This window comes from Myodes glareolus, chromosome 8 (assembly GCF_982192425.1).
Source record: "Myodes glareolus chromosome 8, mMyoGla1.1, whole genome shotgun sequence".
NCBI lineage: Eukaryota > Metazoa > Chordata > Mammalia > Rodentia > Cricetidae > Myodes > Myodes glareolus.
The window spans coordinates 25,928,295-27,081,727 of record NC_142033.1 but is presented as its reverse complement, the minus strand read 5'-3'; the positions used below and the strand labels follow the sequence as shown (position 1 = coordinate 27,081,727).

The following is a 1,153,433-nucleotide window of genomic DNA, read 5'->3' as shown; positions in this document are numbered from 1 at the left end:
GAAACCGTCAGAGGCCTATGGACCCATCTGGCTGTGGTATTGAGAAGAGACTGTGGGTGACGGAGTCAGAGCAACAGCGGAGACAGGAAGAACTGCTAGGAAGCTATTAAAGTAATTCAGGAAAGAAACAAACATAGCTTAGATCAGAGCAGCGCTAAACAATTAGTGGTGAATGATTGGACACTAGACATTTCACTGAAGGTCGACCTCCTTTCAATTTTAGGAAAACCCTAACAAATAATGCCTGAGGGTTTCTCTTGTTGTATGAAAATAGCATGACCAAAAAGCAAGTTAGGGAGGAAAGTGTCCATTTGACTTACAAATTAAAATCTCTGTTTACTGTGAAAGGAAATTAGACCAAAAATCCAAACAGAGCAGAAACCAGGATGCAGGAGCTGATGGCACAGTCATGGAAGGGTGCTGTTTCTTGTCTTGTTCAGCCTGTCTTCCTATAGAACCCAGGACCACCATGCATGTGATGGAACCACCCACAATGGACTGGGCCCTCTCCATCAATCACCAATGGAGAAAATGCCTTACAGCCGGATCTTATGGAAGCATTGACTCAAACCAGGCTCCTTCCTTTCAGATAACTCTAGTTTGTGTGTCAAGTTGACTAGCCAGCAAAAATAAGGGCTAGCAGTTAAACAAAGTCATTTTCTACTGTTGATAACCTAATTGTGTATATTGAAGAACTCCAGATTCTTAGCAGTCAAATTATTAGATGCCAATGATAGCATTTGACAACACTGATAGCTGGAATTAATTTTGCTAAAATAGCTGGTATTGTAGAGATCAAATATATTTTGAGTGAATACTTATTTAAAAATATACCCATATATTAGCAAGTAATTGCCTAGGAAAATATCCAAGAGCCAGTACCCAAGAATAATGCCTAGAAAGAGATTCAATAAAAGATATGTGTGATGTATACCACGTTGTAAAGCCACCATAAAGTTTATCAAAGACGTAAATGGATGAGGAGACATTTGGAGTTCATAGACAATGGCATACATTTAGCAAAGATTATGGGAATTTAATTTAAAAAGTAAATTTGAATCTGACCAAAGATTCAGCAAAGATTTGAACTGCTGACATTTCAGATTGCCATGTAGGGATAAAAGAGTAAGAATAATTATGGCAAATTTAGAAAAAAAAATTAAGAGCATTTTGTTTTTAGATACCAGAATCTGTTAGAAAACCATAGGTTAAATTAATAAATATTTTTAGCCATTTGTAGTACTCCTTTAAATCTCTCTTTTCAATTTCACAAATAACAGATACATTTGACTACTTAAAATTATTTTAAAATATCAAAGACCAAATAAACTAACACAGAAAAAGAATACATTTCTAAAATGTATAGCAATGATTTACTACTCTGAACAAATACGCAATACTAATTTATCCTAAGAAAAAGACAGGTAACTTTAGCTCTGTGTGCTTGACAAATGGTTAGAAACCCATGGTAAGGAAGTATTTGGATCAATGGAAGCATTTGTAACACTCCTCATAAAATAAATGCAGCAATTTCCATAAAAAAATCAAGAATTCTTAGACCCTACTACTTATTATTCAGGTTCAGAAGATATTATAATAAACACATTGACATTATAAGAGAAATGTACAAGAAATTCATAAAAGTTTCTAACTACAAAGTTAGCATAAACGTCCATGAGCCAAAAAAAATTTAAATTATACTACAGTTATATATGGTATATTATAGTGAATAAAATTAAATGGTAGCAACATTCAGTAGTATGAGCCCATCAGCAAACATAATTTTAATGTAATGCTTTTATTCTCTGAGATTTGCATACATATAAACAAGGTATTTTGATCATATTCATCCACAGTTCTTCCATTAGCTCCCTTCAGAACCATCCTGTACCCTTCCACCTCCCTCTTAATCTCACAATCTACTGTTCTTAATAACCTCTTCATTCAGTTTGCTGACCATATACTTATTGGTTTGAGACATTTATGGATGAACACTCCACAGACATATTCTCTGCACTTTGACCAGTTACTTAGACGTTATTACAACTAGGTGGTTATCAACTGTCCATTGCACAAAGAATTGTTTTTTATGAGGACCAGGAGCTGCATAAAACTTTGGGTATCAGTGACACCTAGTTAAAGAGCCTTTGGATAGGGCTTCTACTTAGCAAGATAATAGTAACAACTCTTCTTTTAAAAATATGGGGGTATGAAAATGTGAGCCTATTTCCACATTGACCAAAGGTCAGAGAGTTGTAACTTTCCTCTAGTTCCTTCTAGGTTGTTGTGTTTCTTCTACCTCAAACAAAGGACCCACCTAGTTGTTAAGCTGAGAGTTCTGCTCTCAAAGTTATTGTCAACAGGTGTGACTAACAACCAGACCTTGTACTCCAGGAATAGAGAAGTAGATCTATTCCTACCCCAAATAAAAGTCTAAGGATCCAACCAAGGGTCCAGTTCTTTTATGGAGATACCTTGGTGGATTCCTCTCAGGGAGTGGTTTTCCTATAGGATGTTTTGGTCTAGGGTGTGAGCCTGACTTGTTTTGGTCTAGCAACAGAATGTTTAACTATGGATGTAGTCCTAGCCCTTCAATCGGTCTGTTCATCTCCTTGTATCATATTAATGTAGTATTTTTTATCTTACTCCTACCTTTCAGGGTCAGGGGTATTTTAATCAGTTGGAAATTTAAATGTAGGTGAATTTCAGTACTCACTGGAATTTCGTCCCCATACTAGTCTATGTTTCTTTGTTTTATTATTTCCATTTGCATCTTCATATTCTTTACTATATTTCTAAATCCCCACTCCTCTACCCTGGAAAGAGGTATTTTTTTGTCAAGGCTGGTCCCCAACAAAAAAGACTAGATTCTTCTCAAATAGGCATGACTATGCTAACAGTGAATAGTTAGCTAGTTTTTCCCATACTATGAATGATTTCCCTGTTATTGATTAAGTTTTATGTCCAATTAGAGAGATATTGGCTACTACTAGAGTATGCATGCCATGCTGGCCATTGATATGGTTATAGCCTTCATGGATTGTAACATGAAAGGGCCGGGCCTGTTTGTTTGTGGGTTTCTGTCCCGCCCGGTTCCCCCAGCTTGTTTAGCCCCAATGAAAAATCACACAAGAGATCTCTATAATTTATAATGCTGACTGACCCATTAGGTCAGGCTACTTACTAGCTAACTCTTACATCTTGATTAACCCATTTATCTGATCTATTTTAGCCATGTGGCTCAGTACCTTTTTCAGTGTGGTAGCTCACATCCTGCTGCTTCGGTGCCCTGGGCAGGAGTGGGAAGAATCAACTTCCTCCTCCCCAGAATTCTCCTGCTCTCCTTGCATCATTTCCACTTCCTGTCTAGTTTTCCCACCTACACCTCCTGCCTGGCCAATCAGAGTTTATTTAAAACATGATTGGCAGAATATAGACAATTCTCCTGTACCAATGGATAGATAGGATTGTTAGTTGCTTCATACTTTTGAAACTTACATGGTGTCTTCTAGAATCATGAAAGTTAGTCCTTAGGGATGGTGCATTCTTCTGATCAGTTCCATCTCCAGGGGCCTCTGGGCTCTGTGCCCGAAGTGGTTGGCATATTCAGCAGTAGAGGATTACCTTCCACCTTTGGTAAAAGATCAGTTCTGAAAGCATACTTACAAGTAACATTTTATGAGCTGAGCAGGTGGTATTTAGTAATAGATATTATCTAAATATATACATATTCAAGCAATAACAATGACAAAAGAGGCCATGAATTTTAGGAACAATGTAGAGGGGCATAAAGAAATGATGGGAGGAAAAAAGACAATGGAAAAATGTAACTATAATCTCTAAAAAAGGATATGTTAAAACCAGAATAAAAGAAATTCCAACTCTAATATTATGGGAGTTAAATTGAGTCGAATAGGCATTGAGTCTGGTTAATTTTGGTGTGTGAAGTTTTTATTTATTTACAATATTTTAGTAATAAAAATTTGTAAAATTAAAAACAATTTTAAGAAAGAAAAAATCAATTCTAAAAAAACTAAGCCTACATACAATTATGGTTATTTCTTACAAAGTTAAAATTATAAAATTAAACAATATATTGTTTCCACATAAATATGTATGGAATAAAAATTATAACTGACAGAAATAGAATACAAAATACAGAAATTAAAATATTGGTTACTTGTCAGAAGAAACAGACGGGAAGACAAGGAAAGGGGTGTGTATCTTTGGTATCATTTTTGTTATATAATAAGCTTTGTGGTTTATATACATGCAATAATGTTCTTCAGATGAATAAAAGAACAAAACAGAGAGTGTGTGTGTGCATATGCGTTTGTGTACATGTGTGTGTGTGTGTGTGTGTGAGAGAGAGAGAGAGAGAGAGAGAGAGAGAGAGAGAGAGACAGAGAGAGAGAGAGACTGTGAACTCAAAAGCTTTAGGATGCAGATCCAGGAAAAATATAATGTTCACAGGCAATCAACTGGTAGAATCCATCATATTTTTTATTGATTTTCAGAGTTTTTCTTTCTTTTTCATTTTTCTTGGTTTATATTGGATTGGATTTCATAACATGCATTTGATAATATCACCTTTCCTTAGATCCCCTGTTTTCCTCTCCAATTTGTCTCCCCCTGCTAATTTTTTTTTCAGAACTTTGGTTGACTGGATGAGTTTCACATACATTGTGGCATAGTGAAGGGCAATCTGCTTTCTCTAATTACTTTCATAAGAATATCTAGGCATTCAGGGTACTAAAGCCTCATCAATTTGATAAATAATATTAACCATCATAATAAAGATTACAACTTTGTTTGAACATAATGAATATTCTTTGAAAATAACGTATACTGCCTTGGGGTTTGAGATGAGGACGCAGCTATGGTAGAGAAGGCTGCAAAGATTGAAAGTGTCACTGTTGAAGGAGAACTTTTTAAAAGCTATCTCTCCTTGAGATAGAATCTGAATAATAATCATGGAATATTAAATTTAATTCACGATTTGAAAAGTCCAATATTTCTAATCATTGTTTAATGAAGTTTCTCTGAACAAGTTATTTAAGGTGTCAGTGTCTATTTCTTATATGTGAGAATTTCTTCATTTGCTCTAGTGTATTGTGATAAAGACCATGACCAAAGAAGTTTAGGGAGGAAAGTGTTTCTTTCAGCTCACAGTTATAGTCCATCATGGAGGCAAGTTAAGGCAAGAACCAAAGGCAGGAACCTGGCAAGAACTTATGCAGAGGCAATTGAGGAATGCTGCTTGCAAGCTTGGTCTTGTTGGCTTGTTTTCTTATGCACCCCAGGGCCACTTGCCCTGGGTGGCACCACTCACAGTGTGCTGGTCCTATCTATATCAATAATTAATCAAGAAAACTCACCCTACAATCCAATCAAATGGACACATTTCCTCAATTATGATTTCCTCTTCACAGTTAACTACAGCTTGTGTCCTGTTGTCAGAAAGCTAGCCAGCATAAAAATAACTATAGTATTTATCTAGCCCCTAAGACTACTTTACAATACATTGATATATGTGTGTATTCATATATGTGTACATATAGGCATATATTGTCTGTATATGCTTAGGACTGTATTCCTATGCATATATATGTATATATATGCACACATTTATACATATATATTTAAAACCTTAAAACAGTTTCTGGATTATTAAAATTTAATGTCACCTTTAGCATTAGTAAGATGTATTTCAATTTGTATCCATTTCACATTATTACTTTCATTACTGCTACTAAATTGAAGTATGTAGGATTGGGGAGATGGCACCATCAGCACAGTGACTGCCTTTCAAGCCTGCAAGCTGAAATCTAGATACTTAGCACCCACACAAAAGTCAAGTGCACTGGGGTTAGTTTGTAAGGCTGTAAGAGCTGGGTGAAAAGACAGGTGGATCCCTAGAGTTCATTAGCCAGTATAATGTAGCCTTGGGTTATATGAGAGAACCTTTCTCAAAGAATAAGGTGGAGAGCCTTTGAGGAAGACATTTGATGTTGAGCCCTGGCTTCCATACTCACGCGCATATCCTGCATATGCACTCACGTGTACATGCACACTTGAACACATAGGCCATACACACATAAACACAAATACTGAAACATGTAGACCCTACAGTCCCTCATCAGTGACACACAAGTAACACTAAAATTACTGAGCAAGTTGTATTTACAGATGTATGCATTTATGTGTAAAAATAATAATGAAGAGGTCATCAATTTGAGAGGGCGTAAAGGCAGGTGACATGGGAGAGGTTGGAACAAGGTTCATTGGGGGGATTAAATGAAGAAAAGGAAAGCAGGTAAATAATATAGCTACATTGAATTAAAATTAAAAATAAAGAGATATAATTTCACTGAGCTTTAGACAGAATCCTCCTGCTTAGAAAGTGTCACCACACCTACCGCCCAACACAACTAAAGAGCAAGATGAAATTCAGACTAAAATGCTTCATCCAATTCTGCAGCATTATGCCTCTTTTCTTTTGTTGATTTTTGAGTCCTCAGTCAAATGAAAAAGAAAACAGTGGGTAGAGAGTGGATAACCACTTCTGTGTTCTATTAGATGCATGTACTTCCAACCATAAAGTATTTAAAAATAGAATGTTCTGTAGTCCTCTGTTAGTAAAGAGAAAAGCAACAAGCTGTACTATAGCTTACCTATCTTTCTACTACCTAAAAACAGTTTGCATTAGGAGTGGACATCTTCAGGGATTTTATAAGAGATGAGTTTTTCTTTTAAAAAAAAACTGCCCAATAAAGAACCTACTTTTGTGATTTCCCTCTATTAAAGACGTTATTGATTCTTCAGAGTAAGTAAAATAACCTTAAATATGCTTTACCAAATCATGTTTTTCCAGCTGAACCAGTGCTTCAGAATGACTAAACTTACCCACAATGAGGAAGACAATTTCTTGCCCCATGGAGTGATATAAGACGTGACTGTAGAGAATAACACAGTCTGAAGTCCTAATGCAGTAATGAAGGCTGCCTGCCACCTGTGTGTTCTTCCTTGGATTTCAGAGATTGTCTTAAAACTCTCAACATCTCTTCAGTGGCCCACTTGATATTTTCCCCCTACAATGTCACTGGGAATAATTAAGCTGTTAAGAGAAGATTCAAAATGAAGCAACAAAACACAAAACAATTAAAGCAAATATTTTATGCTCATTTGATTTCCCCTCATTAGTATTTAAAGGTCAGAAAAAACATTTATAATTTGGAAATAAAGAATAATACATAAATGCTCATTTCCTCTTGCCTTAAAGCTGATCTGGATTGTAATTCTAAATTTAATTAGGAAGAAATAACAATATTCAGGATTAGTGCATACTGAATATTTCCTTTGTAGTTTGAAAAATCTCAGATTTGACAGGGCAGGTCCATACTAACTCAACAATGATAGTCTATAATCTTTATTTTACCAATGATTTTCCTTCATCATTATTTGTAGTCATCGCACAGAACAATTTACATTATGTATGTTGACCTTTAAGACTATATTCAGATAATAGTCTTAAAGTCCTGCCACCTTTGATGACCCAGTCAATCTTGGTTAGATCAAGAGATCAACAAGATCCAGAGACCAAAATCCCATTGATGATGAAATGTACCCCTCATGGGATTAATGTGTTATCTCCTATACATGTTAAAGTCTGCATCTTATTTCACTTGGAGGAAATTTTTTGAGGATCTATTAAAACCAGTATTTATGACAATTAAATGTCAATAGTTTAAAAGGTTTTCCCTCTTAGTGAGTATATTTCTCTCTAAATTTAAACATTTTCATGTACACGACTAAAATTTTAAGCAAATATTCATATATTGCTTGCACTTACTATTTCCTATATACAGTATACTTACAGTATTCCTGCCACTAGATATAAATATAAACAACTGGCAAAAAATGACAGAATGCCACCATGAGAAAAGCATTCCAGAGATAAGCAGGATAAATTGTATTAGTTCAAATTCCTTGACATTTGCATGAATTTAAAAGAGATACAAGAGGAAGTTTGCCCATGTTTATCAAGCCAATTTCCAAGTTCTCTTGGAGATTCTGTAATTGTATATTATTAAGAAAATTAAGCCCGCCTCCCATCCCAGCTTTCATCCAGGTACACCTTCCTTTTTCCTCCCTTCCCCTTGGGGCCATAAAATTTCCCCAGCTCAGCTCCCTTGCTGGCTGGGCCTGGGCGGTAAGTACAACCCGGCAGGAGGCAGTTACTGTGTTTCAATAGCCTGCCTGAGGAAAGGTACGCCTTCTGTCAGTGAAGTCCCTGCCCAACAAGTGAAACTGACCCAATATCAGAAGATCCAATAGAGAACATTTGAAGGAAGAGATGGGCAGACGCCAAGGCAAGAACTCCTCCAACAATCTGAAAAACAACATGACCCCAATGACCCTACAGTGGAAGGACTTGAACACCTTAATGCAGAAGAAGTGGAGAAAGGTGCCGTTATGAAAGCAATAGAGTCCCTTAAACAGGATATGAATAACTCTCTTAAAGAATTGGATGAGAAGTATAACAAAACGTTTGAAGAAATGAGTAAAGAAATGGATGAGAAGTATAACAAAAAGTTTGAAGAAATGAGCAAATTTGTAAACTATACCATGGGAAACCAAGAAAAAAACAATCAAACAGGTAATGGAAACAGTTCAAGAATTGAAAACTGAAATGGAGGCAATGAAGAAAACACAAACCGAGGGCCGACTGGATATGGAAAATCTAGGTAAACGAACAGAGACTACAGAATCAAGCAAAACCAATAGAATACAAGAGATAGAAGAACGAATCTCAGATTCTGAAGACACCATAGAGAAAATAAACGCTCTGATCAAAGAAAACGGCAAATCCAACAAATTCTCATCACAAAACATTCAGGAATTGTGGGACACAATAAAAAAACCAAATCTAAGAATAATAGGGATTAAAGAAGGAGAAGAATTGCAGATCAAAGGCCCAGAAAATATTCAACAAAATTATAGAAGAAAATTTTCCCAACCTAAAGAACGATATATCTATGAAGGTTCAAGAAGCATACAGAACACCGAATAGACTTGATCAAAAGAAAACATCCCCTTGCCATACAATAATCAAAACACAAAATGTTCAGATTAAAGAAAGAATATTAAGAGTTGCAAAGAAAAAAGGTCAAGTAACTTATAAAGGTAAACCTGTCAAACTTACACCAGATTTCTCTATGAAAACCATGAAAGCCAAAAGGTCCTGGATAGATGTACTGCAGAAACAAAGAGACCATGGATGCAAACCCAGACTACTATACCCAGCCAAGCTATCATTCACTATCAATGGAGAAAAAAAATATTCCAGGATAAAAATGAGTTTAAAAAATTAGTAGCCACAAATCCAGCCTTACAAAAAGTAATAGAAGGAAAATCGGAACCCATGGAAGCCAACACTGCCTACAATAACTCAGACATCTAGGGACCCTTCACAAACACAACTCAAAGAAGGGAAACACACAAACTCTACTACACACATATAAAAATAAAATAAAAATAATAACCAGAGTCAACAACCACTGGTCATTAATATCACTTAATATCAATGGACTCAATTCACCTATAAAGAGGCACAGATTTAGAGATTGGATATGAAAACAGGATCCAACATTCTGCTGTTTACAAGAAACACACCTCAACCACAAAGACAGACACCAACTCAGAGTAAAGGGTTGGGAAAAGGTTTTCCAAGCAAACGGACCGAAGAAACAAGCGGGTGTGGCCATTCTAATTTCCAACAAAATTGACTTCAAACTAAAATCAATCAGAAGAGATGGAGACGGACATTTTATACTCATAACAGGAACAATTCATCAGGAGGAAGTCTCAATCCTGAATATCTATGCCCCTAATATAAAAGCACCCACTTATGTAAAAGAAAAACTTTTAGAACTCAAGGCAGTCATCAAACCACACACACTAATAGTAGGAGACTTCAACACAACTCTCTCACCAATGGACAGGTCAATCAGACAGAAACCCAACAGAGAAATAAGAGAATTACTAGAGGTAATGAATCAAATGGACTTAACAGATATCATATAGAACATTCCACCCAAATAGGAAAGAATATACCTTCTTCTCTACAGTTCATGGAACCTTCTCGAAAATTGACCACATACTCGGTAACAAAGCAAACTTCAACAAATACAAAAAATGTTAGTAACCATCTGTGTCTTGTCTGTCCACCGTGGACTAAAGTTGAGAATTCAACAACAATGCTATCCCCAGGAAGCCAACAAACTCATGGAATTTGAACAGTCAACTACTAAATCACCCCTGGCTCAAGGAAGAAAGAAAGAAAGAAAGAAACTAAAGATTTCCTTGAATTTAATGGAAATAAAGACACAACATATTCAAACCTATGGGACACTATGAAAGGAGTGCTAAGAGGAAAGTTCATAGCACTAAGTGCCCAATTAAAGAAAACGGAGAAAGCACACATTAGAGACTTAACAGCACACTTGAAAGCTCTAGAAAAAAAAGAAGCTGATTCACCCAGGAGGAGTAGAAGACTGGAAATAATCAAAATGAGGACTGAAATCAACAAAATAGAAACACAGAAAACAATCCAAAGAATCAATGAAACAAAAAGCTGATTCTTGGAGAAAATCAATAAGATTGACAAACCACTCTCCAAATTAATCAAACGGCAAAGAGAGAACATGCAAATTAATAAGATCAGAAATGAAAATGGGGACATAACCACAGACACAGAGGAAATTCAGAGAATCATTAGATCTTACTATAAAAGCCTGTATGCCACAAAATTGGAAAATGTAAAAGAAATGGAACTTTTTTTTAGATAAGTACCATATACCAAAGTTGAACCAAGACCAGGTGAACAATCTAAATAGACCTGTCAATCGTGAAGAATTAGAAGGTGTTATCAAAAATCTCCCTACGAAAAAAAGCCCAGGACCAGATGGTTTCAATGAAGAATTCTACCAGAACTTCCAGGAAGAGCTAATACGTACATTCCTTAATGTATTTCACAATATAGAAACAGAAGAGTCATTGCCAAACTCCTTTTATGAAGCTACAGTTACTCTGACAACAAAACCACACAAAGACACAACCAAGAAAGAGAATTACAGGCCAATCTCACTCATGAACATCGACGTGAAAATTCTCATGAAAATACTGGCTAACCGAATCCAAGAACATATTAGAAAAATTATCCATTATGATCAAGTGGGCTTCATCCCAGAGATGCAGGGCTGGTTCAACATACGCAAATCTATCAATGTAATCCATCATATAAATAAACTGAAAGAAAAACCATATGATCATTTCATTGGATGCTGAAAAAGCATTTGACAAAATTCAACACCCCTTTATGATAAAGGTGTTGGAGAGATTGGGGATACGAGGATCATACCTAAATATAATAAAAGCAATATATAGCAAGTCGACAGCTAAGATCAAATGGAATGGAGAGAAACTCAAAGCCATTCCACTAAAATCAGGAAAACGACAAGGCTGTCCACTCTCTCCATACCTCTTCAATATAGTGCTTGAAGTTCTAGCAATAGCAATAAGACAACATAAGGGGATCAAGGGGATTCAAATTGGAAAGGATGAAGTTAAACTTTCATTATTTGCAGACGATATGATAGTGTACATAAGCGACCCCAAAAACTCTACCAGAGAACTCCTACAGCTGATAAACACCTTTAGTAAAGTGGCAGGATTTAAGATTAACTCCAAAAAATTGGTTGCCCTCCTATACACAAAGGATAAAGAAGCAGAGAGGGAAATCAGAGTAACATCACCTTTCACGATAGCCACAAATAGCATAAAAAATCTTGGGGTAACTCTAACTAAGGAAGTGAAAGACCTATTTGACAAGAACTTTAAGTCTTTAAAGAAAGAAATTGAGGAGGATACCAGAAAATGGAAAGACCTCCCTTCTTAGATTGGGAGAATGAACATAGTAAAAATGGCAATTCTACCAAAAGCAATCTATAGAATCAATGCAATCCCCATCAAAATCCCATCAAACATTTTCACAGACCTTGAGAGAACAATAATCAAGTTTATATGGAAAAACAAAAAAAACCCAGGATAGCCAAAACAATCTTATACAATAAAGGAACTTCTGGAGGCGTTACCATCCCTGACTTCAAAGTCTATTACAGAGCGACAGTATTGAAAACAGCTTGGTATTGGCATAAGAACAGAGAAGTCGACCTATGGAATCGAATAGAAGACCCGGATATTAACCCACAAACCTATGAACACCTAATTTTCGACAAGGGAGCTAAAGGTACACAATGGAAGAAGGATAGCATCTTTAACAAATGGTGCTGGCATAACTGAATGTCAACCTGTAGAAGAATGAAAGTAGATCCATATCTATCACCATGCACAAACTGAAGTCCAAGTGGATTAAAGACATCAACATTAATCTGACCACTTTGAATCTGATAGAAGAGAAAGTGGGAAGTAGTCTACAAGATATAGGCACAGGAGACCACTTCCTAAGTAGAACCCCAGTAGCACAGACAATAAGAGAATCAATGAATAAATGGGAGCTCCTGAAACTGAGAAGTTTCTGTAAAGCAAAGGACACTGTCAGTAAGACAAAAAGACTACTTTCTGACTGGGAAAAGATCTTCACCAACCCCTCATCAGACAAAGGTCTGATCTCCAAAATATACAAACAACTCAAGAAACTAGACACTAAAACTCTAATTAACCCAATTAAAAAATGGGGTACTGAACTGAACAGAGAATTCACAACAGATGAACTTCGAATGGCCAAAAAGCATTTAGGGTTATGCTCAACCTCCTTAGTGATCAGGGAAATGCAAATCAAAACCACTTTGAGATGCCATCGTACACCAGTCAGAATAGCCAAACTCAAAAACACCATTGATAGCCTATGCTGGAGAGGATGTGGAGTGAGGGGAACACTCATCCATCGTTGGTAGGAATGCAAACTTGTGCAGCCACTGTGGAAATCAGTGTTGCGGTTTCTCAGGAAACTGGGAGTCAAACTCCCTCACGACCCAGCTATTCCACTCTTGGGAATATACCCAAGAGATGCCCTATCATATACTACAAAAGCATTTGTTCAACTATGTTCATAGCAGCACTATTTGTAATAGCCAGAACATGGAAACAACCTAGGTGCCCCTCTATAGAAGAATGGTTAAAGAAGGTGTGGAACATATACACTTTAGAGTTTTACTCAGCTGTAAAAAACAATAACATCTTGAATTTTGCATGCAAATGGATGGAAATAGAAAATGCTTTACTGAGTGAGGTAACCCAGACCCAAAAAGAGGAATATGGTATGTACTCACTCATAAGTGGATTCTAGCCATACTTAAAGGTCTTTGAGCCTATAATTCGTGATCCTAGAGAAGCTAAATAAGAAGGTGAACCTGCAGAAAATCATATAGTTATCCTTCTGGATATTGGAAGTATCCAAGATTGCCAGGCAAAGTTGGGTGTATGGGGGGGTGGGGGTGGAAGTTAGGGGAGATGGTTAGATAGAAGGGAGAGCGGGAGGTTTGGGGATGGCTTGGGGGATTGGGATGCGGGGAGGGAGGAAGGATGGATATGGGAGCAGGGAAATATATATCTCAACTAAGGGAGCCATTTTAGGGTTTGCAAGAGACTTGATTCTAGAGGGGTTCCCAGGCCCAAGAAGAGGTCCCCAGATTTTTCCCTGGGCAGCAGAGAAGAGGGTGCCTGAACTGGCCTTGGCCCATAACCATACTGATGAATATTTTGTATATCACCATAGAACCTTCATCTGGCGATGGATGGAGATAGAGACAGAGACACATATTGGAACACTGGACTTAACTCCCTAGGTCCAAATGAGAAGCAGAGGGAGGGAGAACGTGAGCAAGAAAGGCTGGACCAGAGGAAACCTTCATCTGAAGATAGATGGAGATAGAGACAGAGACCCACATTGGAGCACTGGACTGAGCCCCCAAGGTCCAAATGAGGAGCAGAAGGAGGGAGAACATGAAAAAGAAAATCAGGACCGTGAGGGGTGCGTTCACCCTCTGATACAAGGGGACTGATCTAATGAGAGCTCACCAAGGCCAGCTGGACTGGGCCTGAACGAGCATGTGATCAAACCGGTTTCTCTGAATGTGGCTGAAATGGGGGCTGACTGAGAAGCCATTGACAACGACACTGGATCTTGATTCCTTTGCATGGACTGGCTTTTTGGGATCCTGGCCTGTTTGGATGCTCACCTTCCTGGACCTGGAGGGAGGGGGGAGGAACTTGGATTTCCCACAGGGCAGGAAACCCTGACATCTCTTAGGACTGGAGAGGGAGAAGCAGAGGGAGTGGAGTGGGGGAGGAGAGGGAGTGGGGTGAATCGGAGGTTATGGGGAGGAGGGAAGGAAGTGGAAATTTTTATAAATAAATAAATAAATAGATTTTTAAAAAAAGACAATTAAAGGCAAGTGTTAATATTAAAATAATATATACCTTAAAAAAAGAAAATTAAAAGAAATTTATTCTCAAAGGTCAAGTGAAAAATTTAGTCAATGGGCAGGATAGATTGCTCAGCAATGAAGAGTACTGGCTAATCTCCAAAGAACCCACCCGGTTTGATACCTAGCACCAACATGACTGCTCACAACCCTCTGTGACTCCAGACCCAGAGGATCCCATGACCTTTTCTGGCCTTACTACGCACAACCATGCACATGGTGTACAGATATAGATGCAGGCAAAACACGTAAAATCCACTAGTTAATTAAGGTAAACATTTAGAGTAAAGAGATTCTATATTTTTATACAAATATATAAAATGCTTATAATATATAGCCATATAATGCTTCTTTATAGAGCTAGCAAGGTAAGCTCTAGTAATTTCTACCCATTAAGCAATTATTTAATTAGTAGCATTTGAATAATTGTGTGTATTTGAAATAAACATACCATTTCCTTAAAATATTATCTAACTTAATTTTCAAGTTATTATTAGCGAATTAATTATAGTCTTCAATATAATGGTGCCTCATGAGAAAAACTTCCATCTAAACTTGAAATAATGCTTTATATTTCTATTCGGAAGTTAATAGAATTTTTTTTTTTCTTTCAGGTCAGCTATGAGTCCTGTTCTTCAGTGCTGGTTATATGGTGACAATGTCATCTTTTCCTCTCATGTGAACATATCTCTTAGAAAGGAAATTTGTTCTAATACACCATGACACATACAAATGTCAAACAGCCATCTTCATAACCGACGGCTGTTTATAATCGTAATTAGTCTGTGTCATAGTGACTTTTATGTGCCAGCTTGATTAGGCCATGGGAAAAAGACATTATGCCTTGGGTATTCTCTCAGTAAAGTTTTTGCACAATGTACATATTTAAGTAAATTCTAATATAGTGCCCTTCAAAATATAGGTGAGCCTCACAGAATTATTTGAAGAATTAAAAAAAAAATGAAGAATGGGATCTTATAGAAAAGGAATTCTGCCAACAGACTGCTATTGGATTTGGATTGTTATTTTCCCTGGGTCTCTATCTTTTATGTTTTTGGCTTGTCAACTTCCACACACACACCAAAAATCAATATATGCCACCCTCTCCTTTATACTCCTTCTCTTCCTCCTTCTAACTATGTCTCTCTGATCTCCATGTACAATCTTTTCACTATCATTCTTACATGCAAATATATCTCTCATCTGTCTCTTCATACACAGACACACATGATATAGGAGGGCCTTCTGTCTATGTGTTACTTTCATTGGTCAAATAAAGAAACTGCCTTGGTCTTTTGATAGGCCAGCCTTAGGTGGGTGGAGTAGACAGAAGAGAGGAAGAAGGCAGTGAGGCAGATGCCATGGCTCTCCTCTCCGAGATGGATGTAGGCTAGACTCATACTGGTAAGCCACAGTCACAGGGTGATGTACAGATTTTTAGAAATGGGTTAATTAAGATATGAGAGTTAGCCAAGAAAAGGCTAGATATAATGGGTCAGGCGGTGTTTAAATTAATATAGTTTCCATTTAATTATTTGGGGTAAAGTTAGCTGGGAGCCTGGCAGAAGGAAGCAGCCTGTCACTCCCATTACTACACACACACACATGCATATACATGTACACATACACACAATCCGACTACACGTATGCTTCTTTTCCTCTCTTAGGATTGGATTGGGTGGAGGGAATGGTATGGGGGGAGCAAGAGGGATGTGGGAGGAGGGGTGGAAGTGGGAATTTTGGTTGGTATTATTTATAAAATAATAAAAAAGAGGAAAAAGAGAAAAAGAGATATTTCAGTCTTTTAAAAGAAGAAAGCTTTAAAAACTATTTTTTCTATTCTCAGTTATAAATGTTTCAGTTTAAGCAGTTGATTTAAATTTTTTAATCTTTTATATTGTAAACCTAATGGTTAAACAAACATTATATAAACTGACTCAGATTATCAGTCTATATTGAAAATTTTATGTAAGTAAAATTAAATATTCACCTTTTACTCTCCTTCTATATGGTCAGTGAATACCCATTCTTATGACTTAGAACAAATCGTATAGATAGAGGATGAAAAGACTATAGTAGAATCTTTCTGATTTTTTTTCTTTTTTTTTTTTTGACTTTTCAAGACAAGTTTTTCCTGTGTAGCTCTGGCTGTCCTGGAACTGGCTCAGTAGACCTGACTGGCCTCAATCTCACAGTTATGTCTGCCTCTGAGTCACAAGTGCTGGGATTAAAGGTCTGTGCCACCACCACCAGACTTAGAATCAAACTTCTTAATAATTACTAATTATCTGAAATAACTAAAATATAAAACATAGTTAAATTCACTAAAATTTTATTTAACTATATAATCATACATAATTAAATAATTTAAAATAAAATGTACATATTTCAATAAACAGAAAAAATATTAATTCATTATATAAAAAGGGGCATTCTAAAGTATATATACTAGCCATACTTTCTAAGAAACAGAAGAAAAGTATATGAGACAGAGTATTAATCATAATAATTTTATTAGATATAACATGTGTGATATTGTTTTTATTACTCTTCAATTTCTTCTTCCTATTCTCTTTTTTTTTCTGTCTCCATGACAGCCAAAGTTGTACTTGGGTTCTCATTCTTTCATACACAGCTCCTTAGTCCTGAGATTACAGGCATGTACCACCAAATACTGAACTACTGTGTTATAGTTCCCTTCTGTTTCTAAAATAGATCTACCTTGTTTTAATCAGTAAAGAGGAAAACTTTTAAGAGAGGTGAAAACAGCTAATATTTCTCAATGGACTCTTAAATAATTTTCCTTCTTTCCATAGCACTCAGTAGCTATTTTATTTATCAACTATGCTACAGTCTTTCCTTATATTCTGTGAGTCTTGTGAGGACAAAAAAAAATTGTGTGCAATTTACTAGGGCACACTATGATCATCTAGAAAAAGTCTGTAACATTTAATAAATGTTTTTATTGTTCATCATGATAAGCAATGCTCAACACATGCTGTCAGTGAAAGCAATATTAACTATGAATTGGTAACTAAACCATGGCTATTATCAACAGCATTATTTGCCTTCATAGCTAATATCATCTGTATTTTGGGAGGTTGACAGTTTGTGAAAAAATACTAGAAAAAAAATGATATTGCCAAAAGAGCCCCTAAATAAGCTCCTCTCTCCATGCCACACCTCTCTGATTTCACATCCTCACTCCCAGGACTGGGTCTGTGCATTTGATGATTTATAGAGCCTATGATTATGTTAAGTTGCAGGACAAAATGGGTCTGTGGATTAAATTAAGACTGCTAATCAACTGACTTTGAGTTAATCAAAGGGGAGATTATTTCAGTGAATCAGCTAAATCTAATCACATGACTCTGAGAGCACAGAATTTTATTTAACCCGCAGGAGAAAAGGAAATTAGTTTTTCAAAACATACAGAACACTTGACTTGCCATTGTTGATTTCAAGATGGCAAAGGACCATGTGAGAAAAAATACAGGGGGTTCCAGAAAGAGTAAGTATGGCATGGAGGACAGACGTAAACAATGCAGAGCCCCTCAACTTATAGGGAACGGAATTCTAGTAGTGATCTGAATAAGTAGACTTTGCAAAAGCCGAAATATTGCTCACACTTGCTTTCATCCTTGTCAGACTAAGCAAAGAACATAGTTCAGCTGGCCTTCTTAGAACCCAGAGAACTGGATATAACAAATACGAAACTGAAGCATTTAAATTTGTGAGAATTTGCTGGAAGGAGTAGAGATCTAGCAATTTAAGAAACTTCTTATTTGCATGTATGTGCCTGTGTATGTGCATGTGTGTATGCAGGCTCTTGTGTGTAAAGGTGTTTACATTCATGGGTAGACCAGAGCAAGACCTCAGGTGTCATTCTTCAGGTGTATCCACTTTTTAAAGATAATCACTCACTGGAACCAGCACCTCACCAATTATTCTATCTTGTTGAACAGAAAGATCCAGAATTCTGCCTCTTTAATCTCCCTGGAGCTCGAATTATAAGTGTGTGCTATCACGCCTGCATTTTTCTTTTAACTTCGGTTCCAGAGATTTACCTAAGGTCTTTCTGCTTGCAAGACAGTCCCACAAATGACTAAGCCATCCACCCAACATCAGTATTCTTATTTTAACCCATATGTTCTAGTATTCATGTGCATTAATTAAATTTCTATTATTATGACAAAATGCCAAAGCTAAGGCAACTTATGAAGAAAGGACTTATTTAAAGGTTGTGATTCCAAGTGGATGTGACTTCCTTGCCATCACATTTGAAAGTATGGTAGGCAACAAGTACTGTGGCTGAACTAGACAAGTACTCATATCACCAACAGCAAATAGCAAACAATGAGAAAACTGCACGTGGTCTAATGGCTTTTGAGATCCCCAAAGTCTCTCCCCAGTGTCACACTTCATCCAGGAAGCCCACACTTCCTAAGATTCTCAAATGTGCACCCAATTGGGGACCAAATATTCAAGACTAGGACTAGGGATACATTCGATTTAAACCAATTATGTAACCGCATTCAACTTAAATTGAGTGATTTTTGCTGTGGTTTTAAGACCTAAACAAAAAGAACACCATAGAAGCATGGAGAATACACAGTTTTTTGGGGGTTTTGTTTGTTTATTTTACATTTTCCAGAAAAAATAGTTCCTTTGTTCTCTAAACTGGCCTGATCTTTCTTTCAGAGTATCCCACACAAAAGAAAACTTATTCTTCCAAACAGCAATCTTTGAGCATTTTCTTACTGCTGTGAGGAGACACCACGACCACAGGAACACTTATAAAGAAAACATTTAATTGTTGCAGCTGACTTACAGTTTCAGATCTTCAGTCCATTGTCAGCATGCCATGGAGCAGAGCAGAGGGCAGCAAACATGTTGGTGGAACTCAGAGAGCTAGGAAACAGAAAGTCGACTGACATCCACACTAAGGGAAGCTTGAGCAAAAGAGACCTCAAAGACAGCCCTCACAGTAATATACTTCCTCCCACAAGGCCACACCTCCGAAGAGTGCCCCTTCCTTTGGGGACTATTTTCTTTCATACCTGACCTCATGAAATTGAGGACCTAAGATGCTTTGTTATTGGCATTGAATTTGTTATTTGCAGTATCTTGATGCACAGCATGAAGGAAGTTTCAAGTCATGGCAAAGAGTATGAAAATCAGAAAGAAGGACTCCTGTCCCTCTCATCTTTCCAATGAGTATCACATGCCTGCACTTGGGCAATGCAGACTGACAAGACTAGCCCAAGAAAATAAAAAGCTTTGTTTTTGAAATTACATGCTTCTTGTGACTAGATAACAAGAATAATTATTTTTTGCAATCTCTTAGAAAACTGAGGCAAGTAAATCACCAAAACTCCAAGGCCAGCCTTCACTACATAGAAATTTCAAGACCTGTCTGGGCTACATAGCTAAACTTTGTTTCAAAAACACTAAAAAATAATTTTGATGTGGGTTATCTAGCTTTCCTGCTTAAAGAAGTTAGCCAGATGTCTAGAAATACACATTATATGTCAAAATAAATCATTTCTAAATAAGATTTTTGGAGAAATGCACTCAGGATCAAAAGTCCCAGTTCTCTTTGAGATGTGTATTGAAGGAAAATCACCTTCTTAGAATGAATTCAAGTTAGCAGGACTGTCATGGGGCATGGTCTGATAACATTCATGTCCCCAGAGGAAACTGTTATAACATTTTGTCCATAGCTTTATTTACACTCTAAAGAATTTTCTTGTTTGTTAGGATTCTTCTTCCCCTAACCAAATCCCATATTACAGTCACTGTCTGAACTATTAAGGTCTAATGGTGAGTTCTAACTCACAAAGTCTTACCCTCACAAGGACCGTACTGTACATGGGTGTCTACACATCTTTCTATGAATTCCTGACATGGAAAGACCACCCCTATCTGCTAAGTAAGCATTCTTTCAACTGAGCTACATCCCCAGCCCTACCTACCTCTATACACTGCCGTTGACACAGATTCCCTGAAAAACCCAGTGAGACTCAAGAAAGAAAAACAGTGGTGCATCTTACAGCAAGAAACCCAGAGAAGCTAAACAATGCCTCTTCTTCCTACTAAATGTGTCAACTTCCAAATGGAGGATTTTGTGTTCTCAGAGAAATCTTTCAGAGTTCCAAATATGGCTCAGGGATACTTTATTCAGCTCTGAAAATTCCTTCAAATTGCACAACATGCTTCCTCTTGGGCAAGATGAAGTCTGAGGGTGGGAGACTGTATTCTTCACATGCCCACTCACCTTCCTTCTCTTAATTTATTTTGAAAAGTTCCTTGTGAAGGCTCTGAGTTTTCTATCAGTTGCTTTTCATTCTGTACATTAAATTACATGGAACAATTCTTCTTATGATCAATAACAACAGACAAAGACTCCTGGTGAAAGTACAACATAGGAATTCCACATTTTTAGGGATGATTTTTCTGTGTGAATCCTTCATGTTTGGTTATTCATGTGAAAAAGGGAGGTAGAAAATATCCACCTCAAAGTCTTCCTTTCATACAGATATTCTTATGAAAACAATCTTTTTGATCATCAGAATTTAGTCATTCTTGTTTAATCTTCACATACATCTATAAAATGTCTGATTTGACAGACACACCGAGGCTCTAAAATCAAAAGAAGCTTCAATTACACCAATGAAGCATACAATATGTAGAAAGTGACAGAGAAAGCCAAAATAATGTAATCAAACACCATTCATGTACCTGAGTCACTACAGAGGAAAGAAGTCTCAACATAAACAGATTTTCCAATTTTTTTCATATATTGATTAAAGCAATATATGAATTTTCAAAAGCAAATTTGTCGGAGTCTCATGATGTCTTTTAAAAAATTACTTTGTAGAATGTTGTAATGAAACATTACGTCTATTCACGGATTTGAAAACTTTCAGTTTCCATAACCATGAGTTGTGTTTGGCTCAGATGAGTTCTCTTACGACCATGTCAGGGGGAGCATCTTTCTCTCATTGGAAACAAAAGTAAGCCTTTCTCATGTGTCAGCATTTACAACATTCTAGATCAGCCTTGTAGAGAAATAGCTTCCTGTAGAGTTCTTTCCTCCTCATACACTCTTTTTTTTATTTTAATTAAAAATTTCCACCTCATTCCCTCCGCCCATTTCCCTCCCCCTCCCTCTCCCTCTCCCGTCCAGAGAGCGGTCAGGGTTCCCTGCCCTGTGGGAAGTCCAAGGTCCTCCCTCCTCCATCTAGGAATAGAAAGGTGAGCATCCAAAGAGACTAGGCTCCCGCAAAGCCAGTACATGCAGTAGAATCAGAACCCAGTGACATTGTCCTTGGCTTCTCAGTCAGCCCTCATTGTCAGCCACATTCAGAGAGTCCGGTTTGATCACAAGTTCGTTCAGTCCCATTCCAGCTGGCTTTGGTGAGCTCTCATTAGATCAGCCACACCGTCTCAGTGGGTGGGCGCACCCCTCATGGTTCTGACTTCCTTGCTCATGTTCTCCCTCCTTCTACTCATCTTTTGGACCTTGGGGTCTCAGTCCAGTGCTACAGTGTGGGTCTCTGTCTCTATCTCCATCCATCGCCAGATGAAGGTTCTATGGTGATATGCAAGATATTCATCAGTGTGGCTATAGGATAAGGCCAGTTCAGGCGCCCTTTACTCCGCTGCCCAAGGAACAAACTTGGACACCTGGGAACCCCTCTAGAGTCAAGTCTCTTGCCAACCCTAAAATGGCTCCCTTAATTAAGGTATATACTTCCCTGCTCCCATATCCACTCTTCCTCCATCCCAACCGTCCCATTCCCCCAAGAACCGCCCCATTCTCCCCATCCTCCCTTTCTCACTTCTCTCTCCCAATCTTCCCTTACCCCCACCCCACCCCTACCCCCAGTCTCCCAATTTTTTAGTGAGATTTCAATTCTTCTAAGTTGAAATCCTTTTTTTATTATTGAAAAGAGATTCTTCTCCCATATAGTAAATCCTGACCACAGTATCCCTTCCTGCCACTCCAGCTTCCCATTACTCCCTCTTCCCCAGCTGCAGCCACCCTCCATATTTAAACTCATTCCTTACATGCAGTTTTCACCTAGTCTTCTTCTCGTATAAGAAACAACCGTTCTCTGTGATTCCAACGTTTGTGATATCAGAACAAATTAGAAACACAATATTGTCCTAGTTCATTTTAATCCTTCCTGGTGATTTTTTATGTAGGACATTAAACACTTCAGAGAACATGAATCAAACACCACAGTATATTCAACTTGCCACTTACATGTTTAAATCTGTATTTCTGCATATGCAGTATCTGGTATTACCTTGAAATACTCAGAGTCTTAAAGAGTTCTCTCATAAACCTTCTAGTCTGGGGCCTCTCATTTACTGGAAACCCCACTTTCTGTGCGGAAATGTTGGTAGCAACTTGATTTCTGTCATTCTTGTAGATATCTTCTATGGGAACATAGAACATGTTTATGGGAACATCTTTATTAATGAAATGTTCCCAATAATCACATCACATTTTAGTGTGCTGCTTTATACTGCTTCTGAATATGGTTAAACTGATTGAGGGGAAAAAGTAAACAAGAAAAGGTAAAGAGAATAATTACACAAGAAATAGTCCAGTGACTGCTGACTGTGTATGAAAACAAAATGAAAGGTACAGATTAGCCAATCTGATACATTTTCCTATTAGTCTCATTTGTTAATATTACAGCCAACTGTTTACCCCGCTGGTTTGCACTTACAAAGATAACTCTGATCTCATGAATGTCAGCACTTGCTCTCCGGTGTTCTCAGCTTTCACGCAGATACCTTTCTTGTCCAGATCTTCAAAGCAAAGAAAAGAAGAAAGAGAAAGAAAAAAAAAGCATCCCATGGGAGATGACAACATCCTTCACAGGGAGCCCCTCTTGAGATGTGCTGATTGTAAGAACATACCCAGAAGGGGCTCAGTACATCACAATCCACTCTGAATGTGCTTGAAACCTTCTGTTCATGGTGAGCCAAAGGTCAGTGTGATGTCAATTGAGAGACAAAAAGGAATACATTTTCTGCATTTTGGCAAAGAAGTTAATTAATTGTCAGCTCCAATTTCTCAAATGCTAAACAGCAAATCCATTCTCTCTTTAGGATTTATTCCTATTACCAGCAGCATAACAGCAGAGCCAATTATTTACCTACATAGAGTTAAATTATTCTAATTTCATTATTTCAGATGTTATTAAAATAAAAACTTCCAGGCTTGAAGAATGAGAATAGGTAGTACTATAAATAACCTCATAACAGGAGATATTTCTTGAAGAGTTTACCAACTTAGTAGTTACCTTATAAAACAATCAAATGAAACCATATTCTTTTGCTGTTTGTTGTTATTCCCAATTTATTTAGTGTTAGACTATTCCTGAAGGTCTTCCAGTATATAGCAGAGAAACAGTTCTTTTTACACAAATATATTCAAAAAAGACAAGTGAAACTATCTAAATTCAAATTTGTTGGAGGAGGCCATTAGTTTGTTCCTGGCTGCCCAGAACTGAAATAATCATATAGAAGCCATATTAATTAAATCACTGCTTGGCCCATTAGCTCTAGCTTCTTTTTGGATAACTCTTGTATATTAATTTAACTCATCTCCATTAATCTGTGTATTGCCACATGGCTGTGGCTTACCGGGTAAAGTTCCCAATGTCTGTGTCTGGCAGCAGCTCCATGGTTTCCTTCTGACTCCGCCCTTCCTAATCTCAGCATTCAGTCCAGTCCTCCCCACCTAGCTCTGCTCTGCCCCACCTTGCTCTGCTATAGACTCAAAGCAGTTCTTTATTCATTAAAAATAATCACAGCATACAAAGGAAAGAATCCACATCACAACTTACATTGCTTTTCAAAATGTTTAAATTATTAAAATCAGTTTAATGTGCAGATTCCACATGTGTTTATTTTCTCTTCTATTCCACATGTAACCTCCTTATTCCAACTTACTTCATCTCCAGTCTTTCTGCAGTTACTTTCTACAGAGTCTGTATTCTTCCTCTTCTCCATCTAATAATCCACTGCACTGAACATGCCATTTTCCTACTGGAACCTTTAGGATTGCTGTTCTGTCAAAGGGTAAGTAAAAGCAGCATTTAAACAACAACAAACAAGGCAAAACATATCATTTGAATACTCTTTCAGGCTTTTTTAACTATCCTTTCCTGTTTACCAACTCCTTCACAACATCCCCCCTATGCAAGCCTACCTCCATATGCTCCCAATACCTTTCACATACTCCATAAAATCCTGTAAAAGGCATTGATATCTTCTTCTATGCCACCAAATATACATTATATACTGAAAATATCAGCTTCCTCCTTCACATTGAAGTTGTTTCTCTCAGCTCAAATGTTATCACATTTCTGCTTGATAGCTCAGGAATTTATTCTACTAATACTGTGTCCACCCAAAAGGCAATATTTGCTAAAAAGTCCATGACTCTGATAGATTCCAGTTTCGTCAAATCAACGAGTACTTAAGTCCTTTAAAGGAGTCACAAAAATTATTGAAGTTTATGAATGGAAAACACAAAGAATATAGCAAACTCATATTATATATTCTTCCTTGAGAGTCTATTCTAAAATTCCAGCATTATTGGGGGCATCATGGATGAGAAATATTTTTACTATCTATTAAGACCTTCAATAACATTGCTTAGTGTATTACTATAATTCCTCATAAGAAATCTGTGGTAAATAAGCACAGGGGTTTGGGTAACACTTTATTGACTGGATTGCAAATGAGCTTGCGCTGTCACCAATCTTCCGAAGGTACTTCAGATGAATTCAGATGGGAATCTGCTAGTGGTTGTTGTTTGTTTGTTTGTTTTTATCATGAAAAAACAAAGAGCAGCTTCCTTAGTGTGCACCAAGGATTGGGATCCTCTACTCCAAACCTTACAGCGCTGGTCTTAAAAGTGAGAGTGTGACAGTGGCTCATTGCTACACATGTGCAAAGCAGCTAGGAACGTACATCCTCCAACCTTCCCACCACATCCACGTTTCCTCCTAACTTGCAGTTTTGATGTCTCAGCTTCCTATCGTCTCTCTACCCATCCACTTCCTTAGCTTCTTCAACCACAATGTAGCCGTCCATGGGAAAACCTATGCTTCGCAGACCCCGGAGTTGTGAGCGCTTCACGTTACCAACTCATCCCTCTCGGTGTGTGAGAAAGATCACAAGCAGGCGACAGAACACTAAATGAAGATGTATGTGAGCCTGAACTAAAGCTGGGCATGAAGATATTCCAGACTGTTCTAACGAATGACGAGATTGCTACTCAAATAGTCCAGTCACAGTAAAGTCCCTGTCACAAGCAGGGGAAGTTCCACTTTCAGAACAGACTGGGACTGGCTCCACAAAGGTCTGTAACAGATGTGAATGTAGGTATCTGAAACAGTTACATCTGGAATCACCCAAGTGTCATCTAAGTTGTTATGACACAAGGAAAGCCTAATACGGCCATTCATAGCACATCTTAAACTGCGGTGTAGGAAGCAGCTTCTCCCTGGGCAAACTCCCGTTGGAAGATCAGCCATGCTGTTTTGATGGTTCCTGTAACCGGAACAGAATCCTCTGGGAGAGTTGGTGGCTGTTTTAAAGCATACTACAATCATAATGACTGGATCAGACTCTCTCTCAGCAGCCATATGATGTTTAAAAGACCAGGGCTGTCAAGATGTCAGGAATTACTGGAGAAGCAGCTATTTTCATGACAACTTCCAGTGTATAGGCTAGGGTGGAAACACCTGCTGCTAATGCCATTCAAAAACCTTAAGTATCTGCAACAATGTGTTCACAGACATTGCCCCACCCCATCTTCACTAGAAGAAAACAGTAGCCGTCCTTCATCGCTTTCTCACTGTTTTCCATAACTAGGCAACTGAAAGAGATGGGTGGAGGGGAATGCTCTGTCAGCTGTCAATCACTCAGCTGAGTTGCAGGTCCCTAACAGTATAAGCCATTAAAAATGAAAAAAAAAAAGATTGAAAAGTGCTTGCAATAAAGATTTGATTCACCATGAACATTCTTCCTTTTAAAAAGCATATCTGGCAATACTTAACCCCAAGCCAAATACTTTTACAGGGAGTTGAGACTGCCTGTTTCAAATTGATCAAACATAGTAATCTAAGAGAGCATTTTAAACTAATTCATTATAGCATTTTAGCTATATTAAAGCACTAAGAATTTGCATATTTATTAAAAAGCAAGCAGCTTCTTATATCAACTATGAGAACATTTTATGATTCTTTGTCCCACTTTTCACAAAATATAAATTTTATCTCCTTGGAAATGAACTCAAACACTGAAAGAAAACATCTGCCTTTTTACTCTTAGAACAGTACCACATTTTGCCTTTAATTAAAACAACTAGTAGAATCTATTAATGTAAAAAAAAGGCAAAGAATAATAACTGTGGCTGCTCTCCTCCTTGATAATGAGAGCTTTTGCAACATGAATAATAAAAACCCAGAGACAGATATTGGAGTTCAAACTGAAAGATCAGAGAAGCAAAGGAGCCAAGCCCACTACAGAGCTCTTACATCTATGAACTCTTCAAACTGAAAAAGAGAGCCATTTCCTGTCTCATCCTGCCTTGTATTCCTCTAATATTGCGAATATAGGTGTGTACTACCACTTCCAGGACTCTATGGCTATCTAGTACAACTGCTGAAATTAAAGGCATATGCCACCACTGCCTGGCCTGTGTGGCTGACTAGTGTGGCTAGCTTTGTACTCTAATCTTCAGGCAAGCTTTATTTATTAAAACAATAATAATACACCACTATAAGCTTTTGTAAGGTGATGCTGGTCTATATACAAAGAACTCAAGAAACTAGGCACTAAAACTCTAATTAACCCAATTAAAAAATGGGGTACTGAACTTAACAGAGAATTCACAACAGATGAACTTCGAATGGCCAGAAGACACTTAAGGTCATGCTCAACCTCCCTAGCGATCAGGGAAATGCAAATCAAAACCACTTTGAGATACCATCTTACACCTGTCAGAATAGCTAAAGTCAAAAACACCAACGATAGCCTATGCTGGAGAGGATGTGGGGTGAGGGGAACACTCATCCATTGTTGGTGGGAATGCAAACTCGTGCAGCCACTGTGGAAATCAGTGTGGCGGTTTCTCAGGAAACTGGGAGTCAACCTCCCTCAGGACCCAGCAATACCACTCTTGGGAATATACCCTAAAGATTCCCTAACATACTACAAAAGCATTTGTTCAACTATGTTCATAGCTGCACTATTTGTAATAGCCAGATCATGGAAACAACCTAGGTGCCCTTCAATAGAAGAATGGTTAAAAAAGGTGTGGAACATATATACATTAGAGTTTTACTCGGCGGTAAAAAACAATGACATCTTGAATTTTGCATGCAAATGGATGGAAATAGAAAACGCTTTACTGAGTGAGGTAAGCCAGACCCAAAAAGAGGAACACGGTATGTATTCACTCTTAAGTGGATTCTAACCATAATTAAAGGTCTTTGAGCCTATTATTCGTGATCCTAGAGAAGCTAAATAAGAAGATGAACCTGATGAAGATTATTTATCTATCCGCCAGGAGGTAGGAAATATACATGAGTCCCAGGTAACCTCGGGTGCATGGGGGGGGTGGGAGGGTCGATGGAGGGGGAGTGGACTAGAGAGAAGGGAGTAGGGGAGGAAAGGGGAAAGCTTGGTGGCCGGGGAGGGGTGGGGAGGGAGGTAGGATGAATATGGGATCAGGGAACAATATATATCAACTAAGGGAGCCATTTTAGGGTTTACAGGAGACTTGCTTATATATGGGATCCCAGGTCCAAGGAGAAATCCCCCAGATTGCTCTCTGGACAGAGGAGAGGGTGCCTGAATCGGCCGTGGCCCATGACCATACTGATGTATATTTTGCTTATCACCATAGATCCTTCCTCTGGCGAAGGACGGCTATGCAGTCGGAGGCCCACATTGGAGCACCGGATTGAGCCCCCCGAGGTCCGGAGGGGGAGCGGAAGGAGGAGGAACATGAAAAACGAAATCAATACTGCGAGGGATGCTGTCACCCACTGATACAAGGGAACGGATCTGATGAGAGTTTACCAGGGCCAGTCGGACTGGGACTGAACGAGGACGTGATCTAGCCAGATTCTCGGAATTTGGCCGGATTCTCTGACTGTGGCTGCCCCGGGGTCTTTCTGAAAACCCATTGACTATGACACTGGGACCTGTTTCCTCTGCATATGCTGGATTTTGGGGATCCAGTCTGTTTGGACGCTCGCCTTCCTGGACCTGGAGGGAGGGGGAGGGAGCTGGAGCTTCCCACAGGGCAGGAAACCCTGACTGCCCTGGGGGACGGAGGGGAAGGAGGGGGGGAGTGGGGGGAGTGGGAGGGTGTTGGGAGAGGGGGCGGAAATGGAAACTTTTATAATCTAATAAAATTTACTAAAAAAAAAAAAAAAAGAAAGTTAGAGCTAATGGACCAAGTTAAAATGAAAAAAAAAAAAAAAAATAAACGGGATGACCTATTAGCTCAGGCTTTCTTATTAACTAACTCTTACATCTTACATTAACACAAAATTCTTGTCTGTGTTAGCCATGTGGCTTGGAACCTTTTATCAGTGAGTCATTCTCTTTTTGCTTCCTCTGTGTTTGGGTGATGACTGCAGACCGAGCCTTTCCTCTTACCAGAATTACCCTATTCTGGTGACCCCACCTGCCTGGTCACCCCACCTATACTTCCTGCTTGGTTACTGGCCAATCAGCATTTTATTAAACCAATGCAAGTGACAAATATTTACAAGTACAAGACCATTGTCCTACAGCATTAAAGTAGGATGGGATTGATTGGGAAGAAAGAAGCATCAGTCACAGGGAGAAAGAAAAGAAGGGCCCAGGAGAAGTGAATGTGAACCCAGTACTGGTGTAGGAGATCCTTCTGTTTGTGTGTTGCTTTCACTGGTTAATGAATAAAGAAACTGCCTTGGCCTAGTTGATAGGGCAGAACTTAGGTAGGCAGGGAAGACAGAACCATGGAGCCGCCAGAGATAGACATGCTGAATGTTTCCCAGTAAGCCACTGCCACGTGGTGATATACAGATTAATAAAAATGGGTGAAACCAAGATGTGAAAGTTAGCCAATAAGAGGGTAGAACTAATGGGCCAAACAGTGATTTAATCAATATAATTTCTGTGTGGTTATTTTGGGACTAAGCTAGTCAGGCAGCTGGGACAACAAGCAGCCCATCCTCGCAACACAGTACAGTGTACAATTGTGTGAGGTTTTCAAAAACTACACTAAAATTGAAGGCTGTAATGGCTTTACAAGTCTATGAATATATTGCACTAAAAAACACTTGATTATAAAAATGAGTACAGTGTGTGTTAGATAAATTACTTGCCAATAAAGAATTTCTTCTTTAATTGGTTCTTCACTTATATTAATTTTTTAAATTCCTTTAAATTTGTAACTTACTTAAAATTTACAAGATTCATAAAGTACTCAAGATTTATATAATTAATAATCTATAAACTTTGCCACATTCTGGTACAAATGAAGCAGACATAATTATTTATAACTTTAAGAGTTAAACATCTGGGAAGCATTTAAAATTCTCCTTAAGAAGGGTGGCTAGAAATCGTGGTTACTGGTTCTGAAGAGGTAAACCTCTGAAATGCTTATATTGTAAAAAAATAAATTCATTAATTAAATTCCAAGAAACACAATCAATATTAAACAATTAAGCCTGGACTTTTTCAAAGGCATTATACAGTCTAGCAGTTTCAACCAGTAACGAAAGTCAGTGACACTGAAAAGTAGCAAACAAAATTAGTTCCATTTGCTGTTTGATTTCATTAGCATACCCCAATTGATTTTGTAAATCAAACTTCCTTGTGTCATCCCTTAAGTGGTACACACTTAAGTGATTATGCACACCCAAAGTCTTCTTCAAGCTCATAGACTCTGAGGTTCCTTCACCTTGAAAGGCCTTTCCTTATTTTTGTAATTTAAAGAAAAAAAATTAGATTGAGAATTTTAAATAAGTGTGTACATTACTTATTTACTTAAATGAAGGAAGTCTAAAATCCTACAGATTCTAAGAGCTTATCAGAAGGATATCAGCATACTATCTTCACAACTGGCACAAACATAAGCAAAGAGAATTTGAAAAGAAAATCAAATTTCTCTTCAAGTTAGCTTTAAATTAAAAGTATACGTTATATCAAAGACAACTTGAGATGATGCTACCATTGTGCCTAACCTAACTCTTATTCTCATCATCAAGTTACGCTCACAAAATATGTAAGAGAACATGAAGCTTTCTGTTTGACTAGAGTGAAAAATCCCAGAAGATATATATAAGTCACACATGTATTACATGGTCATAATACATTATATAGAGAGGTATATATTAAGCCTACTAATATAGAAAATGCAGACAAAAGGAATAAGACAGAAGTAAATAAGCAAACATAAAGAAGATAAAGCTGTATTAAGTCAGAGCTGGAATAATCATTATTGGATAAAGCAATTGTTCATTATACGTACACCTCAGAAAATGGATTTGGAGCATTCTTGTATTTAAGCAGAAAACTCATCTTTCACTCAAAAATAGATAAAATCAAATTTTATTACAATTTGCTAGAACAAAGACAACTCTAATGATTTTGTACTTTAAGCAGTTCAAAATGCACATTTTAATCTCACAAAATGGTGAAACTGATAAATGTTTCATACCAGTAAACACTGTATGAGGCATCTTTTTATCAGCATCACAAAAACTATACAGTACTACCATGTAAAATGGAAATATAATGTCAATTTCTGATTTATGAATATTGCCTCATAATCTGTTTTATAGAATATTTGAAATATTCAAAAAAGTCTTTCAAATATTATTTAATAGTATAGTTCAACTGCCAATAAAGTTTATGGCTTGACAAAATTAAAGATTAAGAAGCAAGAATAAATTAACCAGATAAATCAACTCATCCAATTTGACATTAAAATTTAAAGTTAAAATTTATGAAAAATATTAATACCAACAAAAGTCTAGAAAAGACCAAACAGCAATATCCGCAATATGAAACATTAACTTGATATATGCTATGGGATGGAAATATGAAGAGCAGGTTAGGGGATAATAAGGGGAGAGCCTTAAAGGAGACAACTGGAAAGGGGAATCTACAAGGATGACACCATCTATGACTCTTAGCAGTAGGGCACATGTCACCTGAACTGGTCATCTCCAAGCAAGGCTTTCAGGGGAGGGATTGGAACAATAATTCACTCACACAACCTTCAACCTAAAGTCTGTCTTACTTATGAGATGTGCTGGGGTATTGGTGGCACAGAGATTGTGGCAGTGGCCTAGTAATGACTGGTCAAGCCTGAAACCTATGCCACAAGAGTGAGCTCATCCTTGACACCTGCTGGAGCACCAGGACCCAGAGACTGGATGTTCCATGGACATAGAATAGAATCAAACAAAACTAGCGGAAATAAAAATGTCAATTCCTAACAATATTCTGCTCTATTCATAGATTGGTACCTAGCCCAATTGTCACAAGAGAGGCTTCAATCAGCAATTGATCAAAACAGTTGCAGAGATCCATAACCAAATATTAGGAGAAGCTCAAAGAATCCTACTGAAAACAGGGAGGAAGGATTGTAGGAGCCAAATGGGTCAGGGACATCACAAGAAACCCCCGACTAACCTGGACTCATAAAAACTCTTAGAGACTGAACCCAGAAGGGAGTCTGCTTGGGACTGACATAGACACTCTGCATATATGTTTAGTCTGGTCTCCTTGTGATACTCTTAACAGTGGAAGCAGGGGCTGTCTCCAACTTTTTTGCTTGCTAGTTTTTTGGTACCCTATTCCTCATACCGGATTGCCTTGCCCAGCCTGAATAAAAAGGGAGATGCTTAGTCTTACTGCAACTTGATATACCATGTTTTATTGATATCCATGGGAGGCATGCTCTTTTCTGAATAGAAAAAGAGGAAGAATGGATGGAGGGTGAGGTGGGGGAAGAAACTGGGAGAAGAGGAGAGAGCAGAAACTGTAATTGGGATGTAAAATAAATAAATAATTTTTAAGTAGATATTACATTTTATACTAATATATAAACTTAAAACGGTGTTGTAATTGTATATTCCTATAATGAATGATTAGACAAATGTGAAATCTGACCTCTCTTACTGAGAATGTTTATTATTTCTTTTCCAGTCTGTACGATCAAGAAGTTTCTGTGCAATTGTTCTATCGAATTTTGTTTATAAATCTTGTAATCTCTAATCAGTTCTAATGATCATAATAACAACAGGATTAGTCACAATAGCAAATCTTCAAATCCAAATGTCTGATGCTTTGTAATCAAAATGTTTCTCTGTTATGGCACTACTCTAACATGAAAGACAGGATCACATTAAGCTCAATCTATAGAAGTAGAAAAGGATAATAACGATCATCACTCATGTTCAAGAAAGATTTATCAAAATGGCAAAATAAAACTCTTACTTTAATGAGAGTATAAAGGTAATCAAAATTTGAACACTTTGACTGGATTTGCCTGTCTAATGAAGTCATGCTTCTGTTGTATTCATAGTAATGTTCAATAGAAATCAATGTTGCAGAAATATTTTTAATAAACAAATGAATGAACTCCAACTTGACAAATATAAAAAAGGAAAGGATTGAGAATTATATTCAAGCATTTTGAATGTCTAGTTCCCCTCATAGCTGAAAGAGCTTGGAGCGAGAGTAGTAAGAAAACACACTTATGTTATCCTTAACTTAGACTGTCCCTGTAGACTTGCAAGAGCCAGACAAAGTACTTTAAGACAAATACTGGAAAACAATGGGAAATTATCCTCTTTATGTTTCTGAAATTAAAGCTTTCTTTAAAAACTAAACCTATTATGTCACCTGAGTGTCCAATTACATATCTATTCTTTTGGATGAAATCTGCACAATGTCTCTCTGATTTTTGATCAAAATGTTTAACAATTGCATATTGTCAGCGTCTTAAAATGGAATATCCTTAAGCCTCAGAAGCGAGTGAAGTTAAATCTCGAATGCTCCTTCTCAGTCCAACCTAATCCAAGTAAAACAGAAATGATACCAACAATAAACGGAGCTTTCATGTGCATTTTACATTTTCTGAAGCAGAGAGAGTTTTTAGTGATACACCTAGGAGACAGACTTGTTTTAAGAGCTTTAAAACACATCTAATTTAATCTTATAATTACTCAAAGTAGGTACTATTATTTTTGTTCCTGATTTATAGGTGAATAAAGGGGGGAGGCTTAGAGAGGTAATTGACCAAGATCATAAAACTAATGAATAACTGATTATGGATTTGACATTAGCAGTATATCTCTAGAACCCATGAACCTAGAAACTGCACAGTTCTGTTTCTCAAAGGAAATCCTTCAGGTAGTTAGGAAAATTAAAACATCAAGCTACATGTGAGGATAAACACAAATCATAAGAACACAAGATGACTTATAAAAATCATATAGCAATTTATTTCTTCCTTTTAAGACATTGCACCTATCTGATTTTATGAGTACTTTGTAGTGTTTATAAAATCTAATTTTTAACATAAAATTGAATGTTACTTTGTATATTCTAAAATCTTTAAGCTTTAAAAAGTTTTAAATGTTTATTAAGTATGACACAATTCTATCTCTTCCATGAGAAATTTGAGAAGAGAAAAATGTGATTAACACAGTGGACTTCTACTCTGGGTTTTGATTCCCCATGTAATAACTCAATGAACTCACCAGAAAAATAGAGACATATATGAACTTTTAACACAAGACAGAATATACAGTCTAAATCTACCATTAATTGATTTTGGGTCTTTTACAATTTCAATCAATTAGAGCCTACTTTAGTAAAAGTTCAGCATAGTATTTCTATAACCTTGCAAGTTAAAAAAATTAGAAGCCAGAAAATTTATTCAGTGATCATGAAAATATAGGAGAAGTTTTTGAGATAGAAATCCAAATGACCCGGAACACACCAATGAGACACAATCTGCACAGTGCCTTCAGAGTTTGATTTTTCCAGTGTCAGAGGTGTCCCAGGATCAAGAGGAAATAACACTAGAGAGCCCAGAGATTGTAAACAGAGCTAGAGTTGATAGCCTCAGTTGAGTGATTGTTGATGTTAGAGAGAATAATCCAATGGAAAAGAGGAGACAAAAATGGAAAAAGCCTGAGGCTAAAATATCCAGTGGCAACTAAACTCCATGTGTGGGGACGTAAGTGAGACTCAGTGGAAAGGAAGAACATAACAAAGAATTGAATGGAATACTAGAGGAGATGCCCTTAAAGAAAATAAGAGAACAATGTCAGACAAAATCTGAGCATAGAGCAGGGAGATGGTCATAGAACCCCATCCATTAACTGAAGAGCTATTGGTATTTGATACCTATAGGAGAAGATTCAGCATCCTTTAATATTGTGACTTCCAGTACACTGTCCAGACGTGAGCGCGGGCCTCAGTCTTCAGAGAAGCTAGGCAACACACACTGCACTCCTTTGGGAAAGGAGAAGTGAAAAAGAGAGTAATCTTGAAGACATCTGGGAAGGGGTGGGAGGAGAGGAGCTGGGGGCTTAATATGCTCAAAGTACATTGCATGAAATTCTCAAAGAATTAATAAAATATCTCAGAATAAAGAAACAGAATAGCACATGCCTTTGTAATATGATTGATAGCTTGGTGATAATAAAAATGGAACACAATCTTTGGTTTGGGTGATTTGACTTATTAATCACAGAATCATTTTATTTGAATCTAAAAATCTAAAACATAGCTCATAAGCAGTAAAAAATTTTAAGAAAACTGAGACATAACAAAATATACATAAAGATTATTTTTGAAAAGTACTTTGAAAGTAAAGAGCAAGATAGTGGATATGCTGTTGTCTACTCCGAAGTTTGCAGCACCCTCGTTTTAGAAATCATAAACACCGGTGTAACTCTTCAAAGAAGAGGCTCTATTTAAACCAAAAAGTAAAAAAAGCAAACAAAGGTGTGAACATTTTTGAGGTGGAAATAACTTTAACTTCCTGATTAGTCTCAATAATTTAACTATGGGAGGGACATTTTAATACTGAAATGCTTACAGAAATATTTTACATTTATATAGCACTTCAGGTTTTGTAAACAGATGTTCTAGTCTTCAAAATTGTTCTACATAATAATTTTATAGCTAAGAGAATGCTGTACTTTCTTTTCAAATAAGGAAATGTTTCTGAACGATAGTGAGCTATATTTTAGAGTCAATGGCATTGCCTGGGAATACTCAGGCATTTGAATTTACAGACTTAATGCGCGCTCCAATACTATCAACAGAGGTCTATTCTTTCAGATTTTATGGCCAGCACTTGAACTTGAAAAGCCTAACCACCTGATACATATCAATAGAGCGAGATACCGTACTGCCTCTAAGAAGTCTAGAACTACAAACTGCTTTATTTGCAGTCATTGACAACTCAAGTCACACTCCTTAGTTATAATTCTCTCTCTCAAGACTCTTAGTGAAGCTGATATGGCAATCTTTGCTTTAGAACAAAGCTAAATAGAAGTTATTTGTGTGTGGGATAAATTCACAAAATGTGTCAAAAACAGAAACAGCTCTACAATTATAAAATCTCAATCATTATCACTGTTTTTACTGGGTTAAGCATTCTTTGCAAAAGTTAACATTAATGGGTTTATAACATTACAGTTGATAAATCAGTACACATTTTACCTGTATGTACATATACATGAAGTACTCGCCTGTACTTTGGAACTCCAAAGGAACTACACCATCATGTCTAGTGAGATCACCAAGGTGTGGAGGGCAATAACTCCCTTTTGCTCCTAATAACATAAAAGCAAAAACTAAGGCTGTTCTTCACATTTTTCAACATAAGGAAACAATTTTTCCTGAGTTTCCATTGCAGTGCTTAAACTATTGGATGAGTTATTAATATATTTCAAAATAAAATGCAGAGACAAGTTTGTGCAAACAACAAATCTGGAGAAAGAAGCAATCATTGTTGCTTAGATACCACGTGTCCTTTCAAAATATAATGTGAACTCAGGCTTTCTGGATCTTTATTACTGACTGTGGGGAAAATAGTAACCCTGATAAAAATCCAGAACCAATAATACCCTAGCAAAATATTTCCAAGTTATCTAGTGTTGAGTAATTAACTCCATGGGGGAAAATGACTACATGCACACTGCACCAAAGTTGGAGGAAACATAGACTAAACTGTATACTATCATCGTGACAAGGTTCACATCATCTTATTGGGCAGTGGTGCACATTTGTGCCTCAGCAGCTTTACAGATCCCTCTTTTTATTTGGAAATATTGACACAGAGAATTTATTAATCATTAAAAATGGGGCAATTCTATATCTACTAGCCTTAAACATGTGCAAAGTGGCCACTTGGGAAAAATATTTATCCATGGTATGGTTTTATTTTTTAAAATAATCACTCCTGAGCAAAGTCTCTCTACATACAGACAATATCTTTGAGGCACATGAAGAATGTAAGATTCTTGTCTAGAAATAAAGGTTATTCAAACAGAAAATGCTTTGCTTTTGATACTAATCACAATTTAAAAATACACTGGTGGTCTTATTAAGTATTGAATAGCAGGCTTTTATTATTTATGATACTCAGATGTCTCTATTTACTTCTTGTTCCTGAAGATTTGAATGTTTTCATACCTCCTCATTCCTAATTTCTGCCAATCAGATTCTACCGCAGTGCTACTGGTCCACAAAGATGTTAAGCTGTTATTTAACTTTCCATTTAATACTCATGTGGCTAATTTGGAATGATGAGAATGTCCTTGTTATTGTATAAATGAATAATTCATTGCAGACTGTAGAAGGCAAATTTTTACATGAATCCAGGCCAGTTAAATTAACCAGGAAAGGCTGATGTCCACAAAGCTACCTGTTAAAATCTAAACACAAAGACAAGTTAAAGCTAATTTTAAAAATATAATTAGCTAAAAATGGAGATTAGACATACACACAAACACATACACACACACATATGCATGCACACCCGCCACACACCATTTCTTGAATTCCAGATTGATTATTATATGTGTATATTTCAGGTCTAAGGTTTTAAAGTATTATTATATCACTATAACTTTATGGCCAGTATATTAATAATTGCCTCATTCCATCCAAACTTCATAACTGAATTTGGCTTTCTAATCTCTACTTCAGATTTACTAGCTCCCTCCAAGTTGTAATTCATGGCCTTATTTTTACTAAAAGGGGAATTCAGTAGTTTGAAATGAACTCTCAACACTTATCTGACACTTTGAACAGTATTATTTGGAGCCTGGAAAATAATGGTGGCATAGTTGATGATTATAGCCATGATGAAGCAAACGAGGAAAACACAATATAAATCATTACTCCTGAGATAGCTAAGGAGAACATGCTATGCAGAGACTATACTACTGAAACATTGACTCATTACAATCCACTTATTCCAACACCATAAGCAAAAGCTAGCCTAGCACTTGAACTAAGATCTGCTTGTTAAAGCTGTCATAGTTTTACACTGCTGGGTTATTTTTGATTGGCTGTACTTCCAGATCAAGTATTCTAGATTAAATAATTACATTTATCTTCATGCCCTCTAACATCTCACGAAAATTACAAAAAAAGAATATTTTAAAAGTCAAGAGTCAGAAAGACAAAGGAGAAAGAGGACAATACACATGAGAAGTACATGTTTGGACGGTGATTGTCCGAGAGAGGAACTAATATGACAAACAGGAAACTGCAATTCCACTTGCAAATCTCAGAAAAGATTAAAGTCGAAGTGTGGATAAGGATTTAAAGGAAGATAATTAGTTGAAAATCATGAAAAGGTTTAAGGCTTTAAACATTTTCAAAAAAATTTTTTCCAGTAACTTTCCTATTTAAGTAATTATCTTGTCTCACCCTAGGGGAGAAATGTCTCTGGTTTTAGAAATTTCATACCAAAGGTAAAAAGCATATAGTCTTGAGGACATGGCCCAACCATTATGCAGACTGTCATATATTAACTGATTGATTTCTTCTGTTTTTTTCTCAAACTTTTATGGTGTACAATTGACAGATAAAATTGAATACATTAAAAATACAACACGATGATCTTATAAATGGTTGCACTGTGAAATTATACAAATTAAGTCATTTACTCTTTTGATAATACTGTGAAGAGTTTAGCTCTCCTGTATTCCAGTTTTCATCGTGTGTCTTTCTTTCTTTTTTTTTTTTGAGTTTCAGCCTATTTATTTTTATACTTGAATTTAAGGAGTTTCTTTTATGGAGAACATTTGGTTGAACCATATTCTTTATTCAAATTTAATCTGACTACGTAACAGTGTACAAATTCCCTTCTATCTATTATTATGACTCTACCCTTGCCGTTTTACATTTGGTTTTGTTTGTTTTGCCTCATACATCACTAACATTTGCTTTAATATCTTTAGTAAATTTAGTTAATTTTTAAGTATATTTTGATTATGTTAGGACTAAAAATACATATGTTCTAACACATCAAAATCTTTTGGAGAATTTACTACCCTGATTTCAGTTAAATGTAAAGCCGCACAAAGATATAGCTAAAAAAAAAAACCCTACATATTTTCAAAAAAAGAAGAAAGAAAACAGAACAAGAATATATTTGGGGTTCATTATATTATTCCTCTAATTTATTTATCTGCTTCTTTTTATTCCCCCCTTTCTTTGGATACTCATTAACATATGGAGCTATTTCCTTATTTCAATAAGTCTTTGCTTCCACCCATCGACTTTTTGTATTTTTTATCAAAATATTACACTTCTCCATGTTATAATCTCAGCAAATAAAATTATATGTATGCATTGTTTCCTGAAATTCTTTTTATATCTGTGTATTAAAGAAAAGAGGAAAAAAATTTAACTTATATAATTCATGGCTTACCTATTTTATAAGACTTTTTTGTAAATTTGTGAATTGAAGTGCTATCTGGTATCACTTGTTTTCAAGTTGTAAAATTTCCTTTCAAACCAAAAAAAAAAAAAAAAAAAAAAAACAGACGTTGAGCATTTAAGGCCAGTCTGGGCTACAGAGCAAATTCAAGGACAGGCTCCAAAGCTACATTAAGAAACCCTGTCTTGAAAAACAAAAACAAACAAACTTTTCTTTCTTTTTTTTTTTTTAAGTTTTTCAGAAAAGATTACTGATGTCAAGTTCTCTCAGTTTTTGCTTACCCAGGAAAGCCCTTATTTCACCTTCTTGTTGACGAAGAATTTTGCTGAATACAAGTTTCACGATTGCCTTGTCGACTTCTGTTCTTTTTGCTTTTCGCACCCCGAATGTATTGTGTTGCTGCTTGGCATCCACAGCTTCACAGAGAATGACTAGTAATACGATGGTCACTTTCCTCTTACGGCTTTCACCACTGACTAGCTCTCACTATTGTAGGTACTGTTTAGATGTGACCATCTTTTAATAGTTCTAATTGGAGCTATCACAGCCTCTTGGGTAGAGTATAGTTATTCAAAAACATGGGTGGGGTAGGTAAATTTAAGATAGAAGATAAACAATGATCAATCTCTGGATATGAAGTTTGTCAGAAATATGAACACATGGCAGTAATGCTGCCTTGCACTCTTGGACTCAGGGAGCATGTGTCCAGGGAGCTTCTTATTTGCTTGATGCCATTTATCCCATAAGTAGGGGAAGGTGTGGCATGTTGTGGCTTATACTAGGGTTGTTCTCCTGTAAGAAAAGGACATCCGCATTTAAAAGCAGCCATTTATTAACCCACAGTTCAACAAGCCAGAAAAACAAATACAACTCTTCAGTTTCTCTGCTCAGTTTCTTCAACACTGAAGTTAAGACATCTTTGACCAGTGCCCTTACCTGGTGTGGGATTGGAAATGAAGCTCTTTCAAGATCTTCCAAGTCGGTAGAGTGAAAACCTATTTCTAATGCTTGTAGTATACAAACCTTGTGAATGCACAATTCTTACATTTTTATTGAACATTTTCAAAAATAAAAGATGGGAGAAGGAATAAAAATAAATAAATAATGAGAGTTTGTTCAATTGTACTTCCAATGTTTATCTTTCTAATCACATTTCCCCTTTGTATACTCATAACCTTATGGTGACATTTCCTATGACTGTAGGATTTCTTATTGTTCGTATTTGCTTGTTAGCACTTTCGTTTTCTTGAGACCAGCCAAGTCTCTTCTAGGCTCTCCACAATAAACAACAGTCCTCATGTGGGATTCCCCTCTGTAGGTTTTATTATCATTGGTTAATATACAAGCTGCATTGGCCTATGGCAGGACAGAATATATGTTTGTGAGAAAACTAAACTGAATGCCAGGAGAAAGAAGGCAGAGTCAGGCAGATGCCATGTAACTGCCAAAGGGGAAAGCCACCAGAACTTTAGGAGTAAGCCACGGCCTTGTGGCAATACAGAAATTAATAGAAACTGGTTAGTTTAAGATGTAAAAGCTAGATGGGAATATGCCTAAGCCATTGGACAGTTTTGCAATTAATATAGTTTTTATGTGATTATTCAAGTCTGGGTGACTGGGAAACAGAAAAAGCAGCCCCCGTTTATAGAGTACTTCTTTGGGACCGGTAGAAGAATCTCTCTGCTGTTCTCTGAGAAGGGGCTCTAGGTAATCTTACTTGTGAATATTTGACCATCTTTGTGAAAGTAATCATGACTATTTCATCACATTTATTGGAATGGAAAGAGAATTATACAGAGCATCAAGTCCAGAGACAGGGGTACTAAAATTGTTTGTATTACCAGATGTTCTCTCTGAGGGAACTTTATAATAAATCCAGAGAACACTGCAAAATAATAAGTTAAAAGAGGAAGTGGAGAGATAGATCAGTGTAGAAAATACCTGATATGCGAGTGTAGGGATCTGAGTTTGGATCACTCATACCCACAGAGAAATCAGGCATGTTATTGTCTCTGTAACCCCATATTGAGAGAGACTGAAGGCAATCACAACTCCAGAGCTCCATTGGTCAACCAGCCCAGTTGAACTGATGAGGTCAGATTCAATAGAGACCCTGTCTCAAAATATAAAGGTATACATATATGTGTATATGTCCATACAAAACTGTACAATTTTTAAATCTAAAACAACCAGGTCAAATAGGGACAAAACACAGAGTAAAAGCAAGTATTCAAAACACTTACAATGTCTATGAGACATAAAGAAAAAATAGAATAGGCAATGATAAATAATAAACAATCAAAGAAGAATAAAGTAACCTTTGAAACTGATGTTATCATGTGATTTTAAATCAATATAAAGTGTTAAAAACAAAGTTTATGAAATACTTTGACAAAATAAAATGCATATTAACTGAAAAGCAGGATAAGAAAATACATATTAACTAATAAACAAAATAAAATTTTCACAGTAAAACACTCCAATAATTTAAATTTTATAATGCTTAGAAAAGAGAAAAATTCATTAACAATTTTAAGGATAAAATAATACAATAATATTTCCCTTAATGGAAAATGTGTTTCTAATTTTTAAATAAATCTATTCAAATACTATAAAATAAATACTTTGTGAAAATAAATCAGATATTTATGTAAATTCTGAAATTACAGAGACTGCAAAAATTTCAGTAATAAAAACAATATCCCATGAAATATCTGATTTTATATTGACACAACATTTTAGTAACAACACTGGATATAAAGGATTGCTGATCAGAAAGACACAGATGTTGCCTTCTGGACATTACAAGCCTGCTGTACATTGGAAGTCATGGAAGCTGTGATTACCTGCAGAAGACTGGGCGCATCAGCACACATAGTGGAAGAAAGATGAGCTGATGGGTCCCTAACTTTCTCCAAAGATTTAGACACAGATAATAATTAATGGGAAATGGAGAGACAATTTCTTCAGTGACACCTTCACTGGTAAAGTACCAGGCTCCAGTAAAGGAACTCACCCACGCTCTTGTATACAACACTAGTGAAACTCACTGGATCATTAAAAAAATCAAAATACATTATGTATATGTATGAAAACACCATAATGACACTCATTACCATCTATAATTAATATATGGCAATAAAAAATTTAATAAAATAAAAATAATGAATAAGAAACTCCCATATCTGAGAGAGAAGTATAGTGGAAAAATCTCTTATACGTCCAAAATTTAAGCTAATAGAGTTGTGATTTGAAACATTTTAAGAAGGACTTGCCTTAAGAGACATAAAACTCCTATACACAAATTTTTAGGTGTGTGCTTCACTAAAATGTAGTTGTAAACAAAAAAGGGGAATAGTATGCAAGAATATTCAACACTACAAAATCGAAATGTAGCTAAATATGAAGTCTTAGAATACTATAGATATTGTCACATTGAGAACACACTACAATGTCAGTGTCAAAGGAGTCTGAAGGAAATCATATTAAAGAACAGGAAATATGACTAACCATGTGACCTGGTTTAACATACTTTTACAAAGTCAGGTGAGTGAATAATGGATGCTAATTTAAGTCAAATGTGTGATATATGAGATGGAGGTGTAAGAAGCAAGAGCTGAGCCTGGGTACAGAACAACTTTGAATTGCCACAATAGTGAAAAACCAGAGGAAGGCAGAGTGTTAGTACAAGAAAAAAGTCAAATACTGTCTTAGCCAATTTGGCCTTGCCCAGGAAACTATTACAGAGTGTGTACTCTCCAGTCACAAAATTGATTTCTTGTGGTTCTAGAGACCTGGAAGTCCCGGATAAAGTTTAAACAGGTCACTGAGGTTGTTATCTGGCGAGCAGTCGCTGCGGGTGATGTCTTCTAGCTGTATTCTTACAGAATGGAAGGCAGAGCTCTCTGCTGGGCTTTTCATATAAAACCTTCTATCACATTGGTACCAGTACTGTCCTCAAGAGCAAGTCACCTCCCAAAGGGCATACATCCTGACACTATCACCTTGAAGGCTGGAATTCCAATGTACAAATGTGAAGGGTAGACAACTATTCAAACATGTCAAACAACCCAGAGTGTGTTTCTCAAAAGGCCATTTGCCATGTCCACCTTTTGTGCCATTCATCACAAAATCTAACACAAAATTCACTGATGATGTGATAGCTTCCTTCCTCTATGCTCTTCCTGGATTTTATATTACTATGGCATTCTGCTTAAACCCCTGCAAGGCCTTCCTTGTTCAGAAGCCATCTGGAAGTCTATGTAGTGGTACTAGACTACGATGGTACCCCGAGTTTTCACTTTGTGTCTTGCCTACTGTTCCTAGCCATCACCCACAGAGCAGAAAGAAAGCTAAAGCAATTGTGTGTTTATTTCACCCCAGTTCAGAAAAAAAGAAATTTCATACTGACTAAATCTGGTCGCACACTCTATATGAAGGAAGGTTTTCACTTCATTTGGCACCACCCACTAAGTTGTCGAAATCTCTATTTTCTTTTCCAGTTGAGAGCTCAATTAAAATCATAAGGACCGTCTGCTTCTGAACTCTTCATAAGCAATGGGATAACAGCATCAGGCAGGAACAAGAGCTCTGAGACAAAGTCTCTTTGAACTGAGGCACTGCTATATGGGCTAGAAGATTTTAGTGTTCCTTGTCAGGACAGTTAGAAGACAGATAAATGGGACTGACTGTGGGGGCTCAAGCTTTTAATATTAGCACTTCGGAGGCAGAAGCAGATGAATCTCTATGAGTTCGAAGCCAGTCTGGTTTTCACAGAGAGTTCCAAGGCAGCCAGTGTTACAACAGGGGAACAGGGCATTGAGTCAAGTCATAAGTAGCCTTGGAGGAATTTATTCCCACGCTATTTACCACTCAAATAAGGAGTTCATGGAAGAGTCTTCCATAGAATTTCGAAGGAATGGCAACTCAGGACCTCATCCTAATTTTACTGAATTTAAATATTCATTTTAAAAATATACCAGATAAAAAAATTATACTAAAATTTGAAGAAACTGATCTCTGAAATAGAATTTCCATGTAGCCTCTCCCACTTTTCAGGCTTTCTTCCCTCCAAGATTTCTTTCTTATGTTTCACGGCATCTCTCTATTCTCAGTCAGAGCCTTATCTGGAAAAAAAAAAAGGCCTGTTCTGCTAGCGACATCGCAATCTTTGTTTTGAATTTTAGTAGTGTTATTTTTGAATTGTAGTCTTTGTGCTCCTAGAATCTGTGAGTCATGTTCCTCACAAGTATCTGGCAAAAGAAAGGCCCTGAGGGTACAGGTGAAGGGATTCTGTGAGAGCAAACAGGCTAAAAGAGACACAGAGAATGTTATTTTAAAATTCTGAAGTGGGAGCTGGAGGGATGTCTCTGCAGCCAAGAGCTCTAACTGCTCTTTCAGAAGACACATGTTCAAATCTTCGCAGCTACACTGTAGCTCACAAGCATTTGTACCTCTACTCCCAGAGCATCCAACACCCTTTTCTAGTGCCTTGGGCACCAGACATGCACAATGTTCATAGACATATAGGTAGGCAAAATGACTATACAAAAAAAATGATAAAAATTAAAAAAAAAGAAGAAGAAAACTAGACTTTCAAAAGTTTGGAGTTAACTCAGGCACTTTACCAAATTTATACAAAAATAGTTGAGCCAGCTCACATCATAAAAAATCCTGTGTGGCAGCCCAATGCTCCTGAGAGAACATTCTCTTCAAACACTTGCAAGTCAGTGCTGGACATCCACTAAATCATGACAGTTCGCTCTGATTTTTCTCAGATCACTCACACCCTCTCTCGCTCTCCCCTCATGTGCTTCCGATTACCGGTTCCACATGGCTTCAGATAAAGAGCCCCAGGACCAAAGCCTGGCCAGTGAGGCTCAGTATAATCACAACACATTAATTCCAGAAAAGAATGCAATTTTTCACTTTTTCAAAATTTTTTTAATGTAGCAGGGCGGAGATGAAAGATTCTGAGCTTCCAGGAAGATCTCGAGTATAAATGTGTCTTTTGTTTCCTCTGTCTCTTCATAGTCCTAAACACAAAACATATTTGTGGTTTGGTGACCTGACCCTCAAAACATACCAACACAGACTAAGTACTCAGAACAAATAAACAGTCTTTTCTGTTGTAGAAACTGAAGGAAGGTAAGTCTTTCTACTTCAAGGGTTGCTGGAAAAGCCGAGCAGGAAGGGGTAAGGGTATAGAAGACAGGTCTTTGGTGTGTTGAGTGAGCAAGAGCGCCATTGTCTCTGCTCCAGCCACCCAAGAGTCATAGGATTCCTACTTTCTTGCATCAGTGGGCACTTGGATATTTTTAATTAGCAACTAGCAGGAGCCCTTATGTAAAGGTCCTTCTTTCTCTTTTCCACTTGATTCCTTAGCTTAGGAGCTTGTATTTTCCCATCATTCATCACATTTCACTTGAATCTGGTTTAGTTGCATACTATACTGACCCATACCTCACCACACACCCATATCCTTCCTCCAGAACACCACAGAAGCTTGTCCTCTGTAGTCCACTGGGTTAACTCTGGCTGCACCTGAAGGACCTGGGCTGGAAATCATAGTCAGCTGGAGTCACTGACTATGTGAGACTTTTGCTGCTCCCTGCCCCCTGAGCTTGCATCACTCTCTCTGTAGACACCGATAAAAGAGAAGTGTCTACTACTACTGGGAATGAAAAGAAATCATTATAAACTGTCATCACAAATTGTGAACAAATTAAAACAAATTATGTTGAAAATTTTCAGTAGCAATAGCTACAAACCCGAATAGACTCTCATTTCACTGAACACAAAGATAGATTTCTATTTAAGTAATTAAATATAAGACTGGACACAACCCAGATAGGAAATGTTCAGCTTCAATAAGCTTACATAAATGAAAACTGAAGCAAGAATACATATTTATTTCTAATCACACTAGCAAATATCTCTCAGAATATAGTATTTGATGGTACAGTAGGGCTTGGGGCAGATATAATTATAATCTTGTAAAGTAATAACATAGAATATTTCCAGAAAATAATTTTCTAAAATAAATAAAGATTTAAAGTACTTGGCCTTTAGCAGAATAAACTTGTTAAGGAAATCTAGTCAGAGACATAATACCAAATATACATATAGAAATATCCACTGCTCTTTGGTTTAATGTACATATTTAAAACAAAAAATAAGCCAAATTACATTAAGCCAAATATACAATATTTTTTTAAGGAAAATTTAATACCTTATTTCAATTACATGAAGTCAAATATAGATTATTTTGTAAAGGAGAATATAATATGCTTATTAGCTTAAAAATTAATTTCTTAGACGTTAATAATATTTTTCCATTATATATACACATACATATATGTATGTTGCAATTAAAGTAAGATCTTGCCTAAGAATTGTAATGCTTGAATATTTGGATTAGTTTTACTCCATTAACAGATTGAGCAGCCTTTTACTATATCATTACATATAATGTATATACAGCGTTATTATATAGCTTTTAGTTATTCCACTTAGTTTGAGTATATCCATAATGTGTTACCATTACAACTTCTATTTTAGTTAATAGCAGGTGAAAAAATAAGATAAACCTCTGTGGTAATAGTGAAGATTAACTAAATGTAAATAGATGCTCCATGAATGTTATGCCTCTCTATATTACCTCTAGAAATGCTTCTAATAATAATGTATATGATCTTATAGTTTTCTGTTGACTTCCATGTGTTTACAGAACACCATAATGATCCAGATGCCCAGTTTCAGTCACAGGGAAATTGGGACCTGGATATATGGGGTTTTGTCTGAGCTCACGCAGGCATTCAGTAAGTTACTGCTTTGAGATGAGAGTCCTGCTTGCCTGACTCTCAGTTTATGGCTACAGACGGTACCTGATGCATCAGTGCTTGAAATTAGGCAGCCTGTATAAACCTGAATGCCCGAAGGACATCTTCCCACTCCCACGGTTTAACAATTGCCTACTTGTTTCAGAGCTCTTATCTGCGAAGCATCCTGACTTGGATGAGCCCCAACTCATTGTCTTGGTTTCATTTTGTTTTTAATTGGGATTTAAATGCTGGCAGTTATAAGACCTGTTGGCATTTGAAATGCAAGAGTTGACTTTTCTCTACCAGACTGATTAGGTACTTTTATAAAGGAAGACACTGCTGATTATGGTGCCAAATTGGCTTATATGCTTTTTAAAACCAGGGGAGAATTGATCCTCATCAGCTAAGAGTTTGTTCAAAAGACTGGTTCTTTCCGGTAAGGTATTGCCATCACTGGATAACTTTAAAGATTCTTTATGGCCACAAGATTGTTACAGCAGCAGCCGCCTTATGTCTTCCCACTCACCTTAGGAAAACAGGAACATGAAACCAGAATAGATTCAGCTTATTTCACAGGATGGTTCCAAGTTGTGTGGGAGAGCTGTGTGTGTTCTTTCGTGCATATCATTGTGGAAGTATATTATAGTGATCCTGCCAGCCATGTGGAGTTAGGTTTGTGTTTGTGGGAAGATAGGCAGTAGGAGGCTGACATGATGTGTCTGCAACACTTGTCGGGTATGAGTTAAGGATGAGTCGAGTGTGTGCCTAACCAGTAACAACATTTTACTTGTGCTTAAATGGAACAAAATTTGTTCTCAGTATACCTAGAATTAAATTTGAGGCTATTCATTGAAAAATCCAAGAACTCCGTTCTAATATCACCTTCAGTTAAGTAGAAATCAAAGGTCCCTATAGTACCACAGGAGGCACCAATTCCCCAAACCTAGAAACACTGCATTTTCATCACTACCAAGAAATGAAAGTAAACTGCTTATTTTAGAGTCAATACATTGTTTCAACATGCTGTGCACAAAAGGAGCTTAGGAAAATAAAAATAAAATATACTAGATGAAATCATATTCAATACGAAATCATGTTTGTCTTGAAGGTTTAAAATTTGCTCTGAAAAACAGAAAATATGAAATTAAGATGAGATAATTGATAATATATTTTTAATTACACATTAACACTGCTTCTCCAATAATTTGTTAGTCAACTTATTGCACATTAACTGTGGCGAATTACTTGTCTATAAATATATGTATTATTCTAGCCTTGAATTATGTGACTTTTTTCCAGGAAGATGTAAACAAACAGCTAGTCACCCCAGATAGGGCACCAATAATAAAGACCAAAGAAACAAGTCAATGCAAATCTAGTTTAGTAAACAAGGGAGTTTTATCAAAACTAGTTATTGGAACATGGAGGTTACAAAGACATCTGACTCATCCAAAGTCCTCCCCAACATAGTGATGTTTCACAAAACATGCCTCTGTAGATCTCTTGGAACAATTTTCAGACTGCTAGGGAAACCAGAGAGTCCACTTTCCTCAGAGGTTAATATTGCTTACATAAAAGTGGGAGGGGCCTTATGGATCTTTGCTTCTTGTAAGTTCCTTGAACGAGGTGATTTTCAAGAGCATTTTCCTTTCTTCCAGAAGGAGAGTTCCAGTTTAGATGGTCTGTCTGTACAACTTACTGAAACTCACTAGAACTTAGATACAGATGCAATTTTAGCTTAGTTTATTTTTGTAGTACTATCAATGTACATCACTATGCATACATCCCAAATACTAAATTCTAGTTTAACCATCTGTTTCCACAACTAAACTGCATATACTTTTTTCTTAAAGAGAAATGCATATTTTTATTTGCATGTCATCTCTAACAGAAGGTATTCATTAAAATCTGATAAGCTAAATTTATGATAACTGAAGTACATAAGAGGGCAGAAAGGGACAGGTCCTGGGTCTTCATGGATAAATGGCAACTTACATTATAAAACCTACATGTCATTATTTCTCTTCTTTTATTAGTTACTTTTCTAGTTTTCTCTAAGAAAATCCCTAAAAAGGAGCAAATTAAGAGAGAAAAACAAGATTTGCTTTGCCTCACAGTCTAAAGATATATTCCATCATGATGTACAAATTTTGGAACAGTAACCTGAGTGATCTAGTCACATTCCACTCACAGCCTGTAGAGAGAAAATGGATACTGGTGATCTTCTGTATGCCTCCGTTTTTTTTTTTATTAAGTCTAATAAACCTGCTCATGAGATGGTATCGGCCATATTTAGGGTGATATTCATCTCTGTAAATCCTCTCTAGAAATGGCTCAAAGACATGTCTACTAAATAATTTCAAATCCTGTTACCAGTGAAGACTAAGCATCACACTTCAGAAACAAACCTATAACAGTATTTCATATCTTAGATCTCAATACAACTTACTCCTAATTAAAGAAAGATAGTATCTTAAGGCTTATATTTCCACGTTGAGTTTCCTAGATGGCAGTCTGTAGAATTGAATCAGCACTGGAGAATAATATAAAATGAAGTCAGATATATTACCCAGTCAGCAGCTACATCAAAGATATTTCATAGTACATAAGTAAAAACAAGATACTCTCTAAACATTGATGCCCTAAATAATAAGGCTGTACATCATGGAGGCATTTATGCAGTCCTTGAATACAGTGTATCAAGCACTCATCAAAATTATTGGAATTCCTTTTTAACTTCCCCAAAGGGAGAGATTTTGGGAACTCAGAGTGATTTGCCCCATTACAGACACAAGAGACGACTTGAACAGATTTGTTTCTTTGATTTTTCATAAAAACTTCTGTAAGTTGGTAATAAAAAATTCTCATAACAGTTGAATATCATATTTGTGAGTGTTAACTGCTCTTGTTGAAGTTATTTGCATGATTTTAATGATAACTTGGGAAGAGAATATCGCTTAGATTCAACAACTACTGTTGGTCCATTTTACCTCACTTTAAAGGAACCATGAGAGTATAAAGTCATGGGAAAATCTAGACCCATATGTGATATCTTGCTAAAGTATTTCAATCATCATCCCTTATTTGCAAAGATAATACAAAGTTACCCCTCAGTTAAAGAAACCTTAAGAAAAATCGGAGGAAAACATGCATAAGAATTTCTAGTTTATATACTGATATCGCCTAAAATTTTATTGTGAGTAGTTAGAATGTAGCCATCTTGGAATTGTGGACAAAAAATCCTAACTTTGTTTGTTTGCTTTCTTGCTTCCTTGCTTGCTTCAGATAGAGTCTGACTCCATAATCCTTTCACAAGCTCCCAAAACTGACTAATCTGAGGCCTTAACCAATCATACCAAATTTTTTGTTATACCAGTATCAAAACAGCTGCATTTTGATGTTTCTGAGTTATATCTAGACAGTTGAATTCTAGTATCTTTTGGCAACTTAGTAAGAATCTGTTCTTTTCTATTCTGTCTTCAACTGACAGGGACCAAACATATAAAAATACATTGCCAGACACTGGGATATTGCCCACCAGTGAGATACCACCAATGGTGATTTAGGCAGGAAGGAGAGAAGAGGGGTCTAGGGAGAGACTTTTATTAGACTGCAACTGTGAAGCATCCTCTTCAGGGCTTTCACTGAAAAGATTAAGGAGTTTGTTGCACGTTATAAACCTTCTAAACAATACAAAAGCAAGGATATAATTTCCTTTTAAGAATCTATTGATTAATAAAGATTTACTGAGATTGTCTACAAGCAAGGCACTGGCAAATCTCTGTTTGATATAAAATCAAATAAACACATCTCTGCCTCACTGAAACTTATTATAATTTGTATAACTGTCTGAATGCAACAAAAGATATTTTAACACCCAAACCTACAGAGATTGATTTTTTTTCACATTTCCAGATGGGGAGAAGAGGCAGCACTGGTTCTGCTTTCACTGCAAACTGAACGTAACAGCGTGGTCCTGTAAGGTTGCCAAGGCGATGCCAACTGTCTATGACAGCATATGGGGGTAGACAGTCCCTCCCAGACATAGTCACAGTCATATTAGTAAGCCTCCTATATGAGACTAAACTAAAAATAGAGGCTTTCATCAAGATTATATCTTCTCATATTAAAATAGCCTAATTCACCAAGCTGTGGAGAACAGATGCTCACCCACTTTGGGCAGTTTGATATGTGATCTAAGTGTATTGATGGATACTTTTTTTTTTTTTTGCCTTTTGAACTTCCAGATTTCCTCACTGAAAAGTATCACAGGTAGCAAAAAGAAAGATGGTGATAATATATTAAATTCTTTTCATCTGGTTATTAACAGACACACACAGGGCTGAAGAAGTCTATAATGAGGAAGTAGTGTATAGATGGAGACTGAGATTTCATTTCCCAGCCGTCCAAACCCGAATAATCATGCAGAAACTATATCAATTACACTGTTTGGCCAAAGGCTCAGGTGTATTCCTAACAAGTTCTTAGATCATAAATTAACCCATTTCTATTCATCTGTATATTGCCACGAAGCTGTGGCTTACCGGTAATGTTCTCGCATCTTCCTATTTCATAAACTACATGGTATCTGCCTAACTCCAATTTCTTTCTCCCTGAATTTATTTTAGTTTTCCACCTAGCTATATTCTGCCCTGCCATAGGCCAAAGCAGTTTCTTTATCAACCACTGGTAATAAAACATACTTGTACCATACAGTCTGGAGTCCCATATCAGTAGTGAACCTGTCAGTTAGTCAAGGATATTCCTGAATGTACAGTTCAAGACACATTTAAACCAAGAGAGTTTAGAATTCTAAAATACTGTATATGTGTGTTTGCATGTATATTTGTATGTTTACAACCTGCATATCAGGAATGCTGGTCACCACTGTCACAAGACTTCTCTTGTTTATGTCCAAATAAAATCTTGAATCTAGAGACTTTAGTAAGTTGAGAGTCTGCTAGGAGAACCTCATCCCTTCACCAATGTAAAATGAGTTGAATTTGTGAGAACCACCACTTGAACAAAGCAGGGCTGAGGTAACACTGCAATTCTTTACTTGAACCCCACTGTTGAGTTATTTTCCTTTCTCTTTTTTGCCGATTTTATTTAAACTCATGCCAGTCTAATGTTATATATAAACCTGAAATCATTTTCCCTAGAATATTAACTGTTATCTAGAACAGAACAAATCTAAGGTGTTCCCAGTTAGCTTTTTATCTATTTTATCTTCCAGGAACAGATTCTTTTTTTTTAATTTGTATTGCTTTATAAATAATACCATTCAAAATTTCCACTTCCTCCCCTCCTTCCATTTTCCTCCCGCTCCTCCACTCACCCTCTACCCTCCCCCTCAAGTCCTAAGAGAGTCAGCCCCCATTGTCAGCCACATTCAGAGAGTCCAGTTTCATCACATGCTTGTTCAGTCCCAGTCCAGCTGGCTTTTGTGAGCTCCCATTAGATCAGGCACACTGTCTCAGTGAGTGGACCAACCGCTCGCGGTCCTGACTTCCTTGCTCATCTTCTCCCTTCATCTGCTCTTCAAATGGACCTTGGACGCTCAGTCCAGTGCTCCAATGTGGGTTTCTTTTTCTATCTGTATCCGAAGCCGAATGAGGATTCTGGTATTGAACTAAACAGAGAATTCTCAACAGAAGTTCAAATGGCTAAAAGATACTTAAGGTCATGTTCAACCTCCTTAGCGATCAGGAAAATGCAAATCAAAACAACTTTGAGATACCATCTACACCTGTCAGAATAGCTAAACTCAAAAACACTAATGATAGCTTATGCTGGAGAGGATGTGAGGTAACAGGAACACTCACTCATCCATTGCTGTTGGGAAGGCAAACTTGTGCAACCACCTTGGAAATCAGTGTGGCAGTTTCTCAGAAAATTGGGAGTCAACCTACCTCAGGATCCAGCAATACCATTCATGGGAATATACCCAAGAGATGCCTAATCATACTACAAAATCATTTGTTCAACTATGTTCATAGCAGCATTACTTGTAATAGCCAGAACCTGGAAACAATCTAGATGCCCGTCAATGGAAGAATGGATAAAGAAAGTGTGGCACATATACACTTTAGAGTACTACTCAGCAGTAAGAAACAATGACATCTTGAATTTTGGATGCAAATGGATGGAAATAGAAAACACTATTCTGAGTGAGATAACCCAGACTCAAAAATATGAATATGGTAAGTACTCGTTCATTAGTGTATTCTAGCCATAAACAAAGGACATTGAGCCTATAGCTCGCAATCCTAGAGAAGCTAACTAATAGGGTGAACCCAAAGAAAAGCATATATAGCTCCTCCTGGAAATTGGAAGCAGACAAGAATGCCAGGCAAAAGTTGGGAGCATGGGGGTGGGGGTGGAGTGGGGAGAAGGGGAGAAGGGGAGAGAGAAGGGAGAAGGGGAGGATTGGGGAAAGCTTGTGGGAGTGGGGTGGTTGAGATGGAAGAAGGGTGGATATGGGAGCAGGGAAGAAGTTATCTTAATTAAGGGAGCCATTTTAGGGTTGGCAAGAGGCTTGGCTCTAGAGGGGTTTCCACGTGTCCACGGGGATGCCCCGAGCTAGGTCCTTGGGCAGTAGAAGAGAGGGTGCCTGAACTGGCCTTGTCTCATAGTCACACTGATTACTAGCTTGAATATCACCAGGAACAGAATCTTAACTACCACACGGAAGTGATTTCTCAGATACTCACTTTTTACCTAATAACAGAAGTCATAATGGCATCTCATAATTAGCATCAGCTTGGTTTATCTCAGCTGTATTTTTACTGAAGTTCTATGTGCTGCATTTGAAAAGGCCAGCATCAAAACTTACAGAATATGTGAGAATTGCTTGGAAAAAATTTGTGCATTAAACAGGATTATTTTGAAACTACTAATTCTACAATGACCTTAACACTAAAACGTCACCATATGGAAAATATAGACAACAATGGTTTAGTTATGCAGGGGGTCTATGATAAAATTTTAGAAACAGATCACGTTTTTCTGGTAAATGGATAATAATATACATATATATAATAATTAGATATGCCTATGCTATAAATATATAATCATATATTTATATAATACAATTACATATAATATTCAGAGAGAATAAAATATGAAAATTACATCAAATTTTTATTATAAACAGTTCTAATAAATGTGAAATTTCTAAATATTCAGAAACTCTCTGTGTCTTGATTTAAAATACTGGGTATTTTGCTTTGTTTTGTTTGAGACAAGGTTTCACTATATGACTTAGGCTAGTCTGGAACTTGCTATGTAGATTTGCTGGTTTGGATTTTAGAAATTCACCATCTTCTGCCTCTTGAGTACTGGTCTATTAAGGCATGTGTCACCACACCCAGTTTATTTTTTGTGTTATAGAATGAGGACATTTTTAACAATTGTAGGAAACTTTTTTAAAACTGTGGTTGAACAATAGAAATCAAACTCTTCATTAACCTTCAGTTTAAATTCTGTCCATTGTGTTAATTTTATTGTTGCGCTCATATGGTTTTGTTGTTTTTAATTTTGTTTTAGTTATTTTTTAAAAGAAGGTATTGCTAGCTACACCAGGTGAACTTCAAGGCATATTATTAAAATTTCTTCTCTGTGATAGGTATTAACAACATTTACCCTTCTTCTAGGTCCCAATGACAAACCAAAATTCATTTTTTTTACCAAAATTCACTTAGAGGAACCAAAGACTTTATTGGGTTTGCTTACACAGCAGTGCGTGAGCCATTTCAGGAAGAGGGTAGATGGCCTTTAAGCAGCAGCACTAAATGGTCTTCATCCAATAGGGATAATGGCTTTCAAATGGCTTCCCCAAGTCTCTTTCCATATATATATATATATATATATATATACACACACATATATGTGTGTATGTATATATATATGGAAATATATACATATATACATATATATATATATATATATATATATATATATATATATATATATATCTTCCACCCCAATTTCTGAGACCTCATGCATTACTCAGGTAGAATTGCCTATGGCTGATTGAGCATTGTGGATGGATACCCAGGTGACGGTACCACAATCCTTCCTCCCCATCTTTCCAAGACAGAACATCAACAGTCAACACAGGAACACAGGAGAATGTGTTTAGCTTGCAGGATAGAGTGATAGAGGACTGGTAGTATATTGGAGACAATATGACATGCTGAGATGAAAGAAAGGGAAAAATGAGTAGGAAGGAAGGAAGAAAGGAAAGAGGGAGGGAGGGAAGGAGGGAGGGAGGGAGGGAGGGAGGGAGGGAGGGAGGGAGGGAGGGAAGGAGGGAAGGAGAGAGGGACAAAGGGAGGGAAGGGGAAGGAAAGGAGGAAGGAAGGAAGGAATCAAGGAAGGAAGGAAGGAAGGAAGGAAGGAAAGAAGGGAAAAAAAGGAAGAAAGGGTCCTTCAAGATGAAATCCTCTGGTCTAGAGAAGTAACATTCAAAAAAACATTAAATTAACTTAAAATTTCCAAAAGTGAAGTTCTTCAGACCCTCTTCATAGGTTTATTGGCAAAGACCTTTTATTGTATAAAGAGTCAATTCATAAATATGGAAAGAGAGTATGGGTTCTGTTTGACCATTGTCATGTGCAGATTCAAGTGCAATCTTAAAGAACACAGGAAAAAAGCAAGAAACCATTTTGTACTTAAGTGAGAATTTAAAAAAAAGCACTAACATTATTTATATATATAATATATGTGTGTGTACGTGTATTAACAAAGAATTTAAAGGAATTATAATTCATGTAATAAGCATAAGGAAATAACACATGAATAAAATAATATCAATAAATAGAAAATACAAAATGGAATCCCACAGAAACTGAGATATGAAAAGTATAATTACAGAAAAAGTTACCAAAAGTGTTATTTATTCAAACAAACAACAGCATATCAACAAATTCTAATAGTGATCTTTAGAATGATCCAATTGTAAGAGTAAGATGAAAAATAATCAAATAGAGAAAAATGCCGCCTGGAGGAGTAAACTACATGAGAGCTTTATATGATTAAACTATATGAGGAGAAGAATAAAGACATTGACTCCCTGCTTGAAAAATAGTGACAAAATCCTGAAAGGTGACGTGTACAAGTGTTACGCTAGTTTGCCATTGTTAAATTTTCCTGAAGACAACTAGTGACACAGCTATTGCTTTTATTCATTACTGCTTCATACGCTGATGTTCAATTAACTTTGCTTTTTCATATTTCACATTCCTTAATGGCATACAATAGTGAAATAAGAATAGTAATTAATGCCATGTGACTACGAAACATTAACTGAGGTTAAATATAAGGCACAGGATCCGGAAAGAATATTTGAGTTCTAGTACTGAGTTCTTCCCTATGAACTACGAATTTCAGACAAATCATTTAACCTTTCATAAACCAATTAACCTGATGTGTGAGATTTGGGATGAACAACATGCATCCCTTGTAGGACCGGTATCTTTTCCTGTGTATTGTAAGCACAATAGAACCTCCGTGCTCCTGCCTCATCGCACACATCTATACATCAATGTGTTCAGAAGTGTAAAGTTCCATTTTACAAACTCACTGGCATGTATTTTTTCTCAAGTTCCTGAAGATGAGTAAAGGGTGATATATGGTATGATACAGAGCAATAAGTTCTAGAATTTTCTTGGTTTTTTCAATCAATTTCTTTCCTTCTGGCTTGATAATCCCTTCCCAAAAATATTTCTTCTTATAACTTCCTTTTGTACTTCAACATGATCTAGAAAGATTACAGGTTATCCCTTCGCCCTGTTGTGTCAGATACGTGTGTTTTTATTTTTCTCCCTTCCTTTCTTTTCTTTTCTTTTTTTTTTGGTTTGGATAAACAGCCTTTATATATGTTGAGGAATTCATGTTATCAATTATTCAAATCATCCCCAAGGAAGTAAGAAGATAAATACATAATTACTTTCCTTTCATCTGCGTAAAATTTTAAAATGATGGCAAAAATAATCCGTGCTGCATTTCTGATACAACCACACAGAGCAATAAATACAATCCCAAGAAATATCTCTGAGGAAGTCTCATAGCTTTGGGATTACTGACAGCATCAGTGTCAGACCAACGATATGCAATTAAAATATAAACACATAATGCATTGGTCTTTGCCAAAAATATAGATTATTGAAAGAAAATGCTACAAAATCCACAGCTTGGCTAGAATACAGAAAAAATAAATTAATTGGAGCTATGCTTTCTTCCATTTTAAAGACCTTATAAAATTGTAGGATTACTCTAAAGGATGTGTGGCACTAGCAAATTAAGCAGCCAGCTGGGAATGGACCCTGCCATTCCCCACCCCACTGCCCTCCTTGAATCACATTAGCCTAACATTTTTAATACAGTTGCTTCCTAAGAACAGAAGAGTCCTTAGGCTTCCTTCCACATGGTAGAAGTTTGACTTAGTTAGCTCTTGCCCTGAGAGCACACTTCTCTTTATTCCAGTGCAGAGCAGGGCCTCTCCTTGATGGAGTAACTCATCTCCTTAACAATTACTGCTTGTCTCCTACCACATGTCTTGACTGTAATACTAAGTCTCCTGGTGCTTTTTGTCTCTCCAAATTCTGTATTTTACATTTCTATCATTTTCAATTGTTCTTTTTATTTGTAGACTTTTGTAAATATTATCAATAAGAAATGCACCATGCAATCAACATTAGGCAGTATTTAAATCCTTCTGCCAAAGAAATTAAACTATTGCTTTCAAATTTAACCTCAAGTATAATTTAGACAGATTCTTTGCCAGTTTAAAATGGGAATGGATCTAGCCCAGCTCCTAATATTGTTTCTCTCTGAACCCTCTTGACCTGGACATTACTCTTAACACTACCATCCTCCATGTCCCTACTAGGATGGCCCATTAAGTTCTGCTTATAGACTTTCTAGTCCAATGACCCAAAGTCTGCCACATTCAAAAATGAAAACTTCAGGTTCTTTATACCAACAATCCACTCTCTGGTACCAATGTTTGAATTAGTTACTTTTTCTGATGCTATGACCTTGAACACTTATAAGATAAATAATTTCTTTTTATTTATAGTTCCAGAAGCATGAGTCTCTGGTATTGTGGAATAGGGATGGAAACAAACAATTGGCCTGGTTTCTGGATCAGGCATCTAAGAGATAACACCCTTAACTGCACCGGGAAACAAAAAGATCAAACCGAAAGTGACTCCAGACTGGTCACTCTCCAATGGCCTCAGTGATGTACGTGCTCCATGAAGGCTGCATCTTCTAAGTCTACCCATTTACCTCCTCAAGCTTGGGTTCAAGGTTCAAATATCAGAGTCTATAGGAGACATATTTTTCATCAAAACCATCACACTCACAGAACATAATAGCTAAAGCTTGTCTTCAAGCCGCTCACCACTGGTTAGCTAGTCTATTAAACATTATAAAGGGAGGTATGACGTTTTCTAATGGAGTATTCACTGTTTTCCTGTAAATATGATTTCATATTTCCAAAGCAACAAACAAATCTTCCTCTACATTGCACTCACTACCCCTCCACCCAAATATGTCTCTCTCTTCTGTGAGTCTTATTCTTTGGTAAAATGTCATTTATACTTCACAACACCCTTTTTATCTGTTGGATTTCTTCATTTAAGTATCTACTAAACACCAAAAGAATTGTGTGAAGGCAAATGCAAATAAATTAATCCCACACTATCTCAGGATTAAGTATAATGAGGGGTTCTTTATTAAGGGGGCCTCACAGATCACAGTCATCTACATGAATTGGGAATAAGAACTGAATACAGGATCCAGGAGAGACAGAGAGAGAGAGAGAGAGAAAGTGGGAGAGTGTGCACCTTTTTGGTACTCAAGGCCACACCCAACCTGGTCCAGCCTCTCAAAGGCCTTTGGCTGAAGGAGATTTCCCATTACCTCCCCTTTTTGTCTAAATAAGAAAGTTCCAAACTCAATATAAAACCATGTACAATAAGAACAGATATCAAGTATAAAAATTAGAATTACAAGGAGCATAAACAATATTAAGCAAGAAACACATGCTAAATGTTTTAATAATTATTCTATCCTAAGGAGTCTAAATCTTGTATGAGAAATGGTTTAACTATGTCATAAGAGGAAAGCAACTACAACTATCTAGTCTTCAACCCTATCAAAAACTTGAGAAGGGAGATAATATTACTTGAGTAGGCAGGAAGTATAACCAAGCAGCCTCCAAAACATGCAGTAAATCACTCAAAGTATCACATGCAACATTGGAGCAATCAAATTTGGGTAAGGCCTAGATAACTGACAGATTATTTTCAGAGGCAGGAGAATTTTCAAAACCATCTTGTCCTGTCTTGGCAAAGATTGGCAGTCTATTTTCTTGTAAACTACTTGTCCAGTATGGACACCATGCATTTTGTCAGTAGTCAAAGCATGAGTAGTTCATTGCCCAAAGACCAGTTTTGACAAGAAGAAAACAAGCTCCAAGTGGAGTGTATTCAGTTCTCAACATTCTCTCAGGAGCTGCCAGGAGCAATCGTGTCTCACATCAACAGAAATGTAAAACATTAAATGTCATATTCTACAATTCTTTGGAGTGGTTCAGGATTATCTACCTACGAGGAATACAATCTCTTTGTATCTAAGGAACATAATTAGTCTAACTATAAATATGACAAACATAGCTGACTATTGGCCTATAATATTAATACCTGTATAACTTAAGGACTAGGACTTCATATTAGAATATTAAACAATCTATATAAATAAGTGTGCAGCAAATAATTACAATGAACTCAAAATGTAAACAATGTGTAAGTATCTTGATCAGAAGTATAAATGTATAGTACAATATGATAGCTATATCCTAAAATTGTATCAATATCAAAATGTCTTAAACATAGGAAGAAACATGCATGCATACAATATGACAGAATAACTGCATAGCTGTACAAATATTGTAAACTGAAATATGAGCACATTCAATATGACAAGTATAATTTTAATTTGTATCAATATGAAAGAGTCTATACCAATGTCTATAAATGATAGCTCACAAGTATTTACTCTATTACTCACTATTATTATCAGTGTAAGGTCACACTAGCAAAGGTTGATATTGGCTGTTCCATAAATAGATGCTGAACACTAATCAAAGGGTCTCCCAGCAACATGCAATGCTGTCTGATACTGCAAGGTAGACTTAATTAAACTGATTTTCCATGAGATATCTTCTTGAAAAGAACCAAGAAATTAGTGGAGAAAGCTAATACTAAGCAAATGCACAGAAGATGGAGGTTGTTGTCAGGACTTAGAGACAGAAGTCAAATCTGAAAGAAGGAATCAGAAAATCATCAGGGGTCCAAAGAAGTTGTTGGATACATGTAAGTTAAGTGCAAGAAAGAGAACAAATAATAAGTGAGACAGAATGACTGGACAATAGCTGGGAAAATAAATTAATTCATGATTTGACACTAGCCAGAAGATATATAAGAAGACATGTGCCCTATCCTAAATACTCTTTAATTTTGTGAGCGTATATGAGTATGTTAGGTTAAGCTGGAAATAATCATATTTCTTGTGTGAATTGTTTGACCTAAAAGTCATGTTTTAGGAATAAATTAAAGTTGTTGAAGAGAAAAAGGTACACTCAAATTGCCCCCAAACCTCTACTCACCACTAATCCATAAAGAAGAGTTATTTTCTTTAGTGCACTTACTAATCATAATTCTCTTTGGGGTTTCCATCAGTTTTTATTGCCTGTTCATCTCCAAGTGAATGTAAACAAAGATTTTAGGCACATCCCTAGTACTCCATGCATAGTAGGATCTCAATGAAAAGCTTGACAAGTGGATAATAGAAAGACCCAACCAAAGAGAAAACAAAAAAAAAAGCACTGAGGCAGCAGAGGGAAGTTTGGTGTGAGGTGGGAAGAGAAGCTCAACTTCAGAAATCTCATCACTTTTCTTGAGTCCTTTGATCTAGAGCAATGGTTGTCAACTTTAGTAATGCTACAACTCTTTAGTGCCTATTCTTCATTTTGTGGTGACTGCCAATGGCAAAATTGTTTTAATTGCTAGTTCGCAACTGTAATTTTGCTACTGTTATGAATTATAATATAAATACCTCTGTTTTCTGATGGTCTTCGGCTACCCCTGTAAAAGGATTGTTCAACACCCAAAGTGTTCACAACCCACAGTTGAGACCACTGATTTAGATACTGCTCATTTTCTTCAAGACCTTGGTTATTCTGAAGTTCTCCAATTGCTGCTTTGTCACCAACCTAAAAGCTCATATTTGTCTACTTGTCTGAAAACATAAAGTGTAGTAAATTTCTGCATGGATGGTGTAACTGCATATATCTTTCAAGAATAACAGTAGTTACAGGAAGAACATGAGCATTTAAAGATAAAAATCTGTCTGTAGAGCAGTTAAGAGATCTTGCTGATTTTGTGGAAGACCCAGGTTCAATTTTCAAAACCCACATACTGGCTCAGAACTATCTGTAACTCCAGTTTCACAAAATGGATGCCCACTTCTAGTCTTCCAGGCACTGGGTATGTAATATACATGCATACATGCAGGCAAAATACCAATAGACCTAAAACACACAAATGAAAATAAAGATAAATTGATTGTGCTTCTTTTCCTTCACTAATTAAAATATAATAAAGAGGGATAGGAGTGTGTCTCTCTGGATAAAGTATTTGCTGTACCAGCATAAGGATCTGAGTTCAGATCCATGCAGCTCTCATAAAATAATGGACACAGTGGTGTGTCTTTATTGACAGAGATGGGTGGTAGACACAGAAAGATACCAGGGGCTTGCTGGTCACTTAGTATATCTAATTGGTAAGTTTTCGGTTCAGTAAAAAACCCCATCCCAAATTAATGGCATTCCTAGGATACACAGGCTCACTCTATTTATACACAAGCAATATTATACAGACTTAGCAGTATATATAAATATATACTGCTAAGTATGTATATATATATACACATACATACATCCAAATATATATGTGACAATAATTAATGAACAAAGAGACCATGAATTTGAGAGAGAAAGTTTGAAGGAAGGAACAGGAAGGGGAAATGATATAACTACAATATAATCTCAGAAAACAAAAATATTAAATAAAAAATAAGGTGACAAGACATAGAAGTGTCCTAGTGTTCAATTTTTGCCTGCATATTCATAATTGTTTTCACACAAGCTCACTTGTGTGCAATTATATCACCTGCAGACCCACAAACAGAGAGACATAAATACAGAGAGAGAGAGAGGAGAGGAAGGAAAAGTAGAAAAAGTTCAAATGGTCATACATTAGTTTAACTATGCTATTATGAGTCACAATTTTTATACAACTACATTTCTCATTGATATTAATAAATAATATAAAATGACATAAAATATTTTTGTGCTAAAAATTTTTGAAACTATGTAGAGCATATAGGAAAATTTTAGAGTTATCATTATCTTATCTTCCATAGGAGATCATAGAAAATATAATAGCCCATTTTGTAGCAGCAGGCCGCTGTTTGGTCCCTGGATGCTTAGCCTCGAAATATTCACACAGAACCTGTATTTTTTAAATCACTACTTGGCCCATTAGCTCAAGCTTCTTATTGAATAGCTCTTACATATTAGTCTAACCCTTTTCTTTTTTTTTCTTTTTTATTATTATTACTACTTTTTATTAATTTATAAAAGTTTCCACTTCTGCCCCTCCTCCCAATACCCTCCCACTCCCCCCACTCCCTCTCCTCCTCACTCTCCATCTCTAAGAGTAGTCAGGGTTTCCTGCCCTGTGGGAAGTTCAAGTTCCTCCACCCTCCCTTCAGGTCTAGGAAGGTGAGCATCCAAACAGACTAGGATCCCAAAGATCCAGTATATGCAGAGGAAACAAGTCCCAGTGCCATTTATCAATGGCTTCTCAGACAGTCCCCATGTCAGACACATTCAGAGAATCCGGTTTGATCACGTGCTCGTTCAGTCCCAGTCCAGCTGACCTTGGTGAACTTTCATTAGATCAGTCCCCTTGTATCAGAGGGTGAACGCACTCCTCACGGTCCTGCCTTTCTTGTTCATGTTCTCCCTCCTTCTGCTCCTCATTTGGACCTTGGGCGCTCAGTCCAGTGCTCCAATGTGGGTCTCTGTCTCTATCTCCATCCATCGTCGGATGAAAGTTCCCTCTGCTCCTGCCTTCCTTGCTCACGTTATCCCTCCTTCTGCTTCTCATTTGGACCTACGGAGTTAAGTCCAGTGTTCCAATGTGGGTCTCTATCTCCATCCATTGCCAGATGAAGGTTCTATGGTGATATGCAAAATATTCATCAGTATGGTTATGGGCCAAGGCCAGTTCAGGCACCCTCTCCTCTGCTGTCCAGGGAACAATCTGGGGATCTCTCCTTGGACCTGGGAACCCCTCTAGAATCAAGTCTCTTGCAAACCCTAAAATGGCTCCCTTAGTTGAGATATATACTTCCCTGCTTCCATATCCATCCTTCCTCCCTCCCCCCATCCCAATCCCCCAAGCTTTCCCCAATCCTCCCCTACTACCTTCTCTCTAACCCTCTCCCCTTCCATCCACTCCTGCCCCTCCCCCTGCACCCAAGCTTGCCTGGCACTCTTGTCTACTTCCAATCTCCAGGAGGATAACTATATGATTTTCTTCAGGTTCACCGTCTTATTTAGCTTCTTTAGGATCACGAATAATAGGCTCAAAGACTTTAATTATGGCTAGAATCCACTTATGAGTGAGTACATACTTCTGTGTATCGCCACGTGGCTGTGGCTTACCACCTTAAGTCCTGTCTGTCTCCCGCAGAGCTACTTGGCTTCTCTCTGACTCCACCCTTCTTTCTCCCAGCATATTTTTCTGTGTAGCTTTCCCTGTCTAGCTCTGTTCTGCTATAGCTCTGCTACAGGCCCAAATTAGTTCCTTTATTAACCAATGATATTCACAGCATCCAGAGGGAAATCCCACATCATATTTAATATTATTTAAAACTGAATTTTTATTTATAAAAATATAAAAAGTATTTTTCTATCTTTAAATAGTCTATACACTTAGTTTTTATTTGTATTAATTATGTACTCTGTGGTAATATTATTCATTTAGATTATGTTGACATTTTCATTAACACAAATAACTTTGAGGTCTACTCTAATTATTTTATTATATCTGTATGCTTTTCTTAGTGTAAGTATGTACATATATATTTATAAAATTATCTGTTTCACAACCACATATTATAAAATACAAAATTATGGCATTTAAATTGAATTGACCTATAATCATTTTAAAAGAATAAGAATATAAAAATATTATATAGTAGCCAGATATATTTAATTTTATATAAAATATTATACAACACTAAGACATAATGACTGTGTTAGATAGTATGGAAAAATATTCTACTTTAAAACACACATGGAAAAGTTGGCTGGAATTTGATGAGGAATTTTTAATTGTGTGAGCTAAAAAAAACAGAAAGTGCAGCAAGGAAAGAAATGTGAAATGAAGTTGCCAATCAGATGACAAATTGGCAGAGTTCTCTCTCACAATCATAGATGCTGTTAGGGTTTGTTCATCAACATATATTAAAACACTTTTCGAACTTATGCTGAATCTTTCCACTGACTTGAGATCACTGTGTACATTTCTTAACTTGATGTCAAACCAGTCAGAAAAAGAAAGGAGAGAAAAGGTAGGAAAATTTGTCCTCTTGTACATTTTTCAAAGAAGTCTTAAGTTTTAAACATCCAGAAAGAACTGCCTCATATACTGAGACTACTAGGCTATGCCCTCCTTAATCAGGGATGACACAAAATCAAGACTTCTCAGGGGAAAACCTCCATAAAGGATAAGGGTTCTGACAATGTCAGTGTCTACAAACATCTCCTGGTGCCACCAGGTAAAAAATAACCACCATCAGCAGTCTCCAGTGCTTATTCAGCTTGTCACGGACCTAAATAATTCTCACTCAGATTTCTGCTTCAAAATTCACAGAGATGAAAATGGTGAATTTCAGGCTATAAGAAAAAAAATTAATACAAAGTGAGAATCAAAACCAGAGATGTGATGACTATTATCATCTACATGATTTTAATGCCAAAATTAGACATATGGGTGTGAGTATGCATGTGCAAACACACACACATACTTCATATAAAGTGTTATCCTCATTGTGAAGGATTAAGAGACAGAGTAAATTGTGATCTGACTGTGAGATTTAGCAGGAGGCCATTGCAAAGTGGTTAGGATTAGATAGTCATCAGAGGGGACATCCCATTCAATCTTGGCTTTCCAACACAAAGAAGAGAAATACAATGTCTTCCTTACCTACGTATCTAGCCACCTTTGATTCATTTGTTTAACATGCCATTTCTCAGTAAATACTTTATTGCATCAGTTGCAGAAGCAACGGTCCCAAGCTGACAGAATACAGTTGAGAGAATTAGCCAACTAATTTTACTGCAATAGGAGGCTGCTTTGCCTTTTGGCTCTGCCTAGTCCAACATGGCAGGGCAGAGGTCTGTTTAGTGCGAACCAGGCTCACAGCACCATTTTCAGGCACACAGTGGATCTATGTTGCATTAAACAAGCCGTAGTACTCTTCTCACAAACCCTATTTAAATGTTCTGTAGTCAGACCTCCCAAAAAAGCCGAAACCATTTGTGCTGTTGAACCATGATTCCACCGGTTTTGAAACCACACAGCTTTTTGTTTGTTTTTTGTTTGTTTGTTTGTTTGTTTGTTTGTTGCTACCACTGAATCAGGAAGACCTCTCTTAAAGGAGCTGCAGCATACCACCAGCAAGCAGAGCCCATTGGAGAAAAAAAAATGGAGCTAAACTTTGTTTTAATAGTGTCTAGAATTCCTTTCCAAGCTGTCTCAGGTTTTTTAGTTATCACATTTAGTTATCACATGTTAGAGCACCAATTTGTTGGGGGAGTCTGCTTGGCTGTTCCCAACTGTTCAGCACCAAACTAATCACACAGAAAATATATTATTTGCCATACTATTTGGCCAGTAGCTTAATTGCATTGCTAGCTAGCCCTTACATTTATAATTAACCCATTTCCATTATTTTATATTTTACCATGAGACTCATAGCCTACCTGTAAGGTTCCAGGTGGCAGTTCATGGCTTTCCCCTCTGGCAGCTACATGGTTTCTTGTGATTCCTCCTGGGTCACAGGGTTGAATTAGTGTACATAGGTTTGGGAGAGAGAAGAAAAACAGTAAAAAGACAGTAAATGTAATATAAAAGTGATAGTCATAGATTAAAGGAGTAAAGATAATAAAATAAATATTAAACTTGTAGAGGAAGTAATAGAGTAAGAAAAATAAGCCACGTAAAGATGGAAAATTCACAGAGTCGGAATTATGTATATTATTGTGTTTTCTTTGAATATTTTGACTGTGAAGGACCTAAGTACAGAGAGACATTTCACTGTATGGGCTGCTAAAGTAAATCAACATATATGTTGTAAAGGTATCTTGATTTCAAAATTTGGGTCTAATAGTATGTTATTTTGGAAAAGAGGCTCTTCTTTTGTTTCCACAGAAGATGAGAACCTGTAGAATCCTTCCAGACTAATGCTGTTTGATGGACCAAGATTCCCCAAAATGTTGTCATGAACACCCCCAAAAATTACTTTGCTCAACAAAAAGTTGGAAGCAATTTGGAGAGAACTACGCCCCAATATTTTTTATTAATGTTTATTTACATTTAAAGGGGAAGATGTGGGACTTCCCCTCTGTCTGCTGTGGTTACCGTTGATTAATAAAGAAACTGCTTTGGGTCTATAGCAGGACAAACTGGAGGTAGGCAGGGAAAACTAAAGTGAATGGCTGGGAAAAGGAGGCAGAGTTGTGAGAAACCATGTAGCCAACAGAGGTGAAAGATGCAAGATGCCACCTGGAACCTTACAGGTAGGCCATAAGCATCATGGTAAAATATAAAATAATGGAAATGGGTTAATTATAAATGTAAGAGACAGCTAGAAATACACTTAAGCTACTGGCCAAACAGTACTACAAACAATTCAGCTTCTGTGTGATTATTTCAGGATTCTGGGTAGCTGGGAAACGATCAAGTGGGTTCCTATGACACTATAGTGAACTAACCGCAATCTGGAAAATTTTTCTACGTCATAAAGTTTTCACTGTGGATGTTTTGAAAAGTAACAACATCAGTGAAGAAATATTGTGTTTATAAGTATGAGAATTCATTCTTGGAATCCTCAAATTACCTCAGATAAAGGTTATGTTCTGACAGGCTATGAAATAAGATCGTAGTGCCAGGAATGGGTTACTTCTCTTGAGTTGATGGCTAGTGAGGTCCTACATACTCACAAATATTACAGACTATTGCCATTACTCTTGATTACAGTTCATAACTTGATGGTAAGACCTTGTTGGTGAAAACATTGCATACTTCATCAGGCAAAACAGAGAAATCAACCTGGTACTGATGTAGAAATGCCATCTCTGCTGGCTAGTTTTCATAGTGCTGGCAGGTGATACTCACATTTCCAAAAGAGAAAAGTAATTTTCAGTCTCACCCAACTGTGAACCCTGGGAGCTGCCATAATGACTGAACTGACAGGATATGCCCACTGGTGCAATGGTGACATGAACATCAGTTTCTCATTGGGTTTAACTCCTGCTCCACAAAATGGAAACCATATTTAATACTGTACGGTCAAATCATAGCTCCTAGGGAAGACCTACTCCTATGATTCTGAGAAAGGAACATAGTATTGACTGAGTACTAATAACTTACCTCCATGCCCATAAATTAGTCAGTTCTCATCAGTAAAGCTGCTTTATGCAATGGCTGGAGATTAACCGAGAGATCAAGAATTGGTAAATGCTCAGAAAATAAGAGATTGTAGAGTTCTCTGCCCCAAATGGGAGGCACATGCAAATCACAAAACAACCTGCAAAGCTCAGGGACCATACAAAAGAGGTGCAGGAAGATTACAAGAATCACACAAAAATGTTGGATGACTACAACAGAACAGTGTTTTCCAGACACAATGGGGCAGATACACACATGAACTCAGAGTGGTTGTAACATTATGTGTAAGGTGTGTGCGATCTCAAGCCAAACTAAAAATCCCAGCATGGAGATGACAAAAGAATATAAAGGCCCACCACTAGTTCGAGAACTATTGACAAATTACAACTACTGGAAAAATGGGGGCTTGTTTTCCTTAAGGGAAGTACACCCAAGAATATTTAAGCAACACAAATTGTACTTGATCTTAAAATGAAGAACAGAAGTTGGGTGGATAGACAGGTAAAAGAACATGTAGGAGGGGTTGAGATGGGGGCAAATATGATCATAAAGACTGTATGAAATTCTCAAAGAATTAATAGAAATCTTATATTTTTAAAAGATTATGCAGTGACTATCAATTCCATGAGTATGGTGACAGCTGCTGGAATCCTACAGTAAGTGTAGAAAGTATCTGTTTCTAATTTTATTGTCTTAACGTGTTCCTTAGATCTCCAAGCACAACCCTAATTCTTTTATGATTGTTATTATGATTTCCAACCCAGTGGATGTTCTTATATGTGTCACATAGAAACCAAGTGGATTACCCAGGTGTGTTGGATGCAACTTAGATTCTGTTAGATTTCATTATTTCACAGGTTAAAGAAAATTGGGATTTCCTCCAGAATCTGTTGGATTGGAGATGACACGGCCACCCAAATGTAGATGTGTAAAGGAAAAAGAAAAATGTGATGGATGTCACTCTCCAGGAACTGATGGCAGAAACTAGAACAGGTGATGGCTGTGAAACCAGGAGAAAGTATGGAAAATGGTACCTACATTGCCAGTGAAGACATCAAACTAACAGGATATACCAGCTAGGTTATTAAATGTGGGTAATTTCATTGAATGCTAAAGATCTATCTAAATTTAATCCACTGCCAACCATACTAAGGATTACACTGACAATGAAAACTTCCAGAGTCTTCCACATATTCACAATGCTCAGAGATTTACATGCTCCATCAACCAGAATCTGAAGAATAGCGGAATATCTTTGTTCAGTGAAGTGCACATACCTTTGGTCCATCTAAGAGACTACTAAGTTCTTAGCAGAAGCAATTTTACAACTACAGTATGATTAACCCCGAGTCATTAGGCCTCATCCATGTACACAGAGCACAGTTTGATTTTTATCTTCATTAATATGTAAATCAGGAATCATAGACTCAAAGCGAGGCTTGGTTTTTAATGCCTGAAATGTGAACTCTAGAGAGAATAGAATTGACAATCATAGTATGAAGGACAAAAGAAAGGGAGTGAGATCAGACAAACATCTATACAGAATCTGTTTGTATCTCATGACCTTGTGAACAAGAGAGTTAGCACAAAATTTGTCCTTTTACTGTATATCTCCAAAGGTATGATGAGCTAAAATAAGCATCGTTTCAAAGTCGCCCCATCTGTGGTACTATATTAAAGGCCACGGTAAACAGATTAAGAGCATCATCCGTAACATTGTTCAAACTGTTCATTATTAGGTAGTACATATGGATCATCTGTTTACTGTTCCTGATTTCTCAGTATGCAAAAGGACTGTGAAAATTTGTCTATGCTGATATATAAATTTAGTAATAGTGATGCCCTTATTCTTTCTGCTTAGGGACATCACACTGATAGCTGAAAACTGGCCACAAGTGTACATTTCCACGGCCACTCCCGAAAACTACATTTGAGGACCCTCTTTTCTTTCCCCTTAATGTCAACTGTTAACTTACCAACACATCTCTTGTAATTCTTCTGTATTTTAATTCCACATTAAATGTATGAGTTCTCCTGAAGGATTAAAATACAAAACAGTAATCAGTGGACAGCTTATAGCTAGTAGAACCTGAGAAACTATGTAATACAACTCTTTCACTGAGTGCCAACAAGCATCTTGATTTTTACTTAGGTATGTTGTTGGCCAAAATGATAGCTTTCAGATACCCTAATTATATAATTGCCTAATTTTCCTAACGTATTTTATGGGATAAAAAATGTATAGATCTTAATTCAGATGCTGCTAACCATGAAACCAATACATAGGACATCCTGAGTGCATCAGAATCTCCCCACCCTTCATTTCTAAACAATTACTAAGCAAAATTTCCTTTTCCTATCCTGGAGATGCCAATAACCTGATTTCAACACTACACACTCTATTTATTTGTTCGAACAATATCTAGGAAGACTCATTCCAGAGGTGTACTCCTAATTTGACTTTTTTTGCTAAGAATAAAACTTTGAATTAGATACTTCCATTCTTTAGTAAACTTTAAAAATATTTCTGAATGTAATTTTAAGATTTTTGTAAAATTTACCAGAGTTAGAATAGTAATTCCTGGAGTTGCATTATTTTTAATTAGATTTAGTTGTGCACAGTGTTTTATCAAATTGTTGTGATTTTTGGATCTTTTGTTCCTCTCCCTCATAATCATTATACTTGCAATCACAAACATACATAAATATTTTCACACAATAATTTTATAAAATATGTAAATATTTTTCCAAACATTTTAAGAATTAAGTGAATGAATATTATTTGCCTCTAGATAATTAGCATGGAAAGTAAGTGTTACAAATCTTCATTATTTTTTTCAATTAAATTCAGTATCAGTGAGGGTTTTTAGTAAATTAGTTAGCATTAGTAGACTTAATAATAAATTTTACATTGTTTTCTCATCATATGGAGAACATCTTAGTACTAGGCTTCTTTCTGCTTTGTAGCAAAGAGGCACACTTTTACATGAGTTATATTGTCTTTTCTTTATTGAAGGACATTTGAGTTGTTTCAACCTAACTTTACTACGAACAAAGATGCTAAAAACATTTTTACTACATTCTTTTGAGCACATTGGGTATTGTTTTCCTCAATAAATAGATACTTTGAGTTGTTTATTTACTTGAGAGGAGACATTTGAACTTCAAAGAATTGTATAGTTCTCTAAAATTATTGTCTGATTTTTCAGACCCCAAAATTCGATGAGCTTCCCAGTCACTGTACACAAATTTTTTTTACTGCTCTTTTTAATGTGTGAATGTGGAGTTGAGCCCATTACTCAGAGCAACTGGTTCTTTCCTATTCCCTTCACAAAACAGTTCATTTGTGTCCCCTCTTCTTCAGCTTCTCTGCTGCCCTGTCTTCATACTTGAGTGCAGTTGTTTTCCTTCTTCCTTGTCATGGGAAGCAAAGGAAAGCTGGTTATTTATAATGTTCCTACCTAAACATTTGTTTATATTTAATTTTACTTGAGCTTGGGCGAGTTTCTATAATCTCTGTGTGGTCTTTCCTTGTAATTGTTAAATATTTTTTACCACTTCAAAATTATTTAACTTCCCTTTCATGGTGGTGGCTTACACATTTAATCCCAACACTCTGAAGGCAAAAATAGACAGATCCCTGTGAGTTCTAGGCCAGCCTGGTCTACATAGTGAGTTCTAGGACAGACAGGGCTGTTAAACAGAGAAACCCTGTCTCAGAAAACAACAACAGAAACAACAACAATTTAGCACCATTGTTTTTCATCTTCTTACAGTGTTCCTTTTAGTACCATCAAGCTCTATTCATTTACTCAGAAAATGAAAATATTTGTAGCATTTCTAACATTATAAATTCACAAAAACAAGAATGGATTTTGATAACTACACAGTTGTATAAGACTTCATTAATATAACATAGGGAATAAACTCTGTGGTTTCATTTTTCAATTGTCAGTAATCTAGCAGATCCATACTTGATTCTGTGATTCTTCTTACCTTGAACTATTTTTTTTTAAAATCAATTCTTGGACTTTCTCAAACTAGAAAATAACTTGTCAGTTAATTATAAAACCTCATGTGTGAGTTCGTAAGAAGGTGCTTGGGATTTGATGGGAAATAGGAGGTGCACATGGAGTTGCTGGAGTTGGCAGGCTCTAAATTAAACTCTTCTCAGGGCATTCTAGTCAGAGCTTCCTAGATTTCATCAGGAACCCAGTGAGTCATCCTGAGGATGCACTGAAAGGTTTTGCAGACACCTAAGCCTCTCCACTCAGCAGAAGGCTAAAAATCCAACCACATTCACCAGAAGTGGAATTGACAGCTGTCTAGAGAAGTTGCCCTGAATTTCAGTGGGCATTAACCTCCTCACATGTTCCTGCCCAGACAAGTTTGCAAATTTTTCTAGCACTCAGTGTTACAGATACTTTCTTTCCACTACGACCAACCCTCAGCCCTACTGTAGGGAACACAGTGTATTCTTTCTTTGACTATACTCTTTTAACAAACTATAAACTACTACTTAATCCTATTCTACAATTTAACAAATGCAATTGGTTCTTTTTACTCTTTGGGGGTCACCACCCAGCTCTCAAATAAACACATGGAGGGTTAGTATTGCTTATGAATCCCTGGCCTTAGCTTGGCGTATTTCTATTCAACTTTTCTTAACTTAAATTGTTCCCTTTGCCTCTTTGCTTTTATTTTTCTCTTTCTATATACTTTTCTTTCCTTCTGGCTGGGTAGCTAATGCCTGGCATCCTCCTCTCTTTCTCCTTTTCTCCCTTCTCCCTCCTCTCTTTTTTCCTTACATTTATCATCTCTGACTGGCAGCCCTGCCTATCCCTCTTCTGCATAGTCATTGGCTGTTTAGTATTTTATTAGACCAATCAAGTGTTTTAGACAGGAAGAAATAACACAGCTTCACAGAGTTAAACAAATCCTACATAAAAGAATGCAACCCATCTTTGTTTCATTATACAAATAGTCCATTTGCATAAACAAATGTAGTACATCTTAAACTAATATTCCACAAAAACAATTATTTTCAAATTGTTGGAGCCAATTTTGTTTTTCATGGACTTCATTTACACAGCATATTTAAGTAGATTTCTGACTTCGAAAACATGAATTAAGTCATGCATGGATCTAATCTACATGGGAAATAGAAAAAAACAAGATCTCCTGAGTAAATTGGGAACATGGGGACCTTGAGAGAGTACTGAATGAGATGGGAGAGGCAGTGAGGGGAGCAGAGAAAAATGTAGAGCTCAATAAAATCAAGAAAAAGAAACATCAATTAAATATTTGAAAAGGTTTAGTAATATAAATTATATTGCTAAAGTATCATGTGCTGTTTGACCTCACAGAGAGAATGGCTGTGGAGGTGGAGTTACCCATTTTCCACTCCACTCTACCCAAGGATGACTCTATCTAGTTGTCAAGTGTACTCTAAGACCGATGGTCTGAAGATAGACTGAACCCTACAACAAGGTGTGTCAGGGAAAAGCGAGTAAAAAAAAAAAAAAGAAGTACAATAGTAAAAAATAGTTCATCAATAGTTAAAAGGTAAAATGTTTCCAGCAGAGGTTACTAATATTTATCTCATTATTTAAAAGTGCACTCAGCGAGAAGGTCCCCCTAAAGGTCAGATGTAGGATGCTCATCAATGGAGAGAAAGCTCAATCGTGAACTCCAGCTGACTGCCTCGGGAGGACTTGTCAAGTTGATTTCTGCCTGATGTGTGGAGTGCCTGAATTTGATACCATTTGTTCTTGACCTGTCACTTGCTGTTTCTTCTTTCACTTTGGCTCTTTGGATACTCCTCAAAACCAAAACTACGAGTAATGCAGACCATCCTCTGTATCATACAAAACCAAAAATGATATATTGTTGACAACTGAACTTAAGCTTGTACTAAGTTTGATCACTGAAATAAAAAGAAGGAAAATAGCGAGAATTATGGGTTTAATGGCAAAGAAAGGAAGGCAGAGACAAACGTGTTTATCATGAAGCTTGCACACGTACTTGGACACCACTGTCAAACAAATCCAATGAGGGCCTCAATGTACTGTACTCCATGGACACCAAAATACTATGTCGTTTATACAAGCTATTATTGTAGCATCGCAGTCTCAGAAAGGGGAATTCATCCTTAAAAATAATAAAAATATTGTGAGATCATTTCATTACAAGTACTGTGAATTTTGCTTACAGACTATAAGTTGACATTTTACTTGCTTACAGTTACAACCTTAAATTTTTTATTATATTTATTTATGTGTATATGTGATTATACATACATGCTTGTTTGCCACAGCAAACACATGATGCTCAGAGGAAATCTTGCTAGTGGCAGGACGCTTCCTCCTACATGTATGTTGTGAAATTAAACAAAAATGGCTGGGCTAGGCAGCAAGCACACTTCGCTCTTAAGCCATCTGCCTTCCCTGATACTCCTTTTCAAGATGTGAACATGAGTTTGAATCCATTATTCTCAACATCTGTTTTGCTCTTATTCTCTTTATAAAACCGTTTATTTGCACTCCCCCCTCCCCACGCCCCCCAGCATCACGACTGCTCAGACTTTACCTTTGATTGGAGTTGTGTTTGGTTTTCATTGTTACAGGAGGAGACAGTAAGCCTGGGAAAGCAGCAATACTTGATTTTGTTGCCCTCTAAGGTACTTCAAGCTACTGATGCCTGTACCACTGCTGAGAAGTGCTAAAACTCAGGAGAGCCTCTGATATTTGCTCTTCTTGAAGTCTATTGACTGTCAGCAGCTCCAGAAGCCACCTGCTGTGCCTGGGGAATGTGATCTAGCTCCAGTGCTTTGTAGTGAGAAAGTGTTCATCTGCCTAGTGATAAATTATTTCCCTCTAAAATATTACTGAAAGATTGTTGCTAATGGCTGTGGCCCTTCCTGGGGAAGAAACTCCTTTTAGCAGCTCATTGATATAGATGAGTAAGTTTACCATTAGAGGATTCTATAGGGCTGGCAAGTTTTTTATCACAGTGCTCTCAGCCTTTTGGGACTGGTTCAACTCACCAATTATTTATCAAATACCTAGTGCATGTTTAGCATCATTTCTAAAGGAGTGCTACACATTTTTTTTTTGTAATGTGAAGGCTATGAACTTAAATTTCTCACATGGGAAAACATCATCCCAAATTATTCATATAAAACTGAGACTGATAGTCCAAATCTCCTAGGAAAAAAATATGCAATTATCAGTTCAAAGAATTTTTCAGAATTATGGGAGGCTGTCCCAAACTCAAGAAGTCTGTGTGAAATGAGAAGGGAGCAGTACAATGAAATGCGTGACACATGAACAGGCTTTCATAAAGCTCTTGTATTCATCATTGCATCAACTTATATAAACATTAAGAATGACAGCAACTTCCTGGCGTTGTCAAGCCAAGTTTTGAAATGCAGGTAATCAAGTGAATGCATAACAAATAAGTCATGAAAGACAAGAGACAAAAATGATATAAAATTGTGAATTATTCTCAGATTAAAGCACTCCTTTGCCCCCTCCTCCAAAGAGCATGGAGATATTTTCAGTAATAGCTCATCATCTGTAACACTTATGGGCTTAAAAGCTATAGCTACCTGCAACGTTCAAGATGATGACAAAGTGGGAGCCTTGGTTCCCGCATCTTTAATGAAATAACATCACTACCCGGTAACAGAACCTAAAGCAAAACTCGCTGCATATGTCAGTCTGTGTAAAAATATACCAGATAGATATGAGCTGAATTTTGCAATTACATCTAATGAACAAGTGTGATACATGTTCAAGTCATCTGTGCTCTGAATACTGTGTTTTAATAATTTGGGTTGATTTTCATAAGGCATAGTAGGAATCTTTCCTACCTAAAGCAATAAAGCCAAACTCTGTCTTTCCCTAATTATAGATGATGGTAAGTTACCTGCCTGATACTGGAAAATTATCAAATTAATGTGAACTTGGAATAAAGCATAGCTTGTTGCTTTAGTATGGACTCTGGTTCTCTAGAGAATGCTTAGTGATTCCTTCTGTGTGCCGGCAATGAGAAGCTACTGTGCTCCAGGTTCAAAGTCTCAAACAAAACAAAACAGAAACAAACAAAAAAAATTAAAAAAAAACCCTAATTTGGCAATAATTCTTTGCTGAAAAGAATCTAAGGTTTTTTGATATTTTTTGAGAAAATGATAATCGCAGTCTAATGTTGCAGCACGAAGACTCTCACAAAAGGTCTCATCTATACATTTGAAAAAAGGGTCACCAACCTCAAGGAGGAGACCTTCATTTCTATTACTGCTCTCTCACTTGCTGCAGTGGTTGAGTCACTTTTATGCTTTGATTCACTTTTACCTTCTATAAACAAGAGTATGTCATTTTCACCGATGTACCTATGTCACAGGGTTATTTAGCATATGTAATTAACCAAGGTAACAATATTGAATAAAACCTTTTTAACTTACTTATTTTTTAATTACAAATTGATTCTTCTCTCACATGATACATCCAAGGTGTGGGACAAATTTCTATATTCTGTTAATTATATTTTAAATAAATGCTGATTGGCCAGTAGCTAGGCAGGAAGTATAGGCAGGACAACCAGACAGGAAGTAGAAGCAGGTCAAGGAGAACAGGAGAATTCTGGGAAGGATGAAGCCTATTTCTCTGTAGGTCTGACATAATCACAGAAGAAACAAGATGTGACTGCCCTGCTGAATAAAGTACTGAGCCACATGGCTAACACAGATAAGAATAATGGGCTAATAATGGGATATATAAGTTTTAAGAGTTAATAAGAAGCCTGAGCTAATGGGTCAATCAATTTATAATTAATGTAGACCTCTGTGTGATTTCTTTGGGACTTAATAATTGCAAGAACTGGGCAGGACAGAAACCCCATCATCACATCCAGACCACAATTTCCCAATCATTCATTTCCCCCAGCGCCCCCACACCTTACTGCTCCTCAATATCCACCCACCTCCATTTCCTCTTCAGAAAAGAGCAGACCTCCTAAAAACGACAGCCAAATAGGAGAAAGCAAGATACAATAAGACAAGGCAATAACCCTCATATTGAGGCTAAACAAAGCAACACAATAGGAGGAAGAGTCTGAAGAGCAGGAAAAAGAGGACGGCAGAGAAATTAAATAATATATAATATACCAAATTCACCTAGCAAAATACCTTGGAAAAATACATGCTTCTTTCTCTTCATAAACTTCAGATTTTACAGTTATTCTATTTACAAAAGATGCTTAATCCAAAAATTATACTGAGGATAACCTAGCTTACCTCTATAAATTTTCATCTTGCTCATGTAAAAACATGTTTTTAATAATTATTTGTTTTTTAATCATTATTATCTGATATGTACTCAAAGCAATTAACATTCCAATGAAACCTTGCGTGTGCGTGTGGTGTGTATATGTGTTTGAGTGTGTGCATGTGTGATGAGTATGTATGTGTAGGGGGTGTGTGTGTGCATGTATGTGACATGTGTGTGTACAAATGTGTGCTCTAGCATGCACATTCAAAGGCTAGAGGATGACATCAGAGGCACAGCATTCTGACTCTATGCCTTATTCTTTCCATGGAGTCGCCGCCTGAAACTAGGGCTAGGTTGGTGACCAGCAACAACAGTGAGCCTTTTGTCACCCACAGAACTAGGGCTACAGGTGCACATGGGTCCAAATCTGGGGATCTGAACTCATGTCCTCTTTATTGTACAGCAGGAATGCTTACCTTCGAGACATCTCTTCAGTCCATTGAGAAAATTCATAGTAATTAATGAGAGATTAGTTTGTAAGACTACATTGTGATTATTTTTTTAGATTTTTAATTTCTCTTTTTGCTTTTCTTTTTTCATGTTTCTTAGGAAAATTGACACAAAGTGAGATTGATCCTATTTCATGATTACCACCAGCATTGTTTGTTGATAAAAGGAAATAAAAAATTGTTTTTGAAAGCATGTTTAATTTTTAAATTTTTTAAATTTTAAAATCATATATATGATATATAAATGTACATATATATATATATGGGGAGAGTTGAAACATGGTTTCTTTGTGTAACAGTCCTGGCTATCCTGGAACTTACTTTGTGGACCAGGTTATCCACAAACTCACAGAAATCTTCCTGCCTCTGCCTGCGAAGTGCTAGGATTAAAGGCATGCACTACGCCACCTAGCCCAGATCATATTTTTAAAAGTAATTATTTATACTGATTCTTTTAGGATTTCATACAAAGGATTTTGCTCATATTTACTTCCAACTCCTCCCCTTAAGTAGCCCAAATCAACCCCCACCTCCCCATCTGCCTAGTGTCCCTTACTAAAAACTTAACAGTCCATCAACTCCCCCCAATTTCTACTACTCATTCAGCTCTGGGTCTGAGGCCACAGACAGGATTATGATCTACCTAACTGGAAAACTCATTCTCCCTTCTCCAGAGGCCATCAGCTTTCCAGAGCTCCTTAATGTCGGTTGGGACTTCATGAGCACATTTTCACTCCTAGTTGAATGTTGAGTGGTCTGATTTTGTACAATTCTTGTGCAGGAAATAACAGCTGTTTGAATTTAAATGTAGATGATGCTAAGGTAATGTAAGAGGTAGAGAGACAGTGAACTATCCCACAATGCCCAAGACAAGCTTTTAGTTCTTCCCCATACTCAACAACCACAGATTATCTCTTGTTCCGGAATGTCAGTACTACCACTATTCCAAGTCTGTGTTTTGGAGAGGGAACTGTTCTGTGTTTTGGAGAGGGAACTGTTTGGATTATATTTACCAACTGTTCAAGAACAGAGGAGGAGCACCATCAAAAATTCAACCTTAGCTGTTCTGTTGTTCTAGCTGACTATGGGTTCAGGTTATGGGTTATCACAGCATAGTTGCTTTCCTTGACTGACATCTATTTTGCAATTCAAGTGATATTAGAACATAATTCACTTCCCTAAGTAATGTTAAAATAATTTGCTTCTGATATTTCTGGATTTAATATGTATTGACTACATGACTACTGTGCTTAAAATTGAGGTTGGATTTGTTTAAAATGGAAAACAAATCGATCAGTTCAAATCTGAAGATAATTCAGCTTGCATTTGGAAGAAAATGATTGTTCATAAGAAGCAAGTGGTTTTAATGCCTAATGCCTTTTCTCGAAAAAAAAAAAGCCCAATGCTACAGCCAAATATTTGAAAAAAAAATACTATCAAAAACTTGCATTTGGGAATAATATTGTAGCTTGTACTAGAGAGAGGGCTCCATGGATTTGCCCTGAAAGCCTGGTGACCTGAGTACCAAGTCTATTTAAAGATAGGAAAAAAGAATCAATTAGAAATAGGTGTCCTCTTACATCCACATGTGTACTGTGGCACACATGCACATACACACACACACACACAGAGAGAGAGAGAGATTGAGAGAGAGAGAGAGAGAGGAAGAGAGAGAGAGAGATTATTAATAAATTGTTTTCTGACTTAATAAATTCTTTTTGTATTTATTTTTTAAAAACAATCTTTTATCATTTTATGCACCGATTCCAGTTCCATCTCTCTCCCCTACATCCACTGCCCCATCCCCCCAAACACTCCTTTGAAAGGGTAAGACTTCCCATGGAGAGTAAACATATCACTTTGTGACAGGACCAATACTCGATAGCAAAGCAAACCTCAACAGATACAAAAAAAATGGAATAGACCCCTGTATATTATCAGATGACTATGTCCTTAATAAATTAATATAAAAAATGTTAATACAACAGAGTAAAATTGTTCTTAAAGATATAGTTTCTTGTCGTAACCAAGAGCTCTCTAATTGGAATTAAGACCCACTCAGTAAGAAGGAAACCATGGTTGGAACCTTAGCTCAGTGTTAGCAAAGTCATGGTTGTTGGGGGAGAATCTACAATACTAAAGGATATACTAAAACCTTGCAATCCCTAACAACCTAAAACATTTCTCCTTACACCCATGGGTAAGCATATTCTTAAACCCTCTTCAAAGAAACTTCCCATTGTAACAGAGACCACTATAGAAAACTACAACAAATCAAAATACCTAGTTGCTGGATATAGATTCTATGGTGACATTTAAGATAATCACTAGTCTGACTAAAGGGCAAGGTCAGTTCAGGCACCCTCTCCTCTATTGCTTAGAGTCTTATCTGGGGTCATTCTTGTGTATTCCTGGAAATTTCTCTAGTGCCACGTTTCTTGCTAGCCCCATAAAGTTTCCCTATATCAATATATCTCTTTCCTTGTTCTCCGTCTCTGCCCTTCCCCCATCTCGACTATCCCATTCCCTCAAGATCTCCTCCATTCTCCCCTTCTCCCATCTTCCTCCCCTTCAACCCTCCCTTCTCTCTCCTTATTCCAGCTCCCAATTTTGTCAGGAGTTCTTGCCTATTTCCTATTTCCATGGGGATCTACATATGTTTCTCTTAGGGTTCACCTTGCTACTTAGCTTCTCTAGGGTCATGGACTATAGTCTTATTATTCTTTGCTTTACAGCTACTATCCACTTATGAGTGAGTACATACCATGTTAATCTTGCTGGGTCTGGTTTACCTCACTCAGAATGCTTTTTTAGTTCCATCTATTTGCATGCAAATTTCAAGATGTCATTGTTTTGTTTTTTTAACCACTGAGTAGTACTCCATGGTATAAATGTACCACATGCTCTTTATACAGTCTTACCAAAATTAAATTAAGACCAGGTAAACAATTCAAACAGACCTATAACCTAGAAAAAAAAAGAAGCAGTGATCAAAAGTCTCAAAAAAAAAAAAAAAAAGCCCAAGGCCAGATGGTTTCAGAGCAGAATTCTATCAGAACTTCAAAGGAAAGATAATACCTATACTCCTCAAAGTGTTCCACAAAGAGAAACGGAAGGAACGTTGCCAAACTCTTTTTATGAAGCTACAGTTTCCCTGATACCGACAACTCAAAGACTCAATCAAGAAAGAGAATCACAGACCAATCTTCCACATGAACATTAATGCAAAAATACTTAATAAAATTCTGACAACAATAATCCAAGAACACATCAAAAAAATCATCCACCATGATCAAGTCAGCTTCATCTCAGAGATGCAGGGATGGTTCAACATATGAACCATCAATGTAATCAACCATACAAATAAACTGAAAGAAAAAACATACAATCTTTTCATTAGATGCTGAAAAAGCATTCAACAAAATCCAACACCCATTCATGATAAAGGTCTTGGAGAAATCATGGACACAAGGAACATATCTAAATATTATAAAAGCAACATACAGTAAATCAACAACCAACGTCAAATTAAACTGAGATAAATTCAAAGCAATTCCACTAAAATTAGAAACAAGACAAGACTATGCACTCTCTCCAGATTTATTTAATATAGTTCTCGAAGTTCTGGCTAGAAAATAAGACAACAAAAGGAGATCAAGAAGATACACATTGGAAATAAAGAAATCAAACTTTTGCTATTTGCAGATGATATGATAGTATACATAAATGAACCTAAAAACTCTACCAGGAAACTCCTGCAGCTGATAATGACCTTCAGTAATGGGGCAGGATACAAGATCAACTCAAAAAAAATCAGTAGCCCTTCTATATACAAAGGCTAAAGAAGCTGAGAAGGAAATCAGAGAAACATCACCCTTCACAATAATCACAAATAATATAAAATATCTTGGGGTAACACTAACCAAGGAAGTAAAAGACCTGCTTGACAGATATTTAAGTCTTTGAAGAAAAAAACTGAAGAAGACACCAGAAAATGTAAAGATCTCCCATGCTCTTGGATAGGTAGTATCAACAATAAAAATGGCAATCCTACTGAACGCAATCTATAGATTCAATGCAATCTCCATCAAAATCCCAAAATAATTCTTCACAGACTTTGAAAGAACAATACTCAGCTTCATATGGAAAACAAAATACCCAGGATGAGCTCAGTTCTAAATGGAAATGAGGTATGGATATGCCATACCTCTTGTCTTGTTCTTACAAACAAAGGGTCTAAGGCTGCAATTCTCAAATTGTTTGCTGGAATCAGCATGGCTGTCCATTACCTGGGACCTTGTAAGATAAGGAAACTTTTCAGCCCCAGTCCAAACCTACTGAATCAGAAACACTATGGGTGGGGCCATGCTGGCTGTGTCTAATAAGCCCCCCTGACAATACTGACACATGCTAGAGTCTGCAAACCACTGATCTATGGCAAGAGTTCTCACTCTGCCTGCTCATTAGGATTGCCAGGGGAAATACAAAAAAATGAAGTTGCCATGGCTCCATCCTCAGAGATTTTTATTTAATTGTTAGATAGCAGGGCCATATATTTTTAAAGGTTCCCCAAGTATTTCAAATGTACAAACAGAATGGCGAACTGAAACTGAAGAAATCCAAAGCAGAAAAGGAAATAAAACATAGCTCCATGTCATTGCAAAAATCATTCAGCCTGTGGTTCACAGGGCGGTATTGAAGAAGCTTAGTGTGGCTCTTGGATAATTATGAGTTGAGTCCCTGTATCAGCTTAAATCTTATGTGAGAAAGGACAGAGGAAGAAGATTTCAAATAGAGTGGGTTTTGGTGGGATCACAAAAGTAATGTGAAATCTAAAGTAAAGTTTGACGTTACTATATACAGGCTGGAGCCTGCTATATCTACCTCCTGACAAGGCTCTTCTGGAATGCGCCCAGGGTCTGATTCCCTCGGACTTCCCTCTTAACCTGACTGCTCAGGCAGAGAAGCACTTATAAGAGAAAGTGTGGAGACAGGAGTGAAACTGACTCACAGACCCAGTGTCCTCAGCTGAAAACTGAGTCTGTCTCATGTTAGCCATGAAATGGGGAAAAATCCATTGTACCCCAATTTCCTCCTCTAAAAAAGGCAATGCATGCATTACCTACTTCATGGGGGTGCTTAGAAAAACATATCAATCAGTGGGTTGCTAAAGACACTCAAACCAGTAGTTAACACTATTGTTCAGTTTAGAAATTTTATTAGAGCACAGTGTCCTTGCAATCATTCTGCAAAGAACCAAGAAGATGTGAAACACATAGTGTTAAGGAAAAGAAATAATCCAGTTCTTCCAAATCAATTCTCACACATCTTCTCTCATGTGTGGAAGCAAGGGAAGAGAAAAGAAGAGACAGAAATGCAAAAATGACTGATGAGAAAGGAGAAGAGGAAAGATGGGGAGCAGATGAGAGAGAGGGGATGTGAATATCATTAAAGAATATTATACACATCTATGAAAGATGAAAATGAATTCTTTTATTTTAAACAATGTATATATGCTATGCTGAAAAAACAAAGAGAAAACACACAGTAACATTATGTGGTGAGTTAAAAAAGACATAAGAGCGATATATAGTATTAGGTAAAGAGATACATAAAGAATAGGCATACAGAAATATAAGTAACTAATACCAAGTGATACTCAAGAAAAAAATTAAAAACACACAAAAAATGGAGTTACATTTACATTGAGGACAGAAAGACAGAGCCAGGGAAACAGCAGCACAATGACCTTACAGCATTATGAACTAGAGAGTACAATGAACAGCAATTCAGGGCGTCTGGAATAGACTTGCAAGATGGAGTCGATTAGAAAATGAGGTTTCAGAGAAGCCCATAGTCCTGACTTATAGAGGCTTCCTTTCCCATTAAGGTCAGGAGTTCAAATGTTATACAATAATGAGAAGACAGCATTATTGAGCAAAGAAATTTGTTTTATGTTACGTACAGCTTCAAAGCAAATCACTGTAGCTCTAGTGTACACTGTGGTTTAGGGGATGAGAGAGTAGTCATGAATCTTTTATATGTGGAGTTGTAAGTCCAAGCATGTGATGATACTCCACTGAATCAGAGTAATAGCAGTAGGAATGGCTCTAAGTGGTCAGATAAACAAGAAACTTGGATTTATGAGTATGACTGTTTGGCATGAAAATGTGGAGTATTTACTATGAAACAAGAAGACCCAATGATCTGGCCATGTTGAATTAGAATTGTCCATATAGAGATTCTGAAGAAAGGCTAGAAGAATGTAAGACTTGTATGGGGGAACATGGAGGCTAAAGATATCAACCAGGCTCTGAAAAACTATACCTAGAGAATCCAGGGGTTGATGCGGGTATTTAATAACTATACAGAAAAAAAAACTATAGTTTTCTAGAATGTAACATATTATTTAACTGAAATATTCGCCACAATGTTCTGTCTATTGGAAGCCTGTGACTTCTTCCTCTTTAAAGCAACTCCAAGAGACCAAAGACATATGCACAGAAATGGGATTTTTCAGCATGACATAAGCCACACACAGGAATCTTTCAATATTGCTTTGAATCGTGATCATGAAGGGATGAATTTGGATTCAGCAGCTCTTAGTATATAGAAGTTTTCCATTTTCCATTATTTTTTAAAGGATAGACTTTTTGTGGTTGTCTTTTCTAATAATATTTATTTGAAAATTAATGTTATGCTTTTTTGTGTTTTATTTACTCAGTAAGTAACCAAACCATGAAATGGTATATTCTCACATGACTGATAGAAGTTAACAGAACTTAAAGATTCTAAATTCAGTAATGAAATAAGATTCCAAGTTTCTTTCTGGTGGAAGATGTCGGATGTGTTTGTAATTATGCAGCAACTATGTGCAGTGTTGTAAGCTTTGCTGTTTGCAAAAAATTCTTGTGTTTATATAAGTGAAATTTTATTATTGTTTCTTCATGAACAAGTTCATTTTCTTTTTGAAAACTACTTTAATTCAGAATACTCAATAATTCCCAGGTATAAAATGTTGTCAAATGTTGTCTCAGGTTTAAACAGTCTTTTTATCAATTCACCACACCCCTAGGAATGATCCAAAATTGATGGATGATCAAACATGGTCCAGGTTCTTATTTGTTTAGAGAAAATGAAGAGGAGCTTGCCTCATGAAGGCTCTGAAGGATATAAACTGGTACATGACCTATTTCACTCAACGCAGGAAAAATCAGTCTAGGTAATAGCATGTGAAGCCTACGAAGATTATTCCAATGAAAGGAAGCTGAAGACAGTCCAGGGGTTGACCATCTCTGACTCTGCAGTCCAATTTTCCCAGATATATTATTAGTCCTAAATTACTTGGTGTCAGCTTTCCCAATTTCTTTACCCAATAAATATATAAACCTGTACAAGTTCAAGTTGAATTTCTGAAACTTGAAACTAAGCAGTTTAATACACCATTGGTAACTGAGAATTTTAACTAATAGAAATTTAATAATATTATTTCCATATATTAGTTTACACAATTAACCTTAATTTCCATATCACTAATTCTGGATATCTCTTCACTTATAATTCATAAATGAAAACAAAAGCGAAAGGGTTCCACAATGACTGTCCTCATAACAGAAATATCCTTTGGGGAGAATGGGCTGTGGCATATATGCTCATGGATGGGAAGGATGGAGAGGCCAGATATGCCACACAGATGGGGCATTTCCTTGATTGGGAGAGAAACACTGATCTTCCGTGAACCAGTCTTTTCCAGTGAGCTTTCTCGCACTGATGTCTTGCTGAGGAAAACCTATGTGCCGAGAAAAGTGCTTTGTTGATCCTAGGAGTTAGAACAGAGTTAAACAAACTTTAAACAAAGAGACAAGCTCCTTCCCTATAAAATTCCTCAAAGCTTCTAATTGCATTGTAATTCTCTACTGTGGCGGAAGGTCAACACAGCACCACCGATTTAAAGAAAACCGTATCATCTATTAACATCTTCCACGGAACACAGTTTGGAAAGTATTGGACTACTCTCACGATGTAGATACGGAAAATTGTCCTTAGGAATCTTACTCTTATCTTATTTGTTCTGATTTAAAAGCTTAGAAAGTAAGAAGAATGGAGCCAGAAGGAAAATACCATCTTTCCCCTGTGCAAAAGCAGTTCCTGATAAGGACGCCAAGCCAATTCAGCCTGGCTGCCCAGCATCTCAGTTGTTAAATCAAATCACACGGAAGCAAAGCCTTAAGCCAAATAAACAAATCTCCAGTGATGGAGACATGGTGACTTTGACAAGCATATCTGGGAGTATTTGTGAAAAAAAGAAAATTTTATAGGTTCAAAACTGACTGATATGCTCATGTTCAGCATTCTCTGGGTCCTCACTGATAGACATCAACCTTGTGATAAATAGGTGTCTATTCCAGTTATTTTCAGTGTTAAGGATCTCATGACAGCTGTTTAGTTAGGAAAAGATAGCAATATTTGAGGGAATGAGGTATTTAATTTTTAAAGCAATCTTAAAATATATAAAGAGATCACTTTAAGTTTAAAGATAAAGTAAAAGAGACCAAATATCCTCTGCTCTCAACTGTTGAGTTTAGTTCTTGTTCGAAACTGTGAAGATAATCTAACTTCCTTGAAAATCCCTATGATCAGTCTTTCTTGACAATTCAGTGCACTAATATTTTGATATTTTGGTAGTAATTGATACTAAAGCTGTTTCTTTATCCTTCTTCTGCTCTGCCTAGTTTATGAAAGTGATAAGTGATATCCAGTAAAGGGAAAATAGCAAGATACACATTCAGAATTCATAATTGCCAGAATTACATTTGCTCTATAAATCCAAAGGATGTAATTTCTGTTCCAGTGCTGTAAATAAACTTAGAGATCACCCCTATTTGACTGGAATATGCATGTGTGTATGTGTTTGTGTGTTTGTGAGCATATACATATTCATTTAATATAATATTTTATCAGTTATTTGATAATTTCTTAGAGTATATTTTGATCATATTTTCCCCAATCTCCCAATTCCCCCAAAGATCTACTTCTCCAACTCTCCAAACTTGTCTCTTTATTTTTTTTAAAACCGAGAATCTACTTTGCTGTTTCCCATATACTAATGGGTGCGAGTCCAACCACTGCAGATTGGTAGACCTAAAAGGCTACACACGTAAAAAACGCTAACTCCCCCTCCTACAGCAGACTGCAGTTTGAGATGGTAATATAACAACTAAGGAATTCTTTAGTCTTTCTCTGTCTTACAGATTCCTGAGGGAATCTTCTCTTGTGGAATTGCAGATAGCACAACTGTTGTCTTCCATGTGTTCCTGAACAATTCCATGTAGTCATCACATGATAAGCTAAGCTTTGTGTTGTTTACCTGCGGCCATGGCTGTGATCAGTGTCCTCTGCTATGAGGCAGAAAAGGTGCTTCACCAGTAGCTTAGCTTGTCCTCCATAATGTGAGAGCCTTTCTCGTGTGCCATTTTGGAAAGATTGATTTTCTGAGAATTCGACTAACAAAATGTCAGGGTAGAATACAGGGAATCATAAGCAAGACGGTCTCTGCTGGAGACTAGCTTCCACGGATCTCACCATGCGAATCCTCAGGTGGAAATTTCTCCATGAAGGTAGTTTCATCTGAAGGAAGTGACTGTTCTCTTAAAATCCACATCCCAGTGCTATTGGCCATGGTCTGATTGTAACAAGTAGGGTGGGACATTGCTTTTTTCCCCACCAACAGCAGTTCTTAAGAGAACATCATTGCTTAATTCTTATTAGGGATGATTTTTATTGAGAGATACAGTAAGCTGGGTTTGTGTAATTGTCAAGCAATCTCCATAAAAGCACAATGGCAGGCATCTTTGCCTTGCTACTCTACACTTGCCATTTTTCGTTTGCTGCATTTAGGAAGACCTGCCGGAGAATTCTGGCTAGTCAGTAAGCAACGGGTTAACGGGACAACTGCTGTCCGGTGCTTCTGCTGTCTGCGGATTCTGCAGCTGATGGTGAAGCCATGATTAAAATATCTTGTCCCTCTTTGACGAAAATTTTGAGGTTCATTTTTTATAATATTTTTAGAATTTCTACTTTTCAACATCTGTCTCAACTTTGGAGATGACCTTGAGAGATCTCCAAGTGGGCTATGACCCCTGGATATCATGCAATTTTAAAATCATGGTTCCTGTAACTTCGCAAGATGATTGGGATTAATTAGTCCTAAAATAGGCTAACATTGAACAAATTTTCTCTAGTTTATTCACTGAAGGTATTTAAAGAGGCCAAGTAACACACATGCAAGTTTAAATATGGTCAAAGCATGACTCTGCCCTCCAAAGGAAGTGATCTATTCAACAGCTCAGAGTTCCAAGATCTACAAAGAAAAGTTAAAGTTTCAAAATGAGAATCTTACATTCTTTAATCATTCACTAGCATAGAAGCTAAGCCATTCTTTCTTTGTAGACACAGTCTAGCTACTAGATAAATGGATCCATAGATTCTTGCCATTAATTTTATGTAAATTTCATCACCTAGAGTACAACATCCAACCCACTTAGTGATTCATCTAACTTGATTAGGCAGCAGTTTAGTGGTGATATACTTTGCAGAATCCTTGGTCAAAGTGGTTAAAGGACACAAATAGAACCACTTTTCTGTAATCTAAGTCTCTTGACTCAAGAGAGTGTTCTAGGAGTCTGGAACCTGCATTTAACACTGAAGAATAAGAAAATTGCAAGAAGGAGCAGCAAGTCCACACTTAAATTACTTGTCAGTCTTTGTCAACAGCAGTGCATGACGAGTCACTGACTTGTCTCTTGCAATGCTAGCTGCTCAGAGTTAATTTTGTTTGTGAGAAGATCATATTCTTGATAAGAAGAAATCTGTGATGTCACCATCATCACAGCATTCTTTCCTTTTGCCATCACGAGCAATCACTGGAGTGATGAAAGACAAAGCTAGCTGGCATGCACTAACTGACACACTGGGCACACTTGGTGTTTCGTTCCTCTTCTGCAATAGGTGCTCTCAAGAAGTTATTACCGCGTAATGTAGTGTTACTTCCACTCCATGTCGACTTTAAGCCCACTGTATATCCAAGTCTGTAATTTTCTAATCTTGTTCCTGGCAAGCCACTGGCTATAAACCACACAATTTGTTTATGTCTTTAAACACTACCCACTTAGCCCACTGTTTCACAGCAACTGGAAGGAACACTACCTTTCAGCACGCAATACATTAACTTCAACCAATGTCAATAATTGGAAACATGGAAATTTCTTTATTTCTAGGAAATTCTTTATATTCTAGGAAATAAGGAAATTTCCTTATTTCTAAGAAATAAGGAATAGAAATGGAAGCAATTCAGATGTGGCCTTTGTTCCCAAGAAACAAATAAAAAAAAAGTGTGATCATAATGGCTGAAGTAAAAATTAACCATAATCATCAGCCATAACTCTTCTACTAGGAAGGACAAGAAGGATTGCTTGAATAAAGACAAGAGAGGGAACACATATGAAAGAGAATCAAACACTTTATCTATACCTGCATAAGAACACTATCACTTCAATGAAACCTCCAAGAGGCAGCAGCAGTAAGTACTCCTACCACTGCCTCCAACATCAGACAGAGATAATCTCCTTTCTACTCATTTACCAACTTTTACTCAGCACGAACCATTCTGCTAAGTATTTCTTCCACAATGTATACATACTACTATCTTGCCTCTTATAGTCAATGCAGATTCCTTGATGGGTCAACAGTTCCCTAGGCTACTCACTGACCCTTCCACGACCTCTCTACCTCCTGCTCTATATTTTATACTATCAACTCATCCAAGCAGAGCTGTCTTCTCTCAACAAATAACATAGCATGCATGAGTCACTTAAGTGACTTACAATTAGCCCTTCTAGCATGCACTGCTACTCCTCCCAGACAATGTTGTTTATTTATGAAAAACCCAGAGACGCCAAAACTCTGTTATGTTCTTTGAGTACAGAAGAGAAAATATATCCCACCACTTTCCACACTATATTCTCTAAGGAGTATTAGACAACATGGTCACTGAGTCAAACTTTTCGAAGTATTTGTACAAAGCTCTCATGATTTGTAATGCAGACATAAGTCTGGGGAAAGTAGTCTGGAAACTAAAGCAATACTAGCTTTCCTGACACACTATTCTCATCTCCTTCCATTTGATCAAGGCTGGACTCCCTCTTCCCCTTTCCTAGAAGGTTTCTTTGAGACTTGCATAATTTAAGTTTCTGAAGGTCCTGCCTATTCACGTTGTCTGGCTGATATTTCCAGATGTGTCTGAATCCCAAGGGTAAACATTGTTTAGGCTGAAGCCAAAATGAAATTGACAATAATTTGGCACATCTTGTAATTACTTCAGTGTTTTCTGAATTCTTGTTTTACCTGCTTTTTCAGAGATCCCGCAGAAATGGGGCTTGCGTTCTAATCCTTTATAAACTTGAGGTAATGTTATCCCAGTAGGATTTTCTGAAAACTGCATTCAGAGATTCTCCTCAAGGCACCCCAACACATCTCCCATTGTTTGATTTCCTTTTTATTCACGTTTCTGATTTTATTTTGTTCATAAGAGCTGTATTTGCATCACTTTATAGTTGGTTTTATAATAGATGCAGATTACAAACAGAAGCAATGATTCAAAAGCTCATGAAAGCAAAACTCAAAGGGTGTAAAATGCATGCTACATATACTGTGTAAACATTTTTATTTTGTAATTGTTTCTATGAAGAACTGAAATATTTGAATCATGGTCGAGGTTGATAAGAATCAGCAGGCTGAAAATTGATTTTTCTTCTGCCTTTCAACTGTTAGAATTGCTATTCCCTTATCTTTTATATGTACAAAATCTTTAATAAAGATTAAGGCAATAAAGTAAATCAGGTAATAAATACGAATGGCCTCTGGAAAACAAATTTAATTTATTTTTGGTTGACTCAGAATAAGACTTACTGTAACTTGTTTTCAAATACACATCTCATCTACTTTAATAAATAACAAAAATATAAGATATTCTCCTTTCCACCTTATGCTATTTAACCTTATATCATGTTATACATTATACCTCTGATAAAAGAAAAAAGGCACATTTATGAAATGGAAAAATGATTATATACTTACCTATTTGGATTCATATCTCATCTTTTAACACTTCATTTATAAAGATCAAAATGTTTCTTTATAGAATAATGTAATGCATATTAGTGTTTCCAAAAGGAACTGCTGAGATTTTAGCATTTGTCTGAAGTCGGGAACTCTGAGTTCTATTTAGAACTAAGATTGATATTATCAGCTTAGACCAAGCATTTCTCCTTTTCTGGACAGAGCTGCTAAATCTGCACTGTTAAATAATAATTGCTTTGTTTAATTGCAAGAAGTACAGAATGTCTTTAGAGTAAGTTTGATAAGAAGTGTGCTTCAAGAAGCCCCATGGCTTCAAATGTGCACTGTATAGTTAGCCTGTATAGCACAATGACTCAATGCCAGGGAAGAATTAATTCACAGGGAACAAGAGTTTATTTTGCCTTACAACTCAGATGAGTTAAGTCCTATATGACAAGGAGGCACAACATTGCGTCCCCACTAAAAGACCCTGTATATATAAAAAAAACAAGGTAGATGTCTCCTGAGTAACATTACCTAAGGTAGACCTCTGAATTCAACCCCCACACACATATACACACATGCATGTACAATCATATACACTTGTGTAGAAACACATACACACACAGGTAAGTATTGTTAGGTGGAAAACTACCAATATACGTTTTCTATATAAAAATTTGTGAATTGGCCTCAGATTTAAAAAAAACGCAAATTTATAATTTGTGTTTCTTAGTCTAGTATCAAGCTAATTTTGAAAATACAAGAGAATTTTTTAAAGTTACTTGAAAATTTTTCAAATGGATGACAGAAAAAAAATCAGAATTTCAATGATTAAGAAGTCTGAACTTCCATTGATAACAGCACATAGGTTAGATGCACCTTCTACCAACTGTGTCTAGAGCATAATCCAAGATCTTCTAAATTGTAGACATGAGTTAAAGTTATAATATCTTGCTATTTCCTGTAAAGCTTGCCCAAGTGTAATGGCGTGCCCATTCTAACCAAGTGTTGAACATGTTCTACGGAGAGAACTTTGCAGTCTGATGTCCAATATCAAAACTTATTTTCTTCCTTTTCTGACATTTCAGAGACAATAAGCATACTTGCAGTAGATTTTGTAATCTCTGTGATAACATGTTCCTAGTTAAAATTCACAAGCATAGTGGATGAAAAATATGGAACTTAAATAAGTAGTCCAATCTCTAGAAACATTGACTATGAATGGTATCAAATCTTGTATATTTTACAGTTGGTTATTTCCTCATCAGAATCAATATTTCTGATTTTGTGTTTGAGTCCTGACCATTTTCACATGATTCAGATATTTACCTTTGTAGGCATCTTCTGAATCACATGCCTGCTTGGGGTCAACATAGAGTTAGTTGTAGTTTTTCTTACTGGTGGACAGCATGCTGGAGGCAGAAATAATATTGTATCCCAAAGATTGTTTTTTAAAACTTCCTACTAGACACTGCCAATTGGCACCAAGATGTTAATGAATCACCTGCTTTCTAGTTAGAATATAGTGGATACTCTAATCACCTGAGCTTAATATGGTAGACAAGTAGCCCGTCTTGGGAAATGATTTGTGGAAAAACACATAAAAGACTGGTGGTAACCCAAATTTTAATATATGACCAGGTATGTGTAGAAGTTAATAAAAATAATTCATTTCAATTTGTAAAATTGGGAGATCAATCTACAAACTCTTAGGAAATTCAAGTCCATGCAAGAAAGACAACTGGGCACGTACCTTTGACAAATCTTGAGGCAGATATAATCTTGATCTGCCAAGAGAATGCAGTTTACTGATGTTAATAAAATGAGTGTTTTAGCCTGGAAAAGTCATTGGAAGAGACTGAATGTTCAGCCCAAAATTGGAAATACTTATCAGTCTTCCACCCTGCCGAGGCTGCAGAAATATTGCAGAAGAGGAGAAAGGTAGAATGTCAGTGACAGGTAGTGGATAGACGTCCTGTGATAGTCTGCTTTTTGGGCACTGATGTGATTATTGTACTCGTGAGCCTACATCACTTGACTTCTGCACAAGACTTCTCTCTGACCAAGCCAATTAGCTCAGATGAGGCAAGTAATCTTCAGGTCCCATTCCTTATTGAGAAGCTATAGTCACTTGATAGATTTTCGGAAGGGAAAATTACTTTCTTAACTTCTAATTTTATTGAATGTTTACTAAGATGTATTTCAAAGACACAAAAATCAAGAAAAACTGTGTAGTAACATAGGAAAACTGGTATGGAGAGAGAGAGAGAGAGAGAGAGAGAGAGAGAGAGAGAATCTCTTCAATTCATAGTTTACATTGGTATAATAAAGATTCCACAAGAGCTAAAATAATAAACCATGTAAGCTTGTCCAATTGTTTTTCAACTCATTTGCCAGAAGCAGCCTTTATTCCATGTAAAGTAACTTAATATTCTCAGGATAAAAACAGAGACCTCAAGTAAAACACAGTTGTCTGTCTGAATTAAAATTCCTTTCTCAATGCTATAGAAGCCAGAAACTCAGCAGAAAGAATGATAAAATGATCAACATTTAGTACTTATAGAAGCCATATGGTTACTAATAAGTCTGAAAGGCATATGTGTTAAAGGAGTTTACCGAAATTTAACAGGCCTATTTATACTTGTAGGAATATCAAGCTATCGAAGTATTACTTATTGATGTATTAAGGTGATATGCTGTTTCTCTTGACATGAAATTTCCTATTTACAACAGATACCATCAATTGATTTTTGATTTTAAAAAAAGTTAAAAAAAATACACTAGAGACAAGACAGCATTTTCAATAAATGGTGTTGATCAAAGTGAATAACTGGATGTAGAAGAATGAAAATAGGTCCATACCTATAACTCTGCTTAAAACTCAACTACAAATGGATCAATGACCTCATCTGAGAGCAGACATCCCAAATCTCATAGAAGAAAAAGTCTAGAGTAGGCTTGAAGTCATGGGAGAGAAGTGAGTTTCCGAAGCAGAACACAGATAAACACAACGGGCTCTAAGAACAACAAGTAATAAGTAAATGCAAACTCATGACTCTAATGTTTCTTTAAATCACAGTACACCATTCTTTAAACAAAGCAACAGCTCAAACAATGGGGAAACTATTTACCAATGACACATCTGATAAAGAGTTCTCACTAATATATATAGTGAATTGAAAATGAAGATCAATTAAATAATCCAATTTAAAGATAGAGTATATAAGTAAATAGAGAATTCTCAAAAGATAAAACATAAGTAACTAAGAATCAAATATTAACATGTTTAACATCCTTAGCCTTGAAGGTAAAGCAAATTAAAAATACTTAGAGTTTTCATCTTACCGCACTCAGAATGGTCAAGATAAATAAAGCAAATCATAATACATGCTGATGAGAATGCAAAAGGGAAACAATTCACTGTTTGTAGGAACACAGACTAGTGTAAAAACTATATAAATCAGTGTGGAGGTTTCTCAGGAAATGAAAACTCAACCTACTTCAAGATCAAGCTATATCACTCTTGGGTATATATGCAAACGACTCTATATCTTGCTATAGACATACTTGTTTGTTGTCTGTAAGTTAGACATGAGAAGTAGCCCAGACCCAAAAAGACAAAGAGTGCATGTTTTCTCCTTTTTGTTCATGTTAGTTTTTAAGCTTTATAAATATTTTAATACAAATAACCTCAGAATTTAGGTAGCTAGTAAGGGAACTTTGAGGACAGGAAAATCTTCTAAGGATGGGGAAATAGAAATAATGTTACAAAGAAATAAAGAAAAAACTAGGAAGATTAAATGATGAAATGGATAGTAGGAAGGGTTAAAGGAAAGATGGACTATGGCAAGAAAAAGCTAATATTAACACTTTTGAAATAAAACAATCAAATAAATAGGTGAGACAATGTACCAAATAGACACATCTTGTGTAACCAAGTAAAATATCTAGGGTCAGGAAAGGATTACATTTTGTTGAGTCATTAGTCAAATGATATCATAGAACTTCCTAAACATTGTAAGCTAGTTCCAAGGCTATTGGTTAATTTTCATATCATGATAAGGCCCTGTTGCTGAAAAAAAAACAACTTTCTCATTCTGTCTAACATGGAGAAACCAAGTCAATGCCTAACAAGATGATTCACCTTACTGACTAGGGTTATTGGTTTTGGAAGATACTTTGCATTTTTACAGAGAGATTGAATAGAGGAAAAATATCACCCAGCTGCAAGCCCTGAGACCTACAACAGGAACCTGTCTCAAAGATATATTGGTACAGTGGTTGCACAAATATCATGCTACAACATTTTAAAATTGTATTTAGTGTTCATTCCATGAGAAACATCTGATACCTAATACTGCTGGAGTGGCCACAAGCCTGAGACTATATAAATTATAGGGAAAAACCAAGAACTTTCATTCCATTAAAGGAATACAGCAATAAAATGACTCCTAATGACATGAATTTTCACCTGATGTCAGCTAGGGAATGAAAAATCATTTGCTTCAATGGAAGGTTACTGGCTATACCAATCAAACTCAAAGGCAGGTACCTTTCCTAGAAGTAATTGGCCAACACAAAACAAACTACAAGATTTTTGTTAGACTGTGATGTTTGGTTGGGGAATTTCTTTCATTTTTTCTTTTTAAGGTGGTATTTTTTTATATTTTTGACTTGTATGTTTGCTGTCATCTTTTTTGAGAGAAAGAGAGAAAGAACATGAAGTTGGGTAGTGTATGGAAGTGGAGATAATTTGCGAGTATTTGGAGGAGGTAAAAGAATATGATCAAATATATTGTCTGAAAAAAGAAATTTTCTATTTACATGTATAGAAATAATGTTTAATATCAATAAATATTATTCCTAAAATACATGTCTTTGATCTCATGTTAATAATTTTCAACAAGATATTTAATAATGAAAGGTTAAAATTTTTATAATATCTAAAAACAGTAGGAATTCATATATACATGCATGTGTGCACACTCATACACACTTCTATTTTCTTATTTGTAAGATGCCTGAAGGTTTCTGCTAAAGTAGAAGACATTCAACAACACAAACAATGTTTCTATTGTTCTAGACTATGACTTCATGTACTTTAAAAAAAAATCCATGCAAGAAATAGGGTTTAAATTAAACTAATTAAAATAATAAATCAACCTGACTATCCATTAAACTATTAAGTGTCATTTTTAATTCAGTAAATAATTTGAATTTGAATCAAGTTGGTAACCCTGAAAGAAAAATTTTGTCTGTTTATGAGTGCATGGAGTGCATGCTTTTGTGTGTGTGTGTGTGTGTGTGTGTGTGTGTGTTTAATAATAGCTCTACGAATTTAAACACACGATTTCTTGTTATAATCTCTTCTTGGCACTGGTCTCAATGGGGTTGGTTTTAAAATTTTGTGCTGCTGGACAAAGACTTCTTGTTCCAAAACCCAAAAAATTCACTTTCATAACATGGTAATTATGAATATCCTATCCGGTATTAAAGACAGAAATATTAATAAAGTCTTTGTTAACCAGATTCCAGATTTTCAACATTTAAATGCTATAAAAATGGTATAATGATAATACCAAAAATTTAGACATGATGTTTTAAATTCCCACCTGATTTGTGACAATTTAAAAGTTTCATTTTGTAATTTGAAATTTTGTGTCATTATTGTTGCAATATAATCTGACTTATACAGGAATTTAGCCTTTCTTCTTAATACATCTCTTAAATTCTTGTCTTTGCTATGAAATATATGAATTGTGGTTTAGTTGATCCATTATTTCCAGCCAGCATAACCACTGATATCAAACACTGTTAGATTGATGTAACCTACATCAATCAAGAAAATGACCAAAGTGGACAGTTTTTCCAGAGCCCATGGTCATTATGATAAGCTAGTGGAAGATGTGGTTGAATACAGAGACCTAAATGATCTAAGCACTGTTTCCAGCATTCTATAAGATGAAATTAACTATACTGTAACTGGAAGCAGAATAGTGTACTCTGGAAGGAGCAGTTATTTTAAATATCTCAAACATATCTTCAAGTCTATGATATTGAAATGAATTTTGTAAATAATCCTTTTTATACATGAGACAGTTGTTCTTTGAAAGTTGCCTATGTCTCTTTTCTGACCCTAGAGACAAAGAGATGTAATCATTATACTTATCTTTTCACTTCTAGACATTTAGTTCTATCTATGCAGGGCCATACTTAAATGATATCTAGCTTGGCATCTTATTTTCTGGTTTTCCTTGCCTTCATAAAAGGTGTGGATTACACTGACTGTTCATCTTCAAGCAAGCCTACGAGAATTCCTTCACTCTCGATGCAGAAAATGTCTTCTATAATGCTGTGGCACAATAGTCTATACCACATCACTTATATTTTAATAAATTGCTGATTGGCCAGTAGCCAGGCAAGAAGTCTAGGCAGGCCAATGAGAACAGAAGAATTCTGGGAAGAGGAAAGCTCAGTCTGCAGTCATTACCAGAAGAAACAAGATGAGAATTCCTAGCTGACAAAGGTACCAAGTCACATCTCTAAAACAGACTAGAATAATGAGTTAATGTAAGATGTAAGAATTAGTTAATAAGAAGCCTGAACTATTAGGCCAGCCAGTTTATAATCAATGTAGGCCTCTTGTATGTTTCTTTGGGACTGAATGACTGCAGGACTGGGTAGGCAGAAACCTCTTCAATCCATCAACCCATAGAGTGTGAAAGGTGATCCTCTGCAAGGACCCTGGGTCACTAATCAAGAACAGTCATAGCAGGAAATCTGGAAAGCCAATCCCCCTAATCACATCATAGGAGAGTGGTGCTTCCCACTTCATGGTGGTGGAATTAGGTGCAAACCATTGCCACTTGCCCAAAATACCACTGTATCACTGATCCTGAGCATGAGGATCACCTGGTGGTTTTCTCACCTTGGTAGTGGCCCCTAGCAATGACTGGCCTGTCTGTCCTTGAATATCATGGTCAATCAATATTAAACCACTGTACTCCAGACTCTGTGAGGTTCCCCTTCACTAAATGCTTCAAAAATGCTCTACTGTAGGATGTCTTGCTATTCACCCTATTTGCCTGATTCACTCTGAGTAGAACATAAGCCTTTGTTTGGGTCTAGCAAACTGAAAGTGTACAACTTTGATACCATTTTACATAGTTCAAATTGAATCAAATTCAGACAATTTTTTGATGAAAACAGAGATCCTGCCAAGAAAACAAATATTGGCAACAGAAGGAAAAGAGCTTAAGATTTTACTGGCAAAGTTTTAAAAACCTGAAATTCCTCTGGAGAAATGTTTTCTAGTTAGGGTCTTCTACCAGAGAGTATAATATCACCTCTTTATAAAACAAGAGGCAAAATCAGGTAATTTTCACAAGCCTGTATTTGTAGCCAGTAGACCTGGACCAAAGAACAAATCTTTGTAACTCAGAGCACATCACTCAATTGTGTTGTTGAAAAGAACTCTGTAAGAGAACAAACTTGTGCAGGCAAAAGAGAAATGTCAGTCACATTCTGTGGATCAAAAGTTCTAACCAACTTGATAAGCATAATCCCTTATGATTTCAGAAGAGAATCCAGATATTTACATTTAGAAAAGACTACTAATATATAAGTGCAAAGAAACAATACATCTTATCAAAACTAACTTAATGCTTACAATCAGTAAATTGGCTCAGGGATAAAGGTGCTTGCTGCCAAGCCTGAAGACCTCAGCATAATCCCCAGAACCTTGTATGATGGAAGGACCTGACTCCTGCGAGCTATTCTCTGACCTCCACTTATGTAGTATGCCTTGAACACACATGTATACACATACACACACTAATTATATAAATTTTATAACCACTTATTCTCTATATACCCAGTGTTCAGTTAGAAAGTGATTTAAAACTCCAAAATAAACCATCCAGGTATTCTCACCAGCAATGCTCAAGTATTTCCTTTTCCCCCCACAACCTCTGCAGCATAAGTTGTCATCAGTGCTTCTGATCTTGGCCATTCTTACAGGTGTAAGATGGAATCTCAGAATTGTTTTGATTTGCATTTCTCTTATGACTAAGGATGTTGAACAATTCCTTAAGTGTCTTTCAACCATTTTAGATTCCTCTGTTAAGAGTCCTCTGTTTAGGTCTGTACTCCATTTTTATTGGTTTATGTGTTCTTTTGATGATCAATTTCTTGAGTTCTTTGTCTATTTTGAATAGCAGACTTCTGTCTCATGTGGAGTTAGTGAAGATATTTTCCCATTCTGTAGACTGTCATATTGTCTTGTCGACCATATCCTTGCTTTACAGAAGCTTTTCAGTTTCAGGAGGTCCCATTTATTAATTGTTTTTCTCTGTGTCAGTGCTGCTGGGGTTATATTTACGAAGTGGTTTCCTGTACCAATGCATTCAAGTGTATTTCCCAATTTCTCTTCTATTAGGTTCAGTGTGACTGGCTTTGTGCTGAGGTCTTTGATCCATTTGGATGTGAGTTTTCTGCATGGTGAGGTGATAGATAGGTGTCTATATTCATTCTTCTATATGTTGATAATCCAGTTATACCAGCACCATTTGCAAACTGGTACAGCCCCTTTGGATGTCAGTGTGGTGATTTCTCAGAAAATTAAGAAACAACCTTCCTCAAGACCCAGTAATACCACTTTTGAGTATATATCCAAAGGATGCTCAATCGTGACACAAGGACATGTGTTCAACATGTGCATTGTTTGTCATAGTCAGAACCTGGAAAGAACCTAAATGCCCCTCGACCAAAGAATAGATAAGGAAAAGGTGATACATTTACACAATGGAGTACTACACAACAGAAAAAAGTAACAACGTCTTGAATTTTGCAGGAAAATAGATGGAACTAGAAAACATTATTTTGAGTGAGGTAACCCAGACACAGAAAGACAATTTTCATATGTACTCACTCATAGGTGTTTTTTAAACATAAAACAAAGAAATCCAGCCTACAAACCACAATCCCAGAGAACTCAGACAACAATGAGGACACCAAGAGAGACTTATATAGATATAATACACATGGGAAGTAGAAAAAGATATCTCCTGAGTAAATTGGGAGCATGGAGGCCTTGGGGGAGGGTTGAAGGAGGAAGGGGAGAGGCACGGAGAAAAGTGTAGTGAGGGGCTGCGGGCAGGCCTGCTTTTCGTCCCGCCCAGCTCCTGCATGGCTAGCTTAGCCCAGGAAATAACAACACACAAATTGTATTCATTTAAGTACTGCCTGGCCCATTATCTGTAGAGAGTTAGTTACTGGCTAACTCTCACATCTTGACTAACCCATTTCTAATAATCTGTGTAGCACCACGAGGTGGTGGCTTACCGGGAAAGATTCAGCATGTCTGACCTGGTGACTGGCTCCATGGCGTCTGCCTCATAACCCTCTTCCCAGCATTTTGTTCTGTTTACTCCGCCTACCTAATTTTCTGTCCTATCAAGGGGCCAAGGCAGTCTCTTTATTGACCAATGAAAATAACACAATAGACAGAAAACCTTCCTCCATCAGAAAAGCAGAGAAAATGTAGAGCTCAATAAAAATCAATTTAAAAATGAAAAAGGAAATAAGGACTGCGAGGGATGCTATCACCCACTGATACAAGGGGACTGATCTAAGGAGAGTTCACCAAGGCCAGTTGGACTGGGACTGAACGAGGACGCAATCCAACCAGATTCTCTGAATGTGGCTGGCCCAGAGTCTTTCTGAAAAGCCATTGACAATGGCACTGGGACTTGTTTCCTCTGCATATAATGGATTTTGCGGATCCAGTCCGTCTGGACACTCACCTTCCTGGACCTGGAGGGAGGCGGGAGGAACTTGAACTTCCCACTGGGCAGGAAACACTGACTGCTCTTAGGGTTGGAGAGGGAGGAGGAGAGGGAGTGGGAAGAGTGGGAGGGTGGTGGGAGGAGGGGCGGAAATGGAAACTTTTATAATTTAATAAAATTACTAAAAAAAAATAAAATAAAAATAAAAATAAAAAAAATCCATGCATAGAATAAATCAGAGGTAGATTAAGAATAAATTTATATAACAAAATTATCTAAGCAAAAATAGAAAAAATGTTAAAATTACAATTAGTCACTACCTCTTTGGTTAGTATTTAACAAACATTGAGAGAATATTTCGATCCAGAGAAAAACATTCTTTAAAATTATTTTCCTTTGGGATTGAAGAGATAGCTCAGCAGTTAAGATCACTGGATGCTCTTCCAGAGGATCCCGGTTCAATTCCCAGCACCCACATGGGAGCATGCAACTGTCTGTAACTCTAGTTTCAGGGGATCTAACACCATCACACAGACATGAATGCATATCTATGAAACACCAATGCATGTAAAATTCAAACATAAGAACTTTTCAAAAATACTTTCACTTAAATTTAATAATACATGAAAATCTCAGGCCATTTTCCTTCTCTGAAAAAAAAAGTACTTCCCATGGTTCTTTTTATCCTTTGAAAGCTTTTATTCCTAGTGAAAGAAGCTTGACATCCAGATATAACACAGTTCTGCATATGAAGGGTGTTACTGAGGGCTACCCAAGGTGAGGACATGAAGCAGTGACCACACTCACAACCCTAACTCAGTCTGAGATTATCGCTTTTCTCCTGTTCTTTGTTGGGATGTTTATTTCTATTTACAAACACTTTTCATCTTCTTAGTTTTCCAAACCCAATACATTGCACTCTAATAGAATTATTTCTTTTTAAGTTTCTAATTTAGCACTAAGGAATCTTGTAAAGGGATTTTTTTGCTGTTGTTGTTACTTGGATGACTAGTATTTTCCCAGGCACGGTCCCAGTGCAGTTTCTTGCGGTATAGATTAGACATCTCGCTTTATTGACACTGTGGATTCCTCTCTCTCATTCTCTCTCCAGTCTCTCTCGCTCTCTAGAAACGAGACATATGGTGGGCTAAAGAATGAAAGTGTTACTAACTACTCTGTTGTAAGAAAGGAAGGCATGATGCACACACAGGCATGTGTGTACATGTGTATGTGTATGTATTGTGTGTGTGTGTGAGTGTGTGTGTGTGTATGTCCAAATCTCTTCTCTAGGCCCAGTCATGGCAAGATTACAGATGTTTCACAGGCTGAGAATCATTGGGAAACAGGGGTTTATGGAAACAATAATGCAGAGGAAAACAAATACACACCCTGAGGAGGAGGAGGACAGTCCTGTCTTGACAAGATGGTGGCAACACAAATTGGCTCTGTGTCTCTTCAAAGAATAATCCTGTTAGCCTTCCAAAGTCCTACTCTGTTTCTGTGAGGTATTTACACATTATTTTGCACAATATTCGCATTGGTGCCACATATTCTAATTAAATATTACAAGTCAGTGTTCTTTTTATCAAATTATAAATCATTCCACAAATTTATAAAACACTTTAAAGCATAGCTTCACTATATGTATAGATATATACATATAGTGACTAAGCAGCATCTCCACAGAGGCTGATTTTGGACGACTCTTAGTCTCAATCATGAATGATAGCTTTATATATTTTTATCGCTAATAGAAAAGCTATTTTATCCTTGGTAGACAAAAAGCCAAGAAATGAATCACATAGTCTTCTATTTTGGGAGATATGACAATCATGTAAAATTCCTGATTCTATACAAATAAATATCAAAATTCTCAGAAACCTACTTATCTCTCTAGAAGCATAAATTACTAGGTGATAGAAACAAAAATATATGTTTTCTTAAAAATCCAGAGTGTATTCAGAATACAGTAACTATTTAAACAGAAATTGCCTCCCTTTTACATACACAGTTCATCAGATCATTTTAAAAACAAACATATCTGCATTTGCAAATGACTGCATTAAACATAAAAAAGACGCAGAGTGCAGCTGTCACAAGTTTAGTCTTATAAGTGGAAAAAGAGCTCAGCTCATGCAGTAGATAGAAGTGTACACTAATACAAAATATGGAGGGAAGAATATTGTTTACACTGATTTGAAATGAGAAGAAACAGACACACCTACTTTGGTGGAACTGTGGAAAACAAACTGAACTGAACCTAAAAATGATGACGAACTTGAAGTATCTACAGATAATGAGTGGTGAAGGCATTCTAGAGAGAGAACTAAACAGCAAGCGCTGAAACACAGTAAGCCATCAGCATGTTTATCCTTTTAGGGTAGACATGGGTAATTGCCCATACAATAATGAATATTAGGGAATTTCTGCATTATGAAGTTAAAAGTCTAGTAACGACCTTGGAAATTGACTTGTCAGAAACTAAAGTGAAGGATGTGGAGTTGGGAGAAGGGGGAGGCAATGGGCCAATGAAGAGTTTACATTTGCATATCAGTTTCACTCTTTTTAAAAGTATTTTCTATCTCCATGCCTTTAATCTTTTCATTTTAATGAGATAGAAGAAGATGAGCAGAGGGTCCCCTACCTTTTCTTCACCTGCCACCTGCTTACTTTGCCGTTATCATCCATCTTAAAAGCTGTGTCTCAGCTTCCCTGGGCCTTTATTCCTACATCTATTGTTTTTCTCTGTAGCCCCGCTTTGGCCCTGCTGCCTATCCCAAGCATTCAAAGCCTGGCTGAATATATCACTGCCCACTTTCAAACTCTGATCTTTCAATTCTTATATGGATGTGTGTTTCATTCGGGATGGCAGTTCAATTTATTATAAGCACAGCTTATACTGACAGTCTCATATATTCAGGTCTTTTCATTTTAAAAATATATGAAAGAATAGAAATTGGAGGTTCGGATAAAAGGCTGCCCAATTACAAGGTGGGAGAGGACCAGATGTATAAGTGTGTAGGCAAAGGATCAGGAATTGAGTAGATAAGATGACAATGACTCAACAGTGTGGGACGACAGTTAAGAGAGGGAACATGATAGTGGGTTACATGAGTAGGATCATAAAACGTAAGAGCCATAAGGCACTCAGCATTAATCAGTCTCTACAGATCTGGGCTCAGTACCAATAGCAGTGTGATGACAGGGTCTGCCTAAGGCCTAATTGCAAAGTAAGTAAATTAGGCCTTAGTGGCTGCAGAGCAACTGCTTTTTTCCTCCCCCTCTATCCATATATCCAGGAGTGATCACTCTGGCCAGCCACACAGATCCACTAACCAGCACCCTTGGAGGTCCCACCATCACCCTCTCATTCGTCATACTCAGAATATGATGTCTATATCCCAGAGCGCTGAGAAACTGCCTCACATGAACCCAGAATGAGAAAACACAAATCCAGTGGACTAACTTCACAATGACGCAATGTCAGAGTGCACGGCATGCTGGATGGAGACGTAGTAGGATGCGGATGCAGATTAAAGAAGCTTTGGATTTTCTTGTTCTACAAGAAATGTTTAAATTGAAATCACATTATGCATGCAGCTGCCTACCATAATACACAAATCAGGCATAAAATATATTAGAATGGCCTTGGAAAGTTAATATGTAGAAAACTACACAATTCAATTTATCCCAAAGCAATGGCTCTACTTCCTTTTTCCTGCTGAATTTCAACGTGTTTCTTGCCAGTTCTGGGAGTTAATCATTTAAATTAAGATTGTTCTTTATAGATACTAGCATAATAGACCTTAAAAAGGTATCCTATGAATATAATCATACAGTCTCCAATGATTTCATAAAATATTTTTATTTTGCTTTATTTTTGAAATTATAATTACAGCTTTCTTCCTTGCCTTTCCTCCTCCCAACCCCTCCCATACACCTCTTTACACTCTCCTTCTAATTCATAGCCTCCTTTCCTTTGCTAAAGTATTTTAGTGCATCTCGCTTACATCTTTTTATGAGACTGACAGACAGGGTTGTATACATTGATTCTCAGAACCAACCCTTCTAACATTTCCATGCACAATCTCAGAAAAGAGAAACATCCTGAGAATTTCTTTCAAAGAGATAATCGAGTAAAATGATCGCTTTCTTTCAAACTGAGGACTTGATTCTTCTGGCCGTGCAGGAGAGTCTATTGACAGCATATTACGACAAACTATGATTTCCTTGCGTTTTCTTCCTCTTCAAGTATCAACAACCGCCCACTACAAGCATTCATTCATTCAACAAATTCATTGTTTATGTTTTAAATATGAAGTGAGCAGAAAACTGATGGAGTATCTGTTTCCGTCGAATTTAAAGTCAGCCGAAAGACAACAAAGAGAGACCAACAACAGGTCAGAAATGCCCCTGAGTGATGACAATACAGACAGATAGTCAGCTAGGGCCCCTTGCAAAGGTTTGCAGTGGAGAATAAGGTCAGAGGATTTGAGGAATGGTGGGAAAATTTGTTATCATATGCATACGGTGTCGTAGGTCTGCTGATAGAAGGGAAAGAGGGAGAAACAGGGAGGAGCAAATGATATATGCCTTCAAGTCCTGGTGAGAAGCTCAAATTTATTTCTGACTCCAGCAGAAGCTACTGAAAAATGCTAAGCACAATACTGAAATTGCCCTGTTTTCTTTCTTCTTTTTTTAAAAGATGATTGTTGTGACTGCATGGAATATAGATTGATTTCCTGGTTCAGACCCTTTGTGAATATCATCATTTAAGCCTAACTTGCTGCTATGTGAGGCACCAGCCTAGTGAGACCTTTTCCAGAATACATAGCACAAACCAAGACATTTGAGGGAGAACAGAGCACTATCAGAAAGTCCAGGAAGGGTACCAGAAGAAAATAGAAAAAGAAAATTTTGGAAAGAAATTTGGGCAGTTCTAGTAGCAAATTGGCAAAACATAAGAAGAGAGAGAAGATTCCAGTTCAATTCTATGACATCTTTAAGCAGAAGAATTTATATATTTGTGGAAAAGGTGAATTTTTAACATAATAAATAATAAATACATAGTGAAGTCACTTGTTAAATTAATCCAACTGGAAATGAGCATTTCCTTTGATTTTAATATAATAACACTGAATTCAAAAAGATTGATTTGTGTAATATGATCACAGTAAGATTCCCAGATGACACAAAGATGCTGTTCTTGTTCTCAGCGACTACTAAAAATAGAAGACATATAATTAACCAGAGAATTAATCTTTAGATAATGCTTTCAAGGGAAGTAGAGCATTTATTGAATACTTACATGAGCAGAGCACAGCACAGCACAGCTAAGAATAAAGGTGGCTATATAAAGATGAACAAGAATGTGCCATGGGCAGCAAGTAATCTAAAAGCAAAATGAAGACCAAGTTTATCCTGGAATTATTGAACAGAATTATAAAATATGCATTTGCCCATTCTCCCTTCTATACTTTGGAACTCTCCTGACATGGCTTTTGAAACCCATCTCTTTGCTTGCCCACTGGCATCTGATAGTCACATTCTTTTCCTCTTTCATATTACAGCTCAGCAAACCACGCAGAGGGAACTATAACAATCAGCACATTGTGTTTTCTTAGAGTCATTCTTTGTCTGGCTCATGCTGTTTTAGGTAGAGAAGCTGCACTGCTAAATTAAAAGGCTATGTACTCGCAGCAAGTGGGTTCTCATGACCTAAATGGTTGAAAAGGGAGTCATTTGCTATGCTATCTTAACTTTGAGTGCACAAAGCGCCATCATTGCTGCACAGGGCATGGCTTCATGCCTTTCTCTGAATGCTTGTACTGAGATTCCCTATAGCACATAATTAGTCACTTTTTATTAAAATAATAAAAAGGGGGAGAGGTGAGATGGCTCAATGAATAATAGCACTGGTTGCCAAGACTAATGTCCTGATTTGGTATACAGAACCAACATGATAGAAGGAAACTGACTCTTTCAAGTTGTCCTTTAACATTCAAATTATGATATGGCTGGCATTCAACTACTAATATACTTACAAATGTGCATGTACACACAGGTGCACATGAACACACACATATGCACAAATAAAAATAGTGTAATTAAAATATAAGATATACCCGGATGTGGTGACATATATCCTCAATCTTAGCACTTGGGAGGCTGAAGCACAAAGATCTCTGTGAGTGCTGAGTCAACCTGTTCTACACAGTGAGTTACAGGGCTACACCCAGGGCTACCTACTGAGATCTTGTCCAAAATAAACAAAAATCAGAAGCAAAGATGTTAGTATCTGACATGCTGCTGACGTCTGCTTCCATCAGCCCATAAGCACTCTGAACTTATCTAAACTATGACAATGTTTCAGTCACAACTGGGTGTTTTAAGGGTTGGATAGGAGAACTGAGATATGGCTACGTTATTCAGTGACTGAAACTAATTCCTCTATTACTCATGATTACTGATGTTAAATGGCAATCAACTGTTCTAGTTTTGAAGGGAAATTTTGCACTATGTCAACCCCAGTGTTTGTAGGTTGCTGAGAGTTGCCACAAAGACTAATAAAAATGTTTGAGGTGTGGAATTTTTACATACAAGAACAGTTGAAGGAAAAATATAGTCTCTTTGAAAAGAAATTGATTCCTTGAGATTCGGGGGGGGCAGCTGACTTCATTGAGAGTTCAGATGTGTACTTACAAGGCTGTATCTGGCTCTCATCAGGACAAAAATAGCAAATTCCCACACTATGATGATAGACACCTGTTATTTGGACAATTTCTTCCAACAGAAAAAAAAAAGTAAATGGCAAAATCTTCATTGCCAGCACTTCCCTGCTCACAGCTGCTTCCTTCCCATCCTAATCACAGGGAGCAGCCGCCCACTACAGATTTGACCAGGGAATGCAGATGGAAATAAAATTCTCTACTCAAGCCTCTGGGTATAGCTATCTGGTGATGGTGCTGAAGGAAAATGGAAGTGTTTTTAAATACCAGACTGAAATATAAATAGAAGGAAAAAGAAAGAAAGAAAGAAAGAAAGAAAATTGCTTGGCAAATTGACAAGTATCACACTTATACATCGCTGCTTTTTATTTATTTTATTTTTTGAGATTTTGTATCCCTAGCTGTCTTGAAACTTATTGTGTTGATGAGGCTATCCTTGAACTCATAGAGACTAGCCTGCCTCTACCTCTTGAGTGTTGGATTAAAAGAATGTGCTACCAGGCTTGCTTAGACACTAAACATTGCATGACTCTAAAGAATATCAGTATTGTGCCCATCTTTTAGATATGACAGTATTACAATGACTTAATATTTAGGGATTGTTGATCACAAAAAGGAGATATTTTACTTTCTTTTTAGGATCATTATATACTATGGAAATTGGTGGAATTACCCTGGGTCTGTTTTGTTTTTGTTTTTGTTTTAAATCTCTCACTAAAAATACATCCCAACTGAAGTTTCCCTCCTCTTTAGTACTCCTAGATGCGCCCTCCCCACATTTCCTCTCTCCCTAAAACCACTACTTCTCTGTTTCTTCAAAAAAGAGCAGGCTTCCCAGGGATAAGATTAGGCACAAACCTTCATATAAAGGCTGTGCAAGGCAACCCAGCAAAAAGAGAAGAATCTCAAGGACAGGTGAAAGAGTCAGAGACACCCTCACTTCCACTGTTAGAAGTCCCACACAAACACCAATGTAACAACCATTACATGTTTGCAGAAGACCTAGTACAGTAAGAACCATCCAGGCTCTGAGAGTGCCACTTGAAGAGTCTTTGTGAGCCCCTATGAGCTCTGCTTAGCTGATTCTATGGACAGTGCTTTTCTGGTGCTCTCATCCTCTATGGTTCCTACAATTCCTCCTCTCCCTCTTCTGTGGGTACGCCAAGCTCCGAGGAAAGGGATCTGAAGTAGAGCTTCAAGTTGGGTTCACTCTATGGCTAATGTCTGTCCTTAGGTCTCTGCACTTACTACCATCAGCTGCTGAGGAAGCCTCTCTGATGATGACTATGTTAGGTACTGATTTATGAATATACCAGAATATCATTAGAAATCACTTTGTTGATTTTTTTCTATCTATATATACTCTCTGGGCTATCCAGCCTCAGGTTGCTGGTCATCCAGGCAGTGTCCAGCATGGTCTGACTTTTGAGGCATTGACCTCAAATTAAACCAATCATTGGTTAGCCATTACTGCAAGTTCTGTACCTCTTTTCCTCCAAATATCTTTCAGGCAGGACAGATTGTAGGTCAAAGTTATTGGCTATGTTGGTGTCCCAGTCCTATCACTAGAAGTTGCTGGGTTACAGAATACGAAATTATTTGTGTAAGGAAAGATGGAAGAAAAAAATGAAAAGTAGCCTTGAATGCAGTCTTCCCAGAAGACTACTGCCTGAATATAATACCAATAATACAGACACTGAGATCAACAATTGATAAATGGAGGGAATAGAAACAGTCACCAAAGTCTCCCTACCAAAAGAAAGCCCACATTCAGATGGTTTCAGTGATTCTACCAGAATTTCAAAGATCTAATACCAATACTCCTCAAAATATTCCACATAGTATAAACAGAAAGAACATTACTAAACTCTTTTTTTTACAAGACTATGGTTACCTTGATATCTAAAACACACAAATATGTAACTAAGAAAGACAATTACAGACCGAAGTCCTTCATGAATATTGACAGAAATACTCAATTAAACACTGGAAAACCAAATCCTAAAACACGTCAAAAAAAAGAAAATCAGGTCTCCTGGGTCCTGGGAAGACCAGCTAGCCCTGTTGCCCTGCTGAGGAGTTCTTTCCAGAGAGGTGAGTGGGTGCTCACCTGGGTGTTCCAAGGGACCCCTCCCCTCCCCCCCACTGCTGCAGGCCCTTTGCCTCCCGGGTCCTGGGAAGACCAGCTAGCCCTGTTGCACTGCTGAGGCGCTCTTCCCAGAGAGCTGAGTGGGTGCTAGCCTGGGCAGCCTGCCTGCCTGTCCGGGAAGGGAGCACAGCACTTACCCCCTCAGCTTCTGCGGCAGGGTCTTCGGTGTTCCAAGGGACCCCTCCCCTCCCCCCACTGCTGCGGGCCCTTTGTCTCCTGGGTCCTGGGAAGACCAGCTAGCCCTGTTGCACTGCTGAGTAGTTCTTCCCAGAGAGGGCTGAGGAGCTCTATCCAGAGAGTGCTGTGAAGTCCTACCCAGAGAGTGCTGAAGAGTTCTATCCAGAAAGTGCTGAGGAGTTTCATCCAGAGTGGGGGAGATGGGCAGGCGCCAATGCAAGAATTCCTCCAACAACCTGAAAGGCAACATGACATCGCCAGAATCCAGGGTGCTCGAAACTAGAAGAATTGAACACCCTACTCCAGAAGAAATAGAAGAAATCGACTCTAAGCGCTTCTTTATGAAAATAATAGGAACTTAAACAGGAGATGAAAATCTGCCGTAAAGAAATGGAAGATAAGTATAACAAAAAAATTGAGGAAATGAGTAAAGAAATGGAAGAGAAATATACCAAAAAGTTTGAAGAAATGAGTAAATCCGTAAATGAAATTCTGGGAAACCAAGAAAAAACAATCAAACAGGTAATAGAAACAGTTCAAGATTTGAAAACTGAAATGGAGTCAATGAAGAAATCACAAACCGAGGGCCGGCTGGCTATGGAAAATCTGGGTAAACGAACAGAGACTTCAGAAACAAGCTTAACCAATAGAATACAAGAGATAGAAGAAAGAATCTCAGACTCTGAGGACACCATAGAGAAACTAAACACTCTGACCAAAGAAAACAGCAAATCCAACAAATTCTCATCACAAAACATTCAGGAACTGTGGGACACAATAAAAAAACCAAATCTAAGAATAATAGGAGTAGAAGAAGGAGAAGAATTGCATTTCAAAGGTCCAGAAAATATACTCAACAAAATTATAGAAGAAAACTGTCCCATCCTAAAGAACGATATTCCTATGAAGGTTCAAGAAGCATACAGAACATCGAATAGACTGGATCAGAAAAAAACATCCCCTCGTCATATAATAATCAAAACACAAAGCATTCAGACTAAAGAAAGGATATTGAGAGCTGCAAAGGAAAAAGGTCAAGTAACTTATAAAGGTAAACCTATCAGACTTACACCAGACTTCTCTATGGAAACCATGAAAGCCAGAAGGTCCTGGATAGAGGTACTGCAGAAACTAAGAGACAATGGATGCAAGCCCAGACTACTTTACCCAGCCAAGCTATTGTTCACTATCAACGGAGAAAACAAAATATTCCAGGATAAAAACAAATTTAAACAATACGTAGCTACTAATCCAGCCTTACAGAGAATACCAGAAGGAAAATCCCAAACCAAGGAATCCAACATTCCCAACACTGCCTACATTAACTCAGACATCTAGCGACCCTTCACAAGCACAACTCAAAGAAGGAAAACACATACACTCTACTACCCAAAAAAATGACCGGAGTCATCGATCACTGGTCATTAATATCACTTAATATCAATGGTCTCAACTCACCTATAAAGAGGCACAGACTTAGAGATTGGATATGAAAACAGGATCCAACATTCTGCTGTCTACAAGAAACACACCTCAACCACAAAGACAGACACCTACTCAGAGTAAAGGGTTGGGAAAAGGTTTTCCAAGCAAATGGACCTAAGAAACAAGCAGGCGTGGCCATTCTAATATCTAACAAAGTCGACTTCAAACTAAAATCAATCAAAAGAGATGGAGATGGACATTTCATACTCATAACAGGAACAATTCATCAGGAAGAAGTCTCAATCTTGAATATCTATGCCCCTAATATAAAGGCACCCACATATGTAAAAGAAACTCTTCTAGAACTCAAGGCAGTCATCAAACCACACACACTAATAGTAGGAGACTTCAACACTCCTCTCTCACCAATGGACAGGTCAATCAGACAGAAACCTAACAGAGAAATAAGAGATTTATTGGAGGTACTGAATCAAATGGTCTTAACAGACATCTATAGAACACTCCACCCAAATAGGAAAGAGTATACCTTCTTCTCTGCAGCTCATGGAACCTTCTCGAAAATTGACCACATACTTGGTAACAAAGCAAACTTCCACAGATACAAAAAAATATTAGTAACCACCTGTGTCTTGTCAGATCACCATGGATTAAAATTAGAATTCAACAACAATGGTACCCCCAGGAAGCCAACAAACTCATGGAAGTTGAACAGTCAACTACTAAATCACCCCTGGGTCAAGGAAGAAATAAAGAAAGAAATTAAAGTCTTCCTTGAATATAATGAAAACAAAGACACAATGTATTCAAACCTATGGGTCACAATGAAAGCAGTGCTAAGAGGAAAGTTCATAGCACTAAGTGCCCACCTAAAGAAAACAGAGAAAGCACACATTGGAGACTTAAGAACACACTTGAAAGCTCTAGAAAAAAAAGAAGCTGATTTACCCAGGAGGAGTAGAAGACTGGAAATAATCAAACTGAGGGCTGAAATCAACAAAATAGAAACACAGAAAACAATTCAAAGAATCAATGAAGCAAAAAGCTGGTTCTTGGAGAAAATTAACAAGATTGACAAACCCCTATCCAAACTAATCAAACGGCAGAGAGAGAACTTGCAAATTAATAGGATCAGAAATGAAAAGGGGGACATAACCACAGACACAGAGGAAATTCAGAGAATAATTAGATCTTACTACGAAATTTTATATGCCACAAAGTTGGAAAATGTAAAAGAAATGGACATTTTTTTAGATAAGTACCATATACCAAAGTTGAACCAAGACCAGGTGAACAATCTAAATAGACCTGTTAGTCGTGAAGAACTAGAAGCTGTTATCAAAAATCTCCCTACCAAAAAAAGCCCAGGACCAGATGGTTTCAATGCAGAATTCTACCAGAACTTCCAGGAAGAGCTAATACCTATACTCCTAAATGTATTCCACAATATAGAAAAAGAAAAGTCACTGCCAAACTCCTTTTATGAAGCTACAGTCACCCTAATACCAAAACCACACAAAGACACAACCAAGAAAGAGAATTACAGGCCAATCTCACTCATGAACATCGACGCGAAAATTCTCAATAAAATACTGGCAAACCGAATCCAAGAGCACATTAGAAAAATTATCCATTATGATCAAGTCGGCTTCATCCCAGAGATGCAGGGATGGTTCAACATACGCAAATCTATCAATGTAATCCATCATATAAATAAACTGAAAGAAAAAAACCATATGATCATTTCATTGGATGCTGAAAAAGCATTTGACAAAATTCAACACCCATTTATGATAAAGGTGTTGGAGAGACTGGGGATACAAGGATCATACCTAAATATAATAAAAGCAATATACAGCAAGCCGACAGCTAACATCAAATTGAATGGAAACTCAAAGCCTTTCCACTAAAATCAGGAACACAACAAGGCTGTCCACTCTCTCCATACCTCTTCAATATAGTGCTTGAAGTTCTAGCAATAGCAATAAGACAACATAAGGAGATCAAGGGGATTCGAATTGGAAAGGATGAAGTTAAACTTTCGTTATTTGCTGACGATATGATAGTGTACATAAGCGACCCCAAAAACTCTACCAAAGAACTCCTACAGCTGATAAACACCTTTAGTAACGTGGCAGGATACAAGATCAACTCCAAAAAATCAGTGGCACTCCTATACACAAAGGATAAAGAAACGGAGAGGGAAATCAGAGAAACATCACCTTTCACGATAGCCACAAACACCATAAAATATCTTGGGGTTACTCTAACCAAGGATGTGAAAGACCTATTTGACAAGAACTTTAAGTCTTTGAAGAAAGAAATTGAGGAGGATACCAGAAAATGGAAAGACCTCCCCTGCTCTTGGATTGGGAGAATCAACATAGTAAAAATGGCAATTCTACCAAAAGCAATCTACAGATTCAATGCAATCCCCATCAAAATCCCATCAAACTTCTTCACAGACCTTGAGAGAACAATAATCAAGTTTATATGGAAAAACAAAAAACCCAGGATAGCCAAAACAATCTTATACAATAAAAGAACTTCTGGAGGCATTACTATCCCTGACTTCAAACTCTATTACAGAGCTACAGTATTGAAAACAGCTTGGTATTGGCATAAGGACAGAGAAGTCGACCTATGGAATCGAATAGAAGACCCAGATACTAACCCTCAAACCTATGAACACCTAATTTTTGACAAGGGAGCTAAAGGTATACAATGGAAGAAGGAAAGCATCTTTAACAAATGGTGCTGGCATAACTGGATGTCAACCTGTAGAAGGATGAAAGTAGATCCATACCTATCACCATGCACAAAACTCAGGTCCAAATGGATTAAAGACATCAACATTAATCCGTCCACTTTGAACCTGATAGAAGAGAAACTGGGAAGATGTCTACAAGATATAGGCACAGGAGGCCTCTTCCTAAGTAGGACCCCAGTAGCACAGACAATAAGAGAAACAATGAATAAATGGGACCTGCTGAAACTGAGAAGCTTCTGTAAAGCAAAGGACACTGTCAGTAAGACAAAAAGGCTACCATCGGACTGGGAGAAGATCTTCACCAACCCCTCATCAGACAAAGGTCTGATCTCCAGAATATACAAAGAACTCAAGAAACTAGACACTAAAACTCTAATTAACCCAATTAAAAAATGGGGTACTGAACTGAACAGAGAATTCACAACAGATGAACTTCGAATGGCCAGAAGACACTTAAGGTCATGCTCAACCTCCTTAGCGATCAGGGAAATGCAAATCAAAACCACTTTGAGATACCATCTTACACCTGTCAGAATAGCTAAAGTTAAAAACACCAATGATAGCCTATGCTGGAGAGGATGTGGAATGAGGGGAACATTCATCCATTGTTGGTGGGAATGCAAACTTATGCAGCCACTGTGGAAATCAGTGTGGCGGTTTCTCAGGAAACTGGGAGTCAACCTCCCTCAGGACCCAGCAATTCCTCTCTTGGGAATATACCCAAGAGATGCCCTATCATACCACAAAAGCGTTTGTTCAACTATGTTCATAGCAGCACTATTTGTAATAGCCAGAACCTGGAAACAGCCTAGGTGCCCCTCAATAGAAGAATGGTTAAAAAAGGTGTGGAACATATACACATTAGAGTTTTACTCAGCGGTAAAAAATAATGACATCTTGAATTTTGCATGCAAATGGATGGACATAGAAAACGCTTTACTGAGTCAGGTAAGCCAGACCCAAAAAGAGGAACACGGTATGAATTCACTCATAAGTGGATTCTAACCATAATTAAAGGTCTTTGAGCCTATTATTCGTGATCCTAGAGAAGCTAAATAAGAAGACGAACCTGATGAAGATTATTTAGCTATCCGCCAGGAGGTAGGAAATAGACAAAAGTCCCAGGTAACCTTGGGTGCATGGGAGGGGGTGGGAGGGTTGTTGGAAGGGGAGAGGGTTAGAGAGAAGGGAGTAGGGGAGGAATGGAGAAAGCTCGGTTGACCGGGATGGGGGGAAGGGAGGAAGGATGAATATGGGATCAGGGAAGAATATATTTCAACTAAGGGAGTCATTTTAGGGTTTACAGGAAACTTGATTATATATGGGATCCCAGGTCCAAGGAGAGATCCCCAGATTGTTCTCTGGACAGAGGAGAGGGTGCCTGAACCGGCCTTGGCCCATAACCACACTGATGAATATTTTGCTTATCACCATAGATCCTTCATCTGGCGTTGGATGGCGATACAGACGGAGACCCACATTGGAGCACCGGACTGAGCCCCCCAAGATCCACATGAGGAGCAGAAGGAGGAAGAAAATGACGAAGGACTGCGAGGGATGCTATAACCCACTGATCCAAGGGGTTGGATCTAATGAGAGTTTACCAAGGCTAGTTGGACTGCGACTGAACGAGCACGTGATCCAACGAGATTCTCTGAATGTGACTGGCCTGGAGTCTTTCTGAGAAGCCATTGACAATGACACTGGGACTAGTTTCCTCTGCATATACTGGATTTTGGGGATCCAGTCTGTTTGGATACTCACCTTCCTGGACCTGGAGGGAGGGGGGAGGAACTTGAACTTCCCACAGGGCAGGAAACCCTGACTGCCCTTAGGACAAAGAGGGAGGAGGAGAGGGAAGGGGGGAGTGGGAGGGCGTTGGGAGGAGGGGCGTAATTGGAAACTTTTTATAATTTAATAAAATTACTTTCAAAAAAAAAAAAACAAAAAAAAACAAAAAAAAAAATCATCCACCATGATCAAGCAGTCTTCATCCCAGAGAAGCAGTGATAGTTCAACAAATGAAAATCTGTCAATGCAATCCACCATATAAACAAACTGAAAAAAAAATGATCATTTTATTAGACGCAAAAATAAAACCTTTCAACAAAATCCAACAATCCTTCAAGGTCTTGGAAAGATCAGGAATATAGGAACATACCAAAACATAATAAAGGTACTATACAACAAGTCAACAGCCAATATCAAAATAAATGGAGACTAACTAAAAGAGATTCCACTAAAATCAGGAACTTTCCACTCTCCTCATATCTATTTAATACAGTACTCGAACTTCTTGTTGGAACAGAGAAAAAGAAAAAAAACAACAGGAGATCAAGGGGATACAAATTGGAAAAGAAGTCAAACATACACTATTTGAAGATGATATGAAAGTTTACATAAGTGACCCCAAAAAGTCTACCAGGGAACTTCTACAGCTGATAAACATATTTAGAGTGATGTTGCAGGTTACAAGACTAACTAAAAAAAAAAAAAAATCAGTAGCCCTCCTATATACTAATGTTAAATGAGCTTAGAAAGAAATCAGAGAAACATCGCCCTTTTAAATAGCCACAAGTAACATAAAATATCTTTGGGTGAGTCTAACCAAACAAGTGGAAAGTGGAAGACCTGTCTGGCAAGCACTGTTAGTCTTTGAAGAAAGAAATTGAAGAAAATGTGAGAAAATGGAAAGTTCTCCAGTGCTCTTAGGTATATAGGATCAGCATAGTAAAAATTGCAATGTTAGCAAAAGCAATCTACAGATTCAATGCAGTCTCCACCAAAATCTCAACACAATTCTTCACACTTTGAAAGGACAATAGTCAACATCATATGGAAAAAAAAAACCAGGATAGCCAAAACAATTCTTTACAATAAAGGAAATTCCAGAAGCATGAACATTAACTTCAAGCTCTATTATAGAGTTATCTAGTAATAAAAATAGCTTGGTATTGGGCACAAAAACAGACATGTGGGTCAATGGAATTTAAGACTCTGACATTAATCCATACACCTGAGAACACCTGATTTTTGACAAAGAAGCCAAAATTGTACAGTGGAAAAGAGAAAGCATCTTTAACAAATGGTGCTTTCATAACTGGATGTCAACATGTAGAAGAATGCAAATATATCCATATCTACCACCATGCACAAAACTCAAGTTTTGTGAGTTAAATACCTTAACATAAATATAATACACTGAACCTGTTAGAAGAGAGGGTGGGAAGTAACCTTCAATGCATGGGCGTAGGAAACCACTTTCTAAATATAACCCCAGTAGCACAGACACTGAGAGCAACAATAAATAAATGGGACCTCTTGAAACTGAGACGCTTCTGTAAAGCAAAGGACACAGTCCATAAGACAAAAAGGCAGCCTACTAAAAGGCTTTCACCATCTCCACATCAGACAGAGGACCAATCTCCTAAATATATAAAGAGCTCAAGAAACTAAACATCAAAATATCAAATGATCCAAATAAAAATGGGATACAGAATTCTCAATAGAATAAACTCAAATGACTGACAGACATTTAAAGAATGGCACAACATCCTTTGCCTTTAGGAAAATGCAAATCAAAACAACTCTGAGATACTATCTTATACCTATCAGAATGACTAAGCAAAAAAAAAAACAAAAAAAAAACACTGATGACAGCTTATGCTGGAGAAAATGTGGAGAAAGTGGAGCACTCCTCCATTGCTGGTGGGAGTACAATCTTGTACAGTCATTTTGGAAATCAGTATGGTGATTTTTAAGAAAACTGGAAATAAATCTACTCAAGCCCCAATAATATCATTCTTGTGTATATACCCAAAAGATGCACAATCATACCACAAGGACATTTTCTCAATTATGTATTTTAAATTCTTATTCTTGTCTCCACAAATAAGAGTAGCTATGGCTTTAAATACATTGCCTCACCCTTGGCTTTCAAGTGCACACATTTTGTCCTAGTGCCTTCTCTAATTTATCAATTCATTCTGGAGTGATCACTTTAATACATCTACTTGAGTTGAGGGAGAGACAGAGAATTAGAGCAAAAAAAAAAGACATAAAGACATATCATTATAGAGGGAGTCATTATAGGGTTAAGGAGAAGTCTGTTGATTGGGAAACTCCCAGGAATTCACAAGGAAGACCCAGCTAAGATTGCAAGCAATAGTGGAGAGGGTGCATGAACTGGCCTTCCACTGTAATCAGATTGATGACCACACTAATTATCATCATAGAAACTTCATCTAGTAACTGATGGAAGCAAATGCAGAGATCTACAGCCAAGCACTGAATTGAGATTCAGGAAACCAGTTGAAGAGAGGGAAGAGCGATTATATGAACAAGGAGGTGGGTCAAGATTATGGCAGGGAAACCCACAGAGACAGCTGACCTGAACTTGTGGGAGCTCATGGACTCTGGGCCTATAGTTAGGGAGCCATGTGGGACTGACCTAAGCCCTTTGCATCTGTGTGAAAATTGTGTAGCTTGGTCTTCTGTGTATCATGAACTGACACTGATACATTACCTGGCTCTTTGGAACCTATTCCCAGACTTAACTTGGTAAGTATTGCTTTATTGATATACAAAGGAGGCCTTACCCCTTCTGAATAAAGACAGAGGAGGAGTGGATGGGGGGGTTAGAAGGTACATGGGGGGGATGTGGAGGGAATTGTTTTTGGTATGTAAAATTAATTAATTAATTTTGAAAAATGGAAGATTTTCAAATGAAAATCAAATGAAAGATCAACCTGACCTTTCCATACTATGGACAAGTCAAATCCATTCTGTTTTGGTAACATTCTGAACTGTGCATGAGAACTAGTTTCTAGACACAATTACTCCTTTCTGCATCAGAACTGATCTGATTTTGACAATGCATGAGCAATCTGCCAACTGCAGTTGCTTGAGTCTCCTGGATCAAAGCCTTGTGGTTCTGGATAGCATTACTTTGAATCCCATCAGCATTTCTTCCAGTCCTTCTTGAAATTCTTCCAAGAGAGCTCAGGACATACTATGTGCAAAGTACTCTGCTGAATTTCACTGTATATCTATGAAGACTAAAACAAATGCTTGTCAAAACTCAAATATGAGCTGTTCTCTAGAACTAAATAATGATATTATCCTGTCTTGTGATAGTCACCAATGTATGCTATAGAGATAAATACATTCATTGGTAAGGATCTTAGCTTATTGATACAAATTTAAAGTCAGTTTTATTACATGTATATTGCTGCTTTTGATTAAGGTATTATGTTTGTGCAGGTCATTTAATAATATAATGTATAATTAAGAAATACAGGTTAATGGATAGTCATCTGTAATACTCAAGCTTGGAGTCACATTAGTTAGGTTTCCTAGATGTACAGAGATATATTTCAAATGCTTAGTTATTCTTCAAACCTCTCAAAGGTTAACAGAATATGGCATTTAATATGTTTTAAAAACTTAGAACTTTTCATGGCAATGAGACACATCTGCTTCTGGCAGCACCAATCTACTTCAAGAGGATTATGGGTATTGAAGAGGCTCCTTATGGAGTGTCTTAACCATTTGGGCAAGAAACTGTTCTTAGCTGGACTGCTTGATGGTATGCTTTATGAACTGGAGATGCAGGACCAACAGAAAAATGACTGCTGAACTTTCCTAAAGATGAAACAGTCCTTCAGAATTCCTGCTTCATGAAAGATTCCGCCAAGCATTCTGCAGAATACAGAAGAAAATGATTGACAAACTGCCAATAGATTTCAAATTCCCTTTTTCATGGAAAATTCTACTGGATACTATGGGCCAACGAGCTGAATATGGATATATGGATGCCCCAACATTAAATAAGAACTTTGAGTGATTGTCCATACAGTGAGATGTCTGTGTCAATTCTAGAGTTTTGGAAGTTGCTTACAATGTACTTCCTGTTAACTTAGGTAATATTATATCCTTCTGGAGTCTTTCATGGCAGTGAAAACAGTCAAAGTTAGAGTTTTCCTTAGTTATTATAAAAGAAAATGTAGATGCAAATATTGTAACTGTAATTCTTGCTTTATATCTGTTTTGTTATATGTAATTTTACTAAGTTAAAGTTAAAACTTTCCTTTTTATTTAGACAGAAAAGGGGAGATGTTGTGGGACTCCCCTCTGTATGCAATGAATATGTTTTATTAACATTGGTTATTATAAAAGCTGTTTCAGCTAGTGACTTAGAAGAGTAACGCCAGGCAGGAAATCTAAACATATATATATATATATATATATATATATATATATATATATATATATATATATATATAAAGAGAGAGGGGGGGGTGAAGTCAAAGAGAAGCCATGTAACTGTCAAAGGAGAAAGCTTCCAGCTGCAAGCTAGAAACTTACTGGTAGGACACAGCCTCATGGTGATACACAGATTAATAGAAATGGGTTATTTTAAGGTGCAAGAGTTAGCCAAAAATATTTATAAGCTATTGGTCAAACAGTGTTGTAATTAATATAGTTTCTGTGTTATTGTTTGGGTCTGGGAGGTCAGGAAATGAATGAGCAGTCTCTGTCTACAAATGTATGTAAAATTTATTGTCTAGAAACAGAAATTGGGAGAACATAATTGCTTTGGCATGTATACTTAGTGTGAGATAAATTACAAACCAGAAAATTCTATACACACAAAAAGGAGTATAGTGTGTCCTTCTTGTATTATTGGACACATTAGCCTTCAGGCACTTTTTCTTTCATAATGGTAGGACTATTAGACAATGCTTGTATCTCCACATGCTCTTTACATCATTCATACCTAAATTCTTCCAGCCTTGAATGGGATTTGTTTGCTCCAGTTTCTAAGTACATTTGACACAAGTAACTTCTCAAGGTTGTAGCTGCTAAGAGAATGGTTGCTATCTTACCTAGACAGGATTTCAACATTGCTGAAGGGTATAAGAATCTAGATATTGTTTCCAACAGGGTCCCCTATGCTAAAGCATTCCCCAGACATCTTTTTTGATATATCCCCAACCCCTATCACTTTCAAAAGATTTGCAAAAATTGTATATTTTCACACAGTAATATCATACAGGGGAACAAAAATAAGCTTATTTGATTTTAATTGGAACTGCATAAATGTGAAATAAAGGAAACAATAATAAATGAATCTGGAAAGTAGTTATTATAAATAGTTAGCTATTTTAATGATAATTACTCTTGAACCTGATGAAGGTAATAATTTAATAAGATTTATCTAAAAATTCTCAGCCTTAACTCCTTTCTAAACTGCTTCCCATGCAACCATATTTTAACATACAAAGAAAAAAATCGGAGCTGACATGAACTTCATTACGCATACAGTTCTTTATATGCTTTCCTTATAGGTTTGTCTAAGACAAACCCAAACTGCTTATCAGAGACTAGAACACAATGTCCCAGCCCTAGCCTACCGCAGCAGCTTCATTTTTTCATCTCCCTTCCCACTCAGCAGCCACTCCCAACCTCGAACTACACAAAGCTGACTGACTGGCAGCTGCTCTGAAATGCCAGGACACTTTGTGGCACCTTGCCTCTGCATGTACGGCCTTTGCCAGAAAAACTCTTCCCTTCTTAGTATGCCTGCAAACACCTACTTAACTTACAGATTTGGCTTCAAGTATTGCCTTTTCCAGAGAATGTTTCCAAATCCCTCCTCCTAGTGACGCCTCCAATGGAGTTATGCTCGAACTTTAAAAATGTTCATACATTTAAAAATGTTTTGCTAAGCACACTTAGCAAAAGGCACACATTCTCATTCTTATACCTGGTGTTGTACCCTTATTCCCTGCTAGAGAATTCCTACCATTGCAATGGACAAAGAATAAAACAAGGTTATCTAACAATCTCCAGTGCTAGCACCTTGCCATTTAATGTTTGTAAAAGGATGGAAAATATAGACAGGATTAAAAGAAGGGAGAAAAATTAGAAAATCTCAACACTATTAAAACTTTGTCATATTTCACAATATCTAGGCCCCAGATTCATCACTGGTCTCATTCAAGACACCCTCATCTCATCTATACTCTTGCAACAGTTACTCTGGTCTCCTTAATTCAAGTGTGTGTGTGTGTGTGTGTGTGTGTGTGTGTGTGTGTGTGTGTGTGTATACAACAATTTTGTATTTATCCTTGATATGCTAGCCTGATACTCTAATCTCACTATTCAAGGTGTTTCTCCTAGCTCAATACTATGCAGCCACAGTATTTATACATATTTCCCACTGACATCAAGAATTCCCACTCCAGGTTATTTGCACGTAATGAGCTAGGGAAAACCTTCTCAAATTTTTCATGTGATTGTTTTCTTCATATTCTTCAGGAACAAGTTCAGATACCGTTTTTGAAAAGACATATTACCTGATTTATATAGTCCAATTTATCCAAGATATACAATCCTCCAAATGGAATTTATCACTCTTTGAGGACTTTTGGTTGCTTATTTATTTATTGCCTATGCACCCCGCTGGGAGAATGAGTAAGCCTTTCCTTTTAATGTTTCAAACCAGGACTTTGAACAAGCCGAGGTGCATGAGGCATGCAACAGGCACTTAGTATATATTTGTAGATAGGAGAAGAGCAAAACACTAGGACATTGATCCTAGTTTGTTTACATTTCCCTGGTTCTTTAACCTAGAAAACATTCACCAGCTATTTCTCCTCAGAGTTATTATTCCACAAAGGTATCAGTATCCCTATTTGACCCATGCTAAAAGCCACATTTTTCGAACTGCTTTCTGGGAAGTCATCACTTAAAGTACATCCCTTAGGATGCCTAACCGTTTATGGTTTTCCTTTTGGGAGTCTGCTGAAATATCAAAGGACTGAAGAAAGAAATCACAATAGATCACACTCCTTCTGGCTCCTACCTATTTTGAACTTCATCTCCTAGTCCTTTCAAGCACACAACTCCAAAAGGTAGATCTTATCTTCTTCTTCTTCCTAGACCAAGAGGTTAATTTGCCTCCAAATGTCCCTGGCATCTCATCAAATTACCCTTAAACTAATTGAATTAGATTTTACCACCTGATAGGGTCCTGAATAAGACAATCAAACTAAAATGAATGAAAGTCGTGAACATTGTTTTTTTTTCTATTCAGAGCACTCCAAGGGAAGATGCCAGAAACCTGATCTACCTACAGGTCAAGCAACATCAGTTTCCACATCCTGTGGAACTTTGGGGCTCCAGAGCTGTGCCAATCTCCAGCCGTGGTTAACACTGGTTATGTGAATGTGCTAATTTGACATTTTAAACTTTTTTTTTAAATTTTGATTTAATTTTAATTAACATATAGCTAAATTTAGCATATAGCTAAGTTTAACGTGTATTTATTCCATCTGAAAAGTGTCAAGGAATGGTTTCTGGGGTGGGTTTTAAATCCTATCAGATATTGATTAGTTATACATCAAACTTTGTGCCACCACTGTACTTACATAACTTGTAGGTGGGTCATCATGAGGAAATCAATGACTTTGAAGCTGGGTTGGTGTTTACCTTTCTTTTATTGCATCTATATGTATTTCTGGTGCTTGGGATTTTTTTGGCTCTTTTAATTATGTTTGTATAATTCTATTCTGATTTGTTTGGTTTTGTTTCATCTTATTTTATTATTTACTTTATCTGTTTGTATTCTAATTTGAGACAGAAAAGGTGCAGATCCAGATAGTAGAGGAAAGAGGACATCAGAGTTGTTGGTGTGGGGAAAACGGATAATCATAATACAGTGTATGAAAAAATAATTTCATTTTTAAAAATATTTATTTTAAAAAAGTCTCTAGTTACTGACAAATTTAAATATTTGACCTATGAGTATATTTTTCCCCTTTTTAAACAGAACCTTACTATGGTGCTAGGCAAGTCTTGAGCTCAAGATGTCCCTGTCGCGGCCTCCACAGTGCCAAGATTGCAGGCAGGCACTACCAAATCTGACTTAAATCATCCCTTTGAATAACACATTTTTTTGAAATCTCCAAAATCTAGTCCCCATATTTTGAAGAACTGTAACTATTCAGAATACGATTTTGTATATGAAAAATTATTTGATAAATCAATTTAAATGAACGTCTCATCTTATACCACTGCATACATCTCTTACACATCTACTCAGATAAATAATACTACAACAGTGCTCTAGACTTTCCCCCAAAGATACAATGTGTCCTCCCAGTTGACTCTTCTCATTTACACTTGGGCATGACATCATGTCTTCTGTTCAGAAAGAAGAGTCTTCTTCCCATCTTAGCTACTCCTTTGCACCTCTCATTGATGACAAATTCCCCCGAGTGATGCTAAACCATCCCTGCTCTCACTTCTCTCCTCTTAAAGACCAGCCTACTGGCCCTGCTTCAAAATATGTCAAGACCCTGACCATGTTCCCTTGTCTGTCCTGTTACATTGGTCCATGCCAACATCATCTTTTACACAGACTATTATTACAGCTTCCTAACTGCTCCCTTCGTTTGCTCTTTCCCACCTTTATCGAGTCTAACAAAGCAGCAAGAACAAGTGTGACAACAAGGCAATTTTACCCCGTCTGTTCTCTTCTCAAGAGAATTCAGTGATTACCCATTTCATCCGGAGCACATACCAATGACTAATAAGGCCCTTCAAGACCATATCATGATGACATTTATCATGCCACTTTCTCTATCCACCAACTTGCTCTTACGCTAGGCCCTCGCACTAGCTAGTCTCTCAGCCTAAATCAGCTCCTCCATGTCTGTACATGCTTCTTTACAACTTTAAACCTGCTCAAACTTTAGCTACCCTACAAGTATGGACCTGGATCTCACCACTTAGGCTAAATGGTGACACTCCGAATCTTAGCCAACCCGTTCTATTGTTTTCTCTGGCTTCCTGACATTTGTATACAGGCTTTTATATTTATTTTTGTTCTTTAGTTCTCTTGTGTGCAGTTTCCACAGAAGAGAATATATTTCAAAAAGGGATTTGAATCAAGATTTGGTATTGTAAATGATACCAGAGTTCAATTCCTTTATTGAACTTAACAGTATGCTAGTGTGTGCTGGGGGAATATGAGTTATGAGTGTATGCCTCTATGTGTGCTTTTGAAGTGTTAGGATTTAAACCCCGGGACTTATCCAAGCAAAAAAAGAACTCTATAGTGGATCTAGATCCTCAGGCTTTAATTTTCTAATTCTTAAAAGCCCTGTTTTCCTATGCAAACAAGAGCTTATGGTCTAGTTTACGAAAAATATATTCATTTCAGATACATGTTACTTACTGGGGTTGTGAGCCTGTTATCAAATCATAAGTGTATTTGAAATTCCCAGAAGCCAGACACCACATTATGAAGATGGTGACAGTAAGAAGTGATATGCTAAGGAACTCACAGCTCAGCAAGTGGCAACTGACAGCTTACGATAGCTCTAAAGAAACCTGAGCCTGCCCTTGCAGAATGGACTTTACAACGGCTTGTGATTACACTGAATACAGGAAACAAAGCTACAGAGCTTCCCACTCAGAAGAACTTAGAGTTCATCCAGTCCAACTCCCCTACCAGCTCTTCAGTAGGAGAGCTGGAACTTATCAAGAGCTGGGATGGCGGGGGGAGGGAGGAAGGATGAATATGGGAGCAGGGAAGTATATATCTCAGCTAAGGGAGCCATTTTAGGGTTTGCCAGAGACTTGATTCTGGAGGGGTTCCCAGGTCCAAGGAGAGATCCCCAGATTGTTCCCTGGGCAGCAGAGGAGAGGTGGCCTGAACTGGCCTTGGCCCATAACCATACTGATGAATATTTTGCATATCATCATAGAACCTTCAACTGGTGATGGATGGACATAGAGACAGAGACCCACATTGGAACACTGGACTTAACTCCCTAGGTCCAAATGAAAAGCAGAAGGAGGGAGAACGTGAGCAAGGAAGTCAGGATCATAGGGAACCTTCATCCAACGATGGATGAAGATAGAGACAGAGACCCACATTGGAGCACTGGACTGAGCCCCCATGGTCCAAATGAGGAGCAGAAGGAGGGAGAACATGAACAAGGAAGTCAGGATCGCGAGGGGTGCGTTCACCCCCAGATACAAGGGGACTGAACTAATGAGAGCTCACCAAGGCCAACTGGACTGGGACTGAACGAGCATGTGATCAAACCGGATTCTCTGAATGTGGCTGACATGGGGACTGTCTGAGAAGCCATTGATAATGGCACTGGGACTTGTTTCGTCTGCATGTACTGGCTTTTTGGGATCCTAGTCTATTTGGATGCTCACATTCCTAGACCTGGAGGGAGGGGGGAGGAACTTGAACTTTTCACAGGGCAGGAAACCCTGACTGCTCTTGGGACTGGAGAGGGGGGAGGAGAGGGAGTAGGGAGAGTGGGAGGGTATTGGGAGGAGGGGCGGAAGTGGAAATTTTTATAAATTAATAAAAAAAGAGCTAGTATCAATATCCTACACTGCTTACTCTAATGTGCAAATAAATGCCAGCTATTGCTCAGTGTCAAGATGCTCTGCATTGGTTTGGAACACAGTTGTAAAGAAAACATAGCACACCCACTTCTGAAAAACACCATGATATGCCACTAGAAAAAGCAAGACCCCTTTGGTATGTTATATTCCATAAGTAGTACTTTTGCACCTAGTGAACAACTGTAAAACAACCCTCTGGGAAAGAATATGTGCACCATTATTATTTACACTAAGGATTCCTCTGTGTCAGATCCATAAGCACAGATGGATATACCCCTCATCATCTTGCTCTTTTCTTTACATTGGAATTGCTTCATTGGAATAACACAAATCCTAGAAATGAAGAAAGTACACCATCTTTGATGGCTGGGAAAAAAAGAGGAAAGAAAATAAATGACTTTATTACCAAGGTGTAATCTTCATCATCAATATTAGAATAAAAAAATACTATTTCCATACTCAAAATGTTTGAGAAAAATCACTGACAAAATGACAAATTTCTGCTGATTTTGACAAATAATTCTGAATAGGTAATTCACCCAGTCCCTTCTCTTCCTGCTTTTATGTATGTGGTAAAGCTCTTCCAATGATTTCCCATCCAACGTCTAAGACCTGTGAGCCTATTACACTACATGACTTGAGAAGTTTTGGCAGAGGAGACTGGCTTGAAAGACCTGGAGAAAGGAGATCATGAATCCCTAAAAGTAGAAGGTTTTTTTTTTTCAGATAAAATCAGAGAAACGATGCTACTATGAAAAGGTGAAATGATCTCTGTTGACTGTAGCTAGCTTTGGAAATGTTGGATGGTGGCCACAGGTCAGTGAATCTCACCAGCGTCTAGAAGGTGATGAAAGAAAGGGAACTGATTTCCTGGAAGCTTTCACATAGGAACACAGCCCTGCCAGTTTCTGGTATAAGAAAACCAGATGATGGGGAGGAGGAGGAGGAGGAGGAGGAGAAAGAGGAGGAGGATAAACAAGATGATGATGAATGTGCATGTGTGTGCACACGTGCATGCGTGTGTTTCTAAGACCCTAAATATGTGGCCAATTGTTCTCTTGGATAGCATACAAAGAAAATGCATATTCATTGAGAAGAATTCTGCACCTACGATCTGAGATTCCCCTCCTTATAGCATCAGTGTACCAAATAAAAAAAAATCAGTCCAAGTTTTCTTTCTACTTTCTCAAAATTTGGACGAATAGGGAGCACATAGCTGGTTCCCTGGGAAGGTGCTATCTCTGTGTGCATTTTTTTTACATTACTCACATTCACACACACACACACACACACACACACACACCACACACTACACATGCCACAGTGCACAATGCATATAGAGTTCAGACAATAATAATTGTTTAGCAAAAGTACACTTCCTAAATACTTTTATTATCAGATTTTATGAAAGAGACTTCCTGAAAGTGGAACTAAGAATGGAAAATATGCATTAAGTCTTTCCTTTAAAATACATCTAAACCATACTTGGGTTAATAAAGCCCTGCTTCCAAAATTCATAGAACAAGAGGGGTTTTAATTATTCACAATTTAAGTTAAAAATTTCAGGCTTTAAGATACACATTTACTCTATAAAATTTTGAAACTCATAAAAATACTAAAATAAAACAGAACTCTAAAATGTAAAAAAATATGCAGGTTGAATATAAGCAATAGTCACAAGATTTTTTTGCACACACAAAATGAAAAGAGTTGTAATTGCAATGATATTTATATGGTACATTTGCAGAGTAGATAGGTTGTTAAAATGGAAATGTTCCAATATACTTAATGTACTAGGGAAATAAGGCTGTATTTGGGGGAGTAAAGAAGATAGAGAAGATGAAGTACAAGGGAGCACAAAGTATCAGTTGGCTTTTCCATTTTGTGGTGTGTGTGTGTGTGTGTGTGTGTGTGTGTGTGTGTGTGTGTATGTAAAACTTTTCCTACCGTGTCTACCATGTGGTTTTCATGGATGGAAACTGCTGATCCATCTCACCTACTCAACTTAGAAACTTTTTGACTTTAAAACAGTATAAGAATGAGGCACATTCACTAGAGACCACACATTCTAAGTTTCTTCCTGAAGAGTCTTTTTCCCCATATGCTCCTATATTCTTCCTTGCCACAGGCCCAGAAATGCAGTTAAGTGACTATAGATTGGAACCTCTCAAGCTGTAAAAGAAGTAAATCTTTTTTTCTCTAAGTTCTTTTTGGCAGAGTGACAAAAACTATAAAAATTTCCCAATGTCAAAGAAATAAACACATACATACATGAGATTCCTAACATGTTATTATAAATTATGATTTAGTTAGATCAGTTTGCACAACTGTATTTAATCACACTCAAGGTAGAGCAAGCTACCTTGTTTAGGTATGGTGTTTTATAGAATAAAAACAGTGAGTGCATTTTTGACTTAATGATATTTTTAAATTATAATCATCTTATTCAAACATAATCCCAAAGTAAATCAAGGAGCATGTGTTAAGATAAAGGTGATTAGTGACATATTTGATATTGTGTCGAGTAGTCATCAAAGCAGATTATTTTATTTCTGTTTTAATAATAGTTTAATAATAGAATGATTATTTCATTTTAAATGGAGCCACCAGAAGGATACCAAACATAAGAAGTGAATGGACTGATATCTATTCGTAGCTAAGTCCAGCCCATAATTTAATTCTATTGAAAATTTTGGTTTAATTAGAAGTATACATCTATACTCAGTTTCAACTTTGCACAGAGTTAATTTTTAAAAAAATATGTATTCAGCAAAATTAAGTCCTCTGAAATTCAAGTGCTGGCTAAATTGTTACATCTATATTTGCATCATCAAAACTTATATAAATAAAAAAGCCATAGTTTCATACTTTTTCCAATAAATCTTTTCTGTGTAAAAGTTGAAGGAAAAAAAGAGAGAAATTAGTAATTCAAACTTCTTCTTGTATATTTAAATTCCTGACTTGAATGTAAAGCTGTCTATTCCCAAGGAGATATACATTATTTCACATTAAAATGCCTCTTGCTCTTTTCTAGGAATGATTTAACTTCAAAATTCCATGTCAACAACAACAACAAAAAATCTGTGATGCTGTTGTACCAGATAATTAATTCCTCATTTTCTCTCCTCTTTAACTAAACTTTATAAAATGCCCTGGAACCATACTTGAACAGGATGATGACAATTTAATTAGATCAAGACATCAGCAAAGGAGAATAATGATAGAATAAGAGACAGTTATAGATTACAGTTTGATCTCTTGCTACTACTATTTCTCAATGAGTTCAGAAGTGATATAAAATGACTACCTGAAAAGTCAATAGATGCTCACAGGCTGACATTCTTACTCTTACACCAATAATGGAATTGAAAAGAAAACAGGCACCACTAAGACATAGTACGGTACCATACAAAGGGAACTAACCTTAAAATCAGAAGGCCCCTTTTCAAATCTCATTTTACCATTTACTGTCAATGGGGCCATAAGGAAGTCATTGGAACTCTCTGAGGCTCATTTGTTCCCTGTTTGTGAAACAAAGCAAATGTACTTTATGGCAGGAACATATAGAACAGTTAAATAACATTTCTTGGGTTTTCTGCTGGAATAATCTGTGGAACGTTTGTAAGGAAAGATGGAGAGGAGGGAAGGAAGGTCCAGCATGGAGAAGTTCGTCACAAAGTTCCCAATGATAAAGGTAAGATCATTCATGAAACAGGAAAGCCAATACATGAGAAAGAACCCATTCTTTTCATTGAATCTTGGTAAGCAGAATGCAAATGTGCAGAGCAACCCACATGAGAATTTAATTGACTTCACAAACCTGAGGAACTACTCATGATATTTTAAACCTAGTTGGGTAAACTTGCATAACTTTATGTGAAACACTTAGGTATACTCTGGGATCCTTAGCAAAGAGTAGGTAGACATAAATAGGAACACAGTTACTTCATTTGTATCCAAGAAGGGCCTTACAACAAGGCTCATAGGATACAGTGAAAAAGAGTGGTGCAAAATGGTATCCACAGCTTGCTCTTTGTGTGTTCTGGGAAACAGGTAGCAGAGACTGAGCGGAAGCACAAAGCATCCTGTTTTCAAGAACTCTTTCATAGTAGAGCATTGTGAGCTCAGGGACTTGGAAAATTCAGGGCTACATCGGTCTCTAAAATTACAAACCAGTACAGAAAGAGACCCATCATGCTCCCAGTGTATTAGATTTGGATATGTTTGCCAAAGAAATAATTTCCCCTTATTTGTATAGATAAATAAATGTCATTTACAAATTATTGCAGGTTGTTAAGTCTTGGAGATCTCTTCAAGATGACAATACTATCAGGATGCCTCATACTCAGTGACATGTGGTCTCCTGTAAAAATCTTGTGCCTTTACTCAGAAACAGTGTGTCTGGGAAATAACTAAAATTTTTATATAAAAATGTTATCAAATGTTGAATGAGTTTGTCCTGAAAGCAGGCATAAAGATTTTTGAGTGCCACCATTCAGCAAGAGGAATACAGGAGAATTACCAAAATAAGTGTGAATTATTGTCATTCCTTAAGACAAGGCCGTTAAAACATGGCTCATACTGCCTAACAGTGTCCCACAAAAGGCCATGAGAAAAATGAACAAAACTTCTAAGACTTGACCTCAGGCCTATGATAGAATCCAGTATCCATCTGGCTGGAAATTTGGAAAAGACTAAAAATGAAATGACCGTAATAGAACACATAGCTTCTTGTGCTATACAAGCAGCTAGAGTTAACGAATTCCTTATAACCCTCTTTACATAGGCAGTTCAAGATGAAGCTTAAATCCTGGATGACATGAGGACAAGGAAAGCACAGAGTAAAGCTGGGGCACTGCTGAGCTTGTTTGGAGGGTCTGGATGGAATAGACATGTTCCTCCAAGTCATGCGTTGTACGTTTGTCAGATACCCAGCGAGTGATAGCAGAACTGTATAACTCTCTTCGACAAGGATGGGATCCAAGGTCCAAATGTGCTCATGGTGTTCAGAACGGTAAGATCAGGAGCTAAGCAAAGCCCATCTTCACAAAAATGCAGGAGAGACCAGAGCTGAGCAGTTATGAAAAGTACAAGCATCATCAGCGGACAGCATCTAACGAAACCATTCCTTGCTCTGGCCAACAAGTCTTCCTTAGCACATTCAACTGCATAGGATGTCCAAATAGAAAGAGAGGGTGAAAAATAGAAAGGGCATGTTCCCCGACCTTTCCATGTATTTTTCCCTAGAGGCTTGCATCATTTTGTTTTGTTTCCTCCTAAAGAATTAAATGTCACCATTTAGATTGTGTCCTAACATTTGACAAAATCAATCCACATTTTTACTATTAATATTTGGGGTCCTACTATTTGGCTTACTCATTAACATTCTAGGTTTTATCCAGAAATATTTATTGTCAACAGTTTGGACTTTAGATCAGAAATCTGCAGCATTCATAGCAACAAGGTGATGTAGGTGGGTATTGCTTTCATTGGTTAATTAATAAAGAAAACTACTTGGCCTGATAGGTCAGAACATAGGTAGGCGGGGAAGACAGAACAGAATTGTGGGAGAAAGAAAGCAGAGGCCGAGAGCCGCCCTCCATGAAGCTGCCAAGTCAGACATGCTTAATCTCTCCCAGTAGGCCACAACCTCGTGGTGATATACAGATTATTAGAAATTGGTTGAATCAATATGTAAGAGTTAGCCAATAAGAGGCTACAGCTAATGGGCCAGGCAGTGTTTAAAAGAATACAGTTTCCGTGTAATTATTTCGGTAAAGCTAGCCGGGCGGGAATCGGGAAGCGGCCCGCCGTTCCTTTTACAACAAGGTCCTCTTTTTAAAATGAAGATGAGATGAATTTGATACTGCTTTCATTTTATGCTTTGTGGAATTGTTTTTATTTTTTGTGATTTTTTTTTAATCTTTCTATTTTTCTTTGGAACTGGATCTTCTATCACAACCAGGTCTGAAAGTCACTATATAACTAAGGATGACCTTAAATTTCTCACTCCCCTGCCTCCACTTCCCAAGTGTTGGGATTACAGGCATATGCCCAACATATGCCATTCTGAGGACTGAACCCAGAGTTTGTACCTGCTAAGAGGCCTAACAGCTTAGCTATATCACAGCCCTAACTTCAGTTTAACTGAAAAAGATTAAATTATAAAATGTTAATGAATTTGAAACTATCTAAAGATTTTAAAGCATTTCATCAGTAAAATTTTAGGGGAGCTAAATTTTTTGTGCAATTGTTACTCTACAGGACATTCTTATTTTCCTAAATATTCTTCCAAAATCATTCCCTTCCTTTGTTTCATATCAAATAACAAATTAAAGGTAGCTTCAGCACTTGACTTACATAGTCTGATTTCTGAATAGTTGGTTAAATTTTAAATAGGAATCTCACTTTTTTCTGTTTCTCAGTGACATTCCCAGATGTTATAAACCATCCTAGATTTTATCCCTCAGAAAAGACTACTCCTTTTCACACACAAATATTTAAATAAACATTCTTCAAGTAAAAGATAGTGAAGAAAAAATTTCACAGGCAAAAATAGCAGAAAGCATCAAATTTCATGTCTTTTTATATTACAAAAGAATGACAGATAGGGAAAGCATTACAAATATCTATCACTGGAAAGCTAGGGTTTGTCTTCCTCCAACACAGTGGTCTGCGATTGCAACGCTACTAGACTAATATCTTTCTTTAAGGCATTTTTTTTATAATTAAGAATGAAATCAATTGAACTTTCACAATTTTCTGAATTTTTGCCTCTATAAGAACTGTCTAAGATGATTGTGATCTCACAGGTTATTTTGATTCACAATAAACAAATTCTAATTCAGGAACTCAGAGCTGTACCCGAAGAAAAGAACTTTAAAAAATTATTGGTGATTCCCATGATATTCCAGGATCACATTTGATGGAACTTCTAGCTATTGGTGAGTCTTTTTTTTTGACATTTCTGCACATTTCAGTGTTATCCAGTTATATACTTTACCATAATTTTTCAAGAAATATATTCATTTTATGATTCTTTCCTAATATATTATTTGTGTAACAGTCTTTAAACATTTATGTTTCCCTTGAGGAAAACAGAAGATCATATTTTAATTGGCCTGTGAACTTGGATACAAACCTACTAGAACTCATAGGAAAAGGTGTTTCTCTGTTTTATTTTCCTTTTTATTAGTCTAGAGTCACTGATTCTTAATTCAGCACTGCATTTTATGGTTGAACCAATTTGATCCCATACTCATGGTATTCATAAAGACAGAAGGAGCAAGCAAAACAAATGACAATTAAATTCACTTCCCCCACCTGATAAAATTTAAAGTAACAATGTTCAAACTCATGGTAAACCTCCAATAATAAAAAAAAAGAAGAAGAAATTCATTTTATTGACAAGTAGACAAATAAAAACACTTTGCTCCCTTGTAGTCACCATTAGCACTTTTAAAGCAATTAAAAAATAGTCCATTAAAGACTCTGGGTGATTTGTAATGTGAGTTGGACATTGTGTCATTGGGGTCAGTCAAGATAGATTTTCATTCAATTACCTACACATCCTTCCTCCCCAAGGATACTTGAAGGAGTCATCTGTACCAAGATCCTCGGTGATTTTTAACTTGAAGTTCATTAGCTCAATGGCAGATTGATGCATTGCACTTAAAACATACTCAAATGTCATCTTTTTTAAAACATCTACTAGCATAGCCTCACACTATGGAGTTAAATTCAATCATTCAGTTTAGCTTTTGGTTCTTTGGAGAAATTACATTCCTTTATCAAATTCAAGCTGCAAGGCTGCCAGAGAAAAAGTGTTAATCATGTCATTTGCTGCCATTAATGAAAGCTTTGTTTTTATCCAGTTCTCTGCTCAACTTCCCTCTACATTTATTTTTGTCTAGACAGAACATCCCCCCCCACTGTATAATTCCTAAGAGTAACATATGCATTAGAAGCATATTAAGCCATCAATAAACAAATATTTATTGATCGGTTACCAGATGCCTGAGAGGCCTATGTTCCTTACTTTAAGGGCTTACCTTATTTCCAAAACGTGATTTACACACTTCAAGTGACATTAAAAAGTCACAGAATAAAATACTTCTATGCTTCAAAGCATTACAGTAGCTATCCCAATTCATGATTTGACTTTCTATGGCTTCAATAATCTTCAGTCAAAAACTATCTCAAGATACTGATGGAAAATTCCAAGAACAAACGGTTAACAAGTTTTAGCTTGCCATTCTGACTAAAGTGAGAAACGTGCATGTCTTTTTAGACAGCTTTGTCTTTAAAAGTGCATGTATCTATTCACTTGATTACAGTTGAAAGATCATATTTCATGTAACTTTGTTTACAGTGAATTGCCATAATTATGGAACTTTATTATTGGATATTACTTTTAGTTTTGTGACTAATTATAAATAACTGTACCATGGTTATGCATATATAATAAAAGGAGTCTGGCGGTAGTAATACACACCTTTAATCCCAACACTTAGGAGACAGAGCAGTCAGGTCTCCGAATTCAAGGCTACTGTAGTCTATAAATTGAGTTTCAGGACAGCCACCAGGGCTACAAAGAGAAACCTTGACTTGAAAAAAAATAAAAAAGGAAGAGATGGAGGAGGAGGAGGAGAAGGAGGAGGAGAAATGATGTGTTCCAGACATCCACGAGTGTCTGTAGTTGTTTGCTTTACTCTGATTTTTTGGGGGTCCACCACCCAGCTCCTAAATAAATACATGGAGACTTATTCTTCTTTATGAATGCCCAGTCTCTTACGCTGTGGCTGGCTGCGTGTCTGGCTGACTGGCCCCTGATGTCCTCCTCTAATTTTCCTTTTTTCACTTCTGGCTCTTCCTCTGAGCCTAGATTTCTCCATTTATTCTCTCTGCCCATTTCTCTCTCCTATTTCTCAGCCTATTTCTCTCTCCTAAGTAACTATTGACTGTTCAACTCTCTATGAGGCCAATCAGGGGTTTTTAGACAGGCAACGTAATGCAGCTTTACACAGTTAAACAAATGCAACATAAAAAAGAATGCAACACATCTTTGCATCATTGAACAAATATTCCAGAGCATAAATGAATGTAACACATCTTAAACTAATAGTCCACAAAAGTGATGTTGGAAAATATCCCTTAAAGGGGAAGATAAGGCTACTTTATCTGAGCAACATTTGAGTATTAAATAATTAAATTAGACCATTACAAAAATATGGAAAATGGTAGAACATATGCTCCGAAGCAAGACATGAGTCCATTGTATAACATAGTGAGTGGTCAGACTGCCTGGACTGAGAGCTGAGTGTCAGGGCACAGTAGGAGAGGCATAGGAAACATAATACCGGAATAACATTGATGAGATCACACTGCTGAAAAACAAACAAAATATCAAAATTTGTCTCTGGCTTCTGAAATTTCCTTTCCTTAGAAAAAGATAACATTCTAAAGCAATACCACACCTTTGCCTCTTAGGTTGTTTATATACAGACATTTTCTGCATGAAAATGAACTCGATTCATTTTTCATCATTTCTTCCTTTGTAGGCTATGGAGAAGAATGTAACTTCTTCTGTGACTGTGATATTCTTCTCCTCTATACCGGGCAGCAAGGGATGCAAATGGATTTCACTCAGCATAATTAATCACTGCCTGGGTCTGATGATAACATCCACACCCATGGAAGGACTCAGATTCTGTGTTATGTTATACTGTGGACACTTCGCAGTAAGAAGTTCAAATCAAGAACATTAACAAGCTTCCATCTTGACTTACTTAAATTTACCTTGTCAGTGGCATAATACCTTTTTTTAAGTGTAAATATGAATTTGATCATCAAATTCTTCTTACTGAAGAAACAGAAGAATCTTTCTCCCCAGTGAGTCCGCACACTCTGTCCTCTTTCTGACAAAGGAATTGCTTTATTGTTCTCTGTGTCTGCTCGTCTATTGTCTTCCTTGGCACCAGGGAGGAGGGCAGGTTACAGAGACCTTTGACAATGATGCATAGCCTGGTTTATCTAACATTTGGATTTTGTGGCCTCCTGGTCACCCCTTTGTCACCTCCTGTCACGCTTTCTCTATGCTTCCCTCATCTTGTCTACCTGTGCTTGGGTAATAGCGCTCCTGCCACTTTAAACTATTTACTGCCTTGGCTGCTTCAGCTGCTGCTGGATTCTGAACTCAGACTGCCAATAACCTCCCCGCAGCACATGCTCTCTGCGGCTTTAATTGTGGATGCCAGTTGCTGAACTCTGCAAACACTCAAGATTCCTTGTGTTACCCCTTAGAGTTCTGCCTGGCATCTGCCCTGACTGCTGGTTTAAGAGCATGGGGAGGCCCAGCAATTCTCTATACAAACTCCCTGCCTAGTGGGAGGTGCTATTATTTTAGTTTATTTGGAGAAATTGGTAATTCTCCCAGGAAATCAAAGAAAAACAGTTTTTTTACGCTTCCTCATTTTCTCGCATTGACTACAGTCAAAAGTGATTTCACCTAGCAGCTGTGAGGATGTCAAGGAGACTTCTGTTTTAGTTTAAACGTAGGTCTGTCTTTCTGCTAAATGTGAATCTAAAATTCAGTCTCCCAAACTCAAAAAGTAGCTAATTGCTGAATTTGCTTAATGGCACCCATGTGCTGAATAATGTAGTAAGTATTTTACATGATTTGTTTCAATTAATTTTAAAATAACAAGCCTATGGCATCTATATTAATATCTCCTCATTTAATTAATGAACTAAAATTTAAAATATGTTCCAGTATAGGAAAACCTGGGGTGAAAGCAATAAAGAAACTAGCAGTTGATTATTTATTTCTGCTCTACAGCGTTGCAGGCCACCAATGAAGAAAATAGTCAGTTTAAAGTGAGATCAAAACCCCTATCGAAGACCATTAATATTTAGTGGATGTAAAGCATCATGAGAGTTGAGAACAGGAAGGGAAGAACACACCTTACATTATCCAGAAGTAGCAATTAGAGCAAGCACAACCATTGTTGCAAATAGAGCCCTAGCTGGAGCTCAAATGTAGCACACATCCATTACTTGCCTAACAGTTCATGGAAAAAAAGTAGGTGTCCTTTGCAGCTATTAGTCAGGAACCCAAATTAACAAGGACTGGTCATTTATAACATGCGGTTCCTGGTACGCCTCTGCTCATCATTGTGCTGCAAGGACTACTGTGTAAGAACTCAAAGGAACACGGAATGGGAATTTTGTAGTAAGCCTCAGAAGTAGCCCCAGTTACCTTTACTCTTACACCACTGACAACATAAAGACTAAGAACTGTACTCTAATCTGACAGAAGATGTGAAATAACATGGCGGCCAGCATGTTGTTTAAGGTTTCTGTCCCGCCAGGTCCTGCAGCCGTTAAGTCCCAAAGAATCACACAGAGGTCTACATTAGTTATAAACTGATTGGCCTACTAGCTCAGACGTCTTATTAACTCTTATAACTTATATTAGTCCATTATTTTTGTCTATGTTAGCCACGTGGCTCGGTACTTTATTCTGCGAGGCAGTCACATCTTATTTCTTCAGTGGCTTGGTCACGACTGTGGACTGTGTTCTCTTCCAAGAATTCTTCTGTTCTCATTGCCCCACCTCTACTTCCTGCCTGGTCACCCTGCCTATACTTCCTCCCTGGCTACTGACCAATCAGCATTTATTTTAAAATATAATTGACAGGATACAGACCATTGTCTCACAGCAGCAGCTTATGATCAGAAAGTCAATGACAGTAAAAGAAAGGGGATATTAGGTACTGAGGAACAGATCAGCATTCCTACTATTTCAGTCTAACTCTCTCGTTCACAAATATCTTCATGCAGACAACACTCTCTCTCCACCCCCCAGGAAAACAAACCAAAGGCTTATCTAGTTGTTGTTTGTAATCTAAAGCCCAGGATCACTACCAAGACACATTTCTCCACCAGAGTTGATTTTTCTCCTTTATGATACTGAGACTGTCACTAGGTTTACCTACCTAGCCCCTAGGAATCTATTCATTTACTATTTTTCTTGTTTTGAAAATAGTTCTTTTCATACATATATTCCAATTATATTTCCCCCTCCCCCAACCACTCCCACTTCCTTTCCACCTCCCCTCCCTTCCAGATCCACACCCTTTCTGATTCTCCTTAGAAAACAAACAGGTATCTAAGTAAAAACAATAATAACATAAATAAATAAAACAAGATAAAACAAAAACCATTACGAATAGGACAAAATGAAAGAAAAACTACCAAAGTAAAAACACAAGAAATATTTGTAGACTCAGAGACATACAAGTTTTACCACACAGGAACCCTACAAAAACACAAAACCATCTGTAGGTGGTGGTGCAGGCTTTAATCCCAGCACTAGGGAGGCAGAGGCAGGCAGATCTCTGTGAGTTCGAGGTCAGCCTGATCTACAAGAACTAGTTCCAGGATAGGCTCCAAAGCTACAGAGAAACCCTGTCTCTAAAAGAAAGAAGAAGTCATAAAAATATATAAATAAATAAATAAAACCCTGAGACAACATTAGAAGGCAAAGAACCTCCTTGAGTTTTTCTGGTGTTTGTTTGTTTCTTTCTTTTATTTTTTGTTGACAATCTACTGTGGAGCATGCAACCTATCCTTAAGAGTCCTTTGTTTCCCAAGTCAGATTTCCTTGGAGAAAACTAATTTTTCATTTGAAAATGGTTATCAATTAGAGCTAGCTTCTCGGTTAGGAACAGAGACGTGTGTCCACCCCTCTCAGATTACTAGGACCTGCTCAGTGCAGACCAGTGCAAGTTATGTACATGTTGCCACAGACTCCATTTGTGTGTGTGTTAATTTTGTGTTCTGCTATTTTACTGAAGGTGTTTACCAGATGTAGGAGTTTCTGATGGAATTTTTAGAGTCCTACATACTATCATATCATATTGATACTTTGACTTCATCCCTTACTATTTGTATCCTTTTGATCTCCTTCAATGGTCTTATGGTTCTAGCAAAGACTTCAAGCATTATATTGAATAGAAATGGAGATAGTACACAACCTTATCTTGTACAATTGCTTTGCGTTTCTCCCATAGAAGTAGACGTTGGCTATGGACTTGCTGTAAACTGCCTTTATTGTGCTTATGTATATGCCTTATATCCTAATGTATCCAGGACTCTGATCATGAAGGGTGTTGATTTGTGAAAGGCCTTTTCTGCATCTTGTGAGATGATCATGAGGGTTTTTCTTTTGTCTTATTTATATAGTTGACTACATTTACTGATTTTACTATAATGATGCAGAACCCTGCATCTTGGGATGAAACCAACTTGATGATGGTGGATGAATTTTTGAGGTGTTCCTGGATTCAGTTTGCAAGTATTTTTTGAGTAGTTTTGCATCTATATTTACATGTGAAATTAGTCTGTAATTCTATTTTTTGTTAAGCCTTTATTTAGTCTTGGTATCAAGACTTGGTAACTGTGGTCTCCTAAAATGAATTTAACAATGGTTCTTCTATTTCTGTTTTATGTAATAATTGTAGGAGCGTTAGCATTAATTCTTCTTTAAAGTATGGTAGAATTCTGCCTTAAAACCATCTGGCCCTGGAATTTATTTATACTTAAACTGCAAGACTTTAATGACTGCTTCTATTTCACTAGGGGCTATGCATCCATTTAAGTTGGTCTTTTGATCTTGATTTAACTTTGGTAAGTGGTATGAATTGAGGGAATTATCCCTTTTAGATTTTCCAATTTGATGGAATAAAAGTTTTAAAAATATATTCTCACAATTCTCTGAATTTCGTTGTGTCTGTTGTTATGCTCCTCTTCTCATTTCTGATTTTATTAATTTCAATATTTTCCCCTCTTTCTTTTAGTTAATCTGGGTAAGAGTTTATTAGTCTGTTGACTTTCTCAAAGAACCAACTCTTTGTTTGTTTCTTTCTTTCTTTGTTTCATCAATTCTTTATATTGTTCCCTCTGTTTCTATTTGTTTTTATTTCAGCACTGAGTTTGGCTATTTCTTGTCATCTAATCATATTGGGTGTAATTTATTCTTTTTATTCTAGACCTTTCAGGTCTGCTGTTAAGTAACTAATATGGGATCTCTACAATTTCTTTATGTAGGTACTTCACATAGTGCCTCTTATAACCACCATCATAAATGTAGGTATGTTGTATATTCATTTTCATAAAATTTTTAAAAGTTTTTATCTATTTTTTAATTTCTGTATGACCCATTTGTTCATTCATAAGAGAGCTGTGAAATTTTGATGAATAAGCATGTAAGATTTGTTTTCCTTTTCTGTTGTTGCTGTCCAGTTTTAGTCCACGGTGGTCAGGTAGAATGAAGGATGCTGTTTCAATTTTCTTGTATATGTTGAGACTGGCTAGGTTAATGAGTATGTGTTCAATTGTGGAGAATGTTTCAGAAACTACTGAGAAGAAGTTATATTCTATTGTATTTGGGTGAAATTTTTTTGTAAATATCTCTTAGGTCTATAATGTTTACGAAATCAATTATCTCTAATAATATCTATATTATTTCTATATAGGCTTTGTCTGAATGACTATCTATTTGTCAGAGTTGAGTACTGAAAACATCTACTCTCTCTGTGTGGGGGTCACTATGTGATTTAAGTTGTAGTCATATTTCTTTTATGAGCTTCATGACCTTGTGCTTGGTACATATATGTTAACTGTCACAATATCTTCTTGATGTATTTTTCTTTTAATGAGTTTCTTCATTAGTGTTATTATTGTTGTGATGAAACACTAAAAGCAACATGTGAACTAAATGAACATGCCCATTTAGTTTATACTTTCATATCATCGTTCATCATTGTAAAGACAGGATCTCAAACAAGGCAGGAACCTGCAGGCGACAACTGAGCCAGAGCATATGGAGGAGTGTTGTGTATTGGCCTACTCCTTACAGCTTGGAAAGTTTGATTTTTTTGTAGAATACAGGACTACCAGCCCAGGGGTGTCATTTCCAACAATCAAGTTTTGTCAAGTTGACAGAAAACTAGCTAGTACAATGTGTATGTATTGTCGTTTTCTCACTCTTGTAATTGCTTTTGGATTGAAGTCTGTTTTGTCCGATATTTATTTTGCTCTACCTGTGTGGTGGTTTGGAAGAAAATAGCCCCCAGATGGAGTGGCACTATTAGGAGGTGTGGCCTTGTTGGAGGAAGTGTGTCACTGTGGGTATAGGCTTTGAGGTCTCTTTTGCTCAAACTTCACTCAGAACACTTTCTGCTGCCCACAAGATATAGGACTCTCAGCTATTTCTCCAGTGCTATGTCTCCAGCTTACTGCCCTATCCCACTATGATGATAATGGACTGATCCTCTGAAGGATAAGTCAGCCACCCCAACCCAACTAAATGTTTTCCTGTAGAAGGGTTGCCATGATCCTGGTGTCTCTTTACAGTAATAGAAATCCTAACTAAGGTAGCCAGCTTGCCTCTTAGGTCTATTTTCTTGGACTGTCTTTTTCCAGCCTCTTACCCTGAGGTAATGTTAGACTTTGATATTGCAGTGAGTTTCTAATTTGCAGCAGAAGGAGAGATTGTATTGTTCAATCCATTCTGTTACTCTGTCTTTTTATTGAGTTGAGAATATTGATGTTGAGAGTTATCAATGAGTATAGTCTGTTTATTATCATCATTTGTTGTGGTGGTGTGTTCCCCCAATTTTGATTTATTGGTCTGACATTATTTCTTTTTTTCTGTTTTTTGGGTGTTATTAGCCTCTTCAGGATGAAGTGTTCTTTCTAGTGCCATTGTAGGGCTGGGTTTGTAGATAGGTAATATTTCCATTTTGGTTTTACCATGAAAAGTCCTTCCTTCTCCAACTATTGTGATTGGAAAGTATTGCTAGGTATGGTGATCTAGGCTGGCATCTGTGGTCTCTTTGAGTTTGTAGATCAACTGTGCAGACCCTTCGGGGAGATAGCATTTAGGACCGGGGATGTGCTAGAAGGGTACGAAGCATTGAGGGAGCCACAGGAGGAAATAAGCAGGGTGCACCACCAGGATCTGCTTTGGCCTCTGGGAATGGAGGCAGAGAGGTCAAAGCCTTCAGAATATGTGGTATGCTACCAAGTCCACATTAAGAGATAAGAGTAGGGGGAGAGAAAGACGAGTGAAGCCTCTCATTACCTGCTCTCCTGAAAGGTGTAGCAGGTGAGTTTCTAGGGAAAGACTGTGGTTTTTATTTGCTGAAACCAAGTACTGGGTGGTGACAGAGGTTTAGGGTGAAGATCTGTTTGAGAGCAGAGTGGAAAAGGAGGTAGCACCAGGTTAAGGAAATTAGATAGGGTGGCACAAACATGCCCAGTCCTGAAGTATACCGAGTTCAAAGTCAGCCCACGCAGTATAGTGAGACCATACCCAAACAAAGCGAGTAAACAAATAAACAAATCAAAACCAACTACATCACAAAAAGATGTGGAACTGTAATAACAAGATATCCCAGGAAGGAGAAAACTATGGCCACAAAAGAAAAAATATATCAGTAATTGCCAGGGAAGAGGGATGAAGAGAAGGATAGATTAGAATGCAAAGATGCTTAGGGCAGTGATACACGTCAGTATTATCCTGTCTGCCATAATGACAATGTGTCATTTCACACTTCTGTTTTATAAAGAGAAAGAAAAATAAAGCATGGAGTTGGAGAGGTAGGAAAGTGGGGATGATCTGGGAGGAGATAGGGGAGGGGGAACGAGAAATAAAATGTATTTTATGAAATTTTTTTCAATAAAAAATATAGAAAGTGCAGCATATAAAAATAAACTTAAATGGACACTATGTAATGTAGTCAATAACAACATATTAATACTGACTTGTCAGTTGTAACAAATATACCACACTAATGAAAAATATTAATAAGAAGAAAAGCTAATGAGAAATAGGCAGAATGATTGAGTGTACAGACTTTCTGTATTTTCAGGTCAATGTTCCTAAAATTATGCCGTTCAAAACCTAAGGTCTATTACTTTTAAATGGGAGAAAGTGGCAGCGAAAAACATACATCAACATCCATTGAAATAGAACAAAAATACTAGGCTAGCAAGGATGGATAGCCCGGCTTACAGAGGACACGATCTCTAAATGAAGTGTGACTTTGTTCCCTGAGAGTGTCTTCCGTGTCTATGAGCCACAGAGCCCTGAGTTTGTCTTCTGAGAGAATGTTCTCTGGAATCCTCCATGCTACCTTTGCAATGATCAGCACTCTCTTCATCTGGGCTGGAAGCTTCCACAAGCCACTTCTTGTGGAGGTTGGATGGTGACAGGAATGTGGTACAGGCCAAAGAGGTAAAAAAGGACTAAGTGTCACTCAGTTTCTCCTTAACAGCTTGATTCCCTCAGCAACTAAGAGCGTATGCATAAAACAGTATCTTAGAGAAGACTTTCTAGCCTCCTTGTTTCATCTTAACTTCTCTGAAGAATGTGTGAATGTATGGGTTTGTGACGAAAGGAATGAGTATTTGAAGGACAACTGCCTTGAGACCAGGAAAAACAACTGAGTAGGGAGATCTCTCAGTCCATCTGATTTTGATCCGAAACATCTCTGGGAGGCCAAAGTGCTAAGGAGCTTTACTGCTTACTAATGGGCTTTGGGGAAGTAGTTAGAATATGATGACGCAGAATGGCCCCTTTTCCAACACCAGTATGAAATTATCTGACAGAGCCACTCAGTCTCAATGCTTCCTTGCCACCTTGGTGGAGCAGTGTTCTCTGAGCCTTTCCTCCATACTGTTTCTGCCCTGGCACAGAGCTAAAAGCAATGAAGCCATCTGGCCTTGGGCTAAAAACTCGAGATCTACGAGCCAAAATATACCTTTCCCCATTAAATTAAACTGCTTTTGTCAAGTAGATTTTTTTTCCTTTTTCCTATTTAAAACTTTTTTTGAAGGCCACATGCAGGGCCAGAGAACAATGGCAGAAGTTATTTATTTCTTCTGTCCTACCACATAGATTCCCAAGAATAAACTAAAGCCTCTGGGTAAATTTTCCTGCTGAACCACTAAACTGACCATTCACAGCAATGAAAACTAATACACAAGTGTTACTTGTGCTTTTGCATTTAAAAACTTTTTAAATCTTTATTTGTTCAGGTTCTAGAGGTAGTTAACCTTTCCAATCCTATGGGGACCTTCATCTGCAAAATCTCTATCCTTCAATCTCTGTGCACAGACCTGCCAATTTCTGCAATACCTTACTTGAAGCAAGGAATAGCAGCCAGCACATATAAACACTCAACTCTTTCCAATCACTGTTACTAAATGGTAGGAACATGTGGTCTGCATGCCAAGTTATGGTTGCTTATAATAAATGTCAATGTGTTACTATGATATAATACATTTATCCAGCTTCCCAGTTTATGGTCCCAAATGTTAAATGCTGTGAAAGTTACTAAAGGTAATTTGGTTAAAACAAACACCAAAAAGTCTAATGGTTCAGTGCATGCCTTTCTTACATGAAATCATAGAGTAGGGGCTGCAGAACAAGGCTGATTTTTCTCCATGCAGCATTCCAACATTAGCCTAGGCTCTTCCGTCATTTTCAACTCAAGAGACTGAAGTATTATTATGCTGGTTATGCAAAAGAGAACTAGGAAAATCACTCAGAAGACTGTGTGAAGTCAGTTATGCTCATATTTCCTCAGGGATAACAACGACAAGGCAGTACTCTACACAGAATACTGGCAAATAAAGATAAGACTACAATGTGTCAAGTATTTCCATTTTAAGGACAAAGGGGCAAGTGAATGTTATGGATAATAACATTGCCAAAAGCACATCGTTTCTTATCCCCAGTCTATTTCCTTAAACAGTGACTGATTTCACGCCCCCTGGGTGAATATTTGTTCGTACAGGGGAATGCCAACCTACCCGTAATATCAGAACAGTCATTTGACGAGAAACTCTAAAGAATAACTCACCTTTTACTTAACAGACTTACTCATTTTCTGTCTCAGGATTATCTTCTGCTCAAAGCATTGGAGTGAGACACTTGTTCCTTCCAGAAGCAAGCATTCATGCTAGATCATAACGGAGTGTATTACTATAACCATTTGAGTTCATCATGTGGGGGCTAAGAAGTCTCTTTCAAGTCACACTTCTACAAGGATCATACTTGGAGTTCTTCTGTGTACTCTAACTATAACACCACTACCAGAAGAGTAAAAACCAGAGGACTGGTACTGGGCAGTTTCAGTTAGATGGAGAACTGGATTGCTCATTTTAGAAAGCAGAAACATCCTAAGAAACATTCTTATTACTAACATTCAGTATATGAAGTATTGTCTCAGTGCCTGTCTTGTTTAAGCCTCACAGACATTATCCATTTTACTGAAGAGAAAATTGATGCTAGAAATAATTTGCTAACTTACATAGTCAATTCCCATACTGGCAAACCACAAACTGAGCTTCCCAGTTCAAAATGCTTCATTCACTTTAACCATTACATTTTCTTCTCCAAGAACAATGCATAATTCATAGGTGATTCTTTCATTATAGTTGTGCAGCTAATGCTCCATTCCGTTTTTCCCAGAGTAAATGAATGTTCAGCTCCAATGGAATAGTCAAGTATTGAAGTCTTTACCTGTTATGAGACAGAAGTTGCCCATAGGATTTATATGGTAATTGTTATGACTTCCTGCCTATCAAAATTGCAGATCACACCACTAGATAGCCTTGCAGGTGTACAGTCACTCAGAAACAACCTTAACCTTATCCCATTAAACACTCGAGTCATCTGAAGCTACTTCTCAAATTCCACCCTTACCAAGCAAGCTCTGGATCATGATTGACTTTGCTCAAATGTGCTCCTCAAAAGGCAGGAAGTTGCTATGTCTTCTTTGGCCACATTTTCTTATAACAAACTCACAAGAGGCTTATATTACAATGTGATTTCTCATGCAAATTTCCAAGAGTAGAGGAGACTGGGGTAAGTGCGTAGGTCTAGGTGCTTTTTCTATATAAGTAATTTTCATTGACATTGTCCTCTGAGATCTATAGAGATTATTCAACACAGAAACTCAAAAGCTACATTGGTACATTTCTTGGGTTAAAGGTACTAATGCAGCAGTAAAATATCAAAAGATAGGGAGAAACAAGAGCAATAACTGAAAGATAAATTATACAAAATCTAGTTAGAAATTTGATACAAGAACTGATGTGTGAAAATTGTGACATTGTAAGAGGATTTGGTGAAGTCAACAAAACCTAATTTTTTATATATTTTTAATGGAAAAAAATGTCTTGAGAGAAAAATCCATCAAAAACATTTGTAATTCCTTTTATGTCAAAAGGGGTATCCCTATCACACCATCCCATTCAAGGTGTGGAGACCTAAATGGAACAGGCAACATAAAGACTTTAAAAGCCAGAGGTGGTGGATGGCTCCAAGGAATTGGTGTCTTCCAGACATAACATTAATGACTGATGTACATATGTATTCAAAGAGACAATGGCAGCATTAGCAGGATCTGCACAGTTTTAAGACAGACAAAAATCCTAATACTAAAATGGAGATGGCTGCAAATTCCCACCCTTAAACAAGAAGCTACTTGTTTTATATCTGTTGGGAAAGAACAAATGAGTTTTCTCAATGGAATGTTAGACTCAGATTCAGGGCAGGCACTACTCCAGGAGTGGTTAGTCAACACTGAATAGACTCCACGTTTTTTTGTTTGTTTCTTTTTGCCTTTGATTTTGTGTGTATTTTTTTTAAGGTTGGGGTTTGTTTTCATATTCTCTCTCTTGTTGGACTTTTTGTTTGTTTTAATTTTTATTTTTGTTTTCTTTATTTTGTTTTTGTTTCAAGAGAGATAGCATGTAATTGGGTGAGCACGGATGATCTGGGGGGAGTTGAGAGACTTAGACAACATGATCAAAGTATACTATGTGAAAAGTTTTCTTAATATTTTTTTAAATCAGGCACTAAGAAGGACAAAGAAATTAAAATAAATCAGTGTAGATGGGAAAAGCTGAAGAAGCAAAATAAACATAGTAGTTCATGTTTGAGGAAAAGTAAAAATGGGTATGCTTCCAAATACTTCTGATATTGACAAAAAAATGAAGTGGAAAAAATGTCTTTTGTCTAGGGATGAAAATGTGTCTTTCTGTAATGAAGCATTAAAGTAATTTATCTTGACAGTCTGTTACACCCCTCCTTGTGCCCAGTGTTGTATGAAGAGCAAAAGAAAACGAGGAATGATTCCAATCTTTACAACGCTCAAAATAGCATTCAAAAATAAAGATGAATGCACCTAAAAAGCTGTATAAAAAGATTATTATTAAAAGACTAAGGTAAAGATTGCAAGCTTGGTAAGAAAGAGAGCCAAAAAGGCATTCCAGAAGTAAGAGAAACTCTCCTGAAGGAAAAACACTGGATATGAATACATCATGAAAACTATCTGGCCTGAACATCACAGTAAAAGTGATGTCATGTAGTTTCCACAAGAAAGGCTCTAGAAACATTATAGTCAACCCACTTCACATCAATAATTGTATAGTCTGTATCTCTTCAAAATCACTTTGAATTGAAAAGCACTTTAGGAGTCTTATTTCAGTCATAAGATGGCTTGTCATGCTCAGAGTTACCCTCAGGGATAAGAAGTTTTGGGATGGGTATCACATTTGCTCTCTCTCTCTCTCTTTCTCTTTCTCTCACACACACTAATACACAGAAGCACACACAGCTATATGAAAATTTAGACTTTTAAAGAACAGGATGAAAAAATCTACAACAGGAGATGGGACACTGCTTTTCCTTTGGGACACTGTGATTGTCTCCAGAATAAGCTGTAGAATCAATGAACATTTTTCCCTGGATTCTAACATCACGCAATCAAAAGCTCTTTGGTTAAACTTTAGATTCATTTCTATGTAGAGAGAGCATAAAGATCTGAGAGCAGCACCACTGAAATCCCACATGCTATGAATCTATTCTGTTATGAGTCTATTCTTACACCCAGCAAATCATTGCTAAATTCTAGGTCAGATATGGTTCTAAATACTCTAAGTATGTGAATAGAGCAACAGTGGAATTGAAAGAAGGAGGTAGTGAGCAGGTGTAATGGGAAAAGGTAAAGGGAAATCATTCATGTTTTCACGATTCTTTGAATGAAATCTGTTAGAGCAATTTCTCCTTGAAAACAGACCTCTAGCCTCTAGAGTCTGACAACACCCATAGTTTCTAGTTGCGTGGAAGATACATGCAGATTCGGGAGAAAAGTTCATAGAAGTTAGTGTTCATCACCTGCATTCTTCCCTTCCTTGTCCCTTTATGTTTAGTCTGTCTTGTTCTCTTTAATTCACACCATGCTGTATCCACAAGTGCATTTGTTTACATATACACATAGCTCACTGGCTGGCTTCCATATATGAGAGAGACCATGTGGCTCTTTGCTTTAGGAGAATGTGTGAGCTTTTATATATAATTCTAAATGTTTTTCTAGTTCTACTTCTGTCGTGGATTTTTTTTCTCCCTTATTTTTCCTTTTGTTTTGGTGGTGGATAAGTGAATAAAATATATTTGATACTAAAAGTGCAAAATCAATGGGAAGTTTTACAGCTTCCTTTGTGAGTATCAATCCTAACAGAATAAATCCATTAGTTTATATACTCTTTAGGTCTGGGTACTTTGACGTGCAATGTTTTTATTTATTTCCAAGATTTTTTTATAAAAAAGTATTTTAAGTAAGTAATGTCTTTAATAATATAATACTGAGTTCTCATTTTTAAATAATCCCATTTATGTATTTATATTATTTTTCTAAGGCATGAGACTTTCCAAGTTCGTAATTTATTGAATCTGTTGATTCAAGTTCTAATACCTGTCAAAAAAATTTGACCAAATTCTGAAGTCAACCCAATTGTTTTAGCTAGTAAGTGTTTAGTGCCTGCTGAAGGACTTAATGCATTTCCTACAACTTGCTCTGTTATGTTCATCCATCTCCAGCATGTAGGTTTGATGCTATATTCCTACATGTCTGTTTATCATCCGGCACCATGCACAGCATGCATACCCTCAGTAGTCTCTGCTCAGGATTTGGGAGAGGTAGAGGAGAAGGTGTACCCGGCTCTACACTCTGACAGACTGCATCCGGCCCCACTACCAAAGCACTACCCAGAAAGACAAGACTTGAGTGGAAAGGAGGCAAAGGCAGCTCTAACCAAAAGGGAATCCTCAGAAGCCCTCCATCAGTTGTGTTCAGAAACATGTTACTATGTCTAGGCATTTGGCACGCCAAGGCAGAGATACAATGAAGACCAGACAGAAGGCAGAGGCTCTAAGACTTTACAGCAGTCCACTGATCATCTTGTCTACTCTCAGCCTCTTCTGTGCCTTCTCTGAAGGCAAAAGTTAAATGCATCATTCTTCATTTCAAGAATAATTTCATTTACATACTAGATACTCAGTCCTATTTCACCAATAACATTTATTTAGATTTTTATAAAAATAGTGTATTTTTTTTCCTTGGAGGGTGTTGGATATTCATTACAGATAGCAAACACATAGACACAGACAGAAACATCATTTAATATACAGTGTGAAGTTAGAACTAAAGACTTAAATCTTAGAAGCTGTATGTTTTCTACTAGGAAATCTTCCCAACTCCAATTTCAAATGCTGTTTTTATTAGAACCGGCTCTAAATGAAAATGAGGAGTAGAATTGAGACTTGAGTGGAAAAAAAAAAAGAAAAAAAAACTTACTTGAACATTGATCACAAAGTAGAAAATATATTACCTCAGCTTTTTACTTGCTACAAATGAAGCATAGAAAATTATTGCATGGTTCACATTACTGGATAAACCAGCCCATCTATGGAGAGAAATAAAAGGGGATTTAGAAGAACCTGAAAAATGCTGGCCTGAGCTCACGGAATGAAGTCAGACAGTATAAGCTTAATTCACCAATTCCTCTCTATTCAACAATTGTGACTGGACCTTGAGATGCCTCTTATTGGGGTGAAAATAGCAGTTTTCTCATTTTCAATAGCTTGCTCGAAATGTTAAATTGCAGAGATTACTAAAAGGGAACAAATTCCTATGGGGGAAAAGGCAGAAGGGTTTTATGATTCTTCATCCTACAGCTTCACCTACATTGCAAGTCCTTACTTTTCCTTTCTGGGGAAGGAGAACAAAAGTGGTTAGATGCAGGCTGGTTAAAGGATCTTTGATAATGCCTGTGCAGAGGTCAGCCATATCTATCACAGCAAAAGGAGTAGGAGCAGGCCATAGAGTAGGCAAATACAAGGAGCTACAATGCAAAAACAAGAAGAGCACACTAATAGAAAACTATTTAAAATGAAATTTGTTTCCTAGCTCTAAAAACACCTAATGACTATTTGACAAGTAATAATTATCTAAATATGGTTGAAAATCTGAAATACATGTTGGGCATTAAAAATGCAATAGCAAAGGAAATATATGGTTTATTTGTCATTTCTCTAAAGATTGTCAAGTCTTGGTGAAGAAAAAGAGACAGTTACTTTGAAAAACAAAATCACTTTCATTGTCTGAGCGGCTGGATGTAGTCAACTTAATATAAAAATATAGAATTGAAAACCACATAAAAATAGCCTTTGGGTTTTTAATAGTGTCCTATTAACACAAGTTTGATTCAAAAATTTATTAAAGCACAGTAAATTTTAATTTGTTTTATTTATTTGCCTGCATGTTTATATGTGCACCACTTGTTTACCTGGTGCACACAGAAACCAGAAAAATTGACATCCTTGGATTACAGATGATTATGAACTGTCAGGTGCATGCTGAGAATCAAATCCAGGTTCTTTAGGAGTGGGGCAAGTGCTCTTAACTTCAGAATAAATTTTAAAACCACTTCAACTTTTCTTGGGAAAGGCCTTTCAGAGTCTTTTCCGTAGAAAATAAGAGAATGACATAATTTGTTGGGGGATCTCAACCAAACAGTTTAATCCCATGGAACAAATGTCATTTCAATGACAGAGACATTGCCAAGAGCATGTTGTGGAAGGCAAACTATGTGAAATCATTATGAGGTTCTCTTTCTTTCTCATTAAGTTCACCCCCAAATGTTGCCCGTTTTATTTCCCAGTGAATCTATTTACTTTTCTCCACATCTACAGATATCATCTGATCCACATTGTTACTTCCTACTTGAAGAACAATTGTCTTCTTTGCATCCCTCAACCACATATACTTGTATTATAAAGGTTTTCCACACAACTTCACCGACAAATTCTGCAAAACAACCATCTGTATCTGGCTTTGCAAGGTAGACCCACCCACTATGGCTGTGCACACTGAGAAGTGCATTCTTTCTTGACATTCATCTCCAACTGCACTAAAGGTAACTCACAGCTTTATGAAGGTGCAGTGCAGACTCTAAATACATTTAAACAGTGCTCAAACATAGGTTTACTTTACGACTGAAAGTCTCACACTTCGGAATACAGAAAGGACTCACATCAAGATGAAGGATAATTCTGGAATTAATTAGGTCCAAAGCATTTAAATAAGAAAGAATTAACCAACATTCCAAAAATATGTCCTTTTTATTTAAACAATTTATTTTATTTTATTTTATTATGTATACAATATTCTGTCTGTGTGTATGTCTGCAGGCCAGAAGAGGGCACCAGACCTCATTACAGATGGCTGTGAGCCACCATGTGGTTGCTGGGAATTGAACTCAGGACCTTTGGAAGAGCAGGCGATGCTCTTAACCACTGAGCCATCTCTCCAGCCCTATTTAAACAATTTTTAAAGACTTTAAAATAGTATTCAAACAAAAAGGAGACCATTTTGAGACTCTTTTCCTTCTTATATATTAAAGTTTTATACATAGTGAATAATTCGATATAATAACATACAATTAATTTCATGCTGACGAAAAGAAATCAGAAAAAACTACTGTTTTGTGTGGCACATTTAAAACATCTTTAAGCTGCCATTTTATTCCATTAAGGAGAAGTCAAATTAAAATTAAAAAACCAATAAAATTATATCAATCATATTTTTAAACAAAAAACTAGAGTCATCCAGTCAACTAATGTTATGGCCTGAAAGTGCTATTAGGCTTTTCTGACTGCAAAACATTAAATAAAACAGAAACTGAATGTTCCTGGAGAAAAATTAAATGTCTTTTGGAGTTTGAATTTACACATTAAAGCACACAATCATATGCAATATTAGAAAATCAAAGTTATCAAACGATGAAAAGGCTTCTATTTAGAAATGATACTGCAGAATGTAATAGTTGTAAAAATAGCACTTTGAAGGCTGTTCGGTCATTTTTGTGCACCCTCTAAAGAGTTGCATTATTGTGAATCTCTCACAGAGAAATACAGGTATTTTAATCCCAGGGTGTCTTTCCTGAAGCAGGGAAAGAACAAAGTGGGAAGAAAAGTTATCCTCTTCTCTCGGTCCTCCTCTCATACAGGAACACGCCATTAGACCTGCTCTGTGGTCCCTTTTAACAATAGAACTATCTGGAAAGAAGGCCTCTGTGCAGTTTTAATCTGAAAGCATGATGTATGGTAGATTCTTTCAGCAATATTGAGTTAGAAGGAGGAGGTATTGACTGGTGGATAGAATAATTGGTGTCCTCACAAACCTTGAAGCAATATATTTGTCTGCGTTTGTTGGTATTCATTGTTCAATGAAAATAAAATTAAGCACACATTTCTAAATACTATAAATAAATTTCATTCAAGAAATAAAGGGAAAGATCTAGTAAGAAGTAGGACTATTTAGCAATATTAACTCCATACAAAATGTCTTTATTAAATGAAGGCAGAATTTCTCCAGTGTTGGTTATTTCAAATATCTATAGGTAAGTCAAGTAGAAAAGTTGTTTATTTGAAAGAGGTAAGATATAGTTTGCCATAAAAGAAGATTCTTCCAGAATACAACTTATTCTAGTAATATAATAAAACTGTTTATCAACAATGTCTGTTCATTTTTAATGTATGTGTTTGAGCACCACATAATGATTACTTCATATAAAATGTGGTCATGCCACTAAGGTGACGATATGTCTCTAAATTTTTTAATATGACTGATATAATAATTTTATTGGGAATAGAGCATAGAAATAGTTCTCCTTAATTGAAGAAAACTGGCTTTTTAAAGATAGATAGATGATAGATAGATAGATAGATAGATAGATAGATAGATAGATGTGACATATATTGTAATTTCTATACAAGATATACATATGTGACATATACAAGACAAATATATCATTTGTTGATTAGAAATTAAACACAAATTTTAAATTGGAATTTTTCTTCTCTGATAGCCTGTAAGAGAGCCCCTTAGTATTCCTGTTTCCTAGTTTTGCATAGCTTTGTGTAGCACCTTCCTTTCTGTACACCTACTGAGGACACTGAAGGGACCTCCAAGATTATGTGATAAGAAGTACCTTTCTACTTCCTTTGTCTCTTCGGTTTTGTCAGCTCTATACATGAGTCACAAAGAGACTCCTGTCAACATCCCACGGGGACATCAGCTGTGTTGAATGAGCATATTAGAAGTGCATTACTGAGCCTCCTACTTATAATATTTGGACTCAGGAAGCTGTGGAAGGAGGATCGTGAGCCTCAAGCCTGGGGCACCGCTGAACTGGAAACAATTTCTAACCTTTCAGAGGCTAGAGGGTTGATGTATTGATGCAACCTTCTGAGAGATTCCTTGCCAGACTGCCCAGATTTTTGATCATGAAAACTCTGTGACATAATAAATGTCTATGGCTTTAATGATCTAATTAAACTAATTGTCAACATAGTGATAGATAACTAATATATTTAACCAGAAACACTCATACTTACTTTCTTCTAATTATCATGATAGTCAGGTGGTAGTTGCACATGCCTTTTATCCCAATACTTGTGAGGCAGAAGCAGACAGATGTCTGTGAACTTGAGGCCAGCCTGGTCTACAAAGTGAGTTCGAGGACAACCAGAGCTGTTAACAGAGAATATTGTCTCAAAAACACAAACTACCCAAGAAACAAAAAAGGATCATGCTACCACCCTCACATTAAACATGAATGTAGGCACAATATACATCCACATTCTCATGCACTTGTGATAAAATGTACAAATGGAAACTACATTTTCAAAATTATTTTTCTACCCCAAATGCACTAATATTGACTATATCTAAATAATTTTCTTCTTATTGGTACTGTGACTAGATACAAGGCTTGGCCTACCAAGAATCATGTGCTGGAAGCTTGGTCACCAATGTAACAATATTTAAAAAGTAGTAGAACTTTTAAAAGGCTGTGTTGGTTGGGTGTGACTAGGTCATTAACAGCAAGCTTCACAACCAACATGGTTATTTGGGGACATCAAATTCATTCTTCTGAGACGACTCTCATAAAAAGTGTAACACCAGTCCTCGCTTCCTTTGGCCCCTGTTCTTTGGGCTTCTTCTTGCCGGTGCAACAATATCCACATAATCCATAATGATGCTTTCACTTAAATCAAACTGATGCTGTTATCAGGCCCTTAAACCTTCAGAACATTTAGCTTAAAAATCTTTTCTTTCTATAATGCTCAGCCTTAAGGATTTTATTATGAGAAATAAACTAACACAGTTGTTTTCACTAAAATCTAAAAACTCACATGATTTCAACGTTTCTTAAATTTATTGCAGAAAATCAGGAATCAATTTTACTTTAAAAATAATTGTTTAATATAATAGAATATGTTAAACATCATAATATAAACTACTATTTTGGACAAAAGTTGGAACTCTTTTACACAGCATATCCTTAAAAAATAAGCTACTTTCTCAAGCATTTGGTGTTCCCATGACTAACAGTTTATGCTATCAACAGAAACTTTCTTGTTTTAACACATACAAAGGTAGCTTTGGGGACTACAGGGAAAAAAATTGTGTGTCCAACACAAATCACAAAGTAAGTTTGCCATCAATGAACAATGACAATGCTTTAGGGTTGAGACATCTGCCATAACACATAAACAAACCTGTAAAGATTGACTGTTAATTCTTCAGCTGACTTGTTTGTTCACTACAAAGATCCTAAGAGTGATGTCTTGAAGACATTCCTCATACTTAACACCATGGGGAGACACTTTTGCACTGCCAATTTAGGGTGTGTGTGTGGTTTGCTCTCTTGGTGTTTTGTTGTTGTTGTTTTAGGTAGGGGCACTACAGCCTGGAACGCCATGCAAGAGTTACTTGTTTTCCACAGTCAAGCCGTCTTGCTGTGAGCAAAGGGAAGCTCCCATCTCAAGCTTCTGCAGAAACGCACTGATTGGCACTCTGCTGACTCGTTGAGCTTAAGCACAGCCAGCAGAAGGCTGATTGTAATTATTCTCTTTCCTGCTCTTTCTGTATATATCAGGTGCAGCAGGGCTCTCGGGGATGCACTGTTTAATATCAAGACCCAACAGAGTTGGAGAGTTCTCCTTCCTCCTTCTCTGCTAGGTTAGGAAGCACACTTAACACGGCTACGTTGTTTTCAAGCCAACTCAAACATAGCAGGACTCAGGAGCAGAGCCCAGCCAAGTGTTCCTAGTGGGTGGTCAATGCACATTTGTCTATTTTAATTGAATGATCACAGAGAGCTCTAAATCCAACTGGAACTTTATTATTTTTCCACTAAAAGTGCCAGGTTTTTCCACTAAGACATGGTGGGCAGATTCATACTCTTAGAAAATAGCTACCAGAATCTTTCTGTGATGAAAACGACAATTACTTTTGTGATCAATGGAGTGACAATAGGCGTTCCCTATTCCTAGAGAGTTTTCTACTCCCAGAGAATTAATGGGCTATCTAGTATCCTTTTAATAATTTTTTCTTTTCAATTATCCAAAATTACATTTTGTTTCTTCTAAAAAGACTCATGTTTGGTCCAGAGACCTTTTATAGAATTGATTCCAGAAATTGACATTTTAAAGTCATTTAACAAAGAAACAAAATTTATTAAGCTTGTATAAAGATATTAAGCATGTCCTAAAATTAAGTTGTACCTTTTCATATATTGTTTATAAATTATACAACACCAGAAAATATGAAGAATAAAGTTTATAAATGAATAAATAGTTATTTTAGATTTGCCACATGTAGATTCAGGGAAAGACAGCTAAGAGATGTTCACAGTAAAAACCATAACACACAACAATTTTGGGAGCACTGGTATAGGGGAGTTTGTTAAAACTACATTCCTAGCTGTTCTTCCTAAATTACCACTACAAGTGTGTGTGTGTGTGTGTGTGTGTGTGTGTGTGTGTGTGTGTGTGTGTGTAAGCATAGAAAAAATCAACATGGATGGGCATAGCAGCACTAAAAGAAGTCCAGTGGAAACAACCCACAGTCCATTTACTTAATGAATCATGAAATGTAGCTACTATATATACTAGTACACACATAGCCATGAAAGAGATGACATATTGAGATTCAAACCATAATTTACATGAACATTAAAACAACACCCTAAGTAGAAAACACCAGAAGCAAATTCTAAATAGTATCTTATTCTATTTCTATTAATTGTCCATGATAAATAAATTTATAGGAAATAGGGAAACGTTTAACAAGAAGTAAAGAGAGTAGGGAAGTAGAATCACATAATATTAATGGATATGGAATTACATTTAAGGATAATGAAAAAGTTAATGTGTTGATGGAAGCAAAATATATGATATGTGTTCTTATTTATATTATATAATTTTAAAATAATTATATATTAATTGTATCTTAAAAAAGAATAGGAAAGGAACTTCCAGTTGAAGTTCAGATATGTTGAGTATAAAAAGAAAACCAATTTTGTACTAAAAAGAAAGAAGAAATTACAAACTTTTCATGGGCTTATGATGTGACCAGAGTCACACAGTAAACAACTAATCCAAAATGTCAGGAGATACAAGACATGTTCATTTGCTAACAGGAGCAGATAGCACCAAATACCAAATTAACTCATTAGAAAATTGCCTTCAAAATGTTTTCAACAGATTACTTAAGAACTTAATACAGAATGCTTAAGTGTATTATTCATTTTTCTTCAGAGACTGAACTGATAGAATATATACATATACTATACATACATACTTGTGCATATATACACATATGCAAATATATAACATATATGCACAAACACATATATTATATAGCTATACATATATATTCATGATTTACTAGAATTGCTTGCAACCAATAGGAATTGGGTAGTACAACAATGACCACCTATTAACTATTAACTAGAGAGGCTAAGAACCTACAGCCTCAGCAGTCTGGTACTGAACTCCTTAACAAGTCACTTAAACTGGACTCCATTGAAGACTGAAAAAAACTGGAATCTGATGTCAGGGGAGAATAATACCAGCATCAATAGGTAAGGACTGAAGATGAGCAAACACAGATTATTATTTGTTAGACCCTTGTACAGTGCTGCCTGTTGAAAGGCTCCCAATCTGAGGATGGGTCTGTCCCCTTTCCATGAATAGTCTTTCTTAATCTACTCACATAGATGCCCAGAAGTGTATTCCCTGGTTGATTCTAAGCCTGTCTAGTTGACAACCAAAAAAAAAAAGGCATGACACCATGTATAAATGCATTTGTGTGTGAGGCCCTCAACATATAAATTCACCTCTTTATGGTGTATATTGTTACTTATCTGCATATGTTTTCAAAAATGATTATTTTCTATTGGATAATCAATTGGTGTGTTCTTCCCTGAAGATTTTTTTTTCTGCAGCCCAATTCCTAGAGTCTTCCAGCTGGATTCTAGGGCTACATGTGCTTCATTTGCAGTTGTGCACACAGCATATGCCTGGAGAAAGTGTGCCATAATAGACAGGAAGTAGAAGCAACTCTTTCTTGGAAACATGGGTCAAAAGAAAATTGCCCATCTCTCTCCAACTTAAGCTCAATATTGCCATGACTGTCACTCCTAGGAGTGACTGTCCTGCACACAGCTGGAAAGCTCCTTATGTCTTTGCTGAATTACTCTGGATTCAGGCTAGGAGGTCACAGGAAAAAATGATTAATTTACCATTCTAACTCTCTAGTTACAATACAAATCTCAGCCTTCATTCTTTTCTGTTTCCTTCCTGCCCTTTTCTTTTCTCTTCCTCTCTACATCTTTGTTTCATTTATTTTTAAGAATCGTTAATTTGCTGTCTCACATGTTTGCCCAAATTCATTCACTGTGATAGACACACAAGGTGGTGAGCTTGTTATCCCTCTACCCTGAACTTGAAACATCAGGAATAAAATAAACACAGCACCAATAACAGAAACATAAGGAAAAAATCTCCAAAATGTTTACAAGTAAAATAAAACATTCTCAACAAATAAAGTACCTCAAGGAACATTAAAGCGTGTTTTGAACCAAAAGAAATAAAAGATACTCTATGTCAAAATCTTCACAAAATAACTAAAACAATGTTATAGACATCATTATAGCCTACCCCAAAAAGCCATCCAGAAAAATAAAATCAAATTGTTATTGAATAGGATAGAGAAAAGAAAGCCAGACCAAAACAGTTCCTCAGAAAAATGGGACTCAATCTACCTTTAGATCCAGCTATAACACTCTAAGGCATACATCCAAAGGATACTTACTCAAACATATTTATTGATGCTTTATTCATAATATCTAGAAATTGAAAACAGGTTATATGTCCTACAACAGAAAAAAAAATAAAAGAAATGTGGTATACTTACACAATGGAGTACTATTACTCAGCTGATTAAAAAAAGAGGGTTCATGAAACTTGCTAGCATTAGATAGAACTAGGAAAAATCATAACCCAGACCTATAAAGATAATTATGGCATAGACTCATATATATGTGGATATTAGACATTAAATATGGATGATCAGGGGTCAAGGGGGACTGGAACAAGAGGTTCAGGTTTACAGAGGGAAGAAGATGGGGTTGAGAGACAGATGGCAGAGAAAAACAGCTAGAATTGAGAGGTATTTGAGGTGTGGTATGGAAATCTAGTGCAATGGAAACTTCCTAAAATGTATAAATTGATACTAAAGAAGTCCCCAAATGATGAAGAAGATGGAGTACCAGTTTGCCATCTCTTGTTACCAAACAAAGATTCTAGTACGCAGACTGTTTTTTATTCAATTGAATTGTTGGCCAAAGGGGTTCCATGGAAATCTCCAAACAACTAAGGCTGTTGCCAAGACAATAGGTTGCTTTCCATAAACTGACACCAAGGATCCATTGCTGAAGAAGGCTCTCACACAACTCAGTGAAAATGGAGAGATCAAGCTGCTAACTACACAGAGCCTTCACCCCTGGTGTGGGAGAATTGTCTGTATTCTGTTAATCATATTTTAATAAAACTCTGATTGACCAGGCAGGCAGTATAGGCGGGAAAGCCAGACAGGAAGTAGAGGTGGAACAAAGAGACTGGGAATATTCTGGAAAGCAGGAAGCTCCCTCCACAGTTCTGCCCAGATCACCGGAGAGGAAAGATGTAAGCTGCCCAGCTGAGAAAGGTACTGAGCCGTGTGGCTAACGTAGATAAGGCTAATGGGGCAACGTAAGTTATAAGAGCTAATAAGTAGCCTGACCTAATGGGCCAATCAGTTTATAACCTAATGGAGTCCTGTGTGTGATTTTCTTTGGGAATTGCCAGCTGTGGGATACTGAGTGGGACAAAAACCCCTACAAGCCAGCCCTCATGTTACACACTCCCAGGTTCTAGTTTCTTTGGTTAGGAAAAGGATTCTGTGAGCTACCAAAAAAAGTAAATAAGTAAAAAATAAACACCAACAGAGCCACACAACCTTTGATTTACATCTGTCATGCCTGAAAAACATGCTAGGGCAATGCTGGCATAAATTTTATGGGAGTACCCAACATCTGATTTGACTTAAGTCCTATTCAATGAATTTGAATTCACAGTTGATATTGCTTCAGTGACCAAGAAGCAGAGATTAGATAGCCCTGAAACATAGGGTAAAACCAAGCACTACTACTCTAAAAAGGAAGCCTAACCATCTCTGAGGAGTGGGGGGTGGGTAGATGGAGAGAGCAGGAGAAGGTCAGCCAGTGGGAACTGGGATTGGTATTTAAATTTTCAATGAAATAGTTTAAAACAGTAACTATAAAATGATTCCCTAATAATATACTGGTATACTTATGTGATGTGGAATGTCCTTCTGCATATATGTTGCTTTTATTGGCAAATGAATCAGCTTAGCAAAGTAGAGCAAGACTGGAAATGTGTGCAGACATACAGAAAAAAAGAAGGCAGAGTCAGGTCAGATGCCAGCCAGATGCAGAAGAAACAAGACATGGAGAAAATGAGGTAACACCACACCCACCTGGCAATACATAGACTAATAGAAATGAGTTAACTTAAGATGTAAGAGTGAGCTAGAAATTTGTCTGAGCCATCAGACAAACAGTGTTGTAATTAATATAAATTCTTTGTGATTATTTGGGTCTGAACAGTAGGGAAACTAAAGGATAGTTTCTGTCTACAAATGGCACCCAAACATTTGGCAAAGATTTTCACATAAAGCCTGAGAAACCAAAAAAAAAAAAACCAAAAAACAAAACAAAACAAAACAAAACAAAAAACCAGAGTCAAGCATGGCTCTTTGATAACAACATTTTATCAGGTGAATTCTGTTCGATAGAGACAAGCAGAGGTGCTGCTCCTTTAAGAGAAGTTTCCTGATTGAGCATTAGTGGCAAAATCTTCACAGCTCTTCTAAAACACTTAAATGGTATTCATAAGCAGCCAGCAGCAGGCTTCTTAATGGTGGCAAGCATAGCTCTCACCAGTACCTCACCATGAAACTAGACTCTCAGAAAGCTAAGGAGTAGTACAGAGCCAGCTGTCAAAGCTACAGTTTTAATCTTAGCCATGATGCTCAGCAGATTGAGAATTTATGTGCTCAGAAAAGGGTATATACAGTAAGACAGATTCAGATAAATTAAAAGAAAAAACTCAAAACAGTTTACAGTGTGTTTAAAAATATACATAGACTTGGGAGAGAAGAGGAAAAGGATGGAGAAAGTCTTTTCAAAGAAGAAATAAAGTAGTTGGGCATAGTGGCACACACCTTTTATCCCAGTACATGTGGGGCAAAGGCAGGCAAATCTCTGTAAGTTCAAGGCCAGCCTGACCTATAGAATAATATCCAGTACAGCCAAAGTTGCACAGAAAAACCTTACCTCAAAATTCAAAAACTAAAAAATAAAAATAAAAGAAATAGAGTTTTTAAAAGCCATATGAAGATCAAAATAAACAAAGAGTCTGTATTATTTATATTATTGTGTTTTCTTTAAATTTTTTGTCTGTGAATGCACCAACTACAGAGAGACATTTCATTGCATGGGCTGCTAAGCCAAACCAATATATATTTTAAAGGTATCTTGACTTCAAAATTTAAGTCTAAGGACACATTACTTTGGAAAAGAGGTTTCGCTTTTGTCCACAGAGGATAGAAAGCTCTGGATTCCTTACTGACTAATACGATTTGATCAAACAAGATCCCCTGAAGTGATGGTCCAGGTGTCCAATATCCACAACAATATCAGGACTGCTGGCTAAGATGGACCAACCACACAGGATACCCCATGAAAGACCTGATTAAACATGCCCCCAATCAACAGGATATAGTCTAAAGAACTATGCAAAAATTACCAAATATTGTTTATAAATGTTTGTTTTTATCTAAAAGAGGTTGATAATAAATAATGATCAGAGTCAAGATCTTTCTAAAGAAAAAAAGGGAACTATAATATAGAAATAAATACTTTACTTTGGCATGGAGTTTGGTTTATTGACAAAGAAAAACTAAGGTCAATTTTGTTAAATGTATATTTTTACTCTTCTTTAAGGTACTTTGTTTATATAACTAATTTAAAAATGAAATGTATAATTAAAAATTACAGATTAATGGTCATTTAAAATAATCAAACTTGTAGCATGTTAGTTAGGTTTTCTAGATATACAGAGAAATATATGTCAGTTGGATAGATAATCTTCAGTACTTCAAACACGTACAGAACATGACATTTAAAAGGTTTTAAGAACTTAGACTTTTCATGATAGTTAAACCTGTCTGCTTCTGACAACACCAATTACTACAGAGAAGTTGATGGGCATTGAAAAAACTCATTTTGGAATTTGCCTGCAATGTAACAAGGCTAGCCGTTTGGGAAAAAAACTGTTCTTGCCTGAACTGTTTGACAGCAGGCTATATAAACTGCTATGCCAGACCCACAGAAAAAAATGACTGCTAAACTTGCCAAAAGAAGATGAGACAGTCTTTCAGGGTTCCTGTTTCATGAGAGAGTCTGCTAGACATTCTGCAGGACACAGAAGAGAGTGATTGACAAACTGCCAATATATGCAAAAATAAGCCATGTAAAAAATGGAATATACCTCTTTCTCCCCTCCCCCTGGGGCCACAAGATCTCCCCAGAGCTGCTCCCTGGCACTCTGAGCCTGGGCTGTGGGCTCAGCCGGGCAGGGGCAGTTCCTGTGCTTTGAGAGCCTGCCTGACAGGCAGGCCCTGAATCACCTCAGCCACATTCCTGGCCAGCAAGAGACAGTGATCTTCTAGCAGACATCCATTGGAGGAGGGGTGAGTTTGCTCCTGGCCCTAGGGCTTTCCCCACTTTCCCCACCACCCTCGACTTTCTGGTTGCCCTGCAGTGGTGGCTATACCCTGCGGAGCTCTCCCAAATCCCATCCCAGCCTTCATCTAGGTGCACCTCCCTCTCTTTCTCCCCTCCCCCTGGGGACACAAGATCTCCCCAGAGCAGCTACCTTGCTCGCTGGGCCGGGGCTGTGAGTATAACCCAGCAGGAGGGAGTGCCTGTATTTCAATAGACTGCCTGAGGAAAGGTAGACCTTCTGTCAGTGAAGTCCCTGCCCAACAACAGAACCTGACCTGGTACCAGAAGATCCAATATAGAGCAGTTGAAGGAAAAGATGGGCAGACGCCAAGGCAAGAACTCCTCCAACAATCTAAAAAACAACATGAAATCACCAGATCCCAACGACCCTACGATAGAAGGACTTGAACCTCTTAATTCACAAGAATTTGAAAAAAATGCCATGATGAAAGCAATAAAATCCCTTAAACAGGATATGAATAATTCCCTTAAAGAACTGGATGAGAAGTACAACAAAAGGATTGAAGAAATGAGTAAAGAAATGGATGAGAAGTATAACAAAAAGTTTGAAGAAATGAGTAAATCCGTGAATGATACACTGGGAAACCAAGAAAAAACAGTCAAACAGGTAATGGAAACAGTTCAAGAATTGAAAAGTGAAATGGAGGCAATGAAGAAAACACAAAACGAGGGCTGACTGGATATGGAAAATCTAGGTAAACGAACAGAGACTACAGAATCAAGAATAACCAATAAGATTCAAGAGATGGAAGAACGAATCTCAGAGTCTGAAGATACCATAGAGAAAATAAATGCTCAGATCAAAGAAAACAGCAATCCAACAAATTCTCATCATAAAACATTCAAGAAATCTGGGATACAATAAAAAAATCAAATCTAAGAATAATAGGGATTGAAGAAGGAGAAGAACTGCAGATCAAAGGCCCAGAAAAATATTCAACAAAATTATAGAAGAAAATTTTCCCAACCTAAAGAATGATATTCCTATGAAGGTTCAAGAAGCATACAGAACACCGAATAGACTTGATCATAAAAAAACATCCCCTCGCCAAATAATAATCAAAACACAAAACATACAGATTAAAGAAAGAATATTAAGAGCTGCAAAGGAAAAAGGGCAAGTAACTTATAAAGGTAAACCTATCAGACTTACACCAGACTTCTCTATGGAAACCATGAAAGCCAGAAGGTCCTGGATAGAGGTACTGCAGAAACTAAGAGACCATGGATGCAAACACAGACTACTATACCCAGCCAAGCTATCATTCACTATCAATGGAGAAAACAAAATATTCCAGGATAAGAACAAATTTAAACAATTCGTAGCCACAAACCCAGCATTACAGAAAGTCATAGAAGGAAAATCACAACCCAAGGAATCCAACATTGCCAACACTGCCTACAATAACTCAGACATCTAGTGACACTTCACAAGCTTAACTCAAAGAAGGGACACATACAAACTCTATTAAACAAACAAACAAAAAATAATAATAACCGGAGTCAACAACCACTGGTCATTAATATCACTTAATATTAATGGACTCAATTCACCTATGAAAAGGCACAGACTAAGAGACTGGATACGAAAACAGGATCCAACATTCTGCTGTTTACAAGAAACACACCTCAACCACAAAGACAGACATCTACTCAGAGTAAAGGGTTGGGAAAAGGTTTTTCAAGGAAACGGACCTAAGAAACAAGCAGGTGTAGCCATTCTAATTTCCAACAAAATTGACTTCAAACTAAAATCAATCAGAAGAGATGGAGACGGACATTTTATACTCATAACAGGAACAATTCACCAGGAGGAAGTCTCAATCCTGAATATCTATGCCCCTAATATAAAACCTCCTACTTATGTAAAAGAAACACTTCTAGAACTAAAGGCAGTAATCAATCCACAGACACTAATAGTAGGAGACTTCAACACTCCTCTCTCACCAATGGACAGGTCAATCAGACAGAAACTTAGCAGAGAAATAAGAGAATTATTGGAGGAATTGAATCAAATGGACTTACCAGATATCTATAGAACATTCCACCCAAATAGGAAAGAATATACCTTCTTCTCTGCAGCTCATGGAACCTTCTCAAAAATTGACCTCATACTGGGTAACAAAGCAAACTTCCACAGATACAAAAAAATATTAGTAACCACCTGTGTCCTGTCAGACCACCATGGATTAAAGTTAGAATTCAACAACAGTGCTACCCCCAGGAAGCCAACAAATTCATGGAAGTTGAACAGTCAACTACTGAATCACCCCTGGGTCAAGGAAGAAATAAAGAAAGAAATTAAAGTCTTCCTTGAATTTAATGAAAATAAAGATACAACATACTCAAACCTATGGGACACTATGAAAGCAGTGCTAAGAGGAAAGTTCATAGCACTAAGTGCCCAATTAAAGAAAACGGAGAAAGCACACATTGGAGACTTAACAGCACACTTGAAAGCTCTAGAAAAAAAAGAAGCTGATTTACCCAGGAGGTCTAGAAGACTGGAAATAATCAAACTAAGGGCTGAAATCAACAAAATAGAAACACAGAAAGCAATCCAAAGAATCAATGAATCAAAAAGCTGGTTCTTGGAGAAAATCAACAAGATTGACAAACCCTTATCCAATTAATCAAACGGCAGAGAGAGATCATGCAAATTAATAGGATCAGAAATGAAAATGGGGACATAACCACAGACACAGAGGAAATTCAGAGAATTATTAGATCTTACTACGAAAATTTATATGCCACAAAGTTGGAAAATGTAAAAGAAATGCACATTTTTTTAGATAAGTACCATATACCAAAGTTGAACCAAGACCAGGTGAACAATCTAAATAGACCTGTCAGTGGTGAAGAATTAGAAGCTGTTATCAAAAATGTCCCTACCAAAAAAAGTCCTGGACCATATGGTTTCAATGCAGAATTCTACCAGAACTTCCAGGAAGAGCTAATACCTATACTCCTTAATGTATTTCACAATATAGAAACAGAAGAATCATTGCCAAACTCTTTTTATGAAGCTACGGTTACTTCAGAAGTTACTCTGATACCAAAACCACACAAAGACACAACCAAGAAAGAGAATTACAGACCAATCTCACTCATGAACATTGATGCAAAAATACTCAATAAAATACTGGCAAACCGAATCCAAGAATACATTAGAAAAAGCATCCATTATGATCGAGTGGGCTTCATCCCAGAGATGCAGCGTTGGTTCAACAAAAGCAAATCTATCAATGTAATCCATCATATAAATAAACTGAAAGAAAAAAACCATATGATCATTTCATTGGATGCTGAAAAAGCATTTGACAAAATTCAACACCCCTTTATGATAAGGGTGTTGGAGAGATTGGGTTTACAAGGATCATACCTGAATATAATAAAAGCAATATATAACAAGCCGAAAGCTAACATCAAATTGAACAGAGAGAAACTCAAAGCCATTCCACTAAAATCAGGAACATGACAATGCTGTCCACTCTCTCCATACCTCTTCAATATAGTGCTTGAAGTTCTAGCAATAGCAATAAGACATCATAAGGGGATCAAGGGGATTCGAATTGGAAAGGATGAAGTTAAACTTTCGTTATTTGCAGACGATATGATAGTGTACATAAGCAACCCCAAAAACTCTACCAAAGAACTCCTATAGTTGATAAACACCTTTAGTAATGTGGCAGGATACAAGATCAATTCCAAAATATCGGTTGCCCTCCTATACACAAATGATAAAGAAGCAGAGAGGGAAATCAGAGAAACATCACCTTTCATGATAGCCACAAATAGCATAAAATATCTTGGGGTAACTCTAACCAAGGAAGTGAAAGACCTATTTGACAAGAACTTTAAGTCCTTGAAGAAAGAAATTGAGGAGGATACCACAAATTGGAAAGACCTCCCCTGCTCTTGGATTGGGAGAATCAACATAGTAAAAATGGCAATTTTACCAAAAGCAATCTATAGATTCAATGCAATTCCCATCAAAATCCCACCAAACTTCTTCACAGACCTTGAGAGAACAATAATCAAGTTTATATGGAAAAACAAAAATCCCAGGATAGCCAAAACAATCTTATACAATAAAGGAACTTCTGGAGGCATTACCATCCCTGACTTCAAACTCCATTACAGAGCAACAGTGTTGAAAACAGCTTGGTATTGGCATAACAACAGAGAAGTCGACCTATGGAATCGAATAGAAGACCCAGGTATTAACCCACAAACTTATGTACACCTGATTTTTGACAAGGGAGCTAAAGGTATACAATGGAAAAAGGATAGCATCTTTAACAAATGGTCCTGGCATAACTGGATGTCAACCTGTAGAAAAATGAAAATAGATCTATATCTATTACCATGCACAAAACTCAGGTCCAAATGGATTAAAGACCTCAACATTAATCTGTCCACTTTGAACCTGATAGAAGAGAAAGTGGGAAGTAGTCTACAAGATATAGGCACAGGAGACCACTTCCTAAGCAGAACCCCAGGAGTGCAGACAATAAGAGAAACCATGAATAAATGGGACCTACTGAAACTGAGAAGGTTGTGTAAAGCAAAGGACACTGTCAGTAAGACAAAAAGGCTACCTTCCGACTGGGAGAAGATCTTCACAAACCCCTCATCAGACAAAGGTCTGATCTCCAAAATATACAATGAACTCAAGAAACTAGACACTAAAACTCTAATTAACCCAATTAAAAAATGGGGTACTGATGTGAACAGAGAATTCACAACAGATGAACTTCGAATGGCCAAAAGGCACTTAAGGTCATGCTCAACCTCCTTAGCAATCAGGGAAATGCAAATCAAAACAACTTTGAGATATCATCTTACACCTGTCAGAATAGCCAAACTCAAAAACACCAATGATAGCCTATGCCAGAGAGGATGTGGAATGAGGGGAACACTCATCCATTGTTGTTGGGAATGCAAACTTGTGCAGCCACTGTGGAAATCAGTGTGGCGGTTTCTCAGGAAACTGGGAGTCAACCTCCCTCAGGACCCAGCAATTCCACTCTTGGGAATATACCCTAGAGATTCCCTAACATACTACAAAAGCATTTGTTCAACCATGTTCATAGCAGCACTATTTGTATTAGCCAGAACCTGGAAGCAGCCTAGGTGCCCCTCAATAGAAGAATGGTTAATAAAGGTGTGGAACATATACACATTAGAGTTTTACTCAGCGGTAAAAAAAAACAATGACATCTTGAATTTTGCATGCAAATGGATGGAAATAGAAAACGCTTTACTGAGTGAGGTAAGCCAGACCCAAAAAGAGGAACACGGTATGTATTCACTCATAAGTGGATTCTAACCATAATTAAAGGTCTTTGAGCCTATTATTCGTGATCCTAGAGAAGCTAAATAAGAAGATGAACCTGATGAAGATTATTTAGCTATCCGCCAGGAGGTAGGAAATAGACAAGAGTGCCAGGTAACCTCGGGTGCATGGGGCGGGGGGAGGTGTTGTTGGAAGGGGAGAGGGTTAGAGAGAAGTGAGTAGGGGAGGAATGGGGAAAGCTCGGTGGACCGGGATGGGGGGGAGGGAGGAAGGATGAATATGGGATCAGGGAAGAATATATTTCAACTAAGGGAGTCATTTTAGGGTTTACAGGAGACTTGATTATATATGGGATTCCCAGGTCCAAGGAGAGATCCCCAAATTGTTCTCTGGACAGAGGAGAGGGTGCCTGAACCGGCCTTGGTCCATAACCACACTGATGAATATTTTGCTTATCACCATAGATCCTTCATCTGGCGATGGATGGCGATACAGGTGGAGACCCTCATTGGAACACTGAACTGAGCCCCCCAAGGTCCAAATGAGGAACAGAAGGACGAAGAAAATGAAAAAGGAAATAAGGACTACGAGGGATGCTATCACCCACTGATACAAGGGGACGGATCTAATGAGAGTTTACCAAGGCCAGTTGGACTGGGACTGAAGGAGCATGTGATCCAACCAGATTCTCTGAATGTGGCCCGATTCTCTGAATGTGGCTGGCCCGGAGTCTTTCTGAAAAGCCATTGACAATGACACTGGCACTTGTTTCCTCTGCATATACTGGATTTTGGGGATCCAGTCTGTTTGGATACTCACCTTCCTAGACCTGGAGGGAGGGGGGAGGAACTTGAACTTCCCACAGGGCAGGAAACCCTGACTGCCCTTAGGGACGAAGAGGGAGGAGGAGGGGGAGTGGGGGGAGTGGGAGGGTGTTGGGAGGAGGGGCGGAAATGGAAACTTTTATAATTTAATAAAATTACTTTCTAAAAGAAAAAATGGAATATACACAGTCTGAATTGTGTATATTATTATGCTTGCTTTGAATTTTTTGACTGAGGCAAGACATTTGATTCTGGGGCAGGTAAGTTTTCTTTACTCCTTTAATCTATGACTGTCTGTCTTACATTACTGTCCCTTTAAGGACTTTATTTTATTTTTTAAAAAAACTTCCTCCTTCTTCTTATAACTGTCTATACTTTTTCTTCTCTCTCCCAAGTCTACATACATTTTTTAAACACATTGTCACTCATTCAGGTTTATTTTCGTCTGAGTCTTTATTTTGTATCTGTATTCATTTTCTTACCAGGAGTGCCGGTTTTTTTTAATTGCTAAACACGCATGGCTAGAACCAACTCTATGACCATGCCTATTTGCTCTGTCCAGTACAACATGGAAGAATGCTCACCACCCGAGCTCCAGAGACTCAGAGGGTCTGTGTTGCAATTAAGCAATTTGTAACACGCTGCTCATAGATAACATTTAAGTGCTCTATAGCAGTACCTCCCAAAAGATTCAGTCACTCTTGCTACTGCATGAACCAGTATGCCTTCTCTTAAAAGAAGCCATGAAGGTTTTGCTGCTTACGCTGAGTCAGGAAGCCTTCTCTTAAAGGAATCCTGCCTCTGCTTGCCTCCAGCAAACAGAGCTCAACTGAGAAAATGCTGATACAAAGAAGCCATGCTTCACTCTGTTCTTTTGTGTCTAGAATTCCTTCCCAGGCTTTCTCAGGTTTTACATGGATGCAGTTGGCCCACATTGGTATCACTTGTAGGCAGAGACTTCTGGTTCGTTCCTGGCATCCCAGACCCAAATGATCACAGAGAAACTATATTAACTGCAATTCTATTTGGCCAATAGCTTAGTCATATTCCTTGCTATCTCTTACATCTTGAATTAATACATTTACATTAATTTATGTATTTCCACAAGGCTGTGGCCTACCAGAAATGTTCTGTCTCACATCTGTTTCCTTCGGGAGCTACATGGTGTCTCTCTGATTCTGCCTACTCTCTCTCTCTCTCTCTCTCTCTCTCTCTCTCTCTCTCTCTCTCTCTCTTTCTCTCTCTCTCTGTTCTGATTCCCCACCTGACTTTATTCTGCTAAGCCATTATTAATCAACCAATTAATTAATCAGCTTTATTAATCAACCAATAAAAGCAACACATATAAAGACCAACATCGCACAACAAATATGTTATCTGAATTATTATGTGAGGGCTGTTACAGGTATAAGTAATACTTAATTCATTCACTCTGGAGTGTTTACCACATGAAATATAAAAAGAGGTTGTTGCTTGCATTACGAATTAGCTTACTGAATACTGGTCCATTCATTTCATCATCCCTGCTATTAGTGAAGGAATGTCTGCAAGACAATCCATTTGGAAGGAGGGAAATGTAAGAGATAATTATATCATCTTCATTACCACTATTTCCTAATATTGTTTGAATTAGCCCCTATGTCAGTTGTTAAAAAATTATTTTCCCATATTTTATTTCTTTTTTAAAGACTCACTCTAGAGAGAAAAATCTGATGTCTAAGTTGGTACTTTAGAAGTGGTCTTCTAAATCACAGAAGTATTTATTCACTAAGTTTCCTTTCACTTATCAATAAAAGCATGGGAAACGTTTTCCTGTAGATTTGACAATTTAATCAAAGCCAGCAATAGATACATATCATGATGATTGTTTTAGTATAAACTCATTTACTATTCTTCTAAATAAACGTAGGATAGTAACAATTTTACAAAAAAAAATATAACCCAGAAACTTGAAAAGATACTAAGTTCACAAATACCTTCATGGCATAAAAAGTGCCCTGAATCTCATAATATTTCTTCACGGATTCTATATATAAAGAAGGGGTATTGTAATATAAACACAAGGAAAACATATAATAAAATTTGAGCAAGCAATATACTAAAAGGAAAACTGTCATTTAGAGATAATGAACGTGCTGTCCACTCTATGCATGAATTCAGCCTTCATTAATACCAATGGAAGTCACATACAGGCATCAAGAAAAAACACCTGATGTAACAGATTTTCAGAAAGGGAAATGGCATTTGATATATTCCTAACTGAGTACAAAGGTATTCCTGAAATCTGGGAGTAGAATTAAAATTAAGAATTTAAAATACTAAAGAACAAAAAGAACACACCAATATTTTATCAGCTTTTTTCCCCCTTCAGAAATCTTTTATAGCCACTTCCATGTGTCTGGGTCCTGCAAGGGAAAGAATTTTAGAAGACTTGTTTAAAAGTTATGAATTATAACTCATAAATTAAGCAATATAATCTATGACAACTGCCAAAACAGAAAACTGGGACTCGGAAAGTTTACCTGTTTCCACACTGTCACTTGGATTTTCTGCATAGAAACTGCAGAATTATTTTTTTTATATTGACTATCACTAAATAGTTTTGATCTCAAGGAATCTTTATTATTGCTGCATTCAATGATTCTTGATCACAGATTTATTGTTGGTATTCCTGGTATCTTATTTCTAGTAGCTGCTTGAAGATTTGTGACACTTGAAATTCTGTGTAAGTCAAGTGGTAACAGTTTCAATGAGAATTTAATTAAGCAAATTGTAAATATAATTGATTTTAAATATTCAAATGTTATATTAAAATACAAGTTGAAAACCAGGGCAATTTTGTTAGCTTTTCACTTCAGACTCTTTGGTGACATCTCTAAGAACAATAAATGAAACTCATGTGTTCAACACCAGTTATGATGTTCAGAAATGTTGGAATAGCCTCAGTCCTGCTGTTCTATATTCAACCCCATGACAGAGAAAAACTCTCTGAATTCGTCAAAGATAAGTATTGAGTTTGCTTTAAAAAATTCATTATTGTGTTTCAGAAAGGATTATTATCTTTCATCCACTGATATTTTAGGAGTTTTCTATACTCACTTATCTGCATTTTCCTGCTCAATTTAAATCTCAAAAGATCCTCATTCTCTAACTCCCCTCTCTCTTTTCTCTTTTGTTTTTTTTTTCTATTCAGCTTTTCTCTACAAATATAGAGCAAACATTCTCATTACTTCTTCCAATCTAAGAGTAAAGAACCAGCAAATACTATTGAAGTTATCAGGAGTCACTTACAACATAAACTAAATAGACTTACTTTTGATTAAAATCACATTATAGTTTTCATAATAATTAAACATATAAGCATACTCCCAAAGTATTTAGAAAAAAATTAAAATCAAACATTTAAGATCTCACTGGTAAGAGCAAACATAGTGTTGTAAATTTTTTTATATCCTTGGCATTTTAAATATTAAGCATTACTACAACACAATGTGCATAACTCAACAAGATTGAAGTCTAGATATAGTTAGTGATTTTCATGAAGTGCCACATCTTGTAAGTAGTATATTTCACACATACTGAATTTCACTGTCATAGACATTTTCACAGTTAAACCATGCAAAATCATTAATAAAAGGTGTCACTAAGGCAACCTTCTCTACTATTGTGTTGGTCACTAGAATCATCAAATTTGGAAATGTTTGCTCACCTATAATTGTCCCATATATGTTACAAACCATATAATACATGCACTGTTGGTGTAGGAGGCCCTTCTGTATTTGTGTTGCTTTCATTGGTTACTAAAGGTTACTGCCTTCGCCTAGTTGATAGGGTGGAACTCAGGTAGGTGGGGAAGACAGAACAGAATTCTGGAGGAAGAAAGCAAAAACAGGCAGACACCATAGTTTTCCAGCCCCAGACGGACACTGGAGAGACACATGCCAGTAAGTCACAGTCGAGTGGCGATACACATTAATGGAGATGGATTAAACTAATATGTGAGGTTTAGCCAATAAGAGGCTAGAGATAATGGGTCAGACAGTGTTTAAATGAATACAATTTCTGTGTGGTTATTTCAGGGGTTAAGCTAGGCAGGTGGCCAGGACAACAAGCAGCCCACCAGTCCAGGTGTAAGCCAGTCTGGGACTGGATGCAGCCTGCTCCTCGCTACAACAAACTGTAAAATATCTTCTCATTTTCAGAAGTCTATCATGGTTAAATTGTTCAATGTTTCTAAAGACAATTTTAGAGTGGTAATTGATTATTCTGTATTATAACTGCATGGATATTATACTTAAACCCCAAATATATCTTAAAGAGCATAATTTTCTGTTCTTATTCAAAAGAAAACAGATTGAACACCAATTTTCAAAGGACCTATGAATTCTTTGTTTGAAACGATGAACCACAAAGAATTCTAGAAACATTTACCTATAACACCATTACCATTAAAAGAAACAACTTTTGCATTATAAAAACAGTATGTGGAGCCAATGGCATGACTCAAGGGGTAAAAGTGATGGCCACTCAAGCCTGGTAATCAAAGTTGGCTCCCTAGAAGCCACGCAGATGCGGAGGAGAATATATACTGCACAAGCAATTTTCTGAGTTCCACAAGGCTACTATGGCGTATGTAGGCACACACAGAATATACACACATGCACATACACAGAATACACAAATATTAAACAATTATTTAATTATTTATTATTCCTTATTAATTATCTTTTCAGTATCCTCAGTCAGTTTTATACTATCAAAAAATCTCCTCTTAAATCTGTTAATACTGTGTACTGTTTTCATTGTTTCTATTTCATTCATTGCTGCCCTGACTTTTATTATTTCTTGATGTAGACTGGGTTTGGATGTGATTTGTTTTTGCTTTTCTAAATTTTTGTGCTACATCACTAAGTCCTTTATTTGTGTTCTTTCTGATTTCTTACTGTAGGCATTTTGAGTTATAGATTTCCCTTGTATATGTGTCCTAGAAATTTTGATGTGTTGGCTTCATTTTCACTTAGTTCCAGGAAGATATTTTTTCTTTCTTGAATTTTTGCTTTTATCCATACTACATTCAGCAATGAGTTGTTTTTTTGTTTTTTTCTCTGTTGGCAGAGAATTATGTCCCACCCAGTCCCACAGCCATTCAGTCCCAAAGAAACACACAGAGGTCTACATTAATTATAAACTGGTTGGTCTATTAGCTCAGGCTTTTTATTAACTCTTACATCTTAAATTAACCCATAATTCTTGTCTGTGTTATCCATGTGGCTTGGTACCTTTTATCCTTGAAGCATTCTCTTCTTGCTTTCCCTGCTTCTGTATGATGACTGCAGACTAAGCCTGTTCTCTACCCAGCATTCTCCTATTCTGGTCGCCCCACCTATACTTCCTGACTGGCTACTGGCCAATCAGCATTTTATTAAACTATTATAAGTTGCAAATCTTTACAGGATACAAGATGACTATCCCACAGTAAATCTCTGTGTATTCTGTATTTATAACAGACTTTTGTGTTGTCAATTTTAAATTTTATTGAATTACGATTAGATAGGTTATGCAGTGTTATTCCAGCTTTTGGTATTTGTAAAAATTGGTTTTGTGTCCCAGGATGTGATTTATTTTACAGAAACTTCCATGTGCTTCTGGGAAGGATGTGAATGCTTGGGTGTCTGAGTGGAATATTCTGTGTTTATCTGTTAAATTCATTTGATGCATGACATCACTTAATTCTGATGTTTTTCTGGTTTTGTTCAGATGACCTGTTATTATTGAATGTGAGGTATTGAAATTACCTACTCTTAACAGGCTGATGTTAATCCGTGTCTTTATATCCAGTAGTAATTATCTTTAATGAATTAGGTTTCACAGGACTACTATACATACGTTTACAATGGTAATCACTTCTTCTTAGCTGTTCCCTTGGCTAGAATGAAGAGGCCCTGTTCATATCTTTTGATTAGTTTTAATTTGAAGTCTTTTTTTTTCAGATAATCAGGATAGCAATGCCTGCTCATTTCCTGTTCCTATTAGGTTGGAGTACTTGTATCCCATTTTTTTTATTCGAAAGCAGTGTCTATCTTTAATACTAAGATGTGCTTCTCTGAGACAACAGATAGATGAATTTTGTTTCTTGATGCATTCAGCTACTGTCTGTTTGATTGGATGAATAAAAAAACTTCTTTTTTATTTTTTTAAAAAATATGCTTTTCAAGGCCAGAGAGGTTGCTTAGTAGCACACAACGTTCTTGCAGAAAACGTTCCTTGAATTTCCAGGGCCCTTGTCAGGTAGCTCATAATCACCTATAATTCCAACTTCAGACAATCTGATTCCTTTTATCTCAGGGGATACTAGCACATATGTGCACATATGCACACACATACAAGTAATTAAATTGAAAATGTGCATTTTAAGTCTATACTTTCTCTAGCCTTTAAACCATTGTCTTTGCCATTTTCCTCAATTTTATTAGCTAATTTTTTTCAGAATATGACTGAACAAGATAAAAATATCTAAGGACAACTGGTCCTAAATACTATAAATAATTTCTAATTGTATTTACAGTCTTCATAAAAGTGTAAAAATAACTGTTTTGTAACCTGGGCATGATGAGGCACGTTTATAATCTTAACAACTATCACAAGATGAAGGTCAATTTGGACTACATATTGAATTCATGGCTAACCTATACTGCATATGAAGAGCCAAAACAAAAACTGAAACAAACACACAATAAATAATTTTGTACTTCACTCTCCAAAAAACAACGTGGAGCTCAATTGAAAGGATACCACACCTGTGATAAATTGAGAATGAAATAAACTTTTTAATATTTCATTGTTATAACCAGTAACAGAAGTCAAGTCAGTACAATGAAGTTAGCAAGAACTTCTTTATAACCTCACATATATATGCACAGTTTACTAAAATTTGCATTTTAGACTGAGAACAATACCTGTTAATTGGTGGGCATTGAGTTAATTAGGAACACAAAGCACTAATTGCAGAGAACAGAAGACTCACTAGCATAGATGCTTCACAAAATTGCAACTGACTGAGATGACATCTATCACCGTACATGAGTTCAGTCAGCACAGAAATCTGTGGTTTACTACAAAGCTAATTCTGTGTAATAAACAAGTGCCTCTCGAAGCTTAGACTAACAGTGAATGACTTTTCTCTTTATTCTTTCTTCTTGTTTCTTTTTTAAATTTTTTCTTACATTTGTTTTATTAATGTGTGTGTTCGTGAGTGTGTATGTGTGTCTGTGTGTGTGTGTGTGTGTGTGCATGTACGTTTGAGCATGAAGATCAGAGACCCTTCTCTCAACCCACTATGTAAGTCCCATGAATTAACCTCCAGTAATCAAGTTTGGTGACAATTGCCTTTACTCACTGAGACATCTCTTTGATCCCTCTACCTTCTTCCTCATTTTCAAAATTTAAAACATATTCATTATTTAAAAAGTAAGGTATGAAGCAATTTCCTAACTTTCTCCCAATATGATTTTGTGTTTTCATCTTGTATCAATTCTTTTTAAAAAAATTTTTTTCTAGCCCTTTTACTTTCAAGGAAGTTCTGAAGCTCATTCACCTGAGAATATGAAGAAGTGAAAATAAGATTATAATTGCAACATAATTTGTGGTAAAAATGAAAAGCGTTAATTTGCATTTAATTTAAGCAACAGTGCTATATCATATAATAAGCGCTTCTAGATATATAACTTCAGAGAAGGGGTCAAGAAAGCCAACCAGCTCTTTGAAAATGGGTGACCCTCTTCTGCACCTTTATGAAATGCCTAAATAGTCACTCAAGAAATAGGAAAAAAAATAAAATCCAACAAACATTTTACACAAAAGACATATAATGTAACTTGTTAAAATCAAAACAGAAGCATCAAATACATGAGAAATATACTTGCACAGCACACATTTATGTGATTATCCCAAATGTTTTACCAATGTAAGGGATTTGATGTGAATAACAAAAATTATAAATATATTTATAACATGTATTATGATCATGTTATAGCATTAACAACATTAAAAACATTACAGATTCTTAATGATAGACCTATCTATAGATACTTCTTACTTCCACTGTCAATGTTTTCCTAAATGCTCAGTCTCCTAAAAGGGCTAGAGGTCATGCTGGCAGTGAGGCCCAGAAAGACAGCATTTCAAAAGGCTCATTTTTTTTTTCTGCTATCACTGAATAAGGAAGACTTCTCTTAAAGGAGATGCAGCATGCCACCAGAAAATGTTGGCTACCAAGAAGCCATGCTTAACTCTGTTCTTTTGTGTCGAAAATAACTTTTTTTATTTATTCATTTATTTATAAAAAATTTCCACTTCTTCCCCTCCTCCCAATACCCTCCCACTCCGTCCACTCCTTCCCCTCCTCCCTCTCCAGTCCCAAGAGCAGTCAGGGCCTCCTGCTCCATGGTAAGTCCAAGTTCCTCCCCCCTCCCTCCAGGTCCAGGAAGGTGAGCATCCAAACAGACCAGGATCCCAGAAAGCCTGCACATGCAGACGAAACAAGACCCAGCACCACTGTTTATGGCCTCCCAGTCAGCCCCCATGTCAGCCACATTCAGAGAATCCGGCCCTATCACATGCTCCTTCAGTCCCAGTCCAGCTGGTGAGCTCCCACCAGACCAGTCCCCTTGTTTAAGTGGGTGAACGCACCCCTCGCGGTCCTGACTTCCTTTTTCTTGTTCTCCTTCCTTCTTCTCCTCATTTGGACCTTGGGGGCTCAGTCCAGTGCTCCAATGTGGGTCTCTGTCTCTATCTCCATCCATCATCGGATGAAGGTTCCCTCAGATCCTGACTTCCTTGCTCACGCTCTCCCTCCATCTGCTTCTCATTTGGGCCTAGGGAGTTAAGTTCATAGCTGCACTATTTGTAATAGCCAGAACTGAAACAATCAAACAGAAACTGTATTAATTAAATCACTGCTTGGCCCACTAGCTCTAGCTTCTTATTGACTAACTCTTACATCTTAATTTAACCCATTTCCATTAATCTGTACATTACTCTGTGGCCTACCAGCAAAATTTCAGCCGTGCATGTCTCAGGCGGCAGCTCCATGGCTTCTCTCCGACTCCCTCCTTTCTCCCAGCATTCAGTTTAGTTTTCCATGCCTATCTAAGTTCTGCCCTGCTATAGGTCCAAAGCAGTTTCTTTATTTATTAATGGTAATCTCAACATACAGAAGGGAATCCCACATCAATATTATAATCATGTTGTAATATTTACAGCATTAAAAACATTATAAACAGATTCTTAATGAAAGACCTAACTATCCCTACTTCTTACTTCCACTGTCCAATGTTTTCTTCTTGTGCAGTTATATTTATGTTACTCCAGTACAAAGAACACTAGTTGTACCTTGAAAAAACAAACTGTTTACTCTTCCTCTTGTCCCTATTTAGCAACAGACTAAACCTTGCTATGACTTTTCAAACAGTATCCTCAAGCACAACAGTCTTTGAGTGTTTCATGGAGCCCCAGCTTTGTCTTACAGAATTCACTTTAGGATTACTTTAAACCCACCATTTACTATGCCTCTGTTCCAAACTTAATAGCTAAGACTTAAATTTGATGGATTAAAGCAATGTGTTTTTTTTATTAAAAAAACAGTGAGAAAAATAAACTAAAAAAGAAAAAAATTACTCTAGTAATTGGAACACAATAAAGTTCAAAACACAAAAGAGAGAGGAGTTATATTGAAATAAGTATAATTTAAAAGTCAAATTTAGATTCAAGCAGAAAGCATATGAAATCATGTTTCTTTCAGCCATGAGGAACAGACAATATTATTTGCCACAAAGCTCTTAAGTTTCAGTAATGAAATAATGTAATGTTTAAAATATGGAGGAAACCACTGTAAAAGCTAAGTAGTGTTACTATGGCAACAAAAAGCCCTTCAACTATCTTAGGTACTAAGAAAAGTGAAAATGAAGTCTTGCTCCATGGGAAATATTACAGAAGAATATGTAGCAGATTTGTAACACTTTGATTTAATAAATAACCCAGTAATATTTGAAAAGCATACTTCTTAATTTATATTCAATGTGTTAGAAGATGAATCAAAACCAAATATTGAAAACCATAACTATACTATGTCAAAATTATAAGGACTGCACATGATATCTCAGGATAAAGATGACACATTTTTATCTGATTTTATTTTAGTTAACTCAACATGACTTTTTTTTCTTGAATGTGTCAGAACTGTTGATAGATACTGTGGCTAAACTAATGTAAAATAAATACAACCACTGTTGTATTCAGGGAAAAAGTAAAGAGGAAATAAGATGCTAATCATACATAGAACTATACACAAGCAAGATCTTTGCATACATTACAGCTACTCTCAGAGCCAAGGTATGAAGGGTCACTTAGGAAACAATTTCTGACATGAAAAACACAGAATTCTAGAAATTTTAAAGAGAAAAAATAATAAAAATAATTGAGACTCAAGCATATAAAATCCTATAGAAATATTAAGACTTTGGCTTGTAGTCTATGGCAATAAAGTACTATTGCAATCTTAATAAGGTAAATGAAATTTCATTTCAAAGAAAATATAATTTGTGATGCCCTTGTTTAATTATGTTTGGGGAGTAAACATGAAAAGATCTTGACAGAGGCAATCAGTACTCACTGGCAAGTTCCAAGCCTAGTTCCTCCTGCATACCTACATTTCTGCTCTTGAAAACTATCTTGTTCTCCTATCAGTCTTAAGGAATAGTTCAAGCACTGAACACTGCTTTCTTACCATCTATTTAAGAAGCAAAAACATCCAGAAACTCAACCTTGAAGACTTCCAGCTTTGAATCAAATGCGGTTGACTCCCAAAATCCATAAGGCCAAAATTAACCAAGTACTCAAAACATGTGCTCAAACAATGAGAAATTAAGTAAGGGGCTTGAAAAGACACAGTGGTGAGTGGGGAAGCATTCAAACCTTTAGCTGACATGGAAAGAGTCATTCAGAAGTAGATTTGTCTCATGAGTCTGATTGGACTTAATAACAAAAATCCTGAGTCAGATATTAGGTGGTGAAAACTGAAAGATCAGAGAAGTAAACCAGCGAGTCACTAAAGTTCATACCTCAACGATATCTTCAGGCTGAAAAGGGGTAGGTCCTGTCCCTGTCTCTCTCCACAAAGCTCTATCACTTCCTGTTTCCTTCTCCTTAGTGCTGGAATTAAAGGCATGTGTCTCCCAAGTACTGGAATCAAAGGTATCAAAGGTATCGATCCCATGTACTCTGATTAAAGGCATGTGCTACCGCTGCCTGGCCCCTATGGTTAACTAGTGGCTAGTTACACCCTCTGATCTTAAGACAAGTTTTATTTGTTAGAGCACAAACAAAATATCACCACAGACGTATCCTCGATCACAGAAAGTTCCAACTTGCCCACCTTTGAACGTTTTTGTTACTAAAAACTATATAGCATTGTATAGCAAAGTCACATACAATTCTTACGATTGCCTGTTGGTTCCTTTGATATGAGGAGACAGGCAGTTCTCTCATCGTGAATAAAACATTTACAGGAGGCATTCAAGGATGACTACTTCAAGCAATAATTTGAAGGCATATTACAACTTCATAAAATATGCACCCTCCAATAAAAATGGAAAGCAAAATTAATAACCATCTCAGCTGATACATTTCAAAGCCTCTATCTAGCCTCTATCTATTTATATGCATTTATTGTTCTACTCTACCTTCTGTCATCAGATAATTTAATTTGGAAGATTTCATGATCAGAATATTAAGGCCTATGACTGGTTATCTGTGCCCATCCACATCAGAATTATACACAGCACTACGTCATGTCAATAAGTATTAAACCTTAACTAATCACTTCCTTATAAAATAACTGCAATTAGTTCATAGACATAACAAAATGGCCAGGCACTTAAAACATGAGTCACATTCTATTTTAAAATTGATTATTTAGTTTCATCCTAGTTAGATAACCAGGTTCCTCATTTGTATTGTTAAATGATGAATTAATTCCTAAGACCCTAAATAATTACCCCCTCACCACTCGAAAAAAACATCTTGTCCATGCTCTGATTCCTGGGAAATTCATCATTCTATTGAGAAGAGTGCATACCCTCTTCCTGATCAGTTTTATCAAGACAAGAGTTTCGGAGTTCCTTAGGAAGTGTCATGATTTGCTGGGCTGGAGGCGCTTTTTGGCGGATAAGTAATTGTCACACATGCGTGAGAAACTAAAGTCAGATCCACAGGATCACATAAGAAAGTTCAAATAATGGGAGGAATCAGTAACCTCAGCGCCACATGGAAGACAAGCTGATCCCCAGGACCTCTTGGCCTCTGACTAACCAGTCCATTCAAATCAATGGGCTCTGGGTTCAGAATGAGACCATGTCTCAAATAAGGTGGACGGTGAGTCACTCATGCCCCAGTGCACAGCTTCGTACCCGTGCCCATACAAGGAGCTTGGGTTAAAGTCAGTGGGCTACAAAGCCAAAGCCAAACCAAACCAAAAATCATGAAAGCAGGATGGGGCGTTGACAGAAGAAAGCAGAATGGGGGTGAGAGGAGAATAAAAGACGCTAGAGGAAGGAATGTGAGTAAATTGCCATCAACTTCCATCATTTAAGGTTAGTCTACGTTGGTCAAAACTTTCCTTCCAACTGAACTGTTGAGCCAGTAAATCCCCAGAAAAACTTCTTGCCAATGCCTAGGAAACTGAGGTGATTGCACCAAAAGTAGAGAAAAGGTCAGGGGTCCTGTCAGTGACAGTGATGAGAGGAGGCTGCTGAAGAATGCCAGCGAGTCCCTGAGACCTGAACACTTTGTGCCTGAAGCTCTGGATTGCAGCACTCACCAATGGCTGGAACGTTCCAGAGAACCACCAAGGGCCAGATCTAGAAGAGGCTGCACAAATTGGCAGAGAAACTACAAGTGTAGAAGGTGAGATGCTATGAAGAGTCAAAGACAGAAGACAAATGTTCTAGTAGTAGGAACACCGAACACCAGAAGGACTCAAGAAAAATGAAGAAATGAACCTGACTACAGCTGATTACTTTTTTACTCTTTGGGGACCTGCTACCCAGCTCCCAAACAAATACACAGAGGCCTATTGTTACTTATGAATGCCCGGCCTTAGCTTGACTTGTTTTTTGCCAGCTTTTCTAACTTAACAAATTATCGTGTTTCTCTTTAGCTATATTTTGCCTCTGGGCTTTTTTACCTTTCTTTACTCTATATATCATCTTAACTTCTTATCCCATGGCCGACTGAGTAGCTAGGTGACTGACCTCTGGTATTCTCTCCTTCTTCTCTCGCTCCTCCCTCTTCTCTAGATTTCTCCTCCTATTTATTCATTTTTTTTTATGGAAGCCCTGCCTACCCATCTCCTGCCCAGTTATTGGCTGTTCAGCTCTTTATTAGACCAATCATAGGTTTTAGGCAGGCAAAGTTACACAGCTTTATAGAGTTAAACAAATGCAACATGAAAGAATGTAACATATCTTTGCAACATTAAACAAATGTTCCACAGCATAAATAAATGTGACTGATATTCCACAACCTCTGACTCATGGATCAAGAGCTGTACTTCTAGTTACTGGGTATTGGCTTCTAAGTCCTTTATAACAGTTCTTGAGCTTAAACACCAAGAGCTGTAAATCTCTGATTTTGAAAGCTTAGAGCAATAAGCTTGCAGTTCCCAGGGCTTAAGCTAAAAAGTACTATGTGTAGTAGCTGGTTTAGAGCTCAGAGACATCAATGCTTATGGAGCTGTCCCTATGTCTATTTGTGATTTCTATGTGACTAGAAGAAACCCCCAGAGAAACATTTGTCACATAAACATAACATGTGTTTACTTGTTTTCCAAAATGGTTTGTGATTGAATAAACCCATTTTTTCTAGTTACAACTTGTGATGCCTAGAAGATACTTTAGTAAAAATGGGCATTTAACAAACCCACATTGAGTAACATCTAGTTGAGAACTCAGTTATAAAAATATATATGCAAATTTAAAATAGTTCATTTTAAACCACGAGAAGACTAGGAAAATCTCAACGGAAGCTTAAATTGGAATCTCCTCTAATCTAAAGTGAAAAACCTTCTTTGTGATTTAACAGTACAGGGCATTCCCTATCCTCTTCTTTTTGTCCCTCATGAATTTGGACAAGAACATCATTTGTCCATTAGCCCACAACCTAAAGAGTCATGGGACTAACAAAGCCTGTCATCTCAGGGTATTATAGTGTCCCATTTGTGTGAGCGTATGTGTATCCATGTGTGTGTGGGCTCACATGTATGATTGTCCACAAAGAAGCAAAAAAAAAAAGCAAATCACTTTGAGAGAGACAAATGTACATTGACTAGCTACCCTTATCTTACCGCAATCTATTTACAGTCTGAAATTTGTAACTTAACCTGGATTTTCACCAGGCCCTTTCTTTAAAGAGTTGACTTGATTAGTTTCACTATATTCAGTAGATGTCTGTGTGCTGGACCAGCTGTTTGCTTTTATTGTGATTTTGTACTAAGCTGAATATCTGAGGGTGAAAACTGATAAATGTTAAATGATGGAGGAAATCATTACCATTTGGTATAAATAGAAAAGTTCTAAGGCTAATAAGGGATAAAAACAGACACCATTAGTGAGACGATTTGTTTCTGAAAATCTTCTCATTTTGGCGTGGTCTAAAATACAGTATAAATATTTAATTGTTTATCAGAACTACTCAAGGAAGCGATGAGGTTTTAGGTACTTTCTGAAGGCAGGCATTAAAAAGCTGCTGAATTATCCAATTCAGTAAGAACCTAAAGACTGCAGACTTTGCGAGTCCTAGTTAATGAGAATTCATTGATATTTGTTTAAATATTTTTCCTATGAAATATTCTATGACTTGCAAATTTTAGTTACTTCCAATTGTGTGTATGTGTATTAATGGTCTCCGTGTGTGTGTGTCTATGTGTGTATGTGTCTGTAGTCAGAGTAACTCTTTGCTGTAAATAAGCTGACCTAGAAAAACTCTTGATTCTCCTGCATCTGCCTCCAGAGTGCTGGGATTATAGGTTCATATTTATGTTTTTTTCATACTATGAAATACATGATTCAGATTTGAAAATATAAAAATCTAAACCATAAACTATTTTTTAGCACTAAGATGGACTGGAACTTGCAAACTTGAAGACAAACTAAGCAAGCATAGTGATTTTAAGGCTACCCTGCTTTCTATACCATTAAAAAACATGTGACTTGATGGCAAACCACACTGGGATTTTCCTACAACACTTCTTTTAATATTGGAAAGTATCTAAAAATTCACTTTTCATTTTATTGAGGATGTTCAGAAAGTAAATGTATTGAAAGGACTCCAACTTTACCTCTATCTCTTGCTCAAATCTTCCCAAATCTGTATTATAAGAAGATTTCACTAGACCCCATGGTCATCAATAAAATGAACAGGTGTTTAATGGCAAAAGAATTTACAATTAATTCTGATGCCTAGAAACCATTTATTCACCATTCTAATCACTAGGAACAGAACTCGAGGCTTAGTATTAAGAATCAAATCAGTATTTCAAATTTACTTGGGTTAAGTTGACCTTTTGTGAGGGTAGTTCTAGGAATTGCCACATATCTATTGAGTCATAATTACCAGAAGAATCTGAGATTCCAAATTAATCCCATCACTTCTAAAATATACATGGAGTTACCCTTCATCTTCACAGCATGTCCTACCCTGGCAAGCACTGAGTCTCACTGCACCTTTGTCTCTTCCAGAATGTCACAAAAGTGAAATTATACACGGTAACCTTTCCTCCTTGAATGTTATACGTAAGTACAAACAAGGGTCATCAAAGAGAGAGAATCTTAATATAATCCTGTAGAGCTCATTACAGTAACTTTGTGGGAATATAGCTTTGACATCTGCCCAGAGGGACTTGAAACAGAAGACAAAACTATTTCTATCATATATGAAGTCAAAATGAAAGAATGGAAATGGGGTCTTCTGTCTCCAGTCAAGGGCAGGAACATGTACAGCAAAGCGGTCCCTAAATACACCTCTCAGAACTACTTTTCTTGTTCACTCTCAGACACATTCTGTAACTTTTGAATTTATTTTAAGCCAGCTATCTATCATTTCTCACTTTGGAACACGGGGCTATACAGCAGCCATCCAGTAAGATCAATTAATTTGTGAAATAGTTCTGACTGCCTCAGGCAAAGCTCCTTTCTATGGACCTAAACATCATAGAACCCCATATGTAAATTGTAAAACCATTTCTCTCTAAGAATACTGAGACAACAAAAAGCATTACGTACCCAGGATATTAAATTAGTGATTCTTAACATGGAATTTCCATAACAATGAGGGGTAAGCTTTCCCCTTGATTCCTCATTTGTAAATTTACTTTCTGTCCTCCAGTTTTTGCATAAAACAAAATCTGACAGGAAAAAGATGTGTCTGTCAAATGGATTTTGATTAATCCTTGTAAATGAATTGAAGATCATTGTGATAATAACTCACAATAAAGAACAACCCCATAAATACTAGTTTATGATGGTGAATGCATAACTTTATATCAATTAAGAAATTGTCTTGCTACAAAGGCCTTTCAAGTAATAAATGGATGAAGTGGACCACCCAAAATTATTGCAACTTCCTGGGGCTGTCATTGTCTAGAAAGTGATAAAGTAGGTCTTACATTCTTATTTGAATCTGTGGTATTTTATTGGCTGTTGGATGGTTTGAATTATCCTTTTTTAGCTCTCATTGCAAGAAAGGTTTAAAAGATTATGGAACTGTTTGATAAAGAGAGGAATCTTCATTCATCATAGATTAGACTTTTAAAATATTGAGTGGCTAAAAGAGAATAAATATTTATTTCAATGTCTGTTCCTTATCATCTATCAGTTTGTCTCTGGAACAATACAGAACTTTGACACCCAATGCTTCATCACTGTGGCATCACAACCAAGAATATACTAATTTTCCCTGAAAAGTCTCAAATACAAACCATGATCATTGCTCTTGTAGCTAATAAAATAGCAAATATATATTCTGAAATACTGTGTTTCAGCCACTACCGATTAAAGAGCTCTCCAATAGAAATACCCATAGCTAAAACTTGGTCTGCAATCTGCAAGGATTTGGAAAAACGGCTTCTTCCCAAGTGAGTCTTCCAAAAGTTTTATTTTGTCCTCCTACATCAGATTCATGCAGATGCAATTTGGGTCATTTTTTAAACTACTTAAGAAGTCACTGGCTAAGATAAACAACAGAAAGCACCTGCTAACCCTTATTGATATGTCAGACTTTCCAATGGTGACATTTTTCAATGAGCAGAGTCACTCTGAAGCAAAACCGCCCACTTAGATTCATCACTTCAAATCCCCAAGTACCACTTGGAGCCTCGTTTTGCATTAAACAGTATGTACTCACAGAGCTGATGGCTTTTTATGCCTTTGGATTTAGGATACAGAAGGATCCAGGGAGCAGTTGAATATTAAGGACTTATCAGATTGGGGGGGGGAGTTCTATTGGTGTCAGGTAGAGAAATCACCCTCAACAAGATGAGAATGAAAACTTTGTTCAGATTGCCTTCCCTGGACCAAGACTTCTAAAGAGTCTGATATCATTTGGTTGGTTCTCAACAAATTTAAACACAGTACAATTTGAATGGAAGAAAGTTTTCTAGTGTAATACAATCCCTGGTGCACAAGGAAGCATAATTACGTGAAACTGACTAAGGGTCATTTGATGGCTTCTAAAGATAGGCCATCTGTAATAGCTTAAGGACCCAAGGGTTTAATCTGGTCTCAGTCATGCAGAAGGGCCTAAGGTTCTTGTGCAATCTTAGTCACACAGATAGTGTAGAGGTCATTTGGACCACTGGCTGCAATTGGCTACTTCTCAGCTTGGTTGTGTATAGCTTGGAACAGTCTCTGGCTATAAGGGTCATTTAAGTTATTAGGTATCTCCTGGTCCTGATTGTGGAAGCTTGGACAGTGCCTGCATGTAAGGGTTTAGGTTACTACTCACCTCTTGTCCTGGTTGTAAAATCTTGATATGACCTTGCCCAACAGATAACAGAGGACACCATGCTACTAATCACATTCAATTCTCAGCTTTCTGAATGGAAGAACAGGTTTCTGTTTCTGTCTTTTTTTTTTTTCATATTTCTCATTGAAAAGGCAGTCTTGATTTCTGGTTTCTCTGGAGATCTGTGCACCCAAGGGTCATCATGCAATGCTTCCAACAATCAGGCAGTCCAGGTAAGGTCAGGGGAAGGACTCTGGGAAGGAACTTTTGGGACAAGAAGGTAGCATTGGAGTGAAATGAGAATATAAAAATGCCTTGATTTTATGTGGTAAAGAGAAAGACAGACCGACTCTATGCAAAGCCATGAACAAGGCGTGTCTCCTGGGCCAGCTTCTCTGCTTTGCATCCTCTTTGGCTCCATGGAAACAGTGGTTCCTTTTCATTTACCTAAGGGAACTAATGTCTCTTTATCCACCCACCAGGAAAATTCCTTCCTGAAAAGGGAAAGAGTTTTATTCACTCTAAGAAGTTAAGTATGTGTCTCTGACTTCTACCTTATTTGTGTACCCCTTGCAAAGAGCCAATTACATGGTAAGGCCCTAGGTGAAATGCAAACAGCATATTCTGATCCTTCTACCTACCCTCTGGCTTTCCTATCCAAGGGAAAGGAGAATGGTACACCTGCTATGGTAAATAGCCAGGGAAATCCTCAGCAGTTTAAACACCATCTTAATCTGACTCAGAATTTCACTGCTGTGCATATACAGTCACCATGAAAACACTACATCCACACAAAACCCTGTACATAAATGTCTATTGCAGTATTATGGTTAATAGTCAAAGGTAGAAGGAACCCGGGTATCTCTCAACTGAAGAGTAGATAATAAAGATAGAACTAGCTTATTAGGAATATTACTTGGGCATAAGCAACAATGGAGCAATAGTAGACACCATCACACAGGTTCATCTGGAATCCCAGTAAGTGGCAAAAGCCAGTTCAGAAGACTAGATTTTGGTCATCATTTAGTGAAGATGTCTTGTCCAGAACAGGGAACTCTATAATGCCAAAGCAGATCTGTCACTGCCTGCTTTAGAGTAAGTGAGTTATTACTGCAAATGGCAATACGATTTCTTTTAGGGATATTGAGAATGTTTCAGATCGATAATGATGGCATTTAAATAACACAGCTGTGATGTGCTGACTCTAGAATGTTGGGTAAATTGTATGGTGTGTGACTTGTAGTTCAAGGGAGTTCATCTCTATAAAGACAAAAATACAGCATTGCACAAGGCATCACCTAGTATCAAGCAAAGTGCTACTTCTGCTTTGATTCCTGGAGGTTTCACTGCTAGCAAGAGCAGAACCATCAAGTGCCCATTTTAAAAGAGGTGGGTCCTTCCTCTTTGGATTACAGAAGAAAGAGGCATGAGCTAGCAAATGAAATGATTATTCATTGCTTAATATAATAATAGTAAGGAGAAAATAAAATATTTTTTGCTTCTTAAAAATAAGAGTGTTTAACTAAATATAAATAAATTCAAATCACCCACTTCTTTGGGTGATTTGAAATCATAAGTAAATTAAATAAGAAAAAGCCCATCAATCAATCCAAAACAGGAGGGTCCAGAATTTTAGACATTAGGCTACTTCTTCTCTGGTCATTTCAATACACTCCCTATTGTGTTTGTGGGCTAGGAAGCTGATCTTACTTTGACTTTGTACCTAATCACTGCAGGTTATTAGAAGCAAATGACAAATGACAGTTTAGCACTGACTCAATTTTGGCGTTTCTCCCCAAGCCCACCTCTTACCTCCCAAACTCAGTATATATTCATGGCCAAAATTCTAGATTCTGTGTCACTTCCTACCATCACTCACGCTTCATCCTCCTGTCTCTCAGTTTTGTTCATGAACTCTAACAATTTTGATGCCGATCATTCAGTATTTTTTATTCTTTATCTGGGAGTAAGCTGAGAGCTAATTTAAAACAAGCTCAGGATACTCAAACATTCCCACTTCCAAAGTAATAATTTCTCATCAGGACAGATGTTGAGCCAAGTCCTACAACCCTATGTTTGAGCAATTTTTTTTCTTAAAAGAAAATGTAATTCACGGATTTTTTTAAATGTGATATATATATATATATACATATATATATATATATATATATAACAAACAATCTAAAACAAAGTAACAGGACTTTTTCAATCAAACCTATGCCTACTGTTTGTTCCTCCCACAATTCTTTGCTTCTCAGTCAACTCAATATCAATCTTGAGTTGTGAAGATTCTTACTGCTGCCAATCTGTGGGCGCATCTGTCTTTGTCTCTGTGTTATTTGGAACTTTCTTCCCCGTAAATCCTTGGCTGTTTTCAAGTTCTACTTATATTTCAAGTTTCAGACCAAATAATACCTTTTCAGGGACACAACCACCATTTTCCAATCAATTTTTTTTCTTTTGTAGTGATTTATACAGTTAATTTATACTTGCATAAGCCATTTCGGTAATAAAGTCAGTTGTCGATGTATGCATCCATGCCAGTAGACAATGCATGTAGTGCCCTGATGTCATTATTTCACATTCTGTGGTGGAGCCATGAGGAGCTGGGGTTATAGTCAGTTCCACCATTTCTTTATGGATACCCATTCCAAATCTTCACTCTATAATTTAGGTAAAAAACATGACTGCTACAAGCAAAAATATGTTATACAAAAACTAGTCTCTGGCATGTGGGAAAGGACAGTGTTATAATCCCATTACTAAGGAGGAAAAGGGAGGACAATCAAAAAGTCCAGGCAAGCCTGGACTATGGAACTAAGCCCTGTCTCAAAACAAAAGAGTAACAGAAGCACCACATAGTCCTGTCCCATCAGATTGCAAAGGGTAAATTCAAAGCAACGTAACAATTTAGAGTGACGTCTAACACTGGTAAGTGATAATATAGGTATTATACTAAAATATCATTTTAGTATTATAAGATATTATAGATAATAATGAGTAAAAAATTGAATTGATTCATTCTTTAGCACAAAAGATATTCATTGCATTTGTCTTTAAAGATCCCCATTGACCCACAGTTAATCAGGCCACTAGCTAGACGCTAAGCTGTTGAAGATCTAGGTTTTCAAGTAAGAAATATTAGCATCAGATTGTATGTCAATACAATTCAGCTCAGATACATTGTATAAAATGTACTGTTTTTAAATTTCATGTTTCATAAAACCACAGAAAATTTCGAGTACTTTTAATGAGTAAGTAGAACATAAATTATGTCCAAAGAATCACAGAGGTGACTTTTTTAATGGCATGTTTACATTCAACATAGTTAGTTGTATGACGATAGTCATCATAATTTTTTTTCTTAAAGAAATATGAGTACAGGACCACAATCAAATTTGTCAGCTAACTTCCAACTGCTGAGTTTCTGTTTCCTATGGCCATAAAAGATGAGAAACAGCCTATGTGAAGACTGCAGTTAAGTGAATAAATTTTGCGTGAAAAATAACATAGGAAGTATAAACATAAAATGAATGACACATTTCAGTCCTCAACCAAAGCTCAAACAAAGCTCAACCAAAGTCCAAATCCTGGACTACAGGATTACAGAAAGAAAATATTTCTATTTACCAAGAGAAAAAGCTTACCATTGTCTAAAATGATCTAACTGGATGCTACACTTTTGTGTCAATATTTGGAGTCCATTCCTTGATCCAAGAGTTAGCACGTATTATTCCCTGCACTTGTCAACATATGTAAAGCAATGGAAATCAGTACAAGAAGATAGCTTAAATGTGCAAACATTTTAGTTCAAATACAAATGAATTCTTCGGTAGTTATGTAACTTTGCCACACTACTCCAGTCTTTTTATGTCTCCTCCTCCTCCTCGACAATTTGATGACAGGAGTACACAAGGATTGTGAACAGGAAGTAAGTTATTGAAGAGCAATACGTACATTTTAGGTGTTCAGTGATTATTCATTGTTGGCTTAGTTCCAGTTTAAGCACTAAACAGTGTGAAAAGTCATCTGTCAAGTATCTTGTCAAAGAAAAGTTGTAATAACTTCCTTAGGTACATGCCAAGGTCACTGATCAGGCTGTTAAAATTAGTTGCTTCTGCATCACTGTGAGCACAATGTCTGAAATAAACAACTTGGAGGATAAAATTTTCATTTATGATCATAGATTGAGAGGTCTCGGTCCATTCTGGTAACAGAGTTCATAATGGTGGCAGCACATGGCAGAAACAAAGCATGTGAGCTGGAAAAAGTCGGGTGATTATCAATTTTAGGTACCTAGTGGTCCACTTCTAGCAGGTAGGCATATCATCTTATATACATTTTATAGGCTTTTCATTAAGCAGCATCAGAGAAGGAGGAGCATTCAAAACAGAAGTCTATGGTAGATATTTTAATTCAAAAGGTAGCATTTAATAATATCCATATTGTCTATTTTAAGTCATTTCTGTAGAAGTGTTAATAGTAAAAGAATTAGGCCAAAAGGCCTTAAAGACAATGACTGCTGTGTGTAATTGAGCCTCCTGTTAGCCTCGGGATTTGCAGACAGATCTCTTGGAGTGTGAGACTAGCTGGTCTAACTAGTGAATTCTAAGCCAACCAGGGCTACATAGTGATGAGATCATATCTCAAAATGTGTATGTGTATGTATGTTAAAGTATTTATACAACTAAGTAGGAAATGGAGAGGGTAAAATAAAATGAAATGAAAATTATCTATCTACTCCTAAACTGGAAATTCTACTCACTTTGATAAAGGCTGTCTGACACACACAGACTAAGCATAGCAATGTTTATAAAGCATACATATGCAACTGACTATGAGTATACAATAGTCCCATTATTTTACAACATTCTAAATTGGGCTGGAAAGATGGCATGGAGGTTATCAATTCTTAATACCCGCAGGGCAATTAACAACTGTTTCTAACTCCAGTGATAGAAGATCTAATGCCTTCTTCTGGCTTCCATGAACATCAGGTACAAACATTATGCACAGACATTCACACTGGCAAAATTCTCACAAACGTATTTTTTAAATAAAATCAAAACACAACATTATAAGTATGATTGATACTTATAATCAGTCACTATTATTGGTTGTATTCAATATTATAAGTAAATATTGTTATATTCAACATGTAATTGAATATAATATATTATATTCAATTTTATATAATATTATTATATTCAATTTTAAGATTGTGGCTATGTATTAATCTCACTGTGATCCCCTGCTTTAGATACAATTACAAGATTCACATAAAATTCAAGTTTGAGTTTATAGGAGCTCTTAAAAGAAAAATGATAATAGGTACCCAATTGGTTGTTGTTATTCATACCAGATAGGTAAGGAGTTAGACAAAAGTTACCTGACAAAACCTGCAGCAGCATTGAGTTAGCTGTTTGCCCTGTGGTCGTAGTGCCCTTCCTTAGTGATCAAACATCTTTGAAGCTACAATTAAATGGCTCTTGTAATAGCAGAGACGAAGTCATAAGGATATTTCCTACACATGCACACTGATGAAGTGTCTATATCCTCAGAAGATTTACATTATCTTATCACTTAGAGTGGTTTTAACACTCCCCTCACTCTTTTGTGAGATTTTCTAGATGCTGATGATGGGAAGAAACACTTCAGGAAGTGGATCTGAGGCACTGTGGTTAGGGAAGAACAATTGGTTATTTTACCCATGTATATGCCATCTGCTTTATAAGTATTTGCTAAAACAGTACAACACAGAATCCATTTTACTGTTTCTTGCCTTGAAGATAGCTCATTCCAATCGTCTTTTGGAATGTTTTCTTAGTTTTGTATTCTAAATAAACTTCCACTTAAATTTTCTATGTCTCCTGTTTGAATTTTTTTCTTCATGAGCATAAAACTCTAGAAACATACATAGTATCACAAATGTGTGTGGGGGAGTGAGTTATTGCGTGTGCTTCTACCTTCAGATAAGCCTTAACAATGCACTCTTTTATTTCCAATTTGCTAACTGAATAATAGAAGTTCAGAAAAGCAAAATGCATGATTTGAGGCACACAGTCTAACTAGAACAGCTTAGAACTGTAATTCAAACTCAAGGCCTTCGCTGACAAATCATGCTTTCCTTCTGATAACATTGGTTCTTCACCTTCCTAGTGCTGCAATTCTTTAATACATTATCTCATGTTGTAAATCCCCAACCATAAACCTATTTCTGTTGCTAGTTCATAGTTTTAAATTTGCTTCAGTTACAAATTGCAATGTAAATATCTGTTTTCCAATGGTCTTGGGCAAACCCGTGAAAAGGTCATTCATCTCTCAAAGGGGTCACGACCCACAGGCTGAGAACCACTGTTGTAAGATAATTAACCACCTCTCAAGCCCATGAAATCATATAATGCAAATGTGCCTGAGGTAAGAACACAAGCATAGACTAGCACAGCCAATAAACCTTGCCAAACATTTTAGAAAGATTAGGCTTCCTTTCCATTAAGAAAGTGAACATAAAATTCAGGTATATAAATGTTAAGGATTTTCTTCAGTATCTAAAAGAAAGAAGTTGAGTAATTAATGGATATAAGAAAGAAAAATTTTAAATGTAAGAATAAAAAATTGATAAAATCATCTATAGATCTAGAGGAAGAAAATTATTTATGTTTTATATTATGCTATGTTATGCAATTGACTTATATAAGGAATTTGAGGATAGTTTTTACCTGTAATGTTAAGTTTTCCTATTGGATTTACAATCTAACATTGCGTTTTACATCCACAAGAAGCAAATTTAACGTATTCACCCAATATGACACTATACTTCTCACATTTTCTATATTCCTGAAGATAGGTTAAATGTCACAATCAGTAAATGTCAAAATTTTGATAGCTTACCACAGTAAACACTTATTTCTCATTCAATAATGTCTGAAATGGTTTTTTTTCCTAGTTTGTCGTTGGCTCTTTCTTGAGAAGTGATTCTTGCACACAGTGAGTGCAAGCTATAATCTTCATCTATGATTCATGAAACAGCGGCAACAAAGGGAAAATGTAAGAAACAGAATCATTCCATGAGGCTTTATAGGTATGACCTTAAGTCTATGTATATTATAGCTTTAACCCCTCATATACTGAGTATTATATACAGTACAGTGTCTGTACAATATGATGCTCCACAACTTGAGATGGAAGTCCAGAATAAATCCATCATAATTTGATAATCTTTTAGCGAGACTTGCCTTTCATATCCATAACCTACCAAGCCACAAAGCAGGCAATGCAGTACAGTGTAGCGTGTTGATCGTTCACCCTTCTGATTGTGTGGCTGACTGGCAGCTGTGGTACCCTGCTGCTGCCCAGCCTGGGAGGGGTATAAACCATGGGATCACATACTGTTCAAACTTTGGTTTCTACTCTAGACATTTCACCTCTTCACGTTTGGAAAGGAGGAAATATTAAGTCAAACCGTACACACATTCTTTTCGGTAGAACTCAGTCATGTGATGTCCCCCTACCCAGATGAAATGATGAGAGAGGTAATCCTGCGCAGTGAATAATGTCTATTAACAAGAGAACCAGTGTGACAGTTTCTCTGCCTGAGGATGAGATGAGTAAATAGACAACTAATACTTCAGTCTAGATTTCTGTATATTCATATCTCTCGGGGACCCTGCACAAACACTTTGTCCCTGAGAAACTTTCTAGATTTCCTTATACGATGCAGTTTCTATCATGTGTGAGATGTTCAGCAGTGGTATAGGTTTAATTTCTTCTAGTTTTTACATTGTTATCAGGAAGTTTATTATAAAGATAATATAAAGAAAGGGTATTCTTTACCATAAAGGGTAAGCTGAAGGATTGCTATAGAAAGCACCAGCATAATAGCAACTGCCAAACAAACTTGCTTATTAAATTCATGACCTTGAAAATATGTTTTCCCTGTTTGTTATTTAATTTCCTTTCCCTATACCAATACTTACCTCAAACAATTAAAAGTTTTAACAGCCATAATACATACAAGCCTGTTTAAAAATAACGTGATTGAAATGGATGAAAACTCCATAAGGCCTATCCACAACCTTGCATTTGCCATTGGTTATAGATTTACTTAGCTCATTCCCTAAACTATAAACCTGGGGCCTTGATTATACTTTATTCATTGGGAGGTCCCATATATTCCTTTATCATACCTTAGGAGTATTAGTTAATCAAGTAATTTCTAGATAAGCACTTTTCCACCTCTTTATGCATATTTATATGCATTGTCTTCTATAGTGACAAAATAATTTAGGAGAGCAAATTCATAGTAATACTTCACACCCAGTTGCAAAATGCTAAAACATATTCATAATTTTCCCTATTACTTCACACAGTTTAGTGCATAAACGTCTATCCAAATATATAGGGTGGTATTTATGGTTGAGTTTTACCCTGCATGCCCTTTATATTAATGTAAACTCTTGAACAGTGACCAAAAATCATTACAGTTTGATGTCCGTTCAGTGGCCAGATGAAATGACTTGGTCTCTTTCCAATTCCTGGTGGACAAGTGTCTAAATCAAAAAAGAAAAAAAAATACCTCCACAATTAACATTACTTTAGTTAATAGTTTCTACCACTGGGGTCAAGGATAAAAATGAATAATAAAATTTGAACTAACCTTGCAATGAAAGCTGTAACTCCTCCCAAAATGATGGTGGGGTTAAGCTGAAAGAGACGTCCTCTGGCGAGTAAATTCACAGACTAAAGGGAAGGAACATCATTTTTGCTGGCTGGGAAGGTATATAATTGTATGAAACTTCAGCTTTAACAATGAACATTTCTTTTCCAAATAACCTTAAATTTTTCATCATAAAATGCGAATTTCTAAAAAAGACTATCTGCAAAATTTTCAATCTGCATTAATTTTCACAAATAATGCTGAGAATTTAAAAATAAATTTGTATTTCCTTCCAAAGTGGCAATGTAGAAGACACTTTGACTAATTTATAAAGTCAGAGGAAGTACAAGCTCCCCACCTTCACCCACACCCACCATCACCATCACTAAGCATTGATCGTTGACCCTGATTCATGCTAGGAATGAACTCTACAATCAGTGCTATAACCTCAGTTCTTTTTGAAATTTTCCAAAAACAAACAAACAAACAAACAAACCTAAAGAGAGTCACAATCATGGAGAAATCGGTCTGCAGTTTAGAGTGTATACTGCCATTGCAGAGAACCAAGTCTAGCTTCAGCACCAGGGAATTTTATGCCATCTTTAGGCCTCCACAGGCACTGTACTCATGTGCACCTACCATCCACAGGCAGTCAAGTGTAAACGTGATTAAAAATAAACTATCTCTGTACTTTGCAAGCAGATATAGGGGGATCTCTGTGAGTTTAAGGCCAGTTTTGGTCCACAGAGCTAGTTCCAAGACAGACTCCAAAGCTATAGAGAAATTTTGTCTTGAAAAAACAAGAGAAATAGATAAGTAAATAAATAAACATGCTATCTTAATAATGAACCAAAACGATGGACCATGAACATTCACATCCACAGTCCATGCTGTAACTAGAAACCATGTGGAAAACCATGATTCGTGTTGCCACTGACTATCAAGGGTAAGGAAGATTCTTTAGCAGTGAAAATGACTACAGACTCACAGCTAGAAAAAGACATAGAAAGCTTATATGATAATTTCGTACCTCAGCTCCCATCCTATCCCACCACTTGCCTCCAAAAAAAAAAAAAAAGAAACTGTCTGGATAGGAAGCTGGTAGGAGAGAATTATCTGTATTCTTTCAATCGTGTATTTCATGTATTTTAATAAAATGCTGATTGGCCAGGCAGGAAGTATAGGCAGGTCAACCAGACAGGAAGTAGTGGTGGGGCAATGAGAACAGGAGAAGGTTAGGTAGGAAGGAGGAAGCCCATTCCTCCATTCCTGCCCAGACCACCGAATAAGCAACATGTGATCTGACAGCTGAAAAAGGTACAAGCCATATGGCTAACATAGATCAGAAAAATGGGTTAATATAAGCTATAAGAATTAACAAGAAGCCTGAGCTAAGGGCCAGTCAGTTTATAATCTTATGGAGTCCTGTGTGTGATTTTCTTTGGAACTTGCCAGCTGTGGGGTACCGGCCGGGATAGAAACCCCAACAAGCCGGCCCTTCATGCTACAAGAAGCCATTGAAGAGAACCCTTAGATAATGTAATAAGGATGCTGAAGTGTCTCTCTTACACAGTGGATGGTGTAACATGACGGGGGCCGGCTTGTTGGGGCTTCTGTCCCGCCCGGTACCCCAACAGCCGGCAAATCCCAAAGAGAAATTACACACAGGACTCCATAAGGTTATAAACTGAATGGCGCATTAGGTCAGGCTTCTTGTTAATTCTTATAACTTATGTTACCCCATTATCCTTATCTATGTTAGCCACATGGGCTCAGTACCTTTCTCAGTGTGACAGCTTACATGTTGCCTCTTCGGTGGTCTGCCCAGGAATGGTGAGGGAGCTCTGCTTCCAGAATACTCCCAGTCTCTTTGCTCCACCCCTACTTCCTGTCTGGCTTTTCCGCCTATACTGCCTGCCTGGCCAATCAGCGTTTTATTAAAATGATTGACAGAATACAGACAATTCTCCCGTATCATTTCCCTCTTTTTTTTTTTAAACAAAGGAAAATACCCATAGTCCATTTGTTGGGAATGTGGGCGTAGTATTTCAGGCTACTTCCTGCTGGTTGGGGGCGCTGATAATCTTATGGGGACCTAAAGAAAACTTAGAGTTATAATCAAGTCATGACTGGAGTATCCTGTGAGTCTTGATCATCTCAGGCAGCAGTCTTGAACTTGTTCTGGATGAAGAACTCAGACATCAGGGCCATCTATTCCTGTCGGAGATTTTTCAGGTGGCCTCCCTTGGTCAAAGGTGATTTTTCTTAACTCAGAATAAATCCACAGCCTCTCATTTTCTGTGGAAACAAAAGCAAAATCTCTTCTCCAAAGTAACATACCTTTTGACTTCAGTTTTGAAGCCAAGGTATTTTCAAAATACCTATGTTGGATTAGTTCAGCAGCATTTATAAACAAAAGTCTTTTAGCAGCTGTTGCTCCTTCCTCAGCATTCAAACAATTCAAAGAGAGCATAATAACACACAGTATCAAGATTCTCTGTGTATTTTCCATCTTTATGCGGCTTTATTTCAACCTCTATTTCTTTTACTTTTACTTTTAACTTTTGGCTTTTTGAGACAGGTTCTCTGTATATATCTTTGTCCTGGAATAACTCTGTAGACCAGGCCGTCCTTGAACTCACAGAGATCCACCTGTCTCTGCCTCCCCAATGCTGGGATTAAAGGTGTGTGCTACCACACCTTGAACTCACAGAGTTCTGTCTCTGCCTTCCAGGCATTGGGATTAAAGGCATGTTCTACCACACCTTGAGGTCACAGAGGTCAATCTACCTCTGCCCCTTGAAGTCACAGAGGTCAATATGCCTCTGCCTCCCAGGCATTGGGATTAAAGGTGTGTACCATCACACCCAACTACTCTCTTTCCTTTTAACTTTAAGAACTTTAACTTTAAACCTGCATATATTTTTAACACACTGTAAACCATTTAGAGGTTTTCTTCAACTTTGAATTTTTCTTTTACTATATATCTCTCTTTTTCTGACCATATGAGCCTAAAACCGTGGTTTTGACGGCTGGATCTAGGCCATTTCTTAGCTTTCCAGCCTCATGGCAGAGGTACTGCTGAAGCCATTTTTATTGCCACAACTCTGTGGCATTTCAAGGTCCCTGCTAGCAAGCAAGCTGCAGCATTCTGCTCACAGACCACACTCAATTGGACTGCCTGCCTGAAACGGTCAGAGATTGCCCTGGCAGGGCAGCCCAGAAAGATGGCATTTTAAAACGGCACAGCTTTTTTCCTGCTATAGCTGAAAACCGAAAAGCATGCCTTCAGCTTTTCATCAACACCGTTTAAGTGTTTCCTCTTAATGAGCTGCAAAGTTTTGCAGCTAAAGCTGAGTCAGGAAGCCTCTCTTAGATGAGAGCATTTGCTTGCCTCTAGCAAGCAGAGCAGACCCAAAAAATTGCTGCTACCAACAAAACATGCTTTACTCTATTCTTTCCCAAACTTTTTCAAGCTTTCTGTGGATTCAGTTATCCACGTCTGGGCGCCATATGTAACATGACGGGGGCCGGCTTGTTGGGGCTTCTGTCCCGCCCGGTACCCCAACAGCCGGCAAATCCCAAAGAGAAATTACACACAGGACTCCATAAGGTTATAAACTGAATGGCGCATTAGGTCAGGCTTCTTGTTAATTCTTATAACTTATGTTACCCCATTATCCTTATCTATGTTAGCCACATGGGCTCAGTACCTTTCTCAGTGTGACAGCTTACATGTTGCCTCTTCGGTGGTCTGCCCAGGAATGGTGAGGGAGCTCTGCTTCCAGAATACTCCCAGTCTCTTTGCTCCACCCCTACTTCCTGTCTGGCTTTTCCGCCTATACTGCCTGCCTGGCCAATCAGCGTTTTATTAAAATGATTGACAGAATACAGACAATTCTCCCGTATCAGGATGGGTTCTGGTGAAAGTGTAGGGAGCGTGCGGGCACACACACTGAATTATGTTAAAGCAGTTGGCCACTGGGAGTATGACTGTGCTACAGTGAGTATATGAACAACGCAAACTGAACTGGTTCTTTTGTTTTCTTTTGTTTTGGGACTGTTCACAGGGGTGGGAGGTGGGCCTGGAAGGACTGCGAAAGAATGTGATTAGGAGGGATGCTCTCTGTGAAATTTCCAAATAATCAATAAAATACATTGTTTTTCAAAAAGAAAGAGACAAATATTACTGTTAACCCACATTATCCTTGAGAGCACTCTTTAGCCCCAACCAACCTTAACTTTGTTAATCTCTGGTTACAGCCTTCCAAGTTTGGAATCTAGGATGGTATCATCAAACCTGACTTCACAGGAGTAGAGGAAACACAATTTCTTTATCAACAGAGCTCCACTGAAGGACTTATGTATACAGGGCCTAAGAAATTTTCTAGTAGCAAAGAAAGTAAAACCTAAACTCCAAATCACTCATAAGCATGCTATTAACTTCTTCTTATGGGTTAAGCTGTCTAAGTCAAAGTATTCAAACACATAGGAAGAATTCTGATTAGATGATTTAGGGACTGTTTTTATTTGTTAAATAAAATTCTAATGTGACCTATAAGAGCCAAGGCTTATTAAACTTTGTAGCAATGGCCTCTCCTGCAAGGGAAACAGATGTCTGAAGACACTGCTTGGTTGACAGAACACTTGACTAGTGTGCAGGAGGCCTTGCATTTGATCCACAGAATAACATAAAACCAGACACGGTGGCACATGCCTGTAATCTCAGCATTCCAGATAGGATAGCAGAATATCATCAAGGTGACCCCTGGTCAAACCAAAATACTACACGAGACATTGTGACAAAAATGAAAAAGTCGGGGAGATGAGAAAAAGGAGAAGGAAGGTAAGGGAAGAGGAGCAAGAGAAGGGAGGGAGGGAGAAGAGCATGCAAAAAAGAAAAAAGACAGAAACCAAAATTTTCTAGAGGAGGGGACTTGAATCTGTTAACCTAAATAGCAGGATTTTACATATTCTGTAAAGGTTAAAAATTTACCTTTTATAAACTCCGGAAATTTAAATTAAAATTTTAAATTCAGTCAAGTAACAACTCTCCTTGTGATATTTTCAAGCATGCGTCATTGTATCTATTTCCACCTCATTCATTGTCCTCGCACCCCCCATCCCACCCCACCCCATTCTTGTCTTAGCAATTCAGATCGCTCACCTTTCTAAGCAAGACTTCTGGCTGAAAATTCACATTCCATGGCTAAGAAAGGTTCTATGATAGTATGGTGAGGAATAAATTGAAGTGAAGTTGAGACTGTGGAATGAATGTACTTTGTTTTTCATAAACTGTTCATGGAACAGACAGAATGCTTTCTGTCTTTAGTTCAGTCTCTTGTTACTTCTGGGTAGATTAGCAACCATCCTCATGAGAATGGTTTCATTTTATTTTCCACCTAATTTCAAACTCCTACATCAGCATTCATATTTTTTCAACTGTGAGCAATCCACAAATAGCTATACAACTTAGGGTTATTAATTAGAATAAAGTTGGCCATTTGACTATGGAGTTCAGCCTCTTTGCTTGTGATTCGTTAATGTGTTGACTGCCTGCAGCCATTTAAATAATTCCCTTGCCACTTGTCTATGTATTTAAGCAAATAGACTATTACAAGAACAAAGACCTACTTGGTTTTTCTAATTTGACAGAGGATAAAAGAAGGCTTCTGCAGCTTTGTTTTATTTCTAAACTCATTTAGCACCAAGTGCATACCCACACTGACTCTTTTTGGAATAGATTCATTATGAAAATGGTCTAATAATGAGTAGTTGGACCTAGAGTGTAGCTCCATCCCCAAATGAGCCCAGGCTCTCTTCTCATCATTTCTTTGTTTTATAATTATGTTCCTTTTCAGCCCATTCTATGCTCCCTTCCTGCACATAATCTCCTTTGTACTTAATTTTCTTTGATTACAAACACCTAATTATATGAAGTAATTTATATAATAAATTTGCAATACACATGTGTCAACTGATTTCTAATTTTCTTTAGTCACCCTCTGATGACAAATTTGTTTGATGAGACGTTTTACACACATATATGGGAAGAAGTGTATTATACATATTAGGGAAACTGTAAGTAAGCCATTGAATACAAAACACGTAGAGTTTAATTATTCTGTAACCCTTCATGTAGAGCTATGCACAAGCCAAAGTGTTACATTTAGGTAACTTTTAGCAATCCAACTCTGGGAAATAAAAGCGAGAGACAGAGACAGGGAAGCTTGAAGGAGGAAACACGTGCAGCCGCTGTCTTGTAAAACAAACTCCAAGTCAGCAGTCTCTTTGTTTCCTTGAGCTGGTACACTTTCTGTAGGTTCTCATAGCCACTGTGTATGTGCTCACCATTGTGGGTTGTTTCAGCTTCAGGAAGTGGGCCTGTGGATTTTTTAAAACTTTGGTACTTTATAATTGCCTGCTGTGCTGGTAGCCACCCTACTGAATAAACAAATGGTTCCCCATTAAAACATTTAAATTTTCTATTCTTGATCACAGATAATAAGTACTTTTATCTAATATCACAGACCATCCTTACAATTTTATAAATGAAATTTCATTAGAACACAGTCATGACAATTTATATAGTACCTATGACTATTTAACTAGGGTACAAGTGCTATATGTTTTAAATGCTACGATACTTACTAAATGCCTCTTTAAATGGCCTTTTTGTCTATGTTGAATTACAATGAGTGAATTTTCAGCTTTAGTGAAAATCCTACTGAAGAATGATTATTTTTAACAATCATTGCTTATAATTACCAAACTGAGAAGGCTTCCGTCTCTTTTCCCTATCTAAGAGTATTACTCCTTTCCTAAGCCTTGTGTTAAGCTCTTCCTGTGTGGGTACATTACTTGGATACTTAAATTAATCCATTAGTTTCAGCAAATCTGAACAGCCACAGATTTTAAATTCACATGTAAAATGTAAGATTCTAGGATCTCTACGTCTTAGAAAATATTCAAAACTGCTGAGTGGTGGTGGGACATGCATTTAATCCTAGCAATCATGAAGAAGAGTCTAGGGGATCTCTGAGTTAAAGGCCAGCCTGGTCTATAGGGCAAGTTCTAGGTCAGCCAGGGCCACATAGAAAAATACTATCTTGAACCTCCTACCCTCTAAAAAAAAAAAATATTTAACAAACTCATCTCAATCATACAGGATTTTATCTCATTACCAAAGTCACTATTTTTTCTACCACAATATATTAGATTTGTCTTTGTGTGGCTGTTGGTTTATTTAATGTTTCTATTTTGGCCTGTAATTTTACAATGCCCAAAGTAAGCTATTCATACAGCAATCAGTGAAGAAAGACAGCGTTCCCAGAAAACCTGACGACAAGTATCCTGTTCACAACACTGACTGTGTTTTTTTGATTTTTGATTTATTTTTTAGGTCTTGTTGAACTCCAGTTTCCTCTATTATTTCTCATTTCTATCATTTTACTATTAAATATAATGAGCCTGGCTCATATAGAAATAACACAGGGTAAAAGCTTCTTGATTCTCAGACTTTCCCTACTTTTCGTCAGTCCCAAGACAGCTTTTGAAGTGTTATTTTACTCAGTACTTATATAACTATATTTACTTTTGGAGCACAGCTGTTCTTTTTCATATTTGACTCTTTCACTTATTAACTTCTAACTCTAATACTAACCAGAATGGCTAATCAAAAGTTAATAAAATTCAAAAATATAGGAAAACCCTTACAAAATTAGATGCCAAATATAATACATACTCTGATTAAAATCCATCAAATTTTTCCACATTTTGTTGACTTTATCTTGATCAAAATGCAGTCACAGACTAAGAATTTTTAAGTGCATCATGTTTGTTTCCTTTTTCTAAGAACCTAAATATCTGTATAATAAATTGTGATACCAAGGGAAGAAAAAGGATGGTTTACTTTCTTTATTAAAGTAAATGTTAGGAGTTACATTTGTAAAGACTCTTACAAGGAATTACAGTTTAAACTGTGGTTTAAATTAAACTATTATGAAAGCAAAATAGGTATGGTAAAGAAAGTATCTATTTTCTCTCTCTCTCTTTCTCTCTCCTGATTCTCAGAGGGGAATTTTGATTGTCTCTGCCAGTAGGAGTGCATTGGCCATTCGTCCTTTTAGGAATCAGTGAGGCCAAGGGAAATGATTTATTTTCATGGGTCAGGGCAAGGTCACATGCCCTCATCTGAGGTATTTAAGAGAAGAGTAGATATAAACATCAATTATCATGGATTATTTTATTAAGAAAAATACAAACATCAAGAGAATGGAAACAAGAGTCACTGTTTCGGCTAATGACTTCTATATGAGCTATTAAAAGCTGCTTGGCCCTAATGTGAAAGTTTCCTCTGTAATGAAGATGTTCAGTGACATGAAAAATAACTAAAAATAAGCCCTATTGCTCTTCTTTAAGAGGGCTTGCCCCATTCAGTAGGAAGAATAAGGAATAAGCCAGTAAATGCAAAATGAGTGTTTAAGCACAGACACTTATCTATGGCAAGGGTGATGGCCACAATCAAAAACTTCAAGGTCAAACTGACCATTTGTCTACTCCTAAAAGAGGTGTAATCAATTGGGGGTTGATGGAACCATCTGTCCGGTTCCACTGGAACAGGCTCAGAGCCAGAAAAGCCAAGAGAGGTTAGTCCTGGGGAAGGGGCCAGCTTCCTCCTCAGTACTGAGTTCTCTGGAACGTGAACTCAAAACATTTCTTCAGTCTTTGAGAAAGAAAGAAGCGTGGTTCACTGGCTTGAGATTTCTGAATCCCCGGATTTTGTTACTTTTCAGTTTCCTAAAACTCTAATCCCACCAAACTTTTATTCTCTGTATGGAAAGTTGAATTCCTCATTCAGCAATTAAATGACTAAAACGTTTACAATGCTTCTTTGAACAAATCACAAATTGTCTCTTTTAAAATCATTTCCTGTCTTCCTAACATGTACAGATTCCCTTTCTTCCACCAATCTCTCTCCTGACAAAATCTGTTCTGTTACCAAAGTGTTTGATTTTAACACTCTTGAGCTGATAAATATGAATCTGTGTTTAGATACTAAGCACAGAGAATATGGTTTGTTGATAATTGTATCTCCAGTAATAACTTCAATCGCAGATAGCATTAGAGTAAAATAATACAATTTATTTCAAATTTTTAACTTGAAAATGCCTGTAAGGGATAGTTGGTATGAAATAATCTTTACTTCTGAGTGAATAAAAAGCCATCATGTGAATTCTGAGAAAAACTTCTTGACATTTTAAAGAGCTCTAGACATTATCTTCTGTGATGAATTCAAATTCAAAATGTTAAGATTCCTTTCCTTTGTCTGTAAGAAACCATTTTTCTCTGCCTTCAAGACAAAAGGGGACAGCGTATTCTGCATACAAAAATCCCAATATGGGAATATGGAAAAGAATCAAATATTTAGATGTTCACATATGTAATTATCTCACATTTGAAAAGTGTTGACATATTGTATTGGAGACGGACTTTGATCCTGTATAGAAATGAAAAGGAGAGACAAGGGGTTGGAATCATGCCTGGAGCTGTTTTACTTCTAAAATCAGAACTAGAGGACTGGTGACATGGCTCCGCAGGGAAGGCCACTTCCTGCCAAGTCTGACAACCGGTGTTCGATCCCCTGACTCCTGTAAGCTGTTCTCTGAACTCCACACTCATGGCAGGGCATGTGTGTGACCACCCCCCACACACACACACGCAGTAGATAGATAGATAGATAGATAGATAGATAGATAGATAGATAGATAGATAGATAGATAGACAGATAGATAGATATATTTAAAATGTAACACAAAAGTGTATCAGAACAGAAAAAATTAGTAGGGTTATAAACTTAGCCAACCTCATTAGTCAAATGTGCATATGATCACTTGAGCGCAGATCATGGCAGGAAGTAGGGTAACAATTACGGTGAGGTTTTCCATCTGCCTTTCTTCCTTATTTATATATAGCATATGATCGGATATACTGGTCTCTCTGCATCCTTCTTCCCTCTGAAATACTGAGAAATTACCAGATAGCAAAGTCACCGTGAGGACTTAAGGATGCTGCGCAGGGAAAGCGGCACTCACCAGGACTGTTTGCTGTGTCCCAGACACTCTGGGAACTCCCTCTGATTTCCCCATGCCAACCTGCCTCACTTATGAAAACACAGAATAAAATTAAAGTAATCTTACACTGCAGCTTACTGAGAGATTAGGACTGACATTCTAGGGGGAAAAGGTGTTTGATGATTCCTTCTATAACCAACAAGAATTGTTACTGATTAAGGATATACTTGTCATCGTGGAAAAAAAGGCCAATGACTCCAGAGGATGAGAGTGTTCCAGGGTAGGACATAGAAGTAGAAAATGTATGAATATTGAATGTCAGTTCTCCATAAGGTATTCACTGGGAGATAATTGAAGACTGCACTGGACCTACAATGGTCAATGTAAATAAATTCTTAAAAACTAACCTGGATTTAAAATGGCAAATACAAAGAAACTGTTGTAGTCTCATGCCATTGCCTGTGTTTAAATACTAATTTTGAGAACTAGCATAATGAAAAATACAGAGCTTTTGTGATTTAAACATTATTAATTTAAAATGTTTACTTTAGAATGGTGTGAAATTGTTATGTATTTACTAGAAACTTCACTATGAGCTTTAAACTTTAACCTATTCCAGAACTGTGGATAATAGAGTGCAGTACTCTCCTATCTCATAATATTGGCAGAAACAATGAATTTCCATCAGTCAGGACATCAGGAAGATAAACAGTCAATAGTCGAAACAGTGCTCTGTGTGACTGAACTGTGATGTTAAGGAGGAGAGTTGCTTTAAATATAGTTTCAGTTTATGGTGTGCCGATATTTTGTAGCTCTATCAGAATGTGAACTTATCATAATTCCAAGAGCAAGTCACTAATTTTACACTATTCAGTTCTGTAAATGTTGGTGATTGTACTCATCATGTATAAATTGCCTCATAGTCAATCACACTCCCTTAAGATGTGAAACCAAATGCTGGTTTCAGACATCAGAATTAAGTGTCTGGAGAAACAGTGAAAGCTAAGTATGGTAAGGCTATGGCTGGCAAGTCAGAGAATTTCACAGAAATCTTCCACAGTCACAAGAGATACAACATTCTATTTCATTTAATACTCAATAAAATTGATAGGCTTTCACAGTGCAGACTCTTTTGCAAGCCGTTCTTGCATTCTTAACTTTGCCCAAGATTCTAAATTCTAAGGAGAAGATGTATCTAAATGATTAAAATGTTAACTACCAAATCATCTTCTTTCTAGATTTACAGAGCCCAGGACATCTGGTGATCTTCAGATAAAATCAGAATGAACAATGGCTCTCCTTGCTCTCTCTTTCTATGTATCAAATATATAAAGCATGCAAAGGTAGTTAGGTTTGACGTGTAGAAAATCAATGTTTTTCTTTCTAAAAACTGCAACAGTAAGCCTTGCTTGTTGAATTTGTGCTTTTTTAGACAGAAAAAAAAATGAAACAGACATTAGGCAATGAAGACAACACAGAGTCACGTTGCCTTTAGTGCTGGCTAGTTTTATGTCAATTTGACACAAGTAGAAGTCATTTATGAAGACAAACCTTCAAATGAGAAAATGCCCCCAAAATATTGACCCGAGGACAAGTCTGTGGTATGTTTTCTTGATTAATGTACGTTGTGTGAGCCCAGCTCACTGTGTGTCTTGCAACCCCAAGCTTATGGTCTATAAGAAAGAAAGTTAAGCAAGCTATGAAGGGTTTTCCAGTAAGCTTTACTTCTCCGTGGCTTCTGCATCAATTCCTGTGTGGAGGTTCCCAGTACACTTGAGGCTTCCCTCTGACTTTTCTCAGATAGATTGTTCTGGGAAGCTCTAAGCTGAAATAGACCCTTCTTGTCCCATGTTGTTTTCAGTCTGGTGTTTTATGTTATAGCAATAGAAACCCAAACTAAGATACCTCCCTAGCATACTCCTTTGCTTACCTTTGAAGGTCCCTTGTTTCCCTTGTTTCCTAGGATGGAACTTTGAAGATGATGGAACTGTCATTTTTCAGACCTGGACCTTAAATAAAACAGACTCCTTTTCCATCAACTAATGGAGCCAAACTATCAACTTTTGAAAAGTGAACAATATAGATCTGAATCTAGCAACAATGATGTATTCCTGAATTTGTGTTTGATAGAAATCATAGCAGTTCCCTGAAGTTCTCCATATGTGCTTTTCAAGAGTTTAGACATTTACAGCTAATTTCAGTTGAGAAATATTAAGGGAGAAATCCATTCTGCCGCTGAAAGAAATAAAATGAAATCTGATGCCTGCTGTGGGAAGTACTTCTGTATCCGTGTTGCTTTTATTGGTTAATAAATAAAGAAGCTGGCTTGGCCTGTGATAGGGCAGAGTAGAGCTGGGGAGAGGAGAACTAAACTGAATGCTGGGAGAAAGAAGGATGAGTCAGTGAGAAGCCTTGGAGCCACCACCAGAGACAGACACACCAGAACCTTGCCAGTAAGCCACAGTCACATGGTGATAAACAAATTAATAGAAATGGGTTAACCAATGATATAAATGATGGCCAGCAATACACTTAAGTGATTGGCCAAGCAGTAACTTAAATAATTCAGTTTCTGAGTGGTTCATTTGAGTCTGGGTAGCTGGGAACAAACAAGTGACCTCTGACAACAGATACCACCTTAAACTACACTACCTAGGTGGTGAACCATTCATATGACTACTATATCCATACTGCATATACTATGTACCTTTAGTTCTTTCATGTTGGTTATAAGGCCAAATTTTGTGACCTGGCATTGCTTGCACATAGGGTTCAGTACATTCTCTGATTTCAGGCATCTATTGGGTGTTTTCCTCTAGAGATAAGTGGTAAATGCTATAATCAAATTATTTATTTACATTTATTTACAGAAGCAAATATACCTCTGGTATGAGAGGGAAAAATTCATTTCTATAAATGGTTACTAAGACCAAAGACATTTTAAAAAATAGAACAAGTGAAATCTATATTATTAACATTGTTACTTAAAACTTGAATTCTTGATGTTTTAATAAAGTCAGTGACTAATAAAGTATAAATGCTCAAATCTCTTTGTACATATTAAAGGTTCATCTATTACAAATAATATTATTGTGCTTCTTCAGCTTCTATCTACTAAACACCCCAACTATTGTGTGAAGACTAAAGAATCAATGACTATTTAGAAAAATGAATAGTATGAGAAAATGGAGGAAAAAACTTGCCCCCAAAAGTCTAGTAATTGCTTATAATTTCCACAGAAGGAAAATAAGAAACAAAAGGGGAAAAGCTAGATAAGCAAGACGGCCATAGAGTGTGTCATTTGGTGCATTACAGATAACCTCAAGGGGCACCAGAATATATCAGCATTACATTAAGGAATGAAAACTAAGCATTGTCTCTTGGGGGTAATTTGACCAAGATTGAGTCCAGATTTGAACTGCACACTTGTGTCTTCCATCTTCTGTAGTTTATTTTTACTGGTTTATCTGTAGACTACCTGTTGTGTGTGTCTATCTGATACCTGTCTGTTGTACGTCTCTGAATCCATGTTTAATCCCTGTGTCTCAGCTTAAGAAAATCTTTGCACCGTACGTATTAAGCAGCGTAGAAAACCTTACATGATAGATTCTCTGCAAAGCTCTTTATCATAGATTTCAAAATGGAAGAAGTTTTTGTATTGATCCCACTTGAGACCAAATAGCATTCAATACTGCAAATAATATTCTACCTATGGTCACCTTGCTTGCAACATTTATGGATAATATTTGTTTCATGATTATTTCTAACCAATTTGCTGTTTTCATTAAATGATTGCCACAACACACACATACATGTATATATATATATATATATATATTGATCTGGAAAAGTATGAAAGATATGCATTAGCTTAGGGTGTAAAAGCAATTGCCTGGGAAATTCAAGGTTGGTTACATTGTTCTCTAAAAGGTGGGTTAAACTTCAATGGGCCCAGTACACAATAGGACAGCGGGCTAAATTCATACATATCCTTGCTTCATCTTGGTGGGGTATTATTAACTTTGTTGTGAGGTCTATAAGAACGTCAGTCTGTTGGCGTGTCAAGACATATTGGTGCGGGAGAATTATCTGTATTCTGTCAATCATATTTTAATAAAACGCTGATTGGCCAGGCAGGCAGTATAGGTGGGAAAGCCAGACAGGAAGTAGGGGTGGAGCAAAGAGACTGGGAGTATTCTGGAAGTAGAAACTCTCTCACCATTCCTGCGCAGACCACCAAGAGGCAACATGTAAGCTGACAGATGAAAAAGGTACTGAGCCCGTGTGGCTAACATAGATCAGAATAATGGGTTAAGATAAGTCATAAGAACTAATAAGTAGCCTGACCAAATGGGCCAATCAGTTTATAACCTTATGGAGTCTTGTGCGTGATTTTTCCTTGGGACTTGCTGGCTTGTTGGGGTACTGGGTGGGACAGAAACCCCAACAAGCCAGCCCTCATACTACATATGGCGCCCAGACGTGGATAACTGAATCCACAGAAAGCTTGAGAAAGCTTGGGATCAAATAGTGTAAAGCATGGTTTCTTGGTAGCAGCAATTTCTCGGTTCTGCTCTGCTTGCTAAAGGCAAGCAAATGCTCTCATCTAAGAGAGGCTTCCTGACTCAGCTTCAGCTGCAAAACCTTGCAGCTCATTAAGAGGTCCTGCCACAAAACACTTAAACGGTGTTGATGAAAAGCTTAATGCATGCTTTTCGGTTTTAAGCTGTAGCAGGAAAAAAGCTGTGCTGTTTTAAAATGTCGGCTTTATGGGCTGTCCTGCCAGGGCAAACTCTGACTCTTTCAGGCAGGCAGTCCAACTGAGTGTGGTCTGTGAGCAGGATGATGCTGCTTGCTTGCTAGCAAGGACCTTGAAACGTCATAGAGTTGTGGCAGTGAACCACAGCTCTGGCTGGTACCTCAGCCTTGAGGCTGAAAAGCTAAGGAATGAGCTGGATCTAGCCGTCAAAGCCACAGCTCTCCATATTGCTTAGTAAATTAAAGACTCATATGGTCAGAAAAAGAAAAATATACAGTAAAGAGAGATTCAAAGAGGAAGAAAACCTCTAAATATTTTACAGTGTGTTAAAATATATGCAGGCTAAAAGTTAAAGTTCTTAATGTAAAAAAAGGAAGAAAGAGAGTAGTTGGGTGTGGTGGTACACACCTTTAATCCCAATGCCTGGGAGGCAGAGGCATATTGACCTCTGTGACTTCAAGGGACAGAGGTAGAGATTGACCTCTGTGACTTCAAGGTGTGGTAGTGCACACCTTTAATCCCAATGCCTGGGAGGCAGAGACAGACAGATCTCTGTGAGTTCAAGGTGTGGTAGCATACACCTTTAATCCCAGCACTGGGGAGGCAGAGACAGGAGGATCTCTGTGAGTTCAAGGACAGCCTGGTCTACAGAGTTATTCCAGGACAAAGATATACAAAGAGCCTGTCTCAAAAAGTAAAAGTAAAAATAAAAGAAATAGAAGTAAAATAAAGCCGCATAAAGATGGAAATTACACAGAGAATCTTGATACTGTGTGTTATTATGCTCTCTTTTAATTGTTTGAATGCTGAGGAAGGAGCAACAGTCACCAAAAGACATTTGTTTATAAATGCTGCTGAACTAACCCAAGATAGACATTTTGAAAATACCTTGGCTTCAAAACTGAAGTCAAAAGGTATGCTACTTTGGAGAAGAGATTCTGCTTTTGTTTCCACAGAAAATGAGAGGCTATGGATTTATTCAGAGTTAAGAAAAATCATCTTTGACCAAGGGAGGCCACCTGAGAAATCGACAGGAACAGATGGCCCAGATGACAGAGTTCTACATCCAGAACTGATTCAAGACTGCAGCCTGAGATGATCAAGACTCCCAGGATACTTCAGTCAGGACTTGATTATAACTCTAAATTTTCTTTAGGTCCCCATAAGATCATCAGCGCCCCCAACCATCAGGAAGTAGCCTGAAATACTACGCCCACATTCCCAACAAATGGATTATGGGTATTTTCCTTTGTTTAAAAAAAAAAAAAGAGGGAAATGGTGCGGGAGAATTATCTGTATTCTGTCAATCATATTTTAATAAAACGCTGATTGGCCAGGCAGGCAGTATAGGTGGGAAAGCCAGACAGGAAGTAGGGGTGGAGCAAAGAGACTGGGAGTATTCTGGAAGTAGAAACTCTCTCACCATTCCTGCGCAGACCACCAAGAGGCAACATGTAAGCTGACAGATGAAAAAGGTACTGAGCCCGTGTGGCTAACATAGATCAGAATAATGGGTTAAGATAAGTCATAAGAACTAATAAGTAGCCTGACCAAATGGGCCAATCAGTTTATAACCTTATGGAGTCTTGTGCGTGATTTTTCCTTGGGACTTGCTGGCTTGTTGGGGTACTGGGTGGGACAGAAACCCCAACAAGCCAGCCCTCATACTACAACATATTTTTATTAAAATTGGATCACTATAATAAAGGGAGAAGATATTTCTGATATTTGAGTAGTGAAGATAATTAGTGCATCTGTAATTTCATTAGAGAAGTTTTCAATCACCCAAACACTGAAATTTCATAAATACATGGATCCAGAAATCAAGAGATACATTTTCAGAGTTCCATCACTGCCTTTAAAATTAATCAAAATAGGAACTAGTGAGATGGTTCAGGTACTTTCTGAGAAGTCTGATGACTTGAGTTCTATCTCCTATATCTTAATAGTGGAAGTAGAAAACCAATCTTGGCAAGTACTTCTTGGGCCTCCACAAGCATACGGTGAGAAAGGTGTGTATGCGCATTCATGCACACACACACACACAGAGAGAAATTTATTTTAAAACTCAGAAAGGGCACAAACTTAGAATGATAAGACAAAAAGAGAATGCAAAAGCCAACAAAACATATGGAAGTTTGAAACAAAAACCATTGTGGGGATGATTACACAGTCAGGTGAGGAGCCCAAGAGGAGAAAAACAATCACTTAGAATCAAAACCCAGCCTGGTCTGCTTGGATGCTCACCTTTATAGACCTGGATGGAGGGGGGAGGACCTTGGGCTTCCCACGGGGCAGGGAACCCTGACTGCTCTTAGGACTAGAGATGGAGGGGGAGAGGGGGAGGCAAAAGGGAGGTGGGGAAGAGGTGGAAATTTTTAATAAATAAATCAATTAATTAAAAAAATCACGTATAACATATGCATTCTATCACACAACCAAACAAATGCAGCCCTTCTCAGTCTCCTAAATAAGGAAAATTAAAGAATGTACTTAACACACGTTAAAATGGAAAATATTCTTTCCCTACAGGCACATTATCAGAAATACATGCCCAGTGAATTAATGAACAAAAGTTCTGACTCAAGTCAAAGGTCTGAGCCCACTATGTCTGATCACTTATGACTTCTTCTGACCTCTTCATAGTCAAAACCAGATGCGTGGCAAGATTGCTACCAAGGACTTCGTGGTTTTGCATATTTGATTTGTTTTTGACAAAGAAGAATATCTTTTTGTGATGAACAATGCTTGGGATTGTTGAAAACTAAAACAAACCTTTTTTTTCTTTCAGGCTTCTTTCCCAGACAGGTGTAGAGTAAGAAAAACAGAAGGTAAACTCCCCTCTTACAGCGTCTACTCAATGAGAAGCTGACATGAATCCCTCATGCATCAGCTTGGCAGTGTTTCCTGGGCTTCTCCAGATAAATTACACAGCATTTGCCAACCTTCCTCTTCTCGCTTGCCCCCAGGAAAAGCACACAAATAAAAGGGTCAGCGTCTGATAGATTGTCAATAAAATGATCACCTGCAAGTCCTATTAAGCATTGAATTTACCTCAGAAGAGATCTATGACAACTAGGCAGAATAAATATTTAAAATGGTAATAATTTTAACTCATAATGTTTTGGAGGATTTTCATTCCACTAAAAAGAAAATCCCCCTCTCCCCTTATTCAGTTTCTTCTCAATGCCTAACATGCAAACAAACAAACATATGAGCAAAGGGAATGGGAAAGGACCTTCTATAAGAAACTGAGACTGTTTTTATTTTTTAAAATTATAATTGGTGTTTTATTGCTCTAGCTAGAACGTGGAGTACTATATTAAATAGTTAAGGAGAGGGTGGGCAGCCTTATCCTGTTGCTGATTTCAGCGGAATCACTTTGAGTTTCTCTCCACTTAGTTTAATGTTGGCTGTTAGCTTGCTGTGTATTGCCCTTATTATGTTTAGGTATGTTTCTTGTATTTCTGATCTCTCTAAGACCTTTTTATCATAGGGGGAGTTCACTGACTCTGTAATATTGGGGTATCTGCATAAAACTAAACTAGGACCTCTGAATATGGGTGATAATTATATGACTTGGGCAGTTTGTGGGGCCACTAACAATGGGACCAAGATTTATCCCTACTGCATGAACTGGCTCTTTGGAGCCCAGTGCCTATGGAGGGATACCATGCTCAGCCTAAATACAGGAAGGGTGGCTTTGGTCCTGCCTCAAGTGATGTGACAGACTTTGTTGACTCCCAATGGGAAGCCTCACCCTCTCTGAGGGTGTGGTGGGGAGAAGATTGGGGATAGCAGGAGGATAGGAGGGAGAGGGAACTGGAATTGAAGATAAAATAAGATCGCTTTTAAAGTAAATAAATAGAAATTATAACTGGATAATAAAGACAAGGAGGAATACTCCGAGATTAGATGACATTAAAGACATTTACTAGTATATTTATTTGATGTGCAGCTATTTTCTCCATATTGAAATATTTTCTCTTGAAGAGATGAAGGATGCATGTTAAAATTCAAGTAAAGACTTGGAAAAATAATCAAAATTTACAAGTAAGCTTCCAAAGCTAGTAAGAGTCATGAGGGCGGATCTGCCCCATGGTTATGTCAATAATAGACTACTGCTGGGACCGTCAGTGCTGGAGTGAGCTTGTTTAAGCCACCATGTTACTGTAAACAACTCCTTATCTGTTCTGTGAGTAGCAACAATAAAGTCACTTGTTCACTGAGCTAGACTGTCTTTGGTCTATCTGTCATGGATGCCCTGCCTGGTGTGAATATATGTTTATCCACAACATCCCCCCACCAAAAAAAATCACAATATACTCAAGTCAAATACAAGTTAAGACATTAGTTTCAAAGAGAATCTCAAAAGCAGTGTACATGAACAACATTGGAGAGAAGAGAAAATAGAACAATGGCAAATACAGAATTAATAAATTGTAAGTATCCTGCAATTAAGTATTTGAATACATTCAAAATTGGGTATAAATATGGTGGAGCATAGAATTCTGATTCATAAATCCTACAATATACTTTTATCACTAATAGTACATACTCAATATGTTGTGCTACACTCTTTACTTTTAATCGTTCTTTACTAGCAAGGGGAAATCAGATTCACAACCAAAGTGCCTGTATACATATCTGACTTCATCCTAAAAACTTTGGCCTGCTTTTCACTCTCCTATTAAACAGTGGTTGTTGTCTATATCACCACTGACAAACTATTTCCCCACATCTTTTCTTCTAATTACTAAGCGCATGAACATACAGATTTCTCATTTGGGGACAATATAATGAATGTCCACATGTCTTGAATGATTATAGACTCTCAGTTGTCTCTGTCCTAGAAAACATATTAACAGGAGATCTGCCTCTTACACTCCAAAAGGATAAATGAAATAAATTCATAGTAAAACCCTTACATTCGTAGTTCTAAAGACTTACAGAAACATCTGTCAATGTCACTCAAATAAAAGTTCAAACATTATATTTTCCAAATTATACTAAAAAAATATAAAGACAAAATCTTTAAAAGGCAAAGGACTGACGTATTTTGGGTTGAACACAAAATAGTACTCTGTTGTGGTAATTGCTTTAACTATGTAAAGATGTGTTATATTTGTTTACACATTGGAATAATACTTTAACTGTGGAAAGGTGTGTTACATTTGTTTATGCTGCATTTGTTTAACAATGTAAGGTTGTGTGTTTAATTATATAAAGAAGTTCTGCGTTTGTTTCACCTTTCCTAACTAAAGCACCTGACTGGTCTACTAAAAATCTGATAAGAATAAGTATGCAATCGAGCACTCTGAACACTCAAAACTAAGAATGCAGTATGGAATACGCTAATGCTGTAATTATGGTAAACAAGTCACTTTTAACTCTAATATCAAAGTCAAAATCTGAAAGACAACCTCAAATACAATAATGTGTTAATGAATACAGAACATGAAAATGTAAACAGTGATGTCAGTAATATCAAATGCAGACAGTGGAGAGATAAAGGTACAGAGTATTGTGTAGGATTGAAATTATCTGTGGCTTTGGTGCTAAATATTCAGAGTTTCCTTAATCGCATTACAAAATAATACAAATAATAATCAACAAAATTGACCATGATGCCTGAAAAGCTTCTCATTCTCCCATAATGTCCTTTTCTGAAATCTGAATTTATTACCACCATCCAGAATTGAATTTACTCATCCTAAAATCTCAATTTAGTATTCTCTCTTTTCTAACTTCCTAAATACGAGTTTAATGAAATCTAAGTAACATTATAATTATCAATATAATTATCTGCCACATAAAATAATCAAATTATGAAAGAGGTTCAATACTCTCATTCAAGGGCATTCCCACTTTGTCTATATAGAAAGCAGAATTTCAGTATTGTTTATTTTGCATGTACCAAAATGCGAAGACTCTCAAAAGCATCAGATTCTACACGTCAGAGAGCAAGCCATCAAAGTTTATAGCTTGTCTTCTGCACTTATTCAGAATTCAGAAGCACCACTCAATTTCAAAATATTATACTGGATTAACAAAAGAATGACAATAAAATTAAGTCATGCAAACTAGTCAAGGCTTTTGAGGATACTTCAATTTAGCAATGAGAAAACTGAGACCACTTATAAATATCATCAGATAGCAATGAACTCATTCTGGCTGGTGGGATTATTTCAGTGAAATGCCTAAAACAATTTTGGAAAATTAACTTTTCTGAGTACTTGAAATGTAAGAGTATTAACACAACTACTGATGGATGAACAATGACAACTATAAATTTGAACCAAAGTGTTCTCATGGAATGCCCACTTAATTACACACTCCCTTACATATTCAACCATGGTTTTGACCAGGTGCTTTGTTAGATGTGTTAGGGTTTTCTAACCCTTCATGATGCATGGCTTTGCTTAAAAAGTTTTGCACATGAAAACATCACTTAAAAGCAAAACAAAACAAAAACAGAATTCAATGACATTTTCCGTTTACATTTTCAGGACACTATACTACAATTTTCTAAGAGATAAAGCATATAAAATTCTTTTTATTTTTACTTTTTGAGTCTTTCAATATTGAAGCATCCCAAGAGTTTGGAATAACAAGATTCCCTGGGAGCATGGAGACCATTCGGGCTAGGGAAACAGGTAGGAAATCATCAGGTGTTTGCTCTCCACCTCTCCAGTCTCATCCCCTGCTCTTCAGACCTCCTGCTGCAGCCTCCCCTTCCTCTCTTCCCTGTCTCCAACTATTGATAACTTCTCCTACTGCTTTCTTCCTCACCCATCCCTATGTCTCATTCCTCAATTTCTGCAGGTTTTTCCTTGAACCCACAAGCCAAGTCTGCCAGTGATGCAAGTAGGCCAGGGAAGCAGGTGTCTGTAGATCGCCACTTTCTCTGCTCTCCTGAAAATACCATCTTCCAGTCTCATCCCCAGCTCTGTTGCACATCACCTTATGTGGCCTCTCATCTATCGCTGGCCTTAATCCCAAGAAATTAAGCAGAACTTAGTGGTATACTCTGTTTTCCTTTCTTCTGCGGACACCCTCAGTCACTCCCATTTCCAGCCAACTTTATAACAAATGTCAGTTCCCAGAACAGGAAAAACTTTCTTTCAAAAAATACCAAACCCAAGTAGCCACACCTGGTGGCAGGATCACATAAACATTACCTGCCAGGTAACCTGGTGCAGGAGAATTGTCTGTATTCTGCCAATCATGTTTTAAATAAATGCTGATTGGCCAGGCAGTTATAGGTGGGAAAACCAGACAGAAAGTAGAGGTAGGGCAATGAGAACAGGAATATTCTGAGAAGAAGGAAGCTCTTTCCTCAGTCCTGCCCAGACCACGGAAGAAGCAATATGTGACCTGACATGCTGAGAAAGGTACCGAGCCATGTGGCTAACATAAATAATAATAATGGGTTAATATAAGCTACAAGAGCTAATAAGAAGTCTGAGCTAATGGGCCAATCAGCTTATAATCTTAAGGAAACCTCTGTGTGATTTTCCTTGTGACTTAATGAATGCGGGAACCGGGCAGGACAGAAATCCTTGCATAGCAGGCCCTCATGTTACAGCCACCCACACCCATTATACTCTATGAAGAACTGGAGAAGACAACATATGCCAAGGAATGAAACATTCACCCAACAAAGACAAAACCAGATATTAACACGTAGAATTACAATCATACCCATGCCAGATGGTTAGATTCCAGTGTAAAAACCAAAATCAGTAACAGCAGAGAAAACATGTCTTCTCTCCAGTCCTCCTCTATATTAGGTCCTAAGAAACACAATATCGATTTGAAGACAGATACATGGCACTAGAAAAAAAAAATCATCCAGAAAATCAAACATGGTATGTATTTGCTCATAAGTGGATAATAGCTGTAAGATAAAGGATAATCATGCTACACTTCACAGACCCATTGAGATTAGGTAACAAGGAGGGTTCATTGGGGAACACCCAGATCTCCCTGGGAAGGAGAAGTAGAAGAAATCTCGTGAGCAGACTGAGAACAGGTGGGGACAGGAACATGAACAATCAGGTTTGGGGATGGTTGGGGAGAATACTGACAGAGACATCTGTTAAGGGGTAGAAGGGGGCATTTCAGGGTCAGGCAGAACTTGTCACAAGGGAATCACTCAGAAATGTACAATGATGACACCCACTATGACTTCTAGCCATAGCAGATACGTATCCTAAACTGGTTATCTGTGTGACCAGACTGGTGCCTAGCACATTGGTCATCAGAGAGACATCATCCATCAACTGATGGAAACAGATGTAGACCCATAGTCAAACAATAGGCAGAGGAAGTTCTGAGAATCCTGAAGAAGAGGGTAAGAAAGAACTATAGGACCCAGAGGGGTCAAGGGCACCACAAAAAAACCCACAGAATCAACTAACGTGGGCTCATAGGTACTCACAGAGACTGAACCAACAACCAGGGAGCCTGCGTGGGACTGACCCAGGCCCTCTTCATATATATTATAGTTGTGTAACATGATCCTCTTGGGGGACTCCTAACAGTGGGAACAGGGGCTGTCTTTGACTTTTTTTTACTGGTTTTTGGGACATTATTCCACGTACTGAATAACTTTGGCCAGCTTTACTACATGGGGTAGTGTTGTGGGAGTAACTTTCGCTGCCTCAACCAATAGTCGCTGAAATACGAGCCCACAGTGCAGCGGGGAGCGACTTCCGCTCTGTCAGCCAATAGCTGCTAAAATACCAGCCCACTGGGGCGTGGTATATTTCTCTTTTAAAAAGAGAAGCAGATCCGGATCAGGCTCTCTTGATTCCAGCTCTTGGTTCCGGTGCTTGCTCCCGGCTCCTGCTCCAGCGACTAGGCTCCCTTCCTGACAGTTTATGGTGTATGTAAGTTTTACCCCCCAAAATAAATAACCCCTTAAAACATAACTGGTGTGGGATTGATTCGCCGATAGGGTAGTACCTAATCTTACTGCCATTTGATTGCTATGTCCTGTTGATAATCATGGGAGACCAGCCAGTTCCTCCAGAAATGGAGGAGGGGTGGAATGCGGAATGGGAAAAGAGAGGGGGTGAGGGAAGACACTGGTAAGAGAGGAGGAGACACTGTGACCAGGATGTAAAACAAATAAAGAAATAAATAAATTTACTTATTTTTAAAAATTTCCACAAAGTACAGGATTAAAAAAAATAATTATTTTCTTAGTGTACTATAACCAAATAATTTTTTCATTTCCTAAAATAAATTAATTCTTCTTTCACAGTGTTCAGTAAATTCAATTTCCCAGTATATATTCACCTTTTTAAAACATAATTGTTTGATTAAAAAATATAATTAAAAATATTTGTATATAAATAAAAACTTTAATTTGTTGAAATAGAAAAGGATATATTATCTAAGCCTCAAAATAATTTATATGTACATATTTCTAACTAAAATATTCATTTAAACATTTTACCTCATATAAAAGTAATCAATTACATCACATATAACTATGTCTAACAAAGCCAGTATTTAATACAATGAATTATGGATAACAATTTACCAAGTCAGTCAAACAATGTATTTATAAAACTATTTATCCTTTTATTAAAATTTTAAACTTTATTATAAAAATGTTGCAGATCTAAAAAAGACACATATCAAGATTATCTCATTTTTTTTTCTTTAAGCAATTTTTAAAAGTGACCAAACATGTCTACTTTCAGGTGAATGTTCAAGCAGACTGCAGTAGACCAACCTCCATCCTGAACAGAGGCACTCTGCATGAATAGGAAGAGCTTAGAGAAAGAGTTAAGCAAGGCAGATTGAGAGAGCAATAATTACAAAAATGAATGAATAAACAAACAAACAGACCAATATCTTAAAAAGACTGGTTTTGTTCTCCAACCATTTCTACTCACAGTGTCCACCAAGAGTAGCAAGGCAGATCCTAAGATGATTCTCAGAAGTGAAGTTAGGGTGCATAGGTTTCGAGTATGAATGTTTCTGTGATTAGTTTCTGTTATATGGCACAGTTAACTGTCAGAAAGGGGGATTACTTCTGATGGTCTCATCTTGTGAACCTTAAGCGGGGCTAGACTATTTCTGTATTCCCAGTGAAGATCTCATATGGGAAAGAAAAATGGGAGAAATTTTTTTCATATTTTTTCTTTGACAATGGATGGGATCACAAGACAAGGAAAAGCATCTAGGAGCTGATAGTGAGCTTTGAACAGCATAGAGCAAAAATATTGGGACCTTTGTCTTACAACCCTGAAACACTATATTCTTTCAACAATCCAAGTAAATTAGAAGTCAATTTTTCCATAAAATGACTTGTAAATGAGCATACACAATCCAAGTAAAATAGAAGTCAATTTTTTTTTCTTAAAATGACCTGTAAATGAGCACACACAATAACACTGATTTATCTATGTAAACTGAACACTCTTGTCTTGTGACACCATGAGCTATATGAAGCCACACCATGGCCAGGCACGGACCTACAAAATTGCAGTTTTCAGTGAGTGAGCAAGGTTGATCCAAGTCCCAAAACAACTCAAAGGGTTCACAATGGAAAATGGCTGGATGAATAAGAATGTATTATCTGTATTATCAGAGCTACATTAACCTCTACTGGGTGAAATATAGAGATTCATCATTCATCATGCATGAAGAGTCATGGCAAAAGTCAGGACCCTGACTGCAAACAGCACAACAATAGGCAATAAGAACACATCTGCAAGTGAACACTTTGACCAAAGCCTAAAATACCTGTGGTTAATATGTTCTATAAAATAAATTGAAATGATGAAACGAAAAGACAAATCAAAACACTTTGGCATAGCTCAGTGGAGAACTGAACTATGGAAATAGAGATTGCAATTCTGAACTTAGAACTACAACCTAACTTCAAAAATCTTGTCTTCTCCTATTTCTACAAAAGTTCATGTAAGTCTTCAGAAAGAAAATGACCAAATCATCATACTCAGCTGAAAGTACGTATTTTTCAGTTGTAAACTATAGCATGATTTTTCCAAAATGCAGGTAAGAACAAACACAAAAGCCTTTCCGGCAAGGAGCTCAGCAGGGCTATTATTTAGATGATTCACATCTAGCTACGCTTTTCAGAAGAGTTTGTATTTTTATTCTTCAAGTATGGAAAATAAAGCATAAGTTGAGCAAAAGAATAACTTGTTATGCGTGAGCTACCAGAATTCTGAATATACAAGAAATCACAAGTTATTGATGCTCTTAAAACCCCTAAGTCAAAAATGTAATCTTTTGGGGACTTTGGTGTGAGGACCGCACACAAAACCTCAAATGTCATGTTGAAAGACACTTTCTAAGTTTCTTTATGACAATTAGAATTAAAAAATACACTAAGCTTTGGTGTTACACTTTTTCAGTTTCTTATTTTCCATATGGTGGTCAAATAGATTAATAACATTTTATAATCAGACTTTTGTGACAATATTCTATGAAGTTGAAAGGCAGCAATTTGGGTCCAGATTTCTAAAAAAATCTGACTTTTTGGGAGTCATATTTTCCAAATAACAAATAACAAAAAGTAGTTTAAGGAGTGGCTATTATGTTGATTTTAAATAGTACACACTTAGCTAGTTAATATGTGAAAATCTTAATATTTTATTTAAGAATAAAATTTAAAGAACTATTAATATACTAATGAAGTTTACTCTCTCTGCAATCAGTCTATTTGTGACTATGCTGGAGCCGTTTGCATGGGGCCAGACTGAATGAATTTTTGGTAAGTAAATAGCTGATTACTACAGTATTCTTAGGATAGTATTTCAATGATAGGCATTAGATAGTGACATTATTGTAGGTAAAAGGTTACTAATGCTAAAATAAATAGAAAAATGCTAACCAGAAGTCCACACTTAGTTAAGAGACATTTATTTGTTTTGGTGGTTAGGTAAACATAATTTTACTTTTCTATAAAAGTGGAATGTTTTATGAGGTCACAGTTAACTATATAACAAAATGTTCAAATTTGTATACACAATAAATATGTCAAGTTTAAATCAAATATTAAAATCATTTGAGAGTCAATAATAGAAACTTTAAGTAATACATGAATTTCTCAGGAATTTTTATGAGGCAGTATACAAACAAATTTGTTCTCATATCTGAGTTAATGTCTTTCCCTTTGTACAAGCCACTATCCACTCATCTTAATCCTATTATTAAATATTATAGACAAGTCTACTGAAGTGGGGTAGCATGAATTCTTTCTTCCAAGATTCCTTTTTAAATAACCATGCAGAATAAAACAAGCTGATTAAATGTTTATGATTAATTTCCTAATTTGTACCTTGGAGACTTTTAACTTTTCAACACTTGTATTCATCTTAAGACTAGTCACTATAGATTTCACATTGCTACATGAACAGTTTTCCATTTCTGGATCAGATCATGAATGGATCACTGCATGTCTGTAGAAAATGACTAACAAATGTATATAATAGTAAGACTTTTTGTTTCCCAGGTGCTAACTAATTCAAAGAAGAATGGCCAATGAACAATAAATAAATGATGCAATATTTGGGAAACATAACATCCGTATTTATCATGATTAAATGTGGTTTAAAGTTCTCTCAGATGCCTGAGGCTTGGTTTGTAAAATATTAAAGGTGAAAAAGAAGTGATATTTGCATCAGTTCATGGCCATTTTCTATATTTATCTGCAAAGTACTTTCCTCCAAATGGATATATATTAAGCCCTTAACCATTTTTAGACACTCAACAAAGGGGAGGTATTATTGGATGGACTATATCTCCCAGGCATGTGTTCAATATGGCTTAGAACAGTTAACAGAAAACATTACCCAAAGGTAAATCTGAGTTAGGTATGTAAATGGCTATTACTAAGATTCAGTTGACATTATATATCACATGATACTATACGCCTTGGAAGAATACCTCACATATTTATTTCTTAAATTGCTCGCATGGGTGTTACGATGGATTTTCCAGAAGTCGCTCTCCTAGTGAGCTGGGCAAGCTTTTGTTCCAAATACATTAGCTTGGGTTCCTCTGCCTTAGGTGTTTCAGTAGAAAGCAGGTAAGGAGCCACTCTTCTTACAAATGCCTTTGTTTCCCCTGCTATAAGTAGTTTTGATCATGGAAATTAGAAAATATGATGGCTGGATGTTACGTACATTATAGCTCCACCCCAATTGCCAGTCTTCCCACCCTCTTTTACAGCGATTCATCACTTTTCTCTTCCTTTTTGTGAACATTTTGAACATTTGTGGGTATGCTTTTATTTCTTGCTTAATGTTATCTCCTATTGAGAATTCATATTTTCCTTACAAGTTTTGCATACACAAAAAAGTAAGCCATGGAAACTAGTGGAAATATCAAAAGGCCATCAGAATTCCTACTGAACTCGGCATTGCTGAATCAGACCCACCCTCAGAGATTCCGTCTTTTGGGCAACTTCCTAATTAATTTTACTAAACAGCACAGCCTTCCTCATAATCCCCATAGTCCCATATAACTCACTTGATTTCATTTCACTGTTTTGTATGAATGCACACTCCTTTCCTTTTCTTTCTGTCCGTCTTCCTTCCTTGCTTTCCTTTCCTTCCTTCCTTTCCTTCTTTCCTTTCCTTTCCCTCCCTCCCTCCCTCCCTCCCTCCTTCTCCTCCTTCTCCTTCTCCTCCTCCTCCTCCTCCTCCTCCTCCTCCTCCTCCTCCTCCTCCTCCTTCTTCTCTCTCTCTCTCTCTCTCTCTCTCTCTCTCTCTCTCTCTCTCTCTCACTCACACACACACACATACACACAGTTTGAAGGTTTAGAGTTAGATATAAGTAAACACAAACTTTGGATGTTAAACAATATCAAACTGAAATTCCCACTTCACAGATATTGGCTAGGTTGCCTCAACCACACTCCAGTTGCTACCTCCTCTTTTTTAACTATTTTTTTATTGATTTTATTGAGCTATACATTTTATCTGTCCCCCTACCTGCCTCTACCATACCCTTCAGCCCTCTACCATGGTCCCCATGGTCCCCATGCTCCCAATTTACTCAGAAGATCTTGTCTTTTTCTACTTCCCATGTAGATTAGATCCATGTATGTCTCTATTAGGGTCCTCATTGTTGTCTAGGTTCTCTGGGATTGTGATTTGTGGGCTGGTTTTCTTTGCTTTACGTTTCAAAACCACTTATGAGTGAGTGCATATGATAACTGTCTTTCTGGGTCTGTGTTACATCACTCAATATGATGTTTTCTAGCTCCATCCATTTGCCTGCAAATTTTAAAATGTCGTTATTTTTTTTCTGCTGTGCAGTACTCCATTGTGTAAATGTACCACATTTTCCTTATCCATTCTTCAGTCGAGGGACATTTAGGCTGTTTCCAGGCTCTGGCTATTACAAACAATGCTGCTGTGAACATAGTTGAGCACATGTCCTTGTGGTATGATTAAACATTCTTTAGATATATACCCAGAAGTGGTGTTGCTGGGTCTTGATGAAGGTTGTTTCCTAACTTTCTGACAAATAACCCAATTTAAAAAAAAAATGGAGTACAGTCCTAAACAGAGAACTCTCAGCAGAAAAATCTAAAATGGCTAAAAGACACTTAAGGAAGTGATCAACATCCTTAGTCATCAGAGAACTGCAAATCTAAACAACTCTGAGATTCCATCTTACACCTGTAAGAATGGCCAAGATCAAAATATCGATGACAACTTATTCTGGAGAGGCTGTGGGTAAAAGGAACACTCATGCATTGCTGGTGAGAGTGAAAGTTGGTACAACCCTTTTGGATATCTGTGTGGCAATTTCTCAGAAAATTAGGAAGTCACCTCCCCTTAAGTGACTAATGCTATCTGTGATACCGTTTATAACACGGAGATAATAGCCTTTCCTGATGAAGAAGTATTTGGGTATATAATCTATTTACACTGTTTCATGATTTTTTTCATATAACTTTGGGATATGACAAGAATATAAAAATATTTATCTTTATAATAAATACAGAAATTGAGCAGGCATAGTATTGCACGCCTTTAATCTTAGCACATGGAAGGCAGAGGCAAATAGATCTCTGTGAATTCAGGACCCGACCTGGTCTACATAGTGAGTTCCAGGACAGCCAGAACTACATAGTGTGAGTGTAATTATGTTCTCCATTTTCTATGTGCACATGCTTATGCAGGATGTATCTGTGTCTCTGGTGTAGTGTGTGTGTGTGTGTGTGTGTGTGTGTGTGTGTGTGTGTGATGTACATGTCTGTAGGTGTGCATGTGGCTGCCAGAGTAGGACTTCAGGAGCCTTCCTCTACTGTTCTTCTCCCTGTTTTTTTGTTTGTTTGTTTGTTTTTTAGAAACAGTCTTTCTTACTTAACCTAAAGATTGCTAAATTAACTTGATTGCTGGTCAGAAAACTTCTCTTGTCTCTCTGCTTCCCAATTCTGGGATTAGAAGCAAAAACTTCTGGACAAGACTTTTGTGTAGGTGCTGAGGATTTGAACTCAGGTCTTCCTGTTCTAACATCAACCATTTTACCCAGTGAACCATCTGCCCAGCTGCATATATTCATAATCTGTATTGATTGAACTAAATGCTCACAAGCATCAGCATCTAAGGGGCAGTAAGAATCCTTCCCTAGAGCCAACAAAGGAGCATTGTCCCTTCTGAATTGTTGATTCCAGAGTTTTGTCATTGACTACTGTGACACAGGAAATGTCTACTCTTTTAAGCTACCAGCAATATGAAAATTTGCTATTGTGGCCTCAGTAACTGATTACAATGGTTAAAAAAAAACACATGTCTTTCACAAGTTAGTTTTTCAAAGGGGCATAGTGGAATCAATGCAAACTTTGGCATTTAAGTCCAGAGTGTGCTCTTTTTTTTCTGGATATGGAGCATTAGGTAAATTAAGTAATTATCTGATAGTCAACTATTTTATGAAAATGATATGCTGATAATTACTTTAAGGTTTTGAATTTTTATTGCATCAATTAAAATAAAGGATCAAGTTATCTTATGAATAGTGCTATTTAATCATCATTATCAACTATAATACTTTTAGTGGCAGCTTTTTGTACCAGACCCTATTGCTGAGAGAACTTACACTGCTTCAATAGACTAGCGAGGGTGTAAGTTGTTCTTTTACTTAAGATTTTAATGATATAAGATGTAGTTTACAGTTTTAAGAAAACTTTGAAAAGTCAAAATTTTGTTTGCAAGTAAACAAGTTATAAGAAATATGAGTTATCCCATAGCTGTAACTGACCTGATTCTAAGCATTGTATTTGACTAACATTAGTGATCAGGTAATGTGATTATGTACAAAAGTGTAGTATTTCATAATATTGGAGTATCATTTTGTTGATATTATACTATACATCAAATAGTATTCAGTGGGGATGTATTCTTTATTCCATGCACAGGTGTATAATTTGAGAAATCACAGAGATGCTCATTTTTGTTAAGCAGTAAATCAAAATATTATATATGTGTCCTATGCATGTTTAGACATGTAGATCTACAAAACAGTTTGCCAAACATTGTTGGCAACTCCACAGGATAAACCATTCCAGTATTTAGAAAGGTTCAATTTTAGGATGAGTAAAGAAAGTGGTTAAACGTATAATGTTAAAATAAGAAGAGCAGGAAGCAAACAATTAACAGCACAAGTCCAAAATGCAAGCCTCAGTTTACATGCTTACTTAGCTCTTCAATTTCTTTGTATACTTAGATAGCCTTCTTAACTTCTTGAACCTCTTCAGTATAATAGCATATTCTTATTAAATTATTAATATGATTAGTAATACAGGTAAACCACTCAAGATATGATGCCTTTACTACAGTTGAATTTACTCTGAAACTGTATCCTTAAATGTTAAGATTATTCCTTTGCCAACCTCACTTGGAAGGCTCCTTTATAATTCCTACAGTCCATACTCTGTGATTTGCTTCTGTAATTATGCAAATTATTTAACAAAGATGTCTCTTTCTATTTTGAGTTCCGACTTGCCATATTTTTACTTTTTCTTTTCGGTTTAATTCCACCTTTTATAATTTTTTTTCCTTATTTATTTATTTAAAGAATTTCCACTTCCTCCCCTCCTCCCAATACCCTCCCACTCCCCCCACTCCCTCTCCTCCTCCCTCACCATTCCCAAGAGCAGTCAGGGTTTCCTGCCCTGTGGGAAATCCAAGTTCCTCCACTCCCTCCAGGTCCGAGAAGGTGAGCATCCAAACAGACCAGGATCCCAAAAAGCCAGTACAGGCAGACAAAACAAGACCCAGTGCCATTGTCAAAATTAAAATAGAATCACGTAATTTCCCTCTTTCCTTTCTTAGGTTCAAAAACACTCATGTACCCTGCTCTGCTTCATCACAAATTATGGTCTCTTTTTAAAAAGTATTATTATGCCCATTGATTTGCAGTTTGCAGGTTCTTCTAAAGTCTAAGATAGAATTGGCTATGATTTCTTTCTTCCCTTATTCTAAATAAATGTTAACTTACATATTTAATTTTATAAACAGTATTTGTATTTATTTTATTAACGAGCCAACAAAGATTTTATAAGCTTCAATATCTATAAAACTGGGTGCTACTTTGCCTGGTTTAATTTAAGTATTAAATGACAGCCCACAAAGCATTTAAAATGTATATATATGGATATATATTAATGTATACACATAAATAGATGGAAACGATAAAGAGCCCAATGTCTGAAGATAAACTTGGGAATCTGAGAACTTTACAGCTCACATAAAGACCAGACTCTGTACCAGAACCATCCATCATTGTAGATGTAGGCTGAATTCCTACTCAGTTGTCACTAGAATGTAAATTGAACTTACCATAATCTCGCATCGCAGTTGCTATAGGACAAATGAATGACAATGATAAGAAGTACGGAAGGGTGGTAGCACTCCAGCTTAACTTAGGTTGAGACTTTAATTTTGATGAAACCTTTGCTGCTTCCGACTTGTGACTCTCATTACGTCCCTGAGAAAAATCAACCGTCATAGCCAGTGCAAGTGCAAGTCCTGTGAGCCAAAAATAATTAGACTGAAAAATACTTCCCCATATTAGCAAGTCAAAGTAGCATTTTAATAACGAAATATGGAAGAAAAAGAATGTTCCAGAAGAAAAATGAAATATAAATAGGTTTGTCTTGGAAATTCAGCATTGACATTCATAAAAATTGCCTGTGAAGATATTCTTCAATATAACACAAAAATTTCATCCCAAAATGAAAATTTACTTTTCTTGTCTTTGTGTGTTTACAGATATGTATGACTTTCAAAGAATCAAATATTTTTCTATAGGAAAATATTAAGGGCATAGTGATGAGAATCAGTAAGGTATGTTATGAGAGATATAGTACTTTCTCAAAGAAAGCTCATATGCATGAAAATGGGATAAGGGCTCATTGTCTCTCACGATTTAAGAGAAGAAAATGATCTAATAATGAGCTAAAAAATCTATTAGATTCTGCACAAAAAAATGCTTTCAATAACTCCCAGGGTGTTAATCATGACTTATGCAGTCCCCAAGACAAACAAATAAATCTATAAAATACATTTACAAAAACAAAAAATCATAAAAATTTAGGTTTATATTTGGAATTATAAAGAATTCACTAACACTTGCTTGTGAGTGTTGAAAGGTAGGTTAACTATTAGTGGAATAAAAGAAAATCAAATACTGAAGGATACTGTAAGATCTCTAGGTAGAATTAAAAGCAATGTTTTTGGAAGCTACAGTGAAAACAGCACAAGCCCACTTTAATTTTATTGTAAATTTTCTATATGTTTTGCATCTTTATTTTTTGAGTCTCAAACAGCATAATCACTAATCAATCATAGTGTGTGTGTGTGTGTGTGTGTGACACACACACACACACACACATACACACACAGAGAGAGAGAGAGAGAGAGAGAGAGAGAGAGAGAGAGAGAGAGAGAGAGAGAGTTTTTGGTTCTTAGTATGATACAGGAACAACAAAGGTAAAGACATTTATTATCTTTTGATCCTAAGTCAAATCAATCAAAAGAAATCAAATATGATGATGGGCATGTCTAGATTCATGGTTTTATGCAGATTTTGCCAATTTTCATAATGTGTCAATCTACAGAGAAGTCATTGAGAAAAGGTTCATTCAAAAGGAGAAATGTAAGTGGTCAAATGTAGACTTTTTTTCTTACTTTATTGCTTTATAAATTTTTTTGTTCTCAAAATAGCTTTATTTTATAAACTAAGACAATAAAACTTAGAGATGAGAGTCACTTGCCTAAAAAAAAAAGAACTTCTCTTATTCAAACCATCAAATAATTATCAGTTTGACTACAAATTGCAGATAAAGTTAAAATTTTTTTTCAAAGTTTATTAAATTATAAAAGTTTCCATTTCCGCCCCTCCTCCCAACACCCTCCCACTTCCACTTCCCCCACTCCCTCTCCTCCTCCCTCTCCATCCCTAAGAGTAGTGAGGGTTTCCTGCCCTGTGGGAAGTTCAAGTTCCTCCCCCCTCCGTCCAGGCCCAGGAAGGTGAGTATCCAAACAGACTGGATCACAAAATCACAAAAATCCAGTATATGCAGAGGAAACAAGTTCCAGTGTCATTGTCAATGGCTTTTCAGAAAGACTCCGGGCCAGCCACATCCAGAGAATCCGGTCACATTCAGAGAATCTAGTTAGATCACGTGCTCATTCAGTTCCAGTCCAGCTGGCCTTGGTGAACTCCCATTAGATCAGTCCCCTTGTATCAGTGGGTGATGGCACCCATCGCAGTCCTGATTTCTTTTTTCATTTTCTTCATCCTTCTGCTCGTCATTTGGACCGTGGAGGGCTCAGTCCAGTGCTCCAATATGGGTCTCCGTCTGTATCGCCATCCAATGTTGGATGCAGGTTTCCTCTGCTCTTGCCTTCTTTGTCTTTGAGCCTATTATTCGTGATCCTAGAGAAGCTAAATAAGAAGGTGAACCTGATGAAAATCATGTAGCTATCCTCCTGGAGATTGGAAATAGACAAGAGTGCCAGGTAACCTCGGGTTCATGGGGGGGAACTGTTGGAAGGGGAGAGGGTTAGAGAGAAGGGAGTAGGGGAGGAATGGGGAAAGATCGGGGGACTGGGATGGGGGGGAGAGAGAATGGATAGATATGGGATCAGGGAAGTATATACCTCAACTAAGGGAGTCATTTTAGGGTTTACAAGAGACTTGAGTATAAAGGGGATCCCAAGGAGAGATCCCCAGATTGTTCTCTGGACAGAGGAGAGGGTGTCTGATCCAGCCTTGGCCCACAACCACACTGATGAACATTTTGCATATCACCATAGAACCCTCATCTGGCAATGGAGGGAGATGGAGGCGGAGACCCACGTCAGAACACTGGACCTAGCTCCCTAGGTCCAAACGAGAGGCAGAAGGAAGGAGAACGTGCTTTATAAATATTACCATTCAAAATTTCCACCTCCTCCCCTCCTCCCATTTCCATCCCACTCCCCTCACTCAACCTCCCCCCACCCCCTCCAGTCCTAAGAGAAGGCAGGGTACTCTGCCTGTGCGAAGTCCAAGGTCCTCCCCTCTCCATCCAGGCCTAGCAAGTTGTGCATCCAAACAGACTAGGATCCCAAAAAGTCAGTACATGCAGTAGAATCAATTCCAAGTGCCATTATCATTGGCTTCTCAGTCAGTCCCCATTGTCAGACACATTGAGAGAGTCCTGTTTGATCACATGCTCATTCAGTCCTAGTCCAGCTGGCCTTGGTGAGCTCCTATTAGATCAGTCACTCCTTCTCAGTGGGAGGAAGAACCCCTCGCAGTCCTGACTTCCTTGCTCATCTTCTCCCTCCTTCTGCTCTTCTTCTGGACCTTGGGAGCTCAGTCCTGTTCTCCAATGTGGTTCTCTGTCTCTATCTCCATCCATCGCTGGATGAGGGTTCTATGGTGGTATTGAAGATATTCATCAGTGTGGCTATGGGACAAGGCCAGTTCAGGCACCCTCTCCTCTGTTGCCCAAGGACCTAGCTGGGGGCCATCTCCTTGGACATCTGGAAACCCCTCTAGAGCCAAATCCCTTGCCAACCCTAAAATGGCTCCCTTAATTAAGATATCTTCTTCCCTGCTCCCATATCCACCCTTCCTCCATCTCAACCATCCCATTCCCCCAAGCTCTTCCCTATCCTCCCCTTCTCCCTTCTCTCCCCTTCCCTCCATCCCACCCCCACCCCCATGCTCCCAACTTTAAAAAAAGGCAACCTACTGAATGAGAGAAGATCTTCACCAACCCTGCATCAGACAAAGACCTGATCTCCAATATATATAAAGAACACAAGAAACTAGACATTAAAATTCTGAATAACCCAATTAAAAATGGGGTACTAAACTAAACAGAGAATTCTCAACAGAAGAAATTCAAATGGCCAAAAGATACTTAAGGTCATGCTCAACCTCCTTAGCAATCAGGAAAATGCAAATCAAAGCAACTTTGAGATATCATCTTACACCTGTCAGAATGGCTAAAATCAAAAACACCAATGGTAGCCTATGCTGGAGAGAATGTGGATTAATGGGAACACTCATCCATTGTTGGTGGGAATGCAAACTTATGCAACCACTTTAAAAATTAGTGTGGCAGTTTCTCAGGAAACTGGGAGTCAACCTACCTCAGGATCCAGCAATTCTACTCTTGAGAATATACCCTAGAGATTCCCTAACATACTACAAAAGCATTTGTTCAACTATGTTCATAGCAGTACTATTTGTAATAGCCAAAACCTGGAAACAACCTAGATGACCCTCAATGGAAGAATGGATAAAGAAGGTGTGGCACATATACACATTAGAGTTCTACTCAGTGGTAAAAAACAAAGGCATCTTGAATTTTGCATGCAAATGGATGGAGATATGTAACATGAGGGGCCGGCTTGTTGGGGTTTCTGTCCCGCCCAGTACCCCACAGCCAGCAAGTCCCAGAGAAAATCAATCACACAGAGATCTCTATAAGATTATAAACTGATTGGTCCATTAGGTCAGGCTACTTATTAGCTCTTATAACTTATGTTACCCCATTATCCTTATCTACATTAGCCACATGGCTCAGTACCTTTCTCAGCTGGTCAAGTTACATGCTGCCTCTTCGGTGATCTGCGTAGGAGCGGCAAAGGGAGCGGCAGAGGGAGCTTCCTACTTTCCAGAATACTCCCAGTCTCTGTTCCACCTCTACTTCCTGTCTGCTTTCCCGCCTATACTGCCTGCCTGGCCAATTAGCGTTTTATTAAAAAACATGACTGACAGAATACAGACAATTCTCCCGCACCAGAAATAGAAAACGCTTTACTGAGTGAGGTAACCCAGACAAAAATAAAGATGAATATGGTATGTACCCACTCATTAGTGGATTCTAGCCATAAACAAAGAACATTTAGCCTATAGTTCATGATCCTTGAGAAGCTAAATAATGTGAACCCAAAGAAAAACATATATAGATCCTCCTGGAAATTGGAAGCAGACAAGATCAAATGTAGTCTTATAAGGTACCCAAAATTAATCCAAGATTAACTGATCTGTAGCACAACCTTCAACTCCCAACTGGGTCATTTTCAGCTATGGAGGAAACTCTGAGTAGGAGGAAACTCTGAGTTCAGTTTCAACCATTAAAAAATAATAATGACATTAAAAACAAAAATGGAAACCACCTAAATAGGAAGAGCTTTATAATGTCATCACTAAGGAACAGATGCATGGAAATATCCAGACTTTGGGGATTGCGAGCACTCAAGACCTCCTCCCTAACTGCATTGAGGTGACCTTGCTGATGTGATCACAGAAAGTGACTAGGCTCATTGTCCATTTAGTTACATGACAACACTCTACAGAGGCTCTCGAGATATGGAGGTGTTGGTTGAACGAGGTAAAGTATAGCAGGTGGAAGCTCAATGCTGAATTTGGGGTTCAAGAAAAGTATGTCCATGTGGCTTTGAATGTAACAACAGACAGCTTGTCAGTTATTATTATGGAAATCAGTTTCAGCCTGAAGAATAAGTGGAAAAAAATATGGGTTATCAGATTTAATTTCCATATTATTTTAAATTTCACATTTAAAAGTCCTTGGGTGTTGGAGATTCAGTTCCATGGCAGGACAGGGCAGAGTGATTGACTAGCTAATGCAAGGTCCTGGTTGGGTGCATAGCTCCAAAACAAAACAACAACAAAAAAAAGTTCTTAGGAAAAAAATGTACTTGAAATGGAGAGAAGTCTGAATTTAGTCTTAAAATAACTTACCAAATTATATGAATGATAAGAATGGGAATTTAGAGAATATTTATATTCTGATTTTATATATATTGACATATTTATTTAATGCATATTTTTTCTGATATAGTTTGCATAGTTTTACTTTTTGTAACTTGCTTTTATTTATTGTTTTAACCAATCTTTTTCTGTTTTACATACAAATCCCAGTTCCCACTCCCTCCACTCTTCCTGTTCCCCCCATATTTCCCCAACTCTACCCGCTTTACACTCCTCAGAGGAGGAAAGGCCTCACATGTGGAGTCGGTAAAGTCTAGCATATCACTTTGAGATAGGACCAAGCCTATCCTCCACCCTCTGTATCTATGTTGAGCAAGATATCCCTCCATAGATAATGAGCTGCAAAAAGACAGTCCACACACTAGGGATAAATTCTGGCTCCACTGCTAGTGGCCCCATATGCTGTCCAAGCCACTCAACTGTCACTCACATTCAGAAGGGCTAGTTTTGTCCTATTCAGGCTCCCCCACTGTCAGTCCAGAGTCAGTGAGCTCTCACTAGCTCAGGTCAAGTGTCTCTGTGAGTATCCCCTTCATGATCTTGACCCCTTTGGTCATATTATCGTTCCTCTCTCTCTTGGACTGGACTCCAGAAGCTCAACCCAGTTGTTAGCTGTGGATATCTACATTTGCTTCCATCAGTTAATGGATGCAAATTCTATGATGACAATTAAGGTATGCATCAATCTGATTACAGGGGATGGGCAGTTAAGGCAACCTCTCCACTATTGCTTAGATTCTTAGCTGTGCTCAGCCTATGGATTCCTGGAAATTCCCCTATATATCTAATTGTTAACGCTCCCTTTGGTAAATTAGTAAAGTGACTATTAAGGATAGCATAAGAATAAACTGTAATATTTTACCGAGTCACTCATCATTTAATGAGTTCAATAAAATCTTTGACACCTATTTGTTTTTTATTTTCATCGCAATTGCAGTTTTACCTTCTTAAAATTATCATTTAAAAATTTTGGAGATGGTATACTAAGATATCCATGGAATTCAAATGACGATGGGCAGATAAAATATATTATTAAAAAATTGTACCTAATTTATGGGTCCCTTAGACCTAGAACATCATTTTCAGAGCTCCTGGAACTTTACTACTGCCAGTCTAGCTCTTCTTGTCGCTTAATTTTGTGTTTTGTTTTAGCTTTTGGTTTGCACACAGCAGATAAGTCATTGCCCATTGTGGCCAGCAGTGAATGAGAATTTAGTTTTATGGTTTGACCACTTAGTCATTTCTGAAACTAGATTAATAGTTCATGAGAGTTATTGTTAGGTGAGTGAGAGCTGGCAGCTAATGTCCTTCGATTGCCTTCTTCATTTTGAGATTAAAAAATCAAGGTCACAAGGCCCACAAGGAAAGAGTGTTTCATACATTTCTGAACTTGTGAGGCACAGACATCCTGTGGTTCCTCAGTTGCACTTGTAACTTTAAACTGCAGGCTGTAAACTCTATGCGTGTTTGTGTGTCTGTGTCTGCCACTAGAAAGAACTTTTCCAAGTCTGTCCGTTTGAAGTATTTTTCTAATTCCAATGAATTAGAAACAATGAGATTAAACAATTAGATTAAATTTCACTTAAGGGAATTATGCTCTAATTGATGTATAAGAATGAAAGAAAGTAGAAATTATATATTCTTGAAATTACCAGAAAGTAATTTTACCTCTAATAGTGTATTTATGTTGGAATATTAGAAATCTTTCTTCTGAAAACTCAGATATATTTTTAGAACAGAAATTTATATTCTTAAAGAATGCCTATTTAGTAAATTTATAGTATATTTCTGGAAAATACCAGTTTAATGAATTTGTTTTAATAGCGATTATTTCCTGTCACAAAGTATTTTACTATTTCTCTAAGCACAATATAAGCATATGTTTTCTCTCTGTGTTTACATTTTCTAATTAAAGTTCACATTTTAATGATCAAATAAGAGACATTTACTCCAACATGTCACTTGAAATTGTGGAAATACAAATTTGTATTTAAATCAATTGAATCAGTATTTTAACAGCTTCAAGTTCATTACCTCTTATATTCTGTAAGATAGCAACTTGAAGTTGATTTCCAGACTCTGTTCAGAGTGATATTAAGTTTTATTGGTTAGAAATCACTGAAATCTGGCAACTTCCAAATGAGATTATATCTTTAAATAACCAAATCATGACTTAATGCTCCTAACTTAAACTGTGAGCTTCTCTTGTTTTCTATAGCTAGAAAAATCATGACTTGATGACATAGATTTAAGATCAATTAATAATAACTTTGCTCCCTTGATGCAGAGGGGAGGAGCTTGGTTCTGCCTCAGGTTAGTATGTCATGCTTTGTTGACTCTCAAAGAGTCCTGCTCCTTACCTCACTCAGTAAAGCGTTTTCTATTTCCATCCATTTGCATGCAAAATTCAAGATGTCATTGTTTTTTACCGCTGAGTAAAACTCTAATGTGTATATGTTCCACACCTTTTTTAACCATTCTTCTATTGAGGGGCATCTAGGCTGTTTCCAGGTTCTGACTATTACAAATAGTGCTGCTATGAACATAGTGGAACAAATGCTTTTGTAGTATGTTAGGGAATCTCTAGGGTATATTCCCAAGAGTGGAATTGCTGGGTCCTGAGGGAGGTTGAGGATGGCGATACAGACGGAGACCGACATTGGAGCACCGGACTGAGCCCCCCAAGGTCCAAATGAGGAGCAGAAGGAGGAAGAACATGAAAAAAAAAAAAAAAACTCAGGACCGCGAGGGGTGCGATCACCCACTGATATAAGGGGACGGATCTAATGAGAGTTCACCAAGGCCAGTTGGACTGGGACTGAACGAGGACGTGATCCAACCAGATTCTCTGAATGTGGCCCGATTCTCTGAATGTGGCTGGCCTGGAGTCTTTCTGAAAAGCCATTGACAATGACACTGGGACTTGTTTCCTCTGCATATACTGGATTTTTGGGATCCAGTCTGTTTGGATACTCACCTTCCTGGACCTGGAGGGAGGGGGGAGGAACTTGAACTTCCCACAGGGCAGGAAACCCTGACTGCCCTAAGGGATGAAGAGGGAGGAGGAGAGGGAGTGGGGGGAGTGGGAGGGTGTTGGGAGGAGGGGCTGAAATGGAAACTTTTATAATTTAATAAAATTACTTAAAAAAAAAGAGTCCTGCTCCTTTCTGAATAAAAGTAAAGGAGAAGTGGTTGCAGCGGGGGGGAGGCATAGAACAGAGGTAGAGGGAAGAAATGGAGGCGACAAGGGAGGGGAAACTTTGGTTGGTATGCAAAATTTTAAAATTAATATGAAAGAAAGAAAAAAATGTGGCTATCAAAAACTTGTGAGATTATTTTCAGTTTATTTGTTAATCTGATAAAATAAAAGTCCCAAACAAGACAGCTCTTTTCTGCTACACACCTAACCAGCTTAACTCATGAAATAGTAGTTACTCATGTAAACGTTATGATTAATATGAGTGATGCAGAGCACAGAATAGTGAGAAATCGGTGACTTTAAAAATCTCAAAGAAGGTGAATTCATAGTAATTACTATAGGCCCCAAAGAACTTCTCTTTGTATGCAATGTATTTGTGTATATATTAATCAAATCTCAAGAGTTTTCAAAAGATTGGGGGTTTTCTTTACTTGACGGTAGAAATGATGAATGCATTTAATGTTAGTGCTGTATCTTAATAAAGTCATGGATGTGTAGCGTGTCCAGTGGCATCGCTCAGCAATGTTAACTGCTTCAGATACTGAATTTGCAGGAAGGAGGCAAGAAAGCCTGGGTTGCAGAGGAAGTTCATGGCAACACTGGCCAAACTGTGCGATGTGCTTCAAAATAAACAGTAAAAGGATGTCAGTTGAGTGTAGGTACTTGCCTGGTGTGCTTGAAATTCTAGTTTCAATACCCACTTCTTTAAAAATAAAACCCAAAACTGGTTAGTGTTTTAAGAGATGTCCTAAGGTATGAGTGTGCATTCTAGGATGTAAAAGACTTAATGACAAAAAAATAGAATATTGTTTGCAATGGATTATTTTAAGTTTGAAAAGATCCTAAGTTGTTTCTATAGCAGTATGCTCAAACCTAATTAGCTTTCTTCCTGGTTAACCAGCTAATGTTTATACCCACAATATGAAAGTTGATTTTACACCTTTATAATCTGCCTAGAAAAAAACAAAAATTCTAACTTATAAAAGAGTTGACTACTTACTATCTTGTTTTATTTTTTAAAAAGTCAGTGAGTTGTCATCACGATAATAAATTAATTTAAACATGATTCCCCCAATACCAAAAATCCTCTTTTAATTAGGCATGCAAATCACATATTTCTTTTTCTTATTTGCCCCCCCCAAAAAAATCAGATCCCCGAAATAAAAACATGTAACAAAGCATTTCAGGACTTTTATGAGGTTTAGGAGAATTTCTGAAAAGTTACACATTTGTTCTTTCAGGTCTTAATGGAACTTGAGTAGTTAGGTTTGTTTGCTGAGTTACAACAGAACTGTGAAAAGATGCAGTTAGCCTCTCCAGAACTATACTAGAATTGTATATTTTTATTAATGTAACTATTTCAGGCTTCTTTGAGAGTGCACTAATAATCTTGCTTTCAATAATATACTTTACCCTTAAGGGAAAATATGGATCAAATTGTTATGAAATAGTTTTTGTGAGTTTGCCACAGCCCTGTAAAAGCTTTATTTCATATTAGTCAACACTTTATAGTGTGATCAGTCATGGTGTCATTTTACTTCAAAATAATCTCACATTTTACCCTTCATTCTTTAATTCAGATCATGCGCTTCAGAGGACAGTGATAGCTTAATGGTGATGAATGTCTGATATACTGGCCAAGTTTATAAAAACAAAGGTGTGGAGGGCCTAATCCAGACAGCAATTGATATACTCATGATGTGTATGTTATGTTCTGGGATCTTTATTTGTTTGTATCTTAAGACTTCTTTCATCCTGTAATTCCCTTTTTATTTTTTTTTAAAGTAATTTTATTAAATTATAAAAGTTTCCATTTCCGCCCCTCCTCCCAACACCCTCCCACTCCCCCCACTCCCTCTCATCCTCCCTCTTCGTCCCTAAGGGCAGTCAGGGTTTCCTGCCCTGTGGGAAGTTCATGTTCCTCCCCCCTCCCTCCAGGTCCAGGAAGGTGAGTATCCAAACAGACTGGATCCCCAAAATCCAGTATATGCAGAGGAAACAAGTCCCAGTGCCATTGTCAATGGCTTTTCAGAAAGTCTCCAGGCCAGCCACATTCAGAGAATCGGGCCACATTCAGAGAATCTGATTGGATCACGTCCTCGTTCAGTCCCAGTCCAACTGGCCTTGGTAAACTCTCCTTAGATCAGTCCCCTTGTATCAGTGGGTGATAGCATCCCTCGCAGTCCTTATTTCCTTTTTCATTTTCTTCGTCCTTCTGCTCCTCATTTGGACCTTGGGGGCCTCAGTCCGGTGCTCCAATGAGGGTCTCCATCTGTATCGCCATCCATCGCCAGATGAAGGATCTATGGTGATAAGCAAAATATTCATCAGTATGGTTATGGGCCAAGGCCGGTTCAGGCACCCTCTCCTCTGTCCAGAGAACAATCTGGTGATCTCTCCTTGGACCTGGGATCCCATATATAATCAAGTCTCCTGTAAACCCTAAAATGACTCCCTTAGTTGAATTATATTCTTCCCTGATCCCATATTCATCCTTCCTCCCTCCCCCCCCATCCCGGTCCACCGAGCTTTCCCCATTCCTCCCCTACTCCCTTCTCTCTAACCCTCTCCCCTCCCAACAACCCTCCCATCCCCCCCCATGCACCCGAGGTTACCTGGGACTCTTGTCTATTTCCTACCACCTGGCGGATAGCTAAATAATCTTCATCAGGTACATCTTCTTATTTAGCTTCTCTAGGATCATGAATAATAGGCTCAAAGACCTTTAATTATGGTTAGAATCCACTTATGAGTGAATACATACCATATTCCTCTTTTTGGGTCTGGCTTACCTCACTCAGTAAAGCGTTTTCTATTTCCATCCATTTGCATGCAAAATTCAAGATGTCATTGTTTTTTACCGCTGAGTAAAACTCTAAGGTGTATATGTTCCACACCTTTTTTTAACCATTCTTCTATTGAGGGGCACCTAGGCTGCTTCCAGGTTCTGACTATTACAAATAGTGCTGCTATGAACATAATTGAACAAATGCTTTTGTAGTATGTTAGGGAATCTCTAGGGTATATTCCCAAGAGTGGAATTGCTGGGTCCTGAGGGAGGTTGACTCCCAGTTTCCTGAGAAACCGCCACACTGATTTCCACAGTGGCTGCACAAGTTTGCATTCCCACCAACAATGGATGAGTGTTCCCCTCACCCCACATTCTCTCCAGTATAGGCTATCATTGGTGTTTTTGAGTTTGGCTATTCTGACAGGTGTAAGATGGTATCTCAAAGTGGTTTTGATTTGCATTTCCCTGATCGCTAAGGAGGTTGAGCATGACCTTAAGTGTCTTTTGGCCATTCGAAGTTCATCTGTTGTGAATTCTCTGTTCAGTTCAGTACCCCATTTTTTAATTGGGTTAATTAGAGTTTTAATGTCTAGTTTCTTGAGTTCTTTGTATATTCTGGAGATCAGACCTTTGGCTGATAAGGGGTTGGTGAAGATCTTCTCCCAGTCAGAAGGTAGCCTTTTTGTCTTACTGACAGTGTCCTTTGCTTTGCAGAAGCTTCTCAGTTTCAGTAGGTCCCATTTATTCAGTGTTTCTCTTATTGTCTGTGCTCTTGGGGTTCTGCTTAGGAAGTGGTCTCCTGTGCCTATATCTTGTAGACTACTTCCCACTTTCTCTTCTATCAGGTTCATAGTGGTCGGATTAATGTTGAGGTCTTTAATCCATTTGGACCTGAGTTTTGTGCATGGTGATAGTAATTCCCTTTTTAAAGTAGGATATAACGTTACCAGACTCCTTTTAAAACAAACTCCTTTTGCACATGCACACAAAATAATATGAATAACAGTAATATTAATTTCTCCCCATAATGTATGTGGAAAAAGACTATACTGAAATTAAAGTGTGATTTCTTGAAAGATTAAAAATTGATCACTCTTCTCATCTGAATATATACATAAACAAGTGAGCTGTTGTGGGGTTTCCACGGTTTATTTGTGAGGTAACTTGTGAATCTATAGAGTCAGTGGAACACTAATTAGTTGCATAGGGCCAAATGAGAGGATGAAAGAAAATGTATTAAGCTATATTTCACCCAGAAAAATTGACTTAACTCTTCTTTGGTTGTTGAAATGAAGTTTTAAAATGGTAGCTCTTACTGCTCACCCAATTCAAGAACGTTTACTACTTTCTTCATGCTTTATGTCAATATAACTATGAGCAGAAGCTCAATAGGACCCTTTACACTAAGGTGTGATACGCTAAAAGGATCATGAAGCCATTGCTTTATCTTGGGTATCATGTTTGAAAAAATACCGTATTTTAATCTGATGTGGCTAGTTTCTCTTCTGAATCAAAGGGTTGCTTTTCATGAACCCAATGCCAAGAAATATGCCTGGATCCAGGTCCAACCTTACAGGTAGCAAGGAAGACTACCACCTGCTAACTCAGGAACTTTAGATATTCCATAGTCCTTTCATAAAATAGAACAATCATCCAGAATTAATAAGGTAGTGAGTGAGTTATGGCTTAGTTTCCTAGCATTGGAGGGAGAAGGGGAGAGACAGGGAGACAAATAGAGAGCTCAATAAAAATGAATAAACAAAAGAAAAGAAAAGATTTCTAAGGCAAACTTAAGATATATTATGAAAATTTCTAAATGGGAGTCAATTTTTATAGAATTTGTAACTGTTCCATTCCAAGTGACTTTTGATTTGAAAAATGGGAGAGAGAGCTTAGGCAGAATATACTTGCTTCTCTTAATCTAATCAAACCTGGTAAGACCCTACATTATCATGTAACCCAAATTTGAGATTAATTATAAAATAAATAAGTCCCAGAACAAACATTGAGGAACTTTGAAATGCACCAAATCATCAGTGGGAAATACATACCACACAGAGCACACCCCTGGGGTTATTTTATTTTCTGGGTGTGTGCTTTTCATTTTATTAGCTATTTTATTACTCTACAAATGGCAGAAAACCAATAATAATGTGAATGATTCTTGACCATAGATGTGCAAAGTAATTGCATTTGACATTCGGTAGAATAAATTTATTATTGTGGTGTGGCTATTGACCAGTTTATCCAGTTTTGCATCAATTAAAGTAAATACTTTTAACCTTTAAGATAGGCCTCCTTAGGTCTTTCTGCCTTCTTGGATATAGCAGCTTATAGGTTTCTTCACTATTTAACATATTGCTAAATTCTTTGGCAAACTTTCATTTAACATGTTTATTAGGTAAATAGAAAATTACCATTGAATAAATAGAAAAAAGTTAAAAAAAAAGAATACCTCCACAGCTTCATGTAAAATATCTTGATTCAATGAAAAATATAATAGCACACTCTTAAACCTCAGTTTTTATACCATGGAAGCTATGAAATGAATTAAAGAAGTTATTAAAGCAAAAGCTACCACCAATACTTTATTTTTATTTTTTTGTTTGTGATAGGGGAGTTCAGCCAATCACTTTCTGTTTGTGGGGCGTGTCGCCCTTAGGCTAAAGCTTGCCTATAAACCTGCAAGCGCGCTCCGCTAGCTCTCTTTTCAAGCGCGCTCCCGCTAGCTCTCTCGCCTGTCTCCTGCTTCTGGACGGATCGTTTTGATTCTGGTGTATGCTGGTATAAGTCTTAATTCTGTTTATTAAAGCTGTATATTTTGTATTAAGATAGTCTGGGGACTTTTCATTACCAATTGCCCTGCGGCTTCATGTTTGATTGCTTATTGAGACAGTGTAATAACCCTGGGTATCCTGGAACTTGCTTTGTAGATCATGCTAGCTTCAAACTCCCAGAGATTCTCATGCCTCTGCCTCCCAAGTTCTGGTATTAAAGTTGTGTGTTACCACCACCCGGCGCATCTGTACATTGCATACGACTTTGTTTCCTATGGCATGGGGTGGGTCTGTCCATCACAAGTAATTTTTATAAGGATTGCTCAGTAGTGTAGTTTGACTGATTTAAACTGGTCCAAAGGTTCAGCACCTTATCTCTGGAGTATTACAAAGTTCTGTCACCTGAAAAAGAATGTTTCTGAAAAGAGAAACACCAAACTATATATGAGCTAATGTGCTCTTCCAGAGGATTTCTAAAACTTGACAAATTTTTATCATCTCATAAATGAACTGTCTCCTTGCTGTTGGTTATCAGTGTCAGGGTAGGAGAGTACTGAGTTGACAGTGAGGATCCACGGCCACGGGGAATCATGGGCTGGCACAGCCTTGTTTCTAGGGTTTGAAAATACATAAAACCACGTATTGAAGAGTTTAACTGCATTTCATCTCAGTCAGCTAACCTTATATCCTCAAGAGAGAAGCCAAAAATAATACAGTAGCAGAGACGTGTGTTGCTTACTTTTCAATTTGTTTATAATGCCCACATGCACACAATACAAGTACTAGAGCACTTACCCACAGCTTTGACCTCTTGTTTGATTTCCTTGCTAACTCCTCGATATGCCTCCACTGATGTTAAAATGTTGATCCTTCTTCTAAGTGTAAAATCCCATCTTCCTTGGTTTCTCTGATGGCATGGAAGATTACTCGCTGAAACTTTTCTATACATTGGCCTTTTCTACCTTCCGGCAACTTTGTAGCATAAATTAAATCAGCACTACAACCTCATTCCTTACTCCAACGATCCTGCCTTTTTCCTCACTGTTTTCTGAAAGCTTTTTCACTATGGTTTTCATTTCCTTATCTTCTCCCACGGAAAAGCTGACCCTCTGCTGTCTCTTTCTCTTGTGATCCTGTGGACAGGTTCATACTTTTACTAAAAATTTTAGTGAGAACCTGTCTTTTGGCGCTCACTTAATTTGCTCTCCTGTAACAGTTACGTTCTCTTTGAAATGTTTGTTTTCTTTAGGCCGGGGGGGGGGGGAGAAAAAAAAAAAACAAAAACAACTTATCACTGTTCATCCTTGGTCTCTGACTTCAGAAACACTCAGTAAGGGCCTGTCTTGCCTATATTTCAAAGTTGCTCTTCCTTAAATCCCACAGTGTACCCTTTCCAAGTTTTCTTTCCATTTTTTTATGAGTTTGCATTTCTCCTAGTAAAACTTATTATCCTCCCAAATATCACCCGTATTTAGGCTTCCTCCCAAATATCACCCGTATTTAGGCTTCAAACACATCTTTATCCTGCTCTCTGGTTCTAAGTATCTAGCAGTTCGCGGCACCTGCCTGAACTTCCTTGCATACTAATCTCAGCCATGGACTTCTTATCTATAAAGTAGGGATGAAGATTATGCATCTTCACTGTTTGCTGTAAAGCATTGGTGAGGTGAGATAGTTTAAACCTTTTAGTGCAGCTGGTAGCAGAATGCAAGTGCTTAACTCTAATGAGCTCTAATCTACAGTGTATTAAACAGTGGACAAAACCACCAAAGTGTGGCAGTTAATAGGAAGAAAGTCTTGCCTGCATACAAAATTATTAACACTAGATAATGGCTTGATTCGTATAGAAGATTCCATTTTTAAAATTGACACAAACTGCAAATAGATAAACCTGAGATTTTCAGTAGTTTATGCCCATGAAATTTTGTTTTTCACTTATTAATGCAATAGTTGTTGGTACACAGATTTAACCCCATTGGCCTGTTCAAAAACTCAGACTGCTATAAACTTAATGTGCATATAGTTTGCCTACCTAATTCTTGAAGCTGATATTTTGTGCAAATGTTTTCCAGTGTATTTCTCAAGACTCAATTTTCCTGTTTCTCATACAAATCTTCTTGCTCTTTATTTATTTGCTACTAAACTGAGTCATATGTCTCTAAGGGTTTTGTTTGGTTTTGGTTTGGCTTGCTCCGCTTCTTTTAATAGCAATTGTATGTTACAGTAATAGTAACACAGCTGCTTAATTGGTAAATAGCAGAATTTCAGCGGTTTTGCTTAGTGACCACTTAAAGTGTACAGCATTTGCTTAATATTGTCCTTCTCATGATTGTTTTATTTCAAAATTCTTGATAATTTTATGCAAGAGTGCTGAATTTGCATCATTTCTAACTACCCATCTTCTTTAACTCCATTCTTATCCATCAACTCTCTCAAATTCAAGACCTCTTCTTAATTATCATTTTTGTTTGTACATATGTATACATAAATTCTGTCTAGTAATCATATTTAGCATTTCTAATAAGTGTATCTATTTAGGCTGACCAATTAACATTGTATAACTAATCAAGGGTCTCCTCTGAAACCACTTCCTCTAGATTGAAACATTCTATCCTGCAGGGAAGCTCCTTAAACAAGATATAAACAACTCAAGACAGCATCCCCTAGTCCCTGAAACTGACCAGATTCCCTAGGCCCTGGCAGAGTAAGCAATAAAAGCTACAAAGACAAGACTCTCAGACAAGACAAGCAGCAAAGAAGACTCTAAGACCAATCCCACTACCAGGAAAACGTTTGGACCAACAGAGTCTCTTGGTAAAGACATTCTTCAGCCTATTGACCAACCTGCAGAACGTGCAGTGTACTCCAGGTTTCCAGGTTTTGTGAAGTGCCACCCATGCTGAGGTGGGCTTTGGTGATGCAGCTATCTCTGGATCATTTCTACTTCTGTAAGTAACCCTGATAAAACTCACTGGTTCAATAAAAGTGATTTTTAAAAATGTTCATTGGTTCACCAAGTTGTACTTGTTGGTATCCATACTTTGGTCTGTCATAGACATTCTCAATGAGGTAAATGTGTGTGTGGGGGGCTGGAGAAATGGCTCAGCGGCTAAGAGCACTTCCTGTTTTTCCAAAGTCCTGAGTTCAACTCCCAGCAACCACATGGTGATTCACAACCATGTGTAATGAGATATGGCGCCCTCTTGAGGAAGAGACCTGGTCAGTCATATTCATTCACTTAGACCATGAAACCCAGTATGGACTAGTTCAACAGAACCGCCAAATACAGGCTGCCCATGAAGACTTCAGCATTGCCAGGACATAAATTTTATTCATTTCATTCATTCTTCATTTAGGGGTGTGTCATCAGTTTCTCAATAAAATGCAAGTTGGTATTCTTTTGTTAGCTACACTAATGTAATTAGTGACCACCTGTATGATTTCAGTGAAGTTAGTTATTGTTTCTGTATCAAATTTTATATTTGCAAATAGTTGTAAAGTAAATGCTGTGCAAAATCCCACGAATTTTAGAACCTTCATTTTATATTGGGCTATCCATGACCATCACAGAACTCAAAAGGATATGAACAAGTGTCAAAACAAAACATTTGAAATGATGATAAGTTACCTACAATGTCCTGCAGGACATCTGTGGCAGTTAAGTCTTAAGGTGACATCAATGACCCACCTGTTGGTAGTCAGAATCTTTGTGATCCCACTGGATATAGAGCCAGATACAGTGACTTTTCCCTAACAAATAGTGTGAAAAATTGAGATGACAGTGGTGTTATGGTGAGTTTATCTTACAAGATGGTGATTTGCTTCTCCCCACTCTTCCCTTCTGACCTCTTTCCCTTCTCCTCTTCTCTTTCCTCTCCTGTCTGCTCATCCCTTTCCTCTTTTCTCATCCTTCTCACTTGTCCCCCTCTTCCCCTGTCCTCTTTTCTATTTTCCCCTCAACTTTCTCTCCTGTCCCCTCTTTTGTCCCTCTTCCCCTATCCCCTATTTTCCCCTCTTCTTTATCTTCTTCCTCTCCCCGACCCCTCTAATTTAGACATGAATGAAAAATAACTGTTACCCTCAGCCAACAGTCAGGAAGGATTTGTGAAGTACCAACAGCCACCTGGATTGGGAGCAAGCTTTGCGTTGACATCAACCCTAAATCAATCCTTACATGATCAGTTGAGACAGAAAATCCAGGTAAACTGAAGCCAGATAAATAACACACTCCCTGATTGACAGACAACAAAGATGCTATTCTTTCAAAAGCTGGTTGTTGTGAAATATTATTTGAAGATTCACTACATCCGTTTATGCTGTGGAATATTTGTTTAATGGTGAAAAAAGTGTGTTGAATTTTTTGATACTTCATTTGTTTAACTCTGTGAAGCTGTGTTACTTTGCCTGTCTAACAGTTGATTGGCCTAAAAAGAGCTGGATGACCAATCACTAGGCAGGAGAGGGATAGGAGGGGCTACCAGAAAGAGAGAATAGATAGAATAAGAGAAGGGGGAGAAGAGAGAAAAGAGGAAGGAAAGGAGGACAATAGGGACCAGACACCTAGACCCACACCCAGGGGTAAGAAGAAAAAAACATATACAGACCAAAGAAAGGTAAAATCTTAGAGACAAAAGTAAATGGGATAATTTATGTTAGAAAAATTGACTAGAATTAAGGCAAACGAAGCCAGGGCATTCATAAGTAAGAATAAATCTCTGTGTATTTTTCTGGAAGCTGAGTAGCAAACCCCCAAAAGAGTAAAGATTAAGGGAAAAAGTTACAGCTGGTAGTTTTTATTCAAGATCTCACTTCTAGATGGAAAGCAGAAAATAAATTAAAAACTTTAAATAAAAACAATTTTTTGTATCTACTTTTGGATGGGCTCTCAATTCTTTCTTACAAGTTCTAGACTGCTAAATCAGGAATTTTTCTTTGATAGTCTGTCCTTTTAACTTTTAGAGTAGTTAAATTGTGCCTGGCTGTCCCTTATTCCTTGTCATGATAATACATTTAATGCTTCCTAATGGATTCCCTTTTCCATTAGCTTTTAAAAATACTTCTTACTGATAGTCTCATTATGTAAGTAAAACTCCCATTGATCAGAGAAAGTTTAGAAAATTCTGATGGATAACAAAGAAACGCAAAGCTTCCTGGGACTGTGTAGTCTAAGTATCCATTAACATGTTGAAGTAGGTCTTAGTATATTTCCCTGGGACAAGACATCCTTACAAAGGTAATTTAAGGTGAAAAGAGTCTGTTATTGCTCTTTGTGGTGGAGAAACCAAAGTAGAAAGAGATTGAAACATCCAGTCTCCACCATTCCACATTAAGGAAACAGAGAGCAGGGGATGGCAGGTTATGACCAGCACTCTTCCAAGTTTCCTATGCAGTCTAGGACCCAAACCCAGGGAATAGCCACAGCTCCATTTAGTGTGGGACCTTTTTCCTCAGTGTATCTATTGAACATAATCCCTCAGGGCCATGCCCAGAGGCTTGTCTCATGCATTTTCCAGATCCTGCCGAGTTGACAATTAACCTAGCCATTACAGAAAAATATCCCTTAAGTAGCTATTTTGTAATTATTGAGACACTTTGCTTTTGAGAATCTTAGCAACAAGAGCACATAGGTGCAGTACTTTCTATGAGCCAAGTGATTTTCTAAGAAATTTGCATGTATTAATCTGATTATTACCAAGACATTCTGTTATTTGCAAATGTATTATAGATATAACTAAAATGAGGCTGTTATGTCTGCTTATATATGTTGTTTTTCTCACATGTACCTTACTTAGATTGCAGTTTCTAAAAATGTCATTAACCGTATCTCCCTTTTTCATGTTTTAACAAAAGACATCTAATGATTCACTTTCTCCCACACTTTCATTTGAGGAAATGGTGAGAGAATATTAGAAAATCTTTAATGACTGCTTTAAAGTACACATGCATTCATTTCTTTCATCTTTACATAAGGTTAGTGCAGAGGTCAGCATTTATCACAGGTTCCCCTAGGGTTCAGCTGCTGGAAACAGCACAGATCTGCAAAGGTACCACACAGTGTGATGAGGATGAAAGAGACAATTCCAGGTGTCTGCTGACTCTTCCTCGAACACCTTAAGTTACCTTTCCTCACTCTTCAGGAGATATGCAAAATACATGAGCATACTGTCCTTATTAGGATCAGAAAATAGCAGGGGGCAAAAGGTGACTTAAAACCTGCAACACAGAATATTCAGAGATTTGGTATTCATCTCAATTGCTAGACTCAAGAATCAGTGAAATGTCAAGCTGCATTGAATTTTAAAATAAGTCCTATACATGCATTGAATGAAAGCTGCAAAATAATAATTTGTTGAGCTCCATACCTTGTGATAAACCATCAGATACATTTGATATAACCAGTAATTTGTAATAATAATGTCATCACTACCATCTGTTTAGAATACTAAATACAAGAAAAAATTTATGGTATATTATAAACAAATACATGGAACATATTAAATATGATATTATAGAGTCATGCAGTATCTTGCAAGTCTAAAAGCGTGAGTTTGGATCCTCAGTACCTACATAAAAGCCAAGTGTTGTGCAATGCTTTCAACACCAACCTTGTATGGATAGAAACAGGTAGATGCTTAGCACTCATTTTCTGGTCAGTCTAGTGAATTAATTAGCTTCAGGTATAATGACAGACCCTGTCTCAAAATATAATATAGACAGCAAGAGAGGAAGACACAAAATGCTTACTTATCTCCTGTGCACACGTACGTACACACACACATACCACCACCAACTCCACCACCACCATCACTACTACCACCATCACCAACTCCACCACCACCACCACTACTACCACCATCACCAACTCCACCACCACCACCACCACCACCTCCACCACCATCATCACCACCACCACCATCACCACCACCTGTTAACAGAGGCTTCTGTTCCTCCCAGATCCACAGCTGTTCAGTCCCAAAGAAACACACACAGAGACCTACATTAATCATAAACGGGTTGGCTTATTAGCTCAGGATTCTTATTAACTATCTCTTACATCTTACATTAACCTATAGTTCTTGTCTGTGTTATCCACATGGCTTGGTACATTTATGAGTGAGGCATTCTCAGCTTGTTTCCTCTGTGTCTTTGTGATGACTGCAGAATGAGCCTTTCCTCTTCCCAGAATTCTCCTGTTCTAGTTGCCTGCCTATACTTCCTGCCTGGCTACTGGCCAATCAGTGTTTTATTAAGCCAATACAAATGACAAATCTTTACAGGGTACAAGACCATTGTCCCACAGCAACCACCACTACCACTACCATTACCACCATCACCACCACCATTATCAACGTCATATATTATGCCCACAGGCTGAGAATACATACATATAACCACACACAATTGTTTTCTTGTTTTGTTAATTTTTTATACTTATTTTACATAACAACCACAGTTTCCTCTCTCTCCTCTCCTTCACTTCCCTTCTACCCTGCCCCATAGACTCCTCCTTCTTTCAGAAAGGGCCCAGCCTCCCATAAAAGTCAATAAAGCATGACATATCAAGTTGAGGCAGGACCAAGCGTCAAGACTGGTGAGGCATCCCTCTATGGAAAATAAACTCCAGAAAAGCCAGTTCATGTGCCAGTGACAGGTTGTGATCCCATTGCTAGGGATCCCAAAAACAGACCAAACTACACAACTGACACCCACATACAGAGAGCCTAGGTTGGTCCTATGCACACTCCTTAGCTGTTGGTCAAGATTCCATGAGCTCCCATTAGCTTGGGTCAGCCCTCTCTATGTGTCCCCATCATAATCTTGACCCCTTTGCTCATACAGTCCCTCCTCATTCTCTTCAACTGTATTCCTGGATCTAAGAGTAGTATTGACTGTGGATGTCTGTATCTGCTTCCATCAGTTACTAGATGAAGGGTCTCTGATGACAATTAGGGTAGTCACCAATTTGATTATAAGTGAAGGCCAGTTCAGTCAACCTCTGAACTATGGTTAGGAGTCTTAGCTGGGGTCATCCTTGTAGATTCCTGGGAGTTTCCCTGGCACAAGGCTTCTCCATAATTTTTAAATGGCCCCTTCTTTCAAGATATCTTTTTCATTTTTACTCTCCCACTTTTTCCCACCCCCAATTCTACCAACCCAATCCCTCATATTCCAATCCCCCAACCCTTCCAGCTGCTCTGAGGGTCCTCCTTGTTACCTAGCTTTTCTGGGACAGTGGATTATCACCTGGTTATCTTTGCTTTACATCTAATATCCACTTATGAGTGAATACATGCATTTCCCTTCATTACTCATATTCTTCACACTCACCTACTTCATCATTTATCCTCCTCTTAATTCCTAAGTTTAGACTCTCCTTTCTTTTTCTTAATAAGCATGAAAAATAATATACTTCAGCATGGCATGATTTTACAAATGCATCATGTACTTTGCTCATATTCAAATTTACATTGTTTTTGGTCTCCACTACCTTTATAGCTTGCTACCTTCTTTCCTCTATCCCCTTACTACTGTCATATCATAAAATACTTTATCAAAATATCACATATATTTATGTAAGCAAGCATATATTTGTGTAAATGTTTCTTAGTTTTCTTAGCCTGAAAATGTCCAGTCCCATCCATTTTTCTTCCAAATGGCAAACTTATTTATTTATAGATGACTAGAATCCCATTGTGTATGAGTATATCATATTTACTTTATGCTTTCACATGTTTACGAGCAGCAAGACTGATTCCATAAATTGACAATTGTACATCACTTGTAAACACAGATTTGCAAGTGTCCTTGTTGTATGATGATTTAGATTCCTTTTAATAAATGCCAAGAAATTGTGCAGCAGGTTAATATGGCAGTTCTACTTTTAATTATTTGAAAATCCTTCAAACTGCTTTGGATGGTGACTGAGTTGATTAACATTTTGTAAATGTATAAGAATTCCTTTCCCTATAGCCTCACCAGTATTTGTGATTTTTCACTTGTTCTGTGATAACTATCCTCACTAGGGTAAAATAAAATTGCAATATAATTTTGCAATCTCCTGAAGGCTAAGTTAGTTAAACAATACTTAGTAAGTTTATTGGTCATTCCTACTGAGTCTTTTGAAAATTGTTTAATAGGTTTGATCACTTATAGACTAGATTAAAAAAATTCTGTGATCTTTATATGTCCAGTATAATAATCTACAGTCTCTCATTCATATAATAAATGAATAGATAGATAAGTAGGTAAGTAGATATAAATATATATATCTTTCTTCACTTTGTTGACTGTTTTCTTATGGTATGAAAGTTCTTCAGCTTCATGCATTCCCATTTTTCAATTCATATGGTTACTTTCTGAGCTGTTGGAGTCCATTTCAGAAATGAATGGCCCAGGTATGTGTGTATGTATGTGTGTGTGTGTATACTGATTGCTCCTATATTGTCCTTCAACATTTTCAGATATTGAATGAAGGACTTTGATCTATTTTGAATTGACATTTTCACAGAATATAAAATGACAGTCTATTTTCATTCTTCAACAAGTAGATAAAAGTTTTTGAAGAACTACTCACTGGAGAAGTTGTCCTTTCTCTTTTTAATGCTTTCGGGACCTCTGTCAAATACCGAATGATAGCAACAGTGTGTATTTATTTCTTGGTTCTCTGTTCTAATTCATTGGTTTAGGTGCCTGCTTTGTGAGAACACCGTGCTACCTTTGTCTCTATGGCTCTGTAGCATAATTTCAAATCAGGTATAATGATACTGCCAACATTGTTCTATGATACCAACTCCAGATTTCTTTGGATATTTGCAATCTTTGTGCTACTAGGTAAATTTTAGATTTTATTGTTTCTAGATAGTTGTAATTTGATGGAGGTTGGATTGAATCTGTAGAATGCATTTGGTAATATTTCCATTCTCACAATAGTAATCCACCAGTTCATTGAAAGTTAGACATTTCTGTCTTCCATTGTCATCATTTCCTTAAAGTTTTAAAGTTTTCATTTTTAGAAATCATTCAATTCCATGTTTTTTAAACATTTCTGTTATTTTTCATCACTATTATTATTATTAAAAAATTTCCTGCATTTTTATATTAATTTTTTGTAGCCTGCTTCTTTTATATATTTGGTTGTGAGCCTAGCCTTTACTAGTTGAGCCATCTCTCCAGCCCTAGCCTGCTACTCTTATAAACATGCTTTCAGATCTAAAAGGTTTCTAGTAGACTCTTTAAAGCTAAAGAATCATAGCAAAATGGATTTGACTTCTTCTTTTCTTATTTAAATATCTTTTGTTGTTTTACTTTAGGGCTCTGGCTCCAAATTAATGCTCTAGACTGAGTAGGAGTCAAAGAGTGTCTCATCTCTGATAGTAGGAGAAATGTTTGTAGCTCCTTATTCAGTACAATGTTGGCTATAAATTATCATATATACCTTTGATTATTTGAGGTAGAAACTTTCAATTCTATGTTTCTTCAGTATTTTTCCTGTTAAAGAATCTTGCACACTATCAAAGACCTTTTCTACAGTTATCAAGATGACCCTGTGATTTTTTTTGTTCCTGAATCTATTTATGCACTCTGTCCCATCTATTGATTTGCATATGTTGAGTCATCCTTGGATCCCTTGATGCAGTTTGTTTATAGTATATAAACTTGTGTAATGTGCTAATGAATTCAGTTTGAAAGTATTTTACTGAGAATTTTGCAGCTAAGTTCATTAAGGTGATTGTCATATGATTTTTATTGTTGTTTTTATTAAGTCCTTCTGGGCTTTGGTGTCTTCAAAGTAACAGTAGCTTATAGGATGAGTTTGGTTTTAGATCTATACAGGTGTTCTGATCCATCACTGATACAGTATCCAACTCCAGATAAAATAAAAGAACAACATAAAGTACCTGAAACAACCCACATCATCTCACAACAATAGCTATACCTGGCTGAATCTTTAGGAGCTATATAGTTCAACTATAAAGATAACTAGTATGGCAGAGAGTTGATCAAGAAAATATCAACAATGAATGGAATAAGTACTTAGCAGGTACATGATATCATACCTTTTGCTGGAATTTTCTACTTCCTAATATTATTGTATGCATATACATATGTGTGTGCACACAAGAGTGTTATGTATATGTTTGCATATATATATACACCAAAAAATACATGGACACAGATGCTCCTGCCTATAACTTAATGTATTAATTGAGCTAATATTATTCTTTCATATACCTTTTCATTTTTGTGTCCAAAAAATACATGGACACAGATGCTCCTGCCTATAACTTAATGTATTAATTGAGCTAATATTATTCTTTCATATACCTGAAAAGGAAATGTTCCAGACTTGGAATAAGTGAGACTATAAAGTACTGAGCTATGAAATAAAATGTTTTATTTTGAATGATCCGATATAGTAAGATATGTTAGAAAGTCCAGTAGAGCAAAGGAGACATCTGAAAACCTCCCGATTGGATGAAGGTGAAGACTGCAGTCAAGAAATTAAGATAGAACTCAGAAACAAACTGAGGAATGCAGAGCAAAGCTAGACTTCTGACAAAACTACATGCAATATTTAATCTCCGACTTTCAGTCTCTTTCTCACTTTTCTTTTTATTTCTAGTATTCAATAGGAAAGTGAAATATTACTCAAATGAAGGTTTGAAAGACAACCTGTAACAATGACAATGGACAAGAGATGATAGGAACAATAATCATCCTTGACAATGAAGGCCAAGGAAACTACTTCTTTGTGCACAAAAGCGCATACTTATCTTTCAGACATTTGGAGCAAAAAGGAAAATAATAGAATTTATCACTCTCAATAGCTAATAAAGCAGAAAACCAAGTCAGTAAGAAAGAGAGATTTCAGCAGGAAGAGAAAGCTGAAAGTTAACATTGCATGTCTCTACTTCAGGGTTGCTTTTCAACCACATATAGTACTGCAATGAGGCATTTAAGAAAGAAGAAAAACTAAAGGAAATTTGTATAAATATGAATCAATCGAAAACAAATGGGCAATTCAAGTGAAGACAAGATTTAAAAACTAAGGGATACAGGCAGAAATAGGTGATCACGGGAGGTAAGGGAGCATAAAGAGGAGGAAAGTGCTGAAATCATTTTCACAACTGACCTGGATGTGTCAAATGACAGTGATGAAAAGTTGTATGGAATTGTCAGATCAATGTGTACATTTCCTTAATAATGTACTTAACTATTTGCATAAGTTTCTGGTAAGAATAATTATGATGTAGAGGGTTTTTTGTATTTATGGAAAAATACATCACTTCTATCCCTCCCTCCTTCCCCAAATTCCCCTTTTTTTCTCTTGTCTCTCTCAAATTTATAACCTCTTCTTCTTTAATTATTATGATACACACACACACACACACACACACACACACACACACACACACACACATGCAAGTGCATACAAAAATTTATACACAATTTACTGAGTGCACTTAGTGTTGTTCCTGTGAGTATGTGCTTAGGGCTGAGCACTTGGGATTTATAACCTATTAGGGAACTTGCTGCAAGAGAAAACTGATACTCCTTCTCCTAAGAAACATTGACTGTTCTTCATGTAGAAGTGGTTCTTTGTGAATTTTCCACCAACCACATTGGCATAGTGACTGGTATGGTCATTATGCAGATCTTGTTCAAGCAACTATCATAAAGATGTTATGGGTGTAGCCTTCCTTTTATGTCCAGAAGACACTATCACCCAGCAGGTCATGGCCCTCAGTCTCTTATAATGTTTTTGTCTTCTCATCTGAAATGTTTCCTGAGCCACAAATCTGTTAGGCATAGTCTCATCATTTTGACCAATTCAGAATTATGTAGCAATCCCTCTACTACAAAAAAAAAATTGCTGATTTTAAATATGCTTTTGAAAGCATATTTAAAATGCTTCCTCCATTCCTAAATGTCATTTTGCTATTCAGACTTGATCTTTTGATTCAGTGAAGATATGGTGAAAATAATATAAGTTTAGGAAATGTATAGTTCTAGATATTAATTTAGCTTTACAATGTGTTGGGTAGTTGGCCTAAAGCAAGTTTGCCCCTTGGCACTCAGAATTCTCATTATTTATCATGTAGAATATGATATGAGCTATGAGACAAGTGGCAATTTGGTACTGTGAACATGATAGGATTATATCACCTTTTGGCAAGGTAGACATCTCTACTCTTTATTCAGTGGTAAAGTTACCCAATGGCACACAGCTTACAGCTCCACAGTTAGGTGACCCTTGTTAAAATAGTGTATATAAGTTTGAGCATTAATTGGCTATTAGGATGGATTATAAATATAATGTGTCCATATAGTTAGGCAATCATTTTTTTTCAAAGATGCACCTATCTGAAGTTCTGGTAGAATTGAGGCACTGTACTTTAAATTAGTAAATGAAACATATCCATGTCTAGCAATAACAACAAATTTCAAAGTAACGAATTTTGTAAAGTGTTGCAATGATGAAAAACTTAAGAAACATAACCCTGTATCAAAACAAGGGAGTTGTCTCAGTTCAACATTTTATTCAGTGCATCTTTGAAATACAAGCAACGTGACTCTGAGAAATAAAAAAGAATAGTAAGTTTAAGGCAGAAAAATGAGATGTTTCATAGCAGTTCCACAAAGCATGTTCCAGGTAGAATATGACACATTGCCCTGTAAGGTTCATGGTGGCACTTTCAAGTAGTGATTGGATCATGGCAGTAGATTAATTTTACTGATGATGTCATAGCCAAGTGGTTATTGTTGGAGGATGTAGGTCACTGTGAGAAGGGTGGGAATGAGTGGCTATAAAAGGTTTATCTTGTCCACAGGCTTTTTTCTTGTTCTCTCTGCTTCCCAACTGCCATGAAGTTGACAGTGTATGTTACTATGCCTCCTCAACCAGGCTGTGAATCTCCACTGTCCCAGAGAAAGACTCAATCCACAAAGATGGAGACCTCTGAAACTGTGAGTCAAAATAGGCCTTTCCACATTTTATGTTGTTTGTCCCAGACAGTTTATCACTTCAGCAAAATATTTCAAGGAGCCATTTGTTCATTCCCGCCTGCTCAGCCCTGAAATAACCACACAGAAACTGTATTGATTAAATAACTGCTTGGCCCATTAGTTCCAGCTTTTTTTTCAGCAAATTCTTACATCTCAATTTAACCTATTTCTATTAATCTGTATATCACCACGAGTTTGTGGCCTACCAGCAAAGTTTCAGTGCATCTATCTCCAGTGGCAGATCCATGGAATCCCCTTAACTCCACCTTCTTCCTCCCAGTATTCAGTTCCATCATTCCCACCTACCTAAGTTCTGCCCTATCAACAGAACAAGGCAGTTTCTTTATTCATTAAACAATACAAACAACACATAGACAGAAGGACCTCCTACACCTACACCAGCAAAAGGATGACCAACACTAAGGATAAACTTTCAAAGAATGAAAGTTCTTGATTGGTTGCTCCTTGAAATAGTTAGAGTATTGATAATATAAACTGCAAGGCAGTGACTTTTATCTTCCATGAAATATTACTTCCTTGTAAAGTATATAAATGATCATTTCTTATTCTAAGAAATTTATAAACATCTAGATTCTTCAGGACAAATAAACAAGAGGTACCCTCTGACAAGTTTAACCTTGGCTTTCCCAAATCAAATTGAAAGTTTTATCTCTGTTTGTTTCCAATAATTAACAATTAAATTTAGTCATTCTATGATCCTTGCACTTCTATCCAATACTCACCAACTTTTAAATACTTATTATGTTGTATTAAAATAAATCTCTGTAAAATAAAAACCTTAATAGTTTAGTTCTCTCGATTATTTTATAGTCTTCCTAATTTATTGTGTTAAACTCTTGGTATTTCAATATCTTTGTTCAGGTCAAACTACCAGTAAAATGCTTACTTCTAATTGTTTAAGGAATTTATTTTTTTAAGTTCAAAAATCTATAACTTGATATTTGAAATAGCATCCTGGCAGAGCATAAAACTGGGCTAATGGAGAAACTATTCCTCTGACTCAATTGCCATGGGCTTTCCACACTTCCTGATAGTCATGACGTGCTGGGTTCTAGATGATTCTGAAGCTGTGCAATTTATTTCAGAAGTATCTGTGAGGCTGATGGACCAAACATGGGAGTGAAAGTAGCAGTTCATTCTAGGTTCGGTTGTGTAACCCTGTTTAACTGAAGCCATGAAAATATGACTCTAATGGAACATAAAATGATGCATTCACCAAGTCTTAACAGACTATCACTGTATACCAGGCCCTTAGAATTTTACATTCTAAGGAAACATCAATGAATGAACAATATACACAAATATTTTCGTCCTCAAAGAACTTATATTCTTGGAGAAGTGACACTATTATAATTCAGAAACAATTTATTTATTAGGTAGGGCAGGTGCAGTATCTAAGACCGATAACACCCTTAAGTGTCTCCACAGAAGAAAGAAAAAGAGGAAATTATGTAATTATATTTAGATTTCAAAAAGTAAAAATTATTTTTTAAATAATTACTTAAACATTAGAAAAAAATGTGAAAATGACTATATATCTACCCTCACTTATATTGCCTTTTTACCTGTGTATTATATAATTATTTTATTATATAATATATAATATAAAAAATTGAATTGCATAATGGCTCCAGAGAAGTCATATTATTTACTTCTGCAAAGCACAATGAGCAAATGAATTACACAATATTAGAAAGGGTGTTTTGTGGAGAATGAAAAGGTTGTGACAATCTTTTTCGATTACTTACTTTAAATAGCATATAAGAAAGCATTGTTGAAAAAACACTTGCTTCTTTCCAGGGTACAAGAAGGGTGAGTAAAAAGCAGATTTGGGGAAGGAACATACTAGACCCTAGCAAATCTAGGAGTAAGCAAATCCCCGAGATAGCAATATACCTGTGCAGTGACTAATACTGATTATCAACTTAGCAGAATCTAGAATCACAGAGGAAACAAGCTTGTGGACATGTGTGTGAGGGCGTTTTGAGAGTAGATGGAAGTGGACAGACTCACCGTGAAGATAGCACAATTCCATGGATGCGAGTCCAGAACTGATAAAAATGGCAAAGCGTGATGAGCACCATCATTCACTTGTCTCTCTGCTTTCTGACTACAGACACAATAGGACCAGCTGCTGCCAGCTCTTGTCACCATGACATCTCTGACAGGAAGAATGGCATCCTCTGAGCAGAAACCAACCTTCCTTCCTTGAAGTTGCTTTTATTGAGTGTTGTGTGATAGCAACAACATACGTGACTGATAGCCTGGCACATGGAAGGTGCAGTTCATAGGCCATTGTGACTGCCTCGGTGAACTGGTGAAGCCGACACATCACTATTTTAGATTGGTCATCCAAGAAATTTGTGCTTCTATCCCAACTTCTGAAACCTGAAAATTTAATTTTTTTTTCTTGATATGGGGTTATTACAAATACTTTCGAGTTAGAATGGGCCCTAATACAATGTGATTGATCTTTAGGAGAAAGTGGCCTGTAATACAGACACATACAGGAACAAACCAAATGGGGTGGGGGGGGGGATAGAGTGAGGAAGCTACAAGCCAAGGACACCAAAAGATTGGCAGACCCACTAGAAACTGAAGTAGGCGAGAGATGATTTTTCTCTAGAGCATTGCAAAGAATATGACCCCACTAACACGTTGGTGTTTGGATTTCTTGCCTACAGACTTTGAAAAACAAATTTCTAGTGTTTCAAATCATCCAGCTTGTGATACTAAGTTACAGCAACACAGGGGAACCAACACTCTGACTTCATATTAACAGGGTCCTGTTCTCTGAATGTTTTGAATAAAATGTGACAAGGGCAGAGAATAGCTAAGTGTCCTTGTTCAAGTGCTGTGGGAAGCAGGTTCTCAGAATTACTAGCGGGTGGTTTGTCAAGGAATAATCTAGGAGTAATGTGTGTGGGTGTTCTATTGTAGGGAGAACAAGGTACTTAGTATTGGACAAAGGGAAAGGAGAAACAGCCAAACAGTTATAAAAGAACTCTCAAGTAAGGTCTGAAAGAAAGTGACACTGGACCCTGGGGGCCCCAGACGAACAATATTGAAATAAAGAAGCAGGCCCATTTACAGCTCCCTGGTGAAGAGTGGGAAGGACATAACTTTTAAGAAGAAGAAAATAATAAGTAGGCAATTCATCTGTGAGCAGACTACATTCATCAAGATGCAGAAATAAATGCAGTGGTCCTGAGGAAAGGGAATATTACCTTAATTAGAGAGCATTGTTGACAGATGATATTGCACTTTCGGAGGGGACAAGCAACATAAACAAAAAAATAGAGGACATGAGAGTCTACTATATGAGCAGGGTGCTTTTATGTACACGTGTCCTGGCAAGAATCTTCAATTTGTATGTCACTTTGACTTAACCATACAATTATTTGGTGACCACAATACTCTGTGACATAATTAAAGACAGCAATATTTTACTACATTCATTTTCCTAATGAACGGAATAACTCAGAACTGGAGAGATGACTCTGTGGTTAAGAGACATTGCTGGGCTTCTGAACACAGGTAGGCTTCTGAGCTACAGACATCCTGCAGCTCCCATCCCAGGGCTTCTAACAAACTCTGTCTTCCTGGGGCACCAGATGTACATTTGGTGTATGTATGCACATGTAGAAAATTTATACACTTCAAATGGAATGAAAATGAATCTTCTCAAAAAAGAAGTATCAGTGGACAGTGAGACATTCATTGCTAGAAGGGGACACACACACACACTGTTTAAAATCTGCAAACTTAAACTCCAGGTTTTATGTTCTGTGGATTAACTATTGCTTAAATTATATGGAAGCAGCTAGGCTGGGCACTTCTTCATGGTCTCTTGCCTTTCCTTATCTACGAATCAATGAGTTGTGTGCTGTGAGAGGTGGATCCTTGTTTGTTAAATCCACACCAGTTTCTCCTAGACTCATAGGTAGGTTGTATTTTTCAACCTATCCAATGTGTAGGGTAACAACATGACTATGCTTCTGTAAAGATATTTGAGCACAAATGATTAAGACCATGGTAAGTTTATAAATAAAATGGTAAAAAAAATTAATTCCCTCCTATCTTCCCCCACCATGGCCCCGGAAAAAGCCTTTGAAAGCTATAGATTGTAGGCAGAGACTGCTCATTTGTTTCCGGACCACCCAGACCCGAATAATAAAGCAGAAACTATATGAATTTTAACACTGTTCAGCCATTAGCCTATGCATATTTATAGATAACTCTTACATTTTAAATTAACTCATTTCTATTAATCTGTGAATCACCATGAGGTTGTGGCCTACCAGAAAGGTTCTGGCCAGCAGCTGGCATCTTTCTCTGTTGGCAGTTACATGGTGTCTCTTTGACTCTGACTACTTTCTGACTGTATCTCTGTTCAGATTTCCCTCTTGGCTTTACTTGACTAAGCCACTGGCTGAAACAACTTCTTTAATAACCAATGGTAATAAAACATATTTATAGCATACAGAGGGGAATCCCACACCAATATATGAAAATGGAAAAATGTACATCATCCTGTCTCTGAAAGTCTGACCTAAACACCAAATATCATTTATCACTGTCTTTCTTCAGTTTAGTTCTCTAGGATTATTTTATGGTCTTCCTAATTTATTTTGTTAAACATCAGAAACATTCTATGCTTCTTCTTAGCAAGACCATTAAAGATTTGGAATTTTATTTTATGATATTCCAAGAATAACTCATGTTTCATGTATATCTAACATTGAATATCTTTTACTTTTATTGAATACTGATCTTTTTCTCACATATTATGTCCTGATCAGTTCCTTTACTCCTCCAGTTCATATATACTTTTATTGAAAGTAGTTCATCCCCACCTCCACTCCCATCCTGATCTACTCCCTATCTGTGTCTCGTTAGAAAACAAAGAAGTACCTTATGGAAGAAGTACTATAAAATAAAATATAAGATAAAACTAAAACTAACATATTAAAATTGGACAAAACAAACAAACAAACAGAAGGAAAAGAGCCTAAGAGAAGGTACAAAAAACAGAGACCTATTATTTGCACACTCAGAAATCCCATAAAAACACTAACCTGGAAGTCCTTGAGGACTGAGTGTGCAAGGTCTCTCTCTGCTTAATGTCTGGTTGTGGATCTCTGTACTATCTTAACACAAAAATGTATGACTTTGTTGGCATGTATATATTTTGATCATTCATTGGTACAAATGCCATTCCATTCATTATTAAGTTATTAGGCTATTGAATGAAATTATATAAATAAGTAATGGCTTCAGGTTTAAGTAATTCCCACTTAAAACATGTTGTGGAAGGACAGAAGATTTCTCATCATCACCAGTAACCTATAAAGGAGAGGTATTTCAGAAAAGGATTCACAATAGTCTGGCTCAAGTCAAGTGATCACTTCTAAATGGTGGTGGAAATGGTTTGCAGTATTTGATGAAGGCTGGATCTTTATCCTCTCTCAGATACTGATATCAAACTTGGGTGTTTGGGCAGTGTTTGGGCAACAAGCACCTTTACCTGCTGTGCCATCCATCCATCCTCTAAATCTAGGCTTCTCCTCCTCTTCTTTCTCGCTCTTTCTTTCCTCTCCCTCTCCCCATGTGTGTGTGTATATAATGTAACATGTCTATATAGTGCAACATATCTGTTATGCAACACAGCATATATTATATAACATTATATATGTTATGTAATGACTATTAATGATAAAGGCAGTCATGAATTTTAAGAAGGAAAGGGTATATGAGAGGGTTTGGAGAAGGAAAGGGGGAATAATGTAATTATAGTATAAAAAATAAAAATAATAAAAGAAAAGAAATAGGAAGGAGAGCAATAACAAAATTTGTTGGCTTATGTGGCATATGTATGTACAAAACAATGACTGTCTTAGCCTCAATTCTGGTTTTCTTTGAAAAACCTGAGCTGTTTCTTAATCAAAGTATTTTATCTTTTTTTCTTCTAACCAAATAAACCAATGGAGAAAGACATTGCTTTACCAGCAAAACAGGAAGAGTAGGACCATAAGCATGCCTGAAAGGTGTAGGTTCCTGCATGTTTAGCCTTGGAAGTTAAACCTTCTCTTTCACTTTTACTAAAGTTGGAATGGTATCTGTGCAGCCAATTTCTTGGAAGGATAAATTCCTAAAATATATGAAAAAAGTTCCAGAACATTGAAGGTCATGTTCCTTTATTTAAACAATCTTAGAGTCTGAAATTAAGCCACAGAGAAAAGCAATAGCCATTTTATATTTTCAACATATTGTCCTTTTTCTTGATAATAAAATTTGTCTCCCAACTCTGTTTCTGTTTTTCAGTGCTAGTAAAATGTTCTAATTTTAGTTATTTATTATAAATCCAGAACAATATCAACCAAAATTCAAATGTATTTTAAAAGTATATTTGTTTCTTAAATATGTGCCAATGTGTGTTATAATTCAAAGTGATTTCAGGCGGGTTCAATGTATTTTAGTAACATCAACCTTCCTTAGTCAAGGTAACTAATTTGGATTTAATAGTCTCTATTTAACCACATAAATCCTGTTAGCTAATGCTGTTTATAGAATGATAGATATATTAATTATAGTTCAATAGATGTTCTAATAACTTGATATTACATTACTAATGTTCATATGTACATTATGCACATTTGGCTTGAGTCATTTTACTGACTAAGCATTCGGGGAAGGTCCACCATGGGCTTGATCACTATAATTTTATGTAGAGAATAGCTAATATTTTCTTTCTAGTCCTAATTGTGTTATTTAGAAGAAGTGACATATATAATTAAAGATGAAGAAATGCAAAGTTGTCTAGCTGGTACTGCTCCTGAGATTCTGTGACTGACACGCTCAGGAGAGTAGTGCAGTGTGCATTTTCCCAACTCACATTTAAAGCATTTTCAGCACACGATATGAAAGAAACCTAATTTCCTAGATATCGCCGAGACACGGATTACATGCCAGCAGCCTTACTGCACAGCTACACAGAATTTTTCCCCAGTGGATATCTGATTTGGGAGTTTAAATATAGATGCAAAAAAAAATCAGACATTTCTGAAGAAGTCTAGCAGTATTTATTTTATTCAGCCATACCCTTCAAAGAATATTGCACTAAGTCATGTTTTGATACTCTCCTTGCAACAATGTGGTCATGAGGAATGGTTTAGTCTAGGATGCTACAATAAAGAATCATAGCCCGAATGGCTATCGTACATAACAATCATCATTCTCAACAGAGGAGCCATGATTATTTATGGGAGATTATTTTATATTAAAAATAGATTATTCTCTTTTTTATTCTTTTTTGTTTGTTTTTTTTAAGTAAATTTTATTAAATTATAAAAGTTTCCATTTCCGCCCCTCTTCCCAACACCCTCCCACTCCCCCCACTCCCTCTCCTCCTCCCTCTTCGTCCCTTAGGGCAGTCAGGGTTTCCTGCCCTGTGGGAAGTTCAAGTTCCTCCCCCCTCCCTCCAGGTCCAGGAAGGTGAGTGTCCAAACAGACTTGATCCCCAAAATCCAGTATATGCAGAGGAAACAGGTCCCAGTATCATAGTCAATGGCTTTTCAGAAAGACTTCAGGCCAGCCACATTCAGAGAATCCGGCCAAATTCCGAGAATCTCGTTAGATCACTTCCTCATTCAGTCCCAGTCCAACTGGCCTTGGTAAACTCTCATTAGATCCGTTCTATTGTATCAGTAGGTGATAGCATCCCTCGCAGTACTGATTTCGTTTTTCATGTTCTTCCTCCTTCTGTTCCTCATTTGGACCTCGGGGGGCTCAGTCCGGTGCTCCAATGTGGGTCTCCGACTGTATCGCCGTCCGTCGCCAGATGAAGGATCTATGGTGATAAGCAAAATATACATCAGTATGGTTATGGGCCACGGCCGATTCAGGCACCCTCTCCTCTGTCCAGAGAACAATCTGGGGGATCTCTCCTTGGACCTGGGATCCCATATATAATCAAGTCTCCTGTAACCCTAAAATGACTCCCTTAGTTGAAATATATTCTTCCCTGATCCCATATTCATCCTTCCTCCCTCCCCCCCCCATTCCAGGCCACCGAGCTTTCCCCATTCCTCCCCTACTCCCTTCTCTCTAACCCTCTCCCCTTCCATCAACCCTCCCACCCCCCCATGCACCCGAGGTTACCTGGGACTCTTGTCTATTTCCTACCTTCTGGTGGATAGGTAAATAATCTTCATCAGGTTCATCTTCTTATTTAGCTTCTCTAGGATCACGAATAATAGGCTCAAAGACCTTTAATTATGGTTAGAATCCACTAATGAGTGAATACATACCGTGTTCCTCTTTTTGGGTCTGGCTTACCTCACTCAGTAAAGCGTTTTCTATTTCCATCCATTTGCATGCAAAATTCAAGATGTCATTGTTTTTTACCGCTGAGTAAAACTCTAATGTGTATATGTTCCACACCTTATTTAACCATTCTTCTATTGAGGGGCACCTAGGCTGTTTCCAGGTTCTGGCTATTACAAATAGTGCTGCTATGAACATAGTAGAACAAATGCTTTTGTAGTATGTTAGGGAATCTTTAGGGTATATTCCCAAGAGTGGAATTGCTGGGTCCTGAGGGAGGTTGACTCCCAGTTTCCTGAGAAACCGCCACACTGATTTCCACAGTGGCTGCAAGAGTTTGCATTCCCACCAACAATGGATGAGTGTTCCCCTCACCCCACATCCTCTCCAGCATAGGCTATCATTGGTGTTTTTGAGTTTGGCTATTCTGACAGGTGTAAGATGATATCTCAAAGTGGTTTTGATTTGCATTTCCCTGATCGCTAAGGAGGTTGAGCATGACCTTAAGTGTCTTTTGGCCATTCGAAGTTCATCTGTTGTGAATTCTCTGTTCAGTTCAGTACCCCATTTTTTAATTGGGTTAATTAGAGTTTTAGTGCCTAGTTTCTTGAGTTCTTTGTATATTTTGGAGATCAGACCTTTGTCTGATGAGGGGTTGGTGAAGATCTTCTCCCAGTCAGAAGGCAGCCTTTTTGTCCTACTGAGAGTGTCCTTTGCTTTACAGAAGCTTCTCAGCTTCAGTAGATCCCATTTATTCATTGTTTCTCTTATTGTCTGTGCTGCTGGGGTCCTACTTAGGAAGAGGCCTCCTGTGCCTATATCTTGTAGACTACTTCCCACTTTCTCTTCTATCAGGTTCAAAGTGGACGGATTAATGTTGATGTCTTTAATCCATTTGGACTTGATTTTTGTGCATGGTGATAGATATGGATCTACTTTCATTTTTTTACAGGTTGACATCCAGTTATGCCAGCACCATTTGTTAAAGATGCTTTCCTTCTTCCATTGTATACCTTTAGCTCCCTTGTCAAAAATTAGGTGTTCATAAGTTTGTGGGTTAATATCTGGGTCTTCTATTCGATTCCATAGGTCGACTTCTCTGTTCTTATGCCAATACCAAGCTGTTTTCAATACTGTAGCTCTATAATAGAGTTTGAAGTCAGGGATGGTAATGCCTCCAGAAGTTCTTTTATTGTATAAGATTGTTTTAGCAATCCTGGGTTTTTTGTTTTGCCATATAAACTTGATTATTGTTCTCTCAAGGTCTGTGAAGAAGTTTGATGGGATTTTGATGGAGATTGCAACGAATCTATAGATTGCTTTTGATAGAATTGCCATTTTTACTATGTTGATTCTCCCAATCCAAGAGCAGGGGAGGTCTTTCCATTTTCTGGTATCCTCCTCAATTTCTTTCTTCAAAGCCTTAAAGTTCTTGTCAAATAGGTCTTTCACTTCCTTGGTTAGAGTAACCCCAAGATATTTTATGCTATTTGTGGCTATTGTGAAAGGTGATGTTTCTCTGATTTCCCTCTCTGCTTCTTTATCCTTTGTGTATAGGAGGGCCACTGATTTTTTGGAGTTGATCTTGTATCCTGCCACGTTACTAAAGGTGTTTATCAGCTGTAGGAGTTCTTTGGTAGAGTTTTTGGGGTCACTTATGTAAACTATCATATCGTCCGCAAATAACGAAAGTTTGACTTCATCCTTTCCAATACGAATCCCCTTGATATATGTTACATCCAGACCACTCTTTCCCCTCCCTCCTCTCCTCCCATTTCCCTCCATCTTCCCTTTCCTCCAGATCCACTCCCTCTCATTTTTTTTTTCAGAATGAAGCAGGCCTCCAAGACGCAACAACCAAACATGAGAAATCAAGATAAAATAATACAAGGCAAAAAGCCTTCTATCGAGACTGGACAAGGCAACCCAATAGAAGGAAAGGAGTCCCATGAACAGGCAAAAGAGTCAGAGACAACCTGCTCCTACTGCTAGGAGTTCCACAAAAACACCAAGCTAATTCCCAAAACACATATGCAGAGGACCTGGTGCAGACCCACGCAGACCCCATGCTTGCCACTTAAGTGTCTGTGAATCCATATGAACCCTACTTTGTTGGGTCAGTGACTCATGTTCTCCTAGCATCTTCCATCCTCTCTAGCTCCTATAGTCTTTCCTCTCCATTTTCTTCATAGTTCCTTGATCTCCAAAGGGAGGGACCCAGTGGAGACCTCCATTTTAGACTTTTCAACATAAAGATCTTTGCACCTGCCCCAATCTGCTGCCAGAGGAAGCCTCTCTGTTGATGACTGGACAAGGTACTGATCTATGAGTATAGCAGAATGTCATTAGGAATCATACCATTGATTTTCAGCGGAGGCAGGCAGGAGGCAGTTGTGTTAGATATATGCTAGGTCTCTGGGTTATCTAGTCTTTGGTTTCTGGCCATCCAGGTAGTACAGGGCATGGGCTCCTTCTCATGGTGTGGGTCTCAAGTTAAAGCAGACATTGGTTGGGGATGCCAACAAGTTCTGCAGCACCATTGCCTCAGCACATTTTGTAGGTATGATAGATTGGGGGTCGAAGCTTTTGTGACTGGGTTAGTGTGTAGGTTTCTCTTTCAGTAGGTTGCATAGTACCTTTATCCACCAAAGAGATGAGAACATAGGGGTGCAGGCTCCATGCAGGCACAAGCTCTGTCTTTCTGCATTCAATGAGCTATGCAAATGTTGTCCTTGGTAAGACCCTCTCACCGAATCCTATCTTGAGTCTGGGTCATTGGGGATCACCATGAAACCTCTTCAGCAAACAACCCTATCTAATGAAATATCCTCCATTGCTTGGAGTCCTCATTAGGGTCACCCTCTTAAATTCCAGGAAGATTCCATACCACCCTACAAATGCTACCCAATTCCAGCTGTCTCTTCCTGCAATCTCTCCATCTCTTCTCCCCTCCACACATGATCCAGCCCCACCTGCCCCACTTTCCCCCACTCCACCTGAAAAGATCTATTCTAGTTCCCCTTCCCAAAAAGATCCATGTGTCCTCCTCCCCCGCAGAGCCCGAGACATTCCTTTATAGAGAGGGTAGCTAGACCCTCCCTAGAGATTCTAGCTACTCCCCACATGTAGTTGCTAGTCAACATATGTGAATCCCCTCCATAAATGGCTCCATAAGGCGCTAAAGTTTATGGGATGTAGAAGATTAAATGAAGGAGGAGCTCTATCTATACGGCTACAGGGCATTCTTCATCCACACCTCCATGAGATTTGGGGGTCATGCTTCAGCTTTTGTGGTTATCCAAACTCTAGAGTTCTGTGGAATTTTACTTGGTCTGTTGTTGGCACTCTTTACACAGGGGAAGACACTTATTCATGTAGCCCAGGAAAATGCTCATAAGCCAGTTCTTCTAAATGTCTTTACAGACATTTGTTTCTATACCTTTCTAGGCATTGGATGTCTGAAATCACAGGATCAGCATGCTGCTTCTAAAAAGAATCCTTTTCTTTCATTTTTTTAAAAAAATATTCATTTTATCATTTTAAATTATGCACAAGATGGAGATAGATAGATAGATAGATAGATAGATAGATAGATAGATAGATAGAAGATAAATAGAGTATGTATGTGTGTGTATGTGTGTGTGCACGCACTTGTGTGTCCACATGCATATTAGTGGAGGCACGCACAGAGACCAGAAGCACTGGATCCCCTGAAACAAGTGTTACAAGCAGTTGTTGACTGCCCATATTGGGTCCTAGGAACTGAAATTCAGTCCTTTACAAGAACAGTAAACACTCTTAGCTGCTTAACCCTTTCTTCCACCTAAGTATCCTTTCCTTCCTTGCTAATCCCACGTTATTGTGTATCCTCTTGAAGAAAAGGTTTCTGGATAACTTTGGGAGTCCAGTTTTTAATAGCAACAATGTCATTCTTGAGGGATTCACCTTCATTACCTAATTATTTCTTAAAGTCTCTATATTGTCCAATCAGGTTTTGGATATATCATATGAATTTTGACTGGACAACTTTAGTCCTCCCCCCCCCCAAAAAATAGAAGGGAGCAGAGAAAAAATATATAGCTCAATAAAATCAATAAAAAATAAAAAATACCTTCATCATATTGGTGTTGTATTGAGCTACTCTGGCTGGCATAATCTGAAGAATTGTGTGGTAAGTATCTGATTAGTTAAACAAGATTTAGTTGCCCAGGACTGGGACAATCATCTATTGCCAAAGAACAGGATAAAAGGGTTTGCCCAAAATTATTCCATACAATTATTCCCCAAATCGGGTGTAGAAACCATTCCTAGAGAAGCAGAACTAATTAGTGTTGTTGTCTAATACTGGTGTCTGTTACAGTTGGAAAGGAGGGTGAAGCAAAATAAGAGGGCAGAAGAAAAAGTATTTGACAAGGAAGCAAATATTCTAATTTGTCTTTTTAGGTCATGGTAGTTATTACCTGTAGGTGGAGTTTTCCTCTGCCAGAAGCCACTCCAAAATAACCACACAGGAACTTAATATTAATTATAAATGCTCACCCAATAGCTCAGGCTTGTTAGTAGCTAACCCTTACATTTAAATTAACTCATATTTCTTATCTATGCTTTACCATGTGGCTCGGTACCTTTTCTCAGATTGGTATGCCCATCTTGCTTCTTCCAGCATCTGACTCCCCTTTCCTTTTCCCAGCATTCTCAGTTTGGTCCTACTGCCTAATTTTATCCCATTCAGCTACTGGCCTGTCAACTTCTTTACTGAACCAATCACATGGACATATATCCACACAGTGTAAAGGAATATTCCACAATTATCAGCTGCTTCGCGCTGATCAAGCATATTTATTAATAGAGTACAAGTTAGCTAGCCTTTATAAATCTGGGACATGTGAAGAATGTCACTTTGGGGGAATATTTGGTATTTCTAGAATCTTGAATCTAGACTTTGTGGTATGATGTTTATAATTGTGAGGGTTTATGTTGTCCACTTCTTGGTAACTACCACCATCCAGGAAGCAAGATTTGAGCGTGTATGTTCAAAGAGTCTAGACGGGGTTCATTGTGGTGGAGAAAGCTCACAGGAAGAGTGGGTAGCACTGAGCCAGTAGCTTCACACCAGCACCAGCCCTCCCTGAGCAGTTGCTTGATGTTCTTGCTGCTGTGCCTTTCCAGAAATGATGGATTCCAACCTCGAACTAAGAACCAAAGCCCTCCTCTGCTTTCTGAAGTTGCTTTTGTCGGGTATTTTATTGCAGCAATGAGAAAGTAACTAATACAATAAGGCAACTGTGTTTCTGTGAGCCCTGAATACTCCAGAACCATCTTCTCTCGCAAACTTTTATGATAAGTGGCTGTGTGTATGCTGTATTGAACTTATCTGGAGTTATGAAAGGCAATTTAATTGTGATATCTAAAACATAGTAGTCGGGAAAGTTACACAGGAAAAAAAAAGCTTTCTAGTGTTTCCAGAGCCTACTAGAGTTGGTATGAATGTATGCAAACATTTGAAATTTATAAATTAAAATAATCAGGGCATCAATCCATTGGAAAGGCATTAATCCATTGAAAACACCTTATGTGGTAAATTTGCATCTTAATAAAAAGAAGCTGTCTGAAAATATGTAGATTTGAAAAGCCACCTGTAGTGTCACATACCTGTAGTCCTAGCATTTGGGGCACTGAGACTTAAGGAATGTCATGTGTTAAGGCCAGCCTTTCATATATTGTGACACTTTGGATAAATACAAGCATGTAGACCTAGGCAAGCTTCCAGGTCTTTAAAACTGCGGAATGCACTGGTCATCTTCTAAATTATGAAAACAGTGGATTATTTGAAAAAAATGGAAGGAATGAGAATACCAAATAGGTAGAGCAATCTAATTTGAGTAAGATTTTGTGATTTCATATCACCTAAACAGGTCCTTCTTGCCCAACGCTTGTCCTCCCAGTCACTACCAATATAGATGCTTCACTACCCACAGCCCTTCACCAGAGAAGTCCTGTGTCCTGATATCATTTACATTTGAATTATGCCAAAAATATAAAATTTGGTTCAGATGCCTGAGTCTTAGTGATTCACGGTGTAGACCCGCTAACTGATGCTCTAGCTGATAAATGAGGCCAAAGAGAAGAACAGTGACTATTGAACAGAGATGAGGAAGTCTCAAAGCAACAAAAGATGGGGTGACCATTGCAAAGTTAATTGATTTAAAGGATAAATATTAAATATTGGAGCTATAGCCCAGCAGTGGTAGTGCATGTCTTTAATCCCAGCACTGGAGATGGCAAAGACAGGTGGATCTCTATGAGTAACAAGGCTAGCCTGGTCTATAGAGTGAGTTCCAGGACAACCAAGGCTACACAGAGAAACCCTGTATTGAAAAACCAAACAAGAACAACATATTCAAAAAAATAGCTGAGAGATTAGATACCACAACCAGTGAATATAAAAAAGAAAAACTGAAGAGCAAGTGGCTAAATCTTCAGATGGTGTCGCTGAACTGAAGGATGAAGGAATAAGTGATGTCGAATGTTGAAGTGAATGAGAAGAGTGACCGATGAACACAACATTCCAAGAGCAGCTGTTGAAGAAGTCATGGCTCTTGGGGGTTCACCCTGGTTTGCTGCGACCCAGCTTTGAATTCTTAATGCATGTCCCCAGCTAGGTCCTTGGGCAGCAGAGGAGAGGGTGCCCGAACTTGCCTTATCCCATAGCCACACTGATGAATACCTTGCATATCACCATAGAACTTTCATCCAGAGATGGATGGAGATAGAGACAGGGACCCACATCAGAGCACTGGACTGAGCTCCCAAGGTCCAGATGAAGAGCATATGGAGGGAGAACATGAGCAAGGAAGTCAGGACCGCGAGGGGTGAGTCCACCAACGGAGACGGTTGGACTGATCTAATGGGAGTTCACCAGGGACATCTGAACTGGGACTAAACCAGCAAGTGATCAAACCGGACTCTGAATGTGTTTGACAATGAGGACTGACTGAGAAGCCAATGATAATGGCACTGAGTTTTGATTCAACTGCATGGACTGGCTTTTTGGGAGCCTAGTCTGTTTGGATGTACACCTTCCTAGACCTGGATGGAGGGTAGAGGACCTTAGACTTCCCACAGAGAAGGGCACCCTGACTTCTCTTAAGACTGGAGAGGGGGAAGTGGGAGGAATGGAAGGGAAATGTGAGGAGGGGAGAAGGTGGAAATTTTTAATAAATAAATATTTTTTTAAAAAAGGATCCAAAAGGTTATGCTGGAATCTTCCCTGCCCCCACTGTCACCCTTTTGTCTCCTGTGTCCTTGGAATACCAGCTGTCCCTATTTTAGTACTGAAGAGTTATATCCAGAGGTGAGTGTGTGCTAGCCGGGGCAGACTGTCCTGGAAGAGAGCACAGCCCCCCGCCCCAGTTTCTGCGGCAGGATCTTCAGTGTTCCACTGGAATCTTTCCTGCCCCCACCGTCGCCCTATTGTCTCCTGTGTCCTGGGAATACCAGCTGTCCCTATTTCAGTGCTGAGGAGTTCTATACAGAGTGCTGAGGAGTTCTGTCCAGAGAGTACTGAGGAGTCCCATCCAGAGAGGAAGAGATGGGCAGACGCCAATGCAAGAATTTCTCCAACAACCTGAAAGGCACCATGACATCACCAGAATCCAGGGATCATGAAACTAGAAAAATTGAACACCCTACTCCAGAAGAAATAGAAGAAATTGACCTTAAGCGGAACTTTATGAAAATAATAGAAAAACTTAAACAGGAGGTGAAAATCTGCCGTAAAGAAATGGAAGAGAAGTATAGCAAAAAGATTGAAGAAATGAGTAAAGAAATGGAAGAGACATATACCAAAAAGTTTGAAGAAATGAGTAAATCCGTAAATGAAACCCTGGGAAACCAAGAAAAAACAATCAAACAGGTAATGGAAAAAGTTCAAGATTTGAAAACTGAAATGGAGGCAATGAAGAAAACACAAACCGAGTGCCAGCTGTCTATGGAAAATCTAGGTAAACGAACAGAGACTTCAGAAACAAGCATAACCAACAGAATACAAGAGATAGAAGAACGAATCTCAGACTCTGAAGACACCATAGAGAAAATAAACGCTCTGACCAATAAAAACAGTAAATGCAACAAATTCTCATCACAAAACATTCAGGAAATGTGGGACACAATAAAGAAAACCCAAACCTAAGAATAATAGGGATAGAAGAAGGAGAGGAATTGCAGATCAAAGGTCCAGAAAATAGATTCAACAAAATTATAGAAGAAAACTTCCCCAACCTAAAGAACAATATCCCTATAAAGGCTCAAGAAGCATACAGAACACTGAATAGACTGGATCAAAAAAAAAAATCCCCTCGCCATATAATAATCAAAACACAAAACATTCAGATTAAAGAAAGAATATTAAGAGCTGCAAAGGAAAAAGGTCAAGTAACTTACAAAGGTAAACTTATCAGACTTACACTGAACTTCTCTATGGAAACCATGAAAGCCAGAAGGTCCTGGATAGAGGTACTGCAGAAACAAAGAGACCATGGATGCAAGCCCAGACTACTATACCCAGCAAAGCTATCATTCACTATCAACGGAGAAAATAAAATATTCCAGGATAAAAACAAATTTAAACAATACGTAGCCGCAAACCCAGCCTTACAGAAAGTATTAGAAGGAAAATCACAACCCAAGGAATCCAACATTGCCAACACTGCCTACAATAACTCAGACATCTAGCGACCCTTCACAAGCAAAACTCAAAGAAGGGAAAAAAACACACTCTACTACGCCCACCAAAAAAAAAAAAAAAAAAAAAAAAAAAGAAAAAAGAAAGAAAGAAAATAACCGGAGTCAACAACCACTGGTCATTATTATCACTTAATATCAATGGACTCAGTTCACCTATAAAAAGGCACAGGCTTAGAGATTGGATACGAAAACAGGATCCAACATTTTGCTGTTTACAAGAAACACACCTCAACCACAAAGACAGACACCTACTCAGAGTGAAGGGTTGGGAAAAGGATTTCAAAGCAAACGGACCTAAGAAACAAGCGGGTGTGGCCATTCTAATATCTAACAAAATTGACTTCAAACTAAAATCAATCAGAAGAGATGGAGATGGACATTTTATACTCATAACAGGAACAATTCATCAGGAGGAAGTCTCAATCCTGAATATCTATGCTCCTAATATAAAGGCACCTACTTATGTAAAAGAAACACTTCTAGAACTCAAGGCAGTCATCAAACCACACACACTAATAGTAGGAGACTTCAACATACCTCTCTCATCAATGGACAGGTCAATCAGACAGAAACCTAAAAGAGAAATAAGAGAATTATTGGAGGTATTGAATCAAATGGACTTAACAGACATCTATAGAACATTCCACCCAAAAAGGAAAGAATATACCTTCTTCTCTGCAGCTCATGGAACCTTCTCGAAAATTGACCACATACTCGGTAACAAAGCAAACTTCCACAGATACAAAAAAGTATTAGTAACCACCTGTGTCTTGTCAGATCACCATGGATTAAAGTTAAAATTCAACCACAATGCTACCCCCAGGAAGCCAACAAACTCATGGAAGCTGAACAGTCAACTACTGAATCACCCCTGGGTCAAGGAAGAAATAAAGAAAGAAATTAAAGTCTTCCTTGAATTTAATGAAAATAAAGACACAACATACTCAAACTTATGGGACACTATGAAAGCAGTGCTAAGAGGAAAGTTCATAGCACTAAGTGCACATTTAAAGAAAACGGAGAAAGCACACATTGAAGACTTAACAGTACACCTGAAAGCTCTAGAAAAAAAAGAAGCAGATTCACCCAGGAGGAGCAGAAGACTGGAAATAATCAGACTGAGGGCTCAAATCAACAAAATAGAAACACAGAAAACAATCCAAAGAATCAATGAAACAAAAAGCTGGTTCTTGGAGAAAATCAACAAAATCGACAAACCCCTATCCAAACTAATCAAACGGCAGAGAGAGAACATGCAAATTAATAAGATCAGAAATGAAAAGGGGGACATAACCACAGACACAGAGAAAATTCAGAGAACCATTAGATCTTACTACAAAAGCCTGTATGCCACAAAATTGGAAAATGTAAAAGAAATGGACATTTTTTTAGATAAGTACCATATTCCAAAGTTGAACCAAGACCAGGTGAACAATCTAAATAGACCTGTTGGTCGCAAAGAATTAGAAGCTGTTATCAAAAGTCTCCCTACCAAAAAAAACCCAGGGCCAGATGGTTTCAATGCAGAATTCTACCAGAAGTTCCAAGAAGAGCTAATACTTATACTCCTTAAGGTATTTCACAATATAGAAAGAGAAGAGTCATTGCCAAACTCCTTTTATGAAGCTACAGTTACTCTGATACCAAAACTACACAAAGACACAACCAAGAAAGAGAATTACAGTCCAATCTCACTCATGAACATCAACGCGAAAATTCTCAATAAAATACTGGCAAACCGAATCCAAGAGCACATTAGAAAAATTATCCATTATGATCAAGTAGGCTTCATTCCAGAAATGCAGGACTGGTTCAACATACGCAAATCTATCAATGTAACCCATCATTTAAATAAACTGAAAGAAAAAACCATATGATCATTTCATTGGATGCTGAAAAAGCATTTGACAAAATTCAACATCCCTTTATGATAAAGGTGTTGGAGAGATTGGGGATACAGGGATCATACCTAAATATAATAAAAGCTATTTACAGCAAGCCGACAGCTAACATCAAATTGAATGGAGAGAAACTCAAAGCCATTTCACTAAAATCAGGAACACGACAAGGCTGTTCACTCTCTCCATACCTCTTCAATATAGTACTTGAAGTTCTAGCAATAGCAATAAGACAACATAAGGGGATCAAGGGGATTCGAATTGGAAAGGATGAAGTTAAACTTTCGTTATTTGCAGATGATATGATAGTGTACATAAGCGACCCCAAAAACTCTACCAATGAATTCCTACAGCTGATAAACACCTTTAGTAATGTGGCAGGATACAAGATCAACTCCAAAATATCGGTTGCCCTCCTATACACAAAGGATAAAGAAGCAGAGAGGGAAATCAGAGAAACATCACCTTTCACAATAGCCACAAATAGCATAAAATATCTTGGGGTAACTTTAACCAAGGAAGTGAAAGACCTATTTGACAAGAACTTTAAGGCTTTGAAGAAAGAAATTGAGGAGGATACCAGAAAATGGAAAGATCTCCCTTGCTCTTGGATTGGGAGGAACAACATAGTAAAAATGGCAATTTTACCAAAAGCAATCTATAGATTCAATGCAATCCCCATCAAAATCTCATCAAACTTCTTCACAGACCTTGAGAGAACAATAATGAAGTTTATATGGCAAAACAAAAAACCCAGGATAGCCAAAACAATCTTGTACAATAAAGGAACTTCTGGAGGCATTACCATCCCTGACTTCAAACACTATTACAGAGCGACAGTATTGAAAACAGCTTGGTATTGGCATAAGAACAGAGAAGTCGACCTATGGAATCGAATAGAAGACCCGGATATTAACCCACAAACCCATGAAAACCTGATTTTCCACAAGGGAGCTAAAGGTATACAATGGAAGAAAGAAAACATCTTTAACAAATGGTACTGGCATAACTGGATGTCAACCTGTAGAATAATGAAAGTAGATCCATATCTATCACCATGCACAAAACTCGAGTCCAAATGAATTAAAGACATCAACATTAATCTGACCACTTTGAACCTGATAGAAGAGAAAGTGGGAAGTAGTCTACAAGTCATAGGCACAGGAGACTACTTCCTAAGTAGAACCCCAGTAGCACAGACAATAAGAGAATCAATGAATAAATGGGACCTCCTGAAACTGAGAAGGTTGTGTAAAGCAAAGGACACTGTCAGTAAGACAAAAAGGCTACCTTCTGACTGGGAGAAGATCTTCCACAAACCTTCATCAGACAAAGGTCTGATCTCCAAAATATACAAAGAACTCAAGAAACTAGACATTAAAACTCTAATTAACCATATTAAAAAATGGGATACTGATCTGAACAGAGAATTCACAACAGATGAACTTCGAATGGCCAAAAGACACTTAAGGTCATGCTCAACCTCCTTAGCGATCAGGGAAATGCAAATCAAAACCACTTTGAGATACCATCTTTCACCTGTCAGAAAAGCTAAACTCAAAAACACCAATGATAGCCTATGCTGGAGAGGATGTGGAGTGAGGGGAACACTCATCCATTGTTAGTGGGAATGCAAACTTGTGCAGCCATTGTGGAAATCAGTGTGGAGGTTTCTCAGGAAACTGGGAGTCAACCTCCCTCAGGACCCAGCAATTCCACTCTTGGGAATATACCCAAGAGATGCCCTATCATACCACAAAAGCATTTGTTCAACTATGTTCATTGCTGCACTATTTGTAATAGCCAGAACCTGGAAACAACCTAGGTGCCCCTCAATAGAAGAATGGTTAAAGAAGGTGTGGAACATACACACATTAGAGTTTTACTCAGCGGTAAAAATCAATGACATCTTTAATTTTGCATGCAAATGGATGGAAATATAAAACGCTTTACTGAGTGAGGTAAGCCAGACCCAAAAAGAGGAATATGGTATGTACTCACTCATAAGTGGATTCTAGCCATAATTAAAGGTCTTTGAGCCTATAATTCGTGATCCTAGATAAGCTAAATAAGAAGTTGAACCTGAAGAAAATCATATAGTTATCCTTCTGGATATTGGAAGTAGACAAGATTGCCAAGCAAACTTGGCTGCCCGGGGGGTGGAGGGGTGGATATAAGGGGAGAGGGCTAGAGAGAAGAGAGAGGGGGAGGATTGGGGATAGCTTGGGGGAATGGGATGGGGGAAGGGAGGAAGGATGGTTATGGGAAGCCATTTTAGGGTTTGCAAGGGATTTGATTCTGGAGGGGTTCCCAGGGCCAAGGAGAGGTCCCCAGATTGTTCCCTGGGCAGCAGAGGAGAGGGTGCCTGAATTGGCCTTGGTCCATAACCATACTGATGAATATTTTGCTTATCACCATAGAACCTTCATCTGTCGATGGATGGAGATAGAGACAGAGACACACATTGGAACACTGGACTTAACTCCCTAGGTCCAAATGAGAAGCAGTTGGAGGGAGAACGTGAGCAAGGAAGGCAGGATCAGAGGGAACCCTCATCCGACGATGGATGGAGATAGAGACGGAAACCCACATTGGAGCACTGGACTGAGCCCCCAAGGTCCAAATGAGGAGCAGAAGGAGGGAGAACATGAAAAAGGATGTCAGGACCATGAGGAGTGCGTTCACCCACTGATACAAGGGGACTGATCTAATGAGAGCTCACCAAGGCCAGCTGGACTGGAACTGAACGAGCATGTGATCAAACCGGATTCTCTGAATGTGGCTGATATTGGGGCTGACTGAGAAGCCATTGACAATGGCACTGGGTCTTGTTTCGTCTGCATGTCCTTGCTTTTTGGGATCCTAGTCTGTTTGGATGCTCACCTTCTTAGACCTGGAGGGAGGGGGGAGGACCTTGAACTTCCCACAGGGCAGGAAACCCTGACTGCTCTTAGGACTGGAGAGGGAGAAGGAGAGGGAGTGGGGGGAATGGGAGGGGTTTGGGAGGAGGAGAGAAAGTGGAAATTTTATAAATAAAAAAATAAGTAAATTTAAAAACACACACACACACACACAAAGGATCAGAAAATCGGTATACAAATTATTCAAGGAGCACTCAAAATTCTTGCAATGATTATTGCAAAGAATGCAATAATCTTTGGTTATTGAGAAAATTCTGAAAAGTTTATCAGAGTTCGTTAAGATGCTATCCCAGGATATTTTGTGAACATGGTGGAAAAGGGGATTGTTGATCTAACAGAAGCTGTAAGCATTGCTTTACGGGATGTTGTTGCTGTGGCCTTCATGTTGACTACAACAAAATTCCTAGAGAGGAACCGTGGATGAGATCAGGTATGGCATGTGGCGTGTTATATTTCCAAGAATAGTGGTTGGCCTTATCAATCAACCGTGACATGAAGCTTAAGGCAGCTTCTTCACCAATAACTTTAAAGAAGTCACCTCAGATAGATGACTGAATGAAAAACTGTCAGATCACTATACCCACCAGTTCCTTGTTTCCGTCAACGGCGTCTAACAGTTCACTGATGTCTTTGCCCGTGCCACATATAATTCATTTTGTATTTTTGAATTTGTACATTCTTTATACTGGATGCAAGAGCCATGTACCAGTGTATCTTCAGCTTATATCACTGAGGCATGTCTGCGATTCTGGTCTCGTCAGGATTGTCACCAGATGAGCAGTTCAAAAGCAGCCGTCATGTGGAGAATAAGAGTAATTGTTCACAAAGTAAGTAAGTCTCCAATTATGTGACAACCTCTGTGTAATAAACTTTTGTTTATAGTTAAAAAATAATAAAAAGGCTTTGCTGTAAGGAAGTTATCCCTGGATACCTTCCTTGGGATTAGGTAATTTATCCATGGGACAGTAAAGTCTGTTCTGATAGACCATGCGGTGTGATCTGTATCTTTATTCTAGTGCACCTCGAATCCTTAGAATTCTAATCATTCACTGCATACTAGCAGTCTGAGCGCTGTGCTTCCCTGGAAGCTCTGCAGATGTGACTTCACCCTGATTACCTTGATTTGTCAGTGTATTTAGACCTCACAGAATTTAAAAATGTAGCTGTCTGCAGATACTTGATTGGGTATTAAGGACTGTCCCTGATGGCGAAAGCACAGTAATTTGAAACCCTGTAAGTGCTTACATGCTTTTGAAGAAGAAAAGTTATTTTGTGTGAAGGAGGTATCCTTTCCTGTCTGCATTATCTAGTTACTTGGCTACTAAGAGATTACATTATGTAAAGTCTGGCCAAGAGAAGTGAACAGTGTTAATTCATGGGCTGAGAAAGAGCCAAGGAATGAAGGGAAAGAATCCTGACTTTTCAGGTGGACACAGGATTGCCTGGAATACTCCAAAGCTCCCAATTGAGGATGGAATTAACAGGAAAAGATGTATGCGATTTTTTGGACAAAGTTTTGGAGGCCAGGTATTCTCTTTTCCTTCCTTTCTTCTCTTTGTGTCTACATTGTAGTCCTAATTACCGGAACCGTAATTGGGAACAAAGGCTAGGAACCACTGCTGCTAATGCAAAGGCTTTTCATGAGCAAAACAGAACCATGCTGAACCCCCATTGTATTGCCTTCTCCAAATTGCAACTTTTCTTCTGAATTGAAACATTTGCTCCAGAGGAGAAGGAGACTTTTCAGATGCGGTGGTAAATAGGAGGTAAAGAAAAGGTCACAAGTCTCACAACAAAACCTTGGAAGATTGTTAGATATTTGAGGGCCTTGCCAGCAGTAAAAACAGCTGAGGTTAGAGATTGAACAGAGAAAGTCCAGGAAGAGAGTGAAGAAGGAAGGGAAGGAACGGTTGTTCTTTCTGGATATGGAGCTGCCCTCAGGTTGCTTAGAGGGTTCTGGAGTTCATATCCAGGTAGGCTTTGCCGTTATAACAGCTGATTTTGACTTATACCAGCTGTTCTCTAAGGAACCCCTTACCTGTACTCCTTTTGGAAACCCCATAAGAATACTCACGGGGTCACTAAATTGGACATTGGTGCACTTTTTGAGGTGACCAGAAACGTGTGTGGTGTGTTTTCAAGACAAGTCCGTCTCACAACTTCCTTGTGGTGTACAATATTTTATCTTGTATTTTCTTTGGCAGGAACTATTTCCTAATGTTTACTCACCATCTGTATCTATCATGTCTACCCATTTTTCAATGTTTTAAACAAAGTTTCATGATACTTGGGACTTTGTTGTGCTTATTGGTTTGAAAAGAATCCTTTGGTCAGGAGAATTTCATTATTATTACGGTTTTTGAATTTTTTCTTTTTGTATTTAATTAGATATTCCTGTTTTTAACAGTTTGGTTTCTCTTCTTTTGGTAAATATTGATTTTCCTCGGATTACATTGTGCTAGAGCCAACTCTTTCTAGTGTCCTAGATTAAACTCCTTCTCAAAAGCACCGTTCTAGTGTGCCTGGAGCTATCTTGTTTAAAGTGTCTGTGCTGCTTAGTCATCCGCTTTCGTCTTTTCTCCAAGAAGGAGTTCAATACAATTGCATAGACGAAAAAAAAATACAGGATACAGAATTTCCTTTACTTTCATAGAAGACTCACCTGAGAAAATATTGGCAAGATCATAGATTTCCTAGTTCTAAGCGGAAGGTTAACATCTTAATCAAACATAAAAGACTATACTCATCATATCAAAAGTGAGTTGGGAGTATAATTTTTGGTATTAAAATATGGAAAAGCTGCTGAGAAACACCACAAGGCCAACGTAAATAACCAATCCTCGTCTTTTCATTTCTTTTTAAAAGCATCCATTGTCTCTGCTCACCTTTTCCCCTTTCCCCCTCACCCTTATGATCTCTGAAATTTTTGTTTATTTTTGTTCAGTCCTATTGGGTGAACAATTTCCAAATGTTTGTTTAAGGAACTATCCCTAGTTTTTAGGTGAGCTGTTCCACAGACTTCTTAGTTATACCTATGAGTTATTTATATTTATCTTTGTACTGTCCTCACTAACAATATGTAATATTTTTGCTTTACTTTAAATCTAATACATGTAATGATACTCTTCTATTATGTTTATATATATATGCCCATCAAGCATATGGTAAATAGGGACAGAGTTGTTTCCATTTTGCCTCCTTTACAGCTAAGAGTCTCAGCACAACTTGTTAGCCTATTCTTTGTGAAGCTATTTGTTTTAGGTTAAAAGCAAGTTCGAATGTCAATTTGTATTTAAGCACTCATGGGAACTTGTAGCTGTTCTGTATTAAGAAAATTCAAGCAGTCATACTTGAGCCTATGAAAATATTCTTGGTCAGAATTCAGCTATTAGATCTCTTTGGCTTCTATTCCCCATCCCAAAGGAATTAAGGTATATGCAAAGACCTACGGGCACAGTATAGTGGGGTTTTTTTTTCCTAATAAAGAAAACTAAAGCTTGGAATTCAGCTTTAAGATAGCTCTCATAATCTGAGAAGATATATGGTCAAGTAGCTAGTTATTTTTTTTTTTAAGCCACAGGTGAGCAGAATGAAATAGGCCTATGGTAGAGACATTACCAAAGTGCTGCGGGAGCTGGTCACACTTTTGTTCCTCTGACAACACATGTAGAAAATTACCCTCATGGGAGGGAAGGTTTATTTTGGCTTACAGTCTGAGGCTTCAGTCCGTGCTTAATTGGCTCTGTTGTTTTTGCTATCTATGGTACAGAACAATACTTATGATTGTATGGCGAAGCAAAGCTGTTCTCCTCCCAGTGACTGGGAAGCAGACGTCGGTGTCTGAGGGGTTCCTATATTCTCCACAAGGTCACACCGCCAAAGTTCTAACATCTTATAGCAGGCCCAACCTCTTATAAGTTCCCCCACTTTTCAATAGCAACTCGAAAATGACTGGAGACCAACCTTTGACATAACGACATTTGGCAGACACTTGGGATCCCAATCTTAACAGAGAAGATAACGGATTTGGTGTGCATGTCATATGTTACAAGAACTTATTTTCTCACTTTTAGGATAGATAAGAAAAGGCTTCTTGGGGCTTATGGCCTGGGAGTTGAACTATGAAGAATGAGTGCAATGATCATCATGTGTGGCGGGGATGGTCACATTATGATGACCTTTAAGTTCTACAGATGTGCTGGTGTTGACGTTCTGAATTGATGAAGTTATGGATTCCCACAGGAAGTTAAATCATTATGAAGCTATACAACCTCATGCAACCTGGGAGACTTGAGTAGGGATGCCATGTACTTGCTGGGTTTATACAATCAATCTTAATTACTAGAGTATGCTGATATAGAAAATATTCCCTTAGCTCTTGGAAGTGAGGAAATTTTATTGCAGAGAAAAAAAGAAACAATTATGCACTTAACCATCTCATTACAAAAACACCTCAAAGAGGTGCAATAATTGACGAAGGTCACTTGAGCAAACTTTACCACAGCAGAACACATGGAGTTAGAAGCAAGATAGATTTCTATATCCCTTATGGTAATATTTATTGTTATCATGAAATAAAAACCATTGTATTTCCATTTCCCATTTTTCGGGGTAAGATGCTTTTAGTATTGCCGTGAACTTGCACACTGAGGTAAGTTTGAAGAAACAGAACATGGACCAAAGACAGGAAATGTTTTAGAAGTCGGCACCCTCAGAAAGAACACGTGGAGTACTCTGCACCTGTAAAGAAGACCCTGGCAGAACTCCCAGCCTGATACCTCAGTCACCTATAGCAGAGTGGGGGAGGAAGACAAGAGAGTGAGGAGATACAAGTGGAGAGAGACAGTGAGAGGGGAAAAGAAGAGTGGAGAAAAAGAGGAAGAAAGGAGAGAGAGAGAGAGAGACGAGCTCCTAGCCCAGAGAGAGGTACCCTTTGTCTGACAAACCCTGCAAGGGAAGCCTCCTGTAGCCGCCCCGCGGTTCCCACCTCCAAGCATCTGCGGAGCGGCTAGGTGGAGCCCGCGCCCGCGGAGCCCTCGCGGACTCCAGATCCGGGTTTTGTTGGCCGCCCCTTTCTCGGGCTGGAGCCCCCCTCCCCGGTCCTGGGAGCTCTCGCGCCCGTCACCCCGCCGGTGGCTCACTCCGGCCTCGGCTGCGTTGGCCGCCAGCGTGCACACTGCCTGTCTGCGGGCGCGTCGTTCCTCTGCCTGCTCGGCCCGCAGCGCTCGCTCAGGTTCCCAGGAGCGGGGATGCAGATGGCACGGCAGGGCCGGGAGGGTGCCACCGCCGCCGCCGCTGGCATCTCGCGGACTGCGCGCTGCCTCCGCTCCCGCAGCTGCTGCCGCCGCCACCGCCTGTGACTCGCCCCCCTCCCCTCTCTTTCTTCTCTTTTATTTATTTATTTATTTTGTTGGCCTCGGTCCTCTTCCTCCGGGTGTGCGCGCGCGGGCTGCACGGTGTGCTGTGGCAGGAGCTCACCCGTGTGTCTGTGTGTGAGTGCGCGCGCGCGGGGGACAGCGTGTGCGTGTCTGGAGGGCGCCCCGAGCCTCAGTGGCTCCGGGGGAGTCCAGCAGAGAAAAAGAACCGAAGCCGGCGGCCGCGGCGCTTGGCGGTGACGGCGGCGGCTCGGAGTCCGGGCCGCGCGATGAAGCTCCCGCATGCCCGCAGCTACCCGGCACGGCCGGCGAGCTGATCGGCCACCACCACCGGAGCTCGGGGATCACCACCCCCCGCAGGCACGCAACCCTCGGCGGCCCGGCGCCCGCTCTGCCCGCGCGTCCACGCCGAGCACCGGGGAAGGAGTTGCGCGGCTGGCTCCTGGGCTCTCCGAGCGGGTTGCGGGCGGCAGAGCGGACCCTCTACAGCCGGAGCACCTCGGGGGCAGCAAGAGGAGGACGGCGAGCAGAGCTGGGCGGAGAAGCCACTACTGGTCCTCGCCGCTGCCCCTACCTATCCCCTCCCTCCCGTTCGGAGGCGGAAAGGGGAGGACGAGGAAGAAGAAGAAAAAGAAAGAGAAGGGGGTGGGGTGGGAGAACTGGATATAAAGATCGGCTTGGGGGGGGATGGTGGAAGATTTTTGGTCTCTTCAGCAGCGGCTTTTCTTGCGGCGGCGGCAGCGGCAGCGGCAGCGGCAGCAAGAGAAGGAAAGGCAGCCTTAGCTATGACTGCCGCATGTTAATAGCTCCCGCTTGGGTCCGCGGGCTGCAGCCGGAGACACAGCCTGACTCCGAAGTTGTGCAACTGTGCCCTGGGAGAGACATTTGAACCCTCCTTCTCTTTGCTCCGCTTTTGCCCCCTGGGGCGTGTGAAGCGAGGAAACGTAAAGGAAGACTAGCATTTGGCTTTCCCGGCTTCCCCTTTCTCCATGGCTGTGTAGAAGAAGAAGAAAGGAAAGAGACACTTTTTGTTGTTTCTTTGACTGGGGTCTCCACCCTCCAGCCGTCTCTGCGTTTTGATTATCATTCTTTGCTTGGTGTTGCTGGGGTGTCTACGCTGGGGCCGGTCCAGCTTTTTTTTTTTTCTTTTTTCTTTCTTTCTTTCTTTCTTTCTTTCTTTCTTTCTTTTTTTTTTCTTCTTCATTTTTGCCCTGGGGCTCAATGGATGGATTGTGGAAAACTGTATCGGGTTGCAGGTTGTTGAGCAACTGATGGGACCATCTCAGGGACCGGCGATTACGAAAGGTAATTTATTCTTTGCGCTCTTCATAACAGTGGTCGCCCAGCTCGGGCGCAGGCGGCGGCACCCGCTGGGCGGGCAACTGAGGGGGGTGCAGGGTTCACGTACACTCACCCTTCCACTCACACATTCGCCTTCACACACTCGCCCTCACGCGCACACTCATCTGATCGTGATCTGGAGCGGGAAGGGAGCCTCCTAGCTGGTGGGCGCTAGGGTTTGGCACGGGTTCGAGGTTCTACTAGCTACTGGGCGATATGGTGACAGAGGCTGGTGGAGTGCAAAGGAAAACCCGCGCACTGGCAGTCACACGCGCCGAATGACAGGAACGAATCCCACCCCGAACATTTTCCCTCCCTTGTCATCCTAATGTTGTCCTTTAGTAGGGGCAGAAATCAACCAAGGGGGCGCCTTTTCTCCACTAGTCTGGAGCAACTCGAGAGGTGGGAACGGGTTGGAGGACGAACAGGGACCCGGTGAGGAGCTCAGTCTGGGGTGATGGCGAATGCAGGGTGGTGAGCCTGGTGTGTGATCCTCCCTGGATGTCTGCTTTGGAGCATCCAAGGTGGCCGGGCTTGCCCAGGTCACTCCCTTGAGAAGTGGAACCGCGTTGCTTCCTCTCGTGTGTCCCCTCTTGTGTGTCCCCTTCACGGCAGTTTGCTTTAGACCTGAGTGCCTAGGCTTTGTTCGGCGCTTGTGGTTGGAGAAAGCTACCACTTTTCGTGGCTGGCACAGGGGCAGAGCCGTGCTGAGAGTGAGCACCGGTGCAGAGAAGGTTTTCAATGGTCGGGGCGTCCGCGGCGCCAGGGTGCTGTGGGCAGAGCAGTGGTGGCCCTGGTGGCAGGTTACAGGTAGAAGAGTGGGCATCTCAGTGCTTCGCTTGGGAGATGGACAGTCTCTGAAGCGGAGCGCGTGGAGCAGCGCTACTCAGCCTCTGGTCCTACCCGGGAAGTGGCGGCTGAGCATGTCAGATGTCCAGCAGTACTGCCCTGTGTTTGTAGGGGTAGGGGCCAGGGGTCGCCGTCTGTGTTATCTGTGTGTATAGGATCCTGCGCACTTGGGGTGGCAGGGAGACCTGTGTAGTAGTGGGTGACCTGAAGCTACTTGAGTAGAGCCTGTTCATCTAAATCGCTTGGGATCAACTTAGCTGGAAAATCTGGTTTGAGGAGGCCCAGAGGGCCCCTGGTAGGGTTGCAAGGAAGCCTAGCGGCAGATTCCCTCTCCCCTGGAGATGTGTGCAATGCTTGGAGTCGCTGGTGCAGCGCTCCACGTACTCCAGATTGGCCTTGATGAGGACCTGCTCCAGCAGTCACCTCTTGCAGATTTGCAGTAATCAAGTCTAGCCTGCAGAAGCTCTGGTCTTATCTGGCCTCTCTCCTCGCCCGGATAGAAACGTGTGGTGCTTTTATTGATGACCAGTGATGGAGCAGTTGGGCAAACTGGAGGCTGGGGAGTCACCTCCCGGGTGTCTCCTCTCTGAGGCTCCCCGTGCTCCCTGACTGCAGTAGTTAGAGAACATTGTAAACAACGGTGTAAGCATCTCTGCCACCCTCTCCCTCAGAGGCTAACCTGCTGGTGTCTGGTGTGTTTACTTTCCTGGGCGAATTACTCATTAGGAAGTATAAGACTGCTCGCCCCTCTGATTCTACATCTTTGCGGCCAGCTGCTGGGGAAATGAGGAGACACATAGATTCTGGCAGGAAGGAAAAACGCCTTCTGTGTTTTGCTCTGAAGTAAATGGGAGGTCTGCTAATTTTGGTGTCATATGGGCTGTCATCGCTAGTTAAAGAATGCCATCGTACAATCTGCAAGGAAACACTTTAGTGATTTTGCATTTGGAAAGTCAGCTGTATTTGTCTATGAGATAACAGAGGTTAGCCAGACCCCTAACTCATTTTTTCAATTTGGAATGGTAACTAAGTGATCAGCAGTTCTGGCGCCCAATTTATCTGTATTCTTGTTACAAGTAGAACTGCCAGTTGTTTTCCAGTATAACCAACAGAGGATACCAGATAATTTGTGTAGGAATCAAGAGGATGTTTATGCTGAAATCCCTTTCAGTGTTGTAGTTTTCTGCTTATTTCTTTCTCCTCTTTTTAAGTAATGGGAGAATGGGTAACAAATGCACAGAGATAAACACAATCTAATGAACTTATGCTTGCAAAAATAACTACTTTTAAAATACAATAATTAAAATGCATTGTATTACCTATTGCATATTACTTTTAACTACTTTGATGCTTGCTGAAAATGGTTATGACCTAGTTTATTTTAAAGAATCCGTTTTTGTAAATGTGTATCTTATTTTTCAGTACACTTATATTATGATTTTGACCACTTCACAGAGCCCAGGATTCAAAGGACTAGTACTGAATAATCTTGATGAAGTTGTATTTTCTAAGATATTTATAAGAGTCAGTAAGCGACCCTGATCATAATAAACAAATAAAAAGCCTAGAGATTTAGTGCTTAACCCCCTAGAATTGTGTTTCCTGTAGTTTTTTTTTCCCCTTTCTGGGGATTTGTGTGGCAGTCTCTGTACTTGCAAACATTTCTGAGGACTGAAGTGTGCTGCTTTCCCTCCCCTTCCAGCAGCTCTCACACAGCGATTTGCAGTCTTTGTGCTGGAAGATCCCATCAGGTCTGTTCTCCGTTTCTTAGCAGCATGTGTTTCCTAGCAGTCATACATTCCACAGGTCCTGATGTCATCAAGGCTGACTCTGTCAATCTAGTGCCCTGTCTGAAGGTGAATATTCAATAATCTGCCACTCTGAGCTGTATGGGTGAGCAGAGTCCTTCTACAGACCTGGAGGAGGAGGAGTCATGAGTACCAAGGCTTATGTGAACTATTTAATTTCTTGGTGTAGGACATGTTAGGTTGCATCAGGCCTCCCTGGCCAGAAGAGTGATAAACCAGCCAGCCAGTGATTTGTCAACTGGGGAAACGCTTTTGATGTCTCAGTTTAGGTTGCCTAGCGTGATGCTTATGCTTGAGATTGTGAGTCCTGCTGAAAAATATGAATGGAAAGTCTTTCAGAAATAATTTTCTTAATGATATTCTTCTTGCAGTTTGCAGGTCTATCCCTCCCCTCACCCCGCCCCGGAGGGAATAGTGGCCAGTGTGGGACTTACTGGCTCCAGCTGCTGTGCGTGGCACTTTTTCTAGTATTCAACAACAGGCAACATTGTTATAGACTTGATTTACCTTTGATTCACAAAGAGCTATAGCCACAAAAACCATGTCCTAGATTTAAACAGAGTATAAGATCACAAAGATTGAAGTTAGTCAAGCCATAATGCAGAACCGAATTTTTTTTTTTTTAAGATTTGATCTGGACCATTTTACAATTTGCTTGAAACTCTTGGAAAAGGGCTGCTAAATGAAAAGGACTCTTACTGTTGAAAGGAGCGACTTTAGTTTCAGAAATCAGTGAGGAAACTGAGTGTGATTTTTGTATTTAGAATCATGCACTAATTTTGAGAAATACTGGTATACTTTAACTTAGCCTGGCGGGAGTGATGTTGAGAGTGTTTGGGAGGAAAGGCAGCTTGGCTTAAACTAAGTTTCACAAATTGCTCTTTTACCTTTGATTCCTTAGATTTGCATTACATTCCAAGCATGCATTTGTTCACTGAGGGTGGAATAAAGCTGCGTTTTAACTTACCCGTGTGTGCCTTGTAGGTCATGTGTATTCTCATATTATTGTTGCATTTGTGTCCTTTTGTCTTATGCAAATTCATTTGCTTAATGAACGTCTTAGTTTGTGAAAAGAAAAGCCGTCACATTTGATTTTTTTTTGTTCTCTCATTCATAAACACATATACACAATAACTATGTGTGCATGCACATAGTTATGGAGAATTTAATTTTTACAGAGAAAACTCCAGTATTTTATTCATTGTGAACTTGATACTGATGCTTATATACATTTGGAAAACTCGTATGAACTTGTCCGAACTTAACATTAATGATTTGTAGGCCGTGCAGTCCCCCTCCAACCTCAAAATGTGTCAAATAATTTTACTGATCTGGATAGTAATAAAGTTAATTCGACATCATAAGTAGCCAGATGTAATGATTTTCATAGAATTTTGAAATGTACTTATTCATTGACAAAAAAAGTAAAAGCGAATAATTAGTTATCTTCCCCTGAAGCAACTGAACCCCGTTTATTTTGTGGGTGTAGTTCTGCCTATATTTTATCACAGCATACTGCTATAAGTCTTTTCTTCCTTTTTTCCCCTGCCTGTGGTAGAGCTTGAACCCAGTGTTTTGTGTGTGCCAGTCAGGCAAGTGTCTACCACGGTGCTAGATTCCTAGCCTCAGAGTCTATAAATATTAATAGATAATGAAATTATTCATTTCTTTCTATGTTCTATTGACATTATAAAAAGAAAATTAACTTTAATGTTAATGAATGTCTTCGTAAGTAATACAGACCACATGAAGTTAAAATTTTGGCCTGCGTTATTCAAAAGTTTAAATAGAATAATGTTAATGGCAACCCACTTCATATTGAAAACTGTCTTTCGGATGGAGAAGCAAGTCTTCCATACTAACAGTATCTGTCTTGTGAAATTTGCAGTTCAGTTATTGTGTCAAGCCGAAAATGTTCTTAGACTGGTGCTTTCTAAGTGTGTTTCTAGGAACTCAGAGGCCATGAGATCCCTTCAAAGATCTGCAAAGAGAAAAAACATCTTCATAGTCATACTTCCATGTTATTTGCCTTCTTCTCCTTTTAAAATGTGTACACTTGAGATTTCTAGAAGGTATGTGGTTCATGATGACATCATTGTTCTGCTGGTGTATGGCATGTGCACTTACGTGCTCCTGCCCTCTATAAAACTTCTAGCTTACTAACACATAATCACTGATCATTTCAGACAACATATTCATAACACGCCTTGCATCATTCACTTTAAAGAATGTAAAGGAAGACTGAGACCCTCTTAAACTTTCTCAACATCTGCCTCTTTTACATATAACTGTCACCCATATGATCATAAAAGGAAACATCTATGAAGAATAATCAAGTTCAACTCAAGCTTCAAAAACACAAGCAGGTTGAACATATTGTATTTACTAGTTACTTAGCATTCTCGTTATTCTGTTCCTCAACATTCTGTGAGAAACTTGATGTTTAGTGTTTTGGTCAGCATCTCCAGTAAGATCTGCTGACCAGCACTTGGATGGCTGCAGAGGGTCATAGAACAATCTAAATCCACTCAGGAGGAGTAGTTCATCTTGAAAGGCAGCATGGTGTAGAGATAAGGAGAACCTTGTGTTTTACCTAGGTGTTGGGAAACTGTTTGCCTTGGGGCAAGACATTTGATCTTACTGTACCTCAGTTTCCTACTTTATCCTAATGGGATTGACAGTTTTATCCCATTCACCGACTGTTAGGAAAATTTAATAGGGGCATATACTGGAAGATTTGAAAACAGATTCTGAAGAAATTATAATAAATAGTCAATGACTGCTGTCTTTATTGCTATCATCATCATTATTATTATCATCATTAACACTGGATCTCCCAAGAGTCCTAGGGAATGTTAATCAATTCCTTATGTGATTCAGACATGCAGTTCTGTTCCACATCAGTCCTTCAGAATATGTATTAAAATCTTGCTAAATTAAAATTTTTCCTGTAAAAAAAAATAGTTCTTGCTTTATTCTTGTACCTTACAACTCATGGGGAGCTGTTGACATTTTCTCATAGGGGAAATTAATAGAACCCCTTTGTCGGTATGAGCTAAAGCTGAAGTTGGGGAGTGTGAATGCTCAATCAAAACTAGTCTCAAAGACCCTAATTGAATATTTATGCATCTTGGGAATTATTAGGGAGGAAATCACTTTTCTGAAGTGATATCAAGACGACTCACTACACACTTAATCTGTTAATCATTACCTAAGCACCACAACAGGCCATTTCAGTGAAAAGGACCCTTGGGGTAATTATATCCTATGGCTCAGTCTGTATGTGAGTGGTTGAAATGCCTAACTAATGGTGGAAGAAGCTTTGCATATAAAATGAGCTTGACTAGGTGCTAAAGTTTAGTTAGAGAGTGCTAGTTCTTATGAGTCTAGTTTTTGGACATATACTGAGAAATGTGTGTGTATATAGACTATATTCATTTTTGCATGTTTTCCATGGATCTCTGTAAGTTTGAGATCAGACCTATCACTGTGAATTCAGTACTATTATATGCATCATCCTTTGCACTTGGATTGATGCTTTCACAGTTTAACAAAACTAAATCGTACTGCATAGATAGGCAGAACCAAAAACTGTTTTTAGTTATGAGCTCTTCAGAAACGGCCTTTGGAATGGAGACACCTGATTATGCTCTTCAGCATCCATGGATCTATCTCCTCCAACTCTATGTGAGAAACAAAGACAGTAAATTCACAATGGTGGTTTGGGAAGAAGAACAAGAAGTAAATATAAATGTGTTTGCTCTCTGCTCAAGGGAGTATTTGACTCATGGTACCTGATACTATCGGTCACAGTGTGATTAGAAATATCCTTGAGTACAGTCATTATGAAAACACAGCTAAATCAAATATCACTTTCTTAATTGAAGAGTTATTGATGATCTGTGAAAGCATATTGATGATTTGTTAAGCAGTTAAGAAAGTTTGGGGTCTAGTATTTGTCTTTCTTACTGTTCTTCTATCTCTCTTTTGTTAAACATTTAAATTTCCACTTCTGAGTGCTTCCTTTCAACTAAAAATGTTAAGTTCTGCTACTAATTTCTTCACCCCAAATAATCCTGATCAGGAAAAAAATGTCTTTTTTGACATTGACCTAGCAGTAACACTATGCTTGAAGATTGACTTTAAATCATGAAAATAACCATTTAACTTAAGACATTTCAAGTTAAACAGCAGAACTTCTTTTAACAGGGTGTCAACAGCTCTTTAAGAATTAACTGCCTCAATGTTGTAACCAAATCAAGTCATCATCCACTTCCAAGATTTACAGATTTCCCTGCTTTTGAAAGATTTATAACCCGAAAGTACAAGTACTCATAAGATTGCTATACATGAATTATGCAACGGAAACCTTACAATTCAGAATCCAAAAATTGCCTTAAAGTCTAGAAGTATCGAAAGGCTCTTAAATAAGTCCAGAGTTGAGAATGAACATCTATATTCCAGTGACTGTTGCCAGTAAGAGTTTCTCCTCCTCTTCCTCTTCTTCTTTTCTTCCTCCTCCTTTTCCTCCTCCTCTTATTAATGTGTGACTCTTCTAGCTTTTATGTGGAGAAGGAAAATCTACAACATAACAGCTTATGAAGATGTAGTGGGGGACAAAACCAAACCAAAAGCCTGCATGTCAAACAATTGACTTGCTAAAATGCAGCACACTTAAGTGTTTGAAAGTATGACTCAAGAAAATGAAAGCCAAGTTAAAAAACAAAACCAAATCCCTGACAGCCCTTTCTGTTTGATCAGCCTGTGTTGGTGTTTATGCATCCCGCAGAGGCAGAGTGTGTTACTATTCAGGACAGCCCCCAGTGGCTCACAGTAGCCTGAGCCTGTGAGAATAGGGGTGAGACTCAGCCCAGTTTTTGATGTTCTGCTCGGGTGGGTAACTTGAATACTAAAATGCATTCCATTGACAGCTGACCCTGTGAAAGGGTTTTCAACAGTCTCCTGTTTTGTTTTGGTTTGGTTTCATTCCCCCTTCTTTTGCTCAAAGCTCTTCCAAATAAAGACTTTTGGTTGAGAGGAAATGGGCCTGACTGATGGTCATCTTTCCACATGAGATTTGATTTCTGGCAGGCAAGGGAGCCCTCAGCTGATTTACATGAGCATTTTCTTTCCTTCAAATTTCCAGTGTTTTTGATTTGTCAAAGGCTAATGGTTGTTGCTTGAACCTTGAACCCAGAATACAGATGATGACTTCATGGAATGGACAAAGAACCTATTGAGAAATACTTTTGTTTAACACAAGGCATGTGTATGTCTGTTGCTTTTTTTCTTTACAGGATCTTTAAATGTTCAATAGAAGTTTTCTAGGGAGTTTTATTTCTATTAAGAACAGTTGACTATGGAGGCAGAACTGAGGCAACTACTTCCTTTAACAATAATACAGTCTTTTCAGCTTAGGAAACGTTCAGTTAAATGTCTCTTTCACTTTCAACAACATTCTGTCTGACGGTCAAGTGTTTCAGAGTCATTCTTAAATGATGAACATTTTACGACAATGTCTCAGCTATGATGTTTGTGACCATTCAATGTGAAAAGCTTAGATGACATGTTATATTTAATTAGTGTTATTTCTTTAAATTGAGAAGACACTTCAAGTTTTAGGTTGTAATGATTACTTTACTGGGAGGTCACCATGGGTTTTTTGGTAAAACTTTCTTTGCCTAAGTCAGTACTATTTATCATATCCTCCCCTCCTGACCTTCTGTTTTAGCTATAAGCCCCTCCCTATTTTATCACCTGCCCTTTACTGTATCTTTAGAAGTTTTGAATTTTGCCACATTTAGAATTAGATACTTAGTTTTTAGAGCTGTTTACTATAGTTTAGTAGGTCCAAGCAGAAATCCCCCTATCTGAACCACCTTCTCTTCTTAAAATTCAAAACTTACACAACCACCAATATGAAGCCATGGGAGAAAATTCTTCACCTGACACTAAATGCAACGTCATGTATTAAAAATGTACATTCAGACAATATGCACAGGGTACATAGGAAGCATGAAGGATTTAACATGTATACTTGGGTATCATTTCTGGATACCTCACTATACACATGCAGATATTAAACAAAAAGCAAATATTCAAACTGCAGAGCAGTTTGAATAAGTCCTTAGATGAGGAATACCACACCTGCATTACCGGCAAAGCAGAGTCAGTAAAGCTGTTCCATTTCCTCTGTGGATGGGAAGATAATGAACTTGGATGGGAAGACTCAATTGAGATCAGATGATTCTGCACAGTATAAAGAGGGCAATTCATATAATCTGAATGTCCACTCTAGTGACCCTTTATGAAGGATAACAAACCATCATTGGAAAACTGGCTAAGAAAACCATTAATGTCTATAAGTAGTCAGAGTGGTGTTGTACAACGGTTCCATACATAGTGTACCCAGAAAATCCAATAAGATCATGCAACTCCGGGGTTAGAAATTTTCAGCTTTTGTTCAGAAGCACCTGCTGTTGCTGAAACTGTGTCATAGGTCATCAAGGCTCCGCATATGTGAAACCCCACTGAACACTGAAAGATGTTATTTACAGAAGAAATTTGCAATTTTTTTTTCATTCAGTGTTCGAGTTGCTATGAGGTCCAGAGAGCAAACTGAACTCAGGTTTGGTCAGAATGTTGGCTTCTTCTTGGGTATTCTTAACAATCCAGAGAACAGTACTGTTCTTCCAGGTTTTAAGTACCTTATATAGGCACCAAGTACACCTCAGTGAACAGGATTTCCCAGAGGTCTGGCCAGACAGTCCTCAGGATGGAATTAACTCGTGTTTGAGTTCCACGAAGTCAAGATATCTTTATAAAAAGGAGCACATAGTGAACCCTTAGTGAAGATGGTATAGAAGGAAAAAATATTCTAACCAAGACTGGAGAGATAAAATTATGGTGTGGGAATAAACACATCGTAAAATAAATGCAAATGAAAGGAAAAGAAGGATTAGTATGTGTTTATGGGTATGTATCCATCCGTCTGTTTGAGCATTTACACTGGCTAGTGTACTAGCCATTATGTCTTGCTTCAGATGGAAATGCATGTTTATTCAAGTAAACCTTCTGTTTAGAGACAGACTTTTCAAATATATAGCAAGTGAGATGCTTCAGATAATTGAGGCTAAGTAACTTCATCTTTATGCAGTGAGTCTAAGGAAGCTTTATCTCAGTATATCTAATACTAATGTTTTCAAATGGCAGACATTAAATCTATTTCTCCTATGTCAACCTCAGAGCCTGAACGACCAACCGAGGTAAAGTGGTACTCTAAAGTATTGTCTATATGAGTGTAGGGTAGTAAATGTATTGCTCTTTTTGCATATGTGTATGAATATGTGTGTTGGGTCATGCCTATGTGTGTATGAATGCAATATATGATGATGGGTAAATTTATGTGCACTACATATGGATAGGAGCCCACAAAGGATATAAGAGAACATCACATACCCTGGTACTGAAGTTACAGGTTGTGGTGAATCCATGTGGGTCCTCAGAATCAAATCCTAATCCTGGGAGAGCAATAGACACCCCTAACTCCTGAGTCCTCTTTCTAGCCCCCAACTTTTTTTTTTGAGAAAGAGTCTCATTGTGAACCCAAAGCTTGCCAAGTTGGCTAGAGTAATGGCATGTGATCTTCCATATCTTCATTCCCTCCCCGCCTCTGGCCCTGTCTCTGTCTCCCAAGTGGTGACATTACAGGCTCACAGCCACCTTAAGCACTTTACTGACTGAACCATCTCTCCAGACCTTATTGCCTTTTTTTTTTCAAGTTCCTAGATCAGGCTGGCCTTGAACTCTTCCTTCTCCTGCTTCAACATCCCTATTCTAGGCATGTGCCACCATATTTAACTTGTGTTTTATTTTGTTTTTTTCTTTATTTAATTGGAAAGTTATGGTTTTTTCAGGTTTTATTTTTTTGTACTAACTCTGTGTAAGTAGTAACATATGAAGACAATTTAGGAGAAATCTTAAAGGTTAATAGAAGTTTAATTAGAAGAACTCCCTTGAATAGCAACCTTTGTTATTGCTACACAGGTCCCTAAAGAAGAAAGAGCATAAGAAATCACTATGCTATCAACATTGTGTTTTGGTGATTTGATGGTATTAAGCAAACTTTGGAAGCATTTCCTTTTTTGGTGCATTTGATTAAATGTGTGATCTTATCTTGGTGAAGCAGCCTGCTGGGCTGCAGACAGTAGTGTTCCGAAATGAAATTTGCTCAGAGCCTCTGAGCAGACATTTATTCAATGAGACCTTTTTTGAATAATAGATGATAGTGAGATAGCAGTAGTGTGCCTGTGTGTTTTGTGTGTGTTCTCCCCTGAAATTAGGGAGGGTGGAGACAGAGCAATAGCAACAGAAAAGGTAAAGGATCCTGAGGGAAAGCATCAGGTTTATAAGTGAAATAAACTTTATTATCAATGGGCAGCATGATGTGTGAGAAGTCACAGTATAGGATTGGAGGACACTGCTTGTTATTCCTTATTTCTTGTTGGGTGTTAGTGTGGAATTAATTTTTCATTATTGTTTCAGTGGATTTTATTTATGTTTTTTCTCATGGAGTTCTGGTAATGGATGAATTTTGACTCTCATTCATTTTTTTCTATGGTAGCTCATTGGATATTTTGAAGATCATATTTCAGTTATATTTCATGATTCCATAACATACTCACTCTGAGCATTAACAAAAAATTAAGGCAGAAACCATTTATTATGTTAATCTTCCTTATCTTAGTTTGGGATATTATTTCTGTGACGAAACATCATGACCAAAATAAATTTGGGAGGAAAGGACTTATTTGTCTTACTGCTTCATATAATCATTTGGATGAAGTCAGGACAGTAACTCGCAAAGGAACTCGAAGGCAGGAGTGGTGCAGAATCCATGGAGGGATGCTGTTTACTGATTTGCTCTCCCTGGCTTGCTCAGTCAGCTTTCTTATAGAATCCAGGACAACGAGTGCAGGGGCGGTCCCACCTACAATAGACTGGACCCTCTCACATCAGTCACCAAGTACACGCCCTACTAGCTCGCCTGCAGGAAAACTTATGGAGGCATTTCCTCCGTTGGGGCACTTTTCTCTCAGATGACTCTAGCTTGTGTCAAGTTGACCTAAGAGTAGTCAGCACACTCTTTAATTCACAATACTCACAGAGTTATTTTGAGCTTGCATTTTTATATCAAGTGCTGTCATTGATATTCTGTGTGTGCTTCCTGGAGCCGAGATTAAAGTATATATATGCAATTATAACATTTTCTCCAACTTGTAAGTGCCATTAATAGCTTTGAAAGCATCATTTTCAATACTGTAACATATTCCTTAATGTTGATAGATTTATCTATATACTGACTTATTCATATTGACTGTTATTTTTATTTTCGGCTACGATAAATGATGTCACAATGAATATGCTAATGCTTGGTTGGTTCTCCACTTGTTCTGTGGCTCAGATTCCTGGCATCAGGTCAGAGAGAACATCACAGTCTGTTACTTTTCACATGTGAGAGTGTGCCTTCTGGGTCAGTGATCCCCTGAAAGTTCTTTCTGTTGTAGACGACCACTTGTTCATTCCCAGCTGCCTACCACATCTTTCTTTAGACTTTCTTTTACTTTAGTTAGCAATTATTAATTTTTGTTATGCAACGTAATGTTTTGCCATTTTCTAGTGATATTTAGCAGTTACTGTGTTGCCTATTTACCGGACTATAAAAGCCAGGGTCAGTCCCTCCATGATGAAGAAGGGGATTTCCTGGATATTTTAATATTTGAGTAGGACTGTGGATTATGACTTTACTACTGGGACTTTCCTGAATAGGCCCCTTATCTCCTCAGTTCTTTGAAGCTGTCATTTTACAAAATTCAGGTTTTACCAAACTCTTAATGGAATGCTGAACTGACCATTTGATGTGTCTTTGAAAATTCAAGTATGAAAAATCAGAGTAAATGACCAGTAGATTTAAGGTAGATGTGATGTGTATGAAGAAACAGAAAATTCAATGAATTAAAGCATTGAGACTTACAATTTAGTGAATATGAACTTCAGTATTGTTAGACATACATATGATTATAGAGATCTGTACGGAGAAATGTATTAGGCACAAAATTTAAGGTGTTCCACACAGTACTTACGATGTGCGTTTTGTAATTTGTACACTGTTACAAGGCCTTCTTAAATTTGATTCTGTTAACTCTGAGTGTGTGTATGAGTATGTGTGAGTGTGTGTATGATTATGTGTGTTTATGGTATGTGTGTGCGAGTGTGCGTGTAAGTATGTGTGTGTGTTGATAGTAACTAACAGTACTACTTTAAATGAATCTTGTGAACATGTACATTTCAGGTACAATTCCAGGAGACAGCAGAATTTGGTTTCCTTTCCTTCTCTGTGTTTTGTGTAACTCTGCTCCAGAACATATTTATGAGACAGATTACAATGCTTGATAAATAAATGATTGTATAACTGCATGGCTGTGCTCTGTGGACCTACATGAATCAAATGAATATGGAAGTTGCTCTTAAAGTTTCTGTGGGAAGATAAATTCAGGTGACATTGAAAATTGCTGTTTTCTGCACGTTGGTTTCCTTAAACACTAAGCTTTGAAGAACCGACATAACTGTCCCAAGATGAGGTGGTGGGTGTGCAGCCCACGCGACTGTCCTAGAGTGAGGTGGTGGGTGTGTAGCCCACGCGACTGTCCTAGAGTGAGGTCGTGGGTGTGCAGCCCACGCGACTGTCCTAGAGTGAGGTCGTGGGTGTGCAGCCCATGCGACTGTCCCAAGATGAGGTGGTGGGTGTGCAGCCCATGCGACTGTCCCAAAGTGAGGTGGTGGATGTGTAACCCACGCGACTGTCCCAAGATGAGGTAGTGGGTGTGCAGCCCACGCGACTGTCCTAGAGTGAGGTGGTGGGTGTGAAGCCCACGCGACTGTCCCAGAGTGAGGTGCTGGATGTGTAACCCACGCGACTGTCCCATGTGAGGTGGTGGATGTGCAGCCCACGCAACTGTCCCAGAGTGAGGTGGTGGGTGTGCAGCTTGCCTGCTCTAAAGCTGTCTTCCTTCTTGCACTTCCTCTGGTTTCAGGCACAGCATTGGCTTCATGGAATTGTGTTCCAGCGATCGTAAAATTCTCTGTCCCTCCCTTCTTCACATAGTCGACAGAATAATGATGGCTTCCTTTAAAATGTCTAGAATATAAAGGAAAGTGGTAAAAATAAATAAATAAATAAATAAAAAAGGAAAGTGGTGAAACCCATTCGACTAGAATTTCTTTGGGGGTTGGGATGTTCCGTAGGGATAGACAGCTTGCCTCACAGGTGTAAGGACTTGGATCAGTTCTTAACATGCATGCGTGTGGGCCTGTACACCACACACACACACACACACACACACACACACACACACACACACGTGCGTCTGAGCCTGCACACACAAAAGCACATGTATATGCACACACACAAACAAAATTAATTATTTTTTAAAAATTGGACTATCCTTGCTTGCAAGTCACGTTTTCAAAAAAATGAACAAGCAACCCCCATTTTGCTCAGCAGCATTTTAGCATAGTTCATTTTATAACAGTTTTTTCCAACATCCTCCTTGAAGGGCCAATGTGTGTGGTATTTGGATACTTTAAAATCATAAAATGGATATATACATATTTTTGTAGTAGCTTGTGTTAAATGTGATATAATGAAGGCATTACATTACAATATAGGGATTCTGATAAGTTTCTCTCATAGTCTTCGGGGTTTTTTTTGCTGTACTAAGTGAATGTTGTAAGTCCAATCTGTAAATTCTAGAACTCACAGGACTGAGAAAACAGAATTGGGAGTTCAAGAAGGCCAGCACTGGCTATTGGAAATACATCATCTCTGTGTTTTCTTTGCCTATTATATGTTTTTTTTTCAATAAGTCATTTTAGCATTTGGTGTTGCCTCTTATATCGGCTTTCTTTCCCTCATGTTTAAATATTAAATTCATTTGAGATCCAGGGTTCTGAGTCCACAGAACTATTCTTTCAAATTTAACACTTTTCCTTCTAAAAGGCTGAAGTGTGCACACTGAGTACTTAATGTTATTCCCTTTCTCATAACTGAATTTATTTACATAAAATTTTAAGTTATAAATTTTCAGTATTAAATTGTATTTAAGCTCTAGAGAAGCCAAGTGATCTTTTTTGAAAGTAAATGCATCTAGGAAAATCTAAAATACAGTGATTAAAATGTCTCTCTGAACATCGAAGAGAAGAATACAGCAAAGTTCTAGTAATCAGAAAGATTCTGGTGACTGGAGAGATGGCTCAGCAGTTAAGAGCACTGACTGCTCTTCCAGAGGTCCTGGATTCAATTTGCAGCACCCACATGGCTGCTCAAAAATGTCTGTAACGGCAATTCCAGTGGACCCAATACCCATGGCAAAACACCAATGCACATAAAATAAAAATAAAATAATTTTAAAAAAGAAATTGGAAAATCACTGTTTAAAACTTTATACTGTGAAAAATTATGGCCAATGCCTAGCTTCCTAATCTCTTAAAATAGGGGTAAAATACACTTATTTTCATTGTTATAACAACAAATGAGCCAGCATGCACCCTACAAACTCAATAAATAAAACTCATTATTTGTTTGAATTTTTAGATTGTTATGTTTTGCTGAAGTTGACCTCTTCCTCTAAGTATACTTCTGCATTTTTCTGCTGCTCCCTAAAGAATATTCCACTTAAATTAACTTTATCATTCACATCTGTCTATTTATCCCAGATGTTTTGCGAGGTTCTGGGGATATGGAACATATCACAGTAGAAAGATACTCTGACCTTATGAGACTTGCAAAATGATAGAACTTAGAAATCTTATTTATTTTTTATTTAGTTAAAGTGGTTGGGCACTGGCAGTTCATGAGAATTTAGCTGCAGTGTTAGATCTTGTCTAAAGTTGGGAGGGGATGGATTTCTCAAAGCAAGCAGGAAGTCTGGGTATCAGTTCAGGGAATGCTGCTTCAGACACTGTTATCTTAAGGTCACTCCGTGAGCACACAGTGTACCAGTGGAGGGTTGATGGGGCAGAGGGGAGGGAGGAAAGAAGCAGTGTTGTGAATTGACTGTATGGATATCACGTTGTCATCTTACAGGGTGTGCTGGTTAGGTCTTGTCATCCTGATAGAAACAGGAGTCACACGGGAGGAGGCAACCTCAACTGAGGAATTGTCTTAATCATATGGTGGGTGTGTCTGTGGCGGCATTACTTGATTGCTGATTGATAAGGGAAGGCCCAGCCCATTGAGGGAGGTGCCACCTCTGGGCAGGTAGTCCTAGGTTTTATGAGGAGCCACTAAGCAGCAGTGTTCCCTCCTGGATCTTCCCTGGGATGCTGCTTCAATTTCTTCCTGTCTAGACTGTCATCAATGATGCCCTGTTACTCACAAATCTAAGATGAAATCAACCCTTTTTTTCTGCCCAAGCTGATTCTGGTCAGTGTGTTGTCACAGCAACTGTAAGCGAAGTAGGGTTCAGAGGAAGTAAGGATAGGGAATGGGTATGATTTGGTGAACTGATGTTGAATTTTAGAATATTGTAAAAAGTATTTGTGCTAACCAGTAGCCTAACACTCTATTTGAGATGAGGGTGCATACAAATACTAAAAGCAAGCTGTCATAGTTTATCTTTGGCGATGTTCATCTGTGTGATTCATGGCTGGAACGGCGACTTCTTTTTTTCAGAACCTTGGTTTGTAGCTCACCTTTATCATAAACTTCCTTCTCCCTTCTATTATCCTGTGTCTTTTGGCTTGGAGGAATCTGTAGACGTGGAGGAAGCTGGTGTAGAAGTACCTGTGCTAAAGCTCTGTAGTAACCACAGGAAATTAATAACGTGGGAAGATTTGAGAGGCCTGTGATGTCAGTCACCCCTTGGGCACCATCTCTCCTCTATCAAGATTAAGGCTGTTATTAAATTTTTGGGCATTCTTTTGGTGGATGGTGATATAACTAATTTTACAGACATTTTGAGCAAATTATTTAATATTTATGATAAGTGATACATGTTCTTGAGAAGCAAATCTTGCGTAGGAGTCATTGGGCAAAATAAAATTAATTATGGTTTACGGAAACTCTCTTAGTGGAATAAATTTATTTACTGGGGGAAGTGTACTGTTGCAACTCAAGTCTTCATTCACTTATGAATATATATTTACTGGGAGATTTTTCTGTGACAGATTCAAGCACTACTGTGATAAAAATCAAAATGGAAAAAGAAAAAACCTACAGCATTTCCTGAGAACTTTAACCCAGGGAGCTTAGACATGCTAGATAGGAAAAAGTTTTCTGATTCAGTGAGCACCAGAGAATGCACAGAAATCAGTGAGGCAGATAGCTTTCTTTAAAGCAGAACACCTTAGCTTAAGGGCTGGGGAAGAAAGGAGTCTGTTAAGAGTCTGAGGAGAGCACCTGGAACAGAGGGTTGGGAAAATACATATAAAATCTAACCCAAAACATAAGTGGGAGTCCAAAGGGGAAGGTAAGTTTGATAAGGAGAACCCAAATGTCAGGACAGTCCAAGCCCCTCCCTTTTACCGCTCAGCGAAATGGTCTACACCAGTTTACGCCAGTCTTCTTCTAATCCCTTCATGGTTTTTGTTGCTTTTTATTGATGTGCCTGTATATTACAGTGTTCCAACTAGAATGTCTCTTGGATTATTTAATCTGTTTTTTTGTTTTTTTTTTTTACCTGAAAGTTAATTTGCATTGTCTCAAGTTAAATTATTCAATAAAAATTTTTAAATATACGTGTATTTCAAGTGCTACATAAAAGTTGTGAAGTCAAATTGGTACTACATTTAATTTAGGCGAGGGCGTTTAAACCATATAGATGGCTTATTTTTCTCTAAGTAATTTATTTATAAATTGTATTATTGAAGTTAGTAAAGGGGATTCCTATGTTATATCTAAAATCTCAGTAGTTCATTTATCTTGCAACGCCACAGTGGTTGGAAATCAAGGAACAAAAGTGAACAGGTTGGCTATATTATTTAAGAATTTCTAAGATGCTTCAAATTTTCTGCTTATCATTAATATTTAAATATTTCCTTTTCTCCTTGTGTTCTGCCCTCAGACTTTTCATTCTTCTTTTTAGACATACCATTTCTATGATATTGTGACATGGAATTTATTGATTTGTTTTTAAGATAGGGTCACACTATGTAGCTCAGACTAGATTTGACCTTTCAGTCTTCCTGATTCGGCCTCCTGAACACTGAGACATCAAATGTCTAGACTGAAAGTTCAAATCTAGTCTGAAAGCCTAATTAACGCTCACGTGGCTATTAGATTATTTCATTCATTTTACACATGAATGAAATTGTAAATTTAGTTGACGGCTGTTACTGATACTGTTTGCCATAACTTAAAGAACATGGTGACTTGAATATGGATTGCTTTTGTCTTGAAATATGAAGGCATGCTATGTTAGGTGAACATCACACAAGAAATGGTTTTAATGACTTAATATTAATAGTATATATGCTAAAAACTCGATTATGTCATAACTGTCTATTTGAAAAATGAGCCTTAGAGTAAAATGAAGTAAGGCTAAACCATGAGACTGCCAGGGGCAGCTGTGCAGCTCTGGGTAAGTTCTCAAGCCTCAGTTTAGTACTAGGGCTGAGTGTGTCTGCTTCATAAAAACTTAAGAGTTTAATTAGTTAATGTAACAATTCCATCGAAATTTTTCGGTGATTAGATTAAAAGTCAGATAAGAAAATAAATTCTGCCACTTTTACTTTACATACAAGAGAGCAAAACAGTGGGTCGAGTCCTGAACCCACCACCCTGTGTATTACTTCCAATCTTGTGCTGTAGTATTGACACTGATGGTATAGATCTTGCTTTCCGTCTCCAAGGCCTTTCATTCATTCTGTCATGTTACTTCGTGTACGTCATACTATCCTTTTTTTTTTTTATCTCAGGCTTATTCTGAAAGGAATGGTTATCTAGCAATTTGTGAGATACAAATGGAAGCCTGAGTACTTAGAGGCATTGTCAGATCAGAATCCTGGAAATGCTTTTATTACTTCTTTCAGTTTTGAATACCTACATCCTGTAGGCATGTATACCTAATATGAATGAACCGTAAAAGTACAGTTTTGTGATTAGACTTTTAAAGCTTTCAGAGCAGAAAAACCCTTTCTTCACCTCCGAGACATAGCTGCCTCTAAATTTTATTTTAAGAAGACGAATAAAAGCATCATTGTAGGAAAGAATTCTGTGATGATGGATGGGGGATGAGCTCAGACACCCTCATCCCAAATGAACTTCTTTCTTTGAATGAAATAGTCTTTTAAACATGTGGAAGACAATAAGAAATTATCGTTGCTGAAATCAACTGTATGTGTGAGAACTAATAGTTGGTACCTTTAGAGTTGTCTGGTGAGAACTTGTCTTCGAAAAGAGAGATGTTGTCAGTATCTGTGTCCTCTCAGAGAACTGCTATTTCAAAAGGAGACATTCTTTGTTTTCTACTTATGATGTATAAAGGAGATACAAATTTTAACCTCCCCTGACAATTGAGAAGACTCATTTAAAAGAAGAGTAACAACTCTCAAGTTCATATTCCAGAGGACTAAATAGTTGATTTTATTTATAAACCCTATTGCTCCAAAAAATGAATTAGTGATTTTTCTTCATGTCTTGGTCTCTTGTTAGATTTGCTACATATGCAATTTAATTGTTGAATAATTCAGTTTATTTTTATCTGAATGGTATATTAAAAAGAACTATTCAATGCAGAGTGGCATATTTAAACAGACTTTAAAAATTTATTTGGAATAATTTTGGGTAATTGTTGTAGCAAACCAGATGTTGTTAAATTCTTATTTAATTGGAGATAAAGAATATCTGCAATATAGTTTTGTCTGGCTGTCAGCTTAGATAAATGAGTCCATTTCAATCAGCATGTTTCTGGAGAAAGAGGAGGGCATACAATAACATTTCTCTAGCTGCATTAGTTGGAAACAAATATTACCCCTGTCTGTGGTAAAGACCATGCTGTGCCTTCTGCATCAGGACAAGAAACTCAGGGAGGCCTTTGCAGTTTTTACCTTAGTGAATTTCCCTGCTTTGTATCCTTCTGTAGACATCGTTTTAGATTATATCCTTTTAGTGGTATATATCCACCTTGTCCAGAGGCTTCTTTCTGGTACATTCTGAGAAGTTCATCTCCAAACATAAACGTAGGATCTGACAAAGATATGTTGTCAATCCAAAACATTAACCCTCTTCCTAAATTCATTAAAACTGTTGTAACTTACAGGAGAAGCTTAAATGTCAATTATTTTATTTTTTTATTTTTTTAAGGGGCTGGCCACTTGGTGTTTGACCATGCTCCAGTGAGTATATGGGAAATACAAATTGGACTTTTTTTTTCTTTTTGGGAAGTAAGTATGATCGGGATGCATTGTGTGAAATTCCCAAATAAATGTTAATATTTACTTTTTCTACTTTTTTCTATTGACTCTGTATCATTCATTGCATCAAAGTGCTCTTGCGGCTGTGCTGCCATTTCTGAGATCTTGCCTCAAGTAAAACATTAAAGCAATACAAAATTCAGAAGAAATAGACCAAGCAAAATAAGACATAAGGCCACAGAAGTTAATTTCAGGCTCTATTGGCAGTGCCAATGAGAGGAATAACAGGAACCAGGGATACAGGACACATGTAGGGATGGGCTGAGTGAGGAACAAAGATGATATTCTGGTCAGTTTACTGCTCAGAGAAAGAAAATTCAGATCATGAAATGAATAGTCATACACTTTAGAAAAGGCAAAAATATTATTTTCTTATACCAGTGGTTGAAATTTAAATGCATACTGCCTAATGGTCATACAATTCTTGAATACAGTAGTTCTTGCCCGGTGTTCAGTACTGTGATGTCCTCATTAATTTTTCCAAACTGTTCAAAAAATGTTTAGGGGAAAACGTTAAACTAGGTTAAACTATAGAGAATCATTCTCAGTCATAATAATGACATAATCAGACTGGTCATTACAAATTTATCTGGCTATATGCTTAGATCAGTCATCAAGTGAATTAAGAAAGTGAAGCGTGGAGGTAGAACTCTGCTTACACTCTAAGGACGTTTCTTAGGGATGCGGCTTAGAGTTTTACCTGAAGTTATTGTTCTTGCCTCTGTTTTACTCATATCTGATTTCTAAAATGAAATCTGAAAGGATCATTCTTGAAGACGGGTTGAAAGCACTTCACAAAATTGTCTTCAGAGGACATCAGTGTGTGAGGGAGGAGGGGAAGAGAAATGTATGGTTTTGTTTTACCTTCCCTTTTATTACAGCATTTGTGGAAAGTATGGCAAGTAATGTAAGACTCCGGTTATTGATGCAGCCCACAGTGTGTGCCGGCAAAGAGAGAGAGAGATGCAAGATGGCCTTTATGGCTTTCTCGTTGGCCTTCTTGTCTCAGTGACTTGATAAATGAGAAATAAAAACAATGTTCCAAGCTGCTGGACCACAGTGGTTTTGAACGTAGGTGTAGAACCAGATTGGCGAGTGGCGGTGTTGGTCGAATGCCTTCCCTTGTACTTAAGATGTCTTTTATGTGTCAACATTGTGGGTGTGTAGCCCACACACGATGGAGTAACAACCTGTATTTCATTTTTTTTCTTCTATGGTACTAAGGGTGGTGTCTGAGTGTTTGCCACTTGGTGAATGGGTGTTTTGAGTTCGCTTGTCATTTTTACATTGGCAAGTTTCTGTCGGCCGCAGTAGGCCTGGTGAAACACCGTAGGAGCAATGGTACAGAAAGCAAATGATCATTGTCTGAGAGGAGAATTCCCACTTATCCCAGGAGTAGAAGGGAAGTGGTTCTTATGGAGCATGCCAAGGAGAAATAGAAACCCCAAAAGTGGGAGTTTGCACAAGTACTAGGGTAAGTGTCTTTGTTTCTTAGTTTCAAGTTCAAAATTTAGGTGCATTGTCTGAGCTGTTCTAGTCAAAGAATCTTCAAATTGGTATATTGGAACTTAGTTTGAAGAACATTTAAACTTTTGACCTTTGTTGTTTTGTTTGTATATTTTTATGTGTATACAAGTGGGATCAGATTTGAGGAAAATTATCTATCTAGTGAGTAACTATCTCACTTCTTGCTTCTGGCTTGCTTAAAGTAACTGGGAGCTTTCAGTGCATTTATTTTCTACAGCTATAATTTCTTAAATGCATTTATATCTGTAATATTTTATTTTGGTTCTTATTACCTTTTAAAATATACTATGTGCCACAGGGGTATAGGAGCAGCCTTTAAATTCTTCTAAAACTCATGGCAGCTTTGTTATATTAATGGCCCATGACTTTAAAGCATGGATTTATTTTGGTCAAAAGAAAATTAAATTTGTTTCTTGCTATTTTACTTGAAAGTAAAAGCAGCATAAATTAGATATGTCATATTTTGGTAGAAAAATAATATGTTGTGCTATATTTAATTTTTTAAAATTGTGCATAGTCACTGGATTAGGTATATAACTATGAAGAAGCACAATACACATTGATCAAATTTGAAAAAATCTCCCCAAACATTTATTATTTCTCTGTGTTGGGAACTTTCAAACTTCTCTCTTTTAGTTCTTTATAAGGCATAAAGCACCTACTTCGTTGTGCTGCAGAACAGAACTTATTCTTCCTATGTAACTGTATTTTTGATACTCATTATCCAAGTTTACTTTATCACGTCTTCTCCCCTCCTCAGGAATAATCATTATTAACTCACTTCTTCGGTGAGATCAACATTTTTTAGCTTCAACAAGTGATAATGCCATGTAGTAGTTGTCATTTTGGGCTTAGCTTGTTTCATTTGACATGTGTCTTCCAGCTACAAGCATCCCGACACAAAGACAGGGTTTCATCCTTTGTTTTTAATGACTAAACAATATTCCATTGTGTGTTTCACGCACATCTTATTTATCCATTGATTTTTCTCAGTAGATACCATGATTGCCTTTGTATCTTGACTATTATGAGTGGTATATAATATACAGGAGAATGCAAGGTCTCCTTTGTGTGCCTATTTTGGTTTTTGGATTTATATCTGAAAGAAGCATAGCTGGACCACAATATTTCTATTTTTAAGTTTTGAGAGTCTTCTGCAGTGACTGTAGTAATATACATTTCTCTGATGAATAAAAGTCTACCTTCGTATACTTGTCAGCCTTTGTCATATTTTGTCTTTTGATTATGACTGTCCTAGCTAGAGTGATGTGACATCTGATTGCAGCTTTGGTTAACTGTTCTTATAAATACCAATATTGTGTGCATTTTTATTCTTAGTGCTATTTGTACTCCGTCTTTTGAGAAATGCCTGTTTGGACAATTTTTATAGGACTATTTCATCTGAGTTCCTCAGATATTCTGTCTCGTCAGATACTTTCTTTCTTTTTTTCAAATTAAATCTTTGCACAATTGGCTGTATTCATGGCTATGAAGAAAATTCTGAGGTTCACATAATCACATTTTCTGTTTTTGCTTTTACTGGTGATATCTTCATGACCTTATTTACTAAATATCCTTGCCTACAGTAATGTCTTGAGACTTTTTTCCCTCATTTTTTCCCTAGTAGTTGTATAGTTTTGGAGTTTTGATGTATTTTTGAGTTAATTTTCCTATGTGGTGGGATACAGATATCTGGTTTTATTATTTTTTTCTCCATAAGTACATTTTTCCTACTAGTGATCAAAATGACTCCCAAATGGTTGTTTTTGACACTTCGAACCGAAGTCAGTTAGTAGTAGATGCGTAGACTCATTTCTGCCCCCAAGGGTCCGGGTGTAGATATTTCTTATTACCTCTTTGGTCACTGTAGTCTTGTGCTCTGTCTTGACATCAGATGCTGTGATAGCTCCAGCCTTGTTCTTTCTGCATGTGATTGCCATACTGCTCAGGATCTGTTGTGGTTTCAAATGGATTTTAGCATAACATTTTCTTTGAAGAATGATATTGGTGTTTGGGTGGGGATTGCTTTGTGTAGTATGAACATTGTACAAATCTTTCCATTCAATTATAGTAAGGTTTGCTTCTTCCATTGGTTTTTGCCAGTGTTCTGTTATTTTCACTATGGAGATTATTCACCTCTTCAGCATATTCTTAGAGATTTATTTTATAAGTATTTTGGGAGATAATATGAATTAGATCGCTTTCCTGACTTCATTCCAGCATTTGATACTGCTATGAAAAATACTACTGATTTTGCTTTTGCATGTGCATTTCCACATCACTGAATCCTTTGATCACTTTGATCAATTTTGTTTGGTAAATGTTTTAGGATTTTATATACATAAAATCCTATTATCTGCAAACATAGACTGCCTTCTTATAACCCTTTACTATTTGAATATCTTTTATTTTTTCCCTACCTAATTGCTCTAAATATGACTCCCAATTGCTATGATTAATTGTAGTCTGAACATTTGTTTTCCTAAGAGCAGAAATGTACACCTAAAGAATAGTGTCCTGTTATCTAAGATGCATATATAAAACATGATAATTCTTAGTGGTCCTGTTGAAGTGTTGAGAGAGGATTGAATAGTTACTTGCTTTGGTATCTTCTCTACTTACATCTTCAGATTAGTTCCAGACTCACATTGTTCTGCTCTTCTCTAGGCTCCTGTCTTTCTGCTATCCTCAGTAGGATGGGAAGTCGTAGACCCCAGTGGCCTGCAGTCACTGTTCCATCACTTTCTTTGACTGATTAGTGACACTTCTTACTCTTATCCCTTTTTTGAGGTTTGAGGAGGCCTAAAACAACCTGGACGCCATCTCCTGAATGTGACTGACAGCCAATACTTTTTGCAAGAAGCCTCAAACATTGTAGATAAACACTGTAGAGTAGTTGCCTATGTGGTGACAAGGCACTCTCTGTTTCCAGGAGTGGAACAGTGAGGTCCGTTAATATTACATTGTTTCTTATGCTCCTTCGTTGGTAGCACCATGGTTTCCTTGATCACCAGCCCAAAGTTCTTCAAGACTACCAGCCACGCACCCATTATTTATGGACTGGGTAAAACTGGAAATTAAAGAAACACATTCAGTTTGACATCATTACAATGTCAAAATATTATCTTCTTAATAGTCGTGTCCTTCCTCTATTCTAATAGAATCACTGCCCTTTCTTCCTATAACTTGTTCAAACTCAGTGTCATAGATACAATGTTGTGTAGCTATTGAGAAATATGATTCACTCTGATAGATAGATAGAAATCAATGCTACTACCCTATAGTATTGATAGATGCATCCATGCAGGTAACAGTAAATATCATATTGTTATTAACTTTAGCAAACATAACTTACTCTTTTAACAGTCATTTACTGAGTTGGCACGTTTACTTTTACTTCCTCCTATTCATTTAGTGATGCTGAGTTTTCTCCTTAGCCATGTGTAGGAGGTCTTCTGTATTTCTGTTGCTTTCATTGGTTAAATAAAGAAATTGCCTTGACTTTTTGGTAGGGCAGGATTTAGATAGGTGGAGTAGACCGAACAGAATGCCGGGAGAAAGAAAGCAGAGTCAGGCAGACGCCATGAAGCTCTGGCCCCAGATGGACTTAGGTTAGAATCTCCCCAGTAAGCCACAACCTCATGGTGATACACAGATTACTAGATATGGGTTAAAGCAAGATGTGAGAGTTAGCCAAGAAGAGGCTAGAAATAATGGGCCAGACAGTGTTTAAATGAATACAGTTTCCATGTAATTATTTCGGGTAAAGCCAGCCAGGAGTCGGGTGGCAGAAAGCGGCCTGCCGCTCTTTTTACAGCCATGCTTGCCTCATGCCTAGACAATCAAGATCTTTTCTTCTGCATCTTCATCAGTATCACATTTCCCCTTGGCTCAACCATCGCTGACCAAGGCCTTTGAATTCTGGTCCACAGATCTCAGTAGAATGTAAAAACCATAGAGGTTTTCTTGAGTGCCTCCATCACCTCTTCCTGTTTTCCCTTCCTCTTATCTTTCTTTGAGATGTTCGCAGGATTTCATTTTTCTGTAACAGCTCTCCACATGTTTCTTTCTTTTCTTCCTCAAGAATTCCCATCAAGAAGTTATAATAACTTGTCTTAACTTACATGGGCATTCTTTTGCCAAGTTGGGATTGGCTTTCCATTGTTCTTTTCAAGCTCAAGTGTTAGCAGAAGAATTCATATATCTACACTCAGTCTTTCTTTCCATGACACTTAGGCTCAGCCTTTTCCCCACCCCACAGAGCTTTCTGAAGGGGGTCACAGAGTCTATAATCTAACTGGCAAAACTACTGGTGATTTTTATAAAAGAAAATATTGTAGATTTGTTTTAGCTGTAAATAACAATGACTCAGGCTACTAACACTAAATAAATCGTGATTTTTTTTCAAATGTGGATTAATTTGAAATTAATTAAAATATATTGGGCAAGTTGTCGCACAAATGTTTAACCTCAATACTAGGGAGGCAGAGAAAGGCAAATCTCTGAGATGAATCTCAGTGTGATCTACAGAGCAAGTTCCAGGTCAGCCAGGGCTATGCAGAGAAATTCTATCTTAAAATACACACAAACACTCACACACACACACTCATCCATCCTCCCTCCAAACCCAGTCATTCCCCTATTCAAATACGTGTTTTCTTTTTCTTTAACTATCATTGTTATACACACATGCAAATAAGTGCATTAATGAAACTTGATAAGTTCATTTATAAAACATATACATTGTTATTTATAAGACATATACATTGCTCATATGTATATGTTTTTAGAGCTGACTGCTTGGTGTTGGGCATCAGGTTAACAACTTCATTCTTAGGGATGACTAATTCCCCCTTTCTCAGCTGTTGGTAATTGCCTGTAGTTTTTTATCTAGAGGTAGTACCATGAAATATCTCCCCCATCCACGATTCTTTATTAAATTTTTATGTTGATATGTCCCTTCACTTTCCATAATGTCATAAATTTCTTGTTTTCTCTCTGTGATTATTTTACTGATAAAATATTTGTCACTGTTCATCACATCACATTACATTGGCCTATTGGTTCGTCTATAGGGTATTTTCTTGATTGTTGATTGATGTGTGAGAGCCCAGAACCCTGTCGGTAGAGTGATTCCTGCATATGTAGGTCTGGTATATATAAGAAAGAAAGGTAGTTTATTAATCCAATAAGTAGTGTTCCTTCATGGCTTCCGCTTTATTTCTTGAATCCAGGTTCCTGCTGAAGTTCCTAACTTGGCTTCTCTTAAAGATGGACTCTGTTCAGTAAGATATAGTAAACCCTTTTCTCTTCAAGTTTCTCATGGTCATGGTTTTATCATAGCACAGAGAAGCCAACTATAATAGTCATAAATAAAATTGAGGTTTCATTGTGAAGTGACTGGTAAAAGGTGGTTCATTTTATGACCTTGTTAAGGCTCCCAGATGAAACACAAAAGCACTACTAAGTTGAATAAGCTCAAAATTATTTAATGAAAAATGACACTTTGTTTATTTTACATTAAACCCATGACTGGTATTTCTACCCCCACGTGCCCAGCAACGACTTGAGGTGGGGCACGAAGGAATGGTACACAAAGTTGGAAATTCCTTTGGAGATGGTTAGATGTTAGTGGAGAGAAAACAAACAAGTGTAAAGTAACTACTTTATAAAGTCTCTTTGCTACTGTCACCTCTGGAATAAACGAAAGTGAATACAATTGTTATCCTCTCAAGTTCAGGCATTTGAGCTTTCATGATAGAGAAATGGAAAAAGTACCCAGCCGTAAAGCCTTATGGAATGTCTTAGCTCTTCAGAACCAGATGCTTTAATACTCCGAGATTTGACATGTTATAGATATAAAGGATCATGAAATCCTTTTACTTTAAAATTTATTCCCTGAAACTTAACACACATTAGTATTTAGCACATAATAGGCATTTCACAAGTGCATATTGTTGAGAATAAAGGGACAACGCTTTGTCTTTTTCTGGCTTGCTGAAGAGTAGAGCGTTGTCGTCCCTCCCCCCATTCCCGGGGCAACTCATTTTATCATAAAGTATTTCTTATCTCTTGGAAGTGTTATCATAAAATGTGAAAGAATGATCCTTTGAAAAGTTCTTTTCTTGACTGAATCAAGCACCAGAATTTTATAACTAATGAGATAAGATGTTTTTCTTCCCACATTCCAGTGAAACATTTAGCTATTCATTTTCTTGTTCATGGACCCATCTATATAGAAATATTTGTTCTCAGCAATTAAAGCTTGGTAAGTCTTAGGTGTTAAGCAGTCAGCAGACACTGTGAAATGCCGCTGTGACGATGCTTTGACTGTTTGAAATGTGTGTGGCTTGGTGTGCTGCTCCATCTAGACTGTGCAGCCAGCCACTGTACAATTTTGTTACTATAACTAGAGATTCTTCTAAACTTTTGATTTTCAGTCAGCTATTAGCCTAGAGAAAAGTTGTTAAACCAGTACAAAGAGTTCCTACATACCCTTTAATCTTTTGCTCTTGATGTTACTATTTCAGTAACCATAGTCAGTTATTAAAATCTGAACATTAACATCAGTACAATACCATTAGCTGGATTGCAGATCCTGTTCAAATGTCACCAGCTTTCCCCATTAATAAAGTCGGAGTCTTTTTAAAATGTAGAATGGAGTAACTTATACTTAAAGCTATTGAAGATTGATCATTTTGCTCTTATTTACCTTTAAAAATGTAGTGATAGAATTTTGACAAGCTCTTTAATACATCTGATGCTAGCACAATAGTCTTTCTTTCCCTTTCTCTTTTTTTCCTTTGTTCATGCTCTGAATTGCCTTTTAATTGGCAACGTGTGCAAAAAAGAATATCATTAATATTTTAAGAAATCATTTAATGTCATCTGATTCTAAAATTGTGTGTATAGACCCATTTCAGTGACCTTTTCTCTACCATGAAAAGTCCCGTTTTTATAAAAGATTCTGTGACCATACAATGAAGGTAAATATTCTAGTTTGATGCTCTGATCTGTATTCCTATGAAAATGACACAAATCATTCATCACTCTTTCCAATAACCATTATTCACATAGTAAAGGGTAAGAAGGAAGAACAACTTGTAAATACTCGAGATCAAACTAGGATTGAGGAACTTGGAGAGCATCATACCCTGATTGACAGAAACATGGATTGTTCTCCAAAGACCTTCCTTACTTGTTCACATGTCCAGCCCATTATTTTGTGGAATTTGCTTTTCTGTGTGATTTTGTACTGTAGCATAAAGTAAAACCCTCTTACTGTGTCAGCAGCAATTATAGATTGTCCTCTCATTGAGGGAAGGTTCATTTCTTATTAATCTTCATGGGCTTCAGCTCAGCATGGTGTCTGTCCCACTCACAAGTCCAAGTAATGCCCCTTTAGGGAACACTGTAGTGTGGAGGAAGACCAACGGAAAAGGGATGATGAACCTATGATCTTCAAGCATGTGTGCTAGAACCTGATCATCTGAAGGAGACAACCCCTTCATTCTCACGCCAGTCACCACCTGTTCGTGAAAGTGAAAATGGGATTACATATTAGAGGAGGCTGCTTATTTGTCCAAAATAACTACACAGAAACTTTATTATTTAAAACACTGCTTGGTCCGTTAGCTCTAGCTTCTTATTGGCTACCTCTTCCATATAATTTAATCTGTAATTAATGGAAATTGCATTTCTATCAATCTGTGTATTGCCGTGAGGTTGTGGCCTACCAGCAAAGTTTCAGCATGTCTGTCTCCGGTGGCTCCATGACTTCTCTTTTACTCTGCCCTTCTTTCTCCCAAAATTTAGTTTAGTTTTCCCCTGCCTAACTAAGTTTTGCCCTGCTATAGGTCCAAAGCAGTCCTTTATTAACCAATGGTAACCACGGTGTACAGACGGACATCCCACGCCAATTACAGGTTTCCTGGCTTGCTTATATGCCTACCTCATCTTTGTTTTTCTGTTGATGAGCAATGAGTGCTTATATAAAATGTGCTCTGCCAAATGAGATACGCACAGAGATAATTTATGAAATAGTGATTTCAAATAGTTTGAGTAAGTCCATGAAAATAATTACTCCAGTGGCCTTATCTAGACATGATTAGCTTTCTAATATGATGTTGAGAGAACTGTCATTTTGAGCTTGCAAGGATTTTTGTTAGATATGCATTTTACGTTTTCTGCTTCAAGATCTTTGTATCAACACTGAAAATCTTGCTTCTTTTATTTAGTTCATTTGAACACAATATATAGTCAAGTTTAGTTCAGCAAAAATATCAAGAGAAATTAAGTTGACATCAAGTGACTCTGAAGATCAAAACTGTAGACTATTTTAAAGACAGCTTCATCGTCTGATTCATGAAGAATTTCTGCCCAGAAGGGTTTTAAAATATTTAGAAGTTAGAGTGGGCAGAAGTTGAGGTTGACTCAACCAATACAATACGGTTGACAAACCGTATAAAATCCACTTGTTCCTGAATCTCAGAAAAATCATGGATTTGACAAGGCTAAAATGGCAAGACACAGCAAGAATATTTAGTAGCTTTTGAAACAAATGTGTTTGGCTCATGATAAGGCGTTTATAGAAGCTAGTTATTGCAATTCCTTTCAGATGCCATCATCTTTGGAGTATGTATTGATATATACTGTATAATATTTTGAAAACTTACTGAGGATACATTAATTGGGTATCATTATCAAGAGCTTAGAAATTATATTATTAAATATATCACTTAATTTTTGTTTTTGAAATTGGATTTTAATTACAACATTTTCCATTCTCTTTCCTTCTACTGAGTCTCCCCATATGCCTCTCTTAAATATCCTTCAAATTTATGGCTTCTTTTTCATTAATTATCATTGTATGCATAGATGTAGTTGTATATATATATATATATATATATATATATATATATATATATATTCCTAAATATAATCTTTTGATTCTGTATAATGTTACTTATACATGTGCTGTCAGGGCTTACTGTTGTTACTGAATAACCAGTTGGTTTGCTCTTCCCCAGGGTTACTCAATTGCCTATAATTCTTCATATTCAGTTTGACTGATTAACTTGTGGCCTTACTCAGCTCACATTTGGACAGTCCTGCTGGTGAGACTTTATGGGTGTAGCTATTGATGTTACTGGAAGGCATAATCTTATAGCAAAGTCCCTGACTCTCTGGCTCTTACAATCTCTCTGCCTCATCTTTAGCAATGTTTTCTGAGCCCTAGGTGCAGGAGATTTTTGAAGATGTTTCCATTGCAAATGAGCTCCACAATTCTGCATTTTGATTAATTGTGGTTTTCTGTAGTGGTTTCCGGCTGATGCAAAGAGAAATTTCTTTCATGGGTGTGTGTGAAAACTACAATCATTGCTTGATTTTGGTTTGTGTATGAGTTTTGCTTTAGGGTAAGAGATTTTCCTTTATTTGCTATGGATAAATCTAGAGTTTATCATGCCTTGTAAATGCTTTGCCAAACTAGAGATAGTAGAAGGCCCCGTATAGGAAATACATTAATGAGTAGCAGAATTATTTTGGCAAATTATGTAGTTCAGTGTCAGAATACTTAATTAGTATGAGGCAAGTCTGTATTTGATCCCAACATCACAAAACAACAACAACTTAAGCAAGAAGTACTTATACCAGTGATGGTAGAATGTTAAAAATAAACAAGCAAGCGTGTTTGGAATAAGTTAGATTAGGGGCAGTAGGAAAGAGAAAGCTACTAATTAACGGTCAGGTTAATACATTTATTTTTTGCTTCTCTGGTGTAAGAATACTTGTATAAAGTCATTTTTTTTATTTCATTAGACTTTAGAATAAAAATATTGCTAAATTCATGTCAGTCAAATTTTAAATGAGATAGTGCTTGTAAATATGCCTAAGAAATGAAACCCCATGTATTTGTAGTTACTTCTTATTTTCCTATAACAGGAAATCTAACAAAGAGTAGTCTTAATTGGCATAACGAGACCACGGGTCACTTTTGTGTTGGCACAAAACAAAGGCTTCGTTGCAAATTTTGCCATTGTAGGTCTGTTTGGATCAACGATGTGAGGCAGGAAGCAGAGCTGGGGGAAGTTGGTGAAATCAGTCCTGGAAACGGAAAGACATCCAGGAAAACATTCCAGTTTATCAGCGTTTGAAACATGGACACTTGGACAGAGCAGGTTGTCTGGGGAGGATACGATCTTGAAGTATAAACTGCCTTAAACGAAATCAGGTTCTGTCACTTAGGTAGAGAGGTTCTTTTACATGGAGACAGTAAGTGAGCCCTAGAGCCTGTAACATGGTACTCGACCCCCTTGTGATCTCTGTGCCTGGCAGACACTACCAGTATTGCTCTCGTGACTATCGTAACTGTACTGTATTTATACTCTTGAAAGTCATCAAACTCAGCTGAGACTGATTAAAATGAAGCCGTCATTTGTGGCACACTCAAATGTTAATAATGTTCTTAACACTGTTGTAGTCCTTTTGTATTCGTGGGGGCTATATGTCTACAAACCAAATAAGTGGCTGAGACTATAGATAATACTGGATTCTATTCATTTTGTCTTTTCCCCTATGCTTGGTGACCGACAATAAAGCTGAGTTTAGAGACCTGGCAGAGTATGACATTAAGAACTGTGACTAATTGTTGAGATCGAATGGTTATATCAATATGTCATACATAAAGTTATGTGAGCATAATCCATCTCTCTTAATGTATCTTCCTGTGTTGGATTCCTGTCAGATGATCCTGCAGTTGACTCTGGGAGGTAAACCACAGAATGCAAACCACGGGTGGATGGGGACAGCTCTGTTTTTGAATCTGTAATGTGGAATTAATTTCTTAAACTATTCAGAGAGTGTACTTAGAGGTAGTATTTTTTTTTTATTAGAGTTAACTTTTTCACATCTAGAGTGTTTCTTCAGCTTCCAAGCTACGTTTGAGAAAAGTTGGCACGTTGCTGTTCGTTCCAACCACCTATCACATAGGAGTTTCATAACAGCCTGCTCTCAGGGCCGTTTGACGAAATTGTTACAGTTCAGTAATTGCGAGTTTGTTTGCTGACATGCAGAATAATGCTTTGAAGCTTATCGGACTTGGAGATCATTCTCTGAAGTTTAGAGAAGACAAACTCCCAGGGAAAATGATGATTAAAAATAGGCAACATGGCCTTGGCCCAGTTAGGCAGGTTTGGGTCTAGTGGTGGTGCCCGGGCTAAACAGATATTTACTATGTTAGACAAGTAAAAAGGCCAAAAAAAAAAAAAAATCTTGTTTAGCCAGTAGTAGAAATTGAGAGAAATCAATCCCTGAGATGGTTGCAGCAGTGTGTAGGCCAGATCAAGGCATGCCCAATTACCAGTACACAGCAATAAAACTAAATCTACATGACCTTAGTGGGTGGACTTTCACGGCTGCTATTTTTCTAGTCTTGAGTGGCAACTGGGCCAGGCAGAACAATGAAAACCGAAAGACTTGCTCTGGTTTCATGAATGAAGGCGTCAAGGACTGACTAGCAAGTCACACAGGAACATAATTTATGAACGCTGTGGGAGATGAGGTGGTGGGACACAAAACACGCAGGCATCCAGGTTTTGGCTTTGTCCCTGCTACATAATGAGGTGCTGTGTTTCCACTTTGCCTTCCTTCTCTCTTCTCCTGGTTATTGAAAGCTCATCATTTAGGGTTGAGAGAAGAGGGACTGGCTTCAGAGTTCAGATGTCCTGTCGGTTTTCTTGAACATAGTATTTTGTCAGAGCCCTTTGTAACCATGATCCTACTATATTTCTCAAAAATACGTAAGGCCTCTACTCCAGGTGTGGAATCAAGGTTCTTTATTTCACCCTCTGATTCTAACCTGCTGCTTTACACTTGGAAAATGACACATTTACATTGATAAGATGTAGCCTCAACCTCAGATAATCCTACATCATAATTTACCATACCTTAAGAGACATACATTGAATATATAATGCTAAGGAAGTCATGGATCCATATTTCTGCAATCGTCAAGAGAGAGGACTGACTCACAGAAGACAAGAATGGGGGCACTGTGTGGGGGGAGACCTTGTGAGGCACATACGTTGACAACAGTCATGGGTCCATCACCTATACAGAAGATTCTTTAACTCAAAAGCAGTAGGTTTTTTTTTTTTCCCTTTTGACCCTGCTGTCAAACTCAAATTGCTGTTGTGTACGGAACATTTAAAATCATGTATATTGCAAGCAAGTTACATTATTGAATGAATATATTATATTATATTATATTATATTATATTATATTATATTATATTATATTATAGTCTTGTCTGGACATTAGCGAACTAGGCGTGCTGAATATATAAGACAGTAACACTGGAATTTGCTTGCTTTTGGTCTGTATCCTAGTTCCGCGAGTTTCTAGCAAACGCTTTTTTTGTATAGCAAGTTGATTTTTGTTGTTGTTGTTTTTCTTGAGCTCAATAGTTTTCTCTGCTCTCCTCCCTTCCCCTCTTCCTATCCCCCCCCCTCCGTGTCCTCCACGTTCCCAGTTTACTCAGGAGATCTTGTCGTTTTCTCTTTTCTATGTAGACCCATGTTTGCCTCTCTTAAAGTCCTCTTTGTCTAGGATCTCTTAGTGGGGTTGAGGTGAGGGGAAGCATATGGAATCTAAGCTGCAATGTAAATTGCACACATGAAATACATGCAGTGATGATACCATAGGGAGAGCTGAGATGGGGAAAATAGGGAATAGAAAATGAAACAAGAAAGAGTAATGCAAGGGATTGATGCTGAAGAGAGTACTTCAGAAACTCTTGTTCTGCGCAATTAGTGACCTTTTTCAGAGCACTTTCAGTGAGGGTGCTGTTGCCTGAAAGATGATTATATTGGGTGGAAACCGAGGGGTGACGACAACAACAAAAATCATTCAGCGTGAATTCTTTCCGCAGCAGGAGACTTTTTCACGATGGACTTTTATAATTGTTGTAAAAGGATTATGTCTTTAAAAAACAAATTTCGTTGAACTGGTAAGAATGGTCAGTAAGCAAAGGCACTTTGCCATGAAGCCCGAAAACCTGGCTCTTGTCCCTGGCTCGTACCTGATGGTGGGAGTTGCCCTCTGCCCTCCACACATGTGCTGTACTGTGTGTGTCTGCCCTTCCCACAACAACATCAGTAAATCAGAGTAATGCAATGGTAAGCTGTTTGAGGTACTCCGGTCTGTGGCTCTGTAATTAGTTTTATTTTAGAGCCGTGTAATCCGTAGCTGCTATCATTATGGCTACAGTTTTGGGTATGATGGGGTCCTGGAAACACTGCTACAGAAGAACCTCCTTTGCCCATCTTCTGGCAAATAGGTTGCAAAAAAAGGACAAACAAAGAACATTGAGAAAGAAAAATGAAAACTCCAGTGTTGAAAGATGAATTAAAGATTCTTGTGAAGATCAGTCTGCCTGTCTCAGATCCTCTTTCTAGATGGAAGAAGTGAAATCCCAAACAAACGCCCTTTAACCACACTCTGATGAGATGGGAGTCTCAGGTTCCCTTTCTACACACCCAGGCACAAAGTCTACCTGATGGCTATAGAATGTGAATGGAAAAACCTGTTCTTATTTATCCAATAGAATAAGTCATTGTAAAGTCTTAGGGGAAGTTAGACACCTTCAAACTCCAGATTCCCACCCAATAGTGGGCTTTGCCCTGCTCCGGTGGCTACTCTGGAGACAAGTCCTGAATTAAAGACACAGTCTGTACTGTTTACCTGAATGTATGATAGAAAAGAGTTGGATTAGTTCTCTATTTTCTCTCCTTTAGTACAAATCCATAATTCTTTAAATAGCACCTCTTTTCTGGCTATGTGACTGATTTCATGAAGCACGCTGTACTTTATGGTGTGTTCTCTTGAGAAAGATATTTCTGTGTGCTGGACCTTATCCACTGAAAGACTGTGAGAGAGAGAGCAAGTAAATCTACATCAGTATGGGGCTGAGCACAGAATGCGTGAAGGGTCGAAGGCATAGGTATGTCACGTTATCCCAAAGGCCTTCTTTTCGAAGGGCTGGCTGAAGTAGCACCAAACCTGATAAAATAGTTTGCCACTCAGAATGAGACCTGTTTAGCTCAGATAATACAAAACAGACCCCAATCCTATTGGTCCCTGTTGTGAGACCAGTTGCCTGACTATGGAAGCTATAGATTTTTAATCCAGCTGACTGTCTCCTACCTGATCCTGTGTTTGTCTGACTTCCCCTATGCCAGTATTTAGGGAGGGCCCTAAAATGCCAGTATTTAGTAGATGGAACCTCAGGTATTTTGGTCCTTGTGGCGATTATTTCTTACTGGAAATTAATAATTTCATTTTCTATACTAGTATTCAACATTATGTGGGCTTGTGAGTGTGTTTCTCAGTGATCCTATTTTGTCTTGATATATTTTCTTTATTAATATCTTTAAGCATGTGATAAGTCTTTTTCCTCTGGAATGTAAACATGAAGTCCTTTGTGTCTTTTTCTTTGTGGTGCCTAAGATGATAATTTGTAACTTTCATAATTATTCTTGTTTATTTGGTACTATATGAAAATATTTTTTCTACTAATGGTTTTTATCATAATAAGAATTTCCAATGTTTGTTTAAAAGGAGTAAAATTTTTATGAGTATGTATCAATGTTATGAAAACAAACTAACTTTAATGATTTCCAGTCCTCATAAGCAGAAGTCATTGTAAGATATATAGACTTAATGTTGTCACCCTTATTAACTTTAAGGAATGCAAGATAAATTTTACTAATAATCTTTTGAAATATAATTGTCATGAGAAGTTGTTAGTCATTCTTTAATTCAATAAAGTGTATTGAAGTTAGTTTTCCTAAGTATCCTATATATCAAAACTACCTGCCTGTGTGAAAGAATTATTGTATGTCCTTGTAGGGCTGAGTTTTCTATTTTAGATAAAGAAGAGCTTGAATTGAATTTGTATTTTAACTATTACATTAATATAACTTTTTGCATTTTGATTCATATATAATCACTATTTAGAAATAAAATCTTATTTCCAGTTATATTTCTAATACCTGTTTAGTTTAGTATTATTTATTTTCTAGAACTGTTTAATTTCATTTTTTTGTCTGTCTGTATGTGTGTGTGCTATATACATAATTGGTTCCCACAGAAGTCAGAAGTCATTGGATCCACTAGAACTGAAGCTACAAATTTGGATGGTTGTGAGCCACCATGTAGGTGCTGGAAATCAAACCTGGGTCTTCCTCAGGAATAGCAATTGTTCTTAATAACTGAGCCATCTTTCCAGCCCTTGATCCTTATGTATTATATTGGCTTTGTATCAAGAATTACTTTTAACTTTCATGTGGTATTTTCTTTGAATATTTGAATAATAAGCAGTTCTCTGCAATAGAAGGGATCCTTTCCATTGTGTGTGTGTGTGTGTGTGTGTGTGTGTGTGTGTGTGTGTGTGTGTGTTCATCATGACTGCAGGAAATGTTAGGTATTTACAGCTTTTCAATTTTAAGTAATTTAAAGTACTAAAATATTTTTGTCTTTTTGTGGCCGAATTATGTAGGCCCATATTTTACAGAAGGAGATGTTTTCAGCCTATGTGACAAAGTAGGCATGGTCAGGATGTTTGGAAAAATAAATGTGAGTGATTTTAGGATGTGATTTCAGCCTTTAAACTTCCTCCCAGTACTGTCATATAAGTTGTGCCTCATTTATTCCCACACCTCCACTCTAGTACGAGAAATGTTTTATGTCCAGGCTCGTCCCTGACATTTTTTGATACCTCAATCCTTACATTAAAGTTTTAGGTTTTTTTTACATGAGTTTCTATTGGCGACTTATTTAGTGACAGAACAGGAAGTTGTATTTTGCTGTACAGAGGGGAACTTCTGGTTAATCTTCATTCTTCAACACAAGGAATGACATTAAATGTGATTAGAGAGATCCTCACCATATATCTTTGGTCTCTGATTGGACCTTGCACAATTCTAAGACATGTTTCTTTCTCTAGAACCCTGAAGTACATTTCCAGTCTCTACTTTGTATGGCCTGCATATTGGTATTGGTATTGGTAAAAATACCAATTGGCAAAAATAATGGTATTGGTAAATACCATTAAAACTAGAACTATCAGCTTAAAGAAGCTAAAAATCGCTGGAAAATAATATATACAACTGAGTGTTTCTGCAGTTATTAGTATTCTTGAAGTAGTTTACCAAGTTGCATTATCTATTTGAAAATTCTGCAATATATATTTTTAAAATCTGGTCAGAAATCACAGTTCTAGGGCATCAAATGTTGCAGAAGCCCTCTTCAAAGCCGTGTGATGTTATGATTTTGTATACGAAGGTTGTGTTTCGTTAAATGGTCATTTTGAAATGCTGAAACACAGAAAAATGCTTTTCTGAGTAGCTTTTCTTGCAATAGTGAATGCAGCTTACTGAGATGAATAACTTGACACTTGCTCTTTTGCAGTCTTAAGTTTGTGCTGTTACCCGTTCTTTGGAGGCCTAGACTTCTTCCTTACAGCTGATTGATTTTGAATTTTTCAAACTGATTAATGTTTTCATTTGAATGGTAATGCTGACTTTGCAGAAGATGTGATCTTTTAATTAGCAGATGCTGCGATTAGCATTAGGGCTGAGCGGTAATTAGCGTTTGTTCTTGGAGTACAGGAGCACAGACTGGGTACTGCTGCAGACACAGCTACCGTGCCTCCGTGACAGGGGCTCTTTAGAATATCTTTGTGAGACAAGTTCAAAATTACTGACACACTAATCACTTTGGGACTTAACACTGCAACAAATGATGGATCCCCTTAAGACCAAAGAAATTTCCCTTTCCTTGTATTATCAATAAATAGGCTTAACTTGTAGAATTTATCTAAGTATTTCACAACAGTGTTTTAAACGTTGTTTTTATAGAAGTGTGATTTTAATCTTTGTGTGTTAAAAAATAGAGTAGGCATGTGAATATGTCTTGGAAAAATTCAAAACCTTTACACATTTCACTTCTATTAGTAACAGCCCCTCCGTTTCCATAGTTATTTTGAGGATCAACCTAAAAGAGATGGCTCCAGCTATAGGCAGTAAAGAAAGAGTTAAGAGTTCGAGCTTGGTTTCAAGCAAAATGGATGCTAATTCTTGCAATGGCTCAGTTTCAAGACCTCATCTGCAACATGAAAGCGGAAGAGACTTGCTGTTAAGAGTAAAGCAGGTATTTAACCAGTAGCATGCAACTCACATTAATGAGTAGTGTTCACTGGTAGAAGTACTACATACAGTCATCGGTACCCCTTGCCATAAATGGCCTACATTTAAAACTTACAGAGAATGATGTAGAAGGTTTATTTCTCAAATGGAATGATTGGTGAACACCTGCCAGTTACAGAGCACCGGATATTTAACGGACGCAACAACTTTCTCTGCAGAAATTCATTGGTTCTTCTCCTTGACAGAAAGTCCTTCAAGGAATCCTGTGGAGAGGCTGGGTGTCCCCTCCAAAACTGCTCCTGAGAAGTGAGTGCTGTTGTTTTTATTTTGTCTTCAGTGGTTTACACAACAATTGGTAGGGGAACAAAGCAAGTAGGAATGATGTATTATTCATTCAGGTGCGCGTTATTTTGCTTACGTACACAATTCAGGATGTATTTTTAGGGCTCTGATAGTAGACAGAGGGGTGCTGCATTGATGCTAAACATGGGTTTACTGCTTAATGAGTAGCAAACGGCAACCTATGGAGTTTTAGCCATTATTATTTAAAGAGTAAATTATTGCTGATCCCTAGAGCCTAGGGAGACTTGGTCCTACACCATTCCATTGATGGCTATTAAAATAGCCCCAAAGTAAATGCATGCATTTGTTACTATGGAGGCTGCTCTCCCAGGAGACAACAAACAGAACACTTCAACCTCTTGAGTGAGCTGGATGATTGACTGATTAAGCCTCCGTCTCTCCCCTACCCTCGCCCCTGCTTGCTGCCTGCCCACTTACATATGAACAGGGAAAGACTAACGAAATAAGTCAAAGTAGATTTCCAGGGAAGAAAAAGAAAAAACAAAACAAAACAAACAAACAAACAAAAAACCAACCGGAAAAACGCAAGAAATACATTTTTTTTCTTAAAAGAAAGAAAAGTATTAGTGCTGTTTGAATGCAAGGGATTTTCAGCTTCAAAAGGAAATAAATTTTTTTTCAGGGTATCACTTTATTCTAAAACATAAAAACAAAACTACACTGAAGTAGAAGTGTTGCTACTTTAGAATCAGAAAACAAGTTCCTGAAGCAGAACTGGCTGTTTAATTTACACTCATCAGTCACACTATCTGTTTGCTTGCGTGCATCCTAGGAGACCACTTCGGCTTTCAGACCTAGCTAGTTAGGGTCGTTTTAGTCCATTTGTGCTACGATAGCCGAAATACATGAGACTGGCTTATTTATAAGTAACAGAAATTCCCTTTCACAGTTCTGGAAGCTGGGAAGGTTCAAAGATTATGCCTTTGGTGAGGGTTCCTCCTTATTCCACGGTGATGACTGACAGCTTGTGTACCCCTATGGCAGGAAGAAAACACATCTGGTTAGAAAGTAGAAAAGCAAAAGAATAGTCTGGCTGCCTCCTTAGAGTCCTTCTATTATGCGTCTCAATAGAGTTTTCAAGGGCTCGACATTCATATATTGAACAACACCAAAGACTCCCCTCAGTATGTTCTTACCGGGTCTTAAACTCTGATATAGGAATTTAGGAGAGTCGTGTATGTAAATTAAACCATAAAAGGCGTGTTTTCCCAACTGAGCTTGCAAGATTTTCTTTCACATTTGTGTTTGCTTATTCTTTATTTGGTTATGCTAGGAACGGAAACCAAAAGCTTCATTCATAGCCGGCAGGCACTGTGCCAGCAAGTTACACCTGCAACCCTGCACAAGTCTGATAGAGAAGGCCACCTCCCAGTCAGTGCAAAGTTTCCTGGAATGGAACGTATCTAAAACAGAAGGGCAGATGTTTAGAGTTGCTTTTTTCTTGCTCTACTAATATTTAAATAAAATTTAATCTATATTTTAAAACGATCTGTATATTTATATGTTATATACTTATATTTGTAGATAATATCTATTTTATACAAATATAGGTATATCATATATATTTGTACACATATACAAATCATATATATATACACACACATTTCTGTCTCTTCCTCCATGCCACCCTCCCTCTTATATTATTTGACAGCCATGTGTCCATTTATTCTTTATTCTGTTTGGGTATGTATGGTATATCCACATGTGTGTATGTGTGCATCTGTGTGACTCAGAGACCAATACATGGTATCTTCTTTTATCACTCTTAAATACATTATTTGGAACCAGAAGCTCAACAATTTGGTTAGCCTAGCTAAAGAGAAAATCTTTTGGATCTACCCTGTCTTTGCTGAGCAACACTGAGGTTCCCTAAAGAGGATTGCTTCTGGGAGAAGTTGGGCATGGCTTCTAGTATGCCGACCGTGTTCCAGTGATTGGCCCCACCCCTGTGAGGACTGAGGGAGCACAGCTCTGACTGTTGATTTATAGGGATAAAAAGGCGGCAAGTAGATGAGAGGGGCTGCAGAGTTGGGAGTGGATCTGGGAAGAGTTAGAGATGGGACTGAATATGATCATAATACATTGTGTGAAATTGTCAAAGAATTAATGAAAATAAAAAGAGAGGATTGTGTCACTTGTGATGAGCATCTAGGGCTGATTTTATTCTATTTTTATTTAAAACAAAACAAAACAAAACAAAAACCTATCCTTTTTCATTTTACATACCAATCCCAGTTCTGCCTCATTCCCCTCCTCTTGTTCCCTCCACCACCACCTCATCCACTCCTCAGAGAGGGTGATGCATATTGCTTTGAGGAACAACCAAGGCTCTCTCTACTATATCTAGCTTGGGCAAAATATCCCTCCAAAGAGAATGAGCTCCAAAAAGCCAGTACAAGCAGTAGGGATAAATCCTGGTGCCACTGCCAGTGGCCCTGCAGTCTGTCCCAGTCATACAACTGTCACCCACACTCTGAGGGCCTAGTTTGATTCTATGCTGGTTCGTTCCCTGTCTGGCTTCCCTGTTGGTGAGTTCCCATTAGCTCACGTAAACTGTTTTAGTGGGTGTCCCCTTCATGGTCTTGACCTCTTTGCTCACATTCTCACTCCTCTCACTCTTCGACTGGATTTTGGGAGCTGAGGCCAGTGGTCTACTGTGACTTTCTATAGGGCTGATGTTTTAAATAAGAATAGGTCCAGTAGAGTGTCCAGAACATCTTGAGTGATAAGCAAAGACTTTTTAAAAACTTTATTAGGAAATTAAATAGCATATAGGTTCTTAAATTAGGCATCAATATATTGAACTACTTTCATCAGTTCCATGCTTATATAGATTAATTTATAATTGACTTAGAATTGCTTTTTAAATTTTTATGTCTGATGTTGGAAAGAACCTGCTTTTAAGTTGTGCTTTGCATATTTAGGTCTTATTGAATTTGTAAGTTATTTAAAAGCTGATAATCAGAACTTCGAATTGGTGGGGAATTCTTACATGCATTCCTTTTAGAGCTCAGTCTTCTGTTTTAGTAAAAATCACTCTCTCTTCCATAGAGTATTTGTGTAGACTTCTCGGGCGTGCAAAAATATAACTAGATAGTCCATGCCTTCTCACAGTTTGGCTGTTATTTTTACCTTGCTTTGCTTGCTGGTGTACCGTTTGGTTTAAATTTTGCTACATGTTGCATGGCATATCTTTGAAATTCCTACATTGTTTTGGTATTTGACACAGTTTGTTTTGTGCAGTCGACTGGTCGCGCAGTTGCTTTCCATTATTCTTTGAACACGATTCTAAATGGCCCAAGTGCGGTCTCTGTATTTTCCATCTATTCTCACCTTACTTCTTTAATGACAAACTCTACTTGAGGCCTCCTTTGGTTCCCTCACTCGTGATTCATAATAATCAGAACCTACACAACCTCTTGCCTTTACCCAGGGTGCCATCTCTCACTCCACCCTGCTTCCCGGGCAACACTTAGTCATCATTTTATTTGCTTGATTATCTGTTTTATGTTTGACTCCCTTTGCCCATTGTAAGCTCAGTAAGAAGATGATTGTATCTATTATGTGGCACTGTGGTATACCCATTGCCCACAGAGGACTAAGCATGTAGTTGCTGTTCAGTAAGTATGTGTTAAATGAGGTGAACAAATATCATTCAGGCCGATTAAGTTTTGCTCCAATGTTTTTTAAGCACAAGAGTCTTATTTGCCCTAAGGAAGCCTGTAAGCTGTTTGGGAGTTTCCACAATTAATAGAATTATTCCATTTTTCTTCTCTATTGATTTATATTTGAAACAAAGGGCACACATGTTATCTTAAGCAGTGACTGTTGATCTTTATGTAAGTTTGCTCTTAAGATTACAGTCTGAAACACCCCCCACCCCAAACAAGATCTGGTTGTGTCACTAAGGATTTTTCCAGTGAAACAGTTGCATAAATTTTCATGGATATTAGACTAACAATGCAGACAATAACACAGAAATTCCCAGTACACAAGTTATTGTTGCCTGAAGGCTGTTGGTGAGCAGTTTTCTCTTAACTGTTTAGGAATGTGCTGTCATTTGTTGGGTAAACAGAATGTAGTGAGAATTTCATTTTCACAGCCTGCTATGGTCTTAATGACTCACAAATACAATTGTGAATAGCAATATTTAGTTTGATAGTAAAAATATATATCAATTTTCTGATTGAAATGGAGAAACTATTGATGATTGATTTATTGAAGAGTTTATCTGTGCAAGGCAGTGTCCACAGGCATACTAGTCACACACAGTCCATGGTTTAAGGATTCTGTTTTTAAGTTTGGCTGAAACGGGATAAGTGGTATAAAGAGTTTGCAAATATATAAAAGAAAATCAGGACTGCGAGGGATGCGATCACCCACTGATACAAGGGGACGGATCTAATGAGAGTTCACCAAGGCCAGTTGGACTGGGACTGAACGAGCACGTGATCCAATCAGATTCCCTGAATGTGGCCGGATTCTCTGAATGTGGCTGGCCTGGAGTCTTTCTGAAAAGCCATTGACAATGACACTGGGACTTATTTCCTCCGCATATACTGGATTTTTGGGGATCCAGTCTGTTTGGATAATCAACTTCCTGGACCTGGAGGGAGGGGGGAGGAACTTGAACTACCCACAGGACAGGAAACCCTGACTGCTCTTAGGGATGCAGAGGGAGGAGGAGAGGGAGTGGGGGGAGTGGGAGGGTGTTGGGAGGAGGGGCGGAAATGGAAACTTTTATAATTTAATAAACTGAAAAAAACAAAAACAAACAAACAAACAGACAAAAAAGAGTTTGCAAATAGCATTAGGAATACTGAGGGGACACAGTTTCAACAACAAGGTGATCCACTGAATAGTCACCAAAAGAGGTGATACTAAATGGAGGTATCTGTAGGTGAGCAAAGTTTCAGTAGGTGAATTGGAAAGACACCTGTGTGCCTACTGTATATTGGTATAAGGGTTTGACTTTCAAACAAAACAGGGAAAGAATAAAAGCATCAAGTGATGAGGAAACTAATTGATCTGTTGCTAGTGTACCTCTATCACAAACCTAGTCTGGATCTAAAGTCGACCAGCTTTCTATAGGCTACTTCAAGGGTTAAATTTATACAGGCCCAAACCAAGAACATATCCAGATCATGTGTGAATAGACAGTTTATCTCATTCTTCTGCTGAATTGAAGAATAATGACATCAATTACAAACTTTTGAAGTCTGCCCACAGAGTAATCGTTCTTCTCATAGGCAGTGATAACTAATGGATGTAGAGATCATCTACTGGTTTCTTTCTCTTGGGAGACATCCTTGCATGAGAGAACATAGTTCTGACAGTATCTATGAAGATGAGTGGCTTGTGTTTGCAATGAAAGACTATTGTAAGAGTTAGAAATATTTATTTCTGAACTTGACAGGTCATTAAAGCCTGATTTTATTTTGAAGGCAGACAATTTAATATCCAATTGTGGTCCTCTTCATAAACATTTGTGCCTGTGGAAACTTTGACAAGTAATATTAAAAGGCTACTGTGTCTGATTATTTGAGTAAAACCCAAGGTTGATTTTAACATTGTCAATATAAAATCAGTTAAAGGATATTGTTTCCATTTGCGAACTAATAAAACTAACCACATTATTTGGACTGATTTTATTCAGCCTGACTTTACTACTGAAATACCTTAGTGAATTACTGCCCTTGAATTTATTAACTTTTTTCTCTACAGTAAGCTATATTTGTATTGCATTTTAAACATGCCATTAATTGACAGAATGCAAAGACAAGGATCACTCATTACCATTAGATCTCCTCAACTTTCCCAGCCTGTCATATTTTATAGAGTGAAAGTTTGTAGGTTATGGAGTTCAGCTGGAGACCTTTATCTGTGAAAGTTTAATAGCTGACTCCAGTAAACAGTGATTTATATAGTAGTAAATATGATTAAAGGGGAGGGATTGTTTTCTATTGATCAAACAGTAAAGTAGTAGGGATCAAGTTCGTATATAAGGTCATCTACTCTCTGCACATATTTTGCTGCCAAAAATGTTTTATTTATATAAATACCTATTTGATAGAATCTAAGTAAATGTTATTTGAACAAAATCAAGAGCAACATGCAGTTGTTTTTCTTTTTCTTTTCTCTCTCTCTTTTTTTTAAACAAGGTCTACAGCACCACAAAACAACAGATATATGCATGTGTAAATATATGGATTTTATGCTCTCTTGTGTGAGTTTGATTATCTGATATTGAGAAAATTAAACTAGCACTTAATAATATTGTTGTGCAATGAAAGAGTGAGTGTGTAAAATACAACCAGTTCATGCTTTATCAGTGTGGCTACCCCTGAGTTGTGTTACTGGAGACGTACAGATGGAGTCAGGTCCCATTAAAGCAGAGTTTCTTTCTCGGTGGCCTTCTGCATTCTGGCAGATCGAGGATGGGATCTGTACAGTAGTCAACAGTGATTGGCTCAATCACAGTCTTTGCCAGTGCATCCTCATGTGCTATGATGACAAGGATGTTCGGATTCCTGTGCCTCTCTCTGTGCCCCCCTTGTTTCTCCCACTCGCATTTGCCTAGTGTGTTTTAAGCCCACTGTTTGGTTTCTTGTGGAACTAATTGTTTAGAGATAAGTAAAGAGTTTACTAAATAGGGCATTTGCCACATAATCTTTTCCTTTTCCTTACTCTTCTGCAGATGCCGATTTGAAGAGCTATCCTGAAAACTGGTGAGTGAGTTGTGCAGTGCCCAATGTCTTGGGCATTTTGTTTTTCTCTCTCTTCCTGCTCAGTGCCTCTTGTATCTGATGCACATTCAGTTTTGCTCTTTCCTTTGGCTTCCTTTGACAGACTGTCAAGGACAGCGGAAGGAAAATCTGATAGACGTGTGGATCGGTGCTATTACACATGTACGGGTTTTAGCCTCCGCTGAACCTTGAGTGCCACTCAGCGAATCCTTGCTGTCTCCTTGTCTGCTCCCTTTCTCATCTATCATGTTCTTTGTGTTTGCATGTGCTCTTCTTTCCCTGAAATGCTCTTTTAAGCGGTTTCTTTCTAGATGAAGGCTAGTCATCCTTCAAGTCAGGACTGGCTGGTACCTCAGTTTACTAAGCTTTGTCGTCTGCCTCTTGCTCCTCCATGTCTACCCATGGCGTTATCTCCAGCACAGTGAGTTTATTTCTTTGTGCTGTATTTGTGCACCGTCAGCAGTGTTGCCGTTAGGTTAGGCACTACCTGAAATTACCGAAGGCCATGCCCATGCTTCTCGAATTGTTTCTTTGTTCTTTGTGTGGCACATGGTTAACATGATGCTGGATTTGCTAAGTCAATCAGGTGCCTGGAAATATGTCATCCACGAAATGCTTCCTGCCAGCGGAACAAGTGCCACCATCTTACAATTTGTCACAATGCCTTCCTGCTCATAATTATCATACTTTATTTTGAACACATCCTGAAACAGTGATAGCATTAAGTGGCAAACAGATGGGCGAGTGAGGAAGTAGCTCAAATGATAATCTGCTTCCTTGCTCTCTGATAGGGTAGAGAAACACCTTCTTGAACATATCTTGATTTTTAAAAAGAGATTTCAGGTTATTGGAGCCCACAATATCTGCATGCAGGTTCGTCCACAGTTTGTTAGCGTCTGTCCATTGCTCATGAGCTGCCTTTGTGTTTCCACGTTTATCACATCTTTTGATGTTACTGTCTTTTGCCTCCTAACTGTGGATATCTTATACATGAAATCTGCAATGCTTTTAATACCAATCTCCGTCAGCTACTCGCCAGCTGTTGAGAGGACAGCTGACTTTTCTTCTGTAGTTAAAGGGCGGAGCCTTTGCGTTGGTTTACAGCTGCCGAGAGTTTCTGATTCTGCTCCCTCACTGCCTTGAAAACCCAAGTCCCTTATTACGTAAAATAGCCCAGCTGCTCTCTGGTTTTTAACAGGTGATGGGGAAGAGTTCCTGACAGAATAGTGAATAATCAGACCAATTTTCAGCTTGGTGGTGGCTGATAGCTTAGATCAGATGTCAGAGTAGAGTTCAACCATCGCTATGCTTCCATATATTAAAAATCATTAATTGATGTTTTTATTTATAATTAAACCCACAAAGCTTAAGAGCTGCTTGTTGGTATGTGGGCAGGTTTCCTCGGTTTCATCATACATTTATTTCTATTTTCATACATATATCATTTTGGAACTTGATAATATTGACTTTAAGACAGCTCAGACTAATGCAGATTTGATTTTCCTTTATCCAGTGCAAAAGAGACTTGCTGTCCCTCACTGGGATTATATAGTTATCATTTAGCCCATTTTATAGCCCATTTTAGAGTACAGCATTATTTCTTCCTAATTGAGATTTCAGTGTGCGTTGTATGACTGCTCATGGTTCAAAGTAGAAATTAGTTCTTTTCACTGTTAAGAGGATTACTAGTAGTACAGCATCAGTATTCATCATATGCTTATGGGAAAGAAATTCTTCTTAGTATATAAACCAACCCAAATTTGAAATACTTACTGTGTTAACATGCTGCCTTCTAAGCAAATAATATATGTGATATTATCATGGCGTGAGATTTCCTTTATCGAAGGAAGACACTTAAACATACTTCTGTATGTCCAAGAAAATTTCTTGTGAAAATCTGTGCTTCTGGTACATAATAAATAACCACTTTTTAAAGCTAAATTGATCTAGGCATTAATTTGGTATATTTTTGAGTTCTAAGACTATATTAGGTGTGAGCTACATTGTGATGCTGCAGTAGTGACCACAGCATATGAAGAGATGTTTTGTGGCAGCTCTATGATGCTTTCATAAATAGATGTGTTTAGTGCTTTCCTGAGTGCACACCAAAATTTGTTTGTGTGATGATGATGCGTGTAACATAGATTCTACAGATGCATTTCATTCTTTCTGAAAGTTCTAGAGTCATTCAGCATTTTAAGAAAGGAATTGTAAAGTTTGGTTAAATAAATGATCTTTCTCAGTTGAGAGGGGAATTAAAAATCATTGATAAGGTGATTCACATCTATTGCAGCAATATGAAGTTGTTTTCTTTGAATTATATTGAAATATTGACTCTTTCCAGGATATTTTGAACTTGTTGTACAGTCTCCCAAGTAAACCATAGAGGGACCTTTGTGTATCATCTTATACGTATAAAAAAATCTAAATGCATTCCCTTAAAACCTATATAATTTGGGTTTACCTTTAATCATCATATCTTTTCTTAGGTTATAAATACAATGATACCAAAAGTCTGAATTGAACACTAATATCCATCACCAGGAACAATGGAAGGAAAGATGTTATAGCATCTATTGAAATTATGTATTACCTGTCTTTATAGCTGAGGAAATCTAAAGTTCATGCATTGTGAATGCCCCCCTAATATCTTACCCTATCAGAATTTCTAACAAGGTCTACTTACTGTCTTTAAAACTGCACTGGAATTTAGTTCTATCGTGTTGTTATTTCTCTCTAAACTGGATTTAAACAAAGTCATTGAGCTAGTTATTATGAGAACTGGACTGTTCAAATCATCATTTAAACTTTATGTATTGGAGGAGGTAGCGAGGAGATGGCTTCAGAGGTAAAGAACCTGATAGCCTGAGTTCAGTTCCTCAGAATCACAAACTAGAAGGGAACCAACTCCTGCAAGTCATCCTCAGACTGTTGTGTGACTCTGTGGCATATGTGTGCACGCACGTATACCCACAAAAAATAACTAGTAAATAGCTAACATTTTTAAATTAAAATAAAACATATATAAAACACCCAGTTTATCCTTGCAAGCATTTCCTTAATCAGAGACTTAATAAGAAAGGGACCAATGGCAGAAATATTTAAATTAATAGTATTTTTAGAGAATGTAAAACCATTCAATATAAAACAGAGTCTGGATCGTGTTTTAAAGAAGCTTACACTATGGAGAGTCTTCAATGGGAAGATGTGGCCCATAAACTCAAAGCCCTTTGAATGGCTTGGTGTGTGAGTTCTCCCATGTGTGCAGCAGTGTGGCTCACCGAGCTGAATCGTTCACATTTGCCCATCTCTGCGTTTTAGCAGTTAGAGCTAGTGCTGTTGCAGAGTAAATTTTTTTGTCACTCTTATAGATTTTCGGATTACCTTCTAAAGCAGACTCATGGCGAGTTGTTGAAATGCTTCATTTCAGAGAGTTGCATGTGACCAGGCATGCCTTAAATTGGAAACTTAAATTAAATTACTGCTTATGTAACATTTGTTTCCAGTGCTGAGTCTAATGTCCATTGCTTCCTGAGCACTCATCGGGGATTTTATTTCCACCGTCTCAGCCCATTTATTGTTTCTTGAAGGTAGTTTAAGAAACAAATTTCACTACGGTTTTGTAATCAGTTTGACTTAACAGAAAACATTGAGTTAATACTAAACTATCAATTGTCTCTTGGTGGAATTTGATAAGGCCTGGTTTATGGGTCCACCATACAAGGTATTTATAATGGTTCTCAGCTACAAGATTGAGTCAAAAATCTTAAGCACTCTCTCTATTTGGACAACTTAAATTAGCTATTTTGTGTTTGCCTAAAAATAATCTTCCTTCTTTGAGAAACCAGCCGGTTTTTCATCTGAACGGTACACCTAATCAATTTCAAAGAGGAGAAAAAGAGAGCCTGCGTCCGTTTTGAACATTATTCCTCCTCGAAATGTTCTGAGGGCTGGAATTTATTTCACAGTTGCAGCTAAGCAGGCTTCTGGGCTGAAAGGAAGGGGATGAATAGTGTCTAAATCTACTTTCGAAGAGAGCTTGTTTATCGAGCTCCACCTCATTTTCTTTTATCTGTCACTGTGTAAATAATAGGTAGAATTTCTTGGCTCATTGTATTGTACGTGCACAGCATACAGCTTAACATCAGCTAACTGTAGCGATTTTTAGTCTTCCCTGGCTTTTCTATTTTTTTTTCTGCACTCCCTTGCCCATCTCACCTTTCCTGCAGTGTGATCCAATCAGCGTTAGGTACTTGGAGCAGGTAGCTTCCCCATGCCTATCTTCACACTTACACATGCATCCTGGAAATGAAGTATGGGTTTCTTTAGGCATGAGATAAGGTGAAGTTTTCTATTAAGTATAAATAGAACATTTTGGAGCTTGGAATATTTTGGTCGGCATTTATTACCCTGCTAAATACATTCCTAAGGCTTAATTGTATCTCGTGGCATTTAGCAAACGTGCAAACATATTAAGGAATGAAAGAGCATGGGAATGTATTTTTGTCTTTTGGAAAAGGAAGTTCTGTAGTGGGCAGTTTTGGGATCTGTGGTGTAACCATGATCTCAGAGACCTAAACTCCAGCCTCTCTTCTTTCTCCAACATCTTTTCTGTGAATTCCATTCTCAGCATCATAGGTTAGCTTCTGATGTAATCACTGTCGCCTGTGCATTTGTATTTAAAGAAGGAAGCAAAACAGAGCTGGAATATTTTACCAGCTGAATCAGGAAAATTCTGTGCAACACTTAAGAAAATTAACTTGGACCTCCTAACACAGTCTCACCTATCCAATGGGAGAGTGGAAGGTCTTCCAATAGCTGAGGGTGTTGTCCACTAAATAGCAAAACATGGGGGTTGGTTATAGTCAGTTAATTAGCAATTGTGATCCTTGCTCGAGTACTTGGTGAGTTCGCTGGGAAAGGTTAGGTCCAGTTTCCAGTCATGGTCATTGCTCCAGAGCTTGATGAATACTAATCTGATTTCTCTTTCCTTTTCTTTCAAGTGGAGAAAACAATGTCATCCTCGTGGTTCGTGTATGGGGATTTAGGAAGATAAAAATGTTTTTTTTTTAAAAAAAATTTTACTTTATTATTAGAAGAAGAAAACAAGAGAATAATCAAGTCTACATTTTAATGGTGATCTATATTATTCAGTGAACTTCTGCATTAGTATCTAACAATGCAGACACTTTCTTTGGCAAGTGATACCTCTGTGCCTTTTCTCTGTTCTCCAATGCCTTACATTGCAGTGTAGTCATTTTCTTTCCTTCAAGTCATATGCACAGCTGAGAACAGGGTATTTATCACTCTTTGATCTGTAGAAAGATTTGACAGTGGAATGATTAATGCCACTAAAACAATCATTGTAACTAGAGGAGCAGAATGCTCTCTAGGAAAGAGCGCCAGGACCTTGGGTAAGTAGCAGGCCCATGTCCTTATGAAAGAGTAGTTCCGTTAGTTGATCTGAGGTCCTTCATCCTTCTAGCATAGTGATGTTCTAGCCCTTTTCATTCCAGCGCTTTCTGCTCCTCACTTCTTTTACTGTTTGGCATCTTTATATGTAGACTGCTAGGTAGTGACATGGTAGCTTTAATGGTGCTCTTACCATTTATACCATCTGCTTCTGTTGTCTGAGATTTTCATTTGTCTGTCTTGAGTTCGAAGACTGGCAAGTTATTCAGGTGTAACCACTTCTAGTCGATGACCCAGACAGTAAGGGAGTTTGGTGATACATTAACAAGGTTGTGCACGCACACTTGTTGCTTCCACATGGGCAGCACGTTACTAACGTTGGAGTTCCCCAATGTAACTCCAAGAAGATCCTGATTCTAATATTTGTTACGTCCACCCATGAGGCAATAGTGGACACACATTCTTACAAGAACTTAGTGTTCTCATCTATAAGATAGGAATATTAACAATATCTGTTTTGTAGGTTATACAGAGAGATATCAGGTATGTGAAGTGTGAATAGTCTATCTGGCAGATATAAACAGGCTATTCTACTATTGCTGCTGTTATTATTGTAGAAATGGCATAGGAAAGTAAAATGATCACGTTTTTAGAAATCGCTTCATAACAAACAATCCCAAATCCCATGGGCGACACAGCACACATATTACTATGTTCTTATGTCATGTGTGTAGAATGACAACTGTGAAGGACTTGCCATTCTGCAGTGATGAGGCCGGGAGCTGATGGTCAGCCAATGTGTTCATATGCTTTAGAGTTCTAGGGTCTCAAATCTTCTTGAGGTTTCTTTAATCACTTGCTTGTTTCTGGGCTGTGTTGATGTACGGAGCATGGCCAGGCTGAGATGGTGAGAGCGTGAACATGGGGTCTCTCCGTGTGGTTTTGAATACTCTCTGCTTGACAGCTGTGTTTGGAAGAGGAAACATTTTGAGAGCTGCCGTTCCAGGTGGCCACAAGAAAACTGCATCGTATTTGATGGCATACCGTCAGAAGACTCATAGCATCATTCCTGCCCTGTTTTCTTTATTAGAGCATTCAGGGTCCTGCTGACAGAACCAGAGGAGAACACAAAAGTTGGACTTCATGAGGAGACTCTAGTACCAGATAAATGGGATATCCCAAGGTCCCACTTCTGCTCATTGTAGAAGAATGAATGGAATAAACAACACTTAATTTGAACTTTTTCCTAAAAATTACTTTGAAAAATATCATATCCTCTATCCTCTGTTCATCTGAGCTAGGCAGGAAGTTAGGTCATTAGTGGAAAGCATAATATCAATACAGCATTTAGACTTGTTAATCTTGAACTGGACATATTCAAATCTTGGATTATTACTGTTATTTTTAGCTTGAAAAGTTATTGTAGGTCTCATGGGCAGGGGGGCATCTGTAGTTTTCACTGTAATGTAACTTTCTTTTCCCTGGGTTTAATGAAGAATAAGCTGCCTGTTTCTAAAGTACACAGTACCAGACATTCAAGTTCATTACAAATGTTTGTTAGCTTTCAGAAACTGTAAACATTCTTAAAGGCTGTAAGTAATGAAAGGAAGCATGTTATTCTTGTCACTATATTTACTGACAGTTCATTGCACATAATCACTTAAATGTTTTCTCTAAGGATTAGAAAAACAAAAAGAATTTTGATACATTTGTTTCATTTTTGATACATTTCTTTTAATGTCAAATTCATTATAATGGAATATTTTGGGATTTAACTTTTTGTATGACAGTGATTGACTGTTCTTAGGTTATGTTTAATAGTAAGGGTTACAGTTATAATTCTATTCAGATGTGAGTGGCTCATTAATTTTTCAAATTGATCCTTGTTACTTATTTGGATGCTACAGCATGTCATCAAACTCAGTTAATAGCTCACTTGTTCACTCTATGTCCTGGATGTTTCCTACTGGGATTTCAGTTGTCTTAAATCTTCAAGTTAATTACCTTATTGGATGGAGTTATTGATAATTTTGATAGTTTTTTTTCTAAACAACCCTGATATTATTGCAACAAGAGGTTTATTAAAAACTATTGAAGACAAAAGCAGAAAACAATATATCCATTTTTTGATGGCACTCTCTTTGGCGCAGTAAGTCTGTTGTCTCCCTTTCTCGTTTTAACCAGAGTTAAGACGCCGTTGTTTGAATAGCATGCTGAATTCTGTTGTTTGTTAACTGCTGTTGGAATCAAGTGACCTCAAACTGGAGCATCTTCCATGAATAGGTGTCTAAATGTGATCTGAGTAGCCAGCGTAAATTTGCCTTTCCTCCGTGCCCTTCCACTCAGAGGGAGGTGAGGACGCTGAGGTCAAAGCACTTCACACATATTTCTTTAGTTACTTATTTCAGTTGGAACCCCTTACACGAGAATTTCTGTGAGCTAGTTCTGTAAATCATTGCAGAAGCTCACTGATTTCTCACAACAGACCCAGACCATCAGACAGGTTTCTAAAGGTAATTGCTTCTGGATGTTTTTCTAAAGATGATTGGCAAAAATTTTGTTCTTCCTTGGCAATCAAAACCTGCCAGAACTTTGCTACTGGAGCAGAAGTATATTAATGATTGAGACACATGCACAAGACTTTATTGCTTCTTGTTCCAAGGAGCTGGATATCCCAAACTGCAGGGATTTGGTGTTTGTTTGGTTCTTACTTTTGTGTTCGCACTATGAATAGCACATTCATTATCTGGCTCTCTGACTGTCTCAAACCTCATGGGTGTTTACTCAGTCTACTCATTGGGGGTAAGTAACTGGTGTTGTCTCTCCAGTGCTGAACATGATACTCATTTGCTGGGAAAAAAAAAGACAGGAAAATCTTTGCACCAAAGATTTAATTCCAAGAGGGACTATTGTCTCATTTCCAAATAGGCCAGGGAATATTTTGTGCTGTAGGCTCCCCATGGGTATTCATTAAAGCTTCCTGACTGGGCTACAGGGGTGAGAGCCAACAGAATGGAGAGAAGCCTAGTTTTGGATGGCAGAACTGTGTTTATATGCTCAGTTCACTAATATGTGTGTGCCTTTATTTTTGTGTGTGTGTGTGCTTTTAGATTGAATGAATGCACACACTCTCCCCAATCAATACCACTTGGATTAAAGATTGCTCAGTTTATTACAGAATCGTTTTGTAATTTATAACTAAGACAAGCTTTGAAGATGTACCTTTAAATTCATAAATTCTTACATTTGTGAGAGTTGAACAAGTTAACCTCCAAGGACTGTTGTATTTCTAGATCACTAAACTATCTCTGACTGGATACTTTTCTAAAATTAAGCTTCTAATTCTGTTTTAACCTAGCTTAATACAAAAAGGAAGCAGTATTTTTTAAACCGAAGTGTTGCATAAATCATTGAGAGATATTATCAATATTAGTGGTTCCAAAAGGGAACACTTTCTGTCTTCACCTCTTCCTGTTCCAGCCACTGTTCAACCTCATGGCAGATTACTTACATTAAGAATCTTTGCATGAAGTCCTGGTGAGGAATGTTGACTGTATCACCTTTCACTCTCGTTTCTAGAGGAGGACCAGTCTGACCTTTGATATGGGTGAAACTAGAATCTTACATTTGAAGCCTCAAGTATGTGCCCTGAAAGTATGAGGTGACTCCTGTCTCCTGCCTCCAGACCAGTGACTGTATCTTTGATACCAAAACCGCACGGCTATCTATGAAGCATTCCCTCTATTTAATGCTACTTGTCAATATTTTAAATATTTAATAACTGAGAGGGGAAGAGAAAGATAAAATGAGAAAGGGAGAGGAGAGAGAAACAGGGAGAGGGGAGATAGGGAAGCAGCAAGTCAATCCATGGATCCTTTTGCTGCATAGGATATTAGGTTTTGAATCGTTGAATTGTTCCCTCAAACAGGTCCCACCCCTTGGGGATTTCCACTTACTCTGAACTGCAGAATTGTACAAGTATGAACATGCCAGGAAACTATAATTATTCTTGAATTTTGACAAAAGTCCCTTGGCAGTTAAGCAGCCGCTACCATGCTTTTTAAGTTCAAGAACTAAATTCCATCTGCTGAACCAACATCAGATTGACAGGCATCCAAAAGTAATTTGATCTTCTGGTCATCCGCACACCTGCCACTCCTTACCTTGCAGAGTTTTGCTGTGAAGCTCTGTTTGGTACAAACTTATTGTTCTACTTCTTCAGCCTCTTGAGTGATAAGATTATAGCAGTGGACCATCATGTCTAACAGAATTCTTCTGTTTTATCAGCAAGTCACATTGTGTCTTGAGGAGGGCCAGTCTGACCTTTGATATGGGGGAAACTAGAATTTTACATTTGAAGCCTCAAGTCTGTGCCCCGAAAGTATAAAGTAGCTCTTGCCCCTCCTCTGTTTTAGCTTTGTCTCTGCTCTTGCCACAACCCATGTTGTATCAGCAACTACTGACTTTCATTATTATCTTACTTTCTGGACCTTTGTATTGCTCCTTAGTTTTCCTTTTCTTTTCATATTATGAAAGAATGGGATGCATAATATATTGGAAGTAGCTTAAAATACACTAAAAATATAGTGACCCACCCATTAAAAAGTGAAGTTATGGGCTGTCAGAATAACATTGTCTGCCTTCTAACCTGTTTGCTCCTGGTAGGAGTCTGGGTTGTTATGCAACTGTTTCTCACATCTGTAAAATTCCTAGGGTAGAAAGTTCTCTATTAACCGATTCACAGACGGGAATACTAGAGTTCTGGAATGATCCAGCCCATTCTTTCTTTAGTCATCAATATGTTTGATTTCTAACAGTAAAATGAAACACTTGAATAAAATTACCTATAGGAGAAAAGTTGTGTGGTGTGTGTGTGTGTGTGTGTGTGTGTGTGTGTGTGGTGTTTGTGTGTGTGTATGTGTGTGTATTTTGGCTTGCTGTCTGTCGTTGCCTTTTATACTGTGACAGCTATTATGGTCATCATGATAGTCATGGGTATATGAAAATGCTAACTTTGGTGGAAGGAAGCAAGGGAGAAAGAGGAAGAGTCGGAGTTCCTTATCCCCTTTGGAACTATATGCCATGTCGTAAATACCTTCCTCTAGATCTCATTATCTAAAGGCTGCAGTGTCTTCCCCAGCTCTACTCTCATCAACAGTCCTAGAAGTCAATAAATGAACTTTGGCAAATACTCTGCATACAAAGTCCTCATAATCTATGGGTCCTAATGGTTCGAAGAAACATTTCACAGGGCTTCCATATCAGAAATCCTGCGTATCAAATATTTACAATATGATTCATGATTCACAACGATATAAAACTTATAGTTATGAAATAGCCATGAAATAATTTTATGGTTGGGGGTCACCACAACATGAGGAACTGTTTTAAAGGCTCAGAGGATTAGAAAGGGTGAGAACCCCTGCTGGAGCACATGTGATTTGGTTTCTGTGTCTTACATGTCACAGAGAGCATTATTATAAACGATCCTGCTAATTACTTCATTTAACCTACATGAACTCTATCTTCCTTATTTCCTGTTGTATAGATCTGACAGATTTGGAAAAGTTGGAGTTATATTTACGGATAACTTTTTTATTTTATATTCAGAGGGAGAGATGAAACTGTTCTACTGTGTTTTCATGAATGCATATTTAACATCTTGACTTTTGCATCAGCATTAGTGTTGTACAGAGGACTAGTGAAGGGGGAATTAGATGTTCCGATCACGTCCATGGTAGTGACGTCAGAAGTGTCACTCATTACCCCAGTGCTATGCATCTATTACTTCATTTGAATTAACCTGTGGTTCATGTAACCAAGACAGTATAGAGTAAGCAACAAATTCTTTCAGAGAATTGTACAAACTGTCCCCTAGTAAGTTGTTACAGATGATTTTAAGACTCCACATTAAACCCTCTATTGATCATTTGAAGACTTTGCTAGACTTTCCTTTTGTAAGTTGAAAATGCAGTTATCCACATTCAGAGGCCCTAGTTTGGTCCGTGGGTTGGTCTTTATGTGGGGCCCCTGGAAGTGGGACCAGAACTTATCTCTAGTGCATGAGCTGGCCTTTTGAAGCCCATTCCCTATGGTGGGATACTATGCTCAGCCTTTATACCGGGGTGGGGGGCATGGAGATGGAGGGGAGGTTGATCCTGCCTCAGCTTGATATGCCAGACTTTGTTGACTCCCCACGGGAGGCCTTATCCTCCCTGAAGAGTGGATGGAGGTGGGAGAGAAGAGGAAGAGGAGAGAGAGACACAGTGAATTGTGGTTGATATGAAAAGTGAATTTTAAAAAATCTAAAAAATGATCTCAAGTTCCATAAAAAAGAAAAAAATGCAGTTGTCTGAGTCACCCTGCATTCTTTCTTCTTACCCTCCCTCAATGTTTCTGTACCTTCAGTTTAACTTCAATCGTTGCATCTCTTTTGTATTTCCTTATAAAATTTGCCCAGTGGATAAGAGTGCTTTTTTCCCTTTCTTCTAATGTACTTACTTTCTTGTGTTGTTATTCAGATAATGACCATCTATTATTTTTTAACTGCCTTTTTACACTTTGTATTATCTTAAGTTGTTAAATCATTACTCTCAAAAGGTTCACATCTTCATAATTCTGTACAAGTTCGACCATTGCACCAAGCTGTAAAGAATTTAGTAGTAAATTCAGAACTGACTACCCTTTAAGAAAACTGAGAGTTTTCCCTTTCTGCAGTACTACTAACAATTGACATCTTTTCCCCCTCATACATGAGCCAATAAGAATGTTTGGCATTGTTAAGAATGTCATTTAAATCTTTTCAGTGGTTAGCTTTTTTTATTTTTGTATCAAATATTATAATTTAGTAAATAGAATTTTTTGCTTAGTCAATGATTCACTTTGTTAAAATTTCTCATCCATTAAATACAGACTTGAAATAAGCTGAGTTTATAAATTCGAAGGAAGAGTGAGGACATCAAAGATTAAAATTACACTTTGAACATGCAAAGGCAGTGAATTTTGAAGCATATCTGACTGTCTGTAGTTTCATATTCTGTCATTGTTATTTATGGATAAAGAATTTGCCTTTGTAAAGCTAAATTCAATATTACTATCACAAAGTGTATAACATTGTTGTGATTCCCTCATTTCTTGTGTTTGATGTCTCTTATCCATATCACTCTCTCATACACATACACACACACCACAAACTTTAGTATCAATCAACACATTAAAATTTAAAATACCATATTTTGAAGCTGAGCACGAAAGTGTAAAGAAATATCTTCGTGTATATTCCATAAACCCAATGAAAGTTTTCCCGAGAGTTCTCAGAAGCACGTTCATTGTCAAACACATTCATTGCTTTTATTTCACTTTCCAATATCTTGAGTTCCTGAGGATTAAAATGTGGTATTTTTATTAAATCCATATTCCAAAGTCGATCACTGACATACTTCCCCTCCTGTGACTAATATCCTTGTAGTCCATGATAGATCACAATGTCATGAAACTGATCTGATTCCAAAACTTAACTCTTTAGGAAAGAAGTTCTGTTGGTTCCAAGTTTGGGGAGAAAAAAAAAAGGGAACAATGATTTAAAACAATAGTTTGCGTGTTTGTCATTTCTAACTAGTGCTGTGTATCATTCCATGTTACAAACTGTCTTTTGATAACAAGTATGCATTGTATGGACAGATGAGATTATTAAGTTCACCAAGCAAGTGTGTATTTATAAAAATAGGATTTTCTAGGCAGTTGACAAAGTGAACATGGTAGTGCAAGAAAAGTAGGCTCTGGATGACCCTTTACGGGGAAAAAAAGACAAGTGTTAAGATTTAATTTCCCCCAGAAGTTCACTATGTCTTTTAACCTTGAAATAAGAGTCAACCAAAACATGACAGTGTTATTATATCCTCATCACCTTATATGAGCTTTAAAATTAAAGATCATTTCATCCATCTTTCCTGAAATTTAAAACTATGTCTATCTTAATAATATGGCCAATTACACATCCCCAAAGAGCTGGGTTTATTTCAAAATTGATTCATATTTGTGTATTTCAATAGCATCCAGCACCATTATCCTCTCATTTAAGAAGTCAAAAGGAATGGTAGGAGCATGTTGAAGAAAATCAGCTCTGTTCAGAGTTAGTTAAACCTGTTCATGGTTCTGGGCAAATGAAGCACAGTACATTTTTCCCTCTGCCTAGAATTTTGCGTTTAACAATATTTGTGTGGCATGAAGTCTCATGGAACGAAGCGACTGTCCTGCGTTCAACTCTGAAATCCTCAGAAAATGACTTACTGAAATGAGAAAAAGTAGGAATGTTTGCATTGCATCTTTCTCTAAGATCTGCTCGTTTTTTTTTCTTTGAACTTGTTCATGTGCTAAAATACTACATTCCACTGGAAATGTTGTAAATTCTATTATCCAGTGATGCAAATCAATGCAGACTCTAGTAGGCTTCCCTGGCCCAGCCGTGTGACATATTAGATTTCCCTTTCCTACAGTTCCAAAAATCATTACTTTATGACTCAATTTAGGAAACATTTGAATAAATATTTGATATCTAAAACTATACTAGAGGCTTCAGGGACTTGCAAAGAAGTACAAAAATGGAACTTCAAATTTTTCTTTTATCTATGTGGCATTTATGATTGTGTCAAAATGTATGCTAAACATACCATATACATTGCCATATATGGGAATAGGCAGTAGAAATCAGTATATTTTAGAGAGTTGAAGATGGTTTGCTGAATAAGAAACCACTAAAGACACAAAAGGGAGGCAGAGTATCTGGAGCATAGTGATTTGGTGGCTTCACATGAGTTAGAGGACTACAGATAAAGGCTAAAATGAACTCTGCATACTTTGCTGTCTTCATGTATCGAAACATTTAATCAAGACATTTGAAAGTGTAGAAAACTGTGTTTTGCTATTTTCTTCTTCAGTTGGCAGTATTTAATTCACATATCCATAAATAATAGCATAAATTTAGAGTAAAGAGTATAGCTTATGTTAGAAGTAGACTATAATAGTAAGAACAGAGTCTTACAAAACTTGGTGCAGCATTAAATATTACTTTGGAAACTACACCTTTCTGATTTTGGACAAGCTATTTAATGTTACTTTCTTTACATATCCATACGTGTGACTATCAGAAGGGTTATAGAAAGTTTAAACAAATATAAAGTTTAAACAAACTGCACTGAAAGTCTTTGGCAGAATATATTTCGGCACATACAAATTTGACTGACTTGAACTCAAATCTGCTTAGGAATTTTCTAATATTACGCAGTTAAATCATATGTTTATTCATATTTAAGAGAAAAGTACAGAAATGTATTGAGTTACTAAGGTGATTTAAGGACTCAAGCTATTGATATTTTGAAGTTGATGGGGAGTATATATTGTGGTCCTGAAGGAAAGGCGAATGATTAACTAAAGAATTATGATCAAATACAACACATAACATGGTATTACTGGACTGTATTCGCAAGGACATCTAAACCTACCTGAAAATAACATATCTTTTTGAGAGAATGAGTATTTATAGTGAGTCCTGAAAGACTGTATGGAGGTGAAAGGGAACACTTGTGTAGATTCAAACCTTGGAGCACCAGACTTTCAAAATGCTGAGCTCAGTCAGACTAGATATCAAACTTCAGGAGAAGGTAGAGATGCTAGGGAAAGATGATGCCACAACAGGTAAAACATAGATGAGGAAAGAACTTGGTGTGACATAATTCGAAGTCTGACTTTTAGCATCATCCGGTGTTGAAGGTGGTACCCTGGAAGACTGTATTTAATATAAACAACTAAAGCCATTTTTAATCTGTACAACAATTTTTCTCTCCCTTATACATTATGCATACATCCTTAAAGCAGTTTACATGTCTTAATGTACTTGGTATGAAATCCAGTATGCTCAGTGTCTGAATATCTTTACTAGATAACTGTTTCTCAATAAATGTTCCTTTTATCTTATTTATGTTTTAAACTCCCTACCATGTTATTCTTTAGGCCACTCATTTTTTTTTAAATGGCGACATTTACTTTTACATTCTATGAACAGTGCGTTAGTCATCAGCCTTGTGGGGTCCTATGCTAAACTGAGCTTGTGTGGGATGGCAGCCAGAGCTCTGGCTTCTCACCGTCGTCTTCCCTCTTCTGGGCTCTGACCTGTACATAGTCACACTTACTCTATAGCAATCAGTGGTAAGAGAATTTTCCTTCAGAGAAAAAAAAAAAAAACAGGATTGAACATTTTGAATTCCTCTTTCTAGTTTCATTTTAATTATACATTTCTACCACTTCATCAGAGAATCAAAAACTCCTGTCTTTTTTTGACTTTGAATAATGTGGAATGACTTGATTATTTTTGTCTTTTGATGAATTTATATCTTCATTAAAAATAAAAAAACTTTTGAAAAATCAGTCATCAGAAACGTCTTTAAAAATATTTCTTATCCAACCATGGGCATATTAATTCTCAGGAGTTTTTAGAAAATAATGTACAGTTATATTGTAAAATTTGAATATTTAGATGAGTTTGAACTGCAGGATAAATATGAAACAACACTTTTGATATTTAAAAACTGTTGAAGTCTTGAAAAAATTAGTCATTTATGAGAAATTGCTAAATTAAGTTATGCAAATGTGAAGTCATTGACAAAACAATTCTTTTTGTTTTCTACTATATGTTTCCTATGTATGTTTGATAGCATTATCAAAGGAAAAAAATGAATGGAATTTACAATATGTAAAATAATAATAGAAATTAATAATAATAAAACTTAGCATTGCTATAAACAGGAATCTAATTTACTCAGCTAAAATTCAAAGAAATGTTTCAATTCACCAGCATTTAAACTCTTAGGCTGTGTCAAAGTTGAGAGTCCCAGTGGTTGGGACTTAATCCTTTTAATAGCTGTAGCTGCTTATCACTTACAGAGTCGTTATTGTTATTTGAGTAGACTTGGGGAAATGTTTTAAAATGACTAAGCCTAGGGGAAGAGGAAAAGCGTCCATGCTTCTAAATCCTACTCATTTGAGTGGCATTGTCTGCACTGTGTTTTCAACAAAATGCCATACTGAAATGACGCATGTTGGGACCGAGACTGCCTGTAGTATGCCACTCCGGTTATTTCGATTAGTCATTTCACATTGTGCACACCAGAATGAGGGACATTATTCTCCAAATGAAATGAGTTTCTGGGTTGGACCAAATAGCACAATCAGCGTAAAGAGGGATGACTAGACAGCAGCAAGCAGTGGATGTGCTGGCTCCATTGCTGTGGGTAAAATAGACGAGGATATTAGATATCAGTTTTGTGTTCATTTTCTCAATTCTCTTGGGTTAATTAGTTAATTGTGAAAGTTTCTAAATAAATCGAAGTCGTTTTTGTAGACAACACAACTGAACATAAATACATTAATCTTGTGTAGTGTCTTTATGCCAGGGGGAACTAGATTTTTAGGAAATTTTCACAGTAGTAGCAGATGCTCTTACTCTGGCCAGTGTTAAGAACTAAACCGCCCCATAAATAACTGTGGTTGGTTTCTACCTTTCATTTTATTCAGCCTAATAACAAGTATTGCTCTGTAGATAATTGTTGATGGTCGCAGACTCTGCTTTCATTCAATTAAGCTGGTAACCTTTTCAAGAAACTGCCTGGGAGAAAGCCAAGAATTTCAGTCAACTGATTTTTTTTTTCAGGGAGATGAACTGAAATCATCTTAGCCTAGAAAATGTTCCATGTAGGCCACAGCTGCGTTAATTAACCTTTTATTAAACCACCCTCCCTACAGTCAGAATCCCAGATAGCCAGATGTAGTAAAGAACCAAAATCTAGACTTAGATTTTGCTCAGAGTAATTACACTCTTTGAAAGATGTAATAAAACATGGCCTTTGAGACAGATGAATTCTGAGGGATGCTGTGTGCCGAACATGGAAATTCAGATTCTTTTCTTTTCTTTTCTACACTTATGTCCCTGTGTATACAATAAAATTAAATCCAATGCATATTACATAAAGTTGTACTTTCTGTGTCAAGTTGATAATTCATGAGGGCAGGTATTGTTCATAGAAAGCATTAGGAAATGCAATCGAGTACACTATTTTCTAATAAATTGGAGAATTATCATCTAGAGTTGTGTACTTAACCTATGGTGAATAGTGCAAGTGCTGACATTCTGTTGTTTATCTTTTGCATTATCTAGAATGTGGAGGGAGAAGAAAAAGGCTCTGGAGTAAATACTAGAATAAACTAGAATGGGCACTGTGGTAGGACTGGATAATCGTGCAGTTAGTGAAGCCGTCTCACTGTGCATAGCTATAGCCAGCCATCTGTAAGGCCTTACCTTTCATCAGAAATAAATGGCAAGAAAGTGTTGGAACTGCAGGATTTTCCTATCTAAATGCAGAAAAATTGAGAGAAGTCTGAAAGACTCAAAACCTGCTCATTTTGAGGACAGGAACATAGCTAAGATTTACTGTGTTTGTCTGTCGCATGCGAGGTCCTGTTGTTGATCTACAGCCCCACAAAAAGTACAAACGAGGCAGTAAACTCATTCGTTTTGCGTGCTGGTATCAACTAGTATGCTTATACAGACTACTTGAAATGGGTTTTATTATTTGTGTCAACTTGATTGGTATCTGTAAATGGAAGTTTCTGTCGTGCCTGGTCCCACAACCGTTCAGTCCCAAAGAAACACACCGAGGCTTACATTAATTAAAACTATTTGACCTATAGTTCAAGCTTATTGCTAACTTGCTCTTACAACTTAAATTAACCGTAATTCTTTTCTATGTTGAACCATGTGGCTTGGTACCTTTTCTCAGTGAAGGGTTCTCATCTTGCTTCCTCTGCTTCTGAATGATGACTGCTTCTCCACCTTTCCTCCCCCCTGAATTCTCTTGGTTTGGTTGCCCCATCTATACTTCCTGCCAGACTACTGGCCAACCAGCATTTTATTAAGCCAACACGAATGACAAATCTTTACAGTGTAGAAAAGCATTATCCCACAACAAATAGTTCAGAATCTCTGAGAAATTAGAATCTGCCAAAGAAAAGCTTCCTGAAAATTAATAGTGAATATTGGACTTTGGTAAGAAGCTTTATTATCTGCTGATGACCTTTATCATCTTTTGCACAATTCAGATTCTTGCACACAGTTTTGATTCATTGACTTTTTTCCTGCATTGTGGCAGGAAAGGCATACACCCAATTATTCTGGTTTAGAATTCTATATTTTTTAGCTCCATGCTATAATAACAGGAGTTACCTTTTATCTCTTTGGTCCAATTAGTAGGAGAGTAGTTAAGAACAGGGGCTTTGCACTGCAGGAGAAGAATGTAGTGGGGTTATTTTGTATTGTATACCACCTTCAATTGGCCTGGGTAAAAATCTGTAGGTAAGAATCCAAACAGACTGGATCCCCAAAATCCAGTATATGCAGAGGAAACAAGTCCCAGTCTGTTTGGATTCTTACCTTGCTGGACCTGGAGGGAGGGGGAGGAGCTTGAAGTTCCCACTGGGCAGGAAACCCTGACTGCTCTTAGGGATGGAGAGGGAGGAGGAGAGGGAGTGGGGGGAGTGGGAGGGTGTTGGGAGGTGGGGCAGAAATGGAAACTTTTATAATTTAATAAAATTACTTTAAAAATATCTGTAGGTAATCAAAGATTTTAAAATGCAGTCTTAAGTCTTAATTATTTTTCTGAGGACAGAAAAAAAATGAGATACCTGGCTAACATGGGCTAGTTTTTAAATTTATGGCCTTTTCCAATGATGAATAACTGAAAGCTCTGAGCTGAGCTGTTTTATTGGATAAAAGCATCACACCATGTTGTGAAGGTCAGTTACTTCCAGAAAGTGGGAGACCCTGGCACAAAGAGCAAGATAATGTGCAAAATTAGCTTCGATTGTTGACTTTTTGACCTTTGATCCAATTTAATCATTACAAATTACAGTTTTTATAATTTGCATTTTGGAATATATATCTTCCTTCTACCTTGCAAAATGAATATATCAATATTCATTGATATTTTATAAAAATTTCCTGTGATCATATGAATTTAATATGAAATCCTGACATGTTGACTTCTACATTTAATTAAAGCCTTTATGTATCTCTAGAATTTTTATTCAGGCAGATAAAACTTGATAGCAAAATCAACAGTATCATTTGCCACGTTAGACAACGTAACTATCATGATTCCAATACATGATGATACATTAGAATATATATATTAGAATTTATTAATATACTCTAATAATAATCTATATATGATTCTGTCTTTGGAGGCTGTCTGACCTTCCTGCTTCCTCTAGTCATCTACACTATTACACAGTAGTGGGATATCTGAAGGGTTTTTCTGAACCTAGATTTAGACTTTCATTTCATGGAGGCCAGAGCCTTTTCATCTAATTTTTTCTAAGATTTAAAATATGCTAATTTTTAGAATGTTAGGACTGGAGGTATGGCTCAGAGTTTAACAACACTGCTATTCTTCTAGAGAACCTGAGTTCAGTTCCCAGCATCTGCATCATGGCTCACAGACATCCATAACCCTTGTTCCACGGGATCTGAGACCTTCTACCCTTTCTTGAAATGTGGTACATGTACTATATACAAAAGTCTCATACACATAAAATTAATAAATATTAAAAAATGCACTTAGTCAAATGTGTTCATACGTGCTCATGAGGTGGAGCTAGCCTGACTTTTATTTGGAACGCTTTACTAGGCAGAGGGAGGGACTAGCATCTAGGGAAAGGCTGTTCAGTTTTGACATGATTTCTGTCGGAGATAGAGAACTTTCTTTCATATGTTGTACTGATTCACTGTACACTTATCTGATATTTATGGGCAGAACTTGTGGGTAGCAAATACTCTTCTGTGGCCTCCATTGATGTTTGTGGAGTTTTAGACATGAAAGAATACAGAAGTAAGAACTTGGAGGGTGTGATTTTCTAATTTTAATAATTTAGAGTTTGATGTTGCTCTTTATTCTTTAAAATGCATTTTAAACCAGAGACAAACATCTTTTTGAATCTAAACTAGAGGAGCTCAGTGACAGCAGGAACCCAGGTATAAGCCGCTCATGTCATGCCATTTAAGAATTACACCATAGGATGTTTAGTGAAGAGTTGGTATTCATAATTACCATTTTCATGATTAAAATGTACTGGGATAATAATAAATGCATTTCAACTTCATTTTGAATTAAGATTTTCCTAAATATTCCTAACATGTGCACCATGGCATGTGGATACCTCCCAAATGAAGAAATAAATAAATGCAAAAGAAATTTACAATAGGGAGACTCAAACCAGCTCAATAAATGAAGTAATTTATAGTTCTAGGTGGAAATTTATGCTTAACTCTACCGGAATATATTATTAATAATCTTTCCTATAAACAATATCCAGTGTATAATAAATTGCTCTACTGTATTATATATGTCATCCCTCAGCATTTAATATTTTTTTCTTAGGAAGGTTCGAGCTGCAGACTAGCAGGAGTAAAAGTCTCACATTCTAACCTGTGTCTCTGCAGCGTTAAGTCACAAATGCAAGTACTCGCCACGCCTCTACACGTTCCCCGGCTGTGAGACTGTCTCTCATTTCTTGCTACTGCATTTGCTTGGGGACTTGAGCTGTCCTGGGTTTGATTCCTTTGTACCATGTGTCAGTGTTCTCGTGCTTCATTTGCTTCTCGTTTACTCCAATGCTATCCTCGGCATGGCAGCACAGATTTAAGTGGACTTTTAAGACGCGTAGATGTTTTAGCAGCGATGTTGCCATTGTGCAATAGCAGAGTCAGGAATGTGAAAAATAAAGGTTCTTCCATTCTTTTTCCTTCTTTTCTGGGACTGGTTTGTGAAAACCTGTGAAAATCTCAGTCAGAAGACTCACTTGCAGCTTTCCCTAGCATTTCAGACTTCCAGCTTTGTATCATAGCAGAGTCCAACACTTCCTCTCAGAAGAGTCCCCTCTCATCTAGCTGGCTCATGTAGCCAAACAAATATTTTCCTGTGCTATTTTTGCCCATGTCCTAATAATTTAAGAATTTCTTGGACCAGAATTGTTCATCTGACACGGATATGGTATTTTGAAGAAGTTATTAATCTATCTTAATTTCTTCTAGTAATGGTGTATGCAAAATTTGTTTAATACCTAGTTGCTGACATAGCTCATTGTTACTTTTAAACTATGGAAAATAAATGACCAAACCTCAGGGAAGATAAAAACTACTTTGTTTTCAGCTAGTAGGATGTGTTTTGAGAGTGCTTTGAAAGTGGGTAATTTTGTTAATTCTTTCATTATTTGCCCTTTAAACTCGGAGCTTTAAGAAGAGACTAGAAAGCGATAGTGTATCCACTCTTCCTTGAGCATCCAGACAGTATCTTGTTCAATTAAAAATTCTTGTTAGGTCAGACATAATGGATTCTTGTTGTTACTTTAGTATTTATTCAATGAAAGAGATCGATATTTTTGTCCCCAAGGGAGCAGCAATGATAAGAGACTGTGCAGTGAGTCTCTCTGTTCATTACAGACTGTGGGCTGAGGAGTATCTGCGGTGTGTGTAAGTCTCCTTAGAATATCAAGGTGGACTGGCAATTCAGACATTCTTTTCTCGTCTCAGTAGCACACAAGCTTGGTTGGTGGCATTTTACATTCTCTTTTCTCTTCTCTTACACATATCTTTATTTTTTCTTTCCTATCTTTTTTGTTTTCATTCCTTTTTTTTAAGAAAGGATTTTTTTAGAAGGGACTGAGATTAATTTGATTCTGATTCTGAGACATTTGACATACATGTACTTGAACCCACTTGCAGACTTCTGAGTTGAATAGATTAAATCTCATCATGGAGCTTTGCAGACCGTCTGTACTACATGGATAGAAAAATGATCATTCTTCATTACCATCTTTGCCAAGTTTTAAATGTGTCTGTGTTTAAATTCAATGAAACTGATTTGGGATTTTTCTGAAGCAGGGCATTAAATAAAGCCATAATAAAATCTACTTTGCTTTGCGGCTTTAGATACTTTCCCAATATGGCCTAATGCTTGCTCCAAATAATGGTGTCATATGCAGAACAAGCTGTCAGATTCAACTAACTCTAGATTTAGTTAGAGCTATTTTTTTTTTAAAAAATTAAACCAAGATGCAGGTCCCAGCCTTCCTTCCAGCAAAACCTTACATGAACCATCACATTGAATCTCAAAGATGATTTATAAACTTGCCACTGTAATTCATCTGAATAAACGATCTGAATCAGATGGTAGATTTGAAAGGTGACATTAACCTTTATAAATCATTTAATTTTCTCTCTTGTTTAACAGATGAAGAATCTGAGACAAAGAAAAATTACATATCAAACTGATGCTAGGAAAACCTGTTCTTCCAACTTCCAGCTTTCCTTTCAAAATACATGTCAGAGAGGCTGTTTTGTGTATAAGAAATAATCATTGTTTTTAGTTTATTTACATAAGCATATTCACTTTCAGGTCCTAGTTTACTTACACATGACCACAAGATCAGCCATTTAGAACAGTGTGATTTGAAAAAGAAATAAAATTCAAAGAAACACAATCACTTTAAAGGTTATAATAGCTAAAGGTTAAGTGCTGGAGATTCAGAAGTAAGAGTTACAACTCTCAAAGCTAAATTTGGGACTGTACACTCATGAGTACAAGGACAATGTCTACTTTTGTGTTTTTAGGAAAGAAAAGTCTTCAGGTTGCAATACCAGATATTGTTGCTGGGATGAAATAATTGCATTTTATATATTCTAAGATTTTTTTTGACAATACCTCTATGAGGAACAGAAATAACTTAAAAAAGAGTATTTGTACTGCCTTACAGTTGGTACACTGTCTACTTGAAATCAGACATTCCTAGAGGTGAGATGTATCTGATCACAAGGTTCTAAGCATATTAGGGGTGATTATGATACTTCAGACTGCATTAGAGGGAAAAGGTGCAAGATGCGGAAGTAATCGCAGTTGCTGTCAGGAAATTAATACTGCCAGGAGTGCGCTTATGTTATTGCTGTCAAAGGCAGAGCAGATAGAAGTGCAGTGAACTAATGGAAAATGTCCTAACACTTGCCTTCCATGGAAGCGGATGTAGTAAGAAAGAATTCCCTCAGAAACCAGAGTCTGGGACTTATCTTGCCCCAAGCACCTGATTTTCTTCTTATGAGTTTCTTCATCATTCCCGTCACAGTCTCTTGTCCAGTCAAGGGGCTAGGCCTGGAGCTTGCTGGTAGAGCTCCTGCCTAGCTCATGTGCAGTGAGGCCCTAGGTTCAGTCAACAGTGCTGAAGAAAAAAAAAAAGAAGAAACTATAATCATTATTCATGTTTCATAGTTTTGGACAACATGATCAAAATTTACTTTACAAGCTTATTCACATCAGACATTTAGAAAACTATTTATTTGTGTGACACACACATTCCTTAGGAAGCAGAGCTGAGTAGACACTAAGGGAGAGGACAGCAAGTGGTGGGGGTTCCTAAATGCCTTTTCCGTTTTAAGCACATGTTTTAGAATGATGTTTTATATCTTACTAAGTCAGAGAGAAACCTACCTGAAGTGGTAGAAATAGTATTCAAATCCAGGTCTTCAGAATCAAATTCAGGTCATAATAGAAACACAAATGACTTGTGACCAAGAAATCAAAATAAGATTGTAAAATTTATATAAACTCTACACCCCTGCTCTTCACAGTGGTGTAGCATTAGATCTGCCTAAGCATTGCTCTTCCTGTTTTAATGGAAATGAATGTTTTCATATTTTTTAAAATATTTAATCTCACATGAGATTTTGCAGTGTTATTGACAATGTCTGTAGGGTTTTTCTAATGAAGAATAACAGCATTAAAATTCTTAAGTTGTTTAGTTTTAACATACCAGAAAAAACACAAAGTGAAATCTATCCTGTGGTATGTCCATATGAAATAGTCCTTCTGAAGACCTGATGTGGCATCAAACAACCATAACTCTTACTAGTAGAGGTTGAAGTGGACAGAGGAACTCTGACATTCCAGAGATGTTAAACTGAAGCAGATTATACCTTGCTTTTCTGCTTTTTGTGTGTGTGATGATCAGAAGCAGAATTCCTGACTATCCCAGAATTAATCAGTGAGCTTCCTCAGAACTGGTATGGAGAGCTATAATTCATCACTTGAAGAGTAGAATTTTTTTCATATGTTACAAAATGCCTTACAGCGTTCTTGTTAGCTGGAAAAGGGGATTCCTATTTAGGAATGTCAATGTCATCATGTAAGAATGGGTGGTGTGCAGACAGGGACATGAGATTTACAGACATGCTGTGCATTTGTGTGACAGTTTAAGGAAAAACAGCAAGAACAGAACTTTAAATGTATTAAATTTATTTGCAAGTGGCAATGTTTTGCTTGTTAAGTGTTTGCTACTTATTGAGTGAGTTCACGGCTCCATGAGAAGGAGAGCTGCTGGTAGAAGGAAAGTGGGTTTGCTTCAGTAGCCTGAGACTGTGCATGGCAAGAGCTCACCAGGGCAATTCCCACTCTCAGCAGTAGTTTGTTAGCAGAAATTGGACTTCATGCCTCTTGGCGCCCTCCTTCTTTTTCTTCTTCTTCTTTTTTTTTTTAAGATAGAGAAAGAACATGACAAGTTGGTAGTGAGGACATTAGAAAGACTGTGATTAAAAAATATAATGTATGAAATTTCCAAAGAATAAATCTAACATACACACACACACACACACACACACACACACACACACACACATACACACACATATAAATTGTGAAAAAGACACAGGACACTAAAATGTTTTATGTCACCAACTATTCTAATTAACTCATGTTAAAGAAGTGTTTCTACAGGGTTATTTTTTTAAGGTAGGGTTTATGATTCTGAGTTTAAAATTTAATATATCCATATTTGGAATTTAGTACAAACTGAAATTTTTAATGAGAAAATCAATATGTTCAGATGCTATAAGTTTAAAAGAAAGAAATCAATACCTTACATTTTAAGTGAAATGAACAAACTTTAAGTTAAAAATTGCATCACTTATTACACAAATCCCTGTATCTATGCATGCCCTACAATCTACCTAAAGAAAATTATATGACAAACTTTCCTTTTAAGCATCGTTTCAAAGTGAAGCAGTGAAGCAAAAACAGTTGTGGTTTTTATTAATAAGCAATGCCTTATTCAAAAAATTCATAGACAGATTGGATGTACTTCTCTGACATCTGTAAGGTATCTACACTTGGAGACTAACTCAAGTCAGTACTAATTTAGCTATTCTATTGACAGAAGCTAAATTTAGAATTGAAAGCTAGGTTTTGAATAACTGACTATTGTATTGTTTGCTTTTCTCACTTCTGTGATAAACGACTTGAATATTGGATATCCAGGACAGCTTTGATTTAACTCACAGTTTGGGAAAGTAGAGCCCATCTTGGCTGGGAAGGCTTGGCCTTGAGAATGCCTTGGGCTGTAAGCTTCCGCACTTTTTTGTGGACACCCGAACCTCGAAACAGGCGCGCGCTTTTCCTGACTCGAGCCCACGAGAACGGACGACTGTCCTAAGGGTTTGAACACATGACACACACACAAAGAGACCGGGCTCATCTGCCAAGGAGCAAGTGGCAAATGGCAGCTTTATTAAGCATAAGTCGGGTATATATACTGTGGGGCAAAAGGACACCAGCCCCCCATCAGGATCAAGGAAAGAGAAAAGTCAGGGGGGCGCACCCAAGGTCGGAGAGCAGCTGAACAGAGAAAAGAGGAACCTTTCCTTCTCTGACCAGGGAACCTTGCCTGCGGGGAGAACCTTGCTTGCAGGTGGAATTACCATAACAGTACAGGGAGAGTTCTCTCTAAGCTACACCCTTGGGCCGTAGGTGAAATTAACATAACAAGAGAGGGCAGTTCTATGCTACACCCTCAAGCTGATGCAGTGGAACCAGGAAGCAGAACAGCCCTGCATAGCGCCTCGGAAAAATGGGGAACCTGTGTACCTACATTGGGCATCAGAAACCTGAGGTGATTGGCTCTGAAAAGGCATCAGTTGGGAAGCAGAGCTCTTCAGTGACACACTGCTAGCTTACAACCCATAGCCATGCTAGGACCCTTGTCCAAAGTGGAAACAATCCCCTCAAACACAGACACCATCAGAAGAAAACACATGAACATACAAGGGACATTTCACTTTCAAACATTCCATTCATGCTATCTCACCTTCAATTACCTTTAGAGTATAATTAGCTGCAATTATGTAGGATCATGTCCTATTAGAGAGGTCAGGTTTCTTTGACGCATATATTTTGTTTAGCTAGTAAACGGAAGAAACATGAAGTCTGCTTCAAAGCACTGAGTGGTCCTTTGGAATGGGACAGTATGTGATAATATGGCTTAGAGATGCAGTTCCTGAAGTTCCCAGCGTCGTTTGCTGTAGTGACTTTGCATACGTAGTTCACACAATCTGTATCTCGGTGTCCTCATCTGTAAGTGAAGGAGAGTGAAGCCCTCTGAGTAAGATTCTAGGGATTGAATGAGAACATACAGAGAAATGAACAACATCCTTCCAAGTTAAGTGTTAGCCTTTCTTATTTTCTGTGCTACTGTTGTTGCTGACAGAGAGTAAGTACACATGTTGATTCACTCAGGATAGGATTTTAGAGCACTGCTGTGGAATTTAAATGGTTTCGCCACAGAGAATAAATATTTAAGTAGGACCGTTGTTGTTCCTCTGAAGTCCTCTTTCCCAAGGATGCTATTTGGAGGAAATTATGTAATAGAAGTTTTTTTCCCAGATGGCAGAAGCAAGCCACTGCTTTGACATCTGTACTGGGTTTGGGGAAATCTGGTCTCAGAGTGAACATCAGACTCAGAGTTACCCATGGCCTCAGTGGACCCGACCACCCAGCCCTTTCTGCAGTAGTCCAGAGCTGGGTATTTGCTCGGAAAACCACTTTACGGGGAGGGCAGGTGGTGAATTTCGTAGCACTGAATTGCTACCATCTGTGCCTTACCCAGTATTAAACAAATAAAGAGAAAAGAGAGGTGGCATTACTAAACGGAAGTACAGTTTTATAAAATCTGTGGTAAAATTTTGGTTTGCACCCCATACTCCGCCATCTAACATGTGGCCTCCAAGAAGGAGAGAATGGCTTCAATTACCCGTGCTGCCCATAATCAAAACATTAAAAGTTACCAACTAGTGCATTTATTGCTAACTATATTTCCCCTCCCTCATAGGAATTTTCATTGCAAACCTCATTTGTAGTTTATACCCCTAATCTGCATCTTAATACATATTTTACAGATATTTCTTTCCACAATATCGTCTGGCCTTCTAAGACAAATGAGCATAGTAATTAGTACTGAAAATTTTGAAAATTCTTTTTCAGTAAATAGCCTATTGTCTTCTTCCTTCCTGCAATAAAAGAAGCTAGGGTGACATTTTTGATTAAACAGTGAATCTCCCTGCAATATCTGAAATGAGCAGGGGTTAAGAGGACTTGGAGTGTATGGGTAGTAACAGTAGAAGATGAGGGTGCAGGACTCTGAGTGATTTTGGCAAGAAAAAGTGTGCTCAGGTGTGGAAACCTGAGAAATATCTGATGACAGAATCCTGGCTTGGGAAGCTTTGCTGTACCTTTCTTTCATCGTGAAGAACCTCTAAGAGTTTAATAAGCAAATATAAAGGTGATAAATATTAATATTATAGTATAACCCATGGGAGAGACTGCCGTCTCCAGTATGTGGTCCAGGAGTTAGTTCCCATTAGTGGAAGGCAAAAGAGAAGAATATGCTGTGAGTTTTGAACTATGTTGGCTCCATGTTGAAAACATCCAAGTTCTTACAATACAGAATTTCCAGAAAGGCTGAATGCTGTGCTGTGCTCAGCAAGTTAGACCCCTCCTTACTAGCCCTTATTGCTTCAGAAACTGAAAAAATACTATTTGTCATGAGGTATGATTTAGCAAAAACACGTTTAATGTTCACAATGTGTCTTCTGTATGCATTTGCTCGGTTGTTTATTAGCCAGTATGTTGGCCTGAAACAAATCACTGGAATTTTCTAAGCCTCTGAATCGCATTTTGTCTCTGAAGTACTGCCTTACTAGAATGAGGACCTGAATTTGGTCCTCAGAACCCACTTTTAAAAACTGGGGTTCTGGGCTTACCTTCTTAATCCTAACATTCAGCTGGGAGTAGATGGGTAGGGGTTAAAGTAGGTAGGATTAGAGACAAGTGGATTCCTCAGACCAGTTGGTTAGCCAACCTAGCCTACTTAGAGAGTTACAGTTGGAGAGACCCATCCTATTTCAAAGAAAAATGTGGATGGTACCCAAAGAATGAAACTTGAGGGTGTCCTGAGGCTTGCAGATGGTGTGCTTAAACATGTGGACCCTGATACATGCGTGCATCCCTCCCGACATGAACTGCACACACAAACTTGTTTCTGGTGTAGACACTAACTACTTTGTGACCTTGACACATAGAACCTCCATGAAGTCCCTGAAGCTGACCAGCTTAACTAGACCCTTCTCTACAAGAGTAAGTAATGACTGCTGAAAGCCACTCTCAGGCAAACCAAGCTGCCAATAAGACTCCAAGACCAGACCAACATCCTGGAAATAAGCAGAAAACAGCTCAGTGGTACAGAAGAGGTTTAGGCCAACTGTGTCACTTGGATAGAACACTCTCCAGTCTGTTGATCTGCCTACAGGCTGTGCAGTGTGCACCAGATTCCCAGCTTGTATACACCTCACCCATCGTAATACCAGTAAATCTCATGATTCACCAAGTTGGGCTTTGGAGATCAGTACTTTGGTCTATCTATGACTCCCTCTCTGGGGTGAGTAGACATGCATCCTGACTCCCCAGAATATTTTGTCATACAACAGTTGAGGTGACTGTTCTTTGTTAGAAGCATTACTCTCACTGCTATTTACACCTACATTGCATCCTCTTTTACTATCAGATCTACTCTGTCCTCCTTTATTATGTGAGTCTGTTTGACGGGAAGAGTTCTACATATATCAAATTTGCATAGTGACTCTCAGCACTTTGGAATTACCTGACAAAATGCCTTCCTCAGCAACAACAAAGAGTTATCTCCCAGTGGTAACTCTCCCAAGGCATGTGACTGGTGTGAGGGCTGACGGCTGTCTGCTACTGTTTTAGTAGGCTCTATGTGGATGCATTCATAGTGGTCAGGGCATTCATATTAACTTGACAGTGTTGTACACATAATCACTGAAGCTAAACACCTCTTGTTATCATTTTGCTTCACATTCTCAGCATCCTACTGTTTTTCTGTGTTCTTTGAACATCTGAAACTGACTGCTTCAGAAGGTGCATGCATATTCTAATTTACCGTAGATGTCACCACTTCCCGTTGCTTCTACTCTACACACTTGACTTATTTATATAACCTACCTGGTCCCTGTAGTCCCTTGAGTGGGAACACTGTCTAGACAGTTCAAGACTGAGCACTCAGTTACTTTTTTATCTGAAACAAAAGTGATGTCTGTTGACCTAAGGGGAGACCTTGTTGAATCTATTTATTGCCTTAAAAGTAAAAGTACAAGCCCAAATAAGGATGAAATCAGTAGACATTTCTGACACAACTTTTATCATTAGCCCAAGCAGCAGATCTGAGACTGTTCTGAGAGCTGGGAACAGACATCAAGGAGAAGATAGTGAGTGGGCTCCAGAGTGCATGGTGCGGTGTGCAGGTGAAAAGCTGAAGAATAGAGGGAGTGAATAGCAACTCCCTCAGGCAGAGAGTGTTGGACAGAAGTAGATTATCCTTGTCTGAAAACCAATCCATTGAAATAGATGCTGTGCTGCTGTGGAAAAAGGAGTATATTATATTTTGCCCTTCTCGGCGTCTGTATTGACGGCCTCAGCAAAGAGGGCTCTTTCCCATCAGAGCTCAACTCTAGAGCTTCCCAGACAAGCCTCATTACAGGTACATCATCCGTAAGACTAGACATTTTCAAGCTGTCTGTACAACTTCTTCCATTTGTCCATATAATACTCTCAAAATGCATGATATCTTTTCATTTCTTGTGTGTTTGCCTCCTTCAAATTTAAATGGCTATCATCGAATTCTGCTCTGTATGGATTTAGCAAATTCCTGTTAGGCATTGTATTATAGACTTTCATCATATTTATCTATTATTCTCTCTAGGGGCTGCAGACTGCTTTATTCTCCAGTTGAAATTGACGCAGATCTACATAAGTGAGCACATTGTATTATGAATTTTAGAACCCCAGCTCTTTATTTATGATAAATTTTAGTTAGCTTAGTTGGGAAAACATAACCAAGCTTTGTCTTGTGAGGCATATCTGATCTCCTCAGTAATAAGGTTGTGCCGTTTTTTGAAAGCAGGGACATTTATTAATACAAAGACAGTTAAAATTTAGGAAAGTCTGCATTCTAATTATTTTTTTAATTTTAATCATAAAAAATTTAACCATTCTTATTTTAACCATGAATCTTAGACATTTATGACATCTAAGGATGCTCTTTTATGAAGTATGAATTCTATATTAAGGGATTCTAGTGTGAGAATTAAAAAATTTATGGTTACAAGAGAAATAGGAAACTGGGTTATTAATAATTAAAAATTTTTATTTATTGATGCGGTTATTAGAAAATAAATTCTCAAGGACTATTTATTTACTTATAAAAACTGCATTACTTTTAGGAAGTGTATCTTGTTAGTTTCTAAGTACCTATGAGTGGAGTTTATAATTTACATATCATATTTACACTAATTGTTTTAGGGTCAACCCCATGAATTCATGTTCTGACCTCATCCCAGAGTAAATGTATGATTTTTTTTTTGGACAATTAAATCATTTATGTTTTTGAGCTTCAGGTTCTGTATTTGTGAGTAATATAACCTTGACAATTCCGAGGGCCACAGTCATGTAAGTTGGGTTCTATATTTGTAAGTAATATAACCTTGATAATTCCAAGGGCCACAGTCTTGTAAGGGAGCTTAGAACAGTAAGCTGTTGAAGGACACAGTTAATTTCTGAGACTGCTTGGCCTTGCTCTAAGCACATAACATACAAAGTGCCTAACAGTGCACCGCACAGACATGAACAACCATTATTTCTGTTCTCCCCTCCTCCTTGCATATCTTATTTATTCATTACATAAGTATATACTTCAGCAGTTTCCCCGTTTTGGCTGAAGCTTAAACAGTTTTCTGTCACTGCAGTCAGTGTGTTGTCATTGGAATGACTGGCATCAGAGAGACGTAGTGATAAGAATGCAAAAATTGAAGTCTTGAGATCTCGAACCCTGCCCCAAAGTCACACCATGCCAGCTATGTTGTTCCAGAACCCTCATTTGTAAAATTGGCATGATACTATCTCTCCTTTATATAAAAAATACTGCTGTGAGGATTAAATAAATTAACACATGTCAACCTGTTCAGTGTGATCTATAGCCTTAAATAGATTACCAAAATTAATGAAACTACTGCTTATATTTGGCTAGGCCATGTAAACACTGGAAGTAGGTGGGTACTTGAGGATCCTCTGTCCTGTAGAAGCAATAGCAATGTTAATCCTGAGTGAAGCAATCTAAGAGCATAGAACTATTGTGTAATCTCCGTGGTAAGGCTTTGTGCCTTAGTAGTTAACAGTCTGTGGGTTCCTAAGAAATTAGCAGTATTGATAAAGTAGGTGATGTTTCCTCTGGTTCTGGGTAAGGTACTTTTAATCATCTATGATTCGTGATCCTTCCATTTTTAAAACTATTATAGCTGGGGTTGGCTGGGTATATTTCTGGCATGAATCATGCTAATATTCTGAAAGAAGTCACTTTTTTTTATCGGCCTTTTTATCTTGTTCTCCAACATGCAGCTAAGGTATAGTTCTCTCTCTCTCTCTCTCTCTCTCTCTCTCTCTCTCTCTCTCTCTCTCTCTCTCTCTCTCTCCCCACTCTCCTCGCTTCCAGTTTCCCTACCTGCCCCCTCCCCGTTATCTCTCCTCAAGGGAATTTTTCCTTCAGCTCAAATCCCTGGAGCCCTGAACAAAGATAATTAATAAGCTAGTAACAAATTGAATTTTAGTTTTCCAAGAGCACTAAGACATTTCTTATGGTATTTCTGGTAGTCTTCACTGTTACAAATAAGGAACATGACATTAAATTACAAAATGTCTCAGGAATCATTGCAACAGTATTTTGAAAAGAAACACTTCAATATATACATACATATGTGTGTATATATGTTATCTTTTGAGTACATGCATAAAAAGAGAAGCTAAGAGTGGGGTACAATAAAGAGATCATGCTGTGAATTTTGCCAAATTTTAATTCACAGAGAATGAAACTCCTTTAGAAGTAAAAGCCTTGTGTGGATATAATTTAATGCTTTAAGTATGTCGTTGCTCTGTGTCTGTTCATAATCATAAAAGAAAAATATTTCAGACTTCAGCAGATTGTTTCTGTCTAGACTGGTTTTATGAAGAATATTGCATTATGTGATAATGGGCGCTGTATTTAAGCTTTGGGGCAGATGCATTGCAGTTTACATCTGCCTGGACTGTGTTTTGAAATCAAAATGTATCACTACCAAACTTCCTTTCCTTGTGTGTAACTAAATTGCTTCTTCCTTAACTAACCTTTCATTGTGTTTCTGAGAGGTAGTGTGTTTTGTGTTTATTAGATGGAAATTCAGGGGTATATGGGGGTGGTTCGTTTCTTCATATCACCTAGTTGCCTTTTTATACATCGTTTTAAAAGAGCGTTGACCAAAAAATTTAGACAAGTGAGCACGGAAGAAAATTTTGTTTTGTAAATCTGGTTGAGAAGCTTATTTTAAATGGATAATGTTTGAGATCATGCCCAAACTATTAGTACTATCTCCATGTATCTGGTAACATTGGAATTTATCATATCTAAGACTTTGTCTTGTAATTTTGTTTATTTTTCAGTAACGGGGTCACCTGTGGCTGGATTGTCATTTTTGGTCATGAATTTACTTTTCAGTTTGGTAAATTTGTTTCTCCTGGTGACTTTTATTCTTTCATTATTCATCCACTATATATTTTTTGTATTAAAATTTTCTCCAGTCCCTCATCCTCTCATCTCTTATCCATGGCCCATGACAAAATCACTCAGATTGAGGAAATTTTTGTTAAAGATGTTGATCTTGTACGCTTTTGACACTAAATGACTGTGATTGTGCCATTTTACCTCCTTGATCTACTTTCTTCTTTGTAAACTAAGAATAGGGGTGCTACTTCATGGGCAAAGGAAGTGATTCATATTTTAGTGTCATGTGTACTAATTCAAACGAGTAGATTCTGAGAGCTCCAAACTGCATTTAAGGGATTAACAGTGCTAGCTATATTTAGTCTCTGATCTTATTTGTAGTGAAAAAATAAATACAAATGGTTTAGGTATCTGTCAAATGAACTTGAAGGAGTTTAGTTTTTTCTCTTTCTCTTTGTCTGTCTGTCTGTCTTTTTTTTTGGATAACATGAAGAAAGTAAAAGTGGTTTGTGTAGATGTATTATGTTGAGTACACTTTCTTGTCAGATTTTTTTTTTTTTTTAACTACGGTCTCATTGTTGAGACCAGGTTACCATTCAACTGTGTTATCTGTTTGTTTTCAGCTCACTGACATTTTGTGCCAGTCTTCTGAGTGCCGGGGTTAGCAGTCACACCAGGCTAGACTGCTTTTTCTATCCTACATTATTTAGACAGTTACTGATAAAGATTAAGTATTAGATAGTGTTGATTTAAGATTTCCCTAAGAAAATAATAGCCTTTTATTGTCTAAAGCTGTTTTTTCGTGATTAAATCGCTTCAAAAAAATTTATATTCTAAATTTAAAAACTGTTAATATATAATGACTTCAAGTGTATCATAAAGCCTTTCTAAATGGCACAGACAATTAGCCACCGAAATTCAAATAATATTCACATCTTAATAACATTATAGAATCACTTCTGTGTCTAACAATAAAGTGATATGAATTCCATCTACTGTAACATATAACACCTATTAGAATTCTTTGTAGCAATTAAAGCTGTGAATGCAAAACTTACGTGTGTTTATCTATGAAATAATTACAGTCTTGTATAGACAAGAAAGGTGTGGCACCTGTAAAATGCACATTTCACTGAAACATGTTCATGGACAGAAAGTGCTCAAATATTTAAATTAAATATTATTTATATTTATGCCTTCAAGTAAATGCTGATGTTAGTAATCTTGTCAATAAAAATCATATTATTGGTTTTATATATAAATATGTTATAAATAAGCACATGCTAGTTTATTATAAGGTTAAAAAAAGATGCAATTTTCCATTTCTTTTTCAAAATTGAATTGTTTGAATTATATTACCTTCATATGTGCTGCTCTCATAGCCTAGGAATTATGATATTCAAATCAAGGTTAAGGCTTTGTCCCTTCATTCGTGCTGTTTTCATTTTTCAGTGCACATTTATTGTGAATCCAACAATCTATCTGAGATGTAGCTGTTTGGTTCCTCAAGAGTAAAATCTTTCACATGTAAGAGCTTAGCCTCTGATGAGGAATTAAATATTCGGAACTGAATTCCTTTAGGATAGCTGTATTTTCTTAGACTGGAAATTGTTAATTTTTACTAAATTAAGAATGGCCTTAGGGACTTGGCTGCTGCATAAAGCTTAAGGTGGATAAACAGATATATAAAACAGGAAGTCGGAGTTTTGAATCTTCTGACTTAGATATTTCTTCTATTTGATCTCTTCTGAATGCCTTAAGGCCATGTGAACAAATTCGGGAGTGAATAGGGTGAGATAAATTGAGAGATCTCTAAATCCTGCTTTCCTTGGTTGTGTGTTCCTTCTCACTTGTCCTTCTATGCAGGGAGGTCTTACTATGCAGAATCATGGCACTGCCTTGAGAAAATAAATTGTTTCCGTTTGGCTATTTTATATAAGAGCAACAGGTATTGTTAAGGTTTAGAATGTCTTTTCAGTGATTTTTTTTCCTTTTTTTAAATTAATTTATTTATTTGTTTATAAAAATTTCCACTTCCTCCCCACCTCCCCATACTCTCCCATTCCCCCCACTCCCTCTCCTCCTCCCCCCCACTCCCTCTCCTCCTCCCTCTCCAGTCCTAAGAGCAGTCAGGGTTTCCTGCCCTGTGGGAAGTTCAAGTTCCTCCCCTCTCCCTCCAGGTCTAGGAAGGTGAGCATCCAAACAGACTAGGATCCCAGAAAGCCAGTACATGCAGATGAAACAAGACCCAGTGCCATTGTCAATGGCTTCTCAGTCAGTCCCCATGTCAGTCACATTTAGAGACTCCGGTTTGATCACATGCTCATTCAGTCTCAGTCCTTAGCAATCAGGGAAATGGTGATGTTTGTTTTTTTCTGCAGGTCAAGAACTTATCTCCAAGCCTCTGAATTAGTTAGTTCTAAAATTTATATCCCAACTAATTTTCATTTTGTTATCCCAACTTTAAATGCAAATGAGTGTTGCTTTTGTACTTTATAAGAAAATTTACCATAAAATAACAAATAATAAAAATGATTTTATCACTTCTAATTCATTAGTATGCTAGAGAATTTTTTGTTTTGAAGATAAAAGGTGTCGTAAGCAGTGTATTAGTTACAGTCACGATGCTGTGACAAAATATCTGACCATGGCAACTTAGGAAAGAAGGGTGTATTTGGGCTCCACATTTGAGATCCTGTCCATCATGTCGTGGGAAGCTGGAGAGTGGCTGATGAAGCAATTCGTCCTGCTGCACCAGCAGTTAGGAAACAGAGAGAGTTGAATGTAGACACTTCCCTTGTTTTCTCCTTTTCATTCATCCTGGAACTCCGCCCAAGACACATTTCTGCCACATTCCTGGTGGATCTTCCTTGTTCAGTTTAGCCACTCTGTCAGTAGCCTTACACTAACACCAGAGATAAAATTCATTGGAGATTCTCAGTCCAACCAAGTTGAAAATGATTACTAACTGTCTTTGGGCCTCTGTACAGAATACCAGTATGTGACGATAGATTCTTCCTGAAGTGTTGCCAGTGAATATAGCATTTTCTGTTAAAACATCGTCAAAGAAATAAGCTTGGGAAATGGAAACTTTTATAATTTAATAAAATTACTTTAAAAAAAAAAGAAATAAGCTTGAAGACTATGTTTAATGGGTACTTTCACACGATCAAATTTAGAACTTTATAGTGGTGTTTTTATAATACACTTTAAAACCATATTTGACTGTTTTGTTATTGATTGATAACCATTAAAATATCCTCTATCTGTCTATCTGTCTGTCTGTCTGTCTGTCTATCTATCATCTGTCTATATCTATCAATCATCTAGTTTTATCATTTGTGGTGTGTTATGTGTTTTATAGTAGGAAGTTGGCTTCAGAGGAATGAAAGCTAGTTTGATAGAGCATTAAAGTCTTTGATGACTGTCAATATTTTGTATTTTTTGAAACACTTTTGTGGTTTTAGATTATCTGTGGTTTTTGTGAAAGAGAATCCAGCAGAATTTACATTTAACATTGTAAATGTCTTTTGAGTTCTAAAGTTTATACATTCTATCATATCTTACAATGCCCAGAACTATTTATTGAAGGCACTAGATAAAATCATACCAATTCAAATCCCAGATAGAAGTTAAAGTAGAAATTCTACAATGATTGAGATTCAACACTGATCACAGAACGCACAATTTACATTAAAATATGGAGACCTTGTCCTGGTAAGTAGTCGTCAACAGTTTGTTGATTCATTGTGGCTTGACAGGCTCCAAGTGCTATCCAATAAAAAGCTTTAAATGTGAACTAGTTCCTCAATAAAGAAAGTTCAATTCTCAAATTTCAAAACAAATCTTCCTATTTAGTCATGTCCCAGTTCTTTAAATTTATTGTCTCCATGGTCCTTCTTTCTGAGTATGATTTCATGGCACATGCTAAGTAAGGGACCAAACAGAGGTACATTTAGCACTAAATTCAACCACTTTTTGTAGATATGGTGAAAAAGCCAAAAGTGCTTGAAGCATGATTAAGAAAAAGTCAAAGACAGAAATTGGGATTCAGTGTGAAGACGCGAAAAGCAAAGCAACCAGCAACTGACTCTTACCTTGACCTCAGTCGGAAAATGGCGATCCTGCCTACAGGTATCTCAGAATAAGACTGAGACTGAGAACTGTCTCCTCCTGTTTTATAATCCTATCTAGGGTTGGGATTAAAGGTGTGCAACACTGGGATTAAAGGCATGCAGCACTCTGTTTCTATGGCAACTAGTGTGACTACTGGGATTAAAGGTGTGTGTTATCACTGTCTAGTCTGTAAGACTGACCAGTGGGGCTATTTTACTGTCTGATCTTCAGGCAAGCCTTATTTACTAAAATGCAAATGAAATACCACTACAAACTCTTATGTCATTCACGGTATGTTATAATTTAGAAAATTAAAAATATATTCATGTTCTCTCTGATTACAATTTTCTTACAAATAAGCTAATACATGTTTACATATTTTACTTGAATACACACAAATCCATTAGTTTTCTAGTTCAAGGTATCAAAGAATCAATGGCTAGTGAATATTTGCTACTAGAACTGAGTAGTTTTTTGTTTTTGTTTTTGTTGTTTGTTTGGGGAAGAGACTTATCTTAGAGCTGTCCTCTTAGCTCTCTGGCTCTTATAATCTTTTCTCTTACCTCCTCCAAAATATTTCCTGACCCTTAAGTATAAGGGGTTGTGCTGTAAGTGTTTTTCCCTGGAACTGGACATCCTCACTGCACAGTAAGCTGTTGTCTATACTCTAGGAAGTTGTGACTTTCTACAGTGGTATCTGTCTACTATAAAAAGATGCTTCTTTGATAAAGGGTGAGATTTACATTCATCTGTGGCTATACGGTTAAGCATTTAGGATACAGGTAGAAATTTTACAGGTTTAGGAAATAATGCATTCTCCTCAGGAGTCCATGAGTAGTTGGCTAAGTTAACAGTGCCAGGCACAAATTCCCTCCTACTTGAATAGGTCTGAAATCCATTTAGGAAGCTGTTGATTATCCCCAGGACATATGGGCTACTATTGCACCTTTCACGATATTAATCCATTCTGATCCTTGTTGTGGTTCATAGGCGTTACAACACGATAGAACTATTGATTCCTTCTCTCCCTTGGCAGTTTGCATGAGTGCTTCGAATGCTAGGAGAGCCAGTCCTCAGGGAGCAGCGTCTATGTCAGATGCAGATCAATGTCAAACGTGTGTGGTTCCTTCAACACTAGGGTCCTACTTTCCTGTTTTGGAAGGCAACCAAGGGCACCAGCAGTAGCCTGTATTGTTTTGGGAGTCTCTTGCCGTCCCTTACTAACAACTGTATAGGTTTCTCATGTCTGACACTGAGGGTTTTGTTAGACAGTAGTTTGGGGGAGGAACATTGTCACACCAATTGTGTAACTTTAAGTAAATGTGTGTGTGTGTGTGTGTGTGTGTGTGTGTGTGTGAATGTATGTATTTGTATATATGTGCATCATATATAGTTAGATGTAACTTTAAGTAAATATAAAATAATGTGGATCCTCATGGCTTTATCAGACAGCCTTAGGGAGGAGGCAGTGGATCCAGGAGTGCCTAGGGGAAGAAGTGGATGGGAAAATGATCAAATTACATTGCATTAAATTCTCAAAGAATTAATAAAATATACTATTAAAAAAGGAACTGAGAATTTTCCAGGGATTTGTCTCACTATCCCTCAAACATAGATGCTCTGATTCATTTTTTTTGACTCTTTACTCTTCTTTGCTGTCTGGCTTCTTTACTCTTCTCAGCAGTTACTCCCCTGCTGGTAGTCTGTGAGATCTGCCCTCTCAGGCCTGATAATCACAAATTCCTTAACTTCTTTACTCTTCGGAAAAGAGGGACACTGGCCTTAGTATCTGCAATTAATTTTCAAAAATGGCAGAGCTTAGATTCTTCAGTTCTCCAAAATGTAACAGAGCTCATCTCTGAATATTTCAGCCTTGACTGAACATTCAAGGATAAAGGAAAGAAAACCATAGTATTTTTACAATGTGTGGAATACTACAAAGCTAAAGATACTTCAGATGCCAAAGCCTTAAATTTATCCTCAGAATTCCTCTAAATTCTTTTTTTCCCCCCTCTAAATTCTTACTGGTCTCCTAGGACTGGAGTAGTTTATGTCCTACTAAGTGGATGAGTATAATTACCCCATTGCCTCTTTATTTTTGGTTCAAATTTAAGAGGAATATACTATGTCCTTAATCGCTCTTTATCTTGCAATGATCCATAGTCAAGGGTCCACATTCCAGTACGTTCTATTTTTAATCTTGTAACTTTACCAGCTTGTATATGCAATCACAAGGTTGTGTGCCTATCCCAGGACCCCCAAATATAATTAACCCATCGTATTCTGAAGGTTTATCCTTGAAGAAAGAATCTGTCCAAACCAATTTTTTTTCATATTCTTGTATCTAGTATAAAGGGATACTTATAGCCTTCACTTCAAGCTTCCTATACTCTCTGTTCAAATGTGAGGTATGTTGCCATTGTAAGACATCTTTCAGAGATTAGCATCACATTGCAACAGTCATAGAGAAGCAAAGATATTAAAAGCATATAACCAATTTCCATAACCACAGAGACCACTAACTTCCTTTCTGAAATATTAGCATTAGTTATTTTGCCATGTTAGGTCTACTTCTATAAGAAACAAAAGCCAGTTTCTTGCTTTATATTTATCTAACTTAACTTCTAAAGTCTGCACCCCTAGGTGCATAATAGTGATACACTTTAGTAACAACATGGTGCCTACTCATGGCCAAGATGTCTGTCACACATATCCTTAAAAACTTCATGGGAATGAATGGTGAATCCAGAAATGTATTGTTTTTAATGTCTAAAAGCATGCATTAATTTTATAATCAGTGTTTTTAATTATTCAAGAAATTTCAATAGTATACTTAAAATATAGTTTATTTTAAAGTTTTGCAGAAATTCTAGATACTTTCTTGAGCAAAGCTAAACTTTATTTACTAGGTGTGAGGACATTTTTTATCATATGGTAAAATGGAAAAACTCTCCTCAAAATATTACATTCTTTCCTTAAGATACCTAGACTAAAGGTAACATTGCATGCTATTGGGATATAGATGATACATTATAAAACTGAAAAAAGAAAGAAGAATAACTTTTTTATTATGAGCTGTTAAATATATTGCTTGTATTTTTGACTTCCTTGCTTTCACTTCCCCTTTCTCTGTTTTTTATTCATGTCATTCAAGTTCTTTTCCACTGAAGCAATTTCTATTTTCCCATGTATTATATTAACTTCATTAATCTTTTCTAATAACTGGACTAATTATCTCTGTATTTAAAAATAAAAAAAATTATGATGTTGCTGTCCATAGCTTTTGAGTATGGTTTTGGGGAACAAAAGAAAGATGACTTAACCATTCAAAAGAAAAAAAATAGCCTTGAGTTTATTTAGTATAGTACATTATTACAGTTTTGCCACATGATATATTATAAATTAAAAGATCATATCTCTAAATGATAATTAGAGCAGAACATTTAGCATGTGAAAAACTTTAACAATTGTAGGTTTAGCTTATTAAGTTAATTTGCAACATCTTTATTTAAAAATGATAGAGCCTATGTTCAGGCTTTTGGTTTTCATCTGGGATACTCCCTCGAGCCTTGAAGTAAAACATATATTCATATATATGAGTGAGAGATGGGAAGAGATGTACCCTTGCTCGGATCTGTGGACAAGCAAAAACACTTTTCATGATTTTCCTTATGCTAAACTTGAGGAAATATATTTTTTGATACGTCTTTCTCAAGGGATTTTTGTTTGTTGGTTTTTATTTCCTCGGCCACCCTAGGTTAAGGAAGAAATGAAGAACTGGTTTTCACGTGTTTAAACCCTACCTGAACACAGCTCCTTTACCGGTCCATCGTGCAAACCCCACTGTCCATAATTGCTCAGAGGGCTTCTATGTCACCTGCTGAACAGTGTGCCCCAGGGGTGGTGATTATGACAATTACTTATTGTTTTCAGGATAAGAAAATAACTTTGTAATTCTGTTTGTTTTCTTCTGTTCTTGGGGATGAAATGGTCAGGTTTGTTTGGTTTTTGTTTTTATTTTTGTTTCTGACATTATGCTAGAAATCTCAGTATTTTAGGAGACTGTTTGTGGCACAATTACTGCATTTCTGTGAATGTGAGTTTATTTAGTGTGGTAGGCCGGTTATTTAAACAAATGTAAAAAGTCACTTGCCTTTTCTTGTTACTTGGGACTTGCACTTTTTTCTTCTTCCTTCTTTTCTATCTCATCCCTCCCTCCCTGTGTCTCAGCCTCTGTCCCTCCCTCTGTCCTTCTGTTTCTTACTTGTTCCCCTTTCTTGCTTCATCTTCTATACTCATTTATCAGGGACCTATAGTACAGTGCTTAGTTTGCTCAGAGTCCCTGAAAACACAAATCTGGAAATTAAATATATTAAAACACTTTGATTTATTTTGCTCCAGAGTTAATCTTTATGATCAGTTGTTTATGGTATCTTGGCATTGGACTATAGAGCATTTTTAAAATTCAACAAGTTAAAAGTTGATTTATCTTTTTGGCTTAACTGTTAGAAACCATAGAATATTGAACATGGTTTACAATGACAAATTTATTCCAATCATAGGAAGCTATTTTAATGGACTTTGAAGCTACCTGTTTAATGCTTTTTCAATAATTAAGATTTTCATCTTGCCATGAAAACTTATTTCCCTTATCAGGAATATTTTAAAAGGATTCTTATTTCATGCAGACATTAAAATTTTCTAGGAATAAATTCTCAATTTTACTTTATAGAAATTATTGAAATATTTTAAGATAGTGATGAATGTTCATTAATGAAAGAAAATTTCTGTTTGATATTTAGATGATATTTATGTAACTGAGGCAAAAAACAAAACAAAACAAAAAAATCAAATAAATTACATGTAATTACCCAGCAACTGGGGTACAAAGCTAACACTTTTGTTCAGTTTTATATGATTCCTTCCGTCTTCAGGAAGTTGTGTGGGGTTCATGAATTCACTACATTCATTGATTTAAAAATATTTTTTCTAGACATTTTCTGTGACTAGGATAAAAAAGAAAGAGACAAGAATTTTCAGAATTCCTTCTTGCCCATAATTTCTAGATATAGTGTGGTAATCATATTTCAAATTCAGGAAATCCATTGATTTACTTGGTTTTCTTTTGTTTTTTAAGTTCAATAGTTTTCGTTGTTGTCGTTTTGATTTTTTCTGTTTTTCAAGACAAGGTTTCTCTGTTTAACAGCCCTAACTATCCTGGAACTAGCTCTGCAGAATAGGGTGGCCTCGAACACACAGAGATCCATTTGCCTCTGCATCCCGAGTGCTGGGATTACCTACGACCAGCTTAAATTCAATAGTTTTATGCACATTTCTTTTTCTTTCTTCTCATTTGCTACGTTACTCTTCCCTTACCATCCACATCCTCCTTCTAATTTCAAGTTCTCCCTTTCCTTTTTGATAAGTAGGACCTCTGATTTTTTTGGCAATCATGAAGGTTGTAGACCTGTCTCATTTTATAAGAACAACACAGCAAAAGTAAATTCATTAGACATGGTGGATTTATTTAGTATGCAAGAAACCATGCTACATCAATTCTGTAGACCACTGTTGTCCACTTAGGTAGAAATTATTCTGGGTTCCTTCAACTGGGGCTGCTAGAAGAAGGATGAACTGTGCTGTGTACCCTCTAGGGTTAAAAGGTTTTACCAGGAACCCATTGCTCTGTTATGTGTATCTGAAGTAATCCTCCCCTCTCAGAAACGTCACTCATCTTATCCCTGAGCTATTTTTATCTCACCAAATAAATAGTTCTGGTTGTAAAACATTTTTTAACTGTGCTACTAAAGAGCAAGTTAACAAAGACATTCATTAAAAGAGCACATGTTTCTTAATGAAAGATGTCAAAAATAATTCGGGTTCTTTGTAGTCTTGACAACTGCATTAATGAAGGCCCATATTCTGTCAATGCCTTTGGTGGACAATTCTTTTCAACCTGTAGGAGCATTGTATGCAGGTATCATGGTATGAGAACCGAATGTGACATAATTCACTGACATGAGTTTGACAGAATGCATGATTGTTTTCTTAGTTACCCGGCAAAGGACCATGCCCCATTGGTTAGCACTAATTCACATAATAATGCTTTGCCCTGATACACGATGGTAAATACATCTGACGTCTTCATTCTTGAGAGTAGGAGCTACAAGGTGTAATGTCAGCATATCTTTGTAGCCAAATAATGTCTTCCACACTGCTTAAAGTAGGCAAAAAACCACCCCCATTTTTTGTTAAAGGCATGATAGAGGCATGAAAGTACAAAGGCTTATTTGAAAATTTTTCTCTGAGATCTACTTTTTCTGGTTTAGTACTACTGTTTTATCTTTTACTTTTAGGACAGTGTAGGCACTTGAGTAACATTCTTTTTCATGGATGAGAACTGGCTATTCATAATTGGTCACTCTGGGATATTTCTTTATCCAAGACACTGGTGAACAGAAAGGTTGAAAAATAATTGAAAAGTTAAGGAAAATTACGCAGGCATGCCTATGTATATGCTATGTATATGCTAGCTTATTTATATGCTAGCAATGATGCCTAGCTCTATGAACTGTTGTTCTATACAGATTTGTAGGCTTCAGCATGTACCATAGAAGAGAAATTGTACTGATTGAAAGCAGCCATATCTTCCTTTCATTTGCTGATGTTTGAGTTTTTCTTCTTGTATAGACTCAGATGTATGTTGCTGAACATCTTCCATGGAATGATGTACTCAGTGTAGACTCTGTAAAAAATGTATGAATTTTCCAATGAGAAATATGAACATCGCAGAAATATAAGCTTATTATGTTTCATACCATCTTTTTCTTTTCTCCAATTTATGTTAGTAAGACACTTATAATTGTGCCAAACCTTAAAACTGACATAAATAATTTTGTTTAATTGGTCTATTATATTTTATACAGTATATTATAAGGATATACATTACAGCAATAATTATCTTTACAACATAGTTGTAATTTATACTATAGTGCGGCAGTCATTTAGAGTTATATGACTTTTTTTTTCTCTTACACCATCAGAATGAGAAATTCTGAATCTTTTTTTTTAACTTCAGGGAACTTAAATGTTAATATACAAGGAATTCTCAAGTTCATTGTTATCTATTGTACGGTTGAACAAATGCTAAAATTAAAGACACATTGGCAATTTTTTATTATGCTGTAAGAGACAATGTCTGAGCTTATACTAGATTCAACAGCATTTAGGAGCCGTGTATCCGTGAATCATAGTTTTCCTTCCATCATTTTGGATAAGTTTCTATAGAATTACTAAGGAATATTACATGGAATTATTCAGGTTCTTAAAGTATGATAATATCTCTCAAATTTAGCAGTTGTTATGATTTAATATGTCAGTCTTGTGGGAAAATACTTAACTTTTTTATTTCATATATACTGAAACTCACTCTTTAGTTCAAGCTGGCTTGAACTCAGATTGATTCTCTGGCGTTAACCTCTTGAGTTCTGGGATTACAAGTGTATGCCACCATATCTAGCAAATAATGGGTCCCAAAAACTTTCACTCTTAAAGAAGTGTTGTGCAACTCCATGTGCCTTTTAAGTATTCTATAATATTGTAGGTGGAGGGTTTTGTGGCTGGGTTGCTGCTCAGGTTTCTCTTTCCCATAGCCTGATGAGTACCTTCTTAAACCAAAGAGCCTAGAATACAGGGTTCAGGGCTACCTTCAGGCACCAGTTCTCTCTCAACATCTAATAATTGTGTAGATGTTGTCTTCAGCAATAGGGACCCACTCTCAGTTTAAGGTGAGCAAATCTCTGTCCTCATATGAGCATAAACTGGGATTGTTTGGGGATCTCCATGGGACCCGTCTAGTCCAGCTCCACCAACACCTTCACCAAATGCAACCTTCACTCACTACTGAAGACTTGCGTGACTACAAAGGGTGGCATTCTCCATTCGTAGGAGCCCTCACTAAGGTCACCCTCATAGATTTCAAGAAGTTTCCACTGCATTAGATTTTCACACCACCTCTCCAAAGCTTTCCCCCATTCCAGCCGCCTCTCTCCACACTTTCTCCCTCCATGCACGCCCCACCACACACACCTGATCCCTGATTCCTTCTGCTCGTGTGTCCATGTCCACCCACCTCCGGTTCACCCACCTTCCCCTTCCCAAAGAGGTCTGTGGATTGTAGCTTGATTATTGTTTACTTAACAATTAGTATTCACTTATGAATGAATACACACCATAGCTATCTTTCTAGATCTGGGTTGCCTCACTCTGTATAACTTTTTTTTTCTAGTTGCATCCATTTGCCTGCTGTCTTTTAAATAGCCACGGTGACGAGTGAAATTATTGATCTCAATGGGAAAGAGGCATTAGAAAAGAAAATTAGTACCCATGTGCTTATTATTCCTTACAGATAGGAACTTTGCTAGATTTATTTTAGTTTTGAAGAAATCTTCCTATACTTACTTCAGTTTTGAAGGTCTAACATTTTATTTGAGTAAATATGCATCCAGAGGTTGAGTAAATGACTCAAAATTTTAATCACGGGCAAACTAATACATTCTCATAGTAAGATACCCATTTGTTGCTGTGTTACGTGTTTGGAAATAACTATAGTTTTTCCAAACTATATAGTATAGTTTTATACAGAAACTATATAGTGTAGTTTTATACAGAAGTATAAAATTGGATATTTTAGAATGAAAATGGTATATCATGACCATTTTTAAAACTAGGAGAAGATTTTAAAGATGTTATATTTCATCCGCATTTCTTCAAGAAAACTTATAACTTTATATAACATGATGAGTTTTTGGAGGGTGGAGTTGTTTTTCGAGACAGGGTTTCTCTGTAGCTTTGGAGCTTGTCCTAGAACTAGCTTGTGTGGACCAGGCTGGCCTCAAACTCACAGAGATCCTCCTGCCTTTGCCTTCCAAGAGCTGAAATTAAAGGCCACTGTCTGACCATGATAACTTTTTGCTTGTTAGGAATGTACTTTTTTTTATTTTTGAAGGTATCTCTTTTTTTTAAGTTGAGGTATTTTACATAAGAAGGGAATAGTGCTTTTCAGTCTTTACTGGTTAATTCGAAGTTAGTTCAGTATTCTAAAGTTAGTTCAGTATTTCTATAGGGTAGAAAAATATATAGACCTGATTAATACTGAAGTCAACATAAGATGCAATAGACAAAATCAATTTAACTTATGGAAAGGAAAGCCTAAAATTATTTCATAATTAAAATTGCAGTAAGTTTTACTGAAACATATTTAGTTTTCATCATGGTTGGAGTATAAAATACCCCAAGAAAGCAAGTAAATTAGATCATGTTTATTTATTTCATTAATAAAGCATTCTAAATTTGTCTATAATAGGAAATATAGTAACATTAAGCAAACTGGATGTTTTGAAGCTATAGTTGTAAGAGTATTAACATTAATTATAGCTCATATGAAAGAAATTGACTGGAATCAGAACATTGTTCAAATGGATAGGTAGCTTGCACACTTATGTAATATCTTGTTTATGTAGAAAGATGGTGGTGTGTACTTATATTCATAATTTGTATCTTTTTAACTGCTCAATATAAGACTGCCTACAATATAGTCCATTTATGACTATACTGCACAGCCAGCTTATGGTTTTATTGAAGCTAATAACATAAAAGACAAAGAGAATGCCTGGGGCCTTTTCTCTGTCAATACTAAAGTTTCAGACCTAGAGTCAAAGGCAGAAAATCTCCAAAGCCATGAGGTAGCTCGAAGGCAGGAGCTATCTAGTTTATGAAAGTGGAGATTTTAGGTATTTTTTTTTATGTTTACTTTGTTGCTTGTTCTCAGACAGCACCTGTTTCTTCAGATTGCCCCATTGTGTGGAACCAAATAGAGCCTTCTTGAGCAGTTAAACAAGAGTCATTTTAACCAAATATATACCTGAGGGACTTGGCTTCATCTTCTGACCTGTAGTTTCCTAAGGTCGCAGGTCCAGTTTGAAGCCCTGAAAAATGAGGTAAAGACAGATCTTTGAGACTATCAGGTTAATCGTCTCCTTTGCTTGCTCAAGCTCAGTCCCACCTAGTCATCAAGCACGAGACACTTGCCTCAGATGAGCATAGCTGAATAGGAAGTATGAGCAGTGCTGGTGAGCCTCTGAGACGCATTCCATAGCTGGAAGAGATTCCATGAAATGAAGGAAATGAAAGTCCAACTCTGGCTATAGCATTGGCTATAGTGATATGGAGAAGGTAACTTGCCAAAGGGAGGGTGCAAGTACTAGAGTGGGTATAATAGGTGGGCATTTCCTTTCCTGTTTGTTTTTATTTTAAACCAGACTTACTTTGCACGTTAACAGGGACTTACATGAAACCTGACTTTCAAATAGTTACTTTTTAGTGAAATATAATTGTCAAGGAAAGCTTTTAAAAATTTTTAACTTAAAAGCTCCATAATTTCAAAGACTTTGCATAGATAATTTTAATGTTTATTTTTTTGTCCCCCAAATGGTATTTAAAATATTTCTTCTACTAATATTTCTTTTAAGTGGAAATATATAAACATTAGAGACACTCACAATGCAAATTTATACTTTATTTTCATTATTTTTGTGTTTCTACTTATGCTGGATATATAATCAGTAAGTGCTTTTCCTATGTGTTCCACATGAGAACTAGATTCTTGGTGTGAAATTATTAAGCAAATGTTCTGGATTATGGTATACTTGTTAAAATGCAGATGAAAGTAAAGAGGTACATGTATATCCAGATATTTATAAGCCCCCTTTTTAACACACTGACCTACTAGCAAACCTTCTGATAAAAAAAAATCCTTATCTAGCAATAAATAGTCATCGATGAAGTCTCAATCAACATAGAATTAATTTTATTTCACTTATTTGATGTGTGTGTGTGTGTGTGTGTGTGTGTGTGTGTGTGTGTGTGTGTTTAGGCATGGATGATGTGTGTTTGAAGGCTTGAGGTTGTTTTCTGGTTTCTCCCTTCATCTCTCTCAACAGTTTATACTGAAACAGGGTCTAAATCCAGAACTGTTGTTTACAAAGTCTGGCTAACTATCGTGCTCTTAGGATCTATGCCTCCACCTCAGGTTCCTCTCCTCTCCCTGCCCCACATTGGAATTATAGATAGGCACACACCCTATATGTGTGCTGGGGTAAAGTATTATATCTGGTGAGTCATCGCCCCAGCCCCAATATTAATGTGAAATTCCAGCCTTGGCTTTCCTACTTGTGTTGTCCAAAGCAGGTATATGTATCTCTCTTTGCTAATTCTTTCACTTTATAGATGGAAGAAATGCTTACATTTTAAGGATAAAATAGGGCATTAATTTAAAAGCTTATACACAGATCCTGGAACATATAAATTATCCATTCCAAGGTGAGCATATCAACATTGTAATATATATTAATAGATATGATAATCAACCCTGTATAAGTTCAGTCGTCGACATTTCTTTCATTAATGCTAGGTAAAATAATGTGGTTCATAAAGAGCATTTAGAATTCCTATTATTAGAGGAATTCTTAAAGTCTGCTAAGTATGGAAGTGGGAACTAGCTCCCTTCTTTTTCCATGGACCTATTATTTGGATTTTACAGCCATTGTTCCATGTTAACAGATGTCTGAATCTCAGCCTAAGCTGCTTTGTAGTTTCCAAACCCAATTCTATAATTAATAAAAACAAAACCAAATATAAAACAAACATAAACATACTGAACTTCTTTTTAATAGCTAAACAGGTTAGCAATTCCCTTTTTTAAAATGTCATTAAGACATTCATACTTCACCAAAATTGCTATAGCACTATCTTTTCTGTTTGTGTTCTACCTAATGGATCTTAGGATAAATAAGTGTTCCAGTATAGACTTGATAGCTCTGTCTTTGGCGTATATGTATCTTTAAATCTTTTGGTAGATCTTATGTTTTTAAATTAAAATTTCTGTGATTTGATGCATAAGCAAAGCTAGTTGAACAATACTGTTGCATTGTTCTGTTTGTTTTTTTTTTTTCCCATTGCTCTGGTCAGTTGGGTGTTGAGAAACTCATGCTGGATGTAGTGGAGGTAACTATGAACCTGAGCCTGGCAGTTTGAGAGTCACAGAAAATGAAGCTGAAGGCTGAGAGACTCAGAGCAAATCTCTCTGTTAGCTGAAAGAATGAAGTTGGAAACAAAGACAAATTCATTTTGTTTTCATGGGTAGTGTCTGCAAACTTAGGTTTGGGGGAACTCAGATACCCTTATGTGCCTTTTTTAGATTAGAATTAAGGGTATTTTCTTGGTCTTTTTTTTCCTACAAAACCAACATTACTTCATGTCAAAACGCAGTGTGTGACCAAAGTGTAAATAACAAGAAACTTTGCTTGAAACTTAATTTGAAATTAATACTCTCATATTTCTAAAAATATTATCATTGTAAAGAACAATTCTGTATACATTTATTTTTAGAACTCAGCAACTTAACACTGTGTCAGCACGTCCAGCAATGTCTATAAAGTGTTCCCTTTTGAAAGTAGAAATGGTCACAATTTGGATTTCTATTTTTGACTCTTCACTTAAAACTTATATCTGTGCAACTCTCCTGATCCTAAGTCAAAATAAGTAACATGAAAATTGTAGATCAGTGTCCAACACATTCATTTATAAAAACACTTTCTTAATAAATGATGAGCGTTTTCCATGCTTCTTATGGTCTATTGTGTATGGTCATGGTGCAGTTTATTCAGCATTATAGACTCTGGGTTAAAAGAGTGAACTCTTAGTAGTTACATTAAAGTTCATTACTGAACAGGTCCTCAAAATATTTCTGGGTGAAAATTCATTGTTTGTTCTTTGTTTGTTTGTTTGTTTGTTGTCCTTAGACCCGGGTTTTAAGGTGTTTTTTTTTAATCTGTAGTCATTGTGTTCTGTTTTATAAAACTATAAAATTCTGTTTTATAAAAATTTCTTGAGATAGGCAAATTATATATCTAAAATTCTTAAATGATTTTTGAAAATACAAATATGCTAAAACAGAATCTCTGGGTTTTCGTTCTCCATGAAAAAAGAACCAACGGATTTTTTTTTCAATTCATATATTTTAAATCTTGGTTTTTTTTCATCATCTTCCTGAAGTCAGCCATGTTCTGAAACTATGAATGAAAATTCATATAGTTTAAAACATTTTTTAAGATTATTTTTATTTTTATTTACTAGTATCTATGTGTGTCTGTGTCTTCCACTGTATGCTGGTGATCGGAAGGAGATTTATAGGCAGTTGTGAGTCACCCAAAGTGGTTAATGTGACCTGCATTTGGGTCTTTAGAAGAGCAGTTATCTCTGCAGCTTAACTCAAGAATTTTAAGTTGTATGCTATTTGGGGTAATATAAGGTAGTTGTATGTTCTGTCTCACCTAACAACCGATTCATCCCTCTGCCCTGCATATCCATGCAAAATATGCTCCCAGCCAGTTTGGAACCGCAGCCTTCTAGGTGATCTAACAAGGGTGGTGGTCTGCAGTGCACCTATTCTAGTTCATTCGATCTAGTGATGTCCCATTTATGAATATGCTTACGCTTTGGGGCATATTAAACAGAAGCCAAAAAATGTTTTCTTGCAGTGAAGATGGTGAATGTTTTAGGCTTGATGAGGAATGAAAAGTGCTTACTGAAGCTGCGAAGATGTATGAAAAGAATCGTTTCTCTTTCCCGAAATCGTGAAGGAAGACACATGTGAAAGTTCTAGTGGGTTTGTGCTCTCGCCCCCAGTAGCAAAAGTTGACTACATAGTGTGTGGTGGTGGTGGTGGTTAATTCATTGGAAAAAGGGATTAACTTTTTGAATTGAAGAGCTGTACTGGACACATGTCTGCTCAAGGTTCAAGAAAATATTGCGTCTTCATGAAGACTTCATGCAGGACACCCTCAAACCAGTGCTATCAAGTCACTATAGCAAGTAAAAGATAGTTCAACTGGTTTGGGAATGAGCTGCAACAGAAAAATGTAAAATTTACTGGAGAGGCTGAGTCTCTTAATAAAGAACCTATAAATAAATGACATACCAGAAGAATCTGATTGAGACCAAAGGTTATATGACCAGAGCATGACTTTAACTGCATTGGAACTGAGTCGTGATGAAAGAAGATGCCTTACAGATACCTGTATCCACTAAGTACAAAGCAGGTAGCAGGACATAAACACAGAAGGCATTTTTAAACCAGGTAGTGTGTGTTAGCTTGTGAGGACATAAGATAAAGTCAGGCATATGTTAATGCACAGTCTCACACACGGAAAAGTAAAACAAAAAAGAAAAAAAAAAGCAGTTCTTTGCCTGTGTTCAGGTAACATGATGACAAAGTAGGGTGGTGGTCATCCTGTTTGGGGAGTGGTTTATCTGAACTAAGAGAATAATTGAAAGTAGAGGAATTTGAATTCAAACTCCTATTATTAGTAGATCATTTACCTGGCTATTACTGATGGCAGTTTGATTACTCTGCAAAATAAAAACTCAACCTCAAAGTTTTAGCCTCTTCATTGGGGACAGGACGCAGAATGTTCATGTCACAGACACCTGGTGTTCAAACGTATTGAGTAGACAACTGACGTATTCTGAATCTGGACAGAAGGTGGTCCTGGAAATCATTTGCTACTGCTGAGGTGGTAGCATCCAGCAAAGCAGCAATGGGTAAATTAAAACCATAAACTGTAAATGCTTGCTGAAGAAACTTAAGGGGTAAAGTGATGGATGGTTTTAAATGTTCTCTGATGTTTCGTAAGGAAGTGGGGATAAGCATTCATGTAGTGGCAAAAGGTGGAGAAAGATTTGCGTGTGGAACAAATGAAAGAGTATGTTGAAGGTCACTGGCAGAATTTTATAAATCATCTAAAGATAAAGAAAATGGTGAAGGAACTGAAATTCACTAACCCAGTGAAACCAGCCTGCCTGAGTGCCTGCTTGGCTTCTTTCCTTCCTTCCTTCCTTCTTTCCTTCCTTCCTTCCTTCCTTCCTTCCTTCCTTCCTTCCTTCCTTCCTTCTTTCCTTCCTTCCTTCCGTACAGATGTTAATGGACTCGATTAGGAGTATAGGCCTTGGATCTCATTCAGAATTAAAATTACCCATGTACCCAGAAATTTTAGTGTCCCACTGTGATCATCATATGGTACCAGGCAACTATGGGTCTCTTTTGAGGTTCTCAGTACATTTAATAAAGGAGTTTAAGAAGAGACTCAAATGGAAGGTAAAAGGCAATTTTATTATCATTTAAGAAAAGAACATGCAAGATATGAATCTCAGCAGCTACCTGGAGGAGGAGAGTGAAGGAAAAAGCAATGCCACTTGAGTTACACAGGCATAAAGGTCATACACTGAAAGACAAGCAGCCAAATGACAAGCAACAGGGCTGTAGAGAAAGAGTTAGGTAGCCCGAAGTGTCAGAGAAAGCATGCTTAGATTTTGCTTAGCATCTCTAGAAAATAAAAAGAAAACAGAAATAGCAAGTTTCCCCTTGCCAAACCAGGACATGCATAGAAGGATGGGCAGACCCAATTAACCTTATAACAACTTCACAGTAGCTTATAGGGTAGCAATCCTGGGAAGGAAATGTATGTTATCTCATTAAGATAATAATTATTCTGCTTCTTTTGCATGGCTTAAATTGAGGCTACCTTCCTAGGCATGATACCTCAGTGATGGGTTTGGTCCGGATGGAAAATTAGGTCTCTACCCAGACCAGAAATTGTAATCTCTTGGCAAGAAGCAGATTTTTCTTAATGGACTTGATCGGTGGATCAGGATTACAATCTTAACGACACTTCAATGAGGTCTAAAGAAAAACAAACTTCTGACCCAATATTCTTCCAAAAGCCTTTGGAAATAAGACTTCCATTGGTTGAGGCTGCTCTAAGTATAATTCCAACTACTGACATTGTCTGCTTCTGACGGCTAGCCGCCAGCATCTTCATGTTCCATGATCTCCACGCAGATGATACCTCCTCTTAGTTTAGTAATAGTCTGACTCTTTACCACTTCACCATGTAACTCCAGATTTCATCTTGTGTAGATACTGTATCATATCATCACAGAAAGGAGGATATGGTGGTATAAGATATTTGAGATAGATCTCATTTCCATAATATTCATTATAATGCAGATAATCAGAACTAATAGATTTATAAAACTGTCATAATCATATTATAATGCATAAGAAAAATACAGTGCATATGCAAAACTTGGTTCCTGCTATGTACAGCCACTCATTAAGGAGTTGAAAGTTAGACTACTCTACAAGCTTAGAGCACCTATAGGAAAAATAAAAACTCTAGGAAACTAAGTTTACTAATGGCAATGGTAAAATTTTACTTTAATTTTAAGGTTCTATCCTGGAGGTAAACAGTTCCTATTGCTACCACCACGCCTTTAATTTTCTTTGTGTTTTCTTGTGTGAGTCATTGTCCTTTCAGTAAGGTGACAGAGTAAAGATTAATAGAAGGAAGGCTTTTGACTGACACAGAACTCTTACGTTCACATCAATTTTTATAGTTCTTTAGTTGGCACCACACTCCTTCATTGCCAGTGTGAGGGTTGCTTAGGTTTCCTCTGGATGGTAATGGTACAACTGCTACTGTCCTCTCACGCCTATAGCTGCTACTGGCCGTTCTTGGAGCGCTTTGTCCAGCATGCTCTCTTACTTACCTAACACTTCAGTCTTAAAAATAGCCACTTTACATAAAAAGAAACTGAGATATCAGAAGAATCGGTCCCTTAACGCTATGCAACTTGTGTACATTGCAGTCAGAGATTGTAACTACTTTTTTTCAATTATTTGCAGTCATTTTAGGTACTAATTCATTAAAGTAATATTTTGATAATGGAATATTTCAAAATAATGATGAAACTGTCTAGGCAAAAGTTACTTAAAATTTTCTGATGCTTTCAAAAATGAAGATATTCGTGCCTTGAGAATATAATAGTATTGAAAGGAGCTAAGATCAGATTAATGCCATTTATTCCCTGTTAACCAGTCTGCATTCGTGATCCTCCTACTTGGGCACACAAGCTGCTTGCTCAACTCTGCTTGTAGAGATAACCCTTAATTCATCTGTATCCTGTTTTTGAGTCATTTCATTAAACAAAAGTGGTTGAGTCTTCTTTTGTTGCTGAGAACAAATGGTTAGATTTTAGAAACTATAGCTACTTTTGTTATTCACAAATTCCAGAGCCTTTCAAAATTTATCATTCCCATTCTCCATGCGGCCCACAATCAGTCATTCTGTCAGCAGCTGCCCAGGGAGCCTCGCTGCAATCCATTCAGCCAAATAACAACCATCAGGGCAACCATTTCCACATTAAAAATAATAAGGAAATCAAGTCCTCAAATTGCAGAGTCTTTTATTTCTGTAGTTAAAAATTAATTACTCATATTTAGTAAAAGCCCCATTATGTGCTTTGGCAGGTAGGAGAAGCAATATCTGAGTTGAAAATTAAGTTGATTCGATTGATATGTTTTAATAATAGGGAAGGTTAGATAAGGTCCCAATTCCAAGTAAACGACTACAAATGATTTATTAGAGGCCACCATAACTTAATCACATGTCACCTTTTTCATAGTTTAGGGACTATGCAATCAAAATTGCAATCCTTTGAATATTTATAAATTTTGAAAGACTATTAGTACATAGTGGTAATAAAAATTTTACTTAGGTATATTCAAGATAATAGGCACACTTAGTTTTTTTAATAATATGATACAACTGTGAGTACAATAAAACATAATTTTATAAGTTTGTGGATCATCTTGTGCCACTTTTCTGGCAGAAATCTGTTCATTGTCTTTTCTTTCTTTATCTTTTTTTTTTAAACGTTTAATGGTGGAAACAATATACCTAAAAAATATACCTAAAAGCGAAGCTTCTGGAAAAACCATTTGTTCTGCCTTGTCTTGTATCATTCCGCAAACTTGACTTGGGCTTGTGTTTTAGGGCTGGGTCCCTAAAGACATATTTGTTGACAACAGTTTTGTTCAGGGGGATGTCCATATTCCTTGTTGGCATCAGGTGGTTGTAGTTATAAACCTTCACAAAGGACTTGATCTTGGATCTCTTGGAGATATTCTTCTTGCCCATGGCAGCCGTCACTTTTCAGGGAAAGGGGTCTATTCCAGCCACCATGGCATGGCTGCAAGGGTAGTCTGAGGTGCCATCATTAACGTTCTTCATGATGACTGCTTTGCGTCCTGAGTAGCGTCCAGCCAGGCTTCATGAACTTGCCCATTTCTACCCCAAGCAGCCGGTTCCCAGCAGTAAGGGAAGAAGGCCACTGCCGCTCCTTTCTCTTTTTAAAGATATTTCAGTTCCATCATTCTAGAGTACACTGTTGTATATTACAATCAAAACATAAATATTGCTAGTTTTCACTTGCATATTTCACTGTAAAGCTTTCTTGTGGGTACACGTTCATGTAGATCCATTGTATGATGCCAGGTTCTCACTCTTCTGTGACTCTGAACCACCTATGCTCTATAATGTCTTAGGTGAAGGCCTACGGTCCTGTCAGCATACTTGATTACTTTCTTATTTTGAAATTAAACTAATGACACACAGTGCTAACCCTATGGTTAGTTTGCTGACAGTGTACTTTCTGTCACCAGTGGAATCGGAGGCGTCAATCCTCAGCGTATTGCCACCTCTGCCTATCACTTGACTTTTTTGCTTGTTTGTTTGTTTTTGTTTTTACTAGTTTTTCTTCCCAGAATCTGTACCAGCCTGGCAAATGAACAATTAATACAAATTTTAATTCTGTTTAGGATATATGGAAAATGTAGTTTTATTTGGTGACTTGACAACGTCTTTAACACCAATAAACATATACCATTGTCCATATATCTATGTATGGTTTATCTATCCTCTAGGTATGTATCTATCTATTTATCTATCTGCCTATCTATCCATCATCTATGCATCTTTCTCTCTAGGCAGTTATTGAAAGACTCTAGGTAACATTTAGAAAGTAAGACTTATATCTCCTCAATTATTGGCAAAACTCAGTAATTAAAACTTCATACTTCATTAGCAGTTTCAAAGCACTAAAGGAAATTTCTTCAAGAATTGCTGTGAAAATGAAATTTTTATGGCAGAATAATTAAGTACTCATGTATTGTCTTTTTATCATCAGATATTAGGATTTTTTGGTAGAAAGCAATGAGAGTATGCTAAAGAATGAGTATTTTTATAGATTGATAAATGCTATAAAATAATACTTATTATTAATGGACAGTTCTTGTAATTTTGGTTATACTTATTTTCTTGAGATGTGACTATTAAAATTCATGTTCACTGTGTTTCTCACGTATGTGTACTATATATTACATATGTATATACACACATATATATTTAATACCAGTGTTTACCTTCATGTAACTTAAAGTATCTAATGCTAATGGCTTTCATCCAGTGTTTTAGCACAAATATTTCTAAAACATTACTTGGATTTTTCAAATACTTTAAAATCTGCCAAACAATTACATATACTTGAAATTCATAAATCTTCCAAACAAATGTGATACAGGTTTAATACGAAACTGGAGCAGGCTTGGATAATGAATGCCAAGCTTAATGTACAATCTATTTTTTGAATAAATCATACGGGAAAATTGCAGAGTGTGTAAATTACATAGCCATCATAAATCAATATCTCTTAGATTGCTCTGTCTCAGATAAGGGGTAGCACTAGAGAGGCCATATCTTACTTGCAAGTGAATGAGAAAAAGCAGTTAAAGTCAGAGGGGAACACCCATTAAGGAAAGGAAATGCTCAGAAAATTATTATAAAAGTTGAGTATACAAATGACATGTCCCTGGGTAGTGGTTATCTTACAATCTTACACAGAGGTCAGGAGTGGAGGAGATGGTTTGTGCTGGTTTATACCATATGACGCTTGCAGGGCTAAGTTAAGAGACTTGAACTATGCCTGTAAATGTCACTAATGCTTAAGAATGCATTCTCAAAAGTCCCAGAGTAGTTAAATTGATTTCATAATGAAGATTTTGAACTTATCAGTGTGGTGGAGGAGCACTGTCTCTGTTATAAGCTCATTTTCCTGTTAAAAATGCTCCCCCGGAAAAATAATTATCATCTCTTCAAACAGAAAGTTTCTTTATGAAGAATCATTTTATTTAAAAAAAAACTAATGTTACCTTGTAATCCAGTCTCGATTTGTAAAAACTAAACAAAGAGAAATTATCCAGCAATAAGAAAATTGTGTAAATTACAGATTCTGAACATATTATCTATATTGGCAATGTAAGTTTTATGAAGAGATGTGAACACATTAAAAAAAAATTTTTTTTTTTTACAGGATCCTATTAAGTGCCAGGAAGTTTTGCCAAACAGATTTTAAGGGGGTAAATCAGGCTATCCTAACTGTCCAAATGTTTTCTCCCATTTCCAAGAAGCAGCTGCTGGGAGTCCATGCCAGTAGTAAACCTTTCAGGCAGAATGTGAGCAGCTGCCAATCCTGTGTCAATATTTTAAATACACTTCCAGCCGTTCTCACTGGTGTCAAAATTCCCTACCTCCCACAAAAGGGCTAGCAGTTATCTTTCCCCGATGCTTGCCTCCATTTATTCTCCTGGTGGCAAAAAATCCAGCTCAGCCCTTGTGATAAGAACATTTTCTTGAACACCATAAGAGTAAATATCAGTTGTTCTGAGGAAGATAGCTCTGAAACCATAATCATAGAATGACTATTAATATTTGGAGCACAGAAATAGCTCGCCAAATATTTAATGGCCAATATTTTAGACACTTATTATTGGGCTTTAGAAATCACCATCCCCAAAGAAACAAAGTCTAGATCCTACCAATCAATATCAACACCTTACCAATCAAATTTGGCAAAGCCAAGAAGTCAATGGCTAGAAAGTATTTGAAGGTATCTGTTATGCATACATTAAATTTGCCCAGGAGATAATTTCCTATGTGATTTCCGGATTATAATGTAAAGATGATATCATCATCTCTGGTCTCAAAACACATCACAGAAGCAAAAGATAATGATAAATATGTGACATTAATGAAAACATGAACTCAAAGACGCAAAAAAAAGGATGTAAGCTTATGTTCAAGAACAGGTTCCATGAAATCTTTGTGCCCTTGAGTAACTGCATCTCGACTTTTATTGACAGAAAGATAAGAAATATTAAGGTAAGAATATGAAGCAGAGGGATGGGAGGTGAGTGAAGGTACTGTGTCACAGGTCTTGGATTAGAGGAAAGAATTTGCATAAAGCCTAAGATGGTGATACATAGCCTACAAATGGAGACTTCATGTGGGGGGCGTCCAATGCTTTTAACTAATAATCAGATGTTGGACTTTTTCTCATTTTTTCAAAAATAGTGTATTGATTATTTAGATGTTTACTGTATGATTTTGTGTGTGCCTTGCATCGTAGTACACATGGAAAGTAAGAAGACACCCAGTGAGAGAGTGTCCTCTCCTTCGACCTTGAGGGTTCAAGTGTTGAACTTGGGTCCTCAGGATTGGTGACAACTCCTTTTGTCCAAAGTGACATCTCTCTAGCCTAGTATTGTGAGTTTTTAAATTAAAAGTTGGAGAGTTTGTGGAATTGAGCTTTCAGTTCCTTCACAGAACTTTATTTTATGTATAATCCTTTGAAGACTTGGTTGTTCACATTCAAATAATTCCAGCATCGTGTATCATTATACATATTGCTAATGATTGAAAAGTACACATACAAAACAAAATTCTGATTCGTTCATTAGATCACAAGACACAACTACAAAGTAATTTGATTTAAAAAAAAACTGCTAGAAGTTGAGCGACAAATGAAGTCATGCTTAGCACAGTCATTCTAGAAAGCGGTACACTTACTCTGTTGGTAAGGGCTTTCCTGAAAAAAATGCAACGTTTTACTGCAATCACAAGTAGGAAGCATTTGTCACTTCAAGATATGTAGGTTTTCAACAATAAATGAAACCTCAAAAGTAACAGTGTATGATTAAACATAATATTTATCTCATATTCTGGAACATTATTGAATCAATGGGTACAAATATCAACAAGTATGATGACCAGTGTTGAGCTTTGTTGTTACAAAATTAACACATCTCCTTTGCTTCGTGTGTGTGTGTGTGTGTGTGTGTGTGTGTGTGTGTGTGTGTGTGAGAGAGAGAGAGAGAGAGAGAGAGAGAGAGAGCGGCTTGATATCATTTGCTTCTTCAGTAGTCCCACTTCATAGGTGGGAGTTGGAATGCCTACATAGAAAGCTTGGTGTCATCTTCTTCCTGTAGAATCCCTGAGTTCCGGTAACAAAGCCCCAAAATCTTCCTAGGCTGAGATAACTGCTAATGATAAAATGAGTGTTACCTGCTTAGAATATTTTCCTGGTCCAAGAAAAATCCTATGCAAGTGTTGAAAGTTCAAGTTGTTACTGATAAGCTTTGATTTACTCATATCTGTACCCCCTCTCTTCCCTAGCAAGTATAGTATTAAGGAGTCCCACAACCTATGGGGCTTTTTATAAACCCAGGAATAGATGTGACTGAAATATTTTCTGTAAAATACTATTATATGTCTCAATATGCTATTTCTTTGATTGTTGGGAGTCAATATTTTTATTAGGAAGAATGATTGATTATTTATTTACATATTTTATTTTTCAAGTGACATTTAAAGTGTGTGAAAAGTGAGTTCTCTTTTAGGTTAGCAAAGATTTCTTTTGAGTTTTGTGTTTTAGCAAATGTTTCTGTGTTCTTAAGTAGTGTGAATTATAAAAATGGTCTTCCCGTTGTATTTCTGGAACATGAGTGGTTACATGAAGGGTGTATTTGAAGGAAGTAAACATGCACTGAACCTTGCCCGGCTACAATGTAAAGGTGCGCATTTAACTATGACTCCAAAATCCTTGCCTCCTTCCCTTGTGCTCCATAAGAGGAGACTATGTGAGATGCCTTGTTTTTCCAAGAGTGAACACATTCATTGTCTGGCTTGGGTCCAGCTGTGACCGCTGTGCACAGATGTGACAGGCACTCCAGGTAAATGAGTGATACAATGTTGATTGTGTAGCATCTGGTGATCACTGTAGAATATGTGTGCAGTAACAACCCTTCTGGCTAGCTCTTCTGGAGCCTTCGCAGAGATAAAGAACTCCTGGTATGCATTGGTTTTCCCTTCAGGTAATTGAGTCGATCTTGTTTCTCATTTCGTAGTGAAGTGGTGGTTGATTTTAATCCAATAGTTGTGTTATTCTCAAAGGAACACCCACAGCAGAGTTTTAGATGAATGTCCCTGCATACTTCAGGCAATGGGGCTTCCAGCTTGCTTGTTTATATTATTGGGTATACTTACTAAATAGTCCCATCTTCCCCATTTAAGTAACACTGCTGAATAACAGACACCTGAAGAGCAACAGACAGTGGAGGGATCCATATCCTATTTATTTATTTATTTATTTGGTGTTTTAAAAGATATTGTTTAATGCTATGCCTGAGGATTTTGTGCTTTTTAAAGTGTCCCATTTTAATAATACATGAATTCTTTTTGTTTTTTTTTAATTGCAATTTGCTGGCCCTTTTCTATGCTCATGTTTTTTATTTCTTGTGCCTGCACCTTTTGAAATCTTCATTGTGTGTCCCCTCGAGTTGTATCTATGAAATAAATGTGACTAACACTGTGAATGCTTAGTGGACCACTGATAGGAAGTTCTGTCCATCTAAAGTATCGTGTAAAGGGCACCTGATATCCCAGGAAGGGAACCAGTCCTAGTGCCTACATTACCATGCTTGGGCTTTGGATATCGTTACTCAAAATGTGAGCAAGGATGCCTGAAGACGCAGTGTGATCGGTAATGAAAGGTCCCCAGACTATCTTACAAAAGATACAGCTTTAGTAAAACAGAAGGAAAAACTTACACAGAATCCCACCCATCCAGAATGCTGGATCCAGGCCAGAGCAAGAGGGAGAGAGAGAGAGGGCGGGGAATTGCACCTGCCAGGTTTATAGGTAAACTTTTGCCTTAGGACAACACGCCCCACGAACAGAATGTGATTGGCTGAACTCCCCTATCTCATGCTTAGAGCCTTAAATTGGCAAGCAGTATTGTTTAATTAAAAAATCAACAACTAACAGTTTGTTATCCACCATTTACCTTTATGCCTTATGTATTTGCTGAAATAATACAAGTCACTTAATTCATCGACAAAGAAGATTGTTCAGATATTTAATGGTTTCATGTTAAGTTTCTATGCTACTGTTACAATGCTTTATTAGTGATTATCTTCCTTGAGAAAAGAATTTTAGATTAGGTTTAGGTGGCAAGATGATACTCTTTCAGTTAAATTTCTGTATTATAAAGGCATATTGTTATAAACTATGTGACTTCTTCTACCCTTCCAAAGGTTGTTCAAGTTTAAAGTGAATGGCTCTGTTGTATATGTTGCTGTAGAATGGATAGGAGAGTTCATGAGGCTTGTGTTAAAAGTTGGCAGGACCCATGCCTTTAGAGAGGAAGGGGCTTATATTTGGCCTCAGTAATAAATTTTTATTTTGAGAAAATGTGGGTTCACTCCTACTAGATATTCTGAGTTTTAAACTGAACCACAGTATTATATTTCCATGCAGTTTCCCAGCTTAAAAATGTCAGTATATAGATATAGAAACGGTGTGGATTTGGATGAGAGGGGAGATGAGAAGGATTTTGAAAGAGTTGGGGAATGAGGAAACCATAATAAGAGCATATTGCATGAAAAAAACTATTTTCAACATAAAAAATTGAGATGAAAACAAAAATAATTTTAAAATAAAAAAATATCAGTAGGCTGGGCAGTGGTGGTGCACACCTTTAATCACAGCACTCGGAAGGCAGAGACAGGCAGATCTCTGTGAATTCGACGCCACCGTGGTCTACAAGAGCTAGTTCCAGGACAGGCTCCAATGCTACAGAGAAACCCTCTCTCGAAAACAAAACAAAACAAACAAACAAATAAACAGAACACTGTACACATAATAAATAAATACATCGTTTAAAAAAAAAAGCTTAGAATTTCCCTATCTCCCCCCCCCCAAAAAAGCTCTCTGCTTCTCTCCTTTTCACTTGTTCCCCATATCCTCACTAATACAAAACTTTCTATTTATAATTTATGAATCAAAAAGTAGGTCTTTACAATAAATGGAGCCCAAGGACTACTGATGCCATTAACATTCCCCTACTATATGGCCAAATAAAAATTCACTCCTATTTTAGGCTAAGAATGAAGGAAAGAAATAATATACAAATTGAATGCATATGGCATGTGTAATACTTAGGTCCATTATTGAATATCTTGTACAAAAATTCTGTTTTTAATGTAGTGCCTCTCTATGCAAAAGCTCAAGCTCATAATAATGCATAGAGGTGCCATGCTCGATGTCAACTAATTAGGTGCTAAGGGGGAATTTACAGCCTTACTCACAGTATTCCAGGTTATTTTTCTATTACTGTGAGCCTAGAGACATGTTTCTGAAAATTGCTAATGAAGAAAATGTACTGCTACATGGCCTTAAGAATTCATAAAATGTTTTGGCGACTCTTTAGTTGCTTAACATCATATGATATGATACGCCAACCTTGAATTCAAACCATGAGGTTATATTTCTATTGCTAATTTACATGTTAGAGAAGTAAGAAATACTAGCCATAAATGCCTTTCCCAAATGTACGTATCAAGTGAGTCACGTGGATGGAATATAAATCAGGGATCCTTAGCATTAATAATAGTTTTCAGGTCTTATTTGGTTATTATATTCTACTGCTTCAAAGTCAGCAATTTATTCTCAAAGGAAAATATCCTTTATATGTCTCTCTTTCTGTGACAAATATGCTCATGAATTGTAACTGTCAATTAATGAGCAGAAACATGCTTTTAAAACACAAAAGCAGTGTGAATTAAGGCGTCTGTGTGTATAAAATGTAATTTAACTTTTAGAAGAAAACCAATTTGAGGTACAGTGATGGTACCTAGCACATTGTCCTGGATCTGATCGTTGGATAATTGACGGCAAGTCTTGTCCAGTTGGGTGGAGGATGAATTGTGAAAATACTTTGTTTTTGCGCTCTCCCTTTTCCTTTCTGAAACATTTGAGGAATTACAATCAAACTGACAATTTTTTTTAAAGAATTGTTAAAATTGGTTTAGAAAATGTAGGTTATCTGAAAATGTAATTTCCAGCTACACACTCCAAAAATGGTCTCACGCGCTCATCTGGGAGGGAAAAGCTGGAGAATTCAGATCCCTTGGAAAACAGCAGCAAGGCTTGCTCTAGTGACTTGCTCATTTTTTCTTACACTTGAAAGATCTCTTTGAGTTAAAGAAACATGGTTTTGTCATCCTAAGTCAGTATTCTGAGGGCTGCTTTGAGGTGTGATTATTATTCTTAACCTGTTTGTTATCCCCAGCTTATTACTAATATGTTAATTGAACTTGACAGCTTAATGGCATCTGAAATTCAGAGGAAAATCAAACCATTAGTGAAGTAATAGTCAGTTACAAAAATAAATCCTGCATAGCCTGTATATTATTAATAATGGGAACTATTGAGGCTGAGAAATTAGTGGGAACATAAAATAGAAATTATTAAAATGGAATGTAGAACCTCTCCTGGAGAAAAGAATTCTAAACAGTTACCAACCTTTCTAAAGACAGCTGGCAGTGAGCGGACCAGGAGAGCGCACCCAGCAGTGCTAACTCCTCCACTTATTGTTGTGTTTGAACAGCCAGTCCTGTGAAAAGATGCAGTGCTGCTTTGTCAGTCATTTGCAGAATTCTTTGATTCCATTTGGCTTCTCATGTTGATGCAAGGCTAGTCAGTCAAATTCAATGACTCTCAAGAAAATATAAAGATACTAAAAATGCATTATTATTAATAAGGAAAATAATAATGTTTTAAATATTTTTTACTTTTGATTGACTTTCTAGATGAGTGAGAATGTTAGGAAGAAAGGAATCTGCTGTTGTGTTATTTAAATAGATTCGAATGCACTGTATTCAAAGATGGCAGTGTGCCCTGACTGGTGCAAAATACCTGACCATGAAACCCAAGGAAGATTTGGGGACATCTTTTTAAACACTTAACTGTTTATCTCTTCCCTCCTATGACACAATCGGTATATTGGAAAGCAGCAGTTACCACTGTAGAGCTCCCAGCAAATCATCTACCCCTTGCCTATGCAGAATCACTAGCCAGACAAGTACTTCAACCAAAACATTTACCTATTGTTCATTAGCAATAATCATTTGTCACACCCAGAATTGGGTTTTCAAGAAAATACCTTTCTTGATAAATCATGTGTAGTAGAGCAGTGACTTCACATAAGGCCATGATCCTCAGTCATTCTTTGGAAAAACTGAAGGAATGGGAAGAGAAAATGCTGGTAACCCTTGGGTTCAGAGTATTAGACATTCTGTAATTTCACCAGTGATCTCACGAGAGATTTCATGGGCAATCTCCACAATAATATTTTTTTTTTAATGAAAGGTAGGCTTGGCTATCCCATAAACTATCTTTCCAAGAAACGAACTGTGCTTGCAGTAGAATGGCAGATGAACCAGCTTTTGTACCAGTGGGGGGGGTGTCTTTCCTGCCAAGGATATTGAGAAAAGGAGGAATTATGTTAATCCACCTATTTTTCTCTGTTGCAAGCAGATATATATATATATATGTATATATATATATACATATATATATATACACACACACACGCGCACACACACACACACACACACACACATAGATATATGAACACATGCACGTGCACACACGCACACACACACATACACTCAGGGTGCACTCATGTGGGCACATGTAAGTTTAGAATTTTTAGCACATGGCTTATAGTTCGAACTGCCCAAGAGATGTATGCATATGCACTGTTCCACATTTAAATAACATACATGTAATTTATTATTAAAGTTCTTCTGCTTGCTGAATTTCATAAAAATCACAGCAAAATTAAGAAAATTTTCCAGAGATATTTTCTTGCTATCCGTTTTCTGAGATCATGGGCAGATTATGAGAGCACTTACAAAAGTAGTAACATTTTAAGTCTTTGTAAAGCCAATAGTGAAATAATAAACAAACCAACTCAATGTGATACACCGTTACAAGATCAATTATTAAATGACAGTTCTTGAGTAGAGAAGTCAGGCTTCTCACTATTGACTTCTGACTGTTTTGTTTTTTCCTGACTTAGATACAAGGCATGTTTAGTTACATCCGGTTGTTGTGATAAAAACATTGATTAAAAACAGCTTGTGAAAGGAAAAGGTTTATTTCGGTTTCTACTTCAAGGTCACAGTCGGTCATTAAGGGCAGTCAGAGCGGACACTCAGGCAGAGCAGGGACGTGAAGCAGAGGCTGTGGAGGAACTCCACTTTTTGGTTTCTCACAACCTGGTGATTACTGGCTTTCTTAGAGAGCCCAGGCCTAGCTGCCCCAGGGAACTGTATCCTCACACAGTGAGTTGGGCACTCCTACAAGGACTAGCAATGAAGACAGTGCCTCAGAGCTACACTGACAGGCCAATTCCATCTTCCCAATTTCACATTTGAGTTCTCCTAAATTGTATCAAGTTGATAGCTGAATGTAACTAAGAAAAAATGCTAAGAAGGGAGCTGGAGATATGGCTCAGTGGTTAAGAGCACTGACTGCTCTTCCAGAGGGCCAGGGTTCAATTCCCAGCACCCATATGGCAGCTCATAACTGTCTGAAGATCCAATTGCAGGGGATCTGACACATTCACATGAATGCACATAAAATAAAGTTAAATAAATCATAAAAATAAAGAAAAGAAAAAAATGCTAAGAAGTAAGTCAGAGATGGGTGTTGTTGCTGTCATCTACAACGGCAGCCCTTGAGGGGCAGAAACAGCATAATCCCAGCATGTTTAAGGCCAGGCTGCTCTACACCAGCTTCTGCGCTATTTAGGACTGCATAGTGATACTCTCAAACAATACAAATAAGCAAGCCAAAGCCTGAGGCACCCACTAAAAGCAGAACCTATTTTATTTCTGTCAAGAACAATAAGCAATACTAATCTTCCAAGTTTCTGGCTTATTCCTGGCTGTGCTCAAGTGGTCTCGGGATACAGAATTGTATCCTAGTCTTAAAAGAGATTATTATGTAAAGATTATTTAATTTAGGTAATCACATGGGTAATGAAAGGGCAAATTCAAATTAAATCGTAACTCCTTTTTGCTTTTTCTTTCCCCTTAAGAGATTGAGAAACTATGAGTTCACACCTTTTATTTATGACTTTCTAGGAAACCCTTTATCATGGTCTTAAAGCTTAGGAGTTTTTGTATACATGAAATTTTCATTTGCTTCTGTTACTAGTCCCATTTCAGGGGGCTATAATGGAATTGAATCTCCTTACTCCAAGTGCTACTGAACCCTATAAATTTAGTTCTTCTAAATATGCTAGGCCTATTATAAAAATAAACTTGGAGAGAAGAAAGGCATATATTCTTAATCAGGTTATTGTTTCAAATATATACTCAGCATCTGAGATGTGTTTTACCCCTTTGATAGAGAAACAATATATAGACAATATATAGATAGATCTTAGGCAACGTTGTCCTAATTCGTGTCAAATTCATTTTTGTCTAACTTAAATCTACTTTCTAACTCTTCTTCTTGATTTAGTTTGTTATTGTTGTCTGCTTGTTGTTTTTAAAATCCTGATTTGTCTTTTGTTTGTTTGTAATTGACTACTTCTTTCCTAACGAAAGAGAGAAAAAAAGAGTGGAGTTGGATTGGGGAGATGGGCGGACCTGGGAGGAGATGAAGAATAAGAAAGCATGATCAGAATATACTGTCTGGGAAAAAAATTAATTAAGAAATGTTTTTTAAAATTGTGAGAGATAAAAGGCGTGTCTAGATGTTATGTTTCTCCTTGTAGATATCTAACTGTTGCAGCATCATTCACTAAATTATTTCTTTCCGTATCTTCCTAATTGTCTCTTTATTTCTAGATCAGTTACTGTCAGTTGGAAACATTTAGTTGTGCCAGCAACATTTATGATCAATCCTTGATAAGGTACAAACCATAACTTTTATATTCCTAGTGTATTCAAGGTACTTCAGGCCATGGTGTGCTGATAAACACAGGTTTTCCTGCTCTAAGATTTTTGTCTTTCTTTCATTTGTACTGGGTAATTTTCTTGGCAAAGTTTTCTCTAAATAAATGATGATTTGTAGACAAAGATTAATTGTGTTATTCTTCCTTGTGGAACATATGGTTCTTGGAGGCTTCCACATTGATAAAGTGCCGGAAGACCAAGATTGCATTGGGGAGTCGGTCTTTCCTACAACTCTTAGATTTGAAGCTGCCTCTTGGGTTCACACCTAGACTCCCAACTCTGCAGAGCAATGGCAGTTCGATTGCTGCAACCTCACGCAGACCTCTGCAAAGAACCTAGGGAAAGTATTGTCAGTATGTGGAGAAGAGAAGACTTTGTGGGGGTCAGCAACATTGTGTTTGCTGTAGTTATTCATCCTTAGGAACAAACAAATCAAAACCTCACATATCAGACAGAAAATGGTGCATATCTGCAATCACAGCACATGGGAGACGGTGGTAATGGGCTGGATAATTCTAGGTCATCTTAGGATGCATACATGTTTCATTAATAAATAAATGAAATTGATGCAAGATATTTTATAGTTTTGCGATCAATGTGCTTTCAAATCATCTTACTTGGATTGTTGCATATAGTTATATTCATAAAGCATTAAAAAATTAGAATGACATTAAGGAGTTAGAAAAACAATACTATCTGACTTCAATAATTACATGCAGCTTAATTAAACCGATAATGTAGGGAGTGCTTGAATAGAATCTTATCAAAAGATCAGTGGGTAGGGTAATGAAATACATTCGAGATGATAATACAATGATAATACTTTACTATATAATTTACTACTTATTCCAGAGAGTGATACCCATGTTTAAAATAATTTAGATTATGTATGTGTCACTTGACTTGAGAGTGAGGGTTAGGTAGATACAATTGAAAAATAAAATTTGAAGCGAGACACAGATTAGAAAGGGATTCTGTCCATGGGGAATCATCTAGGAGAACAAGTGCAGGAATACCTAAACAAATGTTGTTTTCAGGCATAGATGAGCCAGTGTGGCAGGATTACTGTGACATGTCAGATAGGCATGAATTTGAAATGCCAGTGTAAGAAATTAAATGGAATTTAGATAGTTATAAGAAGTAGGAATGGTATACCTAATTGATCTTGTGAAAAGATGCCAGTGCCCGGCTGGCTGGATAATTAACTGGCCGTGAGCTAAGGGCAAGAGTAGGCGGCACCGGATGAACGACAAGGCTATTGCGCATTCCCAGTGAAAGATAATGAGTTGCTAGTATGGGAACTTTGAACTAGAAAGGGTCTTGGAGTGATACAGGAAATGAATTGGAATTTTTTTTTCTGCTCCATTACTTGCAATCATTTAAAGATCCTATAGGCTAGTGGGGAAAAGAGATTGCCACCAAGGTGGAGGAACAAAGTTTTGAATTTGACCCCTTGGACCCACATAGTAGAAGGGGAGATCTGACCCCCACAAATCATTCTCTGTCCACCTCGCATGTGCTGTGACATGTGTTTGTATGGGGACAAAGACAAATGGGGTGTGGCAGGGGGAGAAAATGGGAAAGGAAGAGGGGGAGGGTGAAAAAAATAAATGTTTTAAAATACAAAATGCTTGTCTGCTTAGGTCCTGACATTACGAAAGTATTTTTCTTCAGTGTCCCCATCTTCCACCCTAGCTATGCAACATTAAATAATTAAGGTTGTTTTGTCTTCCTAATAATATAGAAATTGGTGTAAATTGCATTATTTTAAGCATTTTTCTTAAAGGGTTGAAAAAGACTTAAGCCCCGAAACTTATGGAAGTGGAAACATCAGTGTAAATCTCTTTACATGTCTCAAAACTTTGGTCTACTTGACTGTGTGATTATGTATAGTCGTGTGATCTGAATGTATGTTCTTCTAACATCCATACATTCCTAGAGCCACATCAAAGAGAAGTTTTGAGAGTTATATCCTATCTAGCAACATGCATGGCTGAAGAAAACATGGTTATTTAAAATTTTGGAGTGAATAAAATATCCCAGTAGTTTTTGAGACATATTTGTCTCAAGTGTTGATGGGATCCTTACACACAGCTTTTCTTCATGCCCTAATTTCAGGGGTGGTTGAGATACATTCATTATGTTCCGCCAAGTTTCTTAAATAATTGTAAGAAACACAGAAATCTTTCCTTAAGACAAAAAGTATTGGTGTGCTCTTTTTCTTCTTGCATGTATTTTAGTAGATTTTTTCGTCGTATATTCATTTAGTACAATTTTGAAGGACACATATCGAATTGTGAAGTGTGATTGAAAATTTGTTGAGAAATAAATGTTGTCACTTAACCATAGTTATAGATTGGGAAATGAAAGACAAAGATTGAAAATTACAAGTTTTTCCCCTGTGTATAATAAGTAGGGTCTATAGCAATGTTATTAACAGCATACTGCTTAAATCATATATTCCTCTCCTGTCTGGTATAAACACTAAAGAAAAATGTTACTATTTCATTCACTATAAAAAGTACTTGGCATTCATCTGAACTAGTGTGTGCATGTGGGGGGGGGAGGACGGGCAGAGGGAGAGAGAGAGTTGTCTTTCTTCAGGACATCTCTGTAACAGCTCACAGGAACTTAAGATAATCATTTTCTTTCTGATTTTGCTATCTTGCAAAACCTTTAGCTTCTCAATCTCTCTGATCTGCAAGAGGGCCAATACATCTTCTTTAATCTCTGGATTGTGTGAAGGAGCATGAGATACTGTTGGAAAAGGTTATGAGTTGTGAGGCAGAGCGAGCGGTAGCAGAATTTTCCAGCATTCCTCCTCAGAACCAGCAAAGGCGCACACCGTCTGCTCTAGGCCTGCTGCTCTGCATTGTGAGCTTGTCCTGACTGGCCTGCACCATAAAGGAGGTGCAGGACATTTAGTTGTTAGGTTAAGGGTCATTGGAGTACTTCAGCTGGATGAGTGCTCCAATCTCCACTTCACTGTAGGTAAAACTATAGTGCACAGTGCAATTGTGTCAGAACGAGAAACTGCATGTGTGAAGAGTCAAAAGTAGACTTTCTTCTATTTCCCATTGGGAATTTTAATATTCTAGGGATATTTCAAATAGTATAATTTTATGTCGATGTAACAGTAGCAACTACATTTCATCTTTATTTAGTCTGTGTTTCCTTTCCAGCAGTCTCATGTTAATTCTGCCTGTCGTTGTTGTTGAACCAAACCTGAAGCTGTGAGTCAAATGTACTTACCCAGAATGCAACTGGTGAGTGGTGTGTTCATGAATCAGAAAATACAGCTTCTGTGGGGCCTCTTCAGTGAAAACAACAACAGAAACATTGTTAGAAATGTAGTATTTTACATTCATTACAGAGACTATTAATCCGAAACTGTGGGGGCAAATGCAGGAATATCCACAACTTTCTCTCCTGTTATTGGAAAAGAAAACCTTAATCCTTCCTCAGTCACTTGGAATAAATTAATAAATGAGATTGTGTTCTGAGTCTCTGTGTGCTATTACTATTGAATATGTAATGGGAACAGAGATTTGAAATATCTCTTTTTAACAATATCATTATGAATTGCGTGAGAATTTCACACAATTTATTTTGGATACATTCAGCCCTTTCAACTCTGATAATCAACGTCTTCTCATTCCTATTTCTTCCACTCAACTTCAATATTTTTTCCTTCTTTTTTTAAAAATTATTTTTTCCTTTCTTCCTTCTTTCTCCCTCACTCTACCCCTTCCTACCTTTCCTTCCTTCTTTCCTTCCTTCTTTCCTTCCTTCCTTCCTTTCTTGTAACATGAGGGGCGGCTTGTTGGGGTATCTGTTCCCACCCAGTACCCCACAACCGGCAAGTCCCAGAGAAAATCAATCACACAGAGATCTCTATAAGTTATAAAACTGATTGGCCCATTAGGTCAGGCTTCTTGTTAACTCTTTTAACATATATTACCCCATTATCCTTATCTATGTTAGCCACATGGGCTCAGTACCTTTCTCAGTGTGACAGCTTACATGTTGTCTCTTCGGTGGTCTGCGCAGGAATGGCAGAGGAACCTCCCTGCTTCCCAGAATTCTCTTGTTCTCATTGCATCACCTCTACTTCCTGTCTGCTTTTCCCGCCTATACTGCCTGCCTGGCCAATCAGCGTTTTATTAAAATGTGATTGACAGAATACAGACAATTCTCCCACATCACTTTCTTTTCTTTCTTTTTCTTACTTTCTTTTCTTGTTGATGTTTTGGATTTTCAGGACAGGGTTTCTCCGTGTAGTGTTGGCTACCCTGACACTTGCTCTGTAGATGAGCCTGGCCTGGAATTTTATGTGCTTTTTCTTTTTTTCTTATCCTATCAAGTCCAGTTTGTGTTGTGCTACTACCCTTGGGAGTGGGACCTGCTCTGGTGTGTGGTCAGTTTACCGATGGTAAAGAAAACTGACTCTCCTTCTTCAGCAGCTGTCAGATGTCAATAGCTCTTCAACTAGGGGTGGGATTTCATGCCTCCATTTACCCCTATGCTGAGATTTTGTCAGTCTGCAACTTGCTCAGGTCATGTGCACGCTGTCACAGTCTTCATAAGTGTGACTGCTCCGTGATATCTGGTAGATGCAGTTTCTTTCATCTAATGAGCCACTCCTTGCCCTTACAATCTGCCTACCCCCTCTTGCTCTATTATCTCTGAGCCTTTAGGGGAGGGGTGTGATATGTATGCTCCATTTAGGGCTGAGCACCTCACAGTCACTAGGTTCTGCATGTTGGCAAATTGGGAGTCTCTGAGCTTTTGGTTACCTGGTGTACCAGCTAATTTTGTGTGACAACATGACACAAGCTAGGGTCATCAAAGGGGAAGGCACCTCTATTTAGGAAACACCTCAAGCTGTAAGGCACTTTCCCAGTTAGTGATCACCACAGAGGGCCTAGTGTGTGAGTGATGCAGTCGCTGGGCTGGTGGTCCTGGGTTTAATAAGAAAGCAGGCTGAGGAATCCATGGGAAGCAGGCCAGTAAGCAGCACCCCTCCATGTCCTCTGCATCAACGCCTTCCTCCAGGATCCTGACTTGACTTCCTTCAGTGGGGAACAGCAATGTTGAAGTGTAACTCAAATAAACCCTTTCTTCTCCAGCTTGCTTTTTCATCGTGGTGTTTCCTCATAACAATAAAAATCCTAGTTAATACACCTGCTATGTATAAAGTATTCCACAGTTTTGATACAGAAAATATTTATAGTCATAAGTATTCACTTAATTCATGTTGTTCAAATAGTATAGCATGGAAATGAAAATATTTGGTAGTTGTCCATTGTGACGTCTCATAGTAAGTAAATCGATTTATGTAATTTGCCTAAATCCACAATTTTTGTTAGGTACATTTTATTTAATACGAATTGCTTTTTCAGCCATCCAATTACCCAAATTAGATGAATACTTTGAAAAAATTCTATTTTAGAATTTTCTAAAAATTAACTGATTTGTTTTCTTATTGCCAGCAAATATTTTTTTTTGCAAAACTCCCTTCATAGTTTTTAAAAGATCATTAAAAATCAAATGCAAATATATGGTTATATGAGGCAAAAAATTGCAAATATATATGACAAATATAAATACAAAAGACTCAGAATTATTTAATAAAATCTTTTAGACTCTAGATTGCCTAGTCACCAAAAAGCCATATAAAGTAGTTTAGTGGGACATTAGATAAATATTTTGGTAACTGTAGGTCTATTAAGCAACTCTCCAGAAGAACTTTCAGTGAAATATTCAGTTAAATTATTTGCTAGATTAGGTTTATCAGGTTACTATTACTGGAGAAGACAGCCAACATTTATTACAATTAAAATTTACAGGAACTATTATTGAATTTGCTTTTAAGATGAAAGTAATTACAGAATAAAAAGACTAGTCTATGCTTACAAAGTTAACAGTGGATAGGTATTTATTTACATAGACAAACTAGTTCTTAGAAGTTTTAGAATTCTCTGTTTGTGGGAGCTCTTCCTTGTGTGCTTTTGGATAAAAGTAAAACACAGCTTGTGTTAAGATTGAAACATACAGCCCATATTGACATTAATGGGAATCCCTCAGCTAAATCTCCTCATGCTGGGCTAAAAATGTACCTCCTGATGTTTCAGTAGTTTTTCAGCTATCATTGATGCTAAAGTAGAGTTATTACGGTCTACAGTATAAATATATATTTAGATAGTTTAAAATATTTATTTGATGTAGGGTTCTGTGGATTGTTACACAGAGCTCAGAACTTGTATTTTACGTTTTAATAATGAAAGTCGTGGTGATCGATGGGCAAAACTATATATTTTACTTCAAACAAGACAGAGATGCTACATTTCACTTTGAGTTCATTTTCCTCCTTACTTTGATTTTGAAAGGAGGCTACTGAGATGAAGAGTGAAAGCACCCATAGGGTTAGTTAATACAAAGCTGTAAGTTAGAGGTGTTCAGGGAGCTTTCCTCCTTTTCCCCATTGTCTTTATTTTTCATCTACGTACTAACTGAGGCTTCAGAAGCATTCTGTCTAGCATAAGGCACACAGTGACTTTTGCTAAGTACTTTCCCCTTTATTTACTGATTACAGTACATATATACATTCTGAAAAATGTGTTCCTACTGCCTTTATTCTTCTCATTTTAGTCTCAGTCACTATTTGATCCTGGAAGTTCTTTTTATCTGCATACTCTTCAAATTTACAAAGTAATGAATTAAAACCTTCTGCAAGTCTACATGATCAGATATTTGTCCTATTTGATGTTGGTTTCTGGTAGAATAGAACGTGGTGACTTTGTGCTTGCCAAAGCATGGTTTAATGTATCACTGATGAATAATGATAGAGCATTTCCTATCTAATACTTTCTTGCTGAGAAGCTGCAAGCAAAAAATTATAGTTTTTGTTTTGTTTGTTAGCATATTTATTTGTTTTATGTAACATTGATGAAGGAAATTTCTGAAGAGATAGAGGAAGGATGGATAAGGCACTCTGAAAATCTAACTACACTGAAATAGAGCACCAAAGTTTGACAGCATGTCTAAACCATGCGACACAATAAGGATGTTATTGAAGCTATTTTCTGATTTTGGTAGAAGAATGATAAAATAAATTTACAACAAGTCCAAAGGTTTAGACTCACTAATGTTGGTGCTATATGCATATGAATGAAACAGGCTAAACCAACATATCCAGAATAGGAAACAGCTAAAGTCAAGCTGAGGAGATAGATAAATCTGTAAAGTTCTTGCTACACCTGCATAAGGACTCAAGTTTGGATCCCAGTAAACTACATAGAGAGCCAGGCATGGAAGTACTTTGAGGAGGTGGGCGACAGGAGACCTCTGGTGTTTGCCGACCAGCCAGCATAACTGCATCATTGAGTTCCAGGTTCAGGGAGGGACCCTCTCTTAGAAAACAAGGTGCAGGAATAGTTGAAGAAATTGAATGTTGACCTCAACCTTCTACATTTTACACATACACACACACACACACACACACACACACACACACAGAGAGAGAGAGAGAGAGAGAGAGAGAGAGAGAGAGAGAGAGAGAGAGAGAGAGAAACACTCACAGAACAGAATAGCTAAAGTTCTTGGAGAAGAATCAACTTTCAAATCAAATATCAAAGTAAGTGCCTGGGGTCTTCTGAGAGCAGGAGGTCTGAGGACATATTAAAGCACTTTACTAAATTGGGGGATGAACTACAGTAATAGAGATCAGTTCAGATTGCTTTCTTGGGTTAACTGTTCCTTAAATATCTTCTGAGACACTGACAGTGAGCTGAACAACATGAAGAATATGTTGAGCAGTTGATGTGAATATTAAAATATTAAAAAAGTATTCTTAAATAACTGAAAGAAAAGAGTGATGAAAATCATTTATATTTCATTGGTCTTGTATGAAATAGTCACTCATTTTGTTCTCCAGGCTGACTTTGAACTCACAGCCTAACTGAAATTTACAAGTAACTCTACAAAGTACCTTGGATTTCAGGTATGCAATTGTGTTACAGGAGGATCAGGCCTGCTTTTCACCCTGGCCGCCTTACTAACTTAGCCCCCAAAATAATCACACAGAAATTATATTAATTATATCACTGTCTGGCCCATTAGCTCTAGCCTCTTATTGGTTAACTCTCACATCTTGATTAACCCATTTCTATTAAATCTGTGTATCACCATGTGACTGTAGCTTACTGGCAAGATTCTATCCTACATCCATCTCAGGCAGGAGATTCATGGTGTCTGCCTGTCTGTCCTTATTCTCAGCATTCAGTTCTGTCTATTCCACCTACCATATTTCTGCCCTATCAAAAGGCCAAGGCAGTTTCTTTATTCAACCAATGAAAGCAACACATAGACAGAAGGACCTCCTGCACCATGATTGGACTAGGTAAGACACTCTGTGTTGAAAATAACTCTAGTACTGTAAGACCAGCCATCTAATTATATTAAAATTAGAAGCTTGATGTTGAGACTCTAGGCAAGTCAGGATATTGATACTGGCTTTGTTCATAATCACTGAGGTGATACTTGAAGGTCTAAGGTAGGACAAGATGAACAAAGAAAATCATGTATCACAAGGGGCAAAGTAAAAGAATACAAATAAAGGAGGTAACAGAAAGAATTTGAAAGTTTCAAAAGAGATTGATGAAATTATATATAAAACAAAGAACTGGCTTTAAGAAGGATGAATTAATCAAAAATATAATGTTCCACTGAAGTATAGACAAGTAGGTTGAAAATGACATATTAATTGTTAATCAGTGAGTCTGTTCAATAATTTCAGTGATGGAATTTGGACTATAAAATATTGAAATGTGAATGGAAGTGAAGAAATAGAAGTGGTTTTTGTAACTGTCAAAATATATTTTAAGAAATCAGCATGGAAAGGGATCAAATACAGTGGCAATGCAAGATGGAATAGGTGTTGGGAGAATGTTTTATTGTTGATTTGTTTCATTGAATAGATACAAATTTGCATATATCAATCATTAGGAAATTTCTTAATAAGTATCCCATACTGGATCACTTCTGCCAGTTAAATTGGCTATTAGTATTCACTGGGGGATAACAGGCACAATTGTGTCTGTTAAATAAGTGCCCATTAAATCAAGCTTAGGAAATTTAAACTCTAACCCCTTGGGAAAACAATTCAGGGCAGCATCAGAATCTTTAAAGATCTTCATAGTGTAGATGGGGTTTACTTTCTGATATTTATTCTTCAAGTATCCATGATATTATTATAAGGATTGGTCACATACATAGGTAAAATTTGGCAGATCTGTGCCCATGGTTTCAGTATATATAAAAGGGCATTTTTACAGCAAGGAGGAAATGACAGATGGATAACACATGGCCTATATCTTTCTTTTTTTTCCAGGGAGGTGTTGTTTTTTGTTTGTTTGTTTATTTGTTTTGGTATGGTTTGGTTTTTTTTTAAGACACATTTTTCTTGTGTAACTGACCTTGCTGTCCTGGAACTCACTCTGATGACAATGCTGGCCTCGAGCTCACAGGCACAGATTCCCACCTATCTCTACCTCCTGATATTAAAGGCGTGTGCCACCACCACATGGCAGTCTAAATCATTTTTATATAGAGTATATCCAAAAGAATATAACAACAAGAGCAGTGCCAATCACTGGAGAAAATTGCACAAACAGTAGGAATTTCTTGATTATTTATTAGTTGTTCAGGTTAACTTTTTATCATTTCAGATATAACTGAACAAAGCCACATAAGACTTTGATGAAACTTCATTTGCATATTTCAAGTTATTGTAATTTAAAATCTGCTATTTCCCAGAATGGTGTGTTAGTAATGTTAATCAATATTATTTGTCTCCTTTCATACTAATCATCTGAGTTGTTTGGGGTCGTTAAACGACTATTGAATTTTTCTACTACTTCCCCTATTTCATGTATTACTCTGCATAGTCCCTCAAGCTGAGCATTGACTCCAGTCAGTAGTGTGATGTGATTAGGTTGCTCTGGTCCATTTGTGCCTTATGAAAGAACTCCATCCTCAATTTTCCATCTTTGTTAAGACTGACCTCCTTCAAAGTGCTCTGTAAAAAACTGTCCTTGGTTATCATCTCACTTAGGACTTGCCCTGCTTCCAATAACCTAGACTTTAGATAACTTGAATATTTACCTTAAGGAATTTTTTGTTCACCCAAGAAGTTAACTTGCAAGGGATGAACTGACTGTTTTTTATTTTCCTCTCTTTCTTTTGTACAACTAGAGAAAATGATCCACATTTTAAGTTCTGTTTTTAGCACAGGAGTACAATACTTGTCTACTCCTGACAATATTACTAAGGTGGTTTGTAACACATTTATAAAGTAAAAGAAGCTTTACAGTTGAAAGAAAATAGGCCAATTCTGATGGCTATTATAAACTCAGTTATTCAATAACCTTGAACCCTTGGATAGGTGTAACATGAGGGCCTGCTCTTTGGGGTTTCTGTTCTGCCCAGTTTCCACAGCCTGCAAGTCCCAAAGAAAATTACACAGAGGTCTCCATAAGTTATAAACTGATTGGCCCATTAGCTCAAGCTTCTTATTAGCTCTTATAACTTATATTAACCCATTATTCTTATCTATGTTAGCCACATGGCTCAGTCCCTTTTTCAGCAGGGCAGGTCACATCCTGCTTCTTCAGTGTCTGAACAGCACTGGGGAGGAAGCTTCCCTCTTCCTACAATACTCCTGTTCTCATTGCCCCACCTCTACTTCCTGTCTGGTTGTCCCGCCTATACTTCCTGCCTGGCTACTGACCAATCAGCATCTATTTAAAACATAATTGACAGAATACAGAATTGTCCTGCACCAGATAGGAGTAACGACAGACACACATTTCCAATAGAGATCTAGTCTGTCCATTGCTTGAAGTGAAAAGCCACTCCTCTAATGCTTCTTTCTAATCTTTCCCTTTGTTTTTACCTCATATTTCTGATTAAGTTTATTGATAATGCTAGGCATTTGGTTTTCCTGATTTAAAAAGAAGGATAATAACCAATTACCCAGAGTATAGACAATTATAGAGTGAATAATAAAATCTCTAGATATTTGATAATACACTTCTTAAATATGCCCACTGCCCTTTCTGACATCTGTTTCTGCTTACATATCATTTACATTCTGTAAGACACTTTTAAAAATTCTCTATCATAACTCTCTTCTCAGGTAATTAGTGTGGTTTTATGTTCCCTTTGATGACACCTATATGCTTTGGGTTTGGGTATTTAATATACTTTATGACTGTCAACATATGTTATTACCTTTCTTTCTTTCTTTCTTTCTTTCTTTCTTTCTTTCTTTCTTTCTTTCTTTCTTTCTTTTGGGGGGGTTATAGATAGAGTTTCTTTGTTTCATAGTCTTTTCTGTCCTGGAACTAGCTCCATAAACAAGCTGACCTTGAACTCATAGAGATCTGCCTGCCTCTTCTTCCTAAGTGCTGGGATTAAGGGAAGGTGCCACCACCACCCACCTAGTATTTCTAAATATCATAAGAAAGGTGGGAGAATAGCTATCTTTTCAGAGATCAGTGACAAAAGAGCTCTGTATGCTGTCTGAGCTAAATGCAGTGTATTAGTTCAGAAATCCTATACACGCTGTTCTCTGGCAGCGGGGCCCTTTCTGAAATCCATAATAGTCAACTCTCTGTTGCTATAATAAAAACTGAGATAATCAGATCAGAGAAGCAATTGGTTTTTGGTTCATCGTATTTGGTAGGAAATAAGTTTGCCTATATTGTTTGAAAGGAGGTGGCACCTTCACATGAGAACAGAACAACTCAGCTTATCATTAGAAAGTGAAAGAAAGGGAGTGTGCTACCATGACCAGAAGACTTCCCATTAGATCACGCCTCTTTTAATTAATGACTGCTAAATGTATAACAACTTCAGGTAGCTAGCCTTTAAATACAGATCTGTTGGTGACACTTACGGTCCAAAGCCCATCAAGGTAATTTGGGCAGCACATTCACTTATTTCTTTGATTCTTTTTGGTCTCTGCTATATTATTGCTGTATTATTTTTTCTTCCCTCTTTTCTTCCTTTCTTTCTTTCTTTCTTTTTTTTTTTGGTTTTTTGGTTTTTTTGAGACAGGGTTTCTCTGTAGCTTTGAAGCCTGTCCTGGAACTAGCTCTTGTACATCAGGCTAGCCTTGAACTCACAGAGATCTACCTGCGTCTGCCTCCTGAGTGCTGGGAATAAAGACGAGCACCACCACCACCGCTTCTTGGTCTCTGTGCAAATGTCTGAAAATATTCATTCCATTCCCCATAACTTCTGTCTTGAAAAACAAGACAAAAAAATTTAAATGTCTTTTTTTCCAATTCTAAGTAATATGTACATTTCGTCAGTTTGGCAGTTAATAATTTATGGTACCTTGACAGAGATAGGCATATCTAGGTAGTTGTCACAACACTGTTGATGAAGGTTATGATATGTGTCTGAGAGGAGCACATAAATTGGTGGCAGTAAGAATGAGGGCCTTTATGAAATTAGGGCAGCTGTTACCAATTAAATGACACTTTATATGGACCAAAGTGGTACAGGAGTTGGGGAAGTGATTAATTTCCACTCAGATGAGATGTTCATCTTCTCTAGCCATATAATAACTGAGCACTCTAAGCACTGAGTTCTTATATTTTCTGACGAGGATCAGGAATTACACTATTGACTCTGCTGGTTTTTCAAGGTTTTGGTTTGGAATGAAAATATGCCACCAAATTTCTGTCTAGGAAATGCCAAATTGTGGTATTTGGGTGCTCATAAGTGATGGAAGCTTTGTGTGTGTGTGTGTGTGTGTGTGTGTGCGCGCGCGCACGCGCGCACATGCATAGGCGTTCAGTTTTTCTGAAGAGTCTTGATGGAATTAGCAATGATTAACTCTGGCATGTAAAATCTGCTACAGTCATTGGCAAAGATTGTATTGGCAATGTCTTCAGCAGCAAATGTGGCAATGATATGTGAAGATTTTGAAGGGGGTGATGGGGAAAAAGCCACTTGCATACATGTTTCATTATATTTGTTTTATAATCTTAGAAGAGTTATAAATAAATTTATATGTACTATAAATTTTATGATTCTTAACATTGTGTTCCAACAATTTCCTTTGATGCTGCCACTAATAATGGGTTGTAATTTTTAACTTTGATTTAGAATCCAAAATTTATAACTAAAATTAGTTCCTTAAAATAAAGATCAAGATACTTTGTGTGCTTTTTGATATTGTGATAGAAATGTTCATTTATATTATTTTGCTCAATACATAGGCTGTTTTCTTAATCTCAGGCTTAATTAACATTTCATTGATTATAAATTATCAGCTTCTGTTTCTGACTCCCATTAGAAATTGACTTGAAAATGAACTATTTCTTGATGAAACACAAGAAGGAAAACTTTAGTGGTGCTGGTCTTCATTAATTCATTATTTTGATTCAACAAGAAAATATCACTGATGCTTTGGCAGTTTTGAGGGTCAAATATTGCAAATGAAAGGGGTAAGAATTTTATAAAATATGAACTCCTTATTTCCATGTTTTTCAAATTTATTACTAACCTTTGAAAATATTTTCACACATTAATTTGTAAGTAGGATATAATAAAAGTGATATAACATAGCTGGCAAGATGACTAAATAGGTAAAGGTGCTGGCTACCATGTCTGGAGACTTGAGTTTGATCCCCAATGCATACAACATTCATAAAAAAGAACTGACTTCCTGAAGTTGTCCTTTGAACTCCACAGGCATGCCTTTGCATGCATGCACCTACCTACACACAAAAATACACACACGTATGCATACACACACCACATTTTTGGGTTTATGAAATTTCCACTTCAGAATTGTGATGGCTGTCTCCTGAGCCCAGGACCATATTCATCCAGATTTTTAAAGAATACTAATGTATAATGTGTGTTTATAATCCTTTATCTTCTTTCTGGAAACCCAGGTCATTGGGGTGGAGAGTTATTTGGCATTCTGTTGATAATTATGGTTTGATTTGTGTCTGAAATCTAAGTGCACAGGCTGTTGACTGCTAAGAACTAAGATGATCTATGTGACCATTCATTCAAATATGTGCTTACAGGATGACACAAAAATAAAAATATCACTTAAATTATCAATGACTTATGATATATTTGAGTTAGCTTTTAGCCTGTAAGTAAGTATCTCAACTTATTGGGGGGGAGGGAGGACAGCATCTCATTTTACCTATCTCATAATCCTATTTACAATAGCACATTTTAGGTTCTTTCTATATAATTAATATCAATTAGAAAATGCAGATAAACTAAACCATAATAAAAATAAAGGAGTCACCTCTAGCATTGCAGATCCTGACTTAGAAAAACATGCTCATGTATGAGATCGAGGTTAAAGAATGTACTGTTGCTGAAGGCTCTGATGATTGTATTGTTGGCAGGGTGAAAGAGTCTGTGTTCCATTAATGGGTGAACTTCTCACCCAGGTGATAAATAGTACACTTTACAGAGATATAAAATGTTGAGATTTATTTGCTGTCTTCGGAGAAATGAGGCAAGGTGCACATAGCTATCATGACTTAAAAGGCTACTGTTTTACCAGTATACATACATAAAACTGGCTCTTTTGAGTCTAAGTTTGCCATCAGTACATGAAAAGACTTACTTAATCTATATTTTCTGTCATCCCTTTTTAGGGAAATGAAAAGGAATGTATAGTATTGTTTTGTCTTTGACAATATAGCATTAATATTCTAGATAACACTAGTATTTTCAACATGAAATAGTCTGTTACATAAAGCTCAAAATAAGATTTGAATTCTGATATTCTGAATTCTGGAAAAAGTATTTTTTTCTTCAGTATTCTGTTGCTTAAAATACATATAGCCCACTACAAGGCATATAATACAATATCGTAGGTATTCTAAATTAAAAGCCATCTTTGTTGTTTTGAGCACTGTGTGGTACCTTTTTTTTTTCTACTGGATATGTTTTTCTGATCTTTCTCAACCCTATAATTTTATTGAACTTTGTGATGTTAGTAACTCCCAAATATTTTTCAATTTAGTGTTTGATTTGCAAATGATTTTAGAGAACTTTCTATAATACAGCTTAGTTCTCTGTCCAGAAATTTTTTCAAATATTATCCAAGGTCACTTTCAGGGATGGGGTCTATCCTGGGAATTTTCCATGATCTGTTCCTGCCTTCTAGAGTGAGCAGGAAGAAAACTCTGAAAAAGATACTATGTGGAATAGAGCTGCTAATCAGAGATATTAATTCCTCACGGCAAAGCTTAAAGGAGAATTTGGCATAAAAGGAAAATGAAAGGGGAAATATTAAACTTTAATTAGGAGGAATTAGAATCCTGGCTATGAAAATAGGCTCTTGCTGAATGCTGTCAAGGGGAAACTTTGACTCTGACGTAAGCAGACTCTGCACAAGTCTGGAAAAAATGCTTCCAGAAGTCAGATGCTCTGCATACATCTTGGAATGCTGAGAATATTGTGTGAAGCTGTTCCCAAGTGGTTTGCTTTTTCTTTTTAATTTTTTATTACAAGTAACCAAGAAAAGTTATAATGTATAATTAAAAATTCCTTGAGAAGATTATATAGCTAGATCTTGTTGAGAGTAAGGTTAGAACACTTCACCGGGAGACTCTAGTCATCACACTGAGCTTAGAAAGAGATTTTTTTTTCATCCTAATAGATTAAGACGTGATGAAACTTCATTTTATGCTATATCCCCCCTCAGAATTGATTAAAGATTTTCTAGATTCATGTGTTAGAATATTGCCATCCTCATTTCAGAAGCGAATGACTGATAAACTCTCACATAAATTGAATTCAAAACATTCCCTCTTAAAATATATTTAGAAATGACGTGTAAACTAGAAATAAAGTAGAATAGTCTTCTTCTGTCCTCTGGTAGAGAGGTTACTTAAGATAATAGAAATGGTTTACTAGGAATAGAGCTGGCTCAATATAATGTTATAGTGTCGAGTTAATAGTTATCCTTTTGAACAAAAGCATGTAAAATACCTTTATTAAACAAGACTTTTTTATCTATGTGGGTAATTTTCTCCTGGGTTATGAGGATGAATTTCCATCACTAGGAAGAGGAAACCCCCACCAGTAGCAAGGCTTCATGCATACATTCCATTTCATGCTGTTTTTCCCTTGTGATTATTCAGTTTGTTAAAGAAATGGCACTCACTATTTAATATTGTCACTATAAGGAGCAGGCTCAGCATGGCCCTTGAAATATGGTTGTACTTCATCTTTCTCCATTCTTCAGCTGGGGCAATTATAAATGCATGAGCATGGCACACAGCTACTCAGGTCAAACTCCCTTATAGGACAGATATGCCTGTAATACAGTTTATCCATCTATTAACATCCTGAAATGTCAAAAGCTTCTCTCTCTCTCTCTCTCTCTCTCTCTCTTTTTTTTTTTTTTTTTTTTTTTTTTTTTTTTTTTTTTTTTTTTGAGAAAAGTAGAATGTCAGTTTCTTTTTTGCTTAGAGCATTTTAACCGGCACAAAAAGAAGAGATTTGACGGTGGTCGCTGCCAGGGAAAGATTGGCTGATGGTTTGAGAAAATAGGAATACATGCTCAAATACATGCCAAGCAGTCGTTAGCTGATGTTATTAGGAGAGGGCATGAGGTCAGACAGAAAGAGCGGAATGGTCAGTGCAGGTGAGTGAGCCTAGCTTTCGTTTTCCCAGGCTGCAGTGTCTGAAAAGAGTTTAATTCCTGTAAACAGCTTCGTTTAAGCTCATGTGCCAGTCTCCTCCCCTCCCGTCTTTTTCTCCACCAGGTTTTGAGACAAGGGTCCATCATGTCGTAAACCCAGGCTAGCCTGAAGCTCCTGGTCCTTGAGTCTCCCAGGTGCTGGGATTTGCAGTAATGTGTTGCCACACTAACTGCCTATTTTATTTTTTTTGTTTTTCGAGACAGGGTTTCTCTGTAGCTTTGGAGCCTGTCCTGGAACTAGCTCTTGTAGGCCAGCTCAAACTCACAGAGATCCACCTGACTCTGTCTCCTGAGTGCTGGGATTAAAGGCGTGCACCACTACCACCCAACTCTTTTTTTCTTTTTATCACACTTTTCTTTTTAAGTGACTCTTGAATTGCAGCCCCGTGTAGCACTGTGGCTGCTTAAAAAAGTTTTCAGTTAATGCTTTACTCTTACACACCTGAAATTGTGATCACATAATTTATAATTTTATTGGTTATTAAAATTTACTCATTGTAAAATGTATATGTGTGTGTGTGTGTGAATGTGTGCGTGTGTGTGCATATGCACATTTTGCAAAATTTTGGGTAAAGAACAGTGAAAAAATATATATAATGTTTTATATGTGCTATAATTTGTTATATATATATATATATATATATATATATATAAAATCTTACTGTGAATCTGCAACATTTTAACTGTCCAACTCTCCGCTATTGAGAAGCTGTTCTCCTTTTCTTCCTCCTCTTCTTCCTTCCCCTCCCCCATTTCTTTTTTCTAGAGGAAGTCTCACTGTGTATCCCAGGCCGACGGAAGCTTGCATGTCAACCAGACAGAGATCTGCTTATCTCAGCCTCCTGAATCCTGAGATAAGGGCTGCCCCAGACTCCTGCTTTTCTGCTGTTGTCTGGTTATTGCTACTGTTGTTTGCTTGCTTATTTTGACTTGAATTCTCTTCAATCCGTCAGCCTTGTTGCTTTTTAGTCTTCTGCACACCTCAGTTCTTCATCTCAGAGATAAAATCCGGAGAGTGCTTCCCAGCACGTCAGTATCAGTCAGATGAAGGAGAGACTACACAAATTGTCCTCAGCTCGGTTTCCAAACTGGCCTCGAGATCCCAGCAACTGTCCTTTAAATAAACCCTCTTCAGTGATTTGGCTCTGTGAGAGAATGAATCGGGCTGGCTGTTTTTCATTTTCATTCCAAGCAAGAGGTGGTTCTGAGCAATGGTTTGGGTGTATTCACCCTCTGTGAGGACTGAACTTGGTTCCTGTGTGCCTCTATTGAGTGGCTTTCTGGAGTCATGGAAGACCTGTGAAGTTGAGTATCTGCTGGCTCTCGGAATCCCGTTCTCCCAGAACTGTCCTGTGCAGAGTAGGCAGTTCAGCCTTCCTCTGCCTTAGGCACAGTGGAGGGCACGGGTTACTGTGGCGACTTGTTTGCCTCAGTGTGTCAGGACTGGGAGGTGGGAGGGTGAAACTGGACTCATTCTGCCTTTCAGTGTGTTTGTTTGTTGGTCCTCTGTCAAGCTGCCAGCCCTCTCAGTGGGATAACTGCCCTTTGTATAGTAATCTACCAACATTCAGGGTGGCTGTATTCACTGTACCCATTCTGCTGTGGAACCCCATTACGACTGGGTTTTGAATGCAAAGCTTCATGATATCTGGGTATAAACAGTGTGCCTCGCAACAAAGCCACCTTTTGTATTTCTTAATCTTCTTATAATCCCATTTTTTTTTTCTTCACAAGCTTTGAAGAGGGGATTTTCTGAAAATAGAAAAGGAAAATACAGAGAGTCACCACTCTGTTCTGTGTTTTTGGAAAGTAGTACTGGGGGTGGGCGCTGTATGGTTCTTCTAATTTAAAACCCCATTTGTTCCTTAGGCAAAAATGGGTGAAATTCCTGGCTCCTTCTCTACCTGTGGAGGTGTGAATGAATCAGCCTTTGTTTTCCTGGGTCACCCTGCCTGACAGGTTGCTTTGTTGGTTATTCCTGGCCAGGGCTGTTGAAGTGCCTGCCTGATTCCAGCACACTCCCTCTTCCATCCATCTGAGTTCTGTGTGGGTCTTCTTCCGGCTCTCTTCTCCCCAGGGAAGCGGTGCCCTGGCCTCATGGTGACCACCTCCTTTGGCTGCTCTGGTTTTGTCATTCGTTCATGTCGTATCTTCAGGGGGAGTTGAGGTGTCACAGACAAAATCACCAAGCAGCAGAAAGTGAGACTTACAAATTAAGCAGAGAAGGTTTGTTTGTCTTCTCTCCCAGCTCCTGTAGAGGGATGCTGAAACCCTTCTAGAGAGGCCTCTGCTTTTGTTTGTTTTGTCATTGCCTACCTTTCTGGATGCTTGTTGGGGCTTGTGAAGGTCAAGATATGCCTCTTTCCTTTCTTTTTGTTTCTGTTGAAGCCTTTCACTCAGATGGAAATGAACTGTGTGCTCACTCTTTTTACAGGGACTGGCATAAATGGATATTTAAATGATCTCATGAGAAGTCATTGGACACTTGCTGTGTACTGTGTTTCCGATGCAGGTTTTCCTTTAACCAATGAACAGATGAACATACACATGACATGGAAAGTCAGCCGTTCCCTTGGAGATTCTTTGGCTTTTTAAGAGATGTTAAGAGTCTTCTCCTATTATGTGTCTTGCTTGCTTGGGCAGAGCACTGACCTGCATAAATTCTCACATGAGGTCTTATGGATTTGCATATCCATTCATTCACAGCTTTATAGTAATAAGTACAGAAGAGGATGAGAAAGTCTTTTTATTATTTTTTTTGTGGGGGGGGGAACGTGATATGGGGATTGGCATGCTCTGTGTAGCCTGGGCTTCCCTACAGCTCACTTTGTAGACCAGGCTGGTCTTGAATTACAGAGATCCACCAGCCTCTGCCTCCAAAGTGCTGGGATTAAAGGTGTGTGTCAGCAGGTCTATGATGAGTTTAAGAAAGTCATAAATCTTTTACACACCTTAATTTCTGGGAAAAGACCTTCTGTTTTTCACTTTAGTATCTTCAGAGTACTATTTTAAGCCTTTTCATGTCAATATAGAATTGAGGAACCTCCATGGTTTTAGGTATTTTTCATACTTTCTATACATGATATATATAATATATCACTGATATATATCAGTGGATATGTGTAGATGTTTGTATATGAGCAGAAAAGAAGAACAAGGTAGAGAAATTGATAGAAAGGGAAAGATCAACCTGATGCGGATTGATTCTGCTCAGCAATCTACAGATTATAGAAATAAACCAGGCCTCCAAGTTTGAGGATCAGTGTGCTTGAGGATCAGGAAGAACACAAAAAAGGGAATCTGTATGAGCGTATTCATGTCTGTTAAACTGATCTAATTACGAAGTTTTGTTTCTTTCAATGGAATGGATAGAAATCTGTTTTAATATATAGATAGTTCCTTATTTTGTATGCCTGTAAACAAAAATGGTCTTCAACTTGCAACTGACTTTCATCTTGGAAAATTCCTCACAATTTATTAATACTATGTATAACTATTTAATTCAGTAATCATTCTGAATAACAAAAATTAGCCCACTCTGCCTTAAGTATGTTCTGAATACATTCGCTATCTTATAGCTCAGTCAAGTTATATAGTTCAAAAACTTTCTTCTATAATCATATTGAGTATCTTGCATAGCTTATAAAATAGTGTGCTGAGGGTGAAAATTAGAGTAGATCAGTTGTATTAATATGTTTTCCTATAATCATGAGGGAGAAAAATCATGAGTTGAACTATTGTTACATTGAAAATATTATGCATGTGAATTTTGTACAGCCTTTACTATATGCTAATTGCCTTGCATTATTTAAAAACTATCAAATACCAAAGATCTAAAATGCAGCATGTAACAAATATATTTATGAATGTGTGTTATTTAAGTCTTCTGAAAGTTTGTAGAGAAACTAAGAAAATATAACAAAATTATTGATATACATTACATTGTCTAGGGCTCAGAAATGCCATTTCAGCGTTCTAATAATTCCATTTATCACAGATAGAAAAGCATATCTAATTAATACCACAACATTTGTTTGTACGTCCTGGTGATAATGTGATGAGTTGTATAAAACTTTTTGTAGACTCAATAAGTCTTAGTCAGATTTAACTAATGAATGAATGATCCTTCGTCAGAATACATAAGTTCTCAATTCATCCCAATTATAAGAATATTTATGACATTTATTATTGTAGTGAAATGGATAAGGGATCAGAAAATCCTACCTATTCCAAGTAACCAGTCAATTTATATTAAAGTAATAAGAAAGGCTTATGAGGTGGCTCATAAGGCTTTTTTGGCATTAATTTTTTTTAATTGATTTTATTGAGCTGTACATTTTTCTCAGCTTATGAGGCTTTTGTTGATAAACCAGACAAAGTGAGTCCACTGCCTGGGATCCACATAGTGGAAATAATCTACTTCTACGTTGTACTCTGACCTGTGCATGTGAACTCTAACACATACATACTATTCCCCCACCCCACTCTCAATCTCTAAGTCTAAGGGAAAAGAATTCTTGTAACTCATAATCTCCTTTTTCAGGCTCAATGAAAGCATGTATATACAGCTCTTTCTTACACTCTTTCACTTATACCAAGTTTCCATATGCTTATGTAGATGCCAGGGGTGGTCGTCAGCTAATTTGCAGATCAGATTTGCTGGCTGCATGATTAAGCATATGTTTATTTTACTTATGATTTAGTTAACAATGTAATTAGAATGATTTTATGCAGAAAGAAATTTTAGAATTTTAAGTCAAATATTATGTCCCCCTACTCTTCATTTTCAGAATTTGAAGCACAGGATATGAATATGCTGGTGTTGGGTTTGGTATGCTTGGCCAAAGAGTAGCATATTTTATAGCCTCACTATATCTTGAATATTTAAGGATGATATATAACTCACAGGAACTGGATATATTAATACCAAGTTCCACCCACTAAATAATCATTCATACCAGGAATAATTTTCATGTGTATTTTAAATGGTAGTAACAATGTCAACTTCTTAAAATAAATTTTCCAGTTCTGTTCTCTTTTGAATTTGTTCTAGTCACAATATACAGCTGTACAGATATTCTGAAAAGCTTACTATAAATTTGTCTCTCCTTTTTATATCCCCCTGATTTGGCAAGGATGGCTCTGCTGCTTGGCATCAACTCTGTATGGTGATAGAGCTTAAGGGGTCAATCTTAGGTCTCTTGGTCCTTGGGATTTGAAGCTCAGGTGTTTTGAAGCCTGTCTTCTGCCATCTGGCTGAATCTCTGAGGAGGTGTTCTGGCAGGAATTCTCTAGGCAGGAAGAAGCGTTCAATTTGATCAAAATAACTGGGTGGGGGGGTGGAGGAGCATTACTGGATTTCCTGTTTAGTATAAACCCTTCAACTGTTTCTGACTGCCTTGGGGAGGGGAGAGTACAGGTAGTTCAAGTATCGAGCTCTCTGTCCAGGGTGCACAACTTTCTGGATTCTGTGTAGTAGTGATTGAGCTGTACCTTAAACAGGAGATGGCTTCAGAACCATGAACTCTCTGATAAAGACTGAATTGTATATTCTTTATTTTTTTTACAAGGAATAATTTTTTATTAACCACGCTTGACTGCTTGCTACATAGCAGAGGGTTGCCCATTCCGGTTTTGTAATTTTTCATTTTCGAGTTTTGTCCAAAATAATGTCTTTTTCATAGAATAATTTTTTTGCTTTCCTCTTTGACTCTATAACTTTCTTCTTCCCTCCTTCCCTCCCTCCTTCTCTCCCTCTCTCCCTCTCTTTTTCTCAGAGGAATAGGAAACTTATAATTTGGCTCACTTTTGGAGAGCAGAAACACCAGAACACACATTCAGATATACTTGTTTCCCTAAGCTTTCTTGTTCTAAGCCCCTAGAACAGGATTCCCCAGACACACTGAGTGCTTGGAAAGAGGGAAGAAGGAAAGTCCCAGTCCTTACTTCTTTTTAAGATAGAGTGAAGAGTGTTGTGATTGCCATTACCTAAATGCAAAAAAACAACAGAGCTTTTCTCTTAAGAGTTTTTTCATCTACTGTGGTACTCTTGTTCTTCTGGGAGATTTGGGTCTAACTCATTCTTTACAAGTCCCTTTTTGAGGAAATTTTTCACTGAAGCTTAGTTACAATGAATGTATTAAATATAGTGATACATCAAGAGCCAAAGGATTTTTTTCATTTGTGTTCTTTCTCCCCACGTTCCTCTTCCTCTCTCTTCTTTTCTCTTTTCTCCCTCCTGCACATCGTCATTAAAGTATATGGTGAGAGGTCCGTGATACCCCTGAAGTTGTAATATTTTGAGAAATAATGGTAACTGATGTGAAGGGAGAATTTAATAGCAATTATTTTAAAATAGTTCTTCATGAATAGAACTGTGAGAAAATAACATCCATGTTCAATATATATGTGTTTTATTTTTCCTCTTACATTCTGTGTGTGCCATTTTGGTGTATATTTTCAATGAAAAACAATATTGCTAAATGTATAACCTATCAAATCAAAATAATTTTGAGAATTAATTTATTTAGTATTTTCAAAACTAATATTCATGGGACTATTTGGTAATATTTGTATCATATTTTTCTTTGGAGGGTTTTGATACATTACTAAAATATTAAATCATGACTCCATAGATTAGGTTTCATAACAGAAATCATAAATATCAAATCTTATTGTTCATAAGCAAGTGTTAGGTTAATACATGTTTATTATGGGGGGTTTCTTAGTCTATTCATAATCATACAAATGCTAATGTATTCATAAATTCAGAATATGTATATGAATATATCTTCTGTGTGCAGAAAATGTAACTAAGATATCTATTCATTTTAAAATAAGAATTTAACATTTTTACAAAATGTTCTCTCATTTGTATAAAAAACTTGTACACTTTAAAATTTTTCTTAAATGCTTTCTGTCTGTTAATATAGATAAATAGGTAGATAGATAGATAGGTAGATAGATAGATAGATAGATAGATAGATAGATAGATAGATAGATAGATAGATAGGTAGGTAGATAGATTTATTTGTACCATAATATCCATAGACATATGTGCTTGTGTGTGTGTGTGTGTGTGTGTGTGTGTGTGCATGTATGATATAATTTAGTTATTTGTTCCCCTTTACTTGGACCTTTGCACTGGTTTCAGATTTTACTGCTCTGAAGACAACAGAAAAGTCATCCTGCACAGTGCTTGGTGCCTTGGTGAAAATCACTTTGGAGAATTGATTTGTAAAGATGGAAGTACGAGGGTAGTTTTTAAATTCATAATGGATGCTTTATCAAATATTATCAAACCACTTTCCAAAGAGTATCCATTCTTTCTCAAATATATATTTTTTAAATGAACATCTTGATAGGGTAAGTTCTCTTGCTCCAGAATTCACAATTATTATATTCTTTATAGATATTTGTAAAATTAAAGAAATATTAATAAGAGAGGAATGCTCTATTATATATTATACACCCCACTGTCTCAAAGTGAGTGTTGTCACTATCAACATGCCAATGCATTTGTTTTCAGTCCCTATTTTACTGTTTTATAATGCTCGTTTCTCACAGTTCTTATTTTTTAAAATGTCACAATAGAGCATAGGCATGCATGCCGCATCGCAGGAGACCTTAAAACACCAATGAAGCAGTCAACTGGTAGACCATTACAGCTCTCTAATGTGACATACTCTTTATTTTGATACTTCTTGTCATTCTAGTTTTGAATTTCTGACACACATGAATGATAAGAAAGGGGGTATCTTTTATAAATGGTCATTTCTGTGTTTTGACATGGTCTCTCAGAACAAGCAATGCTTTATAAACCATGGCTTAAGTGCCAGTTATCTTAATGCACATTTTTATGCTCTTTAAAATCTTTCCCTGGGACTGTTGTGTGCAAGTTATAGTCTGGCCAATGGGATGGGAGCAGGGCTATCTCAGCATTCCCTTGAGCTATTGGGAATTTTTAGAGTAACTGTTGTTTCAGGGAACTAAAAGGCTGTAGAACACTTGAATTGTTTAATAGTAGTTCATATTATTTTTGCATTATAGTTTGGGTTTAAACTTATAATTTTAGTTTAAATTTATAACTTATGTTTGTCTTATTAAGTCTGAATAAACTCAGAATAGTGAGACAACTTACAAACAGTCATTTATTACAGTTTCACAAGCATTATGAGGGAAGCCAACAATAAGACTGCTGAATTTTGTAAACATTTAGCAACAGTAGTAGTAACTTCAAGACTGTTTCTCTGTAAAAGTTCTATACGTATAATGTATCTTTCATAATTTTCAGGTATCTGAGTGTTCCCCAAGGAGACAATGTCTTCTCTATGTATTCCTCACAAGTCCATGTGCCTACCAATTCTAGTAATAATCACATGCTTCTGAGATGGTTGTTGCCTGTGTTCATAGCTTCTACCTCTTTTGTTGCCAATATGGTGGATTTTGTTGTGATTTTAATCATTTGAGAATAGTCTATCATGACCTGTTTCAACACCTTCTACCCCTAAAAATTAACCATGCTTCAGGAAGTTGAAACAATCATGGTTTTAACCCATCTTAGTTGTACACCACTTTGCAGGAACCCATCTCCTTGCTGTGATTGTTTAGTGTTTTATTATGACAAAGTATTTCAATTTCAATCTGCACAAACCATATCTACATCTCTGGCTATATTATCTTATCCTTCCCATTTATTCTTTCAGTAGTCTTATAAAATAAATACCTTAATTTACTTCGATTACGCCACTGAATTATACTCTTTCTTGAAATCTTTCAAGTGCGGCAGCCCCCATATTTATAACAGTAGTTCTCAAACCTCCTGTTGCTGCACCTTTTTAATACAGTGTTTCATGCCCTGGTGACCCCCAATCATATTTTGCCGCTACTTCATAACGATAATCTTGCTACTGTATGAATCATAATGCAAATATGTGTTTTCAGATGGTCTTAGGTGACCCCTATAAAAGTGCTATTCAACACAAAGAGGTTGCCTTTGACCACGAGCCCCTGATCTAGAGTACACAGTGAAATAGAGTCACTAGATTATTTGCACCACCTATTGGATGCTTATCATTGTTTTCTACTCCTACAAACGTAAGATAAAATTTAATATATAAATTAGGCATAATGTAACGACACACTAAAAATAAATAGAATAACTCTAACAAGAACTTGGAAGTCATGCGAATATGATCAGTTTCTCTCTGGGTAACCTGTTATATATAGTAGTTATAGCTCTTCATGGGACAATATAACATTTTCTGTACGTATATGATATCGTGAAGTTACGTGAATGGTAAGCATTGTGATGAAGTTAGCATAGCCTGTGGGGCCTCTTAAAGACAGTGAAACACAATCATTGTAATAGAGAGGCAGCTGATCTAAAGATGATAATGAGGAAGGGGAAGGAAGTATATATCATGTAGCTATTCTGGACAAAGAGACGATATTCTTCTGAAGCAAAGCTAAACTGGACATTTGAAATTTCGTCATGCTATTCAGAGCCTCGCATGATTTCAGGCTTACATATGATTTAATTCTGGAGTCTTGATTTACCCTTTTCAAACTCTGGTTGACTAAGCACAGCTGAAACCACAGAGAGTGAATCTGTACTGTATTCTCAGAAGGCCTGGGCCCTCTCCTTAAATCAAATCATTCTGGCAAAGGGCCTTATCTCAAATCAAAAATGATAAACTGTAGCTAGGGTCTCCTGCTTGCTCACAGGGTGACTATGGAAAGTCACTTCACGATTCCAGTGTGTGTAAATTATGGTATTTGGACAAGGTTATCATTTTCTAAAATTTACTATACTCAGATATAACACTTAAACAAAGATTTCTGCAGTCATGAGAATTTGGGAAACGAAACATATTGTTTCCTTTCCAAATTCATAGTGGATCATTACGCCTTAGAGCCTGTGGGAACTCATACTGGGTGACAATGACTTAATATAGTGCAATATTTTCATTTGTAACCCATTCCTTGATAGGGACTTATGCACTGATTTTATTCCCATAGAACTTTGATTTAAATAAAAAGTTCTGAGAAAGGCTGGCCCAGATTATCTTTTGTATTATTTATCTTTGATCCTTTATTTTATGACTCTACAACCTCAATTTACGTACTTGCTCTGTCACTCAGAATATTTAGGACAGGCACATTTCAACATTTCCATAATTCACCAAGATGGATTTGTGTTCTCTATCATCCATAAGTAAAATAATACAGCAGTTTGGTGACAGTAGACCTTCTTTAAGAAGTACTGTCTTGAGATCAGTATTTTGTATGTTCTATGAGAGACATAGGAATGGAGAAGGTCCTCCCCCTGCAATTGATATGATTTGCGATTTACACTGTAGCCAGTAATTCCTTATTCCGTAGTCATCACTCAGTGAGAATGCAGATTTATTTAAGAACTTCCTTCAAAGTCACTTGAATGAAAGAGGGTGCAAGTTTTTTTTTTCTTCCATGTGCACGTATGTGTAAGAATTACCAACAGTTGCTTTGCATAATTTAGTGATTCTGATATGTTGCCTGAGCAAGTCAGAGTTAAACAGATGCACTCAAGGACAGGATTGTAAAGTTCAAAGAAAGGCAAACTTGATTAACAAAAGTCACCGTCAGAGACTAATTGTAATTCTGAAGCTTAAGAATCCTTGAATAATGTCCCTCAAAAGGTCAGCCAAAAGTCCTGATTCTTTCTCCTATTCCCTTGAAGAGACTTTGTAAATTTAGGGATTTCCTGGTGTCAGGAAAGTCACAACCACGTTTTCCCCCTCTTTTATTACGTGAGCTAAAAGATGGGTAAAAATAATACCTGAGCTTGTTGCCATCCATAAGAAAGAATTTGTCGTGGAATGATGTAAAGTCAGTGCACTGTGTACCAATGAGGTCTATGCAGTTTGGGTAATTTTTCAGAGCTATGTAAATTATACACGTCATTTTGGTCCTTTGCTGTTTCATTGTCTCATTTATTTTTTTTTTCAGAAAAAGATTTCTAAATTTTGTTTTTTCATATGCTGTTAACATATTAAAGATCCATGCCAATGTAATTAGTTATGCATTTTAAAATAATTATGTTGGTTTTATTATAAATATGGTATGTAATTTCCCAAGACCATAGCAGAAATAATGACTTAGTGTGTATACACTTTTTTGTAGCTGTAATGATTAAATGATTGCTTCAATAGTGTAATTTTTCAACTCTACATAATTAATGACTCTGAATAAGCAATTAAATTATGTTTAATTTTGATAACTGTTATGATTAAATAATTACATATTTTGTTATTTCTAAAAATTAATTGTTTTATTGGCTGTGATGTTGATTGAGTTCTTGCACATTTAATTTATTGATTTTAGTTTCATAAAAAGATGTTTTCTAAGGCAAACAGAAAGCTCATGTTGACTTCATGGCAAAAATTCATGCAAAAGAATAAAGCCAATGATCCATTGATTATAAAAAAGCTTTACACACACAAAACACATTTTGTTTTTTGTGAGGATGGTCCTAGAATCTATTGGAAAATAAATTCTTCTAGCATACTGCATACTTGAATTTTTTTCTGTTCTTTTATAAATGTTCATCATTTTATTATTGATTTGAACAAATACATCAAAGAATGTGTTTCTCTATCTTTGGAGAATCTATTTGGTAGCAGGGTGTTACATTTCTGAAAGAAGTTCCATTATTTGTTTGTGTAATCTATAAAATTCTTCCGAGTTACAAAGAAGCTTATGAGATATTTTTTTTTTCCAATTCAAGAAGCCCAGTGAGGGATTATGCTGCTGCCAGAGAGTGGGTTAGGAACAGCTTATGTGCCTCTGGATGGAGGGTTTTTATTCATCCATCAAATATGATTGAGAATTCACTACGTATTAAATGCATCAGGTCCTGTGCTCAGGGAATATGTAGTCATGGCAGAAACATAGACACACGCTGAGGTCAGTAGTAGGGAGAGATTCAGTTGTGTGGGGATTAGAGTCTCTTTAATGTTAGGTTTTTGTTTCAGAGTTTGAAGATCTGTAGTCCTAATGAATTTTGATAGTTATGGTCATGTCGTAAAGCATCTAAGATCAATCTCAGTTATGTTATAGACAATATTATTCAGATTAAAGAATTAAATGTAGGACTGAGCAGGAAAACAAAACAAAAACAGGATTTTGACCACTCTGAGAGGATCTAATTAGAAAAATTAAGGATGAAAATAGTTCTAAATCATGTGATACAAAGAAATATTTCCAGAAGTAGCAAATTCTTGAGGAGTATGATAGCTTTTTATAGACGCGTGAAGGTGCCATTGGTCATATTCCTGCTAATCTGCAGTTTTTTGCAAGAGGGTGACATGTTTGAGAGTATCAACGTTTCCAGCACCTTGAATAAAACAAATATATTAGAAACCTTAGGCAGCCAATACAGTATGTGTGCTATCCATGAAATTGCTAATGATGGTAATTATTTAAAACTATGTATGTACGATCCATATACCCAAGTGAAAATTTCTTGATCTGGGAATGAACAAGCAGCCTCTGCCTATATAAGTGTAGTTATTTTTTCCCCCTTTACAAGACAGGGAGGTATATTACATTTGATCCTCCTTTCCTAGTGACAAAGTGACTTCCTGGGATTATGAGAAGGTACATTACTGTTTTAGGGCAGTAGGAATCATTCAGTGTATTACTGAAATATTAGAGTATACTACTGTGTTATAGCACAGCATTCTGGTTTTGGGTGTCGAACAACTGCTAAGAGCACTGTTTTCAACCAAAACCATATGATACCTAAATCGATCCAGTTTTAGACAATGACTACAATATGTGCAAGTGAGTGTTACATCTCAGCATTTACACTTGAAGTCCAGGGAAAAGTCCTGTCATGATACTTCACCTTTTGATAACCAGAGAATCAGAAAATCTTAGACATTCCATGAGCAAAATGTTAAAATCTCTTGTTCCTTATCTCACATTCAAAAGCAAAAGATTAGCCACTTTGAGCAATTGAAATCTTCCCTCGCTGACCCATTATTATGAATCTTATGTCTAGAGAATTTGTTTTTATCGTGAGAAAAGGACAATTTGGTGTGATTGTGTTTTTTTTTTTTAAATAAAACTGGCATGAATTTTTATTACCTTTGTTTCTATGTAAGCAGGCTTCATTGAGAGTGACTTCTCTTTTCTCAAGGTAGATTGTAAGTGAATGTTCCAACCCTGATAAATCATTTCTTTGTGTGCGAGGGCGAGTGGGTGAGGAGGGCTTGTGTTTGGACAAGTGGAGGCCGGAGGTTGAGGTCAGCGTCCTCCTCAGCTGCTCTCTGACTTATTTTATGTGACAGGTCCCTGAATGAGCATGCGCATGCTATCATCATTTCCCTGGACGTGCTGGTCAGTTACCCACAACGACTTCCCTATCTCCACCCCTCTGCCATTTTCTCCTCGGTCCTAGGGATCCACGCCCAGTTCCTAATGCTGAGTCAGGAGTATTTAAACCACAGAACCATCTTTCTGAACCCCATTTCTTATCTATCATTTATTAAAAGCAAATATGCTGATGTGCTAGTGTGTCTCTGCATGTGTAGAAATGTGGAGAATACCCTTGGATCATATTTTTCTGAACTTTTAATGGAAGTGTATATGAAAAAAGAAACAACCTTAAAATACAAATTAGGAAAAGAAGAAGCCAACATACGAGGACCCACATGTTGGTCCCTGGAACTCCCTCACTACTTGACAAAGTAATAGGTACCTGTATGGCCAGCACTCCTACAGCTGCGTAGAAGGCCAACCCAGGAGGATCCCTGGAAACTCCAAGGCCAGTTTGCTTTCTGTAAGCAGCAGCAAAGAACAAGAGACACTTTCACAAACAGTTTAGCAACCAGGATTGACCTAAGACCATCACACCCATGTGTGGCATGTGTGTGTCTTTACACACAGGTATTTCAGCACACATAACACACACACACAAAAAAAATAATAAAAAGTGCCTCATAAAACCAATCATAACCCAGAGGAAAATACAATTATTTTTCATATGTGCATATAAATATTTGTAATAAAAGTAGTTATACTGTGATTATTTTTCTGTGTAGTTAGGGGTTTCTTTTGCATATAATTATGTCATAAAATTCAAAATTTTTACAAGGAAAATTTGTGAAGGGGCAGAGAAGCATTTGTTCATCTTTAATTTTGTTTCTTAGGAAAAGTCATTCTGGCTTTTAGACATCCTACAATCATTTTTCTAAGAGTTCATCAATAATATCATAGAATGCACATATTAGCATAAAATAGAACTGTGGAGGCAGAATTTGGCTTATTCTAATAAGCACCCCAGAAACATTTCAGAGACCTGTGCATTTCTACAATATATTGACAAAGCTTGCATTCTTTTGGACTTGGAAGTGTAATCCTCAAATTAAACTTTACAAGGCAGAATTAAGGTTACTTAATGAATAAAAATAAATCTCTATAATATAGAAGCTAGGATATGAGAAAGGCCTAGTCACAAGTGTAAAATATGGCAGATATAATCATGACTTTAAATAGCTAAGTAAATCATGACTATACCATTTTATTAAATAGTGTTCCATAAACTGCAAGACTTGATAAGCTGATAAATCTACCTTTTAATATTCACTGATTAATTTTTGAATAAAATACTTCTATAAATATTACTGTAACAGTTAGAAAAATCTGGTTTAAGAAGTAGAGAAATCTGCCTCCAGCTCCAAAGTAATTATACAAATGAAATTTTAAAACATCTGGGGCTTTTAATTGTTCTGTGAACTAATTCTTCATTTATAGCTAAGAATTTTGCATTTGTAAGTTAGGGTGCTGAGATAATAATTATTTGAGGTAGATACCTTTATTTAGCTATCTTATTTAACTTATTGCATACAGTTAAAACATATTATCTTTGGTGAAGTGATATTTTCCTTCAAGTTGTTCAGCATGTGCAGCGCTATCCTTGAAAACAACAGAGCAGACTGAATGCTAAGAAAAGCTTAACAAGGGACTTCTCAGAAGCATCATCTGTGAATTTCTGTCCTCCACGATGGTCACACCAGCATGCAGAGTAGAAAACAGCCATGGCTCTTTTTAAGTACATTCATTGCACTAAATTTCCATGGCACAACACTTTAAACAAATGAAGTAACTGATTGATTAATCATTTTGCAGAACAGAGGGTTGAATCGAGGACCTTGTACATGATAACAATGACTGTACTGAGTTGTATTCTTGGCCACTGTCTTTTTACTGTCAGACAGATAATCACTAAATTACTTAATTTTTTATGGAACTTGCTTTGTAACCCAAGGAGGTTTTAACCTGTTTTTCTCCAGTTTCAAACTCTTGAGTTGCTGGGATTATAGGTCTATACCTCAAGGTTGGACTATTTCAAATAATTATGCTTTTATTGTTTTCTCTTTTAATGATTAGATAATAAACAATATTCCAATTAAAATATGCACATTTAATAATTTAGCTAATTTTGATGGACAGATTCTCAATATGTAGCCTAGTGTGCCTTGGCATTCCCCATTGTTTGCCTCATCCTCCAAAGGAATTAGAGACCTGTGTCACTATGCAAAGATTATGACTCCTGAGACATTACACCTCTCCTTCCCTAAGTGTTAGACTCTGTGTAATGTTAACCATACCATCAGACATGGTTCCTTTAAATTTTTACTCAAGTTCACATTTCTAAGGGTTCCATTATTGAAAGGAAAATATTACCCTCTCCCTTGTGCTATGTTAAGTGGTGTATATTAATGCTTGTATTTTGGTTATAGTGAGGATTAAACAGAATAATGACACTGTTTTTTATAAAGTAAAATAGTAAAAGCCAAAGTTATACTTCATTACTGCTGTTAAAGTTTCTGATCTGCAGGCCTTTGTTCTGTGTAATATATGTGTATTCCTGGCTCCTATGATTGTGCCTTGTCAATAGAGCATATCTGTTTAATGAATCAAAACAGAATGGACTGAGTCATGCATGGATTTTAACCCAACACCCTTTGCCTCTTCATTCCTGTGTTAGCCACTGAATACTTAAAGGTGTCACAATTCTTTCAGATATCTACAGATTTTTGTTTTGTGTACACCTAGGAGCAGGACCTTGTCTATAGAGTCAATCAGTCAGTAATATATTTAGTTATGTGGAATGTTCATTAAATTCATTAAGTATATATTAAGTTCTCCCACAGGGTTTAGGTGTTGTAAACAGACTTTCCGACTGGCAGCAAAGAAATGTCACCTGGATAAAATAATTGAGCATCTTAATATAAGTATAAATGGGACTTGAATCTTAAATGAATGTCTTTCAGTTAACTCAGCCATTATTGAACATTTTGTGCTTTGAATAGTATACAAGAGAGTAGTGAGGAAATGGGAAGTTTAATTCCTATGTAAAGGTGTGTCTTCCCTAAAGCATGTTGGTGGAATTTTTTTTCTGTTTGAGCAAATCTAGACTTTCATAATAATTGTCTTGGCAGAAGTCTAACACTGCGCACAGTGTTTCAGTACTCCTTCTGTTATTGCTAATTATTGCCTTGTACATACAGGCATCTAATGATCTCAATGAAAAGTTATGAATTGAAAATATTCACAGCCCTAAGTACCCAGGCTTGCAGTGGAACATGACTAAACAGGAACCTAATCTTTCCATGTGTATGGCCCTAGGCTAAAGAATCTCTGTTAGGATTCTTTAATGGTCTAGATTCTCCAGTTTAAGGAACTGGCACTCCCCAAGTAGGTGTTTCTCGTTACTTTGGATGAAATGACTCAGGTGGTTTAAATTCTCTTTTATTCAAATAGTGTTTTGTGTAAGCCAATATATGGACATTTTCTATGTTAACATGTGATGAATTTCATACAGCTCTGCATTTATGTGCATATGTATCACACACAAAAATCTATCTGTGTATCTATGTTTCTATCTATCTATCACTGTAGAAATGGAATGTGTTAGGATTTTGGAGAATATTAGGATTGCAGGAAAAGAAGAAATATTTGCAGTTCTGATATCCTAAATAGTATCTATAATATAATAACATAATATTACTACTAGAAGAATAGTACAACATAAGAATAAATGAGCATGAGAGGAGAGGTTGTTAATTTCATCTTCTAATCTGTCCCAAAAGGAATAAGGAAAGAGTAGAAGGATTTGGGCAGTTTTGTAGGTCTGGCAATGGTCATACGCCTGTGATTCACATCTTAACTCTTCATTTGTAGAATTTGAGTCTACTTTTATGGTTATAAATTTTGCGACTGTAGGTTCCTACTTCCCTACAATGATGGCACAGCATGGCATGTGTTAGGTACTTTTCCTGTTGCTGTGAAAAAGTGCTCTGAAGAGAGGGGGAAGACAAAACAACACGTTTGAAGTAACTAGTCTACCTGAATCCAACGTTGAGAAAAAAGTGGATGAAGCCATGCTTCTGGTCAGCATGTTTGTGCACATAGTAAGTCCAGGGTCTCAAGCAGGGAATTGAACTGCCCAAGGTGGCAGGTCCTTTCTTCTTTACTTAAAACAATCAAAGTGTGATCACATATTAACAAGTAACATTGTAGGGACTGGGCAGGTTGTATTTCTGTATTTAGTAGAATATATATGCCTGTGTGTAACAACAATTAAGAAAAAGAAACCAAGAATTTGAGAGTGAAGGAAAGGGAGTATATGGGAGGGGCTGAAAAAAGGAAATGAAAGGGGAGATGTTGTAATTATATAACAACTTTTAAAGTTAAGATTACAGTAATAAAAAATTGTTAAAGAGTATCTCACTTGTAGGCCCAGAGGTAAATCTCACAGATGATTCTAGATTCTGTCAAGTCTGTATTTAATAAGAGCTTGCATAAAACTATGCTGTGTGTATGTCATCTTCTCTCTCAAATATACTATATTATCCTACACTACCCTACCTTACACTACACTAATAGTAGACCTAAGTGTTTGCTGTGTATTATGTACCACATGAATTCTAAGTAAGTAACTTTTATAAGTTCTTTAGTCTTCAAAACTTAATTATGAGACTATTGAAATTAATTTTCAATGAGGTACAAACTGAGCTACCGGAGAGTTAATGGCACTTATTCATACTCAAAGAGTGATTAGAAAATAAAGAAGGGGCCCCTTTTAACTCAGTTGGTCAAGCTATTAACTGGTAATCCATGCTGCTCTGTTAGATGGATTGGTACTCACCCCATTGTTTAAAAGGCTTTGTTAAGAACTACATATACTTTCAGGAATGAAGAAAAAGTTTAGTGAGAGAAAATATTGATGGTTAAGCTTTTTAGAATAAGTGTGTGATAGCAAAAACTGCCTGCATTTTATATTCATTTAAACTATTTTATTCCAACCTCTACTACTTCATAAGGCTTGGATGTGTGTGAGAGAGAGGGGGGTTGTTGGGGAAGGGAGTTTGTGTTTTAGTGACCTGAACAGAACATAACCTTTGAACTCTAGCTCAATAGGCTATTGTAAAAGATGTAAAATTTTCAAAATTATTAATCAGGTATGTGAATAATATGCCCATTACCTCTGAGTTCAGAGAGGCCAGGACAGTAGGTTCTGAAGAAATTAGCATGATTTATGAGTAGTTCCAAGTCATATTCGTTTCAATTTATCAGCATGACCTTGCTGTGACTCTTTTTAAAAGCTCTGGAGTTCACCTTGAGTCTCTGTCCTGCCTTGGTATGAAAAGTTGCACAGTTTTGAGGCCTCTTTTCTCTTTTCAGTTTGTGTTTGCTAGAGCAGGTCAGTCTCCAGTTTCAACTTTTCCGTCACTCACAGTCTGAATTGATCAGAATGTTTAAGGTCAGTGGACCAGAATAATTTGCCCTTGGTTCCTTTCCTATGGTCCTTCCGTATAAAGACTAGATTCCCTTTGTGAAAATAGGAGTATGCAAACCTCTTTTGTAATACGAATGCTCTGTCTTCTGGGTGATGTTACGTGAGGCATTTAGCTAATATTCAAAGTTCTCATCTTAAAACTTGGCCCAATAAAAACTGGTATGTTTGCTGTACATAAATTTTAAGGGTCAAATAACATAAAATTTATTTAAACAGATTCAGTCTCCTTGAGCATGGCATTCTCGTTGAATTTTGATGATCTTATTTTAGTTTTCATTTAAGCCTCTTCCAAAGCACCTTTCTCTCAGCAGCATATCTTACACTCTTAGAATATCATGGCTCTGTGTTTCTCCTTATTTGATAATTTCCTCAATCCTTAATAATGATGCATTAGTCATTCCGCGATGATTGGCTCCTTCCTGTATGAACACAAATATGACACTTGGTATAAAAGCATTCTCCAACTTCCAAGGTGATGGTAAATATCAAAATATAGAAGCCTGCACTTTATCTTTCCCAGAGCGTGAGTTGTGAAATGAAAATGGATATTTTCCATGTGGAGGACATGCATTGACTCCTTAGTGCCCATATCTGTTTGCACAGCCTGGACCGTCATAGTACAAGGTGACCACTCTCCCTTTAAGAGATGTGGATTGTGTCTACTTTACTGAGCTGGGCGTCATAGTACAAGGTGACCTCTCCACTTTTAAGAGATGTGAATTGTGTTTGCTCTCTGCACAGCTGTGCTGGTAAGGGACTTATATCTAGCGAAGAATGGCAGAGAGAGAGAGAGAGAGAGAGAGAGAGAGAGAGAGAGAGAGAGAGAGAGAGAGAGAGAAAGTAAATACTGGATATGTGTTTGAAGGGTGTAATTTAGTCATAGGCCTTTGGCTTCAGAGATAATATTCAATGTAATTGCACCCAGTTTTGAAGTGCCTCCCAAAAGTTATTGCTCTGTTATTTTGATTCCAATTTTCATTTTTTGGTAAAATTTTAAACTAGTATTTTCAAATTGCTGGACCCTCCCAGATGGACATTCTTAGTGTGCGTGACAGGTATCTGTGGAAGTGAGCCCTTGTGTGTGCATCTGTATGGTGGTGGGTGAAAGACATTGGATTTTTTTCCTTCCTTCAGAAACTTTCATCTTAACTTTTTAGCTCCATAGACAGTGGATCTCATTATTGATTTCTCTACATGGATGGCCTGCCAGTGAGTTCAAGGGCGCCTTCTGTTTCTGTCTCTCTCCTTCCCCTTTCCTGACGCTGTGAGCAGATCTGTGTCCTCGGTTCTTCCATATGAGAGCTAAGGGAACTTAGACCTTGGAAGTTGTGCCTCAGGTATTCTTGTCTCTGATCAACTTGGTTGCTGAAGATGCTACTTTTGTGGGATAACTTTGACAGTAGAGGCTCAGAGAGACCCTGCCGTATCCTACTGGTTCAAGGGACTATCCACGGTAAACCAATTTTGTTTCTTTTATCTGTGGTCCTTTTTTATTCATTGCCTTTCTTCAAAAATTGGAAGAAAATAGCAGATTTGTGCTTATATACTTAGATTACAAACTGTCAAACATTCTTATTCAGACCATTCTTAATGATGGTCAGAAATATCAGCTTCAAAAAACAGTGATTTTAGGAAAGAATGTATTTAGACATTAAAAATAATGGTGTGCATAGAATTTTATTTGTTCTTTTCTTCAAAACACTTAAGGCTATATCAAACACACTGGGTACTGATATTAGTGAAACGGAATGCCATTTCAGCTAATGTGGTAAAAATGACTCCACACATTAAGAAGAAAAACTCAATATTATTTTTCCTCAGAGGAAAAAGATCAGTTATGTAACTAACGACCATATACACAACCCTTTTGCACATCCGTTGTACTAATCAGAGTGCTTCATTTTGCAAGCTTTTTATAATATTGTGGTGAGGCAAAGCAGTTCATTGCACGGCATGTTTGACAAAGCCATTGCCTTCAATAGTTCTTCAAGTTCCTGCTTCTTCACTTTCTTTGCTTGATTTCATTTTACACTAAAAACAAACCAAAGAATTTTTTCCTTACGGTTTCTTATTTATAAAAATACTTACAGATGCACTTCACCATTTTCCATACACAGGGGGAAATTTTAAGTGTAAAAAGCAAACCGTGACTGGAAAGTTCTATCCTGAAGGCTGGAAGGACCAGTCACAGCATCAGGTGTTCATTCCCTAAATATTCTCTGGATGTATCAAGGCTTACTAGTTACTGTTTGGCAGTTTAGCAACAAAATACAATGCTTTGAATATTTTTCAATGAAACGGTGGTCAAATTTTGGGTGCAGAAATCACCTATCTAGCCAATCATAATAACACTGATTTTGAATCATATTACATATATACATTACACTTTCTGTGGCATTAGGGAATTTTAGGGTGATTTCCCATCTTGTCTTCCAAGAGATAATAACCTATTACTTACATTTATAAAATAAATTAGTATCCCGATCTTGATGTTATATCATCATCCTACTAAATTTATTGCTTATTATCATTAATATTTTTATTTATGTTTGATGCAATTTTAGTAGGAATAAGAAAACTCTTTTCTTAATAGCTTCACTTCAAAATAATTATTAAGTAATATAGTAGAATTTTTGAAGTATTTTGAATGATAGTATTTCATTATTCTTTTAGTTTCCCAATGGCTTCCCCTGAGTAGCAACATGTCTTCTAAGAAACACATAAAGAACTAGAAAAGAAAACTAGTAAGCTCACAAAATCTTTAAAATATTTTAAACATGTTACTTTTCTATTTTATGTTTAATTAAGTCTGCTATTAAATACATGCATCTTAGATTTCTACTATCTTTAGTTCATATCATATTAAAAAACATGTTTGAGAAAATGTTGTACTTTTCTTGCTAAGGGTAGTTTTATTGAGGCATAAAGAGCCATAGGTTTTGATAACAATTTGGAAATAAGGAGTGGAAAAAATTAGATTATTATTGAAAATTCACTACCATAGCAGCATTACTACTCTCATTAAGGTTATCCAAAACAATGTACGTTTTGATTTGATTGGTTTGATTTAATTTAAAAGAAAAAAACAGAAGGTGGAAAGCCAACTAGATAATATTTCTATATATGGGAGGAGCACTCGTGAGAAGAAATTACTCTAAACGGAATCAGAAGCAGTTACTTCTGTGTAGGACCGGAGCTTTAAGAGCTAAGGAAGGGTCTGTGTTCCAGAAGGTAAGGTATAGATCATAGACCTGCAGTTTTTAAACCTGGGAAAATTTTCTTTTTGTTTTAGTTTTCATATGCAGTTATGAATATTTCTGTGGATAAAAGCTACTGTATTAGTCTGCTTTTCATCTTTGGTACAAGTACCTTGAACGAAGAATGGTTATTTGGCTCACAGTTTCATTCATATAGATCACAGTTTGTGGCTTCCATTCCTTGGGCCCTTATTTGAGGCTAAATATCACTGCATTGAGAGAATGGTGGAGAGATGGTAACCTCAAGACAACCAGGAAGCAGAAACATTAGAGGGAGATATAGGGAGATATGGACTAAGCTGGACTCTTAACACACAGTGAGCGACTTCCTCCAGCTAGGCCCCACTTCTTAAAGTTTTCACAACTTTGAAGAAAGCACCACCAACTGGGATTACTCCTTCAGTATACAAGCCTGTGGGAGAGTTTTCATATTAAAAGTTTGCAGATTTTTTTCTCTCCATCCGCCTGCTTTCAAGCCCATTGGTTGTTCTCTTTGGACAGTTGTCTCTTTTTTCCACTGCTCATGCTATTAAATCCAAAGTTCAATTTTGATCACCCGCTTCACTGGAAACTCAGTAATATGTGGTGGAGTTGGTCTCAAAAGCAATGTTTCTTCATCCTATTATTAAGTTTTATCCTTTCATTTTTCTGGAAACTTACTTATTGTTCAGTAGTTTCAGTTGCCCCAAATTTCAGAGAGATTCTCTTAAGAACCATCTGTTGCGGCGGTTGCTTCTTTTCTGTTTTTATGATTAATTAATTGCTAGTCTCGTCTAATTGAGTATTCCAGTGTTACATAAATACGTATCATCACTAATTTTTATCTATACTGTACAGTCAATATTCAACTCTAGTGTCATTTATGTAGCTACTTGCCCAAACAGTCCTGACTGGCTTTCAATAGACAATGTGTCATATGTGAGATGATTGATGTGCAGCATAATCATCTGTCTGTACCTAGTTATCCATAGATGCAAGGGACTGGGAAGAACAGCATGGTATTAGATGAGGAGAAAATTTTGGTGTGCAAGTTACATGATTGTAAAGTACTTTCTTTTGAGTGAAACCAAGAAGAGTAAAGGGATATAGAGAAACGAAGCACAGTTAGGAGCCCAACTTGGTGATTACATAGTGTTGATTGCTCATCTAGAACCTGCAACTTGTTAATTTTTATATTGGTCACTAAATCTTAAAACCTAGGCAGTGACACACCCCTGCTACTTCCTGCAGTGAAGACAATTTAGACTACCTTATGAGAAAGACTTAGAGCAGTGTCCAGCAAACAATTTTGATACTATGGAGAGGCTAGTTCTACATGGCAGGGAGAAAAATCAGAAACATTGAAGACGATAGATTGTCATTTAAAATTATTAAGAAGATTGAAAAAACTACAAATAAGGATTCTTTTATAAATAATAATTGTGAATGGAATTGAAGAAATGGAAAGGGGGACTCTAGGCAGCAAGCCATGAGCTGTAATATGAAATCCTGAGGATAGGAATGATTTTATGATCCGAACATGTATTTAAAATCATGCATGTATTTATAAGGAAAAGCACACCTTTCCCACTTCAGCTTTCTCTTAGTGTCTGTTGTCATTGTTTGCTTCCCAAGCTCTACCAGTCAAAGGCTTAGCTTCATATGCTTGGGCTCAGCTCACAACATATTGATACCAGTGTGCCATGAATGGCTCCGAAGTGTGTTTTCCATTTGTTTAACTTCCGTCTCGACCAGACAACTGTAGAGTTTGAGGAACTGGACCTACTTCTTGGAGAATAATATTGAGTGACCAACTTCCCTAAGCTGTCTGTGTGTGCAGCATCTGTCTCAACACTGTTTTCGGCCATGGTATGTTCATACAGGCCTAGCTATATGCTTAGGAGAGTCTTGCCTTCCTTGTTGCTGATTGAAAGGTGGTCTTTTCAGGAGTAACTTCTGTTTTTGTCTTTAAGTTTTAGGGAGTTGGTTTCTTTAAAAAAAAACTAGTATTTAGTTAATTAACACTTTGTTCGTTGCTTACTCAAATTTATGCTCCTCAGTTGGTGGTACTTGTTTCTCTCATCTGAACTCCTGCAACTGTTTCCACGTGGAGGTTGTGAGACTGAGCAATGGAAACCTGCAATTCATTTCTATCCCTTCTGAATATTCTAAATAGAAATCGATTTGTGACTCCACCTTTAAATTCCCCGTGCTGCAGATTTATTGCATTTTAAATGGGGATAATGTTATTCGTTTTAATCAGTTATAATTAAAATCATATGCATAAAAATAAGGTATATGGCTTAAGGCCTTCATGAATAAAAATGCTTTGTTCTTCTCATGTGTAGGCAGAGACTACTTGTACTTTTCCAGACTACCCAGACCTGAAGAATCACACAGAGACTATATTAATTGCCACATATTTGGCCAGTAGCTTAGGCTTCTTTCTAGCTAGCTCTTATATCTTAAATTAATGCATTTCTATAATCTGTGGTTTACTGAACAAGGTGTTAGCATCTGTCTCCTTCAGCAGCTACATGGCATTTCTCTGGCTCCACCTACTCTCTCTCTCTATGACTCTGTTCAGATTTTGCACCTGGCTTTACTCTGTTAAGCCATGGATCGAGACAACTTCATTATTGACCAAGGGTAATAAAACATATTCATATCATAGAGGGGAATAACTCATCGGTCATGTACCAAAAATAGTTCTGGGTATTTTACATGGACTTCTTAATGTAGTCTTCTCAGTAACATTTAAAAATAGTTACTGGTTTTAACTTTATAGATGAACAAATTGATGCATAATAATTTAATGTAATATCATGTTACTAGGCATAAGAGTTAGTTTTCAAACCAGTAGCTTGACTTCAGAATCTTGTGTTGTTTAATGATTTGATGGAGATGTGATACATATTCATGTGTAATCTATAATGAAGAGACAAGTCTATACAGAGTTAGTACACATCTGTAATCCAGTCACTGGGAAGACTGAGGCAGAAGAAGAAAAACAAGTTCAAGGCAAACTTGGACTACATAGCAAGACTCTGTCTTCTACCACCTCTATTAAAATAATGATGACTGGTGATGATGCTGATGCTGACATTTTGGGAACTTTTAAGTGGTAGAAAGCATATGGAACTTAAAATGCTTCTATATACATTATGCCATGATGTCTTTACTTTGCTTGTGGATTTGGATGGTGCTACTTAAGGATTTCTTTTTTATGATAACTTTCAATTCTTTTTTTAAGCATCGCCTCATATATTTTGAAGGATTTTTTTTACATATAAATTTGTTATATGTGGCATTCAGTGTCTTAGAAAGCAGAGCTCTTAATTTACTTCCCTTTCATACAACATGACAATGTTAAAAACATAACAGGTTTAAAGGAAAGGATCCAGAATGTATGACTGACTGAGTAAAGGAAGGCATAGATGTGAGTGGAGAAACCTAGGAGGCCATTCTCAGTGGCTCAGCATATACACAAACAGGTTAGAGTCGGAGAGAAGGACTGGGAATGCAGAAGCTAACAAACAGCATCATTTTGTAATTGCATTGGAGGTTGTTTCCATGTAGCTTATGGTAATGCTGAACTGTTCTCTCATAAATGTCAGCATCCAAACTTGGATAAATGTATCATGCACGATGTTATCATAGATACAATAAAGAATCATTTTGTATTCATGCTCTTACGAAGTTTGTCATATTTTCCCTTTGGTTGAATGCATGGAAGGGCAATTAAGCATTATAATGCCTTTCTCAGATAATTAATTTGGTAAAAATAAAATAAAAAATAAAAAGTGAGGTGGATTATCCCTGTGCAATAGCTATAATTTTATAACATTGCCTAGGCTTTCTCTGATTCAAAATCAGATGTCTTAACAGTAACATTTAGAAAAAGTTAACTTGTCTGAGTAGTGGTGGCACATGCCTTTAATTCTAGCTCTCAGGAGGCAGAGGAAGGTAGATCTGTGAGTTTGAGGCCAGCTTGGTCTACAGAGTGAGTTTGAGAAACCTTGTCTTGAAAAACCATTTTTTTTAAAAAAAAAAAATAAGGAAAGGAGGAACGAGAGGAAGGAAGAAAGAAAAGAATAAGTGAACTGTTGTTGAGTTGACTTGAATTGGTAATCACAGTGGTAAGAAAAACAATTGAAACCCATCTACCAACTTGAGGATTCATTGTGCCATTATGTACAAATCTCCTCTCTTTAGCTCTTCTGAGGTTTCGGAATGAAACAATCCAATGGGCCAGAGAAAAGGCATTGAGTACACCTTGAACAAATAGGTTATGTGACAGCCTGGAACAACTGACATAAATCATCTCCTTGAGATGACATCAGCCCTGCGCTGGTGGCATTTGGCCTCCTGGATAATGTAAATGCTGCTGTTGACTGACAGCAGGGCTTCAGCTTTAAGACCAGATGGGGCTGGTGAGGTCGCCCGACAGGAACTGTTAAAGATTGCTCCTGCTTCAAAGCTAAGGCAACTTCTAGACCTCCTGATGCTCTGATCAATTACCCCAAAGCTTAAATAGAATATAGTATAGCTTAATAGAACTTCACAAAAATCTACAAACCTTAGCCCTAAGCGATTTTCTCATGTTCCCCTATCCCCAATCCCACATCCATCTTTTTTTTTGGGAAGGGTTGTGGAGACAGAATTTCTCTTCGTAGACAAGGTTGGCCTCAAACTTAGAGATTTGCCTTCCACTTCCTCCCAAGGGATTGGATTACAGCTCCTTGTGTCTCCACACCTGGTTCTCATGTTTCTCTTAAATAACAAAAGTAAGATCTCTCTGTTTAACAAACATCCCATAAACCTGCTACCGTTTCAATATATGATTATAAATCAACGAGAATGACAGTGAAGGGAAGATGATATTCATGTAGTTGCCAGAGCTGGGTCTAAATTCTTTTTGGAGACACATTCACACTCTCGGCTAATTGATTCCTTATTCAATAATAAGACCAAACTAGAGTTTTTGTTTTTCCTGGAATTCAGTTTTCCTAAGGTATTTACATGTCTGATAGTATGGCAGCAATTTTATCTGTCAAACTATAATACAACCAGATAAATCTTTTGTGAATATATGTAGTGACCACAGATTATAACAACATTCTAAACTTTTATCAGACCATGAATCTCTGGAACATTTAAATGGCAATCTTCTGGCCAGCCTTAACCTTAGCTACATAAGCATCAACTGTTATAGGCATAATATAAAGTCCCAAGTAGAGCAACCTGCTGTGTGGATGCCTGAACTGAGGTTTAATAGTATCCTGTATCATTTTTCTCAAAAGGAAATAGCAGGATGTTGCCTTGTAATTTTTTTACTACTGTATAATAAAATGCAGATATAATAAATACTATTTAAGCAAATAAAAAAAGGTTTGGACAGAATCCATTTTGTCCTCATCACTTAGTATATAGCTCAGACTTTTAAATATTTCTGTCCTAAGTAGACTTAATTATATCAGCTTGCATTCTATTGTCTTTGACCGTACTGAAGCAGAAAACTATATCTTATTTTTATTCACCAGTTAGCATTAGATGATGTTTGAGTGCATTTGTCTTGGTTCTCCACTGGGCTTGTTAACACAGTGCAGATTATGATCCCAGTTATCCTTTGATTGGATAAGTTGACCTGTAACATTACTGCTTGGTGGTGTTGGGTTATTCTTGCCATAATATTAATGATATTGCTGAAGTTTAAATAGTTATACACCACAACTTGTACATTGTAAAGAATTTACAGCACTTATTGTGACTGCTGTGGGTGCAGGAAAAATGTTTAACTCAGCCTGGTAGGCCAGTTAGCCATCCTGCTTTCAGGGTTTCTGGTGGTCATTCTTCATTTATTGAAAAAACTGGCTGGAAATGGGCATTTTAGTTATATTTTCATAAATGTGTGTGTATGTATATATGTGTGTGTGTGTGTTACCCGCCTTTATGTCTATTCACCATGTTCATGTCTGGTATTTAGTTAGTCTATAAAAGGAAATATATACCCTGAAACTGTAGTTTCAGATAGCTGTGAGTTGCCAAGTGTGTGCTGGAAATTAAATCTGGGTCTTTTGGAAAAATAGCCAGTGCTCTTAATCCATGAACTATATTTCCAAACCCATGTGAACATTGTGTGTGTGTGTGTGTGTGTGTGTGTGTGTGTATGTGTATGCATATATGTGCTAACTATGCAAATAGTCTTTCTTGGTATACATTTTACATTTGCATACATTCTCATAGAATGCAGATTAGGATGAAAACTGAAGTACTATTAAATTTTCACTGAGTTCAATCATATTCCCATATAATTCTTCCATGCAAGGCTGAGTCATTAGATCGGGAGTTAAGTCTGAGCTACATAGTGCGGTTTTCTCTGAAGAAACACCAAAATAAAACAAGACAGAAAGGAAAAAAGAAATGGAAAACCAATGCTATAGTATTTAAAAGCTATTACTAATCATTTTGCTAAATATTGAAAAAAGAAACTTTATGATCAAACTGCTGGGAGCACAGGATTTCAGACTTACTCTCTTCTAGAAACACCTACTTTACTTTAGGGCTTGGCTTGACTCCAGGAACCGTAGCATGCTACGCTTATAGGTGGAATAATAATACAACAGTCCCATAAAAAGGGAGCTGCATGCCTTGTGCCAATTTCCTCATAAAGCACAAACATTTAATTTTAAATACTATCATTAATATATGAAATAACAATTTCCATTTACTGATACAGGTAATATTATAGTTTGGATATTTAAATTTATATGACTTTGATACTTTAAGTCCTAAGGGGAAAAATAAAAGTATTTTAGTATTAGTATTTCCTTTGTGTCTGTGAGATTTATTCCTTTTTTGTTTGGTTTTGGTGTTAGTTTTGTAGGTAGGCTTCACGCTGAGGCTCAGGCTTGCTCACAGCTCACCGTTAGGCCATGCTGTTCAAAACTCACAGGGGTTCTGTCTTATGTGTTTTGACAATACAAGCATATGTGTAAGGGGCTTGGACTATATATATTTATAATATATTTTATATATATAATATGTAGTTATTTTGCATATATATAATTTAGTAAGGTATAAATAAATTTACTACTAGTAAATTTGATAAATTTAATTCAGATAATTTATTCCTTTTGTTTGCTGTTCTTTGACTTTTATTATTCTGAAATGCACATTGCAGTGTAACAGATCTTTTTTTTTTTACTTTGTAAGAGCTGTGTAGGTGTCTTATAGGTAGGTAACATTAATCACTCTTGAAAAAAAAATCTGTATATGTAGACTTTCCCAACACAGAGCTATTTATTTAGAAAATTCTAGTTGAAACTGTTTGAGAATAAGGATATGAGATCTCCCTCCTATATATGTAGTAACTCAAACACATAAATATAGTTTTGTATGCTATGGTTTTCTGTGCAGAAAGTGTGAAAGTAAAGTAGAACTATGTTAAAAATGCAGTAGTATGTTTCTTTCTACAGCTCTGTTTACCTGAGGCTAACTGTGACATAAAGATATTAAATAGAAAATTCTACAAAGAGGTACTGATAGGTAGAAGATGTTATACTATTGTAAAGAATGCAATGGAAGCTTACCTTATCCTACTTTGTCTCAAATGAGTTGTCAGTAATTCATACTTCATGTGTTATTGGCTGGGTAGTTGCTAAATATCTATGGTGGTTTCAAACTGATTGTGGTGGTATTGCAGTGTATTCAGGAGAGCTGACTTTATTTACTGATGACCCCAAAGTGCAATATTAAGGTGTAAACACTGTAGCAACACTTAAGTGAAGTAATAAAGTGATTCCTTAATTGAAAAGATAAAAGTAAAGTATTTTTATTGCTAAAACACAAGCATATTTATATGTTTGTTCTCAGAGGATACTTTGTAGTTGTTTTATTTCATGATTTCTTAATATTGTTAATACCTTAATTCACAGGAAATTTAGGTTAAATTCTATCATATCTATGCATAAGAAAGAACAGGATACAAAAGAATTTTGTATTAACCATGGTTTTAGGTATCCACTAGACTCTTGGAAAGTATATTCTACTCCTAATGGGAGATACTTGCAATGTCCACAAAAGGAATATATATATATATATATATATATATATATATATATATATTAAACTTTAACAAGGTGGTAGGTTTTATTACATATAATACTAATACAATATTCTCTATTGTTTCTATAATTATTGTGTGTTATATATTTTTGTGTGTTGCTGCACATGTCAGAGGACAACTCGCGGGAGTTGACTTTCTCCTTCCTGAGTATAGGTCCCTGGGATTGAACTCAGGTCATCATGGTTGGCAGCAAATGCCTTTATTCTCTGAACCATCTCACCATCTCCAGTATAATTTCTTAATTTATGGTGATTTGGAATCAGAAACAAGGAAAGCTTCAGCTATCAATGGTTTTATTGTGTGTATTGATACCTAAGTGAAGTCAGTTTTTGCAGCAATCTCTATGGGGAATGAAGGCAAATATCCCTCATAAAACAGTGTCCAAGTTGCAGAGGTTGATTCATTTGAAAAGAAAAAACATTTTTGAAGTTTAGAGATATTTGTTCTGTTTCCCTCTGAGCTCCAGATGTTTCTTAGTCTGTCTGTATATGGGTTTTTCTTCTCATCTCTGCTTGACAGAGATTTCTGTATAGGAACTAAAACATAATCATGTCTCTGGTGGAAACCTCTCCATAGTTCAGCTCATCAAACTTTGGTGCAGTGTGACCTCTTTATAAAACACATTCCTTGATTCCTGACTGGAAGGCACACTAGTCCTGATTTCCAGATGTTGCACTCTCAGATAGAGAACTCATTACTGTGGAGCACAAAGCACACTATTTTAAACACATCAGTAGAGAAGATTTTCTGCTTGAAATCTTAGACAAAGTGAGAAATAAAGCCTCCTGCAATGAATTGCAGTCGGTATGGGATTGAGATCGAAAAAAGGAATGCCAAGGAAGGCAGAGGAACCGGGTTGTAGAAATCTGATATCTGATGCGTAAGCTAATCACTTTAGAACTCCAGCCAGGCTCTTTTTTTTTCCTGTGTTCAGAAACGTTTCTTTATTTTGTGCTTTCTGCTTTTTGATCCCACCCCTCCGCACACAGTTGGCACCCTCCCAAAATACTTTGGCAGAGGTCGCTTCCCAGAAGCCTCTTAAACTTTAGTTAGAATACATTTATTGATTTTATTGAATGGCCAGAGGAATGCAGAGTTTTGGGAAAAGTGCATATAAGAATCAGTGTCTGGCCTGGTAACCCAAGCTATTTTAAATGTCTGCGAACACTTCATTAAATGCTGGTTCTCATCATTTGCAAAATAGCAAAGGTTTCTTTTGCTGTGTTTCCTTGGGTAGATGTTACCTGACTTACATAACCTCATAGAACAAGGGGGTGAAAACCATTTCTCTAGATCTGACATTTAGAGGCTCTCAGCACACAAAAATTTAGTGAATCTTTAAAAATCAAATGATAAATCTCTAGAAAATCGTTGTTAGCACTACAGGATAACTTTGGCCTGTTTTCCTTTGTAACTATGGAGTAGATACAGATAATCTATGTTGTCTGACTTTACCATAAAATGAAAATATAAAATATACTTTGCAGAGTAATTAACACGTGATCTTTTCCTATTACTGGTCTTCTACTCCACTTGGATGTAGTTTTTTTTTTAATTTCTAGCTTATAATTTAGACACTAAGCAGAAATGAACTTTCTATATTCATAATTCTGAGATAACTCATACTTCTTTAATGACTTGCAGTTCCAGAGTCTGGCTTTAAAAAAGGAAATGAAATGATTATTGGTAATATATATAATACATATTTAAAGCCAGTTATTTTACCTTGCATTTCAATATGATGTGGACTGGAAAAATGAAAATGTCCAATATATTCAGAGGGACTTAATAAATGGGCAACATTTCAAAAGTTTATCTGTTATAAAAAAAGAGGGTGATTGGTTTGTTATCTACTCTATAATTTTGAAATATACATTCAACATTAGCAGCAATCAGTACCAGTAAGTTGTGGGTATATTTTGAAATTAATTCTATATACTTTATGGATTGTAGTTTCCTATTTGGAATTGTAATGCTAAATTTTCTTTCTTGGATTAAGCATCATGAAAAATATTAAACTATATATCATTCTATTTTACTGAAGTTTAAACAAAGCATTGGTGATATACATAAGCTCTTTTGTACTACAACTTTTTTAATGCCAAATCATTATGATTTAATTGCTTATGAAATAAACTTCAAAATCTTTTTATTGAATTTTTAAGTATATATCATTGTATCCTTATTATTTCATGATAAAATAGCAGGTTGGTTACAGTATTTTCTTTTAGAAAATGATCATTTAGAAGTCTAGAGGGTAGGCACATTCTATTATAATTAAGTGTGATAATTCCCATTATTAGAGAAGTAGGAGACCATGATCAGTAGGCAAATATGTCATGTGTAATTACAGTCACAGCAGAGCTATTTTGAAGAGTAAGAGCACAGGATAAATTATATGATTGTTTTTATATTGATAGTTTGAGAACTATTTCTAAAGCAGAGAATCGAAACAGAGATTGCTGCGGAAATCTTCTTTCTGGATCCTCACCAAGTCTTCTTAAGGTTATGCACACAAGTTTCTGATCTTTGTACTGCCATCATATTATGCAGGGTAAAGGGGAGCTTTCTGCCCATCCAGGGATGCATTTTGCTGGTAGGGAGCTTCCACTGTGAACAGAGGTCTTTACTTGGGGCTTGCTCCAGCTTTCACTGGTTATATCTGCTGTATATCCTACCGTTTTCTTCCATCATTGGAAGCTTCTCTTTTTCTTTTTGAGATAAGATGCTAGAATTCCTAAGGGATGGATATTTGCAGGGATTTCCACCTTTTTAAGGGCATGTCTTTGTAATATGTCATTTACTATACCAACAATAAGCTAAAACACTTGTGAGCCCATGTTTTCCATGGCTGACTTTGTGTAGTTTTACTTTCTTGGTAAAGACCTGTTTTGCTTTTTATTCTTTCTTCAAGGCTGAAACCTATATTCAAAAGAGAAAATATTACATAAGTACAGTTGTCTATACCAAGTCTGCTGGAATGAGAATGTTGGTCTTCTCTAGACAGTCTCCAATGTGACTTACAGTGGTTCAATTTATGGTTTTTGAGTTGTGATGGTGCAAAATTGGTAATCTGTTAGTAAAAAACTAAATTTTTGGAATTTGTGAATTTTATTTATGACCAAGACATACTTTACCATACCTTTTTTTGAAATTTTTGGGAAGCTCTTGTAGCTTGCTGATCACACAAAGCCACATGACCATAACAGTAACAAACTCTACAGTGACTTTATTGCTAAATTTTATATCTCAGTAGATTATGTCTATTATATGCTTTTTATTACTTAACGTGTTTTCAACTTATAATGTACTTTTGGGATAGATCTCCTTTGTAAGTATATGGGCTAATACTTATACGTAGACTTCATTTTACAGAAGATCTTATCATGTCTGTTTAGATAGAAGTGTCATATAAGAGAAGCCTAAAAGAAATTAAAGACCCAGTTCTTGGTTTTGATTGTCTGTGAGGAGTTAAAACTCTGTGTGTTTATACTGTCCTATCTTAACATCTTAACAGGATGGCTGTGTATACAGCAGTTACAGAATTGTTCCTTTGTGTTTGTCATACATGTCCAAGGGTATAGTATGATTTGGTAAGGTAGTCTATGGAATGGCTTAGTATGATAGAGGATGGAGTGATGTGGTTAACCTATCTTACCCTATTATTCTACCTTACCTGTATTTCCCTATCTTACTGTTACCCTATCTTACCTATATTACCCAATCTTTCCCTGTTACACAATCTTACCTATATTACCCTATCTAATGGATGTAGACAGACAAGATGACTATCACTACCAAAATTCAGAGTTGTACAAGTAAATATAATGACTAATATGTTTATGAAGCACTCTGTGCCATGTAAATATGTTATATCTTTTAAAGATCTATTAATTGCTTCAAAAATTTTATTTTATCAGTAGAAGAAAAATTTGTGAGTAAATATGCTAAATTGTCATTGCTAATAATGAACATAATGGATAAAGTGAGAAATTTGTGTAGCATTAAGCAATTAATGGAATTTTAAAAACTGACTCGTGTTATTTTTTTAAAAAAATAGTAATTATTTTAACATTGGTCTTCAATAAACTTTATGTGTTCTTTTAGTTACTGTTCCTTTGTAATAATGGTACATTTAGCTGCTTCTTCTGTTTGATTAGTGTGGAAACTCTGCTAATTGATTTTATGTAATTTTTTTCTTTCTAATGTAAAATTTTTACATTAGAAAGTAACATAAATTTGCCTTTACCACTGCTTTTTCTGGCTCCCAAAAAATTTTGATATGCTGTGTTTGAATTTGTTTAATTTAAAGTATTTTCTAGTTATTGTTTATAATTGGTGAATATTTAGGGATTTCTAGTTTTCATTGCTAATTTCATTTGCATCACACACGTTTATGATATCAGTCTTTTTACCTTTATTGAGATATAGTTTGTGTTCTAATGTTAAGTCCAGTGAGACCTCACACAGAGTTTGGACAATTTATGGGCAGTCTCATACAGGATCCTGTTGTTCTTCACACAATTTAAATATTTTATCTTCCTTTTACTGTTCCTAACCTGATAGATGAATTTTTAATTTCTCTTAACCTGAATCACCTTTTATGAAAACTTTAAATTTTTTGTCATTGATATTGTGGAAAATATTTCCCAGCCTACTCAGCCCTTCTTCAGGTGCCAACTTTAGGCACTTGCATGCCATGGATTATGGTTACTGAACCCTGTAAGTCATTGCATTCAGACTACTCTGTCCAGTAGAATTTTTAACTAGGAATGGGCTAAGTTATTGGTCAGTTTGTTGTTGTTGTTGTTTATTTTGCAAATGATGTTTGTAATGAGGCAAACAGAGTCCATTCTTCATTTAGAAAGTTATGAAACATAATTTCTACAGTACGCAGTATGGCACACTTGTAGCCTACTGAGAAAAAATCCTCATTGGAGAAAGGTTGTAGATAATCAGGAAACTCTTGGCAAGGCAGATTTGAGGGCTAACTTTTAGAAAAATCACCTTATGAAAAATGTTCTCACTTGTACAGTTTTAGTTTAGTGGTCAGTGAACAGTTTAAGTATGAGAGTGGGGCTGGGATTGTTGCTCAGTAGCACAATCTGTGTTAACCTCCAGAGGCCCCAGGTTCAATCCCAACCAACATCGCCAGCTGCTGCAAAACACTTAAATGTCTTCTAAGTGATTGGTGGTGCCCATTCTTGTCACTTAACTTGTGAAGCCATCTCCAACAGCAAGCAGTGTCTCAAATTTCTTGAGATTGTCTTCTGAGAAAATAATTTATTTTATTTTTAATTTATTCAATTTAAATATTTCAGCAAAAATGATTAGGGATAATGCAGTCTTGTTTGAGAAACTTGAATGCGTAGAACCAGAATTTAGAGTTCATGGAATAGAGTGCTGAATTTTTCACCTGACATCTCCTTTGGCTGTAGAGACAAAACTATCTGAACAAACTCCAGGTGGTTGTTTAAAAAGTTAAATGACAATATAAAGTAATTAAAGCAGTGTTTACTACACAGTGAGAATTTTATTATGTATAAAATATGTGTATGGCTTCAGACAAAAACAAAGGTAGCATGTAGCCTATATATACATAAAATGTTCATATGTGCATGTAGACATGTCTTCTCCCCATGTGTCTCTGCCTCAGTCTGCTTCCTAGCTGGAATGTGCATGCATTCCTGTTATTATTATTATTATTATTATTTGGCTCTTTAAGACAGGATTTCCCTGTGTAACAGTTCTAGCTGTCCTGGAACTAGCTCTTGTAGAGCAGGCTGGCCTCGAACTCACAGGTATTTGCCTGATTCTGCCTCCTGAGTGCTAGGATTAAAGGCAGCATGTGCCACCACTGCCTGGCCACATTCTGAGTATTCTTTTAATCTTTTCAGTTCCTTTTGAATTTATACTACCTTGAGGCATGACCAAAACAGTATATATATTGAACGTCTACAAAAAATCTTTCTTTTAATTTTTCTATCCAAGAACTGGACAATTTGAACCATATTTATCATTTATTACTGATTTTATAAATTTGCAATTCATTATTTTACTTCTTCATCTATTCTGTTACCTTTTATATGTGATTAATTATAATATTTGGTCAAGAACATAGTTTATTATGTTAATTATGTGTTAATATAATTAATTATATGTTAATTTTTATACTTAACGAATGTAAATCTAGTTTTTAGACCCAAAGTCTCCCCATCTAGTTCTCCAGCCCTCTGATGAATTACAGTGATTTTTTTTAGGGGATTGCTTTTATGCTAATTTTGAACCATGTGTAACTGTAAGAATGAAAATATGATCAGGTGCTAAAAAGCATTAATTACATTAAAACATCACCAATCGCATCCTTAGGAATCATATATTCAAAGTGTTTACAATATCTGTTGGTGAGTGTTCATTTTTCATTAAGTGTATTAAATGGAAGATGAATTTATCCATGTTATCTCATAACATAGATAGTTATCTGTTGATAAGGATCCTTTCTGTGCTCTTCTATCTCCTCATTATTCTTTCCTTTGATTCCTCCTTTCCATTCCTTAGGTTTCTTGTCTATTTGTCCTTTTCATTGTGATTCTCGATGGCTTTAGCAAGCTAGTCTTTGTCCTCTGGAGTCTAAATGTAGTGACTGACTCTCAAAAGTTGATCACCATGGTGCTGAATAGCCCCAATGCAAGCTGAAGACTATCTCTGCTTATGAAGGAAAAAGAAGTACGAAACAAAACAAAACAAAGCAAAAAAAAAATCAAGGGAACCAGAGTTGTTGGAAGTAGCTACACAAGCAAACCCAAGGACATAGATAACTGTTGGCTTTCCTTTATCATCTCAGTTTATGTGAGAACCATGTAGACAGTTTCCAATAAACAGCATCTTGTTTTTTGACTTATGAAAATGCTAACATTTGATTTGCCCAGTCAGGATTGGTGAGGCAGGTTTGTTTCAATGGGGGGATGTAATACCACCTAGGGAAATTAGAGCCCTGATTAACATGTAACCTTCCTGTAAGTGGTGTTCGGGAACAGATATTTGCATGATGGTAAGGCTTCATAAGGAACACCTGATTGGTTTCATTTGAGGGCAAATAAAATTTGAGAAATTGGCCATCTCTAAATTAGAAATGTATTTCCAAAGTGATGCAAAATATCTAAAGGGACATTATACTTGTGGGCAGGCTTCTGCCATGACCCATGACTGTCCAGTTGTATAAAACTTTTTCAAGGTGATAAATATCATTTTTCAAAAGCAAGAGGGAAGTAATCTATCAGGTCATTAGTTATTGAAAGAATGCTAGATTTGTTGAAGGAAGGTTATTCAGGGTAGTTCGAGCAATTGATTATAAAAGAGTTGCTTGTTTGAGTAGTCAAGCATATGATTCAAATGTGGAGTTCTCTTGCCCTTGAATAAAATTTTACTAAGTACACAAATGCTGCTGAACTCTTTTGAAATACAGCAAATCCTACTACTTTCATAATTCAAAATGACTAACATGTCAAACATTTGCATTAGAGGATAGTTTCTACTAATATTCGATTTAATTTTAATCAGTTGCTATTTTTATTAAGGAGAACTCTGTTTAATTCCTTGGTATTGATTTCCTGCTCCATATCTAATTCCTTATTCATTTGGGGGCAAAATGGTAGAAGAGTTAATGGATTTTGTTATTATTTTGTGGTGTGTATAGTAACTTAACCCTTTAGGAGAAATAAAAATACTCCTATTGCTACTAAATAAGCGTAATTAATTTTAGAATATATGTTAATTGTGTAAATTCTTAAATATACTCAATAGAAAGTTTTAAAATTAATCTCACAGAGCTACAAGGATACATTAAATTTCCAAATAAAATATTTTTAAGTACAACATCATTTTAATATTTTTGGTACTAAGTTTGACATACAGATTCTTCTTTTAGTGATTAAAAATGGAATTTTCATGATTTTAAGAAATGAATACAATATCCTAGAAATTGTTTTAATAAACTCATTTATGGGGGGCAGAAAACAATAGATGAAGTGGGTTTATCTGTGTTTGTGTGTGTGTGTGTGCGTGTGTGTGTGTGTGTGTGTGTGTGTGTGTGTGTGTGTGTAACATGAGGGCCAGGCTCATTGGGGTTTTTATACCACCTGGTCCCCCAGATGTTTAGTCCCAGAGAAAATCACACAGAGAGTGTACATTAGGTTATAAACTGATTGGCCCATTAGCTCAGTTTTCTTATTAGATCTTGTAGCTTCTATTAACCCATTGTTCTTATCTATGCTAGCCACATGGCTCCATACCTTTCACAGCAGGGCAGGTCACATGTTGCTTCTTTGGTGATCTGGGCTGGACTGCAAAGGGAGCTTCCTGCTTCCTAGAATACTCCTGTTTTCATCGCCCCGCCTCTACCTCCTGTGTAGTTGACCCACCTTTACTTTGCTTCCTTCCTGGCTAATCGGTGTTTATTCAAAACATGATTGACAGAATACAGACAATTCTTCTGCAATATATATATATATATATATATATATATATATATATATATATATAAGCAAATGCAGTAAATGTGTCTTTGTTATCTCTCCTTAGTGGTTTTCAGATGGTAGAAGTCATTGATCTTGTCTCAGGTCTTAGAAATAAATGCTTATTGTAAAAAGCCATAGATTCTTGTCAATTTCAATAGTTATTTGAAGTTTTGTGTGTTCTTTCAAGCAGGAAAATATTTACATTATATACTTAAACATTTCACTCACATGCCCATTGAACAGTCTTATTAAAAATTATATCCTGTATCTTTCCGGTTTTCTTTCTTCTCATCTGCTGGGACACTCTTAAGTGTTGCGAGGAAGTAGACTTCTCAAATAATAAAACATTATTAGTTCTGTGGTTAACATGTTCAAAGAAAGTATTTTTTGACATCTAATTGCATCTTCTATTTTATATATTACAGAAATGCTGAATTCAGTAAGTCAGAAGACAAAACCATGGACTTTTAGCAATCAAAGAACAAATTAAGGTAATTCAATTATTGTTGAATATTTAAAAATAAATTTATAATATGTGAACTCAAGTTGGTATATGTTTTAGGAGACTTAGTAACATTAAAAATTCATGTTTTAAACATGTTTAAGTGTTTTTATAGATTTTGAAATGATATTTTAATATCTTATGTGTTTTGGGAAAATAGATTTTCTTTTCTGAACAATAAATAATGTAGTTGAGAAACTTGCTATTGTGAAGAAATGCACTCAATCTATATGAAAAATAATTTGGCTAAAGAGAATAGTTTTTTTGTGGCTGCTGCTCTGGAAAAAAATGATGGTTATGTTACTGTAGTAGCATTATGTTAATAGTTATGAAACAACTATGCCAAGATTTTTGTTCCCTTTGATACTGGACACCAAGACAATGCATTGATGTCATTCTTATGTAATTTGGTTCCTTTGCTCTCAATTTTTTATCCATAAATGAATATGAAATTAATAAATTAAGTATACTTATTTTATATTATCAAGATATTTTATTTATAAAGCAGATTATTTTCAAATCTGACCTATTTACTACAAATATATTTATTAAGTTCAACATGAAAATTTTCAGAGTATAAAATTAGACTGTTACATATTTTCTCAAGCAAGTCATAAAATGTAAAGCAGATCTTTTTATTCATACTCAATGGTAACAATTAGGATTTCTTTCTTCATTGTTTTTGTTGCTGTTGTTTTGGGGATAATTTCTGAGTAGGTACCCCGACTGAAAATCCTTCTCCCTCAATCTCCTGAATTCTATGGTAACAGCTGTGTACAACAATGCCAGGCTCATATTGTCTTTTTGAAATATTCAAATTAATTTTTGTAAAGTAACTTTAAATTATTATAAATATGTCGAAAAAATCAGGGCTTCTGATTTTCTTATTCTTCTTATTAACTGATTAATATTTCTTGAATTTTGGTTCATTGAAATAATAGTTATTTACTCTAAACTACCAACAATATATTTTCCAAGTTTATAGTTAACCTTAAACACAGTCAGTGACTTAAGATTATGGAAACATTACAAATGCCTTTATCGACAGTCTATTCTGATTTCTGTTTAGTTATTTAAATGTTTTTTATCCTTAACTTCTTTGCCACTGATTTTCCTCTCCATATCATTTGCATATGTAAGCAACATTCATCTTTCTGAAAGTAGATATGTGTAACATGAGGGCCGGCTTGTTGGGGTATCTGTCCTGCTCGGTACCCCACAACCGGCAATTCCCAAAGAAAATAACACAGAGTCTATATTAGGTTATAAACTGATTGGCCCATTAGGTCAGGCTACTTATTAGCTCTTATAATTTATGTTACCCCACTATCCTTATCTACATTAGCCACATGGCTTGGTACCTTTCTCAGCTGGGCAAGTTACATGCTGCCTCTTCGGTGGTCTGTGCAGGAGTCGTGGAGGGAGTTTCCTGCTTCCCAGAATATTCCCAGTCTCTTTGCTCCACCCCTACTTCCTGTCTGGCTTTCCCGCCTATCCTGCCTGCCTGGCCAATCAGCATTTTATTAAAATATGATTGACAGAATACAGACAATTCTCCCACACCAGATATGATCAGAATTGATTAGCTTGTTATATTAATATCTAAATGCTGTAGACATTCATCTACTAATTTAAAACTGAAATTAGTTCACTGATACAGTGAAGTAATTTAACAGAAACAGGCTTACTCAATGATTCCTTTAAAATATTGAGTCGAATATTACCTAGATACTCTCATTAGAAGCTAGTACATGACTGAGGGTGGTGATGTTTTTAAGCACTAGGATTCAAGGCAGAGTTAGGCAGATCTTAGAGATATTTCCAGGCTAGCCAGAGTTACTCTGTGGGATATTTCTTGAAATGGAAGATTAAGGAAGATATGAAGAGAGTTTCACCAATCAGAAACAGACAGACAACAAACAAAAGAACAGATTATGTACTATGAGATAACTAATCTCCCTGTAGACAAATGTGTCTGCATAGTTCTAGCCTATTTGCTTCCTGCCCATACTTGCTTCATTATGTTTTTAAATATAAAGGTGTATAATGTGTACTAAACTTACCATTTAAAAATATGCAGTCTGTTTTGACAAGCAGTGAAAGCTAAATAATTGCCAACCAAATCAAGAGACTGAACATATTCAACACACCAGATACACCTAACTGCTCCTTTAGTAGCACACCCGTTATCTCAGTCTCAGTATCGGGAGCCTCTAGACTCCATTTTAATATAAGACACACAATGCAAACTTGAGAAGCCTGGGTAAGTGTTGGTGGGTTGGAAAGAATCTGGACACATGACCTTTCATGTGTTATTACCATGCCTGTGCTTCTGTTCCGTCTTGTGTAGTTAGAGGTTTATAATATTTTCTACTACATAGCATTTAGAATAGAGTTCAGCATGTCCGAAATACTGTACAGTGCTTCAGACTCAAGAAGGACACACTGGAGAAGGCATTCTTTCTGTTGTAGTAAGGGCCTTCTTTGAGTGTGTTTTACCACACAACATCAAATGAAAGTTTTCAAAACAATGAAGGGTGTTTAGTAAAACCGCTCTCACACAGAAGTATAGTTGTTGCCTCCACTCTTTCAGTTCCTAGGTATAAACACTTGGAGTAATGCTGAGACAGTTTCCCACAGATGGCGTATCCATCAGCAGGTTCTGCCAGACTTCTTATTACCCCCTTGGCTACTGCCTTGACTCCAATCTGAGCTCTGTGCTGTGTAGACAAGAAGCGGTATGAAATGTTTTCCTTTGGCCCGTCTTTACCACCTTTGTCATAATTCACAACTCAGTCTCTGCCCCCTGGGCTCTCCAGCTGGCTTGGCTTCACCATGTGCTGAAAACCTCCTCCACCAAGAACCGTAGCCCTGTTTTTCTTCTACTCACTCTTCTCAGATACTTATATCTCCTTACCTAGGACTCCCCTTCCCATGCTGGACTTAACTGTACAAAAGTTTAAAATTGTAAGTACCTAAGAGTCCTCTGTAGCACTGCCTCTTTTGTTTTATGCCAGGATTTTTTCCCTTGCTTCTTTAAATTAGTTCCTGTAGGGCCTGATAGAGATACCTCCTTTAGTATAGTGTCTTCCCTGCCACACAACTATGGGAATTTGGATAGTGCATACTACGCGACCCAGCACTGTAGAAGCAGAAATGGGCAGATCCAGAGAACCTCTGTGTGCAGCAAGCCTAGCCAAAAACATGAATTTCACGTTTCTGTCCCGAAAACATAAATATGGAAAAGAGTGGAAGAAGACACCCAATGTCTAGTACTGATCTTCACAATCATGTACACACAAGCATACATGTGTGCACACATATACTAATAAGAGTAATAAGTATGTATACACCACACCTACACCAAACACAAGCATCCACACACATACATACGCACACGTTAAGTACATGTATTTAGAAAATATTTTCTAGTTATATATGCCTATTTCCTCTTTTATGTATCTTTTATGATGGATCACTGGTCTTTCTCATGGACTCATAATAGACTAATAGAAATATCATAAATGACAATGTGAATATCAGAAGTTGTTTAGCTGGAATATTCTTGTAATAACTCAATTGTTATCAAATGAAAATCCAGTTTAAGGCAACTGCTAGGACTGAGTGGTGGTCACACCTTTGAGATTGATTCCATAGTGAAGTTGACAGATCTTCATGACTGCATTTGAATGATGAAAGGAAGGTAGACGGCGGGAATAGGTATCAGATTGGGAACTGACCATGCTGTTAGTGGTACTATGTAGTTACCTGTGTAGATAGCAAAGTTTAAGATTTCTTTGAATATAAATATACATGCTTGTGTTTGTGCATGTGTGTGTATGTGTGTGAGAAATAAGTAAATAGTTCATTGTAATATATAATTTATTTTATATAATAATATAATTTATTGTATGTAGTTTATGTTTTGTAGTTTTTTAACACATAGTCACATATTTTATTCACTATGTATATAAATATAAAGTAAAAGTGATATTCTGTTTTTATAGAAATGGCATCCAGACTGATGCTAGTCTTCATTTTTAAGTAGAAATTTTTCCTGAAGATATATAATACGTCAGACTTAAGGTCACTGGTGTCTCTTACTTTTACTCATTTGCTTATGGAAAATTAAAACAAATTCGATTTACTAGGAAATTACATTTCTAATTAATTTCAAGGCCACAGAGAGAGTGCAGGATTCTGAAGCTGGCCAGGGGCAGAGTGAAAGCTCATTGATTATTCATACGCTCATTCCTACTTATTCCATGCTTAGTGGCTGTCACACGCTGTCAGCCACATAGTTAGTGCCCTTCAGAATTCATGTGCGAACTCGGCAGCCTTTGGAAATCTGCATAAAGATAACGTCTGACATTGGATAGATCGCTGCTCATCAGTAGCAGACAGCTGAAATTGTCAGCCATTTACACCGCGGAGCAGACCACCGTCAAACAGTGAGCAGGAAAGGCAGTATTGGCAGATGACAAAATCCCTTACTAACCCAAACAAAACAATAAATCGGGTACACAGTTTCATTTTGTTTTTTTTAAACAAAACGTAATGAAGTCAATACCAGTTACCAAGTGTGCTGGCATCAGTTTCTTTGGTGTACATAGCGTTATTTGAATAATCTTTAATGTTGAAAAATTGTTTTAAAGTGTCTAAACTTTGTCTTGCTCGGTTATGTATGTATTTTGCATGTATGTGTGTATATGTATGTATGTACATATGTGTATGTATTGAATTATTGCTTGATTAACGATTGAAGTACTAGAGATAGAACCTAAAAGCACTTCACCTGCAAATTTTAACCATGAACCTCTTTGTACTAATTTTTAATACATATTTTAAGGGAATACTCCCAAGGCTGCTGTAGCTGATCTAGGTGCATTCTGGAGCTCACACATGTCTTAAATTCAGGGCCTTTCTACCTTAGCCTTGTGTTTCCTGTCATGAGAAGTATGCGTTAAAGCCCTGTGGCACCAGGCCTGTATTGAATGTCTAATTTGGGGGAAGACAGGATCTCATTAGAGGGAACATTTACTCATGATTATTTTTGAGTACATACATTTGAGCTTCTTGTCTATTGCATAGTTTGAAATTACATACTTTAAATGTTTGAGGATTTAACAACCATGTGTTTTAAAAACTGGAACTAATGATTATCTATTTCCTTCTATAACCTTTGTTTTCTCTTTGCAAAATGCCATAAGATATAAGGGCTGTGGAGAAGTCATGATTACCAAAACAGAATACCAACCAATTTTATCACCTAAACATTTCCTCCTCTTTCTCCCAGTTGACCTGTGTATCCTCTTGTCCCTAGAATTCATAGGTTCTTCTCAATTCGTATTTTTAAAATTTTCAGAATGATGTACAATATATGGCCTTTTGAGCCCAAATGTGTTCACTCAGCATAATGCCTTTGAGATTCTGTTCTTGTTGACTGCATCATTAATTCATTCAATTTTTATTGCTTAGTATTTTACATATCGTAATTAATTTATTCATCTATTATAAATATTTGGGCTTTCTAATTAGGAAGTGATAAAAGCAAAGACTTGTAAACACTGTGTATTGTGTTTCTGTGTGCATACATCTGCTGACTGAAGTTCCTGTCTTGCCTGGTTCCTGCAATCCTTAAGTCCCAAAAAAAATCACACAGAGGTCTGTATTAATTACAGACTGACTGGCCTTTTAGCTCAGGCTTCTTATTAACTCTTATAACTTACAATAGCCCATAATACTTGTCTGTGTTAGTCACGTGGCTTGGTATCTTTTCCAGTGAGGCAATCACATCTTGCTTGTTCTGTGTCTAGCCTCCTCTCTGTCTGGGTGAAACTACAGACTGAAATTTCCCTCTTCCCAGAATTCTTATTGCCCTGTCTCTACTTCCTGCCTGGTTACCCTGCCAATACTTACTGCCTAGCTACTGGCCAATCAGTGTTTATTTAAAATAAAAATGACAGGGTACAGACCATTTTTGTACAGCATACATCTATGCAAGTGGGTGTGTGCATGAGTTTTCAGAGCCATCTAAGGTAGGATTACTAGGTCATTTAGTAAAGGAATGTATTGAATTTTTTTCTGTTCTTTATTTTTATACCATTCTTTTAATATTTCTATTTAAATTGTCATTATTATAAAAATTCATATTGTGAAAACTTTTTCTTAAAATTTTGAGTTTCAGCAATTTCAACACTGGCTTAATTATGGAAGGCCTGAATGCTTTGTTTTCTAAATGTATGTGGAAAAATTACATCACTGAGTGAAAATGTTATTTTTTTTTTCTGTGACATTTTCCATTCTCGTTTGTACGTCTGTTCTTACAGTTTATGATGGCAGCTTTGCCACCTACAAAGAGTTTTTTGGACTTTATGCCACATTCACTTGCTTAGTTAATGTGACTTAACATTAATTCAGAAAATTTTTTTACAATGTTCATGATAGATTTGATAATATAAGCACCATACAGATTAAAATAATTGAACTTTAAAATAAGAATAAATATAGAATCTAAACATGAAATTGCCACTGGCTATTCGTAGCAAGATCTATATTAACAGGTTTTATCTTCTACCTGTCAAGTAAAAGTCTCTTTCTGTATCCTGGAGAGTAAACTATAGACAACTTGCAAATGTGGTCCTACTGGATAGAACCCTAGACTTAGGTTGTCTTCACTGTGTGTCTACCTTGGTGTTAGTTTGCTATGAGACCAGAGGTGAATCTCATAATCTCTCTGGATTGTAGTATTCTCATTTGTACAATTAGTGAGGGCCACACTGTATTATTCATAAAGGACTTTCTCGCTCTAAAAAAAATATGATGTTGCAATTCTGTGATGATCTTATGTCATTGGACAAAAGAGTTTATCTTTGTATTTACTGATTCTATCAGAAGTCAATATTAAGCATGTTTTAAAAGGATTGAAATTTAAAATTAATGGAAAGCCAATAGTGATGTTGGGAAAGAGTCTACAGAATTTCTAAGCACCTGAATCTTATCAGATTACCAATTTATATATTGCTTTTTCAAATTTGATGTTCAAAACACAGGATAGAAATTATATATTACTTTTAAACACATGAAAAATATAAACTTATAACATAACTATCTTTTTATAGGATTTTCTGATAATTTAATTTTTAATGAGATTTTAAATATCAGCAATTTATTTCTTTAATTAGCACCCACTTAACTGTGAAATATATCCTTGATAAATTTATATTTTAAAAATAATTATGCATTTTAAAATATTTGTTTTTAATATTTTATGAGTGTTTTACCTACTTGCTTGTGTGTTTGTGTGTGTGTGTGTGTGTGTGTGTGTATTCCACATGTCTAGTACCAATAGATCCTGGGAGGGGCCAGCTGATGCTCTAGAATTAGATATTTAACTTACATGTGGTTATTGGAAACAGAACCAGGTCCTCTGTAAGAGTCACTAGTACCCTTCACATCTGAGCCACATCTCCAACCACTGAAAGTGCATTTTTGAGAAAATAATATCAAACATATACACTTTAAGGAGCCTGAGGAATAAGAGTCCTTTTGGTTATGTGTCACACTCAGTAATCCCTGATTCTTTGCATATCATTTACTAAATGCTGACGGGTACTATGAGCCTCAAAGAATAAACATTAATATTATTTATTAAGCTCATATTAGTGCCTGGCATGTGCACGATGCACACCATATTGTGGAATATTAATGCTGGGTTGATTTGAGGAATCAACTATCCACCTGATAAAAATGTCTACAGATGGCTATGTGGCGCTATACAAGCATTGTAGTAGGATCTTGAAAACGATGCAAGAAACTGGTAGTTGGTGCCTAAAATTTCACTGCCTCAAAATAGGATGCATATTCTAAGAAAATGGACATCTCAAGATCAAATTACTTTTCTAATGACATTTAATTTATTTGGAAGGACATTCATTTCTTTTTGGATAATGATAGAGTAATTGTAAATAAGAGTAATTTAAGAATTATTAAGGAGCTCTTTTATATTATATACTTAATAAGCTATCTTTAAAAATAGTTACCGAAACTGGATGATAATGGCATATAACTTTAATCTCAGCCCTTGGGAGGCAGAGGCAGGCTGATATCTGAGTTTAAAGCCAGCCTGGTCTACAGAAAACTTCCAGGACAGTCAGGGCTACTCAGATGAACCCTGCCTCAAAAAACCAAACAACAGCAAACACAGTTTTCTTTTCTTTTGAAATGTTACTAAGGTAGATTTTTTTTAAAGGAAGATGTCTCAGAAATGTGAGACATTCATTGAAGATAAGATAAAGTGATTGGATGAAGAGGGTTCACAAACCCCAGGACGCTCAGCTCTGATGCAGGTTCTCGGAGAGCAGCCTTCACTGTGCTTCACACAAGTCTTTGATGCCTCTACCATTTATCTGCTACATGCTCGCCAAACTTTCTCTTATTTATTAAATTTAAAAGCTTAATAATTTTCTGTATCTTTTCCATCTAACCAGAGCTCATCTTACATTCTTTTATTGAATTCCTAATGAGTACACAGAGAGAATTAGAAATAGAATTAAATTGCTTAAAAAGAAAAGGAATTGGGTTTCTTGATTTGGCCTACTGCTGTCTTCAGTGTTCTGAAAACAATATGTAATTAGCTGGAATGTTTATCTCTGAGTTTAATTCCTGGGGGTATCGTCTCAAATTGCTTTTTTCATGTACAGTGGAAGCAAGCAGTTGTTTATTGGCTTTGTTGCCAAAAATTGTGAATGGCGAGATTTTCCTAAACTTGGTATTGCATATATTGCCATGTAAACTCACCATTTTATGAATGAATTAGGACACTTTGTTTTCTAAGCCCATATATTTGGTTAAATTGTATCTCAGTGTTGCTAGACACAAGTTCATAAATTTTTGGTAACTGTTTCCACAAATGAAGCTTTTATTAAACTGCGTTTGCCTGGATTCGGTGTCATTAACAATCAACCACACTATATTGACAATATTTTTAGTTTCTCAATGTATTGATAATTTAGTAATGAACAGTTGAAAATGAAAGTTTGATTTTCATCTTAGTGTAGTATAAATATCCCTGAAAAAAAAATGTGTTTCGTATCCTAGCAACCCATTAATGTTGTAGCTGTTATCCTGAGATCATCATTTCAAAGAACTGGTGTTCCAACTATAGAGAAGAAAGACACATCACAAAACTCTGTTAACAAAGGTTTTCCAGACAATTTCTGTTAACTTTTTTTCTGATGTATGTTTTTCAGTTTCCTTCTCGCACTGCTAAACTTTTTTCGTCTGCATTTAATACATACCATCTTACTGTTGAGCCCTCACGTTAAATATGGTGTAATTATGAGTTCTAAAAGGTCATGGAAGCCTCTTATGAAAAAGTCTCAACAAACAGCATTTTCAAGACAGCTGAGTATAACACACGTGAAATAAATCGAAGACTGATAATTTTTCTGAAAACATTTTTATGGAAATTAGGGTCTACATAATACCAGGGAACAGATTTAATAGAAAGCAGGTTTGAAAACATGGTTGGCGCATGCCTTTAATCCCAGTACTCTAGAGGCTAGAGGAGGAGGCAGGCAGATCTCTGTGAGTTTGAGGCCAGCCTGGTCTATGGAGCTAGTTACAGGACAGCTAGAGTTGTTACACACAAACACACACACACACACACACACACACACACACAAATGCCTGTCACAAAAAAAGAAAAAGAAAAAGGAAGGAAGGATGGAAGGGAGGGAGGAAGGGAGGGAGGGAGGGAAGAAAACATTGCTGCAGAAGACAAGGCTTCACTGTCGGTGGAGAAGAATGTCACACACAGCCTTTGTCGTCTTCTAGGTAGAACATTTCTTGCTGTGTTGTTCTAATGCTAACAGAGACACAAGGAATGTTGAACTAATGGTGCATCTACCCAGCACCCTTTATTTATAAAAGTGCATGTTAATCTCACATCTGAATTGAGATTTTTCTCAATTATACTTATCACCTACTTTAACCCAGAAAGGAAGAAATGGTTTGTTTGTGAAATGCTACATTCAGCTTGTGCTTTTCAATTCACATGCTTGACATTTTCCCAATGCACATAGATCATCCACCCACAAAATTCATTTAACTTTAGGCAAAGCAGAAAGTGAACTTTTGACAACATTTCGAGTTTAGTTTTTAAAGTTAAAATGTTAAAAATTGCCTTTTTACCATATTCATGTTCAACAGATAATGATAAAATCTTTCAACTAACAGAGAAGAAATTATTTTAATTTCATTGACAGTGGTCTAAACCAACACAAACTAGATGCTTATTCAAACTTTATGAGAATATATACATCAGGTCACCTAGTAACATTTTGGTATGTTAATCTGGAGAGGAAATTATGTGCCTGAGTGTTTGTACGTTCCATTGTACACATGCAGAGGCCAAATGACCACCAGCTTGAGTTTGTTTTCTTCCTACCATGTGTATTCCAGAAATTGAACTCAGGTCTTTGTCTTGGTGGCAATCTTCACTGCCCACTTAACTGTCTTGCAAGCCTAGAAGATGTCATTTTGATTTATACTGGATGTAATATTGCTCATTTGATTTGCTGGAACCAAGGTCATAACTGTTTTGTCTGTTGAACAGTTTTATCTATGACCCATTGTGTAATAGAGGCAACAAAAAGGTAATGTTCCTATCTAAGCAATGGTTATTTACTTATAGCTACCACTATCGTATACTTTAGTTGCTCAAATCTGACTACACTTACTAAAAAATAAAACAAAAAGAATTCCTGTAGAAAGGACAACAACCATAAACCATTCAACCTAAAGAATATAGGAATCTTGTATCACTGGCCTGAGCTACTTTTCCATCTGTTGTTTCTGATAACACTTAAGACAGCAAAAGCATTATGTTTAAAGTCTCCAGTCAGACTTCTTACCAAGATTAATTCATGGCGAGCCTACGTAGAATCAGCCCTGTTCAGTATTATTTGGTGAAGCAAGCCTGTTCTTTTGTCTTTTCTAAGCTTCCCTGGGTTTTGCTTAGCTGCCTACCCCACCTTTTGGACTTCCTATATTCTTCTATCCTTTTAACTGTATTTATAGAACATCTGGTATAGAACTCATTTGAAATATGTATTTGAAACATTTGGCACATCTGTGAAATAAGAGATGACACATTCAAAGGATCTTTTAAAATTAACATTTATTTAAGTAACCACTTCAGAACTGAGGCCAAGAATGTATAAACGATTTTTTTTTACTATTATTACCCTTTTCTTTTGCATGTGCTTTTACTATTTCTACGTCTGTGGCTAATACACTTTCAGGACCCCTATCTGACATTTTCATTCCCACGTGCCTTTTCCTTCTTCACCCTTTCGGGCTGCAAAGGAAACAATAGCTTACTCCAGGGTCACTTGAATTTATTCACATATTCTAATTAGAAATAAAAGACCTGAATGGACCGTTTGTCGTACAGGACAACCCTGTACTTGTGAGTATGAATTACTTAGAAGTAGAGATTGTCTATAGCCTCATTAAAATTATTATGTTTTCAAATATCAAAGCAATATGTGCCGTAAAAATTTCTTCACTTAGTTTATACTTATATCTTTTCATAAAGATCTGTGACCTTTAAATGAACTGTGTGTAAGTTTCAGGGTTAGACATGATTTTTAAAATATTTTCCACATAATAAATTAACAGTTAATCTGTAAAAGTCAATGTGGTTGGGTTTAACCTGACTCTGAAATTGGCTATTATTGCTACACATGGAGTATTTGGGGTAAAAATTAAAGCTTTTAAATGATTGAAATCATGTATAAAACAATATTTTATGGTATGATTATTTTATCTTTTTTAGGTAGTTCTGTTAATTTTATAGATCTAATTCACAGATTTTATTGTGGTTCTTATTTATAGTTCGTTAGGTTTGTAAATGAAGTGGGAAAAGGTTTTAACAAACAGTAAAGAAGTATCAGTCATCTGTGGAAAATGATCAGAACGACTAAACACAAAATGGCTCTCATACCAGTTATATCAAGGAGCCTTTGAAAATTGGTCCTCAATAGCACCCTAAAGGTTGATTGCTGGAGTTAGGGAATGTATCTTTCTGACTCTAAATGTTTAATATTTAAGAGTTTGTCCTATGAACTTAAGTAATTTTCTGTGGGATTTCATAAAAGAGAGAGTACTGCTCATACACTCCCTTATATATGATAAACAAAACAAAAGGTCCCAGAGTGTCAACATAGAATTTCCTAATTAAAGTGTAGCACTGACTAAGGCCTTTGTCCTTCGGAATGGGTGAAGCAATGAGTACCTAGGCACACGGTGGTGCCAGTGTCCTTTTGTTCTTTTTGGGAAGTTAAGATGGCTGCTAAGAGAGAGACTATATTTCCTGAAGGGAGTGTCAGGAGTTGATCAATTCCCTCCTGAACACTTCTAAAAAGAAGGGAGGGAAGGGAAAGATTCCATTAAATTTGCAAATGTCAAATGGATATATCGATCATAGTCATAAATTAATGGTAAAAATATAAAAGGCTAATTCCATGTAAAGAGGGCAGTATGGTGACTGTAAAGATGAGCATGATCATTATTCTCGTTGAGGAAATAAAATGCACATTTATTGCATGACTTGGTCAAACCACTGCAGAATTTTGCTGGAAATGAACAGGCCTGTGCAATAGACATCACAGTTTTTAAAACTTAAAATCTCCTCTAGTATATATAAAGATGACTATATACTTTGTTCTCTCCAAGGGATAAGAAAGTTAACTAGAAATAATTCCTCTGTTTGAACCAGGCCTTTGTAAGAGACTCACTCAGCGCTATATATTGTCCTGGTGTTCCCAGGGACGAGCTGCAATGTGAGGCTGGGGTAGCCACAGCTCTTTATTCCTTCCAAGACAGCTACTGTGCTGCTAATTAGAATTGGATATTGGTGGTCCTGAAATGTGGGAGACCATCAATGTTACTTTGTGTTAAATTTTAATCACACAAGTTGGGACATTCAGAATTATGGTTTCCATGGTAACCACAACACTGAGCCCTGTGTGAAGGCATTACAGTGAGGGTCTTTGATTAAGAGAAAGTAAACCAGAAGCGAAACAAAATGGTCCATATGTGTAGCTAAAGTTACTAAAGGGGGCAGGAGAGGGAGGGAATCAAAAGAAAAACTGCAGTTCCCCTTTCCTTAATTATATTTGCTTAATGGTAGGTCACGTGTTCATGCAATACACTGAACAGTCTGTTAGAGTTCTCATGTGGATGCTTGTTTTCATTGGATTTTAATGATTATTTCTCTAGCACCTTTTGATTTCTTAAAATTAATCCTATTTACACACTTCTTTCCATGTTAAAATAACTGATGATGCCGACTTTTGGGCATCATCTTCTGACTGTTCCTCTGGAAGGAAGAAGGATGTTGGTTTTTTTTTTCCCCCACACTTAAAAGTTTTTCTATGAAACGGTGTGAGGTGGAATTATAATACTGGTGCTTCGCCTATGTTGTCTCATTGGAATAGTGAGGTTCTGATAGCTATTTGTAGTTTAATTCTATTATATGCATGTAGACATCAACATGGAAATCAGTCTAATTCAGAACAGAAAATAAGTTATTCAAGTTGTAGTGAGTGCTAAGCTTGAACAACATGTTAATTAAAATAAACAGAGTCACTGGTCACAGAACACAAATGATGTGTATAGAATGTTTCATTTTGAAGCATACATTTCACCAAGAATGGAGATAATCACAGGATTATGTTATGCCTTTTCTAATTTAAATGAAAATGAAAACAGTTGTGTATTAGCTATGCTTGAGCCTAGTCTGAGCCCTGGAAATAGAATGGTCTGCTGAAGTGGAAGTTTTCATGTATTCGAGTAGCACTTTATTAAGCCACTATTAGGGTTTCATTTTGCCGAGATTGACATCATCTCAGTTTATCTTTCAAGGACCATATGGTCTAGTGACATTTCACTAAAGATAAGGAAAAGGACAGGTTTCTCTCTGTCTTCAGTCTTGAAGTGTAGAAAATTCTAACAAGACTAGTAATTCTTATGATATACTCCAACATTACATGAAATATGTTCATATTACATAATGCAAATTCAGTGTTCTTCTATGAATATTTAGGTGTGGCTGAGGGCTTCTGTCTGTAATGGCACTTTACAGATCATTGATCTGTTGAAAGGGTCAGGACGCTGTTTATTAAGCAGCCTGATAGGAGCCACTTTCTGCTTTGCAAGATGCGAGGGAGGACCACCCTAACAGTTCACTTTCCCTACACAAGCTTTGCCACAGTAAGGGTGAAGAAAGAGGGACATAGCCCTGCTCCAGTGAAACTTAAGTCATAGCAGTTTACAAGTGTCCCATCCAGAAAGTAAACAGTCCCAAGCATACCAGGATACTGACATTCTGCTTTTTCTTATACCAATCACAGCAATACATTTTCACACAGTGTATAAATATCCCATAACATTTATCCCTTTTTGTCTAAATTAAAATAAATACTTTAATTGTAACATAGTATAACCATATGCAATAAGAATAATTATTAAATAGGAATGTCATTTAAAATGTCCAGTCTATCTGTGTTTGACAAATTCCAAGAAAGTGCTGTATTATCCATCCTATCTTAGTGAGTACAGAATCTTATACCTAAACCATTTTCTATCATGACTTGTATTGCCATCCTTACAATATCTTATTAGACCTTAAAACATGTTTTACATTCATAACTTAATATTTTGTTTCTCAACCTTTTAAAATTTATATCTCTTCTATAAGTTTCCTTTTTGAATTTGGTAACAAGGAAAGCTGCCACTATAACTATTTTGACTTCAACCCTGTCAGAGAACCAAGAAGGATATAATATTGCATAAGTAAACAGATAGTGCTGAGCAACTTCCAAAACTATAGAAATGATAAAGACAGCTGCCTGGACAGTCACCAAGTTCCTCTGCAACACTGGAGCTTTGACCTGACCTACTGGCCTAGAATATCTGACAGACTTTTCCGTGAAGCAGAAATTTTGAAGAATGTTCCCACCTTGTCTTGGCAAAGTTCAGCAATTTCTTCCCTTTGCATCTTACTTGTCAAGTTTGTACAGTATACTGTCAGCCACTAAAACAAGGGCAGTTTCCTGCCCAAATAGCTAGCATTGCCACATTGAAAGCAAGTTCCAGCAAGAATTGAGAGATTCTTCAGTGTTCATCATGCTTTTATGAAGTAGCTTGGTGATATGGGATTCCCCTCTCTATGCTGTGAATACCACTGTTGAATAAAGAAAATGCCTTGGCCTGTTGATAAAGGAGAAATTAGGTAGGCAGAGAAAACTAAACTAAACTAAATGCTGGGAGGAAGAAGGTGGGGTCAGTGAGAAGCCATGTAGTCCCACCTGAGAGACATCAGAACTTTGACTGATAAGCCACAGCCACGTGATGATACACAGATTAATGGAGATGGGTTAACTTAAGATATAAGTGTTTGCCAATATGAAGCTAGAGCTAATAGTCAAGCAGTGTTTTAAATAATATAGTTTTGTGTGATTATTTTGGGCCTGAGCAACCAGGAACCAACAAGTGGCCTTCCCCTTGCAACAGCTTGGTGCTGCCAGGAGCAGATGTGTCTCATTGTCATGAAAAGCCTTAGGTATTTAAACATCTTAAATGCCATATTCTGTAGGTCACTGAAACATTTGAAGATCATTTATCTATCTAAAATATATGTTTAACCTTGAAAATATATCTAACATGACAAGTTTGATTGTTATAGATGACTATTAACCTGAATTTTTAAATTATCTTATAATTTGTAATACTAGCATTCAATGCCTAGAACTTTATATTATATTTCTAAATGAGTTAAATAGGTACAGTGCCTTAAAAACCCCTAAATTTGTATCAGTATATGAAAATGCATGCCAATGTAAAATATTTGAGATATATTTTCTTTTTTACTTTATATTCCTATATCTCCCTGAATTATGAATACTAATCCTGGATGGAATAGTCAATAAGTGTGGACCATCATAGCTAGCCGTCTTGAAGTGTTCTGAATGGAGAACTCTGTGGAAACTGCCTCAGAGGCACTCTGAAATGCTGGATCATCTGGGCTGCCTATTTTCATTGGTGTCTGGTTCCCTTGGTCTGAACACACACACATTTTCAAAGTTAATATACATATCTGTATTAATACAAGTATGAACTGTGCATTGTATACAAGTCAACCAAAGATGATTTCTCATTTTATGTTTGAGGAAGTAAAGACATCTATCTGTCAATGGATTATGTAACCAAACCTCTATCTATGCCCTATGAACAGAAGATACTTAATAATAAGTCATGAGGACTCTAACCAAAAAGATTTGTCTTGTCTCATCCAGTTTCAGAGCTGTTGCTATAATAGAGAGATCAGCATATATGTCATCTGTTCTGTAGTTTTTCTTGGGTTTTTTCCCCTGATGTCTGCAGCTTATATCCTAAGGAGGTCTCCCCAATCACATCTGATATTTATTAATTTTAAAGGGAACCATAACTTTTCATTTCCTCTGGAAACAAAGGCATAACCTCTCCCCAAACTCAACATGTTTTCTGACTTCCATTTTGAAGTTAAGACATTCTTATAATTTATAGGTTGCTTTAACTTAGCAGTTTCTAAAATCCTATGTCTCTCCGAAGCTATCATTGTTTTTTGTTCATTTAAAAATTAAAAGTCAACAAATTAGCATTCAGTGTCCAGACATCTCATGTAGTTCCCATCTTTACGTGGTTTATTTTTTATGTCACTTTACTATCTCCTTCAAGACTTTATTATTTTTAAATTCTTTTCTCTTTTTTTTTCTGTGACTGTCTTTACCCATTTTCTTTTCTTTCTTTAGTATCTCAGCATCCTCATTATCTTTAGTATCTAAACCTTTTAGAGGTTTTCTGTTTCTAGATCTGACTTTTCTAAGTTAGCACCTACAGCATTGTCTGGCCAGGTGTAACAAATCTTAAATGCCTTGTCAGCCACTACACATGAGTTCTGCTTAGTTCGTGATGGTGTATGGCTCTGGTGACTGTCTCTAGCCTGCAGACAACAGCCACAAGCTGGGACTCTGTACATCGAGGCCTGCCTGAAAGACTGCAGGTATTGGAAGCTGTGTCTGATTCAGTATTTGTGTGTTTGGAACTTTCTTTTTAAGCTTTCTAATGTCCTATGTGGAAATACATATCCCACATTGTGCAACATCCATAACAAGTCTTTCTCTGTCCCACCAGCCAGCTTCCAAATAGAAGTCCCATGGAGACTTCCTATTAATTATGAAAGTTTGACCTTTAGCTTAGGTTTGTTCCTAACTATCCCATATCTTAAATTAAACCATTTATGCTAATCTCTGCTTGCCTTGTGACTTTTTACCTTTTTTTTATCTTGTACCTTCTGTTTCCTCTCCATATGATTGATGACTTTGCCATTCCTTTCCTCTGAGTCTTCTCTGTCCCCAGAAGTCCTGCCTTACTTCTTTCTATCTTCCATCTATTGACTGTTAAGCTTTGTATTACACCAATCGCAACAATATATTTTCACACAGTTTACAAATATCCGACATGTAAGTTCTTTGTAAGGACGTTGTTCTTGATGTGAATATAACTGCTGTTATGTCCCTGCATGGCCTTTGTTGAGTGTTTACATGTTATTTAGAAAGTCACCTTGTGTCTTTTCATATAAAAACACCCATCCTATAAGCCTTCATTCTGTGACAAGATAAACTGTTCATTTTGTTTCTCCCCCAATTTTTCAACACAAATTCTCAAAATGTTGGTGATTTTTAAAATGATAAATGTGCAGTTCCCCTTTGGTTCTATGTCTGAGATGTCTGATGGCTAGGGGCCCTGGAAACATTCTGCACTGGGATTGACTGCCAGCGCGACCAAATGTGTGATTAATAGTCTAAGCGGCAGTCAGACTTACTTTTCAGTCTTCAAAGATTGGAAGTTTGGAGATTGACTTGATTGCCAGTCACCAATTTCTCATCAACGGAGTGTAAGGTCTTCTGATTTGGTTAGTATGCCCTTATGCGGATAGAGTGGCACCTTTAGATAGCATCCGAGGCTGCATTTCTCTCACGCGCCTTTCTCTTTCCTCAGTGCAACTTCAATTTGGCCGGCAGAAATCCAGAATGAGCCCATGGTCTACAAACCTGACTCTGTTGACCTTAAAATAATTTACCAACAAAAATATAGAATCATATCATTTTACATTTCTTTATGGTTTAGTGTTTGTTATTGTGGAAGATGCCTCTACAAATGCTACTTTGGGGAAGTGGGAAAGACTTTTAGTAAGTACGTGTTTTATAAGTGCTCTGAGTTAAAACCAAACATCTGACAAAATGAGTATATAATCCAGTCAGTACCATGTCACTTTTGTCCTTTTGGAAAACATCCATCATAGTATCAGTCAAAAGGGGAAAATCTCTTCATGACTTCAAATATCAAGAAAAAATTACTGAGTAATAATATGTTTATATGACATATAATTATTTAATTTTAAATTATTCAATTTATGTGCCATATAATAAGCCATTAAATTGTGGCTTAAATTGCAAAAAGGATTTCTATAGGTTGAAAGTATAATAATGTTCTGAATCTAATCAAAATAAATATAAGACCATCATAGAAAACGGTAAATTAGTTAAGTGTAGTCAGTTGACTGTAAATAAAATTGGGATAAGGATGTTTTTACTGGGTGCCCACTTAGCCAGAAGCTCATTGCTGAGCTCTTTCCTAGACATTATTCGGAAGAGTATTAGTGGTAAATACTTACATTCATGAATATACATGGAAATACTGTTTCCGAAAGATACTAAGTTTTGAGAATTTCATACAATGCGTTTTATCATATTCAGACATTCCTATCTCTTCCCAAATCTATTTTAATCACTCAACTCACCCACCTTTATAAAACATTCTTATTCTCTCTCTCATGAAATCATTTTCTGGAACGTGTACTTCTTATTTAGCCTGCAGAATTAAAAACAACCTTTTAGTTAGAAAGAATCATAATTATTTTTTAATGAATAAATGTTTCTGGAAATTAAGGATATTTGATGGTTTTAAGTTTTCATATTTTCTTTTCAGTTTTTCTGTGCCCGTTCTGTTATTTTCAGCATTGAAAGTTATTATCTAAAAAGTAGTTGTAAGCTCTTACTACCATGAAGCATGACATATGAACTAGATAACTCAGATATGTACTTATAGTAATACCAAAGTGGATTATGCAGTCTGAAAGTTATGATGACAATAAAACCTTTTGAAAGTTGCTTTGCTTCCTTCCTGCAGCTTGAAAGCATTCTGTTAAGCTAAGGGCAATATTAAGCTATATGTCATTTATTTCAGCTGATCTGAATCATCTATAGTCCTCAGATAACAGTATAAACTGAAAATTATAACTAACTGTTAAAACTATGAGCTGTAGATTAAAAAGAAACAAAGAAACAAACCCAGAGTCAGTTCAAACTTAGAATCACAGATCTTAAGCCTGTGTTGTCAGTCTTGTGTTAGAAGCAACTTTGCAGTGGCTGTAGAAGGTAGGTTTTTCCCGTTGCCCAGTGCCAGATTTTTCAGCAGCTAATTACTCCATGTAGTGGTCGGCCACAGCAGAAAAGCCTGCATTTTGGTGTGCGTAGTTCAACATCTGGTTGTCACTAGAGGCCTACGCAAACATAATACGAACATGCCAGATGTGGCTAATGGTTGAATTATAGTTTGTGTTATTCAGCCAAATGTGTTTGAAAGACGTCAGAAATATTTCCAGGAGTAAGCAGCCTTTAGATGTTGTTTACAGAGTCGTTCAATGAAATGGTAAAACCATTCGTAATGAAAATAGCTAGCACCAACTGAGATGGCCCTGGGCACCTGCTATTTGCACATAAAATTAGTGTATTTAATTTTCACATGGATCCACTCTGAGAACAGACTTTGTTTGCGTCTCCTGAAATAGGTGAGAAAAATGAAAATTTAAATCCAATGCAAAGTTACACAGATCAAGTGGAAAGCCAAACTTTGCCTCTAAGCTGGGGCCAAGATGTACATATTGCTTACTCTCTGACAATTGTGCTAAAGGTGACAGTGTGACATGTGACCCTGCCTCCGAGAATAACGTGGACAGCTACCTTCCTTGGGCCAAACAAACTAATAATTATGATAATCAATTAGAGGTCCATGCTGGTCTTACACTAGTTAACAATATATTTGAAAGAAATAAAATGTATTGGTAAAGGAGACCGAGAAGATGTGATTAGATCTTCACGTTTTCTTGATTAACATACGGATTTTATTCTTTGTTTCAATTGTATTTGCTCGGTTTTTACTGATAGATGATAATACACTTTTATTTTTAGAAAGAGAAGATTTTTAAATTTGTATTATTTTAGTTTTAACCTTTTTATTAGGATATAAAAGAATCAATAATATGACTAGATATTGGACATTATTAAATATTGGCAATATGTTTATAGAAGGAGAGACAAGTGATAGAAATATTTTAACTAATACTGCATTTGAAGAAAATAAAATATTCAGTACAGCGTATTCAACAAGCCAGGTTAGTAAAAAAATAAAACACTGTTCGTATTGTTCTGTAATAGGTGAGCTTATCTGCCATAATGGCCCAGTGATGTCATTGGCATTTCCTTCTGCTAAGAGCAGTGTGCTGCAAGCCACAAATCATTCTGTGGTTCCAACTGTCATAAAAGAGAGTGAATGATTTTATATTCCCACTAAGGTTCAACATAGAAACATTAAATATTGTGAGTATAATTACTTTAGTCTGATTCACATAGACTTTATTGCATTCCTATGGCATTCTAAGAAAGATAAATAGTTGCATATGTAACTCAACAAGAATTCTGTGTTTTAGCTCCAATGACACTATTAGGAGATATTACCTAATATAGTTAAAATGAAATGTTATGAACTTCTATTGTTTTTTTAAATTGGGACTGGAAAGACTGCTCAGTAGTTAAGAACACTGACTGTCTTTCCAGCATTCTTTGCTGATATAGAAATATATATGTCCTTCATATATATATAAGCTTCTTTTCTTAATATTTATGAGAAAATAATCTATGTCCTTTAAGATTTGAATTAATTTGAAAGTTCAATACCACAGTCATAAGGTTAATCTGTCAGTCTCTTTTTTCTTAAATCACTGATACTTCAAATCACAGGGTTCTCTTATCTTCTTCTTTACTCATAAAAACATAGTGGTACACTCAAGAAGTAAGAGAAAATGAACCTGTGTGGATCAGTCTTTACACTGAATCTTACTTTTTGTCTCCACACTCCACAAGAATAGTTTCCTTGTCATCATTTTAGAATTACTTGAAGAATTTGAAAACAGCAGTAGCAATTCTAATCTCTAGAGAGTCTCGGAGGAAGCTGCATTAGCTCATAGGTAAAGTATATATTTAACTATTAATTTTACAAATGCAGACCTTTGAAGCAATAAGTAGAGGCATATGAACTCAATAAATGACCAAATGAACTCAATGGAAATTGTTAATAAATGATGGAATAAGTAAATGAAGGGATTATTGTGAATCTGGAACTCAAAATTATAAATTAGTGTTCTGCAGTGAACACTCTGGAGGGTATTTGTGAAGAATACATTGAGGAATGCAGAAGCAGCCATCTGAATGTTTGCGGTGCTGCTCTCCATTGCATCACTTCAGAGATGAAAAGGTAAAGGTGATGGGGACAAGAGTTGAAAGAAAATAATACAGGGCTGGAGAGATGGCTCAGAAGTTAAGAGCACTGGCTTCTCTTCCAGTGATCCTGAGTTCAATTCCCAGCAACCACATGGTGGCTCATAACTGTCTGTAATTAGGTCTACTGTTCTCTTCTGGTGTACAAGCATTTTCTTCCTTTTTTTCTTCTCTGCTTGCATTATTTCCTTTATTTTTTTCTTTTTAAAAAAGATTTATTTATTTATTATGTATACAGTGTTCTAATACAGAAAAGTGAGTTAAAAATGAAAGAACTTGCTAAAACTTATAACTTGGATTTCAGGAAATTAACCAAAGTTTAACAAACTGCAAAGTTTTTTTCATATTAGATTAAATTAAAATTTTTAATGTCATACTACTTTGTAAACATTTTTGTTTTTTTCAGTACATTCCAAATTTGTGAACTTACTAACTTGGACCTTGCCTGACCCCAGTTAGCAAATTAAGTCTATTTTCAACTAGTGGTCTTAAAGTGGCTCTTTATAACCCATCAGGATGTTAGCGTCTCTACCTAACATCTCTCTGACAGTAAAGGAAAAGGTCCCTACCTAACCAATATTTCAGTTGGAAATGAATGTTTGACGCTACCTAAACTGTAAAATCAGTCAGTGATTGTACACTCAAAAACTCTTAAGCCTAATGACATATGATTTAGACAGAAATTCAAATATAAGTTTAGTTTTAAATTTTCCCCACAGAAATTTGGTGAAAATAAATACATTGAATTGTTTGATGGAAAAATATTTTATTGCTGCTTGATAAGTCCAACGTGTCATAAAATATATCCTTGCCCGTGTCTAATTTATTCTTACACATTTATTTCAAAGAAAACAACAGTTAGATGGAAAACTATGGGTTCTTCAATCTGAAAATACTTCTAAAGTCTTAATACCAAACTTTCTCAAATGTCTCATCCTGATTCTTACTCATTTATTTATTCTTTGTAACATGCCATTCTTCCCACACGTGTGTAGAAGTCTGAATGTGTGTCTCTGTGTATATGCATGCACACATGAAGGGAGCTATGTGGAGGGCAGGTGACTACTTACCTGACTTGTTTCTCTCCTTCCTTTTGTGTGTTCTAGTCACAGGCTTTATGACAAACAACTTTACACACTGAACCATCTCGCCAGCCCTCATCTTGACTCTTAATATATATTTGCTGGCAGTCATTTTGGTTCGAGAATCATTTTATTGAAATAGTCTGTATCTCAATAAGATACATGCTGGCATGGCCTTTCCCGTTATTTTGGTCTTCTGGTTATATTTTTAACCAAAAATAAAATAGTGGAATCAAATAAAGGAAATGCGTTCAGAGACTCCTTACAAAGTAATCTAGTTTAGGCAAAGTCAACATATGTTTTTTAACTTTTTTAGCAAAATCTTAATAAGGATACGGGGAGTGGCTGAAGAGATGACTTAGTGCTTAAGAGCACTGGTTGTTCTTCCAGATAATCCAGGTTTAATTTCCAGCCCACATGGCAGCTTACAACCAACTGTAACTCCAATTCCTTGGAAGTCCAATGTCTTCTTCTGACATCTATGGGCAACAAGTGTGCATGTGGTACATATACATAGCTGAAAGCAAATGTATATATATATATTATATATATAAATACATATATATAGATCTATATATATATATATATACAGAATAAAATTTAAAAATACAAATTTAAACCAAAAGTAAAACATTTCAAATTACAAAATTAAAGTGATCTTTGCATTATAAGGGTAGCCCAAAAGAAGAATGGGTCTTGTTATGCCTTCCTTAAATATGTGATCTATTTTGAAATTTTAAGCATTCTTTGAAATTCAAATATTTTACAGATTTTCAGGAAAAAAAATTTTCTGGACCTTAACTGGGGAGAACAAATGCTGTAAGGACTTTCAGAGCAAAAGAGCATCCTGAAGTCACAGTTTTGTTTATATGACTGAACCCACTAGTCATTCATAACAATTAATCCAACGCATTGAAGGTGTCTTTTTAATTTCATTTAAACTGTAAGAGAAAAATGAAAATTTGTGCACCTATTTGAATTTTCCCTTATTTACTTCTTTCAAGGAATTAATGTAAAATGTTTTTTTTTTAAGTAATTTTATTAAATTATAAAAGTTTCCATTTACGCCCCTCTTCCCAACACCCTCCCACTCCCCCCCCTCCCTCTCCTCCTCCCTCTTTGTCCCTAAAGGCAGTCAGGGTTTCCTGCTCTGTGGGAAGTTCAAGTTCCTCCCCCCTCCCTCCAGGTCCAGGAAGGTGAGTATCCAAGCAGACTGGATCCCCAAAATCCAGTATATGCAGAGGAAACAAGTCCCAGTGTCATTGTCAATGGCTTTTCAGAAAGACTCCGGGCCAGCCACATTCAGAGAAACTGGTTGGATCATGTCCTCGTTCAGTCGCAGTCCAGCTGGCCTTGGTAAACTCTCATTAGATCCGTCCCCTGGTATCAGTGGGTGATAGCATCCCTCGCAGACATTATTTCCTTTTTTCATTTTCTTCCTCCTTCTGCTCCACATTTGGACGTTGGGGGGCTGAGTCTGGTGCTCCAGTGTGGGTCTCCGACTGTATTGCCATCCATCGCCAGATGAAGGATCTATGGTGATAAGCAAAATATTCATCAGTATGGTTATGGGCCAAGGCCTGTTCAGGCACCCTCTCCTCTGTCCAGAGAACAATCTGGGGATCTCTCCTTGGACCTGGGATCCCATATATAATCAAGTCTCCTGTAAACCCTAAAATGACTCCCTTAGTTGAAATATATTCTTCCCTGGTCCCATATTCAACCTTCCTTCCACCCCCCCATCCCGGTCAACCGAGCTTTCTCCATTCCTCCCCTCCTCCCTCCTCCCTCACCCTCTCCCCTTCCAACGCCCCTCCCACCCCCCCCCCCATGCACCCGAGGTTACCTGGGACTCTTGACTAATTCCTACCTCCTGGCAGGTAGCTAAATAATCTTCATCAGGTTCGTCTTCTTATTTAGCTTCTCTAGGATCACGAATAATAGGCTCAAAACCTTTAATTATGGTTAGAATCCACTTATGAGTGAATACATACCTTGTTCCTCTTTTTGGGTCTGGCTTACCTCACTCAGTAAAGCGTTTTCTATTTCCATCCATTTGCATGCAAAATTCAAGATGTCATTGTTTTTTACCGCTGAGTAAAACTCTAATGTGTATATGTTCCACGCCTTTTTTAACCATTCTTCTACTGAGGGGCACCTAGGCTGTTTCCAGGTTCTGGGTAAAATGTTGATAGCTTGTGTCTTTTTGGTTTTGATTTGATAAATCTCTAAACACAGCTATGATGAGATCCAGGAAATAACTGTGCTAGATAGTGTTACCTAATGTAAAAATAAAGGAGATAGCTTAGTTAGCAGGACTCTGTGGAGATGGTTAGTGCAGACCCTGAAAGAGCAATTAAATCTGTTAGAGTCTCTAGGCCAGTCCACAGCAGAGAGGCCAACTCCAAGAGATTGCAGTCTCTTCCAGCTTATTAATGATTTTTGAAGTTTAAATATTTTCTGACAATTTTCTGTGTGATTGCTGTAATTACAACATTTCCACCCTTCCGTCTCTCTGCTCTAACCACCATGACCCTCCCACTCCTCAAATTAACATATCCCTTTATTATTGGTAAGTATGTATGATTGCAACTTCTCATCCAACTCCTCCATCCTGTTGGTACCTGGGTCAGGATTGAATTAGGGACCCTTCCTGAATATCTGAGGAGCAAATTTTAGTGCTTGCAGGATTTACCTTCTGACCAAGCTTGGAGATGTTATATTCCTTCCTCCCACCTGCTCTCCGAGATAATCTCCGAGCAGAAATGCTGATGTAGCTGTCCATATCAAACAACTGAGAACCCATCTTGGTGATATTCCGGGAAGTTAGGATCACAGGAAGTAAGGGACACTAATGCTACATATGCTCTGTTGTCTGTAAGCATTTGCTTACAAATACTAATGCAAAGCTAAAAACTTAAGATGACTGTAAAACATTGGACTCCATATGTTGGTGCTTTTAAGGATGAGAAGTTCGGTGACAGTGGTGATTGAGTGCCACAGAGACATCCTTGTCCACAAAATGCAGTCCGGTGTTTTTGATTGTTCTAATACTTGTTATGACAAAAGAAATTTCCTTATCATGTGTTACATTCAGTGATTATGAATCTTGAATTTCCTTTTTTTTTGTGGAATTCTTTCTTTTTATTTCCTGACATTGATGCTTGTGGGTAATTGTGTATAATTAGAGAAGGGTTTTAGTTTTTCTCTTTGTGCTTTCTCATGAGAATTAAGTTACATAAATTTAGTGACAGAGATACCACAAAAGTAAAACAAAGTTCTTCAGAGCGTCATAGGCACCCAGTGTTGTCACTAATAGTAACTGTCATTCCTGCCTCCTCCACAATGATAGTGTAATAGAGTATGCAAATCCTTTCATTGGTTTTCTGTGCTTATATTTGCCTAAAATGTAACCTCTTACTTCCAATATGCTACGATCTGTGCTTGTACTAAAAAATAATACCAAATTTGTAGCTTTGAATCATTAGTGGAACTTTTGTGATTTCCTTGTAATTTGGCCAGTAGCTCTTTATTTCACTATCCCTTGCCAGAAATAAAAATTCTCTGCTTTCTTTATCTTATTAAATCTGTTTTCTCCATGGTCATGGCCTGTGAGAGCTTTCAAGAACATCCTAACCTGAGCTGGGAGAAGGAATGCTTACATTGTGATTACAAAATGGCAGGAGTTTTATTGTAGGCATCAGAGATTTCCCAACCCTTTCAGGAAAGATGTTACCGAGAAAGTCGCTTAGAAAGTTCAGGCAATGGAAGTAACAAATCTATTTAAAGATGAGAATTCATTAAGCCTTTAAGCCTTGTCTAGATTAAAATTTGGGGCAGTGTTAACTGTCAGTCATCTTGTCCATAAGTAAAATCAGATTCTGAATAGTGTGCCACTCCTCACGTCTCCACCTCAGTGGACTCCGGGCTGTATGTCTCAGGCAGCCCCGTGTGGCCAGGGTTCCAAGGCTTTCAGTTCAGTCACCGAGTCTCAAGGTTGACAGCAGAGGAAGCCCTGGAGGCCTACTCCATGTTAAGGACGAAGTGCAACAGCAACTTTTCTGTCTGCTTTCCAGGCTTTTCTTCCTTCCTTTTCTTTTCTCTTTTTTGGAGCCTATGTTTAAATCATGGGATTGTATTATTTTGTCATAAATGTAAATGTTTCTTCCTTCTGTCCTTCGTTGTTGCCTTTAAGGGCATCATGTTGTAAGTTTTTGACATAAATTGTAAATTTCATGTTCCATATTTTCTACTAAGTTCTTCTTTGCTCTTTTTTCTTTGCTGTTAGTTCTTGTTCATTGTTAAGACTGTTATCTGTTTCTTTTTATGGGGTTTTGTAACTGAGCATTTAGAGATTGGGATGATTGTTCTAGAAACCACTGTGGCATAACTAACTGTAAAGCTTGTGAATCTTGACAATGGCAAGTTTAGGGTGTTCATTACACGTTGTGTATTGTGCTATGAATGCATGGATTTGGCTTAAATCTTCTGTTTTAGTTGAATTGCTTTAATACAACTGAAATCAGGGAAGTTGAGCACAGTCTTGTTACTAGCCTGAAGATGAAAATTTAAGTTTCTATCTGACCCATTGCGGAGCCTAGAAGCCTTTTATTTTCAGTGGCTTGGGGTAAGAAGGGTGGTCAGCTCACAGTTAAGCTTTGCTGGCATCTTAGCAGATGGGCCTGAGTGCCGTGGTGTTTGTCCTGGACGCCCCGGCTAGCTTACATTCAAAATAACCACACAGAAACTGTGTTAATTAAAACACTGCTTGGCCATTGGCTCTAACTTATTATTGGCTAACTCTTACATATTAATTTAACCCATGTCCATTAATTTGTATCACCACGTGACTGAGGCTTACCAGAGATTCTAACCAGTGTCCATCTCAGGCAGAGGATCCATGGCTTCCCTCTGACTCTGCCAGTTCCTTCCTCCCAGCATTCAGTTCTGTTTTCTCCACCTACTTAAGTTCCGCCCTATCAACTAGGCCAAGACAGCTTCTTTATTCATTAACCAATGAAAGCAACACACAGACAGAAGGAACTCCTACACCATCTTGGTGCCATTCTCCCTGGGATATTCATAGATACCAGAGAGTACAGCTTTGCTTCCTTTGTGTGCAATGAAAGACTACTCCCCTTGGCTATGGTTCACATCATTGTCTTCTTGATGGGTGAGAGACAGTGTGCTTCGCTATTGCTGGGTGGGATGGTTGTCCAGTGTCTTTATTACAGGCAGCTGAAGAGGTGGCTCTTCCAGAGGACCCAAGTGAAACTCCCAGCACCCACATGATGGCTCACACCTCCCTGAAACTCCAGTTACAGGGGATATCAAACCCTTTTCTGACTTTCACAAGCAAAACATTCAGAAGCACTCATACTCCTAAAATAAAATAAATCAAAAAACACATGAAAACATTCAATTTAGGATGTAGGGAAGGGGTTCCTTGTTTTTCTGCTTAGTAATGTCCGTACTCCTCTGTAACTTCTTCAATACCCCTTTTGAGGAGGAACATTGAGGAGTCTTGTGCTAACTTAGGGCACATGTAATATAGGATTCCCTGGTCTTTGTTGATATGGAAGGAGACAGCATCATAGATAATTCTAGTTACTCGTCGAAAGTAAGGTGCTGTGTGTATACAACTTTCCTGATGTACCACATTGCGCTCATCTTGGATCATGGGTTCAAAAGAACAAACATTATTAATTTGAGATGGGTTTTTTTCACTTCTTTTCTTATTTTCTCTCTCTTTTGAAATAATTTCTTAGATTTACTTTTCCTATTTTGTGTGTATGTGTTTTTCCAGCATGTAAGTCTGTGCACCACATGCATGCATGGCGCCTGAAACGGTGGTGAGTCTTCAGGTGGGCTCTTGGAATAAAACCTGGATCTTTTTTAAAGAACCACAAGTGCTTTTAACCACTGAGCCAACTGTCCAGCTCTGTTTAAAGTATCTTTGTTTCATGTTTATATCTAGTTTTTCTTTGTTGCTAAAAATTTGTATAAAAGAAATCCCAACAAGCTCAACCTAAGACTGTTCCTGCATGAGAATATCTCTACCAGGCATTACTGCTTTATTCTTTCCATCTGCTAGAGGGTTCCTATGCTGTTTGGTGGATAATATAGAAGAATAAATTTTTATTTAGCTGGAAAAATAGACAAAAATCTGATTGTGCTTTTCTTCCTGGAAACCAAGATCTCTTTCAGTTACTTTTATGTATTTGCAACAAATATTCCATGCTGTGGTTAATGAACATAAGCCTACTATTTGACCAGATATTTCAGTAAAAAGTGAAAATATTCTAATGCTGTGTGAACAGTAGGCTTTTATAGTTGTGATTTCAGAGAGTTGAAAATCATTACTTTCACACGGTTTTTACTCATCTCCCCCTGGGACTCACAAGGTGTTATTTCATAATTTTAGAGTGAAGTACTTAAAATACTTTTTTGTTGTTATTTTTTAAAAGAGAAGGTCTAAACTGTGGTTTTTCTTCTAATATTAAAAGTACATCAATTTTGATTTACTTTCTAATGTACTCTAACTTGGAATAAGACAAGTGAACAGGTTCTGGCTGATGTTTCATTGTTAGTGAACAGTTGTTAATGCTCCATGCTCTCTTGAAAAGAATACCTCTGAGTATAAACCCTGGTTAGTGGGATGCTTTGGGTGTAATGGGATGCCTACATGTGAGTCCAAGACTTTTGTGACAATATTTCTCATTTGCTACTGTTTGACTTCTTGTCTGTCCTTTCTAAGTCATGGAGTATTTTGTCTTTAATGACCTAGATGATTTTATTTATTTATTTATTTCTCTTGCTTTTTTTTTTCAAAGTGTAAAGAAAATATTTTCATTTGTCATTTCCTCACATTTTGACAATGGTTACCATATTGAGGAGCAAGGTCTGATTGTGATATTTCTTTGGGGAGAAAAATCCTTTTCTTAGAGTCAGCATGTTCTGTAACCCTCCTCAGTTTGGTAGGGAGGAGCGTGAGTACACCTTCTTTCAGCTCAACTTACATTTGATGTGTTGAAATCCAGAAATAAGTCTACGCTCTGTCAACCTAAAAATAATTTACCTAGGAAAGTTATCATTTATTACCTAGGATAATATACCAAACAAAACCTAAATGGAGTTTGTTATCTGAAGCTTAGTAAATTGTTCCCTTTTCAAATAATTCCCACATATTTGGTGGTTGCAGGTATTCCTGGCAAATGTTGCTAAGTATGATTATGTAAATTGTTATCAAGTTAGATGACTCATCTGTGACTGCAAATTGTCAACTATGAAAGACAATCATGATACGTCAAAAGATTATGCCATAAGTCTGAAATAGTCCACAAATAAACACTTTAGGGGACAGAAGGTGTCACATGGATATAAGAGCACAGGTGCTAACTTACTTGAAGAAATTGGAATTCTTTTAACGTTTTACTCTCTGGGTCTAGTTAATATATATTATGTTTTATGAACTCTTCAATACCAAATGTTTCAAAAATGTACAATTTATTGTCACTTGTATAATAGACAAATAGCAGCAGTTGACAATGTTAACTAATTTGAATAACCTACCTAAATTTTGGCAATTTTTTTGTGTTTTAAGAATGTGTGACTGTTATTTTCAGATTTTATTTGATTTTATCTTTCATTTAATTTTGATAATGGAATCAAGTCTTATTTCAGGTAACATGATGTAAATGAGTGCTTCCCATAATCAGATAATTACACTCTCTCATTTAGTTGATTCTAGTAGGTCGTTGGTCAATGAATGGTTCTGAAATTATATTAAAAAGCAGAAGACAAGAGACAGAGACAATAAAATATAATACGTTTATTTTTACAAAAATAGGTTGTTTCCCATTATTTCTTTTTACATAGTAGTTATGGTTCTACTTATTTTTCTTCATAATCCATAGCTGTTACAAGAGCTGACATTTTTTAAACATTACAATAACTCTTTCAACTAAAATAAAATGAGATTTCATTAGTTTGTCACTGAAGACATAGGTAACTTTTCTACTATTAAATAGTGATAGCAGAACATTTCTTTTCTTCCGTTTGGGTGCTGAGACAAGTTGAGCCAGTTGATTTTGATTTTGGTATTGTTAAGCCACCTAATTTTCCAAATACGGTGATCTTAACTAAATAATACAACTGCTGGAACAACATAGTAGCTTTTGCTACTTTATTGTGTCTCAATTGGAAGAATGTCATAGTCTTATTTTTAGCTGTTATTAGTTTTGCAATTAAATTAGAATGCCATTTTAGGTGTTTCTTAGTGGTGATAGTAAAGATGGATACTAAGAGAAATTCCATACAAGCTCAGAATTGAGTATAATAAAGGGTTATTTCTTTATGGGTAAACTCACAGATCACAATCCTCTGCTCTAATGGGAAACAGCAACTGAGAGAGAGAACATGTGCTTTACATTGGCATTTATAGAATAAGAGGCCACGCCCAAGTGGGCCGGTAACTTAAAGGCTGATTGAAGGATTTCCTACAGCACCTCCCCCTTTTGTTTAAATTAGAGAGTTCTAAGCCTAATACAAACTTATATACAAGAAAAACAAATGTCAAGTATAAAATAAGAATTATAGCCAATATAAACAATATCAAGCAAGAAACATGTGATAAATGTTTCAATAATTATCCTACCCAAAGGAGTCTAAGTCTTGTATTCTAAATAACTTGGCCAAGTCATGAGAGAAAAGTAACTATGACTATCTTGTCAAAGACCTGAGAAGGGAAATAATAGTACTTGAGTAAGCAGGAAGTACAATCAAGCAACTTACAAAATGTGCAACAAACGACAGAGACAACTGGCTACCTGGGCAATCACCCAATGTCTCATTTACAACATTGGAGCAACCAACTTTGGCTAAGGCCTAGAGTAACTGACAGACCATTTACAGAGTCAGGAAATTTTTCAAAACCGTCTTACACTGTCTTGGCAAGATTTGACAGTCTTTTTTCTTGTATCCTGCTTGTCCTATCCAGACTTCATGCATTTTGTCAGTGGTCGATGCATAGACAGTTTCTTGCCCAAAGGCCAGTTTTGTCAAGGAGAAAACAAGCTTCAAGTGGAGTGTCTTTGGTGCTCAACATTCTCTCGGGAATAGATGGTACAATGACAGTCTTCATTTAACAGCTTCAGTAATAGGCATGTTAGAAGACATCATTAGTTCAAGAATAGATATTTTGGTATATAGTTATATTTTCAATTATCTTAGAAATTTGCATTTTCAAAAAACAAAATTCATGAAAGTCACTTACCAAAATGTTACTACTTTTATTAATCAGCTACTCATATTTTGGCAATTATTGAAAGACAATATCTGTAATTATTTTCCTTATACTTTTGCAGACCCATTTCAGATTTTTTTTTCTCATGTAGAACTGAGGTCACTGTGGAATGATGAATTTTTCTTCACAAATCATAATGTGATTAAATTTATTCTCTCCCATGTTAATGTTACTTCCATGTAAATGTTATCATGGCATGTGATGGACGTTGCTAATCCAAAAAAGTACAAGAAGGGAACACCAGTGTCAAAACTGATATATTATTATTAGTCTAAGGGTGAAAAACTATCTTTAAAATAATGAGTGTAGCTTGACATTGGGGTAGATGCCTATGATTCCAGTACATGGGAGGTGGTCACAGTAGGATTTAGGCCTCCAAGCTCAGCCTCAACCCATCATAAATCCTATGTCAGTTTGATCTACATGAAACATTGTCTCAAAAAAAAAATCCTAACTTTTAAGTTATATTAAGTCATACAAACTATGATATTTTAATTTTTATTTTAATTATTTATTTATTTTGAGATAGCGTTTCTCTGTGTAGATTTAGAGCCTTTTCTGGCATTCATTCTACAGAGCAGGCTAGCCTTGAACTCTCAGAGATCCCCTTGCATCTGCCTCCCAAGTGCTGGTATTAAAGGGTGTGCCACTTCTTATATTTTTGCCACTTCTTTTATATTGTTTTTATGCCTCTTTTCCTTCTCTTCCTTTCATTTTTATTCTTTTGTTTCTTCTCCATCTTATGACCAAAATAGTTAAAGTAATTTTTTTAAAGATCTGTTTAGTTTTATTTTAGTCACATGGATGCTTTGCTTGCCTAGTGGAGTCACTCCTCTATCTGGAATCTATTAGTGGGAAATAACAGTGAGGAGGGGTCCCATTAGCCCTCTTCTGTCCGTACCTGTGTATTGATGGGCCAGCTTCACAGGAAGCAATCATACCAGCCATTGAAACCCTGCTTGAAGAAGAGGAGGAGGAGGAAGAGGAGGAGAGAGGAGGAAGAGAAGAAGAAGGAAGAGGAGGAGGAGGAAGAAGAAGAAGAAGAAGAAGAAGAAGAAGAAGAAGAAGAAGAAGAAGAAGAAGAAGAAGAAGAAGAAGAAGAAGAAGAAGAAGAAGAAGAAGAAGAAAGGAAACAACAAGAAACCATGGCAGAAGTGGTGAGAGACCACAGGTGGAACTTAATTCTGTTCTTTAGCTACACTTTCATAGTTTCAGTGTGCTTCTCACTGTGCATTAAGAGCTATAGACAACTGGCAATCTCATCTGTTATCAGAGAGGCCTCATTATTATGAGAACTCTGGGGAATGCAGACTTGTGGCAGAACAAAGTGAAGAATAATGATAGTTTAGTCAGTGCTCAGCCCTAACCAAGACATTTACTCTGCAGAATGTTCCTCAGGAATAGAGGGTGTGAAGAAGCTAAGAGTTAGGAGACAGAGAGAAAGGCTGTGAAGTGTCATCTTCTAGAAAGTCCAGAGCCATGCCAATCGCAAACTCTCAGTAATTGTACATTTCTGTATCTCGGTCTGAAAAGAAATGACTGTTTTTCGTCTAAGACTAAGATATAGTGATAGCCAAACAGTTCATAAATTCTGCAAATGAGCAATCATTTGCTTCCATTTTGGTGTGTGGTAAAGGAAGAAGAAATGTGTAGCTGAAAACTAAATCAGCACATGTAGAAATAAAATTTGGAAAAGTTGTTTTGCTTGAATAGTTGAATGCCCCTGAAGTGGTAACATAGAAGGGAACCACACTGGTGTGGCAGTTGTTCATTTTTTGTTTTGAACAGGCTTAGAAAAAAGTTTTCTTGGTGAAGATGATGATGATGTGTGTGGGGGGGGGTGTGCATGCATATGTGATTTTTGAGGAAATTAAGATAATCCTCCTTAGTTTTTTTGTTGTTGTTGTTTATTTGTTTGGCTGGTTGGTTGGTTGGTTGGTTGGTTTGGTTTGGTTTGGTTGGGACTGGGTTTCACTGTGTAGCCCTGGCAGTGTTGGGTCTCATTTTGCAGACCAGGCTTACTTCAAACTCACAGAGATGAGTCTGCCTCTGCCTCCTAAATGCCAGTGCTGGGATTAAAACTGTGTGATACCACTGCCCAGCCTTGTATTCTTAACAGTTTTGAAGCTTATTTCTTTATTTAGTGTGTTTAAGTATATGTCTGGATGTCTGTGTGCCATAGCTAGTATGTGGAGGTCAGGGGACTACTTCAAAGATGACTCTTTGTCTCTGCCATGTGAGTCTCAGAATCTGAACTCAGATTACCAGCCTTTGTGGCATTTGCCTTTACCTGCTAATACATCTCCCTCTTGGGGGGAGAAAAATACCTACACACCAGAATTGCTCTGAATATTCTCCTGGGGACAATGATTTCACTTTATGTTTAAAGCTCATATAAATCCATACTTTCTACAGCCAAAACACAGCCTCCTTAACAACTTCCAGTCAGTTCTGCTTCTTTTTCTTAGTGCTGTGCCTTGGAATGTTTTCCTGCATTTCTAGAGTTATTGATTCCTTTAAATGGCTGTGAAATATCCTATCAGGCTCCTCTCTCCTACATTTAGATGCCACAGTCTCACTCTTCATGCATTTCACACTTTGATTGGTTGTCATAATCAGAACGAGTGACAGCATTACTCTGTGCGACGAGTTTCTGACATTTCAGATGCACTCATGGATAGAGGCCAAACCCCATCAGTTAATGAGTCTGGGACTCTAAGTACATCTCCATCAGAGTGTCTTCTCTTTTCTATTTTTACAGGAGGATTAAGGGGACTGCTATGCAGGCTTGCTGAAGGAAGCCCCTTAATATTTCTTTTCCTGCAAAAAGGAAAGAGAAAAGAAAATTGTGTGTAGAAATAGGGACATCCCACATAAGCATCTGTAGAAGGTCAACATGAGCTCTATAGTAACAGCAGCAATGCCTTAATGGCAGCTCTGTTAGGACCAGTGAAGTGTCCAGTTCTCCTCTGCAGTGGGAACACCGAAAGGCATTTCTTTCTTTCATCATGAGCTGCTGAGACCAATAATTGCTGAAAATGGTATACACACATAAGTTCAAATATACTCAGTCATGGTCAAAAGCCATAACCCCAGGAACTTGGAGCAGTCACTTACGTTAAATCTAGCATTAGAGGAAAAAATAAATCAGTGAATGCATGCATTGCTCTTAGTGTTAAATAAAGTGATAATAGACATTTTAAATTAGATTAAGATGAACTCTCAATCTTTCACTTTAGGTGACTCAAATGTAAGTATGAAAAAGATCTCATCCTGTCCCACATTGAGTCTACTTTTCCAAGAAGACACCTGGGATATATTAAGTTTGGTAAGGGAGATATTTTTAAGAGGAACAGCTTGAAGAAATAATAGTTCAGAAATATGGATGTAGCTCACAGATGAAAGAAACCCTTGCTATCATGTTTGAGGCCTTGAACTAAATCTCCAGCCCCCACACCAACGAACCAATTAAAGAAAGAAATACTAAATGAAGCGGTACTTTAAAGGGGATCGAGTTGATTATGTATTGATAGTAGCTGTACTTTTTAAGGAATAATGATTAGTTTTAGGCAATTATTCCATTTGAATTTTAATGATGTTCTAGATTACTTAAGATGAATTTAAAAAAATAAAATAAAATCCCATCTTATTAGCATGACAGGCCTTTAAAGCTAGGAAGTCCTGGTCTTCTGTCCTCCTGTGAGACCGTTCTCTTCAGACTTGAGATGGTGGGTGCGATGCAAAGAAAAAGAAACACTTTGGGTCGTTGCTGTATATTCTATAGATCTTCCAAATGTTGTGTGCATACACGTCCTTTGCTATTTCTTTGACAAAATGTCATATGTGCTTTCATACTGAAAGAATGGAAATGCAATTTCTCCTTGAGGTGAGAGCTGAACTGCTGCCCAGAGAACTGGAGTTTCATTAGTAAGGGGGAAACCGAGAATGGATGCTGGGCAGTCACCTAACTGCTGTGTCCATTCCCTGGTCGTCTGAAATCGAGCATATTTTAATGACATTGAGAGTGTTGTAAACCCTGAACAATTTACGAGTTTTTGTCTTCCAAGTGTTAACAAATGCATTGTGAATTAGTCTCACAAATTTAAACATGGTCTTTTATTTTGTCTTCTGGCTGTATGTGCATGTGCACGTGTGCGCACACACACACAAGCCCGCGCACGCACAGAGGTCTTATCTACACATACATATTGAGAAATAGAAAGCTATTCGTTCTCACAAAGGACCTTCCTACTTTGTTAAGATGGTACAAACTGATCAATTCTGCAACAGAAAATACCACTGTTTATTAAAGGGTATTGAATAGAAAAACAACATCCTGGTTAAACAATGAAGCCCGGTCATTGTTTTGCTCATTTTCTTCAGCTGTGTTAATGGGATTCAAGTGGTTGCATTCTTAATGCTGTTATCTGAGAATGAGGCTAAAGACTCATTTGCATGAATATGTGACACAAGGAAGGACTTGTCGGATGCGTAGGAAAAAATAGTCAATTTTTCAGATATTTATGCTTCAGACGCTGTAGAAACCTTATGCCGCAAGTTTTAGTGATTGTTTATTTAGAATGTACTATGGCTTCAGTGGCGTTATATTAGTCTTGTTCTCAACGTTGTGGCTTTTAAAGCAATTAGTTACATAATGAATGTAAGAAAATTTCATGTATCATGTGTTCAGTAGGATTTTTCTTATACATCAGGAGTCTGTTTTGCTTTTTGTGCCCAAAGTTTAAAATACGCATATATATTTTAAAATACCTTAAGATATGATTGTATATTACTCTATTGTAAACTGTGTGTATGTGTGTGTATGTGTGTGTGTGTGTGTGTGTAGTGTACACATAGGAATGCCTGTGTGCAATCACAGTGGTTGCACTTACAGCTGCAGAGCTGGACCTCTGTTTTCTTCCTCTATTGCTCTCCACATTTCTGCTCTAAGACTATGTTTCTCCCTGAGTCGGTTCATTGTTTTGGCTAGGCTGTCAGGCCAACAAACTGGCAAGATATGCCTGATTCCGGTACCTAATGCTGGAGTTGTAGGCAGCAAAGGCATGTCCAGTTTTTAAAGTAGGTTCTGAGGATTCAGACTCACTTCCTCATGTGTGCATAGCTGCCACTCTTAGCAAAATCTTTCTTTTCTGTTGTCTGTCTTCATACATCTGCATGCCAAATGAGTAACCCCTTCCTACTTATTTTGTGTGTTATTGGAAGGTCTATATTTAAACTTTAGCTCTGTTTCACAATGATTACAGAACCCATGGTGAAATACTTGTCTGTTATCAGTTTTATAAAACTGGCAAATGGCATCTTGAAAACAGATTCACACAGTTTTTTCACAGAGCAAATGAGATATATGTGAATAACAAGAGGCCTAAGGATAGTATCAGCCGCAAAAATAAAGTGCCTTACTGTGATGTTTAAAATAACTTCTTGGGGCTGGAGCGGTGGCCCAGGGGTTAGGAGCACTGCCTGCTCTTCCACAGGACCCTATTTAATTCCCAGCAACCACGTGGCAGCTCTCAACTGTCTCTAATTCCAGTTCCAGGGGATCTGATACCCTGGTACAGACATACTTGCAGGCAAAACTCCAGTGTGCAGTAAATAAATAAATAAAATGTACTTCTTTTTCCTAACTAACCTGTTTATTTTTCTAACATTTATCCTAGGGAAATAAATGAGACTGTTTCTTAATTCTGCATTTCTATATAAGTCATGATTCCAATATGAATAATATATTCAATAAAAAATGACTTATGTTTTCCAATAACTAATTTTTAGAAGTCAAATGGTGACTAGTTCTTTAAGTATGTTAAGTTCTTATATGTCAGACGGCCTGACAGTACAGCTCTTTTGTATCTATAAAACTAGATCTAACATTCAGGAACTACGAGCACTCATAAGTGAACATGGAGTTTCCTCATTGATCATAAATTAGTCCCTCCTGCTTTTATTTCATTTTTTTACTAATTAAAATAATTATCCAACCTTTGGGCTTCAAACTAAATCATAGAACTTTATAAACACTTTTTTCTAATTTTTTGTTTCCTATCATTGTCAATACTCAGGATTTGCTAAAGCAACTCCATTTAGTTAAAGGCACCAATAAAACAATTACTGCTTTGTTTCTCTTTTTGTCAAGGTCTGAAAGGGACAGCAGCACCTGTGCTGTTAGTGCATAGTGTTGAAATCCTAACTGTAGAGTCCCTGAATTCAAATGGGTGTATACAGTTTTTTGTTTGTTTGTTTGTTTGTTTTTTTGGTTTTTCAAGACAGGATTTCGCTGTAATTTTAGAGTCTGTCCTGGAACTAGCTCTTGTAGACCAGGCTAGCCTCGAACTCACAGAGATCCGCCTGCCTCTGCCTCCCGAGTGCTGGGATTAAAGGCGTGAGCCACCACTGCCCGGCATGTATACAGTTTTTCATGTGGAGAATTAACTTTGGTATATCTAGATTTATAACCAACTAGAATGTCTTTGTTAAAACAATTAACTATTTGGCTATTCCTATGTGTTCATTAAAATTATTCTTAGTATGTATGTTTATCCATGATTATGGCAAACATACTGACTTTATGTTTGTAATGTGTAGTAGTATTTTATAACAAACATTACCACCTTTAAACATTCACACAATTATGGAAAAATGGCAGTATCATAATGTATCTTCTTTCTTACTTGGTTATATTATTTTTTAATTCAGTTTCCAAGATATTTTTTAAAAGATTTATTTATTATGTACTCAGTGTTCTGCTCACATGTACACCAGAAGAAGGTGATCTGGAAGTTAAGGATGATGCCACCATAGATAATACAGAAGGAAATTTCATAAAAACCAGTCTCCAGTTTTAGATAGTACATATTTTATATCAGAAAGCTCTAGTGTCAGAAAAATGCTTCACGTTCAAATATTTAGAGGCAGTATATTTTTATAGAGGGTGGGAGTAAACTTGGGAGCATGCTGTCTTCATTTTGGCACAGTTTGTCATGCCTTGTCGCTCCAATTTCTTCATCTATATAACTGAAAGGGTATTAATGTATGCTTGAGTATGCTGTTAGAATAAAGTGAATTAATACTTGCAAACTATTGGCAGTACCTTTGGCATCAGTTCCATCTGTCTATGTGTCTATGGCTATCTATTTGTCTGTCTGTCATCATTTTTCTATCATCTCCTTGTCTCTGTCTCTCTCTATCTCTATCTCTCCCTCCCTTCTTCTTCTTCTCTCTCTCTCTCTCTCTCTCTCTCTCTCTCTCTCTCTCTGTGTGTGTGTGTGTGTGTGTGTCTGTGTGTCTGTGTGTGTGTCTCTCTCCCTCTACCTCTCTCTGTCACACACACACTCACACACACAAACACACACACACACACATAACACACACACACACACACATACACAGAGATAGAGAGAGAGAAAGAGAGAGAGAGAGAGAGAGAGAGAGAGAAGGGGGAGGGAGAGATTCAACCCACATGACTCAGGTGTAATGCAAGTTATTTTTTATTCAGTGAAATAATCTATTTGAATTATAACTATTTCTAAGTATTGGTAGTTGTACCTAGTTTTAGTTCTGGGTTTGATCTAAGCATGTATTTCATTTTCCCTCCAAAAGACAGAGTCAGTGTTTGTTTACCATTTCATTAGTGCACAGGTCACAATCACAGTGTTTTCAGGTTACAGAAACCAGATCAGATAAGGACATTAAAGACATTGATAGATGAGGCTTGAGATTTGTTAGAGTTACTCCAACATATTTTATGTTACTTGTGGCTATAGTGAAGGATGATGTTTCTCTGATTTCTTTCTCAGACCATTTATCATCTGTATGAAGGAGGGCTACTGATTTTTTTGAGGTAATCTTGTACTCTGCTAATTACTAAAAGTGTGTGAGAGTTGTAGAAGTTCCCTGGTAGCCGGGCGGTGGTGGTGCACGCCTTTAATCCCAGCATTCGGGAGACAGAGGCAGGCGGATCTCTGTGAGTTCGAGGAAGTTCTCTGGTAGAATTTAGTGGTTTTATTATAATATCATCAGCAAATCGTGAGAGTTTGACTTCTTTTTCCCTCCAATTTGTATCCCCTTGATCTCCTTTCATTGTCTTATTGCTCTAGCTAGAACGTCAAGTACTATATTAAATAGATACGGAGTTTACAACATTGTCTTATACATGATGTCAGTGGGCTTGCTTTGAGTTTCTCTCCATTTAGTTTAATGTTTACTATTGGCTTGCTGTATATTGCCTTTATTATGTTGAGGTATTTTCCTTGTATCCCTGCTATCTCTAAGACCTTTATCATGAAGCGATGTTGTATTTTGTTGAAGCCCTTTTCAGCATCTAATGAGATGGTGTGTGTGGTTTTTTTTTTTTTTCGTGTTCAGTTTGTTTATATGGTGCATTACATCGACAGATTTTCGTATGTTGAACTATCCCTGCATCTCTGGGGTGAAGCCTGCTTAGTCATCGTGGATGATTTTTCTGATGTGTTCTTCATTTCGGTTTGCCAGTGTTTTATTGAGTTTTATTTTCCACCAATTTTCATGAATGAGATTGGTTTGTAATTCTCTTTCTTAGTAATGTCTTTGTGTGGTAGTTTGGGTATCAGGGTAATTGTAGCCTCATAAAAGAAGGTTAGCGATGTTCCTTCTGTTTCTGTGTGGAACAATTTGAGGAGTATTGGTATTAGTTCTTCTTTGAAAATCTGGTAGAATTCTATGCTAAAACCATCTGCTCCTGTTTTTGGTTGAGAGACTTTTTATGGATGTTTCTATTTCTTTAGCAGTTATAGCTCTATTTAATTTGCTTATCTGGCCTTGATTTAATTTTGGTAAATGATATTTATCCAGAAAGTTGTCCATTTCGTTTAGGTTTTCCAATTTTGTAGAGTACAGGATTTTGAAGTATGACCTGATAGCTTTCTGGATTTCCTTAGTGTCTGTTGAGCTATTATTTTTGTGAAAGAAACTATTTGCCCTGTTCCCTGTTATGTTATGAGATAAACATTCACCCCCACATCTAAGGGAACCCGACCCGTACTATCGTTCTATCATACTGTGCTGCACTCCTGGAACTGAAAGGAGGGGAGCAAAGTTAGCAGAAGGGCTAAAGGGAAGGAAAGAATCAACCCCATGTGATGGAAAAGAGACACTTTGAGCTGTCGTCTACGACAGCAGTGATACATATGTTCAAATATCTTTCTGTATTCATAGGCACGGTGTATACTAATTTAAAGGAGATAGAATTTAACCGTATTTTAAACCTGAGGCTATTGCTTTGAGTTTGTGAAACAGTGATTCCTGGAGTTTGCTCTACTTACTCTCTTTCTCTTAGAATAGGAAAGAACTATAGATTTTCATGCATATATTGGGAAAGGCCAGTAAATAATTAATTTTTTTTCTATCCAGCAAGCAGTGTGATTTTCAAATTTAGGACTTCATCTTGTTTGAGTAGTGGATATTCAGAGACTCTGAGTTTATTATAAATTGCAGTTCAGAAATATGGATGGGAAATAGTCATTTTAATTAGGAAGATACACTTGGAAATGAAGTAATTTTTTAAGGTAATATCATTGGTGAGTGTTTTACTGATAGCCTAAATTTATTTACCATACAGATGCCATAATAAAATGGGTATTTATGGGGTAGTTTTTAATTAGAAATAATGGCTTGTAGAGTTGAAAGAATGAATCATTTTATCCATATCTTGGCCGAAGTGGCCCTAATGAAAGATGATACCATGGAGAGCTTTGCACCTTTCTAACCAAATATTTTTTCTTCTGCAACATAGCAAGATTTGTCCTGGATTTCAGTTAATATTCAAAACCTCTGCACCAACCGTGAGATACAAAGATAATAACCGTAACCTGTGCTCTGGAAACAAACCAGTCATTTTGCCTTTCATCATAACTGAAACACTTTATAAATTAATGGAAAAATATCTGCTATGGCTACATATTTCTAAATGTAAATGGGCTTGGAAGGGAATCAACCAGCCTTGTCAAATTTATGGGCGTGAGTGCAGCAGCCTAGACGATGAGAGGGTTCTGCAGGCATGACGGATATGTCATTCAGAAGGGCACACTGATTCCAGTTAGTTCTCTTCTGTTAGTTTGCATTTCATTATGTCCTAAAAGGATTGGTATGGAGAATAAAATATACATGAACTAGCAGTTCTGATTTATAAAAGTGTATCAATGACATTTCAATTTAGAGTACAACCTTTGAAGGAAAAATAAGACGACAGTGTACATGCTACTTGCTTTAACAGTATTGGCTTCAAATGAAAATTTATTTGTATTTTTCATTTCTTTCTAGCCAAGATATTTTATTCCTGCTGAAATATACATTTAGATATTGCTTGTACTTAAAACCCACAATCAATAAAACTGAAATACAAACACAAAAAGGTTGATACAATATAATGTACCTAATTTCTTCCTTGCCTCATCTCTTATAAATGTAATGTTCCATTTTGATTCTTAGCTAATACAAAGTTAAGAAATTGACTCCCCAACTAACTAGCTAATGGGAGCTTTTTTTTTTTCATTTATACTTACTGTGTAGCTGATCTCTTCTTATTAGACTATATTCTTATTTCTTTTCAGTATGTAATGTAGTAGAATCTAGTGAAGGGATGATATCAGGAAAGCCTCGGGTGACTATTGAAAGGGTCATCATCCCTAAGTGGTTGACAGCTAATCAGTGTCTTAAGTTCAGAAAGGCATTGATTATTGATACTCATTCTCACATGTGTCTTGGCCCTTTCCCAAAAGTGGGAGCTATGGTTATAGATCATAGATACATATATATAGATACATAGTTGCTCCCCTTGCTTCTCAGTTAATTGTCCTTGTAATTCTTGCCATCTTCAACTGGAGCTATGGTTATAGATCATAGATACATATATATAGATACATAGTTGCTCCCCTTGCTTCTCAGTTAATTGTCCTTGTAATTCTTGCCGTCTTCAACTGAAGTCAGGTTTAAGATTAAAATGTCCATGTACAGATTTGGACATATGAGTTGAAGTAGCCTGTCCCAGGAGCAACCCAAGGTAAACTGCCTAGACCATGAAACATGATCTTTAAGGTGCTTAAACAATCCCTCCATAAAACAAGACCAGTGGATGCGAGGGCCATCTGGAAGAGGCAGCTGTCATCCTGCGACTGCCCTCATTGTACAGCAGATACCGTTCTGTGTCAGGGGAAGCTGTTGTCTTCCTCAGGCTGAACCTGCCACAGGAAATGACTTCCTGAGATGGAAGACAGCACTCATTTGAGAAGACTCTGTCTCTGGTAATTAAAGCCGTTTGCTACCATCCCCAAAGGATGTCCTGAGACTGGCCTGTTCTAAAACTGTTCTCTTGATCGTATTTAGTCACTTAACTATGAAAATGGTACAAGGAGAAAACAAAACTGAATGTCAATGGAATCACTTGGAAGATACCAAATTTCTTCTGTGGAGCAGCACTATCTGCAGTGATTTGGACGGAATGGAAGTGCGTTTGCAAAGGCAGCCGAACAATTAGATCACTTCAGAAAGGATCTTGTGTTGGTAATAGCTCATGATCTGTTTGCCTAATACACCCCTTTACTACATTTCACTTAATCTGACAGAGGACACCTCGTGGCGGTAGTAAAAGGGCTGTCTTTGTAAGTGACCTTGGATGAATTCATGAATCTTCCACTGTTTTAGTTTCTCTTGAATGAAATGGGACAGGAAAGGGGATAAGGGCAGAACTTTCACAGCTTTGACATGATGGTTGGCTGGACATAGCTTCTATTCACAAGTTTTCTAACACAGAAAAAAATTCTATTATTTTCATTACTAATAAATTAATGAAAGCTCCGTAGAATTTCTGTTAGCATTTGCAGATCTGCTTGCTTTGTTCCATATGTGTACACCAACTGACATTTTCTTAACTAGTGTGAAACCAATTACCTGAAGCTGACTTCGTTCTTGATATTATTGTAATTATATTGTCATTTTATGATTCTGGGAATGTCATAAAATTTTGTTGCTAATAATTATAAGACAAAGGCATTGGAACTTTTAAGTCAAATTATTATGTTAGCATGATTATGATTATTCTCCTGTGAGATACCTCTTCCACACTCATCAGCTTTTAGCCCAATCATTCTATACCCACTATGCATCAGGATTCTAAGAAAAGGCAGACGTCTAAATAACTTCCTTCCCTCCCACCTGGTCTCCCTCCCACCTTCCTACCTTCCAGCCTCCTTGCCTTCCTCCATACCTTCATGCCTTTTATTTTGCTTTATTGTGCAAAGGGATTGACTTCAGAACCTCACATATGCTAAATACAAGCTCTCCAATTAAACTGCAACCCAGCCCAGACATGAAATTCTTAAATCAATAAAGCATTCAAATTAATGAAAACTAAGTTATTTTTTCTCTTGATCTTGAATCAATGTACCAAGCTTCTCATTATAATAGTTTTCTTATCTGAGTCACAGCATGAGGATAGCTTTTCATCTACTAAACCACCTCTATCTACATTAAGCTTTAATATTTGTATTGCCAAGTAGGATAGATTTCTCAGACTTTTAAGGAAATACCTTGACTTTCTTTTCAGGTGTATGAACTATATTTGCTTTTCCTTCTTTCCTTGATCCCTGAGTGTTGAAATTCTGAATGGCTTGTCCTTTTAGTTTGAGGCTTGTATTATAGTTGACCTCTAGTTGGGTCTGGTGGCATATGCCTTTAATCCCAGAACTTGTGAGGCAGAGGCAGGTGGATGGCTGTGAGTGCAAGGCCAGTCTGGTCTTCAAAGTGAGTTCTACTGCAGCCAGGCCTGTTACATAGAGAAATCAACACACACACACACACACACACACACACACACACACACACAAATAGACCTCTGATCCTCTTGTATGGTAAGGACCAATTCTGTGTTGCAGACTCAAAATTTACGTATAGTTATTTCATGGGCTCTCCAGATGCATAAATCTGCTTGCTAGCTCAATCTGATAGCTTATAGAAATCCTTCAGTATTTTTAAAATATTGAATTTCTGCCTGCCCCTCTTAGTGTTCTCTTTTTCTATTCTTCACATCAGTCAATTCTGCTTCCTTCCCGTCAGACATATTAGGAATGATTTTCAGTTGTTCACATCAATTGCTCTTTAGCAATCCTCCATCAGCTTCTAATAATTGTATCCTCTAACTTGTTCCAAATGACCCCACTCTTACTAAATTTCTACCTCTTACTTAATGTTAGCCATTTGATTTTCTGATTCTGTTTTTCTTATCCAGAAAGTAAACCTGGTCTGTGCAAGAATTTGAACTGTGTTGTTGCTGCTCTTCAGGTTCACAGAATGATGCTTATCTCATATTAGGTAATAGAAGATATTCATTGAATGAATGGATTGATTAGAGACCCCTGGAGATACGCTTCCCTAATCATTGGTCTCTTGTCCTCTGGTAGTGACATTTGCAATGGTCTCAGGAGGAAGTCTGCAAACTCTATGTTCATTGACCTGATTTCATCTCACGTAAATTCAAATAATCTTTCCATTAAAGTTTTCTAGTGCCTTGATACTCTCCTATATTTTGACACAGTGGTTCTTGTATAGATGGAAGCCATATTGCAGATTTCATGTGTGATTTCAAATGTAAGTCGAAATGTATGATATTTGACTATGAAATTCTATGTTTGAAAATTATGAATGAGAAATTATTGTTTTTATTTTTGTTTTGGAGTCAGAATAGATAGTCGATGCATAGCAAATGGCTTCCATTGTCATTTTTATTAATTACAATTTTACTAATTCTTTCAGAGTTTCATGGTGTGTTTTGATAATATTTGTTCCCACTCTCATCTCTTCCCAGATCTACTCCCCACTAACTATCAATCTAACTTTGTGCTTTTTTTTTTAATCCTTCAAGACCTGTTTCTATCCTCAAATATCCTTGGATAAATACTCTTCACTGGAGAATAGTTAACATATGGGGGGGGGGTACACTTTCTGCAGAATTTGTCTTTCTTAGCAGCTAAGAGTTACCAATAGCTTGACAGTTACTTTTGGGATTGTGAGCCCAGTTCTATTCTAAGGCTGAGATTTGGTCTGACTTGGACTTGCACTGGTATTACACATGTTATCTGTACAGCTATGCGTTCATATGTGCAGCTGTCCCGCTATGTCTACAAGATACTCGGTAGTCATCTACTGCCTTTGACTCATGTGTTCTTTCTTCCCCTTGCCCTGCAGAGATGTCTGAGGTTTTGGAGGGGTAGTGTGGAGGGGGAGAGGTTTTCAATTTAGGGATGAATATTCTGTAGTTTCTTGCTCTCTACAACTTGGCCAGTTGTGGGTCACTGTGTTAATCACTGTCTTCTGCAAACAGAGCCTTCTCAGATGAAGGTTGAAAGATGCATTGATCTATGGGTGTAATGATTAGCCATTAGGGTTTGGTTTAAAACGCTGTGCATTTAACATCACATCAGTGGCTTCCTCTATTATTATCAATGCATGCCTAATGAACAACATGAATCATTCTGACTATTTAAAAACTCTTCTCAGTTTTGAGAGTTAATAACTTTGAATCAAGTAGAAAGAAATCTTTTAGCAACCATATTTAGTAGATTTTTTAGCTTTTTATTCATTGAATAATTTCAGAAAAAACCAAAGTTCTCCAGAAATGCTGTTTATTTTTTGCTGTTCTTGTTTGTTTTCGATTAGAGCTAATTTTAAAACATGCTCCACTTTGTGTAACTAGTAAAACATATAACAATTAAGGTTTATGAAATTGAAGAATTCAGTGTCGCCACTTTCACTTTGTAGCAAAATGGACTTTGTGCATATTTTTAATTTACATTTATAAACCAAAACTGATTCATTTGCCAGCATGGTTCCCAAAATGTAAAAATATCACTCAAGTTCTGCAAGAGGAAGATTTCAGAGACCGACTTGCAGAATATGAAATTTATAATTCCGTCTTTGGAAGATAATATTGCAGTAAAATTAGAGTGATGAGCACTTCAGACTGCTGGAACAATCCTGCTCTGTCGGGTCTGTAGAAACCACCTTATTAATAACATATATTGTCATATAAAATGATGATATTTTTGTTAGCTTCCATGTGATACAGCCCTTCAAATTCACTATCTTTTATGCAAATAGAACTGTTACTTTGTGGGGGAAAATAGCTCCTAAGACTAGCAATGATGCTTTGTCACTATCATTCATTTTAATATTTCACGTGACAAGAATTTATCTTTTTCCAAAGGAGTTTATGATCGTGACTATTAAAAAAAAATAGCACATTTAGCCGGTAGAAAGTAATGATTTCCTTCCAAACCTTTCCTTCAGTTTCACCGCCCACCAGGTACTTACAGATTCATTTTTAATGTCTCAAAGTTTCCACGTCAGTGTATTTCTTATAAGTGCCTGTGTTCCTATCATCAGTGTGGAGATGAAAAATTTGCTTTGAATTTCTATGTATAGACTGAGCAAGTCAATTTGTCTTCATTATATTTTCCACATTTTATCTCACATTTTAAAAATGTTCCTTAAGTGTGGCAATCTCTCATCGTCTCTTAAATGCACGCTCACAACTGTTAACCATTACCTGGACCAATGCGTCAGCTGCTTGTCTGGCATCCCCTGCAGTGCATTCTAGTCTGTATAAAAAAACCCAAGAAACCATCCCAAAGGTGAATTTAATCTCATTACCTTCCTGCCTAAATCTTCCCCGATTAGAGAGAGTTCTTTAGTTATTCTGCCAACTTCAAATTTTTATCAAAGGGAATTCCATCTTCATTCTATTTCATTTTTAGTTACTATGTTTAGTGATCACTGAGTGATCTCTTTGAGAACAGTCCTTTAATACCATTTTTAAATTTTCAGTACAATAGTTTTTAACATTAGTCTATCAATTTTGCTAAGTATATTTAACAATTAAATTCTTTTAAACACTAGCTTACTACAGATGCACTTACATGTTTATACAACTATTTAAATACAACCATTTGTCCTGTATCACATGAGATCTTAGAGATGGCAAAGTGTTATAAAATCTCTTAGCAGTTTGTGTCATATACGATGCTAACCTTCAACTAATTTGTTTCTCGTGGTCCTAAGATAATGCCTGCGTATCAAGTTTAGAAATGTATCATTGCAACATCAGAATTCAATCATAAGAAAATATCTCCTAAGCTACGTAGAATTAATCCTTACACATGTAAAAAAGATGTCCTATGAGTTCAAGCATGAGTGTGTGGTCCTACTCAAAGCACCGTGTTCTTCCATGTGAGCCTTTAGACTTTCACAAAAGTACACGGAAATTATTTTGGGTGTGCATTTTTTCTTTTGATTGTTTTTCGAGACAGGGTTTCTCTGTGTAGCTTTGGGGCCTTTCCTGGAACTCCCTTTGTAGTCTAGTCTTTAACTGACAGAGATCCACCAGCCTCTTCCTCTTGAGTGCTGGGACTAAAGACATGCACCACTGTCACCCGGCCATGTGTGCATTTGTGTTCATCTATGGTAATAACATGTGAAGCTGCAGTCTCAGCTCTTTTTCCTATACTCTTTGTTTTATTTAAAAGACATTTTTACTTTTAAGTATATGTGTATCTGTGTGAGTGTATAGTCTGTGTGTGTGTGTGTGTGTGTGTGTGTGCATGTGTGTGTATATGTGTTACCCATGTAGGCCAGAATAGGGCTGTGGATCTCTTAGGCTTGACTGACAAGAATCTGTGAACCAACCAGTCACAGATGCTGGATCAAAATGAGGTAATCTACAATAGCAGGAAACACCCTTAACTACTCAATAATTTCTTCTCCAGCCTTAAAAGGTTGTACTTTTTCTATTTTTTGCGATTAAAGTATAATTATGTCATTTCTCATTCCCTTTGTGTAAATCTTCTCTTATACCCTTCTTGCCTTGCTTCCATAGTCTCTTTCCCCACTAACTGTTATTGCCTGCATGTATGTATATACATACATATACATTACTAAATACAATCTGCTCAATCTTCATAATTTTGCTTGTATGTATCATTTACTTTTTAAAAAATTACTGCTACATATGAATTTAGAGAAATCATGTTCCCAGTTATAGGAGAAGTGACCAGTATTCCACTTCCCCAGAACCGAAAGAATACTGTTAGTGCTTATTTAATCAGAGACTAAGAGGCGAAGTCCAGATGTGGTGGTACAAACATGTAACTTAGGAGGGGTGAAAATGGGGAGATCAGGGTGATCTGCCTACCCCAGCAAGTTCATTACAAGCCTGACTTACTTACGTGAGACCTAGTCTCATTCTCCCTCCCATATTATATATTATATAAACATAATTAATTCTTTAAAAAAGAGATTTAGGTCAGGCGGTGGTGATGCACACCTTTAATCCCAGCACTTGAGAGGCAAAGGCAGGTGGATCTCTGTGAGTTCGAGGTCAGCCTGGTCTACAGAGTGAGTTCCAGGATAACCAGGGCTGGTTATACAGAATCCCTGTCTTGAAAAAAAAAAAAAAGGAAAGAGAAAGAAACAAACAAAAACAACAAAGAAATAGGAAAAAAAAACAAAGAAAAAGAGGTTTAGAGTTTGAAAATATGCTGTGCATTTTGTGGTGTCTGAGTTCACTCAATAGCAATCTGTCATTGCTCTTGTCCAAGGAATGAAGGAGGATAAATGACTCTCCATTGGATTGTAGACAATGATAAAACCGTGTTACCTCAATTTTCTCCACATATTCCACAATGTTCTGTCTACATGCTCACCCCAGTTTGGTGTGTTCTTTCTTACAGTCACTGCTGTGTGAGTTTACATCGGTAACCTTCCAACTGATGGAAAGTTTCTCTGGTGTTCCATTTTTCTTACATATTGGTCTCAGAATTTTCTTTGTAAAAATGTATTTTGTCATGCCATTTGCCTAAGAAACTTCGAAGCACTTCCATCTACATGACATATACCCATGAAATCTGAGGGGTCAGATTCCCCCGAAGAACACTCTTCAGCCCAGGTCTGTCCTCTATGGACCCTGCCGTGAGCAAGCAGTGTTCCATGCTTATCAGTGCTCATGTCTCCTCTTCCTCCTCTTATGACGCTGTTTCTCTTCAATGTGCAAATCAGAGCTCATTCTTCTCAGGGCATTAGTGGCACATTTTTCCAAATTAATGACAGAAATATCCACATTTTGTTCTGAAATCAGAGGTAATTGTTGACATTATTAAAATGATTTTATAGGTGACTCGCTTAGAAAGGTGCACCTTGTTTTTCTTTGCCCCTGGAGAAACTCATTGGGGTCAGTAGCTATTTTGTACTTCTTTGAGTTTTTTATACGTAACTCCTGTTGCAGAGTCTCCAGCCCATTGCTAACTTTTCTGTCTTTGACTATGTTCCCATGTGCCAGATTGTGCCTGGTTGGAAATATCATGTGAATGAATGAATTCATCAGCAAGTGAGAGCATATAAAAGATTTGGTCAAAGTCATGCTATGTATGCTATATAATGTTGAATCTGAAACTGGTGTGTTACTCTTGTTCACTGGTACTGATATGAAGAGGCAAAATCTCTGGAGAGAATTAACAAGCACAATAAAGTATATAGCAAAACCAAAGCCCTCATGAAGATACCATCCTGTTTTAGTATTTTCTTAAATTGAAACTCCTGATTTGGGGTCATCTAATAAGAGACCCACTTTTGTCCATTTTCCTGAGATGTATTAAACCTCAGGCCATGTGACTTAGACCTCAATGGCTTGAGAAACAGTCTTTGATAAGAGCAGCCCATCTCCCATCTTATTGTTCTTTCAAGATCTGCTCCCCAGTATGCTTGGGAGTGATTGTTTTCTAAATCACAGGTGACATTTTTTCTGCTAGGGAAACAGATATAAATATCGACTTGGCTGAATTTTTAAATAGCTTTTCTATTTATTTTGACAAGACGGTCCATAGACGTAGAAATTTCATTAAAAAGTAATGTTTTTTTCTTTTTTCTATACTCATTCTGTATCACCAAACCTTTTCTTTCCATTTCGATTTCTTTTACATGTGCAGACACCTTGACACATTACAGGAGGTTACATCTGTGGACATAACTCACATGTAATAAAATCATTACAGTTTCAGTTAATACTATCAGTGATGCATCTCTCCTCTGTTTGTTTGCTACATGGCTCATGGCTCGTCGTCAAGAAAGTCTTGGCTTCAAAATTCAGTTTAGAAATTATGACAAAGTTTAGGAGAAGGGTGAAGTAATTGGGTACCTAAAGTCATATCACAGGTGATTCAAGGCTGCTATTTTTAAATCACCATCTGTTGCCTGCAGTGACTTCTCAGACATCAGAGCCATAGCATAGATGCCTTTCAGCTTTTGCTTATGGGCATGATTAAGGATAATTTTTTACAAGTGATTGGTAGAAGGTGAGTTGTTATTTGTAAAAAGTCGAGATCAGACCACACCCAAAGAACCCCAGCTCGTTGCTGGCTCATGGTGTTCTTGTTTTAGGGTGGTTTCTATTTTGTTTCATCTTCCTGAATTCTCATGCATCTGTAACTTCTCTATTTTCCTAGTAGATTGGAAAGAACAGTAATTATAATCATCACTGCCATAGCATTATGCTATGGATTACACTTACCTTACTGAGATACTGACTGGTTTGTCAGTGTTCTACTGCTGTGAAGAGAGATAGTGGACATGACAACTCATAAAAGAAAACATTTAATAGGGAACAGCTTCCAGATTCTGAAATTTAGTCACGTGGCATCATGAAGGCAGATATGGTGCTCAAGAGGTAGCTGAGAGTTCTACATCTGGATCTGCAGGCAGCAGGAAGAGAGAAAGACTGTGGGTTTGGCTTGAGCATTTGGAACCTCAAAAACCACCCCCCGTGACACACTTTCTTCAATGAGGTCACACTTACTACAAGAAGTTTCACTTCCTGGTGATCAAGCATCCTAATACATGGGTCTATAGAGGCCATTCTTATTGGAGCCACCATGCTAAATTTATTAAGTCCCCTGTTCTTTCTTCAGCTATTGTGCCACTGACGTTCACAACACTGGAGGAGTTAAATTATTTGTACAACACAGTCCCAAGCATTGACTAGCAGAACCAGTAATTAGTTCATTTCTCTCTAAATAATTATAGACTAATGCTAAAATTATCTTTTTCTGTTACTTCTCTTTATTCTTTCTCTTTTTCCCAATGAGGTGTTCTTGCACACAATTTTAAACGCCTTTGTAAATAGTTCCTAATCAGGAATCTGTCGCCTTCTCTCTCCCAGCCTTCAGTACCTATCTGCAATGACTGTGCCTAATTCTCAAAGAACATCTCTACCTTCCTACAAACATACCTATATCTCATATCTTTCTTAGCTGGTCCTATTTTAATCCTCTTTTTAAGGTTTATGCCATAGTGTTACCCTCTTTCAATTGTTACCTAGAATAGGCACTATATGTCTTTGTATTCATCTCTTGTTTTTAACCTGTATCTGGGTTATCTGCTAAATTCTTAAGTTCTCTAACTACCATAGCCATGCAGCGTGTTACAGAGCTTAAACCAACCCTCCCAATTTTCTCTTGCCAGTTGTCGCTGGATAAACTTTTTAAAAATAATTATGAAGCTCACTTTCATATTCTAATTGTCTTCATTCCCTCCATATTTTACAAGATTGCAGTAACTGCCTCTGTCTGTCTTGGTGGTCACTTCTTGCCACAGTGCATACTTTCTGATGCTGGACAGTTTAGAATCCTTCTTTCTAAATCAGACATTATGTCAAGATAGTCTTTCCATGGCCTAGTAAAGTCTTTGTAGAGATGGCTTTGCAAAGTATCTTTCTTAGAGCTCTGTTCGCCCACCTCTTCTAACTGCCTTCTTAAATTCTACCATTTCTTTTTTCTGGTTAGATGACTCCATAAAGTTTCTCTAGTGATTAGATTCACATATTTGAATCAGTACACTGTTTTCCATTGTGGATGTTCAACAAAAATCAATGTTGTCCCCATTTTAAGCCTTATTATTCTAACGGAGGTCATTCAAAGCCTTCTTTGTATGTCAAATATCTCTTGTTTGAATCAGGACTTCTAAGTTTCAGCATTAATTGTTCAGTAGAATCACACTTTTCAATTAGCTGGTATGACTCAGGATGCAGCCCTTAACATTCTTGTCGAAATTGATATTTTGTATTACTCAGTGAAAATTATAAGTAGTTGTGTCAATTAAAGAAACAGTTGAATACCAGGACAAAATTATCAAATATTTGTAATATACAATTTCTGTCAAATCAGTGAAATTGTATTAAGTTAATTTTAATTTTGTAGTGGGTACACAGAAGGTACCTGAAAGTCACTTGAAAGATAATTCCCCCCTAAGCACCTTGTGTTCCACATTGAGCACCAGCTTTTAAGAGACAAAATTTTTCATTGACAACTATATTGGTTTAAATATAAATATTTTGGAAATGCATGGAGAAGTCAGTTACTTAATACAGGAGAGTTATATATGAATTGAGCCTCAAAGCATAATTCAGCTTATTAAAAATATGTGACAAATGAATTGAGTGGTTTTAGAATTTTAAGGGGCAGTGATTAATATGTAATAAGAGAAGACTGAGTCCAGATGAATTGTGAAGATCCTGAATACAAGACACAAAATTGATGGAGTTTAAGCTTAAAAACAAGCTGGTATAGAGTCAGGCATGGGGCACATGCCTTTAATTTCCATATTCCTGAGACAGAGGCAGGAGGATCTCTATAAACTTCAGGCCAGCCAGTCTACATAGCAAGTTCAAGTGCAGCCAGCACTACATTGTGAAAACCCTTCTCCATTGCACAAACAAAAACCAAGTATTTAACAAAATAGAATTAAATTTGAGATCAAGAAAATAGACTGGGATAAGTTTGGGGATAAAATCATCACAAGATTCTAGGTTGGGACGCGTCAGGAGCTTAAGAACACTTAGGATCTTTGATTTACTGTCTAGAGAGGGATGAGGGCAGCAGATAGGCGTAAAAACTAAAGGTAGCTAACTAGGCACTGGGTGAGAGTTTAAAGCTGTCATTCGTGGCTAACTTGAAGAGTAGGTGGATGATAATACCATCTGTAGAAACCTGCGACGGGCTGGAAGAGAGGAAACAAACATAAAGAATTGGTTTGGGGTCTGTAAATTGCTTAGCAGCTAAAAGTACCTACCATCTGGACTGAGAATACAGTCAGCATTTGATCCCTGGTTTCCACATGATGCAAGGAGACTGTCAACTCCTGCTAGTTGTGACGTTCTTCTCTGACCTCCACATATGAGCCATGGCATGTTCACGTGCCCTCCCAAATAAATAAAATACAATGAAATATTTAAAAAGAGTTTGCCTCTATATTTGTTAAATGGGCAGGTATCTATATTCTTTCACTTATTTATAGCTAAAAGTTAAGAAAGAATACAGTGTGCGTGTATGATAGTTTTGATTTTCTAAACATGGAAATTTTGTCATCATTGTTATGGCCAGAAGAGAGTAGAATGTAAAGTACTCTTGTGCAAGTCAGTAGCTGCGATGCACCATTTTTCAATTTGAATTCATTTTTGTCCTAAATTATGTTTAATAGAATGTGTCTGAAAACCAGAATGTAAACTCTATAGCATTTTAAACAGAAGCTAAAGGAGTTAGATACAAAACAATTTTGTTCTAAATCTAGTACACTGTTCTATGTCCTTTCTTGCCAACTTCAGTCAGCTTCAAATGAGTGAAGCCATGTAGTTTTCTCAACTAAAGCCTCTTAGTCTTGCCTTTATGCAATGTAGCCTGTTTACCAGTCACTGAGGTAATTTTTTCCGAATCTCCGTTTATTCTTATTGTTACATTCTTTGCAAATACAGTACTCTATTTGTTTTTGAATGTTAGATATGATTTACAGGAACTTGTGGTCCAAGAATATTTCAGGACTTGGTGTTTAATTTTACTTGGAAATTAAGTCACGATTATCATTTCAAGCAACTGAAGCCAAGTTATTTTATCATAAACAGTTATAGTGCTTGGTACTACACATAATACCACTGTGTGCTACAAGATTTATGGGAATTATCTGATCTAAGGAAGGCTTTTTAAGATACTCAAATAAAGATGACACTTGAAATAGCCAACATCTTGTTCTTTTTTCCAAATATATGCAAACATGGTAGGGCTGATCATGTGTTAGAGTTGTTTCATGTGAATAGTTTCCCTTTATTCCAATTGCTGGCTTTGGAGCAATGCACAGATCTGTAATATTTTATCTTCCAATAAATACTTCCTTTTCTTTGAAAAATTGCAAAACAAAATCGAGACAAGCCATAACTAACTTCAGTATTAAAATGCTTTGTTGTTATTCAGTAAGAGTTATGGTGGACCTACGAACAAATTTCACTATAAATTTTGTGAGATTTATATCAACAGACATTAATTCAGTTCAACTGGATTTAGATGGTTTCAGTTTGGAGTAGTTGTCATTATAAATATCTTGCAAATATGTTTGACTATGATTTTGAAATCAGAGGCAGAACAATGACATAGATTTGTTTAACATTTTGTAATGCAAATAAAACATTATATTTACTTAAATTTAGAAGCATTTCTTATTTACAATATCCATATTCAGTCTGTGAATTTAGTATCATAGTATTTAGGAATGCAGTGCTGGTATTTATGAGAGTATATTTGTATACCTCTCATTGTATAGTTCATGTTTTAATATGATTAAGTCCTTAAGATGGGCAGCTTTTAGGAACATGGGAGTTTTGTCTCTACTTTGCATGTTGCTTTCAAAGCCTTATAATCTTGAATCCTCAGCCTCATATCTTCATACATATGAAGAGTGTACCCCACCTTCATCACCAGAGTTTCAGATCTGCATTAATAATAGTAGTGCTATTAATAATGGCATTAGACCAGCAGTAACAACAGTACAGATTCATTTTGCCCTAACCTGGCCTTTGCTTGATCACATAGATGTGAGGAAAAAGACCACAGATCCAAATCACAGCAAAATTACATAAAGCAGACTTTGTGTGTGCGTGTGTGTGTGTGCGTGTGTGTGTGTGCGTGTGTGTGTGTATGTGTGTGTGTGTTTGTATACACAGGCTGTCTCTGCTTAAGGCATTGTTCAAGAGTTCAGAAGTAAGCTAGGCAGTGGTGGTGCATGCCTTTCATCCCAGCACTTAGGAGACAAAGGCAGGCAGTTCTCTTTATATTTCCTGATTTCGTTTTCATTTCTAAGACAAGATTTGTCTCCACACGGAATTCTGATTCCTGCTTATTATGTAACTCTTGGTGGGCTCGAACTCTACATCCTCTTGCGCAAACACTTGGACTGCAGGAAGATGCCGCCACCTAGGCTTTTGATTTTATTCTGTCCAGCTGAAGTCTTGATAGAATCATTTACTGGTGTGAAGTTGTGTGGTCACTGCAGACACTGCCTGAAGTCGGGGGTATTTCACCCAATCAGAATACTCGCCTACAGAAAATAGGTTTGCTCTTTCTGAAGTGTCCACAATACCTTGGGATGTCGATGCAGACATTCTGAGTATTTATATATGGTTTCAAACAGATTCTAGGAAGTGAGAGTTTTCTTCCTAGAGTCTTCCAGGTATAGATGGGTAAGCAGATGTTCAGAGGTTGCTTGATAGATGGGGAAAAACTTGTCATAGCACAAATGGAGCTAACATTATTTCTATGATCGCTTCATCCAAATGATGTTTATCATCATTCTGCTGTATTAGGTTATGCACTGGCTATTTCAGTGAGATAGATCCAGAAAATATTCCTTTCATGAGCTGAAAGCTTTGATTGATTAATGGAGTGATATAAAGCACATAATTTTAAAAGGTTTATAGGTAAATGGTACCAGTGTTCTATTTAGGCTCGGCAGTGCAGAGAAAGACAGTGTTGACTTAGAGACAAATGAACATTTGTGGGGTGATGATGCATACCATATTAAGGCTGCAGTAGCATTGTAGTATATTCAGTGTGGGTACCGCAGTGTGTAAAAATGATTACCGTGTTGCTATGTAACGCATCCTCCACACTTCGGTGTAGCTTCTTCAGTTCTAGATTCTAGCACTGCTTTTCAGTGGTACTTTCTTTGAGGTTATAGTCTAGTTTGGACTCCTTCATCACAAATGCTTTTATAATAACCACAAGTAAAATTCCTAGTAGAGATGCGTGTCAGCCTCACCCACCCTTTTCTCCTCTCCCTGACTGTTTATACATGTGAGAAGGTAATTATGTCATGTAATTATTGAGTGTATAAGCAGCAGCAATAATGCGTGCTCCCTTCACTCCCATTTCAAGGCTGTCTGATTCACTTTTAGCCTCCCATGTTCAGCCAAACTTATTTGTTTGGTTCCGGGCCAGTACATCTGATCTTCAAATTCATTCCTATGTTGTGGTAATTATATCTCAATTCAGTATTCTCTTGTGTTTGCACAACAATAAGTACTCTTTGCACTACACTCCGATTATATGCACGTGAAAGTGGAAGGAGCCATGATGTTGTTCTGACCGGTGCATTCTACAGCTGATGTTTAAAAACAAACCAAAGAAGACCATGTTTTTGTGACTGTACAGTTAATTTGTCTCCCTTTGCAGTGTAAAGGCCCTTCATGTGAGAAAGGACAGGATGGAGTGCTAAGTAGAATTAAACATATATGTAAATTTCAAACCTAGTAAGGATTGAAAGCTTTTGTTTTTGAGCCTATATCCTTTCTCAGTTTTATTATTGTTATTATTATTATTATTATTACTATTATTATTATTGAAGAGTGACAAGGATGTTACTTATCACTTCATAGGATTTCTAAGCAGTTACCTACATGGCTTCCTACCCATGGGTATATTACTGCCCCATGCTCTAAAGACTCCTATACTGATATATATATTTTTAGTCAAAGTGAGTCCTAAGGGAGTTATCTTTGTAATACCTCTGTTCCCACAGTCGGCTCTGGTGATGGACAATTTCCATTGCCAGTGTGATTGAATTAAGGGATTTCTATGAGTTTAAGGAAGCCAACTTCTGAATATACCTGCAGTGCCATCCCCAGATGGTTAGACCCTCAGTACTTGAAATGATTAATCGATTAGTCCCTTGACAGATTCATGAAATAACGTCATTATTGAGAAATGGAGAAAGATGGCAGGTGGGGCCTTCTTGGAGGAATTAGGTTTCTGGGCAGCCAGAGCCATGACTCTGGGACTCTATCTTTTTCTGGCCAAGTATTCTGCCCAGAAGTGCAAAACAGGCTTCACTGACGTTCTTCTTTCCCCGCTTCCTGGCCATGCACAGGGAGCCAAGCGGCTATCAACCCTCGGAAACCTTCAGCTGAATAAACAATTCCGCCTTTGTTTATGCCAAGTATTTGGTGAGAGTTGAACAAAGTAATTGATACGGATCCCTGATGCCAATCATCTTTCTGGACCTATGATAATTTCCTGGTTTCCTGAGCTTCGAGGTATCCGGGGCCTCAGTCGTGACTTGGGCCATATCTTTCACTGATTTTAGCTTCCTGTGTATCAATCACTTTTGCCATTTGATCTTTTCTGTAAATATTCCTTGGAGTCACTGTTTCTCAAGTTATCATCTTGTACTTTGTGTTTTACCCTTCAGTGCTGCCTTTAAATATGCTCACTGTGTCTTGAATTGAAACCAGCCATTCTTTCTTATCAACTTAACTACCTCCCAAGTTTTAAAAGGTTGTCTTTTTCCCTAGTAAGCTCTGTATTATCAGAACATAGGTTTTAGAGTAAGTTTCTTGAGTCTGCAATACCAGACCAAGAGCTGACACATTTTTAAATACGACACTCAAGCATAGCCTGTTGGTGCAGGCCTACACCTGGCTACTCTGGGGCCGGAGACAGTTCTTCCTGAGATACAGAGTGAGGTTCAACCCGCCCTGAGGATGGTTATGAGACCCTGTCTTAAAGTAAAAAGTTAAAAGAAGGTCTGGGAGATGGATTAGCAAGTAAGCGCTTGTGTATTTGTTACTTTTCTGTGCTGGGATAAAATACCATGACTAAAAGCAATTTATGGAAGAAAAAGTTGAATTTGGTTTCTAGTTCCAGAGGGATGAGTTTATCTCAGCAGGGAAGCCTTGCAGGCAGCAGCAGGCATGGCAGCAGGAGAGGAAGCTAAGAGCTCACATCCTCAACTTTAAGCAGGAAGCAGAGGTGGGAGACGGGAAGTGGCAGGAGAATTTTACCCTCCAAGCCCACCTCTAGTGATTCACTTCCTCCAGCAAGGTGCCACCACTTAAATCCCTCCAAACAATACCTCTAACCATGAACCAAGTGTTCGCATTAAAAACTAAAGAGTATATTTCTCATCCAAACTAGCACAATGGCCAATGAGGTGAGGACCGGGGTTTGCGTCATAAAATACACAGAAAACTTCAGTGGGTGTGCATTCCCCATCAGTCCCACAGGTAATCTGCAGAAACAGGATTCCATAAGGTAGTAAATCAAGCTGAATTGGCAAGCTCTGTATCCAACAAGAGACACTGCCTTAATAAATAGGCATAGAGGATAATCCCCAAGGTCATTGTCAGGCCTCCACAGGTGCATGCACATGCCACATATGTGGTTAAACAGGATACACAGATACATGCATACCAAAAACAATATATACAGGCAAAAAATAAATTAATTAATTACAAGCTAATATCAGGGTGAAGGTATGACTCAATGATAAAGCATTTACCAGGCATAGATTATGTTCTAAATTAAATTCTCAGAAAAAAACGCGCATACACATACACACACATGCTCTCTCACACACATATGCTCGCACACATGCACACGGGTTTCTCTCATGACTTGGTTTAAGCTATGAAAAGGAAATTGACCTTCATCTATGTTGGTTATTCTCAGCCCTTTAATATAGTTCCTCAGGTTTTGGTGACCCGCCCAACTACAAAATATTTTGTTGCTATTTCATAACTGCAATTTTGCTACTGCCATAAGTCATAATATAAATATCTGATATTCAGGATATCGGATACATGACCCTTAAAGGGGTTGTGAGCCACAGCTTGATAAACACTGATCTAGGTCAACTCTATAAAGATTGTGTCTAGAAAAAGACGGATTCTCAGGGTCCATCTTCTGAACTGAGTAAATGTGAGTTTACTGAACTTTGGTGAGGTTTACATGATGGCAGACAAGATGTTGTTTTTGTTAGACCCCAACCTTTAGTTAACTGTGTGCCCAGAACAGCAACGTTTGTGATTAAAATTACTATTAGTATACAGGTAAAATTCTTCCCTGTTTAGCACAATTTCCAGTACTGCCAGGGCTACTCAATGAAACCCTGACTTGAGGGGGAAAACAAAACATACAAACAAACAAAAAAATACCACTGCCCCAGTAAACAAACCAAAAAAAGCTTCCCTGCTTAACTCTTCCTTCTAAATAGTCAGGTGTGTGTTTAGTTCATTTAACTTTCTGGAGGTCTGTGCTCATACAGAAAATATATTTCCTGGAAAACATAATGGGAAATACATAAGAAATCATAATGAGAGATGAAAGATTTGGTTAAATAATTCTAAATAGATCAGTGCTTAAGAGGGTACCTGTCTTGACTTGAATCAGTCTGTTACTTAAAGTCATATGACCTTGGGACTGGCTCCCTTGCCTGTTTTACTTTGACCTAGTTTCTTTTTTGTGTAGTAAGGGTACTGTACGGGTGTATCTCACAGTCACCGTGACATTTCAATGACAAAAAGAATATAATGAGTTTAGACCGCTTCTTACCATGGGCTTTATTTGACCAAGGCTATTTCTCAAGCCCTATGGGCTTCAAGTGATTAGATTCAAATGTGTATTTTTAGCATCTGAAGGAGCAGAAAGAGCGTGCAGGTTGTGTACAGGGAAGCTGAAACTGGCAATACGTCCCGTTCCCACTCGGGAGACCAGTTGATGTTTGGGAGTTAATTGACGACATAACAAATCAAAGCGTTCACTTGACTTAAGATTTGGAGTATAGCTAGATCCTGCACATACTTTTGTAATTATCAAGTAGAAATACTTGATAACATCCCTTTTAGAAGTTGCAGCATTGTTCTTATTTAGTCTAGGGACTATGTGTAAGCAAGAAGCAACTGGCAATTTTTTCAGTCTTTTGGAGTCTTTTCCTGCAGTTAAGTTTTGATCTGTGCAGAGTACAACTACTGAGCATACGGAAATGAGATTGATAAATTAACTCTACTCACCCAGAAATGAGACCAGAGACTGGGATCTACACGGATAAAGAATAATAGCACTATTTAGTGTTTTTATCCTACTGTTGATTTTTGGTTTCATTTGAGCTTTCTCGTAGCAGGACATTTTGAAAACACATAAGTAAAATATATAATCGCATGGCATTTCTCAACAACTTGTCAATGTGCTATTCTGTGCACACAGAATGTGAAACGGGTGTGTAGTTTGCTTACTGAACAAGACAACGAGGAAAATGAAGTCTTTATGCAAGACTTATTTCATTTCCAGAGTTAGCTGCACATAACATGGTCCTGGATTTACACCAAGAATGCATCTTGGTTAGTGAAGTGATAAGAAGATATACAACAGATCTGATAGTAGTTCTTCCTAGCTGAAACCTGCAAGGGACTGCCTTGGCAAAAGAGGTTTCTTTGCTTGAAGGAAGAGTTGTGCTCTAAGAATGTCTTTCTCTAATTAGCATCACCATTAGAACTCCCCAAACCTCTGGTTTGCCTCATCTAGGACAGTGAAAAAGACCCCGCCCCTTCCTGTGCGACCTTAGTGTGCATTCAGATCCCAGTTCAGCCATTCCTTTGGCCCAGTTCTCCTCTCTTTTCTCTGCCCTGGGTCCTTTTTGCCTTTAACTCCCCAGCAAAGCACATCTTCAGTATCTTCTGCTGATTCTGCTCACCGGAGAAGCTGACCTGAGCAGTCCCTCACATTCACCGTGATGTTCCATATCTTGTAGATACCGTCTCCGTTTTCGTTGGTTTCTAAACAGGAAAGCAAACTGTTTTTCTTTGTTGAACCTGTGTTGGTAAAGTGTGAGACTCTTTTAACTGTGCCTTGCAGAGTGTTTAAAATCATCCTGAGCGGCTGGCCAACGATTAAGAAGGGTTTAAGGCATAAAACACAGAAGTCTAATCTTGTGTTTGCTTGATTCCACTACACTGTTGGCATAGCTCAGATGAATATGGCATGCCCACAATCTGTTAGGATTCTGAGTCTTTGTGACGTGTGAAAGTGCTTTCATTTAAACATCTAAGTGACCCAATTTGTAGCAAGAGTTTTTTTTCTAATTTCCGTTTTTATTGTTATACGTGCATATGTATATGCTATTCGCTATTTTTGTTAGAAATCTCAAGTACTCTCAGAATTATAATAAACTTTTAAGTAATAGTTCCGTGAGTTGATTTTAGTTTATAGAAAAATTACTTTAACTACTAAACATTTTTATCGATAGAAATATGTTTATCTTCCCAGTTTATGAATCATTGTAGTAGATGAAAATCAATTTTCAATACACCTTAATTAGAAATAGTATGACTATCTAAAATCCTAAACCTATGTCTAGAATTAACAGGCAAAGTCTTAATTTTCTTTAAGACAATTAAGGTAAAATAAAATATTCTTGTAAAGGACAAAAATATACTAGATAATGCAGTTAACTACTTTATTTATAAGGACCCTTTATATTGGAGAATTGGAGTGCAATGGGTAGATTAAAAATAGACTAGGCGAATTTCCAGTCCAGCCTCTGGGAACTTCACGGTAAGTGGCCTTGGGCTAATGACTCCTATTGTCTCTTACCCAATATCTCTTTGCACGTTAGGAATAATAAGCATCCCCTTCTAAAGTTATAAATGTAAAACGAGCTTGTTCTTTTTGTTAAGTGCCAAACCCTATGGAAAATGTTTGCTGTCATTGTTTGTCTCCCCTGCAACTGTGGCCTTCAGGCAACTTTGAGTGAAGTCATACTGGAGCACCCTTACAGCTAAGGTTCCACTCACAAATGTAAAGCGAGTTAGGGGAAGCTGTACCACCTTGTGGATTTGGGCATTGATGATGGAGAAGGACCTTTAAGAGAAAGTGCTCTTGTTTTTGTCTTGCTGGACTTGTCTTCACTTATACTTCTTTAAAGAAAAAAAATTCAGGTAACCTCTAACAGGACACAGACATTCTCACTTTAAAATGACTTAGCACTAAACTAGCCGTATTTGTTTTTAAACACACACTAGAGCTCTATCTATGCAAGGGAGACACTTGGTAGAGGAGTATGATGGATTATTACTGTTAACTGGAATGTGAAGAAGTTGATTTCAAGTCTGGAAGCTAATGTGAATAAATCACAAATTGCCAAACCGTGCTGCTTCTGATGTTTAAAACACCTGATCTTGTTCATGAATTCCTGTTCATTTATGAGTATGCATAGAAATATTCTGTTCATTCTCTCTTTTTCACCATATAAAAATGCTTTATACATGGATCAATATGTGTGTATACATACATATATATAAGCATTTAAACTTTCTATCTTTAAATATACACATGCATAATACATAACATATGATGTTAACATTTGTTTATGTGAAAATCATATACAAACACTTTTTTATCTTATGAACTTGAAAATGTGTAATTGGCAGAGAGTTGTTCCTTGCTTCTACTTTATGGTATAAGCGACAGGAGTGTCTATCTTTGAAGTTTCTTTAGTTTTAAATTTACTCCCAGGAAAACATAAATACTCGATTCATTTATTTCCAACACCTTCATCCTTGGCAATGATTATTACAGATTAAGAACGTGAAATTTCAGCGTTGAGCCTATGGTATGTTTTATTCTGTAAAGTAAAATAAGCCAAACAATAACAGCAATGAAACCCAGACTATTTTACAATTTCAAACTAAACTGATACATGAGTTTGCTTTTGTACCTAAATTTATGCACTCTAGTTGAAGCACTTCAAAGCGGCAACTTCATAAAACTCCATGGTTCCCGAAGCATCAAGGCGATCACATGAGTGATGGAGTAGCGCAAGCATTGCTGGGAACGGCATCAAAGCACTGTTATTACAAATGAAAAGGGAGGGTAAATCACAAATAGGAAATATCTTCAAAGTTGAAGATATTTTTGTAAGACGTGAGTCATAGAGAAGGAACTTGCAACTAAGAGAGGGAAGTCCACAGTGAGAGCCCTGGCCCTTCTTCACACTAGAGTCAAAGCACACATACAATAGGACAGATTCATTCTCCAAACTTACAGTTAACCTTGTGCCAGACCCTGATCTCATGGGAGTGAGCAAAATAGAAATAAGGTATTTATGTTCTGACTGGAGAAAGGGGAAAATAGAAAAATATTTGTGCTAATTTGTAATATTACATTCTGTAGACACCCACTATTCTATGATTCTATCCTATATTATACATAATTACTCTTTTTATAAAGTAAGAGATATACTCCATGCCTTTAAACATTTTTCAGAATATGTCTGGCTATTTCTATTATCATTATTCATTAAAACATCCTTTTACAAAACTGTGGTTTGAAATTTATAGTTCCCTCACTTAATTATTATTATTATATTTGTTGTGACTTTTCAAGATTAAGCCGTTAGCATTTTGAAAAGTTAACTAGCCAGGTTGAGATGGGCTGACTTAAGGCTTGTTCCTAGACCCAGGGTGCTTTTCATGGAAAGCTATGCAAAAATTGATTATGACATGGAAAGTATTCTAATACAGGCTATTTTTGTTACTTCACCTGCGTTCCCATACGTTAGGAAAACTGGGTAGAAATTTCAATTTATGAAAATCCTGTGTGTTAGAGCCCTGCTTCTCGGGCTGCAGTTTCACAAGCCAAGTTCTCAAGTTTCATCAAGAAACTGTTAGGTTCTGAAGTAGCTTAGTCTGCAAAACTCCGTTTAAATGCAAATTACATACTGTTGAATAATGGGAATTTAATTAAATTAATGCACCTTCAATTTACATTTCCAATCCCTTTTGACTTGTTCTTGGTGGCGGACAGTTTGCTCCTTCAGCACAGGTCTCATTCTGTGCTGGCACTTAGGGATTTCCTGCTTCTGCTTGGAAAGGCCACCTCGGTATGAAAGTGTGTGAGCCATCTCTTACAGCTCTTCCTTTACTGACTTATAAAATGATTGGACCTGACAGCATCTGAGATTCTTAACTGGTGATGTGATTTCGCGGATGAGTGTGTGTGTGTGTGTGTGTGTGTGTGTGTGTGTGTACACGTGCACATGCGCGTATGTGTGTTTTATATGGTCTATGTGTGACTGAGTATGTTGTGTGTGTTTCCATTGCCTTTGTCTCATGATTTCTAATTTCAGAAGGTCTATAGCCTCCTTTAAATTTAAGTTTCTTCCAAATCTAAGACTTATACTTTAGGAGTTGTGTGGATAATATGAGGTGCCTTTGTTGCCACAATATTGGAGATTCTGGGTCAAGGAACTGATGAACTTGTAAAGACGGTAGTGAATACAAAATATAGATTGCACAGTAAATTTTTTGGTAATAATTACTGATTAATTTTGAACTATGATTTTATATTATTACTTTATTTTTATTTATTTGAGAGTGGCCATTAACAAATTGAATATATTCATAGTGTAATTGTTTTTACCATAAAAATAATTGACATTTGGAAAATCCCTTATTTATCTACAATTTAAATTTTGTGAAACTTAATCAACTATTATTTGGAGGCCTGGTTTTCATGAAAATTTCTAAACCACAGTAAAATGTTAATTATTGTCCACAGGACTTAAAAAAAAAACAAGAAACATTGTAGGAAGAAACATTATCTTTAGCGGTACATTTAGAACATGCACTAACTACATGCATTATTTAAACTAATGACAAATATTTTTCTTTACTACAGACAGGAATTTATTTTAGAGTAAACCAGTTTTATAAAATAACACCTAAAAATTGATAAATTGTCAAAATTTGACTCTTAGATTCCGTTTATCCAATCCTTTTTTAATAAAAAATACTTTCTTCCCAACTCTGAATTTACTTCTTAAAATTTAGCCAGTTTGTTTACCTAATATTTCTAAATTAAGATTAAATTAAATTAAAATAATTATTATTGTTTTTTCTTTCAAGATAGGGTTTCTCTATGTATACTTGGATGTCCTTGAACTTGTTCTGTAGGCCAGGCTAACCTCAAACTCATAGAGATCTGCCTGCCTCTACCTCCCAAGTGCTGAGATTAAAAGTATGCAATTTAAAATATAAAAAACAAATTTTTCAGAAACATTTCTGTTTCCTTTTCTTTATCATTTTCTTGTTTTCTCTAAATGACCTTGCTTTAGATTTTTGATTTAAAAAAACTGAAATTATCATTGTCTGCATATTTCTATACTGTCTGTCTCTCACACTCTCTCTTTCTTAAATGTAAGCTGGTGATCCGTATAGTGATTGTTGCATATATATTCTCAGAGCTATTTGTCATTGGACAACCAATTGGTGTGAACTTCCCTGAGAAGCACCTCTCCTGTACCCAGCTCTGCTAACTTACCTATCGTTCTTTATAAAGGCTTGGGGCTAGCTGTTTTTTACTGTCCAGTATGGAATGTTCATTGATGTCATTCTTGTTCGCCTGTCATTTGAGCAGTTATGTTGTTGAAATTTATGGCTGTAGCTTCTGACATTACTAGGAGACACAATCTCATAGCTAACTTCCTATCCTTGGGAGCTTAGAATCTTCCTACTCTCTCTTCCTCAATGTTCCCAGAACCTTGGTAGGAGAAAGAAAAGGGAGAGAAATTGTAATTAAATTACAATGGAAAAAAGATAAAATAAAATCAAGAACAAGAAAAAAGAAACTGCAAACTAAAAAGTTGACAGACATTAAGGAAAAACTCTCGTGCGACTAAACATAATAAAATATCATCCACATAATCTGATCTCAGAATTTCAATGTCATTTATTTTTATCTTCTGTCTACACACACATTTTCTTTAAATAAATGAATAGATCTCAGATGTCAGCAATAGAATAGTTGTTCAACAAACAGCTCAATATTTTGTGATGGATAGTAATGTGTATTTAATCCTTCTGTTTTTACAGAAAACAGAACACACCAGGATTTGAAGAGCTGATTGTTTCTGTTATCTTTCTATTACATAATTAGTCTGCTAAGGAGTACTTAAGTATTCAAAATTAATAGTCAAACTGGGAAATGCTTCATATATAAACTCTGTGATATAGGCTAGCCTTCTATTCCCACTCCCTCATTATTTGTTTGCAAAACTAGTCAGTTTGGAAAGCTAATTTATCTTTTACTTACTTGCTAATTTATTTCTTTTTATTTTATGCGTATGGGTATTTTTCCTACATGTACTTTTTTATTTAATCTTTTGTGTATTGTCCTGAAAGGCAGAAGAGGGTGTTGGATCCTCTTCAACTGGATTTACAGACAGTTGTGAGCCACCACGTGAGTGCTGAGAATTAAACCCAGGTCTTCTGCAAGAGCAATAAATGTTCTTAGCCACAGAGTCATCTTTTGAGACCTTGGATAGTTATTTTTGGTTGTGAGTTGTGTACAGTATATAATAATAATTGTGTCTCTGCCCTCCTGGTGCACTTATTTTCTAATTAGGTGAACAGAAAGCAGATTAATTAGGATTAAAATATGACATTTATAAAAACTTATAATAGAACAAAGTTATATCAGATCTTCATTTATAGGTCAATAACAGAACATATATTAAACAAATAAATAAATTATAGTCAAAAATTGAAGTTCATTATCTTATAAGTACATGTTAAAGGTGAAAGAATGTAGAACATTTTAGGTTATAAGTTTAGTTGCATGCTATTTATTTTTATAAAATTTTAACATTAGAGACACAAAATTAATGATAAATTTAACTCCATTTCCATTCATTGATATTACACTTTTAAGTGGCATTGTTAAGAACCAGAAATAATTTTTAAAATCATTAGAATCTAAATGGTTATTTACTTATTTAGTTAGCTAGTTAGTTTTGGTTTTTCAAGACAAGGTTTCTCTGTATATCTTTGGAACCTGTTCTGGAACTTACTCTGTAGACCAGGCTGACCTTGAACTCACAGAGATTCACTTGCCTCTGCCTCCTGAGTGCTGGGATTAAAGGTGTGCGCCACCACTGTCCTGCCCCATTCTTCTTTTTGTAAGCCATTGCTACAAACTTTAGCCCTCATCATGAATGAATCAAAATAAACAATGTCATTTAATACATCCAAGTAATTCATGAGATATTTCATGTCTATCCTTTAACTTTTTAGCTGAGAAAGTGACATGTGCCCTTTATTTTTCTCATTCATCTGCCCAGAGAAGATGCCTTTCCTTTGTTAAATAAAAGTATAATTGCAGAATCAAACAGACAGAAATGGTGCCATGCCATAAGAATTTACTATAAGCTATATAAGAGATATAATAAAATATAATATTTATATGATAATTAAATAACTTCTTGTTATGAAATTCAAACCTGACCTTTCATTTTAATTGCCCTTTCAGAAATGTGATTATCTTTACTGAATGCTTACTTGGAGATAGGGATCCCTCTGACACACTAATCTCTTACTTCGCTGATGTGTGAAATCTACAGTAGGCTTGAGTTAATATGAAGATGCTCCAGGGGAGGTTTCGGTCACAACTTAAGACCCAGTGATCTTCGTTCTTTAGTAGTAGAGTTAACCAGAGGCTTCCCTAAGTATGGACCATACGGAGTGCAAGTGTATAAAAGGTAACTTTTGAAAGGATATGTGAATATTGTGTAGAAACAGTGGCTCCAGGATAGGGGGGTCTTCCTGACTATCTCCTCCAGAACATTTTGTCTGTTTGTGCCTGTCCATATGAACGGGCAGAAAAACATATTCTCTACTAAAACAAAATAAGCAAAGGATATGGTGAGATTGTGATGCTTTTGTCCTTTCACACACACAATTCTTTGTCTCTTAAGAGTCGTTTACAGAAGTTGGTATTTCAGGAAATAAGACCAGGAAAGAAGATTCCAAGTCACAATGAATGTTCTGCTTTAGACTTGGCCAAGTGTTTTGGGTCAGTCCGCCTTGATAGGTCTAGCAGCATTACCCAGGATAAACAGCTATTGTTCTGTGAATATAATGGCTGTACAGAGCTTGATTCTTGGCAAAAGGTAGAAAGCCAAGCCTAGATAACAGTCCTGCACCAAAGTGATTAAAGATTAGTCCTGTTTGGGGATAGTCAGAGCTTTTTCCTCAGCTTGCAGGATAAATTTTTGCATTTTCCCCAATTTCATTTTGTCTGCTGGAAAAAAATAGGTACCCATTTACAGAGGTAATAGTTGTCCAATATTAGCAACATTGGTGCTGAAGAAAATGAACAAAGGAACAGCATAACTCTCTCTCTCTCTCTCTCTCTCTCTCTCTCTCTCTCTCTGAAAGGAAGGAAGGAAGGGTTTATTTTGGGTCACACTTCACTTAATTTTCTGAATTCCTGTGTGTGGATAAAGGAATGCGAAGACAGGTAGGACAATGCATTGCCGCTCTTGCATTACTTAGGCTGAAATGCATTGTTGTGATTTTTCTGGTAGATGTAAAGAAAAGTCTGTTCCTCACAGTTAGGACACCAACAGCAGAACAAAGTAATGATCAGAGTCAAGTCTAGCTTGGAGAACCAGTGAGTTTACTTGTCTGATTCACAATGTGTCGGCAAGGTGTTATTTGTAGTAACTTGAATGATCACAGAACATCTTTTACCAGGAAATGTCAGCCTGTGGCTGTATAAACAGATCTCTTCCCACTTCAGTTAGCCTTCCACACTAAATTTTCAATTTTCTCCCACAACCCCAAAGTCATGTGGAGCTCAAGTAATTTTTTATTTACCTCATCTTACTTCTTTGCTTATTATCTTTAAAATTTTTTTATCGAGGCGGGTTTCTCAGTGTAACAGCAGTGGCTGTCCTTTTACTTGATTTGTATACCAGGCTGGCCCCAATTCATAAAGGTCCACCTGCCTCTGACTCCTGAGTTCTAGGACTAAAGATGTGCTTGTGCTGTCCCTGCCGGGTTGGTGGGGTAACTACAATGCAGCCAAGAGGGAGGCATGGGAAGGAATAGCTGGAATCTCAGAGATCATCTCTATTTGACTAATAAGAAATGAAAGTTGCCACTGAAGATATATAAAGAATGGTCATTGCTATGTAGCACTCACAAAATCTTCATAATAACATATAAATAATAACTTGGCAGCTATCAATTTTTAGAGAACTACTCCATGTTTCTTGGCCATTAACATGTCGGTAGCATAGGTAGACCCCAGAGTAGCATTGTCTTTATCGTGTGTTCATAGGCTTCTGTAAGCTGAAGTGGAATTGGAACAGATTTGCTTTTTCCAGTCAGATGTTATTTCAAGACAAACACAGTTTGTGCTTCGCTGTGCAGCCTGACACAGTAGGTAATATGGTCATAATAACAGAGAGGGAACTTGAATAAATTCATCAATTCTGATTCTAATAAATTAAGCCCTCGTAGTTACTAGTTGAACATTCTAGATCAGGTTCCTTCTTTTGAGTGTGATATTTTATTTTCTGTTTTTCATGTCTTAAGTTTTTCCTTTCGTGACATTTTGTGGATGATGTTTTAAAATCCTATGGACACCTTTGATACTTAATTCACGCTTTGAGTGTAAAATTTAGTTATCATCTCATAATAAGCATTTAAATATAGTTCCATAGTTTTTAAAGAACTTTACTTAATGTTGCTTTGCCTATTAGTTTATATGGCATAGTGCACATGTTGATATTTGTAAGCCCATGTATTACATTTACTTTAATATGGAGCTATTCATTCTTGATCACATGATTTTAAATTGTTTTCAGTTTTAGATGGAGACTACCTAAAACAATAAATCATATAGAGTGAATTCCTCTGTTTATCATGTTCCTTAGTTCAAGAGCCTCTTACATCTATAATGTGAGTAATTGGTGAATGCTTCAGGGAGTGAAGGAGAAATGATGGTTAACAGATTGTTGTAATGGCTCTGTGATGCTGCATGTTCTCTATATGAACCTGTATGAAAAGATTTAGAGGTCTCCAAATGGGATCTGTTTTAAAACTTGAGTCTCTTTAATTGATTTTCATCACTGAACTCCAGATGTTGGAAAATGATTTAAAATACATTGAAAATATTGTGATTATTTCAAAGGACGCATAACACAATGCAGAATCTATTTAAATACGACATTTCCTTATTTGTATGCTTGCAAATATTACATATATGTGTGTGCATCCATGGCAGGGCAGTCTTGTGGAAGTCTGAGGAAAGGTGAGGAGGTGTGTTCTCCACTCTCACAAGGCGGGTACTGGGGCCTAAACTCAGGTTTTCAGACTTGGTGTCAAGTGCATGTATCTACTGAGACACATCTTTGAGGACAATTCAAACTCTTAATGTCACATCATAGTCGATATTTCTTAAATGATGTCCATAGACATTTACTTTGTAAACATAAGCAAATATAAGATTACAACACTATCCAAAGTCTATAAACATATTTTTCTAACTTAAATATTTTGCTGTTTTTAAGTTAGTTTAGTATATTCAGAAGATTGAAATATTTTAATTAGTGGTTGTAACAGATTTTTAAATACTAACTCTATAACTGTTATATAGCCATGCATCCTTAGAATAAACAAAGTGGCTTCTTATCCAATGTCACATGTAGAATTGTGCTTAAAAATGATTGGAAAATAATTTTAACAATATAATTCATTCTGAAATTAGCCTAGATTTATTCATATTGTAGTTTGTCTTAGATTTTTAGATTAGCTCTTGAAATGGAAAAGAATATATATGAACTTTATGTGGGACATACATCTTTGTTATATGAACACAATACAATGAAAATGACTAAACTCATTTATAAATATGAAAACTTCAAAGTGCTTTAAAACTGATATTATTATTTAAATGAATTCCCACTAAATATCCCCATTTGGGTTTTCCTTCTAGGTTATTCCATACATTAGATACTAGTAGCAAACAAAAGTATTAAGAAAAAGTTATCATTGCTAATGTGACTGCAAAATGTACTTCATTGTACTATATTCTTTTATTGTTTGAAAACAAGGTTTTAATAGTTTCACACATTTGTTTCACTAATCTATTATGGCTACCAAAATAAATCCCGTTACATAATTCCTTTATTAAAGTTTCAGTTTGTCTGGTTTAGCGAAGCAGGAGTACATAAGTCAGATGGTTCAAGAATATATTTTACATTGCTGTATTCATGCTGCTTCATAATAAAACAGTGCGTGTAGAACCGTGGAAAATTGTATATCCTTAGGAGATTTTAGGCTGCATCAGGACAGAAGTATTTCCTGTTTTGTTCCCTCTGTGTCCCCAGACTTCAAGTGCGAAGTAGACACTCAATAAATATTTGTTGAACAAATGAACAGTGACTTCCTGTGTACATTTTAAACAAATGATACTTTGGGGAAATATTATTATATACAAGTTAAGAAAATAATTTTAGAATAAAACAGATCCTGCCTAGCAAGTCATTTCTGGTAAATTTCCATGATCTCTTTGATGTTTTATGTGCATGCTTTTCCTTTTACATAGATTTGGTTTCAGACTATTGCTCGTTAATGTCAAAACTTAATGAACTCTCTTAAGGCACTTTGAGAATATTGTTACATGCTTTTTTCCCCCTTTTCCCTAGGTACTGATTTTTTTGTTATAGATAATAATATAAAGAATTCTCATGTTTCCTAGAATTCTGTTTCTAATGAATGATGAGTGAATTACTAAGATATTTAAAATCTTGGTTGTATTTCAAGTGTTCAGATACACGCTGATGTTGGTTTTGAGGCTCGGTAGTTGAGAGTGCTTGCTGCTTGTTCAGAGAACCAGAATTTAGTTTCCAGCACCTACATCAAGGAGCTCAAACTGTCTGCACCTCCAGCTCCTGGGAGTCGGTCAGCACCTTCTGGTCAACATATGAACCAAACACACATGTAGCTGCATGCATGCACAAAAACACAAATAAAAATAAAATAAATCTTAAAAAGGAGAATTACAGAGAAAATGATATATTATAAAAAGTAGTCTCATTTGATGGTCAGAACCTGCTCCTTCATTTCCTTGACAAAGTTTTCATAAATGCATTTCAATTGCTTTTTAATTGTCTAACACCTTTTTTATCTTGTTTCTAAGTTTTGCAGATTGTTCTTTACCAATTTCTTCTGCTAATTAAAATTGACTTTCATTCTTACACTTTTTCTATTCTTTCTCTTAGGTACCTAAAACGATTGTGTTTACAAAAATTCACTAAAATCTTGAGATGATTATATTTTATTATAGAAAATTAAAAAGAAGAAAATTAAATGTTCGGTATTTACTTGTTTCTTGGATGCCACACTAAGAAATTTTTGTTTCTGAATTAATCACACTGTTAGGCAGTTGCCCTCAGGTGGTCAATGTAGATTGTAAGTGTTCTTTTTATCTTTAAAATATTAAGATACTTATGAATTCCCGCATATATTTTCTTTTACTTTATCCCTGTGTGACAGCATGTCTTTTTTTCTACCTTTACCCTATTTGCTTGTTGAACTGTTGGGAGCACCAGGAAAATCACTCTGGTCATTGCAGAAATTCATGTTTGTTGAATAAGATAAATGTATCTTTGCTCAGTTACTACACCCCAAGAAACATGGAAAGGAACACTTATCCATAGAAGAGAATGCGTCTGTTTCTCTCTATATGAGAGAGATGGGAATTGCCCAAGAGGCAGGATAAGAAACCCCTTGGATGTGATTTCCAAGATTGTTTAATAACCTAAGGTAAAATGAATGCTCATATTTGAAATTTTGATTTCCAAAGTGACTGTTAAAGTTTGCACTCCCATCTGGCTTCAACTTGATGTGCCAGACTTTGTTCAAGCACACTTTCTGAGTGGAGATGAGGAGGGAGTAGATGAGATATGGGGGAGACTCGGGAGGAGGAGAGGGGAAAATGTGACCAGTGTGTAAAGTCAATGGAAAAAATTGTCAAAAGATGCTGCCTTTTTGTAATTCTCCACTTTCTTTCATAAGTCCACGCTATGTACTATGTGCAGTACTTTTACCTTAAGTGATTTGACATATATAAACACATGTCTGTACATTCTATTTGCCTTCACTTGGTATGCCTTGGTAATAATAAGTTGTGCTGTTTTAGGAGGCAATTGTTGTTATAAAAATCTCCTTAGGATAACAGATCGTTAAATCATCACAGTATGAATGTATTGCAACAGGTGCTCCAATGGAACTAAATATAAATGGAAATAAAACAAAGTAAAAATTCCATTGTTGAATAACAGTTGCTGCTGGCCTAATTTCCTCCTTGGCTTCTTAACTCCTACTCTTAACGCCTGCCAAGATTGCTTAAGCAATTGCCTGAAAACTTTTTATTAAACCATAAATACATTTTACTGCCAGACATATACATACCTGTTAGCTGAGCCCAGCAGTTGTTTTCCTGACTCTGTGGCCTTGCTCAGTCATTAGGAGGTGCAACTGAAAATCCAGATTTCACTGAGTCCAAGGGGATTGATTCTCTTTTCAACAACTTTGCACTCATCAGATTGCCCTGGAAGGTAATATTTTCCTTTAAAAATCTGTTTTTCAGAGTGTCCTAATAGTCTGTGATATACAGGATGCTTACAATTTAGATAAAAATTCATTTGAGTGAGACCTTTATTTCAATAAATTCAAAATAAAGATAATAAGATACTATCTTACAGCTTTGCATGCTTCAAGTAGAATTAGAAGTGAAATTCCTCCAGGAGAGGCTGGGCGGATGTAACAATGAGGTAATTAGTAGTAGTGGTGAGACATCCTTGTTTCCTGTTTAAGGAACTTGACAAAAGACTCCTACAGTAGCCGGCCAGTGGAGATGAATGCTGCCTATCAAAGCCCGCATTCCATCCTCAACAAATCCACCTCAGGTGTCTACCAAACTCATGTCTTTGGAGATAGGGATCTCCTTTAAATATTAACTAATTTGAAAAATGCTAATTTATCGGTTAATAAAACTATTTTGATAGCTAAAGTTAAGCATTCTCCTTCTGTTTTGTTTCCCTGAATGAGACTCAACCAGTAGGCTGTTCTCTTTGTTATGCTTCCACATAGGAAGAACTCGGAGAAGACAGCCACCCCCACCTGAGTCCTTTTGGCTCAGACCCAGGTCTAGCCAGCCAGGCTCTTTAGGCCCCAGTGGCAGGAAAACAGCCCCACCCCCCACTGAAGTTCCGCTCAGACCGGGTCTAGCCAGCAGGGGTCCTTAGGCCGCTGCTCATGGGTGGACAGCCCAGTCAGCGGCCTTCACCCATTGGCCTTATGATAAGGAAATACGTGATGGAGAGATGGGAGAGAGATAGAAGCAGAACGGTTCAAAAAGGAAGAAAGGAAGCTGGTGAGAAGGGAGCAGATGTTGGAATCCTGCTTGTCTCCTGGGGCCGTGGTGAAGGAGGTGAGAAGACTGAGGGAGATGGTGTGTTTGCCACCCAGGGCTATGGTGATGTCCTGCCCGGGCTACTGCCAAAGGCCATGTCTGGGTCCCTGGTCCCACAGTAGCCAGTGTCTGTGTTGATGCCCATGGCTCCTGTTGCCATTGAATGCCATGCTGATTCCAGTGGGCTGGACCACCTTCTGGGGCCCTGTTTGGACTCACGAGCCACACTGTCACTGGGGCTGCCACTAGGGCTGTACTGATCTGGGTGGCTTTTGCCACCACCCAGGACCATGTTGATAACCAGGCTGCTGACGAGAATCATGTCTGGATCCACGGTCCTCCTGCAGCCGGGGTCTGTGCTGATGTCCGATGCGCCTGTTGCTATTGAAGGCCAGGCAGACACCCAAGATCTAGGGCCGTATTGGTGTCTCAGGGTCATACTATCGTTGGGACAGTGGTGCCATCCAGACCAAGCTGCTGCAGAGGACCCCCAGGGTCCAGGGTCCTACTGTGATTGTGGTCTCTGCTGAAGTCTGGGTCCTGCATTGCCACTAAAGGTCACATGTAGGCCCAGGGTTGGAGCTGCAACCAGAGGTCTTGGTGGTGTTCGCTGGCCACATGGCTCCCAGAACCATTCCGACTTGAGTGGCCATTCCTTCCACCCGGATCGAGGATGCTGTACCCAAGCTGCTGCTGAGGGCCATGTCTGGGTCCGTGATTCAGCTTCCACGTCGATGAATGTGATCTGTGTCACCTCGGGAGGCCTTAGAAACCACGCAAGATGAAATCAGACGGCCATGCTGAGCTGGCCCCGCGTCGCTGGCCCAGGGAAAGCTGTCCTTGCCTCTCACTGGACACTACAGCAAGAGAGCTGGTTTATTTCAACAGTCTAGGGTAATTCTTAATCCCCCATTCAATATAGGACAGAAAGCAAGAAATTGTATGTATCATGATTATACCCCAGTGGAAATAAATCTTAGCCACCTTTTTACTTTTGCAAATAAAAATATGAAAAAGGTACTCTAAAGCAATGCTTCTTCACCTGGTGCTGTCGACCACATTGGGGGTCGGAAAATCCTTGTGCAGGGGTTGCCTAAAACCCTTGGAGAACACAAGTATTTACATTACGATTTATAACAATAGCAAAATTACAGTCATGAAGTAGTGGTGAAAGTAACGTTATGGCTGGGGTCACCACCGATTGAGGAAATATATGAAAGAATCTCAACCTTAAGAAGGGCGAGAGCCGCTGCTCTAAAATTAGGTGGGCTGTCTCCTACCTGGAAGCTTTGTTAGTATTGGTTTTATCCTCCGCCTCAGGTGCCTAATATAAATTTAGCCTTTCAACCAGTTTCAGGTTATCTGTATATTCAAATTTTAAAATGTTCCTCACACTTTTCCCAGGTGTATTCTGGGAAGTTTCGTAAATCTCTTAGAATCGGGGCTTTGCCATATGTATCTAGAGAAGAGTTCCAGCTTCTAAAGATCCACAGTTATCGCTAACACTGTATTTCATTGTAGCAGTTAGAAGCAGTGTAACAGCTTGAAGGCTGTTAACTCATTGTTGTGTAACAATGTGAAGGTCGTTAACTCATTGTTGTGGTCCTTTGTTTTGGTGCTTTCAGTGCAATTAAGGAATGGGATGTGATTAATTCCTTAAAGCTATTGCCATTATCCATGTGTCTCTGTAAAACCAATCCTGTAATGACCAATGTATTGATTCCTTGTTTTGCTTTTTAAATTTGGGGGGGGGGGTGGGGAGGGCAAAATTTCCCTGTGTAACCCTGACTGTCCTCGAACTAGCTATGTAGACCAGGCTGGCCTGAACTTAGAGATCTACCTGCCTCTGCCTCTCAAACACTGAAATTAAAAGCATGCACCACCATGTCAGCCATGTGTCCCTGTTTAAAACTAAACATTCTACATTTTTAAATTTTGAATTATGATTTAAACTCTTAATATATGCTGCAAGAAAAAGTTGAGCATACTGAATGAAAAGATATATTTCCTCTGGTGGAGGAGTAGTTACCAAAATAAAGTACAGTAAATATTGGTTTAACCACTATAACTAATTCGTTTAGCCACTATGGTTTAGTACTTAGGTATAATTACAAAAAAATTATAAAGCATCATTCATTTTCATGAAGTTTAAAATAAAATTATAAAAATTAAAATGCATTAAATGGTGAGTTTTCAACCTGTTTCACACATATACCTTGAACAAGTATATCTATTTAATATTTTAAAGAAACATTTAAATATTTTTACAGTTATTTTTATTTTTGAAGCAGCATCTCATTTTGTATCACCGGTTGTTCTTTTATAAAAGTATGGATTTTATGCATGGTGGTGGTGGTGATGGTACACACCTTAATCCCAGAGGCAGGCAGATCTCAGAGTTTGACATTAGCCTGGTCTACAGTCCAAGTTTCAGGACTGCCAGGGCTGCACAAAGAAATCCTGTCTCGAAAAACCAATTATACACACTACACACACACAAACACACACACACACACACACACACACACACACCTTTTGACTCTGGTTCACCTGCACGTGTGTCTCAAGAAGAGCGAGTACTCTCTTAGCTGAGCCATTGCTGCAGCCATTTTAGCTATTTCTGAACTTATGTTCCTTCTATCTTGACCTCAACAATGGCAAAACACATTTTTAAAGCTGTAAATAACGTTTTGGGGGGCACAGAGCATGATATTTGCTGTTTAGCTGATTTAGTGGGACTTATGAACACTGTGTGTTTTATGTTTACTGATACTCACTTAAAAGCATCTTCAAATGTGAACCATTTGGGCAATTCTGCTTTGGTCCTTTTATGCTTGACTCATACTTCATTACAAGTTCTATCCTAGAATTTTACCTACAAGTATTTATACTGATGCTTGCATTTACCCAAGATTCCTTTTGGCATGCGTGTCTTCAACAATGTGTCCTTCTCATGTAATGTAACAGTAAAGCTTTACATACTTCACCAAAACTTCTCCTTTCTATTGAATTAATTTATAGATAATCTCATCATATGATGATTAAAGATGCAATAATTTATATATTATTATAAATTGATATAATTATCAATAATAAAATATAGTGGGGGCTGGTGAGATGGCTCAGTGGTTAAGAGCACTAATTACTCTTTCAGAGGACCCAGGTTCAATTCCCAGTACGCACATGGCAGCTCGCAGTTGTCTATAACTTCAGTTCCAGAGAATCTGACATCGTTATACCCATGTACATGAAATAAAGTTAAATAAAGTTTAAAAAAATGAAATATAGTTATGATACTTAATTATTAAAACAAAATTATGATTATTAATTACAAAATCATCTTATTATATAGGCTAATGAAACAAATAGAGGTAGTGTCCAGTGTTCAGTTTTTTTTTCCCCCTGAGACAGGATTTCTCTGTGTAATAACCCTGGCTGTCATGGAACTCACTTTGTAGACCATGCTGGCCTCAAACTCATAGAGATCTGCCTGCCTTTGCCTCCCAAGTATTAAAGGAATGTGCTACTACGGCCCAGCTTAGTGTTCAAATTTTAAAAGTTGTATCTTTGCTTGGTTTTCACACCTGTAGATAGTACTTAAATGCTTAAATTGTAGATAACTGAAAGTAAATGCTTTTCTAAAATTAGGAAAGCCTGGGCTTGGACACCACTACCAAACCTTCAATAAAGAAGAAAAATTTGAAAAACGGCAGAAAGAATTGTGGAAAGGAATTCTGATTCTATTTACTTATTTTGTTTTCTGGTACAGGGTGTCTCTATTTAATCTTGGCTGTTTGGGCAGTCACTATGTAGACCGGGCAGGCCTGGAATTTACAGAGCTTCACCTGCCTCTGCCTCCTGGGTGCTGGGGTTAAAGGTGTGCACCATTGTTATTAAAGAGGCAGGGAGTTGATCCGGATCTGAATTGCAGCAGCACCTTTGGTCAGGGCTGTAGTAGCACATGAGGCGCATCCAGTATAGAATCCAGTTTCATGTTTGTGTGATTATCCAGTGGTCTGCACACAGACAAAGCAGAATATCTAAGAGCGAAGCCAAGCCTCTTTACTGGTTCTCGTTGTTGTGACTCTTTCTTTCTTTCTTTCCCTCTCTCTCTTTCTTTCTCTCTCTCTCTCTTTCTCTCTCTCTCTCTCTCTCTCTCTCTCTCTCTCTTTCTTTTTCTTTTTCTTTTTCTTTTTCTTTTTCTTTTTTGAGACAGAGTTTCTCTCTAGCTTTGGAGCCTGTCCTGGAACTACCTCTTATAGACCAGGCTGGCCTCGAACTCACAGAGATCCGCCTGCCTCTGCTTCCCGAGTGCTGGGATTAAAGACGCGCCACCACCACCCGGCTTGTTGCAACCTTTCATCTCTTCTTCCTTCTGCCATTTGTTGGAAATGTATCCTGGCCATCATTCAGTGGAATTAATTACGCTCGCGTGTGAAACTGGCAAATAGCAGTAGCCCTTGGAATCATCTTGAGGCTAGTAACCAAAATGATAAGACGAGGTATGGATGTGGCAGAGACAGTAAAAGGAAAGATCCATTTTGAAAGACCTTTTGACAGACCTGTCAGTGAAGACCTTTGATTTAAGAGTTCTCTCTCCGCAAGAGACCTCATCTAACCTTCTCAGGGCATAGTCTTCTCATTTGTAACAGTGTTGGACATGGTTGAACTAAACTGTCTTGTTGGCATTTAACATTTAATTTAGAAGTGATTGCAATTTCAGAGTTAAGGAATCTGATTGAGCATAGTGGGTGTGAGGACTGTGAATAAATTAAGCAAGTTTATGAAGGAAGCATTGGCTCTGACAAGGGTTTTTTTTTGTGAATTCTCAGTGAATGAAGTAACCTGCACCGAATGAGAGATGAATGGCTATGAGGTTGTTTAACCAATGCTCATTTGTTGTGAAAGTGAGTATCTTGGCAGTGAAAGGGAAAAAAATGTTTATTGATATGCATTTAAGTGTGCACATGTGTGTGTTTGTGTATTTGGCTATGTGTGTTAAAAGAGAATTCTTTTTCTTGAATATTTTGATATAAAAGATAGAACACTTTGGTCACCTCTGGTTCACCTCTTGGTTCACCTCTCCACCATGAATGTTTAGCATGGGGGTGGCAGCAAAGAAAATACAATCAAGTCCTTTTGTGTTCTAGAAGGAAGTTCTCCTTCTGTTGAGATTGGAGGCAGCGGACCAAGGGAATTTTCTAGATTGAGACTCAGTACAGCATCATGCCCCTAGCACTTCTTACCTGAATGAACTGTATTTCAGCAAGTATCTTATAATTCTTGTGACTCAGAATGAATTATGATTCAGCCTATAAGAGGCAAATCAGGAGAAAAAAACAAACCTGAAATATACCCTGCACTTATAACAGGGCAATGACTATGTACTTAATAAATGACTATGGCTCTTGTCTGTTTTGTCTAGGTTAGAAAAAAAAATATTTTTCAGCAGGTGATTTTGTTTCTTCAATTTTCTAGTTCCTTTTTTTTTTGACTAAGAACCTTAATCATTGGTGGTTTTTACTTTGATTTAGTGAAGCAGACATTTATTGACCATATTAGATGTCAAGTCTTGTGCTGGTTGATGGTGACGTACAGATGAATAAAACATGAACCTGTCCTTTTGGGCCTTATTATCTAGGCTAGGAAGGAAGGAGTGCAATAAAGCAGAATGGACTGTGGTGGGACGGGGACGAGTCAGAGACAATGTCAGGAAAATCAGCTGCGAAGGCTGCCCATGCATATCAGCTATGGATGATTTTATTTTATTTTTTTTTTGATGGAGAGAAAAACGGTACAGATTGGAAGCTAAACCCACATCTAATACAATATACAGGCAGCGTATTGAACACTTGAGATGAATGAATTTGAATTTTCAACGAGAATCAGAAACCCTGTGAGCAAAATTCTCCTGAAATATTCAGAACGTTGTCCTGACATTTTCACAGGTGTGTCTTTCTGTTTGATTAATTCCTACGTAGGAAAATGAGCACGACCAAATGCTGACGCAGGCTGTCCTTTCCCCCTTTCCCAGGTGAGCTTCTGGAGGTTAAATACGTGCGAGAGCACATCGCTCACTGCTATGATTAATGCCATTTTTAACATACTCAGATAATATATTTATGTGCAGTATTGGATGGAGGAAGTCCACCTAACAGTTGCAAGCAAGGAAGCGATGAGGCCATGAGAGAAATTGTGACTTTTGTATTTACAGGTGTTTTTTTCCCCCTTAGGCAGAAAGAACTCTGCCAACTTCATCTGCATCCTGATAGATTCTCCTAAAAGAAAAAGTCCATTCCATCTGCAGCTGAGCACAGGGGGTTACTAGTTCTTTGTTAAATCATAAATATTACACTTGAGGAATATTGTATTTCATCTGTTTATCTAAATGTAGTGTTTCTTCTCCAAAGATAGATCACTTTTTTCCTGTAAGATTTTAGAGTTGATAATTCATATCAATAACTGTCCTATTTTTATTCAATCTCTACTCCCCAATTCCACCATTATATTTTTAAATTTAAAACCAAAAATGTGTGTTTCTCATAATAATCTATTATATGTTATTTTCTGCTTATCTAACAAGCTATTATTTTTGAGTTCCTAGTTGGGTATTCTAAACACTTTTTAAAAATTATTTTATTTTATGTGCATTAGTGTTTTGCCCTGTGTCCCAGATCCCCTGGAACTGGAGTTACAGACAGTCGTAAGCTGCTGTGTAGTTGCTTGAAACTGAACCCGGGAACTCTAGAAGAACAATTGGTGCTCTTAATTGCTAAGCCATCTCCCCAGGTTCCCTAAACAGTTTTCTTAATAAAGAAAATTTTCTGGTTTTTTTGTTTGTTTGTTCTATAATTATCTTATTGCCCCTATTTTTCAGAGATTTTGTAAATCTCTGTAAAAATAAGATTTATTAGATTCATGAAATAGTATCCTGGATGGAATAAGGTGGGGTATCATTGACACAACTGCTGTGTTACCTAAGCCCCGAGATGAGGGAAATATTCCATCATGCTTGAATGAAGAGTTTATTTCCAGAAGTCTGGCAGACGTGTATCATTCATTTTCAGTCGCTCCCTGCTGGTCCCCATGGTTACTATATTTTTCTCGAAATAATGACAAGTGCTGAAGACAAGGTGCATGTTACAGGTAGATTTGGGAAGGGTTAAAAAAAGCCACTCTGTGTTTTGAAAGCATGATAAATTATAACCACCAAGCAGAAGTCTTGATGAGTATTTATAAAATGTATCTTAACTTTTCTTTGTTTTGTCAAAATTCCTTCTAAGGTCTTGTGTTAGCTTCTCTGACTACGATTTCCTTAGAAGTCTTAGCTCAAGGATTTAAGTTTCAATTGGGTCATATTACATCAATGATAAATGAAACCTCTAAATTCTATTAACTCCACAGATTTATAGACCACATGAATGTAGTGTGGAAAACTATAGGTGTGCTCTCATTCACTCCGAGGCTAATCTGCAGAGCATGGTCTGATAGAAAAATGATGATTCCCATTAATCTCATAAGACCTGATCTTGTTCATGCATTTAAGTTAAGAATTTAGGCATCATTTTAAGCATCATTCTACAGACAAATCAGCTTCTCACCATATTCAGAAAGGTTAGCAATTTTACTGTCTGTCTTGTCTCAGGGACAGTTTTTTTTTTTATAGCTGTTCTTTGTTTGGGTCATAAAATACCTCTAGTTACATTGTCTTATTGTTGAACAATAGCCACATATATTGTTTCCTCTGACTGATGTGTTTCTAAATTAAGGACTTTGTATTCTCTCTTACCATAGTCAATCATGCATTACATACTCTTGGGTACCGAAAACTTTTTAACGGGAATGGTTCTTTTAAATCTGTGTCATCCCATACTGTATTCTTTTTCTCTAGTCCTTCCACAAAGGAATGGAACTCCGTGAAAACATTGAAGAGATTTGTGGAAATAAAAATATATTACTCCAATACTTTCTCCTTCAGATTTGAGAGTGCATCATATATAATATAGTCCTGGTACATTCTATCAATTTGTTGTTGTTGTTGTTTATTTGAAGCAGGGTCTCCCCATGTAGTCTTGGCTAGCATGGAATTTGCTATAGAAGGCAGCCTCTGCCTTCTGAACAATGGGATGAAAGGCATGTATTAACATGCCCAAATTAATTTTACTTTTAGGAATTCCCGTATTCATAGTGTTGGCCTCATTACAGCTAAGCTGTATTGCAGCCATTTTTTGTGCCACCATCAAGATCGTACATTTCAAAAGTCATCTGCCTCAGACACCATTAAAAAGGTTTCTTGTTATTTCAAACGACTCACTCCTGGACAAGTATTTTTTGTTGTTGTTTGTTTGTTTGTTTGTTTTGTGACAGTGTGGTCAAGTGTTGTGTGACAAGACTTTTTTTGAGGGGGAAATGAAATACATGTCTATTCCCCCAAGACTGGGACCCCGTGACAGACCAAAGTATGGACACCACCAAAGTCCTACTTAGGAACCAATGAGTTTTATTGTGGTTATTACATGAATGTGAATGAGGGCTTCCGTACAGGAGCAGGAATCTCTCAAAGACAACTGCATCACCAAAGCCCACTATAGCATGAGTGACAGCCCGTAAAGCTGGAAACTTGTAGCACACTGCACAGCCTGCAGATAGCTCAGCAGGTGGAGAGCATCCTTTCCAGGTGCTTCAGTTGGTGGGAACCTCTTCCAGGCAGTTCAGCTGGCTTCTACTTCTTCCACACAGCTGGTCTGCTCTCAGAGTTTTACTTGCAGCATTACTTATCTGAAAGACTCAGCAGTCTTTATTGTTTTATTTTAGGGAGGGGTCTAGTGAATCTGATTAGCTTCGTGGACTTCCTGTTGCTAATTTTAGTTCTTTTCCTTGTGGGTTAAGGAGCTTCCCTACAAGATGGAATGTTGCAATATCAGAGGAGAACACTACTAAGACATCAAGATAAATTGCACTGGTAGTTTCTGTTTTAATTATATAGTAATATTTATGTTTCAAAGACAGTAACGCTTTCCATAAATGACCAATGATACACATAAACAAACATGACTCCTTGCGAATGATAGCTCCTTGTTTCTGTTATAAAGATATGAACCCTCTGTATAATAAATCCCAGCATCAATGTACTTAGTGCAGACTGTCGTGGGTACCCTGTAGCTCAAAGTAGCAGAGACTGCTTTCCAGTTGGACTTATCTCCAGAGGATCTCAGTCATGTATTACTGTAGCCCAGCCTAGAAGTGTGGTACTGGGTCAGAGGTTTAGTGTAACATGAGGGGCCTGCTTGTTGGAGTTTCTGTCCTACCCAGGTACCCCATAGCAGGCAAGTCCCAAAGAAAATCACACGGAGTCTACATTAGGTTATAAACTGATTGCCCCATTAGGTCAGGCTACTTATTATCTCTTATAACTTATGTTACCCCATTATCCTTATCTAGGTTAGCACATGGCTCAGTACCTTTTCCAGGAGGGCAGCTTACATCTTTCCTCTCCGGTGGTCTGGGCAGAACTGGAAGCTTCCTGCTTCCCAGAATACTCCCAGTCTTTTTGCTCCACCCCTACTTCCTGTTTGGCTTTCCCGCCTATGCTGCCTGCCTGGCCAATCCGCGTTTTATTAAAATATGATTGACAGAATACAGACAATTCTCCTGTACCAGTTTAGAATGGAGGACATTTTAAGACAATTTTCTTCTCACTGGGATTAGGGCATTTAAGATGCTTACCATAATTAAAATGAGTCTTTCACTGTATCTTGGGGTTGATGGCATGATATCCAGACTTAATATTATAAAACTTCTTTATATTTGTTATGTTAAAGGACTTTATTCTGGCATGGTATGTACCCATATATTTCTACTGAAGAAGCAATGGAAAACTAGTTGCCTTCTAATGCTTAATATATTACATTAGTTCTCTAATAAAAAGGCTTGAAGATTTTAAGGGTTTTCATTACTCTGACAGACCATAATTATCCAAATATGGACTTTGTACTTTTTACATATATTAAACTATTTTAGTTAATTTCTCTATAAAATATCTGAAGTCACATGTTTCATTTTTATTTCCTTATAAATTTGCTTGGAGAATAGAACATAAAATAATAATCACTTTCATTTGGAACAGTCTCCCATAGCCTGTAAAATGTTGATGTATGTCAGAGTCATTTTTATGGCCATTGAGAATAATTCTAGGCCAGAAGGATTAATGCCACTTTTTTTTAATCATGTAAGTTTTAGATCTTTTGTTTAACTTTAAAATTCACATGCTCACATGAATATTATTTGCGTAAGTATGACTCTGCTGATGTCAGCAAAATTCTGGTATTAATGTCAGTGCACCTTTGCTTTCTCATGGCGTTACAGTGAAACAGCAAAGCCAAAGAGAGAGGGAGATCTAGAAATGGAGAGGTCGTGTCTCCGAGAAGCTAATGGATGCTTTTGGTCTAATGAGCTATAAAATGTATATTTTAAAGGTCCTTAAAATTCAAGGGAACTTCTCCATTAGGTATTTTAGATTAGGTATTTTACTCACGAGGAATCTTGGTGTTCTGCTTCCAATCACTGTTCTTTTTGGCCTCCTCTTCATGTTTTATTCTGAGTCTCTGAAATATTCTGGGTATTCAACATGGTGCTCTTTGTCTCTGGTGGTGGGAAACCAACAGTGGTTCCTCTGAGAGAGCAACAACTCTGCTTAGATGCCGAAACATCTTATTTATCTATTAATTACTGTCCAAACATAAGGAACTCATGTCACTTAATAGCAAAAGTGAACTGATTAAATAGGCATGATGATATATGCATGTCATTCCACCGCTTAGAATATAGACCAGCTTGGGTTGTGTAGCAAGTTTGAAGCCAGCCAGCATCATGCGGGACCCTGTCTCAGACAAAAAGAACAAACTAATAAATAATTGTTGGAGAATATTCAATCACACTTTAAATACCACGTCTGCATTGAGTTAATTAGATAAAATTAACTTTGAGTCAAGAGGCAATGTCAACATTAGTTGACAGAAAGTAATCCGAGAGCATCAGAGGGCAGCCAGGAGAGATAGGGAGATACAGGAAGTAGGAGGGTGGGGTTTGGAGTGGTGCGGCTTTTGCGGTTTGGCAGAGGAGGGAAGGTTAGCTAATTGCAGCCAGCATCTCTGAACTAGCAAGTTTTTCCCACAGCCACTGAATCCTGATTTTTATTTATAAACAGAATGATAGATTTAGTTAAAGCTACCTTTAGCAGCGACAGAGTCGTTGCCTATGAGAACAGGATTCTTACCAGGCTGTGACCCGAGTGCCCAGGCCACTGCAAGAAAAGCTGGGCTGGCCTACAACTGTGGAGTTGCAATTGTTGGGTGAAATAGCAAGAGATCCATTCAGGTAGCCAAACAAGAAATCAAGTGAATTGGCTTTTAAAGTTTTCTCAAACCCTACACATGTCTTTGCGAAAACAACATCCAGGAAAAAGAATATGAGAGGGTGTATGATATCACAAGTCATCAGAGAAATGCAAATACAACCCAGACTTCTATTGTTTTTGTAAAGTTCAAAAGGTTTTATTTTCTATTTTAAAATACGTTTTTAATTTAAATAGAATTACATTACTTTCTCTGCTTCTTTCCTCAAGCCATCCCCAGATATCCTTTCCCCTACCCATCCCATGATTCCCTCATCTCACCCTGCCTCTTTTTGGTCATTGTTACGCACACACCTATGTACATGCACAGGTGTATTAATACAACCCACTGAGTGCAGTTTTGAGTACGTTTTAGTCCCAGTGAGTATAAAGCATACCAGTTTATTAGCAGAGAAATTTTTAATTATTAATAATGATCTATATAATCATAAAATTAAACTATATCCAACATACTTCTAGTAATTTTATGGCTGAAATAATGACCTTCATTTGCTTCAGATCCCAGGGACTCATATTGTATAATTGTCAATACCTTAATTAATTCAATGACCTAATTAATTCAAAGGCAGGACATATCTGAAACATTTCATGCATCTCTTCATCCTGAATAAAATTACCTATTGATTATAAGTCTGGTTACATAGTGAACAAAGAGAAACATTTTTAAAAAGGCAAATAATGGAACATAAAGGTGATCATGCCTTGGCAGTATTATTTGGTATTAATGATGCATGTACTGGTATCATGTTACGTCAGCCTCATCCTATATAAAATAAGTTCTTGAGGAAAAAAAGGCTCAAAATCTGCTGATTCTAAAATGTCAATGGAAACTACAATCTGTGAATGAGTTTCATGTGGACAAACACTGTACTTTCATGAGAAAAAAAAGAATGCTTAGGGCAATATATTGAGAAGTCATTATATAAAATAAATTGCATGGAGATTTTTATGTTTCAAAGAGATTATGATTTAAATAAAAGTAAATTCTCATTACAAAGACCCTATAAAATGCCTTTGTTTTAAAATAAATAAGGCATCATACTATGCATTGTCAATAACAGTAAAAGAACAATAAAAATAAATGCATCCCATTTTAAATGTTACCACTGTGTTTCATATATAAAATTACCATCTTACTCTGTCATGAGCAACGTTATCATTTTTCCTTTATTATGATTGTGTTAAAGAAAAAATACAGGGTCTAATGTTCATTATTAAACCTTATCATGCTACATGTATATCATTACAATATAGTATTGTGGTAGTTGTAACAGCAAGAATATATTATCTTTCTGAATGCAACTGTCTTGAGATAATTCAAGAAATATTTTACCATAAAATGTCATTAAAACAACGCCTAATTGAAAGGAAAATCTATCTGTGGATCTCATTATATATACTACTGTCTTATTCTGTGATGTTAGACATGTTAGTAAAACCAATACCAGCAAATATAAATGCTTATTTTAAAAGTTGCAAGAGATAAATTAGCACACATATAGTCACTATCCTAAGAAAAACATTCTAGCGTAAAGTTGTTTCAGTGTTTTCCAAGATTCTTAATCTGTCGATTCTATAAAATAAATTTTGAGGCTCATTCAACGGTAGCTTAAAACATGCTGCTATCCTACTTGTATTAATCGGCCAGCCGGGTTGTGTCTCATAGATTTTCCATCACGGTCAATCTGTGTTCTCTTGCTTCGTTGCTAGCTGGAGTCAAACGATAAACAATGACACCATATATCTTTCTGAACAGATTGGTAGCTTGGGTTACTTTGTAAGCTAGACATTCCTCAATTGTCCTTATGGTTCACCGATCTGCTAAGAAACTGAGCAAAGAAGCAATGTAGACATCCAAATAGACCAGGGAGGAGGGGAGAAAGTAGAAATTTTGAATGGTTTTATTTATAAAGTAATAATAATAATAATAAAGAATCATTGTACTTAGAGAAGCTCCATTGAATTTTCCTAACCGGTGTTACTCAAAAAGTCTTAGCAAAGAGTAGAAAACAATTCATTTGCAAGAATCAAAACAGTATCAATCATCGGTACAAAGCAATTAAGCCATTTTAGGAAAAGTCTTGATAAAAACATAACATTTTATGAGTTTCATGCAGAGTTTTCCTTAACTATATTCTTTATCAAAATATTTTTGACAGCCCCCTTCTCCATATGCTTTTCAAGTTTTATTTCTTCTTTTCACTTGCATATCTTCATTTAGAATGAGCTGGTTCTTGGATGAGTTGAATCAAGTGTAATATGAGCTAACACTATATCATATCTTGCAATCTGGGGGAAACTGATAACCATCGCCATACTGTCTGAACTATGTGAGATGAGTTCATATTAATCTGCAAGTTCTGTATGCTTTGGATAGCATAAGTAATCAAATATAAGCTATATAAGCCAATAGGTGATCCTGTAGAAAACATCAGTCTCTTTTGTGGAGAAAAGGTGAACTGCCCTAAAGCCCCCCATAGCAGTATCAACAAATTCACACTTGTTGCAAATATTAATAAACATTTACTGAATCATAACACTGTCAGAAAGACAATCAGCAGGAACCTTTAATCAAGAAATGTTCTCATTCACATTACCATCCCAGATGATTTGTTTGCTAACAGACATAAATGTGATTATTTAAAATGTAATTATATGGAGATAGGTATCTGTCTTTACCAACTATACCATTCCGTTCTTGTTAGTTATTTCAAACTGTAGACTTCGATACTTGCCCAGTGGATCTTTTGTGTAACTTTAAAATTAAGTCTAACATTAAAATCAATTGAAAGAAAATAAAATAGAAATGATCTTGGAAATTCATTGAATTTTGCAATCTTGTTGTGATCTCCTTGGTCCAGTGGGGAGATACGGGGAAGAATGAGGACACAGCAAATACTAGCTAAAATGCCACCATTTCTTCAGCTTCTCTCCACTTTCCCATTTGATGATTTTCCTGGTCTTTCTTGCTCATTCAGAGCTGTTGTTTGTTTTTTCTCTTCTAATTTATTTATTTTCTTCCACTCTGACAAAACACGATCGATAACAGTGATATTTCTCATTGTTCTTGGGGTCCAATATTCAGTGCTTTAAATTACAGTTCAGGACTTGAAATCCCTGTGAGGCCCCACCTCACTACCACAGGCAGATAGCTTTCTGACTCTGTCCAAGGGATTTTCCCTTTCTCCGTTTTTCTCTTCTGAATACCACGATCAAATTAACCTTCTAAAAGCATCGTGATCACTCTGTAGCATAGGATTCCATTCCTCTTTCAGTCAGAAACCCCGCAACTCATATCAAATGCCCTTCCAGCTTCCTGGTGCACAAGTGTGTTCTCATGTGCCATTTATGATTCAACTTTCAAATACAAATCTCAGCATTAAGTGAGAACAAAGGCCTTGTCATTTATTGAATTCCTTCTTTTGCCCGGAATCTTCATAGGTTCCAGATATAGGTTACCTTTACTAAACTTTTAGACCACCTGATAAAATAAGTACTGAAATCCAATATGAGCAATAACACACAGAAAGTGGAGATAGTTTGGCAACTCTAATACAGTGGACCAAATACTGGCTCTTGCTTCCTTCAAAACTTACAGAGTGGTCTCCGCTTGGGCTGCTTCTTGTGATTCAGTTTTATGCTATCCTCTATAATAGTAAATTGGATTGATTCTAAAAATAAAATTGGGACTATTTAAATAAATAAAAAACAGAAGATATGCTAGCATCAGTTTTTGCTTCTTTGTTTTGTTTTTCAAGACAGGGCTTCTGTGTGTAACAGTTCTGGATGTCCTGGCAATCATTTTGAAGACTGGCCTGGCCTGGAACTCACAGAGATCCAACAGCCTCTACCTCCCTCCTGAGTGCTGGGATTAAAGGCATGTTCCACGATGCACGGAACAAGCATCAGTTTTAATTCAAGTCAAATATATACTTATGATGGATTTTATTTCTGCCATAGTGTATTTGACTTGAATGTGTTATGAAGTATATATCTGTCAATATAAGACTTATATAATTATTGTTCATGTCATATTTAGATTTACTTAAATACAATTGGTTTATTAGTTTAACTAAAGTGTCACTTAATTAAGGAAATCACTTAATGTCTCAGCATCTGCTGATGTCCATAGTAACTGTCAATAGTTCCATATTAAGACCAAAAATCAGGTACATAAATGTTAAAAAAAATGTTTGAAAATTTTTAGCAATTTACAGAACTATAATTTCCAAGGATATACTCACTTTAAATACTTGCCCTTGCCCTAGAGTCAGAGATAGCAGTGGTTATGTATATGTATATGATGGGTATGCCATTAATTAAATTTGTTTTTCTCTGTATTACTTTCAAAACGCTTTTCAATTCCATTGTAGTAGACCTACATTTTATTTCTGAGTTTTCTACCAAGCCACATGGCTACAATTCTACAATATACTATCATTTTCAATCTCCAATTTTACCAACTTTTATTCCAGACTATTCTTTCTCAAACTACCATTTCTTTCTCTTTTAATATGAACACGTTTCAGTGCACGCTTGTAGCATACACAAATGTATTGAATTAAATATTTGAAAGCATTAAAGAAGATTAGATTTTGTTCCTTGTAAGTCGCCAAAGGACGGTAGAATTATCTTAATAACATATGACTAAAACTTTCAAGTCCTTACTTCTATTTTAATTTTGTTAGTATTTATTTCATATATTATCCATTAACCTTAAATAAGTACTTAAAGAAAAGAAAAGTCTTTGAACCTTTTGGTAATTCTTTACTTTTCAGAATCAGGTTGTAGAGAAAAACGTTAGTCTTTTAGAATCAGCATGAGCAGCAGAAGGATTCTGCTCGAGGCCCTTTGTTCTAATATGAGCAAGAGTCACATGTACTTACATATTTGAGATTTACTGCAGATAGTATTTATTTATAAAAACATGGATATTTGTAGGCATCAGATTTTTAAATTAAAAGGACCAGTTTGAAAATGTGTGGTTCACTTGGTCTTAACACTTTTCCAGCTTGTTCGGCTTCTGAGTAGTGCTTTTATCATCAGATATCTTACAGAATGGTGACGGACGGGACCTGTGTTCCAATCATCAACTTTCTCCTTGCTGCCCTGATCCCTCTCTCTAGGCATTAACTGTATCACATAGGGCACCTGTTGATAGTGAGTCTTTCACGTTCAGTTAGGTTAAGAAAGACATTTTTGTGAAGTACATTAGCATCTCTCTGTAAGGCATATTGTGAAGCATTGCTACTGTGTGCATGGTGATCACTCTGAAATAGGCATTAGCAATTCATAGGTGTAGTGCAGGTTGTGATATATGACTTTATAATATCTTAATTTTTTATTGTTTCTGTGCATTGCTTTTGGACAGGATTATTATACAAAGGTTCAAATCAAAGTTTCATGTATATAAAAATTATGTTTGTTTAGATAAGCTACTGATAACACGTAAATTGCAAAAATTATCATAAAATTTTCATTCTTCAGGAACAAATATTCTGACAGTAGACAGATTTATGTTCATGTAGATTATGAGCAGCCTAGTCATTAACATTTACTCTATACCAAACATTTAATTTTAATCATATATTAATTTCATTGTATTTTAAATCGTTAAATATTGTATATGTAGCAATTGTTATGTCAATATTATTCTACCCATTATATATGTCTATGCATTTTAGAAGTTTAATGTTAAGCTTTGCTTATTTCTACTCTTGCAAGAATATTAAGTAATATTCCTTTATTTATGATACCAGAAAAGTGAGGCACTGAGTTATTAAATGGCTAACATAAGGTCACGATGTCAGTAGCACAGTAATTGAGATAAAGTGGCTGTTTCCCAAGACTATGCTCATTATGTCTGTGCTACAACGAGATTTTAAAAATGTGAAAATTTGACTCATGATAAAGTCATGTATTTCAGAAAGATTTTTATTTTAAATATAGCAAAATGAAACTGAATACCAGTTAAATAAGTATTATATAAAATTCTTAGAATTAAGTCTTTTGTATTCAAATTTTACATTTATAATTTTAAGGATATTTGCATATGCCTAATAAGATATCTTTTTTTTAAGGTGTGGTGTCATCAAAATTTCGATTTAGGCAGTCCTTCAACTTGAATTTTAGTATTGAAGTTTTAGACAGTGAAGTATAACATATACTTCATATACATATACATATAAATATAAATATGTAATCAATGATCTTATGAAGTTATTTAAAAACAGTGTATTTAGTGTTTAGAATGCCATAAATTTTACAAGTGGTGATAAGTGAGAACATTTATTCTAATGTTAAGTAATGATTTTATTTGTGGAAAATGTTTAAATAAATCCCCCCATAAATCTCCATTTACATATTAGCATTATACTATTTAAATTAATTTGTCCAGTAGAGACAGAATTTTTTCACACATGCTTGAGGCTGGGGTATAAACTGGTAATAACTGCGTAAGTAATGTCTTTTGGATCGTTTATTCATTTAGTATATGATATTTCTGCTCATCAAAGAAAGTGGGAAACTTGTTTTAGGCACAAAATACAAGACTTATTCAAGAAACTAACGTACAAATATCATCTTTGGATAACCTACCCTTTCTTTTCCATTTTTTTTTTCTGTGTTGCAGGTGTCTGACTTGGAATAGCAGTGTTTATTTTTGAGGATTTTTTTCTTTCTCTTGTGTGTTTGTTTTTAATCATTGATATTGGAATACAGAAGAGGAACCAGGAATATACTCATTTGGTTTCACTCCGGAACACTATTCTTGAGGCATTCGTGCCTGAGAACACAGCCATGTGGCCACCAGAGCTGCTCATCCTCCTGATGCTGTTAGCACCTGGAGTACATGGTAAGTGCTCTTGGTTTTGTGTAACCCTGTAGTCACACTTCCTCGTAGAAGACCCTTTCTTTGAAGTCTTCTCTTTGGGATGATGTAGCTGTTTCCTACTTTAGAGTCACATGAGTAAGAACCATACCATACACTCTGAGCTACCAATTTACAAATTTTCAGTAGGAATTCTTCAAGTCCCCACTGAAATCTGAAGGGAGCCTAAAACATTTGTCTACTTTTCTTTTTTTTTCTAAATAGGGCTCCTACATATTTTGCTCTTTGATTTACCAAGATATGAAAAGTATTGCTAATTGAATTAATTAATTAGTATAAAATAAGTTTGCATATTTACAGCAAGAAAATGAGCATTTGGGGGAAAGTACAGTTTCCTTTCCCCTAAAAAAGTAATCTCTTGTTCTTCGATGGTGTTTATTACTATATAAAACGGCTAATATAGAAACTGCAAACTATGATCTCTTGCTAGAAACGTCTTATTCTCATTACACAACTTTTTCAATATAAAGTAAACAAAATGCGAATGTTTGGAGAAAGCTAATTTTATAGAAAATACTGATTAAGCTCATGATAGACTTTCTCCTATTGTTTATGTCGACCTCTGGGTAGTTTCCTCACTATGAGAATTTAAATAATATAAACTTTTAAAATTTTTATAAATTATGTATTTATTCAGGAAAGTCACCTCTTGTGCAGCTTTCAATTTAATATTCATTTTAATTTCACTAAAGACTAGTAATTTGACATGTCTATGTATGTTCCCTTTCACAGTTTAAAGTTTTCTGCTAACTCTCATTGGCTTTACATTAAAATGAAAATGTTAACCTCTCCATAGTCTCATGGTTCTTATAGCAAAGTAAGAGGACACAACTTTGTGTGCACCTGTTTAAAGGGTTTCTGAATGCTAGTGTAGTGAGTCCTGGAAGAGATTTTCAGTTTCAGTAGGTCACTTCCAGTTTCTGACTGACAGTTTGAAACCCTTTGTAACTGCGACAAGACTCTGAATCTGGCCAATGTTCCTAACCTGTAGCATGAAGTTCATTCTGCTGTTAGTGTGAAAATAGGATAAAATAACTTCCATGGTTTTTGAAGTGTTCCTCTAAAGTTATCACATCTGGTATATTCAGTTCTAACAAATCTCTAAAAGAAGGAGATAATTTTTTAACTTAAAAGTAAAATCTTCAGACAAACACCGTGTTTTAAATATGGAGGTTTATCAGTAATTTAGTTATGTATGCCATCTTAATCCTGATCCAGCTCTTACAGTCTTAACACTTTGCGATATACAATAAAAATGAAAAAAACATGATTTTAAAACATTTTTTATCTAATTATCCATACACCTAAAGTCATTTAAATTATATCTTTTTACTTAAAAATGAGAACAATAAATGATTTATTAGCTTATTTTGAGGATTAAATAAAATAACATATATAAAGAATCTAACTTCTGTAGAACAAGTCTTCAAACATTAATTTCCTTGTCTGTCCAAGAATTTATTTTTTGTTTGAGTAATTATATCAATGCATAATTAATTGACCATAAGAGGTGCTTCATTTAATGTTGGTATTCAGAAAATAATATAATTGTATATATATTAATATACACAAATTTATGTTGAGAAAGTCATTCTAAACTACTTGCTAGAAGAAGATTGTTTAAAATAATGAAACAGTGATGTATGGCATGTCATCATGTCATGGCTGCATAGCTGATACCTCAGATTTTCTAAAACATATACCACCAATTAACACTAAACATAGATAAGCCCATAAGTATGGGTCTTTTGGGGGCTCCTATACTCTAACTGAGCATTTAGGTGCACAGACACACACACAGATGCAGAAACAAAGACAGAGAGACAAAGAGAGAGAATAGATGGCAGAGACAGAGAAAGAGAGAATAAGTACTCAAACCCTGAGCAGAAAATACCTTTAAAAAGTTGCTAATATACTTGCTTTATGTTAATACTAAGAGCCAAAGTTATCTTGTCATGTTTAGACTACCTAGATCACTTTAATGTTGTTTATCCTTAGCAGCCCAAGCAGTATTGAAGTTTTCGAAGAATAAACTTTATCTTTCCTACCATGGACCATATAAGAGCATTTCCCACCTTCTATAGAAAACCCTTTTAGCTTGTATGATGCCATTTCTACCTTTGCAGAAAACAAAGGGCTTTAATGATCAGCTTTTGAGGCCCAGAATGCTCATAAATGGAGAAATGTACCACCAATTAGAGCACAGATATAATAGGATAAAAATTATTCGTGTTCTGCCAATTCAGGCTCCACATAATTTGAACCATCAGATGGTAGAACTAAAATTCACGTTACTTAATGAAGCTTTTCTCTCCCCCCCCCCCACCAAATTCTTTGATGGCATCTCTCCTGTTCCTTCTGATGTCCAGGGAAGCTGTCCTTTAGAAAAATGGAATCCACTTTTCTCAATAGTAACCTGATTGGAAGTCCCTCCCTCAGAGCAAATAATTAGTTGTGGTGTCTACTGAACTAGATAATCTTATGTCTATGGCCATAGATGCAGTAAGCTTCAGAACGAATTATGGCCATAAGCATATGATTATTTGTTTCAGGTCTTCCTCACAACACTTCCATGGGTTTATTAACATCACCTGTTGTTATCATTTGCATTTGTTACAGATAAAAATATAGCAGTGCTGAATGGGAAAATCCCTTGAATGGTGTTACACAACTCTTAACAATGCTCATGGGAATGCTCACTAAGGACCTGCTTTATTGGTTCGGGTCTCCCTGCCAGCTGAACCCAATTTCAATCACAGCATTCCGTATAGCATACGATATCATCTCCACAATCTTGAAATTCGGGAGCAAGTGAGGCAGAAGTTTCAATCACTGCCTGTCTATATTCTGAGAGCAGACTGATTATGTTTTAAAGTCAGAAAGAAATGTTGAAAAAAATCAGCTCTGCCACCAGCTAGCTGTTACCCTTCTCAACAAACTAGTTAACGCCATTCGTCACGTAAAGACTTTCCTTGATGCTGAAGATAACAGTGACGTACGAAAAACTTGTATGTCTGCCCTTCAGAAGCTGAAAGTACCTTAAAAATCTGTAAACCTGTTTTCATCTGGAAGAAAATTATTGCAGGGTTATATATTTAACAGTGAATGAATACTAAACATATAACTCCTAGCATAGTGGTAGGATTTCATAAATCTTCCATCATTTCCCTATGATCTATTTACCTTGAAGTAAATCTAAACTCCTAAGGGATAGACAAACCAAATACAGAATTATCCTTGCTCGTGACCCGAGTCTCAGAAAAATAAAGCAAAAACAAACAATAACAAAACTACTTGAACCTCATGATTCAAAGTTTGCAGATATTTATAAATACATTCACACAAAACTGTTGTCAGCATTGTTATCATCCAGATAAAAGTATTACCACTATACAGAGATACTTAAATCTCTCCTTGAATTGACAACCAACAATTGTCAAGTGATGGATCCTTATGCGATCCACACATAGACATAATTAGGAAGTTAGCTAAAGGACTAACCCTATAATGTTGATATGAGGTGAATAATCCTTATGTTGCCCCACATTGTCGGGACAATGTTTCCCCTGGGAGACAAAAAACAATCAGGGCATGCACATTATACATGTTTGTATATATGAGGTTGTAAATAGGAAGTGTCTCTGGTTCTATGTTTATCTGTCCACAGTCTGTGTCTCCGTGCACCTCTGTATTCCTCCTTTTCTGTTTTCCATGACTGTCCCCTTCCTCAGGAATTATAAGATCTGTATCTGTCATGAGGCCAGTCTGGAGAAGCTGGAAAGTGATGTTCAGTTCACGGCTTTACTAGGGTTGCACCTAAATCAACCGATTTTAGGCCATTTTAGAGATGTGGTTCGGAGAAATGATAGGAAAGCTGGAGAATCAAAACTAGCGGTGATCTGTGTGGCGGGAGCTTTTTCGAGGTGAGCATAAATAAATCAGGGCATTGAGCAGAACTAGTAATCCGTCTACATCTACAGCTCTGTGCCAGCTCCCCAGATCTTTGCAATGTGCTTTTAGATAGAGTCTCCATGAGTTGCCCGGGAATTTGCCGTTCTCCCAGTAACTTAAATTGCAGAGTTGCAGCACTACCCCTGACTCCTGGTACTCCCTCTGACTGACAGTAAAAGGACTTCAAAGTCTAATTTGGGACATTCAAGTACATCTATTCCTGCTCTGTAGCTACTTTCAAGTGCCAAAGGTTTGTGCGGCACAATTAATGAAAACCCAGACATAGAAATTGGGGTTCAACCTGAAGATCCGAAAAGCAAAGCAGTCAGCCACTGGCCCTTCCCTCGGCCTCAGTCCAAAAAAGGAGATCCTGCCTCCAGGAATCTCAGAATGAGACTGAGTCTGAGAGCTGTCTCTTCGTGTCCTAAAATCCTCTCTAGTTCTAGGATTAAAGGCGTGTACCACTGAGATTAAAGGTGTGTGTTTTTGCAGCCTGGTCCTTAAAGCTGGCCATTGTGGCTGTTTTGCTCTCTGAACTTCAGGCAGGCTTTATTTATTAAAATACAATTGAAATGCCGCTACATACAGATTTGCGGTTTGAAAAGGTGACCATGGTGCTGCGATATTTTAACTATTCAATTTAATCAGACTTACTTTCCTGATAATTATACTGAGTCACAAACAAGAAGCTGGAAAGTGTGATCAATCAACACACTGTGATGGGCAGGAAATCATGTTTTGTAGCGTCTTTAGAGAGAGGGAAAAGGGACTTAAAAACTTCAGGAGTACTTTATGGTGTTTTTTTTACTGCAAGTCTATTTGTTGTTGTTAAAAATAAGTCTCAGCTAAAGTATTACATTATATCTAAGTCAATTATAATGAACAGTTCTTAATAAGTACCAAAGAGTGATCGCCTGTGTCTTATTTATGTTCTTCTATATTTTATTTTATTACTATAAAATAATTTTTATAGTTGTATTCTACTTCATATTATAGTTCTTTTACTAATCTATACATTTTAGATTGCTAAAGTGGCACAAAGCTGGAGAAGTTCAAACGTAATTTCGCTGCATATTTTGCCTTATATTTTTTTCTATGAAGAGGTGTCTTATTATTTGTGAAAAAGTTAGGTTGATCTCAGCTCTAATTCATTTATGTGCTTTAGAAATTAATCATCCTTGTAGTATTTATGCTTGCCAGCTTAAGTGATTTGTAAGAGTAGCAATGTTCCAAGTGTTTTATATTTAAATGCATTGTGCACAAAATGTGTGTCATGATATTGGTGTGCGAGTTCAATGCTAACGCATCCAATATAATTCAGATTAGTCAATTTTTAAAGAATTTCAAAATATATACATTGTAAGTCACTATGCTTTCTATAATACCAAATGTTAAATACCAGTATGATCCTAACGCCATGTTTTCTTTATAGCAGTTTATTTACAACTTTCAGTATGAAGTTTCACTATTGAAAAGATTTTTTTGTACCTGGGACTATATTATATGGGAGATTTTGTGCAGTGAGAACTTATGAGAAATGTGTACATGTTAAGAGTGAAATAGCACTTTCCTATGTTCATATTTTATATATTTAGAATGCTTTGTGGGACTGAAATTTATCTTAATTTAATATCTTAGGCTACAGATAGAGTGTGACTGCAATAGGCTATTTGAATATTTAGTGTGAATTGAATTAAAAAATAACTTAAAATATAATAGTCATTGGTAACCTCTTCTTTAGACTGCTGTTTTCTTTCTTTTTCAGTATTAGAATGCCAATCACAATTGTAATTTTAAGTAAGCAACCATAGTACATATTACAGACATTTGTTTTCTTCATTCCAATAGACAAATTATCTGTTAACTATTCAAATTGTTAATATTCAATAGCAAAAGTGTCCTGGTTTGACATGAGAGACCATTTCTTTAACTGTGCAGTCGTTCATAAGGAGACAGCGCTCAAAAGAAGAGGAAATTTGTTCTACTGTTTCTAGGTTTTTAATTGATAACTTAAGATTGAACTTTATATTTCACTATCAATTGCATTTTTGCTTTCATTTACTATTTCTGTTTTTACTGAAATTTTGTCAGCATGCTAGAAGTACTGGGGTATTTTTGATTTTTTTGTTTGTTTATAGATGTTCTTTCTGTCAAAGAAAACATATCAAAAATATAAAGTGTTTTTTCAGGTAAGCTAGTCTAGTTGAGAATTTCTATGAGAAATATGTTAGTTGCATTTCAGAGTAATTAAATATCTTCACACAAATATAAGAGCAATGAGATTTGATTTGCCTTCTGTTTAAATGATCTTCACACATTTGATATAAGTTTAAATGCCTTGAAGTTGATTTTGAATATGGTCAGTAACATCCAAGACCACAGTCCACTATTTGTTTGCCAGTGTGTGTGTGTGTGTGTGTGTGTGTGTATGCGTGTGTGTGGTGTGTGTGTGTGTGTGTGTATGCGTGTGTGTGTGGTGTGTGTGTGTGTGTGTGTACGTGTACGCATGCACATGTGTTTGTTCCTGTTTAGGCCTGTGAGTGTGAAGGCTAGAAGTCAACCCCTAGGTCTTTTCTCAGAGGATTTATGACTTATTTTTTAATATAAGGTCTTGCTGTTTTAGCTACACTGACTGCCAAGAGAATCTTGGGGATTCTGCACCTCCGTCTTGGAGCTGCTATTAAAGTATATAACAAACATGCCCGCTTGTTTCTGTGCATGCCAGGGATGCGAACCTTGTCATCATGTTTTAAAAAAGCCTTTACTGGCTTCATTATCGATAGCCTCTCTATTTGCTTGCCAATACTAGTGTAATCTATTTCATTGTTAAAGTAGTTCTAATAGAAATTTAAATCAGAATTTGAAACCTGTCCCTAGACTCAACAATAAGTATAATGTCTTAGGGTTTTGGCTGTACTCATATATGTGTGAAAATATTTTCTAAGAATGTTTGATATATTTATACTACTCAGTTTAGTTATAACAAACTCTTACACCTTTATTCTTATATTAAGAAGTTATTCTGTGAAATAAAAGCACTCTGCCTTTTCAATTCATATCTTATGGCTTAGCACTGAAGAACATAGCTATCTTATATTACATGTAGCATTATAAAGAAGCATAATAATGTATGTTTTAAATTCAGATAAAATATGAAATTAAAGTAATTACCCTTTTATGGAGTGATGAATAAGTTGGAAGAGTAGTAATACTTGAAAAGCACAATTTCTCTCTTGCCATTTTAATTTGTGTTAAATAGTTCACAAATTGGGCATGTTGTACTAATGAAGAAAATATAAGTAGTACAAAAAATAAATGTTAAACATTTCAGTATTATTTGCAGCTATTTAATGAAACATTCAGAAAAGTCAAAGTAGGACATTTGGGACTAGGATGTAGCTTATATGGTAGAGTGCTTGCCTCACATGCAGAAGACCCTAAGTTTAACACCCACGCCACATAATAACTGGACTTGATGGAACATGCCTGGAATTTCAGCAATCCAATTAGAGACAAGAATGATTAGAAGTTCAAATAACCTTCAGCTGAACTTGGTGAACTTGAGTTCAGCCTGATCTTATGAGACAATGTCCCAAAATTATTGTTGCTATTATTATTATTATTAAAAGTTTTGCTCAGAATTAATGAGGATCATTTTTATTTCAGTATGTGACATACACACACAGCATAGCAAACAGAAAAAATGTGTGTTATTTAAAAAATATCAGCATATTAAAAGTTTGAAAAGAAAATTCCTTAATTTTCTTGGAATTCTAAAACTGACATGCAAACAAATCCCAAACTGTGCAAAATCATTAAATATTTTTGAATTAATCTACCTGGATTTTTTTATATTGTCGGTTTCAAAATTCTCACGTGAGCATTTTCATGCACAAACAGCAAAAACTGTCTTAGATATGTAAGTGAGGTTTTTATTTTGCTTTGTTTTGTTTTTTGTTTTTAGAGACAGAGTTTCTCTGTGTAACAGTTCTGGCTGTTCTGAACTCTCTGTAGACCAGGCTCACATGGCACACTTATATCTGCTTGCTTCTGGCTCCCAAGTGCTGTGATTAAAAGCATACAGCACCACGACCAGACTAGATATATAAGATTTTAAAGAAGGAATAAATTAATAAACACATGAGACCGATAGTAAGGCACTTGCCTGGCTGAATACAAAGTATCTTGATAAACTTAGAGAATATGGAGTACTTGAAATGGAATGTGCAGAGTCAGCATGTTGATAAACTCAGGCCCGTTAAATAAGTTACAGATTACCTTCGACTCGTAAAGTTAGAAGTAGGCACCCAGAAAATCACATACCTAAGCAAAGAAGAGATCAAGTGAAGTTCAAATTGAGGGTGGCAGGAAGATTATTGTTTTAGTTATATAATACTCATTTCCTGAAAGGAAATATCTTTGCATTGTCTCACTTTATCTCCAGTTTTTGAAATGTGTTGACCACTCGGACTATGGATGTCGTAGCCTCCCAAACTGATAACAACTTTTAGAGAATACCCTTTTTTGTGGGTCTTCCTGTGTGAGTGGACGCATGCGCTCTGGTGTGTTTCTTGTGTTTACTCGAGTTTTGAGATAGGGTCTGTCGCTGGCTAGAAGCTCACCTCGTAGGCTGAACTGACTCCAGTACACCTCAAAGTCACATTTGTCTCTGCATGTCCAGAGCTCAGGCGGCAAATACAGGTCACCCATTTACCCATTCCCACATGAATTGTAAGGATTTATTAGCTCCGGGTCCTCAGACTTACACATCTTTTTTTTTTTTTTTTTTTTTTTGACTGAGCCATCGCCCTCCTTCCAAGCATTCCAAATATTTTGGGGGGTTTCTTGAGCGCACAACTACTCACTCTTCTGGAAAGACCCTCATTGGAGGCACAGCACTTCTCAAACAGTTATTGAGAAAGTCCTTGTGAAGGATCTAATGAATGGACAGTCTGTGTGAATTTGCTTTGAGTTGATGGGCACTAACTTCTATTCATATTTCCGTGAATGAAGATTCATCCTCAGATTCATGGTTATAAAAAAGATATTTAAAATTTAGGACTTTCATGCAAAAGAAGTAAGACATCAATTCATAAAAAATAGCCTGTTACTTAAAGCCCAAACATATTTAATATAATAATCCCTTTCAAAACAACACCATGGAATGTACTCTGTTTTTATTGATTATATTTTATATGCCATAGAACTAATTTAAACTAAATGATGCATCAATTGTCACAGTTGATTTTTATCTCATTATAATAAGTATTCCAGAAAGAAAGCCTTGCCTGGTAAGGACATCCCTATACATTTGGACCCTTGGAACCCCCCCCAAAAATCTGTTTTCTCTCCTTATAGGTTAATCTTTCCCATATAAATCATATAAATTAATCATATAGGTTAATCATATAAATTGCTCACGTAAACATGTCTTTTGTGATTGCCATTTTCTCCCTAGCCACTAAAAAGTTATTTATACCTAACATGTATAGTTAATTAATTATTTTTATTTCATAATAATATTCCACTGTAGACACATGCATCATTGTACTCAGCAGTTGACATAAATGTAAATTATTTCCATTCTTTGGGTGCTTGTAGTCATGCTGCAAGAACGTTCTTGTGACACGTTTTATTTGGGGATTCTTGCATTTCTCTTTGGTATTTGTGTAGGAGTGGAAATTCTGAGCCATCTGATAATTCTGTCTGCCATTTTGAAGGGCCGTTGAACTCCTTATCGAAAGAGAAGAACATGTCCACGTTCTCAGGGTTCATGAAGGTTTTCCTATCTGTTCTTGATTAGCCCATCTGGTGGAACTGTAGCGATCACAGTACCTGTAATCTGTGCTTTTCTAAAGTCCATGCTTAGAAACTGCTTCTCACTCTCTTTGCCATACCTTTCATTGATTTCTAATTTTAAGTTCTTTTTCCCTATTATTAAATTATAAATATTTTATTAGAAAATTTTTTTAAAGGAGATAAGATATTTTTATTATAGTTGATTCAAGTATGGTGAAATTTTGCTCAGATTCACCTGTCATACCAATTTTATGTTATTTTGAATTCTACATCTTTTTTCTCTACTTTCTCTTTACTTATGCAATTAATTCATAAGGCAATTTATAATTTCAAGACCGTCCTATGTGGACAAAACTTATGATTGGGAATTATTGAAGCTTCGTTCTGAGGGACCTTGTACAGTGACATGTAGTTCATTAACTATATCCAATTCCTCTTTCTCAGGAAAACGTGAAGAACACTGAATGCTCATCTCAGTTTTCCAAAAAGTCTCTTCTTTTGACCTAGACTCAATTTTTTTTTTATTTTTCTGATTTTGAAAATCTTGTTGACTAGAAATATAATTTTTCATAGTTTTCAAGCTGTATTACATCTATTGGGTTAACAGTTTTATTTCCTTGGATGTTTCTCTATCATGTCCTGCAACCTATTGAATTCCTAAATTTTTCACGTCTTTTTGTCACTGTGACTAATACCTGACACGTAAACCATATAGGAGGATAAAGTTAATATGGCTCAGAGGGTTCAATTCCAAGCTGGTTGGAGCCATTGTTTTGGGTAAAGGTGAGACAGAATATCATGGCAGAGTAGGCACACTGCTTGCTGCTCACATGTGGTGTTAATGAAGAAGAGGGAAAGGGTGGGGTCAGAGAAGATGAGAGAAAAAGGGCAAGAAAGAATAAGATAAAGAGAGAATAACACACGGGGAGTGGGAAACAGAGGGAGAATCTAAGAAATGCCACATTCAACTGAATGAATGTCAGGCCTTTAACAAGTGAGCCTGTGGTTGATACTGCATATTGAAACTGTATCAACATCTCAAGAAAATTATGCAAAATTCGTAATTCATGCTTTCCTATGGAAGCTATGTATTGTATATTAATGTCTTTTTGTTTCACCTTGAGCCTGTCAATCTACTCACAAATGAAGACAGGAAATCCAGCAGCAAAGCTGAGATTTAGACCTCAGGATGGTGTGAACTAAGCACTATTGTGTATACTATATTGTCCCGCGCTACAGTCTCGCCTGCAAGAACCACGCGGGACACAGGATCCTTCTGCGGAAAAGCTTTATGTCTCTTGGGAGCTAGAGCATAAGCCACATGGCGGAGACCCAGATAAGATGGAACCCATCCCTTATATAGGAAACAGACCCTGCTTTGGACGTGTCACTCTTGGATTGGTCAATTGTCCATAATCCCAGGTGAATGCCTCGGGAGTAGGCGGGGACAGTAGTGGAAAAATACCAACACGTGTGAGCTTTCTAGCTCACCTGGCGGTGCAGCGCCATCTATGGTGGAGAGTGTGGTTGCGGCCTTCTACACTATATAGGAAAAGTCATTATTAGGGAAGAAAGGATTGAGAGCTCAGAGAACTGGTGACTAATAAATGTTGGCTGTGACTTGTTCCTGTCCTTTACGGAACCACAAAAGAGATCAGTTTGTTTAGAAGACGCTGCTTTCATGAAGCCTCAGAATAAAGCTTATATTATTGGCTAACCGAAGCTGGTTTCATATTGAAAATGGCTGTAGTGTTCTTCTGAATGATATTTGAAACACTCTTGCTCTAGACTCTGATTCAGATCTATTACATTCAAGATACAGTACCTGAACCAGTTTAAATCACAATGTTCTTAATCGGTAAAAGGGTAATTAGGCCAACATTGTTATAGTCTGAGGACTAAAGAAAATGATGTATAGAAAGGCTCTCACACAAAACGTCATGCATTTAATTCTGAGAGAGTGAACTCATTAAAAAATACCTTTAGGAATTAAATGTAAAACAAATGACCTGAAGTGTAAGCAAAATTTAAAATACAGTACCATCTTGGGGTCACTTGCTTTCAACAGTGTCTTTCAAAGACCACATTGTATATTCTTAATCCCTGAATGTGACAGTTTCTCTAATTATGTGTCTACACATTTGCACACACATTCAGCCCATCATTATATTCAAGACACACCCACTGGACTGTAGCTAAGTCTTTAATGAGTTACTAATGAACATTTTAAGCTTAGATCAGCATTCAGAACAATCCTAAAGTGTGTTGAAAAGCCATTCCAATTACAAAGCTGTGGCTTTTAATTAGACTGTAGACCCAATAAAATTTCCTGTTTACACTGTTCCTACTTTGAGGCTATCGAATACCAAGTGGCAGCTGTACCCTCACTTTGATACCATTAGCTTTCTAGGAAGAAGCAAAAAGGCCTGAATTCAATCAGCTAAATTTGAGAAATGGTGGCATTGATCAAATAAAAAGACAAAACAACAGGCAAACATTGCAATAGTATTCTGCGGTGTTTCATTCTTTTCTGCTTGGGCTTAGATAAACTTAAAACAGATTGATTTTGTTGTTGCATCAGAGAATAACAGATGACAGGAGGGAAAAAAATCCAGATATGATTAGATCATGTAGGTGAAAAAAAAAAACCCTTCCTATACTTATAAAAAGAACACACAGTCTGCTTTCACACATTACCAATTCCCTACAAGCTGTTAGAGGTACCGCAGATCGTAGTTATAAATACTACCTGAATTAGATCAAGCGTACTCTTTACTGGAGCACTCCCTAAGATCAACAGTGGTGCTATTTAGCAGTATCCTTTTTGCTCCCCTGTCCTTGATATTCTTAATAGTTGGGGAAGCCATGCAAAACGTAAGGGTGCATGCTTTCACAAAGAAGGCAAATAATAGGTAAAATATGAAGCAACAGGCTGGTATGTAGCTCTCCCTCCAGGGATACCACATAATAGCTTGAAAGAGAAAGGCCTTTTAGGTTAGTCACAATCGCTGGTAGTTACAAACTCTGTGATAGCCCTGTTGTATAGGTTGCTGGTTCCTGTTGGCAAGCTTAACTTGAGCCTCTGCAACTGATACACACACACATACACACACACACACACACACACACACACACACACACGTATGGAAGTGAACAATAATAAACATGATGTGAATATGCCACCAAGGTGACATAATCCCTGTGACATTTGAGCTTGTTACATTTCATTTTCGGTCCTCGCTTTGTGTTGGTGTTGACCATGGGGAGGAGAAGCAAAAATCTCTTGCCCAAGGTGAAAAAAATAAAGGAAAATAAAAACATTCTTCCTTTTCTCAACTGTTTTCAAAGATGCCAGTTTTGATTAACTTAGCAAAGAGAGACAGAACTCACTAACGAGACTGCGCTCCGTGAGTGTATGCACAGTTTTTGCTCATTTTGCACACACATCGAGGCTAAACGGCTGTGTGATTGATGAAGAGTATTCCACGACCACAGCTGCACAAAATTTTCAAGAAATTCTTGATTTTATAGCATTCTGAACCCACCGCTTCCATAATGTTAAGAATTAATATTCCTGAAGAGGGTAGCAGATGAAAGAAGACAGTATTACAGAGAGAAAAATTCCAAAGCTTGAGTTTTGTTACCAGGAATTACAATCTGTGTTTTGTTTGCAAAGAGCAGGTGTTTTTAGTCAGAAGAGAAACATTTACAGCTAGATGCCATTTCTTTAATGAGTAAGATACGTAAGAAGCATTTTGTTTAATTTGAATGAAAATAAATCTGTCTTCTGGGAAAAAGCCAAATTTATAAAAAAATATTAACAGAAATTGCCTACTTATGTTCACAAGTATTTGAGATTTGTATGATCGCATTACAATTTAGACAGTCTAATGCAGTAAGTCAAAACACTCTTGTACTTACACACCTTAGAATATTAAAAAAAATCAAACTAGAAAACCAATTCTAAAATAATCTCTAGAAGTTAACATCCAGGAATGAAGAATAATTTTGCCTTTTTATTCATTCTCAGAGGAGCATGGCACTCCACCCTCTCCTGTCTTACACAGCCTTGGTGACTGTTCTCACTCAGTCTTCAGGCAAAACTTTATGTTGTTTCATTTTAGTGTCAAGAGCTAAATTGTTGAGAAGAGTGAGGAAATGAGTCTGAAAGACAAATAGTCCTCCACACAGGACTTATCTATATTGTACAGAATGAATCCATCTAAGAAAAAGGACCGAGTAAGTGAGAAGGACTTACACTCAGGGTTACTATCAATGTTGCTTCATCATATAACGAGGTCAAATCATCACCACTCAACTATTTTCTTTAAGAATATACAATTAAGGGCTGGAGAGATGGCTCAGAGGTTAAGAGCATTGCCTTCTCTTCCAAAGGTCCTGAGTTCAATTCCTAGCAACCACATGGAGGCCCACAACTATCTGTATTGGGGTCTGGTGCCCTCTTCTGGCCTGCAGGCATATACACAGACAGAATACTGCATACAAAATAAATAACTAAATAAATAAACAGATAAATAAATAAATAAGAATATACAATTAAACAGGTTTTTCATGCCGAGCATGATGGGCGCATGCCTTTAATCTCAGTCCTCGGGAGGCACAGGCAGGTACATCTCTGTGAGTTTGAGGCCAGGCTGGCCCATAAATAAAGTTCCAGAAGAGCCAGAGAACAAAGAGAAACCCCTTCTCGAAAACTCAAAACCAAACAAACAACAGCAACAAACCGTTTTTATCATGTTTCAAGTTCTACATGGTAATTTCTACTCATGGCATCTTTAGTCGGGGGATTGAATTGGAGCTTTTGTGGGTACGTTTAGATATTACTATGAAGCTTGTAGAGAAATTATACAGCAATAACATACACCTTAGGGAGAAAGCAAGGAAAAGTTCATTGTTCATATGGGCAACACTATGGTGCTGGGGGAACAAGTACCTTTCAGATTTGCATGAGAAAGTAGAAAATGATAAATAACCATTTATGAAATAAAAACAAATGTCCACTGACCAGGAGAGGGAGGAGAGATTTAGGAACAAATAATCTTTTCTATTCCATTTATTAGGTAATAGTTAGCTAAATAGTTTAGTGAATATTCTTAAAAAGTTACTAAATGTAATTAAAAAATTGGCAATTTTAAGGTGGAAAAAATGGTTCAAACATCAATCTACAGATGCAGTGATATAATCAAACAGTCAATTGTAGGGAAATTGGAGTCAAGACCTCACAAATTCTTTCTTACAGGCTTCCTTTACAGACACTGTTATAGCGTGTTGACACTTGATTTAGTAGACCGTTGCGTTAGACTACAAAAATCAAAGAATGGAAACAGAGTACTGAGAATGAGCTAGCATACAATGTAAATCAGAAACCTTCTCATTTAGTGGGGGACGGAGTTTGAATCTTCAAGATCAAATTAAAACCGGCTTTAAATGAAATTTTAGAAGAAAAGTATGAGGATGTCTGATGATTCTTTCAGATATGTAGTGTACAGTTTGGAGTTTTGTAAGAAGACCGAAACTAGAATCTAGTATGAATTCAAGGAAGCTTGAAGAGGAGAGATTTCCTATAATCAGATAGTTTGAGGAGAGGGTTAGTCAGGTATAAGAAGGAGTTCAGACGTGATACTTCCAAGAGACGGTAATGAGAGACATGGAGTATACAGGTCACCATGATAACTTTGTTAGCATGCATTTAAAATCCTATATGGATCATACTTAATTAACTAGTAAAATAGTTTGTAAAATGCAACCTAAAACCTAGAAACCAATCACTTGCATAAAATATTCTTGGTTTGAGGAAAGTAATTCATCTGAACCCTGGTAGTCGCTCATGGACTCGCACCTTTGCACTCCTCTCAGCGCTAGCATATCCCTTGCTCTACAGCCTATTATTCACTTTCCAGCCTCATTTTTATGATCAATGTTTTTGTATTAAAAGCAACTAAGAAGGTGATGAGACTGAAGAGAAAAGAAGGAAGAAAGGTTCAAATTTCCTTGGAAACATGGATATGTATTTAAAATTTTTATTAATTCTTTTATTTTTGAAATCATATTATATGATTTCCCCCTCTCTTTTCCTCCTAGCATGCCCTCTCAGATACCCCTCCCTGCACTCTCTCAAACTCATGACAGATTTTTTATTTAATTGTTGTTTCATTTTTATGTGGCTATGTATATACATATCCATTCCTCCATATGTAAATCCGAACTGCTCAGTCTGCATAGTGTTACTTGTATGTATTTTGCAAGTCAATGCTGATTTCTGAAAGTATATTACAATGAGTACTCATTTTCTGCTCATAGCTCCCTCTGTCAGTGCTTTCTTCCTTCTTTCATTTCCTACCTTCTTTCCTTTTTTACTATTATTTTGGAAAAGATTCTTGTCGTATAGTCTGCTCTTTCCATGAACTTGCAATCTTCCCGATTTCCTCCTCTCAGTTGCTAATATTACAGAATTACACACCATGCCAACTCTTGTCATTATTTCAACTGTATAATCTATATATAATATAAAAGTGTTGGCAGTGCTATAAAAACATTTTATTTCTTTAACACTTCATTTCTTTTAATTTCTTCTGTTTTTTGTCTATATACAGCACCATGAAATTTTCATATGAAGATGTCCTTTGATTGAGAGAGTAAATACAGACATAGTATAAATAATTTCATAAACACAATGTGTCGCACACTACTAAATTTCATATCTTCACTATGCACTATTTGGAGATTATTAACTAGGAAAGCAGAATCAAAGTCCTCAAATTGTGAAAGACTGCCTAAGAAGTAAGATACAGACAGAAAAAGTTGCTTATAATGAATATTAAATATCACCCATGACTGCAGCAATTCATATTTGAAAACAGCAGATGCACCACTTCGTACCAATGACTCCTTATCATATATCTGATGTTTTAATAATTAAAGTGGAATTCCTGTTTCTGTGGAGGTTACAGAACAAACATGGCACACTTAGTTTATCTTTATTGCCTTTTCTAGAAGCAACATTATCGTGTAGCTGTATTGAACTTTTTTTATAAGAGTGTCAGAAACTATAGTCTCAAATACCTGAAGGAGGGGAAGTCTAAACGAAAAGGTAGCTGTTAATGTCACATGTTGGCCATGTTTTTCATCATGACTTTGAAAATGTTCTCTTTTATAATCCAAACAAGAAAAAAAATGCACCAAGAATGTGAAACATGTCTTCAAGTATGCAAAGAAACTTAGCTTTGAAGGGAAACTGAGAGGGTTTTCTTCGAGCCATGTATAGAATTTATAAAACTGGGTGGAGAGTGTCAGTAGAGATATCTCCTTACTTGACAGAGAGAATCTCTCTGCTTCAAATACAGTTGTGTCCCAAGGACAGCATAAGCTTTTAATTATGGCTTCTTCCCATGAATTCTTTTAGCAGGGGTTATTACTAGCTTGTGAGTTAAAGAATCTTTGTATGTGTGAGAGTCCAGGGGTTTACTAAACTTTTGACTGTGGTTGTTATTTTGATGATTAGATCCTACAGTAGGTCTGAGGAGCACAAATTGAATGTATGGTTACAACTGAAGCATATATATCTTTGGAAGCTCCACAATAGCTTAATCATAGTATGTGCAATATTTTTTTAAGATAAAAAATAAAATTTGGAACTTTGTTGCCACTCTTCGGTGACTCTGAAGCACAGTGAATTTAAGTGAGCATGAACTACACTGAATCGAGCACACCCAAGTCTCAGTTCCTCCAACTTGAGAGTCATATTAGTTTAACTTTCTGTTCATTTTTGTTCTTTGGACTCTGTCCATGAAATCATGGTCTTCTCTCGTGCAAATGAGCTTCCACAAGATTCTTCATTGCTGCTTGCTTGTCTCTGGAATATGTTTTTTGTAGTGCATGTGGAATGAATGCTCGGGGAGATTCAGGCACGGGGACATTTGTCACCTGCTATCTATTGCGTGTGTATTTTGAACAGCTGTCATTCTCTGCTTGCTCTAGAGTTGGCCTTTTAGTAATTTTATTTTTGCAAACATTTGATTGCTACCTCAGAGGAAATCCCTGTTTTGTTTTTTTTTTGTTGTTGTTGTTGTTTATATCTTTCCCTGCCATGCCATTCTCTTTCCCCCCAATAATTATTGTAGACATAAACTTTTTAATGACTGTGACATTAGAGCCCCCATCTGACTGTTGCTTATTCTCCTGCATTCCAAACTGTTCCTCTTGACTTCTATCTGCATGAACCAGGTGTGCTAGTTCCTGAGCTGTTCCACATAGGAGACCTCTGCCACAGCCTCAAGTACTTTCTGCTTCTCATTTTTATGACTTTTGTCATATTTTGATATGATTTTTTTCTAAGTTCAGATCTTAGAAAACAAATCTTGGTTTGAGTTTGATCCCAAGAGTGCCTTCCTTAAAAATTCAAATAAGCCATTTTTATAGCTTACCCCATTCATATTTTCTGAGGACTCGTGATATATCTATCTATAGGGTATTCTTCTTTGTGTGTTATGTCTCAATGGCCCTAGTAAGGTGAATGGTTCATTTACACACCCTTGTAGTCTGCTTTGTCCACCAAACTCCTCTATACCTTAAAGAGGAATTGATACTTGATGAGAACTCTATATTTACATATTGAATGAGTAAAATCAAACCAGCTCACAGCCCATCATTCCAACTAAGCTGGCAAGTCAACTTGGCAAAGAATAAAATCTTTCACCATCATTATATCAGAAGCTTTTTGCATGATGTCTTATATAACACACTTTCACTGGTGTCTTGACACTGAATAATTGTAAAGATCTTCAGAGACAAGTATTTGTAAATAATCCATAAAATATATACACTTAGTTTCATTGTTACTAGGGGTATAGAGAAAAGGAATTTGAGACATTTGAAACATGCTTTTCGACACATTCCATTTATGTAGCTTATCAGAATGGTGTTTGAACTGTTTTGGTATATATATTAACAATGCTATATTATGCTGTTTAAATGTGAATTATTATTTCATAGCAGTATAAAAAATTAAATTTAGAATTTTCCATCAGGTAGATTTTCTGATTTTTTTCATATTACTTTGTTTTTTTTTCTGTAAAGGTTTTGTCATTTTGTGTTGTGGAGTGATCTGATTCTATTCTTAATTTACAAATAAAACATATACCTAGATATCAGAATCCTACTATATAACCTTGTATTAGATGATTGTTGCAAAATGCTTTTTCTTCATTTGTTTTCTTCGTTTTTTCTTCACTGTTTTATATCAACTATATAGAGAAATATTTTGTCTTTAAACCTGTAGCTGTAAACATTTAAAAATGTATGCACTGAGAATGATGTTTTCCTTTGTAAATCCTTTGCTTTCTATTGACAGGTAGATTTCATTTTCTTTCTTATTGAATAAATTAATTGAAGTTAGTATAGAGAATTGTGTATCTTGCTTATAAATGCACCATAAAGAAATTATGTACTTAGGTAGCTCTACTATTTCATAGCATATAATATATGATTGTTGTGTCAATTTTTTAAAATATCATATGTGTATAATTTTATTTTACCATTATTGTCTTGGTCTTCCATATTTATTCATTTATGTAATATGCAACATTTGTCAGTAAAAATCACTGTGTATATAAGTGGCAAAAATGTATGTATATCTTTTCACATTAATGTCCATCATAGCTCTTAATATAGTTATCTTTTCAAAATGTTAGCAAAATGACCAAAAAAACATATAAAGAAATACAAAATAATCATTTAACTCTGCACCAGAACAAAACAAAATAAAACAAAACAACGAAAACAAAAATAACAAAATCAAAATCCCTTTATATTGTCAACATTTTTATGTAAAAATCTATGAGTTTGGTAGCCAATGTCTAATTCATACTTGTGTTTATTAGTGCCCATAGTTTGTATTCCAAATCTATGAGACTACTAAAATATAGAGGGCCTTTATATTTTGTAGGTAACTAGCTTACTCAGTTTCTGCAATTATGTCTAGTTTAATGATCATGCTATGAATGGGGAGGAGAATAGTGTTCATAATCTATGCCCTAGTGGTCAGAGTGGGACTTGGGGTGGCTGGTCCTAAGCCTGAGTCTGCAATAGACTTGTCCCTTGGGGATGCCCCCTACTGGGCTCCTCTGAGGCCTGTGTAAGCAGGGGTCTGATGGTGCGCCCTGCGGTCCCCGTAGGTGGCAAGCACAGTGAGAGACATCCAGCCCTCGCTGCTCCACTGCGACACGCGGAGCGCAGCGCAGGAGGCGCTCTACCTCCCAGACATCTCCTTCAGCAGCCAGCGGCGGAGCGCGCCACTGCTCATCGAGGACAAGGGTCACGTGGAGCTGCCAGAGGAGGTCGTGGACCAGGTGCCCCAGGAGCACAGATTGCAGCCCAAGGTGCGGCCGGCGGGGGAGAGGGCTGGGGTGGCAGGGCACGGGCTGAGGGGAGGCTCATGTTGCCTTCCACCTTTGCTGGTGGCCTGTGTTTCTGCTGTAGCAGCGCACGCCTATTCAGCAGTAGTAGAGCCATATCCTAGTTTGAAATATTTTGTTTAAAATGTATGGTTGTGATGGAAACCAAGGATTGTGACACGCACATGTCATCCCAACAATCTGAAGGTGAAAATGGAAAGAACAGCGTCCAAGGCCTAAGCTGTGTAGTGAATATTCAGGCCAGCCTGGACTACCTGAGCAGACATCCAAATAGAAAAAGTAAAACCAAAACAAAGAAAGAAAAGAATTAAAGTTGAGTTAGAAATGCTATCTTGCATTATTGCCTGATGCTTCAAATTACGTTTAAAAAAGCATTTAACTAACTGTAAAATTCCTATGAAAGATGAGCATTAACATTTCTGATTTGGGGGAAGAAGTCTCATCAGTAGGAACTGACAAGATTTTGAAAAGATTATGATTAAAGCATCATAGTAAGGAATTAAACCTCAGGAAAACGCTAGTAATATCATGAAAATGTTGGGATGTACTTACAATCTTGGTTCCCCGATGGCAACTCTATTGAGTCCAGCTAATAAAACTCCATTGAAGAACACTATATAATATTTCCATAAAATTAAATAGTATTTATACTGTCTACTATACAATTTCTTTTTTTTCCCCACAAACCTCCATAGGGTAGTCTTATCCCTTTAATTCCAGGGGCAGAATGGGTGTTCATAACATTCAGAACTTTGTGTGCTACAATGTGAGAAGCCCTGGGAAATATCTGGCTGAAAACCATGAATTTCTAGCTACCCTGCTTACTATATAGTTTTTTTTTTTTGAAAGGATTAAATGCAAAGGGGAAGCGAACACCACTGTATTAGTTGTATTTACTGTTTAAGCCCTGTTTTGGCAACATGAAATAGAGTGCTTGAATGGCTTGTCATAAGTCCATTTCATGTTCTAAAGACCCATGAGAGTTAGCCCCCAGTCTTCAGCTCTAGTGAGCACATGAGGTGAGGGAAGGGTGTAGGGAACATGGTGCTCACAGTGGCTTTGTGGCCTCTGTCACCAAGTTCCATCAATGCTCACCTACCTGTCCACTCAAATTAGCGTTTCTTCCTTGATGGATATGACTGGGTCTGTGGTGGCCGTGGTGTCCACAGCAAGAGTGGCTCCAGTGTGTTGCAAAGATTCAAGGACACTGAGGAGTACACATTCTTCCTGTTTCGCTGTCCCCCTTTCAGATAAAACATGCTCTGAATTAAGCACATTTTCATTTATAACACAATGTGAAAATGGTTGTGGAAATTTTATGATGATTTTGACTTAATTTGTATTCTACAGTAGTACTGCAAATAAATAGAATTTATGTTATTCGGGTTAACCAGTATTCGTGGAAATTTCTAGAATAGTAAGGCATACATATTTAAAACAATACATATATATGTATTCTCATTTGCAGTTTTGTCTTCTGATAAAAAATTTAGAACATAGGATCATTTTCTATATTTATTAAAAAGTTACTTATATTTAGATAGTCCCCCCAATTTTTATTGCTTCCTGTTTCAGAACACTCTTCTACGTCACTAGCCTTTCATTCTTGCCACATATATGTCATAATGCAAGGTAGTGGTAGGGTTTAAATCAGAAAAAGTAAAAAAAAAAAGAAGAAGAAGAGGTTTTATATATATATATATATTATTTTAAACAGAGATGAAAGCGGACACATTAGTAGACTGTGTGGCAGCTCAAACGCAGAGGGTAAAGGCTGTGGATGCAGGGGAGCTGAAGGAACAGAGAAATTCGTTATCACTGTGCTGCTTTTAGAAAGTCGCTGTCCTGTGAAAGTAATTTCTCCATGAGACAGTCAGACTGAAGGTCATTTGAGATTGTTTCCCACAGAAAGAGTAAAGAAGAATAAGTAAATATTACAGGGCATAATCCTTCCCCGTAGTAAGGAGAGCACACAGCTAGAGTGCTTAGATCGGTATTAAAAATGGAATTGAAGTAAGAGCTTCATATTATCTTGAACTCTTTAAGTTGAAAAGACATGGCATAATTCAAACAAGAAAATGTCAGGGAATTCGACTTCCTTCCTTAGCTCTTTGTGTTCTTTTTTTAAAAAAATAAATAACCTGTTGTAGATGAAGATGCTGTAAACATATAGTCCTAAGGAAATAGTTTAAATAATGAAGGCCAATATTAATCTGTGGCTTAAAAATTAACTTCATCTTTCCTTAAACCTAACCTAAGTTTTATTTTATAAATAATCAAGCAAATAAGTGGAGACTCAACAAATCCAACCATGGCAGTAGAACAAAGTCTTTTCCAACCTGTGAAATGGCATTCTGACATGTTTGTCCTTGAATTTATTTAACTTTTTAGATTCAATAGAAATTAAGAGCAAATGAGTGTATTCACAGAAACTAGAAATTCACTGCGTAGTAAGAAAACGAGGTGTGCGCCCAGGCATGCACGTGTGTGTGTGCACCCACACATAGACATTTAAATCAGGGTTTCCTGAAGTACTTCAGCCAGGAGAAAGCCTTAAGCCAATCCCAGTCAAAATCCAAACCTAAATATTCCCTAGAGGACAGAGGAAGGCCAACACATCTTTAAATATTTTTTATTAATTCCTTGGAAATTTCATAAAATATTCTTTGGTAGCATTCATGTCCCCCCCTCCCCCCGCAACTACTCCACTTATTTCTCCCATACCATAACTACTTCCTCTCCTCTCCTCTCCTCTCTCCTCTCCTCTCCTCTCCTCCCCTCCCCTCCCCTCCCCTCCCCTCCCCTCCCCTCCTCTCCTCTTCTCTCCTCTCCTCTTCTTCATTTCATTTTCTTTTTCTTGAAATAGTTCATCCAGTCTAATGTATGCTGCTCATAAATTCCTGGGTATGGGCCATCCACTGGACTTGCTGTAGCTTCCAAGAGCCACACACTTGATAAAAAGTGACCGTTCCTAACCCCAGAGCATCTTCTGTCCATAGCTCCTCTGTTAGCGGCAGAGATGTATGAAATCTTTCTTATTCCGTAGCAGCCTCTCGACTGGCCTTATCTTGTGCAGGCCTTCTGCAGGCAGCCACAGGGGCTGTGACTTGATGAGTACAGTGGTCCTGCCATATCCTAAAGACATACTTCGCTCTGGTCTTCCCCAGCCACTGACTCCTACAGTCTTTCTGTTTTCTCTTCAGTGATGGTCTTGAGCTCGGAGGTGGTAATATATAGAGCTCCCTTTTGTGCCTGAGCCCTCGACTGATAGTTATTCTCTGCCTTTTGACCAGCTCTGAGTTTCTATGTTAACCACCATCTACAGCACAAATGGTCTTCTCTAATGAGATCTGGGAGCAGCCCTCAAATGTGGGCATAGCGATATGAAATGAGAGAACAGTATAATATTGCATCCATTTAGCAAAATTGTACCAGTACTCACTTTAAATCATTTAGTTGTTACTTTGATAATGATCTTGCAGGTGCAGAGGGAGGTCACTGAGAATTTTTTATCAAACTTGAAAGCCACACAGTCTGTACCAGATTCAGACCAGCTTTCTCTTAAAAAACAGATAAAGCAATCCAAAAGTACTTTTAAAAAAATCTTAAAAATTCTATCCTGAACTTATTTTAAAGCACACTTCTTGTCCCATAGGAGCCGAGTGCTTTTTTTTCTTTAATAGTGCTAATATATTCATTCAGTCCTCTTGGAGAATCACATAAAACTCTACTTGATTTATCCCTCATTCTTAGGTATAAATGTTTACAGATGGCAATGTCTGTATTGTAGTTATGAACAAAGGTAAATCTCCACTTAATTATTAGAAGGATTTTTTGCGTGGAAATCAACCTTTAAATTATTGTGCTATATGCTTGATGCTACTATATTCGTTCTTGGAAATTTTTATTTTTATATGTAATATTTGATGTGCAAACAGAATGAGCACTATGTTAATGGTCAACAACATGATGCTAGAGGAATCCCTGTCTTGGGTCTCTCAGCGAGTCTTTAGTCATTGACAGAAAGAGTGTAATTCAATGAATGCTCCTTGAAGACCCTTGCTGTTTATACTACAGCATGGAAAAATTCTTGTCAAAGTAATACGTAAGGATAATTTGCATGCGTGTATGTTTGTATTTGTGTTTTACAGGATGCTAAATGTGGAAACTGTGGTTTAATAATCTTTATTTTCAAAAAGGCTGCTTTTGCTTATTGTTTTCTGTGGTATCATCTCTGATGGTACCCTTATCTTCTCAGCCACAGGATCAACTCACACCTCCTGCCCTTTGCCTTCTTGTCTCTTAGTTCAACTCTCCATGGAGTCTAATCAATATTCCTTGTCTGCTGATTCCAGTTACCAATATTTCCTTGGGCATGGGAAGCAAATAACTGAGTATGAAGTGCAATAGAGCACAGTTTACCTGACTGAGTCACACACAGACTCTGTTCCTGAAGATGAAATGGTGTGTGCACTGCCTCCTGGCAGGCAATTCATAGTTAGCTCAGCACAGAGGGAAAGAAAGACACTGCTGTAAACACAAGGGTTCGAGTTTAGTGTAGTTGGAGCATCAGGTCCAAGTGATAGTTTCCCAACATCATTCTAGAAATGATGAAGAAATAGAAAAAAATGAGCAAGGATCTGATGAGAAAAGGCATATTATCTTGTGAGGAATTTGGCATTTTTCAGTTGGCAGTGAGGAAAAAAAATGGTCGATATTAGAATTAAACAAGGAGTAGCACATTAAGAACAGAGACAAATGACAACAAAACAAAACAAAAACACTAGAGGCTTTAAAGCAAACTGGAGAATTACATTGACTCATAGGAGCTATGAGTTAGTTGTGCCAGTGTTCTGACTCCAGGAGGGAAGGTCCAAGGAGAGAATGTTCATACTAATAGAGAAGGAAATGAACTCAGTAAATAACATTCAGGAAGCCCTGAGAGTTATTCCAGCATCCCTGGGACCCCAAATCTTGACAATGAGGCTAAATGTGTAAGATTTAAAGACTCATTGTATATGTAAGTCATAGAAAACACCAGGAAGAAGACCACTCTGCTTTAACCCACTAAATAAGAACAGTTCTCCATTTTACTGAGATAGGGGCGACAAGTATGGATGGTAAAGTCAGTAAAGCATGATGGAGTTGCTGGCCAAACAAAGTCTTCCTCATTAAAAATACAAGAAAGGCAGGATTAGTCTTTAATAGCCCTGTTTGGCCAGGAGTGATAAGATATCCTGAAACACAAGCATATCTGCTAGGATTGCACTCAGTCCTTCCTTTACTCCCCTGTAATACCTGGCAGGGATACAAGGGAGCCAAGATTAGTCTGAATTTTGAGCTTCTCTGTCTTCTCTTCGATGTGTGTGTGTGTGTGTGTGTGTGTGTGTGTAGTGTGTGTGTCTGTGTGCAGAGTTTCAAGTCATAATCTGGAGAGAACAGGAGACCCTTCCGCTCATATTTGCTCTCATTTAGCATGTAACTTAGCACTCACTTCAGTAGAGTAATAACCAAAAGTAATCTTCTCGTGTCCTTTGAGAATTCCTCAGAAATGAACCTTGATTAATCTTTTGCCTAATTAAAACTGATTATTAAAATAGCTTGTCCCTTGACTACCGCGTAAAGTGGTGCTTTATCTTAAGGAAATGGTTAATGTTCTTGTTGGTTAAGAGTTTTGCAAATAAAACCTCTGCTTATGAAGACAATACTTTCAGAGTGTTTGGTCCAGACTGTACTTGCAAAGCTCACGTAATTGTGCCTGTGAAGTGCTAAAATAGATGAAGCTCTCATGGTTAAAGGGACAGAAGTTCATTTGCTGGGTTACATGTAACACCATGATTTGGGAATCGAGCCAGTTCCTTTGTATACCATAAAGTCACTCACTTGATAGGGCAAGTCATAGATACTGAGATAAATGAAAAACATAGTGCATACCAAATGCTTTGAAACCTATGAAAGCCAGAATGCTAATGAGAAAAGGCTCATAGTCAGACAGCACTGTTTTTCTTATCTTAGATCACACCCCAACAACTACATTCTTCAGTCACGTGTAGGCTTAGATTTGCTGGCTTGGAGATGAAGTGGCATCTATGCAGCAGTGTGACAGACATCATAATTAGCCAAACACAAAAAAAGAAGAATTTCATTAATTTAGTATACCAGCCATAAGCTTTTACCCCATACCTTTGGCAGACATTGCCTTTCTTTGTTGGAAGGTACTGCATCATGAGTTAGTTCATTAGTTCAGCAGCTAAACTAAATAAATAGACCGTACTAAGCTAAGCTAAATAGACAATGGATTTGATGTACATCCCTCTGTTTTTAATGATCTTTACTGACACTCACTCTTTAGGGAGACTCCCAGAGAGGATTTTGCCATGTATACCTCAGAATTCACTATGTAACTATGGTTGATCTCAAACTTATAGCACACCCCATGTCGTGGTCTCTTGAGTTCTAAGATTGCAGATTTGTACCACCGTTTCTGACTAACGTTTTACCTGTAACCTGACCCACACTTGGTCAGTGTTTTACTGCTGAGGTATGTCATTAGCCTGACCACTATTCTTGACAAGACAATTTCTGTCCTCCTACTTTTGAATTACAGTGGTCTGAATATGTGCATGTTTGTGTGTAGTTAAACTTTATTCACTGGGACCGTTGGCTCCCCAATTATGACGTGGAGACCAATTATTATGAAAGCTTTACTGATAGCGTGGACTTATTTGAAATATCTCTTATAACTTAAATTAATCCATTTCTGTTATTTATTTTGACAGCATTGATGTATCCCTCTGCCATGTGCTTACTTCCCTTGATCCTAATTTTAAAAAGACAAATACAAAAACAAAGCAAAAAGTCTTTCTCAAAGTTTGTTATTATATCGAAGTTAAACCTGACATGTCTAGGAAAAGCCCAGGAATTCATGGGGAGATATGAAGAAGACAGGAATTGTAAGGAAAGAACCGAGAAATGATGCCATAGCAAAAACCTTCTGTTTTACCGCCTCAACTTTTGGGCTATAATTCCTGCTGTAGGAGAATAATACAATTTGGCTTTCAAAGTGTGTCTTAGCTTTCTTGTTTTATATGACACTATAATGTTATTTCAGATAAAGCTCTATCCACGTTATATGTGTGTGTGTCTTCCAGAAAGGCTTGTGAGTTAAGAGTAGATTTTTGCTAGTAATTGATATGCAAAATGTGTTCTTGGCACATCGCTCTTCTGAATCTTCCTTGTGTACCTATCATAATCTTTTTATGTTGGAAGAAGAGGTAAAGGTCTCTAGAGAAATAGAAGAGCTGTTAAGATTTAAACAAAATGTGTTGTGGCCCTAAACATAATTCAGAGGAATTTCTATAGCACCTTGTTTCTTTTTCATTAGTCTACTGAAGTGATATTTCCTCTTGAAAGTATCAGTGTTAGGAAGTATAGACTTCAGTATATCTATAAAAATTGTATAAACAATATTTCTTATTTGTTTTGCCTTTATATGTACTTATTCTCTCTTTCTATGAGAGTAGGTTTCAAACTGCTTACAGTAATGAAGCTATTTTTTTGATTCAATATTTGTCTTATAAAATAATGACAACCGGGAACCGGGTATGGTGGCACACTCCTTTAGTTCCAGCAGTCCCAGCACTTGGAAGACTGAGGCAGGCAGATCTTGAGTTCCAGGACAGCCTGGTGTACAAAATGAATTGAGGGCTCTTGAAGGATTTTCAAAAAAAATTACTTATTTGGAGATATTTTTGTTTACAATAAGGAGAAACAACAAAACAAGATCTAAAAGAATGATTTCACTTTTTTTTTTATGTTCGTGGGTTATGGCTAGAATAGATGCACATTGAATACCACTGTTACTCAGTTTAATTCACTTATTTGCCTGGCCCTGGTACATGAAGCGCCTCTTTAATTCTGTTCCTGTCCTTATGAATAACACAGCTGATGTTAAAAGAGAGGCTAGTTAAGCAAGGTACTAGTTAACCCCATGATTTTGGAATATGGTGTCATCGAAATGCACTGATGCACCCTTGGTGTATCACAAAGCTTTATCTAAGTTCACCGCTCCCATATCCCTAGGACAGTGAGCAAGCGTAGCTGGAGCATGGTGGAGGAGGCTATTTTGGCTAACTGGGTGGCGTGAACAATGTTGCAGCGGGCAAAAATGAGCACAGTGTTTATGTAACTGGGGATCCTAGAGCAGAATGGGGGAAGAAATAATGGAAGGGAACATGCGGAAGAAGGGCTGAGGCTCTCTTGTAGAGGAGTGTCTTACATGCCCGGTGAAGCATTCTATGACATTCTGTCTATGATGGAGTCTTCAGAAGCTCCTAATTAGATTCATAGTTGAGAACCTGCTGGGATTATGGGGACAATTCCGATAGAGAACTTGAGAGTAAAATTTAGTTATGTTGTGGCTGAGGGTCAGAAGGTAATGATGTTAGGAAGGGCAGTAACCATGGTAATGGAAAGTAGAAGGGTGATGTGAAAGGTGTAGGCTTTGGATCTGCCGTGCTGGACTATTAATTGGATATAGGAGCGAAGGCTGAGGGACAGCCACAGTGCCTAGGTAACTGGGTGGTTCCATTCACAGAGTTAGGATGCGCATTTGACTTTTCAGAACAGAATGATGAGTTTGGCCTTGGAAGTATTGAGGTAGAGGTACAAATAGGAAGCAGGTACAGAACCCATCTGGGTATCAGGAGCAAACTTCAGCCTTGAAATAAATGATGGGAATGTCTGACAAAAAGCATTAAGTCATTGAAGTTGAGGTTGCCAAAGCTGAGCACAGGCTCAGACAGATCCTGGGACACGTTATGTAAGGAGGAAAGTACGCAAGGCAGCCATGCTGGAAGCAATTGGTTAATTAAAGTGAAATCCCACATTTCCTAATGCTTGATTCCTCTGGCAGCTTCTGCTAACGCTAATCCAAAGGAAAGTCACACTTATGGATGAGGATGATGGTGGAGCCTGTGCTAAGTGGCTAAGGAAACAAAAGTGGTTTTGCTTCTCAGGAATAAGTTACTGACTTGATGAATTTTCTCAAATCCTTATGCGTAAGGACAAACAATGGAGGATTTGGTTTGCAAGCATAGGTGCAGACACGAGGAAGTGAGGCTGCAGCTGGTGATCTGCTGCCTTTTGGAAGGGACTGCTGCTACTCCGTTCTGATCATTGACTAAAGAACAAGTGTGAAGGACAGAGGTCAAATGAATGTATGCGAAAACAATTCAATAAAGTGTTAAAATTGTCATTCTGGGAATGTTTTAATCTTTAAAAAATAAGAGACACACCAGAGTAAATGTAATGAGATGTAGAAGTCGGCAATTTAGTGACAGGCTATACTGTGCCATAAGTTATGAATGAGTGACTTAAAAGATTATATGTAATCTGTAGCAGCATCTAAAGCCTAACAAATACACTTAAGAATACACAAACACATACACCAATAGAAACACATACACAGTCACAGAAACACAAACACATACAAACAAACACACACACAAGCCACACACACTCATAAAATAGCAAACATATACATACACAAACACATACATGTACAAACACACAAACATACACATTCCTAAAATAACACGTACATACACTAATAACACATACATACTCATAGAAACATAAACATATTCAAACACAAACATACCCTTACAGACTCTTAAAAGAATTCTTTAAAAGATAATTTTAACCTTAAAGAATTATACCATGGCAAACTGTCTAATACAATCATTTATCTTAACTCACCTAGGGGCATTAGGTTATAGCCAGGGGTACAATGTTCACGTAGTATGTAGAAGTTGACTCTAGTGAACAATCAAACTAAAAATGAGCTGACATATGAAAAATAAATAGTTCTCTTTTCTTACACACAAAATATTGATATCTACCATTACTTCTGTGTTTAATAGTACATATATGAACCTTTAATTCTGTAAAACTCTTAGATATTTACAAGCAACAATGAAAATCGGTGATTCTTTTGGATGGTGTTTTCTCCGGAGAGGATCCCACTTTGTAGCTCAAGCTGGCCTTCAACTATGATCTTCTGCTTGTGCCTTCTTAGGATATTAGCTACCAATATAAGCCACTATGCTTATTTAAATTATTATCTTACTTGTAAAGATAATTTTATTGACTTTTTTGAAAACTTCCATATGCTTCTCTATGGGACCATCCACTGAAGCCTATTGGACCTACGAGGGCTATACTCTTAAGCAAAACTGGCTCTCCATTGCCTAGAGAGCATATTTATGTTGTAAGTGGTTAGACGATTGATCAATAGAACCATGGATAAAGCATACATACCACATAAATCTCTATATAAATTTGTTTAAGCATAGTGATTTTTGCCTGTTTGTTAAGAAATGTGCCAAGCCAGGCACTGGTTGCACATGCCTTTAATCCCAGCACTTGGGAAGCAGAGACAGGTGGATCTCTGTGAGTTCGAGACCAGCCTGGTCTACAAGAGCTAGTTCCAGGACAGGGACCAAAGCTACACACAAAAACCCTGTCTCAAAAAACAAAACAAAACAAAGTGTTCCAAGTATGAGTTTCATGTAAATATGTGCATGTACTAACTGCATTAAATGTACAGAATTGAATCTTAATTTATACTTAGGGCAAGATATTTGAGAAATTATGAATACAAACTTCAACAGTTTGAAGCTAAAAGCACATTTGTAAATTTTAATGTAGTATCTCAAATAAAGGACTGCATTTATGAAAAATCTTATGACTTTGAATTTAACCTGTGTGTATTTTCTTTATACATTAAATTAAAAAGTTGGCAAGGATATTTATTTCTGTGGAAATCAATAACTTTAAGTTTCAATTTGACCTATTTTCTAGAGACCATAGGTTGATACTGTAGACATTTTTAAAACAGTAGGAGTTAAGTTAAATCAGACTTTCCGACACTGGCTGATACCACCTGCAAATAAAGAAATTACACATGTTCAGAAATTGTCCCAAGATTTTGAGTGTAGGTGTAGACAAGTAATAAAAATGTCACATGCATATCCATTGCTGTCTCTGCTTGTCGCTTGTTTCCTTGGGACTCTTCTAGGTTTATAAGGAAATAGTTTATCATAGGACTGGGATATAGTTCAGTGATAAATAATTGAGAGGATGCTGGAGACCTTTGTTTGTCACACACACACACACACACACACACACACACACACGAAGGAGAAGAAACAGAGAAAGAGAGAGAGCGCACTAGCTAGCATTTACTAATGGAGTTTACTCTTAAATTACAGTTTATTGGTATTTGAATTATATATTTTTATGCAAACTTGCTCATTTCTACTTTCATGACTAAAAAGTGGCCCAGCTTGAGCTTGGTGATTACAATCCGAGCAAAGACAGATTTTGCTGTCTAGAAATCCATGTTTCTGTTGTTATTCTGGGTTAACAAGAATAACAAAAGGATAAAAGTAATCCATTAGTTCATTACTCAAGCTCCCTGCAACCCTACTTAGGTAAAATCTGTTGAAAAGACAATACCACCAGTTTTGTGTGGGGCATATTATTTTGAAAATATCAAAAAATGTTGATGACTAAATTATTAGGGTTTGGTGAAAACTTTCTCATTTTAATAGAGTGGTAAAATTATTTCTCTTGTCTATTACACTCAGCATATAAAAATTAATATAAATATAAATGGTGATGACATTACACAACCCTTGAATTCACTGAGGAATTTCGAATGCTCATCGATACATTTATATGTAGTTGTTTTACTTATGTCTTTGTGAAATCTTTGAATACAAACAGAGATACACACACAAACACACACACATATACATCTATATGTCCATAATTTATGAAATTAAGCCATACGTGTATGCTTATTATTATAAAGTAAATATTAATGCTTCAGTGCTCATCACTTCTGCAAGGATAAAGGCGCATTTAAAATACGGGCATGGTTTTATTGGTGTATCACCAAGAAGGAAAGCAAACGTTTGCTTGCACTTTTTCCCAGGCCTGAAGATCAGTACAATGATTAGGCGCTTGGCTACCACCTGCAGCCTCCCAGCGTTCTCCTGGCCTGGCCTGCACCAGGAGTAAAGGGCTGCAGTTGTGGTTTCAGTTGTTTGCTTCTGGGCTTTTGGGGAACTGCTCAGTAATCCCTTGGGAGTGCCAAGTGGGAGGGCAGGAGGGAGCCTTGCATCATGCTGTGGCAGCCTCAGGGGCTCCTTCAGTACCTTAGTGGCTTGCCATGCTGAGCACCATAGACAGCCTTCCAGTTGAAAGGGCGTGGTAATTAAAGTGCTTGATTTCAGCCAGCCAGCGAGTGTTCATTGTGAACCTGGTCTCTATGTACATAAATGACCGGATCTAAATACATGGTAGAAAATTTGAGATTGAGCCCCTACTTGGGAGAAATTGCAAATCAAAACAGAAAATATAAAACGGTAAAGCAGTGAGGATTTACCTCCCCACTGTGGTGCGGTCGAGGTGGGGATAGCTTCGGTGATGGTGTTTCCATGTGCACCGTGCCTCTAATTTTCGAATAATAGTCTTTGTGTTTCTCCAGGTCTGCATCCTTCCCCCTAGAACTTCTCAAAAAAGACAAGGCTTTCTTTTTAGTATCCAGCACACTTTTGTAAGCTTGCGGAAATATTATTTTCACCTCCCACAACCCAACTTTACAGTGTATAGTAGAGCCTCTGTGTGTTGTATCGTAGACACATATAAAGGACGCAAAGGATTCCTTTAGCTTGGAGTAAATTATGTATTTGATTTTGTTCAGTCGCTTTTATAATGAACGCAGTCAAAGAGCCAAAAACATAATATTTAGTGGGGTTGACGATCTCTTCCCTTAGGTGTGATCTCGGAATCAGAAGTCCTGCATTGATTTCAATGAGGGTCACGGGTTTATTCCGACAGCGTGAGGCAGGGGCAGGCAGCCACACAAGACTGCACTTAGCCTACAGGAGTCTCACATTTGTAGCAGAGCACTTTTTCCTTATCTTCCAAGTTAGAATGAAGGCTTGCATGACTAGGCGTGAGAAAAAAACTTTATCAGCAAGATCATTAATAACTCGGGGCCTCAGCCTTTCAAGTTACAATTAGCTGCTCACCAGCTGTGACCTTCAAGAGCTACTCATTATTGTGGGCCCTGATTGTTCCCTCCCACCCCAGAGCTCTTTTCAGAAATAGTTTTTCTGACATCATTGACCCCAGGGGTCAGTGTGAAGGATGAGTCTTCAGGCACTCATTTGTAAGTCTTGTTTCTGTGGGCGTGCTGTGTGTGCATGCATGTGTGTGCATGCATGTGTGTGTGTGTGTGTGTGCGTGCGCGCCTGTGTGTCGGTTTAAAGAATTCAGCTAATGATTAGTTAATGCCTCATTGTAAACCCAGCTGTTTGGTCATACCCCAATTCGGATGACGCCTGCCAGAGGAAGGATGGGCACTCTTGGGAGCAGCAAAGCGATTTAGTAGCCTTAAGTCCAGAGCGGACCCGACGGTAATAACACAGACCCTGCTTTATTTTGATGTGTTTTTAAGGGTCTCACCATGCATGCCTGCCAAACTCTGTCATGCACTGCACGGCATCTCAATGGATCAGCAGGGAGGTTAAACCTGCTGTGAGTTTGGCACATACTGCAACCCAAAGAGAAAATGGGGATTAGCAGACTGTAGTCAAGTATGAAATGAAAGCTCGGTTGGAAATGGAGAACTGATTATTTTCAGCTTCTTGCCTCAGTTCCTTTATATCTGAGGAACATATGACTCTTAAGAGAAAGGGATTTGCTTTCTCTGGACAAGGTGTGACACGTAATCTTTCTGATCAGAAAGGAGCCTTAATTAGGGAAAAGCTAACCATCAGAGCACAAACGCATAAGCCCACTGGCAGGAAGAGCAATACAGTATGTTATTGATAAGAAGCTTTCTGGACAATAAAAATCTAGAATTCAATCTTGTACCCCCAGAGCATCTTGTCCATCATATATGTGTATGGTGAAGGTTTCACACGTGAACCCTTGCTTGGCAATATCTGGCGCCATTGTAGCAAGGCAAATGGGATCTCTAGAATGGAAGAGGTGGACTCGCCTCTCTCTGACACACTTCCATACCCTGCATGCCTGGAGATCGCTTCCAGAGTTCTTATTTGTGTAATCAAATAGGCGAGCTCGAAATGACAGTATATAAAATTCCTGGGAAACTGCCCTATATTTGTGCCTCGCTCCCATGACAACTGTCTTAATTGGTTTCCTTTTTCCTCACATCAGTAGCAGGGAGGAGAAACCTGAGAGAGACCGAGCTACTGTTTGGTTGTGTATCCATGGCTAGGCCATGGGGATCCCATTGGGTAGTTCCAAAGCCCATGGCCACAGCCATCCCTAGTTAAATTCTGTGTTTCACAAATTAAAAGGAAAGGGCTTGGAGGCAGGAAGAAGCCTGTAGGAACGGGCCAAGAGCTGAAGATGTTGATAAATTTTCTAGTATTGCTATTACAAATAAGATTTCACTTATAGAATCATTTCAAAGTTAATAGTTAATATTATTGATGGTGTAGCAAAAATTACAAATTATCAGTGATGTCAAAATCATATAGTGTTGGAGGAGAGCACCACTTGTTGGTTCCCAGCTGCCCGGCTAGCTTAGATCTGAAATAATCACACAGAAACTGTATTAGTTAAATTACTGCTTGGCCCATTAGCTCTATCTTCTTATTGGCTAACTCTTACATTTTAATTTACCCCATTTCTATTAATCTGTATATTACCACAAAGTCGTTGTCTACTGGCAAAGTTTCAGCATTTCTATTTCTGGCAGTGGCTCCATGGCATCTCTCTGACTCTGCCCTTCTTTCCTTCTTTCTCCCAGCATTCAGCTTAGTTCCCCGCCATAACTAAGTTCTGCCCTATCAATAGGCAAAGCCTGGTTTCTTTATTCATTAATGGTAATCACAGCATACAGAGGGAAATCCCACATCAATACAGTCCTTTTTAAAAATAAGGATATTAGAGAATTAACGATTGACACCACAATTTCATACTCAATTTGAGCTTGAATTCATTGTGTCAGTAGATTCACCTAAATTTAATGTCCTGGTGAACACCTTTCGAGAGTTGAAATCTCTGTACATTGAGGATTTAGTAATTACTCTAACTCCATAGGAACAGAAGGGGGTATATTTGGTAAAGACAGAAAACAGTAAGTAATGTACATGTTAAAGTCTGCTTTAATCCTATGAGAAAAGCCCTACAGGAAATATTTCCCAAAGCGGGGGCGGGGCAGGGGTGGATATGAAATAATGATGCGATCTTGTGTCCATGCTTGGGCTGTAATGAGCCAGAAGACTGATGAGGGCACAGTTGTTACCGGATGGTGTTAGAGGGGTTTCTGCAAGCCCTCGGGAGAATTACAGAAAAAGAAAAGTTCAGGGCAAGGCAGGTAAGAGGGAGTTCATGGCCTCAACAGTCAACGGAGTTGGGGGGGGGATGTTCCTTGAAGCAGCTTTCCTCTGCAGTCTTGACTGTCTTTGCTTGCATCACCCCAGAGAGAGTTCATCCTGAGAGAACATGGCCTGCAGGTGAGAATAACAGAAAACAGCTGGCTGTGAGTGCGGCCAGCAGATGCTGTTTTCTGGGAACTTTCTCTCTTTCTTTTTTCTTTTTCCTGACAGCTGGGCAAGTCACATGTAGCTGAATCTTGCAGCTAGACTCTGCAATGGTCCTCTCTGTATCTCCATGCCCATGTGCCCATGTCCTTGAAGGCTTGTTTGTCAAGGAAATATGAAAGGGAGAACAGATTGGAGATGAAGTACTGACATTCCTCCATAAAGACGATCTGTTCCCGTCTCCTAGCTCATCCCCAGAGCTGCTCCCGAGGAGGGTGAAGGAAGAAATGCTAGCCCCATGTCCCTGGTTTACCCAGAGAGCAGATCCTTGTTGCCTTTCCAGAGACAGCTGTCCACGAAAACATACACTAGTCAGTTATACAAAATTTCCCTGTGGCACTAAGGTGGCAGGTCCCTTGTGAAAGCAAATATTCTCCAAAGAATGCCAGCCAAACAGGCAGGAGGACAAACAGCCTACACTCCAGGGAGAAGTATATTTGGCTATTTCCTGAGCCGGTTGGACTTTGAAAGCGCCCTCCCTATATTGTGTTATATTATAACCCCTTATGTGGGGTTGTGGGGATTCGTCTAAATATTGACTAGTGTGTTGCACTTCTACATTGTTTGACATGAAATTGTATCATGTTTAATGTGTGTAATGATAAATACATGAAAGCAAAAATGTAGCAAGTCTCAGCAGTCTCATAAAATTTTAGAGTTAAGAGAAAAATTTGTGGTCATCCGTTCCCTGCAGAGGGTTTATGGTGACAGATTTTTCAGACACTTCCGTTGTTAGTGGACTTCGCTCCAGTACCAATTCCATTCATAATTTGTAGCATGTTATAAGCAAGTATATATTTTAAGTCAAATACTTGTGTTCTATTTAGTTGTTGAAATTAAAAGGTTTTGGAACTTTCCCTGTATATAAACATTCTCTGATTATTATTAAAAATAATAATTCCTCTCCACAATTGAAAATGTGAACTGAAGAAAAACTTACAGAAAAGCCCAGATATCACACATCCACCACTGTAGAGGCTTTCAGGTAATTTTGATATTTTTATCTGTCCACGTATTTTCAAATGTAGTTGTGATGGTAATGGAAAAGTAGCTTTTTCCTGTCTTTTTTTCAGCTGAGATTCTGCAATAGTCAGACTCTGAAAGTGTTTGCAGCAGTTGTCTTTGCGGGCTTTTCCATTAGGGAGGGAGTGGTTGGCATTAATGTGAATCTCTTGTCTGTGTCGTTTCATTTCAAGCAGAAGATCTTTGCACAGCAGAACTGCACATTCTTGAAGTGACATGGTGTGTCTTTATTCTCCTCTCTCTTCAGCGCCTCAACTCAGTCTGGTCTAATCACTGCAGCAGCATGGCTTTTCCTAAGATGACCCCATATGTCTGTTTAATCACACTCTGTCTTTTTCCTAATTTGCTTTTCAGTGGACTTTAACTCGTTTTTGGCACTCATTTACTTCCCTCGTTCCCCTTTCCCTATTTCTAAATTTGTCTACGCATTTGAAGGATTGAGTTGATTTTGACTTCTCGTCCAATGACACTATTATAATTCTTTGTGGCTTTTTAATTGTCATTACTATTATTTTATGTGTTATCATTTCTTATGGTAATCAAAATACTGTTGCTGTCCCATAAGGACATCCACTTTTAAGAATGTTTTAAATTTACTTTATATGTATGAAATATGCATGTATAACCTTATGTCAAAAGAGGGCATTAGATCCCAGTATAGATGATTGTGAGCCACCATGTAGTTTCTGGGAATTGAACTCAGATCATTGGAAGAACCGCCAGTGCTCTTAACTACTGACTCATCTCTCCAGTCCCAAGGACATCCATTTTTGAATCTCTAAAAGTCAAGGGTGTGTTGTCATGAGAGGAAGAAAAAAATAAAACAAGACCTTGAAATAAATAGGTTATCTTAGGTTATCTGTATGTATCTAATGTAGTTATAAAGATCCTTTGAAGTGGAAACAGAAGGTAAACAACCAGACAACACCCCACAAACACAGTATTTACTGTTCTAGAGCATGAACAAGTGAATGTCTAGAAGTTGAAATTTATTCTACGGAAACAGAAAGAAAAATAAACCCACCAACTTGTAGCTCAGTGAGATCCAAGGCACATTTGTGCAATTTAACTGTAAGATAAAAGTTGTACAATAATAATTTGTTTTAGGGGTAATTTATTAATTCATCTAGTCGGTGGGACTGGAGAAATGGGTCACTAATTAAGAACCCATGCTGTCCTTGTAGGGGACCCCAAGTTTGGTTCTTAGAACCCATGTAAGAAAGGTCAATACTGCATTTAGCTTCTGATTCCCACTATGGCTTCTGTTTGCTCCTATACTCATATACACATACCTTTCTGTACATGTGCCTGTAATTCCCCCCTCTAAACATACACATAGAGTCACTCTTAAACATAAGCTGGGTGCTGAGGGTGCATGCCTTCAATCCCAGTGCTCAGAAGGCATAGACAGGCAGACTTCTGTGAATTCATGACCAGACTGGTCTACAGAGAGAATTCCAGGACAGGCTCCAAAGCTACGCAGAGAAACCCTGTATAAAAAAAAAAAAAAAAAAAAAAAAAAACAAAAAACCCAAAATATAAATAAATAAATAAATACCATAAATAAGAAGTCTAGTAATTGTTAGTCCTTCTTTCTCTTCCTTTTACCTTATAATAGTTATTCTGTATTTTCTAGTCATAATTTTCTTAAACATGCCCCAATTTTTAGGATGATAGAACATGTTGTCTCTCTATGCATAAACACACATGGTATAGTTGTTACTTTTCTTGTGGATATGGCCACGACCACAATACGTGAAAGAAACAGTTTGTGAAAAGAAATAGAGTTTAAGCTACATAAGGTTCCAGTCTTCATGTTTGGAGGGGTGGACTGTAGTGGGACAGCTTATATTATAGCAGAGAGGAAGCATGGTGTAGAGAAATGCTCTTTCTCTCCTGGATGTCTCTTTTCTCCCCCTCTATTCTGTCCATCCCCACAGACCATGAGATTGTGTCTCTGATATTCAGAGTTGATCTTCTCTCTTCAGTTAACCCTCTCAACAAACGGCACATAGACAAACAAGGGTGCCTCATTTGTCTTGTAGGTGATTCTGAATACAGTCAATGAGATTAATCATCATAAGTCTATGTCCTGTCAAATTAATACCTAAATACATTACTTTAAAGAATAATGTTCTATCCCTAGCCTCTAAAAGACTTACACCTATCTTATGGTGCAAAATGAATTCAGTTCAACTTTGAGCTTAAAGTTTTAACACTGTTCAAACTTCGAGTTTCACGTCTGCTCGGTGATCCAGTTAATAGGTTAGCTTTTAGTGGTGAACTTTTGAAAAATCATAAAGCTTTTTACTCCCAATATACAAACAACATCATAGAATAAGCATTCCCATTCCGGGCGGTGGGGGGGAGTAATAGAGAAGCATAGAAAGAAATGGTGGGGTCAAAAGAAAACCAGAAAACCAAAGGGCAAGCATTAAATCCTGTAGGTACTTGTCTCTTGCTTGGCATCAAGTAGGGTAACTTGATACTGTGATGTGTGTTCCAATGGGTTTTAGCATGCTTACTTTATGGTGTCTTTTATTCCCATACTTTCTTACTCACTAACTGGTTTCAAAGGCCTAAAAAATATTTGCACAAATTAAAGTACTTTAACTCATTGTTTCTAATACCAATTTTCTGTATTGATTATTTTGGTGTTACTACAACTACAATTCCTGATGGAACCACCGTCTGAAGAAATTATTTGTTTGGCTCCTTGATGTGGGATGCCCTTCTCTATGCTGTGAATGTTTTTTATTACCATTGATTAGAAGAGAAGCTGATTTGGTCAATAAGCAGAATAGATCTAGGTGGGAAATCTAAGCAGACATAGAAGGGGGAAAAAGGGCAGAGTCAGGGAGGTGCCAGCAGCCACTGGGGAAGCAAGATGTGAGGTAACAAGCCTTGAGCTTCTAGTAAAATATAGAATAATAGAAATTGGTTGATTTATATTGGAAGAGCTAGCCAATAAGAAACTCGAGCTAATCAACCAAACAGTTTGTAATTAATGTTAAGCCTCAGACTGCTTATTTGGGAACTGACGGGCAGGAGGGAAACATCCAGTACAGCTCATGGACTCAGAAGGTTTATTCCATAGTTGTTTCATTTCATTGACTTAGAGAAGAGAGATTCAGGATGAGGCCAGAAGGAATGGAGCCCCAACACCCCCGTAATCTATGTCCTTCATTTAGGCCCTACGTCTTATATTATACCACTTCTCAATGATACCGTGATAAACTGATTCTTTAAAGGCTCAATCCACTGATTAGGTAGCATGTTTATGGGCTAATTGTCTCTGGACAAGCAAGTGCAGACATACCCACAGTTTTGCCTCATCCTTCTCCTAGGTGACTGTGAATCCAGTAAAGTTTATCTTCAAGATTAGTCCCCATAGATGGTGGTATCATTTTCACCTTATTTATTACTATTTTGGTAGCATAGATGTTATTTTTATTTTATTTTGAATTTTGACGTGGGAATCAGAGGCCTTATTTATTCTAAGGTCCCTCTTAAGATGAACTGTGCCCCCTCCTTTGTAAATAGTACCTTTGAGCTCTATTCATAGTTTTAGAACTATTTAGTTTAGTAAATCTAACTATATTATATTCCATTATCTGACAGTTTCATTACTGAATCATATTTGATCACCTCAGTTTTTTCCATTACCTCCCCCTCTCACATCTTTGTGGGATAGAACAAGAGTTTATGTGAAGTTCGGATATTTTAAGTCATAGTTGCTTTAGCAGTACTCCCCGGATATACACGCATCTCTCTTTCTCTGCCCCCTTTTATACTAAACTTTCAGAAATGTTCACATGACCTAAAAGCAGAATAGACAGAGATTTCTGTGTTGCTGTGGATGTGATATATAGAATGCCATGCTCTAAACAAGGATGCTACTACTGCCCCATCTCTGTCTACAACAAGACAGACAGTCCACCTGAAAGTCAGTCTCCCCACTAGACTATCCATTTCTAAACCAGATATATATATCCGATGCCTCATTTCTATCACTTTGCATCTATTTTTTTTTTTTGAGACAGGGTTTCTCTATAGCTTTGGGGCCTTTTCAGGAACTGGCTCTTGTAGACCAGGCTGGCCTCGAACTCACAAAGATCCGCCTGCCTCTGCCTCTCGAGTGCTGGGACTAAAGGCGTGCGCCACCACCGCCAGCTACATCTAAATTAAGACAATGTGCTGAGGTGTTTAAGAACTGTATTTTGTATTACAGTTGTTAAATCCAACTATTGTTCATTTTTGTTAACCTTCTAGTGAAACAAAAACTTGCACAATCTTGCAGTGAATTAAAAGAAACAAGCTGCAGTGTAAAAGATATATAGTTACGTTAATCTTGCCTCTTAAATGAAAATATAAACCAGCATTGCTTTAGAGCTCTTCTCTTTATCAAATACAACAATATAGTTTGGCTAAGGATGTAAGAGCTCTCCAAAATTGAGTGAACACTTTTGAAGGGACCAATTAATGGTGCAGAATGTAGAAAAGTATTGTATATTTCACTACTACTTAAAGTGGTGGCCTCTGGAGAGTGTGTGTCAATCAATTTACAGTAAACTTAACAGATGCTTCTGTGTGCATCCCTTTTTCGTGGACAGCCAGCTGTGGCTGCTCTCCTCTCAGGATTACACCTCCATCACACAGCGTGCTCGTTCTTAACAAAGCTCTCGCTTGGGAGCGGTGTGTTAGTTACTCCCTCTGTTTAGACTGTTCTTCCTCACATTTATATGGGAAGCACTTCTGCAATTCTCTGCTTAATTGCCACCTTTGAATAGAGATGATTTCTTTGACAAGAATTCTTTGACATTCATCAATCTCTGTTTATTCCACCATCCTCTTCCAAGTCTCAGTGGAAGACAAAGTGCTATTTTCATGTGACTTAAAAATTTATTCTTATGTTGAACCTGGTGGCTTATGCTTTTAATCTCAGTACTCAGAAGGCTGAGTCAGGAGGACTGTGGTGAGTTTGGTATCAGCCTTAACTACATAACAAATATTGAACCAGACGAGGCTACAAAATAAGACTCTCCTTTAGAAAACATAAAAAAATCAAATATATATATAATTTGACTCTCCAGTTCTACTCCTATCACTGGAAAATATTAGATACCATGATATATGAATCCTTTTAAAATCATTTGCTTCTTTAGAAATGAGAATTGCAAACTGCGGGTTTATTTTATGTCAACTTGGGTCTGTACATGAGCCCATCCATACATCTTGTTATTGGGCATACAATATGATATTATATTATGAGCATTCCGATTATTTTGATGTCTTTTGGTTTCTGTTGAGTTATTTTCTGGTTCAATTCAGAAATCTTTCTAGATATTTTCTGGTGGGAAGTAAGTGCTGACTTGGAAATACTGATAGTTAAGGGATGATAAAGGAAAAAATGTATATAGGAGCCCAGAAGTATTCTTTGTGAGGCAAATTGATTTTAAGAGGTCGGTTAAGACTGGTTTAAAGCTATGATATATTTATTAATTTATGGGTCATTAATCTAGGGAGCTGGCCAACTAAGTTGTGACCCTGTTAAATAATAGCTCTATAAATTCAGGAGATTTTTTTTTTTTAATTCAAGACAGTGTTTCTCTGTAGCTTTGGAGCCTGTCCTGGAACTAGCTCTTGTAGACCAGGCTGGCTTCAAGCTCACAGAGATCCCCCTTTTTCTGCCTCCCGAGTGCTGGGATTAAAGGCATGCAGCATCAGGGAATTCTGAAGTATCTCAGCATTTGGCATTTACAATGTATGTTGGGGACTTCTTGTTCTTTACTGTCAGTGTTGAATTGTCGTGTTAGTTGATGATTGGATATGGGTGGACTGTGCACTCGTGTGTGTGTGTGTGTGTGTGTGTGTGTGATGTGTTTTTGCATGCATGTATGTTTAAGGGGGTCCTTGGGCTTGTGTAAGTGCAGAGTTATGTTTATGTAAAACATTTGAAAATTATCCCTGAAGTATTCCTTACAATACCACTATCTTATCTTTTCAAGTAGCAGCTCGAGTTTTATCGTAGTATAGGTATACACCTGACCCCAAGGTAAATGTCCATGTTCTTTTCAGTTTGAAAAGGATTATAATGTTGTTTTCTGGCATCTGCTTTTTATTACTATATAGTAATTTCTTAGATTCCTAAAACTTATTTTTTAAATGAATTTGTGTATCAGGTATTACCAACTGCATAGTGACGTTTATTTAATTTTGAGTCAGTTATGTGATCAATTAAAATATCTCAAAATTGAAAGTTTATCATTTTAGCCAGAGTTGTAAGTATTTATTTATGGGTATCTTGCATGCTGGGGAACACTACTTTTTATTCAACAGGGCCATGCTGGGCTAACTATAAGCTGTATAGCAATATATAAGGAATTGGATGTGGAATATCTTGTTAAGATCTTTTCTTACCTCTTGAACTATTTAATCCCTAATTATAAGGTAATATGCACATATTGAACATTGCATACATTAATCTCAAACAAATATAATCATGCCTAGGTTACTACATGGATTCACAGAGAGAAACTACTGGAGAATGAATCAACTCTCAGGGTATTCATGAATTTCAAATACAAAAACCTAGGCTAGCAATTACAGTGTGAACAAAACTACTAATATCCTGAGAAAACTAAGTGGAGGATTTTGAATGGAGCTCCATATTATGTGTATGCAATTTAGTTTATATTTTCATATGTGTCTATACAAGTTCAATTTAAATTTTATTACTTTACCTCAATTCAAAATGATATGCATTCAGTAGAAATAATGTTCCAGGTTACAAACATTTGATCTTTTCTTTAGTCTAGCAATGAGAGTTCCCACTCTTCCAATGTTGGGGTACATGCACCCTGCAGTTTCCAATCAGCCACTAAACTTCACTGGTAAATACTGTTGCTTTTCATCATACTGTGTTTCCAGTGTTTGGAATGTTAGAATAATCAGCTGTATTTTCAACTTAGCAACTTTTTTAGTGAGCTATGACTTCATAATTAACCTTGGAAGATTTGTACATACATTAATATATAGTATTCTAAAATGTGAAGGTTGCCTCTCTATAATATACAACTTTTTGTTAGATAAATTGAATTATTTTAACAGTGCCATTCTCATGAGTTTGGTAACTAGTTATTTATGTATTTAAAGTATATCTTGAGGGAACTGGAAGTACAGCTTGGTGTTTGATGCTTGCCTGGCAATTCTGAAGCATTGGCTTATATACTCAGCACTAGGTAGGTATATATGCACATAATGTCTGCATTGATTATAGGTCTGATATTTATATTTTAAGATTTAGTTTTTTTTTTTTTTTTACTAAGGTGGCTGTATCTGTGTATCATTGTGAATACATGTGAGTATAGGTGACTTCACAGGTCACAAGAGGGAGTCTAATTCCTCTGGAGTGGAAGATAAGGGTAGTTGTAAGCCAGCCTATGTTAGTGGATAGGGCAAGGGATGAGCTGGTTGGTCTGGTTCTCCCAACCACGTGAGCAGGTGCCTTCTGTCATGGTGTTCCTCATAGTCAGCTTTTAGACATAGGTGCCCGTCTACTTAGGAAGCCTCTTTAGTGGTCAAATGGCCCTTTCATAAGGGTCGCCGAAGACTATCGGAAAACACAAATATTTGCATTACAATTCATTACAGTAGCAAAATTACAGTTATGACATAATAAAAAAAGTAAGTTTATGGTTGGGGGTCACCACAACGTGAGTTATCACAGTTTTAGGAAGGCTGAGAACCACTGACTTACGAAAGAACAAAGAAAGTGAACCTAGAGCTGCCTTCTGCACTCATCCCTACTAAAAATTGCTGTTTTGGGGTCTCTGCCTGGTTTGACCAGTTTTTAATCTCCTGTTTTCACCAAAGCAAGGTATGATAATAAGTGACTTTGATCCATATAAAATATCTTTTACTTGTTATTCCTTAATTGCACAAGTTAAGCCTTAACACACTAATTATAAGCTGACGACTGTCACTTTTATAAATGGGCAGAAATCCTAAGCATCTGGTTCACATGAGGAGATAGCCAGACTCATATCAAATTTTATATAAATGTGAAGGAAAGGAGCTGTATTGAACATAAGTATCTTGTACTTATAACAGATATGAGAAAAGAAGGTTATAAAAAATGGGCAAAATGACACAGGGGACATGAAAGACAGACTTGTTGGTTGGAGGAGGCTACAGAGTGGTTGGGGGTAGAAGGGTCTGGAGAAGTGGAGGACAGGAGATCTTTGCTGGAAAAAAAATCTTATAATTATATCTAACCCATTATATGCTAATTTAACATGGAGACTGCAAAGGACTTATATGGAAGAGGGGGCTCGTAGGAGGGATGGACAAGAGGCAAGAAGGGTGTCGATAATCAGAGGAACTATATAGATGGATGAAATTTCAAAGAGCAAATGCAATGAAAGTTTAAAGAAAAGGAAATCTGTAGAAGCAAACTTTCAATACTCTATTCCAACCTGGGCAAATATAATTTGAGTCAAAGGAATGAGCCAGAAATTTTTTTTAGGTGAGTTAAAATGTAACAGTTATTCTCTCACAAAGAAATAATACTTCCCAGAATACTAAGTAAAGCTAAACAACTTAAGCTATTTAGCATTAAAATACAGTCTGCCTCCCACGTTGCTTACCCAATGGTTCAATGAGCTATATGACTTTCTTCCCCCACCCCACAAAGGATATTGATTACAAGATGACCTCAGCATACAGAGATAGGAATGATTTTAACTTCTGCTATAACAAGTGCCGATGAAAAGAAGTTTCAATTATCTAATTTCATTGTGCATGCTTTTCTCAAGTGCTTAGCCTTTTCTCAAAGTCTTGCCTGGTGGAAGTGTGAAGCCAATCAGTGTCTAGGCAACAGGATGTTTTGTAGACTTGGCCCAAGCTCTCTAAACTTCTCAATTAACTCTTAGGATTGACATCTTGGGGTTTCCACCTTCTGAAGCCAGGAGCAGAGTTAACAGCCCATTTTTAAATTAGCTTATGCAAATGAAGAGTAGTTGAGTTGAAGCAATCTAAATTTACATATCAATGTTATGTGGAATTCTCTTTAAATTACTGCTTGAGCAGGGCTTCCACGGGAAGGGAGAGTCGTTGCAGGAAAAGCCTTTAAAAAGAGGGAAAGAGAGCCAATGGCCATTCTTTAAATTCTTTGTTTTGGAATATCTTGTAACCCATGTTAATTTTTAAGATTTTAAAGAAATAACTACTTTTTAGCTTTCTCAAGTTTGGAATTATAGCTCTTTAATGATACTTCATATTATACTAGCTACAGGCATTTACTATGAAACAGACTTGGGCATTTCTCAAAAATCTGCTTAGTTTTGCATTTTAAGTGAATATATTTGCTTATAAAAGCTTTATCTCCCAAGGGAGTGTTTGGTTCTTGTTTTTATTTATGCTTTCTCTTATTCATTTCTTTACCACCACCTGTGCGTGTACCAATAAATTGGGGAGGGAAGACAGGAGAGACAGATAGATAGAGAGGGAGAGGGAGAGCGAGAGAGTGTTGACTAAATGCTATGATGAAATGAATTCTTTTGTAGATTATGCTGGTATAGCCCTGGTCTTAATGAGCCACCGGCCCATCCTGGCTACTTAATAAGACCCTGAATTTTGCCTCTGTGAGGCTGACTCATCTCTAGTTCTAGATAGGGAAGAGAAGGATGCCTTCACACATGTATACATATTTCCTTTATGAAATACAAAGTTATTGCTTACTTTTGCACTAAAAGGAGGCGGGGCTCTGACACAGTTTACTTTTACATATTATGTATTTGGTGTTCTAAATGGTAGCAGAAACTCAGGCCTTATGTGCCTGATAGGCATATGAAGCAGCACTTAGGAAAATAGAGCCTGCAATATATGCATTCAGTCTTTGTTTCACTATCGTTTTCCAAATTCTGAGAATAATATAATGGAGTGGGAGCTGGCGGCAGACAAAATACACCCTTGAGGAAAACGTTCCTGTGAAAGCAGACAGGGCAGGAAAGTATGAAAATTTGATTCGGAACTAGAGATGTGGTTCAGCAGTTATGATTATTTTCTGCTTTGGCAGAGGACCCGGGTTCAGTTTTCAACACTGACATCCACCGATAATTCCAGTTCCAAGGTGAGCTGATGCCCTCTTCTGGCCTCTGTCGGCACTTGCGTATAACAAGTTGCATATAACATAACAGATAAGCTGGAACGTACAAACACATAAACACATATAAAGTTTTTAAAAGATAATTGTGTTAAAGATATCTCCTGTTCATATGTACTATAGAGAAAATAGTAAGACAGGAAAAGGAGAGTCGGTTCCCTGGGTCACATACTCATTAAAGATCTCAATGACAAAGTGACTTTAGGGCAATGGAATTTCTGCCGAGCAGGATTAAATATCTGTGGGACAGAATTGAATTTGAGGAAATGGGGGAGGATTAAGGCTGGCCAAGGTAGAATGAGCAAGAAGTGTGGGGAATGTGCCAGGATTTAAGTGGTTGCTAGGGTTCAGTGTTAGTTGGGAAAGACTTAGGATCACTTGAAAATAACAGATCTTAAAACAGAGCAGTAACATAACTTTTCAAAGGCTGGCCTGCCCTAACCGGGATGTTGGTAATCACTTTCAGAAGGGAAGGCTTTCTTAATGGTAAAGCTTGGGTGCTAAGCCCACAAAGCTGAGTGTGACCTTGTCATAGGGGCAAAGAGACAGCGTGAAAGACCACAGTACCTGAATATGGTGGCTGAATAGAAGAGATCAGATACAGTAGCAATGCTGATCCCTGTCGGGACTAGCTTGATAGCACATTGGAAAGGCATACTTTCCTCATCTCCAGTTTTACAATGTAGTAACATCGACTCAGCTGTACTAAGCCTTCAGATCCCTTAAGAACGGCCTTAAATTGTATATTCTATCTTGACTCCTGAGTTACAGAAATACAGGCACTACCTTTTGCAAAACAGATCAGTCCAAAAACAGCCATCCCACCCTAAAGCCTTCAATCTGTTCTCTGGCTCATAGCAAGATAAAACAGATAATTTCACCGTTGGTCAATAATTGGTGTGAGGTTAAAGGTGATGAAACAGGAAGCAGTCTCAAAGTTTAGATCATTTCAGTTGTATCAATATTTCTTCTGAAAAATATTTATTCATAAGCACATACTAATTTGGGCCTAAATTAAAGCATTGTTTGCAGTAATGATTTTCAGTGTGCTCTCAGTTAAAATGATTCTTAACACAGACACACATTAGACTATTCCATCCTTAAATAGCAGAAACACTCATACACATATATAATCTAAAACAAATTTCCATTATGGATTCTTAATGGATGCATGGGTCAGTTGCTTTTATTACAAATATGTCATTGATTCACAGACCTCGGGCACCAGGCATTGCTGGAGTCCATAGATTCACAGTGTAGTTTTAGTGGAAATAAAACAGTAAAAGTCGATAACCCATTCATTATCAATGTATGCCACCATAGTACTGGGCATTTTAATGATGGCATCACTGTTCCAGTGGAGAGAGCTGCCTCTCAGTGGCATTGATAAGTCATTACTAATGGAAAATTATCCAGCAGGCTGACTGCTTGTCTTTCACTCTCTAATGCTAAAGTGCTTCAGGTCCCCAGAGTCACAATTAATAAGAGCACTCAAAAATAACCTTAAGAATCTTCCACCGGGGGTGGTTTCCTTCCAGTGGAAGTTTACTCTTGAGGTCTTTGGCACTGAGTCATCATTGGTCAGGGTCTGGTAGCTGCATTTTTATTGGTTTCTTTTTGTGTGTGTGTGTTTGTGTTCTTTTTACAAAGCATGGTAGCGATCTATGATGGCTCCAGCAATTTTGTCAGAAAGAAATTCAGATGACAGGAGTGAAAGTATTTATAAAAGCAAAGAGGAACTATGTGCGACTACCTTGCAACCCAGTAAAGTAACTTATTGAGTAAGACAGCTAAGTGTGAAGAGCATGTCAAATATCATGGTGAAAGTTTCACAGGCTTTGAAATAATCAAGAGATATATTTCATATTTTAGTAGATGTGTAGTAGTCTTCATTCAACATGAGGGTTTTATTTCTCTTTGACATCCCTTTTATGTGTGTGTGTGTGTGTGTGAGTGTATATATATATATATATATATATATATATATATATATATATATATATGACACATCTTTCCCATACAGTAACCCAAATTACCTTCTATAAATTTTTCCTACTTGAATGGAAGTTTTATAGAATTATACTTTAAAAACCTTTACCTGGTAAGAAACCAAGAGTGATGATGTACACATTTAATCCCAGCACTCAGGAGGCAGAGGCAGGCAGATATCTGGTTGCAGGCCAACCTGGTTTACAGAGTGAGTTCTTGCATAGCCAGGCTACACAGAGAAACCCTGTTTGGGAAAGACAAGGAAGCAAACGAACAAACAAATTGGCTGGCCACTTTCCTTATTGGGATTTTCTAGCCTGCATTTTAAGGGTAAGAAAATGACCAAAATATGACAGTGAAATTGTTATATAATTGTTTTTCATTGAGTCTACTGCCCTGTACTAAAGGAGGAGATAAAGTATTAATAGGCCATTTCCCCTCCAGATATTTACTTCCTTCTCATCCCATTTCACTCATATCTATCTCCTAACTTCTGTCTGTCTCTCTGTACACATCATCTATTTATCATTCAGCTACGCATCTCCCTGTCTATCGCTACCATTTATCTAGATTCGAATCTCCTGTCTCTAAAATAGCTGGGCACACATCCTGCTTATTACTCAGTTGTTTTTCTCAGAATCTCTTAGGGTTCCTACAATGGGCCTATTTTACTTTAAAGAGGAATCTTATTAAGCTTCTGGCAGAAATTGGCACCACTTCCCAGGCTACCAAGAACATATCAATTATATTCAAATCCCTGTTAGTGTTCCAAAGTGCTGTTGAACAATAGGCATAAGATTTGAACTTCCTTTTTTTTTTTTTTTTTTTACTTTATTGGTAAATGGGAGAGTATACAACAGTTACCTTAAGAAGTCAAAGATAATCTTGTGGTAAAATCATTTTAATGAGGATTAATGAAAATAATCCTTAGCAGAGGTATTGGTTCTGAATGAGAGTTTAGTCATACACGAGGATTATGATTTTCATCACATATTGTTCTATGCAAGGGATAAATAAGAGTTTATATAATAGACTTAGCACTGTGCTTGGCCCAGAGTAAGCACTCAGTAGGGTAGCTACTTAATTTTCTCTGTCATCACTACCACTATCCTCAAACCTTTGCCACCCCCTCACCCCATAGCATTCCAGCCTTTGTTTTCTGAACCATAAATGAACTGACTTATTCGCAGAGAGATGACTCAGTGCTTATGAATTGTACTTCTCTCCCTGCTCATTTTTGTCTGGTGAGTTGGGTGTCTTCATTCAGTTCTCCATCATCCGCCAGCATGAGCTGCCTTTGTTTAGGGCCTTGGTGGAGAGTTAAATAAAAATTAGAAAATGGAAAAGTTTAAAAATAAAAGCTTGGATTGCGCCCACCATGGCATTTAGTGTGATTAGGCTACATTTGGCTCTTTCTTGTTCACTAATAGTCAGCGATTCTGGCACCCTGGCAGTCGGTATTCCCAGCACAAATGTTCCTGCTTTATAATATTTTGTACTTAGAGTGTTGACATATTTGTTATGTGTTACTTTTTTTCTTGCCCGTGCCATAAGGGGAAGAAAGCGTGACACAAAGGATGTAGGCAACAAGGAAATCAAAAACAAAATATTTACCCCTTTGCACCCTGATCGCTTTTGTCCCTGTCACTGTGCATAGCTTGCTACCTGAAGAAAAAAATAATATAATATTTTTACATCATTATGTAAATTTTAGTCTGTTGTTAAATATGCCTTACAAAAGAAAAACAGTTGGTTTGGTGGCTGGTGAGATGGCTCAGAAAAAAAAATAAAAAAAGAAAAGGAAAGAAAATCTCTAAGTACAAATCAGGTGTCTTGAGTTTGATCGCTGGCACCTGGTGACCTTAGTTTGACCCTCACAAGCCACGTGGACGAGTGGGAGAGAAGTGCTCAACAAAGTTGTCATCTCCTCTCCACTGTCCAGTTGTGGTTGCTGCAGCAGCACAATAACAAATAAATTAAGTTGTACAAGTAATTTTGAATAATAGAATCTGACACTCTGTGTTTGACGCTCCCTGAATGTTCCCTTTCTGTAATCATGTCTTTGGCCTCAACAAGGCAGACTTTACTTTCCCTCTGATCTGTAGCTATCCTCTACCGATTCACACAGTGAGATCTTAGGAAACTCTTCCAGATGTGGATCCCAGACCCAGTGCCTCCTAAGGGAGCCCTTTCAATGCTGGTAGCCTCCACCTCACCAGACTGGACTGATAAAACCTTCCCTGTCTCCCTGATGGTCCATGAATCGGTTACACTAACTAGCATCAGCCATTGATCACTTGACCCGAAACAAAGTAGAAAGAGTGGAAGAGGGAAACTGCTGGAAGAGCTTCCTGTCCCTCTTTAAACCCGATACAATATAAGTCATTTTTTTAAATCATGAGATAATTCATGTTGGTCACAACAGTTAATGAAGCATCTTTAATATAGCCATTTAAGCACCCCGTCCTCCATTCTGGGAAGTAGAGATTGCATGTTAAACACCTTCTCTGTTAGAATAAAACACAGGCTCAGTTCTGCTCGTCTGTCATTATTTTAAAGTCTATTTTAAAATAGTCTGAAAGACTGAATTGTATTTCTCATCCTATGGCAAGAGAACATTGTTGAGAAAACAACATGTGTTATGGAGGAGGACAGACCTGTTATTCATCGAGATGTAACTATTCAAATTGTGTATCATTCATAATCTCATTTAGCTCTGGATGTGTTACAAGTAACAGGCTTCCTGATGTGTCTTATTTTCCACACAAATGAATGTATGTAATTTACTGATTCAAACAAAAGAAAACAAAAAAAATGACTAAGAAAGAAGAGGAGAAAGGAGAACAAAAAAAACTAAAAAAATCCTCCTGGACATATTTGACCTACTGACTTTATCATCTTAGAATAGCAGAAATTCCTCTAGCCCTCTATTGGATAAATATTCATCTCCATCTTAGAGAACAAGTGTTCTTTGCACATTTTTCTCTTAATTATGAAACACAGTTTTCCATATCTACATTATAAATGTTTGTAAACTAAAGCCAATAAATCTTAGGAAAAAACACTCACACAAATGATTATTTTGATGCTCAGTGAAGTTGGCTTTGGACGTTGTCTTGACTTGAACATCAGATTCAGTCACTCCCTCCCAATAAATTTGTTCTTATTTTCACATAATATTTAACCCATTGTTGGTTAGTTTTATAAAACACGGATTTTTCCATCTTTTTGTATAATTAAATATAATGCCCAACTCTGCATAGAATGCATAAAGTCATCTTATAGTTTGTATTTCATGATGTACCATTTTGACAGCATTGATTTTGATATAAGAAAATTCATCTTGTTAAAGTGACCAAAATTGGAACTTGAATAGAAACACAAGTCAGTGGGACATGGATGTACCAATTTATGCTTAATGACTCTGATGCTTCGGTTTGGAGGATCTATTAATGTAGATTAACCATGCTTTCTCGAAAACAGCCTTCCTCTGTAATTTGCTCGTGCGTCCATGGATTTCCAGACTATGTGTTATAAGGATTTATGATTTCAGATTCGTGATTATGAAAAGTCTAAAGCAATTTTGATCCTAGGATACAGCTGTGAGAGAATTTGCCCAGAGCTCAGCATCAAGGAGATTATTAATATGTTAGGGCTGCTGTGACAAAAAGCGAAGACTTGGGCAACATAAACACGTAATTTATTTCCGTGCATCTCCGATGGCTGGCAATGTGAGGTGAAGGCTTCTGGTCGGATCATGCTCATGGCTGTGAAACCTTGCATCTTCTCTCTTTGGTTGTAGGTGACCATCTCTTCTCTATGTGTATATGTGTCCAAGTTTTCTCTATAAGAACAAGTGAATTGTTCTAATGCTATTCCTTTAACTATTACTTTCCTCAAAGGCCTGTTTCTAAATTAGGTCCACTTTGAGGTAAGACAGAGTAGGACTCAATAAGAACATATGCGGGGTGAGGATCTAACTTGTGACAGGAAAGATTGAGTTTTAATAAATGTCTGAAATTTTCTTTCTTTTTTCCTCCCTATCAAGAATGTACTAACATTTACATTTACTTGGCCGTTGCTTTCATTTTCTTTTTAAATTTCTTCTTCTTTTTCTTTTAAATAGTGGGACTTAAACCTGGCTCTAGTGTATACTAAACATAACTTTACTACTGATTACATTCCATCATTTATTTCAGTGTATATTTTTTTAGAGGAGGGTTACTGGGATTTGAACTTAAGGCCTCGTGAATGCTGGGCAAGTGTTCGAACTTTGAACCTTATCACTAGGCCTAAATTTGTCTCAATACAGACCTTGTAGTAGTGTTTGTGTTATATGTTAGAAGAACTTAAACCTTTGGGAAGAAAGGCCCAGGAGAGGCATTTTGGCATAGTCTTAATAGATCTACTGTGATTACATAGTGTTAAAAGCAAAAATTATGATTCTAATATATCTAATATCAGTTAGTTTTTTTCAACTTGCTATTTTCATAAAGCAATTTAGCAGTTTTCTACTATATTTATGATCAGTAATAATGCTTATCTGCTTATTTTATTATTCCCTGTGTCTATTTTAAGGGGAAGATTGCAGTGTTTTCTTTTTTCCTCTTTTCCCCACAAAAATCTAATCTATTCATTATACTAAAATATAACATCCCAACCTATGTGACATGGAATTGCCCATATTGTATCATCAATCACTTTCAGCTTGGACTATGAGCCTTAAGGATGCTATTAATCACGTCCTTCACTTCCCACATTTTCTGATAAGGAAATAGATGTCTAAAGCAGGAAAGAAATTACTAAACATTATGTAATTAGTGGAAATTGTAGGACAAGAACCTGGGTGTCATAGAGTAAAAAATGATCCTTATACATTTAAAGCACCCTGGAGCTGATCAAATCTAATTTTCCAGATTAAAAAAAAAAATAAGGCAATGAGAAGCAAATGATTGGCTGAGATCATAAAGTTAGACAAGAAGGAGATCTGCAAAATTCTTTTTGAAACATGCTTATTTTATGAGCATGGGTGTGGATTTGTGCAAAGGGTGGAAGGCATTTGGACATCAGAGCACAACGTGAAGAACTGTTTCTGTCCTTGTATCCCTGTGCATCATGGGGGCGGGTGTTGAATTCAGTTTGGTCGAGTTTGGCAAGAGGTGTCTCTATTCACTGAAGTAGGTCTTGATCCTGAGATTCCTAATGCTGGAAGAAAGTTAAAATCAGTTCAGTGAAGGACAAGTTAGAGCCAACTGCCGTGACAGTTCATGCAAGACAAGTACAACGGACGTTTTAGGGACTTCCGTGGTTTGGATATTTGTCTCCCTCTGTTTACATGTGTATGTCATATTTACAATTAATCACCTGAGATGATATTAGGAGGTGGAGATTTTGGGAGGTGATTAAATCAAGAGGCCTTAAACTTAACGATTTGGAATGATGACTCTCATTAACTAGCCTTTCCCTCTCTGTCTTGTGAGGACCAAGGTATAATCTAAGAGAAAGAAATACGACTAGGCACACTATTGCCAATGCTTTTATCTTAGACTCTACAGCCTCCAGAAGTATCTTAATTATAAATGACTATTGATGAGCCATCTATAGGTGATGAGATTATAGCAATTTATAGTAGCCACCCAAGTGGACTGAGAAAAAGTTATTAGGTGTTTATCCTGATTTTTACCTCTTTTGCCCAAAACAATGCTGGCTAATCTAAAACATTAATTAAAAGAATTTGTTGGGAATATGTAACAGTGAGCTGGCAGGGGTGGCACATGCCTTTTAATTTCAGAACTCTGGAGCCAGATACAGGCAGATCTCTGTGAGTTCGGAGCCAGCCTGGTCACAGAGCTAGTTCCGGGGCAGATAGGGCTATTACACAGAAAAACCCTGTCTTGAGAAACAAAAAAATAAAAAACAAACAAAACAAAACAAAACAAAACCCCACAAAACAGTGGCCACTCACAAGGGAGTCTGACTGTTCAGAAGCCACACCTCAGTTCTAGCACCATAAACTACCTTGCTTGTGGGTATTAACTAACGAAAGCATAAGAAAAGCTAAAGAAAATCTTTATCATCCCACTCTCTAAGTATTCCATCTAGGTACAGTTTCTTAGCAACTAGTCTTCCACTGAATCTGCAATGCCCTTTACATCTCTTTTCCCCCTTCCCCCTTTCTTATTCCCTGTTTTCTGTTTATTTATTCTCTGTGTATGTCTGTTCGTTGGTACATGATTTGGAACATGTGTGGAGGTTTGAGGAGAACTAGTGGGAGTCAATTCTCTCTTTCCACCATGTGAGTCCATGCAATGGTTTGTCAATACTGGTAGCAAGCACCATTGCAGGCTCCATTATCTTACTGACCTAGATTTTTTTCTTGTCAAGGCAGGCAATAAAGTGATTATAATTATCTCTGTGTTGGGTGGTGGTCTGTCTTCCCAGTTGTTTTGATACCTTAGATTTTCTACATTATGTAGGACGAATAATAAAAACCCAGAGACATGTAATGGGGTTCAGCCTGACTAACAGAAAAGCAAAGCACCCTGCCTCTGACTCTTACCTCTACCTTAGACAGAAATGGTTATCCTGCCTCCACGAATCCTCAGAATGAGACTGAGCTGAGACCTGTCTCTTCCCATCTTATATTCCTCTCTAGTGCTGGCTTTAAAGGCCTGTACCACTTCGACCTGACCTCTGTGGCTCATTAGTGTGGCTACTGGGATTAAAGGTGTGTGCCACCACTTCCTGGTCTGTATAGTTGACCAGTTGGGCTGTTTTACTCTCTGATATTCAGGCAAACTCTATTTATTAAAATACAAATGAAATATCACTACAACATTCAGGTTTCATTTATCTTCTAATATATTAAGTATGCGGTTACTGTATTACCTGATGCCATTTAGAATATTTGTCTTTTTCACTGTCCAATCTTACTTCTTTTCGATTAAATTTTCTTTTTATCTAGTCTCAGAGATTACCTATAAGCACTTTGAGTGCTACTCCAGCTTAAATACTCTATTCTTTGCCTGTTCTTTTAATCCTATTACTTGTAATTATATGAATACTTTGAGCCTGAGATTATTCTTTATTATTGATGGATCTGAATTCTCCTTTCCTTTTCTTACCTCCTGGTAAGGTAGAGTCTACTGTACAATGCTATAGAAACAACCATTAGTAACCAAATACACCAGAAGGGAGTATCATGAATAAGTACTTACATTTATCGCCAATGCTCTGAAGGTTTGAGAAATGGATGTTCCTCTATAATAATAAATTCACGTGAGTATGTGGAGCCAAGCATCAAAAGATGATGTCTTCCTCTACTGCTCTTCTTATTGCTTTTTGAGCCAGGATTCCTGAAACTGGCATCCACTGACTGGCTACACTGGCGGGTGGGTGAACAAGGTCCCTGTATCCCTTTGTGCCTACCTCCCTAACACTGAGGTTAGAGATGTCTGATGCCACACCTACCTGCTTACTTAGGTTCTAGAGATAAAGACTTGTGTCTCATGCTCACAGGGCCAGCACCATACCCTGTGAGATTTCTCTGCAGCCCAGTATGAATGCTTTATTGTCACTGAAAAGCCTAGCAGTATATAAACAACCAAGCTGTATGTTACCGACTGACCACTCTGTTTTGTCGCTGTGCTGTAGAATTGATTTAATTCCTTGGAGAGAGGTTCAATTAGTAGCCTCATTTAATCCACTACTACTTATATAAAGTTTGCAAAAGTTGCTTAAGAATTAATAGCTTTTGGACAGGAATTGTAGCATCCATATTCATTACATTCATATTCATCTTCTAGAGAATAAAGCTCATTTCTTGGCATACAATAAAACTCAACAGCTGTTTTTCGAATGAATGCTTGAGTAGATAGATAAATAAATTGTATTAGCTTACAAATAATAAGAGGTTCACATCAGATGATTTTTTTTCCCAAATGAACTGTTTATGTGTTTTGAAGATTTTAATAACATTTGTTAGGAGAATGTTTGAAAATTCTGCTGGCTTCTTTTAAATCCTTTTCTTGGCAAAAAACTTGCCTTAATAGATTTAGCGTTAAGGAAAACAAGACCATAAACCATACAAAACAGAATAATCACACAATTTATCACTTTAAAAATGCGGATATTATTTCAGTGTGTTTACAATGCCTCTGCCGAAGCTTACAAGTGATCTTGAAGTACTGAAGAAACTTTAACACATGTAAATATTATGAGGGTATTTATTCTTTTTCTGCGTCATTTTGTGCTTCATTGAAAACCACAATTTTCTCGGCTTTCCGTGTTCCTCTGTATTTTTCCCTGTGAGCCAATTTATAGCATCACTAGATTTAAAAGTTTAAACTCAGAATACCCACATATAGTGTGAAAAGAAACTCAGTGTTTTATGCATGTTAATTTTTTTGAAGAGTAATTTATGAGGCAGTTATAAATTAACGAAAGGACTATGTAGAATCTATTGTTTAACCTATCTCAGTTGAAAAATATATTTCCCAATCCTTAATAAATTGAAAGTGTATCTCTTTGATTCGTGGTTTTTGTAGTATTGTAACATCTCAAAATACAAAAAAAATAAATTATAGAACAAATTTATTTATCTCAAAATAAATTATAGAACAGCTACTCATAATTAAAATAAACCTCCATTATTTATGTAGTATTTGTTTTTCCCATGAATAATACTGCATTGTTTCATATTTTATGAAAGTAAATGCCACAAGGGTTTATAATTATTCCAGATGTGGAAGTTCCATGTGGTTGCAAGACTCCATTGTGTGACCTGGCCTCACTTGAGACTACCCAATAACAAATTTTAGTATGTTGGATTCTGAAAGCTCATCTTTACCAAAAATTTAATAGTTTTTCATGCCCAATGTTTAAAAAGTTTCTTAAAGAATATATGTAGGTCAGTTTAGCCATATCTTATGATCAAAATAACAGTTATTTATCATGAAGAAAACTCAAGATACGAAGAAATTGTGTGTGTGCTGTAAATATTTGTTTTGGGGCTTGTGCAAAAGTATATGTGAGTGTATAGATACATGTGAAAGTTAGGAGTTGACATCACGTGCTCTTCTAGATCCCATTTTACCATATTTTTTGGGACAGGGTCATTCTCTGAAACTCATTTTACCCAGGCTAGCTGGCTCAAGCACATCAGGGAACCTCCAATGACTGTTTCCTCTGAGGTTGGCTGCTGGTACAGAAGAATGCTCCAACCTTTGTTTTCTGCTATGGTTCTGGGGATCCAAACTCAGGTCTTCATGACTGTGCACCAGATACCTTACTTACTAAGCCATACAATGAGCTTCAACATTTTACTAAGATTAAAAACTGAGCTACAGTACCTCAGGATCTGTTTTGTACTTGGGGAAAAAAATCTACCTAAAACAAAGATAATGTGTGTGTGTGTGTGTGTGTGTGTATATATATATATATATATATATGACTTAAAGACAACTTAAGAAAAATAAAGATATGCAAAAAGAAAACCTACCTGAAATAAAGGTGGCATATGTATTACTGAAAAAATATATCCCAAATAAAGTTACTATATTATGTATATGTATATAAATATATATGCATATATGCATATATTTCTTAAATCCTACACTAAAGTAAGGCAATATATATAGCATATAAAAATACATATAAAACCTGTGGTGGAATATATAATGTATGTATATAATATATAATATACATTTTATATATATAAAACATAATGCTATGAATATTTTGAATTTTTGAGTATTGTTGACTCTTATTTTCCAACATTCTTCATTTCATTTTAAATAATACCCTTGAAATAATCAAATTGATTTTAAGTTTTACTTCATTGTAGTGCACATGTTTTAGATACATCTGGGCATAACTATCATTCCCCATAGTTAAAAATACAGTTTATATCTAATGTTTAAAGTCTCTCAAATAATTCATTATATGGTAGAAGATTGTAAGATCCATATAAAATATTTTCATGATTCAATGGTCATGTTTCTCAATTATAGCTTTCAGTTCAGCATACCCCCATGTAGAAGACTCTTATGTACTTATAATTTGGAGCAAGTTTTCCGCCAGAAAATTGATACTCCTGTAATGTTAATAATTATGTACAAAATGAGAATCTATCAATTTGTGTTCTTTTCAACCCATGAATTATACTCTCTTGTCCAGAAATACTTGGAAAAATCTGGCCCAGTAAAATTGATAAATATTAAAGGAAAAAGAACAAAATGCTTCCACAGAGTTATCTATTTTTTAAGAGTACTAAAGTTTATTCACTATGCTTTATCTATTCTATATACTTGGCTGTATTATATAAACAGAGAAAAGATATAAGACCTAAAATACTGGATAGCGTCCTCATTTTACAATTACTATAGATAGCAATTGATTTTAGCAATGATCAATCTCTCTTACCCCTGGGAAGCTCAGAACAATGCAAAACTGTAGATTTAGAAAGTGTACATAAAATGAAAAAAAAAGTTTTAAGATGTACTAAAGCATCTATCTATCTATCTATCTATCTATCTATCTATCTATCTATCTATCTATCTATCTATCCATCTATTTATTTGTTTACTTCTTTATTTTGTGAGGCAGGGTTTCTCTGTAACTTTGGAGCCTGTCCTCGAACTAGTTCTTTTTGACCTGGCTGGCCTTGAACTCTGCCTCCTGCCTCTGCCTCCTGAGTGCTGGTATTAAAGGCATGAACCACCACCACCTGGCGTAAATGTAAAAGCTTTTAGCTGGGCAGTGGTGATGCACTCCTTTAATCCTAGCATTTGGGAGGCAGAGGGAGGTAGATCTCTGAGTTCGAGGCCAGCCTGATCTACAAAGTGAGTTCCAGAACAGATAGTTGTTACACAGACAAGCCCTGTCTTGAACCCAGCCCCAAAAAAGTATTAAACCTTTTTAACAAAAGTTGTTTAAAGTGAAGTAGTTGCTCAAAATAAGTGGCCTCTGTCACCCCCCTATACCAGTATGTAGTTAGTGCCTTTTTCCATATTCAATTATCATATATATATATATATTATATATATGCAGTTAAACAAAGAGATATAGTACAATTTTTATTGTATATTAAACTCAAAATAACCATCATTATTAGATAAAGTTTAACTCATAAAACCAGTGTAGCTCAGTAGCAAGATGCATCCACATAGCAAATAATTTTTAGTTAACTGATTTTGAACACTGGTTTTATTTCTTATAGTACAATTTGATGAGTAAATATTTTTTCATAAAATAGGAACCAACCAAACAAACAAAAATTCTGCACCTTATCCTCCTGAGATAATAACTTAGGATCTTATTATAATTGTGACTATGTTTGTTCGTAGAAAATTTTAGTAACAGCTCAATTCATAGCAAAACTCCATACATTTTTGTCTATTGCTCTTGCAATGCCCCAATGTGTCATTATTGGGTTTTTAGGGGAAGAAATCCCTCCATGTAACCTTCAACCTCCTGTTCCCTGCCTTCAACTTCCTATGTTACATATCTTTTTGTATAACTGCTTTTTCAAGAGTATTCTTATATTTTATTTAGATTACACCACAGATCTGAAAGTCTTCCCAATAGTCAGTTGATATGTTTTTACTACTTCTGTTTGGATATTCTTGAAACATGAAATTGTGATTGAAGTGGGCAAGAGAATGTCCTTTTGTGTTGCTGAATTGTACCCACTGCAGGCCTTTGTGAATTTAGCTCTCCGTTCTACCCTGCCTGTTAGCAACATAATAACTCAATTTCCATTTTTAATACTTGTTCTCATATTCCTATGCTGTCTGTCTTAAGACTTGGTGCAAGTTTTCAGATTGCCATCGTCAAAAGATGCTTAATCATATAATTTGAAAGATCCTTTTGGACTTTTCGGCCTTCTTGGGTAAGCCAGAGATACCCTGGAGTTCAGATCAGTTGCTTTTCTGATATACAAATTGCTATTTTGTCTTAGACTATGGCATTTGGTTCTATGACACTCAAGGTACCACTGAATTTTCCCTTCATTTTCTAGAGTTCTCCCCTACTTCCACTTTCTCTCCACCTTAGTGTAGGACAGAGTTTCTCATTGTAATAAGTGGGAATGATAATGCTCTAATTTTATTGCTGAAGTTAGCATCGAAGCGATACTTGAAAGCTAACTAAGAAGTGTTAACAATTTTCATTGCTTTATTCCTTAAAGAATGTGTTACATTGTATTCTCATCAATTGTACTTATTCTTCATCCTGATATTTCTGAATAAACTATAGACTAATGCTTTTTAAAATTAATTTATTAATTTTTATACTTATGTCATATTCTTCCATAATCTAGGCCCTTAAAGTTTTTGAATTATAGTCCTGATCTAATTCTAAGGCCCTCTCTCATTTCACTAATTTCTCACTTATATTTTCTGCACTTTATCTGGAATATCGTATAGTTTCTTTACCTGTGTCCAAGTATGTTGTTTTGTCTTTATGGGCCAACTCTAGTTCACTTCATTGGAGACATAGCACATATTATTTATTGTATCCTTTTTAAAGATGCTTACACACTTCACAGAGCTAGTTTCTTGCCTTGTCTCAAGTAGATGAATAAATTCCCATTTCTTTCACTCTCTGTCATAGGACTGTATCCTCTTTCCTGCCTTGAGTTTTCTGGCATCCTATCATCTGGTCTTTATTAGTCATAGACATCCCCTCCTACCTTTGAGACTTCATCATACTCATAGGAAGCTTTATCACTTTCTTGACATCATGCTGTAACTCTGAATCTTCTAGACTATTCACCCCCTGTTCTACGGAAAACCACTTTTGAGCTGAGGTAATGCCCAAGTGGTGCAAGATTTTGGACAATATTCATCTCTTGTGTTTGAGAGCTTCAAGCAGCCATACTTGTGCATGATCGCTGTACATTTAGAAATAAAGTGGTATATATCTTTAAAGGTTTCTTTTGAAATATTTAATCATTTTCTGAAGTTCTTGTTTATCATGAAATTACTATTCTTATTCTTAAGGATATGTGGAGCATCCAATTTGGTGTTTTCCATATTTTGAAGGTCAGAAAAATTATGATAGTGTAAAATTTGGTATAATTGGGACATTTCCCCCTTTGCAAATATAATTAGAAAAAATGTAGGATAAAATTTAGTAATTGTTGAAAAACTATAGCAGCTACATGTGATTTCACTTATTGCAATACTTGCTACTTTTGAGACAGCCTCCGCATAACTATTTCTGTTGACGTCCACAGCTTTGTATTTATATTCCTAAGCCAAAATAGTAACTGAAGATCGTTTTATAATGCTTTATTCATTAGGAAACTTTCTTTTACATATAATATTTTACATTGTATCATCTAAATTTCATGCTTTGTTTTTGACTATAGAACTTAATGGCCTTTTTCTTTTTTTTATGGTGTCAATTTTAATTGTTGAGGTGTTTCCTTTAACTAAGTGTTGAAATATTAAAATTATTCGTTCTTGAAGTACTCTTGCTTAAATTCAGGGTATTAGAATAGTGCTTGTACTTGTGAATGCACCTTTCAGGTAAATGTGGAATTGATATGTCTTTGGGCTTCTAATGAAACCACTGGCAACTGTTTTGGACTGGATCCTTAGACAAATAATTATAGCGTAAATCAATGTGTTGTACCCAGGGCACAGAGAAAACACACATATTTAAGAAGATTGTGTCAAAAATTATCTTGAAGATAAAAAGTGGTAATATCTGCTTTTCCAAAGTCATTGCCCGTCCAATAGAAACATGGCCCTTTCAGCACCATTTCCCATTTGAAATTCAGAACACATTCAACAGTTCTTGTCTTCACATACAAGGAGTTAATTAACTTCTTTCTCAAGTCACTGGATGTGAATCATTTTTATCTCTTAATTTTCAAAAGATCATTTTCCCCTTATAATCATTGGGATGCAAAGAAGAAAGTCATTTTTATCATCTACTTAGTGATATTTCTATATAGATTATATATAGTACGTATAGTATGTTTTGAGCTAATGTTTTTTTTTCCTCTGAAGGGGATAATATTATTAGATCATATGCATGGGCTGTTCCTAATACTTTTCTCTTTTCAGTCTGGTTCCAATAGTTTCAACGTTAATTCTAAATATTCCTTTAGCCTTAGCTCTGAGCTTTGATCTCTAGCTTAAATCTCAGTCAATTAAAACCAAAACGTTCATTATTTGACAGTTTCTGTGGATTAGGAATTTGGAATAGTTTCATTAGATGCACATGATTGAAAGACTATCATAGTGTTGCAGTTCAACAAGGGCAGACTGTGGGTGTTGGCACTTCCAGGCTCCCTAAGAAGCCTTGTAAGTTCCTATGGCTGTCAGCAGGGGGTCTCAGTTCCTCAGATCCTGCCTCCACCCCATTGGGGTGACTGAATGCCACCAATTTAGGTATCTATACAGAGGAATTATCTAAGAGTTAGGCTGTGATTGCATTGGAAATCCCTGCAGTAATTGCTCCCACACCATTTCCACCAGAAGTGAGTTGTGAAGTGTAGCCAACAGACAAGGAGAAAGAGAGTTGAACTGAGAGCGTAGCAACGACTCATAGGCATATTAAGGAACAACAACGGCTCTTTGAAAGTAACAGAACAACTTATAGTCCCTTTCCAGGTTATCTTATGTACAGTGCTGAGGTTTATAAAGATCTCTGTATCTTCAGCTCCTAGCAGATTTTGCCCACAGCAGCATATATCAATTCTTGTCTATGCCAGAATCCTGGTCATCATTTAGTTCTCTCTCTCTTACCCTGTGACTTTACCAAATCCCAAGATGGTTTTGTTCTTTAACAGAGACCTGATATTTCCTTAACTGTTACCTTTTTAAAGTAATGAATGATCTTTTCTCATCTCACCACTATAAAATAGCCTTCTAATCTGTATTTCTACTACATTCTTACCCCCCAAAATTCCTTGAGACAATTATTTATTTTTTTGTAAATTCATAAACAAAACATAAAGGGGTAAATAGCATAAAGGCACTAATGAAAAATAAAAAGACATGTGGACTGTTAAATTCTTTCTTCTTTTTTCAGTTTAACCAAATAGCACAGACTACAGATCCTATCTGTTTTATTGATAGTTATGTTTACATTTACAACCAATTTGATTTCATTGTATTACTGCCTATGAAGAAATCAAGTGTTTTTCCCCTCTTCTGTAACTATTTCCGATTCCATCTCGCATGTTATCCCAAGTGGCTTAGTTCATCTTTTCCTGTAGTCTACATAGTCTGAGAGTAGAGGGTACCATTTTTTTGTGTCTCTCTAGTGAAGAAGTAGCAGATTTCTTCACCTCTTCAGTGACCACTGCTAATTCCAACTTTGCTGGCTCCATCCCTGTGTCATACTCAATAGTGCACTTCTGTGCTATTTTCATGGTACTATGGCTTTAGTCTGTATACTGCTCTCGGATATTAGACTTTTGATCCAACGATTGTCCACATCCAGGTGTTATTTTGTCAGGTGCACTCAGTGTTGTATAAAGCTGAATTTTTCATATTATTTTGTGTCATGTCTTCAACTGACTAATTCATGATTGGCCTCTTTTTAGTCTGTTTGGTTTTTTTTTTTTTGTTTTGTTTTTTCTTGATGACCTTCCTCCACACGCAAACTATGTGCTACATAATACTTCTTTATTGAAATTCCTCTTCTCCTACCCTAGGGTTAGCCTGAGTAGTTTCTGACTGTTGTACTTGGAACTTGGAGGCCAGGGGGAGAAGAAGCATCCGACTTGTGTTTTTCCACTTGCTTACAGCCTCCTCACTCTACATGCATGGATATCAAATGCATAGATCCTCCAAAGTGTATTCCAGCAGGCTTCATGGTCTGACCTGATGGAGAGAACACGAAGAGGGACTCTCAAAAACAAGAGATGTTAACAAAGGGATGGCTGAAGGCTCTAAAAAATGGGAAAGGTGATGAAAATGAGAGAGTGAATTCTCTTAGCATTAAACCTTAGGCAGAAAATATTTTTTTATTTTTGTCTTTGACATGGAACTTGAGGAATGTTCTGACGCTGCTTTCTCTCTGTCTTTGTCTCTGTCTCTCTTTCTCTCCCTTGCTCCCAGCCGTGTGTGTGTGTGTGTGTGTGTGTGTGTGTGTGTGTGTGTGTGTGTGTATGTGTGAGACAGAGGTATAAATCACAAATCTTCCTTGATAGTTCTCTGCTTTACTATTATTTAAAAACAGGATCTCCCTGAACCTGGAGCTCAATTTGGCTAGAACGATGTTCAATGAAACCAAGAGAACTACCGGAGTGTGCTCCCAGCCCACAACACTGGGACTGTAGATGTGCACTTCTGTACTAGACTTGCAAGAGGGAGCTGGAGACCCTAACTCACTTCCTTAGACTTAGGATACATGTATTTTACTGATCAAGCAAACTTCCAATATCCCTGTGGCCATCTTTTCTAGCAAAATTCACTACTTCATATTCCCTCAGTCAGCCTCGGAACCAGTGCGCAGGACTGAAACACAGCACTGGAACATTGAAGGTCACAAAATTTCATGTCCACATTGTCCAATTTGTTCAGCAAGTATATGTACATCTAATAGATTGCAGTAGTGTTACTCTGAAATTAATGTAGTAGACAGTTTCACTACATCCCTTTGGGTTGTCGGAGTTGCCCTTCTTTGGTATTCTGTAAGCAAAACCTTTCCATTGTAGCATAATGATTCAAAGGAAACAAACAAACGAACAAAAAAAAAACCTTGTTTTTTTCTGTTTTTTTTTTTTTTTAGCTTAAATCATTCCACTTCTGTGAAAGTGTGTGTATGTGTGTGTGAAGGCACGCTCATATGCGTGCTGTGCATATGTGTGTGCATGAAAAAACATAGGAAAAAAAAAACACTTAAAAGCCACTCTCTTGGAATTAGGAGCACCATGCAACAGTGGTATATTTTCACTGTTTATTTGTGGAGACCTTTAGCATTACACCAAGAAGTCATAGCTAACTAGGTGATATAGGTTCCAACAATGTATTTCTTAAACAATGCGTATATCTTTGTCACTGGGTTACCGAAATGGATGAGTTACAAGTTAAAGGAAAAAAGTTTCTCTCTCTCTCTCTCTCTCTCTCTCTCTCTCTCTCTCTCTCACACACACACACACACACACACACACACACACACACACACACACACACATCTCTCTCTCCCTACTTTCTTCTCTCTCTTTCTGTAATATATACACAGAGTCGTAGAAAATGAGATAGTCATTTTCATAGGTCCAAAATACATACATGGAAAATTTGGGCCTTCACACTCTATTTGACTTTGCATCTGTCTAGTGTTTGGATCTTAATTTTATTTTTGACAGTGACAACCCAGATTAAAGCTATGTCAATGTTTTGACAAGAATGACTGATGAGCTTAATCAACCAAATTGTCCACTTAGTCCAACATGGTCTTTGTTGGTGTGGCTTTGCTTATGAGTTGCTTTTTTGTTAAATTAACTTGATTTCAATGGAATAGACTAAATCAGCATAATATTAGCCAGATAAATACAGCATTCAGAAGATCCTCAAATAGCTGTACCAAAGGTTAAAGAATAACTTGTCTTTTCACAAATGTTCCAAATTTATTTTAAGGCATTCTAAAACTTATGTGTTTATATTTTCTGAAAATGAAAGCATCCATATGATTCCATTAACAGACAAAAATCATGAACTAGCTTCATGAAGTGGAGCACTTTTTATCATTTAGTCATGATTTTACTTTCAAATTCAAATAAGAAAAACTGTCTTTGTTCCAGAAGATAAAAATCTTAATATAAGGAAAGTATGAATGTTTAGACAGCTATACAAATTTCTGGATGGTAAACAGAAATATCTTATTTTAGGGACAGTAGATATTGAGTTTCTCCTTTGTGACAATATCCTGCCAAAATGTTGACCCAAAGTAAACTAAGAAATTGACATTACAACCAGACTCTCGTGATGCTAGTAACATGATGATCATGATGTCTGTGATAAGTGTGATGGATGTGCTGCATTTCTGTGTATGTGTACATGTATGTGCGTATGCATACATGTGTGTTTAAGAGAAGGAAAAGAGAGAGCATAAAGGAAATATAGATGGGACCAGATATACCATGTGGCCAGAAGTACCTTTTCTTATTTTTTAAAGTTTTAAAAAATACATTTATTTATGTGTAAACGTGTATGCCCATGTCTGGGTGTGTATGCGTTAAATGTAGATGCGCAAAAAGGCCAGAGGAGGAAGTCAGATCCTCAGGGTCTGGAGTTACAGATAGCTGTGAGCCCCCTGATGGGGTCTTGGGAACTAAACTTGGAACCTCTACAAGAGTAGTATGTGATCTCCACCTCTGAGTCATTCCACCTGCCTGAGCCACAAGTACTTTAAGTAAACCTACTCAAAAGTTTTACAAAGAGACTTTGCACAAACATAGACATAAATTAAAGTCATATCATTCTAAAATGTGAAAGACTAGATATGTTTTCAGAGCACTCACTGTTTCTGAGGTGAAAATAGTGCTAACATTTACCTTCCTCTGCTTCTTTTCACATCCCTGATCTCACCACTGCCTTTTCTTCCACATTTCATGCTTAGAGAAACAATAGAACACCCATATATTGTAAATATTATCTTTATGAATACACACATTAGGGAATTAACCAATTTTGCAAATTTAATCTGGCCTTACGTTTCTCCATGACCATCTCTCTTATTTAAAAGTCTACTTATTTAATGGTTGGTAACTGTTTGAGCTGTGATTTCAATTATATCGTTTAAAGAAGAGTTGGTCAGTTGTTATGACAACTAAGCATTTAACTTTCTTCCAGTGATATACTGGCAAGCGAAAAGAAAAAAGTTAAAACTGACAGGAACAAAAATCTTCTGGAACAAAATTAGTTATATATGTGCACCAGTCATTTAAAATATGAGAACCTTAACATTCGCTTGTTACAGCTGTAGAGGATACATATAGATTTCATGATATTACAAGATTTTTTACAATATACCATGTATAAACTTGGGCAAGTAATTCACAAAAGGAAATGAGACAGGCGAGAAAAAGCAGAAACATTTCCTGTTACAGAAATAAGATAGTAAATGTTTATAAACACCTGCCATTGTTTATCATATTGGCTAAATTTAAATGAACTGATCGGGTTTAATTTTGAAAAGTAGGATTATATTGGTGAACTATCTTTTTATGTTCTTTTTTGGAAACAGTTATCTACATTTGACTTATGCTTCTTTGGAAAAATCAATTTCATTTTGAATAAATAAATCCCAGAGTTCTTTTTTTTGCCACCTTTTTTGTAAGAACAAACTTAGTGGCAGCTTAGGGTTTAAGAAGTTACTGTTATGCTTAGATCGTGGGAGGTTGTGATTTGTTGTTACTGAGAGGAGAAATATTTCACATTTAAATTATGAGTCCTAGAGATCCGCGTTAGTCCTTGTTCAAGTTAACTCCGATACTGGGAAGCAGGCACATGGATGTCTTGGATGTGCAGTGATGGTGATGATGCCTTTTCTGCCTCTTCCTGTAGCTTTCAGCCGTGCCCCAATTCCCATGGCCGTGGTCCGCAGAGAGCTCTCCTGTGAGAGCTACCCCATTGAGCTCCGCTGTCCCGGCACAGACGTCATCATGATCGAGAGTGCCAACTACGGGAGGACCGATGACAAGATCTGCGACTCCGACCCTGCTCAGATGGAGAATATCCGATGTTATCTGCCAGATGCCTATAAGATTATGTCTCAAAGGTACGGTCCCTCCAGCCTCCAGACTTTTTCCTTGTACATATATCAAAATTCAACATAAATCAGGTTGACAGACTGAATACGGATAAGAGTATAAAGTGGGGTGTGCTTTAGAAGGATTTGACAGTTTACACTGTAGATCACTCCTCCTGTCTATGCAAATGATGGTGCTATAATCCCACCATGACAGTTGGGCAATAGAAAGCTCATTAGCATTATTAGTAAGTTTAATGATGCACTCTGCCTAGTGTTAAGTTCTGATGGTGTTCTCTAAAAATGGTTTGGTTATACAAGAGACAAAATTTATTTTTTCCCAGTATTATCACTAAAATGTATAGTGCAGAAATATTCTTATTCCTAATTATTTCCTAATTGTGTTAAGAATAATAGACAAAAAAAAAGAATAATAGACAAAACAAAAGGCTGGGTTAGGGGCCAGAGATACTGCCCAGGTTTGGTTCCCAACATCAACATGGGACCCAAATACCAGCTACTACATGTAACTCCAATTTCAGGGGCTCTGACCCCCTCTTCAGGCCTCCATTGATACCTGGATACATGTGTTGCACGTGCAGATAAGCCAAACACACATATACACAAATAAAAATAAAATAAATAAATGTGTAATGTATATAATCATTAATCAAAACAAAATAAAAGATAATTGATGAAGGATTATTTGCCTTAGAAAACAATGAAGAAAATACTTGCTTTAAATATAGAATGTGAAATATATCTAATATATTTGAGTATTTAAATTCTTACCAAGTCACATTATATAAACTAAGGTACCATGCCATTTCATGTGAAAAGGAAAAATGTTCGATTTTGAGGAGTTAGGTTTATCTCCATACAAAGAAGATTTAAAAAGATTTGTCATAATAAAAGTTCTCTATAAATCAAGTTAATTATATATAGAGAGACATATGTATATATGCGCATGTATCTCTATATAGAGAGAGTGAAAGAGATACATACATTAAACATTTGTTTTCTATTTCAATGATTTCTCAGCAATAAATTGTTATTCACTTTGTATGTCTTTATACTTCCTACTTCATCAAGGTGATTAGTAATTAAGTCATGTGTCAGTGACAACTTTTACAAATGCATTTTATTTTATTTTTTTAAATTTACTTATTTATTTATTTATAAGAATTTCCACTTCTTCCCCTCCTCCCAGTACCCTCCCGCTTCCCCTACTCCCTCTGCTCCTCCCTCTCCAGACCCAAGAGCAGTCAGGGTTTCCTGCCCTGTGGAAAGTCCAAGTCCCCCCCCCCCCCCCAGGTTCAGGAAGGTGAGCTTCCAAACAGACCAGGATCCCAAAAAGCCAGTACATGCAGACGAAACAAGACCCAGTGCCATTGTTAATGGCTTCTCAGTCAGCCCTCATGTCAGCCACATTCAGAGAATCCGGTTTGATCACATACTCTTCAGTCCCAGTCCAGCTGGCCTTGGTGAGCTCTAATTCGATCAGTCCCTTTGTATCAGTGGGTGAACGCACCCGTCGGGGTCCTGACTTCCTTTTTCATGTTTTCCCTCCTTCTGCTCCTCATTTGAACCTTGGGGGCTCAGTCCAGTGCTCCAATGTGGGTCTCCGTCTCTATCTCCGTCCATCGTCGGATGAAGGTTCCATCTGGTTCTGCCTTCCTTGCTCACGTTCTCCCTCCCTCTGCTTCTCATTTGGACCTAGGGAGTTAAGTCCAGTGTTCCAATATGTGTCTCTGTCTCTAACTCCATCCATCGCCAGATGAAGGTTCTATGGTGACATGCAAAATATTCATCAGTATGGTTATGGGCCAAGGCCAGCTCAGGTACCCTCTCCTCTGCTGCCCAGGGAACAATCTGGGGACCTCTCCTTGGGCCTGGGAACCCCTCTAGAATCAAGTCTCTTGCAAACCCTAAAATGGCTCCCTTAGTTGAGATATATACTTCCCTGATCGCATAAGCATCCTTCCTCCCTCCCCCTCCTATTCCCCCAAGCCATCCCCAGTCCTCCCCCTCTCCCCCCCTCCCTAATCATCTCCCCTTACTTCCACTCCCCCCCTCCCCCGTGCACCCAAGTTTGCCTGGCAATCTTGTCTACTTCTAATATCCAGGAGGATAACTATATGATTTTCTTCAGGTTCACCTTCTTATTTAGCTTCTCTAGGATCACGAATTATAGACTCAAAGACCTTTAACTATGGCTAGAATCCACTTATGAGTGAGTGCATACCGTATTCCTCTTTTTGGGTCTGGGTTACCTCACTTAGTAAAGTGTTTTATATTTCCATTTGCATGCAAAATTCAAGATGTCATTGTTTTTTACCGCTGAGTAAAACTCTAATGCATATATGTTCCACACCTTTTTAAACCATTCTTCTATTGAGGGGCACCTGGGTTGTTTCAAGGTTCTGGCTATTACAAATAGTGCAGCTATGAACATAGTTGAACAAATACTTTTATAGTATGATAGGGCATCTCTTGGGTATATTCCCAAGAGTGGAATTGCTGGGTCCTGAGGGAGATTGACTCCCAGTTTCCTGAGAAACCGCCACACTGATTTCCACAGTGCCTTTGCATTTCCACAGTTTGCATTCCCACCAACAATGGATGAGTGTTCCCCTCGCTCCACATCCTCTCCAGCATAGGCTATCATTGGTGTTTTTGAGTTTAGCTATTCTGACAGGTGTAAGATGGTATCTCAAAGTTGTTTTGATTTGTATTTTCCTGATCGCTAAGGAGGTTGAGAATGACCTTAAGTGTCTTTTGGCCATTCGAAGTTCTTCTGTTGAGAATTCTCTGTTCAGTTCAGTACCCCATTTTTTAAATGGGTTAATTAGAGTTTTAGTGTCTGGTTTCTTGAGTTCTTTGTATATTTTAGAGATCAAACCTTTGTCTGATGAGGGTTGGTGAAGATCTTCTCCCAGTCAGAAGGTTGTCTTTTTGTCTTACTGACAGTGTCCTTTGCTTTACAGAAGCTTCTCAGTTTCAGTAGGTCCCATTTATTCATTGATTCTCTTATTGTCTGTGCTACTGGGGTTCTACTTAGGAAGTGGTTTTGACAAAATTCAACACCCATTTGTGATAAAGGTGTTGGAGAGATTGGGGATACAAGGATCATACCTAAATATAATAAAAGCAATATACAGCAAGCCGACAGCTAACATCAAATTGAATGGAGAGAAACTCAAAGCTATTCCACTAAAATCAGGAACACTCTCTCCATACCTCTTCAATATAGTGCTTTAAGTTCTAGCAATAGCAATAAGACAACATAAGAGGATCAAGGGGATTCAAATTGGAAAGGAAGAAGTTAAACTTTCTTTATTTGCAGACGATATGATAGTGTACATAAGCGACCCCAAAAACTCTACCAAAGAACTCCTACAGCTGATAAACACCTTTAGTAATGTGGCAGGATACAAGATCAACTCCAAAAAATCAGTTGCCCTCCTATACACAAAGGATAAAGAAGCAGAGAGGGATATCAGAGAAACATCACCTTTCACGATAGCCACAAATAGCATAAAATATCTTGGGGTAACTCTAACCAAGGAAGTGAAAGGCCTATTTGACAAGAACTTTAAGTCTTTGAAGAAAGAAATTGAGGAGCATACCAGAAAATGGAAAGACCTCCCCTGCTCTTGGATTGAGAGAATCAACATAGTAAAAATGGCAATTCTACCAAAAGCAATCCATAGATTCAATGCAATCCCCATCAAAATCCCATCAAAGTTCTTTACAGACCTTGAGAGAATAACAATCAAGTTTATATGGCAAAGCAAAAATCCCAGGATAGCCAAAACAATCTTATACAATAAAGGAACTTCTGGAGGCATTACCATCCCTGACTTCAAACTCTATTACAGAGCTACAGTATTGAAAACAGCTTGGTATTGGCATAAGAACAGAGAAGTCAACCTATGGAATCGAATAGAAGGCCTGGATATTAACCCACAAACCTATGAACACCTAATTTTTGACAAGGGAGCTAAAGGTATACAATGGAAGAAGGAAAGCATCTTTAACAAATGGTGCTGGCATAACTGGATGTCAACCTGTAGAAGAATGAAAGTAGTCCATATCTATCATCATGCACAAAACTCAAGTCCAAATGAATTAAAGACATCAACATTAATCTGACCACTTTGAACCTGATAGAAGAGAAAGTGGGATGTAGTCTACAAGATATAGGCACAGGAGACTACAAATGCATTTTATAATTGAAAAAGTTCACTTTTTCATAAGGATTTTTAGTCAGATAGTTTTTATTACTTCATTAAGGAGTTATTTAAACTGAGAATTTAAAACACAGAGAAAACAAAACATATTGAAGGCTAAACACAAACCGAATACAATGCACACAGCTCTGGCCTAATCCCAAAGGTAAATAAATAAGACATACAATAGAGTTGAATCACCTCTCTCTTTGCTTACAAACACCATCCTTATTTTAACCATTTTTCTTCTTTTAAAAAGATTTGTTTTGTTCTTTGTGTGTACGAGTCATGATGGAAGCATAGGGGTCAAAGGAACAGTTTATGAAGTTGGGTCCATCCTTTCAGTTTTACCTGAGCTCAGAGGTTCAATTAAAATCTCTATCCTTTGGAGACAAGCACCTTTATTAACTGAGCTGTCTCACTGTTCTCATTTTCTCTCAATATTTAAAATTTTGTGTATCTTGAATGAGGTCAAATGAGGTCTAATATATCTAGATTACATTAGAGTGAATATCTTTAGACTAATCATAGATGCATAAATTATTAGAAGAAATGATAACATTTATGTCCATTTGAAGGATGCTGGAGGGATAATTTGCTTCTCTCATATCATGGGATTTGGTTTGTCTCTTGCTGAAAAGATGGTTTATGCTGAATAAAAGCATACTTTTTCAAAATTAAGAATCCACTTGATAAAAGTTGGATAAATTGTTTAGTTCTCTGTCTGCTTTATTATTAAATTGACAAACTTCCATCTAATTTAACTAATATGTTATACCTAAAAGGATTTTAATCCCTTTTTTTATATGTTGGTGTAATGTTCCCTATGGAAAGGTTTATAATGAGTAGCATAGTGACTAAGTAGATACATAATCAGTTAAATAATCAAACATAAGATTGCAATATGCTTAACAATAATAAAACATAATATCTGTAATAGGTGTTGTAAATAAAGGAACCTGGATTTTGTGTTTGGGGGTAAATGAGGTATATAGCAGAAGCACTGATTCATTAATTCCGCTCTAAGACCTTCCCTGAGATTGCTCTAGTGCATCAATTAACACCATTGCAGAATAATCCATTAATCTTGTAATTATTACAAAAATTGCTAATAATGGATCCTCTCAATCAACTGAAGTATGTAGGCCGTACACATAGTGATAAATCTGTAGTCTGTCTTCAGCACTAACTAAATCCGTTGAGTAAATCCTCCTAGTAAGTTCTTAAAGGAGTCGACTCTGGTCATTCACCTTTGGACTTTTATATGTACTATGTTTTTGGTTTCCAAAGTACATGTTTTGATTCTCATAGAGAGAAGTTTAGATCCTTTAGGTCAGATGGCTAAGAATATCCATCTCCTTTATAATAAACTGTTACGATGTCATGTCAACTACGGCATGTTAAATGATGGTAATAGGGATGCTATGCTAATAACATAGATATGTTAAGTAGATGAATATATTAAAATTAAATAAAAATGGAAAGTAACTTTTCTGAAATGTACACTAGATAGATGGATTTTTTGTCATATTTAAGCATTTAGAAAAAGATTGTCTCGACGCATAAATATTAAGAATGTCTTGAGGGAGGGTTATTACTCAATACAAAAATTATTGTTACCAATCCTTGTATGAACTTGTGAAAAGACCTTTTTATCTTACTCACTTAAATCTATCCTTTAGATGGATGAGACAAAGAGATACAAAATACATTTTATTTAAATTTTGGACAAGTTATGTAAGTTGAAGTTTGAACTAACTTTTAAATTGAGTATGAAAAGTTTGGGAATTAAAAGGTATGAAAACAGACATCCACTTAAGTATGAAAAATTTCGACGTTGAATTAAAAGAGAGATGAGATGTTCACGATTGTCTGCAGTAGGACTGTCCAATCTGATACCCCACTGAGAGATGCTCAGAGTCCTCAAAATTTCCCAGGCTTGAGGCTGCGGTGACTTTTAGCCTGGGTTTGATCTGCAGTGAACACACACACACACACACACACACACACACACACACACATACACACACACACACACACACACACACGTTGTACCTACTTTTCCCAAATCTAAATGATCTCATGCCATTTTTCTCATGTGCTCAGCCTCCTTAAAATTCTCTATTTGTTGCTCTATTCTTTTTATACTGAACAATTACTTCAAATGACACAATACATTTATTTATCCTGCTGAAACTTTCATTCCCCCTTACCGTATATGTCCATCAGGTAGTCCAAGTTTCCACATAGCATGTTCTCATCTGATTGTAGGTTTCAAGAAAGGTTAGTATTAGTGTCTGAATGGGTAAACCTGTAATGCTCTCTGATTAGTTATGCTCATTAACAACTTCCTCAACTTTGAAATTTCCATGGCTTCTATTCTTTGCTTGGTGTATTTGTATATTTTTGAGATGTTTTTCGAAGAACTATCTGGCATAGTTTTGGGATCTTAGTATGAACATAACTTTTAGCAACTGTATAACTTCTGGAAGGTTCCATGTGGACTTCAGCTAGAATTTCATGTGGCTCTTATCTATTAACTCTGATATTTGAATCATTAACTCAGCTCAGCTCTTGAAAGGACACACAAATGGGGTTCACTCTGACAGTTAGTCAGGCCTGAAGGATAAGTAAACCAGGCATGGTTTCTGCACATAAAATATCCTGGATTGATAAAAGGCAGCCAGCAGGATATTTTGCTCAGCATTTTATTCTTTTCTCATTTACATTTATTGAGGAGATGAAAAGAGGAACTTTCCCTCAGGTAGGTAATATCAGAGAGCCTGTTGGGTGGGAAGGTGTCAGAGTTGGCTCACTTCTATGCAAGCTGTGTAAGCAGAAGGACCTGGAACAGGCACAGGTGGGGTGGCCTCCTTCCTTTAGCTTCCCCTACTGTGGCTTTAAAACTTACTGTTGTTCAGCTCAGGACGTCCCTGCGTTTCATTTGGCTCAATCCTCTCAGAATATGCCAATGCTTGGAGTTAACCTCTTCCTTCAAAATCTTCACTGTAAATCCAGTCCACATGATATTAAAATGCCATAGAAATGCTGGATGATACATGAGCTTGAGAGATTTCCTTATTTAATTTTTGACATGGCATCCTTATTATACATTAGATATCAATTCCTTCTAAATATAAGAAATCTGAATGTCAGTTATGTTGACCTTTGTGCTACCACAGCATACCTAGTCTTATAATCTATGTGCTTACCTATAATTTTTAAACTCTAAAAGCATTTGAAAAGAAGCATGCATAGACACATGCATGAGTGTGTTTATGTGAACATGCAATTTCACTGACTTAGACATACAGAAAATTGCACCAATCAAATGTGTAGAGCTCATGGACTTTTTCCAAATTGAGTTCATCCAGGGCTAACAAATCCATGAAGACAGGGAACATTAGCCACACCCCTCTCCATGGAAATCTCAATTTTGACTTTGAGCAACCTAAAACTACCTTTTGCTCACTTTGTAACCTAATCAGTTTTTTTTTTTTTAAAAAATAAAAGATACTTAACATGGCCTTTCTCACTTACTGTATTTGTTGCTTTTCTTTGTCACTGAAGATTTTCATGCTCCGTTTCTTTATCATTTCTGGTATAATTATTTTCTAACACTTTCATAGAGCAGGGCAACCTTCCCAATGAGTTCATTTCAGAGCGTTTGTATTGTTGCGGTGAAATCCTCCAAACAGTTGCTTCTCCTCATAATACCGTGACTTAACCTATTTTAAAAATATATTTACTTTTGATACTTATTTTCGGCCAAAAAATATGTATTGACAGTCAAGCTAACTTTGTAACTTAACTTCTCATTGGGGTCATAGGAGAGAGGCATAAAAATAAATGCAGACAAAACCAAGTCTGTCTCTAGCATTTGAGTTAACTTAGGATCACAGGTCATGAAATGCATAGAGTATAAACATACTTCTAATTAAATGACTTGCTTCACCTTTTAATATAGTTTTAGGAGTGTTTTAAAAGTATTATATTTTCAGACATTGCAGTCACATAAGGGACATGAAAGAAGAGAGAAGTGTTTCTCACCTTTTGAACGTTCCGCTGCAGTTGATATCAGCACCACAGGGGATTTTACAGCTTCCTAAAAGATCTTGGTTTCTGTTGTACTCGTTTCTAGAGCACTTGAAAAAAATCTCCTGTAACATCAGAGGAAGAGATGCCAGTGACAGATTTCGTGTGTCTTCAGCATACTAAGTGTTCTAGATAGGGCAAGGAAACATGAGCCACCTCTCTGTGACTTTGATGAATCCATTGTAGGGTGTTCTATGATTTTCCTCAAAAATTACAAAAAAGAAAACAAAACAACAATGACAACAAAAGACAAAACTTTAAATACTTGCATTTTTTTCCACGCTGGTGTCAAACCTATTTATTTTGCACATTGGGTTGATATTTGCCCATGTGTTTGTTTTACAAGACAGAAATAAGAGTAACAGACAGCCCATTATCACAGCCCAATATACAGAATAGAGATATTCAGTGCTGTTGACATTATGAGAGCACTTACTTATATTTTCCAACATTTTACTTTCTTTGATATCTGAGAATCCATTATGACCAATCTTCATGTCCTCTTCGGTACTTATTCAATTTGGAATATATTTGTTTTTAACAAACTTTAAGAAAAGAAACTATAATGTAATTCTTTTATGATATTATTCTAAGCACAGAAGTATCAGAACAGCTAAATTTATAGGTTTTTATACTCTAAACTTTTTAATAAAAATTATTATTGATTTCATTTTTAAAAGCAAGTTTGTCATGTAGTAATAAAAATTATAGCGCTTATATTTTTAATTATCATATAATTATGTAATTTTCCTCCTCCCCTTTCCTCCCTCCAAAATCACTCTTGCACCCTCCTTGTGTGAGTTCAGATTTACACCTTTTTTTGATATATATACATAAGAACATGTTTGTGTCTTTTTTCTCCTGAATCCATAAATAGAATCTGCTCAGTCTGTAAAATGCTACGTGTATGTGTATGTTTTCAGGACTGACCATTGGTATTGAATAAAAACTGATGTGTTCTTCGCAGGAGAAGACTATTACCTCCACTCTCAGAATTCCTTAGTTGCCAGTAGTTCTTTGTCTAGCATTGAGCTTTGTGAGCCTGCCCGCTTCCGTGATAGCATATCTACTGCTGTCTTCCGTGTTAAGTTCCTGTTGAAGCCCGCATGTGGGTGAAACTGCATGAATGCGCTTCTGCTGAGTCTAAGACACGGTCTCACAGCAACTGCTTTTCCTCGGGCTCTTGCAGTCTTTCCATGCCATCTCCCGCAATGTTCACTGAGCCTTAGGTACCGGTGCATGTTGATTGATTGAAGTTTTCTGTAATGGACTCCATATGCTGCAAAGTTTCCTTTAAGTGGGATAAGACCTATACTCCTATACTTTCTTGTGGGTATGAGGACAAACATTTAAAATGTAATTAGGAATTGTGCTGGTATAGAAAAGTGGGAGCTGTAGATTCTCCTCCAGGATCCGTGGCTTCACTAGCTTTAAATAGTTAGTTACATTTCCTGTACCAGGCACGATTTCCTTCTTGTGAGTTTTAATTTAATTAGAGAGCCTTTGATTACCTCTGTGTCACTGCTGCATCCACAGGGTAATGGTGCCATGCTGGTCATTGCCTTGGTTCACAGGCACAGCTGGGTAGAACTGTTGGTTGCTTTCCTTCCACCTTCCGAAGCTTATGTCACTTACTGGTACCATGAAAGCTAGTTGCCAGGGAGGATACTTAAAAGATTAATTTTGCTCACTTTTAGTGAATGTTTAATGATGGTTTGTTTCTGTTTTAATTTTTTTTAAAAAAAAATCGTTATTTGCATTTTGCGTTGCATGGGTGTTTTGCCTGCATCAACATCTATGCACCATGTTTGTGCAATGTATTCTAAGGCCAGAAGAGGGCACTGAACCCCTGGGACTGGAGTTACAGAAGTTGCAAGCCACCATGTGGCTGCTGGGAATTGAACCCAGGCCCTCTGGAAGAGAAGCCAGTGCTCTAACTGCTGAGCCGTCTCTATAGTCCTACTGAAGTTGTTTTTTTTTTTAAATTCATTCTAATCTTTTATTTGTTGTACTCAGTATGTAGAAACTTGAAATGTTAAAATATTTAGAAATTTTTTTCAAGAAAGAAAAAAAAGTCAAATGAAACATTTCTGAATATTAGATTATATGTGATAAATACCTTCAATTGTCTTATGAATATATGATAATTTGTATGGGCTTGTCCACAAAAGCCTGTGAATTTGGAGCCTGTTCCCAGTGTGAAAATAGAGGGATGATGAAATTTCTAAAAGACGCTCAGGAGGAGAGATTTTCAGGTAATTTCCTATGCATGTGATAATTTGCTAAGAAGTTAGCATGAACCATACTCATTTCATCATTTCTTGACTCACTCAAATGAAATGGAAAATATTACTGTTCTTCAAAAACAAGGCAACTGAAAACTGGAGGGTTTAAATAAAATCGCTAACTTTTACCAGTACCTGTTGCTGGGGGGGGGGGGGGGGGAAGGCATTTGCATGCTAACAATGAACAGCCTTGGGCTAGAGAGATGGCTCAGAGGTTAAGAGCACTGACTGCTCTTCCTGAGGTCCTGAGTTCAATTCCCAACAAAAACATGGTGGCTCTCAACCATCTGTAATGAAATCTGATGCCCTCTCTGGCACAGAGGTGTACAGGCAGTAGGAACATTGTATACACAATAAATAAATCTTAAAAAAAAATGAATGAGCAGCTCATTGATTTTCTAATGCTGCTAAGCTTTTGTGAAGCTTATTAAATTGTGGAACATTTTCTCTCTGCCTTTAAAGGTACTCAAACACTGAAACTATGCAGTATGAGTTTGTTAATATTACCAACATTTTGTATTTCGTATACACACTATCATCTGTAGTAAAATTTCAGTAAAAGTAAATATACTATTGATCATGAAGAATCATTTGAATCATTGGTAGTAAACACAACACATAGCACTTTGTAAGTTGTAAGTTTAGGAACAGTGAGGTGTGATGACTGTGAAGTTGATTAGACCTTCCAAAGTAGAAATGAAAAGATACACATTTTCTTAATAAGATAAACATAAACAAAATACTCTGTAGCAGCTAATGTTTTATATAATGAAGTTTTAGACAGATTAAATCTTCATCAGCAAGTTTATCTCATGGATGATAAAAAATGAATGTTTCATTTTTATTTTTGTTCTTTACAGAAATTATTTTTATTATAGAGTTGAATTAATTTTTATTTATTATACTGATTTCATTATTGTTTCCATACAAGTGCTCAGCTTATGTGAAAATATACTCTAAAGGTATAAACATTGCCTATTAAGGGGACATGGTATTTTTTAAGGTGCTAAAAGCCACTGCTTATTTGAACAAATGCATTAGCTAGTAGTAGTTTCTGTTAAGTTAGATATTTGTATTATTCCTTGTATAGCAGGAAGCTCTGTGGATCATATCTATTTGCAATTAGAATTATCAAATAGTGAAAGCAAAGTCTGTTCTTCACTCGTATGTGCCTCTTTCAATGTATAAATATATATGTTCGTTTGGATTTAGATCAACAGACTTGCAGTCTTTCCAAAAATTCCAGTAATCCTAATTACTGGTGCTATCAATCTTAGAAAATAAACATTTGGCGCTATTTCTTGGACCTGTTAGTGTGGTAAGTAAATAATCCTTGGCCGAGAGTACAGCCTCCAGAGATGTTGCGATGTGAGAGAAGGAAATATACTCCAAAATACTGGAAAGACTAGAAGAGATTGTTGTTATGTCAAAAGAGACTATGCGATGGTTGGTTTAGCCCATTTGTGTAGCCAGAAAGAAGTGAAGAAGTCCTTTTATCTAAGAGACCTGATGTTGCTGAATTATTTCGAGCTGCTTTGATCCTAAGCCTTCACTGCTGTTCATCTAAAGAGCTGTTTTTCATTGTCTGTTTGCTTGCTCTGTTTTTTTTTTTAGTATTAGGAGTTAAATTCTGAGATCTGTAGGGATTTGAACTGATTTAACAAACAGAGTCTGCCAGTGTTTTACAAAACCAATGATGCTCTCACCAATACAGGCACCATAATAAAAGTAGTGTTATGGCTATTCTCTCTTGATATATTGTCACTGAAGTTTCTGTTTGTTTCATGATAATATTGGTTTCATCTTAGAATTAGTCTTAGAACGTGAACGTCCTTGAATGTTTCTGTTACACATGGTACTTGTTTTTCTTAGACATTCTATCTTTCTCTTTCTGGTTTTAAACTGATACTGTTGCATTTTTAATATTTTGGTTCCCTAAAACCACATGTATTCGTAATTTTAGCACTATCCACTATTTGTGACCACTGCAGTAAGGAAATTTAGAAACTACGGTTGCAAAAGGCCCTTCTCTCAAGGAATCTGTTTCTTATGCTCAGCTGAGGAGACAGGGCTCTGAGTTACTTTTCCTCTTACACTGGGGAAACATGGGGTCCATCAAATGACTTCATAACCAGTTATTTCCTCCAATAGCAATTCAGTGTTGTGACATTCAAAACACTATAACAAATAGTGCGGTATGTATTACAATTTGTTAATTTATGTCCGGGGTGTGGAGACATAATATGAACAGTTTAAGTCATGTAAATATTGATGAGGGACATAAACATACTACAGACTAAGTGAGCTGACCCAATGTCATCTGTCCAGTTCCTGTACAGTACCCAAAATAACTGCTAATACATGAAAAGGCAATTCTGATATAATGTCTTCAGTACATCTGATATATATTTACCAACTTGTTTATACAATATTATAAGGAATAATGATAAAAGAAAATTACTCAATGCATCTGATTTAGATTCCTTTAGTCTGGTAGTCTTTTTTCTAGCATTGTATTTATTATTATTTTATGTACCCGAGTGTTTTGCCTGTGTGTATGTGAACGATGTGCATGGTTGGTGACTGCCGAGGCCAGAAGAGAGTGTTAAATTCCCTAGAATTGTGCAGATGTTTATGATCTAGCACAGAGATGCTGGAAACCAAACCCAGGGACTTTACAACAGCAGCAAGTGCTATTAACAGCCAAGCCATCTCTCCAGCTGCTGTAGTACTTGTTATGTGAAAAACGGGGAACATTTAATTTTGCTCATGGTGGGATGAATTTTTTTAACCAACTTCAGAATAATAGACTGACACACAACTTCTCAGGTGTGTTGTCCCATATGTCAATACCCACAAGCACCCAAACATACATAGTAAGGAGACCATGGCATTGAAGCTTATTTATGATGTATATTTCTAGAGTCAAGATTAAAGAAAATTTGCTTGGTGAACAGCCCAGGACTCCAGAAAGCTTACGTTTTCAGTGTTAAATCTTCATGAACTTATTTTTATCCAAGCTAATTTATTAAATTCCTTAGCCATGTTAGTGATTGATTTTCATACTAAACCCTGATCTGCATTCCAGTGACCATTCCTTTAATATTATATTTATTTATGTATTTATAGTATGGATTTTACAAAGGTTTCGGCTAGGTTGCCTTACCTGCTTACCTAGCTGTGTTGATGGGTCTGCCTACAAACTTGAGGCGATTCTCCTGCCTCTGCCTCCCAAATGGTGGAATTCCAGGCTTGTGCGCCTTGTCTTCCTCCCTTATTTTTTCAGGTGTCAGAGCAGATGGAATTACTTTGTCTCACTGCCTCTGCATGCAGTGTAGAGGTGACATACTTCTCTAGGCTCCTGTGAGGATAGATCCCTGTGCAAGTTGCTGTGGGGTTGGAAGTGAATGAATAAGTTCTCATCATTGTTAGAGAACTGCATCTCTAACCTAGTTAGTGTTGGTTGACCGATATATTTCAAACCAGAAGTATGTGTGTTTCTTGCATTTCAAAAATATTTCATTATTTCTCTTACATAATTACTTTATTGTATGACTTCTGGGGTGCTGAAGAACTGGGGTGTTCCTTAAAGCCCACAACGTTTAATTTTCAAAATCCTGAATACTTTTATATGGGAATTTCCACTTCTTTAAACTATGGTTCTTTGGCACAGGTTTTGGTAGTCCATACAGGCTCTCATTTCTACTAAGGTCCTTAGTTTATATTCTATGGAGTGGTTCCATCATTTTCTCTTCTGAAACTAGCTCCCCCCTCTTTTTTCCTGTCTCCCCCCACCCCATGGTGGTCATGCACACTGCCTTGTGCATGTGTGTCAATACACTGCCTCTGAGCCTCACTCACCCTTACTTCTTAGTCTTTTTAGTTCCCCACCTGCAGATATACTAGCAGACATTTAACATTCGCTCAAGAATGATACTTTGGTTCTCTCTTAAGGTATATAGCATAGTTCACACCCCATGCTTTGCCTGTCTATTCAACATGCACTGCCAAAGCTGTACTCTTTTACTTTATTCTAGCAGCCTTTCAACTCTGTAGAGTTTGTTTTTACTTCTAATGACTACATAATATTGCAAAAATGTTTCTCTCTTCTTAATTTATGTCTATTAAACACATTTTTCAAAATATGAGTAAACACTACCTCAATTAGCAATGCCTTTTACTGCAATTTTTGGAGTGAGATTTGCACACATTGTATGTCTGTTCGTGAAGCCTGAGTGACTATTATTAAAATAGATTTCTACTCGTCCTATATTTTTCCACACCTGGAAAGTACAGCGAAAGAATCTACTTATGTGCGAAGATCTGTAACTATTATCAATTCGTTTTTATCATGCTTCATGTTAGTGGTTGGAGAGATGAGTCTGTCATTGCTACACTGTGGTCTTACAGAAAAATAATTGTTCCGGAGAACTTATGTACATGCAGAAATAAGGAGGAATTTATATCGTCCTTAGCAGGTGTATGGAAAGGCTGCCATTTCTATATCCTCCTGCAAGCTAACGTTTCAGTCTCTCTTGTGCCTGCAAATAGTTTATGTGCTACATAATAAGCAGATGGTATGGAGTTTATTTTTCTGAGAATGATTATAGGTAATCTCTTAGTTTCTATATCTGTTACAGCTTTTTTTTTTTTTTTTCAGGGGTAGCTAGAGATATGGTTTAAAGAGCACTTGCGACTATTGCAGAGAACTGAGGTTCAGTTTACAGGACCCGCATGGTGGCTCACAACTGTCCTTAACTACAGTTCAGGGGTCGGCAGTCACCAGAAGTGCACATGGTACCTATACGTGTATACAAACAAAGCACACATAAACATAAACTAAGAAAGTCTTAACTTTTCAGTTTCATATAGGATAAAAGTTAAAAAAACAGTCAAAATAAATAAGTAAATAAATAAGGAGAAAAGCAGTGATTTAAATGTCCGTGAAAAAGGACTGACACATTGTTAATTCTGCCTGCCATGGCCTCCTGATCTCTACTTACTCTGCTTTAGTTGCTTCTTATACTTTGATCCCTGGTAACCAAGCCTTTCTGCCCCAACGTTAGGATGGTTTGAGGCTCAGAAAGCCCACAGAACAGTTTCTTTATTTTTCCTCTACCAACAAAACAGCAGTTTATCCTTCTTGGACTAGCTTGCCATCAAATCACCGTGCAATCGTTTTGCCAAAAAAATGAGGTGCACAGGTTATTATAAGCCAGCAGGTCTTATCCCAAGGTGGAGTTTTCTTCAATCAGATATTTGGCAAATGCCTACAAATGGATGTGGAAGGTACTGATGACATCTACTGTGAACACATCAATGTTATTCAAAATGCCATATCATGTCCAGGATAGTACCTGTCCACCAAAATTTACCAAGTCAAAACCTCCCAGAACACTTGGGTTAAGAAACACTACCTTGAAATTCTTAGTCCCCAAGCCTGGAGGAAAGTGTAGTTCTACCCCAGGTGAAGGCTCTGCTGTAAAATGTAGAAGCAATGGCTCTATTCACTGCCTAGCTCAAAGGCAAACAAGTTTTGTGTATGGAATAACCACAGAATACTTATTTTTCAATAGAAATAGTGCTGGATTAAATGTTCTACATTACATTTATCACCAAGAACAGTATTTCTCCGAAGTTACCACTTTGGAGCCTGTCTGTGTTTTTATGATAGACTATATTTTGAACTATGAAAATGTCACTATATTGATAAGAAGTGTGACTTGTTTAATCTCCACAGTTTTTTTGTTTCTTAAAGTTGGTTTTAAATACCAGATTTTATGGATTTTTCTCAGTTTTATATAAGATATTTCAAGAAATAATCTCTCTAGATTTTTAAAGAAAGAGGTCTTATCCTTACAAGTTTTGTCTAAGCAATGTCATTTCAATCTGCCACTATTTCTGAAAGCGTGGAATAAGCCTAGGGAACGTGCTCACACACTCGTTACACTAGTGGTTAACCGAAGCAGAAGGCAAGGAGGGATTGAAGGCAAGTCCATTTCTCCAACTCTTGCTTCTGCGGACGGGACCTAACCATTGTAGTGTAAGTCCAACATCGCTTTTCAACCAAACTGACTGAACTGTGGAGCAGCAGTCATTCAAATCCAATAGCAGGGTTTGAATATAAAAACTGCTCTGAGAAAAAATGTTATGAGTTATATGTTTAAATAAACGACTCCTAGACAATCCACCTTAGGTATTTAAGAAACTTCGGGGTTACTTCTTAGTACATTTTGATGCTAATTTCCTGCACAGCTCCTCCTCACTTCATAAGATAAAAGATCACAAAGTAGGATCAAAATCCTTCTTTGCTTGAGAACCCGCTCCAGCATCAGACTGGCACTGTGAATATTTAAGTAATCACTTTAGACACACCCCAAAGTTGGCAACGAAGAATTCATTCTCTCGAAATGTTTTCAGAAAGAAAAATTGCAGCGGGAACAATAGTCCTTCGAATCCGCAGACCGCGCGCCGCCACTCCTTTTTGGCCTTTCCCACACCTTTTTGAATGAGATTCTCATATTACATTTAATGCCACTGTTCGCCCTGTCGCAGAGAGCTAATGTCTCAGAATATCTGAAGTCTCTGCAGCAATGGAACTGCTATGTACAAAACCTAAGCCAAGGGACTCAATACAAAAATTTTCCCCATGTGGTGATTCCTCAATTAAGAAGAAGAAGATAAAAACAATGGCATGGGTCTTCAGTATTAATCATGAAGTGTTTCAGTCACTTGGTGACCTGTGACCTAATAGAAAAAGCCAGCAGAAAAATACACTTTTCACAAATTTAATTCAACCTTTTTTTTTTTCCTTTAGTTTTTTTGATCGGGATATAATGAATGACATCATCTCTTTCCCTCAACTGTGTCTATAAAGCTTTTGATAAATTCTTGTCTCTGGTTATCACTGGTCTGAGGGAAACAACAGTGAAGCCCAAAGCAGGCTCTCCTGCTAAGGCTGTGTTGTTGCTTCTGGACTGAGACCTCCTTTAGAACAGCTCCTGTCTACCCTTCCAGGACGCTGAGGTCAAGACAATAAATGAACTAAATAAAGGAAACACAACTTTAAACTGTTTATATAAATGGACCTTGAGAGATGGCTCAGCTGCCTATTAACGTGCATGCTACTCTAACAGAAGACAGGAACTGAGTTCCTAGCACTCATAACCAACACACACAAGCACTTAAAATCCAGCTCCGAGGGAATTGACCTGCACTCCCATGCACATATTTGCACGCAGATACCACACAATCTCAAGTGGATTTTAAAGATCATATTTATGCTGGGAAATGTAATGTCCACAAGGACAGAAATAATTAATGGACTCAGTGATGACAGTATTTAAATGTTTAAAATTCTTGACAGAGACTTGGTCAAGCATGCCTTGAAACAATGTGAAAACACAAAGAAATGAACCTTGCTTCTCTTTGCATGTGTGCTATTAAACCGTAATACAAAGTAAAACAATTCCATGCATTCTGCTTATATCAATTGCTTAAAAATTTTGAAGATGTTGTCCTTTTTGTTTGCTAAGATATACTTGAAATGAAACTGTAGTTTGCTACAATGTAGTGTGTGATTCAACTGTACAAGAAAACAAAAATTTCAGAGCAATAACCAAGTATTCAAACTCATGTTCTGACTCATTGTGAATAAAACATAAAATAAAATGTCATAAACACAAAGGATCTTTTTTTTCTTCCAAAATTAAAAATTATTGTTTATAGGGGGAAAAAGCTACTTTGCAGTATAGTTTATAGGGGGAAAAATTACCTAGGGTTTCCTGGAAGACTATAAACTTATCTTACATTGACTTTTTATTCCAAAGGAAATGACAGAGCAATATTCACAGAGCTTATGTTTTCAAAGAGTAAATAATCATTTTTACCTGTCTGTGTGCTTGCATGGAATAGAGAAGATTTTCAATTCTGCCTTCCAAAAGAGTTCTTGATATTTCACAAGAAATGAAGACGGTTAATAAGTGTCCATGGCACCACTGAAAACCAATGAATGCTACTTCACAGAAGTGTCTGCGAGCCCACTTATGTCCGGGGGAGGAAAGCAAGAATAAGCACTCTCATTTCTCATCCCACAGTCTGTATAAACATTGTGGTGTGCACAGAGATCAGGTCAGAGTAGACATGACTGAAGTATGTATTGTTCAAGATCACTCGTCTCAAACAAAAGCCGGAGGGGCGGGAGGAGCAGTCCAGTCTGACAGGAGGCATGTCCACATGGAGGATGATTGACTTGTTTGGCTTTGGAATGTATAACAAAGTGGGGCTGAGATGAGAGGACACAGTCAGAACCGAGTGTTCATGTTATGCAGAATACAAAACCTGAAAAGGTACCAGACACATTCTCAGATTTACCTTAGGGAACAGGTAGAGCGCAGTTGTGGTGGGGCTTCTCAAGAGGACATTAACATTTGTAAAACTTGAGATACTACATCCATCTGCTTTCCTGCTGGGTTGTCAGCCTCCCATTGCTATCCATCTTTGCCTCTTAAACTGCGCCTTCAATGCTCTTGCCCTTGTTCCTTGTGTCCCACCATAATGGTTCCCTCTAACTAGGACAGAGCTTTTTCTTCTCCTGGACATCAAGTTAATTGCATGAACATTTTCCATTAACTTATTGTGAAATGCTGGAAACTGTTTCATAAGACACACAAAGAAATAGGAAAATCTCTAAGTAAATAGCTGGCATAAAAATAAACTTAGATAAATATAATTTTAAAATGAAGACCTGAGGCAAGTTTTATAAATGCACAAGGAAAATAGAATTCTCTATACTTGTTGAGGCGTCTTTGCTTATCTGCTGGTATATGAAAATAAATTCCTGTAGCATAGTGTGATTATAAGAATTTTGTTAAATTGAAGAGATATGTAATCTTTAGAGAGTTTGTTCTGTTAACATATGGCACTAGCCACGTTACAAGATCTTAACGTTTGGAGATTTAATCTAAATCTGTGTGTTGTGTGTGTGTTGTATGTGTGTGTGGTGTGTTTAGATGCCAGAAGAAATTCCAGTTGCATTTTAGTTGGTCTTACAAGGGGTTTTGAGCCTCTCTGTGTGAGTGTTGGGAACTTAACTAGGGTCCTCTAGAAGACCTGCAAATTTTGATAACTTAAAAAATACAATGATTGAGGAAAACACATTGTGTCAGAAAGAGATAATTAGCCTGTTCTGTTCATGTCTACCGTAATCTGAAAGTAGAAATAAGAATTTCTATGAATGAGGATTGTATTTAATAAATGGGGCTATTTAGATCATTATTTCTTAAGGTCAATTTTAAGTGCTAAGTCTATGTCAACCACCCATCAATCTTTGTAGTCATTTTGTTAGGTTTATAAAATGGGTGATAATGAAAACAACATGGTTCAATTCCTTTTCAAAATCCAGCACACACTCTACTCCATTGATAATCTGAATGGTGGTGAGGAAATGAGGAATGGAAGTATCAAGAACTAACTTTCCATCTCACATTGGAATTAGGTCAAACATACAACACACACACACACACACACACACACAAAACATATGTACTGGTTCACTTTTATGTATATATGTGTACTGTGGAAGCCAGAGATACATGTCTGGTGTCTCTTTCTCACTCTCTAAATTACTTTTTTTTTTTTTTTTTTTGGAGAACTGATTTTTCATTTGGTTCAGAACTCATAGATTCGGTTACACTAACTAGGTGGAAAAACCAAGTACTCTTCATGTTTTTCCCTCCCCAGCTTTTGAATTATGAGCATGTACCATACCGAATATGCATTCTTAATACTTATATGCAGAACACTTCCATTGACGTAGCCATCTCTCTAGCCCTACTATATTGAATATTTATAGACTTATTAAAACCTGTTTCTCTCAGCCATGTATTAGCAGTGTCATGCTTCTACTTGGGTTTGAGCAGCTGCTAAGATTATCAGATCAAGTAGAGCAAATTATCTTTGGCTTTTATACTTGAGAAATATAGAAATACAGCAATTGGTAAAGCTGTGATTATAACTCATTCATGAATCAAGTGCTTTGCTGTTACTTACCTTCTTCCTGTTTTTTTTTTTTTGTCACATTTGCTAGTCTTCTTACATGTTTTACTATGTGGACAAGGAGATAATAAGAGCGAAGAAGTAAATTTTTCATTCATGGCTTTTATCTCCTGTATCCGCCATCTTTCTTTTATGGTGTGAAGTCTTTGATGATTTAATGTATAAGGTCACAGATATGTGGAATTACTGCTATTTATCTGTCCTATCAACTGAGAGTAATCTAAATCACTTATGCATGTGTTCCTCTAAAGCCATGACTGAAAAAGTACAGCTGCAAGCATCGCTGGTGGCATCTGTCAGCACAGCCATGAGGCAGTATTCTAAAAGTAGCGATTCGCTTTTTGCAAGTCAATACTGGCTGTAAGGAGACATTTCGCTCACACATTTCAATATGCTACCACCCCTAGATGAAGAGTTACACACTTTTGATATCTTAGAGCAAGGGATAATTAGTCTTTCTCAAGGATGGACCCCCTAAATGGTTATCTAATTTAGGACTCTAAAGGTATCAAATGCCAAACAAAATCAGCAAATTGGACTTGGGTGGTGATATGAGAAGGGTTGGGGGAAGAGAGGAAGAAGGGGAAATAATAGACTTATATTCTAATAAAAATAAAACCAAATTTTACAAAGAATGGAGGAAAAACCATAAGTATAGTCACATGATGAGATCCTTAATTAATTAGTGTCTAAAGGCACTTGTCAATCTCCAGGATCCACACAGTAGAAGGACATGGACTTTTGTGGGTTATTCTCCTAATACACACACACACACACACACACACACACACACACACTTTTAAAATAATGTAATTTTTTTTAAGTTTAGCATCATTTTAGTCTAGAAGATAATGCTTGGTTGCCAGTGTTTATGTAGCTGTCCTAACAACGGCCCTGCTGTCATCTGCAGACATGAAGCCACAGCAGGCATAAGGCAAGAAAATTATGGCCAGTAATATTTTTATTTTTTAGCTTGTTTGCCAGCTTTGCATGCAGAATGGAGACTATATTTCCAAGTTCTGGATTATTTAATGTTGATATTAATTAACATTTACTCATCAATATTCCCAGAGAATTCTACACTGTTGTATTGTTCACCTTCTAAAGTAATAAATTTTAACTCTGCTGACATGTGCAAATACATAATTAATAAGAAAGGTACAGTGTGCAATATGTACTATTTTAGACTATATCCTAAAGACCATTCTAAAACATTTATTAGGTTTCATAACTCATTTATGAGTAAGAATGTGCCTGATTAATTTCCATGGCTGTTAATATTTAATGCCTCAGCTCTTAAAACAAGGAAATAAACATGTGTCAAATGAAAAACACCCACATATTTGAAATTCATTTTTGAATTATTTTATACTTAATATCATGCTGCTTAGTTCAATTTAATCTATATTCGGGTACTTTGGCATTCTCCCACCTGAATTCTTTTTCCTTTATGTATGTATGTATACAGTCTTCCTTTTGAAACCCAGCTTCACCTGATACTGATATGTCTTAATCCTTTCCCTTGGGCCTGTGGTATGTTTTTTTCAAATGTGTGAGATTGTGATAACACATATATATTAAATAAAGACCCTCCAGCTTCTTTTCGAAATTTTAAGGAATTCTGTGAGAACTAAGTTTTAATTTACCAAATAAAATGAGCACGTATTAGTCATTTTTTCTTTAGCTTCCTTTAGTAAATAATCTCCCTCAGAGGCATCTGAGATTATATAGATTTATAATAGTTAAAGGTGTATCGTATGTAAAGGATTATATTTTTTCTAATTGGAGCCATTATTGAACATAAAAATAGGCTGTGTTAATAACTATTTCAGTAATGTGTGTCTACCTGGAGTACCGCATACTAACTGAGACATTTACTTAAAGTCCCAGTTACAAGAATATATAATATATTTTTGTGTGATTTTCATGCTGAAATGGGGGATGATGTGCATACTTTAAAAAAGTATCTAGTTTTATTTTTAATTTTTAAAATTTTATTGTAAATTTATATTATTATTTGAATACTTAGTATGTACCATTTTGGGAGGTTGTTTTGCTTTTTTTTTTTTGAGATGGGTTTTGTGTAAGCTAAGGCGACTTTAGATTTCTCAGGAAGTCTAGATAACCTTGAACTTCTAATCATCCTGGCTCTATCTCCCAAGAACAGGCAATATTACATGCAAGGCTTAGACCATGCTGGGCAGACACCCTGACAGTTATGCTGCACCCTCTGCTCATAATTTGAAAATCTCACAGTTTGTGCCTTTTTTCCATCACTGTCACATCTCTGTAGCTTGTTCTTGGTTTTAAACTCAGCTGGAAAATGCATTATTTTCTGTTTCTAATGAGGCCCACTTTGCAGCATTGTTTTTGGGGTGTGTGAGCCAACAGCTGTTTAGAAGTGCATGATTTCAAATTTAGGCATGATAGGTCGCCTTCTAACACAACTGATTGAAGGTATTTGATAGATAGCAGATATTTTCATTATAGGAAATTAATTTAATATAAATGATTGTAACACCCAATTCTGTGTTACCCCCTCGGTACAGTTCGCGCGCCATTGTACCGTACACGAATCGGGCAAGGGCCTGGAGATTGAAAGAACACACAAGAGACCTGGGTCATTCGAAAGGAGATCAGCAGAATGCAGTTTATTCAACTTTGGGGAAATCCTTATATACCTAGCTGCTGCACAAGGATTTCCCCCCCAGGCAGGTGGGAAATTGCCACACCCAAGATGGAGTAAACAGTGCCCTACAGCTAATCACCAGGCAGGGCAGAGGGAGCACAGGAACAGAATGCTTTAGTTGGCTGACCAGAAACTGTCCTCAAGATGAACCCCAGGAACAAGAGTAGACCCGGGCCCTACAAATGACATGGCAGATTAAAACACTAACCCAAAGCCAAAACTTGTTGGAGAGAATATGTACTTCCATAGACATTTTTATGGGATTTGAGATAGCTTGAGAAGATCATGTTTTCCTCGATTGTTAGTAAGACTACAGAAAAATACTCAAATGCTTAGCTCTTGATTATCTTGTTATTGGAAGGATGAGAGAAAAGCGGCACTAACCAGAGGGAATGGAATATTTCAGTAGAGCACCTAAAAAAAACACTTTCATTTCCTTGAGTTTTGAACTCACTTGGCAGAGAACAAAAATAAATAGAAAAATGACAATGAGGCGATATGGCCACATAAGGAAGCATTAGCATGTCCCTCGAAAGGTGGCAGTTACTTACCAGTCTCATCAATACTTAGAACACATAGAAAAATACTTACTTTTATTTCCCCTAAAATATATATTGTAAAAAAAAATAAGTAGAGGATACAGAACCAATCTGTCATAGGCAGATTTTAAATCTCTTATAAATAGTCTCCAAATTTCAGATGTTTAATGCACATATCATTATATCAGTATCCAGGGAAATGTTCTTTGATTGATGCTTGTGATTATCATGTATAATTGGTCCTAGGGATCCCCTCTCACTGTGCACCAAAACAGATATAAGAGACAGAGAAATGTGACAGTGCTCCTTAAAACCTCTGCCCTCAAGAGGTCGCTGTGACATCCTATCAAAATCCAGACCTCATGATACTGTTCTTCTCCTGTGTAGAGATTCAAGTGCATGGTTATGTCTTCTGTTCAGCAATGTGCACAGATTTTGTTAAAAAGCCAGCACATTTTGTCATAGTACTTAAGGTAAACTTCGTGTCATGCTGTATGTCTATTCAAGGTGTGATGGACTAAAGAAAGTCATTTATCCTACTCAAGTTGAAATGTGGTCAACTTAAGCTAATGATAAGTAAGTTTGTAGAATGCTAGTAAATATAATAGAATACATGTCATGAATTTCATACCATTCTATCAGTTGTGAGATCCCTGTGGATAGCATAAAATACACTGTTGGGAGACTGACTTTCCTTACACTGATGGTTCTCCAGGCAATTCAATTTTTCACAATACTCACTAGAAATCAAAGCCAATAGTGAACACTAAACAGAACCTAGATTATGGAAATATTGATGACTATGTTTTTCCTGAAAATATCCATATTTTTCTTGTTCAGTTTAGTAAATAGATTATGTTGTTAAAACAAAGCAAAAGATGGTGAGTCTAAGCATTTGAAACTTAATTTACAGATTAAAGCACCAAGTATAGATTTTGTTACTCTGAAACCTGAGCCGTTATTTTTTTGTCATATGAAGAAAGTCTGAAGGGATGCGCTGTAGTTCAGTCTAATAGATTAGAAATGACTTTTGACCTGACTGCTTCTCTGTCCAGCTGTGCAGCAGGGAAGTACTGTTTACCTAAAGGTAGATGGAGAGAAGCCATCCCAGTCCTTCTGTCCATCCAAACCAGTTTAATTTATGTGCACTGCTTTTCTTATGAACCCTCATCAAAAATATTGGAACATTTGTATGGGATTTTCAATTATTAAATAAAGATATCAGTCAAGTCAATTAGGTCTAATAATGATACAATCATATTTATTGTATTACTTGGCCATCACTTTTTTGTGTTGTAAATCTTTGAGCTCCTATGATTTTCTCATGTGTTCCCCATGACCACTAAACTGGATCCACATGGTGTGTGCATTGAATACATTTGTTATTTGTTCATTCTTCTTGGTGTATATTGAGTGAATATAATGATGACATTTTAATAACATTTTCATATGACATACGTTATATGTAATGTATTTTGAAGGGTTTTTTTTCCTTCCTTGTATGTGTTCTACAAATTGGTTTGAGGAATACTTAGATACAGATTTACACAAGACTATTCTTTCTATCTCTTCTATTTATCTGATTTTGATTTTTATACTAAAACAGTGAGTATATTCTTAGAATCCTCATGATATATTTAATATAAATTTTTGGGTTGTAGGATTTTTACTGAAAAATTCTGATTCATATGTATTAAAAGCTTTAGCTGGATGAGTCCTGTTTATATGTTGCAGCCACAGAGTCAGTTGTAATATTAGTATCAGGTGGAATGAAATCCATCATCAGAGATTGAAAAGCAGGAGTGTATCATCCCAGGAAATAAGCATGATGAGAGAACAAAGTTGTACTTGATGCTCCAGAGTTCAGGACTCCAACTGTGAAGAAAGAGGCAATAATGCAGTCTATAAACACCATGCATCAAAATCAGCAGGGGGATATGTCTAAAATATGTTGGCAAGGAGGCTTGATGAATAATGAATTTATTCCTCAGTCGTTAATATTTAACAAAAGTGGAAAATAGTATTTTTACAAGGGAAATAAGAAAGAACGCTACTGTCTAAATTCAATAAAGCATTATTAGCAAGTAAAATATTCTGTCCCTAACTGTGTTTGCAAATTCACAGTCACCAGCCATAGGTAAAATTCGTCTGTAGAGCTGCAGGTTCAAAGGCTGGCAGACACAGTGCTGTCTCTAATAGTATTATGCATGCTCGCATTGAGAATCATCTAAAAAAAAATGAATTTATCCCAAGAGGCGAACTTGCAAGGGATCTCTTCCCAGACTTTGTGGCATGCAGTTCAGAGAGTGATTGATCTTATTAGGCAGTTGCTGTTGTCCGCTATGAGGCAGTTAAAATCACTACTTATCCCATCCGCACGCCATCCGTTCCTCATGCAAATGCTTTCGCTGCAGGATGCGACTAGTCAGTTGGAATCTTTACAACTGAAATATAAAGAACAAGCCCCACTAGGTTTCAAGCAACTTTAACATAATAATCACAGCGAAGAGAATAAAGGTAAATGTACTAAGCCGAATAGAAAAAGAATCGCTAATGGAGAAAGAATTTCAAAGGACACGTTGAATGTGGGATGCTGCTGTCTTTAACTTAATCTCCCCTTAAAAGTCACCTCCTGGAAGGAGCCCGTCCTGACCTGACTATATGATGGACAGCTCAGAGGGGACCATATTGAATAAGATTTTCCAAATATGATGCCTACAGAACCATCATTTTTCTCCACTTGTTCCATCCTTGGTACCAAGTATTATTGTAACAATGTGTTGAATATTCACTAGAGTAACTGTTGAGGCAAACTTTCCGCCAGCTTCTCTAGAAAGAAACAAGGAAAATTATTTTTGTTTGGTCAGACGTGGCGTTTCTTTTCCGGGTGAAGCCAATTCCCTGTATAAGGCACATGCCTTCTATTGTGTGGTGGTTAGGAGTTTATTATTTCTGGGTACTTCAGTTGAGAGAAACATATGTTGGGAAATGCTCATTGAAAAATTATGAAGTCTTTAGATGAAGCACCAGCAGTGATTAAAACAATAAAGAGGCAAACAAACAAGCAGCTCTGCTTCGGACCATGCAGTGGGCCATTTCGTCCCTTTAGAGGAGTTTGTGGCATGCATGGAAAGCTGCTATTGCTCTTTTCTTATCTACGAAACATAACGTGTGCTAGGAAGAGTTGCAAATGCATCTATATTTGAACTTCCGGGAAAGCAGATGAAATCAAGTTCAAGTTTTGTGAAATCAAGTTCTAGTTCTGTGCACTATCATTCAGAACCACTGTACTACAAGAAAGACGTTTGCTCTATTGGAAATAACGGATGAGGAAAGCGTACATCTCCAAGGCAGGGCACATACACTTCAGTAGCAATACTGTGTTCTTCCCAAGAATGTAGATCATATTGAAGACTCGAATGAGTCTATTATATAAACTGATCCAATCTATATTTTTAAGAACAATGACGACTGATAAGTAAATAAAGCATTAACTTGATAAATAATGTGGTTAATCTTAGGTCTTCCAAAGTTTTATTCATTTCCTTTTCTTTTTTTTTTCTTCTTGGCTTTCTTTAAGAGATTTATCCATTTCCTTCCATTTTTGTTTGTCTTTTCCTCTATTTCCCTAAAAGGTTTATTCATTTCCCTTCTTTCATCTTCATGCAGTTGGTTTCATGGTCATTTTCTTGTGCTTCAGCTGTGTTGGAGTATTCAGAGATTGCTGCAGTAGAATAGATGGTCTCTGGTGGTGACACACTGCCCTAGCTATTGTTGATAATGCTACTGTGCTGGTGTCTAGGCATCTTGCTTTGGGGGTAATTGTAGGTACTGGTACTGGTTTCTGAGTTTGTCTTTGCTGGGTGGGTGTTTTTTTCTCTTGGTTTCTGTATCCTTTCTGATCTTCTGGCCTGAGTGGGATTTGGTATTGGTGGCTGGCATGTCTCTGGTCCCTCAGGATGCCTTCACTGAGTTCTCATGGCCTGTGTGGCCTCCGGTGTTCTGAGTACCTGCGTGATCTGTGGTGGAGCAGGAGACTTCTGCTGGAGTTGTGAGCAGGGAAATGGTGACCAGGAGAAGGGGATCTCTTAGAGAAGAGTTGGGTAGGCACTGAGAGTTAGTGGTCTATAGGCAGGAAGAGGTTTACATGCGGTACCGGGTGCCAGTGTGACCTCTGGTAGAGCAGGGGCTTCTGTTGAAGTTTCAAAAGTTAAATAAAATAAAAAATGTGCTTAAGGAGATATAATTACATGATATCTTTGATTTAGGAGTATTATTACTAAAGTATTAGAAGTAATAGTTTTTAAAATAATTAAAAATAAAATATGTCTAGTAATATATGCAATTCATAGTTAAGGTTTTAAAGAATCATTTAAAACCATTTCTATATGCAGTTTGAGAGTGAAAAATCTATGGAACAGTTCAGTGGATGAAATGATTTCATCTTTGCTACAGATTAATTTTTATTTTTATACTCAGGGTAGAAAATTTGCATTTTGTTGCTCTAAATATTGGGGAGAATTTTAAGCCACGTGGGGAGCAGAAGAAACAGTTGTCCTTTGTTGGATGGTTTTTGTTTTGTGTTCCGTTTTAAACAGTGCTGCCCTTCCCGTTGAACACTGACTCTCTATCCGTCCATTGACGAAAACCACCCACATTGAACAAGAAATCCTTCATAATTTTGATAGATAATTAGAATACGAATAACTGGATTTTTAAAACAAACTTTGACTTTCCATTCTATTTGCTATACAGTGTGATTCACATAAAAAAAAAATAGAGGTCTGTGACAAGGTTGAGCGGATAAGACACATCCTGCCAAGGCTGATGACCTGAGTTTGATTCCAGAACCCACATGGTGGAAGGAGGGGTCTGACTACTGAAATTGTCCTTTGACCTTCAAGACTACACACACACACACACACACACACACACACACACACACACAAGTGTAAAAAAGAAATGCTTCCGGATTGGTCTACGAGATGAGGTATATAAATAATAGATACTTAATATTTCTATTTTGCCTCAATTTCATATTTTTTTCTTAAAACGAAGTTTTCTATTTGTTATTTGCCAAATATCACTTCTATTTTTTACATTTCATAAAAACCCAGAATGACAGCTTAGGGATATTCTGTCTTATTTTCAGATTTTATTAGCATATGCTAATTGTGTAAGAATTTCGTCATGACATTTTCATACCTGTAATTTAATCATAATCATTGCATTTAACCCTCTCCTGCTTGTCACATTTCCTCTGACTTATTGTCCCTCTTAAACTTTCCCCCTTTTACCTTTTATTTTGTTCTCTTTAGTTTTGTAATATAGTTTCTAGCTAGTCAAGTTGACATAGTCTTGTATGTAATACCAACATTTTCGAGGGTGATCAAAATTTCTGGTTCATTCTATAATACAGGGCAATTTTGAGGCGAGCTTGGACTACATGAGACACTCTGTGGTGAAGAGGATAATTACTTACATTCTGTATCTGAGAGACAACATGCGATGCTCATCTACTTGAGCCTGCTGTAGTTAGTTCAGCATGAAAATCTCTAAGAGTCCCAAATATTTTTCTGAAAGCAATATGATACTGTTTTTTATGACTACATGAATAAATCTCTCTCTTTCTTTCTGTCTCTCTCTTTCTCAACATTTGTAATGGTGGGCAGCAATTTATTTAGCTGGGGAGGAGGGAGATGCAGAGGGAAATCATCAGTCTACTTGATGTGAGGTTCCCCTTCAGGATAGTGCGAATGGCTTCTGGTTCCAAAGAACAGCAAGGAAGAGTGAAGGAAGCCAGTGTGCAATGACTTTTAAGGTGGCTTTAGTTGTATTTTAAAAAACAAAAATAAACTTGATTCTTTATTGTGGTGTGGTGGTGGCTTGCTCATGTGTAGAAGAGAGGAGAACTTGTGGGAGTCAGTTCTCTCCAGCCACAGCATGGGGCTCAGGGGGCAGACTCAATAGACTTGGCAGCAAGCACCTTCCCCTCTGAGCCTTCTCACTAGCCCTTGCTTCACATTTTTTTTCAATGAATTATTAGGCAAAATGTTCCACAGAGCCAAATTGTGGAGGAAGTACGTTGCCAAGACAGTTTGTGGGAAAACAAAATCTTTTCCATCCAAAAACCTACCAACTTACATCACAAACAGAGGAAATATGGGTAGTAAAGGGCTGTGTGACAGTCTTACAATAGCACATTTTGTCACTATTTCATTCCTTTTCTTTCTTCAGTATACTACTTCCTTTATGCAATGCAGTCAAATCTACTATGGGTCAGATTGTCACCGGTAAATCTACAAGGAGGTTTGATTGATTACTTAAGTACTATTGTTACTCATAATTATATACATTAGACTCCTCCGAATCTTGTTGGTTTTTTTCTACGTATTTTTCTTCGTTGTAATTTTCAGTGAGCAACTTCTTCTAGCACATTTTTCTAGTTTTATTTTAATATCCATTAAGAAATGAAAGCCAAGAAAAGTATAAGTTATCTATATTGTATCTACAAGAAATTATGCCATGACGTATTTTATTCATATGTAAAACATCCAAGTTTTGTTTGGTAGTTCAGTGTCTAGTTCCCTGCAGAATTTGTTATATATAGATAGATACTTCTTCATTCAAACATACCACAGCATCATAAGTTAAAAATAATTTATTTCACATAAACTAGCAACTCTACATGATGGTGTAACTGTGTGCTTTGGTTCATTGCCACTATCCAGAGTCCCAACAAGTATTAATTCAGTCCGGAAAAAAAATCTAAATTTAGAATGGTGAGAATGTTTTTTACTGAGTGTATACTACCTTTGCATGATTGTTAAGCTAAAGGATTCTAAATGAAAATGGCCCTATTCAGGAAATGTGGATACGTGCACAATTGGTTTGTATTTTGTATGTAATATTATGTGTTACTTCCAATACCAATGAACCAGCTACTTCAAAAGAAAAAAAATAAACATATTCCAGTAGGGGGTTTGCATTCTATAGGAAGCAAATTTAACTCTTGGTGGTTAGTGCTGAGTGAGCACAAGTGTGTGGCTATTCATCCTCACAAGGGTAAATAGCTAAAAGTTTTATCCATATCAATGTTCTATTTCTTTTTTTAAAAAAAACTACTACAAGGAACAAGACACAGTAAGATTATAAACATGAAACATCCAAACCCATTTCTTTCTCCATATCTTTAGAAGTAAATGTTCCTATGTTATTTTCCTGGTTTTCTATTTCTTTTTTTTTTTTAAAGATTTTATTTATTTATTTATACAGTATCCTGCCTGTAGGCCAGAAGAGGGCACCAGATCTCATTATAGGTGGTTGTGAGCCACCATGTGGTTGCTGGGAATTGAACTCAGGACCTCTGGAAGAGCAGTCAGTGATCTTAACCACTGAGCCATCTCTCCAGGCCCCTGGTTTTCTATTTCATTCATGAAACACAACTAGGGGATCAGGTGGCCTTGACAACTCGGGAAAGTACAAGCAAAGGCAATAGATTCGACTCCAACAGTTCATTCTCTACCTTCTAAATCCTGAAGAGCACGGCCGGCTGTCGAGAAAGCTGTAAGACACACAGAGTGCAATAGTAAGAAAGACAGGCTGCCCAGTTCTAGGAATGGTAAATTAGATTGAAGAGAAGCAAGTAATTGAAATATCTGAGATATTTCACTTCGTTACCGGCATATGGGATCATCTCAAATTTATGTCAGGGTTTCAGACAGTGATGGAGTCAAACCCTTTAGGAAGTGAAAACTGACAGTCGGAGATTCCAGGAATTGAGTCTTCAGCAGAGTGTCTTGGATACTTCTCATTCTCTTCCTAGTTCATTAGCAGGAGTAGACAAAGTGTTTAGCGTGTTTCCTCCCTTACAAAGAACATATGTAATGTAAAATGGAGCTTCTATTAAGATAGTTTTTGTAATATGAACTGAGTTTTATGTTGGCAACGTTGTGGTAAAATCCAAAAGGAAAAAAATACCCATTTTTTTTATTTTAAATAACTTGTTTTCTCTCTCTCTCTCTCTCTCTCTCTCTCTCTCTCTCTGTGTGTGTGTGTGTGTGTGTGTGTGAGAGAGAGAGAGAGAGAGAGAGAGAGAGAGAGGTAGATAGAGGTAGAAAGGGAACAGTAAAAGAGAAGAAAAAAGAGCCTGGGAGAGTAATAAAGACATTCTTGTGACATGACGTAAGAAGGCAGGATATTGGGAAAGGATGGGACCTACAAGGAAATAGTAGGAGAGGTCAGAGAGGAGATTAAATAAGTGGGAGATGGAGTTAAAAATATGAATGACATAGGGTAAACAAACGCTGTAATTAAAATCCCCAGTATTGAAATATTGTCATACGTTAAGGTTCTGCTTTCTTCTCTCTGTGTAGTGATGTTCTGAGCATTAATATGAATGTAAGTTTATCATCTATTTTTAGTATAACTAATATAACATTTTTTTCTTAGTGGAAGGAAATTAGTACTTGTGCACTGCTAATTTTCCTTCAACTTACCATCTCTAAGGTAGCAATTAATTAATTTCGGTAAAATTTGGCAACTTCTAGCTTTTCTCTCTTTTGTGGTTTTAGTTTCTGCTGAAATTTATAAAGTTAAAGAATAAAAATAGCTACACTTTTCCTGACTTAATGAACACGAAAAGGAAATATAAGAATAAAAAGATCTGCCCAAAATTTATTCATGTAAAGGGTGGAAATAGAAGAAATTGCTGTTTTCATCTGTGTTCCCATTTGCAAGAAAATTTTCAGTCAGACAACTAACCCCCAGGAACTATTCATTAAGAGGCTACAGGCTGGCTTGTGGCAGCACTGGTAAATTTGTATCAAGTCAGTTTGATTACAGTGTTCCCTAGTGTGTTCAAATAAGAGGCTGTGGGCTTAGGCGATAACTTAGTTGATAAAAAGTTTGCTGCACAATCATATGGTACTGATTTTGATCCCCAGAACACATGTAAAAGGAAACAATCTTAGGGTACGCACTTGTTATCTCTCTGTCCTGGGAGACTGTGATGGAAAAATCCCTGGGGCTTGCTGACCAATGAGCCAAACATAACGGGCAAGCCGCATGTTTTAATGAGTGACCCTGTGTCACAAAACAAGGTGAGTAACTAGTGAAGAACATCTAAGACTGTCCTTTAGCCTCAATATATATGTACACATATGTGCAATATATATATATATATATATATATATATATATATATATATCCACAAAACAATTGAAGGCTAACTATAACAATAGTGTCTACATGGATGTTGGATTAAAGAAAGATTTTGATGTAATTCTTTCACTGAGTTTTTGCTTAGCAGTTATATCCTTCCCATAGAAAATGAATGTTGGGAAAAAATTATTTTTAAAGTTCCTTTCTATTTCCCCAAACTTTCTTATCCATTTCAGTACTGTCCAGCCTGGTGTGTTTTATACAGGAGGCATGTAAAAATAAGGAGAACGATGTTTAAAAGTGTGAGAATACATTGATCATGAGCTAGACAAAGAATAGATGCTTATCAAATACATTGTATTTCAGTCATTCTTGTGGCTGCTTTATGTGGGCTATTTCATTGAAAAAATTTTGTTTCCACCTTAAAGGCACTGACATCTATGAAAATTTAATTATTTTTTTTTTCAGAATCCCACCATGAGTAAGCAGTAGGTTTCAGATTAAAATTGAAAAGATAGTCCTATTTCAAAATTACGTTCTTTCTTTTCATTGTCAGGTCATGACACCTTTTGCATAAGGGTTGAACAAAAAAATTAAGCAAACATAAGAACAGAAATGATCAAACTCATTCTCGCGCCAATATTTTCACTTATGAAGGAAAATCTATTGGAGAAAATTTTATAATATTAATAGACCAATTGAATGAGAAATAATTTTGAAATCTATTTAACTCACAGCTATTTACATTATCAGCAGATGTTAATTCCCACACAAACTAAGTGGAGTAAGTTGTGTAGTTTCAGGCTCATCTACCTCCTACCTAATTCTGCACCTCTGCCCAGACTCTTTCTCACACATCTTCTTCCTTAAAGTCTTCATTTGCCTTTCCTGACTCAGTTTATGCATCCACATTCCTTTCAAAAAGTCTTAGTTTTCTATATAGGCCATGTCGCTCTTGTGGAAGAAAAGTAGTGTAGTTTTACAAAAACAGACAAGTCAAAACGCAGACTTCTCAAACACATCCTCAGGCTTTTAATAGAATTTGTCACAGGCTCTGTCCCATAGTTTCAAAACGATTTAGAAATAAATGAGCTTGCAATACAAAATAGAATTCCCATCTCCATTCTTGAGGATAAATCCGAGGATGCAGTCTTTCCAGAAATACTGCTCATGGTACATTCATCCTTGAGGAACATGTGTGGCCTTTTCCATCATCCTCTATATTGGCCGGTAACTTCTTCCAGTCTGTCCCAAATCTGAACCTTGCAGCAAATGCTTACTAGTGTCTCACACCCTTCTTGATTTGGGTTACTTGAATGATCTCAGCCTTACGTGCCTTTCCAAGCAGTAATGAACCACTTCTCACTTAACCTTCTGAAATTATATCTCTTTTTGAAACCTTGGGAGGTTTGAGAAAATAACCAAGTCATCTTATGTGTGCTTCATACAGAACCCTGGTTGAGGAAAGCTGAATCTGAAGAGAGAAAATGTCTGTCAGATTTTGAAATGAAGAAATGTTACTATCAAAACAAGTTATCTATAACAATATAATTAAATTTAGCAATTAAAGGACAGAAAACATGGCTTATGTATTTTGTTATCTACAGTCAGGAAATAAGATTGCAGAATTGATTTAACATCTTTTTATTTAAATTATTTTTTCATAGTAACCATGCATCCCTCATGCCATTTCTCAGAAATTTAGAGAAAGTGTGTACCTCTTATTAGGAAATTCAAATGCTTCTTGCTGAAATCATTTCTGAATTATCTATAGTCTGTTAGAAAACTAAAGCCTGAAATTATTATCAAAAATTGGATATACAGAGATATTGAGCCAACAGAGATTTATATGTTCAAAATGAAATGTGGAAAATGAAACAGCGCCATATGAACCTTGAATTTTGGGTGTAATTACATTAAGGCAAAGTATTGTTTGCCATGCACTCAAGTCATCCTGCAATTATTTATTTAAGGTGTGGTAAGTGCCAAGTGGTGTTCTCAGCACTGGAATAAAGCGGTGAATATGGCAGGTAAAAATACATGTGATTCTGGGTTAAGCAAGCCAGATAGCAGTGTGGATAGTGTTTTGAGAAAAGGACAGTTGCAGCATGATTAATAAAAATTCAGAGCCAGATTTGGGGGTTCATCCTGAAGGTCAGAAAAGCAAAATGGTCAACCACTGGCTCTTACCTCTACCTCAGTCCAAAATGGTGACCTTGCCTCCAGGAATCTCAGACTGAGACTGTGTGTGACAGCTGTCTCCTCCCATCTTAGATCCCTCTTATTGCTGGGACTAAAGGTGTGTGCCACTACAGCCCAGTTTCTATGGCAACTAGTGTAGCAACTGCGATTAAAGGTGTGTGTCACCACTGCCTGGTCTGTGAGGCTGATCAGTGGGGCTGTTTTACTCTCTGATCTTCATGCAAGCTTTATTTATTAAAACACAAATAAATATCAGTACAAACCATCAGACAATTGTTGATTTTATTGATTTTAAAAAGTACTTGAACCAGGTTAGGAACATTATATTTTATGTGCTAATTTTTGTTTTGCACAACAATTACCAGTATTATATAAGAATATAAAACATACATGTATGCATTAGTTGGCATTATATACTATTATTAATTGGTATTTTTATGTTTGTGTGCTTATAAGTTTAAGTGTATAAATTGGCTAAGATATTTAAAATTTCTTTATCTTTTCTTTGTTTTTTATTTTGTTTTATTTTTGAGACAGGCTTTTGTTTTCTTTTTTCTTTCCTTTTTTTTTTTTTTTTTGTAGTCCTGGCTGTTCTGGAACTTGCTGTATAGATCAGGTTGACATCAAGCTCAGAGATCTGCCTTCATCTGTGTCCTGAGAATTGGGATTAAAGTCATGTGCCATCACCTCCCATCTAAAATTTCCCTTTATACACAGACAACACATACTATCCAACTAAGATCCTTTCTGCTTGTTAATTTATATATTTTGGGGTTTCAATACATCTCATTTGTCCTTTCAGAGTGATTATATTAATTAAAGTTTTTCAGTGAAAACATGTTTGAGGGTTTTTTTGTTTTGTTTTGTTTTGTTTTATATGTGTTTGTCAGTTTCCCCTTCTTCTCAGTTTCTCACTATCTCTCCCATCTGGATCCACATCTTTTCAGTCTCTTATTAGAAAAAAAAAACAGCTTCTAAAAGATAATAATAAAATCAATATAAGCTTGACAGTGATACTGCATGCCTTTAATCCCAGCACTTGGGAAGCAGAAGCAGGTGGCTCTTCGTGAGTTTGGGGCCAGCCTGGGCTATAAGGTAAATTCCAGGACAGCCAAGACTGTTTCACAGAGATACCTTTTCTCAAAAAACAAAATAAAATAAATATAATAAAACAAAGCAAACACTTCAGAATATGACCGAGCAAACAAACATACAGACAAAAGGAACAAAGTACAAAAAAGGCACAGGAAAGTAATATACCCAGATATGCAGTCTTTTGTATATTCGGAATCCATTAAAGGCACAAAACTGGAAACCATAATATATTAGCAAAGCACCTATGAGGGGGGAGAAAAAGAGAGAAAAATAGAAATATAATTTAAAAGTGATTAAAAAAAAAAAAGCCCTGACACCTGAGATGAGGAACCTTCCAAATTTCACTGACTTCATTTTCTGTTGCTCATCTTTGCTGGATATGTGCACTGCCCCTAAGAGTAGTTCATATTCCCGGTGAGAATTTCTTGGAGAAAACTTAAATATTCATTTGCAAGTAATTACCATTTTGGCGATTGGTTTTGATGCCGGATTGGGCGCTTGTGGCTACTTTTCCTTTCAATAGGGTCCTGTGTGGTGCAGCCTTGTGCAGGCCCTGTGTATGCTGGCTCAGTCTCCATGGATTCACATGTGCAGCAGTCCTTCTGTGCTTAGAAGGCTTTGTTTCCTTCGAGTCCCCATCCCCTCTGCTATTAAGCTCCGTCTCTTTTTCCACAAGGTTCCCTCAGGCCCGAGGGGAAGGATTTCATGGACTGAGATTTCCAAGATTTACTCTCTGCACTTAGGCTACCTGTGGGTCTCTGTATTTGTTCCCATCTGTGCTAAGAGGCAGCTTCAGATAGATTATAATATAATGAGAATGCAGGCAAATACACAAAAGTGCATAACACATAGCTATGAATGTACGTCAGGTAAACTCAAGGTGAGACTTGATCATACTATGTTAAAGAAGGTGCTGGAAGCGATAACTCAATGTCTTTGGTGAACAAATGTGCTTGGAAGTGTAGGTAGGAAAATTCCAGGTAGATATTTCAAGCTAATTTGTAATTATAAAAAAATAAAAAATGACATATTTTATACTGTATTTTCTAAGTTTCTATGTCTCAAACAACAACGATGAAATGGCTCACCAAATATGTAACTTTTATGTAGAACTCTTGAATATTTGACCAGTAGAGACGATATATTTTTTATACCAAGTGAGAAAATTGGTTAAAGATGTTAAATCATTTCTTGCTTCCAAATCTCACAGCACCAGTGAGATGAATCTTTATATGATTTAGCTATTTTATTCAAGTCATAAACACCACTGCGATTACTGGCTACATGAATTTTTATACAGAATAATTTTAGCTTCTGCGTGTACATAGTTCCATTTCTTTTTCTCTAAATACTCATTTATTAGGGTTAAACCTCTTATTGTCAGTATTTGTATTTCCATACATTTCACAGTTTAGCCTATTTTGTCAAACACTGGTCTAGTTAAGAACTGAATGAAATCACTAATACATGCCACTTGAGTCCTCAAATAATTTAAATGATATTTTTTTCTTTAGATCATTGGCATAATATCCTGTAAATATCGCTTACACTCTGACAAGGCTAACGTGAAATTACTTCTTAGTCAAAAGGGATCAGGAACTACAATGAGTCAGCGATTAAAATGTGGGTCTTAGAACTATTAACATGCATAGCTATTGGCATGATGATTTAGGGTATTAACGGTTTTCAGCAAAAATGTAAGAACTGGAGTTTAGATGGCCTCCACCTACTTAGAAATACTGTAATCCCAGAGCACCAGAGGTAGAGACAGGTGTCCTTGTAGCAATTTGATTAGCAGGACTAGACAGCATCAGGAAGTTACGGGTTGAACCACAGAACCCACCTCGATAAGGTGGAGACTGATGGAGAAATATAAGATGTGCAATTCTGCCTCCACACGCATGTGTATGTACTCATGCATGTATTCCCACTCACATACAAACATGCATATACATGCAGAAAAAGAAAATGGAATAATAGTATTTCCTAATTTACGCTTATAAACCTTCTTTCTATTAGAAATTCTGTTCTCTTCTGTGCCTTTAGTAAAGAAAACTCTTGAAGTAGTAGATACTGATGGAAAATTCTTTCAAAGTGAGGTGGACCTCAATAAGTAACTCCGCATACATCACTAAGACTATCATTACATAAACTTCCTGATTTTTACTATTGCAATCTTTAAAAGGAAATAATATCAAAGGTATAATTTTCAAGTAAATCAAATAAAATGATATTATGAATCATACAACGTATCTGATGTAGTAATGTAGTTATATGTTTTTTTTGGCTTCTTGTCCTCATTTTAAATGAAAGATTTAGTCAATTTATTTTACCACCGAACAAAAAAGTATGCCTCATCAGTTCATGGACTTCCTCCTTTTCAAGTACATTCAAATAAAACTACCTCCTTTGGTTTTCTTTGAGTAATATTTTTGTTACCAGTTACTTCTTTTTTCATGTTTTTGGGTCATTTCTGTTCTTATGATAAAACTTTAGCTTATTTTATCTTTTTTATGTTACTTATGTTTTAATTTTCTATTTATTATTTGTGAATAAAAACCATCTGTTCCGGGAATATTCATATATTTTGCATCCTAAGATAGCTCATTGGTTATTGCTGATACCAAATGCCACTTCTTTTTTAAAAAATTACAATTATATTAATAAACTACATTGAAAACTTTGTAAGAGGTAAGGTTTGAATGCAGCCGATGGGGAAAATATCATCCTTTTCCATATTGTGTGTATTGTCCTGATACTGTGATTACTGAAAACTATGCTCCGTTTGAATGCTTCTTTTAAAATATGAGGAGAATGCTTTGGGTAGAAAAGAGGATTGAGGAGAAGAAATAAGGCCCAGAAACAAGGTTGTTAATCTATGCAGAAATTTAAGTAGCAAGTGTTGGAACGGTTTGATACCCATTGCTTTTTGGAGTTAACAGTTAATTTTAGTGACAGTAGCGATGAAGTTCGCCGAATAGTTATGATTATATAACATGGCGATGCGCACAGCTTGCTGTTAGTTCACTTTGTAGAAATCCTTCACCATAATCTAAATCATTTCCTCATACACTATTGTGAAAAGGCTTTCAACACAGACAGGCTAAACAACCCAGTCAATACTCAGACGACGACTAGGTGGCACAGCGTCATGACACTGGGTCTGTCTGCTCCTCACTCCCCCACTCTCTGATGTGTCCTCACACACTGAGGACTGCTAATGTAACTGAGGGATCAGCAAGTCAACATCAATACATATTTTTGGCTCTTTGACAAATTTGCTTGAAGACAAAGATTTTCCAGGAGAATGATAGTATTTATAATGAGGCTTATGCATGGCTGAACTCCTTAAGCAATTTCTCATTTTATTCACGTTACCACTGACTATAATCAAATTAAAGAAGGATGGGTATAAATCTAAAGTACCGCTTTGACATCTTAACGTCCCAACTGAAGAAGCCTTGGTATGGTTCCCTGTTAACATAAAATATAATTCATTCATTTTCTAACGGATTTTTTTCTTCACAATTTTGTTTATTTGTTCTTTAAATCTGTGGGGTAGTCACTCATTTCTCAAAGAGATGGCTGCAAAATGATTGAGACTTACTCTGCCAAAACTCAGCAAAACTCAGCTTATTTACTTCCTAATGCAGCTTGAGGAAAATGATCTTTTGAATCTTAACACCATCCGGCATGATAATGTAGCTCTTGAGAAGTAGAAGCCAAAAGATCGGGAGTTCATCTTCAGTAACATAATGAGTTTGAGTTCAGCTATGTAAGATCCTTACAACAACAAAATAAAACACAGGAAAACACAAGAGAATCTTAGTACTAAGAGAAAAAGACTTTGGTATTGTTATTTTTGATAGTATAGAAAAAACCCCAAAGAATAAGGGCCACCTTGGTGTAGGCACTGGTCCTTTCTGTTTACATTATACTTTATTTCTTTCAAATAAAATATAGTGCTCCTAACATCAAAGCCTCAGACTCACTCTGTAGTGTGAGGTGAAGCTACAGCAACAGCACTGAATTAACAAGTCAACAGTGCGACCACGAGTGAGACTCAAGTGAGAAGGATTTGCTTTGCAGATCGGCAGGGTGAGAATTACTGAAATTTACCATCCAAATGTGGTGACTCCAAAAACTTCTCTGGCTTACAACAACTGTGGCGATAAAAAGCATTTTCCTTTTCTGAAATGACAGCTTATCTGCAAAGAGAGGATGCTGATAACCTTGGGAATTAGTAGGGGAAATGCTTGTCTTCGTGATGACACAGGGAAGTTGGCCATATACTCAATTATTACTTACTTTGTGAACTAATATTTGCAGTTTAATGACATAGGCATCGTTTTATTCAGAGCCATCACTTGTTAGTATCTGAAGCTATCATATATTTTTTCTCCATTTTAACAAGTCCATGCTATTTTTAGTCATCTAATAATTATAATACAGACTTCCATGATAAGAATTATTTGAACTGAACATGCATTGTTCCATGTATGTTGGACAATGTGCTGTAGAGACAACTTCAGATCAATTCTGTCTTTCTGTTCCGGATTTTCCATCAATTACAATGCTAAGTCATTGATAGAATTCCTTGGTGCGGGAGAATTATCTGTATTCTGTCAATCATATTTTAATAAAACGCTGATTGGCCAGGCAGGCAGTATAGGCGGGAAAGCCAGACAGGAAGTAGGGGTGGAGCAAAGAGACTGGGAGTATTCTGGAAGCAGAAGCTCTCTCTCAGCCACTCCTGTACAGACCACCGAAGAGACAACATGTAACCTGCCCAACTGAAAAAGGTATGGAGCCATTATGGCTAACATAGATGAGAATAATGGGTCAATATAAGTTATAAGAGTTAACAAGAAGCCTGACCTAATGAGCCAATCAGTTTATAACCTTATGGAGTCCCGTATGTGATTTTTCCTTGGGACTTGCTGGCTTGTTGGGGTACTGGGTGGGACAGAAACCCCAACAAGCCAGCCCCCTCATGTTACATATGGCGCCCAGACGTGGATAACTGAATCCACAGAACGCCTGAGAAAGCTTGGAAAAGAATAGAGTAAAGCATGGCTTCTTGGTGGCAACAATTTCTCAGGTCTACTTTGCTTGCTAGAGGCAAGCAAGCGCTCTCATCTGAGAGAGGCTTCCTGACTCAGCTTTAGCTGCAAAACCTTGCAGCTCTTTTAAGAGGTCCTGCCGCGAAGCACTTAAACGGTGTTGATGAAAAGCTGAATGCATGCTTTTCGGTTTTCAGCCGTAGCAGGAAAAAAGCTGCGCTGTTTTAAAATGCCGTCTTTTTGGGCCGTCCTGCCAGGGCAAACTCTGACTCTTTCAGGCAGGTAGTCTGACTGAGTGTGGTCTGTGAGCAGAATGCTGCAGTTTGCTTGCTGGCAAGGACCTTGAAACGCCATAGAGTTGTGGCAGTGAACACAGCTCTGGCTGGTACCTCAGCCTTGAGGCTGAAAAGCTAAGGAATGAGCTGGATCTAGCCGTCAAAGCCACGGCTCTCCATATTGCTTAGTAAATTAAAGACTCATATGGTCAGAAAAAGAAAAATATACAGTAAAGAGAGATTCAAAGAGGAAGAAAACCTCTAAATGGTTTACAGTGTGTATATGCAGGCTAAAAGTTAAAGTTCTTAAAGTTAAAAGGAAAGAAAGAGAGTAGTTGGGTGTGGTGGTACACACCTTTAATCCCAATGCCTGGGAGGCAGAGGCATATTGACCTCTGTGACTTCAAGGGGTAGAGGTAGATTGACCTCTGTGACCTCAAGGTGTGGTAGTACACGCCTTTAATCCCAATGCCTGGGAGGCAGAGACAGATCTCTGTGAGTTCAAGGTGTGGTAGCATACACCTTTAATCCCAGCACTGGGGAGGCAGAGACAGGAGGATCTCTGTGAGTTCAAAGACAGCCTGGTCTACAGTGTTATTCCAGGACAAAGATATACAAAGATCCTGTCTCAAAAAGTAAAAGTAAAAATAAAAGAAATAGAGGTTAAAATAAGTCGCATAAAGATGGAAAATACACACAAAATCTTCATACTGTATGCTATTATGCTCTCTTTAAATTGTTTGATTGCTGAGGAAGGAGCAACAACTGCTAAAAGACTTTTGTTTATAAATACTGCTGAACTAACCCAAGATAGGAATTTTGAAAATACCTTGGCTTCAAAACTGAAGTCAAAAGGTATGTTACTTTGGAGAAGAGATTTTGCTTTTGTTTCCACAGAAAATGAGAGACTCTGGATTTATTCAGAGTTAAGAATAATCACCTTTGACCAAGGGAGGCCACCTGAAAAATCTCCGATAGGAACAGATGGCCCAGATGACAGAGGTCTACATCCAGAACTGATCCAAGACTGCTGCCTGAGATGATCGAGACTCACAGGATACTCCAGTCATGACTTGATTATAACTCTAAATTTTCTTTAGGTCCCCTTAAGACTATCAGCGCCCCCAACCAGCAGGAAGTAGCCTGAAATACTACGCCCACATTCCCAACAAATGGATTATGGGTATTTTCCTTTGTTTAAAAAAAAAAAAAAGAGGGAAATGGTGCGGGAGAATTATCTGTATTCTGTCAATCATATTTTAATAAAACGCTGATTGGCCAGGCAGGCAGTATAGGCGGGAAAGCCAGACAGGAAGTAGGGGTGGAGCAAAGAGACTGGGAGTATTCTGGAAGCAGAAGCTCTCTCTCAGCCACTCCTGTACAGACCACCGAAGAGACAACATGTAACCTGCCCAACTGAAAAAAGTATGGAGCCATTATGGCTAACATAGATGAGAATAATGGGTCAATATAAGTTATAAGAGTTAACAAGAAGCCTGACCTAATGAGCCAATCAGTTTATAACCTTATGGAGTCCCGTATGTGATTTTCTTTGGGGTTTGCCGGCTGGGGGGTACCGGGCAGGACGGAAACCCCGACAAGTCGGCCCCCTCATGTTACAATTCCTGCCAACTTTTGGCAAATTCTTCCCAGTTCTATTATTTGAACACTGCAGGGTAAGAGTGTGACAGCCCTGTGCATTTATACTTTCTGAATACGCACCTTGTTAAAATGTGTAAGAATACTCCAAAGAACCAGAATGTCATGGTGATTTTGCTTTATATGGAATTTAATATTCTGGTGTATAAGATATGAATTGATCTGAATAGATTGAAACATTATATCATCCCAAGATTTTTTCGTTCTGGTTTGGTCATTAAATCCTCCTAGTGTTTATGCACTTGTAATATTTCAGGCAACATTATATATGTAAAATAATGTTTCCTAAAATTTGCACTTTTGGCAATATGTAAATATAATATATTAATGACATTTCTGTTTTAATCATGTCTTTTATCGCAAGTAATGGTACTTGGTAAAGAATATCTTATTTGAAAAGGAAAGAAATTGAAATCACTCATTATTCATACTTTCCCCTGTTTTTTTTTCCTCTTTAATATGTCTTATTTCTATGATGTGAAAATAAAAAAAAAATTGTCCCAAGGCACATGTCTTGGACCAGCCTCAACAAGAATATTTCTTTTTAGGGTAGGGGAGTGGGAATTTAGAAATATTGGTAAAGAATATGAAGATGCATAAAAATTATTAAGACAGAAACCATAGAATAGTACCAGGAGGGCATTCCAATGAATACTGAAATGGCTTGTATTTATTTTTTTATAGCATTTATACCAGTGTAAACGGGAGGGGGAGTAACAAAAAACTTTATTAACATGACACCTAGGACAACTCAAATAGTTAATCACTTTATCAGTCTGAGATGTCAAATCATTAGCATTCTGTTGTTTAACAGAACAGAGTTAAACAGAACAGGGAGTTGCTCTAGCATATCCTGCCCATGTGTCAGGATGGCACTGACTTGCTCGAAGGAGCTATTTTAACGTTCAAAGAACCAAGCAATTATATCCTGGGTTGGGACTTTTAGCTTGTTGATCATTTGAGCAACCTCCAACTCTGACCTTCAGACAAGGTAGAAATGGGCCCGTATTTTTGGGCCTCCACAAGAAAATATACTTACATGTCTTAAGCTTAGGAATACAGCCACAGATAACTAGCCAAATAAGAAAGAACACTCAGGTTAGGTGATGAATCTTCACCTCAAAGCAGGAAGTGTAAATGGGACTGCTTTCTGGACAGGGTAGTTGAATTCAGTTTTCAGAGGAACAATGAACAGATACCATGTGGATATTTGCTTGCCATGTCTTTTTAGTAGATTTTTGTAGTTTAGTTGCAAAGCTGTCGTTGAAACAGTATCACCACTCCCTACTCACTAGACACCTGCTAGTCTTAATAATCCTTGGTTCTTTGCAAGATTAAAGCAATGAAATAATGGATATCAGAATGGGTCATCTCAACTTACCTTAAGAATGACATTAATTTCTTGTTTTCCAGACCAGAAACCGTAGCATAATCGTTTATTCTTGTCTTGGGTATGCTTATCATTCTCTCAGTTTTTTGTAAGATATTTTTTCATGATTTCTATATTTGTACCTTTGTCTTTATATCAGGAGGCACTCCCCCTTAATTTTATCTTCCGTCGGAATCACACATTCTCCATACAGTTTTGTGGAATAGTCATTTCCAGTGTGATAGAAATGGTTTTATAGATCCTTCATCTGGCGATGGATAGAGATGGAGACGGAGACCCACATTGGAACACTGGACTTAACTCCCTAGGTCCAAACGAGAAGCAGAAGGAAAGAGAACGTGAGCAAGGAAGACAAGATCAGAGGGAACCTTCACCCGATTAGGGATGGCGATACAGACGGAGACCCACATTGGAGCACCGGACGGAGTCCCCCAAGGTCCAAATGAGGAGCAGAAGGAGGAAGAACATGAAAAAGGAAATCAGGACCGCGAGGGGTGCGATCACCCACTGATACAAGGGGACTGATCTAATGAGAGTTCACCAAGGCCAGTTAACTGGGACTGAACGAGCACGTGATCCAGTCAGATTTTCTGAATGTGGCCGGATTCTCTGAATGTGGCTGGCCCGGAGTCTTTCTGAAAAGCCATTGACAATGACACTGGGACTTGTTTCCTCTGCATATACTGGATTTCTGGGATCCAGTCTGTTTGGATGCTCACCTTCCTGGACCTGGAGGGAGGGGGGAGGAGCTTGAACTACCCACAGGGCGGGAGACCCTGACTGCTCTTGGGGATGGAGAGGGAGGAGGGGAGGGAGTGGGGGGAGGGGGAGGGGGTTGGGAGGAGGAGCGGAAATGGAGACTTTTGTATTTTAATAAACTTTGAGAGAAAAAAAAGAAATGGTTTTACTAGACATAAAATGTGGAATGATAGTTAAGATCCAAACAATCTAAGTACCATCATCTGGTATACTTGGAGACTCACAGGCCACTTTAGTACTTTGAAGTCTTCTAGAATAAAGAACTCTATTTAATGTAGATCAACCCAGTGTTTCTTTAAAGCACATGATTAGGGAACATTGCATATAAATATGAATACTCTAATGGTCATATGCTACTGATAGTATAAAGATCAAAGATCAGGAAATAACTTCATAGACTGTAGAAAGGTTTTTAATGTATTTTGTTGCTTATGGTCTTCTGATTCTCCCCCATCACACATTATTGTTAGGGTAATTACAAAATCGCATCATGAATAGCATTAGATTGGTTATTAAATCTTTGTTGACTATGTTAATTTCCCCAATTAAGAAAAATGAATTAAATTAGACACAATACTCATAGAACACATTAGTAAAATAAATTCATCTTACCACCTTTGAAAAGAACAATGTAGCAATCAACATTTTCTTTAGAACCCCACACTTTTTGGTCTTCCTACATCACTGAAGGCCCACTAGATAACTGGGAAATAGAATATTTAGACAAAGCATCTTATGCCACGAAATAATATGAACACCAACTCAAGAATCATAATTGAATAGGACAAATTTTAAGTAATAATCTACCACTTCTTCCTTAATTTTCATCTGCCTGTATGGAAAATATTGTTTATCTAAAAGGATGAATACTGGCAATCTAAATCCCATTATCTAAGCTTCAATATTGCTAGTGTTATAGATCAATGATTCTCAACCTTTCTAACACTTCCACCCTTTCATACGATTCCTCATGTTGTGGTGGTCCCCAATCAAAATTATTTTCACCACTACATCATAACTATAATTTTGCTACTGATAGGAATCATCATGTAAATATTTCTACTGTTAGAGGTTTGTCAAAGGGATTGCAAACAACAGGTTGAGAACTGTGATTATCGTCACATTCACAGTGAGACAGTCTGAGTAGCCTTTGTTTCTCTGTGAGTATCAGCTTGATCTTTCTTAGTTAATGAAAGGAGCAGGCGTTGTCATCAAAGCATACATTGTTTAAAGACCACCGAGGGACAGACTTTTGTGTTTCACCTTCTCCTCTAATATTTTCCTTCTCCTCTAGGAAGCATAGAAGTCATTGTTGAGCAGTCTTGTTTCATGTCTGTTAAGTCCATGGGAACTGAGCTGGTGTCTAACCTACATTCTGCTCCTCCGTGTTCTCTATCAGGAAGTTAATTCTCTCCCTTTCCAGGGCCTTGCAGATCACTTTTCTGTTTGCTTGGTTATTTTCCTTTACATTATGTATGTTGCTTTTTAAAATTTTGGTTCAAATATAACTTTTAAATATATGTACCTCATCTTTTGAGAAAAATAATCATTTGATTATGCAGAATATTTTCTCCTTATTTGCTATAATGGTAACACTGACATTGTATACCAGAACACTTAATGACACTTTTTCTTTTTCTTTTTTACTAGGTTTATTTATTTATTTGTTTTACATCCTGAACATAGTTTTCTCTGCCTCTTCTCCTCCCATTTCCTCCCACATCTCCCCTCTGTCCCACCCCAATGTGTTTCTCCTCTGTTTCTGTTTAGAAAGGTACAGGCCTCCCATAGATATGAACAGCACTCACATCAAGCTATGGTAAGACTAAGCCCCTCACACTTGGAAAGACAACCCAGTATGTGGAATAGGTTCCTAAAAGCCGCCCAAAGCCTTAGGGACAGCCCCTTTTCCCACTGTTAGGAATCCTGCAAGTAGACGGAGGTGCATAACTATCACATATATGTACATGGTCTAGGTCCATCCTATGCAGATTCCCTAGTTGTTGATTCAGACTCTGTGAGTTCCTATGAGCCCAGTGCAGAAATTGTGGGCGTAGTCAGCCCATGACTGGTCTAGCGCAGCCTGCTACCCATGCCATTAGACTGTGCCATCCCTGACACTGCCTGGAATTATTGACATTTTAAAACACTTATTATCTGCAGTTTTTAGCAAACAACATTGACAGTTTTTAAGCATGGAGCATCTTGGCCATGATATTGATATTTAATAGGCTTTTTTATTGTCTCTATAAATATCTTATGATTCCTACAGCAATTCTGTAAAGGTTACAGATGTTATTGTTACATATTATAAAAAAAGCAAATATTCTCTTTAACGTTCAGTAAATCAACTTTGATCAACTAAACGTTAAAGAGAATAAGTTATTTTCGAAGTCATCAGTGAGAGACAAGCACACATACACACAAAGGGGAACTACGAGATGGAAGGAGGAAAGTACAGAGAAGAGAGAGAAACAGAAATAGACAGAGAGAGAAAGCCCCTTGGAGAGCAGGAAGAGAGCAGCATGGAGGGAGAAGAGGAGAGAACAGAAGAAGTAATATTGAACCCTCATTAGCACAGTAAATATGGAGGCAGACTCTAACTCCAGTTTTTCTTACATCTTATTCCTAAAGGAAGAACTTGATAACAATGGATGTTCAGTGAAAGCTCTTTTATTTGTTTTCCTAAAAGTAGAAATAACTTAAACTTAATATGCAGTCCTAGCTTTCTCGCACCGTTGTGCATTCCTTTTATAAGGGAGAAATAAAGGAGACAGAATCTAAAGGTTAATGACGACTGTAAATCAACTCTGACTATGCCAAGTAGTCAGACCTGAGGTCATATAAATACAGATAATGTTCAGACTGAGCAAGTTGCATTCATGCATTTAAGTGTGTGTGTGAACATTTAAAGAAAAAGAGTCCTTGAATTTCAGAGAAAGCAATGTGTAATGCATGAGAAAAGGAGGGGGGAGAAAAGTGAAGCAGGGAATGATGTAATTATATTATAATTTCAAAAAATTATAAAATAAAAATCTTTGACTGTACAGGTATGCTATTTCATATATTTGAAGGGTCCATGAATGAAGCTGGAGTTATTATACTAGAAAAAAGAACAGTGTAACAGCTGAGAACTCACAAAGTCAGGTTTACCTGGCTTTGCATTCAGCCCCTGTCAGCTCTGTAGCCTTCTCCAAGGTACCTGAGATTCAGCTACCCTACCTTTAAAGGAGACATGGGCGCAGTTATTTTCTTTTAGGTTTGTGTCTTAGTTACTTTTCTATTGCTTTGACTCAACTCAACAATCCAGGTAATTTATAAAAGAAAGTGTTTATTGCCTTACAATTTCAGGGGTTTCAGAGTTCGCAATGCTAAAACAAAAGTGGGGTGACAGGGATAGCTGAAAGCTCACATCCTGATCAGCTAGTAGGCGCGTCGGGATGGGGGACGGATATGGAGGAATAGATGGTGTGACCAGGCAGAGCCCAAGTTAACTGGTGATGGCCTACTCCCAGTTACACACCTCTTCCCAGGAAGACCACACACAATCCTCCCCATGGAGTTCCACCAGCTTGAGACCACGTACTCAAACATACAAACCTATGAGTGCCACTCACATTCAAACCACCATCGATTGTTTTAAGATCAAATAGCATAATTTATGCAGCATTTATAATATAGTAGTGTATTTAGTAAACCTTTTAATTATTAATTATGAAAAATAGATTCTCAGTTTTAATCTATATAGGGAGTTGAAGCACATATGCCTGAGAAATCAAAAAAAAAAATCTGAGTTGGAGAGAAACAAAGAAACTAGATAAGTGGTCAGAAAATAATATATTAGGCTGAAGTTTCTGTTCAGAATTTGGACAGTTTTTATGTTTTCCTTAACTTCATAAAAGAAAGCCAGATAATTTACAAAGTCAAATACTTGAGCCGTTACAGGAAGAAGATTTAAAGAACAATAAGTCAATTAATTAAAATCCAAACTAACTTGATCCCTTCTAGTATACACAGAATATACCATTTACCTTTTGTGTGGTTGGAGGGGAAGGTCTCACCATGCAGTTCAAGCAGGCCTGGAGCTGCTCATGTGGAACAAGATGTCCTTAGACTCAGGTCCTCCTATCCCAGCTTCCAGAGTGATGGAATGCATGCCACCATGTCTACCTTTTCTTGTATCTGTTTATTTAAAAAAAACACACACACACAGAGCAACTTTTATTGAAAAATCACCAAGACTTCCACATATAGAAAGAGTCTTTAATTACGCTCTGGTTCTTTTCCAGCAGTGTACTGGTGGGAAGGTAATAAATCAAGAATGTAAACTCTCCTGGTTACATAGTAATTACATACTTTGTAGAGTGGGTGAGATTTTTTTCCCTCCACTTTAATGCTCTTTGCTTTCACTCTTTTCATACTGAGGAAATCACAAAACCTCTTCTGGGATAATTTGAGTGATTGTTATCATTTTTATCCTTGTGCCTTAAGAGGTAAATCTCGATTCTAATTCCTTTGTTATAGATGAGAAAATAATTGGGTCAAATAGAATATTATTCCACTAACTAGTCAAAATGAGATGGACTCTGATACTAAGCATTGATGGTGATAATTGCGGGGCATTAGAGTTAGTGGGAGGAGGGGGAGGTGGAAATTATATAAATACAATACTCATCAAATCCTTCAAAATGACAAATTTAAAGTTAAAAAGAGCCACAATGATGGGGTGTGTGTAGGATGGATCTGAGAGGAGGAGTCATGGTGAATATGATCAAAATATATAAATATGCTTTTATCAAAATCTCAAATATTAATTAAATATTACATTAACAAGCAGATCAAATGAAAGCATACATTTGACCATTTAATATGCAGCCATATTGTCAGTAAACTGACCTTTGCCAAAGCTTTCTCATCGAAAATTTTGTGTAATAGCATAGTACTGAAATTTCAAGATAGTGAAGTCAGGAATAAAGCTTTTATGGTTTTTTATTGCATTTTTGTATTTTTTTATTTTATTTTATTTCAGTGTATATTTCTCAATTTAATTTTCTCTATTTGGTGTCAGGGGGTAGCTGAAAGACTCACAAAATTGACTACCAAATAAACTAAATGAGTACTAATAATTTGACTTTGGTCCTTAAAAACTAAAAAGGGCAATTTGACAATTATGTGGGTTGCAGCCGGGAAAGCCCATGAGTATTTAGGGCATGGAGTCACTCATCATTTTATGAGGCTTTCTTCTCAATGACTTTTGGTGTCTTAGCAATTCAATAAGAAAGAAAAAAATGGAAAAATAAATATCCAATAATTGTGTCAGATTCACAGGTCTAATTCATTATTCATATTCAGCGTTAATCCTTTCTGTCCTTGAAAAGAAATTATTTTTTCCTTGTAGTTTTAAAACATTGAGAGCAAAGGTCTAGTTTGCAAAGGCAGTTTCTGTATGAGGAGAGACTAGAAATTATATCAAATCATTAACTGTCCATTAGAACAGAGAAATGGTTTTTGCATCATATTGTGAGGGTAATTGCAAGCCCTACACAAAACAAATGGAATAAAACCTGATAAATGTGACTGTGCGCATAAACCCTTGGTATTTTATTCCCTGAGCCACTAAAATATCACAAAATGTATTATATCTTATCTATTAAACTATTACCACAAGACTGCTAATATTTCTGACCCATTAGTTAAATATGAGACCATTTCTAGTATCCCAGATTTTCATGTATCAGCAGCAGTTGTGAACAGTAGAAAATGCTTCTCATATTTGTGAAATAAAACCTCCTAATCGGGAGACCTGTGTTTTGGAAGGTGAGAGTAAAACCTATTTATTGAAACTTTTTGTAGAAAAGGTATTTTAAAGATGATTTTAATAAGGTTTAAATGGACTCTTATTTTAGGGTGAGCTCCATGCCGTGTAGTAGATGGTAAACACAAAATTAGCTAAATGATATTTTGTAGACTTTGGTCTCATACTGCTTCCCTTGGACATATTTTGTCTTACTGGTCTCTTGTTTATATATTATGGTTTCTGATTTTGTGTGTGTGTTCCTGTGTTTTCTTTTTAATAATTATGGTTTATTTGATTTTTTTGATTCATTTGACTGTTCTCTAAATAGAGGAAGAAAGGATGGGGATTGGGTGGGCGGAGAGATGGGCAGGATCTGGGAGGAATAAGGGGAGGAAAATGCATGATCAGAGTATATTCTATTAAAATTATTTTCCATATTTATAAAGGAAATCTTGTCTACTTCTCCCCGGGCAAGGTGCGGGGAATCCATGTATGTCCCTCTTAGGGTTCTCCTTGTTTCTTGTCTTCTCTAGCGTTGTGGACTGTAGACTGGTTATTCTTTGCTAGTTCAGTCATAGAGAGGGAGGAGTGATATATTAGGAGGAAAGGGACCAAGATTATAATGGAGAAATCCACAGAAACAGCTGACCTATCCAAATGTAAGCTCACTAATTCAGCACTGACAGCTGGGGAACCTGCATAAGACCGAACTAGGCCCTCTGAATGTGGGTGACACTTGGGTAGCTTGTACAATATATGGGGCCACTAGCAGTGGAATCAGTATTTATCCCTAGTGCATGAACTGGCTCTTTGGAGCCCATTCCCAGTGGAGGATCCACTTGCTCAGCCCACATACAGGGGGTAGGTCCTTGGTCCTGCCTTCAGTGATGTGATAGACACTCTCTGAGGAGTAGATGGGCAGCAGGAGGGCTGAAGAGAGAGGGAACAGGGATTGGTATGTAAAAAAAAAAAATTGTTTTAAACTTTAAAAATAAATTAAAATTATTTTCCATAAAAAGTTAAAAAAGAAGGTCAGTCAGTGGTGGCACATGCCTTTAATGCCAGCCCTTAGGAGGCAGGGGCAGGCAAATTTCTGTGAGTTTGAGTCCAGCCTGGTCTACAAGAGCTAGTTCCAGGACAGCTAGAACTGTTACACAGAGAGACCCTGTCTTGTAAAACCAAAAAGAAAAGTTGAAAAAAAAAAGAGAGAGAAAACTAATGTTTAAAAATAAAATTCCTTTTATTATCTCGTTAATAAATAGAAATTTAATAAGAAATAAATTATTAAATTATTTTTATTTATTAAGACTATTCTTAATTTTATTTATTTGTTTATTTGTTTTGGTTTTTTGAAGCAGGGTTTCTCTGTGTAGTCCTGGCTGTCCTGGAACTCCATTTCTAGACCAGGCTAATCTCAAACTCACTGAGATCAAGCTGTCTCTGCTTTCCCAGTGCTGGGAGAGAGACCTTTGCCACCACTGTCAGGCTAAGACTATTCAAAAACACCAAAATAAAACATTACACTAAATACTATCTTGACTAGTATTTATGACAAAATATCATGTCCATATTTAAAAACTTACTTAGTATCACCTTGTAGAACTGGGAAATGTACAATTTTAAGTAAAGCATATTCCTGATATTTTGCAAAAGTGTTTTGAATTGATTACAGGGTTGAGGAATGGGAGAAGTTTTTTAGTATATAAAAAAGTTAATAAAATTCAAAACAGTATAATTAAATTAGAAAATGTTTTGCATTGCTTGGTTTAAAGTTGTAGAATTGTTTTTCCGTCTGCAACAGGATCTCGCTGTTTAGCACTGACTAAACTTTAACCCTAGGGCCAATGCTCTCTGCTTCAAAAGCAGGATCCTCCTGCATTGGCCTCCTATGTGGTAAGACTGCAAGGACATTCCTCCATGCATGGAGAAAAACAGAATTTTAAAAATGGCTTTTATCATATTTTCACCTGTTCTGAAAAGTGAAGCCTGGCATTGTTTCTTTGATTAAAGTGCGGGGTTGAATTGACTGGTTGATTAAGCGGCTGTTCTTTGAGTTGATTGGTTGACTAAGGAGCTGTTCTTGAAGTTGATTGGTTGACTAAGGAGCTGTTCTTTGAGTTGATTGGTTGACTAAGGGTCTTTCATCAGGCAGTGACCCTCAGTGCAGATTCAGCCCTTTTGGTCACCCTCCTTTTCTCTATGCCGCTGTCTTCCTACCGAGTTAAGATTGAGTAATTTTTATGAGAGCCTCTCTGTCCCACAAGGCCTAAAATACCTACTATCTGACCTTTGATAGGGAACTCACTCAGACATCCGAAGCTAGGACAAACATATACCTTCAGACATTTTAAATCACTGTGACGCACATTTTAAGATTAAGTTTCAGAAAAACACCTGAACGTAGAACAAGTAAGCTCTTCTGATGTTGACTGCATTTACATTTCTCTAGCTTTAAATTTCATATTCTTAACTATAACAGCTTTTGGTTTCGTTTCGTGCTTTTGAGACAGGGTTCTCTGTGCAGCTCTCACTGGCCTGGATCTTGCTCGGTCGAGCAGACTGATCTTGACCTCAGAGATCCACCTACCTCTGCCACTGTAGTTCTTTTATTAAAGGCTTGTGCCACCACTGCCTGGTTACTGTAACCATTTTTTTTTTTCTTCAAGAATAGGTTATATGTAATCGTTACCAACAGAATGATTGGTACTATTTACCAAGAATAGAATAGTATTAATTACCAAGAATAGAATAGTATTAATTACCAAGCACTTGTTTTGGATAGAAATCTGTTGATAATATAATAAAAACATTAAATAATGTTCACAATCCAGTGGGAAGCTTATACTAATGTAAATCAGCAGAAGGAGCTCTGTACTGAAAGTCTTTCCTCCTGAATTTGCGCATGGAGACAGTACCTGGAAAGGAGCCTTTTAGGAAGTTAATGAAGTCACAAGAGGTATAGTTCTAAGTATGGCTGATGTTCTTGGAAGAAGAAAATGATCTTTCACTGTTACACAGAGAGACGGAAAGGTCTAGAAGGATTGAGAAAGGGCCACCCAAGGTAATGCCAGCTCTAACTATAGAATTTAAATCTTTGAAAAAATATTGTTAGTATGTGTCTATGAATGGTCTCTGTGTGTATGGACTGTGTGTATGGGAGTGCAGACATGTGCATGAAATGACACGGGTATGGAGACCAAAGGACAGCTTGTGGAAGTTAGCTCTCTCCATCCAGCGCACGGGTTCTGGGACTAACACTTCTGGACTTTGTAGAATTCCTTTTCTTTTATGTCCTGTGCCATTCCAATGAGTGATTTAAGTAGGTATCAGCTGGTCATGAGATCTGAGTGTGTACTAGAGAAAACCATTTAGTTGCAGTTTTGTGTATCTAGGATTTAAGTAGGTATCAGTTAGTCATGAGACCTGAGTCTGTGCTAAAGAAAACCATTGAGTTGCAGTTTTGTGTATCTAGAGAAAAATGGGAAAATGACAGTGATTTAAGAAGTAGTTGGGACACACCTCTAAATCCAGCACTTGAAAGGCAGAGGCCGGAGACTCTCTATGAATTTGAAGACAGCCTAATCTATATAATAAGTTCCAGGAGAGTAAAAACTACATTGAGAGACCCTGTTTCAAAAAAATAAAACAAAGAAGAAAAGGAAAACAAAAAAAGAAGAAAGAAAACAATCAATTCTCTCTGTATCTGCTTTTCTAAATGAGCTCTGAGCTTTTTCCTTCTTCTTCTGGTCAGTTTCCCTTCTTACATCTTCTCTCCTCCCCCTCCCTCTTCTCCTCCTGCTTTTGCTCCTCTTACTCCTCCTCTCTTCTCTTCCTTCTCCTCCACATCTTCCTTCCTCCTTTCTTACAATCAGCAGTGTTGTTTCTGTGACTATCAGTGTACTTGTTCATACTTTATGGCTTTTCCATTCACTCACACAATAACACAGGAACTGCAGGAACAGCCTGTGTTATGGAGAGGAGGCAGTTTGGGGCTCAGAGGAGAGTGAGTAACTTAGAAATCTGTAAAAGCAGGTAATGACCTTTGATTCATTTTCAAGTTTGTCTAATTTCAAAGCTAATGTTCTTACCTATGCCATACTGCTTCCCAGTCACTGTGTGTAATTCAAAGCCCATATCTGTGAAAAGCAGCTTTTTAAGAACAGCAGTGTGGACCTTCTAATAGTCATCATTAGCAAACCCTTTGTGATTTCAAGTAAAATGTTTACTTGCGCATACTCATAAGTCATACGAGTATTCAGAACAGCAAATAAAATGAATAAAGCTTAGAAAACATCCCAGAACATCTTTCATATTTGAAAAATATTGATATAAACATTGAATTGGCTTTGTGCAAATGTCTGTCTTTTTAAAAATATTGTGCATAAGCCTAGCATGGCGCTTAACAGCAGCCAACACTTTTGACTGTCTCTATACTGAAAATTTAGTAGTTTTTTTAAATCCACTGATTTCTATATGCTCAAAGCTATGTTAAATTGTGATATAAGATGACAAATTCAGCATGAGTATGAGTGAAAGTTTTTAAGCAAAATTTGCTTCTACTATCATGGAACTCACGAGTGTAGAGTTTTTATTAGTCATGTTTTATAGCTAGCATGCCATCTCTGGGGCAGCTAATGTAATAAACAGAGATTGGTCCTTTAACTTACAGTCATGGAGATTGAAATTTAAGGCTGGGCAACCACATCACTTTGGGTACCTTGTGTGTGGGTATCAAATTAAGTGGTTCCATTCTGAGCTTGGATTCTGTGAGCCTGAGAAGTCTTTCCTCCGAATTCCAGCGCTGAAATCACAGGTGTGGTTCTCTTTACTGACTGTTACATGAATACTGAGAATTCAAAGTAGGTTGTCTACCTAGGTCCCATAATTTAAAATTCTAAGTAAACATCTAATACTCTCTTCCTTTGCTTCACTAAGGATTTAGGTATCTGTGCACTGTTTTATTCATTAATGTCAAAAAAAAAAAAAAGCGCGCAACACATGCTTCCATGTCAATGTTGAAGTCTGGTTTGGTGACTGACTTGTGTATCTTGTCTACTTGTTCAGTGGGTCTTGACAATGTTTTCATGTTGAAATACAGTGTTCAGTGATTACTTTATTGCAAAAGGAAATTCCTACAAATAATGTTTTTTATGTCAATGTTAATTGTATAGATTTTATGTTTCTTAATGGTCTCTTTTGATGTCATTTCCTTAAAATATGTCTAAAATGTCTTTAAAATATTCATATGGTACATTAGTATAGTATTTCTAAGTGAAGTTAACCTTGCACACGACCGCTTACTTAGTAAAAAGGAAACTTTCAATAAGGGATCATTTTTGGCATAAATGAACTGAAGTCACATGACTGACATTTACTTTTCATTAAATGTGAGACTGTCTTCAAGATTAGGACAAATGTTTATAGGGACTCATATCCTTTGCTTTTGGAAACTAACTAAAGAAGTGAATTATTTGTTTTCTTGACACGATACAAGTCAATAGCAGTATATCTTTATTGGTATCATATTTTCTTATTAGTTCTTCTAAGCTGAGATCTAGTAGTTAAATTCTCTATTCCTAATCTGCATCTCACCTACCAGAAAAGCAAGATCTCGTAGCCGGGAGATAACTGAAACAATAAATCTACTCATTTTATCTACTTCCTTCAACAGCATTTATCATCAGATTTGGTAATTATTCATGTCCAATTAAGCATTTGAGATGTTCATTTGGACATTTAAGCATCAAAGTTGTAGCCCCTACAAGGTTCTCTCTGTTAAACTTGTACATTTCTAAGTTGGCGTGCCACTTAATGGCAGTCTCTCCATATACCCTCCTCCTTCTGTAATATCCACCACATCCTTCAGTGTGCATATAGTTGCCAAAGGTCCATCACTTTTAGATTGATTTGTAACCTATTTGTAACTTCTTTTTCACATCTCCATCTTTTCTGCCATCAGGATTTGCTTCTAACAGGAAAACCGTGAGAGATACTTTTTTTTCAAACTGATGCAGGTATCGCTTTATAATGAGACTATAGGGAATGCTGCAGAAGGAAACAGGAGCCTGTAACTCAAGGGAATGTCTGTCAGTCTCATTGCACACCCAAGTCTGTATCTCTCAGAATCCATCGTGTGTGTGTGTGTACATATATATTGATATATGTACTCGGTAGGTAATTAAATTTGGGTTGGGTTTATAATCTTAAATCTTTTACTAATTTTGATAACAGAAACCAGTACCTAATAATGTGGGTATTTCATTTATATACTTATGGGTATCCATTAATGACTGACTCTATTAAAATGATGTGGGAAATTTCCATTTACCACTAAGAATCAAGAATCAAGGCTTTCCCTTTTAATACTGTATGACCTGACTGTTGAGATCATTTTTCATATCTGCTTTTCAGAGAAATTTAAGACTTCCCTTTTCATTTTGAAAATCTCTTATACTTTGGAAAACGACAAACACAAATTCTAATTACCTAAATGTAAAGTGTATTGCATTTGGAATGACTACATATTTCAGATGCATTTATTAAAAGACCAAAGGAAGGATACCTGAGTTCCTTTGTTTGACATCTGAGATTTATTTTAACATCTAAATCCCTCTGGGATCGCAATGAATATTGAAGAGTTTGTGAGCATACAGGAAGCCGATTGTTGCTCTATGCTGCCATGGCATATTAGAGCACAGTATTGCAGAGGATCTGGACTTAGTAGAGGACGCTGAAGGTTTAGCAGACCTCTCCAAACATCCTGATGTGCAAGCCTCTTTAGATCTAGGTTTTAGTACTAGTACTTTTACCAGTACTGTTCTAGAGGTTTGCACCTTCAGGTACTCATTTTCAAAGCTTAAAGCCCACCTAGCCTTCTTCACTTTGGCCCCTGATAGTTATACTCATTGCTAACATTTGCTGTTTTCTACCCTAACTTGTCATAATGTCATTTATTTTCCAAGTTTCCATTTTTGGATACTTCTGATTTCAAGGCTGCACTGCACAGACTGGATTCTATAGAGATGACAGAGTCATATACATCAAAGACCAGGGAACCACATTGTTCCTTGCTTCTAAAATATCCCATTATTCCTGTTGAACGGTAGTACCAGTTCAGATTAATTCAATTCTGACTGCATAATTTATTCATAGATAACATTGTTTCTAAAATTTATTTTTCCCTTTATGTCATAAGTGTATTGTGAAGATTGAAAAAAAATAGAGCGTAGAAAGCACTTTTTGTGCTGTATTGGACATGTTGAAAATTACCTACGTAAATTAGTAAAGATGTTCCTATCTGTTCCCTGTTTGCCTTTTACTTCAAAATGGTAATCATTACTGTGCGGTCTTAGTGTACCTGTCCTGTACCTTTCCCCCCTTTTCCCCCCAGAATTGTCTTTTAAAGATGGATAGATTGATACATCATAACTCTGGCTATTCTGGAACTTGCCCTCTGTCAACCACACTAGCTGTGAACTCACAGGAATCCTCTTGCCTCTGCCTCCTGAGTGTTGTTCTTTTGAACAGCCTGAAAAACTTTATAGTTTATCTCTTAGAAATTTCAACAAATAAATTGATTTCACGCTAAAGCAATTAGTTGTGATGTCATTTCTTCAAAAAACTGCTCCAATATTCCTAATTTTTAACAACTGAACTAGGCGGGACTCCTGTGGGAAGTGCTACCCACTAGGCCTAAAACAATAGGCAATTTCTCATGCACAACTGTGGGGCCAGAAGTGCTGAACTGCCAGACTTAGGGAAAAATAATCCTTACAAGGTTTGCAGCTACTTCATTTCCTCTTTGCCTCCACCACCACATGCAGTTCTCCATGTGTGGGTCTGCTTTGTGTCGTGTGTGTGTGTGTGTGTGTGTGTGTGTGTGTGTGTGTTGTGTGTGTGTGTGTGTGTAACAGGGTTTCTTTGTGTAGCTCTGGCTGTTCTGGAACTCACTCGGTAGACCAGGCTGTCCTCAAATTCAGATATGTGCCTGCTTCTGCCTCCCTGAGTGCTCGGATTAGAAGAGAGTGCAACCAGCACCCAGCCATGTTCTGTTCTTAAAGGACTCCACCATATTGAATTAAGTTTTCATCCTACTTCAATAGGAGCTGTTCTTAATTTCTTGAAAACCACAACAGGCCTATCACCAAACAAGGTCATAATCTAAGGTCTCAGAACTAGTATTTAAATGTGTCTTTTGGAGGATCTAGCTAAACACTTAGCAATGACTATTATGTTTAATGCCTGTTTTCACATCACCTGTGCGGGTGTGTGTGTGTGTGTGTGTGTGTGTGTGTGTGTGTACCCATCCTTCTACACAATCCTTTATGTACCAATAATTACCAGGTAATGTGAATTTTTTCCCCTAGGTTTTGAGTTTCTTTAGAGCACATAACTGTATAATCTTCTTTTGTTTTTGGAGCTAAATACTTGGTAGGCTTTTGGTGTATGTTGATCAAATGTAAATACTTTATTCACAACCAAAACATAAAACAGGATTGGGATACTAAAGATTATAGTGGTTGATAATGTTACATAATATTTAATCATCTGGTTTTTTTATTCAATCAGCATTGTAAAGAAAGAAAATTGAAGTACTGTGAATTGGGAATAAAGAGAATTTAGTTCTTTTCTCACATTCCTCATTGTTTGTAGCCTTGGGGAAATTACTTAATTTCTTAAAGCTTTTCTATAACACAGAAATGAAAGACATTATAGCTTACAGATTTACTTTCAGATATTTATGTTTTGCATTTTCCATTCTAGAACCTCCAGAGACTAATTTAACCAGAAAGGCCAGGGTACATGGGAAGAGTATGGCATGCCATGTTAACAAATTCATTTTATATTCTGAAAAATTAAAAAATGGAGCATCATGAGCATGTGGACAGGGCAATAGTAAGAACTGTAGTGAAAGCCAGTTGAGAAGGCACACGATGTGTACTGAAGAGACTCACAGAATATGGAACTGGCTGAATGATGTGAGGAAGGAACGAACAGGAGGAGACAGGAAGTAGCGGTGGAGGCACTTGTATGACACATTACCCAAACCGAGATGTGATTCTGTAGATGCTGGAATGCAATATCTTGTAATGGTAGCTTGTCACCTTTTCTTATCATATGCTGCTTGTTCCCTTCAATGCAGAAAGGCAAAGCACAATTGTAATAGTTTACACAGCTGTTACATTTTGAGAATATCTTATGACTCACAATCTTTTTTTCTAAATAAAAAACATATATAGGACAATCGTACTTTGACTATACCTACTTATACTCCATTTTCTCAGCTTCAAATAATGAGCAGACATTTTCTCCCATCATCTGTCTGTCAGGAGGTCTTCTGTAAGGCTAGAAATATTACATTTGTTCAAAGTGGGGATATTTTTAAGTTTCAGTATAACTTCTTTCTGTATATGATGACTTTTTATTACTCAAGTTAACCCAGAGAATTTTAATTAAAACTCTTCAGGAAGAAGATTTACTGACAAGATGGTCCGGTGGAAGACAGGAAAGTGAACTTTTGTAAACTGTGTGGCTGTTTTCTGCTTTATAGCATTTTTACCTGTAACCCATGTCAAAATCTGAATGCATGCAGAATGCTTTATTTAAGTACCTATAAAGTTACTTAAAATAGAATTTTTAATTTAACACTTATCAGATTTAATTTTAGATCAGTCATTTTATGTTTTCTTATCATTTACTTGACGTTAATTTAAGCAGAATATACTGTATAGCTTAAATTCTTATCATTTACAAATTATTTCTTTAGGATTATATTTTGTATTAGGTTACTCATTGCTTTTAAGCATCAAAATAATGACAATTTATACATATAAATAATGAAAACATGGCCTCACAGGTTTTGATTATTTATATATTTCATTGGTTTCTCAAAACCAGTTAGTTCAGATGATTAATTCAATGGAAAAGACTTGAAAAATATTGCAAGCCTGTGTCTACCTCAAATATTCTCCCTATTAAGTAAAATAATTAAGTAAATAGTAAGGAGTACTTAGGAATATATAAACACATTTAACTTGTAATATTTGGTTGCTAGTTATAAGAAAGTTTTGAAAGACCTGCTGAGACAGGTCTGGAAGTTCATGGGCTAGGTATGCTCTTCCAGGATGTAAGGTCCAGGTCAATGAGAAACCCTGTCTCAAGGAAAAGCAGAAGGTGCCTGAAGGCCAACCCCCGAGTATTCTCTTTACTTTCACATACATGCCAAACCCACCTGAATCTGGACCTCTTCCACAGGAACACATTCACACACAGTTAAAAACTAAAATAGAAACAGTTCATAAAAAACAAAATGACTATATAGGGTTTTCCATTGCTCTTGGTTGCCTTCCAGAATTTAAAGGTAAGACCTTATTGCTGAACACACCCCACACTTTAGACACTGAATTTGGAGGAATCATGGCGAACTGATTTGGAAGCCTCCACACTGAGTATTAGCTCACATAGTATGGGTAGGAATTATTCAAGCTGCCAAGGGGAAAAAAAGCAATTAATAGTTATACCTAACTGTAAAACCTACAAACCACACAAGGACTGGAATGGCAAGATATTCCTAAGGGTACTGCAGAGACGTTTATATCTTGGGAGTAACCAACAGTTGTCTAATTGGACTTTCAGCCTGCTCAATATGAGGAAATGTATCACTGGTCCTATAAAACTATAATATAAACTATGAACTGTAAACTATAAACTATAAATTAGCTGCAGGTGATAAAATCCTAGAACTAGCAGAGAACCTATTACTGCCACTTTGCTAAACCAGCATAATTTCTAAGTGCTCTCTAAATTCTTATTCTAATACACATACATAAGGGAAGTCTTACTCCTTTTTAAAGACATTTCCTTTTGAAATTGGAAGGAAACATTTCAGAAATCTGTAACTGGTCAAAATGCAGATGCTGAGAACAATTGACCAAGTGATGTCCCAAGTGACTCGACACATAAGCAGCACAACCTCTACGCCTAAGAATCAGGGAACACCATGAAAGAGAGGTGGAAATCTAATAGCAAGAGGACCAGGATGTCTGCTGTGACATAGTACCTTCCGTTTATGATAGAGGAACTGAAGCTATGAAGTCTCAAAAACATGCTTGTCTCTCTAAGACCTGAGCAAGTACACCACCAGTAGACCTGCCAAAGAGGACAGGGTAGATCTCATAAGGTTCTTCTACTCCAGAGGAAGACCTGGAGGTTCTTAAAGACAGCTGAGAAAGGGAGAATCAGTCTTTTCAAGGGACAAAATCCTGGTAGCTTATCCAGTCCCAAGATGCATAAAAATATACAGATGGACAATGTTAAATGGACACAGCAGGTTGTGTGTGTGTATGTGTGTGTGTGAAACAAATAAGCAGTCATGAATTTGAGAAAGAGTAGGAAAGCCAAAGGAAGATTAAGAGAGGAGAGAGTAGAAATGATGTAAAAACATACATAAATAGTGTGGAAAAAAATACTGAAAAAAGAAACAAAATTCTAGTACAGATTTTTCCATTTGGCCTTTGATGTATTTCTTTTTTTTTTTGCAATTTAAAAGGACAACTTTAATACTTTTTGATACATGAGTTCATATACATACATACAAATTCACATATATGTATATGTATAATCATTCAATATTTGGAAATATATTCAGGCTTATGCCAGAAAAAAAATCTATCAATAGAATTGGCTCTATAGAAAAGATAGACATTAAAATCCCAAACACTCAAGGCCAGAAAATAATCTCTAGTTACCATCAAATTTCTAAGTTTTTCTAGTTAATCATTATTATTTTAAGTACAAAATCATATTTCAAAATATACTTTGATGTATTTCTAAATAATTGTTATTCACACATTGTCTTAATCCAATATTCTAGTCCCACTTTCCTTGGCGTGTCTCAAATATAGAACATAGACCACACTGTTGGAGACAGGAGACACTTTGAACTGATAAGCAGTGGTTTTCTGGACATATGCTTTTAGATTGGCGCTGTACCAGATTCCTGAGGTGACCAGCACCTGTACATCTTATACAGAAATTTTGAATTGAAAGAAATATATGTGCATCTTTATATGCAATGAAAATGTATTTTAAAAGTCATGGGGGAATCTTATAGAAAAACAGCACTTATAAAAGTGGCATTGTATCAATTTTAGTACAAATTTTAAAGGATTAACTTCTATCAAAATATGAGGTAGTTAATTCAGGAAAAATAATCAGTCTTTAAAAGCTTTAAACATGGTTTCTTCGGAACATGACACAATGGCCACAGGTGGAGGAAGAAACTTGAGAGCGTGATTCAGATGTTGATGTTGGCCGGCTGGAAGCCCATTCTCTACTCACCTCATTGTAATCAGAGAATTGTGTTGGTTTCCCACCACCCAGAACCTAATAATCACCCAAAAATATGTTAATTACAGTTCTGCTTGGTCAATGACTTAGGCATATTCCTAGCTAGCTCTCATATCTTAAATTAACCTATTTCTGTTAATCTGTGTTTTGCCACTAGGCTGTGGCTTACCAGTGCCGACATGTCACTCCTTTAATACTTACATGGCATGTCCCTGACTCTGCCTTCTTTCTCTCTACATCTCCTCCAGCCTGGCTATATTCTGCCATGCCATAGGCCAAGGAAACTTTTTTTTTTTAATTAACCAATGGTAATAAAACATATTCATTCATAGCATACTGAGGGGAATCTCAAGTCACCTCATCCTCCTGGATATCAGACCCTCTGGTAAGCTATGGATCTTAGTGAGAATATTTACCTCTGTGATCTCTGTGTTGTCAACTGTGATTATTTTAGAAATGGTTATGTAAATAGGATCTAGTCATTACCTCTGTGGGTCACTATTCCTAGGAAGGTAGTCTGCTGAGTGCCTTATGATTAAAATTTCCTTCTAATTAAAATGAAGCATAGAAGAGTGCTTTATTTTTATTTTGAAATTATTAGCTTATCAGCATGGTTAATATGAAGCATGAAGTATATCCTGTAGGACCAGACGTGCAAGGGTATAAAACTATCCGTCGGAGCACAGTAAGCTGTCCGGAGACTTTACAACTGAAGGTGCTTAAACCAATGGTCAATGGTGCAGCAGGGAGAAGTAGGGTCCAATGAGCGTCTCTCTTATTCATGACTGACTTTTAAAAGGCTCTCTATCCTGAGAAGACCCAGTGCAGACAACTGCAGCGACTTTTAGTTCATGATTTCCTGTGTCATGACATGAAGACAGAGTTTCCCAGCCATTCTCACCACCACTCTGTTTCTATGTTCTTTCTGCCCCATCTTCTCTATGTTTCCCGACACTTAAGAGGTGATACATACGTCTTGTTTAGACTAAGTGTTCAGTCGTGTCTTACTCTCAACACCTATCTAGCAGCCTCGAGTTTCTACTGTCACAGCTGTTGACTGCGAAAGGAAGCTTCTCTGATCAAGGCTGAAAAGGAAACTTGTGTGTTGACATCAGCAAAATAAAGCAGCTTTACATTATGCTTAGGAGGTTTTTTAAAATCATTATGAGTATCAAAATTTGGTGAGGATATATGCTTATAAATTCAGGTGCCTAAGAAATCTAGAAGTATCAGATCTTGGACGTAGAGTTAAAAGCAGTTGTGAGTCACCCAACATAGGTGCTTGAACAGCAAACCCAAGTGATCTTAACTGCAGAGCCATCTCTCCATTCCCCTTCAGGTTTTGTTTGTTTGGTTGGTTGGTTGATTGGTTGGTTTGGTATGGTTTGGTTTGGTTTTTGAGACAGGGTTTCTCTGTAGCATTGGAGACCATCCTGGACATTGCTCTGTAGAACAGGCTGGCTTCGATCTCACAGGGATCCACCTGTCTCTGCCTTCCAAATGCTGGGATTAAAGGTGTGCACCACCACCGCCTGACACCCCTTCAGATATTTTTAATAGCATTCAAGTGTATATACATGATGCTCATTTGCTCATGCACATGCATGCGCACACACCCCCACCCCACTCTTAGTCATTTTTTGTTTAATCTGTTTTAGCTATTTATTAAAAACTGTTATGTAAAAGTTAAAGACAATTTTCTCATGGCAATGTGAATTTTCTTTTACAGATTTTAACAATTCTCTTAATATACAATGAAAAATAAATTTCTTTTTTTTATTCTCAAGGTACAATTCTGTATCTCTTTGGTTTCTCGTATATAAAGTTTAGTTTGGAAACATGAAATTGATGACTCTATGACATCCATCATCTTAGACCACACATGCCACAGAGGATATTTTGTAACTCAGAGAATAAAGCAATATTTTTTCATTACTCTCATGAAATATCTTGCAGATTGCTATGAATTAGGAACAAAACAATAAGATAATACAAGTAATTCAAGAAAATATATTTACCTGTTAATGTCTTTTTCAATTAACACATGGGAAAATGGTCATGCCACCCACTGAAGAAAAAATTATAGGCATATAATATCGATATTGACATGGTTTTTGGACAGATTCCTTGAGTGTATTTTTTGCATATCATGTAGTACAAAAGTATTATATGAAACATATCAACATACTATATAATATAGAAAGGATATATGAAATAAATTAGCATGTCATATGATATAGGAGGATAATAGAGAATATATTAGCATTCTATATAATAAAGGTGTTTCTGTGAATTATTGCCCCTTCACATTTAGAAAATAGTGGAATCACTATGCACTGCACTAGGAGATAATGAATTCAAGCAGACACTTCAATTTGTTTGGTGTAACATGAGGGCCGGCTTGTTGGGGTTTCCGACCCGCCCGGTACCCCAACAGCCGGCAAATCCCAAAGAGAAATTACACACAGGACTCCATAAGGTTATAAACTGATTGGCCCATTTGGTCAGGCTACTTATTAGCTCTTATAACATATATTACCCCATTATCCTTATCTATTTTAGCCACATGGGCTCAGTACCTTTCTCAGTGTGACAGCTTACATGTTGCCTCTTCGGTGGTCTGTGCAGGAGTGGCTGAGAGAGAGCTTCTGCTTCCAGAATACTCCCAGTCTCTTTGCTCCACCCCTACTTCCTGTCTGGCTTTCCCGCCTATACTGCCTGCCTGGCCAATCAGCGTTTTATTAAAATATGATTGACAGAATACAGATAATTCTCCCGCACCAGTTTGGCTCATCCTACATACAAGTGAAGGAGATTCGGCTTCCAAATGTGGCCATATGTAGATGGCAATAAAGTAAAGCAGATTCAGTTTCATCTATTTTCAATTGAAAACATTCATGCTTCTAGCCAGCCACTATTATAGGTTTCAGTGGTGTAAAGATTATAACTTAGAAGTCACTGTTACACTTGGTACATCATTACAGGACTAAAATTCTTTTCTAAGCAATGTATGTGGATTTGTTCATTTTAAAGCCCAATTCCAGGACTCTACGAATATGAATCTGAAAGAAACAGAGCATAGAATGGAGGTTGCCTTTGTCTGAGGTGTGGCAGTTAGAGACAGATGCTGATCAAGGATGTAAAGCTTTACAAACACAGGATGCAAGCGTGCTGGAGATCAAGTTGAAGAATGGTGGCCTTAGGTAGCCTCTTCTGAAGTTTGCAATAAGAGTAGACCACTATTTCTTCAACGAAAGAAACATGTGTCTCCATAAGATGATCATATATTAATAAGCTTGATATATGGGGGAATAATTTTATATCTTCTATATACATTAAAATATAGCTGTATATACTAAATGTATATGCTTCATTTGTTGATAAACTAGTAAAATGAGATCAACTAAAAGTAAGGTAATATAGGATATATGTGAATATTTCTAAGTTTAGATTTTCAGAAGAAAGGATTTTTTTCTGAAAATCTTGGATTCATCCTAGAATATGTAAAAGAAAGTAGTTTGTATGTGAGCAAAGACTTATCATATACTTGGGAGTTTTGTTTTGCTTTTTTGTTTGTTTTTTTGATGTTCATTTACAGGTTACACAACCTTCACTTACAATTTTAGCTACCTTTGTATCTTCATGTACATCTATGATGAGCTTGTAGCTAATGAAACAGTGCATTTACCTTAAACAGTCACATATACCTTAATATTAAGATACAGGAGCCTGGTCAAGAGAACAAGTGTCATATCTAGAGGGGAGACCATTAGTATTTGTAAACTCTTTGGATTAAGTGTTGGGATTAATATGATCTTTTTACTTGAATTAATCTCTGCTTCATAACATAAAATGTCTTTTCAGCTTGAGCCATTCAGTAATCACTCCATCTTAATTTGGGACTAAATAAAATCCTCATTAAACCTGAGAAATATTAGCTTCAAGTAGATACATGTTTACTCTAAATCAAACTAAATCCTGTACTTGCATTTTTCTGCATGTGTCCAGGTCCTAGGAGTCTTTAAGGAACGGATTGCACCAGGGAATGAAGCCTTTAAGAAGGTGATAGGAAAACCTATCGCTAAATTAGGGCTAAAGTTTTCTTCCATATCTGAAATAAGTAAGCAAGACCATAAAGTAGTAGAGTCAGTGTGGCCATCCCATACATGCCAATATTATTGGCTTGTAAACCTTTTAACCATAGTTTAATAATGGATAAATTACTGAACTTAGGAAGTTTCTGACTAAAAGGTACAATATTGAGGCCATTGTGAACGAGACTCTTTTTTTTTTTTTTTTAGAGGAAATTGAATCTCATTATATGTAATTTTTACCTCTAGGATAAATCAACCCAAATCAGTTTAATCCATTTACTGTGCAAGTGCCCAAGTTTGCATTTCTGTTGTAATAGTGTGCTTTCATTCCCTCAGAAATATAAAACTACTCCTTTAAAATACATAATACTGACTTAAGTGACATCTAATCTGTGAGTTGGTGTCAATATTAGGTGGAATAAAAGAAACATGGAGAATCCATTCTTTTTAATGCTTTAACTAATGTGGTTAAGGACAAATAAATGTATTTCTATATTTAAGTGTTTAGTTTATTCTACATCTATTTATGTGTATATGCTTACATATGTGTGGGTGCATATGCCAAGGTATTGCAGAAATGGATTTTCTCCCTCTACCTGGTGAATGTTAAGGATCAAAATCAATTCATTAGGCTTGATTGACGTCAAACAACTTAACCGGCTGAACTAATCCATTGATCCTCAAATACTAAGTTTTTACTGAATACTTAAGGATAGAAGAGGGTTTTATGTATAATGTCTAACTCATTTAAAATAAATTTTATCACATCCATGGCATTTGTTTTATAACTGTCTAAGAAATATTTTGTTATATGCTGTTAAATATAGTTTTTGAAATGGGAGTGTGAGTCTCTCCTCTTAAATAATCTTCTCCAGTATTCACATTGCAATGTCCTCCGCATGACTTTGTATTGCTTCAGCAATATTTAAGTGCTGTGAGTTACAATAACCAAAATGCACAAATAGATGTTTATGTTTTAATATTTAAAGCACACTGAATGTACTCCATTAATAAGCCTGAAGTCCTAAGTCAGCAAAATATTTTTTTAATGCCACATAACAGAAATTTAAATGATGTCAGTTTTGGTGTTCATGATAATTTACGCTCATATAAATTTACTATTTCTTTATTTCTTTTGATTTCAGATGCAATAACAGAACCCAGTGTGCTGTGGTGGCAGGTCCTGATGTTTTTCCAGACCCATGTCCAGGAACTTACAAATACCTTGAAGTGCAGTATGAATGTGTCCCTTATAGTATGTATATTCCTATACTTTTTTTAAAAAGATATTAATTAATTTGCATGTACTGACATTCTCTGGGAGGGCATAAAATCATCACATCAATATGAAGGCAACAGATGTGGGATTTATAGGTCTTAGACTTCTTCCACATCATATATCCATAGAGCATCTAATTTTGATGCTATATTCAGTACATGAATACCTGTATTTGCAATACTTTTAATGCAAGAACACACAATGCTTAGATAATCAAAGAGGGGGTACTATGTCCATGCTGAATCTCTCCAAGTTTCATCAAATAGAAATTGATAGTAAATTTTATACACTTATGTGCATAATAACCTCAAAACTGATTTCTTTCGGTATGATTAAAGTAATTATATATAAGATTTATGTACATACTGTCAACCTTTTGAAAATCTGATGCATATCCATTCACAGGGTATAGACTGGAGAGTCACAGGAGACCATGAATTAAGAACACTTCAGAGTGTGTTTTATACACTCCTGGGAGTATGTCTGCAGCCTTTAGATCAGCCATGATATAGACAAGCAATGTGTTCTTTTTTTTCTTCAGGATTAATGAAGAATGAAATAATCCAAAATGGAGCATTTTCTGAGTTCTTATCCCAAAGGAAGATTCAACATCACAAAAGATTTTTTTTCTTACTAGTTAATTATTCATAGGATTTTGTAGTGAAAATCACACAGGAAATCCTGTAGTCTCATATTAGATATTCAGCTCATCCCAGAGATAGAGAACACCTGGGATCATAAACAAATCCCAGGTTCCAACTTCCTTTGATGTCTCAGAAGGAGAAAAATATCTGGGGATCAGCAGGTTTCCCGTGCCAAGAGACAGCTCTGAGCTTGCTCATCCATGCTTATTTCAAGAAGCAGCACATGACTCATGAGCTGGAAGTGCGCACGCTTCAAAAATAGAGAGAAATTTGGCTAACAAGAAATGAATTATAATTTAAAAATAATAATGAAGCAAGATAAAATTTCATTTTGAGTCATGATAGCGTGACTGAATAGTGAGAAATAAGCGCATTTCATATACTTGTATATTTTATTCCGAAAAATGCGCTTAAGTATAAAGATTCAATTGAACTCTCAGCTGTGTTTTAGATATTATTGTCTCTACAGGGGCCTCTGTAAAAAGTATAAAGCTCCCACTGGCCGTTTTTTGTTGACCAATGATATTTTAAGAAATGAAATGCATACATCATCTTTGTACCGAGACAGTTCTACATTGCATGCATAATGAGAACTTTGTGAAATATGCCAAATGCATTTCTAGAAAGACATTTTATGAAAAAAATGTACAATAGACAAGACTTTATTTCTAAAATAGTTCTTGAAAACCTACATTAATATTCTAATTTTCATATTTTGAAACATGAAAGCAGAGATAAATTGTCAGATTACGGATGTTTCTTTTTAAAAAAAAAATGAAACAGTTCACAGCTATCTCTTCAGTCTCCTATATGTCATCAGCTCTGTTTGAGGATCACAACTCGAAAAGATTCTGCCAGATTCATTCTGAAATGTCCTCTGCAGAAATCACTTCAATATAAATAAGAAGTTGCTCACACTCTTTGCATAAAAGGATGTGCTTTTAAACATATGTCTCTTCTCTCAGAAATTCCCAACATGATTTTGAAATATCTATATTTGGAGTTTCTGATAATCATAAAATGTTCTGGATGTCTTAAGAATATTTTTCAGTATGTTATTAATCTGGTTGTTTTTCCTAATAAAGAATCACAAAGTTGGGCATACCTGCTATCTACTTTAAATTTTATGAATTTGTTGTGTGTATCTGAATTGTGTTTAAATTAACTTTATATATCTGTTTTAAAGAATTATGCAGAGAAAACAAGCTTCAGGTGCAGACATCAAAAAAAAGAATTATACAGAGCTGAAATGCATTTAATAAACTTAATATAATTTTAGAAAAAAAATCACTCAAGGCAGAAACTGGGTCTGGGACACTGCTTAGTTCATTGACTGCTTGCTAAGAATGCAGTAAGCCATGAGCTCCCTAGATTATCATAAAGCATGCATGTTGATCTATATATGATATGCAAACACTAAGCAGATGGAAACAGGGAAATATGAAGTTCAAGCTGATTCTTAAGTACATTGCAAGTTTAGGACCAGCCGAAGATACATGAACCCTTCTTTCAAGAAAAGTGTTCTAAATCATAAACCAGGCCATGCATCAAAGCCTGTTGGCAATTCTTTAACAGGACAATGAGATTAAGACATCATAGATTTATAATATATTCTGATTACTTTAAAAGTATCTGATTTCTCAGGCATATAAGCATGAATTTGTTCTATTTTCCCCCATAGACGTTCTAGGATTTATTAATAAATCCTAATCTAGATCAATACCCAACTCTTTTTCTAAAACATGAAATGCATGTTTTTCCCAGTGCTGAAAATAGTCACTTCCTAAGATTATTGATGCAGCCTCGTGCCATTACTCCCATGGGTTAAAGGTTTACATACATTAACATATTGAGTCTCACAGGCATCTTCCTAGGAATTATGAACATCACCATTTTACTGCAAAGGAACCTTATGCTCAGCATGTTAGATACATGCCCTGCATGGAATGGAACTAGAGAAGTTCAGAACTAAGGTATTATCTGCCTCCCATACCCACTCTCAAGGAACTGTGATATTTAGCCTCATAGATTTTTGGTTGTTTTTTTTTCCCCACAAGTTATTTGATACCCATTTCTTCCTCCTCGGTAGTATTCTGAGTAGGAAGTACAACCAGGTGTTTCCCAGATCCAGTCCTGTCTTCTTAACCTCTTAACTATTTCTTAAACAGTTTGCATTCCTAGGAGTCACGAAACTACTCCAAGCTTGTTTTTCCAAACACTTCATAACACTCTAGAATATAAACTAGTCTGTAACTTTTAATGAGCTTCTTCTCTATAGTGAATTAAGAAGGTTTTTTTTTCTTACCTTTCTTTGGTGGGAGGGGTTGTTTGTATCAGAGAAAACTGAAATTTACTGAGATTTAGTGTTGGGGAAATGAGGTTTATGGTTCATTCTTTGAATTTTCATTCAACAGTTAAACAATTCCTGTAATGCCATGAGCTAAACAAATGGATAGTACCAGTTCCATTCTAAATTAAAGATCATGAACTGGGAGCTGTGAGGATAGCCCAGTCTGTAGAATGCTTAACTTCTAAACCTGAGGACCTAAATTCAATCTGCCTGCGACCCATTGCTCGCCAGGCCCATGGAGGTAGGCAGATCCCTAGAATTCTTGTGTCAGTTGTCTACTTTGAAGAAAGTTCTGGACTAAAGAGGCAACCTGTCAGCAAAAGAAGGTGGCACCAGAGAAACAAGAACCAGGGTTGTCCTCTGATATGCACACACATGTACACACCTGTCTACTTATACCCCACATATACATATTCATATACTCATATCCACGAGTGCCATTGCAACACACACACAAACACACACAAACACACAAAGACCACAAGCAAAGCACTGCTGTGGAATCTATGTCTGTGCTGCTTCATGGAATTTCATGAATATATATATATATATGGCTGTGGTCCTTTAATGCTACAATGGAGCAGCAAAATCTCACTTGTCCAATACATTTACTGTACCTTTGGTGTGGTTAGATATATTGTAATAAACAAGTATGATTTCTACTACAACTGCAAACCTTACTGTAACATGAGGGGGTCAGCTTGTTGGGGTATCTGTCCCGCCCAGTACCCCACAACCGGCAAGCCTAAAGAAAAATCACACACAGGACTCCATAAGGTTATAAACTGATTGGCCCATTAGATCAGGCTTCTTGTTAGTTCTTATGACTTATCTTAACCCATTATTCTGATCTATGTTAGCCATACAGCTCCGTACCTTTCTCAGCTGGGCAAGTTACATGCTGCCTCTTCGGTGGTCTGTGCAGGAGTGGCTGAGGGAGTTTCCTGTTTTTCAGAATACTCCCAGTCTCTTTACTCCACCCCTACTTCCTGTCTGGCTTTTCCGCCTATATTGCCTGCCTGGCCAATCAGCGTTTTATTAAAATATGATTGACAGAATACAGACAATTTTCCCACATCACCTTACTTAGTACACACTACATGTGTGTAGTCTAAGATATATAGTCTGTAGTGTATAGGGGCATCATAGGTTTTTCTACGTGGATTTCTTCAAGTTTACTCACTCAGTGAAATTCACATAATTGTCGGTCACCTAATAATGCATTTATCAGGATGTGTCGTCAGTAAGTGATAAACAAAGTAAACTTTGTAGCTAAAACAATCTCAACCATTGGACACATTAATGATGTTAGTTAGTTTTTCATTGCTGTGATGAAGACCATGATTAAAAGCAACTTAGAGACGAATGTATTTATATCATTTTTGTGTCTTAGAGTCCGTAATGAAGGGAAGTCAGGACAAGAATTCAGGGCAGGCACCTGGAGCCAGGAACTGAAGAAGCCATGGAGGAGTACTACTAACTGGCTTATTCTCTGACTGGCCAGCCTGCTTTCTTATATCACGCAGGACCGACTGCCCGTGAGCAGCATTGTCCATAGGGGTCCCAGACCTTCCCGCATCAATTATTAATCAAGAAATTGTCCTACAAACTTGCCTACAAAATCGGAAGGAGGCATTTGGCCAACTGAAGCTTCCCTAGCTAGTGTCAAATTGACAAAAACTAACACAGAAACTCTGTATGTAACTTACAAGCAACATTGAATTTTTTAACATTTATTTACTCATTTGTTTTGTGTGTGTGTGTGTGTGTACTCACATGCACATAACAGTGCATGTGTGAAGATCATCTTCCACCATGTGAACCTCAGGGATTAAACTCAGGTCATCCGCTGTGGCAGCAGGCAGCCAGATTCATTAAGCGGTCTCGCTGGTCCTGCAATATTGATTTTTCTTTCTCACAAGATTTATTTTTATTTATGTCCGTGTGTGTGTGTGTGTGTGTGTGTGTGTGTGTGTGTGTGTGACATGTGTTGGTGTGCTTGTGGAGGTCAGAAGAAGATGTTAGATGCTTTGAAGCTGAGGTGACAGACAGCTGTGAACCAGCTGATTTGGGAACTGACATTAGTTCTTCTGGAAGAGCAACAATGGAATCAACTCTTCATAGTACCCAATACTGATTTTTATAGAGAGATAATTTTCATGGTTAGCATGAAATAAATAAGAAGGCTTATTAATGATAATAAAACATGTTAGAGGTAATGTAGACTGAAATTCAACTTTGCCTATTGCATTACTTATGGGAAGTAAACTAACCCAGGAATCCTTATAAAACTGACAATCAGGCTCTGGTTGTGATCGGAAATTCATTCCCAGAACAACTTATAATATTTTTTAAACAGAATTATAGGACTCAATGAATAGATATCGTTGAACAATAATCTTACATAAAGTCTTAGCCTAATTAATCTAGTATCATTTGCTTTTGAAGATGCTATTGGGGGGGGGTATTCAGTGACTGCAGTAACCTAGTACGACTGCTGCTTCAGGACCTGTGTACTCTTTTTCTCTCAACTTCCACTCAAGTTATATTTAACCTTTACTGAATCCTCTTAACTCGTTCTGTCTTTTCTTGTCTATGTTCACAGGTTCCCAGTTTCTAATGAAATTTGGGGCAGGTGAATCAATACCTTTCTCTGTTCTTGTCACACCTTAGTTCCATTGTGGCTTTTCTAATATCTCCGTCCTCTTTTAAAGTCCGATTTTCCTCCTTAGCAGGGATTTTCCTCCCCGGGAAATGACCCAAATACTCAGAGGGTTAAACCTCGCCATTTACCAACACCTCATTTTTGATCTTCTCTCTCCCTTCTCCTCCAGCTCCCATCCATTCTGACCTGAATCCAAGTTGTAATTGTGGCATCTTCCAGTAGAACTGCCTTTATTTAGCCAAGTTGCAGGGACCACTTGTGTCAGGGAGAAAACAGTAAAACAATGTACCTCCTACTCTGAGTGTTCTGAGGAGAGAATCTTTCTTTTGTATTCTGCTGACAAATCAAGTTTCTTCCAAGGTGTACAATCTCATGCCTATTACCCATTAGAGGTGCTTGTCTCCCCTCATGATCCCGTTTTCCTCCTTAGCTCTTTGTTTCTTCCTTTCAAAAATATAAAACACACATTATATATTCTTGCAGTCTCTTGCAGTGTTTCTGTTAAGAAATTATAGGAGGAAATATGTAATTTGGAGAACTCCTGCACAAGGGTGTTTGATTAAAGCAGTCGATAGATATTATGACTTTCCCAATTTTCACATTATGCATCCTAATATGAATGTGTGTAATGTCTTTATGAAACATGAATAATAATAATAGTTATTATTATTATTGGAAAAGTCATAAATAAATAACTTTTAGTTTTTGTCTCTTTAACAGAAAGAAAAATGCATTATACTTTTAGCAATAAAGTTCCAATTTTTTATACTCAAGTAATTGAGTATAAAATACTCATCAATACTTGATACATTTATGTAATTAAATATTTCTGGCAAGTAATGTTTGAATTCATGCATATTTTAATATATACATACTCTGGTTTTTAGTATTTTACTAACTGATTTCATATTTCTTAACTTACTATACTAAAATTAGCTATTTTTAATTTTTGAAAGCATAAGAAATATTGAGACCTATTCCAGTTTTCAATTTCTTTTCAGACACATAGTAGATATTCAGTAAATATGCATTGAATAATTGAAAAGCAAATTAGGTCAAATGGCTCCTCAAAAGCATTACTGTTTATCACTAGCAGACATTTTAAAAGTATTTCTGCTGTATATAGCCCTGTCTATCAATGAGACCTTATTCATTTAAATTAAGGATTTTTAATAAAAAAGGTATATATAAATGTTAGTTTCACAGAACAGATTGGCGAACAGCAATTGGCCTTTCTTCCCTCCCTTCCTTATTGTCACTAGCTGTAGATTTTTTTCTAACATGAAGTATTTCTCGGTTAGTTTCTTATACATAACAATAATCTACAAAGATTTTGAAGATGAATCAGTGATTACAATTAAAGTTTATATGTCAAAATTATAAAGCATCTATGAAAATTCTGACACTATTTAAGACAAGAGCTGCTAGTGGATAATATCTCTTCTACATCCTCCTTCTAAACTGTCTCTCTTACCTCTGTCTGGTTGCTTCATATGTGCTTAGAAGTTGTCCCAAAATAGATTCTACTATATGCTTGGGAGATGTCCCATTTTTACTATCTTTCCCTTCTTGAAATCGCACCACATACCAGATATTTAGATAAACACTGGGAATGCTTAATTTAGAAAACAAAATCAAATGTTTGTTTTCCAAAGGGTTTGATTAAGTGAGGATTCTGAGTTCTATCCTCAATACCAAGAAGAAAAAGAAAGTAGAAAAAAAAATAAAATTTTGTCTTTGAGGAGTTTAGGCAAATGGTGCCAAGGTGCCCTAACAAAGTTGATAGTTCAACCAAGAAATTAAGCACTAGAAACACAATCAAATTATTCCCTTAATTATAGTGTATATATATGCGTCTTAAAACATGCTGCTGCCCACTCATGGAGGTCACCTTTTGAGAACAGTTTTCTCTTTCTACTTTGTGAACCCCAAGGATCAAGCTCGTGTCATCAGACTTTGTAGTAGACACCTTTACCTGCTGAGCTATCTTGTCAGATCCCAGATTAAGAATTTAGAGCACAGGTGTCTTCCGGCCAGCTTTTCTAGGAAAGACCCTAAGAGATAAACCTAACAGAATGACTATAGATGACAGATATAAAATACAAGACCAGGTAAAATATAAAAGGAGATGAAGCCAGAGATGGACAAAGCGGAAATCATAGACATTTGCTATAGTTCCAGTGTGTATACGTGTGTATATATGTGTGAATGTGTGTGTCTGTCTCCTTATACCTTACCTTCCATGCAATGACTGAATATGATTCTACATGTTTTATAGATAAAAGTCACTCTAATTAATTCTCTTTAAGACTATTAATAATAGATCCAGCAAAAAGATCCAAGAAAAATTAGGTGTTAGTGAAACCAACTTCTCTACATCACATGTGTTGTATTTGCATATGGCACTAAAGTAGCAAAGAAGTAGAAGCAGTGGCTGTGAATATGAGTTCCGTTAGTGAGGAAATGTGTGTTTACATTTAAAATTTTCGTTTTCTTTAAAAAGACAAAAATTCCTTCCAGTAACTACTTAAGTATTTGAATTAAATAAATAATATAGACTTCTAACTCTACAGGATCTTTATTAATTTAACCTTGTTTTTCTTAGTATTTAACATTTTGTTATTTTGACACATTGTTCAAAGTCCAAATGCTGCCAATTACATGAATGTGCCTAGTCTCTAGCTTCCAAGAAGAACCTATAATCTAGCCATCATTTTATCATCCTCCAATAATCATATCAATTTAGAGTCAAGACTGGGAGGGAAACTCAATATGATTTAGTCCTTCGTAGGACTCATTACAAATGTATTTGCTTCTCACTAAGCTGATTGCTTCTCTACTTCCGCTAGAACAGGAAGGAAGGTAAAGTAGAAGAGCAAGTGACATGGACGGCTGCTTCTGAGTAAGCATCTATGGCAAATGCATAGTTATAATTTTACATTCCTCCCACATTTTTCCTGAGTATGCCTTTCTGGGCCCTCTCATTCACTGTGTGTGTGGTGGCGGGGGAATAACTTAGTTCTCATGGGGAGTCAGATGGAGTTGATTTTACAATCTGGCTTTAGTAGGTACCAGCTGTGTCCTAGTGAAGCTACTTCACTTCTAGGTTTGAGGTTGACCAGAGGTCAAAATAAAATAAAGAATGGATGACTTAAGACAGTCCATGCTTTTATTAAGGGGGGAATCTGCAGAAAGGGGTCTCTGGTGCTAGTACCAGAGCCCACTGTCCCCTTCAAGGCTGAGCTAAATATAGGGCAGAAAGCAGGGTGGTAGGGAGGAGATTGAAAGGTTTCCTTTGACTCTCAGTTGGCCATTGCCAGAGGTAACCACTGAGTGGGTAGTTAGAGAACGCTAGGATATTGCAGTTCTCACAGCAGCTTTTACTAGGTCTGCATAGGGCTGAAATGATGAGACTCAAGAGAATCGAGTTTCTTTAGTTGTAGAGACCAAATGACTTCATATTGGGGGAGATTATGCTAGCTCAGCCAAAGCAGAAATACTTTATAAAATGTCATAGCCCTAGCTAACAAGAAGAAAGAAGGATTAGAATCATGACTTCAAACTGTGTCTGTCAAACCAAATGGCTACATATCAAAGCTTTATATAGTGAGGGTCACATTTAGTAAACTCCAAGTATACCATTACCAGTCAGGTTAATAGGCTAGTGGCAATCAGATTATTTTCACTGTCTTCAGAGTGTCAGTGCCTTCCTATCAGGTGACTTGGAATTCCATAATGGTGCCATGATTTCCGTCTTAAACCAGTCTTTTCTTAGCAGAGTTGCTAGCTTTAATGTCAGAGAAATAGCTAAGTAAGGCAAATGCCTCTAATCTGGTTTCAGCTTACTTGACTTCTGCTTTACTGTTACCCGAATGCCCCACCTACATTCCCTCTTGACTTGAGTGCTGGCACTGGTTCTTCCTCTAAAGCAACCTGATCTCTGTAGCATCTCTGGGCATTCCACATTTTTCCTTCCTCCACTATTAACTCTTGGTGGGCATTTACTGTCAGCCCCATTTTCTCCCCTTGTTAGTAATGTTCTCTGTAAGGGTCATCAGTGTTCTCAAATGTATACAGATGCCACCATCATTCATTTCTTTCAACAAACGCTGAAATACCTCTTTAAATGGGTCTAGATATCTAACAGTGAAGTGCAAGAACAGAGCAATGCATAACTATCTTTTAATGATTATGTGCAAACATTGTTTTAAGACACAAAGTAATGTAATACTGATCTGTTGGTTAGAACCAACCGAATATTGCCAGTTGAGGTCTCTTTTCTCTCTACGGTGTTTAAGTTTCCAAAATAATCTCTCTGCAAGTAGACATGAAAGGGAGATTAAGGCTTAGTTTCAAAAGTGTAAAAAATGAAAACATATTCTCTCTAATTGAAATTTGGCATTGTACACAGTACCACATTTTAATTCAGTTTCTCTCAGAGAAGTTTCAGAATACAAAACGGTCTTAATGTGACTGCATGATATTTTGGTCCTCATTTGCCTTCAGTATGGCCTATAATTAAGGCAATTAATGATGACATATGGCAATATCAAAAACTCAACTTTCTCAATATTATGAAAGTGCAATCCTTCTGTACATATGGTTGAATCCTTAGCATCATGGCCTTTCCCATAAATTTAGTTCAAATTGCCTGAAAAAAGACAGCAAATGAACATTTTTAGGGATGGTGGGTGTTCAGTTTTCTTTGATGTTCCCAACATTGTAAATCACTCCAGTCTAACCATTTGCTTCTTAGAAGCCTGAGGACATGCATCCAAATCCCTGTAGGAAAACTTCTTGAATTTTAGTATTTAGATCAGCTTGAAATGAATTTGGTGCTCAGTTAACAGAGAGAGTTCAGACATGCCAAAAGTTGTCTTCCAACAAAGCAAACAAAAGCCTAGAGCAAGGGGAGGAATAAACCTCTCAATACACTCTGAACTCCACTGTTTTCCTTGACTCCTGTCCTCTCCTCTTGTTCTTATCTTTTAGACAGCTCATTTACTGTTGTTTACCCAAGATAACAGGGAGATTTCAGAAGTGAGATCATTTTCACAGTTGTTGGGGAAGGATGTGAAATATGTTTGCTTTGATAGAAAGATTTTCCGTCTAGTGAAATCCTAGCTGGCTAATTATTTTGGAATCTAAGAGGACATTGGCATGACAGAGCTTTCCCTTCCTGGATCTGTTATTAGCTATGAACCCAAAGTTAGCAAATCAACTTCAAGAAAAAGTTTGCTGCCTAAAAGGAATAACATTACCCATATTATCAAGACAAACCCAGAGTTTCTCATTCTACTCTATCAGGTAATACCCGATCCTTATGATAAATGGGTTAAAATACCAAGCTTGAAAAACATTAGTTATGAACAACACCTCTTCAGTAATGCCCTGTGCACGTTTAAGAACAAATAATACATGTAGAACAAGAAGCATGTTGCTCTGTGTCTTTAGGACAGTTGTTTAGTCATTAGCCAGTATTAGTCCTGATTGATCTTTTTTTTACTAGCACTGAATCTAATACACATTTCATGAGTTTATGATGTATGTTACTTTTTTTGATGCTATTCCTTAAGTTATGGGGTGATATTTTCCAAAGTGGTGGTGTTTTCTCCATCCTCAGGCTGTAGATTTAGCATCAGTAAGTGTCAATCAATTAAAGTTTCCCTTATTATTAATTCTAAAGAGTTGAACATAAAGACTAACTAGCAATGTGACATTCTTCCTCCCACCTTTCCTTCTTCGATTTGTTCCGTCCTTCCTTCTCTCTCTCCACCTAGCTTGTAGGAAGCAAGACCTCCCTCTATTCCATTTATGAATATTTTGAGGAATTTCACTATTTACTCAAAGTATTTCAATTAATCTGATAGTTTAGCAAAGTGAGTTATTTCTCACTACAAGCAGTAGCTTCAGAGTTGTATTGACTATTCAAATGAGTGATTTGTGTAATAGAATTAAAAGTATCCAGACCACAGTTAGTGTTAATGAAGGTTTTCTTTCATTATTTATATGCTGATTCTACTTAAAAGCTGACTCATGAAATTTCTAACACTAAGAATTTGAAAACTGTGGTATCATTTGTGAATTCAATTCTTAAAATCTTCTATGTGAATGTGTTTTTATGAGTTAACATTTTGGCATTAACTAGTATTTCTCTGTCTTTGAACCCTTTAATAAGGCTGTAGGCTTCACAGAAAATCAGATCTAATTTTATATTAGCAATGGTTGCTAAGTAACTATTTGATGCAAATTAATCATTAAACATTTAGCAGCTCGTTCTCTGATTGGAGTGCAGGCTGAAGTGACTTCAGAGCTGACAGCTCAGCAAACAACTGATGGAAGAAGAATATTCTGGGATGCCTAATAAAAATAGCTGATGAGCCCTCCACTTGATTTCCTGCCTTTGTCACAATCATAAAAGAAAGCAAGAAATTGACAGGGATAGTTAACCATCTTTTCCCAATAGTAGATGCTGCTTAAAGTTCAAGTGAATAAGCCAAAATTGTACAAAAATACTTTATAGAATATTTCCAGGGCAACCTGCTCTGTTAATGGATTCTATTTTATAATTAAGGAGCCTGAGAATATAAATTAAATAGCTCATCCAAATAGGCTTGTCTGGTAGGAATTAGAACCCAAGTCCCTTTGAATCTTGTGTTGATCTATTTTTATTTATGATAGAGCAAATATGAATATTTTCATATCTTCGAGCATTTAAGACTTACCAGATTTCTCAAAATGTGTTTATTTATCAGGAAATGATATCTAAAAGAAATGAAATCCCATGCTGAAGTTGTCTTGACTTCAAAAGAATTGTCATCAGGACCTAGGGATGAGTTCATTGCTATTATAGAGTGTCACTAGGAAGGAGACAGTGCAAATGTGTCTGAAGTGTTACTGTCAGATTCCTGCCTTAGACTGCATCTTATTTATGATGTTCTGCTGATGTTGATATTTATTAACGTTTGTTAATATTGATATCCTACTGCTATGTGTAAAAAGTATTAGTAGTGTGGTGGCTGAAACATAGAACCCTATTTCTTTAGAGTAATGAATGTTTAGATATCTTCATAAAATTCTGCTTACAGAGAGAATGGAGAGATGACTCAGTGGTTCAGATTAAATACTACTTGTGTGGAGGACCTGAGTTCTGTTTCAGCGTCCTCCTTGAGCATCTCACACTGTTTACAACTCTAGCTCCAAGGGTATCCAACACCAGTAACTTTTGTTCAGAACTTCTCTCACATGAACATATACAAAATTTACAAATAAAATATTTACATGAAAACAGTTACATACATAAAAAGCAAATAAGCAGAGCCAGATAAGGTGGCCCCCATCTTTGGTCACAGCACTTGGGAGGCAAAGGTGGGTGGATCTCTGAGTTCTAGACCGGTCCTCTCTACTTAGCAATTCCCAAGACCACCTTTTTAGAGCTACATGCTGAGGCCGTATCTCCAAAAAAAGGGCAAATAATGAAAAATACTATAAATGAATGAAAAAAATGAAAATCATCTTTCCTTAAATTACTACCACTGAAATGAATCCCAGTTACATTAAAATGACTGTCCTTTTGTGCATTACTTGTATGCAAATCACACACCATATGACTGTACAAGGCTATGAATGCATACATATATATCATTCTATTCTTTTATATATTATATTTATATCATATATTGTATTCATACATAACAATTTTATATATTCCTATATATTACTGTTAAAGTTTTCATAGTTCTTTCAGTATTTATTTCTTCTGGAGAGTTACACATGAAAATACATTTTCACAAAAGCATAGTCAGATTACACATACATCTTGTTTTTCTCCCAGAGAGTTAACTAGTGTATTTTCCTTTGAGTCAACAAGTATAGAAATATTTGCATATATTTTAATGTATCAAGTCCCTAGTTTAATGTGCAAAGGATTCAGTAATTCTCCTAATGTTCAAATTTAACTTTGTGTTCCTATATATGTAATAATGCAGATGCTATCAAAGCATTTATTTGTCAAGGGTTTCTTTTGTTTATTTTTTAAACAGCAGGGAGGCACTTGTCCATTTGGCATCTAGTAACCCATTTGCTAAAGGCAGTTGCTTAATAGCTCAAGTTATATGGTAAATGCAGAAGGGATTGAAATTGGTAGTTAACTCTTTGAGAAAATGTGTGACCCCATCATATCTGTGGGGCAGCCTTTGCTATCACTTGCAATATATGCTTTCTTTTTCACTGTGGTGGTTTGCCCTGGAATCATCATGGAATAAACTTTAGGGTGACTCACAACATCTGTCCTTGCCAGGGAGATTACTCAACCAAAATGCCTAAATGGGAGAACCAAAGTATCTTTGTCCTAATTAGAGACAAAGTGAATCGTAGATGCAAACTAAAATGTCTGGAGTGGCAGCAATGGTGTAGGAAATTTGATTATTAATTCAATGATATACTTTAGTATTCAACTTTCAGGGAATGTTTCCATCAACTTAATGACAATGTTCCTACTTCAAAATCGTCACTGGAAACTCAATTTGAAGTTAAACTTTGTTTCAGAACACAGTGTAGCTGTTGCCCCTCCTCCTTTATGAAGCTCTTCTTGCTGGTGTCTTTTAGATAATGTCAAATTGCTCATCTCAGTCTTCTTCTTCAACATTTCATCCGAAGTTTCAGATTTATATGAGAAATGATCTTTTACATATATTTAGCTATCATTTGTCATTCTGATTTCTTTGCTTTCTTCTGTCATTTTCTGTTTCTCACAAGCTGTAAAGGTCTCCCCCTAAAATGAATTTTAGATTTGTCTTCCTTCTCACTGAGCATTAGTGTTGTCCCCCCCAGCTCCTCCCTCTGTCTCTCTATATTTCTCTTTTCTTCCTTTCCCTCTTCTTTCCTTTCTGCTTCTTTTCCCTTCTTTCTTTTTCTCATCTTTCCTTCTGTTGTCATCTCTTTCTCCAGCTTTCTTATTTATAGTATAAGTAATCCATTAAAAGTTGAAGAGCTTCTCTCATACTCAATCTCTTGCTATAACTTGTATTTTGTTTATGGACTTTCTTACATTTTGAAAAAGTCAATGGTCTTAATCATTCAATGTATCATAGATGATTTTGAGATATTCTGAACTAATCATGGACACATGTGACTTTTGTTGGGAATTAGGGGGCTCTCATCAGATTGTTCTCACAATTTCCTCATGCTCCTAAGCAACTAAATAATTTCTTTTGTTACCATGATTCCCTAAGTGAAAATAATTTATAAATTAGTTTAAAATGTTCAAGTTGTGTTTGAGAGATGTTATTTGTCTTTCTGGGACTGGGCTAACATAGTTAATATAATATTTTCTAGTTTGTGATATCTGTCCAAATTTCATGATTTTCACTTTTCATGACAACTGAATAATAATTTTCCACAGTGTATATGTGTCCCTCGTTTGGTTTTCCAGTGGCAAGTAGTTCTTCCTTTAATTACATACATAGAAGACATACAAGTAACATCAAATGGACTGAGAATGTTGTGCGTGTGCGCACACATGCGTGTGTGTGTGTGTGTGTGTGTGTGTGTGTGTGTGTGTGTGTGTCTGTTTAAAGAAAGAAAGGCCAGAGGTAACTCTATATTTGAGATACAGCAAGAGGCACATAAAAGGAGTTAGAGGGAGGATAGGGAAAGGGGAGAGGTGCTGATGTAATCTTGTCTTAATTTTAAAATAATTTTAAAAGTGAGTCAAAAATAAATAAAAATCTGAAGTCTATTAAGAAAAATCTTTAAACTTAAGGATTATTTTATTCTTAGCTTTTTAGGGTATAGTGATCTCCAGTTTGGTAACATGAAAAATAATACTTGAAATAAAAACACAACCTTTATGCTCTTTATATTCTTATAATGTATTAATTTGTAATTATTATCACACTTTACACAACTGCAAAATTTCTTTTGCCCCATAAGGTAAAATAGCCCCTGGCTTTAAAAACTTATTACGAGGGACTATTATTTGTTTTTTGTCTAAACAATTTTAATTAAACATAAATCTATTTCTCAGAGAGAAAACATTCAATATGGAATACATGTGAAATGCTTTGAGACATTCTAATTAACCATTAAACTATCATTCTCGCTTTTCTAGAGAATACAAGAAAATGCTAATTCTGAAATTGCCCAAATTTTGTATTACTTCTTTTTGCATGCAGTAAACAAGCCCATGTGCAGTAAGCCTTAATGTAACCTGCATACTTGAGCATTATAACGTTAGATTCCCTAAAATCAATATTACCCAATAAACACGATGTTTCAAGTGGTAGAAGGAAGATTATGTGAAGTCTTAAGATGAAGCTGTTGCATCAGAATAATTTGATTTGCAGTCTGGCTCTGCCACCTCCATTAGTGATCACATCCTTGACAGACACAGAGTTCATCCAATTTCAGTTTTCATTGTGCAGAGGTATTGATGTTTTCATGTTACTCTGGTCAGTCAATAAGGTTAGAAGGATAAAGTTTATTTAGTTTTCAACATTGCCTTCTTGAAGTCAAATGTCTATTTAATTAAATTTTCCAATATTTGGCAGGACAAGAATAGTAGTGTCAGCTTTCCTTAGCTTAATATTAAATAGCATCTTATGAAATCTGCTGAAGACCATCTGCACTAATAGGAAACAGATATTCTGTGAAGCCAGTGATGGGACGATGGGCAGGCCAAATGCTTTGCCAAGGATGTCAGTGATTTCTAAGAGTTTCCTGATGCAAAATATGCGATATGTCTTCCAGTCTCGAGTATGACATTGCTTTTATCACTGGATTATGATGATCTGTAAAATGCTGTTGCTTATTATTTTGAACGTGCATATACATGTGGACACATTCAATGATTCTTCAAATTCTTCCAAGCCAAAGTTAGTGGCAATGACTTCAAAATACAATGCCTTCCAAATTTTATAAACATAATTTGGGGACTTATAATGTAGTAATGTTATTATCTGCCTTCATATTACAATTTAACTTTAACTTTCAGTATAACCATTGGTACATCAGAAAGAAAAATTTGTGTTTAGTTTATAGAAATTGGATGAAATTTCAAGTTATGAAAATTTTGCTTACTCAGTGTATTTTGTATATTTTGCTATTAATATGGGTACTATGTTAAATACTCACTATAGCAGAACTAACAGAAGGACTAAAAGTAAGATGGATAAGATCTTTGCTCTTAGTGTGTTTTCTTTCTAGTGGAAGAAATAGTCATTAAGTACAAATTGTCAATGAATACATTTTTCAGCAAAAATGTCTGACATGCGATTCCAGTAATAACCTGCCAACAGTGTTATAGCATATTACATTCCTGGATGTATTGTGCTTCTTGGAATAGGATTTTGCCCATTTAAGAACCATACCAGTTATCTGCAAATGATATTACTTCTTGATGGCAATTGAATTTCTAAAAGTTGCATATTAACTGTGAATTTAATTACTTCTCTCTCTCCCAGTACTATCATGGAGTAAGTTATGATTTATTAATTTAATTACTTAGTGAAACTAATGTCTGCCTAGTTTGTATTTTGAATTCTGTTGGTGCAGATGCTATCCTTTAAAAAATATAACTACCTCAAATGTTTTCTTCCTCATTCACATTCTAAATATTTACTTAATAACTTTACATAAATGATAGATTATGTAGTTTCTTGAGACCTGTTTAATCAGGGGATGTATCTTTTTTATTTATATTCATAAGTTCTGTATGTCCAGTTACACAATATACTATAAACCGGTTAGTCTTAAAAAAAAAACTAACACAGCACTAACCTCAATATCATGAAAAAAATCTTATCATTAAGTAGGTGCGATAACACAAATGAACAAGTAACTATTATAATTCTGGCTGCATAAAAACCAAAAGTATTGCCATATTTTGTAATATTACTGCTCAGAAAAGAAAGTCAGGGAACATTTTAAGAAAGAAATAACAGGTAAAATGAAATAGATTTAAAAATGAAACTCAAGTTTAAATAAAATATACATACTATTTTTGAGTAATAGTAATAATAGGCAGACACATGGAGGTTAAACATAATATCAGCGGTGCAAAAGGTAAAAGTATAGCAGCCCACAACAGTACTATCTCTACTTCTGTAAGGCCCTGGGCTTCACAGGAATTGACCCAGGAGTTGTAGCACACTTTTGTTGTGCTTAGTGGTCATGGTTGTCTCTTTGAACTTTAGCCTATCCTCACCTTAGACAAAACTATAGGGTTTTACATTTATAAGGTGATTACAAATATGGGATTCCAGAGCTTTCTCAGATGGTCTGTGTTATTAGTGTGGGTCCTCTCTATAATCTGATGCTAGCCTCCACTGTTGCTCCTTAGCCATTGTGACTGTCAGCTTTCCATGTCACAAGTACTCCAAATAATCAACTTATATGAGGGAATATTTATTTTGGCTCACAGTTTTAGATTTCATGCCATGATTGGCTGTCTCTATTGATTTTATTGCTCTGATAAAAATAGAACATCATGATGGGAATGTATGTTATAATGAAAGTAATCACCGTATGGAAAACCAATAGTCAAAAAAATCAGAAAGAATGTGTCAGTCCAGCAGTTCACAACCTTTAGTCCTGTTTGGGAATGTAAAGATCCTTTCTCATGGGTCACATACCAGATATTCTGCATATCAGATATAAATAAATACATACATTACCATTCATAATAGCAAAATTACAGTTAGGAAGTAGCAATGAAATTATTTTATGGTTATGAGTCACCACAACATGAGGAACTGAATTAGAGGGTTGCAGTATTCGGAAGGTGGAGAACCACTGCACCAGTCCCATAAACTAATTTTTACCATGTCCCACTTACTACATGAGGCAAACTGCAATATTATTGACTGTATTCCTGGTCCATAAACTCTCATCTCATAAAGAAAAATGTGCTCAATCTATTGCCAAGAGTCTCTGAATTCTCAAATCTTTCAGCACTGCTTATTCTGAGCTAGGATATTTAAAGGAATGGGAACAGGAGGAGGAAAAGAAGACAGACAGATGTGGGGAGAAAAGAAAGTTGTTTACTTACAAAATATAATTGTGGACAGGCATTGATATAAATCCTTAGTCCTAAGCAGGATTATCCAGAAATGGGGAAAATGAAAAAAAATAAGCAAAGAAAAACAAAAGAAAAGGAAAAAACAAATCAAACACTGAAATCTAGCTTGGAAATATTGAACTATATAGCACTGTCTAGCACTGAAGACATACTCTGATATAATTTGATTCCTACAGCATGAAACAGCTCTGTTTTATAACTCCCCTTTTGTTGCTTATATGGCTAGTCTCTAGACTTGCTTTGTGTGCTTCCCAGAGGTTCCCTTGATAGGTATTGTATACTTGTGGCACCTCTTCCCTTCTGGAGTCTCTACATAGCATTGGCTTCTTTGTGACATTCCACAAACTTTATCAAGAGATTCTTTCAGATAGACTAGTCATACAATGCATGTCTTGGTCCTTCAAGTTTTCCTTTGCAATCTTGAAGGCAGCTTCCATGAAACTTTAGTACTTGAGTTCTGCATTCTTGAAAAGCTAGAATCCCATATCAACACAAAAGTCTACCAACAGTGTGTTTTTGGCTCAGTTGAACCATGGCTACAGTAGTTGCTAACAATTGTATTGGCTGAACAAAGAATTCATAAGCTGTTCTGAGAATGAGAAGGCTCTCTAGATACTCTTCTCAGAAATGTCTTTTGGAAAAAGTCTTTTCAAAAAAATTTACATTTCTGCATCTCTGAGATTCTAACATCAATGGCCTCTATGGTACTTAAAGTGTTCTTGACACACCTTTCTTATAGTCTTGGTTTGTAGGGCCAGACTTAAGTTTTTTACATATCAGTCTATCATACCTCCATTGGACATACTCTCCTGACCTTAACACATGTACCTTTTCTTTCCAAACTGAAAGTCTTTGACATATTTCTCCTCTGTTCCTTCATATTATTAATTCTGATGGTAAAATGTTAAAAGAAGCCAACAATATACGTGCCATTGCTCAAGTGTTTTGCTGCCTTAAAATTTCCATTGTCACATTGAGCAGTTCGCGAACTTTATATTCAAATTCTGTAACACCATATAACAATGGATATTTCTAGCCTAGTTTCCTATGAAATCCAATTTCCCTTTGGAACCTCCTCACTCAACCTGTTTCTACTCTTAGCATTTTGATCACCTCAGCTCTTGTAGATACACCGAGCAAGTTCCAACATTTTATGAATGTGCACTAGTCCAGTCTTCCAACTTGTGCAGGTTCCTGCCAATAACCAATTCACAAAGTACACAGTCCCAAGTCAAAAGTCTCATTCTTAGCATCAGTGTTTCTGTAGTCTAATTCCCTTGCTAAAGAAAAAATAGTTACGAAAATCAGCTTTAAGAGAAAAAAAGACTAATCATGGCATGGAGTAATTTTAACCCAGGTGTAGACCATACACATGGAGATGGGGTAGGGAGTGGAGAGTATCTGATAGAGCAGAACTGTCTATATCATGATTAAGATGTAAAAATAAAGAAAGATGAAGAAAAAATAAGGGTACTACTTTCTCCTTAGAGAACATGTCCATAGTGACAGAGGCCTCCCACAAGACCTCTGCACTGGACGTTCCCACAGTCTTTCAGAGTGCTATTCTGAGAACAAAGCTTCTAATAAGTGAGCCTATTTGGAACATGTAACATCTGAGCCATAGCAGCCACAGAAAAGCTTCTGTCACATGAAAACCACAAATGGTCATTAGCATATACCTGACCATCCTTCTCAATCCGGTAAGGAATAAAATTTAGAACCAGGAAATGTTGCTGAAGGTTCTTTGTACCTTAACAAACTGTGACTCACAGAAGAGAATATAATTCATTCATAATTTTCTGCCTAGGGCTTTAAATTCTTTGTGTCAGTAATTTCAGAATGAAGGTGGCTAGGTGAAATTGCCCACATTTAATGATTGAAGATTTACTGAGCTATTGCAAACATTTATCAAGTTCTAAGGCCTTCTGTTAGGCCCTGTATGAAAAGCTGACAACTGTATGGCAAGATGAGGAAGAGGTGAAACACATTTGAGTTCTTCTGATGTTCCAAATAGTGTATCTCACAGTTTGTGATAATACTGGGGAAGGGGGCTATTTACAGAAATTTGGTACTTGTGAATTCATTTATATAGTAACTTTTATAATTGATATTATTATTACATCATTTAACTTCTCTGCCCTTCCCTCTAGGCCTTTCTATAAAATCCTTCTTGCCCACTCTCAAATCCGTGGCCTCTTTTTCTCTAATTGTTGTTAGATTATATTCTTATATGTGTAAGGATAACTGGTTCAGTCAGTATAATGTTACTTCTATATGCATACACACATGTGCACATACATATATACATGATATATATCATATACATATAGAAACATATATGTTTTATATATTCGTACATACACACACACATATATGATCTCAATGCTGACCCTTAGTATTTGATAATGATTTGGGATCACTTCCCTGAGGAAGGCCTGGTCTCCTGCTCTGAACATTCTCCAATAGCCTATATTTCTTTGATTAGTGTTGAGGCCTAGCAAGCCTTCTACCTTCTTCATTAGCATGTCTGTTACTATCTTCATTGTTTGAGTCTCGGTTAGACAATATATTGATGAGACTTCATGGGTGTGGATCTCTGTAGTATGTCTAGGTCATACAGTATCACAGTGAATTTCCTTTTCATCTGCCTCTCACAATCCATCACAAGCCTTTTCCAGGAAGATTCCTGAGCCATAAGTGTGAGAATCATCTTACCAATTTGTCTGGTAAGCTAGGACACCACACTGTCATGCTTTGCATTTTTACTGGCTTTAGTTTTCGCTAATTATCTTTGTTTGTTGCGATGAGAGGTTTCTAGATAGGGGCTGAGGACCACACTTATCTGTAGGTGTAAGGAAAAATATTTAGATTGTAGTTCGGAATGGTCCTGCTTTAGTAATTGACACTTTGAAGTTCACCTCTAAGATATATGTCTTCACTAATTCTGAGTTGTTGACTCGGTTTCTAGTACTGGTTTATAGTTTATTTCATGTTGAGAAGGATTGGAATCTAGTTAATGAGTTTTGGATTACCACCAAGTTATGTAAACCACACTATTAGGATTATGGTGCTATGATGGTAGTTACTGTAGGCATCATAGCTGAATAGGACTATTGCTTGAATGCTTACATGGCATAGTCTCATATCATAAAAGCTAATACTCATGGAGAAACCATTCAGGTTAAATCTAACTCAGGTTCACTGGGTCCTGTGTCCAAAGTACATGGTACAGAAACGTCATTAGCCTATAATACATTTAGAATCTGTTGGACAACTCTGACCAGCAACTCAAAGGCAAACTTATGTCTAGGGCTGGGGTTTTTTTAGACAGTCTATGACCGACAGGGCATGCATTGTCATCCCACACAGGAAGGTTTCTTTCAAATTGCATATGCATATGCCTGCATAGATTTATACACACACACACACACACACACACACACACACACACACACATATATATATATATATAAAATTTTGGGTAAACAGATATTATGACTTATGACCATTTCAACCATCTTTAATGTAATTTTATTCTCCTCTCTCCTGTATTTATCTCCCTCCTTTCTTCCTAATTAAAGCCCTTCTCCAGTTTTCTGTTCCCTCCTTCCAAACACTGTACCCTGTTTTATGTTTAAGAAATATGTGTGGCATATATTACAGAGATGATGCAACCTTTGGTTCCAGACCCTGTTGTGATCTGAGATAATTATATATAGTACATAGACTTCCAGGAACTCCACTTTAAAATTATATCTTATGTAAATGGAAGACTATTCTTACACGATGGGTGGCATTATCCAATTCAGTTAAAATTACTCTCTTGTTAACTTTCCAGCTTTGACTTAAATTAGTTTATCTTCCGGCTTTAGAATCTCACTTAAACCATTAGTGTGCTTCTTCCTCTAGGGACGTTCATTTCTACTTTCCTATTGAGAACGTAATGCTATCAGAAATAGTAATAGTGCTTTATGCTTCATAGCATTTATTATCCAAAGACTTGTGGGCATTTTGAAATATGAAGTTGGTAGTATCTGTGATATCCCTAAGATTGGGCCAGGCAACTGGAATGGATTTCTCCAGGCTGGAGGTGGAAGAATGAGATGAAGGAGAACAGGAACAATTCTCTAAATGTGATTATGAAGACAGGGACTGGCGCAACAGAGGTGTCTATTTTTACATGACCTGAAACTCGAGGAAGTCAATAAGCTGAATATCTGATACATTTGAAAATAACATAAAAGATAAATGAAATTTTATTTCTTATCAATCTGAATATCTGATTTTCCTTAATAGTTTTCTTTGATCATTTCATCAGTTGCTGCAGTCCTCCACTATAGTGAACCCCAATTTTAACAACTAAAATTAAAAAATATCTAGAAGTGCAGAAATGGCATCAGATCCAGCATAGCCTTGTGAGCCAGGCAGAGAATTTGGGGCCTGGTTTAAACTTTGAATTTTAAAGGAAAATGCCCTTGTTTGAATGCAGATCGTCAAGTTTATGGTGGTGACCAGATCCTTGAAGGTTTGCTTTTTTGACAATACATAGTCTTATCTCAGTGATTCCTAAACACATGATTGTGACTTTAAGAAACTTATCCAGTTATACATAGATGATCTTGATGTATCAAATTTTTCATAAAATGAGCTGATTTATGCATTCAGAGCTATTGAAAAGCTGACTAAAGTTGAAGAAAGTACTGTACTTAAAATAAATTAAAATTTTTAGTGTGGTAGTATAAGATCAGATTTGGGATCAAATATCTGTATCTCTATAAAATATATAAAGGGATGATTGCTGTGGGATTTTTAGAGGATAGAATAGATAGCTATGGATGAATATAAAGTTGTATGTAGGTATATATATGGAAGGGTGAGTTAATAAGATAACCGTCAGGAAAGATATATATCACCTGAGACAAGAGTGATTAAAGAGAAGAAAGCTGTGTAGAAATCAGTCCACTAAACATATGTTAAAATAAATTCAACAAATATCACAGTACTTCATACCTACTATAAAGTGGTGAAGAGAACATAGGTAAAAAGCATATTAGAGTACTCAAAATCCATCTACTTTCAATTTAAACTCTATTGCTAAGTCTATTGCTATAAATATCCCAAAATGAAACTGTGAATGAAGAAATTTCTTCCAGCTGGAAAACTTAAATAGACTTTACCTTGTAAGACAACAGAAAACAAAAGAGCTTTTGTTTAGACAAGAGTGGGGTTTTCACTTCATGTTAGTTTAAAAGAAAATGACATATTACTAAAACAGCCTTAACGAATACTGTATCATTTACATTCAGGGAACCTTAAATTGGGGTAAGAGGTTGGGCTAATGAATTTCAGCACATAAACGTCACAGGTAGGTGCCAGGCAACCCCGAGTGAACAGAGGAGTCAGTAATGGTGCTAAGAAAGATGGAGTTTAGTGTAAGATGGTGAAGAAACTGTGATAGAAGCGAGTAAATTCTTCTGTGCTCTAAAATTAAATAGCAGCCATTAGACCGTAGTAATTGTATTTGACTATCCAATTGTGTATCAGAGGAAAATAAGCACACAAACATTGCTCTAAGCTGTTTGTGAAATATGCAGGGGTCTAGGAGTCAAGATACAACTTGGCTGGTTGATAAGAGTAATCAATGCTTGAAGAATTATACCTGAAAACCCAACTAAATTTTCCAAGATATGGTAATAATATGCTGCTGTCATCCAAGATTTCTAACTGAAAAGTGTGTGTGTGTGTGTGTGTGTGTGTGTGTGTGTGTGTGTGTGTGTATGTGTTGGGGGGGGGTGTCTCCCCTCTCAGTTATTACAGAGAGCCATGTCAGGATGCTAACATTCAAGAGGGAGCTCAGCAAGTTGGCATCACATGCCTGCAAGTGCAATTTCAGTTTTGAGAGTAGTAGGGACATCTGAAAATAATAAAATGTAGAAAAAATAGAGAGCCAAAGTATGGTAAGACTTTCAGGTCTGCTGTGGAAGATGCAGCACAGATATATATTCAAAAAGTTTGTTATAGTAGAAAACCATCTAATGCCAAATGTAGCAAAGAATGTAACGGCAACAAAACTAAGAGAAGTTTGAAACAATAAATAACTCTGCTAGCCTTGTGGAATTCTGAAAACTGACGTATCTCAAAATGTGTTCTATTGAGTGTTAGCCATTTGGGGGGACAGTTATAGACTGTGTGCTCAGCAAAAGCTTGTAAGATGCACAATAGTAAGTTTCATTGCTCACTTTCACCTTGTGTTCTAAATGTCATAAGTGATATGGGGAACTAGCAGAAGGAAGGTGATGACCCATAGGAGTGAAGTCAGTATCTTCCTTTTTTCACCTTGAAATGATGGTGGGACCATGTTTTTAACAAAAGAAATTCATTTCTGGATTTGGTGATGCGTCTAAAGGCAGTATCTTGATTCATTAGGAGCTAAAAATGTAACGGCATGATGTGAAGAGCACAGTTAGTTGAATTCTAGCTATAAAGATGAGAGTTTAAAATCGAAGAAAAATCACAAATCAGGAATTGAAGAAGATTCCAATAAAAAGATAAAACTAAAAATTAGTAATTGTGCATTCAATCTGATCTGGAAGCAGATACGTACAGGATAGACTAAAGATTTATTAAAGACATTTGGGATATAAAAATGGTGGTAGTAACATAATAACATAAGGCTAAATAATGTGCTTTTCATTTCTTCTGTTTACTACATAAACCTCTTTCTTGTTTAAACGTCTAGACAAGAAGACTTGGGTAGAAAATATACAGCTCAGAAATAAAAACTGGGCTTCCCACATTGACCAAAGGCTCCTCACAAGTTCACTACCTTGACTGAATAATCATAGTGTTTGTTCCTTCCTTCTTATTTCAATTTTATTAAATTTTCATGAATTTTAAGAAGGTCCGAGTAACTATGAAACTTCTTTACAAGAGGGAAACATCTTTGAAAAGTGTTTTTATCATTTCAGAATCTTAGTTTTAGTCTTCAATCACTGCTTGTCTTCAACATCCATTTCATTGGACGTATGTGAATCCTAAGTTTTGCTTTTATTTTATCCTTTGATTTCACTTGATAATTATTATCTAGTTGATCAGACTTGCTGAAAATCTCTGTAAGTCATTGTTGTACATGAGCAAAAACGTAGGAATCTCTGTGTGTTCCTTAATACAAATTCAAGTCTCTGAAATGAATAGTCACTGTATGTGTGTGTGTGTGTGTGTGTGTATGCGTGTGTCTGAGATATATCCATTTTCACACATATATATTTCATCATAGCATTTAGAATCTAGTTATTTCTCTCCTGAATTTTTCTAGGTTTTCTACCTAGAAAGGAAATTGTATTTGCCTGAAATAATTTGTGACTGATTCTATTTTCAGTTTCTAGCATCCAGCAATCAACTGTTTCTTCATTTATTGCAGAATATTGCCTGTGCCTTAACTCAGTAACACTGTTTTTCTTACAGTTCTGCGGACTGTCTTATATATGCTACAAAAGTCATTTATGTATCTACTGCTTTCTCTTCATCTTTTTTCTGCATTTAATGATTTTTATTTGTCACATCATTTGACCATCGTGAATATTGACACTTAATATTTTATTCAAATTCTTTGTGCCACAGTTTCCAAACCGGCAGTATGGAGACACGATCTTTATAAAATTATAGGAACTGAATACATTTAAGCATATAGAAGAGGCCTCAAGCAAAAGATGCATTCCACAAATCTTGGTTATCGCTGTCATTATTTGGTATCTTAGTCTCTGCCAAGATGCGTGAACCACTCATAACTCTCCTGTGAACGCGCTTTTGAGAACTGTAGACTTTAAATAAACGCAGGAGCTCTTTGCGGTTGCTCAGCTTGAGCACTGAAACAGCTATTCTGGGAATTAGTATTCAATGATTTCTTTGCAAATATCTTGTAGGAAACGTCAATCTGATAAACATAAGCAATTGCATATCCACCCACATTTGAAAATACATTTCTGAATTTCCAATTAAAACATCAATGTTCGGTGACACCATATAATTTTAAGAAAAGTAAATCCATTTATAAAACACTGGTATCAGAACTGTTATTCCTATTGTTAGAGCTAACAAATTAGGACAGTCTTGCTGGGCAGTGATTCAGAGAAGCGATGAAAACAAAGAATTGGGTACCCAAAAAAAAAAAAAAGACTAAACTCTGTCATCACAGAATCTAGGTTCCCTTCCTTCACCAGAATATATGATCCTCCTTTATGATGTTTTCTTCTATTGTTTGCTTTGATGTTTATTTTAAACATTTCCTACTTTAAAATAAAATTCTTACTTAGAGGCCACATACACAATGGTGTCTTCACCTGAGTACTGGCCAGTTGTCATCACAAACTTGGAATCCTATGCCTAAATTGTGTGCAGGGTCCTCTTTTTTAACGTGCGACAACTCTACTCTTTGGATAACCTAACACGAACCACTTTTGAGTGTCTGATTAGCAGTCTTCAGAGGAAAGCACCACCTCCTGCTGAAGAATTTTAATGGGCACATGCAAACTGTAATTTCTGAAAAAGGTCACACTTCCCCAGTTTTTGTGATTGGATATCAGTGCACGCAAAATTGATAGGAAAATATTAAATGTTCACAATTGCCACTCAGAACACAGGTGCATGTAGAGTCCTTTGATGAAAGTAATGATGTTCCCAAAGAAAGAAAAATAATAATCCAGCAAGGTCACTCAACAAGTGTTGGCTTCACTTAACTGTCATTTCTACTTGATTTTTACAAGACTGAGCCCATGCAGGTTTATTAAAGCTAATGATTATTTTTACTTATATCATCAAAACTTATAAAAAATTTTTCCTCACTTCCCAGTATACTCAGATTTTTATTAAGCAAGCGAAGTTTCACTGCCAGTAGTAATAATATAGGAACATGAAACTCCAGCATTTCCTGTGCCTATCTTTCTCCTGTGCTCTAGCAGATGCTTTGTGACAGGCAGGCTCCTCCCACATCTTGGAGCACTAGTGACACACCCCCATGTGCTTTTGTATACCTCTCAAGAGTTAAAGATTCCTGCCACCGTCCTTGTGTGTCTTACCTCACCATTTATTGTTTGTACTGAATTAATTCAAATTTACTGCTGATCACTCTTGCATGCATTTATTCCCCTCTTATTACTTATTTATTATTATAAATAAATGCATAATTATCTAAACTGTTTTCAGAATACAGCATTAAGCTTACCCCAAATTTCATGTTCCCTTTAGAAATTCGTGATTCACAGGTCATCTGAGTTTTACAAATTCACTTCAAATTTGCCAGCTCGCTATAGGTTAACATTATTGAGTGGATTTCTTCTGGTCCTAGGAGAAATCAGTTACTACACAACAATAAGTGTTATTTAGGATGCAGTGGAATTTACAGCTGCTTGCGTTTGCCATAGTCCAAGTATAGTATTGTGTCAAAGTCTTAAATCTAGCATTTCAAATCTCCCTTTACAATGCTTCTGAATTTTTCTATATTATTTACCAAAATTTTGATTTTTCTAATTTAATATTTTAAAATAATGTTCTAAGATATTTTTAAGGATACTGTTTTACCTGTTACTATTACTTAAGATTTCAAGGCCTCTGGTCATTTTATTTTTTAAAATTGTCTTAAAAGTTCTAATTTATTAAATGGGTGATATGGTTTAAACTAGAAGTACGAAATCTATGTGATTCAGATAAAGAACATGATGTATTGTTTTATATAGATATTTTCAGTTAAAAATTAAAATTGAAAGTTTTAATTGCAATGGCCAAGTTGAAAGGCGACCTGTTCTTTTCTTGCTAAATTAACCTTTACGTTCCTGCACCTTGAACATTTCTTAATTGGTCATATTCTTCTTCTCTCACTCCACTGATAATTTATACAGAAATTTGCATTTTCTTCTTAAGTTTTCCTATTATTTTGTTCTATCTTATTTTTGTTCAATTTATATATAATTTGGTGTTCTATTGCATATCTTAATGTGACCTACACACCTAATTTCATAATTATTACATTAGCTTGCCATTTCCTTAGCAAAAATAGGAATTCATAGAAGAATATTCTACATTTTCTAGGGAGAAGCCCATGAACTAAATCTTAAATTGCAGAATATCTCTAAATTTACATCAAGGAAGTACTGGCATTTAGGGTCCCCAGTTCTTTGGGGACCACACTCCTTTGTCATGTACCTTTTACTGTCTTGAGACCATAACATCAGGACTCCATGTACCTGGCATCCAGAGTCAATATGTATAATCTGGATGGCAACCATGCTGTCCTGTTGACAGACCAACTTGACCATTAGCAGATTATTATTATTGTTGTTGTTGCTCTTGTTCTTGCTGTTGTTTTCCTGTAGAATTCTGAATGAATTTACTGAACTTAGTGTGTTATAGATAATGTTTTGGTAGAACAATGATTCTTTTGTTGTTCTGTCTATATTAATATGTGTGTGTGTGTATGTGTGTTAAGACATATCTACAATTAGTATCTTGGTATATTTCTCTTGAACTAATTAAATATTATAGCAATTATTTTACTACATAGTCCCTTAGACTCAAACCTTGTGAATATAACTATTTGCTGGTCTAGTGTATAAAAATAATAGTTTTCTAGTAGAATATATATAGTCGCAATAGATGATACTACTATTTGGTCATTATTGTTTGCTCTTATTTCTTCTGGGCATTGCCTGTGCACCAGTTATGTTTCTCACATGGCGACTACTACACTCTTAAACTTTTCAATATTAATGTTACACCCATGATTTTCAGTTGTATTGACCCATTTTTTTTACCCTGTTCAAATTTGATAGCACCTTAAGCTGATGAGATATCTCAGAGATAAAAAGTACTCACTACTCTTCCAGAGGACTTGAATTTGTCCTCAGTACCCAAGTTTGATTGCTCCCAACTTCCTATATAGCCTCATCTCTAAGGTATTCATTATCCACCTAAGAGCACTTTCACTTATGTGGCAAACACTCACATATACATATAACACATAGTTAATCTTTTAAATGACTGCATATCTCTGAAGGATTTGTGGTACAAAATAATTATATTAATTTCAAAGATTTGTCTGTAGAAGTTACCAGCAGGTAGTCTTGATTGCCTAGGATACTGTAGTCCTATGAACTTTCAGAACAGAGTAGAACTGGTTGGGGTATCACTTCTTATATAAGAGATTTCTCTTTTCATAAATTTACTGTTCCATCATTGTTCATAATTACGAACAGTGGAATTAGATATTCTTGGTCTATTACTGTTTGTTTTGTGTGCAAGCTGACTTAGCTGTATGTGTTAGTAAGTGGTGTCTTACCCTATGAGGTGTTTTCAGCATTGACAACTGTTGCACTCTATCTTCTCCATCTCTTACAAAGTTAGGATCCAGTGGACAACAGTGCTACCTGTGACGGGAGAGTGAGCCATCCCTGACTACCACTTACACTGAAATTATTAGTTTTTACTTTCCGTACAACTACATGAGTGAAAACACCTCCACATAAAATCTTAGCATTGAAAAAGTATAGTCTGTGATTCCATAGAGTGTGTCCCAGTCCCCAGAAGGTTTTGCTTATAAGACACAATTTCACAGTTTACACTTCTCTGTAAACTTTTGCTTAACTTGAATTCATGGGGTTCCTGCTTGAGGGAATTTGTCTTCTTTGAAGTTATCTGTGAATTTTTACCCTTTATCATTGACGTAACTCGCTTTATATGTGTGCATCGGTTTTATGTCCCTACCTTTACATATATTGTTTTAAAATCTCAACTTCTCTTTTTAACAAGAACTGCCATCAAATGATTTTACATTATCTGCCAAGTCAACCTGGATTTCTGAATTGATTACATCCAGGTTCCGAGATAATAATGAGCAGCAAGCTGAACTGATGTCACAACATAACATGAGTATTCAACAACAACGATGTAGATGTATAGTGTAAGATCAATAGTGACCATCCATGAATATACCCATGTGAAGAATGGAAGCACTGAGAGTTGACCTTTGAAACAAGTTTTACATTCATCAGTGTGCTCTATTTTATAGCAGTAGTGATTTCTCTTTTTATTTACCCCAATGAGAAGGTATTTAGAAAATTATATAGTTTTGTAATGAACACTGACTGTACCTGCTTTTTTCTCTATGTTCTCCCTCCATCAAGAAATTATTATCTAGGTGCATACCTAGGGAGGCAGAGGTAGGCGGATCTCATGACCAGCCTGTCTATAGAGCAAGTTCCAGGTCAGCCAGGGCTACACAGAGAAACCTTGTCTCAAATGTCTCTCTCTAAAAACCAGTTATGAATCTGTGGTTAACTTTATGAAGTCAGCTAATTGGCAGCTGTTTATTGAGTTCCCACTCCTTACTAAAATCTAAATTCTTCCATCTTTAACCTACTTATATTTTAACTTCAATGTGAAATTAGTTTGATTGATATATGTTTAAATTTATTTTGAAGTGTTAAAATATTGTAAGAGCTGATTTTCTATATAAGTTAGTAAGTGAAAACATACAGGTTGAAATTGAAAATACTTCTGTTATTTTTATTCTTCTTCAAATATCCTGGATTCTTTTACATTATTACATTACTCTAAATTAAATTCATTTTCTTTTATTCTTTTCTCATATAATACATCCTGATTGCAGTTCCTCCCCTCCTTCTCTCCTCTCAAACCCTCCACCCATCCCCCCTGTTCCCCAGATCCACTCCTTCTCTGATTCCCTTCAGAAGATGGTAGGCCTCCCAGAGTTTTCAGCCCAACTTGACATGCCAGGTTGCAGTAAGCCTAGGCACGTCCACTCGTATTAAGGCTGGATGAGGAAGCCCAGTAGGAGAGGTTCCAAAAGCAGACCAAATAACCAGAGACAGCTGCTGCTCCACTCTTAGGAACCCCATAAGAACACCACTATACAGAAACTTAACATCTATGCAAAGGACCTAGGTCAGACCCATACAAGCTCTGAGACTATTGCTTCAGTCTCTGTGAGCCCCTATGAGCCCTGGTTACTTCTATGGGCTGTTTTCTTCTGGTTTCCTTGACCTCTCAGGTCCTTACAATCCTTCATCCCTGTCTTCTTCAGGATTCCTCGAGCTATGCCTACTGTTTGACTGTGGGGCTCTGCATCTGCTCCCTTCAGTTTCTGGATAAAGCCTCTTTGATGATAATTATGTAAAAGCTATTCCTTAAATTACTGTTCTTTATTATATCTTTTCAAATTTTCTTTTATTTTTGAGATTTTGATATGATTACATCGTTTTCCCTTTCCCTCTCTATACCTTTTAAGGCTTCGAGACCACAAAATGAGCAATCATGTTTATGTGAGAACAATTTTATTTTATAATAATAAAATATTTCATAGTACTTTCTTATGATAAAAGACATACAAATCCTGTTTATCTTATCAAAATAAGAAAGAATAAATGTAGACTAAATCCAAATAGTGTTATCATAAAATGAACAGACAGAAAGAATTATGGCTTCTTCTAGAGCCCTAGCCACCTGCTCTGGCTTAGCTGGCAGTGATTCCAATGGGTGATCTAGTTGATTCATCTTACTCTTTCTCCGTTTCTAGAACAGCTTAGCATAGACTGGCTCAGTCACAGGTTCCACTTTTCTATCTGCCAGCAACCGTGGAGTATGTAAAAGTTATGCTTCAGCACTTTCTACTCTCAATTGCAAATAACTGGAAGTTTACAAAAAAAAGAAACCTAGCAATAGTGTGCTATCAAAATACAAAATAAACAAAACACAAAAATATTTTTATTATTGAAGAATGGGTTTTGAATGAGGAAAAGCTGCTGTGTAAAGAGAATTCATAATATTAGCCACTTTTCCATTTGGAAAGACAAATAAGTTTGAGAGAATTTCAAAAATGAGACCTAGTCTCTGATTTGTTCAAATGTGCATGTGTGTTCACATACAGTTTACAGATGCCTCGGCACTCATGCTCCACTCCCTTGACCTTACTCTGACCTCGGCCAAATTGCAAGACAACTCATTTTTGATGAGCATCAAGAAGTGCTGATACTCACTTCTCTCTCCAGATGCCTTCTGTTTGTATTGTGGTGATCTCCTGCCAATTTCTCTAGGACCATTGACTTGCTTGGCTTTGGATTTAACTATCTGTATGTGAAAAGAGAAGTTCATTGTGTTTAAGACTACCTTTTTCCTGGCAGGGCAAGGTTGGACACATATTTAATCCCATCACTTGGGAGTCATGCTAGGCATTCTTAGCCTTTTTCCCCAGGGAAAGGTGAGTGTGTTATCCACCCATTCTGCAGACCCAGGAAGCAGGGCAATCAGATCCATAGCCCCATCATGCCGTGCAATCAGACGTGATAGGGAGTCAAGTCAAAGCAGGAACTCAGTTTATTACTCTGAGTGTCAGCTTATATAGGTTAAGTGACATCCTGTGATGTGAGGGTCTCTCCAGCCAATGAGAAACAGCCAAGCTCTCCTCCTGGCTGAAAGGGCATCTACCTAGATTTTGCTGTTTCATCCTCACTCGGTTCCTTCACACTCTAGCAAGGCTTTTCTCTGTCCTACAGGCCTCAAGGTACAGGCCCTGAGATAATTTTGGCCCAACAAGGCAGAGGCAGGTGGGTCTCTGAGTTCAGGACCAGCCTGATCTACGGAGGGAGTTCCAGTATAGACAGGGTTATACAGAGAGACTCTGTCCTGATGAAAACAACAAAACCAAAAGACTTCCTTTTGTCACATGTGGGGAGAAATCTTGGGTGTTTACACTAGCCTCCTGTATTTCAGTTGGACAGTTCTCTGAGGCAGTCTGTATATTTCTCAAAGACCTAAATATGCTTTAGCACATTTTTATCAACAGTAGCAATTTATTCCCTCTATGCTTATTTTCTGTGTTTTCATACTTGCTTCGTGAGATTATACACCCCCTATGTTAACAACTAGCATCCAAAACCTTGTCTTGAACTGTTTCCAAGTGTCTGTACAGGATCACATAGGAATACTTGCATTTATTATATATGAGGATGTAAAAACATTTATAGAGATTGTTTAGTCTTATAAGAAATATTACAGAGACATGTATAAATCATATTAGATAAGACATTAATCACTACCTGCCCTCTTTGAACATTTGACATATTAGCTACTTTCTTGGATAGCTCTTATAGTTTAATCAGGTAAGATTCATATGATTTGAATCAGATGACTAACATTATAAAAAATCTGTTCGATTATTGAATCATATTGGTTTTCACATGTCTATTTAACATATTAACTACAATGGTGTCTTACTTTAGATCTTCAAAGGGATAAATTGTAGTGAAATATTCTTCCTAAGGATTAGAAGCTGTGGACCACATGGGATGGGTCTGAAAACTTCACAGAAAGCAAAGAATTTCATAAAAGTTGAGATTAGTGTAGAGGTGATTGTTAAACTTGATCTTAAATGTGAAGTAGTTCATGACAGGAAACAGGCTTGGGCAATCATTACATTTCATTGTAGAAGAGTGGGTGAGCAAAACAGTGGTCGTATAACCAAATTGTTTCTCTACTGTAAAGAGGAAGTTCTTGTACAGAATAGTACATAAAAAAATAAAACCAAGGTGCTCATTCAAATGCAGCTTTCAAAATATCAGATGTGTCATAATAAAATTTCTGGCATACATCTGAGGTATTTTTTGCATTTTTTGGTACTACAGTTCTAGCTATGGGCATGATCTGCTTTCATAAACATTTATTGTTTTACTGTGCTGTATATAGCAAAACCAAGGAAAACATTGTTGAAACATAAAATTCAGAGAGCAAGTTGTTTCCTGTGATCATCTATCTTGTGATGCTTGGTCAATCTGTCAGAATAGTTGTACATAAATAATTATTTAAGTATTGTACATAATCATTACTTGTATGGGGGCAAACTAGAAAGAAGATATGGAAAAATGTAAAAGAAATTTGTATATGTAATAGGACTGACAAGAAGTCTCCTAGCTATTTTTATGAATTTTCTTAGCCCTTAGTTATCAGTTAAAAGCATAAAACCATGAACTATGGAAATAGTTCACAGTTAGAGTTCTTGACTAAGTGTGCTTGACACCTTAGGTTTAATCCCCATGTCCTTCAGTATGTAGATGCATAAATGAATGAATGAATGAATGAATGAATGGACTAAATCCTTATAGGGCCTTTTTGTTTTTATTTGTCTAAATGGAAGCAAACTAGGTTTACTAATCATTACTTTTCTAATGGGAAATGTAAAGTGTCAAACTTACATCATAAAGTTCAGCCAGTTAACCATTGTTATCCAGCCTTTTTCCTACAATAACGATTTTGTAATAATCATAGGAATTGATTATAGCATTCACTGACCCTTTCCTAAATATTCCTGAGTACATATCAGAAATATAGATCTGCCTCTATTTAACTGCCCTTTACTAACATAAACAAAGAAGCATTGCTGCCAGGAGAAGAGAATAAGAAATTTAACCTCGCTTTTCTTCTTTCTCAATGTCTGAAAGATAAATATGTACTGATTTTAAATGTAACTGAGCATCAGGAAACTGGACAGATTTATTGAGTTTGCTAGTAGCAAAATGAGTTTGTTCCGCTTTCACATACTTTTCCTTGTAGTAAATGTTTTAATCTATTGATGTCACGAAGAAATGCTACATTAGCTATAAACTAGAAAGAGGGCTCTGTTCAGTGACAGGACCAGTAATATGTGTAGGGCAATAAACACTTTGCAAGACTTTAATGGCCCTGAATTCAAATAGGTAATATATGGTTCACTAGTCTCAGACAGGATTCATAGAAGACTAGTGATTCTTAAACATGCACAAAACTAACGTGTACATAAGATTAAGACATCGGTTTCATGCTGTTAGAAGGAAACTATGTTTGACTTAAAGATGACAATTTCTCTTTCAAAACATTAAAGCACATCCATGTTTTATGGTGGTCTGCATTGTAGTATGGTTGTGTGCGATTTCTAAGAAGTTAGTATTTTCTGTCACAACTATCTCTTCTCTAAATTCTGCAGGCATATTGACAGAGAATAGAATTGGATCAAGCTCTGACCAATCTACATAGCATGCATAAATGGACTGGTGTAGAAAAGGGACACTTCAGTTGATTAGCTATTGTGGGTGGTTACTAAAAATTAATTCGATAAATATTATAAGGCTAAGTACCTGCCTCCATACTTGAATTCAAAATGTTTATATCATATACTTGGAAGAAGAAGTCAGAATCTCTAGGCCACATGCTCTTTCTTAGTACATAAGTAAAAAGCTTGACTGAATTTACAAATGAGGATATAATTCAAAATATCCTATTTTTGATGCCCTTTAACCCACTGGCATTTAGAAGGATTTCTACTCTTGCTGCCTTATTTTCTAAATGAGAAAAGTTTCTTGGTATAAACTGCAACTTGCAAACTTCTCCTAATACTGTAGAACATATATAGAGTTTTAATGGGGCTAGGAGTCTTGCGATAGGGTGAGGTGGAGTAAGGAATAAGGGCCAGTAATGTCCTGCCACATTATCAGTGGCTGGGCATAGGTGGGTTTAGCTCGGTCTGTGCTAAGTCACAGATATGCGGAAGTCATGGCCAAAGACAGGTCTCCAAACTCAAGGTAGGCTGAAGAAGTTACACTGGGCCTCACACCTGGGCCTTATGAGGCCTAACACACACACACGCACACACATGCATATACTGACACAATTAAAAACAAAATCTTAGAGAAGTTAAATCTGTTTTCATTATTTTCCCAATCAACTTTTTCTTTTTGACTAGTTAAGTATAAGAAAGGTTGACAGTGAAGGTTACAAAGTGCAAATATCAAATCTACCATTTGCTGTTTGCACAGTTTCTATACTCCGTTTCTACTTTAATATAGTGATAATAATCTTAAATAATGATGATGTAAGTATTAAACAACATGATAGAGATAAAACATTTAACAAATTGAATATTAATTAAAGTGTGCTCAGAAATTCATTTTTTCTTAGCAGCTGACTGTCAAATACTTTTGCAATATATAATTGCATATGTAGAAAGTTAGAGATCTAATTGACTCCACTCTAAAGCACCTACAGAGGATTTCATGTGCCTCTTTATCAGAAGAAACAGCATGTGCTTTTCCATCTGTATGACTATCCTTTCCTCTTTTATCCGTTTAATTGAACAAACTACAAGGTCACATCTATAAGCATTTCCCATTGTTTGAAAAGCATAGAGGTGCCAAGATTGGCCAGAGTTGGATCGGGACACTGGGTTAGAAACTGGTCATGGTTAGGCACATGATGCTGAGTTCTCTGCCTCTGGGAACCTTTAAGTATTTTCAGAAGTAATAGAGAGACAGTGACAAATGCCAAGTGTTGACAAATAATAAATGTGACTATATACGTGAAATGAATCAAAGTGGCACTCAAGACACTATGGCAGTAAAAATTATCCAATGAGTTCCTTTGTTTACCTAGAAACAAACAATATCTTTTCTATTTTAAGCGTTGCTTTAAGAAACACAAAGGAAGTGAATGCTGAGATGACTGTGTGTATGTGTGGCCTCCAAAGCTTAAAGTATACCCCACCTGCCTCTTCTCAGAAACACTTACCAATTCCTGTAATTGATTGTTGAAGACCCATCTCCATTAGAAATTGCATTTAAATTGAATAATACTTATTTGGACTGTTAAAAGTGATGAAATATTTCTGAAAGAATAGCAAGTGGTTTAAACTAAATATCTAAACATTTGGAATTCGTTCTGAGTTGACCTCTATATGTCATCAAACACTAAAAATTAATAAATAAAAATAAAAAATGAAATGAGTGTCTGGAGAAAGGACTCAGTAGCTAAGGAGCATTTGCAGCTCTTGCAGGGTACACATTTACTTCCAGGTACCCACATGGCTGCCAAAACCTGTCTGAAATTCCAGTTCTACCAGGCATACATTAGGTACATAGACACAAACATAGTGTCTATTCATACCCTTTTCTTTTTTTTTCATACCCTTTTCATATGTTCATTTCTTCATACTTACACTTACACTTGCAATACATATATTAAAATGAATGAGTGATTTAAAATTCATATTCATATTATATTTTCTACTAAACCATGTGAAATCCACATTAATGCTTGTTTTGGCTATAGAAAACATATACATAGTAATATTTTGATGATTAACCTTATAATTATCACATGCAAATCGTGTTTTGTTTTTTGTCTAGTGAAGCCAGTCCCACATTTAATGAGGTATGAGTTCCTTTAAAAACTAAATGTGTTTTACCTCCTCCATATTCTTAGGGTAGCTCCCCAAGTGTTGATTTTTGTTGTTATTATTAGTTTTTTTTCCTTACAGAATCCTTTTTTAATTTCCCCCTTCTCATTCACTTTTGTGTGGGTCTGTTTCAAATACCTTTACCCAAGCTCCTTGGAAAACATTTATGAGTAACTTACCATCAGTGAATGAACATCCTGAAACTTGCCCATTGGACTGTAAATTTCCCAAAGGTAGAAATCCGCTTGCCCTAACATTAATAGATGTTCAAGGTTTTGTGAGCATATGATCCTTCAATAGCTGCCATGGTGGATATGGACAACAATTGTGAGGAGTCTGAATCTTAACTCTTCCACTTATGGCTTCTCAGTTTCCCAAATGGTTTCAAAAGAACACCAGAATTAATTCCTCAGAAAACATTATGAGTGGTAACAGTTATTCACACCACAAAGAAGTTAACAAGAGCTCTGAAAGTCAGAAGTCTTGACATTGTCAACATTGTTGTTACCTATCATATCAGAGAGAAACGCATGCTGCATAAAATAATCTACAGGTAGTCTTGTACACTGAAGTGACCGCCTTTATTCTTTATTTAGTAGTTGTAAATACCACATGGATATCAAACAGTGCTGACAAATCATTACAACAAGGGCACATCCTTGGTTTACTCAATGTAGTATTGATTTTAAGTGCTACCAATAATAACTTTGAAAAATTGTTACTTACATCGGAGCTATTACAAATAGATTCTCAAAAGAGTCTGCTAATAGCCATTTTCTTTAAACAGATTAACAGTTTGAAAGGCTTTACTGATCCATCAGTGAAATAGAATGTTAGTACGAAATAAAGGGCCATCTCTGTGTGTGCAGCATCTATAGATACTATGTTTAAGTGTTTGAATTAGAATGTGACGAGTGCAAGCATTTTATGAATTATTGACGTTTTCAGTCTCCACACTCCAAGATGAAATTCATTAGGAGGTGTTAATTTTGGAAACACATTATATAAAGCCATTGTAATACAAGGTGCTTGAATGGCACTTTTATTCACTGATGCATGGGTATTATTTGAAAAACATAATTTAGAAGCTTAGCTGTTGAGATTATTCCTGTATCTCATTAAATAAAGGATTAGCACTTTGTTTACTGAAAGAGACAGATGCCTGTCAGAATTTTTGATATGCAATACACCAAAAAATTTAATGAACTCCACAGATCTTATTTCTATTTACCGAAGAGATTTTATTTTCCCTTGGAAATGGAAGAGACATTCATATGCCTCAAAATAAACAAACAAACAAAGAAATGAATATACATGGGAGATATGAAATAAAGGTTTCTTTCTAATAAAAAGACAAACCCTACTTTTCTTGTCCAAGAACTTATGAACCATCCCCTTCCCCTTATTCCCTTGAGAGGCATTATAAATCTCTAATCTCTGGGAAAATAGCTCAGAAAAGAGTGTCATGGAATACCTTTCTTTGAAAGTATCATTGAAAGATAACAAGGAAAGTAGTTCTGCTTAAAATACTGCTGTACTTCAGTGAAAATATTTGACTTATAAAATATTTCATAATCTATAACTATATTATAATCCCTATATATTTTATTTGCATATTACAAAAATTTAGAGGCATTATGGGACTATAACATTTGAATCTTTACCTTGCAGAAGGAACAGGTTACGCTATAACTTACACTTTTAGAAAATAAAATTTAAGATTAGAATTAGATATGATTGCATAGATTTCAGTTATGGAACTAACAGTTTTTGGCAAACAAAAGATTTGTTTCTCTGCTATTTGCAAAGCAATGTGATGAAGTTTGGCAATATCTGTGCATACTCTCTAATCCATACCTTTTCTTGTTAAAGATTGCAATTCAAAAGTATTTTCATATAATACAGAAATTTGAACTGATAATATCTCATTATTTCTAAAAAAAAATGCTTAGTAATGAACCATTGACAGTTGAAAGATAAATATACTAGTTGGTTCTTCTCCAATGTCTTCCTTATATATAGAATGAAGTTATCCTTTATTTGAATCTGTCATTTACTGAAACCACAGGATATAGCTTATGACATTATGCTTGATGAAGGACAACAATAAAATCACTTTAAGGAAATATATATACATATTTACTGAGACTGAATGGACAATAAAAATACTTTCAGGATTAAAAGTGAAGAGAGAAAAGGCAGAGAATTATTTTCAAAGAGATTTGGAAATGAGAAATGACAGCTATCATGTCAGAATTCAGGATATTGGACCATTCAAAAGGCAGGAGATTCTGAAGAAGGATAAGCCACAGTTGTCATCATACAACTCATTTATTTATGATGTCATTACACATAAGAGAGAAGGAAACACTGCATTTTTAGATTGCTATATTGCAGGTTGTTTTATGTAAGTGAAGTAATTTTCCTAGCAGTACAACATGCAGGATTGGCCACTTCCTTTTGTTTTGTTCCTTTACAGTTTTACATAGAGCAAGCTGGAGATGCCACTTGTTCATGCTTTTATTTCCCTCCACATGCATTAAAATATTGAAAGATCTTACATAGACAGTGAAATAGATTTTATGGATTTACCGGGCTCACTTATTTCTCCAGTATGTTCCTAATACCAAAACACAAAAGTACCATCATTTTTATTATGTACTCAATTCACGATCTATTCATTAGATATTTGTTATATGCCATGAACTGTGTGTTTCCACAGTACATAGTTGTATGCTTGTTTCTTGACTCCATTTTATTTGCTTTTTCAGGGTAGGTTGGTTTCTAGTATCAGATCCAGAATCAAGCTAAGGCTGGCCAATGCTAAATGTTACCAAGCCTTTTACTGACAAATTATGTCATCTTGCCAGTTTTTGTTATGGAAATATGATTTGTGTGAGCTTGTTTCCACTTAAATTATAGGACTGCTTTACTTCAGCCTTGAAAATAACAAATAAATGACGAATGAGCTACAGGCAGTCACGACATGGCAAGACCATAGTAATTATTCTCCAAAGCAGACCTGCCTAATCAATCTTAATTTTGAGTACCAGCAAGTAGCAAAGAAAGAGTGACTTACTCTACAGGGCATTCCAAATTCCAAGAAATTAGAATAATACCAAAAGGTTAAAATCAAAATTTTACCAATGGAGAGTTGGGGTAAAAGTAGTCAAATGTCTTTGAAAAATAAAAACTGAAGCAATATAATGGATGCATATTTTTGCCAATTTTAAAAATACACCCTAGTATTCTAATTTAAAAAGAAATCTATTTTTGCATGTGTGGAGGAGACTTATCATGGAGCTGGAGAGAAACCTCACAGTTAGTAGAGCTTAATCCTCTTTCAGAGGACCCCATTAGATTCCCAGCCCCCATATGAGGCAGCTCATTAACATCTGGAACTCCAGCTCCTGGTGCTCCAATGGCCTTTATATACATGCAAAGAGATGGACGGATGGACAGGTGGACACACACACACACACTCACACAAATGAATAAATAAATAAAAATAAATCCTTGAAATAACTTAACTATCACTAACAAACACAAACTATTTCTTCTAAGGAATATTTTTTTATGTGAATGAAGAATATAGTTCTGGTGTTTTAGAATACAAATGTTTCACAAGTAATTTTCAAAGTGGTATGGGAAGAAAAAAAATCAAGGGACCATTTCGGTGGAAATCTTTCTTAGACCATTAGTTGAAAAATGTCAACTTCCCATTCCCCAGCTTGGTCTTTATTGTAATGAGCGTCAAGTTCAAACTTTGAAGTTCTCAATTAAATCAATTTTAAATTGTCAGTTGTACTTCCTCTCGTTGCCAGATTGAATGCATTTTTGTTTTTAGTCTAAACTTGAAAAGCATCTTTAAATAAAGCTATTTGTTTTTAAACTTGAATTGAAGGGTATGTAATTTCTGTGCTTTGAAATGAGCTGTAATAGAGGCCTGTTGATCTGCAGTAGGCATAGGGTAACCAAGCTGAGTTAGCAAACATATCTATTTGCCCAGTGGCCAAAAGTATGTAAGCTTTCTTGACTTAGAGCCCCAAGAACTTTGCAGCGGGATTCTGGGCAGCTTGGCCAGTGGCTTTTTGCTTTCTGTCTTTTGTTTCAGTAGAGTCTTCAGCAAATTGGAATTACTGCAAAACAGACCCTGTAGACGGAACTGCATTCTTCTTGGGCATCTTGTTTTTCGTTCCCCCACATCCCATGTTGTAACGGTGGTTGTCTTCCAGAACAACCCTATTCCTATCATAACAGAATGAGCTCATCCTGAGAATCGGCAGACTCTGGCACTACTTCCCTTCATCTTCAGCTGGACCTCCCCTAGATAAGGCTTTCCCTGGGCCCGTACTGACCCATAGCCTAGTAGTTACTTAATAAAGAATAAGTGAGGATGTTGACAATACAGTAATAGAAGTTCTGAAAGAATTGCTGAAATAGTGTTTAAAACTAGATTTTTAAATTAATAAGATACAACTTTTCAGTCCATGAGCTCCCACTAGCTTGGGTCAGCTGTCTCTGTGGATTTCCCCATCAAGATCTTGACTCCACCCCTTGCTCCTATAATTCCTCCTCACTCTGTTCTGCTGTACTCCAAGAGTTTGGCTTAGTGCTTAGATGTGGATCTCTGCATCTGCTTCCATCAGTTACTGGACGAAGGTTCTATGGTGACAAATAGGGCAATCATCCATCTGATTATAGGGGTAGGCTAGTTAAGGCACTCTCCCCACTACAACTAGGATATAGCTATAGCTGTATCTTAGCTGGGGTCATCTTTGTGGATTCTTGGGTGTTTCCTTGGCTCCAGGTTTCTCCCTACCCCCATAATCACTCCCTCTATCAAGATATCTCTTTTATTGCTCTCCAGGTTCCAAGGGGAAGAGGCTTGCTCCTGCCTCAACATGCTCTATCAGGCATTGTTGACTCCCACGGGAGGGCGGCCTTACCCTTCCTAAGGAGTGGATGACAGTGGGGGGGAAGAGGTGGGAGGAAGAAAGGGAGGGAGGGAGAACTGTAGTTGTTATGTAAAATGAATAGAAAGCATTTTTTAAAAATGTGATGCAACTTTTCTATGAACATATATATATATATGACAAATATGTATATTCCTATGTGTGAGTATGCATATATACAGACCATTTTTCTTCTGATATATAATACTAAACTTTCAAAGGAATTTTGAAAGTTTTATTTGGAAAGGAGCCAAAGATTTTAGAATTTATGCTGAAGTATAGAAATTGCACCCAAATGTAATAACATAATCGCAGCATTTATTGTTTGTTTTTGAAACATCACTGGGGCTTTTACTTTATTTCCATGTGAAAAACATCGATTTAACCCTTTCTACTAAAATTGTAGTAGGTTTCCAACACCTGGACTCTGTAAATTTTTATGGTTAGGTTATAAAGCCCTTCTTCCCCCACGTCTTTGCCTTTTTCAGATTGGTCCTCCCTTTGCTCATTAAGATGTAAACAAATTATGTCTATTTATACATGCTTATAAGGTAATGAAGGTGCCAATTAATGCTTTGTGAGTATGTTACATTTTCCCAATTTTTATAAGAACCGTTAAAAGTTTTAATAAGATCTCCAAATGCATAGCATATTTCATAATCTTCTGTTCGGAGTATATGGTGACTCAGTTAAGCACTTCAGAAAAAGCCAGAGACAGTAGCTCATTATTTACATTAATATTCTGATTGAAGATTTTTATGAGAAGTTTGTTCGGTAAGGATTCTAAGTGCATTCATTCACTATGGTCTTCCAATTGCTTGTAGCTTCACAAGTTATATTTCTCATCGTAAGACTGATGCGCTCTCCCAAGTCTATGGTTCTAGGAAAGGGTTTGCAGAAGAATTCCTTCTGAACAGGTCACCTCTGTGAGCTGCAAAATCAACAGAGCTATTCTATTAATTAGTGGTATCTGCTATAGCATTTTAAGTGAAACTAACAAAATTGCTTGAAAATTCCAGTGTGTAAACTTGCTGACCTCTTTTTCAAATGTAGCAACTGGTGTTCTTGCTATGGTTATTGCATTCCCCATATTACTTTTACAGTAATTTTTGATGTTTATGCTGTATATTAAAGTGTATGATTATTTTAAAAGTATTTATTTGGTGAAATATTTTTAAAAGTGTTCAATTAAGCAAGCATGACTGCAATAAATTATTTACTTTCAGTTTGGAAAAGGTGAATAAAAAGTGCTTGGCCAATACCGTACCATTAATCTATTCTCTTTTCTCCTTTCTCTCTTTACTTCTCTCTCTCCAATAGAAGTGGAACAAAAAGGTAATTAAATACCTTTCATAAATTATATACTATTTATAGGCTAAGTTATTTAACAGCTTAACATGTAGCTAAATAATTTTGTTATTAATTCTTATTTCGTGCAAATTTATTGACGACTACTTCTGCTGCTCAACTTCACTTTAATCTGTTTTACTGACCAGTGCTGGTTTGATCCTTTTACCTAACACACACTAGTAATATTATAAAATCATCAACACTGTACTTTATTTCGCTTTATTTGAAACTAGCAATTAGAAAGCCAGTAGGTGTGGTAACTAATTGATTGCTTTAGATTTGTTCCTCATTCTCTCTTAATTTCCCTTAGCTCTACTGTGTTTCTCCTTCTACATTAAGTAACTACTGCAGAAAGGGGACAGGATACTCTTCTTAATTACCCTCAGTGCCATTAGTGTCCGTGGCCAAGCGACTCTGAATGCACGCTGTCTTACCTACAGTTAGTAGGTAACCTTGAGTCCACTATTAATGATAACATAAGGTTATGTACAATTTTGAGTTACAGAGTCACTCATGTTTGTAGCAAAATTTCCATATGAAAACTCCTAAGTTCTATACCATCATTATTGTTTTCAATCACACATTTATAGTGGTCCCTATCTTTGCAGAATGTGACGGTCAACTTTTGCCACAAAACTTTTCATTTCTTTAGAAAGTAAGACTTTGACTATCTTAGGAATGTCCTTTCATTTCAGCCACCTTTACTGCGTAGCTGAGGTTCCTCCCAGACTGTTTTCCAGGGGATCTGTGTTTCTAGTTAATACTAAGGACCTAATCACTAACACCAAAGGATAATACTTTATTCATTAAAAAGCAGGTCAGCGTCCAATTCCTTGTGGCTTCCCACTTTTTTTCACCCAGGAATATTGTAATCATCTCAAACCTAACAGCGGACTGCATGGTTGTTTTTCCAGTGTGTTTGCCTTGCAAATAGAAGCAAGCAACGCTTCCCAGAGCAGGTTCAGAAGGACACAGTCATCCAAAGTGACTTCACGGGAAGGGGCCAAATGGTACAGCATGTTCACTCATCCAACTTCCGATTTAGAGATTTGTCAATGTAATTAAGCTATTATAATCTTTGCCAGGCTTTTATGTACTATCGTATGTCATAACTGAATGTGGCTACAGGTCCCCTATTTCCTTATGTGCAGCTGTGCCACAGCCGCCTCAAGAACCACCCTTTGGGAAACGTTGCCTTGTAGTCCCTTCATTTCAGATGACCCTGCCCAGCTTTCTTACCACCAAACTGACAATATTCTTCAGTGAGTTATACTAAACAAAAAAAAAATCGAATGATTCCTGTCCATTTTCCTTCTGAAGTATGAGCAGCAAAATTATAGCAAGTAATCTTGTTTTTTTTTTCAATGCCTTTCTCATGTAACAGTAAAAGGTACATGTTTTTAAGTTCCAATAATACTGTACTTAACAGGATGTTTTTAACTGATTAAAATCTAGATCCTGGGTTTTTTCTGTAACCTTTCACTTTCTTCTTCTCTTCTTCTTCCTTTCCTTTCTTTCTCTCCCTTTCTCTTTTTCCTTCCAGTATCCATCCATCATTCATCTTTAATTGAATGGGTTGCATGCTCTGTGTGTGTTGCAACAGCTTTGAGAGCCACCTGCCCCCCTTTTTTTGCTAGAAGATTCAGTGGCCTGTGTTGCAGAGCTTTTCTTTTCCTTTATTCAAATAATAATAATGTGGAATATCAATTAATTAATGATTAATAATTATCAAATCGTCAATTTCATCAGAGTGGAAACATGGATTTTTATTTTCAAATGAGATACAGTTCTTCATCGAACTTGTGTGAACTTGGTACTTGGTTATATGTCTATAGAACTCATAGACATATGCTACACTTCAGACATGCATCAAAATATGTGTTTGTAAAGGTAAAACTCAGAAAAGCACAGCTGTTTCTGAAAAGGCTAACATTTTTTCCAACAAGTGACCTCAAATTGTTTGGAAACAAAAATACAAAATTAATATGGAAGAATGCTTTGTATAACAAACAGTAATGCCACAATATAAGTGGTGGTGGGTATCGCTTGTTGGAGTTGTGTTCTGTTTGATAAAAATAAAAACACATGAAAAAAAGATTCAATTAATATATTTGTTATTATAACTTTTCCTCCTGACAGTTTTTCTTTGTCCTGGACTGCTAAAAGGAGTGTACCAGAGTGAACACTTGTTTGAATCGGACCACCAATCTGGGGCATGGTGCAAAGACCCTCTACAGGCTTCTGACAAGATTTATTATATGCCCTGGACCCCCTACAGAACTGATACCCTGACAGAGTATTCATCCAAAGACGACTTCATTGCTGGAAGGCCAACAACTACCTACAAGCTCCCTCACAGAGTGGATGGCACTGGATTTGTAGTATATGATGGTGCCCTGTTCTTCAACAAGGAACGTACCAGGAACATAGTAAAGTTTGATTTACGGACTAGGATAAAGAGTGGAGAGGCAATTATAGCAAACGCCAATTATCATGACACATCCCCATACCGATGGGGTGGCAAATCTGACATAGACTTGGCAGTGGATGAAAATGGATTATGGGTAATCTATGCAACAGAACAAAACAATGGCAAAATTGTCATTAGTCAGTTGAACCCTTATACCCTACGGATTGAGGGGACATGGGACACTGCGTATGATAAAAGGTCAGCTTCCAATGCATTTATGATCTGTGGGATTCTGTATGTGGTCAAATCTGTGTATGAGGATGATGACAATGAAGCCACTGGTAATAAGATTGACTACATTTACAACACCGACCAAAGCAAGGATAGCCTGGTGGATGTACCCTTTCCTAATTCCTACCAGTACATAGCAGCTGTGGATTACAACCCCAGGGACAATCTGCTTTATGTGTGGAATAACTACCACGTTGTGAAATACTCTCTGGACTTTGGACCTCTGGATAGTAGATCCGGTAAGTTGATTTTTGGTAGTTTTCAGAGGAAAACTACTCTTTGTTCTCAATAAGCTGCCTTGTGAAGTTTTAATCAATTCCCTATGCAATCTTCTGAGCCGAGTATCTAACAAATAATATTAATTGTGCAATTGTGCTTCTCATTTTGGAAAGGTTGTTTTTTTTTTATTTTTCTAAGAACATAGACCTATGAGAAATGGACTCTGTCCTTTATCTAGTTTGACTCTTACATCATTATGCTTCTTCGAGATATATTTGCCTTTACTTCTTTCATAATGAAATACAGAAAATTTCTGCTTAGATTATATGCTATTCTTTCATATTTATTGTGGAATGTTCTTGAGATTTTTTTTTCCGTTTGGAACATATCAAAAGTGAACTTGGTATAATGCTTCTTGTGCTGGGTGCCAACAACATGATCCAACAAAGTACGTTGCATAAGAGCAACCATCAGGGAAGTAGGAATTAGTTGAAAGAACATGTGTCTCAACAAACCTAATAGTAACTCATAAGTACAACATTTCACAGGTTTTAATGAATGACAATAATTCAAAACACTGTCTTAAGATAATCTTTAATTTAAGTTTTTTTAAATGGTTCCCTCTTCCAGAACCCACTGTTGTCTTTTAATATCATAGAAAGATGATTGTAAAAATCTTTAATGATTTTCATTTTCATTATTATATTTTTAGTAGGCATGGTGGCTCATGTCTATAATCTCAGCATTTATGAGGCTGAAACAGGAGGATTGCTGAGAGTTCAGGCCAGTAATTAAAAGAGTTTAGTTGTTACTATTTCCCATTTTCTGAATTATGTGCCATACCCTTGTGGGCATGCTATTTTATTGTCTAATTTAACCCATTACACACAGTACTCATAGAGAACTAGATTCTTTATGTCTGATGAGCTAGCTCCACTCACCTTTGTATCATGTGCATGTCTGATCACTATTTCTTCGCAGACTTTAATATAGTGTTTTATAGAAATAGGGTACAACTGGCTTATTTTAAATGTACAAATGTATAATGGCTTTCCACCTCTTCCTCGAAGAAACTGACAAATTTGGTAGCATCTTTTCTAATCCTTAAAGATCTTCAATCAGTGATGTCATGTCTTTCCACAATTAGCAATGCTGATGTTATGTCGAATTAACTTTTCTACAATGAAAAGTCTCTGGCTGCAGCATCTCTAGTAACAAGTTCTAGCATCTCTTGCAAAGATAAATGATAACTTTCTGAAACGACATTACCAGCTATATGACATGCTGGTAAGGTTCTTAGACTCTGCCCTTCTCAGCTGAGAACCCAGAAACAATCAATAATTTGGAGAATTGTGGGGTCTGAATCTCACAGATCTGACCTTCTTAAATTTGTATTTTTCTGGGATATCACTGTTTATGACTAATATGAAAGCTTTTGCTTTACTCCACTGTGGCATGAAGTAATTCCTAGTGGAAAAATACTGTATTCTTGCTTTGTAGTGCAAGCAAGTTTCATTGAACTAATAGATTTTGTCCTATTTTTATCTGAATAAAAGTCTAAAATTTACTAGTATTCATAGTAATTTGCATAGTAACTTTGAATTTGATAAACAAACACAATTATATTTACATTTTTTTTGAGAAGGGTTTCTTTGAGACGCAGTTCTGGCTGTCCTGGAACTTGCTTTGTAGATGGGCCTCAAACTCACTGAGATCTGCCTCCCAAGTGCCGGTATTAAAGGCATGTTCCACCATCACCCAGTTAGCACAATTCTTCATCCAGACTTTATAAATTAACCTCGAAGAATGTTGTACCTTCATTTCAACATATTTAGACACTTGCCCAAAATATGTCTGGTATGCACCCCAAAACTGTATACATGTATGTATATAATCTTTCCACATATATAAACAGAAATATACATATATTTATATAAAGACAAGAATTGCATTAATTGTTTATATAAGAAAAATTACTTCTCATTTAAAATTATTTCTTTGTTTATGGGACATCTTGATGGCATATATTAGTGCCATATTCATTAAGATGCTTTTTTTGAAGAGAAAAATATTAAGAAATTATAAATTTCATTTTAATTGAACTCAAGAAGAGAGATTTGGTTTTAATTGTTTTTGAATGTTCACACGTAAAACTTTGTCCATTTTACAAACAGTGGAATTTCACCTGTATTAAATTTGTCAACATAATCACCAAAAAAGTATCAATTTGCATGCATGGATGCTCAAATTAAAAAGCTAGTACTCTGGCACTGGACCTACTGCAATTTAGAGGTGGAAAGAATAACTGTAGAAGTAAATTTTATGCATGGTATGTGTGGATATGAAGATTTCAATTAGCATTAATAGGAGCTGTTCATCTTATTCCACAAAAACAGATTTAGCTGGGTATTTTTCAGAGTAAATTACACTGGTGTTTTTCAAAGCAGCTGCCTGTTGTGAATTCGTACTGCCATTTTGTTATGGGTCTTCTTATGTCTGGATACAAAAATCTCAATTTAAAGAAAATAATTTTGGGCAAAAAAATGAAAGGAAAGGAGGGACAGAAGGAGGGAGGGAGGAAGGAAGGAAGAAATAGAAAAGGAGAAAGAACAAAGGCAAAATGTATTTGCTGTCTGCAGGTATTCAACTGAGAATTTTTCTCTAATTTAAGTTATGTTTTGTTAACAAAAGGTAGAACACTCAAGTTTTCATGGAAAGGGTTACTTTTGTTTTATTTTTGCTGTATGAAACTATTCTGTATCACACAAGACTTACTCTGAGAAGATAAAGGACAAACATATGTCTCTTGGATATATAGAAAGGGCTTCAACTATGCTTTCCAATAAGCAGCATCTGCCTTTGAACCTGAACCTGAGAGTCTAAGGACCTGGCTTTGAATTCTACCCTGGCTTCTGGTCTGATTATCCGTAGTTTCAGTCTTGGTTTTGACAACTGTGGAATAGGAAAATCATGTCTATCGCGATTTATTGTTAAACTTTAATTAGATGATGTTTATTTTATACATTAAGAATCCTACTCAGATTGCTGCAGGGCAACTATTACCCATATTATGTACTTGCAATAGAAAGATGTTCGTCTCTGTGGCCACTGCTTTTGTGTTGTGTTTAGTTTATGAGGCAGTTTTAGGAGTAGTGTCAGGGCCATCTTTCCTCCTCAGAACTATTCTACGATGTGTTGAAGCCATTTTTCCAATTCTAATCCTTTCCTCGTCGCCCAGCAGTAAATTAATTCTCCAGCACAGAGTGTGAAGACTCTGTTTAGTCCCCTCACACAACATCTATGTTTGCTTTCTTTTCCAAAGGAAAAGCTCTGTGAAACAGATTGTTTTCAGCAATATGTATGTAAAGAAATTAGTTTTAATCAACTCATATAAAATTTTAATTCAAATGCTCAATTTAGACTATAAGTGAAGATCTCTTGGGAAGATATTTAGGGTTTATTCTTCTTAGAAAAGCTTAGAAGTTTAATGTTTGTTTCTGTTTTTTCTCAGAAAACATTAGTTTCAGAACGTTAACCTTTCCTCGTTTATTAGGCATTTATCAAATACAAAATTGTCAGCCTTCGTGTGGTTTTTCAGCATGAAATTAGTGTGAAGATAGCTAGAAACATGCACTGATGCTGCTATTTAATATTCATATTAAGCATTCAATTATATCAGAAAACCATTTCTTTAGAAATATTAATAATGTGATATGTTTCACATTAAGGAATTCAGTGTGTATAATCTCCAAAAACAAAAAAAACCCTTTTTGGAGGCATGTTAATAGCACTTGGATTCTCAGTGAGATATGCTCATTGATATTGTTTAGTCATTTTTGTCTATAGTCTTTGTTGACTGATAAACAGAGATGTTCCATAATGATTTGCTGAATGATTTCAGAAATGCATGAGTGAATCAAATTGTCTATACTTGCTTGTTCAGTCTTCTGTGAGAAGAAGATATTACTCATGCACTCCCTGGCTGGTCCTCCCAGTATTTGCCAAAGCCTCTATTACCTGGAAGTTTTATGAAATCCTGACATCCTCCCCAGTCCCACCTCCACTTATTCGTCATGTGTTGTCAGTTTTCTTAGTGCAAAAGGAATTTAGAGACTGGAGAGGTGGCTCAGCAGTTAGGAACCCTGACTGTTCTTCCCGAGGACCTAGTTTTGATTCTCAGCATGCACAAGGCCAGTACCAACTCTCTGGAACTCCCTTTTCAAGGCATCTGGCTTCTTCTCTAGTCTGTGGGTGCCAGCCATGCATGTGCTGTACAGACACACATATAGACAAAATACCCATACACATTTAATAAATAAATAAGTAAACAATTTACAAATAAGTTTAGCTCATGTAAAAGAGAAGTGTTAAAGCAAATTAACACCTAATATACTTTCTTGCAAGAGCAATTGAGAGAAATTAAAGTCAGTGGTCTTACAATACCGCAGAAAGTATTCACTTGTTTAAAGAATTTTTTATTAGGAAAAATTTCCAGTTAACAGGTTGCAGAGACTCCTTCAACTGAAAGAAAATGAAAGCTGTCTTATATTTAATGTGGGCTGGTGATTGCCCTCTACTGAAAATGCATTTTGTGTGAAAACAAGAAACTCATTGTTGGGTAACCTATAAAAGAAACAATTTTCAGCTGTCACGGTAGAGTTTAAACTGATTGTGAAGGACTTGTTTGTTGGGTTGGGCAGAGTCCCAGGCCTGTAACTATTAAGTCTAGAATTTTCTTCAAAATATATTGTTTTGATTGTCTATATCATCTCATATCAAACGTCATCATTACGTCAGTCACCTGTTGTCAACTTTGTTCATTAGCCTTCTCCTAGGAACACTTGATTATTTCGTAGATGGTTTGAGTTATTCTGATATGGGAGTCATATTTCTAAGCCTATATGGAATGTCCTGACAGAACTGTCTTTGGGCACCAGCCATCTCACTGGCTTTAGTCATCGCTTTCTCTCTTAGCTGCTTTTCCTTCCAAACCACTTGGTGCTAAAATCACTATTTATTACTGCAGTGGCTTGATTGGTGAGATGTTTCCGTTAACTCTCACCATTTACTTCTAAGCTATTCAAATAAAAATCTAGATATCCCTTGTCAGATATACAAATATTCCCCAACATTTCCTTCAGAAGTAAAATCAAGCTAGTTACACAAATAGAGATGCCTAGCCTGAAAAGGGCTCTAACTTCCGGTGTCTAAGATACAAAAGTTCGCTGTTGGGAAGGGGTGACAAACAGGTGAGACGGGAAGTCCTAGGGAAAGAACGCTGAAGACAGGTGCTACAAGCCTGTTCCTCTTTCCAAACACAACCCACAGTTTCTCAGGCAGCCATTGAGATTATGGAAATGAGCATCTCTTCTTTATGCTGAAGAGAGCAAGGTCTAAGGCAACAACACAAAGTCTGAGCACAGCCATTGAACAATGCAGATTGTTAGGTGAACCTTCTGTCCTTACAATATGCTAATTAGTGCATTTGTGTCTCCCGCAAAAGCTCTGGCTATGTAGTGATGAATAAGAACTTTAAACACACATGACACCTCGTTAAAATGTAATTTTCCCATCATATATCTGAGCCCTTTCCTCTGACAGCTGAGTACTGTGAGTGCCGGGCAGAGCATCCTGAACATTCTGAAAGTGCCACATGTTGGATAGGCAGCTGAATCTGCTAGCTGAATAGCTTACTTATATGGAGTGTGCTGGAGACAGGAAATAGAGTGTGAAAGCACTGGCTTCCTACACCAGACTCGTCCTCGTAGGGTCAGGTTCTCGGTTCCCTTTGAGATGCCATGCCGTCTCCAAAGATGGCTTCACCTCCATCGTTGCAGCCGAGCGAAATCTGCAGAAAAGAAAAACACTCCACAACTTGTTGCTAATCTCAGCCCCAGCTGGAGATTTTGCTCATCAGCTGGTTCGCTGTGTGGGAGAACTCCCTCCCCTTCTTCCCATGCTTCTTCATCGCCTGTAGTGACAGCTGTTGCTGATTGACGTGGCTGTTGCTGCATTCCCAGGAAGTACAGAGAAAACTTAATAAAATTTTCCTCGTCTGTGTCAGCCGATTTCTCTCCCACAAGATTTTACCTTTCCTGTATTTTTTTTCCCTTACCACTAGGGGTTAAACTTTGGAGAATGACACCATCTGCATTTCGGACTCTGAATATAAAAACTATAGTTTGGTTAAAAAGCAAAGCCATGCCTCACTCTCTACAGCTGCGCACAGCCTGTGTTTCTTACGAATCTGACGTCTCAATGACCTTCCTAGTAGAGGTACTGCTGACAAAATGAATCATTGATGCAGGATTCCTTTCCTTCCTACAAAGTGAAGTCTCCAATAAATGAATACCTTTGAGAAGATGATAAAAATTATTTCTACACTGAACCTTCAGGGACATAACAAAGACGAGTTCTTTCCGAACTAGTGTTCTCATGCACACTCCAGCTGTGTCTTCTGGAGCTGTTGCGTTGCTCATTAGCATGTCCACCAGAGGGCAGACAGGTGGAACTGAAGTGATTTTTGCAGCTCCATATGAGTCCTCCTGTGATGTTTGGCAACAGTAGCAAGGGTGTGATTGCTGAATAGGAAGATGGGGGAGGGTGTGCCCTTAATCTCATCCTTCTGGCCATACCAGCACAGATAAAGCAGACTCTGCTACATTACATATGAGCTGCTAAAATTGCTATGTCTGATGATACATGCTTAATGTCCGATTTTAAATATTTGAAGTTGTAGCCAAAAACCTTAGATAAGAGCTTGCAAGCATAATTTTTAAAGTGTAGATCTACTTCTTTCTTAGTAACTGTTTTTCCACTAGAAATCTAAAGTCTCCAATAATTTTGATAAATAACATAACTCAAGATACATAAATGGTAGATAGATAAAATCTGAAATATTGTCTGGTTCTATAGAGTGAGACCTGTTATCAAATCTCTCTGAAAACAAATAGAGAATATTTCTTTCTATTTACTTTGGAAGAGTCCTGTATCTCTTCATGCTCTTTATGCAACGGGATAAATTTACAAATACTGTCTATCTATAAATATTGCTGAAGATACAAACCAAAACTCTCTTTTACCTTTTCTGTAAAGTGTTTCATCAACTAAACGTTTTAGCTGTAAAACTCAATCTTTTAAAAATAATCTTACCTAGAAAAATCGTAGTAACGTGTAAATGCAAGAAAATAGTTAGCTGTGTATGCCGTTTTTGTCAATCTGGTCATTCTGATGTTCAGTTTCATCATGTTGCCTCCATCCACGCTTTAGAAGAATGAGAAGTCATAACTAATGCAAGGGAAGACAGACAGAATATACATATGAAGAGTTAAGTCAAAATAAATAAGGAGAAGTAGCCAGTGCAAGAATATGCCAAAGCTATAGTAGAATGAAGACAAGCAAACAAGCAAACATGTCTGCTATTTTCGAACACTCTCCAGACCTGGCTAACTTCTAGATCTCACATACCTTAGAAACACTGGAGAATTATCAGTCCCATGTAAATCAGAGTATTACATCTACATTAAATGTAGATGTAAATTTCAAAGATTCCTCAGTTGGAATCATAAAGATGTGATGCTTTTATATTTACATCTCAAAAATTACCCGTGGCACACAGCCTAAAAGAATATGATAGTGTGGATACTGAAATGGAGTACAGTGATGTGGTAGCTTCTTGGAAATACTTGAAGAAGCAGATTTAATTATTGAAGGATTAGAAGGATTAGTTGGAAACTTTGCAGAGATTCTGAGCAATTTGAAGGACTTTAGAGATTTGAGGACTAGATCTTTATTAGATTTAAACCTACTTACCATGTTATATCCATTTTCTGAATTCAGATGCATTGCTAACTATACTTTCATGCTCATTATCTTTGAACAAAATTGGCAAAGTGATAAAAAATATAATAGAGGAATGCAAAAAGAACAAGGAAGATAGAAATATGAAGATAAAAAACTTATTTTTCCTTTGTTGATCAAATGGACAGTAAATGAATGAGGTGTATTTCCTTACAAGGAAGTAATGATTTACCATGTATTTTTCCTTGTTAAAAATTACTTTCCCAGGCTCATTTAACTGAACAACTAAGGTTAATAAAACGATTAAGGACAATGTGAGGAATGTTTATTCATTTATAATTTAATGTGAAGTATGTAAACTATTTCTGAAAACAATTTAGCTGTAGTTACATAGGAGAATTTTTTTCCCTTTCAAAATGATCTGCTGAGACTTCTTAACCAAAGAGCATATTAATGAGATAAAAGAATATACATCTCTTAGTTTATTTATTATGGAAAAAGAGTCTCAGCAAGGAATGGAATGCATAAAACCAAAGAAGACTGTTTAAAATTCCATGTTTTAATATTACATTTGATGAAAATGGAAGACTATAAAAACGATGATAGGGTAAAGCATCTTAGGAATCACAAGGTCCCTCTTGGGATTTGAACGAACAAATGAAAAATGACAAAATATTATTGAGGAAATAGTTGTGCAAGAGAGGGCCTTGCCGTATTTTTGATGTTTTCTTATTTCAGTTTAGGATAGAAGAACTGTGAAGTACTCTTCTCATTCATGATGACTATATTCAAACAACCTAAGTAGAAGAAGAATTCACAAATATCATCAAATTCTACATGAACTGTGTCTTCCCTATGCCTTCACACTGGTGATGATATTTAATTTCTGATTTGGGCACAGTCGGAAATTGATAACAAATAATAAAAAATATACTTTTGTTGACAGAGGTTTCTGTCCCGCTCTGTCCTGCAGTTAATCAGTACCAATGAAACACAAAGAAGCTTATATTAATTATAAACTGTTTGGCCTATTAGTTCAGGCTTCTCATTAACTCCTATATCTTACATTAACGCATAATTCTTGTCTGTGTTAGCCACGTGGCTTGGTAACTCTTATCAGTGAGGCATTCTCATCTTACTTCCTCTGTGTCTTAGTGATGACTACAGATTGAGCCTTTCCATTTCCCAGAATTTTCCTATTCTTGTTGCCCTGCCTATACCTCCTGCCTGATCGCCCCATCTATAATTCCTGCCTAGATACTGGCCAATCAATGTTTTATTAAACCAATACAAGTAGCAAATCTTTACAGGGTACAAGACCATTGTCTCACAGCATACATTAATACAGTCTGGGGTTTGACGACATTACCTGTCTCACAGACATAGTACTATGATGTCATATTAACTGACCTGGTAAATTGGGCAAGTGGGGAGAAGTACAGTGCGGATCTGTAGAAGAACTGGGATGTTTTTCATCCCAGGAAAAAAAAGTGGTTTGGACTACAAGTCATGAATTATTTCTGGTATTTTTCATTTACTATTTTTGGAGAGAAGTTGACCATTGAAAACTAAAGCCAAAAAAATAAAATTTTGATGAAGAGAGTCTATTCTAGTTTTAAAAGTCTCAGCATGCTAGCTAGAGTCTGTTTCCATCTCTTGATTAGAGAGTCCTGGAGTAGCACATAGCATGTTCTTGAGTCTACTCCCACAGAAAACGTATATTGAAATAATTTACATATCTTACTGGCAAAGCAGAAATACTTTTCTAGTACTTAGTATAGTGAAAATCTCAAACCACAATGGCTTGCATTTGATTTCATTTTGAGGACAGAAAAGAGGAAAAAGATAAAAACAAAATCTTAAGTATAAATATACTTTTGTTGAATTTGAATGAAATGAAGGCCAACTATTATAATCATTATGAAATTAAACTTTGTACTTTTAGTTTAATACTAAAATTGCTAGGATAGGGCATTCATTTTCTCATAGAACGGTATAATTATCACCTCTTTTGTAGTCTAGCTCTTCCCAGGAACTAGTATGTTCATTGAAAGCAATTCAATGAGTGTTTTTAATGAAGGAACCAATGCTGGCAGGCAAAGTCATGTTCATATCAAAAACCATTTGTAGAGAACTACTAGGGTTTTAGATTGCAATTTTGTTTAATCATTTGGAAAGAAAACACTTTTTTGCTTTTGTTTTGTTTTGTTTTTAAAGACAGGGTTTCTCTCTGTAGCTTTGGAGCCTGTGCTGGAACTCGCTTTGTAGACCAGGCTGGCCTCAAACTCACAGCGATTCACCTGCCTCTGCCTCCTGAGTGCTGGGATTAAAGGTGTGCGCCATCACCACCTGGCTAAGCAAACACTTTTATTGAAGAAACTATTTTAAGTGTGTTGGCAAAATAGAAATACCTTTTCATATGTTTTGTACAATAACAGTATGTGTGTGCATGCATGCAGAGTACATATATGTCATCCCGTAGTCAGATGGAGCTCAGATTATGCACTGGAGATGTGGTACAAATTGAAACTGTCGGATTGCACCCTAGATTGAATCAGAACTTGTGAGTGAAGATCCTAGTATCTATTTTCAACAAGAAGCTGAAAATTCTTAATATTCCTATATAGGACACAATCCTTAGTAGATTAACAAAGAAATAGGGTATAATAATGCCATTACATTTTGGCATTTTCTTTTTTCTATGACTTTTTTTTTTTTAGTTTGTTTGTAGTTTTGTTTCTCGAGTCAAGGTTTCTCCGTAGCTTTGGAGCCTGCTCTGGAAGTAGCTCTTTTAGACCAGACTGATCCCGAACTCACAGAAATCCGCCTGTTTCTGCTTCCCAAGTGCTAGGATTAAGTTTGTGAACCACCACCACCCGGATTCTGTGACTATTTTTGATTATTGTCTTTGTATGTGGTTGGCAACCTCCAATTTACCAACTCACTACAAGAAGGATATGTATATCACTCTGGGAACATGTTAAAATCCCGATTCTCTACCTGTTCCCTGCAATGTGTCTTATCAGAGTCCTAAAACATGAATTCATTGCTTCAGGAGAGCCCTGAGAACAATATTTTTAAAGGAGGTTCTGCGTTAGATAAAGAAGCCCAGTTGTAGGTTCCTAACACTTAAGTAGCGCTTCTGCCTTGGCGTGAGTAGTTGTCTGAGTTCATCAGTAGTCTGCAGAGCCCTGTGTATGCTGCCGCCTCTGTGGGCTCAGGCAGCTCTGACAAGGAACTCCATCACTTTGTTTCATTAAATGGCCCCGCTTTGTGTTCTCACGGAATTACAGTCTGGGCCGTTGTCAGCGAGGAGAGCAGCAGCCTGATCCAGGGTAGACATGTCCCTTTGTGAGCTTGTCCTGGCAAAGCAGGGTGCCATTTATCCTCACCTTGAATGGATGGGGGAAACCGGCACAGTGAGAAGCGCTCTGAGCCTCGGCAGTCACGCAGAGCTCGGCAAAGGATCGTGCTCTGTTCGCGTGTTTGAAGGATGTTGTAACGGGTGGGCGGAAAGACAAATTGGAGCTGTTACTGTAGTCGGAGGTATTTTGTAATGTAAGCAGTGGGGCTCCATGCTTACCGCAGGTAAATCCTCACATCTCCATATTTACAGGGAAAGGTATATTTCATTCTGAAAAATGGAATTAAGTACAATCTGAATTTTTCATTTCGGCTGCTAATCTTTGCAGGTGTACTAACATATAATATGTCACACATGACGGATACTTTCTTCCAGCCGTTTCACTGATTTCCCTAAGCATGGGCCGGTAAAACCCTGTTCTAAGCTGTTGTGTTGCTGCCTTGAGACCCACCACTCCTTCTGGCGGTGCTAATTTATTCTGCCTCCTCAGAAGCTGCGTGAGTGGCACTTTTCCTTGCCAGGGGGGGGATCTCAGTGGATGCGCAGATCCCGAGAGCCGGCCACCTCAATCAGGATGATGCATAAACTCTGGTCCAGCTTTAGTAGTCTCATTTTTCTCCGAGAAAACAGAAACATCTGTTGAGCCTGACCCAAGTGAATTAAACATTCTGTTTTATTTATGAGACTCTAATACCATACATGTTTTTTTAAGATTCATATTTTTAAATCTGTGTGGGTATATGTACAAGTGGACACATGCCCATATGCGTGCAGGTACACTTGGAGGCAAAGGATGTTGCCAGATTCTCTGCAGTTATTGACAGTTGTTACCCACCCACTGTGGTTGTTGGAGAGCGAACTCAGGTTCTCTGAAAGAGCAGCCATAACAGTGGAGCCATATCTACATCCTTAGTGTGTGTGCGCGTGTGTATGTGTATGTATGCATCAGATATGTATGTATGTATGCATGTATATACACATATTTTTAAAGTTGACCATGAAAATATCACTGTGTGCAATGAAATAACATTTAATTCATTTATTAAATTTTAGGCAGTTTCAGTGTTGAAGCCCAGACTAGGCTGGCCTAGAACTCACGGTTCTTTTGTCTCAGCCTCCTTGAGTGCAGGAATTCTACGTATCCTCCGACACTAGACAAAAAGGTTATATTTAAGGGAAATGTCTCTTTAGTTTAACCTCCCCTTTGACCTCCTTTTCTTTTTTTGAATTATCATTTGGCGATACATCTATGGTTATTGTAGGAAGAGATACAGTGCGGGCTGCAGCCTAAGATGCATGAGCTCCCACTGACTCTGGTGTCAGCAGCTTTAATGACTCTTTTTTTCATCACTGAGTAGGAATGATATTCACTGATTATAGCTGTAGCCTTGGCCAATATATGTGGAGCTTTATAAACAATGAGCAACTGTATCGTTGTTTATATTGCATGATTTTGTTTATTCATTTTAAGAGTTTTGTGACAGTAGTGTTGCTTCATAGCACATTTATGGTAATGAAGAAGTCAATTAGCAATATTGAACAAGACTTGAAAGCATAAGTCATAGTAAGTAGTGCTAAAATATTGATGGTAGTCATCTGTAGATAAACAAAATAAGCTTCAAGCAAAATGAGGAAATGGTCAGAGTATTTAAAAATATTTGAGAATCTTTTGGTGTTCTTTCAAAAGAAAGAAAAAGACTAGTGCAGACAAATACATACTCTTTAATATGCCTAAATGATAACTGTTACTTCTCTGGTCATTTTTCTTCTCATGCCTACAATCCCCCTGTGGGAGAAATAGGACATTTCCTGTATCAACAAAAACAACAACAACAAAACAGTCATTTTTAATAATGAAATCAACACAATAGAAAAAGACAACTCTGCCAGTAAAGGAGGCAGGCAGCTCACCAAGGATACTGGAATTCTAGGAGCTAACTCAGACATATTGATAGGAACAGTCTGGGTGTTTAAAGAAGTCTTAATTCAAGCACTAGGAGATCCATAATTGGAAAGAATCCCATAGTGACTGCTGATTTCGCCTCTAATTATAAGGGAGTTTTTTGTGTCATAAACCCACTTAAGCACTCTGGATTCTGATAGGAAAAGTGTCCCCAGGCTCTACAAGCAGACTGGGTGTTACCAGAAATTCACTTCAGCGGTCCAAGCATTAGACTGTCATGTAGTAATCAATACAGTGATGTGGAAACACTATCAGGGTATTTAAATGTGATATACATTCGGCCTAAGGTCCCAAAGAGGTTAAACTTACACTTCACACAGGTGACTTAGTATATTCTCTCACCCATTGGGGATTTTATTATGATCATAGAAAGTAATGCTACTGCATTATTTTCTGATATCGCCATTAGCTGTGCCTCTGGGTGGGAGCCAAGCATACAAAAAGAATAAGTACATGCTGGGTTCTCGTAGACCTAAAGGGGTGTTTTTAATGAGAAAAGAGATTTTTTATTTGTTTATAAATGTCAGAAATATGCATCTCATCTGAATAGAATTTGCCAAAAGTTATCAAAGCCAAGAAATATAAGACAGGGAATAGATGTTTTGAAAAGTGCCAGTTCTAAATGATATTTTAAACCTCTTCATCAGTGTTCTGCCTAGATGAGTTATGACCACACTCAGAATATTTGGTTTCAATTTTTTAACACTGGGAGAGTGTGTATTTTGTACAAAACACTTAACTAAGTCGTTAGTTGCTAAAGTTTCAACCTAGACTCCTTGGATATAAAAGGATACTATTTAGTGACAAAGGCAACAGTTGAAATCAAGTCAAGCTGAGAAAACATGCTATAAATGTTGTGTTTGACATAGATTTATTCTTAGCTTAGTAAGATATTTAGCAAAATCTTGTTTGGTATTCAGATGAGGAAATGTTGACTAGGTAAGAATGTATTAAGCCCAATGAGTTTTTTCAATATTTGATAGTTTTAATGAAAAAAATGCCAATTTCTTGTAACTTGGCTCAGAATAGTAAATCAGTGACTTCATTGATGGAAGATAGACTAGGAAGTGTTTCCTTGTCCTGGTTTACTCCCCCACAGTGTTGCTAATCATTGATGTTAGGGGAGATGTCAGTGCTATGCAAACTGCCTTGCTATAGGACAGATTTCTGAGCAGGAACAATCAGCGTACTGGGAGATAAAATCAGAAATCGAATCGATTTGTACATCCACATAACAACACTTTCAAATAGAAAAATATAATCTGCTGCAAAAGAGTTTTAAATATAAATAAATTATGTGTGTGTGTGTTTAGGCGTACACACACCTAAACATATACATATATATGTATATATATTCATATATATACATATATTTCAAATGTTAAACACACACACATACACACACATATACTTCACTTGCTGAAATTTTATATATATAAAATTTCAATCAGAAGTTATGTATGGAATAATGACTCACTTTGGACCATCTTTGTGTGACATGCTGAGGTTTAATAAACAGAGCCATATTTCTATCTGTGAGATTTTTCTAGGCTCATTTAGTATCAAAAGCTTTAAGTTTGAGTTGAGAAAGACCAATGCAGTTTTCAGGTACCTTAACTATCAGCAGGACAATGGTAATATGGAATACAGGTGAGGAGATTCGTGCTTTCCCCATTTCTTCACACTGCTGCCTGCATTGCATTCAGAACCTCTGGACACCAACTTTTATAAAGCACTTGTGTGTGAGCTGGTCTAGTGGATGCTTGGGTGGTGTGTACTGCAGGGACTCTGAGCCATTTAGTGAACGATCAGAAGGTTTAGCTAACAGTATGGTACTCATTTGGGCTCACAAAGGGCTTCACAATCTACTGTTTGGTATCATAACCTATTAAGGGTCTATAAGCTTCCTCATCTTCACATGTGAAATTATAACAGTGTAGGCATTTCTGACTTGTTAGGAAAAGGAAGTTAATATGTTGGAAATTCTTCAAACAGCTGATACTTAACCTCTAAACAAAATATGAGGCATAAATACAGACAAGAGTAACTGTTGGTAGACAGTTAGGTAAATTGTTGGAATGCTGAGGAAGGCAACAGATGTCTTTTGCTATGCCAGGAAAACTCTCTGGAAAAGAAAGCATTTAGCCTTCATTCCTTCAGTGCAGCCTAAACACGTGCGAATAAACAATGTGTGAGGATGGATTTTCTCCTTTGGCAGCTTAACACCATGCTTCTCTACTGTCCAAACCTTGGTCATTTCAAAACGATGTAAAATTTTCAATTAGCTTCCACAACTCTGCTCCTTGACAATTTTCATTTAAAATAGCTGTTTTTAATTTATGGGGAGAAAAGAATATGGAAGTATTGTTATCTTCTACTGTGGAGTGAAAATTATTCTAAAAATGCTTGGTATCTGAAATAAAGAAAATGCCTTTTGCAATGGTGCCTGAAGATCCTCAAACCTCTGTTTTATGATATCATCCACCAAAAATGATCTTGATAAATTCATAGAATTTTATCAACCAGTCTCCTCTTTATTTAACCAAATAAAAGATTGCAGTGCAGTATCGCATTCCTTATAGCATCTAGCAATACTGCAAGGACTTCTTGATGTGTCTAGCTCTTGATTAAAATTAATGGTTTTGGTAAAAACTTTCTTGGAAACAGTAAATAAATTTTCAAAGAAAAAAATCATAAAACTTGGAAGAAGCAGTGTAGCTTTTAAAATTGTTTACTTACAAGGCAATTACTTATTCCTGGTATGCTAAGCCTACAATATTTTTAGGCTACAGAAAAAAATATCCAGAAAAACAAGAAGGATAACACCTCTTTTGACAATAGTTGAGTGATATTGGCAATATAGTATTGATATATAATTGAACAGCCGCAGTGCCTCTCTTAGACCTTAGAAGTTATAAACCTAAAAATGTTTGGTACTTCCTAGATAATATATACAGTTTAAAAGCAGAATGTTCTTTTTGTGACAGTACTTATACACTCTATCTAGTCAGACTGGTAAGAAGCTGTTCAATGTTACTAAGGCTGTTGTCAAAATGCCAATATCTTTTAATTAAAATATCTGTAGTTTAAATATAATTGCTAGGCAGTCAGTTTTTATTATTTAATGAATATTTCTTTTACATATCATCTCATATACCCCATTCATTCACTCATTGTGTCAAGGGAGGCTTTTTGCTAGTACTGTATTTGGCTATCATAGATAACTCTGTTTTATTAAATAAAAGCAAAATAAAAATAAAAACAGAAAGAGGAAGGGATAAGACAAAACTTTGAGATGTGATATCAGGCTACAAGAGTTCTCAAGAGCTCCAGAAGGCACCTTATCATAGCTGCTGTAGCTATTGTCATCCAGCACAATTACATTTCCTCTGGCCTTTGTTTTTATTTTCTAACATATCCATGTAAATGGAGTATCATACTATGTTGCATAAATATTGAGTTCACTGTTATATGTCATCTCTTCACTGATGAGCTTATGAATTAATATTACTTTATAACAAATGAATATTTGGTACCTAGATATTTGTCCATTGTTCTGAATCACTATCTAAGGTAGTGTAACTGTTTCTAGGATGAAATATCATGACCCAGTGAATTTTAGAGAAGTGAGGATTAATTGGGTTATATTTCCATATAATAGTCTATTGTTGAAGGAAGTCGGGATAGGAAATAAAATCAGGCAAGAATCTGTAGGCAGGAAGTAATTCAGAAGCCATTGAAGGGTGCTGCTTATTGGCTGGCTCCTCATGGCTTGCCCTCTAGGCTTTGTAGTAGAACTGGGGACCACCCACCCAGGGGTGGCATCACTCAGAATTGGTTTGGTCCTCCTACATAAATCACTAAGTAATACTCTACAGGCTTCCTTATAACATTTTATGCAGATAATTTCTCCATTTAAATTCCCTTCTCTGAGATGAATACAGCTTGTGTCAAGTTTCCATAAACTAGACAACACATCCTTGTTTGTTAAAATAGAATTCATCAGTTAAGAACTAGAATTGGCTTTGAGAGCCTTTTAGTTTTCTAGAAAATAGAATGACATTCTTTCAAAAATAACCAACGTATCTTTTTAATATCATTGTAGACAAAGGAAGCTAAACACCTGAGAAATAATCACGGATTTTTTGAAAAAGGAAAACAAAATATAAAATAACATTCAAGATATATTTCTGTATAATCAGAATAAAAATGAAATCTTACATTAATTGTTTAAAAGTCTTCAGTATTAAAATAAAAAAAACAGGAAAAAAGCATTCACCAGTGTATAAAAAACATCTGGAACAAAATGTATTAATTAAAATTCAGTTGCTTCATATTTCTTAATTTCTTCTACTAAGTCACCTTGGAAGATTGTTAGGAGCATGGAGAAAAATTACATAGATTTCTCTTATATTCTCCAAATGCCTAAATGTGAGGGTGGCACATTTGTTAATAGCAGCCACATCTCAATTGAAAGTATTGTAAAACTGAACTAAATCAGCTGATTGCATAATGATATCCATATCCTGAAAAATAAATGGAGACAGAGCAAAACGGAGGAAAGGAGCATGTCTTAGCCACTGTTAACTTGAAATAAAGAGATCTTATGGCAAAGCAATTCTTATGAAAGCAAATGTTTAACTGGGGGCTGGCATACAGTTTCAGAAAGCTAATTCATTATTATCATGGTGGGAGTATGGCAACTTACATGGCACGAGAGCAGTACCGAGAGCTACATCGTGATCTGTAGGGAGCATTCAGTGGGAGATAAAGGACGAGGAAGAGGGAGGTTGATTGACTCTAGGTCTGGTGTGGACTTTTGAAACCTCAAGACCCATGCTAGTGTCACTTCCTCCAAAAAGGCATTCCTCCTAACCATATTCCAACATTCCACCAAGGGACTGGATATTCAAAAAGATCCAGCATCTGAGGGTCATTCTCATTGGAAAAATTATAGAATTCAAGGTCATCCTTAATGTCAGTCTGACTGCATGTGACTCTGTCTATAAATAGATGATAGATAGATAGATAGATAGATAGATAGATAGATAGATAGATAGATAGATAGACAGATGGATGTATAGATACATACATAGATGATAGACTCTATTCCCAAGCATTATCTAAGGTTCTGCTTAAGGGAAGAGGCCTCAAAGGATTTATACATTGAACTTTCAATAGTCCATAAGCTTATGTCTACTCCTATTCAATAAGTTTCCATCCAGGTTACCTGAGAAATATCTACATTAAACTTCAGTGCTAGCACAAGAAAGGTCTTATTGGCTTCTTCACATTGGAGACCAGGATGATTGATTATTATGCAACATTGCACAAGCCACCATTTTACTATATAATGCTACCCAAACAATATAATAGCAACTGACATTGTGCAAAACTTTACCACTTAACGCCCATGATATGCTTCATGGAAAAATATGAATAATGGCTAAAGAGGTCAACTGAATATACAAAGTACTGATAAAACTTGGGTGGAGGATTTTAACTCCCTACTGCTTATTTTCTAAGGCACCAGATGACACTATAATGGATATTATTTCTAAAAGTCATTTGATTTAAATATAAGAATAAAGGTTGGAGTAATGGCTCAGAGTGTAAGATCATGTACTGTTCTAGAGGACTCTACTTCAATTCTGAAAACTCACCACATACTACTCACAACCCACTATAACTCTATCCTAAGAGGGTATGTTTTCTTCTGGCCTCTGGGACACTTACATCCATGTTCACATACTCACACACAGACGTTTACATACACACATTTTTTTAAATTGAGTAAAGCTTAGAATAAAATGTAGCACGAATACTAATTATTCTTAATAATAAAAACTCCGAGTCAGATATAGGGGCTAATGCTGAAAGATCAGAGAAGCAGACAAGCCTGTTACTAGAAAGTTCTTACCTTTACAAATGCTTAGACCTAAGGGGTGATCCTACGTCTATGAATCCTCAGACTGAATGCTTTTCCTAGAAAAATCTCGACTCACTTTCAGACTGAATCTTCAGGCTACTTCATCTTTACAAATCTTCAGATTACGTCTGAGCTCCTGTCTCTTGCTGCCTTATATTCCTCTGTCTGCCCAGCCTTATCACTCCTGTCTCCGCCTCCCTAGTCCTGGGATTAAAGGCATGTGATTCCAAGATCTGAGATCACCTTTGTGTGAGCTCTGTTTCTCCTTTAGACAGATTCAAACTTATGTAGCCCAAAGTGACATTGAACTCACAGAGATTCGTCGTCTCTGTCTTCTGAGTGCTGGGACTGAAGGTGTGTGCCGCCACTACCTGGCTACTATGGCTAACTAGTGGCTTAACTCTGCACTCTGATCATCAGGCAAGCTTTATTTGTTAGATTACAAATAAAATATCACTACAATAAAATACTATATAGTAGGAAATATTTTGATTATGTCAACACAGAAGCTATTTTAGAAATTCATCATATGTCTCTCACACACGAGGGTTAAAGTTATCTACTTTGAAGCATTCTTGTACTTCTTTAGTATTTCATTGCTATGATAAATGAGCTGTTAGTTTTAAATTATACTTTCTAATAGGTTGAAAATTATTTATGCATTGATTTATGTCTTTTAACTCTTACATAAAATAATACAACTGAACTTACGTATGTGTAAGTTGTTCTTTATGACCACATGACACCTGAAGTAAAGAAGTATTGTACCACGATTAATAAAAACACAGAGACAGATGTTGGGGTGCAACTTGAAAGCCAGAAAAGAAAAAAAAAGCCAGCCACTGACTCTTAACCTCTACCACAGTCCGAAATGGCGACCCTGCCTCCCAGAATCCTCAGAAAGAGACTGAGAGCTGTCTCCTCCTGTCTTATTTTCCTCTTTAGTGCTGGGATTAAAGGCATGCACCACTACCTTCCAGTTTCTATGGAAACTAGTATGACTACTGGGATTAAAGGTGTGTGTCACCACTGCCTGGTGTCTGATCGGAGTGGCTGTTTTACTCTCTGATCTTCAGGCAAGCTTTATTTTTTTAAATGCAAAAGAAATGTCACTACAAAATACCCTATGAGGAACTTGCTGTCAGAAATACTTCACAACAGACCAGTTAATTATTAACTGTGCAGAAAAGAGTGTAGCAGCCTAAACACGTGTCTCAGATTTTGTCCTAATTTTTATATGTTTGATAAAGTGTATTGAGATTGCATATAAGAATTATATTCGTTTAAGCCTCTCTTCCTACAAAATTTTCAATGAACTAACTTTTGTTTGAATTGTTACAAGTATGCATGAGGGATACGCACTAATAGAACACTAAACTTTATTTTAGCTAGCATACTTAAACTTTAAGTATTTAATTGGCACTTCATAAGAAATATGTCTAATGGTCAACTTTCAGAGAATTCTCAAAAGCATGAAAGTCTTCATTTCTAGTAAAGTGTAATTCATTTATAAATTATACTTTACTTTCCTCAAAATATATTCATATGCTAGAACAAACATTATATAACTCTTGTACCGAAGGTCCCAGAAGTCACTGACAAAGTATTACATAATAGAAGCAGTATGTAAAATGCAAAGCACAAATGCATAAGTGAGCCATGCCCCTTTTCAGCACCTGTTATTAAAAATAGAATGAAACTCTTCCTATTTGAATCCCTTGGATATGAGTCACACTTAAGAGCTGAGCTTCCTACTTAAGTGAACATTTTTAATCACTAAAACATTTAAGACATTTTATTCTTTTCGTAGAGATGGTCCCTATACTTTTATACTCTACTTTTTAAACAAACAAGTTAATGTTAACTTTTCTTGGTTAGTTCATATTATTCTTGTGAGGTTTGAACTGTTATGTATAGCTCATATTTAATTCTTGGCTTCTAAAATTTGTCTTCTTTTACCATAATGTTGCTAGAATTAAATTTTTCATGATTTAAAAGATATTGTCAGTAAAAACAAAAGTCCCATATTTAACTTTGGGGATGTTATACAGCTCCTATCCTTGTTATTGTCTGTGTATTTATTTATATCATCATAGATTTATTTTCTTACACTAATTAAAATTTTGTTTTTAAAATAAAACCTAAAATGAAGAGTGTTGATAGAGTAATACTTAATACAGTCCTTGAATTCATTCTCTTCAATATTACATGAATAGATAAATGAAGGGCAGATACTAAGGAAGAAGGTAGAAAATACCACATGGAAACCTCCATCTCCAATTCATTTTCCTCCTTTATTTTCATTCACCAGTTCAGGTTGTGGTGAAACAGGGAGAACTTGGCTATAATTATTGGTTCAACACAGTTTAGATTCTGAAAGCCCCTCATCTCCCAGAGCTCACCTGATGAGAACCTTTCCTGAGTCACTGAGTGAGCCTTCCATTTACACACATGCAGGCTAGAAACCAGGTGGGTTACTCAAAGAGCCATCCACACTATCTGCCATCCTCCCTTGCAGCTACTGATGGCCTCCAGTCTCAGCACATTACTCTGCTATCCTATGCTCATTCTCTGTATGGGATCGCCCTGTGGCTATGGGATATTTCCAATACAATAATTTAAATCTTGTAGTTGATTTTCTTTACTCCCTATTGCTTTTATAAGATTTGTACAAATGATCTGAAGAAACAAAATCAATCTGACCCATAAATGACATATAGTCATGGTCTTGCCTAATTCTTATATAAAGTCTATTTGCATACAGACAGAAGAATATTACCATTAAGTAAAACCTAAATTTTTAAATCTCCACAAGGTCTGTAGAAGGCAGAATAATGACTTCGTTTAGTATATAATGATCAGCAAAACTAATCATGGATAATCCCTTTTATAAAAAGAATTCTATGTGCCATCTCCATGTGGCCAGGGCCAAATATTCACAGACAAGACCATGACTAATCAATATGTATCACCCTTGAGAGAGCCATGTGGGTCTTGTTTATTTGCTACTGAGTGAGTCCAAAGCATTCCATATAGCGTCGTTGACAATACACAGGTGCATTTTCCTATTTACAAATTTACCAGTGAGGGGAAAAAAAATCAGCTTCTCAGATGTTAGCCAGGAGGTCACATTGACCTCACAAGGTAAGGGAACAGTAGATGAGTTATTATAGCGCATTGTCCTTTGTCCTTCCCCCTCGTTAGGAGTTTACCTTTGTGATGTCCTTTCCTAACGTAGTCAAAAGACAGAGGGAATTTTTGCTTGTAATACTTTCTGAAAAGACCAAATTGGTTGGTTTTTTTAAGCCAATTAATCTAAGACGAGAACACCTGTCTCTTCTTAAATAATGAGCACGATGTTTTCCCATGAATACATTCTTGAAAATAATGCTGATCAGCGGGGCCATAATTCATTTCTAGTCATCTATTTCTCCCACTTTGAAACAAATAAAAGCTTCCTGTTCGCGAGGCTCCTGGGAAGGAAAGACAAGTTGATTGTTCACTTGCCTGCGGAGATATTCGCAGTGAAGAGGAACTCCAATGTACTTGGCAGTGATTGACTTGCTTAAAAAATAGGGTAGCAGTGTTCGAAGAGGCACTTGTTCATTTTGAAGCCGTGGAACCTAAATGAGGTAGACTGTGAGGCGGCTCCTTCAGTTTTCTGTCATATTTGCCTGTGAACTAATGACCATTTTGGGCGCAGAGAGCAACTGCAAGTTATTCTGAAGATGCTCACTCGCTGCTGTCGCTGTCACATGAATAACTTCTTCTCCCAACCTCTTTTCCTGCTAGTGCAGCTCAGAAAATTCCTATGCATAAGTTCACTTTACATGAATAGTTTTATCTCAGCCCACAGACGAGAAAGTAAAGAACTCTTCATAGGATCTTTCTGTACATCAAATAGAAAATAATAGCTATTTTCTAAAAAATGAAAGTAGGTTTTGTGCCTAAAAGGTTTTTGAAGAACACATCAAGAATGGTTAGAAACAAAGTGATAGTTATAATTCCTGTATTTCATTCCTTATGGTATGATGTGACCTTGAGCAAATCTTTTGAAATCACCTCCATTACACTAGACAAGTTATGTAAATTTGAAAATGAAATATGTATATTTATATATATGAACTAAGGCACTTTTCTAGGTTATAAATTACCAACTGCAAATGAATTGTTTTCAGCTATTCACCAAAAATGTCCTTGTTTGTTAGAAATAAGCCTGGCTCCTGGAGAAAACCAAAAGAACTGCAAAGGATCTTTTATTGTTAATATTATTATTATTATTAATTTTACTCTTCCAGACAGGTGACTCTGCAATAGAAAAATAAAAAACATAATCTTATGCTGTTTATTAATAACTCATTAATGTATTTATGTTACTATTTTTTATCACATACCCTTTTCTTATATCTTACAGTTTGTTGTCCAACAAAAGCCACAAGACTGTTAACTACTTGCATTCTCCATTCTTTATCATTGGATACATCTGTGTCTACAGTAATGGGCCTCTTAGAGCAGATTCTACGTCATAGCCCATATATACGTTCACAAAGATTCAGCCTTCTTCCCATCCCAGTATGTCTAGTGGACTCTTCTTCATACTGGCACCTGTCCTTCACTGTTGTTACTTGCAGAAAAAAAAAATGGAACCTGATATCATCTAGATTTATACACACACATATCTGACATGAAGCGAAAGGGGACTTTTGTGGGGATAAGAGAGATTTATGTGAGGGAGAGGGAGAAAAGAGAACAAAGGTGATAGGGAAGGAGTGTGAGAAACGTACATGATAGGAATGTGTGAAAATCTCATAACCGCATTACTTTGAATACGAGTTAAATAATAATAGTAGGGATAAAAATAATAGTAGGGATAAAAAGAGGAAAGGAAGAAAGGATGCTCAGAAAGCATCTCTTCTGCTGGGCTTGGCTTCTATTGCAGGAGAGCAGGGACCGGACCATGATAATTAGTGTCCTTAGTGTGCTTAGGTGGTCGTTTTACATTTCCTGTAGCCTTTCTGAATTTCAGTACTTACAGCCTTCACTTTCTTTCCTCAGGCTGGCTCTGCCCTTACTTCTTAACCACAGAAATCTGATAATCTACAAAAATTTTAAAGGATTTCTGAGAATCACTTCTTTAAATGAGCCTTTCCATCTTGGACTTTTTTTTTCCTTGTGGAAGTTTTTGCCTGCTGAGAATTTAAGAAAGGCAAGTTAATAATATAAAGGAATAAGATAATAAGTTAATAACATAAAATACCTAAGAAGCTGAACCAAAAGTGTCCTCTGAGTCCAGCAGTTCAGCAATAGCCTGAACAATATTGGGAAACTTGATTTCTAAAGAAAAAAGTTTTGCACAAAACTTTTAGAATAAAATTTTGGTTGGAGCTTTGCTGTCTAATATGGGTGCATACTTAGACCTCTGCACGTACAGAGGTGTACTTCCACACACAACTTTGGACAAGTAGGGAATTTAATTATACTACCAAAGGCTGTTTGAGGTTCAAATTCTTCCTATTAACTTTGGAAACACATTTTCTCTGAAATTATCACAGTGCTGAGGCAAAATACAAGGGAAAACCAAACAAGATTTGTTCTGCAATGTCATTTCCCATTGGCAAATTCGGAACAATGTTGGAAACTATTTGATTGATTTTTATTCCTTTATTTGTCTGAAAATAAAAAGGTGAATTTTGAAAATATTTAGCAGAGAGCTTAGTAGACAGTTAAGTATTTAGCAAATACCAACACTATAATTATCCTCATTTTTATATTATCACTCAGTGCATTTTCACAGAAATAAAATTGACTGATGAAGGAAAGCCTACATTGTCCATCCAAAAATATCTATACTTGGGGAAACCCTAACAACATATATTCCTTTTTATGTTACATTTTATAATTATGTAAATAAAATTCTCAGTTAACAACTAGGTCAACTTTTTCTTCTGTGTTACAGTTCTATATCAGGAGCCAGATTATCATTAATGTTAATAATTAAGTTAGCATCCTTGTTATCTGTTTGGTTCTAATTCCCCTCCTGGACTTGCTTTGCAACTTCAGAGAATCATTAGCTCTGTAAATGGTAACGGAATCAACCTCATCTGTTAATGTGGAAACGCAAACTTCTAAGTGCATGTTGCAAGCAAGTTGGATGGTTCAGTGTGATTAAAAATTAAGTTTTGAGCCCTGATTGTTACTTTGACTTTAACTTTCCACCTTTTTACCCAATGAACAAAACATGGAGACTAATTTTTTTTCTGAAACAACTTTTACTAATCTGCATCCCAGGGTATTATTTTGCACTGGTGGAAGGCTCAGGGGCAGGAGTATGAGGCAGCCCTTCTCTGTTACCCCTTTCAGCTCCATTCTCCTCAGCAATCAAAGAGAGATGAGTGATAGCCCTTTTATACCTTTTTCAGTATATGTCTTCTCTCCTCAATGATTTCAGTATATAAGCCCCCTCATCGATGTGTTGAGCTTAATCTCATAGGTGCTACTCTGTCAAGGTGCCAATCAAAGCAATATCCATTATGACAGAGCAACATTCCAGTTTCTGCATAAAGAACATAGTGGCTTTTAGGTAAGGGTGCCATCAGAAATATTCCTAACCACAATAGAGAAATAAAGAAATCAAGTGTTATCTGGGAAGTGAATGTACGGTGAAAAAGTTATCCCAAGCGTTAAAGATATGAGACTGAGGAATAAAATCTTCAGGTTGTCTTGGAAAGGACCTGTGAAGTTTTGGAATATTGTAGAGCCTTTAAAGGTAGAGCCATGATAGAGGAAATCGGTTTTTTAGAAAAGCACATGGGTTTCTAATTGTTCCCTATCCCTTCCTGTCCCTCTTTGCTTCCTGACTGTGGATGCCTGAGCCTTTCCACACATCTTCCCAGCATGATAAGCTGTGCCTTCTATAACTATAAGACAGAGTAAACTCTCCCTTCAGAAAAAAAATGATACTAAAATAAATTCTCCTTTAACTTTCCTGGAAAAAAAGATACTTTATTAGACTTCTAAAAGCCCATTTTCTCAATCTTAAAGTTTTTTCAAAGGATTGTATAATCAGAAAGATTTATAATAAATGCCTATAGAATCTTTTTTTTTTGAAGCCTTTGTGAGCTCTGAACTATAATCCTATGAACTTTGGTACAATGCTTGGGCATTAGGAATGTGGCCATATTCAATTAGGATGTCCATGATAGGCTAAGTTAAAAATCCCATACAAGTGTAGTTTGGCAAACCACTGAGTTCATTGGAATCACTCAAAGTAACTTAAGAGATCCCCAAACAGCTGTGTCACTGTAGAGTTACATATCTCTGTAGTTACACAGCATCGCGGATGATACCTCATGAGCCTGAATCGTGATCATCTACTCTCAGTTTATCTTTTGCCTTCTAGATCCAGTAGCATCCTCACTACACACCCAAACTTTGTACAGTTTGGGGTGAAAGATGACGCAATAGGTGAAATCCCATGGAGGGTTTAATAACTCCTATGCTTCTAGGAAGTAGTAACAGCCTCATTACTATCACTATAGATCTACCACTTTATTGATCTATTTATTTCACCGTCGTGACTCTGGGGGTAAAATTTGCCTTTATCACATGTTGGTTATGAGATGCTCATGTTATACCCATAGTGAGAAAAGCTATAATGTAATGGGAACATATTGAAAATGATCCCCTTATATAGTATTGTCAGTGTAATAAGACAAAAGTATTTGTATTAGTTGTCAGTTTTCTGTTGTTGTTGTAACAGATGTTAGACAGAGACTATTTTACTGAGGGAGACTTATTTTTGCATTTCAGAGTTTTCCATCAATGTTCAGGATTCCATTGCTTTAGGTCTGAGGTGCCAAAAAACACTGTGGCAGGAGGAATACATAGATAAGACTGTTCATGTCAGCCAGGAATAGGTAGAAAGAAAGGGCCAAGATAAGGTTTTTGCCTGCAAGGACATACCTGCAGGACTTGCTTCCCCCAGCTAGAAGCCGTGTCCTAGAGTACATAAAATTTCACAAAGTACAACCATATGCTAGGGAAAGAGTCCTAAGCATATGAACTCATGGAGTATTTTTATACTCAAGCCATAGCAGGTCTAGAAGTTAGTTTTTTGCTATAAAGTCATATATTGTGGAAGAAAGCTCAACATTTTTAGTTTCTTTGGTCAAGCCAGATTTTTAATTTTGTGGTAAGACTTATTATCTCCCCCAGTGTCAGCACTGATCTCCTTCTTCATGCGTGTTTTCCGTAGAGGAGTGTGCTGTCTTACACAATTAACTGCGAAAGTGAATCAGATTGAAAAGATAATTGAATTGGTCTTCATTTTCTTCCCCAAAATGTATCGTGACAGATAATTCAACAGACAAGTATTCAGTATTACCTTTCTTCTTTACACCTATGGGGAAAGCCTCCTGATAATCAATCCAGATCTCCCTACCTGTGGATGTGTTTAGCTTTAGAAGTCAAGTTAGTCATTGGAACTCTATAAAACTGTCTTATTAAAACTGTCACTATAGGAAAACTATGGGTAAAGACTTTTTTTAGGTTTGTCTTTCATAACATATATTTCTATGAGTCTACAGGATTTAGTACCCTAAGTCTCTTTGTGTATATCAGCATCTGATATAAATTAATAATGAGAAAACTATTTATATACATTGTAATACTGAACACCTATAATTAAAGGCTAACTATCTTTATGTTCAACCTTTTTAAAAATAGAATTTCCCATTCATCTCAAGAGAATTAAAGTGTTATATATATTAAAATAGAATGTAGAAATAAAATAATTTCTTCATTGAAACTATAGTTCTTCATCACAGATAGAACTTGAGCATGGTTTTCCAAGTCTAAATAAGTCAAATACAAAAAGCAACACAAAGGCATACTACTGGGTTTCTTAAAGACCTTGTCATTCCATCTCAAGCGGATGCAATAATAGGTCAACATTAGTACCACTACGTGCTACTTGTGGTGTGGTGGGATTTGTTAAGGGTCTTCACTGATACCTAATGTACCTGAGATGCCTTATCAAGATATCACACTACTCATAATTTTTGAGTTACTAATCTCTAGAAATAGATGCGCTTCTCAATGGTTTAGCACTTTCATGCTTTCCAAATTTCACAGGAATAGAGTCCATCGTGGTGCAGAGAGCATGAGAGCAGTAAGGAGAAGCATGATGACAAGAGCAGAAAGTAGACTGATCATAGTTTTGTCCAGCGACAGGAAGCAGAAAGAGAGAATGGGAATACTGGGGACAGGCTGTAACCCCAAAGGCTATCCCCAGTGAAGTGAACTTCTTCCAGCAAGCCTCCATCTCCTAAAGCTCCCGTAAGCCTCCCAAACAGTGCTACAGCCAGGTACCAAGTGATTCAATAAAGGAGCCTGGGGGGACATTTTTCATTAAACCACAAAACCCAGTAATTAATAACTTTAAAGGTTTGTGCTTTAGCAACCTCCCAAATATTTATATTTTCTTTCAAAAGAACTAATAATAACACTGGTTAATATATATTTGCCTATATGTGACTGAATAATTAGTTATATCTAAACCATGCCAATAAACTTTGCAGTGGTCAAGGAGAGGAGCTGAAATAGTTTTCTCCCTTCCAACCCACATACTTATTAAAGGGAGAACAATACTTCGGCTTCCCCGACACACACGCGCATGTTTGCACACAGAATATGAGTCACATTGCTTTTGTTTTACTGTGAGACATATCCAACTCAAATTAGCCAGAACTAAATTGAGGAAATTAATCTCTAAGATACCTTGGCTTCCAACAAATGGAGCTGTATTCTCAATTAAAATATTTATATGATGCTATTAAAGCTGTTTCGATCTAGACCTAAATTCTGCTGTTTCTTATTGGCTGTTTTTTAAAGACAGAATTCTGTATATCATATCCGTGTGTGTGTGTGTGTGTGTGTGTGTGTGAATATGCTGCATGAAAAGAATGTTCCACAGTAGTCTCCAGCCGCACCTCGAATCTGAGATATAAACCTGAGTGGCTATATTTGGGAGATGGATTTACGGTGGTGCTGTGGATGAAATGCAGGGTCTTGTGCATACTAAGCTACTGTCCCAAATGAGCGACACAGCTGCGACACCCCTTCAAACTGTTGAACAATGAATTAGTGTTGTGAGGGTTTGGCTTTAGAGCCTCATGCAGCCTACACAAGCCTCTACCACTAACCTGAATTCTCAGTCCTCTCCTAATTATTTAAACAGAGCAAGATTAATAAATGAAGGTAGTGTTGATGGCAGTATAAATTTTACAAATATGTTCTTGGAGATATTTTCATTTCTTCTTTGTGTACTTCCTCAAATATGATTCTTCAAACCTTTTTATGAATAAGAATTACCATTTTAAATCCCACTAGAAGTAGTACGTGTGGCTTACTTGATGTTTGAAATACAAGAATGAGACTATAATATAATGAATTTCCTCATTACAGTCCCATTTCTATTCAAGATTATCAATGAAAATCTTTAAAATTTTCATTAAACAAAAAGTACAGAAATTCTACACAGCCCTTATCAAGGTATCCATTAGATTGGATAGATTATTTTTTTTTCTAGCAGCGTAGTGGTAGCACATACCTTTAATCCCAGCAGGAGGATCTCTGTGAGTTCCAGGACAGCCTGGTCTACAGAGTGAGTTCCAGAACAGTCAGAGCAACACAGCAAATCCTGTCTTGAAAAACAAACAAACAAAAGTATTTGTTTAATCATAGAACAGGTTATTTGAAATTCATTTTATTTTATTGGTTTCATTTTTCAGGGAGTATTTTTTAAACTATGAAAACATGTGACTTTAGAGACATCCATGCCATCCTTTTTGATTAACATTGGAATTCCAAACTATCAGTTTTCTTGTCTTCTTTAGATGTTTACCTAGCCCCATTCCAGATATTATACATTTTATGAACATCACATGGTGTGTGTTCCTTAGTTCATATATCTTTTATGTGTAGATTTTCCAATTTTTTAAGTTTTATGTTTATTTTTGGGTGATCACTTGTGTGAGTTTGTGTATAGGAGTGAGTGTGTGTGCTTGTGTCTGTGTGGTTTTATGTTGTGTGCTGGTGCCCACAGGAGTTCAGAAGAGATTGTCAGGTATGGAGATGGAGTCACAGTCAATCGTGAGCGCTTCCTGATGTGGGTGTTAAAAACCCAACTCAGGTCCTCTTAACTTCTGAAAGCACTCTTAACTACTGAGCTATATAATGAACCCTGGATTTTTCGGTATTAAATCTTGCTTTTATTATATGAAAACAAGGTCTATTCATTTATTCTTTTGCTATGGTATCTCACTTTTTAATTTTAATAACAAGTACTTTGAAATGCAGTGTTGTTTTTCATATAGAAAAGAGAAACTCAGTTATAGACTATTTGCCTAGAATGTGGAAGGCTTTAGGTTTGATACTCAGCACACGGGAGGAAGGAGAAGAAACTACTGCAAATGTAATTAAATCTACATAATACATTTAATCATGTTTTCAATTATAATAATAAAATTGGCTAAGGTTTTCAGAGACAAATGTATACACCTATGAACAAAGGGAATAGCATGTAAGATAATATATATCCATAAAATAATGGAACTCTGAAGTTTTCACTACTGGAGAGAAGTATATCAAGATCTTGTACCTCCAAATTGTTCTAATGATCTTTTCTACTCTTTGAGTGTTTGGCTAAGTTCTAAATTTTCCTAATTCCTTTGGTTGAGTTTGCTGGAATTGAAGTAGAATAGATCTGTCAGAAACGAGCAGTTTGTACAGAGACCACATTTTTCAGCTTATAACTTTTTTTCTTGTGCAATAGGGAGTTGTCAAAATTTCACTACAGGTTATCTCATTCTATGCAATATTTTAAAATATCTTGAAAAGAATAAGATAGTAAAATGTACTGTTATTATCCTAGGAAAATGGCTATATTTCTTTTATTTCTCTCTGTAGTGATGTGATCTTATGCTTGGGTCATTCTGATCATGTTTCTGTACGTTCCCGAATACAGTGAGTTGGCATTGAGTTTCTAAATTGAACTCTCTGCTGACACGTATTGATCTCAGTTAAGTAACATGCTGTCAGGTTCCAGAGACTGTCGCCCTAGTTCAGCCTCACAGATCTGCTGGATTGGTAAAAAAGGAAGCGGGTTTTTGACCTAACTGTAGGACAAGCATTCATGTCCTTGTATCTCTTCTTTAAATTCAGTGTATGTATATGTGTATTTACTCTTGTCAAAATAAGTGTCTTTCTTGAGCTGAGTTGTTAAGTATTTAGGCAACATGACCCTAGTATCCCAAGTTGTTGGTCCATTTCTACAGATGTTCCTTCTCCAATACCTACAGACTCAGTAGTTGGCATGGAGTGTGGCTTGATGGGCATTACAAGAGGCTAATCTGTGATAAGTAGCTTCTGACTTGAGATCTGTGTATAGTTCTTCAGTGACAGCATTTGTTCAGTTAAACCTAACCAACCTCTGGGCATGTGCGTGCATAGTAGGAGAAAGGATAACATTTTGTTGCTGTCTTTTTACAAACCTTGTTTCAGGTGCCTTTCGTGTAATTCCTTTTTCAAAATTTGAGCTGTTATTTGTTATGCCCAAATCTGTGGGTCCCCACAAAAGCCAACAAAGGAGACTGAGTCCCATATGTAAAAAGCAAAGAGCCTTTATTTTAATCAAGTTTGCAAACTCGGTCTGTCGGCAAGTCCAACATATTGGAATTTCTGGAGAGCTTGATTAGAATTGGGTTTTGGTAGTAGTAAAGGTGAGGGTGAGGGGTCTCTGAGGTTCAGGACCCCTGATTGGCTGACATTTGTCTAGTGGTGTCCTGGTGAAGTGCTGGCAGGTGTTTCTATTTACAGTGCTTGGAATTCCGGGAATTTCCTTTGAATGGTCTGCTCTTGGGTGGCGGTCAGGTAATCTCGGCCTGCCAAGCATTGTTTTAGGGTAGACTATTGAGACTCTAGGCTCCATTTAAATTTATCCATGGCCAGAGTCCCAGGTGATAATGGTTGGAAGAAGTAAAGAACTTCCTTTTGCCCGGACTTAGATTATCATGGCTGACCCTCACATTATTCTGAGTAATTTCTGAGCAACAAGACAGAAAGTACAACTTAACAGCTGTCTTTTTTGCATTATGCTAGGACTGCCTTTAGGGCAGAGCAGAGGACCAGGAAAAATGAGAAAAAAAGAAAAAAAAGGAGAAAGCTCTGTGTTGAAACTCAGTGCTGTGTTTTTCTTGATGCTTATTAGCTTCTGTGACTGAGAAAGTGCGCAGTTCCTTTGAAGTAATGCTAATATCACTTTCAAGTACCATAACCCTTTACCCTAAATTCATAGATCCATTTTGTGTGTGTGTGTGTGTGTGGTTAATTGTTTTCTGTTCCATTAAATAGAGAAGAATAACCGAAGTACAATGCTAATTTATGCCAGGTTTTCTCACAATGGCAATATTTCAATCTCCTTAAAGACATCTAGTCTTTTAGGAAAATCTGTGTTTATCATATTGTTCTGAGTTTCACCTGATAAAGAAATTTTTCAAGAGTCGTATAAACAGCCTCTTGTGGATATTGCGCAGACTCTGTATATATACACTTAATGTATATACGTTGAGTTTTTACAGTGTCAAAATTATTCCAGTGAGTTTTAATGTGGAAGAGAATAAATGAATTCTAGCATATGCTTTCAAATCTTGTTTAGGGAGTGTCATAGCTAATATGAAGATTTTGTATAGTCCTCACTGATATGGCATTTTAACTCTTCCTGTGAAGGGGATGTCCAAAAAAGTAAATGAAACTTATTTTTATGACTTTTAAAATTGCAACAAGGTTAAATGTTTCAGTCCTCAGTTCAGGGGAATGGGGGGTAATCTTAAAATACAGAAATAGAAGTAAACATACTCACATATTTACTATTACCATATTTCATTTGGCAAAGCCTTTTTGAAAAACACACTAACAACAATGTCTTTCATAAATTTTCATAAAAGAATGTAAATATAAAACCTATTTCTCTTTTTATGTCTTCTTGAAGTTTCAGAGCTAAGCTGCATGTTGGCATATTGATAGGTGTTAAGTTTTGACAGTTGAACTGAATTATAAACAAAACTTTGGGTTGAAGAAATGTAAAATCTATGCTCTTTGCATTGTACTTGTCATAAAGAAAACACCATCAAGAGTATTCACTCTTAATTTTTCTCATACATGAACCTATAGGCTTGGGTTGGGCTTCAGCACTGGTGTGCCCACCTACCATGTAAATCCTGATTTTTAATCCCTAGGACAAAATTTAATTGATTAATTAAGTGAGTAAACAAAAGGTCAAAATGCTGCTGCCACGCCAGATAACCTGAATTTGGTTCCCAGAATGCACATGGTGGGAGGAGAAAACTGCCTCCCATAAATCACCTTCTGACCTCCACATGTGCACCATAGTATACATGAAATAACATACACATGCAAAAATATAAAATATATTTTTTATTGATTTTTATTGAGCTCTATTTTTTTCTCTGCACCCCTCCCTGTTTCCCCCATCCCTTTCAACCTTCCCCCAAGGTCGCCATGCTTCTAACTTACTCAGGAAAAATTGTCTTTTTCCACTGCCCATGTAGATTAAATCTATGTATGTCTCTCTTAGTGCCCTCCTTGTTATGTAAATTCTCTGGGATTGTGATTTGTAGACTGGTTTTCTTTGCTTTATGTTTAAAAAACACTTATGAGTGAGTCCATGTGATAATTGTCTTTCTGGGTCTGGGTTACCTCACTCAAAATGATGTTTTCTAGCTCCATCCATTCTCCTGCAAAATCAAGATGTCATTATTTTTTCTGCTGTGTAGTACTCTATTGTGTAAATGTACCACATTTTCCTTATCCATTCATCAGTTGAGGGGCATATAGGTTGTTTTCAGATTCTGGTCATGACAGACAGTGCTGCTATGAACATAGTTGATATGCCACATGTCCTTGTGGCATGATTGTACATCCTTTGGGTATATACCAAAAGTGGTATTACTGGGTCTTGAGGGAGGTTGTTTCCTAATTTTCTGAGAAATCACCACACTGACATCCAAAGGGGCTGTACCAGCTTGCATTGCCACCAGCAATGCAGAAGTGTTCCCTTTACCCCACAACCTCTTCAGCATAAGTTGTTATCAGTGTTTTTGATCTTGGCCATTCTTAAAGGTATAAGATGGAATCTCAGAGTTAATTTGGTTTGCATGTCTCTGATGACTAAAGATGTTGAACATTTCCTTCAGTGTCTTTCAGACATTTTAGATTCCTACGTTGAGAGTTCTCTGTTTCAGTCTGTACTCTATTTTTTTTATTGGATTATATGTTCTTTTGATGACCAATTTCTTGAGTTCCTTGTATATTTTGGAGGTCAGACCTCGGTCTGTTGTGGGGTTAGTGAATATCTTTTCCCATTCTGTAGGCTATCATGTTGTCTAGTTGACGATGTCCTTTGCTTTATAGAAGCTTTTCAGTTTCAGGAGGTCCATTTATTAGTTGATTCTCTTAATGTCTGTGCTTCAGGGGTTATATTTAGGAAGTAGTCTCCTGTGCCAATGTGTACAAGTGTACTTCCCACTTTCTCTTCTATAAGGTTCAGTGTAGCTGGTTTTATGTTGAGGTCTTTTATCCATTTGGACTCTAGTCTTTTGCATGGTGTGATAGATATGGGTCTTTTTTCATTCTTTTACATATTGATATCCAGTTATTCCAGCACCATTTGTTAAATATGCTTTGTTTTTTCCATTTGATATTTTTTGCTTCTTTGTCAAAAATCAGGTATTCAAAGGTGTGTAGATTAATATCTGGGTCTTCGATTTAGTTCCATAGGTCCTCCTTTCTGTTCTTATGCCAATACCAGGCTGTTTTCAGTACTGTAACTCTGTAGTAGAGTTTGAAGTCAGGGATTGTGATGACTCTTATTATTCTTATAATTCTTTTATTGTACAGGATTGTTTTGGCTATCCTGGGTTTTTTTTTTTTTTTTTTTTTTGCTTTTCCATATGAAGTTGAGTACTGTTCTGTCAAGGTCTGTAAAGAATTTTGCAGGGATTTTGATGGGCATTTCATTAAATCTGTGGATTGCTTTTGGGAAGATTGTCATTTTTACTATGTTAATTCTGCCTTCCCAAAAGCATGGGATATCTTTCCACTTTCTAGTGTCCTCTTCAATTTCTTTCTTCAAAGATTTAACGTTCTTTTCATACACCTCTTCCACCTGTTTGGTTAGAGTTACTCTGAGATATTTTATGCTATTTGTGGCTATTATGAAGGGTGTTGTTTCTCTGATTTCTTTCCCGGCCTTTTTATCTTCTGTGTACAGGAGGACTACTGATTTTTTTTTTTTAGGTAATGTTGTATCCTGCTACATTACTGAAAGTGTTTATGACTTGTAGAAGTTCCTTGGTAAAAGTTTTGGGATTGTTTATGTAAACTATCATATCATCAGCAAACTGTGAGAGTTTGACTTCTTCTTTTCTGATTTGTATCCCCTTGATCTCCTTTTGGTGTCTTATTGCTCTAGTTAGGACTTCAAGAACTGTACTAAATAGATATGGAGAGAGTGGACAACGTTGCCTTGTTCCTGATTTCAGTTGGATAGCTCGAAATTTCTCTCCATTTAGTTTAATGTTGGCTCTTGGCTTGCTGTATATTGCCTTTATTATGTTTAGGTATGTTCCTTGTAGCCCTGCTCTCTCCAAGACCTTTATCATGAAGGGATGTTGTATTTTGTTGAAAGCTTTTTGGCATCTAATGAGATGATTATGTGGTTTTTATTTTTTAGTTTGTTTATATGGTGGATTATGTTGACAGATTTTCGTATGTTGAAACATCCCGGCATCTGTGGGATGAAGCCAAAGTGATCATGGTGGATGATGATTCTGATGTGATCTTAGATTCAATTTGCCAGTATTTTATTTAGTATATTTGCATCAATGTTCATGAGTGAGATTGGTCTAAAATTCCCCTTATTAGTAATATCTTTCTGTGGCTTGGGTATCAGGGTAATTGTACCCTCATAAAAAGAGTTTGGCAATGTTCCTTCTATTTCTATTGTGTGGAATAATTTGAGGAGTGTTGGTATTAGTTTTTCTTTGAATCTTTTAGAATTCTGAGCTGAAACTATCTGGTCCTGGGCTTATTTTGATTGAGAGACTTTTGATGATTGTTTCTATTTCTTCAGCAGTTATAGGTATGTTTAATTTGTTTATCTGGTTTTGATTTAATTTTGGTAAGTAATATTTATCCAGAAAGTTTCCATTTCCTTTAAGTTTTCCAATTTTGTGGAGTACAGGTTTTTGAAATATGATCTGATGATTTTCTGTATTTCCTCCATGTCTGTTTTTATGCCCCTCTCTTCATTTCTAATTTTGTTAATTTGGATAGTCTCTCTCTGCCTTTTGATTAGTTTGGATAAAAGTTGTCTATTCATAAAATATATTTTCAAAACTTAATGAATTAAATTGAATTTCTAACTATTGCAAGAAAATTGGCAATGTACAACAAACAGACTTTAACCTGGAGAGCCCGTCAGAGCATCTGACTCATGGCTCTTCTATCAGCTTCAGCCACCCACCTGGGATGCTCTCTTTGTTTGTCACAGTGAGATGCGTCATTTTGTACACAAAAATAACAATGAACATTTATAGAATACTTACTGTAACTCATACATATATTTACTTGCTTCTCTTATTCTAGAAAATGCATTTGTCAGCTAAAATCCATAATTTTAAACATCTTGGATTGTGAGATTAAAGGATTAGGATTTCCGCAATGAATTCCTATACTTCTCTCAAGCAGATAGTGGCATGCATTAAATATCCAAGTGAAAAATAATTAGGCCTCATTCATGATCTCCTGTTTCCTTCTCCACTATTGTTGGCTGAAATACAGGTATGTCCACTGTTGTAAACTCCACAATAAAACTGGTATAAAAATCACATTAGATAATTTAAAGACAACTTGCGATGTGAGAATGACTCATTCATTCCTGAAGAAAACTCAAGAGCATAAAATACACTTAATTATCACAGCCATAAACAAAATAACTGCTATCTTTAAGATGAAATATTTGATTATTAACTACAAAAGAAAATGACAAAATTTGAACCAGCAGCCAATTTTGCCTGTACTTTAAGATCCGATAGTGCAGAATCTAAAGAGGAAGAGTTTGGTACACACATTTTTCTTGTCTCAGGTTTGTCCCTATAAAAATTATGTTTGAGAAATATTTTAAAATATTTTCATTGCTTAATAGTCCTTTATTGGTTATTGGTGATATACTTAGGAATTAGCAAATTCAAAAATGTATGACAGAACAATAAAATAAAGGCGTGAGAAAGCATGTGTAAAAGATTAGTAAGCGTGAGGAAACAGAGCTATCGACTCTTTGTTGTATCCTAGGCACTAATAATTTTCATATTTTCTGTTAATTCCTTTCTCATAATAAATCCGTGACTTGACCTGAGTTATATTTTAAAGAGGACAATTATCTTTAAACTTTACTCTCATACCAAATTTTATTTATCTATATTGCAACATCTCAGACCAATTTTGTTAAACAACAGGATTTCTATGCTATATGTATTTTCTGTCATAAATATAGAAGGATAAAAGAAAAGAGAAACAAAATGTCTCTAGTTTTAGAACACATATTTCTCTCTATGTCAGTGAACACCAAAATTCATCAAAAACTATAAAGTACTCCTTTCCATAGTTTCAACATTGGACTGATGGAATATTGTTTATGCTAGAAGACTTTCATGTCTTGATAATTTTTAGATTTTATTTCACTGACAATTCCATATTATATTCATTTTTATTGTGTCTTTTAAAAAATGTCGGTTTCAGCATGGTATTATAAGACATTAAAAGAATCCCTATGTAGTGTTGACAAAGATGCAAATAATAACACAGGTGAAATCATATGGTATCTCGAATTTGTTTCAAAATATTCTCTGGTGGGGAAGAAAGACATCTAGAAAACAGATGTCTTAGGGTTGCTGTGAAGAGACACCATGACTGCAGCAACTCTTATAAAGGAAAACATTTCCTTGGGGTGACTTACAGTTTCAGGGGTTAAGTCCATTATCATCATGGTGGGGCATGCAGGGAGACATGGTGCTGGAGAAAGAACTAAGAGTTATTCATCTGAATCTGCTAGCAACGAGAGAAGAGAGAAGGACAGTGAGTCTGGATTGGACTTGTGAAACCTCCAAGTCCATCCCCAGAGACCCACCTCTCCAACAAGGCCGCACCTCCTAATCATTCTAAATTAGTGCCAGTCCCTAAAGACTAACTGCTCAATGATATGAGCCTGTGCAGGCCATTCTTGTCCCAACCACCACAGAAAACAAATCCTTAAAGGCATTCATTGTTTGCTAGTTTTCAATAAATTTTTGAATAATTTATTGTTTGACAGCCATCTACTGGTGACAGGCCCACCTGGGCTCCCTTGCTTTTGTCCTGCCTAGTCCTATGATTTTCATTTTCTTCCTGCTTTCTTTCTACATCCATCACCACAAACTTCCTCTATACTACCACTAGCCTTGGCCCTGACCTTTGCCTTAGACAATACCACCTGCTCTCTATATGTCTAGAAATACTGAACTATCCACCAGGGAAAAATCTATTAGTGACTTTTACATGGTATCAGCGACATATGCTCTCAGTAAATCACACATGGAGCTGTTTCTCTGCTCCTTTACATGTTGCTAAATTCATTATCATATGTCCGATTAATGAGCTGCATGGAGAGGCTGGACTGCTATGTGAAAGAGATGATTTTGGTTACATGTCCTATATCAGGAAAGCCAGGATAACTCCAGTTCCAGGAGCTCTGAAGCCTCTGGATTCTGCCGGCATCAGCACAGACATGGCACACATAATGCATGTAGGCACACAGTCTTACATATAAAGACAAATATTAAACAAGTCTGTATAGTGAGTCGAAGGGGAGAAAAGAAGTCAGAATCAAAAGGTGTCAAACTGGCCTCATTAAGATCTCTTCTACGAGTTGCTTTTGTTGGGTGCTATCCTTGTTACCTACAAGTTTATTTTAGTGATCCTTTATGCTATACTTAGAGTAGAATATGAAGAAAAGAAAAGAAATTCTAATGTTCGGCAAGAACAGTGTTCCAGAAGCACAAAAAACTCGTTGACCTTTGGTAGGTTCTAAATCTGGAGTGAAGATCATTTTCAACAGGAATCAAGAGTTTTAGTGAGAAAGTTAAGCTTCTTTCAGGGTTGTTTGAAAACATAAACTGAAGGAAAATTACATATGCTAAATATGCCATTCTTAAATATTTTTGTTTGTGGATCTATTATTCTCACATCAAGTCTTCATTTAAGAAAAGCAAAGGACTGTGACTTACACCAATGCTAAAACTTCTCAAAGCAAAACAATAAAATCAAGGGCCCTTGGAACAGAAATACTCCATATTTTATTTTATTTAAAGGGGAAATATGTGTCTGTATAAATATATATATCCTGGGGAAATTTAAAATTTAAAATTGAAATTTTAAAATTTAAGTAAATATATTAGCATAAAATTTATCAAAGGACAATAAATTATGAAACTTATCTTTAATAATTGTGTGAGAAATTAAGAAGAAACTGAGTTGAGAGGTAGTGTGAATGGAGAAACCATTGGAGACTTTGTAATGGTAAAGAATGATTTTACTTCAAAAGAAACATTAAATCCATTTCCCAAACTGTTTCTTTCCATATTTTATGTTTGCTCTTTTTTTAAAAAAATCCATGAGTCAATGGTGACAGTATTATTTTTATAATGTTTATTTTGAATTGGCACAGAAAAAAACATCTCATACCAACCTTTTTTTAAAAAAAAAATATTTATTTATTATGTATACAGTGTTCTGTCTGAATTGCCTGCAAGCCAGAAGAGGGCACCACATCTCATTACAGATGATTGTGAGCCACCATGTGGTTGCTGGGAATTGAACTCAGGACCTTTGGAAGAGCAGTCAACGCTCTTAATCTCTGAGCCATCTCTCCAGCCCCCTCATACCAACCTTTTTGCTAGCATAAAATTTTATCATGAAAAGCAGAGTGAAGTGTGGTCTTACCGCTAAGTGATTGAATGTTTACCTGGTACCAAGGTTTGATTGTGACATCTCAGCAAAAGCCTGCCTGCTTAAATCTCACTCAACAACCTGAGGGAATTCTGGGAGGTGGTAGAACCATGAGATAGAAGAAAGTTAAGTGACTGTGAGTTTATCAGAGAAGTTGAGAACACAGGCTACTCAGCCCTTATCTCTCACTTTAAAGCAGTAAGGAGGTGGACACGGTCCACCACTCCCTGTCTACCATAATCTGATGCCTTGTAACAGGCTCAAAAGGAATCAAATATCATGGGCTGATGTTTCTGTGATAAAATAAGCATTGCTTCCTTATTACAGCAGTCACCTCAGTTATTTGTTATAGCTAGAGAAAGGAGATTAACACAAAATTCAAGGCTCCGGGTTTGATTTTTCAACATACAAGCTGATTGATTAAATGAAATAGAATTAAATGACACTTGAATCTTTAATTTTCTTTTAATCTTTTTAAAAATCTGTATTACAGTCTGTAGACATGTGGGGGTCAGAGGACAGCTCTTTGGAGTTCTCTTTCGATGTTATCTGGGTTCCAGTATAGATGGTAGGTCCCCAGGCAGGGCGTTTTCCTGCTGAGACATCCTGCTCCCCCGCCTCTTTTTATCTTTTCTCATTTTTTCATCAAAGTCACATTTCCAGTGCTTCAGATGCTGTCAGGACAGCTAAATTAGGTCTTCTCTTTGCTTGCTGTGAAAAGTTAAAGCCTGTCTCTTCCCCACTTGAACTTCATGCACCCTATTCTAAGTTTTTCTTGTTACCCTTAGCCTCTCGAACCCATAGTACAGTTTATGTAATTATGTTTAGTGCTTATATTTTCTCCGTCTACTTAAGGATATGAATTAGCACTTACTTTATTGTGTGATAAATGCAAAACACTTTAAAATGTACCTGTGGCTGATGAATTATTAATGAAAGAATGAATCTGTAATTAAAATAGCTAAACATTGCTAAATAGTTAGCTTTGTACCAAACACTGTTCTAATTATTCCGTATTTACAGATTCATTTAATGTTCAGAATAACCTCCGAGGTCAATGCCTTTACTAAATCATCATACAAATGAAGAGATTGGGGTCCTGGTGCCTTGTTTGTTGACTTATTTACCCAGGGAGCGGCAGAATCTGCATGCTAACATAGGAACCCTATGACCTGAAGAAGTATGATCTTATCCGTTATCTGCCTCTATGTGAAGAAAATAATTACATATTTTCATAAAGAAATAGCTCCCTACCTCTGAGTACCTCAACACTTCCAAAAAGGCATGCCCCACACACCTAGAAAACAATGTCTTCCTGGACCAGGCTTCCCAGGTAGCTGCAGGATCCTTTCTTGCTGTCTCTAACATCACCCTGATGACAACCACTCGGACTTGTCATTTGAAAAACTCTTCAGCTTCGCAAGCTGTCAATCTCTTCATCCTAAAATGTGGGTTTGAGTTATAAGCTATTAAATGCCTTTCTCTCTCCAAATTCTACTGTTCTGTAAAAGTCTTTCCTCACTCAGATGCTCAGATGTGCAAGTAAGGTATTGGGAAGCAGAGAGAGAGAGAGAGAGAGAAAGAAAGCCTCTCCCTTACTGAAAGCTGGTCAATCCTTTCTGTATTTGAACTCTAGTAGAAATTGCTTGGAGTTCTCCAATGAATAGAAATTAAATGAAACTTGAAAAGAGAAAAATAGCACTTTTTCAGAATTCACAATAGCCTCTGGGAAAGTTTCGCTATAAGCTCTGAGCTCTGTGAACCAGACTGCAAGTTTTTGCATTCTTGGCATACCAAGCACAGAATAGCTTGGATTTTTATTTCAAAACATCTTTTTCTACTTTCTTTCTTTTTTTTTAAAGTTCTTGTTTACAAGAGTATCTTCTTGTACCCTCAGAGAGTGGGTGGACTACACAACTCCAGGCCCATAGTCCCTATTTTATTTTTCTGATATCAACTTGGAGGGACTGCTTATTTTCTAGGTTTCAGCCATTGTAAATGGAATTATTTCAAAGTCCTGGCCAACCCTAAATTTACTGTTCTGTCATCTTAAGAGGAAACAAAACTAAAAGAATGTCACCATAGTGCAACCAGTGTCTCCCTTCTGTGGAAAGCAAACTGAGAGTATCTTTTGAAATCAGTCTAACAGTTTCTCAGAAATATGTATGTATGTCAGGAATTACTCTAAGATGCAGTAATCCACCTCCCGGGTAACTATGCAAGAAGAATGCATGCAAAAGGATCAACTTGCAAGGTCCTAATGGCAGTGTTCATGATAGTCAGAATGGGAAAACAATCTGAAGTGCCCATCAAATGATGATTGCATGAAGCAAAAAATGTGATGGATGTTAAATGAAAAATTATTTGATGAGAAAAAAGGAATAAAGTAATGATTTCTCCTACAACATGAGTTTTGAATATTTGTGCTGCGTGACAAAAGCAGATAATAAAGGGGGACATGTAGTTTCATTATAAGAAAAGTTCAAAATAAGCAAATCTATAGAGAAAGAAATTAGTTGAATGATTGCTTAGAGTACAGATAAATTGGGAATAAATGAGGAGAGTGGGCCAATGAAACTAGAGTTTCTATTTTTGTGGTATGGAAATTGATCTACAATTAATTACAGGGTTGAGGTATGCAATTCTGTTAATTCTGTTAATACATTCTATTAAAATATTGAATTATAGATCTTGAGTAAACTTTATAGTACATGAATTAAATTTCAACATTTCATATTTATATAGACACAAAACACGCACACACACACACACACACATATATATATATATATATATATCCATTTTAATTTATCATTTGACCCCTTGAAATAATTCTTAACGGAAAGGGAGAGCGTTGGAGAGTCAGCTGTGACATTTCAACTGCAAGTTGTGTCTTCCGGGCTTTGGTGACTCTTAGCCACACAGAGTGAGAAACGCACTGTGTTTCTGTGTGTCTTTGTGGAGACAAATATGTGACTGCCACTGATCCAAAGGGCAATAAGAGTCATTTCAGATTATATGATTAATGCTAACAAATCGGCCAGCTGCCCTCATCTTAATTTCTAGTATCTGTTCTCCATGTCCAGTCCCTCAGTTACCTGATCAGCACTTCTTTGTCTTTCCTACCTTCCTGTCATTGTCTTTCCCAGCCAGTATGGCTTTTCCTGACACATTCCATCTTGAAGTTTACTAGATTTCTCCCAGGAGAGGGAAAGAATGTGATGGCAAACCTGCCTGCGATAGTCCTTGTCTCGGGGTTCCGTATACACTGTACGTCCTATGCTCATAGGCCCAGAAGAGAATCAAATTATGAGCTACCTATTTTCGTCATGCTAAATACAAGAATGACAGTTACAAAGATTCAGTCTTTCAAAAATCAGTTCATGCTTTCCAAGGTTTTAGTGTACTGAGACTTTCTTTGAGGAAAGATTGAATTAAAACATTACATGTTGATCCAAACATTTCTAGCCTTGCAGGTTCTTGACAAAGTTGCCTATTTCTTCGTGCTTTTTTTTCCGTTGTTTTAAAATATGTACACAGGCATGCTGCATATAGTCTTCACCGTGACAGTCGTTTACATGTAGCTGCCTGTTAGCTATTGTCCAATATGGTAATCAAATATGGTCCAATAACAGACGTGAAATCAATATTACTTCATACAGTGAGATTATTGGGGATAAATACCAAGGAAATGATATGTTACTCTTATTTGCAAGAATTAGATTTTTAAACAGACTCATCCTTTAATGATACAGGGTTTTACAAGCAAAAATATTACTAGAGTCAACTGTGCAGTGTATCTGAACAGGTAGTTTTCTAGGTTAGCTAATCTGAACTTCTTCATAAACCATATTAAGCCCAGACTGGTAACTGCACAACTGGTAATATATTCCTTTTATGATAGTGTTTTAAGTGTTCCACTGGAACAGGGCCAGTGGATTTGCAATATTCTTAGTTACCATTCTGAGGAACGGTGGGCCTGATATCAGCTCCACCATCGCTACTGTTAGTGGCGAATACTGTGAGCAACAGCAGCTCGTATCAACAGGGAGCCATATTAATTATTTGAAATGTGCCTCGTAAGAGGAATCAGTGGCGTTTATTACAAGCCGAATATTACTTGAAACGGGAAGGTTACTCTAACTGTTATCATAATCTATGTATCATTAACTTTCCTTGTTTAGGAAAAGAGATTAACAACCCTGTAAATTGCTATAGTAAATGCGTAAAGTATAACTACATATTCCCATGTACAGAGAAAGTGGTGGCTTCTCTACCTCTGCCCAAATCTTCTTTGTATGAAGTAGCTTCAGAAAATGAAATGACTCCGTAATCACTCGTTCTTGCTACAGAATCCTAATTGCTTCTTGGATCATCAGTAAAAATGATAGCTACTTTGAGCATTGTAATTTTTCTTTAATTTATATCAGTCTTTCTTCTTTTTTGTGTTTCTTGATGGGTTAATGGGGCACACGATTGCACTATGTTGCCAAAAGTAGGCAACTAAACTTTTAAAAAAAATGATCATTTTAGCTTTTAAATCAACACTAGTATTTTTTATTTATAAGAAAAAGTATGTTACAAAGAAATATGTGAGGGTGTTGAATGCGTTCCAAGAACAGAAAAAGAACCTACCTTCTTGCTGTTTGAATTCTGGCTAGTTGTTCCTTTTCTATCAGGTTACAACCAGTAGATTAGAATAGTTTTCTCTTCAAACTATGGAAGAAATGCCTTAAGGAAAAACATGTTTGTCAGCATTCCAACACCCTAAGTGCCATCCAGATATTACTTGTACATGGAGTGCTTGTTTGAAAATTTTTTAACACTGATGGACAGTGAAATTAGTGCAGCTGGTACTGCCGACAATACTGGAGCCAGAAGACAGAACGCTAGAAGTCTGTTTATTCTTAATAACCTTAAAGAATTCAGATAGACATATTTATGTTTCTGAGGTTTTCAATTTTTCTTAATACCCAGTTTACAGCTCCACAATCATCTACAATTTCAATAAAAAGCAAACTAAATATTAAACACATGCATGCCACACAGACACAGAGACTTATAGTCCCCAGCATTTGGGAAATATATGTAAGTCATTCCTGACTACATTGCAATTTTAAAAGTCAGCCTCAGTCTCACAAGAGCTTGTCTAGGAGAGAGAGAGAGAGAGAGAGAGAGAGAGAGAGAGAGAGAGAGAGGAGTGAGAGCAACCCGTAAAGAAGCATATAAATCATTTTAAAAGATCTATCTTGGTTAGAAAGAAGAATCAATTTAATTGAATGAGGTTTGGTTTATGTTTAAGAAAATTGCTTTATAACCTACAGTGGCTATTTTTTTCTGTGTGGAATAAAAATAATAGAACATCCTAAAAATTTTAAAATAAAAGATGCACAGCTATAATGTGTATTTTTGTATTATTTGTGTTTGTGCGTGCATGTGTGTGTGTGTGTGTTGTGTGTGTGTGTGTGTGTGTGTGTGTGTGTGTGTGTGTGAGAGAGAGAGAGAGAGAGAGAGAGAGAGAGAGAGAGAGAGAACATTCAGGCCATTAGTTTGAAGGCTAGAAGTTGAGGACAGCTTGTAGGAATCATCTCTCCCCTTCCATAATTGGCCTAGGGATCCATAACAGGTTCCTTTCTCCACCGAGCCATATCATGGTTCCTATGATGTCTTAATATTTCCTTTTGTGTTCACAGGGCCAGTGCATCATGGACAGGTTTCCTACATCTCTCCACCAATTCACCTTGACTCTGACCTAGAACGACCCCCTGTTAGAGGTGAGTTTTCTTGATTTAAGGGAGAAGAAACAGTGTTCAGCACGGAGTAAGGGTAATTAATGAAAATGGAGGTTGCTATAACATACATTTTTAGTAGAGTACCTGCTTTAAAATGAAGAAAACTAATGTATGAATAACAACTCAGAAAATCTAGCTTACAAAAAGAAGTATGATATATTGTTTAAAGAAATAGATGAATCAATCGATTCAAAAACTAGGTACCTGGAGGCATTTAAATAGAGTACTGTTTGCATCCCTATTGTATTTGGAGACTTTTTTCTGTCCCTCCCGGTCCTGCGGGATTTGTTTCTCTCCTGCCCACTGGTCCCTACAGTAAATTATAAAATAATCATTTGGAGGCTTAATATTAATTACAAACTCTTTGGCCTATTAGCTCAGGTTTCTTAGTCGCTAGCTCTACATATTAATCAACCCATTTCTAATAATCTGTGTATCTTCATGTACCCCGTGCCTTACCAGTAATACTCTGACATCTTATTTCTCCGATGGCTGCTGGCTTCTCTCTGACTCTGCTTTTTTTCCTCCCTGTCTCTCTACTTGGATTTCTCACCTAGCTATCTTCTGCCCTGCATTAGGCCAAAATAGCTTCTTTACTAACCAATGGTAATAAAACCTATTCACAGCATACAGAGGGGCATCCCACATCACCTATTTAGAATGACAGGTCACCAGATCATTGCTCGGATTTATCTTTCTATCATCAAATGTTTTTATTGGTGAGTACTTGTTTGCAAAGTCATAATCAAAGTCACGGTGAAAGAAATTTTTCTTGGAAATTTGTATTTTTTATGAATAATTTTCAAAGTCTTTGAAATGTCTGTATTACTATTGATTTATAAAATCATGTAGATTAAAACTGTTTTCCCTGGATGCCAACAAAACTCATTTGAAAATATTTTTATTGCTTATACACAATAAAAACTGAAAGATAACATTAGTTAGCTTAATATGTAAATATAGAATTTGTTTTTCTGTTTTTAAAGAAATTTTAGTCTTTATGCTTCAGAATATTTCATTGTGAACCTAATGTTCAATAGTCATAGCTTTCAATTTTACAGCTAACAATGATGCCAGGGTTAATATTTTGGTTTAAAGTGTATGGATTTTTTTTGTATCAAAATCATCAAAAGCTTAAAAATGAGTTTTTTGAGGTTGTCTTCTGCTTAAGCAGTTCCTTCTGGCAGTCCCTTATCTCCTGTGCATCATATAGAATTCTGCTGCATAGGAGGGCTGTACTTTCCCACCTGCCTGGCAGTGTCCCTTGACCTCCAGAGAGGCATTCCATGCACAGTCACCCCATGATTCCCCCAGTTATTTCCCCTAAGACATTGTATTTGATTGGCCAGTGGGCATGCTTTCCTCCCCTATCTCTGTGCTCCCGGAGGACACAGTGTTGTAATTATTGTTTCCCAGCCGCTGGGCTGAGCTTAGTATGTAGTTGAAAGCACTCCAGTGATTTCTGGTGAAATGACCAACAGTGGAAAGCAGTAGAGTAAACACTTCTGAAAAATACTTCTCTGTTTTACAAGAGACCCAGATCCAGGGTGCATAAGGGAATCCCATGGAGAGGAAGCACAATGAACCAAGACAGAAACTATGAGGTTTTTTGTTGTTTTTAAGAGAACGTGCTGGAAGGGAAGATTAGAATGATGAAATATGACAGCTTTTAAAGAATTCCATATTCTGTACCATAAGGTTTGGGCTTTGTCCTGGGAAAAGGTTCCTTTGGGGTGTTTCCTCCCAAGTGAACGATGTACCATGGTATCAGTTCTGGCTGGAGACAAAGATAGCCCCTCTGGCATCAGGGCAGATGATTGGGGAAGCAGTTGGCAAAGGAAGGCAAATCCCCTAGTTAAGATGAAAGATGATGGCGCACTTAACGGGAATTACGCCAGCAGTGATGAGAGAATCTGAAACATACCAGAGGTGTGGTATCTGGATGACTGGCACCGGGAAGGAGCAAAAGCCCCTCTGAGGTTGCTGTGTTGCCTGATGGCTAATGTAGCTTGAGTGTCTGTACCCTTTCCAGATCTTAGGTTGAAATTTAACCCTCCGTGCACCAGTTCTAAGGTAGGGCCTCTGCACTCACAGGCGTGGATGCTAACTTCAGCAGGGAAGAGATTGTTCAGTTGCTTTGGCGTGCTCCTACTGTGAAGTGTGAGAGTGATCATCTTAGAGAGAGAGGACAAACTTCTCCTGCGTAGGACAGCCTCTTGGATTCCTGAGCTTCTGAAACTGTAGGAAATATATTTATCTTCTTTTTAAATTGCCCAGTCAGTCAGAGTCCAGACTCAATGGGTTCCCATGTTCCAGGGTAAGCGTGTGTGGATTAGAAATATTAGGTAGAAAAAAAACAGGCATACAAAAGAAAAAGACAGAGACACAGAACAGAGCTGGGGAGCAACCCAGTGAATACTGAATTTGCCCATGTTTATTTTCCATATGCTTATATACCCCAATCCAAAAGGGGCCAGGGATGGAGGAAGCTGAAAACTGTATTACATTGATTACAAAGAACAAACAGAGCAATTACCTTTTCAATATCTGAAGCATCAAATAACTATATCCGGCATTAAGTATTCTATTGTTTAGGCAGAACATGCATCGACCACACCTTAGGAAAAGCATCCTATCGGCAACCACACCCTGGATCAAATCTCCTGTCATGAAATTGAAGGAGCAGGAATAGGCTTGTACTCTCTGACCTTTGATCAAGGTGGATCAGATTCACACCCATGGACTCTAACACCAGTCTCAAATATTTTGATATAGTAACACAGCGTGATTGAGATGCTTACTGATAAAGACAGAATATCTCATGACGAATAGGGATGAATGTAAATTGATACATTGATTTATATAGGCTAATTATTCAAATATTGTTCTTTCCAAGACTGAAGGACTGTTTACACAAGTTGAGAACTTTATCATAATCCCATTATTTAGATGTGATCCCAGTATAACTTGAGAAAGAGCATTTGCAAGTCATGGCTGGGCTGAATGGTGGTGGTGCATGCCTTTAATCTCAGCACTCCTGAGGCAGAAACAGGCGAATTTCTGTGAGAACAAGACCAACCTGGTCTGCACAGGTAGTTCCAGGATGGTGAAGTGTACAGAGAGAAACCCTGTTTAGAAAAACAAAACAAAACAAAAACACTAAAAGTCATGGCTGGCTGGGCATCGTGGCACATGCCTTTAATCCCAGCACTCAGAAAACAGAGACAAGTGCATCTCTGTGAGTTTGAGGCCAGCCTGGTCTAGGAAGTGAGTTCTAGGACAGCCAGGGCTACACAGAAAAACCTTGTGTTGAAAAACAAAAAGCATGGGTGGAATGAATAAATAATATACTCCAAAACATTATAAATCTAGACAGCAGACATACTATCGCTCTGAGAGTTGGTTGAATAGACTTTGTGCTGAGTGGCTAGATGCTTAGTTGTCAGCAGTCTGGCTGGTTTTGTCAGGGCATGGGTCAAACATTTTTTAACAAATGCGTTGCTGTCATATAGGTAGTGACCTAGTGCCTCTTCTGCTGCTCTTCAATCCGGTCCAGCACCTTTGCTGTCACGGCAGAATGGGGCCCCAGTAATAAGAAATCTAGCTTGAGGTTGAGCCGCTAGTTAAGTCAGGTTTGCCTAATGTCTCATTTGTCAACAAGTCACACAGCCAACCTCAGACTTCAGAGAGCAGAAGTCAGTTACCGCTTAACATGGAGGAGCCACAGTTCAAAGAATTCTGGATACATGAAAAAAAGGGGTTTGAGAAATTTGAAAAAAAATATGAAAATAAAATAAATTTAGAAAGGCTCTGAAAATGTTTGATTTGGAGGTTTTAGGCCCTTTTGGTTTGATTTAAGTGTCCTCAGCCACCTCACAAACCTGAAGGTGGAATTTAAAGTGTTTGTGATGCTAAGGACATGGAGCAGTGTCTGGCGTTTGGTGAGCCCTGCATAATATATAGTGTTACTGCTGTTTGAGCTCACTGCAATGCTGTATACTAGGCTAGTCTGGCAGGGTTATTAGAATGAAACAATGCATGTTAGCACCCGCCTCATACCAGTTCTTGAGAAACTGTCAGGAAGGGAGGTAGCCATTGTTAAGACCCGGATTTCAAATGACATCTTCTCTCTATTGATGGGCGCTTTGAGTGGGTAAAGACTGAATGATGGTCTTCTACAGTTACCAGTCCTTAATACCTACCCCAGACTGTATAGAGATTTTATTTTTATATAACTTTTTAAAAGAACAACAACTTTAGAGTCAGAGTCGCCATACCCATGAATCGTCTTCATCCTGGATGCCTACACAGGACCCAAATAAAGATGGCATCAGTAGACATGTTGCATGGAGGGGAACTGCCCTCATAGAATGTCTTTCTTCATGGTTCCTCATGCTTCAACATGAATTAATCCACAGACCCTTCATTTGTGTTTATGGTTGCTGCTTCATGTGAAACAACTTGTTTCTTTGACTAAGAATTACAGTTAGGGGCTGCAGAGGTGATTCTGTGGCTAAAACCCCTGCTTTACAGCTATAAAGATGAGTAAGATCCCCAGAACCCACTCAAAGGCCTGGTAGGTAGGGTGATGTGCATGTAATCCCATTGCTAGAAGGCAGTGATGGAGATCTGTGGAATGACCTGGTTAGCTAAACTAGCCAGACCAGGAGCTTGGTTTTAATTCAGAGACTCTGCTTCAGGAAATAAGATAGAGTGGAATTAGGCACGATGTCCAACGTCAACCTCCGGCCTCTGCACAGATGCACAGCACACATACCTGCATACACCCACACAAAGAGTTTAAGAGACAGTATCATTAGATAGGGTTTTGAGATATTATCAAAATCCTATTACCGAAAAAGCTTGTACATTTTCAAAGACTAGCTAACATTTCATTCAAAGGCAGATATTAAAAATGACACTGAGAGGACATAACAGTATCGTTACTTTCCAGAGTCACAATGTTTTCATTCAGGTAACAGAAGTTATATTCACAGACCATTTTTTTACATACATGTTGTATTTATATTGATATTATGCACATTCAAATTACATGCACATGTTTCTCCCCATATTCATATCCATATATTTGTTGAGAAAAGAAAACAGAAGAGGAAAGAAGAAAATTTCTATTGCATGTTATAGATGTTTATTTGCCTATAGATGGCAAGTTAGACTTTTGAATATGTAGAATTCTATTTACCACATTTTAATGAGATTATGTGACAATTTATTTTGAACTATAGATAAACTAAGACTGGCTAGTCAGGGAGAAACTATCTTTTTTTTTTCTTTTTAAATTTTCAAGACAGCATTTCTCTCTATACCAGCCCTAGCTGTCCTATAATTTGCTTTGTGGATCACACTGGCCTGAAATTAGCAGAGATCCGCCTGCCTTTGCCCGGAGTGCTGGGATTAAAGGTGTGCGCCACCACACCTGGCATGGAAAACTGTCTCTTGTTCCTTTTACTCACTGGCTCCTTCTATTCTCTTTCTTTTCCTTGTGGTATCTGTCTTCCTGTTTAATATACAAAAGAATAAATTAAGGACTGCTTATTGCTTTATATATTAATTTTTGTATTGTATACAATTGACTATATTCTTGTAACAAACCATAGTGAGTTTTTTGATGTTTACCAATATAATAATATAAATAAAAATATGTAAAATATTCTAATGTAACTCACAATATTAACCTCGGAAGCTTTTCTTCCCAGCCAACACACAGTCACACAAACATACACATATTCACACTAATAAAACAGATTGTTCAAAAAGAAAACCCTATGCTTTAAACTTGTCCTTGTTTATGTGTACATGTTGTAAACATATATGTGCAACTACATCTGCTTCACATTGTCATGCCTCTCTACATTCTGGTTTACAGATGCCTAACTTTGGGTTTGACCCATAGGTTTCAAGCCTCTATCCTGGGCACTATCTTTTTTTTTTTTTTTTTTGAGAATGTATTTTATGGTATTCCTCTGCTTGTTTTTCAGATGTTTCTTTTTGATTCTGTGCAGTTGAATTATGTCCATTACACTCTCAGGAGCTCAGAGGAAAATAGTGTAACAACTTACAAAACACCCTTGAGTAAAAATGTTGTACTCTTTGTGGCTGTAAAGTGGCCATTGAACATAAATTCAGTGACACTTTCTCACTAATGAGTAAATTTGAGAGTTTCTGTTCTTTAAGTCTAATGTGACCATGCGTGGCATTTGGTCACATAATTTATGTCTGCAATGGCTTTATGTGCATTCTTCAATTTACAGATTTTTATTACTGAATAGGGGTGTAAATTCCTGTAGTTTACTAGTGCATTAATGTCACAATACATTACAAGGTAATTAACCAGAGATGCCACTATAAATAGAAAAAATAGTCACAGCCTTCACTATAAACTACTTAATAAAAATAAGCTCCTGAATCAGCATTCACAATTACAGTAATTTTTCTTGACATATGTCTCATTAATCAGGACTTCTAAAAAACATAGCTTTGTCTAGAAGCACTATTGTTTTTAATCCTTTCATTATTAAAACATTTGTTACAATTTGTAGTCAGTTCAGTGGAATGCATTATATATTTCTGCCCAGAAAATAAGTGCATGCCTTTGAGACACATTCCCCAACTTTATACAATTAAAAGTGAAAGAAATACTGCCATGGTCACATTGTGGCAGATTTGTAAATGTAGTTCCCAAGAGGGTTCATTAAGACTTGCAGTTCTTGGACTGAAACAGTTTGAAGCATTGGAAGACCGGGGTTCCAGGGGTTCCATTCTCCAGCTCACATGGCCTCTCAAAGCTGTCTGTAGCTCCGGTTCAAAGCCTAGGACTACCTCTTCTGGTCTCCACAATCCATCTCCTACCTTTATTTTGCCTCTCAACTCCTCATTTGCAAAATATCCTTTCTCAGAATATGTCCTTGTGACAGGGAGCATCATCCAGGCAAAGAAACTGTGTGAGACTGAGAAAACGCCCCGAGTCAGGATCCCGAGCAGACGCCGATGTTACCTTTCGTTGATCTTGCATTGTTGTTCTATCCAGTTTGGTGACAACCTTGGTGGGGATTGTTCACACTGCATCAAAAAGTTAAAAAAATAAAATAAAAAGGAAAAACAAAGGATCAAAGAGTCGTTGAGTGGGATGGAGGCTTTCCAGTCTCATTACAACTTTAGTTAGCATGCCCAAAGCTCTTGGTCACGCAAACTTTCCAAAGTCAGTTGCTCCATGTTCCTGTCTTGAATTCAAAGAATAATTCAAAAACCATAGGCCATTGAGTCATAGGAATAAGTCTACTGGAGTTTTGAGGTGGAAGTTTAAGGGAGATCAAAGGGCAGAGTTCTGGGTGGAACCCTCCCCCAAATGTGGGGTACCATTTCACTGGAAGTCTGGGAGCTCTTATCGGATATAGGGCCGAAACTGGGTTGAGATGTAGAGGCATCTGAATGTTGCATGGTTTCTACATTCAGCTGTCAAGCAGTGGAGCCCGCTGGGGTTATTACGTGAAAAACTAACTAGAACCAGAGCTGGAAGGAGCGTCCCCTCTCTCCACCCACTCCCTTTCTAGAATGTTTGGTATTTGCCCAGGACAGAACTAGAGACATTACCAAACATACACAAATTGAAGTATCCATCCCTAAACTGGTTTATATCTCCTGTTCTCACCAACATCAATAGTAACTGTGTTTAAATTAATTCACATCAAGTTTCAAGAAAAAAAAAACAACATGGATTTCTAAGTCTTCTGTTTATAATATTAGTAATAATGATATTTTGAATATTTTTATTTGTAAAACTGTTAATAGCTACTTAGTTCACTCTGCCTTCCAAGAAGGTGAGTGACCGGTTGTGTAGCTGTGGGAAAAATGTGTCATTTTCTTTAGGTAGGATCTCAATAGGAGGTCTAATAGACACTAATTTTTGTCTTTTTATAATTTGAGTTCCAGCTTATATTCTGAGTAAAATCTAAAAAGGTTTACTTGCATTTGAAAAAAATGTTTATTTTTAAACTTGTTTTTTTTTTCTGTAATAAACTCAGGAATATAATCATGGTTCAATGGGCGCATAATCAATGAAGTAGAGTAATGCCAAGCATTAAGTTCCATGTGTGAATTGAATTACATCGAGCAAATCCACACACTGAAAATATTTTTTAAAGTTCAAAACAAGCAGATGGTGCTGCCTGGTGCATCTACATTAAAAATAGACTTTCACCAGTGATTTAGCATCACAGATTAGAGTCGTTAACACACAGTATCACCCAGTGAAATCTAAAAACATTTTAGATTGATTAAAATAAAATTGGAAGGTGACATCTGTCATTCTTACTCAAGAGTTTCTAGGCCTGTTCTCTTACAGTCTGTGATGATGTTCTCCTAGCTTATCAGTGTGTATACAATATATACCGAGACGTAAATTTCTTAGCTTTCCTCACTTTTTTTCTCAAGAGGATAAAATAAAACTTGCATTATGAGTTCCACGGTCATGTCTGAATGCTCTAACCGTGTTAACACTCTTTCATACACTTCTAAATCCCACACAATAATTTTGGGGGACAGTGATATCATTTAAAGTAAACTATGAATGGCTAGAGAGATAGCTCGGTGGTTAAGAGCACTTGTTCTTGCAAAGGACCTAGGTTAGATCAGCAGCTCCGGCATGGAGCTATCTCTAGCTCCAATTGATGGGAATGTGACACCCTCTTCTCACCTCCCTGGGCACCAGGCGCACATATAGTACATAAACATATACAAGAAAACCAACCACACATATAAAGTAAATAAATCTACAAAAGCTGTCGAAGGTACACGATAAACATCTGTGAGAAGCCGGCAGATAGTATAGCTTACTGTTAATGGTAAATTCAGCCTGCTTTATTAGTACGGACCTTCAGCTAAGTATAGAAAATAATAGTGCACATTGTCTCGTGTATTCTCAAATATATCCTAAGATACCAGGCAGTGGTGGCACATGCCTTTAATCCCAGCACTTGAGAGGCAGAAGCAGGCGGATCTCTGAGTTTGAGGCCAGAGTGAGTTTTAGGACTGCCGGACTGTTACATAGAGAAACCCTGTCTCAAAAATTCAATCAATCAATCAATAAATAATTGTATGATTTCCTTAGATTTGACACCACCATGATATTTATAGTCTTTAGTGCACTGCCATCATACTGCATATTTGTGATTAAGTTTGTGTTATGTTTGGTAGGAAATTCTAAACATAATCGTAAAATAGATTTTTATTCAGTATTGTCAGAATGAAAAGCTTGTAAGCCTATAACATGCTTTCTAAACAAGTTATATGAAACTTAATTTTCATCACTTGGGAAAAAAAACAAACAAATCTTAGTACATTCTGTCTGGTCTCTTGAGGCTTATAATTCATATATAGAGAAAATTCCCTAAAGAGAGAGAAGTGATCTGGTAGTTTTTCCAATTAAGGCTTTTAACTCCTTGTGTTGGACTCAGTTTGAGCCCAGTGAGAAGGAAAGTGGAGTCTGGCCAAAAGCTCCATGGGTGTTGGCTTAGGGAATGAGAGTTTTGGTACTCACTGGCCCTCCAATGAAAGCATGCACTGTGATGCTCTGGCTGTTCTCCTCCGGCTTCAGCAGTGGTGATTCTTGCTTTGGATGTGGTTGTCCCTCAGTGGATCTCCTGCTCATGTGCATGTATCAGCAGGATAAAGCAATCCCTTCGCAGCCATTGCCAAGTCATTTTCTGAAATTTGCCTCTTCCAGCATCCTGCCCACAGCTTTGTGCCTGGTCTCTGAAGACTGTTCCTGGCCTAGCCTTCCGGGAATTGAGGCAGTCAGTTTCAATTCTTTGTCTCATTTTGTTCAGTTTTCGAGGGACACCAGTTTCCAAATGCATACAGGTCTTTGCAATGAAGCCCTGATGTTCAGTAGAAATGGTAACAGCTAAAATTTGCTGCATACATTGTGGGAAAGGTGTAAGGGATGTTAGAAAACACACTGCACACCTTAGGAAAACCTCCTAATATATGTAAATCAAATTTAAGCAAACTGTTCAAACTAAAACTGAGGCACATATTTTTCTCATACATAGTACCCAAGTGCAGTCATTCACGACATTATTTCTGATTTCCAGGAAATACCAACTTCCTGAGCAGATCTGGTATGAATTCTCATCGTGTGTTCTCTGCCCTAAGCTGATTATTATTTCTTTTATTTTTTGTAAATCCAGTGGAGCAAGTGTGTGCTTGTGTGTGTGTGTGTGTGTAAGAGAGAGAGAGAGAGAGAGAGAGTGAGAGAGGAGAGAGGAGAGAGGAGGGGGGAGAGAAGAAGGGAGAAAGAGGGAGAATACACATATGGGGAGAATTTTTACCTTCATAAAGCTAAAGAAAGTGTTTTAACCCTGATTGGAACCTAAGCATGTGCAAAAATCTTCCAGGGCATATTGACATGGATAGAAAATGAACTGTGGCTTTATTTCCCATAGTGTATACTGTAACAAGTATTTCTTAATGAAACATTTTTTCAGGAATGGAGGATAGAATTTGAACATTCCTGGCATCATTCTTATTTTATAACAAAATCGTTTACCATTTTTATTATTCTTATTATGAGCATTGTGGGGAACAAATATTTGAAAACAGATAGTACATTTTGTTGATGTACTACAGTCATGTATAAGTTAATATGCAGTTATCATTTGCTTGTGCTAGCGTATCTTAATTTCCATTTTACCATACCCTTTCTCTATAATCATTAATGTGACATAATCACCAGAAAATAGTTTTATACCTGTATAGTGAAAACTGATTACGTCACTGCCTGGGGCAGACAGTTGGCTGCTGACCATTGGCAATACTTATCTATTGTTGTGACAAAGCACCATCGCCAAGACAACTCATAAAAAAAGTGTTTAATTTAGGGCTGACAGTTTCAGAGAGTTAGAATCCATGACCTTCGTGGCAGGGAGCACGGCAGCAGGCAGGCAGTCCTGGCTCAGGAGAGGCACCAAGAACATACATCTTGATCTGTAAGTAGGAGTTGGGGTGGAGGGCAAGGAGGGCGTATTAGGAGTGGTGCGTATTAGGATTGGGACCACAAAGGTGACACATCTCCTCCAACAATGCCTCCTGATCTTGCAACAAGAGTTCCACCAAACTGGGGCCATGTGTTCAAACATATGACCCCATGGAAACCATTCTCATTCAAACCACCACTATACTTGGCTCTTTATAGTCTGTAGAACACCATTTGCGATGTTATTGTCCAGGTTCCTGAATGTCTGAATCTCAGAATTTATTAATTCCTCACACAAGTGTTTGTTGCATTGTTCACTGTCATTTACAGTCATCCGCTCTGTTGTTGGTTCTTTTGGTTTTAAGATGAATCTGTAGTTTTATAGATCACTTCTCTGGGCCAGGATGAAGTCTATAACAGTGGTGTGTGTGTGTGTGTGTGTGTGTGTGTGTGTGTGTTTTCATTCTCAAATGCTTCCTCTATGGATTCAATTTGTCTATAATTTATGGAAAAGTTCTATGGCCTTAGAAGTTCTTATTAGTTGGCTGTACGCAGGGTCCAGGGATTTTGGTTAGGTTTGGTTTTATTTCTGTTTTATAAGTTCGCATTTAATCTTTCAGGAAAACAATTTAAATACTGAATAAAATAATGAAAGTTAGTAATGCCCATTATTTAATAAAGTTTGTAAAATGTGAAGTGAAAAAAATCATATTCAGCATTAGGGAAATTAGGATGATTTTCTTCACAACCATTGAAAGATGTTTCTGTAAAAGAAAAATTGGCTTTAGTTTCTATTTGTTCATTAATACCAAGGCAGCTTTCCTTCACACTAAGAGGTAGTTGGCTCTCTTAATAAGAAGTATTTTTCTCTGTTCTACCTCTGGGTTTAGTGAAAATTTATAGTTTTTAAGTCCATCAAAACAAACTTCCCTTTGCTATAATTTTAAGACCAGGATCTCTTGGACAACATTAAATAAAGTAATTTTAGGGTGAATACCCCATAAATTCAATATTGATATCCAAATATGATGACCATGTGGCTGGAAGACACTATTTCAGATTTTCCAATAATCCCTTTTCTCAAGATTGTATTACTTTCTACCTTTGGAAGTAAATTACTCTATGGCTTGTTCAGTACTATCAAAATACTGCTTAATTGAATTCAGCAATACTCCATTGCTATAGTCTGAAGCCAGGGATGATGAAGATTTGGCAGGAGTAGGGGAGTGAAAGTGGCTTCCCACAGCCATGCCTCTGGCTGTCACACTTAGATGATGAGTAAAAAATATTGCCCTTGGAGCGAATAACTCAGCCATTGCAATTAGCTAATCAATCTAAATTAAAGTCCAGGTTTTATTCTGAGTGAAACACTCCCAGGTGGTCCCAGCGAGGAGAAAGCACAAACTCCTGAGGAGGGGTTTTTAAATACCTTCTGGGGATGGAGATGACCCTTGGTGGGCTTCCTGAGGGGGGAGGTCTGGAATGGGAGGAGCAGGAGCTAAGATGGAGCTTCCACCTGGATATTTTTGTCTTCCTCCAACACTATAGACATAATTATCAAATTTCTATTTTATGTAACAAATGGGTATATTTCTTACTGAATGACTACCCACTAAAACTCTGAACTATGTGTTAGTTTCTTAGTCTTATAAGAAACTACAGGGCTGGAGAGGTGGCTCAGAGGTTAAGAGCACTGACTGCTCTTCCAGAGGTCCTGAGTTCAATTCCCAGCAACCACATGGTGGCTCACAGCCATCTATAATGAGATCTGGTGCTCTCTTCTGGCATACAAGCATACATGGAAGGAATGTAAACAACATAATAAATAAATAAATCTTTTTTAAAAAAGAAAAAAAGAAACTACATACCAGCTTGTCTCTTGCTTACCTGAAAGACTTGACTTACATTCAGTCTTCAGTGAGTATTTGTTAATACAGTTCCATGGATTAATTCTTCTTATGAATGAGTTAGAGTTAAGCTGTTGAGTAAGCAACTCACCAAGTCACACAAAGAAAGCATCAGAAGTCTTTTTATGCCATGTAAACTGTGGTGTCTCCAGCAGTAATTTATTCACAAGTGTCAGAAAGTCTGAGTATAGAATGAGCTCAAATCTGCCTTAGGTGTGGGGATGCCTGTGTGATGGGAGGAGTAGGGGACAGGCATCACAAGGCACACACTCACAATGACAGTCACTCTGTGCCGTATGCCTCATGACTCATCGGCAACTAGAATCTTACTATAATAATTTGATAGAGACAGTTTGATTCAGTCAAATTGATTTTATAAGGTGGCATTACAGCATGACGTGGTGTGATATGCCCTAGTAACAGACAACAAAACAGTGAGCAAGAGAATGTAGCTTTTGGCCTCTTTGACTTGACCTTGTGGTGAGGAAAATGAATGATAGATGAATTGTTGATTTCAATCCTCAAGTTTGTTATTAATTATTGTTATTGCTGTAAAGAGATGCATGGCAGATGGTCAAGAAATGCTATTCAGATGAGGTGACGTGATACCTGAGCTAGAACTAGAATAATGAAAGATCAGTTGGCCATAATCAAAGTTAAGGTTAATGTATTAAAATTTCTCTGAAATGAGAAATCCATGGTTCATAGGCCAAAATTCTTATCAGGGCCTCCTGTATTTGGACATGGAAAGACTTGCTCAGGATTTCACTGTCTTTGAGAAGATGCAGGAGGGAAAGAAAGTAGAGTATGATTTTTCTTTGAATAAAAACCCAATTAATGGATAAGATCATTTCTGGAACATAGAGGAGGGACCTAACCCATAAACTGACCGTATAGGGCCTTCTAGACCATGAAAGAAGAGTGGAGGTTTTTTTTATTATTATTATTTTAAAAGCTGTGAGTATCCCTGAAGGGTTTTACACAGGGTACTACATAATCTGATTTCGATTTTTAAAAGATGACTCTAGCTACAGGGTAGAAAACGGCCCAAAGGGAAGAAAATCCAATCAAACTGGTGTGGCCTTGCCTTAAAATCTCATTTCCAGGCTCCCCACTTTCCAGGGCAGTTCTCTGAAGAATCCCTTTCTTTTTTCTCTTCCATTTTCCACATTAGCTGCTGTCCTCTAGGTAATGTGTGGCTTCTCTGATGCAGTTATAGCAGAAGGAATTGGAAGCAGACAAATTCAACCCTCAGGACCAAGTCTGGGCCCTTCTAGCAGTGCCTGAGGAAACACAGGCTTGCGTTTCCATAAGTGCCCCAAGGTTACATTTCTTGCAGAGAATCCGAACATACGTGCTCGCAGATAACCAGCAAAAATTCCACAATTGGCTAAGCCCCAGAGTCAGTTACTCTCGTTTAGGCAAGAATAGTGAATCCTATTAGAGCAAAACAGGTTTTAGACACTTGGTTGAGAGATTTCGAGGATCTGATCTAGTGTTGGGTTATTCTCTATTGACTCTAGTAGCTAGCAAGGCCTCATTGCGAATAAATGATCTGGTGAACTGAAGGGAGGTTCACACAGGAATTGTAGCTGAGGTACTGAGTCATTGTGATCGGTGCTAGTCATTCCAAATTTCCTGGGTACAACGAGACAACTCCAGGAACTTTCTACATAGGAAACATGAATGATACTGTCTCTACATAGAAGATATTTACACTGGTGCTAAGGTGAGGGTGGATATATAGAGAGATTATTAATGGGTTGTTTCAGAAAAGGTTTTCAGGGGTGCAAACTGATCCTGATTGACAGTAGTGCTGAGTAAAGAAAGTACAATAGATTCATAGACACTGTTGTTAAAGCATAATAGGAGTCAATGACTGGTTATACTGGCTATGCTGAGACAAATACAATTCCTCGATTTCTAATTTGCATAGTTCTGAGAGATATTGATACTGATCTGGGAGACAAGGGCAGTGTATGGCAGTGCTAATGATCGCCCATTTGTAAGTCTGGGAGAGCATGCTCAGCATGAAACATGACCGGAAAAGGATTTCTCTCAGGCTTCAGGAGATGTACAAAATAATTTCAAGAGTGTCTGGGACCTTTAGCCTTTTCTAAGTAATTGAATTGGCCCTTTGTTATCAGGTGGTTAGTTATCCCATGATGTAATTTATTTAGAAAACTATGACTGCTAGATTTATGTGATACTGAGTCTGATAAAGATCTTTCCTGGAACAGAAAGGCATGCCTGCCAGGCTTTATTTAGCTTTTAATGAATGAATAAATGAAGCCAACGCTCCAAAGTGAACACCACCTCCCGTCACCAAATGGCCCGTGCACTTCCTGTGTTTCAGCATTTTGAACAATTGTCCTTCTTTATTTCAAATCCGTGTGTTCATTGGAGAGAACACCTCAGGCCACACTTGCTTGCTGCTAGATAAAACTACTCTTAAAGACAGAACACGGAACTTATTATGGCTGCCCTGCAAGCATATAAAATCCCAGAAACCAGATGGAGCGTGTCTTTGCCTTTTACTGCTGGTACCTTTTTTTAAAAAATTAAAAAGAAGGAAAAGAAGAAACGAAAAAGAAGTAAACATTCAAATTCAAATGTGGCTTCTGTTGTGTTCTGCAGTTATATAAAAATGTGCAGTGCCGTGATTATCGTGCAAAAAATGAGTCTCTAAAAGCAAACCCACAGATTTGAAATTTACCCCACCCCAGTCAAATCTGTAATAACATTTTTTTTTTTATAAAATCTGTCATTAAAATCTTTTCTGATGAGTGTAAGTACGTGTGAACTGCTGCTCTGAAGGGTTGCTTAATTGAGTACCTCATTTTGTACTTTATCGAAATGTGTACTTTGAAAACATTGGTGAAATTTGCCATTTCCCACCTGGCTTCACGACAGCTGGAGCCTAGACTGTTTATGATGGCCTACACTCCTGCAGCCCTAATCTAAGGCAAATGGCGTATGAATTGCTCCTTTGCTGCCTCCTCCCCCGATGAGCCTGTTTAAAGCAAATGTAGGAACAGACTATTTGAACTCAGCCATGTTCCTGTTTTTCCTTTCTTTCTTCCCTTTGTGTCCCTGTTCCTCTCGGAACCATTGCCGTTGGTCCTGCTCTTAACTGAAATATTTATAGAAAAAAGATTTGTTTTAAATGAGCAGATGGGCCAGTCCTAAGACAAGCTGCTCTATTAATAAACATGGGTGGTACTTTATCAGCAAAGGAGCCTATTTTGACATTTCTTAGGGATGATTTGTATAGCCTATCACCACCACACCTGGTGCAGGGACAATAAATGGGCACTTAATAGTCAAGCAGTGTGCAGACACCTTCCATTATAACTTCATTATGTCAGATCTAATCATCTATTACCAAATGTCAGACATTTAATTTATGATCAGTTGCCCTCTGGAATTAGTGGCCGTGCAAGTGAAGAGTCCATTCAGATCCGTCTTCCCATAAATTCCCTTCTTCCCTGAATAGTCACTTGAGCACATAAAGCTGAATGGAGATGCTTTTAGAATTCTAGAATCTAAAACGCTTGCTATGTGTGAAATTTTGAAACTTCATGTGTGGGTCATGGGTGAGTCACACTTAATAAAGAATTCCAGATTCAGATACGCTAATCAGCACACATCTCTTTACAGTAATGCATATTATTCATTTGTTTACTAATCCACAAGTTTGATTATGGTTTAATAATGCTTTTGGGAAAAGCAAGACAAAATTTCTCCTTAGATATCTGCCATCTACCAGTGGACATACAGCTATTAACACTGTGCAGTGGAGTTAAAAGTCAGGGGAGGGGGATTTGCCTGGAGAGATGGCTCATCCCCAGTTCAGAGCTGAGGGCCTGGGTTCAGTTTCCTTACCTGCATGACTATTCACAGCCATCAGTTAACTCCAATTCCAGGAGGTTGGACTCTCTCTAGCCTCTCCCCCGGGCACTAGGCATGCACATGGTGTGCCTACATACATGCAGGCAAAACATTCATACAATTAAAAAAATAACTCTTTTCAAAAACCGTATAAGGACAAGTGTCATATAGTATCTTTCTTACCACAGTTAAACAGAAAGCCTTCTCGGCTGGACAGTATAAAGCAGTATCCAGCTAACTGTGGCAGCATCTGCAAGCCCTGTTGAAAAGAGGAATGCTAAGAAAAGGTTGGGTTGCTGAAACAGGAGCTAAGGGAAATCAAAAGAAGGTGACGAACTAGTACTTTGTGGGCTTAAGAACTAATGTTCCCTGCTGGCATCTGTAGAACCTTCTAGCCCTTTCTTTACACTGAGGAAAATGCAGTCAGAAATGCATCACGTCTTTTTCAAGATCACTGCTAGAGAGATATTCAGCTCCTGTCAAGGTTTCCTATTGAAGTTGCTCTCTGTGGAGGTCTTTTCAGGGATTTCTAAAGTACTATTCAATAAGTACCCCAGCGCTGGAGGAATGAAACCAAATTCTTGGGAAAAGAAATCTCAAAGGCTATTTAACCATAAACAAAACTATACTCCAGCCCTATTATGGAGAAACCAAATGTTACAAAACAGGGAAATATTGACAAAGTGATAACAAAAATGGATGTTACCGCAATAGGGCCATGCGAGTTTGCGACCCTATGTTACAATTGTCCTGTGTATGGGAAAGGCTAGAGCGGCCAAGGCGGAGATTCTGTCTGTGTTACGAGATGTCTGACCTGGCTGTCCTCCATCTGGTAGAGCCGGCATTCTGCCACTCTCAATGGAGCAAGGTGGCAGAAGATCATTAACCTCTTTGCCAGAGCTTTGAAAAGGAAATGCATTTTTCGAAAGGACATCGTTCATATCATTTTCCCCGCAAGGAGAAATGAGGGAAAGATGCTCAATGAGGGACAAAGAGGTTTAATTCTAATGTCCTAGAAAATGGAAAGCTGGGAAACTGTGAAGGAATGCAATTATCAGTCTGTATTTAGCCATGGCTGCCGCCAAGCCCTTCTCTCAATCGATACTACTGGTCACAGTCACATAGGCGTCTCGACAAGAACCTTGCATGGCTAAGGAGCATCCTAGGGACAGGGGAAGATCTTTTCATAACAATCTTAATAGTAGTATTGTGAGGGTTTATCTGAGTCTCAACAAGAACCCTGTCACTTGCGTGACTGAGGAGCATCTTAGGGACCGGCGACGATCTTCTCATAACCATCTTAATAGTGGTATTGCTAGGGTTTATCTGGTGAAAGCTCACACTGAGACCCTAGCTAAGCAGGCTTCCCAAAAGAACTGACCCAGAGGACTCACTTCAAAGTTTTAAACTTCGGCAAGTAACCAGAAGGTGACAGAAGTCTCTACTGGCTGCGTGCCTGGCAAAGTCCCACTGGTGACCCTTAAGGCACCGGTGCAGAATGCTTCAGAGCAGCAAACCACCAATCTGCTAATTGTCAGCAGTCTCTGAATATGTTGTTCCATGTTTTCTTCCCAGCTACATTGGATCTGTTTCTTCAAAAGCCTGTCTTCATTATGTGGGACATTGTTGGCAAACCTGTTTATCCTGGTCCAAAGGCATTGCTTTTCCATCAGTTTTGATCATCAAGTTTATACAAAGCGTAGTCTCTGTAGTGTCTGGAGACCAAATAAATGGGAGCGGTTTTCTTTGTAAAATATAAACGACTAGGTAACATTACTACCTCAAAGCACTAAAAGAAACATGTTTTATTTAAATCCATCTCAAATTTATTTGAATTTGGTTGTTTGTACGAAGACCACATTTCAAATAAAGGCAAGCAGCATTTTTCATGAGTAGCAAGAAAAATGAGAGCTGCAATGAAGTTCTCTATGAAAAATAACTAGCCAAATTCTTGCAAGGTCACTTGATTGATTTGGCATTAAAAACAGGTGGGATGCTTTGCCTATATGCTTTTATTTAAAATTAGAAGTAAAAGCACAGCAGTCAGTACGGGCACACTGAATCTGATGAGTTTACTGCCTACTGATGGACAAGACATTTCAAGAAACTATATTTATTTTCTATTTTTTCCACTTTGTTTTATTATAAAATAAAAGAAAACAAGGAAAAAAAATAAAAATATAAAAATAAAATTGTAGAAGAAATAGCATAATGGTTAGGAAATAACAGAACTATCGTTTGCAGTGGAAAAGTGGAAGATGTCTGTAGTCTAATTGTAATTTTTACAGACTGAGTACACTCTTATGAGAAGGCTCTAGACAATGATATTTATAAATTCAGAAATAAAAGTTATTTGCACTTCCCTATAGGATATATACAGATGCATTGTTTAAAAAGAGACATTAAATTACTTGGGGTTTGGAAGTAGTAATTAGGCTTATTTTCAGGAATTGAGTGTTGAACTCCGAGTAGTGACACACACCTATACTCTTGGCATTTTTGAGGTGGAGACAGAATGGTGAGAAGTTCAAAACCCTTGTCTGACACACAAATGAGTTCAAGATTAACCTGAGTGATTTGAAACTCTTTCCCCAACAGCAAACAATAAAGAAATTTGAATGAAGAATATTTAAGAAACAGAAAAAAAATATAATTATTTTTAATTTTACATATCAATCCCAGTTCGTCCCTCCTCTCATCCAGCTTCCCTCACCTTCCACTCACCCCACCCCACCCCCAACCACTCCTCAGAGAGTGTGTAGCCTCCCATAGGGAGTCAACAAAATCTGTCCCATTACCGTCATGAGGCCTGACCATGACCCTCCCTCTGTGTATAGGCTGGGCAAGGTATCTCTCCATAGGAAATGGGCTCTAAAAAGCCAGTTCATGTACTAGGGATAGATCCTGGTCCCACGGCCAGTGATCTCATAAACTGCCCAATCCACCCTCTGTAACTTGCACTTAGGGGCTCTAGTTTGTTCCCATGCATACTGTACACTACCTCAGGTCAGTTGTTTCTATAGATTTCTCTATCATGCATGGTCTTGACCCCTTTGCACATATTGTCACTCCTTCCTCTCTTCGACTGGACTCTGGAACCATGGCCTAGTGGTTAGTTGTGGATCTGGGCATCTGCTTCCATTAGTTACTGGGTGAAGGTTTGATGATTATGGTAGTCCTCAATCTGACAGCAGGGGAAGGCCAGTCCGGTGCCCCTTTCCACCGTTGCTTGGAGCTTTATCTGGAGTCAGCCTTGTGTATTTTTGGAAATTTCCCTAGTGCTAGGTTTCTCGCTAATCCCATAATGGTTCCCTCTACCAACGTATTTATTTCCTTACTCTCTGTCTCTGTCTTCCCCCCAACTTGACCTTTCTGATCCCTCATCTTCTCCTCCCCACTTCTCTTTCCTCCTCCTCCCTATGCCCTTTTGACCCCCCCATCCGCCATGCTCCCAGTTTAATAAGAAGATCTTGTGACTTTTTACGAGATCTCACTTCTAAGTGAGATTCTTTTCCATTTCACATACATTAACATTTTAGGTTTTTTAACCTCGCAAAACTATTCCTTATATTCAAGCTTGAAAATTCCATGACCGCTGAGAAGAATATTCTGTGATTACATTCTTCTCCAGCTATATAAACTCATTATGCTGTGTACTGGCAAATAATATTTGTGGTGGAAAGGTTTGAAACCTTGTCGAAAAAGAGTTGTAAAAACCAAGAGAAAAGGATTTGGGTGTAGTATTTCATTTACAGAATCCACTGCAGTTGGTTTACATGTTTCTCTTCTCTGCATTCATAGCAGATTTTGTTGACTGAATGATGGGGGATTTTATAGTCTTATTCAGCTCTGTCAGGAAAATTTGATTTTTGACATTGAGGACATTATGTGTTTCTAAAACTAGGAATCTGAAGTACCCATATTTTTAAGTCAAAGTCATGTAGAAGCCAAATGTCTTCCGTATGCTAATGTTTGTTCTTGAATAACAATGGTATTCATGAATACTTATTATAGTGCTTATTAACATTTTGTTTTTAAATCACTGTATTTATCAAGCCAATTTACTTCTATGGAACTTTTTATTATGTTCTTGATTGGGAAAAAATTGGTAAATGATTTCCATTTATTCTGTCATGTAAAATCTCTACTTTTATAAACATGTAATTTAAAATGTGACTTTTACTCAGCTTCAATACAACTGTACTTGTAAGAGTCAAGAGTCATGCTGCTGACTGGTAGAAGGAAAATTAAAATCCGAGTTAGACTATTTTTATTTTAAACTTTACCATTTACAAAGATTGCAAATGAGAAAAAGAAAAGCGACACCTGGAAATTAACCGGACCCAAAGAGATACAACCCAATGACTCGAGGTTAATCTATAGGTGTAATTCACATGGAAAGACAGGCTACGTAGCTGGCTCAGCATGGGGTAGCACTGGGCAAATGATTGGAATCTGATGGTTATATGCCTAATTTAGTCAGAGAACTTTCTACAAACTTCCACATTAGAATAAAGCTAGAAATTCTCTTAGCAAATACAAGGAAGACAAGGGCATGCGTGACTAATGGCTGTTCTAATGTTCTTCTTTCAGGCTATTTCTAGTTCTTATGAAAACATCCAAGGTAGATTCTTTCATTCGTACTAGAGAATAAAATTCCAAGACTGGAACTACCACAATTACTCAGGGGGTAATGGTACTTGTCACCAAGCCTGGTCCCAGGAATGCCAGTGGTGGAAAGAGAGAATGTAATCTGCATGTCACATTGACCTCTGACCTCCACCTGCATCCTGTGGCAGGATATCTCCCACAGGCACACACATAAAATTAATAAATAAAATGTAATAAACTATACATGCCAATACTCAGAGTTGTAAAGGTTATTTTTCCAGCTATTAATAGATAACTAGTGTTATCACTCATGGCAGCTCAACACTGGGAGTTCTCTCTACTGGTGTGTGGGCGACAGAGAGAGTGTGGGTATGGAGTTTATTTAGTAGATATTGGGAAGGGTATAAGACTAAGGGGTGCCGGGTAGTGGTGGCACATGCCTTTAATCCCAGCACTCAGGAGGCAAAGGCAGACAAATCTCTGTGAATTAGTTCCAGGACAGTGGCAGCTGTTACACAGAGAAACCCTGTCTCAAAAAAATCAAGGGGAAAAAAAACAAGTAAGGAGTTATAGGGAGCGGTGAGGAAGTGGGGGGGGGGGACAGAGAAAGAAAGGAGAAAGAGAGGGGTGAGGCAGAGACTGACCCTTCAGAAGAAGGACAGACAGAGAAAAAGAGATGGCATGGAGGTACGAGTTCCAATTACATCAGCTGGAAGGGGGAGATTGGGAATAGGCAGGGCTTCTCTTAAAGGAACAGGGTGTCCAGAGCAGGTTTATTACAACTGGGATGATAAAGAGTAACCTGTTATTGTAGTTTGAGTGTGTATATGTATGTGTGTGTGTGTGTGTGTGTGTAGTATAAAATATTACAGAAATAATAAAATATTAGTATGAGCACTAACTGCTGAGGTCTCTGAATTAAACTGACAGAAGATCTTGTGGTGGTCTGAATAAGAATGGCCGCTTACGTTCAGTTATTTGACTGCTTAGTGATCTGGGAGTGGAACTACTTGAGAAGGATTTGGGGTTGTGGTTTTGTTGAAGCAGGTGTGGCAGTCTTAGAGGAAGTCTGTCACTGGCTGAGATCTTTGAGGTTTCAAAATTCCAAGTCAGGTCCAGTGTCTTTCCCTCTCTTCCTGCTGCCTCCTGATCTGGGTGTAGAAACTCACAGCTACTTCTATAGCACGTGTCTGCCTGTGTTGTCATCGTACTCCTGGCCATGATAATGGAGTACGCCTCTGAAATTATACGTAAGCCCCAAAGGAATACTTTCTTTTCTTGGAGTTGCCGCCATGGTCATGGTATCTCTTCACAGCAATAGACCAGTCACCATGACAGACATCTCATCAAGAGAAAAAGTTAATTTACATGTATAATACACATGCAAATGCTAGGATACATAGGTAGCTCAGAAGTGGATAATCTGGACGGATAATCAGAATTTGGTGGTTCTATGCTTCAGTCATAGAAGGGAAAGGAAGATTTTATGGTTTCTTCAGGAGAGAAAAATAGGTACTTCAGAGAACGAGTGGGAAATAAGAAGGACCATGTATGTCTTCCCAATTTTCACTAGTGTTTCTAACGTTTCCAGGACTACAAAAGTGATCAGAAAGGAGATATGTGGTCCTGTTGTTTGCTTTAGTTTCCCTTGAAGCTGCTCCTCTCAAAATTGGATCTGAAATGTCTCCAAAAATTATGTGTGTGCGTGTGCACATGCATGTATGCATGTGCATGTATGCATACAGGGTGGTATGTGTGTATATTGAATGTCAGGTACAAAAACACAGCAGTGTTCAGAGGTGGGTGTTAGTATTCAGGAACACCCTGGCACAGAGCATCATGCCCTATGCCCACCTGCATAGCAGATGGTACCCTGTCCCTTAAAGAGATAACCCCTCCATCTCTCTCCCCATGCTACAGGTAAGCTCATCCTGGCCTTTTCCTCTTTGCTTTTCTTTCTTTTTCTCTCTGTCTCTTTCTTATTTCTTATTTATTTATTTATTTGTTTATTAAAAATTTCCACCTCCTCCCCACCTCCCTTTTCCCTCCCCTTCCCCACAGTCCCCTCCCTCTCTAGTCCTAAGAGCAGTCAGAGTTTCCTGCCCCGTGGGAAGTCCAAGGTCCTCCCCCCTCCATCCAGGTCTATAAAGGTGAGCATCCAAACAAACCAGGCTCCCTTAAAGTCAGTTCATGCAGTCGAATCAAACCCAGTGCCTTTGTCCTTGACTTCTCAGTCAGCCTTCATTGCCAGCCACGTTCAGAGTGTCCATTTTGATCACATGCTCCATCACTCCCAGTCCAGCTGGCCTTGGTGAGCTTGCATTAGATCAGTCCCACCGTCTCAGCGGGTGAACGCACCCCTCACGGTCCTGACTTCCTTGCTCATGTTCTCCCTCCTCTGCTCCTCATTTGGACCTTGGGAGCCAAGTCCAGTGCTCCAATGTGGGTCTCTGTCTCTATCTCCATCCATCTCCAGATGAAGGTTCTATGGTGGTATGTAAGATATTCATCAGTGTGGCTATGGGGCAAGGCTAGTTCAGGCACCCTCTCCTCTGCTGCCCAAGGAACAATCTGGGGACCTCTTCTTGGACTTGGGAACCCCTCTAGAGACAAGTCTCTTGCAAACCCTAAAATGGCTTCCTTAATTAAGATATTTACTTCCCTGCTCCCATATCCACCCTCTCTCCATCCCACCCATCCCATTCACCCAAGCTATCCTGAATCCTCCCCTTCTCCCTTCTCTCCACCCATCTCCCCTTACATCCACCCCCCCACCCCCATGCACCCAAGTTTTGCCTGGCAATCTTGTCTTACTTTCAATATCCAGGAGGATAACTATATGATTTTCTTTGGGTTCACCTTCTTATTTAGCTTCTCTAGGATCACTAATTATAGTCTCTTTCTCTTTCTCTGTTTCTGTATCTCTCCTTTCCTCCCCGCTGCACACCCAATATCCTCTTCCTAAATAAAACTCCATACTCAAGTGCTTTGTAACTTGCTGTGGTTTGGGTCAGCCCCTCTCCTGCAGCCGTGTCTTACACTGGCATCCTGACTTGGATTCTCACACTGTAACTTACAATGGAGCCATGAAGAAGTGAGTAGATCATGAACGCTCTGGCCGCATCAATGAGTTAATCCACAGATAGATTCAAATTTTTACTGGGAACCGGGAGTCATAGAAACTTTGGAAGTGAGACTTGATTGTGGTGTCTTTTCCTTTGGAGGCTATATCATGTTCGTTATTCCTCTCCCATACCCTATTTCTCTCCCTCTCCTTCATCCTTGCCCCGTCTTTCTCTCTCTCCCTCCCTCCGATTGATAAGCTGCTTGGCCCAGCCCATGTTCTCTGTCTGATGTTCCCCTTCACCACATGCTCAGAAGCAGTGGGGTCATGTGATCAATCATCAATGAAATGCCCAGAAACCATGACTTAGCCTTACCTTCGGAATGACTGTTAATAGAGACACAGTGAGAAGACTTCTCTCAGCATCTACTGAATCAAAAGCTCGTCAGAAATGGTCATGCCTGCTTTGAGTTTCCAAGTGGCATCCCTGAGTATCTCTTATGATACCACTGGCGGTAACATCCATGATAGTTCTCAAGGAAGGTACAATGACAGATTGTTACTAGTCAATAAACTGCCTTTCTCAAGGACCAGGTAGGGGTGGTTCTGCATTGTTCTAAAGTCGATGGAAGGCAAAGCACCACCGATGGATTCAAATGCAGAGTGGTTCATGCTGCAGACAAGCTTTAGCATTACCTTCTCTGTTACAAGTGAAGCTTGTTATTTTCTCCACAAATCCTCCCCGTCATGAATCATATTGTCTACATCTGAAGCTGAGTGAATTCCTCATTGCAATCTGTAGAAATGGTCTCAGCTTCTGAATTCTCACCCGAACACAAGAGAAAGGTTATGGTCACAAACCACCCTGAGAGTCCCCAAGTACACAGAGATCATCTAAAACCAAGAAACTCTATAATCAGTTTCTGAAGCTATTTTAACTGTTTAATAGTATTTAATAGTATTTTCCAGATGTGACGTGAAGTTAGTTCTCTAAAAAGAAACACAAATAAACAGGAAATGTTTATAGTATGCCTTGTGACAGTTAAACACCAATTTTAGGATTTTATTTAATATAAGATTATAAACTAGATAAACTCAGAATTGCTTTATTTACTAGAACTGCGTGTGAAGCAAATTGAAACTAACTGTGAATGTAAGGTCATATAAAAGAAATTAATGTGAACATAAACAAATAAGTTACATTGGTTAATAAAGCCAGACGTCTAATACATACACATAAATGTGTAGCATCTTCCATAAAAAAAAAATCTTGAAAACTTGAAAATCACCAAGCCCATTATATCACCAAATGAACTTTATTATAAACAAAAATAAATGGTAAAAGGGCAAATCTGCTAGTTACTTTTCTGTTGCTGGGACAAAAACATCATGACCAAGACTTACAGAAGGGCCTATTTTGGCTTATGGACCCAGGGTTTAAAGTCCACAATGGTGGGACAGAACCAGCAGGCAAATAGGGTGGCTGGAGCACAATGCTGAGAGCTCACATCTTGAACTGTGTGCACAAAGCAGTGAGAGCAAATTGGAAGTAGCCTAGGGTTTTTAACTATCTGACTGTTCTCCCAGTGACAAATTTCCTCTATCAAGGCTGCACCACCCAAACCTCCCCAAACAGCACCACCAGCTCGGATCTAAGCATTCTATGGCTAAGACTCTAGGGGACAATTCTTGACTGAATCACCACAGCAAATGTGATGATCATTGCCTATAGTCCCATTATTCCGAAGACTGAGACTAAGGCGAGAAGATTATCTAAGAGTTTAAGACAAGCCTAGGATAATTGTGAGTTCTAGACCAGCCTGGTCTATAGAGGCATACCGTGCTTCTTAAAAGCAAAACAAACAAACAAGAAGGGGAAAAAGGAAAAAAACAAACAAACAAGCATCATTCTTCTGCTTAGAAGCAAAATAGATATGTACTCCCTAAGGAAAGATCTGAAGACGTCATCTGAATTCTATGAGACTAGAAAGGACACTACTGTCTAAAGTTAATGAAAATGAGAGGCAGATTCTACCTGTGACTTACCTTGCATTCAGTTCTGAAGTGCCTAAAAGTCTCAATCTGTAAAGAAATAGAGGTTCAGTGTCAAGAACCTTGCTCAAATTTCGGTACTGAATATAAGCATGTGCTTGTTATATATTTTTTCCTTAGCTGACAAGCCTCTCCCCTGATGCAGATAATCCCAATCAGACCAAATCAGACTGAATTAGAAGACGCCCAGGTTTAATGGCTGGCAATACTTCCGGGTGTTCCACCCCCACCGCAGGAAAATACTAAAAGGAGAACAGAGAACCAAAAGACCAAGGAAAACACGTGTTCATTCTCTGGGGAGCAGTATAAATAGCCTGTGGGAGTGGCTTTCTTGACCCTCCCTGGGGAGGGGCCACCATTTGGAGGGCTTTCTTGGAGGTGGGGTTTGGACTGAGGCAACTCCCAGGGGAGCGAGCTTATGCCAAGAGCTGGGCTGAAGCCCCAGCTAAACATTCCAGGCTTTTATGGATAAGGATGTTAGGAGCTGAGGTGAGGCTTTTAACTAAACCCTGCTGTGTTGTGGGAGCTTTGCTGAGAAGGGAAATTGGAAGCAGAGCTGAGTCGGTGTGAGGCCAGGAGGAAAGGGGGCTCTGCTGTCGTGGTGTTTAAACTGCTTGCACCTTAAGTGCTGGTTTTCAGTGTTTGCTGTAATGTGACCCTGGAATGTGGAGGGGGTTCCCTTCTTTGGTTTTTAGTCTAATTAATAAAACATATTATGAAGGAAGCTTGAGAACTATTTTAAAAACTAAAGTGGGGAAGTGGGACAAGCCAAAAAGTCTCAGCAGCTTCCTGGAGGAGGGGGGCAGGGATCAGGAAGAAAGAAAGTCATCCATCATTCTTGTAATTGTGATCTTAGATATCCACAGTGTATTCAGGAGGAGACAGGTGGGGACTAGGGAGAGATACAGCCTTCCACCCCTCTTGTGCTGTGATCTCAGATATTCAACAGTCTATTCAGCAATGGAACTTGGGAAACCATCTCATGGCTGAAGGGAAGGTGATGCTGAAGTATCAGGGACTTAAGGGGAAGGCCAGGAACCTCCAGCAAACCATGTGGGATGGGTGTTATCGAGAAGGAAAGAAAAACACCAGACTGTCAGAGAAAGCCCACCTAGGCTTTAGGTTAGTAGCTAAAAGACAAAGATGCAGCAAGAAGAAGAAGGAAATGTTATGTTTTTCTGAGTGACTCGGGAAAACAGGCAGGCTCCATGGAGGAGGGGTTTCTGGAAAAATTAATGTATTGTCTAATTAAGCGCACAGTTATTCCTCCCCATCTCCTTAGCATGTCTTCTGGTAAGTCAGCTTGAGTAATCAGTGTAGGGGATGCCTAGGCAAGGTGCAGAAACTCACAACAGGATTGACTCTTAACAGAGGGCACAAAAAATTATGTCATCTGTGGGGCAGATGAGAATGTCATGGCTCTACACAGGCCCAGGGCCTCCCATTCTTTTGATCAGGAGGCCTAACGTGTGGCAAAGCTGATTCTTCAACCTTTCAAGAGAACAGGAGATGGAACCCCAGAGTGTTTATGATGGAGCTGTCCTTCCTTGGTGACCTATGTGGTTACTGTTAAGTCTCAAACCCTGGGGAAAGTGACTCAATGCCTATTTAGCTTATCAAAGCCAATCCGGCTGCCAAGTTCTCCCTGTATTCCCAAGTCCCTAAGGTTGCAGGGTCCTGGCTTTCATACCCTGCTCCCTACCCTGAACTTACCAGCCCAGGGGGCTTGGTTACATTTTCCCTATAAAACTCAACCACTTTGGTTTTCTAAACCTCCCCCCCCCTTTTTTTGTACCTTCGCCCTCTTGGTTGCTGCAGCTTACTTTCCTCTCTCCCTCCACTCCCCCTCTCGCCATATGACGCAACTCAACTCCTGTCTACCCTGGATTCTCACAGATTTCTCTTTCTCTGGCTGTGTTCTCCCTTTTATCAACAATGATCTCACTCCTCCACCACACCTGAGAGCAGTCTTGTCCTTTTTTGTCTTGCGTTTTTTTCATCCAGTTATTTAAGCATTCCTTTCTATAAAGATGAGACTCTAAGATCACTTAGAAAATGAGTTCAATCTGGAAAATAGATATAATCCATTTAAGAAATCAAAATCCAGAGATTCAGGGTAGGCACAGTGGTAGACTCCTTTAATCCTTGAACCTGGAAGGCAGAAGCAGGCTCCTCTCTGTGAGCCTGGTCGACGTGGTGAGACCCTATCTCAGAAAACAAAGGAACAGACAGAGAACCAGAGAGATTCAGTTTCAGATGACTCACCAGAGGGTTGAGTGTCTGGATGGGCATTCTTGGAACTGCAACTAGGTGCCCATTCTGTCTGGCCATTTTCTGACCCCTGTTCTTCAGTGACATGTGACATTTTCTGTGTGTTTATACAGGTATTAATTTTGTAGTCATACTGTGAGTTTATTTTTCTTTTCTCTTTCATTGTTTTATTCTTGAGTAAATGAATAAAACTTTGTTTTATTCTTAAAAAACTATAGCCAAGGCTATCTTGAAACAAACCATCCTCCTGCCTCACCCACCCAGATGCTACAATCAGACATTATGTTTCTTGAATTATGAGATAGAGTGGGAGTGGGGTGGGGTTGGAGGAGTTTCATGATCCTTTCATTTGCTTTAAAACAGGAATTCTTTGTTGATTTTTTTTTCTTTTCTTAGTTGGTTTGTTGTGTTGTTAAACCAAACACTTAAGAAAGTCTCTTAAAATGAAAGAGTTTATTGACTCTAACAGAATCTAGCTTGAGAAATGACCAGTTTGGGGGACAGGTTCCTGCAGTGACTACCAGGAGCAGATACAGGTGGCCATTAGAAATGGCATCCGAGGGTGTGAGCTGTACCTCCCGAGGAGAGCGCTTTCCTAGCACCATCCAAATCCTCCTGGGTTTGCTGCCTAGGACAGGAAGTGGGGGTGGGGATATCAAAGCTGGTAGCATCGTATCGCGTGAATTTGTACTCGGAAGCCTTGAAATATTTGCATTGAGCTCTCCAAGCTTCTTTCAGAGAGAAAGGGCAAGAAAGACTATGAGGCCGATAGGCAGGCCTTAAGGAGAAATGATTCTTGTTTCGGGAGAGGTTAGGGTTGTAAACAGCGTGCAGTGGCACTCAGGCAGCCGTTGTTGGGTTTGAGTTTAGAGTGTAATACGGACACTCAAGAAAAAAGTTAACTTTTGGTTCTTCTCGACCTACTGCTGGTTAGCTGACCGCCCCTCCCCCATCTCATGTCCCTTTCACCTTCTGGGACTTGTAATTAAATTTAAGATACCCCAGAAATGTTCTCTTCTTTAGGTTTTCTAGAGGACATGGACACTTAGAGCTAGCCAAGAGTGACAACCACAGGTTCCCATGGAAAGGCTGGCACAGGAAAACCTTACTTTTCTCAATCTGGTCTTCAGCGGGTACCTGTAGGGGGAGGCTTAAAATAGTTGATGTTCATGAATGCCACTTGGGGAAAGGGTCCCTCTTCAGTTAACTTCAGAGTTGGAGACTTTTTCAAAAGCTTTTCTTTCTCTTTGTTTCTTTTTTTCTTTTCCTCCCTCTTTATGTCACCCTGCCCACACTTTCTATTTCTTATATATATAGTTTTTCAGTATCAGGGATTGAAAATTGGGCCTTATGTTGGCTAGACAATCCTCCCAGCACTTGGATGTAACTCAGCCGCAAGGAAAATAGTTCCGGATAAAGTGAAATAGATTATTTCTTCCTGGGAGTAGTTTGCAATACTAAATATCTTCAAACATGGAATTCAGTTGCATCTGCCTATGCTTTTTTGAATATCTGGAGTTCCGCTTCTTCTCACAGAATGTTGTTGTGGATAAGTCTCCGGGGATACAGTGAGGGCACCAGCCAGGGCCAGAAACCATGAAGACAGATGACTGAAAGTTGGCTTTAGTTGTCCTTCATAAGAGCCAGCAGGGTTGACACTGGGTATATTTTGCAATCATTTGTTTAATTAGCTGAAACTCCTAAGGGAAAATTGGATGAAATGGCAAACTCCCAAAGCCTAATTTAAATCTGTTTTTCTATGTATAACAGAATTTTGTAATACATAGACTTTTAAAGGCATGAATGAACAAATTTTTTGTCATCAAACCTTTGAGGACTGAAAGCAACTTTTACAGAGAAATGGGAAGATAATTAACTACTTTAAAATAGCACTTACATAAAATACAGGTAAATATTTGCATTTGGGCTAAAAAAAAATTATACCTTGGGTAATTATTTATCCCCAGATATATCCCCCTCACTTTCAATAGTATTTTGTACACATTTTGTATAACTAAGTTTGCATTTCATCTTATCTAATACATTTTGGTGTAAGTGACGTGTATTTCATTTCTTTTAGAGCACTTAAAAAGATTTCTTTAAAAGGTGCACATTCTAGTCATTCGGCATTGGTGTTTTCAGAGTTTAGATTTAGGGGGCTGGCTGATTGAAAGGTCGATGGGTTCCCTTTTTTTCTGGCCATGAGTACGAATGCAAAGACAGCTGGGACTGTAAGGCATTTTCTCTCCAAGTATCCTCGCTGCCCCCCTCCCCAGGAGAAAGCATCTGGATAAAGAGCCATCCTCCTCTCACATGCTTTTCCTAAAGAAAAAGAAGGAAAAAAAAAGAATTAAAAAATCAACTGTATTATCCAGGAAATCAAAATCCCATTAATGTATTGACTGCAATGAATAAAGACCACTGGCTTTGTGACAATCCGAAGACTGGAGGGTGAATGCATTTTGTGTTCTGCATAAAGCTGCACCATTTGCTGTTTTAATGGCAGGTGACTTTAGTGCACCGCCATTGAAAAGCTATGTTCACTGGAGGCTGCAGTCCTGAATGCACATGGCGTGAAAGCAGGATGATCATTCATCTATTGGAAATTGGAAACAGGTGTCCTGGCATTGCTTCGTTAAGGACTGCTCTGAATCGCAGACTGGAAGGAAAGGCAGGTATGAAAAGCAAAAGAGTGGTTTACAATACCGCAGTTACACTCTCCTTTCTCCAGTAAAGAAACTCTGTTGAGAAAGCTGAGTAAAGAATACCAGCAGATTGAGTCTTTCAAAATGTTAGGCTGGGCCAGAAAGATACAGGAGGACAACCAAAGGAAGAGACCAACTCATTTCTCATTATGTGGAAGTCAGTTAATTTTCTTCACAGAAGTTGAGTGATTTGATATATCTAATTGTGCCTGTGAATTTCTTTGTATTGAACATTGCTGTAGCAAAAACAACCAAAAATTTTCTTGATTTGTTTCCTCTTTCTTCTGTTGTATTTGAACCGCTTATTTTGAGGAGACCAAATAGCTACTTCAAAGAAGGATGCTTTCCAGCTTTTCCTTGTGGCGAGTTGTGTTAGGCAGCAGTGTTGTGAGCAGAAGTGGTGTGTGTAGCTCATACGAAGGCAATCTTCAGTTTTACCCTTCCTACTGGCTAGTTCCACATGCTGTAGAGACCATGGCGGATCAGAAAAATTCAGAGAAGGCAAAATATCCCATAAAAAATGGCTGTTTGGATACCAGTGGTGGAGTCCTTTCTCTCCTTGAAAAAGAAACAAAATTAACCTTTTATTAAACTATGATGTTATTAAAATAAGGTGCTACTTCTTTTTATGCATTTGGATGATGTGTTTGTATAAGTGTTTGTATAATCCATGTGCACAGATGCCAATAGAGGCCTCAGTACTTACAGTCACCTGTGGCTAAAGTTACTGGCAACTGTGAGCCACCTGATATTGGTGCTGGTCCTGAACCTAGGGTGTGTTCTAAACTGCTGAGCAGTCTCTCCTGTCCCTAAAATGATCCTTTCCATAAGTTATTGTCATTTTGAACATCTACAATAACTATTAAATCTCATCTTCCTTTGGTCTACAGAAGACATAGCAGAAATTTCTCTCCTAGACTAGACTTAGTCACATTGAGGAAGACTTGTCCCACTAAAAAGTGTGTGAACTGTTAGAAATTATGCTTTTTGTGTTTTGGGTTTTAGCTTTACAGTCTCTCTTTAGACCATACCACTAATTGATCTAAAGACCTCCTCTTGTTAGACTCATTTCTAGAAAGTTCACACACCTTCCTATGTTGTCATCCCTGGGACTGTTTCAGTCAAAACTGCAAATGTCCGTCAAACCAGCTGAAGTATTTCTATAGCGAAAAAAAATGGGTTATAGTAGCAGCCAGCCAACAATTAAGAAAGAATATGGAGGAGGAAAATGAACACCAGAATTCTTTTTGCTGCATGTGTCGTCTTTGTTCTGTCTTGTTTTTTGTCGCTCCTGAATTCTGCTCTATAGCCCAAGGTACCCTTTAGCTCTTGCAGGTCATCCCGTCTCAGTCTCCAGAGACATAGGATTACAAGGCATGGATACTACACCCAACCATGGGGTTTTTCTTTAAGTAATTTTGCCTGTTTATACTCAATGTTATGCTTTGATGTGAATGACTATAGTCATGAAATTCAGCTTTAGTTCATTAAATCAAAGGAATCAGTCGTCTGTGGACATTTTTCAAGAAACTGTTCTAAGGCCTGGTACTAGACACCTCAAAAGTAGCATCCAGCTTAAAATTCTCAGTAGCCAAGAGTCCCAAGGATTCTCTGCTCACAACAGTACGCCTCCAACCACCTACAGTCTAGCTCTGTCTTCCCATATCCCTACCTTTCTTGTGTCTGTCATTCTGTATAAAGACACCAGTCATATCAGATTAATAGTGCACACGACTCAAACAGAATGACATTCTCTTACTCACGTTTGCAATAACTTTATTTCCAAATAATGTACAGTTCACAGAAAACTTGCAAGGAGTTGGGGCTTTAACATTTTTCATGTTCATCATCCAACCACAAGTACCACGTTTTAAGCTCTACATAAATAACCTTTTGTTTAGATTGGGTAATTAAGTGGTGGTTCTTAGTTCTCAGTGAATAGTTTTAGTATTATTGTGAGGAGGAATTAATGAAGTCATCCAAGTTTCTAAAGGCTTAACAGCATCCTTTAAACTCTTCTTTACTCTAAAGATCCTCCCACACACAGGTGATACCCTAATTAAAACCCAGTGATGATTTAATGAATGGGTGACTGATGTCACCAGTATCCAGATATGACAGAGACAATGGAAAAAAGCTCTCCACCTCCGGCATTCTGTCCATACTAATATGTTCAATGATGTTTTATGAAGCTCCCTTCTTAGTTCAGAACTGAGCCAACTCTGCTAAAGAGGGAGTATATACATCTTAACAGCTTAGAAGTCATATGTACAGTGGCTGCGATAGCAATAACTAATTTTCTTCTAGTGAAATGTCTTAGCCACAGTTGTAAAAGAATTAATCTCTTTAATCTGGTCTAGACTTCCTTTTGCTCTATTTTCTCTAAGTTCTATCGATCTTTTTCTCTATTTCAGGTTATTCTTTCCTCACAAGAGCCTCCTTTGCAATGTCACTGTATTTTATTAGAACTCTTATTACTGTTTGTAAAGCCCCAGTCTGCTTATAAAGATGCTCAGATTTCCCTTTAAATCCAATGATTTCCAGCAACACATTTCTGATGAAGTATTGCTCCCTTGGGCAATAACTTCTTTCCTTTCTCTCCATCTTCAGTTAGCACTGAAAGCCTGACCCATTAGGAAGGACTCCTGTATGCATTTTCTCCGTTTCCTTGAGGAGAACATTTTCGTTTTTCTTTTTTTAATAGTGGTGGTTCCAAACTGAATACCCTTTCTCACAGCATGCAAAATTAAGACTGTTTTTCCTCCTTTTTGAAGACTCTACCACATGTTGTTCTCTGTGCAGTACTTTTGGGAGATCTCATTTGGATAGCATGGGAATTTGAGACAGGGATCCACTATGTAGTCAGTCTGTACTATATTTGTGACTCACTCCTTCAGCCTCCCCAGTACTAGGATTACCCTCCCCCAACCTCAATGTGGGAGTGTTTTTATTAGTTTTATATAGAAATTAAGTGTGGCATTTCAAAAACCAGTTATGAATCTTTTCTTTCTAGTGCCTCCTTTGAATTGTCTTTAAGTAAAATTTCCAGCTCTTTTATAAATATTATACTCAATACCTAAATGCCAGATCAGATTTCATTTTTAACAAACAAAGAAAAATGCAATCAGCGTACTCAAACACATGTAGTTTATCCCTAATTTGAGGACTGCTTAAAATACTTTAAAATTCTAGTAAACATTTATTGTTTGTGTTTCAGGCATAAACACATTACATATAAACACAATGGTGTTGCTGAGCTGATTGACTTGAAGAATATTCCCCTGAATTATGACATAATATAGAATTCTCAGGGAGATTTTTAAAAACATTAAGTCAGTTTTTCTAATGGATGTTACTTTCTAAAATCCATCCTTTGCATACATCAGAAATTTCTTTCCTTAGAGATGTGCTCTTTTCTAGATGCACATTTAAATGTTGATATGAACAAAAGCAAGAAGGAATCCTTTAGCTCAGAACATTGGCCACCCACACACATCTCCTACTATGTTTCAATACCTACCATAGAACATATAAGGAATGCTCAAACTATGTGCTTACTGCCCCCTTTCTGCTTCACAATGGTTCTGAGGTTGTATTGATTTTTGTTCAGTTATACAAGTTTTAGACTTTTAGACAAATTTTAGACAAATGAAACAGTAGAATTTCTTGTTCCAGTTTTGGATGCTATTAATCATTAACTAAATACTAAGTAAAAACATTTAAAGAATAGAATAGGTTCTGGTTTCATCATTTATCTTCTCTTATTATTCTTATTGAAATTATAAATTTAACTCCTAACTGAATGATAGCCCTAAAGTATTTTAGATGCGCTGTATAATTTTGTCCTAAGGCAAAGCAATGACAACTATGAAGGAACATTTACTGAAAATGACAGCATAAAGACACAAGCTCCCTAGGAGATCTCTAGACAGCAAATTCTTAATCACATTTGAAGTAAAATAGCCAGACACTCTATTTGGTCAGGGCAACTGGTTCTTTGTAGCATTGGTAAGGCCTCCTCTGCTGCACACAATGCGAGTTAAGCAGAAATTTAAATATAAAGGGAAGTATCTAAAATTTTGTTCTTATGTTACTTAGGTAGTATCCCCTGCCAAACAACAACACAGGAGAGGAAAAATAACTATAGGCAAAATTAAGTAATAAATCAGCATCAAGAAAATACAGCTATTGAAAATTCTGTCCCCAAATGGAATTGCCTTCCTAGTCATATTACCTTCCTAAAATAGTGGGGGAAAGAAACCCACATTCCTAATAATGAAAATGAATAAAAACATGAACCAGAAGACATTTTTAATCATTCAACAGCTGAAATGGGAATTGAATGCCTCCCATCTATTACTTTGGAACAGGTGTGATTTTGCCTACTTCATCTGTTTTATATCACATATTTTAATATCCGTGGATGTTATCTATTTTTAAAACATAATGATTTATCTGAATGTCAGGAAAAATGTGACGTTCTTTACAATCATCTTGGACTAGCAAAAGTATGAAGCCTAGAATGGGGTCCACTTAGTTGAAGATCATTTACCACTTATCTGCTGCATTAACCTTAAATTTTTCAGTGTGCTTGTCATTTATTTCTAGTTGCTATTAGTAGGGAGAAAATTCCGCAGATATTTACCAAGAATATAACTTTCATTTTATTGTTTCTGAAACTACATTTAAAGGTGTCTTCTCTTAGAAATTAGTAAACTGCTGTCTTTGCTACAATATTAAATTTTTGTTCTGGTGTTGGCATTATATGATGAATGAAATGGGTTTCATTATTTAATCTCTAAAGGCACTTCAAATAATATTTTAGACTTTCTTATGTGTATTTTATGTACATATACAGTGAATCTTGATAATACTTACTCTCAGTCCCTTCTACCTCATGTCAAATATTTCTTTGCCACTACCCAGAAAAGAGGTTAGATCAGCATGGCTTTTAATTTGTTTGGTCATGACAATATAGTAACATATGTGTTTGAAGAAAAGAAATGCCATTGATAAAATGTATTGTTAAAATATAGGTTTTTCTTTTTCAATACAGTTCAACATTTATGCCTCAAAATTTGAGAGTAGTAGTCTGCAACCAGGATGAAAAGGAGAAAATTGTTGAATTTTTTTTACTAGTTAGAATTATTCTAAAAACATATTAAGAACGTCTGTCTTCCCTAAACTGTGCTTCGTTAACATTGATATTCCTCTAGTGTGTTTAACTAGTAAATAAACAAAAGGGTTTGGAGTGCATTTATTCAGTTGCTTTAGTATATGTAGTTAGATATATAAAATTAAATTTGCTAAAACATCAAGTCCCAAAGGGCCTAAAAATTACACTGCAGTTTTTGTCACTGGAGGAATTTTGAACTCACCCTCCTATAAATACACACACACACATATACACTCAAACATATAAGAATATGACTATATGTATTGAGATAGGGTCTCAGGTAGTCTAGGATGGCCTTCAGTCCAATATATACCTGGAAATTACCTTGAACTTGTGATTCTCCTGCATCCACCTTCCTAGTGCTGGATCTACAGTTATGCACCAGCACACATGTTTCATATAGTCCTTGGATCTAAACAAGGCTTTACATATTGCTAGGCAAGTGAGCTTCTGATCTGAGCTACATCTTCAGCACCAGTTAAACAAATGATTAAAGTTGAATTTTCTAATGCATTAATCACATGTTGATACCATCAGCTATTGATGAAGAAGAAAGACACATTGCTTGCATAGGTATCGTCCTTCCTGATGTTCATCTAGCTTGAGATTCCAATCTGGACTCTCACAGACAAGATTTAACAGAATAAAACTTTCTGATTGTCTCAAGAAATCAATAGTTTTTACAAATGAAAATATAGATAATATATGTAAGCTAATATGCATTAAAAGCTTTCGCATGACATACTTGAAGTTTTCATAATTTAATATGGCAAAATTAACAGGGGTGCAGACTCTGAAGGTGTGTTTCAGAGTTTCTGACTCTTGGGGTTTTTTAAGAGTTTAAAAAGAGAACAAATTTGCATTGTTATCAAGCATCTCAGAAAAATCAAGCAATCATGTCCCATTTATTACTGTGATCTTGCCCCTAACATGATTTTTACTGATAATTCTTCAATGATCCACCAGTATTATATGTATATTTTTAATTGCTATATATCTATATCTTTATAATTTCATTCAATAGGCATTATTTCCTCCGTTTTACAATAACTTAAACTTGATCAGGATTATGACATTAGCTGCTGAATTTCTGGAAATGCTTCAACTTAAAGTTCTTACCATTAATGTCCTATTTTATAATGTTTCATGGGTTTGCTGAAAGATGACTGAAAATAGACAAATTACCTAAAATAGCCTGAACTAGCATATACCAAACATATGACGTATAGTATCTATTAACTAGTGAATTTCTTTCATGAGGATGCCACAATGCTTAATGCAGTTGAGATTAATTCAAGAGATTTATCTGCTCTTGTTATTCATTTCAGGAACAGGTTAAATACATTGCTGAGTAATGTTTGATATTCTGCTGTTGTTTAGGCATGGACTTGCTCCCTAGCCCAGATTAGTCTGCAAGTCACATCAATTGTTTTGCCTGAGCTGGGGTTATGGGCATGTACCACCCTGTCCTGCTCACCTTGCATTGTTTATCAAGTTCTGGTTTCCAATTCTAGTGACCTAATGTGCTTACCTTGTTAGCCTGGCTCCCAAAGCTATCATGGCATTAAAACCGCATGCTCCATGTGGTACTTTTTAGTACTAGCAAAACTTCCTCAAATGCACAGATAAGTGTAGAAAACAGATTCTTGTCAATCTTGTTTTTATTTATTTATTTTTTTACATTTCTTGAAGTTGTTTGTTTATTTCTTGTTAGTTTTCTTGGTCCTGGAATGAACTTGAAAGGGTTTCATGAGTTCTGAGTAGGTGTTTTATTTTATGTTTGACTGACACCAACTCTTTTCCTATTGTTTTTGTTGTCAATGCCAAATCTAATATTATTTATCATGAAATTACATATAAAAATTTAAATTTATAATTTAAAGAAGTCTATTCATGACACAGTTTCATTACAAGAAAGGATGCTTCAGAGCCTGCCTCTATGAAGAATAAAGGACACGGGTATAGAATAAAGAATATTGCTATCAGTTACAGTGAAAGAGTGGATGATGAATGCCTGGCTGTCCCTGGCGTTTGTGTGCTCCTGTATTACCCAGGCCCCTGCTGTCATTATTCATGTGTTGAATGACTCTCGGTTTTTTGTTCACCCTAGAAGGCCTCTCTTCACACAGTCGATGAATTTGGAACAATAAAGTATCTTACCCTTCTACCTCAAATGCTGCTTCTGTGGCATTGTAACAAGGCCACTTCCTGTGCCCAAAGTTGTGTGTTTTCATTTAATTTCTGTAAAACAAAGATATGAATTCTTTGTGTTTCTGTTTGAGTCTGTTTTTTCTTTTTATTCTTTCTTCTTTTTTTAAACAATAATGCATTTAATATGCTATGGTGTTAGTGCCTAATGATATTTTTAAAGGAGAACTATAATTGTTTAATTGCAATTTCAAGAATAGCAATCTTTTTTATTATTTTCATTTGTTTTTCCTACTGCACTGAAGACACCAAGAAAGGAAAGTTTAGAATTAAGAACGGTTTAGAAAGTAGGCTTGACTTTGACATGAATGGCTATTTTTTTCCATTGTATTTCCTTATTGTTTGTGTATGTGATATTTTCTAACACTGTTATAACAATGAGTGTGTAGACCTCTTGGCAACAACCACGTCTTGGCTCAGTCTAATTCAGGTACTAAGTCATAGACTTCATGTAGGCTCTAGTTCAGGTCTTTGTGCCAAAAGACTACTTTCTCTTTTGTCATGAAAAATGAATCAGATGCATCTTAAACTTATGCCTAAGCAAGAATAAAAATGAGGGCTCCCAGAGTCCAACCCCCACTGCAAAAATTTGTTAAAATGACTTACAGAACTCTGGAAAGATCGTCAAGAAGCTTAGGGAATTGCTCAGTTCTGAGGAGCACACAGCACACTCAAGGCTAGTCTGCATTCACTACCCTTGAACTTTTCAAAGTACCTAGCCATCAGAAAGCTCTCTTGTTCAACAAAAGCTTTTATGAAAAATCCATCTCCCCTCAATCCATTCCAGAAGTTTTACAATAGAATTCAAAGTTTCTTCTTTCTATTCCATTGTGTAGGGTTTTCAGGTAAGCATACTGTAGTCTGAAACTGTTAGAAACACTGTCTTGAGTTACCCTGTGTGGTGATCTTGAAGAAAATGACTACTAAAGGAAGTGGCACTAGTAAGAGGTGTGGCTTTGTTGGAGTCGGTGTGGTCTTTATTGGAGGAATTGTGTCTCTGTGGAAGCAGACTTTGTGGATTCATATATGCTTAAACCAATGAAACTATCTGCTTCTTGTTGCCTGCAAGGTGTAGGACTCTCAACTACTTCTCTAGTACCATGTCTGCCTGCAAGTTGGCATGCCCCATCATGATGTCCATGATGATGATGAACTGAACCTCTGAACTGTAAGAGAGTCATCCCAACTAAATGTTTTCCTTTAGAAGAGCTGTCTCCTCACATCAACAGAAACCTTAATTAGAACACCCTGGTAGCATAATCTAAGGAGTACCCGAAAAGAGCTGTGATGAAGAGCAAAGGACACTTCCTAGCTCTCCAAAGACTGGGTTTCCACAAGCTAGGGAAATGACCAACTGTACCTTTTAGTGCATTGCAAGTCAAATGACAGTGAATGCTACCCAGCGCCTCTTCTCTCACACCATCAGTTAGCGTTCAGTGTGTCCCTTCATGCCCTTTGCCCTTGTTTTATGTTCTATTCCTTCTCCGTTTTGACTGTAAAATCAAAAGCAAAATGTTTAAAATTACCGGAAAAAAGTGCATTTTCTACCTACAAAGTATTATTATTATTAAATTATATTGAATAACATTCCATCTCCCCTCACACCAAAAACGTATGTCCTCAACATCTTACTACAGTTTTTTTTTTCCAAGACAGAGTTTCTCTGTAGCTTTGAGCCCAGTTTAGAAATAGCTCTTGTAGTTCAGGCTGACCTTGAACTCACAGAGATCTACCTGCCGCTGCATCCTGAGTGCTGGAATTAAAGGTGTGTACCACCACCCCCTGCTCCTTGCCTACAATGCTACCTGAAAACTAACTGCTGAAGTAGTTTCCTATAGATTACATGATTTGCATTCCTTAAGTTGATGTTTTCATATAATTCATACTTGAGACTTGTTCTTATGTTCCATATTTCCCATTCATAATCCCAAAGGAATAGTTAAACCCATAAAGCTCAGCAGGGGAGTCCTGGTGTGGAAAACAGTGATTTCTGAGCTTGACTGTTCTCATTCATAGCTGCTTTTCTGTAGTCTGTACTTTGAGAATCTGTCTCTTGAAAATATGTCTGATTTTTTAAATGATTATCCATGTTGGTGCCCAGCCATTGTTATTCCCAGATTGTTCTTCCTGATGTTGTGTTAAACACCGTGACCAAATGCAACTTGAGGGGGAAAGACGTTATTTGGCTCATACTAACAGGTCACAATCAATTCCTGATGGAAGCCAGGGCAGAACTTCAAACTACAACTAAACAGAAACCATTGAGGAAACTGTTTACTGGTGCTCTCTCTCTGCCTTGCTTTAGCTTTCTTTTAAAGCCTTGGCCTTCATGCCTCTGGGGATGTTGAAGTACACATACATATCAATCATCAGTCAAGACAATTCCCCCCAGATATGTCCGCAGGACAAACTGATGTAAGCCATTCTTTCATTGACATTCTATCTTCCCAGGTGGCTTGAGTTTGTATCAAGCTGACAGTAAAAATGACAAGCACACAGGTGCGATATAGTTTATGGTCTCAGAAATCGTCATTCTTTACATATGTGTAAGTCAAAAAACATCTGTGTTGGTAAGTTTTATGTGAAGTTGACACAAGCTAGACTCATTGAGGAAGAGGAACTATCAACGGGGACAAAAAAAGGCCTCCATAAGATTGGTCTGTAGGCAAACCAGTGGGGCATTGTCTTAATTAGTGAAATTGGTATAGAGAGCCTAGTTTATTGCATATGGTACTACCACTGGTCCTGAGTTGTATAGAAAAACAAGCTAAGCAAGCCACGGGGAGCATGCTCATAAGTGGCACTCCTCTGTGGCCCCTGTGTCAGTTCTTGCTAACTTCTGGTCCTGCTCTGACTTCTCTACATGGTAAACTGAAACTCGTAAGAAGAAATAAACCCTTTTCCTCCTCAAGTTGCTTTTGTTCATGTTCTTTTGTCATAGCAATAGATACCCTAAGACGGGGTCTCCAAGATTATTTCTTCTTCATCAGTAGAAGTGAGTTCATACGCGAGTGTGCTTCTCTTCATATTCATTGAACGAACCATGAAGATTATAATGAAAGCCATCCAGAGAGTTGACTGGATAATACCTTCCTGTCAAAATTGAAGTCAAGATAAAACTAAAACAAACCATCTGCACCCAATTCTTATTTTCTAATTTAATTCCTCAAGTGAAAGAAACCAGGCTCCTTGACAAAATGGTTGATTCTGGGTCTAGAGCTGAAAGTATACAGAATGAGCTAGATGACTCCTGTATGACTAGAAAGTAAAAGAAGTGCTCAAACAACGTAATGAAGACCTCGGACACGATCAAAGCCAACCCAAAAAATATGGGATACAAATATGGAATACTCTGGTAATGAAATAGATAAATAACATAGTAATAAGTTATAACCTATAATATAATTTCACTATCCATGAATCTATGTGATATACATGAATAAATACTAAGAAGAAAAATACTATATAGTAAGGAATTACAAATGATTTGTACAGGTACTAGCTAACCAATAACACAGGGTTTTATCTGCCCTTTACTTGCAAGCTGTAATTGATATCTTTCCTCCAATGAATCCAATGTGGAAAGTAATAAGACTAAGATGAAGAAAAGGACAACACTGTCTTTATTTGATGATCAGTTCTAACCTCCTAACCGATAAACTGAGTTATTAGCACATGTCCTTGCTATGATATAATTTAAATGAGACCTTACCTTTGTGGTTACCCTTCTCCACATCGGAAGTTCAATACAAATTAAAAAGAATAATAAAAGCACATCAAACACTAATTGAGAAGCAATATGGACAACGTCAATATCTCTTAAATTGTTAAAAATAAGGTTAAAAAAAGGAAAACGAACAAAAGTAAGGCCAGAGAAACCAATGGGATGAGACCATTAAACAAATTATTACATCCTAGGTTATTTTGAAGGTGGAAGGGAAGTGGGGGAGAGAATGAAGCACCTATAAATAAATTGTAGAGTTCAGGCAATACCTTGTTAATAGTAGTTTCCTATTGGAGATAAATATGCTGTAGTAATAATGTAATGTTATCTGTTGTGGGGCAGAGTCTCTGGCAAACATCTGTAATTGTCTTTGGAGCTTTTGTGGAATCAACAAGGAACCAATTTTTTTCCTTACTGTAAAATTAAAAGTTAATTAAAAACAAAGAGAAATAAATGTCAAGACTGGGAGTTTCATATTCATAGAGTTGACTTAGTTTGTTTATTAAGGGAGCACCCAAATCCAGAAAGAAAATACACTTGAAAAATAAAGAGATTTGTTCGTTCCTTGACGTTTATTATATGAATTGCCTATCAGTAGGTGAGTGTGGCATAAAACTAAGGAATGCTGCTAAAGATTATTTTGATTTGAAAAATTAGCTAGGTTTAGTAAAAATATCGTCATTCGTTAGTGCTGCTGTCACTGTAATGAAACACCACGTCTAAGAGCAACTTGGGGAGAAAAGATTTACTTTCTTCCAAATCCCAAGTCACAGTTCCCACTGCGGAAAGTCAAGTCAGAAATTCAAACTGCACAAAACCTGGAGGCAGAAGCTGACACAGAGGTTCATGGAGGAGAACCGCTTACTGACTTGCTTACCATAATTTGCTCAGCCTGCTTTCTTATAGTTGCCAGGACTACCAGCTCAGGGGTGGCACCACACACCGCAGGCTGAGCCCTCCCACATTAATCACTAAATAAGAGAATGCCTTACAGGCTTGCTTACAGGAGGAAAAAGGATAATGAGTAATCCATAGACCAAAAAACTGCCAGTAAACAAACAGACAAATAAAAAGTAAATGAGTAGATAGATAGATAGATAGATAGATAGATAGATAGATAGATAGATAAAATGGGGTTGACTGAAGGAAGAAAGGAAGGGGAGGGGAAAATATGGGGAAAAAAAGGAAAGGGAAGGGGAAAACAGATAGGGAGGCAACTTTGCTTATCAGCATGTTTTAGGGACTTTTAAATTCCTACTATCCAACCCGTGCCAGATTTCTCCACTAAGATGGAACAAAGTACCTAAGAATGGGCTTCCAAGAGCCCTTAAGAGTGTTCCAGCAGAGAGCTTTGGAAGGCTTTGGAGGAGTATTAGGTTGTAAGCATCTGGGAAATATACTGTAGCTGAGAAACACGTTGCGTGACTCTCTCACGTGACCAGGTTTTGGAACATAAGCCTCGACAGATGTTAAGAACATAGAAGAGGTTATAGATAATTTCTCCCGATTAAGAGCCAGCAAAATAAAGAAAAAGAAAAATTGACTTTAGCATGCTAAGTCTGAGATGCCTATGGGGCCCAGGAGAAAGCGTGGCCAAATGGCAGTAACTAAGAGGATGCGGAACAGCAGTTGCTTTACTGTTGAAGACCGGATAGTAAATATTTCCTGCTTTGCAGGCTAGGCTCTCTTCTACCCTTTCATTCTGTGGGTGTGTCTTTGAATCAGCCAACAGATAGTTGGGAACAAGTGATCAAGACTATGACCTGTAAAACTAGATTGACAGGAGAATTTGACTTTTGTGTATTTTTCACATGCCAAAAAGTATTTTTTTTTCCAGTTGTTCTCTGTTCTTTGCAGACAGGGTCCATTGTGACCCAGGATGAACTTGAACTTTATATGTAGCTGGGTCTAACCTTGGACTCCTAACCTTGTCTAGGATTATAAGTCTCTGTCACTGTGTTTGGGTTGGTTAGTTTTTTCCAACTTGATACAGCCTAGAGTCACCGGGGAGCAAGGAGCCTAAGTTGAGGAATTGTCTCTATTAGGCCAGTGGGTGGACATGTTTGTCGAGTCTTTCCTTGATTGATGTTTGATGGGGGAAGGCCCAGCCCCTTGTAGGCGATGTCATCCTTGGACAGGGAATACTTGGTGATAAGAAGCAAACTGAGCAATGTAGTAATCAGCATTCCTTCACAGCCTCTTGCTTCATTCTGTTCCTGCCTCCAGGGTCCTCCTAGCTTGACTTCTTACCCTGACTTCTCTCCATGATGGTCTGTTAACAGTGATGGAATAAACCCTTTCCTCTCCAAAATACTTTTTGTTATGGTGGTGTTTCTCGCAGTGATAGAATCTCAACTAGAATGATATTTGTCTTACTGTTTCTTCAGCTATTACAAAATGAAAAAAAAGCCATACTTGTAGGTTGTTCAAAAACACATGACAGTTTAGATTTAGCTTAAGGATCTTAATTAGTAAGAAATCTGGCCTGCAGACAGCAGTGTTTTTATCAGTGCACAAGCAGCTATAGAAAATAAAGGCTTTCGAAACAATCACATCTCTGGGTTGGTGGATAAAGGAGTATGGTGAGAATATGGAGAGGGGAATGTTGGAATTTAAGGAACAGAAATTAGTAGAAGAAATGTGGAGGGGCCCAAACAAATTTTTAGTATGATGAATAACCTTTTGAATACATTTAAAATGCATGAAACTTATAATCATTTTTTTTTCTGTGAGAAGTTATGAACTCATGCCATTCTTTCTTCAATACTTATCAGTGTTTTGTTTGCAATCTAAAATGCAGCTTAAATGGACAAAGTCAGTCTTAAGGATAGATGGATATCATGATTTGTATATCTCTCATTCAGAGGGTTTTGATTTACCTAATGAAGATAACTATCTTGTGTTCTTTATTAACTTACGTCACCAGCAAGAAATGAAGTAAAATATTCAGAATCCTGAAAATCACTTTCAAATAAAGTAGCAAAAGTATTAATGTTGCCAATGGCAAAGTTACGTCTTAATCCAATTTTCTTCTACTTCATTCAAGACGTCATTAGAGTTTCCCTCCCTACATGTTTGTTTTGAAAAGTGAATAGTTAGAAACATTTACTAAAGCCTCTAGTTAGGTATGTTTAATAAAATCGAACTCTGAATTATTATTTTTTCCTTCCAATTTTTACATCATTGAAAAATATGACGCAGAAACAGAAACACACACTTTTCAGTAACAAGTAGAAGAAATTCAAGTATGAAAAAACTTAGAAGCCCCACTAGAACTTATTTGTAGCTCAACTCTGGTTGAAGACCTGCGAATAACTGATTATGAATGCACAACATTGTTTGGTTTCTGTGACATACAGTATTAAAGCACCATTATTTCTCCTGGAAGGAACAGGAGCAAACAGCCAGGTACCTAACCTGTAAACCCACTTTTTTCCCGATTTTTTTAATTAATAATTTTTTAAAATATAGTCTCTTCTCATTTTACATAGCAATTCCTGTTCCCGCTTCCTCTCTTCCTCCACCTTTCCCCTCTCCTCATCCACTCCTCAGAAAGGGTAAGGCTTCCCAGAGGGAGTCAACAAAGTCTGACACTTCACTTTGAGACAAGACCATGGCCCTCCTCTTTATCTAAGGCTAATCAAGTCATCCCTCCGAAAGGAATGTGCTCCTAGATGCCAGTTCAAGCACTACTCTTAAGAGAGGCAAGTCACTGCCCAATTGTTCATTTTCTAGGGAATGAAGGGCAATGACCTTTTCTGATGCTTGTCTGAGTTAGTCACATACATACATCCCTAATGACTTTTACCTTAACAAGATAGCATTATATTATAACCTGATGGATATTTTCAAAAAAAAGTTATTTAACTTAAAGAAAAATACTTACATTCACTGTTTTGGCACAATGCTTCTAGCTAAACCCATACTTATGGAGAAATTTTGTTTTGTTTTTTGGTAGATGTTGGTTACCTGGCATTCTTGAAAGTTCCCTGGTGCTTCTTAATGAGCATCTCACTATTAAGAACTACAATTGTGTTATGTGTGTTTTGTTTGATTTCTTCTTGAGGTACAGTATGGTCTCACCCATTCATTCTCTTTCCAATATTTCTTCTTGATAGAACAGAGGCAAACCTAAGCCCTTTGCTTACTAGCATTGTCCAAAATTGAATTATGATGGTTGGAATGAAATGTGAAATTATTTGCATTGCTGATTGGAAAATGAAAAAATTTGCCCCCAGGCAGAGATAGGGTGACAACAGCTGCCAGCTAATCCTTTTATCTCTCTGGATCTGGGTGGAGTGGAAGACTTTTATGATGTTGGCATCAGTGTGCTGTGTTCGTGCCAATATCTGGGCCACTCTGTTGTTGCCAGCATTATACAAATCCTCTCATCCACTGCTCCATCTGTGGTACTTCCCTGGAGTGCCGCGGCTGAGCACTATCACTGAGATGCCCCATTCCTGTGCAGTCATCCCCTAGAACTCGATGTTATTAATAGCTGCTACAAGAGAGCCTGTCATTTGGCAATTACTTTTCTGGGTAATTTATATCTTTTCACTTAACTATCATCATAGCATTTTGAGATAGTTATTATTATTACCCTCATCATCTTCTATTGCCAATAAGAAAATAGTCTCAATAACTATAAAGTAACTTAGCCAGCAGTAGAAAGGGATGGAGTCAGGACAGGAACTTTGGGTTAATCCTTGTTTTTGCTGTTTTCCTGAGCCACGATGCCAGATACAATTGTGTTAATTCACTTGTCATTTTGGGTCAGTCTGAAATATTTGTACATATGAAATATTAAAATCTGCTGCTAGTTTAGTGAGGGTACAGGGCAGCATACAATTATGAAGGCAGCATTTATATTGTATTAGGTTTTGAAAAATCGCTACAGATGACTTAAAGTATATAGGAAGTAGTGATCCAATGACACAATAATATTCTGCCATTTTATATCCAAGAGACTTGAACATCTACAAATTATAGTATATACAAGATATCCTAGAACCAATCCCTTGTGGAAACTGAGGGATGTGATTGTTAAAAGCTAAGACATTGGAATGATTGTATATTTGAATTAGAAACCATTGCTTATATGAATTGAAACTGACCAGTAGAGAGTTTGCCTAGCATACATAAGACTCTGAATTCAGCCTCCAGCAACACACACACACAAGAACACAAGAACACACATGTATGTATGTCTGCATGGAAACCCCGATAAATACGTAAAGTGAATTGGACATCTAGGAAATGTGGACATTAGTTGCATGGACCTTATGAAGAATAAACTAAGTAATGTAGGTTTCTTAGACTAAGGCCTGATAAGTATTTGTTTATTTGCTTCAAAAACAGTCATGAAAGACTAGATTAGAGGGCTGCATGAATTTGAGGAGTGCATGGAAAGAAAGATTGAATTTGACTGAGATGTACCAACCAGTCTGAACAGAAACAAACAGATTACCTCTTCTCCTGAAACAGACTTCTGCCTAGTCATCAGGTAGGACTTCCCCATGCTTACCAGCATAACCAGCCTTCATCTGGGTCTTTTCAGTTCTGTGGTCACTATTTTAGCCTGAGTGTGATGAGGTTGGCTTGTTGGTGCTCTTCCACGTCTATGCCCCAGCAGAGATCTAAAGATGAGGTTTTCATGGATAAGACGGGGTCCTCTGGAAGTTGTGACCCCTGCCACACCTATATATGGCTCTTCCCTGTGAGACTGATGTGCCTCTGAATGGTTTCAGCGCTCCCTATTCATTCAGCAAAAACCTCTGTACAGCAACTGTTCCCATTGCTCGCCAATCCACCCAAGACAGTCACCATGGTGTTTTTGGGACTTTGACTCCTTTTGATTCAGGGAAATCACAAGACAGAGTGATGAAACCTCTTGATCTCCTAAGGTTATGGGTTACTGTGACATGGGACTTCGGCTTTGATATTGGGGAAGACTTAGGGGAGAGAAGAAGCAGAACAGAATCTCTTCTGCATTTCCAGCTCACTTTCCGAGTAACACTGGGAGGAAGTTATTGTCCCTCAAAGTTCAGTCTGCAGTGGAGATGGGTATGGCAAAGCACTGTTTAGCACATTTACCCAGAGTCTTGGTCAGGAAAAGCTCAGGCTTTGGGTCATAGATCAGTTGCTCTGATTCAGTTTGGTTTGCACAGGGGTTCTGCTGATCGATGTCATGGCCTTGCAATGCTAGCGTAAGCTAGTGCTTCACCACCAAGCTATGTCCGCAGTCTCTCATCTACTTGTGATGTACAGTTATGTATTTTCACTGTGAACTGAAGTCACAAAGCAGGGACTGTGATAGAGTATTGAATAATGATGTGGATGGGAAAAACGCCTAAGGCTCCCTCACATACACAGGCCGTAGTACCATATACGAAGGCCGCTGCCACTACCTTGGATATTAGGTGTCTGTGGATCCAGTCAGTCTCCGTAGACTGGTGACCTTGCTCTCTATAGAAAACATTGCACCTTACCGGCTTTCCTGGACCAACAGCATTGGTTTTCTCTGGGGACTTGTTAAACTAACCGCAAATTCGAGAGTTCTGCTCAGACAGCTGCCTTCAGTCAAGCCCTTCAAGTGACTTTTGGGCACTGCCAAAGTTTGAGCAGTATTGTTCGACACGGTTGCTAGGCCCCTGGACTCCAATCAGATACATATATGGGACCAAGCTAAATGTCTTCAAGTTTGGGGTGTTATTTATTTTCTTTCGATTTGTTTGGAAGAGGGCCTTGTTTTGCAGTCAAATTAAATCCACTTTCCTGAATACTTTCACCAAAGTCATTCTGACTTACTAGGTTAGAACAACAGAAGGTTAGGTGAATGAACACAGACCTCTGGTTTCAGAAACCACCTCAGCAGCCCAACACTGTGACACTGGGGCCTGTTTCCAGTTTAATAGGTAGCCTGTTGACAAGGGATGTTCTTCCTGTGCTGTGCCTGGATGTCATACATTCTCAGTGTGACCATCCTACAGTTTTACTGAACAGTGAAAACAAGGATAGAGTAGATATTTTAAAAGTACTATACACACAAACAATGGTTCATAAAGAAATGAAAAAAAAATGTTTTCTTTTTAGACATTATTTAACAAAACTCTTACTGGTAGTTGTAAGAGAAATTCAGGCATCTTATGACTTCAGGGTAGTAATCTATTTCTGGCAGAAAAAGGCAAAAATAAAAAAGCCGCTGCCAACATGAGGGCGCAGTTTGAAGAGATTGAAACCATGCAAGCATCTCTTCAGAAACATCAATTTTTGCCTGGCATTGTTTTAAAAATGGCTGCTTTTTTTAAAAAAATAGATATGGTAGTTATGCTCAAAGAATTTTGAATGAAATCCTGCATTGTGATCCCCCTGTGATGATTGGTCAGCATTGATTTTTCTGAACTATCTTGTTTAGCAGCAGAGTAAAAGCAAGACCATCTAAAAGGCTTCGAGACCATGTCATCAGAATCATGAAAACGGGCTTGGGGGATATGGCTCAGGACCTACTATACTTGAGCCTTTGGTTCCAGTCAACGTAACTAAAAAATCTTAAAAATGAATTGAACATATTTGAATGGAACTGGACCATATAGCTTCTTCTTAGAAATTTAATAACTGAAGGAAAGACTATGGTTTTTGTTTGTGTGTTCCTTGTTTTTGAGACAAGGTTTCTCTGTGTAATCCTGGCATCCTGGCATCCTGGCATCCTGGAACTCACTCTAAGGGCTGCCCACTTATGCCTCGAGTGTTTATAGAGGTGCACCACCACATACATTGAAAAGACTTTGCTTTCATTATTTATTATATTATTTTGGGTTTTTTTGAGACAAGGTTTCTCTGTGTAGCTCTTGCAGTCCTGGAACTCACTCCTCCTGCCTCTGACTGTCTAAGTGCTTGGCTCAAAGGCATGCACCACCACAGGCCTGCTAAGATCTTACTTTTAAAAGCTGATAATCCATTTTGATATCCTTTCCAGGTCAATTTTTCCATTAATGATTGATTTAGTAGTGAATGATATTTATTTATTCACTAATAAATATTGTCATTTATTAGGGAATTGACAGAAAATCCTGGGAAAAAAAATCATCTTTAATGGTAACTTCTCTATGTCTATGAAATTCCCTAAAATAATTCTAGCTTCAGATAAAAGCAGGAAAGTCAAGGACTAGGTTTCTTCACTTTAAAAACCTTTCATTGAGTGTCAGTAAATGCCGGCATGACATGTTGTACAGAAAACTCAGGCTCTCTCTTGGGGTGTATTTGACTCTGAACATTTCAAAGCTCCAGGGTATTAGGCACCTACGTTAAATGGAGCCCAGCAGAAAGCTGTGCTTTTGGATGTTATTTTGGCAGTCATTTGCTTCCCCAAACACATGCAGAACCTATAGTAATGTTAGTTCTAAGGAGGTCAGAATTTGATCTACAATTCCCTTTATTTGTGTTTAGAATGATGCTGTACTGCTGAGGCCACAGGTAAAGCTAAGGTCACTAGCAGAAACTGGAGCAAGTAATGGAATTTTCAAGCGAGATCCTTTGAATTTGCTGCAGAACTGACCAAAGGATAAAAGGGAATGTCATAGTGGGAGCTCTCTGAATACAGCTCCAAAGACACATGAAAGAATCAGATTGGGGAAACTGGCGATACTGGGAAGCTGTGTGACCGAAATGCAAGGGAGGGAAGCTTAATGGGTGAGGTTTGACTTCACTGGGCATTTTATGTCTTTGTCTCATGCTTATGGCTTTTACCCCAAATGTGTCAAATGCCTAAGTAATGCTGCGTAAGCTGGTGAATTTTAGCCTAGGATAAATCTTAGAAGGCTTTAGCTATTTATATCTGTAATCTGCTAAGTATTTCACTCGTCTGCCACTAGTTAAGATTCAATTAAATTGTGAGATGATATTTTGATCTTCAGAACAAATGCATTTTTGGCAAATTTCTCCAGACAAAACAACCAATTCTATAGTTCTATAGTTTAGTGATTAATAACTATGTCTGTTAACAGTTAGCTATACTTTCCCTAAATTTGCCCTTTAAAATAAAATCATTCAAGTTTCTAGCTTAAAGAAAAAGAAAAAAAACCTGGGTATTTTATCTTTGTAGAAACTTTAGCCCTGGAGACTGTAACCTAGACAGGCTTTCTAAAATAGATACCTGTCTGGAAGGCTGCTGTTCAATACTAAATTGCTGAAGTAATTGATTATGTCATAACCAAGCACAGGAAATAACAGGGGCTCGTCTATTCCTGCAACTTCATTCTAACCACATCACCTTCCTTCTAACCCTGACATGGACCTACAAACATGTTGCATCCTAAAACTTTTCTGATATTTGAATCTCAGTGAACAAGTCTGTCAGACAATAAAAATAACCTAGGTTTCACTTAAATACAACATTTTCCAAATTTTTCGATTCCCTTAGGTCTTGTATATCCCAGTCATGGGAATAAAGTGCCCAATGCCTCTCCTCACACTGTTCCTGCAGGTGTTTCTGGGCCGCTCCTTTTTGTGGTAATTTCTGGCTCCTAAATAATTAAACATGAGGATGGAGAGAGGGTAAGGAAAGGTGGAGAAGGAGCATGTGGTAAGCTTTGATGGATGCCCAGCTTTCATTCCCTCGTGGAGGGATGAATAAAAACTAGTGTCTGCCATAGGAAGATCAAAGGGAAATATGCAGCAATGTCGTGACAGTTTGTGTACCCCCGTAAGGAGCACCTGCTACGGCAGCCCATCTTCGTGTTCCTCCCACACGGTGATTAGTCCTATATTTTCCTCAGGCATTCCCTGGGAACCTCATTCTACATGTCTTGTATGGAACGCAAATGCACCTTCCAAACATTTAGCCCTACGGCTGGCATTCGCTAGTTCCCTTTCCTTATTTGTCTCCTCTTCTGTGCTTTGCTTCCGGACTCTTGGGTGAACATATTAAGCTCCCATGAGTCCCTTCTCTCTATGCTTAAATGAAAGGGAAGCATCAAATCAACTACTTAGGTGAGGAGAGAAGAAACACTAATTATTCATTAACATACATAACTAGCTGGTGACATAAGACACTAGTTGACATGCTTCTCCGTGGTCACATAATTTGCAAAGCCTCTGCGTTGGGGAACTTCCTCAGGACAGGCTTTAGTCTTTAATGATGTCAGATTAATCTCCTGTGTACCTGGCTACATGGACTCTCTGTGATAAGAGAAACTCAGCTCTGGCTAGGGCTACATTTTTTTCTTCCTGCTCATTGCGCACAGGAATAGCAGTGCTCAGCTTTCCAAGTGCCTCCGAGCCTCCTGACATCTTCAAATTGAGGAACTCCTCATACAGTTTTCAGGGAGGCTCCTATTACTTCCTAAAATACAAGTGTCTCCGGAGTATACTCTAAAACCTTCTTGGAGGAAAGGTTCTTTTCTCATATCTGTCATAATCTTATTTTAAGAATTAAAGGTAGTGTCACATCGATCAAGCCTGCGTGCACTTGTTAAATAACAAAATTCAACGAGACAAAAGAAAAATCGGAAAATCGTTCTATGCTCTGGAAGCTCAGTTATTCAGCTTCACTGTGCGCATCAGGTTAGGAACAAAAGTGATTATGAGCATGGTGTTAGGATTGCAGTGACTCCTGGTGCTACTTTTGTTTGATTACATCATGGAAAGTTCTTCAGGATTTAACATTCAATGCATTTTCTTACAGAAAAAGAAGTAGAAAGGGGATTATTCTTTTCCTCATATCCATTTTTCAGTAGCTATCTGAAGAGATGTTTATGTAACAGAAAATTGCATTGATATAGTTTGCATGGGAAATGTCCCTCACAGGCTCGCGCTTGAATACTTGATCCCTCATTAGTGGTGCTGTTTGGGGAGATTACATATCCTTTGAGGTGGGAGGGATATCTGAAAGGAGGGTCACAGGAAGCAGGTGGTGATAGCCTTGGTCCTGCTTCCAGTCCGAACTCTCCCTTCCTGTCTGATACCATGATGACACCAGTCATCTCATGTGAGACGCATCCCTTGACCAGCAAGCAGAAGCGACCACGAAATCGAGAATCCTTCCCAAATCACAACTTTATTGGAGCACTTGGTTGAAGGGGGAATGGGGGACGAGAGAGAGATGAGAGAGAACGAGAAGCGAGCGGCAGCTGCTTTTCTAGGGTAGAGAGGCTCTGATGCTGATTGGTTAATACCATTCTGCTGGAGCCCAGGGACTCGGGACAGGCCAGGGAACCAAGGCTCTGTTATGCAAAATACAAGCCCCAGGCGCTCAAAGGATCTGTATACCTCCAAGCTGTAGGACGCCAGCACCATTTAAAAATGGCGATGTTCTGAAGGCTCCTTACAATCTCAGGTATTTGTTGTCACAGACTGACTCATCACCGACCACACCTTCCCCACCAAGATGGACCACAGCCTTTGTCATTGTGACCTTTCCTCTTACTTATTTATTCATTTATTTATTGGGGGGGCAGTTTTGAGATAGGGATTCTCTATGTATCAGTCCTGTCTCTTCTGGAACTTGCTTTGTAACCAGGCTGGCTGTGAACTCACTGAGATCCACCTGCCTCTGCCTCCCAAGAGCTGGGACTAAAGGTGTGTGCCACCACTGCCCAGAAACTATTCCTCTCTTATGTGTCTTCTGTCTTAGCAAAGGTAAGAAATACGACATCTAAATGTAAATAAACTTTAGTTTTACTTTATTTATACAAACATGTGCCTTGGTGTATTGTAGGAGCCCTCTTGTTCATTCCCAGCTGCCCAGATTTGAAATAACCGCACAGAAACGGTGTTAATTAAATCACTGCTTGGCCTATTGGCTCTAGCTTTTTATTGGCTAACTCTTACATCTTAATTTAGCCAATTTCTATTAATCTGTGTATCTCCACGTGGCTATGGCTTACCGCCAAGGTTACGACTCATCTGTCCCTGGTGGCAGCTACATGGCATCTCCCTGACTCAGCCTTCTTTTTTCTAGCATTTAGTTTAGTTTTCCCCACCTAGCTTTGTTCTGCCCTGCTTTAGGCTCAAAGCACATTCTTTATTCATTAACCAATAAAACCAACACATATACAGAAGGACTTTGCACATCCTTAGTGTATGTATTATGAGGCAAGAAAATAGTAAGTACTTGCTGTTGTTTAGTTTTTAAAGGAGAAAAAAAAATACTGCCACCACAGGTTCATATTTCTAGCCAAAACAGATTATTTATTCATTTGTGATTATTGGCAGGAAGAAGGTTTGATGGTGCAATGGAGCTTGTGTGTATGCATGTATGTGTGTAAACTTCTGGGAGTCAGTTATTTCCTTCTACTTTGTTGTGGCAAGTTTTATTTTTGGTTTCTTTGCTTGTTTGTTTTGTTTGTTTTTGTTTTTTGTTTCTGCCATGCTGCATACTCTAGGCAAGCTGGCCCTCGAGCTTTGTGGCAGTCCTCGTGTCTCAGCCTCTCATTCATCATAGGACTGCAGACGTGGACTGCATCCTGCTGCAGCTGGGTTCCAGAGATTGTACTCCATGGATAGAATTGCACAGCAAGTGCTTCTTGCACCGGAGTCGCTCCCCCTGCTCAGTTCTAGCCAAAGCAGACTAACAAAAGAAACTAGATTAAAGTTTTAGGCGATTCAAAAGCTTCTAGACATAAAATTCCAAAGTAAAGGTGAAAAATCTTTGTTAATTGCAATGAAGAAAGCAACAATTTGACAAAATGAGATTGAACTAAATGTGGTGTGATGCAGTGGGAACCTTACAAGGCCCGTCTGTCCGGATTCTTCACGATGTTGCTAGACGATGGTCCCTTCCGGTAGACAAGGGGAGCTCCCTTAGAAAGAGGGTCTTCTGACCTATTTTCCGAGTCTAGCTAAATAGGTTTTGAGGAAGACACATTATGTTTTTCCTGTTTTTGTGATCTGTTTCAGCTGCTTCCTCCAATACTGAAGTGCCATGATTTGGGGACAACTTGTTCAGTAGCTGTCAGGTAGTCACGTGAATAGTCAATGATATGAATAAAAAGTACAATTAGAAGTTCAAATAAAGAGTTCAAGAAAAAACAGTGCGTGAGCCAGGAGACAGAAGGCAGAAGCCAAACCTATAAGAAAACATTCTGGCAGGCGAAGCAAGATGAGGAATTTAGGAAGACTGTACAGAAGGAAACAAAGCAGAATTACTCCCTGTTAAGTAGAGCTGATGCACCTCAGGCGTGACACAGACTTCGCTCTGATTCCCTGATATGCCTTTTGGCTTGTTTTTGACAGACAGTAGAATTTTCCTTCCCTGATGATGAAATATTTTTTTTCTAAATAATTGCAAGGCAAACAAAGAGGTAAAGCTTAAGGAGTAGTTAGTGAAAACTAAGGTTAAATTATGTCTGTTCTTTAAAGTGAGAGCTATAAAATGTGGCTTTGTATATTAAGGACACAGTCATTTAAATACCACATTCACCACCACATCTATCCAACATTTATTATAAAACAGATCTTTATAGTTGGTCCAATTAGGAGGAATTATATAAAAATTGATAATTATTTAAAATTCTATTTCAAATACATTTGGAGAACTTAATAAGAAATAAGAGACTTTTGCTTTCATAATAAAGGTGAATCTGTCTTTTCGTCTTTATAGGAAATGTCACTCAATCAAGTGTTACCATTATGTGTATTTGATGACAGTAAATTACTTTGAGGAGCATATGCTATATTCCAAAAATCTAACAGAGCTGAAATTTCTTTCTATAAGTGGTCACAGGGAACTTTCAAATTAGTTGTGCATCCTCATAGTTTTCAATATAGATAAGAACATGAATTTGTTTGTAAGTTTGATTATTTTATGTTTTTATTCAATACATATAATAGTGATGATAAATTATAGAAATATGTCAATATAAGAAGATATAAGAAGCACAATTATTCTTTATCACAATTTTCTGTAAAAGCCTACCTATAAGTATAAATTTATGTAATTTTTACAGAAATAAGGAGTATAAATTATAAAAGATTAAAATAAACCATTTTGAACTGTGTGGGAAAAATAGAGGCACTTTTTAAATTAATATCATATAGATCTAGACGTTTTACCCCTAAAATTGGATCTATGCCTTTAGTCATACTTGCTCTTGTTTATAATGTTTTCCAGTACTAAGCTGGTTACTCAAGTTTTATGTGATTATAAGGTTGCATACACTGTTAGGTCTTATGAATTTTTGGTGTCCTACTGAGGCTCTGTATAACCTCCTGCTATATCTGTTTATAATTATGTGGTCGATATGTCTATAACATACTTTTAATGACAATTATGTGTGAGCCACTTAGTAAACCCTCTACTCATGCCTGTTTGTGTTCTTCCCATTGGTTTCCCAGCAGGTGCACAACATCTTATATAAACATATGGATTTCTTTTGAACTGTTTTATTATGATGTTATGTATTAAGTAGGAATACAAGAAAATGATCTTTAAAAATAAAAGCCATGTCGCCATGATGTATGCTTTTAATCCCAGCACTTGGGAAGCAGGGACAGATGAATTTCTATGATTTCAAGGCCAGCCTGGTCTACAGAGTGAGCTCCAGGACAGGTTCGAAGCTACAGAGAAACCCTGTCTTGAAAAACCAAAAAAAAAAAAAAAAAAAAAGATTTCATGTTTCCCATGTTGTATATTTTGTCATTTGAAGGCTTCAAACTTTAATAATACTTCATTTAATCCTGGTTTGTTGTAAAAGATTCAATTATTTTATATATGCAAAAATAATTATATAAAAACATAACAAATTATAATTTTGCAATAATATGTGTATGGTTTTTCTTCATTTGCTCACAAGTGAAATGTGTGGTTCTTAAGGATCCTAAAAATATAAAATCATTTCCTGATTAAGACTTTTGCTAAAATTCTGGCTCTTTCTTCCAGATCTAAAGAAATCTTAAAATTTGACCTGCTTCTTTCAAAACAAAAACATGTTTTTTCTGCCTTCTCCCCTTTTTTTCCATCATTACCCAGATCTGCCACATTCCACCTGCTCCTAGCGTCATTAAAGAAATGTATGTACACAACATAACCTTTTCTGAGGCCCTGCTATCACTTTCCAGTTTCCTGTTTGTTGCTGTATAGACACACTACCTTCTTTATTACTTTGAGATACTGTTATCTTTAGGTCCACTCTTAATTATGACCTTGCAGTGTTCCTCGTTCTTTCTTTTTACTTTTTGTTTGTATCTCCTGTGCTTTATTTATTTTTTTAAAGATTTATTTATTATGTACACAGTGTTCAGTGTTCATACTCCATCTATGCCTGCAGTCCAGAAGAGGGAGCCAGATCTCATTACAGATGGTTGTGAGCCACCATGTGGTTGCTGGGAATTGAACTCAGTACCTCTGGAAGAGCAGTTTGTGCTCCTAACCTCTGAGCCATCTCTCCAGCCCTCCCCTGTATTTTATATTCTTTCACTAGATTAATACCTCTAAGATCAGGTTCCATTATACGTTCGCCTTCTTGGGGGAAAGCTATCTATAGACCAATAAGAAAATTACAGTCCTTGCTTAGCAGTCTTTGTCTGAGATATACCCTAGTGCAGTATGATTTGCATGTTAATGATGTGAAACCAAGTCTGTACAAAGTGGGAAAAGGAAAGTATAAATGTGCATCAGAGATCAGGCTTGATTGTTATTCCCCAGACCCTTTCTTATATGTTTAGCATGAGAACATCTGTGAGGTGAACTTATGCGAAAGCTAATGGCTTGTGAGCGTCCCCTGGAGTGGCAGTGAAGCAGGTGGTTTCAGTGCAGATTTTTCTGGAAGCATGTGGACACTAGAGGTATTTGAACATGCTAGAAGGCCAATACATGTGGTAAAGAAGAGGCTGCCCGAATCCCAGTGTACTGCACTATCTGAAGTCAGAGAGTCTGTAGTGTCTGCAGTCTCCCTGCCTCACCAGTTCCTCCAACTCCAACCCAGCTCAGAGAGGCGGTGGAGGTGATTTGTGCTTTGCACGTTGCCTTGATTTTCTCCTATCTAGTTTTTATTCATATTTTACTTAAGTGTAAAACAGCAGATGAAACCGATTTTTCACTCTAAAGCATGATTAGTGGAAGTGTGTCTTATAAATGCCAAATCACTAGACAAAGAAAAAAAATAATCTGTGTTTTTGAAAGCCATCCAATTTCATTTTATTTATTACCTTTGAGCCATTTCACAAATTAGAAAGCAACCGCCTATCCATTTCAGGTAAAGATTATTATACATTTAAAAGATCCCAATCCTGTTATCAGCATGTAGTAGCCAATTAGTTGAGCAAACATGGATTAGAAGGGAAGAAATGCCTGGAGTTCAATGGTTTTTAAACTGTGTTGGTTTTGCCCTCAAAAAGACATATCACAGTTTTTAGTGGCATTTCGGGATGCTGACTGCAACTGGCATTTCATGAGTACAGCACACAGATGTTGCCAAGCGTTCAGCAATACATAGGATGATTCCTCAAGCCCACATGCATGCAAAAGGGTTATGCAGTCTACATTGGTTAGTGCCAAGGTTGAGAACTCCTGCTCAAATAAGGATAAGAAATAAAATCATATCCTACATTTTAAATTCTGACTCTCAAGCAGCTACTATTCGAGTAAGATAAACAAATAAATCCAGATGGGGCTTACGTGATTGCAAATAACATTACTGCTATTGAACAATGGATGGCTTAAAATGATTTATTATTAAAGGTTTTGCTGGTTAGGAGTCTGGGCACAACTTAGCTGGGTTCTCAGAAAGGCTTTTCCTGAGAACTGCAGGCAAATTTCTCAATTGAATCTTGACTGGGGGTAACCGGTCATCAAGTCCATGTGCCTTACAGTACTTGTTCATTGATGCTTAAAATAGGTACTTTGGGTTCTTGATTACTGTAGGACTAAACAACTTGTCTCACAGCTGCCTCGGCTAGCACAAAACATGGTGTGCTTCAAAACCATTGTTGAAAATCTTCTTGGAAGGTGCATGTTAAAATGTTACAAATATAATCATGTTCCCAGAGATGGTGTCTCTACCTCTTCAGGATCCTGAAAAGAAACCTTTCCATTGGATGCTGTGAATCCAGACAATGAAATCGAAGCAAATTCCAGTGCTTTTATTCTCTGGATGGAGAATGAACAAGCAGGATCTACTGTTTACAAATCTTCTCACTCCATTCCTTCAGAGTTAGGAAGGCACAGAGCAAAGGAAATGGGGGAGGGGTCAGGGGAATAAAAGATGACACAGAGCAAAAGAAGTGGGGAAGGAAGGGAAATAAATGCTTCATACCATGTGGTTTAGTCTGTGATAGTCTACATGACAAGGAGTGTGGAAGACGCAGGTACAGAGTAAGACTATGAATTAGGAGCTAGAGAAATTGCTGCACTGAACAGCTTCTTAATTAACTCTCTGTCCCTGGGTCAGAGCAGCAGGGGTGTGACCTGATTTCTTCAGGGATCATGCCTTTTAGAGTTACCAGCCTCTAAAAGGGACAGACCTTTGATCTAACAATGATATTTAGGTACTGCATCTTTCTAGCATCCATTAAAAGTAATTATAATAAATTTTGTCCACTAGAGATTTGCTAAGAAACTCTGTCCATACACTTAAGAATATGCAGATGGATCATTTCTTGATATTGAATTATATTTAGCCTTGGCTATAATTAGACTAGTTAAATTTTTTTCTCCTAACTAATTTCAAAGTTGAAAGTCTGGGTAATAGTAGAAAGGTAACACTAGAGAGATGCATTGTTAATGAAGTAGTGTAGATATTGCTGAGCAAATTTTATGGCTACTTTGAATCTTTTATCATTTAGTCTATAAACAATCTATGATTTTTCAGATGCTATTTCAGATGTTATTTCAGTCTTAGACTGTAAAACATACTTTCAATATCTCACACAGGATAACTGATAATGTTATCATATGTCAGATTGCAAGTGTACTTTGCAATTTCACAGGAGCAATCTGAATTTCTGTTTTATATAAGTTGCACTTAAGATGCATAATTTGGGGAATAAGAGTGAAAATTATATAGTCAAAAAGAATTTTCCCTTAAATAACTTCCATGAGTGTTTATATTATTTGCATTGCTTATATATTCATAATATATAATTTAAAATATTTTTGAGCATCAATTATGGGCCAGAAAAAAATATGTGCCAGGATAATATTGCATTACCCTTCATAAGTCTATTTTACTTATTTTTCCTTTTAAACATCGCTTGCCTAGTTTATAGATCCATCCAAGTTCCTGAGATACAATGTAAACTGCCTCACAGTGGCTTCTTTTGCCTATTTATTTCTTTCATTTGTCGATTTATCTGGGCCTATTTAGCTAATGGTGCAGAATGTGATCAGCTTCCAGCATTGATCCTTAAATTATTTTGAGACAATATCCCCAAATAGCAATATATGAATACATATATAACTTATTAAACATGGTTATTTCATTCTTTTCCCCATTTTCTTATCATCATAATATATCAGGACCAATGATTTAGCTAAGTAAAGGGTCTGGGGTTTAGGAGGAAAGAAGGGTTATGATTGCAATGGGCGGCTGTATCAGGGAAAGAGGCATCCTGACTGTAGAAGATGAGAAGGTGGTTTGGGGAAGGCAGGAACAGAAGACATTGTATTTACCAGAGCAGGAGTCAAAGTATGAAGAGCATGGATTGTAAGGGTTTCAAAACTCCATTTAAGGACTGCGAATTGACAGGACCAGTTGGGACCTTCTAAACAAAGACATCTGATTTTTACTTTTCAACAATGACCCAACCTGAAAGGTGAGAGGTAGACTGTCATATCTACAGAGTGATACAAAGAGATGATTTCAATGTTGACAGGAGTAATAGCCTGTGGGACCCCAAGAACCCCCTGCTCAGTGGGAAAATGTCAGTTCTAAGGGTTCCATGCTGTGTGACTCCATTTATAACGCATCTTTGAGACAATGAAACCCCAGATGGAGAGCAGGGTAGTGGCTGCCTGGTGATAGGATAACAGGTAATTGAGTATGAATATGGAGAGCTGGCATAACGCCATACTGTTATAGTTATGGACCAGTTTTACATCTTGCATGTAGTGGTAGTAACACAAATGTGCACATGAGATAACATTACAGAGAACCAACACACACAAACAGAAAACATTTATTTTTTTAAAAAATGCTAATATTTACTTTTTTGAGGAAGAAACTCTTAACAAAATGTTTGAAAGCTGAGTGGCTTAAAGGCCACAAATATCAAGGTTGGAAGTCCAATACCCAAATCTCTAGGTGTAGTTTCATCTGATATTTTCTGTTCAATGCGCAGATGAATTTTTTCTTGCTTTTCCTCGCATGGTCCTTCCTCAGTCGATATATTGTCTGTGCACTACTCTGTTGTTGTAGGGGAGCGCAGGGCCCTTTTGTTCTGTCCCACCCGACTAGCTTACACCTGAAATAATCACACAGAAATTGTATTAATTAAATTGCTGCGTGGCCCATAAGCTCTAGCCTCTTATTGGCTAACTCTCACATCTTGATTCAATCCATTTCTAATAATCGGTATGTCACCACGAGGTTGTTTCTTACTGGGAAAGATTCAGCATGTCTGACCTGGCAGCTTCAAGGCGACTCGGCTCCATCTGCTGCTTTCTTCCTCTCAGAATACAGTTCTGTCTTCTCTGCCTATCTAAGTTCTGCCCTATCAGGTCAAGCAGTTTCTTTATTGATTAACCAATGAAAACAACACAAATACAGAAGGACCTCTTACAACACTCTGTTATTAGGACAATTGCCATTTTGTAAGGATCGTTCCCCAAAACACAATTAACCTCAATCTTGCTAGAATGTCTTCTATCCATACAGCGACATTCCTTAGTTTCATGAGGCTGGGATTTTAACATTTCTGCTGGAGTGAGCACAACTGAGTTCATCAGATGAAAACTGAGAATGTACTGACTATAGGAAAAAAACCTGGACCAGAGTCTTATCCTGGCTCTGACATTAAAATTTAGCTCTATAAGTTGTCATCATTCAGTGACTCTGGTTCAAATAATTCTACATTTTATAATCTCCTATAAGTCTAAAATTATTTTAAAAGTTTAAAATATTTTATGGATAAGTTATTTTGAAAAATATCTTATATTTATAATTTCTTTTTTATGCTGGAGATTAAACTTAGGGCTTTGCATGTACCAAGTGCATGGTCTAAAGTGAGCTGCTTTTCCAACCCAAGGTATTCTTTTTTGAAGAAAAAAATCGTTTCATATTAGAGAACAATAGTAATCTGATTATCTTCTGTAGGAGGCTTAGATAAAAAGAGACATATAATAGTATTTGGTCTTGGAGGCTGCTGTGGAAGATAAACTTTATAATTTGACTTTAGAAAGCTTAGCTTCTCTTGTTATATAATGTAGGAAGTTGGTTGACTGTCTAAGGTAAATGTTTCTTTTAAACTCTCTTGAAATATTGCACAGTAAATTAAGATAATATGAATTTAATTATATTATTATTCCTGGTAGTTAATGTGTATCAGATACTAAAATAAATATAAGAATTGCAGTCTCTGTAGTCGGTAGACTTCTGCAAGTAGATCGGTATCATGACTACGTATGGAAAGCAGGATTTGTCCTGGAAAAATAGAAATGGCAGAAATAAAGCAAAGGCAAATGGTGTTGTTACTTTGTTACTGTGGAAAGTGGAGGGGAGGAATTGTTGTCAACGACTGCACAGATAAAACTAATTGCTGTGTGAATGAGGAAATATTACCAATTTCTGAACCTGAAGTCCAGTGGAAGACATTTACCTTGCAAATGACCAAAAAGAGTTCTGTTGCTAAATCCAATTCAGAAAATGCTTTCAAAACACACAGCATCAGACATTGCACTCCTATCTGTTGTCAATGAAGAGAGTAAATCTGAACTAGCAATGTTGTCCTTTAGTGCAACAGGAAGTAGATAAAACTTGTCATACTATGAATGTCAGGATATGCTTGTTTGTCTAGATGCACATATAAATGTATTTGGGGTAAATATTAAGGAATGTTGCATATGGTTCTTGTATACAAATAGATTCAGTTTCATAACAAATCAGCAGGTTATATATTTAAAGAAAAGAAAAGTGATTTTTTTCAAAAGTAATTTTGGCAACAGTGTCCTTGTAATCTCAAAATTTTTCTCTTTTTCTTCTGTTTAAAACTATATCAAGGGACTCAATATAATAGTGTTGCTTTATATGTAAAATGTATTGCTATCCCATAAAGTATGGTTGCCAAAATTAATTTATAGATTAAAAATAGTGCATAATTATATAGAAACACTTTGTCTCTTAAGCCTATAGACCAATGGTTTCTGATGACAGCCTTGTGGATGTTAAATGCTTAAGTAAAACGTTAACACTTGTGTGTTAAATCTTTCTATTACATGTCTTCTGGCGTGGACGATCACAGATTTTTGTCCAACCTTAGCAAAGTCACAGTGTAATCAAGATACTACACTGCACACAGAGATCTCCCGAAAATACTTTTCAAAATAAAGCTGATGTAATGATCCTATCCTTTACCCATCATTGTAGCTGCTTTTCTCCGCACTGATGAAATATATGAAAGAAGCAATTTGAAGAAGAAAAGATTTATTTGGGATTACAGATAGAGAGGGTGCAGCCCATAGTGTTAGTGGAGGCATGACAGCAGAAGCAGCTCCCAGCCACAGCTGCAGAAGGGGGAGTGTGTAGGAACAGTTGGCAGACCAGGGGCAGAAGGGGGACAAGCATATACTCTTCAAGGTTTATGCAACAGAAACAACCTTTCACTAACCAGGTCTCACCTCCTCGGGGAATCAAACGATGCCAATGACTGGGGACTAAGTTTTCTTTTTCTTTTTTGTTTTTTATCCTTTTTTCTTTCCTTTTTTGATTTTTTTATTACTTTAAAAGAATACCAATCCAAATTTCCACTTCCTCTCCTCCTCCCACTTCCCCCAATCTTAAGAGAGGGCAAGGCACCCTGACCTGTGGGAAGTCCAAGGCCCTCCCCACTATATCTAGGTTGTGCAAGGTATACATCCACAGAGAATAGGATCCCAAAAAGCCAGTACATGCTATAGAGACAAATCCCAGAGCCGTTGTCATTGGCCACACAGTCTGCCCCAACTGTTAACCCCATTCTGAGGGACCAGTTTGAATCCATGCTCATTCATTCCCAGTAGAGTTGGAGTTGGTGAGCTTTCATTAGCTCAGGCACATTGTCTCAGTGGGTGAACCCCTCATGGTCTTGATCTCCTCACAGGGATTAAGTTTTCAATCCTATGAGTTTGTAGGAAAAATTTTGCATTGAAATCAAAACACCTGTTACATGGGCAGATAACATATTTGCAGGAGAAAAAAAAAAGAGTGTGCAATTTCCTTGCCCTCCAAAAGAATCAGAATTTAAGTAGGATTTTGAGAGGTGATTATAATCTACCAGATGTCTATATGGTGTACACTGACTATTGTTCTGAAGTAATCGCAACATGACCGTGCTTTTTATCGAACTTTAGTATCAGTTATACTTCACTTCTATCACTATTTTAAAAGAATTGAGTAAATGAAATATTTAGCAGTCTTGTCAGTATCGAGGAGGTTTCATGCTGAAGAGTGAATGTTTGACTTCACAAGATATGAAAAATAAAGTAGCTGGCTTACTTCGAAGGTTCCCGAGGAAGCAGTATGCTTTGTTGACTTGGTTGCTGTTCCTGTAACATCTTGCTGTTCTCCTGATTGTTTCATTCTTACGTTCATTTTTTATTTTAGGGAAAAAAATCAGTGCTGGAATTTCTATTTGAAGTTGTTTGGTTTTTATACTTGAAAAGCAATGCAATACCCTACTGTTGTAAACATACAGTGCCAAAAACAGAGAGAAACACATTTATGTTGTTCAACAATCTCCAAATTCATTAAATAATAATGCATCGATAATGTTCAAGTTTTAATGACTGTGATTTGTCCTATCCTCTGCTTACCTTGGTCAAAGCAAATGAATATTCTTTTATTTCAGTCCTACGTACTAATATTAAGTCTCATACCACACAAGGCACAGTAAACATGTTTATATTTCTATATGCATACGTATGGATTACAGAGTTATTACAAGTGAAAGAGGTTGCAGCAAACTTCAAGAGGGTTTAGCAGTGGTCTACAAAAGAGCTTAACTATTAAGAGAATGAACCAGACCAGCACTTGGAGGGAGCTACTGCCAGGGCTGATGGAGTCAGCGTTGAGAGTGATGCTGCAGACAGAAGTCAGCTGATAGGTTTAAGACTGAACCTAGTCTATAGCAGACAATGGATTAGGGCAGAAAGCAATGGGTCAAGTCCAGGACAAATAGGTGGGTGGGCAGACAGTCTAGTAGGCGCTGTCCACAACAGGTCACAAGTTCAACCAAAGCTCTGGGAACAACTCGGGGAGGCCTTGGTCCTTGACACACACCAGGTGTGCAATGACGGTTGATGTGGGACCATGCTATCGCAGTGTTAAGCATCTATCACTTTAGGGAGCCCAACAGAACCTTATACCATTTCCTTGCTCTGATATTTCTAATAAAATCTTGGGGTTGTTTCCTTGATATGATTTTAATACATTATGTTTCCCCTAGTCTTAGTTCATATGAGTAAATTTATAGACTGGGTCTATTTTATTACCAGTAATAACTCAGTTCATTAGCTTCTTCTGGGTGGGTGGTGCAGTTTTTGGGACATCTTTGGGTTTCTAGTCATCATCTTTCCTCAAAATGAAACCCAAAGGTACTTGTAAGGTAGAGTGTTCTTGTATAATGCACAGCCTAGAAAGAAAAAAACAAACGAAACCCCCAAACACTGTTTTTATACATTACAAAGTAAATAAATGCAGGGTAAAGCCTAATCTCTATGCCTTCTTTCCAGTTTCTAAATATAGACAAACAACTTTCCAAACAAACAAACAAAAAACCCCACCTTGATTTGACCTAGGGCCTTGTTTTTTTTAAGAGTCTCTTAGAAACATACTTGTGTGCATGAAAAATCTAAATTCTCTAAGCACACACAATCAAGCTATTTTATAGGCATGTCACATACACTATGCTCTGACACTTGAAAAATTACATCAAACGTTCATCGGTTCATCAGAGAATATGGAGTCAAACAAGTCATGTTAATGCCTAGAAACTAGCCATGTTTATACCTCGCTGAATTCGGCTGCCCATCCACCACCAAGCACAGTGAGAAGTAAGGACTGCAGAGACTCATGACTGCTCAAGAAGATTAGAATACATGAAATTTACAAGCTCATCCTTAAACAGGGCATTTTACCACCCATCTAAGGCTCCAAGGAGCACACTGGAAGAGGGGCCAGAGAAACAAAAAAGCTAGAAGTTAGTGAGAAGTGTGGCAAAATGCTATCTGCAAAGGCTGACACAATCATTGCAGTCATGATCACAGCAGCTGGAGTTGTTTGTGTTGGGCCTGCCCAGTGCTGGCCTAGGCGACAGCCACTCCTATGTGAAGAGGGAGCTCCTGGTCCATACCCCTTTGTGATGAGCTACTGGCAACTGTTGAACTCTGAGTGACAGACAGTCACAGCCTTTGTGTACCAATAGCAGGCCCGCTGGGCTCCATTGGATTCTTCTATATTTGTACCTAGGCAGGCAGTCCTGGTCAAACTCAGCAGGTCACAAAGCTAAAAAGGCCTGATCTGGGAAAGGGGCTTTTAAGGATGGGGGAAACAGGTGTAAGAGAAAAGAGACCAGGGGATGAGAGTTAACAGAATATTCTATAGGCATGCATGAAATTGTCAAAGAACATTAAGTTAAAAAAAAAATACTGGTTTATTACATTTGAGTTCCGTAAGGCTAGAAGTCTCATTTCTCTATGTCTCATTTATGGATTGAGATTAATAGAGCACTGTTTGGCACATAATAAATTAGAAAAATAGCAGACACAACATTCCATTGCTCATTTGTATCCTGAACATTATTTTAGGCAGCAAGAGAGATCCATTATGTTGTAGATCTGAACCCAACAGGGAATTAGAAGTGTTATTAACAAAATGGGTGATCTCTATAAGGCCTGCACCCTCTACTCTCAACTAAAGAGAGCCAGTCTTAGGTCAACTGCAGGCTCTCCATAGCCTGAGTTGACTGAAAGAAAGGGAATGCTACAGCAATACCTGTGTTTCTCTTCTCTTATTTTGACTTTGTAACCTTGGAAAACTACTGAGTCACTCGCTGCCTCAGTTTCACAATCTTAAAGTGAAGACTATGGATGAGAGCTGCTCACAGGCCTGTTTTCAGAGTTTCAGCCGTCTCTGAGATGTGCTAATACTACTGCTTAACCCATAATAGCTAATTGGGAAAACCCCACTATGTCTGTGCCATAGGATAATCTTTAAAAAATACACGAGCAGTTGTTGGTGCAAATTCATATTAAAATTCATTTTGTGTTTATCTAGCTATAAATATGTGTAAATGGTCACTATATTTGCAGCAACAGCACTGTCCTAGTAGACAGGGAGAGATTGTGATAGATCTGGATTCGAATCCAGGTCCAATCACATAAAGTTGCCAGGTATGAAAACTTGCCAGATGTAGACTTGGGAGAACTGATTGACTTGGCTTCTGTCATCTCCCTGCTGAAGGTGAATGTACCCACCCAAAGTGTATTTGGAGCAACCACGAAGAGAAGTAAAGGTGCCCCCAGGTAATGGGAGTACAATTAAAGCATGAAAAATGTAGGAGTATCTGGTTTTGTGGGATCTAACATGTAGCAGATTTATTAAAGAAGAGTCCCTCAAATTCTATTATTTGCACTTATTATCATATATAGGAAGGCCGTTACAACTTCACGTTTATTAAAACACTTAATTTCCTCTGTTTACAATAAGATTACTATCCTAAGGGAAAACCGGGAGATGTAAGTGGATCAAATTACAGAACTCAGGATCCCTCCGCATGGCTGATAGTCTATGGTATTCCACTCTCAAGTGACCTTACAGCCAAGCTGTGCAAATGAATTCTGAAAGGAACTGGAGGCATTTGATGGGAATATCAATGTTTCACCTTTAAGACTGTGTCTCATCAAATCTGCTGCCACCTCTTGCTAGCCACGGGGGTCAGGGAGAACATCTTTCCACCTTGAGTATTGCGCACATAGTCAAAAGCCCTTGCTCAGTGCTGGGATGGTTTTAGCTTTCTTGTTTCTTCTATCGGGCCCTTGGGAGGCTTGCTTTAGTAATGGACCTTGGATTCAAATGAACACTTGGCAAGAACAGAGCACAAAGTGCTTATGCAGTCAGCCAGGATATGGTCTACTGAGACGAGGCTAATAGAAAAGAAGTATTGGTAACAGGAAAACCATGAAGAGAGTGAGGCATTGAAGAGATGAAAGAAGAAAATGGAGAAGTGAGAAAAAAGCTGTAGGTTTCTCACGAGTAGGAAAGTAGGTTGTAAAGTGAAATTGACATAAGATGACGATGCTTTATTTTCTGTCTTAAGCATCTTTAGAAGTTGTTTGTCCCCCAAGACAAGTGCTGTATAGTCAAGGATAGTCATGCTTTACCAGAATCTTTTCATTCCTTCAGGATTGTCTTAGAAGCTTAAGGAAAACCGTTAATTTTAGAAGCATAAAGCCATTCAGGATGGCAGACATTTTTTTCTGTTTGTGTGATTATATCTGATGGTAGAGATCAAGCTCAGGACTTCATATATGCCAGAAAGCATCCAACTGCTGAGCTAACCCAACTTGTGTGCTTCACACAGGCTCTCCCTATGCAGCCCATGCTGGACTATGATTTGTGGTCATCTGACCACTACCTCCAAGTACTAGATTCTCAGATATGTACACAGTCAGAGGTTAGTTTTCATAACATAAAGTACTGTAAACATGAGATATGCAGCAAGAGGACAACAAATCACTTCCAGATTATATGATGATGATCCATGTTTTCTCATTTTTAAATGAATAATTTGTAAAATTAATCACTATATTTTTTTGGTCATTTAGAGAGCATCAATCACTGTGAAAATCAGCAATGTTTTCGTACTTTTATGTTTGTATTGTTCACAAAACATGCATTAACATTCTAAGTACTAATAGCTCAAGACAGGCTGGAGGAAAAAAATTAAAGAAAATAAGTCAAATAATAAAAATTGCATAAACTACAGACATTACATGTCAAGAGTCAGAAGAACTTAAAGTTTTTTTTAATGTATGTGTGGGAGTGTGGGATAAGGCTATGAAGGGAAACTCAATATGTCATTTTGTTTAGCTATTATTATGAAACACACTAGGAAATGTAATGCTGGTAAGTAGCAAAATTGTCAACTAGGATAAAATGCTAAATATAAGTAGTCACTCAAACTTACTTTTTCACACAGTAAACTTTCCAAATACACAGCACACAAGACATTTAGCACACAATTTGATTAAGCTTTCTCTGTCTCCTGGTAAGATTCTACCACAGCATCCACAATCATTTTTCCCTTATGAAAGACCAAGAGACTCTTACAGCATGTGATGTGGGCTGGAACCCAATGGGCAATGGCAGTTCTGAGGGTTTGGAGTTTTCTTTTGTCAATATCTATCAATAAGGCAAGTTCTTTCCCAACCCCAGGGGACATCAGGTATCACACTAGTAGTTACTCCGCCCAAACTGGCATCAAACAGAGCCCATGGGATCCTAGCATAGCAGTAAGCGGAAAGGGCCAGGAGGAGAGCGCACAGGTAGCTGCTTATAAATGACTGCTACTTTGATTAAATTTCAACCAAATTGGGCAGTCCCCACTTTTAGACAATTCTCAGTGACTCGCTTTTAATGAAAGAAATTATATTTGGTTCTTAGAATTAGGTTGTCTGTATTGAGCTAAGATTTGGGGGGTTTTTTTTAGAACGTATATACTTTACTATGACTGTATTGATTTACAGCCGTTTTCAAGGAAAGACATTAATTTTTTCAGGTTCTTCTCTCTCTGTGTTGTCTCGTGGTTTTCCTTAGTGGTAAGCATAGATTCCTGTATAAAATAAATTTTATGGACTGGGTCAATAAGAAATATTTAGCTGCCATGTGTTATTTCATTTGCATAGTCTTGCTGATTTTTACTGATCTTCTTCGACTGCTTCCTTACTTGCCCTGTCTCTGACATTCAACTGTCTTAACTTAGAGCTTTAGTTGGCCTTGGTAAGGCCAACTTCAGAAGAAATAATTTTAACAAAACTTGTACTAGCATATAAGCCAGGCTTGGGGAATTTGGAAAGGCTCTTGGATGGAGTTGATGGAGCTGTATGTGACTCAAAGGAGAGATGTAGTGAGATGTAAATGGGGCAGTGATGCTCTATACCATGGACAAAATCCCTGTGACAGAGAAAGAGGGTGCATGTGCTGGACTGTGGACCTTGTGTGGTTTGAACAATGAGTTTAAAAGATGAGAGTGCTCATAATGACCTGGAGAAGTTCCTGAAGGTCTTTGAGCATAAAGTAAAAATGTTCGCATTTTATTTGGCGAGTATGCAGACACCATTTAAGAGTTTGGAAGGGAGAGTAATATTGTCTAGTTTTTTTTTTCTCTAAGAAATATCTCTGGGAAAGTCAGAAAATACTTTCAGTGAGTTAATTTTTGAAAAAGAGAAGAAAAATAATAATTTTTATTTTATCACATAGGACTATTATTTATAAAATGGTTTGCTGTGATGATGTCCTCTTAAAAATGCTGCTCTGCTTGCTAGCACTACAGTGACACACACTGAACATATACTAAAGGGTCTATTTGAAAGTTTTAAGGCTGAAGTCACCACAAGCAAAAATCCTGTAGAAATTTGCCATTGTCCTGTGTGAAATGTACAGTTGAGACGACAGGCTCAAGTCTCCTCTTGTACATATGTACAACTACGTACCTTTATACAGAAAATTATTGCTGAACTAATCTAAACTAACCTCCTAGTTACGTGCTAATTAAAATATCCAGCATTAGAAAGGCATTCATCTTGAAAGCATTCTTTAGTGTCTGTATAATTCCTGAGAAAGAAGACAATTGAAAAACAGTTTCTATTTTAAAAGTATTTTTCCCCCTTCAGCTCAAAGAGGTTCGCTAAACAAGTTAATTTGAGCATAAGATTATTTAGCTAATAGCAGGTAACTCTACACATCTTCATTTTTACATGATCAGACTTAAAAAGACAAAGAACGAGCAAGGCTTTGTGTGAAATAAAACCTGCAGCTTATTATCAATGAAAAGATTATAGCTCCTGTCAAAAGCATCACAGTTCCTCTAAGTGGTCCCTTCACACACACAAATGAGAGCTAGCTTTGTTTAAATTAAAGAGAAAACACATGAGATTCTCTTTTAACTCTTGCCTTAACCTCCCCAAGTAGTAAGCATCTTCTATCATTTGAAAAAATTATCGCCTGGGGGCTGGAGAGATGGCTCAGAGGTTAAGAGCATTGCCTGCTCTTCCAAAGGTCCTGAGTTCAATTCCCAGCAACCACATGGTGGCTCACAACCATCTGTAATGGGGTCTGGTGCCCTCTTCTGGCCTGTAGGCATACACACAGAGAGAATATTGTATACATAATAAATAAATAAATATTTTAAAAAATTATCGTCTGAAAAAAATTCAAAATATTCTTGTATCGGAATGCTGACACATACACATGAATTTTTAAGAATAAATGCTTAACAATGCTAAGCATTTAATTTTCAATTTATTTTTACCTTCCAATGATGTTTTTTATATATTTTTGCTGACATTGAAATATGTTTTAGTCTTATTTTGCTGTTTCTATTTTAAAGCATTAATTTTCTTTAACATTTTGAAACATTTTGTTAGAAGTTATTTAATCTATAACAGGTATCAGAATAAATCATTCTATTTTATGAACCCTGAGCTTTTATTTCAGAACTATAAAATTCTGAACAGTGTGGCCATTCTACTCTGCTTAGCTGTCAGAGAAACACTCAAAATTCTACTGCATTCATTCCAAATGGTGACGGACTCTGGGTACAGCAGCGACTGGGGACAGAAAGGAAAAACTGCACAGGTTTCAGATAGAAAAAGAGACACAATCAGCTGAGCTTTGCAATCTGGAGTACATTATTTACTTGGGAGAGGAACAGAAAAGAGACACTCTGCCATCTTGTCTCAATTTGAAGCTGTTGTAGTTTTACTAACCTACCTTGCCATTCTCCCTGCCCATTTGTCTTTCATATACAAAGAAAACAAAGAGAAAGTAGAAAACTGAGAAGGTAAGGCAAACAAAGGAAACATGAATTCAGAGAACATAATGATAGGCATGCTACTATTACAGTCATTTGATGTTTAGCAATCAATATGCCCTGCCTCCGGCATATCAATCCTGGATTGGAAAGTTTTATGGACAGCAAGGTCTCTCTGATGAATGTGGTATGTCTCCTGGGGCAACTGAGGGTTTGCAATTATACTTTTATCACTATGAAGTTAATTTACATCAGGAAAACCATGAAGGACTGCAAAATTGCCACAGGACTCCCCTAAACTTTTAAATATGAGGTAGCTAGCACCAGGCTAGAGCCAGTGTCCCTGGAGTCTCCAGTCAGTAAGTGAAGTCAGTAGTTTTGACTTCGAGTGCTTCAACGGCAGTGTGTTTATGTAGTGCATTTCGACAATCATACAGTAAGAACATAAAGATATTTTTCCCAGAAATAGAATTCCGTTAATGAGTGCTCCGTCACTGATAGTAGATGACTTTGTTGTGTCTCGCCTTCGTTCAACACTAAGCATATTCACTTGGTACTTAGAATACATTTGCTCCCATGAAAATATTCTTGAAACTAATTTAGCAATGTAATTTCTTAGGATGTACTTGCTATTTATGTAGTAAGTCAAATTTGATTTTTTTTTTAAAGTTGGGTCAGTTCTCAAAGTATGCAGGTAGACCATTAAGGTACTCAAATGATGTGTAGTAAAAGATCATACTCAGAATTACTCTTTTTGAGATCATAATGTAATTACAATATTTTCCATTCCCTCTCCTCCCTCCTAGTCCAGCAATATACCGTTCCATGCTTCTCTTCAAATCTGTGGCCTCTTTTTTCATTAATTGTTTGAGTGTGGAAAGATTTCTTTTTTTTTGTCCTCTCCTTGTCATTTTATTATTTTGCCTTTGTCGTATTTAGAAGCTTGCATTCTCTAATATACTAGTTATTGTAAGGGGGATTTATTTTGGGTTATAGTGTGAACGTTGTAGTCTGGCATGGCCAACAGGACATGCATAACAAAGACTGGCTCTGTCCAAGGCAGTAGGAGTCTGAGTCAGCTCGCTTACATCTCTAGCCTTGAATCAGAGATCAGAGAGCTCCTCCAGCACGTGGCAGAGATATAACCCATAAAGCCCCTCCCCCTGCACTGGCCCTACTCCTTCTAGCTAGGCAATGCTTCCTACAACTTCTACAAAAATCCAGATCACCATCTGTGGACCAAATTTTTACAAATGAACTTATAGTGGGCTCTTTCTTTTCAAACCATAACATCTACTATGAATATGATATCTTATCTAACTTCTTTCTATATCAAGTTTGAAACTCTAAGTACAAGGTTTAAGGTTTTAATTTGCTGTTGTCAGAAAGCATTGAGAAGTTTGCAGGGAGTCTCACCGTATTGTAATTTTGCTTTCTGTGATTAGAGTTAAAAAAGAAAACAACCTCAAAAGCCTGTGTTTGGCAGTGGTCAAATGGCTGTTTTGGTAATCATTTGACATTCTGACACCTCGGTACTGGCGTGCTTTTGCCACGTTTAAACGGCAAATGAGGTCATGGAGTTCTAGGGTCTTGACATTCGCTCAACTGTCAAAAGTGATTTCTAATTTGGGGACTTCCTGAAGCCCTGCTATGAGCAAGCAATGTAGGTGTTTTGTTTTGTTTTGTTTTCCAACTGTGTTTCAGGAGTTTCTACCACAGGACCCCTGGGCATGGGAAGCACAACCACCAGCACCACTCTTCGAACCACGACCTGGAACATAGGGAGGAGTACCACCCCGTCGCTGCCGGGTAGAAGAAACCGGAGTACCAGCACACCGTCCCCAGCTGTGGAGGTGCTGGATGACATCACCACACACCTGCCATCGGCAGCCTCCCAGATTCCAGCAATGGAAGAGAGCTGTGATGCTGTGGAAGCCCGGGAAATAATGTGGTTTAAGACCCGTCAGGGGCAAGTAGCTAAACAGCCCTGCCCAGCAGGAACCATAGGTGAGCCAGCCCCAGCCAGCCTAGCCCAGGCCTGCCTTGAGTTTGTGTTGATTTTTTTCTTCAGTTCTTTCTTTCTCTTTTCTTTTCTTCTTTCCTCTTAGTTCTATTTATTATGTTATTACCATCTATTTTTCCTTATTAAGATTTGGTTAGGTTATGAGCGTAGCCAAATGAGTGCTGGGTGACCAGCATTTGATAACAGAACTTGAAAAGTCACAGATGAGAATTTGGTTGAAATGCCTTGAGTAACAGTTTTCTTTTAATGTTAGTTCTGGGGGTCAATGGTGCTCCACAGAGCCAGGTCCTTGCAACGTTCCTGCACTGTCCTTGGATTGCATCCAGGTTGTTTTGTGTTTCTCGATGATGGCTAAATATTGGTAGAGCAGAAGCTGAGCTGTGTGGACTCCTGGTGACCATTGATCACATTTTGCATTTATAAGAGGAGAAAGCATGAATATCTTTTTCACCAATTATGTTGTTGTTCCCTAGTGGCTAAAGGCATGTGATGTGGTCATGAGTCTGCTATCAGGATCAATCTCACACTCACAAGCATCCATTAAAGAACAATCCCCTCTGCTTCTTCCAGGAGATAACTTAAAACCAAATCTCCCTGAGTCTTTTCTATTTCTGCCATAATTTATAAGAATCCCAAGGTGCAGTCATATTTATCATTTTTAAGATAAATACACTGCTTGACTAGACCTTTGCGTTCACCTTTGTAATACTTGACACACCAAAAAATATTTGTATCATTCCTCAAAACTTATAAACAAAATAAATATATAACTGTTGTATGTGCATATATTCTTATGGACTGTCTTTAGACATTATTCGCTGGACTCCATTAACCATGTGGATATGTCATTCCTGAGTCCATAATACACGGAGTGTGGATACACCAGAAAGTCTTCTTTTGTATAAGTGTTCAAAATCTCAGCACCATTCTTTCTCTTTCTGAAAAGGAATGGGAATATTTGTTTCTAAGGTTTTCTATTGGATTGGCCTGTGCAAGCCACTGAAGACTTCCTTCTTTCTTACTTAAAAGGTCACTCTTTCCTCCCTGAAGGAGAGGTGACAGCAGCCTTGCTGCTCTAGACACATCCTGTGAGCAGTAGTGAAAACCTTTATTTGCAGGCACTTCATACTACTGACCTAGATCAGTGTTGTTCTGTGGAAATTGGGAAAGAGTTTTAGTGGAAGCTGAACTTTCTGAAGTTCTCCTAGGACTTAAATGGTACTGCCAGTGTGCCTGAGCCCCAGTTTCATAACTCTCTGAATTCTTGTTAAACCACTAAGATAGGCCTACACAGGTTCTCACTGAATTCTAGTCATAGCTGCCTCTCTTTAAACACAGTCCCATTCAGATCCATCCTCTATTCTGCTGCAAGTGATTCCCTTCTGAAACCTGAATCTAACCATTCTTTTCTTCTTAATAATCTTCACTAATTTCTAGCATAGTAGACACAAGGCTTTATAGTCCAGCTTCCCTGCCTTTCCATTTCATTAAATACAACTCCTTCATCTAGGAGAAACCCCACTCAAAAATCTTGATGTCTCCCAAAGGCGATATAGTTCCTCTACTCACAACAGGCTTTCTTTTTATTCTGACAACGTGCATTGCTAACATTGCTTTCCTCTTGCAAACCCAAACAAAAGATCCATGAAGAAAAGCTATCCAAGGGTCTTAATTCATGAAATTCTTCCCCACACCCACCACAGTTGCCAACAAGACCCTAAAAACATTGAATCCTTTTCATTTGTTCTTATCATTTGCCCAATGGCATTTACTTTCAAATCTTTGTATCTGATTTGATAGACACTACTATCTCAATACAGTTATCTAGTTTTTACCCTTGCTTATACTAAATATGTATAGTGAAGACATGAAGTTATTCTAAGAAATGTGATTTGAATGTTTGAATGTTTCTTTCTTTCTGTAGGTGTATCAACTTACCTCTGCCTTGCTCCTGATGGGATATGGGATCCCCAAGGACCAGATCTCAGCAACTGCTCTTCTCCTTGGGTCAATCACATAACACAGAAGGTAAATACAAAACCCAAGAGGAAGGCTTAGCAGGCTCTGTCTCTAGATTGTTAATGACTATTGCTGAAAACCAAGTAAGATGCCTTTAAAAATTAACCTACAACAGTTTCTTCATTTTATTAGACTTTCAAGTTAAAAGGCAACCTCTAACACATGATGTGCTAATTCCAGGACTCTGTTGGTCTAAACTGCAAACCCACAAACTTCCTCTAAGCCAGGCATTTATCTTTATAGTAAGTTTATTATTAACCACATTTCTATCATACCTTACAGATACAAACATTGAAGAGACACTGCCCACCAAGCAAGCGAGTTTTTGTTTCAAGCAAAAGTTTTAAGCATACATGATTATGGATTCTTTTCCCTCTGGAAATAATAAACTAATATCGAAAATTGTACCTCTGGAATCCTCAACCACTTGTTGAATGTTGTGTAGCCTAGTCATCAGTGCTAAAAGTACACACATGTGTGACGGGATCTTCAGACTCAAATCTGGGCCTGTTCGGGTGCAATATGTTGAACATTTTTATTATTAATGTGCTCTGGGGCTTCAAATTGATTTTATTACAAACAGAGACCAGATGTGTATTTATGCCAAAAGGGCTATGGAATGGATCCTTATTACAGCAATTTCTGTGGATTTATGCACTCCTAAAATGGAGAGTCCTTCTATGGCACATTAGCCTTGTTGTGGAATTTCTGACGTTTTTTTTTTTTTTTTTCCCTCCTGAAAATATTCCAAATGCTGGCCTTCCTAAAAGCCTGCCATTTACTCTTTTCTGTATTTGTTTTTAACCAGGCTTATCCTCGATAATATTCTGCATAATAATCCATAAATACCTACCCAGTAGATCATTTCGCAAATGAGCTGTAACTATCTGGGCACCGTCGATCAAGGAAGAAGTGTGGTTTTACTGACTCCGTGACTCTCTTCCATATGCATCTCCATGCTTGTTGCTATTCATAATGGCGCTTCTCCAATTTCAGCACTGTTCCTGCCACAGCTTTTATGTCCTTTGATTTTACTACAATGTAGCTCAGACCCCAGGGCAAATAACTCTCCCTGGATGTGACCAGACTAAGTGATCAGCAGCATATCTTTTTACATTAGCAACTTTAAAAAAAAAAAAAAGTTCCCTAGATACTTAGCCCAGGGGTTAATATAAATTCAATAATAATTCACCTGGAAAGCTGCGTGTTTTCATGATAATTTCTGAATATGGTTGGGCTATTTCATTGCAGAAATTACCGGGTGACTTGAACTGATAATGATAGTTAATTTCCTTCTTTCCTCTGCAGCCCGGCTAATCTTAGGACAAAAGAGATAATTCCTTTTAAAGACCAGACAGCTGTTGCCCATTTGATTCATGGAGGAGATGTTTTGTTTTATAATAAATAGGTCTTGTTCATCCAGAGCATTTCTGTTTAATCCTGATGGGTCTGTGGAGTTAGGATAGATTAAAATTACATTCAAATTAAAGAATTTAGTCAACTGGAATTTATAACAATGATTTAAATTTATAAAGTCCTCAGAAGAATCTTTGCAGTCTCCCCATTAGCCGTCCACAGTGGAGGCTCAGGGGGACTGCTTCAGAGTGTCCACTCTGTCTTTATTTGCTTATACATGCGCTGGCTAGCCTGGGACTCACCGTTCTCACTTTCCCATGTACTCACTAGCAGGCGCTCTTCAGTTTGTTCACCCTTTCTTTCTGGTTGTATCTGTTAGATCTGCTGCTCAGAATATGAATATTGCCAGGATTAAATTCTTTTCCCTGCTCGCTGACTCCCATTACGTGTGCCTTCCCCATTCCTCCTCCTCGCTTCTTTTCACCTTACCCATACACAGCATCTCCTTTGTGCTGATTGCATGCTCCTACTTTTTTCTGCCACTTGCTTTTGTTTTCATGCTGGATTAGAAGATAGAATACATTTTTAAAAATTATTCTACTGCCCCCTCATCTCCCTGAAACAGAGTAGTTGTCCACCTGTTCAGAAAGTTTGGGAGTGAAAAGTTCCGTGAAGCAAGATGCCCCTCGGTCTTACCTTGTTTGACTATCATAATAAAATTCATAGACTAGATGGCGTATGAATAACCGATGTTATTTCCTATTGTCTTAGAAGCTGGAAAGTCTAACATAGGGTGACTGTGGATTCAGGCTCTGCTAAGGGCCTCTTTTTTAGCTTAAGCAAGTGTTTAATACCGCTTCCATAAGAATTCCCATACCATCTATGAAGGCTTTGATCTTGAGGCCCAATTCCTCCCACCAAAGTCACACCTTCTTACCACATTGGTTTCATCTAATACAATTTAGTTTTCAATGTTTACATACAGTCCATAATAGCCCTTCCCCCTTGGTTTTATAGCACTGCTAAGGAACAGCTGGAGACTTAAATGGAAAGGGCACTGGCCTGAGGATTTAAAAAAAAAAAGATTGATTGATTGATTATGTATACAGTAGTCTGTCTCCATGTATGCCTGCAGACCAGTAGAGGGTACCAGATATCATTACAAATGATTGTAAGCCATCATGTGGTTGCTGGGAATTGAACACAGGATCTCTGGAAGAGCAACCAGTGCTCTTAACCACTGAGCCATCTCTCCAGCTACCTGGCCAGGAAAATTTTATAGGTGAACTCTAGTGGAAAAAATATTAACCTCTTCCTTCATCTCTCCACCTGAAAAATAGGATAGATCCTTAATTTGAATAGCAATGTTTGCTTGATATTTATTAACACTATTATAGATGATAGTTGTACAATTAAGAAAACTAGGAAGCTTTAGTGGAGCTAAAAAACAAAGTTATTTCTATTTAAAAATGAGTTATGCTATTCTCCCACCAGTCAGTCTAGAAGGAAGAAAACAGACAATGGAATAGTGGTGGTTAGGACTTGCAAATGAATTTGGGTTGCTTATCTACTGAAGAAGCTATCGAGTAAATAGAGTATATAGAAAGTGGATTGCATTTCATTAGAGAGAATGTGCTACAAACTCATCAAGGTATTTGCTATAAACAAACTAGCTAGAATAGTTCCATAATAATTATATTTAATTTTAAAAGTACACCTTGTACAGAAAAGGGAAATAAATTACACCCAGAAGATCTTTATTCCAATGAAGGAGAGGTATCTAAAGTAGGAGGAGAAAAAAAACCTCATGAAAGTGAGGGAAGGCTGGAAATATGGATAAATGGATGTGTGAAAAAGTAAAGGAAAAACAAATATGTAGACATTTAGATGTTTATAAACAGATATGTCTTCTAATTGACTAAAAATATTTTTCTTTACTGAAAAGAAGTATGCTAGATCAGAGTTCAGCTTACTGAAATATATATGACAGCAAATCGTATTCTCTTACCCACTTTAATGATGACTATAAAATTATCTCTGGCATCAATTTGAACTACATATTGAACTGAACATTTCAAAACCAGAATCTATATTTCCTATTTTGCATACCTTTAGAGTATGCTTCATTGTTTTATCTCACCAGTCTATTTCCAGTTTAGTCTGTAATATGATGGTTTTGAACAGCATTTATACTATGTACACACTGAGTGAGGTGTGCTCCCCACTCCCTGGCCTGGTCCAACAATTGTATGAAAAAAATATGATTGAATTGTCAGAGTTAGTGGTTTCATTTTCTTCACAACAAGTTCACATCTCTTTTATTTTGTCTGTACCTAAGCTACTTTAAATCTCAAAGATGATTTAAGTTTTTAATTAATTTTTTTTTTTTTGCTTTTGTCAAAATTTGAAAGGATGTAGTGTATCAGCATAGTATCTACAATGCTAAAGGACAGCTGCTGGGCTCCTCTCCACTGAATAAGTCCTATGTATAATCCTACCACATCAATACAGGCATTAATATACTAATCCTTATAAAACTCATGAATTTTCTCAGTCTCTATATATGTATTTATAAGAAGTAACTTTAGTAATGTTTAATGGAAAAAACCTTAGAGGCATTTTAAAGAGGCCTTTAAGCTAGGAATAGGTTTATTTTAAACATGCCTCTGCAGAAAAGACTTAAAGCAGATTAAAATGTGTTTGCATTTTAATACAGAATTAATGCTCAAGTAAAGTGAGAAAAATAAGGTTGTCACAGAGCTTTTCTGAAGCCAGTGGAGAGATTGTGAGTTGAGAAGGTCATCAGGAAAACACGGTCATGAAACTGCATTCAGATTGTGAGGGCTGTGGGAAAATCCAGTCGGTGGTACTACCACCAAATTATGTAAGGCAGAACCTGGCACCCTTACTTTCCACTCCACAGGTAGTAGGCAGGAGGCCTGGAAGGTCTACCTGGAAATCCCTCCCTCCCCGCAACCACAAACCTGGCTCATTTCTTTCTCTTTTGATTCTGACAATGCCTTAATGCATCACGTGAGTTCTCATTTCAGTGCAAATCTGGATAGCAGCGCCTTCCTATTTCTCTCATCGTTTTCATAAACAGGGTCTCTTTTTCTACTCCCAATTCACTCTCTAGTACTACTCCAGGTGCGGTTAGACTTAAGCTTCATGTTCCTCCCTACTACTGCCTGTTCCCTCTGCCTGGAATCCCTGCCTCTGTTTCTAATCTCTTCTTTTCCATGGCATTTCAAATTAAACTTTTCTCAGAGAAGCATTTCATAAATTAAACGAAAAGTACCCTCACACATTCTAGGCAAAATTTTTACTAACAATTCTACTTCACAGGGTTTTTGTATTCCATTCAATAAACTAAGTATGTGCAGAGAGATATGTTTTTCATAACTTTCTGCTGCTAAGAATTAAGGCACTTTTAAAAATAATCATCTGTTTCATTATCGTATTCACAGACATTAACACAGTGATACAGACATTCAAGCATGGGGCAAAGGGTGAAGTTCAGTGGGAGAGTAAGGGTTGAGGCTTCCTTGAAGCTTGTGATTCAGTCCTACACCCACTAAATAATGCAAGTGTTCATTAAAGAGCAAATGTACATACAGGTTAAATGAGCTATTGTTCGAATGATTTATTCATGCAAGAAAGATGAAATATAGATAGATGATTGATCTACATATAGATAGGTAGATAGATAGGTAAATAGAGGATAGTTAGTTAGATAGACGATAGGTACATAGAAGATAGATGGATAGATAGATACATACATGCTTACATACCTAGAGGATGGATGGATAGATAGATAGATAGATAGATAGATAGATAGATAGATAGATAGATAGATACATACATACATATATACATACATACATACATACATACATACATAGATGATGCTTAGTTGCAGACAAACTGTTAGAGTTAGACATACTTTTCTACCTAAAAATAAAATATAACCTTCAATATTCATGCAATTTATACATCAGAAATTTTTACCAGCCCCAGCTCCAAAAGGTCAGTCTTGGAAACCAAACAACACTCTAGAGAAAGTGTCAGAAATAAAGGCTCTGTAAGTGACCCAAGAATGGACAAGAGGAAAGTGCTCACCAATCAACTTTTTAGCTAAGGACAGTATGGGTGTTGATCAAGAGATATTTTTAGTCAGCTCCCATTACTGTGATAAAATCTGACAAAAACCAACCTAAAAGAGGAAAGACTTATACGGGCCCATGGTTCAGAGCTCTCTGCCCACAGTGCTGATCTCATTTTCTTTATCTCAAGGTCAGGCTGACCATCATGGAAGCAGGAGTATATGGCAGAGTAGCCAAAAAGCGAAAGAAGAGAGGATACCAGGGCAGGATATACACTTCCTGGCACACCTCTAGTGGCTTCCTTCCTCTACCCATACTTTACCTCCTAGTTATATCACCTCCAAATTGTGCCACTAAATTAGTGTTCAGTGTCAACTTCCATTGGCCTATGCAGATTTTATCTGCTCATCTTGGGGTCTGAAGACTTGAAAGCATGGTGTGGACTACAGTCTAATGTTGTAGACAACTTATTTCAGCTTCAGTGTGCTTTTCTACATCAATGAAATAAAGAAAACAATGATCCAAGGAAGATTGTTTGAGTTCAGAAAACCATGTAAGTGAATGTCAGTAAGCACATACTAAATATTAACAGAGTATCTATTTTCCAGAACTTTCTAAAGACAGACCAATATCAACACAGTTGCCAGCATGTACTGTAACTCACATCTGGGAAAGTGTGAAAGCAAGGCAGAAAGTCATATCTATATTCAGAGTACACTGACTAGATTTGGTTCTATAGCTGTGTTCTGACATCTGACAAGACTAAGCTTATCTTATAAATTGAAAATAAATATGTGTCACAGGACCAGGATCAATCCAGGAAACAAAATGTGCCTGTGGTAAACAGCCCTCCACCTTTTTCCTGGAGTCTCTCTCATAGTTCTTCAAGGCACTGTTCACTGTGGGTCATTCTTTTGACCATGTTCTGACAGCCCAGCATGTGGGTCATGTTTGGAATCACAACTCGCAGGAGGCAGAAGCAGAAGCCATACAAATTGGATAATAGTCAAAATCAAAGTATTATTAATCCATTAATGAAGATGGCGTCCTACTAATCTAATCACTTATATCCAAAGCCCACTAGCTGGCAATGAAGTCTAAGTCTTAGGAGTCTTTGGGAACCATTGTATATCCAAACCATGGCAAGGGGTAGAGGTAGAAGAGAATAATGACATAGAACAGTAATCTACTGAATGGAAGGAATATTTGTGTCTTTTCTAGGATTAGATATAGATTTGGCAGGAATTTGGCTTCAAACTATTTATACATCTATCAGGATTTGGTGTTTATGGTTCTTGTAGCTGGTTGTCTTTAATCTTGCAGTGAAAATTATTGAATATTATAGTTTGGGGTAAAACATTTCTCAAATGACCAACATGCATGTATGAATACTAAGAGGAATCTGACCCATAGGAGAAGATATGACAAAGACAGATTTGTTACGGTATATTTACCCTTCGCATTTGGAGGCCAATTCACTGGGCTAGGTTTACCCATAGTAACTATCAATATTAGATTTTCTAGGCAGAGTATAATGCATTTCTTTTATTTTCTGTTTGTTTGTTTTGTTGTTGGTGGTAGTGTTGTTATTTATGAGATAGGGTTTTTCTGTGTAGCTTTGTTCTGGAACTTGCTTTGTAGCCAAGGGACTTGAACTCAGATCTGCCTTCCCCTGCCTCCTGCCACAATGTCTGGCTTGAATTTTTTTTCTCTATGGTTTTACCTTTAGCACTCTATCTTCCCTGAGCATGGTTATTCTATATGTTTAAAAATGTATAATGACTTACTTCCTTAACATGTTCTTTCTTGCTATGAGCCTTCTTCGGCATTTCATCTCAAACAATAACTGTGGACTTATTTTTTTAGTAATTTAATTTTATTTTCTTTGCATTGGTAGTTTTGCCTGCATCTATGTCTGTGTAAGAGTGTCAGATCTTAGAGTTACAGACAGTTGATAACTGCCATTAAGGTGCTGAAAATTGAACCCAGGTCTCCCAGAAGAACAGACAGATCCTTAACCACTGAGCCATCTCTCCATCCCTAGACTTATTTTTTAAAGTTTCCCTAGAATTATTTTTTTAAGGTTTCACAGAGCTATTGCCTCTGTCCTCCCTTTTCCTTTCCAAAGATTTGCCACCCTATGCTGTATTCCCAAGACATATCATGAATAATTCTGTTGTTATAGTTGTATTGCTCAATTAATATTAGCTACTTTCATGTATATTACTTTCGTATTCGATTTTTTTTTCCCTTTTTCCTCATTGTTGTGGCCAGATACCTTAGAAGAAGCAACTTAGAGGAAGGGAAGAAAGATTTATCTTGACTCAGTTTTAAGAGTACACTCCATCATGGAAGGGAAGGGAGGATGGCAGGCAGGGGGTCCCATGGTGGTGGGTTCAAACACAACAGGAATCAGAGTGTGCAGGTACCAGGGCTGAGTTCTTAAACAATAATAATGCCTGCCCCAATAACCCAGTTCCACCATCAAGGAACACTTCCTGAAAGTATTATAGTGTTCCAAGACAGAACCAATAGTAGAAGACTAAGTCTGATGAACATTTCACATTCCAACCATAATATATAGATCCCAAGTAAGCTGTTTAGGGGCAAATAAGCTTTTTTGCTTTATTTGCAAGTAATAAATTTTTTGTAATTTATTCCATTTTAAGGTTTAGAGAGAAACAGCAGTTATAGGATTTTAGTTTGCTTAAAAATTATTTCAAGAAATTTTTTCATATACATTTTTTCTCACAACTTTTATCGTGTTTAGTTTCAATGTTCATATGGACAATGGGATTGTTTTTTCTTCAAAAGTAAAGGCTTCTGGGTATGCTTTTTTGTTTGTTTGTTTGTTTGATTGCTTTTTAACAAAGTTTCTCTGTGTAGCCCTGCTGGCCCGGAACTTGTGGTGATGTCTGGATTCTGCCTACTAGAGCTAGGATCATAGGTGCATACTACCTCACCTAGTTTAAGCCAGTATTTCTTGAAAGTTATGTATGGTAACTATTTTAAAGATAAATTAATGACCCAGTGGCTTCCACAACTGCATCATTTTGTCATCAGCACATATATAAACAGTAGAGTTATTCACTGTTAACCTTTTGAGCTGGGACTCATTGTATCTTGACTTAATAATCATTTGTTTTCAATGTTTCAGAGCTATATATGAAAAATTAAATTCTTAGATAATAGAATCATAAATCTTCTTTGCAACTTATTTTCAAACCCAGTGACATAATATTGAAGACTATGCTTATATGCTGCCACAAAGATAATACATAGAATTGCGATATGAAAATGCGAGTGTTGCTGATAATTTGTTTCTCAGTTTGATACTTTTTGCTTTTCATAGTAGCTACTGATAGATATTATGAAAGTTAATTATTATATATGCAGTTTTAAAAATACTGTGGTATTGAAAATTACATTTCACCTGATTTATAATACCAACTCTTTTTTCACCATGGTACACAATCGAATCAAACAACTTCTGAAGTACTTTGCCAGATCTTTTCATCGACAAAAAAAAATGCAGAATGCAGCAAAATGATTAGCAAAATAAAACAATAATAAAGCTATGAGGATAGAAAAGTAAAGAAGTATGAGGCATGACCCGAGAATGCTACACTGATTAAAAGAATGAGCTTTGGGAAGCAATAGGACCTGCAGGTCGCATATATCCATAACACAGGAAGCGTTTTGCAAACTTTTTGACAAGTTTGCAAGTTTACCTGGATCCACTTTCATTGATGGAGTACTGGCTTCAAATAGTTAATAGATAAGAACGGGAAGTACAAGGCGCTCAGCTGCTTCAGAGATGGAGACATTGATTTAGTCTTGAAATGTCATTTTACATCATTAATAAAAAAAAATCTCAGATTGGTCACATTATTGCTGTTTAAATGTAATTTCATAAAGTGCTGGTAGGCCATGAATGGTATTTTGGTATATAAAAAATTTGTTGCATAGTTATCCCTCAAATCTGTAGTGTAGTTCATTTGATCTTACAGGTATTTTAAATATAAAGAACCTAAAGAAATTTTGAACCCATTACATTATATTTGATGTGCTCTGTTTTTGTTTGCTTAATTTTACTTTAATAATTTCTGCAAAGTAATGATTTTATTTTAACGATAACTTTACTAACAGTAAAATATCTTTTTGCATAATGTGAATATATTTTTGTGAAATTAAAATATTACCAATAATAATTTTTCTTTTATTTCTGAATTTTTAAGCTTTGGTTCATACATTTAGGTATATTAATATAGATAAATATATAAACACAGATATATATATGTACATATTTGAAATGTTTTCTAAGTAGTATGATTCTAGCAGTGTATTTTAAAGAAATATCAACACCATTAATCTCCTTCATACTTTTAGACTGTTGGAATTGTACATTTGTAATTGAGCGAGTCTGTATTACCATAACCTCTTCTGTTTTTGGTCACAAGCTTGATTGGATGTCTTTGAATGTTTAGTTTTTGACATCAGGAGATTATTTCTTATATACAACAACAAAAAGACTTAGCATCAAGAGTTTACCCTGTATAGGAGCTATGTAATTATAAACTCTTGGCCAGAGTTATGGGAATCATAGTCATCTCCATAACCTTGCAAGTGATTGCTATTATTGCATTTAATCTTTGAATTAGGTTTTTTATGCATATATGTATGTTTGTGATTATACATTGTGTAGATGTTCTGATCACTAAATTTACTTATTAGGTTTTTTTTTATCAATTTGTTTTTAAGTGTTTGATCCTACTGAGAACATAAAGCATCCCATAGTGAACCTTTCTTCACTTGGTATTCTAATGAGTTTGTGTCTTCCTTAATAATCACTGGGAAACAATTTACAAAGAGAAAATTTCTATTTATTTGTTTGTTATAGTCTATACTGGTTGTCTCACAAGAACATGAGAGGATAAGAAAGCTAATCCATAAATAATGATCTTCATATGTTTAATTAACAATGGAGTAGGTTATAGTTTAGAAAGATGAACATAAGACACTCTCTGGAAAGTGGAATCTAAAGAAAAGTTTTTCATTACATTCTTCCTTATGAAAATGTTATATAGTATTGTTTTAGAAATTCAAATTATTATTTAAATTTAATTCTAAGAATTTAAAAATGATAATGAACATTATGAACTGGGAAGTGGTACTTATTTACTTCTTAAAGATTTTTTTCACATCATTCTTTTTGTTTGTGTTTGTGTTTTCTTGTATCAAGGCTGCCAAGTATATTTGGGATGTCCTGGAATATTGTCTTTAGTTCCCTTAACTTCTTTAAAGTGTTGACAATTGGTTATGCTTTGAAGAATATATTTAAAAATCAATGTGTTTCAGAAAGGAAAACTACCGGAAATTTGGGAGTAATTTGCTACACGATGTATTGGGAGAACACTTTTGAGTTTGGTAGGAGAAAAGCAGAAATTTCACCGAGAGTAAATTTCACAGATCTTAGAAACCTGTGAGTTCACTTAGTCCTTTCAGTGCCCATCTTGGCGTGATGGAAAGCATGGGAAGCGTCTTGAGAATACAGAGTAGGGACCCACAAGAAGCTCGCACCAAAGTTCAACCCTGAGACTGGCAGAGAAAACTGTGGGACACACCTCAGACTTAACCACCCAAACTTAGGAGAGAAATAATCTTTAGAAGAGAGTATCCTCAAAAAGCCTTCTTGAACACATGATTTTAAAGTCAGGCTTCAGAGAAAAGGCTGAGTTATCAGGAAACTTTATAGAGTGCTGGGATTGAGGATGAGATTTAAAAACTGCTTCTTGACTCAATAATCTAATTGACAATGCACAAACAATTGCTCAAGGAAACCAACAAAAAAAATCAATAAATGCGTTTTTCCTTTCCATTTAAAATTATAGTTAAAGTCTGGAGAGACAGCTGCCAATATTGCTAGAGAGCTGGCGGAACAGACCAGAAATCATTTGAACGCTGGGGACATCACCTATTCAGTCCGCGCCATGGACCAGCTGGTTGGTCTCCTGGACGTACAGCTCAGGAATTTGACCCCAGGCGGGAAAGACAGTGCAGCCCGCAGCTTGAACAAGGTGAGAGCCTCTGCTGTGTCTGTCTTTCAGTTTTAAGACATTTGTGTGAATATTTTTTCCCCTCTGTCAAGTTGCATGATTCAAAAAAACAACCAATACTTATATTTCATTGACTTTACTATTTTAATTATGACCTTAGTTGACTTTTAATTTAGGGGAATATGTGCCAGTCTATTTCCAGTTCTGCTTTTGGTAGTACTTTCTCCGGTTTTTTATGCTAAATAGTAGTAAAATTAGTGTAGATGAATGCAACTGGTTATTATTTCCTACAAATTCTTCTCTCAAAATAATTGACAGCGTAAATAGTTTTTAATCAGGAAGTGGAAATTTAGGAAACATTAACAAAAGCATGTTAAAATCCATTAGACTTTTTCTCATATTTTTAATAAGATAATTTTATCTACTTAATATTTCTTTTAAAAACTGGTAGGGCAAGAAACTAAGTTAAAATATATGTTTCATTTTAATTTTTAAGTGACACATATTTGAATCTTTACTAATCAGATTTTGAGTGTTTGTTTCTGCAAATTTTAACTTTAAATAAGCAAATTTAAATATGCCTCATTTCAAGAAATATACTTTATGACTTTTTTCGTATTTTAATAAACATTTTATGTGTATAAATATCTTGTATAAATTGTAAGCACAAAGTATATGCTGCATATTTATACATATATATACATGTGTGTATATATATAACTAAATATTACATAGTAGACTAATAGCATGATGTCAGATGGTTAGTATCAAATGTAGATGCTCACAAATGGAATAGCTGAATTCCGTGGCCTGGACTGTTAACATCATGTTTTCAACCTGAAAAAAGAAAGATTTTGACAGTAGAAGACTAATGCTCTTGTAAGAAATTCATTTTTAAAATGTTTCCCTTTTGACTGGAAATTTAAAAAGTCATAAATTTGTCTTTTACTGGTTTTAGTTCTGTGTTTTTGGTGAGGTAAGATTGCCACTCATTAAAATGGAAAAATGTTTTTATATAATAGTCATTCAACATTAAAAAGCCAGATTTTTTTTTTTCTGGGAGATAGCTCTTGCTTCAGTTTCTTTGGTAAGCAAATGTAATTTTCATCATTATTTATTAAGATATTGTGTATTAGGTTTCTTTGTCATGCTGAGTAAGGAGTTATTTTTTTTTCTCTTGTGTCCTGAAACGATCACATCTGGGTCTCTGATGGCATATTCGACAGCTGCCTATATGCTGTGGCCTGCTGTGACTTTAATGTGTTATTACCCTAGCTGACTTGATGCTACTAATGAATATGGCTGCCAGCTATTCTTATAATAATGGGCTGGGAGTACTGATCTCTATTAATGTTACATATCCATAACATGACTTCTTATTGCAACACTTTGTATCTGTATTTAAAAGTGGTGTTGATGTCTGAGGCTATCAGGTAAAGTTGGCAATTAATGTCACATTCTAACTGGCTACAGCTAATCAGCTTGCCTAGACTGAATATCAAATAACTACATAATGGGCAAATTTCCATTCCTGGGGCTTTTTAATGCTCTCTTTTGTTTCCCATTTGGCGCACTCCAATTGTTTATATAATGCAGTTTGTCATATGTTAATTTGCATGAAGGGGCAGGGAGATGGGAGGGCAAAGGTTCCTCATGTGCTTGCTGCCTTGCTCTCATTTCCTGTGGTTCCTACGTTCCCCAAAGCAGTTACAGCCCATCAGAGATGCAAAGTCAACTAGGTACAAATCAGTTGCGCTCCACATTGAAATTCTGGAGAGCTGAGTCCTCCATAATTGTGATGTGAGTCAGTGATCTGAATGACAGCATTGGTGATTCACTTGCTCTCATTCCTGACTTCATTCTTCAGCAAAGTTATTGCTCCCTCATTGAAGAAAGCCTGCATTAGGGTTGCTACAGTATTAGCTAGCTACACAAAGAATGTCAGAGTAAGTACTCCCTAAAACTGGATAAATTCTATTTTGCATTTCAAGGCAAATAACCAAGGGAACTGAAAAACCCAGGAGAAAATATGAAACCCCAGAGTCTGATGTATTAAAATTTGGGTCACTCATTTAAACAGCATGAATGAATGGTTATTGATTATTCATTTTTGCGTCAGGAGAAAATGTTTGGGTCTGAATACCACTTCTGTCAACAAAAACAAATTAAATCAAGCTTCTTACCCCACTAGTTTCTAAAATGTTTTCTATTTTGGCCAAGACTGTCAAATCCAATTCTTTAAGAAATAAAAGAAGCAACAAGTCAGGAAATGAATGGCATTCTGGTAATCTCCAGTTATCTGACTCAATATTTGTCCCATAGGGCTAAAAATAGTCACAGAGAATGGACATGTCTATCTTGCTTATAGTAGGATTTTGAAGGTATGAATGAACACATAATATAAACACACAATCGACCATCTAGGCTGTCTTGAAAACCACACATAATCTCTCTTTAAAATAATGGGTTCCAAACTTTTTGCATAATTGACTTACCATGTTATGCCTCCACTAGTGGCTCATAAATGAGTAACTAACCAGACGTGTCCTGGACCATTTCACATAAATGTCTATTGATCTGTACTAATTTCTACTAAATGTGTTCCAAGGTTTCTTTCTGTCAACAGTTTCCACGATCTTGTTTTTAGGTGGGCTGCGCAGAAAAAGGTTATTTTTTTTTTCGTCTGCCATATTGCTGCAGCATAGCCTTCACTTTCTTCTGTAAAAGTAGCGAATCAAAAAGTATGGTGCTTATGTGGATGTTTTCTCTTATTTTTCTTCTGTCACTAACTTGTTTTTTCTATTCTGTGTTTAATCTGCTGTCTTAATGGATTCAGCTTCAGAAAAGAGAGCGCTCTTGCAGAGCCTATGTCCAGGTACTTTCTGTGTTTTTATAAATGTGTTAAGTTGTTGAATTGTCTCTGTTGGTGATCGCATGTATGGGCGTCTGAGGAAAAACGATAATGTGCCGTATTGAACTAAAGGAGCTTCAGGGAGGGCATGCAGGGTGGGAATGGAAAGAGAGGACGTGTTAAAAAGAAAGCCCATGGTGCCAAGTTCTGTCAAGCATGAGAAACAGACTAGAGAGAAGGTGGGGCTAGAGGCAGGGAACATTTTCGTCTAAGAGCTGAGTTTGATATAACATGTGAATCCCTGTTTTTTCACAGAGTCGCTATATAGATTTTATTCATACACTGAATTGCTAGTTCATTTGGAATTATCAGTCAGAGTCATTTAAGACAAGATACAATATGGGGTATTTGAAATAATCTTAGTTCTTTTTCAAAGTGGAACTCAGGATTCCAGGATTATCACCAGATTACTCTCATTGAGATGATATGTAAATATAATTTATTCAAAATGCAAATTTTTATTCCTCACAACACTGTTCTTATGGTCTTGGGGTTTAGTGTAAAAGAGAATGGTACTCGGACAAGCTGACTGTCTTTCTGGGTTTTGTTCTATCTGGTGTTTTGTGTAGGGAGGCTAGTATCTATTTATCATCTATCTATTATCTATCTATCTATCTATCTATCTATCTATCTATCTATCTATCTATCTATTCCAAGACAGTGCTGACTGTCCTGCAGTTTACTTTGTAGACTAGGCTGGCCTCAAACCCACAGAGATCCATCTACCTCCCTCCAGAATGCTGGGATTAAAGGTGTGTGTCACCACGCCTGACTTTTATTTTATGCCTGTCAGCTTCATGTTCTCTGTATGTACATCACAGCATTCTATTGATGCAAATCCATTTATGTTTTTATGTTTAGAGAAAAATGACATCAGGAGCCAAGTTAGTGTTTGCGAGAATTGGCAGTACCAAATAAAAATTTTAACAGTTTATCCACTTTTTCATATAATATGGCAACATTGACTTTATCTCCTTATACTTTTAAGGGCTTTACTTGTTATAAATATTAGATAGATGTCTGTTCACTTGTATTTCTCCAAAGACCAGAATACTCACATCTACTAACTTTATGGGTAATATAAAGCTGGGATATTGAATTAATAATTAGAAAACTAATTTGCTGAAATCATGTCAACAGAAACTTAGGGGAGATGACTTTAGGGGAGAATCATTCAGGTTTTAAAATACAGTAGAGGTAGACATTTTAATGAATGAGTGTGACATCTGTCTCTTAGTCATTTATTTAATGACCACAATTATTTTTTTCTTGCTCCATTTTAAAAATACACAAAATCCATCATTTCCTCAAAAGTGTTAACAAATAAAAAAAATGCAATCTCTGCCAAAGGGTTTTAACCTAAATTAGATAGTATCGATGAGTTAAACGTCTGTTTATCTTTCTTTAGTAAGTATCATTTTGGAGAAATATCAAGTGTACTTTGAGTAAATGAGATATTTTCCATGTCCTTCAGTCACTCAAGGATAAATTGCAAGTGTTGTCCATATTCCAGTGAATTTTCCGGCATATAAATTTAACCGTCATGTTTCCATCTATAAGGTGGGAAACATTTTTGTTTGTTTGCCTTACCTATCTCTAGCCTAAGGGTCAAGGCCCTTTTAACAAAAATTTGAGAGCATAGCAAGAGAAATAGCAGAGAAATTTAGTGAAGATAAACTCTACGTGGCATGGAAACCTTTGAAAAAGAGAACCCAGAGCGGCAGAGAAACCTATGTGGTTTTCTGCTTAGGCGTGAAGAGGAGTGGGTCAATTGAGGAAATTTCTGGGCCTCTGATTCTCTTTTTTGAAGATAGGCAACTGTCTCTCAAATGAAGACGTCCAATCTGCTTCAGAAAAAGGTCATGAAATTTTTCTCTAAGTTTTGTGACCTGTTTCCTTGGCAGAAGATTGGTGGAAAAAGTACAAGTGGCTCTCTGCCTCTGGTGATGTCCCAAATGCCATGGTGCCATATTAGAGGGCAGGGTATTCTTGTCTCTAGTTTGATTAATTTCAAGCTTGAATTGCTTTTTAAAGGAAAACATAGAATAGAAAAATTAATTGTCGTCCTGTCTTATAAATTGCATTTTGAGTCTGAAGGCATTAGAATGGGGAAATAACAGCATTGTGTGGGAATCATTTGAGAGAAAAAAAACTAATTTGACATTGAATATTAGGGAGATTATCTTTTGTATTTGCATTACCTTTATGAAATAAGGAATTTCTGGGAATAAGAAAATATTATGACTTATTGTCTAGGGTTTAGTAAAACATTGTTTAGGAACGCACACTATGATAGGGAGGGGAAGGATGTCCATCCCAGAAAGGTGGGGAGCATAGCATGTTGCAGCCCTGCCAGGGTTGTTTTCCGTTGTAATCTATGCTATCCTCTTAGTGGTGCTTTCAGGATAATAAACCTTCCAGTATTTAAATCTCCGAAATGCACGGTCATTCAAACATGAATCTCCAATGGAAAATTAATAGCACAGTTTATCCAACAGCTGACTTCCTGGTGTTATAATTGAGTAGCTGTGAATAACTGTTTCAGGTATTGACTAAATATCTGACTCCACACAACACAAACAGAGGCTACTGGTGCTGCAGAAATGCTCTGCTCAAAACACAAGCACTCCTTCTGATCATGTTAGTGTAGACTGCAAGTCCGTGACGCTCTGCGGTCAGAGGTGCTGGAAAAACACCCGTGACCGACTCGCGAAGAGCCGTTTTATCTTTCCCATTGTTTATAGGCTCAGATCATACATGGGACCATCTCTGAGACAGGTGCCTGATGTACTTGAAAGGCTTTTGGCATTCATTCTAACATGATTGCTTATCATTACGGGTTTCTACAAAATGTGGCCTTTCCTTTTACATCAGACAAGATTCCTCCAGGGATGAGTTTTGCTCCCTGAATCCATTTACCTTTCATTCATCATTTTATGAGCGGGAGTCATTTTATGAATTTTAAAAATCGATGTTTTATGTTTTTTTTTGTTTTACACCTTTTGTTCTATGACAGAAGCAAAAGCACCTACAAAATCAGACCTACCAGCTATCAGTCATAAATGGCCTGTTTGTGAACGGTTTAACCTGGGGTGGGTTTTAAAATAATACATGAATCCAAGAAATAGTATATTTGCATTCTAAGGTTTCAAAAACACAAGGCAATTTGCTTTTATTTATCTATCTGTGACTTATATTATAATAAATCTTTATTGATTACTGAAATATAAAAATTATATTTACTTTCATTAAAAAAACATTAATTTGTCATGAGTATATTATCTTTTGAAGTTTGGCTTGGTGATGCAGGCCAGGACCCCTATTGTTTATGGAGTTAAGGTAGGAAATTATCCTAAGCCCCTGGGTGACTTTAATACTAGCCTGGGTAGTTTAGTCAGACCTTGTCTCAAAATAACAAGGAAAAAGGCTGAGATGTAGCTAGTAATACCGCTGTTTTTATTTATGAAGGGCATTGTAAATTTTATAACAGCGGAGTCCAGACTGCCTTAGAAACATAATAAAACAGCTATTAGAATGGAATGTTACTAGAAGGGTCTTAAGATGAGGGCTCGAGAGAAGCAGAAGAAGCTGAGAAGACTAGCCAAGGTCACAGAACTAACACCAAGGTAACAGAACTAACACTGGCAGCATCAGTACCGCTCTCCTGATGTGTGCCTTGTTTTCTTCCATGCCAAGGTAAAGGTAGCAATGATTTCTTATTAAGAATATTTGGGCTGGAGAGATGGCTCAGAGGTTAAGAACAAGGGACCTGGGTTTGATCCCCAGCGTGTACATGGCAGTTCACAGCTGCCTGTAGTTCCAGTGCGAGGGACCCAATGTCCTCTTCTGAGCTGTTCAAACAGTGAATGAATGTATTCTACAGACATACATGCAGGCAAAACATCATAATATAAAATAAAGTAAATAATAAGAACATTTACCGGGTTAGCAATGTGGGTATTGTACAGAATGCTAAGTATTCTCTGTTATTTATGTTTTACCCCAGAGACAGTCTCCCTGTGTAAAACAGGATAGTATTCACCTGAGCTCCTCCTGTCTCACGTTTATGCATCCTAAGATCACAGGCACGAGAGAAATTGTCTTACATTTGTACTTAATGTTTATAAGAATTTTGTGTTAAAATTCTTACAATTGATTGTGTGCAAAGTGAAAATGGAGACCCACAAAGCGTTAGTCGATCTCCAAAAGATCACGGAGACCAATGACTGAAGGGATGTGGAAACGCGAAGCTGATTTGAAAGCTTGCGTGCATTGACTCCAAGGATACGCAGTCTCTGACTCGACTTACTACTGTGTGGTAGGAGGCAGGGTCTGCCATTTGGTTTATATTCGTTGGTGTGTGTGTGTGTGTGTGTGTGTGTGTGTGTGTGTGTGTGTGTGTGTGTGTCTGTATTGTATTCCAGAGAGGGAACAGAGTAAAACGACCCTTTTCTCTATCTCCCACATGTACAAGAACCCACACCACATACTCATATCCTGTGGGTGTCTCATTATTACTTTGTACTCTTACATTAATTCATAAACAAGCAGAATTTGATTTTGAGGTTTGTTCATTTCAAAGGGGACCTTGATGTAAAACTGGAATTTTAAGAAAGGAAAAAGTGGTTAAAGGAGCTGTCAGACTGATGCTCCACACTGTGTTTCTGGCAGTCTTTCCAGTGTGTGTGAACTTCAGACTTCAGGACTCTGATCATGGATGAGATACCTCAGCATTTGGTGATGTGATCCATGGACCAGCAAAAGACCATATGCTTCCACAGAGATTAGTGTGATTTTAATAAGAATTTGGAAATACAGTATAAATAAGTAAATATAAACAAATAGCTTAAGAACAAGTGCCAGTCAGGCGGTGGTGGCACATGCCTTTAATCTCAGCACTCAGGAGGCAGAGTCAGTTGGATCTCTGTGAGTTCGAGGCCAGCCTAGTCTACAACAACTAGTTCCAGGACAGGCTCCAAAGCTACAGAGAATCCCTGTCTTGAAAAACCAAAAAGAACAAGTGCCTTCGTGTGTCATAAATGCACACAAGATTTTGTTTACATTTTTCACCTTTAAATCACCACCCTTCAATTAACGTTTGCTAACATTGTCCTCTTCTTCAGAAGGAGCTAGTAAGAATCACAGCTGTTTTTGTTGTTTTGTTTTTTCTGCTTTAAAGGAAGAACACTTTATTAGTTAATAAATATGCTTTGTTCCCTTTTCATTGCTGTTCTTCGTGTCTCAGAGGTAGTATGTTCTTCTTCAGGTAGCCATGCTTTGCTTATAGAGCAATAAAAGTGCACTTCCTAGAGATTTCAGTCTCTATCAAGACCCAGTGTACCACTGAAGGTTGCCAAGTAGTGACACCATGCTCTTCAGCCTGAGTAGTAAGGACTGAACGGTGTGGGCATCCAGGAATAGACAGTCACTTTGATGGGTGTATTTATGCTGGATGCTGAGGTCATCATTCAAATTTTTAATACTTTAAAACATTGGAAGACAGGACTTGGTGAAAGAGTCAAGTGCCAGGGAAAGAAGACTTGAAATATCAGAACGTTTTTGAGAGGTCCAACAGCTAGAAGGATGATGTCACCATTTATTGAAATGTTCTATTTGTGATTAGAAGGGCAAGTAGAGGACCTGCTGTGAGGCATGTTAAGTTTTGACTTTAATAGATATGGAATGCACATGGCATAAGTTTGGAATTTAGTTTGAGGAGATTATCATTTCTTACTGTTAACAAATAATATTTCAAGTCACTATATTAGGTAAAATCAAGAGTTATTTTCTTTTAAAGACCAAAGCTTGGATTCTGGCAGTCCTAACAGCTAGGCCTGGGCACCCATCCTCAATGTGCCAAAGAAGGAGACAATTTTTAGTGAAAAGCAGAAATGGATTTATTTTTGGTGGTCACATCTGAATGAGAAACAACTCAAGGCATCCAGTAACCATCAAATCCACTTGCTTCAGCTTGAGTTTTAAGATTAGATAAAGTATAAGAAACTAAGCATTCCCTGTGAGCTTCTGTCCCCATGCATCACTGACCCACATCACTTGTGTTTCCTGCAAGGTCCTCTAATAAGTTCTCAGAACTATGAAATCTCTTTCTCTGATGGTTCACATCTGGGATTCTACCTTTTCTCATCTCACCTGGATTCTCGAGAAAATTTTCATTCTTAGGGTCTTCAATAATATGAGAGCACAAGCATTTCTCTCTAGAATAGCTTTTCCCTTGAAAGATTAATTACAGAATTACAGCATGAAAAGAAAAGTATCTGGCCCTGAGTCCCAGCTCCCTATTCTATAAGAGGTCAAAGAGTGTGAGAAACTCGGGCAATAACTTAAGGAGCAACGTTCAGGGCGGGAGTTCAATTAAGAAGAGGCGAGTCTGCCATCTTGAAATCACCCAAAGTTCATTTAATTTTAATTTATTTTTATTTACATGTGTGTTCGTGTGAGCACGCATACAGGAGTGCAGGTTCCCTTGGAAGTCAGAGGCTTTGAGTGTTCCTGAAGCAAGAGTTAGAGGTGGTTGTGCATCGCTTGGCACGGCTCGGGGAACGGAGTTTTAGTCCTCTGTAAGGAAGCTGTGCTCTGTGGTGCTGAGCCAACTCTCCAGTCCCATCCCATGGGAGAAGTGATGCTCAGTGTTGCTGAACCCACTCTACAATGATGATCGCAACTCTTAAGCAGAAAAGTACTACCAGCATTCCCTCACAAAGTCCAGCCATCTCTACCCTAGTAAAATATCTGAAGACATTTTGCCCATCCGTTTTACTCTTGTGTCACCGATGCAGACTTCCTGTGAACCGAAGTTGCTACTTGCACCTTTGACAAAGTGTAAATTGAATTATGCCAGTTTTACTTGGGTGCCTTCGGTGAATGAGACAAGAAGGCGTCTATGTTCCATTTATATTGCTAGGAAGAAATTAATGAGTATTTTCAAGTTCCTTGTTTGGTCACTTAATTGGCTGTGTGACAAAGAGCTCTGTGGTGCATGTCAAACAACTTTCTTAGGCCTCTAATGATTTGTGCTTTCCTTGTGATACTATCCTATGTGCCCTGTCAGACTGGATGTCCTTGTTAAAGTGGCTAGAATAAATTGGCTAACAGTGTGCATACAGCATAGTATATTAACCACAGCAACGGGGAGTACTTTTTAGCAGTTCTTTCAATAGATTTCCTTGTTTGCCCATAAGCATCAAAACCAACCCAAACTTTCATTTAATATAATTAAAAGGACATCTGAAAGTAGTTTGAATCACAGCAGGTTCTTATGCCTTGGTAACCCTTTGTTAAAGCCCTGTGAACTTAATATATTTCACAGCTTGATAAATCTGCGCTTGATGTGTGTCAGTAAGAAAAAAAATACAAATCTCTACCCTGCATGCTTCTGTTGACCTACACCTATTGTTAAGAGACTGTTGCGATTAAAGGAAGTTACTTCCATCTAGAAAACCAGAGTCCTCTCCACCTACAGAAGAGTTGCTTGAATGCCTCTTCATAGTTGTAGTCATTAACTGATGCTCTAAAGCGACTGATGGATCAGACTGTGAAATGGTGTGCAATGGGAGTGCAGTACTTCCTGCAGGTGTTAGTTAAGAGTTTGAACAGGTCAATTCATCCATGTAAAAGACCACCAAAGGACAATGACAGGTGTTGATGGAGATCCTTTATTGACACAGACAGAGAGTCATTGAAGAAATCTCTGAACATTGCCCTGGTGGGCTCTAAGACCTGCAGAGATGATTACCTTATGCAAAGTCATTCCTGCCTCTTCCATTCGGTATAGTTTCTATAAATAGGCACACGTTCCAGCTGCTGTTTTTATAGACATGGGTTGTAAATGTTCCAGAGAGCAATTCTAATAAAGACTCAGGGAAACAGCATTCTGCTTCTAAATAGAATGTTTGTATCTAAAACAAAACAAAACAAAAAATCTCTTCTCCCTTCACCAACTTGTATTCTATTCACTCAATCTCTGAGTTGTTATTTAATTGTCAAGCTGTTTATTTAAAGTTCATTCTGTGCCACATTGCTTTCTGAACATACACGTACCTTTGGGAAAAAGCATAAATGCATACAAAATAAAGAGACACTATTTGTGTGCCAAGCAAGAGAATACATAGCCATTCACTTTGTGATTTCTTTAATAGCTTTATGGTTGCCTAGCTAAAAAGAAGGAAAAAGTTATAAAAACAGCATTACAGATGGAAGATCCTGCTTTTAGCAACTGTCATTAACTATTCTGCTACAGGTCAGAAGAGAAATGGAAGTTTGAAAGTGTGATTTGCCAAAAAGTAGCTGCCTGATGGCTTGGAACCAAACAAATGATTCTTTAGAACTTCTCCTAACAGAGTTATAATTTTTATAACTTCCCTTATCTAATGCATAAATTTTGTGTAGACGGTAGCAGACACAGCTGTGGCAACTTAAACAAACCAGAGCCTTCTCTCATAATCGCGTCATTCAGGTGGTACAGGCTCTCATGGCCATTCCTTGAGATCAGCCCTCACAGTTTCACGGTTTTCCATGGCTTTTCCTATTGCCAATATGGCCTTCCACCCTCCGCGTGCAAAGATGGACATAGATTCCAGTACAGTCACTCTTCCATGCAATACCTTTTATTTTTTTTTTTTTCCAGACAGGGTTTCTCTGTAGCTTTGGTGCCTATCCTGGAACTAGCTCTTGTAGACCAGGCTGGCCTTGAATTCACAGAGATCTGCCTGCACCTGCCCCGCAAGTGCTGGGATTAAAGGTGTGAGCTACCACCACCCTGCTTCCTGCAATTCTAAAACAGGAAGCAGGCTCATTTGAGCTTAGTAAACCTACCGGGAGCCATAGACTTCAGGAAAACTGACACTTACTCTCTGAGCAGCTGACAAATTCCAACAGCTTCCCACATCCCCTCCTCCCAAGGCTCAAATATAATTTATGAAAAAGAAGCAGAAAGATGGTAAGAACTACAGGTGGTGTCTGGCTATAAGAAAACCATGTTTTCTAGACACAGCAAGGCAGTTGTATATATAAACTCCCTTCTCGCTGTTTGCACAAGATACATGGAAGGTCAAGCCAGATAAAATCCAAGCATGGAAAGGGGAGGTGAACTTGAAGTCTTACCACTAACTGAGTCATGTTTGAAAATGCATATGTGATCTTGAGCCAACTTTGTGACTATCTATCCATAGATCTCATTTGGCATTTACAAAACAGTTTCACTTTTGCATTATAGTCCCCTTGTGTTGGACTTCTCTTGTCAATGGTCCATACTTTTAATTGACCCCACCTGCATCCGAAGATTGTCTACTTCCACATCATCCAGCTGTTGCAGTTTAGATCTCCAAGCCTTTAATTGTCACAGTACCCTGTTCTTGGATTAATTCAATTTTTTTCTCTCTTTTGTCCTTTTCTTGTCTGAATTGCTTTGTGTTACCTGTCAACACCCACTCAATATGTCAATTACTGTAAGATGGCATTCTTTGTTCCGTTTAGTATAAATACTCTCTTATATGGGTTTATGTAACACTCGTTTTTTTCTTTTCTCTTCTTTTTTTCCTGTGGTGGCAATTATCAAACTGTTTTTTAAGATCCCTTCCCTCTTCTGACATTGAGTCCCTCGGAAAGGAGCAGCGCAACTGTCACTGCTGGATCTTTAGGCATTTAAATTCCATTTAACTTCTCTTAGATCTCTAAATAGCTGCTGCTTAGTCAAGGCTACAGGCCTATATTTCCAATGCCTTCCACTGCAGCAGAAACCCTGCCTCTGTGGACACTCACTACCATTTGTTCCTTTCCTCCCATTCTCTCTTAAATCTACTTCACCAGGTCTTTGTCCTCAGCACTTGACTGAATGGGCCCTTGTCAAGGGCATTATTAATTCAATGATGCTTTCTCAAGGTCATTAATGACACAGTGGTGCTAAACCAATGATCAATGATCAATCTGTATCTTTCTTTTAGGTATGTTTTGTTGTTGTTGTTCTTTGAGATTATAGTGTAATGACATCTTTCTCCTTCCCTTTCCTTCCTCTGAACTCTTCCTTTTACAACCCCCTGCTCTCTTTCAAACTCATGGTCTCTCTTCCTTTAATTATTGTTGTAAATGTGCTCATGAGCGTATATTTTGTGTGTTTGTATACACACACGCACACACACATTTAATCTTACCTGACCGATCAGGAGAATCTGGTACTCTTGATTTTTCCTCCCTGATGGACTCCCATAGGGACACCTCACTTGATTTTCCTCCCACAAATTAGCACTGATTTTTGTTCATTCTCAATAGTTCCTCCTTTTCTTGCCAAGCTGTTAATGTTGGAAAGTGCTCCCCAGCATAATACTTCGCTGCCTTTTCTTTGACTTGTTCCCATGGTGACCTCATTAATTTAGATCTCTATGATCTTGATGCCTGTGATCACAAATGTTATCCTCTAATCAGACCATTTTTTAAAATCTGTAAGTCCTGTTCTATTTAACCTTTCAGCATCCTTCTTTGTTGGGCAGTAGGCAGCACAAGCCTTCTATGCATAACTGAATCCTCTATCTTCGTTTTTATATTCAGTCTCCACTATCTTGGTTAGTGAGGTCTGTCCCTATATCTTTGCTTGCATCTCACTCTAAACAGTCTATTGAAAGTCTGAGGGGCATGACTTGATGTTTCCACTTGAAGACTTTTTATTCTAGTTGTTTATTCTTTTGGTAGTGGGGCCTTTTGCTTTGTTTTAAGACAGGGTTTTGTGTAAACCAAGCAGTCCTTGAACTCACCACGTAGCAAAGGATGATCTCTAAACTGTGAAGGAACACTAGCAGAGAGATTCATTTCTGTCCCTAGTGTTAAAGTTGATGAAACCCTTCGGTAACCTGTGTTTTATAGTAGCTCTGACAGTTCCAACAACTTACGTTCAAGGTGTATTCCGCCATATAGATCAGAGATGCTTAGTGATGAAGCGCAGAGGAGAAGAGTTAAGCACAGGGAGTTAAGCATGTGGAGTTAAGCATTCTGGGAAAAAGGAACACATAAAGGGGATTCAGGAACCTTGAGCTTATCCAGTAGGTGCTGGCATGAACCTTGGGTTTAAATAGCAGAAAAAAATGAGAACAAGAGCACGAAGTAAGCAAATTAAACGGTTCTTGTCAAGGTGTGGCTCAACTTGCCCTTGTCTTGGCTTAGCTCCTGCAAGATGGCCTAATATATTATTTTTTTTTTAAACCACCATCATCACTGGAGTGGATCAATTTATTTCCTACAAGATCATTCCTTTTGTTCTGGGGGGCACAGCTTTGCATTCATGCCTAATTGCTCTCTTCTGCAGGGGAGGAAAAGCATACTATGAGGCTTTCTTCTCCCTGGTATCCAAGGCAACTATAGATTTAGGCCAATCATCTTCTTTTTGTGCCTTGAGCTTTGGAGGAAGATGACTTATGCTAGGTAGGCAGCCGCTCCTGGAGGAATTAACATTCTTATGCAGAGTCAAGCAGGAGTCAAAGAAGAGAGATGCAAAGTGTGGGCAAGCTGCCAAGCTTTGGTCCTGTTTCTGTTCAAGCTGAAGTCTCAAGAAGGAAGTCAATGCCTTTCAGCAAAAGTGCTATATACCTGCTTGCTACATTCTGCCCTTTGACTTCTTACTATAGACTTTTTAATGAGAAATTATCGACTGCACTTCCCCAAATTTTCATCTGTTGCTAATGGTTCTGTGACATCAGTTCTTCTGTATGTACTCAATTATTCTGGAAACTGTTAGATATTCCAGTGACGTCAATCAATCTGCTTCAATTTGTGATGCCACAGCTATAGAGCAGAACTCTTGTGCAACGTTCATTCTTATTTCGATCTTTCTAACTGGTGTCTTTAAAGTGCTTTGTAAATCAAATCAAAATAGGCAAATCTGTATTAACCAAATTCCTCACAATTTCTTCATACATAAACACACTTAAACATACTATTCTTCAAGAATAAAACCACAACTGTTCTTTTTTTATTTCTCCCATTTTAATTGAGTGCCTCCTCAGTGCCTACGACAGATTCAATGCTTCAAGCTTCTTTTTTCCTTTAACAACTGGTTTTAATTAATCTGCAAATCATTCAGATGTGTTTGAAATCTCTGCCTTTCTTCATCCCCAGAGAAAGAATGCCTGGCTTTGAACCCCAATTCTACCCCATGTTGTTTGCTAATTAGCTCTTTAGCAAGTTACTTAACTTCTCTAGGTCTCAATTTTCTCAGAAACATGGAAATACTAATAATTTGTACCTTAGTGCTTTCTTGAGAAAATTAGTTAGATGCATTTTGTGTTAGGGTCTGGATTACATGAATCCTGATGTTGCATGCAACATCCTGCCTTTAAAATTTTTTTAGTTACTTCTTGTTGCCTGTAGGTAAAATTGCAAATCTCTTCACACTACTTGCAAATGCTCCTAAAATCTAGACTTTGCTCATCATTACTGCTACTGGAATCTTTGTGCCTTTTGTTCTGTTATGAGGAATTGTTTTCTTTCCCTTCAATATGCTGTTCTTATCTCTGTGCTAAAAGGGACATGCCGCATGCCTTGCCTCTTTTGCTAGTGTTAAACCTTGGTTTTGAAAATGTCTGACTTCATGGAGCTTTTTTGCTAGTCTTTATACCTGTTCCTGTTGTTACAGTACTCATCACGTTGGATTTTAATAACTTGTTTAATTGTTTGCCCTCCCTATATTATCTCATGGAGGCAAGGGAGAACAGCTGTCGCTTCTTAGTGCATTCTAATTGACTGCCACGTTGAAGGTGCTCAGTTAACATTGTTGAATGAATTCGAGTCTGCAACAAGGTGAGCATCAAGTCCATAGTTGTATTTAATTTCTGTGATATAATACAGATTGCCTTGACAGCACTCAATGACTTCAACCTACATTTCATTAACTACATTTCATTACTACATTTTTAAAGCAATGCAATTACATAGTTTGTTGAAAACAATACTTTTTTTTTAATCATCCAACGAGGGCCCTTATAAACATTCTCTTTTACAAAATTCTACTTTTGTGTTCTGTTAAAGGTTCTTATTACTATATTAAGGTCAGTTGTGTTATACAATCTAATTTTAATTAAGACTTGAAAATGCCAATACTTCACTGTAATATAAAAGGGAGTTCAGGGATTAGTCATTTTTATATGCTTAATAATATTAAATGACAGTGGTTATAAAATGAACCTTTGGTTTATTGATCAGATGTGTAAATATCAGTCACTCAACTTGACTTCTAATAAAAACCCTGCAAGTTATAAACTGTTTTGAAGACTTTTTGAACATTTGACCTTTAAAATTTTGATTTGAATCAATATCTAAATCCAGATTGAATCACAATGTGCCCTATTCAATAATGATTTTAATCTTTTGCTTTATTTTATTCTCCGCTGATAAACTTTGCATCAAAAGTAAAAACAAAAAACTAAAGAAACTTGTTTTTAATTTTTAAAATTATAAATAAATATAAATTATATGTATATCTATATATGAATGAACATATACAACATTACACCTATCAATGATGTCAATATAGTTTTAGAGCTTTCATTCAATAATTTAGTCCTTGTACAAACATCAAAAAGTATACTAAAACAAATTGAAGTGACCATAATGTCACCCATATGGCCGTTCTCACTAGATGAGATAACCTTTGGGTGAGATAACATTGTTTTTAGGACCTGATACTGACCACAATGCTGTTATATGCTACACAGTTATATATGTTAAACAAATCCACGGTGTGAGAGAGCCCAGAGAAGCCCTGAAGCTTTATTTCTCTTCCCCATGTATTCTGAGGTTTAAGCAGGAAAAATGTTTAAGCATGAATGCAAATATTATGACGAATAAAGGATTGCTATTCAGCATGATTGTGGTTAATATGATAAAGGTGCTGCATTCAGGAGAAACCCAAAAACAGATTTTAAAGTAAGGAATTAAGCATTATTTTTGTTAATTTATTTATTTTATGTATATGGGTGTTTTTTGCATGTGTGCCTGTGCACCATGTGTGCCTTTAGAAACCTCTTGAGGCCAGAATAAGGCATTGGATTCCCTGGAAATGAAATGTGGATTGCTGTGATTCCCCCATTTGGTTTCAAGGAATTGGATCCAGGTCCTCTGGAAGAGCAGCCAGATCTCTTAAATACTCCAGCCATAGGAATGAAATATTGCTTTGATTGCTAATCAGTTTTTAAAAGCAGGTCAGCAATTTCTTAATTTAAATCTGTGTATCACTTGGAATCCTTGCTCTTAAATTTCAGACGGGCTGAGTACCGTTGCTCTGTCATGTCATCGTCTTCCTTATTTTATCTCTTAGCTACACAAGGCCTTTCTGCATTAAAAATCAAGTATATACCATTTTAATCCCCACTCAAATGCAATGCACCTGGGTTTTTTTTTTAACCTTTCCAACAGAAATCTATGATTTACTGTGGGTGTTTCGCTCACAACTTTTGTTTAGTCTTTTTGTGCTGATCTTCTACCATGGAGCATATGCCAAACGCAAAGGCATGGTCTCTTCTTTTTTTTCTCTTTCCTAATCTTTGTCAAGAGACTTCCCTAATTCATGGTACGTCGCACTTTTTGCCACCTCACTGAACTACATAAAATCTGGATTTGACCTTTAAATTTTTGATTTGCCATCAACATTTAAAGCCAGATTTGAGCATGATTTCCAATGTTTGCTTTATTTTACTCTTGATTGGTAAATCTTATACCAAAACAATGAAAACTAAGGAATAATCAAAGAAAGTAGCTGTGTTGTTATTCATGATGATTTGCATTCACCATGGGAATGTATAGTGCAGGTGGTTTTTTTTCCCCGAGTTCCAACAGACTCTTTAATTCCCTCTAACTCACTATGTTCTCTGACACCATGGGGATATTGCTCCTTTATTGTTCTGAAGACATTTTGGGAAGCACATCCAAAAGATAGATATATATATATATATATATATATATATATATATATATATATATACCGATGCTTTAAGTTTTCTTATTGTTTCTTATTGTCATTAATTATTTCATAATAAAAGTAACTTATGCTTGTCTAATCGCTTCTAATAACCCAAAACATATTCTGAGGAAGTGTCTCTCTCCTAAAGGACATAGTCTAGTGAGAAAGGCAGATAAAATACAAGTGAATTTGTCAAACAGAAAGAAACTCCAAACGGGGGCCTGCTGTAATGTGAATCTTCGCATCTTCTCCTAGTTCCATTGTTGTGGGGACAGGAAGCAGAGCGTCTGGAAAGCGCTTAGGTCAAGAGTAAGGAACCTGCTTGAATGATTTCCAAGTTTGTTTCTCTCAGCCATCACATAAGACATAAGTACAGGGCTTCCCTTGACCCCAAATCTGCTTTTACTTGGATCTTGCCTTACTCAGCCACAGGAACTGTGAATAGTAAATTGGTAATTCATAAACAACCTCCTCTAAGGTGCTCTGTTATAGCAGCCCACACAGAGGGAGAGATCCCGTTTGTTGTTGAATGTCTAGAATAAGAAGCCATGAAATATATTCATTTAATATATGTCACCCTTTATTATCTTCTTTGCACTTAGCCTCAGACAAGCATTGTCTTCTGAGATTTTTGCCTGCACAGGTATAAATGGAAAAGCTAGCTAAAAAAGTATAAATTTTCACTGATGTCAGGCACACAGAAAGCAGTCACTGAACATTGGTTTTGGCCATTATAAAGGATGCCTGGAGCAATCCTTGTGAGGTTCTTTCCTCTCCAGTAGGAGGAACAAAATAACCACAGACGTAAATGAATATGTGAGATCCTTTTAAAGAATGATACATGCTACAAAGAAAATGGATCAGGTTCATTTGTGGATGAATTCTGTCCAGTTTCTCTGATGGCAGGCTAAATTTTGATAAGTGAAACCTGCTCTAGAAAGGGATTGAGCTCATGATTAAAAAGCTTGTATGAGAAAATTGCAAGGGCGATAAACTTACTCATCCTTTTACCAATCCTTCTCTTCAACTGTTTGTTTTTGTACCATTGAAATGTAGGAAGAATGGCAAATAAGTTCCGCCTCTGGTTCCGCTTGCCTTCTAGCCTGGGAGTTACTGCTCACCTGGGTGATAAGTGCCACCAATGTGTTTCTCGCCAATGATTCCTTTGGGTATTGCTAAGAAATCTTAGGCTGCTTCACAAGCAGATCCTCTTGGAAGTCTTATAGAAATTGCCATTGCAAAAATATATAGCTATATTCCCCCCCATAAGTTTTCACAGGAAATAAATAAATAAAACTTCCAATTCAAATACAGAAAGTAGAATCATAAAATGCTCTTAACAATGTTCCAGAACTATGTGCCATGAGAAAAAAATGTTCAAATGAATATGCCTAAGGTCTAAATTAAATTAAAGTAGTTCAATGTGTAATGTTAACATATGCCCAGAAACAAACTGTCCATGATACTCATTAATCTCTAAAGGACATGTGAATTATTTCACTCAAACTTGATTTTGTAGAAATGGTCCAATATCTAAGGAGCTCAGTGAACAACTATATAATGTGAAGGGGAATATCTATCAATATTTTCTCCCAAACTAAAATATAATGTGACTATACTGCATGAGTAGTTTTAATTTTATTAATTTGAGAGAAAATGTTATTTGTTCTCAGGTCCAGTGAAATTCCATGACAGAATAGAATGAAATTTTCTAGTGCCCTTCTCCTATTAGTTTTAATCTTGTAAAGTGATTAATTATGCCAGGTGCTGGTGGGACACAACTTTAATCCCAGCAGTCCGGAGGCTGAGGCAGGTATATCCCTGTTGTCTGAGTTTTCTGTACTGCCTGGTTCCCACCGTCGTTAAGTCCCAAAGAAATCACACAGAGGTTTACATCAGTTATAAATTGATTGGCCCATTAGCTCAGGCTTCTTATTAACTCTTATAACTTATATTAGCCCATTATTCTTGTCTATGCTAGCCACATGGCTTAGTACCTTATTCAGTGAGGCAGTCACATGTTGCTTCTTCTGTGGCTGGGTCAGGACTACAGAGCAAGCATTCCTCTTCCCAGAATTCTCCTGTTCTCTTTGACCCGCCTCTACTTCCTGCCTGGCTACTAACCAATCAGCATTTATTTAAAATATAACTGACAGAATACAGACCATTTGTCCCACACCATATCTCTGTGAGTTCGAGATCAACCTGGTTTACAGAGCCTGTTTACAGGACAGGCTCCAAAGTTACATAGAAAAACCCTGTCTTGAAAAACCAACCAGCCAATCAACCAATCCAATAAACAAAACCAAAAATCACAAAAAAGATAAATTAATTTATATTTTGTTTCTGGCAAAGTTAGTGTTGATTATAATCTACTTCTTAAAATTCTGTAATATGACCAGGTAATTTTCCTCTTCCAGCATTGAATATAGTAAATAAAAAGTCCTATAAAATGGTGAGATTATAAGGTTCTATAAGATAAAGCCAAGGCAAACCTCATTTTCTTCCAATGTAGAATTTAAATTTTTATATCAGAAAAAATCAATGATTTTGCACTTTGAAGTCCAAGAATGTGCTCTAACTTTAAAGAAAGTCAATGTGTATTTATCATTCAGTTTGTGTTTAAAGTATATACAAGCTTAATTCTATAGAAAGTAAGAAGTAGAAATCAACCTGGTTTTAGAAATAATAGAAACCATTCTGTGGTTTGATGTTACCATTTATGATGAAATGATAAATATATAAATATTATAGGAAAATCAAATATCTATATTTTTCTATCAGGAGAAAATTGTGGCTATATAATGGACTTTTGTTTAGGTGAGAACAAGTAGTACACCAACTTTTAGAAAATTTAAAAAGTATGAAGCAGAAAACTACCACAGTGGACCACATTGTGCTGGTTCCCCAGAAGAAAGGGGTCAGCATCTTATGACTCTCTGCTCTGATTCTTCATGTTTGCATGGGCCACTACTCTCTTGTTCTTGAAGGAACTGAGTCATATACCATCTAGGAGTTGAGTCATACAAGAGGTGAAGTTATTACTGCTTTCTACAAAGTGTCACTATGATGTGGCTGGTAGAGCAAATGAAGAATTGGTCTTGATTGCACTTACTCAGTGGAGACTCATTTCTTCCTCTTTATAGTATGGTAGCAAATGAAAGTAAATATATGATTAAGCTATAATCATCTTTGATTTGCACATAAGGTCTAAGAAGTTACTTTCTTTGTCCAGTATTAGAAGAGTTGGTTCCAAGGTTCCTATTCTGATAAAAGCTGCAAGAGATTCTATCAGTCCTTGTGCTAATACTTGTTTGAAATCATTGATTTACTTATTTTTTTAAATTTTTGATAGTTTTTCTCTGTCTCTTTCACTCTCTCTTTCTCTCTCTCTCTCCCTTTCTCTCCCCCTCTCTCTCTCTCTCTCTCACACACACACACACATACACACACACATACACACACACAGACACACACACACACACAGACACACACACACACACACACCCCTTGATATATGTTGCTTATCTTCTTCCCTAAGCCCTCTCATCTGTATCAACCTTGCCTCATCCCTAACATTTTTTTTTTTTGAAAATTCATGACTTTTAGGTTTGTTGTGTCAAGCACAGAAGTTTGACCAGGGCCATCCATGTGACCATTGGATTGGAAGAGTCTCTTGTAGCCTTTGGCTACACAAATGAAAGCAGTGATTTATCTCTCCTTGAATTAACCTGGTCCAAAATATTCATCCGTTAAGACTAGGGCCCATGAACCCCTCCTCCATTCATACTTAAGTGTTGACAGGCACATGAACAGGCTTTTTAAGGGCAAACTAAGTAATTATCTTCTTAGTAACTCGTTAAGAATATTTTTTACTTTGTTCTTTTTTTAGAAAAATTTTAAAAGTTATTTGTATTGCTTAACATTCAAATTGAATGCTTCTCTAAAAACTATATCATGTTTGGGAAGATAAGATTGTTGAAATGTATTCAAAACTTGTTCTTATGGAAATATTTCATCTTACAGCTCTTTGATTGTAAAACAAAAATCACTGAGGAGTAACTGGTGTTAATCAAAAGACCAAGTGTTTAGATAAAGTAGTGCTGTACACAGTCTCTTGAGATTGTTTCTCACAGATTTTTTTGTTATTATTGATTTTTCTAATGGAGGCTCTTGAATTCCTGTATATTCTTATAATCTGTAATAAGTATTATTTTACTTCTTCAAATTTAGGTAGTTTTTATTTTCCTTTTCTTGTCTAATTGCTCTGGCTGTGGTCTGAAATAATCATGTTAGGTAGTATGGCCTAGAGTGGGCATCTTTACTTTAGGCTTGATCTTAAAGAACAGTATTCCAAATTTTGAGTGTTGTATGTAAAGTTAGTGGAGGGTTTTTCATATATGGTCTTTATTATGTTGAGGTAATTTCCTTCTATTCTTGGTTTGTCAGTGACTTTTAATCATGAAAAGTGCTGAATTGTGGTTATATGCTTTTGCTTTATCTATTGAGATAATCAGGTGGCATTGTCCTCTATTCTGCTAAGAATGTGCATCACATCAATTTATTTTATGTGTTGAATTATCTTTTTATCTCAGAAATAAATTACATTTGGTCATAATGTATGGTTCTTTTAATGTGTTATAGAGTTTGGTTTGCTGGCCTTTTGTTGAAGAATTATGCACCTACATTCATCAGAGATATGATTGGTAGTTTTATTGTCTGTGGTGCTTGTGTCAGGCTCTTGTATCAGAATAGTAATGCTCACTAATAAAATGTATTTGGAAGTGTTTCCTCCTCTTGAACTTTTTGGAACAGCTTGAGAAGAATTGCTTTTAATTCTTTAAATGTCTGGTTGAGTTCACTAGTGAAGCCATCTTTTCCTGGGGCTTTCATTATTTGGAGGTTTGATTACTGACTCCTTCTCTAGACCCCTCTATGCATTCTCTTTGCTTCATCACTCAATTTTGAAACATACTTAGATTGTTGGAGGGCATTGATAGAGATGACCATTCTGTTCATTTTTCTACTTTTACCAGCTAGCGATATTTTAAATTAAATAACTAAAAACGACAAAGGGGAGACCAGAAATTCTGTAGTATACTCAACAACCAGGTCCTGAAGTAAGATTAAAATAATCAATATCAGATTATTTCATGATTATTAAGATCATTTACAGGTAAAGTGTCTGCACCACTGTCAAGGCAAGGGACAATTTTAGTTGCTTCCGGAATTTTTTTCAGAACATTACTGATGAATTCTGGGGATCATCTAATCTTATAGAGAATGTTCCTTTCACTCCATTGGTCCATATTCTCTGTTTGGCTTCAGAAGATACCTAGATCTTTTCATTTGCTTTATCTACTGGTCCCTGTTTTTAGGTACATCTCTTTGGCATTTACTACCACGGACGACTTCCTGGAAAGCAGCTAATATCTGGATAGGCTTTTGTGCGACTCTCAGGTCTTACTTCAAGCCTAGAAAGAATGACAGAGCTAAGCGTACATAGTAAATGTATCCAGTCTTTAAATTAAAAAAAAGTCATTTTGGTGGTTTGCAAAGTGTGTGCACATGTTTAATAACGCAAACTACAGAAGTTGTCAGACTCTCTTATTTAAAAATCTAATGATGCTGATTTGGCTAGAAGTTGGGGTAGCTTGGAAAATATCAAGCAAAACAACTTTATCAAGGGACAAATTAGTGTTTGAAGCTGGTGTTAATTGGCAGCCAAGGTGTTTCATTAGGCAGCTGAATTTTTTACAGTTGTTCCTTGGTTACAACAAAAACACAAGGCAGAAGAAAACGCGGCGGTGTAAAGGATCTGTCTCCCATCTCACCCAATCCCTTTGCCAATGTGTCAATAATGTGTGTCCTGTTTTAAAGCATTCGTTTGGTGCCTGGAGACTGTGTCTATGTTGACTGTTCCTGGTGTCATCTACATTGGAGGCATGCTTAATAATGAATGGGTTCAGGCATGATCACTTTCAAACTGCAGGTGTTGTATTTTTCTATTTTGCTGCTTCCTCTGCTTGAATGAAACCCAAGACTTTCCTGAGAGAGTTGTTTTCTCTTTGTAACCTACCACATAAAGGAAACCACAGGGAATATATAAATGGTAGCTACAGAGATTATTCTTCTGGATGCAGCAATGCGAAACACGATGCCTTGTCTCTATGAGTAGATGTGTACATACTGCGACTCTGTAAAGAAAACAGAAACACCTCAGGGCCATAGGTAGTGATGTCCCACTGTTTACTCTCCTCGTGAATGGTAAACAGTGTTAAGGTTTCACACCATGCAACATACTCAGAGTACCTTGACAGTATGAAGGCTTTGATACTTTCCCCTTTCTGACATTTTCATAGCTGTCTGGGGATAGAGGAGGAGGTGAAAAGAAGAAAAAGGAAGAAAAAAAAAAAGGTGTTTGTTCCCTGAGTCCTCATACTGTAGGCCAGAAATCCCTGTCACCTCCTCATCTTTTCAGTCTTTTCTGGGGTCACCATCAGCGTCTATGGAAAAGGGCAAAAGAAAACCATTTTCTGTACAGGATGCAAAATTCTTGGTTTAAATTATGTGCCACTAGCTTCTCAGCCAAATCGTTTAATTATGATAATAGTCTAACTGGAGCCTCTGCTGTCGATTCTAAGAAGCAAGCATGGCTCTATTTGTTGCCCTTCAAAGGAAGACAACTACGGGGCTTGCAAAGTCTCAGTGAGGAATTTATAGGAAAATAATGAATGCTTCTGCTGTAGCATGTCACAGGGGAGGCTGGGACAATAGTGATCTCATGCACACTGCTGTTCCTTGCTTGCTGGGCAGCATGTACACCTGGATTTCTGACAGCTATTCGGGTCCACTAGAGACTTCTGCCTTTCTGTTCGTCCTCTCACAGGCGATGGTCGAGACAGTTAACAACCTCCTTCAGCCGCAAGCTTTGAATGCCTGGAGAGACCTGACAACAAGCGACCAACTCCGTGCAGCCACCATGTTGCTTGACACTGTGGAGGAGAGTGCTTTCGTGTTAGCCGATAACCTTTTGAAGACCGACATTGTCAGGGAAAATACAGACAATATTCGTAAGTGACCTTTGCCAAGACAGAAGGTCTAGAGTCGGTTGCATAGCAGAAAAAGGATTAAAAAAAAATCTGGTGCCCCAATCATGAGCAGCGCTTTGGTTTGCTGGATATACGTTATTCTATTTCTCAAATAGCTTTTAGTTTAACAAGAACAGAATTTATGCTTGTTAACCTCTGTAGGGCATTCCAATATGAGAACAAATCCGTGAGGTTTATTAGTTGAACTTTTATGTAGGCATGTATGTATGTAGATTTTATACTGCTTACTATTCTGACCTTATGAGGATTACCTGTCTTGAGTTATGTTCTATAACAAACAAGTCATTTGAGTGATAATGTTAATGTTTGGAAATTGTATCATCCCTTCCTATAAATATAAATCTGTTTTTATTGTGTTTTAGGATGTAGCTAACAATTTTATTTCGGGAGATTTGATTAAGCTGTTTCAAATTTTATTAGGTTTGTAGATAGATCAATACAGATGTGACAGTACATCTCTGGAGTACAGAGGATTTGTACATAATTCATGGAATAGGGATAATATCTTGAAAATTAACTTAAAAGCAAAGACAACATGTAATGATTTGGATCAGAATTTTAAGTATTAGGTTTGACTATTGTACATTTGTATTATCTACGTGATTTTTGCATATCCTTGATGATTTTATTTTGTAAATAAAATGACAACACTAACCATATCCTTGCATACAAATTAAGCAACTTTAACATGACAAATAGTCTAAGGATCCTGAAACTGTGAATATAGAAAACAGTTTAGTGATTAAGGAGATTCTTGTAGCTTTGCCAGCTCCCTCACAGGACGCTGACACCTCTGTGTTGTGAACAGAACTGGAAGTTGCACGGCTGAGCACGGAAGGGAACCTGGAGGACCTGAAATTTCCCGAAAACATGGGCCACGGAAGTACCGTCCAGCTCTCAGCAAACACTTTAAAGCAAAATGGCCGCAACGGTAGGCTGGAGTTTGGTTTTGTGCTCACTGCTCTTGCCCATCTATCTATTCATTTGCTTTTAAATCTGTCATGTAAGAGTTCTGTATGCCTTCTCTCTCCCTTTCCCTCTTCCTCTTATCTACAGGACCATCAATATAACAATGATGTACCTTGAGTAAATTTTCTGTTACATTCTATCTCTTGTTTCGGTTGTCAGAAACTTGAACATGTAGAAAATTCTGAACCCCAAAACTCAAATTTTCTGCCAAGCCTTGCCCCCATCTCCCAGGAGTAATAGTCATTGAGTTTGAAGATTTAACTGATGAAAATTTGGTGCAGATTTTCTATGTTATTTTTTTAAACTACAAGCTTTTGTGTTTTCTTTGGGTTTTTATAAATGTATCTGTATTTTTCTTTTGTAAAACATACAGAAAAGTTAACTAACTATAAGGAGGGGCTTTGAGGGGATGGGACTAGGATATGTAGGTCAGCTTAAGTAACTGTTAAATTGAATTCACTCAAGAAAATAATAAAGTACAACATATAAGTAACCTCATGGAAAAAAGCATATTCCTAATTTCACAAATCTTTGTCACAAAGGCAGGAAAACCCTTGAGTCTGTTTAGTGATGTGGAAATGACATGAGGTTAGTGCAACCCATTCAGGGCCGCTGTTTCATAGAGACAGAATAGCTCCAAAAATGATCTCCTTGGTATTAGCAAAGGTTTAAATTTTCTGTCATCAGAATATAATGTTGTCAAGGCATTTAAAATCATTTATGAGTAAACTTATAAATCATTAGAGTCTCATAAACTAAGGCAATGTCTGAGGCAGCAGTAGGATTGTGAACAGTGAAAAGAGACACTTGAATCCACCTCCTAGCTGGTTCAGTAAATTCTGCGCGCGGCAACAGTATTTCCCTCTGAGAAAGATTCCTTTCCAGATGGAAATCTCACCAGTTCACTTCCAAGGATGAAGCTCCATTACCAAGGGAGGTCTACAGCTGCCTGTCTTGTGCATCCTGTCTTATTTGCCCCACTTCATGTTTTTCTCCAACATGACCATGATCCATGCTAAGTAGCTTTAATTATGTTCATCATACAAAGCTAATGGCTCGGCAGCAGGGTTTCCTGTATATAGCAGCCTCTCTACCGTTTGACTCTGCCTCCACTTTTGTTGAAAATAGCTTTTTCCCTCCCCTAATTCTTATTAAGAGGTCCCCTCCTTTTACTCCTCCCAATGCCCCCATATCCAGATTTATGCCCCTTTCTGTTACTCATTAAAAAATAAACAGGCTTTTAAGGGATAATAATAAAATAAAAAAATAAGATAAAACATAAAAAGAGGACAAAACAAACAGACGAATAGGAACTTAAGAAAGGGCACAAGGGACACACTCATTTGCACACTCAAGAATCCAATAAAAACCCTAGACTGGAAGCCATCATATATATGCAAAGGACATGTAAGGTAAAAGAAAGAAACATATATAAATAAAAGTTTTAAAAAATAAAAATTAACAAGAAAATAGCTTCTGATATGAAATTTTGAGAAAAGAAACCTCTAGTGATTGCTGTTGAGTTCATTTTCTGTGGCCGATATCTACTACTGGGTACGCAGTCTGCACTTAAGAGTAGTTTATGTCCTCAGTGAGACTGCCTTGGGAAAAACTAAAGTTTCATTTGCAAAGGGTTATCAGTTGGAGGTAGTTTCCGCATAGGGATGAGGTCATCTGTCCACTTCTCCTCTAGCGCAGACCAATGCAGGCCCTGTGCGTGCGGCCTCAATTTCTGTGAGTTCATATAAGCTTTGCTCATGATGATTTAGAGGGCCTTGTTTCGTTGGAGTACTCCATCTTCTCTGGCTCATACACTCTTTCCACCTCCTCTTCTCTGTGATTCCCTGAGCCCTGAAGGGGGGAATTTGATGGAGCCATCCCATTTAGGGCTGCTGAGTCTCCAAGATCTCACTCCCTGCATATTGTCCACCTTGGGTCTCCGTATTTGTTCCATCTGTTTCGTGAAGAAGCTTCCCTGAGGACAATTGAGCAAGGCGCATTATTTGACTCTTAAAAAGTAAATCTACCTTTTTATGGAAACTCTTCTCTAAGGTGGATCACTATTTCTCAACCCTCTCCCCTCAGCCATACTTAAGTCAATATTGCTTCAAATCAATTTTTTTCTTTTATTTCTTTTGTTTTACTGCCTGTCTGCTTATTTCCCACTCTTTCCAGGCAGTTAAGTTCCTCAAGAGCAGGGGCCATGTCTGATGTCATCACCCTGGTAGCCATAGTGGTGTAAACAAGACATGGTGAAAGCAAATGAATTTACAAAGATGATATAGAATAACTGGATAGACTTTCTAATAAGATGCTAAAGAGGACATAAATATGTCTACATTAGCTATAGCGAGTGGCTTGCTTATTTTATGGATTGCATTGGTGTGCAATGTCTTCATCTTAAGCCCCATCAAGTCACTTTGGAGTGAATATTCTGAAACAATTATGTAAAATTACTTGCACCGATGAAACAAGTTGGAATGACAACATGCCCCTGAGCATTATGTGGAATTGTTATGACTTATTATCTGACTATGAGCCAATTATAGTAAAAGTCACTAATATCAAGAAAAAAAATGCTTGGATAAAAATTAATTGTAGCCATCAAGCCTCATAAATTTTATCCTAAATCTTGAAGAAAATTTTGTTGTTTCTATTGTAACAGATAAGTATTTAACGAGGAAATATTATTTAGATTTGGTATCTTAAGAGATAAAGGTGAGATAAGAATTCTCTCAGATGCAATAGCAAGCAAGATATGAATATAAGTAATGGGATTTTTAATGAGTGTTCTGCTATGTGATAGTGTGTCCTAATTTACTGAAATTAGTTATAGATAAGATTTTTTTTAAAGAATCCTCTCTTACTTCATGGCATCTTCATGACAATCTCTTTGTTAGATTACTGAAATGACAATGGATTTCATCAAATACCGCCATGCTACATCACGTGACAACATCTGGAATATCTCTGGATGCAGGAACACTGCAGCTGCAGCTGCTGGCATCTCTGCCTTCTGCAGCATGGGTCACTAGCCCCTGTCTGAGTATGAGGTCATTGCATCCGATTGGATGTTCTGATTGGAGTTCCCAAAGAATCTGTTTGCATGGCTAGGTGCAAAAACCAGCCTTTGTCTACTTTGTGTATTTAAATTCCTAAGAGCAAGGAATTTCATAAATATATAAGTATAGTTGAGGTACAAGACAGTTATGATCATACCTTTTTAACTGCCCCCCACACACATATAAATACCTCATATTTAACCCAGTCTTCTTTCTTTCTCTATTTGACCTTGAAATTCATAGACACTTTGGCTTTCCCATCATTTTAGTTGTAGTAGTCAGAGTAGCATTGGTTTCTTGGCAAATTATAGTAGAAATAAGACATAGGATTTGACATTTGACATAGGAAAGATGATAAAAATTAAAACATGACAAAAGGAAAAAAGTAGTTAGCTTTAAAAACTACTATAATTAAGAGATTATTACAAAGGGGAATAAGGTGGGAAGGGCTTTATGACTTTGTAGAAATAGTTTCTGACAAATAAAAGTTCTTGGACAAATAAAAGAATAGCATCCTTGCTGGGCGGTGGTGGTGCACACCTTTAATCCCAGCACTGGGGAGGCAGAGACAGGCAGATCTTTGTGAGTTCGAGACCAGTCTGGTCTACAAGAGCTAGTTCCAGGACAGGCTCCAAAGCCACAGAGAAACCCTGTCTCGTAAAAACAAAACAAACAAACAAAAAAATTAGCATCTTATTGCAAACTGGACAGTGGTGATGCACACCTATAATCCCAGCGCTGAGGAGACAGGACAGTCAAAGCTACACAGAGAAACCTTGTCTGGAAAAAGAAAATAAAGTAAAAGAATCTCACTGAAATGTAATTAAAACACAATGAATTACATAGAGAGTGAATGTTTAAAAAATCTGAATGTATAAAAAATCTCTATAAATAAAACATACAATACAAAGAAAACCAACCAGAAACTAAATGTTTCCTATATATTTCCATGGTGGTTCTTACTGTTCCTTGATTCTCTTTTCTTCTAATGAAACATTCTTATTATCACTCTGTTCTTAGACATCTTATATCCAGAATCACTTAATATGAGCTATTTTCTATTTAGATTAAGTAACCCAAAAATTGCTTGGATATTCAGTCATGATTTGCCATTAACTAATATTTTGTGTTGTATTGACACACAGTATATTCTATTAATGTAATATATTTATTCCACTATTTGATTTCTTTCAAGAGAGAGGCTATGATCAATAAGGATTCTGTAAAAAGCCTCATACAAATTGTTTTCTTTGTGGTAAATGTTCTCACTTATCCAGGAAGGGCCAATAAGTATGCAGTTTTATAAAAAGTGTCAAAATCTTTCCAAGTCACTGAAATATTTTATATTCCCATCAACAGCGTATAAGAGTCCAAGTCCAAGACTGTATAAACATTAGGATCCACGGCATGAAAAATAGTATTACAAATGTAGTTTTAATTTTTTTCTTTCCTTAATTGTTAATGATTTCATATACAATCTTTTCATATATAAAATGGTTTTTGTTATATTCTTTTCTAAAATGCCCATTAATGTCTCTGAATTGTTTACAGTATCTTCTGTCATCAGACTGTTGACCGGCATGGATGTTTTGTTTATTCATCCTATTGTTCCCTAGTCTGTAGAGGGCATATTTATTTTCTTAATGGTATATTTCAATAGGCTCATCTTTTTAATTTTGATGAAGTCCAGTTTTCCTTTTATGGATAAGTTTTGCAGCTATTTGCATTATTTTATTATCTTCAAGGTAGTAGCAGATTATCTTACATTTTGTTCTAGAACCTTTATGATTCTGGATTCTGGTTCTGGGTCTATGAAACATCTTAAATTCAGCTTCAAGCATACAGTGAGACAGTGCTTGAGATTCAGTGTTTAAAGAAGTGATATATAATGATCTCAACAGAATTCAATTTCCCCTTCCTCATCAGTAACTTGGTACTTTGGTATCAAGCAACTTTGATTTTATATCCACGAATGTGTTTTATACAGCTTTGACTACTACCTAATCAGAATTGCAAATTCTAGTATGGAGTAAAAACTAATCAGTTTCTTCAAATCTCTAATTCACACTTGCATTTCTTTTAGGGGAGATTAGAGTAACCTTTGTCCTGTATAACAACCTGGGGCCGTATTTGTCTACGGAGAATGCCAGTATGAAGTTGGGCACAGAAGCCATGTCCACAAATCATTCTGTTATCGTCAATTCTCCTGTTATTACAGCAGCAATAAATAAGGAGTTCAGTAATAAAGTGTATTTGGCCGATCCTGTGGTATTTACTGTTAAACATATCAAGGTAAGAAAATGACATGTCGTGTTTCATTTTCTATATTGCTTATATTTGTTATAGAATAAATATTAAATTTATTAATTTTTTAAAATATTTTTCTATTGTCTGATATAGTATATCATTCAAGAATATAGTCATGATTGTTTTCGTAAATAATCAGAAAGATGTATAAAACTGATCTCTATATGAAATGGTGATATGTTAATTTTTCCATAGTAACATTATTGCATCTAGATGTAATATAAATACAATATTAATTATATTCTCTAAATATGAACTACACGGTTCTTAAAAGAGCTTGCAATGCACTTAATTTAACTGAGCTGCAGCATGTTGATACTATTATAAGCAATCATGTCTGTGAGTGAAGATATATTTTTGTATATATACAAATTTAGAAGTTGTAAATGTTATAAAGATTTGTAAACACCATCCTTTTAGAAGTTCCCCCCCCCCCCAACAGTTGGCTTCTTTACTTTGAAATTTAAAAGCCAGTACAATCCTAAAACATTGTTAGCAACATCGTTTTGGTAACATCAGTGTTGAAAATAATAATCTCACTTCTAATCAGACACAACAAATGACAGCTATTCAATTTCATTCCAAATTGATGAGGGCCACTTAATATGAAAATACCAAACACACCTCTGTAAGGATTACAACATAGCGTGAGGTTGTGCTGTGGGTAAAGAAAGTTCCTACTTCATTTGTTCGATCGTAAAATAGTTATTGCCTTTATCGATCTTTTTCCACCGTAGCAGTCAGAGGAAAATTTCAACCCTAACTGTTCATTCTGGAGCTATTCCAAGCGCACAATGACAGGTTATTGGTCAACACAAGGCTGTCGACTCCTGACTACAAACAAGACACATACTACATGCTCCTGTAACCACCTCACTAATTTTGCAGTGTTAATGGCACATGTGGAAGTTAAGGTAAGACATGCCATAAAGCAGGACTATTCTAGCATGTAATGAGACTGGTAACTCTAAATATTCCTGAATTTTTCCCCCTAGTAATTTTAGCCAGGAACTCCGGCGTTCATGCCAGATCCTTTTGAGTGATTCAAAACACTGCTTCTTTCTTTTTCCATTGTCAATACAAAACAAAATCGAAGTTTACTCAATAAATTTCTCTGTAGCCTCCCTGCTTTCAATTGGGCAAATGAATGCTATACTGTCATCTTATGAACAGGGTAAGTTAGACCTGGGATAATGGAAGCTGGGATTGGCTACAAAGAAGATCAAAGAACTATCCAGAGATTAAATACTATTAAACTGATTTCTGGAAAACAAATAAGTGTGGTCCCAGTGGGGTGGAGGGGTTAGCATATTGTAGTACAGTGGAATGGACATTCCATTCTAAGGAAGAGTTCAGGTGGTTGACGGTTTTCACAGTCAAAAACTGGCTAAGTTGGCTGCTTCTGTTTCTGGAATGACAGTATTTTATACACATAGATGGTTTTATACACATAGAAAGAGAACATGGGTTTTCAATGAAAGAGAAGGCTAAGCAGGCTTTAGGGTATCTTCAAACACAGGAGAACTGTCCACAGAACTATAATATCGTCTGTGTCCAGAAGGCCTAGATCAACATATTTAGAGGTTGGATATTTCTGCTTTTTTAAAGCAAGATAATTTGGGAATGAGTAGGAACGCTGGTGTCTTGCTCCTCTAAAAAACGTTTGGCCAGGACCAATATCTGAGTTGATTCCACTTGTGGATCATTATCAATAGTTGTAAGGAAAGAAGACCTAGCTTATATGGTTTATATGACTTAAAGTATATTAAAAAATGGGCAGTATTCTGAAACAATATCCAGTAAAAAGAATATATAATTATATTCATAAACCAAATGAATATTTAAAGTGTTAGTTTACAACGTATAATTTTCTCAAATATTTTATGTATTAAGTGTAATAATGTTAGTTAATATTAAAGTCATTAATCTCATATAAATCACATTATATAGAATATAATATTTACTTCAATATTTTGAAGGTTTTTGTTTACTGTTGTTTTACCGAGTTGAGTTTTTTGCATGCATGTATATCTGTGCACCACATGTGTTCAGTACCCACATGGCCAGAGGAAGCCTCAAGGTTATAGATGTTTCTTAGTTGGGATGTAAGTGATGAGAATTGAACCTTGGTTGTTTGAAAGAGTTGTAGGCGTTCTTAACCACTGAGCCATTTCTTCAGTCTATATTATATAATTTTATATAGTTAACATAATTTTTATTAGAGTGAGATATGAATTATGTCAACATTTAATCCTTTGTTTTTATAAGATATCACATTATAGTACTTCGTCTAATTTTAATAGATGTTGAAATTTTAAAAGCATGAGTACTTAAAACCTAAATTAGCTTTGACAATAACTGAATGTTCCTTCATAAATTTTCATAAAATTTTCTATTATATAAATAATATTACTTACTATGAAACTTTAAGAATTGATAGATGATACATTTTAAGACAAATTACTTTATAAGTTGAATACAATTTGAAAGAAAACATATATTAACAAGTTTAACTGTTCAATCAAGGACAGCTTTGTTGATATTTAATGTATTAAAAAAAGATAAATTCTATACTCCAGAATATGGATTTTCATAGAGAAAGCAGACACAAATAGTTACATCAAAGTAAGAAAGAGATACGAATGAAGCTTTTGCAGTGTTCTTTAGAAAAATTGAATATATAAAAGCAGAAAAAATTGCTAGCTTCGAGGTGGTGATTATAAGGTTTCTATTAAGAAATTAAGAATTTATTGGAAAAGTTGTAAAGAATATCCCAATTAGATAAAGCATACAAACAAAATGACAAAGAAGTTAAATATGATGTTTGAAAATGCTATGAAAAATTGAAGATTACTGCACCATGTATAGAGCCTGATTGACCAGCAACTGAAGATGGTGACTTCAGTAGGGCTTTGGCTAAATTTAATAAGCTTAACACCTATAGGCTAGGACTGGAATCTGAGAACATCCTCACATGTGGCATGACCTACGTGTCTCAATATTTACAAGCAATACACCACGTTGGGAAACATGGAGCACATACTGATTTACAAAACTTAGGTGTAATGACAAGGGGACACAAAATCTGAACTTTGACATCTTACAATTACCAGAGTTCTGCTGGACTGTGGCAGTTGCGGGCCGGGAGTGCATCATCCAATGGCACCCAGTGAATGATCTACTTTACCTTTTAAAAGTCTGAGACCTCAACTAGGGTTCAGAAGATACATGAACAATTAATCTACAAGCAATTTCATCACTATTACCTTTCTAGAAGTTGCTGGCAATGGAACGCTTTGCATTTTGCATAGATGATTCTCGATCCCATAAGAATGACAGATGTGGAACCTGCTATACCTACACAGTGTCACATAGATCAATAGTAAAGAAAGACTATCACCATAGCAGGCATAAGGGAAATTTGAATTCCAGCTAGACTTAGCACATAGAAAACATACATAAAGCTTGTTATCTCGGTTATGTATTCTAATAGATGAATTAGCAACAAGAATTTAGATACTTGTGAATTTTCACCTCTATGGCATTAGTAAAAGTGGAACAGGGATTAATGTTCAACACATTTTTAGAAATTGAAAACTCTAATCCAGGGTTTGCCTGCTTTCTTCCTGTGATGCAAGTCATTTCCTGCTGCATAGTTTCGTTTGTATGTGTGTTGGGTGGGGAGGGTTTACAATTTAGAAAAAAAAAATGGTACAGGTATTCTTGAAGAAGACTGCATCTATGTCCGCTGGCAACATAAAATTATTTTTGCTGTTTCAACACAGTTAAAATTCTGGTCTTCAAAGGACTATAAGGCCAATTTTGTCAAAGCTTTTCAAACTGATTGAAGTCAGCAAGATTGACCACATTGACAAATGATAGATTTAATACTGGAATGTGTTAGTTAGGTTCTTGGATCCTACATTTCTACCAGCCAAGACATTAAATTCTGAAAAATGGTTCAAATTTAGACAACCACAAAATATCATTTTTTTTGGCTCAGTTCATTTCCTAACAGCCCTTCTTCAATCCATTTTAAAAGGATCATGACTGTGACCACTATTGTGTGTCAACAAGAGACAAAATAAATGGAAATCGATACTTTCCTTTAACAATCACTCACACAGAATGCTTCACGTGGATCTTGTATTGCAGTCTCTAGTGATTACCACAGTCAGCACCATTTTGATCCCGGATCATGAGTTTGGCTCTTTCATGATTAAAGAAGAACTGAAAACACTGGGCCTAGTCATCACTAGAATCAGAAAATGAAATATATTAACACATTTCCATTAAACTTCTGTTTTAAATAGAGCAATAATTTATTAACACACAATGAGAGATACAGCAACCAATTAGAATAGATACATTTATATACACTGTCTACTTTCCTTTTAACTCTACAATATACCCAAGTAAAGGAAGGAACATTATATCAGATAATTTGTTTGACAACTTTGGAAAGAAAGGAAGAATTGCTAGGATAATCTTGCTACCTGTTGACATCAAATCTTAGCATCTATTTTCATTCTAGGCTATCTAAGCAATGAACTGCCCTTATTTGTGTCTGCCTCTCTGCCTCTCTTTGTACTTATCTATCTGCCTTTCTGAGTTCTGTTTATTGGTTTTATCTGATGAGTTCTCCTTTGTTATGCCCCAATCCGCAAAGTCCCCCCCCAAAACAACAAGGAAACAGAGTCCTGAATGTAAAAGCAAAGAGCCTTTATTTTATGCAAGTTTACAAACTTGGTCTTTCTGCATGTCCAACATATTGAAATAAACGGAGAGCCCAGAGCTCAGTTAGAGTTGGGTTTTTATAGTAGTAAAAGTTGGGATGAGTGGTTTGTAAGGTTCAGGACCCCTGATTGGCTGACATTTGTCTAGGGGTGTCCTGGTGAATGTGTGTTTGCAGGTGATCCTATCTACAATGGTTGGAACATTAGGCATTTCCTTTGGATTGTCTGTTCTTGGGTGGTGCTCAGGTAATCTTAGCTTGTGGTTCTTCCTGCCACCAGGTATTGCTTCAGGGTAAATTATTGAGACTTAGGCCTCTATTAAACTTATTGATGGCTGAGTCCTACACTGTCTGGTGATAATAGTTGGAAGTAAAAAACTTCCTTTGGGTGATCTGTTCATGTTTAGCTTATCATTGCTTGCTCCTACATTTTCCCCTTCACAAGCACCAATGGCAGGACCCAATCTTGGTTCCTGCTTGCCCCTGGTTTTAAAAGGTATGGAACTACTACTACTTAAATTAATAAATCCATTAATTATCAACTCTGAACCTATTTTCCTAGTATATCTACAGGCACTATAGGTAATTATCTTGTCCCCCATGCCTGGAAGTTTTCCTTGTCTCAATCTTTCTCCTTATTTTGGGCAGGGAGTATGGAATGATGTGCTCCTTTCCACAACTACTTCAAGCTGACATTGGGGCGTTGTTATCCATGCCAAAAGCAAGTTGAAAGGCTAACCAAAGACAGAGAGGAAATTTGGGCATTGGGGCACTCATTAGACTTCGTTGAAGGGATAGGGAGTGTTTATATCAGCTGGACTGGTCCCACATCAGCTTTCAGGAAGTTCAGGGCTCGCCAACATTCAGAGCAGGTTGTAGTCAGCAATGGATGCTTAGATAGCTCATCTGCCAACCAAGTGGAAACCTATTAAGATAAGTTTAAAGTAGAAACAGAAATTAAAATTTAAAAAAGAGCAAATAACAGATAGGAATAGATTCATACCTTTGAGTTCTAGCAAAAACTACAGATTTTAGTTAGAAGCATGTGTATTTTTCTGCTGTCCAGAGAAAATTTTGTAGCTTTAGAATGAGCTAACAAGTTGGCTATAGGTTTGTGGAAAAATCTGGATACCTTTTGCTGTTAAACTGATGTTGTAACTGCCCTTAATACTATCAGAGATTTCAGAAGGATAAATAAAGTATATCTGAGTACAGACCAAATGTTTTCGAATCTATTAAAAATAACAGGGACCAAAGTCCATATACAGTTAGTCATACCCAGGTCTCCATAGCATTGGAGGCAGAAATATCCAGAATAGCAGTCTTACTGTCTAAGTTAGGCCCATAAGGTGAATTTTTTTTCTTTTTCTGTGGAAGAGAGACATGGAAAAGACTGACCTTATTTTGTCTAAGCAAAAGTTCTTTAATCAATTCTCCAAGGTCCTGCTGTTTGTCCATAGTCTGTACCAGGTCCTGGCAGCAGGAGTTGCTCTGCGGCATCTCACCCAGTGGTCGGTGTCATCATAATCCAGGTGGAGACATCGTGGTGCCTCATAATCTTCTTTGGAGACCTTGGGTTACTGCTAGGATCTTGGAGTCTCTGTCTAATGTAATAAGCTTTTTAATCATTATTTTAAATGCCATATTCTGCAGAACTCTCATGTATAAGGGCTACCTAGGTATGTCTGATTAGAGAAACTTTGTTTCTCATTATTTGTTTTAAGTTTTACTTTGAAAACATATACAGGGAACTAAATAAGGCTTATTCCTATAACTAATTATATCAGTACTTTAAATATGACTGACTAACTTGTATTTCCTGACAGTGTATAATAAGATAGCAGTTTTCACAAGACTAGAACTCCACACTCTGTAATCATTTTGAATTGTAGCTAATAAAGAAACTGAAGTAGTCATTCTGAGGATAAACACAGAGCAAGTTTATATCTAGCAATTAATGCTGTCTCCTGCAAAGGCAAGGAACAGGTCCCAGGGTGAAATGGGAACAGGAGGGAGTCTAAGAGCTACCATTGCCCTAGGGCAAACTGAGACTCAGGTCTACCTTCTTGCTGGTCTATAGAACCCATCTTGGCAGGTGTGTACCAAGTTGCCCTGGGAAAGCTGCCCTGGGTCCTTCCTCTTTTTTTTTTCCCCATCACAAGTACTAATGACAGGACTCAATCTTGGGTTGATACTGGAACCTCAATACCATCAGTTGAACAGTATTGACCAATTCTTGAACAAAAGCCATCGAGTCTGTTGAGAAGAAGAAGCAAGATAATTAGGGGCCAGTTAGAGCTGAAAGTAAGATTGTTAACCAAGGAGAGCAGCTGAACAAGTTTCCATCCAGCTTCCCTGTGAGTGTTCTGTTCTCTATCATTAACAAGGTCATTGAATCTCTAATTACCCCAGAGGAATTGGCATAGAAACAACGTTTTTTTTTTACCCAGAAGAGGAGATCCAAACCTCTTAGTATCAATACAAAAAGTCATGACTCAGTTTATCCAAATAGCTTAAACCCAACAAAATTAGCAGAGATAAGGAGGCTAAACTTTTGAGCCTGAATAGGCCTTGAACAATGAAATATATTTTTAATTTTTAATTTAATTAGCTAATGTTTTTACTTTTTAATATAGTTTTCCATGTTATAGTGATCCTCCCATTACAGAATTTTTTCCCATTGTTATTTTACAACTGCAGTTTTGCCTATGTTGTGAATCTCAACTCAAACATCTGACATGCAGATGGTCCCAGACTACCCCTGTACAACCTCCAAAAGATTGAGATTCATAGGCTTGGACACTGTTCTGAATCCTCTATCAAACTGCTTAGGTCATTGCGTTCTGCATCACAAGAAATGAACATTTCCATTTCTGGTTAGCTTTTGGTGCTTATGGCTCTGATCCTATTTTTTAGCCTTTTATTTTAAGTTTAAATATCAACAATAAAACATTTCATAGCGCAGATGTCTCATGGCCTTATAAATTTATTTAATTTTTTTCCTAAAAAATTAAAATCTCTTAAATGTCTTCCTACAATACCAAGAATATAAAAAATAAAGTACTTCTTTGCTCCCACCCTAGACAGCATTATATAGCCTGTCTTTTAGACCTCAGCCTGCTCCATTTCACTGTAGCTGGTACTTCTGGTGACTATCACCTGGCACTGTCATTTCTTAAACTATTAAGGTTCATTATTGCAACTGCACATTCTTTGGGACTCTAGTCTTGCCATACATTTGTAAACCTCAGCTGTTTCCTATAATCCCTTTATGTCCTTATAACCATTATCACCTGGGTAACTCTTAAATAAACAAAGTTTAGCTGGCAGAGCTAGGTACATTTGAGTATCAAAAATTGAGGTGCAGCTTTAATATTTTAAAATATATATACCTTGTAGTTAGAAAGGGACATGAGTCATCATGCAAAAATCTATCCCAATCCAAACTATCTTGGAGATTTATTATCAAGATGGTGGTAAAATCATGTGGCATCCATTTTTTTTTCAATGCTAGCAAAATGGCAATTCAAAATTTAAACTGGAATTATGCCTTATGGTTTCTTTAATATTACCTATGCATAGATTTTGAAGTAAATAAAATATGGGCCTCACAAAGGAAGAGCCATAATCTAATCCTAGAGCCAGCTTTTCAATTAAAAAAAAGAAACCCAACATATAGCAATTTTAACATTATCTATACCAAAAAGGCATCTGAATTTCTACTAACCCAAATTTAGTAATCAGAGCTCAGTGGTAAATTTCTGAAGTCAGACCCGTAAATGTGTCCACAGCAGTGATAGGTGACAGAGACAGCAAAAATAGGCCATTTCTATCTCAGCTCAATGCCTGCAAGAAAACTTACATAGACAAACTTTTCGGCAAAACAATCATAGTCAGTATTTTCATGTATGAAAAACCAAATCAAACATAGTTTACATCCCCTTTTGACCTTTTATAACTTTTTATATACCTTTAATCCATTTTTCTCTCTTCATTTTTTTCAGTCTCCTGCTTTCTCCCTTGCTTTCCAGACAACATACCCAAATCTCTCTTGCTTTTTAGACAACATACCAAAATTTCTCTCACTTTTCAGACAACATAAAAACTCTTACCAAAGTCTTTCTTGTGGTTTCCCTCAGTGGTGTAGGATATATTGCATGCCTACAATATTTTAAACAATAACAGAAACATGCATATACTAAAACAAAAAAAAACCTTTAAATTTACATCACATAAAAGCTTGTACCAGCATGAAACATTTGAGACCAACAGTAGTATTTTTCATACATTAACATATAATAATTTGTAACCAGTCCCTATAAATGATGACAGATATTTATAACACATTGGATCTGAATGATCAAAGCAGCTCTGCTGTAGGGAAGTCTGGCTGTAGTGTCACAGCCTGGCCATTACTGCAACACCTATAGCCAGAGTCCTTGACCCACAGAGCCTAACTTTGACCAGGTTTGAACAGAAGTTGAGGCATGCAGCCCCCAGGGCAGGCGGAGGGAACTCATTCACCAGCATGGGCAGGGACAGGATGGTATGCAGCATGGGGGGGAGGGGAAGACTGTCAACCTCTCCAAGCCATAGCAATTAACCCCACATTCTCTGTTCAGTGTTTGAAATCCTATTGAAGTATATATCCATCCCCTACAACGGTGGCTGGCAGCCTTGCTACATTGCAGTAACAGGGCTGCATAGCCCAGCCACCCATCCACACAAGCATGCTGCACTGCAGCCTTGAGCTTGGGGCCAAGGCTGACTCCTTTCCATGAAATGTTTAAGGTGGCGGGTAAAGTTTATTTGTCTTATCCCTTTTAGGAAAAAAATAGTCCTATGCTTACAGCCCAATCTCTAAAGTCCAGTTCTGTAAATGATCACAATTTCAAAGTCCAAAAGTCGTGACTTGAGTCTGTCCCATATCATCAGAGTCAGACTAAGTCAGGGCAAAAAACACAACAACACACAGACACACAGGACAATGAACAGGACAATGGCGCCAAATCAAACCAAAGATGACAGCCTCAAGCTGTTTTGTGGGTGTGACCTTCCTAGCTATCGAACTGAGACCACTACCCACGTGTCTCTCCAAAGAACTGAGACCCCTACCCGCACGTCTCACCAGAGGGAACCACTATTGTTCTTTAAAAAGAAGCAGGTGTGTTCCCTGGCAGGCTCGCTACTCCTGCGAGCAGGAGTAGAGCAGCTGCTACTCCGACAAGGATGGTTGTGGGTCCCTACAAGATCTCCAGGGTGGCAGCGCCATGTGGCCGGAGGAGTCGGGCGGTTATGGCGGATAAAATGCTCACAGGACTTAGTATTATTTAAAGAAGAGGGAGACATTTATTGCTTAAAGAAGAGGAAAACAGAGAGACATGAAGAGGAACATAGAGAAAAACAAAGACAGGGGAAGATGGCAACGAGGGAGGTCAGAAGTGGCTGGGGAGTGGGCGTGGTTAGCTCTTAAAGTGACCAGACCCAAAGGAATAACAACCACCCTCTGCAGAAGGGCCCTGGGGACATCTCCTCCAGGCCCCTCTTTTGTGATCTTTTCACACATTCACCTAGATCGTCTCCAGGCTCTTATGGTTCCTGGGCCTGCCTACAGAAAGTCATGAGAAATGAGACACAAACCTGAGACATGAAACAACACAACTTACCGGCCGGTTGAAGGCTCTACGGGTGGTAGCCCCAGTGGGCTTGGGGATCCCAGATAAGTCCCCAAATGTTATGCCCAAATCAGCAAAGTCCCCCCCAAAACAACAAAGAGGCCGATCCCGTATGTAAAAGCAAGAAGCCTTTATTTTATGGAAGTTTGCAAACTCAGTCTCTCCTCATGTCCAATGTATTGGAATAAATGGAGAGCCCAGAGCTCAGTTAGAGTTGGGTTTTTATAGTAAAGGTGGGCGTGAGGGGTTTCTAAGATTCAGGACCCCTGAGTGACTGACATTTGTCTAGGGGTGTCCTGGTGAGTGTGTGCTGGCAGGTGATCCTATCTACAACGGTTGGAACATTAAGATTTCCTTTGGATGATCTGTTCTTGGGTGGTGCTCAGGTAATCTCAGTTTGTGGTTCTTCCTGCCACCAGGTATTGCTTCAGGGTAAACTACTGGGATTCGGGCCTCCATTAAACTTATTGATGGCTGAGTCCTACACTGGCAGGTGATGATGGTTGGAAGTAAAAAACTTCCTCTGGGTGATCTGTTCATGTTTAGCTATCACAGCTGGCTCCTGTATCCCTACTCCTAGGAACACTTGTTTTTTTCCCATATTTTGAGGACCTGAGTAAGATAATCATTATAAAATGATTCACAAATCCTCGAAAGTACATCTTGTTCTCCTTTATAGTGTATAAGTTCCTGTTTCCCACTTGTCCCATGTATTACCATGTACAATCCAGTGATTTTGTTTCAAATTTCTGGCCCCCAAGACCTTCCTTGCAATTTGGGGAACATAGGAGAATGAGAAGAAGGTTAAAGAACTGATACTATGGTGTTGGCTGTGATACTGATGATTACCGAGGCCTGCCCTTTGACTTAGAGATGTAGAGAAAAGTGTTGGATTTGAACCTAATTCGTCAGAGAGCACTTAATAAAGAACTATCTTGATCTGTAGGAAGAGTAAAATATGGTTAAATAGGTTATGTGTGGAGAATGAGTTGGCCAGATTCGCCTAACACTTTCTTCACGTGTCCTGCCTTTAACACTCATACATTTCTTTCTTCTGCACCTGGATTTACTTAGCCTTCTCTTCTGGCTGGTCCTCACTTGCATGCCCTCTCATCGTCACTTGTGCCAAAAAGTTTACGAAAATCACTGCTTTTCTCCCTATCTGATCTCATATTGTCATATGGTTTTAAACATCAATTAACAGTTCCTAGGTTTCAGTCTTCATTTCTAGACTCATAGATTGAAGCAGGGACTTGACATAATTACAGACATTCATTGCCCTGTGTTGTAAATAAATCCCAAAAGCTGTCTTTGTAAGTTCAAATGCCATAAGTCATAAATAGATTCACTTTAAGAAACATAGAAAGTTTTTAATCTGAGCCGCATTTACTTTAAATGTTCTTGTATACATATTCTATTGAAACTGTACAAAATCACCTCTACAAAACCTGTTTTAGAATAACATGTAAACTATCCTATAATTTATTGAATATGGTAAAGAAAGTACAAAAACAGGATGGTTTTATGTGCCCAGGAGACAGTGGTGGGCTTTTTGAACACATAGGATTTGAGTACAAAACCCAGTGAACAAACACTCATTGCAATACAGTGCATGGTGAAGGAATCAATCACAACAGGTTGATTCCTATTGTGAAGACATGGTTGCCAGTATATGTGGCTTACTGCTACTACCCAGCACCCCAATACTAGATATAGACTAGGGACGCACCGAAGTTCAAATCTGAAGGGTATATTTTTGTCAATAAAGCTCTGATTTTGCACCATCATATTCCAAATATTCTAGGTCAAGCCATTAGCAGTCAAACTATCATAAATTGGTACAGTCTGTCCTGAGCTTTCTGTGGCAAGTATCATAATTTCCCCATAGAGTCTTCATCTTGTTGCATAACTACTTTGCTTTGCCAGGTGTCCTGCCCTACACCACACACTCTCTTTACTTTGCTTGTTTTTACTGATCCTGCCTATTAGTCCTCTTCTTACACTGTGGGCAAAAGAGAGGCTGGTCTCAGCACCTTCATCGTTGTTGTCCTTCTGCTTTAAGCCCACACTGAGGTTTTGCTGTCACTGCTTAGCAAGTCCCTCCTCTCCTGGCCCTTCCCAGTTCAATCATCAAAATAGTTGCCAAAGGGATTCCTCAGTACTGTGAAGAGGTCACACCACCGCACAGATTTATTCTCAAAAAGCAGTTTTGTGAGTTTTTGAAACTGCCAGCTGAGTCTCCTTGCCTTAATAAATACAAATTCACAGATGCTGGCCCCATAAACAACCCCTTAATTATGATTCTTTTGTCTCACATTGTGTGAGCCTTCCCAAACAGAGCAGGTGTACTGTAGTCTCTAAGGAATGCTTCGCCCCCCCCCCCCCGCCCCAATCTCCGAGTTTTAGTTTACACAAAGTTACCTTCTCAGTGAGGACTTCCTTGGGCTCTTTGTTTAAGATTTCACATCGTGGTACGTGTACAAAATACTATAGGGAGGGACACACACCAGGCCCCTTGACTCAAGGAATTTACAGTTTATCAAGCGAGAGATGTGGCTTTTAGGCATGTAGAGGTAGGCAGACAGCAGAATGGACATGGAAAATTCTGTTTGTTTTCACCACCATCCTTTTCTATGAAGTAGAAGGCAATGGACTAAGGTGGATTTTGTGTTACTTAAAATTTTTAAATTGTCCTATTTTAATTATCTATCCTAAATTCATGATTTAGCACCAAAAAATCTAAATAACAGTGAGTAACCATTTTTCAGTGAGCTAGTCTCTAAACCTCTAATTAGTTGGTAAGAAAAGTAAATAGATTTTAAATTAGATTTACTAATGGGTAATATATATTATGAATGCTTATTAATAAGTTGATTAAATGCATAGTAGTCACAAACAATGGCACAAGAACTAGTTATATTTCTGGTGGGGGAATATTTTTTAAAAAGAAATACTTATCTAGTATTAGACTTATATGTGCTATGCCAAAGTGGCACTGGGAATCTCATAGTCAATAAATAATCCATGACCATTTTTACAGAAAACACTGAGGGCTTTCTTTTTCTCCTACTCATTGTGGTGGCCAACCATGATAATCTAAGTCTGGGCAGGTCACCCAAAGAAAGTTCTTTACTTCCAACCATTATCACCTGGGACTCTGGCCATCAATAAATTTGAATAAGAGGCCTGAGTCTCAGTAGTTTACCCTGAAGCAATACCTGGTAGCAGGAAAACACCACAAACTGAGATTACCCAACCCCCACCCAAGAGCAGACCATTCAAAGGAAATGCCTGACATTCCAACCACTGTAGATAGGATCACCTGCCAGTGTACTTCACCAGGACACCCCTAGACAAATGCCAGTCAATCAGGGGTCCTGAACCTTACAAACCACTCATCTCAATTTTTACTACTATAAAAACCCAACTCTAACTGAGCTTGGGGCTCTCCGTTTATTCCAATACCTTGGACATGCAGAGAGACCGAGTTTGCAAACTTGCATAAAATAAAGGTTCTTTGCTTTTACATATGGGGCTCGGTCTCCTTTGTTGGTTTTTGTGGGGACCCCACAGATTTGGGCATAACACTTATAAGTAGTCGTAATTATAAAATGATTTATTACTATTTTTTAAGATATATTTTCCTCTCTTGCTTACTTATTTTACAAGTATACCATTTGACATTGTAAAGAAATTAGAAGAAAAGACATTTTTAAAAATTTCTAATATAGGGAAAACAAGTTTAAGGTTTATTTTAATTATTTCTGAAATACTGAAACTGACAAAAATCCTAATCTTAATATAAAAAAAGTTAAGGCTTCAAGCAAAATAGTAAAAATATCTTAAAATCTTTTTGTTTCTGGTTAACCATTCTTTGTATCTTTTACTTTATAAAAGTTTTAAATACTTTAAAATAATTCTTTGAGAATTCATACATGCTTATAACGTATTTTGTTGATGTCTCTCCCACATTCCTCTCCCTACCTCCTTTCAGTCCTTCATGCCCCACCTCCTCCCAATTTCACGTTCTCTTTTTTATATAGCCCACTGACTCTCATGTGCTGCCCATGTAGTCTACAAGAATGTAAGGTTATCAGCTAGAACATGGTCAACCTACCAGTGGTCAAATTCTGAAAAAAATGGCAGTCCTTCCTGAGAATCCTTCGGCTACCACTAGCCCCTCAACTATGCGTGGAAAACTATAAGCCCTTTTCCTTTCCATTCTGAATCTTTGACTTATTTTATCTAGTTCAGGTCTTAGGCAAGCAACCTCAGCCATTATAAGCTTATGAGTGCAGTGGTCTTATTGTGTCCAGAAGGCATTGATTACCTCTGGTCCTACCCAGTCTTTAGCTCCTACTGCTTTTCTGCCTCCTCACCTGTGATGGTCCCTGAGCCTTAGGAGGATGCAGTATGGCATCAAAATAAATTCTCTGTGGCTGAACACTCCATAGACATTTATTCTCTGCTCTTTTATCAATTATGAATTTCCACATCAACCCCAGCACTCTTTAGAGTCATCTCTGATGATGTTAGATTAATAATGCTGGTGTCATAAGGAATTTTCCTTTGATTAGGGAACCACACTCTTTAAACTGCTATCCATAATTTTATTGCAATACTCAATTACGGTGATATCTAAAGTGCCTTCTCATCTACTTGTGACTTTCACAAATTACTGCTATATAATCCAAGTTGGCAACACAACTTGGAATTTCACTGGTTCTATTGTCTACAAAAATATTTTGCTGTCTCTTGTTTAGACAGAAAAGTAATCCTTTCACAAACTTATAGTTTTATACAGAACAGAAATGGCATTTGTTGCATATTATGAATTCTCCATTAAACTTAAAAAAGAAAAAGGAAAAAAGAAAAAATCAATTTGAATGTAGAATCATGATTAGTAGAGGTTGGGGTGGTTGTAAACTTAAACTAATCAGCTTCAAACTAAATGAATTATCATTGATACTGTAGTTTTTATACAGAAGCCTAAGAAATACTTTAGGATAGATTCCCATAATTATATTTCTACTTATTTTCTCTTCCCAACTCTTAATTTTTAAGATTTAGTAATAAAATATTCTGTATACTTTCTTATCAGTTCAACTTGACATTTATTTTTATCATCTATAAAACATTTTTATGTCCTTAATTTGGTTACTGCATTCTTTTCATAAATTTATTGTTTCATTTCACTCCAATACTAATGCATCCAAAACCCATAGACTCAAAAAGAAAAACAAAAGAATAAAAACAGAACCAGTGTGCATTTTGCTCTTAATATAGTATTAATCCATTTAAAGCAATCAAACCTGGAAGCTTTAATTATAAATTCATTTTAAAATTTCTGCTTTATTTTATTATTACATCGTGTTTTTGTGTATGCGCATGGGTGTATGAACAGCATATGCTACAACACGTGTGGAAGTTGCAGGACAACCCATTCGACTAGGTCCCTTCGCTATACAGGTTCTTGGGATTGACCCAGGTCTTCATGCTTGGTAAGCAGCCATGCTTACCTGCCTGAAATTTCAAGTCCAATAATATAGCATCTGTGTGCTAAACATTAAAATCTGAGACTTTTCTAAGGTATAAGAAAATGTGAGGTAGTTTTAAACAATAAAGTTCTGCTTCCACATGAGACTTCCTATGTTCTAGAAGAACTGTTTTTCCCCTTTCAGGTGTCAATTGGAAAAAATACTTTGTTAGTTTACTAAATACATTACATATGCTAATAAAAATAAAAACTTTTAGTATAGAATGCTCAAAGTTGCACAGTAAAACTTCCAAAATTATTTTCCTTACTTAATGATCTATGTGCATATGGCATAATGGAGGTAGATGTAGAGATTGAAAATCATAGTTTGCATGCAATAATTAAGTGTATCTACATAAAACAAAACACTAGATAACTTGCAAGTGTAGTGTTTATCAAATATAGAAAATTTTTTAAAAAATGGTTTCAAAATGTAAAACTTTACATTATCAATTACAGTATTAACTATATCTTAAAAATTGGCGATCTATTAGTACAAAGACATACGCATGCTTCTCTTATTGAACATAATTTTGTACTATGTTTCCTTTATGGCATTTAAAATTTGAAATTATTTATTTGATAGTACACTCTTGTTTTGTCAACCCTGTTTTTTCAACACTGCGTGTCCTACCGTGTATCAGATTAGTTAGGATCAGTCTGTCCAAGAGCATCGTTCTGTATTCTTCTGCTGTAAAAGAGGAATATCCTGTGCTGGCAATGGGGAAAAGACTCACGGTTTACTGACATCAATAGAACGTGCAGGAGCCTTATCTTCCTGAAGTAATTTTCTTTAGAGATGGAGTATTGATTGTCCAGAACTCTCCTTCCTGCAACTCCAGGTGCATCCTCATGTTTGGAATTAGGAGTAGATTATATTAAATTTAAAATTATTCTATTATTTTCACTTCAATATTTTATAGGCATTTCCTAGAGAAGTAGATAAATAATAAACCATTTTCCTATTTAAATCATACTGTCAATTTTATATATGCATGCTTATTTTTGCTGTAATATTATTAGATTTTGCAAGTGAATGGCTGACATCATAATAATCCATCCCTAAACACTTTGGCAAATAAGTTTAAAATTTTTTTTCTGCCAAAAAGATACTTACATTAAAGCAATTCTATTATCTACTGCATAATTCATCTATAGAATATATTCTCATCCTTCCAGTATTGGGTTTTGCCTTGGTTTTCCCCGGGAAGGAACTGCTCAAGGATCACAATTTATTTTACCTGCCCTGGATCTTTGGTTTAGCTTAGTCTTCACATTCGATTTTTTCATGCTGGGAAGTGTTATTGAATGGAGTTCAGGTCTCATGTCTGGTTGAATGTTTCAACGTCAAAATTGCTCAGTACGCTGATTCTTGACAAGAATTCCATGTCATAGATACTGAAGCACAGTAGACTTTAGTGCATGCAGAGGCTTCCGTATTAATAGTATTATTATGATTAATCCCAGAATTGAAGTTACAGTGTATGAGAATATTAATTTTGTAATTAAAAATAATCCATGGAAATCTATTTGGAAACATTCTTTGTCACTCCTTTAAAGATGCATATTTTGGGGGGTGGGGGCGCAGGATGAATTGTCTTTTATTTGCTCTCCAAATACTTGATTTCAGTCTTTATGCCCAAAACAAGCTTTGAATCTGTATCTTAATATTGATAAGTAATCATCAAAATCATCATTTTGTAAAATAAAAGTGGCAAGAGAAGTTGCCGCGTGACTTAAGAAGTCTTAGCCAGTTGATAAGGATGCCTCAGAGAAAATGATACAATTTCCAAAGGCACTTGTTTAAAGAATTGGACACAGATGGAGTTTTAGTAATATGAAATAAAGTTCAATTATTTGGGGGAGTGTTCTTGCTCCAGTAATATATTTATATATCACACCTTACTTGCTCTCCAGCCCTGGCTGTTAACAACATTTTTAATTGGAAATAACTGATTTTATCTTATACACGATGCATGGAGAGTTTAGGCCCTCAAGCAACAACTTTCTGTCTTTATCATCTTAGGTTCCTATAAGCGTGACTGAAATGGCAGCTAGTGGTGCCCTTACAGTTCTATTGAGAAACATTTTATAAGAAAAAAGTAATTACCCATGGAGATTTAAATAGGTATGGGTTTAAGTGAGGGATCCAACCATCAAAAGGGGACACAGTATGACTCCAGCTGCCAGTAAGAAGGAAGCACAGGCCTTCTACAGGGCCAACTTTACTGTTATTATTTCAACAACATTGTCATTGCAGTTTGTTATAATTCAAATTTATGATTAAAAGAAATAGGAATGAGAATTAAAAATAAGAATGCACAGGGTCAAGAATCTTGGTCTTTCGGTAAATGACTCGTAATCTATGGAAAGTCATCTTGAACATTATCAACTGATTCAGTTATACAAATAAAATTTTCCTCTAAGAGTCCCCTAGGAAATTTTTTAGGTGTCAAATAGCAAAATATACAAAGACTTTGTTGACATAAACTATTATGCTTTCTGAAAATATCAGTTATTTATTCACTTTTTAAAAAAACCAATTCCCACTCCTTCCCCATTAGTATCTATTAGGTACTTAACTGAGTATCCAAGTAGATACATAGCCAGCTCTGTTCAAGTTGCTTTCCCAGGAAAGGAAGTTGAACCCAGAACTTTTGTGTGACTTGAGAAGAACAGATTAGTTTTTTTCCCCACAATAAAATTGTAAAAGTTTACCAAAACTACAACTGTCTTGCAAACTCACCAGATATTGGGCATGAACACTGTGATGCCCTTTAAAGTCAGCACCGTGAAATTTAAGTGCAGATATAATTCAATACTTAGAATAAATAACCCCCTTTTCACCTGATCTCTGTGGTTCCTAGTATTTTTAGTAGGACCTAGTAGCAGGGTCTCCTGACTGCATTCAGTTTGTTCCAGATCACTGAAGTTTGCTTTATATAGCACAGAGACCATTCACTGATTATTGTTCCTTCTGACCTGCTTCATTCTACCGTGTCTGGCAAACACAGGGATAAAATAGGGCACTCCTGGACTCTCGGGCAATTGTGAAACCCTCTCCGGAATGATTACTTATATAGCTTTCTAAGATAGACACTTAAGACAACTTGCATCAATTAGATTTTAAAAGCATTTTTCAAATCCACAAAACAAATCTGGATTAAGTCACATTGTCCCCTAGGGGATAATTTGCCCTCAAGAGTATTATCTGAAAGACCATGTTCTCCGGAAAATATGATAAGTTTATTCATGGGAATGGAAAAGGGGAAGCATGGTAATTATTCCTTTTCTGTTATCTGAAATTCCCTTGGCTAAGAAAACCAAATGAATAATGGGATATGAGTATATGTGCATCTGCATGTTTATATTTCCATTCTTTGAATCAATATCTGACATGTAGCAGTCATGCAAAAAATATTCTTGGAGTACATGTATCAAAATTTGATGGGTAATCTTGATTTTGTGCAGGCTTCTACCACCTAAATTGAAAACTTACTATTTCCTACATTCTTAATCCAATTTGTTTTTAATTTAAATAATTTCTTCTTGTCTTTGATAATTTTTTACGGGAGCAAAGCAATTGGCTCTGATAGACTCCTGATGATAATAATAATTAGTTCTTATTGTGTTGGCAACCTCTTCCTGAGCATGAGGATACTGTGAAGTGTGCTTTATTTTTCCAGTGCCACTCCATTGGTGAAAACTGGTTTTCCCCAGAAGCTCTCACATACAAATGACTTCTTGGTTAGTGGTGAAGGTTTGTGATGACTTCCTCTTTTCCCTGCTGGAGTCATGCTTATTTGTTTCTTTGTTTTCTGCTTATAAAAGAGAAAGAATATAAAGTTGGTTAGATAGTATGAGGGGAGAGGATCTTGGAATAGTTTAGGGAAGGAAAATATGATCAAAACATATTGTCTGAAACTCTACAAACACCCATGGTGTGGATAGAGTGCCATGCACACTGAATATTAACAAATCTTAGACCACTATTAGAGATAATAACTTTAATAAGCCTTAATTTTACCTTATACAGTTAGCATGCTGCTTTTTTAGTAACAGAATGAAAAATTCTTCATTAACTTTGTTGCCGTTTTCTGCCAACATCTTAGGAAAGTCTTGTCTTACATTATAAAATTTGAGTTACTTTTAGAATATATTTGTTCTCTTTAGAATTAACACAGAACTTCAGAAAACTCAGTAGTCAATGTCTCATTTTGAGGTTCTGTGTGTCATTCTTAGAAATCAAGAAATTTTGAAGAAGCCTCACAAATTTCTGTGTTACTCTAACTTTTCTCTTTTCTCGTCTGCCATGTATTTCAAAATTAGAGAGAAATCATTTTTACCACATTTTGAAAATAGAGTTTTACAGAAAACTCCTGTTTTAGCATCTCCTTAAATGACACTCATAATGAGTCTTTCTCTGTCAAGTCAGCCAACCATCTCCCAAATAATGATATGGGAATATCACCATCTTGTACCTCCTGTTTCATCTCTGTGTCTTCTGGCTTCCTCTCCTTTCTTCTTCCCAGAGTCCTCTCTGTCTCAGGAAGCCCCAATGAAGTCTACTGTATCAGTTTTCTACTTCATACTGAAGTTTACTAAAAGTTGATGAACTACTTGCTGCCACTTAAACAAAGTCAGTTAAATAGCCACAATTCAGTCCTGTTTCCTCTCTGTGTCTTCTGTCTTCTCTTCCTTTCTTATTCCCAGAGTTCTCTCTGTCTCTGGAAGTCCCACCTAACCTCTTGCTTCCTACGCATTGGCCATTCAGATCTTTATTATACCAATTACAGCACTATATCATCACAGTGTACAAATATGTCACAACACACACTGATAGATGTCTTGTAGACATATGTCTCAGCAGACTCTTTCCTTTCATGTCTAGAATGTCAGAATTCTAATTAAACACTTCTGTCCATTTCAGGTAAATTTAGAAGTGACCAAAAGTTTTATTGCCACATCACAGATGAACAAATCACAATGCCTTTGATCATTGTTATATAAAGTTGTGTAGATCATTTAGCCAGTTAGAAATATGTTTTATTAGAAAGTCTTTGACTAAAAGCACAATTTACAATTTTACAATAGTCATCTATGCAGACAGAAGAGTAAAATCTATATTTCTAAGATGTTAGGTGTGCATTTGAAAACTTCATTAAAATTCCCATGGATAAACATGTGACTTTCAATTCCATGTTTCAATTGGCAGTAAAGTTGGAGTTAGAGGAATCATAATTTTTGCTCTGATTCAATATGCCACTAGAAACATTTAAAAAATAGTCAATTAAGTGTGAAAAATTAGATCCATACTGCAAAAAGCCGACATATCGATTATCACAGCTCCTCTCTCCCCTTTTAACCTGCAGGATATTGTAGATTGCAAGCTTGGATAGACATTAAGAAACTACCCAGATGCAGAGAATAATAAGAGACCTTCACAATCAAGAGTGAATACTGGCAAATAGAGCAGATTCAAGTACTACTATTTTCCACCACAATTAGTGTCTTTTAGAGGGAGAAAGCAGTTTAGATTGATTTACATAATCTTAGGCATCACATTCAAGATGTGTGAATTTCAGTGTCAGTCAGGGCATTATACAACCTTCTGTCCCCATCCTCAGTGTCACTCTCATTGTATATGTTATGATGTATGCACAGGTTTGGAATTCTTCTTTTGGGGGTCTCTTATGTCCTTCTATTTACCTTTAAAGTAACATGTGCTCAGTCTTGTTTTTACAGGACAGTCAGTCATGTGAACTTGGGTAATCTGATCACTCATTTTTCTTAATGAAGCTGTTGGAAGAAACATTCATACTATTCACAAAAGGAAACTAAAGTAGTCCAATCTTGACACAAAACACAGCAGCTGATTCACAAGCAGATGCAAAGAGGAATTCAGCGTCACTATTTACTGCATCTCTCTCTTATATCATTCACCTGGGAAGATGCAGGGTACATGGTATTGCAATTTTAGTCATGATCACCTGTACTAATTATCAGAGAGAAATCAACCTGAGCCTCTAAGGAGGAGTCATCAATGCTTTCTCCACGTAGCTCTGAAAATGGTATTTTCTCTATCTTCTGAGTTGTCACAGTGATGTTATACTTTTCAAACTTTGGCCCTCATTTCTGAAATCTGAGGCTGTTCATGATCCAATGAAGAATTTATTAGGATACAAAAACGTAGTGTTAGAACTAGGGCAGTGCTGAGCAAAATTAGGAAGCTGGTCACCATGCCACTCTCTTGTATGCAAGACATAGTGAGAGAAATGAAGTATTTAATTTCCATTTTTAAAAAGTATTTCCTCTTTGTCTGTTCCTTTGTTAAGGTAGCTGTGAGTCTGCTTCACCAAACATGATGAGCTTTCTTCTTCTTCTTTTTTAAATTCACAGTAAGAAACTTTCAAATACATCAAAGCGTGGAGTCGTATTTCTTTAAAGTGAAGAGAATTTGCTGAGTTTTATTAAATCTGAAAGGCTGTTGGATGTGAATGTTTTCTTAACCTCTAACTTGCTAGTGTTTCTCTTTGGAGATGAAAGCTTGAAAATATTGATGTTGATTAGGAATATAAAAATCTGATAAGAATATAAAAATCGCAGTGAATTTATTTGGTTAATTTGCTCTAAAGAAATGGAAGAGAACACTTGCATGTCCTTCTCACTAGGTTACTCAACTGTGATTTACATCTTGTTCCACAGAAGAAACCATTGCTTCAGCCCACTGAGCCCTTTAACTCCCATAAGCCTGGGAGGTGACCTTCGTGGTTGGTGACCTGGTTGCTAAGATTTAGAGAAATTCCAGGCATTTTTTTTTTTAACAGACTCCACACTACATTTATCAGCAAATAGACTTTTTGGAATTCTATGGGCTTCAGTGAAGCCTACAGTTCTAATTCATGCTTTATCTCATGATATACACACTGTAAAGGCAATCTCCTCTCTTATGAAAAAAATCCACATTTTAGGTGTACTCTGAATATTTCAGAACAAAATAGTTTTAAAAGGTAGTTTTATAAGACGAAAGTGCAATAGTATGTAGAAAGTTAGATAAGCTGTCAATAATGACTGTCGTAGAGTTCATAGTTGTGATAGATTGACCCAGAAAATACAGTTCTCAAAAATGTTTTTATAAAGAAGACAAAAGAAAGGATCAAAATTAATTCATTTACTATGCTACTCACTGAGGAACAGTTGCGTGGTCCCAATGAAGAATATTTAGAAATCGATATATTGTGTTGTGAGCTTGGTTTTTAAATAATGTTGGCAATTTCAAGACATTGTCATGGAGTACTACTGCATACCAGAATGAATTATTTTTAAAACCATGAAACAAAGGTCTCACTTCCCCTTTTCATGAGCATAAACTTATTTTATTTATTTGTTTGCGCTTGTTGTGGTGTTTAGTTTTACATGGCCAGAGCGCTATTCGCAAGACATTGTACAGCTTCTTTTCCCTCCCTTTATTCTCCATGAGCTTTCCTTCGTGACATGTAAGAGAAGATTGGGAGAGATCAAAATAAAAGAAATATCAGAAATTCTCTGTAGCTCTTCCAAAATTATCTGTCACTTCACATGTGAACAGAAACTTCAGAGAAAGGAGAAAGATGCTGTTTGTGTAAAAATTTCTAACAAGTGATGAGAGGATCTTTGAAGGTCCTGAAACTCTGTCTTCTTGAGTATTCTATCAGACTCCTAAGATTTTCTACCAGTCGTCTCATAAGAAGATGATTTCCTTCAGGTATTTTCTTTGCCTGTCGTGTTCCTATGTTTTAGAAGTCTAAGCTTTCTTTACAACAAGTTACTCATCTACAATCTGTGTTTCTCACTTACTTGTCTAAAGGAAGGATTTATATATGAGATTGTGTCATTTACTTACAATGATGTTTGGTATTCATAATAAAGTGACACAAATGTATTCCTAAATTTAACCTACTCATATAATAAGTTCGTATAATGTTGCTTGTATGCATGGGGTATAATTCTTACTCATGCTTCTTGGCAGGGTAAGCTACATCACCCATCAGCCACAATATCACCAGAGTAACCAACAGACAATAATATTGCATTCTATTGCTAAACTAGGTTGTTCGAATATGTACATAACAACTTGACAGTATTTTAAACTTAAAATGGATTTATCAGATATAACCCCATCATGAGTTAGTTGAAAGATACCTCTACTTGGTCAAGGTAGCAATTACTCAGCTGAAGTGACAAGGTTAAATCCAAAGTTGTTATTACTCTAAAATTCTCTTACTGTTTTGCCTCCATTAAGAAAAAAATCTTTAATTTTTTTTTTTTGCTACTGAATTTTTTAGGATAGCTTAAGACATTCTGATTCAACTGACTTGTAAGTCAATAGCTGTATTTTGTTGTTGTTCTCTGTTTCTTTTCTTGAGACAGGGCCTTGCTATGTAGTCCTAGGTAGGCTAATGCTCATTGTGTATCTCAGATTGATCTGGATAGTTAAAGAGAGATTAGAGCAGGTTAGGGTGGCAGGCATCACACATGTATTTCATAATAACACTTGAGACTCTTGGACCAGAAAATAACAAATATGAATGTAGCCTGAAAACAAAACAAAACTATATCTCAAAAACACTAAATAAAGTCAGGCAGTGGTGGGTACATGCTTTTAATCCCAATGCTCAGCAAGATCAAGGCCAGCATGCTCTACAGAGTGTGTTCTATACAGTCAGGGTTACATAGAGAAAAGGTGTCTCAACTTTCCCACCCCCACCCTAAAGCAAAATAAGCAAACAAACAAAACCACAACACACCAAATGAGTGATTGGCTATATGATTGAAAAAAATAAATAAAATAGAGATTCAACATGCTGATTGTGAACATGGCATGTATTTCTTTGATTTAGAATATTGGCAATAAAATAGATTAATCATTTTATTACTGAGTCACTTAAATCTTATTGAGGGTCACATAAATGAGAAATTATAATTATACAGTTAAATGAGCACGAAAGGGGATGCATTTAATGGAAAGTAATAGGAGGGAGAGATACTTGTAACTTTAGGGAAGTTAGCAAAAAAAGCAAGCAGAAAAGAAGGGAGGGAGAGAAGGAAAGAGGGAGGAAAGGAGGGAGGGAGGAAGGGAGGGAGGAAGGGAGGGAGGAAGGGAAGGAAGACAGACGAAAGAAAGAAAGAAAGAAAGAAAGAAAGAAAGAAAGAAAGAAAGAAAGAAAGAGATAAAGAAAACTACTCATTGAGAAGGAGACATGTAGATGAAAGACTAGAAGAATAAGGGAGCCACATGATTGCTTCTGGAAGAGAACTGAGACTATAGAAACATAAAATTCAAATGTATCTGACGTTTTATGTAACAGAACAGGCCAACAGAAGTGAAATGAAGTGAATAGAAAAATAAGAAGTCAGTGAGGTACACGCATGGTCTTGTCATCTTTCTCCTCCTTCCTCTTTTTCACCTTACTTGCTTTTTTAAAAATTTGTTCTGTTTTATGTATAGGTCTGTTGTCTGTATGTATGCCATTGTACCCTGTACATTTCTCATTCCCAGAGGAGCCACCACAGTATATTAGATCTTCCAGAACTGTAGCTCAGACTGACTTCAAACTCAGAGACCTGACTGTCTCTGCCTCCCCAGTGCTGGGATTAAAGGTGTGTACCACCACTGCCTGACTAGGATACAGTTCTTATAACATTTTATAATCCCTTAAGGACTTTCAATTATTTTTTCCTTTATGTAGGTAGGAGACACTGTAGGCTTAAATGAGATGAATCGCATTATCTATCTCTATATAGTTTTCTCTTTTTTACACACACACACAGACGTGCAAACAAACACACAGAGAAAGACAGACAGACAGACGCACACACACACAAAAGACAATTTTTCTATTTACTTCAGACTGGCCTTCAACTTGAAATCCTTCTACATCTTAGTCTTAGATATCTAATCTAAGAATAATGGGAATCAAATGTCTCAAGTGAAATATTTATAGAGCATTTTCTGTATAATGCATATACTATAAGTTGGGATATGGTGTTAGGAAGCTAGATGCCATCTTCATTCTCCAGGTACCCTAAGGATTAAAATCTTTGTTACAAAAACTGAGTAATATAGTTCTCACAAGGCCCAAGCTGTAGTGTGATACTTGTTTATCATTTCAATACTGTACTATCACTTTTGTGTCACTGATCCCTCTCTTAGAAAGAGTTCTTTTTTTAAAAAAAAAAAGAATTAATTTTATATATATTTTTTAGCATGGACCTCATTGGAATTGTTATGACAAACTGTTAAAAAACAAGCCTTTTTTATGGTCACATCTCTTAGAAAGATTTACTGTCTGTTGCCTCTTTTCTTTTTCATCATGCTGATAATATTTAAATTTTCAGTTGTATCATATGGGTGTCTTATCCTAGTATCATATACATGTTGATGATGGCTGTTGATGTTTTCTCAGTAGGCAACTCTAAGGGTGAGTTAATCACCAGGCTTTATTGCTCTGTGTTAGAGTCTTATGTACTTTCGTTGCTGACATTTTGAAATCTGTTATTCTTTTCTCAGCACTCTGCATGGGGCTTTGGACGGGTCTACAGAGGCACCGAGTAAATATATTTCTAATAATACAACTACCCAGGCAAACAAAAGTGGGAGTTTTCAGTTTCCTCCTCTATTTTTCGTTAGTGCTTTAGGTCTTTTGGATACATTTGAGAAGGTATTGTGCCTACCATTTTCCCATCATGGGAAATCGCTGTGCAGAACACCAGGGCCTGATACTGCCGCAGTTTCTTTCCTTTGAGGAAAAAAGGAGAGCAAATAGCTCTCTGTCGAGGGAGTCAGGCAGCACCAATCACTCTCCACTCACAAACCACAAAAGTCATTTAAACTATCAGAGACCCAGTGCTGTTTTAGTAATATCCTTCGGAGAACCGAGCAGTTAAAGCAAAGCTTCACCTAGTTTTCTGCCGTAATTTGTGCTTTTCCTGAGAAACAGAGCCGACTCAGGAATATTTCAGACCTATTTCACTGTCACTTCTAGGGCAGATCTTCATGAAATAACAATGGTGTAACTGCATCTGAAAGGAGGAAAATGCTGTGATTCATATGATTCAGACTAAGGGATAATGACTCAATTCTAACAACTTTCGCATCCATGCTTTTCACACTACCAAGTTGAAATTTAAAATAAAATAGAAAGCATGTTAACTAATATGAATATTTGTAATCTGGCTATTTTAATGTAGAAGACATTGTAGTCTCCTTTGTAAAATGTGCATGAAGGGCTAGAGAGATGGCTTGGTGGTTACAAACACATACTGCTCTTGTAGAAGATACAAGTTCTGCCTCTAGAATCCATGTTGGGTTGCTCACAATTCTTTATTATTCCAGTTCCAGGGGGCTTCTGATGCCTTTGGCTTCCTCTGACACTGGTAATCATGTGTATTAACAAAACTATTTGTATGATCATCATCAACAAAAAGTGTATTTGTTGAAATTACAAATGATCTCTGGCTACTCAGAATGCACCATGTTCAATCTAATGTCCCCGATTAGTACTTTATGGTTTTCCTTAAGTGATACAGCATGGAGGTTCTCTGGTTGCTTGCTTTATTGGAAAAAAAGTTAGTTTTTTGAAAATTATCTGTAAGTCAGCCTAATAATTTTCACTTCTTGACTAGAATTACATAAACTTAATGCTTTACTTTTCCTTTACAGGTAGAAGCTAGTTGATTATAGCTTTTTACGAACCCCAAAAACAAAAGGGAATGGCCATGCACAACTATTTTTATTTTATTTCTCAACTCTGGTTAATTTTTTGACAATTCACTACGAACTTGAAAGCAATCTATTATGAGTATAAATCCCATGAACATCCTCATTACCTAGGAGCTTTCCACTAAATATGTGGTACACATATAGTTACTCAACAGAATTAATTAAAGGTTTTTATTGCAATTTATACTTTTATGAACTCAGTTTGAAAATTGTGATGAATCATCATTAGTATAGGTATTTAAAATTTTCATATACACATGTGAAATATACACACAACACACACGCACACACACGTAAAAGTCTGTTCATCAAAAAAGCAATTGAGGCACTAATTTTCTAAATGTGCATCTTATAGTTTCAAATAGAGCATTCTACAACAGGACTTGATAAAAAAAAAACTTCAAATAAGCAATGCAGGTTAAAAACCTACAGTTTTACCTTGAAGTCTTTGGCCAGAGTCACATTAATCTTCACTTATTTATAGCGTGGAAATATATGTGCTAAGAATATAGCCAATGAATTTTATTGACCCTTCTTAATCTCCATGTGTTTTACTTGGTGGCAAAAGAAGAAAAAAAAAACTTTAATTATGGAATAGAAAGCCCAAATGATTCAGTTTTTGTATTTGTTGTGAGTATGGGGGATATTTAGTGTTTTCTTAAAATTCTGTTTCCTGAACACAGAGTTGATTACCACTCATACACATAGGCAATTGACAATCTTTTTTGTGTCTCCAGCACAGTGATGCGGTCCATGATCTTCTTCTGGATGTGATCACGTGGGTTGGCATCTTGCTGTCCCTTGTTTGTCTCCTGATTTGCATCTTCACATTCTGCTTCTTCCGTGGGCTCCAGAGTGACCGTAACACCATTCACAAGAACCTCTGCATCAGCCTGTTTGTGGCAGAACTGCTCTTCCTGATTGGAATCAATAGAACCGACCAACCAGTAAGCTGCTTGTATTGCTCTTAGTGAAGGCTACCTATAACCTTTAGCTTTCCAGGACTGTCCGCCCTGGGGACCAACAGGCTCAAAAATGCCCTTTCCGTTTGTTCAGTTCAAAGTCAGTGACTTTCACATCGTACTTTGCTTTTCATTTTTCATGTCCATTGCCATAAAAACACAGTGAACATTACTGATAGGATGCACATGGTTTTTATATCTGTATTACAACAGGCTCTGTTTTTTTATACAGTAGAGTGGTTGTCCACATAGCTCCTTCTTGCACAAGTGCATAGGCTCCTTTGTCATCCACACCTCCTACCTGAGGTATGTGTTTGTGACCATTGATAAAGGTTTGTTGTCACATCATATCATTGAAAGTTCATGCTTCATAATTTGCATTAGAATTCATTCTGAGTGTCAAGTAGTCTGTAGACACACAGAAACACATATTCTCTCTTCTAAAGGCAAATGCAATATATTTCATTGTCTTGAAAATTATCTGTAATTCTTTTTATCCCTATGTCTTCAATGAGCCATGGCATTCATTTTCCTTTTTATGTTTTCCAATAGTTTTGCCTTTTCCCAAATATTACTGGGATCATATACTATATAACTTTATAGGACTGGTTCTTTTCTTTTGTTAATATGTACTTTGGCTTCTCACATGACACTTTATTACCTGATCTCTCTTTTCTTTTTGACATTGAATAATATTCCTTTGTTGATATACTACAGTTTATCTATCTGTTAAACCACAGAAGTCCATTTTGTTTGCTTCCAGTTTTTGACAATTTTGAGTAAAGCTGCTATTCACATTTTAATGCATTTAGAATCTTTTGTTTGTTATTTTGTTTTTGTTTGCTTCATATAATCTTTCAACTCCTTTAAGTAATTATTTAAAAAACCAAATAAACAATGAAAATGTAGTTAATGGGTCCTGTGGTAAGGTATGTTTAATTTGGGGAGAACATTGCCAAACTCTTTCCAAAGTACCCATGCTTTCCTGCATCTGCACCATCAATGATCACAATACACATTTGTTCAGAAATTAGAACATGCTAATGACCAGAGCTACAATGACAAGTAAAACTTAACTTTGCAGTTTTTAGAATACTTGGGTATAATAAATAATTCACTCCCTTAATGCTTCTCTCCAGTAGGTGTTCATATGCATGATGTACTATATAATAAAATGCAGTTGCATTCAAATCTGTGATTAGGCATTCATGATTAATGATTGCAAAGGATACAATTATGGTGAATATATTTTTAATTGGTTAGCATATACTTAATATGATAGCTTTTCTCATAAATGCAGATATATGAATAAGCAATCAAAGTACACATTTTCCTCCTCAAACTAATGTTTTATGATTGCAAAAAATTTATAGTTGAGATTCTACCTAGCCTTGAAATTCTCAAATGAACAATTGTGTTACTTTTGAGTAAAATTCTATTCTTTAGTTAACCTATGCAAATACTTTTTTAAAAATTTCCTTCATGTAGAAATCATACTTGAATTTTAATTCTCCAATGTTAATATGTTATGATAAACTTCACCAGGCAATGCATGTTGCATTTAACAGCGAACAGCATAAAAAATGGAGACTGATACAAAAAATTTAGAGAGAATGCTACTCAGAAAAGTGTTCTTCTTTTTTTGAATTTCTCATCATCTTTGGAACCTGATTTTCCTCTAATCTTTCTGACATTTAACTTCTCGTTCCTCCTTTATCCTCCTAGAGTATGCAAACGGACTTTCATTGTGTCTCCAGAGATCATGCTCACCAATCAGTGAAACCATCAAAATTTTATGGGTTTTTTTGTTTGTTTGTTTTGATGGTTGTTGACCTTTGTTGATAGGAGACACAGATTTAAGTAAGGGCTTCCTGTCATAAGAACAAGCATAAAGTCATGAAAATTATTATTGGGAACCATATAGATGACCCACTAAAGTTTCTAGTACTTCAGGGTTCAGAAATATATGAATAGCTGCCCTTAATTTAAGTCAGGCTGGCTAGACTATTATCTAGTGCAGTAACAAAAAAAAAGTCTGAGAGAGAAAACATTTCTTCAACATTGAATTTTTGAAAGGATGTTTTTCTTTTGTTTGTTTTATGTGCCCGAGTCTTTGCCTCTATTTATGTGCTTCACATGCATGCCGGGTACCCATGAAGACGGGAAGAAGGCATTGGGTCCCCTGGAACTAGAGTTACAAATGTTTGTGAGCCCCATGTGTGTGCGGAGAACCAAAGGCATAGCTTCTGCAAGAGGAGCAGGAGCTCCTAATCACGCAGCCATCTCTGCGGTCATGAGCACTACATCTTAGCTGGATCCATTTTGCCTCCGTGCGGTGTTGACATTCCTAAAGCAGGGAATAAGCAATCAGCAATTCTTAATAAATAACAATCTCATTCGAAGATTACTATTAATTAATGACATTACTTGATGTAATTTGATTTTAAAAATGCTGGCTTTCTTTGATTTTAGTATTTCTCTTTAATTTATAATTGAAGAGATTGAGGAGAGCATAGCTCAGTGGCATAGCCCTTGTCTAACACCTTCGGTTTGATTGCCAGCTCTGCCAACTAAAAATAATAAAGCAAAAACGGACATATCAGTCTAAACTCAGAAGAATTTTTAACAGAATTAATTTTAAAATATTATTTTTATTTGTGTCTTTTTTGTTCTTCCTTTCTTCTTTCCTTCTATCCTTTCTTTGTAAATTCTGGGGCAGTCTTACTCTCCAGCTCAGGTGACTTTCATTTCGACTGTTCCCAGCTTACAGAGCCCTGGAGTTCGAGTATACACAATCACATTCAGATTTAAAGATTGAAAATTCTTTAATTTTAACTATAAAGATTTTAAATTTTAGACTACTCTCAGTAGTAATTATCCCTGGGCTCTTAATAATTTTTTCCCGTAAATATTATGATTTTCCATATTTTAATGTGGCGTCAGCCATAAGCTGTAATTAGGATAAAGGGCAGTTTTCAAGTCAGTTGTATTTAATTTACTTTAGTGTTTGTACACTAAGAGTCTTTTCCAGATTATTCTTTTGCAGACCTATTTTATAATTGCTGGGTTGATCGCCACTTACGTTAGTTTTGTGTCGGGCAATGGATCTCCGCGTTAGTTCTGTGACTGAAGCCAGTGTTCCTTCCCCTAGATTGCCTGTGCGGTGTTTGCGGCCCTTTTACACTTCTTCTTCTTGGCGGCATTCACATGGATGTTTCTGGAAGGGGTGCAGCTGTATATCATGCTGGTGGAGGTTTTCGAGAGCGAGCATTCTCGTCGGAAGTACTTTTATCTGGTGGGCTACGGGATGCCTGCGCTCATCGTGGCCGTGTCCGCTGCAGTCGACTACAGGAGCTACGGGACAGACAAAGTGTGAGTTATGGCTGTTTGTTGCCTTTCTTCGCTCCCTCTTTTTAGGCCTACTCAAGGTGAAAGTTTTGGAGTCTCTTGGTGTGGATTTCCCCCCACAGCATTCACTAAGGGAATAGGACAGGCTACTTACAGTATAGTTCAGTGTATGGTTGGATATTTGCTGTGAGGTTAAAAAAAAAAATTCTTAAAACTCTGTTGCCATTTTAAAGCTGCATGTTTCTAGATCACAGCCTCTAGTAATTATAATTGTAAGAATATTAATTTCATATTTTTTCAGAGCATTCAGACGTGTGCCATATTGCATGAAAACTGTTTTCAGACCATGGAGTTGCTCGTAACTCTATTGTTTTCTCTTCATGTGTTGATAGTGCTAGTCCTGGATGGATTTTTATACTGACAGAAAAACTGAAGGAGCAGGGAGAGTTTATGTCTCCTCCTCTTTTTTTTCTACCTTATTATTGGAGTATAGTCACACAGCTTGTTTTTAATACATCTTTAAATTGTATAGAGAAGTGCAGCACTTAAGAAAGACATTCAGGTAGGGTGTGATGACCTACAGCACTGGGAGGCAAAGGCAGGCACATTTCTGAGTTGGAGGTTTGTCTGGTCTACAAAGGAAGTGCCATTACAGCTGTGGCTAAGCAGAGAACCTCTTGAAAATACCACAAATGACAATAACAAGCAAGACAACAACAGTAGAAAGAAGAAGAGAAAGGAAGAAAGAAAGAAAGAAAGAAAGAAAGAAAGAAAGAAAGAAAGAAAAGAAAGAAACAGGGAGGGAGGGAGGGAAAAAGAGAGAGAGAGAAAGAAAGGAAGACAAAGAAAAGGAAGTATTGGAGTTGGAGAGATGCCTCAGCAGTTAAGAGCACTTACATCTTTTCTAGAAGATCCTGATTCAGTTCTCAGCATCCACATGGTTTCTCACAACTGTCTATAATTTCGGTTTGGGGAATCTGGTACCTTCATAAATGTAGGCAAAACACCACAAAAAAATAGGCAAATCTTTTTTAAAAATCAAAAAAGAAAACTAAAGAAAAGAAAGGCATTTGTTTCAAAAGACTTTTATGACAACTGAAATCCCAAACAACAAATGAAAGTTTCACTAGTAAAAGTACAAAGAACTCCTGGTAGAAGACCAGTACTTTTATTTTAGGTGTAAACAAAAGAGGAAGAATAAAATCAGAGAAAAAGCGTAAGCAGGACCTCAGAAACAGAACAATAGGACTGAGGGACAAGGAAGGTAAGAAAAAGTTCCATGTCAGCTTTTTAGAGTCAGTGGTGATTGATGCCAAAGATAATGCTTGTAAATTAAGCACAACAGAGAAGTCACTTGATTTTTGGCAGAGTTTTTCTGTTCAGCAACTGCTCTCAAATAATCACACAGAGTCTTTTATTAATTGTATATGTTCAGCCAATAGCTCAGGCTTATTACTAACTAGTTCTTACATTTTAGGTTAACCCATAATTCTTATTTATGTTTTGTCATGTGGCTATACCTTTGTTAGCATGGCACATACATCCCCTGCTCCCTCTTCATCTGGTTGGTGATGCTAGACTCTGTCCTTCTTCCTTCCTTCTCTACTTAGTCTGGCTTTCTTGCCTCACCTTACTCTGTTCAGCTATTGGCTAGTCAGGTTCTTTATTAAACCAATGAAAGAGATATATATTCAAACAAAGTAAAGAAATATTACATAGCTCTTGATCTTTGCAGCAGCTATCTTAAGACAGTGCTAGAAGCATAAGCCAAGTCAGAAGGTTTGAAAAATGTCAGCAGAGGCTTCAGATATTATCTATATCCTGAAGTAATCCTACTGAAAATACTGATTTGTATGATGACAGTAATGGAGAAATTTTAAAAGTGTTATCACATGGGCTCAAGAGGCTCAGAATTTATGGGAGAATGCTTGCCTACAGTGCAAAAAAACTCCAAAACAAACAAACAAAAAATGTGCTGTGGGACAATGGTCTGTACCCTGACAATTATATTTTAAATAAATGCCGATTGGCCAGTAGCCAGGCAGGAAGTATAGGCACAGTGATCAGGCAGAAAATAGAGGTTGGGCAACAAGAATTCTGGTAAGAGGGAAGTTTGATTCTGCAGTCATGACCCAGCCACAGAGCAAGCAAGATGTGACCTGCCTCACATAGACAAGAAAGGTGCCAAACCATGTGGCTCACATAGACAAGAATAATGGGTTAATATAAGTTTTAAGAGTTAATAAGAAGCCTGAGCTAATGGGCCAATCAGTTTATAACTAATGTAGACCTATGTGTGATTTCTTTGAGATTTAACAATTGCAGGAACTGGGTAGGACAGAAACTTCAGACAACAAAAATGTAGGAGAATTTTGTAAAAAATGAAGCCTTAAGAATGTATAGACTGAAAGGAAATTGAGTTGACATGAAATTAATGATAAGAAAAATGGCTATTTCTCATTTGTATTTAGTGCACAAAGACTGAATGAGAGGAAAGGTTCCCAGGTAATAAAGAAAAAGATACAACACAAAACATAGCATTAGAAAGACCTTAACTGAGTATGTTGAAAGTAGCTTTAGAATTCATCACTCCCATGGTTAAATTGTGTAGATGAGAAAAATCAAGCATATTCATTCTGACTTGTCTATCATTATAGAGATAGATATAAACAGACATTGAATATATTATCCAGTTCATTTCAAATGCAGTTGGATTTACTTTTCTAATGACAAAGGGAAGGGAAGGAAGGAGTAATGTACATGTCTAAGCATGGGACAGTTCCAAAGGAATAAGATGCGGACTTTCTGTGGAGTGAAGTGGGGAGGTCCTGTTAAGTGGACAAGAGTTTTGAAAAGCTTTGAGATGAGCATTATGGAAAATGTGTTAAAGAGCCAATTAGACATTAATAAAAAGATTTTGAGGCAGCAGTGAAGGCTTGGGTAAGGTGAGATAGCATCCATTTGTACAGAAGTTAATAAGCCAGATTTCATGACGAAATTTCTATCAGAAACCTGAACATGCTGGCAGTAAAGCAACTTGCTTCCCAGAAATGGATATTCATAAAGAGGGAATGACACAAAGAAGACACCAGAATTACTGAGAGCATAGTTAAAATAGAACATGTGGTGCCCGGACATCAACAATACACTTAAAAGGAGACTATTTCATTTCTGGTGTGTTCTTTTTTAACACAGTGACAGGCTATGCTGTCTCTCTCTATGTAACCATTATTTTCAGGCTTGATGTTGTAAATTGCTGTCAAATCTGAATTCATTCTGTCAGTCCCAATAAGGACCATGGGCTCAGACTACGATTAGCAAAAATGATATCCAACTTTGATTGTAAAGATGTTTTAGAAAGAGAGGCATTGAATTCATCATAGGCCCTCTTTTTTTCTTCTCAAATAATGTCTTTTTTGATATAATTCACAGGCCGTACAACTACCGCTTTGAAGTATATTCTTCAAGTGTCTTAATATGTTCCCAATAGTATGTTCTCATCATCACTAATTTTAGAATATTTCCATCAACTATTAAGAAACCCATTATCTGTCCCTTCCCCTGGATCATAGTATTTTGCATTTTGATTAATGCATTCTCCCCCTAAAACGGAAAGCTGAGTGATATCATTATGAGTGACCTTACACTCTTTCCAATGTTGTTCTTAAACAGTCCCCTCTTGTTTGTTGGATGTTCCTGGTTTTCTTTTGGTTTTTCTTCCATGTTTATCTTTTCTCCCAAGTTATTTGCAAATGTTCCTATTACCAAACTGAGTCAAACTGTTTGCTTTGTGTTTCAGTCATTTAGTTTGAAACAAATGTCATTTTCTGGATAATATAAATCTGTCTTCTTAGAATCGATAATACACGGTCCCTAGTGATTTTGTTACAGCTTTGGCCATCATTCCTTTAGTTTCCTGCCCCATGACTGGTAGGTCTCATTTACTGACATTATTACTCTCTGGGAATGGAGGCTAATTTATTTCCCAGGCACGATTCTAAACAATCCTTAATTACTCAGTTATGTAATTAAGATTTTCCCAACCAAAAGCAAAATAAAGAGATAGATGATAGAAGGAGTGAAAAAGGGAGGAAAGAAAGCAGAAAAATCTGGTTAAATTGTATCACCAGCAGGCATAAAACATTTTACTGTTTATGTTGCATTTAAAAATTGTTCACAAAGATGACTCAAGGATTTGTGGGAATGATACATGTAACTTTTACATTGGGGGATTTCACTGAACCCAGCATCTGCCTATGAATGTGTTTCTTCTTAAGGAAAGTTTTTCAAAAGAAAATTGTTATTTTGTGATAGATATTTACCCCAGAAGCTGATATGAATACATCATCCTTCTATTTGGGCCCAATTGAGATATCTTCTTTAAAACACTGTAATCAGTGTGATTTATTTATTTATTATATTTTTGGGGGGTCTGGCATTGTGAACTTAGCTCATTGCATTTGAGGCAACCACTCTAACACTGATTTAGACTGGCAAGGCACTGGATTTTGACTCAACTCCTAATGCTTCTCCATTCTATAACTTGATCTTCTGTCTTTGTTCCTGTCTCTGTAATTGTTGTTGATTGCTTTTACTTATTCAAGAAAATGATCTGACTTTCTAAGCACGTGCTACTGTGTAGTTTTTTCTTTCTTGTGTAATAATGTAGCCAAGGAAATTTTTAGAAGTTATCAGAAATGGTTGGAAATATTCACAGAACGGGCAGAAGATGTTTAATAGAGAAACCCTTTTTTTTTCATGTACTTCTTATTTAAGTTTCAGGCTACATTTGTTTCCAAAAACAATTAGAATGTGGGTATCTTCATCTAATATAAATTCTTATCATCTGGAAATGAAAGATATTGCCAGCTATGTTCTGAAATATTTCCTAATATCTATAAAGTAAATGTTTAAGTCTTGGAAATTTCATGATTCTTAACTGTTATTCTAATTTAATATTTATAGTATATCCAGAATAATTCCAATTAATATATTACATTGTAGTGTAATTTAAATAAAAGATTTCTTCTTTCCCTCTTCTTATTTTCTTTAATCATTTCATTATAGTGATAATGAGGTGTTATATCTGAAGCTTTTAATAACAGCAGCTTACATTTCTAAGAAAAAGACTCATACTGATGGTAGATGATGAATTTACAGATTAAATTGTCTTTTAGGCTGAATAAATGTTATTTTGATACAGATAGAGATAGCTATCATATTCCATCTGGCTGATGGATTATGATGTGTTTTTCTATGAAATGTTATTAGGCTGTTGAATTTATTATGTACAGAACACATACTCATGAACAAAGCTTGCATAATTTGATCTTAAGATGTTGTTTAGTTTTCCATCAATTTGCAATGCTTATAAAAGAGTCATTATTTTCTGATGTTTGTATAACAAAATCTTTTAATCTGATTGGCATATACTCAAAAATATACTTATAATAACATTAGGATTCAATAGCATGGCGTTCTAAAAATCCATTTAAATAACCAAATATCTTTTAAAAAATATCCCTCTGCTTGTGGATCACAAATCTATATTACACTGCTAATAATGAGCATATATTTCACTTTTGCTTCTGATCTTTTATGCTTTTATTCTCTTGGAGAATCAGTGAAGCTAATTTCATGGAATACTGGAAAAACATGATTATAATCAAGGTTAACAATAATTCAAAAAGGACTGTTCTGAAATTCAGTTTTAAATACTCTGATTTTATGACGTGAAACAAATCAGTTCATTTAAAATTTATCAAAATGTTATGAAAATATGAACAGTTTAAACAGTTAAAAGTCTAAATAGCGTAAATTTATCCATTGGACTTTTAATATGATCTCTAGTGTACACCCAAAGGGAGAGTGGATAGAATCCTGAGTGTCTTGGAAGAAAAAGTAAAACAATGAGTAACAGAAAGGAGAAGGGCACTAGAAAGGGTAAAGCTTGAGGGTGGTATAAGAGATAAATTGTGGGCTAGAAAATTGGTACAGGGCTTTAAAGTACATGGATTAAATCAAGAACATTTGTAGCCTATCCGAACATCATTTTATACCAACAAAAGATCGAAAGCAACCCAGAAGGCTATAAAAGAAGAATAACTGAATAAAATACATATACTATATGTAACCTCAGAATACATATACTATATGTAACGTATAAATCATTTTCTGTGCTTGTGCTGGCTGGTTTTATGTCAACTTGACACAAGCTAGAGTCATCTGAGTGAAAGGAACTTAAACTGAGAAACTGTCTTCATAAGATCAGGCTGTAGGCAAGCATGAAGGGCATATACTTAATTTGTGATTGATGCGAGAGGGCACAGCCCGTGGTGGGTGGTGTCATCCCAGGGCTGGCAGTCCTAGGTTCTAAGAGAAAGCAGGCCAAGCAAGTCAGGGGCAGCAGTCAGTAAGTAATACCTTGATCTCTACATCTTCTCCTGTCCCCAAGTTCCTGCCCTGTTTGAGTTCCTATCCCTGACTTCATGAATGGGTAGTGCTGTAGAAGTGTAAGATGAAATAAAACTTTTCTTCCCCCCCCCCCAAAAAAAAGAACATTCGTAGTCTATCTGAAATCCATGGATAGCAGAAAAAGAGCCAAGCTCTTAGAAATAATTGACATCACATTGCAATCTGACAATCACTAGAAAGCCATCTCCTAATCTTTACATTTGTCTCAGCAGATTACTATCTTGTGAATAATTATAAAGTTGTAGTCCATGTTAAATAAAAATCATCAAGTTTATTTCAGTTTATCAAATAACTCGTATATAGAAAAACAGTCACTGGTGGTTGTAAAAACAGTACATTACAGGCTTATCCAATTACATTACAGTTTTATCATAAAAAAGAGACTTGAGGAACACTGAGCTTCACAATAGCTGTTGGTTATATTTATTTTATAAATTTGTTCCAATTTCTAATCACCAAAACCCTTTCAGAAAATTCTGTAAGCTTCAGAATTTATTACAGCACATGAAAAAGTATTTTTATTTTAATTGACGCAAAACATTCAATGAACTTGTCATCAGCTATGTTTCTGTTGCCTATTTGAAACAGCATAGCCAATGAGGAAGTACTTTTCAGTTATATTACAAGGTAATACTCACTCAGTGTATATATGGAGAAAACGTGTAAGCTTCAATATTATTTCATTAATATCTGTGAGCATGCTTTCTGTGCATATGTATTGAAGACTAAGGTTTTATTGTGCCACCATGTTTCATTCATTGGAATGAAACTCTCACCATCTGTGACAATAGTAGGTTGACATTCCGTTTTCTATAGAAGGGTTATCTATTCCTGAACTGTATCAGACATCAAGAGAACATTGTTCTGTTATTTTAAAAATGCAATGAAATAAATAAAAAGTAATAATGTGTGCTTATAATTGGATAAAAAGAAATTTTTAAATGCTCACAAATGTCACTTTCTAGTGACACTTACAGTGATCACTATATAATTTAGAATGCCTGCATCCTCTAGTGTGGCAGTAACAAAGGAGATAATACTAAAAATTAAAGATGTAAAGTTTAGAACCATTCAAAATGTTAAAAACTGTTCCTATATGGTTAAGTATTTGAGAGAGGTGCCAGTAGTTCCAGTATTGGGTAGGCTGAGACAGAATGGATAATATGAGGCCATGGATTTGAGATCAGCCTTAGCAAAAATGAAAAACAAATTCTACTCACAATACCAATCAAATCATAGTTGCCCAATTACCCAGATAAACATAGATTCATGTAAAAATCTGTATCCTTGTTTTAGCTTGCTAAACATTGGAGACCCATAATATCTATCAATAGATAAAAAGAAAAATGTGATATAACTTTATGACTAAATATTATTCAGAATAAAACATAACAGTACTAACTGGTACAGAGTGGATAAACATTTAAAAAATTTAAATACACCTACTACAAAAAACTACATCTATATTACTATTTGCATATAGTAATATATAGAAATATATAGAATATATTTAGTAATATATATAGAAATATATTATAAACAACTCTAAAACAAATTGCAGTAGTTTCTATATAATAAAGAGAATTTGGAATAATGTAAGCAGAAAAAAAAAGAACCAGACATGATTTGGGTTTTGATAGACATGTGAATCTATTCATTTAAATGTATACATATATATGTATGGAAATATGTTTTACATTATATTACAGAACAAAAAAACCTGATTATTCTGATAATTTTACAACTCTTAAATATATTTAAAATAATCAAATATGTGCATTATTCATAATCATTGTAGTAAAGCCATTCACTAATGCGGAAGAATTTTCCAAGAGATGATATTTAAACAATTCTGATATTTTCCAAAGTCAAGTTTCCATATGTATGCAATATATATAGTATGTAGATTTATTTTCCATTCATTAAGAAAGCTTATTAATGAAGTTATTTACAACTTTATTTTAGTATATATCTTTATCCTCTTGTAGAGTCCTTGAGCTCAAGTGGATAAATAAAATTCAGACTCCACTACTAACCTGGTCAAGTACAGGGTTATTATAAAAACTTATGCAAGATTTCAATGAAATGTGAATCTATTCATATAAATGTACACATATATATGCATGGAAATATGTTTTACTTTGTATTACAGAACAAATAAGAACTTACTGAACTGTATTTTTATTAACTGTATCTTGTATTAAAGATTCTATTATTTGGGTGATACAAAAGAATAAATGTATATTTTATGATAAACAACATTTTAAAATATAAATTAAGTTATTAACAATTGTCCATTTGTTAAAGTGGTGATTATAATTCTCATACTATTCCTTTTGACCTATGGAAGAAGGAACTGTAGGAAATACTGAGACATTTAGTATTGATAAATTGTAGCACACAGTGAAGATTCCTTCATAAAAACATTATAAATTTTGCTGAAAAAGTAGCGCGTGTTTTTAAAAATAATTAAGAAGTAAAAGGTGTAAAGATTATATATATTACATTTCATATCTTTAGAACTTTAAATGCTAAGATCCCAAATTAAAACCCAAATGCTGATCTTGACTACTACTACAGGCTTCATTCTTGCTTGACTGACAAGCATTTCATGATCCTTCATGCACGTACTCACCAATTAAGGGTGTGCTACGAAGACAACTAATTTCTAAAAGTCATCGACAAATGTATTTTGCAATAAGTTTAGGACTACATTCCTTATTTTTGCTGTTTGTCTTCTCTTTTCTTCTTTCTTCCTTGTTTCTTGCCCCATTTCTCTTTACTTTTCCTTTAATCATTTGATCCTACATAGACAGACAGATGGATATGTAGGTAATATGTAGTAAATGAATAGAACACAAATATAGATATCTGCACATATGCATGTGACCGAGAAAGTAGATATTAAGTGATTCATAAACTCATGAACAACTTGATATGAAAATATCATAAATTTTTCTGTCTAATAACACCCGAAAACTCTTTCTGGTTACATTTGAAGAAAATAGCCTTGGTAATCTATACTTCTTCAGAAAACTTTGGATACTAGTTAGATGTATGTTTGATTAATGTATTATACTAGAATATAATTCAACACCTCAAAGCCATTTGTTGACATTATACTCCAGATCATGATAAGGAACTCCAGTCTGGTGGTGTGACTGGTTCTAAACACCATGGAACATGCTTTAGATGATAGTTGTGTCCCTGGGTTGGTGACCCTGATGCTTTTCCTAAATACAGAACTGTCCCCTTAAAGGATGGGATATGAAAATTAAACAATTACCTGTAGTTTAGTATGCAAAGAAGGTAAATTAAGCAGTACATTTTTGTTTTGTGTTATTTTAAGTAATTAATTTTTCTGTGATGAAAAGATGTTTTTACTGTTCTGAGTTTACATGAAGGTAGTTATTATTGAATTAGGCTTTTTAAGGGAACATGATACTAACTTCTTTACTAATAATTTTAATGCCATGTCCTACAGTTTGGAGAACAAAACTAGATAAATATAACAATTTATCTTTGTGTCTTAGCACTAAATCTTTGGAATATTGAAATCAATAAAATTATACCACTGCAATAAAACTTCATCATGCAAATAGCAGTCTGTTATTATCTTTGGAAAACTAATACAATAAGAACATTTTAATGGCACATTTGTATTTCATTAATTGAACAAAAGACAAGGCACATGTGACCCATGAAAAGTGTTCCTTTGAATCTAGACTGCATTTAGTATTGAACAAGAAAGAGGTAATATGGCCAGGATGAGCCTTCTTTTCACCTGTAGGTCATGTCTTTTCTTTTAGTACCTCTAAAAGCACAATTCGGAGGTTGTAAACAATGGGCTGAATATCCTTAAAAAGTACAAAAACGAGGTGTTTTAAAAACTCCACAAATACGGCCTACCAAAACAATCAGTTTTGTTAGGTAAAAGTTACTTAGTAGATCTCAGTGGTTTTCAGATAAACTGTTTTCTTTAGAAGTACATTTGACCATTTATAAGTTGAACTTTTTGTGTTTGGTATAATAAATTGTTTTTTTAGCATTCGTCTCACTAATTGACTGATCACCTCTTAGCCAATGGTTCTGGATTTTATCTCAAGAGCCTAGGGGGCAAGAGTTTAGACTACTGTGGGGTGGGTGAAGCATGACTATATAATACCATTCTTTACATTAAAGTCAAGGGTGATTCTGTTAGTATTGGCAAAGTGAATAGAGCAAGAACCATGTAAATTTCGAAGGTGGGTAATCAGAAAGAAATGAAACTCAGACGCTTTGAAAAAGCCAGCATGCAGCCAAAAACAACAGCAGGTATGGCCATATGGCAATCAAATTAGAAAATGCATTCTCGCCACACAGATTCCAGAGGATAGTGAAGCACAGACAGCAAGCATGCAGGGATGATGTACTCTGTGCGTGTCGAATTTCACACTGCCTCTTCCACTGTTCACTTATAAAGAGAATTTAAATCATTTTAAACAAGTAGATGCTGAAGAATTTTCTCAAAGGCTAAAAATAACATCTCATTTTCCTTCTACATTTAAAGGAGAATTGTTAAGCCAAGTACATATTTCAAAATAAAGCATTTGTTAAGCTGTTATTTCTAAGGAAATCAAACTTGGTAAGGATAAAGTTAATGTCATTATGTTATTTAAATAAGATATGTGAAGATATTAAAGTTTTAAATCAATCTTAATCCAAAAAATCACTCATAACGTGATTGAAGTTAGGGCTGTTTTTTTTTATTTTTTCATTTTTATTTTTTTCCTGGAAAAGCTATTTTCTAGAAGATCTTGAAGCACATTTTTCACGTGATAAAAATTATTTGCTGAAAATGTGGTTTAGTTCTTAGATGACCTCTCGAAAGTTTTGTGAGCTATAAATGGACTATCCTATTATCAATCATTATTCAATGTATTACTAATGTAGTATTGTGTTGCTATAACTTGAACAATGGAAAGAGAAAGAGGTAGAGAAAGGGAGACAGAGACATGAAAGGGGGGATACATCAGATTTAATATGAATAAATGCACTTGCTTTGTTCTTTATTGCTTTTAGTCTAAAGGAAAATCTAGTTTTGTAAAGAACTTAAACTTTATGGAAATGTCTCTATTCATTCAAGCCACTCACACACAGACAATCCTTTAAGATATGACAATCTAGCTTACGGTGAGAATGAAGACAGTGGTGGTTCGAGGTGAAGCTAGATCTCTTTGCCTCATATCTGTTCATAGGCTACACTACACTCCTCTTTTCTATGACTAAATGTAGCTGCCATTCTTTTGGGCCACCAACTAGCACTTAAATCATGACATGGAGACTAATTATTAGTTGTGAATGCTCAGCCTTACCTTTTGCTCATTTTTGCTAGCTCTTGTAACTTAATTTACCTGTTTCTCTTCATCTGCATTTTTTGCTTGGGGCCTTTTGCCTGCCTTCCAGCCTTCCCTTCCCTCTATCCCTCCCTCTCCCTCTCCTTCTCTCCCTTACTTCTTTCCTTTTTTCCTTCCTTCTTTCCTGTGTTTCTTTCCTTTCTTTCATTTCTTTCTCTTTCTGTTTACCTTACTTTCCTGAAGTCTCCATATCTGTCTGACTTGTGGCTGGCTGCCTGGCTATGGCCCTGGGCAGGTCCCTCTCTTTCTCCCTCATTCTCCTCCTAATTTTTTCTTTACCTACTAGCCGATACTCTCCCTCAACCACCTAGCTCTTGGTCATTTAGCTTTTTATTAGACTAGTCAGATGTGAAACAAATGCAACACATCTTTATATAATTAAACAAATGCAGCATAGATAAATGTTACGCATCTTTACACAGCTAAAATAATTTTCCTCAGCATAAACAAATGTAGCATATCTTTACGTAATTAAAATGCTTTCCACAATAACAAAATGTTGAAGTATAAGAGCAAAGAGATAACTAACTGTTCAATGAAAGAAATGGCTAGTAACTTAAGCCCTAATTGCTTAAATGAATTGTATTTTTCAAGCAGAATTCTAATGTGTATCTGAAAAATAATAAACCATTTTGCCTAGGTGGAAATGATGAACTAATTTTCAGTCTCTTGCTTGCCTGCTTACTTCACTGCTCCTAAAATTAGCTTATATGAATTTAAGGTAAAAGATGATAGCCATGTGCCCAGAGATTGATGTGTGGTGGTTATTTGGTTTTTGTTAGAAACACGGCTACCAATCATCTTAGGAAAATATAAAAGTTATGAAAGGTAGAAAACAGCAAACAAGCCATAATAACTGCCTCTACTAGTCAAGTGAAAAAAAAAAAAACTATTAGTATTTTTTGTTTGTTTTCGAGGCAGGGTTTCTCTGTGTAACATTTCTGGTTGTCCTGTTACTCACTCTGTAGATCGGGCTGGCTTCAGACTCATAGAGATCCACCTGACTCTGTCTCTGAATGCTGAGATTAAGGTGAGTACCACTGCCACCTGGCTACTCTCAGTAATTTTTAAATAAAACATATAGCTAAAGCCTTTGGATTATCCACTCTGCTGTCTCCACTTTCCTGTGTGGCATAACTCAACATGAGCTAATGGATTTTTCTATTCCACTTAAACAAATGTATGTGTGCAGCCATGAAAATAATGAAATATGTACATCGTATATATGGATGTGTATATGTATATAATATATTGTTTTATTTATTAAATACATATATTTAATAAAGAGATGATATTAATATATTTCATAGTTTTTTCACTGAACAACTAATACTACTTTCTTCCTCCTCTTCTCCCTCCTTCCCTTCTATCTTCTTTATGATCCTAGGAACTGAGCTCAGAATCTTATGGGTCATTGAATTCTATCACCAGCCCTCAATATATATTTTAAATGATTCCCTTTGACAAACATAGTTCTACTCTAGTTTAAACTTTCATACCATTGTATCAGATGAAAGACAGTATTTTATCAGTTGATTATTGAATATATATATGTTATTTTATATATATATATATATAAAATGCTTTCATGATAACGTTCTGGTATCCCTTCTCTCTTTAACTTAACACTTGTGTAATCAGCAGAGTATGTAAATCCTTGACTATAAGTTAAAAGCACATAACAAAGTGCTATTGGGTATTTACCAGTGGGAATGCTCCTTTTTAAATTATACCTCAAATACTGCAAAATGGCAAATTATTCAAGATATTATTCTTAACATCAAATAATTTGTTCAATATTTGCATTAATCTTCCTTGTAACTAGTCACTTTCACTTTGTCTTCCTGTCACGGTGGAGAATGGAAACATAATTTCTCATGGGCTTTACGAAGTGGGGGCGTACTAAATGCGGCTGAAATTAAGTGATTAATAATTTACTTTTTAGGTCATGAATCAACTTCTTCAGATGCTAAGGACCACTTGTAACCCCAGAAGCACGAGCAGTACCAATGCTCTTTTTAAGGCTTCAGAGCTCTCAAAGGTTGGCTGCCCAACCTAATTAAACTTCAATCTTCTGATACCAAATTTATTTCTTCCTTGCACTGAATTGCCTCAGATCTTCTTGACAGGAAAATGTCACTTTGCCTGACAACTGATAGGCAGCTTATGTAGCACTGTAATTGGAGAGAAAAGGATAGCTTCAAGCTCCTGGGTTTAATGGCTATGTGCATGGGTTTTTCTTTTTTCTCTCTGAGGTTTCAATGACAGACACAAAAGGCCTTAGCAAATAGGCCTGATGCCATTTTTTCCCCCTGCTTCCTCCAGGGGTAATTATCTTACTCCATCAATAGCGTTGTCAGAAATTGGACACATAATTCAACATTTAAATGAACAAGCAATGTAATATTTCCTGTCTCCCCGTGGAATGCTGTGCCGCTTGCATTCCTCTCTGTCACTTGCTCACTCGTGATCTATGTCCTGTAGCCAGTCCTTGAATGGCTTCTCTCCCTTGTGTTTCACTGCAGATGCTGGCTTCGACTTGACACCTACTTCATTTGGAGTTTTATAGGACCAGCGACCTTGATAATTATGGTGAGAACCCCTAATTAACTACGCACTCCCCAGGTCAAGAAATAAAGCTTCCACTGTTCATGTACTAACTGTCCTAAATTTACATAGGTTAATTTGGGGAAAGCATGTACTTATATGACCCTACATAACTCAAGCAATTAGACACCCATTATAGTCTACTTTTATATTATAAAATAGTTCACCAAAACCAGTAGCAAAGGAAAGTAAGCATTTGCAAGAGAAAATGGCTACTCAAGAATTTAGTCCCACATAGTCCATACAGCTGACTAGACAATTGAACAATTATTACTTTAACTTTGACAACAGCATATTTCCCTTCCTTTCCTTTGGGATAATTGTAATTGAAAATAAGTAGGAATTAGAGAAGTAGGCAAACATGTGGCCATTCCTTCCAGTTACTTATTTATTGATTGATTCATTCATTTATGTAAATCCTCAAGATATTAAAGAAAGATTTTACATGAAAAAGGCACAACCATATTAGCTAGCTGTGCGTTCTGGAACCATGCCTCCTTTTACATTTATATCTGAATACCAACTTTATTTCCTACATTGTTTGTCCCAATTTAAATGAACCTGTTGGTATCATTACCATTACAAACCTAGGGCCCACAAGATGATTTAGCAGATTGAAGAGCTTGATACTAAGTCGGAGGATCTGGGTTATATTTCAGGTACCCACATGGTAGAAATAAATAAACCACTCGACAAGCTATCCACTGACCTCTCTATATACACACCACCACATACACCTCCCATGTCCACTTACACTCAGAAAAAGAAATGTAATAAAAATATGCAAAGCTACTGCTAATTTTTTAGAAAGAAGTGGTAGCCTCTTTGCTGTGAATAAATTATAGGACAAAATTTTTTTTTCCTGAAGTCCTTTGGGCTAGAAATATTTTGAAATTAAAAACACTTCAGATTTGAAAATGAACAATATGGCATGATTACTACATAACGCGCGCGCGCGTGTGTGTGTGTGTGTGTGTGTGTGTGTGTGTGTGTGTGTGTATGCATCCATAAATATGTCTTGCATATGTGTAAACACACACACACCGGGAAACACCTATTGTCTAAAATCAATCACATTGACTTTTATATGTGAGAGACTAAAAATCAGTCTGTAACAAAATAGCATTTCTGGAAGTAAAAGAAAGAAAGAATCAAAGACAGTTGGATGATGGCCCTTGGCATCCTTATGTCAATACACAACTGGATTTTCCACTAGTTGCCTTCCATTTAGGTTAAGCTTTTAGCCACTTGGCGATATTTGTTTGTGTATTTGTTTCATTTAAAGTTTTCTCCTTTCATTGATTTTTACTTTTGAGACTCAGAAATCATTGATAGAGGACCATGATGCTGTATTATGGCGAGAATGTCAATGGAGCATTTAAGTGAACTTTCGTGGTTTGCAGCAGGTCCCCAGTGGTAGAGTGTAGAAGCTAATCACTGGTTCAAGTGCAATTCAGCATGTGGCTTTTTTTTTTTCAGCACTGGCCCTCAATCTGAGGGGCACTATCCCTTTGGCAAACCTCTGTCTCCAAAACTATTTACATTACTATTCATAGCAGTAGCAACATTACAGTTATGAAGTAGCACTGAAAATAACTTTATGGTTGTGGTTTACAACAACATGAGAAACTGTACTAAGGGATTGTAGCATGACAAAGGTTGAGAACCACTGATTTACAGCATTCACATAAGGTGTAGGTAATTTTTACAAGAGTTTGTTCTTTTAAGCTATAGACATTTTTCTAGCTTTTGTGGTGTAACAATATCACGAGATAGACCCTGCTTACAGCTTAGTCTATTGTAGCATCAGAATGTAACCAGCATTTTCTAATCCATTCTACTTACACATTCAAAATAACTGAGGTTGGTATTTGTATTCATAGCCAGGTGTAGCAGTGTGTATCTGTAATTCTGCAATGGATAGTCAGAGGTAGAAGGGTGACCAAAAGTGCAAGGCCAATCCTGGTCTCTGGAGTAAGGTATAGGTCAGCTGGGGCTACACACTGAGACTGTTTCAACAGAAGAAATAAAAGAAAGAAGTATGTATATGTTAGTAAGTTTGCATCTTCAAAAGTACATCTCTAACCTGGCAGACTGACCAACCCCGCAACTACCCAGGCACAGAACCGCGGTTAAGTGTTGGTCTAGCCAATAGGTGTTGGGGTGGAGAGAGCACGGTTCTGTGGTCCAGGGCTACAGGATTTCCATAACACAGGGCAGCAACGGGGTGTCCAGGAAGAGTCTCAGCGAGGGCTCGGTGTCTTTGGTATAGCAGAGACTAAAGGGCCTGGAACCAAACCAATGATTCCTTATGAGGAACACCTGCATGGAAAGATGAATGGATAAAGGGGTTTACTGCTTGACTCCCTATGTCACACTGCAGCTTCCATAAAGAAATTTTCCCTTCTTTCCTTTTTTTTCTTTCCTATTTTATCTTAAATTTTTTATTTGGGGGGAGAGGGTTGCAGGGGCAGCGAATGGATGAAAGGGCTTGGTAGGTGGGCGGGATCGGGATGTGAAAGACAAAAAAATAAATTCTTCTTAAAATTTAAATAGTGTGTCTCTAATAATTAAAATGAAATTTGTCTATAATTAATCAGTCTAGAGATATGTTCATAGTTCATAGGATGTCAATATATTAGCTCTCCTAGAATAATTCCTGGATTTGGGGGTTTTGGTTTTCTTAAGCATGCACTAGGCTTTGAGTTGTTCCAGAATTTCAACAGCATCTTTCAAAACTGCCACTGATTTTGCATTTTGTATGTATTTGGGAGAGTGACTTTTTAAAAAAAAAGTTCAGTGGTATTGCAATTTGTAAAGCTTGCTTCTTGCCTTTGCTAAAGCATTAGACAGTTACCTGTGACTCAGTTAATTTAAGAGTCTACTGAGAACAGTTGTTTTTAGAACAGTTCATGTGTTACAGGGAATGGACTTGCCTTTTTTATATACTATGGTTATCTACATAGCGCTGCCTTTTGCATTTCAGCTGAATGTGATCTTCCTTGGAATTGCTTTATACAAAATGTTTCACCACACTGCCATACTGAAACCAGAATCAGGCTGTCTTGATAATATCAAGTAAGTGATTCTTAGTTTTATTTTTATACATTGTACTTGAAAGTTATTTCTAGTTTATATTGTAAAAAAAATATAGCAAAGTTCAATGTATTGATTTTGTGGAGTAAGCTTATTTTTTGACAGTTGGGGTAACTTGATTAGCCTACAATCAATGTAATGAGACCCTTTCCCCAAACCTACCTTTCCCTGTAAACTGGAATTTATAAATACACCTTTTATTTTGTTGGTGTTTTGTTTTTCGAGACAAGGTTTCTCTGTAGCTTTGGAGCCTATCCTGGAACTAGCTCTTGTACACGAGGCTGGTCTCAAACTCACAGACATCCACTTGCCTTCCGAGTGTTGGGATTAAAGGTGTGCTTCACCACTTCCCGGCAATAGATATGCTTTTAAATCTACATTCACTACGTCCTTTAGAGAAGTGCAACATTTCTAAATGCGAATAGAAACCACTTTGTAGTGCAGCAACTGTATGAAATCGCTTACACTGTATTCAATCCCTGAGAGCAATAGTGCCTGCAAAGACCAGCAGTGATGGAACCTTCAGTGATAGTTCCTGCAGAGATAGTACCTAGAGCAGTGGCACCTGCAATGATATTATACCTGCAGTGATTATATCTGTAATGATGGTTCCTGCAGTGATTATACCTACAGCAATGCTACCTGCAATGATGGTACGTGCAGTGATTATATCTTCAGTAGTTATATCTGCAGTGATGGTCCCTGCAGTCGTGTTTTTGTAAGTGATGGTTACAGTGATGTGTCCTGTAGTGATGGTACCTGCAGCCATGGCTTCTGCAGTGAAGGTACCTGCAATTTCACTTGTTGATGAATGAGAACTGGTAGTAGTTACTGATACCAAAAAGGGAATTGTACACCACTGGAAAACAACCCTGAAATGCTGAGTATGAGTATTCACTTAGCAGTTGTTTGTAGCTGCCCTGTTATCCTTCTGAGAAGGGAGGTACACTTTTTCTACTATTCACAAACATAGGTTGAGAAGGTTTTAGCTAAAAAGCTCAAGATCAAAATATAGAATTTTTTTCTCTTCAATAGAGTTTCTCTGTAGCTTTGGAGCCTGTCCTTGAACTAGCTCTTGTAGACCAGGCTGGCTTTGAACTCACAGTGATCCTCTTCACTCTGCCTCCCGAGTGCTGGGATTAAAGTTGTGTGTAACCAATGCCCAGGGTTTGGGTTTTTTTTTTTCTTTTTTATGTTTTTTGCCTTGTTTCGGTTGTTTTTTAACATTATAGAATATTAAGTAGTTCAGATTTGAGAATATTTATATAGAGTTCATGTAGAGCTCTATGCTTAAGAATTCCTAATTTGACAATAAAAACCTGAAGTCATCTAAATCTGAGCATCAAAAATCTGAAGCTTTTTGATAACTACGTTTGGATGTCACAGCATATCAGGTTTAAACTTTCCCTCTCAGTGATTTCGAGCCTTTATTTTGAAATGTAAATATAAATTCTAACTTACCTTCCTTTGAAACCTTCTCTTGGGAGCAAATCTATTCAGAACATTTTCCACTCAATTATTTTTTTACTTTCAAAATCTATCCTTTATTACTAATTTTGTATGTTTTTACCCTCAGGCAATATAAGTATGCAGAAATATAAAATAATATTTCTTGTTAACTTACAATAAAAATACATATAAAAGCTAAATTATATTTTCTGAAGTCTCTGAATTCTTTGTTATAAGCAAAATTGTATTTTAATTTATTTAATGATCTTAAAATTTGAAAAAAGATATTAACATTGAAAAGTCTTACACATACATGCGCACATATGCACATAGACACACCCATGCTAAATTGTGCTTTCATGTCATTTCTTATGATCTATTTTGACTTGCCTCAGTAATTCTAACGAAAAGAACGCACCTTCAAGACATTTCCATTGCTTCAGGATCCTCCTTGAGCTCTGTCTGAGAACAGTGATGTCACTTCCTTTCTAGCTTTCTATATTGGTGCCCAAGAGTAGCAGCAACAGCTGTTTCAGAATACCACAGTATACTAAGATGATGGTGACAAAGCCTATTACAGAAAGCAGCTAATTTTTGGTGAATGAATAACTCTCTTATGTTAATTTAAAGGAATAGCTAAGGAGTTAGGCAAGTAAGGACATTTTGGGATTAGCTAGAAATTTTCCACACTAAAGTACTACCTCATATATTTATTTTAACTTTTTTGTTATAGTAATAATTATGTTACTGAACTATGTGCAGTTAAGTTGTTTTCAAAAATATCCTGTGCATCCATGCTGCTCCTGATGAAAGTGAGCTTTGATAACGAGTCCATGAAACACATTTTTCTTATCACAGCATACTTTACTCAAGTCATTATGAGTTATGTTTACATACCTTTTATTCTAGGTTGTAAACATTATTTTAGAAATTTTTCAGCAGGTAAAACACAACAACAGTAAAATGTTTGGTCCTTATTTTAACATCTACCAAAGTAAACTTGAAGAAACTTTGCAATCATTGTTCTATCTCCAAGAAATTTTTTATAAACTTTTTGTGCATTCTCACATTTCTTTAAATTTGTTACTTGTTCTTAGTACTGACTGTCACATATTGGAAAAAAATATTTTTCTGTATAGTTTTGATAGCAAGTACTGTTTAGAAGAACAGTCAAACACACCAAAACTAATAATTATATTTAATGAAATTGATCACATTAAGTTTTATAATATATAGCAAAATGTAGGAATGAGTAAGAGTACTTTGATTTTGATTCTGTCTGAACTGCTTACAAGGTTAGAGCATTTGGAGAGTACTTAACTTCCCTGAGTCATGATTCCCTCCTTACAATTGAATAATGAATGAAGCATACCTCACCATCTATGGTGCATAGAAATTTAAAACCTTTGAAGATGCTTTTAAAAAACTCTGTAAGAGAAGATTAGTTGTTAAAATGATGTGTTGTATGACTTTAAAATAGAGCTGTGACTATGACTTTGCTGACAGAAAAGCCAGCAACAGTTTAAGACTGTAAGAAAGAAAATAGGGAAGTCATTGTCACAGTTAGGACCTGCGGAATTTCTAACAATCACCTTCACAGTAATAGTGGACCAGTTCACTGCCTCTCAGTTCAGAAGGAACATTCTGCTATGCTAAAAGAATCCAGGGAGGCTGAGCTTTGCCCACTGTGACAGAATGGAGGAAATAACGTTGGTGCAATGTCATCTGCTGATGGAAACAAAGTAGACCAATAAATTGAGGGATTTCTGCTCACACCCCTCTACACAGAATTATGATCTTTTGCAGATCAAGAGTTTGTGGGAGAAAGATAAATTCCTCTCAAGAAAAAAATTCTTGAGCACTTTGTAAAATCTGGAGGAAATTTAAATTTCAATGTATTAGGTAAGAAGCAGTTGTACAGAATTGACAGGGTTGAAAATAGAAGTGTGGAGAGCATTCTCTTTCAAACACTAAACATACAGTCTTTTGTGTGACTGCTGCAAATCTAAAGTAGTTTTGGAAACTGGAAGCTTTCTTTTATGATAAAAATCAACAGTCTACCCCCCACCCCAAAGCCTCAAGCATGCATGCACTTCATCATATCAAAACTTCAAAAAACGTCAAAGTTTTTAATGTTGAAACACTGTTTATTGATCATTTTCAATTGTGCCCGGTGTTATTTTACTTGTTTTGTCACTGCCATAACAATCACACCATACAGATAATTTTGCTTTATTCCTCTGTAAATAAGTCTTAGAAGTAGTTTCCAATAGTCAAGGATTTTAACCATGATTGCTTTGCTTTTAAACTTTCTCTAATGTACCAATTCTCTTACAAATGTTTATTTCTTCTACTTTTATGCATATACGTAGATCTTTTTTCTTATTTAGTCTAGTAAATCCAAATCTTTCAGTTAGAATATTTATTCCACTTACATTTAACATGATTATTGCTATGGTGGGCCCACTATATTAGTTTCTTTTTTATTGGAGTTTGTATGCTTTTCCTGTTCCTCCTTTAGTCCCTCCATTGAGAAATATCATTATTTTGCATTCCATTTTATTTTTCATATTGGCTTTTTTTGCTAATCACTACACTTTTCTATCACTTTTTCTAGAAATTGCAACAGAAACCACTAAGTTATTATAGTTTGATTTGTAACATAAACAATCTTTCACATATGCTTACTTTCACACATGTACACACAGACACGTGCATTTTGTTGAATACGTGTTTTCTCCTCGTTCTTTGTCCCTGCCACCATTTAATCACTGTCTCCATTTGGGGACTCTCAGTGATGGTTCTATTAACTTGTTTCTTCTTTTATCACATTGTTTGTGACTTCTTCTGACGCCAGCTAGAGAGAAACATCTTGAAATTGTTAGTTCAATCATGTAATGTAAATGTTGGGATAAAAATCCTTCAAAGGATCCCATTATTTAAAACTTAAGTCCAAACTCCTAGTCCATACCAGCTTAGCCTTAGCGGTCTTGCCCACCTACTCTACTTCCTTTCTTTGTCATGAGCCCATCAGTCACTCTGGGCGTGTGCTTCTCTTTTCCGTCATGTCTTATCACTGTTCACCTTCTTTTCCTTATACCTTGCCTGGCTGACTCCTATTATTGCACTTAATTTAAATATTATTGTGTCATTTTAAAAATATGTCATATTATTCCTCAATTTCAAAGAAACCCAGAGTCCTCATAATTAGCCCCTTTAGGATTGGCAAAGAACACTTATTTGTCTAGCTCGTTGTTGTATTACTGGTATTCTATGAAAAAATAATACCATGAAATAATGTAGTTAGCCTAATAATGGAGAAAATTAAGGATGCTAATTCTCAGGCTTCCTTGGAAAGTAATTAAATTAAACAGTACACATCTACTTACTGATTGCTTTTCATTTGTCCCTTCATCAAAATAGGTAGTTACAAGAAAGATGTAATTTCAGTCATTTGTATTTTCTGGTTTATTTTCTCAATTACTATAGTTGGAGCAGACTATAATCATAGCAAAAGCTCAGTACAATTGAAAGCAATTATATATATATATATATATATGTATATATATATATATATGCTATTGTTGAGTTTTTGCCAGCCAAAATTAACTTACAGTATGACTGATGAATCTAAAATTTTAATTAGTGAGGAGTGTGGAACTCTCAGTGTTTACCTTCAAAATGAAAAGTGACAATTTCACCAATCACCCATTTTTCTATTACAAAAGCACAAAAGATTTCAAATAATTCCTTTTCAAGCAAAATCACAAGTTATTTTGAAGAATAAAAATAAAACATGAAAGTTTTGTGTCTATTTGTACAGTCGTTCTGTGTACTTCCTATAGCTTTCTGTGCACAGGTTTCTGCACAGAAGACTCTGACTTTGCCCATTCATGATTTCCGTCTGTCATCCAACTGAGTGCCAATGGGGTCCACTTAGCTTTCCTTTTTTCATTCCTAGTTGTCCATGTGTGGATTAATTAACTGTGGTAACTACTCAACTGTCAATCCCATTTGGATCCATGTGTTCAGTCTTGGAATGGTTGGTTAAATGTCCTTATCAAGTTATACCAAGGGTTTGCAGTTTTTCTCTGATCAGAAAATAAGTACAATCTATTGTATGTTTCACATAATTAATGGTAATTATATGTGCAAAGAACCCACATCATATATTTGGTGCACATTACAGAATATTATCTTTTTTAAAAAAAATTGGAGATGAGGTCTCACCTGGGTTAGATGTAAAGTGCTGGACTCAAAGGATCCTTTTGCCTTGGCTTCCTGAGATGCTCCAACTTTGGACCTGCACTGACATACTTATCCTGCTTTGATTATTTAATTTAATTGACTCTGTGCAGAAATATTCTGCTGCCTCTGAGTCTTTGCATTTTCAACAGAGAAGCCATTCACCGTTTCTATCAAAATCTCATTAGAATTTGTACGGCTTTATTTACCATATGCTGTCATTAAAATTATGCATCATATGATGCTCTTTCTTAAAAGACAAACTTAGCCTCTTATGGAAAAAAATAGGGAGCTCCAGGGGCATATGCTCATTTGATTAATAAATAGCAAGTTCTGTAGTTCTAGAGGGAAAAAGAATTTATCCTCAGCAAGCTTAACCACCCGCCATGTATAAAGGAGTCCAAGGAAACTTCGAGAAGCTTGAGGGACAAAGAGAAAAGGCCCACAATACATGAAATAACTATACTTTTTTAAAAGGTAAACTTTTGAGTACTTTTGTTTCTAAATGTTGATAGAAACAATTAAGTTAGAATTATGTTCAGTCTTCAGTAGTCTATTAATACTTCATGGAGTCAAGAGAGATTGGATTCTATAAAAGGGAAGGGTAATTGCCATTAACTTGAAAAATAAGACAATAACACTGGAAGATTTTAATGCTTATATTTTTCTTCATATTAATATATCAAGATATATGTAGCCTATATATAAATATATAGCCTACTTTTCAAAATTATCTCATTTTTTATACTACAGTCACAACAATAATATGAAAAAAGTCTGAACTTTATGAGAATATAAATCTTGTTTGGAGTCACAGTTAATAAAAGTGTTCATAAACTTCAAATATTTTCTTGGTGAGTGGTGAGGAAAATATTTTGAGGTATTCTTCATTTTTTTTCTTCTCTTATTTTGAGGAAGGGTATTACTATGTATCCCTGACTTACTTTAAACTGTGGAGACCAAGCTGACCTTAAACTCAACAAAGGTACTCTTGCTTCTGTCTCCATTACTGGGACTGAAGGCAGGTGTCACTATACTTGGGAACATTAATATTTATGTTTTTTATTCATCACTGGTAAAAATAAATAAATAAATGAAGGAATGAAGAAAAAATGGTAAATAAATGGAGAGAGAGAGAGAAAGAGAGAGAGAGAGAGAGAGAGAGAGAGAGAAATTAGAGATTTGGGATATTAAGAGGGAAGCTCAAAACAGTACTCATACGCTTAGACATAGCTTACATTGCCATGTAATTTTTTCATAGCTTCTGACACCATCAAAATTATTAATTTTTAAAAAATTTTAAAAGACTGAATTTTAAATACTTAGGAATATTATTTCAAAAAGGTTTATATATTGCAGAAGGATTGCCAAAAGTGAAGATATGTTGTCTTCATTACTTTTGCTATAATATAAAACACCATTGCCAAAGTAGCCTATTAAAAAAAACATTAAATTTAGAGTATACAGCTTTAGAGAGTTAGAATCCATAATGGGAGGGTCAATGAATACCTGAGAACTTACATCTTGATCCGCAGACAGGAGACAGAGAGAGAGGAGAGCCTAGGAATGATTTTGAGTCATCAAAGTCTGTTCCCAGTGGCACACTAATTCAAAAGAACATCACCTCCTAATCCTTCTTTAGCAGTTTCATCAACTAAGGATCATATATTCAAACATATGAGTCTAGGAGAGATATTCTTATCCAAACTGTGTATTTCTTACAATTTTAAACAAATATTTCTCTAATTCATATAATTGATTCATTCATTCTTGAAATTAGAATTAATAGTAGTTTTCTATTATTCATTATATGAAAAGAAAACATCCTTTATGATAATTCTGTGCTTGCATGTGGTTTGTCATTATTTCCAGTTGTTCTCTATTTTCTTGATGCACATAACATGCTTTACCATTGCCATAAACAGCTGACATGAAGAATAACACAGTTGAAACAGCACCAGCTCTATAGTTTGTCTACCAGATTCAGTTCATGCTATTTATGACATCCCTTAAGCATTCCTTAGTCTTTCGTTGATTACCTTGATTCCACCATTTAAAAGCTGAAAACCAGTCAAGTTTTTACAGATTCACGCAACTTTGTATTCAGGCAGTGATATTGACAATCTCTTCATATCCTGCATTTTTGGGAGACTATAATTTCAAATGCTCCAAAGTATTAAAAGGATGGTCTCTTTTTGGATGCATTTTGTTTAAAATGCATTAAAATTCCCATATCTTCCCAAGAACCGTGTTTTATGAATAAATGCATTCAGCCCGCTCTATATGCAGGAAGCTGACATTTGAGAAAACTGGGTTGAAGGATGATCGTTGTAGGCACACTATTATGCACTATACCTTGAGATTAAATTATTTTTTCATTCTTCCCTCCAAATAATTAGGTTTATATCAGATATGGGAGCAGAAATGCTGTCTAAGGATGTATTAGAAATCCTTAAAATCTTCCAAAGGAGAAAATGTCTTCTTAATAATGAAAATGTAAAAATTAGCATCTCCTTTGTTCTTTGCATAGGCCTTGGGTCAGATTCCTTTTATATTTCAAAGGAAGTATGCCATCAGCTTCATAGTCTGAATCTAAATTAGCTACTCATAGAACTGTGATTTTCATCCAAAAGAGTGTATATCTTTGAAAAAGTGAAAATTATCTGAAAATAGTTGCAATTAAACAGAATTTGTGCTCCAGACTAATAATGTTACTTACATGCCTTAACATATGATGCTAGATTGCATCCTTAATTGCCCATTAATTTATTCAACACATATTTCGTGTGTGCTGGGGGTTAAATCCAGGCCCTTGTTCATGCAGAATATAGACAGAGCTCTAATTTTAACCCCTGGAAGCTAAAGTTTTAAAGAAGAGTTTAAAGACTGAAAATAATTTAACTGAAACTTTAGGAGAAAGGGATGTGACTCTAAGGTGTTTAACTTGTTTACTAAATAAATGGGTTGTTACTGCTGTTGTGTGGAAAAATGGAGATACCACATTTTGTGGTGGGACAAATATTTTTTCCCAAGAAACTTAAAAGATGTTCTAGTTGTGAATATTTTTTAGACAATTGGCATGGTGAGAGCTAGAATTTTACTTTTGAGTCTCTAATGCATGGATTCATGCATGTTTGACTTGTTTTCATATTGTGAATCCATTGATTAGGATATTAGTCACCACAAGTAGCTTTCCAAACTTTCATATTAGCTTCTTCATCTTTGAAGTGAATACTTCTCCCAAGCAAAAATCACAAGCAGGCATGAAGACTTTTGTTTTTTTTTCTTATTCTTTTATTTATTCAGAGTGGGTTACAATAGCAATGTTGTTTTCTTTTCAAATTATATTTTTTATCTGCACTTGAAAAGTGCTGAATGTTCGTGTCAACAGTGACCTACAATGAAACTCTATTCATGAAACTGCTTGGTTGTAATTAAAATGTGCAGAAACTTCAATAGGGTGGCAGACATCTCGAGCTGCTCAGTCCGCACTTGGAAATTTAGTAATCTTATTTTGCCTTGGATTAATTTCAGTGATTGTTGAGTTATTCCACTACATAGTTATGTGTTTTTTATAAATCTGTCATCAAAGTCTCTGGTACTTTTTTGGTTGTTCACATGCTATTAAAGTGGGCATTTTAGAACACTCTTTGTATGTGCTCATGGAAACTGAGGTTTTTAAGCCAGTCATTTTGAAATGCTTGCCCATCATCTTCTCTGTGAAAGAATCAAGATGAATCTAAGTTTAAAACTAAGCCATTTAATTATGATATTAGAAATATAAAATAGGAATATAAGTAAAAAACACTTATTGGCTAATTTATTTATATTGCTAAGCACTAATTTATTGTGTATACAAAAATATAATTTGAAAACCAGTATGTTTTCTTTGTAAACCTGATTGATATTTATAGAATTCTTAGCTGTTTTATATTTATTTTTTGTTTGTTTTGCTTTGGTTTTATTATCATTGAACTCACTGCTTACTGTCTGATTAGCAATAAAAAAGTCTATAAAATATTGTTCATTCTATCATTATTTGCTAAAAGATAACCTCCCTAGTATTCATCAGAACCCTATGCAGCTAAATTAATAAGGTCATTTTTTATCATTAGACTCCTCCTTTTTAATGAGATGTTATATTTCTTGTCAGCTTTCTATTCTTTGTTTCTTTCATTACTAAGAGATAATTTGGCCTAACAAGTAACTTCAAATTTTTATTTATCATGTATATGTAAATATATCTGTGCCATTACATAAAGTATCAACATTTTTCTGTATTGCACATGTTTTTAAAATTTTTAAGAGAAATTTTTAAAGCCAAGAATAATGATCATTTTCTCTATTTCTTTTTATTTTCCCTAGTGTATAATATTTGTTTTAGGGTTTTATAATTTACAGTTTATGTTTATTCTTTTTGGAAGCCACTCTGTAATCCCAGTTTCCCAATGTTTTAATGAATATTTCTTTTTTCTGCCAAATTCCACTGCTACCCTCCTGCATAGCACCTCTGCCTTTTGTCCCCTTTTGATTCCATGTACATAATGGGTGCCCTTTACCCTTATCACTGTAATTTGTTCTCTCTCTGTAAGAATGAGTCTTTCCATTTTCATTGTCTCTGGCAGAAGCCTCTTAATTTTTGAAGGACATAATTTTTTTTTTTGGATTCCAGATTGATTTTATACAGATTCCTGATGTTTAATAATTGTTTGAGTGTATTCTACTTTTAATTACAGTCGCATTCCATGCATAGTTATTTAGTCAGGAGAGTCAGTGTATGTAAAATTTTAACTAAGGTCATCTGTGCCTCTATGTACCTCTTTCAAGACAACGTTTCTCTGTAGCTTTGGTGCCAGTTCTGGGACTAGCTCTTGTAGACCAGGCTGGCCTTGAACTAACAGAGATCCACCTGTTTCTGCAACCTGAGTGCTGTTATTAAAGTTGTGCACTAACACTGCCTGGCTATTTTAATTTTTAAAGTATTTGTAAGTCTGTTATCTAATAGATAGAATATACTGATGTAATGGGACTGAATATAGCAGTAAATATTTCCATTTTGTTTTGTAACTTATATAATAAATGCATTATTTTCTGTCTGGTTACATTATAGCAAGCAAACAATTGATAAACCTTCTTCTAAAAATTTTTGTGACATAGCGTACACATCTCTTGCAATTATACTTATTGACCTAACATGTTCTTAAACCATCCAGGTTCAGCATTATCCACTAGAACTTTCCTCTGGTCCTATGGTGGTGGTGTTTTCTAGAACTGTATCATCTAGAGTCATATGTACCACCTATGTGAGGTTTCGGATCATTTGCATTATGACTTGTATGCCTTGGAAATGGAATTTGAAATGTTATTCTGTTTTGATGAATTTAAACCGCCAGTTTTGATTAGCACTCACCACATGGTGTACATAATTCCATTCAGTCTGCTCCATCTACTGATTTATTTCAGCCACATCTCTTTCCCTGCATCATATTACTTCCTAAACATCTTATCAGGCATTTAACTGTTCAATATTTATGTACTGAGTGTTTTCTCCTTTGGGTAAGAAATTTTATATTAATTTTATATTTTCAGTTTGAGGTTAGATTTAGACAGCCGAGTAATATTTAAAGTATTTTGTTACTCAGATAAAAACTTGGTTTTTTTTTACAAGAATGCTATAGATTATACTTACGTTCTAATTGTGACCACTTTATAAATACACAACCTAACACAATCACAAGTTAATTAGCTTCTGTCTAACATCAAATATCTAGTAAATGATGGAGCTGGGATGTATGTAAACTCGAGGCAAGCAGGCTTCACAGACCAGGCTCCCATTCTATCTCATTGCAATATTTACTCTCTCATCTTTCTGGAGAGTGAGTATTTTCTCAGTGCTTGTCGTTATTCAAAATTCATCACAGATAGGCCTTCTCAAGAACATTATTTGTGTATTCATAGTGCAGGAAAATATATTGCTTCTGGCAAGAAGGAAAGAAAAAACGAGCTGTAATGATCAGATTTAACTCAGGTTAATCATCGTCTCTGTGTTAAAATTACTTAGAGGCATATTGTCCATAATTAAGTCATCTTATCCCCTAATATTACAGAATAAGGGATACCTTTTAGTGGCATGACATCTATCATTTTAAGCATGCCCCCAAGACTTTTTTTCAGATTGCTCATAAAATTTCTCATTCTCTAGAGAAATGTGATCTCTAAGAAATAAATGTCTCTGTCAAGTCACAAGTAATATGAGCACATGATGAAAAAATGGAATTGCGAGTCTCATATGGGATATTGCAGTATTGTAAAATTGATTTTATTCCCTGGTATTTAAGTTCTCATGGTCATTTTAGGATTTACCTTCTGGATATAAAGGGAAGGTTATGATACCTTTCAGGGAGGTGGTGAATACCGGCCTTTGGTGAGGAAAGAGGAGGATATTTTTTTCACATGAAATTCTTTATCATAAAATGCTAATGTTGGTGTTCTTGTCTTTATGTCCATGCATTCTTTAGCTATGAGGATAACAGACCCTTCATCAAGTAAGAATGACCTGAATGGCTGATAAATTGCATTTATCAGTGTGGTCCCATGAACCAGCTGTCAGATCAGTACTGAGAAATCACTAGAGCTTCTGTCATTCACACTGAGGCAGAAGAGCAAACTGTGCAGGAAACGCTGGCATGCAACTTATGCGTAGAGTGCTACAGGTGTATTGCCATACAAGAAAACCAATTCCTCTTCGCCTCTGTTAATGGGATATCACTTGAATTCGGTGCCTCAGTAAGAGCACTGTCCTGTGGTACAGACTTGTCTCTCATGGAGAGCTCCTCAAATTGTGATGTACCCTTCCACGGTAGTGTGGTCAAATTTCTGTTGTGTGTTCAGGTGTCATTCATCTTAAATTATTTTGTGACTTAGTAGCGTATCTTTAAAATGATTGTATGGATAAGGATCTAGCTGCTTGCAATTAATATTAACAATTTCCTGTATTAACTGTATCTAAAACAGGAGAAAAAGACCCTCTGAAATTTAAATTTTACCTATGCAATCTCTTCCTTTTGAAATTTGGCACCTGTATCATGATGAATAATCTAATTGCTTATGAATGCATTGAAATTTCTGAAACAAATTTACAAGTCTGTACCAGTCTAACAAATGGAGATATAATGAAAACAATTGGTCATTTGCCTATAACTTTAAAACTTGCCTGTCCTGCAAGAATCAACTACAATTGGCCTCCTGTGGGCTACCCTGCTGTAGACGTTCAGTTTGTTCTTCTGGTGAAGAGTCCTTTGTCTCCATTCCCTGATCCCATCACATTTTCTTCTTCATGCTTTTACTGATTTCCTTATTTGGAAGTGAGAACTCACCGCAGTTCTAGACCGTTTAACCCTTGGCTCTATTGTGTGTTTTCTACTGGATAATGACTGACGTCAATATTTTGTGCCATCATTTGGTTTCTAAATCAATGTATATTTTCTCTTCATTTAATGATGATCCTTTCCATTTTTCCTTTTTCTGATATCTGTCAGAACCCAAGAGCTATTGTTTGAATTTTTCCATATTTTGGAATTCAGTAGTGAAATAAATATTAACATTTAAGGTGTTTTCTAATTCATATAAGCAAATGTGCCGAATGCAGGAACATACCTCCTTCACTCAAAGTCTTGGTGTTTTATAACAAACCTGATATGGTTAGTGGACATTTAAATATGAAATATAATGCCTGATTATGTGGGGAAAAATAACAATATTATTCCTTTTGATAAGCCTCTGGGACAATATCTTCAAATCTTTTCAAAAAATAAAATAATTGAATTTATATTATGGTGAATTATGTAGTTTTCTCTCTGTCTTCTCTTTGCAAAGAATCAATTACCACAAATATTTCCTCCTTGGATATCAAAAATGAAAGATAACAGGATGCTGAAAAAAATTATTAACTAGCTGTGTCCAAAGAAGTGATGCTGGGATAGTAAGGGATGGGCCTGTGAGTATGTAGGAATCTTAGATGCGTTGGGTCCTGTTTTCCCTCTCCTTCCAAATGGCAAAGGATTCCATTTCCAGTTGCTAGAGCCCCATCTACTACAACAGTTCATTTTATTCCTAGTAAGTGTGGAGGATGGCCACAAATATATGAACTCTTGTCATCCACTTATTACCATTAACCATGGCAGCTTGGAGGAAACTAAGCAAATGGAGTCAAAGTGACAGCTTCCCTTTCGTGCTATATTACTCCCTTCATACCACTCCATCCCCATTCTCAGCTTCATCCTCTTCCCTGAGTTTGTAGGTGCTTCTAAGAGTTGAAGACACCCTAGGCCTGTCAAGAGGTTGAAGGCCTAATTTTGGAAAGCCTAGTTCAGCATAATCGACAAGATAGTACACGAAAGCGAAAAGGTGCTTACCACTAGAGTGGAACTTTCTCTTTTAACCCTACTGTTTCCCGCACAGTTCTATTTCTTTATAGAATTAGAAAAATAAGCCTCTACCGCTCTAAACATGTGCCTCAAATACTGTTTTTTTCTAGTCAGAGTTAGTTTTGTCCAACAAATATAATAATTTTTAGTCAGAAAATAAGGAGATTTGGAAATATGCTGTCCAAAAGTGTTAGAAGAAGCACTGAGTACAGAATGATTCAAATATACCAAGGAGTCTGATGAAAACTAATGTAACTTTGAAGACTTTTCCTCCTTTCCCATTCACCATAATTACATATCCATACCATTTGCATATGTAGTGCAAACACATGAATAATTTATGGCACAAATCTGCTTTTGCTTAAATGAATTTCTGTGTTCATAACATTTTCATCCTTGTACATCACCTCAAGCTTGATAACTTATAGTACTACCATTAAAATCTTAGAGCACTTATACATACCACTTGTCTCACATTTTCTGTCGTCAAAACTTACCATAACTTTTTTTTTCAGTGTCAGTATCATTGATAGCACATGGCTATATTAACTCAGGACTAAATATTTGCTAACCTTGAGTTTTCTCTTCTCTCCACAGGTCATGGGTTATAGGTGCAATAGCTCTTCTCTGCCTGTTAGGATTGACCTGGGCCTTTGGACTCATGTATATTAATGAAAGCACAGTCATCATGGCGTATCTCTTCACCATTTTCAATTCTCTACAGGGAATGTTTATATTCATTTTCCACTGTGTCCTACAGAAGAAGGTAAGCTACAGCTTTCCAAGCTCATGTGACATATACTTCGTGACTGTAAAGGGTGCACATCCTGTTCACATTCACAACATAGCATTCCTTGTTGTTTTCTTTAAATGAAACATAGTACTCTACACTCTCAAAATCCAAATGAAACGTGTCACTTCATTTATTTTTATACTAGAAATGACAACATATATACATTGTAAAAATATAAGAGTTAGAAAGGGTGTTCATGTTAACCAAACCACATTTTATTATTTGTACAATTTTCAGAAAAGTTTTTTCTTACAGACTTGTTTGTATATCCATGAGAAGAAAATGGAAGTTATATTTTAGAGAGTAACTCTTCCAAGTAAATTGCAAAATAGGTTACTTTTATGATTTTATATACTGATAAGGAAATAATTTATTTAAAAAGACAAATTTAGTAATTAAATACTTAGTTTCATATTTTTGAACCATAAGATTGGATTTCTAATCTAATACTATTAACTCTATTAAAAATGTGTCTCTATAGTTTTTATTATATGGAACCTTAGCCAGATTGCTTGGGTTTCATTCTTAGGATCTCCATTTAAAAAGTTCTCTGATTTTTAACAAGTTAATTAACCTCCTAATACCGCTGTTTTCCCATATGTGACATGGAGGTGATGAAAATAATTATGAAGTATTTTTTTAAATACTTATATTTTAAAAAAAGTATTTTTTAAAATACTCATGGCTCTAAAAATGAAGTGGCAAATATTTTAATCTCATAAAGTCCTACTAAGACTTTAATTTTGTTTTGGAAAACATGAAATATATGGAATAATTTTCTCTAGTTCAGATTTCTTTATTCAAAACTAAAAATCAAAGTACTGTCCCAAACAGACATTTAATATTCATGTCCAATTATTAAGATGAACGAGTGGATGAGAATAAAATAGAATTATATCATGTTTCAATTTAAGCTGGCAGTAAATATCTACTATGTTTTTCTATGTTCACAAATATAGGATAGATTAACAATGATCAGCCAGATCCCTAAATCCAGATTACATGTATTCACCACAAAGACAGGCTAAAATTTGATGACTGAAGTCTATCAAATGATCATATCCCCAAAATGTCAATAGTTTAGCTCACCATATGCTTATTTTCCCTCAATGACCCACTAAACCCATGAAGACACAAGTTGGATAAAGACATGACATATAGTTTTGTAATCATCATGGTTGAGGACATCCAGCAGATAATCTGGGAATGACAGAGAATTTCAGGAAAACCATCTGGATGTGGCTTGTATCCCTTCTATGCCTTTTCCATAAAACACAACTCCATAGACAGTACCAAATGAACTTCTAGGAGCAGTGAGAAAAACAGTTTAACCTGTAGCTTGTGTACCTAGAAGTAGAACAGCTGAGTATGACCACCAGATAGTCATTAGCTGCTCCTGATGGGTATAAAGAAGAAGAGACAGGCAAACAGTCAAGAAGAAGACCAGGTAGTCATAAAGGATTTCTTTATCTCACCGTTTGGGAGTTGGAGATGCCCCTATTGAGGTTTTAGACTTGTGTGGTCTTCATCCTATAGCAAGCTGGGTTGCCTTCTTTCTTTCAGAGAGCCACTATTGCCACCCCAGGATCTCATCTAATCTTAATTACCTCTCAGAGATTGTACCTCTGATACATTAACACATTAATGAAGGCATTAAGTTTCTAACAGATAAATTTTTCAGGGACAGAGTCACATTACAGTATAACCATAGGGCACTTAATGGATATAGTTGCTATGGCATGATTGGGAACATATCTTTAGGTTTATTATAAATAATCATTTTTTCTTTGTATTTTTAAAAGAAAAATGGGTGGCATTTTTATTTAGTGTCAAGAACATGCCTTAGCATCAGCAAATATAAAAATTTTCTTACATAGTCAAATACTTGACTTTGTCACCACAGAAATATCTTTAAAAGCTTTCTGATTAAATTTCCCTAATACAACTTTGCTCTTACAATTGCTTATATATTTTGGCTAAATATAAACTATTCACTAAGGTTACTTGTTGACTGATTAAACTCTTAAATAGAAATTAAACCTTTCGAGTTGAAATTTATTTTCCAGTATGGATTGTATGGTATATCAACAATTCTTCCACTGGCTACAGTAAGATTGGACTCTGTTGCCTTTATTATGAATTAATTTATTCATTATACCCTTAAAGCTCTAGGATTATTTATTCTGACTTGAAAGTAAGGAAAAATATTCTACAAGTAAGGTCTAGTTTATTTTCTGGCTTCTATATTTTTGATATCACATTGAAATAAGATAGTGTTATCAGATGACATATCATGTGAAGTAGATTAGATATTCTATGGACATGGCCCAAGTTAATCTTTTTCATTAAGACGTATGCTGAACATTTTAAATCATATGAGAGCTAAAGAGAATTAGCATACTGAATCATGTAGCAATGCAGCTTTCACGGAGGTTGACATCGCCATATATCTAGATTTGCTGGTGGTTTATAAAATGAGTGCAGAATAGTCAATCTTTTTTTGTAAAATGCAAATAGTTCACAGTGAATTCTTATGGCTTAAGCAGTATTTCTCTGATACCTGGAAGAAGATTGCTTCTCCACATTTCTCTTTTCTCTTTTTTTTTCTTTCTACAACAATATTTGTTCCAATAAAAAAAAACCCTCTGGATTGAGGAAACACAATCATTGGCTAGGTGTACCAGAAAAAGAAAGTGAGATTAGAGGACATTAAAGTTCTTAAAGATGATTCACATATTTAATACAAAATTTCAAACTATTATATCACAAGTATCTTTGTTTAAGATTATTTTAAAGCTGCCAGAAACTGTAATTAAATTATTACCATATTATTTTAAGAATAATGAATAGTAAGCAGATATTCTATCGATAATTTAATAACTATCCTAACAAAATGGTCTTCATTTGTAACATACTGTTAAAATAGGATGCCACCTTCTCCCTTGTTTTTATCCTTTCTCAACCTTATCTTGAAAGCAGAATAATTCTCAACTTTGTTTTCAGTGCTGTCTCATAGGTATCTTTGATAAGTCTTATTTGGTCCTCACCACCTATGCCCACTAGGGCACTCTTCATTGATACTTGGTTTCACTCTGTTTCTCTGTCATTGTTCATTTTTTGGCGGGGAGGGATACTGGGTTCACACTAAGCAAGTGTTCAACTTCAAAGCTATGTCCTTACATTTCATTACTTATACTAAGTAATTTATTTCATTACAAAATAACTGACAGAAGCAACTTAAGTAAGAAGCATTAATTTTGGCCACAGTTCAAGATGACATAGCTCTTCATGGAAGTGAAGGCTTGTGGGAGTATAAGATAGCTGTCCATGTCAGGTCCTCAGTCAGAAAGCAGAGTCCTTGTATGCAGTCCTGGGCTTCAGCCTGTGGTACTGTCTGTCTTCTGTAGATAGAAGCTTTTCTCCTATCTAATCCGGTAGCTATTCAGTCACAAAGAAACACATAGAGACTTATATTAATTATAAACTGTTTAGCCTGTTAGTTCAGGATTATCATTAACTAGCTTTCATAACTTAAATTAATTCATAATTCTTATCTATGTTTAGCCACATGTCGAGGTACCTTTTCTCAATAAGGCATTCTCATCTTGCTTTCTCTGCATCTAACTGATGACTGAGTTTCTGCCTTTTCTCTTCCCAGAATTCTCTTAGTCTGGTTATCCCGCCTATACTTCCTGCCTGGCTACTGACCAATAATCACTTTATTAAACTGATATGAGTGCCAAATCTTAACAATATCTACATGTCTTATCACATAGGGGGCTTCATTCTAGTTCATTCCTCTTCAGTCAAACCTCTCAGGAAAGGACCCTATAGACACATCTCTGGTGTGTTCTGATGACTTTAAATCTATTCACACTGACCGTGAGGATTATCTATCATACCATTTCTATTATATAATAACTATTCAAACAAAGTGAGTTATTAAAAGAAACCAGAATGTAGTTTGAATCTAAATAATTTTTCTTTAAAATCACATATTTAATTTTTTATTTTCAATGAAATTACACCAGAATGCTACATTGTTATAAATAGTAGAAATTATGTATTTAGTGAAATTGTTTACATAAAGGATTAACAATTAAGTATAAATATCACATCATCACGTGATTGTATATGTGTACAATAAGTATGATAAGGTGTCCCTTTGTTATATTATTTTTGACAAGTAGGAATATCAATTATTTTCATATTTTGTTCAGTTAAATCTATAGTAATAAAAATTTAAACATGACACAAGTTTATCCAAAAATTCTTGATATATTCCCAACTTTGAAAACACAAATTATAGATGTTCATCTTTATTTCCTCAGTACTTTTATAGATTAAGAACTTATTCTCCAGGGCTGTTTAAAAATAAAAGAGTAGCTATATTTCTGTGAAATTATTGAAAACAATTTTATGGAAGTATATTAAAATATTTCAAGTGTTTTATGCTTTCTTCAAATTTTAACCTTAGAATAAATATGAGCAAGAAATATAGATTTAAATGACATGCTTAACTCAGCACAGTTCCATTTTCTGTCTTGAAATATTAAATCTTTTTTTCCTCTTTGGTCTCTTGGTTTCTCTACCTCACTCTTTTCAACTTTCTCACAGATTTTTTTTAAATCTAAAGAACAATAGTTAAAATACCATTACACCAATGAGTCATGCTCTAAAATTAATAGCTTGTTAAGTGTCTTGAAAGTTTCAAATACAATGTCTTTGAATTACGAGGTAATACTACTGGGTGTTACTGATACAGCATGTGCGTTTGCCAAGATTACAGCAGCATGAGATTTAAGATTGACAACATGAATTTTACTATTTTGTACTAGAATAAGGTGATAAACAGTTTTTGTTTATGTGGAGTTAGAAAATGTGTTCTTGAAAATAAAAGCTCAAATACACGTTATACTTTATTTCTTAGCTGAAATCAATAAAGCTCTAACGAAAGTTAACATTTCATTGGCTAGGTACGGAAAGAATATGGGAAATGCTTGCGCACGCATTGCTGTAGTGGGAAAAGCACGGAGAGTTCGATTGGCTCAGGGAAAACATCTGGTTCTCGAACTCCAGGACGGTACTCCACAGGCTCACAGGTAACTAAAACAGCTGGCTCCTTGAGGTGAAATAATCTTTCCTTTAGTCATTTTCCGATCACCCCAACACATATGTTTGTCACATCAAGAGTTTTGTTTCAGTGTGACTGTGTTATGGAAGCTACAGAATATGGGTGGGGCTTATAAGACTCCTGTCCAACTTGTGTGCCGTCCGCAGATAATGGCTGGTATGGAAGAGAAAGTCAGTTTTCTTCAAAGATGGGGACTCTCGTATGTGGCACATGCTCCAGTAAATAGTCCAAGACCCTTTTGAGTGAAGGGCAGCAGTAATTAGACCCAGGGGATCATAAGGAAAACAAACAGAAAAACAACAGCAAAGCGAGAATATGACTTTGGGAGGGAGCATGGTGGGAGGTCTAGGAGAAGCTGGAGCAGGGAGTAGAAAACAGATCTAATTAAAATACATTGTATACATGCATGGGACGTTCAAGCGAAAAATTGAAATAAAGATGTTTAGATTGTAAAATGTACGGTCTAAAACCACATAATTATTAATGACAAAGAGATTTGCAAACAGAAAGATTTGCTACTAGAACTGAGATTTACAGAAAGTTATATTTTTTATACTTATGATTCACAAATGTCTTAGATATTTAAATTCTAATTAATATCTAATTAAATTAGATATTAAATATTAAATATTTAGAGATTTAAATGGATACAATAATTCTCAGTTGCATACTGTAAAAAACATATATAAATGATATATGGTAGTGGAAAGGTTGTTCACCTGTTAAGAGCACTGGCTGCTTTTCCTGAAGGTTTGAGTGCTAGCATCCACATGTGGTGCATGTCTTAAAGGATCTAAAACCCATTCAGGTCCCTGCAGAAACTGTATACATGTGGTGTACAGGTGTATGTGCAACCAAAACACCCATATACATGAAGTAAAAATGTAAAAGAAAAAGTTTCAAACAGCGGCATGCTTAGGAAAAAAATGTAGCTCACACAATGTTATGTGTTTGAAAATTGAATGATCCAGTGCATTTAAGAATACCACTAAACCATCTTTGGCATAAAATGTCTATGGCATTACCCCCTCCCCACCAGTCCATAGGAAACATTGTTAAATTATCCCTAAGAACACTATATGCTTTTAGGTAAAGTGTTTGTCATTTACTAAGACTGCAATGATTGTGTGAGTCATAAGTGAATTTGTATTGGAACTAGCAGACTAATCTTCCATGATTTAATAGCAAACATGATAAGGTTTAGATTGTTCTGGGGGAAGACTTAAATTAAGGCGATAAGTACAGTTTCAATGTTTTGTAATTGTATATGTCAGACCAGTTTTGTTGCACATGCATGATGGGCAAGCAATGGACCCCCAATCTGCAATTCCAGCAATATCTTTATCATTGGATTTATTTACAAAGCTTAATGAATTAAGTTTACATAAGCAGTTCCTTTTGCCTTTAAAAAATCATTTGCAAATAAACACATCTGGTTATTTTAACCACATCATCTGACTACAGATCTAAAGACCTAGCTAGCACTGGAACTCATAAATCAAAGTTGGCCATAAACATTATCTTCTAACTTAATGGACTTTTATTTAGCAAATAAAACATTACATCTAATATCAATCTAATATATTCCTCACTAAATTTTAACAAGATCCTGTAACTTTCAAAATGTATCAGACTATCTTAAATATCTTAATAACCACAAATCGTAAAACTTAGTCCAAACATGCTGTGTAGTCATTAGCACTTTAAATATGATCTGCTACTTTCATAACGTTCTGGGGTTTCAGAGTCACAAATTAAGTATTGAAAGATGTGTTCACTTAGGTGAACAGAGATTTGTGTGAGATTTGGAATATTCAGTCTGTGCGTCAGACATTTGAGAAGAATAAGCAAACCAGGATGATGCTTCAAGCAACTTCCCCGTCTTATGAATAGTTATTTCTACCAAATAACTTCTGCCCCTCCCCCTTTTGTAGTAGTAGTTTGAACCACTTTTAAAACAAAATGACTGAGAATCTGCATATTGGCCAGCCTGATTGGACTCAGCCTGCATTCCACTTTATTTCTTCATTACTGATCACTCTATAGTCATTTTACTGATATTACTATAAAAATATAATGCACAAGAATTTTATTTGAGTTACAACAGACTGGTGTGATATCTGCCAATACCTTTGAAGAAAAAGACCAGGTAATGCAGTTCAGTAAAATTTTTGGATGAGAACACTGTGCTTTAAATCCTAAGCTTACCCTTTACCAGTCGTGGTTTTTAAAAAAATGAACTTCTTATATTGTTCTTTTCCTTTTATTATATAGTATCTCATTATGTGGTCCACAAATTGGGATTCTATTTCCTCAGCGTTGCAAGTCAGAAGAAGGTTTTAATATGATTTACTCTGCTTTCCCATGTGCAAAATGGTAGCAGTAGTAATTGTCTCGCATGCTGTCATGATTAAGCTAATGTATTAGAATAGTCGTAGGTGTTTAATAAATTGGTGGCTGTTGTGATTTATTAGTGTCCCTATTACAGGGTAGAATGTCACATATATTTCAAGTTGTATATTTTATTCACCTTTGCAGTTTAAAACATAGCTCTACATTATTTTTGTATATTGTATAAAGCTAATTTTTGTTATTTGTGACAATATGCCCCTACAAAAGTGATAGATACATTCTGTCAGAGTAAAATAAAAAAAAAAATAAGGGTGGAGATAGAACTCATGAGTTAGGTGTGCTCACTGCTCCTCTGAGTTTGATTCCATGCATCCACATGGCAAGTAACAGCCTCCTGTAACTCCACTTCCCAGGGTTCCAATTTCCAATACTGGTCTCTGCAGACACTGCATACATGTGACACACAGACATTCATGCAAGCAAAACTCCCATAAAATAAAAATTAGTCTAAAAAATCCTTTTAAAAGCAAATAGATAGTTCAGTATTAATTGTGACTTTTTGTAAGAAAACGTCAAAATTTTCACCATTATAAAAAAAAAATTGGGCCTAGAAATACAACATTACATCAGAGAATCTCTAAAATAATAATTTCTATGTATTTTAATTTTGAATTTGGATTACTAAGTGCTTCCTATTTAATGGCATAAATCTGTGAAACTCTTGGGATAAAATGATTTAAAGATATCTTCCCTTATAATCTAGGATGTTAATTCTCATGTTGATAACCAAGAATTTATTAGCAGACAGACCACAACGAAATTCAGGGTTGAAAGCTGCTGAGGAGGAAAATAAGTTATGTGACGTCTCCAGATGAACTCACAGTTCCAGATCTCTTTTGAGGTTGTTATTTATGTCAACATCTAAACAGTATTCTTTATCAGAGAAGGGATTTTAGGAAGCATAGTTTAGGGTGGGAAAAAACTTGAGACCAAGGAAATTGGCAAATTCAGGAATAGAAAGAATATCATTAGATAGCGAGCAAAAGTCTCAGGAAGGTTGGGGAAACCTGACGTTCTGAGGAATCATGGGATAAAGTCATAAGAGAGCACAGGAATTGCATCCCAAAGTACTGGTGAGTGTATGCAAATTTAGATTTTGTTTTGATTATTTTGAAAAGCTGAAGGGATGGCTTAGAAAAAAAAAGAGATAAGATATTATCCACATGTAAAAAAATATTACATAGTAACTAGTTTTGGAGGGGTGTGGCTGTCAAAACAAAGAGTTAGAGGTCTCCTCACCTCCAGATATCATTTACTTCCTTCCTTCTGACTATAACTTACAAAAGATTAATAATATGGAAATCTGGTAAACATCAGTTTATAGGACTATATGCAGGGAGATTTTATACTATGGAACAAGAGAATGTACTATTCACTTTGATCAACCTGTGATAGTTTTGTTATTTATCTTTCCTGATTTATTGTATTGTATTTGGATGTATTCACTTTTTAAGATATAAGTCTTTAAAAAGAAAAGGATGTGCATAATAAATATGAAGCTGTGGGCATATTAAATGAATGAACCCCCTTTGATCCAACGTTTAGAATGAGAAACAAAGTGTCCCCAGTGTGTTTCTCCACCAAGTGACATCTCCCTAAACCATGTTTATGCCTCTCACCAAATCTGAATTTTTTATTTCATTGAATTATTATTATTGTCTCTTCTTCTACTGCATTATGTCCTTTATTATCCCATTCAGTAAAGTGGTATCTTATTGTATGGATATTATACAATTGTTTCTTTCACCTCTGTAATCTAAGACATGATGTCGTCGAAGATGTTGAGTTTTGCTGTATATGCATGTGTCTGCACTCCAATCTTCTCTCAGATTGGTGTTATATACCAACATGGCTGAATACTTCTCACCGAATTTTAAGACTGACACAATTGTCAGATATTCTAAGACTAATCACTGCTACTATTCAAACTATCAGGTACATGGCTAGCCTGTGAGTTTGAGGCCACTATTAGTAGCACCAACGTTTCTATTTAAGCCTTTTCTATCTGGAACATCCTCTGGAAGTACGTTATTTCCTCCTCAGAAGATCAATATTTTAATAAAATAGCAAAACACTGTAAAAGAGAAAACTTCTCCCTCAGACTAAAACTTTCTTTGTGAGTGATCTGCCTCTTAGATATTTGAATTTAGAAATAAAAATCATAATGGAAGACTTTTCAGGTATCTCTAAAAGCTTCTTACGGTGAAGTGCTGGATACAGCTGAGATACCTACTTTAACTCCTCAAAAGAAAAGCCAGGAGGTATGTAATCTCTGAAGTGTCATTGGTTTCCTTGAAAAACCTCTGGAAAATGTACCTTTAGTAGCATTTCAATAGCATTTTGTGTTTTTTGTTACCAAACTCTTAGAAGAGTCTGATTTTTTTTAAATTTGATTTACTTTTGAAACTAAAGTTTTCTAGAGTACGCATCTCTGTGTGTTTAACTTCGTTACACTGGTATAGTATAGTACTTTCCCTTTTCCATTATCCGTGTTTCAATTGTTATGGCCTGGGCATCTATGAAAATGGCTAATAACAAGAAAATAGCATCACTAAGTTCATGTCTGATGTTCTCGTTCCACTGTGTTGCAAGTGTAGAGAAATGTTTCTTTGCTGGAAGCTAGGAGCAGAGACCTCATATGGCTTTCACAGAAACTTTAAGATGTGTGAAGAAAGTCTCTCTCTCACGCGTCTTGCCTCCTTCTTCCTTCTCAATTCAGAGCCGAATTCGGAGAATGTGGAATGATACTGTCCGAAAGCAGTCAGAGTCATCCTTCATCACTGGAGACATAACAGCTCTGCATCACTCAACAGAGGTACTTAGGAATGATGTTTTGTAGTTCTTGCTTTTCTGAAGAATGTAGGAACTTCTTAAATGCATTGCTACATATATACATTCTTTGTACTGGAAATATTGTAAGGGTTTGAGCCTTGGTGAGGGCAGCATTCTATTCCATTATTCGTAGATTCTTTTTAGTACTGAATTCTCAGGAAATCTTTTATGAGAGAAATTATAGAACGAGAAACTTCTTTTCCTAATCATCTGCCACTTTTATAAACTGGTGAGTTGTTAGGCCTCCCTGGAAGCAGTGAAAATGGGCAATTATATGGTTATGTAGTCTGCTAAACATCATAGAGTTGCAATTATCCCAGGTATAAGGTGATTTCATCATCTTTGTGGAAGTTAAATATACTGTCTAATACATCGTTGAGGCAAGATAAGATAAAATTAACCTTAGTATCAAAACATATATCCGGAGAATCTTGGATGTTCAAATCTCTAGAGTGAAAATAATGCTTATAATGTTTTATGAATGGGGAGGGGGTGTTCATAGAACACTCGTGGATTGAGATGCTCCAAAATCACCATTTAGGCTTTGAAATCAACTTAACATACTTTGCCATTTTGTTTGCGAAAAAAATCAATCTCTATGTATCTCTCTCTGTTTCTCTGTCTCTCTCTTGTGTTTATATGTGAACGTGAGTGTGCATGTCAGTATGTATGTGTGTATGTGTGTGTGAGAGAGACAGAGAGAGGGAGGAGGAGAGAGAGAGAAGAGGGAGATTAGAAATAACTGGGCTGCCCTAGAAATAAGTGAGTACAGTTTGAAATGAGTGTCAGAAAGTACTAACAGTGCAGTTTTATCCCTGAAGCTCTCATTTTTATGAAAATAAGTTATTTTTGATACTACCATTGTTCCTGTCTTAATGTCTAATAAGTTGATCAGTCTCTTTTCAGCCAGTTTTGCAATGCTATTTAGAAGCAGATTATGCAACTATTTTGCTTTATCATTATGAACTCTGATGTTGCTCCAGATAGCCTCATATCAAAGGTTTCATATTCAAATAGTTACAAATAATGTGGTAGGACAAATGGTATGCGAGTTGAGCTTGAGGTCAACATGCATGGTTTACCCTGACCTTGTTGAGGTTTGGATGTGTTTGAGTCATTGAAATAGCAAGTGTAATCAGTAATGACTTGGAATTGCCTGTATTACAAAATGACAAGGAAAGAGAGCGGGAACATTCATCCAAACCCAAGACAAGGTGTTAAAATGGAACAGCTCCATTCTTACTTTGTTCATTCTCAACTTTTTATTTGCTAGCTTACGCTCATGAAAACGTGTGGAAACCTCAGTATTTCCACACTCTCTTCCATAAGTCACCACTCATGCCTCATGACCTTGACATTAATTTGCTGCCTGTCTGACCAATGTTCTTTGCTGTTGAAAGATGCCATCTGTAGAGGTTTTGCCGTTTGATCCTATAAAGAAAACTAGCTTTTCCAGTAAGATCCTGACAAAGTATCTAGAGTCCAGAGATCACAGCAGCCATGAGATAATTTTTGTTTAGAAAAGTTGAGAAAATAGGATTTTAGCGATATGTAATCTTTTAGCCTATTGTGAGGACAGACACACCATGATAATTATTTATATTTTTAGCTAGTGATGTTATCAGATTTAGTGTAAAGGCACTATACTATTATTTAGTATATAATATATATATATAAATATAAATATATAGTATATAAATATATACTATATTTGGTAATGAATGCTTTACTGAGCTATTTTGTGACATTGAACTCAAACACATAATCAAACACATTACATAATATAAATTTTATTTCTTTCTCCCTAATCTCTTCAAATTTCATCAATTTTGAATACAGTGATCTATGTAGTACTGGTCCAAATCAAAATAAATTAAAAAATGAATATCTTTTGTATTGGCTGATTTTATGTTAGTCTATACATTAACATTCTTATTCTGAAGATATTTAATGAAGCTATTAATTGCAGAGTCTAATATTCTTATAACTTGAATAAGTCACTCTGGTAATGAGCTAGGGGAAAGGGTGAACGTGAGTGTTTGATTTGGCATGTGTTCAGGTTGTGATCTTTTTCAAGATATATATTCTTCTTTTAACTCACAATATTAGTGGTGCTGGAAGTCACAGGGCTTTTCTTCATTTCCTGTATTAATTTTCCTGTGACAACCCCCCCCCCAAAATGTCCCAACTGAGGAATTCTTCAGTTTATTTTCATCTACTTTTTTTCTTTGAAATTTCCATGCATGTAAATGATGAATCTCAATCAGATCCCTCATTCCCCTCCCACCTCTCTCCAAGACCACCTGCCACATCTTCCTCTTAGTTTATGTCTTTGGATTATTTATTTATTTTTATTGTTTTAAGTTACATAGTCCAATTAATACTGATCATATGCTCATGGGTATGGGGTTATCCTTAGGGGCGTGAAGCAACCCTCAAGAGGTCACACTGTTAAAGAGAAGCGGCTCTCCCTCGCCCCCATATTCATCAACTACCAAAGAGCATCTGCACTAGAAATAGAGCCTCAGATGACCTTCACCAGTTCACCCATTATGTTTTTAAACCCCAAATTATTAGAATAATTTGAAATTTTATTTCTTCTTCTTATATATCTAAAGGTAGTCTTTTAACCTCCTTCTTTAATCTTGTCTTATTCCCCAGGATCATATCTTCCCTGCATTCAGGCGTGTGTAACATATTTAGGTATGTGACATCCAAGATTCATATTTCCAGATAAACACGTCAGTCACCTCAGCAATACAATAAATCACATCTGTGTACTCTACAGATTATATCCTCTACCATTAAAATAAACATCATAGATACTACATCTTTGCATCTTCATATATTCTAACCTCCCACTCATTCTTAGATCCAGCTGTAAAATTTAGAAATTCTTAATCCATATCTTAGATTTGCACATTTTGTTTTTTGCTTTAAGTGTACTGAAGCTTGGAAACTACAAGATATATTTTTTTTATTTTTAACTTAGGTTTTCTTTCAAATCATATTTCTACACATTATGTCAGAGAAGTGTCATTTTATAAATTTTTATGTCTTATCCTATGTTCTTTCAAACAATCACAGTATCTTAGGATCTGTTAAGAATGAGGAGTCTGTCATACAGAGCAGAGACATTTTTACTATTTTTGGTTGGTATTTGAGTTTTGTTAATTTATTTTTCCATCTGAGATAGTCTTTTCTTAATCAACTTGTTGCATTGTATATATTGACTATCAGATTATATTTTAAGATTTCCCAGTATAACAAGCTTGATTGCTATTTGAACTTTATTCCTAGGTGTGATATAAAACCCTGAATATTGTATTGCTAATTTTCAATGTAAAGTCTTACTTTGAAAGGCTGTTGTTTGACCACCAGTCTTTTTATAATGTTCATGTAGGCATGTACTTGAACTATCTATATTCGTGATTTTTCCCCATAAATATTCCCTAAAAATCTCCAAGGTTTCCTTTTTCCTTTCTTTGTTTTTCTTTATTTCCCTTTCTTTCTTTCTTTCTTTCTTTCTTTCTTTCTTTCTTTCTTTCTTTCTTTCTTTTTCTGTTCTTTTTCTGTTTCTTCCTTTCTTCCTTTCTTCCTTTCTTCTCTTCCCCATGTTTTCAGCATAGTGTTTCATACCTTGGCATATCTGTGATTCTTGCAGCCAGGAGCACTACCAAAGTAACATTTCTTATGGCAGTTTCGCAACTGGGAGGGGAGCCTTTAGACAAGCTGTATGGTGGGCATAGGGGTCCAGCCAAGAGTAACTCTGAGAGAAGCCAGTGTTTCCACGGACTTGACTGTCAGCTAGAGGCTTTGCTTACTGCTTTACTTAAATATTTACTTTTTTTTTTTTGGAAGGCTATGAGACTGTGTTCATCCCCAGCTCCTCCCATGGCTATTTACGAAGAAATCAAATTGCTCTTCACCCTTGTAGGCTGGCACTAGTAGGAAGGGAGTGTAGTCATCTTCTCATTCATACCCCCTGCTTACCATCTCTGCTTTGGAACTCTCATCACACTTAGTTTTTCTATTGTTTATTTATTTGAGTTCAAACATTTTTCCTTATAACCAAGATTTTCATGCTAGCTCTTCCAATGTCGTGGGGCCCCCAATTCTAACCCTGGCCCATAGTAATTTCAAAAACAAGGTTCTTCTGAATTAGAAAGAAAAAGATTTTTTTTCCCTTTACAGAGAAATGACTTGGCTAGTGACCTAGGTTCTTATTTCTCCTTTACTTTTTTCTACCTCAATTTTGTCAAGCTGCCACAAAAGTTAATAAGATCTAAATGTTTTATGTGGAGACCTGAGCAGAAAGGCTACAGTTATTGAAGTCATATTGAATTGTTTCATGTGAAAAGAATGTTGTTTACATGTGTAGCACTTGCATATAGATTCTTCTTTTGGGGATCCAGAGTTGTATCAATCTGCACACATTCTTAATACATGTATGTAGTCAGTAAATCTATGATGGCCCATAACACACTATTTATGTTCATAGATTTGTAAGAACATAGCTACCAACCTGTTCGAAGCTGGACTGACCTGCTAACAGTATTTACTGGAGAAATGGGGAAAGATTGCCACCAGGGAGGCATTTGCAAGTATTAATTCTGTTGCCACTCACGGTAGTTCTAAGAGTAACAACATTTAATTCAGTGACTTCTGGCAAAGGGATTCCTCTCTCACAGTCCGTGGAATAAGTATCTAAATGGAATGAAACTAATTCTTGCCAATGTCTCAAAGAACCAGACTTTAAAACTCACTGTTTATTGCTCAGGGTTTCCTTTCCTTTTTATTGCCCAGAAAAGGTTGGGGTGAATGAGTCAGTTCCATAAATGCCAAGTAAAATGTGTTAATTTACCTAAAAGGATGTAGCTTGAGGCTAGCCAGCAAAGAAATAAATAAATAGTAAATAAACAAGTCAATAATTATGCTGAATTGTCTGTTCTAAATTATAAAAAAAATGTAAATTACATCTAGCTATTCCTGCTTTCCATTTTGCTTTAGAGCTATATTTTAGTATCAACCAAGTAAAGATAATGTATCTTTTCCTTTCTTATCTCATGATATAGGCAAATACTGTCTCCTGTTTTCTTCCAAGCCCTATGCTACCCTCTAAAAGCTTAGGAAACACTACTTCAATTCAGCCAACCCTGCTAAATAACCATTTTGTAGCAGAGCAGGGATGTGACTAGACCTGTTTTTAACTCATGTCTTCTCAGAGCCCCTATTGTCTTTCTCAGGAGACTGGCCACTGAAGCAGAAGCAACTTCACAATAAATCACCTGCTACCTCATTAATATTCAGGCTTCTAAACATATTTTGTTTTTATGCTTTTAAAGTGAATGCAAATGAACAAATGTAAGGGGTGTTTGACTGTGATTAATGATTTATATAAATTAAACTTACTAGGGTAAAACAGCACATGCACTCAGTGCACTTTATTAATATCAGTAAATATGATTTGATTTATGTGCATAAAATAAGTGATATTGCCCCAAAGCCTTGCAGTTCCGAGGGATTATAAAATCACTCACTGTAAATATTAACCAGCTACTAATATAATCTGACATCGACTTTTGAAGTTTGCAAAACGATTTAATAATCTGCTTATAGTGGGTAGCATAGCTTCATAAATCAGAACAGAATGCTTAACACACTAAGCATTATGAGGAGCAAATGAGTATTCTGGGGCATAACTCAGCTTTTCTGCTATTATATTTATTCTAGGAGTCTTGTCATTTCTATTACTATGGGGATGAGGACATTCTATGTCAGTTTCTTCCTTTGTGTATGTCATCAATAAGAACCTGAAAGTGTACAATAAAATAAAGAATTCTCTGTTAGCAAACAATTTTCTGTCATAAAAATAGCCAAGTGCAGCGTAACTACATATTTTAAATGTGAGAAACTGAGTCAGACAAAGGAGTCCTAGAATTACTCTGATCCCTGGCTTAAGGAGGCCAGAGGTGATCAGAATGAACACCCCTCCACTGGCCAAAGGAAATAATACATCACAGACCTGTTTCAGACAGGAGCAAAACTATGTGTTTTATTAACTCCTGGCAGAAGCCAGAGAGAATGTGTTTCTGAGCAGATCCTCAGCACCCGTTTCCTCTTCTTCACCTTCGTCCTGTAATATAGCTCCTTCATAAAATCCAGTCCCCTGGAGAAAGTGTACAATCGCAAGCAGTTTGTATTTGTTCTTATTATTATATTACTTAAAGAGTTTTCACAGACCTCTTTATGAGGGGAGTTCTCTACCAGTGGCAACTCAGCTTACTGCATTATTCGTTTCTCTTCTGGACTAAACTCCCGCCACAGTTTGCTAAGTTGTTAATGTAAGTGCTGCATAGCCTCTTTACTTACATTTGAAATGTTACTGCATTTAGCAGAATTTTCTAAAGGCATAGTTTGAGTTTTTTGTTTGTTTTAAGCCTTTTTTTTTTTTTTGAGCTATGTGGAGAATTCATGTAGAAAATGGAGGCTTTCTTTTCATTAATGGAAACAATACACCCATAAATTCTGGGGTAACTTTTTATTGTTGTGGTGCAACATCCAAGAAGAACAGTAGGGACTGATTTGGGTTCATGATTTCAGAGGTTGCCGTTCAAAGTAAACTGGCTCCATTGATTTCAAACCCAGACAGACCTCAGCATTGTGGGAGGACATGAGAAAGGGAGAAGCTGTTTATTTGATGATTCCTAGAAACAGAAGACAGGCAACAGCCAGAGCAGAGCATGGTCCCAGACCTACTTTCTCCCAGAAGCCTCTGCCTTCCACACATTACAATAAATACATTTCTTTCAAGCATATATTTCTAAGTGACCTTTATTTTTAATTACCCAAAATGACATCTAGGCATAATTTTGAAGTAAACAGGGATTAAATCTAGCACATCAAAAATTAGTATGTGAAAGGTGACATCTGATTAGGAAAAATACTACTAGAAAAGGAATAAATTGTTATACCTATAATTATACTGTATCCAATTAAAATGACTTTCTTGTAAACAAAGGCTTACATTTTCACTAGCTCAATCTAATTTTTAGTATACCAAGTAAATGTTTACTAGATTCTCTGATGATTTTTTTCATCATGTTTTTTCATAATTCTTCATCCTAAAAATGTGGCTACTTTATAGCACATTACCCAGGATTATTATAAAAGGAAATATATAACCGCAGGAGGTCATTTGTGTATTAAGAAAGATTAGAGAGGATATAAGGATGGGAGGAAGAGAATCAGTTTTGCATTAAAGAAATAGAAACAGGTCAGGTGGTGGTGGTGCTCACCTTTAATCCCAGCACTGGGGAGGCAGAGGCAGGCAGATCTCTGTGAGTTCAAGGTCAGCCTGGTTTACAAGAACTAGTTTCCAGACAGGCTTCAAAACTACAGAGAAACTCTGTCTTTTAAAAAACAAAGAAGTAAAAATAGTATTTTTTGTTGTTGTTGTTGTTAGATTTTTCAGTCTAAATAGAATGTAGTAGGTTACGGTAGTATGTAGAACAAGTCTCCAAAATAGAAGAGTCAAAATTCTCCCGTTTCTTCAATTCTTATGTCAGACATACTTTTGAAAATTGTCATACACAATATCAGATTTCATTATAGCCATTTTCAAAAAGAATTGTTTTCCTTTAATTTACTTACTTCCTTATCTAATCCATATCCTGTGCCTTATATCATGCCGCACCGAGTTCCTGTCACATTTGGCCCCCACCTTCAAAACCTCTTTCCCTCCTTCTTTAATTTGGTCCCTTCTTTAATTTGTTAACCTCTGCCTACACTGACATATCTACATACTCATGTTGAAATCCAGAATCCACATACAAGAGAGAATATTTTATTTTTTAGATATACATTTCATGCATTGTATTGCTTTCAGTTTTATAGTTGAATTTTTATTAAGAGTGGACCTTTTGAAAGTGATTTTATATGTTATATAATATATTTAAAATGCCAAAAATATTGAGTTATACTGGAAGTTTTATGTTTTTGATTTTGGTAAATTATTATATGTTACTAGGAAGTGATACTTTCATTGTTTCCTAAGTTTCATTTGGCAAAAATGTGCAATTTCAAGTTAAATCTTTGAGATTAACTACATGCCATTTGCAGATTATCAACAATTTTACTTACGGAAAATGAATCAGTTCATTATGTACAAATACTAGAATCAGATATATTTTTTTACTAAGTTATTTTTTATTCAGAAGGAACTCAGGCTTTCTGCTGTTTTCTGTGGTTGAGGAAAGTCACCCTGTTAGCTCCAGTCTCAGTGGGCTCTTTTGTAAATGCTCAATCCTAATTTGCAGCTAAATAGAACAGGCAAAAACAAGCTTTGACCACAAAGCCTGAGGTTTAGAAGGGAATGACTGGCTGGCACGAAGGACACCTCTGTTAGCTCATCAGTGAGGTGACCAAACCAAAAGAATTGTGAGTGGCAGTCAGGACTACCCAGTGACATTTCCTCTCAGCAGTAATGAAATTAGCTGAAACAGAACAAAACAAAAGGGAATATCCAAAGGGAACATAGGTTCATCACATCTAAAAGCCGCTGCTTCCTCTGCTATCAGTGAATTTCATGGAAAATCCCGAGTTCCAATCCCACCACCAGACTCTGTGATGCAATGTTTCCCCGCTAATTTTTGAAGTCATCACTAAATATCTAACACATCAGTTTCTTCATCAGCAACATGTTCACTGCATTGTATCTGATAACGTGGGAAAAAAATAGCAAATGAGGAAAAAAACCCTGAATTTTAAAATCTTTAGAAGAAAGCACAGGTTGTTTTAGATTTACAATACAGAAATGGTATATATAAAAGAGAAATGTGAAAATAAAACATAAATAGTATATATGAAAGAGGTTAATGCCCAGATTATATAAGGAATAGCCACACATCAATAAATAAAATTCAGTAATTTAGAAGCAAAGACAAAAAATAAAATCAGAACAAACAGGCTAAAAAAACAAAACAAAACAAAACAAGACAGTTTAGGAAAAGAAATTTTATGATCAGCGACATGTCTAGCAATGTGGATTACAGAGGACAGAAGTGACAGGAGGTACCAAATTGCAAAGTCTGACTCTACTAAGTGTCAGCAAGAATTTGACCAACTGTGTTGCTCCAGGGAATGTGAACTGATAAGAACATGTCAGACAGTGTCCCAGTGATGTGTTGTAACATAGACGTAATGCACACATTGACCCATGGACTTCTAAATATCGGGTACAGAAAGCCTGACTGGTCTGGACATAACCAATTAAGACAAAATAAAAGGGCTGAGATATGATCTAATGAAAAGTATGAATTGCAGTATTAAAGAAGAGGGTACAACTAGGCAAGCAGAGTTCTTCATTTTATATCAAACTAACAATAATCCATTCTGTACTTTGGAAATGTGTCATTGAAATCCATCTTAATAGATTCCCAGCAAATGAATTAGCTATTAAAAGAAGCTGCAGTATCTCCAAACCATTTGAATGAAATTTAATAGGCAGGTTGATTAAAATTTAACAGCAAACTTGTTGGCTATTAAAAGTGCACAGTGTGATAAATCAAGATGTCAGGTGTTCAATTTATGACTTTAGAAAAAAAATGACAAATGAGCATTCAACAAAATATTGCTTCTTTGACACCTTGAAACTTCATTCATTGTTGAAAGTAAAGTATTAAAAATAGGAACTTGTTAGTTATTCTATACAATTTTAAGGGAGTAGGGCAGATTACAAGAGTTGTTTTCTTAATAAACAACTTCATCTTGAATATATAAAAGCTATCTGTCTATTCCATACCATAACCCTACAGAATTGAAAAGGTCTATGATCACATTGTCTTCTTGCAGGTGGGCAGAAAGGGTACAGTTACTACTTTGTAATGGAGAAAAGTAAAAGGAGTAAACAAAATATTTAAGATAGACGATGTCTTTGGATCGTTTCTCTGGTTTTAGAAGGTTCTTAGTAAAAATCTGCCTTTTTACACTGTTATTATAGCTTAATATAAAATAATTGAAAAATTATTGAAAAGTATGTGGGAGAAAATTAGTGAACTAATATAGAATTAGATCCTAAATAGAAAGATCAATCTTATATCCTGTTCAAAACTTTTTGGGTTCAAAGGGATCCTAAAAATCCTTGATCATCACTGATTTAATTATCTATAAGTGAGACTACCAATGTCATGTATGACCTTGAACCCAAAAAATTATATGTTCAAACAAGATAAAAATGGAATGGAACAGAATGGAAGGTGAGTGAAAGAAAAGAATTATCATGGTAAAACTGATTAGGATAAACAGAATATTCATCATCCTTACTATAAATAACGAGAGGCTGAACACTGAAGTTTATTGTTCTGCGGTTCCTGAGGAAGAATTATATTCTCTTATTTTATTGAATCATTAAACTTTAAGTCACAAAATTTTTGGCCCTCCAAATTTGGTGATCAAATAAAAATATAAGCACATTAAAATCAGAAGTGTGAGGCACAGTGCAGAATAGCAATCAAGTTATTTTAAGAGCTTATCAGAATACTTTTGTTAGCTTGCTGTCAAGAAGAAATGCTGTTTGAAATATTTCTCTGAATGATAAATAGGCATTCAAGAGAGATCCAGCCTTTCATCTTGTCTCGGATCTGTCTCCTGCTTCACAGTTTGAAAGCATACTGATTTTAGATTTCTAGTCTCAGTTACAGTCACCATACCGAACAGCCCAGGTTACAGTGTCATCCAGGTGTCCCAATACAAGAACACGTACTCCATTGCCAGAAGGAAAAAGATGATATGTTTAGTGGGAAAACTGTCTATTGAAATGACAGGGCTTCCAATCCTACCATTAGAAGTTCATTCGTATCAAAAATCATTGTTATCAGTCTCCATCTTCAGGAATTCATAAAGAAGAAAATGAATTACCCTTTAAAAATGATTATTTTTCCAAGATTTTAGGTTCTGGTTGTCTAAATAACCATTAAGAGCAACTTCTCTGAATTGTTCCACATAGAACATGAAAACCCTATTTGCTGTTCATCTTTCTTGAATCAGAAATAAAAGGCTGAAGGAATGGCACTTTTTGGATTATTATGCATATGTTGAAATTCAACCTTAGATCCTTATCATATTTTTGATTGGAGCATATTATTGCACTTTTTAATATTCTTGATTATTTCCTAGATTGCAAACCCAGCTGATTGTGGCCTATCAAGATTTATCCTCATCCCTTGGGGAATGACTTTAATTCTCTGACCAAGTCTTATTCATTGCATGTTGTTTATTTGTTACACATTCACACTTAACTATGAAGAACTTGAAGGCAGTTCTCATCAACATATCCCCTGTTCTATCAGTGCCTATGTTGCTAGAGAAATAAATCTCATTTCTGCAGCAAGTATACAGGTATGAGGAGGTAATAACCAGAATTCAGATTAAGTCAAGAGCATTTTTAGATAGCTACTTTATTCTTAGCCTAATTTCAGCTTTTTTTAAATTTTGTTTCCTCCTTTGAATTGTGGCAGCTACTTTGGTTTTGATTGTTTGGGAACATTGTTGTTACTACCAAAATTAGCATTTGATGGATATTTTATCACAACACATAATTCTATAATTGTTTATCTCTGCCCGAACAATTTCAGTAGTAAGTGTACCCAGTGTTATAGTAGAAGCAAACAAGAAAAATGCCATCAGAAATTGGCCAACAAGCACACTTTAAAGATTATTTAAATGCTAGAGAGATGACTCAGTAGTTAAAGGCACTTTCTGATCTTCCAGAGGACGCAGATTTGTTTCTTGGCCCCCACGTGGTGGCTCACAACTACCTATAACTCCGGGTCCAGAGGGTCTGTTGGCCTCTTCTGGCTTTTGAAGAAACCAAATATGCATGGATGTGCATGTGATGTTCATATTTACATGCAGACAAACACTTAGACCCATAAAATAAAAATAAATCACCCTTTAAAAAAGCTATTCAAAACTGCTTTCACTTCTCATAGACTGCATCAATCTCTTATCACTTTTGCAATAACTAAAGAGAAATTATTTTTGTTGTTGGTTTTATTGAGCTCCACATGTGTCACATACAGGTAAAACTTCAGCATCTAGTTTTACCTGGCACTGTAAAAAATAAAGTACCACTTAAGCACTTTTACACACAGTTAGCTCTCTCCCATTTCCAGGAAGACCAACTTATTTGTGTCTCCAAACTAACTAACTGGTAGGCTTAACTTTTCAGCTAAAAAACAGTGACAGATGGTCTGTAAACATTGAACTTCTTGGACGTCGTCAGCGATTTCACAGCTGCTAGAAGGGAGGTTTACAAATCAGAAGTCAGTTCCAGGAAAGAGAAAGAGACAAGGTAGACAGATTCCTGGAGAACAGTTTCCGAATTCAAAGTGACCTCCATCAATTGGGGAAAACAGCCAGAAGCAAACGGAACCGGCTGCACCAGAGACTGGTACAGGGCAGGGCAGCCATGGAGAAAAGACAGAAGAACCTTTGCACCCAAAAGGTGAAGGACAACAGGTTCTGTGTAGGTTTACACCTAAAAGGTTCAAGAATTGGCAACAAGCTAATTTAGATTTCATGTTTCTCTCTGCACAGACAATTGATCACCACTCGAGTATAATCGCCTCCCCCCCGTGTGAATGCAGGTTGTGGATTGAGATCCTCATCTTTCATAAAGGATTGCTCCCTCTAGGGGATGCTGGTCAATAAGTAGGACTCAGTAAGGTTGCTCGAAACACCAAACCGCTTTGAAGAGGTGATATTTTTACATTAGATGAATCTGCAGAGCGAAGATTTGATTACTAACAGTTTCCATCTTTTCTATAGCAACGTATTCCCAGAGTAATCTCTGTCTTTACACTGTTTGTGAAATAGTAGGTCATCATGTGCAATTACCCACTCTTGTTCTTACTGATGCAGCCTTCACTTGAAGTAATACTCAACTTGGGTACCACTAACCGTGGTCTCCAAGGCTGCATGAGCTATAAAAGGCTGAGGGCAGAAAAAAGAGAAAAGTGAATTGTAGATACCGATTCTTCTCATTTTATCAGGAAAAAGGCTTTGTGTACCCAGGAATAAAGAATGCTATAAATTTTTATTCAAGAATATTTAGTTGTTTTCATGTGTATTCATGATTATAGTGTAAAGATGAGTCTCCTACAGTGTATGTGTGTCATTCCTTACAATTTGTGATCAGTAACTGATTCTGACGAGCTCCAAAGACTAAGAAAGTGTTCTCAGGACTGAAGTGGCTGAGACAGAATTTTGTATTATGCAGTGACTATTTATCTTAATACCTCTAGGAATTTCATCCAGTGTGGCCAGCCTTTTCCCTTAGTGGGACCTGAGTAAAAATAGCGAGAAGTGAAATGAAAACCAATTTTAGAACTCAGCTTGTCTTCCCATATTCATAGCCTTACTGTCTGAACTGCTTTGAAAGTACACTCCAGAATTTAAAAAATCAAATAAAATACCCAGAGAACTGAAATGGAATGTTATTCTGGGAAGAGCACAAGCAGAGGTATTGTCTGTAATAAAAAGCTTTAATAGCTTCACTAGAATTCATTCAGAAATTCTTTCTTTTCCAATATCTATCATTTTCCACTTGTATTCTGGGATTTCTTATAAGATAAACAATAATCAGAAAAAAAACTAAACAGTGAGCCATTAGCTTCTTGTTTATAAAGAATTCTCTTAAGTTTGTTCATTATTTATTGCACAGATTTTTTTATATTAGTATAGGAGTGTGTGTGTGTGTGTGTGTGTGTGTGTGTATGTGTGAGGGCAGGCCAGAGAAACCAGTTTATCAAAAGTCTCCCTCAGCTGTTTTCCATCTTTTTGGGAGGAGGGTTTGGTGTGTGCAGAACATATGCTACTTTTTGCAATATTTTTATAGCATTTTTTTTCCAAAGTTTTGAAATTAAAATACACTCACATCATTTCTCCCTCCAACCCCTCCTATACACCCTACCTTACTAGCTAGGCTTTGCTCTTTAATTCTTGGCTTCTATTTCCTTAATTATTATTGTGTGTGCACGTGTGTGTGTGTGTGCGCGCGCGCATTGGTATATATTCTTAAATGTATAACTACAACATGCTAAGTCTATTTAATATTAGTTGTATGTATATGATTTCAGGGCTTGTTTAGAGACTGGGTTTCTCATAGATCCTGGAGCTTACTGATTTAGCAAGACAAAGCAGTCAGCTGCAGAGACAAGCCTTCTGCTCCACTTCCCAGTGCTAACACTCACTGCCGCATTTGGTCTTTCACTTGGGTGGTTGAGGGCTAAACTCATGTCCTTGTGCTTTTATGGCTAGTACTTTATCAATTAAACCATCTCCAATCCCTCATTCTACATCTTACATTATTTAAAGCTAGTTAATATATTGTGTGAAAAGATCTCTCCTTAGTTTATTTTCCAATTAATTTCTGTTAGTTATTGTGTGAGGAAGGTATAGAGATGCAGGAATAAATCCTTACACTTTTTTGTATTTGAAGGGGTATAAATACTTTGAGTATTTTTCTATTTTTAAGGTTTTGACATTAGTTCATTTTAAGTTATATCTTTCATTTTATATTTAAATACTTACTTAGGGTTATTATAAAGGGTAATTACTTGATTTAAAATATCAACTTTACTCTTGGCTTGAAAGTGTTGGAATAAAATGAATGCTGTAGTAGACATTATTTACATACAGTTCATTTTTAAAATATTTTATAGAGTAAATGTGTCAAACAACCATAAGCATATGAAAAACTAAAACATAAGTGTTTTTGCTTTAGAATTTCCACTTTTATCTTAAGGACATTGCTTTTACCTTTAAAGAATTAATGCCCTGTATGTGTATTTCTTTATTGAAAAATAACATTCTGGCAGACATATTGTGTGAGTTACAGCTGTCCTCACATTGCACATGAGAGACGATTTAAATGAACATACAGAATAACATCAGCCAGTAAATGCTGAGTACTTAACTAGTGAAACATTTGATGGAGTTCTATGCAAATTCCACACAGGATGTCTAGAAGACAATGACTTATTTACTCAAAGATCTGATATTTTCAACTTTAGTGCATTGACAGGCTACATGATCCTTTAAATTAATTTTCCAGTTTCTCACTTTTATGGTTAAAATACTTGTTAGTTTACCAGTATCTTACCAGACAAAGATTAACTATTTACAAAACATTAACACTCCTCTTGACAAATGTCCCTTTATTGCATTTAAAACACTTCCTATATGCAGAGAAGAGTTTTGCCTTGCAAACTAGATCTAGTTTACTTTTATTAGAAGGTAATTATACATCTGTATGTAATTGTATAAAACAATGTGGAGCTATCATGTATGCCAGTATCTTGTGAATCTGAATATCACAACCAGGATATTGATCTGCAATGATCCACCCAGCTTATTCAGATTTCATCAGATTTTTTTGTAGCTAAATAGTATTTGTGTGTTTATTTATTGAGAGCAGAGTCATACCACCACTATCACAGTCAATACTCAGAATAGTTTCCTATTTCTATGGCTGCAGGATATGACCACATTCCTTTGCCTCCTCATTCTGTCTTTGATCCTTAGCAACCACTCATCTGTTCTCCTTTTACATAATTAATATATATATATATATATATGTGTGTGTGTGTGTGTATATATACATATAATATGTATGTGCATGCATATACATCTATATAAATGGAATTACAGAGTATGTAGCATTTGGGCTTTGACTCTTCTCTCCCAGTATAATCTTTAGAAATTTGGCTAGTTTTTAAAGCATGCAATGACTGCTTTTTTTGATTGCCTAAAAGTCTTCCGTAGAAAGTAAGATATTTGGCAGACTATTTGACTATCTTATTAAGCATCAGTTAAAAGAAATTCCGGCTCTTTCCTGTTTGGGGCTATTAGAAATACAGCTGCTGTGAATTTTCATTTACAAATTATAACATGAAAATGAATTCCAGTCACTCTGGAATCAGTGTCCAAGAATGGAGTTGCCAGATGACATGGTGACTTTTTCATTTAATGAGAATCTGCCAAACCTTTTTTGAGAGTAACTGTTACTTTATTTTCCTACCCATGGCATGTGATCAATCAGGTTTCTCTGCTCCCTTCCCCTATATTCTCTGCCGAAGTCATTTTCATTGTACAAATACAGTGTTATTGTGATCTAAGACATTCCCCTATAGATAATCACAGTTCTTTTGTGAACTTAACCCTTGTGAATCTTTTCTTTGAAAAGTCTATTTATCATTATCTATCTGTTTCTGAATGGATTTTCTTTGGTTTTAATATTGATTTTTTGCTTCTTACTGCTGATTTCTGAAAGGCTTTTTTATGGTTTAGATTAGTAGAATGGCAAATACTCATAGACTTATGAAAAATAAATTCTCCCAGTCTATAGTTTGTATTATGGTCATACTCATATTTAATTAGCCTGTATTATATATATCCTTCTAGTCTACAGTGTATGTGTTCATTCATGTATACCTATGCACTCAGCCCACCTCCTGATAAGATTCATTTTTGTCTTTCCTCAATCGCATTACCCTCTTCATCTGACATAAATTACAATCTAACATATCATTTTCATACATAGTCTAAACATTTAACATAATTATTCCTCTTATCTTTTCCATTTTGGGTCATTGATTTTGTAGGTAGCCGGTTGTCACTATAGTGCCAATATACTAGACACTAACAATATCTGTTAGCTAACACTTAACACTTTGTTACTTTAGCATTCCAAAGTTTGAACTAGTTGGAAAATGGAAAATATATATGTGTGAATGTGTATGTATATTCTTTAATACCATGAAGTTGATACTTTATTTAAAATTAATAACATATGATTTTCATATTGTTCAACCACCAGATTAGTATGCTTACTATGGTGTACTCTAATGAGTAATTGCCCTTTATTTTTATTGCAATTTAAATATTTTCATAGAATTTTAAGCAATATCAAATTCTTCTGCTGTGTCAACAACTGCTCTCCAAATGAGTGTTCAGTCATATTTATTGCATTTTGTTCTTTTTTACTTTTGTGAAAAAAGAAAAGCCTCAACATTTTCTGTGAACGAGGGACCATCTTTGTTTAATTTTCGCTTTCTTTAGGCATTTTAACCTTTTCTTTGTCTGGCTTTAGCTTTGTGTTTTGTTTGTATGAATGGCAAGATTTGATTTATATATATATATATTTTAATTTTGATTTCAGTTTTTGTAAGCATGGGAATTCTTGCATACACCTTGGGAAAGAGAGTACCCTAGATATGGTTTACTCAACACCGTAAACTCTTTCCCATTTACTCAAATATGTGCATCGTTGAAATGCGTGTGCCAGTATTTTATTTTATTTTATTTTATTTTATTTTATTTTATTTTATTTTATTTTTTTAGTCTGTTTAGCTGCCTGCCTGTAATCAAGACTATGTCAATTGTTGTCATTCTAAATGTTTCCTTTCTTTTTATCAAGCACATTTGCCTGATTGACCTTTTTTTTTTCTCTGTCTTTCTATGGGGCTGCTCCAGGAGCCATGGCTAATCATCTTATAAGCAATGCTCTGCTTCGTCCGCATGGTACTAACAATCCCTATAATACATTGCTTGGGGAACCGGCGGTCTGTAACAACCCTTCTATCAGCATGTACAACGCACAAGGTGTGCTGGAGTTTCTCTTAAGTTTTCCAAGTGAGAGTCCCACTTTATGGAGCTTTGATGAGCACATTCGATTTTCTTTTCTCCTGCCTTTCTTTGGTTTTGGAAGCAGACACACAGACTCCTACATTCTGCTCCCCTTGGTGCTTTTATTTTCCATTTTCCTTAGGCTTCCTTAGTAAGAAGTAGATGCCTTCCGATAAGCAAATGCCTGAGTCATCAGTGTGTGTTTGTTTTCCTGTGCTGTTATGAAATGTATTGTGAATTGTCAGTACTTCCCTGTTATTCATTTATTTCTATATTAAATACCTGTGTACTTATTGTGAGAAATGAGAATATTTGTCTAAGGTAAGTAAGATAAAGGAAGACTTGATTCAGTACTCTTAATGTTTTAAGAGTGGGGAAATAAATCTTTCTTTGCTGTATCATGAAGTTCACTGTGGGTACAAAGCATTAGTATTGATGAAAGCATTAGATTAACTCCAGGGAAAAGTACATTGACCTAAGCCATAGGGAAAGAGCAGCAGGCTGGATAGCAGAAGCCATCTCTCTTCTCCCTCAGCTCTCGCAAGACCTATAGGAGTTGTTCCAGGCAAGCCACAAAAAGCAAACAAACAAACAAAAAAACAACAACAAAAAAATTACACCATACTTATTGTGAAGATGGTTTCTCTGTGCATTGTCTTGCTTAAAATTATATAAAAATCAGCTCTTAAGAAAAAATAAGCATACATTTTTTAAAGTCTTCTAGGATAAACATTTTTTTTAAAAAAATCTTCCACAAACATAAAAGTTTGCTAGGAACACACAGCATTTTTAAGTATCCTATTTCTGTGAATGTAAAAAGACCCCAAAAATTGCTCAAGTAAATGTTGCACAAAATAAAACCCCCCTACTGATCCACTTATTTAAAATGATGTTTCCTCAAAGATTCACCAAGATAGGGACTTCTTTGGTTCCTTTAAATCGAATGTGATAGATTAGCATTCTATTTCTGTTACAATCAAAGGGAGGTTTTTTTCTTTGCTTGCTTTTCACTTAATCTGAGGTGAAGGATTATAGCTGTAATAGTGTAAATGTGTGTCCCATTCTAAAAAGGGGTGTTCTCTGGTATTCCAGCGCATCTCACACCTTCTGGGTGTGCCCGCATGGCTCCTTTCCCTGTGCAAAGAATTTTTTGAAAATTATTTTTAAAGTTTTAAAGTTATCCATTAAATGGTGACTTTGAGATATTTGCAAATAAGTCATTGTGCAAGCCCTCAGCCCCATCGAGTTTCTTGAGGACTGCATGTCTGAGACTCACAGACCTAAAGAATCTAAAGGAGGGGCCTAGAAATGAACTCCTTACTTGCAGATGTCTGTAAGGTTCAGTTATTCCTGTAACAATGACCTCCACACCTCAAGATCCCATATATTTATGACTGAAGTGCTCAGTCTGTTTTTCATGTGTGTCTATAACTCCCTGGCTATGCGGCTTAACTCAGTTTCTGGAGTAAAGAGGAGCCCAGGACTCTTTTTTTTTTGTTGTTTTATGATCTTTTAAATATTGAAAGCAGCCAATGTGTTTTCCTTTGTTCCTCCATGTCCCTTCATCAAAGAGAACAATCAGTGTGAGACAGTGTCTGGACCTTCTCCTGGTCACCCTCACCATACTGTTTGCTGTTTGTCAGGGTCTCTTTGCCGTTGTGGTACTCTGTGAATTGTGCCCAGCATGGTCTGCCATATGTGATTTGGCAAAACAATCTGGTAAAAACAAAACAAAACAAAACAAAACACAAACAAAAAATCCAAACATTTTACTTTGTCCTTCTTTATTTTCCATAGGCAGTGATAAGTAAATATGTCATTATAAGCAATTTAAAACAAGCTGTGATATCAGTACATTTTCAATGATGCTATGTGACTATTTGTATTATATTTTTTAATTAGATATATTCAACATTATTCCTCTTACACAAGATGTTGAAATTGTTTTACATACTGAATTTAAATTATCTTTGTTTTGCTTTATTGATTTTTTACACATAATTTATAATTGCTTATATAAGGAAAAGCTGTCAATTATTAATTAAAATTTTTTTCCCTAAACTAATATTTACCTTTCCATCTTCATCCAAAACTGAAGGAGTCTTTAAAATAAGAAATACATGTAAAACTTATTAAATAAGATATTTCTGGTGGTGAAACTCTATAAGTAATCTCAATGATAAAGTTTAAAGCTATCCTGAGGTAACTTAGACAAAATGAATATAAAGATATGGATGCAAAATTTTTACAATGTAAAATTTAAAATATCATATGCACACAGTGTTTTTTATATCATCCATAACTAGACATTGTTATATAAAGTTATTAATAAATATACAAAGGCTTCATCCAGATGAATTTGTCTTTTTTTCAGTAAAGTTAATAAATTCTGTGAGCTATTTTTAAATAAAAAACTTAAGTAACTTTGTTTTTAGAGTCAAAGTTCAAATTACATAGCTATTTATGTTATAGTTCCTTTTAAGAAATTAAAGAACTGTAATAGTGCTTGAAGTAAGTTTTGAAAAACTAGCCAGAAATACATCTTGGTAATTGTTATATTGCTGCTAATCTTATGCTTTCAGATGAATGCACTTACATTCTTACTGGCAAGGGGAAATCTTACATGAAATATAGGTGGTTCGGTATGTACTGGAGTGGTTCATATTGAATTACCGCTTGATTTTGGTCTGTGGATCCTCTAAGTCAGTTGTGCCCATGCTGCTCAGGCACTGGAACATATAGAATGAAAGTATTCATACTTGCTTGCAATGCCTTTTACTTAAAATTTGTAAAAGTTTATTTATAGTATTATTGAAGTATATAGAGTTAGAAATAAAAATGAAGATTATACATCTGTATTATGCCTATGTAAGGAAATATTTAAAATCTCATGCATAGTATTTCTGGACCATTATCTTCTTGTCAGTAAGAAAAATTCAACTTTTTTAAAATTTTATTTTGTTATTTTGGTTTCTTGAGACAGGGTTTCTCTGTATTTTGTAGTTCTGTCCTGGAGTTAGCTCTTTTCGACTAGGCTGGCCTCGAACTCACAGAGGTTCGCCTTCCTCTGCCTCCAGTGTGCTAGGATTAAAGGCGTGTGCCACCACCTCCTGGCTGAGAAATTCAATTTTTATGAAAATACGTTTCATTGAAAAACTTGTCAAAACAACACTGTATGGAGAAAACGTCACGATTTTACTAAAATAAATGAACTTTTCACAGTAATTGAATTCAAATCCAAAGATTTAAAGAAAGACATAAACTCGAGGACAGGATGCAGTGAAGAATACAACATGTTTGCTTGGACTGAGAAATTAAATAGACTATAAATTAATATTTCCTGATAGCTTCTAAAGCCTGTGGCACGGAACAAGAGATTGTAGAAAAGTCAAGAGAAGTCTCTGACCACCTTTCTGATTCTTGCTCTTTTGAATTAGCACTGTGGCATCAAGTCAGGTGCAGGCTCTTTTGATATTAGTTGCCTCACTTAATGAACCACAATGAGCTGGGAAGCATTTGACTTGTTGATAAACTGTTTAGCTGTTTATTTTAAATTCTCCTTCTAAGCTAATTCCAAGTTTTAGATGTGATTGCCTCTTCCTCTTAAAATGTGACGTCTTTTATGAAAAGTAAATCAATACTTAAATATAAAAACTCTTCCTTTAGCTAGTAAATATGACCAAAATGTGAAGATATAAAAATATCAACTCATAAGATTGTACAATTTGTATACACTAACAAAAATCTCAAAAAATAAAACTCGTTGAATTTCAAGCTGGAGTCTGCTAAAGTGATATGGCCCAGGAGTTGTCCTGATTTTATTTCCAGTTATTTTAACTTCCCTTTAAACAAAACAGCAAAAATAATTATTGTTCTGCTCTGAATTACAGATAGGTTCTCCATAGAGTAAATTTCTTGGGATTATCTTTTAGAACATCTACTCGTAAAATATTTTGTTAAGTATGATGATACTACAATCCAAAGGAAACTTCCTATTGAGGATGAAAACTTTTCTTCCACATATTGGGAGACAAAATACTAAGTGGATTTAATTTTTTCCCTGTAGTTAAACATCTTCTTAATGTGAACCTCAAAAATGACAGCCTTGATCCTTTTATTTTAAACAGCTCAATATCTCTCCAGGTACAATGGAGAAAGTAACCCTTGTACAGGCAAAGAGAAGAGACACAAGTAACCAAAGAAAACAACTCCAGTTTTCTTTCTGTGTTTTATTTTTAATTCCACTAATGTTTTCTAAAAGTATATGGTGTTGCTTTAGCGAGTCCTTTCCACTATCACATATATATCGTATCACAAAGCAGTGATAGAAATAATCATAGTTTAGCCAGATGTACTTCTTTAATCCCAATACTTGGGAAGCAGAGGCAGGCAGATCTCTGAATTTAAGGCTAGTCTGATCCACAGAATGAGTTCCAGGACAGCCAGGACTACACAGAGAAACCTTGTCTTGAAAAAACAAAAAAAGCCAAAAAACAAAATAAAACAAAAAAAGCAAAAAGTAAAAGAAGAAGAAGAAAGAAAGAAAGAGAGAAAGAGAGAGAGAGAGAGAGAGAGAGAGAGAGAGAGAAAGAAAGAAAGAAAGAAAGAAAGAAAGAAAGAAAGAAGGAAAGAAAGAAAGAAGGAAAGAGAAAGGAATAGTCAAGTTCATCCTCGTTTTATTCTTTGGTTCATGTGACAATTTTAAGTGTAATGTAAATGAATATGAAATTTGCAAGCTATAGAAACACTAAAGCGTCATTGGACTGGTGTGTATTAAGGTGGAGGATTCTTATATTTTGACTAACATTTTAGTATTTGAATTATGAAAAACCATGTAACACAGACCCATGGATTTGGGGGCAGTGGAAATGATATCCTGTGACTCTTTTTTCTGCATATCATCAATTTGCTTTTGACTCACGTTTCTCCTATTGTCGCTGTGAGCTTACTCGTTGTTTTTTCTTTCCTTTTCTTCATGCTGTCGTTTAGAGCCCTACAGAGAGACAAGTATGGGAGTAAAGCTAAACATTGCATATCAAATGTAATTTTTTTCAGTTCACTTTTATTGCATCACATATAGATGATGTAGTTATTAAAAACAGTTCATCTCACAATTTTCAAAATGAAAGAGCCTATAAATCGACTTCTATAAATATCTGCTAATAGAGATTAGACGCTTTGTTGTCTGATTCTTTTATTCTGTCACATAATCAACGTAATTGTTAAGTCTCATGTAGTGTTTGTGTGAGTTAAATTGTTTTTAAATTAAGCAATTTTTTTTGCAAAGTAACCCATAAACTTTTAATTTTAATTAGTGCATCCCATCATTAAAAATGTGTCCCATTGCAACATGCCCACCTTATTTTCTATGGCTGTTTTAAGTCCAATAGCAAATGCATTGACAACAAAAATAAAAAATAAACAGCGTGTTTCAATGCATCAGCACCACACTCATAACCTTCACGCACATCGTCCCAGCCTCTCCAACGGCAATCACCTGTCATATGCAGCACTTTAAGAAAGCATTTACTTTTTTTCTTAACATTGTGAATTTGTGTACTGGATATTTTATGACATGAAAATAAATCGCTTCAGCCTATGTCTGTGGTGACTGCTTATTAATGGATTTCACGGGGTGCTATTTTTGAAATCTGTTTTACTTGATTGCAAAACAATGAAAAGTCCATATAAAATTGGCATCTATGTGACATGTTGTTTCAACGATCATCAAACTGGGTTTTCATGAACATACAAGTGCATCACAGATATAGGATGGGTGCTATATTTTCACAATTTAGAAGTGTATTGTGAGGCTTAAGAGAATTCTTCAAGTAAATTTTTTGGAAATACCCTTCCTTATTTATCAGCACTGGCTAAGTGTGTAGGTGGTTTTTTTTTTTTTTTTCCCTTTGTGGATGTGCTCAAAGTGATTTATGAAACTATTATAGATTCTTGAACTTCTGCTTATTCAAGGGAATGCAAAAACCTTGAAGAAGTTTGTGGTTAAATTTATTTCCCTGCAGCTGTTTCTTGCCAGAATAAAATGTTTATCTTCTCTCTAAGTAAATTTTAATAAATCCCAAGTCATCAGTCACTATAAGATGGTAATTTTTAATAATGATGTCCTGCTTTTAGGAATAAAACCCTGTGTTTTTACACATTCTTCTGCAGTATTTCTCAGTGACCCTGAATAATAACTTATGGGTTAATATATAGTAACAACTAAAGTGATTACAGTAGAAAAAATACAAAAAAAATCCAAACGCTTTTGAAAGTATTTATAAACTATTTTGATGTGCCACTTATTTGACTGGGCATTATTTCATGACTTGCAAATTTAATCTAATCCTTTTGTGGCTTTGTATGCAACAATTATTTTAATCTTCCTAAATTATATGTCAAATTACCAAAAGCTGCTTTTTTATTTTTGAATTACATATTCAAAGTGCCACACCTGAATTATGTTATAGCTATTTCAGAGATATGTAAAGTTAGAGATGATGATTTAACTGACTTTGATGTGTATAAATTGAAAGCAACAAATGACTATATAAAAACTTATTTTAATTTGCCAGTTACAGCTAAATGCACTTCATGTATCAAATTCTGTTTGTGTGAAATTGGAAATTAATAGCATAGTTTTCTTTAAAATTTCTTTCGAGTAGTTCTTTTCTACTTAAAACATTTCTGTTAGTTTTTGAATTTTATATACATACATGACATGTATATACAAATCTGACATGTACAGATTTAATATGCTTTTGTTTCTTTCCATTTTATATTTAAGATGCTAGCAATTTATACATATTTTAGATTCCATGACTGTTTCTACTTTTGTGTTTGTGTGTGTGTATGTGTGTGTGTGTGTGTTCAATGGCTCATTGAATATAAATGTCATAGTGTCTTGTAATCTTTTTCAGAGGGGCTTCTGAACAATGCCAGGGATACAAGTGTCATGGATACTCTACCACTGAATGGTAACCATGGCAACAGTTACAGCATTGCTGGCGGTGAATACCTGAGCAACTGTGTGCAAATTATAGACCGTGGCTATAACCACAACGAGACCGCCCTAGAGAAAAAGATCCTAAAGGAACTCACTTCCAACTATATCCCTTCGTACCTGAACAACCACGAGCGCTCCAGTGAACAGAACCGGAATATGATGAACAAATTGGTGAACAACTTAGGCAGTGGGAGTGAAGATGATGCCATAGTCCTGGATGACGCAGCGTCCTTTAACCATGAGGAGAGTCTGGGCCTGGAACTCATTCATGAGGAATCTGATGCTCCCTTGCTGCCCCCGAGGGTTTACTCCACCGAGAACCACCAGCCACACCATTACAGCAGGAGACGGCTCCCCCAGGACCACAGCGAGAGCTTCTTCCCTCTGCTAACTGACGAGCACACAGAAGATCTGCAGTCTCCGCACAGGGACTCTCTGTACACCAGCATGCCGGCCCTGGCCGGCGTGCCCGCTGCAGACAGCGTGACCACCAGCACCCAGACCGAAGCCGCAGCGGCCAAGGGTGGTGACGCCGAAGATGTTTACTACAAAAGCATGCCAAACCTGGGCTCCAGAAACCACGTGCACCCGCTGCACGCCTACTACCAGCTGGGGCGCGGCAGCAGCGATGGATTCATAGTTCCTCCCAACAAAGACGGGGTCTCTCCGGAGGGAACTTCCAAAGGACCCGCGCACTTGGTCACTAGTCTATAGAAGATGGCACGGAGATGGCACCCAGCAGGACTGCAAGCACCCAGTGGACCATTCTGAGTTGACAGAAGCGGTGGTCAACCTGTGTACTCCGACATCTGATGCTGTTCTCGAAAGAGAGACTCTCTGACTTTTTTTTTTTTAACTTGAATTTTTAGTCGGCCCAGGGGAGAAAGCTAACTGCTGAGACCCTCCTGGGCCCCGTTCTTCCCCGTCCTTTCCCCTCAGATGGAGACTTCATTATGTTAATGAACGAGATATGAAGAAAATGGCGCTTATTGTGGCCTTGTTGAATTATGTTGTGTTTGTTTTAACATCTCTGATGCTCTGTTACTAGAATCACAAGGACCTGTTGTTTTGTTTTGTTTTGTTTTTTAAAAAAAGGCCAGAACAACGGTTTGAAATTAGTAACAATGCTGCATCTCGATTGGAGTGCTGGCCGGCCGTAGAAGCAAGCAGAGCAGAACTGTCTGACCTAGCGGTTCATGGTCACTCACAACCTGAGTTCACCACAGCGGGAACAGCTGTGGGAAACAAAAACAAAACAACACAATGAATAATCTGACGGAGGGGAATTCTAGAATTATATGCTAAGTGCATATTTTATGATTTGCTGTATTAACTGATGATAAAACTAATGACAGAAACAAATTGAACAATTTCTATGTAATGTACAGATACTAGCATCGCGCATATAGTCGGCTTTCCGTTCCTCCAGAATTTGAGTCCTGTTAATGTAGTGGCGAAGAAGAAATTTTCTTTTGTGCTAGTCTTGCAAGTTTGTCTACCAGTAAAAGAGCCAAGTTTCCTTCCTTTCTTGTTTTCTTTCTTTTTTTTTCTTTTGTCCCCTCCCCCCCTCTTTTTTTCTTTAAAAATTCACCTGGCAAAAAAATAATAATAATAAAGAAATGAAGCTATCACTTTATAAGAATCATTTTCTAGTAATGCAAACAAATTATTTTTTACAAAAAATAAAATAAAATAAATAAAATTAGACGTCCTTCCCTCACGATATATCTTTATCCAGCCCGAATATTTCCAGAACCGTTTTGCCAATTAGAGCAGGACAAACTTTATGTTTCCCGGGCACATCTGTTGTAATGCAAAGCATATTTGGCAAGCAGTTCATCACCAAGGCAGTAGCGATGATTCTAGAAGCGATGATTATAGAAGAGGTGTCTATAGAGCTAGAGGGGCTTCCGCATGTGAAAAGCTGTATTCCATAGGCGTCCCAGTGCCGAATGCGCAGCGTGACCCCCATGAGGGTGCCTGCACTACCAATTGTTAGAGGAATTTCACTCCCTCGTAGTGAGAGTTGAAAGGTCAAATTAATTTGAAATGATTTTTTTTGAAGTCTTCTGTTAACAGGAAAATTTATTTATTTGACAGGATTTTAAGTAATGTAGGAATACAAATGGTCAATTAGCAGCACATATAATTTTTTTTAAATTTATGATCCATTTTGTATGGTCTCAAGTTGGATGACCTCATTACTAATCTTTGTTGTAAAAGTGAAACTTGTTTGCCAACCAATAAACAACTGATTGAGATTTAGAAGAGACTGTTTGGACGTATGTACTATATTATCAAGTATCCTTTTCAGTTTTCTTGCCTTTCCTTTCTTCCTTTTTCAGATTATAAGCTTTCCTTATCCTTTGTGATCCAAGCGAGCCACACCAAAGGAATCAAACTAAGTTCAGTATACAAACACAGCATGGTACAGGTTTTGCAGACAAAGTCAACCAAGGAAATGGAATGAGCTGAAGCAAGATGAGTAACTCACACTCAAGCAAGTTAACAAAGACTATTGTGTGCTTACTTATAAAGCGTTACTAGACATCTATTGCATCTAAAGACACATTCATTCCATGGTTTAAATATCACATTTGACAAAGTCAATGTGAAAGTCATCTCCCCCCCCCCCCACTTTTTGTAAGCTCCATTTTGATAGAGAAATTTGCAAATGTAAATTTACTCAATTGGCTAAGAGATGCAGTAGAAATAGCACAGAGCATATTCATTGTAGAGGAAGAGTAGAAGACCTTTAAAAATGAACACACAGTATTAGGTTTCTTTATGGCAATCTCAACGATAACTCCTTGTGTTGAATCTCCTCCTCCATCCCTCTGACTCCCATTTGTAGTCTTCTGACTCACATCCCTTTGTACCTTCATGCCTCATAAGTCTGACAGGTTTTACACTATCTTTCTGTTTTTCAGCTTATGAGAAAAAAATAGGACAAAACTAATTTCTTCAAAAGAACTTCTAAATGTTGTACTTCTGCCACTAGCAGCTTCTGAGCAAGGAGCCCCAGTTAGAATAAAACTCAAATGAACTTGCCAAATTATATTTTCTGTAGTACATTCTGCGGCTTACTTTACTAAAGTCTACACGCTAGCCATTTACAAATGATAGATCAAGATGGGAAGAGTTGAGAGTGGGACTAGCCAGTTACCCATACAAACTTTAAATCCTGTGACAGAAGAAAGCTGTGTTGGAGCAGAGCAAGTGTTATTCTGAAAGTCACTTCAGAATCCATAGATCATTCCATTTTAGTCAGCTGACATAAATATATTTTTTTTTTAAGTTCATGAACACTTTAGTTTGAAGGAGAAACAGTTGCATTGGAAGTAATTAGTTTCCCCTGTGGCTATAATGGTAATGATAGCACCCAAAAGTTGTTTAATTCATGTAATGTTTTTTACATATACATATGTATATATATGTGCCATATATATTTGGTAATCTAAATTTGGTAATCCCTTTGTGGGCCAATCTAAGGCAGCCTTGGAAAGATTCATTCTGTTCTGGGAACTTCAAGTAGTTGTGCTTTGATTTCAAAACTCTAAGTGAAAACAGTATCAGAGAAAAGCTTGTTGAACAAAATAATGGGAAAACTACTTGCTCAATACTCTGATATTGCTACGTTCCTATATGATACTTTTTGTTTCAGTACACAGAATTTGAGACAGGTAGCCTACCTATATCTACAGGGAACAGCTTGATGAAAGATTAGTCAGATACATAAACCAGTGTAGAAGGCCTTTGCATATTATCGGTTAACTTGGCTCTTGCATCAAGATGAAAGGGTCATTGTAGACCTCGCATACATATTAACTGCTGTGCTTCAGGAATAACTAAAATCCCCAAGTTTTCAGATGAAGGGAGTGTCTATTCCCTATTTGATTTTAATTAAACAAAAGAAAAAAGTGGGTAAAGAATTTGACTTTTCATCATTTCAGTAGAAATTTGTATATTCATTTAGTCCTGTTTATACGAGGTAAAGTTCTGAAGCTGCCTTTCATCCTCCCATCCACCATTTTATTATTTTATTAAAGTCACTGACCTATTAATACTATTAATTGTTTCCTCATTCTGAAACCTTTTGTTCTAGGTTTACAGCACCCTATGGCATTTGTGATATGCTTGTTTGCATGTCTTCCATGAAGTAGATTTCTATCAAATAGACTCTGTGTACATACACAGAACATTACTTAGCCAATTGAAAGAGAAAGTCATGTAAATGAAATAAACCAATTATTGCTTCCTAGTAAATAATATTTTTGTAATATTTTACACTTTTGAAGTTTTCTCCTTGTTGCAGTCTTAAGTAACGTGATACTTTGTCAGCTAATGGACCTCAGGTTTAATTGATTCTTGTAATGATGGCTTGTTGCATAGCTAATACTGCAAATTGATGACATTTATAGGTAAATAGAGATTCAGAGAAGACAATTGGTTGGAATTCAGTTAAATTTTGTGGACATTCCTCTTTGTTTTCAATACAGTAAATTTGAACACATGGGAAATAAATGTCCAATTCTTATGTTAGAATAGTCTTAATGTATCAAAAGAATTGGCATGAGAACAATTACATTGAGATAAAAAGTCAGGGAATTTATTAAACAAAGGCAGGTAATTAAATTACTCATAATTTCCTGTAAAGAAAAGTCCATTGTGACTCTATATTCAAACATATTTTGTCATGTGTACTGTTTTAAGACCACCAACATAATTTTAAGAATTGGCACAGTAAAACAATATTTAAAAGTTAGACTTTTAATCTTCAGTGTTAACTGAATGTGATAGATACCCTGATTTTAAAGGTAACATTAAAACTTTCATCAGTGACCTGCTCCAGTTTTTTGAAAAGAGGGAAAATATAGCTCAAGTATAGATCAACTCTAAATTTTACCCTCTTCATATTAATGAAAATATTCATTTTTTGAAGTTGTTCATTAGTATTTAAATAAATCCTTTTCCTTGTAATATTTTTTGGGTAAAAAAACAAACAAAAACCATTTTAACTATAAACAGACATCAATTCAAATTTAAAGAGTCAAAAGTAAACAACCTGAAACTCTAATCTGATTTTAAACAAATGTGTTGTCTTTAAAACAAATGCCAAAACCCACATTGACATTAGTGTTTTACTCTAACATAAATAATTGCTTAAAAATACTAAATACAAACGTCCCAGTATCGTATAGTCCAGAATATAAAAATTTAATTTCAGTTTTAGTATCTCATAACTTGTCACATAAACAATTACTGTGCATTTCTAATTAAAATTTAGATTTCCTCACATCAAATTTTAGGAAGCTGAAGACATGGAAGGGATAAAAGCACATGGAAAAACAGGTTCTGGGAACATTTTTGTATAAATGAATTCTATGAAAGAATTTTCTTGAAGTTCATAAAATAGCCTCAAAAGAGTAAACTTAGTATTGTAATCAGAAAATCTTAAACCATCTTAATATTTTTAGACATCCATACTTTCATTTGTAATCCAAAAGTGTCAATAGTTGTAATAGTGACTTGTGTCCTGGTTAAGCCATAGGGGACACATATCCACAACAATCATTTACCCTGATGATATCATGTTTGCTTTAAAAAGAAAATCAGTCTTTTGTCTTTCACCTGTACGTGTGTTTACACAATTTAATTTTTTATAAGTTTTCAGAGGAAGTAACTTTTTTACAATTTTTAACGTGGTGTGTTTTATTTCCAATCAGCAAGGTAGTTACTATAGTTTTTATGTTCTCATTTTAAGTAATTACCCTAGTCTTTTCTCAAGAACGAAAAAAGCATGTTTGCCTCCATCATTTTAAAATTGTTATTAAAATGACGTTTCTAAATACTTTCTTTTTGTTCTTTACCTGTCTTAGCAGTATGTCGACTGTACTTTTTCTCATTTGTAACTTTCCTGTACCCTATAGAGCATGCTTAAGGTAAACAAAATCTGGTTTAATGTGAAGATTGCAAAAAAGAGTTGAAAGACACCAACTTTTTTCAATAAGCTAGTCTTTTTAAAACCAAAGTATGAATAGAAGGAATCAGAACCAGATTGACATATTTTGTCCAGCTACCCAAGACGTACGTTAGAACTATAGAGAAAAGGTTTCTGGGGGGGGGGAGAGGTGAATGAATAAAAGTCACTTAAAATGATAAAAAGCTTTTGAACCTGATGCTACTGATGTGCTAAGAAAAAAAATTGTACTATCCCATATTTTTATCATTTTAATACCACAGAAAATGCAACACACTTTAGTGCTTTTTAGGTATTTCTCATAGGGTTAGATCTTGTTGTAAAGACATTTCAATATGTCGTAAGTTTTTCTAAGATATAAGTATTTTGCTTCAATTAACCTTCCCTCTCTGCTCTGCAGACTGCTATACACGAACACACTTAATGCTACTAGTGGCTTTGTGGTCTTTAAAGCTTTGGTATGGCTCTCTAGTGTACATTGAATTGATATTAGAAGCGTGTACAAAATAGCCAGCCAATATTCTTAGTACAAAATAACGTGTTCTATATATTAATATTGTTGACTTTCCAAATTCCTATCATGCTGAAAGTACTACCCTCACGTCCTATCTTCAATTACTCTAGTCAGTTCACTCAGTCTGCAGAGTTGCACGCGGGTTGGTCTATTAAAATACCAGGCAATTCAAAGCATCTGAAGAGATTCCCAATGCTTCCTTCATCCTAGAGTGTTGAAGGGAAGATCTTGAAGGAAAAAGTTCACTCAGGTTCTGAAAATCTGAGTTAGACATTGTTCTTTAGACTCAATTCTATATTGGAATGCTACAAGTTTCAATCAAAAGAGGAGGTTGCCCAGAATTTACTTAACTCAGAATCAGAGTATTTACACTCAAAGGACTTAGATATGTTTTACTAGCCCAACACTGCCAAAGTTCATGCTGCATTAAACAGAAAAAAGCTGTAAAAAAAAGACATGCAGTAATTTTGTAAAGCTTAAAAGTTAATATTTTTCCCCTTATGGTTGAAACAGGCAAAATGATCCTGACAACATAATTGATTTGACTTCAAGAGATGTCTCACAAAATTACTGTATCAACGAGACTTAGGAGTAGTGATTTTTTTTTTCAGATTTAGAACACAGCAGCTAGGATATCATGACTTCTTATGCTAAAAGCAGAATATCATTCTATAGTATTGTTTTCAAAGTCTCAAATTTCAACTCTCCCAGTGGCTGATGATTTCACTGACATTTTGAATCACAAAAGTCAAGGAAAATCACTGAATGTTGGTTTTCACACCCCAGTGGAGCGTAAAGATTTCCTTTACCATCCTGAATAATAAAAGATGTTGAGTCTTAAAGAACTATTGATAGCAGGGTGTGTGTGTGTGTGTGTGTGTGTGTGTGTGTGTTTGTGTGTGCTTTGTAAACATGTCTCCTTTGTCTATGTATTCTAACATGGATGTTAATATTCTAACATCTAATATGCTCTTTAAACTACTGTAGCACAAATAATACAAAGCCTGAGACAGATATTGGGGTTCAGCCTGAAGATCAGAAAAGCAAAAACAGTCAAGAGCCCTTTCTTCTTTGAAATCTCCATCCGAAAAAGAGCAAATTCCTATTTCTCTCCTCATAATCCTTTCTTGTGCTGGGATTAGAAGCATGCACCACCACTGCCAGGCCTCTGTGGCTAACTAGTATGGCTGCTGGGATTAAAGGTGTGTGCAACCACTACCTGACTTGTATGGTTGACTAGTGTCATTGTTTTACATTGACCTTCAGGCAAACTTTACTTATTAAAACATAAATGATATACCACTATAAACTGTAAAGTCAAAAACAGTAAAACCAGGTTGTTTTCCGTTGACATCTTTGAACAAATTTTACATGAGACAGATAATTGGGAAAGTTTTACATATTGTATTTCTTCAGAAGATTTAAATTTAATTCATGATATGTCTCTTAAAAATAGTTTAATTCCAAGATTAACAACTAACCAGGCTATTCCTCACAAATATGAAAGATCACTTTTAGAAGCAAACACACAACTATTTCAACTTTGGTGTCAGAGAATTCTCCGGTAATCACATGACATTCTTCTGACCATGCACAGTAAAATATCAAGCTTTTGGATCCCCACTTCCCTCTTGTACAATCTTTTTATCTTTTTTTTAGTGCTTTGTACAATCACTTGTAAAATCATGAGCTTCAAACGTCAATAAAATGTCAGTAAACAATCACTGATGTAGTTCCTGTTGTCATGTGGGGACTTGCAGAGTTTTGGTTTTGAGGGAGTATTTCAAGTTATAGGATTATAACTAATAATGTATTTCCTGTGCCTCTCGTACTTCAACCCTGCCAACCTTCTCTCCCATACTCGACATAAAGTAGGAGGACTTGCTTTTCTTTTGTTTTTAAAGAACTGTTACTATTTGAAGTATCTGTCAGACATTTGTAACCTACCGGAAGATAAGTGTGATTCATTTACTTTTTGATCTTGAAGCTTGCCATCAAAAATATATAATGAAATTTAGCCTTATATCTTCTGTGTCATTTTAATTTCCTTATCCAAACAGAATCATTATAGCCAGTCGTGGAACCCTGGGCCAAAGGAGATCTTCCAAGCTCTGTGTTGTTGCAGGTTTTTCTTTGAAATAAGGGAACACTATGGATTAGTAAATACTTTGGATTACATAATTGATATTGTATGTTTATCATTTCATGGCATCAGGGATTTTGATTATTTTTAAATTATTATGTTACATCATATAAATGATCATGTGCAAAGAACCCACCACGCTTTCATTTTAATCAGAGAGGTAAGGTACTTAATGAAATATCGAACAATGGATCTTGAGGATTTTCACTGGGCAGTAAAGTACACACATGGAAGGCTGTTGCAAACAATCTATACTGAGTGGACACAAGTGAGAGCAAGAGACCAGCAAAGATTCCTTACATCTTTCTATCAGTTGAAGCATTCCTTAGACAAGCCTGCCTTGGCTTTTGTTTCTGACACATACCAATTCTATGCCTTTAAACACATTTTTAAGAATAGTGTTTCCCAACCCTAAATATTGAAATGTAATTTTTATGTGCTATATGAACTTATAGGCAAATAATCATCCAAAAGATTGAATTAACTCTAAGTTAATTCTAAATAGAGCATTTGTGTCTATTGATTCTACTGATTTTATTATCTTCCTGCCCCCAATGGTTTAGATAATAACAATAGGATTCTAAATTAGATCAAAGCTCCACTCTGATGCGTACAACAGGCTTATGACATCATCAGATCATGTAGCATATCTCTTAGCATTCACATACGCAGTTTTCCAGTATTCTGTCTTTACTGAATAATCTTACAGGCTGTTATTTTTCAGTGCAATAATGCACCATTTATATCATCACTCAGATTTAGCTGATTGTAAACAATGGTTTTTTGTTTAAAAATATCGGAAAGATGTGAAACTAAACAGATTTTCTTTTCTATAAGATTTCAGAGACTATGCTGCCTGGATATCATGCTGCTTCCTAAGATCATTTGACCCAGAGATCCTTAAAGACAGTAAAAAATAGTACACAATCGAATTATTCACGGTGCACTCATTGTTAGCTGAACATTTTTGTATCTAAGTAATGTAAGTCAGTGAAATTCTGGGGCTTGACTCCCCTAACAGTAATTGGCTTTCTAAATTATGAGAAGCAGTCTTATAAAAGCATCTCCTAGAAGGTGGCTTTCAGTTCCTAGGTGAAGGTAGAAAAACCGAGATGTATATTTCTAACCATAACTTTCCTTTGAGTATAGCTTCTTAATCTTTTTTTCAATTAATTTATTTATTTATTTATTATGCATGCAATATTCTTTCTGCATGTATGCCTGAAGGCCAGAAGAGAGCACCAGACCTCATTACAGATGGTTGTGGGCCACCATGTGGTTGCTGGGAATTGAACTCAGGACCTTTGGAAGAGCAGGCAATGCTCTTAACCGCTGAGCCATCTCTCCAGCCCCCAGCTTCTTAATTTTTATTGTCAAATGTTCATTTGACTCCAAAAACTGAAGACAAAACTGCAGTATAATCTTTATTCAAGTGTTTCTCCTTTAAAAAGTGCATAAAATTAAGGTGGTAATCTTTTTAAAATGCGTGTTCTGACATTGTCTAGTTCATGATTCTAAACTGTAAGCATGTGTCCTGAGATTACTCCAACTAGTACCAAGATGCTTTGATTTTTTTTTTTTTTTGGTCTTCTGTATGTCACAGATTTTTGCTCCCTCAAAAGTAATTACTTTTATATACTTGGGAATATATTACAGAAAAAGTTTCCATATATTGCTCAATATTACCTAAAGGTTAATTGTTAACGTGGTTGGAAATAAATACATGATATATCTCTTCAATAGTACCAGAGGTAAAATCCTCACTCTGACACTGTACTAATTTGTTAAAAATGACATAGGAAAATTGGAGACTATATACAAATAAATATATATATACTTATGCATATGCATCATATACACACACACACACACAACGCATATGCGTGTGTTTATGTAATGGCACAGAGTTGGCCACCAGCTGCAGGCTCTGTATCCTGTGGTTCAAACCAACAGCAGATGGAAAATGTTTGAAAAACAGTGTGTCTGCCCTGAACATGCAGAGACATTTTCCCTAAACAACACAGCATAATGATTTATATAACATTTACACTTGAAAGATACTATGAGTAAACTAGAAATTGTTTTAAGTTTTCTGAAGATTGTTAAAGTTACATGCAAATATTTTACCATTTTACATTAAGGATTTGTTCACTTTCTGATTTTTTAAACCCACTATGGGACCTTAGAAAGATCCCAGCATATACTTAGGTGAGGAGAATGCATGTACAATTGCCTGTATAATATACACATATCTTATGCATAGATATATAATATATTTATATAAAATATACATGAGCATATAGTAATTACACATGAAAAAGGGCTTAGCTAAATGGCATTCCTTTTGATGTTTATTTGAGATATACTAAATATAATTTTAAAAAATAAGTAAACTAGTTTGATCATAAGAGAATCATCTGATGTATAACAGAAAGATGTGTGGAATTTTTATTTATCTACAAAGTGAGAAGTAAACACAGACACATAGATTTAAAAAGTGAAAAAAATCAAAGAATGCTTAGAAAATAAAATAATTTGAACTTTTAAAATAATCATCTTAATCTTTATTATTATTTTTATTTCTTTTATTACAATATTATAAAGCTAGAATGTTTACTATGAAAAAGATTTTTTATGAGTAAAAAGGTCTAATACAGTAAACATTACCAGCTGTATGCTTAATTATGGGAGATTTCATCCAGACTTTATTTCCAGACACAAGTGCTCTATAAAAGGTTTCAAAGAGATCAATTGTTTATAAATTCCTAGACAAAAATTAAATAGATTGTTATGTCCATATTGGTGGAGATTCCTTAAGTTTATGAAAACCAAAATACAGCACAGTATTAATGAAAAACATGAGGAACTGAAGTATCCAACCCACACACTGAAAATGGTCTTTGAGATAACACTTTAAATTTAAGATTCATGTATGAATTCTCTTTAAATTGGGAATGGAAAAGATTAATTAAATCTCTTATTTTCATCTTTACATTCTTGCTGATAGAAATTGAAAATAGATACATGACATTTATATGTAGCCTCAATTCTGCCAATTAAGTTGGATCCCCCAAATTAACCTACTTTCAAATGTTGGAGAAAAATATAAGTTGTATTAATATATACATTCCTTGTCTTTCATATTGTACTTCTAAAAGATAATGTATTTTTGCATTCTTGAGAGCACAATATTAATTTCCATAAATTCACTGTAACTTCTGTAAATAAATCCTTAATATTCTATTATATATAGAAACACAAGAAGAAATAGATTCATAATAACAATTAAATATTCTGCTCTTAAATAAAATCTTTTTTGATTTTTAAATTTTAAATAAAATTTATTATGCTTTCTCTATTACATAATAAAAGAGTAAATATGACTTACAGTTGTGACTGATATACAGGGAAACTGCCAAAGATTAAAAATAACAATAAATGCTATTATTTGAGTCTTGAGAATAAACAAAAATAATGTGCAAGGAAGAAATGTCAAGATGAATACTTGACCCTGTGAAGGGCAGGACATTAATGATCCAGTTTTACAACTTATTTACTCATTTTTAGAGGATGCTGAGCTTACCTCTCTGTTCTGCCTTTGTGATAAGGGTCAATAGAATATTCTGTTCCATATTTTCCAGTCCTCCCTTCATGAGAACCACCTCAGTAAAACAGAATCCCTTGTGAGTTTCAAATATTAGTAAAATTCAACACACACACATTGACATACTGTGCAGCTCAGGGTGAGAAAAATATAATTGACTGTATATTAAGTGTCAACATTTTCATTGTTATGCTTAAATGACCTTAAATATAAAAAAATAAACAGAAAGCATGTATCAAACAATCAGAACAGAAAACATATAATCAGTGGGTTAATTCCCTAAATATGGTTTTCACTCAATTTATAAAATTTCTTAAATGGTTAGTTTAAACAGTGCAATGTTTCCATTACTCTTGAGGGAAGAGCAAGAAAGTATCAAAGTAAGAACAGTTATTAATTTGAAAGCAGGAATATTCACAGATGCACATTGGGCCATTTACAAAAAATAGAAGCTCTCCCTATAAATTTGAATTATTGGATCCTACACAGAGTCTTGATATTCACAACAAAGTCACAACTATCCAACCTCCCTACTCTTTAAACATGACAAATCTGTACTTCCAAAGAATGAGGCCACTGGGTGAATAAAGTTCAAGTTTCATTACTCAAAATGCATAGAACTTCTAGTATGTAATAATCTCAACTCTATGAAATCTTATTCTTGATATTTTATTTCTGGGTGACATTCAGTTTACATTAATTTAGATTATGTTTCTGTAAACTTAAAATAAAGTCTTACAGCTGCTTTAAGTAAGAATAGATTGGAAGATCCCCACGGAAATTAAAAAATAAGTAATAATCATTACTCAGAAGAAGACAAAAGCTCTTCATGCTTGGGTTCCCACAGCTATTGGTATTTTCCTCCATCACTTTTTAGAAATAACACATAGAACTGATGCTTCTAAAATTTCAGGCTACTTACCATATACTTTTCACTGATAATGTGGGTAGAAAATAGCCTTCCATTCATCCCTATGACGACTTGTGATTAGCTGACCATGCTTGTTTAGTGTAGAGTGACACAAGATTGGCTTGTCTTTTCAAGTTGAAAGAAGGAACATAATTGGAAAATAACCAGTTCATGTCAAATATACAGCATCCTTCATGCACTGGTTGTTGATAAAAATACCTCATGTTCGTTTTAGAGTACTACGAGTGCTGGCGTAGATGATCTTAGTAAACTTTTCTAGCTGTGCAGTGATAGAAAAATAACATAAATGGGTGTAGTCAGTCTTTATTTTCAGACTTTCTTTGGACCACTAGCCTCCAAATAATGAGACCGAGACTTATTTTTAATTATGAAGCCTTGGTCTTTAGGTTAGGCCTTTTCCCAGCTTGCTCTTATAACTTAAATTAGTCCATTTGTATTCATCTATGTTCTGTCATGTGCTTGTCACCTTTTCTCCACAACGTGTGTCTGTCTCCGTCCGTGACTTGTTGGTGAAATCCACACAACTCAATTCATCCACCTGAGCTCCTCTCTCTGTTCAGAAGTCCTGACTAACCTCTCCTGCCTAGCTATTTGCCATTCAGATTTTGGTTAAGCCAATCACAATGACACATCTTCATGCAGTGTGATAAAAATATCCCCCCCAAAAAATGATAAATATTATTTTTGTATAATTCTCTTTTCTTCTTTCATGAGATGGATTTCTTTTATTTTCTGAGTAAATTTTTGCTCTTTTTACTAAAGCTTCCATAATTACCTCTATTAGACCACATGCTGAAGTCACCCCCAGCTGCAGTCTAAACACTACTGAATCTCATTGCAATACAGGAACTCCTCGCTATTTTAATCTACCCATAAATCTCATCCTGCTGTCATTTCGTGTTTATCTTGGCATTTTGTTTATGTGTCTTACTAAAGTCATATTATCTGTATTTACTGCTCTTTCTTTTCCTTTGCTGTGGTCCTTGGGCCACCTTTGCCTCAGAACTGCATTATTTTCTAAGTCATTTTCAACATCTCTCTGGATACCTCTACCCATGCCCCATTGCCATCTATAGATTTTATGTGTGTGTGCATAAACAAAAATCACAGAATTGAAGACATGAAAACAATGATTTTAACCAGTTAATGCCATCCCTTTACACCTCTAAACCAAAGCCAACATAAAATGGGTGTCTATTTGAGCTATAATTCAAGAATAGCTAAGTTTTGATCAGATTTTCCCAATCACATATTTTTTGGTTTTGTTGATGTTTTGCCTTATTATATGCTATTTTGATTTATATAAAATACCTGCTTCCAAAAGGCCTGCATTGTGAAAGCTCAATAGGACTAGAGGATTGCCATTGAGAGCTGGTTTTAAAATGGGGATTCTGACCTAATCAATGAGCTAATCCACTCACTCCAGCTTCACAATTGGGTGTCATCATTAAGTGATGCTGGAAACGTTTGAAACTGTGGCCCACTTATCAGAAACACTAGGCGCATGTGTTTGTCATCGATACCTTGTCCTCAATCTCTCTTTTGTTGTTCTTCCTAAATGCCTCAAGGTAAGCCGTCTCTGCCATACATCCTGCATTATGTTTTGCCCCTTCTCAGACACAAAGCAATGGATCTTATTGAACTTGGACTGAATCCTTTGAAACCGTGACAGAAAACAAATCCTTCATCTTTTACACCCTTCTCTTAGATGTTTTTTAGAGCAACAACCACAACAGAAAACCTCACTGACGCATCTTGCTAACACTCCTTACTTTAGTGCCTTACATGAATACATCCTATGGTGGGCTAATTTCGCCTCTCATTGGAGTGTTTCAAGGAGGATTTGGTTTAAAGTACTAAAACATAGTTAAGCATTTTTTAAAAAAAATGATAGAATTTTAATTCCTTTACTGGAATATGTGGAATTTGTTCACATATTGAATCATGGAGGAAAATGGTAAGACTTTAATTGGGAGCCAGCATAACAAACAGAGTAAAAGTTGTCTCTGTGTTTCATTTTTGTTTCTCCCCTTGATAACCTTTACCTCCATTACTGAGAGACAGTGTTCTATATCACTGATGTGACTTGTATAGGTTTTGAGTCTGTACTGCCTGAATGAAAAGCCTGCTTTCCCTATTTTCCAGTTGTTTGATTTTGACCAAGTTTCTTCCTCTGCTTTGGTTCCCTTGTCTGTAAAGTTGGAGTGGCAATGAAATCTACTGAATACAGTTACCAGCATAAGCAAGTAAAACCACTGGAGAAAAGGGATTTTGAGAACAAAATCTATCACATAACACATGTCTAAGAATCACAATCTTCTCATATGCATGTAGCAGGGCATCTGCCTTTTGTTGACAAACTCATACTTTGAAACAGAGTCAGTTATACTTCCAATAAAATACCTCTGGGAAGATACAGAAGTATTCTTTCTTACAAACTTTGTTTGGACAAATTACAAGGAAAGATTAAAATTCATCACGGTTATTTTTTGTACCTTGCCCTTGACCAGTATTCTCAGGGGAATGTATATCATGGATCAGCTTCTCCCAGGTTTTGTTCATTTCTCCCATTAAAGCAGCCACAATTTATCAGGCAATGCATGATGGGGAATGTGGAAAAACAGTATCAGTTCTTATAACCAGGAAGTTTGAGTCCATGAGCCCTGGGGATAGGTCCCATTCACACTGGAGCCATGTTACCTCTAAGTTTAACTCTTTGTTTATCTGTACTAGATTTCACTTTTGGCTCGGGAGTGAAATGTTCAGAAGCAACAGTTACACTCACATTGCAGCCCACATTCCAAAGCTACAAACTTCCTTTCTTTGCAATTCTTTTCCCATTTCTTCTTAAGGAGTCAAAATGGAAAGCAGACAAAACTCAGAACAGAGTGTTTGGGTGTTCTCTGCTCATGGCTCTCTTATTCCAAAGAACTGAATTCAGTCTGTAACTTTAAAATTTTCAAATAAAGAAGTGCTATCCTTATATGTCCTTGAGAAGATAATTTAATTGGCTTTGATGAAAACCCTTTTGCACAAAAAAGGGTAGAGATGAAAATGCTGGTAGGATTAATCCAGGATTAGCAAGGGATTCCACAAAGACCCTTATTCTCACCAAGCCTCGGGTCATGGAGCTGAGGGCTGCAAACCAGCATATATATATATATATATATATATATATATATATATATATATATATATATATATACGGCTAAGTAAACGAACACTAAAACAGATATTAAGGTCACATTTTGTCAGAAATTTCACATAAAATTGGTAAGTTTCCCTCCAATTATACTGCACCTTGCACCCAAACACCTTATTTACATGGGTTGACCTGATCTTCAAGCATGGGAATGTGCACACGTGCATGCACACACACACGTGCATGCACACACACACGTGCACATTCACTCATATGTACACAGCATCACTCATGTGTATTGGCATATACGCAAGCATGTGGACATATAAAATTCTGTCTTTTTTTTTTCCCCAGAGTCAGACAATTTTTAGGAAAACTGAGTAGGTATAGTGCATTTGAGTCCAGTGCTAACCTTGTGACATTTCTTAGTTGTCTGTAGGTGTTTGTAGAAACTTGGGGCCTCGTGAGCTTCCCCTGTCCACTTTGGTACAGCCACTATTTTTGTCTTTTAAGTTCTCATTTGGTCAGTCATGCTGATGAGACTTTATGGGTAAATCTCCCGTCATTACTAGGAGACACAATTTAACAAAGCTCCCTGATTGTTTGGCTCTCACAATCTTTTCACCTCCTCCTCTGCAATGTTGTCTGAGCTTTAGGTGTTTTGTCCGTGTATCCACTGGGACTGGGCTCTACACCTCTACATTTTGATTGGCTATAATTTTCTGTAACAGTTTTTGTCTGTGGCAGAGAGAAATTTCCTTGATGAAGGGTAAATTTTAGTTTTCCTTTTGAAGCATTTCCAGTAATACTACAAGTCATACACAAATAAAAAAATCTTATTGAATTGTCTCATTAAAAAATGTTAGAAGTCTTCAAATCTGAAACTCAAAGACTTGGACATATACCAGAAGAAATTGCTTCTTCTTTCTGGTATATTTAATTTACCAATTTAACAAGCTACAGGGGTGACCACCACAAGAAAATAATACCAGTCTTCAATTAGAATAATTAAAGGCTAACTGTGATTTAATTAAAATAAGATTGAAAATTTTCACGTTAAAAATTCAGTTGAAAATTATTGTTTGATTGAAGTCATACTATGTCTAAACATCTAACTCTGGATATATGGAGATAAAGTGACATGACAATATCATTGGGTACAGGCTTTACTTAAAGAAGCTGCATAATTTTCAGATTCTATAGCTTTGAAGATGGAGGAATGATCAACCCTTCCCATTCCTCTCATTACCCATGAATGTAAGCAGAATACAAAATCAACATACACTTTAACCTTTCTCAAAAGAGTATCCACTTTAGGTATGACCTGAATTGTAAAGATTAAGTCACACTTGGGGCTTATATAGTTGTATGTCCAAAGTGCTTGAAAATGTTCTCCAAAGCAGGGAGTGCTTAACAGGATTATAACTCTCAAGACTATTGTCACAAAGCACTCTGTGCTACAAATAAACCCTGATGTGGCGGTTGCAGAAAATAGGTGCTGAAAAGAGCACACTTTAGAGAGAGACGCCACTCTGTGTATACACAGAATAAGACTCTTGTAATTAAATGAGCTGCAGCTCAGATGTCTCCAGAGTTTTAGAATGCTACTCAGCAATTATGTCCCCGTTGAGATTTAATTATCCCATTAGATACTTATTTACTACTACATATTAACTTACAGTACACCATTAGAGTGGATATACTAATAAATACATAACCATTGCTAGATAGGCATAGCTTAACCAAATAATTCACATTTATTTTGCAAGCATTTAATAAAATGCCCAGAACAATGCGCTATCATTGAAGACAAACAATATTATGCATGTGTATGTGTGTATTTATATGTTTATGTATTTTAATAAGAAGAAGGGTGAACTGACAACAGTTCCTGGCTACTATTATATTATCTAATCTCTTTTGCAATGAGCCTTACACAGAGCCACTTAGAAGTTTAATTTGATCCGTATGCTAACTACATGGAGAGATCTTAGAAAGGGACAATAACAGAGATAAGGAGAATCCCAAGTGTCACTTGTTTAAGAGAGAGAGAAAGAAAGAGACTTAATGAGTTTTATTAAATTTGTTCTTTAATAATTTCATAATGTACATAATAAACTTGGATTCATCTCACCTTCTCTTTTCTTACATATTCTGAAAGAGTGATTTCCTCTGCCATTTGTAAGAATGCCATGTTTGGAAGTTGACTGCTCTTTATTCCTAGAACCTTCCTTTGCTGTTTTAGAAATGCACAGTGTAGTGGGCTTCTCCCAAATGAGCTTTGATTTCTTGCCACTGAAGACTTGCCTGGGTGTCATGGTTTCTCTTTATAAACTTCAGCTCTGCCAGGATCACAGCTCACTCTCTCACCCATGCAACCTCTCTAGTAACAGTTATATTTCTCAGTCCAAACCTGCTTCGGATATGTAACCATCCCTGACTTGTAATAAGCTGTGTGCTGCCACCCATTTCAATGCTGATGCTTTCATATTCACACGGGGTTTTCTGATGCTGTTAAGGAAAACATGTTCATATCTTCTACCCACAGATTGTGCTTGTTTATTCTTAATTCCTGTATGCACTGTGGTCTTATCTTGAGCCTTGAAGTAAGACAGCAGAACTGCCTGAATTTTGTTTCCTTCATCGAGAATTCATGGATAGAAGATTTTTTTCTTATCAAAGGTCCTACCCCAGCACATGACATTTTTCTTTCCTTATTACATTGTGTTCATTTTTTTTTTAACTGAAAAGGAAGCATTTCAGGGCTTCTCTCTGGCATATAGAAATTTGCAGCCTCGTTACTCTAGCACTGTGGGGTCATTGTTAAGTAAAATGATTGTCGCTTGAGCACTGCCCTAATTTGACAGATAATCTGATGACTGATAGCTACTAAAGTGACTAATTGCACAGAGAAAATATTATGTGGCTATGAAGGGAAAAAAGTGATGGTTTCTCTCCAGGCTAGATGGCCTTGAGACGTCATTATGTTACTCAGATCTACGAAAAAAATTATAATTAATGAATTTTCTACTTCTGAATTTTTCTATTTAGTAATTCTGTCTGCAGTGGACTGTCTATAACGCAAGTTGCAGAAAGTAAAAGAACAGACTAGGTGTGATTCCTGAATGCCTTGGAGGGTAGCTCCTTAAAGGAGCTGCTTCACCAGCTAGGAAGGCCCTTGTCCATCTTTCCTTCCCTTTTTCATACTGTTGGAATGATCACTGACTCCAGTAAGCAATTTTAAACATCAATAACAACAGACACACAAACACTCAGAAGCCTGTGCACTCAAGATATCAAAGCAGACAGACCAGAAAAGCAGCCATCTCTTCTGCAAAGCCTGGTTTGGACACCGCTAATGTGGCCCAAGTGTGCTGGTGCATACTGCAAATTCTAGCATTTGGGAAGTGAAGGCAAAAGGATGGTAAATTCAAGACCAGCCTGGGCTACCTTATAACAAGAGTCAAATGTAAAACAAAAAACAAAAGCAAATCCTAAAGCAGTGGTTCTGAACCTTCCCAGTGCTGCAACCCTTTAATACAGTTCCTCATGTTGTGGTGATCTTCGACCATAAAATTATTTCTGTTGCTACTTCATAACTAATTTTGCTACTGTTTTGAACCATAATGAAATATCTGTGTTCTCTGTTGGTCTCTCGGAGGTCTCGACCTACAAATTGAGAACTAGTGCCCTAAAAAAAACACAATCTCAGCCTCGTTTTGATCACTAATATTTAAGCTTTTTTTGTCACATGAAACTGCACATTCTCCTTAAAGGAGAGAAGAGTGAGTCTGTTAAAATGATTACTTCATTGTTTTGGCAGATACAATAATTACACCACTTCTTTAACTGGACACGGTTTTGCATTTCAGTATCCAACTGCAGCTTCGCTTCAGGGTCTTCCTTTAGACTACAAAACAGGACAATTGTAGTTAAGTCTCCTGTCTTCTTGGATTACATTTCAGTGTGGGAGAAATCTCCGGAGTCCTTCAGAGCCAGCACAGCATGATCTCTCATTACCACCCTGCAGTTATCAGAGAAGCTTCCTCTCAAGTTTGTAATCATGTGAAAATGGCAGCCAAGTACTTAGTCAAAAGATAGTAAGTGTGCTTCAATTAAAGCCCAATAACAACATAAACCTCTCCTTCCTTGACTCATGTAGAAAAGCTGTCCAGACTGACATTTCACTACACAATTAGAAACTAGCACTACAGTGTGTTCAAGTATCTTTCAATTAAAGATGGAATAAGAACTATGTATCTCTATCTATCAAATCCAACTATATATCATTCTATATCTATCTAGAGCTATCTATATCTATTGATTTATATAGATAGATAGATAGATAGATAGATCTATCTGCCTATCTATCTATCTACCTATCTATCTATCATCTATCTATCCATATATAGATATATGATGAGGCAGAAGTAAAAGGAAATGAAAAAGATGGAAGGGATAAAGGGTGAAAGGGAATTTGGGAGAGATGGAGGGAGTGAAAAGAAATACAAATCAGGACCAGAAAAGGTTTATCACAGGCCATAATAGAAAGCAAACACATTATTAGAAGGCCCTCTAAAGTTGGGCATCTTCATTAAATGAATGGGAGACGGTCAAATGAGTAAATTCATGATGCCATGCCATCATCTTGACAAATGTCTGGACAAATGTAAGTCTCAGTTCAGGCTGGCTTGATCATTCTTGTGTAGAACTGTAAGACAACAAAACTAATCTTTGTTTTAGGTTTAGTTTTGGATACAGTGTTGCCTGCTGTAACCTAAAGATGGCCTACAAGTCAGAAATTTGTCCCTTTAGGGCTAAGATTATAAACATGACCCACAACACTCAGCTTTCACAAATCATTTAGTAAGTATCTGTATATAAAACAAGTTAAAAAATGCTTCAAAGCCAATATTGCTGAACAGTAAGCATTCCAATGGTCTCTTCCACCATACTAGGTGAAAAGCATCAGGTTTGCAAGACCTTTCTGGAATGCACCCAACTTCTCCTCCAAATCCTTCCCTTCACCCACTACTTTCCCCATCACCCCCTTAATCCCTGATAAGCTCCTCTTTCACTTCAGCATGTAGTTTCCTGGTAAAGGACCTTATAAATGCAGGACCCTGTGCTTTCGAGTTCTTCCTGACCAAGCACAGACTCTACTATGTATAACAGGATCGTGATCTTTTGCATTCTCACATTTTCTTCATACATTAATAAATTGTTGAAATGTGTTTAATGAATATTAATATGATAATTTATATAAATCCCAAATGTTCCAATTCTTCTGGGAGTTCTTGTAAACGTTTAAATATCCTATAATCCAAACTTATTCTTTATTTTCCTAGACAAATTAAAAACCCACACTTGACACTTTTAAATTGCTAAACTACATTTGGATTTACCAAGTGGACTTTTGATTATGATTAATCAATTTGCCTTCCTTTGCTTTTCATAGTTTCAACAGGCTAAAATTGCTGCCAGATAATGCTAAGTATATAAGTTCTATGTTTATTTCAGCATATTTTTCTGAGTTTTTTCTTTTGACTCAATAAAATTCAGCTGTAAATTTTATTTTTCCAAAGAAATAAATAGTCTTCTTGAGGCTACAGTAGTAGGTGGAGGCTGAATTTCAAATAAAATCTGCTTGACTCTAAAATCTGTCTTCTATTTACATAGGTTTTTTCGTTTTTTTTTTTTTATATACAAAATCCACTTGTTTTCATTCAGAAAGAAAAACAAGTCTGTGGCATCTGCTGCATGCCGGGATTTTGTGCTGATTCCTAAGACTACAATGATAAGTAGCTTTATTTTTGGCTCAAAAGATTATTGCATAATATCCTTTTGTACTTTTATTCCATATTTCCCTCAAGGAAATCATATATAAATCTTTAGAAAACATTTCCTTTAAAATGTTTTTAAACTATAAAAGCAGTCATTTTACCATAATACATATATCATTTGAGTACAAAGACTGTTTCTATGATAATTATTGTCCAGATTCCTTTTCATCAGAGAAGAGTAATTTTAAAGGAATACAGACAAGGTTTTTAATTTAAAAATAAGAAGTATCATCTTTAAAAAAAAACAGTTATCTTTGGAGTTCATACATAAAGGTCTTAGAAACTGGTGTTCCTTAATACCTCTTTAAAGATTTGCATACAGGAAAACATGGCAACTATTTTAAGTCTTTTATCCTTTTTATATTAGTATTTATTGCTATATTAAACTACATCCAAAGTTACTTCCTTAGAGCAAGAATAACTAATCCTCTCAAGTTTGTAAGGTGGACTAAGTACTCTTCTTCTTGGAAATGTCAAGGTGTTTTGTAAAACTGCAGTCATGGCAAGCTTCTCTTAGGCTTCCTTCCCAAGTTTGGCTGTATCACTGTATTTAAGATCTGACTATTCATGACTTTTGGGCAGGAAGTATTAACTTCTCTAGGGAATTCACTTCTTTCATGGCTGTTGACCATAGGCAGCTCTCAATTCAGAACAACTTGAGACTCTCTATAGAGAAACTTACAAGTAGACATCTTACTTTATTTGAACAAGAAAATGAACCAGAATACAGTAGAGGCACACTAGCAAGATGGCACTGATAATGAAAGCTAACCACATAATTGGATACAATTCTTTCAAAGCAGGTCACCCAAAGTTGTTTCATCCAATTTACAAGTGAAAGAGAACAAAACAAGGCATGAAAAGTATGAGGTGAGAAGCATTCCAGGCTGTTGTTGCATCTGCTACAGACTTCCTATGATTCTTAACACCAGTTGATGTGTAAAGCAAAGGTAGCAAAATTAAGTCATTATAATGCAAGAAAATACTGTTGATGACAGCCATCCTAGGTTTACTATATGCTCAATGTGAGGCTAGCTACCGTTCAGCTTTGATTTCACTTAGAGTTCTAATAAGACTCCTAGAATTTATTAAAGGTTAATTTATATAGTCTGAAGAGAAATTTCAGTTGACAAAGCACTCCTTGCCCTTCAAACATGAGAACCCAATTTTGGATTGACAGAACCCATGTAAAGCAGGTTATGGTAATGTGTGTCTCCAATCCCAGGGTGCCTGGGATAAAGTGGGAGTCAGAAAAAGAACAATTCCTAGAAACTCACAAGTCAGCTAGTCATGTGTTTGGAGCAGCAAGTAAAAGACATTATTTCAAAGGAGGTGAAAGTCAGCACCGACATCCGAGGTCCTCTGCCCACCAATACATGTATCATGTATCTGCCTATCAATACATGTATCATGTATCATGTATCTGCCTACCAATACATGTATCATGACCCATGTGCTCTCCTCCCCCATAAATATCATACACACGAATGAAGATTTTCCAAAGGAGGTTAAAAAGTTCTATAATTTTCTCTCTATCTATTCGAAGAAGTTGGAGCACTAAGATAATACGGCTAGTAAGAACTGGCTAGCCTATTCGTAATTCCATGATTGAGGTTGCTATACTGCACCTAAAATATGTTTATATACATATAAGAAAAATATATACAGTCTTTTGTCTAAACATTGTAAACTAGACATTCTCTAATTAATGTGTTTATAACTGAATTTCAAGACCAAGCAATCTTCTAAATAGGACTTGAAAATCTCAGAGGAAGAAATGCCAGCTATGAGTTAATGTCCATATAAACACACTACATAGCCAGGCTCTGCTGCACAGAGCTTCCATAAGCCTACATCAGTTATTCCTGTGGAAAGGCCTGAGCAGACTTCTGCAGATAATTAAACTGACATTCCTATTTCATTCTTTTTAATGGAATTGAATTAGTGGTACTCATACCAGCAAATATGAACACTACCTTTGGAAGGAAGACGTGTCACACGTCCTTATTCTCAACTGGATGGACAGCTTTTGGCAGGAGGTCACTTTATAGCATGAAGGAGATTTCTCTCAGCCAGGGACTGAGCTTTAATTTAAATGAGATAAATTTTAAAACGGTTTCTGATGATCCCCTCCATCTAGTTGAACTGTGAGTGAAATGGTCAGATAACAGAATGTGCTTACATAATACAGTTGTGTGTGCAAATTTGTCATTCTCATGAATGAATATCTTGGCTTTACTTGCCAGCTGATTCATCTCAAAGGACAAGTTAAACATTCAGTAATGTACACAGATAGATAATAAACAGGGTGTAAATAGACAGATCATAGAGACATAGTAGATAAATTAAAAGATAATGCTCTGTCTTAATTAGGGTTTCTATTACTGTGATGAAACACCGTTCAGATTTGTTTACTGAAATACATTTCTTTCCCCTGGGCTGATTCCACTTCCTTTTGGCAGCTCTCTTTTGCAAGTATCCCACAATCCAGGCTTCAACTTCACAGATTCACACATTGGCCTCTCTATTGGGCTTCCATTCAGAGACACCCCTGACACAAGCCTAGCCTCAATGTCTTTCTTTATGTGGGAAGGTAAATTCCATAATCTATTTCTTCTGTCCTTAACTCTAAAATAAAACTACATGGCTGAAGCATCCAAGTTTTGCTGCTTACTAGGGCGGGGACATGACCCTCTTGTTTAATTACATCTTCACCAGTTTTCTGCTTTCTTTCACTACCTAAACTTGGCTTTCTTTGAAAATTGCTCTTTAGACCAGACTGACCTCAAACTCAGAGATTCACCAGCCTCTGCTTTCCCAGTACTGGGATTAAAGGTATGTACCACCACACCCAGCTCTAAGCTTTTCTTTAGTTCTTTTTCACAACTTTGAAACTTAGCTGGATGGGATCTTGCCCTGAGGTCACCACTCCCTATATTCCATTTCTCAATCTGTTTATCTCCTTGAAAATAAGATTTAGCTGCATTCCACTTCCTGGTGCTCTTTTTCTCCTCAAAATTTACATTTTGTAATTTATCCTGCTCATCTTGCTCTTCTTAATTATAAATCTTCATTAGAGTGACCACTAATATCCACATAACAAAGTCTATACTAGGCTGTTTAGCGATTTCTTCTGCCAGTGGAGTTAATCTGAAACTCTTCACTTCAGCCTTGGACAGACTCTTTGAACAAGGACAAAATGCAGCCACTTCCTTCTCCAAACTATTGCAAGAGCAATCTCTAGGCAACAGTCAAAAATTCTTGTCTGAAACTTCCTGAGTGAGCTCCAGACAGTTTAAATAACTCTTAGCACCACTGTCTTCCATGCTCCTACGAGCATGGCCCATTAAGTAGTGCTTAAAGCATTCCACTGTTTTCAGAAAGTACCAAAGTACCAAAGTCCAAATTCCTCTAAACAAAAACATATTCAGGCCTATGACAGCAATATCCAAGTCTCTGGCACCAAATTCTGTCAAAGATTTTTATTGCTGTGAAAAGGCACCATGAACACGGCAAGTTTCATAAAGAAAAACATTTAATTGAGGGTGATTTACTTACAGTTTCAGAGAGTCAGTTCATTACCATCAGGATGAGGATCATGGTGGCATGCAGGCTGATGTGGGTCTTTTATGTTGCATTTGTTTAACTCTCTGAAGCTGTGTTACTTTGCCTATTTTTTTTTCTTTTTCTTTTTGGTTTTTCTACAGGGTTTCTTTGTACCTTTTGAGCCTGTCCTGGAACTCTGTAGACCAGGCTGGCCTTGAACTCACAGAGATCCACCTGTCTCTGTTGGGGATTAAAGACTTGCACCACCACCACCCAGAAGGCAACTTTGCAGTCTAAAATACTTGATTAGTCTAATAAAGAGCTGAAGGGCCAGTAGTTAGGCTGGAGAAAAGATAAAAGGGGCTGGTAGTCAGAGAGAATAAAGAGGAGAAGCAATCTAAGAAGTAAAGATCAGGACTAAGAAAAAGAAAAGTAGAGGTCATCACCACGGGCCAGTCACCCAGCTACACAGCAAGCCATGGAGTACGAAGTCAAAAAAGGTATATAGAGTAGAAAAGAGTAATAGCCAGAGGCAAAAAGTAGATAAAATAATTTAACTTAAGAAAAACTGGCTGGAGAAAAGACAAGCTAGGGCCAGGCATTCATAAGAATAACTTTCTGTGTATTTATCTGGGAGTTGGGTAGTGGACGCCCCAAGAATAAAGAGGGAAAAAACACCTATGGGTTTCAGTTATGCTGGCAACAACACCCTACTGATCATAATTTTAGTTTGTGTGGTGGTTTAATAGTTTAATGGGACACATTTTAGAATTCCTGTTGGTGATTTGGACGTTCAATCTTATGAAATGCTCATTGTGGTCCTTATTATTGTTTCTAACTTACTATTTCATATTTTAAGACCTGAATTCATATTTATACATGCTGAAGCTGTCATTTCCATTCTATTACTGTTTTATTCAACTTACAGCAAATTCTGAATATGGTCTTCCGTATTTTAAAATGTTCACTTGACTTATTTTGGTTCAGGGATGCCTCCCAGAAGCCCTCCTGCAGTGCACTGTGCAGAGCCTTCCAGCACCCGGACACAGAACCTATGGACCTGAGGCTGACCCACCACCCACATTGTCCTATGGTACCTGGCAGCAAAAATCTGCATACGTGATGGAGAAATCATGATTATAATATTTGAATGGAGAAACATGTACATTGAAAAATTTCCAATTAAGCTTCATAGCGGTAACCAGAGGTTTCAGTTCTTTTAATTATTTACTTTTAAATTTTATAAGGACTCTGAGAATTTTTTACAATGTGTTTTGTTCATAGTCCTCACCCAACATCTTCCAGACCAACTCTCATTTTCTATGCATCCAATATTGCTCTCTTTCTGCTTCCTCTATCAAGTCTACTTTGTGCTGCCCACACAGTCTTGCGTATATGGCCTTCTACTGGGGCTTGGTGGACTTACTATTGGTGACTCTCTTAAGGAAAACTGACTCTTTTGCTCCCAGAAGCTTTCAAGTGCCAATAACTCCTCAGCTAGGGGTGGGACTTCAAGTCTACACCCCCCAGACTTGGATAGGATTTGGTTCTTATTGCTTAATAAGAACGCACCTCTCTCTGGTCAGTTTCATAGTCAATGACTCTCAGACACAAGTATAAATTTTAAAAGTGTCTTACCCAAGAGGATCAGATTCTATGTGTTGCCTATTACCAATCCTTAAATACTATTGAAATAATCATAGGAGTATGTTTGAATCTCCTGTTTCATGTATGTAAAATATAGGGGTACATTTCAGCATATCCAGTGTCCTCTCACTCCATGCTTATACAGAATATAGATATGTGTATATGTATATGTATATATATATGTAATATAATCTCAAACACTAAATGATCAGTATCACATAAGGTGCAGTTCACAATGAGAGTATTACTAAGAATCTAAGGAATAAGTTCATCATTTGTGACTATTTTTCTTGCAAAGGAAAATTTTAGTGTCTTCAAATTTAATATCACACATATGAAATATTTTAGTTTCCCCAAATTAGATGCAAAATGTTTGTAAAAATCATATAGTATTGCTATTGACAAATCACAGAGCTGACACTGCTCTGATTTACCAATAATGAAAGCTAATTTCAATCATGCTAAAATATTGAATTATATTCCCATCTATTGGTCATAATTATCAAATTGTTATATAGAAGATATTAAGAAATTTACAGGGAGAAATATTTAGAGAAAGTGGTTTAGATGTTTTGGTCAAAGGGCAACTTTAAAACATGTTTATCTTTTGTGTTTATGATAATTTTCAGCATTTGGGAACTTCTCATTTATTGTGATTTTTGTTTTCACTTTAAATAAATATTGAATATTTATTTCACCTAATTTGTTACTGATGTTTTTAGTTTATCCTTTTCTTTGAAAAAGAACCCACCCCCCAAATAAATTCTGGTTCTCTTTTAAACCCTGAAATTTTGTCTAGTTCCTCCTATTGAGGATTATTCATGATAATTTTGCTATTAAATGTGCATGAAATTGGCTTCTAATGGAAATGCTTTCACTTCTAGGTTCTCAACTCAATTTTATATAATTGTTTTAATCTGTGAAGATTCTTCTTGTAACATTTGACCACTAAAAACACCTTTTAACCATTTTTATTAACCTGTGGAAAATTAAAATAACAATGTACTATTTAGTTGACTGTGTGTTACAAATTCTTTCAAATACATAAATATTTCAAAATATAAAATGTTGCAAACCTTTTATAACATTTTTCACTTCATTTATTTCATGGTGTTTAGTTATATACAAATAATAGATTCCTTGTCACTTTTATTCATTTTCTACATGAGACAAGACAGAATATTTGTCTTCCTCACCAATACCATCTCCCCCTACTCCTTCAGACCCCTTTTTCTCTGCACTTAGTGCCGCTTCTAGTTTCATGTCTATGCACATATATGTGTGGCTATGCTTTTACCTGAGTTCTAAAGCACTTAGACTGATATTTGTCTTTCGTTTTGCAGCAGGGACTAATTGTGCATAATATGAAAAAGTTTTTTCAGGAAAATTACTTTTTAAAGTATTTTTCTTTCACTGTGAAAAATGTTACTTTTGTCATATGTCCACATATAGTATTATGCTTTTGGATTTTCTGTTTTAAGTATCAATTTGTTCACATTTACAATCGCTGTTTATTAAAGTCCAATGACTGTCCTATTTATTATGGCTTTATAATTATTCTATATAGTTGGTCGAGCAATTCCATTTTGCTTCATTTCTATTACTCTTTACTTTTGTATAAAGAATTTTAAAATATCTTGTCATAAATCATAAAAAGCCCACTTTACATTCGAAATTATAAAGGATGTGACAATAATCAGGAAATATTCTATTTTCAAATACATTCTTTGTAGCCACAAGCCTGGGCCATAATTCCAAATATTCATATAAAGATCAATTCATAGTTTTTATTTCTTCAACTCAATTTGACATTATATATTTGCTCTTGGATTTAATACTGGAAATTAATCCAAACAGCATAGTTGTTTATGATAAAGACTTATTAATGCACTTGAAGTTTGTATTGTAGTTATGCTGAGTACTTATGGGATATGATATCTGATATTTTCTTGATTTCTGTCATAGCTTTGCAACACTTGTGTTACTGAAAAGATGTGTTTGATCTAATGTATGGATCCTGTTTAAGAATTAAGGTAGATGGACTTTTTACCTACTGAGATATTTCATTATTGGATGTTTACAGGAAGCATACTTGGCTAGCGTCCAAACCTGGAGTTTTTTCATGGTGCAGCTTATTTGTAAATATTGTGCTTAATCAGGATAAAGTTTTAAGTAGCTAAAAATAATATACCTTGAATAATAATTAAGACACCAACGTATTTTTTTTCAGGTTGGGGAAATCAAGCTCAGGACCTCATGTGTGCCAGCGCAGTGCTAAACCACTGAGGGACATTTCCAGCCCTCAGTTCTCCCATCTAAAGAAAACATTATCCTAGCACTCCTGCTACCAGTCAATATGTTCAGTCATGTGCATATGTGTGTGCATACACACATGTGTGAGCGTATGCGCATGTATGTGTGTGTGGTATCTGCATGTGTGTGAATGTGTATGTGCTACCCTCACTGATGTGTGCACATGTGGAGTCCAGTGGTCTACTTTGTATATTTATCTCTGTAACTCCTCAATTCATCTTTGAGATCCCAAGGAAACCAGGTTGAGCCTGTTATTTGGGCTGGACAGACTCACCTTTCTACTCTCCAGATCTATTTGAACATCCCACTTCCAGGGCTGGGTAATGGAGGCATATTATCATGCCTAACTTTTACATGTGTGTTGATGATATGAACATAGGTTCATGTGTTTATACAACAGACATTTTACCTTTTGAGTCATCTCTGAAGCTCCACAACATATATTTCGTGTAAAAAATTTCCTTCTTATAAAGAACTGATGAGAAAATATCAATATATATCTAAAAGACAGCTTAGCTTATGGGGACACTGTATTCATTTAATACGTCATTTTATTGATTTTCATGTCACTGTATATATTTCTAAACTTAACAATTGTTATCTTCATTCATTTAGAGCCAAATTAAAACATAACCGATATACCATAGCTAAATTTGAGGTAAGATTTTACAACGATATGCACACACATATATAATGCATTATTATATAAACACTCATGAGTGCTTAGTGTAGCATCTTAAAATTTCATTTATAAAACCTGTTATTATGAATCTCACACCCATGTGCTTTTAGCTCTAACAGAGATAAAGTACACTACACTCTAGAATATAAACTCTTAAAGTGTGGAAAATAGAAATCCACGTAGCTCAAACAAAAAGGTAATTTATTAGGGTAGCAATATTCCCAAGTCTTGGGAACTGAATAGGAATGCAGCATACTAGAGGACCTATTAGGTTCCTCTCTTGGAGCCCCAAGTCTACTTTTCTCTAGATGACATGAGTTGCTTTTTTCCTTCATTGCAGCACAGGATTTCTTTTTCTCTGTCTCATAGGTAGAAAATCACCATACATGCTCTGCAATTGGTGTTAAATTATGGGGTCAATGAGAAATCCTGAATTGACATGACTAGGTAACTCCCCAATACTTAATTTGGCTGACCCAGGCTTATACTTGCATTATGGATGATGGTCAGCTACGAATACAGTGACTGGTATGCTGCCAATGTTGAAGGAGGAGCAGAGAATGTCATTAGGAAAGAGAGGCTATGTGAGAATTTACCAAACATGAGCTGGACTGACAGCTGCTGCATGCTTTAAATTCTTGCCACCCAAACTTTGGCCAATGGAACAACTTGCATGTGTTTTACCAAAAGTCCTTAAGAGACTTAGAACCTCAGACTATGTCCTTCTGAATCAGGATCTGTATTTATTGCTATTCTCGGGTGATTTGTATTCACGTCAAACCTTAAAAACATGGTTCTTCTTTGTTTAAGAGCTATGACTCTGTGAATAGTACATTTCACTTTCACCTACAATGAACTTTTTTTTTTTCTTTCTGACTTAATCTTCTACTTCCGGGCAGAAAGCCTGATAAGTGTTTTAAGAATCTATTTTACGCCAGGTGGGGGTGGCGCACACCTTTAATCCCAGAACTCAGGAGGCAGAGTCAGGCAGATCTCAGACTTCAAGGCCAATTTGGTCTACAGAGCAAGTTCCAGGACAGAAAGGACTACACAAAAAACCCTTCCTCAAAACAAACAAACAAACAAAAACGGTAGAACAAAGCAAAAATGAACAACAAATAAGGATGTATTTTACTACTTTTCAATAAAAATAGAATCTTGACAATGAATGTTCTTTAGTGAAAAATGAAATAATTCCATTTGAAAGACCTGATTACTGTTTAAATCAGTTTCGACTTTATGTGTAAAGGTTAGCATATGTCCTCTGACAACATATTTATAGCATCTTTGAATTTTACTACTATGACATTTGGATTAATTAGCAAAATAGCTAAATGGCTGGCTATGATTGAATCAAGTAATGTAGGTAGCTTTGATGACAATATTTAAAATAGAGGCCCTCTTGACTCTCAGGCACAGGTGCTTTTAATTTCCCATGTAATAACATCTTAATTAAGTATTATGGGTGATTATTACATGTCAGAATCTCTTCTGATCTCTATATATACAGGTTTCATGGTTTGTATTTTGTCCCATGTAGATTATGATCTACCATAACTAATTTTTGCAGGCTGAGTTGTTTTCAATCAGGTTACTTTATTGTTGCTTGTTTTAGTTTTTGTGTTATATATTTTGATGGTAAAATTTGGAATATAGAATGGCACTAAATTGCTGGGCGGTGGTGGCACATGCCTTTAATCCCAGCACTTGGGAGGCAGAGGCAGGCGGATCTCTGTGAGTTTGAGGCCAGCCTGATATACAAGAACTAGTTCGAGGACAGACATCAAAGCTACAGAGAAACTTTGTCTCGAAAAAAATCAAAAAAAAAAAAATAAATAAAGAAAGAAAAGAATGGCAGTAAATTGGATTCAAATTCTGTTGTAATCTGTTACCAGTTACACAAGCATAAAATACATATGTAAAATTCATAAGGCTCAATTCCTTGTGTACACAAAGGAACAATAATAATTAATTAATAACATTCTATATAGAATAGTGGTACTAAGACAGACTACATATAGATCCTGGGGTATGAAGAACTTCAACAGGCTTAGTTTTTTACAGCTATTTACTAGGGTAAGTGTTCATTTTTAAAATTTTATTTGATTCATGATAGTGTTTTCTCATGTTGTCTTGGAAACAGTTTTACTTTATGAACTACTTGAAAAAGAAAAAGAAATTTTTATTTTCATATTTGTAGATTCAGACTACTTTTAACTGAGCTAATGTAGCTCCTTTTCATTGGATCTTTGTTACTATTATGTTTCTCTTTAAATAGCAACTCAAAAATTGTGTGTGTTGGCTCCTCTGTTTCTTGAAACCATTTGAAGTTTTTTCCATGATCCTGTAGGGTGACTTCATCTAATCTTGTGCCATTATATTTACACAATATCACAAACAGGTAAACAGAATGAAACCAGCATGCAACACACTGTGGATTATATTTTTGACTGTTTTGCTGAACTTCCTTTCTTAAAGAGAATTCTAGATTCTTGATTCAATATTACAATTCCCACAGATAATCCACAGAACAGTTTTGAGGTCATATGCTCTAGGTTAGAAGGTTTTGTGGTAAATTCATACTTTTCAATAATCATAAAAATGTTTTTTTTTTTTTTTTTTTTTTTTTTAGTAAATTTTATTAAATTATAAAAGTTTCCATTTCCGCCCCCCCTCCCATCACCCTCCCACTCCCCCCACTCCCCCCCTCCTTCCCCTCCGTCCCCCAGGGCAGTCAGGGTTTCCTGCCCTGTGGGAAGCTCCAGCTCCCTCCCCCTCCCTCCAGGTCCGGCCCGAAGTCTTTCTGAAAAGCCATTGACTATGATACTGGGACCTGTTTCCTCTGCATATGCTGGTTTTTGGGGATCCAGTCTGTTTGGATAAAAATGGTTCTTGATCTCATAAAAGTTGATTCCAAAGAACTTTGTGAATATTCTTTAATGCAGTCACATTGTATGGAGTCCTTTGTAATAGTGTAATTCTGATATTTTAATATCTTGTTTTTGTCTTGTATGTCATGTATTTCCTTGGATGAAAACCCAGCATCAGTACAGCTCCCACAGATGCCCATTGAATTATTCTCTTTTAGAGACTTTTCAGGCCATAAATAAACATAGTCTCCTTTTGTTAAGTTTAGAATAAAGCAAAAATAGCTACTGAGTGTAGTCAAATGGAACAGTCAAGCAATAGTCACAAATGTTTCTCTCATGAGTGGTTAAAGTTAAACACAAAGCTAGGAATGGTTTATTAATAATCTATCTCATGTTACACTAGTTCATCCCATAAGTAGGGTATCTGAACAATTCCAGAGAGAACACAGCAAGGTTCTTCTCCAGTCTCTCACCACTGACAGAGGACCACTCGGGTGGATCCAGTTCCTGTGTCAGACAGAAGCAGGCAGTGGCCAAGAGACTTACATGCAGCTTGTTTTTTTTTTCTTCTAGAAGCACCAGGAAAATTCTATCCCCATTACCAAAGTAAGTTGAGCTTCCTCCCTTTTGTTTTCTTTAAATTAACTCAGTGAACTACCACCCAATTTAAAAATTACTGTGAGATCCAAGTCATGCTAAGGACAAGTAAGTAATATTATTTTAATTTCCTATGTAGATTTAAATCTAAAGATTTGATCAACTGGAATGTCTTAAATGTCAAATTATATTTAATGTAAGATTATGTAGGGGTTTACGAAGCCCTCAACAATAAAATGTACTCTAATCTTTAGAAATGCGATTTAAAATTTTTCTGTTTTTATTAGTCCTTTGCTAATTTCACGCAGTGTATTTTGACATATCCACTTCCTCCCCAACTCCTCAAAGATCAACCCTCACTTCCTACTCACCCAACCTTGTGTGTTTCTGTTTACATTCCATGCCTAAAGTGGTGTGAACTTCTCTTTAACCACTTGCAATGAAAAACAAAATTCTTTTCTCAAACTTCTAACTTAACATATTGTTTTTTTGCTCAAATTTCTAATTTTTTAATAATTTCAACGTGGCCAGAAACTCATTTGGGTAGGTTCCAGGGCAAAACATTGATTATAATGCAATTATGTAGATAAAAATCTGGAGTATCAAATTTAGAATATGTTTATAAACTTTTTCCCCCATTGGACCATCTCAATTTATTTTGATTCTTACGGTTCCAACCTCCATTAGGCTGATGACATCAGCCTAAGAAGCTAATCTCTTCCCATGACAGGGTGCACATGGAATGCATAGGAAACCACGCAGTCAGGATGTGTTTGACGAAGCTTTAGGCCTTTAAGATTTATGTGTTGGCAGAGAAACTTGAGTTCAGTGTCTTTTTAAAACTTTTTTCTCTTGTCCTGTTTTCTACTTTTGTATTTATTTCCTTCTAACCTATGAACCTCTTTTGAGGCTCTTTTTGGTTTTTAAACATAAAAAGTAAGTTGTAACTACTAGCTTGCACCACCATAGCATAATACCATTGATTTGCAGCATGGTACAGATTCTAGGACTATTGATTCTGAAATATGGGAGTGAAATCACAAGCTACGCACAGAACTCCTTACATCTTGGCTGTAATTTTCAAGATTGTTATTTGCTTTTTAAAAGTTCGATAATGTTTACCACTTACTTTAAATAACAAGTGTCTGAAACAGATTTTGCGACATGGGTTTTTCAGTGTGATTACGCATTTAAAAGTACACATGTTGGGTATTAGTGACATTCTTAAAGATGATTAAACTATTCTCTCTGGACAGCTTAACAAAATTCTTGCTGCATACACACTCGGCCATCTGGTTCACCTAAACAGAGCTTAAAGAGTGACGTCACCACAGTCCCTTGTCTACGCTGAAAGTGCTGTGTGGCACAGGCAAGTGTTATTAGAAACACGTGCTAGCTGGAAAGTCCTGCAATTTCATTCATTGTGAGCTAGAGTCTATTAGCAACAAAAATTTCCAGGAAGTTCACTGGTACTTTTGAATTTAATATATTATTGCTAAAAGGCCAACTTGGTATAAGTTGTATATCATATATATTGCACCAATCATAGTAATTAATTTACTCTTAAGGAACACTGATTCTGTGTTGGAGACTCTTCTGTGTTGGAGACTCTATACATTATGGTTTGTAGAAAAAGCAACAATGTTGCCTTTTGACCAGCATTTTAATTACTTTTCAATTAATGAAAGGAAGGTCAACATTTAATCACTCTGAATAATCGCAAACTTATTTCTACTAAGAATTAAAATGTACTTGAAAAGATGCTTGTGTTAGCAAAGAAATAGAAACAGTATATCATAAAGAAATCTGAAGCTGGAAAAAGTATTTTGGGTGTTTACTTTGTGACAGCGATTTCATTTTTAAAAGGAGAAGCTGCTTGCAAGGAACAACTGTACTCACAGCAAATGGCTACTTATGTGGACGAAGGAAAAAAAGGAGTCTGGGATAGGGAATGGGTCTCAGCAGTACACTGATTGCTTGCATGTGGGAGGCAATGGTTAGATCTCTAGTGCCTCACAAAGACAAATTAAATGAAAACAAGGAATTGAAATAAAAGATAAAGGATTATGTTTAGTAATCATCTAGTTAAAATGCAAGAAAATGTACGCAATAAATTTTTATAAAGTACATTTTACGTTTTTCTTTAAAATATTACTTAAGAGGTGTCTCTTCTGGTTTTCCATAAGGAGCCTCCTTGATTCTCCATGTAGTCAGTGTCTTGACCTCTCCCCAGTGTGTACCTGTGTCCATTTTACAAAGTGAGGCAGTGCTTGAATTTTCGTACTGCATCCTTTTGATCATCTCTAGATCGCTGCTAGCACATAACAAAATGTGGGTGCTATTCAAATGGTTGTTATCCTGAATCATGTAGGGAAATGGGGACAAGAGAACCTCTTTGTATGTGTTGCATGGGATTAAAAGGAAATTAACCTGTATTTTTCTGAATCCATGAAAGCAGAACTCACCCATGAAGAGTTGACTGTAACTGTTTCTAAAAAAGAAAATTATTTTCCTAAAAAAACGAAGCCCTTTAAATTAGAATGTTTTAAATATTTTAGAAGTAAATGCTCCTTACTATGTAAAGTGGAGAATGTCTTAGTTAGGGTTTCTATTGTTGTGAAGAGTTACCATGACCACAGCAACTCTTTTAGAGGAAATTATTTAATTTGGGGGGCTTATAGTGTCAGGTTTAGTCCATCATCATCATTGTGGGACGTGGCAGCAGGCAGGTAAATAAACATGGTGCTGGAGAGGAGCTGGGAGTTCTCTGTCTTGGTATGCAGATAACAGAAAGTAAAATGTGTCACTGGTATTAGCTTGAGCATAGGAGACCTTAAAGCCCAACCCCACAGTGACACAGTTCCACCACAAGGACACAACCACTCCAACAAAGCCAAAGCTCCTAATAGTGACACCCCCTATGGAGGCCATTTTCTGTCAAACAGCCACATTCCACTCCCTGACCCCCAAAGGCTTGAAAGTCATATCATAATGTGAAAATGCATTCAGTCCACTGCAAAAATCCCCAAAAGTCTATAACAAGTTCAAACTTATTTAAGTCTAAAGTTTAAAAACTCTTCTGAGAGTCATGCAGTCTCTTAAAAATCAAAATCAAAAAGCAGATCACATACTTATAACATATAATGGTACAGAATATGTACACAGGGAAGGGAGCACAGTGACAAACTACCGGACCAACGCAAGACCGAACATCAAATGGGCAGACTCCAAACTCTGCATCTCCATGTTTGATGTCAAAGCGCTTTTGAGGTCTTCAACTCTGCTCAGCTATATTGCCTGTAGTGCACTTTTTTTAATCTTGAACTGGTTCTACTCTCTATTAGCAGCTTTCCTTTACAGATATCCCACTCCTCTCGCATCTTCAACAAATAAAGTTTCTGTCCATTATCATCATAGTGGGACAGGTGGCATGCAGGCAGACATGGTGCTGGAGAAGGAGCTGAGAGCTACATCTCATCTGCAGGGAACAGGAAGTGAACTGGGACTCTGGGTATAGCTTGAATATAGAAGACCTCAAAGCCCACCCCCTCAGTGACACATTTCCTCCAACAAGGACACACCGCCTCTAGCAAAGGCACACCTCCTAAGTTGTGCCTCTCCCTATTGAAGGGAGGATGTTTTCTTTCAAATCACCAAAGAGGAGGTAGAAAATTATCATACAAATTCATGTTTCTGTGAGTAATAATACAAATGGAATGGAGGTGGGCATGAAACCATATGAATCTGCTTTGGGTAATTCTACTATAAATGGTAAATATCATCAATCCTGAACTAAGTCAAAGATTTTCCAATGAGAAGAAGAAGCTGCTGTTTGTTCAAAGGAGTGGATTACTGTGTAGAACCTTAACAATGTCTTTAAGATAGAGAGCAAAATGTGATTTTAATATGGACATAAATCAAAGACTCATAGTATCCCAGCAAAAGAAAGTAGATGTCAGAGCAAAGTCCTCATTTGCTAGGTGAGAGAATTAAGAGACCTCAATCTGCTGTTCAAGTAAGGCTCATAGCTAGATCCTTGTCTGTTAGCTTAGCTTCAAGTCTCCAATATCCATCTATGCACATTATAAATTTTCTTCACAGTGTCTTTGTTTCTTAAATATTATGTGCTTATTACTATTGAATATGTTAATTATAAGAATACAGTGAGAGATTGAGTAATGAAGGCATAATTATCTTTACTATGGGAAATAATGAAGAAGCTAAAGTTAAAAGTAACTGAAACCATTACCAAACAAACCTTTCTCTAACTGTACATTCCATCCTTTGCATTCTTCTATTTTGTCCACACACAAAAAAGCCATATTGGTAGACCAAAGGCCGTATATCAATACTTTGTATGTTCTTCTACTGTCATGAAGTAACACAATATAGAGAAGTTTAGACCATTTGGATTTAGATTTTAAAATGACTTTCCTGTCAACTTATTTATTTTCCCTTGCCTTCAATTTTTCATTTGTAAGAAAGATAATAGTTTTTACTGTGAGTGGTTGTGATAACTAAGTAGGTTATTACTTTTCTATTTCTACTGTAACTAAGCACAACACATTTTGTGCAACAAAACAAGACGAACACCAGGTTCAGGGTTCAGAAATCCAAACACAATTTTCTCTATGTTGAACAAAATGTCAGGAAAGCTGACTCCTTTTGCAGACTCCGAGGGACTGTCTGTTTTCTCATTTTGTTTTTCACCAGCTTAGAAGCAAATTGCATGCTGTGTGCTTATACTCAATGCGTTAGGTAACCCAGGATCATAATTCCATATCAATATAATTTATCAACAAAATTTATATCAGCTCTCCAGACATACAAGGGAATGTTTGTGTTTCCCTGGGATTGACACTGGAGTATTGTAAAGAAGCTATTATTAATATGATCACAAATAAAATGGTACATGTAAATACTTTATATCTGTCAGATTTGAGTAAATGCTCAATAAGTATTAAATTCATTATTTTTGTAAAATAAGTTCATTAAGTTATACATCCAGAAATGTTTACTTCTTCCAAAAAAAAAAAAAGACCACAATGTGTTATGCTACTCAAGAATGTGGCCCACACAATCATACAATAAAAATACATCCACCTTTTTTTCTCAGTTTCATCATCTGGAATCATTGTGACCCCCAAGTAAGCATCACATTTCCTCTTTACCTAACCTAGCCTTGGAAGTCATATACTGTCTTCATACTCCTGTACTCAGTGGCTGAGAGGAGCCAGAAATCCATGCCCAAGAACAATGAGAGGCATGGCAAGATTTTCAATCTCCCTGCAAAGGAACTTGTAGAATGAGATGCATGTATTGTGAGGCTATAGTAAACCTGGTACGGTACCCAGCATTCAAAAGCTTTGCCATCTCTATGGGATGTAGTGTGGAGTTGTAGGTAAATTTTGACAAACTTGACAGTTTGTGGCTCTCACGTGATTGTCCCCAGGTCTGTCATTGATATCTAGCTCTTAGTCATCTCACCAATGAATCCTCAAGCTTGGTTAGTGAAATATCCAATTCCCTTCTCCCTTGGTCATTCTGTTGGTTTGTCTCAGCTTGAGGCACCTTGATCTTCTGAATTGGTCATTTTATTTGTGTTCATTAAAACTCTGATACATACATTTCCATTATTAATAAAGGTCTTTAGGTGTCTTACAGTCTCCTCTTGCTAAACACTTCATGAAGATTGTTTAGGACAGAAATGGAAAATGATATCAGCTGTCTTAATGATCAAAAGTGTTTAAGATGAAAATCTTACCTTTTGTCACATATGAATATTTCATTTAAATATGGTATATGTATTAATTAGACATTATTAATTTTCACATATAAATTAATAGCTCTAATCATAATGTCTAATTTACTTTAGGCTTTGGTGGATTTTATCAATAATATTTTCCTTCTAAGGTGATTAGTCTCCAAAGTGGGGCACTAAGGGTGTCAGGAGTAGCAGGTCTTTCTTTGAATCTCCAGTTTTTAAATAATAACACAGAAATTTCTTAAGTATGAAAGCCTATCCTTAGTTTAGGCTTGTTCCCAACTACCTCTTATAACTTAAATGAACCCTTTTATATTAATCTATGCTTTGCCACATAGCTCATTACGTCTCCTCCATACTGTGTGCCTCACTTTCTAGATGTCTGGCTGGCAAATCCCACTGTCTTCTTCCAAGAGTTCCTTCCTGTGTCAGGAATTTCGGCCTATTGTCTCCTGCCTAGCTATCGACTATTCATCTCTTTGTTAAACCAATCAAAAGGTGCCTTGGCACAGACAAATTTTCACAGTGTACAAAAAAATTATCCCCCAACAGTCAGGATCAGGTGAAAATATGCAGCAGGGTCCACGCACTTTGATTTGCAGGGTCCGAGGAGGATGCTGTTCTGGTCTATGTAGATGAACGACACACAAGTGTGGGAACAATTGCTGTTGATGAGTAAAGAGGGGAGCCTTAGGATTTTGGCAGTTTTTTTTTTTTAAATAAAAAACTGCATTCTATAAAGACAATTAAGAGAAATCCATGAATTGGAGATGCTTCTTTTGTGGAAGCATTTGCTTCTACTTCATGCCTACAAGATGAAGGAGATGGCAAAGCAGAGATAGATTGCGCAGGGTAAACGAAAGCTTTCTACATGAGTGCCATCAGGATGTGCTGGTGGCTGTGGCCTGGGAATGGTAACTGAGACAGAGTGGGAACATTTAAGGACGACATAGGGCAGTGCTATTCATGTTACTTTACGGTTGTTCTAATGTAAATACATTGTGTCCAGATGAGAAAAGGAAGGAATTTCTAGTGTATACCCTGCAGACATTTTTTGGGTTGATTTTGAATTTAGGGTGCTTTCCCAGTTTTCCTGGGGAGTTTCTTCATTTTCTACCCTAAAAAAAAATCCTACTCCCACTGCCAGGGGCCCACAAACAGACCAGGCTACACAACTGTCACTCACATGCAGAGGGCTTAGTTGGGTCCCATGCAGACTTCCCAGCTGTTGGTGTAGAGTTCGTGAGCTCCCACAGGTTCGGGTCATCTGTCTCTGTGGGTTTCCTGGTCATGCTCTTATACATGAGCTGGCTTTTTAGAGCCTATTCCATAAAGTAGGATGCCTTGCTCAGCCTTGATGCAGGGGGAGGGCCATGGTCCTGCCTCAACAGAATGTGCCAGGCTTTGGTGACTCCCCATGGTGGGGCCTTACCCTTTCTGAGGAGTGGATGGGGGCTTGGTTGAGGGTAGCAGGAGAAGAGGAGGGAAGGGAAACTGTTGATGGTATATAAAATGAATAAAAAAAAATTAAAAAATTGTACTCCTCTATGTTTAGTGCCCTTTAGTTTTTGCCCTTCTGTGACGACTCTGCTGCATAGGTTTTATTGTAACCATTGTTACTGTTCAGTACTTGTATAGATATATTCACCGATTTCTGCTTTGGAATTCAGTGGCGCTGTTTTTCACGGTCCCACCAGAAGGGGAAAAAAAAGGAAGAAGGAAGCATATGGTGACAAATCAGACAAAATCCTTATTATTAAGGAGGTGAGTGTTCTACAGAAGCCCCTGGGCATTTCTCAGTTGAGAGGCCTTTGACACCTTCCATCTGCTATTTCCCATGTGTCAGAAGCAATGGTCTTATTAGAGACAATGAGGCTCCATTTCCTACTCTGCACCTCATCTTCATCTATTTTCAGGCTTGCCTCCTGGTGTGATTCCGGAAAGTGGTAAGGTGAGTAAATCCAAACAAGAAAAAGGAAAAGAGTAAAAGCTTTTATAACTAGGAGATGAAAGAAAATCTTTACCCTTTGGGCTATTTCTTCTTCTCACTTCAGAGGAATCACCTGGACCTGTCAAATCATCAGACACAACCATAGCTTGTAGCAGAGCCATTAGGAATGCATCCCCTGTTACTGAGGGTATTGGTAATGTCTGTGTTTGCAAAGCTCTGTGGATGGCTAGATATTGCAAACAATGCCAGAGAAGCACAATGCTTGAGTTTCTAGAATGTGACAGAATTATTTGTCATTTGTTGATTTTTATTATAGAATATTGGCAATTTAGATCTTTCACACAAAGGTCTGGAGTCACTGAGACATATCTCCAGAACTATCAAGATCTTTCTTTTATAAACCTATAGTTATATAGTTGTTGGGGACCAGCTTCGGCAAAAATACCTCCTGCCATGAAAGAGGCATGGGGATTTAAAAATATAGTAAAGAATATGAAGACACGAATGAAAATAATAAAATAGAGAAACAGACTAGTATCAGGAGGGAAGTCTGGTGAGTACTGAAATTCTTCTGTCCATTTAATTTCCAATTGCTTAAATACCCCTGACCTTAAAGGTAGGAGTAAGACAAAAGACTGCATTAACATGAAATGATACAATCAAATGAACATACCAATTGAAGGTCACAGGCTACATTCATAGTTAAACATTCTGTTGCTAGAACAAAACAAGTCATGCTTACACCCTATACCTGAATGAGCCCCGGTATAGGGAGACTCTCACTCAAGTCTTGGGATAACACGACCCCTCCCCCCCCCCGCCCCCTTCAGTAACTCATGAGAGGTCGTACTTGCTGCAATCACACGAGGTTTATTGACAGGATAGGAGCCAGTGCACTGGGGCCGAGACTCATAACCTACGCAGGGGATGATTTCAACCCCAGTAACTGGGAGAAGGGGTTTTTAAGGGAAGAAACCACAGCCCAGTTATCCGAAGGGGGTAGGGAGGGTGTCAAGATAATTCTCAAGATTATAATCAGCTAGTTCCAGAAACAGAGTATTCCAAAAATACCAATGATAATCACAAGGGGGAAACTCCCTGTTTCTCAAGATTATTCTCAAGATTACAATCTAACTTTATCTTCAGCTAGTTCCTGAAACAGAGTCACTGAACCGGCTAATCCTAGATTTCTGATTCTTCTCTCCCTGCTTAGATTTTTGGCTCTATTTTTTCCTGCTAGGGGGTCTGGATTTATCTAGGTCTTTCAGACCAAAACATTCTGTAGGCAAAACACTCCCTGGGTGGAATCCAATGTTATTTCCTTAAGGAAACTGGAACTTAGTTGGATCCTTAGACATTTGTTTGAGGTAGGAACGAATGGATCTCTACTTCTCTAGTTCTGGTATACAAGGCCTGGCTATTAGCCACACCTGTTGACAATAGTCTTGAGAGAGAAGAACTCTCTGCTCTACTTCTAGGTGGGGGAAAGTTTGTGCTTGTTTGAGGAAGAAGCACAAACACATTGGAGGAACTAGAGGTAAGATCCAATTCTCTGACCCTGGGTGAATGTGGAAATAGGCTCACATTTTCAGGCCTCCACATATAGTGAGCAACATTTTTTTTTTTTTGATTTTGCTCCTTAATAATTATTTCTCCATCGTCTATAAGTGCTAACATACATGTAGGAACTTCATCCCATACCCCGGCTGCAAAGCATATAAACTAAGATCAAATTTATCTGTGGTTTATATGTCTGTATTTAACTCATAACATCTCTTTAGGGTCAGTGAGTAAACTGACTTTCCCTCTAGACTCTATCATCTATCTATCTAGCTAGCTACTTATCTTCTGTCTAAATATCTATCATTTTTCTATCTGAAACTGGAGTCGTATCAACTGTCATCCTACTGTGTGGGCCAGGACGATAAAGTTTGCAATTTGAAATGCAAAAGAACAAAGCTGAACGTGGTTTATAACCTTTAATTCCAGTACCGGGTAGGCAAGTCACACTTACATAGAAGGCTGAAACAAACGGATTGCTTGAGTTTAGAAGTCACACCAATCTGGTCAAGGTAATGAAAGATTGTCTAAAAAACAAAAGCTAAAACCAACAAAGACACAATAGAAGATGAATAATTTTAAAAGAAGAACAAAGTAAAAAGATACAAGATTGAGAGGTAATGATTTGTTTTTGTCTAGGACTCCAGCTGTACCTCAAAAGTAGTTACCCTTTTCTTTAAAAAGATGTAGTAATAATAATCTTATAATTCAGTTACACATGACCTAGAATGTACAAATTAATATGCCAGAGGGTTAGCATCCTCATCTTGTTTATGGCTGGATGATGTGATTACTGATGATTTTAGGATTATTTTTATATTCTGTTTTATTCTTTTTTGTCTCTCATTATGAGACAGTCTTGCTATATAGTATAATCCCTTTTGGCCCAGTCTTCCCTATATACCTCAGGCTATATTCCTCAAATCTGTTGTACCCATTCTACATTAGCCTTTTCAGTAAATTGATAATTGGCACGTACCATTAATCCCAAATAATAACACTACATTTTTTTCCAGAAATGACATACATCACTTTGATTTATGAATTTCCATATTAATTTGTCCATAGTAAGGCATATCTGTAATCCTAGTAATTTGAAGGTCAGGGGCAGGAGTATAAGGAATTCAGTCATTTTACATAGTGAATCTAAGACTATACTGAGCTATAAGAGACTATTTTTTTAAAAAATACATAAATTGTCTTGATTCCTTTTATAAATCTGTAAAATAAACACCATTAGTGAATACATTTCCCCAGTCATAGAAAATAGGAATTAGTTAAGATTAATTGAATTAGAATTCATAAAACATTAGCTCACATAGATACAATGGAAGATTTAACAAAGCAATCCTCCAAGAATTCCAATAACAAAGTAAGTTTAGGGATTTAAAATTACTCTCAGTTTTAATAGTTCTCTAGAGGAACTAATAGAACCTATTGAAAGTCAGTGTTCATGGTTATGAATTACAAGAGGAACTGAGTTATGAATTACAAGGTTATGAATTACAAAAGGGGAATCATACAAGCCCTGGAAAATCTTGTTTGGTAAAGTCTGGGAGGGTTCCTAGTGTGATTCTCCAGTTATCTTCTGAATAAGTTGTTCTCCTGACTCTGAGAATAACAATAGAGAGTACTGAGAAATTTGTTCAGCTTTAGTTTTAATGTTCAGAATTTCTAAGGAATCTTTAAAATACATCACATTTAATTAATTTGTTTGCCTTTGTATTTTATTTAACTTATAGCGTATTAGTCAGCTAGGGCATCAATGAGAAAATAACATAGACTTGAGACTTCACCAACAGAAAAATATTTCTCACAATTGTAGAAACTAAGTTGTTTAACATCAAAAATCTACTGGAATAGATTTTATTCTGGGTACTCTTTTCTTACTTGTAGACAGCCATCATCTGGCATCTTCACTGTACATGAGTGTGCACACAGACACACACACACACACACACAAATGGGTAAGGAGAGATTCTTCTTATAGATATTAACCCTAACAGGCCAAGGCTCTAAAGGTCCCAGATTCATCTCTACCCTAATAAACTCCAGAAATACTACTCTCCTAATGTAATGCGTTAAGTGTTAGGGATTCAGCATGAATTTTCTTTATTAGTACACACAAACATAGAACTTATAATATGAATCCAACTGAGACCTTCTGATGCAAATTTCCCATCCTAAACCACAAGTTGGTCTTTTCTGGGATGGCTGGATTTATTGTGATATAGTCCCTACCTTAACAGATATTTTGTGAGTAGTGACAAAAATTTCTTCCTAAATATTAGAGGAATAATTCTTCTTTTTTGAGGCCAAGGTCAAATTCTTCAACACACACACACACACACACACACACACACACACGTATACATATGTAATAAGTATATATATATATATGTAATAAGTAGTTTGTCATCATTACTTGTCTATGATAACAGTTTCTTCTATGTCTGCAGTCAATCAAAAAGCTTTTATACTCATTGTCAATTATAAAAGTAAAAGATCTCATTTTAAATACTAACGTCAAATTTCATGTCTAGCAGAACTTAAGCCAAGATATATATCTTAAATGCACAATAGCGCTTTCTCCATTCCTTTTCCCACACTGCAGCTGTGTGATGTGAACCTCCAAGTGAGGAATAGTAGAGTTTTCTTCTCCCTTTCCTCCCTTTTCCTCCCTCTCAAACTTTCAAAGGTGCAGTAGTGATACAGCCAAGAAACTGACAAATACATTGTTATTAATGCAGCTATAAATAGCTTCTAAGAAAATGACAACAATACTTGTAGAATTAGAGGGCTGAGACTTCATAATCTCTTAGAAAAACAGATTTCACAAATGTTCACAGATAACGATATAGTCATATGGGCTGTGGAATTCTTCAGAGAAAAAGTTACAACAGTAGGATTGAGCAAAATATTAAAAATTATGCATTTTAGAATGGAATATTTTCAGACACTTGCATTTTCCTCCTCTCTCAAGCCTCCATGGTGAAGTGTTAAAAGAGATTCCTTGAATTGACAATTTTCCTAAGGAAGAAAGAAGGAAAAAAAGAGGAAAATGAGAATCAGAATTTGTCACAGAGTCTTAACTATTGACTCTTCCCTTTAATCCACCCAAAGTTTCTGATTAGACCCCCCTGCCAGAGGTTTTCTTGCTGTGGGAGCTCCTTCTGCTCCTTCAGTCAATAGCCTTTAAGATACCAGCCTACTTGGGCATGGTTTCTTATACTATAGATGCAGCTGTAAAGCCGACACTTGCTCTCTTGCTTCCGCTCTCGCTTCCGGCTGCTGGACTCTGCTCCTGTTCCCTGTTCATGCAGAGGATCGTGATGTAGGACAGTGATTTGTGAGTCTCCCCTAAATAAATAACTCTTTATTATAAATAATTCTAAACAAGTGTGGGATTATTTTGTATCTTCCACCATTGTTTTCTTCTTAACACAAGTCTGAGAAGACACGAAAAGGGTATTATTCTTTTTAAATGGGTCAACATTATCTCAAAGTAAAATGATAATGTAGTTGTTTGTAAAACAAAAATATTGACCTATGACCCCATAATATAAGTAAAATTTGACATCAGTGAGCAAAGGTCTACATGGGAGAGAAGGAGCATAGTCTTTTTGTAATTGAAGTTAACAGCTCAAAATTGACTTTAATAAGTATAAGCAATTTTGCACAATCTCAGTGTCATACCTAAATAGCAGAAAAACATAAAAATGCAACAGATTCTAAAGAAGTAAAAAAGGGGGGGGTTAAAAATCCATCATTGAAATATAATAAAACCACAGAAAAGAGAGCAAGAAGAGAAATGCACAAAAAGAACCATACCAGAGACAGAACTATCAACAATTCACAAAATAAGTCAGTATCAATAATTATTAAGTAAATATGGATTAAGCTCATAGATAAATAGATACACAGTTGCTGTACAGATTTAAAAAATCCATCATCCTGGACAGAGAGGTGGCTCAGCAGGGAAAGGAGCTTGCTACCAAGACTAACTACCTGAGTTTATGAGACCCACATGATGAAGGAGAAACTCAAACACTGTAGCTGTCCTCTAAACTTCATATACATACCATCACACACCTACCCTCTGCATATAAACAAACCATGATTACATAAAATTTAAAAATCCAAGATCCAATTTTATGCTGCCTTTAGTAGACTATCATTAGATTTAAGTACAGAAACAAACTAAAAGTGAAAAGATTCACAGATACATTCTGGAAAAGGAGACACCAAAGAAAGAAATAAAGGGAACTGCAATTGCAACTGGTCTCCCTGAAAAAAAAATCTTGCAATAAAATTTGGCAGGAAAGAAGGCCATGACGTATTGATAAGATAAAAGGCCTGTTAGCCAAGAAATATAATTGTTCTAATGCAGGTATATGCACCCAAGAATACAACACTTAAATATAGAAACAAACATTGACAGGCTTGATGGGAAAAAGAGACAACAAAGCAATAATCATAAGAGATGTTGATACTTTACTTGTGATTATAAGCATATCGCCCAGACAGAAAAATAAGAACTGGAGCTATATTGTAGACCGAATTGTCTTCACAAATATCTATAAAATATTCTTCAGAAAGGTATTAGAATGCACACTCTTCCCAAAAGATGTAGAACATGGTCTCTAGGACAGTGCAAATGCAAGCTCACACAATGAATATTTACAAATTTAAGATGTAATTGGCTCTAAATATATGCTCTTTAAATATATTACTTTAGTGTAATGTGATTAGAAAGTTATAACTAAATAAAAGTTAAAGTAGTAAAAAATAAATATGTCAATATTAAAGTTCCATTGAACAAACTTAGATCACTAAATATTTCAAAAAAAGGAATAAACATTATTCCTAGACTAATGAATATAAAACGCAATATACTCAAGCATGGAACAAAGACAATACTAGTAGAGAACTTTGAAGCAATAAAGAACTATGCTCAAGAGAATATAAATGTCATCGCAAATAACATTAATAATTTGTAAAGATTGAGAAATATTAATCTATGACCAAGCCAGGAAAGAAGTTATTAATTGAAACAGAAAAAGAGAAAATAACTGACAGTAAACAATGGAAAAGCTTTAATATTGGCTTTTACTAAGATGAACAAAATTAGTAAATTTTTAGTCAGACTAAGAAAAAAAGGCAAGAAAGCAAATAAATAACCAGAAATGAAAGATGAAACAATACAAATTTTGCCTCAAAATGTTGAAGATCAAAAATCATACTGCCTCGAAGAAATGTATCAATTCTAACATCATATGACTTACCCAAAGCTGAATCAAAGAAGTGGAAAGCAGCACACAACATACCAAGATTGAAACAAAAAAGTCGAAAATGTGAACTAAGAAGTAAACAGAATGAAAGTCATTAACTACTCCAACGTGGACAACCCCAAGATTTGAAGCTACAGAAGTGAATCCTGTTTCATATTTAAAGACGAATTAATAATAACCACCTTTAAGCTTTTCTCCATGCATATGAAGGGCTAATACTTCCAAGTTACTATTTATTGATAGATTATTCTGAAAATAGATTCTTTTTTCCATACAATCTATTCTGATCATAGTCCTCCCTCCATCATCTCCTCCCAGATCCTCCCCACTTCCCCAGCCATCCAACTCCATGCAAAAGTTCTGTTTCTTTAGAAAGCAAGCAGGTAAATACAAAACAAATCATAATAGAAAGCATAGAAGAGGAAGAAGAAGACGAGGGGGAGGGAGAAAGAGAAGGAGGAGGAGAACAAAGAAGAATCAAAGACAAAGCAGGTAAAACAGACCACAAGCACATACAAAATAAAACACACACACACACACACACACACACACACACACAAAGACATAAAATTAGAAACCATAGCATAAGCCAAAAACCAGTTAGGTTGGTGGAAAAAAAGTCCAGAATTTTAGATTATTTTATGAGTGCTGTCTCACATTGACACTGGAAACAACACAAAGAAAGAAAACCATGGTCAATATCCTGGCTAACATATAAAGAAAAATTCTCAATGCTAATTAACATGCTAAACTTAACTATACATAAAAGGCTCATGTAACCAAGATGGATTTATCTTGAGATACATGGATGGTTCAGGTCACATGAATCAATGTTTGTATTGTACCACATTAAAAGAATGAGTGATAAAAATCATTTTTCTATCAATGGGTACATACGAAATATTCTATCAAAGAAAAAACAAGACAACAAAAAGAAAGCAAAAGAGAAGTTTTGGGTAAAATTAATGTATAAGCATATCATGCACGAAAAGCTTAGGTTAGCGTTATGCTCACTGGAAGATACCAGAGCACCCCAGTACTGACAGAAGGCACCCCAGCACCACCCTGGCCCAGGGGAGTGTGCTAGGAAGAGAGACAGACTGCAGCTCTGATGGTGGTGACAGGTGAGAGAGAAAGGGCTGAGGTCGAAATACTGTATCGCCAACCAGATTAGGCAGCGTGATGTACAACATTGTATGCAGATATAGACTCAGCTTCAAAACCTGCTTCCTGCCAGATCCCCCTGGCTCTGGGAAACGACGTGGGTGGGTCCAAGATGAGGACAGGTTCACTTTCTGAATTGGATCTCCTTGAAGGATCACCATCATCCACAACATCATCAGAGACCATGTTGGTGTTCAGGCTGCACCTCCAGATCTCGATGAAGCCTAAGATTCATGTGGACTTAGGCAGTTTGTGCAACTGCTGATGCCGTGGCGATGTGCTTGGGCTTTGCTGCCTTCGGAAGCCATGTTGATGTGAAATGGTGTTAAGGCTCGAGGCCTGTGGATCCTCTGAAGCCCATAGTGCATCAGTGGTCCCAATGTCTGTAACCGTGTTACCACCAAAAAACTAAGTGGATGCCCATGGTCGGAGGCTGCTGCCTAAAGTCATGTTTATCATGTGCTCAGGAGACCTGGTCCTGCACCTTGCAGGAGTGCTGGCCCTGCCCTTTGGTGACAACTGCAAGGCAGCACGAATGGTGCCTTGAGGGTATAGGAGACTTGGCCTTGTCCCTCACTGGCCCCCAGTTCTGCTATGAGGTAGTGGTGTGGACGCAGGATAGCTATCCTTGTCCCTCTCCAGTTGAGGGGGAGGACGTGCTCCAGGGACTATTTTTTTTCTTTGTGGGGGAAGGGAGGTCACGGGGAAGGGAGACAAACGTGGAAAGACTGGGAGTTAAGTGTGATCTGGGCATATGATGTGAGAAAAAAATAATTTAGAAACAAACAAGCAAAAAATCACATTCTATGGGCAAACAAGATTATATGTTCTCCTTTTTATGAGATCTCAAAGAAACGAAAGAGGAAGAAAATCAAAAAATATTAGTCAGAGAATGATGCTTTTGTCCACGAAGAATGAATAAACTCTGGAGATTTGCTGTATAGCACAATGCACATCCTTTAAACTACAACACTGTAGTTACACATTGCGGCACATACCAATGATTCCCAGGACTCAGAAAATAGACAGAAAGATTAAAATGAACCTGACTTACAGGTGAACTGCAGGTCAGACTTGCCTGCACGGTAAGATTTTGTCTCAGAATAACAACAACACTCTACTGAATTTCTTAAAAAGTATGCTATTAGGGTATGGTTTTTTTTCTGTTTTTTTTAAAAGTAATTTTATTAAATTATAAAAGTTTCCATTTCAGCCCCTCCTCCCAACACCCTCCCACTCCCCCCACTCCCTCTCCTCCTCCCTCTCCACCCCTAAGAGCAGTCAGGGTTTCCTGCCCAGTGGGAAGTTCAAGTTCCTCCCCCCTCCCTCCAGGTCCAGGAAGGTGAGTGTCCAGACGTACTGGATCCGCAAAATCCAGGACATGCAGAGGAAACAAGTCCCAGTGTCATTGTCAATGGCTTTTCAGAAAGACTCCGGGCCAGCCACATTCAGAGAATCCGGCCACATTCAGAGAATCTGGTTGGATTGCGTCCTCGTTCAGTCCCAGTCCAACTGGCCTTGGTAAACTCTCATTAGATCCGTCCCCTTGTATCAGTGGGTGATCGCATCCCTCGCAGTCCTTATTTCCTTTTTCATTTTCTTCGTCCTTCTGCTCCTCATTTGGACCTTGGGGGGCTCAGTCCAGTGCTCCAATGTGGGTCTCCGTCTGTATCGCCATCCATCGTCGGATGATGAACAGGTTCTCTCTGTTCTTGCCGTCTTTGCTCACGTTCTCTTTCCTTCTGCTTCTCGTTTGGACCTAGGGAGTTAAGTCCAGTGTTCCAATGTGGGTCTCTGTCTCTATCTCCATCCATCGTCAGATGAAGGTTCTATGGTGATAAGTAAAATATTCATCAGTATGGTTATGGGCCTAGGCCGTTTCAGGCACCCTCTCTTCTGTCCAGAGAACAATCTGGGGATCTCTCCTTGGACCTGGGATCCCATTTATAATCAAGTCTCTTGTAAACCCTAAAATGACACCCTTAGTTGAAATATATTCTTCCCTGATCTCATATCCATCCTTCCTCCCTCCCCCCATCCCAGTCCACCTAGCATTCCCCATTCCTCCCCTACTCCCTTCACTCTAACCTCAGGCTTATAACTTTTATTTGCCCATAATTCTTGTCTGTGTTAGTCACGTGGCTTGGTACCTTTTTGGCGAAGAAGTCACATCTTGATTGTTCTGTGTCTGGCTTCCTCTATGTCTGGGTGATGACTGCGGACTAAAACTTCTCTCTTCCCATAATTCTCATTTCCCTGCCTCTACTTTTTGGCTGACCACCCTGCCTATTTTTCCTTCCTGGATACTAGCCAATCATCATTTATTTAAAATACAAGTGACAGGTTACAGACCACTGTCCCATAATGAGGGTAGATTTTATACTGTTGTTTCTTAATGAAGATTAGTAATAATATTATATAAACGGAGGAATTTTGGAGGATGGATAAGACTTCTCACTTATGCTTGTCAGTCATCAGAGAGTGTACTTTTGTCTATAACCCCCTCTTTTCTTTCTTACTTCTTCCACACCATCTTTTAATGCCCCACCTTCAAAAAATGTCTAATATTGAGCCCTAAACCTATCCAATTTCATACCTAGAGAGTCCCAGCTTCTGTAAATCCCAATGGCTTTCCCGTCAAGTTAGAAGAAACAGTGATTTACATGAACGGATGAAGTCTTCACCGTCTCAGATTCCTGTTCTAATTAGTTTCAGAAGAACAGATTCATGTTATGTCTATTTCTATTTCTTTCCTCATCTGTGACAGGGGAATGAGTCATTAGAATTTTAATGTCTGCATTAAATGCCAGCAGTGGTCTGTTGTTATGCTTTAACTACTGAAAAACTCTGGATTCAGAATGACTAATCCATTCCACCTTTCATTGTAAAAAAACAGCAACGGACTGCTCATCAAACAGTAAAGCAGGGAAAAGGTCAATGGAGTACAAAATCATCTGTCTGTCATTGAATGGTGACGGAATTAGAAGGCCCACTTTTGTGACTATGATTGAAATTGGAACATAGAATGTCACCCCACGAATCCTCTGGATTGACAATGAATGTAGCTGGAGCAGAAATGGGGAAGAATTAACTTAGCAAGTTCTTGTTGCTGTTATTTTCTGATTATAAAAATTCTAAAAGGCAAGTTTTTTAGCCCCAGTAATGTTCCCAATAATAATGGATAGCTCAAGTCTTAATGGGAATGGATGGAGCCTTGCTGTAAATTCATCAGAATCAAAATAAATAAATAAATAAATAAATATGTAGATAAATATGTAAATAAATGATTTGTATGAACAATTAAATAGGAGTCAAGTCCTATTCTTGAAGGAATTCAGATGAAGTTTTTCCTTTCAATTCAATCTTAGGTTTTTATTCCTTAAATTCAAACACGATTATTTTGACTTTGTATGGAATCATAAGATTCCATTACTGATTTAAAGATATCTATATTTCATTTATTATTTGGCTTATTTATTATTATCTGTTAATCTTGTTTATTTAAAGTTTATAAACCAACCCCAGCTCTTCCTCCCTCCCTCTCTCCCCCCCCCACTTTTCCCCTTCCAACCCCCACCAATCTACTACTCAGAGGAATAAGTCCTCCCTTGGGAAATCAATATAGTCTGGTACACCAAGTTGAGGCAGGACCAGGTCTCTCCCCCCCACATCAAAGCTGAACAAGGTATCCCACCACAGCAAATGGACTACAAAAAGCCAGTTCATGCATCTGGAATAAGTCCTGGCACACTCCCTGCCAGGCCCACCCCATTCCACCCCCAACATATTAAGCCACATTAATTGTCAACCAGTTGTTTGGTCTCATGCATGTTCCCTAACTGTCAATCCATAGTCCATGAGCTCCCACTATCTTGGATCAACTGTCACTGTGGTTTTCCCCATTATGATCTTGATGCCCCTTTCTTTGAACTCCAGAAGGTCAACCCAGTGCTTGGCTGTGTGTCACTGCATCTGCTTCCATCAGTTACTAGATGTAGGTCCTATGATGACAATTAGGATAGCCACTAATCTGATTACAAGGGAAGGTCTGCCCAGGCACCCTCTCCACTATTGCTAGGAGTCTTAGCTGGGGTCTTCCTTGTGGATTCCTGGGAATTTTCTTAGCATCAGGTTTTTCCCTAGCCCCATAATAGTTTTCTTTATAAAGATATCTCTTCCATGATTCTTCCCCCTCCGTCTCTCCTTCAACTCGGCCTTGATCCCCCATCCCTTCCTTTCTAACCCCTCTCCCAATTTACCCAGGAGATCTTGACTATTCCCCCTTCCTGGGGTCCTCCATATCTGTCCCTCTTAGGGTCCTCCTGTTTTAGCTACCCACTCTGGGGTTTGTATTTGCAGCCTGGTTGTCCTTTGCTTTATGTCTAATATTTGCTTATGAGTGAGTACATACTGTGTTAGTCTTTCTGAGTCTGGGTTACTTCACGCAGGATGTTTTTTTTTTTCTAGTTCCATCCATTTGCTGGCAATTTTTAAGATATCATACTTTTATTACTGCTGGGTATTATTCTATTGTTTAAATGTACAACATTTTCTCTATCCATTTTTCAGATGAGGAGTATCTAGTTATTTCATGTTCTGAATAATACAAATAATGCTACTATGAACATAGGTGAGCAAATGTCCTTGTGGTATGTGTCTGCATCATTTGGGTATGTACCTATGAATGGTATTGCTGGGCCTTGAGGTAGATTGATTCCTTATTTTCTTAGAAATTGCCTTACTGTTTTCCAAAGTGTCTGTACAAGTTTGTACTCCCATCACCAGTTCAGCAGTGGTCCCTTTACTCTGCGTCCTCTCTAGCATAAGCTGTCATCAGTGTTTTTAATCTTAGTCATTCTGATAGGTATAAGATGGTTTCTCAGAATTGTTTTGATTTGCATTTCTTTGATCATAAATCCAGTTACACTGAATCTGATAGAAGAGAAAGTGGAAAGTAGCCTTGAATGCATTGGCACAGGAGAGCACTTCCTAAATATAACACCAGTAGCACAGACACTGAGAGTAACAATTAATAAATAGGACGTCCTGACACTGAGAAGCTTCTGTAAGGCAAAGGACATGGTCAGTAAAAAACAAAAATAGGCTACAGAATGAGAAAAGATCTTCAATAACCCCACATCTGACAAAGAGCTGATCTCCAAAATATATAAAGAACTCAAGAAACTAGACACCAAAATATCAAATAATCCTATCCAAAAATGTGGTACAGAGCAAAACAGAGAATTCTCAACAGAAAAAAACCCAAATGACTGAAAGACCTTTAGGGAATGTGGGATTCCCCTCTGAAGCTGCAGGGCGCTTGGTAAAGAAAAGTCCCCAGACTATCTTGATACAAAATATATAGCTTTAATAAACAGAAGTAAAATTTACAACAGCTTACACCAGAATCCAACCGATCTGTCTGGACACAGGAGCCAGGCGAAAAGAGGGCTAGCAGAGCGCGTTTTCAAGGTTTATAGGCAGGCTTTTGCCGAGGGCGGCACGCCCCGAAAACAGAATATGATTGGCTGAACTCCCCTATCACCCCTCTGTATGCTGTGAATACCATTTGTTAAAAAAGAAACTGTCTTGGGCCTTCACAGGGAATAGAGGTAGGCAGGGAAAACTAAGCTGAATGCTGGGAGAAAGAGGAGGAACAAGGGAGAAGCCATGTAGCTCTGCCAGAGATAGACACCAGAACTTTATTCAGTAAGCCACAGCCATGTGGTAACACACAGATTAATAGAAATGGGTTAAATTAATATATAATAGTTAGTCAGTAAGAACCTAGAGATAATGGACCAAGCAGTGATTTAATTAATACAGTTTCTGTGTGATTATTTTGGAGCGAAGCTGCTGGACCAACCAAGTGGCCTTATTACAGCATTTATTTTAGGGAATTGTATGTTGATATTGATACTCAGCTCTTTTATTCCCCCTTTCAAAATAAAATGTGTGTCAAATTACAACACTTTATATTTGTAAATCACATTTTTTTAAAATTGTTTATATTGAGCTATATATTTTTCTCAGCTCCCCTCCCTTCCTCTCTACTCCCTTAAAGGGTTTTTTTTTTTGTTTTTGTTTTTTTTTTTTTTTGGTTGTGAGACAGGGTTTCTTTGTATCTTTGGAGCCTGTCATGGAACTTGCTCTGTAGAACAGGCTGCCCTCAAATTCACAAAGATCTGCTTGTCTCTGCCTCCTGAGTGCTGCTGGGATTAAAGGTGTGCGCCACAACTGCCCAGCATTAAATTTCAATTTTTAAAGAGAATTTAAAATAAATAATTGTCCAAAACACTAATACATTTGCTATTAGCTCATTTATAAAAATTATTTAATTTCACTTAAAAAAATCAAAACAATAGGTCCAGGCTATCACTTCAATCCTGAAGCTTTATGTCAATGGCTAACTAAGATTGCTTTTTAAAGTCATTTTTTTATTCATGGATTATTTAGAAGCACTGGGTCTCCTATAAGGTATTCATGCCTGCTATACTATTCTGAAGCTTCTGTGGGCAGTGCTGAGAGTTTGGGATTAAAGGTAAATTTGAAAAATGAGCAACACTCTAATGGTGGGACTAAATTTGTATCATGATTTAAAAGATCACTTTTCTTTGCCCTCTTATCTTCCTATTTGGGTCTTTAGCAACCAAAATTTATTTTTTTCTTTTATCTGGTGTTGAGATCCCTGAAGAATCATGGGAATAACATGGGAACACTTAACCATTTATTACAAGTCAGCCTCTTTGGCTTAGCCATCTCATTGCTAGATAACAGGCTTTGGGAAAAGTTTTTGGGGTCATTGGTGAAATAGGCAAGCTGTCATTTGTAACAGCAATAGGAAACTTAGATAGACTGAAGCAGCAATGTACAGAAGCATAAAATAAATTATTGTTGTTCATGACAAAAATAAAGGATTAGATTAGCTGATCCAGAAGAAAATGCTTAAGGATATAATTTCATGAATCAAGGGTGCCGAAGGGTGGACAACAATTGTATGTACAAACTAATAGAAAAACAGAATAGCCCTGAAAAATGGAAGTCATTATTAAAGCATGTGATGTATAAGTCTGCCAGAGGGAACTCTAAAAGTCCAGATTCTATTGAAATTATTTGGAATATATCGTTAGATATGTGCAGTGTAAAAGGCATGGGAAAAATAGAAGGAGATTGATTGAAGCCATTATCTTCACACACTCACTGTCTGACCAAAGGCCTAAGTATCTGTAGTGGGCATTATTTTATGCTCGTGTTTGTTAGGAATCTACTAAGACAAACTGTAGTTTATATTTGGATTACATTATACATCTTCTTCAGTTTCTTTTATTAAAACTTTTTTGTACAAATGTTTTGACTATATTTTTTCCGCCAACTCCTCCCAAGTCTTCTTCACCTCCTTCCCTACTCAGTTTCATTTTTCCCCTTTCTCTTCCTCAAGGAAACAGAAACAAAACATGGCGTCCATTATGTGTTGGAAAACTAATCCTGAACATGAGGCCTGCTATAGATTGACATAGCCAGTGCCACCACATTGAAGAAAACTGATTTTTCTCTTTCCCAGCAGGTATTAACTGCAATTAGCTTCTTGGCTAAGAGTAGGGGTTGTGTCTGCTTTGGATCTGTGTAGGTCCAGAGTATGCTCTTAGCTTATGTGAATTTGTATGTGTTATCGTTCAGGATGTGTCTGGAATATGCAGTTTTCGATGAGTCATCCACCTCTGACTCTTACCATCTTCCCCTCTACTCTTTCACATCGATTCCCTGAACCTTGAGGAGAGTGTGCACTTGAAGGCGGTTGTGATGTCCTCATGTTGTCCTTCTGTCTTTTATATTCCAACCACGAGCTGGGGTGGTTTCTTCCTCCATATGCTTCTTCCATGATGAACTCCCTGGCCACAGTGCCAAAACGAAGGAGTCCAAGCAATGACATTATAGAACCGCTAAAACTGTGAACTGAAATTATCTATAAGTTGATTATCTATAAATTATCTATCTATATATTATCAGGTATAATATAATAACAGAAATCTGGTACAATCATCTTTGTTAGTACCATTCTTTCATGGTAAATTTTCTAGTTGACTAAGAATAAAAATTAATCATGAAATAAACAATCCATACCTTGCTTGAATTTTTTAAGGTCTCTTAGTTAGGTAACCTTGAAGAAATCATTTTCCTAGAGAACTGAGTACCTACTATGTTCACTGCAATGATCATCATACTTGAGAGAGAAGTAACAGAAATGAACAATGAGTTATTTTGAAATGCATCCTAATTGTGATTACAATATATGGTGACAAATGTATGTATTATTTCATTTTTGGAGGATGAGATGTCCCTGGAGAACATCCATGAGAGCAGGACTCCTTTCTTCAACATCTCCTCAGATGAACTCTCACTCGTAAATATTGGAATGTAGGAGGGGATGGGAGGAGGAAAATAATGTATAGGCATTTGCAAACATGGACCTTCTGATATTTTTAAATTCAATTATACTTTTATATATTTTTGTATAAAAACGAAGACGACAGAAAAACAACAAGAACCACAACAGGGATGGCATTATAGGCAGGGAACTGAAAGTAGGGCGGAATGAACTGTAGCACTTTTAGAATCAGCAACTCATCCTTGTGCTGTCTCGGGTTATTATTAATCTGTATAATTGCCTGCTTTGCATGTTTAATGTGTAAGCCAAGTAGAAATCATCAGTCGTCATTACTGTTTAGTCTGGGAAAGGCACATCAATAGAACTTCTACACACCCTGTTGTGCCAGAGAAGTGAGATTTATCATGAAATCAATACAACTTTAATTTCCAGGTGTCTTCCCTACTCAGGCTCTTTCTAAACCTTCCAAGGAACTGTAACACAATGTTTACAAGGAAATGTTTTGCACAAATTTTAAAATTAAAACTCCCAGCTATGCTTGATCCTGTTCTCTGCTCTATCCCACTTCTATGAGTACTGCTGGCACTAGAATGTTTAAAGCAGATGATATGTAGCCAAGGGAAGGATTGTTTCATTTTTATGGCATCTGTATATGAAAATCCCATCACTCCTGAATGCAATTGGGCTACTGCTGGTCACCAGAGAAAGAAAATGATTCCTACAAACCATCCTACCAAACTCTTTAGTAGCTGGTATCTTTGGTGTTAACTAGTCCCTCTTGCTTTAAGAAGACTTGGAAATCCTCATCAAAATATCCTGGAAAATAGCCACCAATGTTGCAAAATGCAGAGAAAGAACAAGTGCTTCAAGAACAAACCTTTTACTTACGCTCAACTTGTATAGATATATGTATATGTAAGAAAAATTTTATTATGGATCTATGTAGGCCAAAATACTCTAAAATAAAACTTAATATAAGTTATACTATTTCCTGAAATCAGTCTCTTGTAAAGAACACATATATATATATATACATATACATATATATGTATATATATATGCTGAGAAATAATCAACAATAATTCTTTTATAAATCTAAGTGGTTAAATGGGCATGAGATTTGAGCCCTTCAAGTATCATGAGTTAGAATGATATTTTGGCACAGTTTCTGTCGGGATCCTTCCTGATAAAGATCCCATGATTAGTAAGCAGCTTAAAAAGGGTCTCTTAAGAGATTAAGAAAGTTAGTTACCCCAAGCACCAAGTGGATATTCCTAACCAGTAACAACAAAACAACCAACAAAAATATTATTGCTATAAATGGCTTATGAGAATAATAATGTATATAAAACTGGCAACACATTGTATCAAGAGTTATAATGTAGGAAGGGTTGTTGATATGTATAAGGAAATAATTATTTGAATTCTGTTACACTTTGTGTTACCGGAAAAAATTGACTTTCATTTTATTTATAAGGTTCATCAATATTCAAAGGTCAGTGCTTTTGACATAGCTCCAGAGATTTGTTAATGAAATCTCTTGTGTACGTTTAACAGTTTTCCAATAGAATATTTCAGAAATGAAAAATATGCAGAAAATTGGTCAATAATCACTTTTCCCAAGGTAGAAGAACATAGTAGCTCTGAGTACATTTTATTACACGATTCTACGTGTCTGATTATAAAATGAAGCAAATAAAATGTCAAGGTATTTGTCTTAATCACTTGCATTTAAAAATACTGACACATACTTTACATGGTGGTTGGATCAATGAGGTTGCCTGTACATATGGTTCTCCTGTGAGTGACAATGTCTTCCAAGTTCGGACAGTTCTACTTCTCAAATCACACTGCTCCCAAGAAAACTTCTTTTTGGCCTCCCTTTTATCACTCTTTGCTCAACTTTTAGATTGCCTATTGCTTCACAAAGTCTCCTCACCAATTATGACATACTGCTATGTAAATTTGTTACTTCTCCAAGCCTGATTTTGCCAATTAGCTTTTAATCTCCATCAGGACAGGATCCTGTCTTTTGGCTTTTTGCTACTGCTCTCAGAAATATGTAAGTAATTAAGATTTAATGAAATTGAGTTTAATTTAATTTGAGATAGATTCCAATGGGCTTTTTCAATTAGATGTATAGTACTCTTAACCATTAAAATATGCAGTTATATTAATATCAAACTTTTCTATTATATGAAAGGTAAATTAAGATTTGTTTTATTTTATGATCTTTAGATATATTTTAAAAATCTACCTCAGCTAACTAATGTTTTACTTATATTCAAAGTCTAAATATAAAACATGATATTTAAGTGTGTCGGCTACTTTTTCTGTAAGACAAACACCATGTAGTTTTATATTAAAGGGTAAAGAAAATCTTCAGATCATGGAGAAAAGATATTTTGATAAGTTTTAGAAACATGCCATGCAAGAAATATAGGCTCTTCTTAGATCAGATTGAGTTAATAAACATGATCTATACATACAAACCTATTATTATTTTTATTAATAAATATGTATGTTTTTAATTGGATGATGCATGCAAATACTATATTAAAGACTAGATGGTTCCACTACCAATAACAACAGGTTTGCATGTACTAAATTTTGTTATATCAAAAATCTTCCGTTCCCACCTCATTCTTCAGTAAGACCCCAGGTTAAATACTTTACAATGTGAAAGGCAGCAAGGCAAAAATACCAGGGGAAGATCTTAAGAAATGATTGAAGAGGAAAACAAAATACTATGGAAAAATCCTAAGAAATGACTGAAGAGGAAAAAAAATTCTAGGGAAAAATCCTAAGAAATAACTGAAGAGAAAAAAAAATACCAGGGGAAGATCCTAAGACAGGACTGAAGAGGAAAACAAAACAAAACAAAGCAAGCAAAACAAAACAAAACAAATAAACAAAAAACCAGGGAGAGACCCTAAGAAATGAATGAAGAGGAAAAAAATGCTAGGGGAAAATTCTAAGAAATGGCTGAAGAGGAAAAAAATGGAATAAAACAAAACAAAATAGATAAACAAACAAACAAAACAGGGAGCGATTCTAAGAAATGACTGAAGAGGAAAAGCTCCTAAAAACATTTCATCATTTTGCCCAAACAAGTGGTTTGTGTTGTGTTATGTAAAACCCTCTCCTTTTGTCTTTTTATTTCTTTCTTATCTTTTTTCTTTCTGAAGTGAAGAGCCAGATGTATTTCTAAACAATTTAGAAAATGTTATTTCCAAGAATCTTTCTTCTTCTTTTATTTTTGTTTCTGTAATACAATGACAAAAAGAACAGCAACAACAACAAAAAATCGAAAAAACAAAAAACCTTTGTGTAATGGAGAGAAATAATGAAAACATTTATATTACCTAACAGTTCCAGGTTACAGTCTACAAATGTAGGAAACCCAATGCAGGAATTTTAAATAACTAGTCATATCACATCAACAGCCAAAAGCAGAGAAAGATAAATGAATATGTGCTTGCTTTTTCATCAATATCTCCACTCTCATACAGTTCAAAGACCCAGCCTAGAGAATGGTACTGTTTGCAGTGGGCTGGGTCTTCACATTAATTATCAGTTAAAACAATCTTCTAAGCACATATCCAAAAATCAACCCAACGAAGACAATTGCTCACTGAGATTTTCTTCTCGGGTAATGCTGTCCTGTACAAAGCTGTCAATTAAAGCTAGCCATCCCAATCTTCACAGCCTATACAAATACAGTGACTTATGAGTTTGTTATATGTGTATTTATGTGTGTGCGTGTGCATGTGTTTGTACATTTCTATCTTCTATTCTCCATGTGCCTGTATTTTAATTTAAATATTTTAAGGCTAAGTAGTTTTACTTTACTAGCTTATGTTATTCTTTTTTATTATTTTCCCTAAAACTTGATTCCCTATCTCATATATTTATATAAAAGTATTCTCAGAAATTCTAAGGTGGTTTCTGTTCTTTTGTTAATGTTTTCTGCAATTCAATCTCTTTTTCTATCTTTAACACTTAACTTCATTTTCTTTTTTTTGTGTCTATCACATATACTTTATTACATAATATATACATGTGATCATACATAATATAAATAGGTGAAAAGGAAAATTTTAATACTTGATTTTTTTTTCTTTTTTTTCTTTTTTTTTATTAAAATATAAAAGTTTCCATTTTCGCCCCTCCTCCCAACACCCTCCCACTCCCCCCACTCCCTCTCCTCTTCCCTCTCCATCCCTAAGAGCAGTCAGGGTTTCCTGCCCTGTGGGTAGTTCAAGTTCCTCCCTGCTCCCTCCAGGTCCAGGAAGGTGAGTATCCAAACAGACTGGATCTCCAAAAATCCAGAATATGCAGAGGAAACAAGTCCCAGAGTCATTGTCAATGGCTTTTTAGAAAGACTTCGGGCCAGCCACATTCAGGGAATCCAGCCTCCTCCTCTTCAAAGTAAAATTTGACGAACATTTCCAAAACTTTCTGCTCAGGGGACATCTGGGTTCTGTTCTCACTTACCCTCCTATCATAATTTGACTCTTCTCTTTAGCATTTACACAGACACAGACACACATACATACATACACAAATACCCAACATATGCATATGTTTAAATTTTTTGTAGCTAGTTGTTTTATTTATCTAAAGCAAATTTTCTAAAAACATGAGATCATCTCATTTTTCTCTTCTATCCACGTTTTGCTATGGTATGATCATTTGTGACCCTTTAAACAGTATTTGAGGGAAGTTCCCTTTTCTTCATCACTCTGACTATTAATACCAATCTGGTTAGGAAATTTGATGGCACATTTCTTTCCCTTTACCAAAAAGGATCAGAATCAAACGTAATGTGCCTGAAGTGAGCACGAAGAAGGTGTGTGAATCTGGTGTCCATACTACATTTCTTTCTGCTCTACCTGACATTTTCCCTGTCAAGAACTGCAAGCAAAGTTTAGGACACAAGGGTGGTGAGATTATTTTATATGGCAATCTACAAAAATTGATCTTTTTGGTGACAGAACAGCAGCTGAATAGTTAAGACCTCCTGGCCCTAGTACCGATTGAGCTTAAAGTCTGGTCTCTGTGAACATAACCTTGAAGGAAAGTAGAATTTTGAATATGCAAAATTAAACATTTGAAGACAAACTGTCCTGAACTTATGTCAGTGAGAAATTGATTGCTGTGCATCCTTATAAGGATACAAGAAAGAAATCACAAAGACATGCAGAAGGGAAAGACATGTGTGAATGGGGAACAGAGCAGGGTACCTAGATATACTTCTGAGGATTTGTACGACTCCACATGAAGCCGTTTGCTCTGGCAGTTATAGACTCTGATCATTTTTGATATCTCTGTAAGGCCATAGTTCAGATATTTCTTGTGCTGCATGTGTGAGGTCTTAAGAGAATCATAGGACGATTCTACACTACAGTTCTTTCATTAGGAAGGTCATTCTTAGGCCTACCCTCCCCAGCGTGTTCAAATTTTTGTATAAGTAGTATATCTAAAAATTGCTGCTAACCAGAAGGGTGATTATTGTAGTTGGCCTTTGTCGCACAAAGATTTTCTAATGGCACGTAGCATATTCAGACAGAAACAGTTCATAGTTTCGGAGAGTACATTAAACTGTGAAGATACAATAGATAGATATATGGGTAGGTAGGCAAATGAATAGATGAATTATTTGTTCAGGTTTCCCAGAAATATAGACTTAGTGATCACTATATGCTATCAAGCTTAGAGCTTTACCAGGAATTTCTGGGATCAGCTACCCCCTCAGAAAGCCAAGTTTGCGACAGCGAATACTTATAGAATGGGTGTTCTCAGTGCCTCATTCCTGAACCAGGTAGCACTGGTTCTTCTGTGTTCAGGTGATTACAGAAGTCAGAGTCAGCTTTGTGCACTTTTTTATGTGTTCAGAGCAAATCTAAACACAGATTTTCTTCTCAACTACTGGTATCTTATTACCATTAAATGGAAGACAAAGCATTGAATATTGTTAAGAACAGAGCCATTATAATTGTTTCTGAGTGAAAAAGCATTCTCTATAAAATACATGTGATTGTAAGGGAAATGGGGATGGCAGCACTGAACATCACTCACTACCAGCATCGTAGAATAACTCAGATGCCAGCAATATCTTAAAGACTGCATTTACAATATGAAATCAACATTATCTTGTTTGTCTACTTTTACATACAGTTGTCCCCAAACTATGTCGTTCTTTTTTGAGGAGCATAAAGTAATCTGGCTTCACTTTTAGCCCAGTGAAAATGTCAACCTCACATTATCCTAGTTAAACCTAGTGGGTACCAAAACAAATAAAAAGTAATGAATGTGCGAAAGGGATGGTAAGGAAGATGTGGAATATTTCTTTATCTTGTGTAAATATATGTAAATACATGATTGGGTTAATAAAGAAACTGACTGGCCAATAGTTGGACAGGTAGAGGTTAGGCGCTGACAGACAAGAAGAGATCATGATGAAGGAGAAGGAGGAGGAGAAGAAGAGGAGGAGGAGAAGGAAGAGGTGGAGGGTAAATAAGAAATGTGGGTTAATTTAAATGTGGTAGTTGTAACAAGCCGAGCTATCGGCTGACCATTTATAATCAATAATAAATCTCTGTGTGGTTATTTGAGAACTGTTTGTTGAAAAAGAAAAGTCAGCCTATAGGAAGATGTGGGATTGACAGGGGTGAAAGGGAAAAAAAAAGAAGGTGAGGGCGGGAACAATCAGAATACATTTGTACAAATAAGAAATAGTTCAAGAGTAATTTTAGTAAAAGTTTTAAAAATATAACTCCAAGGGACTCATCCCTGGGGACTGGTTCTCCATGACTTTTCTCATCTATATTGGGATGTGAACTAATGTGGTCATCATTCCGTTGTTGTTTAGGAGACCATGTTTATAAGGTCTCATAGATACAACTCATTATCATACATAGAAGATTTTGTTTCAGAGCATACATCTAAAGATCTGACTCTTGCAATCTTCTGACCTGTATTCTAAGCCATTCTCTGACCCTTAAATGTAGGGGGGTGTTGTTGATAGAGCAACTGGGGCTGGGGACTCCACAGTCAGCTGTTATTTTCATTGTGACCAGTTGTGGATTTCCCTAATCGTCTCTGTCTGTTGCAAAATGAAGTTTCGTTGATGGGGGGATGGAGGGTATACTTCTAAACTTGTCTGTGGTTATAAAGATATGCACATAGGTTATCTAATTCCAAGTGGTCAGTCATAAGCACATACACGTATGAAAAATGCTGAACAAATACAGGAGGTTGTATATATATATATATATATATATATGTGTGTGTGTGTGTGTATGTATGTATATATACATATGTATTTATAATAGAGTGGAAAGGAAATTAATAAAGTACTCATATACAAAATCAGAAATAAAATAAAATATATGTAAAAAAGACACACTGAAATTTGTGTCTTAAGATTTATTTAACACAAAATATTAAGAAGATGGAATGGTCTTTGTTAGAAAAAATTTTCAATCTGAGACCAACTCATAGTGAATCTATTCATTTGATGAGTTCCTATGCAGGTAGAGTTTTCTGTTTTAGATTTAATAGAAAAAACTATAGCTGCCCATCAATATATATGGAGAGAGATTTAAAAACTCAAACAACTTGGATAAACTAAGTGTTAACTAGAAATGTATTTTCAGAATTATAAATAGAATATTCCATTTAATTTTAAAACTATCTTTTTAATTGGATTTATAATTAACGAGTACATGATGTAAATGTACTAATGAGATATTCACAGATGTTTTTGTAGAAAGAGGTCAAATGCTACAGTATGCATGTGCACATATGTACATATGTGTAGTTATAGAGTTATGCCTATGCATATGTTACGGAGAAAATTCTCATTATGCAGAATAATTAAATGTCACTTGTCATAAAAATTTTCCAAAGAGGTTACAGGTGACGGAAAACTGCAGGAAGCCAATTATCAGATGTTTCTTTATGTTACCCAGTTAGGTTCTTCCTTCTGTCCATAGAGAGATTTTGCAATTTAGTCACTTTTAAAATTCCTTCTCGTTGCAATAGGAAGATAATAATTTCTACTGAAACTTCCATGCTCTTTGTGCACCTATGTTTCAAGCAACAGATTGTTTTTAGCACTGACACCACGAGCTATGGAACGTGTAGGATAGGACTCATATTTGTCATTGTTCCTGCTATTTTGTCATTTCAAAAAATAATATACATATTTTTCATTATTTTCACTTATTTAGTTGGTCATCAAATGTTAAGAGAGATTTTTGAATCTTTTGTCTCTATTTTTAAGTTAATTATCCATATTTTATCTTTATTTTTGTACACTACGTTACATCTGTGATATATGTCTAACGTTGGCAATTAAAATCCAGGTTGTTATAATATACAAAGGGGAATGCACTCCAGAAGAAAACCCTTACATTACTGATCATGGGCCAGCACTTCCATTGTTTAGTGGAATCATTACATGGCCTCTTCTGCAACGTTTGTCTGGCCAAGTGAGTAATACAGTAATATACAACACAAGAACTGCCCCTTAATGTAGCTATCTGGCTTAAAACAATTGTCATGTCCCTGTGAGATGCTCTTCTTAGAAGTCAGAGCCCCAGGGTATGTATGAACTTCTAAAATTGCATGCAAAAATCTAAGACTTGTTCCTTGTGTGTGCAGGGACATGACATGTGTACAGGGCTTTTGTTTGTTTGTTTGTTTTCTGAGGGAAATGTGTCATTTGGTAGAATCAGACTTGAAAATCTGATGTTCCATTATGTAATCTCTTGAAATATAAGCTTCCTGATTATATAGAATTCCACAGAAAAAGATGTACATCGGTTTTAAATGCTTCACAAATAAAACACATTTTCCTGCGTTTTAACTGATGTAGACAATTCATTTATTTTTATCATCAAAACCCAGGAACACTATTGACTTCTCAAATAATGATCATTTTTACTTGCTTTTGTCCACATAACATTCCTGAAGGCTGTACATATAAACTCTTGTGTTCTAATGATCTTGCTGAGTAAGCTTGATAGGCGTAGCTCTCACGACAGGTAGCATGATGCTGATGACTCCAGGGTGTATGAAATAATGGGATGCTTCCTGATTCATTTTCGAGTGAGTCTGTGTTGATAACTGTGGTTAGCAAAGAGAGTGTGAGACAAATCTTCACATGGCTATTGCATAAAAACCTGGTTGAAAATAGACCTTTTCTCATACAATATGTCATGATTAAAATTTCCCCTTTCTCTACTCCATCATGTTCCTTCTATCTCTCCACCCATTTGGATCCACTCCCTTTCTTTCTCTCATTAGGAGAAAAAAAAACAAGTTTCTAAGAGATAGCAACAAAACATACAAAATGAAATATAAGATAACACAAAAACATCACATTGAAGTTGGACAAGGTAAATCAACAAAAAGAAAAGAGCCCATAGGAGGCACAAGAATCAGAAACCCACTGATTCACACATTCAAGAGTCCCATGAAAATTCAAAAGTTCCAATAAACTGAGATCTACAATATATATGCAGAGGACATGTGTCGACCTGTGCAGGTCTCCTGCTCCCTCTTTCCATCTCTGTGAGTTCATATGAGCCTTGCTCAGCTGATTAGAGGGACTTTTTCTGCCATCGTCCTCCATTCTATCTGGCTTTTATACCCTTTCTATTCCCCTCTTCTTCTGTGGGTTTCTCTGAGATCTGAAAGAATAATGGGTTGAAACTTGTAATCAATAAATTGTCTTTTGTACTTAGAAAATATACAGGATTAAGGACTCAAGATAGTCTTTTGTTATTGTTTTTATTTCGTTACACAATTTTCTCTGCTCCCCTCCCTTCCTACCCTCTTCTATTCTACCTTTTTCCATGTTTCTTATGCTCCCAGTTTACTCTGGAAAAAAAAAGTCAAGATAGAGTCTTAAGTAACAGATTAGAAGAGATCTGTTTTAGAGTGAGCTGTTGCTAGGCCATTTTTTCCGTGTTCCCATGTTGGAGACACACAGGGGAGGGTTAATTTTTCCAACAACACTCTTAAGTAGGAAAGGCTTCTAGGATATTAGTTTATCTTTAAGGAGTCAGAATGTACCATGGGGCAGTGCTTGAGTACAACACAGGAAAAAAAAAACTCTGTTTTCTGTGGCGAGATTAACAGATTTTCTGGCTGAACCAAGATTTGCTGCTGGGTTGGAATTGGTCAACCTCCTTGATTTTATCAGGAGAAGGATTTTGTGATAGTTCAGACAAACCAGATGTGTGTCATGCAGTGAGATAATTTCTTGGGCCAGACTTTAAAAGAGCTGAGATTTGGTGGTGTGTTAGTGAATATTCTTTAGCAGCCTAATGTCCTAAGGGTCCACATGTAACAGGGCTTCAGTGGCCCCATAAGCTAGAAATTCAGCTGAAAGTCATTCAGTTAGCTACCCAAAGCTTCATGACTCAAGATGGTGAAAAAAAAAAAAAAGCAAAACTGTTTTACTCTTCAACGTTCAGGAGAGCACCCCTCTCAAAAGTTTTCTATTCCCAGATAGCACAAGCTATCCAAATCATTAAGGAGGCCAAACAGTGTCCTGGAATTATAGGAAGGAAAGAGTCAGGAGAAAAGGGACAGTAGAAATAGCAGGTACATCCCGAATTCACGCACTGTGAGCCTTTACTTAAGGATGGGAACATTTAAAGCCTCTAAAGATGCAGTTTTGAATACTGTAGTCATAGAAATTCTAAGTCTCATACTCCAGTGGTGTTTCCAGATTAATGTGACGACACTTGGATTTATTTCTTAAGGATGGAGGGGGGGAAGCCTCAAGCTTGAACTTCCATAGAACCCCTAAAATATGATTTCAGTTTCTTTTCCAGTAGGAAAGGAAGAGAAGAAAGTGTTTTATTCAGGTCTCAATTCCCACTTATTCCTTATTTCAATAATGCTGCTCAAACAAACCAGTGCCACTTAGTCATGGCTACTGATAACAAAGTCATTTTTCTGGCAAGATCCTCTTTTACAGTGCCATAGATGAGCAGATGAGCAGAATCTAATAGGATTTAGCTTTCGCTGGAGACATTATCGTTTCCATCATTTTCCCTATTAAAAATGTTAAATCATGCATGTATAATGTTTCAGGTGTATACATATTACTTCACAGTATGGAGCTTCAACTTCATCCTGAATGTTGAGAATTTTTAGAAGAATTTAATACCGCCTATATACCCCAGAGTTTGTTATAGTGGGTTTCACATCGCAGGGTCCATACAACTTCAGCTGCACATGAGAAGGTTGAGTTTATTTTCATTTACTTTTACAAAGCAATTCTTTATGATTTTATTTGTACATGTATGTGACGGAGTATGTGAATGGCACCGAAAGGATTCAGGTTCACACAGAGGCCAGAGGTTATAGTAGTTTTCCTGGAAGTGGGGTAATAGATGGCATTGTGCTACCTTGTGGGTGTTGGTAATTAAATCTGGGTCTTCTGTAAGAGCAGCAATGTTCTTAACCATTGAACCATCTCTCTAGCTCCCAAAACTAAGCTCTGGAGACAGATTGTCTGCAAGTCACAATGTGAACTTGACGTCTAAACTAATTCGGCTAAATCACACTTCATATCAGATTTTAGTGACTTTCCTATAACTGTTTATCAGCCCCCTCAACTCTCAAGTGATTTTTTAATTAATTGTTCTTCTTTCCACGACTCATTTTCTGTCAAATCCCTATCCTTGGAGTACTGTTTTATCCCTGCATGTCAAAAAGCTGAGTTTAGCTATTATTAAATGCGGTTTCATATAATTTAAGTGTGTTACCTTGATGATGGTGATGTCACTCAGGTAGTTGGCCTATAAGGAACTAGCACAGTTTCACTTATTTCATTTTAATGGCTCCCTTGACTTCAGGGCTATAAACTAAAATACCATTGCAGTATCCGCCAGCAATCTCAAACTTAATTATTCCACTCCAGGAAGCCGTCTGATGGCCATGCAGAGACTTGCTTTTGCTCTAAAATATAATCCTTCATTGCATGACAAAATTACCTTTGTTTCATGTTATTTTTTTAAAAAAATATTTATAAACACCATGGAAAATTACTTCTTAGCACAACTTAATAGGTAATTACAACAGATTTGATTGTGAGATTTAAATTGGGTATTTGTTAGGCTTCCTTATTTTTTCCTCATCATGATAACTTTTTAGCCACTATTCCAAGTACATGGCATTGTGGGTAATATAGTATAAATTTCCAGGATAGCTGACTCAAATATTTTCTTCTACTGAATTTTGATGTCATTCATCAAAGTTTCATGATTCATTTGACATGTCACATGTGGCCCTATCTACCAATATCTTTTTTACTTATAGAGCAAATTTGGTTTTCTAAGCTGAATTTTACAGAAAGCTAGTGACTGAGAGCGAGTGAGCAAGAGAGAGAGAGAGAGAGAGAGAGAGAGAGAGAGAGAAGTCATGAAAAAGAGAGCTAAAAGGATAGCATTTATCAGCACTTAAGCATGATTGTCATATGTGTAAAGGGTCAATAACATTTGATTAGTAATTAAATTTTCTTTTGTGATCTCAGACTATTTTCACAACTGAATAATAAAGAAGAATATTGAATCCTGTCACTAGTCATAAAGAAGCTTGCAGTGAGAGGCAGAGATCTTGCTATCTTACGAGAGATACCTGCATGTTACTCATCACTTTTGGCCATGGGGATAAACAGGGGATTACTTACTTCAGACTCACATGTTTTGAAGGTTATCAATAGTTCCTCACATGCCAGGTTTCCTATAATAAGTTTTCTTTCTTATCCTACTTTTGTGGGATTTGAAAATAAAATGATGGGATGACAAAGAAAAGAATGCACGGTGCTAGCACAAAGGGGTCTAATTTTGCTCTCTTCAGCTAAATGCCGTCATTTGTGCAAGAAATTAAATGCATCAGTTTTAATAGATTCAGGTCAATAGGTGAAGCAGCAAAATATAATTAAAGAGAAAGGACCATCATCACACACCAACTTTGTGGACATTTAAGTTCTCTTGTGGATGGGCTGTTTACTTGTCTGAACCAAAGCTTCTTGCAAGAAGAATTAGATTTCTTTTATCTTGAAGTTCCAATCCTACTTCATCTAACAGCCATGGAATTGAGAAAGAAAAATAGATACAGGAACAGACAATATTTGGAGAAAGCACCAGAGTGAAGCTGAATTCTGCTTGTTTATCTTGTGTTTGGGAGAATGCAGAGCAAAAAGAGATTGACTTTATACACACATAAACCACAAACACCCCTCTCTACCAAAATCTCATTATAGCCTTTCCTCCTTGAACACAGTGAACAATATTTAGTGAAGCTCTCGCCTGGTCCCAGGGACTGCTTTTAAATTACAGCACGGTCAGGGGAGCATCTCGAAGACTGACAAGTTACTGGATTACAGGCTTGCACAGATTCTTTTGTCTCAGAATGAAAGGCTTTCTGCGAAATGAGTATATTACTGTAAACATACTGGCAGACACATAGGTTTTCATGAATGGTGATTGTTTGGACCAAGAAGTAATCAAAATTAATATTAAGATCAGATAAAGAAATGCTAGGTTAAACATTCTCCCTGAAATCTGGTACCAAGGAGTCTAGGATTAAAGATGACAAATGCCAGAGTTCATAAATTGTTATAGCATAACAAAAGTACATCGTCTCTTACTCAAAAGGAATCACTGTATGAAAAGGAGAACTGCAGTGATTTCCAAAAAGGTTTAAAAATTATTAGAACTTTCAAAAACTACTCTCATTTTGAACACTGTAGATTTCCTTTTCTTACAATCTTTCTGTGGTGATTAATACTACCACCTTTATAGGGTCTAGGAACAAAATGTAGAAAATCCTCTACTCATGTCTATGGAGCTAGAATATGTTAATTGGAGTAGAAATGCTCAATTCTGGCAGAATCACTCCGTGGGCTGTGGTCTGAGACTGAATTAGAAAGGGAAAGCTGACTAGACCCTAGCATTCGTTTCTCTGCTTCTTTGATGGACATAAAAGCAGTAACTGCTTCCGGTTTCTGTCCATGAAGCCTTAGATAACATGATGGACTCTCACCACAATTGCGGCCCAAAGTCTTCCTCTCTAAACGACAGTTGTCGGGAGAAAGGAATTAATATCCCTTCTAAAGGTAATGCCTTCCATTTTCTTATATATATATATTATAGTCTTTTATATATTATATAAAGATAATTTTCATTATATTTTTCCTTTTTCTTTATTCTTTTTTATTTATACAATACATCCCAAGCACAGTCTCCTCTCTCTCTCCCCTTCTGTTGGTTTCCTCATCTGTCCCTCTCCCCTAGATCCACTTCTCTTCCGTTTTCCTTCAGAAAAGGGCAGGCCTCCTGGTGATATCAACTGAACATGGCATAACAAGATGCAATAAGACTAGCGTAAACCCTCATATCAAGGCTGGTCCCACAGTACTGGCTGCTCTTCCACAGTACCGGCTGCTCTTCCAGAAGACCCAGATTCAATCCCCAGTACCCACATACCAACCCGTAGATGTCTTTAACTCCATCTCCAGGGTATCTGACACCCTTACACATATAAACATGCAGGAAAAGCACCAGTACACAAAAAGTAGCAATGAGTAAATCATAGAAAATATAAAACAAATAAAAATAAAAACCACTGTGATCTCATTTTTAAAGGACCTTACAATGCCTTCCATTTTCAACCTAGTAAAAGTGACATCATTTTTAAAAAAAGTAACTTCTGGTTGTGATGCTTGGTTTTCAAAATAAACAATAACTGGTGGTACTTACCTCTGCGTATTTAGACTTGTTTCAGTTCATTTCATAAAGAAGAGTTTTATACAGCATGCATACACCCTTTGTGAAAAATGAAGGTAATAAATGGTGGAGAGCTCTTTTTAAAAAATAAAATGAAAAAGTAAAGATCGGGATTGCTTCCTAATGTTGAGGAAGATGAGATTAGTGTGGGTATGGAATTTAGTCTCCATTAGCTCTAAAATTCACCTCATTCAGTCCTATAAATTTCATAAAAATTGTGATTTTTTTTAGGCACTGGAATCAGAAGCAAATAGCATCAACCTTAGAAACAAAGAGAAAAATACTTTCTTCTTTGCTTTCCCACACAATGATGAGCAAATGGTTGCTCAATGTTTCAGAACTCAGAACAAATGTGATTAATAACCCTCCTTTTTACCTGCTATGTGGTTTATTATAAGACAATGCTTGAGGAAAACAGATTTAAATGACCTCTCTCCCGAAGAGCACCCCGTATCCCCTTCTCAGAGAGGGTAAGGCACCTTGCTTTGAGTAATGACCAAGGACCTCCCTACTATATCTAGGCTGAGCAAGGTATCCCTCCAAAGAGAATGAGTTCCAAAAGGCCAGTACAAGCAGTAGGGATAAATCCTGGTACCACTGCCAGGGGTCCTGCAGTCTGCCCCAGCCATACAGCTGTCACCCACATTCTGCAGGCCTAGTTTGGTTCTATGCTGGTTCCTTCCCTGTCTAACTTCTCTGTTGGTGAGCTCCCATTAGCTCAGGTAAACTGTTTCAGTGGGTGTCCCCATCATGGTCTTGATCTCTTTGCTCACATTCTGATTGACAAATCTTTACTGTGTACAATAACATTTACCCACAGTTCTTCATGTATGCATCATTTCTTCTTTAGAACTTAGAATCAAGTCTCTTACAAACCCTAAAATGGCTCCCTTAGTTGAGATATTTACTTCCCTGCTCCCATAACCATCCTTCCTCCATCCCACCCATCCCATTCCCCCAAACTATCCCGAATCCTTCCCTTTCCCCTTCTCTCTACCCAACTCCCCTTACATCCACCCCCAACCCCTCACCCCCCACACCCCGCCCCGTGCCCCCAAGTTTGCTTGGCAATCTTGTCTACTTCCAATATCCAGGAGGATAACTATATGATTTTCTTCAGGTTCACCTTCTTATTTAGCTTCTCTTGGATCACGAATTATAGGCTCAAAGCCCTTTAACTATGGCTAGAATCCACTAATGAGTGAGTACATACCATATTCCTCGTTTTGGGACTGGGTTACCTCACTCAGTAAAGCGTTTACTATTTCCATCCATTTGCATGCAAAATTCAAGATGTCATTGTTTTTTTACTGCTGAGTAAAACTTAGAGAAATATGCATGTAAATGAAACCTCAGGAAATTGTAAACCTTATGGAATAGTAGCCTCTATGACAGAGTAAAGAAATGATTTTCAGAATTATAAGAGGCCTACAGAAACTGTGAAAATAGTGATGAGTGAGTATGATTTCTCAAATAATCAGAAACCAGAGCATTCTTCTACTGTACTCCAGTCTCTGTTACCTTGTACCATTGGAATTAAGTTTCGGCATACAGCAGAGTTCCTTTTAATATATCTGCCCATGTCCACAAAGCTAAAATGAAAGTCCTTACTAAACCCCATGATCTGGTTTTCTTGGCATCTTTTCCATCTTCTGTGCTCTCTGTAATCACTCAGCACCACGACAAGTGGCCAATGTGCAGTTCAGTGCAGTGGGATGGCAAAACAAGTTCCCATTCAAGACATCTGTGCATACTGCTTGTATCTCACTCTTCGGGAAGATGTTTGCAGAGCTTGTTTCTAACTATGTTCTCAGATGCTACCTTGTCACAGGAGGTAACAAGGACTGCATCAAAGCTCTTCTTATTTTTATTGTGTCTTATGTTCATCTCACTTATGTCATATTAATTGGTTTAGTATGATTTGTCATTTCATTCCTGTCAATCCTTTTTCATTGTTCTGAACATTTTGTTTTATTTATTTATGCCAAAGTCTGACTATGGATTCCAGGTATGCTTCCCACTTACTGTGTAGTCTGACTGGCTTTAAACACCTCATTGTAGAACTTTAATTGCCCATGAATATCAAGAGTACTGTCATCAGTGTCGATTCATCCTATTAGCCATCAGAATCATACCAGCCTTCTCTTTGACATCCACCTATATACTTCTCTGCATTTCCAATACCTAGCCCATCTTCTTTCTCATCATTTTCTGGTTTGCCATCCCTTTCCTTTGTTTAAATACCAGTCTATTATCAGCAAACATCTCTCTACTCTGAATATCTTTGCTCAACTTGCCTTTTCCAGTCTTATCTCAAGCAGAATTATATTGTATGCTTATAGTTGCTATGTTTCCTAATACTCTCCTAAGGGTAATCTCCTTCTTTTTCTCCTCCATGTTTTGTTCACTTGTTTGTCATGGTATCTTCATCCACCACAGTATCTGAGATGAACATCCTTTTTCCCTATTTTTTTTCCACAGAGGATTTCTCTTCCCTGTGCATACATGGTTCTCAATCTCTCCAAGGCCAACATTAGGCTGTCTTCTGACATGGGGGAAAAAAAGGAGTAGAGATTATTTATGAGTTTAGTCACAAAATGTCAGCCTTGGTATTTCTCCTTCTACATTATAGCCCAGTAAAGGCCACTATCATCTCTTACTTAAACAATGTTTAGCCTGCAGCTCATCATGACCTACCACAATCTACATTCCCAAAGTCACAGTGACCTTTGTAATGATTAACTAAAAATTACAAGAGACTCTTCCCTGGGCCTCAAGAGATGCTGTCAAATTTCAAAATGAAGTCATTCATACTAAAATTTGATGTCAATGAGGTGGAACTAAGCTGTTTATCTGACCTTCTGAGAATCTAGGAATGAAGCCAAAAATCCTAAATAGTCAGTTTAACTGATGTGACAATGACCATACTACTGTTCTTAATATTTATACACATAAGAGTTAATTTGAATAAAACTGATATAAATAATTCACATTTCAATATTCTTACATGTCCCTATTCCACTTGTTTTTTTTAAATAAATGTTCATTTTATTTATTCTTTCACATCATGCATCTTCATCCCATTCATTTTCTGTCCTTTCAGATCTGCCCTTGCAATCTCTTCCTCAAATAAAATAAAATTTAAGAGAAAAACATTAAAAAATGGAAAATAGGAAACAATCTCTTGGAAGTTGTAATATGACACAGTCATGCAGCAAATACTTTTATCCATATATCTTTATGTGCAAGTGTTCATTGCAAAAAGTCATTGGTCTGGTTCAAGGCCTTTGGTTTCTGCTATTCTTTTGATGCTGGGTCTCACTGGGAGTCCTCTTGGATATCCTGTTGTCGCCCTATGTCATGGAGATTCTTCAGCTTGATTTTGCAGGACTGGCTTCTTCACATACTCCACCAGATCACAGATGGTATGGATACTGGGGTCATTCTTCTCATAACCCTATTTCTGTGCCTACGTAGTTGCAGGGTTGCTCAGCCTGCCAGCTCTCCCATGTCTTTACCAAACGCGTGAGCTCTCTAGCATCATCTTGGCTAATTCATTCCCTTCAGTGATGATCAAGAGACAGGGGCAGATCTCCATCCAGATTTCATGCCCTCAGGGTTGGCTCTCCCACATCTACACCATTAGGGGCAACTCTTCAGTGCTTCCTAGGTGAGGTATAGGAGGCCACTCTTCCCAGTGCTGCAGTTGGTGAGGAGCAGGGACAGTTCTCCTGCTCTTTTGAGCACATGACTAGCTCTTCCACCTGCCGTAGGTGTGTGTGTGGTGGTAGGGGGGTACAAGGGCATCTCTTCCCTGCCCATACCACCATATGGCAGATGAGCAGTTGTGCCAGATCTCCCATGCATACGTGCTCAGGATGTTTTACTGCACCCCAGTCAACAGGATCAGCTCTACTCTGCTACCCAGGTCAGGTGCACGGTCTACTTTTTTCAGTGCTGCAGCTTGCAAGTGGAGGAAGAAGGGTCAGCTCCCTCATCAGTCAAAGGCAGCAAGGAGCTGCCAGTGAAGTGGGATTCTCTTCTCAACCCACACCACTGCATGACAGACATCAGTGGGGACAGCTTTCCTAGGCTCACAACTTCAAGGCTGGCTCATCCGTACTTCCTCCAACTCTTTCTCCAATGGGGTTGTCTCTATTGTGCTGCACAGGAAGGTGCCGGGTCTGCTCTCCTGAGTGCTGAAGCTGGTGAGGGACAGGGGCAGCTCTCTTGCTCGTATGACCTCAGGGCCAACTCTGCCACCTGTCTCAGGTATGGGTGGAGGGCATCTCTCTCTCGCCCATGCTTCCAAATGGCAGATGAAGAGCAGGACCAGATCTCCCACACTCACGTTCTTAGGTATGGCCCACATGTGCTCCTGTCAACAGGGTCAGCTCCACAGTGCTACTGAGATGAAGCACAGGGCTTCCTTTCCCAGGTTTTGCGGCTGGTAATGAGGGAGGTCAGCTTCCTTGCCAGCTGGAGACGGTAGGGGCAAGGGGGAGGGCATCTTATCTTTACTACCACTACATCACATGTTAAGGGGGAGGTACCAGCTATGCCCCCCTCCTGACCTCAGGCCTGGCTATACTGTGTCCCTGTCTCCAGGATCAACTCTACTGTGCTGTCAAAGCAAGGTGCAGAGACTAATTCTCCCCAGTGCTGTAGCTGATGAGGGGTTGGGGTCAGGTCCCTCACCTGCTGCACATGGTGAGGGGAAAAGGGGACAGGGTACCTTTCCCACACCACCATGTGGCAGATGAGAGGGGCAAGACCTGCTCTTCCATTTTTCTCCCCTCTGGGACAGCTCACCCACAGCAGCTCACAGGGTCTGCTGTGGGACAATTGTCTGTATTCTGTCAATTATATTTTAAATAAACACTGATTGATCAGTAGCCAGGCCGGAAGTTTAGGCGGGACAACCAGACAGAAAGTAGAGGTGGGTTAATAAGAACAGGAGAATTCTGGGAAAAGGAATGCTCTTCAGCAGTCCTGACGCCACCACAGAAGAAGCAAGATGTGACTGCCTTGCTGTATAAGGTACTGAGCCACACAACTAGCGTAGATAAGAATAATGGGCTAATATAAGTTATGAGAGTTAATAAGGAGCCTGAGCTAATGGGCCAATCAGTTTATAATTGATGTAGACCTCTGTGTGATTTCTTTGGGACTGAACGACTACGGGAACTGGGCAGGACAGAAGCATCAGACAACAAGGGTCTGCTGTGGGACAATGGTTTTACCCTGTAAATATTTATTTCTTATACTTGTTTAATAAAATTCTGATTGGCTGGTAGCCAGGCAGGAAATATAGGCAGGGAAATGAAAACAGAAGAATTCTGGGAAGAGGATTCTGCATTCTGCAGTTGTGACACAGTTGCAGAGCAAACAAGATGTGACTGCCTCATCAAAAAAGGTATCAAGCCACATGGCTAACATAAACAAGAATAATGGGCTAATATAAGTTATAAAAGTTAATAAGAAGCCTGAGCTAATGGGCCAATCAGTTTATATTTAATATAGACCTGTGTGTGTTTATTTGGGACTAAATGACTGAGGGAAATGGGCGGGACAGAAAACTCAGACTACAAGGGTCAGTTCTATTGTGCTGCCCTGAAGATGAGTAGGACCCTCTTTCCCGAGTGTTTTGGTTGGTTAGGGACAGGATCTGTTCTTTCTGATGTTGTAGCTAGTGAAAAGTTGGGCCAACTCTATACAGCCCTATCATCTTAACCTTTGCTGATATCAGGAGTCTTGAACATCAACACAGACTGTGGCTGCATCAGGGCCATGAACCCAAATATAGGCCCTGGCAGTAGCCCAGGCCTGGAATATACCATGGCCCTGAGTGGCAATGAGGCCACCATCTTTAGCCTGATCCTCACTGCTTTTACCTCTTCAGATATGTCTCTGTCCACGAGATATGAACTTTCCTTTTTCTATCTCTCATACCACACTGTACATTTGCTCACCATCATACTGACTACCAACTTTGCACCACAGGCACCAGGTGGGTCTCTGTTTTCTCCTCGAAGCTGGGGGCAGACTACCCTGGACCTGCTTGGGAATCTCTTTGCCTTGCTCAATCCATCATGTCACTGGGTAGAAACATGCTTCCTCCTCCCCTATTCCACTTTCATATGGCAAGTACTTTGAGATAGCCTACCCTCGTTGTTTTTTTTCTGATTCTTCATGCCTTCTATGTTTATAATACTAAGCATCCTCAGATGATTTAAAATGTATTCTATTTTGCAGAAATAGGTATTGCATGGTTTGACAAGCTAAACAATGCTAATTAATATTTTTAAACTGTTTAAACTATGTAATTGTAATTTTATTAGTTTGTCATTCTGTACCAACTGTAATGGGTACTAGTTAACCTAGTAGCAGCAGCTACATTCTGTATCCTGGTTGAAAATCCTCTTTTATTTATTTCTCTTATTATTGTTCTCATTTGTTTGTTATTTCTGCTTCATCAACCTCTGCTTCTTAAATTTTTAAGAATCACAGCAAGGTATCTCTTGTTCATTTGGCCTGGAATTTTTTCCCTCCACTTTCCTTTTGTTCAGATAAATCATTTAGTGATTTATGTTTTGGCTTGTGTGTATCCTGCTCTAAAACATTTTCTTTGAAATGCCCTTAAACTAGCCACCTTTCCACGTGTGATTCTCATTCTTTATCTGGAATTTGAAGGCGGAGATTTTCGCAGTTCTAGTGAATGTCTTCAGGGTGTCATAGGTTTTCTCATCTGCACCAAAAGAGGCACCATTAAATAATGGCTTGGAGAGGAAGAAGTCATCTCCACTGATAATAGTACTCTTAATAACACCTTTGTATACTTAGTCTGGAAGGCAATGTAATAACGATCTATAAATAAACTCTAATTGATGGAGCATCAATGTTATCATTTCTCCATCTTTTCATGGACTAACATAAAACAATAAACACATACTTATAGAAATATTTTGTAAGTGCTGATAAGAAACATGGGCAAACTGTCTTGCACAAATATTACAGGCAATGATGCAGTTTTAAAATAGAATTATGATCATAGAGATATCTCTAAATCAGTCCAGAGCAGAGTTTGGGAAATCAACAAAGTATCAGTATTAGAAAAATTTTAATGGTCAATTATTCTTCAAGCATAAAAATTATAAAACCATCTCGCTTAGAAGACAGAGTTAAAAGCTTTTGGGATGAAAAATAATGAATATAAATTTTTGCAGTGATATTTTAATTCCTCAAATCACATTTCCATTAGCTATTCCATAAAGAGACAGTTTTAAAATGGTAACTCAATAGCTAACTTTGATCTTTTTTTAAAGAAGTTTTTCTTTGAATAGATAAAACATCATTTGTTGCTATAGAACAGAATGATTATCAACCAAATGTCAATTTCTCACTTCAAGTTACACTGCAAAAGTGAATTGTACCACAGTGCCTTCAATCTTGATATTCAAGTTTCTGTTAGAGATCATATCTATACACCAGGTAAGGAAAACCACTGTATCTAGCACACTACTGACACAACTGTAATAGGGGTAACCACCCCACCTCTGATACGATTTAAGTCCATTCCACAAGAATGAATTCATACCCGGTGCTGTAAACCTGGTTTTAAAACTGCTGAGAAGTTCTTTGGTCCTGTGGGTGAACTTATATCTGTTGTTTAGCTATACTGTCATTTTAAAAGCTGTCTTCTGAACATTTGTGTTTTTTTTTCAACAGATAGATGCCATTCCAAGCTTTAATCAGAGAAGCTCCATTTTGCAAATAATTGCAAGGATGTGCAATTAAGTTGGTGAGATTAAGTTGCTGTGAAGTTCTCAATTCTAAACATGATGTTTATATCCCATCCCCTAAGGCTCAGAGAGTTCATAAATAACAACATCATCAACAACAACAAAAACAAGGAGAAGGGTTATGAGCTGCTGTCTTCTGAACATGGCAAAACATTGTAGTTATGATGGTACATCAGCTGCTGCTACCTGAAATGTACCTACACAGGAATGAAACTATCAACAGTCATTATGATTTGGAAAAGAAGGGTATAGGGTCCTACCATTTGCTGCTGATGGATTCTAGAGATAATCATTGTGTACCCATGGAGGAGCTACCGGGATCTCATGGATAGTTCCCAAGCCATGGTTACCCTGATGATCCTGGTTAAACTTAGAGCATTTCAGAAGAGTGAAAAGAAATGAAACATCACCAGTAAAATCATGCATGTGAGTAGGGGACTTACATGGAAAAGTGAGAGTCATGGGTTAAAAGGAAGATTATAGAAGGCAGAGGTTATAATAATCAGAATGAACTTTATACATTATGAAATTGTCAAGGGCAAACTCAATAAAAGTTATACATAAAAAACATTGTAGTTTTGATATCTGTTAATTGTCATTACAGCAAAGAATTTTATTTCACTTATCATTGAATGAACGCTTTGCTATAATTCATCATATCTTAGACTGACAAATGGACACATTAATGAAAATAGGAAATCAAAGTTTTGAAATAAATGGTAGTTACTATACAAAAATAAATAAGGTAACAGCTGACAGGGCAGGGGAAAGACACTGTTTATCTCCTTGCAACAAGATTGCTCATGATCTTAAGAGAATTTGGACATGTTTTCATGAAAGGGGGAATATAGCATCCTATCAAATAAAGTAAGTGATATAATTTGGATATACTTCTGAGAAATTATTTCTAAAATATATCTCAAAAAAGGACACTTTTTGATGTGTGTGATGTAATTCAAATATTCTTGATTCTCTAGGCCTTGTATCTTCAATAGTGTACATAAAGAGAAAGAAAGCCAGGTAAATAGGGATGGGTATTATGCTATTGTGAGTATATTCTCTTTTTAACTGAAACCAGTTTCATCTGAATACATAGTATGTTTTCACATCTCTGTGATGATGCATTTCATTTTAAGATACCTAGGGATATTGCAGTTAGATGTGGCTAATGCACCTTCCCTTCTGTGTTGACTTTACTTCTCAAGTAGGTCCAATAACTATTATTTCTAGAATATGACAGCTACACTCTGGTATCAGAGGGTCTGTCTTAATGCTTTTGGGGATGGGCTTAATCTAGGGGTAACTGAAGTCTTAAGTTTCTTTTCTGGGACCTTCAGCAACACTGGAACATGTGGGGCTGGGGACCATCTTTTTTAAGAAGTGAGAAAAATTGCAAGTGTATCTAAATATTTTTTGGAGAATACAATCTGTGAAAACAGTTTTATTATTCAACACTTCTGAAATGTGAAAATGAAATAAACAAAACCATACCAAAAGCACCATGGGACTGAATCCGTTTTAAAAAGAGGAAGAAGAATTAGCCAGAAACTGGAATCTTTGTGGTAGGTTGGTTGCTAAATAGCAGTCACCTGGGAACTGGGTGTTATCAAAAACCTGCATGTTTTGTTTCCAGGAAAACAACCTTGCAAGGACTCGCATGACTAGATGATATTCAAAATGTAAACACTGATTGCCAAGGAACATCTGTAGAATAATTGTAGGGCTTCATTAACTTTTAATTCCTGCTTCAATAAATTTTTACATGGCTTGATAGAGTTGAGAGGCAATACAATTATGCTTTCTGATGACAAAATATTTCAGTAGGGGAAATGCCAACTCTAAAGTTCAGAAAGATTAGAAACAGTCACCAATTCTTAAAAGGTCTCTGTCAAGAAATAAAAATTAAAAATAATTTATTATATCAATATCCTAATTGTGGGTAACTCTAAGCCTGTAACCTTATATTTTAATAATCTTATCAAGTGCATATTAATCTTTTCAAAGAGCTTAAATGCCTTTTCAAAATTTTAGTTTTCTCCCCTATAATTTATGTTAAATATTAGTTACTGGTGATCAACTCTTTAAGGCAAATATATCAATTCCATGATTTCAATTTCCCGAAATACTATCAAGGTCACATATATTTTAAATATAATTTGACAGCATTTGTCATATTTCTTGGCATATAATAATTATGTAACTCTGGATTCAGAGTTGAAAACTGCACAAGAAATTTTCTGGCTAGTTAATTAGAGAAAGAATATAAAACCAGGTATGGCTGTATGCTATTGCAATTCTAAAACCTTAGAGACTGAGGCCGGAAGAGCACTGTGAATTTTAGGTCAGTTCTGATCCAGCTTGGACTACATAATGTGAACTTGTCTGAAAACCAAATAGACCAAACTAAACAATAACAACAACAGAATTAATTAGAAGTGTAACATACTGTCACAGACTTGCTATGGCAATTGTAGAGTATTGGTTCATGAAACAGATGTGATCCTTGGAACTATCTTCAAGATTCCCAGACAGACTGTACAGATGTCTGGTCAAATTTGTGTGACTAAACATTTCAGCTCCAAAAACTGTCACTTGGGATAAGAAGAGAGTCCTTGCCTTCAAATGTCAAGCTCAACCTTTTGCATCCTTTATAGCAGCTCTGAATTGACAACCCAGATCAGATACCAGTATCCTCACATCCAAGAGTACTGAGAGAGTGTCAAATTTTCTTCAGCTTGCCTCTCAAGACTTAATGCATAAATTGTCTTTCTCAATAAGAGGAGACTTGGGTAAAGGGAAAATAAACAGAAACAGAAGTCTTCTGCATTCAGCATTTTATAAAACACATAATTTATATATAGATAGGAACATAGATACAAGGAGAGATGATATATAAGATCCATGCAGCTAGTTGCTGTTAATTGCAGTGTAATATTCCAAAAGCTCACAGCAAACCCTGAATTAACTGATACTAAACAGTTGATTCTAGGAAAAAGATACCATTAGCTCCTTGTGAGCAACTTGTCTCAATGTCTTTACTAACAAAAATTACATTATTGACTTTCCATAAGTTTCAATTTAAAGATGCTGTACTGAATGTATGTATATTACTGTTACATTGAAAGAAAGCCAGAACCTGAACAGATTGCACAAGCTTATGCTGGACTTTCTTGTTTCAGTTCGTGAACCGTGCCAGACAGTGTCCCTTTTGCAGTCTTAGCCTCACGTTGCTTTTGTACATTTTGTTTGTGATTCCGCTGTTTACAATGGCACATTGCTGACATACTATCTAAAGAAATTCAAGGAAGCTGTGGATAAGCTCCATTCATGTGCAATGTTGAAGAAAGGCACTTATTTGCCAAAAGGGTTATCTTTATTATTATTGTTTTTCTGTGCTGAGGATCAAACCTTGGACCCTGTCCATACTGACTAGAAGTATTACCTCTGAATTATATCTGCAGGTCAATTGTTTGACTTTTGATGACCTGTAAGTGCTGGAAAACTCAGCATGTTTGCAATTACATCCATAAGCATGTGAATAACAGACACTGTTCTCCTTGGATTGATTTGGGGCTAAAAATAAATTTTAGTAATTTCATCAATTGACTAATGTGAAACTTGTCAATAGTGAAGTAAGATTGCTTATATGTATATATGTTTATGTGTCTACAATCAACAAACATTACTGTGATTTTGCAAATTGTTTGCATAGCATACACATAGATAAAGCTAGAACCATACTATGATCTAATACACAACACTTTATATTTGCATTGACAGCACTCAATCTCCAAATTGTCCTCATTTTTCTATTATAAATATTATTAAAAGGAAAATTATATGTTTTCTTATATTTGATTATTCCAATTGGCTATTAATACTTTGAAAACTCTTTGTATAGATTGTTGGCTATAGTGTTGTGGAAAGATGTCAATTTTCTCAGTCATTATTTAGCAATTCCTTACAAAAACCTAGTTCCCAAGTGCTGTGTAATATTTTTCAGTTTATACACTCCTTCAAAGGTAATTACTTAGTCAATTAATTATTTGCCTTTTATTGCTCAAAATAAAAAAATCTTTATTCAAATACTGAAATGAATTTTTGTCTTTTATTTACACATCTGATGAGCTGGGCAGACCTCATCAGTCAAATGACTTCCCTGGGTACTTGGCAGATTAAAGACAATACAACACAAATAAACTAACTCCTCTCAGTATTTCCATCTGTGTTCTTCTTTTTTCTGGACACAAGCGGAAAGTTAGTATGGCTTGGTGTTTCCAATGCTTCAGTGTTTTCACTCTTTCACAGCCTTCTCTTGGCTCACTGACTTTTGACATTTGGTTTCTGTCAACAGAAGTGATCATATGAAATCTATCTTAGGAGGAAATGAGGAGGAAGAACTATTTGATCCAAAAATTATGTTCCAGATGGAAAGCCTTACCAGCACTAGAGTAATTCATTGGCTTTGCTGATTCCTTTGATGAAGGTGGATCAGAAGAGTTGTGTTCATTCAGGTTTAAACTAGGGCCAAAATCTGTTTCAAAATGACAAGAGGTTTTCACATCCACAAAAAGTACAATAGACAAGAGTGGTGGATCAGGCACCTATGTTGGAGTGTCTGGAGACCCACATGAAATATATCAGGAAGAAAGACTCCATGCATAAGGACATTAAAGAACCAGAGAAGTGTGACAGATTTTAGAAATTACAGAATACTTGATCTGTGCTCTGCTCCATGCTACTTGCTAGAGTGGGCATACTCAACTCTAGAAGTATCATTTTAAGCAGGAAAGAGGTTGGGATTCTGGCAGATAAGTTTAGATATGTTCGGAAAACAACAGTAGTTTCTTAAAATTACATGTGAGTATAAGTTTATTAAGAAAGGTGAATTTAGATTTGGAAAGTAGTGGAGAAAAATAACCCTGACTCGAAGGCCTAATATTTCCCATATTCATTTATCTGAAGTAAAAGCAATTCTTCATGTCTAAAATTAAATAAGTGCCTCAAATTGTTGCTTCGAGGATGTACTGCTCTGATTTTAAGGTCTCTAAACCTCGAAGGTTTCTCTGAGTTTATATGGATGGTTTTTCATTTCTTTTGAAACACAAACTAATGGATTACCTTATAATTCAAGAGAATTTAGATTTGATAATAGAACTTAAATTAGAAATACATAACATTTTATAGAAAAACATAATAATGGAATTTAAAATTTAATGTTGAAAAGTTAGCTAGCAGGCCATTAGATAAACTTGTCCAGTACTGATGGTCCATTTATGAGCATCCTAGAGTCCACCTTCATGAAAAGAGTAAAATTGTGGTCCATGTATATAAGCAGCCCAGAGTCCACCTCAGTTTAAGGAATAAAGTGAAACTCAAGCTCACCTGATCAGAAGCCATCAAACAAACCTCCAACTAGAATTTTACTTCGAGCAATCAAAATTAAACGTGTATGTGAATGTGGGTGTGTGTATGTGTGTGCTTGTGGATTTTGGTAAGTGTGCAAGTGTATGGGTATAAATGTTTGGGTGAGTGTGTATGTGCATGTGTGTGTTTCTGTAAAGATGTGATAAAAATTTCTTTTTCATTGCCTCAGAGAAGCCTGTGTAAGTGAACCTATATAAGTGAACATTTAAAAACCGAAGTAAATACTGCATACTTTATGTTATTGGAAAAAGTAGAACTGGTCAGGAATAAATGATATTTTGGTATATGAACTCTGGATAAATAGTCCTTCAGTTATGATTATAGTGTAGATGACTATGAGACCACAGGAGTGAAACCCTTAGAAAATTTTCATGAGAATCAAGAATACACTATTTTGCAGGAATATGGCCTTAGATGTATTTTAAGATGGTAAGAGATTTTGAATGCTTTGATCATAAAGAAACACTGAATGCTTGATTACCTAGATATGGTCACCCCTATTTAAACATCATACGATGGATACATATACTAAAATGTCACTTGCTACCCCATAAATGTGTATAATTCTTTTAAAGATACCTGGTAAATAATTAAAAGTTTAGAAATATTAGATTGCCTTTTGTTTATTAAAGATTCAGCAAGGAAGATTTTGGCTTGTCTCAGAGATTCCTGAAGAGAAGGGAAATGGGAAAAGCTCTCTCAGAACCGGGAGCTACAATATGGGAAAGTGGGGAACAAAGCAAGGAAAGCAGGAGTCCTCATAGCACACATTGCTAGGAATGTAAGAACAATAGTCCCTGTCATTCAAAAATTCACCTTGTGTGTTCACACTACAGGGATTATCCTCTAATGCTCCTTGGTCTGTTAAGGATTCTCATCAACAACCTTATATTATTTGGAAGAATGAAACAAGGCACTTTCAGACATTCTTGAGAGTACAGCTGCTACAATCCTGTCTATCTGGTTCAAATTCTGAATGTAGGATAAAATCAGCAAGACAAAATGCTTTGTTTTCCTTAACTGCACCAGTATAAATTATATGCATGGATTTCCCCATAGCATTATTTAGTGTATGTACACTCTTATACTGCTGCTAGGAGGTACACAGCAAAGATTAATATCTGGCAATAAATGGACACATGGGAAACCAGAGGAGTTTGAGTGTTTGAGTCAAGTCATTAGAAATTGAATCAGAGCTGAGATTTAGAGGGACACATCCTGACAAGTCTCAGCTCATCTTTGCTCTGCTTGAACTGCTTGGCATCTCCAGAAGGCTCGTTGATTAGAATTCACCTGCACACGTTTCATGCAGAGAAGTCCAGAGCTGATATTAAGACATCAATGGTAAATTTGCATTTTGGAAACCTAGAAGGCTGCACATTTGGGGACATTCTGATTATATGCATTATGCACAATGTGAAAGATCTCTGTCATCAAACTCTTTAAAAATATTCTCCGTGAATAATTAGTTGTATAAAATATACTTTTTGTTTGGCTAATAAAACTAGTCCATTTCAAAGGAAGAAAATATGTATTCAGTTATTATTTTTATTTTTCAGGATTCACTAGTGTGAAAGTCACCCTCAGTTTCACTATTATCAAGAAAAGATAATACATGACACTTGGCTGTTGACATTCTGAACTTAGTCTGTGTTGTCATGTATAAATTGCTTTGTGTAGCAAGTAACCTTTTTTCCATATTTTAAATGAAACTATTTGTGTAAATCATCTGTAAACTACTTTTTGCCTCCACAATTATGTAATTTTTAAGCATCAATAGCCATTTGAGTTGTTGCATTACAATAAGAATGCTATTTATTACTCAACAGAAGTATTTTTTCCCATTATTCTTTATGAAAAACAGTTATTTAATAGTGTACTTTCATCTTTTTGTAACTTTTAACAAATAAATCACATGTATAAACACTTATAACTGAGAATGTAGTTCTTATTCTATTTTTAATAGTTTGGTATTTGTTTCAGTTGTATCTATTTGCAAGTTTTCTCGTTCTAATTTGATGAGAAGCCAATTTACTCACCCACTGGTTGTAGCAGGTTTCAGGGATTCAGGACAATCTCAGTAGGTGGGGATATTTGCCAGGAGTAGACTGACATGTTCTATCTAGTTTTGAGAAGCCTTAAATAATCATGAAAACTGTATAGAATTGAGAGTTATAACTGGTGGAGAGAGTGGGATAAGAAGGCGGAGTGACCTAGTGACCTAGGGAAGGCGGAGGAAGATGAATTGTTGACTACATGCATGGTCATGTACTCAGACTTGCATCTGGAGACTTCACTATGTAATGCACTGATTATTATTAAATGTATATTTCCCTCCAACTTCTTAATGACCTCATTTTCACTGTCCCTTATGGATTCATCTGCAGACTTAATATCATTTTGACATAAGTATAAAAGACATCCGTTAGAATGAATAGCACAAAAACAAATAATCCATCTACCTATTCAGAATGAAGCTGTCAGATTTATGTCTAACTCAAAGCCTTAGTAAGGTTTGCACCATTTGGGAGACTGAAGAAGCAGAGTTGGGAAGGCCTGTGATAAGTGGCTACACAGAGACTTCAAGACACATTAGCAAGTAGAAGGACTGGTAGAAAAGGGGATCTACATCAAGGAAGTGGAAGTAAATGTAGACAAGTCTTCAGAAAACTTCTTGTGCATTGACTAATCAGAGTGCCTAAGAAACTGCGTTCTTTCAGAATGTAGATACTCTGGCCTGAGATGCTCTGGATGTATTAATTCAGCTCAAGGCATTTGCTCTCTATGTATATTATTTTAGGATTATGATGCCAGATGTTTCTTGTGCAGAGTGTTGGCAATGGAATTCTTCATATATTTACCTTATGATTCCTATCTGAGAGGCTTTGGCTGAAGCGTACATGAGCAGAATACGTGATTAACATCTTTGGCTAAATCTAATCATATTTCCCATATAGAAATACTCAGCAAACTTAGGATCATTGATGTTAGCTAGTTGTCTCAGTTTTTGTTGATTCTATCTAGTCCCCAATTGTACCGTGTGAAGCAAAATTAAAAATACATAATTACAGTCCGCATGATAGGCTGTTGACTATTGCGAGCTAAAAGCATGCCGTGCTGGCTGTAGAAACACGGCCACCGTGGTCTAATTTCCTCTAATCCACTAGGTGCCTGCTTAATTACAGCCTTCCATTCATTGGCTCTCTGGCTGTATTCCATCTCAGCTTGTATATTTTTTTCATTCGGTTTATTGTCTATTTCTTTTTCATCGAGCAGCATAGAATACAAACTATGTCATTTTGTTCCTTGGCTTTCAACACTCTCCATTGAGCCATTTCTATATTTTATTGCAGTATGGCATTTAGCTCTTTTCTCAGACATAGAGAACTAAGGCATCTATAATAAATATTAGTCCTTAAAAGGTTTGGTCGTCTTTGGGTGTCAGAGTAGCATGAGGAATGACTGAGGAACATAAGAATCCTATCAGCTGTCAAACTGACCAGTAAGGTGGTTACACGGAGGATAAAAAGAGATGTTGAGAAAGGAGTCTCTTGCAATGTAGTTTTGTATTTAATGGAAGAAAGGGAATTGAAGGACCCTTGAAGTGATAAAGCTGTTGTGATATCCCTTGTGGTCTTGGCCACATGCATGAAGACATTTGTCCATACTCAGAACTATACACTTGAAACAGCTACCTTTGCCTGCTGAAACATCATAAGGTTGACATAAAAGTGTTCCCAAGCTAAGAATAAAAATTAATAACAATAAAGGTGGCAGTGGATAGTATACCTTTTAATAAGCTTTAGCCAGAAAACGCTTTATAAGATGACTGGAAACCTGACCAGGAAGCAATTGGTCAACTTAAAATTTGTTGACTAGGAAAAAGAAAATCAATGACTGTCATTTTAATTTTATTATTTCACCTCTTCCGCCGATTAGTGACTGGAGAAGCAATAATGCATGAAAGAAATTAGAAGCCAGAGAAGAAAACTAGAGTTTTATTCAAATGCTATTAGAGAAAGGAACTGCAATCAGTTTCACTCATCACTCACTCATTCTGTGCAAGCCATACTTTAATTATTACACCAATATTCATGATCTTCGAATGCAATTGCTTCTCAAGTTACCATGAGGTTATATCAATTATAAAATCCATTGTAAAATGAAAATACTGTAATTTAAAAATACATTTAATCCACCCAACCTATCAAGCACTGGAGCTTAGTGACAGAGTGTACAGTGTAATATTCTTTCTTTATCTTTGTGGTCACATAGCTGACTGGGAGATATGCCACACCATGGCTGTCATGTTGAGACACCCTATTCCAATAATACTGAAAAACCTCAAACTTCAGAAATAAAAACGTGGTTTATTCCTACTGTGTATCATTGTCACACTGTCATAAAGTTGAAAAATATTTAAAGTTGAATATTTTAGCCTCATAGAATATGGTAGGGATTGCCATTGAATAAGTATGGGGACTTGCTACAAGGCATTTTGGGTAAGTATATCAATAGATTTTTTTTTAAATGTTTGAGAATATTCACTTTTCATGTGAATTTTCAACTGCATGACTGCATTTCCTAACTGTAGATTATCAACCATTGCCCGGTAGCATAATCTGGCTAAGAAGTGTCACAGAGCATGCCAATATTGAATGAGTTCTTTCTTGTGAACGATGAGAGATTATGCACTGAATCTGTTTATTCTTTTTATAGCTCCAGCTGAGAAGTTACTGGATATATTCGTTATTCAATACCCAAGATGACATACTCTTAATATTGATATTGGAATTATCTGATAGCAAACAAAGTAAAAGATAATCATGCTAGGGTGAACAACTTATTTGATGAAACGTTCATTAGGGTTTACATATTCAACAATGAATTTCACTGATTTAGCCTCAATGGAGTAAACTCCCTCTTTAAATTTGGATGTTTAGCTTGGATTTTGTTATTGTTTAGAGTTATATTCATGGGCTAAATTGAATGTGTTGTTTATCCTTACAACATTCCATTTATCAAAACTTCTAGTCAAGGGACTGATTTTATAGGCACAGGAGTCATAGACATGGAAACACAATTCATTGCATTAAGAGGACTAGCTATGGACTCTACTATAAAACATTCTCTATTATTGATAAATTTTTTAGACTACTGAGGATTGTCTTATAATCATAAGCATTCCTGCATTGTATATCAAAACCAGGAAGCTGTGCAGTGTTATATGATTATTAAAGACATGTGAGGGTATGAAGCTTATGCAACTGCAATACCACCCTCCAGATTATTTGCTTTTGAAAAGGTAAGGAAACAAGCTAATAGAAAGTTAGAATATTGCCTATGCTTTTATACATTAAGATCCATTAAAAATAAAGCCTGTATCTCAAGGTCTATGGATGGCCATTGGTTTCTGTATCCTAAAACTCAAGTAAAACGTTTGTCTATCATGACACTCAATGATATTTCCATAGAATTCAGAGCTGAAATTGATACCTGACTATTTTAAGGTTTTCATTCCACTAAATGAGCAAAATAAGAGTTGTGTTATTGCTGGATGAGTGACTCTGATTGTTAAAGGCAGCAATGTTCTACATAGTCTGTTTTTACATGGGTATTTTAAATACAGGTGATATTCTGGTGACATTAAAACTAATGACAAAGTCAAGCAGAGGCAGACACACTATAAGACATACTATATTATGTAAGGACCCTAATATGGCTGAGGTTAAATAATCCCTAAAAGATAAGGAATAGATACAAAGAGATTGTTTAGTACATAAAGGAATGTGACACCAGGCCTTATAGTCTGAGTTCAGTTCTTGGGACCCACATGGTAGAAGAAAAGAGCTGACCCCTAATCTTCAAGTGTGTTCTACAGTATTCCTCTATGCATGATAAATTAATGTAACTTAAAAAGGAAATTTCAGAGTGAAAAATCCTATCTTGAGCTAATGACCTTTTAATAAATGAGGACTATAATGCTCATTCTTATACACATAATACCACATGTATGTGTGTGTGTGTGTCTGTATACCCTTACATGTTTTCCCTCTTACCTTTCTCTTATTGTTTTATTTTCACATGCTTTTATTTATCACCCAGTGTATAAATTACATGTTATGAAAATAGCAGCGGAAGATACTTACAAAATCAATGACTGCCACCTTGGTGTCTTGGGTTTATGAGGCCTTGGTTTTGGCACTTTTTCAGATGTAAGACAGTTTAAGTTTCATTTGTCAAAACAATACTTGCATTATGTGACACTGGAACACTTTCTTTTTGTTTGAAGTTTAAATGTGGGGGAATATCTAGTGCTGTCGGATGGTCAGGAATATAGACAATCACAGGCACCTGTCACCTTTTCGTGACTTCAACACATCCTACATTCATTCACTGTGAATTCATGTGAATCTTACCTTTTCCAGGTTCTTCATCTTATTTTCCCTGGTTACAAAACAAAACTATTTTCCCTGATAATAGCTATGTCATCAAAGCTATATGTGTCAGCACGTTGCTCAGAGTTTCTGGTTTGGTAGAGAGCGGCATGAAGGAAGCACTCAGAATCTCTCCTCGATTGTTGCAGGATCTGCTGGAGTTATAGCGGCTCTTAGAAACATATATATACATATATATATATGTATATATATATATGTATATGTATGTATATATATATGTATATGTATATATGTGTATATATATATATATATATATATATATCTGGGCTTGACATCAGTTCTAGTGTTTCCTGGGAACTGTTTCTAGGTCTGCAGCTTCTGATCTCAGAAAACACAAGAGGCACAGAGTCACGAAAAGTTGTTTCTGTCTAGTCTGATTGTGGTGATTTGAATAGGTATCGTCCCTATAAACTAATATTTGAATGTTTGGTCCTCAGGAAGCTGCATTGCTTCCCACCATGATGATTACAGATGTAACCTCTGAAACTATAAGCAGCCCCTAATTAAATTTAAGAATCTCTGTGGTCATGGTGTCAGTAATAGAAACCCTAAGTCACAGAGAGACCTTTCTAGAATAACTTATTCTAATAAGGTTAGGCAAGGCATGTAAACATGTATGTACAAGTCTATACAAACACACACATGATATGATTTTCTCTCCATTTGTAAATTCTTATGCACTAATGCATGAATAAAATCAAAAAAATAATTTGGAAGAATACATGATTTGCACAGGTACACATCAAAATGCACGACTGTATGTGTGTTTAACATGAGTGAACTTGTGTGTATGTGATATAAAGCTAATTCAGTTTAAGTATTTATTCACCTTTAATTCCTAGTATATTAGTTTTAAATTGTATTTCATTTTTGCACTTATTTGGAAATATTTTGCAAGTATCTTTATTTTAACAAAATTGATCAGATTTCAATATCAAGCAATGACATTTTTAAAACTAGCCATATGGCACAATATCATTAAAATCACTTACTTTTTAAATTATTTGTGTGTGTGTGTGTGTGTGTGTGTGCGCGCGCACACACACACACGTTATTATGGGTGCCTATGAAGACCAGAAGAGGACATCATAGCCCTAGTTGTTGGAGTTGCAGGAAGATGTCAGTTTCCTGATGTGAGTGTTGGGAACCAAACTTTGGTCCTCTGAAGAGCAGCAAATCCTCTTAACCTCTGAGCCATCTCTACAGCCCTAAAATATGTTTGAAATTCTTTGTTCTTATCGTGACTGATGGTCAAATTATCAAATTATTCAGCTAAAGGAAACACATTTTGAGTGATGTTTGGAAGCAACTAGAGTTATCTGTTTAAGCAACTTCATGATGCCACAGACAAGTTTTGTGCATTATTGGTTGACTTCAGCTAATAAACTTGCTATCCAGGACACTACTTTCCTCTGAATTGTTAAGACCTTGTTCAGGTTTTTTTTTTTAATTTGTTTCTTACATATGAGTAAGGAGTTAAAAAGACATAAAATCTGCAAATATTAACAAACTAGGTTATTATTATGTTTCTTTCGGAATTTGACTACAAAAGTGAGATAGCATTCTAAAATGCCTGTCCAGTAATCCTCCTGCCATTAAGTTTGTTCTTCAGGGCTTTCTGCATTGATTTCTGCTGGATTCTCATTCAAACCTTTAAAGAGGAAGAACCTGAAAAAGAGGCTAATGGATTTTGTCTTTTTGGAGTAGGTGCCAGCGCTCAGTTCTGATGTCCTTAGGGCACACAGAACAAAGCAAAATTAGAGCCTCCTGTGCTTCAGTGAGCTTAGGGAGTATGGAAGTAGCCACTCATTTTTTCTAGAGCTTATGTACAGCCCTCCCCATAGGATAGATTGCCTGGGAAAGAAAAGAAATCCTCTACTCTACTCATTGGCTGCTTTGCAGGCAGAAAACTAATTCTTCTTTCTACTCAAGAACTCTAATCGATGGGGATAGTGGACAGTATAAAGCTGTTTGAGCACCAATGACATGTATTGGCATTAAACAAGAACAATTTTAATTTGTAGCTTCATTCCAAAATTCGAGGAACAAAATAAATAAATAAAAACGTCCATTTTGTCAAACAAAAGGTTTTAGATTTCATTTACATCAATATAGCAAAAATATATAACAATAATAATTAAAACAAAACTTGTCTATGCTCTCTTAACGTGTCTGCTTCGTAAGCTTTGGCTCACAATTTCAATATGGAATTTCCCTAGCTACTCCATTTACGAGAGCAGCTTCATTTAGTGGTGGCATTTTATGTGCCTTCTCTACATTTGTAAACCCAGCCCTGCTCTTTAGGACTAGGAATGGACACAATTTAATTCTGTTTATTATAGAAATCAAGGCCTTTTGGAAGGAGATTGTGAGCAGCTGTTTAATATTGTCTTTCTGTTAATATAGAGGTTCATTTCTCATGCCCTCTGAGGACAAGGCAATTCAAGAGGCTCTTTCTGCAGCGCTGCAGGTTGATGCCAGGAATCCGCCGCAGAGAAGCTTTGCTGCTAATTGGTGGGGCTGGCTGCAGCTGGCAGGTGTCAATTTAAGACCCATACTCCAGTAGGATTTCTGGGGATTCTACCTAGAACACATCCCTAATCAAAAGAGAAAATGAAAACATCGTTTTTGTTATACAACTTCTCAGCAACATTTTCATCTTCTGTAGCTGGATTCAATATAAGTTTTTGGAATGAGGACAGGCCAGGATTATCTCTGTCTCTCTCAGATGACTGTATTTAATAGGGAAGGAAATTAAATGTTTCTTTTAAAAAACAATCTAGTTAAAATCAGAGAGCCAACTTTAAGATGAAATGATGGTTTTAGTTATTTCATTCGCAATAGCAACTGACTGAAATCATATTTACATAAAATAGTCTCTTGAATATGGCATTTGATATTTCCTACTGTGACATAAATGGACCTATTATATTTGATGGGAAATCAAACCGGCAATTAGTCATTGCTAGTTTCTGAGGTAGGGTTATAGGACCTCATGTAACACAGCCATATATTTGTCTCACTATATAACTGAGGGTGACCTTGAACTCCTGGTATTTCTGCTTTTACCTCCCAAGTGCTAGGCTTATAGGCATGCACTGCCATGCTTAGCTTCTCCGTCTTAAGAGTGATTATGGCTCTGTAGTCAGTATCTTAAATTTTAAAGTCTCTTTCCATTAGAACAGCAATATTAGGAGTTAAAGGATAGTACTTTTTTTCTTTCTTCTTGCAAATTCTTTTTATTAAAGTGAGTTTACATGTACTTATTTACTTACTTTCCTTTTCTTATTGATTTTTATTGAGCTCTTGCGAGGTATAGTGGTACACATTTGCGATTTTATTACTTGAGAAGCTGAGACAGTAGGACTGACGAGTTTTAGACCATCCTGGGCTAAACGGTAAGACCTTGCCTCAAAGACAAAATAGAGCATTAACGACAAAGACAAAGAAAAGCACTAATTCTTAAATAGAGAATGAGTGTATAGAATATTGAATTTCCTTGACAAGATGAACTGGAAAATGATTAAATGGAGAAGCATTGTGCTATACCTATTTTGAATTGACCACACATTTAAAAATAATATTGTACACACTGTAGATTTCTGAAAACCTGTATCTTCTCTATCCTGAAGGCAGCATCTGTTCTCTGCATTAAAATGTGATATTTTAGATCTTTCTTCTCTCTCTCTCTCTCTCTCTCTCTCTCTCTCTCTCTCTCTCTGTGTGTGTGTGTGTGTGTGTGTGTGTGTATGTGTGTGTGCACATGTATTTCTTACAAGGTTTTGGAAATTTTGATTTATCCATTCATTGGTTTATTGCCCCTCTTAAACACATAAAATCTGATATTTATTAGCAAAATAAAATCTCATTTGGGAAAGGGGTGGGAACAGAGTGTGGTCATATAGGTTTTATTTGTCATGGCTAGCCTTTGCTCCCATATATTCCCATTACTGTAACAGGAACGAGTGGGCTGCTTGTTATCCCAGCTGCCCTGCTAACTTACACCCAAAATAATCACACAGAAACTATATTCCTTTAAACACTGCTTGGCCCATTAGTTCTAGTCTCTTATTGCCTAACTCTCACATCTTGATTCAACCCATTTCTAATAATCTGTGTGTCACCACGAGGCTGTGGCTTACCGGGAAAGATTCAGCATGTCTGACCTGGCATCTCCATGGTGGCTCTCTGACTCTGCCTTCTTTCTCCCAGAATTAATTTCTTTCTTCTCTGCCTACCTAAGTTCTGCCCTATCACCAGGCTGAAAGCAGTTTCTTCATTGACCAATGAAAGCAACAAAAACACAGAAGGACCTCCTACACCACATTGCAACTTCTGTAATGTTAGCGTGATTTCATCAGGCTAGAAAACCTACTGTTTAGATTGAGTTTTATAAAATGTTGCAGAAGAAAATGCTTGAGTAAAACAGAAGCATAAGTGATATCTCAATCAGCTGAGCTATGCCTTCTGCATAACTTGAGTTTGATCCCTAGAACTGATTTAAAATTAAAATCTATCTATCATCTATCTATCTATCTCTCTCTCTCTCTCTCTCTATCTATCTATCTATCTATCTATCTATCTATCTATCTATCATCTATCTCTCTACCTACCTACCTATATATCTCCATCCTTCTATCTGTCTGTCTATTACCAACCATCTTAAAATGATGGTATTTGAGTATAATTATATATTTGAACGTTAATTGTCATTTTTTCCCCTGTAGCTATGTTAGCCTTCTCAGGACTATGGCAAAATAGAACAATTTAATGTGAAGAGATTTATTTTGGCTCATGGTTTCAGAGATATTTGTTCATAATGTTTGGCTCCCTTGACTTTGGTCCTGAAGATAGAACGTCATGATTGTGATAGCTGGCGAACTGTAGAGAGAGAACTTTACTCTTTTGTTGTTGGTGGTTTTGGATTAAACTTTTTAAACCCATTTGTTTATGTTGCCATTTAAGCTTGATGACAATGCCAGAGGGCATTTCCATCTAAGCAAATTGAGAGGGACAAATTCATGAAGCTCTCCCTCTTACTCTCACCCCACTACTTTACCTGGTCATGTGTTAGTAAGCACACCATCATACAGAACTCGTAAAGACAGACATAAGGATGTACATAGCAGTGTGCACTTCGGATGTTTTCGGATGAAAACAAGTAATATTTGACTTTGGTGTCCAGTCTCTGGTCACATTTGTTTTCTCGAAGGCAATTGTATAGCTGTTTCCTTCAGATTGAAACACACCTTCCTAGTCAGAGGAAGGGAGCTTATACTTAGCAGGTAAGAAACTTAGAGACTCAGAAGATCCAAGAGATTGTATAAATAGTAACAGCGGCACAGGAGAGGGATCTCTTCTGTTAGCAGAGCTACCTGTATGTTGTTCAGGATGATTTAAGGGTGCAACTTTTCCTAGTAGTCCCCCATGCTGGGGTGGTTTTATTTGTTATTTATTTATTTATTTATTTATTTAGTGTGTGTGTGTGTGTGTGTGTGTGTGTGATGTCTTTCAGTCATTCATGCTCCAATAAACGGCATCACAGTTATGGTCCTACAAGCCATTCCTACAGTCCCTGGTTCACAAGCTGGACTAGAATAGGATCACTTTTCTGGCCTGTCATTGGTACCATATTTGGGGTAATGCAATGTTTATTCATGTCTCCTTAGGAAAAGCCAAAAAACAAATAAAATGACATCTTACTGTATCTGTTTTAAGGTGAAGAATTCTCCTGTCCTTCAAAATTAACTCTTGACTACACTGAACTACACAAACAGACAAGGATTAGATATTAACCGGCTGGCAAGTCAAAGTCAAGCATTAATTTAGGGTAAGGGTGCTAGGTTAGTGCATAAAGCACTTGCCATGAAAATGTGAGGATAGGAGTTTGGATCCCCAGAACTCAAATAAGAAGACTGACAGGTGTGATGGCCACTCATAACTTCAGCACACAGTAGTTTAGATAGGGGGACCTGGGGCAAGTTTGCAAGACGTAAGTCCGTAAGTAAATTGGTGGGCGACTGTAGAAAATACCCAATAACAACTTCATGACTCACATGGACAGTCATGTGCATATTTATGAATCTGCCTCTACACACATATGTGCCCCCACACATGCAAACATGCATATCTCATTAATGCATAGTATACACACACGTACACTCACACGCTCAAATGTATTTACTTTTCTCTTTTCTTTGGTAGAATGACATAATGGTTTAATCATATGGGGCACTGTTAAGGTTTTCAAGGATATGCTACACTTACATAGATTTAAAATGAAGTGACTGACAGGAGCATGTGGTCATGCTATTGGGAGGGAAGGCAATTAAATTTATATAATACAACAACATGAGGGTAATCTGAACGTAGGTGAAGATAAAAATCCAGTGACCTGAAGTCCTTTAAAATATAGTACAGCTATTTTCTTCAAAAGCTTTATAGTTTTCTATATGTGTGCATGTGTATCACATAGCACTCACACTAGTATGTTGTATGTAGGATAACTCTTCCTATGTTCTATATGAAGAAATTGCTGTCTTTCTTAGTTGTGTTTCTTCGCACCTGTAGTTTAGCTTAGCCAAAAACCGTCTCATGAAACATTCACTCTATTTCCTTGAGCTGATACAAGGGAATGCATTTCAAAATAGATAAAATGTTATATATTAACATGATACAACAGATGTCCTGTCTTCTATTTAAAAAATGATGTATGTAAGCATCATAAATTCCTTTTACATATGTTTCTGACCATCTGTTACACCTGTATCAGGGAGCAAAATACATGGAAACAGTAACAGGCAGCAATTCTGCTTTAATGGAGATTTCAGTTAATTGTATGTGCTATGAAGTTTCAAATAGCATCTGGGGTCAAAGGCCAACTTTCGTATGCTTAGTTGAACTGAACTTCTGAACTTTAAAATTTGCTTTTCAGTGGTGGAAAAACTGTACTAGAGAAGCAATTTACTTGGCCTGGTTAAGAATTATTCATTTTTCCCCCTATACTCTAATCTGCTACTTCTAATTTTCCTGCATCTTTCCATCAGCTCATGAGAAGGGCAACCATTGTTTGAAAAAATACTTACTTTTCTAAAGGAGAGGATGTATATTTTGAATTATATTCTCCTTTTCAGATGTGTCCATTTACCTAAAGATAAGCTTATGAGATGATGTGAACTTCAAGTATAAAAAGCAAAGTTTTTATTTAATAAATCAGTTTTATAATGACATCTCTATTTGTCCTAATACATTCGTGATTAATGCTTTCTTATGGAAATTTTATCCATCTCATTTGATAAGGAAGGAAAATGACTTGTCTTTTAAGAACTGACTGACAACCCAAGATAGTTCTTTGCTGTCATCTTTTGTTTCTTGTTTAAATTCTTAAAAATTAATTATGCTTATATATAGTATAAATGCATATATATGTATAGGATGTAAAGTCACATGCATGTGTGTACATGTACATGTGGATGCCAATGGTCAACATCAATTTTATTCCTGGATCACTTTCCATCTAGTTTTATGAGACAGGATTTCTCTATGGACCTGGACCTTATAGACTGGCTAACCTGCTGCCAATCAAGATTCAATGTCCACTTGTGTCCAGTCCCCTCAGCACTAGGGTGAGAGATGTGTACCATGCCATCTCAGTGTTCAGATGGGTGCTGGAGACCAGAGTTTATGTCGTCATGCTTGACTGGCAGGCACTTTACCAGGAACCATCTGTAATGGTTTAGATAAAATGTCAGCGCAGTTCCCTGAAGGCCAGCCTGGTCTCACCACCCTGAGGCCTCTGTGGGTCCCAAGTGGGTGGGAGTTGGTGGGTGAGAGAGCAGGTCAGCAGGGCAGGTCCTACGAGGAACCATGGTGGATGAGAGATGGATAGGCATGCCATGCAAAGAATTTCGGTATAGTTTATTTAATGGACTATGGAAGGGAAGGGAAAAAGGGGACAGGGAGAAGGGAGAAGAAGAGAGAGAGGCATGGGGCTGGGGGAGGGGGAAAGGGAGATATGGAGAGTGAGAGAGAAAGAGAGAGAGAGAGAGAGAGAGAGAGAGAGAGAGAGAGAGAGAGAGAGAGAACCTGAGCAGAAGTTACCTTTTCACAAGCGAGCACAGTCTGGAGGAAGCAAGATACCTGCTTCCCTCTGTGGAAGGGGAGAGTTTAGGAGAGGGCGGGACTTATCTCTTAAAGGAACAGGGTACCTGATAGACCAGGCCAACAGATCATAACACCATCTCCGCAGTCCTGAGAACTTTTGTTGAAGCACATTATTCATCAGATGACTATTTAGTCTCAGGCTTAGGAAAGTAAAATAAACAACGTTGAAACAGCTGGATTTTGTTTACGTGACACTAATGACATATTTAAGCAGCAGCAGGACTTGAACTGGAGTTAGGAGTAGAAAAGTCAGGACCTAGACAAATTGTGTCCTGAGGAACAATATGTGGCCCCATTCTCTACTTTCTGACAGGGCCTGTCTAAATCATCAGGTTTCTCCCTATAATTTTATTTACTTGCATATGGAAAGAAACGAAACAAATGAGAATATAAAAATTGCTTGTTGTAGCATGGTTATAGAGTGCTTGCCTAGCATGTGTAAGGCCTTGGGGTTCTATCTCTAGAACCACAGGAAAACCTCACAAAATGATAACCCCTAAATCAGACTGATAGTCTCAAATAATGGACACATTAAGAGGGCATTTTAAATTTTGCCCTGATTCTTAAATGTTGGAAAGATAGTTCTGTTTTATGCCAATACCTCCCCCTAATAAAATATAAAAGTTCAGAATTTGTTTGGAAATAATAACTATATTTTCTGAACTAAAAATCTTAGGAAGAGTGACCCTGGTTTACCACCATGAAAGTCTTTTCAGTGTCCGGCTTAACAGGAGACTGGAGTCTCACAGATGAACTTGTGCTCACATTACTGACATAGCACACACCCTAGATCCTGCCAACACTATACACACCTGGGAGGTGATGACAGTAATGGCAAACAGCCCATTTGAGCATTATTTTGTAAATACTTTGCCCTCATGAACTGTTCCAGGATGGTGGAAACAATCCCAAGCATCCATAACCATGTTTGAGAACTTTTGCTCCAGGCAGCTAGGCACTGAGCTTGCCCTATTGCCCTTCAGAGTCAGGGAGAGCGGCTATGCTGTTTTGCTTAAGGACTGGTGTCATGTCCATGTTTCTTCCAAGCTTGCCTTCTGAGAGCAGTGGGAGCCATGGCTTCACTTTGAGCTGCGAAGGAGTTCTTCAGATAGACATCTTTGCTAAAGGACATCCAAAAGCTTCAAGCTATTTGAAGTAGTTAATCTGAATGTGGAAAAGAGTCATCAAATTCAGCGATAGAGCCAGGTGAAAATCCATTGTGTGAAAATTATCTCTGACTGAATTCAATCATTTGAGAGAATCTCAAAAAACTAATTGAACACTGCTCTCTTCTCTGTGCATTCTATGAAATTTTAGAAAAAAAAACACATAGAAACAATAAAGGAGCAATGACCTCATGAGTCATCAAGAACAGATTTCCTCAGCGTGGGAAGCTAAAGGAGTTCCTAGAGAACAGAAACCAAAGCAAGATTAAGGGAGAGAGAAAACAGAATACTTTGGCCCCAGGCAGCAGATCTGTAAGTAAGCATAGATCTTCCAAATTCCAAGGTCAGAATCAGCGTGTAGGAGAAATGAGTATAGGCCAGGGAGCAATCAGCATGCTGATTCATTAAGCAGCTGCCTGGGAGCTGCCTCTTTCTTTCCATAGTAAATAAATAGTCTGACAGCAAGAATTTTTGCCTCTAGGCTAAAGGCAGAGAGCTCGTCCAGAAAGGGTTTGTAACTGGCCTTGAAGCACAGTAGAATTCATGATAAATAGATATGTATAATGACTACTATTCAGGGGAAATTGAGTCACATATATATGTATATATACACATACTCTTTTTAATTTGTCATATTAAAAAAGACAGTCTTCTGATGCCTGTCTGCTCGTTCTTTATCCACATAACCTATTCACATGACTGTCAGTTGTCACTTTCTGTTAGTGATTATTCTGAGATGTGGCCCATCGAGGGGGCCAAATCTATCTTTATGTTTGATGACGTCTGTATCTGACTTTGCATTGAAAGATATAGACAAAAGTCATATGAGCCAAATACACTATACAACCTAATGGCTTGCAAAGCTATAAATGAACTTCATGTGCAGTGGGTACAATGAAGAAAAGAAATCTGTGGAGTACAATCACAAAAGCTGGGAGGGGATGGGAGCGATCTCAATGACTTTAATGAAAAGTTATGTGAGATTCACATTTTTTCCTTTGCTTGCTTTGTTATAGAAGATATTCCAGTTCTACAAGAAACAGAGTGAGTTTTACCTTATAACCCTGAATGTCTGATTCCACTCTTAAAAGACAGTTAATATTTGTTCAAAACCTGGTTGTTCCTAGCCTCATTGGTTTATGGGGCTGCTGCTTTATGAAAGGGGTGGACTCTATGAGTTATTATATTTTGGCCTATTGATAAACTTCTTTCCTTCTGACTCTCAAAGATTTAGGAGGAGGGATAATAGGAAAATGTTATTTATTTCTAAGGTTATAGTGAAATAGAACTTTGTAGCATGCAAAATGCAATCCAAGTTGCTAATAACTATAAACATTAATGACTATAAACATTATTTTTATATTACTAAGAAAGAAAAATTGTTATGGTGCCAATGGTACTGTGACCCAGTTCTTTATTTTTATTAATTCTCATGGCTTAATTATTGAAATAACTCATACTTCTACATTAGTTTTCTCATCATTATGCATAAATTAAAAACTTGTTAAAAACTAATTTTTTAAAATTTGAATGTGTGCATGTGTGTGAATGTATGTATGATGTATGTATGTATACATGTTCATGAGTGTGTGTTCATATGTACCACAGTGCATGTGTCAATGTCAGAGGACAACATTGTGTGTCTGTTCTGACTTTCCACCTTATTCAAGGTAGGCTCTCTTTTGTACTACTGCATAAGCCAGGATAGGTGGCCCATGAGCTTCTAGAGATTCTCCCCTATTCGCCTCTGTTCAAGAGAGAGAGTAGGTGCGCCTGAGTGTGGGTATCTAAGGAGGACAGAAACATCAGATTTCCCTGGATTTGGGTTTAAGTGTGGTTATGAGTCACCTGAGGTGGATACTGAGAACCAAACTTGGGCCCTCTGAAAGAACAGCAAGCTCTGTTTACCACTGAGCCAGCTCTCCTGTACCCCTCCCTGCAAATTCTAATGTGTGTACATTCTTGATCTTTTCAGAAGGAAAACAGAAATCAGAACTAATCGTTCTTCTTTGAATAGTATTGGATGATCTATTAATTGAACTATACAAAAGGACAGTTTTCCACTTGGGCCATTGGAACAGCAACCAAAGAAACAGACACAGACAGTGGCAACTGTGCTGAAACTAGTCACAGCAACTTATACAGCTGTGGAGGCCCCAAAATGTGAGCCTACTGCCACCTTGCCTGTTAGTCAGAGAGTTTGGAGTTTGTTCAAAATGGTTGATAACTGTAGCTGCACTTCCTACTCAGGATGTGATTACCTGGTCCTTAAGATGAGCCTTGACATTAAGATGGCTCACACAAGTACATCCACTCCATCCTGACAGATGGTCAGAATATGCAAATGTACTTCTGCTCCTTCTTTTATAATATGATGTCACCTGGGGAATGGCTGGCTTCAGAACACTTGGTCTAGGGTAGCTTCACTGCTGAACAACAGAATGCTAATGACTTGATGCCTCAAAGTGTTAAAGCAATTAACTGCTCAAGTTGTCATTTGTATCATGTTAATGAAGTCTTTTGTTACCTTCATCCTCCCCCCTTTTGTATTGGTGTATAAAAGCATCTGGAAAATTAAATGCAAACAATTTCTGTATTCACTGGAATGTCCTCCCGGCATTATTCTAAGGTTTCTGCTTTTTATTTTTCATGCATCTTCATATTATTTACTTATATTTCTAAATTTCCATGGCCCTACCATCGCAAGAGGTATTTTTGTTGAGACCGGATCATGAAATACAGTTCCACTGACTATAAGGACAGTCAGATGTCTGAGTTGGTTGGATGCAAGAAGACAACTCATGCATGTGCGTGCTCAGTTGTCAGTGTGAACAATATCCAGAAGCATTAATCCTTTGGTGTGTGTTATTTACAAATACTATGATTATTACTCTAAAATGACAATGTTGTATCCTCAACAACTAGCATGTACATAAAACTGACTTTTCTTGCTGTGGGAATTTTATAGGTATTTCGAAGACTTCTTTCCTCGGGAAATTTTATTGCAGACTGATTATAATGTTGACGCATATTTTTCTTTCCTTGTTCTTTCTTTCTTTCTTTCTTTCTTTCTTTCTTTCTTTCTTTCTTTCTTTCTTTCTTTTTTTAATTTGCCAACCATCTAAACTATATTGTTTCTTTCTCATTATCTTATAGCATGGTCCCTAGGTTTCCCTGGACAGAATTTGAGACATTTCTCTTGTCCACAGTCCTATTTGGTCGATAGGAAATAACTCATGTTCCAACCCAGCTTGATTTTGACACAGTATCTGCATACCTCTCATTTCTCCTTATCCCAACATAGTCAGTGGTCTGGATAGTTCCTGGCTGTATTTCTAGATTCAAAGTATATCTTCCCAGACTTATCTGCTCAGTCCTAGAAAACACTGTCACAAAGCTGGGAAAGTTGAGCTGAGAGTGTAGTAACAGAACTGTTTGAAATTTGATTTGAAAAACTGCTTAAATTGGCAGGATTTGTGGATTGAGATTCAAGATATATGTAGAATATGAAGGAAAAAATGGATGCATTATTTTAAACCCTTTGTACAAATTGGAATAAAACATAGCTAATAGGAAAAGATGCAATAATACAAATTTGTCTATGTGCATGCATTTTGATTAATCTTTTACCAGTATCTTGGTGGAGAATAAAATTGACTATAATTATAATTATAACAATTCAGATTCAGTTCTTAGTTGTGTAGGATGCGAGCTGCCTGTCTTTTTCTCATCATTATGCTCCGTGTTTTCCACTCACTCATCTGCAGCTTCTTAATTCATCCCTTTGTCCTGAGGCATAATCACTGTTTTGCTTCCCTTTTCCCATAGATGTCTCACTCTTCATGATGAATACATTAGTTAAACTTCATTTATAAAGGTTTTATGATTTTGTGAATTAGATATTTCTCTTTTGGGTGTATGTATGGTTGTTGTCCTGGCTGGCTTTTATGTGACAACTCGACACAAATTAGAGTCACCAGAGAGGAAGGAGACTCAGTTGAGAAATGTCTCCATGAGATACAGTTGTAAGGCACTTTATCAATTAGTGACAACGGGATAAGGACCGGTGAATTGTGAGTGGTGCCATCCGTCAGCTGGCAGTATAAGTTCCTGTAAGTTCTATAAGAAAGTAGACTGAGCAAACCAAGGGAAGCAAGCCAGTAAGCAACACACCTCTGTGAACTCTGCATCAGCTCCTGCCTCCAGGTCTCTGCTCTCTTTGTGTTCCTGTCCTGTCTTCCTTCAGTGATGAATAGCAATGTTGAAGAGTAAGTCAAATAAACCCTTTCTTTTTTTTTTGCATTTTGATCATGGTGCTTCATTCCAGCAACAGAAACTATAACAAAGATAGTTGTCAATCATTGGTCCCTGTCTACATTTCCCTTTAGAAACAGACTCTTTCTAGCACCCCAAAAGTGAGCTGGAAAGACTGATTGTGAGCCTCATGGATCTACTTATATCATCATCCAAGTCATGGGATTATAAATCCACACTTCAACCCTTTTGCTATGTTGGTTCTAGGAACAGAATCAGGTTCTCATGTTTCTAAAACAAGCATTTGACTGACAAAGATTATATCATTATCTATCTATCTATCTATCTATCTATCTATCTATCTATCTATCTATCATATAAAACCATAGACTTTTCTATTTAAAAATTTTGATTTTAATGTGTATACAATGTATTTTGATCATATATATACTCTTTTTCCTGCCTCCTACTTATGCCTGCCCCCTTAACACATCCATCTTTCAACTGCATGTCTTCTTTTAAAAAAAATTAATAACCCACTGAGCTCAATTACTGATACTCACATGCACATGGGTGTAAGGCCATCTACTGGATCATGGACAGTCTGCCAGGGGCCCTACTCCTGAAAGAACAATAATTACTCCTGGTCAACAGCTATCACCTACCAATAGCTCCTTAGCTAGGGGTGGTAGGGCCTTCTGAGCACCCTCCTCACCTGTACTGGAGATTGGACTGCATAAATTGTGTATGAGTCTTTTGTGGAAATCACAGGGTCTGTGAGTCATGAGTGAAATGACCATCTTATGTCCCACAGACAGTGTTTCCCAGCTCTCTTCAAAATGTGAAGCTTTTAAATTATTTTCATCCATTGTCCAGAATATTCCCTGAATGTTGAGGCAAGAGGGTAGTGAAAAGAGACATAGTGAAAGATGTTCTATGGCCATATAGTTTCAGCGCATTTCCTTTTGTTTTTAGAAAATAACGGTAGAAATTTGAACTGATTATTATTCATTTTTTCAATCTCCATTTCAAATATAAGACTTGCAGAAAAAGAGTCCAATATATATTTATTGAGATAATTTGAAATAAATTAATCTTGTTAGGACTTACTTGTGCATAAACTTTCAATATATAGACTTGAATACAAAATTATCTTCTGTATTAAGCATTTGATCAGGCCTCTCATAAATTAAACCTAAATTCATACAACCCTAGAACTTCTAAATAAGAATAACTTTAGCAGTCAGATTTAACCAAGGCTTACAATGAATGACCAGCTATCCTGCTGACACTTATCTGCTATGATAAGGCTTTTCATGCTATCTGGGACTTCTTTTTCCTATCATGATGCATCTCCTTTTCTTCATGAGGGTTTTCTGAAGGCAATTTTTAATTTTTAACATCAGTTCTGTAAGACAAAATAATAGCAGGTTCATTTACATTAGTGAAAATTTCCTAAATTCAGTGTAGAAGACATAGCAAATATTTAAGTAATTATTTGCATAACGTCATATTTACTTAGTCATTCTGTGCTGAATTAAGTTTTTATTGTGTTTCTTTGTTCACAACAAAAGGGCCTTTGATTATTAGGCAGGTACTCTGCTAATGTACTAGCCTTACGTCCTGAGAGGCTCTTGCTTGTTGCTTTCTGATTTTTATTGCATTAGATGCTTTACAAGAGAAATTTAAAGAAGCAGTTTTGAGAGTTTAGACACATCGTTTTAGAATTTTGAAAGCACCAGAAATTTTATTTGAATAATTCTTATGCTTATACAAAACTTAGAAATGTAAATAGGAACGTTAGCTATTAGGGAAGGAATTGTGAGAAATTGGCAAATGTGTTTTTACCATAGCTGTTGTATGTCCGCAATGATTTGCTTCTGTTTTGCTAAAAATGATGCCCCCCTTTTCCTTCTGAGTTATTCTCATGTCCCCAATGCTCCTTGCTAACTATCCTTTCTATCAAAAGGCTTCTTCATTCTGTTAACAGGCTTCCTACCGCTCATTGCTACCTGTTCTCTTCCTCCTTGTCACTTTCACGATTCACAACAGAAGTGGCACCATTATTCACACATTATATCCCCATCAGGGCAATTATTTATTTGATGTATCTCTAGGAATACCAAAACCCTGCTTCTATTGTTAAAAATTAAGGTTTAATTTTCGCCCTAAAAAGCTTGTAGAAACTTTGTTCCACATCAACCTGTCTCGAAGGAACAAACAATAAAGAAGTAGAAGGCACTGTGTAAGATCATCAGCGGACATACTCAGTACTTAGGTTCTTCCTACTGTCAGACTATATCCTGATGCTGATGGACTAAGCAGAGCCAACAGTCTAACTTTCTTCTCCAGAATTGTAGCAATTTCTTACTTTTCATTCCTGGGATGAACTTTTTATTTGCTAGTTTAAATTCTTTATTTTAACTTAATAGATTTGAATGATAAGGCAAAAGACAATTTAAAAATGTGAATATTATAACTAAAATAGGTCTTGAATTTATCTTCCCCATTCTCTCAGGTATTTTTTTTTCTTTTTTCTTTTTGTAAAGAATGATTCATCTCTTCAGCATGAAATCTGGGGCTTTGATGAGTCTGGAAGATGCTGCATTCAAAAACAAACTGAAGGTCCCAAATTAAACATTCTCTGGTTTGCCCTGAAAGTGAGTAACAAATACCCCAGTTTACTTATTCCGGAGACATAGAGACATGCTTGGTAGGGATAGTTGATCGAGACAGTGTTAGAACATTCAAGACAACAGACATGTCTCTGTGCTCATGGCAGTCTATTTTGAAGGGATTTTAGGGTAAGGGATATGTGGTAGATGCCTCTTGGTGTGACTTGGTAATGTGAGTTTTCCTTGGACCCGTCCCAGGATTTGTGTGCATCCAAGGTGTAGAAAGTTGATATAATCCTGACCTTCAGGCAGTGCACACTTTGTAAGCGAGCTGTTTTTCAAATTGGGTTCATGTTAGGTCAGTCTTAGAGACAGGATTGCGGAGTGAGCTCAGCACCTCATGGCGAGCACTAATGCCACATTTAGGAGATTTGGCTGCAGCAGCTGAATCAACAGCTGGGATTCTAAAATCCCTAACTTGCACATAGGATTTATCTTTCTCACCCACAAAATTATGTTCCTATATTTACCATCTGTGTGTCACTTTTTATTTATGAAATTATAAAAAATGATTTATAGGGAAAGTAAAGAAATGTTTTAAAGACAATTTAAAAGCGTAAATCGGTGGCATAGAAAGGCAGTTCATAAGACACGATTCATTAGGCAGAACAACAGCTCATTAGCAAAGAACCGGTATTAGCCAATAACTTTGGAAAGTTATTAGTAATTTGAAAAAGTGTCAGCTACCAAAAAGGCAACCCTCCTTGCAAATAATAGCAGAAAACCGTTTACATTGGTAAACAATTGACTCATCTAATTAATTGTTTTCCATTTAGTAATTTTCACATTCAATAGTTAACCTTGTGTCGCCTTTAAATGTGTTGTGTGTTTGCCTACTATTCAGAGGACATTTGCTTTTGCTAGAGGGTTTCAGATGAAAAAAAAAGGCTGCCAACATGTAGGTCACTTTGTTGGGTTATATAGGAGTGTCTGAGAAGCCGGAGAAACTTGATTCTAAGAGGCAAGAATAAGCAGGTGAGATGCAAATCTCCCACAAATGGCTCCCGCTGGTGTCATTAACCCTTCGGTCCATAAATAAATGCCTATCTGAGACAGAGTTTGCAGGCATTGTGCTGCTACCTCTCACCCATCCCAGTCTCAGAAAGAGAGAAGCAATCAAAGAAAAAGTGTTCCCCAGACAGCCTGTCACTATAGCCTGGGGGATTGTACTGGTCTGGGTACGAGAAATGGCTTGACCTCTGTGCACTTCTACGGAGGAATATGTAAGTTCTCATGGATGCTTCTCTCAGTGAACAATTAGAATTATTCTGAGGTCTCTGCAGTGTAGTCCTTTTAAGTCCACTGTCGATAGTATTTCATCCCGGAAAGAAGACTTAGAAACAAACCTCTTGCAGATGAGAGAAAAACATTTTCACGTCTCTTTCTTTTTTAAAGGCATATGCGCAGCCTTCTTATATAAAAAAGTTGTAGTTCAAGTGGGAGAAGGGGGTTTACTGAAAATTTGAACATCTGTTCAAATAAACTAATTGGTTTGAAAAAGAGAAACATATAGAACCCTGCTGTAAATATTTAATGATTCTCTTCTCCAGATTGTGAATAGGTCTCGCTGTTAGTTTTAACAAAAATACATTTTCTTTTTTTCAAAACAGCCTAGGTTACTAATCTGCTGTTATCTGAAGTTTGATAATCAGATCTCCAGGGTCACTAATCTCATAAATGCATGGTTCTAATTTAAAATAATTGTTCTGCAGTAAAAATAAGCAAGTCTGTCACCAAGAAGCTTTGAAGGAAAGGGCAGTCTTCCAAGTCAATTATAAACAATTTGACCCTGTTAAGATTTTTCCTTTTCTGTAGAAACTCAGTTTTTGCCAGTGAGCTTCAGTTTTTTTTCTTTCTTCCTTCCTTCCTTTCTTTCTTCCTTTCTTCCTTCCTTCCTTTCTTTCTTTCTTTCTTTCTTTCTTTCTTTCTTTCTTTCTTTCTTTCTTTCTTCTTTTCTTTCTTTCTTTCTTTCTTTCTTCCTTCCTTCCTTCCTTCCTTCCTTCCTTCCTTCCTTCCTTCCTTCCTTCCTTCTTTCCTTCCTTCCTTCCTTTCTTCCTTTTTTTTTAAAATAGAAAAGGCGCAATTTGGAATGAATCACTGTTTTCAGCCTTTATGATCCAGAAAAGCAAATGCAAGTCCATGCCTCACAAAGAATGATTGACAGAGTGACATTGGCATAATTGTTCTATCAGGAAGAAAAAGTTGGTTGAAGTTTAGGGAAATGAGTAAGTTAGAGGTGAGTCTGGCTGGGTTTAAGTTGTCATGGAAACAGTCAAAGATAGAGAAATCAATTGACATTTATCTGATACTCTCTGATGCATGAAAACTTTTCCAAGACATTAAGCTTCATTTTCCTTTTCTTCCCATCTCATAAAGAGGGAATCAAATACCCAATTAAAATGTACATTTCACTTGTACAGAGACAATATGTAATTTCAAACTATGTGAAGCTTCTTTAGAAGCAGATTTTTTATTCTGATATATTTTATGAATATTGTCAATAAAAATTCTCTTTTTTATAAAGAAAAGACTGATTTAATAAGCTTTTCCAGAAGACAGAAAAGTCCCCCCCCCTTTCTCTCATGCATGTTATATGTCAAATCTCCTTAGAGTAAATCTCATCAACCAGCTCCAATGGTACTACCTTTAATCTTTAATCCCAACACTAGGAAGGTAGAGACAATCAGATCTGTGAGTTCAAGGTTAACCTTGTCCACTTCCAGAGTTCTAACTCAGCCAGAGTCACACTGTGAGATATTGTCTCAGATAAAACAACTGTGAGGACCTGACAGCCAGTCCTAACCTGATGGTACGGTGTTACTGCCTGTTCTGTCCCAGTCAGTTCATGACGGTTCCTCCAGAAAGCTCAGACGTGCCTAATAATTTCCAGGTAATTCCCCTGTAATGGCTGAAGAAACTTAGTACGGTACCAGGCAGGTCTTAAGGGCTGTTGACCTTTGCCCCGGAATGCCTGTGAGATCCTTGTAGCCTGCAGGAGAGATAAGAATATTCCACAGCCAATTCTTAGGTGGAGAAAAAAAAAAACCCAAATTAGAGATATCCATTGAGTTGCTCCCCTTGCAGGAAACTCAGCAGAAGAGGGGGAGGAAGGATTTGTTAGAGCCAGAGAGGTGGAGGACACAAGAACACAGTCCACAGAATGAATTAAACAGGCCTCATAGGGACTCACAGGCTCTGAAGCAGTAACCATGGAGCATGCATGGGTCTATGGTAGGTCCTCTGCATATATAGTGTGCTTGTTAGTTTGCTATTTTTGTGGAACTCTTAACAGTGGGAGTGGGGGTGTTTCCAACTTTACCTGCTCTTTGGATCCTTTTCCTTTTACTGGGTTGCCTTACTAAGACTTCATTTGAGGATTCGTGCCTGGGGTTGCTGTATCTTGTTACCCGTGTTTGGTTGATATCTCTGGGAGGCCTGCTCTTTTCTAAATGGAAACAGGAGGAATGGTTTGAGGGTGGGCTGACGGAGATGGGGGATACAGTGGGCAGAGTGGAGGGAGGGGAAATGTAATGTATGGGAGAAGAAAAGAAAAGGTGAATAGGATAATGGTGTTCCTCCTGTGAGATATTTAACCACTTGCATTCTGCTTTTCTGCTTTTGTAAACTTTGATTGGGATGAAGTTGCCTTTTTATTACGATTACTATTATACAGGGAAAAAAAGGAACAACTGAGAGCCATAAAATCATTTTCTCACCCAGCTGTGGATATACTTATGTATATATCTCACCAACATAATCTACACAGTATTCTGGTTATTCTGGAAGTTTTCGAACTGAAGAATTTTACTTATACATAAGAAAAGTTAACATGAGAAAATTTTTACCTAGAATTTTGTTGGTCACTACCTCAATACAACTTATTCCCTATATTCTCTTTGGGTTATATAGGATTTTAAGAATGGGCACTAAAGATAAAAAGTGCCTTATAATGCAAATTTATCCTTATAAAATACATTTACCAGGGCAGTGGTAGGCGTATCTCTATGAGTTCGAGACCATACTTTCAGGATGCTCACTTTCATGATCTTTCATAGATCAATTAAACCTAATTAAATTGGTAAACCTATCAATTAAATAAGAAATTGGTTATGATATTGCTTGTTATATGTGAAAAATATGATAATTAAAACTTCTATATCTCTTTCGATAATCACCTGTAATTATCAGTATGGACTCTCTCTTTTGCCTCTAACTATGGGAGTTTTTTTTTTTTCATTATGATGGTCAGTTAGGTATGAAAATACTCACTCTAGCTGGGCGATGGTAGCACATGCCTTTAATCCCAACATTCGGGAGGCAGAGGCAGATGTGAGTTTGAGGCCAGCCTGTTCTACAAGAGCTAGTTCCAGTGCAGGCTCCAAAGCTACAGAGAAACCCTGTCTCGAAAAACTGAAAAAAAAATTTTACTAATATTTAAAAATATATTTATTCTGAATTTAAAATTTGAGTCCTATATGTAGGAAATCAAGACATTGAAAATATATTTTGTTCTTATATGCTAAAATATGGTCTAATAACTATTGATGTAACTGAGACCCATTTTGTAGATACTAAAAATAAAACTGCTGGTGACTGTTTTAATAATCTCCCAGTTATTATACATTGTGTCGAGGCCCTTACATTCTGGCAAACTTATTACTGTGCTACATTTGGCAAATGATAGGACTTACATTCTAACTGAAATTTGTTCTAAGATTCAGTGTAATTACAGTTATTGCCAATGACAGTTAAATTACAAAACTTTAACATTTTCAGTTTTAAATTTAACCTTATTTTTTAATTATATTTATTTCAACAAGTTATTAGGTGGCTAGGGATAGTCTTTCCATTTACAAAGATGAAATTCCCCTCAGAAATGTGATCCTTACGAGTCCAGAAGAAAATGCGTGTAACCAACATGGGTGAATGAATGATTCAATAAAGATTCTTTCAAATTGATAGTAAATTCTATTTAAATAAGCATAAATCTAACTTTTATTACATCTATTTTTTTCCCAATGAAAACTCAGATGTGTATTATTATACCCTTGTTGAGATGGGATAGTTATTTGTAATTTCCCAGTATTTGTTACTGTAATCATTTTGATTGCTCATACATCATTTTACAAATGTCTTTTGTTCTAGCCTTTGAGATATTGCAAAAAAATAGAAACAAACAAACAAGCAAACACTGTTGATTCCTTATGGTTGCATTGTTGCTAAATGTACCGCATTTCACCACCCAGTACCCTAATACATCTAACTCCAGTTGCTTGTTCCTCTGGTTTCGTAATCTGGTGCTGCTTCTTTGCACAGAGTCTTTTAGTCATAACTCTCCTGACAGCTTCATTGTTGTCAAGGATAAGAGTTCAGCTCACATAAACGTCCTCTGCTGTCAAAGACAAGGGTATCTCGTGTCCTGGATGCCGGCACACACAGGAAATTGCACTGATTTGAAACAGGGATTTCTTGAAGGAGAGAGGAAAGGCTTCTTAATAAACTGTATTCTTCAAAAATTGTCCCTCAATCACAAGAGGGAAAAAAGCCTTTAGATTGCAGGCTACTTCTTTTAACATACGCATGTGGTCATGCCAAGGATTCTCCAATAAGAACAGCTCAAGGACATTAATAATTTCAAGGGCATTTTTTTTGAAAAACTTAATGAACTTCCCTCATTCTGTAGAAGCATATTAACTAAATAGCATAAATGGAATAAAACTCTGGAAAGCTACATGTTAACTTTGATTTTAATCTGTATTGTTTACAGACATGGAAAATGGGTGAAAGGCCTGAAAATCAAGGCATCCAGAATGGTCTAACTTTTAAAATAGAGTCTGAATTTGCTACACATTTTTAAATAAAAAAAATGTTGTGATAAATCACACAAATGTCTTTAAAAATCACACCCAGTAGGAACATAACTTTCAAGATCCTCTCGCCACATTTAGTGTTAGGTCTTCCTCAGCTGTCTGTAAAGGAATCTCAGTTGTCTGGTAACTAATTAGCCAAGGACATTTGTTTCCAGAATAACCAGACCTGCTAGTTTGTTTTCTTTCCTTGGTGCCCTGCCACACAGTTTTCTTTCTTTCTTTCTTTCTTTCTTTCTTTCTTTCTTTCTTTCTTTCTTTCTTTCTTTCTTTCTTTCTCCCTTCCTTACTTCCTTTCTTCTTAAATATCAAGATATATTTTAACAAGAACGTTGTATTCATAGTAGAGTTGAAAAATTCCAATTTGCAATTGCCTTCAGGATGAGGTAGGAAAATTAAATATATCATACTAGGCTGTTGCCTGGAAGACTTCCATGACATTATTCACATTTTTCAAAAGAATACTCCATATCAGAAAGGCAATTCTGTTTTATAAAAGAAACCCCAGTTCATGAAAAATAGGGTTCAAAAATAGTTACTCATATTTGAGCAGGGTAGACTTTAACCTATGATCCTTGGTAGCCTATTGTATCAATGAGTTTTTCAGAACTTATATGTCTTTCATGACAAAAATATATACCAGGGGAAAATATCACATTCTCCTTTCTCTGAAGCTAATAGAATAAGAAAGCAAAGATTTAGGAGGCATTTGTATGTCTGAGGTTCTGTGTGAGTGAGGTGTTAGATGAATTGGCTAACAAAAAGCCCATGCTTAAATCTGTAAGCGAACTGGAAAAATATTGTCACTAATGGAAAAAAGGGCAGAGGCTCTATATCTTTCCCGTATTCCATCTCACCGTGAAGTCAATGGGGCGAGAAATATAGGCAAGTACAGGACAAAGATTCATGACTGAGAACTCACAGAGAAACAGTTTAACATCTTAGAAAGATCGGAGACAGCATTCTTTAGCCATTAATTATCTAAGAGTCACAAAAGGATACATTGGATTGAATCTGCTCCCCACCAAACAGGGAGTGTTGAACTAGAGGTAATATAGATGCTGAAAAGAGTTTGGAGGATGAGACAAGTTAGGCTCTTTTACCAGCTCTGCCCCTCCAGGGTTTTGTAGTCTTGGCAAAGCCAATTAATGAATGTTTCTTAGCTTCCATTTCTCCATATTGACAAATGGAGCTGGTAGCACAATACTGAAGTACACCTGAGCCTGTAAGTCAATTTCTGCTGCTTTCAACGCTACACTGATGAACCTTCCATATTGACTTACAATAGCATCCTGCAAGTCACTGATTGATTTAATCGCCACTGTACTCAATTAGTTATTGATAGGCTTCTTAATATCTCTGAGTGAAGATCTGCCCCAGGTGAAAACGTTGAAAGTCGTGTAGTAAGTCAAATGCTATATGCTTGCCAGTTCTTATAGGGAAGGTAAAAAGATTCACAGTCTGAAATAAAACACAGTTTTCTCAGATAAACCCCCATGAAACATTGAGTTCATATTGTTTAAGAAAACCAAAAGAAGGGCTTATTTCCTTTGATATTAAAAAAGGGGTGTTAAGACAGATGCCATGATTTATGATATCTAAAGATCAGCTGTAATTTTAAAATCTATTGTTATAATTGGGTTTGCTTTTCCTCTATAGCGAAAACAAAGGCACATTACCATTTGAAAACCGAAAAAGACAATATGGCTTACATTGCTATGGTCCTGCTTAAGCTTGCAACTACACTCAAAGTCACAAAACTATTCTGCTCTGTATCTTTCTCTTCTATACCACCTCAGATGTATTCCTACTTCCTAATTACCCTGTACTTTTTTGGATACTATACTATTTCTGTGACTGTTCAGCTTAATCTATTGGTCTTGTCATTCAGATGTCAGCCCACTGGCATCTCTCGTGGGGTCTTTGCTGACCTCCTTATTGAAAGAAGTTCCCATTTCGTTTAAAATTCTGTGACATCAGTCTTTATCCTTAGGTTTTAAACATGGTATTTTTCTTTAAAAGATATTAAGCAATACTTTCTTTTGCTTTGTACTTGTAGCATTAAGAGTTGAATCCATGGCCTCAGGTATTCTATATAAAGAACTGTCACTGGACTATGACCGTAGTACAGGAATTAAATTATGTATCATAAGTGTTTGAATCCACATTTATATCATTTATCAATGCATTATAGACACTATAGGACACATGGTTCATGGTTAGGGATTGGCATAAGAAGAGTGGGAAGATCCTTGACCTATTCGCTCAAGTTCTTTGGGGAGGGGCTCAAGCTTCTCACAGTCCACTTGTTTTTAGTGTTACATATGGTCTTGATATTGTGAAGTCACCTCATGCCATTTTCTTGACAGTTTTATTTAATGAGAGACTAATTTACAGTCATGACTAGGAGAGGTAAAGATGAGGGACAGGACATGGTTATCATCACTCCACAACTGGCTAAGAATTTGTCTCCCACTGTAATAACACATCCAGTAATGCCTTAAGACAAAAATTTTTCCTGAACTAATGTTAAAAAGTTAAACTTCAAATACTGAAGTTGAATGATAGAAAGAGGCACTGTGCTACTGTCCTGTTAAGGCTTTATTAAATTTTATTCACAAAACACATAACTAGCTCTCTCTAGTTAGCAAACTTCAAAAGCTATGTTGTTCTTCAAGAGTTTATCATTGAACAACATTTCAATAAAACTATAATTCTCACCTAACATCTACTAAAATTATTTAACTTCTTTTCTAACAATATAATTGTTTCCATTGGCAATGAATTTTTACCCATGAGACAAACAGATACACAAACTGTAGATAATTAGCTACTGAAGTAACAAGGAAACCAAAAAGTGGAATTTCTCGCCTTTTCTTTTCTGATTGTGTGTTTAAGTAATTTTTTTTAAACATACATGCTATCTCTCCCATTGATTCTCAGGTCATGAACAGGGAAGAGTCACAGCCCAGTGGCAGCCATTTAAATTCATTCTCATGAGCACTGAAGCCATTCAGGACGCAGCAATTTTATCTCACTTTCTCTATATCAACTCCAAACCCATTTCCTGGACAACTAATAAAATTAGATTAATTAACTTGTAAGATGAGGCCTTTAGGTTGCTGTTGATGTTGTTTCCCTAGGCAATGTCGTTCCAAATGGTGCCAACAGTCTCAGTTATGTGTGATATTTGCAGCCAAGGCATTCCCTTTGAGAACAGTGTATAGTCCAAAGGTTAAGTAGAGTTGATGTAAACGGCCAGGTTCTCCTGGAGTATCTGTGAACTGAACAAACATTTCTGTGTTGTTTCATTTATTCTATATCAAGTCTACTAATATTATCTCTGAGTTTTGTCACAAATATTAGAAATATAGAAAATAAAACCGAGTTACACAAATTTGGGGAATAGTTGTGCCAGAGAGCTAGTTTAGAACACAAATGTTAAGGTTCCAACTTGTATCAACGTCAGTGAGGATGATCAGACAGGAAAAGTTTGGGAGGTTTATAAGGAATAAACTTGTCAACCAGAAGAATGATTATGGAAACCAAGGAACAGATACTTGTCAAACATGATTGTCTTATTTCTGTCTTAAGTTATACATTGGAGACTATTTTTATACATTACTTCAGAAAGTCAGTTGACTGGATTTGGACTTTGGCTAGGGTGATGCTAGTAAGTTAAAGGAAGAGAAGAGATAAAACCCTTGACATCGTTAGTAAAACGAGGTACGTATGCTCTAGGTAAAAACTACAAAACCCATCACAAAAGAAGTTCGGCTTGCTAGTTCTTGTGGTGCAAGTGAGAAGTATCCAAATGCCGGTGTTCATGGAAATTTGATGGATGACTGTCGTCTGTTCCCCCAAACTGCTGATGCAAGTTTCGGTCTCAATAGTATTAAGAACCTCTCTTTCTTCTTGCTTCTTTCCAGCACTGCTGCACACCCACACCATTCGCTTGTCACCACACCTCTCCTGAATTTTGACACATTGCCAATCTCAATGTCACCTAAAACGTGCTCTCCATCATCCACTGCCTGCCTTTCTTGAAATGTGACGTTTGCCTAGAATCCCAGAAAATAAAATCTTTTAAAAATGTGTCACGGATTTGACAGTTATAAATCCATGTAAATCTTGTAAGAAGTGATACAATCAATGGAAGAGAGAGAGACAAGTTACCTGAATTGAGCTGGATTCAGTTCAGAAGGAGTCCACACAGGCATTGATGCTAGCAGGCAAAAAACTATTTCTAGTTATAAAAGATATTGAAATAAATTGTTTTCTAATTTGCTAAAAATTTAGTTTTGCAAATTTGAAAAGGAAGAATATATATATATATATGAGAAGTTTATTTTACACAGCGTTAAAAGAGAATACCAACCAACCTTCAATTCTTGGTTTAATTTCTTTCTCTGTTTTAGCAAAAATTTATTTCCAAATGAATTTCTGTTTATCAACAACATCTTTATATTTGGGAATGCGAGGAAAGATAAGTTTCACAACTCTTCATGTAAACTCTCTATATATAGACTTCTAAAAGTAAATTCTGCCAGAGAACAGGTGAGAAAAAAGTTATATAAATCATTAGCTTAGCTTATTAACAGTCCAATTAGATAGACTCACAGATATAATTATAAGACTGCCTATTGACTTCACCTTGGGAAGTTTCCATAAATCTAACATCTCATTAAGAGTAAGTAAATAAATTATACAATACAGTACTACGAAATTTTACTTTACTATTAATACATAGCCAAGATAATCAGGAAAATGAGCTAATTTGGCAAAGTTGTTGCACTTATTCTTGCATCTATATTTTCTTTATTAATCAAAAGCACACACATAGACACACACCATAGATGTTATTCATCTCTAAAGATGCCATGTTCATCATGTTCATCTAGTTCATTAATCATAAAATTCTAAAATATAGGCATTTATTTTGAAATAATCTGGTCATACTTCTCAATTTGCTGGTATTAGCAATTTATATTGGGTACTAACCTTTTGATTTTATTCTATCTAGTAACTACAAGCTAATAAACATAGTATGTGTAAATATAAAATAATAGTTAAGAAAAGAGTGGTAAAATGGCATAAGGCAGAAAAGTATCTATGAAGGTATGCTTATGATAAATTTACTTCATTATTTCATAAAATACAAAACAAATCATATAGTTCAACCTTAAGAGAGAGTTTATGAAGTTTCATTTTCATTGATCAAGCACTAAATTACAAATTCATAAGATCTTTACAATAAATTGACACATACATAAAATCAGGTGTAGAATTCTATCCTTAAGTTTGCCCTAGAAATGTGTATGTTTGTATTTACAGAAAGACTGAACATGGTGGCACCTGGCTATCATCTCTGCATTGAGGTGGAGATAGAAGGTACTGTATTCCAATTCAACCCTGGCTACATAGAAAGACCGGGCCTCAAATAAAAACCGATACAAACAAACAAAATATTTACTAATAAGCTTAAAACAAATAAATTAATTATCAGAACAAAATATAAGAGTCAATATATTTCTATTTATACAAGACATTTTAAAACAAATATTAAAGTTTCAGTTAAAGTTTATAAAAATAAATACCAGTAAATTAAGGTTTATAAAAATGCACAGCTTAAAGTTGGTCTAAACAAATGTATTAAGACGAACTGTATTTAAAGCAACTGTTAAAATATAAATTGATCATCTGTGAACACCTACGAATAAATATCTTTAAAAGAACTAAAAATGATTAGAACATTAAATGAGTGTTCTCAAATGTGTAGAAATAAAACAAGATGTCAATTATTTCTATTCTATTTTATGTTAATACATTTCTTATCAAAATTCCAAAGTTTATCCCATATATTTGAAATCTAAGAGAAGACAAAGCACAAAAATACATACTTTGAGAAGAAAGTTCTCTTAGTGAAGAAGAACACTGAAATAATTGTTGTAGAAGGAGCGGCGGGCAATGTCCCGCCACCCGACTCCCGGTTAGCTTTACCCAATATAATTACACGGAAACTATATTCTCCTAAACACTGCTTGGCTCATTATATCTAGCCTCTTATTGGCTAACTCTTACATATTGATTCAACTCATTTCTAATAATCTGTATATCATCATGAGGTCGTGGCTTACAGGGAGAGATTCAGCATGTCTGACCTGGCAGCTTCATGGCAGTGGCTCTCTGCCTCTGCTTTCTTTCTCCCACAATTCTGTTCTGTCTTCCCCACCTACCTATGTTCTGACCTATCAGGAAAAGCAGTTTCTTTATTAATTAACCAATGAAAACAACAGAAAAACAGAAGACCCACCTACATCATTTCCCCTTTTTCTGTTTAAACAAAAAAGAAAGGCTTTCATTTTAACATAGTAAAATTACATATAGCAAAACAGTTATAAAGCAAAAATTATCATTATAATATCTATATTTATTTTATCTTTTATCATAACTAAGGAAAACTATAACTATCTATTTATTCTTCAACTCCATCAAAAACTCCAGAAGGATATAATATTGCCTAAGTAAACAAGAAATAAGCAACTTCCAAAACTCTAGAAATGATTAGTAAATTGTAGTTACCCCACTCATGATTTAGATACATTATTTAGACTCTTTGAAATAGAATGCTTAGTAATATGTTTCTTGCTTAATATTGTTTGTTGCTTGTAGTTTTATATTTGGTATCTATTCCTATTGTCTATAGTTGTATTGGGTTTGGCTCGATCTTGTTTAGACAAAAGGGGGAGATGATGGGGAAGCTCAGCCAATCACATTTGGCTAGGGTGTGGCCACCTGGGGCGAAGGAAGAAGCACCTGGGGATTGAATGCCCACCCCTTGTTTTGTCTCTTTCTCCACTGCGCGTGATTTGCATGATTCTTGCTGGACCTCGGTTGTGTGAGTCTCTCTTTATCCCAATTATTAAAATTATACTCCTTGTTTTTGAGCTGGTCTGGTTAATTCTAACTACCAGTCGACCACACCCTTCAAATAATAAGACAAAATATAGAAAATGCACAGCAACCTTACAATAGAGAGAGATTCAACATTTATATTGTTTGTTAATGAGAATTTAGAGTCTCATTAAAACAGTTTTTGATAGTAATATTAAAGGAGCAGTTTAGCCAACATTTTATATATAATTTACATAGAGGTATGTAACAACAGTGTACTGAAATATATGCCTCATATTATACCTAACAAAAATCTAAATATGTCAAAAGCTGAAAATTTGAAAGATCCAATTGATGTTTTTGCATTACTTGGAGGTAACAAATTCTGAAGCATAACACATTTTGACTGAAGAGCAAAGTTCTCATATTTAAGAAAAATAAAATGTTATTAATTTTTCCACGAAATAGGGATGATCATGGCCTGGGGAAGGATGCAAGTTCTTTAAACACTATGTTTCAATAAAGTAGTAATTTCATGATGTTTTCATAACAACAGAACAAAGGAAGCCATAAATCAACACACTTTTCCAGAACATTGGTGGGTTCATCAGCCAGGATGACAACAATCATCCTGCTAAAGTTCTCAAATGCTATCTCAGGATGTTCACAGCCTTTGGTTTAGTAGAAGTTGGTGATCTGTTGTAGACTAAAGTCAATTCGAGAGATAAAGGCAGCCCAACATAATTTGTCATTCGGCTCTGGACCTATATTCAATGTTCTGATCTGTCTCTACAATTGTTGAAATTATAATCTGCCATTGGAGAACAGCCAAACAAGTATGAACACTTTCCAAGAATTTTCCTACATTCTCAAAACTCAGAAGCTAGGATGGAAACAATTGATCTGTGACATTCAGAAAAATGTATAACTTCTGAATTATAATAGACATCACTAAAAATAATAACTCCGATGTCAAAAGAATACGACTTCAATTTAGACAATAAGCAGTGACTTAATGTTCTCAGTATATAACATATTCCTAAAAATTAAATCATGAGTTAAATGTACTCATAGACATTTCACTAAGAGATTATAAAAGTGGCTACTTAAGATGGAACATTTACCCAGCTTCAATGATTCTTTCATTGAAAGATACTTTCCACTGAACAGGTAAATACAGCTCTTAAATACATTTTAAGACAGTAAACTGATAGATTTGTTGAGTAAAATCTGGTAGACCCTTAATGTCAGTCAGACATTTTTCCCAGTGTTTATGTCTGAAAACATATTCTCCAAAGATTTACCAGTATATTTACTAAGATAAATGTATAAGCTATCCACTTGATTGTGAAAAAAAATAAATTAGAAAGTATGTCAATGTGTTGGAGAATGTGGAACTAGTTACAATAATTGTAGCTTTTCTATATAAAATGAAACTGGTAATTTAAAAAAATAAGATAATTATTCTAAACTTAAGAACATCTCTGAATATGCTTTTAACTTGAAAGATCGGGTTGCAGAAAAAAAGTAGGAACAATGATCCATTTTATCATTCTATTTTTATCAATAAGTAAATCATACTGTATATCCGAAGGAGGGTGTGTTTGTGTGTACGGTCATTTGCTTTTAAACACATAGAACAGACTAGAGGAGGCTCCCGTGAATAGGCATGAGAGCAGATATGATATTCTACTTAACTTCTCCATCTGCATGGTTTCAGTTTCTTATAATAAGGTGTTGCTTGTGAAATCTCCCTAACTCAATCATGTTTATTTCAATAAGTTAATTAAGGCTATAATCTTCAGCGACTCAGTTACCTCAAATTTTTAATTTTGTTATATATTGGCATAAAAGCCATATTTATGATATTATCTAGCGGTATAATAAAGTGATATTATCTAGTGGTAGTCTGAAAATTCCAAAGGCTATTTAACCAAAATGCTTGAGAAAAACTTTGAACTGAAAGAAAAAAATTGAATCCTCCAACATTAGCAAGAAGATGAGACAAATTCTGCAACTAAACTATCAGTCAGAAGGCAAGACATCATGTGAAATATGTCCATCGTGGTAATTAATATATGAGGATAAAGGAGATTTTTTCCACCCAAAGTGGGCAATATTTCAGTGACCTGAAGGTGCCTATAAATTAATGACCTTCGAAGCTACCTCGAGCTAATGTCTTCCAGGTTTCAAGAACTCAGAGGATAAAGACAACTGGGAATGGAAGTTTTGAATGTTTATAAGGAGTTTATAAATGAGATAGCCGGGCGGTGGTAACAAAGGTCTTTAATCCCAGCATTCGGGAGGCAGAGACAAGTAGGTCTGTCTGAGTTCGAGGCCAGCTTGGTCTACAAGAGGTAGTTCCAGGACAAACTCCAAAGCTACAGAGAAACCCTGCTTCGAAAAACAGAAACAAATAAACAAACAAAAGTGTACAAGTGAGAGATAAGGAGACAGGAAGCAATCAGTTTCCTGAATAGCAAGAGTGGGTTCCAAGAAAATTTCCACTGAAGATCACCATGCCTTTCTTAGGAAGTTTTTTCTTGATTAAGGGAGGCAAAGCAGAACTGTCAGTCAAACTGGCTACCTACAAGTGGCCCCATACCTCTCCTTCCCAGGCATCTGGACTCTAGATCTAATTATACCCTCAGCAACAGCTTCTTCGCAGCTGGAGGAAGAGAGAAGAAAGGCAATGGGAAAGCAGAACAGACACCAGGGCCTCCGCGCAATTCTGACATTTCCTGTTTCGTTCTAGAACAGAGCCAAGGACATTTTGGCTTTTGTCAAAGACAAGAATCAGTTGAGGTCCCTGTTCCTGATCTACTTGACTTGTTTGTATTCTCTGTTCTCACCAATAACCAACAGCCAAGAAAATTTTTAAAATAAAAATTTGGGGGTGGAAAATTTAAATTGTTTTTATTTTCCTTATATTAGAGATAAAAACCAGAGATAAGGTGATACAAAATAAATAATTTTGGGGATGAGGACTGTACTTCAGCAGGATTTGTTGCTCCTCTAGTTAGGGAATTTCTAGCGGAATCCACGGATGGCGGGACTTGAGGATGACAGTGGGGAGGAGTGTTAAGCCAGGGGTTTTGCATACATCCGGGGATATGAAATAGTCTTTTCATTGCTCTGACCCATGTGTATTAACTACCATCTGCCCTCAGCACCGCTCTTCTTTCTACCTTTGTAATGAAGCTTAGGGCATCTCAGCCATGAGCAGGACTGTTATCAGCTACGAAATTGACTTGGAGTCCCAGGTTTCACAGAGATTAAATATGGGTAGATAAATCACAGTATCTGAAAATTTGAATTTCTGCAAAAGAAAAAACAAACCCTCAAACTAATTTGATTTAGTATTATTAGTTGCATTCCTCTGAACGTACGGCTTTACTTGTGGCAATACCATATTACACCCAAATAACAAAACCAGATAGGGAGATGATAAATAACCAAAAGACTATTCATTAATGCTTAAAATGCCCTGAGAGTTACACTGATATTTGAAATAAAAGAAAGGAGAGCAAGACTTCCTATTTTGTTATCACTAGTCTTTCCTGTCTTCATTTTGTTACTTGCCTTTTTCTCCTCACTTGCTAATTTCTGCATATTCCCTATCTGCATATTGTTCAAACTGAGGGTCAGAGTCAGCTCTAGATTTGCTATGAAATTGTTTAGTTTTACTGAACCTAACAGGGTAAAAGACTTGAGATTATTTAATCATTTGGGATGTATAGTGTGAGGGCTGGCTTGTTAGGGTTTCTGTTCCGCCCAGTACCCCACAACCTGCAAGCCCAAAGAAAATCACTCACAAGACTTCATATGATTATAAACTGATTGGCCCATTAGGTCAGGCTACTTATTAGCTCTTATAACTTATGTTACCCCATTATCCTTATCTACATTAGCCACATAGCTCCGTAACTTTCTCAGCTGGGCAAGTTACATGCTGCCTCTTTAGTGGTCTGCGCAGGAGTGGCAGAGGAACCTCCCTGCTTCCCAGAATTCTCCTGTTCTCATTGCATCACCTCTACTTCCTGTCTGGTTTTCCCACCTATACTGCCTGCCTGGCCAATCAGTGTTTTATTAAATATGATTGACAGAATACAGACAACTTTCCTGCATCATTTCCCTCTTTTTTTTTTTTAAACAAAGGAAAATGCCCATAGTCCATTTGTTGGGAATGTGGGCGTAGTATTTCAGGCTACTTCCTGCTGGTTGGGGGCGCTGATGATCTTATGGGGACCTAAAGAAAATTTAGAATTATCATCAAGTCCTGACTGGAGTATCCTGTGAGTCTTGATCATCTCAGGCAGCAGTCTTGAATCTGTTCTGAATGTAGAACTCTGTCATCTGGGCCATCTGTTCCTATCGGAGATTTCTCAGGTGGTCTTCCTTTTTTGAACCTGATTTTTCTTAACTCAGAATGAATCCACAACCTCTCATTTTATGTGGAAACAAAAGCAAAATCTCTTCTCCAAAGTAACATACCTTTTGACTTCAGTTTTGAAGCCAAGGTATTTTCAAAATACCTATCTTGGATTAATTCTGCAGCATTTATAAACAAAAGTCTTTTAGCAGCTGTTGCTCCTTACTCAGCATTCAAACAATTAAAAGAGAGCATAATAGCAAACAGTATCAAGATTCTCTGTGTATTTTTCATCTTTATGGGGCTTTATTTCAACCTCTATTTCTTTTATTTTTACTTTTAACTTTTGGCTTTTTGAGACAGGTTCTCTGTAAATATCTTTGTCCTGGAATAACTCTGTAGACCAGGCTGTCCTTGACCTCACAGAAATCTGCCTGTCTCTACCTCCCCAGTGCTGGGATTAAAGGCATGTGCTACCACACCTTGAACTCACAGAGATCTGTCTCTGCCTCCCAGGCATTGGGATTAAAGGCGTGTACTACCACACCTTGAGGTCACAGAGGTCAATCTGCCTCTACCCCTTGAAGTCACAGAGGTCAATATGCCTCTGCCTCCCAGGCATTGGGATTAAAGGTGTGTACCACCACACCCAATTTCTCCCTTTGTTTCTTTTATATTTTTAATGACTTTAACCTTTAGCCTCCATATATTTTTTTAACACACTGTAAACTCTTTAGAGGTTTTTTTCATCTTTGAACCTCTCTTTACTGTATCTCTGTCTCTTTTTTGACTACATGAGTCTTTAAGGAGAAGATTAATCCTCTCCTTTAAAGCCGTGGCTTTGACGGCTAGATCCAGTCCATTCCTTAGCTTTCCAGCCTTGTGGCTGAGATACCAGCCAGAGCTGTGTTCACTGCCACAACTCTATGGCATTTCAAGGTCCTTGCTAGCAAGCAAGTTGCAGCATTCTGCTCACAGACCACACTCAGTAGGACTGCCTGCCTGAAAGAGTCAGAGTTTGCCCTGGCAGGACGGCCCAGAAAGCTGGCATTTTAAAAAAGCGCAGCTTTTTTCCTGCTACAGCTGAAAACCGAAAAGCATGCGTTCAGCTTTTGATCAACACCGTTTAAGTGTTTCGTGGCAGGACCTCTTAATGAGCTCCAGGGTTTTGCAGCTAAAGCTGAGTCAGGAAGCCTCTCTTAGCTGAGAGCCTTGCTTGCCTCTAGCAAGCAGAGCAGACCTGAGAAATTGCTGCTACCATACCAAGAAAACATGCTTTACTCTATTCTTTCCAAGCTTTCTCAAGCTTTCTGTGGATTCAGTTATCCACGTCTGGGTGCCATATGTAGTGTGAGGGCTGGCTTGTTGGGGTTTCTGTCCCGCCCAGTACCCCACAACCTGCAAGCCCAAAGAAAATCACTCACAAGACTTCATATGATTATAAACTGATTGGCCCATTAGGTCAGGCTACTTATTAGCTCTTATAACTTATGTTACCCCATTATCCTTATCTACATTAGCCACATAGCTCCGTAACTTTCTCAGCTGGGCAAGTTACATGCTGCCTCTTTAGTGATCTGTGCAGGAGTGGCAGAGGAACCTTCCTGCTTTCCAGAATTCTCCTGTTCTCATTGCATCACCTCTACTTCCTGTCTGGTTTTCCCACCTATACTGCCTGCCTGGCCAATCAGTGTTTTATTAAATATGATTGACAGAATACAGACAACTTTCCTGCATCAGGGATGTGATAGTTTTATTTTAAATTTGTATTTATTTATTTTTTAAAAATTTCATTTTACATTCCAACCACCAGTTTCCCTTCCTTCCCTCCTCCCACCCCTCCCTCAACCCCTCCAGTCAACCCCTCATCCATTCCTCCCAATAGTTAAGAGCTCCCACGGAGAGAAGCTGCTGCCTTCATCTAGTAACTGATGGAACCAAATGCAGAAATACACAATCAAGCAACAGGTCAAGCTCCTGGAATCCAACTGAAGAGAGGGAGGAAGGAATATATGAGAAAGGGAGGTCAAGATCATTTTTCTCGTGCAGCCACTGTGGAAATCAGTGTGGCGGTTTCTCAGGAAACTGGGAGTCAACCTCCCTCAGGACCCAGCAATTCCACTCTTGGGAATATACCCTAGAGATTCCCTAACATACTACGAAAGCATTTGTTCTACTATGTTCATAGCAGCACTATTTGTAATAGCCAGAACCTGGAAACAGCCTAGGTGCCCCTCAATAGAAGAATGGTTAAAAAAGGTGTGGAACATATACACATTAGAGTTTTACTCAGCAGTAAAAAACAATGACATCTTGAATTTTGCATGCAAATGGATGGAAATAGAAAACGCTTTACTGAGTGAGGTAAGCCAGACCCAAAAAGAGGAACATGGTATGTATTCACTCATAATTAAAGGTCTTTGAGCCTATTATTCGAGATCCTAGAGAAGCTAAATAAGAAGATAAACCTGATGAAGATTATTTAGCTACCCGCCAGGAGGTAGGAAATAGACAAGAGTCCCAGGTAACCTCGGGTGCATGGGGGGGGGTAGGAGGGTTGTTGGAAGGGGAGAGGGTTAGAGAGAAGGGAGTAGGGGAGGAATGGGGAAAGCTCGGTGGCCTGGGAGGGGGAGAGTGAGGAAGGATGAATATGGGATCAGGGAAGAATATATTTCAAGTAAGGGAGTCATTTTAGGGTTTACAGGAGACTTGATTATATATGGGATCCCAGGTCCAAGGAGAGATCCCCCAGATTGTTCTCTGGACAGAGGAGAGAGTGCCTGAACCGACCGTGGCCCATAACCATACTGATGTATATTTTGCTTATCACCATAGATCCTTCATGTGGCGAAGGACGGCGATACAGACGGAGACCCACATTAGAGCACCGGACTGAGCCCCCCAAGGTCCAAATGAGGAGCAGAAGGAGGAAGAACATGAAAAAGAAAATCAGGACTGCGAGGGATGCTATCACCCACTGATACAAGGGAACGGATCTAATGAGAGTTTACCAAGGCCAGTTGGACTGGGACTGAACGAGGACGTGATCTAACCAGATTCTCGGAATTTGGCCGGATTCTCTGAATGTGGCTGGCCTGAAGTCTTTCTGAAAAGCCATTGACTATGATACTGGGACTTGTTTCCTCTGCATATACTGGATTTTCGGGATCCAGTCTGTTTGGATACTCACCTGCCTGGACCTGGAGGGAGGGGGGAGGAACTTGAACTTCCCACAGGGCAAGAAACCCTGACTGCCCTAAGGGACGAAGAGGGAGGAGGAGAGGGAGTGGGGGGAGTGGGAGGGTGTTGGGAAGAGGGGCGGAAATGGAAACTTTTATAATTTAATAAAATTTACTCTAAAAAAAAAGATCATTTTTCTACAGATACAGCTGAACCAAGCTCATGGGATGTGATAGTTTTAACTTTTACAGATGTTAATTAAACTTTAGGTGTGAATTACAGATTTAACAAGGTTAAAATTAGCAGGTGAATACATCTATGTAGTTTGAATTCTATAAAGCCTTTAGATTCTTTTAAGTGATAGAACTTTAAATTGGTCAAATACATCAAAAATTGAAACAAGATTTGAACAAAATTATATTTTTTAATTTTTTTTTTCAAAACAGGGTTTCTCTGTAGCTCTGGAGCCTGTCCTGGAACTAGCTTTTGTAAGACCAGGCTGGCCTCAAACTCACAGAGATCTGCCTGCCTCTGCCTCCCAAGTGCTGGGATTAAAGGCATGCACCGCCACCACCCAGATCAACTTGAACAAATTTATTTGTTTAAACATCTGAATATTTGCTGTAACGCATGTACTATTCAATCTAATAATAAATACTAGGAGTGGTGGCATGTCCTGTGACCTTTCTGTCAAGTGTACATTGTGTAACTAGAATTCTCTTTCATTGCATAGTGTTCATATAAAAGAAAATTTTACAACGAACAACCCTATTTTAGAATTCTGCAATCTCTAGGCGAGGCACAGGCAGCTGTTTTCATCATTGCTTGTCAAATCTAGTAGTCATCCGGCTAAAGAATGCTGCTCCCCTTTCTGGTCAAAGATTATGGCTAGGTGTGTACTCCACATTGTAATAGTCCTTCTTCTTAAGCAATGATTTTATAAACTTAACGTATGTGGGTTTGTGTAGTTGCGCCCACAGTATCAGATGACCTGGAAATAGAGTTTTAGAAGGTGGTGAGTCCCTTAACATGAGTGCTGGGTTCCAACTTGGGACCTCTGGAACCCTCGACTATGTTCTTTACTGCTGACCTTCTTTCTAATCGTATCACCTTTCTTAAACCTCTTTTCTTCCTGGCTGCTATGACTGTCATTGCTGGTTATAACTGCTTCGATCTAGTCTTGTGCACACATCTAGCATTTCAGTCCCCTATAATAATGCCTGAGAACAGGCTATATTGTTTAACAACATTTTACTGAAGTCCTGGGGAAAGTAGAAGAGAAATATAACACAAAAAGCCTTTGAAAGGATTCTCAACAGAGCTATTCCACCCAAGCAAGCATCAACACTACTCCTCTAGATGTAAGGGAGAATCTGACACATAGAAGCTTAAAGTACGTATTTTTTTTTTTTTGTGGCGTCAATAGAATTGTTTATCAACTTTCCACATTCAAATGTTTTCCTAGAGTTTGAGGGCTGAGATCTTCTCTGCATCCATCTGACAACTTGCATGAGCATTCTCTTTTGTTTTATATGATAAAATACTGATCAAAAGCAACTTGAGGAAATGGTTTATTTATTCGGCTACACTTCTAGGTAACCATACATTATTGAAGGAAGTAAGGGCAGGAGTTGAAACCAGGACCTTGACTGACTCGGATGACTCTAGGTGTTGTTGAGTGTCACTAGGAGAATTAGCGTTCAGTTTCCTGTGTTGAAAAGTAGCATTGAGAATGATTTTTAATCAAGAACTCCCAAGAACCATTACTTGAAGGTGGGTGAAATTGATAAAAGTTTTCCTTCTTTTCATCGAAAAAAAATGTTCCTGGAGTAGTGATTATTACAATATTTTTATTGTAATATCTGTTGTGTCTTGCTAATTCTGGACACAGGACAATGGCTTATTTTAGGTATTACAGACTCTTCCTGATTTTCCTTCTTGCCCATTTTCTTCTCTGCCCTTACCTACTCCACCAGCATATAGATATGCTGCATGTGTGGCAGATCCTCCAGCAATGAGTCGAGACTGATCTTGCAATTCTTCTCTCATTGATTAAGTCATCCTATAATCCACTTGTATCTGTTAACCCCTCATTACTCAGGATCATCTTTCATATGAAGAAGGGGAAATGTTAGTTCAAATGGGTGTGCATTCTGCAATCATATCATAGGCAAATTGGTCTCAGGATAGTTCTTGAGGACTTCTCTCTGGAAGAATAGGTAGGGCAAGAAATTCTGAAGCCTAATGAACTGAGTTTCCCCAGAGCTAAGTGTTCTCATTCTGAAGTTGCCTTGGGTATGTTGGTCAGAAGTCAAAGAGCAGCTAAACCTGAAGCAGGTGACAACTTAAATTGGAATGATAATAACTGAGTCACAGGCACATATATGTATTTGTTATTTTATATAGTTATTTGTTGTAAAGTCATGTTATTTGTTTCCATAATATCAAATACAGTAAAATGATAATAATTTTTCCTATTGAGTTATGTGTTTATATAACTTCAATGTTACAGAATATTTATTTAATTATGAAAAGATATGTTACATTTGTTTAGCAATGTAAGGATGTATTGCACTTGTTTAATTATGTAAAGACATGCTGCATTTATTAATGTTGCAAATATTTGTCTAACTGTGTAAGGATGTATTGAATTTGTTTATTATGTAAAGATGTGTTGCTGTTTTACCTTGCCTGCCTAAAGCACATGATTGGTCTAAGAAAAAGCTATATGGCCAATAGTGAGTGAGGAGGTATAGGCAGGCAATCCAGGCGGAGAGAGTAAGTAGAAGAAGAATTTAGGCTCAAGGAAGAAAGGAAACGTGATAGAGGGACACCAGGGAGCAGACAGACAGACATGAAGGAAGCAGGAAAGTAGGACATACAGAATGAAAGAAAGATAAAAATGTCCTGAGGCAAAATTTAGACAAATAGAAACAGGTTAAATTAAGTTAAGAGCTAGTGGGACAAGCCAAAGCTAAGGCTCAGCATTCATAATTAATTTCTGTTGCTATAATAATTATCCAAAGGAAACAATTTAAAAGAAGGAAATATACATTTTTAGTTCACAATTTCAAAGGTTTTAGTTGAAGCTAAGGTGGTACCAGTTATGGGGCCAAGTTGCTCATTATATGGTGGGTTTAAAGCAGGATAGAGAAAGGAAAGACTAGGAAAGACACATAATTCAAATCACACCCCTAGTGACCTGCATATTCAAACCCACATCCCATACTTCCACCACTCTCAGTAGTCAGTTCCAATCCTGAATTCATCGATGGTCTAAATCATTGATTAGATGATTACCTTTGAGTTCTAATTATCTGTGGAAATGACCTGAGGGATACATTCAGATTTTGTTTTACTAATCTAACACAAATCACATTGAATTCAATCTCAAAAAGGATGGTCCTCTTGATGAAAAACAACATGTTATTTCTTATGCCAGTTTGTGTGGCTTGGAGGGTAGATGGGTGTAGTGTTGTGCATTTGGGAGGTGTATGCTTGTGTTTGCAGGTGCATGTGTACATGGGTGTGTATAGGTTCAAGATGGATGCGGTAGCTTTCCTAGATCACCTTTTTCCACCTTTCTTTCTTTCTTTCTTTTTCTTTCTTTCTTTCTTTCTTTTTTTCTTTCTTCTCTCTCTCTCTCTCTCTCTCTCTCTCTCTCTCTCTCTCTCTCTCTTTCTCTCTCTCTCTCTCTCTCTTTTTCTTTCCTCTGAGGTGAGGTCTCTCACTGATACCGAAGCTCAGGGAGTAGGCTAGGCTGTCTGTATGATACATTTCTTGGATCTGCCTGTGTTGACCTCCCCACCACAGCTGGACCTTTAGGCACATTTCTTCATGTTTGGCTTTTTAAATAAATCTTTTTAGGAACTACATAAAAGTTCCTATGCTTGTAAGCACGTTACCTCCTGACCCATCTTCCTAGCACTATTTTCAAATATGTAAAAGACATTTTGTACTGGGTAAAGATGGAAATAGTAAATTACAAAATTACTTTGCTAAAGAATGTAGAAATTTTAAAGCCTTAAAAAATTTGTGTGCTGATTCTACAGCTGAACACATTCACTAATGCAATACCATTTTTATTCTGTCATACCAAAAGCATAAACATGCATGCTTTTTATCTATTCTAGAACTACTTTCATAGTGTAAAAGTCTATTACAAAAATTTTACTAGTTATATTTTAGAAAGAGAACCAGAAAAAAAAAGTATCTGAAGTAAAATTCAACTGACAATTGCTCAGGAAGCAGATTCTGAGCATAGAATTTTCCTGTGAAGGAGAATGTTCTAAGTCATTTTCAAACATTTGATATAATCTCTGAATGTTCTTTGAGAATCTTTGAGGGAAATCTAATTAATGAAAGCAAATAAAATTCAAAAGCTGTGCAAAAAATTAAAACTAGCCCACCAGATGTACTGTGTGTGTATATACGTGAACATATATCTTGCGTTGATGTTGTCAGTGTAGGAAGGATTACAAGCACAAGCCATCTTGCAAGTCAGCTACAGAATGGAAACATACTGCTATTTAAACCTGTGTGACAAATATTGTTACCGGTACAAGAGAAGGTGCAAAATTTTCAAATTAGCACCTGGTTTGTTAGCAGGTAGGAAAAGTCATGCTTACTTGGTGGAAATAATGCGGCGCTGAGATACTAACACATGTTGTCTGTGTAAGCTTTGAAATCTTCCATCTGTGAGCTTGCTATCTTTCCTTGAGAAGAATCGGTATCAATTTCACAGCAATGTGATTGTAGACAAGGCCAAAGGGGTTCGGTAGTTCAAATTTGGGAGCTTATTAAATATTCTTAATTTAGCAAAGTACAAGGGCATTGCCCACTTCAGTCAGGATTTTTGTAATCGCTACCAATACACAACAGACACCTTGTAAAAGTCTGTATTCCTTCCTCCAGTCCTGAATTGATCCCGTGTACTGTTGTACACAGTTGTAGGGGGATACTGGTGTGTCAGTTTGATTACAAGGATGATTTCTTAATACTTATCCTAAATACCAACAACCTGGTTAACTGACTGCCTCTCCACTATTTTAGCTGCCTGCTCATGCTCAGTGTCAGCTGCGGTCATTTTCTCTTCTGCAGCTGTTCCTCTGAGTTCCTCATACTCATCCAACACACAGGAACACAGTATATCCAGATTTCAGAAAACCTTTTGCAGTGTGAAACATTATATCAAGTTAATGTTGCCTAGAGGCGCTTGGGTGCTGATTACTCTGAGTGCTTTTATTAGAGACAAAACTGAACATTTATTTCATTAGTATAAAATATTGTGAATTGCTAGAAGGAAAGCTTTCTAGGTTTCGGTGATAACCTCAGCATGGAAAATGTCCACCCAAATTGCTGAGAATAGGAGGAATTTGGTCATTGAAATCCTTATCACCTATATAGTGGCCAGCAGCCCTAAACAAGCCGTCTCCTAGGACCTATAACCTTGATTTTCCTTTCCATTTCCTAACCTCTGCTTCACATGTTTTTCAATACTGGCCAGTTCAGAAGGCAGCAGAATTGCTTTTCCCATATTCTCCCGGGCTTAGCTTTGTGGTCTGTTCTCATATTTCCTCATTTAAGAAAAGACTTCTATTACTTTGTTCTTTTTCTTTTCTTTCTTTTTTCTTTCCTTTTTTTTTTTTTTTTGGTGTGTGGTCTGTTTCAAAAGCTCCACCCTTTGCTCTACTTTATGTGTCCTTGCTTTCTATCGACTATGATGACCTTTGAAGTAAGACATCAGAGTCTTTAAGGCACTCTATAGACTAAAGCATAGGATTACAATTCTACCAACAAGAGTACTCCTGAACTCCCAGTTTGGTTGGCATGCTACTCACATTAAAGTGTGCATATGAAATCACTATACATTCTTATTCTAAAGGTGTTGTTATATGATTGTCACGTTAGAAGTAAAATATTATTCTGTAGTTTAGTTCGTGTGTGTGTGTGTGTGTGTGTGTGTGTGTGTGTGTGTGTGTGCTTTGCTGTTAATGGGTACAGAGCTTTTATATGAGAAGAAAGGGTGCTAGCTCTGATCTTCCACTCTAAACCTCACACCGATGCATGTGTGCTTTCTCTCTCTCTGTCTCTCTCTCTCTTTCACACATACACACACACACAACTCAGTAAATTATAGGTAAGAAAGCATCTCATATGATGCCTTGTGGAAGAGAGCTGAAGTCTTGTCTGCAGTCAAACAGAACTCTGGATACCAGAATTGACTGTGTCTTAGTCTCTGAAGCACTACTTTGCCGCATTACTTGATACCAGTAGGTTTCAACTGCTTTTGCTTTAGTGCTGTTGAATGTTATTATGTTTTCAGTTACATTGGTATTATAAACTAATCCCGCTGGATCTGTCTTTTTCAAAGATAGTGTCATCTTTTTCAAGTCTGGATTCATGCCACAGCATTTGCTCTTTGATGTTAATAATTAAAAAATGAACAAACGTTCCTCCTGGATCTCCCTTCAGTGTAATTTCGACTTAGTTTCCTTGTAAACTGTAGCTCACTTACTGGTAGTATTTGTGTCTACTGTGACTCTTTCTGGAATATGCGACTGTTTTCTGAATGGACAGAAATCCAAGTTACTGTGTGTCTGCTGTGTCTCCAAAGTCACCGGTCTTTCTACAGGGATATTTTGATGTGAGTAATGTTCTATATGCTGTTATGTTCACTTTTTTCAGTCTTGAAATATATATTTCACAGAACCACTTTGAATAACTATATATAAAATCAAAACAAATAAAGTAAGGTTTGTACGCTGTAACTGTATTGTCTTGTTGCTGGGGATTGAAGCCAAGTTCCTGTGCATGCTTTTCATGGTCTTTGCCCTAAACTACAGGGCAGTCCCCCAAATAAGGTACTTGAAACTGTTTCTATAAAATGTTAGAGAATATGGGATAGTTGCAAATATTCTTATGAAAGCAATATACAGAAAAATATTCTATAAACAGTCAAATGGAGGGGTATAGATAGGACAAATTTTTATTGTTGATGATTTTACTTGGACATAACAGTAGATAAATACATCTAAATTCTGGTAGCTTATTTCAAAGACATTATTTTCAAACTTGATGCAGCAACATAAACATATTTTGAAGAAAAAATGTTATTAATTCAGTAGTTATGATTCAGGGGAGTAAAATTTTTCCAAAAAGTGTTCAGACAATTAGAAAACTTTGGAATCAATAAATCACCTTTGAGTGAATATATTCTAATATGTGATCTGTAATCTTCAGAGATAATACAGATTATTTCATTGCACTGAAAAAATAGGGTGATTATTCTTACTAGAATTCTGAAGCATTTGTTATATTTTAAAATACTAATACTGCGAAACTGCTACAGCTGCCTTGAAAAGTTGAACAGCTTGCAGCAGATTTTTAGGAGAAGAAAAGTTTGAAAAAGCAGAACTTTAAGTGTGGAAATCATGTAGGATGATTGGATATTGTTTTGTGACTGAGTTTTTTTTTATGAATTCCATCACTTTTTCTTTGAATATAGGTGTGTTGCTGGGGGCTGAGAGCAGGGTTCCCATCCTTAAGCAAAACCATGCCATAAACACTACTTAAAGTTTTGAATTGAATGGGCTTATTTCTTGTAGTCTCTAGGGACATTTCATTATTGGTCAGAACCAATGGAGAATTTATTTCAATGATATTAACTGAAAAAGAGGATTCCTCACTATACATTAGCATTATCCTTCTGTGTATGTGAGGATCTGATTTTAGGACCAGAACCACTTTCCAGATAGCCAAACCAATGGATTCTCAAGTTTATTATATAAACTGACACATTATCATGCAACTTACACACAATCTGTATACTTTAAATCATCTCCAAGTTACTTATCAGACATATAATAAGTTCAAAAATTTGAATAGAGACAATGACACAGAACTCTATACAGAATTTTTTTCCTTCATCAATTTCCATCTTTATTCTTCTTTTTATAATTTATTTATTTTTATTTTTTGTGTATGAGCTTTTATCTGTTTACATGTATATGCTACCATGTGTATGTAGTGTCTGTAAAGGCCAGAAGAGGGCATCAGATTCTCTGGAACTGAAGTTATAGACCATATGACACACCATATGGGTGTTGAGAATCAAACTCAAGTTCTCTGAAAAAGCAATCAGTGCTTTCAACTACTGAGCCATGTAACCAGTTTTTTTCCTTTCTTCCTTCAAAGCAGGTTCTCATTACATAACCTAAGATAACCTAGTCATTCTCATCCTCCTTTTCTTTTGTCCAAGTGAGAGTCTGAGCTTACAGGTGCTGTGGGAACTCCTTCAGTTAGTAGCCTTTAAGATACCAGCCCACTTGGGCATGGCCTCTTATACTATAAATGCCAATGTAAACATGCACTTGCTCTCTCTTCCAGATGCTGGATTTGTTTCCTGTTCCTCATTTGTGCAGAGGACTGTGATCTCTGAGTTTACCCCTAAATAAATAACCGTTTATTATACTCAATTTTGAGCTAGTTTGGGATTTCTCTTTGGCATCCATCTTCATCCAGGTGTATGTGCCCATGCCTGGCCAGAGAGTAATTAAAAATAGTTTCTGTTGGCAATTTATTGAGTCTCTCCATAGAACCAAATGTATGGTTGTGGGGTTTGTCCTGGATGGTGATTGAAGAAGTATGCTTAGAAAGAAGGCCCACTATGTTTTCTATTTAACCTTAAAAGGTGTGCTTTAAGTTGGTCTGATTTTTTTAACAGTTTGATTTACTTGGATTTTAAAGTGATTCCTGATAACCTTCCCATATATTTATGATCAATCTGATACTTCAGTGAATTCAGGTTTGGGGTATACATTCTTTTCTTATAGCTGCCATGAATACTACTGAAGAGGTGGCTTCATCAATAGTTGTTTTCCGTGGCATTGAAGGCTGGAAGAAACAGGACTAAGTATCAGTGGGACATGTTTCTCTTGAGGACTATTCTTGGCATGCATTTTATAATGTGTTTTCATGTGAGCAATTTTCTCTGTCCTGACATTGCTACATGTTCTAACCAACTCTGGAGTGATAGTAGATATATTGAGCTAGTTCCTACTTTTACCTCTTTAACTTACCTTTTTTTTCTTATTCTTTACTTTCCTTTGTTTTTGAAACAGGGTCTCACTATGTAGTCATGTTTGTCCTGGAACTTACTATGTGAACCAGGCTGGCTTCAAACTCAAAGAGATTCACTTGTGTCTTCTTCTTGCATGTTTAAAATCATTCATCCCGACTCATAGCATTTTTTATTTTTATTATCTTTTTATTTTTTAATGATTTTTGTTGTCTTTGAGAATTTTATATAAAATATTTTGATCATATTCATCCCACTTCCATAACTCCTCCAAAATCCTCAATTATCTTGTTACCCACACAGCTTCATCAATTTTTTCTCTCTTTAAAAATCAATTGAACCCAGTTTTTGTTGACACTGGGCATTGTCATATTCTTGGATACTGTGGTTGCTCTGGATTGTGTTTTATATATAAGATGTCACACCACTAAAGGTAACTTACTTTCACTTTCCCATAATCAATCAAATGTCAATACTTCCTCAACTAAAAGTAGGGTTTTTATTCACTTCCATGCTGGTACTTGTCTGGCCTAGATTTTCATGAGTCTTGTATATGCTGTCACAATTGCTATGAGTTCAAAATGCATATTACCAGTTGGGTACAGAAAACACTGTTTATTTAAAGTTATGCACCACATGTCACTCTTAAAATCTTTATGCTCCTCTTTTGAGTAGATCCCTGATCCTTAAGGGTAAATGTTCCAAAGTCTTTTATTCTCTGTAAGTTGACCAATTGTGGGTCTCAATGTTAACTGTCATACCTCAAGAACATGCTTCTCTGATGAGAATGAGGCATGGACTGAGCCATGTGTATAGGAACAATCATAGGAGTTTTTCCAAATGTACCCTACTTAACAGGATACCAGTAGTAGTTTTACCCTAAAGGCTTATGACCTTCTAGCCACAAGTTCTTGGTCTTGTTGGCAGCATTAGGTATAAAATAGCATTAAATCTAACAAAAAAGTCACTGGTTACTTCCATAATAGTTGTGTTACTATTGCACCAGTAGACTTATCTTGCCAGAAAGATCATTATTTTAGCATTCACTGTTCACATAAAAGTGAGATTGAAGACTGCCTTTTTCTGGTAATATGGACAGCATGTTTCAGTGCTATGAATGATAGAGAGTAAAGATGAAGCTTCCAGATGCTTATCAGCATGACTTCTTCATTTCCCATGATTCAAGTATGTTGTGTTTACTGCAATAGTCTTTTTAATCATCAAGTTATGGAGGGTAGCCAACAGCATTGGCCATAACCTGTAATGTGTAGTGGGTGCATGGAACCCATCTACAAGTTAAAAAAAATAACCCATTTCTGGTATTGTAATTTCTATTTGGTAGTGATGGTGTTTGGTAGGGATATTGCCTTGTCAATATAGGGCAATTCCATTTAAACACTTTTTTACACACATACATACACACATGTAAAGAAGCTTCTACAGTATACAGTTTTTGTATGACTTTTGTTTTAAAAGCCTTTGTTGTTAATTATCACTTCCCATATACTCTCCTATTCCCTGTTTCACCAAACCCCCATCCATTCAATTATCTCTGTTCTATTTTTCTCCTTTTCCATTTTATAATGTTATATTCTATTTCTCTTAGTTTATAGATTCACCTCTTCTCTTCCTTGATTCCCTACTACTTACCTATGGATATTCTAAATGAACACATATATCTAAATCATAAAAACTACCATCCACATATGAAGGAAAACAGGCAACATTTGTTTTTTTTGTTTTTTTTTATTAAATTATAAAAGTTTCCATTTCAGCCCCTCCTCCCAACACCCTCCCACTCCCCCCACTCCCTCTCCTCCTCCCTCTCCATCCCCTAGAGCAGTCAGGGTTTCCTGCCCTGTGGGAAATTCAAGTTCCTCCACCCTCCCTCCAGGTCCAGGGAAGGTGAGAGTTCAAACAGACTGGATCGCCAAAATCCAGTATATGCAGAGGAAGCAAGTCCCAGTGTCATTGTCAATGGCTTTTCAGAAAGGCTCCGGGCCAGCCACATTCAGAGAATCTGGTTGGATCACGTCCTCGTTCAGTCCCAGTCCAACAGGCCTTGGTGAACTCTCATTATATCAGTCCCCTTGTATCAGTGGGTGATCGCATCCCTCGCAGTCCTGATTACTTTTTTTATTTTCTTCATCCTTCTGCTCCTCATTTGGACTGTGGAGTGCTCAGTCCGGTGCTCCAATATGGGTCTCCATCTGTATCGCCATCCAGCGTCGGATGAAGGTTTCCTCTGCCCTTGCCTTCTTTGCTCACGTTCTCTTTCCTTCTGCCTCTCATTTGGACCTAGGGAGCTAGGTCCAGTGTTTGAACGTGGGTCTCCGCCTCCATCTCCATCCATCGCCAGATGAGGGTTCTATGGTGATATGCAAAATATTCATCAGTATGGTTGTGGGCCAAGGCCGGTTCAGGCACCCTCTCCTCTGTCCAGAGAACCATCTGGGGATCTCTCCTTGGACCTGGGATCCCCTTTATAATCAAGTCTCTTGTAAACCCTCTGGTGCATGGGGGGGTGGGAGGGTTGTTGGAAGGGGATAGGGTTAGAGAGAAGGGAGTAGGGGAGGAATGGGGAAAGATCGGGGGACTGGGGTGGGGGGGGGGAGGAAGGATGGATATGGGATCAGGCAAGTATATACCCCAACTAAGGGAATCATTTTAGGGTTTACAAGAAACGTTTGTTTTTTTCTGGGTCTGAGTATCACACTCAGGATGATTATTTCCAATTCCTTTAAAATTATGTGATGGCAGATGCGGAAGAGGATTTGCAGAAAGGGAAACACTTATTAACTGCTGGCGGGAAGTTAAACTAGTGAAGTCACTATGGAAATCGTTTTGAAGCTTTCTCCAAGCAACGTAAAGTAAAATTTACCACAAGATCAGCTATACCAGTAAAGCCTCTGTAGCTTGCTACAGAGATACTTTTACATCCATGGTCATTGCTGCTCTTCTCAAAATAGACAGAAAGTGGAAACAGCCTAGATACCCATAGACTGATAAACAGAAAACGAATATGTGAAGTATTTACCCAGTAGACTATTTTTTAGTTGTTAAGGAAAATAAGTTTATGAAATTTGAAGGTAAATGCAAAAAGCTGAGTTACCTCTTTGTAGCCTTATTTTCAACTTACTGGACAGTGAAGAAAACAGTAAAATCAAAATAATGATGCAATGGGAATTTAGATTTATTGAAAGACTAGACATTCTTAAAAGTTCCCCAAATGACTGGGAGGATAGATGCACTATGAACAGTTTTTGTTGAATCGCATTGGCACTGCTATTACCTGTTGGCAGTCTCAGCAACTGTAGAGTTTGGACTATGTGATCATTTTGCATATCTACTCAGTATCTCATGGTGTATCTAAAGAAAAAAGTTAATCCTAAAATACCAGTCCCACCTGATGGCTTTTCTGCCATCACAATACAAGTTATATTAACTTTCGACTTGGCTAGATTATTGAAGGAACTTCTGATATAATAGTTCTACAATTTTCCCACTGGAACCCCTTTTAAGTCATTCTTGATTCAACATCCTGAATAATTTTGCATAAATAATTCTTTGACTTCCTTTTGGTCACAAAACTGAGATAAATTTCATAAATCTTTTGTCTTTTCTGTATCACTGTCCTTAATTTTGCTGTATTTCTGTTTTCTCACTCATCTCTAAACCTCTGTGCTTCAGTCAGAATAAAATTACATGAGCTGGGGTAGTTTTGTTCTCTCTTGGATCTGGTACACTGCGCATACTGAAATTGGAACCAGGATTTTCTTCTGTCAAATATCGTATGCATATTTCAGGTCTCACATTAACTATCATGTTGGGCAGGAATAGATTATTGACCTCTAAATCATAAGAGAAAGGGGAAGAGAGTGTAAGAGGGAGAATCTTTTAAAGAATCAGAGAAAATTTTAAAGATGAAATATAGATAGCATCTGTTTCTCCTCTGATATTTCTCTCTTTTATTAATTTCTCTCTGATATTAATCTCGGAGTTAGATTTTTGTCAGACTATGTCTACTGCTAACATGCAAACTATGTAAGACAGAAGAATCGGTCAGTTGTACTCAGCTCTTTCATCTTGGCACACTAGTGTTAAGCCTGTCACATAGTAGGCTTTCAATAAGACTGACATAATTTAAGCAAGATTGTAGGATCTCTTCTAACATCAATTTTTATTTGATCAAGGACTCAGCGCAAGATAATTCCCCATAAAAACTCCCCTTCGTTGTGTTATAGTTTCCTTTGTTATCTTTTGTTTTTTTTCTATGCTTTTCTACACAGAAGAGTTTTCTGTGATTTTTATCCCAAGAATCAGGTCGCCACCTGTATTCTTTTTTTACATTGTGTGACACAAAAAGACATTTGAAAGATGCTGATGTGTTGTATAAACTGTCTACTTGGATGAATTGAGGCTGGAACACAGTGACAAAATTAACAGAAAGAGAGTAAAGGGCAGAATTCTGACACAGTGATTGTACCAGGGTAGCAGTGGCTGCTGTCATCACGTTTCTGGTAGATAACAGAGCTGGTAGCTATCACTACTGGATTTCTTTACAAAGAAGACAGATTCTAAAGCAGTGTGTTTGTGTGTGTATTCTAGGGGAAGAAACGTCCATTCATACATCAATGCTATGACTAGCACTTGCCAGTAAAGTAGAGCTTGTTCTCTGAGCAGTGAATGTGAAATGTGATTGGAAATATGTGAAGCATGAAAAGGGGATGTACATAGAAAACATTCCAATAGAAAGCACCTCTACTGGGACTATGCCAAAACATGCCATGTCTATAGAGATGTGGTCATTTTTTTTCTGAGGAATTAGGCCCCAAATTTTAAACGTAGTTGGCTGATGAATTACATAATAGCATTACCTTTAAATTTAGATAGTCTTTTAGGATGGAATATATGTGTTGCATGTATATAGTTTGTGTTCATTGTGCTTACATATAAACGATTATAATAAATTTATCTTGTATATATGTTGTATTCCTTTGACTAATGTATATATTAGACACATAAAGTCTTCTGTGGGTTGTGTATAAAAATTCTGGAAAATGACATTGAAAAGCCATAATGTTATGGTATGTATAAAGAAGATCCCAAGTTGCCCCACAGAGGTAATTCTATCTGTAAAATATAGGCAGATATAACATCGACTGTGGAATATTATGCCAGATATGAGAGATTTTTGATAAACAAAATAAAGATGACTGAAAAATGTATTTTCCAATTACAAAAAATTTTTGATGGAGATTTCTGTCCTGCTTGGTCCCATAGTCATTTAGTCCCAGAGACACACAGAGGTCTCCATTAATTATAAACTGGTTGGCCTATTATCTCAGCCTTCCTTATTAACTTCTACATTGTACATTAACTCATAATTCTTGTTTGTGTTAGTAACATGGCTTGGCACCTTTTAACAGTGAAGTATTCTCATCTTGCTTCCTGTGTGTCTGGGTGATGACTGCAGACTGATCTTTCCTCTTCCCAGAAATCTCCTGTGAAGGCGTAAGTCACAAACAATCCCACACCAGTTTGGAATTATTATTAATAGAATGGTTATTTATTCAAAGGGGAAAAAGCTTACAGATTACCGTCCCAGACAACAGCCCCTCCACGCAAACAGGAAAGGAGTCTAGGAGCTGGAAGCGGAGCCAGAAGCCAGAGAGAGAGTGGAGGACAGCCATTGCTTTTTTTAAAAGAGAGAGAGACCATGTCCCAATGGGCTGGTAACTCAGTGGCAATTGGCTGAAGGAACGGAAGGAGCTCCCGCAGCATCTCCCCGTTTTGTTTAAGTAAGAGAGTTCTAAGCCTTCTGCGAAATTATATACAATAAGTACAAACCTACGAAATTATATACAATAAATACAAATATCCTATTCTAACTAGCTTAAGTCTTGTATAACAAATAACTTGGCCAAGTCATGAAAGGACAGTAACTACATTCATATAATCTTCAATCCCATCAAAGATCTGAGAAGGGAAATAATGTTACCTGAGTAATTGGAAAGTGCAATCAAACAACTTCCAGAACATGTAACAAATCACAGAGACAACTGGCTACCTGGGCAAACACCCAAAGTCACGTTTGCAGAGTTGAAGCAACCAACTTTGGCTAAGGCCTGACGTAACTGACATACCATTTTCAAAGGCAAGAAACTTTTCAAAACTATATTACCCTGTCTTGGCAGGATATGATAGTTCTGTTTTATCCATTTACAGATATTCTGTAACTCTGTCAGTAGTTGAGGTATGGGCATTTCTTTACCCAAAGGCCAGTTCTGCCAAGAAGAAAGGCTCCAGGTGGAGTGTCTTTGGTGCTCAACATTCTCTCGGGAATAGATTGGTGTTGCCAGGAGCGATTGTGTCTCCCTACCAGAACTCTGAATTAGATTAAAGGCCATTTTCTACAGCTCTTTGAAGAGGTTGAAGATTATCTATCTATACTGAATATAATCTCTATGTATCTAAAGAACCTGATTAGTCTAATTATAAATGACAAACTTAGATGACTATTGATCTATATAATTCTCAATATCTATCTAACTTAAAGACTGAGATAATAAACAACTGTGCAATAAATGAGGACAATGTGACCTCCAAATATAAACAATGTGCAAGTATACATTGCAATATGGTAAATATATATATCAATACATAAACAATATATAAGTATCTTAATCAGAGGTAGAAGTATACAATGCAATACGGTAAATATACATATGTCAATACTATATATATATATATAAATACATAAAAATGTTTTAAACAGAGGTAGAAGCATGCATGCATAAAATAGTCAACATAATTTAATTTTGTATCAATATATAAGAATCGATATTAATATGTTTGTCTAAAAACAATAACTCACAAGTACAAATCTATTATCCCATAATCCAATTATCCCTCTTTTTTTTGTTAAAGACTCCTGCATTTATAAAATTCCTCCCCCAACCCTCAACTGTATACTAATTATAACCAACCCCTAAATGATGTCCCTAAACCCAAGGACAAACTTTACTGGGAGAGAGGACATCATTCTCTAGAATTACTTCCAGCTGTCATGGGGGCAACGTTCTTTCTGGGGGATCCTATGAAAGTAAAATGATGGTTAAATTTCAAGATCAATGTTTTTTAAAATTGCAAATAGTCTCTGAGTATTTTGTGGAGATCTGGCCAGAATGTTGTACAAGATGTGCACCATTTCAGCTAACCATGTTGGAACCGTCTTGTGCAGCTGGTACCCAAAACAGGTCTTGTAGTAGTGCTATCAGTATCATGACGTCATATCAACTGGATGGTGTTGTTATGGGGCCCCATCTTCTTCCTGGAAACTTCAAATGTCACTGCAGGAAAAACTCATTGTTCATTGTGGAAAACTTAAACAGTAATCATATAGACATATACAGACATACATATATTCAGTGAAAGGCATGATAGATATATTTAATGAAAGGTATGATAGATATGAAGAAAAGTAAAGATGTCTTCTAAACTCATATTTCTTTCTGTCCCATATCATGGCTCTTGACATGAGACAGAAACTCTAGAAACTCTGGGTTTTTCTTTTAACAACATGCTTGGAATTAGAGAGGGACTGAGCCAGAGTCCAACTCCAAAACCAGCTCTATAAATTTAGAAATATGATTTAGTATATTTTACTTACAGAACTTATTCAGTTTTCTTGATAGTCCCTATTGGGCCGATATTTTCCATCTGTCAGTATTCAAATATCCAAGGGTCCCTTGAACTTTTCAAAGATCAGTGTTTTCCTGTGGAGATAAGAACAGAACCCTGCCCCCATTCTGTATGTTTTTCTTACCACCTGTATGAATATCATCATTGTAAATGAGCTGTCATTTCTCCTTTCCAAGAGGTTTCTCCTCCTCAAATCGAACCTTTATTAATTTTGATGGTATCCACAATTTTTCTTCTTCTGTGGAAACAAGAGCAAAACCCCTTCCCCAATGTAGCACATCTCCTGGCTTCCATTGAGAGGTCAGCACGTCTTTGAAATAAACAGGTTGGTTTAGTTCAGAAGTTTTTTCCATTATCCAATGCCTCTCTGCTGCTGTTGTTCCTTTCTCATTAGCATTAAGAAAATTCAAGGTTAATAAAGCATTATGCAATCTATTTCTGGGGGTATCTTTCGTCCCTTTCTGTTTGTTCAGCATATCCTTTATAGTACGATTTGATCTTTCTATAACTGCCTGACCTGTAGGATTATTTGGTATACCTGTAATGTGTTTTATATTATAATAGGCAAAGAAGCGTTTCATCTTCTTAGATACATATGCTGGACCATTGTCTGTCTTTATTTGTGCAGGTATACCCATGATGGCCATAACTTCCAATAAATGTGTGATTACCGAATCAGCCTTTTCTGAGCTCAGGGCAGTTGCCCATTGAAAACCTGAATACGTGTCTATGGTGTGGTGTACATATTTTAATTTACCAAATTCCATAAAGTGGAACACATCTATCTGCCAGATTTTATTCCTTTGAGTACCCTTTGGGTTACTCCCTGCAGGCAATGGTGTTTGATTATAGAAAGAACAAGTAGGACATCTCTTTATAATGTCCTTAGCTTGTTGCCATGTAATGGAAAACTCTTTCTTTAAGCCTTTACTATTGACGTGATGTTTTTGATGACATTCTGAGGCCTGCAGAACGCTTCCAATCAATAATTGGTCAATTTCAGCGTTACCTTGTGCTAGAGGGCCAGGCAGACCGGTATGGGACCGGATGTGTGTTATGTACATTGGACAAAGCCTATTCCTAATTATGTCCTGTACTTGGATAAACAATGAAGTCAACTCTGTGTCATCTGGTATGAATTCATTGGTTTCAATATGCAAGATAACTCTTTCTGCATATTGTGAATCTGTAACTATATTCAGAGGTTCTTTAAAATACCTTAGCACCATAAGAATAGCATATAATTCTGCCTTCTGGAAAGAATTATAAGGGCTTTGTTCCACCTTATACTCAATTCTTCCGATTTATAACCTGCTTTCCCTGATTTATTTGCATCGGTATAAAATGTCCGGGCTCCAGTTATTGTAGCATCACGTACAATTCTAGGAAGAATCCAAGAAGTTCTCTTTATGAGGTTAAGTCTATTGCTTTTGGGATAGTTGCTGTTAATTTCTCCCAAAAAAATAGCACAAGCTCGTTGCCATGGTTCATTATCTTCCCATAACTTTCTTATTTCCTTAGTAGTAAAAGGCACTATAATTTCTGCTGGGTCTATACCTGCTAGTTGACGAAGTCTCAGTTTACCTTTTATAATTAATTCAGAGACCTTTTCTACATAAGTTTTTAATTTTTTACTTGGTTTATGAGGTAAAAATATCCACTCTAAAATAATATCTTCCCTCTGCATTAAAATCCTTGTAGGAGAAATTCTGGAAGGCAGTATGACTAGGATGGAACTAAGATTTGGGTTCACCCTATCCACATGTGCCTCCTGTAATTTTTCCTCAATCATTGTCAGTTCCTTTTCTGCTTCAAATGTCAATTTTCTGGGACTAGTCAAATCTTTATCACCATCTAAGGTTTTGTTTAAATGAATTATTAGATCAGGTGTTATCCTAACAGCTGGTCGTAGACTGGAAATGTCTCCTAACAATCTTTGGAAGTCATTAAGAGTCCGTAACCAGTCTCTCCTAATTTGTGCCTTTTGCGTTCGAATTTTCTCTAACCCTATTCTGTAACCTAGGTAATTAATAGAATCTCCTCTTTGAATCTTTTCAGGGGCAATTTGTAATCCCCACCTAGGCAAGACTTTCTTTACTTCTTCAAACATACTTACCAAAGTATCTTTATTTGAATCAGATAATAAAATGTCATCCATGTAATGATAAATTATGGACTTGGGAAATTGCTTATGAATTATTTCCAATGGCTTATTAACAAAATATTGACACAATGTGGGACTATTGAGCATCCCCTGTGGGAGGATAGTCCATTGATATCTCCTAGTAGGCTGAGAATTTTTATAAGTAGGCACTGTGAAGGCAAATTTTTCTCTTTTTCTTGCAAAGGTATAGTGAAAAGACAATCTTTCAAATCAATAACTATAAGAGGCCATCCTCTTGGTAATAGAGAAGGCAAAGGAATTCCAGATTGTAGTGGACCCATAGGTTGAATTACCTTGTTGACAGCTCTTAGATCTGTCACCATTCTCCATTTACCAGATTTCTTTTTTACAACAAACACAGGAGAATTCCAAGGGCTGGTTGATTCTTCAATATGGTTAGCATCTAGTTGCTCTTGTACCAGCTGTTCCAAAGTCTGTAATTTATCTTCAGCTAGAGGCCACTGCTTGATCCATATTGGCTTCTCAGTTAGCCATGTTAAAGGTAGGGCTGTTGGTACCTCTAAAGGTTTGCTATTGGCTGTATGATCTTGTATAGCCTGAATGGCTGGTGACCTTTTTCCATAATACCTCATTATATCCTTCCCAGAATTGTGAGTTCCTGGAACTATAGGAATGCTAATCTGGGTATTCCATTGCTGTAGCAGGTCACGGCCCCATAAATTTATTGCAATATTGGCTATGTATGGCCTTAGTCTTCCTATTTGCCCTTCAAGTCCTATGCATTCCACCCATCTTGTGCTCTGTTTTACACGAGATAGGGTTCCAATTCCCAGGAACTGAACATCTACCTCTTGAAGAGGCCAATTCGGATGCCAAGATTCTGGAGTAATTGTACTTACATCTGCACCTGTGTCTAATAAGCCTTCAATAAAAACGCCATTTATACAGACTCCTAGCTGTGGTCTTTGATCGTTAATAGAAGTTTGCCAAAATATACGTTTACTCTGTCCTACTGAATTTTTTGACTCATTCTCCACATGTAATTCATCATTTAGACTAGTATTACTTTTTACGGCAGACATTGGAGTTAAATCCTGAATCTACTGACCTACCCGTGTTTCTAGGAATTTCACTAAGGTATCAGTTTTTTGGTTCCGATTCTGGAGCTACATTCTATCTGTTACCTTATCAAAACTTTGTGGTAATGTCTGAACATCAAATTCAACAGCCTGAACCCTTTCAGGTAACTTCCTAGTACCCTTGGATATGGAGTCAATATTGTCTCTCATAGTATCCACTTGTTCAGATAACCCCTGATTTTCAATAATTTTAAACCTTTCAACTAGTTGTTCATTATTAGTCCATAAAAATCGTATCTTCCGTAATGATAAAATGTTGAAAAGAAAACTGAAACCTAGCAACAAGTAAATTAATGTATCCCCATATTCATATAAACCTTGCATGACATAATCCATTGTATTAATAAAGAAAACAGTAAAATTGGTGTTAGAAACAAAAACTGCCATATTACCTCTTGTCTAGTGGGCGGCACTGTTGCCAAGTCGCGACTAGAACCACTGCAAAGGTGACAGAAACGGGGTCCTGTTTCAGTGTCTGTCTTAGTATTTGTTAAAAACTAGGAAATAAAAGTTGCTCAACAAAGAAAATGTAATTAAATCAATTCCATACACGGAGCCAGAAACCCAGAATCCAGGGGTAGAAAAGAGCAACCCGGAAACCGTGTATGCCTCCACATGACCGAGTCGTTCTGATTCACGCCACTAAAGCGCTGCACTTACAAGGGAAATTTAAAAACAACTCAGAAAAGAGCAAACCAGGCAGGCAGAGACTGTCCCAAGCCTGTAGAGCTTGGGAGGCATGGGGTTTAATTGAACTGCTGGCTCCACACAGAAGGCACAGGCCACAGCTGAGGGAGGGCTCTTGACTAGCCGAGCTGGCAGCAAGCAGTTGAGTGGGGGGCAGGGGGGTTCTACAACCAAACGTGGGGCGCCAGATGAAGGCGTAAGTCACAGACAATCCCACACCAGTTTGGAATTATTATTAATAGAATGGTTATTTATTCAAAGGGGAAAAAACTTACAGATTACCGTCCCAGACAACAGCCCCTCCACGTGAACAGGAAAGGAGTCTAGGAGCCGGAAGCAGAGCCAGAAGCCAGAGAGAGAGTGGAGGACAGCCACTGCTTTTTTTTTTAAAGAGAGAGAGAGCACTCCCCAATGGGCTGGTAACTCAGTGGCAATTGGCTGAAGAAGCAGAAGGAGCTCCCGCAGCACTCCTGTTCTGTTTGTCCCACCTATACTTTCTGCTTGGCTACTGGCCAAACAGCATTTTATTAAACTAGTACAAGTGACAAATATTTATAGGGTACAGAACCATTGTCCCATAGCACTTCTCCCCCTCTTTTATTTAAAAAAAAAAACCAAGAACTCTAATTTCCTTTGCTTAGCTTTTTATCCAGATCATTGTCCATAGAAACTAATAACCATCACTCTTTTTTCAGTTATTATTATTATTATTACTATTAAAAATTTTCAGCTCCTCCCCTCCTCCCATTTCTCCTGCCCTCCCTCCTTACCCCCCCTCTCATGTTCAAAGAGCAGTCAGGGTTCCCTACCCTGTGGGAAGTCCAAGGTCTTCCCCCCAATCCAGTTCTAGGAAGGTGAGCATCCAAACAGACTAGGTTCTCCCAAAGTCAACACTCTTTAAAAAGCCATTTGTTGACAGAGATTTCAGTTCCTCCCAGTCCCACAGTCATTCAGTCACAAGGAAAAACACATTAATTGTAAATTATAATTATGTAAATATAATATAAACTATAAGCCTATTAGCTCAGGCTTTCTTATTAAGTAACTCTTACATTGTATATTAACACATAATTCTTGTCTGTGTTAGCCACATGGCTTGGTACCTTTTATCAGTGAGACATTCTCATCTAGCTTCCTGTGTCTGGGTGATGAATGTAGACTGACCTTTCCTCTTGCCAGAATTTTCCTAAACTTCTTGCCTGACTACTGGCCAATCAGCATTTTATTAACCCAGTACAAGTGACAAATTTTTACTGGGTACAAGAGTATTGTCCCACAGCAAATTATAGAATGGCAGTTTAAATATTTTCTCAAGAACTAGAACATTGCCTAATGTATGCTTACGATTACCTTTTACCTACTGTTTTCACAAATGTGTTGAAGTAAAGATACACATACACACACACACACACACACACACACACACACACACACACATACACACACATACCTGCTGAGCAATTACCATGAAGTGAGGAGTTGGGCTGGAAAATAAGGATATAAAAACAATGATTCCTGAAATCTTTCCTACCTTAAACATTATGGTGCTTTGGATAAGAGTGAGCTGAACATATTCATATATTGAAATGCTTAGTCCCTAGTTGGTGGGACTGTTTGGTATTAGAAGATGTGACCCTGTCAGAGGAAGGAGGTATGTTTCTTGGGGTGAACTTTCAGATTGCAAAGAGCCCTCACCATTCCCAGTAGCCTTTCTTTTGCCTTGTGTTTGTGGAAAAAGACACAAACTCTCATTTACTGACTTCTAAAGTCCATGTTTCCCATCCAGATAGCCGTAGACTTTAACTTTACTACACTATGAGATCCCAATTAAATGCTTTATCTTATCAATTGCCTTGGTCATGGAGTTTAGTTAAAGCAATTGAAATTTGTTAATGGCTTCTTGGAATATTTCTGCTTTTTTTATATTTGGTGCCTGCAATCTTTTAAAATATTATAGATTAACATGTTTTCTTATTTAAAGATTGTAATGTTCAATTTTTTTTTACACTCCGAGTAAACCAGAAACTACAAGTTTCTAACTGAACTTATCTGAATATTTTGTCTATCATATTCTTGTTCCTTAACATAGTCAGTACTCTTAGGGATCACTCTCATGATGTCATTATGTCCTCTTATGTCTCTCCCTTACTATTGCTAGCTTTGATCAAAACATTTAAACCTCTTTGAACTCAACAATTCTGTCAACCTCTGTACACTTTCTCTGATCACTGTTCTTTGTATTAACACTGTCTGAAATAATGCAAATGTAAAATTATCTAAAGACCATTAATCTCTATGGAGTGGAGGTGATCGCTCTTGCAAAGTGGCACACATACATTACTTAAAAATAAACGGAGTCCACAGTGGTGCTTGACAATTATATGTTACAGGCATGGATCGAGCATCTGCAACCGCCCTTTCAAGCAGAAGTGTGTGGTACATAGCTTGAGTGATAGAAAGGATCAGAAAGTGAATCAAATGCTTCTGATCTGTTTGGGTTTCATTAAACACCTGTTCAACACATCTTTTTTAGCACTTAGATGCAGGAAGAAATGAAGAATTTCCCCTTAAAGCAGAATTGAATATTGAAAATTCTGTGTGATATTCTAATTTTCCCATAAATGTACATAACAGATACAGTCTTTAACATTTGTTTTTCTAAAAACAGATAGTTATATGCCTAACAAACTGATTATAAAACCAATTTGCATAAACCATTAACTCTAAAAATAATAGATACCATTGCTGAATAGAGCTTCCATAATATTCCTCTTTAATATATACATATGTACATATACTCAGGAAAAATTTGTTTGGGAATAAGAACTTCTTAAAATAAACTACATCTGTAACAGGTACATATGTTATAAAATAAAAGTAGTTCTCCTGGTTATCTTAAAACTATGGCTGCATTTCAGTCCTTACAAAGCTTTGTTATAGTGTGCCAGGAAAGAAAGCCAATTTTTTAAAAAATGGTTTGAGCTAGATGCATACATGTTAGGTACTGCATCACATACTATTTAAATGGATCCAAATGCATCTGTCTTATTTTAAGGACGGCACTTGCAAATACTCAGTTGCACTGAGAATGTTTATTACCTACCAATTTTCTTTTTATCTTGAGAGACAGTCCTCGAGATGATAAATTATCTTCGTGGTAAAAAATCCATTCCAGAAATCCCTCTGAAATGAGCACTTGTTAAACTAGAAAATCTTTAAAATGAATATATTTTATAATGAGAAAAAGAAATTGAAAGGCGAAGCATTGGAATCAAATGTCTAATGCACATAGAAAATAACTGGAATCTGGTAATATGCAAGGTTGTAAAAATTCTATATTTATCATGTCTCATTAAAAACATATATAGCAGTACGGGTAACTTGAAATAGTAAATGGTATGCTCAGAAAATGCTTTCCTATGTGTAACAATGGTACTCTCACTTACATGACTAACCTGTGCTTTTTTTGATTGCTTTGAAGTAACTCCAAAATCTGCATACTGCAAATTAGGAAGGCTTGGTTCATGAATGAGACTGTAAATTGTACCATTGAGCAAGTTCAGGCACAAAGTTCCTTTCTGAGTGGGGTGAAGGAGCATACAACTTTGGAAGGCAAAGACAGACAGATTTTTGTCATTTTTGAGGACAGCCAGGTGTACACAGGGAGTTTCAGAAAGGCCAGAAGCATGTCGAGAGATCCTGTTTCATAAACAAAATGATCAATTACAAACAGACACAAAAGAATAAATGAAAGTTCATTTCCTACCATTCTTGGAACTAATATGTAAGAATATGCCTTTGTGAAACTTCCTTAAATGCATATTTGTTGAAGGAAACAATGTACCCTATATACAGCACATACGATGATCAAGGCGCATCCTTTCTTTCCCCCTTCCTACTTCTTTCTGTCTCTTTCCTTTCTCACTTTCTCATCCCTCCAAGGGACATGTTCGTCCTTGCAAGGTTACCTTTAAGGTGATTTGGGGAGTGTCTCTTTCTTGAGTCATATTTAGAGAAAATTTTCTGGAGGAAGAGGCTCCTGAGCAGCTGTAATAAGAAAAACTCTTCTCACTTGAAGGCTTCATCTTAAAAGCTCTCTAGCAAGGACGAAAAAGCAGCTGGGACCACTGCTACTGGCCTGGGCAGCAATCTAGCAGCTGTTGGTGGACAGCACTCCTCATATAGATGTCCATGTGATTTTCTTAGCCAGGGACACATCTGCAGGACATTATGAATCTGCCAGAAGATTAAAAACTTCATTTGCACTTATCAAAATGTCTCAGGAAATTATTTGACGTGTGATAGTCTTTTGTAGCTTTTACAAGGAGGTATTTTTAAGAAGTAGGAGAAGTCATGCATTGGAAAGACTAGCTCTATATTTAAATTAGCAAAAAGAGAAGAATTTATTTTAGGACCAAAATAGAATTAATTAAATGTTAAGAAGTGAAAAAAGTAACATCTTTATATGAACTAATACAATGATTATTAACAGGGAGTTATGAAACCAGGTTCT

The 1,153,433-nt window shown here is 36.8% G+C and overlaps 1 protein-coding gene and 1 pseudogene across 1 annotated transcript; one reads left to right on the top strand and one right to left on the bottom strand.

Moving 5' to 3' along the window:
• The first annotated feature begins 284,908 nt into the window (after positions 1–284,908).
• On the top strand, positions 284,909–1,007,701 carry Adgrl3 (adhesion G protein-coupled receptor L3). The gene is given in 27 exon segments (XM_087908936.1): positions 284,909–285,526; positions 455,104–455,169; positions 548,778–548,999; positions 568,979–569,182; positions 617,575–617,788; positions 686,644–686,753; positions 733,226–734,026; positions 779,876–779,956; positions 854,437–854,739; positions 856,680–856,783; positions 868,125–868,310; positions 871,126–871,164; positions 893,049–893,232; positions 894,080–894,202; positions 899,386–899,594; positions 900,347–900,523; positions 928,054–928,263; positions 931,430–931,650; positions 946,022–946,088; positions 949,090–949,181; positions 961,412–961,438; positions 963,917–964,085; positions 969,089–969,214; positions 974,378–974,444; positions 974,447–974,473; positions 997,168–997,185; positions 999,099–1,007,701. Coding segments are annotated over 25 exon segments (4,614 nt in total). The 5' UTR covers positions 284,909–285,526; positions 455,104–455,169; positions 548,778–548,944; the 3' UTR covers positions 999,899–1,007,701.
• LOC146893812 (large ribosomal subunit protein eL27 pseudogene) lies at positions 386,951–387,329 on the bottom strand (annotated as a pseudogene).
• Positions 1,007,702–1,153,433: the final 145,732 nt, after the last annotated feature.